Consider the following 1153433-nt stretch of genomic DNA (forward strand, 5'->3'; position numbering starts at 1 on the left):
AAATTATATCACTGTAACTGCACAAGTAAATCAGAGGAGGGATGGACAGCGGTGCCATCACTGACTGTGTTGAGAAGGCTTCTGAATCCCAGTCTGGCCAAGAGAAGACAGAACCATGAAGCAGTCTGTCATTCCTGGCCTGAAACATTAAAGATAGTCAGAAAGAGGCTATTCTACCAGTCTAAGCAAAAACAATGTGAGCGCTGGCATGGGGTTGATGTGGCAGAAATGGGACACTTTGGGGCAAACACACAAGATAATGCAGACACAAGAAGCACTGAGAGAAAAGAGTAAGATGAAACCTGACTATTACATTCTGAATCTCAATGAGTGAGAGAACAACAGTGCCATGAACAGAAACCCAGGGGAGAAAATGAGTTTATGATCTCAGGGGGACGCCCAAGAAAAGTCCTCCAAGACATCAGAAAGAAAGGAATGGACTTTTGGGAAAGAACAGGACCAAGGTTTAGTTCACAAAGAAAGTTTCAGGTTTAGGGTTTTCTGTAGAATGTTGGCTCTTCAAGCTTCAACCTCAAATAAGATCCCTAAGAGGGGGTGACAAAGAAGAATCTGAAAGAGTGCCTAGGTTTACAATGCAAAAGTAAGAGAAGAGTATGGTCAAGAAGCCAAGAAAGAATTTCTATCTCTAGGTGGAAGAGGTAGGGAAGCCAACAGTAGGCAGATGTTCAGTCGCGCCAGAAAGATCAAGTACAACAAACCGAACATAAGCCTGTGGCGCCTCAGGCTGGGTTTGGTTTCAGTGAGGCAGCAGCCAAGCAAAGGAGGTGACACACTGCTCTCTGGAGTCAGACAGACCTTAGACTTGATGCATATTCAGGCTTGGCCCTTGTCCATCATGTTCTGCGGCAAGTTACTAAACAGCTCCATGCTCCTTTCCCCCAGTAAAACAAAGATGATCCCATTCTCTACATGTAAGTGGTGGGAGGTTAAGCATGGAAAGGGCTTTCCTGGTGGCTCAGATGGTAAAGACTCTGCCTGCACCTGGGTTAGATCCCTGGGTTGGGAAGATTCCCTGGAGGAGGGCATGGCAACCCACTTCAGTATTCTTGCCTGGAGAAGCTGATGGACAGAGAAGTCAGGCAGGATACAGCCTATGAGGTCGTAAAGAGTTAGACACGACTGAGCAGTTAAGCACAGCACAGGCATGGAAAGCACTGAGCCTAATGCCTGGTTCCGCAGCAGCAGCAGCAGGTGTTCAACACCTCCTCCAGACCCCCTGCCATGGGCATCAAGAAGGCCAGTGACTTAGTCGCCCCCTGCAAGGACAGCCAGGTGAAGGGCAGGTCTGCTCTCTACCAGCCATTCCTGTCTGCTGAATAACTGAATACATGTCATGACCTGACGGGATTCCCTAGTGACTCCCTGGTAAAGAATCCACTTGCCAATGCAGGAGAGGCAGGTTCGATCCCTGAGTCGCGAGGATCCCCTGGAGAAGGAAATGGCAATGCCTGGGAAATCCCATGGATAGAGGAGCCTGGCAGGCTACAGTCCATGGGGTCACAAAAGAGTCGGACATGACTTAGCAACAAACCAACCAACCAACATGGTCTGAATGCTGGAAAAGAATCAACCAAGAAGAAAACATGATCACGGGGTGGAGGTGGGGAGAGGGTGTGGAAGACAATTTAACACAAATCAGCACAAGGATCAGAAAACTTCTTCTGAAAAGAGCCAGAGAGTAACTGTTTTAGGGTGTGAGGCCCATATAGTCCTCATCACAACTACTCAACTCTTTGCATCAGGAAAGCAGCCACAGACAATCCATAAATGAATGGGTGTGGCTGTATCCCAATAAAGCTTTCTCAGAAACAGCTAGTGACTGAGCGATCAGCCATAGTTCAATGACCCTGCAAGAGAAAGATAGAAGAAAGCCAAACCAGGCACACGTTCTTAAACTTCTAAATCTAGCTGCTAAGTTTAGAGAAGATAGCAGAGATATGAGAAATATATTGAGACAAAGATCAAATGTTCAGGTATCTCACCTAGCTGAATTTCCAGGTTTGATAACTGACTTCACAAGTTCAGTGCTTCTTTGTTCTTGAGAAGAAAGAAAAGGGAAGACAAAAGGATTGACTAAAAAACATGAAAAAGTCTCATGGAAAATAATAAACTAGAAGGACTTCTCTGGAGATACAGTGGCCAAGATTCCAAGCTCCCAATGCAGGGGGTCAGAGTTCAATCCTTGGTCAGGGAACTAGATCCCACAACTAAGAGTTCTCACACAGCAATGAACGATCCTGCATGCTGCAACAAAGACCCACTGCAGTCAGAGAAGTTAATTAAATATTTAAAAATAAAATACCTTTGAAAAAGTAATTAGAGAAACACATAAGTAAAAACATTTATGAAAGTCCATTTACACTGCACATTGAGAAAATTACAATCAGATTCCTTGCTAAGCTTCTTGGACTGATCTGGAAAATACAAATACTACTACCCTACTTCCTGGTGACAGGGACTTGCACTCACTGCCAGTGGAGGAGGGCTCTTCCAGCCCTTGGTTCAGTGAATCCTTAAGCTCCCCCCACTCCCCCCACACACCCCAGAAAGGGTTTTGCTAATTTCCTTTGCTAAAGCAGCAGAAATACAACTCATCCTTCTCCCTTTCTCTTCATCCATCATTCAGGGGCCAAATCTTCCAAACAAAAAGTCAAGACTGTCGACTTAAAAAAACAGTCACAACCTAAAAATTGAGAGTTAAGAACTTATAGGACTTCAAGCCCAGGAGACAGCATCTCAATGACCCTGAGAGAACTGTTCCAAGGAGCTGAGGGGAGGAGTCAGGTTATACAGAAGTTTCCAACAAGGGGCACGTAGTCTGAATATCAAAAGATCATTGTAAATAAGGAAAACCAAGTATCTCAAGTTAAGGAATTTAGCACTTTTCTATGTATGGGAAGATATAAGAGTCTGGGCTTAAATGAAATCACTCCTTTCATATGCATCTCAGCTATCTGGGGCCAGCATCCTATGACTTGATTTTTTACATCCTAGTTCCTGGCTCACCCTTCTCCTTCCTGGTTGCCCTCGGGTTCCAAAATTCACATTTGGAGGGTCAGAATGGCTATTATGACATCCTTGTTTATTGATATGGCAGGAAATATACCATTTCACAAGACCACTGGACTAAGGATTACCACTCTGTTTAGAGGGGACCAGACCAAACATTCAACACCGCAGGAATCCTGGGAAATCTCATGTGGCAAAGAGAATACAGTGATGAATTACTCTGGTCTTATCAGCATGTCATCAGCAGGGGAGGTAAGACAAGGAAAAATGTGGAAAAGAAAAAGATAAATGTAAAAAGCCAGATACACAAAAGGCTTAGAGCTTCAGAGAGCAGACCCTGATAACCTACAGGGTAACCAAAGTGCCAACATCTGTTGGATCACAGAAAAAGCAAGAGAATCCTAGAAGAACATCTACTTCTGCTTTGACTACACCAAAGCCTTTGACTGGGTGGATCACAGCAAGCTACGGAAAATTCTTCAAAAGATGGGAATACCAGACCACTTTACCTGCCTCCTGACAAAACTGTTTGCAAGTCAAGAAGCAATAGTTAGAAACAGACATGGAACAATGGACAGGTTCAAAACTGGAAAATGGTAGGTCAAGGCTGTATACTGTCACCCTGCTTATTTAACTTATATGCAGAGGACATCATGAAAAATGCTGGGCTGGATGAAACACAAATTGGAATCAAGATGGCCAGGAGAAATATCAATAACCCCAGATATGCAGATGACACCACCCTTATGGCAGAAAGTGAACAGGAACTAAAGAGCCTCTTGAGGAAGGTGAAAGAGGAAAGTGAAAAAGCTGGCATAAAACTCAACATTCAAAAAACAAAGATCATGGCATCGGGACCCTTCATGTCATGGCAAATAGATGGGGAAACAATGGAAACAATGACAAACTTTATTGGGGGGGCTCCAAAATCACTGCAGATGGTGATTGCAGCCATGAAATTAAAAGATGCTTACTCCTTGGAAGAAAAGCTATGACCAATCTGCTGCTGCTGCTACTAAGTTGTATCAGTCGTGTCCGACTCTGTGCAACCCCACAGACGGTAGCCCACCAGGCTCCCTGGGATTTTCCAGGCAAGAACACTGGAGTGGGTTGCCATTTCCTTCTCCAATGACCAACCTAGACAGCATATTAAAAAGTAGAAACATTACTTTGCTGACAAAGGTTCACAGAGTCAAAGCTATGGTTTTTTTCCCCAGTAGTCATGTATGGATGTGAGAGTTGGACCATAAAGAAAGCAGGGTGCAAATGCTGATGCTCTTGAACTGTAGTATTGGAGAAGACTCTTGAGAGTCCCTTGAACTGAAAGGAGATCAAATCAATCAATCATAAAGAAAATTAGTCCTAAATATTCACTGGAAGGACTGATGCTAAAGCTCTAATACTTTGGCCACCTGATGCAAAGAACTGACTCACTGGAAAAGACCCTGATGCTGGGAAAGAGTGAAGGCAGGTGGAGAAGGATGAGACAGAGGATGAGATGGTTGGATGGCATCCCTGACTCAATGGCCATGAGTTTGAGCAAGATCCAGGAGTTGGTGATGGACAGGGAAACCTGGGGTGCTATAGTCCATGGGGTTGCAAAGAGTCAGACACAACTGAGCAACTGAACTGACTAACTGGAGGGAATGAAGATGAAGATCTTAGTTAGCATGCCTTGAAGGATGGGTGCATTTGCAAAGGCAGAGATTAGGAAGGGTGTTGCAAGAGGAAAAGACCAAAGGATAAGGGGACATACTTCGCTAGCAAGCAGAAGCCATAGAAAGGATGCCTTGGGGTGATATTCAGAGGTGAGAGAACAGAAAGGTTGGCCAATTGTTAAAATCCCCCAAAGGTCCATATCACAAGGTATGATAAGACACCCTCTCCTATCTTACCCAACTCTGGTACCATAACGATGCTACCCTCCCCCACTTCTCACTTGTCCACACAATCTACTTACTAAAGTGAGAGCATGACACCTAGTGTCGAGCGCCCCTCAGTTGGGGCTGTGCCCACATCACACCCACCAAACCAATGGTGAGAGGTCTGTGCCTTTCTTCAGTAGGCTCAGGTTGGGATAAAGACCATATAAAAGAAAGGAATACAGACGAGGCTGGCAACACCCACAGTGCCGTATCTACAGGCATTTTCATTGAAAGCTGGTGCAGACATTTAGACTTGCTTCTATAGCCCCAAGAAGTGCCTGAAGGGTTTTGTTTATTTATTTACTATTGAAAAATGCAATACATACGCACAGTTCAAAAATAAACTGTGCAAAACTGTCCAGTAAACTTCCACAAATATTTTATGAATATTCAAGTGTGTATATAAACTCATCCCGCCTTTTTAAAAACACAAATAGAAATATATTAAAATACACACTTTTTTTGTCTTTTCATACTGCTCATGGGGTTCTCATGGCAAGAACACTGGAGTGGTTTGCCATTCCCTCCTCCAGTGGAGCACAGTTTATCAGATATCAAACCAAGGAGATCAAATCAGTCAATCCTAAAGGAAATCAACTCTGAATATTCATTAAAAGGACTGACGCTGAAGCTCCAATACTTTGGCCACCTCATGTGACGAGTTGACTCACTGGAAAAGACTCTGATGCTGGGAGGGATTGGGGGCGGGAGGAGAAGGGGACGACAAAGAATGAGATGGCTGGATGGCATCACCAACTCGATGGACATGAGTTTGAGTGAACTCCGGGAGTTGGTGATGGATAGGGAGGCCTGGTGTGCTGTGATTCATGGGGTCGCAAAGAGTCGGACACGACTGAGCGACTGAACTGAACTGAGATGATGGATGTTCACTAAATTTATTGTGACAATCACTGCATGATATATAGAAGTCAAACCATTAGGCTGGACACCTTCAATTTATGTAGCACTGTATCTCAATTACATCTCAATAAAATTGGAATTTAAAAAAGAATATGTAACCAAAAATAATAAAGATAAAAAGTATTTTGGGCAGTTAACAAAGATGTCATGTTATATTTGGGGAGTCTGTGATGTTGTCCATTTCTAAAAATTCCTAAAATGCTGTTATTTCTTTTCTCATTCTAAATATATACTCACATTTATGGAAAAGGAAATGGCAACCCACTCTAGTATTCTCGCCTAGAGAATCCCGTAGACAGAGGAGCTTGGTGGGCTACTGCCCATAGGGTCACACAGAGTCAGACACAACTGAAGTGACTTAGCATGCAAGCATGCATTGGAGAAGGAAATGGCAACGCACTTTAGTGTTCTTGCCTGGAGAATCCCAGGAACAGAGGAGCCTGGTGGGTGGCGTCTATGCGGTCGCACAGAGTTGGACACAACTGATGCAACTTAGCAGCAACAGCAGCATACCTTGAAAAAAATTTTTTTTTAATTTTAAGGAAAAGAGGTAAAGGGATTTCAAGACCAATACAGGAGGACATGGGTACCAAAGAAAACCCTTAGTGTGGATTGTACTCTCCTACTTGAAGGAGAGTTCCATGCTGCCCGTGGTGATGTGGATAGGCTATGGCACAACCAGGTGGACTTTATTAACTTTATTGACTGGAAATGTCTCACCAAGCTCAAGAGAGGAGACAGGAATGGAAATAGAGATTTAGGGCACCCGGAAAGATGACTGGAATCAGACAGAACCACCCAAGGATAGAAGGATGCAGACGGCCACCTCTCTTGTGTCACCAACAGTTAGAAGCCAAGACAAGGCAATCGAACAGAGAGGACAGGGACAAAAAGCACAACAGTGTGTCATGAATGCCAACAGAGGGGCCAGTCAAGTAGAAAATAGCCTAGAGGGAGAGAAGCCCACAGCAGAAGAGTAAAGGGACGATGCGGCATCTTGGCCCAATCTTCAACACAACAGGAAAAGACAGCACAGAAATGCAAGGAAGCTGGGTGGAAGCTGCATTCAACCAAGCAGAATGGACACAGGGTTCAAGAACAGCAGGAAAATGAGATTTTTCTAAGGAAAACTGGAAGACAGTCAGAGTTCACATGTCAAAGAAAAGGCTTCAGTGAAAAAAAAGCAGAGAACTGAAGACAAAGCAGACAACTGACATGCAGAATCTCAGGACTATTGGCCCCAAACACCTCAGTTTCATGACCAATATGAGAGTCCCACCATCTGAAAATCAGCTTACTGTCACACTGCTTAGACACTGCCATGGTTACTTTTATTTCTGGTTTCTGGTTCCAAGTCCAATTTCTCATTTTCTGGTAGCCTTTTGCTTCCACTGGAGATGCTGTGAGCTGCTAAGCTTCTAAGAGGCTCACAGCAAAATGTCACTAACACAAGCTGCCATCTAAACGTGCTGTATTTGTGTATAATCTTGTCCGTGGAGGACTCTTTTGTCTAGTTACAGCAATTCGTCTGCTAAATCAGAAACAAAGACCTAGAAAATGTCACAAAAACAAGCAGCAATGCAAAAGATGACACATAACTCTTCCCAAAGCTTAGGGTATTAGATACTACTGTTGGAAATGAAATGAAAATTATTTTTTCTGAATATGCCCCATTCTTCCAGGGGAAAATGCTAAAGTCTCTTTGGTTCATTCCCTTACTATCAAGTCAGTAACATCATTAAATTCAACAAATTAAATTTAATTACAAATTTAATTATAAAATAATAGCAAATTAAATTTCGGACATTAAATCATCTCCTTACTTCTCTCCCAAACACAAACAATGCCTAAAATTTAAGTTCCCTTAAAAGAATCAGTGTTCCCAGGTTGTAGTTTATCTAAGAATTTGATTCCCTTTACTGTCACTTCTATTTACCATAATACAGCTCCAATTTTTAAAGTACCAGCTCTGCAACCAGTACTAAGGTAAAGGTTAAAACTCAGGTCAATAAAATGGGCATAAAATGCAAAATCCAGAAAGGTAAAATCCATAAAAGTAAAATTATAAATAATCCAGAAAAAGGAAGAATGAACGATTCTTTCAGACAACTGGGTAAAGATGGCAAAGCTTAAGGACCAGCTCTCCTTCCCTTCATTAATATCTAACAAAATAGTGAAAAATAGAAGCCCAAAAAGAGAAAAGAGAAAACGGGTAGATTTTCAAAAAGGAAGCAGTATGTTTTTGCAACACATTGAAAATTTCTGCCAACACCCATCAATTTAAAGAGAAGCAAGATGAGGAAATGGATAATAGCTAAGAAGTATCAAGCACAGTGGCATGAGCAGGAAGGAGTTCTAACCATCACAGTTCTAACCATCTCGAGATCTTAGAAGTCAGGAAAACTGGCAGAGCTTGTTATTTGGGAAATGTCAAGGGAACTGGGAAAATGCTTCCAAGCCTGAACATACTCTCACCTCATGGGAACAGGCATATCTGTAACTCTGAGAAGGTAAATCCAGGTTTAAAACCTTTAACCAACTCTCAGAAGAGAAAGCACAGCTCAGGTCATTCAAAATGGCTGTACCCAGCTTTAACCAAGCTCCATTCCCAACCCCTTTCACTTACGATGCGCCTTCAGGGAATAAAATTTTTTTAATACTCAGAGTCTTCAAACTCCAGTTCAGTGAGGAAGGCAAGCAAGTATCGTTTCAGATGGAAAGGTTGTCATGGAGAAAGCAGCTTCACCTTATTAAAATAAAAAATAGGTCTGAATAGAGCTATACATGCTGAGCTGAGCCGTATGACAAACAGCAAACAAATGTGCAAACATACTGCTGCTGCTGCTGCTAAGTCACTTTAGTCGTATCCGACTCTGTGTGACCCCATAGACGGAAGCCCACCAGGCTCCCCCATCCCTGGGATTCTCCAGGCAAGAACACTGGAGTGGGTTGCCATTTCCTTCTCCAATGTGTGAAAGTGAAAAGTGAAAGTGAAGTCACTCAGTCGTGTCCGACCCTTAGCGACCCCACGGACTGCAGCCTACCAGGCTGCTCCATCCATGGGATTTTCTAGGCAAGAGTACTGGAGTAGCTTGCCATTGCCTTCTCCGGCAAACAAAATACAAACATGAAAAAGAAAAGGTGCATAGCATTGTTGAGAAAGTTCATAAAGGGCACAGTGAGAAAGGAAACATAACTAGAAAACCAGTGGAAACTGCCTATGGGTTTAAATGCTCAATAGTAATCAAAATTGTTATAAGGACAGTTAAATAAACAATGTATAGAACATAAAGAACAGAAACAGACCCACATATATATGATCAACTGATTCTCAACAAAGATGCAATGCCAGGATATTTCAAAGGCAAAAGGCGTATCATTTTAACAAATGTTGCTGGAATAAATGAATATCCAATTGAAAGAAAAAAAATGGACTCTGACTCCTACCTCACACCATAAAAATTAACTTGAAATACTGTAGGCATAAACATGAAAACTACTATATAACTCCTAGATGAAAACATGAGAAAACATCTTTGCAAATTGAGGATGGGCAAAGATTTCTTAAGTATAACACAGAAAGCAATATCATTTTAAAAAGTGAGAAATTATATTTTAAGTCTTCATCTTAGAAAAATATATGATTAGAAAATAAAAAGTCAAGCAGCAGGCAGAGGGAGAAAATATGATATATAAATGAATGAAACTACTAGAAATATATACGTGTTCATATATATAGAGATCATCAAAAATTCAATAGTCAAAATAGAATACTAAAAATTAGTCAAATAACTCAAAAAGGGCAGAAGAGAAGAAACAGAGGAACAAAAAGCAGAGGGAACAAACAGAAAGCAAATAATAAAATGATATGCTTAAAGGAAAGTATGGCAATAATTACATTAAATGTGAATGGTCTAAATATAAATTTTAAAAGATAGAATTAAATTTTTAAAATAATCTGATTATCAGGACTTCCTTGGCAGTCCAGTGGTTCAGTTCAGTTCAGTCGCTCAGTCGTGTCCGACTCTTTGCGACCCCATGAATCACAGCACGCCAGGCCTCCCTGTCCATCACCAACTCCTGGAGTCCAGTGGTTAGGACTCTGCATTTCCACTGCAAGGAGCACAGATTCCATCCCTGATCAGGGAACTAAGATCCCAAATGCCATGCAGAATGCCCAATTAATTAATTAACCTGATTTTCTGATACCTGGAAAAAAATTATTTCAAATACATTTAGATCAATAAGTTAAAAGTGAAAAGTCAAAGAGATATGCTAGTTAACACGAATCAAAAGTAAACTGAAGAAGATCTATTAATATCAGATAAAGTAGATTTTAGGGCTTCCCTGGTGGCTCATTGGTAAAGAATCCGTCTGTGATGCAGGAGACCCAGGTTTGATCCCTGGGTTGGGAAGATTCCCCTGGAGAAGGGCGTGGCTACCCACTCCAGTATTCTTGACTGGAAAATCTCCATGGAAAGAGGAGACTGGTGGGCTACAGCCCATGGGGTTGCAAAGGGTGAGATACAGCCCATGGGGTTGCTCAGACATGACTGAGCAACTTTCACTTCACTTCAAAGTAGATTTCAGAACAAAGAACCACCAAGCATAAAGATGGACATTATGAAAGGATGAATTGGTCAAGTCATCAAGAAAAAGTAACATCCCAAATGCATACACACCTAACAACAGAAATTCAAAACACATGAAAGAGGAACTGAAAGGAGAAATAGACAAATTCATAATTACAGTTGAATACCTCAATACTACTCTCTCATTAACAGAACTAGTAAGAAAATGAGCAAGGAAGTAGAAACTGGATAACACTAGCATCTAATTGGAACTAACTGACATATATAGACTAACCCATTACAGTAGAATAAATATTTAAATGCACACAGAATATTCACTAAGAGAGACCATATTCTGAGTCAATAAAACAAATCTTAATAATAAAAAATTGAAACCATACAAAATATATTCTCTGAACATAACAGGATAAAATAGAAATCAATAATGGAAAAATGACCCAAAAACTTTAAAAATTTAGAACTTAAATAATATAATTCTAAATAATTCATGAGTTAAACAAGATATCTCAAAAGAAATTACAAAATATTTTAATTAAAAAAATGAAAATGCAATATATCAAAATTTATGGGATGCAGACAAAGCAGTGCTTCAAGAACATTTGGATTATTCAATGCCTATATAGAAAACTCTTTAATCAATAATCTTAGCTCTACCTTTTAAAACTAAAAATAGAAGAGCAAAATAAGCAAGGTAAACAGAAGAAAGGAAATAATAAAGATCAAAAATCAATGAAACTGAAAGTAAAGAAATGAAAGAGAAAAAAAAATCAATAAAACTAAAGCCAGTTCTTTGAAAAATAAAATTTATAAACCTCTAGCAAGATTGAATGGCAAGCCACTCCAGTACTCTTGCCTAGAAAATCCCATGGATGGAGGAGCCTGATAGGCTGCAGTCCGTGGGGTCGCTAAGGGTCAGACACGACTGAGCGACTTCACTTTCACTTTTCACTTTCACACATTGGAGAAGGAAATGGCAACCCACTCCAGTGTTCTTGCCTGGAGAATCCCAGGGAAGGGGGAGCCTGGTGGGCTTCCGTCTATGGGGTCACACAGAGTCGGACACGACTGAAGTGACTCAGCAGCAGCAGCAGCAAGATTGAAGAAAAAAGAGAGAAGACACAAATTATCAACACCAGGAATGAAAGAGGAGACATCATTATAGATTCCACTAAAAATAAAAGAATAAAGGCATATAAGAATAACAGAAAACTATACACGATTCTTTCAATTTATATTGCATTTTTTAAAATTTTTATTTAATAAATAGTACAAAGCACAGTGCCAAAAACATTAACAGTTAAAATTTCACCAAATGAAAAAATACTATAGAATACAGTTGTAGAAAGCTACATTAAGTTATTTCACAACTGACTCAAGCTGCAAAAAGAAAAAAAACCCAATGCCATATCTAAGTTATCCCTCTCTCAAAATAATGCCATTTATGTTATAAACCATGAGCACCGCATCAAAAGAGGGGAACTCCTTTTGTTAATTCATATATATATATATATATCGTCGGCTCTGCCGGCGCAGACGCGCGAGACGCCGGCTCCAGCGGCGCGGACTGGCACAACCGATGCTAAAGCTGAAACTCCAATACTTTGGCCACCTCATGCGAAGAGTTGACTCACTGGAAGAGACTGATGCTGGGAGGGATTGGGGGCGGGAAGAGAAGGGGCGACAGAGAATGAGATGGCTGGATGGCATCACCAGATCGATGGACATGAGTTTGAGTGAACTCCAGGAGTTGGTGATGGACAGGGAGGCCTGGCGTGCTGTGATTCATGGGGTCGCAGAGTCAGACAGGACTGAGTGACTGAACTGAACTGATATATATATATATATATATATATCATACATATACATATACATATATATGATTGTATCACTTTGCTATACACCTGAAACAAACACAACACTGTAAATAAAATATAGTACAATATAAAATAAAAATAAGTAACAGACCTTTGGGGCTTTACACTGAGTTAGAGTTCCTATCAGAGGGACAACAGCACCACAGCTGTACTGAATCGTCATGAAGGAGGCACACGAATGACTGGATTACAAGAGTTACAGGAATGAGAGCCACTCACCTCCCAGAAACTACAGCTCACAGAAAACCAACAAAGGCACGAGATACAGACCATTTACTTATGAATGTGTAAAACTCAAGAAAGTCCACATTATTCCCACAACATGTTGAAAGTGCTTCAGAATTCACACAATACTAATTTTCTTATGGTTCTGGTTAAATTATATATACCAGTTTATAACAAATGGTAAAATCTGTAACTCTGTTCAAAGTTTTAAAAGATTACTTAAGAATAGTTTCTTGTATTTCTATGCCACCTTTAGAGTTCTGGTTTCTCATTTCTTAATTAGTAAATTCAGCGTGCAGGTTCTATCCCAGGCTAATTTATACATTTCTGGAAGGAACGGCCTCTTAAATCCACAGAGTGTTGAGGTGGGGAACCCCCAACCATGTCAGATTCGTTTCACATATGATAATATACATGTTTCAATCCATTCTCCCAAATTATCCCACCCTTGCCCTCTCCCACAGAGTCCAAAAGACTGCTCCACACATCTGAGTCTCTGATGTTGTCTCGTATACAGGGTTATCGTTATCCTCTTGCTATATTCCATATATATGTGTTAATATACTGTATTGGTGTTTTTCTTTCTGGCTTACTTCACTCTGTATAATAGGCTCCAGTTTCATCCACCTCATTAGAAATAATTCAAATGGAATTCTTTTTAATACCTGAGTAGTACTCCATTGTGTAAATGTACCACAGCTTTCTTATCCATTCGTCTGCTGATGGACATCTAGGTTGCTTCCATGTCCTGGCTATTATAAACAGTGCTGCGATGAACATTGGAGTACATGTGTCTCTTTCAATTCTGGTTTCCTCGGTGTGTATGCCCAGGAGTGCGATTGCTGGGTCGTATGGCAGTTCTATTTCCAGTTTTTTAAGGAATCTCCACACTGTTCTCCATAGTGGCTGTACTAGTTTGCATTCCCACCAACAGTGTAAGAGGGTTCCCTCTTCTCCACACCCTCTCCAGCATTTATTGCTTGTAGACTTTTGGATAGTAGCCATTCTGACTGGCGTGAAATGGTACCTCATTGTGGTTTTAATTTGCATTTCTCTGATGATGAGTGATGTTGAGCATCTTTTCATGTGTTTGTTAGCCATCTGTATGTCTTCTTTGGAGAAATGTCTGTTTAGTTCTTTGGCCCATTTTTTGATTGGGTCGTTTATTTTTCTGGAATTGAGCTGCAGGAGTTGCTTGTATATTTTTGAGATTAATCCTTTATCAGTTGCTTCATTTGCTATTATCTTCTCCCATTCTGAAGGCTGTCTTTTCACCTTGCTTTAGTTTCCTTTGCTGTGCAGAAGCTTTTAATTTTAATTAGGTCCCATTTGTTTATTTTTGCTTTTATTTCCAATATTCTGTGAGGTGGGTCATGGAGGATCCTGCTGTGATTTACGTTATCAATTTCAAATAAACAACAAACTACCAAAACTCACTCAAAATGAAAAAGATAAATTGAATAGCCCTATCACTGTTAAAGGAACTGAATCTGTAATTAAAACCTTTCTGCAGACTAAATCTCTAGGTCCACATAATTTCATTAGCAAATTCTACCAAAATTGAAAGAAATAACTCCAATTCCAAATAAAGTCTTCTAGAAAATAAAAGCGGAGAAGGCAATGGCAAGCCACTCCAGTACTCTTGCCTAGAAAATCCCATGGATGGAGGAGCCTGGTAGGCTGCAGTCCATGGGGTCGCTAAGGGTCGGACACGACTGAGCGACTTCACTTTCACTTTTCACTTTCACACATTGGAGAAGGAAATGGCAACCCACTCCAGTGTTCTTGCCTGGAGAATCCCAGGGATGGGGGAGCCTGGTGGGCTTCTGTCTATGGGGTCACACAGAGTCGGACACGACTGAAGTGACTTAGCAGCAGCAGCAGCAGCAGAAAATAAAAGAAGAGAGAATACTTCATAAGGCCAGTATTACCCTGATGCCAATCAAAGAAAGTATAAAAACAAAACACTGCAGACCAATATCCCTCATGAACATAGATGGAAAAATTCGTAAGAAATGTCTAATTATATAAAACAGAACAATACATAATGGGCAAATGAGGTTTATCCCTGTAATATAAGACCAGTTAAAAAGTCAAAAATCAACAAATGTAATCTGTCTAGTCAAGGCTATGGTTTTTCCAATGGTCACATATGGATGTGAGAGTTGGACTGTGAAGAAAGTTGATCACCGAAGAATTGACGCTTTTGAACTGTGGTGTTGGAGAAGACTCTTGAGAGTCCCTTGGACTGCAAGGAGATCCAACCAGTCCATTCTAAAGGAGATCAATCCTGGGTATTCACTGGAAGGACTGATGCTAAAGCTGAAGCTCCAATACTTTGGCCACCTCATGTGAAGAGTTGACTCACTGGAAAAGACTCTGATGCTGGGAGGGACTGGGGGCAGGAGGAGAAGGGGACGACAGAGAATAAGATGGCTGGATGGCATCACTGACTCCATGGAGGTGAGTTTGAGTGAACTCCAGGAGTTGGTGATGGACAGGGAGGCCTGGCGTGCTGTGATTCATGGGGTCGCAAAGAGCTGGACACGACTGAGCAACTGAACTGAACTGAATCCAACATACTTACAGTATAAAGAAGAAAAACATCATGATCATCTCAACTGAAAATTTTGAAACTTCAATATTCATCCACTCATGTCAAAAGCTCCACAAACTACAAACAGAAGGGAATGTTTATTCTCAATATTCCTACACATTATACTAGAAGCCTTAGCTAGTGTAATAAAGCAAGAAAAAGAAATAAAAGACAAATAGATCGGAAAGAAAGAAAAGTGTATTTGCAGATGACATTGTCTACATACAAAAATCTCAAAAACAGCAAAAAAAAAAAAAAGAATCCTTATGTAACTAATAAGTAAGGTTAGCAAGAATATGGGATATAAGATCAACATACAAAAATCAACCAAATGTTTATGTACTAACAGTGCATAACTGAAAACAACTTCTTGAGTACTTTTAATTGCACTAAAAAAGTAAATACAGGTGAGTATAATAAAACATGTCCAGTAGCAGTATGTTCAAACTACAAAACACTGATGAAAGACGTCAAAGAAGAACTAAATAAATGGAGAGGCACTGTATATTTATGGATTGAAAGACTAAACATAGTAAAGATGCAAATTCTTCCCATGCTGACCTGTACATATAACACAGTTCCCGTCAAATTTCAGCAAGATTTTTGTTCTACATATAGACAAACTGATTCTAAAATTCATTTAGAAAGGCAAAGGAATTAGTTAAAACAATTTTGAAAGAAATATACAATATTAAAGGAATTGCACTATTAACTTTGAAAAATTGCTATAAAACTATAGTCATTAAGCCAGTGTGGTATCAGCAAAAAGACAAATAGATTGATGAAACAAGAGTCCAGAAATAGACTCTTGATGGCCACTTGCTCTTCTACAAAGCTATATGAACAATTCAATAAAGAAAAGATAGTCTTTTCAACAAATGATGTAGGAATAACTGGACATTCATATGTAAAGGAAAAAAAAATAAGCCACAACCTATACCTCACACATTGTACAAAAATTTATTCAAAATGGATCATAAATGCAAAACATGAAACTATAAAAATTTTAAGAGAAATCTTTGGAGCCCTGTGTTAGCCAGAGAGTTCTTAAACACGCCACCAAAAGCAAGATCCATAAAAGAAAAAACTGATAAAATGCCTTTGCAAAATTAAAAGCATTTTTCTGCAAAAGACACAATAAAGAGAATGAAAAGACAAGCTACAGACTAAAAGAGCATATTTTCAAATCATATATCAAACAAAAGACTTCTATTCAGAATTTATTTTAAAAAACTTTTAAAACTCAACTGAATGAGAAAATTCATTTTTTAATGAATAAAAAAGACACTTCAATAAAGAGGAAAATGCAGTTTAAAACCTTGGTAAGATACAACTCCATTAGAATGGCATTTAAAAAAAAATATTGCTAATACCAAGTGGATATGGAGCATATGGAACTCTTATCAGTGTAGGAATGCAAAATAATAGAACCACTCTGGGAAAGAATTTGACAGGTTCTTAGAAATTAAACATAAACTTGCCAACAATCCTGTTCCTAAGAATTTATCATCATGTAGATTACAGCCCTCAGGCCAAATTCAGCAGTGATCCAAATTCGACCAGACACATTCATTTTTGTATTGTTTCTGGCTGCTTCCGACAACAGTGGAGTTGAACACTTGCAACAAAGACTGTACAGCCTACGAAGCCAAAAATATTTATTAATACTATACTGATCCCTTCACAGAAAAAGTTTGCCAACATCTGTCCTAGAGAAAAGAACTTCAATCGACACAAAATGCAGATGTTCAGAGCAGCTATTTATAATCATCAAAAACTGGAACCAACCCAAATGTCTGTCCTTCAACAGGTTAATGGATAAATCAGCCGTGTTATATCCATACAATGGTATACTAACCAATAATAAATAGGAGCAAACTGTTGACACACAATTTTAATGAATCTCAAAGACGTTGAGTGAGTGAAAGAAGCAGCACAAAAGATTACATACTGTAAAATTCTACCATATGACATCCTCAAAAAGACAAAGCTATGGTGAAAAAGAACAGATTAGTGGTTGCCAAGGCATAGTTGGGCTTCCCTCGTGGCTCAGTGGTAAAGAATCTGCCTGCAATGCAGGAGACCCAGGTTCGATCCCTGGGTCAGGAAGATCCCCTGGAAGGTGAACAGCAACCCACTCTAGTACTCCTACCTAGAGAATCCCATGGACAGAGGAGCCCGGCAGGCTACGGTCCACAGGGTCGCACAGAGTTGGACACAACTGAAGCAATTCAGCAGTAGCAGCAGCAAGGCTTAGTTGTGAGAAGCAGGTACAATCAGACTTTTGGGGAGTAATAAAACTGTTCTATATCCTGTTTATGGTGATGATTACACAAATCTGTACATGTGTTAAAAGTCATAGTAGTATATATATACCAAAACAAAGTCAATTTTACTCTAGGTTAACCTAGTAAAGTTTTAGAGGCAAAACAGCTTCACCTGTATGTTCATTTACTTCCAGTATCTGAAGATTAATACATGTAATATAGTCTCAATATGTACATGCACAGAATAGCTTTTTTGATGATCATGTGTTTGTTTTCAGCATCAACACCTACTCTGCTTCTTCTAGTTAAATGAAAAGACTGGGTCATTAGAAAGAGCCTGAGGACTTAAACACATTGTGGTTGGATTCATGATAAATTAACACAAGAAACTGTTCAGGATAACTCATACTTACAAACAATTCATCTTCATAATGTGCATTCACCCGGAGTTACATAATTGCTAAAGGCAAATCAGCTAAAGTTTATTCCCAATTTGGGTCCTTACTTCTGAACCCAAATTACTCAGAAAGTTCTGTCAACACTGACAAAAAGCATAGTGCAAATTTTCAACTTGAGAAGGAAAAGAAAGACACTACATATGTCTCAGAAAAACCAGACCTGTCTTCAAACAGTTGTGTGTTCTTGGCCAAGCTACTTAACCATTCCATGCTTCAATTTCCTCACTCACAAAAGGAAGACCCCTCCAATATTCCCTTCCAACATAAATTGAGTGTATATTATTATCTATTAACTCATTAATCAAAATGTCTAGGAAGCATATTTATTAAGCACTAAAAAGAAAACTGATAAAGAGGAAGCATTTATACACAAAACACAGTCATAAATGAAAGAATCTCAGTCATTTATGAAATTTAAACTATAAAAATTAGTTCCCCCATCTCTCATCTCTCAAACAAAACTAGAATCTAACAGTCTCTGAATGTTCTATCAACCCTTAAAATTACCTATGAAAGATTCTCTTCAATAATTTCTGAGCACTCGTGTACAGTGGGAATAATATTTAAATTCTCATTGGATAAAGCAGCCAAGTTCAATGTAAATTGTGGAGGTGGTAGACAAAGTCACCTGATAGAAGGATTTATGTTCTCTGTACCCCATAGCTATTGAAAAGTAGCCAACACATCAAAAACACATTGCCTGGGACTTCCCTGGGGGTCCAGTGGCTAAGACTCCATGCTCTGAATGCAGTGGGGGCCAGGTTTGATCCCTGATCAGGGAACTAGATCCCACATGCCACAACTCAGACTTTGCATACTGCAACTAAAGATCCCTCGAGCTACAACTAAGACTGTCGCAGCCAAATAAATAAATAATAAATAAATCTATTAAAAAAAAACATAAACACACATTGCCCACCGCCAGCTTTGAGTATTTGGAAAACCAACTGATACATAGAGGAGAAACATATTAAGGATGTGAAGAAGAGCCAATATCCAACTGGCAATAACAACAAAGTATTGTATTTACATTTCTATTTCAATTATACACTCAGACATAAAAGGAAAGGACAACAATCTCATACAAACTTTTAACTAAGCAATCTGTGTAAGCATCACTGCTTCTAATTATAATAACCGTTCTGAAATTAGTCTCATGATTCATGGTGCTAAGAACTTACTTCCTGCCAACAGTATTAAATTGTGATATTTCTTATATTCATTCAACCCTCGCTAATATGGGACATAAATGATTCACTTCAACCAGAAGTAAACACTTCCTCAGGATATTACTACAGTGGATGGCTCATGGCTAAAAAACAAAATATGATATTTACAATACATAAAATTCTCAAACTCATTAAAAAAAATCAAAGCTTCAATAAATAAATGAATTCATAGAAAAGGAAATAAACACTTGAAATGTTCAGTTTCAACCAGTACTCAAAACTTCAAGGAGTCTCATGCTTAGAACACAAACACTCACTCCCCTCTATACCCCTCTCATGCCCAGTACTCAGAACTAACACCAGTGACCAATACATCCTCCAAGTCTTACTGCACTGGAAATGTTTACAGTCCCTTCTGCAAACAACAGTGCAGCATAATCCACTGAAGTACTCTGTACAGTAATGAAAAGGAGGAATTCAGAAGCATTACAAAACACTGGGTAATGTTTTGGCTGAAAGATGTCAATTTTAGACAGTAACTATACAACAAAAACATGGATAAACGTGTATAATGATTAAAAACTTGAAAGTACCCTGAAATTCCATTAAAATATGAGTGCATATTTTAATAACTAAAACTTTGAAACCATTGAAATGTCAGTCAACATTGGAATGGGTGAAATAACAAACTATTGCTATGGAACACTGTGTATGCCATTTGCAGAAACACGGGTGGACCTAGAGATTGTCGCCCTGAGTGAAGTCAGTCAGACAAAAACAAATACCATATGATATCTCTTATATGCGAAAACTAAAAAAAAACAAGATACAGATGAACTTATTTACAAAACAGAAATAGACTCACAGATACAGAAACGGGGAATAGGGAATGGGAAATGGGGAAATGGGAGGTAATTTGGGAGATTGGGATTGACATATACACACTGCTGCTGCTGCTGCTGCTGCTAAGTCACTTCAGTCGTGTCCGACTCTGTGTGACCCCACAGACAGCAGCCCACCAGGCTCCCCCGTCCCTGGGATTCTCCAGGCAAGAACACTGGAGTGGGTTGCCATTTCCTTCTCCCATATACACACTACTATGTACAAAACATAATACAGAACTACTGCATAGCACAGCGAACTTTACTCAACACTCTGTAATGACCTATATTGAAAAAGAACCTAAAAAAGAGTAGTATATGTATAGCTAATTCACTTTGCTGTACACCTAAAACTAACACAACATTGTAAATCAACTATTTGCTGTCGTTCAGTCACTAAGTCTTGTCCAGTTCTTTGAGACCTCATGGACACCAGGCTCCCTTGTCTTTCACTGTCTCCCAGAGTTTGCTCAGATTCATGTCGATTGAGTCAATGATGCTATCTAACCATTCCATCCTCTGCTGCCCTCTTTCCCTTCAGCCTTCAATCTTTCTAAGCATCAGGGTTTTTTTCAATGAGTCGGCTCTTCGCATCAGATGACCAAAGTACTGGAGCTTCAGTTTCAGCATCAGTCCTTCCAATGAATATCCAGGACTGATTTTCTTTAGGGCTGACTATACTCCAATGAAATTAAAAAAAAAAAAAAATTACATAAGCACTACTGAGGAAGCACCAAAATAACAAAAAAGAGAACACTGTGTAGCCACGCCAAGGAATGCAGGTCTTTATGTGGTAGCGTGCAAAGATGTCCATATGTATTACTGAGAGCAAAACAAGGAAGGTGTACAGCACTATGAGACAGGCTTCCTAGGTGGCTCAGTGGTAAAGAATCCACCTGTAATCCAGGGGCGGTGGCTCAACCCCTAGGTCATGACTATCCCCTGGAGAAGGGAATGGCAACTGACTTCAGTATTCTTGCCTCGAAAATTCCAATAACAGAGGAACCAGGCAGGCTAGAGTTCATGGGGTCACAAAAGAGTTGGATGACTTAGCAACTAAACAATAAAGCAATACGCACAGTATGACCACATTTTTATGTAAAAAAAAAAATAAAGATTTACTATGCATATGTATTAAAAAAATCTAGAATTACATATTTCAAACATTAACACCTAAAAAGTATGCTTGGAAACTGTCATTTTTAACTTATTCTTTTCTCTATAATATACATTTTTTATCAACCTGTGTTACTTTTAAATTAAAAGAACCTGTCTGTATATTCAAAATCAAATAAGTGAAATAAGTGAAAAATTAAAATAGTGTTGAAGCAGTGAAATTATAGGTGTTGACAAGGTTTCAAATCAAGATTGAAAGGTTTATTTCTAAGTAAAAGCCTGTTTTAGAAACAAGTAGCAACAGGTAGGAATGAGAATCAAACATTGTATTGTTACTTTTATTACTCAGTAGGCTGGTCATAGCCATCCACCTGCAGATTCCTATAGACTTCAGAAAGCGTCTATGATGTGTGGGTGAAAGCCTATGAGGACACAAAGCAACACCCCAAAACATGAGCAGCCCTTGCAGAAAGAAAACTGCTAAGAAAAAATTCAGCCATGAATGTTCACTGTTCCAACCCAACAGCTCTCAGGTCACACAAAGCCAGTTTTCAATTCAGAATTCTATTTAAGTCAAAGAACAAAAGTAATATGAAAGGTCTTTGTGAGTTTTGTTCAAATTACAAGTTCTTCCCCTGCCTCCACCCCCACATGTTACAGAGACACAATGCATAAATCTGAAAAATTATGTATTTTTTAATGTTTTCAGAACAGATACACTGGCCTTGCTGACATGAGCAAAACAACTGTATTATCAGATGAAAAGCAGAATACATATTCCAAAGAGAACATAAAAATCCCTTATGTTTTTATGAAACTGATCTGCAAAGAAACTTAAAATGCTTCTAAAAGAATTAAGACAACAGACTTTAAAGTCTGAGAGATGAAAAGAAGATCAAGAGCCCTGCCCCACCCTGACCCCGTTCCCTGTGCCATACTGAGCACAGACCCTGTAACGCAGTGGTCCCCAACCTTCTTGGCATCAGGGACCAGTTTCCTGGAAGATAAATTTTCCTCAGATGGGAGGGTAGGGATATTTTTCAGGATGATTCTCACAACCTAAATCCCTTGAATGCACAGTTCACAGTAGGGTTCACGCTCCTATGAGAATGTAATGCTGCAGGTGATCTGACAGGAGGAGGAGCTCAGGCAATAATGCGAGCAATGAGGAGCAGCAATAAATGCAGATGAAGCTTTGCTTGCTTGCCTGCTGCTCACCTCCTTCTGTGCAGCCTGGTTCCTAACAGGCCATGGACCTGTACTAGTCCCTGGTTTGGGGGCTGAGGATCCCTGATGTGAAGGACCTCTCAGAACACGGCATAAAGTGACTGAAGCATCTCAGGGCTTGCGGCCATCCATACCATGCGAGGAACAGTAGGGACAGCAGGAAACCAGCTCTTTGGCTGGTACCATCTCCTGTGGGCATGTTAGCTAATTCATTCCACAAACATTTGCCAAGTACCTTCTATTCTAAGCCTTGAGGGTGTCCTGGTGAGACAGAAAGACAAGTCCCCACCACTGAGCTTACACTGAAGCAAGGGAAAGAGTCAACAAAGACAAGAGAAAACCTTTGGTAATGTCTAACTTATAAAGAATACAAAAGAAGGTGATTTGATCAAGTGATATGGGCCACAGGGCGCTATTTTAGACGGGGATCAGGAAGGGCTCCACAGAGGGGATTTTTGAGGCAAGATCTGGATGAGGAATCTGGGTGCACCGGAAAACCAAGGAAAGTGGCTATAGTCTATGGGGAATGAGTCATAGGAAGTGTACCTATGAGGTCTGAAGGGCCGGTAGGGTCAGACCACTGAAGACCTCTAGGCCAGGGGAAAGAGTTTAGATTTTCATATAAGAGCAATGGAGAAGCAATGGAAGATTTTAAAGTAAGAGAGTGGGAAGGTTTAATTTATAGCTCAAAAAAAAAAAAATTACCTTTTTGCTATGGAAAGGGAGAGGTAAGGCAGCTAGGAGGGGACTGGAAGCAGGGTTGGTCGGAGGCCACTGGAATGGTACCGACAAGAGAGGATGGTGGCCTGGAACAGCAGAGATGGTTGAGGACTGGGCAAACAGGGGACATTTTGGACAACTGCTAATGGAATTCAGAGGGACTGGATGGATGGATGGATAAGAAGAAAGTAAATCAAGAATGTCACAGGTAGGGACTTCCCTTGTGGTCTAGTGGTTAAGAATCTGCCCGCCAATGCAGGGGACATGAGTTCAATCCACGGTTCGGGAAGATTCCACATGCCTTGGAGCAACTAAGCCCATGAGCTACAATTACTGAGACCATTTGCTGCAACTACTGAAGCCCACGTGTCTATAGCCTGTACTCTCCAACGAGAGAAGTCATCACGAGAGGCTCACACATGACAACTAGAGAACGCCTCTGCACAGCAACGAAGACCCAGCGTGCCAAAAATAAATCAATAAGTAAATTTGTTTAACTTATTAAAAAAAAAAGAATGTCCCTGGTAGAAACTCAGACTGATTTGAAAGGAATTGTTTTTGTTTGAATACAACAAATTGTTTTAAATAAAAACAACTCCTTTCCTGATCCCCAAATCAGCAGTGCATCCTTAGAGACATCTCTCTGTAGCGGTACTGATTTACCTGAGCTTCCAAACAAGGTCCGCCAGGCAACCCATGGCCAGCGTTTGAAGTCAGCCAGCTGAGGTTTACCATGGGGCCACTCAATGGCAGACAGGAACAAGAGAAACTAGGCCGTTAGACAAACCTAAATCAGATCTCCATCAGCTCTGCACTTTAAATAGCTGAGCCAGGTAGTCACATCCAAGCATGCTGGTTTTGTTGGAGATCTCCAAAACAACTGCCCCGTGGCTGTGTGTGTGTGTGAGACAGAGAGTGAAAAGAAAGAGAAAGGGAGAAATAGTGTTTTCCTGATAGCTCAGAAATGGAAGGAGACCTTAGGAAAAAAGTACTTTCACATACCAAGGCATCATTTTCACCTGGTATTTATTCAAAGGAGAACTTCCTTCATTTAACTGACAAGTGAAATCTGTAGCCATCTTCATGTTCCAAAACAATGGCTTCACCCAGCAGCACAGCATCATCCCTAAGTAATCCTCTATAGCCTCTCTAGACAAAACTCATGCAACCAGATCTGAAGACTTTGCAAGTCCTTAATTTTTCAGGTAGGACACAGCAACATCTGTTAAGTTTCAAGAGGCTAATGATGACCTCAGCAAGTCATTCACAATACAGAACTCATGTAAATTCTATAGAATAAAGACTAATTTAACTTTTCTTCATTCAGACATTAAGCAAATGTGGCACAGCTCACACAGTCTTGAAAGAACATTTTGACAATCCAAGATTAGGCACTTGAAGGCTCTGTGTATTTCCTAGAGAATCATGTGATTTTTAAAACGGTGTTTTGTTTTTTAATGGAGTCAGAATTCAAAATGAATACCAAAATTTTAGCCTTTCAAGGAAATATTTGTGGGTTACTCCTTTCATTCATTCACTTTCCACCCTAGGAACCAATGTGCAAACACATGATGTAGTTTTCCCTTCTTTAAGATGGATATTTGAAATGGGTAGAGTTCATACATAAAGATGTAATGAAAGATATAATGAAAGGACCAAAATGATATATGATAAACTCACAAAAGTGGCTATCTTTAGATATACTGGAAGCAAGGCTAGAAAGGGAATATTGATCAAAAACAACTTAATGTGTGATGTTCTCTTCATAAGATAACTTTTCATATAATTTCAATTTCTGGACGGATACAGAAAAAGACTAGCTGCAAATGTAATTAAAATGTTAATAGTGACTCATTCTGGGATTTGAGAAGTGAGTGATAATTATTCTCCTCCTTTGTATTTATCTCCTAAGAAAAAAAAAATGAAGGGAGAAAGGGCGTAATTTATTTGTTTTAATCTTTTGACACCACTGACCCGAAATCCACCAGAACCCCAGACACTTTTCAGATCATGTGCTTCTAAAGAATGAGGAAGAACCGGGGCTTTCCAAGACCTCTCATTATACTTTATACCTAATAATCAAGTTTCAGTTTCTCTATACCATGCCTGGTAGACTTGGGAGACTGGTGGCCACAGTATCCTCCAGACCACCACTGATGGCGTGATTTGTATCAAGCACCCACCGCATGCCAATTAGCCCATCTGGCCAGAAAACCCTGAATTAGATCTGCTGGACTCTTTCAGCCCTTTGTGTGACCAACCCTTTCTCATAAGCAGCAACCCTTACCTCACCCAGTGGCCTGGGCAGTGAAGAAAGCCCAGCTGCAGCAAAAGAAGAAATTAAACAGACCCAGAAAGAGACACTAAGGTGGGAGATGAGGGCTGTAGTCCCAGCAGCTTTCTAGGCCCTGGTGACAGTCCAGGCTCTGAGCTCCAGGCCCCTCTCCTATAGGAATAAGCCTTAGGATTCAGCCCTGATTTTGGCTGAAGACACTTCAGTATGGTTTCGGCTTCTTAGAAATTCGTTAGTCCTAACATTTTGAAGCCTGTGGGGTGGCCCCCGAAGTTCTCAGTCTGGTTCATGAAGCAAACATGCAGGACAGAATTCAGCAGAGGCCTCAGAAGCTCATCAAATCAAAATTCCTTTTAACTCCTTGCCACTTCCTAAAAAAAAAAAAATCAAAGTAATAAGCCCTGTAGGAGGCCCTGGCTTGGCTGTATGGACCAGTGCTGCATTGCATTCTGGGATGAATCTGAAGGGTGACAGTTTAGAAGATGTGGTCAAGTGCTCTAAATACTTGCATCACAGGGCGCTTTCTGCCTGAGCATCCCTGCTGTGGTCTGAAGCATCATCAAGAGGACTGCACTGATCTTCTTTACCTTGGGCAAGGATGAGGATGTTCTGTGCACACAGCCTCCTGCATCTTCCCACACCTTCCTCCAACCCTGTGAGGCAGGAATTGCTTCCATCGTACAGCTGAGAGGAGATGTGGTGACAGGAGGTAACATGCCCAGGCTACCCACCTGGAAGGTAGCAAAACCAAGACACTCAACATTTGAATCCTGCCCTTTCTACCACACCTGTTCCTTCTCAGATGCTCTGAAGTCCCTGAGACCACGATGACAGGTAAAGATCCAACCTGGCCAACCTTCTGACCCTCAGTAACCCTATAGATGTGGTCTGAAGGACCCAACCAATGTCATCTCTCCCACTTTTGTTCTGTGGCTTCTCCTCTTCTCCCACCCGCATCATGGCATCTTTATGTATACCATGTACCCCTCTACTGTTTCATAAATTCCAGGTCTAGAATTCTCAGAGCAGGTTCCCTAGTAAGCAGCAAAGTCAGTCTTTCATCATGGCTAGTGCATATTGGTTCTTGTTAACACTCACACCCTTGTGGAAATCAATAAGGAGTAACACAAGATCCCTGTAGCTCTGACTACCCTTTCCCTGACCCCTGATTCAGCAGTTTCCAATTACAGGCTAAGCTGTGTGAGCTCAATGTCAACTTCAGCATCCAACAAAATCATCTGGAGGACTTGTGAAGACATGAATCAATGGCCTCAACCCTAGAGTTTCTGTGTCTACAGCAGGGGTCCCCAGCCTCTGGGATCTAATGCCTGACAATCTGAGATGAAGCTGATGTGATAATAAAGGAAATAAAGTGCACAATGAATGTAATGCACTTGAACCATTCAGAAACCATCCCCCACATCCACCCCATGGGTGAAAATAAATCGTCTTCCATGATACCAGTCCCTGGTGCCAAAAACATTACGGACCACTATTCTACAGGACTGGGGTGGGGGGAGTCAAAAAATTCCATTTCTAAAAGTTTCCAGTATGATAGGCTAAATAATTTCACCCCCTCCCTCTCACACAAAGATATGTAGGTTTTATGGCAACAAAGACTTTGCAGATACGATTCAGTTAAAGATGTTGAGATAGGAAAATTATTCTGGATTGTCTGGTAGGTCACAAATGTAATGTCAAGGGTACTTACAAGAAGGAAGCTCGGGAAGAGTCAATGACAGAAGAGGAGAAGGCAATGTGACAATGAGGAGCAGAGACTGGGGTGATGTGGCCACAAGCCAAAGAATGCTGGCAGCCTCCACCAACTGGAAGCAAGAACAGATTCTCCACGGGCTCTTAATTTTAGCATCATAAGACTCAGCCTAGACTCCTGGCCTCCAGACTGTAAGAGAATACATTTCTGGTTTTTTTTAAGCCACTAGATTTTGGTAGTTTGTAACAACAGACATGGGAAACTAATACGGCAGTGATGCTGATATAGCTGGTCAGGATCCACACATTGAGAACTCTGCACTCCATCTATCCCTGGCCACACCACACCTAATGCCACTTCGAGGAATGGTCAGTCCCCTGGAAGATCAGATGATGACTCAGAACACTATGAGTACTGCAAGTTGAGTACACACTGTACCCATCCCCTCCCTTCTCTTTAACTCACAGAGAGGGAGAGAACACAGCAGAGTGGTTACAGAGCCCGATTAAATACAGGGCCCCACCATTCACTGGCCCTGTGGTCCAGCCAGTCACTTAACCTCTCTGTGCCTTGGTTTCTGCATCTGTAACTTGGGGACACCACCAGCAGCCTCTGTAAAGTATTAAGGCACTATTGAGAGCATTATGAGATGATGTGTGTTAAGTTCTGCCTGGTTGACAGAAAGCGCTCAAACATTTACTTCTGTTATTTTTGTGACTTGAAACTGCTTTTAAAGTAGTTGAATGGACATGCCCTACTCTGATCAACAGAAGCCTCCTTCTTGATAATATGTTTACTGACACATTTATAAGCAGCTCCCTCTAAGATCTGATCCTGTTCTTAAGTTATTAGAAATAGCAACAAAAAGAGAGTAAGAAGATTTTTAATAACTATATCCTCTGGCTTCCCTGGTGGCTCAGTGGTAAAGAATCTGCCTGCAATTGCAGGAGATATGGGTTCAATCCCTGATCAGGGAAGATCCCACATGCCGTGCAGAGCAACTAAACCCGTGGGCCACAACTATTGATCCCAGGAGCCAAAACTTCTGGGCCCACCTGCCACAACCACTAGAAACCTACATACCCTAGAGCCTGTGCTCAGGAATAAGAGAAGCCACTGCAATGAGAAGCCTGAGCATTGCAACTAGAGTAGCCCCCACTCACCACAACTAGAGAAAAGCCCTAGCAGCAATAAGACCCAGCATAGCCACAGATAAACAATAAAAATTTTTTTAAAAAGAACCATACTCTGCCCATCCAGCTCCTCCATCAGGGGCCCATCTCTCCAGTCTAACTACTCATCATTCATTCTCATCCACACAGACCATCTACTCCAAACATACTGAACTACTTCCTCAAAATCATTCTTGTTTCTGCCTCCACCTATGCTGTATCCTCTGCCTTGAAAGCCCTTCCTTGGTGCCCACCTTCTTCACCTCTAGCAAAGCCAGGATAGGCTGAACTTTTGAGGTAGGAACCCTCCATGCTCCTGCCTGGGGGTGTATGGTATAACCCTGGCTCTCTGGAGTAAGTAGAAGACTGCAGTTCAGCAGCTTCACCATCAAGAGGGTAGACTTTCACTTCAGGATGTAAATTGAGACTCTGGAGCCAGACTGCTGCTGCTGCTGCTAAGTCGCATCAGTCGTGTCTGACTCTGTGTGACCCCACAGACGGCAGCCCACCAGGCTCCTCCGTCCTTGGGATTCTCTAGGCAAGAATACTGGAGTGGATTGCCCTTTCCTTCTCCAATGCATGAAAGTGAAAAGTGAAAGTTAAGTTGCTCAGTCATGTCCGACTCTTAGCAACCCCATGGACTGTAGCCTACCAGGCTCCTCCATCCATGGGATTCTCCAGGCAAGAGTACTGGAGTGGGTTGCCATTGCTTTCTCCACTGGAGCCAGATTACCTGGCTTCAAAACCCTATTTCACCACCTTCTCATTTTATGACCTTGGAGAATTTACTCCAGCTCTTCATCTATGAAAAGGAGATTATAATAGTATCAGGCTAAATGGATAAAGATGTGGTAGATATATGCAATGGAAAACTACTTAGCCATAAAAAAGAATGAAATAATGCCATCTGCAGCAACATGGATACAACTAGAGCTTATCATACTAAGCAAATAAAGTGAAAGTAAAATTCACTCAGTCATGTCTGACTCTTTGCAACCCCATGAACTGTACAGTCCATGGAATTCTCCAGGCCAGAATACTAGAGTGGGTAGCCTTTTCCTTCTCCAGGGGATCTTCCCAAACCAGGGATTGAACCCAGGTCTCCTGCATTACAGGCAGATTCTTTACCAGCTGAGCCACAAGGGAAGCAAAGTTAGCCAAAGACAAATACCATATGATATCGCTATATGTGGAATCTAAAATATGATACAAATGAACTGATTTACAGAACAGAATCAGACTCACAGACATAGAAAAGCTGTGGTTACCAAAGGCAAAGGGGGGTAGGGGGTGGGGAGGGAGAAATTATGAGTTTGGGATTAACAGATACAAACTACTATATATAAAAGAAAAACAAAATAGATATAAGTTCCTTATATAGGACGGAAAACTACTCTCAGTATTCTGTAATAAACCATAATGGAAAAGAATATGAAAAAGTTTACGCACACACACACTTTGTTGTACACCAGAAGCTAACACAACACTGTATATCAACTATACTTCAAAAGAAATATAGATAGTATCATCTACATAAAGATTTTATGTGGATTAAATGAGATAACCCATATAACAAACAATGTCCAGCATACAGTAAGTGTTCAATAAATGTAACCCGTTACCAGAATTTACGTACTCTGACGGTTTCCCTTCAGAGATGTCACTTTGGGAGTCCACAGTCTTTTCCATCAAAGGTTCCATCCTCAGAACGTCACTGAAAGCCCTTGATGACATTGTACCTTTCTGACCCAGAGTATAAGTCTTACTAGGGAACTCCATTCAGCACTCACGATGACGCCTTGTTTATCCCAGCAAGAATATGACCTAGTGCTTGAACATTCTTATTCGCCTATTTAGCTCAAAGGGCCTAATATTACCTCAAATCAAACCCATACCAAAGTGCTCCATGTGAGAAGAATTAAAAGTAGATTGTGGCAGAGGCTGCTGGTCACCCTTCAATATTTATTCTCTCTTTGTTCTTCTTCTGTAGTAGCAGAAGCCCAGTTTACAGTTGGGCACACGACATGACCTTTGCTGACAAAGTCAAAGCTATGGTTTTTCCAGTAGTCAGGTATGGATGTAAAAGACTGTAAAGAAGGCTGAGCTCTGAGGAACTGATGCTTTCAACTGTGGTGCCACAGAAGATTCTTAAGAGTCCCTTGGAGTACAATGAGATCAAATCAGTCATTCCTAAAGGAAATCAACCCCGAATATTCACTGAAAAGACTATTGCTACCCTGGCCACCTGATGTGAAGAGCCGACTCGCTGGGAAAGACCTTGATGCTGGGAAAGACTGAGGAAAATGAGAAGAGGGTGGCAGAGGATGCGGGTTAGACAGCATCACCGACTCAATGGACATGAATTTGGGCAAAGTCCAGGAGACAGAGTAGAGGACAGTATCCACTCCAGCAGAGGACAAAGGAGCCTGGCATGCTGTTGTCCATGGGGTCACAAAGAGTCAGATACGACTTAGCAACTGAACAACACAGTACCCAGATGAAGACTATTTCCGGCATTCCTTACCACTAGAGATGGTCCCATGAGGAAGTTACGGCCAATGAGATGAGTGTGGCCTTGATCTTGTGGGGTTTCCCCTGCAGAAAAAGGATAAACCTTCCTCCACCTCATTCCCCTTCCCACTGATTGGCACGTGAACATGAAATCTAGAACATGGAAAGCACGTCTCGCTCAATCAACATGCTAGAGAAAGCAGAGCACAAAGAAAGGAAACAGCATCTCTGATGCGATGGAGCCATCATAGGAGCCCTGGACTGCTCATGGCTCAGCAGTGGGTTTAAGCCACGACCAACTGGAGTCTCTCGGAGCAAACAAACCTATGGTCCACCTAATTCAGTCATGTAATAGTTTCTAAATGTAATTGCCAAAGAAAAGTTTAAAATACATTTTAAGCAAGGAAAACATTCTGTGAAATAGCCCAAAGTGACTCCTTAGAAGGGAACACTCAGTCAGCTAGAGCATTAGAGTGTTATTTGTTTAATGAGTCACACACTGTACAGTTAATCATTACATCTCCTGAGATGGGAAGAAAAATCAATCCAATAGTCTAAATCTGACAATTTCAGCCAAACCCATTCAGTGACATTTACAATGTTTTGCCAAGTTTCTGGAACCACACAGTTGGAACTCTAACGGACACAGCTCCAGACCTGCTGCTATGGGGTCTGGGCTGTGGGTCCAGCCCTGCCCAGGAGGGCAAGACCCAGGGGGCCTCACCCTCACTTCCCATATTAGTAGAATACTAAGGCTGAGACACTCAGGGGGCCAGAGACCAAAACCCTACAACCAAAGGAAGCAGCAGCCTGACAGTACACACTGGAAAGAGAAACAAAACTAGTAAAGGCACAAAATGAAAACCCCAAACCCAAAAGAATAATCCATCAAACCTATAAGCCATTGGCACATTATCATTCAACCCATCAGCACACAACCGTCTTCTGGGATAAGCTGAGAGTTTCCGTGTGCGTGTGTCTGTACGTGTGCTCACTACTAGCCACATCTTCCCCTCACCCAGGTAACTGGGGGAGAGGGGGTGGGGCAGGGAAGGATTCAGATTGTGGTATACAAAGTCTCTTGATCATTGGCTGATTCATATCAATGTATGGCAAAACCCACTACAATATTGTAAAGTAATTAGCTTCCAATTAAAATAAATTAATTTTAAAAAATTAAAAGTTAAATTAAAAAAAAAAAAAATATTGGAGTGGGTTGCCAAGCCCTCCTCCAGGGAATTTTCCTGGCCCAGGTTATTCCCTTTGTCAGAAATCCATTGTTTAATTCTTTGTTAAGATGTTTTTGTTAGTCTTCTAATCCCTTTTCTCTTCCAAGTGTTACCTTTTGGAGAGTTTTCCCTCTCTCCCCTATGTATAAGCCCCAGCAGTAAAAGTAAGACACGTCTCCTCTACCCTGTTCATCCCCTTGGAACCACAATACGACGAGTTGTTGCTATTGTTTCATTTATCCACATATTGTCTGTCCCTATATACTGTGTAAATATGTACCCTGTCCTTTTTATTGGCAACTATATAATATAGATTCATTTTAATTGAAAAAAATTTAAAAATTAAGTTCCTGATAAAATGCAAAAGAAAATAAAAAAAAAAATTCTTCCAAATAATCAGACCCCAAATTCAATTCCCAGGTAGCAGATCCTCACCTTTTTTTCTGGTTATTTCTGCCATTTCTAGTTCCTCTTTCACTATTAATATAGAGGTTGTGCAAAAAAAAAAAAAGAAAAGAGGCAAAGAGGTTTCTAGTGGCCTTTCTCCTCTTCATATCCTGTAATGGATTTACATATGATAAACACAGAGTTCATTTACTTTAAACAAATAACTGATCCCCTAAGAACCCAACCACAAAATAATTTACAAAGAGGTTGGATGTTTACATCATTTTCCTTTGAGACAGGATGAGCCCATGTTTGTTTCACACTTGGGAAGTGAAAATCCACCGCGTGAGGTCACTCACTTGTCCACCTCACTGACCAAATGACAACGTTTCCTAAGGGAACTCTCATACCAAGGGGTGCGGCACTTCAGGCCTCGCGCTCCATGAAAGAGACCACCACAGAGGAGGGAATCAAAGAAGTGGCAAGGGTATACCCACGGCCACTTCCCAACCACAGCAGCATCCTGCTCAAGCAGAGCCTTGGGCTCCCTGCCCTCACTTGTGAAAAACAAGACAAGGGAGTGAATGGAAAGTCTTTTGATCACTTCCAGGATCTGCTGACTCTATATGGACCAAAGTCCCTCCCCAAAAGCTAACACGAACCCCTTCTGATGCCTGATCATATGTTTCTGAGCTGTTTCTTCCCTTTGCAAAGTCCCTCCTATCTTGGCAATGGCCTAGGGAGTCTTTTCAGATCTAGTCTTACCCTCCAATCACATGAGAAAAGAAAAAACAAGAATAAAGAGCCCTAGTCACCTCCATGCCCCCCACCCCTGCTTTTTAAACTTTTATTTTTATTGAAGAATAATTGCTTTACAATGCTGCACTAGCTTCTGCTGTACAGCAAACTGAATCAGCTATATGTATACACATATCCCCTTCCTTTTGTACCTTCCTCCCAAACATCCATCCATCCCACCCTTCTAGGTCGCCATAGAGCACCAAGCTGAGCTCCCTGTGCTGTACAGCAGCTTCCCACTCGCTCTCTCACACGTGATAGTGTGTATGTGTCAATCCGAATCTCCCGGTTCATCCCGCCCTCCCCTTCTCCCACTGTGTCCGCAAGTCTGCTCTCCACGTCTGTGTTTCTATTCCTGCCTCGAAAACAGATTCATCGGAACCACTTTTCTAGATCCCACACACACGCGTTAATATACAGTATTCGTTTTTCTCTTTGACTTTCTCTGTATGACAGACTCGAGGTCCATCCACATCTCTACAAACGACCCAAGTTCATTCCTTTTTACAGCTGAGTAACATTCCACTGTAGATATGAACCACATCTTCTTTATCCAGTCATCCGTCAACGGACATTCAGGTTGCTTCTAAGTCCTGGCTACTGTAAACAGTGCTTCAGATGGAAGAAAGAAGCTGGATCCCTAGTGAAGATTCTCTAACACTCCAATTCCAAAGCTCATCCGCTCTGACAAGCCAGCTTCCAAAGACAGCGACACCAGTAGCTCTCTCATCCCGCTTGTGCATCTCACGGTGTAACACCGACAAATGTTAACACCAACACTTACCGCCAAGAGGGGGGTCTACATTCCCTGCACTTGAACCCGGGTAGAGCTCTGCAACGTCTTCAACAAAGAGAACACAGCACAGCTCCTACAGCTACACTACACAAAGTACACCAGCTTCCAATTCTTTCTCTCTTGTGACACACACCTTCAGAGCCCTGAGCCAACAAAGAAGTCTGGTGACCCTGATGCCACCGTGCTCGAGAGGTAACGTGGAAAGACTACATGGGAGTGGAGAGAGATGTCCAAGAAGTGACCTCTGTGCCAGCCCCCAGCTGTACAAGGGTTCCCTCACAACCCCAGACACGTGAGCAAACAAGCCTTTGATGTGACCTAAACCACAGCCATCACTTCATGGGAAATAGATGGGGAAACAGTGGAAATAGTGTCAGACTTTACTTTTTGGGGCTCCAAGATCACTGCAGATGGTGATTGCAGCCATGAAATTAAAAGACGCTTACTCCTTGGAAGGAAAGTTATGACCAACCTAAATAGCACATTAAAAAGCAGAGACATTACTTTGCCAACCAAGGTCCGTCTAGTCAAGGCTATGGTTTTTCCCGTGGTCATGTATGGATGTGAGATTTGGACTGTGAAGAAAGCTGAGCACCAAAGAATTGATGCTTTTGAACTGTGGTGTTGGCGAAGACTCTTGAGAGTCCCTTGGACTGCAAGGAGATCCAACCAGTCCATTCTAAAGGAGATCAGTCCTGGGTGTTCATTGGAGGGACTGATGTTGAAGCTGAAACTCCAACACTTTGGCCACCTCATGCGACGAGTTGACTCACTGGAAAAGACCCTGATGCTGGGAGGGATTGGGGACAGGAGGAGAAGGGGACGACAGAGGATGAGATGGCTGAATGGCATCACCAACTCGATGGACATGGGTTTGAGTGAACTCCAGGAGTTGGTGATGGACAGGGAGGCCTGGCGTGCTGCTATTCATGGGGTCGCAAAGAGTCAGACACGACTGAGCGACTGAACTGAACTGAACTGAAACCACAGTCATTCTCTGATGGCAACCTCACCAGGGGCCCCAGGCCCAAACCACATGGCTGAACTGCACCCAAATGTCTGACCCACAGAAACCACGAAATGCAGGTCATTGTTGGTTTGCAGCCACTACATTTCTATGCAACATAGTGACTGGAACCCAGGATCTTTATCCCCCAAGATAGCAATTTACCAGCTCTGGGGTAGGTTTAGAACATCGTATCAGCATGCAGTTTCACAACTCAACTTCTGGTAGGCTAAATGGCACTTTTAAAATAATGAGCTTAAATTTTTACTTTAAGATGTTGACAATACCTCTTTTAGGATTCCTTGAGAGACCTCAAGGCATCTCAAATTGGGGTTAGGTAATTCTCAGAGCTAGAAGGGAAGGGCCCTCCTGCGCTCCCCAAGAGCAGACCCAGTGCGGAGGACCTGCAGAGGTGGGCGAGATGGGGGCCTCTCCACACCATCTTAAGCATTCTTGCCCTTACACCATCCTTCCTCCACTACAACAGCTGTAGTGAGCAAGCCTCTGACCACTAGGAATCAGGCTCACTTGTCAATCAAAAACAAAACAAAAAAATGGACTGGTGACACTGAATTGGCAAGAGTTGCTAGAATTCAACGGTTGTGGGCAGCGGCAGGAAGTGACGCGTAAGGGGAAGAAAGGCTTACTGGGAACAGCTGGGAGGAAGGGAGGGGGACCTGCCCTGGGATCAGGGAGGTTCCATTTCAGAAAACCAGAGGCCTTTAAACTGAGTTTGGCTGGAACGTGAGATCGATCATCTATAACTAGATACTTTCCCACAAAGAGCCAAATACTTGACATTAAAGTCCTCGATTTTAGAGGCCTTTGAAACCAACACTGCGTTAGGTGCCTGCATTAACAAAACCTGTCTGGGATGTTCTGGCTCTTATCTTCTTTTCAGCTGCTGATCCCTTTGTCCTTACAGATGGCACATCTTTTTGGAGTAACTAAGTCCCCATTCTGGGAAAGGCCTGCCCTCTGCACACCACACTGTTTGCAAAGGCTTCCCTCTGGAGAGGTTTTCCATCGACCCACGAAGCCTTGTCTGCAGCCTGGTGAGTGGGATCACATGCCCTGACTGTTCTCACCAGTTCTTCACTGGCCCTCAATAAAGGCTAATAATGCTGAGACTGGCACCAGACCCAAGACGCTCAGGTCCCCAAAGGTTGAGGGTACTGTCTGGGTTGCAGAATCCTCACTATTAGCAAAGCCAATTCAGAGGCCCAAACACACTCAGGTGATTCTCTGCTGAAATCACCCAAGTTGCTCCACCAGCGAGGAGGCCCACCCCTCCCCAACTCCTGGTCCCTGAAAGCCTCTAGGATCAGCCACTACTAACTCTTCCCAAACTGTTTTGGCTCCACCAGACACCAGTACACATGCCCCTCCTGTGTCTGGAATCACTCTCTATAGCCTGGCTCTCCAGGAACCCTCAACTCCTAGGGTTAAAGGCCCAAACCAAGTCCTCTGTCCAGAGCTGGGGACTGAGACCCCTGCTTCATCCTGCTGACCCCTGGAATGCTGCTCTTCTCCATTCTGACACTGCCCCATTCACCCTCTCCTGGGGCCCTTTCCTTCCCAACACTGGCTATAAAACTGAAAAGCAACTGTCATCTCTCCCCTCCTTGGAGAGACAGGATGGTGAAGTGCAAGGAGCACAGGAGGTGGAGATGATCAGCAGGAGTGCAGGCTGAGCCCCACTACTGAGAGACCTAACACAGAATTGAAGAGTCACACCCTGGGCTTCCCTGGTGGCTGAGCGGTAAAGAATTCGCCTGCAATGCAGGAGACACAGAAGACCTGGGTTCGATCCTTGGGGCAGGAAGATCCCCTGGAGAAAGGAATGGCTACCCACTCCAGTACTCTTGCCTGGAGAATTCCGTGGACAGAGGATCCTGGTGGGCTACAGTCCATGAGGTCACAAACAGTCGGACACAACTGAGCGACTAACACTTTCACCCTGAATTCAAAGCCAAGCTCCATCCATCACTAGCTTGTGACTCAGGGCAAGTGACCCAATTTCTCTGGACCCTGGCTGCCTCCTCTGTGCAATGGGATAGTGAAAGAAGCCATCTTAAAAGGCTACTGTGAAGCTGAATTAAGCTAATACGTGTAAAATACTCAAATAGCTTGACATGGTAAATGCTGGCTAGATGTTATCAACATTATTCATTATCATTATCCTAACATCACTTACAGTTCATCTGCTGCCACCCTTCATAAGATGGATATAAAGACAGAAGGGGATTCTGTTTGTGAAAAATACTCTGTAAATTATAAAAGTATGAAAGATTTATAGCCATTGCTATTTGTCTCCCCCACAAAATCCCTAACCTTAGGATCCTGCTCATTTTAAGGGTTTAACTCTACCATTAAGGAACAGAGTAGATGGTATTCAGTTCAGTTCAGTTCAGTCGCTCAGTCATGTCTGACTCTTTGCGACCCCATGAATAGCAGCACGCCAGGCCTCCCTGTCCATCACCAACTCCCGGAGTTCACTCAAACTCATGTCCATCGAGGCGGTGATGCCATCCAGCCATCTCATTCTCTGTCATCCCCTTCTCCTCCTGCCCCCAATCCTTCCCAGCATCAGAGTCTTTTCCAGTGAGTCAACTCATCGCATGAGGTGGCCAAAGTATTGCAGTTTCAGCTTCAGCATCAGTCCTTCCAATGAACACCCAGGATTGATCTCCTTTAGGATGGACTGGTTGGATCTCCTCGCAGTCCAAGGGACTCTCAAGAGTCTTCTCCAGCACCACAGTTCAAAAGCATCAATTCTTCGACGATCAGCTTTCTTCACAGTCCAACTCTCACATTCATACATGACCACGGGAAAAACCATAGCCTTGACTAGACCATATTAGATAGGAAGAAATTAAAATACAGAAAAACAGTTAGTGAGTATCTATAACCCTGTACAGAAAGGAGATCAAACCAGTCAATCCTAAAGGAAATCAACCTCGAAAAATTCATTGGAAGGACTGATGCTGAAGCTGAAGCTCTACTACTTTGGCTACCTGACACAAATGGCCAATTCACTAGAAAAAGACCCTGATGCTTGGAAAGACTGAGGGCAGGAGGAGAAGGGAGCAGCAGAGGATGAGATGGTTAGATAGCATCACCAACTCAATGGACATGAGCTTGAGCAAACTCCCAGAGATAGTGGAAGACAGGGAAGCCTGGCGTGCTGTAGTTCATGGGTCAAACACGACTTAACAACAACAATACCACTGTAATCCAGAAATCTCTCCGCTTATATGCTGTATACTACTGACGTCCACTTGGATAGACCACATAGGCCACATGACATGAACATACACAAAACTGAATTTATCACCTCCCTCCCACCCCACAATGAATGACCCCCAATCCTGATCATCATCCTATATTCCTTAAATCCACTAAATTCACCCATCCTGCATACTGGCAAATTATCCTCCACCCTCCTCATCCTGTTCCTGTCAGTTTTTCCTTTCTCACCTACCACAGACCAGTACTTCTGCTCTGTTCCATCATCTGCCCAACCTCACAATCACTAGCTGCCATCCCTGGGGGCCTTACTAAGGATGTCTCTGCCTCTATCTGCCCCCAAAACCCCACAGTGGCCAGTTTTCCAAGGTGTAAATTAAATCACACCATCATCTCCCTGCATGGAGTCCTCCAGGGTCCTACCACAGCTGCGGTGCTGAGCTTTTGGTTTACAAACCCCATGAAAAATCTAATAAACATCATCAACCCCCACCACAGGAAAAATGCACAACACCTCAACTTTCACACACAGGTCAGGTGGTACAAGAGACTTCTGGTGTCCTTCCATTAACCCAGGATAAGAAGCCCTGATCGAAAGGTCAAGGTCCACATCATAGGTTCACACCAGCACTTGCTGGTCTGCCTCTGAAGAACCTTCATTTCCAACTCTCTCTCACCTTGTACTTGAATGACCCCCACAGACCCTCCAACAGCCCACATTCTTTCATGAGCTGCCTTCTCCTTTCAGTGCTATACTCCCTGAAAAGCCTCCCACCCCCAACAAAAACTATGCCATTCATTTCTGTTTTCCTAGGACCAAGTGCTCAGACATGAAAATGAGTTGAACAACATAAGCAAGTTTAAGCTAGTAGTTTGTTTGAAATCATATGACAGACAGAATAATGCCCCCCAAAGATGTCCATGTCCTGATCCCCAGAACCTGTCAAGACTTTACCTTAATGGCAAAAGGGATTATGTGAGTATGATTAAATTAAGGATTTTGAGATACAGAGATTATCCTGGATACTTCAGGTGGACCTGGTATCATCACAAGAGTCTTTATAAGGGAAACAGGGAGAATGGAAAGTGACAATGGAAGCAGAGATTGAAGTGATGTGATTGCTGGATGAATGGAGGCCCCACAGCAAGAAGTAGGAAAGCCTCTAGAAACTGGAAAAGGCAAGAAAACAGCTCCGGGGAGACCCAGAGAAACCAGAAAGAACAAAGCTCTGCCAAGAACTTGATTTTAGCCCACTGAAGCCGACTTCAGACTTCTGATCTCAAGAACTGTAAGATAATAACTTTGTGTAGGTTGTAAGCCACTAGGTTTGTGATTGTTTGTTACAGAAGTAATAGGAAATTAACACAAATTACTATACACAATCATTTGTTGTTTAGTCGCTAAGTTATGTCTGATTCTTTTGCAACCCCAGGGACTGTAGCCCACCAGGCTCCTCTGCCCATAGGATTTTCCAGGCAAGAATACTGGAGTGGGTTGCCAGTTTATCCTCCAGGGGATCCTCCCAACCCAGGGATCGAACCCACGTCTCCTGCGTTGCAGGTGGATTCTTTACCACTGAGCCACCAGGAAAGCCCATATACACAGCTATATTGTATATTCTCATTACGTCACTATTCAGAATTCTAAAACTGTGTTGCTAGGCATCTATCAACAGGGGACTAGTTTAAGAATCTCACATTCATTAGGAAACAAAAGGTTGTTATTTTTTGATCATTTATAGATACATACAAACATACACTTTTATCCAGGATATAAATTCTTCCATATAGATATATTAGGGGTATACTTTCCTGTACATAAATCAGATCATACTATACACAACAGTCTTTAATCTGCCTTTTTTCACCTAATATATGGTATCACAGGCATTTTCTCAATTAATACAAAAATATCTCTTCCTCATCTGAGGGAAGGACACCTCTGTGGACAAGATTAAACATTAGCTTTTACTTTCTATGTACTAATCATATTTTATAAATATGTATTAAAACAAAAAGACATATGAAGAAATTTCTATTTCAGGGAAAAACTCATTTCCTGAAATTTCTTGTCAAAATTTCATTCTGATCATCACACAAAGAAAAAAGACCAAGTATTAATATAATTTAATTAAATACTACATTCCACTACTTTTCTTATTAATAAAAAATGATGAACAAATGAAAGAAACGTGAACCATGTAGGCATGAAGATAATTGTATCTTGGTTTCAACTTCAGCCACTTGTATCACCTGAGGTTTTCCAAAACCCTTTATTATTTCCACAATTTCCAGCGTGGCTGGCTGTCTAATTACTAATCTCACTGAGAGATGCTGACAAACTACCACAGGGGAACAGCAGTAAGATATGTAGCTCTGATTTCTCAGGGGACCAATATGCACAGTTCATAATGGGGACTATATGAATAATTCAGATATTTCCTGCCTGGAAAAAATTACTTTTAGATATGTAAGCCTAAATCAGATTGAATTAATTAAAGAAGATGAATATGAAGGAAAGTAGATTCTGTCCCTTAGCTTCATAAGTCACAGCTGGAAATTTTATCTACAGCCACAACAGGGCAGCCTCCATGGGAGCATGGCACTCATTAACTGATCAGGTCTTGGAATCTGGGAATCAAATTATCTTCTTTCTCAAAAGCCAAGAAGCCAGGCAAAAGCAATCACTGATGATTTCCTAACATTCCACAGAGCACAGCTCCCCAAAAAGAGAAGACCCCTCAGGTTAGCCCCAAGTGCTAAAGAAACATGTCAATGCTTTCAGACAGAAAGAATGTGAGAGCTTAGCAAGGACCCAGGACAATTATTCTCCCAACCACACCTTTCTCACCCTCATCAATATAATTCTCCTAAACTTAGCTCTTAATTCAATGGCCAGGAGGAAAGCTGAATTGTGTGTGATGCAAGGTACAATGAAGGTGCAGGCTTGTGGTGGAGGGAGAAAAAGCCCTGACTTGCAGCATTTGCCAATTTCCATGGTGTAAATATACACATTGTTGCCAATTTCAAGCTACCAGCTCAATGTCACGAATTCACAAAAATCCTGAAAATTTAGCAATTGGCTCTCACAAGCCAGAAGACTTCATTGAGTACCTCCTCACCTATTCTCAAAAGAACAAAAAAACTGTGATATCTCACAGACATGCCTCAACCTCCATGAATTCTTACATAAAGAATTGGGTTTTTGTGTGTTCTCTCTTCAAACACGTCTTTCTGATAGGTTATATTAATATATTGTTTAGTAATACAGTGGACATATATGTATTCATTTTTTTTCAAACAGTGTTACTGAGACATAGTTTACACACCATATAATTCACTGATTTAATTGCACCTAAGTCAATCATTCTGCAGAGTTGCACTGCCACTACTGTGGCTTAGTTTAGAACATAATAATAGTTAGAATATTGTCACCCCCCCGAAACAAACTCCTTACACTCTAGAAGTCACCTCTCACTTTCCCCCAACACCTCCAGCCTTAGGCAAACATTTATATACTTTCAGCCTCTATACTTTTGCCTATTCTGGTATCTCACATACATGACATCATGTAATTTTATACATATATTTTTAAACATAAAAATATTTGGGAATGGGACTTCCCTGGTGGTCCAGTAGAATCTGGCTTCCAATACAGGGGACGAGAGTTCAATCCCTAGTTGGGGAACTAAGATCCCACATGCCTCAAAGCAACCAAGTCTGTGCACCTCAACAAACTAGCCCACATGCCCACAGAGCCCACACGCTTGCAGGCTGGGAATCCTCTTGCCACACACAATGCAACCGAAAATGAAATAATTTAAAAAACAGAGAGAGAGAAAGAAAAAATATTTGGGATGAACAGACTATAATGAGTTAGTGTTACATGAGGCAATGTGAAGTGAAAAACTTAACCACCCTCACTGTTCTCTCCTAGAACCAACTGATAAGACATTGTAAATAGGGCAGGAAAAACTTGAGGGAAGTATCCATGTTTTCTGTTGTCAATTTTTTTTCCACAGACACAGCCCCTATGCAGAAAGATGTAAAATACCACGAATGTGTCCACATCCCCTTAGGGTAACTTGTGAGGGCTGCACAATCAAAGCTGGTGACCCTGCTCTCCTGCCTTCCTCCCACAGACACCGTAGCATTGACCATGCAGAGGAAGGTTGCCTTTGAAGATGTGTCAGGATTCTCACACATCAGGAAGGAGTCTGCAAGAAGTCTGAGGCCCGCTGGACTGCCGTGATGGGGCTATTTTTTTTTCAAAAAAAAAGAAACAATAGATGCTTTTTTCAAAAGCATCTCCCAAGTTTCAGCAGCTTATCTGGCTGCCCTTCCCTCAATGAAATTCCACTCCTCGTAAGAGAAACACTACAGACAAAAAACTTACTGCAAAATCCATGTAGGAAAAGCATGGGGAAGACAGAAAATGAAGGTGCTGGTAGTCTTTTAAAACAAAGAAACCACCATCTTTCAGTACCTTTTTTAAAAAAATACCATGGTTTAAACTCTTACAAGCGAAAGAAAGACTTCACTTCAGGGCAGGGGCAGCATAGAAAGGAGACAGTTTCAATCTCGGAAGGTCTGTTCATAACAAAGTCGACCCAAATCATAGAATACAAAACTGTGTTTATAATACAACCACAGATACATGATTCTTGAAATAGATTAAGAAAGTTCAGGGGTGAACAAAAAATATTGAAATGGCTGTCCCTGGGATATGGGAGAACAGAGAACTACTTTATTTTTTTCCAAATGATGTTACTGTCATATTACTTGGTGATAAATACCCAAGTAGCCTTTTATCTTTTTAATTGAAATGCAACCCATGTTACATCAATGCATAATGCAATGGACAGCAGCTCTTCCCACGTTGCTGGACACCTCGGCAAGAACGAGCAAGGTCATTATTCTCCTCGTAGGGTTTAAAAGCAAGGAGAAGCTCTGGCCGTGAAAGGCTCTTCCACCTTCCAGAAAACTCACCTGCAGCCAAACCAGGAAGACAGTGGGGCCAGCCCTGCCCCAGCAGGACTTGCCGTGCGCCCTTGGTCAGAGTTACTTTTTCTTTCTGGTCTCAGGACTGATTCTGCTGTTGCAGCTCCAGAAGGCATATTTTCTAGAACTACACTGAGCCCTTGAAAATCATCTTTAACATCTGCCCTTTCCCTGAGCCACTAGCAAACACCCGAGAGTGAGGAGAGCTAGACAGAGACCCGGAGGAGCTCTGAGGTTTAAGGTCCATAGGCTACACCAGGGCAGGGAGGAATCCCACTATTCTGGAAGCTAGACGTGAGTTGAGGCTCACTGCGAAAACAATACAAAAGGTGCATCCTGCCTCGTCCCCCCGCCCTCGATGTGAGCATAGGGATGTGTTCCTCTCTTTGGCTGCCTTTCCAGGCTTTATGAATTACACAGGAAAAAAGGGGGACAAGGTTTCTTTTTGTAAGTAACATGGTGCTGCGGGGACTGTTTATGTTTCAGTTTAGTTCAGTTCAGTCGCTCAGTCGTGTCCGACTCTTTGCGACCCCATGAATCACAGCAGGCCTCCCGGTCCATCACCAACTCCCGGAGTTCACTCAAACTATATCCATCGAGTTGGTGATGCCATCCAGCCGTCTCATTCTCTGTCGTCCCCGTCTCCTCCCGCCCCCAATCCCTCCCAGCATCAGACTCTGTTTATGTTTACGTCTAGATCTTTCTCACTAGAATGAGCTCCTGCAGGAAAATCCAGAATCATCTATCTTACTCAGCCTTCCGGTCACCCCAGTGGGAGCAAGGCTGCTGGGCATCGAGGTGAGAGCAGTGGTTCCAGAATCTTCAGACCTGGGTTCACACCCAATCTCTGCTACTCACATGACCCCCAGAAGCTCCTTTGTTTTCCACACCTGTAAAACCAAACCATGGCAGGTACCCGGGGTAGCAAGGACCCAGAGCCATCACAAGCTGTAACACATTCACCGAGCCAATTCAATGGTCACTGCTTGGGATATGTTATTATTTTTCCAGGCGATCAATAAATGCGTGCTGAATACACTAATCTTTCAAGTTATTGGTTTTTAATTGCTTTAAAATGAATTTTTATTGAGCTGTTTTGTTCACCTCTAACTCCAAGTAGATAAGCCACATTTTAATGAGGCTGCTGTGTTTGAGAACAACCGTTACCTCAAGAGATGACCATGCCAATCTTTCACCGAGTGAAAAACACTGTCAAGATCTATGTATGTACAGAAAAACAATAGCCTTGTACACAGAGTTGATGATCATCATATTTGACAACAGAGCTCTGGCCTCCATCAGCCATAAAGAACAGCATCTGTTCCTGGGCTGGGGTCAGGCCTGGAGGCCCACACCCTTTCAGCAGCTGGTTAGTGGGTATGTCCACAGGATCTCGGCAGGGGGTAGGGGTGGGTGCAAGGGTGGAGACAGGGAGACTGGGCTGCTCACCAAGTGGTATTTTAACAACCAGCAAAGCCATCCTGGTAGGGACCACTGACCCCCAGCCCCTCAGCTAAAGAATATGTACTTATGACCAAACATGTTCCATACATGTATATAACTATACCTGTAGCTTTACTTGTTTGGTCTATCAACTTTAGAACAAACTAACTCATTTTCAGTCGAACATAATATTAGAAGTGGTCTCCTCAGGACTTCCCTGGTGGTTCAGTGGCGGAGAGTCTATGCTCCCAATGCAGGGGGCCCAAGTTTGATCCCCAGTCAGGCAACCAGATCCCACATGCCACAGCTAAAAATTCACATGCTGAAACTAAAGATCCCACATGCCATAACTAAGACCTGGTGTTGACAAATAAATAAATAATTTGAAAAAAAAAAAAAAGAAGAGGTCTTCTCCTCCACTTAGGGCACAGTGGCATTTCAAGTAGGTGACAGGTGTGTGCCATGGACCCCACCCACCCCGCGCACTTCACTCATTTTCATGCCTGCCTGGCTCCTGTAAGAATTTACATTTAGAAAGAACAATTTCATCCAAGTGACTGAGTGGAGAAGAGCTCTGCGTTGGAAAGAAGAGCAGTGTAAGGAGCTGTAAAATGACTCCAGAGCATACCAGGGCTTTCTAAGGCATTTAATTTGATTCATACACCTACCTTGGAAAGGGCCAATGGTGAGCATCACTGTCCCTATTGTACAGACAGGTGGGGAGGCTCTGAGAGACTCAAGGTCTTGCTCAAGGTCACAGAGCTAGTAAGTGGTGCCCTATCTAGAAACAAGCTTCTTAACCCCAGAAGCTCATCCCCAGCCCCCACCACCACCCCACAACTGAGTGATGCCACTGGGAGGGGCTCACCCACAAGGTCCTCTTCCACTCTGCCCAGAGACTTGCCCAGCCTCCCGTTCCCCTAATGACTCCACCCTGCACCTGCATAAACCTAACTTGCTCCTTAAATGGGCTTCCCTGGTGGCTCAATGGTAAAGAATGCACCTGCCAATACAGGAGACCTAAGAGATGTGGGTTCGATCCCTGTGTCAGGAAGATCCCCTGGAGGAGAGCACAGCAACCTACTCCAGTATTCTTCCCTGGAGAATCCCATGGACAGAGGAGGCTGGCGGGCTACAGTTCATATGGTCGCAAAGGGTCAGACATGACTGAAGCAACTTGGCACGCACACTTCTTAAACACCAATTCCTCTGAAAATACAAAGGAACCAACGAAGCCACAAAATAGGAACAGAAATACCTTGGATTCCGTGGCTCTGTGCCACCTAGCATGAGTGCTGGCGAAGGAGGTTGCTGGTTTAGAAGTCTTAATCACATAAATGGCTGCATGGGAAAATAAGGTTTTCAACATAAGGTTTTGGAGCAAAAAATGTTAATGAGATCTTAACATTTTTAATTATTTTCTAAATAATTCATTACTGTTTTCATGGAATTTTCATTTAAATGGATGTTTACCCTCAGTGGAGAGATAAAAGGGTTAAATTAAAAGACTAAATTAAAGGCAGGATTTAAGGCACAAAAAGAAACCTATAAAAAGTAGCCTTTAAAGTCACTACTCACATTTAGCCAAATGTCCACTTACCACATATTTTTTACTTTTTCATTAACTAAATTACCAAAACTTGTATTTCTCCACTGGTGATGTATTCCCAAAGGCTTGTTACAAACTGAGTGACAGCACAGGCTTCCCATCAGTCCTTCAGACAGCCGATCTGTATGACAGACAGTTCCCTACCTGCTACCCATTGTCCATTTCACAAGAGTGGGAACAGCCTCCCATCCCTGTTCAGAAAATCAGAGGTTTCAGGCCAGCAGGGCTTCTTCTCCTCAGGGCCCATGCAGAAAGAATGACCCTGGAGCCGGGGGGTGCCCAGGGTTGGAAGCCAACTCCATCACATGTGGGCGGTAGGACCTTGAGCACACGGTTAACCTCCGCACACTTCCATTTCTACATAGAGTTGTTATGAGGATCACACAAAAACATAAGAAAGGCTTAGAAGACGGTCTGACATACTGGAAGAGCTCAACAAAGATTAGTTTTATAATGGTTACTGCTACAACCACCAGGGATTAGTTAATTTAAAAAAAAAAACAAAAAAATTGGTTAAACAGGGTACATTTGATAATGTAGAATAGAGACTGGATAATAAAGGGATGTCTTCACCCAACTTTAAAACCACTTAGATTAACCGCCTGAGATCCCTGGGTGGTGTAAGGGCACCTCAACAGCAACCCTAACTTCCTAAGTCATCCTCTCCTGTCCATCCAGAACATCGTACATGCACAATGAAGCCACTCCTTTCTCACCCAAGTGTCTGCCACAGCCAGCTAGCAGGGCACCCTCCTCCACCCCACACAGGCCACGTGGTCATCTCTGACACACACACCAGGTTGCGCCACACTCTTGTGTGACCTCCTTCAGTGACCCTGCTCAGTACTACTAGACAGAGCCTCAGCTCCCTGCCAGAAAAGCCAGCCCTGCATTCCCTGCCCCCTGCTTCCTCAGCTTGACTTCGTGTCGCTCCTCCCACACAAACCCCATCTCTGTGCTCCTGCCAAACTGATCTAACAACCTGCAATTTCCAAAAGGCACAAGGCTTTTGAAGAACTCTTTCTCCCTACTCCCCACCACCAACACATGCACACACTCTCCTAACCAAAGAGGAACATAAGAGCTACCTGGAAACCCCACTATCCAGCCTCCATGACTGGACCCAGGCACCATGCCTTCCCTGAGCAGAGCATCCCCACCACACACAGTATACAAGTCCTTCTGCCTGCCCTCCATGTGATGACCCTGGTGTCCAGCACAGAGAAATCAATCAGGGTCTGTGGAATGGATAGCTCATCAACAAGCACCTTTTTCCTACAGGAATAAAACAACCTGATGTCCATATGGATCATCGAAAATGCAAGAGAGTTCCAGAATGCTTTTGACTGTGTGGATCACAATAAACTGTGGAAAATTCTGAAAGATGGGCATACCAGACCACCTGACCTGCCTCATGAGAAACCTGTATGCAGGTCAGGAAGCAACAGTTAGAACTGGGCATGGAACAACAGACTGGTTCCAAATAGGAAAAGGAATACGTCAAGGCTGTATACTGTCAACCTGCTTATTTAACTTATATGCAGAGGACATCATGAGAAACGCTGGACTGGAGGAAACACAAACTGGAATCAAGATTGCCGGGAGAAATATCAATAACCCCAGATATGCAGATGACACCACCCTTATGGCAGAAAGTGAAGAAGAACTAAAGAGCCTCTTGATGCAAGTGAAAGAGGAGAGTGAAAAAGTTGGCTTAAAGCTCAACAGTCAGAAAACTATGATAATAGCCTCCGGTCCCATCACTTCATGGGAAATAGATGGGGAAACAGTGGCTGACTTTTTTTGGGGGGACTCCAAAATCACTGCAGATGGTGATTGCAGCCATGAAATTAAAAGATGCTTACTCCTTGCAAGGAAAGTTATGACCAACCTAGACAGCATATTAAAAAGCAGAGACATTACTTTGCCAACAAAGGTCCGTCTACTTAAGGCTAAAGTTTTTCCAGTAGTCATGAATGGATGTGAGAGTTGGACTATAAAGAAAGCGGAGCTCCGAAGAATTGATGCTTTTGAACTGTGGTGCTGGAGAAGACTCTTGAGAGTCCCTTGGACTGCAAGGAGATCCAACCAGTCCATCCTAAAGGAGATCAGTCCTGGGTATTCATTGGTGGGACTGATGTTGAAGCTGAAACTCCAATACTTTGTCCACCTGATGTGAAGAGCTGACTCATTGGAAAAGATCCTGATGCTGGGAGGGATTGGGGGCAGGAGGAGAAGGGGACGACAGAGGATGAGACGGTTGGATGGCATCACTGACTCGATGGACATGGGTTTGGGTGGACTCCGGGAGTTGGTGATGGACAGGGAGGCCTGGCATGCTGCGGTTCATGGGGTTGCAAAGACACAACTGAGCGACTGAACTGAACTGATGTCCATATGTGGCCAGTATAGTTTTCATATGCCCCAAAGCACCCTCATGGTAGGTTTATTTTCTTAAGTGTAAATTAGGAAGCCAGAAAAAAGGAGAACTTTGAAAAGTAATAATTAAAAAGCTAGTGCTTTAGGAGACAGGGACACACCTTACAAAGGAAAAACAACCTCAAGTTGATCCAATACTTAAGAGATGTCTGAAAAAATGAATACAGAAGACTCTGCATGTGATTAATCCAGAGATTGCCGCTTGGCCTTACAATCCGTTGCAACCAGGATTCCTCATCTCAACCACAGGCTCCAGAAAATGGTGGGCTTGAGTTTCCTCACTCATGGTGCATGGCTTCCACTCTTCTAGATGCACAAGACAGACATTAATTCATTGTACTCAGCACTCCTCCTCAGGCAGTAGGGCTTCATCCTCTTGCAAACCTGAGGCTGAGAAAGGCTGGAGATTAGGGAACTTCCTTTCAAATTTGTGTTTTCCTCTGTTGCTTCACAAAGCTGAAAATTTCTCTTCCTGTCTGTGGAAGCCAAGATCATACTCAGCTCATTTTAGGGGGTCAAAGCCATGTCTCAGTCAGCTGATCATGTCATGCCTCATCATCACACAAAGTAAACCACGGGGAATGGTCGTCCATCCCTTTAGGAAAGGCATCAGTTCAGTCGCTCAGTCGTGTCCGACTCTTTGCGACCCCATGAATCACAGCACGCCAGGCCTCCCTGTCCATCACCAACTCCCGGAGTTCACTCAAACTCATGTCCATCAAGTCGGTGATGCCATCCAGCCATCTCATTCTCTGTCGTCCCCTTCTCCTCCCGCCCCAAATTCCTCCCAGCATCAGAGTCTTTTCCAGTGAGTCAACTTTTCGCATGAGGTGACCAAAGTATTGGAGCTTCAGCTTTAGCATCAGTCCTTCCAATGAACACCCAGGACTGATCTCATTCAGAATGGACTGGTTGGACCTTCTCGCAGTCCAAGGGACTCTCAAGAGACTTCTCCAACACCACAGTTCAAAAGCATCAATTCTTCAGCGATCAGCTTTCTTCACAGTCCAGCTCTCACATCCATACATCCACTGGAAAAACCATAGCCTTGACTAGATGGACCTTGGTTGGCAAAGTAATATCTCTGCGTTTTAAAATGCTATCTAGCTTGGTCATAACTTTCCTTCCAAGGAGCAAGCATCTTTTAATTTCATGGCTGCAATCACCATCTGCAGTGATTTTGGAGCCCAAAAAAATAAAGTCTGACACTGTTTCCACTGTTTCCCCATCTATTTCCCATGAAGTGATGGGACCAGATGCCATGATCTTAGTTTTCTGAATGTTGAGCTTCAAGCCAACTTCTTCACTCTCCTCTTTCACTTTCATCAAGAGGCTTTTTAGTTTCTCTTCACTTTCTGCCATAAGGATGGTGTCATCTGCATATCTGAGGTTATTGATATTTCTTCCAGCAATCTTGATTCCAGTTTGTGCTTCTTCCAGCCCAGCATTCCTCATGATGTACTCTGCATATAAGTTAAATAAGCAGGGTGACAATATACAACCTTGACGTACTCCTTTTCCTATTTGGAACCAGTATATTGGGTTAAAATTAATGGGAAAGGGGTCCTAAGTCCTCAGAACCAACAGGCTGTTAGAGCTGGAAGAGCCCCCAGAGAGCTCTTCACTCTCAGATCTTGCCAGAGTGTGGAAGACAAGGTTCTAGGAACAGCAGTGACTGCAGAGTCCCAAGCTGGGAGCCCAAGCCTCCTGACTTCCCATTCCATACTCTGTCCACTGCACTCACCTCTAATTTCAAACCAAGCTCATTTGTTAAGCTCCAAACAACAGGAATATCTTTTCTCTTTTTTTTGAGAACATTTTTTTTTTTTACTGATAGAACAAACATCAGGGGGAATTCCAAAGTCTGAATCACTTGACACCAGAACCTAAATGTCTGCTTATAACGATTTTGCAAACCTCCTGATCGAATCTGTAATAAGTCCTGCTCATTTCCGGACACACTGAACGGCAGACGGCAGGTCTTCCTTACTCTATCCTGGGTTCCCAGCACAGTTCTTGGCTTCACGCACATGTTTGAGCGACATGGGGGTGTGGAGGGGAGTTGTTCAGATTGTGCTATGAAAACAAATGTAGCCAGTAACAGGTAAAAGGACAATGAGGGAACTAGAGTGACTTGATCAGCAACTCCCTAAATCTGATGTGTCAATGCTAAGATCCTCACCACTGGGAACACAGAAGGAACCCTTTTTTACACTATGCCCTTGATTTCTCAAGTGGTCTCTGACGAGTACAGTTTAACTCGCGGAAAATTCATAGCCGTAAAATGGGTAATTCATTAGCAATGACTGGTGACAATCATTGCCACTGTTGTGTGCTCTCACATCCTAGGCAGTGGCGTGCGTGAGCGCCAGTAACCTGATCAAGTATTATCTCAGGTGGGGAAAGCAAGACACAGAAAAGTTCAGCTCACTGTCCCAGGCCATGGAGAAAACACACAGCCTTTGGTCTCTGCCTTATTACACACACCCACTATCCATTCATTCTCTTAACAAATGTTGAACTCAACATCTTCTATCAACCAGCAACTGAAAGAATGTATCAACTACAAAGCTTACTCTTGGGGCTCCTCTAGTGAAGTTTATAGATACACTCAACTACAAGGCAAGATGAAATGAGCACCAAGTAAAACCATAAGCAGCAGTAATGTGGGAAGAAGCATGGCCATTAATTCTGACCATGAGCAGGAGTGAAGGCTTAGGCAGGGCCTTGAAGGAGTGGAAAATTCTCTCCAGGCTAGGGACAATGGGAAGCGCATTTTCTTCCAAGGGAGGCCCCTGGGAGTCGGGCCATCAGATGGTGAGGATGGACTCCAAAGGTACCAAAAAAGGGCGTGAGAGCAAAATGGTGTCCCACAACTCCAGTGTTCTGGCAACACCAGAAAGAAGCCATATGAGCAGAATGAATTAGCTCCCAAGATCAAGGTCCACAAAAAACCTGGCACTGCAGTACACATGAAATTGACACAACATTGTAAATCAACTATACTTCAACTAAAAAAACAGGTAAACAGAAAAAGATGGCACTTCAACAACAATGTCCACTCTCTCCAATAAATCTCAGTCTTCACGTTCTTATGTCACTGGTTTCATAACTAAAATAAAATAGGAGTGCTTCTCCAGACTTTCCCTTGGATTCCAAGTTGACAAGTAATTGGCTGAATGTGTGCCCACCCCAAAGTCAAGCACAGTGTTTAAAGATCATGGCTGAGGAGGTTCCTGAAGCCACTCATTACATCTGAGAGATGTCTGATCTTTAAAAATAACTGCTTCCAAAATTCTCAATTAATTGCTCTAGACTTCCACTATAAATCTACCACTCAGGACTCTCTTCCTCTACACATATCATTGAAACATCCTGAATAACACATAAATTTTTAATCCAAGAAGACCTCTGGGTAGTGTTGACTGAAAAAAAAAATACACAACCTAAAAAATGAGTTGTGTTTTATTTGGTGGACAAAACTGACATCTCAGAGAACTCTGAGACACTGTTCAGAAGGGGCAAGGGGAGACCCAGGATACATCAGAGATTTTGTAATTAAGACCAGATAGTTGGAACATCAAAAGATTACTGTGAAAGAAAATCAGACATCTCAAGAAATTTACTGCTTTTTTATGTATGGGAAAACTCAAGAGTCACTTGCATTCAAGTGATTGAACGATTCACTGAAATCATTCCTTTGAAATGCCACTCAGTTCTCTGGGACCAGTATCTTGTGTTTTCTCCTCTTGAATCTCTGGGTGCACCTTGGCAGTGGGGGAGCTTCAGCTGTTGACTGCCAGATGGGGGGACATCCTACCTCCATCCTGAGTTCCCTCATCAGGGCGGCTATAAAGTGATGGCTGCAACATCCTTTGTTTACTGACAGGGCGGGCAATATTTTTTCAATCACAGTAGGTAGAAAACAACAAATCAACAACCCAATCAGTAACTAGAAGTTTTTATCATGAGCTATTTGGCGGGGAATTTTGCCCTTTGCTAAAAATAGCAGTTGAGAATGCTGCTGCTGCTGCTGCTGCCACTAAGTCGCTTCAGTCGTGTCTGACTCTGTGCGACCCCATAGACGGAAGCCCACCAGGCTCCCCCATCCCTGGGATTCTCCAGGCAAGAACACTGGAGTGGGTTGCCATTTCCTTCTCCAATGCATGAAAGTGAAAAGTGAAAATGAAGGCGCTCAGTCGTGTCTGACTCTTCATGACCATGGGCTCCAGCCCACCAGGCTCCTCTGTCCATGGGATTTTCCAGGCAAGAGTACTGGAGTGGGGTGCCATTGCCTTCTCCTTGCTAGGAATATCAAATTAAGGAAATGAATTATTTATGAGTAATAAAGCATAATTTGGCATCATGTTACATCTATATGTTATAAAATTAGGGATTTTCCAGAAAAGTCACTGAAAGGTCCACCAGTAGCTTAACTGGATCCGGAACCCCCACCACAGGCCCCACTTCCCACCTCTTTCCATCAGCATTTCATGAAATCATTATAAAACTTTTATAAAAGGAACATGGCAGAAGGTAATACAGTCAAAACTAGGACAGGATTCTCTGTCTACAAATCAATCACATATCATTAAACCCATTTTCTGCACCTTAGAGATTCCCGAACACAATCATACTCTCCATTACCGAGTCAGGAATAATGAAAAGCTTTTACAATCATTTGGAATTTTTCATTATAAGAGTTGGAAAATCCAAACCATATTGGCCTAAGCAAAAAAAAGAAGTATTGACTCATGTTACAAAAAGAAAATCCTGAGCAAAATTAATGTTAGGTGTGGCTTAAATCAAGGACCCTACTATCCTATATACCCATGTGTCCTTTTCAGAGAAATGACTGTCACAGGTCCTGGTATCATGCCTACCATCAAGCCATGAGGAAAGGAATACCATCTGAGTCCTTCTTGTCCTTTTTATCAGGAAAGTAAAAATTTTCCCTGATAAACCTCTGCTCATATATCACTTGCCAAAAGTTTCACATAGACACCCCAGACTGCAGTAGCTAGGGAAGAGAAAATGTAACTTACCCAGCCTCTAAGCAGATGGAAGAATGGAGAAGTAGTTATGAATGGGGATTTGAAGGCCTGCCACCAGGCTCAGCAAAAACAACTGTAGAGCCCCTAAAAGTAATAGGTACACATGAGAACAGGATGGTGGTTGCTCCAAGAGGTGGGTCTACAGTTGAAAAGAAGAACTGGTAGATTATCTGACAGTCTATCTCTGAGCTGCTGCCTTTTTTTTTTTTTTCAAACATATTATAGAGTTGTTAGAAATCATGGGAAGATGTGATGAGAGATTAAAGAAAACTCACCAGGGACTTCCCTGCTGCAACTAAGACCTGGTGTAGCCAAATAAATACACACTTAATAAAAAAAAAAAAAGAAAACTCATCAACTGAATATCTTTAAAAGGCAATTAGTAACTTTAGGAGCAACAAAAATTATAGAGAAAAGGAGTAAAATCATAGATGCTACTCGGCTCATCAGTGTAAAATGTTTATATAGTCAAAATTATACCTAATACAGATTTAACCAAAAACCTTAGTTCTGGGAAAACTGGAGAGGTGAAAATGAAAAGTTGTGAAGGGTCACAGATTTTACCTGACTTTAAAACTAACAAGTTATCCTGTCAGGTTCATGGATGCTGGAAGAAGACATGAGACTTCTGGGTCAGAGACAAAAGGTAATTTATTACTCACGGCAATAGCAGTAGCCAGGGTGACATCTTTCCCTTTTTTAATATTCATATTTATTTATTTATTTGGCTGCACCTGGTCCCAGCCGCAGCACTCAGGATCCTCAGTCCTTACTGCAGGACATGGGAGTCTCAGCTGCAGCACGGAGGATCTTTTTTAGCTGTGGCATGTGGGATCCAGTTCCCTGACCACTCATTTTTCAGGGAAGACCCTCATTTTTCCTTAATTTTAAAAGCCTGTATTACCCGGCCATGCATGTTCATGATACCTGTATACATCATGAGTTATGTTGCAAGAGAAGAACCCCAAGCTTTGTGAAGCTGAACATTTCTTCACAGGCAGTAGGCAGGCCTGCTTTTCTCTCTGGAGGGAGATGCTCTCTCCCTCTAAGACTGTAAGCAAACTGCTCTCTGCTCTGGAGTAGATATTACTGCTAGCTTGAAGGCTGTATCTTTGAAAAGATGATCTGAAACACAGGAGTTAGCGCCTCTGTTTGCAAGACATGCAGAAACACCCAAGACCCAGAGAGAATTATCTCCCAATGGGGAAGAAAGTTAAAATCCCCATAATGTGTTCATAGAAATGCCAATAAGTAATGACTTTAGAAACACAGGGTTTACAGAAAAACACAGAAGAACCATTGGGAAGTGGCTGTCTCTGGGGTAAGCATAGCTATGTGAGGAGGGAGGGGACTCAGAGGGAACAGTTTTTTGTTATCGAATTTAGCACTCTCTGACTTCAATCATCAGCATGCATCATTCTGAGAAATAAAATTCATCTTAAATACATAAAAATTTAACAAGACACAACCACTGTTTATTCATTCTCTGGATACATCTCAGCAATTATGGAAACACTGCAGACCAGAGACCTCTCTAGAAGTGACACATGTGGCTGTGACCGTGCGTACAGCAGAGGTGGCAATATCAGGTCTTACGTGACTATGAAACGCATGATCCAGCTGACAATTAAGGAGAGCTATTCTGAATGGAGGTCAATTCTTTATAGACTACACACACCATAATCAACATGTATGTACCCAGGGTTATTTCACCGATGAATCACTGGTGAAAAGCAGAACCCAGTTTATCTGGACTACCAGATGATGAGCCAAGTTCCACAGGATAGTACAAAGAAGTGTGGAAACAGTTCCCAAACTCACAGAGCTTAATTCTTGGTTGCTAGCACCATTCAGCACCTCTGATTAACAGAGAGAGATGGGGGACATTCCTGGTGGTCTAGTGGCTGAAGGCTTCTCACCCCTCAATGCAGGGGGCTGGGTTCGATCCCTGGTCAGGGAACTAGATCCCACGTGCCACAACTACAGATCCTGTGTGCCACCACTAAGACCTGACACAGCAAAGAGATAATTATTTTTACCAAAGAAAGAGAAGGGAGTTGCCCTGGAAGGAACTCCGAGTTCGGAAAACAGACTAGAGGGATGACAAAACAAGCACTAGTGGAAACTGAGCAAGACAAGGTGCTTAGAACAGAGCCAATAACACGACCAGGTGACTCTGGTTACAATGCCACTAGTGGTCACTCCTGGCCAGGAAGGAATCTGAAAGGACAGCCTCCCTGGACTCACATCCCCTGCAGGAACTTCTAATTGGTTTAGCTTTTGTTTTGTGCCTCAGCCCTGGGAAATCAACTTTCTACTAGAGCCCTACTGGCCCCACCAAGGACCAAATGGTGAGAGTCTCCAAACACAGGAGAGGCTGGCAGACAGAAAATAAAAGGAATGTCACCGCAGTAGGTACACAGGACACACTATGAAAATATAGCAATCAACCAATGACAAAGGAGAAACTTAAATCTGTGCTGTGCTCAGTCGTGTCCAACTCTTTACGACCCCATGGACTGTGGCCCGCCAGGTTCCTCTGTTCATGGGGATTCCCCAAACAAAATCAGTTGCCATGCCCTCCTCCATGGGATCGTCCCAACCCAGGGATAGAACCCAGGTCTCCCGCATTGCAGGTGGATTCTTTACTGTCTGAGCCACCAGGGAAGCCCAAGTATATTGGAGTGGGTAGCCTATCCCTTCTCCAGGGGAACTTCCCAATCCAGGAATCGAACCAGGTCTCCTGCATTACAGGTAGATTCTTTATCAGCTGAGCTAACAAGGAAGCCCCTGACAATTTCTTCTTTATTCAAACTCCTATGTTCTCCCAGTCTTTCTATATAGGAATGCTTAATCCTCCAAATATTCTCAAATAGGTAAAAATAAGTTTGTAATTTGGGGAAGAAATAATTAGTTCTCCCATCACCAAATCTCTCAGCTAAAACAGTTTCTCCACTAGAAGCATTCATAGGCATTTTCTACTTATTTCCAGGGAAACAACAGGTGTTTGGCAGTAATAGAAAAATTGACCTTCAGTTTCCATCAAAGTATTAATCCTACTCAAATATCTCATAATGCTGAACAATGGAACATCTTTGCTCCCAAGACACAAACACACCCACTCCTGAGAAGGATGCTGTCCAATATGGTACCCAGGAAACACATGAAACTACTGGGTATATGAGATATAGTGTGAATAAAATAAAATGTGCTGTAAGTACAAAATACACATTGGATTTCAAAGATTTAGCATGAAAAAGGGTAAAACACTTCATTAATGATTCTTACATTTTATTACAAAATGCTGGATATTTTGGATATATTAGGGTAATTAAAACTATCAATGAAGTTAATTTTACCTGTCTCTTTTTACTTTGCTTAATGTAGCTCCTGGAAATGCTTTAATGGCTTATGTGGCTCTCATCTGTGGCTCAAATTCTATATTGTTTCTATTAGATAGTTCTGCTGTAGACACACAGGCCATCCAGCTCACATTCCCAAACGATCAGCGCTATAACATCCCCTCCAAGACGATGCCTCCTAAGAAGCCTGCCGCCACTTAGGAGGAAATGGGGGCCCAGGGGCTTTCAGAGAGATCTGCTCCCAGGCTAGAATAAAGAGAGGAAAACATTTGCAGTTCACCTTTGCCCAGTACTTATGAATGAGTTGAGCAAGGCAGATGCAGTTAGAAAAGCTAATAGTTTGAGCTATTATAACCAAATATGGCTGATGATGCTGCACGTGTGCTTAGTCGTGTCCAATTCTTTGTGACCCCATGGACTATAGCCCACCAGGCTCCTCTGTCCATGGGATTTTCCTGGCAAGAATACTGGAGCAGGTTGCCATTTCCTCTTCCGGACCCAGGGATCAAACCCGTCTCCTATGTCGGCAGGTGGATTCTTTACCACTGAGCCACCTGGAAAACCCAACCAAATATTATGGCTTCCTAATTTGAACAGTTTGATGTAACATAAATCACTGCAGATGGACTTTATTTCAAATGAATGCCTAAGCAAGTATTATAGCCGCCCCCCCACCTTTAAAATTGGTTTTTTCCCCAAAGAACTGCACATACAGCCCAGAAGTAACATTCAACCTGCCCATCTGGTTTTACATTAACTGAAAATCCATCCATTTATCAAACAAGCTACATCAGCAATTCATAAAAGTCACTAATCCAGGTGAAGGATAGATTTATATAGATTTATTAAATTTTATTTAATAGATTTATATAGATTAAATAGATTTATATTTCATCAGAGGAAAAGCCACTGAATTCTTCAGAGCCTTGAACAAACTAGTAAAAAAGCCAAGCCTTCCCCTGACCCAAGCTTAGACAATTAAAAACTTTCTGACCTCAGCTTTCTTTACGCTGCGGTTCTCCAGGTTAACTAATTAGACCCTGTACAATCAAAATTGGAGCTGTTCCACCAATGCAAAGGCTAATACTAGCAAAATACAAATGCCAAAGTAACCCAAATAAACTATAAAAATAAAGGTTGAACCCTGAATGATGACTCTGAGAAACAACTTACTCTTATTCAGCTTACTCATTGAATCAATGAGTTCAACAAACCCTGACCACCCAGCTACTGGCTCCAGGCAGGCAGTGTCATGGTGCTGGCGAGACCCAACAGAAGAAAACAGGTGCCTGCTGCTGAGAAATTTCAGTGTGATGGGATAGGGGAGATACCCTGACAACCAAGAGGGTCACACTAGGGTGCTGGTCTGCGCAAAGGATAGTGAAGACCCGACCCACAATAGTAATTTAGATATGATGGTGCCTGATCTATGGTGTGACTACTGGAGAACTGAAGGACTAGTGTCCTTGGCATGGTGATTTCATCACTTAAAGGTAATGAAATCTACTTACAACTAAGAACTTATTCTTATTTCACCAGAAATAAATTGCATCTGTCCCTGCTTAGAACAAAAAGATAGCCATCTTTTGTATAAAAATCATTCCCTAAGAATGCTCTATTTATGGGACATGTAAAGTTTAAACCTCTGCTTTCAGGAGGCTGGTACATCAATTATTCAATAATAAATATCTCTTCAGTTCTGATACCAGATTTCCTCATTCTCAGTAAAGAATAACCTGGGATTAGATCCAAATGCTCACAAAATGAGCTCACAAAATATATATACACATTATTCTTTAAAAAAAAAAGTCAAGAAGTCTGCATTTTGAAAATGTACTTCATCAAATAAACAAAGTTCACTTGTCATAGAAAAATGCTATAATGTTTCTAAATGTAAGTAACAGAAAGCCAGAAATGTCCTTGGATTAAAAAAAGCACCATGCAAAACAGACCCAAGTAAGAAATATAAACTCCAAGGGTTTTTTGTTTTTTTTTTTGGAAAAATGGAAATGGCAGTAAGTAGTGTTTAACGGAGAAGGCAATGGCAACCCACTCCAGTACCCTTGCCTGGAAAATCCCATGGGCGGAGGAGCCTGGTGGGCTGCCGTCCATGGGGTCGCACAGAGTCGGACATGACTGTAGCGACTTAGCAGCAGCAGCAGTGTTTATTAATCTCTCTGAAGTCCCCTAATAAAAACATCAGAGAAAGTAGGATAAAAATAAAACAAAAACTCAAACACTGACAACAAAACTAGCTGAAAGGCATTGCCAGAAAACATAAAACATAAACACTGACCTGAATACTGTGATCAGTATTTATCTGAACACTGATCAGAAATTATCAAGAAAACAGAGGGACTTCCCTGGTGATCTGTCTAGTGGTTAAGACTCCATGCTCCCACTCTAGGGGGCCCAGGTTCAATGCCTGGTTAGGAAACTAAGATTCCACATGCTGCAACTAAGATCAGGCACAGCCAAATAGATTTTTTTAAAAAAAGAAAAAAAAGAAACAGGGAGAAACCACCAAATTAAAACAGACAACCACTGGAATTAGTAGTAAGTCAATCTGAGAAGGCAGTCCAAAGTGCGAGAAAGTCTTACAAGCTCCAACTCATGGACATGGGACAGCAATTAATTCTGCTAAAGCTATGTGTGCTGAACTAAAGGCAAAGCTCTCTCTTAGGATCGAACTCCACACTTAGGAGAAATTACTAGAAGCAGAATAGGCCACAAGCAACGGGAACAAAGAAAAGCTCTATCATAATGACAGATGAGGAACAGGAGCAAAACCAAAGAGGCAAATCCAGAGAAAGAGGCCATATTTTTTTAATTGCTTTATAGAAAAAAAAAGATATAGAAGCTCTCGTGCTCGAGAAGTTCTCCAGACTTATCCTTCCTCATAGAAGTATAGGAAGTCTTGTTTTACTTAAACATGAGTCACAGAAAAAGACTGCACTCAAATATTATTCAAGTAAATAAAAGAATAAGAAGCAGGAAAATATCCTTATATGTGGTGAGCACACACTAGAAAAAAGTGATGCAAAGCACACACTCACCAAAGTGATGCAAACTCTAACACAGGATCTCAAAAAGGAGTACGCCGAAATAAAGAAAGTGGCACATGTACGGAAAAATGTGTATGCTATGCTAAGTCACTTTAGTCGTGTCCAACTCTTTGTGACCCTATGAACTGTCACCCACCAGGCTCCTCTGACCACAGGATTCTCCAGGCAAGAATACTGGAATGGGTTGCCATACCCTCCATGGGATCTTCCTGACCCAGGGATCGAACCTGTCTCTCTTATGTCTCCCTCATTGGCAGATAGGTTCTTTACCACTAGTGCCACCTGGGAAGCCCATATGGAAATATATACATACCAGAATTTAAAATTTCAGAAACATGTGACTGGGGAAACAAAATATCTGAAAAAAGATGAGAGAACTCAGTAAAGGCTTAAAACCAAAAGAAAATTTTCATTTCCGCAATGATGAGAACACTAGAATGACAAGAATCAATAAACAGTAATGCTATTTTCTAGAAAATGGAAAGGAAGAAAATCTTTAAACTCAGAAAGAATTGAAAGATAAAATGATTTGAGGAAAATTAAGATATAGAGGGCTTCCCAGGTAGTTCAGTGATAAGGAATCTGCCTGCAAATTCAGGAGAGGCAGGTTCAATCCCTGGGTCAGAAAATCCCCTGAAGAAGGAAATGGCAACCCACACCAGTATTCTTGCTGGAAAAATCCCATGGACACAGGAGCCTAGAAGGCTACAGCCCACGGAGTCATCAAGAGTAGGATATGACTGAGCAAGCAACTGAGCGACAGATGTAGATGACAGGTAAAGAAGATCCAACAGACCTACCCCTGAAGTTTCTAAGATATAAAACCAAAGCAATAGAATAGAATACTAAAAATGATACTTTAAGAAACGTTTCTGAAATAGAAAGACATTTCACCGTCTATCTGGGAAAGGTTGATCCAGAAAGCAATCACTGAGATATAGTTTGGGAAGACTCTTGGTCATTTTTTTGAAAGTTATTATTTACGCATCTGAGAAAATGATCAAATCACTCTTAAGAAAGAGTGTTAAATGTCGTTAAACATTGACAGGAATGCCTTATGTCATCAGACAATGATGTAACATATTTAAGATATTTGGCAGGGGTGGGGGGAAAGTGAACCAAGGATTTTATATTTAGCCAAAATGAGCTTCAGGTATAAAGGTAAAAAAATATTATATATGTGCAAGAGTTCCAGAAATGTTCCCATGAATTCTCCCTGAGGAATCTAGCAGAGAAAGAACTGAAATGAAACATCAGTAAAAGGACTGGTAGTGACTCCCAACAATATACAACAATATAGTATCTACCTGTAAAACTAAGACTAAATGATGGCTATAAGAAACACAATATAGTGGTTGGTAATTTAATCACCAAGTCATATCCGACTCTTGTGACACCATGAACTGTAGCCCGTCAGGCTCCTCTGTCCATGGTTTCTCCAGGCAAGAATACTGGAGTGGGTTGCCATTTCCTTCTCCAGGGGATCCTCCCAACTCAGGGATCGAACCCAGGTCTCCTGCACTGCAGTCAAATTCTTTACCGACTGAGCTACCAGGGAATTCCCTACACATTGATCTGACAATGTGAATACTACATAATATTTTAAAGAGAGAAGAAGCAGGGAGAGAGCATATGAAAAGAATATGTTCACTGACTGCTTATGGGTATATGCTGTGAGGAAAAGGGCATTGCATTTCAAATTAGATGCTATGGAAAACAGTGGAGGAGAAAGAAAAGGTTACTAATTCATAGTAAGGAATCAGTAGACAACGGCAAAAAAGTGGGGAGGGATGGAAGCAAAAATTAAGTACAGATACAACCTTAATCATTTATCTGACCTTTATCTTAAGTCATCCTCTTTTTTGTCTCGCTTAACATTATATTGCAAGGATCCAACAATAAAAGAATGAACATCTATACACATACCATCAGTTTTGAGAAATCTTAACACTTCACTACATTTACACCAAAAGGGTATTTTTTGAGGTTGGTTTTCGTTTGTTACTTTTGTTTTGGTGGGGGGATTGTGAACATTACTGTTACGGATAAAGCCTTCTATACATCCTTCATTGATCCCTTGTGTCCACCCACTCCAAGCAAGACACCATCCTGAGTTTACCTTACCGTTCCCATGTTGTATGGATACTGTTTGTATCCACAAACAGTGCAACAGTTAACAATACATTAGGATTAGTTAAGACTGATGCTAAAGCTGAAACTGCAATACTTTGGCCACCTCATGCGATGAGTTGACTCACTGGAAAAGAGTCTGATGCTGGGAAAGGTTGGGGGCGGGAAGAGAAGGGGACAACGGAGAATGAGATGGCTGGATGGCATCACCGACTCTGTGGACATGAGTTTGAGTGAACTCCGGGAGTCGGTGATGGACAGGGAGGCCTGGCGTGCTGTGATTCATGGGGTAGCGGAGAGTCGGACACGACTGAGCGACTGAACTGAACTGAAGATTATATCATTGGTAGAGTCTTCCATTCTTAAGCACTGTTTTCCAATGAATCCACATTAGAATTTCTAGCTGAGCAGTTTTCAATAGAACAGTAGGGGTAATGTTGGAAATGTGTTGGGTTGTCACTGGTTGTTAAATGTGGGCCTGGGGAGATGGTAGTATTTCGTGAATGAGAGGGAGAGAGGGATCTTAATATTCTAAAATGTTGAAGAGACTCCTGTGCAATGAAAAATTTTCTCTTTTCCCATAGGATTTCAGAAAACCCACAAGATACTCATTTAGGTGAAAAAGTATCTGAGCCTAGAACTCCATTCTATTTTACCTCTAGGAAACTTTGTTTTCTTTTGCATAGCTTTATATATACACTGATTTTTTACAGGAAATACCATGTAAATGAAAAGGAGAGTATGATTGGTTTTAGTGAGACTTTAACAGACTTATAAACCAGTTTAAAATATTAGGTCACTAATAGCAACTTCATTCCAGGTTTTCAAGACACAATACAAAACACTTGCATCAATCTGTCCTCATAGGTGCCACATTTGTCATGACTCTACATGTGCACATCATCATCATCAACCTCTTCAGTCCTTCTTTCAAAATGCCCTACATTTTGTAGACATGTACAAAATGTAAACAATGAAATCTTCTCTCTCAGATCCCAATTTCCTCCTTATACACAAGTGTAAACAACTGCTTAACTGCATCTAAAAATATCATCATACCAAGCATTTATACAGTCACATATACACTATTTTCTTCAAAATTATCTTGCTTTTATTTTTCCATTACTTTGCATTTAGGATATAATGTTATTTCTATAAATTGTATGTATAGATGGGAGTTTATTTTAAGATAGTAGAATGGGTATGATAAAATATAAGTTATAGGACTTCCTTGGTAGTCCAGTGGTTAAGAATCCGCCTGCCAATGCAGGGAACATGGATTCAACCTGGTCTGGGAAGATCCCACATGCCTTGGGGCAACTAAGCTCACGAGCCACAACTACTGAAGCCCCCATGCCCTACAGCCTATGCTCTGCAACAAGAGAAACCACTGCAACGAGAAGCCCATGTACCGCAACTAGAAAGTAGCCCCTGCTCTCCTCAACTAGAGAACGTTCCTGCACAGCACTGAAGACCCAGCACAGCCAAAAATAAATAAACAAATAATTTTAAAATATGTATATATAAAAGTTATCAAAAGGGCACCCAGGATCTCACAAAGCTGAAAAGTGATGCTATTTAGACAGAGTCACAGAATTAAGACACGGAGTTATCAGTTCTCCTGTTAATGGCCATCTGTTTCCCTCTGAGTTTTTTGCCATTATAAACAAAAGTGCTGTGAACAGTCTGTGTATCTCCTTGAACACATATAAAAGTTGCATGCTTTGTAAATATCTTCTCCCAGTTGTAGGCTCATCTTTCGTTTTATATAGTTCTTTCTTATGCACAAAGATTTCAGTCTGCTTGTAGACAAATTTATGAATGTTTATTTTACTAATGTTAAATTTATTCATTTTTTATTGTTGTAGTTAACTGATGTTTGTGCTCTGTGTCTTAAATTTTAAAACTTTCTTTACTGCCAGGTCAGATGCATATTGTCATACTTTCATTTAAAAGTTTTAGATTCCTGCTTTTCAGGTTTAATGTCTTATCTCACTTGGAATTTATATTTGTCTGTGGTGGGAGGTAGAAATTCATGTTCATTTTTTCTGCACAGACAGCCAATTGTTTCAGTACTGTTACTTCCCTCCCCAATCTGTGACGCTACCTCTCTCACATATCAAATTTCCATATGTGTGGTACTAATTCTGAACTGCCCTCTTTACTTCCTTGGTCTATTTGTTCCTAAAAATATCATAATCTCAACTGCTCCAGTTTTTTTGTCATTGTTATTTTTTGGCCATACCATGCAGCGTGGATCAGCATGCAGGATCAGTATGCAGTGTCTTTAGTTCCCTGACCAAGGATTGAACCTGCATCTCCTGAAGTAGAAGCACTGAGTCTTAACCAGTAGACCACCACAGAAGTCCTCAACTGCTCTACTGTTTAAAGGTTTAACAAGTCCATGTACTTTGTTCTTCAAAATCACTTTAACTATACTTAGCCCTTTATTCCCCCACATAAATTTTACAGCTTTACTAGAAAAAAATTATTGGAATTCTTAGCAAAATTGCATGTATTCAGGTTAATATAAGGAAAATTGATATCTTTATCATCTTCCCAATCAAGAAAACAGGATTTGTATCTTTATTCAGATTTTATTTAATGCACTTTAATATTTTATAACTTAACGAACTGTATGTATATTTGATTTATTTCTTTCGGCTTGTTAGTATAAGACATGATATTGTGATGAAAATTAAAAATTCTACTCCTGGGCAGAAAGCAAAGAGGAATTAAAGAGCTTCTTGATGAAGGTGAAAGAAGAGAGTGAAAAAGCTGGCTTAAAACACAACATTCAAAAAATGAAGACCATGGCATCCAGTCCCATCACTTCATGGCAAATAGATGGGGAAACAATGGAAACAGTGACAGATTTTAGTTTCCTGGGCTCCAAAATCACTATGGATGGTGACTGCAGCCATGAAATTAAAAGATTCTTGCTCCTTGGAAGAAAAGCAATGAAAAACCTACACAGCATATTGACTGGCTGGATCTCCTTGTAGTCCAAGGACTCTCAAGAGTCTTCTCCAATACCACAATTCAAAAGCATCAATTCTTTGGTGGTCAGCTTTCTTTATAGTCTAACCCTCACAACCCTACATGACTACTAGATAAAAACATAGCTTTGAAAAGACGGGCCTTTGTTGGCAAAGTAATGTCTCTGCTTTCTAATATTCTGTTTAAGTTGGTCACAGCTTTTTTTCCAAGGAGCAAGCATTTTTTAATTTCATGGCTGCAGTCACCATCCACAGTGACTTTGGAGCCCAAAAAAATAAAGTCTGTCACTGTTTCCATTGTTTCCCCATCTATTTGCCATGAAGTGCCAGGAGATCCAACCAGTCCATCCTAAAGGAAATCAGTCCTGGGTGTTCATTGAAAGGACTGATATTGAAGATGAAACTCCAATATTTTGGCCAACTGATGTGAAGAGCTGACTCATTTGAAAAGACCCTGATGCTGGGAAAGATTGAAGGTAGGAGGAGAAGGGGACGACAGAGAATGAGATGGTTAGATGGCATCACCGACTCTATGGACATGAGTTTGGGTACACTCTGGGAGTTGGTGATGGACAGGGAGGCCTGGTGTGCTGTGGTTCATGGGGTCGCAAAGAGTCGGACACGACTGAGCGATGGGACTGAACTGATGGGACTGGATGCCATGAACTTAGTTTTTTGAATGTTGAGCTTTAAACCAACCTTTTCACTCTCCTCTTTCACTTTCATCAAGAGGCTCTTTAGTTCTTCTTCACTTTCTGCCATAAGGGTGATGTCATCTGCGCCTGGCATGCTGCAGTCCATGGGGTTGCATAAAGTCAGACACAACTGAGCAACAGAACTGAACACAGCATATTAAAAAGCAGAGACATTACTTTGCCTCAAAGGTCCACACAGTCAAAGCTATGGTTTTTCCAGTAGTCATGTAGGGATGTGAGAGCTGGATAATAAAAAAGACTGAGCACCGAAGAATTGATGCCTTTGAACTGTGGTGCTAGAGAAGACTCTTGAGAGTCCCTTGGACTGCATGGAGATCAAACCAGTCAATCCCAAAGGAAATCAACCCTGACTATTCATTGGAAGGACTGATGCTGAAGTTCCATATTTTGGCCACCTGATGCAAAGAGCCAATTCATTGGAAAAGACCCTGATGCTGGGAAAGACTGAAGGCAGGAGAAGAGGATGACAGAGGATGAGATGGTTCGATGGCATCACTGACTCGATGGACATGAGTTTGAGCAAGCTCTGGGAGTTGGTGATGGACAGGGAAGCCTGGTGTGTTGCAGTCCATGGGTTCACAAAGAGTTGGACGTGACTGAGCAACTAAACAACAACTTCTGTGTTGCTATTGTACAGGAACACACTTGATTTCTGTATGTTAAACTTCTATTCATCTACACCAACCTTGCTGACATTTCTCATTTCTTTTAATAGTGTCTGCCAACTCTCTTTTCTTTTCTATGTGGAGTAGACTGTACTATCCATGAGCAAAGCTGGTTTCTTATTTTCCCCATCTCCAGTCTCTGTATGTACTTCTATTTCTTTTCTTTGCCTTACTGCACTGGCTGGAACATCAAAAATAATGTTGGAGAAGAGTGATAACAGCAACATCCTTATCTTCATTCTAGATTTTACAGGATTGCTTCTAATGTTTACCACTTACAATTGTTAACATTTTAAGTTAGATAGTCTTTATCAGGGTAATTCCCTTCTTGGCTGAAAGTTTTATCTTGCCTTGAATTCTATCAAATGCTTTTTGTATATCTACTGAAAGACATTATGACTTTTCCTCCTAATTTACAAACATGGTAAATTACATAACTATTTTGACTACACCATCCTTGCATTCCAAAATTAACACAATGTGGTAAAGATGGTTATTTACTGTTTTGTTATATAAACACAGATTCAGCTTGCTTATCTGTAAATTCTTCTCTAAGGTCTTTGGTTTTTGGTATCAAGGTAGTACTACTCTCAAAATAGCATTGAGGACTTCACTGGCAGTCCATTGGTTAAAACTCCAGTGCAGAGGGCTCAGGTACCATCCCTGGTTAGACAGACCCCACATGTCACATGGCCTGGCCAAAATTAATTGATTAATAATAAATTTTTTTAATTATATGGGAAGTTTTCCTTCTTTTTCAGTGAAACAGAATACATGATAATGGGATTATCTAATCTTTATATACTCATAAAACCACCTATAAAACCATGTTGACCTAGATCAGAGTTTCCCAACCTTGCACTATTGACATTTTGAGCCAGGTAATTCTTTGTTTTGTGGGGGACTGCCCCATGCATTGTGGGATGTTTAGCAGCATCCCTGGCCTCTGCCAACCAGATGACAGCAGCATTCCCAGCCCCAGTTGTGACAACCAAACATGTCTCCTGACATTGCCAAATGTCCTCTGGGAAAGGAGGGGAAATGGAGTTAGGTGTAAAATCATACCTGGATGAGAACCAATGGCTTAGATTAACTTCTTTAACTTAAATCAAGCATGAAAATGAAGTCGCTCAGTCGTGTCCAACTCTTTGCAACCCCATGGACCATAGTCTGTAGACTGTAACCATGCTCCTCCATCCATGGGATTTTCCAGGCAAGAACACTGGAGTGGGTTGCCATTTTGGTCACTTTTTTCCTTGAGTCAGTCATAACAGATTATGATTCTAGAAAACTATGCATTTCACCTAAGCTTTCAAATTTATGGGCATAAAACTATAAATAGTCTCATTGACTACGTTTTTCTTTATTCCTAAATATTACTCCTCATTTAACTTGCAATCACTTTTCATTCATTCCGTTTCTTTTATGATCAGTTTGAATAGAGCTGAACCTAATTTTTTAGTCTTAAACAGCTTTTGGTATTATTGATTCTATTTTATCTTTACCTCTTTCATTAATTTGTACTCTTAAATGTACTGTTTTCTTCCTTTCACCTCTTTTGGATTTACTGCTTTTCTGTTTCTTAGTCTCTTGTTTTAGATAGTTTTGCTCATCAATTCTTATCTCATTTTAAGTTCTAAATATTTTTAAATATTTAGCACCTCTCCCCCTTGTGATACTCAGAAAGGTGTTAATTTCCCACATATGTTGTGACATATAGAAGCATTTTAGCTGCACACTATTTCAAATGTTCATTGCACTGTGAATAGAGAACACTGTAAAATACAAATTCTTGGTAACTGAATGAGACTTCTTTTGTAACCATGGAAGTGGCCACGTTTATAAATGTCCCAACGTTAAACAGACTTGTTGGACGCATGGTTCTATATTGACCCACTGGGTCAGTGTTCTTTAAACTGAAAGTTACAACCCACTGGTGGCGCATAAAATCAATTTGATAGGTTGTGACCAGCACTTTTTTAAATGAAAGAGACATGTTCTTAGTGTACCTTTCTTTCTTATTTTAAAATCTCTGACATCAAGTCACTCACACAATGGTCAGCATGATATAGTTCAAAGACATCAATTTTTCAATTTCTACCAATTCCAAAACAGTCTCAGACACCTCTAAATGACCATTCTCCATTTCCTCTTTTTTCTACTTTTAGAATTCTTATTCATTTATATTAGAAATTTTCCTAACTTCATATCTCTTAGAAAACATGAAAGAGAAGCATCACTTTGGGCTATGTTCTGGGTAAGTTTCTTAGACTATATTTTGGTTCACTATTTCTCATTGGTTACTAATTCACTTAGTATATTTTCACCTTAACTGCTGTGTTTGACACTTCCAGGGAAATATGGCAGGATGGTTCCTCACGGTTACTTTTGTTTCCCCTGAAGTCACTCAGTCATGTCCAACTCTTTGCAACCCCATTGACTTAGCCTACCAGGCTCCTCCGTCCATGGGATTTTCCAGGCAAGAGTACTGGGATGGGCTGCCATTTCCTTCTCCAGCGGATCTTCTGACCCAGGGATTGAACCTGGGTCTCCTGCACTAAAGGCAGATTCTTTACCATCTGAGCCACTAGCGAAGCCCCTTTGCTTCCCCTAAAAACATTCTAAACTAAGAATAGAAAGATTTAAAAAAAAAAAAAAGACAAACCCATCAGAAAAAGAAAATGGAAGAAGCAACAAAAAAAATTTTAGATGCTAGAAAACATATGGGCAACTAGTAATTGATTTAACAGACTCCAGAAAGCAAACTCCTAAGACAGCAGTGTGAAAGCAAAAAGGCAACTCAATTTACATTCAGGGCACCGAAGGAAAAAAAGAATTGGTAGCACAGTAAACAAACAAAGAGAAGACTGAAAACAGAATGGTTCAAAGTCTATTTTAAAAGCCCTTTCCAGGTTCCCTCCCCAACTCCTGTCAGACATTAGAGAGCTATTCTCTGAAGAAGGTACAACAGTTTCTTATTTGAGGAACACCAGACTCAGCTAAAGGTGGGAAAGCCAAACTGAACTCATACCCAGCAGACCAAGTGAAGAATTTCAAATAGAATGATGAGATCTCAATCTTCCACCTCAACTCAGCACACACAATTCAAGCAGTGTCTACCCTCCAGGCAGATCAGAGAGACCTTCTCTGGGCAACCTGGGAAGCCCAGGAGGAAGGACCAGGAAGCATTAAACTGGGATCCACCCAACAAAACAGTCCACCACAAAGTCCACCCACATATTCACAGCTCCAGTCAGCTTTTCAGTTCAGTTCAGTCACTCAGCTTTCAAACACCCACTATTTTTAATCTTTTTATTTTTTCATTATGGTTTATCGCAGGATACTGAAAGGTGCCTTACAGTAGGACCTTGTTGTTTAACTGTTCTCTGAATAATAGTTTCAACCTGCTAGTCCCCAATTCCCAATCCATCCCTCCCCTACGCCTCTCCCATTGGCCACCACAAGTCTGTTCCCTATGTTTGTGAGTCTGGCTCATATGTACGTTCATTTGTGTCATATTTTAGATTCCACATATAAGTGATAGCACATGATATTTGCCTGACTTCACTTAGAATGATAATCTCTAGGTCCACCCATGTGCTGCCAATGGCATTATTTCATTCTTTTTCATGGCTGAGTAGTATTCCACTGTATCATATACACATACCTTCTTTATACATTCATTATTGATAGACATTTAGGTTGTTTCCATGTCTTGACTATTGTATTTTTTGGTTTTTTGGGGAGGGATGGCTATCATAAATAGTGCTGCTATGAACATAGGGTACACATCTACTTTTAACACCCACTCTTAATATGAGCAGACTATCAAGTATCACCGCTCACAAGATTCCTCACAAAAACAATAAACCCAAGGAAATTGGGGAAAATAGCACCTCAGAGAAAGACAATACAAGAACCAGAAAAAGATTTTTTAAATGTCATTAATATTTTCCAAAAATGATAAGAAAAGGTCTATGAAAAAGATCAGTAACACAAGAGTTGGATGATTTTTTAAAAGGCACACTGAGGCAATTAAAAATAAACTTGACAGTAAGAATGAAAAGCTCAATAGAAACATAGGAGTACAAAGTGGAGGAAATTTCTCAGAATGTAGAGCAAAGAGACAGAAAAAGATAAATGGGGGAAAAAAATAGAAAGGAGGGGCATACATTCATGAAAAAGACCCTACCACAGCAAGTCTCATACAAAGGATTATGATTTAGAAAGGTTTAGGACTTATATAGTAACCCTAGAAATAAGAGCTTCAAAACTCTTAAGGAACATTATTTGTACTGAGAATTTTCTATTAAGCCATCAGTCAAGTGTCAGGATATATTAATGACATTTTAGGCTTGAAAAAGCTTCCCTTCCCATGTGCTCCTTCCTAGGGGAACTAAGAGAAGATAAGTGCGTCAACCAAAGGGAAAAACATGGCATCCAGGAAACAGGGGACTCAACAGAGGAGAAATACAGGGGATGCCCAAATCCGTGGTGAAGGGCAATGCTAGGATGCAGGATGCCCATCAAATAGAAAGGGCAACCAAACAGATTAACAAATGTCAAACAGCTCTGAAAGAGATTTCTTAAAATGTTGACAGAATTAATGATGCATCTGGAAATATTACAAAGAAGCTGAGGTTGAAATAAAAATGCTGAATTAGAATTTAATAACAAAGAGATGCAGAGGGACTTCCCTGGTGGTCCAGTGGTTGAAAATCTGCCTGCCAGTCCAGGGGACACAGGTTCAATCCCTGGTTGGGGAAGATTCCACATGCCATGGGGCAATAAAGCCCGTGTGCTGCAACTACGAAAACCCTCACGTCCTAGAGCCCATATTCTGCAACAAAAGAAGCCACTGCAGTGAGAAGCCCGTGCACCACAACTAGAGTAGCCCCTCTTGCCACAACCAGAGAAAGCCCAAGAGCAGCAACAAATATAAATAAATAATTTTTAAAAAATAAAGAGATGCAGAGAAAAGTAAACATAGGAATAAACAAAGCAGAACTTACATATTAAATACTAAAACCAAAGAAAATAAAAAATGGTGCAGGAAAGAGGTAATCATTCTTTGCCATATAGCTCAGTGAGCAAGATTTATGTAGTCATAATAATGAAAACCATAACTATTATGCAAGGATGGAAATTCAGGAAGTCAGCATATCCGTGTCGGGCCAGGAGGAGAGTAGAGAGTAAATTATTTTCTTCCCTGCTGGGAAGTCAACAAGTAACACCTTAACAACAAAAATTCAAGAACTGGCATTAGAAGCCTGTTATTTTTAAAGGTGTAAGAAAATGCAAGAACCAACTAGAAAGGCAAAGTGATTGCCAGCATGGAGATGAGGAGGAAACAGGAGAGAGAGTTGGGGGGGCGGGGGCGTTGCTGCTACAGTTCTTAACTTTAAAGACCACATCCACATGGGACTTCCTTGGTGGTCCAGTGGTTAGGACTCTGTGCTCTCAGTGCAAGGGGCACAGGTTCAATCCCTGGTCAGGGAACTAAGATCCTTCATGCTGCGCAGTGCAGCAAAAAACAAAACTGCCTTCATGTTATGGCTTCCATAAAGACAACAAAAATATATATTTATTTATTTGTTTCTTTCCCAGTTGCTCTTTTCAGTGTCCTTCACATGTTTGATTCCCTTTTTAATTGTCTATTCATTAAATATATGCATTTTACAGATTCTATCAGAGTCTCTTCTCATCGAGTTCTAATCATGCTACTGTATGACTTAGTCATCTAGTTAAGATCCTTTCTCAGGAGCTTCCTAATGTTGGATTATGAGCTCAGCATTGGAGGCATGTCATCCATATGAGGCTACTGGGACTTAGTGGAGGTTCTACACTTGCTTCTTTCAGGCATTCCAGGGGTATTTGCAACATAGAACCATATCCATGTCAGTATCTCAGCTTGAGGGTTCCTAGGATACCCGGGCAGGAGGAGCACCTATATAGCACACCATGGTGTACCCTCTAGATTCTCCCCAGGGACTCCCCATTCATTCCTTCAGCTGCCAGAAATGAGGGCTGCCAATGGCTCACAGCTCATCCCTCTCCTGAATCCACCCTCTACTGAAGGAAGCTGCCTCTCCCAACGTCACACATCTCCATGGGGCAGCCCATACCAATGACGGGTCTAGCAACCTTGCTTCAATAAGACAATTCTGAATGGCCATCCCAGCTTCAAGTCCCTATGGGACAAGTCTCTGAGATAACAGCACTGTCATTCAACTTCTCCCCCCGCCCAATCCTGCTTCCCTTGCTTCCTTTCAGAAATTACTCCTGAGAGCCTCTCCCAGCCCCCATTCCTAATAAAACTCCTGCAGTGACTCTCAGAGTCAGAGTCTATTTCTTAGGAAAGCAACCAATGAAAATTCCAAAAACAAATGAAGACAAGGTCATTCCCATGGTTATAAATTCTAGTAGAAGTCTCCCCCCACACAGAGTTGAGTGGTCTTCCTGGGTTGATGGGTGGGTTTATTCTGGTCCATCTCATCACTGAAGGTAAAATCCTCTAGTGCATTTACTTTATTCCAAAATCTTAGTTTCCAAAGCCCCTCCTAAGTCTTCCTGCACTCCGGCCTCGGGACAGCCTTAGCTTCTGCATTAATAGCTCTGATTTTCCTTTAATTATTAGGGAGGCTGCAGACTGTCCTTTCTCTAATAGATCAGTGATATCTTTTCTTGAGCATCTTATGTGTCTGACAGGTTATCTGTCTTACCCCACTAACCTATCATTTGCTCCGACATCCACAAACTCCCCTTCCCATTAGACCCAAGCTTTTCAAGGGAATGAGAGGCTGTCCCAGGTCCTAGTGTCCTCTGTGGTACCCAGAACACCAGACAGGCAACAGGCACTCGCTAAGGACTGGATGGACACAGCCACACCCTGGAAGGACGTGCAGGACGAAACAGCAGAAAGTGAGAAACAGCTTCCTTTACTGGGAAAAGGAGGGTCCTCTCCATCCCTTCAACCTCATCTTCAACCCTCAGGACGGGGCACCAGGAAATAACCTCTTGTCAAGGAGGACTCTACTGGAAACTTCACCTTCAAGGGGAAATCCCCAGAGGACCAGATCACAATCCCTAAGCACAAGCAGACCAGAAAACCCCTTCTTGTCCCACCAGCTAACAACCATGCCTGGAAAGAGCCTGAGAGGCAACAGGAAAAGCCCTCAGGAGTTTCCCACAGGACTCTGGAAAGCTTGTTAGCAGAGCCCAGACACAAGCAAGGAGGGGGCAAGGACCCACCCGGCCTAATAAGATGAGTCCAGGGGCCTCACTGACCAGCTTCCCTGAGTCAGTGCCGGGGCTGTATGACAAGGACACCTCTGTGCTAATACACCCTGGCCACATTTTAATTAAAGGCTGTGTGCAGAATGCAGGGAGAAGGGAAGCAGAATAAGCAGGCAGCTGCTAAGACCCCTCCTCCACTGTGGGCTGGAAACAACAGCTCATTGTAAGCCTGGAGACTGGGAAGATGCACTCTCCTAACAGCAATGAGTGAGTCTGGGTCAATAGAACCCTGGATCTGTCGGCCCAAGAGGAGGGAGAGGGGAGGGGAGGGGTGTGGGGAGAGGGAGAGACAAGGGTTCTGCATCTCCCATCCCCACTGGCTTTCCCACTTGTTTCCGTTCACTTGAAAAATCTGCCATTCCTTTTTCTGAGATTTTTACCTGCAAACATACATTCTCAACCTGCCGCAGCCACAGTGGCCTCAGCAGGGAGATGTTAAAAACTACTCCAGTCCAACCAGTATCTGAAACATCAGTATCAGAAGCAACAGGTAGAACCGGACATGGAACAACAGACTGGTTCCAAATTGGGAAAGGAGCACATCAAGGCTGTATGCCGTCACCCTGCTTATTTAACTTATATGCAAAGTACATCATACGAAACACCAGGCTGGATGAAGCACAAGCTGGAATTAAGATTGCTGGGAGAAATATCAATAAACTCAGATATGCAGATAACACCACCCTTATGATAGCAGAAAGCGAAGAGGAACTCAAGAGCCTCTTGATAAAAGTGAAAGAGGAGAGTGAAAAAGCTGGCTTAAAACTCAACATTCAAAAAACAAAGATCATGGCATCCAGTCCCATCACTTCATGGCAAATAGATGGGGAAACAATGGAAACAGTAAGACTTTATTTTCTTGGGGACTGCATCCATGAAACTAAAAGACACTTGCTCCTTGGAAGAAAAGCTATGACCAACCTAGACAGCATATTAAAAAACAGAGACATTACTTTGCCAGCAAAGGTCTGTATTGTCAAAAGCATGGTTTTACCAATAGTCGTGTATGGATGTGAGTGTTGGACTACAAAGAAAGCTGAGCACCGAAGAATTGAAGCTTTTGAACTGTGGTGTTGGAGAAGACTCTTGAGAGTCCCTTGGACTGCAAGGAGATCAAAATCCTAAAGCAAATTAATCCTGAATATCCACTGGAAGGACTGATGGTGAAGCTGAAACTCCAATATTTGGCCACCTGATGCAAAGAACTGACTTACTGGAAAAGACCCTGATCCTGGGAAAGATTGAAGGCAGGTGAAGAAGGGGATGACAGAAGACGAGACGGCTGGATGGCATAGACATGAGTTTGAGCAAGCTCTGGGAGTTGGTGATGGACAGGGAGGCCTGGCAAGCAGCAGTCCATGGGGTCGCAAAGAGTCAGACATGACTGAGAGACTGAACTGAACTAACTGAACCAGTATCTGAGCGCCAACTGTGTTAGGGGCTGAGAAGGCAGACCGGAGAAGACGGGGCCCTGCCTTTGAGGATGGTTCACTGAGTGACAACACAATGATTTAAGTATCGTGTATCACATTCCTGATACACTGCCCGGTGCCCACGAGGCTCTGGAAACCAAGGGCTTTTATTTTTCTTTCCATTTTTCAAATAATTTCTTATTGAGATCCTCCAGGCAAGAACACTGGAGTGGGTTGCCATTTCCTTCTCCAATAGTTTACTTACTTATGTACATTTCAGGTATACAACATAGTGACTCACAATTTTTAAGAATTATACTTCCTCCATTTATAGTTATTATAAAATATTGACTATATTCCCAAAACACATTTCATCAGGAAATGGAGGGTCAGAAGGAGGCTTCCTGGACTAGGGGTTCTTTCATCTCAATTTTGAGGGATAAGTAAAATTTGGCTAGAAAACAAAGCATGGGAGGGAGGAACACAGGGCCTCTGACGCCAAGGGCAGAGCAGGTGCATGTATGTGGGGCAAGCTTGGCCGGGGGGGGCGGGGGTGGGGGGGTGGGGGGGGTGGGGGTGTTGGGGGGGACCGGATGGGAGGAGCCAAGTTCAGCCAGGGAGGAGGGGCAAGATCAGAAAGAGCCTCTAGGTGAGCAAAGGGGCGGGACTAAAATACTACGCATCCTTGAGCCAGCATCATATGTCAGCCGGCATTCTTCGGGGTGGAGAGATGAGGCATAAACCTTTGAGTACACGACCCACAAGGACACGAGAGCAGGAAGGAAGAACCCAAAGGCAGGGCGTGTTGTCAACATGAGGTGCTCAAACCGCATTTCAGCTGTCCCTCCGTCCTGGTTTCCACCTCTCAGAATCAGCATCTCTGGTTATCATTTGCCCCGCACACTCCCGGGGGGCAAGTTATCCCCCTAAACACGCCCAGGATGTGGCTCACAAACTTCCTGCCCACATCCTCCCCGCTCAGCTCAGCAGCCCAGACCGGCAGTGGCTGGGAAGTTGTTCCGGAAAACTCCCCACCACACTACCCTGGGGAAACAGCAGCTTGGGAAGAGGCCGGGCTCCTTGAAAGATCAGCAAGAATAAGACCCCATATCTAAGCTAAGTAGCAATCGGGGACTGTACACACGGGGACCACACCTGCACTTCCCATGCCCAGAGAAAGTCTAGAAGGAAATGCAAGACCCTGGCCACAAGGCTTGTCATTGGTGAGTGGTAACTGAGAGAAAGTTGAGGATGGGAAAGAGATTGGCACTGTGTACTTCTGGCCTCATGAACTTTTCATAATGTGCACGTGCTTCTTTTATCAAGAAAAATAAGCAAGAACAGCCAAGACAGGAAGGATCATTCTAGGAGCAGAATGGAAGCCACCTATCTAAGTCTTTGGTTTAGGGAAACAGTGCAGGGGCTGGGTCTTAGGTTCATCTGCAGGAGCAGTGAGGGTCTCACAGGCATCATGACCTACCTAATGGAGGTGGGACACAAGGGGAAAACTGGGATGAAGAAAATACACTGAATAATGAATAAAACTACTCTGGGAAATGAGTCCTTATGGCTGGTGAGGCCCTCTTAAGGATTCAGCCACATGAAGGTCTACCAGAAGATGAGTTTTGCTGAAAGATGCCAGCTCCAGTCCTGGGAAGTTGGTATGTCTGAGCTTGGCGGGGGCGGGGGGGGGGGGGGGCGGACAAAGTCCAGGTCAGGCCACACATTTTAGGCCACTATAACTCTTTAGATGTCTCTCTCAGGGTACCAGAGGGCCACTGGAGAGTCTTTTGCCTTTCCCACCTCACACATGTGTCAGTTGAGACATACCATAATAAATACCCAGACATATTTTGCTGAGTTTATAAAAGAACCTATAATTTCATTTTATCTATCTCTCAACTCTTGGCTGCTGCTGCATCGCTTCAGTCATGTCCGACTCTGTGAGACCCCATAGACAGCAGCCCACCAGGCTCCCCCATCCCTGGGATTCTCCAGGCAAGAACACTGGAGTGGGTTGCCATTTCCTTCTCCAGTGCATGAAAGTGAAAAGTGAAAGTGAAGTCGCTCAGTCGTGTCCGACTCTTAGTGACCCCATGGACTGCAGCCTACTAGGCTCCTCTACCCATGGGATTTTCCAGGCAAGAGTACTAGAGTGGGGTGCCATTGCCTTCTCCGCTCAACTCCTGGACTCACAAACTAAAAATAAAAAGAATAAGTACACTTATTCTACCATTTTTAAGGGTCAAGAGTTTATACAACAATCAGATACATTATTAATTTCTTTTTATTTTTCTTTATTTTAATTGGAGGCTAATTACTTTACATTATTGTATTGGTTTTGCCATACATTGACATGAATCTGCCCTGGGTGTACCCCCAAGTATAAAAATCACTCCTTTCAGAAAATTTTCCAATTCTTAAATCTACTGATTCACAAAATTTTTGAGAGAACTTTTTCTGAGATCTTGGTTTAGATTTTTTTTCAAAGTGGAACTGTGTATCTTAGGAAAGGTTTTCCCCTAAGAATGTTTCAAATATATCTTCACTTCCCACAGAACATGTATTGAGTGCCTAAAAATTAACTCACACTCATTCAAACCTCAGAGTCAGAATGCACTTTCCTAAATCATTCTAACAAAGACATCAATGATGTCAAAACCCTAAATTGTGAAACAGAACTTCTGTTCTCTTTCTAACCTCATTATTAAAACAGATTTTTTAAGGTTTGTTCATAACAGGATTGCCATTTTCCATGCTGCCTACCGATTATAAACAGAAGTAATTTTAAAGCCAAACTAAAACTCTCTGAAATATTCAAGATGTATTACCATCTGGTTTTATATCAGCATTTGAGCAGGTCCAAAAATCACTACATTACCAAGGATTCCCAAAAATAGTTCATTTCCCTTTCAAAGCACATATTCCTCTCAAAATACTTTCAAGTCACAAACTTTGAAAACTCACCCAATTCTTCAGACTATACCAGACATTCATGTACATCATCCATTGTATGTCAGACATCCTGTATGTTATCCATACTTACATGTGTAAGTGATTTATCACTGATCACTCAGTAATACTAAACAAAGCTATTTTTATCATTAGGTCTTTTAGAAACTACTAATTTTTGAAAATAAAGCATACCTGATTACTTGGAAGCTGGTAGGAAGTGAAGGATAACAGTCTTTATTTGCAAATGTACACACTATGCAAAAATATGAATCTTTCCAGTCCTGAAAATAGAGGTATCCCAAAACTTACATATATCCATCAGCCTCATTTCCAAACACAAAAGAGACAATAGCATTTCTCCAGAGGATGCTCAGCTAAAAATCAGCATGTACAATTAAAGAGGAAATGGCAGGTGAGGAGCTAAAGATGGGCTTCTAACTGAACCAGCCATAGAGCTCCAAGACAGGCCCTTAGTAAGAGAATGGCCATAGGATTATCCAATAGTCTTCAATAGATTTCAATTGTTTATAAAATAAATAAGACCTAAATCTGGTATCTAAACAAATCTTTAGATGAAATTTATTTCTAAGAAATCTTTTGCTTCCCCAAACTTAAAAAAAAAATTGCTTTTTAGAAAATGTTTCTCAGTTCATTCATTCAACAATCTTGAGTACTGATTTCCAAGTAAAAATGGATGTTCATCCTGCCCCAAAGAGTTTACCATCCAGTAGTAGCAAGATGACATGACAATAAATACCATCTTCTACTCTTCACCATGACTATCACCTCCTGGCAATACACACACCACACTCACACACACATGCACACACGGGCACACACTCCAAACACTTCTCTGCCATCTCACAGCACTGCATTCCATAGCAATTCTCTTTAAAATGTTAACTGGTTCAACCTGACCATTTCATTGGATACAACAGCCATTCACCAAGCCAGCCTATTCCATTTTATCCCATCTCTCTGTCAGCCACCTCCTTGGAGAACACTGAGGGCTCCTTCTGAGGCTTTTTCAAAAATACATTTACTGTGCTTTCTGAAACATACCATTTTCCTTTAAATACTAATTTAAACAACTTCAAAAGTCAGCTTATATTGCTTAATCTCTATTGACTTTCTTCCCCTTCAAAACTGTGAAAACGATTGAGCAAAAGTCTATCAACATGCTAGTGATGTTTTAAAAGTTTTTAATATTTCATATTACAAATAGATTTAGGAAACTAAAGAATAAAACCAACAACCCTAACAAGGCAGCCACAGACCACCTCGAGGGTCTAAAATATGAAACACACACACGTGCACACGCATTAAAGTTACTCTAGTTAAAGTGAGAAAATATGTAGTTTAACTTTTACATTTTTTAGTTTAACTGTACCAGAACAAGTTGAAAGCAACTCGGGAACAAATTAAATGTACCACAGAAAGCAACAAAAATCATGATGCCATGTATACCCCAATGCCAACATTTTATAGGCAAGAAGTTACAAGAGTTAAATTACTTGCTATAAAAAGGGGGTAAAATCATTTTTAAAGAGAAACAGAATCCTTTTCACAAAGCAATATTATAATTCCATATGCATTATGCAACAGTCTTTTCCTATTATAAGAAATGAAATAAAATTTTTAAGATAACCCAACTGAACAGGCATAATATGCAAAACCAAAATTTCTTAATTTTTTTCTTTTTCTGATTAAGCACATCAAATGTAGGATTCTTCTCCCAAAGGAAAGACTTGCTCAATATTTCTCCACATTCAGGTCCTCATTCAAACACTCACATTATAAAGTCATAACAGCTCTATCAGTCAGAGTGACTATTATTCTGTTTGTAAATCACCTCCCTTCCTGCCATTCCCCTTTCTTTACATATGTAAATTACGGGGTCAGATTTGGAGCCCACCACCAGCCACCACAACCAAATTATCCTCCAGGGATGTCAATAGGGCTGTTACTCTCGTTTCAGCATTTTTTTAAAAAAAGGAAGGAGTAGCTATTTTCAGGAATCAGAATTCCTCTTGATCAGATTTCTGGCTCACTGGTAAATGCTTCTACCCTGAAATTATCCTTGGCTGCTAAATATGTGGCAAAAAAAAAAAAAAGCCAAGATGTGGTACAGTGTTTCCAATAGATATTGCTTCAAGGAATATACACTGAGTTTTGCAGGGAACACATGGTCAAATTCTAATATTCCCCCATGGGAGCCAACACCATTTTCCAGCAGCAGCTCTAACTGTGCAGAATGGAATTTTAAAAACACACAGGGTAGTGTATTCCAGCAGACACAGCCCTTCCTTCTCCTACTCTGAGGTTGTCACATGAGACGCCTTGTATGATACTCATCACTTAAAATATAAATCTGTTAAGGCCATAAATTAATCACAAAATGCAAAAAATACATTATTTTTCCTAGCATTAAAAAGAAAAAACCACTATGGATTCCGGCAAGGTTGAGCTGAAGCTGAATGTCACTGCTTAAGCTTTTGAATCACTGCACATTAATAAGAATAAACAGCACATGCACATTTCTATAGGCTGCAAATGTTAGCAGAGAAAATGCATGTCATGGGGCTTCCTAACAGGGAAACTGGATTATCCATGGGCAGAAAGCATTCAGTTTTCTTAGTTCTTCTCAATTATGATAAATATTTTTGTTTCCAAGGCCACTGAAAACTTGCAAGGGGATCCTCCCATTTTTGTTTCATTAAAATGTTCAGATGATTTTATTCTAAACCTCAGGCAAATATAAGTCAGGGGTGGGGGTGGGGAGGAGAGGTCGTACTACAACATTATGCTCATCTGGTAGCATTAGGTTCAAAATACCAGTCTCAGGGATATATATTTGTCACATGTCAGCCCAGGCTGAAGGCATCCACCAAGAGAATATTTTCACTATTACAGCTGGCAGCCAGAATTGACTGCCACAAACCCGCATACTGATGAGAGCCTAGACCCCCAGTCTTCTTCTTAACTACCTCTTGCCTCTACAGAGGAGAGAAGCCATTTTACTAATTTATAAGCATCTGACTATGTAACCATCGAAAAAAAATGTACTCATCAATAATAGTCAACTAAAAGCAAAAGTGCATCCCATAGGACTCAGAGAATAAAACCAACAACACCCATAAAATACACCGATCAGCAAGACTGAATACTCACTAAAGGCAGCCACCGCCAGGGCCAGTGTGACGATAATGGAGAACCAGGAGACCCACAATGCCTTCTTTCTGTAGTTCTGGGCTTCATGAGGTTTTAGCCGAGTGCTGCTTTCTAGTAAGCCTGACAAATACAAGGAGAAAAGGAAGTTAGGCATTTCCTTATTAAGAAACCCACAACTAGAGCTATACATGCTTATCCAAGGATTATAAACCGACAGCCTGCAGGCCAAGATGGGGGGGTTGTTAATTGAAATATAATTGATTTGTAATATTGTGCTAGGTTCAGTGTGCAGCAAAGTGATTTGGTTATCCAAGAGGTGTTTTTAGGAGAGTGGCATGGAAATCAAGCTTTGGGGCATCTCTTGAAAGATCACTGGCTCAGGCGTATCTGGTTCATGTTCCCACAGGGAAATGCCAGCTGTCTTCTTTATAAAGGAGCCTGCCAGCCTACCAACCTCTGACCTGAGGACATAGGACCCCAGCCATGCCCCTGCCCCTGTGTTAACTCCCTTGGCTCACTGACTCAGGCAGGTGCAGCTCCTTCTAACGAAGCCTTTCGTTAAGAAAACAGCATGAATAGCCCACATCTGGTTGGGCTTTTGGGCTCCTCAACTGCAGCACCAATTTGCGGTGATCCACCATCCTGGCCCATACTGGTGGACTGGGTTTTGCCCAAAGCAATGAGTCATGGAATACAAATGCCCTTGTGGCTCCCCTCATCAATTAACAGAAGGACCATTTCTCTTTAACCACAACCAACAGCCACCAGACATAAATTACATGCTATGTTTTCTTCTCTCCTCCTTCTGCTCTATAGTATCTATTCCTTTGTATCAAGCTTATGTCAAAAAATTCTCAGATTATTACGTGGAGTAAACCTGCTAAAACTAGGGGTCACTTCCCAGCCGCGCCACATACAATAAAGGTTTGATTTCATCTCCTCTGCTTTCGACACTGAGTCCTCAACAACAGAAATTCAGGATGCCTCTGAGACAATGCAACATCAACATCAACATCAGTATGATCTTGATGGACATTTTTTTCTTCTCCTTTCAAAAGAGACCATATACGGCATCTCTTAGTTGCATGGAAAACCAAATTCTCAGCCCAGCATCCCTCTGGTGGCTCAGATGGTAAAGAATCCACCTGCAATGTGGGAGACCTGGGCTCCATCCCTGGGTTGGGAAGATCCCCTGGAGGAGGGCATGGCAACCCACTCCAGTATTCTTGCCTGGAGAATCCCCACGGACAGAGGAGCCTGGCGGGCTACACTCCATGGGGTCGCAAAGAGTCGGACACAACTAAGTGACTAAGCACACATTCCACATAAACAGGACACCGTCTCTAGCCAAACAACCCGTTATATACTTCGTAGAGGTGGAACACACTTATCACAACTGCTCCAAATGATGAAGAAACTGGTAGCTGGGGTTTAAGCACCCAAGTGTAAAATACTACACAGCATGCAACAAATCACACCTACACATCATGTAAAAAGCCATCTTCCCACTAGACTGACTGGGTACCACATTAAACACTGGGTTACTGAAAACTGCATCATGTTCGAAATATAACAAGGACCCTGTTAAAATTTCCTAGTTCCATTAACTACTCAGACCACAAGTCCTGAACAATGAAGAAAAGTCATGAAGCCTGCTTAGTGAGTCCAGTGTACAGCCAGATGTTTTAATCACTGAAACCTGTAGACTCATTTACAACCAAAAGGGAGATGATTTTACAAAAGGTAGGTATAAACTCCATCACCTCACTGTAAAAATCACACCAAACCTTCCTTTAAAAAATGCACTTGGACAGAAAAAGAAAAACCACCTCTTATCACATTATGCCCCGGGTACAAATGATTTCAAACTGTCCCTTGGTCTACTTCTTTTTGTCCCTTTGTCTATTTCCCTAGCTGCTAAAAACACCCATTTTAATTTTCGACTGCAATCACCCTTGATTCCAGTTTAAGCTATTACGTAAAATATTATGCAGGTCCCACTGACTCCCAATAATTTATTTCCCTTTTCCCAAATGACACAGAAATCTTTCTTTCATCCTGGCCAACTGATTTTCAAGAGAAGTGAACCTGTAACATTTAAGTACTGACTCAAGTAAGCAGTTCATTTGCTGGGTACTTTGACAGAAACAATCTCAAGAGGTTATCCACTGGGGGTAAAAAAACAAGGTTCCTTCTAGAAAATTTAATTTTCTAAGAGAAACAACCATGATCTGGGTTTCTGATTCCAACACATGACATTACTTTTTCCCTCCAAAGCCAGCTGTTTCCAACAATGTGACTGGAGCTGACTGCACAGCCAGTCCACACACCTCACCCCTGAGGGGGCCAGCACTCCCCTTGGAGGAGTGTGGGCTGCCAGCTCACCTGGGCTGCACTGTCCTGCTAAGGTGGTGCAGGATTGCACCTAGTCAGCAGGATTGATAGTTCTTCCCCAGATCTGATCCTGTATGTGCTTCCCCATGGATGTTTCAAACTTTAAACACTGGAGTAAATGTAATGGAGACTGTCCAGGAAGGGAGAAACTTCCCCATTCCTATCCAACCTTCACTTGCTTCGTACTAGTTTTCCTTCCTAAAAAATAGAGCTAAAACCTAGAATGGATAACTCTCCACTCCTCAAAGGGAAGTGGGATATAATGATCTATGAAGACCCAGCTCATAAATGAATTGTCTGCACACAGGTTCCTCTACCTCCCCCCTCCACCCTGTGTTAGCTGCATGCACATGTGCAAGCCAGAGATGGGATGAGAATTTCTAAAATTTTCAGGAAGCTGAGTTTCAAAGGTAGAAGAAAGGTAGCACAGCCTACAGACGCCAAGGCAGGTCTCACATTTGCACGTATGGCTGGCTCCTACAAGAGGCCTTTAGTTGGCCTCCACATTCAAATTGTTGAACCCTGGCATAAGGTAAGCATAAGTAAGCATAAGGGTTGTATTAATGAAGGACTGATACTGGGGTTGGGGTGATGCAAATACACACAGGGAGGTTGAAGCCATCAGTCATTTCCATGCTAGCATGAATTAGTTTCCATTGCTTTTTCCTAAGAACTGGTCATGCTTGGATTCTCAGAAAGAAGGGGAATATTCGTTAGCTAGGAAGGCAGTAGAAAATGCTGAAGCAGGTAACACTCTTAGGGCCCTAAGCCTTGGGGCAGAATGATAGGAAACACTTGCGGGGAAAAGAGTGGGCATTGAAAGGGAGGGTGTGGAAATGCCTAAGACAAACTTGGCCTATGTTTTGTTTGCTTTAGTCAGTCTTGGACCACAAAGCTCTTGCTCCCTGAACTACAAGGCTCAACCAAATGGCACTGCAGTTACTGACAATATGAGCTAGATAGGTTTCTGGGAACCAGCCCACATCACTTCTGTGGGGAAAAAAAAAAAAAAAACCTCTAAAGTTCCCAAACACTAGATTTTTATAAGCAAGCCTTTGATCAAAGTTAGATTGAGACTGTTAACAGGGTCCTGACAGCTCAGAAGGAATTTATGGCAAGAGAGAAGGCCAAATATGGGTACAGATCCAGGTGTCCGCCCTCCCACATACCCATAGGTAGGTATTTAGGTTTAGAAGACAAGCAAGCCAGGAATGATGTAGAGACACACAGCATGCAGCTGCCGAGGCCTCCTCCTCCCCAAAGCCTCTTACTATTAGGAAAAATGTAGCAGTAGTAGCAATCGAACCATTCCCAAGGGATATCAAAAAAATCAATATTGAAAAGATGCAGCCCATAAGAAAAATAACACAAACACAAAATATTTTAAGAAACCTCCCTAGATAAGCTTCTGATTTATTTACTAGAAATGACTCATTCAGCATTAACTCTTTGCTGCCAGGAACGGGTCAAACAGAAGAATGTCACACTGACTTTAAGCTTTCAAGGCCACACCGGGCCGGGTTCTTTGGGGGACAGGACTCTTCTTAACAGACTGGCAGTGTGTGACATGCAGCGCTTTTACACAGTGACAGTTTATGAACAGTGAATGCTTTCATGCAATAACATAATGGAAAATGAAATTCAGTTGACCAGTGAAAAATAACCTTAAGAATGAATTCAGAAGGGCTTTTTACGCTTGAGCCCAAGCTACAAAATGACACTTGATATGCACTCGCCCTAGCACGTTTTTCCCCTCCTATCCTTTTGTGAGATAGGGAGAAATAGGCCAGCTTGATACAGATGACCTGCAATGCTACAAAAATAAGCCCATCCCAGAGTTTGGTCTTTCTTCAATACAAAAATTTTAAATCCTACAACATCAGTTGCAGAGAAAAAGGTAATTAACACGATCTACAATAAAAATGATAGGTTTTCTTGGGTGCCTGTGATGTCACCCGTCATCAGCTCGAAAATGATAATCGAGTTAGGTGAGAATAGGAGGAGAAACTGCAACATAGGTGCGGAACTCGTTGCAACCGGAGTGGCTCCAGTTCTCGCCAGAGCTTCCCTGCCGATTCTCTGGGAACTGCCGTTTCCATGTCATTCTTTTTATCACATGCTACAGTTTAAAATTTCTAAGAGGAACGAGATCGTGCCTCCGAACACTAAACCGGAATAAAAATGTACAGGAGATACCAAGAATAGACAGAAACCTGTTAAGACTGAAATATACAAATCCGCCACAGCCAACAAAATAAGGCTTCCAAGAACAGGGGGTGGAGGTGGCGACGAGCCGCTCCCCCCGGAACGGCCGGCTGTCAGAATCCCGTTTAGGCCACTAACCGGTTTTAGCAGAGCCATTGAGTCTTTCTGAGGGGGCCGATTTGGATTCGATTCTGCAAGAAACAAAAAAGGTACAGACGTGGCCAAGAAGAGGGCTGAAAGGAAACTAGGGAGGGAAAAAAAGAGAGATGGAGGAGGAGGAGATAGACATAGGAATGAATAGGGCAGTCTCTCGCGTTTTATGTGGGCAATTCAAAGGGGTAACCGGCTATCTGTCGGAGGGTCGGGCTTGGCCTCCTGGGATAGGGACGTTTGCCAGCTTCCAGGGATTTTGAAGGGGCTGGGATGCGCGCTCCGAGAACCACCAGGTTCCAGCGGCATCCATCCTGGATCGGTGGTCCAAATCCAAGTGCCCCAGTCCTCTGTACCATCGGCAGACAGCGGGGCAGCGACCCACGCTAAACTGGATCCCTAGTAAATGAGGGTCGGAGGTCACCCGACTCCCCTTCGCCGGGGCAGTCGCCCCTCGAAGCTGAATCCGCAGAGGGAAGTTCTCCCTGCTTAACCCACGGAGCCGAACGGGGTTTGAGAAGGAGCATGCTCTGGGCTCAGGACCCTCCCAACTGAGCGCGACCCGCAGTCAGCCGGGAGCGCTCGGCTCGGAAAGCGGAGGGGGAAAAAATCACACACACACACGCCTTCAGGAAACTTTTCCAGTGGGCGCTGGAGGAACCAAAGCTGGCCGAGAGGAGGGTGCGGGCCCCCGCGGGGTCTCCCAGGAGGCAGTCGGGTTCTCGGGTTCCGGCGGAGGCGCCGCGGCTCGGGCGGTGCCGGCCGCGGAAGGTGGGGCTGCCGCCCTCGGCTCTGCACGCTTTCGCGGGAAGTCGGAGCTCCGCGCCCCAGCGCGCTCCGAGGCGCGGAGCCCGGCCCCACCCGCCAGCGGAAAGGCGGGCCCGGAGCAGCGGCTGCTCAGCGCGCCCGCCCGGCCGGGGAGAGGGGCCGGGCCGCGGGAAGGGGCCCGGGGCGGCGCGCGCTCACCTCGGTCCTCCAGCCCGTCGCTGAACTGGCCGCTCTCGCTGATACGCAGCTGCCGCTCCTCCTCGGGTTGCGGCGGCTCGCGCGCCGGGGAGCCCAGCTGGCCGGAGGCGGTGGCCAAGGGCGCGTGGCCCCTGGGCGGCGGCGGGACTGCGGGACCCGGGGGGCTGCGGCGCTCGCTGCCCGCGGCCGTCTCCATGGCGCGGGGCGGCGGGTCCGGGCGGCGACGACGAGCGCGGCGGGGACTCGAGTCAGAAGTGCGAGGCGCCGCGGCTGGGAGTGAAAAGGCACGGACCGGCCGCGCGGGCGCCGCGGAGTGGAGGTGCGGCGGCGGCAGGGGGCGGGGGGTGTGCGGGAGCCGCGCGGTGAGCGTGGCCGGTGGCAGAGACTCGGGCCCAGCAGCAGCTGCCGCGCTCCGCCCCCGGGGGCAGGTGCGTGGGGCGGGGACCCGCCCCGAGGCCCCGGCGCCGGAGCCCGCGCCCCGAGGCCGGTGGGGAGGGCGGGACCCGGCCAGGCCTGAAGCCCGGAGGCTCGGGGGTGTGGGCTGGACTACCGGGAAAGCCGGGACCGGCAGAAACCCGGGCAGGGCCTGCTGAGGGTGTGATGGGAGCCCCTCCCCACTCGTGCCGCTGGATGGTGACCAGAGGAGATCGCCTCGGACCCGCTTCCTTTGCTGTCCGAGAAGGCTGCGCCCGTGCTTGGTTAGGAAAGCGCTCAGCGCCCTAATGTGGCACCCTTCTCTGGAGCTGCATGGGCTTCACAGACTATGCAGGGTCTCCTGCCTGGGCTGCCATCCTCATCGCCCATCTCCGGAGAACGAGTTTCACCTGCCTGCACCCCACCGGTGTTGGGTCTTCTAAGAGCGTCGATTACCCTCCAGCACCAACTTAAAGAGACCGGGTATCTTAGGACCACAGGGCGTTCTATAGAAGTTTGGACCCTAACCGCCCCACCACCACCACTACCATTGAGACTGCCCTTGGACCATGGATCCAGCCAGTCCGCCATCAGCTATTTCCTCTCCGAGTTGCCAAGTCTTGCTGATAGTTTAGGCTTCAGATCGAAGCCTCCCTCCTACTGGAAGCCCTCCGCTGGCTTCCTTGGCCCGGCCAGCTGTTCCCTCCTCTGACCGCGCGGAGCTCGACCCCTGGCGCGCGGTCCGGCTCGACTCCGCAGCAAACCAACGAGGTGGGTGCACACGGGGACCCACGCCCCGTGGTGTAACCCGGAGAGGTGCCAAGGGGGACCGGCCATTTATCAGATTCGGCTTGAATATAACATCCGTCTCCAGATTCACAAAGCTAGATTTCCTTTTCCTATGTATATCGGTCTTAAGATTTTTTAAAGAGTCTTCTAAAATGCCAATTCCTCATTTAAAGTCTGCCTACTGTGGGGGAGGGCACCCTGGTTTTTGAAGAGTAACCAGTTTCTCATTCTCGTTTTGCCTGCGATGGAAATCCGAGTGGGATTAAAATACCTTTGTCGTGCAGTGGAAATATCACTAGCACTGGGAAGAGGGTCTCATTTTGTTGCTGCTGTTGGGTTGGATTGAGAATATCTGAGTTGACCTTGGCCAATTTACTTTACGTTTTTTAAACAATAACTACAAATTTTAAGAGGCGGACAAGGGCATTTCAAAGGCCCCTTCTTGCTAGGAAAGGAGGAAAGGAAGGGGGAAAAAGAAAAATGCTATGGTTATTTGAACACACACACAAAAATAAATTTTACCCACTGGTCTTGCTCTGTCTTCTGAGGGGCTTTCCTGATGGCTCAGTTGGTAAAGAATCTATCTGCAATGCCAGAGACCTGGGTTTGATCCCTGGTTGGGAAGATCCCCTGGAGAAGGGAAAGGCTTCCCACTCCAGTATTCTGGCCCAGAGAATTCTGAGAACTAAAGAGTCGGCAAGACTGAGCGATTTCCATTTTGGGGCTTCCCTGATAGCTCAGTTGGTAAATAATCTGCCTGTAATGCAGGAGACCCCGGTTCAATTCTTGGGTTGGGAAGATCCGCTTGCGAAAGGAAACGCTACCCACTCCAGTATTCTAGCCTAGAGAATTCCATGAACTGTATATAGTCCATAGGGTCCCAAAGAGTTGCATAGGCTGAGCGACTTTCACTCTGAGGTAGGCAGCCTTCAGGTATTTGCAGACACCTCTTGCTCCCTCCCACCCAGACTTTTTCTCCAGGTTTTCCCACTTAATTCTTGTCAACAGCTCGCAAACATTAGAATCACCTGGGGAGTTTACCAACAAAAATACTTTACTGCAGGAAATTCTAATACCACAGGTGAAAACGTGGCTATTTTTTTAAAAGCTCCCTCCCCATTTTTAACTCATCTGAAGAAGTTTTTTCTTTTTTAAATTTATTTAAAAGGCTGACTCCTTGTTATTTGAGATTCTGATTCAGTAGATCTGGGATCTGGCTGAGAATCTTCATTTGAATAACCCAAATTCTGATGTAGACGGCTTGCTCTGCGGCCATCTTTGAGGGTCTCACTAACTGCCCTCCACAGTCTGGACTAACCTGCCCCCACTCACTCATCATCTCTCTCCCCCTCCTCCCTCTCCCTCCCTCCCTCTGTCACAAACACACCCAAGATCTGTGTTCTCTCAAAGGATAAAGTATCATTGTTCTTTCCTCTGGTCCCTCAGTTGGTTCTCTAGTCCATCACATCACAACTGTAATGTGCAGTTGAACACCCGAGATTCTTGTTAAAATGCAGATTCTAAATCTGTCTGGGGTACAGGCTAAGATTTCTAACAAACCCGCAGACCCTGCTGAAGCCGCTGGTCTGAAGACCACACTCTCAAAGCAAGGATCCAGGAGTTATTTATTATTCATGGGATAAATATATTTCCTTCAAGTTGCAGCTGCCCTGGCTCAATAAGCCATTCTTGTCTCCTCCAGAAAGATTTCTCTGACTCCAGCTCTCCCCGGGCTCTCCTTTTTGCGGACTGTAAGTGTTTAATAATTCACTGCTGATGGAAGCAGGGGATGTGGTGCTTGCCTGATTCCTATCTTCACTCACCCACATCTACCTGGGGGAACAATCTCTGCTGACCGACTGGGAGATAATATTAGCTTACACTCCGGAGCATATACTGTGTGCCAGGCACCTCACTAAGTGTTTTACATGAATTGTTTCCATCCCTTAACTGCTACTCTCCTCATTTTACAAAGGAAGAAATCAAGGCAAATCTCCTGTTTAAAAAAACTGTACTCCAATTAAAGTTAATTCAAAAAAAAAAAAAAAAAGATGGCAAGTCTCCTGTTCAATTCTAACACTACAGCCCACAACAGTACCGCCCCCTAGCGGGTATTTTGGAAATTTACAGATGCTTTAATTGGGTCCAACAACAAGGGGCAGGGGGAAGTGGCATTTAAGTGGAGGGCAGAGGAGGTTGCAGGAAGTCCTACCAGGCCAGGATTTTGCAGCACAGTGATTGTGTCCTGCATGGGCTTCAAATGTCAGATTGGACATTTGGGGCAGTTAAAATATGCTTCTATTACGTTAGAACTTCAACTCTGTTTTCCATATAAACAAAATATTTTTTCACCACTTGAATACACAGTGCATTTTCTGTAAATGCAACTACTGTATAAATCTAGGGAAGACTACTTTGTTCACTGTTTTGAAAAATCAGGACAATGACTCCAGTCCCATTCATGGTTTGTGAGTCAGCAATCAATACATAGGCACCTGTCAAATGTGTAACTGTCACAGGCCCAGTAATTCCAAATGTGTTCTTTGGAAGGACTGATGCTAAAGCTGAAACTGCAATACTTTGGCCACCTCATGCGACGAGTTGACTCACTGGAAAAGACTCTGATGCTGGGAAAGGTTGGGGGCGGGAGGAGAAGGGGACGACCGAGAATGAGATGACTGGATGGCATCACCGACTCTGTGGACATGAGTTTGGGTGAACTCCGGGAGTTGGTGATGGACAGGGAGGCCTGGCGTGCTGTGATTCATGGGGTCACAGAGAGTCGGACACGACTGAGCAACTGAACTGAACTGATAGATATTTTTATTTAACTCTAACCTCAAAATGTCAAAAATAAAGAAAAAGTGTTAATAATATCCCAGAGTCTTGTCTTACTGCTCTTAAATTTAAATGGGTATAAATACCTAACTACAGAGTTTTAGTATTCACTGAATGCACTGGCCATAGCAAATACCTCTTCCAACAGCACAAGAGACAACTCTACACATGAACATCACCAGATGGTCAATACAGAAATCAGATTGATTATATTCTTTGTAGCCAAAGATGGAGAAGCTCTATATGGTCAGCAAAAACAAGACCAGAACCAGCCTGTGGCTCAGATCATGAACTCTTCATTGCCAAATTCAGACTTAAATTGAAGAAAATAGGGGAAACCACTAGACCATTCAGTTCAGTTCAGTTCCGTTCAGTCACTCAGTTGTGTCCAACTCTCCGTGACCCCATGAATCACAGCACGCCCGGCCTCCCTGTCCATCACCAACTCCCAGAGTTCACCCAAACTCATGTCCACAGAGTCAGTGATGCCATCCAGCCATCTCATTCTCTGTCGTCCCCGTCTCCTCCTGCCCCCAACCTTTCCTAGCATCAGAGTCTTGGAAGGACTGATGCTAAAGCTGAAACTGCAATACTTTGGCCACCTCATGCGACGAGTTGACTCACTGGAAAAGACCATTCAGGTGTGACCTAAATCAAATCCCTTACGATTATACAGTGGAAGTGAAAAATAGATTCAAAGCATTAGATCTGATAGACAGAGTGCCTGAAGAACTTTGGATGGAGGTTCATGACATTGTACAGGAGGCAGTGATCAAAACCATCCCCAAGAAAAACAAATGCAAAAAGGCAAAATGGTTGTCTGAAGAGGCCTTATAAATAGCTGAGAAAGGAAGAGAAGTGAAAGGCATAGGAGAAAAGGAAAGACATATCCATCTGAATGCAGAATTCCAAATAGCAAGGAGAGAAAAGAAAGCCTTCCTCAGTGATCAATGCAAAGAAATAGAGGAAAATATTAGAATGAGAAGCAGAAGATATTAAGAAGAGGTGGCAAGAATACACAGAAGAACTATAAAAAAAAGATCTTCATGACCCAGATAAACATGATGGTGTGATCACTCACCTAGAGCCAGACACCTTGGAGTGCAAAGTCAAGTGGGCCTTAGGAAGCATCACTATGAACAAAGCTAGTGGAGGTGATGAAATTTCAGCTGAGCTATTTCAAATCCTAAAAGATGATGCTGTGAAAGTGCTGCACTCAATATGCCAGCCAATTTGGAAAACTCAGCAGTGGCCGTAGGACTGGAAGGGCAATGCCAAAGAATGTTTAAACTACCGCACAACTGCACTCATTTCACATGCTAGCAAAGTAATGCTCAAAATTCTCCAAGCCAGGCTTCAACAGTACGTGAACCGTGAACTTCCAGATGTTCAAGCTGGATTTAGAAAAGGCAGAGGAACCAGAGATCAAATTGCCAACATAGAAAAAGCAACAGAATTCCGGAAAAACAGCTATTTTTGCTTCATTGACTAAAGCCTTTGACTATGTGGATCACAACAAATGGTAGAAAATTCTTAAAGAGATGGGAATACCAGACCACCTTATCTGCCTTCTGAGAATCCTGTATGCAGGTCAAGAAGCAACTGGACATGGAACAACAAACTGGTTCCAAATTGGGAAAGGAGTACATCAGGGCTGTACACTGTTGAAGGAGGAAAGGAACAAGCCAAGCTGACACCATCTTGAAAAAGAAGGAAACTCCATCTTACATTCCCAGTGAACTTTGGACTATGTGCCTGGTAGCAATGGAGATCACATACCTACGGCTGAACAGGCCTCCTGGACTGATAGACACCAGATTCCATACCAAGATTTCCCTTTACCATAAAGAATGTAATAATCCTCTACATAGTCAATCACCTTTGTCATCTTTATGGCACCCATTGGTGTAGGTTACAATGTATAACCAGCTGACCCTTCTGATTATGAATCATGGCTATAACCTGATTGTATCCCTCTTTAACATTTTCCAGTCTAGGTTAAAGGAATTTGGGGATGTGAACTTGAGCAAGTACACCTAAGGTATATAAGGTTTTCACAAAAGTCGGTCAGGGTCCCTGGCTAAAGAAGAAACTCTGCCTCAGACCCACCAGTATACTAAACTGCACTCCACTATCCACGCTGTCCTGAGTGAGTCTATTTTCCGGAGAGTTTGGCTGTAACACTGTCACCCTGCTTATTTAACTTAAATGCAGAGTACATCATGCGAAATGTCGGGCTAGATGAAGCATAAGCCAGAATCAAGATTGCTGGGAGAAATATCAATAACGTCAGATATGCAGATAACACCACCCTTATGGCAGAAAGCAAAAGGAACTAAAGAGCCTCTTGATGAAGGTGAGAGAAGAGAGTGAAAAAGCTGGCTTAAAACTCAACATTCAGAAAACTAAGATCATGGCAACCAGTCCCATAGCTTCATGACAAACATGAGGAAACAGTGACAGACTTTATCTTCTTGGATTCCAAAATCACTGCAGATGGCGATTGCATCCAAGAAATTAAAAGACGCTTGCTCCTTGGAAGAAAAGCTGTGACAAACGTAGACAGTATATTAAACAACAGAGACATAACTTGGCTGACAAAGGTCTGTCTGGTCAAAGCTACAGTTTTTCTAGAAGTTTTGTATGGATGTGAGAGTTGGACCATAAAGAGGCTGAGCACTGAAGAATTGATGCTTCTGAGTTGTGGTGTTGGAGAAGACTCTTGAGAGTCCGTTGGACTGCAAGGAGATCAACCAGTCAATCCTAAAGAAAATCAACCTTGAATATTCATTGGAGAGATTGATGCTGAAGCTGATGCTCCAATATTTTGGCCCCCTGATATGAAGAGCCGACTCATTAGAAAAGACCTTAATGTTGGAAAAGATTGAAGGCAGGAGAAGAGGATCACAGAAGACAAGATGGTTGGATGGTATCACTGACTCAATGGACATGATTTTGAGCAAGCTCCAGGAGATGGTGATGGACAGGGAAACCTGGTGTGCTGCAGTCCATGGGGTTGCAAAGAGTCATACACGACTGAGCAACTGAACTGAACTGATCTAACTACTATGTTATGACTTCTGATGCAGATATGAGCATTTACAAAAGCAAATACATGTTAAATATTGTTTTACTTCTTTGTTATAATATGTCATTATATTGATGTTTAACTATATGTGGATGTACTATGCATTCTATTTCATGATCAAAATGGTGACTAATACAAAGTAACTTACCATAATATAATAATTTAACTTATATGTAGAATACATCATAAGAAATTCTGGGCTGGAGGAAGCACAAGCTGGAATCAAGATTGCATAATCTCAGATATGCAGATGACACCACCTTTATGTCAGAAAGTGAAGAAGAACTAAAAAGCCTCTTGATGAAAATGAAAGAGGTGAGGGAAAAAGTTGGCTTAAAGCTCAACATTCAGAAAACTAAGATCATGGCATCCAGTCCCATCACTTCATGGCAAATAGTTGGAGAAACAGTGGAAACAGTGTCAGACTTTATTTTTTGGGACTCCAAAATCACTGCAGATGCTGATTGCAGCCATGAAATTAAAAGACGCTTACTCCTTGGAAGGAAAGTTATGACCAACCTAGATAGCATATTAAAAAGCAGAGACATTACTTTGCCAACAAAGGTCCATCTAGTCAAGGCTATGATTTTTCCAGTGGTCATGTATGGATGTGAGAGTTGTACTATAAAGAAAGCTGAGCTCCAAAGAATTGATGCTTTTGAACTGTGGTGTTGGAGAAGACTCTTGAGAGTCCCTTGGACTTCAAGGAGATCCAACCAGTCCATCCTAAAGAAGATCAGTCCTGGGTGTTCATTGGAAGGACTGATGTTGAAGCTGAAACTCCAATATTTTGGCCACCTGATGTGAAGAGCTGACTCATTTGAAAAGACCCTGACATTCGGAAAGATTGAAGGTAGGAGGAGAAGGGGACGACAGAGGATGAGATGGTTAGATGGCATCATGGACTCAATGGACATGAGTTTGGGTGGACTCTGGGAGTTGGTGATGGACAGGAAGGCCTGGCGTGCTGCAGTTCATGGGGTTGCAAAGAATCAGACATGACTGAGTGACTGAACTGAACTGAACTGTTATAAAACGGAAGGCTTAACTGTCACAGCCAAGAGGAACCTAAGGAGACATGACAGTTAAATGTATTATTTCCTAGATGGGATCCTGGGACAGAAAAAGAATATTAGGTTAAATTTTAAAACATCTGAACAACTGGGGCTTTAGTTAATAATAATGTATCATTTTGGGGCCTTAGTTAATAATAATGTATCAATTTATTGTTGCTCAGTCACTAAGTTGTGTTCAATTATTTGTGACCCTATGGACTGTAACATGCTAGCCTCCTCTATCCTCCACTATCTCCTGGAGTCTGCTCAAATTCATATCCAAATGTATCAGTTATACTTCACTAATTAAAGCAATGTACCGTGCTAACATAAGATGTCAATAATAGGGGAAACGGAGTGCAGGGTTTATGGCAACTTTCTATCTATCTTCTCATTTTTCCTGCAATCTAACAAAAAAAAATCTATCCTAAAAAGTAAAGTCTACTTTAAAAAAATAAAATTAAGTGTGGGAAGATGAGAAGGCTTCAGTCTGGGAGGTAGACATCCTAACCTTAATTTTTGCCCATTGCTGAAGAGAAACCATGGAAAGACAAAGTACATGAGGTAATTTAATAATACTTTAAAGTTTCTTGGAAATTTTAATATTGTCATCAGGAGTACAATGTTCATGAATAATGGTGAGAAAGGATTTTGTTGTTCAATCCTTTGCAACACCATGGACTGCACCATGCAGGCTTCCCTGTCCTTCACCATGTCCCATAGTTTGCTCAAACTCATGTCCATTGAGTCAGTGATGCCATCCAACCAACTCATCCTCTGTAGTTCCCTTCTCCTCCTGTCTTCAATCTTTCCCAGCATCAGGGTCTTTTCAAATGAGTAAGTTTTTCACATCCTGTGGCCAAAGTATTAGAGCTTCAGCTTCAGCATCAGTCCTTCCAATGAATATTCAGGACTGATTTGGTTTAGGATTGACTGGTTTGATCTCCTTGCAGCCCAAGGGATTCTCAATAGTCTTCTCCAACACCACATTTTGAAAGGATCAATTCTTTGGCACTCAGCCAAGAATTAAACTAATAGTCACATTTTAATCCAGTTCCACTAGCTTTTCCTGGGACTTGTTAGTATATTTAAGGATTTTGGAAGTTTTGTGAATTTTATGAAATCTCAAATCCTTAAAACAGGGCTTCCACCAGGACACTCTGGAAAGTCACATTTGGGTAAAAGCACATGAACATGTAACCTGACTACTGAAATACACAGATTGAGTGGTATCGTTTTTTGCTATTTATTCCCTTTCACATGTTCAATATAGGCATGCCTCATTTGGGGACTTTTCTGGTGGCTCAGATGGTAAAGAATCTGCCTGCAATGCAGGAGACCTGGGTTTGATCCCTGGGTCAGGAAGATCCCCTGGAGAAGAGAATAGCAACCCACTCCAGTATTCTTGCCCGAGAATTCTACAAACAGAGGAGCCTGGCAGGCTACACTCCATGGGATTGAAAAGAGTCTGACACCACTAAGTGACTTTCACATCACATGCCTCATTTTATTTTAGATAGCATTTTTTTAAAAACTGAAGGTTTGTGGCAACCCGGCATTTAGCCAGTCTGCAGACATGTGCATGCTAAGTCACTTCAGTGTTCAACTCTTCAAAGCTGTGGACCGTAGCAACCAGGCTCCTCTGTCCATAGGACTCTCCAGACAAGAATACTGGAGTGGGTTGCCATGCCCTCCTCCAGGGGATCTTCCCGACACGGGGATCAAACCCATGTCTCTTATGTCTCCTGCATTGGCAGGCAGGCTCTTCACCACTAGCACCATCTGGGAAGCCCATTCACCAAGTCTACTGACATCATTTTTCAAAAGCATTTGCTCATATGTGTTTCACATTTTTCTAATTCTCAAGATATTTCAAACTTTAAAAATAATTTTTATGTTTGTTATGATCTGTGATCAGTAATCTTTGATGTTACCATTGTAATTGTTTTGAGTGAGTGAAGTCGCTCAGTCATGTCTGACTCTTTTTGCAACCCCATGGACTGTAGCCTGCCAGACTCCTCCATCCATGGGATTTTCTCCATCCATGCCAGACTCTCCATCCAAGGCAAGAGTAATGGAGTGGGTTGCCGTTTCCTTCTCCAGGGAATCTTCCCAACCCAGGGTTCAAACCCTGGTCTCCCGCACTGCAGGCAGTCTCTTTACCATCTGGGGCTCCACAAACCAAGACCACATAAGATGGTGACCTTAACTGATAAATGTGGTGTGTGTTCTGACTGCTCTGTCACCAGCCATCAGGCCAATTAATAACCCTACACTGGCATCTAAGTGTTCAAATAAAAGGAAGATTCACACCTCTCTCACTGTAAGTCAAAGGCTAGAAATGACTAAGTTTGTGAGGAAAGCATTACAAAAGCTGAGATAAGCCAAAAAGCTAGACCTCTCACCCTAAACAGTTAGCCTCCTTGCAAATACAAAGGAAAAGTTCTTGAAGGAACTGTTACTCCAGGGAACACATGAATGGTTAGAAAGCAAAACAGCCTTCCTGCTGATACAAAAAAATGTTTCAGTGGTCTGGATAGAGAATCAGAGCAAACACAATATTCCCTTAAGCCAAAGCCCCACTCAGAACAAAGCCCTAATTCTCTTCAAGGCAATGAAGGTTAAGAGAGGTAAGGAAGGTAAGAAAAGCTTGAAGCCAGATCCCTAATCCTAGGTATTTACTCAAGAAAGAGAAGAAAGGACCAGAAGCCCAGAAAACAGAGCAGGTAGTAAGAGCCTCAGCTGCAGTCACTCTGGCACAGCCACTTGCTAAGGCCATGACTTCTAAGGATGTGGCAGGAAAGAGTCCACTCAGCCCTCACTAAGGTACTAAGGTAAAGCAGGTATAACAGTATTTCCATCTCAGGGATAAGGTTAAGTACCATCGCTAATGAACCCAGGAGTGGAGCTCCCTGAGCCCTGCTCTTAACCAACACACTGTTTGGCTGCTATTGTTGTTGTTTCTAATTCACGTCCAACTCTGGACTGTAACCCACCAGGCTCCTCTGACCATGGGATTCTCCAGGCAAGAATACTGGAGCAGGTTGCCATTTCCTTCCCCAGGGGATCTTCCTGACCCAGAGATCAAACCCACATCTCTGGTGTTGGCAGGCACATTTTTTTACCACTGAGTCACAAGGGAAGTCTGTTTTTAAGGGACTTAAAAGAATGGTCTAGTCCTGCATCCCGACTTTGACATATGCTCTTAAGCAATGCATCTTAACTCTATCTGCATGTTATAATCTTCAGGGCTACAGTGACCGACCTGCCCTCATTTGCTAAGGATATTTCTGGTCTTAACAAGAAAAAAAAATCAGTTCTAGGAAAAACGGGACAGTAAAGATACACTTTAGAATCCTAAGGTCCAAATCAACTCCCTGATCAATTGGAATGGAAGCACTAAGGGTGGGACCTAGGCATGAGTGTTTTTGGAAGACCCCCAGGTTACTCCAACATGTAGCCAAGTTGAGAAGGCACTTCTCCAGGAAAGTGCTTCTTAACTGGGAATGTACACAAGAACCACCTGGCGATCTTGGTAAGTTGCAGTTTTCCATTCAATAGGCCTGGGGTGGGGCCCAGTTTTCTGCTTTTCTAACCAACTCCTAAGTGATGCCAATGGTAGCATATGACCCGCCCTCTGAATGGAAAAGGTCAAGGGTCTGGAATGCATGAGCAGTAGGTTTGGTTTCTACTTCAAAAGACTCACAATATAGTCAGGAATGGGGGACCTATAGGGGAAAAAGCTGACAAAAGGGGAAAAAAAAATCAACAAAGCATGAGTAACTAGTAATACAGTACAGAGAGGGAGCAGGACCTAGGGCTTTACCCTCTGGGATTCATCAATGCTCAACACACACACAGTGGTCATTCAACACAGAGAAAACGGCAATCTGGACAAGTTTCAGGAGGATGAATACTAACAGTGATACATAGAGGGGCATCCCAGGAAAGGGCTTCCCCAGTAGCTCAGCACTCAGGAATCTGCCTGCCATGCAGGAGACATGCGTTCCATCCCTGGGTTGGGACGATCCCTTGGAGGAGGTCATGGCTACCCACTCTAGTGCCTAGAGAATCCCATGGACAGAGGAGCCTGGTGGGCTACAGTCCATACAGTCACAAAAGTTCGATACAACTGAAACGACTTAGCACACACACACTGTCTGATTCCACTATCTCATGCTAATTCCTTTCAGTTCAGTTCAGTTCAGTCACTCAGTCATGTCCAACTTTCTTTGACCCCGTGGACTGCAGCCCGCCAGGCTTCCCTTGTTCATCACAACTCCTGGAGCTTGCTCAAACTCATGTCCATCAAGTCGCTGACGCCATCCAACCATCTCATGCTCTATTGTCCCCTTCTCCTCCTGCCTTCAATCTTTCCCAGCATCAGGGTCTTTTCCAATGAGTCAGTTTTTCACATCAGGTGGCCAAAGTATTGGAGCTTCAGCTTCAGCATCATTCCTTCCAATGAATATTCAGGACTGATTTGCTTTAGGATTGACTGGTTTGATCTCCTTGAGAGTCCAAAGGACTCTCAAGAGTCTTCTCCAACACCACAATTCAAAAGCATCAATTCTTCAGTGCTCAGCCTTCTTTATAGTCCAACTCTCACATCCATACATAGCTAATTCCCTAGCCAGGTATTTATACCTTGCCTGTTTGTGGGAATATTCTGAGGCTGGCTTCCCTGGTGGCTCTGACAGTAAAGAATCTGCCTGCAATGTGGGAGACCTGAGTTTTATACCTGGGTCTGGAAGATCCCCTGGAGAAGAGAACGGCTACCCACTCCAGTATTCTTGCCTGGAGAATTCCATGGACAGAAGAGCCTGGTGAGCTATAGTCCATGGGGTCGCAAAGAGTGGGACATGACTGAGCTTTCACTTCACCGCAGGAAAGGGCAAATATAGGCATGAAGATTCTGTGATAAAAGTAGCTCAAACTTCATGTAAATGTATACAGACCCACAGTTCTCTCCATATAGTGCTTACCTAGGGGAGGAAGGGGGTTGGAGTGAGGATGAGGATAGGCCCTGTTGAACAGGCTTCTGGCGTGGCTGGGGAAGTTCTTATTTTTGACCTGGGAGCACTTGCTTTATAGTAATTTGCTTCACCACACTTGTGTGTGTGTGTGTGTGTGTGTGTGGTTTGCAATGTGTATGTTTTATTTTGCAATCAAAATATTTATAAAAATTCTCTCCAGAACAACCATCTAGATTGTGAGGGTAGGTCTTCCTTGGCAGAAGCAGATTGTACTGTACTGAACCCGATCAGAAGTTGCCAGGGGACACTGAGCAGGACTAATGAGACATCACAGCTCAGTGGGCTGTCAAAGATAAGGAGGAGGAGGGAATTAAAAAGAATGAAGTACAAAGGGGAAAAAGGAGTCATATAAACTCAAAAAAAAAAAAGAAAAAAAAACACTGTTGCATTTTCTTTTGCTAACGTAAAAAGTAAAAGTTATGGTTGCTACTTTCCCCCAATTCTCCTCTCATCTCCCCAGAGCCCTGAGATGCAACCCCCCAAGTCAATAAAGGTAGGTTGAAGAGTCTCAGGTTTTGTGCGGGGGAAGATAACATGTTCTGCCTTGGACGTGTTGAGTTTGGAGAATTACAGCTCCATCCACTGTCAGCTTGAGCCAGCCTCCTGAAAACACCGCCTCTTGACTTCACTCTTCCTCACTCCTTACAAGCAGCAGGTGATTGTTGAGTGGCCTCTGTGGATTCCAGCTTCTTGACATCCATTAGATCAAACCCACCTTTTCTATCAGGCTCCTGTTGTTTTGTTGCAGGCCCCCACCATCTCTTGCCTGTATCGTCGCAGTGTCTCCCTGCCAACGTGTCTTCCTCTGGTCCAACTTCCTCCACCTTCTGTTATACAGCGCTTTTTCCAGAAAGTTACTCTGGCCATGCTGCTCCTCTGCTACTGTTTATAGAATAAAGGTTTTAAAAATCTGTTCGGTTGGTAGGGAAAGCCCTCTTCATCTGTGTCCTGCTGCCTTTCTCTCATGACTCTCCCCATTCCTCTAGTCCCTGTCTCTTCAACTCGGCAAAATCTCCTTGGTTTCCCAAACTTGCCCGGATAATTCATTCACACCCCTGTGCTTTTGCCTTTGTGATTCTCTCTTCCTGGAAGAGCTTTCTAGACATTCTCTCAATCCCAGCGAAATACAAGCACACTCGGTTACCTTCTGTTCTTTCTACAGTTCCATTCTCTGCACGCCTTTCCTGATACACCCACCTTCGGATCTTTTCTCCTGTTTCTCTCCCACTATTCATACGCTATCCATACTTCTGTTATAGCCTGAATAACACTTTATTTCTCTAATTTTGTTTATACACCTACTTCTCTCTGCTTGATGGGAAATTTCTCAAGGCAAGAACACAGTTTTTTCATCCTAGTGTTTTAACCTTTTATCACAATGCATGCAGAGAATTTTTTTTTTAAGTGTTGAAGGAATAAATGAATAAACTCAGCTACTCCCATATCAAGTGCTTGTGAAAGCTGCTCAGTCATGTCCGACTCTTTGCAACCCCGTGGACTGTGGAGTGGGTAGCCTTTCTCTTCTCCAGGGAATCTTCCCAACCCAGGGATCGAACCCAGGGATCCAGCATTGCAGGTGGATTCTTTACCAACTAAGCTATCAAGGAAGCCCTATATCAAGCATTAGTTAACTGCTAAAATAGGGGGGAAAACATATCATTTGTGCCATCCCCTTAAAAGACACCCCCTCATACCTAGGTCTCAATGGCAGATACTTTTGAATTTACATGGTTTTAAACTTGGCAGACCCTCTTCCTGAAAGCCTGCATTGTTTTTATGTAAATCTTTTACTGAAGTTTAACATGTTGCTTTGGCCAAAAAGGTCATTCTGGTTTTTCTGTAAAATATTATGGGAAAACCTGAACGACTTTTTGGCTCAACCCATCACATGTAGGAGAGTACACAAATCCTAAGGTGAAAGCTCAGTTTTCACAAAGCAAACTCCCACATGGAGCTAATTCAATAAACAGAATATTATCAGTCCCCTCAAAGTTTCACCACTGTCCGCCATCAGCCACATAGTTCATGATTCAGTGGTTAGGACTCTGCACTGGATGAATCACAAGCTGGAAACAAGATTGCCAAGAAAAATATCAACAACCTCAGATATGCAGATGATACCACTCTAATTGCAGAAAGTGAAGAGGAACTAAAAAGCCTCTTGATGAGGGTGAAAGAGGGAAAACTAAGAAAACTAAGGTCATGGCATCTGGTCCCATCACTTCATGGCAAATAGATGGGGAAAAAGTGAAAACAGTGACAGTGATTATTTTCTTGGGCTCAAAATCAATGTGGACAGTGACTGCAGCCATTAAATGAGAACAACACTTGCTCCTTGGAAGAAAAGCTGTGACAAACCTAGACACCCTATTAAAAAGCAGAGATATCACTTTTCCAACAAAGGTCTGTCTAGTCAAAGCTATGGTTTTTCCAGTAGTCATGTCTAGATGTGAGAGCTGGGCCATAAAGAAAGCTGAGCGTTTAAGAACTGATGCTTTCAAATTGTGCTGGAGAAGAATCTTGAGAGTTCCTTGGACTTCATGGAGATCAAATCAGTCAATCGTAAAGGAAATCAGTCCTGAATATTCATTGGAAGGACTGATGCTGAAGCTAAAGCTACAGTGCTTTGCAAAGAGCCAACTCTTTGGAAAAGAACCTGACACTGGGAAAGATTGAGGGCAGAAGAAGGGGACAACAGAGGATGAGATGGTTGGATGGCATCACTGCCTCCAAGGACATGAGTCTGAGCAAACTCCGGGAGAGAGTGAAGGACAGGGCAGCCTGGCGTGCTTCTGTCCATGGGGTTGCAAAGAGTCAGACATAACTTAGAGAATGAACAACAACATAGTTGATTTACAGTGTGTTAATTTCAGGTGTACAGTGAAGTGATTCAGTTGCACATAGAAGCTATGCTTGTTTGTTTTCAACTGTGTCAAGTGGCATGGGGGATCTTTATTCCTTAACCAGAGATTGAACCCAAGGCCCCTGCAGTGGAAGTGCAGAGTCTTAACCACTGGAAGGCCAGGGAAGTCCCCATGGCATGTGGATTCTTTTGAGGTTAAAATAATGGAGACTCTGTGGGGTCAAGAGAAACTTTTGCCCTCCCTTAACTACCTAGAAGAATTTGTTTGTTTATTTTTGACTGCACCGTGTGACTTGTGGGATCTTGGAGAAAGCAATGGCAAGCCACTCCAGTACTCTTGCCTAGAAAATCGCATGGACGGAGGAGCCTGGTAGGCTGCAGTCCACGGGGTCGCTACGAGTCAGACATGACCGAGTGACTTCACTTTCACTTTTCACTTTCACTCATTGGAGAAGGAGATGGCAACCCACTCCAGTGTTCTTGCCTGGAGAATCCCAGGGACGGGGGAGCCTGGTAGGCTGCCATCTATGGGGTCACACAGAGTTGGACACGACTGAAGTGACTTAGCAGCAGCAGCAGCAGCAGCTCCCCAGTCAGGGACTGAAAAGCCATTTGGCAGTGAAAGCACTGAGTCCTAACCACTGGTCAGCCAGGGAATTCCCTGGAAGAATTTAAATTGGAGATCTTTCCCAAAATGAGTATCATACAGAGTGACCCATCTGTATGAGAGGGCAAACAGGTAAGCACCCACCATCTGCTCCCCTTCTTATCATCCTGTGAATGACACTCCTGTCCTTGGAAACCCCAGAACCTACCCCATTCCTCAGCTCAGGATGGCCATATTCCTCATTTTACCTTTCTATCTCTGAATCTCCCATGTAGGTGGGGTTTCTGGGTGTGCAAAATTTATTTTTTCTCATATTAATCTGTCTCACATCCATTTGATTATTAGACCAGTCAAAAGAACCATTGAAGGGTAGAGGAAAATGCTTTCTCCCCAACACTGCCAAAAGGGCCACAAGCTTCTTTAGAAAGGGGAGAAGGGAGGAAAAGAAAGCAAAACAGAGAAACTCAACAACCATGGAGTGAATGTCACAGGCTTCATTCTGATCGGACCAAATCTGGCCACGTGCTTATCTATGAATACACCATTGAGGCCTGAGGAATGCCAAGTATTGACTGGGTCAAGTCCCATTCCTAAATTCAACCTTTGTGGCAGAAAGTATGAAATTGTCCTAGCTGGCTCCATGAGTAGGGCCAATTTCTAGAGGTGGACATGGGGTCCTTTCCATTCAAACTCAAGTCACGATAGAATGGGGCATGCAACCATGGATGGATGCTAGGGAGGACACCATGTTATTCACTACAGTGAACATCCTTTGAAAAAAAAATCCTTTGAGTCTTTTTTATTTTTTTGATCTAAACATACACTCATCTATACATAAACTTATCTAACTTTAAAATAAAATAGGAAAATAAATTAAAAAGAAAAAAATGGGATCACAGTATTCTGTAACACATTATTCTGCAACTTTATATACATATAAATCTACCTCAGGTTTAAAATTACAGGATATTCTATCTTATAGGTAAGCAATTATTTATTTATTTCTTTAATTGGTGAACATTTAAACTGTTTTAAACATTTCTTTTACAAAAATTCTATGTTGACCATTTCATTCTGAACAATATCATAAACTGAAGATGTAATTTTTAAAAATTTATTTGATTTTAATTGGAGGATAATTACAATTTGTGTTGGTTTCCTCAATACATCAACATGAATCAGCCATAATTTTTTAAAGCTATTTTTTAAATGATTTTTATAAACACAAGAGGACCCGATATTCTTTAAAGGTCAGCAGATACATCTCTACCAGTCTCTATCCAAAGAACAATTTCCTTTTCTTTTATCATTTTGTTTAATATAGATATGAGCTATACTGCCTCTGTCAAGGGCATAGTAAATATTTCATTGTTGATTTAGATTGGAAGGAAATAAAAGTCAGATGCAGAAACAGAGTTCAGACTGGGAAATGTAAAAATGTTATTGGACCAAAGAGGAACCTGAAATTGATGAAACTGGAGGATTGAAATGAAGCCCAGGAGCTACCCAGTCATCCCCCTGCGTTCACACCAGCTATTCAAACACACCCAGACACTTTGCTAGACGGTTACCTGGAAGGGATTGGAAGTCTTAATACAAAATATTTGATACAAATACAAATAACTTCCTTTCCCATCGCCATCAACCATAAGCACAATTTTTTTCTCCTCTCCTCCATAACATTTTTCCAGTTTTTTTTTAAACCATAACCTGTCCCTTTTATTCATGACCCTGAGGAGTTGACTCAGTCTCTGAATGAGGTCTCCCAGTGATCTGCTCCTTTCTGTCAGAGGCTTTCTGAGGTGTAATCTAAAACCCTCTGCTCAGGCCTGCATTCTCTCAGCCTGCCTTTGAGAAAAAGGATCTATTTCTGTGCTCTCATTTCTTATGGGTGTCAGAGCCTATCTGTCTTCCTCTCCCTTTCCAGCTCTGAGATTGTTACAGGTTGCCTGTGTTGCCCCAAAATTGATTTGTTGAAGACCTAAGTCCCAGTACTTCAGAATGTGACTGGAGGTGGAGGCCTTTAAAGAGGTAATTAAGTTAGGGTGGACCCAAGACACAGGAGACATGAGTTCCATCCCTGGGTCTGGAAGATCCCCTGGAGGAGGAAATGGCTACCCACTGCAGTATTCTTCCCTGAAAAATCCCATGGACAGAGGAGTCTGGCAAGCTACAGTCCAAGGAGTTGCAAAAAGTCAGACATGACTGAGCAACTAAACACTCACGCATGGACCTGAATTTAATATGACCAGGTACTTATGAGAACAGGAGGTTAGGACACACACACGCACACACAGAGGGAAGACCATGTTAAGATACAGGGAAAAGGCAGTCATCTACAAGCCAAAGAGAAGGGCCTCAGAAGAAACCAACCCCACTGACACTTTGATCTTAGACTTCCAGCCTCTAGTACTGAGAGAAGACAAATGTCTGTTGTTTAACCCAACCAGTCTGTGGTACTTTGTTATGGAAGCCCTAACTAACGAATACAATGCCCAAGCCCAAGCATGGGATGGAAACTCCTGACTGGACCGGATGGAGCTCCCTTGACCTTCCATCCCTGTCTGGGTGATCCCTGGGTCCCTTCTCCCTTGTGTCCTCTTGGACTTCTGATGGCAGTGCTCCCAGGAGCAGGAAGACCTCTGCTCCTCCCAGGTTCTGTTGGCTACCACCTTTACTATCCCATAGAGTGCTTTTCCAATCTTGTAGCACTAAGAATCACTGCTTTGCAAATGCGGAGTCCCAGATCAGGACTCCAGAGATTCAGATTCACTCTTGAATGATGGGGCTGGGAGCCTGTACTTCTAATAAATGCTCCCAGGTAATTCTAAGAAACCCCATCAAAGATATTTCCTCTTCCCTATCTCTCTAACCCAGTGGTCTTCCCCCCTTGACTTCCCATTACAGTCTAAAGTCACTGGGGGAACTTTAGAAACCTATCGCCAAGCCCACCCAAGATAATCTAAGTTAATAAATTTGGGGTAGAGCCTTGACATAAGCATCTTTTTAAAATTTGTTTAGGTGATTTCTATGCAGTCAAAGGCAGAATGACTGGTCCAGCCCCATGGCCGTTTTCCTAAGGTCTGGCCACTCTCATAGTCACCAGAATTGAGCAAGAGCCTCCTAATGTCTCCCACCCAACTCACTTTCCGCAATGCAGTCTGAGAAACAGCTTGAAAACATGAGTTAAGGGAATTCCCTGGTGGTCTAAGAGTTGGGACCTGGAGCTCTCATTGTCATGGCCCTGGGTTTGATCCTTGGTTGGGGAACTAAAATCTTACAAGCCACGTGGCTCTACACACACACACCCCGCCAAAGAAAAGAAAACATGAGTCTAGTCATGTCTTTCCCCAGTGAAAAGTCCATCAACAGCCCCTCGTTATGTCGGGTTAGTATTTCCTAGCTCTTTAGCCTGACAACCAAAGCGCTCCATGTTCCGACCCCTGAAGGGCCTCTCACCCCTCAATGCCTAAACTCCAGCCACACTCACATCTTGGGTTCCCCCGAATCACCATGTTCCCTCACCACTCTGCCTTTACCCTTGCTTTCCCACTGCCTGGAATGTGTTTCCATCTGGCTAATGCCCTCAGTCTGTGGTGACGTGGCCTGGGAAACTTTCTCTAACACCCTTCCCATGGCTGGATTGGGAGATGAGCCTCCTTTTCGGAAGCCCACTAGTGCCTGCTTCTATCCGAACACATATGACACTATATTGGAATTGCTACTTGTCTCTTTCACATGACTGTGAACATCTTTCCTTTCAACCTCTCTGGGTCTCAACAAAGTGTACAGGTACACAGGAGGGCTTGGTGAACATTTTTTGAATAAACAAATGAATGAATGCCTTGCCCTCTTCCAGCTAATCCCAGTGCCCCCGTCCGCTCTCTCAAACCCATCCACTAACAGGCTTGTCTTCCTCAGTTCAGTTCAGTTCAGTTCAGTTCAGTCACTCAGTCGTGTCCGACTCTCCGCGACCCCATGAAACACAGCACACCAGGCCTACCTGTCCATCACAAACTCCCGGAGTTCACTCAAACTCATGTCCACAGAGTCGGTGATGCCATCCAGCCATCTCATTCTCTGTCATCCCCCTCTTCTTCCTCCCCCAACCTTTCCCAGCATCAGAGTCTTTTCCAGTGAGTCAACTCATCGCATGAGGTGGCCAAAGTATTGCAGTTTCAGCTTTAGCATCAGTCCTTCCAATGAACACCCAGGATTGATCTCCTTTAGAATGGACTGGTTGGATCTCCTTGCAGTCCAAGGGACTCTCAAGAGTCTTCTCCAACACCACAGTTCAAAAGCATCAATTCTTCGGCAATCAGCTTTCTTCACAGTCCAACTCTCACATCCATACATGACCACGGGAAAAACCATAGCCTTGACTAGACGGACCTTGGTTGGCAAAGTAATGTCTCTGCTTTTTAATATGTTATCTAGGTTGCTCATAACTTTCCTTCCAAGGAGTAAGCGTCTTTTAATTTCATGGCTGCAATCAGCATCTGCAGTGATTTTGGAGCCCAAAAAAATAAAGTCTGACACTGTTTCCACTGTTTCCCCATCTATTTCCCATGAAGTGATGGGACCAGATGCCATGATCTTCATTTTCTGAATGTTGAGCTTCAAGCCAACCTTTTCACTCTCCTCTTTCACTTTCATCAAGAGGCTTTTGAGTTCCTCTTCACTTTCTGCCATAAGGGTAGTGTCATCTGCATATCTGAGGTTATTGATATTTCTCCCGGCAATCTTGATTCCAGCTTGTGCTTCTTCCAGCCCAGCGTTCCTCATGATGTATTCTGCATATAAGTTAAATAAGCAAGGTGACAAAATACAGCCTTGACGTACTCCTTTTCCTATTTGGAACCAGTCTGTTGTTCCATGTACAGTTCTGACTGTTGCTTCCTGACCTGCATACAGGTTTCTCAAGAGGCAGGTCAGGTGGTCTGGGATTCCCATCTCTTTCAGAATTTTCCACAGTTGATTGTGATCCACACAGTCAAAGGCTTTGGCATAGTCAATGAAGCAGAAATAGATGTTTTTCTGGAACTCTCTTGCTTTCTCCATGATCCAGCGGATTTTGGCAATTTGATCTCTGGTGCCTCTGCCTTTTCTAAAACCTGCTTGAACATCTGGGAGTTCACGGTTCACATATTGCTGAAGCCTGGCTTGGAGAATTTTGAGCATGACTTTACTAGCATGTGAGATGAGTGCAATTGTGCGGTAGTTTGAGCATTCTTTGGCATTGCCTTTCTTTGGGATTGGAATGAAGACTGATCTTTTCCAATCCTGTGGCCACTGCTGAGTTTTCCAAATTTGTCTTCCTCAATTCTGCTCAAATCTCAGGCTAACTATTTGCCCCAGGGCTCATCCCAGCCCAGCCCTAGAAGTGAGAACAGGTAACAGAATCAGGGATACTCTGGGGCAAGAATTTTCCAGTCTTTAATACTCATATGTTGTTGCTGTTGTTGCTTAGTTGCTAAGTCGTGTCCAACTCTTTTTTGACCCCAGGACTGTCCACAGAAGAATTTCTCAGGGAAGAATACTGGAGTGGGTTGCCATTTCCTTCTCCAAGGGATCTTCCCAACTCAAAGACCAAACCCACGTCTCCTGCATTGGCAGATGTGTTCTTTACCACTGAGCCACCAGGGAAGCCCTTTAATACTCATGACCACTATACAAAGTCATCATCACATGACTCCATTTTACAGCGGAGGAAACGGAGGCTCAGAGAAGTTGAAAGTGACTTTCCCACAATCACATAGATGAGGGTGGGGGCTGGGAGCAGCTAGCCAGGACTGAAACCACAGAATATGATCTGGCACTACAAGTGCCCACCCTTCCACCTGGACCATGTGTACAACCACCGAAGGACAGGCAGCTGTGTAGGTGGGAAGGAGAAACAGCTGCCCAGGATGCAGCCTCAGTGATTCAGTTCCCATGAATGGTCCTTGAGCAGTCCCCCTGTTCCATAGGCCTCAGTGTTTCTGCCATTGGTCATGGCGTACCCAGATGACCTGTCTGTAATTTGGGTCACCAAATTACAGGGTGACCTATAATTTGAGGGTGGTATAATTGGAGCCACCCTCCATCAAATATATTTAGAATATGTGATCCATAGGGACAACGGCTTTTGCCCATTTTATTTACTGATGTATCCCAAGGGTCTAGGATAGCAGTTGGCATAAGGTAGTTGTTTAATAAAAATATTCCTTAGGGGGCTTCCCTGGTGGTCCAATGAGTAAGAATCCACCCTGCAATGCAGGGCACACAGGTCCCATCCCTGGTCTGGGAAGATTCCACATGCCACAGGGCAGCTAAGCCCATGGGAGGCAACTACTGAGCCCATGTGCCACAGTGAGAAGTCTGCCCGCTGCAATGAAGAGTAGCCCCTGCTCACCACAACTAGAGAAAGCCGGCACACAGCCATGAAAACCCAGCACAGCCGACAATAAAATAAATAACATAAATTAAAATATATATGTATGTATATATCCCTTGTTTAATGAAAGAAAGAGTGAATAAACAACCACCCTATTAAAAGTACTCAGTGTAGTTTTTCTCTGAACTGTGCAGGATTTTAGAAGCCAGCTCTCCAAGCAACCCTTCTATAATGGCTGAAGTGTTTGCTCTTCTCTCTCCTTCTGATATATTCTTCCATTTTTCTCATGAAGAGACTGAAAATTGTTAAGTACTGATAGGGTAGAAATCAGAAAGATTTTCTGATAAAAATCCCCTTAATAGGTTAAAAACAAAAAAAATGTCCTGATACGACTTTCATTCCAAAATAGTAATCCCGGCAGCACTAACTCGTGGGACCATGAGATTTTGTAGCTGTTTATAAACTTGAAAATTGACTCTAATTCATCACCCTGAGCTGTTGCTCATCACCTTGACTCTGACTTTCAAGTCCTGGTCCAACCTTGAGCTCTCATCTCGAGATTCCAACACTGTTAAAACAGGCTCAGACTGTTCTATATCCAAACACAATTCATGTAAGAAAGACCTCTTCTATGACTCTTTGATCTAATGGAAATGAAGAGACAAGTGACTGGGTTCTAGTTCACCCTTAGCCAGAGCAGTGTGTCCTCATATATCACTAGACCTTGATTTGTTAATATCTGTAAAAGACATTGGGGCTTCCCTGATAGCTCAGTTGATAAAAAATCTCCCTGCAATGCAGGAGACCCCAGTTTGATTCCTGGGTCTGGAAGATCCCCTGGAGAAGGAATAGGCTACCCACTCCAGTATTCTTGGGCTTCCCTGGTGGCTCAGACAGTAAAACATCCACCTGCAGTGCGGAAGACCTGGGTTCAATCCCTGGGTTGGGAAGATCCCCTGGAGAAGGGAACAGCTACCCACTCCAGTATTCTGGCCTGAAGAATTCCATGGACAGGAGAGCCTGGCAGGCTATAGTCCATGCGGTCACAAAGAGTCGGACACGACTGAGTGACTTTGACTTCTGTGTAAATGATATAGGTACTTGTGCCTAGCCAAAAAGAAAGCCAGGATAATAATTGTGCAAAACTGAGAGAGTTAGATGAGGCCACAGAAGTAATCTAAGTTTGGCTGAGGTTTCATGATACAGATGAGGAATTTTTTTTTTTTTTTTTGGTTGCACCACATGGCATGTGAGATCTTAGTTCCCCTACCAGGAATCAAACCCGAATCCCTTGCCTCACATGTGAGGCTTCCCTAATGGATCAGTGGTGAAGAATCCACCTGCAATGCAGGAGACACTGGAGATTCAGGCTCAGTCCCTGGTCAGGAAGATCCCCTAGAGAGGGACATGGCAACCCTCTCCAGTATTCTTGCCTGGAGAATCCTATGGACAGGGGAGCCTGGCGGACTACAGTCCATAGGGTCACAAAAAGGCAGACACGACTGAACACCAGTACCACCGTCCTCACATATGAAAACAGAAGGTTTTGGAGAGACACTTTTTTCTCCATTCCCACCAAAAAAAAAAAAAATGCCTCATATACCCATCACTCCCTGAAGTCTTTTAATGGGAAACTATATTTTTTATTACCCAAATACGTATCTAGCTTCCAAAATCTCCTAGAGAAGATGCAATATGTCACATTCACATGGAGGAACATGCGTTAGTTGCTCAGCTGTGTCCTACTCTTTGTGACTCCATGGACTGTAGTTTCCTCCGTCCATGGAATTCTCCAGGCAAAAAATACTGGAGTGAGTTGCCATCCCTTCTCCAGGGGATCTTCCTGACCCAGGAATCGAACCCAGGTCTCCCACACTACAGGCAGTTTCTTTACCATCTGAGCCACCAGGAAAACCCACTTGAAAGCATAGTTGCAGGATATTCGATCCCCTCCTGAGAAGAGACTTTACTGCAGGGAGGGGCGTGGCCAGAGGAGATGCAGTCAGGAGATGTGGAGGAGGACAAAGAGGGAAGTCGGTGTGTACTTCCCTGTGTCCCCCAGAACCAGCCAGACCTGGGGTGGCTCACACCTGCAAGAACTCTAATCGGAACTCCCAAACCCACAGTGAGTAGATTCCTAAAATTTCCCTGGTGGAATAAACATAGTAGCAAAAACCACAGTAAGACAGAAAGTCCCATGAAGACACCCTGCCTTGCTGGGGTTCTGCAAAGGCCAAAAATATCCCTGAGATATCCCTTTTAGCAAGCTCCTTTCCCGACTTCAGATCCTTGCCTGCTGGAAAGACCTCGGGGAAGACAGCTCTGCTGGGGGATTTCTGGCTGAATCAGATACTCTAGACCAGGGGTCCCCAACTTCTGGGATCTAATGCCTGGTGATCTGAGGTGAAGCTCATGTAATAATAATAGAAATAAAGTGCACAATAAATCTAATGCACTTGAATCATCCCAAAACAATTCCCCGCCCCATCTATGAAAAAGCTCTCTTCCATGAAACCAGTTCCTGGTGTCAAAAAAGGTTGAGAACCATTGCACCTAGACATAGTTACATCTTCAGAGCTTCTTTCTAGCTGATTTGCATCCTGGTCGTTCATTACCCAGGTGCAGGGGCTGGTAATTCTCTCCCTGGAACAGATGGAAGGTTGGAATAAAAGGAATAGGACCCAGAATCAGGAGAAACTCATTTCTGATGTGCTAATTCTCACCTTCTGATGATGGAACTGGTGATATGCCCTTGGGAAATCTAGCCCGTCTCCTGGAATGCTTCCTCCTGCAAGTGACATCTAGCTGTGCTCAGTGCAGCTGAGAAGTTTTTCAAGTGCAATAGACAGAAATCGATGACAGGCCTGCCCCGGCTTGTGTAACTGGGAAGGAAAGGATGTATCATGCATGACAGACCCAGGACTGCACCATGTTGTCAGGACCACTGCTTTCTCTCCAGCCACCTCTTGTGGCTGCTGCTCCCTGGATGCTGGCTTAGTCTCCTTGACCCCAGAAGGGCTCTTTCCACAGAGCAGGGAAGATGGCCCCTCACAGACCCAGGTTCAAATCCTTCCAGCATCTCAGAAGCAGATTTTTCTCTTGAAAAAAGCATCAGGGTCTTTTCAAATGAGTCAGCTCTTCACATAAGGTGGCCAAAGTATTGGAGTTTCAGCTTTAGCATCAGTCCTGGGTAGGACTGATCTCCTTTAGGATGGACTGGTTGGATCTCCTTGAAGTCCAAGGGACTCTCAAGAGTCTTCTCCAACACCACAGTTCAAAAGCATCAATTCTTCGGTGCTCAGCTTTCCTCATAGTCCAACTCTCACATCCATACATGACCACTGGAAAAACCATAGCCTTGACTAGACGGACCTTTGGTAACAAAATAATGTCTCTGCTTTTTAATACGCTGTCTAGGTTGGTCATATCTTTCCTTCCAAGGAGTAAGCATCTTTTAATTTCATGACTATAATCACCATCTGCAGTGATTTTGGAGCCCCCCAAAATAAAGTCAGCCACTGTTTCCATTGTTTCCCCATCTATTTCCCTTGAAGTGATGGGACCAGATGCCATGATCTTAGTTTTCTGAATGTTGAGCTTTAGGCCAACTTTTTCACTCTCCTTTCACTTTCATCAAAGGCCCTTTAATTCTTCTTCACTTTCTGCCATAAGGGTGGTGTCATCTGCATATCTGAGGTTATTGATATTTCTCCCGGCAATCTTGATTCCAGCTTATGCTTCATCCAGCCCAGTGTTTCTCATGATGTACTCTGCATATAAGTTAAATAAGCAGGGTGAAAATATACAGCCTTGATGTACTCCTTTTCCTATTTGGAACCAGTCTGTTGTTCCATGTCCAGTTCTAACTGTTGCTTCCTGACCTGCATACAGGTTTCTCAAGAGGCAGGTCAGGTGGTCTGGTATTCCCATCTCTTTCAGAATTTTCTGCAGTTTATTGTGATCCACACAGTCAAAGGCTTTGGCATAGTCAATGAAGCAGAAATAGATGCATTTCTGGAACTCTCTTGCTTTTTCCATGATCCAGCGGATGTTGGCAATTTGATCTCTGGTTCCTCTGCCTTTTCTGGAAAATTTGGAAGCTCACAGTTCTCGTATTGCTGAAACGTGGCTTGGAGAATTTTAAGCATCACTTTACTAGCGTGTGAGATGAGTGCAATTGTGCGGTAGTTTGAATATTCTTTGGCATTACCTTTCTTTGGGATTGGAATGAAAACTGACCTTTTCCAGTCCTGTGGCCACTGCTGAGGTTTCCAAATTTGCTGGCATATTGAGTGCAGCACTTTCACAGCATCATCTTTCAGGAAAATCATGCCAGCAGATAAAATCCATGACTGCCTCAGCCCCCAGCTTGCCTGCATGTGTCTGATAGCCGTGGTCCACGGCAGATGAGGCAGGACAGCGCTGAGACAGAAGCCGGGGAAAGGATGAAGTAAGAGAGTGAACCCATAGCAGGAGAGCCTGTGAAGGTGAAATGTCTCCTCTTATACTTGAGAAGCAGCAGTTTCAAAGAGGAGAACCCTCCCCTCCATGGACAGGGAGCCCAGAGTCATGTCACACCTCCAGAAGCTTTGTGAAGTGACTTTACTGGGGAAAGCACCTCCACAATTTCACTCTGCAAAAATACAAAGAGTGGCTGTGGACTCACAGGGCTTGTCCGAGGTTCTATAGAAGCAAGACCTGAGATGGAGATTCTCGGTAGGAACGCTCTGGGGAGAAGAGGAATGAGGGAAGTGGGAGAGGATAGAGGAAGAAGCCGAGAAAGAAGTGGCGCATCTGAGTTCTGACCTCAGTCTGACCCCACAGGGAGCTCTATAGCACTGATGGCACCAGACTTATCCAGCCTTGAGACAAGAGACTAGGTTTCTGCAGCCCATTCCTGTCAGTCCTTGGCTGACAGAGGGAAGCAGTCATTTCTAGGCAGCCCAGGGCTCAGAAGGAGGAAACCACTGAGAGCTGTGAGCAGCCAACACTACCAACTGTGGGGAGAAGGATAGCCAATTAAAAGTGATGAGGGTGGACCCGACAGCACCCCCTAGAGGGCTCTAGTGAGATAATGTAGCCATCAAAATGCCGCAAATTGTCATCACCATTATTTTCTCTCTGTTGTATAAAAGTAAGAGTAAACATCACATAATGGGTGGTTCTCTGCCAGATACTGCACTCAGTGATGTAAGCATGTGTAGGCAGTAGCAGTCTAGACAGACGTAGGTTCATATCCTGTGCCAGCCCTGCCCTGGACTAGTTATGTGATTTGGGTACTTAATTTAACCTCCTTGAGCCTGAAAAGGTTCCTGCATTCCAATTCCAATGTGTGTGTGTGTGTGCGCGCGCATGCATGCGTGTGTGTGTGTGTAGGCTTCCCACACCAACAAACTCAATATCTACCCAGAGACTCAATCAGATTCCACAGGTAAACAGTTCAGTCCCACAAGACTGCCCTTCACCTCAAATGCCAGGTGCAAGCTGAGGTTGTTACCTGTGCTTCTTACTGACTAGCTATAAATCAGAAGTTCCCATGACCTGCTCTTTGGGTTTGAAGAATTTTCTAGAATAGTTCACAGAACCATTTACTCACTAGATTGTCAATTTCTTACAAAGGATATCGAAGGATATGAATCAACAACCAGATGAAGAGATACACTGGGTGAGGTTCCCAACAAAGGAGCTTCTGTCCTTGGGAAGCTTGGACCCTGGCCCAGCAGCACATGTAAGTATTCTGGTTCACCAAGGTAGCTCTCCAAAAGCCCTCCTTTTTTGTTTTTTTTTATTCAGGCTTCATTACACAGACATGATTGATTAACTCATTGGCCACTGGGGACTGAATCAACTTCCAGCCCCTCTTCCCTCCCTGGAAATCACTGGTGAGACTGAAAGTTCCAACCCTCTCTTCCTATTTGGTTGCTATGGCAACACCCTCCCCCCTTAGATGCTTTACAGAAGTCGCCTCATTAACATAAACCTAGTTGTGGTAGAAAGGGCTTGTTACAACTAACAAGGCACTGATTTAACCTTCCTGGCTCTGAAGAAGTTCTTTTTTTCAGGAATTAAGGACAAGAGACCAAATATTATAACAAAAGATGTTCCCATTCCTCTTATTGCTCAGGAAATGTCAAGGGTTTGGAGAGCTGTGGATGAAGACCAAATATATCTGAGAAATATATTCGGATCATCTAGTGGACCTAATTTATATATTTCTTATAAATCATAATATTGTATAGCCTCAGAGTTCTAATCCATAGAATGGGATAATAGTCAGAATTACCTCTTGGGGCTGTTGCAAGGATGATGTGAGGTCATCTTAGTTATTATTAGTTTCTGGGACCAGCCTGTCTAAAAGACCATTTCATTAGCTCACAGACATGTAGAGGTCACTGACTGATTTCACAAAAGACAGGAGTAAGAATTTGCATTATACACAAGATGAAGCCAGCTGTGATTAAGGAAGCTAATCTGTTTTCAAAAAGAAGATGTGAAAGCACAGCCTGAGCCTGTCTGGGGAGGGGAAGGGGGCCCTGGTAGCAGTTCCTCTGGTCCACACAGATCACTGCTCGGAACCAAGGGGCCTCACCCTGGACTTCTGCAAAGACTTGTCAGTCTGAGGTCACTACCTGTCATTTGGTAGATCAGCTATTCCTGTCTGTAACCAAAGAGGAGGTATGTCTAGGTACAGATTAGCTCAGGCTCTGCCATCAGACAAACTGGGGTGTGCCCCCACCCTGCACCCTAACAGGTGGGTGGCCATGACCATGTTACTCAGCGCCTCTAAGTTTCATTTCCTTCTCAGTTAATGGAGGAAAATCATATCTGCGTCTAGGGTTATGATAATGAAATAACATTTGTAAACACTTCATTTGTAAACACTTTGCCTGCTCCCAAAGAGCAGCTGCTGCTGTTGTATGGATGTTTATTTGTTCAACCAATGTTTACTGACCCCCTACTATGTGTCAGCACTGTTCTAGGTAGTGGGAAGTCTTTGCCAGGAAAAAATATGAAGTTTCTGCTCTTAGGGAACTTACATTCCAATAAAAATGGTTAATAATATAACCAAGAAATGGTTAATAAATAACCAAGAAAAACTCCAAGGTAGTTGTTATGTAGGAATTAAAACAGGATATGGGATAGAGAGTGATGAACTAGATCCTTTAGTCTTGAGAAAGGCCTCTCTAAGGAGGTAAGGTTCAGGCTGAGATCTAAAAACAGGATGGCACCAATGATGACATCACGTAGGGAAAAGGAGGTTTCAGGACCAGAAGGCAATGGATGCAAAGGTCCAGAGGTGGAAGTTGTGTGTGGTTAGAGCAAGCTCAGTATGTTTGAGGGACACACAAAACTCAGGTGGCTGAAGTACAATAAGAGAAGGTGGCAGACAGGTAAATGGTGAGTTTGGAACAGTAGACAGAAGGGACCATTTAGGATTTTTATAAGTCAGGTGACGAGGCTGGGTCTTGATCTAAATGGAATAGAAAGCAACAGGATTTAGGGAATTTGCTGGTGGTCCAGTGGTTAGGACTCTACACTTGCACTGCTGAGGGCCCAGGTTCAATCCCTGGTTGCGAAACTAAGACTCTGCAAGCCACACAACCAGAAAAAAAGAAAAAGAAAGAAAGAAAAGCAACAGGATTTTAAGCCAAAATGAGACATAATTTGAAATATGCTTGTAAAAGTTCACCTGGATAATTTCATCCAGTATTTAAAGTAATAATACCTCCTACATACCTGTCAGAAAATTGAGGATACCGGAACACTTCCCACTTCATTAGATGAGGCTGGCATTATCCTAACAACAAAGCCATATAGACATCCCAAGAAAACTAAAGGCTGATCCACATGAACATCAATGCAAAAATTCTTAATAAAACATTAGCAGTCTGAATCCAGTAATATGCCTTGAATGACTTTTCCTCTGATCCTCCAGCTGCAGCCTTGAGACCTTGCTCTTCCAGCTCCACCCACAGTCTATCTCCAGTATCGGGTCTATCAAACCTCAAACACTTGTAAAAAATGCATTTGACAAATGCAACACCATTCATGATAAAAGCTCTCAATAAAACAGGAAATGAAGGGAAATTCCTCAGTCTGTAAAGGGGTATCTGTGCAAACCTACAGCTAACTTCTTACTTAGTATGAAACACTGATTGGTTTACCCTGAGATCAGGAACAAGGCATAGATGTCTCCTCTCATTGGGCCTATTTCACTGCAGTAAGTTAACAAAAAGAGATAAAACAACTCTATAAAGAAAACTGAACGCTGAAGAATTGATGCTTTTGAACTATGGTGTTGGAGAAGACTCTTAAGAGTCCCTTGGTCTGCAAGGAGATCAAACCAGTCAATCCTAAAGGAAATCAGTCCTGAATATTCATTAGAAGGACTGATGCTGGAACTGAAGCTCTGACCCTTTAGCCATCTGATACAAAGAACTGACTCACTGGAAAAGACATTGATGCTGGGAAAGATTGAAGGTAGGAGGAGAAGGGGATGACAGAGGATGAAATGGTTGGATGGCATCATGGACTCAATGGACATGAGTTTGAGCACGCCCCGGGAGTTGGTGATGGATAGGGAAGCCTGACATGCTGCAGTTCATGAGGTCACAAAGAGTCAGACACAACTGAGCAACTGAACTGAACTGAAATTGCAAAGAATGAAGTAAAAAACTGTATTTACAGATGACCTGATTCTGTATGTAGAAAATACTAAGGGATCTATCAAAAAATAAACATGCAAGCAAACAAACTCAAACTGCTACGACTAATACAGTCATGACTAATACTCTAATTTTTAAATGAGCGAGGGATTTGAATAGACATTTCACCAGAAAAGACTTCCAAAAGCCTATTAAGTACACAAAAAAAATGCTAGTTGTTTCAGGAGCTACTAAATAGCACAGGGCACTCTTCTCAACACACTGTAATAACTTATATGGGAAAAGAATCTAGAAAAGAATGGATACATGTATATGAATAACTGATTCACTTTGCTGTACAGTTGCAACTAGTGCAACACTGTAAATCAACTATACTCCAAAATTGTTTAAATAAGTGAAAATGAAAAAAATAAAGTTTTAGAATACTTAACTTTGGTTTTTGATTCCTATTAACTTTCCCAATGATCCTCTTTAATGTCATGAGCAAAGGTGTCCTGTTCCCATTCACATTCTTCAGCCCTGGGAATACCAAGACCAAAACCAGCATTCTCCATGAACTTTATTCTTTCTCACTTGAATTCTGTTACCAGAGGGGTGAGCACCAAGCCCAAGGGAGGGTATGGCTTTGGAGGAGAAAGGCTAACCAGGGCTGTTATCTGTGGTTGCCCATGCCATGCCCTCTCACTGGGGAACATATTGAAGTGATCTAATCACAACTCTTAGATGAACCACAAAAACTATCTACTTTCAGTGAATTCACAAGCATTCCCACCAACCTTCTAAACAAGTCTTCCTCCCTTTTCTCTGTGGCTATCCCTTCTTCTTCTTAAGACCATTGACAGAAGATGTGCAAAGTCTGAGTTTGAAACCTCATATACTACCTCACAAACCATGTGGCCTAGAAATTCTGGGGCTCAATGAGCTTATCGGTAAAGGAAGAATGGAACAAAGTCAGTCGTTCTTAACCCTAGCTGCATATGAAAAACACTGGAGGAGTGTTTAAAAATTACTGATGTCCTGGCTACACTCCCAAATACTTGTGTCAAAATCTGAGAGGTAGGAGGCAGGCATTAGTGTTGTTAGAAGATCCCCAAGGTGATTCCCATTGCAGCCAAGGCTCAGAATCATTGATCTGTGTGATCATTAAGGGTTCTTGAAGCTCTTTCTCTGATCTATATTTTCCCTGGCTTCCCCATCTCCCCCCATGACCAGGCCCTTACAAGGCCAAGGTAAGTAGCAGTCTGTGACTGGCGAGTACCCAGGGAGTGAATCCACTCCATTTGACAAGGACCACATCTGGCCTGACTGCTGAAGAACCAGTATTTAAAAGTGTAGTTTTGAGCAAGTAAGGAAAACCAACTTCCATGGATGCATTCAAGACCTTGCCTTTAGTATCTCCTTAATCAGCTGTCCCCAGCCTTTTTGGCACCAGGGACCTGATTTGTGGAAAACAAATTTTCCATGGATGTGTGGGCAGTGCATGGTTTCAGAATGATTCAAGTGTATTACATTTATAGGGCACTTTATCTCTTATTATTATTACATCAGCTCCACATCAGATCATCAGCATTAGACCCTGGACATTGGGGACCTCGGCCCTAAATGAAGAAAAACTACCACTTTATGGGAATCAGGAGTTATATCTCTTAAAGACATTGTCCAGAAGTCTCTAAACACTACAGAAAGGCAACAATGGGCTGTTTTCTCATCTTTTGCTTCTGCCCAATGAAGTGAATCAAAGGGAGAGTACATTGACTTTGCAAAGTGAAGACTATTTTTAAATATTAATTTGACTTTCTGGATTGATCAGATGTCAACATTAGGCAACAGAATCCTGTGAAATTTGAGGAAGCTAAATTATATGGAAATCTTTAGCTGTCTTCTTTTCTATGGATTTAGAAATTACCCATTATTTTTTATGTTATGAATAATCCCCAAATCTGTAAAACAAAGAATGTAAAGACAAAGTTTGAAAGCTTCAAGTTGCCTTCTTCCTGGAATTCCCTGGAGGTTCAGGGAAGACTCTGTGCTTTCACTGCTGAGGGCTTGTTGGGGAACCAAGATCCCACAGGCTGTGCAACCCAGCCAAATAAATAAAAATAAATACAATAAAACAAACTGCCTTCTTCCCATTTTAGGCAAAGTAATTCTAACCTTCCTGTGATGTTCTCCACCTCAGCACAGGACACCATCTAAAAACCCTGAAGTATCCTCAACTCTGCTCTTTCACGCTTATATGCCTAAGCCATCAACAAATCCTGTTGGCAAGACTCCATAGTATAGCCCCAGTCTGACCTTTTCTCACCATTCATTTTTAAGCTCATCTCTTTCTTGGATCTGGTTCAACACCCATTTGCTTTGTTGTTGTTCAGTCGCGAAATTGTGTCTGCAAGGAGATCCAACCAGTCCATCCTAAAGGAAATCAGTCCTGAATATTGGACTTAGCACACCAGTCTCCTCTGTCTTCCACTATTTCCCAGAGTTTGCTCAAACTCATGTCAATTGAGTTGGTGATTCCATCCAACCATCTCATCCACTGTCGTCCCCTTCTCCTCCTGCCTTCTGTCTTACCCAGCATCAGGGTCTTTTCCAATGAGGCAGTTCTTTACGTCAGGTGGTCAAAGCATTGGAGCTTCAGCATCAGTCCTTCCAATGAATATTCAGGCTCAATTTCCTTTAGAATTGACCCATTTGCTTTGTGACCCACAAAAGGAGGGGGCTGGCCTAGCTAACCTCTGAGGTCCCTGCTAGACCCGAGTCTAGACAGGCTAACCACAGAAAGGAGTGGACACAGCGCGTGTGCACCAGGCACCAGGTGTCTGCCTTTGTCATTCTTTTTTTTTTTTTGGACATGTAACATCTCCTTTATTTTTTATTTTTTTTTATATCTAAAAAGAATTTTATTAAAAAAGCACAAATGCAAAGAAATGAACAGAGGAAAATTTATGCGACGAACCTGGAATGGTCACTTATGATAATATACATGCTACAATTCCATTCTCTCCAATCATTCCACCTTCACCCTCTCCCACAGAGTCCCAAAGACTGTTCTAAATGCCTATGTCTCTTTTGCTGTCTCTTATACAGGGTTCAGGTTGCCATTTTTCTAAATTCCATATATATGCGTTAATATACGGTATTGATGTTCTTCTTTCTGGCTTACTTCACTCTGTATAATTGGCTCCAATTTCATCCACCTCATTAAAACTGATTCAAATGCATTCTTTTTGATGGCTGAGAAATACTCCATTGTGTATATGTACCAAAGCTTTCTTATCCATTCATCTGCAGATGGACATCTAGGTTGCTTCCATGTCCTGGCTATTATAAACAGTGCTGCAATGAACATTGGAGTACATGTGTCTCTTTCAATTCTGGTTTTCTCGGTGTGTATGCCCAGGAGTGCGATCGCTGGATCATATGGCAGTTCTATTTCCAGTTTTCTGAGGAATCTCCACACTGTTCTCCATAGTGGCTGTACTAGTTTGCATTCCCACCAACAGTGTAAGAGGGTTCCCTTCTCTCCACACCCTCTCCAGCACTTATTGCATGTAGACTTTTGGATAGCAGCCATTCTGACTGGTGTGAAATGGTATCTCATTGTGGTTTTGATTTGCATTTCTCTGATGATGAGGGATGTTGAGCATTTTTTCATGTGTTTATTAGCCATCTTTATGTCTTCTTTGGAGAAATGTCTGTTTAGTTCTTTGGCCCATTTTTTGATTGGGTCACTTAGTTTTCTGGAATTAAGCTGCAGGAGCTGCTTGTATAATTTGGAGATTAATCCTTTATCAGTTGCTTCATTTGCTATTATTTTCTCCCATTCTGAAGGTTGTCTTCTCACCTTGCTTAGAGTTTCCTTTGCTGTGCAGAAGCTTTTGATTTTAATTAGGTCCCATTTGTTTATTTTTGCTTTTATTTCCAATATTCTGGGAGGTGGGTCTTGGAGGATCCTGCTGTGATTTATGTCGGAGAGTGTTTTGCCTATGTTCTCCTCTAGGAGTTTTATAGTTTCTGGTCTTACATTTAGATCTTTAATCCATTTTGAGTTTATTTTGGTGTATGGTGTTAGGAAGTGTTCTAGTTTCATTCTTTTACAAGTGGCTGACCAGTTTTCCCAGCACCACTTGTTAAAGAGACTGTCTTTTCTCCATTTTATATTCTTGCCTCCTTTGTCGAAGATAAGGTGTCCATAGGAGCGTGAGTTTATCTCTGGGCTTTCTATTTTGTTCCATTGATCTATATTTCTGTCTTTATGCCAGTACCATACTGTCTTGATGACTGTGGCTTTGTAATAGAGCCTGAAGTCCGGCAGGTTAATTCCCTCAGTTCCATTCTTCTTCCTCAAGATTGCTTTGGCTATTCGAGGTTTTTTGTATTTCCATACAAATTGTGAGATTATTTGTTCTAGTTCTGTGAAAAATATTGTTGGTAGCTTGATAGGGATTGCATTGAATGTATAAATTACTTTGGGTAGTATACTCATTTTTACAATATTTATTCTTCCAATCCACGAACACAGTATATTTCTCCATCTATTCATGTCCTCTTTGATTACTTGCACTAGTGTTTTATAGTTTTCTATGTACAAGTCTTTTGTTTCCTTAGGTAGATATATTCCTAAGTATTTAATTGTTTTCATTGCAACAGTGAATGGAATATTTTCCTTAATTTCTCTTTCTATTTTCTCATTATTAGTGTATAGGAATGCAAGGGATTTCTGTGTGTTGATTTTATATCCTGCAACTTTGCTGTAATCATTGATTAGCTCTAGTAGTTTTCTGGTAGAGTCTTTAGGGTTTTCTGTGTAGAGGATCATGTCATCAGCGAACAGTGAAAGCTTTACTTCTTCTTTTCCAATTTGTATTCCTTTTATGTCTTTTTCTGCTCTGATTGCTGTGGCCAAAACTTCCAGAACTATGTTGAATAGTAGTGGTGAGAGTGGGCACCCTTGTCTTGTTCCTGACTTTAGGGGAAATGCTTTCAGTTTTTCACCGTTGAGGATAATGTTTGCTGTGGGTTTGTCATATATAGCTTTTATTATGTTGAGGTATGTCCCTTCAATTCCCACTTTCTGGAGAGTTTTTATCAAAAATGGATGTTGAATTTTGTCGAAGGCTTTCTCTGCATCTATTGAGATAATCATATGATTTTTATTTTTCAGTTTGTTAATGTGGTGTATTACGTTGATTGATTTGCGTATATTGAAGAATCCTTGCATTCCTGGGATAAAGCCCACTTGGTCATGATGTATGATCTTCTTAATGTGTTGTTGGATTCTGATTGCTAGAATTTTGTTAAGGATTTTTGCATCTATGTTCATCAGTGATATTGGCCTATAGTTTTCTTTTTTTGTGGGGTCTTTACCAGGTTTTGGGATTAGGGTGATGGTGGCCTCATGGAATGAGTTTGGAAGTTTCCCTTCCTCAGCTATTTTCTGGAAGAGTTTGAGTAGAATAGGTGTTAGCTCTTCTCTAAATTTTTGGTAGAATTCAGCTGTGAAGCCGTCTGGACCTGGGCTTTTGTTTGCTGGGAGATTTTTGATTACAGTTTCAATTTCCGTGCTTGTGATGGGTCTGTTCAGATTTTCTATTTCTTCCTGGTTCAGTTTTGGAAAGTTGTACTTTTCTAGGAATTTGTCCATTTCTTCCAGGTTATTCATTTTATTGCCATATAATTGCTGATAGTATTCTCTAATAATCCTTTGTATTTCTGTGTTGTCAGTTGTGATCTCTCCATTTTCATTTCTAATTTTATTGATTTGGTTCTTCTCCCTTTGTTTCTTGATGAGTCTGGCTAGTGGTTTGTCAATTTTATTCACCTTCTCAAAGAACCAGCTTTTGGCTTTGTTGATTTTTGCTATGGTCTCTTTTGTTTCTTTTGCATTTATCTCTGCCCTAATTTTTATGATTTCTTTCCTTCTACTGACCCTGGGGTTCTTCATTTCTTCCTTTTCTAGTTGCTTTAGATGTAGAGTTAGGTTATTTAGTTGACTTTTTTCTTGTTTCTTGAGGTATGCCTGTATTGTTATGATCTTCCCCCTTAGCACTGCTTTTACAGTGTCCCAGAGGTTTTGGGTTGTTGTGTTTTCATTTTCATTCATTTCTATGCATATTTTGATGTCTCTTTTGATTTCTTCTATGATTAGTTCATTATTCAGCAGCGTGTTGTTCAGTCTCCATATGTTGGCACTTTTAACAGTTATTCTCCTGTAATTGAGATCTAATCTTACTGCATTGTGGTCAGAAAATATGCTTGGAATGATTTCAATTTTTTTGAATTTACCAAGGCTAGATTTATGTCCCAGGATGTGATCTATCCTGGAAAAGGTTCCGTGTGCGCTTGAGAAAAAGGTGAAATTCATTGTTTTGGGGTGAAATGTCCTATAGATATCTATTAGGTCTAACTCTTCTATTATATCATTTAAAGATTGTGTTTCCTTGTTAATTTTCTGTTTAGTTGATCTATCCATAGATGTAAGTGGGGTGTTAAAATCTCCCACTATTATTGTGTTATTGTTAATTTCCCCTTTCATACTTGTTAGTAATTGTCTTACATATTGTGGTGCTCCTATGTTAGGTGCATAAATATTTATAATTGTTATATCTTCTTCTTGGATTGATCCTTTGATCATTATGTAGTTTCCTTCTTTGTCTCGTTTCACAGCCTTTGTTTTAAAGTCTATTTTATCTGATATGAGTATTGCTACTCCTGCTTTCTTTTGGTCTCTATTTGCATGGACTATCTTTTTCCAGCCCTTCACTTTCAGTCTGTATGCGTCCCTCGTTTTGAGGTGGGTCTCTTGTAGACAACATATATGGGGGTTTTGTTTTTGTATCCATTCAGCCAGCCTTTGTCTTTTGGTTGAGGCATTCAACCCATTTACATTTAAGGTAATTATTGAAAAGTAGGATCCCGTAGCCATTTTCTTTATTGCTTTGGGTTCAAGTTTATACACTCTTTCTGTGATTCCTGTCTATAGAAGATCCTTTAGCATTTGTTGGAGAGCTGGTTTGGTGATGCTGAATTCCCTCAGCTTTTGCTTGTCTGTAAAGCTTTTGATTTCTCCTTCATATTTGAATGAGATCCTTGCTGGGTATAGTAATCTGGGCTGTAGGTTATTTTCTTTCATCACTTTAAGTATATCTTGCCACTCCCTTCTGGCCTGAAGAGTCTCTGTTGAAAGATCAGCTGTTATCCTTATGGGAATCCCCTTGTGTGTTATTTGCTGCTTTTCCCTTGCTGTTTTTAATATTTGTTCTTTGTGTTTGATCTTTGTTAATTTGATTAATATGTGTCTTGGAGTATTTCGCCTTGGGTTTATCCTGTTGGGGACTCTCTGGATTTCTTGGACTTGGGTGATTATTTCTTTCCCTATTTTAGGGAAGTTTTCAACTATTATCTCCTCAAGTATTCTCTCATGGTCTTTCTTTTTGTCTTCTTCTTCTGGGACTCCTATGATTCGAATGTTGGAGCGTTTAACATTGTCCCAGAGGTCTCTAATATTGTCCTCATTTCTTTTAATTCGTTTTTCTTTTTTCCTCTCTGTTTCATTTATTTCTACAATTCTATCTTCTAGTTCGCTTATCCTGTCTTCTGCCTCTGTTATTCTACTGTTTGTTCCCTCCAGAGTGTTTCTGATCTCATCTATTGCATTATTCATTGTATATTGACTCTTTTTTATTTCCTCTAAGTCCTTATTAAATCTTTCTTCCATCTTCTCAATCCTTTTCTCCAGGTTATTTATCTGTAACTCCATTTTACTTTCAAGATTTTGAATCATTTTCACCATCAAAATTCGAAATTCTTTATCAGGTAGATTCCCTATATCTTCTTCTTTTGTTTGTGTTGGTGGGCAATTATCTTGTTCCTTTACTTGCTGGGTATTTCTCTGCCTCTTCATCTTGCTTATATTGCTTTGCTTGGGGTGTCCTTTCCCTCTTCTTGCAGTTTGTGGAGTTCTCTTTATTATGTAGTTTCTTCGCTGTGTGTGGGGTTGGACAGGTGACTTGTCCGGGTTCCCTGGTTAGGGAAGCATGTGTCAGTGTTCTGGTGGGTGGAGCTGGATTTCTTCTCTTTCCTTTAGAAGACAATGGGCTACTTTTCTGGGAGCCTGATGTCCTCTGCCAGTATTCAGAAGTTGTTTTGTGGGCTTTACTCCGCGTTCAAATGTTCTTCTGATGAATTTGTGGGGAAGAAAGTGGTCTCGCCGTCTTGTTCCTTCCTCCCCAGAACACTGGATTCTTATATTCCACTTGGTCGTGGAGTATCTCTTCCCAGCTGCTCCAGCAAGGCGCAGCCGCTGCAGCTTACCTTGGACGAGGGGTATCTCCTCAAGGCCGCCCCTCCTGCTTTGAATGTGGATCAGCTCCTCCCGGCCCTCCGGTGCCCAAGCAGCCACCGCCTCCTGGACGTGGTACAGCTCCTCTCGGCCACCGCCCTAACTCTGGGCGCGGGGCAGCTCCTCTCAGCCACGATTCTGCACGTGGTCGGTTGCGCCGGGAGCCGGGCGTCTCTCGCGTCTGCGCCGCCGGGAGCCGGGCATCTCTCGCATCTGCTGCCTTTGTCATTCATTCATCCTTCTGCCAACGCAGTGAGGCGGGTAGCATTATCCCCCCTTGGAAGAGATGCAATTTAGACTGATGCTTCTGGTTGCCAAACCAGGGCCTCCACCACTTGGCTCCTCATTAACCAGGCCTGATTTTGTCGGGGATGACAATGAGCCCAGGTCCTAGTGAATCAGCAAGTCAAGATTAGTCACAGCCAGTTTTGGTGACCCGGTGCTGTTTTACTCATGGTTGGTACTGATGCAGGCATGAGAGATACAAAGACAAGACTGTTGAGGGTTCCTGGGACAGTGTTTTCTCCTTCACGAGAGAAAAAGGAGTAGAAGAAAAAGCCCTTTATGCCTCACTCCTGCTGCTTCAGGCCTTGGATATTATCAGGAAAAGAAGTGAAGCTGGAGGCGTTGTCAGTCTATGGCAATCAAGAGGCAGGGATGGGATGCATCTAAGGATGCAGGAGGAAAGGATAAGTTTGGCCGCTGATGGTCTCATTGAGACGGTAATGCCTATCTCTGTGCTTTTTCTCCAGCAAATCACAAATATCCTTATGAATGAAGCCAGGCAAGTCAAGAATCCTGTCGCATGGAACTCAATACATCCTGACACAGAAGTAACTTGCCAAGGACATGCAGCTAGGAAGTGGCAGCACCAGGCTGCAAAGCTGAATCTGTCTCTGAAACTACATGTTTTTAAAACATGATTTATTGTTATCTGTTTCTCTTTTTCAACATTCTGTAAGCTCTATGAGTGTGAGGAAGCTTATATTTCTTTTTACTTGCTATTGTGGTCTGAGTAGCTAGCGTGGTGCCTGGCATTTAATAGGTAGTTAATAAATATACATGAAAAGAATAAATTACTTAAAGTATAACAGAGAGGGAAAGGAAGGTAAAGAAGTGAAGACTAGTGTAACAACTCTTTTAAAAAGACTGGCTTAGAGGAAGAGAATAAGTGATGGTTACAAAGGACAAAGAGTACAGTGAGACTGTTAATATGACAGATGGAGAAAAGGATGGGAGAGAAATAGGATTTTCAAATCAAGACTGTCTATGGCCAACCCCAGGTGGCATCATTTACATGGCATTACATGTGGATGACGCCTCCTATGGCTGTGTGATGCAGCAGCCCAGCTGCATATAAGAAAGAATCGATCACTGATGGAAAAGAAGATAGAGCCAAGGCATAGAGCACAGGTTAGCCCTAATCGGGGTACTCATCCTTTGAGATTGGACGGACAAATATATTAGTGATCAAGTGAAAGGCAGGAAATAAGAACAGTTTTTGCCAAACAGCCTACTTTTTTTCACATAAGAGATGAAGCCACCTGACTATGAGGGAGCTGGGTTGTGTGAAAAGCTTAAGGAAAGTGATGAGGGTTTGGAAGGGAAGAGGAAATTGACTATAGACAAGTAAAAGGATGTAACTAAACCCCGAGCTATTCTTCAAGGATCATGGACCTGGTCTGGCACCAACAGAGGGCCCTGGCAGCCCTGGGATCATCACAGAGAAAGGAAAGGAGACACCAGGAGTAAGTGGTGAAGGCTAGAAGGGTGTCTTCCATCACAACCTCTGATCTACAAATGGTTTCAAAACTAATTTTAAAGTAAGTTGTCAGGACTCAGAAAGCATTGTCCTATTGGAATTATTGTTTATACTGGTTCAGTTCTCCAGCCAGCAACCTGCCAAAGCCCATTTATCCTTTAAGGTCCCTGAAGTCATGAGCTAATGCTATACTAATACTTGAATGTCACCTCTCATGATTGCGAATTAACAATCTTTTAAGGGAAGGGAAAAGGTATTATTCCAAGTTACAGAACAGTAAGCCAGGAACACTTCTGCCCACTATCCATCTCTTGAGTCTCTCCCACAGTATTCCTGCCCAACATGTAGTGAGAGTCAGGGCCAGCCCCTTTGGTTGAACGAAGCCACTATGCACACAGAACTTGTTAGTTGCATTCACTGACCAGGCACTGGACAGTATGTATAAAGGGACCAAGAGCTCCCCCAGGAGTTCTGAATTGCACACTACAGACAATGCCCTCACTCAAGCTTGGGGGAATGCACTGTTGGAGAAGGGCACACTCTCAGACAAATCTCTCTGGTGGAGAGGTCATTTCTATGTCATAACACTTGACCAATGAAAGGGTCTTTAGAGTTTGACCTAGCAGTTCTGTTGCTAAAAATCTACCTGATTAAGATACCTGCACAATTTTAAATTTTAAACTAGTTTTTAAAGGATATTATGTACTGTAAATATGTTGGTGCACCATAAATTAACTATAAATAGATTGCTCTCCCAGTGAAAATACCAAAGGACCTTTTTTTTTTGGAATATAACAATCTGATTCTAAAGTTCACGTGGAAAAATAAACATACTAGAATAACCAAAAGTTTTCTGAAAATGAGAAGAAATGAGAGGAGACAAACCCTAGCAGATATTAAAATGCACTGTCAAAACTACAATAATTAAGCCAACTATACTCCAACAGAAATTTATTTTAAAAACTATAATAATTAACAGAATTACCTGGAGAGTAACCTGTGAATAGACAGGCAGTTCAATTCAATAGGGAAGAGCCCAGAAATAAACACAAATACTTGTGAAAAATTTCTAATGGATAAAGGATGTCCCTTCAAACCAGTGGGGAACAGCATTGGAACAACTGGGCTGTCAGTCAGGGAGAAAAAAAGAACTGAATCTCTCATCTGATCCCTATACCTAATAAATTCCAGATGACTCTAGATATAAACAATAAAGAGAAAAACTCTAAGAGTATTAGGATAAAGTATGAGAGAATATCTTATAATAAAAGAATGCAGGCAAGTCAGAAATAGAGGCAAAGATGCAGAGAACAAACATCTGGACACTAAGGGGTGAGGGGGGTTGGGATAAATTAGGAGACTGGAATTGACATCTATACACTAATATGTACAAATAGATAATTAATGAGAATGTGCTCAGTGCTCTGTGGTGACCTAAATGGGAAGGAAATCCAAAAAAGAGGGGATATATGTATACACATGGCTGATTCATTTCACTGTACAGTAGAAACTAATACAACATTGTTAAACAATTATACCTCAATTAAAAAAAAAAAGGAATCAGGGGTTTTCTGGTGGTCCAGTGGTTGAGACTCCGAGCTCCCAAGGAAGGGGACCTGGGGTTCAGTTCCTCATCAGAGAACTAGATCCTGCATATTGCAACTGAATATCACACATGCCACAAAGAAGACCTGGCACAGCCAAATACATTAAAAAAAAATATGTCCATTACAAAGTTCTTCCTTTCTTAAAAAATTGAAAGGAATGTAGAGTAGGACTCGGTCATCTTTGGGGGTCATTTCTCTACCCACCACTAAGCTGATGCCTCTTCTGTCCCAGCCACCAAGGATACAGCAGGACCACAGACCCACAACCCTTGCCTCATAGAGTTCACATTCCCGCCGGGGGTCGGGGGGAGGGAGACAATAAACACAAATAAAATAAATCCTGTGCAATGGTGATTAGTTCTATGGAAAGGCGCAGAGCAAGAAAGGATTCAAAGGCAAGTTAAAGCTTGGTGGAGGGATTTAGAGCCAGGAAGCTTCCCAGGTGGTTCAGTGGTAAAGAACCCCCCTTGCAATGTAGGAGGCTTGGGCTTGATCCCTGGATCAGGAAGATCCGCTGGAGAAGGAAATGGCAACCTACTCCAGAATTCCTGCTGGGAAATCCCATGGACAGAGGAGCCTGGTGGGCTCCAGCCTGTGGGGTCGCAAAGAGTCAGACACAAATGAGCAACTAAGCATGCACACACAGCCCTTACTGGAAAGGGGACACTGGTGTGAGGATCTGGAGAAGGTGAGGGAGCAGCTGTGCACACACCTGGGGAAGAGCAGTTCAGGTGGAGGGGCAGCAAGTGCAAAGGCCTGGAGGCTGCTGTGCATCTAATACGTTCATAGGGCAGAAGGTGACCAATATAACTGGAGAGGGTCAGAGAGATGTGAAGAAAAAAATGCCAGAGACAGTGGGAAGTTTTTTCCCTCCAAGTAAGATAGAGCCTCTGGACGAATCTGAGCAGAGATGTAACAAGATCTGCCTCTTAAAATTCTATTCAAATGCAAGGGAGGAAGCCAAGACGCTATCATGGTAATCGTGGTAGAGAGTGATAACATGGCTCATGGTATATCAGTGGAGGTGAAGAGAAGCAATTTGATTTTATGATATGACAGGATATGACACATATGCTAGCCAGGTCTACAGACAGTTTGTAGGATGTGAGAGAAATAGATAAGGATGACCCTAAAGCTTTAGGTCTGAGCATTGGAAAGATGGAGCTGCCATCACTAGAGAAATGGGTTCATGAGAGAAGCAGATTGGAGGGTGATAATTAGTTCAGTCTTGGAATATTAATCTCGAGAGTCTATGTTAATGTTAATAAAAATGTTAATTTTGAGACTTCCAAGTACAGCTGCTGAATGGGCAGTTGTAAATCCAAATCTTGAGTTCAGAAAAGAAGCTTAATTAGAGATACGAATTGGGAGTCAGAGAAATGGCATTTTAAAAACATGCAATAGGGACTTCTCTGGTGGTTCAGTGGCTGACTCTGAGTTCCCAATACAGGAGGCTCAGGTTCAATCCCTTGTCAGGGAAATAGATCCCACACGCTGCAACTAAGAGTTTGCATGCTGCAACTAAAGACCTGCCACAGCCAAATAAATATCTTTTAAATAAAACAAATTAAATAAATAAAAACACAAGCTTGAACATGGGCCACCCACTGGCAAAGCCAATGTCTGAACCCAGATCTTGCTCCTGCCTTTCTACATTGGAGATTTGAGGTGGAGAACTGTCTATTTTCCTTACCCTTTGTCTTGCTTAGAACAATTCAGTGCAGGGCCCCTTGGGAGAGTGACCTGGCAAATATCCATCCATGAAAATATCTGAATGCAGGCTCTCTGCCAAAGATGCTTCATTTTGCAGAAGTACCTCGTCCTGGGTTGTGTGACCACTCAGCTCTGCCCTCTGCAGAGCATACAAGGAGCCCAGTTCTCTGGTATGCACCTGGGGCACCTGGTGGATAAACACATAAATGGGCGCTTGGTTGGTGTGACTGTCCTATGGATAACGTGCCTCACCGCCACAGGACTTCTGCCCACAGTTGGGTGAGAGGCTGGTTCTAGGGCAGCAGGAAATTTACTTCCTTATACAAACTGTGAGGTTCAGGAAAGGTTATTCAGCAATGGTTTCATAGTGGAAAGACAAAACCCACAGGAATTCATTTTGTCTTTTTAGCTCCCAGAACATCTCATTCAGACAGGAACTGTCATTTTTCTATTCCTGACCTAGTACAAGGCTCAGAGCTAATGACCTGCCTGCATTTTGCCTGAAATCTTGGAAAATGTGAGACCCAAAGAGAAAGCAACTGCTCCAAACACTGATTTGCAAAGGGAGTAGAGAGTGTGGGCAGAGTCTGCTGGCCCCCCTCCTAGCCCTCCCCTCCCCTCTCCCACCCTATCCTCCAGCTGCTGCTGCCAGGACAAGCTGAAGCTGTGACATGACCACAGGGGCCCCAGCGTCTAGGTTTTTATCACCATGGAGGTCAGTGATCTCTTGCCACAATGCCCGCAGGACACTTAGCCTCACTCAGTCCTGCTAGAGGCCGGCAGAATGCACTGGTAAAAGCGCAGGTTTTAAAAGCTATACACCCGGGCTTAAATACCACCTTGATCGAGTTACTTACTTACTTAAGTTTTCACACCTGCAAAATTGTGATGATAATATCTGCAAGTCTGTGCGGCAAGACTAAATAAAATGCCTGCAGATCCCCTGGCCCATAGGCGTCACAGCAAACGTATTTCCTGTCTCTGTTCATGAACACCTGTCTTGCTGACATGGACCCTCTTTCTCTCTGCATGCTCCTTCTGGGGACCTCAGGAGGTCATCTGACAACCCACTTCCTCTTTAGCATCTTCAGTAGGGTTCTAGAAAGGGAATCACGCGTCACAACCTTGATATTTTTGTCGATACTAAAATAGACGTAAGGTGAAGTGCCAAGACTCACAGTCACAGTTCAGGGCCTAAAGAGGGCTCAAAATGAAAATGACCTGGGGGAAGAAATTAATTTTGGAAAATGTGAGTAACTCTCTTTGGGGGAAGTGTAGGTTCCCACCCAGATTGTCCCAACCGTGACAGTTGGTGAAGAGGGTGGCGTGCCAGCAGTCTAGGTATAGAAAAGTCGTTCCTATCCTGGGGTCTGAGGGGTCTCGTAGGGCGAAAACTGATGCTTGGGTCCAGGTTAGGCCTCTAGAAGAATCGTGTGTGGGGGTCCTGAGAGGAATGCCTGAGCCCTGCTATTATGAATAGCTTCCATCAGATATCTCACTGACACTTCACAGAGTCCTCCCAGAGGAAATGGGGAAGCAAGAGATAAGCCACCTCATCTTTTTCCACTTAGGCATCATTAGAGAATACACAGCAGAGAGTAGTGCAGAATATAAAAGCAATTTCAACTTAAAGCTTCTAGTTTCAAGAAAATTTCTGCAAATACGTATTAAATGTCTCAATGTGACAGGTGGGATAAAGGCTGACTCAACACAGAACTGTATTCACATCCTAGAATACGTGTCTCTTTCACACTTGTGCACCTCCACAAAAGCCCTTCATTCTTCCTGATCTCAGCTCCCAGTGTGAACAGTGGTTGTATCCAAGGTCAGTCCTGGTGTCCCAATTCCATGATGGCCATTGATGTAGGTGTGAGCATGTAACACAGTTCTCACAAAAAGATGAAAGCAAAGGGTGCTAGAGGAAGAATACGTTCTGGGAAAAGTTTTTCCCACTAATTAAATTTCATTTATTTATCTACCTTTTTTTTGGCTGTGTTGCAGGCTTGTGACCTTAGTTTCCCACCAGGGATTGAATTCAGTGCTCTCCTCAGCAGTGAGAGCACAGAGCCCTAACCACTGGACAGACAGGGAATTCCTTTTTCCCACTAATTAAAGAAAAAAGAATGTTAAACAAAAAGTTCCTTTTATTCTGCCAGACACTGTCATGTCTGTGTGTGAAACTTGGAACCATGGCAGCCACTTTGTGTGAGGGAGCTAAGCTGATATGAAAAGGACTTTGCAAGTGGACAGAATCTTTTTTTTTTCTTAATTAATTTACTTATTTTTGGCTGCACTGGGTCTTTGTTGCTGTGTGAAAGCTTTCTCTAGTTGCAGCAAGCAAGGGCTATGCTTCGTTGTGGTGCACGGGCTTCTTATTGCAGTCACTTCTCTTGTTGCAGAGCGTAGGCTCTAGGTGTGAAGGTTTCAGTAGTTGCAACTCTCGGGCTCCAGAGCACAGGCTCAGTAGTTGTGGCACACTGGCTTAGTTGCTCTGAGGCAGGTGGAATCTTCCCAGACCAGGGTTGGAACTCAAGTCCCCTGCATTGCCAGGTAGACTAGGGAAGTTCTTTCTTTTTTTTCTTTTTTAACTACATGTTTCAACCTGGGAGGATTTGATGAGGAGTTGTTGTTTTTAACAATTTATTTACTTATCTGGCTCAACTGGATCTTCTTGCTATGTGTGGCCTTTCTCTAGTTGCTGCAAGAGGGGGCTAGTCTCTACCTGTGGTGCTCAGGCTTCTTACCGTGGTGGATTCTCTTGTTGCAGAGCATTGGCTCTAGGTGCATGGGCTTCAATAGTTGCAGCACAAAGCATAGTAGTTTTAGCTTGTGGGCCCTAGATCAGGGGCTCAGTAGTTGTGGCTTGTGGTCTCTAGAGCATGGGCTCAGTAGTTGTGGCTCACGGGCTTAGCTGCTTCACAGCATGTGGGATCTTCCCAGACTAGGCATCAAACCTCAGTGGCAGGCAGATTTTTAACCACTGGACCACCAGGGAAGTCCTAAATCTGGGGTTTTGACAACACTCTTGAAGGCAATGAAATACTCAGCCCTGGCAGCTTTTCTATCTCAAGATTTCTTGCTAAGTGAGATGATACATTTTCCTTATAGTTGTAGCTTCTTCTGTGCATTGCCACTAAAAGCATACTGATACATGACTCGAAGTCAATTTTTGGTGCTCTAATTTAACCATATAAATAGTCACAAGGCTAAATTGTCTTTCTCTGAATCTTCTAGTTTGCTTTGTGAAGGGTTGGGGGAAACTGGGGGCACTGTGAGGGAAGAAAAGCATGGTCTCTCTTGATTGTCCATAATCTGAGACTAGCGTTTGCCTGAATGATTGTTTGTTTCTCTGGAGATGGGTGGTGACTTTTCTACGTTTTACTAGGATGCGTGTATGTGTGTGTTTTGAAGATAAGGATACACTTGGACAACTTTTTATAAAAGATGAGGACACGAGGGAAGAGCTAAAGGAGTACTTTTGTTGTTGTTTGGTTTGGGATTTTAGTTTTTTGTGAGAGGTTTTTTGGAAGACTGTATTTGGAGAGTCAAGGCCTTTTTTTTGCCCTGCCCAAGAGCACCTGGCCAAGGGGGTGAGTGGTCACAATAATCCAATCCATTTCTGGTACCGCCTGCACCCACCTGAGAGAAGGGATGCATTTTTCCTAATCCATACAAAGGCATCATAATGGCTAATGATAGTTTTATGGGCGATACTGTTTAAGGCCAGTAACAAAGTGTGGCCTAGAGGTCATGAAGCAGGTAAGAGGATCCATGGCCATATTTTTCTCACAGCTGCTCTGGAAGTCCAGGAGGCAGACTTTAGCAACAGCAAGAGACAGCTCTTTGAAACAGATGTTCTTGATAATTCCAGGCATAGACCGCTGTATCTGAAAATTCCTTTAAATATTTCATCACTGACCAGGTGTGATTACCTGTGTGCTAGTAAGTTTAGGCATCATCTCTAAGCATATCGGCTGTCCAAAGAAAGAATACATGCTCCAGTGGTGATCAGTTGGCCTTACATCCGAAAGACCAAAACAGAGTGTTTCTGATGTCAGTCTTTGCTTCAATACTTTGCTAATCACAACAGTGAACACCAGAAATTGCTTTTCAAGGATGAAATTAGCAACTTGTTGATGAACATGATTCATGCTTAGAAATGCATTCTCATTTGGTAAAAGAAATTATATTTAAGATATGTAGGTTGGGAAGATCCCCTGGAGAAGGAAATGGCAACCCACTCCAGTATCCTTGCCTGGGAAAACCCAAGGACAGAGGAGACTGGTGGGCTACAGTCCATGGGGTTACAAAGCATTGGACATAACTGAGTGACTGAGCAGGAGCACGAGGCTGGACATAGTATTTTAGAGACCTTTCCCACTCTTAATAGTCAGGAAGGAAGAATCTTGCACACTGAGGAATGATTGTTCTAAAATGATCTCATATCCAGTCACTGTTTCTAAGCACCGCTGGTTGGCAAAGCCCACTCTAACCCAAACTGAATTCAGCCTCTGGGATGTTGGACTCATCAGAGCAACTTTAATAGCAGAGAGCTGGAACCTCCACTGAAATTACAGAAGTGGTTTTGGGGGCCATTTTGGTCCCTGCTATTTGCTAATAAATGTTCATGTAATAAGTTTCTACAGGGGTGCAGAGTTGATCTGAGGCTTGTTTTTATTATAATAAGATTGTGAGTGTCCACTGAAATCTCCCCAAACCATCCCTGAGCTTAGTTTACAATAGGTACCATCCTCAGTGTCAATATAGAGTGAGGTTCCTTTAGGAAGTTTTGAGAGCAATGGATTTCATCCTGGGGAATCCAACCAGAACGTGACAGACAGAACATGGTGAACACTGCATGGTCACCTACTGGACAAACAGGTCTCTCAGCACTTGTGAGGCACCCCTTTAAAAACCTCCAGAAATAAGGAGAAGGGTTCATTGAAATGATGCTAAAGCTGAAACTCCAATACTTTGGCCACCTCATGCGATGAGTTGACTCACTGGAAAAGACTCTGATGTTGGGAAGGATTGGGGGCGGGAGGAGAAGGGGACGACAGAGAATGAGATGGCTGGATGGCATCACCGACTCGATGGACATGAATTTGAGTGAACTCCGAGAGTTGGTGATGGACAGGGAGGCCTGGCGTGCTGTGATTCATGGGGTCGCAAAGAGTTGGACACAACTGAGCGACTGAACTGAACTGAAGAGCTTCTGATATCTCACAGTACAGCTGGCTAAGGCTCAAACTATCTTAGTCTGGGCATCACAAGCAAATGTAACTTTATTTCCTACCTGCACACTGGAAAAGCTTGAAATACTAGTTATATCCAGTGAAACTAAGTACAATTGTATACAACACATCATGTGAAGTGGGTAATGGTTACCTCCTGCAGGGGAAAAACAACTGTAACAATCTAAAAGCAGAGGTCTTATCCAAGATATGGCTTCTGTGAGGTTTATGGGGACATGGTTCCTTTTCCTGTACTGGGCTTGTGAAGAAGTTTTATCTACTACTTCCAGTTTTAGGTGCTATTTTCCTGGGAAAGGTGGAGGAGGGAGGAGGGATGGTAAAGCCTGCTGTGTCAAAGTCTTGTCTTGGGGACCCTCTAGATGGTGACATCACATAACAATTGTTTAGAACAGAGAGATTTGGGGATTCTTCGATTTCTGTTTTACCTGACAAGGCCATTTTAATGGGGTGACTTCAGGAGCATGGATACCACATGGAATGAGAACATTTCCACAGGCCTTTGAGGGGGTCACAACCACAGAGGGACAGAAGGGCCCTGGTTGCCTGTGTCCTAGACGGCAAAATGAAAAGTGGGACAAGTCAGCTCACCAATAAGGTGTTGAGGGCTTGTTGGGTGCTCAGCAGCACTGTGCTAGTCACTGCGACCCAGTGTTGCTAGGAATAGTCTCGTTAACAGTAAAGCAAAACAAAACAAAACATGTTAGCAGCCGCAAATAAAGAGGTGGGACAAAAGCCAATGGCTTCGGGTTTGTCATGCTAGCCAATTTGTTAGTACTAATGACTAGAACAACTTCAAGTTAATGCTTACTTCTCCTGAGCCTTGATGCACTCTAAATTCCCCCTTCCTCCCTTTCTTCTTCCCAGTAATGAAATTTTGAGCATATAATGCATTTCAGGCACTCGTGCTAGATTCTGAGAATACAGAGATAAAAACACAAGTTATGGCCTTTTGGAACTCATGATCTTGTGTGTGTGTGTCTATGGGAGGGTGGTGGCAGAAAGAAAAAGATTAACAGACAATTAAGATACAACTTGATAGGGAATTCCCTGGTACTCCAGTGGTTAGGACTCTGCACTTTCACTGCTGAGCAGGCAGGTTCAATCCCTGGTCAAGGAACTAAGATCCCACAAACTGCCATGCACCAAAAAAAAAAACCCACCCAACTTGATAAATACTAGGCTAGTGAGGCCTCAGGTAGCTCAAAGGAGACATATCAAACTCAGAAAATACGTTGAAGCCATAAGTAGGCTCCCTGGAGATGATGCCACTTGAGCTAGGTCTGAAAGGACAAGCCAAGTGGCCAGGGTGGAGAAGCCAGTTGAAAGCCATCAAGTCAGTTGGCAGCACATGCAGCATTTGCTGCTGGGACTGCAGGAGGCTCAAGAGGGGTCCAGGGAATTTGGCTTTCAGCAGGCAGGACATGGGATGATTAGGAAAAAGGATGGCATCAAAGCAAGTTGAAGCACTGGGCTGAGCCTGGGTCACAGAAGAAATTGAACTTAATCCTGAAGGTGACAGAAAGTCTAAGGATTTAAAACAGAGAAGAAACACAATATATTTTTGTTAGAGGAGGTAAAGGACAGCCTGAAGTAGAGAAGAAAGGGACAGGGCCATGGTGGTGGCTTGCAGTGTACACTTTAAACCTTGTATAAAATAGATAATTGATGAGAACCTACTGTATAGCACAGGGAGCTCTACTCAGTGTTCTGTGGTGACCTAAATGTGAAGGAAATCCAAAAAAGAGGGAATATGTGTATCTGCATAGCTGATTCATTTTGCTATACAACAGACATTAAACACAACATTGCAAAGCAACTACACTCCAATAAATTTTTAAAAAGCAAAGAGACCATTCAGGCGTAATTATTCATAATATCAGTTTACTCTTATAAGTAGTCTATAGATTAAGATTTTAAGTTGGAGCCTCATTATTCTCTAACACCCATACCTGAGTCCAGGAATGTTATTTTTCATTCCTGGGAAATCATGTTGCTGGGCATCTCTCCATCTGTTGCTTCAAAGATTCTTCAATGTTTCTTTGCTTCCGAGAGAAAGTGACACCACTGGGATCAAAGAAATCAGCTTTGATCTCAGCTTTAAGATTCAAACTGATTTGAAGTCCACAGCAAAGATAATAATCTTGAAAGCTGGGTTTTCTTGAGTGACAAAAAGTGATTTTCTGAATTTGGAAACTTTCCCTTAAATAAGAAGTAAAGTTTGGATGATAGAGAATGGAAGAGCTTGGATAAGGGCAAAATATTTGAAAGGGGAAAGGGGAGAAGGAGCAAAAAGTTCAGATGCAAATGTCCTAGTTTGTCTTGTGGGGTGGAAACTTCCAGAAGGGATATAAGGAACCCACTCTTACATTTTGAAAAACCTGAGAACGCTGGAGTTTTAGGTCAGAGGAGACTGCAGGGCACTCAAAGAAGTCCCATATTGGGCAATGGCACTGCACTGAGGCTTCTCAGAAAGGGTGGAGAGTTAGTGTTCCCAGTGGACCCTCATCTACATGCCACATGTAAGGCTTGAGAAAAACCCGTAAGTATCAGTAGGGGGTGAGAGAGTGCTAAGAAAACTGATGTACCAGAGGAAGCCTGGCATCATGAAGAGGAGACCACAGAGTATAGAGCCTTGTGACTAAAGACTGTATCAGGAACTTTTAACTTTAGCAATGACACCTAAAATCCCAGCCAAGACCCATTACTTCTCAGCATCGTGGGTAGAGAGGGCCCAGAGACCCTGCAGGCTTAGGGTTATCTTGTGGAAGGCAGGAGAAACCCAAAGGACCCTCCTTTCTGCACCTAAGTGCCTCAGGAGAAGGGAGACACAGCCCTGAGATAGGACGTGAATTTCAATCCACTATTTACCCTCCAGCTGACAGTTTTAAACTGGAAGAGATTGAGTTAAATTTAATAAAGAAATTGTAGGTGTCTTCATCAGCATGAGCAAGAAGGGAGTTAGTCTGAAGCAGGATGGACTAAGTTCATGTATATAAGGTTATTTGGTTTTCTATTTTGCATCTGAGTTGTAGTGTGTAAACATCTATTCTGATTCATCTCTGTATATCTCATACACACATACACACACAAATGGGTTTTTGAATTCCTTCTCTGAAAAAAAAAATCATCATGTCAAAAACTATGCTCCAAAGTAGTAGACAACAGGAGATCCTAGGGAAGGTTGGCTTTCAAAGGGAAAGGTTGAGGATTCATTTACTTTATAGTACGGGAGGTAACCAAGTGCAATGGCGAAGACCATGCAACCCAACGTGCAGTCTTCAAACCCAGGTTTCACTTGGGCAAGTCCTTTGTATCTCAGTGACTCTGTTTCCTCCTCAGAAAAATGGAAATAATAATCATGCCCACTTTATATGGATTGATATAAGTACTAACTGAGTTTTATCTGGAAAGTACTTAGAACAGTTATTGACATATGTGTAATGCTCTTTTAGTGTTTAACAAACAAACTCTGAGGACTTTCTTGGTGGTCCAGTGGTTAAGACTCTACCCTCTCAATGCAGGAGACACAGGTTTGAACCCTGGTTGGGTAGCTAAGATCCCTCATGCAACTCTGGTCTCAGAATGTCAAACTTTTGAGGGACTTACAGTGTCACATGTGAGATGGTGACTTAGAATAATAAATGTCAGCTTTTCATCCAGAATTCTAAATCTGGACAGGTCCTTTGGCCATAGCCCTTCTTTCTCTCTAAATCTGTCTATTCAGTGGATAGAAGATTGTTTTGTCCAGGGACTTCCCTAGTGGTCCAGTGTTGAAGATTCCACGCTTCCAATGCAGGGACTGTAGGTTCAATCCCTAGTCAGGGAACTAAGACCCCACATGCCACACGAAGTGGCCAAATTTAAATTTTAAAAAAAAGAATTGTTTTGTCTGTTTGTGACACTAAAGGACTGTGAAAATTAATGAGTACAAAAGTCTGTGAAGTGCTTTGAATTTTTTAAAGGAAAAGTGAATAAAAAATAATGTAATTTTTGAGCATTTTTCACCATCATTGACATTCAACTGTTTCATCATTGTTGCATTTCTTCTAGGGCTCTCCACTGACTTGCTGCCTGGAAAAAAAAAAGAGAAAGAATAGTAATCACAAATACAGTATGTTTCATGAAATGTTTGGCATTTAAATCACTCATAAAATCTAGAGCTGAATGGCCTACAGTATATTTCAGATATATTTGCTGGTAAACTTTTAAAAATTTTCATCACAGTGGTAGCATTCAACACATGTGAAGGAATTTCTCTAGACCTGAATCCAGAAAATTAATGTAACACCTATGTAAAAATAGAGATGGTTACTTTCTTCTATGTCCTTTTCTCTATTTTTAAATGCCCATTACTTGCTCATTCGCCTTCCCCAGATGTTAGCTGGGAAAAGGAAATCTTTTTTTAAAGCCTATCTAGAAGAATTCACAGACACACAAGTGTTGATAGCACCAAAGGTGCAACTTACATCAAAATCTCACAGAATTCAAAATTTTAAGGATCTGTTGTTGCCACTTCATCTTCCATTATTAAATGCATAGAAATCACAAGGTATATATATACCTGTGAGAATTCTGTGAATTAACCAACATCTATAATGGATGTTATAATGGAGATGACATTTAGGGTTTGAGGTAGAGCTAAATTCAGGTTTTCCAAAGTTTGATCAGCTATTTAATACAAATATTGTTTTTAATCTACTGCTATGATCATCATATAAGCATGTTTTTTGAAATGGCAGGAAACTTGAGATTTGAGATACGGTTAGAAGGCATAGTTTCTGTGAACCTTCTAGATGCAAATATGAATTACACTCAGCTAGCTTTACCACCATGAACTAAAGCAGTTTTTTCAAACTCGGTCATGGCTCATTCACAGGCATTGAAATCACCTTATGAATCAAAACTAGCATTTAAAAAAACGGAAGATAATAGAAAGCATAACATCATAGTGGTAGAACATCTTACTTTGAAAGAGAAATCTTTGTTTCTGTGTGTGTGTGTGTGTGTATTGGGTTATGATACATAGTGTGGTTTTTTTAGAGTGAACAAATAAGATATATTTGAAAGCCACTGATCCAAGATTACAATATGAATATTTCTCAGCCAATATAAACTACTAATAAGCGGAAATTAGTACACACCTAATGGAAAAATAATTTTTCAGTAAATTTCATAGACCTTGATATCCACAGCCTCTAAAGCAGGTATTCTATCTTTGGATATTTATCTTAAGGATAGAATCCAATATTCAGATGGTGATTATTATATAGACATATTCACTGCACTGTTATTCATTGTACTGGGAAACCCAAACACCTTAAATGTTTAGAATATGAATGGTAGTTGAGTAGGTCACTTTAGAATATGAACAGTAGTTGAGCATGGCATCATCATTAAAAGCAACATTTTCAGAGAATTTATAGTAATGTGGGGAATGCTTACGATATATTAAATAAAAGGATTCAAACTTACTTATACTCTGTAATCTTAAGAATTGCAAAACTTGTTAAAAATGCTAAAATAGTGGTTTTCTGAGTTGTTACAGATGATTTTCATTCTCTGTTTTTCTACATTTTGTGTTGTCTACAGTGCACCTGTAGCCTATCCATTGTCTAATGAAAAGGGGTATTTCTTTCCAAAAAAGTTCCCCCAATAAATGAAACATTAAAACAGGGTCAATCCATTCGAAAAAAAAGTAGAACAAAATAATCACCACTGTTTCCTCTTTGTTTAATATTTGAATACTTATTATATCAACATGGAAGTAGAAGGTAAGGAGCTATGTAGGAAAATATTAGCATCTGTTCTACTTACAGTATTGTTTAAGTGTTTATACAGTTTTGTTCAGTTACAAATATTTGGACTTTTACTATGTTATTTTTATTTTACATGGATACATTATTCTTCTTATTTATTTTTGTTACCTTTATTACTTATGTTATTTTGTTATGTATTTACAACTCCATTTTTAATTAGTGTTCCTGCAACTCAAAAAAAAAAAAATCCCCCTTTCTAGCACAATATATATTCTTATCTGCCAAGTAACAATACTCATCATCATGGGCTTTTGTAAGGTTGCCACCTTGGTGGACCACCAGTTGGGCCCAAAAGAGTAACATCTTCCTTCTTTCACATGCAGTTCATAGTGTAATGACTTTGAAGATTCCGGTTCACACTATCCCTGGGTGATTAGTGCCTGTCCATTAGTAACTTTCCTTTTCTCAAGACCAGCACTTCAGTGACCCAACCCTGCTATAACAGATTACCACTAACTTGGCAGCTTAAAACAACCCTAACTTCCTATCTTACAGTTCTGGAGATCAGGAATACAAGATTGTTGCCACTGGGGAAAATCAAGGTGTCACCAAGCCTGAGATCCTTCTGGAGATTCTAGGCAAGAATTTGCTTCCTTGCCTTTTCCAGCTTTTAGAAACTGCCTGCTTTCATGGCCTCTTCCTCCACCTTCAAAGCCTGCAGCATAACATCTTAAACTCTCTTTCTCTGCTTCCATCTTCACATTGCCCCCTCTGCCAACAATGAAACTCCAGCCTCTCTTTTAACAAACACTTTTGAGATTACACTGGGTCCGCCTTGATAATCCAGGGTAACTCACTACCCTTAATTTAATGATATCTGCAAAGTCCCTTTTGTGATTACAGGTTCTGGGGATTAGGACATGGACATCTTTCAGTTCAGTTCAGTTTAGTCGCTCAGTCGTGTCCGACTCTTTGCGACCCCATGAATCACAGCACGCCAGGCCTCCCTGTCCATCACCAACTCCTGGAGTTCACTCAAACTCATGTCCACAGAGTCGGTGATGCCACCCAGCCATCTCATTCTCCGTCGTCCCCTTCTCCTCCCGCCCCCAACCTTTCCCAGCATCAGAGTCTTTTCCAGTGAGTCAACTCGTCGCATGAGGTGGCCAAAGAATTGCAGTTTCAGCTTTAGCATCAGTCCTTCCAATGACACCCAGGATTGATCTCCTTTAGAATGGACTGGTTGGATCTCCTTGCAGTCCAAGGGACTCTCAAGAGTCTTCTCCAGCACCGCAGTTCAAAAGCATCAATTCTTTGGCAATCAGCTTTCTTCACAGTCCAACTCTTACATCCATACATGACCACGGGAAAAACCATAGCCTTGACTAGACGGACCTTGGTTGGCAAAGTAATGTCTCTGCTTTTTAATATACTATCAAGGTTGCTCGTAACTTTCCTTCCAAGGAGTAAGCGTCTTTTAATTTCATGGCTGCAATCAGCATCTGCAGTGATTTTGGAGCCCCCAAAAAATAAAGTCTGACACTGTTTCCACTGTTTTTCCATCCATTTCCCATGAAGTGATGGGACCAGATGCCATGATCTTTGTTTTCTGAATGTTGAGCTTCAGGCCAACCTTTTCACTCTCCTCTTTCACTTTCATCAAGAGGCTTTTGAGTTCCTCTTCACTTTCTGCCATAAGGGTGGTGTCATCTGCATATCTGAGGTTATTGATATTTCTCCCGGCAATCTTGATTCCAGCCTGTGCTTCTTCCAGCCCAGCGTTCCTCATGATGTACTCTGCATATAAGTTAAATAAGCAAGGTGACAATATACAGCCTTGATGTACTCCTTTTCCTATTTGGAACCAGTCTGTTGTTCCGTGTACAGTTCTGACTGTTGCTTCCTGACCTGCATACAGGTTTCTCAAGAGGCAGGTCAGGTGGTCTGGGATTCCCATCTCTTTCAGAATGTTCCACAGTTTATTGTGATCCACACAGTCAAAGGCTTTGGCATAGTCAATGAAGCAGAAATAGATGTTTTTCTGGAATTCTCTTGCTTTCTCCATGATCCAGCGGATGTTGGCAATTTGATCTCTGGTGCCTCTGCCTTTTCTAAAACCTGCTTGAACATCTGGGAGTTCACGGTTCTCATATTGCTGAAGCCTGGCTTGGAGAATTTTGAGCATGACTTTACTAGTGTGTGAGATGAGTGCAATTGTGTGGTAGTTTGAGCATTCTTTGGCATTGCCTTTCTTTGGGATTGGAATGAAGACTGACCTTTTCCAGTCCTGTGGCCACTGCTGAGTTTTCCAAATTTGCTGGCATATTGGGTGCAGCACTTTCACAGCATCATCTTTCAAGATTTGAAAGAGCTCAACTGGAATTCCATCACCTCCACTAGCTTTGTCCGTAGTGATGCTTTCTAAGGCCCACTTGACTTCACATTCCAAGATGTCTGGCTCTAGGTCAGTGATCACGTTATCGTGACTATCTTTAGGGAAACCATTATTCTTTCTACCATCACCCCATTGCCAAGTTGGACAAAACAGCTTAAAACAGGGGAGGCTGGGGGGAGGATCATCTCTCTTGCATTACATGTAGAGTGATTTGAAAACTGCACTGTGCCTGTAGCTGCCCCCAATGGTGTGTGGACCAGTGATTTTTCACTTAGAGGACAACATGCATTAGCAACAGGATCTGTCACTCAGTCACTGGCAATAGCCAAAGGTTAACCAAAGAAGAGATGGTTTCCAGCTATCCTGTTGCTATTCAAGTCTAAGCATCACAAAAATGTACACAAGGTGCAAAGTACACATAAATAGACACCAAAGAACCTGGATGTTTCCTTTCTATCACTGACTCTTGGGCTGCTGCTCTGTAAATGGCAAATGAGCCAGAGATGGGGGATTATGAGCTCAAAAAAATTCAGAGGTTGTTCTAACTTGTGTCTGTTTTTATTTCAGAACTTTTAAAGTTCCTCAAGTAATACTACATTGGAAAAAAAATTTAGAAAATACAGTTAAGCAATAATAAAAAGAGTGTTATTTGTATGTCCCATCTGGCTCTTCAAAGCTAAATACAAAACAACTAGGTGCCAGGGTTTTTTTTTAAGACCTTTTTACTGAGTTGTGGATTTAGAAGATTAAAATTCATTAAAACAACTAAATTAAACTTCAAAGCAATAAAAACATTTGGTTATGAGCTTAACTATCTCCATACCTACTGCTTTTGTTTTGTTTTAAATGCAAGAGTGTGTTATTTTTTAAAACGTAATTTCACTGAAATTATAGTCAGTTTTCTCCAGTTTTGAGCAGACCCCTCTGTCCCCCAGCTTTTCTTTCATAGTCCAGGTCATGTTTTTCCTGCTTTCCTTCAAAACTGATAGATGAAGTAAAATGCCAGCATTCACAAGCCAATGAGTCTTTTAATTCCTCTTTGTGGACAATAAAGATATGTGATTCTTTCCTGTCTGTCTCTTCATTTCCTTTAAACTATTTCTTCTCAAGCTGTTACCCTGCCTGAAATATTCCAGCCTCCTCCCCACGAGCCTAATTTCTGCCCTTCCCCTCAGAGTGAAGGTGCTCAGTCATGTCCGACCCTTTGCAACGCTATGGACTATACCTCACCAGGCTCTCCATCCATGGAATTCTCCAGGCCAGAAAAGTGGAGTTGGAAGCCATTCCCTTCTCCAGGGGATCCTCCCAACCTGGGGATCAGAACCCAGGTCTCTGGTATTGCAGGCAGACTCTTTACCATCTGAGCCACAAGGGCCTGCCTGGAGCCTGGCATTTCTGTCATCTTCTCCAGCTTATAGGACCTCCTTTCACAGAAGTTAGGTACCTGTTGCTGAGTCTCCTATGATGTTCAGCAACCAACCTGGACAGTCCACCCATGTCTCCTGACCCTTTCCCAGGGCTGGAGCTCTCCTCCACCCTCACTGCCCCTTGTGCCATCATATTCCAAAAATAGACCTTTACATTTGTTGATGGGATTGACCTTTCAGATATTTGTATTCTTTTTCACCCTAGAGGCATTATAAACTGCATGAAGGTAGAAATCATACTTATTTATTAAAAAATACAGCAAATGTATACTGAGCTCCTACTCTTTGCTGGGTACTAGGCCAAGGACTAGAAACGCAAGGGTAAATTAAGACAATTTTGTTGTAAATTTCTAAGAGTCTGGCGCAGAACACAGAAGTAAACCAACAACGACATGGTCGTGTGAAAAGTGTCCTAAAATAGAAACATGTGTGATTGATCCAGACAGCCTGGGTATCGGGAAAGCCTTCGGAGAGGAGAAGCCCTCCGACGGAGGCATGAAATGCAAGGAAAGCAGGAGGGAGGAAAATTGGTGCACGCTTAGCAGGCACTGAGCGCTCAGCACGGGCCAGGCCTCACTCGTACGTCACTTCATTGGGTGCTCACAGCAGTCCTAGGAAGTATGTGGGGAGGGCAGAAGACATCAGACAGCTGTGACTCACTTACTGTCTCATCATCCATCACTAATATCAGCAAAGTCCTAGGCAGCACTTCTCATGGTCTTTTTTTTTTCCTTTCTTTATTTCTTGGTTGTGCGAGGTCTTAGCTGCAGCATGCGAGATCTTCATTTCTGCACACAGAATCTTTAGTTGCAACATGTGGGATCTAGTTCCCCAACAGGCCCCCTGTATTGGGAACTTGGAGTACCAACCATTATACCACAAGGAAATTCCCCTATGCAGCACTTCTAATGTGCCAGCACTATTCCAAACACTTAATGGATGTCACTCATTTAATGATTACAATAAATAACTCTTCAAGCTAAGTACTATAGTTACTCTTATTTTACAAATTAGCAGAGTAAGCACAGAAAAGTTAAGTAACTCACCCACAGCCACACAGCGAATAAGTGGGCAAGTTGGACTTAAACCAGACACTATTCCTAACTCATTCTATGAGGCCACCATCACCATAATACCAAAACCTGACAAAGATGCCACAAAAAAAGAGAACTTCAGGCCAATATCACTGATGAACATAGATGCAAAAATCCTTAACAAAATTCTAGCAATCAGAATCCAACAACACATTAAAAAGATCATACATCATGAGCAAGTGGGCTTTATCCCAGGGATGCAAGGATTCTTCAATATCCGCAAATCAATCAATGTAATACACCACATTAACAAACTGAAATATAAAAACCATATGATTATCTCAATAGATGCAGAGAAAGCCTTCGACAAAATTCAACATCCATTTATGATCAAAACCCTCCAGAAGGTGGGAATAGAAGGAACATTCCTCAACATAATAAAAGCTATATATGACAAACCTACAGCAAACATTATCCTCAATGGTGAAAAATTGAAAGCTTTTACCCTAAAGTCAGGAACAAGACAAGGGTGCCCACTCTCACCACTACTATCCAACATAGTTTTGGAAGCTTTGGCCACAACAATCAGAGCAGAAAAAGACATAAAAGGAATTCAAATTGGAAAAGAAGAAGTAAAACTCTCACTGTTTGTAGATGACATGATCCTCTACACAGAAAACCCTAAAGACTCTACCAGAAAACTACTAGAGCTAATCAATGAATACAGTAAAGTTGCAGGATATAAAATCAACACACAGAAATCCCTTGCATTCCTATACACTAATAATGAGAAAATAGAAAGAGAAACTAAGGAAACAATTCCATTCACCGTTGCAACGAAAAGAATAAAATACTTAGGAATATATTTACCTAAAGAAACAAAAGACCTATATATATAAAACATTGGTGAAAGAAATCAGAGAGGACACTAATAGATGGAGAAATATACCATGTTCATGGATTGGAAGAATAAATATTGTGAAAATGAATATATTACCCAAAGTAATTTATAAATTCAATGCAATCCCTATCAAGTTACCAACAGTGTTTTTCACAGAGCTAGAACAAATAATTTCACAATTTGTATGGAAATACAAAAAACCTCGCATAGCCAAAGCAATCTTGAGAAAGAAGAACGGAACTGGGGGAATCAACCTGCCTGACTTCAGGCTCTACTACAAAGCCACAGTTATCAAGACAGTATGGTACTGGCATAAAAACAGAAATATAGATCAATGGAACAAAATAGAAAGCCCAGCGATAAATCCATGCACCTATGGACACCTTATCTTTGACAAGGGAGGCAAGAATATTCAATGGAGAAAAGACAATCTCTTTAACAAGTGGTGCTAGGAAAACTGGTCAACCACTCGTAAAAGAATAAAACTAGAACACTCCCTAACACCATACACAAAAATGAACTCAAAATGGATTAAAGATCTAAATGTAAGACCAGAAACTATAAAACTCCTAGAGGAGAACATAGGCAAAACTCTCCGACATAAATCACAGCAGGATCCTCCATGACCCATCTCCCAGAATATTGGAAATAAAAGCAAAAATAAAGAAATGGGACCTAATTAAAATCAAAAGCTTCTGCACAGCAAAGGAAACTATAAGCAAGGTGAAAAGACAGCCTTCAGAATGGGAGAAAATAATAGCAAATGAAGCAACTGATAAAGGATTAATCTCAAAAATATATAAGCAACTCCTGCAGCTCAATTCCAGAAAAATAAACGACCCAATCAAAAAATAGGCCAAAGAACTAAACAGACATTTCTCCAAAGAAGATATTCAGATGGCTAACAAACACATGAAAAGATGCTCAACATCACTCATCATCAGAGAAATGCAAATTAAAACCACAATGAGGGACCATTTCACGCTAGTCAGAATGGCTACTATCCTAAAGTCTACAAGCAATAAATGCTGGAGAAGGTGTGGAAAAAAGGGAACCCTCTTACACTGTTGGTGGGAATGCAAACTAGTACAGCCACTATGGAGAACAGTAGATTCTGTGGAGATTCCTTAAAAAACTGGAAATAGAACTGCCATACGACCCAGTAATCCCACTGCTAAGCATACACACCGAGGAAACCAGAATTGAAAGAGACACATGTACTCCAATGTTCATTGCAGCACTGTTTATAATAGGCAGGACATGGAAGCAACCTAGATGTCCATCAGCAGACGAATGGATAAGAAAGCTGTGGTACATTTACACAATGGAGTACTACTCAGCCATTAAAAAGAATACATTTGAATTAGTTCTAATGAGGTGGATGAAACTGGAGCCTATTATACAGAGTGAAGTAAGCCAGAAAGAAAAACACCAATACAGTATATTAACACATATATATGGAATATAGCAAGAGGATAACGATAACCCTGTATACGAGACAACAGCAGAGACTCAGATGTGTGGAGCAGTCTTTTGGACTCTGTGGGAGAGGGCGAGGGTGGGATAATTTGGGAGAATGGATTGAAACATGTATATTATCATATGTGAAACAAATCTGACGTGGTTGGGGTTCCCCACCTCAACACTCGGTGGATTTAAGGGCCGTTCCTTCCGGAAGTGTATAAATTAGCCTGGGATAGAACCTGCACGCTGAATTTACTAATTAAGAAATGAGAAACCAGAACTATAAAGGTGGTATAGAAATACAAGAAACTATTCTTAAGTAACTGTTTAAAACTTTGAACAGAGTTACAGATTTTACCATTTGTTACAAACTGGTATATATAATTTAACCAGAACCATAAGAAAATTAGTATTGTGTGAATTCTGAAGCACTTTCAACATGTTGTTGGAATAATGTGGACTTTCTTGAGTTTTACACATTCATAAGTAAATGATCTGTATCTCGTGCCTTTGTTGGTTTTCTGTGAGCTCTAGTTTCTGGGAGGTGAGTGGCTCTCATTCCTGTAACTCTTGTAATCCAGTCATTCGTGTGCCTCCTTCATGAGGATTCAGTAGAGCAGTAGTGCTGTTATCCCTCTGATAGGAACTCTAACTCGGTGTAAAGCCCCAAAGGTCTGATACTTATTTTTATTTTATATTATACTATATTTTATTTACAGTGTTGTGTTTGTTTCAGGTGTATAGCAAAGTGATACAGTCATATATCAGTTCAGTTCAGTCACTCAGTCGTGTCCGACTCTTTGCGACCCCATGAATCACAGCACGCCAGGCCTCCCTGTCCATCACCAACTCCCGGAGTTCACTCAAACTCATGTCCACAGAGTCGGTCATGCCATCCAGCCATCTCATTCTCTGTCGTCCCCATCTCCTCCCACCCCCAATCCCTCCTAGCATCAGACTCTTTTCCAGTGAGTTAACTAGTTGCATGAGGTGGCCAAAGTATTGCAGTTTCAGCTTTAGCATCAGTCCTTCCAATGAACACCCAGGATTGATCTCCTTTAAAATGGACTGGTTGGATCTCCTTGCAGTCCAAGGGACTCTCAAGAGTCTTCTCCAGCACCACAGTTCAAAAGCATCAATTCTTCGGCGATCAGCTTTCTTCACAGTCCAACTCTCACATCCATACATGACCACGGGAAAAACCATAGCCTTGACTAGACGGACCTTGGTTGGCAAAGTAATGTCTCTGCTTTTTAATATGTTATCTAGGTTGCTCATAACTTTCCTTCCAAGGAGTAAGCGTCTTTTAATTTCGTGGCTGCAATCAGCATCTGCAGTGATTTTGGAGCTCAAAAAAATAAAGTCTGACACTGTTTCCACTGTTTCCCCATCTATTTCCCATGAAGTGATGGGACCAGATGCCATGATCTTCGTTTTCTGAATGTTGAGCTTCAAGCCTAACTTTTCACTCTCCTCTTTCACTTTCATCAAGAGGCTTTTGAGTTCCTCTTCACTTTCTGCCATAAGGGTGGTGTCATCTGCATATCTGAGGTTATTGATATTTCTCCCGGCAATCTTGATTCCAGCCTGTGCTTCTTCCAGTCCAGCATTCCTCATGATGTACTCTGCATATAAGTTAAATAAGCAAGGTGACAATATACAGCCTTGACATACTCCTTTTCCTATTTGGAACCAGTTTGTTGTTCCATGTACAGTTCTAACTGTTGCTTCCTGACCTGCATACAGGTTTCTCAAGAGGCAGGTCAGATGGTCTGGTATTCCCATCTCTTTCAGAATGTTCCACAGTTTATTATGTCCACACAGTCAAAGGCTTTGGCATAGTCAATGAAGCAGAAATAGATGTTTTTCTGGAACTCTCTTGCTTTCTCCATGATCCAGCGGATGTTGGCAATTTGATCTCTGGTGCCTCTGCCTTTTCTAAAATCTGCTTGATTTATATATGAATTAACAAAAGCAGTTCCCGTCTTTTGATGGGGTGCTCATGGTTTATATCATAAATGGCATTATTTTGAGAGAGGGATAACTTAGGTATGGCATTGGGTTTTTTTTTCTTTTTGCAGCTTGAGGCAGTTGTAAAATAACTTAATGTAGCTTTTTTACAACTGTGTATTCTATAGTACTTTTTCATTTGGTGAAATTTTAACTGTTAATGTTTTTGGCATTGTGCTTTGTACCATTTATTAAGTAAAAATTATTAAAAATAAATAAATAAACCAGACACTACAGAAATTCTACCAGATTATTTTTCATCCCCTGAATACTTTTACTGGTGAAAGTAATGCATATCCCCCATGGTTCAGCAGGTAAAGAATCTGCCTGCAATGCAGGAGACACAGGAGACGCAGGTTTGATCCCTGGGTTGGGAAGATCCCCTGAAGAAGGAAATGGCAACCCACTCCAGTATTCTTGCCTGGGAAATCCCATGGACAGAGGAGCCTGGTGGACTACAGTCCAAAGGTTCACAAAGAGCTGGACATGACTACACATGCATGCATTCTTAATAGAGAAGCCAACAATCTAAAGTTGTGTAAAATGTAAGTCACTTCACACATCCCCTGATTCCAATGCCAGTTCAAATTGATGAGTTTTGATGCTAGATGTATTAATAATTATCCCCATTTGACAGATGAAAAAAGTGAGTCTCGTAAATGTTAAATAACTTGTCTGGGGTTACTGAGTTATCAGGTGGACATCTGGGATTCAGCACATTTCTGGGTCCATCTTCTAGGTGGAACTACCAGGCAAATTGGGGAGTCTGGTGAAAAGCTTCTGAGCTGACAACAAACACATGCTTTGTCTGCAAAGTAGAGAAAGGCTCCTCCTGCAATGCTGATGAAACTGTCAGTGATGTGCAAAGGAGCATATGAGTTGGACCACAAAGCTGAGTACCCAAGAACTAATACTTTCAAATTGTGGTGCTGGAAAAGACTCTTGAGAGTCCCTTGGACTGCAAGGAGATCAAATCAGTTAATTCTAAAGGAAATCAACCCTGAATAATCACTGGAAGGACTGATGCTGAACCTGAAGCTCCAGTATTTCGGCCACCTGATGTGAAGAGCTGTCTCACTGGAAAAGACCCTGATGCTGGGAAAGATTGAGGGCAGGAGGAGAAGGGGACAGTAGAGGATGAGATGTTGGATGGCATCATTGATTCAATGGACATGAATTTGAGCAACTTCTGGAAGACAGTGGAGGACAGAGGAGCCTGGCATGCTGAAGTCCATGAGGTCACAAAGAGTTGGACACAACTTAGTGACTGAACAACAACAAAGGGGGCACAAAACACTACTGACCTTTTGAGAAGTTCTCTCAGGTGATGGTGTGGCAGGTGGAACATCAGAAACCAGAACCCGGAATGAAGCAGTGGTGAGGACTGACACATACTCATGACACTGGAGGGAAGGAGCGTCATGATGGAAATTCATGACAGATTTGTTGTGGGGCAGGAGGGAAAAGGACATTCTGTCATGCATCCCTGGCTTCTGGTCTGGGTGGTGGGGTCAGGGAGGGGGTGATGGGGTGAGGGGGGGTGATGGGGTGGGGAAGGGGTGATGGGGTGGGGGAGGGGGTGATGGGGTGGGGGAGGGGTGATGGGATGGGGGAGGGGTGATGGGGTAGGGGTGATGGGGTGGGGTAGGGGTGATGGGGTGGGGGAGGGGTGGTGGGGTAGGGAAGGGGGTGATGGGATGGGGGAGGGGTGATGGGGTGGGGGAGGGGTGATGGGGTGGGGGAGGAGGTGTTGGGCACCTATGCCATCCCCAGAGGTAGGGAGGAAACTTTTTTCCCATTTGGAGTTTGCTTGTGACAGGAAGCTGATACTTGGTAAAATCTCAACATTTGCTCAGTCCAGACAAAACGAAACAAAACAAAAAAACTTCTGTCTTTGTTATACTGACTGTGGGATGGCTAGAAATTTTACTTTTCTAGAAGTAGCCTCTCATTAGGAGTTCTAGAAACTTCTTCAGATAGTTCAGGCATTCTGAAGTTACTCTTCTGCTACTTTCTCTCTCGAGCCCCTCAGGGGAAAACTTTGCCATGCCTGAAATCTTCCACCCACTGAGATTTCCTATCAACCTGTCTCTGAGCAAACAACCTAATTCTGGGATACAGCTGATCAGCTGCATATGGTAATGTCCCATCTCTGGCCAGCAGCACCAACCTCAACAGCTGGACCAGAAAGCAAGGAAGCAGTAAAGAAAAGAGGGGCCATGGGGACTTCCCTTGTTGTCCAGTAGTTAAGAATCCACCTTCCAATGCAGGGGACATGGATTTGATCCCTGGTCAGGAAACTAAGATTCTAAATGCCTTGGGGCAACTAAGCCTGTGTGTCACTAGAGAGAAGCCTGCACACTAAGACCCAAAGCAGCCATAAATAAATCAATATATAAATATTGTTTTAAAATTCAATACTATGTAACCACTTAAATTAAAAATAAAAAGTGGTCACAGAGTGGGTGTGGAGGTTGATGATCAGTTTACAAGACCACAGCATGGCAAAAGCAGGCGAGTTTGCCACTAGGAGGCCAGGGAAAAACTGCAGAAGTAATAGGTCTTTGTTTCAGAGTTGAAAATCTTGACCAAGACACAGGACCAGGACAAGGGAACCCACTACAGCGATAATTCTGTAGAATTCTCTGGAACTCAGAGTCAGCAAGCAGACTTGCTGCAGCATCTACTCCGGGGTTTCCAGATGATTTTTTCTGGCTTAACAGCTCAGATCTACCCTGCTAAGTCAGAACCTGACAGTTTTCTGGACTTGATGAGAACGCTGGTAGGAGCAGAGTAATTACTGACCTGCTAAATGGTCAAAATCCAACAAATGATAAATAAAAGGAAGACAGCTGTTGGTGCTCAGTATAGAAGTCTTTGAGCCCTAAGGAAGTCACTTCAGTGAAAAACTGTAGTGTAGTAAGGGTGATGCCATGAACTATTTTATGTTTAATATTATCATTTGACCTGGCAGTGAAACAAAATGTTTGTCCAAAAAATTTCCACCCAGATGCCTAGAAATCCTAACTTGTGTGCTTAATGGATAGATTTCAGGTCCTTGGAAAACTCACTCCTTACATTCTGGGAACAGATGCTGGGAACTTGTCTATTTACCACTTTCTCCCAGTTCTTTTTCTTTTGGCTGCACCCCACTGTATGTAGGATATTATTAGTTCCCTGATCAGGGATTCAACCTGCGTCCCTGCATTGGAAGCATGAAGTCTTAACCACTGGACCACTAGGGAAATTCTTTGTTTCCCTTTTTATTTCTATCTCAGTTCTGGCCCAAGGAGAGACCACCCATCTGAAACTGCAGAGAAATGTCCTTAGAGCAGAACAAGAGGGTGGACTGGCCCAGGCCCCACCCAATGGCCTGCAGAGGAGAGGCTGGGCTGGAGGAAGTGGGCAGTACCTCCCATGGTGCCCTGTGCGTTCCTTGAGAAACCCAAGGCACTGGAAACTGGGGGTCCACAATCCTGACCCCCACCTGGATGGACACTAGAATATCTCTGCCCTCCCCTCCATCAGATAAGCCTCTGTTTCCTATGATTTCCTTCCCATCCAAGCCTGCCCCTGGTACTCATTCACCCCATTTCACTGTGATAAATATCACACAAAGGATGATTTCTCAGACCTGCCCTTGATGGAAGAGGTAAACCACACCAGGAGTTCCACTCTCATGCCTCTACAGGCTGGTAGGGAAAAATAAGTGTTGAAGCAGTCAGCTTCCAGTCAACATTTGGAAGTGGGGACACCCTGTAATCCCAGTCATTTCAGCTCAATGTTCGTTTCCTGGTGTCACCATCCTAGTCAAACAAAATACAGTTGATCCTCACTATTGGAGGATTCTGAACTTGCAAATTTGCCTATTCACTAAAATGTATATGTATTTGTAACCCCTAAGCAATAAAGGGTTCCTTCAGTAGTCACAGGTGAAAAAGTGAAAGTGTTTGTCATTCAGCCGTATATGACTCTTTGCAACCCCATGGACTGTAGCCCACCAGGATCCTCTGTCCACAGGATTCTCCAGGCAAGAATAGTGGAGTGGGCTGCTATTCCCTTTTCCAGGGGATCTTCCCAACCCAGGGATCAAACCTGGGTCTCCTGCATTACAGGCAGATTCTTTACCGTTTGAACCACCAGGGAAGATAGTAGTCACAGGGGATTAGTTCAAAGACACCCCACCAGACACCAAATTCTATGGATGCTCAAATCCCTTTTATAAAATGGTGTAGTGTTTAAATGGAACCTACACACATCTTTCAGTATACTTTAAACCATCTCTGCTGCTGCTAAGTCACTTCAGTCAAGTCCGACTCTATGCAACCCCACAGACAGCAGCCCACCAGGCTCCCCCGTCCCTGGGATTCTCCAGGCAAGAACACTGGAGTGGGTTGCCATTTCCTTCACCAATGCATGAAAGTGAAAAGTGAAAGTGAAGGCGCTCAGTCGTGTCCGACTCTTAGCAACCCCATGGACTGCAGCCTACCAGGCTCCTCCATCCATGCGACTTTCCAGGCAAGAGCACTGGAGTGGGTTGCCATTGCCTTCTCCAAACCATCTCTAGATTACCAATGAAAATGCTATGTAAATAGTTGTCATTGCAAGCAAATTCAACTTTTGCTTTTTGGAACTTTCTGGAATTTTTTTTTTTTTTTTTTGGTATTTTTCAATGACTGTTGGTTGAATCTGCAGATACAGAGGACTGACTGTACTTGCAGCACTTTTGTAGTCATTTGTGCATAAATGCAGAGTAGTGAGAAATTTGAGTCTCTGGGCACTTAGCTGAGATTAAATAATCTGATACTCTGCCTTCTTGTTTCAGCTCTCACACTGTAAACAGCATTATTTGCACAGGCTATTTAGTGCCACACTTTTTAAAATTTTGAGCTTTTTTTTGATGATTTTGCTATTTAAGGGGGCTTCCCCTGATGGTTCAGATGGTAAAGAATCTGCCTGCAATGCAGGAGACCTGGGTTCGATTCCTGGGTTGGAAGACACAGTGAAGGAGGGCGTGGCAACCCACTCCACTATTCTTGCCTGGAGAATTCCCATGGACAGAGGAACCTGGTGGGCTATAATCCGTGGGGTTGCGAAAAGTTGGAAATGACTGAGTGACTAACACTTTATACACTTGCTGTTTAAAATGACTCCCAAGCATAATGTTGAAGTGCTGTCTTTTCCCAAACTCAAAATGGCTGTGATGTGTCTTATGGAGAAAATGTCTGTTAGATTAGCTTCATTCAGGCATAAGTTTAGTGCTGCTGGCCATGAGTTCAATGTTAATGAGTCAAAAACAGACATTAAGTAAGGTGTCATTAGGGCTTTCCTGGTGGCTCAGGCATTAAAGAATCTGCCTGCTATGCGGGAGACCTGAGTTCGATCCCTGGGTTGGGAAGATTCCCTGGAGGAGGGCATGGCAACCCACTCATTCTTGCCTAGAGAATCCCTATGAACAGAGGATCCTGGCGGACTACAGTTCATGGAGTCACAAAGAGTTGGACATGACTGAGTGATGAAGCACAAGGTGTCTTTAAATAGAAACACACATAAAATAAAGTCCTATCTTCATCACTGATGGAAATTTTGTGATCAGAAGCTTGCAGGAAACTAACCCTGCATTTCCCCTAGGAGCAATGACCCAGTATCTGCTGCAACTCCATAGACTATAACTACCAATAATAGTGAATCATCTGGATCTGAAACCCCTCATTTGGCCATCCGTTTGGGAGCCCTTATTTGATGACCTTATTTTAGTACTCAGAGTTCTCAGCATTCTCTCTCATGGGCCTTCTAGGATATGGTGGGTTATCACTTGGGACTCATAATCATATACTGGAATTTGTGCATGATTTTTTTAATTAGGTGAAATCTGAGTATATTCCTATACTCAAAGCATTGGAGAATGCTTTCTAGAATGAGAGTATGTACTGTTCACAGTATCCATAGCTGGCATTGGCCAAACCCAGCTGGAAACCAGGACAAAGGAGCCTAGGGTTAACCTATGGAGTTGGAGAAGGTCAGAGAATGGATCTAAGGGAGGGACAAATGGAAAATTAAATCTGTAAATAGAGCGTAGATTTAACTAGGCAATCCAATCATTAATATTCATTTAAGAAGGTCTTATCTCTTGAGGGATAACCACAACAATGTGGTCACTCACCTAGAGCTGGACATCCTGGAGTGTGAAGTCAAGTGGGCCTTAGGAAGCATTACTACAAACAAAGCTAGTGGAAGTGACACGATTCCAGCTGAGTTATTTCAAATCCTAAAAGATGATGCTGTTAAAGTGCTGCACTCAACATGTCAGCAAATTTGTAAAACTCAGCAGTGGCCACAGGACTGGAAAAGATCAGTTATCATTCTAATCCCAAAGAAGGGCAATGCCAAAGAATGCTCAAACTACCACACAATTGCGCTCATTTCACATGCTAGTGAGGTTATACTCAAAATCCTTCAAGCTAGGCTTCAGCAATATGTGAACCGAGAACTTCCAGGTGTACAAGCTGGGTTTCAAGGAGGCAGAAATCATATTGCCAACAACAATTATTAATGTACACATACTAAATGCTCTGAAGGAAAAGAGTTTGATGTTCTGACTGCTTAGGACACAAGACCATGACCTGGACGGGAGTGAGGAATGGCTCCCCAAAAGGAAAGCTTAAGATAAGCCCCGAAAGATGAGTAAGAGACAAGCATCCCAATTAGAGGGAAGAACATGTACAAAGGCGCTGGGAAGGAAGTGGGCAGGATGCTCACAGGGAGCTGTTAACAAAAATGTAAAATCTACAGTGTTTTGAGGGAAAATTTGGAAGTTACTATAATATATATATATACTTTAGCCATGCCACTTGGCTTACAGGATCTTAATTACCTGACCAGAGACCAGGCAATAAACCTGTGCCCCCTGCAGTAGAAGTGTGAAATCCTAACCACTGTACTGCCAGGGTATTCCTAGGAAGTTGCTATAATATTTTAAATGTGCACACTCCTCAACCCAGCAAACCTATTTGCACAAGTAGCATTAACCTGACGGTGAGGAGAGCCGTGCTTGTTATAACAAAACTCTGGAAACAGCCTAAGTGTCCATGAATTAGACAATGGTAAACTAAACTGCATCCTGGAGTGCTGCAGTCCATGGGGTCACAAAGAGTCTAGCACGACTTAGCGACCGAACAACAACAAACTAAACTATAGAACATCCATTTTACAAAATTCCAGACAGCAATTAAAAAGAATAAAGTAGCGGAATTCTCTGATAGTCCAGTGGTTAGGACTCTGAGTTCTCAATGTCAAGGGCCTGGGTTCTACCTGGTAAGGGAACTACGATCCCACAAGCCACATGGCACACCCAAAAGATAAAGTCTAACCTTTTAAAAAATGAATAGATCAAATTTTTTTTAAAGGAATGAAGTAGACAAAGATATGGTAGCTTGGGAATACCTAAATGATTTAGTGGTTAGAGAGAAGAAGAAGGTTATTGGCAGCTCTGTTCCAGTAGGTGCTCACCTCCACAAGTACTTGGCCCCTGAGCGAAGGCAGTTGCAAACAAGGGCTAATCCTTCCTTGGCATGTTTTTCAAAAACTAAAGCAGAAGGCTCTTTCATGAGCTAAACTTTCATTGCTTTCATGACACATCAGGAAGATCCACGGAGTTATACATTAGGGGGGCCTGACATATTTATTTTCTATTAATAAATCTGAGCTTCTCTTGAGGCACCAAGGTAAGCTTGATTAAAGTTCTCTTTCAGATGATTCCCGAGTGGGAGCTTTCTCTCCTGTATTTCAACGCCTAGTGCAGCTCATTGTCACACGGTTGCCAGGAGGTAGCAGAAGAGCCAACTCCCTATCTCCTCTGCTATGGTAACACGCCATTATTTCCTGATCCATCTTCTTTCTGAGGGAGTCTGTATTTCTGAGAGTAGTATGCTACCCTTGATTATTGAGTTAATCTTGCAGAGAGAAAAGAATCCTTCTAACCCTCCTTCTGCACAAAAAGACCTCCTCATGTGGAAGCAGACTGCCACTGACTTTTCCTTTGGGATCTTGCATTTTAGCTGCCATCATTCTGTCTTATCCTTCCAAGGTTTCCGTGAGACGCTTCTGGAAACAGAAATAAACTTTGGGCCCTTACAAGTACAATAACTCACTTAATTGGTGACTTCTCAAATAGAAGGCAAGGTCTTCATAGGTTTTTCCTAACCTACGAACATAAAGGGTGTTGAACACGGAGTTGATGGAAATGTGGTTCACCAAGTGTCTCAATTTCTTCATCTGCAAAATGGAGATGTAGCCCCTTGCAGGTTCCTGTGAGGATTTAACGAGTGAGTGTACGTGATGCCCTTAGAACAGTGACTGGCACACAGAAGAGGCTCAAGAAACATCAGCTATTATCATTATAAGCAAAATGGACTCCCATTTGTTCTGACCAGGAATTTTAATCAAATTTATAGAAAAAAGAACTAAAATATAAATTATTAGGACTGTTTCATTTGTAAGTGACCAAGGCTTCTCTCATTATTGCACTTCACTTCATTGCACTTGGCAGACACTGTGCTTTTAACAGATGGAAGATTTTGTCAACCCGGCATTGTCAGATGATGGTTAGCATTTTTTTAATAAAGTATTATTAAGTTTTACTTATTTGTTTTCTTTATTTTTGTCTGCCTTGGGTCTTCACTGCTGTGCACCAGCTTTCTTTAGTTGTGGCGAGCGGGGCTGCTCTCTAGTTGTTTTCTCATTGTGGTGGCTTCTCTTGGTGCAGAGCACAGGCTCCAGGCTCACGGGTTGAGTAGTTGTGGCACACGGGTTTAGTTGCACCAAAGTGTATGGAATCATCCCAGACCAGGGATCGAATCTGTGTCCACTCCATTGGTGGGCAGATTCTCAACCACTGGCATCGAGTGAACCGGCAAGAAGCGTTCCTGACTGGAGGCGGGAGAGGAGGAGGGAGGTGGGAGAGCTGAAGGACCATCAGCAATGGGAGATGGAGGGCGGGCTGCAATTTCACTTATGCCTGACGCTGACAGCACAGGTTCTGGTTCTTTGTTGGATTCAGTTCTACCTACCCTCTTGAGAAAAACAACCCAGTGATGTCCAGGCTGTAGCTCCTTTTTTCTCATCATAGATGACATGGTAGCGCTGGGTTGCATTCTAAATGGCTGCTGCAACCTTTGTGTACTGTTCTGTGTTTGGGTCCTGTGCCTCCTCAAATAAAGAAAATGCCCTTGCCATTTCCTTGCATGGTGAATCTCTTTGGTTTTCCAGTTACTTCTTCCTATTGTCTCTCACCGTCCTTTCTCTGAGCCAGTGCTTTTTTCTCATCACTGCTGCTTTTTGCTTGCTTCCAGGCATTCTGGGCTTGATATAAAGATACTGTACTACTGTACTTCATACAGTACTGAGGCTCGTTAGTTCCTCTTCACTTCCTGATATTAGAGGGGTATTATCTGCAATGACTAGATTTGTCAGCCAATATTTGATATTAATTTCTCAACAAAAATGATCAAATGAAGACTGTTTGCAAACAGGAGTGTCTAAACCTTGACATGATGCTGACTTTGGTTTCACTGGGCCTGCCATTGTTGCGAAAGGAGTACAACAAGGTTGTATATTGTCACCCTGCTTATTTAATGTCTATACAGAGTATATTATGCAAATTGCCAGGCTGAATGAATCACCATCTGGAATCAAGGTTGCCAGGAGAAATATCAACAACCTCAGATATGCAAATGATATCACTCTAATGGCAAAAAGTGAAAAGGAACTAAAGAGCCTTTTGATGAAGGTGAAAGAGCAGAGTGAAAAAGCTGGCTTATAACTCAACTTTCAAAAAACTAAGATCATGGCATCTGGTCCCATCACTTCATGGCAAACAGATGGGGAAAAAGTGGAAGCAGTGGCAGATTTTATTTTCTTGGGCTCCAAAATCGCTGCGGACAGTGACTGCAGCCATATAGTCAAAGCTATGCTTTTTCCAGTAGTCATGTACAGATGTGAGAATTGGGCCATATAGTAGTCTGAGCACCAAAGAATTGATGCTTTCAAACTGTGGTGCTGGAGAAGACTCTTGAGAGTCCCTTGGACTGCAAGGAGATCAAACCAGTCAATCCTAAAGGAAATCAACCCTGAATATTCTTTGGAAGGACTGGCTGAAGCTGAAGCTCCAATACTTTGGCCACTTGATGTGAAGAGCTGACTCACTGGAAAAGACTCTGATGCTGGAAAAGATTGAAAGCAAAAGGAGAAGAGGGCAGCATAGGATGAAATGGTTAGATAGCATCATTGACTCAATGGACATGAATCTGAGCAAATTCTGGAAGATACTGAAGGACAGGGGAGCCTGGCATGCTGTAGTTCATGGGGTTGCAAAGAGTTGAACACAACTTAGGGACTGAACAACAACAGCCATCCTTGTATGACTGTCTTTGGTTTTGAAGGGCTGGACTTACACATTGACCAGATGACCACTAACAGTGCCAAATCAAAGCTGAGAAGGAATAAATTCTGTGTAGGCAGCTGCACACCAATATCAGTGGACAAGATTTGGAGTTTCAGTCTGTCAAAAATATGTAAAGACCTTGATACCCAGTTAGACCCATCAGGTCCCAGCTGAATCCCATTTGTTACTGTAGCTAAATATCCATTGATCCCACTGATTTTTTTTTCTAGAGAAGTCAACAACTATTCTTTAATTGGAATACATCCCACTCATATCCTGAGGCCTGGTATGAAATTCTTACTGGCAGACCTGGCATGGGAGGCTGGGTGTGGACAGTAGGAGTTTTGGCCTTACTATATTTCCAATTTGATTTTTCCCAAGACGGTGATAAAAATAAAGGGATGGTCAGAACAAGAATATATTTAGACAATTACTTGCCTGCTAGTTTCTGGGTAAATTGATTATCTGCTCTGTTACCAATGTAGTCAACTACATATTATTTAAATGTATTTATCCCAAAGGTTGCCCACTGATAATGAGATAGAATTTTATTACAGCCTCTTCACTGACCCAAGTATGCCCTGACTTTCTGGGTTAGGGTTATGTTACCTATCTTGCATTATATTGTAATTCCCAAACTTTTGGGCCTCAGGATCTCTTTACACGCTTAAAAATTGTTGAGGACCTCAAAGAGTTTTTAGTTATGTGGGTTAGATCTATGAATATTTACCAATTCACATAGAAATAACAACAATTCCATTTCATGTTAATATAACATTTTCTGAAAAATAACCATCTTTTCCAAAACCACAAGAGAGAAGGAGAGAGAGAGTTAATTTTTCAAATCTCTTTAGTACATGGCATAGTACAACACTGCAGATTTTACATCTGCTTGTGTGCTAAATACGTTGTGATGGCTTTGTGAAGGATATGAAGATTATCTGGGCCCATAAAGATACAGAGTTGGAAAAGAGAGGGCTGTTATAATAGCCTTTTCAGATGATTTTGGATATTCTTCTTTGATACTACACTAAAATTTGACAATCGGTACTTTCTTAAAAGGTTAGCTGCGGTATAGAATCTGAAATCACATCAATGACTTTTTTGTACTCTGTCACATTAAAATTCATTGGTTTATCTTGTATTTGGAAAGATTTTATATCATCGTGCATTCTAATACCTGGAAAACACTGGTTTTCTGAATTAGGCAGGTCTCCCAAGTGTTGACCCAATTCATTACACAATATTTAAAAAGTAACATTCACCACCAACTTCATCAGAAAAGCTGCTGATGGAAAGCGACTGAATTCATGGACATGGATGCAAGTTTTTCAAAGTTCTATTTCTGAAAAGTTTGAAAGCTAGAATTTTATCATTAGTAATAAATACTGCTGGTTGTTTATGTTAAAGTAGCAAATCCATTTTGCTAATTTTCAAGAAACTGTCTGTCAGATATCCAGGTCTCACTAGCTACAGTTTGTCTGACAGTTATTCTTTCAGATAAAAATGGCATTTCATAAGAAAGGTGGCTAGTTTAGCTAATAACTCAGATAGTCACCTAAGATATGCATCCTTCAGGATATGTAGCCCCAGATCTTTATGAAGATATTTCATTTTGCCACACTGAATATTAAAAAGATACATAATCAAGAGTTGAGGTTTAATAAAATTAATAATTTCTACTGTCTCACTGAGGACATTCCTCAAGTTAAACTGACATTTTTTTTTTAATACAAGGGTGTAATAATGAAAATACAATCACTGCTAACATAATTCTGTGCCCTTGCCTTGATTCCTACTGACATCTCAGCAGTTCTTCTTGCGATTACTTTGGCACTATCAGTGGATATTAACTGAATTCCTCAGTGTTTGTGTGTTTTAACTTTAATCCAGTCTGTTCTTTGATCTGTGGACTCAGTGACACAAGCCTAGAAAAAGTGAGACAGACTTTTTGCATGGACAGACTATCTGCATGTTAAGTTTAAACTGAAAAACTGAAAATCATTTTTTTTTAGATATGGGCAGATATATTTTCTTCATTGAAAGATAAAACACATTTTGAATAAGTATAGATTGTTTTACTGATTCACAAAATTTGACAAAATAATGGCTCAATAATTCATGGTGGTCTTTACCACCATTCTCTGTCTAGCAAGCTTTCTTTTCAAAGAATGGGAGATAGATACTCTTTTTTAAAAATAATAATAGCTTTTTAACATATGCTTTATATTTCTTTTAAGAATTTCATTCACTCTTTCATACATTATAACTTAAATATAATTATAAAATATAAAACAATTATATTGAAGCTCTGCTCAGTGACCAAACAGTATCAAGCATAAACAGAGACTAAACAGTTGAACCAAAAGCACCTCCATTCTTACATTCCAGTTGGGGAGATTAACAAGGAAACAGCAAATTTATAACTTTCTACAGGTAATTACTCTGTCTTGACTCTCCTGACATCCCATGCAGTAGGTAATTGTAATAGGCAGAATAATGCCTCCCCAAAGAAGTCTATCCTAATCCCCCAGATCTATGAATATGTTACCTTGCATGGCAAACAGTGATTAAGTTAAGGATCCTGAGATGTGAAATCATCCTAGATTATCTGAGTGGACTGAATGGAAGGACTGATGCTAAAGCTGAAACTCCAATACTTTGGCCACCTCATGCAATGAGTTGACTCACTGGAAAAGTGTCTGATGCAAGGAGGGATTGAGGGTGGGAGGAGACGGGGACGACAGAGAATGAGATGGATGGATGGCATCACCAACTTGATGGACATGAGTTTGAGTGAACTCCAGGAGTTGGTGATGGACAGGGAGGCCTGGCGTGCTGTGCTTCATGGGGTCGCAAAAAGTCGGACACGACTGAGCTACTGAACTGAACTGAACTGAAAGAGGGAGACAGGAAAGTTAGAAAGGGAAGATGTGACAATGGAAGCAGAATTTGGAGTAATGCAGAGCCATGGGCCAAGGAATGTAGGAGCAAATTCTCTCCCATAACCTCCACAAGGAATGCAATCCAGTCAATAGCTCACTGAGACCCATCTTGGACTTTTGATCTCTAGCAACCATAAGATAAGATTTGTGCTGCTCAAAGCAACTAAGTTTGTAAAAAACTAAATACGGAACTATCATATGATCCAACAATCTCACTCCTGGACATATATCCAGAGAAAACCATACTTAGGAAAAATACAGGCACCCCAAAGTCCATTGCAACACTATTTATAATAGCCAAGACACGGAAAAAACCTAAATGTCCATAAAGAAGATGTGATACATATATACAATGGATTATTACTCAGCCATATAAACGAATGAAATGATGCTATTTGCAACAACATGTATGGACCTGAAGATTGTCATACTGAGTGAAGTAAGTCAGACAGAGAAAGATAATATCATGATACCATTTATATGTGGAAACTAAAAAGAAAATGGACTTATTTATAAAACAGAGTCACAGATGTAGAAAACAAACATGGTTTCCAGGAGGAAAGGGGGGAAGGGATAAATTGGGAGATTTGGGTTGATATATATGCACACTACTATATATAAAATAACTAATAAGGACATACTGTATAGCACAAAGAACTCAATACTCTGTAATGATCTATATAGGGAAAGAATCTAAAAAAGAGTGCATATATGCATATACATAACTGATTCACTTTGCTGGACACCTGAAACTAACAAAACATTGTAAATCAACTATACTCAAACAAAAATTATAGAAAAAATCAGCAACTAAGTTTGTGGTAAGTTTATTACAGCAGCAGGAAACTAATACAGTTGGGCATCATTATTGGTCCTGTTTGACAGGTGAAAAAAATGAATGAGATGTTCACATGACTTAAACCACATACACTATGGAGAAAGTACAAAATGATATAATTCCCATGGAAGACATTTCAATATTATCTATCAAAATTACCAATACATTTACTCCAATTACCTACCTAAGGCAGATATACCTACTACCATGAAATGGCACGTGTTCAAGTCCATTCACAGCAGCATCATTCATTAGAGCAAAATATCAGATACAATTCAATTAACAGAATAGAGAGCCCAGAAATAAACCCACACATCTACGGACAATTAATCTTTGACAAAGGAGGCAAAAATATAGAATGGAAAAAAGACAGTCTCTTCAGCAAGTAATGTTGGGAAAGCTGGACAGACCTAACATCACACACAAAAATAAATTCAAAATGCCTTCTCAGTCTAAATTCAGTCACTTAGTAGTGTCCAGCTATTTGCGACCCCATGAACCGCAGCACACCACGCCTCCCTGTCCATCACCAATTCCTGGAGTTTACTCAAATTCATGTCCATTGAGTCGGTGATATCATCCAACCATCTCATCCTCTCATGTCCCCTTCTCCTCCTGCCCTCAATCCTTCCCAGCATCAGGGTCTTTTCAAATGAGTCAGCTCTTCACATCAGGTGGCCAAAGGACTGGAGATTCAGCTTCAAAATCAGTCCTTACAAAGAACACCCAGGACTGATCTCCTTTAGGATGGACTGGTTGGATCTCCTTGCAGTCCAAGGGACTCTCAAGAGTCTTCTCCAACACCACAGTTCAAAAGCATCAATTCTTCGGTGATCAGCTTTCTTTATTTATAGTGCAACTCTCACATCCATACATGACTACCGGAAAAACCATAGCCTTGACTAGATGGACCTTTGCTGGCAAAGTAATGTCTCTGCTTTTTAACATGCTGTCTAGGTTGATAATAACTTTCCTTCCAAGGAATAAACGTCTTTTAATTTCATGGCTGCAGTCACCATCTACAGTGATTTTGGAGCCCAGAAAAATTAAGTCAGCCACTGTTTCCCCATCTATTTGTCATGAAGTGATGGGAGCAGATGCCATGATCTTAGTTTTCTGAATGCTGAGCTTTAAGCCAATTTTTTTATTCTCCTCTTTCACTTTCATCAAGAGACTCTTTAGTTCTTCTTCACTTTCTGCCATAAGGGTGGTATCATCTGCATATCTGAGGTTATTGATATTTCTCCCAGCAATCTTGATTCCAGCTTGTGCTTCATCCAGCCAAGCGTTCCTCATGATGTACTCTGCATATAAGTTAAATAAGTAGGGTGACAATATACAGCCTTGACGTACTCCTTTTCCTATTTGGAACCAGTCTGTTGTTCCATGTCCGGTTCTAACTGTTGCTTCCTGACTTGCATACAGGTTTCTCAAGAGGCAGGTCAGGTGGCCTGGTATTCCCATCTCTTTCAGAATTTTCCACAGTTTCTTGTGATCCACATATTCAAAGGCTTTGGCATAGTCAATGAAGCAGAAATAGATGTTTTTCTGGAACTCTCTTGCTTTCTCCATGATCCAGTGGATGTTGGCAATTTGATCTCTGGTGCCTCTGCCTTTTCTAAAACCAGCTTGAACATCTGGAAGTTCATGGTTCACGTATTGCTAAAGCCTAGCTTGGAAAATTTTGAGCATTACTTTACTAGCATGTGAGATGAGTGCAGTTGTGCAGTAGTTTGAACATTCTTTGACATTGCCTTTCTTTGGATTGGAATGAAAACTGACATTTTCCAGTCCTGTGGCCACTGCTGAGTTTTCCAAATTTGCTGGCATATTGAGTGCAGCACTTTCACAGCATCATCTTTTAGGATTTGAAATAGCTCAACTGGAATTTCATCACTTCCACTAGCTTTGTTCGTGTGATGCTTCCTAAGGCCCACTTGACTTCACATTCCAGGATGTCTGGCTCTAGGTGAGTGATCACTCTATTGTGATTATCTGGGTCATGAAGATCTTTTTTGTACAGTTATTCTGTATATTCTTGCCACCTCTTCTTAATATCTTCTGCTTCTGTTAGGTCCTTACCATTTCTGTCCTTTATTGAGCCCATCTTCGCATGAAATGTTCCCTTGGTATCTCTAATTTTCTTGAAGAGCTGTCTAGTCATTCCCATTCTATTGTTTTCCTCTATTTCTTTGCATTGATCACTGAGGAAGGCTTTTTTATCTCTCCTTGCTATTCTTTGGAACTCTGCATTCAAATGTGTATATCTTTCCTTTTCTCCTTTGCTTTTCACTTCTCTTCTTTTCACAGCTATTTGTAAGGCCTCCTCAGACAGCCATTTTGCTTTTTTCCATTTCTTTTTCTTGGGGATTGTCTTGATCCCTGTCTCCTGTACAATGTCATAAACCTCCATCCATAGTTCATCAGGCACTCTGTCTATCAGATCTAGTCCCTTAAATCTATTCCTCACTTCTACTGTATGATCATAAGGGATTTGATTTAGGTCATACCTGAATGGTCTAGTGATTTTCCCCACTTTCTTCAATTTAAGTCTGAATTGGCAATAAGGAGTTCATGATCTGAGCCACAGTCAGCTCCTGGTCACGTTCTTACTGACTATATAGCGCTTCTCCATCTTTGGCTTAACGACTTTAATATAACACAGGACACCATAAAACTGCTGGAAGAGAACATAGACAAAACATTCTCTGACATAAATCATGGCAATGTTTTCTTAGTTCAGTCTCCCAAGGCAATAGCAATAAAAGCAAAAGTAACCAAATGGGACCTAATCAAATTTATAAGCTTTGGCACAGCAAAGGAAAACAAAAACAACTTATGAACTGGGGGAAAATATTTGCAAACCGTATGACTGACAAAGGCTTAATTTCCAAAATATACAAATAACTCATACAACTCAATAACAAAAAACAAACAAACCAACGTAAAATAATGGGCAGAAGACCTAAATAGACATTTCTCCAAAGAAGACTTACAGATGGTCAATAGGCACATGAAAAGATGCTCATTATCCCTAATTATCAGAAAAATGCAAATAAAACTATGTTGTGGTACCACTTTACATTGGTCAGAATGGCCATCATTAAAAAGTGTATAAATAATAAATGTTGGAGAGACTGTAGCAAAATGCGAACCCTCCTACACTGTTGGTGGGAATATAAATTGGTGCAGTCACAATGGAAAACCTTATGGAGGTTCCTTAAAAAACTAACAATAAAGATACCATATGATCTAGCAATCCCACTCTTGGGCATATATTTGGAGAAAACTCTTATTCAAAAAGATACAAGTATCCCAATATTCATAGCAGCACTATTTAAAATAGCCAAGACATAGAAACAACTTAAACATCCATTGACAGATAAGTGGATAAAGATGTGGAATATATATACAATGGAATATTACTCAGCCATAAAAAGAATGAAATAACACCATTTGCAACAACATGGATGGACCTAGAGATTGTATATGAGTGAAGTGAGTCAGAGAAAGAGAAATATCGTATTTCTCTTATATCATATTCCACTTACATGTGGAATCTATGATGCAAATGAATTTATTTACAAAACAGAAATAGACTCAAGACATAGAAAACAAATTCATGGTTACCAAAGAGGAAAAGAGAATGCGAGATAAATCAGGAGTTTCGAATTAACAAACTACTATATATGAAATAGATAAACAACAAGGTCCTACTCGATAGCACAGGGAACTATATTCAATATCTTGCAGTAATCTATAATGGAAAAGAATATGAAAAAGCATATATACATAGCTGAATCACTTTTCTATACACCATAAACTAACACACTATAAATCAACTACACTTCAACAAGATTGTTTTTAAAAAGAAACAATCCAGTTGTTTATCTCTAGGGGAGTAAAAATGCAGAGGAACCAGAGATCAAATTGCCAACATCCATCCATTGGATCATCAAGAAAGCAAGAGATTTCCAGAAAAACAACTATTTCTGCTTTATTAACCATGCAAAAGCCTTTGACTTTGTGGATCACAACAAACTGTGGGAAATTCTTAAAGAGATGGGAATACCAGACCACCTTATCTGCCTCCCAAGAAATCTGCATGCAAGTCAAGAAGCAACAGTTAGAACCGGACATGGAACAACAGACTGGTTCCAAATCGGGAAAGGAGTACATCAAGGCTGTATATTGTCATCGTGCCTATTTAACCTATAGGCGGAGTACATCATGAGAAATGCTAGACTGGATGAAACATAAGCTGGAATCAAGATTGCTGGGAGAAATATCAATAACCTCAAATATGCAGTAGACACCACCCTTATGGTAGAAAGTGAAGAAGAACTAAAGAGCCTCTTGATGAAAGTGAAAGAGGAGAATAAAAAGTTGGCTTAAAAGTCAACATTCAGAAAACTTAAGATCATGGCATCTGGTCTCATCACTTCATGGCAAATAGATGGGGAAGCAATGGACACAGTGACAGACTTTATTTTGGGGGGCTCCAAAATCACTGCAGATGGTAACTGCAACCATGAAATTAAAAGATGCTTACTCGTTGGAAGAAAAGTTATGACCGTATGACCGACCTTGACAGCATATTAAAAAGCAGAGACATTACTTTGCCAACAAAGGTCCGTCTTATCAAAGCTATGATTTTTCCAGTAGTCATGCATGGCTATGAGAGTTGGACTATAAAGAAAGCTGAGCACTGAAGAATTGATGCTTTTGAACTGTGGTGTTGGAGAAGACTCTTGAGAGTCCCTTGGACTGCAAGGAGATCCAACCAGTCCATCCTAAAGAAGATCAGTCCTGGGTGTTCATTGGAAGGACTGATGCTGAAGCTGAAACTCCAATACTTTAACCACCTGATGCAAAGAGCTGACTCATTGGAAAAGACCCTGATGCTGGGAAAGATTGAAGAAGGGAGGAGAATGGGACAACAGAGAATGAGATGGTTGCATGGAACCACCGACTCAATGGACCTGAGTTTGAGTAAACTCCAGGAGTTGGTGATGGACAGGGAGGCCTGGCCTGCTGCAGTCCATGGGGTTATAAAGAGTTGGATATGACCGAGTGACTGAACTGAACTGAGAGGAGTAGGAAATAAACTTCACAGTGGAATAGTATGCAGCTGTAGAAAAGAATGAGGAAGCTCTCTACATACTGATATGGAAAGATCTCAAATATACACTGCTAAGTGAAAAAAACATATAGTGTGCTACCTTTTGTGTATGAAAAGGGAGAAAATAAGAATATATTATTTTTATTTGCTTATTTTTTAATAAAATACTGGAAGGACATACCCACAACTAACATAGAAGATAAGGCTGTGTGAAATTAGGAATGGATGGGGAGAGGGGTGGGGGGAAATTTTTTTCAATATATATATAGTTTTTCATATCTGATTTTAACTATGTGAATGTGCTACCCTATTTTTTTCAAATTAATTTTGAAGTGAGCTTAAATAAGTAGCTGGTCGAAGGTTGCACAATCAACTACAACAATAAAAGCAACAAAAACACAGTGGCACCAGTTACCCCTTAGGCACCAGGCGCTTTCAGGTGTGTCTTATTAAATCCTAAAAATATCCATGTCAGGCAGGGATCCTTATTCTATTTACAGATGGAGAAACTGAAGCTTAGAGAGGTTGGTACTTGCTTGAGATCACTCAGCTTGTAAGCAGAAGAGTTGACCTCCCAGCGTGTGTCTCTTAGATTCCAAAGCCCACACTCTTGGCCACCAGGCTGCAGTGTCTAGAAACCATGTTTTTTAATTCTAGCACTAGTGCTCTTAATATGACAACACAGCTTGTTGTACACAAATTGTTGACAGATTAAAGTGAGAGCCAAATTGGCTAAGTGAAATATAAGCGTTTACCCTTTTTCTGCCAAGCTCTTTTGTGAGGCTTTGGAGAACCTGATTTGGGGACAACTCATTGTTTCTTTAATCTGTAAAATTTGATAGTCAAAGCAGACTCACCAGTATTTGCACCACAGAATTATATTGACAGGTGCTTCCTTACTGCCCCAGGCCACGATCTGAGTCCTGGCCTCTTGAGTTCTCCACCTGCCCTCCAGATCAGTCTCTAACATTTACAGGGTCTGGGGCAAGGGAATTCCCAGGTGGCGCTAGTAGTAAAGAACCCACCTGCCAATGGAGGAGACAAAGAGACTCAGGTTTGATCTCCTGGAGCAGGGCACAGCAATCCACTCCAGTATTCTTGCTTGCAGAATCCCATGGACAGAGGAGCCTGGTGGGCTACAGTCCATGGGGTCGCAAAGAGTCAGACATGACTGAAGTGACTTAGCACACACAGCACGTGGCAAGGATATAAATGGAGACCTGTGTGGATTTCCCTGCTGGTCCAGTGCTAAGACTCCACACTCCCAGTGGTTCCCACGGGGCCCAACTTCCATCCCTGGTCAGGGAACTAGATCCTACATGCTGAAACTAAGAGTTCACATGCTGCAATTAAAAAAAAAAAGATTCTGAAAAAAAAAAAAGATCCCATGTGCTGCAACTAAGACCCAGTGCAGCCTAAATAAATACATACATAGATAATTTTAAAATTAAAAAATAAATGGAGATCTATGTGCCATAATTATGAATATTTATAAGGACAAACCAACCTAAGAAACTGTGGAATATATTCTATCCAAACTACTTTTACAAATATACCTTCAGAACCATGTGGAAAGCCAACTTTGAAGTTAAAATTCTTGGGTTCTTAAAGGTTCTGTGCCCAATCATGATACTGCAGAGAGCCCTGGTCCTCAGACCATGAAATATGCCCCTTTCTCTTCTTACCTCTAAGTCCCCTCCTGGTCTCAGACTCCCAGCCCACATGCCCAGGCTCCATTTACACACCTCCAAATAGCCACTCCTTGGTCACACTTTGGGCCTAGAGGTATGCACGCAGTGGGACAATCTGTGCTACCCAAGACCCAGGATGAGACCCACACAGACCCTAGAAGCAAGCTCAGAACCCTTGGGAAATTCAGGATTGTGTCTAAATGGTGAGAAGGAGGCCTACGGGTGGGCATGGTCCCTTGATCTCTGGGAGTCCTCATTCTGTATGGGTGCTGAGACCAGAGGAAAGACAGGAGCCAAAGTCCATTAAAGCATGGAGCCCAGGGAAGGAAGCCCTCTTTCTTGAGCCCCAGAGAAATACCACCTGCCCTAGAAGTGTCCACAGAAGCGATCCTAGGACTTGGACCAAATTCAGAACTCAAGCCCAATCAGTCATTTACTGAACAGGAGACAGCAGTAAGGAAAAAGACTCACAGGGTTCACGATAAACTCATGTGTTAGACAAGTGTGGGAAAACAACTCGGTAGACCCCAAATTTCACTGCAGTGGGGCTGTCATGGACATGACTGAGCTCGATTTCAAAAGATGAGCAGGTGAGCAATGATGAAAACTTACCACTTTCCTTCTTGTTTTCACAACAGTTAAGCCCCGCACACACATTGCTCACACTGGAAATCATTTACTCCTAGTATGAAAGTTCAATTTGTTTGGACTCTGTAAGTAAAAGGAACTAGATGTCTCTCAGTTTCCTAAAATAATGGGGGTTTGTTGTAAGGTTTTGTTGGGTCAGATTATTAACCTAAGCGTATCTCTAAACCTTCCTCTCTTCCAACACCACACACGAGTCCAGCTGGGTCTGCTTACACAGGTCCCCACCCCTGTATTGCTAAATCAGATTTCGGGGATTTTGAAATGCAGAATTGGGAGAAAAGGAAAAGAAGGGGAAAAAACTAGAAATCCAAAGACTGGATCTGGGGTAGAATTAGGGCTTTATGCAGGAAAAACATATTTTAAAAAATTAATTGGGAGTTTGGGATTGACATGTACACACTTCTATATTTAAATTAGATAACCAACAAGGACCTACTATATAGCACAGGGAATTCTGCTCGATATTCAGCAATAACCTAAATGGGAAAAGAATTTGAAAGAATAGATACACATATACAAATAACTGAATCATTGCTATGCATCTGAAACTAACACAACATTGTTAATCAACTATATTGCAATATAAAATGAAAAAAAAATTTTTAAATGGGATGTCTATGGGTTTCGGCAGCAGTTCAGTGGTAAAGAATCCGCCTGCAAATGCAGGAGACATAGGTTTGATATCTGGCCTGCGAAGATCCCACGTGCCTCGGAGCAATTAAGCCTGTGTGCCAGAACTATGGACTGTGCTCTAGAGCCTGGGAGCCGCAACTACTGAAGCTCACGTGCCCTAGAGCCTACGCTCGAAACAGGAGAGGCCACCTCAGTAAGAAGCCCAAGCATCACAACTGGAGAGTAGCTCCCGCTCGCCCCAACTAGAGAAAAGCCCATGCAGCAACAAAGACCCAGCACGGCCATAAATGAACAAATAAAATTATTTTTAAAAAATTTAAGATGTTTTATTTTAGTCTATGTGTCCACTTCATGGTGTTTGAGATCTACAATTTGCAGACTCAAGTCATTTTGAAATTAAGTTAATTGCTGGGACACGTTCTATTGGTGGTGACTTGGTTATATGATGAGACCCTATGGGAGAAGGCTTTATGAGCTTACAGGCGTCTGTAGGAAAAAGCCTTTGGGACTCTCACATTGATGTGGGAACATCTATATTAATACATCCATGGTTATCAGAACATAATGCAACAATTTTAGAGGTGGTTTAGGATCAAAAGCAGCTTCAATAATCATCATCAACCACTATATGACTCTATACACCCACATCTTGTCTATAATCACCCCTGCCACTACCAACTAACCAGCCAGGGTTTTCCTCAGTCCCTGGCTCCGATGATTTCATGCCGTCTGCATGCTATTCTCTTTCTGTGTCTATTTTTTTTTTTTTTGGTTCCAGCCATTTGGTTGATAATTAAAGCAGTTTGCAAATCTTCTAGTTCTCTTCCTTCTAAGAAAATAAGATTGTGTTTACCAGCTCCACTAGAAGTTATGTGGGGCCATATGATTTTCTTTGGCCAGCGCAATAGAGTAGGAGGGACACATGTCACCTCCAGGGGTAACTTTAAGAGTCACCACACACCCACTATGTGCTCTGGATGCCCCAGACAGTGGCTGCTCCATCAGGCTGAGTCTCAGAGCAATGAAGCCGACACTGACATTGGAAACTGAGCATCTAGACAACCTACAACACACATGTGACCCAAACAAGAAATAAACCTCTGTTGCCTTCAACCATGGAGATCTGGGGCTTGTTCGTTACTGCAGCAGAAGCTAGCCCAATTAGCCCTATAAACTATTCTAATGCTCACTGAAGTCTGAGCACCACTGACCCAACCTATTCCATTTGATTCTGCTTCCTTCCATTATCTGGCGCTCTGTATACAGAAATAAAACACAGAGAGAATCTGTCTGGTCCAATTGAATCACCATCAATCTACTGGGCAGAACTCTTATACCACAACACTTTATAGGCCACTGTCCAGACCATAAACTGATTGTCTTCGGCCATGTGTCTCCTCCAGGTTCAGCCAGCCCTCTTCCCAGAGGACACAGTTTGGAGGGGGCAGAAACGATCAGTGACACAGAGCAAGGCTACACATGCCTACATAAACACCTAGAATTCCCTACTCAGCACCAGTCGAGGGTAGAGTAATCCAGAAGGGACTGTAGGTGTAGCATGAATGTTTTCCTCAGTAAATTATAACAAATATAGAACATAGGACAACAAAATAGAAGACTTCAAAGGAGTCGTGATGGATTCTACTCAACTGTCTTAACAATCATTTCTCATCTTCCTCTTTCCTACTTTAGTTTGCCTTCTGCCAATGGTCAGCTTCCAGAGTTTTACAGCTTAAACCTTTTAAGGTTTATTAGCCCAGTGTTTCTGAATCTTGGTGCACATTAGAATCACCTGAGGAACTTTTTAAACTACTAGACCTTTCACTTCTGAATCTTGTTTGGGGATTTGGGAGGAAGGGTGTTTGTATGAAAGATTTAGCAAGTAAGAAGACAGGGTGTACAACTAAATTCGAATTTCAGATAAATAATGAATTTTTTAGTATAAGCTTGCCCCACGCAATATTTGAGAAATACTTATACTATAAATACTATAAATTCAAATTTAAGCAGGCCTCCCCGGACAGGGAAACCAGGGACAAGGGCAGGGGTTGGAGAGAGGTAGATCAACATTTTTAAAGTTCCCCTAGTGATTATCATTTGGGAATTAAGATTGAGAATCTCTGGTCTTTCTCAATCCATCCTCAACCTCGTGGGATAGAAGTTATTATTTTCTATCATTAGAGCTCTGAGTAAGTCTAGCATGGAATTATTCTTTTTTAAATATACTTTAGATGATGGATTTCACATTCATTCACTTCTGCTTCTCCCCTCCATAGCACTGTGAAAGCTTGCAATGACTGACAGCCGTAGCATTGTCTTTACGGAAGTGCCTACCGCCTCATTTCTGAATTAGGCATCAGTTATGGCAATTGTGAATGAAGAGAGAGAGGAGAGCTGATCTCTGAGTCAAAGTCACAGTGGGGGTAAAAAAAAAGAATAAAATCCAAGTGTACCACTAGATTTTAGGTTGACACTCAATAAATCTAATTTAGAGTGAGCCAATTATTTTTCCTGACTTCCGTGAGACATAGAATGTAGAATCTTCCGTGAATGTAGAATCTTACTAGGTTACACTGATCTGGCAAAAGCTAATGTAATCAGAGGAGATCCTGGGTTGAATCTTCATTTTTGGTTTCTGCAGTTGATTCAAAAAATAATTCAGGAGGCAACTGGAGTAGAACATACAGCACTGTGGGATTACTGATTCAATCATTTAAGGAAACAGGTAAGCTACATCATGCCAAGGTTATCAAAGTGAGATGAAAACATTAGATAACCTATGACAAAACTCCCTAGACAAGACAAATCATTGTGATTCACAGAAAAAGATGACATTAGTTATAGTGACTTTTGAGACCATATTATAAATTCCTTTAAAATATATTTTTATAAACATTCCCAATGATTAGAGTATTATAACTTCATTATTAAACATTTTAAAAATACAGAAATTAAAAAAGACAATTCAGAATTTCACTACTCTAATAGAACCACTTGGTGCATTTATATTTTTTCACCTTGAGGAGTATCTTTATTTGATCTAATGCCTTTTTTTTTTTTTTGGCCAAGCCACATGGCTTGTGGAATCTTAGTTCTCAGGCTAGGAATTGAATCTGAGCCCCTGGCAGTAGAAGCTCAGAGTCCTGACCACTGGACCACCAGCGAATTCCCTCTAATGCTTTTTAAAAATCTTTTTTATTATTTTAAAAGATTTTTATTAGAGTATAGTTGATCTATGGGCTTCCTAGGTGGTGCTAGCAGTAAAGAACTGTCTGCTAATGCAGGAGCCACAGGAAATATGGGTTCAATCCCCGAGTCAGGGCGATCCCCTGGAGGAGGGCACAGCAACCTCCTCCATATTCTTGCCTGGATAACCCCGTGGATAGAGGAGTCTGGCTGGTTACAGTCCATAGCGTCCCAAAGAGTTGGGAACAACTGAGGCGGCTTAGCAAGCACGCATGCATAGTTGATTTTGAATGTTGTGTTAGTTTCTGCTATACAGCAAAGAGAATCAGTTATACCTATACCCACTCTTTTTTAGATCCTTTCCCATATAGTTCATTACAGAATATTGAGAAGAGTTCGCTGTGCTATACAGTCGGTTCTTATTAGTTATCCATTTTGTATATAGCAGTGTGTATTGTCAATCCCAGTCCCCAATCTATCCACCCCCTCACTGTGTGCCTTTATAGCTGTATTTTCTTCCAGACTGAAAATTCCTTTGTGTGTTTTCAAGTGGTTTTCCATTAAATATTCTGAAGATCCAATTTCACTATTGTCTCTATGCTGCTGTTCATCCCCTAGCAACAACTCAAATGCCATTTTAAAGCTGTTCCTTTCTTTTCTTTTCAAACTTCTAACCCTGACTCAGTAGATGATCTCAATTCTTGCTTCAGAAAGACCATGTATATTAGCAGCCCTGATGGCTGAGGCTTTGGACATCACAGCCCCATTGTATCCCTTCCTATCTCCCTTCACCCTAAGAAGAAGGGATACCCCCTCATCAAAGCTAACCCTCTACCTGTACTCTGGTCTTTATTTCTTCCTGTCCTCCTGAGCTAAACTACCTCCTAATCTTTGATCTCCTTTGCTCCAGGCCTCCTCAGGTGGCTGATGTGCTCAGTCACTAAGTTTTGTCTGACTTTTTGTGACCCCATGGACTGTGGCCCACCAGACTCCTCTGTCCATGGGATTTCCCAGGCAAGAATACTGGAGTGGGTTGACATTTCCTTCACCAGGGGATCTTCCTGACCCAGGGATTAAACTCCTGTCTCCTGCTGCATCTCCTGCATTTCAGGCAGGTTCTTTACTGCTGAACCACCAGGGAAGCTTGCATCCATTGATAATATGGTCTGTAAATCGAGGGATTATCAACCCCATCTTGCACCCAAAAACCTCCCTTCACACATAACACCTGGAATTCCGAGGAGAACGTGCAAAAATTTCATGTGTCATCATATAAATGTATGCAAAATATAAGTTTCTCTGCTTTTCTATAATCTCTCTCAGTTGTTAATACAAATCCTAATGCCATCAGATGGCAGAAACTTAATCACATTTATTTCAGGTTTTCTCTTATCCACACATTTTCCTTGAGGTTTTGTCTAAATTCTGAAGGGCTGATGTAATGACAATAATATGACAAATGACAACTAACAATTATATACCACTTATCTATGCTAGGCATTATTTTATTTTTTAAAAGAGACTTGCATTTTAATTTTTTTTAAATTTTGGCCATGCCAGGCAGCAAGTTGGATCTTTTATATATATATATATATTTATATTATATAATTTATTTGGCTGTGCTCAGTCTTTATTGCTGAGTGGGGTTTTCTCTAGTTGTGGCGAGGGGGGGCTACTCTTCACTGTGGTGCTTGGGCTTCTCATTGCAGTGGCTTCTCTTGTTAAGAGCACAGGCTCTAGGGTGCATGGGCTCAGTAGTCATGGCTCCTGGGCTCTAGAGTGCCGACTCAATAATTGTGGTGCACAGGCTTAGTTGCTCCAAGGCATGTAGGATCTTCCTGGTCAGGGATCAAACCTGTGTCTCCTGCATTGAAAGTGTGTTGTCTCAACAACTGGACCACCAGGAAAGTCTGTAGGCATTGTTTTATATGCTTTCCATGTCTTAACTCAGTTTAACCTAACAACGACCCAAGGTAGGTTTTATTATTCTCCTATTTAAATATGGGGAGATGAGAACATAGAAAATTAAGTGATCTGCTCAAGGAAATAAAGTTTGTGTCTTCTATGCTATAGTCCATGCTCTAAACCATTACCCCAGACTCTCCTTACTCTTTTTTGTAGCCCAAGGCATTAGCAGGCAGAAGAGGTATTACCAAACCAAACTTGGATCTGTTAACCTGCCAGGCAGAAGAGCCAATGTACTGACACTGGGTTGAAGCAAAGGAAAGTACAGAGTTTATTGCAGGGCACCAAGCAAAGAAAATGGGCAGCTAATACTGAAAAGACCTGAACTCCCTGAAGGCTTTCAGGGAAGAATCTGTTGCCAGCCACACTGCGTGGCATGCAGGATCTTAGTTCCCAACCAGGGACCAAACCTGTGCCCCTGCAGTGGAAACATGGGAGTCCTAACCACGGGACCACCAGGAAAGTCCCAGGGAAGAGTTTTTAAGAGCAAAATTAAGGATCAGGGTTGACTTTCTTCTGATTGATTGGTGGTGAGGTGACAGGGTGATGTTTAATCATTAAAGTGTTTCAGTCACTTTCTGGTTCCAACCAATCTGGGTTCTACGTGTTTGTGATCAGCAGGCACCTGTGTGCACCGATGCTGGAAGGAACATGTATGAATGGCATTGAAACATGTATGTTGTCATATGTGAAATGAATCACCAGTTCAGGGTCGACGCATGTTACAGGATGCTCGGGGCTGGTGTGCGGGGATGACCCAGAGGGAGGATAAAGGGAGGAGGGAGGTGGGAGGGGGGTTCAGGGGGAACTCATGTACACCCGGGGCGGATTCATGTCAATGTATGGCAAAACCAACCAATATAATATTGTAAAATAATTAGTCCCGAATAAAAAAAATTATATATATATGTATACACTAGCATGAGGAGTGATCCAAACGACTCTTTGGAACTCAGGGGAGGCCTAGGAAGCTGAAGTCTTTTTCTACAAAAAACAGGGGACACAAAGGGGCTTTTGTAACTGGGAGTGCCCCACAGGGTCCTACTAGGTTTCAGTCTCCCCTTTTCTTTGATACTCTCCAATCCTGAAGGGAACAGGAACAGGATAAGCAGGAGAGTAAAGTTTTGGATAGAGAGGTTAATTATAAACTCAGCAGGGGAACTCAGTTTCAGTGGTATTTCATTTGGGTCACCATTCATGCTGATGTATATTGAAACATGTTCCTTCCATCGTCAGCACACACAGGCGCCTGCTGACTCAACACCTCCCTCCCCCAAGGCCCCTTCAAGACTGGCTTGCTTTCCGCTACTTCCACCCTCCTCTTTGGTTCATTCTGCAGCTCTCTTGCCTTACTGAGCCTCGGGCACTATGCTTACCTATATACCGCCTTCTCTGCTCAGCTACAACATTCTACCACATTTTCTTGCTGCCTTCCCAAGCAGTGCCTGGGAATCCCCTCTCCTACCAGATCAAGATCTCACAACCAATCTGAGATTCATCCTCCCATCCCACTCCCAGGCTTGGCCATAGGAGGCAGAGCAAAGGGATGATCTCCTCAGGGACCCACAGTATCAACACATTCCCTTCTCCTTCCCTGATTCCCCTCTGCCTGCTCTGGGAGGTCTTTATTTCTCTGGGAGGAGGTCTTTATTAAATCAGAGGTGGGTGAAAATTTCATCTCAACCCCAGATCCTCCTAAGTCTATGGTTCAAAGTCAACCATTGAGGCCGGAGCCTTTAAAACTCAAAACCACATAAAGAACAGACTGGCGGTTGCCAAGGAAGAGAGGGTTGGGGGAAGGACAGTGTGGGAGGTTGGGGTTAACAGCTGTAAGCTTCTACACAGGATGGATAAACAACAAAGTCCTACTGTATAGCACAGAGAACCATAATCAATATCCTAATGATAAACCATAATGGAAAAGAATGTTTATAAAAAGAATATATATATATGCATATCTGAATCACTTTGCTGTACAGCAGAAATTAACACAACATTTTAAATCAATTATACTTTAATTTAAAGAAAAAGCTCAAAATCCAAGAGTTGGCTTCTGTTTTTACCCTTGAATACCTTAATTTTCCAAAAATAAAAAGTGCCAGAGAATTCACAGAAATACTGGGAATGATACCTGTTGCTGCATGGTATTGAATAAAGGCTGAAACCTTTCACATAACAGTTCATAGTCATAACGTGAGGCTCAGACAGTAATGTTTCAGAAAAATACATCTTCTCTACCTATTCATGTTATTTAATTAATGATGAATTAGTTAATCAAATATCTAATGAAACACCTATAAAACACTGTATTTTTTGAGGTTTCTCCAAAGAAACAGAACCAACAAGATGTGTGTGTATGTATATATAGAGAGATATTTATTTTAAGGAATTACTTCACATAATTGTGGAGGCTAGCAATGGCAAGCCACTCCAGTACTCTTGCCTAGAAAATCCCATGGATGGAGGAGCCTGGTAGGCTACAGTCTGTGGGGTCGCTATGGGTCGGACGTGACTGAGCGACTTCACTTTCTCTTTTCACTTTCACACATTGGAGAAGGAAATGGCAACCCACTCCAGTGTTCTTGCCTGGAGAATCCCAGGGACGGGGGAGCCTGGTGGGCTTCCGTCTGTGGGGTCACACAGAGTCGGACACGACTGAAGTGACTTAGCAGCAGCAGCAGTAGCAGCAGCAGCAAATCCAAAATCTGCAGAGTAGGCCAATAGGTTAGAGAGCCAATAAAGAGTAGGTGCTGCAGTTCAAGTATGAAAACCATCTACTTTTGGAATTTCCTCCTCATCCAGGGTTGTCAGTCTTTTTATATTAAGGCCTTCAAATGATTGGAAGGGCCCACTCCCATTATAGAGGGTACTCTGCTTTACTCAAGACTATTGATTCAAATGTTAATCCTATCCGAAAAAAAAAAAAAAACGAAACAAAACCCACAAAACCTTCAAAGAAACTTCTAAAAAAGTGTTCAATCAAATATCTCAGCACTGTGGCCAATCTGACACATAAAATTAATCATCACATCACCTACTCAGCTGCTTTTCACTGAGGTTGTAACAGAAAAGACAAACATGGTCTCTGACCCTATGGTATTTTCTCAAATATTCATTAATTCAACAGTTTCCCTATGTAGACAAATTCAAACTTAAGTGCAAAAGACTAAAGCCAGATCCTCTTCAAATAGCAAATATTGATAAGGAAGAAAAAGAGGTAAAGACATCTCTGGGTGCCAGAAGCAAGAGGCTGGGTAAAAGATAGCAGAAAGGGATTCTGTTATTCTTGAAGATGAACTTTAAATCATCCACAGCTTTATTGGGTTCATTTCTACTCACTCACTCTGTCAGTTAACTAAGTCTCCCAGGAGTGGGAGTCCTCCTTTACCATTTGCAGATACAAGTAGTCTGGAGAGGCTTCATAGAGAAGTGATGTTTAAGCTAAATGTTCAGTGACAGAGAAGCCATAAGTAAAGACAAAAATGGAAATGCATTCCATCTGGGGAGGCATAAAGTGCTCCCTAAGCCTGGGGCACAGAGAACAGTGGCACAGTACAGGCACAAAAGAGGTAAAAAGTAGATATGGGACCTTGCTTCCCATGCACACTTGAACGTAGAGTGAGAAACCAGGGAAAACATTCAGCTGGAAGGAAATGAGATCACATAGAACTTTAGAGAGATCACACTGGGTAAGAGTCCTGGGGATGGATTACAGTGGGCCAAGACTGGCATCAGAGACCATGAGTGGATGATTAAACAGTCCTGGAGAGAGATGATGGGGGCCTGAAAGTGACACTGGAGAGGAAGGAACAAACTTGGGAGATCCATGGGGTTAGAATAAAAAGAGTTGAGGCCTTATTGATTGTGGGGAAGAGAAAGAGAGAGGCAAAGAGGGAGAAATTCGGTTTGGACAGGGTCATCCACTGAGGAAACACCAAGAAGAAGAGCAGGTACAGGAAGAAAGAAGAATTCTAATTTGGAGTGGGAGCCTCCAGGAGAAGTCCTTTTCTACCAGTGGAGCTGCCTAACTTCAAGTGGATCACAGGCCTGGTCAAGGAGAAATACAATCAGGACCACTGCAGAGAGGGTGTTTCCACCCCACAGTCCTGCATCACATAAACCCAGGGTTCTTATATAATCTACCATCAGATTTCCTGTCATTCTGCATATGGTGGATTAGAAGTAATTGGATTACATGTCATCATCTAATTCATAGCTGACAGTTTTATATTATTCGAGTTAATGGCTAACACAGCTTTATTAATCAGTTCTTCTATTATTGTCCCTATTTTTGTCGTTGTTCAGTCAGTAAGTCTTGTCCAACTCTTTGTAACCCCATGGACTGCAGCACAACAGGCTTCCCGGTCCTTCATTATCTCCCAGAGCTTGCTCAAACTCACGTCCATTGAGTCAGTGATGCCATCCAACCATCTCATGTTCTGTCACCCTCTTCTCCTCCTGCCCTCAATCTTTCCCAGCATCAGGGTCTTTTCCAGTGAGTCAGCTCTTTGAATCAGGTGGCCAAAGTATTGGAGCTTCAGCTTCAGCATTAGTCTTTCTCATGTATATTCAGGGTTGATTTCCTTTAGGATTGACTGATTTGATCTCCTTGTGGTCCAACAGCTCTCACGGGTCTTCTCCAGCACCACATTTCAAAAGCATCTACAGAGAGACCAAGTAACTTACCCCACTGATATCTGGCTAAAAATCAGTAGAGTCAGGAACTGAACTTTGGTAAATATTTGAGCTGATTCATAGCCGTAAGATTAGGGCCAGGAGAAAGCAACTACTCAGACTTGGTCTAAGCCATATTTTATTTTTATACAATGAAACTACTGAATAATTTAAGGATCTCTTGCCTTCTTTCACAAAGTAATGCCAGTATAAAGCTCATCTGATTCATAATTCATTTTCTAGATGTGAGCTGAGATCTTAAACAATTTTCCTTTTGCTGTCACTTTCCTTAGTGCTATAGTAGAAACTGAAAGAGTACTTTCTTTAGTTCTTGAAGACAATGTGACCTCCTGCCCTTATAAGCCAAAATGTTTGCCTGTCTTTATGAGCAGAAGTAAAAGCACTGTTCTTTTCTGGACCTCTGGGGGCCCAGTGGTTAAGAATCTACCTTGCAATGCAGGGGATATAGGTTCGATCCCTGGTCTGGGAAGATCCCACATGCCTTGAGCAACTAAGCCCATGTGCCACAACTACTAAGCCCAAGTGCCCAAAGCCCATGCTCCGCAACAAGAGAAGCCTGCTCACTGCAACATAGAATAGCCCTCATTGCAATGAAGAGTAGCCCCTGCCACAACCAGAGAAAGCCTGGGTACAGCAACAAAGACCCAGTGCAGCCAAAAATTAATTAATTTTTTAAAAATGCATTGTTCTTTCCTCCTGTTACATGTTCGCTGACAGGACTCACTGGATGTATTGCACATGAAACATTTTAAATCTCTTACTTTCCCTTCTGCTTGAGAAAGAGTACTGTTTGGTAAAGGTAGTCTTTCTTCTCCCTCTGGATGAAAACCTAGGCAGTCTCCTTGGCATTTCCACTCATTTTTAGCTAATAAAAATTCCTAAAGCCACTTTAAATTGCAAATCCATCCTTAGGTGAAGAAGTGAAAATGTCCAGTATAATATATTAATAATCTCTTCAATCCTTATTGAAACATTTGCCTTCTCTTCCTGAAAGTGAACACATGGTCTTTTCTACTCCTTCCTAAACTGGCATTTCTGCTTCTCCTTGAGCTTGATCTCTTTGATTGGCAGAGTCAAATCAAGGAAAGAGAAGTGGAAGTCCTCCCCAAACTGCTCTGACAACCCTCTATTTCTCCCAACACTTACACTCTACAAGTACCTATAACAATGTATGTATCATTCTAATTCTCATACAGCCTTATATCCTCAACACACAGTAGTTCTCAATAAAAATTTGTTAAATGAATGAATGAATAAATAAAAGAGGACTTTTCTGGTGGTCCAGTGGTTAAGGCTCTGTCTTCCAATGCAAAGGATGTGGGTTCAATCCCTGGTTGGGGAAGTAATATCTGACATGCTACAAGGTGTGACCAAAAAAAAAAAAAACAAATTAAAAAAAAGCAATGGAGGAAATTACATATACAAAGTATGAAGTTCTTTCTATGATTTAAAAGTAAATTATATTGGCTATTCCAATAAAATGTAAAAAGCTAAACAAAAACCCACATAATACACAACTCAAGAACTGGACCCTAATGTAAACTATGGATTTTAGTTAATAAAAATATATCAATATTGACTAATCAAGTATTAAAAAAAAAGTACAGATGAAACTTCCTTCACAGCTTTTCAACATCCTAGATTATCATGAACAAGCCAACTGCTAAGTATGGTTTAAAGACCTGGAGGTAACTATGGTACAAAAAGCAAAAGCATTACTTGGTTTCTTCTAAGGAATGAAACCAAGAATAAGAACAGATGAGTCAGGGATCTATTAGTTTTCTTTAAAAGCTTTCTGATACTTGATTTCTAAATATGTATATCTTTATAAAAATTACAATATTTAAAAACAAAGATTAGTCAGTTTTAGACCTCCTGTACTCAAAAGCAGCCTGCAAGTATGTTTGACCTCACAGGCTTTAGTAGTTGTTTTGGTTTTTTTTTTTCAGTTTTGTGCCCTGGGTCCTGATTACCAAAGAGTTGTTGACCCAAAGCCAAGCAGACAAACAAACAGAGCTGTGGACTTTAAGAAGGCAGTTCCAGTGGATCTAGACCAGTTAAGCAGGCATACTGAGTGGTGTGGCAGCCGTAAAGAGACTAAGTAAATCAATCAACTCCATGGTTTTCATGAAGACCTCTTCATATCAAAAATTCTTTCTTTATATGCATCTCCTCTGATCCTGTGGCAATGAAGATTGATATCCACACTCATATTCTACCAAGAGAATGGCCAGACCTAAACAAGGTAACGGTGATTAATTTCCTGAATTATTTCTAAAGCTTCTCCTAGAATTACTTCTAGGGTTTCTCAATGCCTCTATTACAGAATGATGTCTTCTTTTGGGAATTAGATGTTAAATTTCTCTGCTTTAGGAAGTTTTTAGGAAGTTTTTAAGTTATTTGGTAGCTCTTATTTCCTAGTTTTTAAAACTGATTTAATATTTACTTTGAAAGAAACTTGATTTTAAAGGTAAATTTTCTTTAAAAATCCCTTTTCCCCTCAAATGAAGCATTCTTTAAAACTTCTGGACAATATAAGTCAAGCAGTTTTGCTTCCATTTAAGTCACATATTCAGCTGCTAGGAAGATAGGTGCCACTTACAGAATTTAAAGTTACAGTTTCAAGTAAGAAAGAGACTATTAAAAACTAAATGTGATAGGTTCCCAGGACTTCTAAAACATATTTCCTTTCTAAGATGTTGAAAATAAGTTTTGGAAGCACCAAATGATAGCTTTGTATAATTTTTTTAAATCTATTTTAAGACACTGTCTAAAACCTTTCCTTTTTGATCTTGAAGCTGTAAATTCTTGTTATGAACTAGAGTAGGAACATAAAAAAAAAAAAAAAACTAGCGGAAATGACATGAAACCTTTGCACAGTGAATGTCTCTCAAGACTTTTCTCTGTGTTTCTCAAAAGATGGCAATTTCCTTTTGCCATCAAAAACTTCTAAATGAATACTAAAAAAGAAAGTGGAGAGCATGAAAGAAATTTAAAATTGGTTTGAGTTTTACTCAGGCTAAGTATCAGATTTTACCCATTCAGCCTTCTCTAGGACTTTTAGATGACTCATAATGTTTCATCTATTTTTATCCCAAGTGAGGAAAAGTGAATGAACCCAAACTCTAATAAAAATGTGGTTTCACTGTTTCATTGTGCAGACAGAAGAAACTATTTTCTTCTCATAATTGTCTCCTGGGAGAATGGTCATCTTAAGTGTTTCTTTGTCCATTGGTATTTCAGGTAAGGTGGATAGTGGACATTGTAGATCAAAAAACACAAGTGATGCTAAATCATCTTTGAAAGGTTTTCCTATTACAGTTAATGGTAAGAACTAACCCTATTGGCTCAGCGGTAAAGAACTTGCCTGCCAATGCAGGAGATACAGGTTCAATGCCTGGGTCAGGAAGATCCTCTGGAGAAGGAAATGGCAACCCACTCTAGTATTCTCACCTGGGAACTCCCATGGACAGAGGAGACTGGAGGGCTACAGTCCAGGGGGTTGCAAACCAGTTGGACATGACTTAGTGACTAACAACAACCCTATTGAACTAACCCCTCCAAAAGGAGCCTAAGTACCTACAAGGGAACCTGCTGTTCTGAATGCTGTTGTCCTCGTTATATTTTATTATTAAAGTGTAGACATTGCTTCACAATGTTAGTGATGAACAATCATAGTAGCCTAAAAGGGTACCTCCTTTTTGCTGAGGGGAGAAAACTTTCTACCTAGTATCCCATGTCATAACCCCACCTCCCATGACCTACCTCCCACCAGAAGACTGCCTCCAGTTTCAGCAGAGAACTGGTCACCAAGAGCTGCAAATATCTAGGTGTTCCGCCTAATGCCAGGTCCTGAAGACACTGCCAAAACTGCTCCAGAAGCTCCAGGATGCAGAGCATGGAGAGGCCATAACCACAAATGCATGCGCTGTAGGCTCCCCGCACACAGGTTCCACTGGCTCTTGATGTTATGTGTTCCTATCTTCTAATTATGCCTCAGAAGAGGGGAGAGGCATTCTATACCCATTCAGTTCGGTTCAGTTCAGTCACTCAGCCGTGTCCGACTCTTTGCGACCCCATGAATCACAGCACTCCAGGCCTCCCTGTCCATCACCAACTCCCAGAGTTCACTCAAACTGATGTCCATTGAGTCGGTGATGCCATCCAGCCATCTCATTCTCCGTCGTCCCCAGCTCCTCCCACCCCCAATCCCTCCCAGCATCAGACTCTTCTCCAGTGAGTCAACTTGTCGCATGAGGTGGCCAAAGTATTGGAGTTTCAGCTTTAGCATCAGTCCAGGATTTTATCTAGCAGTCTCACAGCCTGCAAGCAGATAACGATACACTTTTTTAAAAAGTTACTGAAGTATAGTTGATTTACAATGTTATATTAATCTCTTCTATACAGTAAAGTGACTCAGTTATACATATATAGGCTTTTTCATATTCTTTTCCATTATAGTCTATCACAGGATACTGAAAATAGTTCCCCGTGCTATACAGTAGGACCTTGTTGTTTATTTATCCTGTACATGACAGTTTATATCTGCTAATCCCAAACTCCTAATTCTTCCCTTCCCTACCTCCCCCCACCCCCCTGCCTTGGCAACTACAAGCCTGTCCTCTGTGAATCTCTTCTTGTTTTGATAATTGATATATGTGATGATGATAGTGGTGGTAATAACCCTTCCAGAGAGCAACAGAGACATGTAATTTGATTCACATAACATCTTGTGAATTGCAGATAGGATTTCTATCATTAACCTGGCTGGACAGATGAGGTCACTGAGACTCAGAAATGAGCATAGAATCCCAGAGTTTCATGGGGCTGTGGCGGCCACTCCATAGCTCTTTGTCCACACCCACCCACCCTCAGAGAGCTGGTCCCGGACTGCATTACTGCTGGGTGGGATGTCCCTGCTTCCCTCTGAGCCAATCCCCGCCCCCCCCGCCAAGGCCACCCTTGACACCAGTCCCCTTCCCAATTCCCCACACACGTAAACCACTGAGGGCTTCCTCGAAGCAGGTGATCTGTTATGTGGTAGGCGTTTCCATTGGAATGTAGGCAAGTTAGTCATGAAACAATTTGAAGAAAACAGTTTCTGTATTTTCAAACTGGGAAGAGTGTGATCAATACATCTAAATCGTCCTGGGATCCTTCTCTCTCCCTATTTCCAGTCTATATGAATATTAAAGTGACATGAGTGAATAGCAGATATGCCTTGGTGTTCATAGAGTTCAGCAGTTCTAGCAGATTTTCCTTTGTCTTCAAATAGTTTCTTGTAGGTAAAATGTTATTTCAGAGCATCAATCTCTGATCTTTTCTTAGCATTTTTTCAAGCTTTCCAATAAATAGTGAAAAAATAAGCCAGTCCTAGTTTCATTTTAGAAGATGAAGCCCCTCTGGAAGAACTAATATCTCTTTTCAAATCTGCCTTTTCTTGTTAAATATTAATAGACACGCTTCAAATACCTTGACCTCCTTAGTCAGTGAAGAAATAGAAAAGCAGAATCAAACGCTTGGCTTGACGATTAACCAATGATTACAAAGGACTGGGATTTGAGAATTTTTTTCATTTTCACTTGCTAATAATGAGTGTAGTCAGAGTTAGACTTAAGATCCTTGGGGGTGGGGGGGGGAAACCGAGGTGGAGAGAAAGCAGATTCAGGAGGGCGCACTTGATTAAATTGTTCCTGATGAATCAGGCACCACACTCTGGCCCAAGAAACCTGTGTAAAAGTTATTTGGGGTTGATTCACAATGATATTATTCATAACAACAAGAAGGATAATAAGATTTCAGTTTTTTCCTTCAGCAAGGCTTTATTGCCCACCTACTCTGTGCCTGACAGTAGGGCTTGCAAAGATTCTTTTAATTTTAAGGGGGCCTTTATTTTAAAATTACATCTGCTTTCATTAGTAATGATTCAATTGCATTCAATCACTGTAATGTTTTTAGGAGAGAAAATCCCAGACAAAACTTCACTTTTAAACGTTTCCTCTGAGAAAATAGAGATCTGGTTTCATCACCTGGGAATTCATTATTCACCTCATGAGTATGAGGTCCCCAAGACATTAAAAGTGTCATTCAGTTCACCAGCCTCTGATTCATATCTAGCCACTTCAGAAACACAGCTCTCATATATAGAACTTAATTTCCTTGAATTTTAAATATTTTTTTTATTTGTCATGGCCATAAATGCCTATGGGACACTGTTCAAAATCAAACATTTTCAGATGGTAAATGCCTCCTTGTCATTTACTCTGCAAAAACTACTCCCAAGGTCATAAATTTCAACTTTAGCCTCTTTCAACCTAGGACGAAACTTGGGGGATTGTGTGCAGCCCAAATTTGGAACAGATAAAGTTGCCCCAAGTAGATTAGGCCTTTGTAAATTTCAAGGGAAGTATCAAGTGTTCCAAGTGCTTTCCAAGACAGGGAAGGGAGGAACACAGAGTGACAAAGGGCTCCTTCTTTCTCTCCTTAGTGGAGGGTATGGCTTGTTTCAAAACCTCAGAATGGAACAGGCTGTCACCACCATGCCACCCCCACTGCCATTACTGCCTGTCACCACCACCACCACCATCATCATGGGTGCCACAACTGCTACCAGACTCACTACCACAGCCATCACCACTGCCACGTCGTAGCCTCCAGTACCGCCACGACTGCCATGACCACCACCACCACCACCTCTGCCTCCCCCTGCCATCACCACTGTCACCATCGTTATCACTGTTAGCATCAATGAGGCCCTTTCTATAAGCCAGGTCTGGTGTCGATAGCTTTCTCTGAATTGTTTCAGTTACTTCCCATAAAACCTTATGTCACTAAGACTACCATTAGCCTCATTTTACACCTAAGAAAACAGTGACTTCAAGATGGTAAGTTGCTCCAAGAAAGTAAAGGCTCTTGTAAAAGGAGTGTTATATGTGTGACAAGATCCCTCCATTCTGCCTCTGCCTGCCTCTCTGCCCTTCCCCGATGCAATGTTTCTCTCACCTGTGAACTAATGGGTCAACATTCCACAGGGAATGAAGAAAAAGTAAGAGAGCAAGGAAGGAGGGAAAAAAGGAAGGAAAGAAAGAAGGCAATGAAATCCTTTCTTTCACATTAAAGTAAGCTTTCAATGGCAAATTTCCAGTTCAAGAGTGTATTTAAGTTTACTCTAAAGCATAACTGATTGAGGCCATTCCGGCCCTTCCTCCAACACATTCTGGGCAGCTTTATCCAGGGGAAGAGAGAAGTAAAACACAAGGGGACCGAATGCATGAAGAGGGTGGGAATGCACCACAAAGGAGAAACTGGGTGCAGGAAGGAGACATGCAAGGGGTTTGGGGTAGACAGGTTCCCTTGCATGCCCAGCCTACTAAGCCAGGTCCTCCTGCGTCACTTGGGAAGCAGCAGGTAGATTTCCAGAGCTAATGTGATTATTTGGAGCTAAAATTCAAGAACAGACCTTCTACCCAGGTAGAATAAAGTTGGTAGAGAATTGACCAAATCTGAAGTCTGTTCTGTTCCGTCGCTCAGTCGTGTCCGACTCTTTGCGACCCCGTGGACTATAGCCTACCAGGCTTCTCCGTCCATGGGATTCTCCAGGCAAGAATACTGGAGTGGGTTACCGTTTCCTTCTCCAGGGGATCTTCCTGACCCAGGGATCGAACCCGGGTCTCCCGCATTGGAGGCAGATGCTTTAACCTCTGAGCCACCAGGGAAGTCTACTGAGGAAGAATACAGGGACAGGCTCAGAAACACACGAATGCCTCTGTGCTTCAAGCCCAGACCTCCCCTCTCAGTCTGGAGGTGAGAGGGAAGCCAGGAAGGAAGAGATCTGTCAAAACCTGGCTCCCTCTGCATAACCTCCCTGTGCCGTGACATAAGAACCTAACTACCGTCACCTGTTCTCACCCAACCACAGCAAGCTAGGAGTTGTTGTGGAGTTCATTAACTCTACTCATTTTTGCCGACAGGAGCTGTTGAATAAGCCCTTTACATCATGGTCTCTGGCCTCCATACCCTCCCTCTGACCTCACTCTTTGAGAACCATTGCTTTAGAGCATGGAAATACTAAACACTGGACGTTATACTCCAATCCAATCCCAGATTACCTTTCCAGGCTCCCTCCCATGACACTGCCTGACCCAGGCTGTGTGTTAGCATTCTCCTCCAGGCTCCCAGGGAACTTGTGTGTCACTATGGCATTGCAGGTCTCACATATGAGAAGGCTCTTCAGTCATCTGCCCAGCCCAGCCCAGCACTGGCCTCTCAAGACTGTGTTCCCTTCATTTTTATTTTATCTGCCCTAGAAAGGCTGGTCATGGTGGGGCTCCATGAGGGTTTGACAAATGAATGAATGAACAAACAGAATGACATTTTAAAACCTATCATTAACATGAGTCATATACAATGACGTTCTTAGGCAAAGTCTTTCAGGTTTTTTTATTCATGACCCCCAAGAAAAAATATATTTCATATTGTGACTCAGTACAAACATTCATATACATAATGGAAATAAGAGTTTCCAAAACTAATAGACATAGAAGGGATTCTATCCTTTCCTATCCTATTCTATCCTATCGTATCCTACTTTATTCTATTCTATTTCACTATATTACATTGTTTTACTATCTTAGCTTGAGTTTTCCAAGAAGCAGACCTTGAGATAAGGGTTCAAATGCAATTAGTTTACCCTGGAGGTGATCCCAGCAAACACCAGTAGAGTGGGGAGATGAGATAGAGAAAGCAACATAGCCCATGAAAGTGTAGAATGTGTACCTCACCTCAGAGCCACCCTGCCCAAGGGGCTGAGAAAACAGTGTATGCTGTTTACATACAAATGCCCCCAGTCATGATTGAGGAATCTGGGGGACAGGTAAGAAAGGGGTCACTAATTTCCTAGTGTTCCTGATCCTCTAGTAGTTGGTTAATCAAAGTTGGCTCCAATGGCAAAAGGGAAAATCTTGTCCAAAATATATGAGTGCTTTTGCTTGAAAGAGGACTGGTGTTCACAGAAGCAATACAGGGAAGGAATATGAGTAGGACACCAGTGGCATCTGTTACACATACTATTTCATTTTTTCAGAACATCTGGGTTATTAACCACTAAACTGATTTCATGATCTACTCACAGGTTGCATCCCACAGTTTGAAGAGCAGGGTTACTGTTCTAAGATGGTATTTCCTAAAGAGTAGTCTTTCCAGCCTGTACTGCTAGTGGTCTGAAAAGGATTTTAGTGCACTAAAATTTTAAATGAATTAAAATTTTGAAAAATAAAACAAATTTTTAACATGCTGTAACATGCATTAGGAAAAAACAATAAAACTAGCACTTCAGTGATATAGAATTTTCTTCCTGAAAATTTCAGGAAAAAATAACCTGATTTGAAAATAAACATGGAATAAGTGGTCATGGGCATGGGGAAGGAAATGGGAAGTTGTGTGAAAGGATGGCACATGGATGCTCTGGCCCAGGAACTCCGCTTTCTTGCAGTCCTCTCTGCTGTGGTCTTCTCGTCTGATTGTTCTCCCCCTTCCCCACAGAGATTCGGTTATGGAGGCTGGGTGCAGCTCCAACACCATGGCAAGGTGAGTGTCTCCCTAAGAACCACTGTGCCTCAGATCCCTGGACAAACTGAGTCTGAGACCTTCCTGCACTCAGTCCTCCAGGGACCCCCAACTCTTTTGCCCTCCAACTGAGCTTTATAGTAGGCAGCGCTGTGGTTTCTCAAAAGTATTTCGAAAAATGGGTGTAACTTCAAAGAGCAGCATTTAGAAAGATAAAATTGAAATTGGAGAAGCCATGAAGAAATCTTTCTCTCTCCTTTTTTTTTTATTTTTTGCCCTGGAACCTATTTTAGCATTGCTCTGCCTCAAGGAAGCGACCTGGCTCTCTCCACAGTTATGACAGTATATTAAGGCCAACCAAATAAATGGATTTATTTATTTAGATTAGAGCACAGGTGGAGAAATTAAACATGGAGACAAAAGCAAGAAGAAGCCACTGTTATTAAGGGTTAAGTTTAGTCTGAGGAAAGATCAAGAGGAGGAAGGCTTGGGGCAAAGCATTTAGCACATAATGAGGCCTGAGAGTGAACTGCCAACTAGGGGTCTGGGCCAACTTCACTTTCAGAGGCATCACAGGCCCTCGTGGAGAGCAGGGGGAACCCTCCTGAGCTTACAGCAAAGCACAAACATGACTAAGTCAGCCCTGCAGGACTGGGGGTATGGGAAGACCACATGCAGGGGTAATTCAAGGCACTGTGACAAGGTGAGGACCAGGTATTGGAGGATATAGATTTGGGCACCAAGGATTTGGAGAAGGCCTCCTGGAAGAAGTGATGCTCTTCCTGAGTCCGGAAGCAGAGGTGAAGGCTTGCCCACGGAATAAAGGAAAAAAGCAAACAAAGACGGGGAGTGAAGGCATGGGTCTATTAAAACCTGTGAGCCCAGAACTCAAGCACTTGGCTAGGGCTGGTATCAGCGTTTCTCTAAGTATGGTCTGCAGACGAGCAAGTTCAGTGTCACCTGGAGACTTGGGAGAAAGGCCAATTCTTGGGCCTCACCTCAGACCTACAAAATCAGGAATGCTGAGGATTGGGCCAGCAATCTGTATTTCAACAAAGTCTCCAGGTGATTCTGACGTTCACTCAAGCTTGAAAACCACTGGCTCTATCAACTCACTCATTCACTGATTTTTATTGACACCTATTTGATGCCAGAACCACCAGGCTAGACACGTGGAATATGCCGGTGAACAAGACAGACACACTCCCTGTTCAAATTCTAGGGGCAGCAAACAAACATATTCGCTTCAGAGGATGGAATAAAAAGCAGTGCTGGAACAAGGGGTGACTGGGAGCTTCATCTGGGCTGGCTGGTTGGGGAGCTAGCAAAGACTTAAGATGATGAGAAGGAAAACCCTGGAAGAGCATCCCTGGATGAGGGAATAGCAGTTGCAAAGGCTGCCATGTGAGGAACGGCTGTGTTCAAAGAACAAGAAGGAGGGCAGTTTGGCTAAGATGTGGTGCAAGGGGGAGACGGCAGGAAAAGAGGCGGACAGGGGACAGATCGTGGACAGACTTGAAGCACGTGCTAAGGAGGCCAGGTGTTAGTCTCAATGCAGTGCAAATTCCTTGAAAGGTCTTAATGGCTTAAACAGGTCCCCTGGGGACTTCCCTGGCAGTCCAGAGGTTAAGACTCTGCATTTCCAATATGGGGAGTGCAGGTTCGATCCCTGGTCAGGGAACTAAGATCCCTCATGCCATGCAGCACGGCCAAAAAAAGAAAAGCATTAAAAGGCCACCTACTGTACTCTGTAGGGGTCAGATAGAGGCATTTAAGAATTTGAGGGGCAAGGTGGTACGAAGAAACTGGAGAGGTAGGCAGAAGCCTCATCAGACAGGGCCTTGGGGAATGAGCTTAGGCCTTTGTACTTGATCCTGAAGGCAGTGAGGAATCATTAAAGAGTTTTTTTTAAACATCAGAATCTCTGGGGCGGCTCATTCTCACCTTCATCAAAGACTGCCCACTAAGTGCCAGTTTAGACACCAGGCTGCACTTCTCCCATGAAAAGTGCCAGTTCCTAGCCTGGGAGTTGGTGATCGAAGCTGGCCTCCTGCTCGTGCTCAGTCATCAAGTCACGTACAGCTCTTTGCGACCCAATAGACTGTAGCCCACTAGTCTCCTCTGTCCATGGGATTTTCCAGGCAAGAATACTGGAGTGGGTTTTCATTTCTTCCTCAAGGGGATCTTCTCAACTTAGGGATGGAATCTGTGTCTCCAGCATCTCCTACATTGGCAGGCGGATTCTTTACCACTGAGCCACCCGGGAAGCCCTAAGCTGGCTCTCAAGTCTGCCCAAAAGATAAAATAAGCTGAGTAGAGATAATGACAAGGCCACTAGGAAGCCCCAAATGAAGGATGAGCAGCCTGTAACTTTTTTTTTACTCCATGTCCCAGGCTGCAGTTTCTGCCCTTCATAACTAGATCTGAATGGCCTTCATTTCGTTTTTGTGTCAAGAGAAGTCTGGTAAACATAACAGCAAATCTCAAAACAAAAACAAAACAAACAAGAAACCTCAAACAAACAACAAGAAACCCAAGAATGAAAATATTTCAAATCAAATCTACTACTTGCATAGTTCCAGCAAAATTGGATATAACAGTAGTCTAATCAAAGTGATATTCTCCTTTCTTTCATTTCAAAAACAAAACAAAGCAAACCAAAGCAGAACTAAATTGGTATTTTTTAATATATAATTACAGTGGTCAGGGATCACAGTCATTGGAAAACAACATATAAATACATACAAATTGCAAATTCAGCTTAGAGCAGTTCCTTTTTATTTGCCTCCATTCCTTTTGTGAATAATATTTTCTGTCCCCCATCCATGACTGATCTACCTCAGAGATTCCTATTTCCTGAAAGGTATTTCCCAAAGACATCTTTGGTCTGCCCTATTTGTTTCTCTTCTTAACCTTTGATTTTCCAATGCTTTTAGAATGAATTAAGGGGTATAGTTTGCCATGGTAAAGCCTTGTTCAGAACTGAAAAACATCATGTGTCCTTGGGTTGACTATGTATAATTTGGTTGAAAATTTCTAAAACTATGTACGCCTTCTCTCAGGATCAGCATGGGGTAGGGTAGAATTAAGTGCTGATGGCAGGAACACCCCGCAGTGTTTAAGGGAGGCCAGATCCATGGCCCAGTTCAAATACATGGGCCATCAACATCTGAGCGTTTTTTAGGCCCTTGAAATACAAACACACACACCATTGCGATCACACTTAGTATTTTCAACCCACACTATTCCTGTGTGATCTTCAATCATCAGGTTCCTGCTCTCAAAATGATTTCCCTCTCTCTGGGGAGCCAAGAAGACACTCAAATGAATAAAGAACATATAGACAGTGACAATATGATGCTGAGCAAAAGACTGAGGGTATTCAGGGGGTGGGAAGGGCAAGACAGAGGGCAACTTTCATGAAGATAAAAAACCATAGGACTATAGGCCTAGGGATCATTTAGTCCAGTGTTTAATGGGTTGCAGCCCAACAATGAGTAATAATATCAATTCAGTGGGTTAGGACAGCTTTAAAAAAAATTACATTACAAAAGAAAATAGCAGAATGTATTGTTCACGGAGAGGGTAAGTGCTGTTTCATGAAACTTTTGTCTCAAGTTTGTATCTTTATAAATAGATATATGCAGATGTACTGGGTCACAATGGAAAATATATTCCTTATAATCTGGGATTCTCAGCCAAAATCGACTGAAAGCCATTCATTTTGCCCAATGTCATTTCATGTTTTTATTTTTAAGGTTAATTTTCCATTACATAAGTAGAATCTCAGTAAATTCTCCTTTTTGAATTTAAGCTGTCGAAGATAAAGCTACAGTTTCATTGGATAAGCATTCCCCATCCTCAAAAATAATTCCTATTAACAGTTTTGTGGGTATCTTTCCAGACATTTTCCTATGATTTTACTTATATATACATGCACCTATATAAACGGATGTAGGATTATTTAATATGTTTATATACATATTTTTTAGCTAAGTCAATCAGGTTCCAAATAGAAAACAAACAAAATACTTAGGATATTTTGAACAGAGTTAACAAAGAGCCCATTTATAAAAGTGTAGACACATGCTTAAGTTGTGGGGACAAGCAGGGGTTAGATGATGAAGCCCCTTAGGTCAGGTTAAGGGGTTTGCATTTTATCTTCAGGACAATAGAAATCCATTCAAGAGTTTCCTTTGGGAACTAGCAAGATCTGATTTAGGGTTTTAAGAGTTTACTCTGCTGCTTTGTGGAGACTGGGTTAGAGAGGAACAAGAGTGAAAGCAGAAAGAGATCAGGCTTGAGGCTGCAGCATCATTCAGATGAGAGAAGATAGGGCTTGGACCAAGGCTGGAGCAGTGGAGATGGAGGAATGTGGATCACTGCAGGGTCTATTTTGGAGACATATTGGGAAATGGATGGGATGGTGACATGTCAAGCAGAGGGAAGTGAAAACATGATGTAGTCTCAGAGGGGTGAGAAAGATAATGCTGACATCAAGGAGAAAAGCAATAGAGCCCGGAGGACAAGCAGATCTGAGCAAGAGATGAGCAGTAGTGGTTCCACCACAGCTGGAAGTGGTTGTAACAGAGCTTCCCATGGAGCTGTCCTTCAGAAACTTTAAAGTGACAGCTGCAGTGATTACAGAGGCTGCTTCCTGGTGACAGTGTCTGGGTCATTTCTGCCAGCTCTGCACCTCAAGCCCAACCAGTCTAGCAGCTTGCATGGTCTAAAGGTAGAGCTTGAGTGGGGACCTGGGGAAGGGGGAAGAGAATGGAAATCTGTTGATAAAATACTGAATTTTAAAATACATAGTTTTTCTTTTATCCCTGTGCTATTATTTTCCTTCTTGTCCACTGATTCTATATGTAATAGCTTGCATCTACTAAACCCAAACTCCCAGGCCATCCCTCCTCCATTGTCCTTCCCCTTGGTAACCACAAGTCTGATCTCTATGTCTTTTAGTCTGTTTCTGTTTCATAGGTAGGTTCGTTTGTGCCAAATTTTAGATTCCACATATAAATGATATTATATGGTATTTCTCTCTCTCTTTCTTACTTTACCTAGTATGATAATCTCTAGTCGAATGCATGCTGCTGCAAATGGCATTATCTCATTCTTTTTATGACAGAGTAGTACTTCATTGTACTACATCTTCTTTATCCATTCATCTGTCAATGAACATTTAGGCTGTTTCCATGTCTTGGTTATTGTGGATAGTGCTGCTATGAACATAGGGGTGCTTGTATTTTTTGAATTGAAGTTTTGTCTGGATATGTGCCCAGGAGTGGGAGTGCTAGATAACATGGTCATTCTATAAAATGCACCTTTTAGTGATACACAATACCAGACATTTGAAATATCAGCTATTTTGGACTCATTTGTAGACAGTATTAAAACTAGAACTTAAGAATCAGAAGCGTCACAGGTGAGGTTCCAAGGTTCCTTGGGACTCAGACTCTGGGATGGAGATGAGCATGCAGAAGGTTTAATAGGAAGTGCTCTCAGAATGGACATCAGTGGAAGGGGAAAGGAGGAAGTAGGATAAAACAGGGCAATGTTGAGCGGTGATGTTCTCAACAGAGGTCTAATATAAAGCTCTAGAGCTAACCTCCTGGAGAAGGCAATGGCAAGCCACTCCAGTACTCTTGCCTAGAAAATCCCATGGATGGAGGAGCCTGGTAGGCTGCAGTCCATGGGGTCGCTAAGGGTCAGACACGACTGAGCGATTTCACTTTCACTTTTCACTTTCACACATTGGAGAAGGAAATGGCAACCCACTCCAGTGTTCTTGCCTGGAGAATCCCAGGGAAGGGGGAGCCTGGTGGGCTTCCGCCTATGGGGTCACACAGAGTTGGACACAACTGAAGTGACTTAGCAGCAGCAGCAGAGCTAACCTCCACAGGGGTGCCAAGTTGGGGGCGGGGGGCAAAGAAGAGGGACCTTTTGCTTCCCAGTAATCAGTCATTGGAAATGGGCTTCCCTGGAAATGAGGCAGGACTTTGAGGGAAGTGGTTCTCTTCACCCAAGTCAATCTTCCTGTTTTCGCCATAGGGACTGACAACTGAGAACTGTCTGCCAGCAATACTCCCTGGCAATTCTCAGAAGCTAGGAGAAGAAATGCTGTTGTTTTTTTTTGGGCCATGTTGCACAACATGAGGGATCTTAGTTCCCTAACCAGGGATTGAACCCAGACCCCCGCAGTGAAAACACAGAGTCCTAGCCACTGGACCACCAGGGAACTCCCAACTCCTCTTTGAGGGAGATCTTGGCGGCACATTATACCATCTTGGGAAGGATAACTGAATAGCTTTGCTGTATAGTAGAAATTAATAAACACTGTAAATCAACTATATTCCAATAAAACACATTTTAAAATAATAAACTACTAATATCTACAAAAATAGTAGGCTTATGGAACCTCTGCCCAATCAACTCAAGTACTCTGTTCTTCGTTTCCATGGATGGGAATCTGTGCCTTAATTTCTTCCTTCTCTCAATCTTTCTAATCTCCATGCTTATGACCTAAATTTTAGTGGTAGATTATTAACTTGTCTTTTTCCCTCAACTGTATATCCTTTCTTTTTCCAACTGTATATCCTTAAAGTTTTTACATCAGTCAGAGAAAGTAAAGTAGGTGCTAAATTAACATGTTTTATAATGAAAAAAAGAGCAAACAAACAAAACAAAACAAAAAAGACCAAACTGAGGTTCAGAGATGTTTAACTTGCTTATGGCTACACAATAAGTTGCAGAATAATGATTTGAACCTGAGCAGTCTGATTTTAGCGACCTGATCAGAACTTTTCCCTTTCTTTAGGGATTAGCAACCTGAAGCTCAATTTAGAGCCTACTGCCACTCAAGTACTCTTGCCTAGAAAATGCCATGGACAGAGGAGCCTGGTGGACTACAGTCCATGGGGTCGCTACTAGTCGGACAAGACTGAGCGACTTCACTTTCACTTTTCACTTTCACACATTGGAGAAGGAAATGGCAACCCACTCCAGTGTTCTTGCCTGGAGAATCCCAGGGAAGGGGGAGCCTGGTGGGCTTCCGCCTATGGGGTCACACAGAGTTGGACACGACTGAAGTGACTTAGCAGCAGCAGCCATGCTTTGAGAAGCCATTAGTTTGGCCCCCCTTTCCTGAGTATTAAAAGGTAGTGTACAAGGCAGGCACGATGCCTGGGAGAAGCAGCAGCTCAGCACCAAACTTCACATGCACTTCTAGACTGAGTCACTGCATGGCCTGCCTCCCCCTGCAGGTGCTGACAGCAGCGGACCCTGCTCTGCCAGACAAATTATTTCCTTTCACTATCCATCTGTTGTTTCTTTATAAAACAAGAAGTTGGGGCTTCCCTGGTGGTCCAGTGGTTAAGAATCTACCTGCCAATGCAGCGGACATGGGTTCAATCCCTGGTCTGGAAAATCCTACAAGCCATGGAGCGACTAAGCCCATGTGCCACAACTACTGAGCCTGCACACCTAGAGCCCATGCTCTGCAACAAGAGAGGCCACTGCAATAAGAAGAGTAACTCCCACTCACCGCAACTAGAGAAAACCTGAGTGCAGCAACAAAGACCCAACATGGCCAAAAATAAATAAGTGAATAAATAATTTAAAGAAACAAACAGGGCTGGACAACATGGCCAGAGGTCCTTACCAGTTCTAAAATGTTAAAAATCTAGAGTTTTCCAGATCCTGGGCCATCCTTTCAGCTTTTGGAGCCAGAAGTTCAGAATGGCAAGGTAACCTACACAATCCTCAGTTGTATAGTCCCGAAAGGTCATGACCATGACCTGGTTCTCTCTGTACCCAGCCTCTGACACCCACAGAGCACACCCCTTCAAATCCAAGTCAATATTAAGGCAGGGGGGAAACAAGTTGAGTTCTGTTAAACAAACAGATTTGTACTTCTTCAAGGATTAAGGAAAAATGCCTAGAAAGATTAGAGGAGAACCACATTCCAAAGCATACAAGGAAGAATTAATCTAAGTAAGCTTGTGTGTGTGTGTGTGTTAGTCACTAAGTTATGTCTGACTCTGCAACCCCATGGACTGCAGCCCACCACGCTTCTCTGTCCATGGGATTCTCCAGGTAAGAACACTGGAGTGGACTACCGTTCCCTTCTCCAGCTAAGTAAGCTTAGGTCACCTTTTGCTGATGTGAGTTTTCTGTCCTAGGGAGAAGCAAAGATGCTAAAAGATGGGAAGATCTTCAGAGTGGTCCAAGAGAACTGCTGGAATCCAGAAGCTCGTCTTAGAGAAATGGACCAAACAGGTATTTACAATGAGAAAAGGTATCAATGTTTTCATCTGATGTTAGAGGGCAAGTCTGCCCTTTGATTATATTACATGATTTATGTGATGGCAACCTCTGATCCCATTTTCTCCACTGTTCCAGCTTTACTGGGGGAGGGATGGCACCCTCCACTATATGTTTTTAGAGTGTGGATTTAAAATTTAGGTATGTGTGTGTTCAGTTGTGTTTGACTCTTTGAGACCCCATGGACTGTAGCCCGCCAAGCTCCCCTGTCCATGGGATTTCCCAGGCAAGAATATTGGAGGAGGTAGCCATTTCCTTCTCCAGAGGAATCTTCCCAACCCAGGCACTGAACCCAGGTCTCCTGCATTGCAGGCAGATTCTTTACCCTCTGAGCCACCAGGGAAACCCCCAAATTAGGTACACTTGTTTTAAGGTAGAATGCTGTGTTATTGGGGCTTTCTAGGTGGCACTAGTGGTAAAGAACCCTCTTGCACAATACAGGAGATGTAAGAGACTCAGGTTCAATCCCTGGGTCAGGAAGGCCCCCTGGAGGCAGGCATGGCAACCCATTACAGTATTCTTGCCTGGAAAATCCCACGGACAGAGGAGCCTGGAGGGCTACCATCCACACGGTCACAGAGTCAGGCATGACTGGAGCAATGTAGCACACACGCACACATGCTGTATTATCAAAAAGATAAAATCAGTACTTTATTCTTTTAAAAATTTTAAATTCAAATGCATAGTATTTACTTATAGAGCCAATTAAAACAGTAAGAATTAGGGATTTCCCTGGTGAGCCAGTGGTCAGGACTCTGGGTTTCCAGTGCAGGGGTCCTGGGTTCCATTCCTGGTCAGGGAATTAAGATCCCACATGATACGGCATGGCCAAACAAACAAAGTAAATATTAGAATTCACAGATTAAAGATGCCAACTGCTTTCTTAGTTAGAGTCAGGATCCAACTGTTTCTGAAAGTTTGCTTCAGCACAGTACACAGAACATCCCCACGGACACACATGGGGTGGAAGAAGGAGCAGTTACAAAAAAGTAATCATATACTCCGATTATACTCTCCAATAAAACCAATCCAGACATTTGAAAGTGGAGAGTTAAGAAATTTTTGTTTCCTAGCTAAATCAATAACAATTTCTAATAACTGCTTGTATTCCTCTTCCTATATTTAAAAATCAAACAAGTCCCCCCAATTTTAAAGAATTGTGAAAGCCTATCTAAAATATGATATGATGGGTGGGGATGAAAAATAAATAAAATTTAATTTTTAAAATATGGTTTGACAGCCACATTGTGCTTTCACTTGTTATTACCTGGCTGGCTGAGGTAAAGAATTGCCTGGGGTGCTTACTAGGAATTTTTTTCAGGCCCATCCACTGAGTCAGAGTTTCTAACTCAGCCAGCTGGCTCTCCACCAAGGAGAACATTCTCCAACAAGGGCACCCAGCCTTCTGGACACCCATGGGCCATGCCCAAGGGCTGTGATGAGAAACCCCCACAATAACACTGTCAGGTCTAAATGTTAACATCAGTGGTCTATATTTAATCCAGAAAACAAACAGTTCATACACACAAACAAAAGAGTTTGTATCTACCACCTTTATAACCAAAGACAAATGCGTGAGAAGTTCAAATACATACACAGAGATAGTAGGAGACATTTTATTCTAAGGTCGGCACAAATTGAGTTGAACTATCAGCCCCAAAATGAGCAGGCAGTCTCTGGCAACTCTAAGCTAGATGGGCTTCCCCGGTGGCGCTAGTGGTAAAGGACCCATCTGCCATTGAAGGAGACATAAGAGATCCCTGGGTTGGGAAGATCCCCTGGAGGAAGGCATGGCAACCCACTCCAGTATCCTTGTCTGGAGAATCTCATGGACAGGGTAGCTTGGCAGGCTACAGTTCATTGGGTTGCAAAGAGTGGGACACAACTAAAGCAACTTAGCATGCACACACCCATGCACGCACTCTAGGCCAGATATTGCTTTATAGATTTTTTAAAATAATTAAAAGTATGTCTAAATTGCATTGACATTGAACTTTGTGGGAAGCCTGAAGCACCTCTATAGGCCATTCAGATAAAATGGTACATATGTCCCTGTTCTTGAACAGGGATGGGAGGGGCATTGGAGAGAGAACTGGCTTCCCAGACTGATCACAGAGCCCAAGCTGAACCAGAGCCCCCAGCTCTCAAGGGGAAAACTAGTGGAAATGACTAGTGTCAGAACCACTGTTCAAGACTGCAGTTTAGATAAAGAATGTCCCCTTTGGTTTTGGTTGTGTGTTTCATTCCATGGCTATCCTTAAGAGAACAGTCATGGCTAACCCTTGCTGAGCATTTATTTTGTTTCCAGACATTGTTCTCAACACCCAACATGTATTAAGTCAATTTCTATAACAACTATAGGAGGTAGCAACTATTATTATACCCATTTTACAGATGAAGAAACTTATGGACAGAGGTTAAGCAATCTGTCCAAGATTACATAACTTATAGGGGGCAAAACAGGGATTTGAACCCAGGCAGTCTGGCCACAAGGGCTCAACAGTGTATCCTTCTGCCTCTGCCAAGGTAAGAAAATAAAATGATAAAGGCACAACACAGAAGATCTCAGCATACCATGCCATTTTCACAGGGAGACAAATGTAATTGGTAGCTCCTGGGTTGCTTCATCACAATATGTGGCAGGCATTATTGTACCTATTCCTACCTGAGGGATGCAAAGAGTTTAAACGATTTGCTTGGGAACACACAGCAGTAAATGGTAGAGCTGGGACTGTACTTGGGACTGTCTCTCTCATTCCATCACTCTTCCAAGAGAGCTTTTCCCAAGCCTCCCTCAGGATAAGAATTGCTTGAGGTGCTTACTAGTAATTTTTTTCAGGCCCCGTCCATTAAGTCAGAGTTTCTAAAGGAAGGCCTCTGAATTCGTTTTTATGATGTCACTTCTCTCCACCCCTGGCCTCTGTCCACTTTACTCAAGGTAAAGTGGTAAATCTGGGGAATGCTGTGCTATGCCAAACTTTTAAACACCTGATTGTTTGTTTTTTAAATATCAGTTCTAATTGGATTAGACTTGTTTTTTCCCCTCTCAATTCCCAGAGACTAAAGAATAGTTATCCAAATAAACCAGCACACAAATAATGCAATTTACTATGTTAATATGAAATACAGTGACAAGTGATGGCTACTGGGGTGTAGGGAAGGACCAAGCTGGACAGGAGCCTCATCCCACCACTGGCAGGCCATGTGACCTTAGATCCAATCTATAAAGTGGAGAAATTAAACGGAATAATGTAAGCAAAAGCATTTGTGTAAAATGTGAAGATTTTACAGTTGAAAGGGACTTGTCTGTTGCAAACTAATCAATGGACACAAATCCTATCTGTGGCAATGTTTAACGATGCTCTGTTATCAAAAGCTGTAGGGTCGAGTCCTCAGTAAACAATGATTTATTTTTTCATATACGGGTATGTTCAACACGCCAGGCACTATTCTGGACACTAGGGATGGGACGTAGACAAGCAGGCTCATGTAGTGTTTATGATCAAGTAAGGAATGCACAGAATAAACAACTAACTACAGTCATGACAGACTGTAACAAGTAGCAGAACATTAAAAGAACAGAACAGTGGGATAGAGAATGCATGGAGTTAGGGAAAGCCTCTCCAAGGATCTGATGTTTGAACAAAGATCTGGGGGTGAAAAGGAGCACATCCTGTGATGAACCAAAAGAAGAGCATTCCAGGCAGATGGAATAGCCATGCAAAGGCCCTGGGGCAGGAAAGAGCTCCAAAGAACAGGCAGGAGGCAAATGAAGGTCAATGTGATCAGGAGAGACTGTGTGGAGCCTTATACCATGTTCAAGTCTGGATTTTACTCTAAGTGTGATTTTACTCTAAAAGTACTTGGAAGTTTTGAATAATAGAGTGACTTGATCTAAGTTTTAACACTTACTCTGGCTTCCAAGTGGAGAACAAACTGTAAGAGGACAAGAGTGATGGTAGGAGACCAGCTTGGAGGCTTCTGCAGCAGTCCCCATAGGAAATGCTGGTGGCTTGGACCAGGCAGTGGCAAGAGATGGGGAGAGGTGAGTGCATAAAAGGAACTGGAGTAGAGCAAACAGGACTTGCCATTGGGTTGGATGTGGGTATGAGGGAAAGAGGTCCCATCCTTGGTTTGGCAACATCTCTTCCAATACCCCAGCTCCCGGAGTGTGACTATCAGAGAGTTTAGGCATCCTGGATGCTGGAATCTGGAACCACACTGAGGGCCTCATTCTGGGCATTCCAGACAGTGGGACTCTACCCAGACTCACTTAGGAGATGAATTACAGGGCCAGGAAGGTGACTGAGAAATATACTCTGTCATGCATGACCTAATATGAAACACCTTAAAAAAAACTGATGGGGAAACACCTCACTTAAATACAACTTCACAGTTGTTGAAATAACCTTTGAAAAACAGGCATTTTAGTTTTTCTTCAATGATCTCATTTTTGCTTAGCCTTTCCTCCTCCTCTTAGGACTGAGGCTGAGGGATGAGGGAAGCCTAGGTCAGAGGCCCTGAGAGAAGGAGACAGGGAAGACACAGTGAGGGAGGGGAGAGCAGAAGGAAGGTGGGATGGAGACTTGCTAGGCTCCAAGGCCCTGGGAAATGCAGGGGTGCCCGGGTCATTCTTCTTACTGACTTTGCCTTTGTGTCTGTGTCTAGGAGTGACTGTGCAAGCCCTTTCCACGGTTCCCGTCATGTTTAGCTACTGGGTGAGTGTGAAATCTCAATCCAACTCCTTGGTGAGCAAAGGCTCACATCCAGTTCCCTAGCAAGCAGACAGATGCCTCGAGTCTTGACATTGCCCACCCAACTCTCCTTTAGAGATCAGCAGGGCCCCTCACACTTGCACTGTTCTCTCCCAGGCCTATCTTCCTAGTCATGTCTTTGCTCTAGAACTCCATAGTCCAGTATGGTAGCCAATAGCTGCATGTTACTATGTAACTTGAATTGTATTTCCACTAGATAGCACAATTTTAGACTCAATCTTAATCTCCATCAGAACGACCTATTGACTCATTCCTGCCAAGCAAGGGTCAGTAACTGACAAGCCAGTTTATTCTAAAGTGGTAAAGATTTTGAGGTGATAGGAGTGATGATGATGGCCTAATATGTTGCCTCTCCCATGAAAATACATACAATTCGAAACAGGATTCCTTGAGTTAAATGTCTTTCCCCAAGTGATTAAATCTTGAGTGCTAAAAGTTTCAGGCATGATGGCAAGCCTGCAAAACGACACTTTTGTAAGTAGTTGGAGGTACACTAAGTACCCACTCAACCAAATAAATATTCAAGCATGTGGTGATTTAAGGAGCATTGGAAATAGCACCTGTTCTCACCTCCTCCACCTATGCTCATAATTCCAGTATTAGTGATTCAATACTTATCTGTTCCTATGATGAAATTCACCACTTAAAATAAAAATACCCTAAGACCTCAAGATACTGAATTTACCTGATTGGGTGCTATTCTAACTGGACAACTGGCATTTCTGGAGAGTACCAAATTCTTAGCAGTGGGGTGGGATGATGTTGAAAAGAAAGAAAGGAAGGAGGGAGAGTTAGGAGAACAGAAAGCAAACTTTGCCTGCATCAGCATCTTGCTAACTCTTTTGAGTGTCACCGCCAACAGGAAGGACAAGGAGAAAGGGATAGGAGAGGTTCATGAGAAGCCTGACATCCCCAAGGAGGTGTGATAAGGAGGTGCCCTGATATCCGGCTCAGTTCTTGGTATGGGTAGGGGGGAGCCCTGCAGGCTCCTATCTGGGTGGGTGGATGGTCTGCCCTCATTCTATGTCTAGAGTAGGATTCCAGGCCTTGATTACATCAGTTTTCTAATTAATCAGCAATATGCTAGCAGTTTTCTTTACCTTGGTAATGACTGGCTTCTGGGTCTTCTGTGGCCAAGTGCCTATCTCAAACTGTGCTTCAGGTTTATGAGGTGTAAAGCCACTGGGAGGGACAAATGACTGAGCCCAGAGGAGTTGCTGAGCAGAGTAAATATCTAAAGTAGGTTTTGAACCATGTGCTTTCCCTTGCCTGTCTCCACCAGGCTAAACCTCAGGACACTTTAGACCTGTGCCAGCTTCTGAACAACGACCTAGCTGCCACCATTGCGAGCCACCCCAGGAGGTTTGTTGGTCTGGGGACGTTGCCCATGCAGGCCCCTGAGCTGGCGGTTAAGGAGATGGAGCGCTGTGTGAAGAAGCTGGGCTTTCCCGGGGTTCAGATCGGCTCCCACATCAACGAGTGGGACCTGAACGCCCAGGAACTCTTCCCAGTGTACGCTGTGAGTATGAGGTGCCCACTCAGCCAACGTGGAGCAGGCACTGTGCTGGGTGTTCATGGGATGGAGAAATGCCTGATACATGCTGGATGCAGGGGGAATGTGGAAAGAGCTCCCCACAGGAAGGGCCATCCTACTAGAAAAGGAACAAGTGAAAATGCTTCCCAGGTCAGCCTTAAGTTAACTCAGTGAAACCTCTCTTCTTTTGAGCCCTCTTGCTCTCCTTTTAAAGTTTAATTTGGAATAAATTAGATAACCAACAAGGACCTACTATAAAGCACAGGGAACTCTGCTCAATATTCTGTAATAACCTAAATGGGGAAAGAATTTGAAAAAGAATAGATACATGTATATGTGTAAACAAATCACTTTGCTATACACTTGAAACACAACATAGTTAATCAACTATGCTCCAATATAAAATAATTTTTTTTTAATTTAAATAAAGAGGTTTCATTTGGAAGCCAAATTATTACCCACATCACAGTCACTGTGCAAAAGGATCAGGTTAAAGACAGGCCCCAAAGTATTTACTTTTGCTTTGGAAAAAATTCTTATCATTTTTCAAAATTATGAAGTAATCCAATTGTGGAAAATATAGAAAAGTATAAGGAGAAAAATAACTATACATAAAATTTTAAAAAAGCAACAAGGATTTACTGTACAGCACAGGGAATTAAACCCAATACCTTGTAATAACCCATAATGGAAAATAATCTGCAAAAAAAATAAATAACTATGCTGTACATCTGGAACTAACACACTATTGTGAATCAACTATATTTTAAATAAATAAGAAAACAAAAATAACCCATAATTCTGCAACCCAAAGATGATTAACCATGGTTAATAGTACATTTATCTTTTTATATGCATACATTTGCGTATTTTATCTTTTACTGGAATTGGAATTCTATTATACACGTGATTTTATAGTCTAATTGAGAATTTCTAACCTCAGTGAAAATTCTCTCAATGTGTTACTTAAAATAATGGCATAGTATTGCAATATGTCTTGTTTTATTTAACCGACTCTCAATTAAGATACTTTTTAAACCATATATTTTTTAAATGGAGTATAATGAAAATATGCAACAAAAATATACCATCACAATGTTAATACTTGATGATACTAGATAGTAAACGTATAGCTGTTCATTGTACTACTGTTTATAACTTTTTATATTTGAAACACTGCATAATAAAATATATCTTCAAAAACACAGTGCCAGCCATTTCTGAAATATCCAGCAAAAGAATCCACAATCTCATGGTCCTCTCTACTTTGGGAGGTTCTTTCTGTACCTAAATCTGCTTTCTTTAATTTCAGAATTCAAGATGCATAATTCTTACTTCCCTCCTAGAATTACAATATTATCATTTTCAGTTATTTTCATTGTAAATGCAAAATCTTCAGCAATGAATTAAGTAGATGTTGGTGGACCCATCAGGTACTATAATCACTGATCGTTTATTTCATTTATTATTTATTGAGGTCTGACTATATGCAGGATGTTTTCCATGTCTGTGCCTATGGACACTGCCCACCAGTTGGGGGACTGCCTGTTAAATTGCCTCCTAATAACCTGAAAGAGTTAATGCTCCTCTAAATATTGAACTCCCAGAAGATTATTGGCTGCAGTGGCTGAACTGATCCAGCGAATGTTTTCTAGAAACTTTAATGAGCTCTGAAAAGAGGATTTATATACTTGTGTATAAAATTGTTTCAGCACAGTGTGAGCAAGCCTTCAGCTATAAGTCATTTTATTATTCATTGGACTTAGCTTTATGAATTACTAAGGTGCTCAGAAAGCAACAGCAGCCAGTTGGGGTCCAAATAGATATTTTCATTTATGTGATTAGTTCAATTAATCATTCTAACTAGGCTGTTTTGGGGTCTGCCAGTCTCTGTGGGGATTCAAGAAAGCATCCTGGCCCCATTTGACTTGTGATGTTCTGGGGTTGACAGCACATTTGTTTGATTAGCAAGACTTGCCAGCCTCACACTAACTTGCTGAAACAAACGATAGGAGTTTCTGTGAGCCAAACTGGCTTTGTCATTGTGAGGTCAGCCATAGCTCCAGAGCACCTGATTGTCCCCCTAATCTCCTAGACCACTCTTCTCAGTGAAGGAACCCAACAACATGCTCACATCAGTTTTCAGGTATAAAAATGACTTTGTTGTATGAGGTGGAGTGGTAGTGGAAAACTGCCTACCATTTATTAGCCAGAAGACCTCAGTAACTTACTTAGCCTCTATCTGCCTTAGTTTCCCTCTCTGTAAAATGGGAATAATAAAAAGTACTCATCTCCTAAAGGATTAAGCTAGTTAACAATTGTGAAATTGCTATATATAATACATATATAAATGTGTGTGTGCTAAGTCTAGTCAGTCATGTCCAACTCTATGCAACCCTATCAACTATAGCCCACCAGGCTCCTCTGTCCACGGGATTCTCCAGGCAAGAATACTGGAGTGGGCAGCCATTCCCTTCTCCAGGGGATACTCCCAACCCAGAGATCAAACCAGCATCTCTTATGACTCCTGCCTTGTCAGGCAGGTTCTTTACCACTAGCGCCACCTGGAAGCCCATATATAATATATATTATATATAAAATATACTATATATATATAACAGTTCAAAAGCATCAATTCTTCGGCACTCAGCTTTCTTTACAGTCCAACTCTCACATCCATACATGACCACTGGAAAAACCATAGCCTTAACTAGACAGACCTTTGTTGACAAAGTAATGTCTCTGCTTTTTAATATGCTATCTAGGTTGGTCATAACTTTCCCTCCAAGGAGTAAGTGTCTTTTAATTTCATGGCTACAATCACCATCTGCAGTGATCTTGGAGCCCAGAGAAATAAAGTCAGCCACTGTTTCCCCATCTATTTGCCATGAAGTGATGGGACCAGATGCCATGATCTTCGTTTTCTGAATGTTGAGCTTTAAGCCAACTTTTTCACTCTCCTCTTTCACTTTCATCAAGAGGCTCTTTAGTTCTTCTTCACTTTCTGCCATAAGGGTAGTGTCATCTGCATATCTCAGGTTATTGATATTTCTCCCGGCAATCTTGGTTCCAGCTTGTGCTTCCTCCAGCCTAGCATTCCTCATGACGTACTTTGCATATAAGTTAAATAAGCAGGGTGACAATATACAGCCTTGACGTACTCCTTTTCCTATTTGAAACCAGTCTGTTGTTCCATGTCTAGTTCTAACTGTTGCTTCCTGACCTGCATATAGGTTTCTCAAGAGGCAGGTCAGGTGGTCTGGTATTCCCATCTCTTTCAGAATTTTCCACAGTTTATTGTGATCCTTTTGGCACACAGTAAGTGCTCAATAAATTTGGAGTTATCATGATTTTGAAGGTGTAATATTTTTATATTCTCTACAATGTCTCATATGCCAAAGGTGATCAAAAATATGTGTTAATTTTAACCGAATAGAAATGAACCATCACAGTTACACAGAATGAAGTTTTATCCTCATGAAGAGTGAAATCCCACCAAGATACCATGATCATGTGCCTTTATCAAGCACAAACCATCCCAAGAAGTTGATACACTCCAGCCTGCATCCACTAGTAGAAACCAACTAGCTCCTCTCCCTTCAAAAGATTTATATCTCTTCCACTCCCCAGAACTTGTTGAATTAGAAGTCCTTTCTTCAATCTACACTTTGCCTGCCACTTTCAGAATCACCTGTTGTCCCAGGACTATTTCTCCATCTTGAAAATGCTTATGCACACGAGTCACATTGCATCAGCCTGGTTGGCCCAAATGTTTATATGGAGACGTAGGATGAATCATCCCAGCACCTTAATATATTTGGAAAAGAAATACTCCAAGGAAATTTGTTTTGAACCATGGCAAGCCACTAATATTAAAAACCTGTTGAGAGAACTTTTTCTAATCAAACGTTGTGTTAAATAAGAGTCATGCCCTCCAGATGGTATTTCCAGTTCCCAAAAGGTCCTGGAGCAGTTTTGCTCATGACATTCTTTTCAGTACCTGCTTCGCTGCAGCACTAAGAGTTCTTCCCTTTCTCAAGTCATCTCGCTCACAGCAGCTCAGCTATGGTCCTGAGGCTTTGTGAGTGCCTGTGGATCCCAGAAATTCCCACCTAATGTCAGACTCGGAGAGGCCAGATGATATAGGTCAGGCCAACTTGCTCCAGGACAGTCATGAGCCCCTGGCTCCCAGCCCATCAATTCCTCACTTTCCACATCATTGGGTTTCCAGGAGGGGCAGAGGAGGGAACACTCCAACTATGACTCCAATGATACAATCTGAGCAATCCTTCTGAAAGAGTGGACCAAACAGGAACCAGCAGGTGAAATTTCCTTGGCATTTGAGGTGTGAGATCAATCCTTGAACGTTTTGCCAATGCTATTTTTAATTCTAACCAACACCTTTGTTAATTCTAAGTGTTCTTTTTAGTTAGTTTTTCAATGATTCTGTTTTATAAATCAGAAATAAAACTTCAAAAATAGTTTATTTATTCAGATCAATATAGACCCAGAGAAAAGCAATACCCTAAAATAGTGCCCTATATTTGCTGGCTCATCCCAATAACCCCCTTACCCTCTGATTGCTTCTTTGAAGGAGGCTGAAAGGCTGAACTGTTCCCTATTTGTGCACCCTTGGGACATGCAGATGGACGGACGGATGGCCAAATACTGGTTCCCTTGGCTCATAGGTTCGTGTCAGCTTGTGATGTGGAAAAGAGAGTCAAGCCCTTGGTGTTTTCCAATTATCTATGGATGCTATTATGTCAAAGAGAGAAAATACGAATAATTGACAGGATTGTGAGTTATTGAGTTCTTATTGCTGTATGTATTATCTCATTTAATTTTTTTTAATTGAAGTACAGTTGATTTATAATGTTCCAAGTGCACAGCAGAGTGATTTAGTTAGGTTACTTCATTTAATTTTAATCTTATTCACATAAAACTTTATGAGGTTGACATTATAATAGCCTTTTTTTTTTTTGCCATGCCACATAGCTTGAGGGATCTTAGTTCCCCAACCAGGGATCAAACTCATGCTCCTTTTATGAAGAAACTCAGGATCCTAACCACCTAACCGCCAGAGAATTCCCTAAAATATCTATTTTAAAGATGAAGAAACTGAGTCTCAAAGTGGTTAGGTAAGCTGTGCAAGTCACATAGTTAAAAAGCGAAAAAGCAAATCTGTCTGACTCCAAAGCTACCTCACTACACAGACTCCCAAAAAGTCTCTGAAAAAAAGCAGCCATGCCTATCTAATAGATTTTTTAGAAGCCAGTGATAGCATCAGCCTTTACAAATGAGAACCCTGGAACTGTGAGTAGAAGGTCAACTTCCCCCATCGAAGGACCAGGCTTTCAAGCTCCCTGTTACACGCTCTTCCCCACCTGTACTGTTCACCCATGGTTCCACCTGAGGATAAGAGGAAAGACCTCTACTAAGAAAAAGAGACGAGATCTCTACTAGGCCTACCAGTCTCAGAATAAGAGTTGGTCTGGATTCTCTTTCTGCCCTGACATTTTATGCCCCTGTTATTGCTTTCAGAGACCAACAAATTTAGTAAGGCAGTTTCCTCCCCATCACCCACCAAATTCTTGAGCAGCAGTTAGAAGAGATAACATAAGAAGCCCCAGTGCTCTGCAGCTTCAAAGAAAATCTCTTCCCAATTCACACAACACACTTTGACAAGTCCCACAAACATATCTGTATTGCAACTTCCCACAGGAAAAACAAAGGAGAGCATTTACACAGAGGATCATCTCATAACTTATTTTGCAACACAAATATATATTGATCCTTTCCAGCATGTCAGGCCCTGTAGCTGGCACTAAGGATATACCAGGCACAGACAAAACATCTGCCCTTCTGAAGTCAGAGGTGACAAACAAGTCCACAGGTCATAAACAAGCAGACTGCTTTCAGTATTTTATTCTGGATGTAAATGCAGTCTTTAACAGATTGGAGAATTCCCAGCAGGGAAGGGTCGTGACCCAATTCACATTATAAATATTCCACTTTGGCTCCTATATGGACAATGTATGTGGGGTTACTGTCCACGTGTGATGCTACTCATCCTCCCACTGGAGGGAAACTCTGACCACAAACTACTCCCAGATAGAGATGAATACATCATGCTTCCAGAATTCTTAAGTGGTTAAGGATTGAGGGAGCCAGAGGCCTCTCTGTCCATGGAACAGTGACAGGCCTAAGGCAGGATGAGCAACCAGTAAAGCCTCATTCAGCAGCCAGAGAGTCAGCTTCTCCAGAAGGCCCAGGGCTCAGTCACAGAGCCCCCAGAGAGTTCTTCTTCTTTTTTTTTTTTTTAACATGAAACATGCTCTTTACTAATGACCCCATAGACTGTAGCCAACCAGGCTCCTCTGTCCATGGGATTTTCCAAGCAAGAACACTGGAGTGGGTTGTCATTTACTTCTTCACCCCAAAGAGTTCTTAATCACAGACTGAAAAACAGTCATCTGGAAATATTGCCCAGATTGACTCCATGGACGTGAAACAATCAGGTGTGGACCAGCTGCCTCTTTAGAAGCACAAAGCACTTGAAATCATTCATTTTAATCCAGTTACTTTCAACCTCAGCTCTAAGGGGGCAGCAAAGATTTGGCAGAAATATTAATATTAGTTGATACTTTCTGAGCACTCACTAACTGGCAAGAACTAACCATTATGATCCCCATTTTACAGATGAGGAAAACGGAAACACAGGGAGGCAATTCACATTTGCTGAGTACCTATAATGTGAAGTTCTGGCCAAGAACTTTCCCAATATCATCTTTGCAAGGCCTTTCATAGCCTTGCAAGATGGGCAGTACTGTCGCCATTTCACAGGTGAAGAACTCCAGACTCAAGGGCATTATATCAGTTTCAAAGGCCAAGAAGCAAAAAAAAAGTGAAAGAAGAAGGGGTCAGCCTAGACTCACTGTACTCTGCTTGACCCCCTGAATCCAAAATGGAAGCTGGAAGAATCAAGGCAAAAGCCAGGTCCTCTCGCTCCTTGACTATTCTAGCCATTAGATGACTTCACTTGCAAGTGGCAAATAGGGAGTGTCCCATTGTTTCTGCTTGCCAAAGTCATAGCCTGCATAAAACCAAGCCATGCTGGGGCACAGGGAAACTGTGTTTCTCAGCACTGACAATTACAGTAAGGTGCTATTCCCCTGCCATTAGCATCACTGAACTTCTTGCTTGTGGTGACAATCCCTATACATCATGACTGTTTCCTCTTCCAGGAATGCCAGCTGAGACCACTGCAGCCATCTGTTCCATGATCATGGGTGGAGTGTTTGAGAAGTTTCCTAAACTGAAAGTGTGCTTTGCACATGGAGGTAAGACCCTATCTGTATTGGTCAGCTTGGGCTGCCAGAACAAAATATGACCACAGTCTGGGCAGCTTAAACCACAGAAATGTGTCTTCTCAGAGTTGTGGATTTCCAGGATCAAGGTGCCAGCAGGGTTGGGTTTTGGTGAGACTCTTTTCCTGGATTCCAGAAGGCTGCCTTACTATGTCCTCACCTGTCCTTTTCTGTGTGTGTTCACAGGAAGAGAGAGAGAGAGAGTTTAAGTGTGTCTTCCTCTTCTTACGAGGACCAGTCCAAGCTTATGACCTCATTTAACCTTAATTATCTCAGTAAAGGCCTTATCTACAGATACAGTCACATTGGGGATCAGGGACACAATTTTGGAGGGATACAATTTGGTCCTTCTAGTCACTGTTCTAGTTATAAAATATATGCTGTTTCAAGGACCGAATTCCACTTTTGCAGACAAATTTAGTTTGGCTGGCACAGTTTACTCGATTTTGCTTTGGTTTTTATTTAAATGTCTCTTGTTAGACCATAAGCTCTCCAGTTTGCAATAGTCTTTACCATTCACTATTGTTTAGAAATAGGCCTGTTTCATTCCTTTACATTTCCTGCTTGGTCCCTATAGGTAAATGAGTTTGGAACTCTTGGTTACATACACACAATATCCAACTGTACATACTGTTCTCTAACCTGCTTTTCCTTCTCATCAGCATATAGAGACATCTTTCAATGTCAGTGAGTACAGATCATCATCATTTTTGATGGTTGTATGTATAGCAATATGTTTTATGGATATGCCATCATTATTTAAATATTTCCCAACTGATAGGTTGCCTCTGTATTTTTCTATCATAAGACATTTCATTTTAAAAATCTTGACCACATATCTTTACACACTTGGATGTAAAATGCATCTCCCTGGGATGCATTCCTTAAATCTGAATTTCTATATGAGTTAACTTCATTCTATATTCCTGCTCCTTTATTCTGGGTCATCTCTCAGCATTTGGAACCCCGTAGGTCCTCTATAAATGTAGTTAACTAGCTGGGCTATAGGAACTTCTCCTTGCATACAACATGAGGATTGAAAAGAATCCTTTTCAAGTAACACTAGCCTCTCAGGAATGCGTTTTACTTGCAGGTGGTTCCTTCCCCTTCACAGTTGGAAGGATCTCCCATGGATTCAGCATGCGTCCCGATCTGTGTGCACAGGACAATCCAACCAACCCAAAGAAATACCTTGGTTCCTTTTATACAGACTCCTTGGTTCATGATCCTCTGGCCCTCAAGCTGTTAACAGATGTCATAGGAAAGGTAAGCCAGAACTGCTATTCAGATAACTTACGGGGAGTAGATTGCAGGATCAGCAACCAGTTGCCTGGTCTCTCTCCATAAAAAGGGTATGGGGGAAGAGGCATTAGAAGAAAAAAGAGGGACATTAAATTATGGAATTAGGTTTGCTCACACGGGGTATCCTATCCAGAATCTCCTTCAACACAGACCATGTGTCACCAGGAAACCATCATGGATGTATGCCAGGGAAATCCCAGATAACCCACATGACTGGTAGCTCCCCAGATAAGTTCCTCTTCCTATGGTCACCTGTGTAGTGATCTTAAGGAAGTGACATATCATGATGAGGTAAGCAGGAAAAAGCCACCAGTTTTGAAGTCAAATACACCTGAATTAAAATCCTGGCTCCACGTCTTACGAATTAGGTAAAGTGTGACTCTGTCAGGTGGTGCTGGTGGTAAAGAATCCTCATGCTAATTCAGGAAACATAAGAGATGTAGGTTCAGTGTCTGGGTTGGCAAGATCCCCTGAAGGAGGGCATGGCAACCCACTCCAATGTTCTTTCCTGGAGAATCCCATGGACAGAAGGATCTGGCAGGCTACAAGTCCATGGGGTCACAAAGAGTCAGACATGACTGAAGAGACTTAGCATTCATGCACAGAACTCTAACTGTCCTCATCCGCTAAATGAAGGAAACTGGAACATTAAAGTGAGGGGATGGCACTGGTCAGGGAGGCAAGGGAAGATGATGAAGCGTCTTAGGCACTATTTGAAATGTTTCTCTGGCCTTTGTTTTGAAAACAATTCTCTCGTTTGGCCAAAAAGATCACCAAGGTAGTGCTTTTACATCTCACAAGAGAAAGTCCTTCCTCTATTGTGGTCTGCTAGCAGCTCTCCTGTTGATGGTATCTACATATTTGAAGACTGGCAATGTGGTACTTGGATTGAGAGTAGATTCCGAGTCATCTACAATCTTGTTTAGCAGAGAAAGAGATCCACTATTTGAAAGCTGCAAGTAGTGTTCTATCTCCAGAATGGAGACTGCATCTCACTTTAAAGCTAACTGTTTCTCTGGCTTGAGAAACTCACTAGAATAAAAATGTTGAACATTCTGGTTTGGGAATAAATTATGTGACTGAGCTCTGTTTCTGAGCCTTCTGGCTTTTCCATTGCCCCTGCTGAAATGGAAACTTAGCTAGTTGTGACTTCTGATTATTACTGGTTTTGACAAAGGGGCTATGGGCAGGTGTATAAGTAGGAAACTACAAAAAGAAGAAACTGAAAGATACTGTGAGCTCTGAACTTCAGGCAACAGAGGACAGGGACTAGGAAAGTGACGTGGAATTGGGGAAAGGCTCATTCTCACTACCTCCCATCAAGCAGAGTATCCCTGGTACCTGACAATGGCAACTTCAGGAAAATACACCCTCAGCAAATATTAACACAACATTATTTGATGTGTTTGACATAAAATGTGACCATCTTATGAGGAATATCATTAGCACCTTTAAACAGAATTCAGGGCAATATACATTGGCCAGGAGGTCACAGCAGAAGAGGAAGAATATGGAAAATGCCTTGTGGTAACCAGTGGATAGATTAGTTAGTAAGTACATCCCTATTATGGACTCTTAGAAAAACTCAGAGGGGACTTTGCAAAATTGCAAAGGTGCATTCAAACTGTGAAGACTTGAGCCACAGAAATGTGGGCATCAAAAGCAAATGTGACCTCATTTTACGTGACTTCACATGCTGGTGAATCTAGGACACAGAGGAAGTATGTATTAATAATTTAGGATTCTATTTAAAATATTAATGTTTCTTTATTTTAGTTATATTCACATTAGCAAAATCTTTCAAAAACAATCCCCAAACCAGAACAGCTAAGGAAAGTCCTAGCATGACAGCCAGTCTAGACAGAAACTGTCCAAATTAGAGCTAGAGGAGGGAGGTTAGAGCTGCTGAGCTGTGGAGGGAGGTCCAGGACAGATACAATGAAATGGACAGATTATTTGATGTGTTTGACTTTGAAACAATGATCACCTGGCATTCAACAGATATAGTTATGCATTAGGAACAAACAAGCTGTATGTATATAGAAAATATAGCAGATGAAACAAAAGGAAAGAATGGATGGATTACTTGATGTGTTTGAATTTGAAACAATGATCACCAGCCAGGCATTCAACAGATCTCTTAATGCATTAGGAACAAACAAGCTGTACATATATAAAAAATACAACAAATGAAACAAAGGAAATAACTGCAAGAAAACAAACATCCATACAAAGACAGATAGTCACTGCATACTACTTGACTCAACAGTGAATAATATTTATATTTCTAGTGTAAGTATTAAGCATTAACTTAACTGAAAATTATAATTCTACTAGGAAAATGGAGGAGGGAAGTTGGGGTAAGAAATTCTCCATGATCATAATGGGAAGTCAGTAAATACTCTCTAAAGCTAAAAAATCAAGAAACAATATTATAATCTTTTTATTGGATCTTTTAGGGTGATTATCAGAAGATTCATGTTAAAAGGTAGAAGAGTCTGCTTTCAGCAACAAGAGCTGGGAAAGTGGACCCAAGACTGTATTTTATAAGAAAGACATTAATATTTGATTGTTTAACGATGTATTAAACATAGTTAAAAAACCTTCTCTGGTGGCTCAGACAATAAAGAATCTGCCTGTAATCCAGGAGACCCAGGTTCAATTCCTGGGTCAGGAAGATCCCCTGGAGAAGGAAATGGCAACCCACTCTAGTATTCTTGCCTGGAAAATCCCATGGACAGAGAAGCCTGGCGGGCTACAGTCCAGGGAGTTGAAAAGAATCAGATATGACTGAGCAACTAACACTTTCACTTTCAGTTAACTATGTATAGGTGTTATTTTGATAAGTCAAAATTCTAAATAATACCTTAAGGATAAATAGACACATGTCATATATACACCAAAACCATTTATTGCACCCCTACTACTTCTAAAGTACCCTCCAAACAGAAGACTTAAATGACATAATCTCTTAGCTTCCTCCTATCTCTAAAACTCTTTGCTTTCACTCTGTCTACTTATTTTTAAAGACAGATGCAAAGAATACTAGTTATATTTTATTAGTCTATCACTGTGAAAAATATGAAAAAATTTATTGCTTCCCAGTTTTAACATGATCAGGGCTTCCCTTGTAGCTCAGCTGGTAAAGAATCTGCCTGCAATGTGGAAGACCTCGGTTCAATCCCTGGGTTGGGAAGATCCCCTGGAGAAGGGAACAGCTACCCACTCCAGTATTCTGGCCCTATGAACTCCATGGTCTGTATAGTCTATGCGGTAGCAAAGAGTCAGACATGACTGACTTTCACTTTCACTTTTAACATGATAATAGAAAATTCACTTTAAATATTTAGGTAGATGGATTTTGATAGGTCTGTTATCCTCTTCTTATGATTGCATCATAATTTTGGCTAGATCCAGTGCTAAGCTGTTTGCTGCAAAAGAAATTGCCCTAACTCAGTGGGTCAAAACAACAATAAACATTTATTATCTCATATGGTCTGTCTGTCTGGCATTTGGGAACAGCTGAGCAGTCTCAGAGTTTCTCACAAGGTTGCAGGCAAGTTGTCAGTCAGAGACGCAGTCACCTGAAGGCTCAACTGGGGATGAAGGATTTATTTTCCAGATGACTTTTATACATTACTGGCACATGGGTGCTGGACTTTGGCAAGAGGCCTCACTTCCTCCTCATCTGGGTCCCTCTAACTCTCCCTCTGGGTCCCTCTAACTCTCCTTAAGTATCCTCACAACATGGCACCTAGCTTTTCTAAAGAATGAATGATCTGAGAGAGAAATGGGTGTGGGACAGGAAAAGAGAGCAAGAGAGAGATGCAGTGTGTACCAGGCAGAAGCTGCCCTTTTATGACCTACCCTCAGAAGCAAGTCAGTAAATCTGGCCCACATTCAAGAGGAGTGGAATTCAGCTCCACCTTTTGAAGGGAGGAGTATCAAAGAATCTGAAGACATATTTTTAAACTACCACACTATACACTCTGGTGACAAATTATTTACGAACTAAGTAATTCCTCCTAAATGTAAAATATCTTTAGTCCTCCCACAACCACCTCAAAGTCTCATCCATTTATAGCATAAGCTTAAAGTGTAGGATCTCAGCATTTAAAGTAACTTGTGGATGGCGCTCCTCATGTGGAGTTTCTCTCAGTCTGAGACTACAGAGGTAACTTCTTTGCCAGCACATACTCAAACTATAAAATGGTGAGACAGGCAAAGGGTAGTTGCTTCAGACTCTCCATTCCAAAAGGGAAAAGTCAGGAGATTTACAAGAGTTACTGCTGCTGCTGCTAAGTCACTTCAGTCATATCCGACTCTGTGTGACCCCATAGACAGAAGCCCACCAGGTTCCCCCATCCCTGGGATTCTCCAGGCAAGAACACTGGAGAAGAGTTACTGCTGCTGCTGCTAAGTCACTTCAGTCCTGTCCGACTCTGTGTGACCCCATAGACGGAAGCCCACCAGGCTCCCCCATCCCTGGGATTCTCCAGGCAAGAACACTGGAGTGGGTTGCCATTTCCTTCTCCAATGTGTGAAAGTGAAGTTGCTCAGTCATGTCTGACTTGTAGCGACCCCATGGACTGCAGCCCACCAGGCTCCTCCGTCCATGGGATTTTCTAGGCAAGAGTACTGGAGTGGCTTGCCATTGCCTTCTCCAAGAAGAGTAACTGTTCTGTTCTGTTCAGTCGCTCAGTCGTGTCCGACTCTTTGCGACCCTGTGGACTGTAGCCTACCAGGTTTCTCCATCCATGGGATTCTCCAGGCAAGAATACTGGAGTGGGTTACCATTTCCTTCTCCAGGGGATCTTCCCGACCCAGGGATCGAACCCGGGTCTCCCGCATTGGAGGCAGACGCGTTAACCTCTGAGCCACCAGGGAAGAGTTACTAATCACCAGCAAATCTGAAATCTATCAGACACATGTTGACAATTCCTTGATTAGAAGTCAGAGCGTAGAAAGATTCTCCAGTCTTGGTTCTACTCTCTGAGTCACCCCTCCTTTTCCATGAGAGGCAGCCCATGTTTGTGACTGAGTAGTTTCTACAGAATGTTTCATGCTCTCCACAACTTTTGAGGCCCAAAGGCTTCATTTAGTTCTAGCTGTTCCTTTAAATCCAAGTTGGTGGTATTTCTGCAAATACAATTCTCTTTGCAGGTCTTTTATGAATCTTCCTAGGCTTCAGGTGTGTGTGTGTTAGTCACTCAGTCGTGTCTGATTCTTTGCAACCGCATGGACTATAGCCCACCAGGCTCCTCTGTCCATGGGAATATCCCAGCAGGAATACTGGAGTGGGTTGCCATTTCCTTTTCCAACATTAAACTTCATACCATTGCGCAAAAGCCTTACCCACAAATTTCTGAGAAAAGCCTTTCTCTACATTTTCTGCAAAGGCTGCTAAGGGATAACACTCTTAAGCTACCTAGAAGCCCTTATTGTCTGACGGTTGTTCTTTGAGGCACTTAAATTTTTTGAAGTCATAACAAACATATTGTAGTTACATCTTAGCTTCATTTTTAGACTATATCTTTCTGATTGCACCCTGCTCTTTTGCTGGAAAGCCATCTCTAATTTTAGCATCATTTGCTATCAGAGGGGCTGAGAAATTTCAAACCCAACAATTCCTTTATTTATAATGGTGTTGGTTTAGTTGCTAAGTCATGTGTGACTCTTGCGACCCCATGGACTGTAGCCCTCCAGACTACTGTCCATAGGATTTTCCAGGCAAGAATACTGGAGTGAGTTGCCATTTCCTTCTCCAGGGGATCTTCCCAACCAGGGATCTCCTGCACTGCAGGCAGATTCTTTACTGACTGAGCTACCATTCCTTCCTTTAAGGCACTCCGCTTTGCATTTTACTATAGGCAGCAAGAAGCAGGCATGCAACATTTCCAACACTGTCTGGAAATTTCCTTTGCAATGTCACCCAGTTGATTAAATATAATTTCTACTTTGCATATTACTGCTGGTAACAACATTGCTTTTTTTTCTTTTTTTTGGCCACAACATAGCAAGGATCTCCTTTCCTCTAGTTTCCAATAACATTTTCCTTATTCTCCCAAAGTCCTTGCTGGTAAATTTCTAACAATTTATCACGCTTCTAATAACAGTCTTAACAAGAGTCTTCAGTCTTTCACTATCTCAAGATCCTTCCTCCGACCAATCAGTTCCAAAGCCACTCCCGTGTTTTTAAGTTTTCATTATGGCAACAGCCTACTTCTAGGTACCAAAATCTGTATTAGTTATCTATTGCTACACACAACATTAACCTAAAACTTAAATTAGGTTTGGGGTTTCCCTGTTGGACCAGTGATAAAGAATCCACCTGCCAATGCAGGAGATGCGGGAAATGTCAATTTGATTCCTGGGTAGGGAAGATACCCTGGAGAAGGAAATGGCAACCCACTCCAGTATTCTTGCCTGGAAAATTCCATGGACAGAGGAGTCTGGTGGGCTACAGTTCATGTGGTCTCAAAGAGTCAGACACAACTGAGTACGCACAACCAACCAACTAGGTCAGGTTTAAAACCACAATGAACATTTATTATCTCATTCATTTCCTCTGAGTCAGGAATCCAGGAATTCCAAGGCTGGGCAATTCAGGCTTTCTTATGAGGTTCAATGAGACAAGTGCAGCCCAAGAATATCTGTCTTTCATTCTTTCACCTTTTAAATTTTTTTGTCCACTACTTTTTACAGTAAATTAACCCTAAACTCTCCACCAATTTTGTAACTCTCTTCTCAGAACATTTAAACACATTAGATACAATAGTCTATTAATTCTTTCTTCTTGGAAAAATATCTCAGGAGTCTCTGACTTGCTCAGATATGGCCTGGGTTGCCATTTAGACCTGCTGCACAGCTGTCATCATGAGATCTCCCCTTGGTATGTCTCATACTCTCTCTCTCTCTCACTGGGTTCCCAGCTTCCTGAGACCCACAATTTTCCAATTTCTTGCTTTAGTCCTTCATCTTAGTAGAGAACACCTTCTAATAACTTTCTAAGAAAGAGAGTATGAGAGATAAAATTTTTGAAGCCTTGGTTATCTCAATATTTCTTTATTCTTCCCCTGCTGTTCGGTCACCAAGTCATATCCGACTCTGCAACCCCATGGACTGTAGCACGCCAGGCCTCCCTGTCCCTTACTATCTCCTGGAGTTTGCCCAAGTTCGTGTCCAGTGAATTGGTGATACCATCCAACCATCTCATCCTCTGTCATCCTCTTCTCCTTCTGCCTTCAATCTTTCCCAGCATCAGGGTTTTTTCTCCAATGAATCAGCTCTTTGCACCAGATGGCCAAAGTGTTGAAGCTTCAGCTTCAGCGTCAGTCTTTCCAATGAGTATTTAGGATTGATTGGTTTAATCTCCTTGCTGTCCAAAAGACTCTCAAGAGTTTTCTCCAGCACCACAGCTTGAAAAAATCAATTCTTTGGCACTCTGCTTTCCTTATGGTCCAACTCTCATATCTGTACATGACTACTAGAAAGACCATAGCCTTCACTATACAGACTTTAGTCAGCAAAGTGATGTCTTTGCTTTTTAATAAACTGTCTAGGTTTGTCATAGCTTTCCTTCCAAGAAGCAATTGTGTTCTAATTTCATGGTTGTAGTCAACATCCAAAGTGATTTCTGAGCCCAGGAAGAGAAAATCTGTCACTGCTTCTATCTTTTCTTCTTTCACTTGCCAAGAAGTGATGGTGCTGGATGCCCCAACTTAGTTTTTTAAATATTGAGTTCTAAGCTGGCTTTTTCACTCTCCTCTTTCACGTTCATCAACAGGCTTTTATAGTTACTCTTCGCTTTTTGCCACTAGAATGGTATCACCTGCATATCTCAGGTTATTTCTCCCAGCAATCTTGATTCCAGCTTGTGATGTGCTCTGCATATAAGTTAAATAAACAGGTAACAATATGCAGCCTTGTACTCATTTCTCAATTTTGAACCAGTTGTTCCATATAAGGTTCTAACTGTCACTTCTCGATCTACATACAGGTTTCTCAGGAAACACGTAAGATGGTCTAGTATTCCCACCTCTTTAAGAGTTTTCCACAGTTTGCTGATTCACACAGTCAAAGGCTTTAGCATAGTCAATGAAATGGTAGATATTTTTATGGAATTCCCTTGCTTTCTCTATGATCCAGCGAATGTCGGCAATTAGATCTCTGCCTTTTCTAAACCAGCTTGTACATCTGGAAGTTCAAGATTCAAGTACTTGCTGAAGCCTAGCCTGAAGGATTTTGAGCATATTCTTCCCTTACAAAGAGTAAATTGTTTAGCTAAATATATAATTCTAGCTTGGAACCTGTTTTCCTGATGAATTTTAAAGACATTTTCACATTATATTTTGACTTCTACAGTTGTTATTGAATAATAAAATGCAAGTCTAATCTCTGAAACTTCACATAAAACATACTTCTCTCTCCTTCACTCTCAATTTCAAAGACTATAAGATTTTCTTTTTGCCCTGAAATTTCTTAGTAATGGACTGTTTCCGCCCATTATGCTAGCCATTGGGTGAGTCCTTTTATTCTGTAAATTTTCTTAATTTTCTTCTTTAATGACTTCCTTCCCTCCGTTTTCTTTTTCTGGAGTTCCTATTCTAAAGTTGAATATTTTTTTTTCTGTCTTACATCTCCCCTTTTTGAGCTTTTGTTTTACTTTACGGGCGATTTCCTCAACTTTATTAATAAATCCTTCTATGTAATTGGCTTTTAATATTTAATTTGCAAGATCTTGATGTTACTGTTCTTGTTCTGTAAACTTTTTTAAAACATCCTGTTATTGTTATGTGAGTGTCATACCTTTTATCTCTCTAAAAATATTAATAATTTTGGGAAATATATTTCTCCCCACAAGCCTTCCTACAATTAGTTTTTTGTCTTTTAAGTCTCAGTTAAGTTCAGTTCAGTTCAGTCGCTCAGTCGTGTCCGACTCTTTGCAACCCCATGAATCACAGTACACCAGGCCTCCCTCTATATCACCAACTCCCGGAGTTCTCTCAAACTCATGTCCATTGAGTCGGTGATGCCATGCAGCCATCTCATTCTCTGTCGTCCCCTTCTCCTCCTGCCCCCAATCCCTCCCAGCATCAGTATTTCATATTAAATCCTTTCCTTAAATGTCCATAATCCCTGGCTATCTACTTATACTTAAGAGTGGTCACTAAAAAGATGATTGGAAGTTTCTACATATAGATGGGACCTGTCAAGTGGGGTTTTCTCTACAGAGTAATCCAACTAGGCCATATCCTTTGGAAATTCTAGGTATTTGGTCTTTCCTTTTTGATTTATCACTTTCCCAGAGAAGTTCTTTCAATTTCTTACCTGAATGGTAGAGTCCTCAGTCACTCAGTCGTATCCGACTCTTTGCGACCCCATGGACTGTAGCCCACGAGGCTCCTCTGTCCATGGAATTTTCCAGGCAAGAATACTGGAGTGGGTTGCCATTTCCTACTCCAGGCAATCCTGATCTAAGGATTGAACCCACGTCTTCTGCTTCTCCTGCATTGAAAGGCAGATTCTTTACCACTAGCGCCACATGGGTTAAAACCAGTAAAGGCCTGGCTGCCAGTATTCTAGGAACTGAGTGGAGAATAAAGGCTGGGATGCTCAATTTTTAATAAACAAACTTTTGCTTTCAGAACATTCCATGCTCTCAACTGTGCCTTGTATCTTCCAGTTTAGAGACTCTTTCACCCCCTTTTGAGGCTAACTGACCAATCTTTAGTCAGAATGAGGGAAAAGCAGACACTGGACTAAGCAGTGAGGGAGGTGGTCTAGGGTCTAACTGCTTCTGCAACAGGCTTGCAATGAATCCTCCTGTGGTTAGTTCAGTCTTTGTCTTGACTTCCAGAGGTACCTGGTGCTGTCTATTACAGATATTTGGGGGCTTGGTGATATAAGCCAGATTGGTTTTTGGCTTATCTCATACTAGCTAGGAATTTCTCTTTCTTGGTCTGCTAAAGTTAGTTATTGTCCAATGGCTTTCCAGTTTCTCAAATTTTCTTATTTCTTCTGTCCTGTTCTCCTGTTCTCTTTGTCCTTGTGGGTGTACGCTTTTTAAAATCCACTTTACCATCTATTTCATGGGGTTTCAAATTGTGATTCTTACATCAGTTCCAGCCCACAAAGATTTTGTTACCAGTCTATGATAAGAGAAGGAATTTGTGCCAGAATGTAAACTGATTTATTAATGACACAGTTTAGTTTAACTGACTTTTGGGTTTTTTTTAATATTTTATATATTTTTTATTAATTATTATTTAAGTGCACGGGGGCTTTGTTGTTGCACATGGGCTTTCTCTAGTTGTGGTGAGCAGGGGCGACTATCTAGTTGTAATGCACGATCTTCTCATTGCAGTGGCTTCTCATTGCAGAGCACGGGCTCTAGGGCAAGTGGGCTTCTGTGGTTGCAGCACTCAGGCTCAGTAGGTGTGGCTCTGTGTTCTAGAGCACAGGCTCAGCAGTTGTGGTACATGGGATTAGCTGCCCTGCAGCATGTGGGATCTTTCTGGACCAGGGATACAACCAGTTACCCCTGCTTTACAAGGCAGATTCTTAACCACTGGACCAGTAAGGAAGTCCTGATTTTGTTTTTAACAGCAAGACTTTTTCAGTAAAGGAAGTGGTGCATTGATTTACATTCTAGGGTAAGCTCCTTGTGTCATCATGCACAAGTGGAAGACCAGTTTGGATACATGTAATAATTCTAGTCTTGAGCTTTCCTCCCTTTCTCTAACGAAATTTATCTTACCTATATCTCATCCTCCTATGGCCCAGCTTCCAGTTCTCTGAAGTCATGTTCATGGTTACATGCAGTAATAGGTTAGCAGAAACTACAGCAATAGAAAGGGTCCGGCCAGATTTTCAGAATTTAAAGAATATTCTAGTACTCTCTCTGGCTTAGACTGAAGGTAGAAGGAAGAAGATGCTCCGCCTCTTTCTGAAGTAATGATGTAAAATAAGGCTTGGATCTTCTATGGCAACTTCATCAAAAGTGAAGAGGGAACAAGATAAAAATAAGGAAAAACCTAGAAAGTCAAGCATATGCCCAGAGCAGGATGCATTCTCAGAAAGACATGATAGGGTCCTATGTTTTAATCTCTGCCTGATCTTTAGGTTCAGCATCAGCAGGAAGTGAATGCCAAAGCGAGGTTGTAAATGGCCTGGCCAAGTTTTCAAGGAAGGCCCATCACAGAGTCAATCTGCAAAGCCCGGGAGAGGTTTTTTCCTTGTCTTTTTTTCATTCTCTTTTTGTTTGGGAATTTAAATACCTCTTTATCCAAACATGAGCTGACACAAGCTTAAGTAACAGATACTTCAGAGAGCATATATAACAAAGAATGTCTTTCAAAATAGTTTGAAAAGTCACTAAATAAACAATACAAAGCACACAAAGAAACAAAAATGAACCCTGAGAAGAAGGAAGTATATGCTTACCAAAGTTACCATATCACAATTTTCAGAATGTCTAGTTTTCAGCAAAAAAATTAAGAGGCATGCAAAGAAAAAAGAAATTGTGGCCCATTCCTATGGGGAAAAAAAGAAACTAACAAACTCATTGGAGAAGCATTGGACTTACTAGACAATGATTTTAAATCAACAGCCTTAAATATGATCAAGAAATAAAGAAAAATCATAGACCAAGAACTAAAGGAAACCAGGAGACTAATGTCTGAACAAAAAGAGACTAAAAATATATATATAAAAACTATGAAAAGAAAACAAACAGAAATTCTGAACCTGAAAAGTACAATAATTTTAATGAAAAACTCACATGAAGGTCATACACCCAACAAGAGACTTATATTCAAATATATAATAATCTCATATATCTCATAATTCAATAATAAAAAGGCACATAACCCAATTAAATTGAGCAAAGGATCTGAATAAATATTTCTCAAAAAAAGATATTAGTATATAAATGGCTAACAAGCAGTGGTAAAGATGTTCAACTTTACTGGTTATTAAAACCATAATGAGATATCCAATTCATCCTCACCAAGATGACTATAATTTTTTTGAAATGGAAAATGTTGACAAGAATGTGAAGACATTGCACACTGATGGTTGGAAGATAAAATGGTGCAGATGCTGTGGAAAACAGTTTGGCAGATCTACAAAAAGTTACCCATAGAATTAGCATGGCCCAACAAAGTCATTCCTGGGTAGATATTGAAAAGACTTGAGACCAAGGATTCAAACAAATACTTGTATACAAATGTTGGTAGTAGCATTATTTGCAAGAGCCAAAAGGTAGAAACAACAAATGTCCATCAACAACTGAATGAATAAACAAATTATTGTATATCCATACAATAGGATATTATATTCAGCCATAAAAAGAAATGAAATACCAACATAAGCTACAACATGGATCTTGAAAACATGCTAAGTGAAAGAAGTCAGACACAGAGGTCATGTAGGATAGATAAACCCACAGAGACAGAAAGCAGAATAGTGGTTGCCAAGGGATGGGTAGGAATGGAGAGTGACTTCTTAATATGAACAAGGTCTCCTTTGAGGGTGTAAAAATGTCTTAGCACAAGATACGAGATGATGGTTGTACATCACAAGAAAACATCAGAGTGGAAATGTACTAGATGTGAATGTACTTAGATGTCACCACAGTGTACACTTTAAAATGGTTAATTTTATGTTTGCAAATTTCCCCTCAATTTTTTTTTAAATGAAGAGGACTCTGTCTGCAAGAGAGACTTTCAACCACCCAAACCAAAGCATCTATTTATATGTTATTTTGTATATTTTCAAAAGGGAAACCAGAAACACCTGTTCTGCAAAATATAAAGTGTTTTATCTGACAGTAAAATAAATGGCTCATTTATAGAAGCAACAATGTTATTTGGGGGCATTTTACGGACCAGTTTTTACAGTGGGCATACATGTGATCTTGTCTTGGGCATTTGAATCTGTGGGTTAGAAAATGGACCTAAAACTAGAGACCAGTCAGGCCCAAAAGCCAAAGCTTTTTCTTCATTCATTTTTTAGGTCTTCTGACTCTTTAACATTCGGGACTGCTCTATTTTGGGATTCCAAAGCAATGAAAAGGTCCTTTATCACCAAAGATGTGATTATATCCATTGTAGATGGTGGAGTATACCACATGTATTAGAAATGTTTCCACTCTGACTTGAAAATTAAATGTATTTTAATACTTCTGTCTGTAAGTATTCTGGATAAGTGATGTTTTCTTGTGCACTGCAGTCCTCAGTAGAGTGGAACCCTTTTTGATGCCTGTAAGCTTCCCGAGAACAAGAGTATAACTTACTACCTTCTCAAGAAGTTATGGTAAGTGAGAGACAGTTCAAGTCCTGGCTCTACTGCATGTTAGCTGAGTGAACTTCAGTATCAGGTCACTGATTCCCCTTAACGTCAGTTTCCTCAACTGTAAAACACAGATGATAACCAGACAGAGTTGATGTGAGGAGCTAATATAACACAATGTCAAAGGACTCTCCACATGTCAGTGCTTTTTGCACAGTGCGTGTAAAGTTAATATTTGTTTAACTGAGTTGTGTAATGATCTTGTGGATATAAGGCTAATCTTGCTTTGCACTGATTGAATTAAATCGGGCTATTTCTCTAGGAAATTATGTCTCAGGGAACAAAGTGAATCTTTGATATACTAGAATTTTTGTAATAAGCTACGTTTTAATAGAGGTGTGTTGTATTTACCACAAATGCTACTAATGAAATATGCTAATGAGAAGAGAGCTAATTGTTCCTTTTCCAGAAGACAAATGAATTCTCTTCCACTATTTGAGTTTCTTTAGTAAGTCACATCTTTCCATGTTCACAGCATTCCCTGAGAATGTGAAAAGTTAATACATCCCAGCAGGTGAGCAGTTTATTTCTTTTCCCTGGCAAGAATATTAATCACTATTATTATCGCTCAGTAAGTCTTTGACTTCATAGGAAACGTGTGCCACTAACTTTGGGGAAGGAAATTATGTTGGGGCAGTGTTGGTGTGGAGAAATCAATCAGGATTAGCCACTGCTTTCCTGCCTAATAAAGAAAGCCAGTACGTGTTGAGAAGGTATAATTTTAGAATCCTAGAAGAGTTAGCTACACTACCTAAAATGTCAACCATTATAACTATTCCTTTGCGTTTAGTAGAGTCTTTAAAAAGGGCCCACTAAAATGTAGATGTTAATAAATATTACTGTAGCAAATATCACAGATATCCGTAAAAATTGGTTCATAATTATGGTCAGTCCCAAAGGGCTAGAACTCTAGATCACAGACAAGAAGGAAAAAGAAAGAACAAAATTCTAGCTTTTGGAAGACTAGGACCAGGTATGTTACTTGGAAGCCTGAGATATCACGAGAACCTTGGATATCCCACAGAGCTTGTATCAGTGGGAAATGAGGCAACAGTCATCCAAGGCCATATCCTATGCTTCCTTAACCAGACTCTGCATCCATTTAGAACACAATCAATTTGCAGTTATAGTAGGTGACAGAAATAGCAATAGGGGCTGTCCTGGTGGCTCAGTGGTAATGAAAGTGCCTGCCAATGCAAGAGACATGAGTTCAATACCTGGGTCAGGAAAATCCCCTGAAGAAGGAAATGGCAACCCACTCCATTATTCCTGCCAGGGGAATCCCATGGACAAAAGAGCCTGGAGGACTACAGCCCACAGGGTCGCAAAAGAGTCAGACATGACTTAGTGAACTAAACAAGAAATAGCAATACAAAAACTATTTTTAACTCAATAAGTATTTATTAAGCATCTATCAAGCAGAGACTGGTATCAAGCAATGGAGCAAGTGACCTTCATCCTACAGGACAATTTGACTCTGAAGGAATCTCTTCTCCCCATCTCTTCCCTGAACTATCCCTTCTCTGAATAAGAAATCCAATTAACAATAACTCTACCTCCAGTTCTTTTACGCCTATTTCCCTCTCTCTTAAGAAATCACTAACAAGTTAGAAATGGTCAAAAGTTTATCAGAAGGTATCAATAAAAGGTGTTTAAATGGATAATAGGTATGAAAAATTTACAAACTAGATTATCACAAATGGATAATTAATCTATAGAGAGGAATTGTGAGCAATAGTTATTAAATAATAATTAAATACTGCCAAACCATAAGTTGTACCTTCCCTGGTGACTCACACAGTAAAGAATCTGCCTGCAATGTGGGAGACTCAGGTTCAATCCCTGGGTCAGGAAGATTTCCTGGAGAAGGGAAAGGCTACCCACTCCAGTATTCTTGCCTGGACAATTCCACAGCCAGGGGAGCCTGGCAGGTTTCAGTCCATGAGTCGCAGAGTCAAGACATGATTGAGCGACTAACACAACAAACCGTAACTCTGGTGTTCTGCAACAGGCTTCCAAAATCAAGTTAGGTAGGAGAACAAAGAAGTGCCTTAACCAGGAAGAATGAATTGCAGAGGAGTGGTTCATTTCTGCTTTAAAATCATTTGCTTCCTTTGCCATAGAACAGAACAGACTCCTCCGTGCTTAAACCATATTTATATCTGAGAAGGCCATAATACTTGGAATGGAAGAATTCCTGACTAGAATGAAAAATCATTTTCTAGGTTTCAATTTCATGTTAATGTGGTTGACAAATGAAATATAAGCATGGGACTTTAAAAAATTATGTTATGTTTTGCAATTGTAAACAACTTTAGCAAGAAGAGTAGAGATAAGGACAAATGAACCTCCAGTGAATACCAAGCTGGCAGTTCAGAACAAGATCAGCTGTTGGCACAGATGTGAGGAGACATAACTTTGGGTCTTTAGGGTTTCTACCAGCAGGTGTATTTATTTGCTTGGTTTTATACAGTACATGAATACAGGAATCTAGAGATAGAACTGTGAGTCTATCAAGGCCTTCCTCTAAACTTTATTATATACTTCCCCACATTATTTTATGTAAATGTAATCATAAAACTTAGGAAAATCTTTTTTCTTGTAGACATCAAAGTGTCATTTATCCTCACAATAACTCAACTTGAGAGTACTTAAAATACATTTAATATATTCTGTATGAATGATGGACAGATGTCACAACATGTTGGTCAAAACCACAGAATGTACAATACAAAGAGTGAGCCTTACTGTAGAGTACAGACTTTAGTTAATATTAATAATAATATTTAACTATGGACTCATGGAAAAAACACATTTACTATTTAGGCCTAGTAACAATCTGACTTCCCTCTTTCACATATTCAAGCTTTCATCCCTCAACACACAAAACCACTCTCAAGACTGATTCTAAGCATAGGTCAGAGTTTTATTTCAAATGAAGAGGCTTTCTGAAAAGCCCAATTCAAAGATTCTATCTTGGCAGAGACATTTTATAGGAGAAAAATGGTTAGACAGTTATTATTAGACTATATTTTAAAAACGGAGATGACTATCTAGTTAAGGAAAATTAGCCTCTTTGCATTGTTAAAGTTCTTAGATTAGTTTCAAGACTAATAGTCAACTGAATGGATTTCCTAGGAGAGGCTTTTGGCTTCCTTGGTGGCTCAGTGGTAAAGAATCTGCCTGCCAGTGCAGAAGACCTGGGTTCAATTTCTGGGTCAGGAAGATCCCCTGGAGAAGAAATAGCAAACCACTCTTGTATTCTTGCCTGGAAAATCCCATTGACAGAGGAGCCTGGAGGGCTATAGTCTATGGAATCACAAAAGAGTCAGACACAAATTCACAATTAAACAGCAGCAAACAGCAGCAGGAGGGGCTTTTAAGCTCAATAAAGTCTATCAGAAAATTGCTCAAGTAGTTTATCAAGAACTGAACTATATATTCAGAAAAAGTACTCAACAAACTCCAACAGTCTTTCATGATGAAAACACTCAAAAACTGGTAGAAAGGAAGTTCCACAATCTGATAAAGGACATCCATGAAAAATCCACAACTAACATCATATTTAATGGCAAAAGACTGAAAGGTTCTGTTCTCACCACTTCTATTCAACATTGTACTAGAGATTGTAGCCAGGGAAATTAGGCAAGAAAAATAAATAAAAGGCATAAAAATTGGACAGAAAGAAGCAAAATTATTTGCAGATGACATGACTTTGTATATACAAAATCTAGAGAACCCACAAATAAAGCATCAGGGTTAATAAAGAGATTCAGCAAGGTGGTAGAATAAATATACAAAATATATACAAATATATAAGATAAATATACAAAAATTACCCACATTTCTATATACTAGCATTGAATAATCCATAAATGAAATTGAGGAGACAATTCCATTTACAATAGCATCAAGAAGAATAAAAAACTTAGCAGGGAATTCAACTAAAGAAGTGAAGACTTGGACACTAAATTACAAAATACTGTTGAAGAAAATTAAAGAAGACCTAAATAAATGAAAAGACATACCATGTTCATCTGTTGGAAAACTTAATGTTGTTAAATGGCCATACTCCTCACATTGATCTACAGATCGAATGCAATCCCTATCAAAAATCCAGGGTTTGTTTTGTTTGTCTTTGCAGGAATTGACAAGTTGATGCTAAAATTCATATGTAAATACAAGGGACCCAGAATGGACAAAATGATTTTGAACAAGAACAGAATTGGAGGACTCACACTCTCAATTTCAAAACTTTCTACACAGATCAAAAATGACAGAATGATCTCTGTTCGTTTCCAAGGCAAACCATTCAATATCACAGTAATCCAAGCCTATGCCCCAAGCAGTAACGCTGAAGAAGCTGAAGTTGAATGGTTCTATGAAGACCTACAAGACCTTTTAGAACTAACATCCAAAAAAGATGTCCTTTTCATTATAGGGGACTGGAATGCAAAAGTAGGAAGTCAAGAAACACCTGGAGTAACGGGCAAATTTGGCCTTGGAATACGAAATGAAGCAGGGCAAAGGCTAATCGAGTTTTGCCAAGAGGATGCACTGGTCATAGCAAACACCCTCTTCCAACAACACAAGAGAAGACTCTACACATGGACATCACCAGATGGTCAACACCGAAATCAGATTGATTATATTCTTTTCAGCCAAAGATGGAGAAGCTCTATATAGTCAGCAAAATGTAGCTCAGATCATGAACTCCTTATTGCCAAATTCAGACATAAATTGAAGAAAGTAGGGAAAACCACTAGACCATTCAGATATGACCTAAATCAAATCCCTTATGATTATACAGTGGACTAGATCTGATAGATAGAGTGCCTGATGAACTATGGATGGATGTTCATGACATTGTACAGGAGACAGGGATCAGGACCATCCCCATGGAAAAGAAATGCAAAAAAGCAAAATGGCTGTCTGAGGAGGCCTTACAAATAGCTGCGAAAAGAGGAGAAGCAAAAAGCAAAGGAGAAAAGGAAAGATATAAGCATCTGAATGCAGATTTCCAAAGAATTTCAAGGAGAGATAAGAAAGCCTTCCTCAGCAATCAATGCAAAGAAATAGAGGAAAACAGATATATAGGATAATCAAAACTGGGTGATGGTGGCTTAAAGACAGACATAAAAATCACTTATTCTGAACAAAAGTACCAATACAACTCAATAAAGAAAGAATAATCTTTTCAATATATTATAGTGGGATAACTGAATATCCACATGCATAAAAAGAATAATAATTAAGTTGGATCTCTTCTTCACACTCAAAATACACAAAAGTTAACTCAAAATGGACCAAAGACCTAGAGGGAAGAGCTAAAACTACAAACACTTAAAAGAAAGTAAGTAAGTCGCTCAGTTGTGTCCAACTCTTTGCGACCCCGTGGACGGTAGCCTACCAGGCTTCTCCGTCTATGGGATTCTCCAGGCAAGAATACTGAAGTGGGAAAACTTAGCTGTAAATCTTCGTGACATTTAGGCAATAATTTCTTGACTATGACACCAAAAACACAAGCAACCAAAGAAAATAATTAAATTCATCAAAATTTTAAAATTTGGGCTTCAAAAGATACAACCAATGAAGTGAAAACACAACCCACAGAATGAAGAAAATATCTGTAAATCATACATCTGGTAAATCTCTAGTATTTAGAAAATATAAAGAACCCTGGCAACTCAACAATAAAAAGGAAACACACAGGCATGGACTTGAATAGACACAAAGGACACATAGATATTCCTTCAAAGACATACAAATGGCCAATGAGCACATGGAAAGATGTTCAACATAATTAGTCATTACAGAAATGCAAATCGAAACCACAGTGAGATACCATTTTACATAATACCATGATAGATATAGTTAAAAAGATGGACGATAACAAGTGTTGGTAAGGATTCGGAGAAATTGGGACCTTCACACATTGCTGTTAAATATGTCGAATGCTGCAGCCACTGTGAAAAAGTTTCTCTGAATGTTAAATATGGACTTATCATATGATCTAGCAACTCCACTCCTAGGTGTATACCCAGGAGAAGGGAAAAGATTTTCATTAAAAAAATTTATGAAAACACTTGTTCAGAGAACCATTACCATAATACCCAAAAAGTTGAAACAACCCACATATCCATCATCTGATGAATGGATAAACACAATGTGGTATATCTATTCAATGGAATATTATTTGGCCAAAAACAGAATGAAGTACTGATTCAGGCTATAGCATGGATGAAACTTGAAAATGATATCCTAAATGAAAGAAGGCGACATACTACATAATTCCATTCACATGAAATGTCAGAAGAGGCAATGCCATAGACACAGCAGATAAATTAGTGTTTTCAGGGGCTAGACGGAGGAGGTAACAAGGAGTGCCTGCTAATGAGTATGCAGATTACTTTAAGGTGATAAAAATGTTCTGAAATTAGTGGGAATGATAACACAAATTCATGAATATACTAAAACACATTGAATTGTATACTTTTAAAGAGTGAATTTTATGGCATGTGAATTATATCTCCAAAAGAGAAAAAGGGGGATCTCCTGCACCCCTGAATCCTAGTCTTCATTTGTGGAGACACCTAATGTTACTTGTTTCTGGGCTGCTGTTGCTGTTGTTCAGTTGCCCACTCATGCCCAACTCTTTGTGACCCCATGAACTGTAGCAGAGGGGGCATCCTTGTTCCTCACCATCTTGTTTCTCAAGAAACAAGAAACTATCTTGTTTCTTGGCTACCATTTGTGAAATAGACTTTACCATACAAATATATTTGTGTTTCTATAGGTTCCTTATTAGAAAGAGAAATATGAGTATAGCAAATATATTGTCCGAGACTTTGTTTTCCCCTCTTTATGATATAACTTTCTCTTTTTTCTTATTAATTATTTTTATAGGAGTATAGTTGATTTACAATGTTGTGTTAGTTTCTGCTGTATATTAAGTGAATCATATTTTATTATATACATATACATTATGTGTCATACATATGGATGTCAGACATACATATGTATGTATCCATACATACATATGGATATATACCTATATCCATTCTTTTCTAGATTCTGTTCCCATATAGGTCATTACAATACATAGTAATGAAAGTAGTTTTCATTCCAATCCCAAAGAAAGGCAATGCCAAAGAATGCTCAAACTATTGCATAAATGCACTCATCTCACACACTAGCAAAGTAATGCTCAAAATTCTCCAAGCTAGGCTTCAACAGTACGTGAACCAAGAGCTTCCAGATGTTCAAGCTGGATTTGGAAAAGGCAGAGGAACCAGAGATCAAATTGCCAACATCTGCTGAATCACTGACAAAGCAAGAGAGTTCCAGAAAAATATCTACTTCTGCTTTACTGACTATGCCAAAGCCTTTGACTGTATGGATCACAACAAACTGTGGAAAATTCTTCAAGAGATGGGAATACCAGACCACCAGACCTGTCTCCTAAGAAATCTGTATGCAGATCAGGAAGCAACAGTTAGAACTGGACATGGAACAACAGACTGGTTCCAAATCGGGAAAGGAGTACGTCAAGGCTATATATTGTTACCCTGCTTGTTTAAGTTTTATGCAGAGTACATTATGTGATATGCTGGGCTGCATAAAGCACAAGCTGCAATCAAGATTGCTGGGAGAAATACCAATAACCGCAGATAGGCAGATGACACCACCCTTATGGCAGAAAGCAAAGAACTAAAGACCCTCTTGATGAAAGTGAAAGAGGAGAGCGAAAAGTTAGCTTAAAACTCAACATTCTAAAAACGAAGATCATGGCATCTGGTCCCATCACTTCATGGCAAATAGATGGGGAAACAATGGAAACAGGGAGAGATTTTGTTTTTTTGAGCTCCAAAAATCACTGCAGATGGTGACTGCAGACATGAAATTAAAAGACGCTTACTCCTTTGAAGAAAAGCTATGACCAACCTAGACAGCATATTAAAAAGCAGACATTATTTTGCCAACAAAGGTCTGTCTAGTCAAAGCTATGGTTTTTCCAGTAGTCATGTACAGATGTGAGAGTTGGACTATGAAGAAAGCTGAGCACCAAAGAATTGATGCTTTTGAACTGTGGTGTTGGAGAAAACTCTTGAGAGTCTCTTGGACTTCAAGAAGATCCAACCAGTCAGTCCTAAAGTAAATCCGTCCTGAATATTCACTGGAAGGACTGATGCTGAAGCTGAAACTCCAATACTCTGGCCACCTGACGCAAAGAACTGACTCATTTGAAAAGACCCTGATGCTGGGAAAGATTGAAGGCAGGAGGAGAAGGGGACAACAGAGGATGGGATGGTTGGATGGCATCACCAACCTGATGGACATGAGTTTGAGTAAGCTCCCGGAGTTGGTGATAGACAGGGAAGCCTGGCGTGCTTCAGTCCATGGGGTCTCAAAGAGTTGAACAAGACTGAGCCACTGAACTGAACGGAATGTGTGTATGTCAATCCCAATCTCCCAATTTATCCCTCCCCACTTCCCTCTTGATAACCATGTTTGTCTTCTAATCAGTGACTCAATTTCTGTTTTGTAAAAAAGTTCATTTGTACCATTTAGATTACACATATAAGCTGTATCATATGATATTTGAATTAACTTTAGTAAATTCCATTTGACAGCTATTACATTGTATTTTCTCAATTACAAGATCATGTCTTTCTTTCTTTTTATTATAGTTCATTCACAATATAGTGTTAGCTTCTGCTGTGAAGATCATTCCTCTCTACAATATAACTTGGTGATTATTTCATTTCAGCATATGCAATTATCCTTCATTCCTTTTTATTTTGGGATATGCTGTAATTTAATTTGATAGTGTTTTGCTACTACAATAATGTTGCAATTAATTTCCTTGAAATATTTCTATTACATGCATATGAGTGGGATACTTACCAGAAGTAAAATTTCTGGTTGAAAATATGTTCCTCTTATTTTATTTCAAGATGGATTTGTTATTGATTATTGATTTAGTGTCTCTCTTACTAGATCATGAGGTTTCTGAGGAGAGGGGCCATTTCTGTTTTTTTCTCCAAAATTTGTTCATTGAACACTGTATACTACGCCATTACACAAATATATCATATTCTTATCCATTGTATTTTTAAAAATTAAAGTACAGTTGACTTACAATGCTATATTCATCTCAGGAATACCTTTCATCATTTTAATTACATCATGCCATTCTTTTCTGGCCTGCAGATTTTCTGCTGAAAAATCAGCTGATAGCCTTATGGGATCCCCGTGTATGTGACTAATTGTTTTTCTTTTGTTGCCCTCAAAATTCTCTCTTAACTTTTGCCATTTTAATTATGTCTTGGTATGGATTTCTTTGGGTTCATCTTGTTTTGGACTCTCTCTGTTACCTGGACCTGGATGCATGTTTCCTTCTTAGAGAAGTTTTCAGCCATTATTTCTTCAAATACTACTTCTACTCTTTTTTTCTTCTCCTTCTGGGACACTTATAATGCAAATGCTACTACCCTTCATGGTCCCAAAGGTCCCTTAAACTATCCTCATTTTTAAAAATTATTTTTATGTTTCTGTTTGGCTTAGGTGATTATTCCTACTCTGTCTTCCATATCACTTACCCATTCTTCAGTATCATCTACTGATACTGAAGTATTTTTTAAAAATAATTTTTATTTAATAAATGGTACAAAGCACAATGCCAAAAACATTAACAGTTAGAATTTCACCAAATGAAAAAAATACTATAGAATACACAGTTGCAAAAAGGTACATTAAGTTATTTTACAACTGCCTCAAGCTGTAAAAAGAAAGAAAACCTAATACCATACTTAAGTTATCCCTCTCTCAAAATAATACCATTTATATTATAAACCATGAGCTCCCCATCAAAAGACGGGAACTGCTTTTGTTAATTCATATATATATATATATATATATATATATGTATATATATATGCCTGTATCACTTTGCTATACACCTGAAACAAACACAACACTGTAAATAAAATATAGTACAATATAAAATAAAAATAAGTAACAGATCTTTGGGGCTTTACACTGAGTTAGAGTTCCTATCAGAGGGATAACAGCACCACAGCCACACAGAATCCTCATGAAGGAGGCACACGAATGACTGGGCTACAAGAGTTACAGGAATGAGAGGTGCTCATTTCCCAGAAACTACAGCTCACAGTAACCCCCTCCAATGTATACTTCATTGGTTATTGTATTCTTCAACTTACTGATTCCTTTTTATATTTTCTCTTTGTTCAAGTTCTCACTTGTTCATCCATTCTTATCCTGAGTTTGGTAAGCATCTTTACAATCATTATCTTAAACTCCTTCTCAGGTAGATTGATTATTTTCATTTCATTTAGGTCTTTTTCTTCCATTTTGTCATGTTCTTTTGTTTGAAACATACTCCTCTGTCTCCTGAATTTGCCCAATTCTCTAAGTTTACTCCTATGTATTATGTAGTTGGTTACAACTCCCAATCTTGGAGAAGTGACTTGTCCTAGGGAAGCCCAGCAGCATGTTCCCCTTTGATCACCAGAGTCAGATACTCCAGGGGTGTCCCCTACATGGGCTGCATGAGCCCTTCTATTGTAGCAAGGCTGGCTGTTACAGATATGCCGGTAGTTGGGGCTGCCCCAGGCACTAACAGGCTGAAGGGAGAATTCCAAAAGAGCAACCACCAGGGCGAGTGTCAGCATGGTAGAGACAGATAATGAAAACAGCTGCCACAAGCATGTCAGTTCCCAAGAGGAGTCCCAGCTGCCCCCCGTTTCTCCACAAGACTCTCTAAGATCAGCAAGTATGTCTGACCCAGACTCCTTTCAAACTGCAGCTTCTGCACAGGGACTTGGAACAAGTAAGTTTTTGCACATGCCCTTTAAAAGGATGGCCCTCCAGCCTCCAGTTCTAAACACAGGCCCCGCTGGTTTTCAAAGTCAGACATTCTGGGTGCTCATCTTCCCAGTGCAGGACTACCAGGCTGGTGAGCTCAGTGTGGGACTTGGACACCTGGCTCCTCAGGTAGGACCTCCACAGTTGATTTTCCTCCTGCTTGTGAGTCACCATGCCAAGAAAGTGAATCCTGACAGCCAGTGTCTCCACTCTCCTACCTGTCAAGTTGTGGTTCTTTTATATCTTTTCTACTAGCCTTCAGGTCATTCTCAGAGATAGTTGCCGTGTTCAGTAGTGTAATTTAGGTGTGACAGGGGCTGAACTCGGGATCTTCCTATTCTGCCATCTTGATCCCTCTCTGTCCCCATTTCTGTTTTGTTGACCAAGGCAATCTAGATTTTAGCACACTACTTGACATACTGCTTTATGTATTTGTAGACAGACAAGCCCGTGTGCTTTATCATACAAAGTGTCAAACAGAACTTCAAAGCTATATCATTAAAAAACAGAATCTAGTTTACAGAGATAGCAATTGTTTGTGGGGGGGAACTGGTTAGTTTTTGTTTGTTTTCTTTTCATTCATTTCATCCAATTGTTGTTTTTTATGTTTTCCTTTCTAACTCTAGTATATTTTCAAAAATTGTGGAGTCAATTGCAATGCATCATTTTAAGAAATATAGAATCCTTATTTTCATCTGAAGACATTAGCATGTTTTATTAAATAAATGCCTGCTTCTTAGATTTGAGTATTCTGCAATTCAGTTCCTTAGAAAAAACAAGGGAGGATAGAGGTTCATTTGCAGTTTTAAGAGACCTAATATCGCCACCTGCTGGACAAAATGTCAGAATACATTTTGAAGCCGTTAAATCCTAAAACTTCAAATCAGTTTGCTTCCATTAATCAGAGAAAAATGTGTTATTTTACCATAGGAGTGTTTGTAAATATAATTAAGTTTATAAGATGTTCTTTGGTGCTTTAAAAAAGTAGGGATAAAATTTTTCTTTTTTTAGGATAAAGTCATTTTGGGAACTGATTACCCCTTCCCACTAGGTGAGCTGGAACCTGGGAAACTGATAGAATCCATGGGAGAATTTGATGCAGAAACCAAGGTATGTGTCTTTTACTTCATGATTTTATTCCTGAATTTTCCTGATCTGTGTTTGGTTTCAGAGCACTTTGATATGGGATAGCAAAGGACAGAGAAATTGTTGCACTTAGTATTCCTAGAACTGTTTCTTGATCTTTAGAAATGGCAGATCTATTAAAGAACAAAGGAAAGTTAAAAAGCTGAAAGTTAACCTAGTACAACTAAATTCATAAAGACAAGAAAGAAAACTGTAAAGAAGCACATTATAATAATATATTTAGATTTGCAGGTTAGATGAATAAGAAAACATGTTTCCATTACAAATCTACCAGTCTCCAAAGTTGTAATGATTCTAGTAATTTGGATATTTAGACTCAAGTCTTGATTAACAGGACTCAAGGATGCAGAATCCTCAAGCAACTGGATTTTGTTTTTCTTTCAGCATTTGACTTTTAGGGTGGCTAAATGTGTCTTAATGCTGACACTTCCTATTCTGCCCCTCAGGCTCCTGAAACATGAGCTTAAAATGAGACACTGTGTCCCCAGATTTCCTCTCCTTAGCCATCCCCTTCACATCCCATGGGCTTCTCTGGTGGCTCAGACGGTCAAGAGCCCACCTTCAATGCAGGTTTGATCCCTGGGTCGGGAAGAACCTCTGAAGAAGGAAATGTCTATCCACTCCAATATTCTTGTCTGGAGAATTCCATGGATGGAGGAGCCTAGCAGGCCACAATCCATGGAGTTGCAAAGAGTCAGACATGACTGAGCAACTAACACTTTCAGTTTCCCATCCTACAGTGGTAAAGAATCCACCTGCCAATGCAGGAGACAAAGGAGACAAGAATCAGACCGGTTGTGTGACTGAGCATGCAAATCCCATTCCACACCCGCTCCCAACGAAACAAGTTCTTCCTAAGACTTCACCACTAGGGGACAGGGATGCCAAAAATGAAAACACAGGGAGATGTAAATTCTTAAAAAAAATTTATAGAAGTCTCAGTCATAACCTTTTTGTATGAGACTTGACTTTCTTCTAAACTAGGATCCAAAAGTTCTCTTCAACTCTAATTCTCTACTTTAATTGTTAGGGATACAGCTCATCACATCTTCTTAGCTTGAAGCACATTAACAGATGCCAAGAAGAGTACATTTTGATATATACTAGTTGCAAGTTATTAACTGGGAAACCTCAGACTGCTTTAAACAGGAAGTGTCTCCTTTGGCACTTACCCACCTTAAGGAACTAAAAATCCTGAGTTGTTAAATGGTAGTGGTGGTTTAGTCACTAAGTTGTGTCCTACTCTTGTGACCCCATGGACTGTAGCCCGCCAGGCTCCTCTGTCCATGGGTTTCTCCAGGCAAGAATACTGGGTTGCCATTTCCTTCTCCAGGGGATCTTCCCAACCCAGGAAATTAATCCAGGTCTCCTGAATTGCAGGCAGATTCTTTACCAACTGAGCTACAAGGTAAGCCCTCACATAACTGTTAAATATATACTTATTAAAGTAGAAAGCAATACTAAGATTTTCTTTACTTTTTATATCAAAAGTTGAAAATGAAAAACTTCCTATAACATTAATGAAAATTAAACTAAAACCAGACTACCCCAAGTATCCTGTTGTTGTTGTTCAGTTGTAAAGTCGTGTCCGACTCTGTGACCCATGAACTGCCAGGCTTCCCTGTCCTTCACAATCTCCCAGAGTTTGCTCAAACTCCATGTCAAATATCCTGATTAAGACTTTAATGGAATAATAATAATTACTATTATATGCCTTCTGTTATTTAATTTTATATGTCTATCACTTTCAAGTTTTCAAAAAATCTTGAATAAAAATTTTATGCAGTCATAAATACATGATATTCTGTAATGTTACATGTTACTCATCATAACCTTGTAATAAAGACTAAAAACAATCTACAGGGGAATAGTTAAATAAATAATAGTATGTCTATACAATGGAGTCTATATAGCCATTAAAAAGTATTAAAAATCAATTTCTAAGATATATTAAGAAAGGTACAAAAAATGCATATGGTATACTTTCATTTGTGAATAGCACACTATCCATTTGTGAAAAAAATTATAAACCTACATATAAGAATTTGCTTACATATGAATAAAATACCTCTGGAAGAACAGATAAGAAACTGATAAGTCTGGGAAGAAAAAGTAGTGGTTGGGCAGTACTAGTAAAAGGAAACGTACATTTCATATCTTTTGAATTTTGAGCCACATGAATAAATCCATTTGATGAGCACAACAACACTGGGAGATAGGCAAATGCATTCCACCAGGTAGATGCAGAGGAGGAAAACGAGACTTGAGTGTTAAGTGACTTGCCAAAGGGATATAATTGCTGGATTACAGCACATGAACTCAACTCCAAATCTCCTAATTCTAGGATCAGGTCTCTATCCAATACACCAAAATGTATCACCTTCAAAGGATACTTGGTACCAACATATTTTAAAAGTAAAGCAAATAGTTTTTCAGAGCAGCAGCCATTATTTCTGAAGTCTTCCTTTAGAGAAGGATGACCCAGGGTGAATCATGAAAAACCCAAGTAAGAGGTCCTTGCCTCAAATTACCCACTCTGCAAGCCTATGTGAGAACCCTGACGTGGCCATGATACACAGATACACACTAATGGTATGGATGTTACACAACCCCATACATGTTTCCTTCCACCCTCAGCTGCATGCCTGTCCTTTGCAAGCTACACATGTATCATCAGTTAGGATATCACAAAGTTAACTCTCAAATCACAGGAGCTTTTTCTGTGGAGCAGATCTAATCTATAGCTGGGGAGAAGGTGAAAAAAACTTGGCAGTCTTTTTCTCATGTGAAATTTATCAATGTACATATTTGTACAATATTCTGAGACTCTTATTCAGGGTCATGTGAAAGGACAACACATATACGGAGAAGGCAGTGGTACCTAAGCTGTACCTTTTCTCTGTATTTGACTCCAAGTAACTCTTAAAACTCATTGGAGGGTCCTGTAGAGGTTTCCAAAGAAGTCATTTTCCTAGGAGGGTTTTCCCCAGTTAAAAGTCTCCTTCCCTCCTCCTACAACCAAATTTCAAATTAAGATTTCAAATAGAGGGACAAAGGGGGAATTAGTGAAGGCAGTCAAAAGGTACAGCTTTCTAGTTACAAGAAATATAAGTACTAGGATTGTAATCTTATGCTCAGTCATTCAGTCATGTCTGACTCTTCTGTGACCTCATGTACTGCAGCCCACCAGGTTTCTCTGCCCATGGGATTTCCCAGGCAAGAATACAAGAGTGGGTTGCCATTTCCTTCTTCAGTGGCTCTTCCAAATCCAGGGATCAAATCCATATCTTCTGCGTTGACAGGCAAATTCTCTACCACTGAGCCATCAGGACTGTAATGTACAACAGGATAAATATAATTAACACTGCTATATATTACATGTGAAAGTTATTAGGAGACTAAATATTAAGACTTCTTATCCCAAGAGAAAAAAAATATTTTTTCTATTTCTTTAATGTTGTGTCCATATGAGATGATGGATATCCACTAGACTTATTATGGTATTCATTTCATGATGTATATAAGTCAGATCATTATGTTGTACTTTTTTTTTCACTTTTATGTTATTTTATTTTTAAAACTTATTGTCATAATTTTTTTTAATTGAAGGATAACTTGTACATCTTAAACTTATACAGTGTTGTATATTAATCATATCTCAATAAAACTGAAAGAAAAAAGAACATTCTTTTTGGGGGCTGAATATTCCATTTATGTCTAAAAGCCTATTCATCTGTTGATGTATATTGTGCCGTTTCTTTCAGCTGCTATTCATAGTACTATTATGAACATTCCCTTTCAAGTATCTGTTTGATACTTTTAAAAATTCTTTTGGATATATTTAGGAGTGGAATTGTTGGGTCATACTGGTCCCATCACTTCATGGGAAATAGATGGGGAAACAATGGAAACAGTGGCAGACTTTATTTTGGGGGGCTCCAAAATCACTGCAGATGCTGATTGCAGCCAGGAAATTAAAAGACGCTTACTCCTTGGAAGGAAAGTTATGACCAACCTAGATAGCATATTAAAAAGCAGAGACATTACTTTGCCAACAAAGGTCCGTCTAGTCAAGGCTATGGTTTTTCCCGTGGTCATGAATGGATGTGAGAGTTGAACTGTGAAGAAAGCTGATCGCCGAAGAATTGATGCTTTTGAACTGTGGTGTTGGAGAAGACTCTTGAGAGTCCCTTGGACTGCAAGGAGATCCAACCAGTCCATTCTAAAGGAGATCAATCCTGGGTGTTCATTGGAAGGACTGATGCTAAAGCTAAAACTCCAATACTTTGGCCACCTCATGCGACGAGTTGACTCACTGGAAAAGACTCTGATGCTGGGAGGGATTGGGGGTGGGAGGAGACGGGGACGACAGAGAATGAGATGGCTGGATGGCATCACCGACTTGATGGACATGAGTTTGAGTGAACTCTGGGAGTTGGTGATGGACAGGGAGGCCTGGCGTGCTGTGATTCATGGGGTCGCAAAGAGTCGGACATGACTGAGCGACTGAACTGAACTGACCATAATTCTGTTTATAATATGCTTAAACTTATCACTGTACTTACTATTTAATATAAAATGCATTTGCAGAAATATTTCATTAGAAACTACTATAAAAAACCATAAAATTATACATTTTCTATATTAGCTATAATGTAAATAATACATTATTTACATGTTCAAAAATTTAAAACATCTACCATGTTTTGTCTATGATTGTCAACATATTTGAGAAATAGAGAAAATAATTAAAGCATAAATATATCACCCACCCACCATTCATATTTTTGCTTTTAAAATATTGTTCACTACAAATACACGAATATAATTTAAAAAATAGTGCAGCAAAACATGGGTCAAGAGATCATTTTTTAAACACCTAATATTCTTCTCTCACATTGGGGAACTGAGATTTTAAAAACCTGAAGACAGTAAGTACTTTAAAACAGCCATTAAATAATGCTTTAAATTAAAACCTTTTCTTTTCTTTTTCAGGATAAACTCAAAGCTGGCAATGCCCTAGAATTTTTGGGTCTTGAAAGGAAACAATTTGAATGACTGAATTTACTACAGAGGCAAATTTCAAGAAGACATTTTACTTTTGCTTTTAAATACGTATCACATATGCATTACTGAAATCCTATTTTGAACTCTTTTATCCAGAAATAGAATATATCCAAATACTCTATTCATAACAAAAATGATTCTCATGTTTTTATTCTGAAAAGCAGTACATTATTTCATGTGCAAATCAAAAATTATTTTCCTACAGCCTTTAAAATTAATGGCAGAAATAAAAAGTAAAATGCCACTGATTTATATGAAAAAAGTAACAGATTCATCCTAGAGGGTTCATGTAGGTTCTCTACTTTGAGCAAATATTTGTTAATAGGTCCCAAATGATCTGTTTTTATTCACTTTAAATACCTTCCATTAGCTCAGAAGTGGGCTGGGAATGCTTTAGAGTCCAAAAATAAAAAATATACATTTTCCATAATCGCTAGGAACTTACAGCCCAATTAAGGAGGCAAAATACATGTTTGTGTAATAATTACTAAGCAATAAAACATGCATGTCACAGATTTTCAGTTAAGAAAAATTCATTTGATTCCAACTTTGGGTACATCTTCACAGAAGCTGGAACTCAAGCTGAGTCTATAGATGAATAAGGCATGTTAAGAGTTGGACGATGGTAAATAGGAAGGCAAAACAATGGGAACATAGTTTCCATACGAATAAGAACTTATCTATTCTGGAGAAAAGTTTCAGTATGTAATTTACTTTTACCAGAAACTCTTTCCAGTTGAAATACTGAGCAGACTGGGTAAAGCAAGCTGTGGAGGTTGAGCAGGGCAATACCAGAGTAGCCTGTTATACTCACTGCACTTCTACTTGTTCCACCTGGTCTGCTGAAGATGAACTTGGTTCTGGGAGGGGTAATGAACATCTGTGGTTCATGTACCTCTGGCTGAATTCTAAAACGTAATTTTTCAAAATTACCTGCTTGCTCTAATTGTGATTTTCTGGCTTGTTTTTTGTGTGTGGGGTTTTTTGGCCTCGCCGTGGCATGGGGGATCTTAGTTCCCTGACAAGGGGCTGAATCCATGCCCCTGCAGTGGAAACAGTCTTAACCACTGGACCGCCAGGGAAGTCCCATCCTCTTGATTCATTCATACTTCTTTTCCCTCCTATTAGTCAAGAGTTGAGTATGACATGTAATTTGTACTGATTTAATCTTTGCTAAACTACACCCATCCTATTATTTCCTTTATTTTAGCCTATAACTCCATCTCTTTCTTGCTCCTCCTGTTGCTTTCTATGACTTTACCCACCCAACACTTCGCTTGTTACTCCAGTCTGCTTTAAAAGAAAAAGATGAGTCAAACAGCAACATGAAGCATATGTAATTATTTTTTACTTCCCCATTCTTTGGGGGAAAATGTCTTATTTCTTTTTAAATATTCTGTATTTGAGCACTTTTAACATAGTGTTTGATGACTGCTTTATTATGATAAGTAACCTGATCATCTCGTTCAATGTAATTTTAACAGATATATAGATAAATACATAGTTTAAATAGATTTGGGGTATATTCATATTCACAGAGTATTTATGTGATATGCCAGGGTTGTAAGGCAGTTCCACATACTGGGGACACAGAAGTTAACAAAAAGGATAAAATCTGTTCTCTGATGAAACCTACAACCTGTAGGTTGCTGCTGCTACTGCTAAGTCACTTCAGTCGTGTCCGACTCTGTGCAACCCCATAGACAGCAGCCCACCAGGCTCCACCATCCCTGGGATTCTCCAGGCAAGAACACTGGAATGGGTTGCCATTTCCTTCTCCAATGCATGAAAGTGAAAAGCGAAAGTGAAGTCGCTCAGTCATGTCCAACTCTTCTCGACCCCTCGGACCACAGCCTACCAGGCTCCTTCATCCATGGGATTTTCCAGGCAAGAGTACTGGAGTGGGTTGCCATTGCCTTCTCCGACAACCTGTAGGTTGCTGCTGCTGCTGCTGCTGCTAAGTCACTTCAGTCATGTCCGACTCTTCTTGACCCCTTGGACTGCAGCCTACCAGGCTCCTTCATCCATGGGATTTTCCAGGCAAGAGGACTGGAGTGGGTTGCCATTGCCTTCTCCGACAACCTGTAGGTTAAGAAACTATAAATAAATAAAGGAGGGAGGACAAAGAAAGGACAAATGGAGAGCAAGAGGGAAAGAGGAGGGAGGAAAGGAAAGGAGGGAGGGAGGAAACTTTTCTTATACTGATAAATATTATGCAGAAATTAAAACAAGAAGATGTATAGAATGACTCAGGAAAGGATGGGAGATAAAACATTAAGTTGGAGGGTTAGAGAACACCTGTTTAAAGAGGACTTTGACCCGCCCCGCCCAGCGCCGAGCGGCGGCCGGCTTCCCTGGCCGGCTCAGTAGCCTCCCTCATGTGGGGGACGCGGCGGCCGGCTCTCGCGGAAGTGGGGCAGAGGCGCGGGGAAGCATGGATCCTGCTGGCTCTGAACAAGATCCTGAAACGAAGGAGCAATATGCTTCTGTCTATGTGGGTAGAGAAGAAGACATTAAAAGATCTGAAAGAATAACAGCTGTTGTCCATGACAGAGAAGTGGTCATTTTCTACCACAAAGGAGAATTTCATGCTATGGATATTCGCTGTTACCACTCAGGAGGACCTTTACATTTGGGAGAAATAGAGGAATTTGATGGACGAGCATGTATAGTTTGCCCCTGGCATAAGTACAAAATTACTTTGGAAACAGGAGAAGGACTGTATCAGTCTATAAATCCTAAAGACCCATCAGCAGAACCCATGTGGTGCTCCAAAGGAATAAAGCAAAGGATTCACACAGTGACAGTGGACAATGGGAATATTTATGTGACTCTTTCTAAGGAGCCTTTTAAGTGTGACTCTGACTTTTATGCTACTGGACTCTTCAAAGTAATTCCGAGTTCCTTCTGATAAAACTTCATGGCAATGAAAAATGTTGTGTATGTTTCGAAAGCATTTTTAGAATAACCTTGCTGGGTACCAAAAATGACTAACTTTTTCCAACACAAGCACATTTATAATCTTTAACAGTCATATTTATGAAAGGTTCCAAAGCACATGTACTTAGTATATGTAAGGATCATCATCAGGATCTATGAATACGTTTCAGCCAGTCCTCTGGGTTGATTGGAACCTCAAGGTTACAGGTTTGAAATGTGCATTTGAAGAAGGATAAAAATAATTTGGAGTAAGGAGAGTGAAGAAAAGGTTAAAACAAATTAGATCTACTAAGAAAAATTTAGGGGGAAAATCCCTACTTGATACAGTAGACTTCATCATGGGAAAATTTTAATGTATACAAAGTGAAGAGAATAATAAACTCCCAGCATCCACCTTCAAAAAAAATAAAAAATAAAAATAAAGAGGACTTTGAACTAAGACATGAGTAACAGAAAGAACTGGCCATGGAGAAGAGTCTTCTGGGGAAGGGCTAGAGCAGCAAAGGCTCTGAGGCAGAAAAGAGCTGGGGCAGAGCTTGTGAGCAAGGGAGAAACAGGGATGAAGCTGAAAAGCTGACCAGATAAGCAAGCTGTGGTCGAGAGTTTAGATTTTCATATTAAGTTTTTTAGTAAGCCAGTGGAGTTTTTAAAACAGTTTTGTGACATGCTCTGTCTTATGTTTTACAAAGCACATTAACAGCTCTGTAGAGAATTATTTTAAGGCGTCAAGAAATGATGGGGACTTGGGCAAGAGTAGCAGAACAGGGACAGTGACATGGGGTTGTAGGGAGAAGCAGCAGCACTTGATAAATTTGAGTACAAGGGCAAATGGGAAGGAAAAAAATCAAGGCTGATTCCCAGGGGTCTGTGTGTGTGTGCACCATAGTTTGCTTAGTCTCTTACATTTGGACATTATATGTAACTTCCAATATTTTGCAATTACAAATAAATTTTGCAATTACAAATAATGCTGCAATAAAATTAGGTTCATTTGTCGTATCACACATAAGGATAACTCCAACATAGATTTGATCAAATATTTAACTCCAAGATAAGGTGAAACTATGCAGACACTAGAAGAGAAACTTCCCCTTTAATCCGAATATAAAGGGCTTTCTAATGATGTCCTTTCTGTGCAATAATTCTGGGGACATTTAGCCTCTGAAATGTAGCTAAGGCTATTAAACTCATCCATACTTTAGACAGATGCCTTGACTCCCAGTTTTTTTCACTTGAGCATCTGGGTTGATTTATTTTACCATCATGAGGAAGACAGACAAAAACAGGTTTGGGAAGAAAGGGAATCAATAGCTCTGCTGTTGGACTTACTATATTTCAGATGTGTCTTAGACATTTAAGTAGGAATGTCCATAAGCAGTTAGGTACACTACTTTGGGGAGTTATAAAGAGGGAAGTTGGGAAGAGGGCATCAGTGTATAGAAAGTATTTAAAGAAACATGACTGAATGAAATCACCAGGAGAAAAAGTAAAACAGAGAACCAAAAGAACCCAAGACTAATTACTAGGATTCACCAGCACTTGAAACTAAGTAGTGCTCAGTGAGGTAGGAAGAAAACCATAAAAAATGTATTCAGAAGTAAGGGGGAGACAATGTTTCAAGAAAGCCTAATAGCTTTAGGCATTAAAAAAGAAAAAAGAAAAAATACTATGGTACTGGGCTTCTTTGGTGGTCCAGGGGCTAAGAATCTGCCTTGCAATGCAGGGGACACAGGTTGGATCTCCAGTCTGGAAAGATCTCAATGCTTCGGAGTAACTAAGCCCACGAATCACAACTACTGAAGCCTTTGCACCTTAGAGCCCGTGCTCCACAAGAGAAGTCACCGCAATGAGAAGCCCATGCACCGCAGCAAAGAGTAGCCCCCGCTCGCCACAACTAGAGAAAGCCCACGCACAACAACGAAAACCCAGTGCAGCCAAAACTAAAGTTTTTAAAAAATCTTTTCAATACGTTGGTACTTAGTACTTGGGGGCAGAATCATATGCTCTCAGTATAACTCAATCTCTTTATCTCAAAATAGTTCCACTTCCTATAGTCCCAATTCTGATCAATGGCATCAACCAGTCACTTAAATTTTCTCCTTCACCCATATCAGATCCTGACATTAAATCTGACAGATTCTGCCATTTTTATATCTTTCACTTCTCTATTCTGTCTTCCCTAATGCTTCCAACTAGATTCGGGTCCTCAACTCTCATCAAGATTATTAATATTACCTCTTATGTATACTCCTGCTTCTTGGCTTAGTCTGGCATAATCCATCTTCCACCTGATGGCCAGAGAAAATTTTCCAAGTATGTATCTGATAGCATTTCTCTTTCTCTAGCTTTTTTTAAAATTCCTCGGGACCTAGAATGATGGTTTCTAGGCTTTGAGATGTCATTAATCAGTATCTTCCCCTTTTAAAAGCTGTACTGATATTGCTAATAGCAGAGACTTCTCAATTTGAATTGCAATTGCTATCTTCCCACTAGACTGGAACTTCCTTGAGAGCAGAAACTATGACTTGCTTCACTTATGCAATAATTCATATGCATTCAACAGTATTTACTGAGGGTCCACGATGTACACCAGGTGCTGGGATAATGTAAGTAAAAACAAACATGCTTCCTGCCCTCAACCGCGCTTACAATCTAGTTAGGGAGACAGGTATCAAACAAGCAACAAATTAATGTAAAATTGCTACTGTGACAAGAGCTAGGAAGGAGACACACATGGTGTATCAGATCAGATCAGATCAGTCACTCAGTCGTGTCCGACTCTCCGCGATCCCATGAATCACAGCACGCCAGGCCTCCCTGTCCATCACCAACTCCCGGAGCTCACTCAAACTCATGTCCACAGAGTCAGTGATGCCATCCAGCCATCTCATTCTCCGTCGTCCCCTTCTCCTCCCACCCCCAACCTTTCCCAGCATCAGAGTCTTTTCCAGTGAGTCAACTCGTCACATGAGGTGGCCAAAGTATTGCAGCTTCAGCTTTAGCATCAGTCCCTCCAATGAACATCCAGGATTGATCTCTTCTAAAATGGACTGGTTGGATCTCCTTGCAGTATAAGGGACTCTCAAGAGTCTTCTCCAACACCACAGTTCAAAAGCATCGATTCTTCGGCAATCAGCCTTCTTCACAGTCCAACTCTCACATCCATACATGACCACGGGAAAAACCATTGCCTTGACTAGACGGACCTTGGTTGGCAAAGTAATGTCTCTGCTTTTTAATATACTATCAAGGTTGGTCATAACTTTCCTTCCAAGGAGCAAGCGTCTTTTAATTTCATGGCTGCAATCAGCATCTGCAGTGATTTTGTATAGAGAGCTTAAAATGCGGGACATGAGCCCATTAGAGTTGGGGAGAGAATTTTCAGAACTGTTGCTTCAGCTGGGTTCTGAAGAGCAGAAAACAGCTAAAAGGTAAAGAGGCAAAGAGGAAAGGGAAGAGCATATGGAAAGCCTTGTGGCAGCAGAGAACACAGCAGGAAAGGATACTACTGGGGCTGGAGGTGAGAAAGCAAGACATTCTTGGTACAAAGAGACAAGATCACATGGGGCCATATGTTGGCTTGAGGAGTTTTATCTACCAAAAGGCTGTGAGGTTTTTAATTAGGATATGTCAGGGAATATTTAACAGTAGGATTCCTGTGTGCTATTTCCTGTCTCTCTTGAGCCCTCTGTTCCTTATCAGTTCCTGTCAGGAATGAGCCGAGCGGCAAGCCACTCCCAGGACTGATATCAAAGAGATGGGATGCTTGCATAGAATTTCCTTCATTAGCTTTTCTATATGGCGAAAGGGATGATTTACGACCCTCTTTTGATATGGATTGTCTTTTGGCTTTATGGCCTTTATTACTCCTTGTTTCCTTGGTAACTTGTAAAGTCTGGTCTTTTGATCTTTATCTGAAGAAGCTACCTTGTAATAAGGTATATATACTCACTCAGAGTTCAATAAAGGACCCTTGTTCCACTAGAGACTTCGGTCCCCATGTCCTTCTTTATCTCTTTCTCTTTCTCTCTTTCTGGCTGATTCTCTGGAGCATGGAAGCCTGCCAAGCTCATTTTCCTGCCCAGGCTTTCAAGGCCTCTCAAGACCTCTTGAGAGGGTGCCCTATGCCTATATGAGTGGTACAAGCCCTGTCCTAGGGTTTTATTGGTTTTCTGTGTTCCGTTCCATCGCTCAGTCGTGTCCGACTCTATGCGACCCCATGGACTGTAGCCTACCAGGCTTCTCCGTCCATGGGATTCTCCAGGTAAGAGTACTGGAGTGGGTTACCTTTTCTGTGTAACCCAGGGAATATTAGCCTCTTTCCTTCTTTCACTTTCTTATCGTCAACTCTGGACCACCAGGTTCCGTTCCATTAAAGGACAGCAACAAGGATATAACTAGTTGAAATTTGAAAAGACCCTTCTGGCCCTAAAATGGCACTTATCACACCCAAAATCTCAAAAATCTCTCAAGAAAATCCCCCTTTTAGGCTTTTCTCTCCCATCTTATCTAGTATATGTACTTCTCCAAAACATACCCATGGGGGGAAAAAAATCCCACTACCATCAGATTCCAAAGGACAACTCTTCATAGTCACCCAAGTATTTCTCTTCCTTGGACTGGACCCCTCTCCAAATTTTTTATCTTCCCTAAAAAGGAAGCCAGTTCTAATTCAACCCAATATTTATTATCCAACCAGAAAACTTACACCTATATTCATTGAAAAGAATGACACAAATGAATTTACAAAACAGAAAATCACAGACACAGAAAACAAACTTATGGTTACCAAAGGGGAGAGGGATAGATTCGGAGCTAGGATTGACATATACACACTACTATATACTAAACAGATAACCGACAAGGACCTCCTGTATAGCACAGGAAACTATATTCAATATTCTGTAATACCCTATAAGGGAAAATAATATGAAAATGAATATGTAAATATAAATAAAATGTTGTTGTTGTTTAGTTGCAACATCATGTTTTACTTAGGACTCTTCTGCAGCCCCGTGGACTGTACCCTGCCAGTCTCCTCTGTCCTTGTGATTTCCCAGGCAAGAATACTGGAGTAGGTTGCCATGCCCTTCTCAGCGGATCTTCCTGACTCAGGGATCAAACCCATGTCTCCTGCATTGGCAAGCAGAGTCTTTACATGGGAAGCCGAAAATAAATACATACAAACATAAATAAATATTTATTTATTTAAATGTAATTGGGTAGACCAAAGTTTGTTCAGGTTTTGCCATAACATCTTATGGGAAAACCTGAACAAATATTTTGGCCAACCCAATATATAGATGAATCACTGCGATGGACACTTGAAACTAATCAACTAATCAACTATAGTTGATATCATAAATCAACTATACTTCCATTTAAAACATATATATATTCAATTACTTAAGATGAATTTAATTAAAATAAATACTAACTTCATATTTGCTTAACTTACAACATGGTTCTGGGGTTTTTCTGAATCAAAATTGAACAAAAGTGAATAGAAGCTTCCATTTCTGAATATAAAATATTGCTCACTTTATCAGATACCTAACAAAAAATTTTAAGTTCATTTTTGAGAAGTCAATTCACAAACATGGTAGAAGAGTTCAAAAAGCATTGAATTCAATGTATGTCACCCAGAGGGAGCCAATTTTATCTGTTGTTTGTATATGTGTATTCTTGTAAAGGTAATCTATAATTATACAAGTATTGACTATGCCAAAGCCTTTGACTGTGTGGATCACAATAAACTGTAGAAAATTCTGAAAGACATGGGAATACCAGACCACCTGACCTGCCTCTTGAGAAACCTATATGCAGGTCAGGAAGCAACAGTTGAAACTGGACATGGAACAGACTGGTTCCAAATAGGAAAAGGAGTATGTCAAGGCTATATATTGTCACTCTGCTTATTTAACTTATATGCAGAGTACATCATGAGAAACACTGGGTTGGAAGAAGCACAAGCTGGAATCAAGATTGCCAAGAGAGATATCAATAACCTCAGATATGCAGATGACACCACCCTTATGGCAGAAAGTGAAGAGGAACTCAAAAGTCTCTTGATGAAAGTGAAGAGGAGAGTGAAAAAGTTAGCTTAAAGCTCAATGTTCAGAAAACTAAGATCATGGCATCTGGTCCCATCACTTCATGGGAAATAGATGGAAAAACAGTGGAAACAGTGTCAGACTTTATTTTTTTGGGCTCCAAAATCACTCCAGATGGTGACTGCAGCCATGAAATTAAAAGATGCTTACTCCCTGGAAGGAAAGTTATGACCAACCCAGATAGCATGTTAAAAAGGAGAGACATTACTTTGCCAACAAAGGTCCGTCTAGTCAAGGCTATGGTTTTTCCCGTGGTCATGTATGGATGTGAGAGTTGGACTGTGAAGAAAGCTAAGTGCCAAAGAATTGATGCTTTTGAACCACGCTGTTGGAGAAGACTCTCAAGAGTCCCTTTGCAAGGAGATCCAACCAGTCCATTCTAAAGGAGATCAGTCCTGGGTATTCATTGGAAGGACTGATGCTAAAGCTGAAACTCCAATACTTTGGCCACCTCATGCGAAGAGTTGATTCATTGGAAAAGACCCTGGTGCTGGGAGGGATTGGGGGCAGGAGGGGAAGGGGACAACAGAGGACAAGATGGCTGGATGGCATCACCAACTCGATGGACATGAGTTTGGGTAAACTCCGGGAGTTGGTGATGGACAGGGAGGCCTGGCGTGCTGCGATTCATGGGGTCGCAAAGAGTCGGACACGACTGAGTGACTAAACTGAACATGTACATATTCCTTTGTTCATTTTACCCAAACAGTAGCATCTTTTTTTTTCTTTTCCTACTTAATACATTGATGATATTCCACATAAAAGCTGCTTTCTTTTTACAACAATCTATAAGCTAGCTTCAGTTCAGTTCAGTTCAGTTGCTCAGTCATGTCTGACTCTTTGCGACCCCATGGCACTAGCAGTAAAGAACCCACCTGCCAATGCAAGAGACTTAAAAGATGTGGGTTCAGTCCCTAGGTTGGGAAGATCCTCTGGAGGAGGGCGTGTTAGCAACCCACTCTAGTATTCTTGCATGGAGAATCCCATGAACACAGGAGCCTGGAAGGCTTCGGTCTGGTCCACAGGGTCACAAAGAGTTGGATATGACTGAAGTGACTTAGCAAGCAAGCTAACTTCAGTTTGGATGCATTATAAAACTCTTTATTTATATTCCCTCCCCGCTGATGTTGTATGTTTTTGATGTCACAATTTGTATCTTTTTATTCTGCGTGTATCTTAACAAGTTTTTGTAGTTATATTTTTACTACTTTTGTCTTTTAATTTTCAAACTTTGAAAGTAATTAATCTATCACCTTTACAACTTTATTTTTCCTACATATATCTTACCAGTGATATTTATCCTGTTTTCCTGCAGCCAATTAACGCTCTTTTGTTTCAGCTTAAAGAAGTTCTTTTAACATTTCCTGTAAGGCCAGTGTAGTGGGGATGAACTCCATTACCTTTTGCTTGTCTGGAAAACTCTCTCCTTCAACTCCTAAGGACAGCTTTTCTGGTAGAGTATTCTTGATTGGCCGCTTTTCTCCTTTCAGCACTTTGATGTCTTCTTTTTAATTGGGGACTAGTATTTCATTGCATAGATAAATCAAACTATTCAATCCTCAAATCATGAATGGTCATGCTTCCTGTCTTTTAAAATTGCAAACTACTACTAAGAATGCCTTTAAATGATGTTGAACATCTTTTCAAATGTTTATTTGCCATCTGTATCACTTCTTTTGAAGTTTCTGTTCAGATCCTTTGCCTTTTTTTTTTTCTTGGCCACTTAGCATGTGGGATCCTAGTTCCCTGAAGAGAAATGGCACTCATGCCTTCAGTCTTCACCACTGGACCACCAGTGAAGACCCCCCTTTGCCAATTTTAAAATTGGGTTCTTTGTTTTCTTATTGAACTTTAAGGGTTATTTGCATATTTGGAACACAAGTCCTTTATTAGAGTTTTGCAGAGTTTTTCCTTGTATTTTCACTCTTAACTGTCTTTCACAGAGCAGAAGTCTTTAATTTTAATAAAGTCCAACTTAATTTTTTCTTTCATGGATCATCTTTTGGTGATGTATCTAAAAACTCACTGCCAAACAAAGGCACCTAGGTTTTCTCCTGTTATATTCCAGAATTTTTAAAGCTTTGCATCTGACATTTAGGGTTATGATTTACTTAAAATTAATTTTTGTTAAAAGTGAGATTTTTGAGATTTTGTGAGATTTGTGGAGTTTTTTTGCCAGATGGATGTCCAGTTGTTTCAGCGCTATTTGTTGAAAAGATGATCTTTTCTCAATTTAAGTGCCTTTGCTCCTTTGTCAAAGATCAGTTGACCATATTTCTACAGGTCTATTTCTGGGCTCCCTATTCTGCTCCACTGATGTATGTCTATTATTTTGCCAATACACACTTTCATACTGTAGCTTTGAGGTTGGGTAGAGCCTGTTCCACTTCTTTGGTATTGTGTAGGCTATTTTGGGTCTTTTGTTTTTCCATATAAACTTTAGAATCAATTAGTACTTATCTATAAAATAACTTGATAAATTTTTTATTGGGATTGCATTAAATTTATAAATGAAGTTGGGAAGAACTGACGTTAATTCTTGGAATCCATGAACTCAGAATATCCTTCCACTCATATCTACTTTCTTTAATCACAGCTTTATAGTTTTCTATAAACAGATCCTGTACCTTTTTTAGATTCACACCTAAGTTTTACTTTTTATAACTGATATTGTGTTTTTAGCTTCAAATATCAATTATACATGGCTGGTACACAGGAAAGCAACTGACTCTTGTATATTATAATCCTGCTATAGTCACTTACTAGTTCCAGTTTTTCTTTTTTAACATTCCTTAAGATTTTCTACATGAACAATTATGTTACTAGGAACAAAGTCAGTTTTCTTTCTTTCTTCCTGATCTGCTTAGCTTTGATTTCCTTTTCTTACAGGACATCTAGGACAACTTTGAAAGGAGTGATGAGACGGGAATCATGCTTTAGTATGAAAGTTTCTCACCATTAAGCATGATGCTAGCTCTAAGGTTGTAGTAACTTGACTAGCAAAAGTTCTCGTACATTCCTAGCTTGTTAGAGCTTTTATCATGAATGAGCGTTCAAGGTAGACATTTTTAAAGTGTTGCTTTCAGTCAGTCTGCCCTGGAACTTCTAAGCAGCATAAGATGTGAGGCAAGTTATTGGACAACGGTTCACGACAGGTGACTACCAAAATACCTCAATACTGTGTGTGACCGTGGGGGGGGGGGCAGGCAAAGCCAAGATACATCAGTACACTGAGCATCGGAGCCCCAAAACGATGACAAAAGCCTGGAGATTTAATCAAGAACTCAATGAAAGTACCAGTTGCCTTTATGTCTTCCTGTGCTCTAATCTTTGGCAAATAGCCTGGTGGGCTTACCGTTCAAGAGGTCGCCAAAGTCGGACAGGGCTTAGAACTTAACAACAAAAATTTAAAACTTAGAAAATTATTCACACAGTAGGCGTTGGCTCAAAGCCAGAGACGCACCCACTCCCAGGGTGGAGCTCTGCGGAATTTTCTTGCAGGGACAGGAGAAAGGGTTAATGAATAGTGTTACCATATTCAACACTGATAATTTTTTTTCCTGTTTTTATAGTATCTGCTTCTCTTCAAACTTCTCTTTAAAACCACAGATTTTTTAAAAAAACCACTACCGATACGGACTCGAAACCTAGTTTGGAAATCCACCTACTCTGATTGCTAATTGGATAACCTTCGGCAGGGAAATAAAATAAACCCTCGGCCTGCGTAGTCGTGGAATTCAAACAAGATAATGTAGAGGAAAAGCACTGAAGAGTAGCACAAACGTGGAGTGTCACTTCTTCTGCACCCCTTCCCAGGTAGGTCCCTGCCAGAGCCACCCGTTGGGCGAAGGCTGTCCGCCTACCAGTTGAGAGGAGGGAGCCTACGATACTGCGCAGACCGACGCTGAGAAAAATAGAGGATGTGCCGCGCGACTGCGACACAGGAAGGTTCTTTTTTTTTTTTTTTTTAAGCGCCGCCAGACTCCAGATTCCAGCATCGCCGGGATTTGAGAGTTCACGCCCAGGACACATGGCGCAGCCGCGTGCCCGCCTCTCCAGTCAGCCGACCCGAAACCAGTCTCTCCCTTCCTCTCCACCACGCCCTTAGCCCAGCCACTCCTAGACCCGGCATGCACCGCGCCGACCTTTTCCTTCCAGCCGACCCCCGCCTCTGGGCGCCTCCAAATGACAAGCGGCGCGGAGCATTGTGGTCCTCTGCGCGAGAGCGAGGTGGGAGGCAGGAAAGAGAAAGCAAAAGGCTTGGGCGAGTCGAGAGGGCGGTCCCCGCGCACGCGCACGCGCGGCGACGGAGGTGAAAAGGGGCGGTGTCTGGTCTACGGCGAGCGGAGTGGGGCGGGGTCTCGAGGCCTTGGCGGGGAGTCCGCGAGCCCGGAGGGGCGGGGGGTGGGTGAGGGAGCGGGCGGAGGAGGAAGTGTCATGGCGTCGGGCCGTGGAGCTTCTTCTCGCTGGTTCTTTACTCGGGAACAGCTGGAGAACACGCCGAGCCGTCGCTGCGGAGTGGAGGCGGATAAAGAGCTCTCGTACCGCCAGCAGGCGGCCAACCTCATCCAGGAAATGGGACAGCGCCTCAATGTGTATCCTTTCTTATTCTTGGCCTTCCGCCGCTCACGCCCTGTCTCTCGCACTACTCGCCCGGTCGCCGGGCCTGGTGCCCCGCGAACATGGCGCCGTCGCCTCGGCCTTTGCTGGGCCTCGGCCGCGCAGTGAGGGAAGGCAGGTTCGGGTTCGGAAGGCCGCGAGCGACCGGCGGAGGAGTGGAGGAGGAGGGGAGACCGGGAATGCGGGCCGGGAGGCTGCGTTGTGTAATCTGTTTGGGGCCGCGCGTGGTGGCGGCGGGGGATGGGAGTGCCGCCCAGACGAGAGGGGACTTTTAGGGATAATCGCCGAAAAGAGGCGGTTGCCTCGACTTCTCGTCCAAGACGGGCTTGAGAGCTAGCTCTGCTCGCGAACTTGATGGCGGTTCTCTCGTACCTGGAGAGCGCACGGGAGGTCTTTATATTCTTGACAAGGTTTTGTATGGGTGTGCGCGCGCGTGTTTCAACTCTGATTTGGGGTTTAGTCAGCCGGAGCCATTGATCAATCCTTCCTGGGCTCGCTTAATTTCAATGTTAGAGCGAAATGGTCGGCATTTGTTGTTACTGTTAGTATTACCATTTCGGTGTGGAGCCTTTTATAACCTCCGCCCCCCCCCCGACCATCCTGTGGGTATTTATTTACTTATTATAGTTTGGGGATTGGTTTTGAGTGAACGGGTGGCGTTGGAAAAGGACCGTAGATCGGATATTTTCTTTCAAAATTGTTTTGGAAAGAGATCTTTTCTCCAATATTTCCTAAATGTTACGTTCCAGCTCTCAGCTTACAATAAACACTGCGATTGTTTATATGCACAGGTTTTACATGCACCATTCTTTCACCAAATTCAGTAGATATGTAAGTACTATTTTATGGTACTATTTTATTGTTTGTTTTTACTGCAACCAAATTTTAAGGTACAATCGATACGTAGGAATGAGTTGGTCGTGGATTTTACTACTGTATTTAGTGTTCCAAGTTAACGGTGAAGATGAATGGCTTGATGAACATTTTGTTTCAAATGCACGATTTCTGGTTCGTTGGTTTGTTAGTGTTTTAATTTGGGATGACAAGCTGCCAGGCGCTGTGTCAGGCTCTGCCGGCTTTTTTGAGCTGAGAGATAAATCAGAAGCATTTCTTTTCTCAAAGAGTGTTTATTACATTTGTATGCATTTAAGTTTTATATTCGACATTTAAACAATTTCAGATAGTAATGTATAATGTGATGGGGAAACTCCGTCATCTGGACGCATATTGTTTCAAGTATTGTGAATTGGGCTTAGTTTAATAGCAACGTTGTTTTGTAATAATCCTTTGAAAGAACTATTTTGCTATTTTAGCAAAAATATTTCACTTGTTAACTACAAGTTGTCAAACGTTATTTATCACAATTTAGCATTAGTTGTCTACTTAAATATTTGGTGATTTGAATTGTATCTTGCTTCAGACAAAACGGTCGTGTGTGTGTGTGTATAATTAGTTTGAAGTACATCTTACCTTCCAATACTAAGGTACTGATTTGGAACATATGCTGTAAATTTTGTGTGTCACAAATAGAGTAGTGGCTTTTAGTTGCAATTTTAAATTATGAAACAGGGCAGTTGGATGTGTGCTCTTTTCAGAGAAATATGCGTACTGTGTTGTACCTGTTAACAAAGAAAACTGCATATCATTTAGAAATACCTAACTCTAAGGTAAATATTTTACCTTATTTCTCACCATGTTTTTTGCTCACAGCTGTTATTGTAGAATGTTACTCTGAAAGGTGTGTGGAAAAATTGACCATGGAAGATTTCACGTATGGATTGTTATTAGAACTTTTAAGAAAACAGTTTTTGAAAAGGTTCTTTTTTTGAGTTGGAAGAAAGGAAAAGCTTCATAGTTTAGATTGATTCCTATATTAATCTCTTCTGATCGTAAATCTGACTTGGTTTATCAGATTGGCATATAAGTTTATCTTAAAGACAATATGCATTTCTTATATACATTTTGGTCTCTTGCAGTCTCCATTTCTTCTACTCTTCATCTTTTAAATCTGTGTGATTCTTGTTCTGTTTTTATTTCCCTAGTTTTTTCTTGTGCATAAAACTTAGATCAGTGATAGTGCTGGGAAGAGAGAGGAAACCTTTTCGGTAGGAATATTTAGATTGAGAGAAATAGCATTTTAATTTAAATTGTCTTCTAAGGTAGTAGTGAACTGATAAATACTAATATAAATACGACTTAAGTAGCCCTGGAAAATACTGGTAGGAATCACAAAATAGTTCTGGAAATTCTTTGTGTGGCTGCAGATGCCCATTTACTTGCATTTCTACTTCAGTAATGATTTCACTACAAGACCACACTTCTAATTTTGAACCGTCCCTCTTTCATAATTTGTCTCTATGGCCTGTTTGGTATGCTTTAAAGCAAATGCTTACAGCCAAAATTCTCCGCTGTAACTTTAAATTGACTGGTGAAGCCCAGGTCACTGGCATTCTAACTCTTGTTATTTTATTTAAATGCTGTCATTTAATAAGAAAGCCAAAGTACTCATTTATTACCCTACTTTCTGTCTTTGTGTGTATAAAGCAAACCTCAATGTTGTACAGAGTTGTTATTAGCAGAATAATTGAAATCTGATGTTTCTGTTTGAGAAGTAAATTGCACTCTTCATTTCTAACCATTATCTTTTTTACCTTTGCTTTTATATCAAAAGTGGTTTTAATATTTGTGTTGGTGCACTTGCAACAATTGCAGAACCTCACTCTTTTATCTTTTTTCCTATTCTTTTAGGGTGAAGGGGGTGGTCTCAAATTGAATGTGAGTCACTTTTAAATTCATATTCTGCCACATTATTGGGAAAAGTTTTCTTATAAGGTTATAATGGAATGTCATAGTAAACTTTAAAAAAGTGTGAGTCATTATAAAGTAAATTAAACACCATTTGGTAAATTAAACCATAACAAGCTTAAATTTAAAGATGTTAGTGACAAAATAGATACAATTTTATAATAAATATGCCTTCATTATATTAAAATATTATATTTAAAATAAATTATGTGGCTTTATTTTTTCTCACATTGACAAATTTAAAAGTAAAAAATCCCCTAAAGGTCAGGTTGCTCTTGTGTCCAAAATCAGTGTCAACAGAGCTGACTTTCCTCATTGTCGGTTTCTCTTTTTAGAAGGTTGGCTTGCTATCAGCAGGAAATGAGTTTTATGTGTAACCTAATTACATAAATCTATCTTTTGCTCACTGGATGCAGTAAGATTTATGTAATTAAGATTAGTAATTGAAGAATGGCCTTGCTGGATCAAGCTCAAGATGAATCTAGTAAAGTGTATTAAAAAAAAAGCTCTGGAACCAACATTGCCTCCAAGGTATATCCTGTGGGAGAGCATTCTCCCCTGTGTCAGTCATAGAGCACATATTGACTCAGCTTCTCCTAGAAACTCTGTTCATTAGTTTGGTTAGTCACGCTTACAGTGCACTTGTTTCTTGTATTAATTAAGTCTTATGAGTTCTTTTAAGATGAGGTTGTAAAGAGCACATTCTTAGTATTTTTATTCGTCATTGTCTAGTTTCCTAGCATTTCTCCAGTTCATGGAGTCATTTTAATCTTCTCTTTACTTTCCTTAGATCTGTTGCCTCTTTCTTGAACTGCAGCAATTGAAACATTAAATGTGTTTTAGTTTAAGGTATCAAATACATGGTTAGTCAAGGGCGATATTCAGAACTAATAATTTTTGACTTCTAAGAGTGTGTCATCAATGTCATATCTGAGTTTCACTAAATACATCTAAAATTAGTCAGCTGATAAGCAGAAAGGAACTTGTATTTGCTTGTGCCGAAAAATGATTACCACTTTTTGCTTTCAGTCTTAATGGTTCTCAGTTGACTTGGCTCTTGACAGTAGATAGCATTTGAAAATTTAAAGATGTTCTTTTTGCATTCTTTTCCTTCTCTGTAAAGACTTAAATGATTTAAAGGAAAGCCATTTTTATATCTATCTAGAAAGTTGCTCATAGTCCCGATTGTTTGTCCTATAATAAAGCATTCTCCCATTCTGATTTTTAATAATCATCTTTGCATCAAAATTTATTCAAGGTGGTGGGGCAGGGCTGTTGCATACAGAATCTTAGTTCCCAGACCAGAGATCAAACCTGGGCCCTCTATATTGGCTGCCAGAGTCAACCACTGGACCACCAGGCAAGTCTGGTGCAAGATTTTTTAACAGTAGATTTCATCCAATTTACACTAACTGTTGCTTATTTATACTCAAATTGCTCATAAAATCACCATAAAAAATTGACATTTGTGAAAGAAAACCACCATTTTGGTAGAATTGGTTAGCTAAGGATTTTGTTTAAAAATTTATTGTGAAAGCTGTAAATTTCTCTCAAGCATAGGAATATAAATAAAGTTAAATGTAAAAATTCACCACCACCACCACCCCTCAGCATTCAGGCTAGAAGGTAAGCACCATAAGGACAAGGGGAGTTTGTTTATTTCTTTTCTTTTTTGGCTATATTCACCATTACCTCACATGAAATAGATATTCAGCAAAAGGTTTGTCAACAGAATGGATCAAATCTTGTTGCTTCACAGGTGTGTTGAATGAATTCTTCTACATTTTCCTCTATATACATTCTCCCCATGTAGATACATTTAAAGTGTTTTATTATTTGAAAATTAAGAGACACGTGCTAAATGAAAATGGTAGAAAAGGGGATGTGATGAATCTCCCTCCCATCTAAGTGTCTAAGCCCCGTGCCCTACACCATTTGCTGTTCATTGTTTTTGTGTGCCCTTTCAGAAATACTTTTTGCTTGTGCAAACATTTGTGTGTATCTTTGTCAGCAGAGGAAAGGGTTTTCATTTGTTTTTTTCACGGGCATTGGATCCAGCACATAGCAGCAAATATAAAAACATACAGAATTGGACTGATCCTAGTTGGGGACAGATGTGGCTGTTTCTGGAGAAGTAATTTTTAAGGTGGCACTAGAAAAGGATGGTCTAGATTTACCTAGTGGTTCTCAGCCAGAGGCAGTTTTGCCCACCACCCATTTAACAATGTTTGGAAACATTTTGGTTGTCAAAACTAGGTGAAGGGGTACTACTGATACGTAGTTAAATAATCGAAGCCAGAGATGGTGCTAAATGTCTTCCAGTGCGCAGGGATACCTGCTAAAGCCAAGAGGTACCTAGTACAAAACATCAGTAGTGCTAAGGTTGAGAAAACCATGGGTTAACCTAAAGAGTTAAGGAGACTAAAGCTATGTTATCCTTACTAGATTAATTTTGAGTGTTTGGTGAATTTTATATGTTCTAATAAGAAATTGCCTATTCATCTGTAATTCCTCAAGGACCTTAAGAACAAAGATCAATTTGTGATCTTTTTCTAATTTAGGGTTTTAGGGAAACATTTTTGATATTCCTAAAATTTAAAGTTTAAATTTAGTTTGCCTTTCTGTGAAGTACTAATGTGTTCCTTAGCCTCTTATTTGAGCTTTTTGTGACTTTCTTATCCTGTTAGCAAATATTTTAGTAGTTTGTGTTCTAATTTTGTTTATGGTGGTTTTTGACATAATTTTGTTGTTCAAACATACCAACCTTTAATTTTGCTTTATTTCTTTACTTTTATTTTTATCTGGAGATAAGTGTTTACTGTATTCATTTACTGGTTTCATGGGAAGAGTTTCTTGGGCTTCTGTGTTTGTTTTTCCACCTTAGGTTAATTTTGGTGTGTCATTCTTAAATATTTATCTGAAGTTGGTTTCCCTGTTATTGCAAATAAGGAAGAAAAGAATCATAAAGGTTAAACAGTTTGTCTGAACTCACGCAGCAACAGAGTGACAGAAGCAAAAATCTCCCCCAGATCTAGACTCCATTGTTCATGCAATTATCGCTATTTCTGACTCCATTGTTCATGCCATTATCACTGTTTCTGCCTCTAGGATCTGTTGTTAGGAATCTTTTTTCATAGCCTTGAAATTTATCACTGAAAACAGTACAGATAAAGCTTTTGCATTGTGCCAGTTGTGATTCACCAGCTTCCTGCATGAGAATTAAAAGATGCTGTAGTGAACTGTATCTTAGACCTGTGTAATCAGGATACTTGTGGTGAGACCTGGGATCCTCACTGTTATTATTAAGGTAAAACTGATGTCTGCTAAAGTTGAAGATTGTTCGTTTTAATTTTGATTTCTCCTCTGTGTCTCATAATCCATTATACAGTCAGCCCTCTGCATCTGTGGGTTCAACCAACTGTGGATTGAAACTATTTGGGAAAAATTCAACATTTCCAAAAAGCAAAACTTGTGTTTACCCCACACTAGCAGCTCTTAATATTTACATAGGAGTTGTGTTGTATTAGGTATTATAAGTAATCTGGAAGTAATTAAAAATATAGAGAAGAATGTGGATAGGATATATGCCAATACTCCAATACTATGCCATTTTATATAAGACTTGAGCATCCATGGGTTTTGGAATCTGTGGAAGGGTCCTGGAACCAATCACTCCTGTGGCTACTGAGCATTAACTGTACAGTGGCCATATATTCTGGGAGCTAAATCAGCGTGTATTTCAATTCCTTTAGCTGCTAGAATAAAATGTCTTTGAAATCTGAGTGGTTTATATTATAGCTCACTTCTCCTTCTGCCTTTTAATTTTGTTTTTTAAGATTTTCCTTGGGTGCACTGGGTCTTAGTTGCAGTACTTGGGATCTTTTTGTTGTTGTGTGTGGGAGCTTTAGTTGCAGCATGTGAACCCTTAGTTGCAGCATGTGAGATCTAGTTCCCTGACCAGGGATTGAACACTGGGGCCCCTGCATTGGGAGCGAAGAGTCTTCGCCACTGGACCACCAGGGAAGTCCCTGCCTTTTATTTTAATAAGCAATTAGTCCATGAATAATCTAACATTCAAAATCCACTAATACTACCTGGAAATACCATAGTGCTGTCTAGTAGAACGTCTGCAGTAATGGATATATTCTGTTTCTCTCTATGTTCAGAATGATATATACTGACCAAACATGTTCCCTGGATTGAGACTATTAGACTAGATGGTTTCTAAATTCTTTTTCAACTGTAAATCTTGTGGATGAAAATTTATTAAGATCTCACTGTGTAATATGCACTTCACTTAGGGCAGCTGAAGTATTACCCTTCTGAAGAAACAGATGCAATTACTAAGTTACTTGTCCAGAAAGAAAGCAGCCATTATGTGATTGGTACTTGAACTCAGATCTTTTGCCTGATTCCATGCTGTTCTCACTTTTGTGTAATACGTATAAGAAATGTCCCTAATGTGTTTAAGAAATAGGGTGCACTAACTATTGATGCTGGTGATTTCTAAGAAGGAGATGAGTATACAAGTGAATAATGAAAATACTCTCAGATTTTTATTTACTTATCATGTACAAAATCCAGTGAAATCCTCTTTTGAATTAGGCGGCACATTCTTCTTTCAGCCATACATCAGTCTTAGCACTTATGCATTGCACATCCCTGTTTTCCCATGTGGTGCGTTCCCTTCACTTTTCATGTGATCCTGACCTGTCAGGTTGTGCGACTAAGCTAAAGTTCCAACTCTGTAAAAACATTCCCCAGATAACGCTGCTCTTTTTTCATTCTCTGACCTTATCCTTTGGGTCTTATTCACGTCCTGTTGTGTTTTATCTATTTGGTGTCATTTAGTTCTGTAGCATAACTGCATATATGAAATTAAGTGGGTTTCTGTTTTGTTCTGGGGAGCGGTTTTGGCCACATGGCACGTGGAATCTTAGTTCGGCCAGGGATCAAACAACTTGTGTCTCCCCCACGCCCCAGTGGAAGCAGGAAGTGGGTTTTGAAACAATTAAAAATTGTTATAAAATGAAACACAAACATATAAAAGCACTAAATGTATAGCTTAGTGAATTATTATAAGGCAGACAACTTTGTAACTATTACTCAAGCAAGGGAACTTTGATAGCCCACAATTGCCTTCATGAGCCCTAGCCCAGTGTCAGCCCTTTCCCTCCCTACACAAAGGGACAGAAACCCTGCAATCCTTGACTATTATTAAAGATTTGATAGGTTTCCTGTCTCAAAGTACAGGTTTCCCCTCCATCCCTTTCTTTTACTTGAATCTTGTCTGTTGAAGGACCTAGGACATTAGACCTATAGAGTCTCCAGCTGTCTGAATTATTGTATGCTCATAGTGCAGTTTATCGTTTCCCTTTGTTGTTGTTGTTCAGTCACGCAGTCGTGTCCAGCTCTGTGCGACCCCATGGACCGCAGCATGCCAGACTTGCCTGTCCTTCACAGTCTCCCAGAGCTGGCTCAAATGGAGTCGGTGATGCCAGCCAACCATCTCATCCTCTGTCATCCCCTTCTCCTTCTGCTTTCAATCTTTCCCAGCATTAGGGTCTCCTCTAGTGGGTCGGCTCTTCACATCGGGTGACCAAAGTATTGGAGCTTCAGCTTCCACATTAGTCTTCCCAATGAATATTCAAGGTTAAATTCCTCTAGGATTGACTGGTTTGATATCCTTGCAGTCCAAGGGACTCTCAAGAGTCTTCTCCAACACCACAGTTCGAAAGCATCGATTCTTTGGCGCTCAGCCTTCTTTATAGTCCAACTCTCACATCTGTACGTGACTACTTTAAAAGCCATAGCTTTGACAGTACAGACCTTTGTTGGCAAAGTATTGTCTCTGCTTTTTAATATGCTGTCTAGGTTTGTCAAGATCTTCCCTGTAGCTCAGATGGTAAAGAATCTGCCTGCAATGCAGGAGACCTGGGTTTGATCCCTGGGTCAGGAAGATGCTCTGGAGAGAGGAATGGAATCCACTCCAGTATTCTTGCCTGGAGGATCCCACGGATAGAGGAGCCTGACAGGCTACAGTACATGGGGTTGCAAAGAGTCGGACACGGCTGAGCGACAAACACACACAAGGTTTGTCATCGCTTTTCTTCCATGGAGCAAGCATCTTTTAATTTCATGGCTGCAGTCACCATCTGCAGTGAGTTTGGAGCCCAAGAAAATAGTTAGCATTATTTCACCATTTGCCGTGAAGTGACGGGACCAGATGCCATAATCTTAAATTTTTGAATGTTTAGTTTTAAGCCAGCTTTCTCACTCTCCTCTTTCACCTTCATCAAGAGGCTCTTTAGTTCCCCTTTGCCTTTTGCCATAAGGGTGGTGTCGTGTGCATATCTAAGGTTATTGATATTTCCCCTGGCAATCTTGATTCCAGCTTGTGCTTCATCCTGCCCGGCATTTCACTTGATGTACTTTGTTCTTGTATTCCCTGAAAATTGCCAGTTGGGTCCAGAAATTTTATCAGACTCATGATAGATCCCTTTGGCAAGACTACCAGTGCTATTACATTCTTCAGTCAGCACACTGCTAATGTCTGGTTTCTTTTTGTGGTGTTGGCAGCTGTTGATATTCAGTGCCTCGAACCTTTAATTCATTGATACTCTTAACTCATCGTTTCTTCATTTTTAAGTTGTAATATTTTTTATAGTGAAATGCTGTGATTCATCTACTATTTGGACACTTGCTGGTACAAGTTTATATGGGAAAGGTAGAATAAATACTTGATTCTTGCCCTGTGTTTACCACCTTTGTTGAGATAAAATCCCCACACTGTGTTTCACCTTTTGAAAGTGTACAATTCAGTGGTTTTTGTGTGCGTTCACGAAGTTGTGTGCATCAGTGTAAGAAATTGTTATTACCCCAAAAAGAAACCCCACATCCTTTAGCCATCCCTTCCCATCCTCCCCCAGCCTATTGGACAGTCTATAAAGGGAATTATTCAATCTGTGATACCTTGTGACTGACCTCTTTCACTTAGTACATGATGTTTTCAGGGTTCATCTGTGTTGTATTGTGTATCAATACTTGATTTATTTTTCATGCTGAACTACCATTATGCTACATTTTTGTATGCACATTCATCAGCTAATTGACATTTGTGCTGTTTCTGCTTTTTGGCTGTTATATTACTGCTATGAATGTTTATGTGTGTTTTGTGTTTCCACATAAGTGTTTTGAAACCAGAACCATGTTTTGCTTGCCCTTGTATTTTCCCAGGAGTAGAATTGCCAGAGCATGTATAATTCCATACCCATATAATCTGGGATAGTTTCCTCAAATGTTTTTTTATAGCAAGATGTTCCAGGTTCATCTTGTACTCTTCCTTTTAATCTGCATTCATGCTTAGTTCTGCAGGTAACTTTATTTGTATTGTTCACTTGAAAGTGAAGGTATTGGTCGCTCAGTCCAACCCTCTGCAACCCCAGTAGTCCATCCAGGCTCCTCTGTGCATGGAATTCTCCAGACAAGAATACTGGAGTGGGTAGCCATTCCCTTCTCGAGGGGGTCTTCCCAGCCTAGAGATTGAACCCATGTCTCCCGTATTGCAGGCAGATTCTTTACCGTCTGAGCCACCAGGGAAGTATTGTTTTCTGAAAGTTGAAAGTGTTAGTCACTCTGTTGGGTCCTACTCTTTGCGACCCCATGGACTGTAACCTGCCAGGCTTGTTTGTCCATGGGATTTTACAGGCAGGAATACTGGAGTGGGTTGCCATTTCCTTCTCCAGGGGATTTCCTGACCCGGGGATCGGACCCAGGTCTCCTGCATTGCATGCGGGTTCTTTACTGTCTGAGCCTCTGGTGCTTATGTTGAAATCTCTTGAGTCATTTTTTTTGAAGTTCTCTTGAAGATCATGGAAACAGTATTGTCTGAGTTCTTGCATGATAATAGTTTGTGCCCTTTATACCCACGGTCAGTTTGGGGGTATAAAATCCTTGGCTGTTGCTTTCTTTTCTTAAGTGTCTTAAATTTATGTAAACTTTTTTCTTTCGTGGTATAAAGCATTGCTGGCAGATTGGGTGGTGCTCTAATTTTCTTTTTTTTTTTTTTTGCCTAAGTAGCCCAGGAGTTATTTTTCCCTTTAAAATCAGTAATCTCAGTACAGTGTGTTTTTGTGTTGGTTGTTCTAGGTTGATATGATCAGATGTGTGATGTGCTCTTTGAATATGTGATTTCATATCCTTTTTTACTTAGGTTTTATGTTATGAATTGGTTTTTTAATGTCTGTTTGGAGGTGAATTAGCTTTTTGGTGTTTTTTAATTGCGGTAAAATATAGCATAAATGTGACATTTAAGCCATTTTTAAAGTGTATTAGTTCAGTGGCATTAAGTACATTCACATTGTTGTGTAGCCATCACCACCATCCATCCATCTCTAGAACTTTTTTATCTTCACAACCTGAAACCATTCATTAATCAAACTTCACATTTCTCCTTTCCCTCAGCAACCACCATTCTACTTTGTCTATGATTTTCACTCTTTCTGTTACCTCTTATAAGTGGACTCTTAAAATATTTGAACTTTTGTGTCTGGCTTACTTCACTTTACATAATGTTTTCAAGATTCATCTTTGTTGTAGCATGTGTCAGAATTCCCTTCCTTTGCTAAAGCTGAGTATGTATCACAATTTGTTGATCCATTTTAATCTGTTAATGGGCAGATGTATAGCTATTATAAACATGAGTGTACAAATTGCTCAGTTCCTTACTATCAGGTACTTTGGGGTATATACCCAGATACGGAATTACTGGATCACATTGTAATTCTGTTTTAATGTTTTGAGAAACTGCCATCCTGTTTTCCCCAGCACCAGCACCATCCTATATTCTAGCTAGTAATGCACACAGATGCTAGCTTCACATCCTCTAAGGCTTACTCTTTTCTGGTTTTCTGATAATAACCATCCTCATGGGTGTGAAGTGATTGAAGTTTTGATTTGCAGTTTTCTGGTGACTACTGACATTGGACACCTTTTCATGTGTTTATTAGCCATTTATATGTATTCTTTGGGGAAACATATATTCAAGTCCTTTGTCCATATTTTAGTTGGGTGTTGTTACTTTATATGAGTTCTTCATATACTCTGAATATTAATCCATTATCAGATACATGATTTTCAAGTATTTTCTCCTATTCTATAGGCCAACTTCTCTTTTTTTCCTAATGCACAGAAGTTTTTAATTTTGATGACATGTAGATTACCTATTTTTCTTTTGTTGCTTGCGCTTTTGGTATCATATCCAAGTAATCATTGCCAAATCCAGAATTATGAAGTTATTCCCATCATCTTTTAAGTTTTATGGTTTTAGTTCTTACATTTAGGTCTTTGGTCCACTGTGAGTTAATTTTTATATATAGTGTAAGGTAAAGGTCTCATTTTTTCATGCAAACATTCCATTTTCTCAGTACCTTTTGTTGTTGCTGTTTTGGCCGCTCTGGGTCTTCATTGCTTTTGTGGAAGTTTCTCTTGTTGCAGAGCACAGGCTCTAGATGCATGGGTTTCAATAGACACTGCTGCTGCTGCTAAGTAGCTTCAGTTGTGTCTGACTCTTAGCGACCCCATGGACTGCAGCCTACCAGGCTCCTCCGTCCATTGGATTTTCCAGGCAAGAGTACTGGAGTGGGGTGCCATTACCTTCTCCGTTGCAGCACAAGGCCTTGGTAGTTGTAGTGCGTAGTTGCTGCAGTGCATGTGAAATCTTTCCGGACCAGGGATCAAACCCATGTCCCATGTGTTGGCAAGTGGATTCTTACCCACTGTGCCACCAGGGAAGTCCCTGAAGCACTTATTTCTAGTGTGATTTTTGATACTTAGGGACAAGTCAAAATTTTTTTCTTACAGTGTCTTTGTATGACCTAGATGCTTTTTATCGAACTCTTGTGAGAGCTTTAATAAGTAGATGTGCTTCAGGGGAGCTTTTCTAACTTCACTGTTCCTTTGTGTAGTATTCAGAAATGTAGCAGGTTTCTTTTTCTGTTATGGAATCCTCTTTCTTTGAGTCTTTGCTGAAGCTGCACCATTACCATTTTTCCTTAACTATAGTCATAGTCCCAAATTCTAAGCTGCAATACCTAGAACTAGTTGGATATTTATTAATGAAGCATCTTCACGGCACAGAAAATAGTTATTTCCAGTCTCAGGGGACAGGGAATATTAGGACAGTTAAGGGATATGGGAGAAATAGCCTCAGCAGCCTGTGGGACCTAAAGATGAAACCTAAAAACATATTAGAACAAGCTTGTTGATAATGTGTTAGCAAATAGAAAACAGACTTGGAGTTCTTTGCTTCTGTTAGGGCTATTTTAGGATTAGGAGATTGAAGAGTAACAAAATGACTATGGCTCTTTCTTAAATACAAATGTATGCACAGAGTTTATGCAGTAAATTAATTACTTAAAGAATAAAGACAAAAATGATTTATTTGAAACTGATGGTGATATAACCATTTTTGGTGACTTAACAATCACCTAAGCTTTTTGTGAATGCAAACTGACCTTGCCTTCAACCATCAAGGTTGAAGCCAGCAATGAAAGTGAAGAATGTCAGCAGCGAGAGCATCATGGGCAGGCGGGGAAGACAGTAGCCAGGAATGGGCTGGAGGAGGATAGAGAAGGGAGGGAGTCAGACTGAGAGGGAGAAATCAAAACGGAATAGAAAAAGAGAAGTGTGGAAAAACAATTGGAGTGAGAAGAGAAAAGAGGAGTTACAAGTGTAATCATTAAAGTAAAACCAGGTATCATCATTTCAGTATTTGAATCTGTTTATTGTAAGTTAAATAGTTAGGACTGAAGTGAACCCTTTAAAGAACTGAGTTTGTACAAGGAAGAAGATGAGCAAGAAAGGAGGGAATTTTAAAGAGCATGTTCAGTTCAGTCGCTCAGTCGTGTCCGACTCTCCGCGACCCCATGAAACACAGCACGCCAGGCCTCCCTGTCCATCACCAACTCCCGGAGTTCACTCAAACTCATGTCCATCGAGTCGGTGATGCCATCCAGCCATCTCATTCTCCGTCGTCCCCGTTTCCTCCCACCCCCAATCCCTCCTAGCATCAGAGTCTTTTCCAGTGAGTCAACTCATCGCATGAGGTGGCCAAAGTATTGGAGTTTCAGCTTTAGTATCAGTCCTTCCAATGAACACCCAGGATTGATCTCCTTTAGAATGGACTGGTTGGATCTCCTTGCAGTCCAGGGAACTCTCAAGGGTCTTCTCCGGCACCACAATTCAAAAGCATCAATTCTTCGGCGTTCAGCTTTCTTCACAGTCCAACTCTCACATCCATTCATGACCACGGGAAAAACCGTAGCCTTGACTAACGGACCTTGGTTGACAAAGTAATGTCTCTTTTTAATATACTATCTAGGTTGGTCATAACTTTCCTTCCAAGGAGTAAGCGTCTTTTAATTTCCTGGCTGCAGTCAGCATCCGCAGTGATTTTGGAGCCCAAAAAAATAAAGTCTGACACTGTTTCCACTGTTTTTCCATCTATTTCCCATGAAGTGAAGTTAAATCACTTTTTAAATTTAAAATCAACAGTAAAAATACACAACTGTTATTTTGCAACATAGTACACTTAATCTTAGCCAAAAGGCCTAGAAACAATATAGTAATAATATTTGAGTCTTAATACACAGCTGTGGTTTTATTTTGCAACATAGTACACTCAATCTTAGCCAAAAGGCTGAGAAGCGATGTAGTAATAATATTTGAGTCATATTAACTATGAGGCACATATTAACTTTGAGTCATATTAACTAAATGCTTTACATATATTGATTCCTTTCATCCTCAGCGCAACTTTATAAGCAGATACTATTTCTCCCATTTTACAGATGCGGAAACTGAACCACAAAGAAAATAAGTAATTTGCCTAGGCTAGTCAGATAACAGAGCCAGGATTCCACTGAGACAGTCTGACTACTATGGTACAGCTGGCTTCATCACCTCTACCTCCCCCTCTCCGTCATTTGTATGGTATATTTCTGTAGAAATTTGTCTTGTTTTGAGAACGTAATATCCCCGTGAAATAGTTGTACATCCGCTAGAGTGACAAACTCTGAACACTAAAGATCAACTTTTATTACCTTTAGTTAGAGTACCTTGAGAAAATTTATTAAACTAGGTACCACAGCACAAAAGATGGATAGTACATGGTCCCTTTTCCAGTAAACTGAATCTCAGTTTGTAATTGGTCATGTGAACCAGCCAAGTGTCTACTCCAATATTGGTATAAATGCTTTGACTTTGAACCAAGTTTGGTAATGAATGTTGCCTTCAGAAGTGTGTTCACCTTTAAAAACCATAGACCAACTAGAAATGTTGTCATTACTTAAACTTTTTAGGTTATTTTCATTTTAGTAAGCCATACAACAAAATCAGCTTTTCATACGAAAAGCAGTAGTACCTAGTTTAATTACCTTCCTTAGTCATCCTTAAAATTAAAGCCTCACATGGATATTCACTAAGTATTTATCTAAAAAGGTGTTTTGTTTTGTTTTGTTTTTACAGCCCTGATGGAGTAAGATGTTTGCAGGCAGTAGAGGAGGAAATGTGACTGGAGTTAGTGAATTTCGCCAGGAACTTTGGAAGAGTGTTGGGTATTAGTGTTGCTCTGAAGGAGAATGAGACTTGAACGCTATTTACAGGGAGAACAGAAAGGCTTCTGTTAGGCATGTGGGTAAATAAACAAGGAACCTACGCTGAAGATCAGTGTTAAGCTCCTCGAATGCTTTTTTTTTTGGTAGAATTTTAGAATCATTCACTAGTATGCGTATTGTGAGTCCATTGAGACTGTCTTCTAAGGTGAAGAGCTGTGTGACTTGAAAGTTCTTCTTGATATCAAGGTTTACAAAAAGTCTGAAGAGGATGGAGCTGTTACTAGGAGTCCTAAGAGATTTTTACCAAGAAAAACTCATTGGAGATTTTCAGAAGTGCCTTTTAGAAAAGTTAGGAGAAATTATCTGGCAGTTGGGCAAACAGTTTATTAAGTTCAGCCTAATTTGACTTTTCACTTGAGCCTGTATGCTTCACTCTGACAGATAGTTCTAACATTTGAATTTTGGCTTAGCCATTCCCCTTTTAGACATGAATGAGATAATAAATGAGAGATTGTGGGAAACTGAAAGTATATTCATTTTATTGTTTCTTGCATTTCATACCTTGGCTTTGGCTCTTAGATTTTTATTACAACGTTTGGAATACTGTGAACTTAATATTGGTGCCTTTATATGGATTATCCACGTGTCATTCAGTAAGTATTGTGAACAGCAGCTGCACAGTGCTAGATAATGGGAACACAAATGAATAATTTAGTCTGTGTTCAAGCTGCTCTAGACTGGTAGGGCAGGCAAATACAATAAACCAGAAGTTAGAGTACAGTGTATGTACAATGGCAGAGGAATATACTGTTTCCTATTGAATAAAGGAGCATTTCGCTCTGATTCCAGAAGTTGGGAGGATGTGATCTTTTGAGGTAAGCTGTTAAATACCAAAGGAATTAATCAAACTAGGTAACAGTGGTAAGAAATTTTCAGTATTTGGAAAAAATGACAGAAACAGATAGAAGATAATTGTCTATTCTCAGTTATCTTACACTTTTTAAAACTTTGGAACCCCCCTGCCCTGGATCATTGCTATATAACTGGTATTTCAAGAATACTGACTAATTTTGGTACTGCGTGATTAAAGAAGTTTAGTCTACATCCATGAAGTGAAGTGAAGTCGCTCAGTTGTGTCCAACTCTGTGACCCCATGAACTGTAGCCTACCAGGCTTCTCCATCCATGGGATTTTCCAGGCAACGGTACTGGAGTGGGTTGCTGTTTCCTTCTCCAGGGGATCTTCCCGACCCAGGAAATGAACCCAGGTCTCCTGCATTGCAGGCAGACGCTTTACCCTCTGAAAGTTGCTTTTTTGAGCATTCTCAATTTTTTAAGCCTTCCTTATCATTTTAATTTTAAAATACTGAAATAAATTGAAAGTCCAAGGTGGAATTATTCAGTCTGTTTAAGGTAACATTATTTTTGGTTGTTTAGAGCCAAACTCACTTAATTTTAGGTCTGTTTTAAAGATTTTTATGTAGTAAGACAACTTCATGAAGTCATTTTTACTCCATTTACTTATCTGCAAATGCAGTTGGATTAGAGAAGGCCCCTTTCAAAGCCAAAATCCAAGGATTAAGTTTTATGTCCCAGGAGTGATGTTTGTAAGTTGTTTGAAGAACTGTCAGAAGAAAGGGTCCATTTTCCCTATATCAAGTTTTCTCTTTATTTTGACTACCCAAATCATGTAATGGGATTTATTCCCTCCTTTCTCTTCCCATCCTTCTGGTGGCATTGTTTCTGTGTAGGGATTGATTACTCGCCTCCACGCAATTAGATATTCATCTCTTAAAAAATAATGTACCTGAATCTTGACATTTAGAAATGATCCTTTCATGACCGATTTCTTGTATGGAATCTTAGAATGTTACTAGAATTTAACATGTGCCTGTTTTCTGACTCAACATTTATTTGGTTTAGTACTAACTTTTTGGATAAATAATTGCTCAAAATGGTTTTCTCTTAGTCAATATCTCTATAGTGCTGTGTTCTTACATTTCTGTTTCCAGTAGATAACTTACTAAAGCTAAAACAAACTGATGATTTCATCATCTCCAGTTGGCGAGGTTTCTACACTATTGGTTTGTCTTACATGTTTATTCCCTGAATTTTTTAGGTATTCACTATTGTTTTACTGAAGTAATAGAGAAATTAGGTAGCAGTTTCACTTTCCAAATCCTCTTATTTTGTCTTGGAGATTTCTTTTTGTCTCTTACGTAAGATGGTATAGTTCTTAACCAAACAATGAAGCATTGATTAAAAGAATACCAGTGGTGACTGCCTCAAAAGAGGGGAAATCTGACTCTACTTTACCTACTTTCTAGTTTTTCTTTACTCTCTTTCTTCCTTTCTTTTTAAAGAGCTTTGGCTTTATTATTTTGCTTTATTTTTTTCCTCTGCCTCCCCAGTGTGCATTATTATTGTTATTAAAATTTTTTTAAAGTGTAAGTCTTTTCCTTTTAGATTTCTACTTGCAAAGCAAGTAAAACAGATTTTATGGACTGAAGTAATAAGTTATATCTAATGAATAACTTTCTAAAAATTTACATCAATCTTGTCACAGCCCAGCTTCAGTTCATACTGTGAATATTACATTCCTTTTTTGCATCCCCCCCTTAGAAAGTAGAAGGTGTTCCCAAAATGTGTGTGTTTTTAAATCACCAAATTTTGTCTTTTCTGCAGATGATATCACCTACTGCATTATTCTTGGCTGCAAAAGTAGAAGAACAGGCTCGAAAACTTGAACATGTTATCAAAGTAGCACATGCTTGTCTTCATCCCCTAGAGCCACTGCTGGATACTAAATGTGATGTATGTAAAAATTTGATGTTTCGGGTTTTCTTTGTAAATTTGAAACCTTTTCATCATTTAGACCTAATAAAAATGTAATTTCAATTAGTGTTGCCCTCCCATGCTGCTTATTTCTGTTATCACATAGGAAGGTAAATACACACTGACAGAAATACATTTCATGTTATGTTTGTGAGGTTTTTGTCTTTCTGAATCATTTAAGTCCTTGATTCAAAGGTACTTTTTAAGTGTTTCACGTTTAATTCATTCTCACAGTAAATCAGTGATACATGTAGAGGGTACATCATATCACCTTTGAATGTATTTTCTTAAATTGTCAGCAAATGAAGGAATAGAACAGTCTCTGGATTTATCTCTAGACCAGTAATTAGTCTTTTTACAAAAGTGTTCTATTATCAGTACATATATACTACTGCTTTTCTCTGATACATAAAGATGCATTTTACTATGCTTACATGAGTGGCATTTCAAAATATTTTTATTTTCCTAAAATAGTCTGGAGGGGGGAAAAGAAAGAGTAATACTAGTTTCCAAACAGCTTGTTCCTCATCAACATTTCAATAGGTCTAGTTTCAAAACCCCATTTTTAAGTCTTCTGACGTCTTAAAACAGAAGCTATAGCATTCTGGGCTTTTGAAATCCTTTTTCTAGCACTCCTATGTAATTGAATTGCTTTATCAAGAACTTTTAACTATTGAATGACTACCAGTATTAATTCAGTTTGATTTGGATCAAGTTTAAGGTCCAGATTAAATATATCTGATTCTATTAATGACAAGTTTTTATCCTACATGTTGGATTTAAGAGACTAAAATATTAATGTGGCCATTCAGTATAGTGAATATGAGATTATTTAAGATTATTTCTTGTAGTTTCTATTAACTTTACAAACTCAGAATTATTTCTTGCGATTACTTAGGGTATTGTTTAAATAATAGAAAAGCCTATGTTTTAAAATGAAGCTCAGTGATCTTCTCAAAGTGGGCATTAATAAAATTAAAGGTGCTTTCACTGAGTTTAGCAGTATGTCCTTACATAAATGAATATTTATATATAATATGGTTTCCTTACCACCCTAGTCATCTGTCATGATGTAAGAATGAGATGGCAGAAAATTTTTCATACCTTTTCTTCCCTGAGTGATTACATTTGAATGATTTAGTGAAGTTGAGGAAAAAGATTCTCTGTTTTTGTCCCTGCAGGTGTTTGATACATTGTTTCGGTGTTTCATAGCTAAAAAAAAATTTTTTTTAATCTAAGGGTTTGAGGGTTTGTTTTGATTTTGTCTTTTCTGAAGAGAGAAAGTTATTCTAAAAAATAACTCATTGACCAACTGTGGAAGCCAAGGAATTAATACATGAAATATCCTGTAGTGAGCTGATGAACCTTTTGTTTAAAGGCCAGTTTGAATTTAATCTTTCTTGAGTTGGTGCTTCCTGTCAATGCCTAGGTAAAGTTTAACCTTACAGACCTTGGAGATCCCTTTTTTTCAGTTAATCTACCCCCTTTTGTATTATTATCCTTAGATTGGTTTTGTTTTGTTTTAACATTTCTTGTGTTAGAAATAACTGAATTTATTTATCACAGAAAATAGGTTTTTATCTGTCACCCTCAGTTCATTTTCATATTTCCAAAAGATTTTGTTGGAGTTTGTAATGAATCTGTGATTTAATCTTAAGAGATTTAATATTCCCATGGTCTAGTAGTATTATGTTTATTAAACTTTTTTATATTATTATTTTTACCTGGCAGACTTATCTTCAACAGACTCAAGAACTGGTTTTACTTGAAACCATAATGCTTCAAACCCTAGGTATGTACTTACATCAAATATTATTTGTGTGTGTGTTGTTGAATGCAATATTCTAAATAAAGGAAAAGATTCTGAAATAGTTTTATCATTGAAGAAAGTTTCATTTGAAAATACAGCTTGGAGCCAGAGTAGTAGTGCTTGGTTCTGAGGAAACCATTTTTTAAATTTTAATTTCATTTAGCATTTAATTGAATGGTCAACATAGCTTTCAGTGTGATTTCTCATATTTTCAGATAGTTAAGACTCTAGTTCATTCTGGATTTGCATTGGGGAATAAAATGGTCCTTTAGGGCTGTTGTATATGATTTTAATGTTAATAAACGTCCAAGGCAGTCCACCTATGCTAGAGCTAATGAATTTATCACATCATTTAAAATGTGACATAGTAATTTAAGTGTCTTTCATCCTTGTCTAAAACTAAAAGTTAAATTGTCTATAAGGTTTGTGCAACTTAAGTCATCTTTGAAGATCATTTATTCTAATCTTTTACTTTACTCATTAGGAGATTGAGCTTTAAGCAGGTGTGAACTGTGTAAAGTCATGTATTACTTCTGGAAGGACCTAGCAAGGTGTCATGGGAAGAATATAGGCTTTATTGAGATCTGCACCTAAATATGTAGTCCTGTTTATTTACTTTGTAAACTTGGTCAGAGTTCCTTTACTTTTATCCTGTGTGTGCAAGGTGGAATAATAATTCTGCTTTAACACTGAATTTGAAGATGAAAGATATATTTTTTAATTGCCACATAGTATTTAATAAATAATCACTGTTTATTATTAGTTGTTTTTATCTTATTTATACTCAATTTCCAGATGTTGAATAGAAGTCTAATAATCGTAGCTTTCCATTATGACAGATTTTTTTTTATTACACAAGTAGGTTGTTTGAAACACATATAACTTGTTGAAGGTTTTTATAGTATAAAAAGATATAGAAATGAAAGTGAGAATGTGGACATAACTATAAACAAAAATAAAAGTGAAAATCTTTTTATTCTCTCCAAATCCAGTGATTTAGCAAGTTACTGTTATTATATAAGTCTGAGATTTGACAAATATTCATATAATGAAAGTTGAAGGGAAAAACATTATTTTTAAAAGTTACTTTATCATATAAAATCCATCATATTCATATTACTGATGACAGATTCTTAAACACAGAATGAACAGCTTTATTTTAAGGGAAACATTAGAATTTACACGATACAACTCATGGCTAAAGTTAATTTTTGCAAGTTAATAGCAGAAATATGAATAGACCACACAATAACTTAAAAAATCGAGGTTACCTGCTTACTGAAATATTATTTCTTTACTACTTCTCATGGCACTATACAACGACCTCCACTTCTAAGAAAGGAAAAGGAGAAACTATGGCCTACCTACAGGGTTTACTTGCCTTAACAGTTTTATTTTTATTAGTAATAAGATCTAATAACAAGCTAACTGATTGAAACCCTTTCATCTAAGGTACACTGAGGAAATAAGAGGACTGTATCATTTAAAAGATCGCTTCTGCCACTGTGGCCCAAAGGTTATATTTATGAAAAATGTTCTTGTCACATCTTCTGAAAGAAGGAGTTGGAATATATTTAAGAAATATGTTACATAGTTGAATTCCCTGCTTAAATTGTGGGGCTGCTCTAATAATTGTCATGATTGTGGTTTGTTTGTAACTTAAGGATAATCTCAAACTAATTGTAATTCAGAATTTTGAATAAATAGTATTTATCTCTAAGTAACTTTTTCAGTTTTCATAATTGGAATGCTTTTCAAGATATTACTTCTTACGATTGAAGATACAATAAGCATGTCAGTGATGAGAAACTAACTTTGGATTTTTTTTAATAATGAAAAATTCACACTTACAGTTGTGTGATGAGTGGGATTTCTCAGGCAAGTATTGTAGTGGTATAAGTGGTTGGGAAAAAAAGTGCTTTTCATTTCAGGTTTTGAGATCACCATTGAACACCCACACACAGATGTGGTGAAATGTACCCAGTTAGTAAGAGGTAAGGGATCTTTGAAACTTTTAAATTACTAATGCTTTTTATTGTCTATATTTGATATGACTGCTCTTTAGTTCTCCTAGCTTTTTTGGGGTTTTATTATTATAAAATGACAAGAAATGTCATTTTGAAGCGTTACGTTTCAGTGTTCTACACCTGCCTATTCATCTACTTCTATATTTGGTCCTTCCTGGTGAATTAACTTCCTTTAAATTTAGGTGAGAGTCTCTTTTCACTAAAAAAAATAATAATAATTAGAGGGCTTTCAAATACTCGAACTCTTTACTTTAGGCTATACTTATCCCATTTCAGTTAATATTTAAGATGTGGACCATTTAACATATTGGTGGAGGAGATAGTATTAATTTCCAGTTTATATCAAACTTCATTGACTTCTTGAAAACTGATGTTTTCACATTTGGAGGTCACCTTCACATCTTTCAGATAAAAATTGCCTTTAGATTTGTCATTTTAGGGAATGTTATGCCTGTGTTCATTTGACCAAAATTGATTTAAGTTCTTTAGCCTTACTAAAAGTGGCTTCCTTTTTGTGTATAATGAGGAAATTATTACATAGTGTGATACATAACAGCATGTGATATACCTATTAAACTGTTTATAAACAAGAGTACAAAGTTTTGTACTGTTTCTTTACTCCTTATAAAGCATGTGATGTATGTTTTTCTACTCTTGTTAATGAATCCTATATATCATTGTATCTCTAGAAATAATTTTTCACACAGACGCATGCTGTACTACTTTTCCTTTTCTGTTTACCGTTTGAAGTGGTATGCACTAATAGTAATCACTTGGAACTTTTAGTGTGCCTTTTTCTGTTACTTTTTGAAAATGAAATTTTGCGGTTTTATTCCTTTACCAGTAGACTTCTTTAGGTTTGTTCTAAACAAAATGGGTAAGATTTTTGAAGCCTTATTTCTAGTGTTTACCTGAATGTTCTCTTATTTTATTCATTCTAAATTGAATTCATTTTATACCTAGGTAGGATTTTATTGTGTTAATGACTACATTAAAAAAACCCTATTGTCTGATAACTGAGTTGTCATTGTTAAGAAATGGACTTAGTTTTTTTTTAATCTAAGAGCAAATGTTACTTATATTTAATTATGGTTCCTATTCATGGTTATATGTTTTGTAGCACTTTCTCATCCTTAGTATTACAGCATAGTATAGAATTGTATGGATAACTAGTGTAGACATGGAATTAAGAAATAAAGCTTTAGAGAAGTTTTGTTTCCCTGGAAACTTGAAAGGGTGAGCTGTTTTGTTTGAATAATGGAGAGCCACTTAATTTGCCCTAAGTTGAGCTTAGTAAAGAAAGATGTTGAAGAAAGATATTAAGAAATACACACACACTTAGTAGAAAATGAAACTGAATTTTCAGCTTGGTATTGTGGAATTTGAATCAGCGTCTCTTAAATCCTGTCTAAAGAAGCTAGAGATTAAAGTCCATTTAGTAAAATATAAACATTTACAAAATCTGTAAATTGGATATATCATCCAAAGCAAAATATTTAAATCTGAATTTTTGTTACTGTTATTAATGTTTAAAATGTGACAAATTCTTAAATTTTTGTAAAAATTTGTTTAATGTCATTTTTGTCTGACTAACATCTTTAAGTAACTATAATCTGCATCTTAGTCCATTTTTAAAATGTTCTTTCATGTTTGGTATATATATTTTTTCCTTTGCCCTAAAACCACTTTAAGCTAACAAAAGAACATTTTCCTTACATTTTTCTCTGTTGCAATGACTTTTAATAGGTTACTGAATTTACATATATTCTGAGGTGAAGACTACAATGGCAATTTAAAATTATTTTTACTTATCTATATATTTTGATTCTTTTGTGGGGTGGGGGTGGGGGTAAATGGTTTGATTTCTTTGAAGTTCTCCCCTGCCCCCCATATCTAGAGATGAGAAAGTTATTATGCTCTTTGCTGCAAAATTGGCTAATGTCATTTTACAGGGACCTTTCATTTCTGTGATTTCTCCTTCCCTCTCCACCAGGAAAGAATGCCTTACTTAAGTCACAATGCCTCCAAGACATCCGATGCTTTGACACTCTTCCTTAGCACAGCTCTGCTAAGCCCAAATCCCTTTTGTAAATAACCTTTTATGTTGATGATCCATGGGGCAGCGGGGAATTACACGTGCCACGAATAAAACTAGGAGAGGGCAAGGAACTTGAGTCCTGTTAGAGTGGCGTGAGTGGAGGTGAATTAATCCTAGGTGAGCAGAGGGGAAAGGTGTCAGTGATTATGAATGTAACTGGGGGAGAAAGGGAAACTGTAGCTAAGGCATCCCTGTTGGGAAGACTAAGAAGTAGAAGAAGGGAGATGGGGGTTTTTTTCAATGTCAGTGTCTTAAGAAACTAGTTGTTAAAAATTGCTTTTCTGTTGAGGACCAGTATTGAAGTATCCTAATTCCCTCTAAAGTACTTATATCTTTTCTAAAGTTATCATTAATTGGATTATATAATTTAAACATAATTACATTGGTGTTTTCTATACATCCTTGTGATGATTTTAGGTTGTTTATTCTGTTGATGCTTAGTAACATGATGAAAAACTGAGCAGGTTGTCCTCTCTGAGTTTGGGGGTTGGGGGTTTATTTTTTATTTTTGTTTCTTGTTTTGTTTTTTTTGGTGGAAGTACTTAAACCAACTTAAATGTGATGACTGAGGATTAAGTCTGGCAGGCAACTCTTTGTATTTTGTATTAGACTTCAAAATCTTTTCTTCTTCTTCTTCTTCTTTTTTTTTTTTAAATCCAGGAGAATGCTTTATTGCAACTTTTAGATGACTAGATGCTTAACTTAGTAACAAGTTTAGCCCTTGTAACTGGCTAGCTAAAAGCAAATCGGCTTGTTTCTCAGATCTTTGGGGGATAGCAAGAAACATTTGAGTGAATGTTGTTGAAGATTTTCAGTAGTATAGAAAATGATGGCGCTCTTGTGATATTTGTAAGTAGTAAGTAAAATTTACTTTTTGTGTACAAATCTTTGAAGTTTTTGTTGTGTTGAGAACTTTTTGATGGTAGCATATTAAAGCTGATAGTATTGTCTTCGTTTTTTTTTTCTTTTCTTACAGCAAGCAAGGATTTGGCACAGACATCCTATTTCATGGCTACCAACAGGTTGTTATCCTGACCCTCTTTGTTGCACTGTTGTAGCACACTATAGCTTCCTTTAATGCAGGGCCCCCTCAATGTGTCTCTCACCCTTGTTGCAGCAGGAGACTGGACCATCTACTGTGGTGGTACCTTCCTGTCTGCTTTGCGGTGTATTGTACAAGGGACTTTTGGCACAGAGGGGTTAAATGCACAATGTGAAGTGTAGTGGTGCTTTCTGGTGACATATTCTCGATTTGTGAGTGCATAAGTCTAAAATTGGTAGCCTGAATAGCAGCTAAAGATTACAAAGAGCTAAACTTAACGTAGAAATTCGAGCAACTTGGTAAGTATAAAGCTATTTCTAGTTTACAATTATAGTTAAATGACAATTTTTAAAATTTCACTTTGATCCTATCTTAACTTTAATCATTAACGTTTTTTAATAAATAAAATTTATATAACTTGGATTTTTTTTTTCCAGATAATACCCACCAGTAGTAGATTAGTAGTAGTCACATCCTATCAGTGCCTTGATTTGCATAAGTGTAATTTTTACTTAAAAAAACTTACAGTACTTTCTCTTTAGTTCATTTAAAGAACAGTATGGGTTTGTGCTTGACCAATGGACATTCTCATCAGTTCTGAAATTGAACTGGAAGAGTAGTTTTTAAAAGTCTTTCATATCTAATATATAATTCTGTTCTGGATTGATTATAATAATGATTTATATTTGTTTTTTTTAAATGAGTCATTGGGGAAGAGTGGACTAAACCAGCTTTATGTGGTCCTTAATTTCTTGTGGTACTGTTATGTTTTGTTTAAAACTTTGAATTGCCAAAAAAGCCAGTATATTAGGTATATTTTGTTGGGATTTAACCTCTGTCCCTAGAAATACTGAACAAGGAGGCAAAAACCACTTAAATTTAAAATTTGGCTTAGAAAAGGCTAGCTGTGACATGTTGCAAGTGCAGTTTTTGGCATGTCATGGAAGGAGAGAGGTAGTATTTTTGTAGATTTAGCAGCATTGGGCCTTGAAGCTATTCAGCAAAAGGTAAGTTTTCTCTGTGGCTTTGCTGAGAAGATAGTTTTACCTAAATAAGTGTTAAATATATGAGTTACTTCAGAATGAATGAATGTTAAGCCACATGGAATGGTAGAATCCTGATTATAATGTGGTATTAAAATTACCTTGTCAATTGTACAGTTTTCTGCCTTTTTCTTTATTCTACCATGACATTACAAAAGAAAAATACCACCCAAAAAAGTTTTAAGTTATTTTACTTATATATAATAATCACTGGAAATGTACTGTCTTCCTCTGCTTTTATAGAGAAATAAAAATAGTTGTAATTTAGATGTAAAAATAAAATTTAGAAATACTGATAGTATTAGTAGTATTAATAATATACTCTGGGGAGTAAGAGTATGAAAACATTGATAATCTATATGGGTTTTTAGTGTTTGAGTTTTTGTTACCATAGTCATAAAAAGTGTCATAATGTTAGCTTTAATTTTATAAATAAGGTTTTGTACTCTAGACTTAAAAAAACTTACATGATTTTGTTTTTCCTCTAATCTTATTGGTAAATGTTTTTCTTTGTTTTACATATTTGAATTTCTATGACTCTTCGTTCCAAATCTGCTCTACAACAGTCTGCATCTTACAACCTTCTGTCTTCAGTATAAACCAACAGTGATAGCATGTGTATGCATTCATTTGGCTTGCAAATGGTCCAATTGGGAGATTCCTGTGTCAACTGATGGAAAACATTGGTGGGAATATGTGGATCCTACAGTTACTCTGGAATTACTAGATGGTAAGTAGAGAAAATCTTTTTGTTACAACAGAATATTTTATTACTTTTTATCATGGATTAAATATTCTGTCTACTTCAGTATAGGTTTTAAAAAATATTGAGCTCCCATATATTCATGGTCAGTTGAAAAGTTTTGGCCAGACCAGGATCCTCCTTCACCCTATAGTTACTCGATGCCAATCTCAGGTATCATTTCATCTACTGGTATTTCCTCTTTTGAAAAGATAAAAAACATCTTTAAAAACATAGTTCCATTTTAACAGTTTGGCAGTAGGATTTAAAAGTAGTTACATGATCACGTGAATAGGATGAGAATACATTCATTAGCCTAAAGGGGCGGAAAATGAACATATTATTAACCACTACTCAATGTCTAAAGCCCTTTCGTGACTTTTCAAAGAAATATAATATAATATAATGCTGCAGGTTGATAATACAAGCATACATAATTTTAAAGTATACTACTTTTGTTGGGTTTAAAATGCATAAACACAAAGTCACGTATTACTGTACTTACTGTACAAAGTCATGTACTTACTGTAGACAGTGTGAAGCAGTAAGCTAATGGTATTTTCATGGTAATATTCCTTGTTCTCTTGTTCTACTGGTGATAAAGTGTGTCGTTGTTGCTGTGTATGAATTGACAAGGAAAAATTGGGAGTATCAGTTCTATAAATTATGAATCTGGCATTTGGGGGTCTCCTGATAGGAAATTTTTCTGGCAGGCCAAAAGTGGAATATCCTTGCAGATTAAGACATTTTAACCAGGAACTATAGATTTCAGAAAGGAAATAGATAACACTTCTTAAATCTAAACTGGTATGTTAGGTTTTCAGCTTCTTTTTGTGTGCTTTCCCCAGCTTCCTTTACAAAATTGAAACTGATGAGAAAACTGGATTTACAGGATATCTGTTACGTAAAAGTGAGAGACCCCTAAGGCTTTGGAATGTGGTTTTCTATTAATATCTCAGATGCTTATTTAAGGAAGAAATTTCTTTAAGGGTCTGCACCCTTTTCTGTGAAGGGCCAAATAGTAACTATTTTAGGGTTTGTGGGCTATACTGTCTGTGCAACAAGACAACTCTGCCACCAGAGCTAGAAAGCGACCACAGGCAACTGTAAGTGTATAGCTGTGTTCTAATAAATCTATTTACAAAAACAGGATACAGGTCATATTTGGCTCACTGGTGATAGTTGAAAGGTTATTCAGAGTAGTAGGAAATCTTCAGCGAGTTGAAAGATAACATCTTCTAAAAACTAATGGGGACTTTTTATTTTCCCATTTGTGACTTGAAATTATCTGTGCCACCGTCTTATTTTAGCAGTCAACAGATAAGATAAAATAGTTGTCTTATCTGTTGATATTATATAATAGGTATGATAAGATATAAGATAATAAAAATAGTTTTTATACACATCTCTAAAATAAAGTTTACAGAAAGCAAGTAATCTGCCTTTTATCCTGCTCTTAAATTGTAGATAAAGTCTTTTTTGACACAACACGAGCCATCTAAATATCTCTTTGCTTCTATTCTGAAAAAGCTCAAGTTCATATTCATTTGAACACTGAATAGGAATCTTGGACACTTAACATATTGAAAATTTCAACATATTATATAGCAGCCTTTTCTCTATTTTGATTACATTAAAAAGTAACAAAATTTCAGATGTTAAGAGTATCTGAGTTTTACATTTAATGACTGTCACCAGAACAACAATAATTGTATTTGGCCTACCTATAAGAGGGTTGGGGGGGAGGGTGGTGGTTATTGATTAATAAGAAACCTTCGTGTGTTTTTATAATTTGAATTTTTCTGAAACTAAATCAAAACGATTTATTGTTAATTTTGGACCCAGGGGCATTATGTTTCTGCTAGATTTACTACTGTGTCCCAGTAGAAAAGTGGTCTTTTTTTTTTTCAAGTGAAGAAATAGTATAGGCATTAGATCTTTTTTTCGTCTAAACTGAATCAAAAAGCTCCTGAGACTTTAGCAGGATCTAGTTGTCACAGATTGTGAGCACATAATGATGCCAAATTTTTATCAGTCTTTTGTACTAAATTGGCATAATATTACATGACATTCTAATTTGATATTATTAATACTTGTGTTGAGAGTGGCCAGTAACTTTATTAATAACACTATTTTTCTATGGTGTTGAAAACTATAATTCATCTTAACCATACCACAAAGTGAATCATCTCTTATTTCATTGTAATCCTAAATTTAAGAAGAAAAATTGTAGAAATGTGACCAGCGTGGTTTACTGAAATGTTAATAATGTGTTGATTGCTAGGAAGTTAAAAGTATAGGTAAAGAAATTTTTTCATTTTAACTTTGAAATGATTTTAAATGTAAAGAAACTGTGAAATGGTACAGATTCTGTGCTGTTATACCCTGTATCCAGCTTCTCTAATATTAGCATCCTACATAATAATAACATCTAAGATCCCATGTTCCATTTAGTTGCCATGCTCCCCTTTAATCTCTTCCAATCTGTGATAATTTTTCAATCTTTTCTTTCATGTCCTTAACACTTTGAAGAATAATGGCCAGTTATTTTATAAAATTTTCCTCAATTAGAGTTTGTCTGATGTTTTCCCATTGTTAAATTGAGGTTTTGCATTTTGGGCAAGAATACCACAGAAATGAGTTGTCCCTCTCACTGCATTTCATCAAGGTGTATCATGTTGATATGTTTTATTGCTGGTAATGATAGTCATGATCACTTGGTTAGGGTCATAAAGTTACTAATTTTCTCTTTGTAATTAATATCTTGAGGAAGGCATTTTGGGATTATACAAATATTCCCTTTTTTTCTTAAACTTTTGGGCACTGATTGTAAAGAATCTACTGATGGACTTTGCCCACCACAGTTACTCCTGATGTTTGCCTGATAGCCGTTTTCTGTTTGGGAGCAATTTTTTTAATGCGACTAAATTTTTCAGAGATTGTAAGTAAGCATTTAAAATCAGGGAGATGTGGGAGGAGGGGGTTTTGTTTGATTGTTTTTGTTTTTTGTTTTGGTTTTTTCTTGTTTTTTCTTTTTTTTTTTTAAGATTCATCTTTGAAAATACCAGTTCAGAGCTGTGTGTATTTCTGTATGTGCTGATGGTTGAATTAGGAAGGTGGTCGTGAAGTAGATGAACTCTTGTGCTTTCTTTTTAATATTGCCCACTTGAGAGAATTCTAAATCTAAAGGCACCTTCTAAGTTTTAAATTTAAATTTTATTTTTAGAGCTAACACATGAGTTTCTACAAATATTGGAGAAAACGCCTAGTAGGTTGAAGAAGATTCGATACTGGAGGGTAAGAGAATTGACAGGGTTTATTAGAACATCAATTTGCTAATAATTTGAATTTTTATGGTTAAATATTCTTATTTCTAATATTTGAAGTAATTACAGTGTATCATAAGCTACATGCGCTCATAATTTATCCAACTACTGTGTCCAGTAGACTTTGCTATAAATACTTTATGGATTTCTTTTTCTCATAGTGATTACTGTGGAAATAGTATCCTCACTTTACAAAAGGGGGAATTAAAGCTAGACAAGTTAAATTCCTCTCTCAGATGCTGGGCTGGAATTTATTCAGTATCTAATTTAAAGCCAATGCTTTCACTATATATAGTCTTATTTTATGCCTCTAAATAAGTTGTTTGTTTACTGGCAACAAAGTCCAGGTGATTTTATTTTCATATATTTAATGTAGAATTTTTATAAGCAAAGAAATTTCTATTAAATTCCTTTGCTGTCATTGTTTCTTCTGTGTTTTATTTAAATAGGCTAACCAGGCAGCTGGGAAACCAAAAGTAGATGGACAAGTATCAGAAACACCTCTTCTGGGTTCATCTTTGGTCCAGAATTCCATGTTAGTAGATAGTGTTACTGGTGTGCCTACCAAACCAACTTTTCAGAAACCATCTACATCAGCTTTCCCTGCACCAGTACCTCTAAATTCAGGAAATATTTCTGTTCAAGACAGCCATGCGTCTGATAATTTGTCAATGCTAGCAACAGGAATGCCAAGTACCTCATATGGTTTGTCATCACACCAAGAATGGCCTCAGCATCAAGAGTCGGCAAGGACAGAACAGATATATTCACAGAAACAGGAAACATCTTTGTCTGGTAGCCAGTACAACATCAACTTCAAGCAGGGACCTTCTGTATCATTGCATTCAGGATTACATCACAGACCTGACAAAATTTCTGATCATTCTTCTGTTAAGCAAGATTATACTCATAAAGCAGGGAGCAGTAAACACCATGGGCCAATTTCTGCTACTCCTGGAGTAATTCCTCAGAAAATGTCTTTAGATAAATATAGAGAAAAACGTAAGCTAGAAAGCCTTGATCTGGATGCAAGGGATCATTATATAGCTGCCCAGGTAGAACAACAACACAAACATGTACAGTCTCAGGCAGCCAGCAGCAGTTCTGTGACTTCTCCCATTAAAATGAAAATTCCCATTACAAATGCTGAAAAACCTGAAAAATACATGGCAGAGAAGAAGGAAAAGAGTGGATCACTGAAATTACGGATTCCAATACCACCCACTGATAAAAGTGTCAGTAAAGAAGAACTGAAAATGAAAATAAAAGTTTCTTCCTCAGAAAGACACAGCTCTTCTGATGAAGGCAGTGGGAAGAGCAAGCATTCAAGCCCACATATTAGCAGGGACCATAAGGAGAAGCACAAGGAGCATCCTTCCAACCGCCACCACCCCAGCAGCCACAAGCATTCCCACTCATATAGTGGCAGCAGCAGTGGTGGCAGTAAACACAGTGCTGACGGAATACCACCCACTGTTCTGAGGAGTCCTGTTGGCCTGAGCAGTGATGGCATTTCCTCTAGTTCCAGCTCTTCAAGAAAGAAGCTGCATATCAATGATGCATCTCACAACCATCACTCCAAAATGAGCAAAAGTTCCAAAAGTTCAGGTAGTTCATCTAGTTCTTCCTCCTCTGTTAAGCAGTATATATCCTCTCACAACTCTGTTTTTAACCATCCCTTACCCCCTCCTCCCCCTGTCACATACCAGGTGGGCTACGGACATCTCAGCACCCTCGTGAAACTGGACAAGAAGCCAGTGGAGACCAACGGTCCTGATGTCAATCACGAGTACAGTACAAACAGCCAGCATATGGACTACAAAGACACATTCGACATGCTGGACTCGCTGTTAAGTGCCCAAGGGATGAACATGTAATCATTTCTTTAGGTCAATTTTTCCTTTACTTTTTTAATTTAAAAATTGTTAGAATGGAAAACTTCTCCTGATCTAGCAGTGGTAACACGTGCTGTTACTACCACTGCTTCAATATTTGTAAGTGCTGCTTTATTCTTCATTCTGAAAAGAAGAGATTATAGTAAACAAGTCTTTATCTCCACATATGATAGTGTTATAAATACTGTAAAAGCATGGAAGGTGCAAAACTCAGTATTTCTACAATTGCAGCTAAGAACATTAGGGTGAATGGCTGGCTGCTTCTAGGAATATAAGATGCCTCAAGCATTCGTTTATTTATAATTTGAATACTGTAGCTATTTTTTGTTGTTGCTTGGCTTTTGAATGAGTGTAAATTGTTTTCTTTTGTGTATTTATACTTGTATGTATGATTTGCATGTTTTACTGATAAAGGGATAAAACAGTATACTGACAACTGTTTACAAGAAAGTGGAGAAAAATGTACATACATTTTTGTATGTTTAGATATTACCATAAATACTCAGGATTGGAGCTGCTTGTAAGTATAACAATATACAGAATAACTTTATTTTATCTTGTCAGAGTCCATCACTAATCTAAAACACAGGTGGCACTTTTTCATGTTAACCTTAAACTCTAGGCCTTACTGGAAGCCACTGAAGGGGGACACTTCACTACCGGATGGGTATGCGGTGCCACAGATGGTTTTTTATTCCATGAGGCACTGATTCTGCCTTCAGAGGTTCTAACCAGACTGGCTGCTGAAAGAGCCCCTGAATTTCTGAAGGCTTGAAGAGGAAAAAATAAAGTTTACATACTCTTGATGTGAAGTGCATTTAAGTGTTTGTTGGCTTGTTGCAGTACTATAAACACAGAGGTGTTAATAATGGTTATGTAGATTACTGTGATTTGAAAACTAAATTCACAAAAACTTACATTAGTGCAGAATTAGTAAGTTTTTTTGTTAAATAAAGGACTTTAACACTACATATTTTAACCGTAAACAGAATCGCTTTTCCTTTGGCATTCAGAATGACACCATGTTCTTAAACATACCCCTCCCTTGAAGTGTGTTTGTGTGTGATGCCATATTTCTTTTTCAGGTAAATGCAGTCTTCCTTATCAAAATGAAATTAAGCCTATTGCTCTCTCAGTTGTTTTATATTCTAACAATAAATAAAAAAGGTCACTGACTGTGCATTGTACCTGTATTTATATCTTACGGTTGTTAACAGGAAGCTCTCTGAGGGGAAGAAAAAAAGGTAAGCCTCCAGATAAAACAGCTAGTGGAGGTTTTCCATTTGTTTGCACATCTCATTATATTCCTGTTGAGGTCAAGTTTGCACAGTCTTCTGACTTCTGAGCAAATGATAGACTAACTTGTTTAAAATTTGTCTTAAATGCCAGTAACGTGGCTCTGGTTTATCAGCTAATCTTCAATTCTGTGGTAAATCTTTGAGCTGTTGAGTATCTTTGAGATGGGTTGAATTCAGCTTCTGTTGAACTGAAAACTGTCTTAATTGTTTCCTCTATGTGTATGAATTATTTTTGTTACAAAGCCACTGATATGTGCACAATTGTAATTTTACTCAAGTATGTTGCAGTTGTAAATATTAGAGTTTAATCTCGTGCTCTACTTTTATTTAGCAATTACCTGATTTGCCGGTAGCTTTATAATTTTTTTTAAGATAATTATTCATTATTTTGTCAATGTTATTTGAATTTAGGATACTAGGAGTCTCTTTCTAGGGACTTTGCCTAGCTAGCATGTCCTAACTTTGTTCTTGTCTTGCATAACTTTAGTAATCTTTGTCATTACATGTAACTTTGTTGCTCTGTATGGCATATAATTATATCCATAAACATGGTAATTTTGATACAGTTATACTTTTACAGTGGTACATAATCCAAGGACTAGTATAGAAAAGAGGAGTGCAAGATGAGGGAGGGAAGGGTTTTTTTGTTCTTGGTAATTTAGATGTGAAACCTCTACGGAACTATCATGTGAAATGATACTGGGTGGTTGTGCTACTGTATAATGGGGATGATAATACCAGGAATTTTAATAAGATTTTGTAAAGAATATCCAGAAAAGTAGTGAACTTATTTTCAGTATGACATAGAAAACAATGTGAATATTTAAGGTCTGTGATTATACTTAAACTTCACTAAGAATTTGCAGAATTGTTTTGAGATGTGAGAATAAAGGTAATTTTGTTGAATCTTTTGGTGCTAATGATGGACAGTTAAAAAGGTAGCTAGTGTATATTGTTATGGGGAAGTACTTATTAGTTACTTCCAAAATTGAATTTGAAATGCTATGTATTCACTTTTCACTCTGTAAATGTAATTCTTTACAATGACTTTATTTATTAAAGGGCAGCCAGTTGTAATTTTTACAGGGTTGTGTGAGCTATTCAAACTCTCTAACTTCTGAACAGGATATTAGCTTCTAAAACCACAGTGGGGATAAAATATGGAAATTCTTTTAAGTTTCATTTCCATTAATGAGAACCCTTATAATTCATATTGCCATGAATTTGACCATCTCGTTTGCATAAAATAGTTCATCAGCCTGGTCCCAGTAGGCTCAACCAAAGAAAAAGACTCCAATGAATGGACATTATTACTGAGTCTTCTTGTAAGTAGCCATAAATAAACCAAAATAGTATCAAATTTAGGTATGAAATTCCACATGTGCAAAGTACTGTTAAGGTGATACATTTTTGATGAGATTTTTAAAAATATTTGAACTATTAAAAACCGTTATCTTTAAACATCCTATAAAAGAGTGATTCATTTTGCAGTTGTGTTTTCCTTAGATCAGAGATCATTGATTTGTTACCTTTATGCAGAAGCACATTACACAGAAACGCTTTACTTCTACCTCTTTGAACTAATTTTTCGATATTGAGCTGTGCCCCTAAATATTTGCCTTAGCTGTTTTAAAATACACTGTTTTCAGAACCAAAGCAAAGGAGTGGTTTTTTTCACAGAAACATTCTCAGAGGCAAACATTATCTCAGAAAACTGGTGGTAGCATCTTTTAGTGGTAAGACCTTGCAAAATGTCCTAGTTCCTTTTTTTTTTTTAATTAATGCTGAGGTTCATTTTTTGTTGGAGGTATTTAAATACTGAAAAGTCATGTAGTCACCCCAAGGTTTATCTTTGAAAACAGTACAAATGCATCTTGATCTCTGTGTATGCAGATTCATTCTTATTAGAGTTCTTAAGAATCAAAGAAAATTTCTACCATGATAAATGGTTTCATGAAAAATGTCATAGGGGTGCTTACATTACTTGGTGCAAACAGATTATAATTACGTAGAATATGATACTTTCTTGGCCTGTCTATCCTCTTTGAACTAAAGAAATGACTAGTTAAGGTCAATTTCAGGTAATCAAATTTGAAATGTTTTTGTTAGTTACCAGATCTCCTGCCTTAAAAGCATTTTAAGCATATATTTTTGGTTATATTTGGGAACTTAAATTACTTATTTTTATTCCTTAACTAATCTTAAGATTAATCCTAACAATAAACCACTGCTTATTTGTGCATGACTATTACATACTCTTTAAGTAGTACCCGTAGTTGGTTAGATTTTTTTTTTAGGGTTTTACATTAATATGGAAATAGAGTTTTAAAAAACATGGTAATATCTCTAAGGGAAGATAGTTCTACTGTCAAGATATTTCACCATTCCCAAGTTTTATCTAAACAGAAAAGCAATTTTTTGTGACCTACTACTGTGCTTAAATAGCTAGGTGATTTTTAAGATCTTTGCTGAGAAAAATCAGAGCTTTTGTTACAAAGAATTCTTTATTCAGCAGTCTCTGCTTTCTTGGAAGGCAATAGGATTTCCTAACCACATTTATCCAGATAAAAAATGAGTAAATCCACAAGTGAGAAAAACTTGGTGACAAACACTAATTTCACGGACCAGTTTGTTTATGATAGACTGACTTAGGAGTTTCTGGATTGGAGAAGCAGTGCATTCTGCCCCCATCCTTCTCAGGTGTCAAATTACAGTACCAGTGCATTAATTTGAGGATTCACAACTATATTAACAACCTGAAATTTTTTTCCTGTAAGCTGACAAATGTAAGCCAAATAGAAGTTTGTCTTGGTGAGAGAAGTTTGCCTCTGAAACATCTGTGTTCCAAGCATTTTAGGTCTGATACTATGCATCCATTTTTTTATTCTGCAGTGTTAATTTGGGCACAGCCACCTTTTGCTTCTATGACTCCTCTTCTGTTCATTTACCAGTATGTGTTCTGCCTGAAGTTTCTTAAGGTAGCTTGCTAAATCTTGCTTATTTAGCAAGCTACAAGGAAGGTTGTGTGGCTAGGAGTAATTCTGGTCTCATAAGTGACTTACCCTGTTCTCTGTGATCCATTAATCGCAAAAGTAAATTCTGAGGGCTGATTTCCTTTATTTCCAAGTTTAGGGGAGAAACCTCACTTAAAACCTGTTTAGTGGTTGATTTAACTTTATTTGCCTATTGTTAATTAATGAGTACATTCTTTTTTTTTTTTTTTAAGTTGTGTTTTTCAAGCAGTTTCACCCACCTAGTTTGAAAAACTTACGTACTCATTTGTTGGCAGCAATAATTGGGATTTCATTTTGTGAATGTACTCAGAACCCCCAAGGACTATTGAACAGGATGTTTGCCAATAGAAAATCTGAAACAAGAGTTTGTGTATATGGCATGAATTCAATTAGACATTGAATTTCATCTCAATATCTATTACAAGGAATTATTAATAAAGTTTGTTTATTGACAACATAAATCCAAGGCTCCAACATGTCTTGTTAATATGAATCAGAAATAACTTCCTGGGAGATGTGGGAAATGAGATCTCTAATATAAAAGTTACTCTTTAGTTGACTGACTTTATGTATCATCAAGGAGTGTGGCCACTAGGATCAGATTGTTCATATTCCAGTCTCAGCTCCATCACCTCGTTGCTGATGTCTGGGTAAATGACTTGACTTTGTGCCTTGATTTCCTAATCTACAAAATGTCAGTAATAGTACCTATTCATTGCGTTGTGAGGCTTAAGATTTGGTTGATCAGTGAAAGCTAAATAGAATGGATGGTGTTGAAGAGCATCCTAATAGAAGCAGGTTTTAGATAATTCAGAAAACTGGTAAAGGCTGGGCCAGGTGCAGTAAACTTGTGTGTTAGACACTGCAGGCCTACTGTTTACAGAATTTGAGTTGTTCATTCAGACTCATACTTTGGTATTTTCTTGTGTACCTTCTTGCATCACCTCCACAATTAGTCATGTGAAATTTAACCATAAACTGCTTTAACATTGCTGTTCTTTCCAACCCCTTTCCTTCCCACACTGGTTTTCCTGCACTTAATACTTGAAAGAAGTTGGAAGCCTGCAGTGGCTTTCATAAAAGAGAACTAGGATAGAAAAGTTACTTCCGTTACAGGCATTTTAAGCCTAAATATAAATGTCTTGAAATCACATTAGATTTGTCTTTATTTCATGTTGATAACACCAGTAAGGAGTGAAAGTCACTTAGTGGTGTCCAACTCTGCTACCCCGTGGACTATACAGTCCATGGAATTCTCCAGGCCAGAATACTGGAGTGGGTAGCCTTTCCCTTCTCCAGCGGATCTTCCCAACCCAGAAATCGAACCCAGGTCTCCTGCATTGCAGGCAGATTCTTTACCAGTTGAGTCACAAGGAATAAGGAGCCAGTAAGGAGTAAGGGTTTTTGTTTTTTTTTTTTAAGAATATAATAAATTACATGAGTTTTATTTAGGAACATAAAGTCAGTAATTCCCCTTAACCAAAGTTAGTAATCTCATTTAGCAATTTACCCTACTCAATTGTTTCTTCACTCGCTGCCCCGCTGCTCTTAGTATAATGGAGAAAATTGTTCATTTTTGCTTTAGGTCTCGTATATGACCTACCTGTTCCCTCCCCCCAACACCACCTCCCAAAGCAACATAGAGCTTCACTCTGAGGGTTTTTAATCGTACTGCCGTGAAATTAACAGGCTTATTGAGACCTTAACCAGTGTCCAGGCATATCCCCAAGATCAGTTTTCTTTAGTCTTTCAAGTCATAATCTATAGAAACAATTGCTTTAGAGACAAAGCTATGATTAGCCATGGATTTTTCACAAGTTTAAAGAGTCATAACAATATGAGTGCTACAGCTCTTCCTCAGGGCTGTGTAGTTCACTTTTTCACAGTACACAAAACTCTTCTTGTTAATGATCAGTGAAGATACAGACTGCCTACACCCAGTATTTTCAAGTTGAATCACCTGGAAAGCTTTTTTTAAAACATAAGTTGATTTAGTTACATAGCTGCCCTAAGCAGAATACTTGGAAGTGCAGCAGGTATGAGGAATAAAGATGGCCTGGTACGAGATGGAGGCTTTTCATGGTCTTTGAGTAGATTAAGTGGCTTTTTATATTGGAAATAGTACACTGAAGGCCCAGGACTGTTACCATGGTCAAGCAGGAGAGTGTGGATAAAGGAGGTAGAATCCTGCACGTCCCCCATCCCCGTTCTCCAGCACTCTGGCTTTTCCACAGTGGCAACTCCTAATTCAGCCATTGAAAAATGTCCACAGAATAAGGGCTAAAATAGGGTAAAGTTAAGGAGGTTCTAGAGTTGAAGCTACGTTTAGGATTTTACTTCGGGATTTAATTTCCTTTGAGCTTAAGACCTGTTTAGTATGTCATGAAATTCACTTCTGAATGTGCTTGAAAACAGGTGGTGTGCCTGGTCAGAAGGGGATATAGGCATGGAAGGAAATGCAGTGTTGCTAAATGAAAAATGAGAAGCCTTTGAGACCAATTAAGTCATCAGAATCATTGTACTGGTGAATTTATCAGCATCTCGAGTTTTTTCCGAGTAAAAATAATGTAACTGATTTCATTTATAAACTACAAATCTGGGAGGCAGCAGGGAAAAGACTAAAGTCAGATCTGGGTAGCAGCCCCAAGTCACCAGCTGGATGACCTTGAGAAAGTTAACGTGGTTCTGAGCTCTACTGTCTTAAAATCAGACTACCGCCAACCCAGATAGCCAGAATTAAATGATGTGCCTTTCACTATTACAAGCTCAACGAATGCTTGCCCTCCCAGCCTTTACCTTTCTGAAATCCGAGTCTTCTTTCAGGACCTCTACCTCCTAAAGGAATATATAAAGGGAGCAAACACCTGGGCAGTGATACAAACTTAATTGCAACGTTAAACAATAAATGACAAAACAGAAAGCTCTTAGGATCAAGACTTGCCTATTAAAAATGTTCAAGTTTTGAAGGTGCTGTTAAATTAGTGTTCAATGTTTCTCTGTATCAGAAGAGGGATAGGTTTATTAACACCAACTTTGTGTTTCCTTTACTGTGATATGTATACATAGTATAACATTCCTTAGTCCCTGCCCTTTCTTCATAGAGCTTTTATAGTTAATTGCTCCAGAGTCAGATATAATCATTCTGACTTTAAAGAATGCTGAAACACATACTAAGATTAAAAAATCCTACTTAAGATGGTGTTGATGATACACAAGTAAAATAAGCAAAGTATCCCTTCAATTTTTATCAAATGTGAGGGAAGAACCCTACAAACCAGAGAGAGAGAGGGAAGGTATACCCTCAAAGAACCTTCTAAACATGTTGTCTCACTTTTGCAAGGTTTTTCAGTGTCCTGGAAATGAAAGAAGAGTGACCTTAGCAGGGATGTCCTTCCTTCAGGTGACATGAGCAAAATGTCCTGCTACTGCTGCTCAGTCGCTTCAGTCGTGTCCGACTCTGTGCGACCCCATAGATGGCAGCCCACCAGGCTCCCCCGTCCCTGGGATTCTCCAGGCAAGAACACGAGTGGGTTGCCATTTCCTTCTCCGATGCAAGAAAGTGAAAGTGAAATAGCTCAGGCTCCTCCGTCCATGGGATTTTCCAGGCAAGAGTGCTGGAGTGGGGTGCCATTGCCTTCTCTGCAAAATGTCCTAGAAAAGTCTATATGCTGACCCACTCTCCCCTTATCAGATCAATGAGCTTTTATCCCACCAGCTGGCTTATGTTTAGCTAGTTCTCAATGCAGTAATGATTATATTCACTCTGTAAACAAGTGAAGACCTCAAATCATAAAACAAAGCACAGGGAAGGCAGAGGGTTATGGAGCCCACCTTGTAGAGCCCAGCTTCTTGTAAATGGGAACTTATGAGGAGTTAGGGGACCCTCTGGTGATGAAAGGCCAAGACCCTTATCTCTTCCTGTTAATGTTGAGGCCCCTGTAATCTCGTGTTAAGATTGCTGCCTACATAATCTGAATCTAGTGCCTTTCTCCTCCTTTACCTTCTCACCTTCCTCCACTCTCCTTTGTAAGAATAAGTGCCTTTGCCCACCAAGCAAGAAAATACTTTTTCATACAATTTATTTTGAGCTAATGACATTAAAATTAACAGGCAAAAAAATAGAAGGAAATAGCATATAAAGCAAGAGAAATTGTAGTTCTGGATAAAACTGTAAACACTGAATTTTTGTCTTTTTACTGTTTAAGACAGTTTGCTCATATACATGGGCAATTGTGCCTGAAGCTAGAGAAGGCTAACTTGTAACTAAAACTGTTAGTGTCATTGCAGGATCTGGATAAATTGGGTTAGATTGAGTTTCCAGTAGGAAAACAAGGGTCCCTAAACCATCATTTCCACAATGAAACAGTAACAAAGTATCTAGTGGAGCTGGAAAGTCCTGATGTTTGTTCAGTGACTTCTCTTCAAGAAGGAGTGCTTCAGGAGCTGAACAGCAGAGGGTCGCTCATGCTGATCCCTAAGAAGGCAAAAACACATTAGAATAAGCACCCAGCAACATGCCTGCCAACTGCATCTGCTTGACTCAAAATACCTACTGTAACAGTGGAAGTACAAACTCTGCCTGTCAGACAGACTTGGGTTGAGTCCAGACTCCAGATTTTAGCTGTGTGATCTTAAACCAGGGACTCCAGCTCTTCTCTCATGTAACATGGGGATAACAACACCTAAACTTGTTGGGACAATTTTTTTTAATGTATATACAGCTTTTAAAGTATAACGTAATAATGTAAAAATTACTACCTGATTCAAAACCAGTCCCTACATTTCCATAGTACTTTTGTTCAATTTGTTTGGAGTATAATTTATACACAGTAAAATATACTTTTAGATGTACAGTTTAATGCACTTTTAGTTAGAATGCAATTTATTTTTAAATTTAGAGGAATCCAGGATTGAAAAGCCCTTTAGAAGTAGACATTTAAATATGCTTTGGTGATTAATTTAAATAACCCCATTTGGGGTACTCTTGGATGAGCATAAAGGGAGACAGTTTCTTGATTACCAGGTGGCACGAGTGGTTAAGAACCCGCCTGCCAATGCAGGAGACATAAGAGATTCAGGTTTGAACACTGGGCTGGAAAGATCACTGTAGAAGGAAATGACAACCCACTCCAATATTCTTGCCTGGAGAATCCCATGGACAGAGGAGCCTGGTGGACTACAGTTCATAAGGTCTCAAAGAGTCAGACACAACTGAAGGAACTTGGTATACATGTGGCTTGGGTTTTTTTCCCTTGCCTCAAGAAATCAAAATGGGGAGGTATGTTCAAGTGAGAGGGGACATAGTTAAACCTATGGCTGATTCATGTTGATGTTTGGTAGAAAACAATGCAATACTGTAAAGCAATTATCCTTAAATTAATAAATGCTTTTGACAATGAACTGGTCAATGAATTAATGAACCAGTCAATAGTTTTCTGCAGTAAATTATTCCTTGGGCATTCTTTTGATTAAATTGGCTATCTTGATCATTTTGGAAGCAAATGACCATGAAGAACAGCCCAGGAGAAAATAAAAATAAAATACTTTTAAAAGAAAGTGATCATAAATGATTCTAAAATAAAAAACCTCTTCCCTACCAGAGGCTTTTTCTCCAGCCTTCAAAATATGCAGAAATCTCCTCTCCAAAAAGTCCTTAAATGACCATCATTTCTAGCTACCATCCTATTTCTTCTATTGCTGCCAAATTTCTCTAAGTTGGGCAAGTCCAATAACTTGTTTTCAACATTCACTATCCTAAATCTTCACTATTTGGCCTACTTGGTGCTGCTAAGTCACTTCAGTCGTGTCCAACTCTGTGCGACCCCATAGACGGCAGCCCACCAGGCTCCCCCGTCCTTGGGATTCTCCAGGCAAGAACACTGGAGTGGGTTGCCATTTCCTTCTCCAATGTGTGGAAGTGAAAAGTGAAAGTGAAGTCGCTCAGTCATGTCTGACTCGTAGCGACCCCATGGACTGCAGCCTACCAGGCTCCTCCGTCCATGGGATTTTCTAGGCAAGAGTACTGGAGTGGGGTGCCATTGCCTTCTCCGTTTGGCCTACTTACCTCTCTGCAAATTGTCCTTTTAAAATTAATCCTGACCAGGAAGGACTTTCCTGGCAGTCCAGTGGTTAAGACTGTGCATCCAGTGCAGGGGGTACTGGTTTGATCCCTGGTCAGGGAACTAAGATCCCACATGCTGCACAGTGCAGCCAAAAAGTTGGAGCGGGGGGGAAAGTCCCTGTGAAACTAAGCATAACCTCCTTACCAGATTTAGTGAGCTCAGCCTCCTTGTCATCTCTGTAGCATTTGAATATTCACTACCCTGCTGCTTTCTGAAACAACATCTGCTTGGTCTTAAGAGAAACTGTACTCTTTATTCTCCCCCCATGGCACAACTCCCCTCCCTCCCTTTCTTCCAGTTGAGTACTAGATTCAATTCGATGCATACTATGTTATCTTCTCCCATGAGAATTTTCAAAAACATTTTCCTCAGCCCTCTAATTTTTTCATGATTATAGCTACCAACCTTTTGATTTTCAAATACACATCTCCAATGTTCACTTTCCTTGAGCAACAATTCCATAGCTTAAAATGTTTCCTTCAACTTCCTCCACTGTTCCTCATTCACAGCTTTCTATTATTTCTCCCATTATCCAGGTTCAAAACCATGAGATCCTATCATCATCCATCACCAAGTTCTGATTCACCTTCCTCTAAAATGTCTTGGAATCCCCTTTACACTCCCACTGCTTCCATTACCATCAAAGTCCAAGCTCTGAATTCCAGAATGGCCTCCAAATTCCAGAATGGCCTCCATTCGAGGTCCCTCTACAGAATGTGCTACCTGACCTTCCTCCCCAAAGACCTTTCTTTTCATGGCATCCTTTCCCCAAATTCTTTGCAGTTCCCTGCTCTCCACTGCCTATTGTAACAAAGTTAAACTCCCTGGGTGACTCCCCAGAATTTGTGAAACCTGCCCATAGTAGTACCCCATCATTCTTCTGACTGCTTCCCCAAATTCATTTGTTATGTTCAGTCCTTGTTCCTAGTTTTTAACCTGATCATCTCTACTTTTAAATCTTTGAGTGCCTTTCCCTTTAATTTATGAATATCTACACCTCCAAGGAGTTATTTTCATAGACAACAGTCAAGATTCTAGAGTCCTTAGGGTCTTTGGCATAGAATTTCAGGAGATAATTATATGCTTGCATGACACTCATTAGGTAAGGTGTATTAACATTCCCCCATGGGTTATTAATGGTGGAGCCCTAATTATGTACTCCATGCTATGCTAAGCAATTACACACACCGTTTCACTTAACCTTCACAACAGCCCTGTTAATTGATTGTGAGTTGTGTATTGCTTAGTTTATGAAGCAATGGTTCAAAAGGAAAGTCAAAAAAATTCCACCCTTTCTCTTTAAAGCTGTTTGTGTGTATAATGAGAACTTGAAAAAAATAAGAGTAGCAAGCAGTTTTTGTGGATCAATAATAGATCATTGTTCAAATCAGAAGAAAGTGACCACAGTAGTTTTAAGAGGTAAGACCAATCTCCCAAACTAGTACTGGTCCATATGATATTCCTAACACATTTGTGTCGCTTTTGTGAGGTGTTTTGGCAGACAAGAGGGGGCAGCTCTGTGCCCACAGCTCTGCCTGCAAATCCATCCTGGGATACCTAGGGCATCTCTGCATCCGGGGATGCCCAGAACTGCACCCCACCCCAACCCTGAAGTATGTGGTGCTGTCCTGGCCTCTACGATTCCCTGAAATCAACCAGGTCAGGCTGATTGATACATAGGTGCTGGAAGAGGAAGACAGAGGGGCTAAGAGAGACACATTCATCAGCAGACAGATCTTTGGGTTCTGAATATTCGTTAAGAATGACAAAATGAACTCGTTCCGGGAGGGAGCTGGAGGTAGCCATATATATTTGCTGAAATCTGAGGCACTAGAATTTTTCATCTAGGAATAAGAAAGCATATCTCTTTGAAAGGCAAAAGACTGTGTTTGTTTATCAGGCCTTCCTTATCCTGCATGTGCAGCTCAGTGCTGGGCCTCCTCGATGCTGTTCTGCATCAAGAGTAGGTAGATGGGCTTGAGCACCCCTGCCCTCCTCTTCAACTCTCCTCCACCATACCCATACACGCATAGAGACACACACTAACCAAAGTCATCTCTCTGCCTTTCTGCTTTGTTCTTTGAAGTAAGATTTCATGAAAGCAGAGAGTACCTGGCTAAGAAAAGTTTGAAAAATACACAAGTGGGTACTCTCTCAGCTCCCTTGCAATCCTAACATTATAACCAGAATTTTATTCCATAAATACTAGGAAACCTCAGGACAGGAGAAAACAGGTGACCTTCTGGGACTTTTCTGCTTTCCCAAACACTACCCACTTGATGCTTGAAATACTTCAATTAGAGATTTGTTCCTTTGACTCAAATATTTCCTCTCACTTTAAATTCTAGTGTTTCTGGGGGAACAATACATTAAATCTGTCAATCATCGATTAATCCATGTCATTTCCTTGATATGAATGAATTTGTCACATACTTTCCTGAGAGCCAGTTATAGGAAGGAATGAGAACACTGGTTCCCCAAAAGGGGAGGGAAGCTAAGCACAGATGATGCCATTTCACCATGGCTAGTCCCTGGGAAGATGTCTCTTTGGTAAATAAACAGATCTTGCAAATAAATAGCAATTCTTGCACATCCATTGACTTGAGCAAGTACTTCTGGACCTGATAAGGCATTTAATTGAGATACTTCCCACTTGAAGCATTACCCCCACACCTGGTGCAACACAGAACACATCACCCAGTGTGGCTACTCATGATTCTTTTCAGAGCAGAATCACTCCCCACTTGACTGTAACCTGAGCAGAGCTAAAAATGGGCCATAAATCTCACGGGAAATGTCAACTGCTTGGAATCTCTGAGGATTTATCCTCCTTTCTTGCTTTCAGTTTCTTACCTGGTGAGGCATACGCGCACAAAGTCTGCTGCATTTTCTGAGAAGCAATCTGGTAAAGGAGGCATCAGCCCTCGGTGTGCGCCAATGTAAAACATGGCTGCCATCCTGTCCATGGAAGCCAGTGGAGGCTTTCCGGTGGCCATCTCAAACACAGTGCAGCCAATGCTCCAGATGTCTGACTTCCGTCCATAGCCAGACTCGTTGATGACTTCTGGGGCCATCCAATATGGAGTCCCATGCATGGACTTGAGCATGTCACTGTGGGTGCCATTTAGGCCAGCCCAGGCCAAACGCTTGGCACAGCCAAAGTCAATCAGCTTTATGATTCCAGTTGGCATAAGCATAACATTATTTCCTTTGATATCTCTATGCACCACACAGTTCTCATGCAGATAAGCAACACCTTGCAGAATTTGTTCTGTATATTTACAGAACACCATCTCAGGCAATGGCCCAAAACGGTTTATAATACTAGAGATGGAGCCACCAGGAACAAACTCCATGAAAATGCTTACGATGTTTTCCTCCAAGCATGTCCCCAAATAGGCCACAATGTTGACATGTTTCAAGGCTTTGAGCAAATCGACTTCTTCCTGCAGTTTCCGATATTCTTTTTCAGTAGCTAATTTATCAGAGGTATCTAAAGCCACCTGTTTTACAGCTATTAGCTGTCCTTGGCTAGTAAGACCACAATATACCTAGAAGCAAGCCAATATATTATTATTAAATATAAATGGTGACTCATTCACAAAATGCCTCCCAAACCCTGGTTTTTCTCTAAGATGATACATCTCTATGTAAATGTGAAGTATTATACTTAAACAAATTGAAAGTTACAGGGAAGCAAAGATTGGGATAAGTAGCATGGTGAACACATATCATAATAGCTTAGGTTCAGTCATCTCTAGCAATCTGTGCAAATATTGGGTTGGCCAAAAAGTTTGTTCAGGTTTTTCCATACCATCTTACTGAAAAACCCAAACAAATTTTTGGTCAACCCAATCCATGTACAGTGCTTGGGCTTTTAAAAAAAATTTTTGGAGTAATAATTTTTATTGGACTGTAGTTGATTTACAATATTGTGTTAGTTTCAAGTGTACAGCGAAGTGAATCGGCTATGCATATATGTATATCCCACTCTATTTTAGTAAAGTGCTGGGACTTTAGATGGTATTTTATGCAATTCACAAAATATAAGAAATATCTTTTGTTTTTGCTTCTTGGCAATGGCTCTCCCAACTTCGGATAACTTGAATTGTTGAACAGAAAGACCTCTTTCCCACAGGACTTGACCCTCAGAGAAGGAGAGGCTAGAAATACAATGAGCGCGGAAGAATTGATGCTTTTGAACTGTGGTGTTGGAGAAGACTCTTGAGAGTCCCTTGGACTGCAAGGAGATTCAACCAGTCCATCCTAAAGGAGATCAGTCGAATGGGAAGGACTGATGTTGAAGCTGAAACTCCAATGTTTTGGCCACCTGATGAGAAGAGCTGACTCATCTGAAAAGACCCTGATGCCAGGAAAGATTGAGGGCAGGAGAAGGGGACGACAGAGGATGAGATGGTTGGATGGCATCACTGACTCAATGGACATGAGTTTGAGTGAACTCTGGGAGTTGGTGATGGACAGGGAGGCCGGGCGTGCTGCGGTTCATGGGGTCGCAAAGAGTCAGACATGACTGAGCAACTGAACTGAACTGAACCACCCCATGAAGCCTGAGAACGAGAGCCAAGAGGAGAGACAGAGAGGCCAGACTCTGATGACACTATTTGACCTCTGAAACCAGCTGTGCCCCGAGTCAAACCTACTCCAGACCCTTCAGTTGCATGAAACAGTGGACATCCTTTTCTCCAAGCTGGTTTGGGTTGGGTTTCCTATTACTTCCAAATGAAAGATCTCTAAGTAAAAGAGTATGTGGAGTGGGGAGGGCAAACAGGAGGATTAGGAAGAGGATCCTTTATTTCAGCAAGCTTCCTGTTTCACTTACTGTGCCGTATGCTCCCTTCCCGAGGATCTCACCCTTGGTCCACAGGATAGATTCTTCATACTTTAAACTATTTTCAGGAAATGTCTTCTTTTCCTGTGAGTTGAAAAATCTCTCCTCTTTATCATATCTCCTGAAGCCATTACTATATCTCTGGGAGAATGAGACAAAAAAAAATGTCATCATTACATTGAATCCTTGGGACAGAGAGAAAGGACAGATAGGAGAATCTTCCTTTTCTAACTTCAGACCAATCAGAGGAGGCCAAATATGCACCCTTAACCAATCACATGGGAGGCCCCTTCTAGTTAACCGTCCCCCTACCAACAACCTCCCCAGAACAACAGCCTCCAATCAGGGCACACTTGAAGCCTTTTTCCACTAAAAATCTTTGTCACTCTAATGCAAATGATGGTGGTTGACTCCTTTGCTATAATGAGCTCTGAATAAATAGCCTTTGCCTGTTCTATTTCCACAACACACACATACATGCAAACACAAACACACATAACAGCATTTATACCTACATTTCCATGCACATACACACATTTATACACAAATATACATACATATAGATACTCTTTTTTTTTTTTGACTGTGCCACACATCTTGTGGCATCTTAGGTCCCCAATCAAGGGTTGAACCAGAGACTTCGGCAGTCTTAACCACTGGATTCCCAGGGAATTCCCCAAACCTTCTTTCTTACATACAAGCGCATGCATGCATGCATGCACAAGCATAACAAGCAAGTCTGAAGGTCAAGACCAGCTGCCATAGACTGAAGATTCATGGTCCTCTAGACCCTTGCTACTCAAAGGAGAATCTGCGAACCAGCTCTATAAATATCCCATGGGAGCTCATTAAACTCAGACCTCAGACATATGGAATAAGGTCTACATTTCAGCGTGATTCTCAAGAGCTATGTATCCACAATAAACCTTTAGAGGCCCTGCCCTTGGGAAATAAGTGTCTTTGTAGAGCTTACACCACGTTTTCCAACTGTTTGATCAGAATCAAAAATACTTTGTCTTGATCTCCTCTATGAGTTCTTAAAAATAGATGATGATGGTGATTGTAGAGGCACAGAGAAGGCCCATAAGAATAAGATGGCACAGGATCACCTTCCTTAGATATGACCCCAGGTGCCTTCAAAGAGCCACATTGTTTCCTCCTCCTCCCCAGCATCTCATGTTTCTATTCAAACTGAAGTTTAAGGACTGCTTGGAAATGAAAGATCACAGAGGGTCAGTTTTTTATTCCAATTGCAGGGTAGGGTTATGGGCTGATTATGTTTACCAGCTTGTTAGCTTTTCTTGAATGTGAACTGGCAGACTGGTAGACCCATCTCAGACACACAAGTGTGTACACTTGTACCCCTGTCTCCTACCCAAGCCTGGCAGTCTTTCTGCATCATTATCCACCTCCCAGCAGAGACCACACTCACCAGGAGGGTGGAGCTGGCCTTTTATGACAAGGAATATTCCCACTGTATAGTGATGAAAAGCGTTGGGCTGGAATCAGGATGCCCCTCCCCACCGCTCACTTCCTGAGAGACTTTCTAAACCTCCATTTCCTCATCTGCAAAATGGAGACTTGTTATTACCTTCAGGACTGACCTCATGGAGCTGTTATGAAGACAGAAAGGAGACAGTATAATGTGTTTCACTTATATGTGTTAAGTTCTCACCTTGTGTATTCTTCTGTTCGATTATTTTAAATAATTATTTCTGATCCTGAAAGAGCATGATATAACCCTAGTTAGCGTTTAGTGAATAACGTTTCAGCTAAACCGAATGCTTCTATCTTCAAAATTTAGGAGAAGACAGGACTTCCCTGGTGGTCCAGTGGTTAAGATTTCACACTTTTCCAAAGCAGGGGGTGCGAGTTCTAATCCTGATCAGAGAGCTAAGATCCTGCATGCTGCAAGGTGCAGCCAATAAACAAACTCCAAGTCTGTTGGGGTAGGTAAGAACAAGCAAACAAACAAAAACTTTTATCTTAAAAAAATTTAGTAGAACAGGAGGGTGATATACTTCAGTGAAAACTAAAACAGGCATAACCCTACCACCTGTTAATATTCTTCTCCCCATCCCAATTCCAATACCAAACAAATTTTTTTAGTGTATTCAGGATTATTGCTTATGTTTTCTTTAGAGCAATGGCTGTGTCCTGTACCCTATCATGTCTCCAGTTCTTATCCCAATACCAGGAACATAAGAGGCATCAATAATATTTTTGTATTAAAGAAAACCATTTGGCAACAAATGTTCAAGTGCAGGGAATCTGTGAGAAAAGATCTTTTCGTGTCTTCATGTTTTTTGGAACTAGATGGTGAGCTACTTCAGGGGCTGTGTATCTCCCATACCCCCTAGAGTAACGCTTTACCCACAATTATCTCCCAGCTGTTAGTTGATTGAAAGTATCATCACCAAATATAATATCTACCTATTTTAGGAAGTAGTTTTGCTACAGTAATGTGCCCAAAGTGATTCCAATGCAGTGTCAGGCTAGCTAAATTCTAGAAGTGAGGCAGCATAATGAAAATAGCATGAGAGTCAGGGGACCTGGATTCCAAACTCACAACCAAACAATGAAACCTTGATGAAACTATTTAACTCCTTAGGGTTTCTGATTCCCCATTTGAAAATAAGGGGTTTGAAGCAGAGTGTCTCTGAGGTCCCTTCCCGCCCTCAATGAATCTCTGATCATTAGTTATGTGATGTGCGGTGCTTAGTCGCTTAGTTGCAACCCCATGGACTATAGCCCACCAGGCTCCTCTGTCTATAGAATTTTCCAGTCAAGAATACTGGAGTGGGTTGATATGCCCTCCTCCAGGGGATTTTCCCAACCCAGGGATCAAACCCAGGTCTTCTGAATTGCACGCAGTTTCTTTACTGTCTGAGCCACCAGGAAAGCCCGATTCTAGTTATACCAACCTGTATTTTGACATTTGTTGTCTCTCTACCTAATTCTTGCATGGTATTTCCTCTCTTGCTGAGGACAAAATCTTGGGTTTCAGGATCTGTTTCATCTGCCATTATTTGGCAAGAGTTGTTATCTTTCTCATCAAGAGCTAATAGTTCTGCAGCTAGACAACCTAAGAGTTCATCTGTCAATTCTTCATTCTTTACAGAGTCTAGAATTTCTTGGGAAATTGAATCTGCATCATTTAAAGTTTTTCCAAGTGTTTGATATGGAATTGACTCATTAGCTAAACTATCATGATCCAAAAACAATGCCCAGTGTTGATATGCTTGAGAAGTTACACTTCCTTGTTTCTCTTGGGAAGAGAAACTTGTAAGAGTTTTTGACTTATCTGAAAAGCTATCAAAGTCTACATCGTTAGTTAAAATTTGGCTGGCATTTGTTTCACTGGGAGATGCTACCTTCAGCTCTTCTTGCAGTACATGCGTGTTGGAACTTTTCTCGCTGAGTACTGCCCAGCTGTTTTCTGAAAGGACAAATGGGGTCTGGTGGCGTATCTCTTCAAGTTGATGCAGATCTCTGAGGCTCGTGGCAAGTATCTGATTGTTAGAAATGTCTTCTTCATCAGCAGACTCTTCCATAGAGACTTCTTCAACAATGGACAAATCTGAGATAGGAAAGAAACCATTTTGTTCAGTGAACTGCTCATGAGCCTGAACCAAGTTCATGGGCTGAACTTCATCTCTGGAAGATAGAAAGTCATTTCCTGAAGACTTAATCTGCCACCCTGGTTCTGAAATGCCATCACCATTTTCAGCAGCTTGCAGGGTGCTACCTACAGCCTGGCAATCCTTTTCTTTAGAAATTAAACTTCTGTGCTTTTGTTTAATGCCAAGAGAAGATTTGGGGGGTTTACTATGTGGTCTTTTCTGAGAAAGTCTGTTTTGGCTATTGGTGCTCCTCTCCCTGTGTAAAGATCGACATTTATTGGTGATACATCTGCCTGATGGAGCTGAGCATATCTCTCGGTGATATTTGTTTTCATGCCGTTCAGCCTCTCGCATGTGACAATAAACAGGAGTTCCAAACATTTCATAGATTCCAGGCCCGTTTGCAGTTGAATTGATCTCTTTGAACATGTCACTATATTTCAGATCTAAGTAATTCAGTCTTGGTTCTGCTGGTTGAGCAGAGAGAGGAACAGAAGACTTTTTTATTCCTGGATTTTTATAGAGGCAAGGGAATGATGGCTTTTTAGGTTTCAAAGCCTGGTAAGCAGATTGCTTCCTTTCTATCTGTGGCAGTCTCCTTTGAAACTTCGGTGGTTGCCAAGGTCTCGGATCCACAAGCCCCAAAGCAGGAAAAACTTGAGTTTTTATACTGGTTTTGTGCATGGTAGGTTTCACGGAACCTTCAGTGGAAATCATGAAATTTTGAGGTGTCCTGTTACTCGTCTTGGTCTTTGAATCTAACTTATTTCTCTGGGTTTTCACCTTATGCCTGCCATTATCTTGGTGTGCAAGTATGTTGAAGCTACTATTGCTCCGAAGGATGCCCTTTCGTTTTTGGAGGCTTGGTTTGGTTATTGCTGGTTCCTTGAGAGTTTCATCTCCAGGGAAAGTGATGTGGATAAGAGGCACCACCCCATTCATTTCTGGTTTGGTTGTTTCTGCTACTGATATTTTTGTGCTTGTCTCCATGCTGCTATGATCTTCTGAGAGCTTTTCAATGGGGCCATCAGTGACCTCATCGGACAAACTTTTAAGAACAGTGTAGTCTTCTGAAATATGATCTAGTTCAATTGCTTCACCTTTAAGTGCTGAAGCACTTTTTGAATCAGCTTTATCATTTTTAGTCCCTTCATCCTGGCTTAGAGCTATATCTGATGGCAGGGCTTCTTGGACCTTGATTGGCTTGGTATATCCAACTTCTGAATCTTGTTCATAGTTTCTGGCTACTGAATCCTCTTTCTTTCCTGATGAAAGAGATGGAGCAATCTCTTCTGCTCTTCTCAGTTCTTTTTCATGGTGGTCAATATCCTCTTTCCTTGTAGGAAAATTGCCTTCCTTGAAATTCTCCAAGGACACTAAAGATTGTCCTTTTCCAAAGTGAGAGACTTCAGTATTGACATCTCTTTCTCTTTCCTTGGATTTCCTACTCCCTTCCTTTTCCAGGTGTTGTCTGTGCTGGTGAGCCTTCCAAAAAGAGCACATGTTTCTGGACCAAATAGAACCATCAAAGGATCTGAGAGTCTGATCCGCTAACACCTTGAATGGTGCTTCCTTCTGCTTATTTGATGGTCTAAATTCATCAGATTGAGTAATAGGCTCCGAGAGCTTAGATATGAAAGATACGAGGCGTGGAATATTTCTTTCTCTTGCTTTTTGATCCTTGTGACTTAGGGGTATAGTAAGGAGACCAGATCTCATGGGCAGAGGTGATAGTGGTGGCAGAGGGAACTAAAAGGAAAGAAAGAAAAATTAATGAATGTAGAAACACATATGCATTTCATGTTAACTAGTTTCAAGTAATGTGAAGAGATTTTAAGATTCTCTTTAGGAAGGGCTTTAAAGTACAAAGTTATCCTGGAGATCACAATTTTAAAAACTAAAATCTCATTCCTGGTGTTTTCTTAGGACCAAGGTAAGGCAATACTTTTAAAAACTAATATTAATATTAACATTTCAAGATTCATGCTTATCTATTAAAAATAAAGTCCCTATCATATAAATTATAAAACATTTACATTTTTAAAGATTTCTGTTTCAGTTCAGTTCAGTCGCTCAGTCGTGTCCGACTCTTTGTGACCCCATGAATCACAGCACACCAGGCCTCCCTGTCCATTACCAACTCCCGGAGTTCACTCAAACTCATGTCCATCGAGTTGGTGATGCCATCCAGCCATCTCATTCTCTGTCGTCCCCATCTCTTTCCGCCCCCAATCACTCCCAGCATCAGAGTCTTTTCCAGTGAGTCAACTTGTTGCATGAGGTGGCCAAAGTATTGGAGTTTCAGCTTTAGCATCAGTCATTCCAATGAACACCCAGGATTGATCTCCTTTAGAATGGACTGGTTTACATTCTATTTTATTTCTACTTTGTATCTATTCTCTTTCCTGTTTACTTTCCAGGGAATTTATCCAAAACTTAAAATTCCCACTTGCTGCTGCTGCTGCTGCTAAGTCACATCAGTGATGTCCGATTCTGTGCGACCCCATAGACGGCAGCCCACCAGGCTCCTCCGTCCCTGGGATTCTCCAGGCAAGAACACTGGAGTGGGTTGCCGTTTCCTTCTCCAATGCATGAAAAGTGAAAATGAAGTCACTCAGTCGTGTCCGACTCTTAGTGATCCCATGGACTGCAGCCTACCAGGCTCCTCCATCCCTGGGATTTTCCAGGCAAGAGTACTGGAGTGGGACACCAGTGCCTTCTCTGAAAATTCCCACTTAGAACAGCTTAAAATTGCTGTTACATTTATTTACTCTGTGATCATTCAGACCAACTCAGAATTTTCATATGGAACACAACTACTCCTCATTGCTTGGCTGAAATGTTTTGCGGAAGGTGGCTTATAAATCTGCCATGCTATACACTTGAAAGTTAGCTCCTGGAACTTCCTGGATGGTCCAGTGGCTGAGACTCCATACTTTCATCGACAGGGATGTGGGTTCAATCCCTGGTTGGGGAATTAAGTTCCCATTTTTTGTGTCCAAAATATCTAAAAAGAGAAAGCTAGCTCACTAAATTTTTAAATTTTCCTTGGCCTTCCAACTATTTTCAAATTCAGTTCAGTTCAGTCTCTCAGTCGTGCTGACTCTTTGTGACCCCATGGACTGCAGCACCCAGGCCTTCCCTGTCCATCACCAACTCCCAGAGTTTACTCAAACTCATGTCAAAATAATTTTCAAATTAAGCTAGTTTATATTATTATCAGCCTCTAGAGGTCAGTGTAACCCAATACATAATATTCAGCTTTTTGCTCAGTTAAGCTATAAACTCTTTACACGTTTCACTGTGGCCTTGTGTATATAGATTTGATACCTAATGATATAGCATAGAAAAGCATAGATCATGAGTGGTAATTAAAAGCTACATGTTTAATTTTCATTCTGTTGCCACCTGCGTGTAAGAAGAAAGGAAAAGAAATCTGACTAGAAATAGGCATTAAAAACAGGAGAGACACAGTATAATTCCCCAGGTTTATTGCCTATATGACTTCTCAAAATTAGAAGCAGATTCTTCCAGTGCTTTAAACATCTCCCTAGTAGCAGCCTTTTTTTTTTTTTAGGCCAATGAACTTTTTTTTCAACACTAAACAATATATATGTGTTTTCTCAAAGACTTACAGGATACAGAAGAGTCAGACAGTTGGAGAGTTGCAAGGCTCTTTCAAAATGCTTTACTTACAAATGAGACAACCAGGAAAATCTTTCTACCATGGAAAAATAATTACCTAACTTTTCAATGCATTAAAAAAAGAAAAATTAGGTATGTCCAAAAGAGCTACTCACTTCATTATGTGGAGAACTATACCCAGAAAATATATATACATGTCAAGATATAATTTTCTCAGAAATTATTTGCTCCTCTATAAACTAAATGTGAGTTGTTGTTTTTCCAAGATTATATGCTGAGGATTTGGGCTCTGAGTTTTTTGATAGAATTTGTCTCTGACAAAATTCTTTGGTTTTAATTCGTAAGTCAAAAATGCTCAAAACTACTCTTACCTCAATTCTTCGGCTACTATACTTCATGTCAGAGATAGAAAACTCTGTAACAAGAAAAATAATAGTAATTATTATTATGTATTCTTAGTAGTAGAGTGAACACAGTCAGCCCTAAGCCAGGGGATGTGGATGGAGTGATCCTGGCTCTGAGGTTTAAGGAAAAGTTGGTAAACTTAAGTTTTTCCCAATGTGATCCACATGGAGGTGGGTGCAGAATCAGCACACAAAACTACTGCCACTGTAGGGGGGTGTTATTTTAACATAATGGTTTTTATATAAATACATGTTATACATATGCTTTATATTTATAACATTTGTACACACATAGTATGATATTTATTTATTTTTATTTATATTCCTTCTGGAAACACATGCCCTCTGGAACAAAAAATAGAGCATTTATCACCCATGAGTCATCCTAGTGCCAGTCCTTTGCACCCCACTTCCCTGCAAGTTGGCGCAATGAGAACCAGATTATTTCCCTGCACAGGTAGTGAGGTTGTACCCTAGGAGGAGACCCTGAAATTATGAGACTCAGAGCTTACATAGAGTGTTGGCAGTTCGAATCATCTTTCCCTTCCAAGAAAGAGAGACCTTTACTATGAAATGTATGCTAATGTCCCTAGGAGAAAGGGGAAGTGTGTCTCTGAATCTTGTTTGTTTCTTACCCTAGAAAGTTAAGCAAACAGCATTTGGCAAAATCAGCCTTGATCTTTCTGGAGCAATATCTTATCTCTAATTTTCAAGCCATATTTGTCACTCAGTCCTTTTTTAAATTGGTCTCCCAATGCTTTTTACTCAGAAAACCCAGACTTCACAGAAATGTGAAAATATTTATGTATTTTGTCTCGCAACTGTTGTTTGAACTCAAATATGGGATAGAGCATAAATTCTGAAGGGGTGCAGGGAAGGGTGAGATGGAATTTACCAGGAAGGGTAAAATCTAGTTGTTTTCTTCTTACAAAAACATCAGAATGGTCCCTAAAACCCCACTCACCATCGCAGCTTAAAGCTGAAGCCAAAGGCTCCAAATGTATTCAGGGTTGAAGTGAAAGTAGCTTAGTCATGTCTGACTCTTGGTGACCCCATGGACTGTACCGTCTGTGGAGTTCTCCAGGCCAGAATACTGGAGTGGGCAGCCTTTCCCTTCTCCAGGGGGATCTTCCCAACCCAGGGATAGAACTCAAGTCTCCCACGTTGCAGGTGGATTCTTTACCAGCTGAGCCACAAGGGAAGCCCAAGAATACTGGAGTGGGTAGAAGAAGGCACATAAGTGGATGAAGTGGGGCACGTACGGACAGTGATGAACTAAAATCATGAGCCCCACTGGGGCATCCAGTTCCCAGTTTCAGTTGGCATTGTCCATTCCAGCTGGGATATCCAGTGCTGCTAGATCTTCCAATTGCCACGGAAGCCAGAGGGCTGGAGACGTTATGTGAAATCTCCCTCCCTTTCTTTTTAAAAATACTCTGAAGGCCAAAAAGAAAAAAAATATGTCTGTAGGTCCTTTTTTAGACACAGGTTGCCATTTTGAAATTTCACTTCAAGAAATCTCTCTGAGATGTATCACAGGGAGAGAAGCCATTCTCAAGCAAAAAATGGTCACCTGAAAAGAGGATCCCAATAAGAAGGGACGCAGGCATTCCGCTTAGCCACAGCTGGCCAAAGAACCACCCCGATTCTTTATCCATTTATTCAGCCAATATTTATTGAATTCCTATTGAGTAGCCAACACTGTCCCAGATGATGACAATATAATTGAAAGACTAAATTCTTGCCCTCATAGAGGTTGTATTCTAGAGGTTGAGACTTTCTGTTTAAAATATATTACAAAATAATACTAGAAATATAACTGAATATGATTTATAGTTGCCTGCATAGGTACAATCCTCTGAGCTAAAAAATCTTTCAGTTATTATAAATATTTAGAGGGATACTCTCCAGTATTGATGAGGAATGACATGAGATGGAAAGGCACTCTGTATTTCTGATGAGAAAGTAGAGGTAAGATCTTTCCAGTAGGTAATGGGATAGTATTTATTGAAAGCCTTTTAAAATGTGTATTGAAACTTGCCTCCTTAGGGCAATAGGTAGCATGTCAGTCTCATAAAAAGAGTATTGAATTAAAAGTATGAGTTAAAAGATTGAATGTACACACTTTCCTCCTCTCTCTCCACAAACGCCACTAAAATGATGGTAAACTAATTTTTTTTAAAGGTAAAGAAAGGAACTCCCTGGTGTTCAGTGGTTAGGGCTCAGCGTTTTCACTACTGGGGCCCTGGTTGGGGAACTAAGATCCTGCAAGTCACCCAGCCAAACAAAAAATAAATCAATAATTAAAAGGTAAAGAAGAACAACCTCAGGAACCCAGAGGGTAAAGTAGCACATGCATGGCATCAGTGAAATTTCGGACAGTGAAAACTATATGGATAAATAATGACATATTGAGTTGTCAGCTTTCTCTGCAGCAGGGAGAACTCACCAAGAAATGAGAACCCCAGAAAGGAGCAGGAATTGAAGATATTAATACCAGATACCTCTGAAGGTGGGGATGCAAGTGAGACTGAAACAAGGGGTTGCTTCAGTCTGTACAAGGAGTAGATTCCAGATTCCCTGTCCTGCCCCAATAGTTGAGGCTTGCTCTTCTCCATTCCTGGCTGGAAGTGTATTCTCTGAAGAGCCTGAAAGATGCTAAGGCGCTAGGTAAAGCTGAGAGCAGAAACGGGGTGCTGGAGTGAAAATGTGAGGATAAATGAAAACCTCATCATTGACATGTGACACTCCAGTCTTATAACCTACAGGCAGGAGGCTGGATTCTTCTTTGAACTGGAAAACTAGTTGAAAGAAATCCCTCACCCAACCATTCATGTCTCTGCCCATTCCACAAGTCCCCGTGAGCCCCTGGCACTTTTTAGACTCTCCCTCTTAAAAACCAATAATCACCAAGGATCAACTGACATATGGGAATAGCCTCTAACATGAAAATATAGAGAACAAAACAGAAAGAAAGAAAAGAGCTCAGAGGAAATAGAGACAGTGAAAACCTACCATTAATATAATCCATGCATCTTCTTCAGGAAGCTACTGAAATTATATACCCCCCCCAAAAAAAATTAGGTATAAACCAAGGGAGAGGAAGCTGTGTACCCCAGCACACAGGGGTCAAACACAGAGAGCCAAGGCACTTCCAGGACCACAGTGAGGAACTCCCAGAGAGACAGCTGGTCAGGAGGTCCAAGGACCAAGGAACATAGAGTGAAACAGGAGGGCAGAGTGTTCCAGGAGTAATGTCTCCAAAAACAAAACAAACCAATGAATTGCCTGGTGTGCAGTTGCCTGTACTAAGTTGCTTTTCTCAGGTCCATTAGACAGGATGGGGATGAATTAGTGACAGATATATAGAAAGTAAAAAAATAGTGAAATGAAGCAGTTATTAAAGCCAGGATAAATAGAACGTCTCAAAAGAAAAGCAATGTCATCAAAGCACTGTCTGGGGCTCAGCTGTGAATGATATTTTACCTAGTCATAATAAGGGAGACATTGAATATTAATTTTTTAAAGCACAAAGATTTCAAAGATTGCCTTGTGTGCAGATAGTAATGTGAAATTGCTAAATCCTAATATCTATGCTAAATCCTAATGTCTACATTGAGCAATCAAGCACTGTGGTTATGTTATTTTAAAATGTGCAATTACATTCTAGAAGAAACTGGAAACAGTCTTTGTGCTTCTTATTTCTTATTTTTTATTTCTGCTCATCTGTCTTTTCTGAATTTTTCTTAAACAACATTTATCGATTATCTTAAGATTGCATTTAAACAAAAAAAAATTTTTTTAAGAGAACAAACACCAGCCTGGTAAACCCAGCTGATTTTTTCAGACAAGATCACAACACCTATGGAGCAGATCCCATTACAGAATACTGACCTAAATAAGTTTGTTTTTGTTTGAATGTGCTGCTTTTATAACATCTTCAAGATTCTCTGTGGTTTGGCCAAGAGAAGTGCTATTTCCACAATGTCCAACTCAGTCTCTCCATCCATCCTTTCTCCACGTGGTACCTGTACCAGCTGCCCCTCCTTTTCCCTAAACTCACCTCCTCTACAAAACTATGTTTCTCCTTTTTTCCCCTCATAATTAAAGTGGGGCTCAGATGGGAGTTGTGAGCTCTGAATACATGTGACATGTTGCTTAAATATGTTGGCTTTGGAGATGGGGGTCCAGGTTTGAACCCAGCCTCTGTAACCCACTAGCTATGTGACCTGAGCATATACTCAACCTCCTGAGGGCTAATTTCTAAAACAAGCATGTTTATATTAGCTATATCAGTGAACATTTGTGTCTTGAAGTAATAGGCACTCAATAAATGGTTACTGCTGTTGTTGCTACTAATTCAATATATGTTTTAAAATAATTACGTGTCAGATCTGGAGCTTTGTGTGGGGAGGTGTGATGGTTTTTGCCTTTGTCATCTGGTGAAGACCAGCACATAAAAAGATAGTGACAATTTAGCATGATGTGTGTTGGTTGAAGACAAGGTTAGGATCCTATGGGAGTCCAAAGGCATGGTGACTCACCCAGTCTTAGAGACATTCAGGAAGACTTCCCAGAGAAAGGCATATCTAAGAGGATACCTGAAGGATGGCTTAATGTTCCAGCAGAAAAAACAGTATGTGAAAATATTCACACATTTGTTCTGGGAAAGGAAGGCATTTGGTGGTACTGATGTTTATCACCTGGTGAGGAAGAGTGAAAAGAGAGGTGGCCGAAAAGAGGCTGTGGAGAGCTGGAAGTGAACGTTGTAGATTTCAAGGAATAAGACTCTTGGGTCTACATCACAGTCCAGCTTGATGTTGACTTTTACACAAAGCCTCTCTAAACACAGCTTCAACATCAGGTCAACTGAAATCATCCAGACAGGGAAAGACAACTATTCAATGATTTCACTTATATGAGGGACCTAGAATAGTCAATTTCATAGAGATAGGAAGTAGAACAGTGGCTAACAGGAGTAACAGGAGAAAGGAGAGTTTAAGTTGAATGGATGTTGAACTCCCCTAGTGGACCAGTGTTAAGAATCCGCCTACCAATGTAGGAAACATGGGTTTGATCCCTGGTCTGGGAAGATTCCACATGCCACGGAGCAACTAAACCTGTGAGCTGCAACAAGAAAAGTCCTGCAGTGAGAAGCCTGAGTACCACAACTAGAGAAATCCCCACTCTGCAACTAGAGAAAGCCCTGACACAGCAATGAAGAGCCCATATGCCACAGTGATGACCCAGCACAGCCAAAAATAATCAATATATAAATAGTGAAAGCATAAATTAAAAAAAAGTCCTGTGGCTGTAGAGCTTCAGTTTTACAAGATGAAAAGTTCTGGAGATGCAGTGGTGATGTTTGTGCCACAATGTAAATGTATTTAATGCCACTAAACTGTATGCTTAAAAATGGTTTAAAGTAGTACATTTAATGTTATGCACATTTTACCACAATAAACTTAAAATTAAAAAAAATTTTAAATGCTGTTTCATTTAAATTTTTCATTTAAGCTCTACTCTCGCACCCTAATACTTCCCTGGTGGCTCAGATGGTAAGGAGTCTGCCTGCAGTGCGGGAGACCCAGGTGTGATCTCTGGGTCAGGAGAAAGAAATGGCAACCCACTCCAGTAACCTTGCCTGGAAAATTCCATGAACAGAGGAGCCTGGCAGGCTACAGTCCATGGAATTGCAAAGAGTCAGACACAACTGAGCGACTTCACTTTTCTTGCACCCAAATCCTATCATAATCATGCTTTTTTTCTCCTTTCTTTGACATTTCCTCTGTTGTGCAATGTCCCACATTGCAATAAGCCAATAAATGCAAAATTTGGGGCTGCAAGTTTGTCCCTGGTGGTTTAGGCCAGTTGGTTTAGGACAGGGTTAAGCAGATATCAAAGATAGCAGTGCCCTAAAGGAGATCAATCCTGGGTGGTCATTGGAAGGACTTATGCTAAAGCTGAAACTCCAATACTTTGGCCACCTCATGTGATGAGTTGACTCACTGGAAAAGAGTCTGACGTTAGGAGGGATTGGCGGTAGGAGGAGACGGGGACGACAGAGAATGAGATGGCTGTATAGCATCACCGACTTGATGGACATGAGTTTGAGTGAACTCCGGGAGTTGGTGATGGACAGGGAGGCCTGGCATGCTGTGATTCATGGGGTCGCAAAGAGTCGGACACGACTGAGAGACTGAACTGAACTGAAGGGGAAACGTTGGCATCAATAAATGAGTTTTGGGCTAGATAGTACAGCTTACTCAAATCTTGAATGAAAGTATCCTCACTGTATGCCCCCCAAAACTCCCACAGATAAAGATCAACCAAATATGAATTCCCTGGAGAGATTTTCAAATTCTCAAGAAAAAGATGAGTAAAGAAATATTTAGTGACCAAAGAATAAAGGAATCACTGTGTAATTTAATGAACTCACCTTCAGATTTTCTTGGCTGCCTCTTCAGAAAGTGAGGAACATCTTCTCTGGCTACAGACTTGGAGATTATCGTTTCTAAGTAAGGTCTTGGCAACAAAATGCCCAAGTTTGAACTGCAGAGTTGCTGGGAACATTCCTCTTTCTTCGCAAGTAAAGGCTCCGTGGTCAACGTCTTTGTTCTGAAGCCCACCATCTCAATGTTTTTTGGAAGTGAAACAGAATGTGCTGATGTCCATCCCTGATGCCCTGAGGTTATCTGACTAAAAGGGGGAGGAAATAGTTTAATTTAAAAGTCATTCCCCAAGTCTTCTGGATCTCCAGTTATTAGCCCACCTGACATCACTGGAAAGTTTGGAGGACTGTTTCCAAATGGTGCTGCTGAGGAATAGCTGTATGGCTGAAAGTATAAGATCTCCCCATTCTCTGACTTGCAACCCACGTCAGCAGCCCTCTGCCACTCACACTTTGGTTTTCCCAGTCTCTGTTTCCTCAAGCAGAGAAATCAGAGGGGGAAAGGGCAGAGATAAGGGGGTGCACCCTTGTACTTCTCCGAAGGCATTGACCAGAGGCCTTTGCTGCTGCTGCTGCTGCTAAGTCATTTCAGTCGTGTCCGACTCTGTGTGACCCCATAGACGGAAGCCCACCAGGCTCCCCCGTCCCTGGGATTCTCCAGGCAAGAACACTGGAGTGGGTTGCCATTTCCTTCTCCAATGTGTGAAAGTGAAAAGTGAAAGTGAAGTCTCTCAGTCGTGTCTGACCCTTAGCGACCCCACGGACTGCAGCCTACCAGGCTCCTCCATCCATGGGATTTTCTAGGCAACAGTACTGGAGTGGCTTTCCATTGCCTTCTCCGAGAGGCCTTTGACCATTCTCCAAAGATCCAGTACTTCTCAAACCATCTTTGGTGAAAAATCCATTTAAAATTTTACATTGCATCGTGGATTGAAACTTTTTAAAAATGTAATCAAAGTGAATGACTCTAAAACAAAAATTGAAAACATGAAAATAAGCCTCGAATTTCCCACTATCAGATCAATAAATATAAAATTACTTGACTAAATGGCTACACACCTTTTTAAAGGTTTAAATGTCCAAGCTCTATACTGACTTCATTATTGACTGGTAACAGAAGGACCTCAGAACTCTGTTTTGAGTAGCACTGCTGCAAGGTCAGCAAATAATGGTCCTTGGCCCAAATCCAGCCTCCAGGCTCGCTTTGGTAGTTTGATTGGATCATACCCACACCCATTTGTTTATATACCATCCATGGAGGCATTCAAGTTACGACTGCAGAGTTGAATCATTGGAACAGAGACCATATGGAACACAAAGCATAAAACATTTATTATTCAGCTCTTGCCACAAAATTATTTATTATGACCCCTGCTTGGGGATGTTTTACTGAATTACTAAAAATGTGGGTTGCCACACAAGTATATACTTTAATTCCAATCTAACCTTTAGAAGAATACTTCTTACTTGTTTTCTTGTAAATCTTCTTGGCCCATTTCTTGGGGATGGCTGACATCTCTCGGAAAAGTAACAATAATCTCAACACCTATGGAAGTGCAGGTCAGTAATAATAATAAGAAGAAAGTAATGAATTCCAGGGGTAATCGGGAATCAAATGTTTTATTTTTGGTTATTTGACTCATGTATTCTTAGTAATTACAGGATGAACATTAACTAGGAACTGAGGTTTATCCATCTTTGTATCTTTCCTGTCCTCAATAAATGCTTGCTTAAAGGGCAAAGAATCTGTATAACAAAACATTCCAGAAGTAAAATAAAGCTTTATGATGAGCAGTGTTTTCTCCCTGAATGGAGAAAACAAGGCCTCCTTCTGTAAAGTGTGACTGATATCACCTACTTCACAGGACTGTTGTGAGAATTAAATGAGATAATTTATGTTGCCCCAATTGGAACTTGCTTATATTTGTCATTTGGTCGTCTCTTATCTGATTCCAGGGAGTGACTTCTGGTATAACTCTTAAGACAGAAAGTTCCAACTTATAGAATAGATGCATGCCTACAAAAAAGAACCTTAAACAAATTGACATTAAAAACTAGTGTGGGGACTTTCCTGGTGGTACAGTGGATAGGAGTCCGTCTGCCAAGGCAGAGGTTCAATCCCTGATCCAGGAAGATTTCACATGCCACAGCACAACCAAGCCCATGCACCACAACTACTGAAGCCCGCATGCCTAGAGCCTGGGCTCTGTGACAAGAGAACCCACTGCAATGAGAAACCTATGCACTGCAACTAGAGAGTAGTCCCCACTCACCACAACTAGAGAATGCCCTTGGGCAGCAATGCAGACATAGCACAATCAATAAATATATAAACAAAAAATAAATAAAATTCAAAAAACCTAGTGTGAACCATACCAGAATTGTCTATCCTTTAAGATTTTCACCTGTTCACTTTTTCCTATTCAACAAACTTTTATCAAGTATATGCCAAGTGTAAGTCATTGTGCTAAATATAACGAAACAAAGAAGGTACAGCTGTGGCCTTTAGCAGAGACTATAAATAAGAAAGCAAAGAGCATAGCCAGATAAGCACTGTGAAAGAAGTGTGCAATGTGTGTGTAGAACATAGAGGCATATCCTTCCAGGAAGATGCAGGGCTTGTCCCAGTATTCAGCTTATCCATTTATCTGTCAGAGCCATTCATTCAATCTGTGGATGCTGGAGGAGCCATGGTTTTAATCAGCTCCATTGATCAAAGTATAGTAAAGATTTGAGCAGGTTGTGAATCAGAGAGATCTGGGTCTCCATCCCTCCTCTGCCACTTCTGGGGTGACCTTGGGAAAATTACTTAATAGCTATCATCATCAGCGTGTGCATGCTATGTTGCTTCAGTCATGTCTGACTCTCTGTGATCTTATGGGCTATAACCCATCAGGCTCCTCTGTCCGTGGGATTCTCTAGGCAAGAAGACTGGAGTGGGTTGCCATGCCCTCCTCCAGGGAATCTTTCTGACCCAGGGATAGAACCTGCGTCTCTTAGGTCTCCTGCATTGGCAGGCAGGTTCTTTACACTAGCACTACCTGGGAAGCCTAATCAACATCAGCTTATCAATTAAAGTTTTTATTATCTTTAAAGGACATTGGGTATTCTGTCAAATATATAGGAACCACCATGAGGAAAGCATTTTTAATGTGAAATGTTTATGCTTGTGTTATTTATAAGAGTGGTGCATTTAAAAAAAGTAAATGTTTCCAAAAGGAGTTTTGTGAGGATTTTTTTTTGCAATCTCTAAAAATGAAGTTCCCTTGGAATAGTGGATTTTCTTTTTAACTTTTCAGATATCCTATCACCACACTACATAGCACAAAATGACAGGCTTGGGATTATAGAGCTGGGCGGAACTTAAGAGGTCATCGGACTCAAACCCTTCGTTTTAGAGATGAAAAAACTGACAGTCATGAGGTTGTGAGATGGCTCATGGCCACTTTTGTAATGAAAGACAGATGGATGTCTTTCATATCATTTTTGTAGTCATCCTTGAGGGCAAACACCTAACTGACATGTTAGAGTAAGAAAAACATAGAGCGTACATTCCTAATAACCCAACTGTCAGTGAAAAGGATGCTCTGTAAGACTAGGCACAGTTAGACTCTGCTGTTGAAGTTAGAAAACTGGGCAGTATATTCACGTGAACACATTCTTAACAATGACTATACTTTTAGAATCATTGAGGACAAATAAACGTAGATAATTTTTTTACCAAGAATGTTTTAAAGTAGATTTAATAAGCTAAAAATTTGTTAATTGGTTGATTTCTCTTTTTTTTAAACCAAAGAAGTAAGATGCAATAGCAAGTATAAGAAATTCCTGACTTTTTAGACATTATGAAAGTTAATGGTTCCTAAAAGGGGAGAAAAAATTTGGTCCTAAGTGGCGGGGTGGGGGGAGGGATAGTATTAAAAACTTCTGACCCTGAAATCATCTTGGAACATATATATTCTCTGTTTTGTCTTTTGAATACTGTGAGTGATCATAGGCGCCTCTGAACCTAAGAGTGGTCCAGGAAAGAGGATGCACTGTCACATGTGAAAATAAAACACTTGCTCCGATCTGAATGCATCTTTCCAGTAAGAAGATGCAAATTAACCCCACCAGAAAATGTTATATAGAGAGAAACTAAAAGGCATCATTTAAACACAACCAGAAACATAAACTTTCTTGCAGAAGGGGCAAATGATATTCATAAAGTCAGAAAATGATAATTAATTATTAATATAAGTGCTAAATTTTTAAAACAAAAACTTAATTGGCCTAGCCCAATTCATTCAATGAAGAAAAATTATTTTCTCCAGAAAAGTCTTACTTTTCTGTGTTTTCCACTTGCTTTGTTTAAATGGATGGGAATCAAGGTTCAAAGTATTTTGATAACCTCTCTACCTTTTGACAGTTTCCTAAATCATGATTTTCAACATAAATTTTTACAGCTACATTTACCAGTCTTTTTGCCACTAGGTTTCAGAAAGCTAACTTGAGAGATGGATACACAGGAGTTACACAAGAGAAGATAAGATGGAGGTATCCTTTTGCTCATATGGGTGTCAACAGCGGAGGGAGGGTCTACGGTCAATGCAGAAGCATTGTGTATGCTGGTTGTGGCTGAGGCAGTGTGATCTGGGGTCAGTGACCAGTTTTGAGATGTAGTTACAAGAATTCTTTATGACAATCCAACCTGGGATCTGTTCTTCTTTGTTTTTCAATGGTCTATGAACTTTTCTAGTAACTTTTAAAACTTCCTTTCTTTTCACTCAAGTAGAGCAGATTTTGTTATTTGCACTTAAGAATCCTGATAGATATACACTGTATTTTTTTAAAATTAAGCCTAGTAATTTTAGAAAATAGGTCCTCATTCACTCACGAAAAGGATAATTTTACATGCTCAATTTCTAGTCTACAAGGTTTGCATCTGATATGTTCTGGGAAAATAGCTGATTAAGGACTGCAAGAAGATTTTTATAATAAGGAAAAGGATGAGGGATTGGGGTGAGGGGCAAATTGTATTTTATAAATTACCATCTGTAAAAGTCCATAAGAAAGCAAATGTGTGTTGCAGGAATGTTTAGCTGTTAAAGACCAGGGCAGTGATCCAAACATTAGAGTTTATATATATTTTAGTTAATGACACTTCCTTTTTAAAAGAATAATACAATGAACAAATAGATATAAATTAAATTATTAAATGTGCATATCTACAAGCAAATAGTCACATGGATGTACATAAAGTCTTTATAAAGTGTACAAACACTTAAACATTAACAACCTGGGGTATGTTAGAAGCATGTAAATGGAATTTAAAGAAATTTATTAAGATGAATTATTTAAGGTGAATACAATGCACAATAATTCCCCAAACATTTTTATTTCAGATCATGGAGAAGGCAAGAGAGTTCCAGAAAACCATCTATTTCTGCTTCATTGACTATGCCAAAGCCTTTGACTGTGTGGATCACAATCAACTGTGGAACATTCTGAAAGAGATGGGAATACCAGACCACCTGACCTGCCTCTTGAGAAACCTGTATGCAGGTCAGGAAGCAACAGTCAGAACTGTACATGGAACAACAGACTGGTTCCAAATAGGAAAAGGAGTACGTCAAGGCTGTATATTGTCACCTTGCTTATTTAACTTATATGCAGAGTACATCATGAGGAACGCTGGGCTGGAAGAAGCACAAGCTGGAATCAAGATTGCCGGGAGAAATATCAATAACCTCAGATATGCAGATGACACTACCCTTATGGCAGAAAGTGAAGAGGAACTTAAAAGCCTCTTGATGAAAGTGAGAGGAGAGTGAAAAGGTTGGCTTGAAGCTCAACATTCAGAAAACTAAGATCATGGCATCTGGTCCCATCACTTCATGGGAAATAGATGGAAAAACAGTGGAAACAGTGTCAGACTTTATTTTTTTGGGCTCCAAAATCACTGCAGATGCTGATTGCAGCCATGAAATTAAAAGACGGTTACTCCTTGGAAGGAAAGTTATGACCAACCTAGATAACATTTTAAAAAGCAGAGACATTACTTTGCCAACCAAGGTCCGTCTAGTCAAGGCTGTGGTTTTTCCCGTGGTCATGTATGGATGTGAGAGTTGGACTGTGAAGAAAGCTGATTGCCGAAGAATTGATGCTTTTGAACTGTGGTGTTGGAGAAGACTCTTGAGAGTCCCTTGGACTGCAAGGAGATCCAACCAGTCCTTTCTAAAGGAGATCAATCCTGGGTGTTCATTGGAAGGACTGATGCTAAAGCTGAAACTCCAATACTTTGGCCACCTCATGCGACGAGTTGACTCACTGGAAAAGACTCTGATGCTAGGAAAGGTTGGGGGCGGGAGGAGAAGGGGACGACCGAGAATGAGATGGCTGGATGGCATCACCGACTCTGTGGACATGAGTTTGAGTGAACTCCGGGAGTTGGTGATGGACAGGGAGGCCTGGTGTGCTGTGATTCATGGGGTTGCAGAGAGTCGGACACGACTGAGTGACTGAACTGACTGACTGAGTGACTGACTGAAGACTCTTATCAACTATGAGAAGAAAACTTAGAAACATAATTTCTTCTTTAGAACGTATAACTCAAGTTATGAAAGCTTAAAACTGCAAGAACTTAGTTGAGATGCTGCCTGAGTGTTATGGTTCCTACATTAAAATCTAAAATATTACATACAAATTGACTTTAAAAGTATTATTAATATGAAGGAGTTTTCCTGGAGGCTCAGATGGTAAAGAATTTGCCTACAATTCAGGAGAACCAGGTTCAATTCCTATGCTGCTGCTAAGTCACTTCAGTCGTGTCCGACTCTGTGCGACCCCATGGACGGCAGCCCACCAGGCTCCGCCATCCCTGGGATTCTCCAGGCAAGAACACTGGAGTGGGTTGCCATTTCCTTCTCCAATGTGTGAAAGTGAAAAGTGAAAGTGAAGTTGCTCAGTTTTGTCCGACTAGTAGCGACCCCATGGACTGTAGCCCACCAGGCTCCTCTGTCCATGGATTTTCTAGGCAAGAGTACTGGAGTGGCTTGCCATTGCCTTCTCCGTCAATTCCTATAAGCACCTCAAATGGCAAGTCATCTCTAAATTGAGCTGAATAAACACAGTATTTAACCTCACAGTTGGGCTTCTGAGAACTCAGATTTGAAGTCTTTGAAAGTCAAAGGCAGATCACAAGGACTACTTGGAGGGGATCAGGACTTGTTTATTTGAATTAGGGGTTTCAGGGTTCATGACGTTTATAATTTCTTCCCTGCCCTCAGCCAGGAGAAAGGAGGTACCGAGTGAGTTTGGGAAAGAGGGGAGTCTCCCCAGAAGAGGGCAGCATTGCATAAGGGGTCAAATGAGACAGTGGCTAAGCTAGCACTGCAGCCTTCAGGGTGGTTAATGGGGATGAGAAAACAGACATCCAGGAGGGCAGTTTCCCCGGTGTGTTATAAATGCAAGTAGGAAAATTATCAGAAAAGAGATCGGAGCAGTTCAAATAAACATTTCATTTAAGAAGTTTATAGGCAAGTAGATGACAGACAAATGTGATCGCCGTGATGACTATGTTCTGCAGTGAGAATCTATAAATATCTTGTGATCTGTTCAATGCAAGGGCATTTAAGGATAGGACAGGATGACACATTTGGAATGGGTGTTGTTTGGAAAATTCCAGACTTATGGCCTCCTAGAATACAAGAGTGCAACTTGGGCCTTTAGTTCTTTGTTCAGTCCCCCAACTCCCCCTCAAGGGAAGAGCTCTGGGATGACAGCTAATGGAGAAATGCTTGGTCCTGGAAGAGAATAAGGCTTCCCAGGTAGCGCTGGTGGTAAAGAACCCGTCTGCCAAGGCAGGAGACATAAGTGGGTTCAATCCCTGGGTTGGGAAGATTCCCCTGGAGGAGGGCATAGCATACTCACTCCAGTATTCTTGCCTGGAGAATCCATAGGATAGACGTGGTGGGCTACAGTCCATAGGGTCGCAAAGAGTTGGACACAACTAAAGTGACTTAGCACGCACACATGCATGGAAGAGAACAGATCCCTGTAGCTGCTGAAAGATTCTGAGAGAAAAGAAGTGAGGGAAAAGATGCTACCAGACAAAAAAGAAAGGAGATTGAGAACAGCAGGTTGAGCTGGAGTAGGGCAGAACAAAGGAGAGACTGGATAGGTTGCCAAGACTCACTGATTCAAATATGGGCCAAAGGATAGGATTTCTTTTCCTCTATGCTTGTCTGAGATTTCAAAGCTCTGCACTGAGTACAACTGAAATTAAGGGGAAAATCCAAATAATCAATATTGTCTTTGTAAACACATCAAGGACAGAAGATGGATACCTTCTGTCCTGGGTTGCCAGTCTTGTCCATCACCACTTGGATCTCCTTCTTCACTAATCAATATGGAATGAGAGCAGTCATCATCTTGGTCAGACTCCTGAAATATCATAAAATAGAAACTCGGTTTTTCAGTGTAATACCTGGTTGGCAGGGTGAATGTTGATTTTTTTTTCTAGGCTAAAGTTTCACACTGCTGATTCCTCTTAAATCGGATAAAGTATTCAGGACTAAAATAATGGGAAAGTATTTGTCTCCAGAGCACCAGGCTTAGACAGACGTGGATGTGATTAATTGTATAATCAAAGATGAAGAACAAAGCTGAAATTGCATAGACACAGAGAAATTCAATATTTTATACTTTATCATATCTGTGTTCAGGCTGTTAAGCTGCCACCAATTCCATCCGAGTGGGTAACTGGAAAGAATCCTTTGGCCACAGCCAGTAAACAACCCCAAAGGAACATGGTCTTTTCCATAATGCCTCCCTGGGGCATCATTTACAGATGGTGAGGGTGGAAATCCTTGCCCCACATGGAAGCTGCAGATATAACCTTAGACTGAAAGGAGGCAGCAAAGCTGATTAAAGTTTTCACTATGACAGCCTTCTGATCTAATTGTGTTATGCAACTTCTCAAACTTCCCTTTTACGATCTAGAAAATGATCAAACTGCTGAAAAACATGGTTGAAAAACAGCTTAACTTAAAAAAAAACAACCAGCTTGGCTTACAAAAAGTATTCCTGACTCACTGAAGAAAAAATGTTTTCTCTGAGAATGCATTGGTGTTGATAGGTTCCTCTATTAGAAGTTCTTGCTGGTGATTTCGCCCCTTTTAGTGGCTAGAACAGTGATAGATGCAAGTAGTAGTTAAAATATCCCATACTACCTGGATGTAATAATTAGCATTCTGGCTTCTGTGATCCAGATGAACGGTCTATTTAAGGAGACTATTGGATAAAAAGTCTTTGTCCTAAATGCAGATGTTTGTCGGACAAGCGAGCAGACTATCAATAAAGCCTCTGATATTTCATTCACTAATTCCCAGGAGAGTGTGGGAATCTTTTCACTTTGTTCATTTGACTTATCACTACCATTAAAATATTTTAGGTGTTCAATTTTTTAAAAACTTTTTATTTTGTATTGGAGTGAAACCGATTAACAATGTTATGGTAGTTTCAGGTGAACAGGGAAGGGATTCAGCCATACATATACATGTATCCATTCTCCCTCAAACCACCCTCCCATCCAGGCTGGCACATGACATTGAGCGGAGTTCCATGTACTATACAATAGGTCCTTGTTGGTTATTCATTTTAAATATAGTAGTGTGTACATGAGCATCCCAAACTCCCTAACTGTCCCTTCCCCTTAGGGGAAGGTGTTCAATTATAATAGTTTCATCATATTTTACTTTATACATCAGTACATGCTTTGTAAAGCATGCTCTACCTCCCAGCACAGGTTAGGGGTCCTATCTCAGACCATCCTGGTTGTCAATGGTAGATGTGACACCTGGACAGGTTCGCCCTGATCCTAGACTGTTGTCAATTTCACTGCTTATTCTTTGCATTTCAAAAATTCTACCACTCTCTTGCAAATTTCTTCTCCCTCCCATCCAATTACAAAGGGTGAGTGGTAGGGGATTACTATTTTATAAAATGCACCGAAATACCAAAACAGCAGTTCTTTAAAGAGCAGGAGAAGAAATCACCTACAATCCTACAAATAAAAAGCAAACTCTGTTCACACAGGATATTTCCTGTTCAGACAGGATATTTTCTTTTTCTTTTTCCTAAGTGTTTAATAATAGAGTTGTATCATGTCATTTCATATCTGGCTTTTTTGCTTATGACAAGTATAAATTACATAGCACTTTACTAAGTAAATATCATTTTAATGGAATTTTATCAGAGGGTCATAACGATGATTAGTAAGTCCCATAAGTGTTATGATATAAACCCCATCATGCATAGTAGGCAGTTTTTAATTTTTCATTATCACACATAGTGCTGTGAACATCTTTACAAGTAATACCCCAATTTTGTTTTATCTCTTGAGAGTAGATTCTTAGATATGGAATTATAAGGAATTATTGATCTGAATATTAGAATTTTTTTTACATACGTTGTATTAAAAGTAAATTTACACTTACTATTTATTCTCCACTAGCAGTGCATAAGTCTGTTTCTCCCTTATCAATTATCAATTTCATTTTTAGCAATGTGATATATGATCTGATTGTTTGAATGTGCGTGCTTTTGTTAGTAGAAATGTTGGAGATAGTTTCAGATGTTTAGTGACCACTGAAGTTTCTTTCTTAGTATATATAATTTTTATTCATATCATGTCTATAACACTCTATGAGACTTCAGAATATATTTCTTCCATTTCATATAATTAGAGTGTTTCAGTGAAATTTTTATGCTGAATAAAACTAACACTAATTTTTAGTGTTAAATATATAACTGGTTCTCACTTCAAGTTTCTATGTTGATTGATGATCTGCGGTTGGTCTCAGCTGCTCAGTTCATTCATTAGTTGGTCATTGAAGAAAAGTTGGAAGATGCGGGGTATGGGCAAACTACCTGCAGAACCCATTACAATGACTAGCACTTATCCATACAGTGCCAGACACTGTTGGACCTTTCACATATTAGCTAACTTAATCCTCACAAAAACTCTAAAGGTAGAAACTATTATTCCATTTATACATGAGGTTCAGAGGAGTTAAGTAACTTAACCAAGGTCACCTAGCAAGCCAGATTCACACCCAGACTCTAAAGTCTGGTTACAGAATTCATAATCACTCTGCTTTCTTGCTACTGTGAAAAATTTGAAACAGAGTCTCGACAAGAACCAGAAGGAAAATTAATAATAGTGAGAAAGTTAAGAGAAAGAATACTCAAACATAATTTATTATTTTTGCACAGGAAAAAATAAAAGATGTGTGATCCCTACAAACTCCTGACAAAAAACTTCTTCCTTAAAAAAAAACTGAAAAACCATAAGCATCACAAACAAAAAGGATGTGGGGAATAATACCTACTTTGAAGATTAACATGAAAATGAAGACAAAAACAGCAATAGCTCAGAATTTTCTGTTTCTTTTAGAATCTTAAATATGAATGACTTTAATAAACTTCCCTTGTGGCTCAGCTGAAGAATCCACCTGCAATGTGGGAGACTTGGGTTCGATCCCTGGGTTGGGAAGATCCCCTGGGGAAGGGAAAGGCTACCCACTCCTGTATCCTGCCTGGATAATTCCATGGACTGTATAGTCTGTGGGGTCGCAAAGAGTTGGACACGACTGAGCGACTTTCACTTTCACTGGATGAAGGAGGAAAATTGAAATAATGCAGTTGTAAGTGAAGGAGAGAAAATGTTAGAATAGCACATCCCAAACAAATGGAGTCCATCAACCATTCACAGTAATGCAAGAGGTGACAACAGACTACACAACACAGCATTCTAATCTGCAAACAACAGAATGCCAACCACACAGTAAAGAGGCATAGAAATCATACGTAATTAAATTTGGAAAGAAGATTCTTCTTAGATGAAAAAAAGATTGGCAGAGGCTGTGAAGAGCCTCTCAGGAGCAATCCTACAAGCAAAGCAGCTGCTTATATTTGTAAACTACAAAAACCTATTGCAGATAACCCAAAAATAAAGCAAGCTTTCATTCAAAAAAAAGAAGCGAAGAAAGACCTTGGTTTTTTTTTTTATTATTTAAACCCTAGAGAAAGCACTAGAAAGAAGCAAATTCAATAGTGAGAGTCTATCTCTCCCTCAAAAATGAGTTCAAAGTTATTTCAACTGTAATAAGAAAAATATAGAGTGAAAGTTCCAAAAAAATCTTAGAACTGCATAAAAAATGAACTAAATATGAAGGGATTTTTAGTCTAAAAAATAAAAAAAAGCAAGTTTCCTAACTACACCACAAAAAAATGAAAAGTAAGTGTGTTTTCTTTTATCAGTTTCTTTCTTTTTAAATTTATTTTATTTTTACTTATTTGACTGCGGTGAGCATATGGGATCCACCTCCCTGACCAGGGATCAAACTCAGGCCCACTGCACTGGAAGGTAGATTCTTAACCACTGGACCACCAGGGAAGTCCCCTCCTGCTGTCTCTTGAGTTACTAAAGTGATATCTTACCTATTCCTTAGCTCATTCATCTGGCAAATCACTGAAGCAGCAAGTTTGGGGACAGACTCAGGAGGATGAAGTCAGAGAATGGGTACCGTGGTCTGGGTGGGGTTAGTTTATGAGCCAAGGTTTGGGTGGGGTTAGAAAGAGGAAAAAGTAAGGGACATTGGACTTGGAGCTGTGAGGGTTTAAGGTCAAGACTGACATTTTCATCCTGATCCCATGATCCGCTCTATGTGCTGTGCTGTGCTGTGCTAAGTCATTTCAGTCATGTCCGACTCTTTGTGATCCTATGGACTGAAGCCCACCAGGCTCCTCTGTCCATGGTATTCTCCAGGCAGGAATAGTGGAGTGGGTTGACCTGCCCTCCTCCAGGGGATCAAACCCATGTCTGACCCAGGAATCAAACCCTCGTCTCCTGTGTCGCCTGCATTGCAAGACAGATTCTTAACCATTGGAGCTTCAGGGAAGTCCCAAAGCTTTGATTTTTAGATCAGCTAGGTTCTGTCACTGGGGTAGTTACTGTTTCTCCTCCCTGCAAGTTGAGAAGAATAAAGGCTGCTTTGCAAAGCAGTTAACCGTAGTCACTTCTCTTGGTGGCGATTCCTGGGTGAGAGTTTTGTGTGCCACTGGGCCTTCCCTGTGGAGCCTGATGGGAGCTGTGTGTCCTGAGAACAGGGGAGAGAGTGGGACAGGTGGACTTTGCAATTAGTGAATGGGCCAGAAGTAGGTAAGTACTCTTAAATGGTGTGATAATGACCACCTATGCATGCTAAGTCCTTCAGTTGTTTCTAACTCTTTGTGACCCCATGGACTATAGCCCACCAGGCTCCTCCATCCATGGGTTTCTCCAGGCAAGAGTACTGGAGAGTGTTGCCATGCCCTCCTCCAGGGGATCTTGCTGACCCAGGAATCAAACCCACGTCTCTTATGTCTTCTGCATCAGCAGACTGATTATTTACCACTAGTGCCACCTGGGAAGCCCCATCTGCTCTATTCATCTGCTATTAATAACTTGGCCAGAGGAAGGAGATGAAATGTTAGGCTGGGCAAGAAAATGGGAAAGGAGAGTCACCTCTCTACTCGTTGACCTATTGACTCACTCGTGACTTCAAAAAAAAGCAAGCCTCTTAAGGGAGTAGGTTGGGATCTTTTTACTGGTGATAACAGCAAAAACGGTAAACAACCTCCACCTCCTGTTCCCAAAAGATGAAGTGATACATTACCTTCTGCCTTATTATTGCAGTTGACAATTGAATATTCTTATATCCTGTCCCCATCCTTCCAATAAATGCACCCTCTTTTTCTTATAAAGTCAATAGGTCAAGTTTAACTAGTGATTATTTGAGTATTATACTGTACTGTATGTATTACACTATAGTCATGCAATAGAAATGTAGTATGATTATACTTTCTTTCTTGCATAACTTTTTTCATTCATAAACCCCAAATCCCTGTTTTTATTTCATTCACAATTTTATTTAATACTTAATATTTTTAAATTCATTTTCTTATATTTTTAAAAATCTTAAATCTTCCCAACCTCCAGTGGTCTTTCCACATGGTTAAATATATCAGATTGAAGAAGGAAATGGCAACCCACTCCAGTATTCTTGCCTGGAAAATCCCATGGACCGAGGAGCCTGGTAGGCTACAGTCCATGGGGTCGCAAAGAGTCGGACACGACTAAGCGACTTCACTTTCTTTCTTTCTTTTCTAAATATATCAGATAATATACCAGTTCCACCTTCTTCTTGGAAATCCCCATTATCCTGTTCTTCCTCACCCCTCCCTTTCCCCAGTGATTGGAGCTCTTTGTTCTCTAGACTTCATGCATGGGTTGAAGCCCTGGGACTTGCTTTCTGCTTTATACCAAGGATATCCTCCCTCTCTTGTGCTGGGTTCCAGATCCCCTGAATCATGGATCCAATTTTCCCTTCTATTTTTATCTTATCCCCTTAATTTAATACAGTACATAGTAGCTTCCTTAAAAGGCATGTGAAATGTAAAACGTTTGCTCATTTACATGTCTGAAAAATGTCTTTATTCAACTCTAATATTTGATTTATAGCTTTCTGAATATAAAATCCTAGATTGAAAACCATATTCTTTGCTAAGATATTTGAAGGCATTTACTACTTCCCTTTAATTTACTTTTTTTTAATTTTATTTTTTAATTGAAGGATAATTGCTTTACAGAATTTTGTTGTTTTCTGTCAAACCTCAACATGAATCAGCGGTAGGTATACATATATCCCCTCCTTCCTGAACCTCCCTCCCATCTCCCTCCCCGTCCCACCCCTCTAGGTTGATCCCGAGCCCCTGTTTGAGTTTCCTGAGCCCACAGCAAATTCTCATTGGCTATCTACTTTACACATGGTAAGTGTAAGTTTCCACATTACTCTCTCCATATGTCTCACCCCCTCCTCCCCTCTCCCCATGTCCATAAATCTGTTCTCTATGTCCGTTTCTCCATTGCTGTCCTGCAAATAAATTCTTTGGTACCATCTTTCTAGATTCCGTATATATGCGTTAGCACATGATATTTATCTTTCTCTTTCTGACTTACTTCACTCTGTATAATAGGTTCTAGTTTCATCCACTCATTAAAACTGATTCAAATGCCTTCCTTTTTATGGCTGAGTAATATCCCATTGTGTATATTTACTTTTAAGAATAGCATATATTCAGGAATGTACACATATCAAAACTGTATAGATTCATGAATTTTTATAAACCAAACACACTCCTGTAACCAGGACCTAAGTCAAGTAAAAGTCTTCTTAGACATAATATAAAAATTAAGACCCATACAGGAAAAAATGGATAAATTGATTTTCATCAAAAATAAAACTTTTGTTTGGTAAAAGAGCTGTTAAAAAGGTTAAAAAAGCAAACCAAATTTTTCTCATTGACTAGCAGAAAATATTTGTGAGTTACACATCCAGAATATATAAAGAATTCTCTAAACCCAACAATAAGGCAAAGAATTCAATCAGAAAATGGACAAAATATTTGAATAATTATAGCTGATGGCATATGCATTTTTAAAAAAGGTTTAACATTGTTCATTAAGGAAATGCAAATTAAAACCACAATGAGCTACCATCATATACCTATTTTGGTTAAAAAGTTTTTAAATGGTTAAAATAAAAAATACTGATAGTACCAAATGCTGCCAAGAGTATAGAGACATTGGATCTCTCATTTACTGCTGGTGGGAATATAAAATGGTTAGAACCACTCTGGAAAATTATTAGGCAGCTTTAAAAAAAATTAAACATACATTTACCAAATGACCCGCTAATTGGATTCCTGGGCATGTATCCTAGAGAAATAAAAACATAAAGTCACACAAAAATTTGTACATAGATGTTCATGGTAGCTTTATATGTAATAGCCCCAAACTGGAAACAACCCAAATATCTTTCAACAGATGAACAGCTAAATAAACTGTGGGACAAAATAAAATTGTAATAGAATGCTACTCAGCAACATAAAGAAACTACTGATACATAGAGCAACTTGGATCTATCTCAGGAGTGTTATCTCAGTAGAAAAAGCCAATCTCAAAAGTTTACAAGTGTGATAATGCCATTTATATGACATTCTTGAAGTGATAAAATAATAGAGATGGAGAACAGATCAGTGGTTGCCTGGAGTTAGCAGAGAGACCATGGCAATTACAAGTGTAGTAAGGGGGTTCCTTAGTGGTAACAGAACAGTTTTGTACCTCCACTGAAGATTCAGGAGACGAAGTGTCACAGAACTATGCACACAGGCACACACAAACAGAAGAAAAAGGAACGCACGTAAAAACCAGTGAAATCCAAGGAAGGTCTGTAGTCTAGTTCATTGTGTTGTTGGGTTAATGTCAATTTTCTAGTTTAGACAATCAGCTACAGTTATAATAATTCCCATTGAGGAAAGCTGGTGAAGGTTATACAGGAACTCTCTGTACTATTTTTACAAGTTCTTATGAATCTATAGTTATTTCAGACTACTTTTTTACTTAAATTTTTGGTTTTTGTTTTCTTTATTGTTTTAGAATAATTTTTGGAAAAAGAAAGGTACAAAAAGATCTTACTACATTATCTCTAAAACTCTTCATATTGTTTCTGCCTATTATAGTCCATACCTCATTAACATGTAAAAATAAACACATTTGTGGTCATATTCTTTTTACCAATAAAATATAGAGTAATAATTTTTTAAAAATTGTCACCATTGTGCAGCATGTGGGATCTTAGTTTCCCAACCAGGGATTGAACCCAGGGCCCCCAGATTTGCTCCCACTCCCACCGCTGCAGTGAAAGCATTGAGTCCTAACCACTGAACTGTCAGGGAATTCCTATAGAGTTGTAATATTTTTAACTGTTTGGACTATGTTAAATTTTATAAAAATTCAAAAAATACAAATGAGCGTACAGTACAAAGTTCTTCTCCATTTCGGTCCTTTTAGGCAACCACTGTTAACTGTTCATTATACATTTAGGAAATCGTTCCATCGTTTTCTATAGGTCATAATGTTTGTTACTAGTACTATCACTATACTTTGTGAAGTTATTCATCATGGGCAGGGGGTAATGACCAGGACAAAGAGGAGGCACCTCCTTTGTGGTATCCTAGGATGAATTTGCGGAGAAGGCAATGGCAAGCCACTCCAGTACTCTTGCCTAGAAAATCCCATGGATGGAGGAGCCTGGTAGGCTGCAGTCTGTGGGGTCATTACGAGTCAGACACGACTGAGCGACTTCACTTTCACTTTTCACTTTCACACATTGGAGAAGGAAATGGCAACCCACTCCAGTGTTCTTACCTGGAGAATCCCAGGGACGGGGGAGCCTGGTGGGCTGCCATCTATGGGGTCGCACAGAGTCGGACACGACTAAAGTGACTTAGCAGCAGCAGCAGCAGGATGGATTTGACATGAACAGAATAATGATTTTCTCTTCTTTCACATTAACATGCATAAGGACAAGCTACATTTTATTATTTAGCATGGATTCAGCTGCAACAATATTCCATGGTATACACATACACAAATAATGTATGAGACTCAGAATTGACTAGCTAAATACTGCCTTGAGATTAAACTCATGAAGCACTATGATTAAACGTGCTTTAAGTTTCCTTATAATCACATTTAAGTATATAATTGTAATATGTTTGCTATAAATATTCAAGAAACTTAGATGAAGTAGATATAAATGAAGTAAATGTAGATGCAGTAGGTTATCCCTTTTTCTGTTAGTTTTTCTATTTAAAGATTAGAGCATCTTACCTCACTGCTGCTGATGCTCTGCAAGATTATATTTTGGTTTTTAGTAACTGCCATCATATCAGTTGGAGAGGAGTTTGTATCATGACAAATGTCAAGCAATGATTCAGCATGTCTTCCTGCCAAAAGAAACATAATAATGTGTTTTGATAAGCTGTATCTCCAGCAATTTCACAGCAACATCTTTTGTTTAAGATTTTCTTGAAATAGTGATCTGGGATCCTGAGGAAGCTTTGGGCCATAATTTTCACTGGAAAAGATGTGAGGACAAAAGGAGTCCACAGAATGAATGCGTTTTTGTTTGTTTTTTTTTAAAAAAGGGGGCAATGTTGCTAAGTGTAACCCCTAATAGTGGGCTGGGAATTATATTTGTGCTATAGTTGCCGAAGACAAAAGTGCTCAGCTGCTTGGAGCACCTTTCCTCTCTAGCACTTGAAGCCACATTAAATTGACAGAGTTCTGAACACCAAACGAATTCCCAGTTAGTTCCTGGGGGACACTGTTCTCTTACATATTCTTCTCCTGCTATCTTGACTTTTTCAGATAAGCATGCGCTCTACCGTGAAAACTTCTTCCTCTTGTATCTCTTCCTATTTCATTGATCTTATGAGTGATACAAAATTGAATGAGTGATCTCTACTCATACCCTGCATTTCTTCACCATATTTTTTCTTCACTCTTTGCAACCTTTCTACTGCCTCCATCTTGCCATTGAAACCCTCACTTTCTTATCACATCTGCTTTGTAAACTCTTTCCCAATTTGATGCTGCTTCCCACCCCTTCTTTCTTGCAATTCTCTCCTAATTCTCCTCCTTCCTTTCTTAGCCTCTGTCCATGTGTACCTTCTCTGCCCAGCCCCTGCAGTTTTCTCACCATCATCAATCATTTAGTGATCTCACCTAGTCTCAGGTCCTCACAGTCTCCTTGTAGAGAACTTGCAAAGAAACCTATCAATCCATCTTATCCAACGCTTTCCCACAAGCCCTGGCCTACAGAAAATTGCTACTTTGAAGGTCACAAGTTCTCATCAAATGAGTGTTTTAGAACACTTTACCTTCAACATCCACATCAAGCCATAGTGTTCTCCTATTTTGTTAATTGTATTTCTACCTCCCCACTTCCTAGGGTGAAACTTTGGAATCATGTTTAACTCAAGCCTCTCAACCCTTGTCTGCATGTCTCGTCTATCAACTTTACATCACTATATTCTGTGAATTCTTTCACATTCTCTTAAACTCACATACCTAGCACCTCTCAGGCCCACTACACGCCATGTCCAAAGTCTCTATTCCTGATCCTTGCAACCACACACGGGTACTTCTATAGTTTATTAATAGAGCTTGCTTGGCACGAGTCTCTTCCTCTCCTAAAACATGGCTTTCATCGTTCCCTGTCTTAAAATTCTTCAGTGATTCTATTTCATTGAAAAAAAAAGTTATGTCCTTCAGTCTGACATTTAATGAGTCTTTAATGGACTCAGTCTCTTTGTGTATCTAATCTTCTCTATTCCTTTCCCCTGACATGAACTGTTGGTTCTAATCTTCGGTTCGCCCCTGGGATGAGCCATGCTCACATACAACATGATGCCTCTGTCCACAAAATCAAATCTCAAGATTTTTTTTAGAACCAGATTGAGTCTTACCTCTTCCATGAAAACTTCCTGGGACTAGCCTTGTTCCCTGCCCAGAAGCTCCCAACAAAAATCCAGTCAGACAATAAAGTCAAGCAGTTTTCACAAAGTCACACATGGCTCAGTGGCACTTTTTCCATTACACTTTTTTCTGTGGCTGTTTTTTGTCTTGCTCAGACGCTTTCTCCATGCCTATATCACATCTTTTTGCTTCCTTCCTATTTTATCCAGCATTAGAAAACCACAGCAAGTCCTTCTTCCCCTTTCAACTTTATAACAACCTCTTTCTCCTCTGACTGATGTGGTGTGTCCCTGACTGTACTGAACACTTTCAAAAGTTTGGACCACATCTTAGCCTTCTTTGCCTATCTCAGAGTACCTAACTTTGGGTCTTGTACAAAGTCCCTGGTCTATAAATAGCCATTCACTTGATTTCTTTTTTAAAAAATTTATTTAATTGAAATATGTATTTACAATGTTGTGTTAACATCTACTGTACACAAGAGTGATTCAGTTACACATATATATACATTCAGCTTGACTTCTTTAAGAGGATTCATCAAATACATGTAAAAAATGAAAGTTTTCTAATAGGGCTTTTGTAGTTAGAGAATTTCAAAAGTGAAATAAAAATATTTACCTGGTTTTGGCATAGAATTCATTAAAATGTCCAATAACTGCTGTTTTCTGAAACTCTCTATTTGTGACACATAATGTATTGCTGATTTTCCACTAAAATCACAGAGTTTAGGATCTCTAGGAAAAATAGAATCAACATCAAAGATTACTGAGTTAAATCTATTGAAAAAGAACACCAATATGAGAGGAAAAACATTGACATCAAATAAATAAAAATAATTTTATATAGTTTGGGGATAGCAATAATGATTTCAAAATGCATGAGAGACAGAGACAGATTTTCAAGATTTTTAACTGAAAGGAATATGTTGCATGTTTTATGCCACTTCTCATCTAAAAACAGTCTAATAATTTGCTGAAATTTTCCAAGAAGTTTCATAATTCTTTAATAATGCATAAAGCAAGTAAAGATAAAAACATCTTGATAAACTGTTGTCTTATCATCCCAAACAGTTGGCTTCATTGATTTTTTTTCTTCTCAGCGCTTTAGCTAACTGCTTATTCTCTATATTTCTTTTTCCTAATGCTAACAGTGAGCTCTTTTATTATTCAAAATACAATAATGCTGGTAGAATGGCCTAGCATTTCACCTTGAAATTAAACTGACATACTTATTTCACAGGCTCTTGGTTGAGTGGAGTGATCTTATCATAGAGCCTCTCTGTGTGATTTTTTCATTCCTCTTGTCCTGTGATTGTTAAGCCCCATGGCTGATCTTAGAGTTCCTTGCATCAGTGCAAATCTCCTGTCTATGCTGCCATGGATCCTAGAATTAGACATCAGCTCAAAGAGGTCCAGAAGGTAAATCATGGGAACTCTGTTTACAGATTATGGTGAGGGAAACAATGGCTAGACTTGCTTCACTAGTCACATTCTGTTTTCATTGGCTGTGTGGCATGTGAGATCTTTGTTCCCCGACCAGGGCTTGAACCACATCCCCTGCAGTGGAAGCACAGAGTCTTAACCACTGGACCACCAGAGAAATCCCAGGTTAATGTTTTATGATCTATAATAATATTCTTAGGGCTTTTTCTCTCTCCATGTTCATGGTTCAAAAGAATTAGCATAGGTCCAAGAATCAAGGGACTGCCACTAACCTTAATACATGGCCTTAGGCAAGTCACTTAGCTCTCTGGGACCTTAGTTTGCTCAGTTCAGTTCAATTCAGTTGCTCAGTCATGTTTGATTCTTGGCAACCCCATGGACTGCAGGATGCCAGGCCTCCCTGTCCATCACCAACTCCTGGAGTTCACTCAAACTCATGTCCATTGAGTCGGTGATGCCATCCAACCATCTCATCCTCTGTTGTCCCCTTTTCCTCCCTCTTTCAATCTTTCCCAGCATGAGGGTCTTTTCAAATGAGTCAGTTCTTTGTATCAGGTGGCCAAAGTACTGGAGTTTCAGCTTCAGCATCAGTCCTTCCAATGAATATTCAGGACTGATTTCCTTTAAGATGTTCTGGTCAGATCTCCTTGCAGTCCAAGGAACTCTCAAGAGCCGTCTCCAATACCACAGTTCAAAGGTATCAGTTCTTTGGCACTCAGCTTTCTTTATAGTCCAACTCTCACATCCATACGTGACTGCTGGAAAAACTATAGCTTTGACTAGATGGGCCTTTGTTGGCAAAGTAATGTCTCTGCTTTTTAATATGCTGTCTAAGTTGGTCATAACTTTTCTTCCAACTTTTCTTCTTTTAATTTCATGGCTGCAGTCACCATCCTCAGTGATTCTGGAGCCCAAGAAAATAAAGTCTATCACTTTTTCCGTTGCTTCCCCATCTATTTGCCATGAAGTGATGGGACCAGATGCCATGATCTTAGTTTTCTGAATGTTGAGTTTTAAGCCAACTTTTTCACTCTCCTCTTTCACTTTCATCAAGAGGCTTTTTAGTTCCTCTTCACCTTCTGCCATAAGGGTGGTGTCATCTGCATATCTGAGGTTATTGATATTTCTCCCAAAAGCTTGACTCCAGCTTGTGCTTCATCCAGCCTGACATTTCGCATGATGTACTCTGCATATAAGTTAAATAAGCAGGGTTACAATATGCAGCCTTGATGGACTCCTTTCCCAATTGTTGTTCCATGTCCAGTTCTAACTGTTGCTTCCTGACCTGAATACAGATTTCTCAAGAGGCAGGTCAGGTGATCTGGTATTCCCATCTCTTTCAGAATGTTCCACAGTTTGTTGTGATCCACAAAGTCAAAGGCTTTGGCATAGTCGATAAAGCAGAAGTAGATGTTTTTATGGAACTCTCTTGCTTTTTCAGTGATCCAACGGATGTTGGCAATTTGATCTCTGGTTCCTCTGCTTTTTCTAAATCCAGCTTGAACTCTGGGAGTTCACAGTTCATGTACTGTGGAAGCCTGGCTTGGAGAATTTTGAGCATTACTTTGCTAGCATGTGAGATGAGTGCAATTGTGAGGTAGTTGGAGCATTCTTTGGCATTGCCTTTCTTTTGGGATTGGAATGAAAACTGACCTTTTCCAGTCCTGTGGCCACTGCTGAGTTTTCCAAATTTGCTGGCATATTGAGTGCAGCACTTTCACAGCATCATCTTTCAAGATTTGAAAGAGCTCAACCAGAATTCCATCACCTCCACTAACTTTGTTCGTAGTGATGCTTCCTAAGGCCCACTTGACTTTGCATTCCAGGATGTCTGGCTCTAGGTGAGTGATCACACCATCACGGTTATCTGGGTCATGAAGATCTTTTCTGTATAGTTCTTCTGTGTGTTCTTGCCACCTCTTCTTAATATCTTCTATTTCTGTTAGGTCCATACCATTTCTGTCCTTTAATGTGCCCATCTTTGCATGAAATGTTCCCTTGATATCTCTAGTTTGCTCATCTACCTTGATTAGTGTTTCTCCAAGTGGTGTTCTTTGATTTCATGCTTTCTGGCCCCCACTTCAGGCTTATTGAACACCATCTCTGGGTTGATGTTCAGTAACCTCCATTTTTAACAATCTCCTCAGCTATTAACACTGAGTCTCAGGTCACTTCCTTGATGGCTCAGCAGTAAAGAAACCACCTGCAATGCAGCAGACTCAGGTTCGATCCCTGGGTCAGGAAGATCTCCTGGAAGCGGAAATGGCAACCTGCTCCAGTATTCTTGCCTGAAAAATGGGCAACACTCCATGGGCTACAGCCCATGGAATCGCAGAGAGTCTGTCAAGACTGAGCGTCTGAGCATGCACAGAAGTCTGAGGTAGCTTCAGCCTTCCATCTTCATCCTATTACAGTAACTGATTCTTTTAAAACAGATCATGTTCTTGATTATACTTTTGTTTTGGAAGTTCCTTCTTCCTTTTTATTCCCCCTAGAAAATGCATATGAAATACTGAGGAAGAGCTTTGGCCATCTCTTCTTTTTTGATGACAAGATAAACAGGTAACAAGCAGCACTGTGTGCATGCACGCTCAGTGGCTCAGTCGTGTCTGACTCTGCAGCCCCATGGACTGTACCCCACCAGGCTCCTTGGCCCATGGGATTTCCCAGGCAAGAATACTGGAGTGTTGCCATTTCTTCTCCAGGGGATCTTTCAGACCCAGGGATCAAACCCATGTCTCTTACGTCTCCTGCATTGGCAGGCGGATTCTTTACCACTGTGCCACTTGGGAAGCCCCAACAACAGCATTAGGAAACAGCATTTCTGACATGAAAGACTGCTTATTAGCCCTCTAATTTAAAAAAAATGATTTATCTCCCTCCTCCTAAAAGAGCGTGTTGACATGTAAATTTTTTGGCCGCAGCATGAGGTATGCAGGATCTTAGTTCCCTGACCAGGGATTGAACCCTGGCCCCTGGCACTGGAAGCTTGGAGTTTGAACCACTGGCCCACCAGGGAATTCCCAACATGTAATTTTTAGATAACTGGAAATCACTACTATAATTTATTTTTGATAATTGACAATGCTTTGTGGAATAATTAATAACATTTTGGGGATAAGGAGCTACATACTCAAGAATTATTTGACAGACTCAGGAGCAACCAAAGAGGAAGTATTTAAACAAATAAAATAAAAGGCCAATATCATAAAAATAATAGATAGCAACCTTTAACATCTGTACATCACTTTGCAACTTCGAAGTCCCATTGATGAATATGCATGGGCATTTCATATATATATGTATATACATTATATTTATCTTTGTATACATACAGTATTTTATAATATACATTATATATATACATGTATACATATATAGGGGGCTTCCTAGGTGGTTCAGTGGTAAAGAATCCACATATAAGAGACATGGGTTTGATCCCTAGGTCAGGAAGATCCCTTGGAGCAGGAAATGGCAATCCACTCTGGTATTTTTTCCTGGAACCCCATGGACAGAGGAACCTTGTGGGCTATAGTCCATGGGGTCACAGTCAGATGAAAGTGAGCACCACAGTATACGTATATAAATAAACAATCTATATATCTAGATTTGCAAATGACTTTGTAAGTAACGATGGCAGAGACGCCCTTCATGGGTACTGGCTAACCACCTGATACTCACGCATGATGCCTGAGGAGCTCAGAGAGAACCTCCGCAGGTCTATAGAGCGTTAACATATCAAGTCTTTCAAAGAGGTCCACATCTCTCACAGCCAGCATCAGAGGAGTCAAGCCATGTTGGTTTGGGAAATTTATATCCAGGAACTCTTCAGATGCCTTTAAAAACATGAAGCTTTATTTCTATTATGTCTTTACCATATGTCCATTAATACAAATCTTTACATTTTCATCACCTGGCCAAATTCTCATTTTAATTTCAAGATATTCTTCCTCATTATCTTGAGGGAGCTGATGAACTGAAAGAACACAAACCTGAGACAGACAGATGGGTGTTTGAATTTGAGCTCCTTAAATTGGTTATTTAACCTCCCTGACAGGATTATATCAAGGACATTATGTTAAAAGTTGATAAAATCACCCTGATGAAATAAGGGACAGCTAGTTAAACATCAAATAATTGGTATTTACTTGAAATTCAAATTTTTTAATGAGTGTCCTGTATTTTTATTTGCAAAATCTGGCAACCTTATTCCCTGAACTTCAAGGTCTTCAGCAGTAAAGTGGGAATCACAGTTTCTTCTTTACAGGATTGCTTTGATGATTGGAGACAGAAAATGAAAAGCATTGAGCAGAGTGTTTGACACATGCTCAGAAAACATCTGTGGAGTGAATGAATGGCTTACAATTATAAGGTAACTTAATTAACAGTATTTATACAATCAAATGGAGGTGGGTATATAGATGCTATTTGTTATTTTAGTAAAATTTAATTTGGAAAATTCAGAGCTGAGAAGCTACTGGAAGGCCAATTTATCTGAATTGTTTATTTTACAGGTCAGAGTAACTCACGAATTTCCATCTGTATTTCACTTTATGCCACGTCAATATAGTTAGCATCTACCTCAGTTTCTCCAGGGACAGGCTAGAGATAATGATATTACCTCAGAGGGTGCTGTGGGAATTAATTAGTTAGTATTATTTTTTTCAGTCTCTGAAAAGACACTACCTCTTATATCAATGTTTATTATTAGTTAGAACCAACATAAAAGTTTTAAGCTGAGAATAGTTTTGCAATAGCACATTAATTGAACATTTGTTGATTAAGCTCTGGATTCAGTTACAGGTATTTTTTTAAAACTTGGAGGCTTATCTTTAGAAGTGAAAAATATGGTTATGAAAAAAAGACATTGAATTACAACAACAATTGTCAAAAATGCCATTAAAATGAAATTCAAAGTCTTCCAAAAACATTTCTAAGCCTCACTTTATGATGGATGGCACTTTTAGACTATCATTTAGCACAATAGAAGAATTTAGAGTCCTTTGGATTTTGTTGTCCAATTCCTTGAACTCTAGGTGACCAGAATATCGTTCACTTTTTCTTTATCTGTTTGTGTCTCTACCATAAGGGAATAGAAGAAACTGTTTCCTAGCAGCAATTGATTTTCTTTCAGACGGAAGGTCAGGTGATCTGACAGTACCTCGGAAGGTAAATGCCAAGAGCCTGTTCGCTGATAATGAATGTCCTTGCTTATGCATGTGGTTTCGCAAGTTACTTTGGAAAAGAGTCTCTATGGGCAGAAAATCTAAATAAGAAGATCAATACCCTAAAAAGACAGCATTTTGAAAAATGTATTCTCTTCACTTTCATCCCAGCTAAATATTATGCAAAGCATAGTCTCTCTGATTCCCTTTTCAGGATAAAGATAATAACTGCAGATGGTCCGAAGGGATCTAAACAGCAATTGTACAAATGGCAGTGATGTCAAGGGAACACCTCTGAGCAAGTTGACAGTGGTTCTCCAGGGGCATCTTTGGGAGGACATCATTTCTCAGGGGTGCTACATGACTTCTTCTCCCATCCAGCTAGAAAGAAGGTGTAAAAAGGCTGCTGCTGTGTTCTTTTATTATCTTGTTTTCCACCCCAAGTGTCCCATTTAATCCTGTTTCTTTCTCATATTTCCTGCCTGAAACTTTCTGGGACTGCATTTGAAAAGAACTTATTTTTCTTTAAAAGGAGTCATATGTAGTCTGTTCCCTTTTCAAGTCTCACCCACTCACCAAAAGACAGAAGCAAACACTGAATTAACTGACCAGCAAGCGTTGAAGTTGTTCAAGATCACCTTGCCATGAGCTTTGCAGAAGTTGCATTTGGGGAGCTTGGATTTCACTGATGGCCAAGAGTCGTCTTTGGACATCACAATTAGCCACATGGACTGCAGTTTGATTGCTGTAATTGCACAGGGTGATATCTGCTCCCTTTTCCAGAAGAAATCCAACAACCTGAAGAATCACAGCATTCTTACAATCATGTCTTCTGAGTTGCGTAGAAAACTTATTTAGCTGGACAAGATTAGCTCTGATTCAAGATATTAGAAATGATAGTAAGATAGGCATAAAAATGGTGGCTCTAGTGGTAAAGAACCTGCCTGCCAATATAGGAGGTACAAGAGACACCAGGTTCAATCCGAGGTCAGGAAGATCCCCTGGAGGAGGGCATGACAACCCACTCCAGTATTTTTGCCTGCAGAATCCCATGGACAGGGGAGCCTAGCAGGTTACAGCCCATAGGGTTGCAAAGAGTTGGACATGACTGAAGTGACTCAGAAAGCACACACAACCGCCATTTGCCTTTTTTAAAATTTGAGAGACAAAAATCTCCAAGATATGGGTAGTTTGGGGATACTGGTTTTTTTAACTAAAAGTCTGTGAATATTTTATGTTAAACCCACATAAAATGTTGAAGTCTTCCTGTTACTGTTATCTATAATTTAGAATATAGAACCCCCAAATTCAGGCTTATAGATTCTTGACTGTTTCAGGTATTTCCACAAGTATTTTCAGGGAGAGAATAAACTCTATTCAAAATGATAATGGGTTAATTTATTCAACAATTATGGATTGAGGGACTCATGTGTGTCAAGACCTGACTTTGGTTCTGAGACTCCAGCCATGAACAAGACAGGTAAACAGTCTCAGAATTTTTTCCAGTGGGTTTTAGCTACTTAGAGGGAGCTCTAGCCCTTTTAGGGGGATTTGAGACAGACAAATGTTTGTGGTAAACCACAAATGAGGAATTAACACTGGTTCGGGTTCTTCCTGGCCTGAAATGGGTTACAATGCTAATAGTCACCCACTAAAGAAAGAGAAACAGATACAAAGAAATCTAGACAATTCTTGTGATTAGTCCTGCTGCCCCATAAAACTCCTCTGGCCTTTATGTTAAAACTGGGTGAAAATTTACAAAATGCTATTGCACAATGGGTCAGCAAATTATTCAGATCAAGGTAGAATCTTTTTTTAAAAAAAAGGTCCTGCTGTGAAAGTTAAGCCTGAGTCAACCAAAGGCTACAAACCCCAGATCCAGTCAGAAAGCAATATGGCTGTGGCCTTGAAGACGAGGGATCTCTGAAGGGGAAATAGATGGTGTCAATAATAATGACCTTGCCACCTGATCTAAGGCTTTGTATGAACCAAAAACACTGGGAGTTCATTTGGCTGAGCAGCATGTTTCTGGAAACTAAAAGTATATGCTTCTTTTTTATTGGCCTAGAGCCATTCTCTCTTACCGTGTTCCTAATCCTTCCCTCCACCTATACTTCATCCTCAGTTGCCCTATGTCAAGGGGATTGAAGTTTGCAGCCACCCACATGAAAATGTTGGTGAACTCTGGGGAGTGGAGAGACTCAAACTTTCATGGCTCACTTGGATTCAGATTCCCAAGTCAGCATCCTGCCCAGTCCCTTGGGGGAACCAAGTCATCTGAATTCAGCTAATGAGGTTTGAGCAAGATTCACAGTGAAGAGGGAAATATAACATGATTGGCCCTTTGAGCCATTCAGTGTACAGTGATTTTTAAGGCTCCCTAAACATTCAGAAAACAAAGATCATGGCATCTGGTCCCATCACTTCATGGGAAATAGATGGAAAAACAGTGGAAACAGTGTCAGACTTTATTTTTTTGGGCTCCAAAATCACTGCAGATGCTGATTACAGCCATGAAATTAAAAGACGCTTGCTCCTTGGAAGGAAAGTTATGACCAACCTTGATAGTATATTAAAAAGCAGAGACATTACTTTGCCAACCAAGGTCCGTCTAGTCAAGGCTATGGTTTTTCCCGTGGTCATGTATGGATGTGAGAGTTGGACTGTGAAGAAGGCTGATCACTGAAGAATTGATGCTTTTGAACTGTGGTGTTGGAGAAGACTCTTGAGAGTCCCTTATACTGCAAGGAGATCCAACCAGTCCATTCTAAAGGAGATCAATCCTGGATGTTCATTGGAGGGACTGATGCTAAAGCTGAAACTCCAATACTTTGGCCACGTCATGCGACGAGTTGACTCACTGGAAAAGACTCTGATGCTGGGAAAGGTTGGGGGTGGGAGGAGAAGGGGACGACCGAGAATGAGATGGCTGGATGGCATCACCGACTCTGTGGACATGAGTTTGAGTGAACTCCGGGAGTTGGTGATGGACAAGGAGGCCTGGCGTGCTGTGATTCATGGGGTCGCGGAGAGTCGGACACGACTGAGCGACTGAACTGATCTCTAGATGTATGCATGCGTGCCTGCTAAGTTGCTTCAGTCACGTCCTACTCTTTGTGACCCTGTGGACTGTAGCCCACCAAGCTCCTCTGTCCATAGGGATTCTTCAGGCAAGAATACCACAGTGGGTTGCGATGCCCTCCTCCAGGGGATCTTCCCTTCCCAGGGATGGAACTCTTGTCACTTATGTCTCCTGAACTGGCAGATGGGTTCTTTACCACTAGTGCCACCTGGGAAGCACCCCTCTAAATATATAAGAGGAATTAGTATAATATCTGTGCAAGCCCAAAATTCAAAATTATGAAGTGTGGGGGCACAATTCATGATGAGCATTTAGAGGGCTTTTGAGGCACTGCAACGATTTAATTTTTTGTTTTGGATGGTAGATACAATGATGCTACTGTCATGGTTTTCCCTTTTTTTAAAAAAGCATATATGCTGAGTCCTCATATTCCAACTACTGAAACTTGCACACCCTAGAGTCCGTGCTCCAGAACAAGAAAAACCACTGCAGTGAGAAACCCCTGCACTGCAACTAGAGAAAAGCCAGCAACGAAGACCCAGCACAGCCAAAAATAAATAAATAAATATTATTATTTTTGAAAAAGCATATATGCTATAATTTATAATTTGTTTTAAAAGTGTTAATAGAAAGGAGTCAAGATAGAAACAGAGCTAAAAATAAAGTCAAGAAAGAGGATAATTGAGCAAAGATGGCCAAGCAGAGCTAACAGTCCACTTGCATTTAGCCCCCCAAGAACTTGTAGAACCACTGAGGTATGCAGTTGGGTGAAATTTGTCTTGAATTTTCATTCATTTCTTCTCTTCCCCTGAAGCCTCCTCCTGGCTGCCCTTCCCCAATTCCATGTGCCCATATTGCTATCACTTTTACCTGCATTCTTTTTTTTTTCTAGGCCTCGCTGTATGGCATGCAGGATCTTAGTTCCCCAACCAGGGACTGAATCTATGCCCCTCGCATTGAGAATGCAGAGGTCTAAACCACTGGACTGCCAGGGAAATCCTTGCATTCTTTAAAAGAATCTTTTAAGTTCCCATACACAATTTTGTAAATGATCAATAAGACACAAATGGATTATTTATTCATTAATTTATCCATTACTTAGATGTGTCAGGCCCGCTAAGCTGGATGTATAACAACAACAAAGAGGTCAATTTCCTGCCCCTTTAAGTCTCATTATTTATTTACTCCTCTTCCCCCGCTTTCAGGGTTTTGTGCACCAGTTGGACCAGGGGACAAATTTTCAAGTACTGATGGGACTGGGTGTGGGTTGTGGGGAAGGAGGGAAAAATTCAGACTTGATTATGTGGTCCCACTAGACCATAAGCTGCTCTTCAAGGGTGACGTCTGTATTTGATTCGCCCACCATGGTATGAATCTTGAAGTTTGGTGTATTGCCTTGGGTATTTTGGGAGTATCTGTTGACTGAGTGAAGAAATGAATAAAGATGGTGATGTCTGGATTATTTAGGGTCTCTCAGTATTCCCTCCAGTTGCTACTCCCCACCCCTGCTTTGTGCTCTCAAATATTCCTTTTTGGAGATAGGTGATTATGCTATTCCTGCTGCTGCTGCTGCTAAGTCGCTTCAGTTGTGTCCAGCTCTGTGCGACTCCATAGACGGAAGCCCACTAGGCTCTTCCGTCCCTGGGATTTTTCCAGGCAAGAGTACTGGAGTGAGTTGCCATTGCCTTCTCTGATGCTATTCCTAACCATTTCATTCTTGGAATCCTTTGCTTAGAAGACTATCCAAAGGCCCCTGGACACCACATATTACCTCTGTTAGATTTTCTTCTGCTGCAGTAATGAGAGGTGTATTCCCAGTCTTTGGATGCTGAAAGTCAAGGTTTCCAAGGATGGAATGGACTTTAGCAATATGGTCACAGATGAGTTCCACATCACCTCTTGAAACTACTTCCAGAAATTCATGAATCAGTTTATTTTTATTCATCTTGCTAGTTCCATGCAATTGCCTGCAAGAGGAAAGAAACTAATTAAATGAGATCCAACAAAGTAGTGGGTGGTTTAAATGTAACATATTCTGTCTTTAGTGTCACCTGTTCCTTTTTCTATGTGTGAAATATTATAAAAGATTTAAAAACAATTGAAAAAGAGGAAAACTGTCAGTCTTGGTTCTTTGCATATATTAAAAAAAATTTTGCATACATATTTTAAATTAGGAACAATAATAATTTCACTGTCACTTTGCAGATCTGCTGTGGTACAGAAGAAGAAGGATGGGTCAACACCAGAATGGAAAGAGTACAGGCTTTGGAGTCTGACAGAACCTGGGGTCAAATCCCACCTCCACATTGTGAGTTTGGGCATGTCGTTCAACTTTTCTGAACTTCCTTTTCTCATCTTCCAATATGGAAATGATAATCCCCCTTCAAATGGTTGATGAGGATCTGAAACACTATATACAAAGCATGGGCACATTCTATTGGTGAAAAGTATTATAGAATTTTATTTTCTTCAGTGTTGTTTATTAAAACTCCTGTAATTATTTTCTTTATTAGAGCCCCTGTCTTCCCAATAATACTGTCAACTCTTCAATAGCAGGGAAATTACATGTCTTAGGTTTTTGTGTCCTCCATGATTCTAGCACAGTGTGAGTCATAAAAGAACATGGTTAATACCATTCTAGATTTTCCAGGAAAGTCCTAATTTTAAATATCCCATCTTGGTTTTCCAAATCATTGAAATATCTCTTAAACTGCAATTTTTAAAGTCACCAACGACCTCCCGGTAGAGCCTCTTACTGTTGGAAATAGCACAAAATCTTTTTTTCAGATTCTATTTTCCAGCTTCAAATTCTGACACCATTGTCACTGTCTGTAAGCACAGGCTATTTCATTGAGTGGGCAATTTACTTACAATGCACTGATATTTGGTACAAAGAAAAAGAAGAACAGGCATTTCATAACACAACTTTATAGTGAAAAGTTAAGAAAAATAAATAAGGAAATGTTTAGAATTGGTCTTCAATGTCCTAAATATTTAACTGCCTTCAGCATTCATGGGCCAGACTACTTAAGCCTTCTTTCTTTCTCAAAGAGTTCGTGTACTTCACCCCAGAAATAGTTCAATTTGAGAAATTTATCCATTCATTTAAGAGGATACTATATGTCCTTCAAGAACTTTTACTGACCTGCACAATAAAACATAGCATAAAATAGTTAAGATAAAAAATTTAAAAGTGTCAAACAACAAATAATGGAGAAATGGAATGGCTATGTGGGCTGGAATATGATGTGGAAAGAAAGGTGTTAATAATACCGGGAAAACCAGAATAAAGGAGAAAGAGTAGTTTTGACCTGGAAAAGAGTATGAACGAAAGTCTGTACCTAGGAACAATGAGGAGAAAGTGGTCTAGTGGGGATTTACTCTTTTACTTCTCAACAGGTTGGGAAGCCCATGGAATATTTGGGATAATGCCTTTTAGGAACATGATCCTTTAAAAAATATTGGAGTATAACTGCTTTACAATGTTGTGTTTGTCTCTGCTATACAACAAAGTGAATCAGCTAAGTGTGTATATACATATATCCTTTACCTCTTAAGCCTCCCTCCCAGCCCCCATCCCACCCTCTAGGTCATTACAAAGCACTAAGCTGAGCTCCCTGTGAGCAGCTTCCTACTGCTGCTGCTGTGCTCAGTCATGCCTGACTCTTTGCCACCCTATGGACTATAACCCATCAGGCTCCTCTGTGCATGGAATTTTCCAGGCAAGAATAGTGGAATGGGTTGCCACTTCCTCCTTCTGGGGATCTTCAGGACCCAGGGTTCGAACCCAGGTCTCCTGCATCTCCTGCATTAGCAAGGAGATTCTTTACTACTATGCTACCCAAACAACTTCCTGTTAGCTAGCAATTTTACACACAGTAGTGGTGTAGGAACATGGTAACTTTAGTAAGATTCCTATGACAAAGAATGGAAAGGAAGAAACAAAATTTTGAAAGTAAAACTTAATAGGAATGTGACTTATTGGCCCTAGAAAATGAAACATGAGTCCAAGAGGATATTATTGGGCAATCAGGGAAGACCTGATGTTGGGAGAGGCAGGCATTTGCTTTTAAAGAATGGTAAGAGACGAGGCCAGCAACAGAGACAGCAGAGCACATAAGAAGAGTGTCTTGTCTTCGATTTCAAAAAAAAATGTGACCTTAGCTTAGTGCAGTTTCCTAAACTAGCTTGAATATAAGAATTATGTTGTCCACTTGTTATAAATAGGTTCCTAGGTTCCTTTTGACTGGGTAGATCTGGAATGAAGCGGGGGACTCTCTTCATTTTTTTTAATTAAAAAAATTTAATATTTTATTTTATTTTTTTTAATAGTTTATTTGAAAATAGACTTTATATTTTAGAGTAGTTCAAGCTCACAACAAAATTAAGGGAAACCACAGTGAGTTTCCCATACGCCTTCTTGACCCTCCACCACTTACCACACACACACACCTCCCCACCATGAACATTCAGCACCAGAGTAGCACCTTTGTTACACTTGATGAACCTGCACTGATGTATCATTATTATCCAGAGTCCAGAATTTACATTAGTGTTCAGTCTTGGGTGTGGTACATTCTAGGAGTTTGGACAAATATACAATGACATGTATCTAACATTATAGTATACAGTAGTTTCACTATTTTTTGTCTCACCTATTCAAGATCCCCTCCTTCCTAATCCCTGGCAACCACTTATCTTTTTACTGTCTCTAGTACATACCTTTTATGCTCAAGCTTTCAGGTGATTCCTAATATTAGGCAACTTTTGGAAACACTGACCTAGTAATTTGAATCCAATCCACAATTTTCTTTGGAATTCACTTTACTTTCTAGTTGACATTTATCATTACCACTTATTCCTTTGGATTTAAAGTTCTTAGGATAAATACTAGCTTTTCCTCCAAGTTTCTAATAAATAATAAACGGAAATAGAGAAGCAGTTTCTCAAGTTTTCCTCTACTTTTTCTCAAAGTGATGTTACATACTAATGATAATATAATATCAGCAATAATCTCCAGCATTTATTGAATGCTTACCACATGCTATAGTAGTAGTAGTGTTAGTCGCTCAATTGTGTCCAACTCTTTGGGACCCCAAGAACTACAGCCCACCAGGCTCCTCTGTCCGTGGGATTATCCAGGCAAAAATACTGGCGTGGATTGCCAGTCCCTTCTCCAGAGGATCTTACCAACCCAGGGATCGAACTCAGGTCTCCTGCACTGCAGGCAGGTTCTTTACCATATAAGCTACAGGGAAGATTCACATGCCATATTCTCTTCTAAATGCTTTGCATATATTTTATTTTTACATTTCAAACACCACCATCAGAACAGTAGTACTGTTACCTGTATTTTACAGATGAGGAAAACTAGACATAGGCATTGATAAAATGGGATCTCATGCTGGAGAGATGAGAGCAGGAGTGCCCAAAACATTTAACACAACTAGTATAAAAAGGAATATTTGTAAAATAGGCCTAATTTCATTTCCTTGTTGGACCTTCAGGGGATGTGGGTTAATCATATTCCTAATTAGCAGTGTTGGGCCATGTCTGACTTCTCTCGTTTCACGTTTTTCCACCTTCATCTCTGCTCCGTTCTGCCCCTCCTCTCTGCCTCACAGGAGCCCAGTCTAATGTGCCCAAGTGGTATCCTCGGATATGTATGTATCTTTGTAAGGCGAATGGTGCTGTTATGTGTGTGGGCATATTTTAAATTTCACAAAGGATAATGTACTAAAGATCTTGTTACTTGTTTTTTGACATGTTCTTAAGCTTTAGCCTTATACTTATGTGTACCTCTGGTTGTTTGTTTCTAACGGCTGAATAGTAACGATCATATTCAGTGTCTCTTCCCTTGGTAATGGACATCTAAGTTGCCTCCAACTTCCCACTCCACAGGCAACACTGTGATAAATAGCCCTGTTCAGTACTCTTGCCTGGAAAATCCCATGGATGGAGGAGCCTGGTGGGCTGCAGTCCATAGGGTCACTAAGAGTCGGACACGACTGGGTGACTTCACTTTCACTTTTCACTTTCATGCATTGGAGAAGGAAATGGCAACCCACTCCACTGTTCTTGCCTGGAGAATCCTAGGGACTGAGGAGCCTGGTGGGCTGCTGTCTATGGGATCGCACAGAGTCAGTCACGACTGAAGCGACTTAGAAGCAGCAGCAGCAGCAGGCCTTATTTTGCACTGTGCCTGTGTTCCTCTGAGGTGAATGGTTTGAGTATATTTAATTTCATTAATACTACTGGGTTATTCTCCACAGTCGCTATACCAATTTACACTTCCACCAGCAGTGCCTGTCAGTTTCCTTTCAGCTCTTCTAAATAAAGCAGGTATTTGGTTGATTGCTGTCACTTAAGCATCATTATCCTAATCATTAACATTGAATAAGCAGGGTACTTGGAACTGAAAAAAAAAGCTGATGAGCAAATGATACTCTCAAAATCAGGCCACAGAAAAATCTGAAATCCATATATATGTCTGTCCCAGCAAACTGCTTTGCAAGTTGCACTTATTACTGAAACAATATTTGCAGTATCATTTCAGTTAAAAGAAATGCGTTCAGAAACAAAAGTTAATTAAAACCTGTCCTTCAATAAAGCTGAAAATTGGATATTCAAATAACAACTAGATAAGAAATACATATTTATATCACCAGCTAACTCATAAAGTGGAAATAAAACCTCAAAGGTATTTTTTCCCCAGGTTATCACATCTAGCAGTGAAATGACAATGTATGTTATGGGATTGTAGTTAAGATCTTTAATATACTCTTTAAGGGAGAGTATTTCAAAAGTAGTATCTATCTCATAAATAAAAAATAAAATTAAGATTTAAGCCAACTGCAATCTGAGAGTTATCAAGTCAAATCACTATAAAACTGGGCAGTGTGGTCTTAATTTGATCATCTACCATCTTACTCTCAGTTGTGACCAAAGGAAGATGATGATTGAATCAACATACAGCAGTGCTCTTTCAATTATCGTGGACAGACCCACTTTGCTTTTTATCAGTGAGTTCCATTTCCTCTTCTGATCTTCACTCTGTACATTCACAGCTTAAATTTTTTCATAAAAAAAGCTTTTCTCAATTTTTCTTTGAGGATTGTCAGGACTGACGATATTTTTAAGCAATAACATTTCATTCCACAGGGATTTCTGGCTTAGCATCTGTTGAAGCCCAGTTTTTTTATTTTTAATTATATGCATGGTTAATCTACTTGTAAAACAAAATCTTTTTATTATAATATACATTTGACTTGGAATCTTGTGTAATTAAGACTTAAAATAATGGGAATCCCCTTTCATGTTGAGAAAATATGACAGAGGACACATATAATATCGAGTAGTTCAAGAAGGTTTATACCAAATAAAATTAACAGTTATATAGGTGATTAAACTAAAATAAAAGGTTGTTCCTGGGTATAATTCAATGAACACAAGTATTTTTGTATACTTTTTTGTTCATATGCAGTTAGCCTATGGTCTACAGTCATCTTTATATAGTATTAGAAGGGACTATCTCAATACTTGAAAAGTCAAAAACAGCTTATTCCAAGAACTCGGAGAATATAATTATTTGAGATTAGGACATCGTTTACTCTATCAGTTTACCTAATGTTCCTCCACTGGAACATCCCTGGGGAGAAAAAAAAAGTTGCAACATAAAATGTGATGAAAAGTGGAGATTCAGCTCACCTGTTCTATGTTTTGCTGAGGAAGTTGGTACACAGTTGAGACACCAAGACAAACAGCAGTCAACATCATCCTAATTCATCAAGGCACTGATTCCTGGAACAGCTGTCAACCCACACTTCAACAAGGTATCCATTTAGAAGCAGCATATAGATTTTTTTCTTTGATTATTTTCCAATGTTTCACAGCTCCAAGTACTTGTAAAATAAAAAGATAATTACAGCTGGTTCTGTGTGTACAAACTCCGGTTAGCTGCAGAGACTGCTTAGTTTACGGGCTGTCACCTGGGCAACCATCCACTGTGCATTTAGCTTGGAGACTTGAAAGTGGGACAGTCTTATTCAAGAAGGGAAATACGTGTACATTCTTTAGAGTTGCTGTTTAAATGCTTGAAAGAGTTAGACTCCTATGCATTTGCATGTTTGGCACGAATGTCGTTGTTACCTTACCCACTGAGATTTTTTCCAGGAAAGCTGTACCTTTATAATCACCGTAATGTGCCAAACAGGTCTCTTTCCAAATCTGAATATAGGTTACGGGAAGGATCCCATAGATTAGCCCCAAACTGGTTGTATCCTTAGAATCATGCTCGAGAAAACACCAGTAAATGGAAATTCTTATATGAGAACATATTTCTTGTCTGGATTTGTGCTATTACCAAGCAAAAGTTTCAATAAATAGACTGCATTTTTGTCTGAGTCATAAGTGGTAATAAACCCATGTGAAAGAGACTTTAAAATTATGGTCTACAAAAGCATACTCATGAGGAAGGAGACTCAGGTCAATCCAAAACGTAAGGTCATCTGGCAACTGTGTGCTGCCAAATTCTTTCTACCACTTACTATAGCATGCGGGGGTTTCTCTTCTAATCATGTACTTCACACTATATATACTCAACTGAATAGAGTTCAGATATTTTATCATAGCAACAACTAACATTTATTAAATGTTTACTAGGTTCATCCTTCACACGAGATGCAGCCCTTTTATTTTGCTGCACTGCATGGCATGTGGAATTTCCCCAAAGCAGGGATCGAAACCATACCCCTAGAGTGGAAGCACAGAATCTTAACTACTGGACCACCAGCAAAGTCCCTGTCCTTTACATTAAAGATGTCATTTAACCTTCACAACGACTCTATGTAATAGATACTATAATCACCATCATTCCCATGTTACAGATGAGGACACTGAGGCTAAGACATTTTAAGCCAATAAAAGGTAAGAGCTGGGGATTAAATCTGAATAGCCTGACTACAGTGTTGAAATATTCACCACTTTTACTAAGCTAACATGCAATACACACACACACACACACACGCTCACATACTCACATACTCGCTCACACACACACTTCAGGGTAAAACCACCGGGAGACTGCCAGGTTTATGCATACTGTTTCATCACCCAATTCAGCCTGACCCAGTTTGACACGAATCCAAGTACACATAGTTTGTTACTCTGTTTTTACTTCCTCTATCCTCCTTTGTTTCTACTCACAGGAAGAATAGTAGTCTATTAAGCTTTTATGTCAAGAAAAATTTCAAGTACTGTAGTTTCTGATGTTTACCATTCCTGTAGGTTACCCTTGGTTCAAACTTGTCTGCAATCCATGAACCTTTCACTTGATTCCCCAAAGAGTAATCCTCCTCTTCAATCTCATTTTCAGAAATAGTCATTCAGATCACATTTTGTTTTGTTTAATAGAAACTCAGTTTTTCAGAAACAGTAATGGGATGCGCATGCAAAAGCAGGCCCATGTTAGGTGATAAGGCCACCATGGAGCTGTGTAAAAGGCTCTAAGGAAACAGGAGACAGGAGTGTCTAATTTGGGGGGGATATGTTAGTTTGCTAAGGCTTCCATAACAAAATGCCACACTCTGGGTGTCTTAACAGTAATTTAATTTGTCAGTTTTGGAGGCTGGAGGTTCAAGATCAAGGTGTCAGTGGGTTTCTTATCTCCTGAGGCCTCTCTCCTTGGTTAGCAGATGGGTCATTCTCACTGTGTTCTCACATGGTCTTTTCTCCCTGGTGTCTCTGCCTGTGTCTTACTTAATCTCTTTTCATAAGTGTGCTTGGATTAGGGCCATTTTTGTTGTTGTTCAGTTACTCAGTCATGTCCAACTCTTTGCAACCCCATGGGCTGCAGCATGCCAGGCTCCCTGTCCTTCACTATCTCCCGGAGCTTGTTCAAACTCATGTCCATTGAGTCAGTGATGTCATCCAACCATCTCTTCCTTTGTCATCCCCCTTTCCTCCTGCCTTCAATCTTTCCTAGCATCAGGATCTTTTCCAATGAGTCAGCTCATTGCATCAGATGGCCAAAGTATTGGAGCTTCAACTTCAGAATCAGTCCTTCCAATGAATATTCAGGACTGATTTCCTTTAGGATTGACTGGCTTGATCTCTTTGCAGTCCAAGGGACTCCCAGAGAGTCTTCTCCAACACCACAGTTCAAAGGCAGCAATTCTTCGGCACTCAGCCTTCTTTATGGTCCAACTCACACATCTGTACATGACTACTGGGAAAGCTATAGCTTTGACTATACGGATCTTTGTCAGCAAAGTGATGTCTCTGCTTTTTAATATGCTGCCTAGGTTTGTCATAGCTCTTCTTTCAAAGAACAAGCATCTTTTAACTTCATGATCGCAGTCACCATCTGCGGTGATTTTGGAGCCCAAGAAAATAAAATGTGTCACTGTTTCCCCATCTATTTGCCATGAAGTGATGGGACCAGATACCATGATCTTAGTTTTTGGAATGTTGAGTTTTAAGCCAGCTTTTTAAATCTCATTTTAACTTAATCACCTCTTCAAAGGACTTATCTACGGACCTAGTCACATTCTGAGATACTAAGGATTAACAGAAGAGCATAGGGAATTTCAAAGAAAGATATTTACCTGAGCTGAAACTTGAAGGACAAATAGTTGATCAGTTATAAACCATAGACAGAGGGACATTGCACACAGACTAAACAACAGCACATCCAAAGGAAAGATAAAGGCATGAAATGTTGGGAAAATTGTGTTTCATGTACGTGTGTGCAGTTAGAATGCAGAATAAATGAGGAGAAGGGGAAGTGAGGCTATTTCCAGCTGAATTGAGAGAGATATTAAAAGATTTTATTCAGGAACTTCCCTGGTGTTCCAGCAGTTAAGACTTTGCCTTCCAATGGAAAGGGTGCAGGTTTGATCCCTGGCTGGGGAGCTAAGATCCCACATGTCTTAAGGCCAAAAAACCAAAACATAAAGCAGAAGTAATATTGTAACAAGTTCAATAAAGACTTAAAAAAAAAGATTTTACTCATGGAGAGGCACATTCAGGCCTATAGTTTGGAAAAATTCTGGCAGCAGGATTGAAAATTGATTCAAGGAGAGCAACAGTGAGAAGATTTTTATAAAGAATCAGGAAAATGATGGTGACCTAACCTAAAACAATAACAATAAAGACAAATTGGAGGAGCTGAGTCTCGATATTAGAGCAAAGAATGTTTTAGATTTTCCAGGAATATAGTAGGCTATGCTATTTAGACCAGTTCTTCTATGGACAACAAATAAGAGGTGTAAGGTTAAATTATCTGAAGGTAAGCCTGAAGGAAAAGGAGGAGGAGGACCCACTCATTCATTTATTCAACATCATATCTTGAATGTCTCTTTCTATGCAAAGCTTTATTCTCATCACTGTAGAAATACCAGATAAATAAGATTGTAGACTAAATGAATAAATAATCAAGGTACTATTAAGTGGTTCCAAATGCCATGAAGAAAATTAACGTGATAGAGACTGACAGTTGTGGGCAGAAAGAGTTTTATTAGATTGTATGCAAATGGAAAGTCTCCCTTATAGGTAAATACTTGATCTACTTGAATGAAAAGAAGCAGCCAGTCCTTTGAATAGTTGATGGCAGAGCATTCTATGCAGGGAACAGCTGGGGCAAAGGTCATAATGTATATAAACATATGTTTATGTATATAAACATAACTTGTCAAAGTTACAGGAAGATGGTGAAGGTATTAGAATTGAGATTGGAGAGGTATGCAGGGGCCATATTTTGAAGGGCCTCATAGGCATCATAAGGAGTTTGACTTATTTCAAGTGCAATATAAAACCATCAGAGCACTTTCCTCAAGGGAGTGACAATGTCTGATTCTTTTTTAATCGTATTGATAGTTCTACAGAGAAAAGATTGAAAGGTGCAGCAGTGGAAGTCAGAGGTGAATGTAAAAGCAATTGGTGCTTGGTTTACTGTAAGTACCTATTTGTGAGTGGAAGTTTTGAAGGCAAAATATAAAACTCTAACAGTATTCTTGGTTGAAGGATATTCTTATGAGTACATTTTTGTAAAAATCAAGGCAGAATAAAATAAAAGGCCTTGGGAAATGACTGCTTACCTGAGGTCTCTATTTCTTCTTCAGCCCCAAGAAACCAATGTGAAATAACATTTTTACAGGCTATGATTAAAGACGCTCAGAAACAAACTTGTAACACTTCCATTTCCTACCTCCACCCACCCCATCCCAGCCACCTGATCATAGTTAAATATGGAAAAACTACAAGTTTTTTTTTTTTTCCTTTTCTTTTTCTCACTATGGGGAATCTGGTAGTGTTATGGAAGATGTACACATATGGGACCTATTTACTTTTTATTGAATATTTAAATATTGGGCAGGACGGAGTTAATATAGCTGGCCCTCATCCATTTCTCTCCCATTACTGGGGAGGAAGAGGTCAAGATACTCTCAGATAAAGAAAGAAAGTATTGATGAATAACTCAGTATTGTAAACACGACAGTAACTGAAACTCCTGGAAGATAATGGTTATTTGCTAGGAGGAGCATCCTTGTTTATAGAATGTGCTTGTTGCAGGATATCCCTACTTTAGGATTGTCTATGGTAAATCTATGAAGGAGCATGGCTTCCTGGAAAATGTTACAAAAATCATGCAGCTATATGTCTGTAAAATGGAAACGTTTCATTACAGAGAGCTTATGTCTTACATGGGAAGAAAGGACCTGGGATCTTCCCTCTGTATCTCACACTTCTCCTGGCTTTGCCTGTTCCTGTTGATTGATTATACCCCTGAAATTATTCATAAAGCTTGATATCAGATGGAGTTTTAGATCTGCATGCATCTGATTTGACAATATGATACACACACACACATTTAGCTACTGGATGCAATTATTTTTGAAATATGCCTTTGAGTTCCCCCCATAGGAGATATCAGTATTTCAAGAGACAGAAAAGCAGAAAAATTAAAATAATAAAGAAAGGTTTTGGAGGGGAGAGAGGAGCCCTAGAAGAGGAGTATCTAGACTGAATTCTCATCTTCAGTGTAATCTAGCTATGTGACTTGGGCTTGGGCTTAGTCACTCAGTTGTGTCTGACTCCTTGTGGCCCCATGGGCTGTAGCCAGTCAGGCTCCTCTGTCTGTGGAATTCTCCAGACAAGAATACTGGAATGGGTTACCATACCCTTCTCCAGGAAAACTTCCCAACCCAGGGATCGATACCAAGTCTCCCACATGGCAGACAGGTTCTTTACCATCTGAGCCACCACCAGGGAAGACCATTTTCCTATTTATAAATTGAAAGGTTTGAGTAAAATGAATTCAGAAAACCCCTCTGATTCTAAAAGTTTGCGAATCTAAAATAGAAAATAAGCAAAGTAAATTTCAGCTAAAGTTTGTGAATCTAAAATAGAAAATAAGCAAAGTAAATTTCAGCTAAAGCTGAAACTCCAATACTTTGGCCACCTTATGCGATGAGTTGACTCACTGGAAAAGACTCTGATGCTGGGAAGGATTGGGGGCGGGAGGAGAAGGGGACGACAGAGAATGAGATGGCTGGATGGCATCACCGACTCGATGGACATTAGTTTGAGTGAACTCCAGGAGTTGGTGATGGACAGGGAGGCCTGGCGTGCTGTGATTCATGGGGTCGCAAAGAGTCGGACACGACTGAGCGACTGAACTGAACTGAACTGAAAGTAATTTCATTACAGGAGAAAAATCAAGAAATGAGAAATGACGCAGTGATAAAGTCCTCCCTCTAGTGATCCCCTGGAGAAGGGAAAGGCTACCCACTCCAGTATTCTGTCCTAGAGAATTCTATGGACATCGATAGCGTCGCAAAGAGTCGGACACGACTAAGCAACTTCCACTTCACTTGACTTCACTGGTGGTCACCATGTTCCAAAGCTGGCTCTCATTCAGCTATACTCCTCAGGGCCTTTGTATTAATAGTTCCCAGGCTCTGTTAGTCTCTCTGATCCAATAAGCACCCCTTCAATCCACTCTATTCTCCTGTCATTTCGTACTTCTATTATGACAGAGTCTGACTTGTTTTAGACTTATTTTTATCTTTCCATTAGATTCTATTTTCTAGAAGGCAAGTAACGAGTTTTAATTATCTTTGTTCTGCTATTGTGTCTTTATATTTTACGCAGAGAAGGTTCTCTGTGACTATTTCTAGAAATAATGTACACAACGGTAGAGTGAAAAGACAATGAAGAATTTCATGGAGTGGCATTTTGCTTACTGTGGGACAAGCTCAAGTTCTCAGAAGAGCTATGTTTTTTATTGTTTTTCTGGCTAGGTAGAGAGGAGGAGAAAGGATTTCAGTGAACAGCAGTAGCAAATGAGATGCTGTAAGTGGAGGGAATTGAAAAGGACAAAAATTGAAGTTTTGAATCCAATCTTAGCTATAAGAATACACTAATGAATACTTTTGAATATCTGGGCAACCCCGCTGTATTGAGTGGGAAAGGATTAAAGGATTTTAAAATTCTGCAAAGGGCTTTTCTGCTGAGGCAGCAGTGGATTGGTTGTGAGCCACGTCTTCTGCATATTAAGCAGGACCCGTTTGTCCCCTGCAGTGCAGTTGTAGAAAAAGGTGGCAGTGTTTTCAGGAAGACCATGAAGGGACCTGCTGCTTTTAAGGAACACACACACTTTTCTGAGAAACACTTTCTTGCAAATCTCTTCTTTTCCACCTAGAAGGTGGTAGAATGAATGGAGGGTTGTAGGGTGATGGTAAAGGAAAGGAAGGAAGATAAATTGGGCATCTCGGTGGACAGAGAAAAGAGATGGAGGAAAACGTTGAGATCCAAGGGGCATACTGGTCTAGAGAAATTTGATAGCAAGACCAGGGTTTTTTGTGATGCTGAGTAGGGTATATGGGGTGGAGTTGTTGGTTTCATTGACTTAGGTGTTCTGTTTTGCTGCTCAGAAAGAGAATGTGAGCAGGGACAGCTCCAATTCTATGAGATGGAGCCAAAAATGATGTTCTATAAAGCCTTGGCAGCCAAATATAATTGAATGTCAGCTTCTTCAGGACAGATTTTATAAAAAACACAGATTCTTGCAATCCCACAGGAAAACAAGTGAAAGATTTGAAATCACTCTTCATAGGAGAGGAATATAAATGGTCAACAAACACAGGGAAAATTGTTTAATCTAACCAGGGCTCAGGGAGATGCAAATCAAAACATTTTTTGTTCAGCATACTGGCAAAATCTTAAAAGATTCATAGTATAAAATGTGTGGGGAAATGCTACTCTTTTACACTATTAGTGGGTATATAAATTAGTAATGGTCATTTTGGACATTGTGATCTGGTACTACCTGTTATACTTTAAAATGCACATACTCTTCAACCCAGCATTTCCATTCTTCCATATCTGCCCTAGAATCATATTCACACATGTTCACAAAGATGTAAGCATAATTAATTTTTACTCTAGTAGTTTTGAGGGGAACACATTTATCATGGAAAATTTCAAACATGCAAAGTAAACAGTATAGTATCATGAACCCATGCACTTGTCACCCATCTAAGAATGTTAGCTTTAAATAGTAAATAGTCTACATATTAGTCTACATATCAAGTCATGGTAGAAAATTAAAGAGTGGTACATTCATACTTTAAATTTTGGAATGCTGTGTAGCAGTATAAAAAAGGTGGAAGGAGCTTTAATAATGCTCTAAATGGGCTCCAAATCATATGCTGCTGCTGCTAAGTCATGTCAGTCGTGTCCGACTCTGTGTGACCCCATAGACGGGCAGCCCACCAGGCTCCCCCGTCCCTGGGATTCTCCAGGCAAGAACACTGGAGTGGGTTGCCATTTCCTTCTCCAATGCAGGAAAGTGAAAGTGAAGTTGCTCAGTCGTGTCCGACTCTGTGCGACCCCATAGACGGGCAGCCCACTAGGCTTCCCCGTCCCTGGGATTCTCCAGGCAAGAATACTGGAGTGGGTTGCCATTTCCTTCTCCAGTGCAGGAAAGTGAAAGTGATAGGCAAGTTAAAAAAGTGAGTTGCCAAATTATGCATGTAGTATGATATGGGAGGTTGAAGAGGTCCAGAGCACATGTCTAGAAGCCAGCCCTGCCATTTAGTAGGCATGTGATTTAGGCACATTACCTATGCTGCTTCTGCCTCAGTTTCCTCATCTGTAAAGGAAGGATGTATAATAATAATAGTATCTACCTCATAGGGTTATTGTACGAATGCTTGGCATGCATCAAGTACTAGACATTATTTTTTATTGGAATATAATTGCTTTACAACGTTATGTTAGTTTCTGCTGTATAACATGGTGAGTCAGCTATGCATATACATATATCCTCTTCCTCTTGAGCCTCCCTTGCACCCCCCATCCCACCCCTCTGGATCATCACAGAGCACTGAGCAGAACTCCCTCTGCTTTATAGCAGGTTCCCACTGCTGCTAAGTCGCTTCAGTTGTGTCCAACTCTGTGCGGCCCCATAGACGGCAGCCCACCAGGCTCCGCTGTCCCCGGAATTCTCCAGGCAAGAACACTGGAGTGGGTTGCCATTTCCTTCTCCAATGAGTGAAAGTGAAAAGTGAAAGTGAAGTAGCTCAGTCATGTCCGACTCGTAGTGACCCCATGGACTGCAGCCTACCAGGCTCCTCCATCCACGGGATTTTCCAGGCGAGAGTACTGGAGTAGGTTGCCATTGCCTTCTCTATTTTACACATGGTAGTGTATATACGTTGGAGAAGGCAATGGCAAGCCACTCCAGTACTATTGCCTAGAAAATCCCATGGATGGAGCAGCCTGGTAGGCTGCAGTCCGTGGGGTCGCTAAGGGTTGGACACGACTGAGCGACTTTACTTTCACTTTTCACTTTCACACATTGGAGAAGGAAATGGCAACCCTCTCCAGTGTTCTTGCCTGGAGAATCCTGGGGACGGGGGAGCCTGGTGGGCTGCCGTCTATGGGGTCACACAGAGTCGGACACGACTGAAGTGACTTAGCAGCAGCAGCAGTGTATATACGTCAATGCTATTCAAGGCTACTCTTTCAATTCATCCCACTTTTCCTCCCCCTCCTACCATCCATAATTCTGTTCTCTACATCTGCACTTCTATTCCTGCACTGCAAATAGGATCATCAGTACCATTTTTCTACATTCCATAGATATGGGTTAATATATGTTTGTTTTATATTTCTGACTTACTTCTCTCTGTATGACAGGCTCCAGGTTCATCTACATCTCTTCAATTAACTCTTTTCCTTTTAATGGACGGGTAGTATTCCATTGCATATGTGTACCACATTTTCTTTATCCACTCATCTGTTGATGGACATCTAGCCTGCCTCCATGTCTTGGCTATTGTAAATAGTGCTGCAATGAACATTGGGGTATGTGTGAATAGACATACTTATTTGTGTAAAAATTAATTAAAAGAATTAAAACTCTATATTGTGTCTCTATAAATGTTTATGTAAAAAGATAGGAAAGAGTCTGAAATTATTTACACTCAACTGGTATTGGTGATTTTATCTTAGGAGTATAGAAATAGAGAAGTCAGTAAAGGAGGCCATTTATTTTATGTATATTATTTGAAACTTTTACAATGAGAAGACATTTCTATTATAGTGCATGGACAAATTAAACAACTCCCAGGCTCTGGCTTTGGTTATAAATAGTGATTTAAGTGTTTCATATTTGGAAGTATATTGCAGTACGTGCTCAGTTACTTTAGTCGTGTCTGACTCTTTGTGACCCTATGGACTGTAGCCTTCCAGGCTCTTCTGTCCATGGGATTTGGGATTCCCTGGACATGAATACTGAAGTGGGTTTCTGTGCCCTCCTCCAGGGGATCTTCTCAACCCAGGGATTGAATCTAGGTCTCCCACATTGCAAACGCATTCTTTACAGCTGAGTCAACAGGGAAGCCCATATTGCAGTACATAGATGGGCAAAAGCAAAGAGCAGAGATAAAAGGAAGATATAAGATACACTACAGCAAAATAGCAGAAGCAGTTGAGACTGAAATTAGTTCATCTAGTCTAGTTAGAAATTAGACTGAAGTGGATGGTAAAGGTGCTCTGAGGAGCAGATAGTTACATATCTGGAGATATTAATGTAAATGTAGTTAGCAGGTCTTACAATATGATACAAAAGGTCAGGACTATACTAAATTTTTGCATTTATTCACCACCTGTAGCTAGAATTGTTCATATCCAATTCATATCTTTCCTCATAACAAGGAAAATCAGAGATTAAATAAGAATGCTGCTGCTGCTGCTAAGTCGCTTCAGTCGTGTCCAACTCTGTGCGACCCCATAGACGGCAGCCCACCATGCTCCCGTCCCTGGGATTCTCCAGGCAAGAATACTGGAGTGGGTTGCCACTTCCTTCTCCAATGCATGAAAGTGAAAAGTGAAAGTGAAGTCGCTCAGTCGTGTCCAACTCTTAGCGACCTCATGGACTGTAGCCTACCAGGCTTCTCCGTCCATGGGATTTTCCAGGCAAGAGTACTGGAGTGGGGTGCCATTGCCTTCTCCATTGTTGCTAAGTCACTTCAGTCGTGTCCGACTCTGTGTGACCCCATAGACGGAAGCCCACCAGGCTCCCCCGTCCCTGGGATTCTCCAGGCAAGAACACTGGAGTGGGTTGCCATTTCCTTCTCCATAGGCCTATGTAAAATATGGTAATTAATTGTCCACATACACCACCCCACACAGCTAGAAATCTATAAACTTGTACATAATTCTTATGACTCTTTTTAATTATTTTGTTTTCATATTCTGAGTTCAAAAATACATTAACAATAGAATAGTTTAAATAGAAACATGTAAACATGGGCAAACTAAGTCAACCTGTCAGTAAGAACTGTCTTTTCTGGATCTAATACCAGACAAGAAGTTAAGTCACAAACTTGTGAATTAGAACTAGCTGTTCCTGACTTAGCATTATCACCTAGAGGGACTTCAGTTATACTTGAAACTTCCTGAGGGCAGGCATCTTGTTTTTAAGTTTTTGTTTCTCAGTTTCTAGAACAGGGTCAGGCACATAGAAGCTGCTTTTAACAGGTGTTTATTGAATGAACAAAGGAGTGAATGAATGATGAGTTAAGGAAGTTTGCATTACTTCTCTTGAAATTCTCTAGAGATTCCTGCCTTGGTGGCTATAACTCTTTCTAGTCCAAGAAACAGTGGACTGCTTATTTAGGACACATGATATTTCCCGTGTGTTCAGAAAGGTTACTTGATTATTTTCCCACCACTGATTTTACAAAGAGCCTTAAGAAGTTGAATAACCATTGTGCTTCCCTTTATGAATCATATTATAGTTCTTTCTGTCTTATCAAGCTGTGGACACCTTGAGGGCAGGGATTATTCTTCGCACCCCTCCCTATGATTGACTATGACATACCATGCTTCCCTGGTGGTTTCAGCAGTAAAGAGTCCGCCTGCAATGCAGGAGACAAGGGTTTGATCCCTGGATTGGGAGGATCCCCTGGAGAAGGGAATGGCAACCCACTCCAGTATTCTTGCCTGGAAAATCCCACAGACAGAGGAGCCTTGTGGGCCACAGTCCATGGGGTTGCAAAGTGTCAGACACAACTGAGCGACTAACACTTTCACTCTTTTCCACTTCACTACCATGACAGTAGATACTTGATAAATTTTGCTGAATGAATGAGTGAATACTGATAATTTTGATAATTCTGATAGTTTTGATTTAGAGAATTTCTCAGAGTTTCCTGTTCTCATAGTGTGTCTTCCTCTTCCCACTGTACCTTCTACTGCAATTGGTCTCAGAGCTATATCACAGAAAATTCCTGATTCTCTCTGCACAGAGGCCATCAAGGCAGATGAGAATGGTGCAGTCCCACTGCTGTTGCTCCTCTCACAATGTTGGCTCTCTTGCTAAGACCTAATTAAACTGTGATGCCCCTGCATTCCTCTGAGGACTAAGCCAAGGGTGATTTTTCCAGGCCTCTAATCTCTTAAATTGCCTATGTGTCAAAATTCTCCCTGTGGCCATTATTGGTAACACCTTGAAATAACCGCAAGGTATGCCAGAGAGGGAATACACTTGCATGGAAAAACCCTTGCCTTTGGACGTGCAGCAAAATAGCTCTTAATACTGAAGAAACAAAATCTTTTCTGCTTCGCGAACCAGTGAAAATCTCATAAAAGTGTGTCTCCCCTGGGTACTTTACATCATTAGCATCCTGGCTTCACACTTCACTTTAACAAATAACTTACTTAAAAAGCTTCTCCAGGGAGAAGGAGCCAAAAATAACTTGGAAGGAAACTTTACCTAGCAACCTGATAAGGCTTGTTTCCTACAGTTTCTGAAATTTAACTTCACACAGAAAAGTCTTTGTGGTTTTTCAGTTTCAGATTTTGGCATGCACTGAAACTTCTTAATGGTTAACCAAAAAGGAACAAAAGTAATACTCACATTTGAGTAACACCTTACAGTTTTCATTATATAAAGCATCCATTATAATTGCTACTATCATAATGGATCACCTACTACATGCCAGGACATTCTGTTAACCACTCTGCAAATGTGCATAGAACTTAATCTTTGCCACAGTCCTATGTGGTAAGAGGTATTACAAATCAAATTTTAATAATGAAGAAACTGATGTTTAGAGGGCTTACATTATTTGCCTGGTCTTATAGGTAGTAAGCGGAGAAGGCAATGGCAACCCTCTCCAGTACTCTTGCCTGGAAAATCCCATAGGCGAAGGAGCCTGGTAGGCTACAGTCCATGGGGTCATGAAGAGTCGGACACTTACTGAGTGACTTCACTTTCACTTTTCACTTTCATGCATTGGAGAAGGAAATGGCAACCCACTCCAGTGTTCTTGCCTGGAGAATCCCAGGGACAGCGGAGTCTGGTGGGCTGCCATCTATGGGGTTGCACAGAGTTGGACACAACTGAAGTGACTTAGAAGCAGCAGCAGCAGCAGCATAGGTAGTAAGTGGCTGAACCTGGGTTTGCTTGACCTTAAAACACACAAATGTATTTCAGCTGGAGAGAATCTTAAAAAGTTAAGTGAACGGCTCTTTGATTCCCACCTTTCCCTGATTTGTTGTTGTTCAGTTGCTCATTCGTGCCCCACTTTCTGCAATCCCCTGAACTGCTGCATGCCAGGCTCCCCTGTCCTCCACTATCTCCTGGAGTTTGCTCAAATTCATGTCCACTGAGTCAGTGTTGCTCTCTAACCATCTCATCCTCTGATGCCCCTAATCCTCTGCTGCCTTCAGACTTTCCCAGCATCAGGGTCTCTTCCGATGAGTTGGCTCTTAGCACCAGGTAGCCAAAGTATTGGAGCTTCAGCTTCAGTACCAGTCCTTTCAATGAATACTCAGGGTTGGTTTCCTTTAGGATTGACTGGTTGGATCTCCTTGCAGTCCAAGGGACTTTCAAGAGTCTTCTCCAGCACTACAATTCAAAAGCATCACTTCTTTGGCATTCAGCCTTCTTTACGGTCCAACTCTCACATCCATACATGACTACTGGAAAAATCAGCTTTGATTACACAGACCTTTGTCAGTAAAGTGATGTCTCTGCTTTTTAATACACTGTCTGGGCTTGTTATAGCTTTCCTTTCAAGGAGCAAGTCACCATCTGCTCCTGAAGATAGCTGAAGTCACCATCTGCAGTGATTTTGGAGCCCAAGAAAATAAAATCTGCCACTGTTTCCATTTTTCTCCCTTCTGTTTGCTATGAAGTGATGGGGCAAGATGCCATGATCTTAGTTTTTTGAATGTTGAGTTTTAAGCCAGCTTTTTCACTCTCCTTTTTGACCTTCATCAAGAGGCTCTTTTGTTCTCTTCATTTTCTGCCATTAGAGTGCCATTTCCTTCTTGAGGGAATCTTCCCAACCAGAGATTAAACCAACATCCCTTGTGTCTCCTGCATTGGCAGGCAGATTCTTTACCACTGGGAAACACCTTTCCCTTATCCCTGCATTTAATGTCATCAAGCTCTGACTATTTTAACTCCAATATACATATCAAATCAGTCGACCTTGTCTGCTGACCCCTGGCAGTCAAAGCCTGCACACAATCTCCCATTGGATGCTGTAATAGTCACTAGCTGTTCCTACTTCTTCTTTTGCAACCCCCTCCCCCAATCCATTCCTATAGCAACCAGACCATTGCAAAATGTAAAGGATTTTATATTTTGGACCACAATACTCTCTTGCTCTAAACATTTTAGCAATGCCCACTTTGCTTCACATAAGGGCCATATAGAAGGCTCTTTAAGGTCTGGCCCATGTATACCTCTTCAACCTCATTGCAACCACTGTACTCTAGGTGTCTTCTTGTAGTTTGTTAGACAGATCAGACTTTCCTACCTTTAAGCTTCTGGATATGCTATTCTCTGCCCTTAGAAGCCTTCCCTGCCCCTAACCTGGCTGCCTCCATTTTACCCTTCAGCTGGCCCTGAAGATTCTTCTTGTCAGGGTCACCATTGGCCTGCACATTGCTAACAGTGATGCTGATACATATGGTATGTCTTCTTTTTGTTCGTGCAGTAAATTTTCAGTTTCCCTACTCCATCTTGAGTTCCTTGAAATCAGGGATTGTATCTTCAGTATGACTTCATTTCTTAGCAGTCTAGCATAATGACTGATTTATAATTAAAAGATGCTTACTCCTTGGAAGGAAAGTTATTACCAACATAGATAGCATATTAAAAAGTAGAGACATTTACTTTGCCAACAAAGGTCCATCTAGTCAAGGCTATGGTTTTTCCTGTGGGCATGTATGGATGTGAGAGTTGGACTGTAAAGAAAGCTGATCACCAAAGAATTGATGCTTTTGAACTGTGGTGTTGGAGAAGACTCTTGAGAGTCCCTGGACTGCAAGGAGATCCAACCAGTCCATTCTAAAGGAGATCAGTGCTGGGTGTTTGTTGGAAGGACTGATGCTAAAGCTGAAACTCCAGTACTTTGGCCACCTCATGCGACGAGTTGACTTACTGGAAAAGACTCTGATGCTGGGAAAGGTTGGGAGCAGGAGAAGAAGGGGATGACAGAGAATGAGATGGCTGGATGGCATCACCGACTTGATGGACATGAATTTGAGTGAACTCTGGGAGTTGGTGATGGACAGGGAGGCCTGGCGTGCTGTGATTCATGGGGTCGCAGAAAGTCGGACACGACTGAGTGACTGAACTGAACTGAGCAAATGCAAATCCTGGATAGGTATCTAATAAATGCCTATAAATGAATGAAGGTGCAAGTTCAGACCTCTTGGGAAAGATATTTACAGTAATCACTCCAACTCCCACTAGTGTAGTGAACTGAAAGTAGAAGAAATATCAAGAGACGCGGGTTCAAGTCTTGGCACTGGCAATAATTATCAAATTCTTCTGACCTTACTTTCCTCATCTGCACTATGTATATCACTGTATTTTTTAAATCTCTCCTAAGATTAAAATATTTAATTGCTAAAGCTGTATTTCTGAGTCCTCTAGCCACAAATTCCTTCTTGTGAGTTGCAAAAAATCATTAAATGAGATTTAATTTAAAAAAAACTTTAAGAAAAGCTTTTAGGGACTTCCGTGGCTTTCCAGTGGTTAAGATTCTGTGCTTCCACTGCAGGGGGCATGGTTCCATCCCTGGTTGGGAACTAAGATCCCTCATGCCCCATGGTTTGACCAAAAAGAAAAATAAATAAATAACAGGATAATTTAAGGAAAAAAAGCTTTTAATTATGAAAAATTTTGGATCTAAAGGAAGTTGAGAGAAAAATATACATACCCATGTACCCATTAATAGCTTAAACAATAGCTTATGTGCCCATGGCTAATCTTGTTTTATTTCTAGCCATATCCACTTCCCTAGGGCTTCCCTAGTGGCTCAGCAGTAAGGAATCTGCCTACCAGTGCAGGAGATGCAGGTTCGATCCCATTGTGAAGATCCCCTGGAGAAGGAAATGATAACACACTCCACTATTCTTGCCTGGGAAATCCCATGGACAGAGGAGCCTGAAGGTCTACAGTCCATGGAGTCCCAAAGAGTAGCAACTAAAAAACAACAACCCACCTCCTCCTCCAATTATTTGAAACAAATCCTGGACATGGTATGATTTCCCCTGTAAATGTTTCAGAACGTATGAGATAAAATGACTAACAGGTAGCTGGCACTCCTATTCCTCAGTGGCTTTAAAAGTGTTCATTAAACAGCATGTTGCTCTTCTCAGAAACCAGATAACTGGTATAATGGTGTTATTTGATGACTTACCCAAACTGCCTGAATTCATTGAGGTGAGGGATGGTGGATATTACAGCATCTAGCTCAGTGCCTTGCAATCGATTGAGAGGATGAATGAAAAAACAAGAACAAAACCAATATGTTTTAGGTTTTTAGAATCATACCCACATGAGTCTAAGGCCTTGCTCTTGCTTCTGTTGCTTTCCTGAATTCATTACTCTACAGGAGAATTTTAAATTTTGTTAAGTCAGATAGAGAATGGGGACTTGAGGGTAGTGTAAGTTCTTTTTTCTCAGGAACAAAAAATATTACAGAAGAAAAATGACTTCAGCTCATGAGACTTTGCCAAACTAACCGGAAGAGGTGCCTCCGAGGGCGGGTCTGCGTGGAGGCTCCGCCCCCGCCCGCTCTCGGCTCCCCTATTTCCCCCCTCCCCTCGCCTTCCTGCTTTTCTTCCCGGCAGTACTAGCGCCCACATCGACGCTCTCCAAGATGGCGGCTGACAGTGAGGTGAGGTGTCTGCCCCCTACCTATCCCTGCCTCTGTTTAAGTTAGCTCCTCCGTGTCAGCGCCCGGGAGCTCAATCTCTTTCTTTCTTTCCACTTACGCAGCCCGAGTCCGAGGTATTTGAGATCACGGACTTCACCACTGCCTCGGAATGGGAAAGGTGAGTGAGTCGTATCAGTGGTTACCAGCAATTTGGGCCCCGGGTCCGCCCGGCTACTTCCCCAACCTTGACCACAAGTGACGCCACTTCTGCGGGAAAAGTAAGCCCCTTGGCTCCCCGGTCTTCGCCTCCTCCCTTCTGTGGTCCACCGCAAGCCTCCTCAACGTCTCGGGTCTGACAAGCCCCCGCCCGCCCCCATCTGTAAAACCCCGGAGACTCTGGCTCTCCGAAGTTTTGTTTTTTTTCCTTTAAGACCGCTTTCATTAGACTTTTGGTCCTCTAGTTGATCACCCGCCAAAACAATTCCGGAGGCTACCTTCCGTTCCTGTGTTAATTTCCGTGTAACTAGTTCGTTTGTTATAGTAAGCAACAAACTTCGCAGCTGCTTTTTTTCCCCTTTTCCTGGTACATCCGTTTCGAGAGGAGGCCTTTCTTCTGAATCCTGGTGGTTGTCCATCTGCCACACTCCCACCATCTCCATCCTGTCTTTTAGGGTAACCTTTCGAAACAGTTTGTGTATGGTTTTGGAACGCTTAATTGTTCCATTTCAGTGGGTAATGTGACCCAGGCTTCCTTTGCCATGGAAACTCCAAATTCCTGTACCATCAAACTCCAGTTGAACAGCTGAGTGAAATTGTTGGCTCACTAAAATTAGTTGAATGCCAAGTTTGTGGAGGAGTGATAGTTTAGGTCGAGATGTTATCAGTTTGTTGTCCAAGAGGCCCTTCAGGTTTTTTGAGTACTGAGGTCAGTAGTTAGCTTGTTGGAGTATTTTATGATATTTCTGATTGGGAGAGGAAATCCGTCTGGTTGTGAATGTCAAGTCATTAAATGGCATAGAAAAGATCCCTGCTGGGATGCTAGTTTGACCCGTGGTCCCTACCCCACCCCCACCATCCCCAAAAGGTAAGACATAACCACCCAGGCAAGGCTTTATTGAGTAGGTACTATGTGTTCATAACTGTACTAACAGAAAAGAACAAAATCAAAACAAATCCTTTGATCTCTGTGTTAAAAAAACAAAACAGCAAAAAGTTATATTAGTATAAGGATGGTAATTGTGGATTGTAATTGTTGGAGGTATTTTCATAGAAAAGACAGGAAATGTGTCAGGCCTGGAAAGTGGAAAATAACTGGTTAAATGGAGAAAAAACTGGTTAAATATGAGAGGGTCCTGACAGGAGCAGAGACCTTTGGGATTTAATGAAATGTCTTTACTGGAGTGAAGGCAACCCACTCCAGTGTTTTTGCCTGGAGAATCCCAGGGACGGGGGAGCCTGGTGGGTTGCCGTCTATGAGGTTGCACAGAGTCGGACACAACTGAAGCGATTTAGCAGCAGCAGCAGACTGTTGAAGGAAAATAAATAAGATTATTAGATAGAACCAGGTTATAGACAGCCTCCAAAGCTAACTAAAGGAATCTAAATTTGATGCTTTAAGACCAGTGATTCTCAACCTTTAGTGTGCATTAGAATCATAGTTTATAATTCTGTATGTCTGAGGTGGATTCAAAATTTTTCATTTCTAAGAAGATCCCAGGTGCTGCTGCTGAGTCAAGAGACCTTGCTTTAGAGCCATTACAGAGCAGTAGCGAGAGACCCTTGCTTTTGTGTTATGAGAGTTATTTGCCAAGATGAGGTGAAATGAAGGCAAGTGAGTTACTATTTTGGTTAGGTTGGTGATTAGGAAACTGGAGAGAAAAGGTAGGAGGGAAGATTGTAAGACATTTCAAAGAAGTAGAAGATAAACTTGGTGAAATGTAGGAGTAGAAAGGAGAAGGCAATGGCAAACCACTCCAATACTCTTGCCTGGAAAATCCCATGGATGGAGGAGCCTGCTGGGCTGCAGTCCATGGAGTCGCTAAGAGTCGGACACAACTGAGCGACTTCACTTTCACTTTTCACTTTCACACATTGGAGAAGGAAATGGCAACCCACTCCAGTGTTCTTGCCTGGAGAATCCCAGGGACTGGGGAGCCTGGTGGGCTTCCGTCTATGGGGTCACACAGAGTCGGACACGACTGAAGTGACTTAGCAGCAGCTGTAGCAGCAGGAGTAGAAAAAAAATCAAACATGAAACTGCAGTTTCTCGCCTAGAAGAGTGAAAATAAGAAAATGGCAAAGAGAGACGAGTATAGTTTTAGACCTGTTGAATTTGAAATAATAACTTAATGTCTTAAAGGTAGTTAGAAAATGTAGTAGTTTGAATCTTGAGAGTGAATTGAGGAAACATTATTTAATGGATAAATGATCACTTTCCACTAGCTAAATATTTAAAATATTCTCAAGTGAAATATTAAATCCTTCTAACCCCTTATTTGGAGGTATTATTAACAGAGTTATGAAAACTACCTCAAAGTAGGAAATTTGATTTTTGGCTTTATGCTCTTGTTTATAGAATGAAACTAGTGTTTTACAGTTTGTAGGATAATGGTAAGACTTTGGAGTCTTTTAAACCTTGAGTTTAATGTTTGAATGAAATTTCTTGTCAGTATGTTATGAGCTGTATGGACAATTTATAGAAACAAATAACTCCTTTTATTATTTGTCCATTGAAAAAAAATATTGAGTGAACATATATGAGGCACAATGCAGGGCATAAGGATGTGGTGGTCAGTGAAAAGAGATGATTCCTGCTGTTGCTGAACATATAAACTAATGGAAAAGAAGGATGTGAATAAATAATGATACAAGTGAGTCTGTAGTTACAGTTGAAATGAAGCTGAGAAGAGGGACAGAAACATTTTTTAAAAGCATATAATAAAAGAACCTAATATTGAGGAGTAAGAGGAAGTGATCCTTCAGGTGAGGTCTCTAGAGCTTTCAGGGGTAGTTACTACATTTTTCTAATCAAATCTCAATACTTACAGACTAGGCTCCAATTTTGGTCTGTTTTAGTACTGATAGTATTGCCAAATCAGTGAATATTTTAAGATGTTCCTTCTTTTACTGTGAAATTAAAATGTGAAGTCCCTTTAGTCAAGTCTGACTCTTTGTGATATGAACTGTAGCCTTCCAGGCTCCTCTGTCCGTGGGATTCGCCCAGCAAGAATACTGGAGTGGGTTACCATTTGCTCCTCTAGCAGATCTTCCCGACCAAGAGATGGAACCCGAGTCTCTTAAGTCTCCTGCATTGGCAAGTGGGTTCTTTACTACTAGTGCCACCTGGGAAGCCCTTTTATTAAAATGAAGTGAAGAGAATGTCGCACAGTCGTGTCCAACTCTTTGCAACCCCATGGGCTATACAGTCCATGGAATTCTCCAGACCAGAATACTGGAGTAGGTAGTCTTTCCCTTCTTCAGGGGATCTTCCCAAGCCAGGGATTGAACCCAGGTGTCCCGCATTGCGGGCAGATTCTTTACCAGCTGAGCCACAAGGGAAACCCAAGAATACTGGAGTGGGTAGCCTAACCCTTCTCCAGTGGATGTTCCTGACCCAGGAATCGAACTTTACCAACTGAGCTATCAGGGAAGCCCTGATATTTGTTAAAATACTTCATTATAAAAGAAAAGAAGGATCACCTGTAATTCTACCACCAGGAGATAGCTACTATTAATATTTTGAGAAAATTCCATGTAATCTGTGTGTGTTATAAACTTGTGTTAAACTATATTTATACTTATATCTATAGCTTCATTTTTTTCATTTAACATATGGACTTTTTCTTATTTCCTCAGTTCAGTTCAGTCGCTCAGTCGTGTCCGACTCTTTGCGACCCCATGCTGCTAAGTCACTTCAGTCGTGTCCGACTCTGTGTGACCCCGCAAATGGAAGCCCACCAGGCTCCCCCGTCCCTGGGAGTCTCCAGGCAAGAACACTGGAGTGGGTTGCCATTTCCTTCTCCAATGTGTGAAAGTGAAAAGTGAAAGTGAAGTCGCTCAGTCGTGTCCAACCCTTAGCGACCCCACGGACTGCAGCATACCAGGCTCCTCCATCCATGGGATTTTCTAGGCAAGAGTACTGGAGTGGCTTGCCATTGCCTTCTCCGCGACCCCATGAATCATGATTTTTAATGGGTGCATATTAGTCCATTGAGTGGATATGTCATTAATTTACAACTTTTGGTACAGTTGGACCTAAAATAGTTTCCAGTTTTTTACCTTTATAAATGTAATGTATATTTCATGTACAGATGTTTCACTCACATATGCATACATTAAAATTTTTATTTTGTATTATAAACATATTATTTCTCGAGCACTCTTTATAAGAGCTGATAATTGCCATTTGAACCCCTTCAAAATGCTATATTAATTAATACCTTCATTTTAAAGAGGAATAATTAGAAGGTTCAGTTGAATCATAAAAACTTACATCAAGAATATAAATAATAATTTATAATGTCCCTGATGGCAAAACCTGATACTAGTGAATATATTTTGACTAGAATTAATTTCAGTACTCTGGCAATAATGTATAGGTGTTTTAGGAGAGCAGTGTTGCTGTTAGATTGCATCATACATATATAGTGTAAGTAGTCAGCTTCTTGGTGCCTTGGGCTTCCACGGTGGCTCAGACTATGAAGATTCTGCCTGCAGTGCAGGAGACCTGGGTTGGATCCCTGGGTTGGGAAGATCCCCTGGAGGAGGGCATCTCCTCCGTATTCTTGCCTGAAGAATCCCCATGGACAGAGGAGCCTGGCGGGCTACAGTCCATGGGGTCACAAAGAATTGGACACAACTGAGTGACTAAACTGAACGTGTCCTTTTATATATATTGAACACTACTACTGAGCTTTGACAGTGTTCATTTGCTGATACAGAGCGTGTTGCTAGTCAGAATTCATTCTCTTTGATAGGTCTGCTTCATCATTAAAGATCAGACAGTGAATAGTTTAGTATAAAATCCCTTAAAGTTGACAAATCTACTTTGTTTCTTGCCAGGTGTCCATTTAAACTTGTTTTATTTTAGTGGGCAAAGTTCCCAAATAATGTTTTTTTTGAGGATTGGAAAGCAAATCAGAGAATTCATAAGTGTCTTCAAAGAAAATTTAAAGAGATAAGTTATTTGGAGCATAGTGAAGAGATTTTTGGTTTCAGAATTATCATTATGTGTGTATGTGTGTGTGCTCAATCGTGTCTGACTCTTTGTGACCCCATGGACTGTAGCCCACCAGGCTCCTCTGTCCATGGACTTTTCCAGGTAAAAATACTGGAGTGAATTGCCATTTCCTACTCCAAGGAATCTTCCTTACTCAGGGATTGAACCCTTATCTCTTAGGTCTCCTGCATTGGAAGGAGGATTCTTTACCACAGGTGCCACCTAGCAAGCCTGTGTGTGCGTGCTAAGTCACTTCAGTGGTGTCCGATTCTATGACCCTGTGGACTGTAGGCTACCAGGCTCCTCTGTCCATGGCAGGCAAGAATACTGGAGTCGGTTGCCATGCCCTCCTCCAGGGGATCTTCCTGACCTAGCTGTTGAATCTGTGTCTCTCTTATGTCTCCTGCATTGGCAGGCGGGTTCTTTACCAGTAGCACCACTTGGGAAGCCCAGTTATCCTTAATAGTATCATTTCATTCTGTCAATTTTTATTTGTGTTCCAGGTTTACTATTTTCATTTCAATATGGAGAAATTTATTTTTATTTTATAGAAACCAGAATGGCATTGGGTAGGCAGTAGATTTTTTAAAAATGTAAAAAAAACTAAAAAGAATTAAAATCTAAGATTTCTTGGACTAAAGATTACTTTTTTGTTTTTTGTTCCACATTGATAAATTTACAATAACAATACTAAACTTTATAAGCCTTCTGTTAAAAGTGTTAAAATATTAAAAAAAAACTTAAATTGTATAACAATAGGAAAAAAATGTGATTACATAGTTTGAAAGTTTTTTCCTCCTTCCTAGGTTTATTTCCAAAGTTGAAGAAGTCTTGAATGATTGGAAATTGATTGGAAACTCTTTGGGAAAGCCACTTGAAAAGGTCAGATCTATTTGCTGGTATCTCTAAATGAGTATTTGCTTTGAAACTTCTGTTTTTAAGTCTTTTGCTGCATTTGGTACATTTAAAGTAAATGTTCTAAAAGTTATGTATAATTTATTAGTATAAAATGGCATCTGGAAGAACTTGGATTTGAATCTGTGGCAATTAATATTTGTAAGATATTTGTGAACTGTTTTTTAATAATAAAATTTTATATGTATAATGTCGTTCTTTGTGAGTAATTTTATTTCTGCTTCTCCTGATGGTAACTTTTCTCGTGCTTTCTCCCTTAGAATGTTTGAAAATCCTAATCCAAGATAATGATGGTTTTGCTTATAAACCATGCTCCAAATGTTTACTGAAGCGCATACTCTTGAGAACAAACCTTGATTTTCTGTATTTCACGGGAGGGAACTAACAACTTGGTCTTGGGCTTATATAGGTGCTTTGCTAGACAAATTCTTTTCAAGTAATCTTTGTTTTTGTTAAAAATCTATTCTTAACTGCACTTTAGCTGTTTCTAAGGAACTCTGAATTTTCATATGTGCTAGATATTTTTAGCTTTATGGTGGTTTAACAGAATTTGAGATTTTCAAAGCATTGTGACTTTTTTCTTTATCCATATGAATAAGAGCAGAAAAATAATACTATATATAGAAATCACATCACTTCATACAGTGAAATATATAGATTAAATTGACTTACTGTTTTAAAATATTGTATGATTGCAGTTTTTAATAAAGAGGAGATGTGAACTTTTTAAACACAGATCTATTCCACTTGAAGACATACATACCAATAAGGTTAAAGGCAAAACACAATGGATATAAGTGAGGTGGGAAATAATTTGTACTATCAAAAAGAGAGCTAAACTGTGTATTTGTGAGCTCTGATACTATATTTCTTAAATATTTGATTTACGCGTATTCACTGGGTATCCTTTATGTGCCATATCTGAAGAAATAGTCAATAGGATGAGATCCTTATTTGCCATTGCAAATGAATTCTCATGAGAGAGTTAATAAATAAAATTAAAATTCTAGATGCTAAGTTTAATATTGGGATTTAAGTTAGGAAATACATTCAGTGTAGGTAGCATATTGCTATCCTATGGGCGAAAGGAGGGTTAGCTCTTTCCAATCCTTTTCTCCCTACAGGTAGTAATAAATAAGTCAATCATGGAAAATCTGAACAGATTTCAAGGTGAGCTGTGGTGTGATGAATAAGATTAAAGAAAGGGTAAGGGATGGATTATTCACCATAAAGAAAATTCAGAGAAATAACAAGATTGTAATTTATGTCAAGAACAGTTGATTATTAGTTTTCTTCCTCCACTGACGGAATTAAGAGAAGTTATTTTTTAAATACCTTTGATTATGGAAAGTTTCAGGCATATATAAGGTAAACAAAAATAGTATAATGAACCCCTGTGTGCCTGTCACTCAGTTTCAGCAGTTCTTCAATTTCTTATTTCAATATTATCTGTCTACTCCCTTCCCTACTGCTGCTGCTGCTGCTAAGTCGCTTCAGTCGTGTCCAACTCTGTGCGACCCCATAGATGGCAGCCCACCAGGCTCCCCCGTCCCTGGGATTCTCCAGGCAAGAACACTGGAGTAGGTTGCCATTTCCTTCTCCAATGCACGAAATTGAAAAGTGAAAGTGAAGTCTCTCAGTCGCGTCTGACTCCCAGCGACCCCATGGACTGAAGCCTACCAGGCTCCATTGTCCATGGGATTTTCCAGGCAAGAGTACTGGAGTCGGGTGCCATTGACTTCTCCACTCTCCTCTCTACTAGATTTTTAAATATACATAATGCACAAAACTGCTTATTTTGATAAATGTTTACATTATGTAAGCGTCTTCACTCAAGATACTGGACATTTTTGTCATCCCAGAAATGTCTATAGTGAACCTTTCCACTTGATGCCCATGTTCCTCATTCATGCTGCTCCCATACCCCCTGCCCTGCCAAGGCATCTGCTGTTCTTTTCCTTTTTTCTTTTAAACCATAGATTACTTTTGCCTATTCTACAGCTGGATATACATGTTATCATACAGTACCATACTCTCTGCTGGCTTGTTTTACATAGTATTTGAGATTATTGTAGGTTGTTGGATGTATCGTTATTTTTATTGCTAAATAGTGGTCTGCTGTATGAATATACCACAGTGTGTCACTTGTTGACAGATGTATTCACTGTTATGAATAAAGGAGACCATTCTTATGTGAGGCCTTTTGTAGACATAAGTTTTTATTTCTCTTGGGTAAATATCTTGGAGTAGAATTACTGGGTCCTAGGGTAAGTGTATACTTTATGAGAAACTGCTAGAACTGTTGTAACATTTTACTTATCCACCAGCAATATGTGAGAGTTGGGGTAATTTCATATTTTCACCAAAAATTGCTTGTTTTCAGTCTTGTAAATTTTAGTCTTCCTAAAACAGTGTCAGACTTTATTTTTTTGGGCTCCAAAATCACTGCAGATGCTGATTGCAGCCATGAAATTAAAAGACGCTTACTCCTTGGAAGGAAAGTTATGACCAACCTTGATAGTGTATTAAAAAGCAGAGACATTACTTTGCCAACCAAGGTCCGTCTAGTCAAGGCTATGGTTTTTCCCGTGGTCATGTATGGATGTGAGAGTTGGACTGTGAAGAAAGCTGATCGCCGAAGAATTGATGCTTTTGAACTGTGGTGTTGGAGAAGACTCTTGAGAGTCCCTTGGACTGCAAGAAGATCCAACCAATCCATTCTAAAGGAGATGAATCCTGGGTGTTCATTGGAAGGACTGATGCTAAAGCTGAAACTCCAATTCTTTGGCCACCTCATGCGACGAGTTGACTCACTGGAAAAGACTCTGATGCTTGGAAAGGTTGAGGGTGGGAGGAGAAGGGGACGACCGAGAATGAGATGGCTGGATGGCATCACCGACTCGATGGACATGAGTTTGAGTGAACTCCGGGAGTTGGTGATGGACAGGGAGTCCTGGCGTGCTGTGATTCATGGGGTCGCGGAGTCGGACACGACTGAGCGACTGAACTGAACTTTGGCACTGTTGAAATTTTGGGCCAGGTTGTTGTGGGGCTGTATTGTGTACTATAGAATTTTATTAGTATCTCTGGCCTCTACCTAGTAGAATTTCAGTAGTACCCTCTCAGTGGTGAAAACCAAATATGTATCTGGTGGTAGTTTAGTCACCAAGTTGTGCCTGACTCTTGTGACCCCTCAGACTATAGCCCACCAGGCTCCTTTGTCTATGGGATTTCCCAGGCAAGAATACTGGAATGGGTTGCCATTTCCTTCTCCAGGGGATCTTCCTGACCCAGTGACTAAACCTGAGTCTCCTGTATCACAAGTGGATTCTTTACCACTGAGCCATCAAATGTCCCCTGAGGTGCAAAATTGCCTCCAACTGAGAACCATGGAATAGTGTTAGAATAAGTCCTAAATTTAGTGCATGCAGATTTTCTAGCTTTTGTTGTTTTCCCAGATTACTTTGTCTATTCTAGGACCTTATGTTTGCATTATGAATTTTAGAATAAACTTGTCAGTTTATATAAAAAGGATTATGATTGTGCTGGGCCTGTGATTGGGATTGTGTTGAGTTTATAGATTTTTTTGAGAATAACTTTTTGGCAGTCTTGAAGCTTGACATCTCTTCACTTATTAAGTCATCTTCATCTCAGCAGTATTTTGTAGTTTTTGGTGAGGGCTTGCATATTTTTTGTTCATTTATTACTAAATATTGTAAAGGATGCAGTTGTAAGTGGAATTATGTTTTGATTTTATTTTTCATTTGTTTACTAGAACATTTGTTGTTGTTGCCTTTAGTCACTGAATCCTGTCTGACTCTTTGGGACCCCATGGACTGTAGCCCACTGGGCTCCTCTGTCAATGGGATTTCCATGGCAAGAATACTGGAGTGAGTTTTGATTTTCTTCTCCAGAAGATCTTCCCCACCCAGGGGTCCAACCTGTGTCTCCTCCTTGGCAGGTGGATTCTTTACTACTGAGCCACCTGGGAAGCCCTTGCTACTTCATAGACATACAGTAATTTTTTATATTAATTTTGTGTTTTGGTGTGGTTAAATTTAAAGATTCATAATCTTTTTGTTAATTCTTTCTCATTTTCTACATTCAGAGTCATGTTGTTTCCAAATAGGGACAGTTTACTTCTTTTTCAATTTTTGTACCTTTCATTTCTTATTTTTATTGCAGTAACCATGAGCCTTAATAAAATTTTGAATAGAATTGTTGAGTGTAAGCATCATTGCTTTATTCCCAATTTTAGTGGTGAAACATCCAGTGTTTCAGTACTAAAAGTTTGAGGTTTTTCATCAGTTCAGTTCAGTTGCTCAGTCATGTTGACTCTTTGCAACCCATGGACTGTAGCACGCCAGGCCTCCCTGTCCATCACCAACTCCTGAAGCTTGCTCAAACTCATGTCCATCGGGTCAGTAATGCCATCCAACCATCTCATCCTCTGCCGTCCTCTTCTTCTGCCTTCACTCTTTCCCACGATCAGGGTCTTTTCCAATGAGTCATTTCTTTACAAACTCCAAAGTATTGGAGTTACAGCTTCAGCATCAGTCCTTTCAGTGAATATTCTGGATGATTTCCTTTAGGACTGACTGGTTTCATCTCCTTGCAGTCCAAGGGACTCTCAAGAGTCCAACACCACATTTCAAAAACATCAGTTCTTTGGTGCTCAGCTTTCTTTATAGTCTGACTCTCTCATCCATACATGACTGCTAGAAAAACTATAGCTTTGACTAGACGGACCTTTGTTGGCAAAGTAATGTCTGCTTTTTAATATGCTATCTAGGTTGGTCGTAGCTTTTCTTCCAAGGAGCAAGAGTCTTAATTTTATGGTTGCAGTTACCATCTGAAGTAATTTTGGAGCCCAAAAAAATAAAGGCTGTCACATTTCCATTGTTTCCTCATCTATTTGCCATGAAGTGATGGGCCCAGATGCCATGATCTTAGTTTTTTGAGTGTTGAGTTTTAAATCAGCTTTTTCACTCTCCCCTTTCACTTTCATCAAGAGGGTCTTTAGTTCTTCTTCACCTTCTGCCATGAAGGTGGTGTCATTGTATATCTGAGGCTATTGATATTTCTCCCAGCAGTCTTGATTCCAGCTTGTGCTTCATCCAGGCTGACATTTTGCATGATGTACCCTGCATATAAGTTAAATAAGCAGGGTGACAATAGGCAGCCTTGACGTACTTCTTTCCCAGTTTGGAACCAGTCTGTTTTTCCATGTTCAGTTCTAACTGTTGCTTCCTGAACTGCATACAGCTTTCTCAAGAGGCAGGTAAGGGGATCTGGTGTTCTTGTCTCTTTAAGAATTTTCCACAGTTTGTTGTGATCTACACAGTCAAAGGCTTTGTTCAGTTCAGTTGCTCAGTTGTGTCCGACTCTTTGCGACCCCGTGAAGTGCAGCATGCCAGGCCTCCCTGTCCATCACCACCTCCTGGAGTTCACCCAAACCATGTCCATCCAGTCAGCAATGCCATCCAACCATCTCATCCTCTGTCATCCCCTTCTCCTCCTGCCCTCAATCTTTCCCAGCATCAGGGTGTTTTCAAATGAGTCAGCTGTTCGCATCAGGTGGCCAAAGTATTGGAGTTTCAGCTTCAACATCAGTTCCTCCAGTGAACACCCAGGACTGATTTCCTTTAGGATGGACTGGTTGGATCTTCTTGCAGTCAAGGGACTCTTAAGAGTCTTCTCTGACACCACGGTTCAAAAGCATTGATTCTTCGGCGCTCAACTTTCTTTATAGTCCAACTCTCACATTCATACATAACCACTGGAAAAACCATAGCCTTGACTTCTAGACGGACCTTTGTTGAAAAAGTGATGTCTCTGCTTTTTAATATGCTGTCTAGGTTAGTCATAACTTTCCTTCCAAGGAGTAAGCGTCTTTTAATTTCATGGCTGCAATCACCATCTGCAGTGATTTTGGAGCCCCCAAAAATAAAGTCAGCCACTGTTTCCACTGTTTCCCCATCTATTTGCCATGAAGTGATGGGACCGGATGTCATGATCTTAGTTTTCTGAATGTTGAGCTTTAAGCCAACTTTATCACTCCCCTCTTTCACTTTCATCAAGAGGCTCTTTAGTTATTCTTCACTTTCTGCCATAAGGGTGGTGTCCTCTGCATATCTGAGGTTATTGATATTTCTTCCGGCAATCTTGATTCCAGCCTGTGCTTCCTCCAGCCCAGTGTTTCTCATGATGTACTCTGCATATAAGTTAAATAAGCAAGGTGACAATATACAGCCTTGACGTACTCCTTTTCCTATTTGGAACCAGTCTGTTGTTCCATGTCCAGTTCTAACTGTTGCTTCCTGACCTGCATACAGGTTTCTCAAGAGGCAGGTCAGGTGGTCTGGTATTCCCATCTCTTTCAGAATTTTCCACAGTTTATTGTGATCCACACAGTCAGAGGCCTTGACATAGTAAAGCAGAAATAGATGTTTTTCTGGAAAACTCTTGATTTTTCAATGATCCATCGGATGTTGGTGATTTGATCTCTGGTGCCTCTGCCTTTTCTAAAACCTGCTTGAACATCTGGAAGTTCACGGTTCATGTATTGCTGAAGCCTGGCTTGGAGAATTTTGAGCATTTTACTAGCATGTGAGATGAGTGCAGTTGTGCGGTAGTTGGAGCATTCTTTGGCATTGCCTTTCTTAGGTATTGGAATGAAAACTGACCTTTTCCCGTCCTGAGTTTTCCAAATTTGCTGGCATATTGAGTGCAGCACTTTCACAGCATCATCTTTCAAGATTTGAAATAGCTCAACTGGAATTCCATTACCTCCACTAGCTTTGTTCGTTGTGATGCTTCCTAAGGCCCACTTGTCTTCACATTCCAGGATGTCTGGCTCTAGGTGAGTGATCACACCATCGTGATTATCTGGGTCATGAAGATCTTTTTTGTACAGTTCTTCTGTGTATTCTTGCCACCTCTTCTTAATATCTTCTGCTTCTTTTAGGTCCCTGTCCTTTATTGAGCCCATCTTTGCATGAAATGTCCCCTTGATATCTCTTATTTTCTTGAAGAGATCTCTAGTCTTTCCCATTCTATTGTTTTCCTCTATTTCTTTGCATTGATTGCTGAGTAAGACTTTCTTATCTCTGCTTGGTAGTCTTTGGAACTCTGAATTCAGATGGGTATATCTTTCCTTTTCTCCTTTGCCTTTCGCTTCTCTTTGCTATTATTAAGGCCTTCTTAGACAACTATGTTGCCTTTTTGCATTTTTTTTTCTTGGGGATGATTTTGATCACTGCCTCCTCTACAGTGTCAGGAACCTCCATTCATTGTTAGAGTCTATAGTTCCACTGGGGAAACTCTGTTTTAATTAGCTAGAAATTTTTTTTTTAATCATAATTTATTCAGATCTTATTCTTTTTCTATTGAGATAATCATATGATTTTTCTTTTTTATTCTCTGAATGTGGTTAATTTTGTTGATTAATTTTTTATCATGGTAAAATATTCAGATTGTTTCCAACTTTTGGTGATTTAAGTTTTTCAATGGGTATGATACAAAAACTGGACGCATTCAGTGGAAATTGTCCTTTGAATTTTGATCTTTTCCCAGCCTAGTACATGTGGTACAGTACACTCTCATGATGCTGGGCAGCAAGCTGTAGCTCACAGTCAACCATTTGATCATGAGGGTAAGCAACTGATACACTTAAAATCATTCTGTACCCATATACCATTTTTTTCACTTTAGTTATTCAGTAAATTATGTGAGATGTTCAGTATTACATCATAAAATAGGCTTTGTGTTAGATGATTTTGTCTAAGTAGGCTAATGTAAGTGTTCTGAGCATGTTTAAGGTAGGCTTGCTGCTGCTGCTGCTGCTGTTAAGTCACTTCAGTCGTGTCCGACTCTGTGTGACCCCATAGACGGAAGCCCACCAGGCTCCCCCGTCCCTGGGATTCTCCAGGCAAGAACACTGGAGTGGGTAGGCTGAGCTATATAATATTTGATAAATAAGGTGTATTATTATTAACTTAATGGTATTTCCAATTTATAAAGGATTTATTGGGTGATAATAACCCCAGTGTAAGTCAAGGACAATTTGTACATAAGGTTTACCATTTTAAACATTTTCAAGTGTGAGATTCAGTGGCTTTAAGTATTTTTACATATTTCAATTTTCATCAACCCAAACTGAACTCTTTCAGTGCCCCTAGTCTGAAGCCTTTGGTAACCACTATTCATTTTCAGCAAATTCACTTATTTAGCTCCCTCATATAAATCGATGGAAAAACAGTGGAAACAATGTCAGACTTTATTTTTTTGGGCTCCAAAATCACTGCAGATGCTGATTGCAGCCATGAAATTAAAAGACGTTTACTCCTTGGAAGGAAAGTTATGACCAACCTTGATAGTGTATTAAAAAGCAGAGACATTACTTTGCCAACCAAGGTCTGTCTAGTCAAGGCTATGGTTTTTCCCGTGGTCATGTATGGATGTGAGAGTTGGACTGTGAAGAAAGCTGATAGCCGAAGAATTGATGCTTTTGAACTGTGGTGTTGGAGAAGACTCTTGAGAGTCCCTTGGACTGCAAGGAGATCCAACCAGTCCATTCTAAAGGAGATGAATCCTGGGTGTTCATTGGAAGGACTGATGCTAAAGCTGAAGCTGCAATACTTTGGCCACCTCATGCGACGAGTTGACTCACTGAGAAAGACTCTGATGCTGGGAAAGGTTGAGGGTGGGAGGAGAAGGGGACAACCGAGAATGAGATGGCTGGATGGCATCACCGACTCTGTGGACATGAGTTTGAGTGAACTCCGGGAGTTGGTGGGACAGGGAGGCCTGGCGTGCTGTGATTCATGGGGTCCCGGAGAGTCGGACTTGACTGAGCGACTGAACTGAACTGAACTGATAAATAGAATCCTGCGGTATTTGTCTTTTATGTCCAGCTTGTTTTTCATCTGTCGTACTTAATGTCTTCAGGATTCATTCACATGGTAGAATTTGTCAGAATGTCATTCCTTTTTAAGATAGAATAATACTCCATTGTGTGTGTGTGTGTACACACACACACACACAACACATTTTGCTTATCTGTGTATGTATCAGTGGACACTTGGGTTACAGTAAGTCCCTTACATACAGACCTTCAAGTTGCGAACTTTCAAAGATGTGAATGTGGATTCGCATGTCTAATCATGTAAGTCATGAATGAAATTGCAGCCTGCCCTCTGTCTCCTATTGCTGACAGTCCTTCAGCTCTGTCATCTCCCACCTTCTCTCTCTTCCAGTCAGTAACTCTTCTTGTCTGTTCACTCAATGCCAGCCCTTGTATGCCAGCTGTCTACTGTACTAGTGTACCTTTCATGGTACTATACTGTAAGATTAAAAATGTTTTATTTTTAAAAAATTTTATTACTTTGGTTGCACTGGGTCTTTGTTGCTGTGTGGGCTTTTCTCTGGTTGTGGTGAGCGGGCTTCTCATTGTAGTGGCTTCCCTTGTTGCAGAGCACAGGCTTTAGGATGCATAGGCTTCAAAAGTTGTGGCATGTGGGCTCAGTTATTGTGCTTCCCGGGCTCTAGTTCAGTAGTTGTGGCACATGAGCACAGCATGTGGGATCCTTCTGAATCAGGGATCGATCTCATGACCCCTGCATTGCCAAGTGAATTCATTACCACTGAACCACCAGAGAAGACACTGTTTTATTTTTTGTGTTTGTTTTTTATGTATTATTTGTGTGAAAAGTATTATAAACCTATTACAGTACAATTTTACATAGCTGATTATGTTTGTTAGGTACTTAGGCTAACTTCCTTGGACGTATGAACAAATTGGACTTTCAAACTCATTCTTGGAACAGAATTTGTTTGTATGTAGGGTACTTACTGTATTTCCACTTTCTGGCTTTTGTGAATAATGCTGTTGTGAACATGCACATGCAGATATCTGAGTTCCTTTCAACTCTTAAATATATACCCAGAAGTGCAATATCTTCATCATATGCTAATTGTTTTTTAATTTTTTGAATTGCCATACTGGCTGGCTAAAAGTACTATTTTTCTTTAAATGTATCTTTATTAAAAAAAAAATTTATTGGCTGTGCTGTCTTTTATCTAGTTGTGGCAAGCAGGGGCTACTCTGGTTGTGGTGTGAGGGCTTCTCATTGCTCTGGCTTCTCTTGTTGTGGAGCATGGGCTCAAGGGGGCTCAGGCTTCAGTAGTTGCAGCTCCCAGGCTCTGGAGCAGCACAGGCTCAATAGTTGTGGCTTACAGGCTCTGCTGCTCCACAGCAACGTGTGATCCTCCTGAATCAAGGATTGAACTCATGTCTCCTGCATTGACAGGCAGATTCTTTACCACTGAGCCACCAGGGAAGCCCTTTTACTTGGTTTTTGAAGAATAGTTTTGCTGAAGAATTTTAGCTTGAAAATTTTCCCCTCCAGTTCTTTAAAGATGTGGTTTCATTGTTTTCTCTTCTCTATCATTTTTGATGAGAAATTAGGTGGCACTCATTTTTGTACTAGCTTGGTGTTCTTTTCTCTGGCTACTTTCAAGATTTTTTTATCTTTTTAAGCTGTCTGACTATGAATGTTCATAGGTGTATTTTGTTTGTGTTTTTCCTCTTTAGTTTTATTAATATTGAATATATCAAATTTTGTTTTTCACCAAATTGGGGAAGTTTTGGGTATTATTATTATTTTCTTTTGTACTCTTTGGCCATACTGTACAGCCTTTGGGACCTTAGTTCCCTAATCAGGGATCATACTTGTGACGCTTGCAGTGGGAGTGCTGAGTCTTAACTGCTGGACCACCAGGGAAGTCCCATTTGCCTTTATTTTTTCAATATATTTCTGTCCTATTCTCTTTTTCTGTAATTTAAATAATATTTGACTTCTTCATACTGCCCCACAGGTCTCTGAAGCACTACTGTACTCAGTCTTTTTTTTTTTTCCTTTCATATAATTTCTTAGAATTTATCTTCTGCTGTCTCCAGTTTGCTGTTAAACCCACTTAAGGCATTTTCCAATTCAGTTATTGTAGTTTTTAGGTCTAGAATTTTTTGGTTCCTTTTATGATTTCTAATTCTCTGTGATTGCTTATCTCTAAAGTCATTTTGAAAATACTGCCCTTTAGGCCTCCAATTGCGATATCTAGGTCATGAGGTTGAATTTGTTCAGTATATTCTCTTTGAGTATATGTCACATTTTCTTGGTATTTTAAAATTTGTTTTATGCACTCAGTTGCTCAGTCTTTGTGACCGCATGGATTGTAGCCCTCCAGGCCCCTCTCCCCATGAAATTTTCCAGACAAGAATACTGGAGTGGGGTGCTATTTCCTACTCCAGGGATCTTCCCGACCCAGGGATCGACCCACGTCTCTTGCGTCTCCTGCATTGGCAATGGATTTTTTACCACTGGTGCCACCTGGAAAGCCTTTTTTTGGGGGTGATTTGTAACCAGTAATTTCTTAACTTTATACTTGTATTTTGAGTGAATGTACGGACTAGATTCTGTTGTGTGTTCTGAAGAACATTTTTTTGTTTTAGGACGCAGTTTGCTTAATTGGAGTAAAATTCCATTTTCTCTCCATTGGTGACAGCAGCTGAAATCTTTTCTTTGAAGGTTCTTCTTTGTCAGTGTACCCTGGAGTTTCTACTGCACATGCACGGTTTAACAGCCAAGATTTGGGACAGAGTTTATTTGCAAAGTTTGGGGTTTACCCCTGGTTGTGCACAAATTAGTCTGCCCTTTAGGTCAGAAATTCTCATGATGTGGTCTGAGGACTTCTGTTGGACCCTGAGAACCTTCTCTGTATTTTAGTATGTTTTAGCTATTCTAAAGAAAGATTTTTTTAAACATTTAGATAACTACTTAAAATTAATTTTTGTGAATGAAATAAGGCAGTGATCTTTTTTATTCTACTGGATAGCCAACATTTTCTGAATTATTGATTATGCTCTGTTTAACCATATATTGAGTTCTGTACATACTTGGGTTTATTTCTGGAATATGAATTCTTTGTATTCTTATAAATATGCTATTTTATTTTAATTATTATATATTTGTTGTATATTCTGGTGGGACAAAAATATGCTCCCATTATTTTTCTCTTCCAAAATTTTCTTTAAAAAAAAATTATTATTTGACTGCACCAGGCCTTGCGGCATGTGGGATCTAGTTCCCTGACCAGGGATTGAACGCAGGCCACTGCATTGGGAGCACAAGATCTTAGCCACTGGACCACCAGGGAAGTCCCTCCAAAATTTTCTTAATTGTTTTTATATTTTTATTTCTTCATATTAATTTTTTTTGTTATGAAGACAACTTTATTAACTATACTAAAAATAAATACTTATCTATATCCATTCAACAAGATAGTTTGAAGTACTTTTTGAGATGTCAAATTAATAACTTTTCGTTCTAGTAAATACACTTTTAATATTGAATTCTCTGTATAACATGGCTTTAAATCAAATGTTGACCATGATTAGCCCTTCCTTTTTTTTTAAATGGAAGTATAATTGACATACAACATTTTATTAGTTTTCGCTGTACAATAGAGTGACTTGATTTTTGTATGTATTGAAAAATGATCACAAATCTAGTTAGCGTCCATCACCGTACATAGTAACATTTTTTCTTATTTTGAGAACTTAAGATTTAGCAACTTTAAAATATGCAGTACAGTATTATTAACTATAATCACTAGCTGTACATTCTATCCCTATGACTGGCTTATTTTATAACTGAAAGTTTATACCTTTTAATGCGCTTCACTCATTTCACCTCCCCTCCCCCACCTCTGACCACCACCTGTCCTTTCTCTGCGTCTTTGAGCTTAGTTTTTTTTGTTGTTTTTTGAAAAGTTTCCTTATATATTATTTTCTTTTTCTGTCTGACCTGTTTCACTTAGCATGGTGCCCTCAGAGTTTATCCATGTTGTTGCATGTGGCACGATTTCATTCCTTTTTGTGACAAAATAATATTCCATTGTGTGTATACAACATTTTCTTTATCCATTCATCCATATTAAGTTGTTTCTATATCTTGGCCTCTGTAAATAATGCTGCAGTGGTGGGGTGCGTGTATCTTTCCAAGTTATTGTTTTCTTTGGATAAATAAAAGTGGAATTGCTGGGTCATGTGGTAGTTCTATTTTTTAAAATTTTGGGTTCCTCCATACTGTTTGCATAGTGTTTGCACCAGTTTACATTCCCACCAGTAGTGCACAAGAGGTCCCTTTTTCCACACCCTTCAGTTCAGTTCAGTCCCTCAGTCGTGTCCGACTCTTTGCAACCCCGTGAACCGCAGCACACCAGGCCTCGCTGTCCATCACCAAATCTCAGAGTCCACCCAAACCCATGTCCATTGTGTTGGTGATGCCATCCAACCATCTCATCCTCTGTCGTCCCCTTCTCCTCCTGCCCTCAATCTTTCCCAGCATCAGGGTGTTTACAAATGAGTCAGCTCTCCGCATCAGGTGGCCAAAGTTTTGGAGTTTCAGCTTCAACATCATTTCTTCCAATGAACACCCAGGACTGATCTCCTTTAGGATGGACTAGTTGGATCTCCTTGCAGTCCAAGGGACTCTCAAGAGTCTTCTCCAGCAACACAGTTCAAAAGCATCAATTCTTTGGTGCTCATCTTTCTTTATAGTCCAACTCTCACATCCATACATGACTACTGGAAGAACCATAGCCTTGACTATACGGACCTTTGTTTGCAAAGTAATGTCTCTGCTTTTTAATATGCTGTCTAGGTTGGTCATAACTTTCCTTCCAAGGAGCAAGTGTCTTTTAATTTCATGGGTGCAGTCACCATCCACAGTGATTTTGGAGCCCAGAAAAATAAAGTCAGCCACACAATTGCACTCATCTCACATGCTAGTAAAGTAATGCTCAAAATTGTCCAAGCTAGGCTTCAGCAATACATGAACCATGAACTTCCAGATGTTCAAGCTGGATAGAAAAGGCAGAGGAACCAGAGGTCAGATTGCCAACATCCGCTGGATCATCGAAAAAGCAAGAGAGTTCCAGAAAAAACATTTACTTCTGCTTTATTGACTATGTCAAAGTCTTTGACTGTGTAGATCACAACAAACTGGAAAATTCTTAAAGAGATGGGAATACCAGATCATCTTACACCTGCCTCTTGAGAACTCTATATGCAGGTCAGGAAGCAACAGTTAGAACTGGACATGGAACAACAGACTGGTTCCAAATTGGGAAAGAAGTACATCACCCTTCTTATTTAACGTATATACAGAGTACATCATGCAAAATGTCAGGCTGGATGAAGCACAAGCTGGAATCAAGATTGCTGGGAGAAATATCAATAACCTCAGATATGCAGATGACACCACCCTTATGGCAGAAAGTGAAGAACGACTAAAGAGCCTCTTGATGAAAGTGAAAGGGGAGAGTGAAAAAGTTGGCTTAAAACTCAACATTCAGAAAACTAAGATGGCATCTGGTCCTATCACTTCATATGAAATAGGTGGGGAAATAGTGAAAACAGTGACAAACTTTATTTTCTTGGACTCCAAAATCACTACAGATGGTGACTGCAGCTGTGAAATTAAAAGACGCCACTCCTTGGAAGAAAAGTTATGACCGACCTAAACAGTATTTTAAAAAGCAGAGACATTACTTTGCCAACAAAGGTCTGTATAGTCAAATCTATGGTTTTTCTATCAGTCATGTATGGATGTGAGAGTTGGACTATAAAGAAAGCTGAGTGCCAGAGAATTGATGCTTTTGAACTCTGGTGCTGGAGAAGACTTTTGAGAGTCCCTTGGACAACTCAGAGATCCAACCAGTACATCCTAAAGGAAATCAGTCCTGAATATTCATTGGAAGGACTGATGCTGAGGCTGAAACTCCAATACTTTGGCCACCTGATTCGAAGAACTGCCTCATTTGAAAAGACCCTGATGCTGGGAAAGATTGAGGGCAGGAGGAGAAGGGGACGACAGAGGATGAAATGGTTGGATGGCATCACAGACTCAATGGACATGAGTGAGTAAATTCCGGGAGTTGGTGATGGACTGGGAGGCCTGGCGTGCTGCCGTCCATGGGGTTGCAAAGTTGGACACGACTGAGCAACTGAACTGAACTGATGATTTCCTTTGTTGTGCAGAAGCTTTTTAGTTTGATGTTGTTCCACTTGTTTACTTTTGCTTTTGTTTTTTTACCTTTCCTTTGGAAATCAGATCCAAAAGAAGCATCATCAAGACTGATGTCAAGCAACTTACTGCTTACGTTTTCTAGGAACTTTATGCTTTCAGGTCTTATGTTCAAGTCTTTAATCCATTTTGGTATAAATTTTGTATATAGTTTATAGGTCCAAGCACCACCAGCTACTGTTTTTATGCAGGAATCACAGTGCCAAATGCCCAGAGCTCGTCTCTTCATCTTGGTTTTGCCACAGAAGGAGCAAGTGTATTTGGCATGCTGGGTGATTTCAGTTTTCATCACCATTTTCCTTAGGGAGGCACCATAACCTGTCACATATGTGCCCATGCTTCTGACCTTCTTGGGGCTCCACCAGTGGCTCAGGTGGTAAAGAATCAGCCTGCAGTGCAGGAGACCCTGGTTCAGTCACTGGGTGGGGAAGATTTTCTGGAGAAGGAAATGGCTACCTGCTTCCATATTCTTGCCGGGAGAGTTCCATGGGTGGAGGAGTCTGGCAGGCTACAGTCCATGGAGTCACAGAGTCGGACACAACTGAGCGATTAACACTGACCTTCTTGGTGCATTTTGCTGTGTTGCCACAACCTGGGTCCCAGCCCAGAGAGCTGTTCATTTAGTTTTAAGTTGTGAATGCTTTTTCCTAGGAGTTAATCATATGGCAGGAAAAGAATGCACCTAAGGAAAGTTATGACCAACCTAGATAGCATATTAAAAAGCAGAAACATTACTTTGCCAACCAAGGTCCGCCTAGTCAAGGCTGTGGTTTTTCCCGTGGCCATGTATGGATATGAGACTTGGACTGTGAAGAAAGCTGATCACCGAAGAATTGATGCTTTTGAACTGTGGTGCTGGAGAAGACTCTCGAGAGTCCCTTGGACTGCAAGGAGATCCAACCAGTCCATTCTAAAGGAGATCAATCCTGGGTGTTCATTGGAAGGACTGATGCTAAAGCTGAAACTCCAATACTTTGGCCACCTCATGTGACGAGTTGACTCACTGGAGAAGAGTCTGATGCTGGGAGGGATTGGGGGCAGGAGGAGACGGGGACGGCAGAGAATGAGATGGCTGGATGGCATCACCGACTCGATGGACATGAATTTGAGTGAACTCCGGGAGTTGGTGATGGACAGGGAGGCCTGGCATGCTGTGATTCATGGGGTTGCAAAGAGTCAGACACGACTGAGCGACTGAACTGAACTGAATGAAAAAGATACATCTCATGGTGACTTCTTTCCAGGTTTCTGGGTTTTTGCTTGTAGCAACTATTCAAGGTTTCACACTCCCCACTCTTTTCTTTCCTTTTAGTATTTTGAAGGTCTGTAGGTATTTTCGGAATTAGCTTTGGGTGCTACTTTGGGTTGGTCCTTTGACAATGGATGGTCCTAATTGTCTGTCAATCTCTAGTTATTGCTGCAAATTGAAACCAGAGCCTGTTATTATCTGTCTTTATATTTTTGGCCATAGTTTCTTTAGACCTCTAGAGAAATGTCACAGTTAATTATGCACCGGTAACACTGAGTACCATCTTGAATGATATTTATTAACTTAGATTCTAAGTTCTTATCTCTGGGGTTGGCGTCTACTATAGCTTAGAACTTTTACATCATTTCTGAATTTTTGATATCATAATAGCTAACATTTATTGAATACTTACATGCTTAACTATCTTCCATGCACTTTTTTTTTTATGTTCAGTTCAGTTCAGTTGCTCAGTCGTGTCCGACTCTCCGCGACCCCATGAATCACAGCACGCCAGGCCTCCCTGTCCCTCACCAACTCCCGGAGTACACTCAAACTCATGTCCACAGAGTCGGTGATGCCATCCAGCCATCTCATTCTCTGTCGTCCCCTTCTCCTCCCGCCCCCAACCTTTCCCAGCATCAGAGTCTTTTCCAGTGAGTCAACTCGCCGCATGAGGTGGCCAAAGTATTGGAGTTTCAGCTTTAGCATCAGTCCCTCCAATGAACATCCAGGACTGATCTCCTTTAGAATGGACTGGTTGGATCTCCTTGCAGTCCAAGGGACTCTCAAGAGTCTTCTCCAACACCACAGTTCAAAAGCATCGATCCTTCGGCGATCAGCTTTCTTCACAGTCCAACTCTCACATCCATACATGACCATGGGAAAAACCATTGCCTTGACTAGACGGACCTTGGTCAGGGACTTTCTAAGTTCTTTATATATATCATCTCATTTAATCCTCAGATAAAATTAGGAGATAGGTACAGTTTTTATTATCCTCATTTTATAGATCAAAATTGAGGCACAGAGAGAAAAGTAACTTGGCCCAAGATTATTAGCTAGTAAGTTTCTGTGAACCCAAGAGATCTGCCCTAAGCTACGGCCTTCCCAGAAGAGTCACTGGGGTAAAGTACTTCCTGACTGCCCTTCTTTGTGCACCTCTTCTACTTTCATCTTCCCTACCTTAGCTCTTTACCATTTTGTTTTTCTGTCCAGAGTGTTCAAGAGGGATTCTCCTAAGTTAATACTGTTATCATGTTATAAGCCTACATAGAAGCCTTCAGAGGCTCTCCATTGCGTATAGGGTCAAGTTGAAACTCTTAGAACTGATATTTGTAGGCATCCAGTATCAGGTCTCTCACCTTTTTTTCCCCACTCTATTTTCTGTAAGAAATTTCAGCTGAATTGGACTATTTGTTCCCTAAGTTGGACGTCCAATTTCCTGCCCCAGATCATTATCTATTCTTTCTTGTTAGCTTTACCTTACCTAAAGACTAACAGGGATACAGTTTTCTGAATGAATCTGTTTCTGACTCACTCAGCTGGCATTTATTAAACTATCTCCTTACGTTCTGACCCCTCTTAAATTCTTCTTTATCTTGTTTGCATTAAATTATTCTTCTTTATCTTGTTTGTGTGTGTACTATTGAATTTATATATGTCTATGTGTGCATTTATATCTACCTGCTTTAGCATCTAGTGGAAAGAGCCGGGCTGTGGTGAATCAAATTCCAGCCTTACCACTTAATTGTATGTTAACCTTGGACAGATTTTTAAATCCCTGAACCTTTTCTTATATATAAAAGAGGGTTGAAATTTAAATGGCCGTGTTAAAAAATTTTATGTATGTACACACACAAACATGCACATCACACAAAGTTGCTGCTGCTAAGTCACGTCAGTCATGTCCAACTCTGTGCGATCCCATAGATGGTAGCCCACCAGTCTCCTCTGTCCCTGGGATTCTCCAGGCAAGAGTCCTGGAGTGGGTTGCCTTTTCCGTCTCCAATGTATGAAAGTGAAAAGTGAAAGTGAAGTTGCTCAGTCGTCTCCGACTCTGCACGACCCCATGGACTGTAGCCTACCAGGCTCCTCCGTCCTTGTCCATGGGATTTTCCAGGGAGTAGTACTGGAGTGGATTGCCATTGCCTTCTCTGTCACACAAAGTTACATATGAATTATTTGGCTTAGTAGACACTCAGTGGGTGTTAGTTCTTATAAAGGGTACAGAAGTAATCTGTGCAAACATTTGAAAAATGTTTGTAATGATCTCATCCACTATATTGGGTTAATTGGATTACTTAAAATTCCTGGTGATTGTACATAAATGTGATTCATATATAAGTAAGAAGATCATCTATAAAGATTAGAATGTCTTGTCAAGAGATAAAACACTCTGGGCTTAAATTGCAAGTCAGGCTGACTTAAAAAGGAATATAATTGTGGTTGCTGATGAGGTAGGCCCAGGCTCCTATTAGAGCTGAGTAATCGAGGTGGTGCGAATGAGTACTTGTCGCCTTTAAAGTAGTCTTATTTGTGTTAACTGTTGTGTATTGTACCTACTTGAATCTCCTTGGCTCATTCTCTTCCTTGAGGACTAGCTTACTACATTTGGTATAGTTTACTTGTAGTTGACTGTGCTTCCTTTCCCCAGGATCTCTTACTGTTAAGAGTTCTTAGGTAGTTGAATGTTTTCTGGATGAATTATGTTTCTTTACTGATTCAAGAGGGAATAATCTCAAATTCCCTTTTTGTTTCCAAGTTCCCATGTTCAGTTCAGTTCAGTCGCTCAGTCGTGTCCAACTCTGCGACCTCATGAATCACAGCACGCCAGGCCTCCCTGTCCATCACCAACTCCCGGAGTTCACTCAAACTCATGTCCTTTGAGTCAGTGATGCCATCCAGCCATCTCATTCTCTGTTGTCCCCGTCTCCTCCCACCCCCAATCCCTCCCAGCATCAGACTCTTTTCCAGTGAGTCAACTCGTCACATGAGGTGGCCAAAGTATTGGAGTTTCAGCTTTAGCATCAGTCCTTCCAATGAACACCCAGGATTGATCTCCTTTAGAATGGACTGGTTGGATCTCCTTGCAGTCCAAGGGACTCTCAAGAGTCTTCTCCAGCACCACAGTTCAAAAGCATCAATTCTTCGGCGATCAGCTTTCTTCACAGTCCAACTCTCCCATCCATACATGACCACGGGAAAAACCATAGTCTTGACTAGATGGACCTTGGTTGGCAAAGTAATGTCTCTGCTTTTTAATATGCTATCTAGGTTGGTCATAACTTTCCTTCCAAGGAGTAAGCGTCTTTTAATTTCCTGGCTGCAATCAGCATCTGCAGTGATTTTGGAGCCCCCCAAAATAAAGTCTGACACTGTTTCCACTGTTTCCCCATCTATTTCCCATGAAGTGATGGGACCAGATGCCATGATCTTAGTTTTCTGAATGTTGAGCTTCAAGCCAAACTTTTCACTCTCCTCTTTCACTTTCATCAAGAGGCTTTTTAGTTTTTTCCCATGTTAGGGTGTTTTAATAACTCTGTGTAACTGAAGTGAAAGTTACATGCTGAGGAGCTTCTGGACTGAGCCTTAGTAGCATTGCCCTTTCTACTGTGCTTTTAGAGGAATAATCCTAATCGAAACTGAGGGCCAGCCAGACTACCTGTGAGGATTAGAACAAGTATAGATGGCTGGTTGTTTTTTTTTTTAGTGATTAGATTTATTTTTAATTCATCTCCATTTGTTCTGACCATAAAGGTATTGAATTGGAAACTTTGCCATGAAACATTCATTAGTGTTACAAACTATGTTATATATTATAGTCATTTTACTGCAAACAAAAGTGCTCAAATGTAACAAGTCTACTTCATAACCAAATGGGTGGAGAGAGTAAAGTCTGCCTTCTATATTAAATATGTTCTTTCATATTTTTGCTATGTTTTGGAGTTAACATTTGTGGTCATCAGGAGAACAGATATCTGCTGAGAATTGAATTCTTTGTTTTTATTTGCATTCTACTTGGCCAGTATACTTGCATATTTGTTTTGTTATAGGAAAACTACAATCAAAACAGTTCTAGAGTCACATGTGACTACAGAAACACTTGTTTGTATTATTCCAGAAATAGATGAAATGTCCAGTCAGAGGTATTTTGGCTTTTTTTCCTTTAATTTTTTTGGTCTTTAAAGATTACTATGTGTTCAGATTTGAAACTACCAGTGGCCTTTTCAGACAGGATAGAAGCAGAACATTGTGATTAAGAGAATCTTCTCAGTCTTAATTTTTTATTGAGATAAAATTTATATATTATACAAGTCACCAATTTGGTGTTCAGTTCAGTGGTTTTTAGTATATTGTCAGTTTTAAAACAATTTCCACAATCAGTTTTGGAACATTTGCATCACTTCCCCTAATAGCCCCATCCCTGTTAACAGTCATTTCTCCCAGCCGTAGGCAACAGTTAACCTATTAATAATTTCTGCTTCTATAGATTTGCCTATTCTGAACGTTGTGTATAAGTGGAATTGTGCAATATGTAGCCTTTTGTAACTTGCTTTTTTCACTTAGCATAGTTTTCAAGGTTGGTCCATGTTTAACATATATTAGTATTTCACTTATTTTCATTGCCATATAATATTCCATTGTATGGATATACCACATTTTATTTATCCATTAATTAGTAGATTGATATTTGCATTGTTGTACCTTTTGGCTACTATGAATGATACTTCTATGAAAGTTCAGGTACAGGTTTTTGTATGGACACATATTTTCAAATTTTTTTTATATGTACCTAAGAATGTAATTTCTGGATCATATGGTAACTTTATTTTTAAATTTTTGAGGACCTTATCTGTTTCCTCAAAGTGGCTATACCATCTTACATTTCCATAAGCAGTGTATAAGGGTCCTACTCTTAACATATCCTCACCAATATTTGTTATCTTTTTTAAATTTAAGTGTATAATTGGCTTATATTGTATTAGTGATCAGTGTTTTTATAGATGATACTCCATTTATAGTTGTTATAAAATATTGGCTGTATTCCCTCTGCTGTACAGTATACGCTTCTAGCTTATTTTATACATAATAGTTTGTACCTCTTGATTTCCTACCCACATCATACCCCTCCCCTCCTCCCTCTCCCCACTGGTAACCACCAGTTTATTCTTTACATTAATATTTGTGATCCTGTTTTGTTTTGTTAAATCCATTAGTTTGTTTTACTTTTTTAAGTCCATGTATAAGTGATATCATAGAGTATTCACCTTTCTTTATATGACGTACTTCACTAAGCATAACACCCTCCAGGCCCACCTATGTTGTTGTAAATGGCAGAATTTCATTCTTTTTTGTGGCTGGGTAATACGTGTGTGTGTGTATCACAGCTTCTTTATTCACTCATGTGTTGAGGAACACTTAGGTTGCTTCTCTATCTTGGCTATTGTAAATAAGGCTAGTATGAACATTGGGTGCATGTATCTTTTTGAATTAATATTTTCACTTTATTTGGATATAAACCTAGGAGTGGAATTGCTGGATCATATGGTAGCTCTATCTTTAGTTTCTTGAGAAACGTTCATACTCTTTTCCACTATGACTGTATCAGGTTTCATTCCCACCTACAATATATGAGAGTTTCCATTTCTTCACATATTCACCAACATTTGTTTTTTGTTGCCTTTTGATGATAGCAATTCTGACAGGTGTGAGTTGGTATCTCATTGTGGTTTTAATTTGCATTTTTCCCATTAGCGATGTTTTAATGGGCCCATTGGCCATCTGTATGTCTTCTCTGAAAAACTTCTACTCAGGTCTTCTGCCTGTTTTTTTTTTTTAAGTTGAGTTGTATGAGCTGTTGATATATTTTGGAAATTAAGCCCTTGTCAGTCACATTGTTTGGGTCTGTCACATGGGTAGTGTTTTTGTTTGTTGAGAGTTTCCTTTGCTGTGCAAAAGCTTTTAATTTTGAATTGGTCCTGTTTATTTTTGCTTTTTATTTATTTTGCCAATTAGGAGACTGATCTTTGAAAATATTGCTATGATTTCTGTTAAAGAGTGTTTTGTCTATGTTCTCTTCTAAGAGTTTTATGGTATCATGTCCTACATTTAGACCTTTAAGTCATTTTGAATTTATTTTTGTATATTTGTGTGAGGGAATGGCTTAATTTCATTGTTTTACATGTATATTCTTGCCTCTTTTGTTGTGGATTAATTGACCATTGATGTATTGGTTGATTTCTGGGCTCTTTTCTGTTCCATTCATCTTTGTGTTTCTTTGTGGCAGTACTGTGTTGTTTTGATTACTGTAGCTTCAGGTATTATCTGAAGTTTGGAATAGCTATACCTCCAGATTTGTTCTTTTTTCTCAGAATTACTTTGGTAATTCAGGGTCTTTTGTGGTTCCATATAAATTTTAGGATAAGTTCTAGTTCTGTGAAAAATGTCATCAGACTCTTGATAGGGATTGCATTTTATCTGTAGATTGTTTTGGGGTGAATATTATGTTAGCTGTGGGTTTGTTGTAAATGGCCTTTGTTATGTTGAGATAAGTTTCCTCTGTACACACTTTGAAAGTTTTTATCATGAATGGAAGTTCAGTTTTGTCACTTGCTTTTTCTGTGTCTATGAAGATGATAAAGTGGCTTTTGTCTTTCTTTTTGTCCATACAGTATGTCTTATTAATTTTGTGTATGAAAAACCATTCTGGTTACCCTAGGATGATTCCAACTTGATCATGGTGTATGATCTTTTTTATTTACTGTTGGATTTGATTTGCTAATATATTGTTGATGATTTTTCCATCTATATTCATCAAAGATAATTGGTCTGTAATTTTCTTTTTTCATAGTGTCTTTTTTGGGTTTTGGTATCAGGGTAATGGTGGCTTCATAGAATGAATTAGATAGTGTTCTATTCAGTTTTGGGGAATAGTGTGAGAAGGATAGTTATTAGCTCTCCTTTGCCTGATAAAATTCCTCTGTTAAGCCATTTGGTTTTAGACTTTGGAACATTTTTGATTACCGATTCAGTTTCACTACTACTGATCAATCTGTTCAGGTTTTCTTTCTTTCTGATTTAGTCTTGGAAAATTGTATGTTTACAGAAATTGATCCATTTCTTCTAGATCGTCCAGTTTGTTGATATATATATAATATGTTCATAATATTCTCTAGTGGGTTTTTTTTTTGTATATCTGTGATATCATTTGAAATTTCTCCTCTTAAGCTCATTTTCTTTGAGTTCTCTTTTTTACTTAATCAGCCTGGCTAAAGGCTTATCAATTTTGCTTATCTTTGAAAAACATAGCTTTATTTTCATTGATTTTTTTTTCTCTCATTACTTTTTTGATCTGTTTATATTTTTCCTCTCTTTGTTATTTCCTTCCTTTTGCTGACCTTGGGCTTTGATTTTTCTTCTTTTTCTAAATCCTTTAGATGGTAAGTTAGGTTGTTTAAGATTTTTCTTATTTCTTGAGGAAGGCTTGTATTCTTACCAACTTCCCTCGTAGAACTGCTTTTGCTGCATCCCATAGATTTTGGAAATTTGTATTTTGATTTTCACTTATCTTGAGGTATTTTCTGATCTCTTCTTTGGTAATTTTCATGGCCTGTTTTTTTATGAACTTAAAATTATCTATACATGTGGCTGCACCAGATGTTTAGAATCTGCCTGCAGTGCAGGAGACCTGGGTTCCGTCCCTGGGTTGGAAAGATCCCCTGGATGAGAAAATGGCACCCCCTCTAGTATTCTTTCCTGGAGAATTCCATGGACAGAAGAGCCTGGCGGGCTACAGTCTATCGGGGTCACAAAGAGTTGGGCATGACTGAGCGATTAACACTTTCACTTTCACGAGATTTAGCTGTGGCTTGCTAACTCTTTTAGTTGCAGCATGCAAACACTTTTAGTTGCAGGTGTGGGATCTAGTTCCCCAACCAGGAATTGAACTGGACTCCCTGCATTGGGAGCATGTAGTCTTAGCCACTGGACCACTAGGGAAATCTTGACCCATTGACTTTTATTTTAATAACATTTTGTTCAGTCTCTGTGTGTTTGTGTTTTTCCCATTTTCCTTCCTGTAATTGATATCTGATATCATTCTGATGTGGCTGGAAAAAATACTTATTATTTCTAGCCTTTTAAATTTGTTGAGACTTGTTTTGTGGCCTAGCTTGTGATCTATCCTGGAGACCATTTCATGTTCACTTGAAAAGAATGTTTATTATGCCAATTTTGAATGGGATGTTCTACACATCTCCATTAAGCCTAACTGGCATAACATGTTATTTAAGATTACTCTTTCCTCATTGGGTTATCTGTCAAGTTATATGTGGTGTTAAATTCCCCTACTAGTACTGTATTATTGTCATTTTTTCCTTTTATGTCTGTTAGTATTTGCTCTATATATTTAGGTGCAACTGTATTAGGTGTGTATACAATAATGAATGTTATGTTCTCCCTTGTATCAATTCCTTTATTATTATATAATGCCCTTTTTTCGTTTGTTGTAGACTTTTAAAGTCAACTGTGTCTGATATGAATATTATTCCCTACCTTTCTTGTCATTACCATTTGCATGAGATAACTGTTCCATCTCCTCTTGGTCTGGTTTAGCTTTGAGGTGAGTTCCTTGAATTTAGTGTTTAGATGGGTCTTTTTTTTTTTTTTTAATCCTATAAGCTGTGTTATGTCTTTTGATTAGAATAGTTAGTACATTGGTGTTTAAAGTGCTTATTGAAAAGTATGTACTTATTTTGTTACTTTCATTTTGTGTGTGTGTGGGGGGGGAGGTAATTTTCCATTCTTTTCTTTCATTTTCTTCCCTTGTGATTTGATGATTTTCTTTAGTGGTATGCTTGGGTTCCTTTCTCTAGTTTGTCTGTTCTAGGGTTTTGATTTGTGGTTACCGAGTGGTTCATGTATTTTGACCTTTAACTATACCTACTTGTCTTAAACTGATAGTCATTTTAGTTCAAACTCATCTTAAAAGATCTACATTTTATTTTATTCCCCTTTATGATGTTTAGTGTTTTTGAAATTACATTTTACATTTTCATACTTATCGCTTCCCTGGTGGCTCAGTTGGTAAAGAATCTGCTTGCAATACAGGAGACCCGGGTTAAATCCTTGGGTCAGTAAGATCCCCTGGAGGAGGGCATGGCAACCTACTCCAGTATTCTTGCCTGGAGAATCCCATGGACAGAGGAGCCTGGAAGACTACTGTCCATGGGGTTGCAAAGAGTTTGACACAACTCAGCAACGGACACTTTGATTTATCCCTTAATTGTTTCATGTAGTTATAGTTGATTTTACATTTTTTATCTTTTAATTTTCATACTAGTTTAAGTGGTTCAGTTCAGTTCAGTCGCTCAGCCTTGTCCGACTCTCCGCGACCCCATGAATCACAGCACGCCAGGCCTCCCTGTCCATCACCAACTCCCGGAGTTCACTCAAACTCATGTCCACAGAGTCGGTGATGCCATCCAGCCATCACATTCTTTGTCGTCCCCTTCTCCTCCCACCCCCAACCTTTCCCAGCATCAGGGTCAGTCTTTTCCAGTGAGTCAACTCATCGCATGAGATGGCCAAAGTATTGCAGTTTCAGCTTCAGCATCAGTCCTTCCAATGAACACCCAGGATTGATCTCCTTTAGAATGGACTGGTTGGATCTCCTTGCAGTCCAACGGACTCTCATGAGTCTTCTCCAACACCACAGTTCAAAAGCATCATTTCTTCGGCAATCAGCTTTCTTCACAGTCCAACTCTCACATCCATATATGACCACGAGAAAAACCATAGCCTTGACTAGACGGACCTTGGTTGGCAAAGTAACGTATTTGCTTTTTAATATACTATCAAGGTTGGTCATAACTTTCCTTCCAAGGAGTAAGCGTCTATTAATTTCATGGCTGCAATCAGCATCCGCAGTGATTTTGGAGCCCAAAAAAATTAGTCTGACACTTTTCCACTGTTTTTCCATCTATTTGCCATGAAGTGATGGGACCAGATGCCATGATCTTTGTTTTCTGAATGTTGAGCTTCAAGCCAAACTTTTCACTCTCCTCTTTCACTTTCATCAAGAGGCTTTTGAGTTCCTCTTCACTTTCTGCCATAAGGGTGGTGTCATCTGCATATCTGAGGTTATTGATATTTCTCCCGGCAATCTTGATTCCAGCTTGTGCTGCTTCTAGCCCAGCGTTCCTCATGATGTACTCTGCATTTAAGTTAAATAAGCAAGGTGACAATATACAGCCTTGACGTACTCCTTTTCCTATTTGGAACCAGTCTGTTCCGTGTACAGTTCTTACTGTTGCTTCCTGACCTGCATACAGGTTTCTCAAGAGGCAGGTCAGGTGGTCTGGGATTCCCATCTCTTTCAGAATGTTCCACAGTTGATTGTGATCCACACAGTCAAAGGCTTTGGCATAGTCAATGAAGCAGAAATAGATGTTTTTCTGGAACTCTTTTGCTTTCTCCATGATCCAGCAGATGTTGGCGATTTGATCTCTGGTGCCTCTGCCTCTTTTAAAACCTGCTTGAACATCTGGGAGTTCATGGTTCACATATTCCTGAAGCCTGGCTTGGAGAATTTTGAGCATGACTTTACTAGCATGTGAGATGAGTGCAATTGTGCGGTAGTTTGAGCATTCTTTGGCATTGCCTTTGGGATTGGAATGAAGACTGACCTTTTCCAGTCCTGTGGCCACTGCTGAGTTTTCCAAATTTGCTGGCATATTGAGTGCAGCACTTTCACAGCATCGTCTTTCAAGATTTGAAATAGCTCCACTGGAATTCCAACACCTCCACCAGCTTTGTTCATAGTGATGCTTTCTAAGGCCCACTTGACTTCACATTCCAGGATATCTGGCTCTGGGTCAGTGATCACGTTATCGTGACTATCTCGGTCGTGAAGATCTTTTTTGTACAGTTCTTCTGTGTATTCTTGCCACCTCTTCTTAATATCTTCTGCTTCTCTCAGGTCCATACCATTCCTGTCCTTTATCGAGCCCATCTTTGCATGAAATGTTCCCTTGGTATCTCTAATTTTCTTGAAGAGATCTCTTGTTTTTCCTATTCTGTTGTTTTCCTCTATTTCTTTGCATTGATCGCTGAGGAAGGCTTTCTTATCTCTCCTTGCCATTCTTTGGAACTCTGCATTCAGATGCTTATATCTTTCCTTTTCTCCTTTGCTTTTCGCTTCTCTTCTTTCACAGCTATTTGTAAGGCCTCCTCAGACAGCCATTTTGCTTTTTTGCTTTTCTTTTCCATGGGGATGGTCTTGGTCCCTGTCTCCTGTACAATGTCACGAACCTCCGTCCAGAGTTCATCAGGCACTCTATCAGATCTAGTCCCTTAAATCTATTATTTCTCACTCCCACTGTATAATCATAAGGGATTTGATTTAGGTCATATCTGAATGGTCTAGTGGTTTTCCCTACTTTCTTTAATTTAAGTCTGAAACACTTAAACTATGAGCCTTTATGAGTGGGGTTTTTCCTTTCCTTTAAATTCTTTCTTCATTTTGTAGCCTTTTCTTTTCCACTTACAGACGACCCTTTAACACTTCTTGTTGGATTGGTTTAGTATTGATGAACTCTTTTAGTTTTTGCTTGTCAGAGAAGTTTTTTTATTCCTTCTTCAATTCTGAATGATAACCTTGCTGAGTAGACTATCAGAGATTGCAGGTTTCACACTGCTCCCTTTTGGCCTGAAAAGTTTCTGTAGAAAAATCAGCTGATAGCCTTTGGGAGTTCCTTTATATGTGACGGGTTTTCTCTTGCTGCCTTTAGAATCTCTTTTACTTTTGCCATTTTAATTGTAATATGTCTTCTTATGGGTCTCTTTGGGTTCATTTTGTTTGGAACTTTCTGTGCTTCCTGTACTTGAATGTATATTTCCTTCTAGTTTGGCAAGTTTTCAGCCAAAATCATAATTTGATAAAATATAATACATTTTTACTTCTTTCTCTTCCATCTGGAACTGCTGTAATGTGAATGTTAATACGCTTGATGTACCAAAGGTCCCTTAAATTTTTCTCAATTTTAAAATGTTTTTCTTTTTGCTGTACTGATTGTGTATTTTCCATTATTCTGTCTTCCACATCACTTATGTATTATTCTGTATTACCTCAGTTTAGTTCAGTTCAGTTGCTCAGTCATGTCAGACTCTTTGTGACCCCATGAATGGCAGCATGAACATAAGTCCTTCCAATGAACACCCAGGACTGATCTCCTTTAAGATAGACTGGTTGGATCTCCCTGCAGTCCAAGGGACTCTCAAGAGTCTTCTCCAACACTACAGTTCAAAAGCATCAATTCTTCGGCGCTCAGCTTTCTTTATCGTCCAACTCTCTCATCCATACATGACTACTGGAAGAAGCATAGCCTTGACTATACGGACCTTTGTTGACAAAGTAATGTCTCTACTTTTTAATATGCTATCTAGGTTGGTCATAACCTTTCTCAAAGGAGCAAGCATATTTTACTTTTGTGGCTGCAGTCACCATCTGCAGTGATTTTGGAGCCCCCCAAAATAAAGTCTGTCACTGTTTCCATTGTTTCCCCATCTATTTTCCAATGGTCATGTATGGATGTGAGAGCTGGACTATAAAGAAAGCTGAGTGCTGAAGAATTGATGCTTTTGAACTGTGGTGTTGGAGAAGATTCTTGAGAGGACATCCAACCAGTCCATCCTAAAGGAGATCAGTCCTGGGTGTTCATTGGAAGGACTGATGTTGAAGCTGAAACTTCAAAACTTTGGCCACCTGATGGGGAGAGCTGACACATTTGGAAAGACCCTGATGCTGGGAAAAATTGAGGGCAGGAGGAGAAGGGGACGACAGAACATGAGATGGTTGGATGGCCTCAGTGACTCAATGGACATGGGTTTGGATGGACTCTGGGAGTTGGTGATGGACAAGGAGGCCTGGTGTGCTGTGATTCATGGGGTCGCAAAGAGTTGGACACAACTGAGCAACTGAACTGAACTGAATCACCTTCTGCAGTGATTTTGGAGCCCAAAAAATAGACAGCCACTGTTTCCACTGTTTCCCCATCTATTTCTTATGAAGTGATGGGACCAGATGCCATGATCTTAGTTTTCTGAATGTTGAGTTTTAAGCCAACTTTTTCACTCTCCTCTTTCACTTTCATCAAGAGGCTTTTGAGTTCCTCTTCACTTTCTGCCATAAGGGTGGTGTCATCTGCATATCTGAGGTTACTGATATTTCTCCCGGCAATCTTGATTCCAGCTTGTGCTTCTTCCAGCCCAGCGTTCTTCATAATGTACTCTGCATATAAGTTAAATAAGCAGGGTGACAATATACAGCCTTGATGTACTCCTTTTCCTATTTGGAACCAGTCTGTTGTTCCATGTCCAGTTCTAACTGTTGCTTCCTGACCTGCATACAGGTTTCTCAAGAGGCAGGTCAGGTGATCTGGTATTCCCATCTCTTTCAGAATGTTCCACAGTTTATTGTGATCCACACAGTCAAAGGCTTTGGTATAGTCAATAAAGCAGAAATAGATGTTTTCTGGAACTCTCTTGCTTTTTCGATGATCCAGCAGATGTTGGCAATTTGATCTCTGGTGCCTCTGCCTTTTCTAAAACCAACTTGAACATCTGGAAGTTCACGGTTCACATATTGCTAAAGCCTGACTTGGAGAATTTTGGGCATGACTTTACTAGCGTATGAGATGAGTGCAATTGTGCGGTAGTTTGAGCATTCTTTGCCATTGCCTTTCTTAGGTATTGGAATGAAGACTGACCTTTTCCAGTCCTGTGGTCACTGCTGAGTTTTCCAAATTTTCTGTCATATTGTGTGCAGCACTTTCACAGCCTCATCTTTTAGGATTTGAAATAGCTCAACTGGAATTATGTCACCTCCACTAGCTTTGTTTGTAGTGATGCTTTCTAAGGCCCACTTGACTTCACATTCCAGGATGTCTGGCTCTAGGTGAGTGTGAGTGATCACACCATCATGATTATCTTGGTCGTGAAGATCTTTTTTGTACAATTCTTCTGTGTATTCTTGCCACCTCTTCTTAATATCGTCTGCTTCTGTTAGGTCCCTACCATTTCTGTCCTTTATTGAGCCCATCTTTCCATGAAATGTTCCCTTGGTATCTCTGATTTTCTTGAAGAGAGCTCTAGTCTTTCCCATTGTTTTCCTCTATTTCTTTGCGTTGATTGCTGAGGAAGGCTTTCTTATCTCTCCTTGCTATTTGAAACTCTGCATTCAAATGGGTTGGTCTGTCTTTCCTTTTCTCTTTTGCTTTTCGCTTCTCTTCTTTTCACAGCTATTTTTAAGGCCTCCTCAGACAACCATTTTTCTTTTTTGCATTTCTTTTTCTTGGCGATTGTCTTGATTCCTGTCTTCCTGTACAGTGTCATGATACTCTGTGCATAGTTCATCCGGCAGTGTGCTGTTAATTTTTTCTAGTGTGTTTTTCATTTTAGTTATTGCAGTCTTCAGGTCTGACTGATTCTTACTTGTTTTCTAGTTCATTGTTAAAATTCTCACTGTGTTCATCTATTTTCTTTTCAAGTTCAATTAACATTCTTAATTACTAATGATTTGAACTCTTTATCTGATAAATTATGTTTTAGTAGTTGTTTTTTCAGGTTTTTTCCCCTTGTTCTTTTGTTTGAAACAAATGTCTTCTCATTTTGATTAACTTTCTCTGTCTCTATGAAATTAGGTTAAAGTTACCTATCATGGTCTTGAAGGAGAGTCCTTATGTGGGAGAATTGTTAGTAGTTTGTGTGTGCCTGGTGGTTTTAGTGGGAAGGCTGGATGTGAAATGACCCTGGGTCATGATAGCTGTCAGCCATCACCTGGTGGAAGTGGGGCTGGAGATAGAGGGGCTAGAAGCTGGAGCTTCTATGATTGGTGGCTGTTTTAGCCCTGTGGGAGTGGGTCCCAGGGTGCTGTAGCAGAAGCCTTGAGGGTCAGTTCAAGCAGGTTTTGTTTCCTCTTAAGTGTGTGCACTCCCCACTCTTGGCAACGGCACCTTTGCCCTGGAGGGAACTGTACTGGAGCAGTTGGGGACAGAGCAAGCTCTTATTGTGTGCTGGGATTGTCCTGGATTGGTCCCAGCACACACCGGTTAAGAGCTCTGGACAAGTCTGTATCTGATGCCTCTCTGAGTGTTAGCATGGCCACCCTTTGGCTACATTCCTCCTAAATGCACACTTTCCTTGGTTGCAACAGCCTTTCTCTCATGTGTAGCAGCACTATTGGTAGAGGTACTAGAGCAGGCGCTTGGTGTAGGCCATGGTGCCCACACTTTAGTGTGATGAGAAACCAACCAGAAACTAAGGAAGTTTCACTCTTCTTCCTAGGCCTTGTTCTCAGGAGTAAGCAAGCATGTGTGTGTGTTCTTCAGTAACAAATTTTTGCTCTTCTAGCTCTCCTATAATTTCTGCTAGTTTTCATACCAGCTAAGGAGATGGATTCCTGTTGTTGTACAATATGTATGTGACTTGGACCACTCATTTCCCTGAGATGATCTCTGAGCCTGAGATATCCCCCTCCTAGCGCTGCAGGTCCTGATAGCTTTTGCTTACTTTCTACCTGACTTCTTGTGGATCTTTTCTCATAGTTGTTGTTGTAGAAGAGTCTTTCTGTCATTCTTCAATTTGTTTACAGTATGAATTGCTCCACATGTTGCTGTGTTCCTGTGTGAAGGTGAGCTCATAGTATCCTTCTACTCCACCATTGATCTCCTCCCTTGTTTCTATGTTTTAAATTATAGCCATCCTGGTGTTTATGAAGTGATGTCTCATTGTGACTTTGATTTGCATTTTCTGTGGGCAGGAATCCCTTAGAAGAAATGGAGTAGCCATCGTGGTCAACAAAAGAGTCCGAAATGCAGTACTTGGATGCAATCTTAAAAACGACAGAATGATTTCTGGTCGTTTCCAAGGCAAACCATTCAGTATTACAGTAATCCATGCCTATGCCCCAACCAGTAACGCTGAAGAAGCCAAAGTTGAACGGTTCTATGAAGACCTACAAGACCTTTTAGAACTAACACCCAAAAAAGATGTCCTTTTCATTATAGGGGACTGGAATGCAAAAGTAGGACGTCAAGAAACACCTGGAGTAACGGGCAAATTTGACCTTGGAGCACGGAATGAAGCAGGGCAAAGGCTAATGGAGTTTTTCCAAGAGAACACACTGGTCATAGCAAACACCCTCTTCCAACAACACAAGAGAAGACTCTACAAATGGACAGCACCAGATGGTCAACACCGAAATCAGATTGATTATATTCTTTACAGCCAAAGATGGAGAAGCTGTATACAGTTAGCAAAAACAAGACCAGGAGCTGACTGTGGCTTAGATCATGAACTCCTTATTGCCAAATTCAGACTTAAATTGAAGAAAGTAGGGAAAACCACTAGACCATTCAGATATGACCTCAATCAAATCCCTTATGATTATACAGTGGAAGTGAGAAATAGATTTAAGGGACTAGATCTGATAGAGTGCCTGATGAACTCTGGACGGAGGTTCGTGACATTGTACAGGAGACAGGGACCAAGACCATCCCCATGGAAAAGAAATGCAAAAAAGCAAATTGGCTGTCTGAGGATGCTTTACAAATAGCTGTGAAAAGAAGAGAAGTGAAAAGCAAAGGAGAAAAGGAAAGATATAAGCATCTGAATGCAGAGTTCCAAAGAATAGCAAGGAGAGATAAGAAAGGCTTCCTCAGTGATCAGTGCAAAGAAATAGAAGAAAACAACAGAATAGGAAAAACAAGAGATCTCTTCAAAAAAATTAGAGATACCAAGGGAACATTTCATGAAAAGATGGGCTCGATAAAGAACAGAAATGGTATGGACCTAACTGAAGCAGAAGATATTAAGAAGAGGTGGCAAGAATACACAGAAGAACTGTACAAAAAAGATCTCCACGACCAAGATAATCATATGGTGTGATCACTGACCTACAGTCAGACATCTTGGAATGTGAAGTCAAGTGGAGGTGACGGAATTCCAATTGAGCTATTTCAAATCCTAAAAGATGAGGCTGTGAAAGTGCTGCACACAATACGACAGAAAATTTGGAAAACTCAGCAGTGGCCACAGGACTGGAAAAGGTCAGTTTTCATTCCAATACCTAAGAAAGGCAATGGCAAAGAATGCTCAAACTACCGCACAATTGCACTCATCTCATACGCTAGTAAAGTCATGCTCAAAATTCTCCAAGCCAGGCTTCAGCAATATGTGAACCGTGAACTTCCAGATGTTCAAGCAGGTTTTAGAAAAGGCAGAGGCACCAGAGATCAAATTGCCAACATCCACTGGATCATGGAGAAAGCAAGAGAGTTCTAGAAAACATCTTATTTCTGCTTCATTGACTATGGCAAAGCCTTTGACTGTGTGGATCACAATCAACTGTGGAACATTCTGAAAGAGATGGGAATACCAGACCACCTCACCTGCCTCTTAATAAACCTGTATGCAGGTCAGGAAGCTACAGTCAGAACTACATGGAACAGCAGACTGGTTCCAAATAGGAAAAGGAGTACGTCAAGGTTGTATCTTGTCACCCTGCTTATTTAACTTAGATGCAGAGTACATCATGAGGAACGCTGGACTGGAAGCAGCACAAGCTGGAATCAAGATTGCCGGGAGAAATATCAGTAACCTCAGATATGCAGATGATGCCAGCTGTATGGCAGAAAGTGAAGAGGAACTCAAAAGCCTCTTGATGAAAGTGAAAGAGGTGAGTGAAAAGGTTGGCTTGAAGCTCAACATTCAGAAAACAAAGATCATGGCATCTGGTCCCATCACTTCATGGGAAATAGATGGGGAACCAGTGAAAACAGTGTCAGACTTTATTTTTTTGGGCTCCAAAATCACTGCGGATGCTGATTGCACCCATGAAATTAAAAGACGCTTACTCCTTGGAAGGAAAGTTATGACCAACCTAGATAGCATATTAAAAAGCAGAGACATTACTTTGTCAACCACGGTCCATCTAGTCAAGGCTGTGGTTTTTCCAGTGGTGATGTATGGATGTGAGAGTTGGACTGTGAAGAAAGCTGATCACCGAAGAATTGATGCTTTTGAACTGTGGTGGTGGAGAAGCCTCTTGAGAGTCTCTTGGACTGCAAGGAGATCCAACCAGTCCATTCTAAAGGAGATCAATCCTGGGTGTTCATTGGAAAGACTAATGCTAAAGCTGAAACTCCAATACTTTGGCCACCTCATGCAAAGAATTGACTCACTGGAAAAGACTCTGAGGCTGGGAAGGATTGGGGGCGGGAGGAGAAGGGGGCGACAGAGAATGAGATGGCTGGATGGCATCACCAACCTGATGGACATGAGTTTGAGTGAACTCCGGGAGTTGGTGATGGACAGGGAGGCCTGGCGTGCTGTGATTCATGAGGTCGCAAAGAGTCGGTCACTACTGAGTGACTGAACTAACTGAACTGAACTAATGGCCATTCATACTGAACATTTTCACATGTCCTTATTGGCCATTTGTATATCTTCTTTAGCGAAATATCTATTCCAATTCTTTGTCTATTTTTAAATTAAATTATTTTTCTTTTTATTATTCATTTGTAAGTGTTCCTTATATATTCTGGATATAAGTCTGTTACGAGATATCTAATTCACACATTTTGTCCCATTTTCCATGTTGCAGCATGTATCATGGGTTGTCTTTATTTTCTTGATGGTATCTGTAGTTCTTGCTCCTACATTTACATGTAAGATCCATTTTGAGTTAATTTTCATGCCTATCATAAGGAAAGGTTCCACCTTTTTTTTTTTTTTTTAATTTTGTGTGTGGTTCTTCAGTTGTCCCAAAATAGATGGTCTTTTAATATTTGTATTTCAGTACTGCAAACATTCAAAAGGATTTCTCCCATCAGTGCCAGAAAACATTCATTTTTGCTCTATACCGAGTTTTTGTTTTCTTGGGTTGAACCTTGGAATCACTTGAAGTTTTTGAAAAAGTTTAGTGTTCGGAGAGACACAACCTCAGAGATTCTTATTTAATTGCTGTTTTGTGGAGTCCAGTTATTAGTACATTTTTTAAAAGCCTTGTAGGTGATTACAGAGTCTGTTAGGTTCAGATCCATAGCTATGTGCTCCTCAAAAAGTGAAATGGAAAACCACCCTCTATATTTTATGCTTTACTGTATTTTCCTCCTTTTCAATAATGTGTCATTTTTGTCAGTAGAAGGAAAAAAATTTTCAGTAATTGGTTAAACAATAATTTACATAGAATTTTAGTTTTAAAATGAAAGACTATATATTTAATGTTGGGTTGTTTATGATATGAAATTTGATTCTGGTAACCAGTAAATCTTAAAAATGACTTAGGTGTTACAGAAAAATCTCTTAATTCAGGAAGGAAGTGAGTTTACCCATCTGTGTTAATTTGTACAGTGAGGAAATTAATTTCACTAAGAATTCAACATGACTGTCATGCACGTCAATTCAAGTCAGAGATAATACCTTTAGGATTGGGTTGTGTGCTATTTCAGGTTGTTAGACTAGATCTCAGTCTATATATTCTGTATAGTTACTGAAATATTTACAATATATTTGGAAAATATGGTTTTCTGAATACTGAAAGATAATTTCTAAGATACTTATTAAGCATGTATTCACTTTCAGGTTCTGAGCTGCAAAGAATAGGCTGTGGTCTTTGTTCTTCACAGACTAATGGAGAAGTACATATATAAGTGACTTGAATAAGATGCCATTCTAGTGATTTGAACAAGACACTGAGAATCTTTACCTTTTGTGGAGATAAAGCAGATTTACTATACGAAATAACATTTAGAATGAGTTTTGAAAAATGAATATATGAAAAGTATGCCAAGAGAAAGTAGAGAAGAGCAGGATAAATAAACAATGCATAGATATCAAAGATAAAGCATATTTCTGGGGCAATACAAGTTATTAGGCATTGTAACACAGGTAAATGGAAGGGAACTGTGAAAGATAAAACTATAAAAGGGTGGGGTCAGATGTGTGGGCTCTGTATTTCTACCAGTGTAAGTATATGCCACACTTAGAGGTGCTTGTGATCAGCCATTTGTGCCTTATAACTTTGATTTATATTGCATGTTTATATCTCTTTTTAATGTTAGTTTTTTATGTATATGCATAATCTATTGATACAGTAAAGCTTAATTTGTTAATAAATATATACATATATGGAGATGGATACTCAACATCTTTTACTGATAGAATGCATGATTAAACATCTCTAGAAACCACTAAATAGGTTATGGAAATTCAGTGAAGTATTTTAAATGGAGGAGCAGTATCAAATTTGTGTTTTAGGAAGGTGGGCTTCCCTGGTGGCTCAGAGGTTAAAGCGTCTGCCTCCAATACGGGAGACCTGGGTTCGATCCCTGGGTCGGGAAGATCCCCTGGAGAAGGAAACGGTAACCCACTCCAGTATTCTTGCCTGGAGAATCCCATGGACGGAGAAGCCTGGTAGGCTACAGTCCACGGGGTCGCATAGAGTCGGACACGACTGAGCGACGGAACGGAACGGAACCATGTGGAAGAAGGATTATAGAGTAGAGATACGGAGGCCAGTGGAAAGCTATTACACAGTCTGGGCCTGACATTGTGAAGGGCTCAACTGCCTGCAATGCGGGAGACCTGTATTCGATCCCTGGGTCAGGAAGATCCCCTGGAGAAGGGAATGGCAACCCACTCCACTGTTCTTGTCTGAAGAATTCCATGGACAGAGGAGCCAGGTGGGCTGCGGTTGATGGGATCGCGAAGAGTCGGGCACAACTAAATGACTAACAGGGCTTCCATGGTAATTCAGCTGGTAAATAATCTGCCTGCAATGCAGGAGACCCTGGTTCAATTCCTGGGAAGATCCCCTGGAGAAGGAAACAGCTACCCACTCCAGTATTCTGGCCTGGAGAATTCCATGAACTGTTCAGTCCATGAGGTTGTAAAGAGTCGGACATGACTGAGCGACTTTAACTTCAAACGACTAACACTTTCACTTTCAACTAAAGAGAGGGCCCTCCAAAGTTCTGGCAGAGAGTATTTCTTACCTAAAATTTATTGAGTAAGTTGAAAGATTAGTGGAAAGGATTGTTGGGCCCACATTATGCTGATGTTTAGTACATGTTGTTCTTATGTAATTGCTATTTTCTTTTGGGATAAGAACATCTTCCTCTCTCTCTCTCTGCCACATTTTCCTCAGAACTTTTAATATTCCCCCATATCTCATCTCTTTTTAAAGGATTATCCTCGTGATATTTTTTCTTTGTTGAGTAATAGTTTACTCACAGTAAAATGTACAAAACTCAGGTTTACAGTTTTATCTTCACAAATGTATCTTCCCATGTTATTACCATCTAAACTGAAAATATAGGACATTTTCATCATTCCAGAAATATTCCTTGTTTTTCTCTTTGGTTAATCCCGTAAGCAGCCATAGTTCTTTTTTTTTTTTTTTTAATGTAATTTATTTATTTTTGGCTGTGCTGGGTCTTTGTTGCTGCACGGACTTTCTCTAGTTGTGGCGAGTAGGGCTACGCTCTAGTTGCAGTACTTGGATTTGTCATTTCAGTGGCTTCTCTTGTTAAAGAGCACAAGCTCTAGGTACTCGGGTTTCAGTAGTTATGGCAGATGGGCTCGCTCAGTAGTTGTGGCTCCTGGGCTCTAGAGCACAAACTCAGTAGTTGTGGCAAATGGACTTAGTTGCTCCAAGGCATGTGGGATCTTACTGGACCAGGGATTGAACCTGTGTCTCCTGCATTGGCAGGCAGATTCTTTACTACTGAGCCACCAGGGAAGCCCTCAGAAGTTCTTATTTTTTTCTCTATATATTGGTTATATCCGTTCTTGAGTTTCATATTAAGTGAAATCATACACTATGCATTTCTTGTGTCTGATGTTTTGCTCAACATGTTTTTATTGCACATGCCATTCTTTGTATGACTGTACCACAGTATGTGTATTCTTTCTCTTAATAGACATTTAAATTGTCTCCTTTTTTTATACTAATAAAGCTGCTGGGGACGATTTGGTAAACTTATACTTTGATTTTTTTCTTGATTATATTCTCAGGACCAGAATTGCTGGGTCTTGTGTTTAGAAATTGTCAAACTATTCTAAAGTACAAGGTTGTACCATATTCTTAGCAGTGTGTGAAATTTCAAGTTTCTTTACATTCTGACAATTTGCATTGTCGGATTTTCATTTTTAGTCATCCTATTGGGTATGAAGTGGTAACTCATTGTGGTCTTACTTGCAGTTCACTGATGACTGCTGATATTCAGTATAATCTCATAATTCATCACAATTAACTGTCATTCATAGCTTCTTTTGGGAAGTGCCTGGCAAGTATTTTGCTCATTTAAAAAAATTGGATTGTTTAGTTTTAAAAATTATCCTCATATATCCTGGTTGTGACTCTTGTCAGATAAAGTATTTTCAGTATTTCCACTAGCTCCTGGCTTCCCTAATCATTTCCTTAATTGTGTCTTTTGATAAGCATGTTGATTTTAATGAAGTTTATTTCTTCAGTTTTGATCTTATTGTTTAGTAACCTCTGTGACCTGTCAAATGAATCTTTGCCTATTTCAAGGTTGTGAAGATATTCCTTCACAACACAAAGGTTGTGTTCTCTTTATATAAATATCTAATTATTTCAGACTCATTTGTTGAAAACCTAAATGAATTATAGTGGTTCCCTTGTTATAAAATGATGTATGAGTGTGAATATATTTCTGGATTATCTGTTATGTTTCATTGATCTATTTATTTTTATGCCAGTACTATACTGTCTTAAGTGCTGTAGCAAGGTAAATCTTAAAATCAGATAGTATACTCTTTCATCAAAATTATTTTAGCTACTCTAGGTTCTTTGGATTTTCATATTAGTTTTAGAATCAGCTTGTCAATCTTTACAAAATGCCTGCTGGGAAAGTGATTAGGATTTGATTGGGTTTGATTAGTATTGACATCTTAATGGTGTTGTGTTTTCCAGTCTGTGTACATGATATCTCTGTTTAGGTCTTTAATATCTTTTTAGCAATACTTTGAGGTATTTTTAGGTAGAGTTCTTGTTCATCTTTCATTGAGTCTCTGCCATAGATATTTGATTTTTTTGATGTCTTAAGAGTGATATTTAAAAAAAACCTCATTTCCCAAGTGTTTGCTTGGGGTGTGTGTGTGTGTATGCAGATGATTTTTGTATCCTGACCTTGAATTCCACAACTTCATAAATTCATTAGTTTTAGTACTTTGTAGATTTGTTTGGACATATTATGTACATAATCAGGCCATTGGTGAAAGAAGATGGTTTTATTTCTTTCTAGTCTGTGTACTTATTTCTTTTTATTGTCTGAGTAGGGCCATCAGAAGTTATATTTGAATTATTAGATTAATTCTGAACTAAAAGTTGACCTTTCTGGTTCTAATAGTAAATATACTCTTTACAAGTGACTGTATCATAATGGAACTGAAGGAGGGAGGTTGGAGTGTTATTTTTCAATAGAGCTAAATTATCTTAAGTTTGTTTTGCATATAGAATCTGGATGTCCTCTATGTTGAATACAACCAAATCCACCTTGAGATGGCTGTTTGGTAAGGTTGACAGTTGTGGTACCTAGAATGCAGGAGTAGGATCAAATGATGTTTCTTTGTATCATTTTTAAAAACTTAGTTTTTTTAATAAATATATTTTCTTTTAAATTTTTTATTTTACTTATTTAATACAAAAAATTGTTTTGGCTGTGCTATGAGGCATGCAAGGTCTTAGTTCCCTGATCAGGGATTGAAATATGCCCCCTGCAGTGGAAATTGCCAAGTCTTTACTACTGGACTACCAGGCAAGTCCACTTTTGTCTCATTTTAAAAGAATATTTCATAATGTCATTTGTAGCAACATGGGTGGATCTAGAGATTATCATACTAGGTGAAACAAATAAGAAAGAGAAAGGCAAATACCATATGATATCACTTATCTGTGAAATCTAAAATATGACACAAATAAACTTACATATGAAACAGTCTCTAAGGCATAGAAAACAGACTTGTGGTTGCCAAGGGGGAGGGGAGGTAGGGGAGGGTTGGATTGGGAGTTTGGGACTAGCAGATACAAACTATTATATATAGAATGGATAAACAGCAAGGTCCTATTGTATAGCACAGGTAACTGTATTCAGGTAACTGTATCCTGTAATAAACCATAATGGAATAGAGTATGAAAAAGAATGTATAACTGAATCACTTTGCTATGCATCAGAAGCTAACACATTGTAAACCAAGTACATTACAATTAAAAAAAAAATTTTTTTTTTCAGCTTTTTTGCAAGCTTGAAATGGAATTTATCTCTCATTTTCTGGACTTCTCCCCCTACCTTAGTTTTAGATTTCACTGCTTTATAGTGTGCTGTCTTCCTCGCAAACCAAGTTCTTATGTGTATCATTACTGCTTATTGCAGTTTGAGACTTTTGGGTCAGGTTATAGGTATCTTAATTTAACACAGGTTAACCTCAGTTTCGGAGGAGGCAATGGCAAGCCACTCCAGTACTCTTGCCTAGAAAATCCCATGGACGGAGGAGCCTGGTAAGCTGCAGTCCGTGGGGTCGCTATGAGTCAGACATGACTGAGCGACTTTACTTTCACTTTTCACTTTCACACATTGGAGAAGGAAGTAGCAACCCACTCCGGTATTCTTGCCTGGAGAATCCCAGGGACGGGGAGCCTGGTGGGCTGCCGTCTATGGGGTCACACGGAGTCGGACACTACTGAAGTGACTTAGCAGTAGCAGCAACCTCAGTTTAAGAAACCTAACATATAAAAAAAAATCATAGATTTTTATATGTAGCATGTTTATTGTTCAGTCACTCAGCTGTGTCTGATTCTTTGCGATCCCATGGACTGCAGCATGCCAGGCTTCTGTCTTTCATCAGTTCCTAGAGCTTGCTCAAACTCATGTCCATTGAGTCGGTGATGCTATTCAATGATCTCACTCTCTGTCATCCCCTTTTCCTGCCTTCAGACTTCCCGGCATGAGAGCCTTTTCTAATGAGTTGGCTCTTCCCATCAGGTGGCCAAAGTATTGGAGTTTCAGCTTCAGCTTCAGTCCTTCCAATGAATATTCAGGATTGATTTCCTTTAGGTTGGACTAGTTTGATCTCCTTGCAGTTCAAGGGACTCTCAAGAGTCTTCTTCAACACCATAGTTCAAAAGCATCAATTCTTCGGCGCTCTGCTTTCTTTATAGTCCAACTCTCACATCTGTACGTGACTACTGGAAAAACCATACCTTTGACTCTATGGACCTCTGTTGGCAAAGTATTCTTTGCTTTTTAATATGCTGCTAGGTTGGTCATAGCTTTTCTTTCAAGGAGCGTGCGTCTTTTAATTTCATGGCTGCAATCACCATCTGCAGTGATTTTGGAGCCCAAGAAAATAAAGTCTGTCACTGTTTCCATTGTTTCCCATCTATTTGCCATGAAGTGATGGGACCGGATGCCATGATCTTAGTTTTTTGAATGTTGAGTTTTAAGCCAACTTTTTCACTCTCTTCTTCATCAAGAGGCTTTTTATTTCCTCTTCATTTTCTGCCATACTGTTCATGGGGTTCTCAGGGCAAGAATACTGAAATGGTTTGCCTTTCCCTTCTCCAGTGGACCACGTTTTGTCAGAACTCTTCACCATCACCCATCCGTCTTGGGTGGCCCTACATGGCATGGCTCATAGTTTCATTGAATTAGACAAGGCTGTGATCCATGTGATCGGTTTGGTTAGTTTTCTGTGATATGTAGGATATGTGGTGGTTATTCTCCTTACAAAAAGATTCAGAATTTTAAATACCTTTCCAAGAATACATAAAACTGCTGGATGTTATATGATAGGTATAGTCCAAACAACACTTTTAGAAACTCAGTGACTCACAGAATCATTCCTCACATTTTCTTATCTAGTTTGGGGCTCTCTGTACTTGGAAGTTGCTGAGTTGGTATTTGTGCCTCTTGGTGGTGCTATGCTGTAATGACTATAGACTTCTCCAGTGGAAAGAACAGCAATGGGATACTAGAAGCTTTGTGGGAAAAATCCTTTTTTATGATTATATTATGTAAGTAAGGGGCTGTTTGAAACTTTTAATTAATATGTTTTCCAATCAAGTTGATATTTAAATGAAAATATTTGAATGCCAGAGCTCGATAAAGAAACTCACAGTACCTGTTAAACAAATAAATGCTACAGATGTCATGTCATTTAAATTGATTTTACGAATGTACCTGTTTCTGAAGCAGTTTCTGATATCCAGCAATGCTATGTACTACGTAGTGATGTTATTAGATTTGAGATTTTTATAATAAATATTTTATTGTCATGTATTTTTTCTAATTTTTAAAATTTATGAAATTTAACCATTTTCTGTTAAAAGGTACTCAGATTCTGCTGTTGGTAGAGAGAGTTGGGTTTTTTTTTTTTGGTGTGTGAAGAGGCATGGGATTTACTTTATATTCATTATTTTATGTAGAGACTCATCTTACCAAAATTACTTGATTACTTGAAAATTACAATTTTGTTAGTCACTTGACAGTTAATTTTTCTAGGGAAATTTTCTTTTTAAAGGACCACTGTGATAAATCACTTATAAATAATTTCCTCTTGGTTTATTCACTTGTATGTTTTTCCTTTTCCCTTTTGGGGAGGATAAATATAGGATCAAGCTTTTAGATTAAGAGGCGGAAAAAGGGAAAAAAGATCTGTGGTTTAAAAACTAATGATAACTATTGAATATGTTATGGTGGATGTTTTTTCTTTTTTTGTTTTTCTGTGAAATACAGGGTATATTTACTTCTGGGACATGGGAAGAGAAATCAGATGAGATTTCCTTTGCGGACTTCAAGTTCTCAGTCACTCATCATTATCTTGTACAAGAATCCAGTGATAAAGAAGGAAAGGATGAAGTACCAGAAGGTAAGTTTTCACAATATATTTTTAAACTCTTGTAAGAGTGATTTTAATTTTGAATTATGAATTTAGTTCACTTAATTAAATAGTGTTCTCTGGAGATGGTTTACATATGCACAGTTGTTTCACCACACCTGAAATAGAGTATGATCTTTGCAGAGTAATTATCACAGCATCATTCATTTTTAAATTAGTTTAATCATTTATTTGTAGAGTACCTAACATGTGCTAGGGCTTCCCTCATAGCTCAGTCGGTAAATCAACTACCTGCAATGCAGGACACCCAGGTTCGATTCCTGGTTTGGGAAGATCCCCTGGAGAAGGAAATGGCGACCCACTCCAGTATTCTTGCCTGGAGAATCCCATGGACAGAGAGGAGCCTGGCGGGCTATAGTCCATGGGGTCACAAGAGTTGGACACGACCAACCAAACATGTGCTAGGTTCTGTGTAAGTCCAATTGAAAAAATGTGCATTTTACTAGGGAAGATAAAGTCTATAGGTAAGTAACAATAATAAGAGGTAAAAAATGATAAATGCTATCCCAAAGCACAGAGTTTTACCGGAGTTCAGAGGAGAAAAGATCAATTTTAATCCAGGGAGATCAGAGAAGATGTTATGGAGAATTAAGTAACTAAACTGGGCTTTGAAGAATTTTTGAAAGTTGTTTATTGATTAGTTAGTGTTGGCTTTGTGTATGCCTCAGGCTTTGGAGACAGATCAAGTGGATTAAAATTCTGGTTTTTCTACTTATTGGTTACTTGACCTTTCTAAGCTTGACTGATCTCATTTGTAAAATGAAGTAATACTACCTGGAGGGTAAGTGGGAAGATTTAATAAGATACTGTACATAAATGTGTATCTCATCATTACTAATGTTATCAACCTCTTGTACAAGCATTGCAATTAGTATTCAAGCTAGCAAACGTCCTTTGCAGCTTAATAAAGGATTCTGAGTTTTATTTCTTCCCCCTACAAAGTTGCAAAGGTAATTTTAATTTACATTATCCATCATTTTATTTATATTTTTATGATGTATAATTCCTTTACAATGTTGTGTTAGTTTATGCCGTACAACAAAGTGAATCAGCTACATGTATACATATATCCCTTCCCTCTTGAACTTCCTCCTCCCTGCTGCCATCCCACCCCCTATACCATCACAGCATGGAGCTGAGCTCCCTTTGCTGTAGCAGCTTCCCACTAGCTATTTTACACATGGTAGTGAATATATGTCAGTCATACTCTCCCAATTTGTCATACATATATTACCAGTTATTTTAAGAGAAGAATCCATGTTAAAATAGTCTTTTTTAATATAATAATCTCATAATTTATTACTAACTTGAAATAGAATAATTTCTAATTCTGAGTTAATATTTTAATTTTATTAAATTTTGCATTTCCTATTGAAATAAAGTACCTGTTACAGTACCTGGCCCCATGTTAGATGGTGCTTACAGTTGTTAATAGGTCACATTATCCAAAATCTTTGTTCTGAGATGTGCTAGTATAAAACAGTGAGTGAGCAAGGTATTAAAAAGTGTGAATTTTGAATCTGGTCAAATACTCTTTCATTCACTCAGAAAATAATTATGCACAATGAGTGTTCAAGTTTTGATGGTCAAAACAGAATATCATTTCTAAGTGTAAGCCTGAAATATTTTGTACCTTTTCTTACATAGGAATAAAATTATATTACCTTTTCTGTTGTATATATTATTTTCACAAAACAATTAGATAGCATCTGTGTTTAGATTCATAAACTAGGATAGATAATTTGACCATGTATACATGTGGATAAGACAATTATACAACAAAATAAAATAAACCAGAATATGAGTATGTATACTTTAGGAATAAGGGGAAGAGGGAAATATATGCAGCTGCTGCTGCTGCTAAGTCACTTCAGTCGTGTCCGACTCTGTGTGACCCCATAGACGGCAGCCCACCAGGCTCCCCCGTCCCTGGGATTCTCCAGGCAAGAACACTGGAGTGGGTTGCCATTTCCTTCTCCAGTGTGTGAAAGTGAAAAGTGAAAGTGAAGTCACTCGGTCATGTCTGACTTGTAGCGACCCCATGGACTGCAGCCTACCAGGCTCCTCCATCCATGGGATTTTCTAGGCAAGAGTACTGGAGTGGCTTGCCATTGCCTTCTCCAATATACGCAGCTAGTGGAAGCCTAATAATAGCCTAGCGATTTCTGGGTCCAGCATTCTGATTAATGATGGAAACTGTTCAAGGTATAGAAATCTTGGGTGTCGTTAATGTGTAGAGAAAACATACATCAAGGAAAAGCTATTGTAAGCTATTTTCCTTATTGTAATAAGGAAAAGCTATTGTCTATCTCAGAGTTTCTGAGATAGACAAAGGAGACTGGAATGATGAGAGATAATTAATGAATTTAAGATAGTTAAGGCATTATTGCTGCATATGTGTATGTGTTTGGCAGTTTTAATTTGGTTGTGATCGAAGCTGTAACTAAGGGTAGAAGTTAGAAGCAAATCATCAGCTCAGTTAATTTGGAGATACACATTTAAAACTATATTATCAGAGGTCAGAAGTTTTGAGTACTGATCATTTGAGTTGCTTATTGCTTTAGTTAAGTAGAGCATCAAGTTATTAGTATTCTCCTATTCTTTTTACAGATTAAAAAAATACAAATTTGCTAAGCAAGTATAGCTGTATAGCAAAAGGAAGTATTTTTATAAACTTCTTTTATGCTTTGAACTTATTGTGTATTTTCAAGTATAAATAATGCTCATTGATGTTAGTATCTTATTACAGATTGTAATGCAAGTACTTCCAGATATATGGGTTATAAAGGAGAAGCTGCTTAGTGGTTTTACAAGAATATTTAAGATGGCTAGAGATGAACAAAGGCTAGCTATGGGAGGTGATATTCAGACGCTTTAACCTCTGAGCCACCAGGGAAGCCCATAGAATTGATAGACTCTACATATAAATTTTGAAGAAAAATAAAGACAAGGGCATGCCAAGAAGAACAAAAAAGCCAAGACTTTCTAGTAAGGAATGAAGAATTGTTTGAGTCATGATTTAGAAGAATGGAAAATACTATAAACATAGGAATGATATATATATATATATTTTATAGACTGACTTCTTTTTTTTTTTTTTTTTTTTAAGAAAAGAGAGAGCGAGAGAGAGACATCGGTCTCCTTTCAAAGTTTAACTTTAGCCCTAGATATAAATCCTTAAGCAATGGCAAAACTACATGGAATAGCAAGATGTGTTATAGAATGATGTCTTTAAATTATATGTTGAAATTCTGTCTTAGAATGAATGTACTCACTTGTTCATTATCAAATGTTTCTGTAGATGTTATTCCACAATCTATGCAAGATTTGCTGTGTATGAATAATGACTTTCCTCCCAGAGCACATTGCCTGGTAAGATGGTAAGTATACATTTTACACAGATAACTTTTAGAATGTATGTCAGGGAGGCCCCCAGACTGCCCGCAAGATAGATGATTTGCTGGGAATTCACTCAGTACTCAGCATGTATTGATAGTTGCTCTTACTGCCAGGATTTCTTACAGTGACAGAATGCAAAGCAAAATCAGCAAAGGGGAAAAGTGCCTGAGGAAAAGTTTGGAGGAAGTGCAAGTGTTTAAGAGTCCTTTTTTAATGGAGTCACACAGGGCATACTGAATTCCCTTAGCAACAAGTTGTGACAATACATAGGAAATGTTGTCTACCAGAGAAACTTGTTAGAAGCTCAGCTCTCTCAGGTTTTTAACTAGTGACATGTCATGTAGGTTCCTTCTGATTGTGACATAAGAAAATTTCAGACTCCTAGAAGGAAAGCAGGTAAACCTGCTGTTTAAACCATGTTGTTTGTACAGTTTAGGCACAATAACTCTTTATCAGTTAGGGTAAATGATGTGACCCCTCCTCAAATCCAAGTACCCAACCCAAATACCAGTCAAAGGTCAGGCTTGCAAGTAGGCCTGTGACTGCTACTGAGGGTAGCTCTTTTTTGCACAGTAGTCATAGTCTAGGTTGTACCTAACTATGATTCTGATGATTAGCATAGAACAATTAAATATAGAAAGCTTCATATATATTGTTGAAAATTGAATTGACATAAAATGTTGATCTCAGTTATAACATCAAAACTCAGTTGTGTCTTAATTATAAATGTGGTGTGTTAATTTAAGAGTATCACATTTAAAAAGTCTTGTAATCTCTCTGAAGTTCTTTTAATTTTTTCATTTATTCACAGCATTTCTTTATTTTGGAGATGTTAGTGTTAAAACATACTACCACCAAAATGTCCCAAGCATAAGTATATGGTCAAGAAAGAAGACCTAGTTAAAGGAAATTTGTATATTGGTTTTACTTTACTCTGTTGGCCTGAGTCAGTCTTTTGATTTTTTTTTTCTAATTAAAGAATTTCTAAGGAAGGGGAAGAATGATAATCTGTGTTTCATTCCCTTGTGATTATTATATCAAGTAGATTATGTGACACATAAAATTATTTGCCTATGCAGTAAACTGGATAATGTTTCATAAATAGTCCCATTATTTATTATTATTATTGTTACTTATTTTTGCTGTGCAGGGTCTTTGTTACTGTGCAGGTTTTTCTCTAGTTGCCGTGAGGAGAAGCTACTCTGTAGTTGCAATGTGTGGACTTCTTACTGCCATGGCTTCTCTTATTGTGGAGCACAGACTCTAGGTCACGTGGGCTTCAGTAGCTGTGGCTAACTGGCTCTAGAGCACAGTCTCAGTAGTGGTGGTGCATGGGCTTAGTTGCTGCTTGGCATGTGGGCTCTTCCTGGACCAGGGATTGAACACCTATCTCCTGCATTGGCAGGCAAATTCTTTACCACTGAGCCACCAGGGAAGTCCCCATCCAGATTCTCTTATCTTTCAGAATATAAATACATACATTTAATATGACAAAATATATCAGAAGGCATCATGGTGTCATAGAGTTTGCATTTACATTCCTTTATTCAGCATTAATTGATCTACTATTTGGCCAGGCAGTGAATTAGACAAACTAATGTTTAATTTCTAGCTCAGGTACCTATTACCTCAGCAACTTTGGGCAAAACTTAATTTTGCTGATTTGGTTTCTAAGTTGGTGAAGTCAAAATAATAAATAATAAGTGCCTTTGATAGTATTTGTGAGGATTTAATAAGATAATAAGACATTATATATATATATAAAAATTGCAATGCTGTTATATAATTTCTGTTCAGCTTTTTAATATTTCAAAAAAGTGTACTGACATAGTCCATGGTTAAATATTCATTGAGTGAATTCATGAAATCTTTCTTTGTATTAGATTAATGAATCACTTCTTAGTGATTTATGTATTAATGAAAATCACTTGTTAATAGTTTTTTAATGTTCCCATTTTTATAAAATTTTATTTTAGAAATTAACATACAGTAAGTTGGACTGTTTTTTGATGTTCACTGAACTTTAACACATATGTTGTTTAGTTGCTAAGTTGTGTCCAACTCTTTGCCGGACTGAAGCAAACCAGACATCCCTGTCCTTCACTATCTCCCAGAGTTTGGTCAAGTTCATGTCCATTGAGTCTGTGATGCAATCTAACCATCTCATCCTCTGCTGCCCCTTTCTCTTGCCTTCAGTCTTACCCAGAATCAGGGTCTTTAACAGTGAGTAGGCTCTTCGCATTAGGTAGCCAAAGTATTGGAACTTCAGTATCAGTCACTCCAGTGAATCTTTAGGGTTGATTTTTTTAGGATTGACTGGTTTGATCTCCTTGCAATCGAAAGGGCTCTTGAGAGTCTTCTCCAGCACCACAATTTGAAGGCATCAATTCTTCAGCTCTCAGCCTTCTTTATGGTCCAGTTCTCATATCCATACATGACTACTGGAAAAACCATAGCTTTGACTATACAGACCTTTGTTGGCAAATGATGTCTCTGCTTTTTAATACGTTGTCTAGGTTTTATCATAGCGTTTCTTCCAAGGAGCAAGTATCTTTTAATTTTGTGGCTACACTCACTCTGCAGTGATTTTGGAGCCCAAGGAAACAAAATCTGTCACCGTTTGCACTTTTTTCCCATCTGTTTGCCATGAGGTGATGGGACCAGATGCCTTGATGTTCGTTTTTTGAATATTGAGTTTTAAGGCAGCTTTTTCACTCTCCTCTTTTACCCTCAACAAGAGGCTCATTATCTCCTCTTCGCTTTCTGCCATTAGAGTGAAAATAATGGTACCATGTACATTCTCTGGTGGCTCAGATGGTAAAGAATCTGCCTACAATACAGGAAACCCAGGTTCAATCCCTGGCTCAGGAAGAACCCTGGAGAAGGGAATAGCTATTCACTCCAATATTCTTGCCTGGAAAATCCCATGGACAGGGGAGCCTAAAGGGCTACAGTACATAGGGTTGCAAAAAGTCAGACGTAACTGAGTGACTAACACTTTCAGGTTTTTCTTTTTTTCATGTGCATTTGTATACAAGTTTTTAAAAATATTTATTTGGCTGTGTTGAGTCTTAGTTGCAGCACTTGGAATCTTTTTTGCAGTATGGACCTGGGGGCATGTGAGATCTTAGTTCCCCAACCAGGAATTGAACCAATGTCCCTTGCATTGCAGGGTGGATTCTTAATTACTGGGCTACCAGGGAAGTCCCCTTTAGTTTTTAAAGTTGCTACTACAGAGTATAAGATAGTTCTGTAACCTCCCCCAAACTCTTCTTCTCCATTCTAATATTTGGCAGTCACTAACATGTTCTTAGTCATTGTAAGTTTTGACCTTTCAGGAGTTTCATAGAGATGGAATAAAATAGTAACCGTATGAGACTGTCTTCTTTCACTCAGCATAATACTTTTGAGATCATTTGAAGTAATTTTGTATCAATGGTTTGTTCCTTTCTATTAGTAGTATTTTACTGTAGAGATATACCATAGTTTGTTTACTCATTCCCCTGTTGAGGGATAATAGATTTATTTCTCAGATTGAACATTTATGAATAGAGCTGCTGTAAATATTTTTGTGTAGATCTTTTATATGAAAATATGTTTTTAGATTACTTGGGTAAGTACCTAGGGTGTGATTAAGTCACGTGGAAGCCCAGTCACATGCTAAGTGTATATTTAACTTTATATGAAACAGCCAAACTGATTTCCAAAGTGATGTACCATTTTGCATTCCCAATAACAGCATATGAGAGTTTCAGTTGCTCTGTATCCACAATAGCACTTGGTGTCAGTTTTTTTAGTTTTAGCTATTCTGACAGATGTGTTGTTAGAATGCGAATATCTCATCCTAATTTTAATTTTAAATATCTTTCATGTGTTTATTTGCCGTGAATATACTCTATGGTGAAATGTCTGTAAGTCTTTTGCCCACTTTTTAATTGAGTTGTTTTCTTATTGTTGTGTTTTGAGAGTTTTTTAATATATTCTAAATACAAATATTTTCTCTAGATAGTAGTTATCTTTTCATTCTCTTACTAGTGTCTTTTCCAGAATAAAGTTTTTAAAATTTGATGCAGTTCGGTTTATCAGTTTTTTACATTATGAATCATGCTTTTGGTGCCATGTCTGAGAACACGTGCATGAGATCAGAAAGCTTTCTCCTAATTTAAAAAAAAAAATATATATATATATAAACTTTAAAAAATTTGTGGTTTATTTTAGGTTTATAGAAAAGTTATAGAGATAGTTACAAACTCTTCCAAGATATCCTTCTCTCAATTTTCCCTGTTGTTAGTTTATATTACCGTGATATGTGTGTCAAAACTGAAAAGCCAACATTGGTGCATTAGTTAAAACATTGGTACATTGTTGTTGTTCAGTCTCTATTCTAAGTCACGTCTGACTCTTTGCGATTCCATGGACTACAGCATGTCAGGTACATTAGTCAAATTTTATTTAACTAGTTTTTCCACTAACATCCATTTTCTATTCAAAGATCTAGTCTGGGATACTGCATTACATTTAGTTATCATGTCACCTTAGATTGTTCAGTCTACATTCCTGTGAAAATTTCTCAGTCTTTCCTCATTTTTGATCACTTGGAACTTTGAGGGGTACTAGTCAGGAATTTTGTAGAATCTCATTCAGTTCGAGAGATTTAAAAATTAAAAAAAAAAATTTTTTTTTTCTAAACTGTTTATTTTGTATTGGAGTATAGCCAGTTAACAATGTTGTGGTAGTTTCAGGAAAACAGCAAAGGAGCTCAATTTTAACATGTATCCGTTAAAATATTTTTTGAAGTAAAAAAAAAAATTTATGGTTACATTTGGGTTATGACTTTGGAAAGAAAAGATCATAAATGTGACGTGCCTCTTTATTGTATATCAGAAGGTCATATTGTCATGATTTAGTCACTAGTGACATTAACTTTGATTATGTGGCCATTCTTTGTTTTATTCTTAAAGTTTTACATTTTATATTTAGAGCTTTTATCCATTTCAAGTTGTATAATTTTTGTATAATATTCTTTTTTTGCTTGTGGATATTTAGTTGTCCCAACAGCATTTGTTGAAGTTTCCTTTCTTCATAGACTTACTTATACAACTTTATCAAAGGTTGTATAAAGAGAGATGAAAATGAAAGCCTCTTTCTTCAGAAGACAGGGACACAGGCACTTGCTTACAGTTTCATGATCAAGTTTTATAGTCTAGGCAAGGTGGTGGTTTAGTCGTGTCCGACTTTTGTGACCCCATAAGACTATAGCCTGCCAAGTTCCTCTGTCCATGGGATTCTCCAGGCAGGAATATTGGAGTGGGTTGCCATTTCCTTCTCCAGGGAATCTTTCCCACCCAGGAATTGAACCTGTGTCTCCTGCATTGCAGGCAGATTCTTTACCAACTGAGCTATAAGGGAATCTTAATGATGTGACTTGTTGACTGCTTCTCTCTGCCTCCTTTTATACCTATCCTTTAAATACCTTCTAATGGCTAATCCTGAAACCCTCATTAGAAATTTAGTCCCTTGATTAATTGCTATTTTTTAAAAATAGTCATAGAAATGATACATTAATCTTAGCAGACACTTATGTCCAAATATAAATTTATAACTCTTTTGTGAGCAGAGGGTGTGGTATGTAGGATATAAGTCCTGTTAATATTCGTCCACATAGTTACAGAATTTTCTTTTGTGATGAGAAATTTTAAGATTTTTAAGATTTATTCTCTTAGCAACTTTCAGATGCACAGTACAGTTATTATTAACTGTAGTCACCATGTTGTACATTCAGTTCAGTTCAGTCGCTCAGTCGTGTCCGACTCTCCGCGACCCCATGAATCACAGCACGCCAGGCCTCCCTGTCCATCACCAACTCCCGGAGTTCACTCAGACTCAAGTCCACAGAGTCGGTGATGCCATCCAGCCATCTCATCCTCGGTCGTTCCCTTCTCCTCCCGCCCTCAACCCTTCCCAGCATCAGAGTCTTTTCCAGTGAGTCAACTCGTCGCATGAGGTGGCCAAAGTATTGCAGTTGCAGCTTTAGCATCAGTCCTTCCAATGAACACCCAGGATCGATCTCCCTTAGAATGGACTGGTTGGATCTCCGTGCGGTACACGGGACTCTCAAGAGTCTTCTCCAACACCACAGTTCAAAAGCAACAATTCTTCGACGATCAGCTTTCTTCACAGTCCAACTCTCACATCCATACATGACCACGGGAAAAACCATAGCCTTGACTAGACGGACCTTGGTTGGCAAAGTAATGTCTCTGTTTTTTAATACACTATCAAGGTTGGTCATAACTTTCCTTCCAAGGAGTAAGCGTCTTTTAATTTCATGGCTGCAATCAGCAAATACCCAGAAATAGAATTGCTGGGTCATAAGGTAGTTCCATTTAAAAATTTTTGGAGACATTTTCATACTGTTTTCTCTACTGGCTGCACCAGTTTATATCCCCCCCAACAGTGTTTGAGGGTTCCCTTTTTTTTTCTGCATTCTTGCCAATAGTTTTTCTTTCTTTTTGATGATAATCACTCTAAAAGATATAAGGTTTTATGTCTTTATTGTTTTGATTTGTATTTCCCTGATGATTAATGATGTTTAGCATCTTTTCATGTAGCTGTTGAGTACCTGTATGCATTGATATTTCAAAGATAATAGTGATAGGGGAAATACATTTGAAATAAAAGAAGAGAGCATATTTAACAGAGGTAATGGGGTGGTATTTGAGATAAATCTTCAAAAAAAAAAGAATCTATTGATGTTCCATGATGACTGTTGAGTAGGAATAACATTCCAGGTAGTGGAAACAAAGACATTGAGGATTGAATTTTATTGCAGATAAATAGGAAGCAGTTCACTTTGGCTTATTTCTTGTGAACAGGAGTATACACTGGCACAATTTTATGTGTATGGGGAGGGAGAAGGTAGTTTGGCAACAGCTATCAATGTTAAAGATGTTCAAGATGTTCTTTTATCCAGGAACTTCTAAGAATTTATCCCACAGTTATACCCTGTAGAAATTGTTGCAGTATTGTTGCAGTAGCATAAAACTGGAAACAAAGGACTGACCAGTAGGGGAGATGAGCCTGTGAAAAGAAGGTACAGATAGTATATTAATCTAATCTTTTTTGAGGATAGATGGGTCAATGGACAGATGGAACAGTTCTGGAAGAAGGACCAAGAACTATTGACAGCGGTTTCACTATAGTTCCTGGGGATACCGAGGCAAATAAGTGCTTTTGTTTTCTTTCTTCCAAGGATATTAATAAAAGAAAGAAAAAAACTATGTAAATAGATTTAGAGCCTAAAAATCACAGCTCCTGATTCTTTGCAGTATTTGATGCTACTTCTACATAACTAATTTTGATTTCAGGGATAGGAGGGTGGAGGAGAGGTGAGAAGATGAAATAAACTTTTGTCATCTAAACAGTAAACTGATTATGGTTGGATTTAAAAAAATTTTTTTAAATCTTTTTTTCCTGCTGTTTTGGGGAATTTCTTGAGACTGTTCATAGAAGTATTCATAACTGTTTGTGTAGAGTTAAAATAGGCAAATGAGTAATGCCTTTTATAAATTTATATTAAAAATACTGTTAAATAAAAACATAACGGGGAGTGAATAGGACAGGAATTTTCAGGAGGCAAGATTACCAGTATGACCTTAATGTTTTTGTAAATTTTGGCTGCTGATTTATGGTTTTTAATGGACTTGTCAACTAAATGAGAAGTTTCCTTTATAGTAAGATACCATAGCAAGAGTAAGCCATTTTCTGATAATTTTGTGATTCCTATCTAATTATGTGTTAGTGAAAGAATATAATAATTCTTTAATTATGATACTAGAGTAAATCTGGAGAAGTAAATGGTAACCCACAGCAATATTCTTACCTGGGATATCCCATGGACAGAGGAGCCGGTGGGCTACAGTCCATGGGGTCGCCAAAAAAAGAAAAAGTCAGACACAACTTAGCGACTGAAAAACAAGAGTAAATCACGTTCTTAACTTAGTCAGCACAAAGTATGACTGATAGTTATTTTCCTGACATTTAGGGAATCTATTAAACTTTATCTCTCCACATTAGTGGACTTAATGTTATCAGCTAATTAATGCAAGAAGTCAGTGCTGGCTTTCACGTTTTATTTTTGAAACCTAACTTTTAAGATAAAACTGGTTATTTAATTTTTTTTCTTTGTAATTTCAGCAAATCACTGCTAATTTGTAAAGAATGGAGAGAAAATAGTAGATGAATGATGTGAATTTTGTTCCAAATGAAGGAAATTCAGGTTGTTACAGGTTCAGTTGCCATTTAAGAAGGAAAGAAAGAAAGATCTGGGGTTCAAACCTAACTTTCTTTAAGGGAAATATTTTTCATGTTTCCCAAATAATAGATTTTTGTGTTCTGACATTTTTGCCTGTTTAATGGCAGTGATTTTTTTTTTTTTTTTAAGGTATGGACTCCGGGAGTTTGTGGTGATAGCACCTGCTGCAAACAATGATGCTGTCCTCAGTGAATCTAAGTGCAATCTTCTTCTGAGCTCTGTGTCTATTGCTTTGGGAAACACTGGCTGGTAGGTGGACATTTCAAAACATCTAGACATGAGTTTTAAGAACTATTTTAAATTAAAATTTATGAAGGAAACTGCTTATTAAATGTTAGGTTTTTTATTAATATAGGATTAGTATTTGTACATTATTATGTTGGAATATGATATATAAGGACTAGCACAACAAAATCTTAAGGGAAAGCATATCTAAAGGGAAACTTCCTGAAATATTACATGAATATTTAAAATGAATAAATTGTACTGTTTTTGTATTTTGCTTCCAAATGTTTAATCTATTTAAATTTTGACACAAAATCAGAACGTGGAAGCAACTTAGGTATCCATCAAGAGATGAATGAATAAAGAAGTTGTGGTCCCTATACACAGTGGAATATTACTCAGCCATGAGAAGGAATGAATTTGAGTCAGTTCTAAGGAATGAATTTGAGTCAGTTCTAGTGAGGTGGATGAACCTAGAGCCTGTTCTACAGAGTGAAGTAAGTCAGAAAGAGAAGAACAAATAAGTATCATACATTAACATACATATGGAATCTAGAAAGATGGTACTGGTGAACCTATTTGTAGGGCAGCAATGGAGAGGCAGACATAGAGAACAGACACAATGAGAGAGAAGGTGGGACCATTGAGAGAGTAGCACCGAAGCATATACCATATGTAAAATAGACAGCCAGTGGGAATTTGTTGTGTGACTTAGGGAGCTCAACCCAGGGCACTGTAACAACCTAGAGAGGTGGGATGAGGTGGGAGGAAAGGGACATATGTATACCTATGGCTGATTCATGTTGATGTATAGCAGAAACCAACATAACACTGTGAAGCAGTTATCCTCCAATTAAAAATAATTTTAAAGATACAAAAAAAATCTAATTTTAAAACTTGATAACAGAACATCACCTTGTTCAGCCTCAACTAGGACTATGCATTCAGGTAACTTGAATTTTTTGTTTATCTGCACATGTTTTCAAATGACTGAAAGTGCTACAAGTATTGATTTTTGAAGTTAAGATTGATTTTAGTGAGTAGGCTAATTTGGAGATATGGAAATCTTTGAATAAGGAGGAACAACTATATCTTCAAATGATTAAGTAAAATATAATTCACCACTGATGTAGGTTTAATTTGTATTGTTTAATACCTGTGAATCAAGTTTAATATGACCTTGAAAATCTAGTATGGTAGGATCACTTTTATTCAAGAAAATTTTCATTCAGCTTTTTTTATGATTTTTCCGCCATTTAAAAATAATTTTCTGACTGTACAGTGCTACTTGATGATAATTTCTTCAGTTTATTAGTGTAAGGAGAAAAGAAACTAATAATGCCTTTGCTATAAATATGTCTGTGGAATGTTCCTTGTTTATTTCTTTAAATATTTGAGATTAAAATAATGTTACACTGTAAAGCGAGATTTAGAAGCTATTCACTGTTTAATGAACTTACAGTCTGTTCTTGTTAATTATATCCTACAGCCAGGTGCCACTCTTCGTGCAGATTCATCACAAATGGCGAAGAATGTATGTGGGTGAATGTCAGGGTCCTGGTGTCCGAACTGATTTTGAAATGGTTCATCTTCGAAAAGTGCCAAATCAGTATACTCATTTATCAGGTCTGCTGGATATCTTCAAATCAAAGATTGTGAGTTGGCATTGATACTTTGTCTTATCTGGAATCCAGATAAAAGTAGTAATTTAGTAATTTTATTGATTTCATAGAAATATTTCTCTCTAATATTGATAATATAATTACTTAGAAGAAAGATGTAATCGATTATGAAAATTACTGTGTGTATCTAAAGAAACAAATATCCAGTTAGTTTTTAGTGTGCAAACACTAAAACTGGTTTTGGTTGTTTGGTTGGTTAACATTTAGATACTGTGTTAACTCTTTATATTCCTTTTTCTCTAACAGTAATATTGCCAACCCTCCCTCATGTGAGTGGGAGTCTATGTAGCTGCTTATTTGGGACTCTATGAGCAACTAAGATGTGAACTCTTTGGGTTCTGAATTGCTCTTTTCCCCCCAAGGGTCTATTTGATGTTTAAAATTAATCAGGCTTATAATGCTATGACTGAGGGCAGCAGGGCTAACTTGGATGTGCTCAATACATCTTTATTTTTCTCTAAAAACACTATAACAGAGATATGGAGGACTTGCCTGTGCTACTCTTTTACAAAGTAGCTGTCCTAAACTCTTTAAAAATAGCACTTTCATGATAGGCAATACAAAGGCTGGCAGTTGTTTAGCTTAAAAGAGACTAAAGTGATGTAACAACTAAAGGCAGTGTGTGATCCTTGATCGCAGCAAAATAGCCCTGAAGGACACAATTGGGACGGTGGGACAGTTTTAATAAGGACTATATATTAGAAAATAATATCAGTGTTAAAATTCTTGAGTGTGATAATTGTGTTATGGTTGCATAGGATAATATCCTTGTTCATAGGAATTACATGCTGAAGCATTTAGAGGTGAATCGCCATGATGCTTTCAATTTACTTTCAAAAGTTTCAGTCAAAAAAATCATGTGGTTCTTCATTATGCTAGCTTTGCAGACTTTCTGAAGGTTTACAAATTTTGAAAATTAAAAAAATAAGAAAATGCTGCAATTTTTTTTTAAACATATATTGCTTATAGAAAGATATTTAGGATTCAGTTCAGTTCAGTACAGTCACTCAGTCTTGTCCAACTCTTTGCGACCCCATGTATCACAGCATGCCAGGCCTCCCTGTCCATCACCAATTCCTGGAGTTCACTCAAATTCATGTCCATCGAGTCGGTGATGCCATCCAGCCATCTCATTCTCTGTCGTCCTCTTCTCCTCCTGCCCCCAACCCCTCCCAGCATCTGAGTCTTTTCCAGTGAGTCAACTTGTTGTGTGAGGTGGCCAAAGTATTGGAGTTTCAGCTTTAGCATCAGTCCTTCCAGTGAACACCCAGGATTGATCTCCTCTAGAATGGACTGGTTGGATCTGCTTGCAGTCCAAGGGACTCTCAAGAGTCTTCTCCAACACCACAGTTCAAAAGCATCAATTCTTCGGTGATCAGCTTTCTTCACAGTCCAACTCTCACATCCATACCTGACCACTGGAAAAACCATAGCCTTGACTAGACGGACCTTGGCTGGCAAAGTAATGTCTCTACTTTTTAATATGCTATCCAGGTTGGTCATAACTTTCCTTCCAAGGAGCAAGCGTCTTTTAATTTCATGGCTGCAGTTAGCATCTGCAGTGATTTTTGGAGCCCAAAAATATAAAGTCTGACACTGTTTCCACTGTTCCCATCTTTTTCCCATGAAGTGATGGGACCAGATGCCATGATCTTTGTTTTCTGAATGTTGAGCTTCAAGCCAACCTTTTCACTCTCCTCTTTCACTTTCATCAAGAGGCTTTTGAGTTCCTCTTCACTTTCTGCCATAAGGGTGGCGTCATCTGCATATCTGAGGTTATTGATATTTCTCCTGGCAATCTTGATTCCAGCTTGTGCTTCTTCCAGCCCAGCATTCCTCATGATGTACTCTGCATATAAGTTAAATAAGCAGGGTGACAAGATACAACCTTGACGTACTTCTTTTCCTATTTGGAACCAGTCTGTTGTTCCATGTCCAGTTCTAACTGTTGCTTCCTGACCTGCATACAGGTTTGTCAAGAGGCAGGTCAGGTGGTCTGGGATTCCCATCTCTTTCAGAATGTTCCACAGTTGATTGTGATCCACACAGTCAAAGGCTTTGGCATAGTCAATGAAGCAGAAATAGATGTTTTTCTGGAACTCTCTTGCTTTCTCCATGATCCAGCGGATGTTGGCAATTTGATCTCTGGTGCCTCTGCTTTTTCTAAAACCTGCTTGAACATCTGGAAATTCACGGTTCACATATTGCTGAAGCCTGGCTTGGAGAATTTTGAGCATGACTTTACTAGCGTGTGAGATGAGTGCAATTGTGCAGTAGTTTGAGCATTCTTTGGCATTGCCTTTCTTTGGGATTGGAATGAAGACTGACCTTTTCCAGTCCTGTGGTCACTGCTGAGTTTTCCAAATTTGCTGGCATATTGAGTGCAGCACTTTCACAGCGTCATCTTTCAGGATTTGAAATAGCTCAACTGGAATTCCATCACCTCCACTAGCTTTGTTCGTAGTGATGCTTCCTAAGGCCCACTTGACTTCACATTCCAAGATGTCTGGCTCTAGGTGAGTGACCATGCTGGTCTAGAATTACTGGTGAATGCTCATTTGGTACCTAAACCTAAGTAAAAAGTAATTATTTCTGACCAGCTAGAATCTTACTTTGCTTCTATAGGACACAGAAGCCCAAAACTGAATTAGCTCTTTTTTTGGCAGCTATCTTGAGATTGAGTTTATATTCAGTTAAAGTTAATGATGACATTTTTAGCTGCTGTTGCTGAGCTAAAGGGTCTGTGTTATTTCTTCTGACCACAGTATCAGAAACACCTGGATACTGGGTAGATATACAGGATATTGTTGAATCTGGGTTTTCACAAGCTCACTAGGTCATGCCTATGCATATTTAATTCCTATTCCACATTAATATAGCTTAACCATTATTAAGGGAAGCTGAGATCATGAGATGTTTGGATATTATTAATTTTTATTATTATTAATGAGTATAAAGATAGATCTTAATTTTCTGATTCATTAATATAAACTATTTTGCATGAGTGACCATTTGTCACAGTCTAACATTCTAGTTAAATATTCAAGACTAGCTTTGAGTTTATTTTCATTTCAAATGGAAAAAAGACATCTTAAACCTAGTTTTACATTTTATAGCAGTTTTAGTTTATTTAAAAAATGATTCACATTTTTTTTTACATTGAGCATGGCTGAACAGACTAGTAAGAAATTATATTTGTGTAATTAAAATTGTGTAAGATATTTTGAAATAGTATTTTACTTAATAGAATATAATATCTACTCCTGATATTAGTTTAAACAGCTTTTTTTGAAAGTTTATTTCTTTTTAAAAAAATTTTATTTTTAATTGGAGGATAATTACTTTACTATATAGTGATGGTTTCTGCCATACATCCACATGAGTCAGCCACAGGTATACACATGTCCCCTCCCTCTTAAACCTTCCTCTCACCTCCCTCCCCGTCCTACCTCTCTAGATTGTCACAGAGCACTGGCTTTGGGTTTCCTGCATCATACAGCAAATTCCCACTGGCTATCTATTGTAAATTTGATCATGTATATGTTTCAGTACTACTCCCTCAAGTCTTCCCACCATCTCCCTCTCCCACTGTAACCAAAATTCTGTTCTTTATGTCTATCTCCTTTGCTGCCCTGTAAATACGATCATCAGTACCATCTTTCTAGATTTCATATATAAGTGTTAATATACAACATTTGTCTTTCTCTGACTTCACTCTGTATAATAGGGTCTAGATTAATCCACCTCATTAGAACTGACTCATGCATTCCTTTTTATAGCAATGCAAAGAAATAGAGGAAAACAACAGAATAGGAAAAACAAGAGATCTCTTCAAGAAAATTAGAGATTCCAAGGGAATATTTCATGCAAAGATGGGCTTGAGAAAGGACAGGATTGGTATGGACCTAACAGAAGCAGAAGATATTAAGAAGAGGTGGCAGGAATACACAGAAGAACTGTACAAAAAAGATCTTCACGACAGAGATAGTCACGATAACGTCATCACTGACCTAGAGCCAGACATCTTGGAATGTGCAGTCATGTGGGCCTTAGAAAGCATCACTAGGAACAAAGCTAGTGGTGGTGATGGAATTCCAGTGGAGCTATTTCAAATCTTGAAAGATGATGCTGTGAAAGTGCTGCATTCAATATGCCAGCTGGAAAACTCAGCAGTGGCCACAGGACTGGAAAAGGTCAGTCTTCATTCCAATCCCAAAGAAAGGCAATGCCAAAGAATGCTCAAACTACCGCACAGTTGCACTCATCTCACATGCTAGTAAAGTCATGCTCAAAATTCTCCAAGCCAGGCTTCAGCAATATGTGAACCGTGAACTCCCAGATGTTCAAGCAGGTTTTAGAAAAGGCAGAGGCACCAGAGATCAAATTGCCAACATCCGCTGGATCATGGAGAAAGCAAGAGAGTTCCAGAAAAGCATCTATTTCTGCTTCATTGACTATGCCAAAGCCTTTGACTGTGTGGATCACAATCAACTGTGGAACTTTCTGAAAGAGATGGGAATCCCAGACCACCTGACCTGCCTCTTGACAAACCTGTATGCAGGTCAGGAAGCAACAGTTAGAACTGGACATGGAACAACAGACTGGTTCCAAATTGGAAAGGGAGTGCGTCAAGGTTGTATATTGTCACCTTGCTTATTTAACTTATATGCAGAGTACATCATGAGGAATGCTGGGCTGGAAGAAGCACAAGCTGGAATCAAGATTGCCAGGAGAAATATCAATAACCTCAGATATGCAGATGACACTACCCTTATGGCAGAAAGTGAAGAGGAACTCAAAAGCCTCTTGATGAAAGTGAAAGAGGAGAGTGAAAAGGTTGGCTTGAAGCTCAACATTCAGAAAACAAAGATCATGGCATCTGGTCCCATCACTTCATGGGAAGTAGATGGAAAAACAGTGGAAACAGTGTCAGACTTTATTTTTTTGGGCTCCAAAATCACTGCAGATGCTAATTGCAGCCATGAAATTAAAAGACGCTTACTCCTTGGAAGGAAAGTTATGACCAACCTTGATAATATATTATAAAGCAGAGACGTTACTTTGCCAACAAAGGTCCGTTTAGTCAAGGCTACGGTTTTTCCCGTGGTCATGTATGGATGTGAGAGTTGGACTGTGAAGAAAGCTGATCACCGAAGAATTGATGCTTTTGAACTGTGGTGTTGGAGAAGACTCTTGAGAGTCCCTTGTACTGCAAGGAGATCCAACCAGTCCATTCTAAGGGAGATCAATCCTGGGTGTTCATTGGAAGGACTGGTGCTAAAGCTGAAACTGCAATACTTTGGCCACCTCATGCGACAAGTTGACTCACTGGAAAAGACTCTGATGCTGGGAAGGGTTGGGGGCGGGAGGAGAAGGGGACGACCAAGAATGAGATGGCTGGATGGCATCACCGACTCTGTGGACATGGGTTTGAGTGAACTCCGGGAGTTGGTGATGGACAGGGAGGCCTGGCGTGCTGTGATTCATGGGGTCGCAAAGAGTTGGACACGACTGTGCGACTGAACTGAACTGAACTGAGTATTCCATTGTGTATATGTACCACAACTTTTGTATCCATTCATCTGTTGATAGACATCTAGGTTGCCTCCATATCCTAGCTATTGTACATAGGACTGCAGTGAACATTGGGGTAGATGTGTCTTTTTCAGTTATGGTTTCCTGAGGGTGTATGCCTAGTAGTGGGATTGGTGGGTCATATAGTAGTTTTATTCCTAGTTTTTTTTAAGTATCTCCATACTGTTTTCTGTAGTGGCGATTACCAATTTGCATTCCTACCAACGGTGCATGAGGGTTCCCTTTTCTCCACACCCTCTCCAGCATTTATTGTTTGTAGACTTTTTGATGATGGCCATTCTGACTGGTGTGAGATGATACCTCATTGTAGTTTTGATTTGCATTTCTCTAATAATGTGTGATGTTGAGCATCTTTTCATGTGTTTGTTGGCCCTGTCTTCTTTGGAGACATGTCTGTTTAGGTCCTCTGCCCAATTTTTGATTGGATTGTTTCTTTTTCTGGTATTGAGCTGCATGAGCTGCTTGTATAATTTGGAGATGATTCCTCTGTCAGTTGTTTCCTTTGCTGTTATTTTCTCCCATGCTGAGGGTTGTCTTTTCACCTTGCTTGTACTTTCCTTCATTGTACAAAAGCTTTTAAGTTTAATTTGGTCCCTTTTATTTTTGTTTTTATTTCCATTACTCTAGGAGATGGGTCATGGAGGATCTTGCTATGATTTATGTCAAGGAGTTAAGCAGCTTTATTTTAATGTAGTTTGTTCTCTGGCATTAATTTATCTCTTGAGGTTTTAGGCTGTGAGAATTTCCCCTATGAAAATGATTTCCTAAATTCCACACCTTTGGCTCTAATAACTTCAGTGACTTAGTTTTACTTTTTAATGGCTAGAATGTTATACATACATTTTTTATGGCTGGTTTCTGTGTGTCAATATCTAACACTATAATCTGAAAATCCCCATGTCATAAAGGTAGTAATTCATCTATTTAATAGTTTGAAATTTGGGTCTGGTATTACAAGGGTACTAACATTTCATGATATTGTCTTTGCTTTTACTTCTTAGGGATGTCCTTTAACTCCATTGCCTCCAGTTAATATTGCTATACGGTTTACCTATGTACTTCAGGATTGGCAGCAGTATTTTTGGCCTCAGCAACCTCCGGGTGAGATAATTTAGAACTATATTCAGAAATTAAAAGTATTCAACAGTGTGTTTCAATTGTTTGAAATACTTGTAACTCATTTTTTAATGTATATAGTGTTGCCCTTATCACTTTTTTTCTCTTGAAAATTGTAGGTTGTTCTAGAGACAACTCTAGAATTACTCTAGACGATTACTCTAATTGTCAGTTACTCTCTACTTGACAATCTGTCTTTGAAAAAAATATTATTTATAAAGCATTCCCTTGCTATGGAACATTGTATACTGAAAATTAGTACGTAATGAATGATTAAAATGTCTGCTTTCAGAATATAAGACGAGAAACCTCTCTCCTATGCTGAGAACAGACGTGCACAGAACCTTGTAGAGAGTAGAATTTGAAGAAGAGAGCTAAATAAGGAAAGCAGAAAAGAAAAAAAAGAAATGTATATATACACATATGCTGGGAAGAGCTGTAGAGTATTTTACTTTAACTTGCGTTTTTATAGAAATTAATTAAAATCATTTTACCTCGTTAGCCATTGATGTACCGATTCATTTAGTAGTCATTAATTTTTAGCCTATAAATTTGTTCCTGCCAGGGACACAGATATAAACAGACATTACCTAAGTTTTAGAAAAGCTCAGGCTGGTGGACATTTAGCCTAAGTAAGTGAGGTTTCTCTCACATATAAGTGTAATTATATTCAAGTATATCTAGTAAGAAATTTAGTATCAACTTATAAATCATAGAAGGATTTTATTAGCCTAAAAACATTTTTCATTTTACCTCCCTCAGAGAGAATTACATTATAATAAAATAATATTCTTTACTGTTTATTTTTGTTCCAAGTGGTTGGTTTGTTTTTTATAAGATTGAAAATAGTAAATTGATAGTTTTAGGATGATGCTAATATTAACATAGTACATTTAGCTTTTGGTGGTTATATGTACTACTACTATTTCATATACTACTGAATAATTTGAAATTCTTAATGTGCAATAAAAGAACTGCATCTAAACTATAGCAGAGGGAAATTAAAGCTAAACTGAGATTTATATTAGAAGACTCAAATGTTTGTTTTGGTAATTTTAGTTCTCAAACAAAACCCACCAGGCAATTTATAGTTGGCTTCTAGTTTTGAAGTTTCAGTTCCAACGTTCCTTTCCCTTTTTTCAAAAGCCATTCTATTAATAGTCAGATTTTAAAGATTTCCCCAGATAGTATGGTCTGTTGATGATCTAAGAAGTCCAGGAATCAGAATCTTAACATTATAGTTCTGATTGCCAATAAGGCCTTTGTTAATGTTCTATTGCAAGTTTTTAAAAATGAGTATCAAAATATTAACTTCTTCCTCAGTGGATTGAAAGTCACATAAATTTTTAATATTTTCCCTTTTAAGGGTAAGAGACTGAGCATGTAATATGGGTTGGACACTGTGCATTTTATGTACTGTTTCATGTAATTCTCATTTACTTATGAGACAAGTGAGGCTTCCCTCATAGCTCAGTTGGTAAAGAATCCGCCTGCAATGCAGCAGACCCTGGTTCGATTCCTGGGTTGGGAAGATCACTGGAGAAGGGATAGGCTACCCACTCCAGTATTCTTGGGCTTCCCTTGTGACTCAGCTGGTAAAGAATCCACCTGCAATGTGGGAGACCTGGGTTCGATCCCTGGGTTGGGAAGATCCCCTAGAGAAGAGAAAGGCTGCCCACTTCAGTATTCTGGCCTGGAGAATTCCATTGAACTATACAGTCCATGAGGTCACAAAGAGTAGGACACGACTGAATGACTTTCACTTCACTTCACTTCACTTTTTGAGACAAGTATTATTTTTCTTAGAAAACAAAAGGAACTGACCCAAGGTGACATGGTCACCAAGTGCTAAAGTTCACATTTAAATCTTGGTCAAACTCCAAGTTGCGTCATCCTACAATGTTGATTTTCATCTTTTAATTTAATTAAAGTTTTGTACGGTTATAGTCCAGTAATATTTTTTAGCTTGCTAAGAGTTTTAAAAATTATTTTTGACTGTGCTGAGTCTTGGTTGCTGCTCAGATTTTTCTCTAGTTGTGACAAGGCGGGGCTACTTTCTCCTTGCCATGCCTTCTCTTGTTGTGGTGCATGGGCTTAGATGCTCTGTGGCACATGGGATCTTCCCAGGTCAGGGATCAAACCAGTGCCTCCTGCATGTTGGCAGTTGGATTCTTTACCACTGAGCCACCATGGAAGCCCTAGCTCACTGATTTTAAACATGTGCTTATTATAAATTTTGAAGTTAATTCACATTTTACAATAAAACTAGTGATTTTGATCTCTGTTGTAAGCATTCTTTAGTAGGAAAAGTGGAATGAATTGATTTGAGAAAATTTACTGACTCAAGTAAATATGAACCATATTTAATGCCAATTTTAATAATTTAGTTAGGGTGTAGGTATTTGTCAAACATGATTTTAGTGCATCTGTAAGTGTTCATAACTCAACAGTAGACTTTAGTAATTCACAGTGTTGTGTGAATAATTAAAAACAACCATTTGTATTACTTTGAAGACAAATCTTTTTGACATCTTTTACAAGTGTTTATTACTTCTTCAAAAGGGGTGAAACTAAGGGGTGATTTACCTTCTAAATTTTCCTCTAATCTCAGTTATCATTCATAATGGAATGGAAATTCTTTTCTGTGCTTCAGATATTTCCATGTACTATCAGCTTAAATAAAGTTTTATTAATGATGACTAATTTGGGCTATTCTGAAATTATTAACAGCAAAATGATGAATGTAGGTTGATGATTAAATTTTTTAATACTCATTTAATTGTTCTTTTAGATGACATTAATCACATACTTAGAAAATTTTTAAAATTTATAAGAATAATATTCTCTTGAATAGTATTTAAGGACTGTTTCAGAAGGGTAAAATTTAGAATGCAGACTTGAATACAGCACTTTACAAACAGGGATTAAACGTATCCTTTTACTGTAACTTTCCTTTTTTTTTTTAACTTTAACATTCTTGGAGGAAGTCTAATATCTGACAGCTTGCTCTCTAACTTGCTGTGTCTTAATGTAGACAGTTTTAAATCTGTGATCTCTCAAAAGGTTGACATAACTAAATTTAAATTCTTATTTCTCCACTTTTGGCTAACTTGTGGAAATTTTTTTTTTTTTTCTTGTTTAGATATAGATGCCCTTGTAGGAGGGGAAGTGGGAGGCCTGGAATTCGGCAAGTTACCATTTGGTGCCTGTGAGGATCCCATTAGGTGTGACTTTCATTATATCATTTGAATTATGGGACTTTTAAAATTCTATTTGATGTTGATTTTACTGTGTTTTATAATACTACAGCCTCCTGGAAAGAATGTAGTACTGGAAATAGAGACCTACATGTAATAATCTGTCCATCTTTTTTTTTTCCTCTTACTTAGGAGGTAAAAGAGGGCTTAAAGTAATATGTAAAACATATATAATACACTTAATGTATTAAGTGTATATTAATCTAATACATTAATGTAATGTGTTATACAATAATTATATTAATACATTAATGTAATTAAGTGTATATTAATACACTTAATGTATAAAGAATCATTATAGAAGTGATTCTTGGCCTACTTTGGGGAAACATTTTAAATATTGAAAAGCACACATTGTCATATAACACAAATTTTCATGTGTCCATCACCCAGAGTTAACAATTTTTTGCATTTTTCCTGGCCACTTTTTCAAAATTAAGACTTAAATAAGAGACACAGGGTGACCTTATAGATTAAACAGTTGCTTTTCTAGAAGAACTCCTGAACTTAAAAAGAATGAAAACAATTGTTTCACGAGAAAATGTAGGGGTTGGAAAACTTCATCACTGATAGCAAAATATTTGGAAAACATAAATGGTGCTGATATAAAAACTATCTCATTTGTTAAACTGTTTGGTTATTTTAAAATATATATTCACATTTTGTTGTTCAGTTGCTAAATTGTGTCCGACTCTGCGACCTCATGGACTGCAGCACGCCAGGCTTCCCTGTCCTTCACTATGTCCTGGAGTTTGCTCAAATTCATCATGTCCATTAAGTCAGTGATGCCGTCTAACCGTCTCATCCTCGGCTACCCTCTTCTCCTTTTGCCTTCTTTAATACTGTCACTTAAATGTAGAAATAATAATACTTTTAACTTCACTTAAGGGAGACAGTAAAGTGGACATCTTTTAAAATTGATATTTATTATATGTGCCAGACACTATGCTAAGATACTGAAGTAAGTAAAAAACTGACAGATTCTGCCTTCTCCGCATTTGTAGTCTAATTAAATAAAATAGATGAACTAATCACCTAAGTAAACTTAGAATTATAAATTATGGGATAATTTGAAGGAAAAGTATAGGAAGTATTGACAGTAAAATGAGTGACTAGTTTAGCTTTGTATGCCATCAGTAAAGTCTTCTCAAAGGAAGGGGTATTTATTCTGAGTCTCAATTAGGGAAGAATTTAGCCAGGCAGAGAATGAGAGAATGACCATTCCAGGTGCAAGGAAGAGCCTGAGCATAGCACCTTGATGCAGGAAAGAGCTTGGAAAGTCTACTGAAGGAAACAAAAGGTAGCTGTCATGGCTAGAATGTAGTGAGCAAGTAAGAAACGGTGTGGGGGTGGATACAGATATAATTGTGGCCTCCAGTGGGGTCATTTATTTGAATTTTACTTAGAGAAAATTTTAGGGGGAGAACAATAAACTGATTTGATAGAAATGTGAAGGTTTTAATTATTAAATATTCCTTCCAAATCTATATTGTGATGAGGAGTCAGTCAGCAAAGGAACAAGTGATTGAAAGACATAGAAATAAGTTGAGGGTAAAATGGTGCATGTGGCACACCATTTAAATCAAACAGTGATTAGCAAATATTGTGGGCACAATGCTTTTGAAAAGACATCTTTAATAGTGAAAGAGGAAATGAAGAGCCTTTTTCAGTATCTTGTCTCATTGTCAAAGAAATTTTTCTATAGTTAGAGGGAGAGGAGAGGACTTAATCATAAAAGCTTAGGAATTGAATTTGAGGTTCATACTTTTAAAAATTCAGTAGTGGATAATCATTTAAACAATATATCACATATTATTTGTGGTCATTTTTTACCTTAATTAGTTTTATTATGAATAATAAATTCATGTTCAGTGCAGAAAAAAATGTAAAAATGGGCAAAAACCCAGCAAACTGTAATAGTCAACTCTAATTCAAGCAAAAAATCAGTTTATTGGATAGATACTTAGTAACTAAAATGTTTAACTGGGACCATTGTATAACCAGGCTCAGAAAATAGCCTTGAGCCAAGCCTGCCTAGTTGTCTGGTCATAACCCAGGTTACAACACTGCATTGTTGTGGAGTGCTGGCCCACTGTGAATTCCTAACTGTGCTTACAGATTCAGATTGTTAGACTGGAGTTGCCAGTTAGTCAGGCATCACCAAAGAGCAGAGAAGTGAAGTAATTGACCCTTTTGACTTCTATATTCTCCAAACATAACAAGTGAGGTCAGAATCTAGACAGAAGGAAAAAAAAATCACTAAATTTATAATCACCTACTCATAGGTGATCACTGACAGCAGCTTGCTATATGTGCTTCCGGCCATTTTTCATATGTATGAATTAGGTGTGTATATATGCAGCAGATCCCCCCCAACACCACCCTCAAGTTGATTTGCTAGGAAAACTTGTAGGACTCAATCTATAGCTGTGCTCATGCTTATTTACTAAGCAAAAGGATATGGTGCAAAAATCAGCAACGGGAAAAGCCATATGGGGTGAGGTCCAGAGCAAATGAAGGACAAACTTCATCTTCCCATGTAGTCACACAAGACACATTTAATTCCCCCAGTATTGAATTGTGACAGCATGTGTGAAAGGCTGTCTGCCAGGGAAGCTCACTAGAGGCTCAGCACTTAGAAGTTTTAATCAGAGACTGGTCATATAGGCACCCTCTGGCTAGCATCTACCAGAAGGAAACCAGATGTTTCCATTAACCATGTTGTTGACACAGGTAATTTAGGCACAGGGAATAATAGGAACCCTCCTGAAATTCAAGTTCCCAGATGCCAAACCAGGGACTATCCTTGCAAGTAATCCTTTCTCAGTGTTAGGCCTGCTATGTTAACTCTTTTCTGCACAGTATTTTTATTTATTTTATAAATATATGTAATCATACATCTTTTGTGGTTTGTTATTTTATAATTTTACATGAGAACTTTCTGAAATTTAATTTTCATCTATAAAAAGAGGTCAGCAAACTATGACTTGTGGATCAAATCTGACCAGTGGCCTGTTTTTATATAGATAATGAGCTAAATTACCATAGTTTAACGGGCTGAACTCTGGATGGTGAAACTGCAGCCCAAAAGATGTCCCTACAGTTAGCCCATGAATGTGCCCAGAATCTGCACGCACCGTGGATGGTCTTCATGGGTCTAGGTCTTGTTCACCCCACGCCCTTCCCAAGACGCACCCCTTCTGATTTAGTGGAGCTTAGGGATCCGCTCAGCCTCCAGCAGAGCCTGCACCAGGCTTCCAGCAGATCTGCTCAGAACTTGATGCCTCTTAGCCAGTCCACCCTTCATGGGTCTCCACCAGGGAAAGCCACCCAAGCACACCAAAGGCTCAGGGGGTAAAGTCTCAACCCAAGAAAATTGTAGCGGAAATCATGCTCCCCAACATCGTGAAATAGTGAGACTTCCCCTCCCAGATCTCCTTCATCAGGAAGACTGGTGACAATCAACCTCAAGGTCGAGCTGCACCAATGCCTCCAGATGATGGACCCCGAGAGCCTTAGAGAGCAGCTGTCCCCAACCTTTCTGGCACCAGAAATGGATTTCATGGACGACCAGAGTAAGGGATGGCTTCAGGATCATTCAAGCACATGACATTTATTATGTACTTTATTTCTATTATTATTGTTACCTCAGATCCCTGGGTTGGGAAGATCCCTTGGAGAAGGGAATGGCAACCTACCCTAGTTTTCTTGCCTGGGAAATCCCATGGACAGGAGCCTAGTGGGCTACAGTCCATGGGGTCGCAAAAAGACACGACTTAATGACTAAACAACAAGGGACTAAAAGTGGTTTTACATTGTTGAGGGTTTTAAAAGAAAAAAACAAGAATATAGCAAGCTATTAATACATGGCCCATAAAAAGCACAAAATACTTCCCAGAGGGTCCTTTGTAGAAAAAGTATACCAATCCCTGAACTATAAAAATGATATTTTCAAAATTGAGATATAACTTATATACCATAAAAGTCACAATTTTAAAGTATACAATTTAGTGTTTTTAGTGTTCACAGTTGTGCAGCCATCATTAGTATCTAATTCCAGAACATTTTCATTACCCCAAAAAGAAACCCCTCACCTCTTAACTATCACCACCCCTACCCCCCCACCCCCCCGCCATTCCAGTCTCCCTAGGGCCTCTGGCTCTAGACTGATATTAATGTACTTTTTGCCTATATGGATATGCCTTTTCTGGACATTTCATATAGGTCAGATTATACTATATGGGACCTTTTGTATCTGGCTGTTTTCACTTACCATCTTTTAGAGGTTCATCCACATTGTAGCATGAATCAGTACATCATTGCTTTTTGTGGCCATATAGTATGCTGTCCTGTGGAATAGTGCTACATTTTACTTAACTCATCAACTGACAAACATTTGGTTTACTTACACTTTTTGGTTATTATGTATAGCATGTTTTTTTTTTTGCAGACATTCAGCTCAGTTCAGTCGCTCAGTCGTGTCCAACTCTTTGCGACCCCATGAATCACAGCACGCCAGGCCTCCCTGTCCATCACCAACTCCCAGAGTTCACTCAAACTCACCTCCATCGAGTTGGTGATGCCATCTAGCCATCTCATTCTCTGTCGTCCCCTTCTCCTCCTGCCCCCAACCCCTCCCAGCATCAGAGTCTTTTCCAGTGAGTCAACTCTTCGCATGAGGTAGCCAAAGTATTGGAGCTTCAGCTTTAGCATCAGTCCTTCCAATGAACACCCAGGACTGATCTCCTTTAGGATGGACTGGTTGGATCTCCTTGCAGTCCAAGGGACTCTCAAGAGTCTTCTCCAACACCACAGTTCAAAAGCATCAATTCTTCAGCGATCAGCTTTTATTAACTTAATATAAATATGCCACCATTTGCTAAACCAGGTGCTTACACTTTTATTATATTACAAATTGTGACCTTTTTAGCATACTTTTTGGGGCATATTTCTGGTTATTTACTGAGGATACAATTCTAGAAGTAGAATTGTTGAATCAGAGTATATATACATTATTAAAGCTTACAGATATATTGTATGTTTTGTTTCAGTGAACTCCATTTAGCAACTACATGGCCTCACCTGACTGAAGGTATCATTGTGGATAATGATGTTTATTCGTAAGTATGTTAAAAATAGTACATTGAGAGTCACATTTCAAAAGACTAAAACTAACTGCCCAGTGGGTTAGCAATTTTTCTTTGAATCAATTTCTGATATGGTTGTTTGCTTTTGTTTTTAAAGATCAGTTTTTAGACTGACTGATGTATATTAGAAATGTGTTTTAAGCTGTGGTCTTTGGAGACAGGATCCTTAGTTCCGGGGTAATGAGCAGTCTGAATCTTACTTGGACTTAGCAAAGATGTCTCTAGTTAGTTTGGGAGTCAGTGCATAATTCTGTTGGACTTTTTGTAGCTGTTAAGAACATTTGATAAAGGACTTTTAAGAGATGATGGTCATTAAAATATGTGGGAAGAACATTTGATCATTAAATGCCATAAACAACAAAACATCCGTATCATATACTCCTGTGCAATGGAAAAATTGCACAGGAAAAAATTGAAAATTGCAATGAACACTGTCCGAGAAGAATGTGGGGAAAGAGGAATGTAATTTTGGTATCTTCTCATGCTTTATGCAGAACAGTGAGAAATAAGACACTTTTTAAAAAATAGTTAAATGTGTCCTATTCTCTGATGGTAAAAGTAACACAAGCTTTTAAAATCAGATAATTTAGATGGGTATAAAGAAGAAAGATTACCTACAATTCTATTACTTAAAAAATAACCAGTTAGCATTTAAGGATATTTCTTTTTAAAGTATAAATTATATATTAATTTGCTTTATTCATATAATACAGTTATTCACTGAATAGATCTGTGTTGTCAGTTTGTAAAGTACTGCATAATATCCCATTAAGCGAATGCAGCATAATCTGTTTAACTAAGAAAATGGGGCACTTGATCTTGTGCAAATTTTTATAGTTTTCTTTTTTATTAATAAATAGTGTAATAAAACAAAATTAGGATCAGTGTACATTTTTGCTTGTTTCTCGTTTCTCATTTTAATTTATTCCTAAAATATTCTTGTTAGGTTATCATTGTATGTTACCTGATCAGAATCGTTTTTATGCTTTTTGATTAGTTTGTTCTGATTTTGGATTTTCCTTTTGTACTTTTTTGTCTAAGAATTTTGTCTTAAGGTTTTATTTTTAAAAACTCATCTAAATGGTCTTCTGCATGTGAGTAGCAGTAAGTTTAAGGGAGGCGAAATGGATTGCTTGTCCTTCTATATAATGTTTTCATTAGACTGCATTTTGGTAAATTTATGAACCTTGCAGATTGCTATAAATAGGATCTTGTGTTTATCATTTTGCATTTTAGTGATTTGGATCCTATGCAGGCTCCCCATTGGTCTGTTAGAGTTCGAAAAGCTGATAATCCTCAGTGTTTACTAGGTAAGATATTTATGTTCCTTTCCTGAAATAACACATATTTTTCTATTCTCCAGATCAGGAACATTGGATATATTCTTTATACTTTATTTCACCTATCTGAAATTTTTTTTTAAGTTTTTTACATTGTGACCTCCTCAGTTAACATCATTAAAGATTAATCTTTGTCAACAGCAGTGACTCCTTCTGGTTATTCTTAAATAATACTAGCAGACTTTCTTGTCATTTAGTTTTAACCAGTCTACACCTCAAAATTCTCTTATGTTTTCCCAGGATCTGAGTTTTATTTTCCTAATGCTTTAATGTCACTTCTTTTTTTCCTTCTGTGGCATACTCTGCTTCTTCCATTCTGGTTAGTGGAATCCTTTTTCTGTTTTGTCATCCCTCTACACTTGTAGTATATGATAGGATAAACACTAAATTTGATGGTCTTATTAGAGCCTTTCTGTAGGGCTCCGTACTGTATCTGCAGATATATTTTCTGATAGAGGAAAAGAGGTGTAAATAATCTTGTACATCTCATAGGGATATTTGAAGTGAAATAACAGTATGTGAAAGTGAAAGTCACTCAGTCGTGTCCGACTCTTTGCAACCCCATGGACTATACAATCCATGGAATTCACCAGGCCAATACTGGAGTGGGTAGCCTTTCCCTTCTCCAGGGAATCTTCCCAACCCAGGGATTGAACCCAGGTCTCCTGCATTGCAGGCAGATTCTTTACCAGCTGAGCCACAAGGGAAGCGCAAGAATACTGGAATGGGTGGCCTGTCCCTTCTCCAGCAGATCTTCCTGACACAGGAATCGAACCGGGTTTTCCTGCATTGCAGGCAGATTGTTTACCAACTGAGCTATCAGGGAAACCCTGATAAAACATTATAGAAATGTATTTCTATAACATTTAGAACATATAGAACATTTCTATAACATTATAGAAATGTTATAACATTATAGAAATACTTTAAAAACTATCATTCACTCTTCAGGTCATAATTATTATATCCCATATCTAGAATTATCTTTCTCTTCCTGCTTTTGTAGATAATGTCTCTTTCATGAAGTCTTCTGAACCCATCTCCTCTTTCCAGTCTTTTTCTCTCTTATATTTAGTGGATGTGAAAATTATTTTCTCCATTTCTGTGTTCATCCATGCCACATTTGTTTCATACAACCTGATACATTGCCATTCAGCTGATGAAGTTATTACTAAATATTTATTGAAGACAGTATTGGGGCATTTCCATAGTGCATTTTTTCCTGAGCTCTGTATCATTCATCATGTTATTCTTTAAATGCTAATTAGCTTTTACGTATATGCCATTGGTGTCTTTGTCTTGAGGTATAGGGAAGAGGTGAGGCTTCCCTGTTGGCTCAGTGGTAAAGAATCTGCCAGCCAATGCAGGAGATGCTGAAGACATGTTTGATCTCTGGGTTGGGAACATGCCCTGGAGAATAAATGGCTACCCACCAGTATTCTTGCCTAAGAGATTCCATGAGCAGAGGAGCCTTGCAGGCTTTCCAGGAGGTTGCAGAGAGTCAGACACAACTTGGTGACTAAAAAACAATAAGAACTTTGGGAGGTAGGTAGAGGGTTGATATGAGAGGTTTTAGAGTTGGATAGACCTTGTTTTATATCCTAGATCCACCAACTTCATGAAAAAAGACACTGTTTATCCTATTCAGGCCAATAGTAAGTGCTTAATACTCAGTTCAGTTCAGTTCAGTCGCTTAGTCGTGTCCGACTCTCCGCGACCCCATGAATCACAGCACGCCAGGCCTCCCTGTCCATCACCAACTCCCAGAGTTCACTCAAACTCATGTCCACAGAGTCGGTGATGCCATCCAGCCATCTCATTCTCGGTCGTCCCCTTCTCCTCCCGCCCCCAACCTTTCCTAGCATCAGAGTCTTTTCCAGTGAGTCAACTCACCGCATGAGGTGGCCAAAGTATTGGAGTTTCAGCTTTAGCATCAGTCCTTCCAATGAACACCCAGGATTGATCTCCTCCAGAATGGACTGGTTGGATCTCCTTGCAGTCCAAGGGACTCTCAAGAGTCTTCGCCAACACCACAGTTCAAAAGCATCAATTCTTCGGCGATCAGCTTTCTTCACAGTCCAACTCTTACATCCATACATGACCACGGGAAAACCATAGCCTTGACTAGACGGACCTTGGTTGGCAAAGTAATGTCTCTGCTTTTGAATATGCTATCAAGGTTGGTCATAACTTTCCTTCCAAGGATTAAGTGTCTTTTAATTTCATGGCTGCAGTCAGCATCTGCTGTGATTTTGGAGCCCAAAAAAATAAAGTCTGACACTGTTTCCACTGTTTCCCCATCTATTTCCCATGAAGTGATGGGACCAGATGCCATGATCTTTGTTTTCTGAATGTTGAGCTTCAAGCCAACCTTTTCACTCTCCTCTTTCACTTTCATCAAGAGGCTTTTGAGTTCCTCTTCACTTTCTGCCATAAGGGTAGTGTCATCTGCATATCTGAGGTTATTGATATTTCTCCCGGCAATCTTGATTCCAGCTTGTGCTTCTTCTAGCCCAGCATTCCTCATGATGTACTCTACATATAAGTTAAATAAGCAAGGTGACAATATACAACCTTGACGTACTCCTTTTCCTATTTGGAACCAGTCTGTTGTTCCATGTACAGTTCTGACTGTTGCTTCCTGACCTGCATACAGGTTTCTTAAGAGGCAGGTCAGGTGGTCTGGTATTCCCATCTCTTTCAGAATGTTCCACAGTTGATTGTGATCCACACAGTCAAAGGCTTTGGCATAGTCAATGAAGCAGAAATAGATATTTTTCTGGAACTCTGGCTTTCTCTACGATCCAGCGGATGTTGGCTATTTGATCTCTGGTGCCTCTGCCTTTTCTAAAACCTGCTTGAACATCTGGGAGTTCACGGTTCAATTATTTTTCCTTTTAATCTAGAGGGAATTATAAGAAAAAACTTTTAATATTATGGGACATAGAGGGAAAGTAAAAGCAAGGCTACCTTTGAAATGGGATTAATTTTTTGCATTGGGTGGAGAAACTGAATGGTTCTTTTTCTTTCTTTTTTTTTTTAATGTCAAACTTAATGCATTTTTGTGACCAGAATTGCAACAAGAGTGGCAAATGTCTCTTATTTTTTTCTTTATACTGGGTCAAGACTAATCTCATGGCCCTGCTCGGATATCAGCCTCTTGCCTGGAAGGGCAGGTAGATCATGCAAGAGTTCAATTTTTTTTTTTTGATTTTTATTAGAATATAGTTGCTTTATGATGTGTTTCTGTTGTACAGCATAGTGAATCAGTTACATGTATACATATATCTCTTCTTTTTAAATTTCTTTCCTATTTAGATCAGTGCAGAGCACTGAGTAGAGTTCCCTTGAATGTTTTTTTTTCTGCCATATGTTGAAAATGAAAGTGAAGTCACTCAGTCATGTCTGACTCTTTGCGACCCTATGGACTATATCCTGCCAGGCTCCTCCATCCGTGGGATTTTCCAGGCAAGAATACTGGAGTAGGTTGCCATTTCCTTCTCCAGGAGATCTTCCCGACCCAGGGGTTGAACCCAGGTCTCCCATACCACAGACTCTACCATCCGAGCCACCAGGGAAGCAATATGTTAGTTAATAGCTTTTGTGAAAAGACATGTATCTTTATTTATAGGACTGACTTCTTTCAATTACATTTCAAAAATGAGTAACATTTTTTCTGTGTAGGTGATTTTATCACTGAATTTTTTAAAATTTGCCGTCGAAAGGAGTCAACTGATGAGATTCTTGGACGATCCACATTTGAGGAAGAAGGGAGAGGTGACTTAACTTTTTCTCTTTTTTAAAGTTATTTTCAAATGTCTAACTCACACATTTTCCAGCAACTTTTCATCTATTTTTCTCATTCAGGTTATATTAGGGAATCAAGTTTTGATGAACTAAACAGCTACCATTTTCTCTTGGCTATACCCTGAGCTTAAAACATTGTGTGATTAATAGGAAAGTGTAAGATATTTTTAAAAATAGAGTTCTGGAGGTTTATTTCTGAAGTTCCTGGGCAGAAATTGTTACACCTTTGTTAATCATGAATCCATATAAAGCTGAACGTGTGTATTAATGAAAAGTCACTGATGGAAAGTGTGACTAAAGTATTCTGTACAGTCATCAGTTTATTCATCACTTTAACCTGCTAAGGTTGGTGATGTAATATGTATTCATTTCTATTCTTTTTATAGAAATTGCTGATATAACTCATGCTTTGTCAAAGTTGACAGAGCCTGCACCAGTTCCAATTCATAAATTATCAGTCTCTAACATGGTGCACACTGCAAAGAAGAAAATACGAAAACACAGAGGTGTAGAAGAATCACCACTGAATAATGATGTCCTCAATACTATTCTCTTGGTAACTAAATGTAATGTTTTTATGTGTCTGTATGCGCACTCATTTATTATCTGTTGAGTCACATCTGTGTGGCAGGTACTGGATGGGGATATAAAATGAGTAAAACACAGTCTCCACATTCAGAGTTGCCGCTGGTGTAGAGCGAATAAGAAAAATGAACAGTGATTACAATACCTTGTTACATGTAAGAATTCTGGCAGAGGGCCTGTGAGAACACAGCAGAGGGTGCATCTGTTTGTCTGAGCAGTGGCAATCAGGGAAAGCTTCATAAAGACTGGACAATTGAGCTAATCATACATGGATGAAGGTTTAGAAGTAGACGAATTGCAGTGGCCTGAGAGAGCATATCGGACAATCTGGTAGATGGCAGGGTACTTCCCAGAGAGGGATCAGGGATGAGACTGGAGAGTAGCTGGTGAAGTGCTTGCTGAATCATGGGACTTCATCTTACAGTTTAATGTGCATTTTAAGCAGGAGGTTGACATGATCAAAATGGTATTCTTGAAAACTTTATAGCAAGTACTAGAAGGGGCTGGGGTGTCTCCTAGGTATAGGTTGATGGAACAGGTCCAGCTCAGGAACCATACACACCAGGGTTAATCCTGATTTATTGTTTGACTTTGAACAAGCCATTTAACTTCAGTTTCTTCATCTGAAATGAATCTAATAAAAGCCTGTGAGGTGGTTGGATGGATTAAAGGACCTTCTGTTACACTGGTATTTAATAGACCTTTGCTGCTGCTGCTGCTGCTGCTGCTTAGTCGCTTCAGTCATGTCCGACTCTGTGCGACCCCATAGACGGAAGCCCACCAGGCTCCCCCGTCCCTGGGATTCTCCAGGCAAGAACACTGGAGTGGGTTGCCATTTCCTTCTCCAATGCATGAAGGTGAAAAGTGAAAGTGAAGGTGCTCAGTTGTGTCTGACTCTTTGCGACCCCATGGATTGCAGCCTGCCAGGCTCCTCCATCCATGGGATTTTCCAGGCAAGAGTACTGGAGTGGGGTGCCATTGCCTTCTCCAAGACCTTTGCTAAATGATAGCTATTCTTACTATAATTGTAGTTAAAATCTTACTTCTGACAACCTGTGCATTAATACATTCTTGGGAAAAACCTTTAAGAGTAGTGCGATGAAAAGAATATAGGACTTGAAAACTTGAAGTTAATTTTAGCCCTGCTGTTTATCTGAGCCAGACTGTTAGCCAGATTTTTAGTTTGTTTATTTGTAAGAGATGTGGGTACTGATACATAGCTCACATAGTGGTATGAAAATAGGATACTGTGTATAAATGTTCTTAGTAGTGGAGGTTGACACTTGGTTGTTCCTCTCCTTAAGAAGAAAAATCTCTTCTATATGTTCTATAGTACATGGCAAAGTATGCAAAAGAATTACAAGTCAGCAGTACCACAGAGCACTTGAGGAAATTAGTGATTAAAGGATTGAAAATAGATTTCTGTAGAGAAGGCCCCTTCTTAAGGATATATCCTTAAGAGATTTTATTCCAATTATGTAGCTCAGTTGTATGCACTGCAGTTTTTTTTTTTTAACCGCTCTGCACACCCTCACATATGCACCCTTACCCTCACATAAATCCTCACATGTGTTAACAGAAATCATGTAGAAAAGATACATCAATCATTACAGGTTTAGTCTGCTTCCCACTTTCTATAAGTATCTTGTAAGATAAAATTATGGATCTTTAATGTCATACTTGTAGCATTTCATATATGAAAACCTGTGGGCAGTATTTCTCTATGGAGCCTCACAAATGTTTGGGTGTTTAAATTTTTTTTTATGTAATTTTATTTGTTTAATAATAATACTTTTTAAAAAATTTAATGACCTTGGATGAGCCTGAAATCATAGTGCACAGATTCTGGTTTTTCATTCCGTGAACTAAACAAAGAACGTGGTGGTTACATTTAAGAAAAATCTGATTTTAAAATTGACTAGTCACTCTGTTTTTTGGAGAAAAATAGAAAATATTTGAGATAATGTAGAACCAACTGGCCAGTACAGTAAGAGCATTCTCATTGTTTTAAAAACACAAGCGTTAAAATGTCAGATGGTGTTTATAAGAGTTACAAAAGTCTACAAAGTAAGAAATTTCATTGAAAATGTGATTATTTTCTTTCTTTCCCATAAGTTCTTATTCCCTGATGCTGCTTCTGAGAAACCGTTAGATGGGACTTCTTCAACAGACAGCAATAATCCTCCCCTAGACAGTGAAGAATATGTAAGTTAATTAATGTTAAATATTTAAAGTGCATTGAATTTCTAGGGATTTTGCAATATTTCTAGCAACAGTCATGAAATCTACTTCACAACAGTGACTACTGTAAACAGTTTTATATCTCTATACCTATCATTTAAGCTCTTCCTCAGTTTAACAAAGACTTGGATGAGGAAAACATGATAATTTTCTAGCATTCACTATAAAACTTTCTCTGTTGTGAAATAAGGATCTTTTTATTGTAAAAATCAACCTTAGGAAAACTTGAGTGAAGATCATGGCCTCCATTCAGTGACCTACTATAGAACATTAACATAGATACATATTTTGGGTAAAAGAAGTTTTCTGGAAATAATGAAAAAATATACTCTGTATGGTGATAGGATATCCTTCAGTTTAAACTTTTCATAAGTCATCAAATTTATGTTTTGCAATGGATTCTTCTTTGTATTTCAAAACTAGATAGAGAGTAGAAAATTCTTTAATGAAGTAATGTGTAAAATGAAGTAAAATTTTCATGTTTTCCTTTTTGAAGTCTTTGATAAATTGAGAAATAAGTTTAAATGACTGGTGTAGAGATATATCAAATTGTTAACAATACTGTTAAGAAGTGATTTCATGAAGTGAGAAGGAAAAGTAGGACTTTACATTTTTAGTTTATACAGTTCTGATTTTATGTTTTTGATTTTGGCAAGTGTGTATTCATTTATAATTACAAGATTTTTGTAACACATGAAATTTAGAGTATATCTTAAAGATTTCACAGAAGAAACTGAAAGCTGTACCTTTAGCCTCACTAAAATATAGTGTCACTTTTTGATCCTTGTAGAGATCTTGAAAACATGGAGCTGCCTAAGAACAATTTAGGCAATAATGTTTTAGACATTTGATAAAAGCCTGGCTGTTAGGATAGATTAATTTCAGGTATTAAAATCTCTGCCTACACAGTTTCTGATTATACATGTAAATATATTGTTAACAAGTTTTGTTTGTTTCTATTTTGTTAAATTTAGAGTCTCTACAATCAGTTCAAATCTGCACCGTCTGATAGTTTAACATACAAGTTGGCTTTGTGTCTTTGTATGATCAATTTCTACCATGGAGGACTGAAAGGAGTGGCACATCTCTGGCAGGAATTTGTTCTTGAAATGCGTTTCAGATGGGAAAACAACTTTCTGATTCCAGGGTAATAATTTCGATTCCCGATTGTAGAGATAGGATTTTTATTTGTTCACAAAATTTGACTTCTAACTCATTAATTCTCCTCTTGTAGGAAATCTGCCCCAAGAAAATGGTCAGAAACTTAGGATATGATTTCTGCTTTGGTGTTCACTATAATAGGAAGAAAAAGTTAATCTAAGTATCAGAAATTAAGTTAGTTCAGTTGCTCAGTCATCTCTAACTCTTTGTGACTCCGTGAACTGCAGCATGCCAGGTTTCCCTGTCCTGGAGCCTACTCAAACTCATGTCCATCGGGTCGGTGATGCCATCTGACCATCTCATCCTCTGTCGTCCCCTTCTCCTCCCACCTTAGATCTTTCTCAGTATCAGGGTCTTTTCCAATAAAAAGTGGTTAAATAAATCATCATGTATTTCTATAATGGAGAGTTTTTTTCCAAGAATCCCTATTAACATAGAAGATGATCACAATATTTGTAGTGAAGTAGACTGTAGTGTTATGTATACAGTGCTTTCAGTTATGCTGATAGAGAATATTAGAAAATATAGAGAATATATATAGAAATATGTATAGGAAAATACTTGGAAAGAAATATAACAAAATGTTAACTGTAGTTTAGTTGGAGAGAAAATATCTTTACAGTTCAGAAGTTTGGGTGTTAAATATTACCTATAACTTTTTAATATAGCTTATGTTGACATTTCACTTAAAGAGTTTAGCATATATGTTGATACTGTATAGGTTACTGTTCATTTGCCCATCCTACTCAAACTAAGGGAGGAGAATCATGATATTGGTAATACAAAATGGTAGCTGATCCAAAAATGTTTAGTCCTAAGTCATTTGCCAGCCTCTACTTAGCTGGATTCTCTCTTGGCTAATTACTCGGAACCACCTCATTTAGATCAGAGGAAATCCAGGCTCCCTACAACAAAAGAGAGGTGGAGATCAATGGATTTTATATTGATAGTCTACCATAATGATTGAAAACTGAATAAATAGTGTAACTTCTTTTGTAGTGTTTGAAAGACTGCATGCTAGCATCCTAGGGTGGATGCCACCATCCTAGGGTGGATTTCAAGGCTTTAAATTTTTTAAGTTTCTGTTAGCTTGAGAGCTATCACTACTTTGCTGTTGCATTTTGTCTGTTGTACTTGCTGTTGGTAAATTATGGACTAGGAGAATAAAATAAATTTTGATCTTTTAATTTTATTTGCTCCATCTAAGTTGCCTAATTTGTAGAAGTCTAGTTTTGCTTTCTTAGCTATGTGGTTTAAATATATGGTGGTATAAAAATATGCATATCGGAAGCAATTCTACTGATAAGCTTTTTTCTACTACTTTGACAGATTAGCAAGTGGACCCCCAGATCTGAGATGCTGTTTGCTGCATCAGAAGCTACAGGTAAAAATGTCCTAGTGGCAGTATATAATTTGTGACAGTGGTTAGGTCAAGTTATTCTGACATTAAATATAATAATAGATTGTAGGCTGTTTTCATTGTGCTGCTGTAGGTTACTTAAGTCACTGTCATTCACACCAAGGTCCAGGGAAAGGGTAGAAACTGAAAATAAAATATTCAGGCAGTGGATAAATTTTTACTGTAACTGTCACTGGCGGAACAGCAATTTCCTCAGTCCTTGTCCTTGCAAAGGAAAAAATTCATTCGAGAGATATAGAGCAGTTTTAAGCAGCAGAAGTTTTATTAAGCAAAGAGAAAATAAGCTCCCATGAAAGGATGAGAATGGGCTGTCTAGAAACCAGAAACCGCCCTGAAGTGGGGGTAGGGTTGGTTTTTCAGAGTGGTGGAAATTCTCTTCCTGTGTCTTGTGTTATTTGACAAGTTGACAGCTTTAGCTTATATAACTTGTATCCTTGTGCACAGGTGCTTATCCATAAGCACCCAAGCAAAACCCACAGAGGGCAGGCAAAAACTGCAATGCTGGTTTATTACAAACACAGTGTAATGAGCCCTGGGTTACTTTGAGTCACCTTTTAGGTCTTGGTGCACCTGTGCCAACCTGTGCTGGCAGTTTTTGTCTAGCTTGCTCCAAATAAGGCTGGAAACTTAGGGATCCTTGACCATAAAAGCAAGGGTCTCTGGGTATATTCTGATCACCAGTGTCCAGGAAGGGGAAGGAAGGATAACTGTCCAGGATATGGCTGGGACCCATGCATGTCTGACTAACAATTCATATATAATAATAAATATAATAATAAGATAATAAATAATTTTGTTTCTCTTAAGATGTTAAATTGTTGTATTGAAAGAAAGAAGACACGTGATGAGGGGAGAAAGACAAGTCCTTCAGATAATGTGACTAATACGTATTCAGGGGATGCTGGAAAATCTGGAGATCAGCTGGGGCCAGATAATTTGAGAGAGACAGATAAGGACAAAGGAGAAGTGGGAAAATCATGGGATTCTTGGAGTGACAGCGAGGAAGAGTTTTTTGAATGCCTCAGTGATACTGAAGAACTTAAGGGAAATGGACAAGAGAGTGGCAAGAAAGGAGGACCTAAGGAGATGGCAAGTTTAAAGCCAGAAGGACGACTCCATCAGCATGGGAAACTCACACTGCTACATAATGGAGAACCTCTCTACATTCCAGTGACCCAGGTGGGACAAGGACTGGTTCTTTAAGTAGTATTGTTGTTGTTTATATAACTTTATCCTAGTAGGAGATGATTGCTTTGGATAAAGGCACTTCTTTAAACAGTCTGTGTCTAAAGATCTATAGATTTGAAATCTAAATAAACTATTGGGGTTTTTAGGTCTATTGTTTGTGCAACTGAGAAATGTTTTGAAGTTTCAGTAGATAATACTTCATAATGTATACAGTGACCTGTTAGTTCTTTGGGTGTTTAAAAAAACAAAATCCAAAAATATTGGTGGGAAGAACAAAAGTAAAAATGCTTGATTTATGTAATTAGTTCTTATCTGTTCAGTATGTAGTTTGAACACATTTTATACCATTAGGAAGTGGAATAGCAACAGCTCAAGACCTAAGGAAGAGCAATAGTTTTTGGGTTTTTTGGTTTTTCTTTGCATAGGTGATAAGTGAGTGTATATTATTGTGAAAATCTCAATCTAGAAAAAGTGAAAGTCACCACCCATTAATTCCAGTTCTTATCTGTAGAAATAACCATTATTATTCGTTTGAGTTATAGTTTTGTATACCTATTTCTATGCATTGATGTATGTACACATATGCATATGGTACATAGTTTTGTGGATTTTAAAAAATCTGTGTATTGATATGTAACTTTTTAACCTAAAAGCTTGAGGATCTCTTCATGTCATTACATATAGATATCCTTCATCTCTTTAATTGCTGTATAATATTCCACAGCATGGAAGAGCCATAGTTTAACTCTTCCTCTCTTAATGCATAATATGTTATTTGAAACTTCTTGCTATTATCATGCTACAGTATAAATTCTTGTTTTTCAGTATTATCTGTTTCACATATGAGTGTTTTATTTTAACTCTTCCTTTCTTAATGCATAATATGTTATTTGAAACTTATTGCTATTATCATGCTGCAGTGTAAATTCTTGTTTTTCAGTATTATCTATTTCACATATGAGTGTTTCTCCAAGGGAGAAATGGAATTTCTATATAAACAAATATATAAGATATAAAATTCCTCTTGAAAAGGGCTGTACCTACTTTATACCCCATCATTGATGAGTATAGGAATAAGGGAATACCACTGTCTCCCCAACTTTCTTTTCATACTTCCTTCCTTCCATAAATATGTGTTGAGTACCTAGTATATGCCAGCCACTGTCTTGGGACTATAGGATTTTAGTAGCAAAATTATATAGTACATTTCTTGAGCTCATGTTACTTGATTCATATTTAATTTTTTATAAAAAACTGACATTACCAGTCATAAAAGCTTTTGCCAGTATGATGGGCAGAAGTGGTATCTCAATGTTCTAGACTGTATTGCCCTGATATTTTTATGAACCTTAGTGTCTTTTTCATATGTTTACAGCTATCCTTTCCTGTAAGTTACATTCCATTTTCCTTCTAGGTTGATGTTGTATCCTTATTGATTTATATGAGTCCTTTATATTTTAAATATAAACCATCTGTTATATACATTGTATATGTTTTCTCCTAGTTATTTTAAAAACATGTCTATTTACTTACCTATTGAGTTATAAATTATAACTAAAGTGCACAAACTTCAAGTGAATAGTTTGAGTTTTTTCATATTTAGAGACCCATTTAACTACTACTTATATCAATATACAGAAAATTCTCATCACCCTAGAACAGCAATGATCAATAGAACTTTCTTTGAAGATGAACATGAGTATTTTGTGCTTTCCAGTACTATAGCCATTATCTATATGTAGCTGTTGAGTACTTGAAATGTGGCTAGTGCAACTGAGAAACTGAATTTTTTATTTAATACAATTTCCTAAAATTTAAATAGCCAGATGTTTGGAATGCCATAGCCTAGTATTCCCCTCCAGGTTAACTGTTTTTCTAACTTTTATCAGCATAGGTTAGTTTTATCAGTTTTTGAATGTCATCAATGAATCATACTTTGCTTGCTCTTTGTATACAAATGGAATTGTGTACACTTGTGCATTTTTAACAACCATCTGTGAGTTTCATCCACGTTATTACATGAATCAGTATTTGTGCATGTTTTATTACTTTATAGTATTCTATGAATATGCCACTCAATTCTTAGAATATATTGCTTATTCATTCACCTGTTGGCTTCCCTGGTGGCTCAGTCGATGAAGAGTCTGCCTGCAATGTGGGTGACCTGGGTTTGATCCCTGGGTTGGGAAGAACCCCTGGAGAAGAAATGGCAACCTACTCCAGAATTCTTGCCTGGAGAATTTCATGGACAGAGTAGCCTGGTGGGCTACAGTCCATGGGGTCACAAAGAGTCAGACATAACTGAGTAACTAACTTTCACTTTTTTCATTCACCTGTTGATGGAATGTGAGTTGTTTATAGCTAGAGTCATTATAAATAAATGAACATTCTTATAAGTTGAATATTTCTTTTGGATATATTCTTAAGAGTAGAATTGTTGGGCCATGTGGTAGCAGTATGTTTGAACTTTAGTAGATATTGCTAAACAGTCTCCCAAAGTGGTTGAATTAATTTATATTCCCTCCAGCAATACAAAATAATTGTGGTTTATGCCGCATAATCACTTATAATTGGTTTGTCAGGGGTCCCAGCACCACTCCCAGGTTTGACAATTTGCTGGGAGGACTTATAGTACTCAGCAGATAGTCACGCTCACAGCTGTAACTTAATACAGTAAAGGGATGCAAAGCAAAATCGGAAGAAAGGAAGTGGCACATGGGACAAATTTCAGAGGATATCAAGCACAAGCTTCCAAGAGTCTCCATGCAGTATAGTCAAACAAGATGCACTTAACTCCAGCAATTGGTTGTGACCACACGTAAATGTTGTCTACCAGGGAAACTTGTCAGGGACTCAGTGGTCAGGGATTTTATTGGGGCTAGTCACATGACACCTTCTGCCTCAGTTCAGTTCAGTTCAGTCACTCAGTCGTGTCCGACTCTTTGCGACCCCATGAGTCACAGCACGCCAGGCCTCCCTGTCCATCACCAGCTCCTGGAGTTCACTCAAACTCATGTCCATCGAGTCAGTGATGCTGTCCATCCAGTCAGTGATGCTATCCAGCCATCTCATTCTCTGTCATTCCCTTCTCCTCCTGTCCCCAATCCCTCCCAGCCTTCTGCCTAGCATGTGCCAAAATTCCAGATTCCCAGAAGGAAAGTAGATGTTTAGCATAAGCTATATTGTGCACAAAATTTAGGCGTGTTGTTGTTGTTTAGTCTCTAAATCATGTCTGACTGTTTAGTGACCCCATGGATTGGAGCCCACCAGGCTCCTCTGTCCATGTGATATCCCAGGCAAGAATACTGGAATGAGTTGCCATTTCTTTCTCCAGGGGATCTTCCCAACCCAGGGATCAAACCCAGGTCTCCTGCGTCTCCTGCATTGCAGGAGGATTCTTTACCACTGAGCCACCAAGCATAATGAACCTTTATTATCAGTTCTGAATATGGTGGGACTCTGCCAAAATCCATGTTCCCAGAAGCCAGCTAAGCCAGCCAACTTTGCAAACAGGCCTTTCTGAGGCCTGCTATGTTAACTCTTCTCTGCACACATTTTTTTTTTTTAAGGTGATGCTTTAATGAAAGGAAATATATGCAATACATTTTTTCATTATTAAACAACTATATGGAATTCATTAGAGAAATACCTCAACCACAAACATACAGCATGGATAAAATAAAAGGAAATAAGTTATGGCACATAATTAATAAAAGAAGATCTATTATTAATATTAGACATAGTATTTTAAGGCAAAGCAATATTTTAGATTAAGTTTAATGCATAATATGAACAGAATAATACACAAATCACAATTTAATAGATATGCAAGAAGAAATAATAAAACAAAAATCATAGTATGTGATTATAGCATCCTTTTTTTTTTTAAACTTTTAATTGGAGGATAATTTTTTTTACTATGTTGTTATTTTTATTTTTTTCATGGTTTTTACAAATATTTTGTTTATTTTAGTGAAACTGGTACAGACACTGTCCATTTAAAACCCATATCCCAGGCCAAAAAGTACAAATAAAGTCAGAAAGAGCAGTGTTCTGTTGTATACACTTCTGCATGAATAACTTGAACTGCTAATGAAAACTCGGAGAAGGCAGTGGCAAGCCACTCCAGTACTCTTGCCTAGAAAATCCCATGGATGGTTGAGCCTGGTAGGCTGCAATCCGTGGGGTCGCTAAGAGTTGGACATGACTGAGCGACTTCACTTTCACTTTTCACTTTCACACATTGGAGAAGGAAATGGCAACCCACTCCAGTGTTCTTGCCTGGAGAATCCCAGGGACGGGGGAGCCTGGTGGGCTTCCGTCTATGGGGTCACAAAGAGTCGGACATGACTGAAGTGACTTAGCAGCAGCAGCAGCTAATGAAAACTACATCTTTTCTGGGATCTTCTGACAAGATTTTTCTTTCATCTTAAAATGCTTTCTCTTCAGTGAAGCCATCTTTGGAGTTAGTCATTATTCTCTGTCATTTGACTCCAACTGGATATTCCTCCTCTTTTGGTCCAGACCCTCAGATTTTAAAGGTAGCTTCCAGTGAAAGTGAAGTCACTCAGTCGTGTCCGACACTTTGCAACCCCATGGACTGTAGCCCACCAGACTCCTCCATCCATGGAATTTTCTAGGCAAGAGTACTGGAGTGGGTTGCCATTTCCTTCTCCAAAGGATCGTCCCAACCCAGGGATTGAACCCGGGTCTCCTACATTGCAGGTAGATGCTTTACTGTCTGAGCCACCAGGGAATCCCAGCTTCAAGTTAAGGAAAGTTCATTTTCCACAGTTCTGTTTTCCAAAAAACTTCCATCTCCCACTGAAATTCATAGTCCAGAAGTGAAGCATTCACATAGTAGAACTTCAGGGCCAATTGGAAATTCATTAGGATCACTTGCATTAGTCGATCTTATTGATCATAAGCCTGCAAATGCACAGTCCTGGAAAAGGCGGGATCTCTATGCCCACCTGTAATTTTTAAAAAGCAGAGGGAGCTGAGGTTTGATCACCAAAAATCAGCACAATGAAAAGAAACAATAGTGAATAATGGGCACTAGAATTCAAATTACTAGATGTTTTAAAGAGATTGGGTGCCAGTTTTCAATTCTGTTTTGAACACCACATTACAAAAGAACTATTTTTTAAAAAAGGATTAAGGGGAAAGAAAAAAAATAAAAAAGAATATCTAAACCGTTGAATGACCCCCTGTTTGTTCTTGATAAACTTCAATCACATCTTCTTCCTCCATTCCCAGTTCTTTTGGAGTGTGATTATCAGCACTTCTCTGACCTTCAAAGAGAAACCTGAGTGAATTGATGGGAACTCCCTGTTTTTGACAGTATGATTCTTTGAGTTTCTTGAGATGTGTTGTCATTTTCACTTTGAAGTGAATCTCACTGCTATCCTGTCCGATGCCTCTGAGTTTAATATATTCTCCTTTCTTCTTATCCCCCAAGTCATTGAAGGTTTTGCTTCCTGGTCAGACATGGTGACGGTGGCTTCCCCCGGGGTCTCCGCACACCAGCGGCCTCGGGTAGGTAGAACCTTGCTCCAGGGTTTACAAATCCATCTCTCTACCCGATAGTACAACACCGCAGCTGGAGGGACTTACTTCCTCTACGCCTTCCCTATGTTATTTTTTTAATGTACACAGTTTATAATTCAAGGGCCAGAGCTTTCTCCCAGACTCAAGTTTATAAATTCGCAATTGACTTGTGAGGCCAGTAGGAGTACTTCTTGTCTAATTTGGTTTCTGGAGAGACTTCATTCAAGTCCTTAGTGGTCAGCCGATCAAATGGAATTATGTTCCTCATTTTCTCCAACTCTTTCTCATATTTCTGAATCCTGGTCTTTGGAAGAGACAAAGACTCAGCACAGCTTTCACATCTTTTTTTCAGCGTCCACCTGGGCAGTATATTTATCCTCTGGTATAGGAACCTTTGGACTTCCTTGGTATCTCAGCTGATAAAGAATCTGCCTGCAATGCAAGAGACCCTGTTTCGATTCCTGAGTCAGGAAGATCCTCTGGAGAAGGGATCAGCTGCCCACTCCAGTTTTCTTGAGCTTCCCTGGTGGCTCAGTGGGTAAAGAGTCCATGTGCAGTACTGGAGACCTGAGTTCGATCCCTGGGTTGGGAAGCTCCCCTGGAGGAGGGCATGGCAACTCTAGTATTCTTGCCTGGAGAATCCCCATGGACAGAGGAGTCTGGCAGGCTGCAATCTGTGGGGTTGCAAAGAGCTGGACTGAACAACTAAGCACAGCAGAGGAACCTTTAGGGCATTAAACTTCTTCTCAAAGTCATCCACCAAGCTAGCTTTTGCCACTTTTGCCTTGTAGTAAGCTCAGTCGATGGCAGGTGGCTTCTCAGGCAGAGTAGCCAACCTGGAATTGAGGGTCTTATTCCAGGACTTCAAGGAGTTAGCCACGGCCTTCTGGTTTCGGTGGGTGATCTCCCCAAAAGCTATCTAGTCAGTGGCTTTTAGAGCAAGTTTCCATCCAGCCATCTGAAGAACCTTCACAAGCCCCAGGTGGCCCACTAATTGGAGGATAATTGCTTCACAATATTGTGTTAGTTTCTGCCATATATCAGCATGAATCAGCCATAGGTATACATATGTCCACTCCCTTCTCTGTACTCTTCATAATTTCAATCATTTTAATTTTTGCCTTTCTGGTGGTTGTTTGATACTATCTCATGTTTTCATTTCTCTGATGAATAATAATACTGAATACATTTTCATATATTTATTGCCCATTTGGATATTTTCCTGGTGAAGTGCCTGTTCAAGACCTTTACCTATTTTTCAAAAGTTAGTTGTCTTTTTTCTTATTGCTTTATAGGAATTCTTCACATATTTTCAATCTGAGTTCTTAGTTATATGTGTATATGTGTGTGTGTGTGTGTATGTATCAATTTCTCCTAGTCTGTGCATTGCTTATTCACTTTCTTAATGATGTTTTTTGTTGAATAGACATTCTTAATTTTAGTAAAGTCTGATCTACCAATATGTTTCTAATGTAGATACTGCTTTTGTGTCCCATTAAAAAATGAACTACCCTGAGGTCCTGGAGATACTCTTGTGTTTTCTTCTGGAAGGTTTATAGTTTTGCCCATCTTATTTATGTTTGTGATCCATCTTAGATTGACTATGCTTGGTGTGAGGAAGAGGTTAAGATTCTCTTTTTCTGTAAGGATGTACAGCTGTTTTCCAACACCATTATTCAAAAGGTCTACCTTTTTCCATGAAGTGGCAGTGATGGCTTTGTTGTAAATCATGTGACTGTATGTGTGTTGGTTTATTTCTGGACTGTTCTGTTAGTCCCTTTGTTTATCCTTGTGTCAGTAATGTACTGTTCTTATTGCTGTAGCTTTATAAAAATCTTTCTGTCTTGTAGTGTAACTTTTCTGACTTTGTTCTTCAAGATTATCTTGGCTGTTCTTTTAATTTTTATGTAAATTTGGGAAACTATCAGTTTCTACATACAAAATTATCCTGCTGAGATTTTAATTTATTTATCAAATTAGATTAGCATTGCATTGAATTGGAGAGAATTGATATCTTAACAATATTGAGTCTCATAACCGTGAAATGTCTTTCATTTTATTTAATGTTTCTTCTACTTTTCCTTATCAATGTTTTTTAGTTGTTATTTTAAAAAAGATTTATTTGACTGTGTCATCTTTGTTGCAATATGCAGATCTTCCTGGCTTCATGCAGGATCTTTCATTGTGGCACATGGACTCTCTAGTTGCAGCTTGTGGGCTCTTTGGTTGTAGCATGCAGACTCCAGTGTGTGGGCTTAGTAGTTATCAGACAGACTTAGTTGTCCTGCGGCATGTGGGATCTTAGTTCCCTGACCAGGGATCGAACCTGTGTCCCCTGCGTTGCCAGGCAGATTCTTAACAACTGGACCCACCAGGGAAGTCCCTGTTTTTTAGTTTTTAATATAGAGGTTTTTGTATATCTTTTATTAGGTTTATGTCACAGTGTTTGTGATTTCTCAAATAAGGTAAATGGTGTTTTTAAATTTAATTTTTTCCCTGATATATAGCAGTAGTTGATTGATGTATATTGTAATCTAGCAATCTTATTACATTCACTTATTTCTAGTAGTTTGTAGATTATTTAGACTTTTCTATATACATAGTCATGTTATCTATATACATAGTCATGTTATCTATATGTTATTAACATATAGACAATGTGAATTATGGTTTTCTGAACTGTACACTTTTGGATTCTCTTTCATGTCTTATTGCACTGGCTAGGACTTCAGGTACAGTGTTGAATAAAGGATATCCTCCTCTTAATTTCAGAATGAAATCATGTGATAATCTTTGAGTGTATGTGATGTGTGTGTCATTTATTTTATGAAAGAGATTCCTATTCCTAGTTTCTGAGAGTTTATATCATAAACAGGTGTTGTATTTTATCAAATGTTTGTCCTGGATATTGAGATAATCATAAAGTCATTGAGTTTTAAATGAAATAGTGTATGATAAGTGAATGATACCATGTTTAACTCAAAATAACCACTCAATTTTTAGCTATTATTTTCTGAGAACTTTTTCTTATATAAGACATAAGAGGGTAGTAGTGCTTCCCAGGATGCAAGGATTTACTTAAAAGTTTTTGTGACTAGTTTTCATATTCTGAAGTGGGTTGATCACTTGTAATAATTGTGCAGTGGGATATTGGGATGTTTGTTTGATAATTTGAAACATTGATTCTGTTAACTTTATTTCTTTGCTCATATTGTTTCTCTGAGAGGTGGTTGTTAGTTACAACATTAATTTTGTTTGTTTGACAGGCCTAATCTTTTTGCTTCTTTATATGTTTTAAAAGTAAATTAGGTTTTAGATATTTCATCACTAACATTTAGTATTAGGACAGAAATATTCTAATACTGGAAACCAAGTACTTACTTTTTCTGATTTTGTTAGGGTGCATGCAGTTGGCATTGAGGTCTTGTGGCACAGACTGAGGTTTTGGAATCTAGCAGAACTAGATTTATAGCCTGGCACCACCAATTATTATTACTAGAATTGCTAGTACAAGCTATATTCTTTTCTGAGCCTTATCTCTCAAAAATTACATTAGTTTTCATTTTCTGGAATTCTATATAAATTTTATATAATTACAGTAACTTTTTTGTGTGTGGGAAATCTTTCAGCATAATTATTTTGAGGTTCATGTATGTTGTGGAGAATCTTTTGAAACAGGAGTTCTTAGCTAGTGGATTCCGTTCCGTTCCGTCGCTCAGTTGTGTCCGACTCTATGCGACCCCGTGGACTGTAGCCTACCAGGCTTCTCCATCCATGGGATTCTCCAGGCAAGAATACTGGAGTGGGTTACCGTTTCCTTCTCCAAGGGATCTTCCCGACCCAGCGATTGAACCCAGGTCTCCCGCATTGGAGGCAGACGCTTTAACCTCTGAGCCACCAGGTAGTGGATTAGAACCAAACTAATAGCTCTCAAAGTCAGCATCAGATAGATATCCTAGATTCTCTTTAGTTTGCCACTTTGATGACATTCGGCAAGACACTGTCTCCACATGTTAAATGCCCAGTTCACTTCTCAGTGATGACATCATGTACATGAGAAAGCTTTGTGTATATTCAGATGTGGTACATGTAAGAATTATAGTCCTGGGCTTCCCTGGTGGTTAAGAATCCACCTTGCAAAGCAAGGGACACCAGATTGGTGCCTGGCCCGGTTAGGATCCCACATGCCGTGTGGCAACAAAGCCCATGTGACCACAAGTATTGAGCCTTGGCTCTAGAGCTGCAAGCTGCAACTACTGAAACCCATGTGCCCTGGGCCTGTGCTCTGCAACAAGAGTGGCCACTGCAGTGAGAAGCCAGGGCACAGCAACTGAGTAACTACCGCTCACTGCAGCTCGAGAAAGCCCACGTGCAGCAGCTGAGACCCAGCACAGCCAGGAAAAAAAAAAGGAAGGAGTGTAGTCTTCATGCTGCTTGCCACTTGTATGCCTCTTGATCATGTTTTTCACTTACATTTTGTCTGAGTTCCCAGGTGGGAGGGTTAGTCAGTACCTCTTTCAGTCTCTTCCTTTCCTTCGGGAGGAGGCAAAAGGACAGTGAAAAGTAGTTTCTTTTCATGGAAATAATGAGGGAGTCTGCTCTTGAGTATATTGCTTCATTGGAGATTCATGCAACTTTTGAATTTGACTGAGGAATTTTGATATCATAGGGAAAGTAGAGTAAAAAGCTTATAATACAACCTAAGTATTTTGTCTAAAATTGCAAACGTTTATTGAGTTTGTGCCCAAATCTGTTCTTCACAGCAGTGGATCGCATAAAACGGGGGTAATTGCTCAAGGTAACAGATCTGGGATTCAAATACAAGCATGTTGCTTCTAGAGCTCAAGCTCTTAACCACTTTGTCATGCTGCCTTACCAATTATTACTCACCCCCAAGTATCAGTGACCTTAAAAGTGATGTATGTTCATTGTAGAGACAACAAAACAAAAACTCACAATTCCATAATCCAGAGGTAATCCCTGTTAAAGTACTTCCCTGCCCTTTTTCCTTGTATCCAACCATTTCCCTGTTATTGTACATTCAGATTCTTTGAATTTTCATGCTGTTATAAATGATGCTACAGTGATATTTCTAGAAGTGGAATTATTGGGTCAGAGGGCATGATCATAAATGCTTGCCATGTATTGGTGGCCAGATTGTTGTCCGGGAAGATTTATTTTTTATCTTCCTTTTTTTTCACTTAATTTATTTTATTTATTTTACTTTACAATATTGTATTGGTTTTGCCATACATTGACATGAATCCTCCCCGGGTATACATGTGTTCCCCATCTTGAACCCCCCTCCCACCTCCCTCCCCATCCCATCCCTCTGGGTCATCCCAGTGCACCAGCCCTGAGCATCCTGTATCATGCATCGACCTGGACTGGCGATTCATTTCACATATGATAATATACATGTTTCAGTACCATTCTCCCAAATCATCCCACCCTCGCCCTCTCCCACAGAGTCCAAAAGACTGTTCTGTATGGAATTTAGAAAGATGGTAACGATAACCCTGTATAGGAGACAGCAAAAGAACACAGATGTATAGAACAGTCTTTTGTCCGGGAAGATTTATATTCTCTCCAACAGTGTTTGAAAGTGCCCCTGTAGGGTTGTTTCAGAAATGAAAATGATACAAGGAAAAAAGTTACTTTCACAAGAAGAAAAGTTACTTTCTTCTGTTTGCTGCTGTGTTTTGAATGCTATACCTTTATATTTCTTCTACTTTATTTCTGTAAGATATCTGTGAAAATTATTTATCTCTGTGGCAGAGGTTCTCAACTGGGAACTGTTTGACCTCCCAAGGGTGTTTGGCAAGGTCTGGAAACACTTTTGATTGTCATGGGTGGAGTGGTAACAGAGGCAGCAGAGGCACTACTACAATAGGCAGGGGCAGAGATATGCTGCTAAACATCCTACAGTGCGAAGAAGAGGCTCCACAGCAGAGAGTTACCCAGTCTAAAATGTCAGCAGTGTGAGACTGAGAAAAAACTTGCTTTATAGTAAGCTCCTGAAATCTAGAAGGAATCTGTTTATTGACAAGACACTTACTTCTGCTGGGTCTTATCCTGTTATCTAAGAATAAAAGAGTTCATGGTTTTCTGGTTTTAACAACAAAGCAGGCAAGATTTGTTTGGTTAGTCTCTGACTTGTTCTTCATATTTCAAATAGAAAATCGAATGGAACCAGTTCTTAGAGAACTTTGCTCAACCCCTTTGGGCAGTTTTGAAATGTTTCTGTCACTTTCTTAATGATCCTACAGTTGTTTCTTCCTTTAGAGTTGCCTTAGCTGCTGTTTTATTTGGGGTTGCCATTAAAATATACAATCTCTCTGATTCCCAAAGTGAAAAACAACCAGCTCCTTGTGGGAACTGATAATTTCAGGGTGTTTGGTACCTAAACTCAATGCAACTCCTCCAACATAAAACATAGTTATTTAGGGGCTTTTACTTGGCGTTCAGTTCATTTACCTTTATTTTCATACATATATCAATTTTCTTCTTTCACTGCTGCTGCTGCTGCTAAGTCGCTTCAGTCGTGTCTGACTCTGTGCGACCCCACAGACAGTAGCCCACCAGGCTCCGCCATCCCTGGGATTCTCCAGGCAAGAACACTGGAGTGGGTTGCCATTTCCTTTTATAATAAAAACCTTGTTGTGAGTAATAATGACATTCATAAAAATATTTAGGACTTCATTTCTTTACATTGTTGTTATTCAGTCACTTAGTCACGTCTGACTGTTTGCAATCCCATAAACTGCAGACGCCAGGCTTCCCTGTCCTTCACTATCTCCTGGAGTTTGCTCAAACTCATGTCCATTGAGTCAATGATGCCATCCAACCATCTCATCCTCTATCACCCCCTTCTTCTCCTGTCCTCAGTCTTTCCCAGCATCAGGATCTTTTCCAGTGAATCAGCTCTTCACATCAGGTGACCAAATTATTGGAGCTTCAGCATCAGTCCTTCCAAAGAATATTCAGGGTTGATTTCCTTTAAGATATCATTAGTAGGGAGGAAAATGTTCAGTGCATCCAATTCCTCTCAAGAGGAAACATGATGATCTTATCTGTTGGGGAGGAAAGCACTGAAAGTCATGTTTATTCTTATTGTTACTTTTTTGTGTAGGTTCCAAAAAACTTGAGAATTTCTTTGAATTCTTTTAAATACATATCTTGTGACTGCTAGAGCTGAAACAGTTGTTGTCTTTGTTCTATTTTTATAGTTCTGCTTTCTCTAAAAAAAAGCTATTCATGAGCTTTGTCCTTTTGTGCTCTGCAGGAACCAGCACCTATGACAGAAGATCTGCTCGAAGAGCAGTCGGAGGTTCTAGCTAAATTGGGTACATCGGCAGAAGGGGCTCACCTCCGAGCGCGCATGCAAAGTGCATGTCTGCTCTCAGATATGGAGTCTTTTAAGGTGGGTCACACTGTCAGAGCTTGGGAGTCTGTTTTGAGCTATTCTGGGATGAAGCTGTGGAAGTCACTCTATGAAGTGTTGTGAAGGCCTGAATGTCTTTTTTTCGTTAAATGTTTTTATTTCATTAGTAGTTACAACACCCTGCCTCCATCCCCTAAAGGTCACAGTCAAGCTTGCTTCTTGAATTTAAAAAAGAAAAGAACAATCTTTGAATAATAGTTGAAAGTTGAGAACTGAATTATTTATGTGTATTGGGCTGTCTTCTTCCTTTGTGTCAGTTAATTTAATATAAGGCTTTTAGGAACCCCTTCGGATTTAACATAGGCTGGTTCGTTCAACAAACCTTTGATTGCCTACTTGTGACTGGCACTGTGATTAGGTAATTAATGTTTATCCTCAATTATAGTCTGTTGAAGTTGTGGGAGGGGATATGTAAATAATTATTAAGTGATGAGTTCTCTTAGGAAATCAAGGTCAAAAAGGTGACTGACTCTACTGAGTGGGAATCATAGAAAGTTTCTTGGAAGAGTCACCTTTTAGGGTGCATAGGCATTTGCTACATGGAGAAGAATAGTTTAGGCTTAGATATAGGCCTGTATCTAGGACACCGAGGATTCAGAGAGTGGTGACACTTAAACCCGGGGATAAAAAGAGTCTTGTTGAATTATTTACTCTTCAAAGCAGAGGTACATCCACGTACATTAAAAAGAAAACAGTGGGTAGTTCAGTAGGCCATAGGGCTTCCCTTTCCTGCTACTGATTTTCTGAACTGTCTCTCATGCCCAGACTTTTCTCCTTAACCTACTGGTACCTGTGATGGCCTCCATCTCTTCATTCCATAGCCTCTCTTAGTGCTGCTTTTGTGCTGTGTAGGCCAGCCTAAGTGTGGTATTTGAATGTAAACACTCCATGAAAACCTATGCCACTTGCATCTTGCCTGCTAACAAAGTTAAGTGACAGTAAAATGGAGCTTTTTTATTCCCTGCTTGTTTACCCCATCATTCCTAAGAGAAGAAATCTTTAATAAACCTCTTGAGAGTTGCAAGTTTTCCTTAGGGATTATAAAGAAACAGAAAATCTTTGAGTTTTGCTATGAGACAAGAAAGAGATGTGTTGTTTTAAAACAGATAGTTGGTACAGTGGATAAAGAGAAGTCAGTTGACTGTCAGGGCCTGTGTTAAGTCAAAAAGGTAGAGAAGGGAATTGGCTTAGGGTTGGGAACAGTAGGAAGTTCTGGCTACATCGTAGCTGTTTTTTAACCCAACTGTTACCTGGCTTCATAATCATCTGCCCCTATCCTACTATAGTGTCTTATAGAAGCATGTGCAGGAGGACATTCCCAATTGGAACTATAAATGCTTGTTCCCACAGAAACATATTTGCCTCTCATGGTAAGGTGCTGTATAATTCCTTTAACACTGTGCTTCAACAAAACTGTGGTTCATTAAACTCTTTTGGACTAACCTGGGTAATGTACAAGTCCCTTACAGTGTTTTAACCAGAAAATAGATTGTATGTCAAATAACCAACTTACACAGCTGTCTGCCCCTATGTGGGAGTCAGATAACATATTTAAGGAGATATGTAGTCACTCTAAAATAGGTATGGTTCCCTTTCCCTTTTTGTGTAGAGATGTACTGGGGCCATGGGAGGTTCCCAGAGCTTTGGATAAATGCTGATATGTACCTGAGGTGCTTACACAGCATAATTCTGGAAGGACAGGACCTATTCTAGAGCATGCCCTTGTAGTAGATACCTGTAAGCATAGAAAGACGATAAGCCGCAGCTGAAGTGAATGTTGAGCCTCTCTTGGTGGCGCTATGTACTGTCTGCTATAATGACAGCCAGACAGAAGAATTCTAATGTGAAATGTCTTCCTTTTAATGCATTCTGTAGTACAAGAGTTCAGTATTGATTTCTTTTTCAGGTTCACTCTCTTCACTGAAGGCCTGTCTCTCTATTTTCCTGAGATGTATTCATGTGGGTGTGGTGTTGCCTGGTTAATATCCAGTCTTATACATGAATTCTGAATCATGCAATAATCTTGACCCATTGCATTTCACAGACATTTTTTGTTGCCATGATGCCATACCTCTTAGAAGCTGATGTTGTTGCCTGTCAGTTAAGAACCCTTCTCTGATTCCTCATCCCTTTGAGGGCTTCCTAAATTGGTGGGCATGAGTATACTGATAGCCAGTAAGCTCAATAAGGAGAAATTGGCATTTTTGTTCTTCAAATTTAAGACTAGCCATTCCTATCATGTTGGTTTTCATTTTGATCTGAGGTTAATTTAAAAAGAAAGAAAATGACTTTCTGCTTAGCACTTTTTAGTAATGCCTACATAGCTGTTTCAGACAATTAAATATAGTATTCATAGCAGGATGAATATGTTGTGGTAGAGAATTATAACCAGAAAGGAATGTATTTAATGTGTGTACCTTTTGAGTACTAAAGGAATGACATGTATGTCCGTCCTTAGGACTCTACTAATACGTTACTGGGCTTCCCTTGAGGCTCAGTGGTAAAGAATCTGCCTGCAATGCAGGAGACATGGGTTCAATCCCTGGATGGGGAAGATCCCCTGGAGAAGGAAATGGTAACCCATTCTAGTATTCTTGCCTGGGAAATCCCATGGATAGAGGAGCCTAATAGGCTACACAGTCCATGGGGTCACAAAGAGTCGAACATGACTAAACAACAACAACAACAGTACATTACTGGCACTTGTAAAAAGACCTCCATGTCTTACTACTCACACAATGAAACCTCTCCCTTTTTTTCAGACTTGAATGTAGAATTACTTAAAAAATTTTTGGCATGCATCATTGTTAATTCTATAGAGTTATCCACTAAATAAAGCTTTAATTAGTTTGGTTTCAGAAGCTTGAAAAACAGTGACTTGAATTCCAATTCCTTAATAGCACAAAAACAGTTTATGTGATGGTAATTTGTTATATAAGGCACAAAAATTTGATGGCTGAATAGAATATTTTCGAGGTTAGCTGATGTTTATTGCAGTACCAGTATTGACTTATTGAGGGAAAAAAGCAAAACTTTTCCATCATTGAGTTATTATTCTGATCATGTTGTGTATTATTTAATTTACTTGACTTGAGCTTATTGATGCTTTTCTAAGTATTGAGTAGTTATTACACTATAATTTTAAACTAACTTATATAACTTACAGTCTGAGATTTATTTTCACTTTACATCAGATTTTTATTTCCAAATTCATCAAATGAAAATGTTTTCCTTTTCTATAAAATGGAGGCAGGAAAAACAAAGTACTTTGGTGCTTTAACATCTGATGTGATTTAATGGTGACATCCAAACTCAAGTCACATACTAGACTTTGTGAAGATTAGTCTTTTTATGAAAATGAAAGTACGATTTTGAAAACAAGTTTTTCAGTAACTGTTGATTTTTTATTCTGCTGAATTTTTTGTCTACTTTAGGCAGCGAATCCAGGTTGTTTTCTGGAAGATTTTGTGAGGTGGTACTCACCTCGGGATTATATTGAAGAGGAAGTGGTTGATGAAAAGGGGAACATGGTTCTGAAAGGAGAACTGAGTGCCCGAATGAAGATTCCAAGCAATATGTGGGTGGAGGCCTGGGAAACGGCTAAGCCAATTCCTGCTAGAAGGCAGAGGAGACTCTTTGATGACACACGGGAAGCAGAAAAGGTAACTGAGGTTTGGGTATCTAATGTGACTGCTAATTATTATTCTAGTATTTTTTAAACTATGACAAGATATGAGAGCTTTGAACATACTTGAGAAACAAAGCTTTGAAATGTTATGAGCCTTTTATATATCTAATATTCACATTTAAGGTTTTAGAACTGGTAACAAATAGGCCAAAGAAGAAGACCTGCATATTTTACATAAAATGCTCATTCTTGGACCATCAGCATATGTCAAAAGTCTTAAAAATGATCATGTCCTCTGACCTAGCAATTCTACTACCAAAAAAATATATAAAGGAAATAATGAGAGAAATATATAAAGATCAATATGCAACAGTGATGTTCAAGAAGTTTTTCAGTGAAAAAATAGATACAGCCAAAGTGTTGTTTAATAAATTATGGTATAATCATTGAGTAGACTACTTTGGGTCTAGAGAGTATGTATAGAGAGTCTTAAGAGGTGAGAAGGGATACAGAAGACTTAGATGTAGCACAGTCACCCCAGAAAGACTGTTCCTAACACTAAGTGCCAAAATACTCAACATAGGTAGGGCTGGACAGTTAACAGTGTAGTCTCTAGGGAAGTAAGCAGAACTAGAAGTGGGCACTCAGGTAGGGCTGGACAGTTAACAGCACTGGCTATAGAGAAGTAAGGAGGGCTGGAAGTGGGCAATCAGAGACTCTCCTCTGCCTTAGGAAGGACCAGGTAAGTAGGTAGAAATGACATACCCCTTAGAGATAAAGCAATGATGGGAAAGAAGGAAATAAGGGGAAAATTAAAGATTCTGTAGAAAAAGAAGTAATATATGTCAGCCTCCTTCATCTCCCATCACCCATTGAAGAAACTGTACAGAAGAGGGCATTTTGAAACTATGACATGACCAGAAGTAGTAAAGAGCAAACCACATCTATATAAAACTACTGTAAAAAAGTATGAATTGGATCATTTTAGCTAATGAAAATATTTCCCAGAAAACTGACCACAAAGCAGAAGAAAATTGTAACATAATAGTCTAACCTGAATCAGATATTCTCATATAAGCATGGGAAGGTGTAAAAAATCATGTTTCATCAGAAATACTAAAAACAAGAGCCACATGAATCCAAAAACCCCATAAAGAAATGAAACTACTGCTAATTTAACTCAGGATAGAAGTGGAGGAAAAAAAAACAACTATGTCAAAAATAAAGACTAAATTACATAGTACCCACAGAAGAATAGGTTTATATTTATACTTAATAAAAGGCATTGAGGAAGAACATTAAAATAACCAAGAGAAAGAAAATGAGATAAAGGAGTAAAAGGGATTAGAGAGAAAGTAGTAAAACTGAAAGATAGGAAAAGTAGAAATAACATTCATTTTATCAGTCCTTGAAGCAGAAAAATCAAAATACTGGAACAGAACTGAATACCTAAAATTGTAATCTAAGAAAACTTTCTGAAAATGAAAGAAAATCTGAATTTACATATTAAAAATGCTCATTGGGTGCAGGGGAAAATTGATTAGGTGTAGGAGAAGGCAATGGCAAGCCACTCCAGTACTCTTGCCTAGAAAATCCCATGGACGGAGGAGCCTGGTAGGCTGCAGTCCATGGGGTCGCTACTAGTCAGACATGACTGAGCGACTTCACTTTCCCTTTTCACTTTCACATTGGAGAAGGAAATGGCAACCCACTCCAGTGGTCTTGCCTGGAGAGTCCCGGGGACGGGGGAGCCTGGTGGGCTGCCATCTGTGGGGTCACACAGAGTCGGACACGACTGAAATGACTTAGCAGCAGCAGTGAACTCCAAATTTTATCACTGTAGTACTGCTAGACCTTAAATATTAAAAAAAAATTCTCAGACCTTGCAGGCAAAACATGAAAATAATTTACAAGGGCAAGAGAATTAGTTGTCAGATTTTCAATAGCACAGCAGTGTGGGGCAGAGTTTTCAAGAAATATAAGCAAAAAATACAAATTAAATATTTTACATTCCACCAAGATTACATTCCAAGTAATCAAGGCTATAGAAAATTTTCTCCACGTTTTTGCACATATACTGTATACATAGGCCCTTCCTGAGAAATCCACTACAGCTGCCCTGTCCAGTAGAACTTTCTGCAGTGTTCAGAATGGTCATAGCTTCGCTGTGCAAATTGTAGCCCCTGGCTATACGTGGCTTTAATGAGCTCTTGAAATGTGGCTAGTAGCAGCAGCAGCAGCATAGGAACTGAATTTTTAAATGGCTCTCTGTGGCAGGTGGCTGCCTTTATTGAACAGCATAGTAGAGAAGAATGAATTTAACCAAGAGGATGACTAGGGAAACTGGCAAAGGGCTAACGGTGAGCATTTCATTTACTTAATTTTAGAGCTAAAACTAAAACTAGATAGGGTCATGGGCAGAAGAAGAATATGTAAAAATTGTATATTAGGACAAAATAGAATGCATCTAAAAAAGTTGGGATGGAAAAAGAGGAAGAGGAAAGTAGAATGCAATCATTGACTGTTACATAGATAATAGGTAGTAATCAAAGGATACTATTTAAAATTATCAGACCATAATTTTATAAAGGAAAGATATAAAGTTCATAAAATAAAGATATAAAGGAATTAAGGGCAGCAGAAAAGGTAATATCGCAAGGATGAAAATTTGAGCCTTCCTAAGTACAATGGAAAAATCATTCACAAGCAAAGAACACACACCAAATAGAGTAACACCCATTATAAAGATCATACTGCATACAGAGTAGTTGCAATGTAAGATAGTCTTATAAAACCCATGTCTGTGCTGTAAACAAGGTATTCTGTGACTCAAAAAGACTACAAAATAAACAATGGACAGAGATTTGCCAGGTCTGAAAACATTAAGAACGCAGGGGTTATCATCTGAATGCCAAATAAAACAGAATCAAAGCAGAAAAGCATTACATGAGAGACATAAGGATGCTTTACAGTCTAAAAGTGATATTTCACAATGAGAATATACAGTTGTCAGTGTTTATGCACTGGATAATGTAATCATTTGTATAAAACAGAAATCATGGGAGATGCAAGGAGAAATAGATCAAAACACACTAATAGCAGAGTATGTTTAACACACTTCCAGTGTACAAGACAGTCAAGTAGACAAAACTAAACAAGATAATCAGTAAGGTTGATCTTTTAGATACATTGCAAATACTATACCTTGATAATAAAAACTGTACTTCCTTTTCAAATGCGCATGGAACATTCACCAAAACAGTATATTAGGGGGCAAAGAAAACATCAGTGGGTTTCAAAATGGAAATAACACCAATACTCTGATTGCTGCAATAAAATTAAGGATGCTGCTGCTGTTAAGTCACTTCAGTCGTGTCTGACTCTGTGTGACCCCATAGACGGAAGCCCACCAGGCTCCCCCATCCCTAGGATTCTCCAGGCAAGAACACTGGAGTGGGTTGCCATTTCCTTCTCCAATGCATGAAAGTGAAAAGTGAAAGTGAAGGCGCTCAGTTGAGTCTGACTCTTTGCGACTCCATGGATTGCAGCCTGCCAGGCTCCTCCATCCATGGGATTTTCCAGGCAAGAGTACTGGAGTGGGGTGCCATTGCCTTCTCCGAGACCTTTGCTAAATGATAGCTTGCCATAAAGTATTTGATCAGTGTTAATTACATTCTTAATTTTAGGAAATACAGATATTTGGAGATAGAGGTATATCCTGTATGGAACTTGATCTCAAATTATTTAGAAAAAAAATGTTTATATGTATATTTTGTATGGACCTACAGAGGAGGAGAGATGCATCTGATAAAGAGATGAGGTAAAAGGAAATGAGTGCAGACAAAGGATGTACAAATATTTTGTATTCTTGGAAATTTATTTTTCTGTAAGTTAAGAAAAACAACATTTATAATATTGTTAACAAGAATGTTCAATAGTGGGAACTCTTATTACTCTATATAAGAATGAAAACCTGTTCAAATACTTAGTAAAATAATTTGGAATATGATTTCAGTATTTGAAAAATAATAATTTGGCATTGTTTATTTTTAGATAGCTACCCTGAAGAAATTCCTCTACATGTATGCCACAAACTTATGAAATAATGTGAGAGAAACATTATTTTAATAGCAAAAAATGGAGGGGTGCATTTTAATACAGCAAGATATATATAGCATGTATTAGTATCTGTGTATCTCAGAAACAATGCTGAATGAAAAACAGGTCACTGAGGGGCATAACTAGAAACAATCCATTTATACAAAGATTAAAACCAGACAAAACTAAACAACACATTGTTTAGGGCTATGTACATATGTGAGACAGCTATGAGAAAAAGGAATGATTAGTAGTTACTTGAGGGGTGGAGTGCATGAGTGAGGGAGTCTGGATCAAGGCAAGCACAAGGAGGACTTGGGAAGTCCAGGTATCTTCTGTTTCTTAAGCTGACTGTGTGTAAACAAGTGTTTGTGTTTTCTGTGTATAAAATACTCTGCTATATGTATTTAAAAAATATTATTTATTTACTTATGTCTGTGCTCAGTCTTCCTTGCTTCAGTGGGCTTTCTCTAGTTGCAGAGTGCAAGGGCTACTCTCCAGTTGTGTGAGGGTTTCTCATTGCGATTCCTTCTCTTGTTGCGAAGCACAGGCTCTAGGCATGCAGGCTTTAGTAGTTGTGGAGCATGGGCTTAGTTGCTCTGCGTCATGTGGGATCTTCCTGTACCAGAGATAGAACCTGTGTGCTCTGCAATGGCAGATGGATTCCTAACCACTGAACCACCAGGGAAGTCCCAAAACAAATAATTCTAAATCATGAATCATTAAATGACCAAAGCAAGTTTTGAAATTGTGTATACTATGAGCTTTTAAATTGCATAAATTGCATACACATGTGTATCTTTATGTTTAAATAGGCATAGAAATAAGCCTGAGAAGATAAACATAAAACTGTGTTGTTCCTTCAGTTCAGTTCACTCAGTCGCGTCCGACTCTTTGCGACCCCATGAATCACAGCACGCCAGGCCTCCCTGTCCATCACCAACTCCCAGAACTTACTCAAACTCATGTCCATCGAGTCGGTGATGCCATCCAGCCATCTCATTCTCTGTCGTCCCCTTCTCCTCCTGCCCCCAATCCTTCCTAGCATTAGAGTGTTTTCCAGTGAGTCAACTCTTCTACGTTCACTCTTGCCATCTCCTGTTTGACCACTTCCAATTTGCCTTAATTCATGGACCTAACATTCCAGGTTCCTATGCAATATTGCTCTTTACAGCATCGGACCTTGCTTCTATCACTGGTCACATCCACAACTAGGATTTCTAGAGAGCTTCTGCATTATATTTCTTTGATTGTTTACTTTGAGATCTGTGAGCATTTTTCAGTCACAATGATACTACGTTTCTTTTGTCTTTACTGCTGTTGAATTAAGAGCTTAAATGTAGGGACCATGTGCTACACATGCCTTCTTGTGTGTCTTTTTAATCAGAAAAATAGTAAATCTTCATTTTGGAGAAAACAATAAAACAGAACAATTGAAGCAAACCAAAAAATTTAGAGGAACATTGCTAGCAATGTTTAGAAATCCTAAGTGAGGAAAGCAGGTTACAAAACAGTATTTTACATACCTAATATTAGTTTACTTAGGTGGCACTAGTGGTAAAAAAAAAAAAACAACAAAAACCCTGTTGATGCAGAAGACATAAGAGACATGGGTTCGATCCCTGGGTTGGGAAGATCCCCTGGAGGAGGGCATGGAAACTCTCTCCAGTATTCTTGCCTGGAGAATACCATGGACAGAGGAGCCTGCTGGGCTACAGTTCATAGGGTCACATAGAGTCAGACATGACTGAAGCGACTTAGTACGTATGCAAATATATTATGTATATTCAAAATCTTGAAAAATGCTGCAGTGAAAATGCTCCACCATTAACAGTTATTATCTCAGCTCAGTTCAGTTCAGTTGCTCAGTTGTGTCTGACTCTTTGCGACCCCATGAATCACAGCACGCCAGGCCTCCCTGTCTATCACCAACTCCCGGAGTTCACTCAAACTCATATCCATCGAGTAAAGGTGGTATAATTTGCGGATGGTTTTAGTGTTGTCTGTATCAAGAAAAAAACATTATGAGAGTATTCACCATTATTAAGAACTGAAGTTCTTAGCTCTTTCCAGTAACATTATTCTTACCTTTGAGAGTAGCAGCTACTTACCTAAAGGAGTAGGATAGGTACTAAGAGAAAAGAGCTCTTCTCTACTCTTGTTAGAGGTGTGACTTCAGGGGAGAGAGATCTTACTTCTGTAAATGGCTGCTTTCTTCTTTGCCAGCTGTCTTGATCATTTATCTAACTTTGTGTCTCCTTCAGGTACTGCACTATCTGGCAGTCCAGAAGCCGGCAGACCTTGCTCGGCACCTGTTACCCTGTGTAATCCATGCAGCTGTACTCAAGGTAAAGGAAGAAGGTAAATGTCTTATTTGATTAGTCATTAGTTCATTTCCAAAATGAAAGTAGACTTTGCCTAAATTCTTTAATGATGGCTTTGATCTTTTTAAAAACAGAAAGTCTAGAAAACATTTCTTCAGTGAAGAAGATTATAAAGCAGATAATATCCCATTCCAGTAAAGTTTTGCACTTTCCCAATCCAGAAGACAAGAAATTGGAAGTAAGTCTGATCTTGTCAAATGTTCTTCCCAGTTGGCAGTAATTATTTTAAAAATACATTTTTAAAATGCTTTGCTTTCTTTTGCCTTTTTCCAATGTATGCTTCTCCCCTTTTGCACTGTTAGGAAATCATCCATCAAATTACTAATGTAGAAGCTATAATTGCCAGAGCCCGCTCACTGAAAGCCAAGTTTGGAACTGAAAAATGTGAACAAGAAGAGGAAAAGGAAGATCTTGAAAGGTAATTGCTATCTGACTAACTCATCTTTGTCTCCCATAGGAAAAGCCACCACTTTCTTTAGAAAATATTCATAGAATGTTGAGATTCCTTTGTCGTACTCCTGTATTATTTGTAACAAGCGTTGGTTAGAGACAGAGAAATATTTGTTTATTGTAGGATTGACCTCTCTTGTATTTCTGAGTTCTTGCCACTTGTTTCCATTCCTCCCACTTTAAGAATGAAGTCTTCCAAGTCTTCTAGTAATGTCCTTGTTTGCTCTTGGAGCAGTTGCCTCTGGAGGAACTGGCTGTTCATACTCACTCTTGTTACTGGAAACTTTGCTTCCCACTCTCACTGTTCTTAACTACAGGCAGATGTGTTCTGAAACTATTTCTGCTCAACATTCTTACTTACCAGTTCTAAACAAGAGTTGTGATAGCAAATGTGCATATCCTCTGTCCCTTGTGAATATGTTTTGAAAGGGTGACTAGATGGCCTCTCCAGGATGAGGCAAACAACTGGGTCAGTCTTTTCCTCCTTCTGAGATTTGGACCATTTCGAAGGGATGCTGTCAGCTAACACTCTTGTCCATCTTTGCCTGGGATACTTGAAAGGATGATGTTGTTTTAGTAGATGAGAAAGTATTTCCAGATTAGCTACTTCAGTGGCTTGAATTTGTTATAACTAAAATTTTCATCAGCCTTTCCAAGAGAAATAACATTATTGATGTTAAATAATTAATATTATATGACAAGGCATTTGCTACAGCTTTTAACAAGTTCTTTTTTGAATATTATGTCTTTTGTTGAGTGAAATTTTCTCCTAGCCTTCTTTGCTCTTGAATATTCCTCCCTTTTAAATGAGGAGAATACACTCTAATCAAAGGAAGTTTCTAAAATAGTAGTTCGAGTTAGTGAGCAGGTGGTGCGAGCTTGGTGGCTCTGTCTTTGACTCTCTTAGTTCCACCATACGTTGTCTGTGGTATACTTGGAAGACAAATGCTTCCAGCACATAATGGCACAGTTTACGATTGAGACTGTGCCCAGCAAAACATATAAGTGCGTGTGTATGTGTGCGGCCGTGCATGCACACACACACACACCTCTTAAAAGAACAAAAGTGAAAAACAAGGATCATTGCTTTGCTGTCTAAATTAAATGTGGTTTTTGTTGTTAAAAACATTTTTAAAAGTCTTCCTTAGTATAACGTTGTCTAAGTTTCTAGTCTGAAAGAAATAGACTATTTTGTCTTACACTTTTGCAGAGATGGGCTTTTTGAAAAAATTTATAAAAAGAGTTGAAAGGCATGCAGGTTGTCATTTGAGTTGATTTTAATTTCAAATGTTGATCTATCCTGTTAAATTTTCACTCTAGCCTTGATGTAGGGTTCACCAATATGATTTTGAGGGTTTGTCCCCAAAATTAATTAGGGAGGACTGACCCGATGTGACCTGAGCAGCTCCTTTTCCATCCTTTCATTCCCTCTTTCTCCCAGGTTTGTGAGTTGCCTTCTGGACCAACCCGAGGTGTTAGTCGTCGGTGCAGGCAGAGGACACGCTGGCAGGATCATTCACAAGCTGTTTGTGAATGCTCAGAGGGTATGTGAGATTCCTTCTTGACTGTGTCATGATCTCTCCAGGCCTCTGCTCAGTAAGGTACTGTTTTGATTCTCACACATGAAGCTGCTAAAAGCACTAGATTCGAACATTGAAGAAATAATGACTCTCAACAGTGACTTCTTAGTCTTTGAAATCCATCTGCTCTTTTACACATTTAAATAAAATGATAAGTTTATTTCTGAAATTTGTACCTAAATTTCAGAAGTTAGAATGGTCTGAAATTTCTCGTTCAAGAATCTGATAGGGACTTGGTTAGCAGTGACCAGTGCAGTGGTGTGGAAAAAATGTTTACTGCTGTCAAATTAGAATAGAGTTTAGTTTTACCAATTTTAAACTCCATGTCCTGCAAGTGGATTCACAACTTAGCTTGTGAAATTGCAGATCTTAACTATTTTTATAATGATGAAAAGATCTAACTTCAAAGTTTTCCTTGGAAAGAAGAGCAAGATTCAGATTTTTAGGACAGTAGAAACAGTCTTCAGCATAGAAAAAAAGCCCAATTTGAAAATTTTGTGTCGTTACCTTTATTGATTAGAGGAAATGTTTAAAAATTATATAGTACCTTCTGACATTCTAAACTATTAAGATATGAATTTTTTATGAGGTTGGTATTAGTTATACTCTTTGTTGACTCTCTTGTACAAATGTTTACTGATTGTTTACTGGTTAAGAGGTACTGGCTTTTTGCACATGAGTCACATTAGGACTTCTTAAAGATTCTGATAAAAGTATTTTGAAGCATAGTAGATACAGGGTGCCCCTTATGCAGTACTGTGATGACACTTAGAATGGCCCAGTTTTGGAAGTGTAATTTTCACAGTCAAATAAGGAAAAGGATTTTCATGGGTTTATTCATGAAAAAGAAACTTTATAACCTCCTTTGAGTCAGTCTGGAGTGTATCTAGTTACTATATTCAAAATCGTAACCAGATATATTCATCTGAATTTTTAGCAAGAAGTGAAACCTGAGATTACTTATGGGAAGGCAAACTAAATTTAAGGATTTCAAGTTAAAAACCAAGTATTTTATTTCTTCTAAAGTTCTAAAAAACAATAGATACTTACTTTGATTTATTATTTTTCTGGCTCTGGCATGAAACAAGAATCAGGTTTGTTTTCACATCCTGTAATATCTTTGCCAGTTTACTATCCAGAACCTTACAAATACATTTCCTTGTTAACACCAATATGAATTTTCCTCATACTTAAAATATTCTTTTCTTAATTTTTAAAACTTGTTTGTTAAGATTTAAAAATCTAAAGTATTTAGATTTTTATTGCTAAGAGTAGAATATTCTCATTGTTCTAAATAGTTAAACAAAATTATTTTCCCCAATATGGTAATAATCTTTTCCCCCAAGATTGTAAGTAAACTCTTACTGTTGTAAAAATTTGGATAATACAGAGAATTATAAAGAAAAATTAATGACCCTAAAAAAATCAATTAATCTCACTACCCACTGATGATCACTGTCAACATTTAACATCTAGTATATTCAAATATATGTACATTTTACAATATAGGATTATATTATTTGTTCTTATTTTCCACCTAATGTGATTATCTTTCTCATGGGTAAATATAGGACTATTTCATCTTTTCACTGGAGTCATTGTATAGCTAATCTCCTTTAATGGATACTGAAATTGTACATTTATCCCATGTTATGTAATTTTCAAATATTTCAAGCTTTCAGACTTTGTAGTGAATGTTTTTTACAGATTCAGCAGACTGTAATCCACGTAACAAATACCTGGTTGATCTGTTTTTAAACTCAGCTCTTAAATATCTGGGTAATTAATAGAAACCACTCAAGTTTACTCATGTAATTTTTCATAATTAACTGATACTTTATATCAATTCTACTATTAAATCAAGATTTTAACATTTTTAAAGTTATAAAATTTTACTAAAAAATTTTTATACCATAATTTTACATATTTAAAACTTTTCCTTAATATTAAATTTTAATAAACTTTCATCATGATTACAGTTATCATTGTTATATCCATATTTAAATAGAATTCTGCAGACAAATCACTGATTGAATTTTGCTTTGGTTGTGCTAAATTAAGTCAGACATCTACTCTTAAATTCATTGGGTTATCTATTTTTCAAGCCATGAGTACTTTTTTTTAGTATTTTACTCTTTAGAGAAAGAGCTAGGTTTTTGCTGAACATTTCCTCATTAAGTGACATTCTGTGCATTGCCTGTTGAGCCATCAGATGCATGAGTAGTGGAATCTGTCTGCTCAACTGGATGGCTAGATGTGTTGTATGTGGTGTGTTTCTGTCTTGATATTCTTTTTGATAGGATCATGTTCCTTAATGTAGTGCATGCTGTCTCTGAAATAATCTTGAAAAATCTTGTCTAGCTCTTTTTAAACCATCTTGCTTGTTTCCCTTTCATCACTGTTTCTTTTCTCACCCTTCCTCAAGCTGACTGAGTCTTCTGATGAGGTAACAAAATAGCCTTTGTCCCTTGTAGTTTCTTGTTCCTTCCCATTTCTCTAACTTCATAAGGTCATTAAGACTAACCAACCTCCTCTTTAACAGTCTGGGTTTGGCGTACCTTTCTTGCTGGTGTTTAACATTACATTTCTTATTTCCATTGCCAAAACAACTTTATTCCTGAAATTAATGGTATCGTGAAAGAAATATAATGATCAGAGTTAAAAGCTCTAGTTGAATATGTATTTTATGCAATTTTAATGAAAAAATAGATGCCTTTAATGTGGAGAACTTCTCTTTTGTGGCCACTGCTACATTTCATGGATCTCTGTCACTTCTGCATCACATTAATCATCCAGCAAACAAACCAGTGTTCCCAGTTTTAATTTGACAAGTGAAAAGAATTTAAAGAATCGATAAATACCATCTTTCCAGACTCTGGAGAGCAGCAACTCCTTATTGGACTGGGGACAGCAAACTTGGACTTTGGTCGTTGCTAGAAGAAATGTATAGAAACCAGAACAGCTCCATTTTCCCTCTTGATCAGATGTCTGAATATGGCCCTCACTTTCCACAGCAGATTGCTTGGCTGTCATTATCCTCTATCTCTGTCACCAATTTATTTGTAATTTCTGGCTGCTCACGTAGTGTTTCAAGCTTCTTATATTTTCTGTGTTGTGATTTTTGAGCAATCATAACATAATCAATTGCATTACTGAGTAATGTAGAACATTTTTTCATATTTATCATGCTTATTCATCTGTCCTTCAAAATGATCTAAGTTTAGCATTCAACTCGCTCTTGAATTTAGCATGTGATTCTCTTCAAGGCTGCAACCATGACTCCAGCGGAGGAGGAACTGAAGAGGATGGGTCCCCCAGAAGAGAAGAGGCAGAACTTGGCGGCAGACTTCCCTCCCCCCGCGGGCCGGGAGCTCATTTTGCGCACAGCCGTGCCCCGCCCTGCTCCTTACTCCCGGGCTCTGCCTCAGCGCATGTACAGTGTTCTCACCAAAGAGGATTTCAGACTTGCAGGTGCCTTTTCATCAGATACCTCCTTCTTCTAGCTCTTCTTGAGTCCCTTCACTTGTGGCTTCGGAGACAGTGCTGACCCCTTCTGTGGGAAGGAAGCTGTGTCAATCAGAACCTGAGAGGCGGTGAAGAGGACCTGTCCAGTTCAGTGATCAAGTCATACCAGCATCTGAGAGACTTTCTAATGGGCTCCATAGGGTCTTGGTGGGGGCAGAGGAATGGGCTTCAGCTCTTGAAAGATTTCTGCTCCAAAGAGATTGCCCTTGTTGGGGAGAGGGGACAGGGAGGAGACTAAAACAGCAGCAGTTCTCTGTACTCAATCCCTCAGGATTGCATTCATTCCTTCTCCGTGACTATCCCATAGGCTGTTGCCCTGCATTCATAGTCTCTATAACCACTTATGTTTATTAGTATTAAGTATTCAAAGTAGAGTATCTGTTAACTCAGATTTCCAGATATTTTGGTAGTAGCTTCTACTCCCAGAATCTGTGTTTTTAGAATCCTAAATGACATTCTGTTTATTCAGTCACCTGGTGGCAATCTTTATTGCACTAATTAACTTTTGATGAGCATTTTGAATATTCTAGGAGAAAGCCTGAAATTTCACCTAGTCTTTGTTTTTCCATGTAACTGTGACTTAAATGTATTCCTTCTGATAAAAAAAAAGTATATATTAAATGTCACTGCAAATTAGTTTCATATATGTCTTGTAAGGTTTGTTTCTCTGACTTGTTTTGTCTTCAGTGGGCTTCCGTGGTGGCTCAGTGGTTAAGAATCCGCTTGCCAAGGCAGGACACGCGGGTTCAGTCCCTGGGTCAGGAAGGTCCTCTGGAGAAGGAAATGGCAACCTACTCAGATATTCTTGCTTGGTGGACTGCAGTCCTTGGGGTCGCAAAAGAGTTGGACACAACTTAGTGACTAAACAATGACAACAAGCCCTGTGAGATACCACCATGCAGGTTGTTGTTCTCTTTCTTGCTGTGCAGCATGCATTCCTTTTTTTGTAGTTACTGGATGGATACTGCATTTAATGAAGTAGAGATGAGCACATGCTAAAAATATAGCCTCTGTATATAGAGATTATCATGCAGTAAGTATAATTCGCCATATGTGCTAATGTAATGAATGGAAGATAACTTCAGTGGATTATTTTGCTTTTGTATTTTACTTAAAATGAAGATAATTGATGGGGGATGTGTGGCACCCAGCGTAAGGATAATAGCAACATGTTTCTAGTTACGTGATGATCAAGATTTATCAAGTCTGTGTTGCTAAAATGACCTCTGTTCAGTAATCTTAAATCTATTTTTAGGCCTAAAATTCCCACCTTATTCCAGAGTTAAAAATGATTATACTGAAGCATAGATCTTGGCTATGTAACTGAAAAGAATACAACCCTGTAATCCCTACATTATTTTTGTAAAAACAAATGTAAATGTGTGTACATGTATGTATATATAAGCATATATATATATATATGTATGTATGTATGAAGTGTGGGAGGCCCTGATTGATTACCTCTGGCCTTCATAGCACTTTACTCTGAGATGCTGGACTTTGCTGCTGGGTAAATCACATACTACAGGCCCGAGGACTGAGCACAGTACCAAGTATTAATAGAACGCTTGTCTTTCAAGGACAGAGTTTGTCTGCTTTATAATGAGAAAGTTAACAACAACGAAACATTTTTCAAAGTGGTTGGACTTCAAAAAGGCTTCATGAATCTAATAAAAGGGAAGGTGTTGTTCTCTGGCTAATTTTCTCTTCTTTTCACCCCTCCATTGGGCATTTTGTTCTTAGTTAGTTTTATGCTGGTCTCAGATTTTCCTAAATAATTGCAGCCTGCTGAGTCTTGACAAAGATCTCAAGAACACATTGTGCCTTTTTTTAATGGCAGTTATTCCATTTTACTTTTATTGTATTTATATGTTTGTTTATTTTAAAATATTTTTAAGTACCTACTTCATATCAGATACTGTACTAGGCAATGAAGATAAAACAGAAACCAAACATAGTCCCTTCGTCAGGTAGGGAAGGCTGTGGTTACATTGCCAAAAATGGAGAGTGTGGTCAACTCAGTGGTGTGAAATGAGGTCAGGGTTTGTCATAGTAATTCATTCATTTGTTGTTAATGGAGGTAATACATGCAGTAATAGTGAATATAGGGGGTTATGGGACAGAGTTTTCAGGCAGACTGTAGGGATCAGGAAAATCTTCTTAGAGATGATTTCTAGATTGAGAGCAGAGATGAATAGGAGCTGGGGAATTCCCTGGTGGTCTGATGGTTAGGACCCCACACTTCACTCTGGGGGCCTGGGTTTGATCCCTAATCAGGAACTAAGTTCCCACAAGTGGCAAAAAATAAAAAAGATGGTGAGTAGGAGCTAAGATGGCAAAGTATGATAAATTGCAAAGAAGAACTACAATATTTTCACCATCCTGGTATGTTTGCCCCTAATGATTGTGTAGCAGCTCCCAGGATGTGGAGTTTATTTTTCCAGCTCTTTGTTCTGGACTTAGCCATGTCTTTCTTTGGTCATCGGAGTGTTAGCAAGCATACAGGGTTTGTTATGCAGCAAAAATTAGCTGATACAGGAGGAGGGCATAGGAAGAGTGTTACAGGTAGAGAAAACAGAATGGGCAGAAAACTCAGAAGCAGAAGAAAATGTATCTTTGGAGAATACCCAGCATTTCAATTTGGTTGGGTGTGATACCCGGAGTAGAAAGAGGCAAGATATGAAGATGGTAAGGTCACTGAGGCTAGATGGAATTCTGGGTAAAACACAGTAAGAAGTTCAGGCCATTGACTTCAGGGCATTGGTGAGTTGCTGAAGAGTTTGAGGGAGGAAATGAGTGAGTTTTAGACCACACTAAATGGATTGGAGAGGCCAAGAAGTATTTACATGTCCTAGGTCTGCTACTAAATTGGAAAGTAGTGATTACATCATCAGTGTTTCTTTTCTCCCCTCCTTTGTGCTTTGTGTTTCCATGTAACTGCTCATGGAATCAACAGGAAGTATCCTCTCATGGGTCTTGCCACCTATATGTTGCTTTGTTATTATTGTTTAGTTGCCAAGTTGTGTCTGACTCTTTGGGACCCCATGGACGGCAGCTCACCAGGCATGTGATATGATCCACTGGAAGAGGGAAATAGTAAGCCACTCCAGTATACTTGGTGTGAGAACCCCATGAACTGTATAAAAAGGCAGTATGTTCCTATACCACCATAATAATCCAGATTTTTCCTCAGGATGGGATTTTTAAAACCCTGTTAGCATTTATTTTTATATTCCATTCACTAGCACATGTCTTATTTTGTTTTTGTTCAGTCATAAAGTTGTATCTGACTGTGGCCTCATGGACTGCAGCATGCCAGTCTCCTCTGTCAGTCACTCTCTCCCAGAGTTTTCTCAGTTTCATGTCCATTGAGTCAGTGATGCCATCTAACCATGTCATCCTCTGCTACCATTTTCTCCTGCCTTGAGTCTTTCCCAGCATCAGGGTCTTTGCTAATGAAGTCAGCTCTTTGCATCAGGTGGCCAAATTATTGGCGCTTCAGCATCAGTCCTTCCAATGAGTATTCAGGGTTGATTTCCTTTAGGATTGACTGGTTTGATCTTGCAGTCCAAGTGACAGCACATGTTTACTGAATGCCAACTATGTGCCAGGTACCGTTCTGGGCAAGGGATATAGCAGTGAACAGGACAGGTACAAGGCCTTCATATTTACAGTGAGGGATAAGTATAATCAGATTATCTAAGTGAGGGGAGAATACTTTCTAGACGGGTGGTAAGGGAAGGCCTGTGAGGCAGTGACAGCAGAGACCTGAATGAAGTGAGGGAACTGGCCTTGTGGATGTCTGGGAGATGATCTCGGACAGGTGATAGAAAAGAAGGGGGTGAGTGAACGTGGTATGTCAGAGGCACTGAAAAAAGGCCGCAGTGCTTGTAGAGATTATAGTAAGTGAAGGAAGGGAGAGTCACGGAAAGACAGTTGGAGAAACGTGCAAGGACCAGATAGATACCCACTAAATGTCAGGAGGTTGGAACTGTTTTCTTGACGGAGAGGGAAAGTCAGTGGAGAGTTTTGAATGGGGGAGGGAGGCATGGTATCATGTTACAGCATTTGGAAACCTCACTCTGGCTGCTCTGTGGAGAATACAGTGCAGAGGCGGAGGTAGAAGCAGTGAAGCTGGTTGGGAGTGTTGATGGTTTGGAGCAGAGTGGTGGCAGTGGAGGGTGTAAAAAGTGATCAGATCTGATGCGTGTTTTGAAGGTGGAATGCGCAGGATTTGCTTATGGAGTTGCTGAGGGTATGAGAAAGGATCCCAGATGACTTGGAAGTTTGGGACCTGAGTAGCTGAGTGAATGAGGCTGTCGTTTACTGAGATGGGTATGACTGTGGGATGGGCAAGTTTTGGGGGCTGGTGTGAGTAAAGATTTTGAATTAGGGGAATCCCCTGACGATGCAGTGGTTAGGACTCTGTGCTTCCACTGCTGGGGGCACAGGTTCAATCTTTGGTTGAGGAACTAAGATCCTGGCAAGCTGAATGGACTGGCCAAAGGAGTTAAAAAAAAAAAAAAACCTATAAAAAAAGATTTTGAGTTAGGATATGTTAATTTTGAGATACCAATTCGTTACCTGTGGTAGCCAGCATCTAAGATGGTCCCAGTTGTTCTCCACTTCTTCTCTCCAGATTCAAACCCTTCTGGAGTTCCCACCCCCCAAAAATTGTACCACGACTGGTCTTTGTGACCAGCAGAACATGGAGAAAGTGTTGGTATGTGACTTCCAAGATGGGTCTTCCCTGGTAGCCCAGTGATTAAGACACATTTCTACTGCATAGGGTGTGGATTCAATCCCTGGGTGAGGAATTGAGATCCTGAGTGCCAAAAAAAAAAAAAAAAGATTTCCAAGATTAGGTTATGAAAGATATTAATCTCAGAGTGCTTTTCTCTCTTGGATTACTCTGGTGGAAGTCTACTTCCATGTCACAAACAACCCTAGGGGGAGGCCCATTTCTGAAGAATGAGGGCTTCTGCAAGGGGCCATATATGCTTGGAAGCAGGTTCTCCCCAGCTTCAGAAGACTGTAGCCTCTTGAGGGACCTTGAACCAGAAGTACCCAGCTAAGCAGCTCCTGGATTGCCAACCCTCAGACACTGTGAGAGGATGTTTGTTGTTTTAAGCTTCTCAATTTGGGGGCCATAGGTTACATAGCAACAGATAACTAATACAATCGGTCCCATCACTTCATGGCAAATAGATGGGGAAACAATGGAAACAGTGGCAGGTTTTATTTACTTGGGCTCCAAAATCAAGGATAGTGACTGCAACCACGAAATTAAAAGACACTTGCTCCTTGTAAGAAAAGCTATGACAAACCTAGATAGCATATGGAAAAGCAGAGATATCACTTTGCTGACAAAGGTTCATATAGTCAGAGCTATGGTTTTTTCACTTGTCATGTACGGGTGTGAAAGTTGGACCATAAAGAAGGCTGAGTGCTGAAGAATTTATGCTTTCGAACTGTGGTGCTGGAGAAGACTCTTGAGAGTCCTTGGACAGCAAGGAGATCAAACCAGTCAATCCTAAAGAAAATCAACTCTGAATATTCATTGGAAGGACTGATGCTGAAACTGAAACTTCAATACTTTGGCCACCTGGTGGGAAGAGCCGACTCATTGGAAAAGACCCTGATGCTGAGAGAGATTGAGGACAGGAGGAGGAGTGACAGGATGAGATGGTTGGATGGCACCGCTGACTCAATGGACATGAGTTTGAGCAAACTTCAGAGGATAGTGAAGGACAGAAAAGCCTGGCATGCTGCAGTCCATGGGGTCACAAAGAGTCAGACATGACTTAGCGACTGAACACAGAACAGCAGTCAAAGTGATTGGAGTTTAAGGAAAAGGATAGGGCTTGTGCTGTAAATTGGGAAATATGGGCATAAATAGTACTTAAGCTGTAGAACAGTATTGAGACCCTTCAGAAGGAGATGCTCTAGGGACTGAGCCAGAGATCAGAAAGAGGAGGAGGACAGCCAGATACCGAGAAGGAAGATCAACTGAGGTAGAAGGAAAACTGGAAGTGTGATTTCCTAGAAGCCAAGAAAAAAAATGTTTGAAGGGAGTAGTTGATGAACTGTGTCAGATGCCATTGAGACATTGAGTAAGACGCAGACAAAGCACTGGCGGGTACCTGTGGTTGCAAAGTGACAGAGGCATCAGAGGGGGAATGCGGTTCTTCCTGGGAAAGAACAGAGGTGACTGCTGGAAGCCATGCTTGTGTCCCCTCCAACTGTGGGCATACTTAGCACTTCTGCCCTAAGCTCGGTGGGGTTTTGGTTGCTGTGCCCTATTCCTTGCCGGGAGCTGGAGAGCAGGGGGCAGGCAGGAGGATAGGATGAGGACCGGGGCAAGAGTCTGAAGCCAGCTGAGTCTGTTACAAGCCAACTGTGACCCACTCTTGTTGCCTGCATGCAGAGTAATGGATGAAGTCGCTCAGTCATGTCCGACTCTTTGTGACCCCATGGACTGTAGCCTACCAGTATCCTCCATCCATGGGATTTTCCAGGCAAGAGTACTGGAGTGGGTTGCCATTTCCTTCTCCAGGGGATCTTCCCAACCCAGGGATAGAACCCAGGCCTCCTGCATTACAGGCAGACACTTTAGCATCTGAGCCACGAGGGAAACCCAGAGTAATGGATAGGACTGGGCATTTGGCAAGCAATGTATGAATGAATACATGCCTCTTGGTGGCAAAACTGTTGTGTTTGAATCTTCTCAACTCAGTTTCTTTGTCACTGGGCACCATGAAGCCAGAACATTGAAGAATATTAGCTCCTGAATGCCAGAGGCCTGCTGCTGACATTGCTCCAGCTCTGAGAAGTGGAGCTTGGCATCAGCCTGCGAAAGTGGGCTCGCCTAACTCAAGAAATGCAAAATAAAGCTAGTTCGTATTCACGTAACTTCTTTGCCAGCAGTGTTTCCCCTGGGAGCTTGTGATGTCTGACCGGTGGTCATTGATAAATTCCCTAAGTGAAGGCTCACCTACAGCAGGGACCATTCCCAGGCTGAGCTTATCCGCCCAGGTAAGCAGTTGGACAGAAGACCCCTCATTGGTCCCCACCCAGAGAGGACAGGACTTGGCACAGTCTCTGACTCGTTCTCTGGGGTCATGCTCCTCTTGGCCCCTCCCCAAGGCCAACCTCGCCAGTTCCTGGCGGAGATCCTGATTCTGACTCAGAGGTGCATGCCCTTTCCCCCACTTTCCAGCTGAGTGAGCCTCTCTAAGAAAAGTACATGTCTTCCCTAACAGGCTGAAAAAAACAGCTGAAATTTTTATTCCATGCAGAACCATGATAGAATGTTTATTTTCTTTTTAAGTTTTGCAGATTTGTCTTCATCTTTGTTCCAGAACAGGTAAAGGGGGTGACTTGTGAGGGAGATGTTTGCAGGCTGGGCTGGTTCGTGCTGGAGATGCTGTTAGTTGGGTTCAAAGCTGCTGAGTTTAGTATCTGCAGTACATAGCAGGCTTGTGATAAAAACTATTTCCCAGGAGAGAAAAAGAATTCACCACTGTATTCATTTCCTAAGACTGCAGTAACAGAGTATCGCAGACTGGATGATATTAAACGGCAGCAATTTATTGTCTCACGGTTCTGGAGGCTCCCAAGGTGGAAATTAGAGTGTTGGCAGGACCACGCTCTCCGAAGTCTGTTGGGGAGGAGGCTCCTTGCCTTTTTCTGGCTTCTGGTGGTTGCTGGCATCCTTGGTGATCCTTAGCTCCCAGCTGCAGCACTTTAGTCTCTGCCTCTGTGGTCACAGGGCAGAATATGCCTCCTGTCCCCGTGTGTCTGTGTCTTTTTTTATGACACCACCCGCCCCACTCCAGTACACCTCATCTGAACTAGTTACCTCTGCAGTGACCTGATTTCTGCAGCAGGTTACAGTCAGAGGTCCTGGAGTTAGGACCTCAGCATATCTTTTTTCACAGGGGGCTGAGGTCACAGTTCCACCCATGAAAGCATTGCCCAAAAGCCGTCCAGATGGATGGGGGCTGCTTAGTTGCTGGTGAGCCCTGGGACCTGATGACAAAGGGGCCTGGCTCCGGAGAGTTGGGTTCCAAACCTCTGCCTTCTTGTCGGCCACAGACCCCGAGCTGCTGCTGAACTTCCTCCTCCACTTAAGTGTGGACAAAAGTACCCAACAGATTGTTACAAATATTCAACAAGATGATGTCTGGAAAGCATCCAGCATGGCTGGGTGCTTAGGTACTAAGTGGCCTACCTGTGGATGAGAGACTGCTTAGCTGTTGGCTACAAGTGGAGACACATCCAGTGTTCATAGAGATGACAAAACAAGAAGAGGGACCCTGAGATCTCTACCTGTTCATCAAGTGAGTGGTTTTCTTTTGATTCCCTTCCCCTTCCTTGGCTCACAGGCTCCATGGAAAAAGTTACTTAAGTTTAAAGGCCAAATAGAAGTTGTCGAGGCAGATCGCTGGGGTGGGCTAGTCGGGAAGAGTCATGCCACGTTCCAGGCCTTGGGCTCATCTGCAGATCCCCCAGTCCTGGTGCCTGCGCGGCTAGAGTGGAGAGGGAAGTGGCGGCTGGTTCATGATCCTCACAGGCCCCACTGGGGAGTTTGGAGCTGATTGAGAGAGAGCAGAGAAGCTCTGGGAAGTTTTCAGTGGAGTGACAGAGGTGCAAGCCTAGACTCAGACCCATCAGAAACGTGATCACCACAGTGACCCCTGTGTGACGTGGCGGTGGCCTTGACCATGTTGGTGAGGGAGTGAGAGATTCAGCAAGCAACACCGGCAGAAGCCCAGGACGGGGGCAGTGAGAGCCAGGGTGGGTCTGGATGTCTCGCTCTGACCCAGGGGGCCAGCTGCTCGCTTGGGAGAGGTGTTTGTGCCTTGTATCCAGCCTGGCACAACCACCTGCCCGCACAGCAGCCCCCAGCAAGGGCACTGCTCTGTGCGCCCCAGTGCGATCAGCACCCTGTCAGGTGACACAGGATGGGCTGCCGTCTCCTAAGGGATGCCCTGTGCTCACAGCATCCAGGAGCACCCCGTCCCGTCGCTGGCTGGTGATGGGTGGGAGAGCATGCTCCTCTGCGACTTTTCCTTTACCTGAGCGAGTGGCCTCCACTGCACATGGACTCTCTTGTGTCAAACACTTGTCAGGAAGGTGACCTGGGCCGCTTCTAGGGGCCAGTCAGACCTGTCTAATCAGTGATGGAGACATGGATCAGAACTTTTCTTAACTTCAGCCTTTTGACAGTTTGAGTAAATAATGACTTGTCAGTGCTATTTATTCCCATTCCTCTTTTTCAGCCCTATTTTTGGCCCAGAACACTCTTTATTTTTGTCCGTGTTACATAATGAGGGAACAGCATTCTTAGTAACCCACTGTCACTCCTGTGTTATCTTGCCTACATGAAAAAAGGAAATATTTTTAGAGTGTGAATTTCCCAAACGTTCTCAACTATTCTGGGACTGGAGGGATAACGTCATGGTGGGAGGGAAGCATGGAGAGAGGCCTGGTCATCTTCTCTTTGGCCGGGGCTGACCCCTGCACCTCAGAAGCTGGCTGGACCTCCTGCCTGCCTGATCCTACCCCAGCCAAGAGGCAGGGGCTCCTCTCTGCACCGGTTTAACGTGTTCAGCTGGTTCTGGAGCCTAGGAATACTCTTTAATTGATATTCTTCATTATCAAGGTTGGAGAGTGTACAAAACGACTACAAGCAGTGAGCCCCTCTTCCTCAGCATTCAGGTGACAGGCTGGATCCCCTTAGTGGGAGGGCAAATCAGGGAAGCCAAAGCGGTTTGAATGTTTAAAAGGCTCCTTCCTGGCAGCCCTGGGAAGGCATATGTAGCTTAACTGGCTGTGGTGCCAGAAAGCAGCTTCCATGAAATGGGTGTGAGCTGGGCGAGCACAGTCCCAACAGGATGGGCTCGGCTGAACTGCAGTCTAAAAATAAACCTGTCCAAAGAGCCTGAGAGTTTCAGGTCTTGCCATCTGATTGGAGAGCTGGACATGTTTCCTTCCTGTTTATGAGGTTCCACAACAGTGTCCTGGTTGAAAACCACCCTCAAAGCTGGTGCACAGCCTCCTATGGGGAAAGCCCACTGACCTCTAGGCACAGGGGTGCGGCTGGGAGGAGTCTGAGACGGACCTCCCTGGGTTGTCACGGGAACCGTTCACCCAGTGAGTCCTGTGGGAGAATCAGGGTACCCAGGTATTCCTACCCTGAGGAAATCCACCTGGGCCCATGGGTGCAGGTGTTCTCCTAGCCCTCCCCATACCTCTGTGCAAGAGGATGATTCTAGGTCTATCTGTGACCATCACATGTGCCGCTCAGGTTTAGTGATGGGAGGATGGGCAGGGTGCAAGCATGGCTAGGCTGTGAGAGCTGAAGGGCCTGGCCAGATGCACAGGAAGGCCAGAGGTTCAGTCCACGTGCATGTCTCAGGTACAGCATGTGGTGGCCATGGCATGTGGTCACTTGGCTGATGCATGGGTTTGAGTCATGCCTAGAAGCAAGGTTAGTGGGTGACTAGTTGACCACCCAGCATCAGCCTATCCCTCAGTGTTCACATAGGTTCCATGTGAAAAAACTGGCCATAGAAAGAAAGAAAGCTAGAGAAGAGATTTTAAGATTTTTATTTATTTTTGGCTGTGCTAGGTCTTCATTGCTGCGTGTAGGCTTTCTCTAGTTACAGCTAGTGGGGGCTACTCAAGGTGTGTGGGCTTCTCATTGCAGCAGCTTCTCTTGTTGCTAAGCATGGGCTCTAGAGCTCATAGTTGGGGCTCGCAGGCTCCACAGTGTGAGACTCAGTAGTTGTGGCACACGGGACTAGCCACTTCTTGGCATTCTGGATCGTCCCAAACCAGGGATTGAACCCTTGCATTGCAGGGCAGTTTCTTAACACTGGACCACCAGAGAAGCCTGAGAGATTTAAATAAAAGAGTGATTGGATGTTTGTGTTACCCTAGAATTCCTGTGTTGAAATCCTAATCCACAGTGTGATGGCATTAGGAGGTGGGGCCTTTGGAAGGTGATTAGGTCATGATGTGGAACCTTAATGAATGGGGTTAGTGTTCTTACGAAAACACCCCAGAGAGCTCTCTCAATGTTCCTGCCACATGAGGGCACAGTGGGAAGTCAGCAGGTGGCATCCAAAAGAAGTTCTTCATAAGAGGCTGGACATGCTGGCACCATGATCTCAGATTTCCAGCCTCCAGAACCATGAAAAATCGATTTATTTTGCTGAATGGCCATTCAGTTTACGGTATTTTGTTAAAGCAGCCCAAGCTGACTAAGACCAGCTGGCTTTAAAGAGTGGTTTTCAAATTTTTAGTTGGTTAGTGATATGGTTAAAACACAATATAATACAGCATTAATGGCCGAACTGTATAAGTGACTTCAGGCTTCTATATTTACAGAATCATTAAGGATCATATATTTTTCAATTTCATGGGAAAAAGCATTGGTTAGTGGGATGCAGTTGGGTTCTTTTGGTGGTAAGAAACAAAGGATTCCCAGAGAGCAGTGAGGACATGGAATGAAATTGAGCCATCACAGGCCTGACCATGGAGTCTAGAACCTGGGTTTTGGGATTTGGGTCAGCTCTAGAGAAACTTAGCAGCAGGAATTCAGTTTCCCCTCCTAGTGTTTGACTATGAAGACAACTTGGCTCTGAAAACTGTCTTTCTGTCCCAGTCCCAGCTAGCCTCCTCTTCTTGCCCAGCCTGATCCCTCTGGGAATCAATGCACGGCAACTTCTTTGCCCTCTACATCACCACCTCTCAGTACCAGTTTCTGTTGATAACTAGCTCGATCTTTCACTTTTCCAGTTCTATAGAGAAACACCTAATCAGTCCATTTTACCTTTTCATCCCAGCCCCATTTGGGCATAATTTGTGGGTCACTATCCAGCCTTGAGTTGTCCCTTCAGCTGTGGTGAGAAGTGTTCATGGATGTGACATGGTCACTGATCCCTTAGGAGGGACGTGAAAAGGAAAAAGCCCTTTAGAAGACGGTGTGGCCGTAATTCCAGTGTGGTCGTGTTTATGACTTTAGTTATTCCTGAAGGTTTTTATTTAACTTTTTGTTTGGAAACTTAGAGAGTTGGAACGATAGTACAAAGAAATCTGGAACATCCTTTATCCAAATTCACCCACTGGCAATATTTTGCCATTTTAGTTTTCTAGGCCAAGTTTTTAATACATCTGTGTTAGATAAAAACTATGAATCCTCCATCCCCCTTCTGTCCACCTTAACTTTTTTCCTCCCCACCATTTTCTAATGGAGAGAAATGACAAAAAGTATGTTGGGTCGACTCTAAGGAAAGAACTTGTCAGAACAGTCATGGAGCTGATTTAGCAAACAGGTTTTCAAATTTGAATCCTCTTTATTAGATGTTATGGTTATCTAGTGATATTTTTATTGCACATGACAAAATCAGTACAATTAAAGTTTAAGGAAGATAAAAATGGCATCCTAGATACTCTGAAAGAAACCATAAGCAACTGAAATCCTGGATAAATATTCAATGTCTTTTTAAATTTATACTATGAAAATGTGAATTTTTTAAAAATTCAAATTTGGAAATCTTGCATTATGAGATAATAAGACATTATAATGTTACAATAATTAACACTATTGACTCAGAGTAGTTCAACAGAACAGATAAGAGACCCAGACATAAAAGGAAACTTAAGTTTTATATGTACCAAAGCTTTCTTATCCATTCGTCTGCAGATGGACATCTAGGTTGCTTCCATGTCCTGGCTATTATAAACAGTGCTGCGATGAACATTGGAGTACACGTGTCTCTCAATTCTGGTTTCCTCGGTGTGTATGCCCAGGAGTGCGATTGCTGGATCATATGGAAGTTCTATTTCCAGTTTTTTAAGGAATCTCCACACTGTTCTCCATAGTGGCTGTACTAGTTTGCATTCCCACCAACAGTGTAAGAGGGTTCCCTTCTCTCCACACCCTCTCCAGCATTTATTGCATATAGACTTTTGGATAGCAGCCATTCTGACTGGTGTGAAATGGTATCTCATTGTGGCTTTGATTTGCATTTCTCTGATTATGAGGGATGTTGAGCATTTTGGAGTATTACTCAGCCATTAAAAAGAATGCACTTGAATCAGTTCTAATGAGGTGGATGAAACTGGAGCCTATTATACAGAGTGAAGTAAGCCAGAAAGAAAAACACCAATACAGTATACTAACGCATATATATGGAATTTAGAAAGATGGAAATGATAACCCTGTATACGAGACAGCAAAAGAGACACAGATGTATAGAACAGTCTTTGGGACTCTGTGGGAGAGGGTGAGGGTGGGATGATTTGGGAGAATGGCATTGAAACATGTATATTATCATATGTGAAACGAATCGCCAGTTTAGGGTCGATGCATGTTACAGGATGCTCGGGGTTGGTGTGCGGGGAGGGAGGATAAGGGGAGGAGGGAGGTGGGAGGGGGGTTCAGGAGGGGGAACTCATGTACACCCGGGGCGGATTTATGTCAATGTATGGCAAAACCAACCAATATAATATTGTAAAATAATTAACCTCCAATTAAAAAAAATTAAAAAATGACACCAAAATTAAAAAAAAGGAAACTTAAGTTCTGATAGAGATAGTAAGGCAGGTCAGTGGGGAAATGATGAGATATTCAATAAATAGTGCTCAGACAAGAGGTTAGCCTTGTATCTTAAGAGGGAAAAGAAGTGAAATTTGACCCATACATCACTCCACACTGAAAAATAAATTTCTGGTAGATTAAAGACTTATATAAAAGGAAAACACGTAATGTTTAGACTACTGTGTGGGAAAGCAGCTTTAAATTTTTCAGGTAGTGAGGTCTTAAAGGAAAAGGAAAAGATTCTTCCATAAAGGGAAAGATTGATAAATTTGGCTACAGTAATATTATGGACTTCTGTTCAACAAACACCATAAAGAATGAGAGACTAACTACAGACTGGAGAAAGGTTTGTCACACTGAGAAACCCTTTCACACTTCCCAGATAGGCACAGATTTTAAAATCAGATGATATTCAGGAGTTGACAAGGATTTCCAGCAATAGGCACTTTTATCCGTTGCTGGCATGAGTGCAGGTTGGTATAGCTTTGGAAAACAGCTTTACATTTCCTGATAAAATCTGAACAAGTACATACCTACAACCCAATAACCTGCTCCTGAGCATGTGCTGTAGGGAGTGGTTCTCAAAGTATAGTCCCCAGGCCAGCAGCCTCAGCATCTCCTAGGAACTTGTTGGAGATGGACATTCTCCATCCCCTAGACCTGCTGAGCTAGATGCCTGGGGCTGAGGACTGTGGTTCTGTTTGTGGGAAATGGAAGAAAGTGTAACTGGGGGACAGCACAGGTGTTAAAGGTACAGAGGATGTTGGGTTTATTGCTGTTTATATATTAAAAAATAGTATGCTCACTGGGAACTGAATGTTTCAGTCATGTAAGATGTATGACTGCATGCTGTGCTGTGTTCAGTTGTATCTGACTCTTTGCAACCCTGGGGCCTGTAGCCCACCAGACTCCTCTGTCCATGGAGATTCTCCAGACCAGAATACTGGAGTGGGCTGCCATGCCCTCCTCCAGGGGAACTTCCCAACACTGCTGCCAAGTCACTTCAGTCGTGTCCGACTCTGTGTGACCCCATAGGTGGAAGCCCACCAGGCTCCCCCGTCCCTGGGATTCTCCAGACAAGAACACTGGAGTGGGTTGCCATTTCCTTTTCCCAACACAGGGATTGAATTGAATCCAGGTTTTCCACATTGCAGGTGGATTCTTTACCATCTGAGCCACCAGGGAAGCCCAAAAATACTGGGTTGGGTAGCCTATCCCTTCTCCAGGGGATCTTCCCAACCCAGGAATCGAACTGGGGTCACCTGCATTGCAGGTGGATTGTTTACCAGCTGAGCTTCCAGGGAAGCCCTACCACAACAGTGTGATTGAGAGGTAAATGAAATGACGAGCAAGCTGGCTCAGCTTGCCGGCCAGTTCTGGGGGTCTGGCTGCGAGATCCAAACTGGTCCGTGAGGCAGTTTGATGCCAACTTGTGGAGGCTTACATATCTACCTTGGCTTAAGTGTGGATGGGGACAGTTGTGGATCTTATCACTGGGTGGGACTTCAAATGGATTTCTAGAGAGGGTTAAGAAATGTGGACACCTGCTCTTAGAGCTGCCTACCATTTTGCCACCTGCCTGCACCCTCCCCTCTGTGTCTCCTCTCACACAGGATGAGACCTGTGGCTAAAGGCCATACGGTGATGTCTTACATGCACCTTTTTATAGGTATGGAACAACAAAAAAAGGTTTTGGCTCTGTCCATAATTTTTAAATTCTCTTTTTACATGAGATATTTAGAAAGGTCATCTATCTTTACCCCCAAAACCCTTGTAACAAATATTTCCCTGCAATAATGAGAGATGGTAAGTAGGTCATTCAGCCACATGACAGGGGAGATTTAACCTCTTAGCAATAACACCCACCTATAGGAATGTCTTCCAGACAGAACTTGAAAATGTAACACTGCCACCTCATTGGTGAATTCAGTCTCTCTCAGTAATTATCTTGGACTAGATCATTGAGCAGAGAGAAAACTTGCTGTTTGTAACCACATACTTATTTATGAGTTTGGATTCCTAAAACAGTTCTTGACTCCAGACAGAAGGGAAATAGCCCGGATGTGGCACCTGCTGGGTCCTGTTGCCCGCCCATGACTCAGCCCCATGTGCCGAATCCCATACCCAGTGGAAAAGTCCTCTCTTTGGTCAGGGGGTCAGGTGGTATTTTCTGAACAGTAAGAAGAGAACAGTCAGAGTTCCATCAAACATGGATGGAACAAGGAACAGAGTGCAAGTCTGAATGATGTTTTTAACACTTTAAAGAAAGTGCCCACTAGTTGGGGGCCCTCTTGGGCTTTCCCCTCAGACTCTCTGGGAGTGAACTGTCCACTTTGCCCCATGAGGGGTATTTTACCATGAGGGGTACTCTGCTTGTGTAGAAAAGTTTACAACACATTTCATAAGCAGGGTAGGGAGTGAGAACTCACTGACACTTGCCCTGCAATTAGGCTCTTAGGCCAACGGCTTGTGAGTGAGAATGAGGAGGCGGCAGGTGAGGGCCCAGGCCGCCTCCTTCCTTTCCGCACAGGATGGCCCGGAAGATCAATTGCAGTGGTGACGGAAGGAGTGGAGAAGGGTTGCCTGACTCACCCTGGGCTTTTGGCAGACAAGAATAGCCTTCTTTTGTTAAGCTACTGTGTGTGCATGTGTGCTCAGTTGCTAAGTCGTGTCTGACTCTGCAACCCTGTGGACTGCAGCCCAGCAGGCTCTCTGTCCCTGGGATTTTCCCAGGCAAGAATACTGGAATGGGTTGTTATGACCTCCTCCAGGAGATCTTCCCAACACAGGGATCAAACCCACCTCTCCTGTGTCTCCTGCAATGCAGGCAGGTTCTTCACCACTGAGCCACCTGTGAAGTGAAAGTTGTTCAGTCGTGACTGACTCTTTGCGATCCCATGGACCATAGAGTCCATGGAATTCTCCAGGCCAGAATACTGGAGTGGGTAGCCCTTCCCTTCTTCAAGGGATCTTCCCAACCCAGGGATCAAACCCAGGTCTCCCACATTTCAGGCGGATTCTTTACCAGCTGAGCCACAAGGGAAGCCCAAGAATACTGGAGTGGGTAGTCTTTCCCTTCTCCAGCAGCTCTTCTTGACCCAGGAATTGAACCAGGGTCTCCTGCATGGCAGGCGGATTCTCTACCAGCTGAGACACCTGGGAAGCCCACTTAGGATTGTTTTTTTGAAGGGGCATCTGGTATGAGTATACTAAAGTGATAGTATACTATCACCTTAAACACAAGGGAACTGATCCCACTGGTGTTTTATAATGACTGTCCTCAGTGGTCACGTGGAGAGGATCAGAGGAGGCAAGCCTGGAGATACAGTCCTGGGAAGATATGCCCACTGTCCCTCTCCAGGTATGTGGATGTTACCAGTCCCTGAGTGTCAAAGGTAAGTGCCGCCAAAAAATTAGTGTTTTGGTTTGTTCCTCAAGGAGACTTCTATTGTTTGTAGCTTAGGTTAAAACAGTGATGTATATAAAAGAGCTGAAGTCTCCCGGAGCTCAGGAGGGATGGCCTTCCTCTCAGGATACGTTCATCCTTCAGGGACAACATCCAAGGCAAGTATTTTATGTGAGGACTGGGGTTGACCACCCTGGGAAGGACTTCATGAGCCCTTTCAGCAAATACCTTCCCTAAGAGCCTTTTCCAGAGATCCTGTCATGGGGCTGCTGGCAGAATTCAGGGTCTGAGTTATACAACAAATATAAAAGCTCTTTGATTCTGCTAGGTTGCAGAATCCTGAAGGGCAGGGACCGTGTTTTACTTGTGCCTTCCTTTAATCCATTGAATCTTTGCACTATACAGGACTATTCCACTTAAAAAAAAAAAGAAAGGAAGAGTCAACAAAAAGTACATTTACTGTTATTTCTTTTATCTAAGCCAGGTACCATTTTTACTATGAACTAGTTCAGATTCCAAATATGTATATGTTAAAAGGCACAAGAATGCAACTATCACCTGTAACCTGAAACCGGGCTTTAGAAGGAGAGCATTTTCAAACATTGAAAGGCTCCTGTGTCCCCCTTCTTGATCCCATGCCCTTTGTTCCACCCCCCCAAATGTAACCACTCTGAGTTTCCTGTTAGCTACGCCTTGCTGTTCTTTATACTTGACCACATAGGAATGTGTTCTCCACAGTCTCAGTGTACTCATCATGTTTTGTGTGTATAGCAAAAACTGTGTGTAGTCTTCCTGACTTGCTTGGATTGTAGTTTCTGTTTATGAACCACTCTTATGTTGATGTGCATAACCGAAGTTCACTAATTTTCACAGCTGTGTACTGTTTTGCTGTGGAATATTTCCAGTTCATCAAGTCTTCTGATAAGAATATTTGGGTGCTCAGAGAGGTTTCGCTGCTATAAACGGTGCTCTGTGAACATTCTGGGGACCACTCCTCGTCCACACCTAGTCTCTCCAGTGTATGTACCCGGTGAGGGATGTGCATCATCAGCTTTATTAGATGATGTCATATTGTTTCCCGAAGTGGCTGAACTAATCCATACTCCCACTCGTTCCGAATGAGATTTCTTTTTACTCCAGATTCTTGCTAGCTCTCAGTACTGACAAAGATAATTTTTTTAAATCAATTCAGTGAATGGTTTTAAGGGAGATCAATCCTGGGTGTTCACTGGAAGGACTGATGCTAAAGCTGAAACTGCAATACTTTGGCCACCTCATGTGACGAGTTGACGCACTGGAAAAGACTCTGATGCTGGGAGTGATTGGGGGCGGGAGGAGAAGGGACGACAGAGAATGAGATGGCTGGATGGCGTCACCGACTCTGTGGACATGAGTTTGAGTGAACTCCGGGAGTTGGTGATGGACAGGGAGGCCTGGCGTGCTGTGATTCACGGGGTCGCGGAGAGTCAGACACGACTGAGCGACTGAACTGAACTGAACTGAACCTGCATTTACTGAGGTTTACCATCTTGGGTTCAGTTATCTTTAAAAAAAAAAAAAGCGTACGTTTTGTCTTGCTCATTCAGCAACATTATAAACAACTTTCCTTGAAGCAGCTGGGGTTCACAGGTCGATCCCCACAAATGGAGAAAGATCTTCAGGGATTCAAAGGGAAGCTGAGCTGCTACTAGCATTGTTATTCAGAACTGGTGGACTCCTTGCTAGACCGAGTGTGAAAGTCTTGCTGCTTCTGAAATGGAAGACAAGTCCCAGTGACGTGTATAGACTCCAGCCCCTTCTAGAACCATTCATCTTGAAGATATAACTCATTCATGTCTCATTTTATTTTAGTCTTCCCTATTTTTCCCTTAGTTAGCTTAGCTAAAGGATGGTCAGTTTTATCTTTTTTAAAAAAACAGTTACTTTTATTGATCCTTTCTGATCTATATTTCATTAATATCTTTTCTGATTTTTATTAATTTCTTCCTTCTGTTAATTTTTGGACTTAATATTTTCTTTTTCTAGTTTTTGAGGTGTAAGGTTAGGTTTATTTATTTTAATCTCTTATTATACAAATTGTTGCTGTAAGCTTTCCTCTGAGAACTGCTTTCGCTGCATCCTACGATATTCGGTATGTTGCATTTTCATTTGCACTGAAATAATTTTTCATTTCCAGTTTGGTTTCTTCTTTGACCCAGGGGTTGTTTAGAAGTGTGTTTTTAGTTTCCACATATGTGTAGATATTCTCGCTTTTCTCTTATTTTCTTGTTTCATTTTATTGTGTTCAGAAAAAATAGCTGGAAGATCTGTCCTAAATCTGCTAACATATCTATCTTGTGATCTATCCTAGATGATGTTCCATGTGCACTTGAGAAGAATGTGTATTCTGTTGCTGTTGGATAGAATGTTCTGTATATCTGTTAAGTCAGTTTGTTCTAACGTGGTTCAATTCCAACATTTCCTTTTAATTTTCTGTGTGGATCTATCCATTGGTGATAGAGAGGTATTGAAGTCCCCTCCAGTTACTGTATTGTTGTCTGTTTCTCCCTTAATGTCTCTTATTATTTGCTAATATATTTTGGTGTTTGGGAGTTGGGAGCCTATCTATTTACAGTATTGTATTTTCTTTTTAGATTATTTTATTGAAGTATAGTTAATTTTCAATGTTGGATTAGTGATTCAGCAAAATGTTTCATTTATACATACACATTCTTAACATGCGCTGTGCTTAGTTGCTCAGTCGTGTCCAACTCTGTGACCCCAAGGACTGCAGCCCACCAGGCTCCTCTGTCCATGGGGATTCTCTAGCAAGAATACTGGAGTGGATTACCATGCCCTCCTCTGGGGGATCTTCCCACCCAGGAATTGAACCGTGGTCTCGTGCATCACAGATGGATTCTTCACCAGCTGAGCTGCCAAGGAAGCCCATATATTCTTAATATATGTTATATATATACACAATATATATACTTTTTCAGATTCTTTTCCATTACACGTTATGATGAGACATTAAACGTAGTTCCCTGTGCTATACAGCAGGCTCTTGGTGTTTACCTATTTTATACATAGCAGTGTGCATATGCTAATCCCAAACTCCTAATTTATCTCCTCCCACTCCCCACTGTCCCCTGTGGTAACCATAAGTTTGTTTTCTGTGTCTGTGAGTCTATTTCTGTTTTGTAAATAAGTTCATTTGTATTTTTTTTTAATATTCCACAAATAAGTGATATCATGATATTTGTCTTTGTCTAACTTACTTCAGTTAACATGATAATCTGTCAATCCATGTTGCTGCAGATACAATTATTTTATTCCTTTCTATGGCTGAGTAACAGTCTTTGTATATATATTTGCCACATTTTCTTTACCCATTCATCTGTCAGTGGACATTTGGGTTGCCTACATGTCTTGGATCCTGTAAACAGTGTTGCTATGAACACTGAGGTATATGCATATTTTTCAAATTAGAGTTTGTCTTTTCCAGATATATGTCCAGGAGTGGGTCTGGATATTATAGTAACTATTTTTAGTTTAAGGAGACTTCATACTGTTTTTCGTAGGGGTTGTACCAATTCCATTACTGCTAACAGTGCAGGAGGGTCCTTTTTCTCCTACTCTCGTCAGCATTTATTATTCACTATTTGTAGACTTTTTGGTGATGGTCATTCTGACTGGTCTGAGGTGATACCTCTTTGTAGGTTTGATTTCCATTTCCATGAGCAACCTTGAGCATCTACCTTTTCGTGTGCCTGTTGGCCATCTGTATGTTTTCTTTGGAGAAATGTCTACTTAGGTCTTATGCCCATTTTTTCAATGGGTTTTTATTTTTTTTTCATATTAAGCTATATTAGCTGTTTGTTTTGGAAATTAATCCCTTGCTGGTCGCATCATTTGCAGATATTTTCTGCCAGCCTGTAGGTTGTCTGTTTGTTTTGTTAATGGCTTCCTTTGCTATGCAAAAATCTAAAAATTTTTTTATTTTTAAAAATTTTATTGGAGTATAAATGCTTTAAAATGTTAGTTTCTGCTGTACAGCAAAGTGAACCAGCTATATGTATACACATATCACCTCATTTTTAAATTTTCTTCCCATTTAGGTCACCACAGAGCACTGAGTAGAGTTTCCTGTGCTATATGTTAGTTACGTGTTTTATACATAGTAGTGTATGTATGTCAATCCCAATTTCCCAGTTCATTCCACCATTTCCCCTCCCCACCGGCTACACCCCTCATGTCCATACATGCATAAATAAGAAAAAAATAATGCCACTGGCAACAACATGGATGGACTTTTAGCTTATCATACTAAGTGAAATAAGATAAAAACATATCATATGATATCACTCTATGTGGAATCTAATTTTAAAAAATAATACAACTGAACTTATTTACAAAATAGAAACAGACTTATAGGCATAAAAAAACAAATTTATGGTTACCAAAAGGAAAATGTGGGAGCAGGGATAAATCAGGAGCTTGGGATTAACATACACTATATATAAGATTAACATACTTATATATAAGATAGATAACCAAACAAGGACCTAGTGTATATAGCACAGGGAACTCAGTATTATGTGATAACCTATATAAGAATCTGAAAAAGAATGAAAATATATATGTATATATATAACTGAATCACTTTGTTGTACAACTGAGACTAACAACATTGTAAATCAACTACAATCCAATAAAATTTAAAAAAAAATAGACCCACCTACCTATGGTCAATTAATCTGTGACAAGTAGGGGAAAAATTTACATTCGAGAAAGCCTTTTCATTAAGTGGTGCTAGAAAAACTACATGTTAAGAGTGAAATTTGAGCCCACTGTAACACAGTACACACAAAAAAAACTCAGAATGGACCAAAGACCTAAATATAAGGCTAGATACTATAAAATTCTTAGAGAAAACATAGAACAATTTTTGATATAAATTGCAGCAGTCTCTTTTTTGATCTACCTCCTAGGGTAATAACAATTAAAAATACGACCTAATTAAACCTAAAATCTTTTGCATAGCATAGGAAACCATAAAAAAAGGAAAAGACAACCCTCAGAATGGGACAGAAATATCTGCAAATGAAGCAGCTGACAAGGGATTAATCTCCAGGATATACACACAGCTCATGTAGCTTGATATCGAAAAAACAACCCAATCAAAAAATGGGCAGAAAAATGGTATGTTTGTTCTACTTTCTCAAGATTGTTCTGCCTATTGGTTCCATACACATTTTGGGATTTTTTTTCTATTTCTTAATGCCACTGGAATTTTGATAGGGATTGCACTGAATCTATAGATTGCTTCAGGCAGTATGGCTATTTTAACAATATTAACTTCTCTGATCCAGGAACATGGAATTTCTTCCATTTGTTTGTGTCTTCTTCAGTTTCTTTCACCAAAGACTTGTAGTTTTAGTGTACAAAGCTTTCATCTCCTTGGTTAAATATATCCTGAGTGAGTAAGTGAAAGTTACTCTGTTGTGTCTGACTCTTTGCAACCCTGTGGACTGTAGCCCACCAGGCTCCTTTGTCCATGGAGTTCTTCAGGCAAGAATATGGGAGTGAGTTGCCATTTCCTTCTCTAGGAGATCTTCCTAATCCAAGGATTGAACCCAGGTCTCCTGCATTGTTGGCAGATTTTTTTACCTTCTGAGCCACTAGGGAAGCCCTATTTGTAATTTTCTGATGCTCTTATAGCATTTTTAACTGGCATTTTGAAATCTGGCAAAGAGAGAAACGATCTTCATGGGTCATTTCACCTCCAACTCGCATATAGTTCCCACATTGAGAATTTTCTCCCTAGAATTACCACTTTAGTTTGATCTAAAGAGCAAGCTCCACTCAAATCTGACCTACTTAGACCAGTCTCACTTGTAAATATCTCATGCTGGAGGAAAAGTAGCATGCTGGCTTCTCAGCTCTCAACTGTGAGGGATCCTTGGTTACCCTGGCAATGAGGCAGAAAACTGCAGAGTCTGACCAGCAAAGCAGAAAGAAGGCCAAAGAAAGTCCAACTAATTTTAAAAATGAACTGTAAATTTGATCTCATACAAGGGGCTTCCCAGGTGGTGCAGGTAAAAATATCTGCCTCCCAATGCAGGAGGTGCAAGAGACATGGGTCAGGAGACGTTTGATCCCTGGGTCAGGAAGCCCTGGAGAAAGGGAATGGCAACTCAATCCAGTATTCTTGCCTGGAAAATTCCATGGACAGAGGAGCCTGGCAGGCTACAGTCCACAGGATCACCAAGAGTCTAACATGACTGAAAACACACATTACATCATGTCAATGAAATATTGTAAACTTAAAAAAACTCTGGAAGATTAATGATTGTATATTTATAAAAATATAAGTCTTCCATGTTGTGAAATACCAGCTACTAATTAAAACTAAAGAGCTCAAACTAATGTTACATCCAAACAGTATTTGCAAACAGGCCTTTTGTGAATGTAGCTCTTCCTTGCCTGTGTACTTTGTGAGTTCCGATGTATTGATTCTGATTCTCTCATGATACTGACGTATTGCCAGATTATGTCCTGGTTTTCTTTCATCATCACTCTTTTATGTCTGAGTATCAATTACATTTTAATGTTACCCTTGCACTTTTAAAATATTTATCGCCATCTGATCATACTTTAGAAAAAGTGTTTTATCATCATCATCCCTTCTAAAAGAGATTTCAGGAATACCCTTCTAATAAAATAGGACTTTAAAACCAGAAAATGATAACCTTGAGACAAAGAATGCTTTGACAGTAAGCCTAGTTTTATGCATTAAGACAAAAAATGAAGTTTAAATGGCATTTCGGTTTTTTTAAAACATGTTTTAACAATTATTTCAGCCAGAATCCATGAATTGTCCACAAACACCATGGATCCAATTAGGTTATTTTCAAAAGCATCTTTTCAATAAAGACCACTGGCTGAGAAATAAAAGGAAGACAACACTTAAAATATGCACCCTAGGTTCATTTTGGAGGCATTCAGTGAACAAGAATCTCTCTTGCATACTAAGCAAGGAGGTCATGATTGGTCTAGAATTTCTGAAAAATGATTTTGCCTCCAAAATTTCCCTTATGGCTTTACAATGTTGCATTCTGGCATATAGCAGTCTATGATCAATACTAACCCAGCAGCATTTTTCAAGTAATTGAGAGTATATTTTTCAAAAACAATCTATGCATAATACAGTGATTAAGGTATAGTCAGGGGAAATTGAAAGCTTAACAAAACCTTACTGAAATATGATGGATATCAAGAAGATCACAGAAATATTTAGTATTGTATTTCAGTTTGTTAAGTACTTGCAAAAAGTATTAGCACTAAAAGCATTTAACATGAGAAGGGAAGATGAATTCTTGATTTGTGTTTTGAAATTTTTCACTTTTAAAATATTAGACAAGCACAAAAAAAATTTGGTGAATTCTCCACATATAAATCACATGTCATCCATTTAAAAATGTTTATGCTTCATTTCTTTACCAAAAATCGTGTGATGTCTGATCCATGCTTTGATGCTAGAGATTGTCTTCTCACCTGGCTTCTTTCCTTGGCTTGTCGGGCAGTTCTCTAAAAGTTAAAAAAAGTAACGCATGTGTACACATGTTAGAATTAAAGTACTGGCTACAGCAACTCAAAAACTCTGTTAATTCTGAAAAAAAAAAAACAAAAAACCAACATTATCACCACACTCGTGTACCAGTGCTTTGCCCTTAGTAGGGTTACTAAGCCAATAACTCTGAGGTCTAGGTGTGTGCAGGGCCCGCCCACCTCCTGTTTTCTGGACTTGAAAGCCTTTCCCAACCTAACAGCCAAGCCAATGCAAAAAAACAAAATGAGATAGAACAGAATTGGATTCTTTTGCTAATATAAATAACATTTTTCATGAGACTCTGAAAAGGTGATTACAGAAGGAGGCACAGCATTCTCTTTTGCTGTATCTTAATTTTCTTACAGATCTTGACCGTGCTAACAGTTTGCACAGTTGAGAAATGAGATGACCTTTTGCCCAACTGAATTCCATGTATGTGTGAAGTTATCCAGGTAGAAGGGGTAAGGAGAGGAAAAAAAGGTTAAAACTAAAACCAAAACAAAGCCCTTTTTATGACATGATCCTATTTATGTAAAAGTTATTTACATAATTTTTACACAATAAAATTTGTGAATAGAGGAATCTGAAATACTAAAAAGAGGCTAAGAAAGTGCTCATATGATACGAACACTGGCAAAGGATCTGAAAAATTCTCAAAATGTAAATACAGTTGATTAGCATTTTTACAAGTATCAGGGTCTTTAGAGTAAAGCCTCTAGGTTAGCAATTTGAAAGCAATAAAAAATGTTACTGAAAAAGATTTTTTTTTCCCCTTACTTAGCCCATTTTGAAAAAATTACAAGTAAACAAAAAAATTCTTTTTTCACCACAGCAGCAATACCAGTGCAGTTAACAGGCACTTTTCACCGCCAGGATCGAAGGAGCATATCTGAGTACAATCCTTTTGGAAAACAGCATGGAAAGAATTCATCTCCTGCAGTCTCAAAACGACTCAAAATCTTAAAACTTGACTCAATGATTTTACAACTGAGTATCTTAAGGAACAACCTCGAAATGTAAAAAATAGTTTGTATACAAAAAAATGTGGTTGGCAGCATTGTGTATATGAACCAAACAATGTAAACAACTTCAGCGTTCGTCAGTATGGGAATGGCGTAATTAACCACAGCAGAGATGTCCTCAATGGCAAGCCACTCCAGTACTCTTGCCTAGAAAATCCCGTGGATGGAGGAGCCTGGTAGGCTGCAGTCCGTGGGGTCGCTAAGGGTCGGACACGACTGAGCAACTTCACTTTCACTTTTCACTTTCACACATTGGAGAAGGAAATGGCAACCCACTCCAGTGTTCTTGCCTGGAGAATCCCAGGGACGGGGGAGCCTGGTGGGCTTCCGTCTATGGGGTCACACAGAGTCGGACATGACTGAAGTGACTTAGCAGCAGCAGAGATGTACTCAATAGACTAATATGCAGCCATTTTAGATGATAAACACTGAATGCTTATCATGGGAACATGGGAAAATGCTTAAAGTTTGCCATAAGTGGAGAAAAAGTTGGGTACAAAGTTGCATATTAAATGTATGCTGCTTTCTACGATTATATCTTAACACGTAGATCCTGCGACCTTTTGCTGAACTACCTGTTAAAAATTCATCCTAGTTGACAGACCATATTATGTTATTCTTTTCCTTTCATTTTTAAGCACTAGGTAGTTGCTCCAAGATGCACCAAGATTAATAGATTTCATATTTAGGTCAATAGTCGTGTAACGCCTGTACGTGGAACTGAGTTGGTCCTAGAGATAATTTATTCATGTTCTCAGATATTTCAGGACATAGTTAGCTGCAGATGCAAACATATGCCACTATCCCAATTCACTGAACTTCTAGTTTGAGGGTCTGAGTGTTTTCAAAACTATGCAATATGTAAGTTGTACTCATTTTCTTCTAGGTAGTGGTGAAAATTTCCTGGTCTTAGAATAAATCGAAAGGGAAACAGTTTCTTTTTCATCTGTGACTGAGAACTTGCATAGACCTCAAGAAAAAACTCAAGTGGTAGGTAATAAAAAGAATAAAACACATCTCAGATCCCAGACCAGGATATAGATTCACCTGTGCAATCCTCTACACCTGTACGTACGATTTCCAATTAGCTGTCTTAGGATGGAGTCAGATGTGTCTGCAAGCGTCACTGACCTCTCTGTGGCAGACCGTGCAGAGGGTCTGCAGGTTGTCCAAGGAGCACTGCCCTCCTCCACCAGACACAGGCTTGATGTGGTCCACCTGCCAGAAATGCCCTTCCCCTGGGTTTCTTATCATTTCATTAAGCTGTAATAAGAACACAGCATCAGCAGTTTTCAACATACACTGTGGGAACTGTTGGTTCCGAATTGTGCTGTCATGTTTACACAGCGAAATCACAGGGAAAAATACATTAGGGTGGTTTTTTAGAGCTTTTATTGTGAGTAGGAAAAACCCTCTAGGTTAGCAATTTGAAAGCAATAAAAAAATATGTCTCTGAAAAAGGTTTTTTTTCCCCCCTTACCTAAATCCATTTTGAAAAAATTACAAGCAAGTGTAAAATACCAAGCCTCCTGACAGACTGGGAAAAATCAGTTGCTTATGCACCTTTGAACTAGTTTATGCAGTTATTAAAACAAAACTGATAAAAAAAAAAGATTAGAAATGGAAAACTTCTGAGTATTACTGAACTCAGTCTTTAATTGTTGGCCTAAATGCATGTGTACCTGTACCAATGACAGTTTAATGGTGATCATCTAGAACTTTTGTGATTACCTGAGAACCTCCTAAGTTACATGGACTGGAATCAAATTTCTAGAACAAACCTCTGTAACTTGAATATTTAGAATAAACAGAGATATTCATTTAAAGTAGACACTACCTAGGCCAGGCCTTGTAGACACACTTTATATTTAACCAGTGATGACTGACATTTAATTGGTATTATTTTAGCATTTGATCTGAGGTCACAGCTCACAGCATAGCAGTGTAGATAGAGTTGTTTAAATGGGACAAAGATTAGTGTGAAAGTGTTTTTTATTTCCTTGGTCTTGAACAAGGAAGACTATAATCAGCTTCATGGCTGCTGGCCATGGGAACCTGTGACACATCTCTGAAGTGCTTTAGGGAAGTTGTCAGGCCCACAGACGACGGGGACCTTAACAGTGTCTGGCCCAAGAGTGCAGCCCTAGGAGGCAGCAAACTGGAGCAGTAAACGGTCCACCTGCACTCCACTGTAGATGGACTGACTTTCTCTCTTCTATACTGAACTTCCCAACTTCGGTTAGAAGATATATATTGATTTTTATTTTTAAGGTTGGCATTGTTAGAGGCAATGTCATATGGCAGCCTTGTGCATAAAGCAAGTGGCATACTCTCAGGAAAAAAACATCCATTTTGGTCGTCTTGTTTGTAACCAAATCTTTTGCGCTGAGCAGTCTCCACTGTGACATTTTGTGATCCAGAAGGTGCTTCTTTATTCATCCCAAGAATTCTAAATCACTTGGGGCTAGGTTTCTACGTCCTAAACTCACCTCTGGAAAGATTCACCCCTTCTCCCCCTAGTCATCCCCATCTGTGCCCTGGGCACTGCTTATTCTCTAAGCGCTCCTCTTCTAGATGTATACTACGTTACTTCTGCATTCTTGGATAGACTGCCTTCCAGATGTCCATGAGTCATTTGTGTCTTTTGGAAGTCTCCACATGGAGGCAGCAGACAGTAGCTGGAGTCTGGCTGACGTCTCTGGGATGGGTGTCATATGCTGCTCACCAACTAGACTAGAAGATCTTCCAGGAGCTCTGGATGATGTTAGGGGAATAGTGTATTTCCCTAGCTCTGAAAGTCATGCTACTTCATCTTTGCAGAAATGTTTATTAGTTAATTCAGCAATACTAAGTAAATAAAACTGTAAGATTTTTGCTGGAATTTATCCAATATTTTTATAGAGTCATTTTAAAAAATGAAACGTACTACAAATTTACACATTTTGCTCTAGTTTGAAGTTTAGAGGTGCTTGGATAACAACACTGGAAACCCAACTGAGTTTTGGGAGTCAAAGTAGCCACTGAGAATACTGTGCTGAAAAGAGTATTTTATAATAAATTACATTTTACAATGGGATAAACAAATATAAGTTTCCTTTACATTGTAATGAACTACATTTTAGGGATTATCTGTTTACCCCTTGTCACTCAATATTAACATCATGAAAAGTGGAATGACCAGACCCTAAGTGCCTCCTAATGCAATGTACCATCTGTTAAGATCTCTTCCCCAAATAATCTAATGAGAATCTAGTTAGGGACTTCCCTAGTGGTTCAGTGGTTAAGAGTTCGCCTTCCAGTGCAGCGGATACCGGTTCGATTCCTGGTGGGGAAGCTAAGAACCCACATGCCTTGAGGCCAAAGAACCAAAACATAAAACATAAACAATACTGTAACAAATTCAGTAAAGACTTTAAAAAATAGTCGCATTAAAAAATGTTGGAAAAAAGGATCTAATTAAACTTCTAGATCTTATAACCGTTATTCAGTAAGTCAGGGAGATAGAGAAACATGTCTAACGACATCATGAGGATACAGGTCCAGAATGTGGACAATACACAAGTGCAGAATGTGGGAAATCCTGCAGGCAAATGACCCAGTTTCTTCAACAATTAGTGGAGTAAAAAAAGGAAAGGGGTTATATTACAGATTAAATGAAACATAAGAGGTATAATGACGAAATGCAATGTGCAGGTTATATTTTGATCCTAATTTGAGCAAAGCAATTGTAAAAAGGCATTTCTGAGACCATCTGGGAAACCAAACATGGATGTATTGTAACTGGAATTATAATTATGTTGGGTGTGATCATGGATATTGGGCTATGGGTTTGTATTTAAAAGAGAAAGACAAAGGGGAAGGAGAAAGAAAGTCTTCATCTGTGAAAGGTACATAATGAAAGTATCTAAGGGTGAAATGAAATGCTGTATGAGATCTACTTTAAAATAATTCCAGGAGAGAAAAAGAATCGAAGTGAGGGAGACATGAAAATGAATAGCAAAATGTTGGTAAAGTCGGGTGACAGGTGTGTGGGTTCATTATTCTGCTTTTGTAAATGTATCTGAAAATTCCCATATTAAAAAAGGTTTTAAGAGGAAAATGAGTCAAGATTCATCACTCAGTGCAATGCTGTCTTTATCAGTCAGTGATTAAAATTTACCTGTTCTAATGGGAGCTTTGAGGTCCAGGTAGCATCCAGAAGACTCTTCCTCTGACTTTTAGGGGCATCTCTCAGACGTAAAAAGAGTTCTTGTGCATTCAGATTACACAGCTGACACACACCATGTTCAATTTCAAATACTTTGGCTCGCAGGTAACTATTATTAGATCGAATCCAAAACTCCTCCTGACATTTCAGAGAACAGAACCGTGAATCCCAAGCATCTGCTTTATGCTTTTGCTTAGTTTGGCAAGTGGGTTGCTGACAGCGAAGGCAAAGTGGATTTCCTTCGTTATCCACAGCCTGCAAATAGCCTTTGGATGTAGAAGCCTTCAGAGTGAGATCACCTTGGGCTGTGCTGGGATTTAGAGATGGGACACATTCTCCATCTTCAAGAAATTCTCTAGAAGGGGCAAAACATTGAATAGGTAATTAATGAAGGCTTACTCTATTTTAAATCATTGTTATTTCATTTAAAGGTTTTCAAAGTTTCTGTGCTGACAAACAGTAAACACAGGGCACGCAGATTCTGTGATTCACTGTGGAAATGAAATATTAATAGCTATAGTCAGCACTCTGTTACACACCAAGGAAAAGAAAGAATGGTGTGTTCAGAAAAATTAATTTGAATACAAAAATACGCTGCCTCTCTTTGGAACTTAGATTCAAATTACACAGACTCTGAGGCGTCTGGAGAAGATGGAAAATGAAAAGTTAGAAAATGCTTCTCCAGTCTGGGAAAAGACAGGCTACCCTGCTCACTCAATGTGTTGGGTCACACACTTCATTAGGACCAGGAGGCCATTACCAAGATTTCCATGAACATCTGAATATTGCTGGCCTTCAGGAGACAGACTGTTCACATCCATTCAGTGGCAGAACCAGGGAACCAACAGTGCTGATAGGAATTAGAACGGGAGACTTGCTACATACGTGCCTCCTACAGGTAAACTCGGAGTTTTAAAAATTAGAGATTAAAAATTAGATTTAAAATTATATTTAAAAATTAGAGATTAAAAGTTAGAGATGAAACATGGCAGGACATAAGCTCGCTTTGTTAAACTAAACATTACTCAAGAATGTTGAAAAGTCCTGTGTGGGAATTACAATAGCTACTTTACTGTTAGAAGTGTTAAAAGAAAAACTTTTTATGATAGAAAGAACTCAAGACTAGGGGGCAGAGCCCAGATTGGACCTCAGTACCAGTATCTGGTAGCCTGGGGCAGGCCATATAACCCACTTGGCCTCAGGTACCTTCTTGATCTCTAATTTCTAAGATAAGGGCATCAGGAGCCTCACAGTGTTGCTAGGACAGAAGAGCTATTGCATTGTGAACGCTTTTTGTAATGTGTAAAGTGGTCACACAGAGGTAAACTATTGTTATAGAAATGAATACATTCATTTAAAGAAAGAGTCTTGGTACCGCTCTGCCTGACAAGTAAAAAACCTCTTACTTTGTAGAAGAGTCCCCTGGCCTGGGCCCCTTTGTGATCAGTCGGACATGGCCCCCGTCATTCTTCACCTTGTCCATTGAGGCTGCAGCAACATCTTCTTTCGTTATATATCTGAAACAAATACATGTGAAGTGGATATCCTTTAAGAGTTTGTCTATTTCATGTTCACATTGCTCCTTGCAAAAGCAGTAGGAGAAAAAGGAATATATAAGTCTATTCATTGTGCTAATACTTAAATTAGGGAACGGGATTTTCTTCCTCTACATCGGTCTCCCTGTGTGGTAAACACATCCCTTTGTGCCAAATAAGTTTTCTGAAGATTTATTTTTCTAAGAAATTCAAGAGTCAGTCAATATCCTTTGGACCAATTTTCACTCATGGGAAAAAAGGAGTGGGTGTGGGAATAAGAAATGATCAAATTCATGTTCCACTGACAGCTGTAGGTAAACTGCTTGCCAAGCCAAGCAGAACTTCTCTAAATGCATTTTACCTCCCTCTTGGCCTTCTCGTCAAGGCTCCTCATATCACCTTAATCAGTTATAATAGTGTATCATCGTATTTGGATAAAGTTATTCTCTTTAATCAGGTTCAATCACATTGTGTATAATCTCAAGGTTGTTTCCATTATTATCAGCTCATACAGGGTTTATGGAATCCTCCACTGAAATAAAGCCACTTTTGATGAGGGACTCAGAGCCTTATTACACAACACTATCAATACCACATAATAGTTTAGGGACTGGAAGGAGAGAGGAAAGTTACTTCAATTACAGGTGATGGGGATTTTAAGTAGGTGAAATGCAATTACCCAATTAATTCCTTCTAATTAGCATGGCCTAGTTTCTCGAGTGGTTTACAGTTTTCTTTAAAAATTGCAGTTTTCTTTAAAAATTACTCTAAACATGCATTTCTTCATATTCTCAAATACTTCATTTGGTAACTTGACAATAAAACCAAAGTTAAATCACAATGGAATTGTGTAGTTTATAGGTAAAATTTCTTAAATTGCTTTTATATTGTTAAAGTATATTTAATAATTAACAGATTCCCTTCCTATAAAGTATGGTATTTTTGATTAGGTGATACAAATGCATATTTCAGAATTTTAAAGGCACACACTACTGTATGTGGTGAATAATAAGCCTCCCTTCCATTCCCATCATTTTCTCCCCACTGCCCCAGACTACATCTTTTGCCAGTTTTCAATACATCCTTTTAGAAACAGTTCATTTTTTCTTTGTAAAGGTGTATAACTTTAATTTGGGGGCTTCCCTGATGGCTTAGTGGTAAAGAATCCACCTGTAATGCAGGAGACACAGGAGACATGGGTTCGATACCGGGGTCGGGAAGATCCCCTGGAAGAGGAAATAGCAACCCATGCCAGTATTTTTGGAAAATTCAATGGACAGAGGAGTCTGGTGGGCTACAAGTCCATGGGGTTGCAAAGAGTTGAACATGACTGAGCACAGGAGCATGCATACCTTTAATTTATTTCTTTGTATTTTTATGGTCATATAATTCACATATCATAAAATTTACCATTTTAAAGTTTACAATTCAGTGCATTTTAGTGTATTCACAAGGCTGTAACATCATGGCTATCTAATTCCAAAACATTTTTATAACCCCAGAAAGAAACCCGTAGTCATTGCAGTCACTCTCCATTATATTTTTTTATTTTTAAAAACAAAAATAAATAAATGGGACCTAATTAAACTTGAAAGCTTTTGCATGACAAAGGAAACCATAAACAAGATGAAAAGAAAACCCTCAGAATGGGAGAAAATATTTGCAAACTAAGCAACCAACAAGGGGATTAATTTCCAAAATATACAAACAGCTTGTGTAGCTCAGTATCAAAAAAACCAAAGCAACCCAATCAAAAATGGGCATTAGATCTAAATAGGCATTTCTCCAAAGAAGACATACAGAGGGCCAAGAGGCACATGAAAAGATGGTCAATATCACTAATAATTAGAGAAATGCAAATCAAAACTACAATGAGATACCATCTCACACTGATCAGAATGGTGTTTATCAAAAAATAATCTACAACAATAAATGCTGGAGAGGGTATGGAGAAAAGGGAACCCTCCTACACTGTTGGTGGGAATGTGGAGAACAGTGTGGAGGCTCCTTAAAAAAAAAATAAAAATAGAACTACCATATGACCCCAGCAATCCCATTCTTGGACAAAGACTGGGAGAAAACCGTAACTCCAAAAGACACGTACATGCCAATGTTTACTGCAGCACTATTGACAACAGCCAGGACATGAGAGCAACCTAAGTGTCTATCAACGGAGGAATGGGTAAGAGGATGGAGTATTACTTAATCATATAAAGGAAAAAACCTGCCATCTGCAGACATAGATGGAACAAGAGACTGTCATACAAAGTGAAATAAGTCAGAAAAAGAAATACCGTATATAAATGCATATATGTGGAATCTAGGAAAATGGACAGATGAACCTACTTGCAAAGCAGAAATAGAGACACAGATATAGAGAACACACATGGACACCAAGGGAGGGGGAAAGGAGGTGGGATAAATTGGGAGATTGGGATAGACATATATATACTATTGATATTATGTATAATACAGGTAACTAATGAGAACCTTCTGTATAGCACAGAGAACTCTACTCAGTGCTCGGTGGTGACCTAAGTGGGAAGGAAATCCAAAAAAGAGAGGCTATATGTATATGTATTAATATAACTGATTGACTTTGCTGTGCAGCAGAAACACAAAATTGTAAAGTGGCTATATTCTAATAAAAATTAAAAGCAAAAGGTAGGATAATATACACTAATCTTCCCCTTGCTCTTTTTACCTAAAGATACAATCTTGGAGATCTTTCCATATTAGCACACATAAGATCGCGCTATACTTTTAATGGTTTCATATTATTTCACTATCTAACTAGTCTCTGATTAGTGCCCATTTAGGTTGTTCTAGACTCTGCTATCCCAAATAATACCGTAATAAACAGTCCTATCCCAAATATCCCTATTTTCTATACAAGAACTATCTGTAGAATAAATTCCCTGAAGCAGACTTGCTAAGTCAAAGATCTTGGGTGCTCTAAGTGTGGATAGATTTTGACATTGTTCTCTTCTGGGTTGGTACCAATTTATATAGTGCTCAGTTGTGCCTGACTCTTTGTGACCTCCTGAGCTGTAGTCTGCCAGGCTCCTCTGACCTCTTGCCTCTAAAAATTCCTCTAAGGAGTTTTCCAGGCAAGAATACTGGAGTGGGTTGCCATGCCTTCCTCCAGGGGATCTTCTCGACCCAGGGATTGAACCTGCATCTCCTGCACTGGCAGGTGGATCTTTTACCACTGAGCCACCTGGGAGGCCCTACCAATTTATAGACCCTACCAGCAGTGGATGACAGTCCCTCACACTTTCACTAGCACAAGGTATAGCAGTTAAAAACGTCTCTGCTAACGGTGACTGGTCTGTTATAGCTATAAATTTGAATTTCTCCTATTAAGAGAAATGATGACTATCTTTTCACATGTTTGCATTTCTACTTGTGTGTCTTTCTTAAAGCAAAAAGGAATCAGAGTGAATTCTTTTAGTATTTTTTAACTTAGCCTTTTAGCTCCTAAATTCCCCCTACACACACACACACACACACACACACACACACAATTTCTTCAATCATTTCATTCCCTCCACAAAAGCATTTTGCTAAAGTATTCCAGCAGATTCTAAATGAACTAAAAAGCTTCCTAGCTTTGAGGGGCAATGAGATATTAAGCCTTGCCTTTGGTATTATTTAATGTTTAAAAGCTTAGAAACTTAATTCAGTAACTTTAAAAGATGCTGAGAAATTTATTCAGAGATTTAAGAACTAAAAATAACCTCTGGCTTCCCTATGAGACGTTTAAGTACAAATGTTTGGAAACTACAAGAAACAGATCAACCAGCCTCATAGTGGGTTGTTGACAACTTTTCAAATGTAGTTGTGTTACCAGTATTTAATTTTCCATTGAGATCTGCTAAGTTCATAAGGATACCAACTCTCAGACGGATTACAGTGAATCCCAATTTTGACAAACAGTGAAGGAAGAATGTGGTCTCCTGAAGTAATTCTGGGATGAGGATGGTCATGGAAGATGGACCATAGAAGTTTTGCAATAAGAGAGGAGTGAGTTGGAAAGTGGCCTGCACCAATGAGAACAGTGCTGGGCTCAAGGCTGCCGACCTGACCAGCTGTGGCTATATGATAAAAAGTTGGTATTCTAAACCCACAGGTTTCCAACTGAATCAGGCCTGCCCTCCAACAAGTGGGAACCCACTTAGGAACCTAAACAATGGCTGGTGATACTGGCTTTTAGAGTGAGCTGCTCAAAAGCTGACTGCAACCTCTGAGCTTGGGTGTAGCCTGCAAACAAGTGGACAAATAATCACACTGGGAGCTCTAGTTATTGCTTTTGGGAGAATTCCCCCAAAGTAATATATGTTTGTCTTCATTCTGAGGCTGGTCCATCTTTTCAGAGATGACTCCTCTAATCTCCTGCCTACTCTAAATTAAAATATGGCTGTTGGTGTGGCAGCTGAGCCAACAGGGATCTAGGGAGTGTAGTTTCTAGCATAACACTTCTCTGTCTCCACTAATCCTGATGTTTCCAAGACGGCCGCCTCTCTGGTATAGTTTCTCTGGAAAGAAAACTATATTTTCCTGGGCTCCAAAATCACTGTGGATGGGGATTGCAGCCACAAAATTAAAAGATGCTTGCTCTTTGGAAGAAAAGCTATGTCAAACCTAGACAGCATATTAAAAAGCAGAGACATCATCTATCAACAAAGGTTTGTATAGTCAAAGTTATGGTTTTTCTAGTAGTTATGAAGGGATGTGAGAGTTGGATTATAAAGAAGGCTGAGTGCCAAATAATTGATGTTTTTGAATTGTGGTGTTAGACAAGACTCTTGAGAATCCTTTGGTTTGCAGGGAGATCAAACCAGTCAATCGTGAAGGAAATCAACCCTGAATATTCATTGGAAGGACTGGTGCTGAAGCCGAAGCTCCAATACTTTAGCCACCTGATGTGAAGAACCGCCTCACTGGAAAAAACTCAGATGCTGGGAAAGATTGAGGGCAAGAGGAAAAGCGGGCAACAGAGGATGAGATGGTTGGATGGCATCACTGACTCAATGGACAAAATCTGAACAAACTCTGGGAGAGAGTGAAGGACAGGGAAGCCTGGCGTGCTGCAGTCCCTGGAGTTGCAGAGTCGGACACAACTCAGCAACTGAACAACAAGAGAAGGTAAACTGGCAGGATGGAGAGGGCCAGGCACCCAGTATCTACGTGTTGCCCGTACAGACTTCCAGTTCAGTGCTGTTGTGCTGCCTGTTTCACACCTGCTTTCAGAGAGACACACTTCAGTTCACTGTGACTAGGGTCCTACAGCCAGAATCCGCATGCTTCCTCTGCCATCACCCTCTGCAGAAGCACATTTCACTTTCCTGTCTCTGCTAAGCCATGTCCCTGGAGCCCTCTCTCTCCACCTCTCTCATTATTGAGCAAGGTCTTTGGGTCTTCCTCCTTATACTTCTCCTCATACTCTCCCCTCCATTCCCATTTCTAATGTCTCAGTATAAGCCCCTATCTTTTTTTTTCCAGGTCAACTGTAATTTAAAGATATCTCTGTCTAGGAGACCCATCTCCTGGTATTCAACTGAACACTCACGCAGGTAATGTTGCGAAGGGATTTTGCAGATGTAATTAAGGTTACTAATCAGTTGACCTTAAGAAAGGGAGCAATTAAAAGCAAAACAAAACAACAAAACAGAAAGGGATTAATTCCAAGCATGAGAAGTATTTGACACATCATTGCTGATTCTGAGACATAGGGGCCTATGTACTAGAACTAAAAAAAAAAGCCTCTAGAAACAGACGGTGGCTCCCCTGTCAATGGTCAGCAAGGAAAACAAAGTCCTACAGCCAGAAGAAACTGAATTCAGTCAACAACCTGAATAAATGTGGAAATGTATCCTTCCCAGACTATCATTAAGAACCTAGCCAGCCAGTATCTTTTTTTCAGTTTATAAAATCCAGAGCAGAGAAACAAGTAGGGTCAACTCAGACTCCTGACTTAAAAATTTGAAAGATAATAAATTCCTGTTATTTTAAGCTGCTAACTTTGGGGTGATTTGTTAGGGCAGCAACAGGAAGCTAGTGCCACTTGTCTCCCACTTCAAGTCTTGCCCTTTCAATATAATCTTCCAACCGGGGCCAGGGGGAGCTCTTAAAAAATACAGATCTGACTACTTATTCCACTGCTTCTTAACACAGCTTTAATATATCACCTATATATAATATTTATAAATAATACTGTGTATCTGACTTAGGCTTGCACTGATTTTATGACTTTTGCTTTTACACCCTGACCAGCTGTCTGTCTTAGGTGGTGCTTCCTTGTCTGCTGGAGAAGAAATAATAGGATGTGTTAGAAGTGGCTGGAATGAGCTGTAAATTCAGTTAAGAAGGGAATTATGATTGTGTAAAGAGAAGACCAATACTTCAACTAAGACTATGGTTACAAAAATGAAAAGAAGGAGAAGACTGGAAGAAGTATTGAGAAAAGCAAAAATAGGTGTGTTTTTCGTTATATGTATGTAGGTATGTATGTGTATGTATATTTTTATATAAAGTATAAAGTAATACATAGTCATGGGAAAAGCCAACCAGGACAAAATAGTTGAGGCAAGAGTCTAAAACTGGCAGCTCATGGATAAATCCAACCAGTCAAAGGGCTTTATGTGACTCATAGTGTTTATTTTTTAAATCTAACTTTGCGTGGTGTCAGATAGGTTATTACTTTCTAATTTGCTATAGTTTTCCCCTTACCCCATCCTTTTCGAGTTTTACACCTGACCTCATTGATTCATGTATGGTTCCTTGCTTTATTTTTAGTCACATGAGTCTGTAATCCCAGCGGGAAGTATAAAGTCCCTACAGTCTCCACAAATCCCCTAATCATATGGTCTAGAGTCAGATTTCTCAGCAGTGTCACTGACATTGTGAAAAGGTAACTGTTCGGAAGGGTGGCCCTGTTCACTGCAGGATTTTTGGCAGCACCCTAGGCCTCAACCCAATAGATGGTCTCAGCTGTATCCCCTAATCGTGACAATCTAAAAAATGACCCCCAAGATTGCAACCACAGAAGAAACTGCCTCCAGCTGAGAACCATCTGTTAGAAAAACCTCTGATACCAGTTCCTAAGCTATCTTCCCCGACACTATGTCACTAATAGCAATTATATATATTTGTGTCTCCATCCTTTTTTTTTAACAGGCTTCCCAAGTGGCACCAGTGGTAAAGAATCTGCCTGCCAATGCAGGAGATGTGGGAGACGTGAGTTCAACCCCTGGGTCGGGAAGATCCTCTGGAGGAGGGCATGGTGGCCTACTCCAGTATTCTTGCCTGGGAAATCCCATGGGCAGAGGAGCACAGTGAGCTTTGCAGTCCATGTGGCTGCAAAGAGTTAGACAAGAGTGAGTAACTGAACACAACAACCTTTTTATACACTTATTTTTATCCTTACGATTTTCCATGTTCTCACATGATATTTTGAGACAGCAGAAGAGGTCTTCACAGTATGAGGATTTAATGTACTTAACCAACTGTATTGGATACAGTTAATGGATTTTTGTCACCCATGTGCATGGAAAAAGCCAGAGATGATGAAAATGCTGGCTGTGAGGAGGAAGAGAGGTTACAGGTATATGGAGAAAGCAAGAGCTAAAGGGCCTTTTCCTGCCAGTAGGGCTGCTTGGTTTGGTGCTCTGTGATCTCTTCCAAAATGAGAGCTGGGCTATAGAACAGCTGCCCGCTTTTCCTGAGCATCTTTGCTTCATGCTGACAAAGAGTCTACAGAGACTGGGGATTTCAGATCACACAAGGGGATGTCTGTGAGGCAAAGATGCTGCTGCTGCTGCTGAGAAAGGAAAGGGAGCATGTAGAGATTTGAAAGGCACCTGTCATGATGAAGGTGAAACAGTTACAAACCTGAGATATTCAACCTTTCCTATTACTTTGTTTCCAACCATAAGCATGATAATTGCCACCTTCCCCTAGTAGGGGCTTCCCAGGTGGCGCAGTGGTAAAGAACCTGCTTGCCAGTGCAGGAGACACGAGACACGGGTTCGATTCCTGGGTTGGCAAGATCCTCTGGAGGAGGAAATGGCAACCCGCTCCAGTATTCTTGCCTGGAAAATCCCATGGACAGAGGAGCCTGGTGGGCTACAGTCCATGGGGTCACAGAGTCGGACGCAACTGAGTACACATGCACAGCCTACTTGGGTGGTGGTACATCAAACAGAAGCAGCTACCATGCTGTATCGCACCCAAGATTCACGTCTCAAGAGCATGATCAACCTGTGAATCTGGCCTCTCTCTTGATGAACAGGACTCACAGAGCAGATCCAGACACTTTGATTTTCCCCAGCAGATGTGATCAAATTCACAAAATATCTAATTATGTTGCTATAAGATATGCTGTCTTTTTATGTACCATATTCTCTTAATCCATCAGAATTTTGTTCAGTTCAGTTCAGTTGCTCAGTCGTGTCTGACTCTCCACGACCCCATGAATCACAGCACGCCAGGCCTCCCTGTCCATCACCAACTCCCGGAGTTCACTCAAACTCATGTCCATCGAGTCGGTGATGCCATCCAGCCATCTCATTCTCTGTCGTCCCCTTCTCCTCCCGCCCCCAACCTTTCCCAGCATCAGTCTTTTCCAGTGAGTCTACTCGTCGCATGAGGTGTCCAAAGTATTGGAGTTTCAGCTTTAGCATCAGTCCTTCCAATGAACACCCAGGATTGATCTCCTTTAGAATGGACTGGTTAGATCTCCTTGCAGTACAAGGGACTCTCAAGAGTCTTCTCCAACACCACAGTTCAAAAGCATCAATTCTTCGACGATCAGCTTTCTTCACAGTCCAACTCTCACATCCATACATGACCACAGGAAAAACCATAGCCTTGACTAGTGGTTACATAAAATGTCTGATACTCCTACAGAAATAACTATGACAAACAATAAAATACAAATGAAGAAAGACAACTCATACCTTTTGGTACTGTTTTGTTTGGTTTGCTGCTTTGCGATCTCTTCCAGAGCCAGAACTGGGCTGCGGAACAGCTGCCCACTTTTCCTGATTATCCTCTGCTTCATGGCAGTTAGACTACCCCATTCTCGAACAAACCTCAAGATCTGGCAGAAAATGAGATGATGAAAAGAGTGTACAGCTTGCCAGGCATCTTCCTTTGAAAGTGAGCCTACGTATAGCATCTGAAAATGGATGTTTTATTATAACCCCAAACAGGGTTTGAGTCTCACGGTTTAAGGTTTTCTTTAGTTTGATGCAGTTTTCCTACCTTTGTTGTGAACCATCTACGGCCAGTTCTGCAGAGGTCTCTTCCAAGCCATCAGCTCTCTATAGACACCATTTAGGACACTCAGCACATGTCCTTCATCCACAGAGACCAGCAGCAATAACGTGCTCACTGACACCAAAAGCGCACATACCCCAACAGTGGCCGAGGCAAAACTGGATTTTGGGGACAGTGGATCTTGTGGTGGTGACAGTGACAGTGCGATATCTGGGCATCGTTTGTACCTGACTGCCTGAACTCTCACGGGAAAAAGGCCGTCAATAATAAATCTGGGACATTTCATTAGGGCTACTGTTACTCTTACTTATTAGTCAGTTATACATAATTGGCTATTTTCTGGTAATCTGAGCATCAGCATTAGATGACACCAAAGAAAACAGCTCACAGCTACCTTTTCTTTTAAGATGGGTGCAGCTGACCATGGCCAACGTTTTCATTTCTGCTCAAATGCAAAAACATAATCACTGTATTCTTGTAAACAGCACTTTGCTGCATGCTGGCTCAGCCCCTACACACGCTGACCCTCCTTAGCAGTGAAGATCAATCAACACAGATCAGAACTAAGGCCTCCCCAGCAGGTACATGGCCTGTGGCTGCACCCTGGTGCTTCCCATAAGGAATGGAGTCCTCCCACATGGTGTTATCCCTGCTCTCAGAGCTCGTCAGGGTTAGAACTTAACCTCCAAAGATAAAGTGTGATTCTGTCAGATACCAACCTCACAGCTGCTAATCCTGTGAATGAGAAAATAAATGATGTGAGGATGAGTCTATCCACAGAAACAGCAACCCAAGGTGTGATCGTTCACCAGGCTAACAGATTTCACGTTTATCCGGGTAATTCACAGGTACTGCCTGGACTGATTAAAGTGCACCCAGTGATCTGACTCTGCAGCAGGCCACAAGCTGCTCTTCTTTTATCAAACTCAAAAATTGTCTTTAAAACTACTCAACAAATTTTCATTCAGAACAAATGTGCAGGACGGTTCTTACCAGGGAGCGATTTTGTTTCAGCTGAAAGCTTGCTGGTAAATCTTCCCACAGGTCTAATTTTATATCCAAAGGAATGAAATTACAGTTCATCTGGTTTCCATCCTGATTATAGATGAGGAAGGCAGTATTAATCCATTTTGTCTGTAGGCACCAATAATTATTTTAAAAGTAAAGAATGCTATTACTGCATTTCATGCCCAGTCTTCTAAACTGATAAACTGAGGCAGCTCATTCCAGACAAGATTCCACCTGTACTGCCCCCACTGAGAGGATACGGAGCCCAGGAGGGGGCCAGGCCCTCTGAGAGCCCCCACTACATTTGGTCTAAGGGTAAGCCATACCATGTAGAGAGGTGTCATCAGTCAAACATGAAGTATTTTTTTTATAAAGCGAAAGAAGAAAAAAAAAAAAAGAAGAATCTCTGTATACAGAAATCTACTGTATAAACAAAAGTTTAAATTCTGTCTAATTCTCTCAGCCAGAAAGAAATGTTACAGTTACCACAATCACTCTGGGGAAAGAAAAATACACAAAAAGTACTTACATAGTGATTAAAAGTTCAGATGTGTAATTGTTATTCTGGCTGGGGTTCTGGCTGAAGTGAACTCCCATTAGACATGGGGTTCTGGCTGAAGTGAACAGTTTAGAGGTATACTATTAACATGACATAAGATGCTAAACATCTGTTACTGCTCTTCCTTTTAAAGGGTGTTCTTTTAGGCACTGAGTGGGGGTTTTTGTACAAATTTCTGTTTCTAGATTTTATTTCAGGTCTCCTAAGGTGAATAGAAAAGCTTTCTTCTGAACTCTCCTATAGCTGTGAAAATCCCTGTTGACATTTGACCTGCTTAGTGTCTCAGGTTTAGAAAACTGATTGAATAATGTTTCATGGCAAGGGGACACGTAAGTATTTAGAAGAGTGGTAAAAATGCACTCGAGACTGTTGAAAGAGGTCAGGAAGGTGGCTGCGGTATTTGCTTGGTGGCAGGCACACTGCTTTTCATACTGCTCAGGGGGTTCTCATACGGATGTGAGTTGGACCATAAAGAAGGCTGAGCGCTGAAGAATTGATGCTTTCAAACTATGGGGCTGGAGAAGACTCTTGAGAGTCCCTGGGACAGTAAGGAGATCAAACCAGTCAGTCGTGAAGGAAATCAACCCCGAATATTCATTAGAAGGACTGGTGCTGAAGCTGAAGTTCCAATACTTTGGCCACCTGATTCGAAGAGCCAACTCATCGGAAGACTCTGATGTTGGGAAAGATTGAGGGCAGAGGAGAAGGGGGCGCCAAAGGATGAGATGGTTGGATGGCATCACTGATGCAGTGGACCTGAGTTTGAGCAGAGTTCTGGGAGATGGTGAAGGACATGGAAGCCTGACATACTGCAGTCCATGGGGTCACAAAGAGTAGGACACGACTTAGCAACTGAACTACAATGAAGGCACACTCTACCCTCTACCATTTGCAGTTCCTCTCCAGTCTCCACCAGAGGAGAAAATACCCTGACAGGATGATCCAGGATGCAGAGCCTTCACTGTACACAGTAAGAAGTTTAAGGGCTTCTGAATCCGTGTGTGTGCTCTGCCTGGGGTCTGCCTTCTGGATTCTTGACCTTCTAGCCCCTGGGAGAGCCATTCTCTGTTATTCTCAGCTGATGATCTCACGAGGGGCAGGAGGTGGCCAGACACTTAGACCTGTCTCTAGAGGAGCAGAGGGCTTCTTTGTACTCCCCGAGTCTAGAAGTTCCACATGGCAGACCAAGGCTGAAGCCTTTAAGGGAAACGTGTCCTGCCTATCTTCATTCTTGATGTCGCTCTTGTCATTGGTCCCCCAGTGGAGGCTGCTTGGGGTTTCCGGTATTCATGATCCTAGCCGTCTCCTAATCTTCTAGCAGTATCTTCTAATATTCAGTTAGAACTGAAGATTATTACAGGGTACACCATCTATCTGTATCTATGTGGTTTAGCAAAAAACCCATAATTGAGTTTGGGCAGGCCCAACCTCACTTATCTTTAAAATGACATTATTTCAATAGAATGGCCCATGTGCTTAAAAACTCACAAATCCTATTTTATGATACTTGTAAAGATTAGAAGTTTGAAACTGTAGATCAAGCAAAAGTGTTCATAAATCTCAGTAATTTATTTTTTCTCAAACACTCATACTAGTGAACCTTGGCCAAATATTCTCACATGGTTTCCAAGACCCTTTCAGAGGATCCTAGTGCAACGCCATTTGCCTTTTCCACTGTTATTCTCTTAGGAATGTTCAGGGAAGTCTTCCATACAGAGGCAGATCTGAGAATCCCACTGTCTTCTATTATGACTTCAGGAGAAACTGCTAAAGATGTAAAACAATGGCCCTGTTCTCAGTAAACATTATTTTTGTTTTGGAAATTATAATTATTTTTCACAGAGATATGCTTTTTATGTCAGTATGCAATGGACTTATTATTGCTAGTTTGTTAATTATTATTTATTTATTCATTTATTTTTGGTTGGGCTGGGTCTTCGCTGCTGCGCTGGGCTTTTCTCTACTTGTGTTGAGTGGGAGCTGCTCTTACAGTGCACAGCCTTCTCCTAGGGGTGGCTTCTCTCGTGGTGCAGCACAGGCTCCAGGCACATGGGATTCGGTAGCTTCAGCACATGGGCTTGGAGGCTGAAGCTTGCAGCCTCTAGAGCACGGGTTCATTAGTTGTGCAGCACAGGCTTAGTTGCTCCACGGCATGAGGAATCTTCCTGACTCACGGATTGAACCCGTGTCCCCTGCATTGGCAGGCGATTCTCATCCACTGTACCACGAGGTAAGCCCTATTATTGCTAGTTTCATGTGGATAAATGAATATTTTAAAGTGTTTCTATTTTAATTTCAAATACAGTAAATATCAAGAAATATAACCCACATAGGGTTTCCCTGGTGGCTTAGTGGTAAAGAATCTACCTACCAATTCAGGAGACATGGGTTCCATCCCTAGGTCAGGAGGATTCCCTGGAGAAGGAAATGGTAACCCACTCCAGTATTCTTGCCTATAAAATCCCATGGACCAGAAGCCTGGTGGGCTACAGTCTATGGGGTTGCAAAAGAGTTGGACACGACTTAGTGACGAAACAACAACAACATAACCTACATAAACAAAAGGTCTTTGGGTCCCCAACAAATTTTAGGAGTGCTAAGAGGTCCTGCAACTGAAAAGTTTGAGTGCTGCTAACCCAGGCTATGAGCAGTCATATTATTAAAGCCTCCGAGACTTTACTCAGCACGTATGGGCAGACTTAGGCTTCCATGAGGATGCTACCATTGCTGCAGGATCAGTGCAGGATCAGTGCAGGAGGCAACTCGGAGTGAGACTGCACCAGGGCCAGGCACTGTGCTAAGGGCCTCCCAGGAATTAGCCATTCTGTCCTGGCAACGACTGTTCCTTATTTTACAGTTGAGGAAACAGGCACAAGATTCCACAGTCAGTAACAGATCTGAACCTAGGCACCCTGGCCCTAGAGTCTGCACTCTTTAACTACCAAGCTGTTTGCCACTCATTGTCTTTAGATTTAACAGAGGAATCTGAGAATTAGCTTTAAGTAGGAAAAGAACTCACTACCCATCTCACTGCTAATAAAATTATCTCCATTGGAACATGAAAAAAGGAAGCCTTGTGTATGTTTCCAGAATCCACATGATGCCTACCTTAGTATAGACGTGAATCCGGTCAGTATTCTTACTTGCACAAAACATCAGGGTGTCATACACTGGCCAGTTCTTCAACTGTCCTAATGAAGAAAATAAAAAAGAACCTGAAGGCATATCTACCCTCTGTCCAGAACAGCTAACTTAAATCCTATGTGGGTTAGGACGATGTAAGAGTTGTATCAAATATATCAGCACATTTGACAAAGAACATGTACCTAGGTGTGAAATAAAATATGGCAGGTGATCTAAGAGCATATTGGCTTATATGGTAACCAGTTGCTTTGGAACTTTTGCTAACAAGAAAAAAAAAAAAAAAAGAAATTCAGCATTTGCTTAAAAAAAGATAAGAATTAGGCATAAGGGAGAATTTCCTACCCTGAAAGAGTCCTTATCAGTGCTGAAGGAATCTAGAATCGATTCCTATTGCTACAGAGAGTTTAAGCTGAGACCGAATGAGCACCATTTTGGCTATCCGAGGCAAGACTGCTGTCGAGGGCCACTTAGATGACCGCGCCGCCCGGAGCCTCATATTCACAAAAGGCGACGAGTGAACAGGATGCCTTTCTCATCATCTCTCTTTATTTTTCTCTCAGTCCTACTGACCAATCTATTCTGCAGAAAGGATAGGGTTATCCGAGCAGATCTACATAATAATTAGTTAGCACTTATCAAGCACTTACAGTGTGCCTGGTACTGGTCTAAGTACTTATATTAACACCTCTCAGAAACAAGCTGTGCATCTTACAGAGGAGGGAAGCAAGGCACATTAATCTGCCCAAGGCCACTGGTAACAGCCCAGTAATCTGGCTCCAGAGCCTATGCTCTTAACTTCTGCCATGGTTCCTCAGTGACCCTTTAAAGTATTTTTCCAGATCCACAAGTCTGTGACTTATTTGCAGTATCATCTATTTGAATATTTCTAATCGAGATATCAGTCACTTTACAAACTTAGATTGTGGATTATCCCCATATTTCATAAATTCAAAAATGTATGCTTTCCCCACACTTTAATCTCTCTGAGATTGGCATGTCTTCCAGTCCACAGCCTCGGCATTTTACAACTATGGTTGGCCAGGTGACAGTTGTAAGGTAGTTTTCACTGCCTGAGATGAGCTCAGTCATAACTACAACACTGTTGTCACTTCGACACTACACTTGAGATATATGCACTGTCATTTCTGAGTGTTGATTTTGATTACTTTCAAAATGTCTTCAAAATGTTTTACTATGGTTTTGGATTGAAATGAAAAGTTATCATGTACACCAAAAACTTGCATACAGGATGAGAAAGCATAAATTTGTTATTAAAGAAGCAAACATGCCATGTGGAGGAATACCAGTTACTGTGTCATAGCTAAACTGGCAGTTTCGTTCGTTCTTTATTTTGGCTGTGGGTCTTCACTGCTGAGCAAGCTTTTCTCTAGTTATGGCAACTGGGGGCTACTCTCTAGTTGCAGTGCACAGGCTTCGTATTGGGTTGGCTTCTCTTGTGTGGAGCACAGGCTCTAGTCTATGGGCTCAATAGTTGTGGCACACGGGCTTAGTTGCCCCAAGGCACGTGGAATATTCCCAGAGTAGAGATTTAACTTGTGTCCCCTGCATTGGCAGGTGGATTACTATCCAGTACACCACCAGGGAAGTCCCATCTTTTTCTTTCTTAATGTACATAAAATAAGTGCCTATCATAATCACTGTCTCCAGATTTGAAGAACTATGGTTAATGCTAAAAGATCAGAAGTCACTCTTTGATAAAAAGCCATATGAGAACAACTCCAAATCAGCTGATGCTTTTTGGTAGCTACTAGTTACATCAGGGAATGTATTTTTCTTTTCATTTTTTTCATGAAGTATAATTTAATGGTTCCAAACACCAGACAGCATCTTTTGAAGATACGGCCTTCCTTCCAGACCCTTAGAATTCCAGTTAAAATGAAGCTACAATTCCAGAGTGGTATACACCACTCTGGTTCTAAAAAAGCGTATGTGGGTAGAAGCATTTTACTATAATGTCCCTTCTCCTTCTTCTGTTTTTCAAGGAAATCCGTGTTAGTGGGCAGATGTGAAGAATATCACTTTTGCAGCCCAGTGATCTGAGAAGTAAAGAGAGAAAAAAAGAAGAGGGAATAGGTGTAGAGGAAAATACCAGCACTGTCTACTGGATAAGGCAATGCAAATTTCACCAGCAGAATAGAATTTCTAAAAGTCTAGTGATTTTTGAAAAGAATGTGTAAGTAAAGCTAACATACATGTTCATCAAGGGACCAATTTGTAACTAACAAGCAAGTATTTCCTTGCTGTAGATGGAGAGTCTCATGGCCCAGCTGACGACAATGCCAGTCGCTGATTCTGGGTCTGATGTTTTGTTCACTGACCTGGACACTGTCCGAGAGCAGTGGTTTCATCCACACTGGGGGCACTGTCATAGCACAAACAAGGGAACTAGAGGCAAAATCCCAAGTCCAGATGGTCAGAATCTTAAAGGCCATTAAAATTAACAGACCTGAACAGAATCTATTGTGAGATAGTTCTGGGAAGACCTTGAGGAATTAGAGGAAAGCTGAGTACAGAAGAAAGGAAGATGCCGAGAGTTTAGAAATACTTAATAAACATTTCATTTTAGAGCTATGAATCCAACGCTGAATTATATCTATGTGGTGGCTCAAACGGTAAAGAATCTGCCTGCCAACGGGAAGAGCCCTGGGGGAAGGGAATGGCACCCCACTCCAGTATTCTTGCCTGGAGAATTCCATGGACAGAGGAGCCTGGTGGGCTACAGTTCATGGGGTTGCAAAGAGCTGGATATGGTTGAGTGACTAACACTTTTATTTTTTTAGAGCTATGAATCCAACTCTAAACTATATCTATATTTAACAGCAACTAACTTAAAAGAAAAACTTCGACAATCCATCCCGAACACTTTGGGGTTGTTACAATGAGACATCAACCTGTGGGTTCCTATGGTCACAAACTGAGCAATGAAGAAAATGACCCCATGGTACTCACAGTCTTTGGCCAGCGGGCCCATAAAGACTGTGATGGACGACACACAGGCTGGTATTTGCCAACCACTGCAGCCATAAGTAATGAATGGAATCAGTGAAAGAAGTAAATAAACCTGAGACACTACATGGCTGGTTGGTCCTCAACACAGTCATGATTCACACAGTCTTGAAATTATGTTCCTTAAAAACATTTTACTTAAAAAAACAACAACCCTCAAAACTCTAAATATAAAATATGCTGATTAATTATAGCCACTTAAAAGAAATTCACGTGTATGGGTTTCATAGTGGTACAGTGGATAAGAATTCACCTGCCAGTGCAGGGGACACAGGTTCGATCCTTGGTCTGGGAAGATTCCAGATGCTGCAAAGCAATGAAGCCCGTGGACCACAACTACTGAGGCTGTACTCTTGAGCCTGCATGCTGCGACTACTGTGCCCATGTGCCTACAGCCTGTTCTCCACCACAACGAGAAGCCACAATGGAGAGAAGCCCCAACTTGTTGCAACTAGAGAAAGCCCACATGCACCAACAAAGACCCAGTGCAACCAAAAATAATAAAAAATAAAAGAAATTCACTTGTAAAGGATTAATGATCTCCCAAGTGGCTGTCAATTATCTGTCAATCTTATAGCAATCCATGGTGTCCAAAAGAACCCCCAAATATCAAAACCACGCTCTCATTGCAAGAATGGGCCGAGCTTGGTGGAAGCTGGGCAACAGGCCGGAGACAACACATGTAGCCCATATGAGTTTAGCTCTCTCAGTAACATCTGAACACCAACAGCTCTGCTTTTCTAGCCATCTGGTGTTTATGTGTGTAGTTACAAATGGTTGGTATTTTTAATATAAAAGGAAATACAAGAAACCTGGAACAAGGTAATAATCACGAACCTATTAACAGTGTTCCACGTCTAAGCATATGGTTTTTACTTGGATCCTGGAAATGGAAAGAAGACTTACCATCACCTGGCTGGGGGGTGAGTCTGTCATCACTCTCAGTTTTTGAAATTTCTTCCTTGCTCTCAGCTAACGGTTCAGGTGCTGAATGTGCCAGGACTTGTTTCTCCCCGTCAGAACTAGTCTGAATTTTTTCAGAGGTGTCCTGAGAATCATCTTTCTCGTTTTTGTTTTTATTCTGGGTGTGGCTGAGGCTATCTATTTGTGGAACAAATTTGTACAACAAACAAAATAATTTATGGAAAACAAATAATTTACACTTATATTTAGCTAAAGTCATAGTATACCCTAAAGCCAGTACAGAAAGTAGAGTTTAAAAATGTCACAGCGAAGTTGTACAAAAAGAAACAAAGTCAGCAACATCTGTTCATTCTTTCTAAACATTTATTGGGGATCACCAAGTGAAAGAGATGGGAATACCAGACCACCTGACCTGCCTCTTGAGAAACCTGTATGCAGGTCAGGAAGCAACAGTTAGAACTGGTCATGGAACAACAGACTGGTTCCAAATAGGAAAAGGAGTGCGTCAAGGTTGTATATTGTCACCCTGCTTATTTAACTTATATGCAGAGTACATCATGAGGAACGCTGGGCTGGAAGAAGCACCAGCTGGAATCAAGATTGCCAGGAGAAATATCAATAACCTCAGATATGCAGATGACACCACCCTTATGGCAGAAAGTGAAGAGGAACTCAAAAGCCTCTTGATGAAAGAGAAAGAGGAGAGTGAAAAGTTTGGCTTGAAGCTCAACATTCAGAAAACGAAGATCATGGCATCTGGTCCCATCACTTCATGGGAAATAGATGGGGAAACAGTGGAAACAGTGTCAGACTTTGCTGATTGCAGCCATGAAATTAAAAGACGCTTACTCCTTGGAAGGAAAGTTAGGACCAACCCAAATAGCATATTAAAAAGCAGAGACAATACTTTGCCAACCAAGGTCCGTCTAGTCAAGGCTATGGTTTTTCCAGTGGTCATGTATGGATGTGAGAGTTGGACTGTGAAGAAAGCTGATCACCGAAGAATTGATGCTTTTGAACTGTGGTGCTGGAGAAGACTCTTGAGAGTCCCTTGGACTGCAAGGAGATCCAACCAGTCCATCCTAAAGGAGATCAATTCTGGGTGTTCACTGGAAGGACTGATGCTAAAGCTGAAACTCCAATACTTTGGCCACCTCATGCGACGAGTTGACTCATTGGAAAAGAGTCTGATGCTAGGAGGGATTGGGGGTGGGAGGAGACGGGGACGACAGAGAATGAGATGGCTGGATGGCATCACCGACTCGATGGACATGAGTTTGAGTGAACTCCGGGAGTTGGTGATGGACAGGGAGGCCTGGCGTGCTGTGATTCATGGGGTCGCAAAGAGTCTGACACGACTGAGCGACTGAACTGAACTGAACTGAAGTACCACTGTAGGTGCTGGAAAGGCAGAGGGAACAAGTCAGAAAGGTCCCTGCTTCCTAGAGATTCCATTCCAAAGGGCAGAGATAAGCAGGCCAAAAAAAAAATAAACAGGATCTTTTCTGCTAAAGAGAATAAGTGAGTAAGAGGATGGGATGGGAGGCTCCCTGGAGCTGAGCTGCTCAGGGATCTGGAAAGCCTGGCCCCAGGGGGCCTGTATTCTTGGCTTAGAGCCTTAGTGTCACTGGAAGCCATTAAAGGGTTGTAAGCACAGGAATGTAATGATCTAAGTTTTTAAAGGATCCCTCCATCTGCTGTGGAGAGAAGGACCAGCCTCAGGGAGGCGTCAGAGAGAGAGATGCTGGTGGCTTCCAGTGTGATGGTAGCAATGAAGATGTAGTGACTGGAATCAAGGTACTTTGTAAAGCTTACACTAGCAGAACTTCATGAAGATGGGAGGACAGGGAAAAATCAAAGATGCTGCCTCTAGGTTTTTAGCACAATGTAGGGAAGACAGGGGGAAGAGAAGCTTTGGTGTTAGATGTAGTGACTATGAATCAAGAGTTCCATTTTGGACATGTTAAACTTGAGGTACTCCTTAGACATCCAGGTGGAGGTATTATGTTGGTCACTGCATACATCCAATCTGGAATTGAAATGAGAGATACAAATCTGGGAGTATGAAGTGTAAGATGCAGAGGATCAGCAATAGATGTTAAGAACAAAGGACAAGACAAATGTTACATACTGACACAAGAGTGATCAATGCTTTTGAATTGTGGTGCTGGAGAAGACTCTTGAGAGTCCCTTGGCCAGCAAGGAGATGAAACCAGTAAATCCTAAAGGAAATCAACCATGAATATTCATTGGAAGGATTGATGCTGAAGCTGAAGCTCCGATACTTTGGCCACCTGATGAGAAGAACCAACTCACTCGAAAAGACCCTCATGCTGGGGAAGATCGGAGGCAAAAGGAGAAGGGGACGACAGAGGGTGAGATGGTTGGATGCCATCACTGACTCAATGGAAATGAATCTGATCAAACTCTGGGAGACCGTGAAGGACAGGGAAGCCTGGCATGCTGCAGTCCGTGGGGTCACAAAGAATCAGGCAAGACTTGGTGACTGAACAACAGAAAGTATGTACGTTAGAGCAAATTAATGTACTAGAGACCACTAGTCAGCAACTTTACAAGACTTTCCAGTCCTGTATCCTAATATCGCTCATTTAATGTTTTGAATTCACTGTTTTCTCAAAGTGTTACATGACAGGTATTGATTTTAAAATTTAGATGAATTGGAATTCTGCTTTTTAATACTTTTGGGATGCATCCAAATCAAGGTTGGAAATGATTATGTCAAACTGTAGTAGTATTAATCTAATAATTATAACTATTATATATGGTAATATCGCTGTTACTTGGAATATGTATTGTTCTAAAATCAGATTGTTTCATATTTACAAAAGATGTTTTGTTTTTTTAGACTGCTTGACAGTTTGCTTATTAAATCATGGTTCTAGAAATCCTCATGTTGCTCTTGGTATCATAAAGAAAAATCAGAACTTATAAAACCCTATTAAACCATGACTTTTATTGCTCAGTCATTCAATTTATAGACTTTGTGTGAAATAATATTATTCTGTAGTCATGAGATACTTTATTTTTATTGCCTGCAGCAGTTGGAAATTGAATGAGATAATGCAAATTGTGGGAGATATTATATGGGATAAGCTTGTGGCTCCAATTTAGTTCATAGACAACAGGTGTCCACGTTACAAATATAATCACCCAGATGGCAGACTTGTCAGTTTTGGGAGGAACACCCAGAATCAAAGGAGGAAAGACTCAGCTACTGATTACATTTTCTTTCAGATCAAAATTAAGGCAGAGGAGAGCAAAGCAAGCAGGAAGGAACTAGAGCAGTAGAGTTTCTATCTTTGCTGAGTCTCTGTTAATGTCAAGACTGAAGAATTCACATATGATGGGAAAGTGTGTATAATCATTACACACTTTGATAAGATTTTATTTATAATTTCTTCTAGTTTCCAAACTCATCCACTTGGCATTTTTAGTTACCATAAAAATGGTCTCTAAAACTGGAAACAAAGGAATACTGATGATGTTTTCTTAAGACAACCACAGTTGTTAATAATCACTTCAAAAATAAAACACCAGAAAACGGCATATCATGCAAGCAAAACAAACTGAGGTATGTTTATGATTTCTAGTTTTAAATAGCATGTTTTAGAAAAGAATAAACTCATAAAACAGACGTGAGATTTGGTTTTTAAAAGAAGATCAATAGAGGAATTTTTATGATTTGTCACGGGAGAAAGATGGCACAATAAAGATTTCAGTAGGCAAAGAAGCTACACTGGATTCATTCTGCTATTTAAACAAAATAATCTACAATTTCTTTAAAAACAAGTATTATCTACAGAGGAAAGAAAACAGCAGGTCTATGGCTATAAGGCATATTTGCTGCCATAGCAACAGAGCTTCTATTCCTGCCCACTGAATTCACATCCTGCTGGCATTAATCAGAAATGTCCATTTGTGCCAAATTAATGCCATGTCACAGACGCTGGGGGATATACATTCTTGACAGAACTGGGAGCTTTTCACATTCCACAAGGGGATAAATTCAGTCTTCACTATGTGAAGCTCTTCCTCCAGCTTAAACGCTGAAGTCGGAACCCAGTCATGGATCTCTGATGACAGCAGTTGTCTCTAAACACACAGGTTATCTGAAGACACCACTGCTACCCGCCTCATGGTCGCCCTCCATGTACTCACCAGCGCCGCCGCGCGGACTCGCACACATTTCACAGTAAGGTAACATGGAGTTATTGACGTAGGTGCAGAAAGCACACTGCCAGCCCTCACCACGAAGGGTTGGGGTAGTGGCCTGGGCCTTGGCTTCACCAGCCCCGACCACGAGCCGAGCTTCAGCCTGCCCAGGCCGGCATGGTTTCTCCTCAGGGGGCCTGCAAGGGTCATCGATGGTGACCGATTTCAGTTTTTTAGCTTCAGGTTCAAGATCACTTTCATCATCTCTTGTAGCTGATTTTCCAGCGTCTGCTGGCACTATAGTATTTTTCTCCTGGGATACCCTTGATTCATCATAGGAGGACTCCAACTGTCTTTTCTTAGTGTTTGGTAAAAAGAATGATCGAATATCACGCTGTTTTTCTTTTTCGAACTAGGAAAAAACAAAGTTATTAAATTAAGAGGCTATTGAGTGTGTTCTTCCTAAATGAAACAGCTTAACAAACTTGTCATTAACCATATTCCTCTATCTTTTGAATACCCTACTGGAAATGAATTCAATCCTGCGATGACTCTTCATATATACATATATGCAGAATACCACTATTGTCTCCATATCCTTTGCATCTAACTTTTTTTTAGCACTTACAACATGTGAAGCATTTTATGTATATATCAACTCATTTAATCCTCATGCTAGCTCTGTGAGGCAGGTACTATTACTCTTCCCAAATTTCAAATGACAACACTAAAGCATTAGAGAAGTCAGGTTACTTGGCTACAGAAGTCATATAATAAAAATATACTTTGGCCTCTAGACGTATGTCAGGGAAAGGAAGCAATTGTGCGTTTAAATATTTCAAGTCAATCAAGACTTGAAAAATGTTTCCATGCCCAAACTATAAACACAAACAATGTTCATAAACAATATATTTTTCATATTAAAATAGTTTCCTGGCCAAGGAATATTTTCAAATAGCAGGAAAGATATGAATTAGAACAGCTTCTTTAATAGAGATAATTTAATAATTATCTTGTTTCTAAGAAACAGATTTCTCTTTTCTAAAAGCAGCAACTTCATGATCTCATGTTTTTCATCTTCTTTTCAATGTGTAAATTTCAACCTCCTAATTAAGAGAAAGGATAACAGCCATTTCCACAGCTGATTAGCCAGCAGTTAAGGTAACTTAAAGGAGTTTAATTTTAGAGAAGTCCTGCTAAGGCCTGATTTGGGTACATGGTGGGCACACACTGTGGCAGACTGCACTTCCAAAATTGGCCAATTCTTATCCCATTTCACACACTTGTCTCACACTGTCACACTGATACACCGACATTTAGAGGTGGGGTCTGTGTTCTTTTCCCTACAACCTGGGTGGACTTTTGTAACGGTGTCAGTCAACAGAATGCCGTGCAAGCGTTGCTGTGTGACTTCTGAGGCTCGGTCATTGAGGCTAACAGGGCATCTGGCACTCTCCCCTTCTCCTTATCTTTCGGGAGGGACACTAGCCTTTGGAACACTGCCACCGTGTTGTGGGGAAGTCCAGGCCACACCGGAGAAACCACGTATGGGTATTCAACTATTCAGCTGCATGTGGGCCCCCCAGTGACAGTCAGCATCAACTGTCAGACATGTGAGTGAAGAAGCTTTCAGATTCCAGCTCCAAGTCTTGGGATCGTCCAGCACAGGCCCCACTTCTCAGGGAGCAGACGTGTCATCTCCACTGTACCCAGGCTGGATTCCTTATCCACAGAAACCATGAGAAAAAATACACAACTGTTGTTGTTTTAAGGCACTAAGTTTTGGGGTAAATTATGCCACAACAGATTACAGATATTATAATGACATCCAAATATTGCAAAGAGAAAGTTTACATAATCTTATCTGATTGGGTCATTTATTTTTCTGGAATTGAGCTGCAGGAGTTGCTTGTATATTTTGGAGATTAATCCTTTGTCAGTTGCTTCATTTGCTATTATTTTCTCCCATTCTGAAGGCTGTCTTTTCACCTTACTTATAGTTTCCTTTGCTGTGCAGAAGCTTTTAATTTTAATTAGGTCCCATTTGTTTATTTTTGCTTTTATTTCCAATATTCTGGGAGGCGGGTCATGAAGGATCCTGTTGTGATTTATGTCGGAGAGTGTTTTGCCCATGTTTCCTCTAGGAGTTTTATAGTTTCTGGTCTTACATTTAGATCTTTAATCCATTTTGAGTTTATTTTTGTGTATGGTGTTAGGGAGTGTCCTAGTTTCATTCTTTTACAAGTGGCTTGACCAGGTTTCCCAGCACCACTTGTTAAAGAGATTATCTTTTCTCCATTGAATATTCTTGCCTCTCTTGTCAAAGATAAGGTGTCCATAGGTGCATGGATTTATCTCTGGGCTTTCTATTTTGTTCCATTGATCTATATTTCTGTCTTTATGCCAGTACCATACTATCTTGATGACTGTGGCTTTGTAGTAGAGCCTGAAGTCCGGCAGGTTGATTCCCCCAGTTCCATTCTTTCTCAAGATTGCTTTGGCTATTCGAGGTTTTCTGTATTTCCATACAAATTGTGAAATTATTTGTTCTAGCTCTGTGAAAAATACCATTAGTTTGATAGGGATTGCACTGAACTTATAAATTACTTTGGGTAATATATTCATTTTCACAATATTTATTCTTGGGCCAAAGAACTAAACAGAAATTTCTCCAAGAAGACATACAGATGGCTAACAAACACATGAAAAGATGCTCAACATCACTCATAATCAGAGAAATGCAAATCAAAACCACAGTGAGGTACCATTTCACGCCAGTCAGAATGGCTGCTATCCAAAAGTCTACAAGCAATAAATGCTGGAGAGGGTGTGGAGAGAAGGGAACCCTCTTACACTGTTGGTGGGAATGCAAACTAGTACAGCCACTATGGAGAACAGTGTGGAGATTCCTTAAAACACTGGAAACAGAACTGCCATACGACCCAGCAATCCCACTCCTGGGCATACACACCGAGGAAACCAGAATTGAAAGAGACACGTGTACCCTAATGTTCATCGCAGCACTGTTTATAATAGCCAGGACATGGAAGCAACCTAGATGTCCATCAGCAGACGAATGGATAAGAAAGCTTTGGTACATATACACAATGGAGTATTACTCAGCCATTAAAACTAATACATTTGAATCAGTTCTAATGAGGTGGATGAAACTGGAGCCTATTATACAGAGTGAAGTAAGCCAGAAAGAAAAACACCATACAGTATATTAAAGTTATGACCAACCTAGATAGTATATTGAAGAGCAGAGACATTACTTTGTCAACAAAGGTCCGTCTAGTCAAGGCTATGGTTTTTCCAGTGGTCATGGAAGGATGTGAGAGTTGGACTGTGAAGAAAGCTGATCACAGAAGAATTGATGCTTTTGAATTGTGGTGCTGGAGAAGACTCGAGAGTCCCTTGGACTGCAAGGAGATCCAACCAGTCCATTCTAAAGGAGATCAGTCCTGGGTGTTCATTGGAAGGACTGATGCTAAAGCTGAAACTGCAATACTTTGGCCACCTCATGCGACGAGTTGACTCACTGGAAAAGACTCTGATGTTGGGAGGGATTGGGGGCGGGAGGAGAAGGGGACGTCAGAGAATGAGATGGCTGGATGGTGTCACCAGCTCGATGGACATGATTTTGAGTGAACTCCGGGAGTTGGTGATGGATAGGGAGGCCTGGCGTGCTGTGATCCATGGGGTTGCAAAGAGTTGGACACGACTGAGTGACTGAACTGAACTGAACTGAATGCATATATATGGAATTTAGAAAGATGATAACGATTACCCTGTATACGAGACAGCAGAAGAGACACAGATGTGTAGAACAGTCTTTTGGACTCTGTGGGAGAGGGCGAGGGTGGGATGCTTTGGGAGAATGGCATTGAAACATGTATATTATCATATGTGAAATGAATTGCCAGTCCAGGTTCGATGCATGATACAGGATGCTCGGGGCTGGTGTACTGGGATGAACCAGAGGGATAGGATGGGGAGGGAGGTGGGAGGGAGGTTCAAGATGGGGAACCCAGGGCAGATTCATGTCAATGTATGGCAAGACCAATAAAATAATGTTAAAAAAAAAAAGAAAAGGGAAAAATAAATAAAAGAAAAAAAATCTGTATTCTTTAGTAGTGCTGAATAAGAAAGATTTAGCAAATTAATCAAGACAGAAGGAATAGTGGTTACTGGGAGCTGTGAGAAAGGGAAGAATGGAGTTATTGCTAAATGGTTATGGAGTCACTGTATGGGGTTTGAAAATAGCGGTGTCAGTTGCACAACACCTTGAATGTAATTAATGTCACTGAATTATACACTTAAAATAGTTAAGATGGCAAACTTTATAATAATGTACATAATCACAAATATTTTAATTTCTAAAAAAGGAAAAAAGGTAGGAAGAGAAGAAGGAATACTTATGTTGTTCCTATATTGGTATAATTAAATCATATATTTTAGGAAAAAAGTCCTCCCTCAATAATGTACAACTTTGATTTTGTATGACTACTATTTATATACTCATATACTATTACAAAGTTATCTAATAAGTTGTGGAAGTTACAGAATTTAGACAAAAATATGAAGAATGAAATCAACCATGAGAAAAGATTTTTAAAACCATGCACAAGAGAAATTCTAAGAAAAGGGTGGAGGAAAGCAGGGAAATTATCAGACTCATGGAGTTTGGTGTTAAAAAAAGTAACAAAGAAACAAATATACATTTAAAGAGAAAGTTCTATTTCATACAACAGCCCTGCAAAGAGAACTCCTTGAACTTTGAAAATATTGGCAAATGTTCAGCAAATGTGAACAAATTCTACCAGCTATTTCTAGTTAAACGACAATGATTTTACAAGAGAGGTTTCTGAGTCCTTGTACATGTCTCAAAATGACCTGATTTTGCCCTAACCCTTGGTAGATTTGCTGGGCAAACAATTCTCCAAAATCTTTAAAGAAATTGTTCAATTTCTTCCAACATCTGATGATACTGACAATGTTCCTTTGTAGCTGCAAACTCTTTCTTCATTTTATAGAGGCTTTTGGAACCTTCTTTGCATCCCTGCTATTCTAAAATTTCACAGTGATCTATGCCTATATGTTTCTCTCTGTGTCATCTGTATGATTTCTGCTCAGCACCTAGGATACCCTATTAATTTTGTATAGTATTGAGCATCTCTAGTTCTTGGACATTTCTGTTCTTTTTTGGTAGTTTCTCCCTCTTCTTTTTCTCTCTTCTGCTTTTCTGGAATTCCTGTTAGCAGAATGTTGGACCTGGACATTTACGTCATCTTTTACTTTCATATTTTCCTTCTTTGTGTCTTTTTACCTGTTGGTAATGGACAGGGAGGCCTGGCGTGCTGTGATTCATGGGGTCGCGGAGAGTCGGACACGACTGAGCGACTGAACTGAACTGAACTGAACCCTCTAAACGTGTTTAGCTCTATTTTATCTTTCAGTGCTTCCATAAAATTATATTAGTTTGGCAGTCATATTTTCTTTAAACAGTAGGACTTTCATTTATTATTTGTCAAGTCAATCTCTGCAGTAACAGCCTCAATTTTTTCTACATAATTTTTCTTATAATTACTACTTCAGGAGTTTCACAAATCTTTATAAGTATTCTTTATTTTTTTACAGAGTTGTGTTTTTCTAAGACTGGCATATATATTCACCCTTATCATCATCGCTTTTATTCTGTTTACCTTGTCTGGTATTTATAATCCTATCTCTCTTCAGGCCATTTTGTCCTCTGTCCAGTGTTTAGATTTTGATGTTCTCTTTTTAAGCAGAGCAGTTTCTTCAGTATATTCCTCTTGATCCAAATATATATTCTTCTTCTTTGGAAATTCAGAACTTATTATGAAATAACTATTCTCCACCAACTTAATATCACATTCATCATGTTCAAGGTTTGCTGCAATCTCCTCCTCTGCTGCTGACTCTTCAATAGGAGAGAGAGAACCATCATCATCCAAGTATCTGTATCTTCAACTATCAAGTTCTTCTTTTTCTAAATCTTCAGCAACATTCATCTGTTTCAAGGATTCCTTGAGGTAGTATTCATACTTCAGTTTTTCAAGGTAGTTAAAATATGCTTTTGCCACTGCTTGCTCAAAGGTTAAAATTTTTCTCCAAGGTAATGGTCTTCTTCCATTTTCTGATTCTAAAAATGGGAAACCAGGTCTCTTGTCTTTAAATTGTTTCTCAGTAATTTGTGAGTATCTAGTGGTTCTCCTTCCTTTTGGTCTTCCTGCTGATCTTCCCGTTGGCTTGTATTTCTTCTTTTTACGTTTACGTTTCTTATTTTTGAATCTTTCAAAAATAGCCTTTAAAGTCAGTGGTCTTGGCTCTATAGATGAGTCACTAGATGACTCTGTTGCTTGAGTACTTTTGGGTATGTTAACGAATTTTCTAATAGTGTTTCTTTGCCTCCGTTTAGGTGGGTCAGGAACACACTGAGTTTTAAATAAGCTGCTACCAGACGAAGAGTTGTCACTTTGATTCTCAGTTTCCACAGCTGAAGCAGATGCTGTTGTGTAGTTAAGAGAATCCATTCTTGATCCAAGTCCCTCTCAAATTATCTTTTGCTTTCAATAGATTTGACCATATAAAATCTGGTAAATGGCCTGCTCGGCACGGGCCTCTGCTGCGGACAGCAATCTACCGACCATAGCACTCCGAAAGGCAGACAGCAGGCTCCGCCACGGCGCAGGAGGAAAGGCCGGGGATGCCGCGTGCCCAAGCTAATAGTGGGGCGGAAGTCTCCGGCAGTCATATTTTTAACATGTAAAATTTCCTTCTTGTTTCTTTTTCATAGAATTTTGATTTTATTTGTATGTGCAGTATCATCTCAAATCTGAAGATACAAATTGGTTTTTGAAGTTATCTGTAGGATCAATTTTTGTACTAGTTTATTTTGTTCACCTTTTCTACACCACAGATTTCCTTCTCAAATGTCCAATGACCTCACACAGAAGAATAATGGAATAGGAGGGCTGCCTGGGAATTTAGGACACATGGGCTTATCACCAAGAAGACCTGGTAGGACATACTGATTGAACGGGAGGGGTGACGAAGATGGAAGAGACTACAGTGCTCCTCAGACTCCTAAATTTCTGACTTATGACACTGTATGGATGACATTTTCAATTATCATAACAGGGAATATAGGAAGATAAATGGGCTTATTATTGTCTAATTATCTTAGAATAGAAGGCAAAAAGAGAAGAGATAAGGAAATAAAAGTTTACTTTTAGATATGTATGAGGACTGGTGGGTGCCAGGGTGGTGAATTACAGGAAGCAGGTCCACAGTTGAAGGGAAAGAAACATCTGGATGCATGTGTGGGAACCAGTGAACAGAGGGAGGAGGGGGTACAAAGTCATGGATGGAAAGCAGAGGGATGTTAGGAGTGGACTGAGGAGGAAGAGATACCAGGGAAGGAAACAACAGCAAGAGTAAGAAGGGTGGGAAAGCCAGGAGACCAGTGGTGTTAGTGTGCTCCTGTGCTTTGGTTTCGCCTCATGATCCCAAGCACTCAGAAAAACCCATGTCCTTCAGATTGTTTTAATCAGACCTGAGAGAGTTTCTTATACTTTTTCCCCTCTGTTTTCTCTTTTATTTCTGGAATTTCTATTAGGGAAAATCTTCTGATCATTTGATTTTCTTTGCTTTTTCTCACATTTTTTCCCCACCTCTGTTGTTCTACTTTCTGTGTGATTTCTTCATTATCTTCCTTTTTGTCCTAGTCAGATGATTATTTTCTGATGTTACAGGTTCGCTTTCTAAGAGCTTTTCCTTGTTCTTTGATTATTCCCTTTCCTTATTCCTGTTTTGTGGGTGCAGTACTTTTACTTCTTGTGAATATGAATGGAAGGTTTTTTGTTTTCTACAGTTCAGTTCAGTCTCTCAGTCTCAGCCCCTGGAGGATGAATTGTTAATCTGAACTTTTTTTCAGCCTGAGAACTTGGGACACAGTTCAGGGCTCATGCTTCCCAGAGGTGTGCTTCCCTTGTACTGTGTCTCCACCGGAAGTGAGCCCTGTAATACTCTCTGCTGCTCACTTTGGGGTGAGAAGTAGGAAGTCCCATTATGGCCTTGGGTTTTGGCTGGTTTCTTTAATACACCTTTTTACCAAATTTTACTGGGGTGCTTTCAGGCACTTACAGGTCTATTAATAAAGCCAGTTCCTTTTTATTCACAAGGCTATTACCAGGTGGAAGTCCCCTTTGTCAGGGACTCCCAGCTGGAGTGTGGGGTACTGAACTCCACCCTGAACTCCTAACAGTGATCGTGGTAACAGAGAAAGAAAAACTGCAGACATTTCACAGGTAGTATCATCACAGTGAGGCCTGGGAGGAACTCAGCAGCAGGTGCAGGAGAAGTAGAAGGAATTGAAGCAGGCATTTAAAGGAGATTCCATAACTAGAGGCATGCAAGTAGGTAAGGGCAGGACAAATAGAAGCCATAGGAAGTGATCCAGTTTAGTCTAAAACTGAAGAATCCATAGCAGAGGTGTCTGTGTGCATGCTCAGTCACATCTGACTTTTTACGACTCCACAGACTATAGCCCACGAGGCTCCTCTGTTGAAGCCTGGCTTGGAGAATCTTGAGCATCACTTTGCTAGTATGCGAGATGAGTGCAACTGTGTGGTAGTTGGAACATTCTCTGGCATTGCCTTTCTTTGGGATTGGAATGAAACTGACCTTTTCCAGTCCTGTGGCCACTGCTGAGTTTTCCAAATTTGCTGGCATATTGAGTTTTCTTCAGCTCATTACAATGTTTCTGCTTCTTTTCTATCCTTTTTTTTGTTTTACATACTAGTCCTCGCATATTTTGGTTTCTGCTTTGCCCATGAGAGGATTGCCTCCAAATCTGGTAACCTTCACTGTCTATTCACATTTTTTTTTAAACTTTTTACTTCATCTTGGAGTATAGCTGATTAATAATGTTGTGATAGTTTCAGGCTGACAGCAAAGGGATTCAGCCGTACATATACATGTATCCATTCTCCCTCAAATCCCCTCTCATGAAAGCTGCCACTTAACACTGAACAGAGTTCCCTGTGCTATACTGTAGGTCCTTGTTGCTTTCCCATTGTAAATATAGCAGTGTGTCAGTTTGGGATTGACATGTTCCCACCAGAGGTTTTCTTTTTAATAAATTAATTTATTTTAGTTCAGTTCAGCTCAGCCACTCAGTCGTGTCCGACTGTTTGCGACCCATGAATTGCAGCATGCCAGGCCTCCCTGTCCATAACCAACTCCCGGAGTCCACCCAAACCCATGCCCATTGAGTCGGTGATGCCATCCAACCATCTCATCCTCTGTCATCTCCTTCTCCTCCTGCCTTCAATCTTTTCCAACATCAGAGTCTTTTCCAATAAATCAGCTCTTCGCATCAGATGCCCAAAGTATTGGAGTTTCAGCTTTAACATCAGTCCTTCCAATGAACAGCCAGGACTGATTTCCTTTAGGATGGACTGGTTGGATCTGCTTGCTGTCCGAGGGACTCTCAAGAGTCTTCTTCAACACAGTTCAAAAGCATCAATTCTTCGGCGCTCAGCTTTCTTTATAGTCCAACTTTCACATCCATACATGACTACTGGAAAAACCATAGCCTTAACTAGATAGACATTTGTTGACAAAGAAATATGCTGTCTAGGTTGGTCATAACTTTCCTTCCAAGGAGTAAGTGTTTTTTATTTTCATGGCTGCAATCACCATCTGCAGTGATTTTTGGAACCCAAAAATACAAAGTCAGCCACTGTTTCCCCATCTATTTGCCATGAAGTGATGGGAGGCTTATTACTTTACATTATTGTAGTGTTTTTTGCCGTGCATTGACATGACTCAGCCATGGGTGTACATGTGTTCCCTATCATTAACCTCCCTCCCATCTCCCTCCCCATCCCATTCCTCAGGGTCATCCCAGTGCACCAGCCCTGAGCATCCTGTCTCATGCATCAAACCTGGACTGGCGATCTGTTTCACATAAGATAATATACATATTTCAATGCTATTCTCTCAATACCACCCTCGCCTTCTCCCACAGAGTCCAAAAGACTGTTCTATACATCTGTGTCTCTTTTGCTGTCTTGCATATAGGGTCATCGTTACCATCTTTCTAAATTCCATATATTTGTGTTAGTATACTGTATTGATGTTTTTCTTTCTGACTTACTTCACTCTGTATAATAGGCTCCAGTTTCATCCACCTCATTAGAATTGACTCAAATGCATTCTTTTTAATGGCTGAGTAATATTTCCAATCCTGAAAGATGATGCTGTGAAAGCGCTGCAGTCAATATGCCAGCAAATTTGGAAAACTCAGCAGTGGCCACAGGACTGGAAAAGGTCAGTCTTCATTCTAATCCCAAAGAAAGGCAATGCCAAAGAATGCTCAAACTACCGCACAATCGCACTCATCTCACAAGCTAGTAAAGTCATGCTCAAAATTCTCCAAGCTAGGCTTCAGCAATATGTGAACCGTGAAATTCCAGACGTTTAAGCTGGTTTTAGAAAAGGCAGAGGCACCAGAGATCAAATTGCCAACATCCGCTGGATCATGGAGAAAGCAAGAGAGTTCCAGAAAAACATCTATTTCTGCTTTATTGACTATGCCAAAGCCTTTGACTGTGTCGATCACAATAAACTGTGGAAAATTCTGAAAGAGATGGGAATACCAAACCACCTGACCTGCCTCTTGAGAAACCTATATGCAGATCAGGAAGCAACAGTTAGAACTAGACATGGAACAACAGACTGGTTCCAAATAGAAAAAGGAGTACATCAAGGCTGTATATTGTCACCCTGCTTAGTTAACTTATATGCAGAGTACATCATGAGGAATGCTGGGCTGGAAGAAGCACAAGCTGGAATCAAGATTGCCGGGAGAAATATCAATAACCTCAGATATGCAGATGACACTATCCTTATGGCAGAAAGTGAAGAAGAACTAAAAAGCCCCTTGATGAAAGTGAAAGAGGAGAGTGAAAAAGTTGGCTTAAAGCTCAACATTCAGAAAATGAAGATCATGGCATCTGGTCCCATCACTTCAAGGGAAATAGATGGGGAAACAGTTGAAATAGTGTCAGACTTTATTTTTCTGGACTCCAAAATCACTGCAGATGCTGATTGCACCCATGAAATTAAAAGACGCTTACTCCTTGGAAGGAAAGTTATAACCAACCTAGATAGCATATTACAAAGCAGAGACATTACTTTGCCAACAAAGGTCTGTCTAGTCAAAGCTATGGTTTTTTCCAGTGGTCATGTATGGATGTGAGAGTTGGACTGTGAAGAAAGCTGAGTGCCAAAGAATTGATGCTTTTGAACTGTGGTGCTGGAGAAGACTCTTGAGAGTCCCTTGGACTGCAAGGAGATACAACCAGTCCATTCTAAAGGAGATCAGTCCTGGGTGTTCATTGGAAGGACTGATGCTGAAGCTGAAACTCCAATACTTTGGCCACCTCATGCAAAGAGTTGACTCATTGGAAAAGACTCTGATGCTGGGAGGGATGGGGGGCAGGAGGAGAAGGGGATGACAGAGGATGAGATGGTTGGATGGCATCACCGACTCGAGGGATATGAGTCTGAGTAAGCTCCAGAAATTGGTGATGGACAGGGAGGCCTGGCATGCTGCGATTCATGGGGTAGCAAAGAGTCGGACACGACTGAGCAACTGAACTGAACTGAATATTTCATTGTGTATATGTACCAAAGCTTTCTTATCCATTTGTCTGCCGATGGACATCTAGGTTGCTTCCATGTCCTGGCTTGTCTATTCACATTTAATAATAAGATACTAAAATGCCAATGGAAGCTCCAAGTGGGGGACTTCACTAAAGGTCATCGGTGACTGCTTGTCTAGGGATCCCTTTCAGGCTCCATAGCCTTTTCTTGGTCCAGTCAGTTTCTCCAGAAAGGAGTCCTCCAATCTCCTGCCTGGAGGACACAGCAGCAGCTGCCAGTGGCCTGGGGGCTGATCAGGAGAAGGGTGATAAGGATTTCACCACTGATTAAGGAGTCTTACAGTTAATGTGTTTGTTTTCAATTTACTCTCTTACCCCACTCCCTCAACTGGCTCTTCTCTTACATCTTAAAAGAGGAACATTAAAACAGCTAAATAAATGATTAAAATGTCAAAAACAAAGAATACAAAAGATAAAATATACAAAGCAGGACACTGTCACCTCCACTGAATAATTTTTAAATAACATCAGCATCTTTTGTGTCCTTCTACATTTCAAAGAATTTGATTCCAGTTGTCTAAAACATTTTAAGCTCCCCACCAAAAGATAAAACAAAAGATTATTTCAGATTTGTTTATAAAAGAACAATGCTCTAAACAATACAAAACAAAAACGTAAGAAATCTTTCATTAAAAAGTATTCTCAGAGCCTTGAAATATCAGCTTTTATAGTTGATATCTTTGTTTTTAGTTGCTATATCCTGTCTGACTCTGCAACCCCATGGACTGCAGCACACTAGGCTTCCTTGATCTGATCTCTTTAAGCTGTTTTAAAAGAACTGCTTTTACTATGTAAGCAATCACTAGTTTTGGAAACTAGCATTTGAGAAAGTCTCATGAATCAGAAGCCGGTTGAGAATAAAGGTTAGCAGTAACTGATAGCAAAAGGAAAGTGTATATCTCTGCCAGGAGGGTTAACTTACAGTGCCTGGGAGTAGTCAGCAGAGGGGCTATTTTGAAACCACTGCTGCGTGGGTAATAATAAAAGAGACTGGAGAATACGAAATCCAGAAAAGGAGTAGTGGGTGGAAAGAGAATCATTTTATATAATTTTGGGAACCAAAGGATACATTTGGGGTATAATTTTAGAAGGAGAGGACAAGACTTTAATGCTGTGATGGCTAAATTGGACAATGATGATTGTGGTTTCAGCTAGTGGACTGAAGGTCCAAGGTAGTGCCCTGGCCACAGGGCTGGCAGAAGCACAAGTTTTAACAGGAATAATCAAGACTTCGTCTGAGATAATTAGAAACCTGGTGCACATTATCAGTTATGTTTTCAGATTGAAGCCTCTGAACAATCAGGCAAGAAGTTGGCTGGTGTGGTTTCTCTGAAAATAAGTGGCTATAACTGACAGAGAAACAGGTGAGAAAATCTCCTGGACACCTCCTGATGATAATTACATGCATCAGAAGGTGAAGGGTTAAAAGTTTACTGAACATGAGTTAAGACTTGAGATCCACAAAACCTCTCACAAGACCTTGTGGGCCTCTCACAAGACCTTGGATGGCCTTTAATGAGCCTGAGAAACCCCTGAAAGTGTCCATAAAATGTTGTCTGTACTGCATGTGGATTTTTGGAGAGCAGTTCTTTACTTTCTCTATGGTGTCAAAGAGATTCAAGACAAAAGTTAAGAGCCACTGGATTAGAAAATGCACGTGCGGTTTGATTAGCTCCATCTATTTCTTAATTTTCTGCTGTGAAGAGACATTGAGGGTTCATTTGTGAATGTACATTTGAGTGATGAACAAACTCTTTTAAGTGGAAACAAATACATAAATTCTCTTAAATTCTTAATGAGAATCTGTCTAACATCTCTCAATACTTAAAAAAAAAAAACAAAACTGTGATAATACCAGGGCTTCCCTGGTGGCTGGCTCAGTGGTAAAGAATCCACCTGTCAATGCAGGAGACACAGGTTCGATCCCTGATCCAGGAAGATCCCACCTGCTGCAAAGCAATTGAGCTTGTGCAGCACAATTGCTGAGCCTGTGCTCCAGAGCCCAGGAGCTGCAACTATTGAGCCCATGTACCCTAGGGCCCATGCTCCGCAACATGAGAAGCCAGTGCAATGAGAAGCCTGCGCGCCTCAGCTAGAGAGTAGCCCCCGCTCGGTAACTAGAGAAAAGCTGGTGCAGCAACGAAGACACAGGCTAGCCAAGCATAAAAAAATAAAATTATGTATTAAAGAAAAGCTGATATATATACTTAAAAAAAAAAACCTGGACAATACCAAATGGAGTGACTTCTGTGCAGGCATGACACCTCACTGAGCTCATTTATCTGTCCCTCTAACTGGACTCTGAATAGCGTTAAGAGGCAAATGACACGAGAGGCTCACGCAGTCAAAAAAAAAAAAGGGAAATCACTGATGAGGTGAGAAAAAAGCACGTGAATCATAATGACTGGGGAGTGACGGGAGACACTGCTGTGCTGGCAGGACTCAAAGGCGTAATGTCACGCAGGTCAGCTTAAAACAAAACACACCCTCCATGATGTTCTGAGACAAGGGTCTATCATCATCAGCTTTCTCATGGAGATCCCAGCAAGCATTTGGGACATGTATGGTTAACAAGAAGGGAATGACCTTCAGCAAGATTTGTAGACTCAGATACTAAACACGAATGCAAAAGTCTTGCATTTTAGTAAGATGATATAATTACCTTTCTTTTGTACTTTTTCTATTAATTTTAATAAAGTGAATGGTGGATCTACTGATTAAAGCATCTGAATAAAAGGGGATAAGAAATGACTGTAAACAAAATGTTCCCCACATAAGCATGTTTTCTAAAAAAAAAATTAAATTTATCAACAAATGACATGACTCCTTAGAGGGACAAACTTTATCAGATTCACCAAAACAAACTAGAATCCCCAAGTTATAACAGCCATACTGACAGTTATACACTCAGCACCCATACTCTTCTGGCAGATTTATGATTGAAAAATTACCAACTTTTTTAATGTTATCAGCATTTCTCAGTGGTAAAGATATCAGGAACACAGAAAGATAATACTTTTATGACTTAGGAAAACTCTGTTACTTAATAGCAAGATTGCATTCAGAAGAGACAGTATATGAACAAATTACTGACAAATGCCTTAACTCATCATGACTGTCCTTATAAAGAAATAACTATATTAAGTGACCCTTTTAATGGATGATAAAAAAAAGAACTTAAAAGTACATGTTTCTAAATAGGAAGAGTAATCTAAGCTTATAGTAATTTTTATCACAAGGCTTTGGGGAAAATATAGTTAAGTCAACATGCCCCTGTAATAAGAAGTGTAGGAAACAGAAGAACATATTCCTCTCCTCAGTTATAAAGCTGACACTGAGTTATTATGTTCTTGCTTTTTGTTCAATATTGTTTTTGAAAAGCAAAAGAAAAAATATTGCTTTTGGTGAGAAGCGCTGGGAACAAAACCTGCAAAATGCTTAAGGTGGCGAAATGCGTGTGTTTATTTGAAAGGTTCAGGGACCTAAGATATTTGCTCCGTTTTGCACCATGGTAAACAACTGCTCTTTAGAGACAAATCCCCTGCTATGATGACAGGATTAAAAGTTAGTTATTAGAACTGAAGGAAAGGAAAAGCAAATCTCGTAAAACTCATAAAAAAAAAAAAAGAACAATAAAGCACTTCAAAGCCTGGTGTCATTCCAGTGCAGCACACGCCACCAACAAAACCCCTGGTGTCGGGTTTAATAGACTTTGATCAAAGGGCAGCTCTGGGAGAAAGCAGCACCGCCTCATGTCTGTCCTCTCCTGCTCCCCAAAGAATTAACAAAACCATCGTTTACAAATGGGTGACCATGATATCTTGCTGGTCTCCAGAACAGTGGATGATTGTTGATTGGAACTAGAACTAAACAGCCAGTTCACTAACACTTATAAACAAGCCAGGCGATACTGAGTGAGAAAAGTAGAGTTTCAATCATCTGACTGAAAAAATGAATTTAAATTCTCCTAAAAAGGAAATGACTTTTTCAAATTTTGCACAACGTCCATTCCCATGTACTAATTAAAATTTTGGCAGTGAGCAGCACCTAGGCACAGCGAGTTTTCTCTGTGGGCATAGAAGAAACGAAGCAAACAACATCCTCACAGACATCAGCTGAGCTGTTCACAGGTGCCTGATACTCCAGAGGGGCTGGGTGGGTCTTCACTCTGTCCGCAGATCTGCTCACTTCCCACCATCAGTCTCTCGGCTCTTCCCTGTTTACCAAATTAACATGAAATCCTCTGTTATGGGGCTTCCCAGGTGGCACAGTGGTAAAGAATCTGCCTGCCAATTGCAGGAGACCCAGGAAGACATGGGTTTGAGATCCCCTGGAGGAGGAAATGGTAACCCATTCCAGTATTCCTGCCTGGAGAATACCATGGACAGAAGAGCCTGGTGGACTACAGTCCTGTGGAGTCATAAAAAGTCAGATGCGACTAAGCATGCACACAGACACCTCTGCTATGGATTCTTCAGTTTTAGACTAAACTGGATCACTTACTATGGCTTCCATTTGTCCTGCCCTTACCTATTAGCATGCCTCTAGTTATGGAATCTCCTTTAAATGCCTGCTTCAATTCCTTCTACTTCTGCACTTGCTGCTGAGTTCCTCCCAGGCCTCACTGTGATGATACTACCTGTAAAATGTCTGCAGTTTTTTTTTCTCTGTTACCACAATCACTGTTAGGAGTTCAGGGTGGAGTTCAGTACCCCACACTCCAGCTGGGAGTCCCTGACAAAGGGGACTTCCACTTGGTAATAGCCTTGTGAATAAAAAGGAACTGGGTTTATTAATAGACCTGTGTCTGAAAGCACCCCAGTAAAATTTGGTAAAAAGGTGTATTAAAGAAACCAGCCAAAACCCAAGGCCATAATGGGACTTCCTACTTCTCACCCCAAAGTGAGCAGCAGAGAATATTACAGGGCTCACTTCCGGTGGAGACACGGTACAAGAGAAGCACACCTCTGGGAAGCACGAGCCCCGAACTGTGTCCCAAGTTCTCAGGCTGAAAAAAAATTCAGATTAACAACTCATCCTCCAGGGATTGGGGGACAAAGCCCTCAGGAGTGGAGACAGAAAATCCCTTTACCACAGACTCAAACTGGATGGGAGGGAGGCAGAAACAATCCATTCCCCAATTACCATTGCCTCCAAGAACCTCTGTCTCTTCTCCCTCCTGTCCATTTCCCACACTGCCATGAAGAGTATCTTTAGAAAACAAATCTGATCATGCTATTCATCTGCTTAAAAGGCTCTGATGACACTATACTACTTCTAGGATGAAGCCCAGCTTCCTGGCAGGGTGTGGGCTCCTCTCCATCGGATCAGTGCCAAAGTTTCAGGCTTCCTCTACTTTGACTCACTTCTCATCACAGGCTCACATTTGCATGGAATTCCCATTGTCAGGATGTCTGCTCCTATCACTAGGCTTTGGCAAATGCTTTCAGTGTTTCTCTGCCTGCCTAAACCAGGACCCATTTCTTTATTATTTTTTAAGTGAAGGAAACACACTCTGTAAACAAGGTGTGGGCCATCTTGGAAGGCAAGAGAGGCACCAGGGTATGGGACTGTCGGTTTTTATAGGGTTGGATAATTTTATAAGCTAATGAGAGGGAGGAGTCTTCCAGCTATTTTGGGGAAGGTCTGGGGATTTCCAGGGATTGGGGCATCACCCACCTTTTGACAATTACGGTCGGCCTTGGAACTATCATGGTGCCTGTGGGTGTGTGGGACCCATTTCTTTTGATCTCATCCTTCATAATCCACCTCAGATGTTTCCCACAGGTAGTTATTTATTCTATCCTATGTTCCCAGAGCCTGTTTTCACATTTATTACACGGCATTAAAATGATTCACTTACAATCATCTCTCCCAGTTAAAGAGTAAGCTCCAAAAGAAAGTTAGTTGTTTTCCTTATCTTTGCACCTAGGATATAGTCTTTTTATAACAACAGATGTAGTGAGATGTAATATATGTATATACTATTACTAATTAACTCTTATAAAGTATCCAATTCAGTGTCTTTGAGTATAATTATGTAACCATCACCACTCTTTACTTGTAAAATACTTCCATCACCCTCAAAAAGAAACCTCAAACCAAGTAAGAAGTATCTTTCTGTCCCTGTCTCTCTGAAGACTCTGGCAACCACTAATCTATTTTGTATCTCTATCTTGATGAGGTTTTTCCCGTGGTCATGTATGGATGTGAGAGAAATGTGGATGACTGTGAAGAAAGCTGATCACCGAAGAATTGATGCTTTTGAACTGTGGTGCTGGAGAAGACTCTTGAGAGTTCCTTGGACTGCAAGGAGATCCAACCAGTCCATTCTAAAGGAGATCAATCCTGGGTGTTCACTGGAAGGACTGATGCTAAAGCTGAAACTCCAATACTTTGGTCACCTCATGCGACGAGTTGACTCACTGGAAAAGACTGATTCTGGGAGGGATTGGGGGCAGGAAGAGAAGGGGACGACAGAGAATGAGGTGGTTGGATGGCATCACTGACTCGATGGACATGAGTTTGAGTGAACTCCGGGAGTTGGTGATGGACAGGGAGGCCTGGCGTGCTGTGATTCATGGGGTCGCAAAGAGTCAGACATGACTGAGTGACTGAACTGAACTGAATCTTGATGAAAGTGAAAGAGGAGAGTGAAATACTTGGCTTGAAGCTCAACATTCAGAAAACTAAGATCATGGCATCTGGTCCCATCACTTCATGGGAAATAGATGGGGAAACAGTGGAAACAGTGTCAGACTTTACTTTTGGGGGCTCCAAAATCACTGCAGATGCTGACTGCAGCCATGAAATTAAAAGACGCTTACTCCTTGGAAGGAAAGTTATGACCAACCTAGACAGCATATTAAAAAGAAGAGACATTACTTTGCCAACAAAGGTCCGTCTAGTCAAGGCTATGGTTTTTTCCAGTGGTCATGTATGGATGTGAGAGTTGGATTGTGAAGAAAGCTGAGCACAGAAGAATTGACGCTTTTGAACTGTGGTGTTGGTGAAGACTCTTGAGAGTCCCTTGGACTGCAAGGAGATCCAACCAGTCCATTCTAAAGGAGATCAGTCCGGGGTGTTCACTGGAAGGTCTGATGTTAAAGCTGAAACTCCAATACTTTGGCCACCTCATGGGAAGAGTTGACTCACTGGAAAAGACTCTGATTCTGGGAGGGATTGGGGGCAGGAGAAGGGGACGACAGAGGATGAGATGGTTGGATGGCATCACCGACTTGATGGATGTGAGTTTGAGTGAACTCCGGGAGTTGGTGATGGACAGGGAGGCCTGGCATGCTGTGATTCATGGGGTCGCAAAGAGTCGGACACGACTGAGCGACTGAACTGAACTGATGGACTTGCCTATTCTGGCCACAAAATATAAATGGAACCAAATACTATATGGCCTTCTGTGTTTGTCTTCTTTCACTTAGTGTAACATTTTCAGGGTTAAGCTATGTTATAGCATGCATCAGAACTTCACTCCTTTTTATGGCTGAATAAGATTCCATTGTATGAATGGATATATATACACATATGTATAGGGCTTCCTTAGTGGCTAAGACAATAAAGAATCTTCCTGCTATGCAAGAGACCTGGGTTCACTCCCTGGGTTGGGAAGATCCCCTGGAGAAGTGAATAGCTACCAACTCCAGTATTCTTGCCTGAAGAATTCCATGAACAGAGGTGCCTGGAGAACTACAGTTCATGGGATCACAAAGAATTGGACAGGACTGAGCAACTAACACACACACACACCCCATATTTTGTTTATCTGTTAATCAACTGATAGTTGGACTGTTTCAACTTCTGGCTATAATGAGTCATGCTGCTATGACATTTACATATAAGTTTTTATATGGATATATGTTTTCAGTTCCCTTAGAAGTAGAATTGCTGGGTCATACGTTAAATTTGTGTTTTCACACTTTAAGAAACTGTCAGGCTGTTTTTCAAGATGGCTACACCATTTTCCATTCCTAGCAGCAGTGTATTCGTGTTCTAATTTTTCTACATCTGTGACAATTCACGTTGTCTCTCTTAATTTTAGTCATTCTAGTGGGTGTGAAGTAGTATTTGTGGTTTTTGATTTGCATTTCATATAATCTTTTTTAAAATTAATTTTTATTGGGTATGGTTGATTTTTATATATTTATAGTATTAGGTTCTGCTGTACAGCAAAGTGAAAGAGTTATACATAACAATCTTAATAAATGTTTATATAATGAATAATCTTTGAATGCCCTGTGGTAGGAGAGACAGGGTGGGACCTGGGACCCTTTGCTGCAGCGCTTGCAACTGGACAAATGGCTCCTTGAGCAACAAAATACAAAGAAACTTGTAGTTTCTAACATAAAGTTAGTAGGGACTAAACATAACTGTGTGCACTGTGCAGTTGGGGCAAATAATGGACCAAAGGATACAAAAAGATCCAACAACCCAACTGCTACTTCTGAAGAGCCCAGAACAAAAACTGGGTGTTGGGAGCAAAAGCAGGGTATTGCCCATGCCCCCTGTACTCAATACTACCAAAGGGGCGGGCAAACTACCTAAGCCACCCCTCCAGCCAAACCTCTGGACACACCCCTATTCTCACTCCACATAAAGAACCAGCTTGCTCCTCTTGAATGGGAGAACTAGCAAGGGAACCTGTTGCATATTCTTGCTCCCTTCTACTGCAGCAGAGGCCCCAATAAAGCTTTGCCTGACTTTCTTGTCTGGTCTCTGATCAATTTCTGTTGATAAAGGAGGCAAAAAACCCTGGCCCATAACAGTAGTACACAGCCTATAAACACTGGTTAACAGAACAATTTCAGTTTTCTTTTCATTCCACAAATAATTGGGGATCCACAATGGGCTAATGCATTAGTATAATATGGCAAGGTTATAAAGGTACTAAAATACGCTTACTCCTTGGAAGGAGAGTTATGACACAGCATATTGAAAAGCAGAGACATTACTTTGTCAACAAAGGTCCATCTAGTCAAGGCTATGGTTTTTCTAGTGGTCATGTATGGATGTGCGAGTTGGACTATAAAGAAAGCTGAGCGCCAAAGAATTGATGCTTTTGAACTGTGGTGCTGGAGAAGACTCTTGAGAGTCCCGTGGACTGCAAGGGGATCCAACCAATCCATCCTAAAGAAAATCAGTCCTGAATATTCATTGGAAGGGCTGATGCTGAAACTCCAATACTTTGGCCACCTGATGCGGAGAGCTGACTCATTGGAAAAGACTCTGATGCTGGGAAAGATTGAGGGCAGGAGGAGAAGGGGATGACAGAGGATGAGATGGTTGGATGGCATCACCAACTCAATGGGCATGGGTTTGGGTGGACTCTGGGAGTTGGTGATGGGCAGGGAGGCCTGGCGTGCTGCGGTTCATGGGGTCGCAAAGAGTCGGACACGACTGAGTGACTGAACTGAACTGATGAAGGCAGACTTTGCAGCTGAAAGCCCTGAGTTCAAATCCAAACTCTGCTACTTACTGGCTACATGAACTTAGGCAGGTTATCTTTAATCTTTCTGAGCTTTATTGGGGCAGGGTAATATTATTGGCCTCTGGTACAGCCCTGAATGTTAAATAAAATTATGAGTTTTTAAGAGCTTGGAATACTAAGTACATGTTAATTATTATCACTGAGTGAACTGAAGTTACAAAGGCAAACAAGAAAAATGCCTAATAATAGCACTATGTGATGTAAGCGATGACAGAGATATTTATATGTTTCTACAGTAATGAGGCTTCCCTCTTGTCCTTATTATCAGGCTATTATGCAAACTAATTACATCATGTTTACATAGTGGCTTGAATTCTAAAATACATATTAAATAAATATTCTAATTCAAAATGTGTTACCTTCAAGAAAGCAGTGCTTTAGCATACTGAGAAACAAGAGATTTTTGGATAAGAATGATTTATACTTCATGAATATAGAGCTCCTGTGATCAATTTTCTTTTTTGCTGTCACCATTTTTTTTCCAACTAGACAGTATGTGGGAACAAAGTAATTTTTTATATGTATGACATGATTTCTTATTTGAAGTTCTTAGGTCAACAAAACAAATATTTTTTACAATGTTGGCATTTAATAAAAAATATAAAGTTTGTTTTGAATTTGGAGTACATATTTTCAAATTTTAGTGTGCTTAAAGAGCTCTCCTTTTCAGTTCCACAGAATTTTTTCTCAGCAGACTGGTAAGCATTCTATAGATTTTTAATGCAAATATGGGTGTTTTCAGTTCAGTTCAGTTCAGTCGCTCAGTCGTGTCCGACTCTCCACGACCCCATGAATCACAGCACACCAGGCCTCCCTATCCATCACCAACTCCCTCAGTTCACGCAAACTCATGTCCACAGAGTCGGTGATACCATCCAGCCATCTCATTCTCGGTCGTCCCCTTCTCCTCCCGCCCCCAACCTTTCCCAGCATCAGAGTCTTTTCCAGTGAGTCAACTCGTCTCATGAGGTGGCCAAAGTATTGCAGTTTCAGCTTTAGCATCAGTCCTTCCAATGAACACCCAGGATCGATCTCCCTTAGAATGGACTGGTTGGATCTCCTTGCGGTACAAGGGACTCTGAAGAGTCTTCTCCAACACCACAGTTCAAAAGGGGTGTTTTAATGCAAATGTAAATTTGCCTTGGGTGAAGGACATTCTAGATGACCTTGAGGACAGTAGACCAAGGGACTTGATGACTATGACAGAGAAAAGGCAGGGCGTGAGCCAGGTCAAAGATGCAAGTTCTATGTCTAGGAAAGAAAGACTAGACAATCAGGGAGAGGCTGGTGAGGAGAAAGAATTAGGAGATGTTGAGCTAAAAGCCTACAAAATGAAAACAATGGCTGAGGGAAAGCAGAGACTGAAGTGTGACTGAACTTGGAAACTGTCTGGAGATCTATTCCACAATGGAAAGAGAACTGCTGTCTGAAGTATTGAAATGGAAGCAGCTCTGGCTCAGTGGGGCTTCCCCAGTGGCTCAGATGGTAAAGAATTCACCTGCAATGCAGGAGACCTGGGTTTGATCCCTGGGTCAGGAAGATCCCCTGGAGGAGGAAATGGCAACCCACTCTAGTATTCTTGCCTGGAGAAACCATAAACAAAGGAGACGAGGGGCTATAGTCCACAGGGTCACAAAAGAGTCAGACATGACTGAGCCTGCACACTCTGGCTTAGTGAGATTTGGGGAAGAGAAACCAAGCCCAGTGAAGATTTATCCTAAGCAGGACCTGGATTTGTTACCCATATGAAGTTAGACTCCTTTCTTTTGCTTATCTGTGAATCTCTTATGCACCAAGTTTCTCTTCGGCTATTTTACTTTGTTTATACATATAAAATGAATGAAAGGGATCTCAGGAACCATCTAGTGATCTAGGGATTTAAGTAGCTGGATAAATGATGCTGCTGGCTCTTATCCATTAAGAGCCAAAAGAGGATGAGAAAAGAAGAGGTGAAGGGAAGGGCCCAATTTCCCACAGCTATTGCTAAAGCAAGGGATACCCATGAGACAATGGCAAGAGAAAATGAAAATTATACAGGCAGGCTTCCTATATGATTACTCTACTCATTCTATTTTATCCAGAAACAGTCTTTAATTACTTGGAAATGACAATATAGACTACTATAGCCCATACCTTTCTCTCCTTCCATCTGGAGATGCCCTACTTTATCACTCCTTGGAAGCCAATGTAGGAAAATAGAAACACTGCAAAACCAAGAGAACTGAGAAGGCATGCATGTAGAAGAAGGTGTAGAAGAAAGGAAGAATCTTGAGAAAGTGGATCTTATCTGAGACAGTGACCTTGGTGATGGCCTCTAGAAGGAATTGGTTACTGAAGGGACAGCCAACTGGGCTGTGCAAAGTCACCCTTCTTCATGGTGGTAGAAGTACTTCTTTTCATTTGAGCTGGACTTCAATTTGAGCTTCATTTGGGTTAATAAATAATCTTTTAAAAATGTAAATATATCTAGGATGGGTAAATAACTGTGACTCATACATTTATATGGATTAATTTTATGCAGGGTGTTATTTAAATACTTAATAACAGCTACAGCAGAGGTATTAACCAGAGTCCTTGAGGCCAAGGCTGCGAAGGATCACGGGGAGGTCCAGGTGGTAGGTGAGGGAGTACAATGAAGCGATTGAAGACGTGGTCGTTTACTGTTACCAAATACTTAACATTTGACAGCCAGTACGCTTATACCCATATACACTTGTATAGTGCTAGCCCTGGTCCCATACATTTTTAATAAGCAGAGTTCTGTGACAAAGTATTCTGATTATGAGAGGACGGACACAAAGATAATGCCAATGTCATTCTGAATGAACACCAGGGGAGAAAGAAGACAAGAAAGAACAAAACTAATATAAAAATTCTGTCCAGGAAAATATTCTTTCATTTTCCTCCTCTCCCCAGTCACAGGTCTCCCTATACCCAGGACCCATAGTTCAGTTCAGTTCAGGTCAGTCGCTCAGTCGTGTCCGACTCTCCGCGACCCCATGAATCACAGCACGCCAGGCCTCCCTGTCCATCACCAACTCCTGGAGTTCACTCAAACTCATGTCCACAGAGTCGGTGATGCCATCCAGCCACCTCATTCTCCGTCGTCCCCTTCTCCTCCCGCCCCCAACCTTTCCCAGCATCAGAGTCTTTTCCAGTGAGTCAACTCGTCGCATGAGGTGGCCAAAGTATTGCAGTTTCAGCTTTAGCATCAGTCCCTCCAATGAACATCCAGGATTGATCTCCTTTAGAATGGACTGGTTGGATCTCCTTGCAGTATAAGGGACTCTCAAGAGTCTTCTCCAACACCACAGTTCAAAAGCATCGATTCTTCGGCGATCAGCTTTCTTCACAGTCCAACTCTCACATCCATACATGACCACGGGAAAACTATTGCCTTGACTAGACGGACCTTGGTTGGCAAAGTAATGTCTCTGCTTTTTAATATACTATCAAGGTTGGTCATAACTTTCCTTCCAAGGAGCAAGCGTCTTTTAATTTCATGGCTGTAATCAGCATCTGCAGTGATTTTGGAGCCCAAAAAAATAAAGTCTGACACTGTTTCCACTGTTTTTCCATCTATTTCCCATGAAGTGATGGGACCAGATGCCATGATCTTTGTTTTCTGAATGTTGAGCTTCAAGCCAAACTTTTCACTCTCCTCTTTCACTTTCATCAAGAGGCTTTTGAGTTCCTCTTCACTTTCTGCCATAAGGGTAGTGTCATCTGCATATCTGAGGTTATTGATATTTCTCCTGGCAATCTTGATTCCAGCTTGTGATTCTTCCAGTCCAGCGTTCCTCATGATGTACTCTGCATATAAGTTAAATAAGCAAGGTGACAATATACAACCTTGACGTACACCTTTTCCTATTTGGAACCAGTCTGTTGTTCCATGTCCAGTTCTAACTGTTGCTTCCTGACCTGCATACAGGTTTCTCAAGAGGCAGGTCAGGTGGTCTGGGATTCCCATCTCTTTCAGAATGTTCCACAGTTTATTGTGATCGACACAGTCAAAGGCTTTGGCATAGTCAATGAAGCAGAAATAGATGTTTTTCTGGAACTCTCTTGCTTTCTCCATGATCCAGCGGATGTTGGCAATTTGATCTCTGGTGCCTCTGCCTTTTCTAAAACCTGCTTGAACATCTGGGAGTTCACGGTTTACATACTGCTGAAGCCTGGCTTGGAGAATTTTGAGGATGACTTTACTAGCGTGTGAGATGAGTGCAATTGTGTGGTAGTTTGAGCATTCTTTGGCATTGCCTTTCTTTGGGATTGGAATGAAGATTGACCTCTTCCAGTCCTGTGGCCACTGCTGAGTTTTCCAAATCTGCTGGCATATTGAGTGCAGCACTTTCACAGCATCATCTTTCAAGACTTGAAATAGCTCAACTGGAATTCCATCACCTCCACTAGCTTTGTTAGTAGTGATGCTTTCTAAGTCCCACTTGACTTCATATTCCAAGATGTCTGGCTCTAGGTCAGTGATCACGTTATCGTGACTATCTTGGTTGTGAAGATCTTTTTTGTACAGTTCTTCTGTGTATTCCTGCCACCTCTTCTTAATATCTTCTGCTTCTGTTAGGACCATACCATTTCTGTCCTTTATCGAGCCCATCTTTGCATGAAATGTTCCCTTGGAATCTCTAATTTTCTTGAAGAGATCTCTTGTTTTTCCTATTCTGTTGTTTCCTCTATTTCTTTGCATTGATCACTGAGGAAGTCTTTCTTATCTCACCTTGCTATTCTTTGGAACTCTGCATTCAGATGCTTATATCTTTCCTTTTCTCCTTTGCTTTTCGCCTCTCTTCTTTTCACAGCTATTTGTAAGGCCTCCTCAGACAGCCATATTGCTTTTTGCATTTCCTTTCCATGGGGATGGTCTTGGTCCCTGTCTCCTGTACAATGTCAGGAACCTCCGTCCAGAGTTCATCAGGCACTCTATCAATCAGATCTAGTCCCTTAAATCTATTTCTCACTTCCACTGTATAATCATAAGGGATTCGATTGAGGTCATATCTGAATGGTCTAGTGGTTTTCCCTACTTTCTTCAATTTAAGTCTGAATTTCGCAATAAGGAGTTCATGATCTGAGCCACAGTCAGCTCCTGGTCTTGTTTTCGCTAACTGTATACAGCTTCTCCCATAATCATACTAATATTAGCTCTACATCAATCCACAGAGAACCAATTTGCCAAAAGCCCTTATGCTAAAGACTAAGCCAAGGTGGCTTAGACAGTAAAGAATCTGACTGCAGTTCAGAAGTCCCGGTTCAATTCTTCGGTCAGGAAAATCCCCTGGAGAAGGGAATGTCTACCCACTCCAGTATTCTTACCTGGAGAATTCCATGGACAGAGAAGCCTGGCAGATTACAGTCCATGGGGTTGCAAAGAGTCGGACACGAATGAGCAACTAACACTTTCACATACTAAATGTCAGTCCACCTGAAACCCAATTCACTGGAGACCAATTGGTCAAATGCACCACATTCATTGGCTTTCTAAAAATCATTTTTAGAGTCTGTAACATTTTGAACGTGATGAACTGGAAGAGTTAAGAAGACTGTGGCGAACCAGGGACCCAGGGAGCTGGGGCTCCTCACTCTTCCTGCCTCGGTTAATCCTCTCTCTGCCCTGGAGGTTCCCTCTCTGTTCCTCGGAGCCTCCCAGTCTCTCTTACTCTAAAGCTGACAGCCTGGGCAAGTTTCACACTAATTCACACAATCTATTCCTCTGGCCTTGGGAGGTCCTTCATCTTTGCCCCAACTCTAACCTCCAGATGCAGCAGCCACACGCTGGGACAGAGATAAAATGAACATTCCTTAAAATGCTGACACTACAGAAATATTCATAAGCTATTAAAAACCATCCAATTAGAACTGTTATCAACATTTCAGTTAAACAAGTTTTTGATGACAGTGGGCAAAGTTAATTTGGCAAAGTTTAATCGGTAAAATTGGAAGTATCCTAAAAATGCTAAATGTAGGCAACTTTTTTTAAAAAGGCTTTAAAAAAGGATCTGAAAGACATCAGTATAAATAGAAAAATTCCCATAGGAAATGCTGAAATTTTGGCAGCACTCAGAAGAACATGTTGGTTAAATTTCCTTAGGATCTCTCAACAAATTGAACATTTCTTAAGATGCATGAAACTGGAGGGTATAAAGACAAATGGATAAGCAACTACCTCATCTAAGGTCCTTTAAAACACACTTCACACCCTGGCCAACAAACAAGGAAACAAATACAAAGCAAATCGAATAAAATGGTCTCTTCACATTACAAGATTCCCATCTATACAAAACCATCTGTGTAAAAGGCATGCATTGAGAAATCTGTGTGAGTTAACACTAACTTTTTGAAAGATAAACACCTAATTCAAGAAAAGCAAGATTTGCTAAGGGAGATAGGTGATTTTTTTTTTTTAACTTTGTACACAGATACATAATTTTCATTTATTGCTTTCTAAAAACAATAAATATATATATATATGTATGTGGGAACATGTGTTTCAAGTTCTTAATATTTCTCTTAAGAAGGAACTTAGACATAGTTCAACAGGAACTTTTAGAGGAAAAACAGCTACAAATCATGGTTTTAGTTATATATTTTTAAAATACCTAGCATATCTATTGATTTTTATAGACCAAAATACAACATAATAAACACTACTAAAATAAAAGTACTTTTTAAAATAAGAGAAAAATATCTTGGAGATAGTTCTTTTTTTCTTAAAACAAATGTGACAGAATGGCATTCTGGTATCCTAGAAAAGAAAAATGTACTAGCCCTCCAAATAGCATACAAAAAAATGTAATAAGGTTCCACATAAAAAACATTACGTATTTTATGGAACTAAACTTGAGATTAAAATTTTAAATTTGCATTATGAGAAAATGTGTACAGACTTCAATTTCATTCCTGTAATAGCAGATCAATTCTTTCAAAAATTACAATTAAACTCCCCATTAACTCTCACACCATTTTGAACCAGAAGAGTTAGGAAAAAGACAGTTCGAATGACTATATGCTCCTCTTATATATTATCTCTTATTCAGTTTCTATATAGCCTCCAAATAGCATTTGTTATTATATAGACAATATAACAAATATCCATATACCCATCATTCAAAATTTACAGATACTAACATTGTAATTTTACTTCTGATACTTTTTTAAAATAAAATACTTCTGATAAAGCTGCTGCCACACTTTTAGTCTTACTTAGACTCATTCTTCTCTTCTTTCAGAGGCAATAAATTGAATATGTATTCTTCCAATCTATGTTTACATATCTTATTTTATATATGTGTGTGTGAAGTGTAAAGTCGCTCAGTCATATCTGACTCTTTCCGACCCCGTGGACTGTAGCCTACCAGGCTCCTCCGTCCGTGGGATTCTCCAGGCAAGAATACTGGAGTGGGTTGCCATTTCCTTCTCCATATTTTATATACATGTATTCACAAATCCATAATATTATTTGTGTGCTTGTGTGTGCTGTGCATTAAAAAAATAACATCATGTTTTCAAAATATGGTCATGTTCATACATATAAACCTAAATCATTCATGTTAACTTCTAAGTAGTACCTTGTGACAACTGATGTAGCCATTGTCCTACTGATGGACATTGTGGTTGTTTCCAATTTTTTGCATTCCACAAAGGATCACTGAGTACACATCTTTGTACATGTATCCTTATATATATGCAGAAGAATGCATTCCTTGCAATGAAACTATTTTGGTTGTAGGAATGAGGTATTACCTCATACCAGTCAGAACCACCATCATTAAAAAAGTCTACAAATAATAAACCTGACAATCCCATTCCTAGGCATGTATCCAGGAAAGAAGAAAACTCTAACTGGAAAAGATACATGTACTCCAGTGTATCGGCATCACTATCTACAATAGCCAAGACATGCAAGCAAGACAAATGTCCATCAACAGATGACTGGTTTAAGACGTGTCATACACAAACACACACACACAATGGAATACTTGTGTACTCAAGAATCTTCACAGCTTCTATTGGACATATTCTCTTTTTAAGAATGAATGAAAATTCTCCCATTTTTGAGCCATTCTTTTATGTCAATTCTAGAAAATTGCATGCAACTTTACAAATTTTTTAAAGATATAGTTTTGTAAATATTTAATATCCTGCTAATTTGATTTTGAATTGTAAATGTCAAGTGTTCTGTTTTGGGGGTTTTTATGTTTTATTATGCTTTGTTAAAATGAAAAAATCATATATTTTTAGAATGTTTTTATGAGTAAATTTAATATACTGTAAAAACATTTTTTTAATGAAAAAAGAATGAAATAATGTAATTAGCAGCAACATGAATGAACCTAGAGATGATCATACTAAGTGAAGTAAGTCAGACAGAGAAAGACAAATATCAAATGATATCACTTATAGGTGGTGTATATACATATATAAATAATAAATGGAAACTAAGGCACACAGAAGTTAAGTGACTTCCCAAGATCCCCAATTAGTGGTAGAGAAAGGATTTGAACCAGGCAGACCAGCACCAGAGTCCTTGCTGTTAGTATTCTGCTCTGCGAATTCTTTATGTTGCCTCTTGAGAGGGTCTGTGTGATACATGTTGGGAACACTTGACAAAATATAGTTGATTTGGAAAAAGAAAGTTGTTGGGTTTTTTTTGTCTCTTTGTTTGTTTTTGTTTTGCCCATTAGCTGAGTATTTACCAAGTATCAGAACTAGGCTAAGCTCTCTCTCATACAATATCTGTCACTAAATGCCGACAACCTATGAAGTAAGTAATATTCTAATCTGTGGATGTGAATCTAAGGTCCATAGCAGTTCCATAGCATGCTTAAGGTCTAACAAAGGAGTCTGCATGTCCAGCACAAATGTTTGGACAAATGCACCAGGAAATGGATCCTGGTAAAAAATAAAAATTGTTGGGTCCCATAAAAATGCTTGAGCTGCAGTGCAATGTCACTAATTATTATAGAATACAAGTCAAAACCACAATGAAGTGTCATCTCACAACCAGTCAGAATGGCCACGATCAAAAAGTTTACAAATAAATGCTGAAAAGGGTGTGGAGAAAATGGAACCCTTGTGCACTATTAGTGGGAATGTAAATTGGTGCAGTCATAAGGAAAAATCAGTATGGTGATTCCTCAAAAAACTAAAAATGGAGTTACCATATGATCCCAAATCCCACTTCAGTACATGTATCTGGAGGAAACTCTAATTCTACAAGTACATGCACCCCAATGTTCATAGCAGCACTATTTACAATAGCCAAGACATGGAAGCAACCTGAATGTTCATCAACAGAGGAATGGATAAAGAAGCTGTGGTATAGATAGATATATGGCTAGATAAACATAGCAATACACCTCAGCCATAAAAAGGAATGAAATTATGCCATTTGCAGCAATGTGGATGAACCTAGAGATTGTTGAAGGAAGTCAGACAAATATCATATGCAATCATATAAGGACTCTAAAATATGATACAACTGAACTTACTTACAAAGCAGAAACAGACACATAGACAGAAAACAACTTTATGGTTACCAAAGGGGAAAGGGGGTGGAGAGGAATAAACTAGGAGTATGGATAATTTTCACAGATATAAACGACTATACATAAAACAGATAAACAAAAGGTCCTACTGTATAGCACGGGGAACTATATTCAATATCTTATAATAACCTATAATGGAAAATAATCTGAAAAAAACACATAACTGAATCACTTTGCAGTACATCTGAGATGAACTCAAATATTGTAAACCAACTATTCTTCAATAAAAACCCCAAACAACAACAAAAACCCAAAAAAATAAAGGTGCTTCCTCCAGCCAGATCTTAAAAAAAAAGGCCAAGATTATAACACACTAAATAATAACAGAATCCCAAGTTCATAGTGATATTTTTTAAAAAGGAGGAAATGATAAGCTTTTCTCTACAGAAAAATGCCAGCTAATGAAGAAGCAATGATGGAATTCAAAAAATCACAATTTCAAAACTGCTTCAGGCAAAGATCAATGAATGCTAAAACCGCCGCGTGAAAGGTTTTGGGAATAGTAATAGTCATGTGATCTCAAAGTATCACACCATGGATTACATACTAATTGTAAAGAGAAAAGGGTTCCTTTAAAAATCTGTCTTATTTTGGAGAAGCTAGTTTCTCCTCATGTTTTGTCTATTCAGGCCAGTCTCCTCTGACGCTCATATTGTCTATTTTTTCTACTAGTTTGTTTTACTAACTGAATTGTATAAAGTTATATACTTTGAACACTGTAATGCAAAATATCTTTACTGAGTATGAGACTTGTGTATGTCACTTTTTGTGGCAAATTTAATATATCTTTCCCTACCCTCAGGGTCTCAGAGATAGTCTTCCATATTTTCTCCTGAAGGCAGGAATTCTACTTGGCTTGTTTCTCTAAGGAGCTGAACAGTGAGCACTGATCTATTACTGTTGAAAAATATAAACCACTCTTGCAGCCTCCTTATATCAAAGTCATCCTTTAGTTCTCAGAGCTTTTTCACCTTTACATGGTGACCCCTTTCAATAGCATGAACAATTGAAAATTGCTATTTAAAACAATATATGATAAAGTCATAGTTTCATGGTATTAAAAAACTAGAAAAGAATATAATCTTACATGAGTGAACAACATTTCATCCCTGAGCTCTTCAGACCTTTCATTTGGAGTCCAAGCTTCAGCAAACTGCAGGAAATCCCATTTTTCTTTATCACCCTCCTCGGCCTGAAGTTTTTCCTTCCTCCCATTCAGTGTGCTTCCTGTAACCTGAGCCTGTACGATGGAAAAGCATATAGATTTTACGACAGGTCGCCTCACAGCTGACATTTACTAAGCAGTAACCTGGTTTTGCATTTAAGTCACAAGCAATCCAATAAATAAAATCTTATTTTTTCAATATATCATGGGCTTTAGTGATCAAGAATCACTTAAGGTTCAAGAATCCTTTTGAGAAAGTGTATGTTCTCAGCTCACAAAAAGGACTTGGGGTTTGAAAATGTTTTGTTTCCTTACTAGCTCATCTTCCCCTGGCCTCTAAAATGATAGAGAAGAACTTGGAAGACAATAGGAACACATGTAAATTCACGTCTCTCTCTTATTACCGAGGACAGCAGGTAAAGTATTACCAACTGAAGCCTTTTCTGGACTTGGTCTCTATCAACATCAATATCTTAGTGTGTATATATGTTTTGCCGGAAAACACCAAAACTCAGCCTCTTAACTCATACAAGCTACGGATAATAAGCTATGAGTAAGTTGGTAACCTGGTTTAAATTCAAGCTTTACCTTACGATTCAACATTCCCCACATAAGGGTGTCTAGAGTCCCATTTGCAATAAGGTAGTGAATATTCACAGAACTGCACTGTCCAATCCGGTGAGCACGGTCCTCTGCTTGTTTTATATGTCCAGGGTCCCAGTACAACTCAGCAAACACAACATGAGTTGCAGCAGTAAATGTCAAACCCTAAGCAAAATAAAATGAAGAAAAAAAGTGAAAAGTGAAAGTATTAGACGCTCAGTTGTGTCTGACTCTTTGAGACCCCCTGGACTGTAACCCACCAGGCTCCTCAGTCCATAGAATTCTCCAGGCAAGAATACTGGAGTGGGTAGCCATTCCCGTCTCCAGAGGATCTTCCTGACCCAGGGATCAAACCTGGTCTCCTGCAGTGCAGTCAGATTCTTTATTGTCTGAGTCACCAGGGAAGCCAAAAGTGAAGAAACTGAGATGCAAATAAACTGAGAATTTAACATAGAGCCAAGTATAATAAAGTCTTTCAGAGTATGTTCACTGGACAAGAGAACACTGAAGGACTTAAAAACAAATCAGTCTTTCATTTTAAGACAAATTAAGAAAATTTAATTCAGATAAATGAAGACTGCTTACTGCAAATTAGGTGAACTACAAAGAACATGCTTAAAAGGTATTTCAGTATTTCAAAAGTCAGTTTGACGGATGTATACATAAATAAAATCACTTTATCCTCTGATGTATACTGGGTTCACATTACCACTGGAAAATCTAATAAAATACATTATAAATGAGAATATAATTCTAACGCATGGTATCCATAGCAACTAGGCAGAGAGCAATGACATCCTCTATTCATTTAATTCATTCTCTTTTATAAAGCAAGAAAATCATGTCTACAGTCAAAGCCTTTTCTATCTATGGAATTTCTCATGTTGCATCCCAAAGACTCTGATGTTTACTGATTTGTATCTTGATGTATACAATACAGTTGCATTTTGGTGCAACTGTATTTTATATCAGTTTGAAACAGTATGACATTAAAAGTATTAACTAGGTCTTGTTTTATAACTAATACATGAAATAATGCAAGTCTCTTCAAACTGTGTTAAAAAATGCATGACTTTAAAGTGGGTAGGTGGAGCGAAATGCAGGCCATGCTTATGTTATTGCCACACAGTAGTGGGTGGTATTACGTGGCCAATAGAAACACCTACCGTATTGTGGTGGCGCCATCTAAACCATGGCTGTTGTTCACACGCACTGGAACTTCTGTGAGTGATTTCACGACTGCTGTGCTGCTTTGATGTTATTTTAACTTAAAATATTTTAATATCACATAACAACATCATCGGAGAAGGCAATGGCATCCCACTCCAGTACTCTTGCCTGGAAAATCCCATGGACGGAGGAGCCTGGTGGGCTACAGTCCATGGGGTTGTGAGTGGGACACGACTGAGCGACTTCACTTTCACTTTTCACTTCCATGCATTGGAGAAGGAAATGGCAACCCACTCCAGTGTTCCTGCCTGGAGAATCCCAGGGACGGGGGAGCCTGGTGGGCTGACGTCTATGGGGTCGCACAGAGTCGGACACGACTGAAGTGACTTAGCAGCAGCAGCAGCAACAACAACATCATATGAGCATTTATTAAACAGTGGCACTCATTCTCAAGCTGAAGATCAACCACTTTGGAACAGAACTTAGAAGTAATAAAAACATGGACAGAGTCAAGTAAACACCATGTTAAACTGTGCTGCTATTTAGGATTTGAAATGCTGCAAAATATCAGAGATAATGCAAAAAAAATTAAGTAGCATTTAAAGTAAAAAGCATCATAAAAGTGTAAAAAGTATCATATGACCATACAAGAAAAAAGGGAAAATATGTTGGGAAGATCAAATCACTTAAAGATGCTATTAATACCTAACTACAATGGAAGATTCAGAAACTTCCAGGACAAAGTCCTTTCTACTTTCCTTCATTCTAATGAAGATTTTATTAATACTATTCAAGGGTATGAAGTTTTGAATTATACAAGGCCTTCAGAAATACAGCCTTGAATAGAATGTGAGTGCCTTGTACAATCTTAATTTCAGAAAGCCTTTTATCAGGTCACTCCCAGACTCTCCTGCCCAGATTCTTCCTACTTATCTTCTCCCAAGCTATTGGTACTCCATTTCTACTTTTAAGCTCTTTTTGATAATATTTTCTATGGCTAAAATATTCTAACAGATACAAAACTCAGACTACTAGAAATTCAATCCAACATGAAAGTGTTGAGACAACCATCTTTTTGATTAGAACTCCTAGTGAGTTCTAGAACTTCTTCATCTTCATGGATTCTCTCTATATAGACAATTTTATATACATCAATTAGCTCATTAAAAGGAGAACTTTGGGCCTGGTGCAGATTCCAGAATCCACAGAAGTTGCCAGATTTGCCATATACCAGGTTGGATATTTAACAACAATACGCTCAATTGTTTTTCCCTCTGTTAAATATCCTGGCTTAGATATTTGCATCAAAATATTTTAGAATGCTAGTAGGAAAAATGTTCAGAAGAGTCCCCTTTTACAGTGGGTTGCTGCTACTGCTACTGCTAAGTCACTTCAGTCGTGTCCGACTCTGTGTGACCCGATAGACGGAAGCCCACCAGGCTCTCCCATCCCTGGGATTCTCCAGGCAAGAACACTGGAGTGGGTTGTCATTTCCTTCTCCAATGTGTGAAAGTGAAAAGTGAAAGTGAAGTCACTCAGTCGTGTCCGACCCTTAGCGACCCCACGGACTGCAGCCTACCAGGCTCCTCCATCCATGGGATTTTCTAGGCAATAGTACTGGAGTGGCTTGCCATTGCCTTCTCCATTACAGTGGGTAGTACAGACCAATATCTATTCTTTTCTTACTCCTTTGTAACATAACATCTGATGACCAATAAAGGCTACTGTTTCCAGTTTCATTTGAAGACAGCTGTGGCTCTGAGAATAACTGCAGGCCAATGGAGCATGCCTTTCTCCATTCAGCTGCCTGGATCACAGATACGAACTCTAACAGAACTCTTAGATGAGATACCTGCTAGGAGTGGTAACCAGCCTTGGACTGTCTGTATCCAAGAGTAAAATTTTGTGTATTTAAGTCATTGTTAATTTGGATTTTCATTTATTTATAGCCAAACCTAATTCTAAGGAACAAACCAAGGGCATTCCACAAAAAATTCAGAAAGACAGGAAAGTTCTTTTTTCCTCAGGCTACCTTGCCTCACAGACTCTGATGAAAACAACCAAGTTAGACAAGTGCTGTAAGAAAGGGATGAGAAAATGCTATACAAAAGATCATGGAAAAGCATTATAATGAAATTAACTTTACTCTTTCAGGAAATTCTTTACTTGAAAATTTAGGAAGCTTATAATCAGAGGTGCTGAGGTCTCCTTCTGTTACACTTTCTAGCACTCTCCAAGGTGGAATGAGTATTTGTCACACCAAATAGGAAGTTATAGTTAAGGTTAATGGCCTTTTTATTATCTCAACATTTCATTAGCAAATTCAGATGTGAAACTTCTTACCTGACCAGCAGCCTGAATGCTGAGGATAGCCACACGAGTCTCAGGATCCTTTTGAAACTGATTAACCAGATGTATTCTTTCTGAAGATGGAACACTTCCATCTATCCTGATGTAACGAGTCTAACATCAACAATAAGGGAAATGGCAAAATCAGGACAAGCTCCATCTTATTATATACATGTTACAGCTTATTTTTATGCTCACACAATAAAACAGAAACTGGTGAAAATGATAGGTTAGTAAATGTTGTATAAGAAGACTCTTAACCAGATTTCTTAACACCTACTTATAAAAATTTCCTATTTTTAAATATTTTAAGCTACTTGAGAGTGGTATCTATGTCTAACTCATCTTCATACCATCAATGCCAAGTGTGGTGTCACAGATATAACAGGAGTTCCATAATCGTACTGGATTATTGTCTTCAGTAACGTTCTAGGTAAAATGATATGCAAACTTTAAAAGATGGATCAGACTAATTTTAAAGTTACAGGACCACTAATTCCAAAATGAAAATAAAGTCAGACATGTGAGAAAAAGTGGCTTCAGCCCATGTATTTGGGATTCAGGAAGAGTAGCCCTGAAATGTTACAACATTAACTGGGAAAACATCTCTTTTAAAGTAGCATTTGAGTCATCTTTTTCCTATTATTAAATTTAAAAGAAATATATGATTCGGTCGTCTCCACTGAGGTAGGAACCAAGACACACAAACAAATTTTTAAAAAAGAAGGAAATATTAAGTATTAAATTGAACCGTGCCGTCGTTTAGGAACAATATGAGTTTAGAAAATATGAGCAGTCAGTGTATGTCAGAATAGTTTTTAAAAACTTATTACTCAAATTTGTAAAAACAGGCATAAGCCCTGAATTTCAAACTGTCTCATTTTTATATGCACTTTTATGGAAAATATTGCCTTAAATACTTGAGGCACAGTTTTATAAGTGAACCAGCAAATTAATGATTTAATAGAATGTCCCTTATCAACTATGTCCTCATAAACAGATACAAATTGACCAGTGATGCATCAACGGGGACTATAAAATCTTCTGAGGGTCTTTCTAAAGAAAACATACTGTCAGGCAAAGGAGAGTTTGGGAGAAATTAACCTCCAACACCATGACTACCTACATTTGTAACTCTTAGTGGCATTAAACGGAATTCTAAACACACCAGTAAAGTGGGAGTGGGAAGAAGAGACACACTTGGAATAGATTCTAATAGTTTTAAGGTACAACTGAATCAGAATTAAACATCTAATATTGTTCAATCATTTAAAAATTATTTCTAAGGCTAATTAATTCTTCCACAGAGGATCTATCATAGATACTATATGATAATGAGAAAGCATCCCTTTAATATATAGCACTTTACTATGTTATATTATTATAAAGCATTCTATGAAGGAAAGACTACAATTATTTCTTTGGTAATGTTAATGACTAGTTAGCAAATATTTGAAAAAAGTACACAAAGTTTTAAAAAACATGGCTTTATTCCTCCCTTTAAAAAAGCTAAATGCACCAGCAAGTGGTTCTGATGTTACATGGATATTAAGCTCTTATAATTTGTCAAAAACTTCCTCTGGTTGATTCAGAGCCTCTCAAGAAGGCCTCAGCACGCACAGAGGGGCGACAGGTTTAAACTTGAAAAGAAAAAACAGCAGATACTGTTCTGATAGTGCTGTTGGGGAACAAGGTGGACCTAAAGGCAGTGAAGCCAGCAGGTTTTGGGGGGTGTACCTGGGTGTATGTTTCAGACTCACCCACACTAAATCTTAATAATAATATTCTATAAAGTTGGCTGCCTAGATGTTTAAAAAGTATGACTGCAGCTGGGTAACAAAACTGTCTAAATTTATTCTTCCTTTCCTCTCAAAATCACCCACATTCTAGGCCACTATGTGGGTAAACAACAATTTTAACTGCCTATACCAATCTCACATGGTTTGTCCAATAACAAAAACAGAATTCACACGATAGCCTATCAAGGCAGCATAGCTTAATCCATCCATCCAATTTGAGTACTCCATCCAGTGGAGTATTATGACTGGTATAAAAGGGAAATATTAGTAGTATATTATCAACACAATGGAAATACAAATATTAGCATATGTGTGTGTGCTCAGTTGTGACCAACTCTGAGACCCCATGGATGGAGCCCGCCAGGCTTCTATGTCCATGGAACTTTCTAGGCAAGAATACTGGAGTAGGTTGCCATTTCCTACTGGGATCTTTCCAACACAGGGATCAAACCAGTGTCTCTTGTGTCTCCCACATTGGCAGGAAGATTCTTTACCACTGCGCCCCCTGTTGATCTCAATATTAGTACAATTTAAAAAATATATGCATTTGTATAATTTGCAATAAAATATGTAATAATAATTTATAGATATAAATCCCATAATCTGAAGAAGGTAAAAAGAAACCCACCTCAATTATAAAAACTACAATTGATGTTTAGGATATAAAAACTGCATCCTAAGTAGTGTTTTATAAATAAATGGTAACCTACCTTGTTTTCTATAACAGCTTCTGTGCAAGCTTGGAGCATGCTTAAATGGTGAGCAAAAACCAGAAATTTAAGTGAATCATTCTGAAGCATCATCTTAATATAATCCTTTACAGCACCTGCCTAAATATAAAAAGTTAAACCACATTAATGCCATAAAAATGTTTATAAGAAACCATGCCACTTAATAAAGCAAGAAAAGCCTGAAAACCAGTAAGTTTCTATGAACTTTAACTGCTTTGTCCTCAAGGCAGCCTATAGCAGAAACCCACACCTAAAGTAACACGTGAAAGTAGAGGAACATGAGAGGGAAAAAAGCTGAGAAGTAAAATAAGAACAAGATAAGAATTTAGATGGAAAAAAACAACAAGATAGGGAAGGAGTCTCAAAGCAAAGTGGGGAGTCAAGTAAGCCATGGTGAGTTGGTGGTTTTGTTCAGAAAGTAATTTTCAAAAAAAAAAAAGCTCATATAGAGGAGTAAGTGGAATAGAGTGAAGGAGAAAATGGAAGATAAAAAGTCAAACAAATGGCATTTTGTGGGTGGGAGAGAAACTGAAAAAGAATAAGAAAACTGAGCTGAAGTTTAAGGGTTAAGGAAAGTTGTTTTTTCATTTCTTTTTAACTAAGAAACTAAGGTAGATTTACAAAAAGGCTGTTAAAGGTGTAGAAAGACTGAGAAAAATGAGAAATGAGGGGACTGTGCTTGTCTCCAGGATGGTGCAGGTTGCAGAAGAGGCTGGAGTGATGGGATTAAGAGCTCAGCAGGGAGGTGAGAGAGAACAGGGAGGGAGACAAAGAAATCGTGAGGCAGAAGGGAGAAAAATCATGAAAGCTCATACTGAATAGGCTTTTCTTAGCTAGAAGCCAGGTTACCAGTTAAGCATAATAAATCAATATGAGATGAATTAAACAGGAGTTAAATTTAAAATGGATAGCAAGAATTAAATTTAAAACATGAATACAGTATCTCTTAACTGTTAAAAAAAATTAGTCAGACGTTTTGGGAAAAGATAGCAGGCTGAATATATTTAACCTCCACTCCTCAGTGCTATATTTAAATGATAGAAAAATGTATAGAGAAAAAGAGGTTGGAGAGGGATCAATAGCAACAAAACTTTGCAAGTGAAAAAGCAGACAGACGCCTGGTAACTGATTAGCCAACCTGACAGTTCTTAAGCTGCCAGTATGGAGTGTTGAGAAGTACCTGGTTTAAAATGGCGTGATCAGAAAAGGATCAGGAAATGTCACCTCTGGAAGTGAGGATAGGGATGTGGCTAAAATAGGAAGACTGTTTGAAAAAGTGTTTAAGTATCTGAATATGTGCCGTGCTGATCCCATTCCACATAAGAGGTGACCTCCCAATCCATCCTGGAAGAAAACTATAAATTTATTTTCTAGAGAGGGCAAAACAGAGGTTATCCAGATGGAGGAATCCTACACTGATGGTAAGTCATGCTGCAAAAATCAAGGGGGTTAGATGTAAGTTACATAACACATAGGGAGAGCTGACCCTTTCTCCCCACTTTTTTTTATTCCCTAGGGTCCCCAAACAGAGACTTAGGCAAGGGAGAAGAATCGTGTAAAATGATTCTTTTCAGGAAAAGCAGACCAGTAAAAAAAAGACTAAAGACATTGATATTGGGGTTCCTCAACAAGACATCCCAATCAGATCACTCAATTATTATCCTTCAATAAACATGGAAACTTTACACACCCATGAAGAGTTCCTAGTTAGCGTTTAAAGTCTTGTAAATAAAAGCAAGCAAACAAACAAAAAAACCCACCAGACATTTGTAGAAAGCAACCTACATGAATAGATCAACAATGCAGAAAGAGAAAAAAAACAAACTAGAACAACAGGATACTACAAAAAGGAAAATAAAAAAGAGTGGGGGGAGTGGGACAGAATTGTCTTGGAAATTAAAACTATAATAGCAGAAATGAAAAATCTACTGGTTACTAAGCTGAAGAAATCTTCCAGGAAGTAGATGGAAATATAAAATAATAATAAGAGAAAACATAAAATATAATTAGAGAACCAGACCATGAAAACAATATGTGAATAATAAAAGTTCTAGAAAACAACACAGAAAAAAATGGAAATTAAAAAAAAAAGAATATTTTACAGAACTTAAAACTGGAAGTTTCCAAAATGGAAACTGGAAAATGCCCAATGAAGATCCTTCAAAACAGATGAAAATGGACCCAGAGCAAGGTCCATAATCATGAAATCTTAGGACACTGGGAACAAAGAAAGAACTCTACAAGTTTCTAGAGAGGGGAGGAACAGATTTCACAGAAACAAAACAGAATAAAAAGTCTGAATGGCATTGGCTATCTCAACATTGATACTGAATGAGAGAAAACGATTTCTAACTAACAATTCATATCCAGCCAAATTAAAAATCAGATATAAAAGTTGAACAAAGGCATTTTCAGATATGCAGAGTTTCAAACAATTTACTGCCAATGTACCCTTTCTTGAGAGGCTACTGGAAAATGTACAGCAAAACAAGAGAATAAAAAATAAAGAAAAAAAAATATATATATTTGAAAAAGAAGTAATTCGGCATAAGGGAGAAATAGATAAAAATCCCTGATGAGAGTTCCACAGCAAACCTAAAGAAAAATCGTCCAGACTGCAGCTGATCAAATGCTACAGGAGAAATTAAGTGGATAAAATTGACGCAATGCTGTCCATTTCTCCATCCTGAAAGGACATTGCGGTTGAGCCGTCGAAAAGAAAAACTACCATGTCCACTGCTTTGGCAAAACCTCAGATGCATGGCCTCTTGGCCAAACGTCTGCGATTTCATATTGTTGGAGCATTCATGGTCTCCCTGGGGTTTGCAACTTTCTATAAGTTTGCTGTGGCTGAACAAAGAAAGAAGGCATATACAGATTTCTACAGAAATTTGATTCCATGAAAGATTTTGAGGAGATGAGGAAGGCTGGTATCTTTCAGAGTGCAAAGTGATTTGGAATACAAAGAATTTCTTTGGGTTGAGTTCCATGGAAGTTTATTATTTTCCTGTGTTCCTGAACTATGAAACTATGACTATCTGGGGTGAGAAATGGTCTCTCAATAAATAAACAATTAACAAATACTGTGGACATTAAAAAAAAAATTGACGCAATGCTAACATTTAAAGATATTGTGAGGAGACTGGACAACTAAGGTAAAGTTTGAGGCTGAATTAGTGAAAAATGAGTCATAAGAGAAAAAAACAAATCCATAGTATATTGTATTGTTCATCTATAAATATTATAAACATGGTTCTAATAATGTACTGACCAAACCAAAATTAGTATAAATTTGTATAAAATTAGTAAAACTGTAACTTTCTCCCTCTCTTCATCCATTTCGATCTATTGATCCATCAATCTGTCAATCTGTCTATCTCCCTATCTATCACTGTTTGAAGAATGGGAACAGGAGAAAGGTCTGGGTGTGAGGGTGGCGCTGAAGACTGAAAGGGCTAAAATTTATCTTACATATAGAGAAACCAGTTGATGACACCTAAAATGACACTTGCTGCAAAACAAGCAGTAATACCAACCAAGAAGCAAGATAAACCCATTGCTGAGGGATCTGAAGTAAATCCCTCAAAATCAGCTACAAACGAACGTGGTTGCCTCCAGGGAATAAATTTAGGGAACTGTTATTTTTTCTGAAATTTCTATTTCTCCTCATTAAATTATGATCACATGTAGCTTTCATAATAATTAAAAATTTAAAAAATAGGAAAAAGTTTAAAACATTTTAAAATTGAAAAATACCAATTTAAAATTCATGCATATGACTATCAAGTCACAAGATTGATTCTCTCCAAGCTACATTTTGTATGTCTACATTTTCTAAAGACTAAAAATTCATACAATAAGATTGGAGGCTGTTAAGAACTTTTAGCCTTGGATTTCAGTGCCTCAGAGGTGGAAATGAAGCCCTCTCAAAATAAGGAGCTATAAATTCCAGATATGTTGCCATGGTAACCGAACCACTTTAATAAACTGCATGTTTGCCTAAAGAGCTATATTTACTGTGATAAGCCTTTCAAAAAGTACATGTCAAGTTGGAGTATTTTTAAGGTACATTCATTTACCAACCACTGCAGACTTACAGACTAAATAATCACTGCACCCCTAGTCTCAGATGCATTCCCCACTTCTACACAAGCAAGCTATTTCTACCAGAGTCTCCTCCACTACCAACACCCCCTCCTCATACAACCAGAAACTGCTGGTGCCAAAGCTTAAGCCCCTTTCCATCTATTCCTCCCAATCACAGGTTCAGAAAGGCTTATTGTTACTATTAATATTATAAATTCAATTATATAAAGTTCAATGGGCTAAACTGTCTTTTGGGACTAACCTGTTAGCTATTGTTGTGATGTTGCTTCTGAGGAGAAAATGTGTTTGCAGAATCAAAAAATCTACACAGCAAAGGGACTCTGGGATTCTCTTAGGTTCTTAGGTTGGGGACTGCACAGGTTTGCATTTTAAAATGAACTATACATGCATTTTCCCTGTTCTGATTCTAGTCTGATTAAAAGTCACTGCATTGTCATATTTTAAGTTATCTGAATAGAAGTTTGCTTTTGAAATAGCTAAGTGCATATTATCGGAGAAGGCAATGGCAAGCCACTCCAGTACTATTGCCTAGAAAATCCCATGGATGGAGGGGCCTGGTAGGCTGCAGTCGGTGGGGTCGCTAAGGGTCGGACACGACTGAGCGACTTCACTTTCACTTTTCACTTTCACACATTGGAGAAGGAAATGGCAACCCACTCCAGTGTTCCCGCCTGGAGAATCCCAGGGACGGGGGAGCCTGGTGGGCTTCCGTCTATGGGGTCACACAGAGTCGGACACGACTGAAGTGACTTAGCAGCAGTAGCAGCAGCAAGCGCATATTATATAGGAATGGCAGGTCCTGTTAACGATCAGTGTTTTGGTCACACCGGTTCAGGTTTTATAGAAGCCGGAGTGCTCATAATTTCATTTCATTTTACTAAAATTGGTCTGTTAGTAATGTGTCTGTGAGCCAAAGTTCTAATTTAAATAATTAATGAAGACTACACACTATATCTCATTTAAGGAAATGCAGGAATAATGAGAATATGTTATACGATGTATTTCTTAAACTTTTTTTTCCAGTGAACAGGTATACATCATACTTTTTGAAGTAAAAGTAAAGAAAAACCTACATTGCATTAAAGACCTGAGGAAAGTTACTTTAAGTTGTCAGTCTTTAATCAAATAATAAAATGGGAAAAGAGCAAAAAAACACCAAACTTGAGCTATGACAAAGACTTTCTCCTTGACCAAACTTCAGTCACGTTCCTCTTAGCCCTCTTCTTAAGTAGGCCTCAATTTTGGCCTCCCAAGTCTCTCTTGCCCTTTCCAGGTCCAATTTTAGCAAGAATCCTGCTAAGGCAGTTTATCAAGAATGCCCCCACTCTTGATACCTGATTAACTCTTGATATCTGATCAAGTTCCTAATCCTCACTATTTACAGCTAATTTCTTGGCCTTCTTTTTGCAAGAATTCTGTTTTGACCTTGGTTTTGATCTGATAAATGCACACATCCCTGCTGCAAGAATGTCTAGAATTACCAGTTATCCAAGTAGAAGAGTGAGTGACCAAAGGAACCATAACTGATTTAATGAGCAATCCATAGTTTCACTGTACCAGCCTATGCACTTAGACATGCATAGTTTAATCTTTGAGACAAGCATGTGCTGCTGGCAGGGGCAACCAGTTTAGCAAAATCTCCCTATGCTTGATGTCTCCTCTTAGTAATTTTCTGATCACCGACCTCTTTATCCTGCTTGTTGGCTATAAATCCCCAGCTCTCTCTGCTGTGTTCAGAGCTGAGTGATCTCTCGCCTCAGTTGCAATAGAGTTGACTCCGATTGCACTCTACTGAGATAGAGTCAATTCCTTGAATAAAGTCTTCCTTACTGTTTTAACAAGTATCAGAATAACTTTTTCTTTAGCACCTATAACTTGTAGCTAAGGGAGCATGAGTTAAAAGAAGCTTCTCCTTAAGTTTTGAAGTCCTCAATCCCAGACTAAATGGCAGATCTGTTTAGATACCTGGTGTGTGTGTGTGTGTGCTTAGTCATGTCCAACTCTTTGTGACTCAATGGACTGTAGCCTGCCAGGTTTCTCTGTCCATGGAATTTTCCAGGCAAGAATACTGAAGTGGGTTGCCATTTCCTGCTCCAGCGGGGTCTTCTTGAACCAGGGATCAAACCCATGTCTCTTGTGTCTCCTGCACTGGCAGGCAGATTCTTTACCACTGCACCACCAGGCACATGATTTAAGGACAACTCTTCAAGCCCATATTAGTCAAGAAGAGGTGAACTGTGATTGGTCTAAGCGAGTCTAGTACTTTCATTCCCCAGTGACTCTGACTTATAGGGAAAATGGGAAGTCTGCTGGAGGCTTCAAAAACAAAAACAAAAATAATGCTCACTGACAAACGGACGTTATGGAAAACTTCCTTGCTTTGGATGTTATGACCTGCACTTGACACCAGGGCTTCCCTGGTAGCTCAGCTAGTAAAGAATCCACCTGCAGTGAGGGAGACTCCAGTTAGATTCTTGGGTTGGAAGTTCCCCTGGAGAAGAGATAGGCTACCCACTCCAGGATTCTTAAGTTTCCCTGGTGGCTCAGATGGTTAAAGAATCTGAATGCAATGCAGGAGACCTGGGTTCAATCTCTGGGCTAGGAAGTTCTCTTGGAGGAGGGCAAGGCAACCCACTCTGATTCTTGCCTGGAGAATCCCCATGGACAGAGGAGCCTGGCAGGCTATAGTCCGTGGGGTTGCAGAGTCAGATATGACTGAGCGACTAAACACAGCACAGCACACTGCAGCAATTACCCTGGGGCTACTATGGAAACTGTTGAGCAAAGTGGTGAACTAGGGCAGCCACAGTAGAAAGAAGAATCCAGATTCTTTAAAAAAAACAAAAACAACCCTTTATTGAGATATAATTCACACACCATAAGACTCACCCATTTAAAGATTACAGTACAACAGTTTTTAGAACATTTAGAGTTGTATATCTTTCACAATTTCAGAATATTTTCATTTCCCTAAAATCTTTCATCTCTTAGTAATCACTCTACCTCCACTGCAGGTGCCTGTATCAACCTAGCTGTAGGCAAGCACTAATCTACTTTCCATCTCTATGGACTGGACTATTTTGACATTGCATACAAATGGAATCACACAATATGTGGTCTTTTGTGACTGGCTTATTAGCATAATGCTTTCAATCCATTAACATTGAAATTGTTGTAGCATTTTTCAGTGTTTAACTTCTTTTTTTATTGCCAAGTAACAGTCTACTGTGAGGACATACCACATTTTACTTGTCCTATCATCAGTTGATAGCCTCTCTGACTATTGTTTTTATTCATTTATCTATTTCACCCTATAGTTTTTTACTGATTTGTAAATTTATGATAGTTAATTTGTCTTTTATCCTTTAAAATGATTTTAAATGAGGAAAGGAAAGTAATAAGTAAAAGGAAACATTGCTTATTTACCCCTCTAACGTCCCTAGTGGCTCAAGATGGTAAAGAATCTGCCTGCAATGTGGGGGACCTGGGTTCGACCCCTGGGTTGGGAAGATCCCCTGGTGAAGGGAATGGCTATCTACTCCAGTATTCTGGCCTTGAGAATTCCTTGAGTCCATGGGGTCACAAAGAGTTAGACATGACTTCACCTACCCTGCAGACCACCACAAAGAAAGGCTAGGAATTTGTCTTCTGCTCTCCCTTTCCCCCTGCCAATGGTTGTTAATTTAGAAACCATTTCATCAACCTGACAAAAACATTTTCAAATCTGGTAGAAGACAACTTTTTAGGGAAGAATGGTCATTCCACACTCTTGTCAGTGTTCTGAACATTTTTACAGAACCCCATGCCAAAATTTTCCCACAGGAAACTTCCAAAGATAACTTGGGTAAATTATAAGAAGTGTGATTTTCTTCTTGCCAGGCATGCTTAAAAACACATCTGTAAATAGAAATCTAACATGCCTAATACATCTAGTCTTTTGACACTGACCAAGTTCTGCAAGCAGCCTATTTCATACCAAGAAGCAGAAGGGCTACAATACTGTATATAAGAAGAGAGTAACCTAAATTTAATACCTTAACCAACACAATTTTACAAAAGAACCTGGGATCCTAAACCTTTCCATAAAACTTTTTGGAATAAGATATTATTATAAAGCAATTGTTCAATCTAATCTATCTTTTTATCTATCAGGCAAAGACAGATGAGAGAGAATAGTCCCATGAATAATCTACTCCACTATGTTAACCAAATTTAGGCAAAGTTAGAAAGTAAAGGCAACATTACTATGGACTTTAAAAATATTTTTCATAAAAATTTTATTTCATGTGAGTTTGATCATAAAAGTCTTTGATCAAAAGAGCTAATCTAATTCTTTAAAAACTGAATCAATTTTGAAAAACATTCTCAATTTCTTTCTAAACTCCATCCATTGATCACATCAATAAGGTAATCAACTTTATATGACTAAGCATGAATAAATCTTATTTGGGCATTTAAAATGACAACACATAGAATGTACAGATTTTTAAATTCTATATCTTCTCTTTCCATACCTGAACAGAGATGCTAAAAAATCAGTAACAGGGAAACAGAAGCCACCTTAAACCCATGGTCACCAACAAATATTATAATTATTCTGCTACCTTAGTGGAATGATAGGTAAGTGTATGTACTTTGTAGTCAAACTGTCCATGTTCAAATCCTGCCTCCCTCATTTACAATCTGAGAGTCTCTGAGCAAGTCACTTAAATGCTGTACCTTGGTTTCCCCATAAAAGGGGATAGAAAGTACTTATTACACAAAGAGTAGTAGTAAAAATTAAATGAGTTAGTGAATAAACATTGCTTGAAACAGTTGGTACATGGTAAACACCATAAGAGTATCAGCTCATATTTTTACTATATTTCTCTGCTACTGCTGCTAAGTCACTTCAGTCGTGTCCGACTCTGTGTGACCCCATAGACGGAAGCCCACCAGGCTCCCCCATCCCTGGGATTCTCCAGGCAAGAACACCGGAGTGGGTTGCCACCTCCTTCTCCAATGTGTGAAAGTGAAAAGTGAAAGTAAAGTCGCTCAGTCGTATCCGACCCTTAGTGACCCCATGGACCGCAGCCCACCAGGCTCCTCCATCCATGGGATTTTCCAGGCAAGAGTACTGGAGTGGCTTGCCATTGCCTTCTCCGCTATATTTCTCTAGTAAACAGCAAAAACAATTTTAACCTTGCTACTTTCTTCAAAATCAGAACCTATGTCTCTTAACTCTCAAACTTCCCACTGCCCAGAGAAAATAGAATTCATCATTTGAGAATTCTGTTACTTTTCCTTACTTTTTTTTTTTACTCATTGTTCACTTCCTTTCCTTTCATACAAGAGACATATTTCTTCTCTTCTTCTTCCACTTGTGACTCCAAACTTAACCATTCCTGCCACCTCAAAATGGACTCCCTGATAGCTCAGTTGGTAACAAATCCGCCTGCAATGCAGGAGGTCCCAGTTCAATTCTTGGGTAGGGAAGATCCACTGGAGAAGGGATAGGCTACCCATTCCAGTAATCTTGGGCTTCCCTTGTGGCTCAGCTGGTAAAGAATCTGCCTGTAATGCGAGAGACCTGGGCTAAACCACTCTTAGTTCTTGAGTGGATATCTTCCCATCTTTCCTAAAGCCACGTAGCTAATATACCACCTTCCTCCTCTAAAAAGAAAATATCATTGTTTTATGTGTACTTTATTATTACTGACCATCTCCTTACTAATACAGGAAACCTACAGCTCCTGACTCAGGAAGGTTCTTTACCACTGAGCCACCAGTGAAGCCCTCAGAGCCAGAGACCCTTTCCTAAAAAAAAAAGAACTGGCTCAGGAAGAGGCACCCTAGTCTCACAACATCTCAGTCCCTGTGCAGCAAAGAACACTGCAGTGACCTCACTAAACCTCACTGCGTGGTATAAGTAGGATTCCCTCTGTTTAAGCTGTGGAGGCAACATAGCAGACAGAAAATCTGCTTTGTGTTGAAAGTAATTTGCCTTTGCAAAGTTTTTAAAGCACTAAGAAATGCTGCCATCCCCACAGTGACAGGAAAAGTTATGGGTTGTTTTCATCATTTTCTTAGAAAAATAACTGGCCTTTCTCTTAAAATGGTTTTCTAAAGAGATATGGTTGCAAGGTACCAGAAAATAACTGAGAGTTGGCTAAACCATGCATACAACTTATATCTGTTTTTTTTCTCTAGGACAGAATTAGGCTGATCTTAAATCTAAAGAATCTGTTCAAGACTTGTTGCTGAGAAGGAGGCAGAGGGTGTGGGAGTGATGGATTGGGAGTCTGGGATTAGCAGGTGCAAACTATTATACAGAGAATGAATAAACAAGGTACTACTGAATAGCATAGGGAACTATATTCAATATCCTGTGGTAAACCATAATGGAAAACATAAAAAGGAATGTATAAATATGTATAGCTGCATCCCTGTGCTGTACAGCAGAAACTAATACAACATTCTCAATCAACTACAATTAAAAAAAAGAATCTGTTCATTTTCACCTATTATATTCTCAACAAGTATCACAGAGGAATAAAAATAATGGTATAGAGAAAGAAAAGTAATTGTAATTACCTCAGGTTCTTCAACAATTGGCTTTGTACTAGCAACATTAATTATTCTATGGTCATTTCCTTGGTTAGCACTTATCATTATCACTTATGCTTATCATTATTAAATTTCCTGTTAAGAAGTATCTGAAAAAGGGATCTCAATAATGTAAAAGCAAACATGTTTAAAACTTCTACAGAGACCTCCCTGGTCAGGGAACTGGATCCCACATGCTGCAATTAAGTATTTGCATGCCACAACTAAAGATCCTGTACAGCCAAAAAAAAAAAAAAAAAACTTACATAGCCTCTATCCTCGCTAAGAAGTATTTAAACTCAAATGGCAGAACAGCATAAATGTTTGTACAGCACATGGATGTTATATGTCAACACCATTATATAGTACTGCATTGTATATATTAAAAATTATCATATTAATATGGTCTAATTTGCTGACCTAATTGGAAGCACTGGAATTGTTATTCCCATCTGCTTAAGACACTGTGAAAGTGAAAACGAAAGTTGCTTAGTCGTATCCAACTCTTTGCAACCCCATGGACAGTAGCCTGCCGGGCTCCTTTGTCCATGGAATTCTCCAGGCAAGAATACTGGAGTGGGTAGCCATTCCCTTCTCCAGGGGATTTTCCCAACCCAGGGATCAAACTGGGGTCTCCTGCATTGCGTTAATTTTTTAGCATCTGAGCTACCCAGAAAGCCCTCTAAGATGTTGTAGGATACGAGTAAAAGAGAAAACATGAGGAAGAAATCTATCCTGGAGGTTTATAAAAATAGGATAGATGGAGATCCATTTGTCTGGAAGATTTTACATGGTAACTCTGCCTGGAATAAAGTAAGAGGCCAGATGGCCCTAAGAAGTCCTTTTGAGTCCATTGTTCTGTAACCACAGTGAATAGAGAGTGTAAAAAGAGTGATATAAATGGATGTAGGAAGTATTTATTTCCTCAGAAGAGCTGACAAGGACAAGAATTTACACTTTACACGTTAATTTATTTATTATCAAGTTACACTTTTTAAAAATTAAATATCACAAATCATGAAGAGGTCATTTAATTTTAGGCAGTAATTAAACATATGCCTCTAAAAATAGCATATCCTAGAGAATTCCCTGATAGTCTACTGGCTAGGACTCCATGCTTTCACTGTCAGGGGCCTGGGCTCACACCCTGGTCTGGGAACTAAGATCCCATAAGACCCATGTCATGGCCAAAAAAAGAGAAAAAAAGTAAATAAAATAAAATTGCATATCCTATAAATATACTCTTATACTCATATCCTATAATACTCATACCCTATAAGACAGGGAAGCCTGGCATGTTGCAGTCCATGGGGTCACAAAGAGTTAGACACGACTGAGCGACTGAACTGATAAGTATACTCACACAAATGCATTTACTTGAAAACTCATTATTTTCTTCAAATTCCTTCTTTTTCTCATCAAGATTTTCAAATTTATATAAACTATCATTCAGTTCAGTTCAGTTGCTCAGTCGTGTCTGACTCTTTGCGACCCCATGAATCACAGCACGCCAGGCCTCCCTGTCCATCACCAACTCCCGGAGTTCACTCAAACTCACCTCCATCGAGTCGGTGATGCCATCCAGCCATCTCATTCTCTGTCATCCCCTTCTCCTCCTGCCCCCAATCCCTCCCAGCATCAGAGTCTTTTCCAGTGAGTCTTTTGCATGAGGTGGCCAAAGTATTGGAGTTTCAGTTTTAGCATTCAGTTCAGTTCAGTTGCTCAGTCGTGTCCGACTCTTTGTGACCCCATGAATTACAGCACGCCAGGCCTTCCTGTCCATCACCAACTTCCGGAGTTCACTCAAACTCATGTCCATTGAGTCGGTGATGCCATCCAGCCATCTCATTCTCTGTCGTCCCCGTCTCCTCCTGCCCCCAATCCCTCCCAGCATCAGACTCTTTTCCAATGAGTCAACTCGTCTCATGAGGTGGCCAAATACTGGAGTTTCAGCTTTAGCATTAGTCCCATTGCTGCTGCTGCTGCTAAGTCACTTCAGTCATGTCCGACTCTGTGTGACCCCATAGACGGAAGCCCACCAGGCTCCCCCATCCCTGGGATTCTCCAGGCAAGAACACTGGAGCGGGTTGCCATTTCCTTCTCCAATGTGTGAAAGTGAAAAGTGAAAGTGAAGTCTCTCAGTCATGTCCGACCCTCAACGACCCCACGGACTGCAGCCTACCAGGCTCCTCCATCCATGGGATTTTCTAGGCAATAGTACTGGAGTGGCTTGCCATTGCCTTCTCCGTCAGTCCCATTAGATAGTTATAATTATCTTTAAATTTCTCGACATAATACTTCAAGTGATTCAATAAAAAGTAAAGCACTTCCAATAAGATGCTGCAGAGTATAAAACAAACCTTCTGTTACCTCATGGCTTGAGTCTTGCTGAATTTGGCACAGATCATACTTAATGGGGAACTGTGTTCACAAACATCAATTCAGTTGGCCAAGCAAAAAATCTGGATCCTACTTTTACCAAACTCTCCTCCACATTCAATCAGTCACTAATGTCTTCATATATTTTGAATTATTCCTTTCTTTCAATTTAAGATGTGGTACAGCCACCACCCTTAGTTCAGACCATCTAGATTACCAGTGCAACATCCCTGCCTACAGGATTACTCCTTCCAGTGCATTCTCTATACACAGGCATACCTTGGAGATTCAATTGCAGATTCAACTCCAGATCACAGAAACAAAGCAAATATTACAAGAAAGGGAGTCACAGGAATTTTTGCTTCCCAGTGCATTTAAAACTTACATTTACACTATGCTGTAGTCTGTGAAGTTTGCAATAGCATTATGTCTAAAAGAACTATATACATACTTCAATTGAGAAATACTTTGTTGCTGAAAAATGCTGAAAATCTGAGCCTTCAGCATGGCATAATCTTTTTGCTGATGAAGGGTCTTGCCTCAGTGTTGTTGGCTGCTGACTGGTCAGGGTGATGGTTGCTGAAGGTTGGGGTAGCTGCAGCAACATCTTAAATTAAGACAACACTGAAGTTGGCTGCATTAATTGACTCTTCTTTACGTGAAAAATTTTCTTGTGCATGCAATGCTGTTTGATAGCATTTGACCCACAGCAGAACTTCTTTCAAACCTGGAATCAATCCTCTCGAGCTCTGTTGTGGCTTTTTCAACGAAATTTATCATATTCTAAATCCTCTGTCAGTTCAACAACCTTCACAGCATCTTCACTAGGAATTCATTCCATCTCAATAAACCACTTTCTTTACTCATCCACTGAAGTGACTGCTTCTACTAAAGAATTATCATGACTGTCTACAAATCTCCGCTGATGGCAATCTGTTCTGAGACTTAAGGGGATGGCCCTGTGCTCTTAAAAGAAGTTCAGGCTTTATAAGGGCTCAAACGGAATGGATTCCAAAGGAAATTGTGCCTATCCTGGCGAGACACTAGTCCTAGTGTATCATCCCTCAGCAACTTGAAAACAAGTGGTATGGCTGCCCTGCCACAGTTTAGGCTCCTTGATTAATGGCTCTGAGGGCACAGGTCATAAGAGGTGGAAGAAACGCATAAGTGACCCGGATTTGGTTTATGCTTTTATTGTGGAATGAAAGAGTGCTTGTCACATAATAAATAAAGTTTTATCATGAGATGGCAGCATTCAGTTGCATCTTGAGGCTCCACTTCTAGTTCTCTTGCTATTTCTGCCACATCTGTAATTACTTCCTTCTTTGAAGTCTTGAACCCCTCAAAGTCATCCAGGAGGGTTGGACTCAAGCTTCTTTCAAACTCTTGTTAATTTTGCTATTTAGACCTCTTCCCATGAATCACAAATGTTCTTAATGTCATCTAGAATGGTGAATCCTTTCCAGAAAATTTTCAACTGAATTTTCCCAGATCCAAATTAGGAATCACTCTCTGTGGGAGCTACAGAATTATGATATGTATTTCTTAAAGAATAAATGTTGAAAGGTGAAATTACTCCATGATTCATGGGGCTGCAAAACTGATATTAGCAGGTATGAAAACAACATGAAGCTCAATGTACATCTCCATCACACCTGGTACTCTCAATGAGCAGTAGTATTGTGAACGGAATCTTTTCTGAGCACTGTTCTCAACAGTGGGCTTAAAACACTCAGTCAATCATGATGTAAATAGATGTGACGTCAACCAGGCTTTCTTGTTCCACCTGTAGAGCACAGGCAGAGAAGATTCAGCATAATTCTTAAGGGCCGTAGGATATACGGATGGTAAATGAGCACTCAATAGCTGAGAAAAGAAGAGAAGCAAAAGGCAAAGGAGAAAAGGAAAGAAATACCCATTTGAATGCTGAGTTAAAAAGAATAGCAAGAAGAGATAAGAAAGCCTTCCTCAGTGATTAATGCAAAGAGATAGAGGAAAACAACAAAATGGCAGACTAGATATCTCTTGAAGAAAATGAGAGATATCAAGGGAATATTTCACGCAAAGATGAGCACAATAAAGGACAGAAATGGTATGGACCTAACAGAAGCAGAAGATATTAAGAGGTGGCAAGAATACCCAGAAGACCTACACAAAAAACATCTTCACGACCCAGATAACCATGATGGTATGATCACCACCTAGATTCAGACATCCTGGAATGCAGTCAAGTGGGCATCAGAAAGCATCACTAGGAACAAAGCTAGTGGAGGTGATGGAATTCCAGTTGAGCTATTTCAAATCCTAAAAGATGATGCTGTAAAAGTGCTGCACTCAATATGCCAGCAAATTTGGAAAACTCAGCAGTGGCCACAGGACTGGAAAAGGTCAGTTTTCATTCCAATCCCAAAGAAAGGCAATGCCAAAGAATGTTCAAACTACCACACAATTGAACTCACCTCACACACTAGCAAAGTAATGCTCAAAATTCTCCAAGTCAGGCTTCAAGAGTATGTGAACCATGAACTTCCAGATGTTCAAGATAGATTTAGAAAAGGCAGAGGAACCAGAGATCAAATTGCCAACATTTACTGGATCATTGAAAAAGCAAGAGAATTCCAGAAAAGCATCTACTTCTGCCTTATTGACTACATTAAAGCCTTTGACTGTGTGAATCACAACAAACTGTGGAAAATTCTTCAAGAGATGGGAATATCAGACCACCTGACCTGCCTCCTGAGAAATCTGTATGCAGGTCAAGAAGCAACAACAAACTGGTTCCAAATTGGGAAAGGAGTACATTAAGGCTGTATACTGTCACCCTGCTATTTAATTTATATGCAGAGTACATCATGAGATGTAGCATATCAATAACCTCAGATATGCAGATGACACCACCCGTATGGCAGAAAGCGAAGAAGAACTAAAGAGCCTCTTATGCAAGTGAAAGAGGAGAGGGGAAAAGTTGGCTTAAAACTCATCAACATTCAAAAAACGAAGATCATGGCATCCATTCCCATCACTTCATGGCAAACAGATGGGGAAACAATGGAAACAGCGACAGAACTTATTTTCTTGGACTCCAAAATCACTGCAGGTGGTGACTGCAGCCATGAAATTAAAAGACACTTGCTCCTTGGAAGAAAAGCTATGACCAACCTAGACAGCATGGTCCATCTAGTCAAAGGTGTGGTTTTTCCAGTAGTCATGTATGGATCTGAGAGTTGGACCATGAAGAAAGCTGAGCACTGAAGAATTGATGCTTTTGAACTGTGGTGTTGGCGAAGATGCTTGAGAGTCCCTTGGACTGCCAGGAGATCCAACCAGTCCATCCTAAAGGAAATCAGTCCTGAATATTCATTGCAAGGACTGATGCTGAAGCTGAAACTCCAATACTTTGGCCACCTGATGCAAAGAACTGACCCACTGGAAAAGACCCTGATGGTGGGCAAGATTGAAAGCAGGAGGAGAAGGGGATGACAGAGGATGAGATGGCTGGATGGCATCACCAACTTGATGGACATGAGTTTGAGCAAGCTCTGGGAGTTGGTGATGGGCAGGGAAGCCTGGCATGCTGCCATCCATGGGGTCACAAAGAGTCAGACACAATTGAGCGACTGAACTGAACTGACCTGAGCACTGGCTTCAACTTAAGTCACCATCCACATTAGCTCCTAATTAGGAGGGTAAACCTGTCCCTTTAAGCTTTGAACACAGGCACTGACTTCTCCTATCTAACTGCATAAGTCCTGCTGCTGCTAAGTCACTTCAGTTGTGTCCGACTCTGTGTGACCCCATAGACGGAAGCCCACCAGGCTCCCCCTTCCCTGGGATTCTCCAGGCAAGAACACTGGAGTGGGTTGCCATTTCCTTCTCCAATGTGTGAAAGCGAAAAGTGAAAGTGAAGTCGCTCAGTCGTGTCCGACCCTTAGCAACCCCATGGACTGCAGCCCACCAGGCTCCTCCATCCATGGGATTTTCTAGGCAAGAGTACTGGAGTGGCTTGCCATTGCCTTCTCCAGCCTAAGTCCTAGACGGCATCTTTTTCCAATTGAAGGCTGTTTCTCTATTGTTTAATGTAGCCATCTTCATTAATTATCTTAGCCAGATCTTCTGAATAACTTGCTACAGATTCTACATCAGCACTTGCTGATTCATCTTGTATTTTTATGTTATAGAGATGACTTCTTTCCTGAAACTTCATGAACCAACCTCTGCTACCTTCAAACTATTCTGTAGCTTCCTCATCTCTCTCAGTCTTCAAAGAATTGAAGAGAGATAGGGCCTTGCTTTAGATTAGGCTCAGGCTTAAGAGAATGTTGTGACTGGTTTGATTGTCTTTCCAGACCACTAAAACTTTTCCCATACCATCAGTAAGACAGTTTTGTTCATTGGAACAACACTTTTAATTTCCTACAAGAACTCTTCCTTTGTGGTCACAACCTGGTTAACTATTTGGTGCAAGGGGCCTAACTCTCAGCCTGCCTTAGTTTTCAACATGACTTCTTCACTAAGCTTGATCGCTCCAAGTTTTTTTATGTTAAGAGACACATGAGCAGCTATTTCTTTCACTTGAACACTGCTGAGGCCATTACAGGGTTATTGACTGGCCTATTTCAGTATTGCTGTGTCTCAGGAAATAGAGAGGCCTGAGGAGAGAGAGAGAGACAGAGGAATAGCTGGCTGGTGGAGCAGTCAGAACACAAGTATCTTAGTTAAGTTCACTGGCATATACGGACACTGTTCGAGGCTGCTGCTGCTGCTGCTGCTAAGTCACTTCAGTCGTGTCCGACTCTGTGTGACCCCATAGACGGAAGCCCACCAGGCTCCACCGTCCCTGGGATTCTCCAGGCAAGAACACTGGAGTGGGTTGCCATTTCCTTCTCCAATGTGTGAAAGTGAAAAGTGAAAGTGAAGTCGCTCAGTCATGTCCGACTCGTAGCGACCCCATGGACTGCAGCCTACCAGGCTCCTCCTTTCACGGGATTTTCCAAGCAAGAGTACTGGAGTGGCTTGCCATTGCCTTCTCCGAACTGTTCGAGGCACCCCCAAAGAATTACAAAAGATAACTGATCCCATCAGAGACCACCGTAACAAACATAACAATAACGACGAAGTCTGAAACATGAGAATTGCCTAAATGTGACACAGGGACACGAATGAGTGAATGCCATTGGAAAAATAATGCCAAGAAGACTTGCTTGATGCACAGTTGCCACAAACTCTCAATCTGTCACAACAACAACAACAAAATGTAATCTGCAAGGTGCAATAAAGCGAAGTTCAACAAAATGTGGCATGCCTGTAGCTACTGTTCTTTTCGGAAAGTGCAGATCATATCATTTTACTCTATTCCACAATATCTGATTGCTCAGAACCCTTAGGATAAATTACACAAGTTACACATCTTACTTGTTCATTCCTTGGAATCCTGAATCCCCAAGACTTGACCAAGTGTTTTCTCCCATGTCCCTCTTCAATATCCTGTTTTTTCAGGCACTCAATATACTCTGCTGTAGTTGAACATTTATTTTTACTGTCTTCCCCAACAGACTCCAAATTCTTTGAGAGGTAGACACCATGTCTTGTTCACCATGCCTCTCTCACACCAAGCATAATCGTTGCCACATAGTAGGCACTCAATAAATATCTGCTGAATTAGTTAGGAAAACACTTAGCCAAAGAAAGGAAGCTACAACATTAGTAAGCACACAACACAATTACCAACTTATAATGTGTGGTATTTTAGAAGTTTGTTAACAGATAGATTTGGGAGAATTCTGAAACATATTTTCCCACAGAAACAATATTAAATGTAAGATACCTCCCCTCAATGTTACCTACAACTACAACGTAGGTAAACTGTATTAGCTATAATTACTTTGGACTCTACTGGATACCAATAATATTCTGGGGACAATATATTAAGAATTTCAATCTGGTAATGCTATGAACTAATTATTACAGCGCACGAAGAGACATAACAGTTACAACTTACATAGGTGGTTGAGGACAGAGGTTCTACTAGGCAGGGAAAGCAAAAGGACTGTAAACTAGGAAGTTGGGCTAGCCTTCTGCGACCAATAATCTTTTGGAATATGTTCCAAGCTGGAACAACTAACTTTTCATCTCTTTACTTTTCTTCAAGGATTCTAGGAATTAGGTGCAACTGCCTACTTACTATCATTTCTGACTTCCAACTAGGGTTTTGTACCATATGCAGGAAATTATCGAAACTATTCTCATATATAAAGGCTTCTCCCAACATGAGACGAGGGAAGATCCCCTGAAGGAGGGCACGGCAACCCACTCCAGTATTCTTGCCTGGAGAATCCCAAGGATAGAGGAGACTAGAAGGCTACAGTCCATAAGGCTTCAAAGAGTCGACACAACCGAAGTGACGTAGCATCCATACATATCAACACTTCTGACTTCCAACTGGGTTTCTTATCATATGCAGGAAATTATCTAAAAGGTTCTCATGTATATTCTTTTCTTTTAAGCTGTATTCTATAGTCAGTACTAAGAACAAAGAAACCTAAGTTAGCAAGCAAACAAATGAAAAACAAGATAGTTATTAACTTTAAGAAAAACAACAGTTGTCAAAGAAAAGAAATGTAATTATAGCTCAATTGTGAAGTGTTTAACAGAGTCATTATACTGTAAACAATGAACACCAATCAAACCAAAAATTATGATATGGGAAAATGGAACTGGGGGGATGTATTGCAAATATTTTCTTCCCATCTATATTTTGTATTTGCATTTTCAGTGCCACAGTGTCTTTCATATGTAACACATTTAAACACTGTAAATTTTAAGGGTTTGAGGAACACTTTTAAACAACATAAATTTTAAGGGTTTGAGTCCCATTCACTTTTCCTTTAAAGAATGTGCTTTTTGTATCCTATCAAAAAAATGTTCCTATCCAAAGGATGGGATATTTTAAAATATGTATGCTACTAAAATTTTACGAATTAACTTTTATATATGTATGATTTGCTTCAAGTTAATTTTTATGTATGGTGTGAAATAATGATCAAGGCTCATTTTTTTCCTTTTGCTTATCTAACTGCCCTAGTACCAGCTGTTGAAAAGACTATCATTTCCCTATTATCTTGTCCCCTTTCTTAAGATCAGTTGACAATCAATATGAACATCTCCAGGCTTTGACTGTGTAGATCACAACTAACTGTGGAAAACTCTTAAAGAGATGGAAATATCAGACCCCCTGACCTGCCCCCTGAGAAATCTGTATGCAGGTCAAGAAGCAACAGTTAGAACTGGACATGCAACAACAGACTGGTTCCAAATTGAGAAAGGAGTACGTCAAGGCTGTATATTGTCACTCTACTTATTTAACTTATATGCAGAGTACATCATGAGAAATGCTGGACTGGATGAAGCACAAGCTGGAATCAAGATTGCTGGGAGAAATATCAATAACCTCAGATAGGCAGATGACAGCACCCTTATGGCAGAAAATGAAGAATAACTGAAGAGCCTCTCGATGAAAGTGAAAGAGGAGAGTGAAAAAGTTGGCTTAAAACTCAACATTCAGAAAACTAAGATCATGGCATCCGGTCCCATCACTTCACAGCAAATAGACGGGGAAACAATGGAAACAGCAACAGACTATTTTTTTTGAGCTCCAAAAACACTGCAAATGGTGACTGCAGCCATGAAATTAAAACGCTTGCTCCTTGGAAGAAAAGTTAAGACCAACCCAGACAACATATTAAAAAGCAGAGATATTACTTTGCCAACAAAAGTCCGTCTAGTCAAAGGTGTGTTTTTTCCAGTAGTTATGTGTGGATATGAGAGTTGAACTGCGAAGAAAGCTCAGCGCTGAAGAATTGATGCTTTTGAACTGTGGTTATGGAGAAGACTCTTGAAAGTCCCTTGGACAGCAAGCAGATCCAACCAGTCCATCCTAAAGGAAACCAGTCCTGAATATTCACTGGAAGGACTGATGCTGAAGCTGAAACTCCAATACTTTGGTCACCTGATGCAAAGAACTGACTCTTTGGAAAAGACCCTGATGCTGGGCAAGATTGAAGGCAGAAGGAGAAGGGGAAAACAGAGGATGAGATGGCTGGATGGCATCACTGACCCAATGGACATGAGTTTGAGTAAGCTCTGGGAGTTGGTGATGGACAGGGAAGTCTGGCGTGGTGCAGTCCATGGGGTCGCAAAGAGTCAGACACGACTGAGCGACTGAATTGAACTGAACTGATCTGATGAATATCTACTGCTAAGCTCTCTTTTCTGGTTCATTAGTTTAAATGTCTATCCTTAAGCCAACATCACAAAGTCTTACCACTGCAATGTTATAGTAACTATTTATATTACATGGTGTGAGTCTTCCAACTTCATTCAGAATTATTTTGGCTACAGGAAGTGCTTTGTATTGGTTGCCATATAAATTTTACATTCAGTTTATCTATCTGTATAAAAAATATACAGGGATTTTGATTAGTATCATATTGATTGTATACATTAATTTATATATAAGAATGGGTATCTTCCAAATCATCTGATTCATGAAAATGATCTATCTTGTCATTTAAATTTGCTTTGTATTCTCTAAACAATGTTTTATAGTTTTCAGTGAATTTTTTTTTCTTGAATTTATTTCAAAATTAGCTCATGCTTATTGATACTATCATAAACTGTATTTTACAAATTTGAATTTCCAATTTTGTTAGTAATATAGAACTACAAATCCTTTTTGTATCTTGAACATGAATCCTATGACCTTGATAAATTCACTGAGTTCTAGTAGGTTGAAGTGTTGTTTTTCGATGCAAAGAATCATGTCCTTTTCAATCTGCATACATTTTCTTTCTTTTTCTAGCCTATTACACAGCTATAGAAACAATGTTGAAATAAACAGTGATGAAATGAATTGATAAGAGCAGATTCTTATTTTGTTTCTGATCTTAGGGAAAAGTATTCAGTCTGAACATTAACTATGATGTTGATAGTAAGTTTTCCAAAAATGCTTTTTATTGGGATGAGGAAATCCCTTTCTACTTCTAGTTTGCGGAGATGCTTTATCATGAATGGATGTGGAATTCTATCAAATGTCTTCAATGGATAGTTATATGATTTTCCATTTTTATGTTATTAATGTGGTGAAATACAGTGATTACTTAATCCAGTGTTATACAAACCTTGTACTGCTGGTATAAATACATTTTTACATACTGATGGATTTAATTTGCTATTATTTTGTTAAGGATTTTTATATTCTTGAAGGATACTGGTCTGTAGTTCTCTGATGTGTCTGTCTAGTTTTGGTATCAGATTGATCTAAGCTTCATAAAATTATTTCAGAGATATTTATTTCACTTCTGTTTTCTAAAAAAGTTTGTTATTAGTTTTAGTTAATAGATACACACATAATTATGACTCTAATGAGTAACTGATGAATTGACTCCTTCATGTAAGTCTCCTCTCCAATCCTGGTTAATATTCTTGTTCTGAAGCCTACCTCATTTCATATTAATATCTCCTTCAGCTTTCTTTTGATTATTGTTTTCATCCATTTATTTTTAACCTTCAACCTTTTACTTAAAGAGAACTTCTTATAGATATCACATAATTAATGTAATATGACAGTTACTGTCTTTTAATTGCTGGGTTTAGAGCATTCACATTTAATACAATTATTAAGAAAACTGGACTTAAACCTACCATTCTGTACATTGTTTTCTGTTTGGTCTAGTTGTTCTTTGTTCCTTTTCTGCCTTCTTTTGGATTAATGTGAACTTTTTCTGTTTTTAGATTACTTTATTGTGTCCACTGTGTGTGTGTGTCAGTCATTCAGTCATGTCTGACTTTTTGTGATCCCATGAACTGTATGTAGCCTCCTGGCTCCTTGTCCACTACCTCTATACATTTTTAAAACTTTTTATTTTGAATGTTTAAACATATGAGAGGTTGCAAAGGTACTATAAAGCTCCCATGTGCCCTTAACCTAGCTTCTCCTAATGAGAAGATACATATATCATTTCTTATATAATTATAGTGAAATTAAACACTAGAAAATTACATTGGAATAATGATACTTTCTATCACTGTAATTCTATCATATCATATAATTCTATCATTTTGAAAATGTAAAAATGGTGCCATGATGTATGTAAACTTTTGATACTGGCTTCTGTCACTTAGTACAATGTTCTTGAGAGTCATCCAATTTGTTGCATTTGTCAACAGTTCATTCCTTTTAATTGAATATTCCATTATATTAAAGTACTACAATTTGTTTGAAGGGCATTTGGGTCGTTGCCAAGTTTTTGGTTTTATAAATAAAGGTGCTTGTGTAAAACCTAAGTTTTCATTTCATTCTAAAGGAGATCAGTGCTGGGTGTTCATTGGAAGGACTGATGCCAAAGCTGAAACTGCAATACTTGGGCCACCTCATGCGACGAGATGACTCACTGGAATTGGGGGCAGGAGGAGACGGGGACGACAGAGAATGAGATGGCTGGATGGTATCACCGACTCGATGGACATGAGTTTGAGTGAACTTCGGGAGTTGGTGATGGACAGGGAGGCCTGGCGTGCTGTGATTCTTGGGGTCGCAAAGAGTCGGACACGACTGAGTGACTGAACTGACTGAGAATAAATATCCAGGACACTTACCTTGCATAATTTTGTTACATTTTAGCGGTCTTCTTCTTACCCACTTTTATGGTAGCTACCTTCTTCATGGGGTCGCGGAGAGTCGGACACGACTGAGCGACTGAACTGAACTGAACTGAACCTTCTTACTAACACTGCTCTGACAAAGTTAAACACTTTCTATGTCTCATCTCTTCTCTCAACAAACTAGGAAAAGAAGGAAATTTTCTCAGCTTAAAAAAGAGCATCAATAAACATCTTAAAGAAAACATTGGAATTAATGGCAAAAGGCTGAATGATTTCATTCTAAGATTAGCAGCAAGGGAAAGTTATTTAACACTACCATTTCTGTTCAAAATTATCCTCTGTTCCTTCAATGTGATAGGCAATAAAAGCAAAAGGCATACAGATTACAGGGAAGAAATAAAAGTATCTTTATATGCAGACAAAATGATATCTATGCACAAAATCCCAAAGAACTTACCAAAACGTCATAAGAACTCATAAGTGAGTGTAGCAAGATTACAAAATAAAAGGTTAATGTATAATAATCAATAATCTATATTTAGAAATGAAAAAGTAGAAATTTAAATTTAAAAATACTATCTACAACAGCATAAAAGACATGAAATACCAAGAAAGAAATCTAACAAAATGTATTCAAGAAAATTAGAAAACATTGCTGGGAGAAATTTAAGACCTAAACCAAAGGAGAAAGAAACTCTTTTTATGGATCAGGAAATTCAGTAATAATAAGAAAACAATATTCAATACCATCTCACATCTGTTAGATTGGTTATTACAAAAAAAGGGAAGAAAAAAAATAGTGCTGGCAAGAATGCACAGAAAGGGATCCCTTGTGCACTACTGCTGGAAATGAAAATTGGTACAGCTACTATGGAAAATATAAATACCTTGGGATCTCACTTATATGTGGAATCTGAAAAAACAAACCACCTACCGTCCACTCCACCAAGCTCTCACTACAGGGAACAGATTGGTTGTTGACAGAGGCAAAACAAAGAGGGAGAGGTGAGTGAAATAGGTAAAAGAGGTCAAAAGGTACAAACGTCCAGCTATAAAGTAAATGGGTCACGGGATGTAGTTACAGCATGGGGATAATAGTTAATAACACTATATTGCATGTTTGAAGGTTGCTAAAAGGATGAATCTTAAGGGTCTTCACCACAAGAAAAAAATTTTTTAAGTATATATGATGATGGATGTTAACTGAACTTCTTGTGATAATCAATTTGAACAGACCAGTCAATTCTTACAAATTGTAGATTCAAAATAATTCCAATGAAAATGGTACATATTAAACTAGCTAATTCTATAAATCATAAGGAAAAGCAGAGGACATATAAGAGACAACAATTTTGAAAAAGAATCAAGTAGAGGTGAACATTATGTGATTTCAAGCCGTATTATAAACAAAGAGTAAATCAAGCCAGTGTAGTATTCCTCTAAGGTCTGATGCATAGAACAATGAAACAGAACAGAGTTCAGAAACAGATTTATACGTACATAACCAAGTGATTTTTTATGAAAGTACCAAGATAATTCAATAAGGGAGAAACTGTCTTTCCAACAAAGAAGGCTGGAACAATGTGAAAATCCATATGTAAGAAAAATAAAAAACAAACTGAACCTCCACCTTTACTTTACATCACACACACACACACACAATTATCTCAGGCCTTCCCTGGTGGTCCAGTAGCTAAGACTCCATGCGCCCAGTGAAGGTGGTCTGGGTTCAATCCCTAATCAGGAAGCTGGATCCTACTTGCTGCAACTAAGGCCAGGTGCAGCCAAATAAATAAACAAATATTTTTTAAAAATTATCTCAAACTAGCTCACAGACTTACATATGTAATGTAAGGTTATAGTATTTCTAGAAGAAAACATTGGAGAAAACCTTATTGAATCTGGATTAAGCAAAAATCAATTAGGACTCAAAAAGCATAAAATATAAAAGAAAAAATTGAGGACTTCCATGGTGGTACAGTGGATATGAATCCACCTGACAATGCAAGGGACATGAGTTTGATTCCTGGTCCGGAAAGATTCCACATGTCACAGAGCAACTAACCTTGTGAGTCACACCTACTGAGCCTGCTCCCTAGAATCTATGTGCTCAACTACTGAAGCCCATGCAGTCTAGGGTCCACGAGCCACAATTACTGAGTCCACATGCTGCAACTATTGAAGCCCATGCCCCTACAGACTGGGATCCACAACAAGAGAAGCAACCACAATGAGAAGCCAGTGCACCATAAAGAAGAGTAGCTCTGGCCAGCCACAACTGGAGAGTGCCCGTGCACAGCAATGAAGACCTAGTGCAATAAAAAAAAAAGTAAATAAATAATTCAGAGGTCTCTAGTCTCCTCAAGAGACTAGAGATCCCTTCAAGAAAATCAGGGATGCCAAGGGAACATTTCATGCAAAGATGGGCTCAATAAAGGACAGAAATGGTATGGACCTAATAGAAGCAGAAGATATTAAAAAGAGGTGACAAGAATACACAGAACTGTACAAAAACCATCTTCACCACCCAGAACACCACGATGGTGTCATCACTCACCTAGAGCCAGACATCCTGGAGTGCGAAGTCAAGTGGGCCTTAGGAAGCATCACTATGAACAAATCTAGCAGAGGTGATGGAATTCCAGCTGAGCTATTTTAAACCCTAAAAGATGATGCTGTGAAAGTGCTGCACTCAACATGCCAGCAAATTTGAAAAACTCAGCAGTGGCGACAGGACTGGAAAAGGTCAGTTTTCATTCCAATCCTAAGAAAGGCAATGCCAAAGAATGCTCAAACTACCACACAACTGCACTTATCTCACATGCTAGCAAAGTAATCCTCAAAATTCTCCAAGCCAGGAGTCAACAGAATGTGAACCATAAACTTCCAGATGTTCAAGCTGGATTTAGAAAAGGCAGAGGATCCAGAGATCAAATTGCCAACATTCGATGGATCATTGAAAAAGCAAGAGAATTCCAGAAAAGCATCTACTTCTGCTTTATTGACTACGCTAAAGCCTTTGACTGTGTGGATCACAATCAACTGTGGAAAATTCTTCAAGATATGGGAATACCAGACCACCTTACCTGGCCCCTGAGAAATCTGTATGCTGGTCAACAAGTAACAGTTAGAACTTGAGACGGAACAACAGACTGGTTCCAAAGTGGGAAAGGAGTATGTCAAGGCTATATATTGTCACCCTGCTTTTTTAACTTATATGCAGAGTACATCATGAGAAATGCTGGGCTGGATGAAGCACAAGGTGGAATCAAGACTGCCGGGAGAAATATCAATAACCTCAGATATGCAGATGACACCACACTTATGGCAGAAAGAGAAGAAGAACTAAAGAGCTTCTTGATGAAAGTGAAAGAGGAGAGGGGAAAAACTGGCTTAGAACTCAACATTCAGAAAACTAAGATCATGGCATCCATTCCCATCAATTCATGGCAAATAGATGGGGAAACAATGGAAACAGTGACAAACTTTATATTCTTGGGCTCCAAAATCACTGCAGATGATGACTGCAGCCATGAAATTAAGACGCTTGCTCCTTGGAAGAAAAGTTATGACCAACCTAGACAGCATATTAAAAAGCAGAGACATTACTCTGCCAACAAAGTAAAAGTACTTTGCCACATCTAGTCAAAGGTGTGGTTTTTCCAGTAGTCATGTATGGATGTGAGAGTTGGACCATGAAGAAAGCTGAGTGCTGAAGAATTGATGCTTTTGAACTGTGGTGTTGGAGAAGACTCTTGAGAGTCCCTTGAACAGCAAGCAGATCCAACCAGTCCATCCTAAGGGAAATCAGTCCTGGGTGTTCATTGGAGGGACTGATGTTGAAGCTGAAACTCCAATACTTTGGCCACCTGATGCAGAGAGTTGACACATTTTAAAAGACCCTGATGCTGGGAAAGATTGAGGGCAGGAGAAGAAGGGGACAACAGAGGATGAGATGGTTGGATGGCATCACCGACTTGAGGGACATGAGTCTGAGTAAGCTCCGGAAATTGGTGATGGACAGGGAAGCCTGGTGTGCTGCAGTCCATGGGGTCACAAAGAGTCGGACACGACTGAGAGACTGAACTGAACTGAAAATAAATAATTGATAAACATGATTGTTTCAAAACTTAAAATTTCTGTTCTTGAAACAATGTTAAGAAAACAGAAATGGATCTACAGACTTGGAATAATTATTTGGAAATGACAGATATGTTAGAGAACTTGTTTCTAAGATATATCAAAGGCTCATATAACCCAGTATAAATATGGGCTTGATGTGAGCAGACACTTTACAAAAGAAAATGAATGGCTAAAAAGCACATGAAAATATGTTCCATATTATTAGACATTACGGAGAAGGCAATGGCAAGCCACTCCAGTACTCTTGCCTAGAAAATCCCATGGACGGAGGAGCCTGGCAGGCTGCAGTCCATGGGATCACTACGAGTCAGACATGACCGAGTGACTTCACTTTAACTTTTCACTTTCACACATTGGAGAAGGAAATGGCAACCCACTCCAGTGTTCTTGCCTGGAGAATCCCAGGGACGGGGGAGCCTGGTGGGCTGCCGTCTATGAGGTCACACAGAGTCGGACATGACTGAAGTGACTCAGCAGCATTAGACATTAAGAAAAGGTAAGTTAAAACAACCACGAGACACCACACATACCAAAGAGAATAACTAAAATTTTAAAAAAGACTGACAATACCAAGTGCTGACAAAGATGGAGGACACTGGAACTCTCCTATGTTGATACTTGGAATGCAAAATGCTATAACACTTTGAAAAACTATTTGGCAGCTTTTTATGAAGTTAAGTCTATGCTTTCCATATGACCCAGCAGTCTTAGTTCCAGTTATTTACTCATGGCAAATGAAAATGTGTTCATACAAAGACTTGCACGTAAATGATTATAATAGGCTTGTTCATAAAAGCACAAATTGAGACCACCCGAAATAACCACTGACTGGTAAAGGAAGTTCTAAATATTGTTACATTAATATAGATATATAAATATTAATGTATCCATATATTGAAATACTATTCAGCTATAAAAATGCAAAAACTAATTTCACATGCAAAAACATGGATGAATATTCAAAAACTTTCTGCTAAGTGAAATAAACCAGACACAAAGCTATATACTATGGGATTCCATTTTTGTGACATTCTGAAAAACACAAAACTATAGTGATAGAATACTTTGGCCACCTGATGCAATGCCAATTCTTTGGCCACCTGATGCAAAGAATTGACTCATTGGAAAAGACCCTAATGCTGGGAAAGATTGAAGGCAGGAGGAGAAGGGGACGACAGAGGTAAGGTGGTCCATCACTGACTCGATGGACATGAGTCTGAGTGCTCCAGGAGTTGGTAATGGACAGGGAAGCCTGGCGTGCTGCAGTCCATGGGGTTGCAAAGAGTCAGACACGACTGAGCTGAACTGAATAGTGATAGAAACCAGATCTGTGAACACCAAAGTCTAGAGGGAGGTGTGAAGGAAATCTCCACAAAGGTGCATGAGGAAACTTGGGGGTAATAGAAATGTTCTCTATCTTGATTGTAGTGGTGATTAACTTAATGTTAAGTTTCATCAAACAGTATGTTTTAAAAAGAATTTCATTATATGTGAATTATACTTTAACAAACCTCTCTTTAAAAAATTATGTTATAAAGGAAATCTCAAATTTGGAGAAAGATGACATATTAGCATGTATAAGTTCAATGACGCTAGTAAAAACAGCAACAAACAGTGTATGATGAATCTGTTTGATAGTCATATTGAGATTTAAAAGCTAACACTCTAACTTGCACTTTAGGACAAACAGAATGTAAACACAACTATATCTGGAGGAATGTAAAAACATAATACCAATTAAAAATGATTCACATATAAAAAAGATGACTAGTAGCCATTTTGTAGTAAGACCATGGCAAAAGCTGGCAAAAAAAGATGAATATATGGAAGTCCTTTCAATGAGAAAGCATAAAATATACTCCCTCATCAAAGTATACCCATCTAAAGAAAAGGATCAATATATGAACAGGTATAGGGGATTTCCCTGGTGGTCCAGTGGTTAAGAATCTGCCTTGCAATGCAGGGTACACTGGTTTGATCCCTTTTTCGGAACTAAGATCCCACATGTTGCAGAGCAACTAAGCTCACACCACAACTTACTGAGCCTGCATGCCACAACTAGACAGTCTGTGAGCCATAACAAGAGAGCCTGCACCCCACTATGAAAGACCCCCCATAACACAACAAAGATCCCACATGCTGCAACCAAGACCTAATGCAGCCAAATAAATTAATAAGCACCACAATCCTACTCCACATTTATATATATGAACATGAATATATATATATATGAACAGGTATAACAGTGCTCATTATACGGTTTACTTTGACTATGTCTGAATTTTTCCATGATAAATACTTAAAAAAATTAAATGGCAAAGACATGATGCAGTATGCAACTAGGTTGATTAATCTAAAAAATTAAATTCATTAAATAATTTGTATCAACACAAACACAGGATGGTCAGGTAATGAGTACCTTGGCAATAGCAGTTTGTTTAAACATGCGTGTAATCAACCCCATGACAGTCTCGGTGGCACCTGAATATGGAGCTCTCGTTAATTTTTCCCACTCTTCAAAGCTGGAATTCAATTCCTATGTAGGAGAAAATAACAATGTTTAGAAATACGGTATAAACATGACAGCAATTAATGTAATAATTAATCACATCCTACTTATTTTCTTTTTTTATATATAAAAAATACATATATACATAAATTCTCAAAGATACCAGTGTGTTCATTTAAAAACATCAGTGTGAAGGCAGGTGAGACACATGTTTGTGCTAATGACAGAAAGCAATGACTAGGTGTGGGAGAAAACTAAGCCCTTTGCTAACACCATAAATCAAACAGTTGCAGCCTTCTCTTAACAAAGGAACATTTAGTAAAGTAAAAAATAAAAATTTAAGAAAAAATGTAAATAAATAAAAATTTTAGGTAAAAATAGAAACAATACACAGTAGCAAAAATATATATGGTAGCAGAGCATTTAATTTAATGGTACGATTTTATTTAAATAAGCGTAAAGACTTGGGGAATATTGTCAAATAAAAAATGTGATAGGACATTGACACTTTTATTTTTCTTTTCTTAAAAAAATGGATACAGAAAATAAGACCATTTTTATTTTACTTCTATTGCTCAGTGTTTTCTTTAATATATAAAATCCTTATTTTAAGCTTTCAAGATAAAACAAGGCAATAAGTAGTATTTGCTGATAGTTATCTCCAGATTTGAAGAAATTTCAGAGATTACACAAGGATCATACTCCCCAAAAGTAAATGTAGATAAGGGTTGGGAAAAATACAATTTTGGTTTTCTAGTAAGTTGAACTTCACATCTTACAACATGGTCACGGAGTTTTAAGATTTCCAGAACCAGGGGATGCAACCAAATTATTCTAGAAGACAGCTATGTGTACTTAAGAGCAAGAAGCTGAACTTTTCTTGCTAATTACTGGGCTTCACACCCTACAAATACTTAGAATTCTTAATACTAACTCTATGCAGCAATTGAAGTGTTTTTTTCACCATTCAGCAGAAATTTATTTTTTAAAGACTAAAGATACTAATGGCAAACCACTCCAGTACTCTTGCCTAGAAAATCCCATGGACGGAGGAGCCTGGTAGGCTGCAGTCCATGGGGTCGCTACAAGTCAGATGACTGAGCGACTTCACTTTCACTTTTCACTTTCACACTGGAGAAGGAAATGGCAACCCACTCCAGTGTTCTTGCCTAGAGAATCCCAGGGATGGGGGAGCCTGGTGGGCTACCGTCTATGGGGTTGCATAGTCGGACACGACTGAAGCTACTTAGCAAAGATACTAAATCTTTTCACATTATTTGATGACTAAATTTAAATTCTTCCTGCTTTTTTGAAATGATATAAGACAATTCATATGGCTTTACTAATTGAACCTATTTTAAGACTGAATTTTTCCTTCTGTGAAATATAAAATATGTGCAATCTTTCATAGTATAATTCAAAATGATTTCAGATAAGACTTTCAATCAAACATGGGTTCTCACCTTGGCTGCTGCTGATGGAAGATCAAATGGAATACGCTGTCTGATTTTAGGGGGCAGCTGGGTTAAAACTTCAGTCTTTAATCTTCTAATCATTATGTCACTTAATAGCTGATGAAGTTCATTAAGATTTGATGCTCCTCTGCAATCCCACCGTGGTCTTTTACCAAAATATCTGTTAGTATGAAGAAAAAAAAAATGTAGCAAAGCTAGATGCTAGAGTAAGAAAACAATTTATCCAATGTGTTCTTCCTTTTAAGATAAGGAGCCATGATACTGTTTTTAGTTTCATTACTGAATGCAAATTAGTTTCAAAAAACTCTTCTTTAGAAATAGTAATGAATAAGATTATACATTACTCTCAGCTATAGGAAATGTTAATGTTTAAACATAGTGTTTATGTTGAGTTAATACATGGCTGACTCATTGGAAAAGACCCTGATGCTGGGAAAGTTAGAAGGCAGGAAGAGAAGGGGACGACAGAGTATGAGACGGTTGGATGGCATCACTGACTCAATGGACATGAGTTTGAGCAAGCTCTGGGAGTTAGTGATGGACAGGGAAGTCTGGTGTGCTGCAGTCCATTGGTTTGCAAACAGTTGGACATGACTGAGTAACTGAACTGAATATAAGGCTGAGCAAAACTGATAACCCTGAATACCACTGGCATTTTGGGTGACCTCACATAAGGCACTGTGTTTAGCAGATCTAGTCCTAACTAAGCACTAACTGCCAGAACACCAGTCAGGCTACATAACAACAAAAACCACCTAAAACATTTTCTACTATTATAGGAGGCAATATTATCTCCCACTGAACTTTTATGCACAGCAGACAGATCACTTGGTGAGCTCTTCTTCCTTTGAACCACTGAATTGAGAGCAAAGGCAGGGAAAAAGGTACAAATGCCTTTTGAACAAGAGATTGGGAGAGAAAACATCAGAGGATATTCAACAAATGTTTAGAAGTCAGACAAGCAGTAGATGACTTGATAAAAGAAAGCAAGCAACACCTCAAAAATGTTTGCAAAAGGGAACTTATCCTCTAGATCTTTGAGATCAGGAGTTGGAAGCACCAAGCACCAGGGGTAGGTATTACATTTGGTGGATGTACTGAATGAACTTGGACATCAAGACAGCTGGCCTAATAGCATCCCTTTATCATTGTGACAACCCCCATACCAGTCCACAAAATTCACAATGGTCTTCTGGGCGCCAAAACTACTGAAAATAGCTACCAGAGAATAATTAACAAAGGAAAATTTCCTGTTAGGTTGCATTACAATTATTAATATTAACAATTAAATAACTTCATTTTAGTGGGATTTGGTGGTATTTTAATACAGAGTGTTATTTTGAGACACTTGTAAATTGCTGATACCGATTTTTTTTTAGGTTTATGTATTTTGATAGCAAACATATAGGAATAGTACCCAAAATATTAACAACATGTATTTGCATGTAGAACTGACTAGAAATGTATAGTGAATGCATGAAACTTCTGTGTGATAAAAAGACAGACACCATTTAGTTGTCATCAATAAGAAATTCTTGCTGTTTTTTAAAAAAAAAAAAACAAAACTAAGTGCTGGCATTGTAAATAAAATAAGTTTAGTTACAACTGCTATAAGTTGAATTACTGAAATCTGTTCATTGAAGTATTTTGACTTCCTTTAATGCTTTATGTCTGCACATAATTAAAACTTTACACACTCATAACCCCAGTGTTCAATGCAGCACAATTTTCAATAGCTAGAACATGGAAGCAACCTAGTTGTCCATCGGCAGATGCATGGATAAAGAAGTTGTGGTACACACACACAGTGGAATATCACTCAGCTATAAAAGCAAATGCATTTGAGTCAGTTCTAATGAGATGGATGAACACAGAGCCTATTATACAGAGTGAAATAAGTCAGAAGGAAGACAAATACCATATATTAATGCACATATATGGGATCTAAAAGATGATACTTATGATCCTATGTATAGGGCAGCAAAGGAGACACAGATGTAAAGAACAGATTTTTGGACTCAGTGGGAGACGATGGGATGATTTGAGACAACAGCATTGAAATATATGCAGTACCATATGTAAAACAGACAACCGGTGCCGAGTTTGCTGTATGAAGCAGGGCACCTAAAGCCAGTGCTCTGTGACAATCTGGAGAGATAGGGTGGAGAGGGAGTTGGGCAGGGGGCTTTATGATGGAGGCAATACATGTATATCTACGGCCATACTTCAGAGATACTCTGGATTTAGTTCCAGACCACAACAATGAAGCAACATCACAACAAAGCGAGTCACACAATTTTTATAGTTTCCTAGTGCATATAAAATTTATGCTTATACTATACTGTATTTGGAGAACCAATGGCACCCCACTCCAGTACTCTTGCCTGGAAAATCCCATGAATGGAGGAGCCCGGTAGGCTGCAGTCCATGGGGTTGCTAAGAGTCGGGCAAGACTGAGCGACTTCACTTTCACGTTTCATTTTCATGCATTGGAGAAGGAAATGGCAACCCACTCCCGTGTTCTTGCCTGGAGAATCCCAGGGATGGAGGAGCCTGGTGGGCTGCCGTCTATGGGGTTGCACAGAGTCGGACATGACTAAAGCGACTTAGCAGTAGCAGCAGCAGCATACTGTATTCTCTTAAGTGTGCATTAGCGTTACGTCTAAAAAAACAATGTATATAATAAAAGTACTTTATTGCTATAAGATACTAGCTATCATCTGAACCTTCAGTAAGTCATAGTATTTTTATAATAACATTAAAGATCACTTATCACAGATACCACCACAACTATAATAATAAAGAAAATGTTTGAATTATTATGAGAATTATCCAAATGTGAACACAGAGATATGAAGTGAGCAAATAATATTTGAAAAATGGTGCTGATACAGTTCTTTGATGCAGGGTTGCCAGAACCTTCAATTAATATTAAAAAAAATGTGTTATGTGAGAAGCGCAATAAAATGAAGTATGCCTGTATTCTGCCTTGACTGTTTATAATAAGCAAATGCTTTTGTAATTTAAAAAATTCAATTCAGAAAATATCACAACAAATTCTACAACTTAAAAAGCTTATAAATATCTACACATATTTTCAGGAAAAGAAATTTCCAAATTCAGGAAAAGAAAAGATTCTTATTAATTAACTGGACACAATTATAATCACAACTATAATGTTTTTCTTACAATTTCCACTGCTTACACTTTGATTACCTCTTCATAGAACAACTCTGTAATATTTTCTTTGAAGAAACAGGGTAATTCAGATTTACTCAAGCATGGATTATCAAATTTTATTTATTAATAACAAGTTTCAGGTTCATAATTTATCAGCATGTTGTATATTTTTAAATTGTCAAACTTGAAAACATTTCCATCAAGATTCTACCATATATGAGCTGTAAGAATTGGAATTATTTATGTATTAATCCTCTGGCTCTGTATATTTCAACCTTGTTTCCCTCCACTACTCATATTCTTCTAGTACAGGTGACAGAGGAGAAGTTCACATTGCAGTACAACTGCCATCCTTGCACTATGAGTATTCCTGGAAGCCATTCCTACATTGAGATGGCGAACTATTACCTAACAATGTCTAAACAAAGGAAATTACTCAGAATTACATAAACTCAAACAAAATGTACCCCAATACCATTTCCTCTTAGTCTGATACATAAAATGCTTATTGATATCCAACACCACCAGACAATTAAATAAATACACATGTATATGTATGTACATATATATGAAATTGATGAACTGAAAAGAGATCTTTCAATCTATTAAGATTAAAGTAGGCTACTTCTATAAATTTTACAAGACATAAAACTGTGAAAATTGACCAAGATCTTCCCAGAGCCTTGAAAGAGTCCTATATAAGCAAGGGATTCTCAAGTTTAAGGTTCATTAGTTTCATGGGAAGGAAAGAAAATTATAAAACAAATACAGTTCAGTTCAGTTGTTCAATCATATCCAACTCTTTGGAACCCATGGACTGCAGTACACCAGGCTTCCTTGTCCATCACCAACTCCCAGGGCTTACTCAAACTCATGTCCCTCGAGTTGGTGATGCCATCCAACCATCTCATACTCTGTCATCCCTTTCTCCTCTTGCCTTCAATCTTTCCCAGCATCAGGGTCTTTTCCAGTGAGTTAGTTCTTTAAAACTCCAAAGTACTGGAGTTTCAGCTTCAGCAAAAGTCCTTCCAATGAATATTCCGGACGGATTTCCTTTAGTATTGACTGGTTTGATCTCCTTGCAGTCCAAGCGACTCTCAAAAGTCTTCTCCAACACCACAGTTCAAAAGCATCAGTTCTTCGGTGCTCAGTTTTTTCATAGTCCAACTTACATCCATATGTGACTACTAGAAAAACCATAACTTTGACTAGATGGACCTTTGCTGGCAAAGTAATGTCTCTGCTTTTTAATATGCTGTCTAGGTTGGTCATAGTTTTTCTTCCAAGGAGTAAACGTCTTTTAATTTCATGGCTGCAGTCACCATCTGCAGTGATTTTGGAGCCCAAGAAAATAAAGTCTTTCACTGTTTCCATTGTTTCTCCATCTGTTTGCCATGAAGTGATGGGAATGGATGTCATGATCTTAGTTTTTTCAATGCTGAGTTTTATGGCAGCTTTTTCACTCTCCTCTTTCACCTTCATCAAGAGGCTCTTTAGTTCTTCTTCACTTTCTGTCATAAGGGTAGTGTCATTTGCATATCTGAGGTTACTGATATTTCTCCCTGCAGTGTTGATTCCAGCTTGTGCTTCTTCCAGTCCAGCATTTCTCATGATATACTCTGAATATAAATTAAATAAGCAGGGTGAAAATATGCAGCCTTGATGTACTACTTTCCCAATTTGGAACCAATCTGCTATTCCATATCCAGTTCTAATTGTTGCCTCTTGGCCTGAATACAGATTTCTCAGGAGGTAGGTCAGGGTGACTGGTATTCCCATCTCTTTAAGAATTTTCCACAGTTTGTTGTGATCTACACAGTCAAAGGTTTTGGTGTAGTCAATGAAGCAGATGTTTTTCTGAAATTCTCTTACTTTTTCTATGATCCAACGGATGTTGGCAATTTGATCTCTGGTTCTTCTGCCTTTTCTAAATCCAGCTTGAACATCTGGAATTTCTCAGTTCATGTACTGTTGAAGCCTAGCTTGGAGAATTTTGAGCATTACTTTGCTAGCATGTGAGATGAGTGCGCTCATCTCACAAAACAAGTACAATGGCAATGAAATAAGGTGTATCCATGAAAGAGGAAAGGTATAAATGAGTAAGAAAAAAATTTAAAGGACAAAGCTGCAGCAGTTTGGCTTAGGGTAGAAATAAACATTTAAACATAAAGGAAATTCAATCCCTAACAACCTAAAATTAATACCAACAACAAAATTTCAAAGGTCTCTAAAGAAGTAATGAAGCATGAATCTTTAAACTTCTTTTGGAATTAATACAGCCATTTCCTCACTCACATTTACAAGGTAAGTGAAAATCTGTTTCTCCTTTGTACGCTCTCTCTCTCTCTCTTAGCTGCTAAGTCGTGTCCAGCTCTTGCCACTCCATGGACTGTGGCCTCCCAGGCTCCTCTGTTCACAGGATTCTCCAGGCAAGAATACTGGAGTGGGTTGCCATTTCCTTCTCCAATTCTAAACAAGAATAAATAAACTTCTTTGTATCTTTCTTTTTCACCATGTATAATTTAAAAGAGGCATTTCTTAATAAGCACTTAATAGTAGCTTACAAGGGGCTTCCCAGGTGGCTCAGTGGTAAAAGAACCCACTGGCCAATGCACGAGACACAGGAGACACCAGTTCAATCCCTGGGTCAGGAAGATCCCCTGGAGGAGGAAATGGCAACTCACTCTAATATTCTTGTCTGTAAAATAAACAAGCCTGGCGGGCTGCAGTCCATAGGGTTGCAAAAGAGTCAAACATGACAGCACAATTCGTTTAAGATGATAAAATAGGAAGCATGGTAAAGAACATGAATACTTAGCTTTGTTCCTGAAACACATACACACAAGCATAGACAGTCAACTTTGGAAACCACCTTCTGATTTTTTTTTTTCAAAGTTAACTTCCCTTGTGTCCTTTTGTGGCAATCCCTTTCTTCTACTCCCAGTTTCTGGGAAACAGTGATCTGTTTTCTGCCCCTCAGTTTTGCACATTCCAGAATGGTATATAAACAGAATCAGACAGTATGCAGCCTTTAAATCAGATTTCTTTCACTTAGCGCACTGTATTTAAAATTCATGTGTACTGCTGGATATATTAGTAGTTCATTCCTTTTTATTGCTGAGTAAGATATCCCACTGCATGGATATTTTATGATTTGTTTGTACATTTACCAGCTGAAGGACATCTGGATTGTTTCAAGTTTTAAGTGACTATTAAATAAAACTGCTGTAAACATTTGCATACATATTTTTGAATGAACACATGTTTTCATTTATCTCAACTAAATATTCAAAATGGGATTGCTGGGTTGTATGTTAAAAGTATGTTTAACTTTATAAAAAATTGACATACTTGTTTCCAAAAGTTTATATGCCATTTTACATTCCCATCATTAATGTATGTGAATTCCAGTTCTTTGGCATCATGCATTAACATCATTTGGTATTTTCAGTTTGTAAAATTTTATCTATTCTAATGCATGTATTTCATTGCAGTTTTAACTGGCATTTCTCTTATGACTAATGATGTTGCATCTTTTCAAGTGCTTTTTTGATCTCACCTTATCTTTTTGATATCTCTTTGCTTTATAACTGAGTTTTGAGAGGTCTGATATCTTCTTTTATAAGTTTCTTTTGTATATTTTAAAATACATGTATTTATACACACATAGGAATTTATATATCCTTTATCAAATATGTACTTTACAAATATTTTCTTCTTGTCTGTGTATTATCCATTCATTGTCTTACCAGTGTCTTTGGAAGAGACTTTTACAATTTTTATGAAGTAAAATTCATCACTTTTATCTTTCACAGTACATGTGTTTTGCATCCTGTATAAAAATATTTGCCTAACCCTAAATACAATATATTCCTTTGTTTCCTTTTGAGTTTTATAATTTCAGGTTTTATAGTTTAGTTTATAATCTACTTTTAATTGATTTTTTCATTTTTTAAGCTGTGATCAATATACATAAAATTTACCATCTTGACCATTACTAGGTATGCAGTTCAATGGTATTAAATATATTCATAATGCTACATAACTATCGCCACTGATCATCTTCATAAATTTCATCTTGTAAAACCCAAACTATATACCATTAAACAATAACTCCTCATTCTCTCCTACTCGCAACCCATGGCAAGCACCATTCTACTTTCCATCTCTATGATTTTGATTAGGTAGATCACATAAGTGGATTCACACAATATTTGTCTGTTGGAGACTGGTTTATTGCACTTATCATAATGTCCTCAGGATTCATCCATGTTGTGGTTTATGTCAGAATTTCCTTCTTCTTTAAGACTGAATATTCCATTGGATGTATAAACCACATTTTGCCTACCCATTAATTCATGGATACTTGATTTGCTTAATGTTAATAAGCTGGTTTTTTTTTCTTTTTGGACATGAGTTTGAGTGAACTCCGGGAGTTGGTGATGGACAGGGAGGCCTGGCATGCTGTGATTCATGGGGTCGCGGAGAGTCGGACATGACTGAGCGACTGAACTGAACTGAACTGAACTGAATAAGCTGTTTAACTTAGTTTGAGTAATGCTGCTATGAATAAGGGCACAAATACCTCTTCACTACCCTGCATTCAATTATTTTGGGAATATAGCTGGAAGTGAAACTACTGAATCACATGGTATATCAGCTCACTGATTTTGGCCTCCAAAATTTCTGATTAAGACATCAGCTATTAATCATTCTAAGGATCCCGTCTACACATTGAGTTGCTTTGCTCTTGCTATCAAGATTCTCTTTGTCTTTAGAAAGCTGGATTATAATGTATATGGATATGGGCCACCTCTGGTTTATTTTATTCTGGAGTCTGTTGAACTTTCTGGATGTTTATAATGTCTTTCATCAAATTTGGGAAGTTTTTAGTCCTTATTTCTTCAAATAATCTCAGCCCCTTTCTTCTCATTTCTCTTGGGAGTCCACAGTGCACAGAGATCCTATGGGTTCTGTTCACTTTTCCTCATTCTTCTTTCTTTCTTTTCCTCAGACTTGAAAATTTCCATTGTTTTATCTTCAAGTTCTCTGGTTCTATTTTTTATCTTTTAATTTTTTTTAATATAAATATTTTATTGAAGTATAGTTGACTTACAATGTTTTAGGTGCACAGCAAGGTGACTCAGTTATACAAATATACATATATGATTTTTGAAATTATTTTCCATCACAGGTTATTACAAGATATTGACTATAGTTCCCTATGCTATTCAGTAAACCTCTGCTGCTTGTTGTGTATCTACTTTTTAATTAGGAATCTAGCATTCTATTCATACTAAGTCAAACAAGTGGAATCAAAATGTCATAATTTTTTTAGTTAGGCAAAAATTTGTAAGTTTTCTAAAATATAAATATTATACATATTTATATATATGTATACAAAAGTTTTTCTACTAAACTTGATAAAGGCTTGAGAAAGAACATAAAAAAAAAAAGAAGGGATGGAGAAATTGGAGACAAGTTCTGCCTGATCAAATCTGCTTTTGAATACCTGTAGGGAATTTTTCTTTTCAGTTATTTTACTTTTAAGCTCCAGGATTTCTTTTTAGAATTTTAAAAGTTTTCTCTTTATTAATATTTTCATATTGTTCATTCATCATTTTCTAGACTTTCTCCACATCTTACTTTAATTCTTTGAGAATACATATATTTTTTAAATTAAGTACTACTATTTTTTAAAACCAAACCACTAGGAAACATACCACAGCCTAGAAACAGCAAACAGACAGGCTTTATTATCATTTCAAGCAATAAGTTGGTAAAAAGACAATAAGGTCCTTATCAAAATGATAAGACAGGGGTGAGAACAATGCATGCTACAAAGGCCCTGACAAAAGTGTTATTTGGTAATAGAGGGCTGTCCCTTTTTTTGCTCTAAAGGAGTCATTATCTCACCCCTGAGTTGCTTACTTTACCTTCCCTGACCTGTGTATTGCCAGAAAATTACCTCACTAGACCTCTGTCATTTTAGGGAGCAAAGTAAGCAATACTGGGTTTAGACTTTCTTTCGATTCTGGTTTATGAAAACCAGATTTTCCAAAGCCAATACTTCATACTGCTCTTAATTAAGCAGTTCTTTCCCTGTTTCAGTTCCACTTTCATTGTTCATTCCTGAATCCTAGCATACAGCACAATCAAAGTGCCCTTCTCCTTCAAGGGTGAGTGTCACTGCAAGATTGTCTTGTCACCATGCTGACTCTGCTGCAGACAGCCTCAGGGCTCATCAGGCTGCCAGAGAGAGGGAAGGTTTGCTTCCCCCACCAGTGTGGTATTGCTTCTCATATTTTTGCAGGCTGAAAAGACATAATGTGTGAGAATTTTAAGAAATGTGCATCCACATCTTGATGGTCAGAAATAAGTATCCACAAGTTCAGTTCAGTTCAGTCGCTCAGTCGTGTCCGACTCTTTGCAACCCCATGAATCACAGCACGCCAGGCCTCCCTGTCTATCACCAACTCCCGTTCACTCAAACTCATGTCCATCGAGTCGGTGATGCCATCCAGCCATCTCATTCTCTGTCGTCCCCTTCTCCTCCTGCCCCCAATCCCTCCCAGCATCAGTCTTTTCCAGTGAGTCAACTCATCGCATGAGGTGGCCAAAGTATTGGAGTTTCAGCTTCAGCATCAGTCCTTCCAATGAACACCCAGGACTGATCTCCTTTAGAATGGACTGGTTGGATCTCCTTGCAGTCCAAGGGACTCTCAAGAGTCTTCTCCAACACCACAGTTCAAAAGCATCAATTCTTCTGTGCTCAGCTTTCTTCACAGTCCAACTCTCACATCCATACACGACCACGGGGAAAACCAGAGCCTTGACTAGACGGACCTTGGTTGGCAAAGTAATGTCTCTGCTTTTTAATATGCTATATAGATTGGTCATAACTTCCTTCCAAGGAGTAAGCATCTTTTAATTTCATGGCTGCAATCAGCATCTGCAGTGATTTTGGAGCCCAAAAAAATCAAGTCTGACACTGTTTCCACTGTTTCCCCATCTATTTCCCATGAAGTGATGGGACCAGATGCCATGATCTTCGTTTTCTGAATGCTGAGCTTCAAGTCAGCTTTTTCACTCTCCTCTTTCAATTTCATCAAGAGGATCTTTAGTTCTTCTTCACTTTCTGCCATAAGGGTGGTGTCATCTGCATATCTGAGGTTATTGATATTTCTCCCAGCAATCTTGATTCCAGCTTGTGCTTCTTCCAGCCCAGTGTTCCTCATGATGTACTCTGCATATAAGTTAAATTAGCAGGGTGACAATATACAGCCTTGACGTACTCCTTTTCCTATTTGGAACCAGTCTTGTTCCATGTCCAGTTCGAACTGTTGCTTCCTGACCTGCATACAGGTCTCTCAAGAGGCAGGTCAGGTGGTCTGGTATTCCCATCTCTTTCAGACCCTTTCAAATTTTTTATCCAAACCATTTCTTCCAATTCTATATCTTAAATTAACTTTGTATCATTGTATATAAAACAAAACCAAGCAAAATGAAACTGCAGAAGCCCCATTTCCTTCTAAATTAGCAACCTCATGGATTTTGTTTTAATACAGTTTGTGGAAAATGCTGTAGTGATCCTTCCATGAAACAGGAGATTGACAACAAATAGAAACACCTCTTCTCACATTTCACCAGATCATAAGCAAGTTAAATGAACCTGCCAGCCTCTTGGTGTCTGTGTATTCAGAGAATCTGGTACCTTGGAGACTATGACTTGGTACCAGGGAAACTGCCTATTGCCAGATAAGCACCTGCAGCATGAAGAGGAAGTACATTTTTTTTAAATTCTCTTGCTTTTTCTATAATCAAAAGCATGTTAGCAATTTGATCTCTGACTTTTCTAACTCCAGTTGGCATTGGGAAAGACTAGAGATCTCTTCAAGAAAATTACAGATACCAATGGAACATTTCATGCAAAGATGCGCACAATAAAGGACAGAAATGGCAAGGACCTAACAGAAGCAGAAGAGATTAAGAAGAGGTGGCAAGAATTCACAGAAGAACTGTACAAAAAAGGTCTTAATGACCCAGATAACCACGATAGCATGGTCACTCACTAGAGCCAAATATCCTGGAGTGTGAAGTCAAGTTGGCCTTAGGAAGCATTACTACAAACAAAGCTACTGGAGTGATGGAATTCCAGTTGAGCTATTTCAGATCCTAAAAGATGCTGCTGCTAAAGTGCTGCACTCAGTATGTCAGCAAATTTGGAAAACTCAGAAGTGGCCACAACTGGAAAAGTTCAGTTTTCATTCTAATCCCAAAGAATGTTCAAATTACCACACAATTGCACTCATCTCACATGCTAGCAAGGTAATGCTCAAAATCCTTCAAGCTTGGCTTCAATAGCATCTGAACTGAGAACTTCCAGATGTTCAAGCTGGATTTAGAAAAGGCAGAGGAACCAGAGATCAAATTCCCAACATCTACTGGATCATAAAAAAAGGAAGAGAATTCCACAAAAACATCTACTTCTGCTTCATTGACTAAGCTAAAGCCTTTGACTGTGTAGATTACAACAAAGTGTGGAAAATTCTTCAAGAGATGGGAATACTAGAGCACCTTACGTGCCTCCTGAGAAACATGTATGCAGGTTAAGAAGCAACAGTTAGTACTGGACATGGAACAACAAACTGGTTTCAAATTGGGAAAGGAGTACATAAAGGCTGTATTTTGTCACCCTGCTAATTTAACTTACATGCAGAGTACATCATGCAAAATGCTGGGCTGGATGATTCACAAGCTGGAATCAATATTGCCAGGAGAAATATCAATAACCTCAGATATGCAGATAACACCACCCTAAAGGCAGAAAGCAAAGAGGAACTAAAAAGCCTCTTGAAGCTGAAAAAGCTGACTTAAAACTCAACATTCAGAAAACTAAGATCATGGCATCCATCCCATCACTTCATGGGAAATAGATGGGGGGAAAGTGAAAACAGTGGCTGACTGAATTTTCTTGGTCTTTAAAATCACTGTGGACAGTGATTGCAGCAAAGAAAAGATGCTTCCTCTTTGGAAGAAAAGCTATGACAAACCTAGACAGTGTATTAAGTCAGAGACATTACTTCACCAACAAAGGTCCATAGAGTCAAAGCTATGATTTTTTCAGTAGTCAAGTACGGATATTAGAGTTGGACCATAATGAAGGCTGAGCATTGAAGAATTGATGCTTTCAAACTGTGGTGTTGGAGAAGAGTTGCTTGGACTATAAAGAGATCAAACAAGTCAATCCTAAAGGAAATCAACCCTGAATGTTCATTGGAAGGACTGATGTGGAAGCTCCAATAATCTGGCCACCGGATGCAAAGAGCCAATTCATTGGAAAAGACCCTGATGTTGGGAAAGATCAACGGCTGGAAGAGAATGGGTGACAGAGGATGAGATGATTGGATGGCGTCACCCACTCTATGAACATGAGTTTGAGCAAACTCCAGGAGAAGTGAAGGACAAGGCAGCCTGGTATCCTGCAGTCCCTGGGGTCGCAAACAGTAGGACATGACTTCTTGACTGAACAATAACAAAGTCTATAAAAGAGAGTGACAGAGACATAAAAGGAGAAAGCAAAGTAAGAGAGATAAAAGGAGATAAAGTAGGACAGCTGGGCTGACATTATAGTCCTAGCTGGAGGCAGAAAGTATGGTATACTAAAATTTCCAGTGAGCATTATTCAATTATTGCATTGAATCTATATAACGATTTGTGGAAAATGGTTATTTAAAAAATATTGAGTCTTCTAGTCCATGAACACAGTATTTCACTTATTTAAATATTTCAGTTTTTTTCTTAATGTCTTACAGTTTATATTTATCTAATCTATAAGAAAATGTTTAGAAATGGGAATAATTTAATGTAAATATACCAGAGGGAAAAAGTAAAGTAGGAAAGCTCTATTATAGGAAGATAGACTAAATAATGGGAATTATTCAGAGTGAAAAGACTAAGAGAGATTATAAGTAGAACTGATAAAGAGCAACAGTCTAGGTAAATAGAACATAAACTTGTTCCTCAAATCCTGAAATATTAGGATGCTCTGAAACTCAGGAAAAGTGTCACCATGAAAAGAACAAAATGCACATTACAATGTAATCAAGCTGCAGAAAACAGAAACTATCAAACTGTGTTATTTTTTTCATCCTAACCATATTCAGTTGATGGCATAAAGGTATGGAAAATGCTGTTAGAAAACATAAAAAATTTATCTCTTCACTGCAGTCACACAATTGGCTTTGGAAATGTTTAACATTTAGTGAACTGACTTTTAAGATGAAGGATTTTGGAAAGTCCAGTATTCTGAAACAAAATATGCAGTTCAGAGCACCTTATATGTTTACCAGTATAACTGGACACTCGAGTGCTCTAAACTTGAAACTGAAGGAAAAAAATTATAAAAGGCTGCTGTATCAGTTAAGGGAGTATAGGATTTCAGATGCAGCCGAGCCATGTGCATGGGACAGATGGCTTCTCAAGAGTGCACTCATTTCCTGTTAGTAAAGTTCCTTAAGCTCTGCAAAACAGGAGATTCTGAAGCGCTCGGAATCAATTTGGTGAACAGGAGCTCAAATGTGCAGAAGAAATTCACATAAATGGAAGTAATGTTTGGCTCTTAAGCAGAGCCAATCTCCAGATGTATGTGAATTATCAAAGTAACTGTAATCAAGACCAAAAGCAGCTGAATAATCTGAGGCAAACTACTTACCCAAAGTACTTCTGCAATTACAGAGATAAACAAATATATGAATTCAAGAACTATTTTACTATTTAGATAAATTTGGGAGCAAGTAAAAAAAATACCTGGATAAATGAAAATATGTTATTTCAAGAAATAACTCAAGGTTATAACGTAACTTAACAGCAGCATGCAAATCTGAGATTAGAATCATGAATACCCTGAGTGTACGTTTCTTAATGGCAAGGACCATGTCTTCTCTATCTTTGTATTCTTAGCACCTAGCACGGTGGCTAACATATAATAAGTAGCTTATGAATTAATGAACAAATGGATGAACTGACTAATGAATACACCACACAGTTATTGAGGAGAGCAATTCTTTAGCAAGCAAAAGCTAAAGCAACAACCAGAGTTTGGAAAGAGATGTGGTTAAACATAACAAACTAATCATATTTATCACTTGTTTCTATTATTCTAACGTGAAAGGAAAGGAATTTAAAAGCTATTACATAACAAGAACAAAGACAATGAGAGAAAAGAGAGAGAGAGGGAAAGAAATAGAAGTTGAGTCTTTCATCCAATTTTTGGAAAACGGAAAGTAAGTAGAGGAGATGTCTTGGTTAAAACATGGTGCACTGAACAAACAAACATTGATCCTCAATCAAAATGAGTGCAAAGGAATAAAAATACATGAGCCCACCGGGAAAAATAGAATGAAAATCAAACAACAGCAAACAATGTTAGCATACTTCTACAAGGAGGAAAAAAAAAAGTGAAGACACTAACAAACAGAGAAAGCTGAATACCAGGGACCTAAAGAGTGGTGTGCACAAAATTCTAGAATGTGTCAGCAATGGAAAAGGTCAGGTACCTTCAGTTCAGTTCAGTCGCTCAGTCGTGTCCGATTCTCTGCGACCCCATGAATCACAGCACACCAGGCCTCCCTGTCCATCACCAACTCCCAGAGTTCACTCAAACTCATGTCCATCGAGTCGGTGATGCCATCCAGCCATCTCATTCTCTGTCGTCCCCTTCTCCTCCCGCCCCCAACCTCTCTCAGCATGAGTCTTTTCCAGTGAGTCAACTCATCGCATGAGGTGGCCAAAGTATTGGAGTTTCAGCTTTAGCATCAGTCCTTCCAATGAACACCCAGGATTGATCTCCTTTAGAATGGACTAGTTGGATCTCCTTGCAGTCCAAGGGACTCTCAAGAGTCTTCTCCAACACCACAGTTCAAAAGCATCAATTCTTTAGCGATCAGCTTTCTTCACAGTCCAACTCTCACATCCATACATGACCACGGGGAAAAACCATAGCCTTGACTAGACGGACCTTGGTTGGCAAAGTAATGTCTCTGTTTTTTAATATACTACCTAGGTTGGTCATAACTTTCCTTCCAAGGAGTAAGCGTCTTTTAATTTCATGGCTGCAATCAGCATCTGCAGTGATCAGGTACGTTAGAAGGTGGGAATAAGTGTGACATGATAGCCAAAAATAGGAACATTGGCTCAATCTCTGGTCTGCTGAAAGCATCTAAACCCAAGTGCTACAACTACTGAGACTGCACTCTACAGCCTGTGAGGCGCAAGCGTTGACAGACTGAGCACCCATAGTCCATGCTGTGCAATAAGACACTGCAATGAGAAGCCCGCACACCACAACTGGAAAGCGGACCCTGCTCACTGCAACTAGTGAAAGCCTGAAGGCAACAAAGCCTCACCGCAGCCATAAGTAGATACAAATCTTTATAAAGCCTTCATCGAACACTATTAGAGAATGCTACCAAAACAACTTATTATTTTGAAAATTCACAAAGAGAAGAAACTAATCATTTTACCCTCCCTTTTACATTTTTTAATCCATTTAAAATTTTTTTTGTATTTATTTTTGGCTGTGTTAGGTCTTCGTTGATGCATAGCTTTTCTCTATTTACAGCAAATGAGGGCTACCCTCTAGTTGCGGTCCTTAGGCTTCTCATTACAGTGGCTTCTCTTGTTGCGGAGCACAGACTCTAGGGTGAAGGCTTCTAGCTGTTGCGGTATCCGGGCTCTAGAGCACAGGCTCAACAGTTGTGGGGCATGGGCTTAGATGCTCTGTGGCACATGGGATCTTCCTGGATCAGGAATTGAACCCATGTCTCCTGTACTGGCAGGCAGATTCTTTACCACTGAGCTGCCAGGGAAGCCCTATTCTCCCTGTTTTAAACAAACAGAACCACTGAATGTCTAAATAGTGGATGAGGTGAGGATCCTTTACAGAGGTACGTTAGCTAATAAATGAAGAATGAGTATCCCAATATTACCATTTGCAATGTCTAATGATTTAATAAACAGTGTACTGAACATTCACAGCTGCTAACATTACAAAAAGGAAGGCCTTAGATATCATAGGCCTTCTAATGGAAAAACACAACATCCTTAGAAAAGCAGAACTGCTAAAAAAAAAATTAAAGTCTCTGCATCAAATACAGAGGACAGAGGAACATGTTAAACAACACTGTGAAGATGCAAACAGAAAAACCCAGATTACAGCAACAATTTAGTTTTTTCAGTAAATTAAAAATAATCAAACTCAGAAATTGAGGAGAAATCTGAACACTAACAGAGACTTAGGACATCAAGAGTGGGATCTATGATTTGTAACATGTGAGCTTTATTTGAGTACTGACTCAAACAAACAATGGGGGAAAAGCTTATGAAACTGTAAAATTCTGACATTCACAAAATAACAGTATCAAAATACTGATGAGGTTTTTTAATGTTATTAAGGGATTATTATTAACTGTAATCTTTTCATGCCTGATAATAGTATAATAATTTTTTTCTTAAAAAGAGTCCTTATTCTCTAGATATATTTATTAAAATATTTTATGGATAAAATGTGATATCTAGGCTTTGCTTCAAAATAACATGTGGTGGTAGAGGTAAGAGGGTCAGGAAGATCCCCTGGAGAAGGGAATGGCTACCCACTGCAGTATTCTTGCCTGGAGAATTCCATGGACAGAGGAACCTGGTGGGCTACAGTCCATGGGGTTACAAAGTTGGAAATGACTCAGTGACTAACACACTTTCACAGAGGTAAGTGAGAGTATAGCTAAACCAAGGCTGGCCATAAGTTGACAGAGGCTAATGCTCATTGGGTACATGAAAAGTACATGGGGGACTCATTATGTTGTTCTATCTACTTCTGTGTATACTGAATATTTTCCATAATAAAACATTAAAAAGACCAGAAAATAAACTAAGAAAGAAAAGTCTTCAAATACAGAAATGCAACAGAAAACTCAAAAGACAGCTTTGCACCGTGCCTAAAAAAAAAAACCAATCCAGATTGGAGCAGAACAGAAGGCTATGGGAAGGAGGTCTCCAGGAAATAAGAAGGGAAAAGGAAAAGATTAATTGCTGTGCTTGTACGACCTTTTGGAAGTTGACAGATCTGATGGAGTCTTTGAGTAAAAAAAGAAAAAAAAAAAACAAAACCACTGATGCAATATAAAAACCAAAAGATAGAATAAAAGAGAATAATTAAAGATAAAAAGTTGACCAAAAAAGGAACACTCAACTATTGGATTTCCTAGAGAACAACATTAATTTAGTCTATTTATTCTATTTAGTCAACCATATAAACATGGATACTGAATTACCAAATGATTCAAATATAGGAAAGAGAATAGAAGAAAAGTGGTGACAAGAAGTGTTTCAACTTCTTCTCTTTCACTTTAGTTTTGTGATTTGGACAAGTTCCTTAACCTTTCTAATTCTCAGTTTACTCTTTTGTAAAAAGGACATATTATCAACAACCCTGTAGAATTGTTGAAAGAATTAAAGATAATACATCTAAAATACATGGCATAGTATATATTTTTTTAAATTATTTTACTTATTTATTTTTAGATGTATTAAATCTTCGTTGCTGTGCCCAGACTTTTCCTAGTTGTGGAGGCAGGAGCTTCCCTTTGTTGCAGTGCATAGGTTTTTTACTGCAGTGGCTTCTCTTGCTACACAGGCTCTAGGCATGTGAGCTCAGAAGCTATGGCATTTGGGTTGTAGGGCATGCAGGCGTTAGGGCAAGCAGGCTTCAATACTTGTGGCACACAGGCTCAGTAGTTGCGGCTCACGGGCCACAGAGCACTCAGGCTTCAGTAGTTGCAGAGCAGGCTCTGTAGTTGTGGCTTCCAGGCTAGAGCACACAGGCTCAGTAGTTGTGGTGCACCGGCTTAGCTGCTTCGCAGCATGTGAAATTTTCCTGGACGAGAGACTGAACCCATGTCTCCCATGATGGCAAGCAGATTATTATCCACTGTGCCACCAGAGAACTCTGGCATAGTATCTTACATATAAAATGTAATACCATTAAGCCAATAAAAATGATGTATTTTAGTTATTGATAAAGGATGATAATGTAAAATTGTGCTCAATGAAAAAGCATATTACAGAAAAGTATGCATAATATGACCCTATCTATATAAAATTGCCTATCTGTCTATCTGTCTCCCTACCCCCATGTATCTAATAGAAAGGCTACTTAGAGGGAAAGTTTAAAAATATTGATACATTAGGTACTGATTATCTCTGGACAGTGAGAGCTCAGTTGATTTGCTCTTATTTAAAAACATTTTTCTCTTTGAATTGTTAAAATAATTATAAACCATTTCCCCCAAAGTAATCAACTATCTTTATCTTTAAAGAATCTGCCTGCAATGCAGGAGACCCAGGTTCAATCCCTGGGTTAGGAAGATTACCTGAAGAAGGGAATGGCGACCCACTCCATATTCTTGCCTGGAGAATCCCATGGACAGAGGAGCCTGGCGGCCTACAGTCCATGAGGTTGCAAAGAGTCAACACAACTGAATGACTAACTCTTTCTTTCATCTTTACAGTAGTAAAAATAAAGAAAATAAAACAACTTATAAAGACAATGGGATAAAGTGATACACTAAGTGAAGAAGCAGATGATAGCATCACATGTAGGCTATGTTACAATTTAAAACTATATAAAAATTATTAGATATACAGATAGGGGCAGAACTACAAAAAAAAAAAAAGAAAACAATTTACCTGTTGGGCTCGATAAAGGACAGAAATGGTATGGACCTAACAGAAGCAGAAGATATTAAGAAGAGGTGGCAAGAATACACAGAAGAACTGTACAAAAAAGATCTCCATGACCAAGACAGTCACGATAATGTGATCACTGACCTAGAGCCAGACATCTTGGAATGTGAAGTCAAGTGGGCCTTAGAAAGCATCACTACGAACAAAGCTAGTGGAGGTGATGGAATTCCAGTGGAGCTATTTCAAATCCCGAAAGATGATGCTGTGAAAGTGCTGCACTCAATATGCCAGCAAATTTGGAAAACTCAGCAGTGGCCACAGGACTGGAAAAGGTCAGTCTTCATTCCAATCCCAAAGAAAGGCAATGCCAAAGAATGTTCAAACTACCGCACAATTGCACTCATCTCACACGCTAGTAAAGTCATGCTCAAAATTCTCCAAGCCAGGCTTCAACAATATGTGAACCGTGAACTCCCAGATGTTCAAGCAGGTTTTAGAAAAGGCAGAGGCACCAGAGATCAAATTGCCAACATCCGCTGGATCATGGAGAAAGCAAGAGAGTTCCAGAAAAACATCTATTTCTGCTTCATTGACTATGCCAAAACCTTTGACTGTGTGGATCACAATAAACTGTGGAACATTCTGAAAGAGATGGGAATACCAGACCACCTGACCTGCCTCTTGAGAAACCTGTATGCAGGTCAGGAAGCAACAGTCAGAACTGTACATGGAACAACAGACTGGTTCCAAATAGGAAAAGGAGTACGTCAAGGCTGTATATTGTCACCTTGCTTATTTAACTTATATGCAGAGTACATCATGAGGAACGCTGGGCTGGAAGAAGCACAAGCTGGAATCAAGATTGCTGGGAGAAATATCAATAACCTCAGATATGCAGATGACACTACCCTTATGGCAGAAAGTGAAGAGGAACTCAAAAGCCTCTTGATGAAAGTGAAAGAGGAGAGTGAAAAGGTTGGCTTGAAGCTCAACATTCAGAAAATGAAGATCATGGCATCTGGTCCCATCACTTCATGGGAAATAGATGGGGAAACAGTGGAAACAGTGTCAGACTTTATTTTTTTGGGCTCCAAAATCACTGCAGATGCTGACTGCAGCCATGAAATTAAAAGACGCTTACTGCTTGGAAGGAAAGTTATGACCAACCTTGACAGTATATTAAAAAGCAGAGACATTACTTTGCCAACAAAGGTCCGTCTAGTCAAGGCTCTGGTTTTTCCAATGGTCATGTATCGATGTGAGAGTTGGACTGTGAAGAAAGCTGATCGCCGAAGAACTGATGCTTTTGAACTGTGGTGTTAGAGAAGACTCTTGAGAGTCCCTTGGACTGCAAGGAGATCCAACCAGTCCATTCTAAAGGAGATCAATCCCGGGTGTTCATTGGAAGGACTGAAGCTAAAGCTGAAACTGCAATACTTTGGCCACCTCATGCGACGAGTTGACTCACTGGAAAAGACTCTGATGCTAGGAAAGGTTGGGGGCGGGAGGAGAAGGGGACGACCGAGAATGAGATGGCTGGATGGCATGACCGACTCTGTGGACATGAGTTTGGGTGAACTCCGGGAGTTGGTGATGCACAGGGAGGCCTGGCGTGCTGTGATTCATGGGGTCGCAGAGAGTTGGACACGACTGAGCGACTGAACTGAACTGAACTGACTGATAGTTGGGATTATGGTATTTTCCATTCCATTTTTATTGTATGCTGCTGCTGCTGCTAAGTCACTTCAGTCGTGTCCGACTCCGTGCGACCTCATAGATGGCAGCCCACTAGGCTCCGCCATCCCTGGCATTCTCCAAGCAAGAATACTGGAGTGGGTTGCCATTTCCTTCTCCAATGTGTGAAGGTGAAAAGTGAAAGTGAAGCTGCTCAGTCTTGTCCGACTAGTAGCGACCCCATGGACTGTAGCCCACCAGGCTCCTCTGTCCATGGGATTTTCTAGGCAAGAGTACTGGAGTCGCTTGTTTTATTGTATAGTGTTATATATTTTATTGTCATATATATACATATTGTTGTTACATAGTCTCTAGGGTTGGAAGTGTTAGTTGCTCTGTTGTTTCTGATTCTTTGTGACCCCATGGACTTTAGTCTGACAGGATTATCTCTGTCCATGGAATACTTAATGCAAGGATACTGTAATGGGTTGCCATTTCTTTCTCCAGGGGAGCTTCCTGACTCATGGATTGAACCCTGGTCTCCTGCATTGCAGGCAGATTCTTTACCATCTGAGCCACCAGGGAAGCCCTGTTCAGTCGCTAAGTCGTGTCCAACTTTTTGTGACCTCATGGATTACAGCAGACCAGGCTTCCCTGTCTTTCACTATCTCCTGGAGTGTGCTCAAACTCATATTCATTGAGTCAGAGCTGCCATCCAACCATCTCATCTTCTGTTGCCCCCTTCTCCTACTGCCCTCAATCTTTCCCAGCATCAGGGTCTTTTCCATGAGTTGGCTCTTTGCATCAGGTGGTCAAAGTATTGGAGCTTCAGCTTCAGAATCAGTCCTTCCAATGAATATTCAGGGTTGATTTCTTTTAGGATTAACTGTTTGATCTCCTTCCTGTCCAAAGAACTCTCAGGAGTCTTCTCCAACACCACAATTTGAAAGCATCAATTCTTTGGCACTCAGCCTTCTTTATGGTCCAATTCTTACATCCATACGTGACTACTGGGAAAACCATTTGTTGGTGTTATTCAGTAGCTTAGTTATGTCCGACTCTTTGGAAACCCATGAAGGGCAGCATGCCAGGCTGCCCTGCCCTTCATTATCTCCTGGAGTTTGCCCAAACTCATGTTCATAGAGTTGGTGATGCCATCCAACCATCTCATCCTCTGTTGCCCTCCTCTCCTCCTGCCCTCAATCTTTCCCAGAATCACGGTCTTTTCCAATGAGTTGGCTCTTTGCATTAGTTGGCCAAAGTATTGAAGGTTCAGCTTCACCACCAATCCTTCCAGTGAATATTCAGGGTTGATGTTCTTCAGGACTGACTGGTTGGATCTCTTTGCAGTCCAAGGGACTCTCAAGAGTCTTCTCCAACACCACAGTTCAAAAGCATCAATTCTTTGGTGTCAGCCTTCTTTATGGTCCAGCTCTTACATCTGTACATTACTACTGGAAAAAACCATAACTTTGACTATGAGGACCATCTTTGGCAGTGATGTCTCTGCTTTTTAATACACTGTCTAGCTTTGTCATAACTTTCCTTTGAAGGATCAAACTTCTTTTAATTTGGTAGCAGCAGTCAGTGTCCAGAGTGATTTTGGAGCCCAAGAAAATAAAATCTGCCACTGTGTCCACTTTTTCCCCATCTATTTGCTATGAAGTTATGGAATCAGATGCCATGATCTTAGTTTTCTGAATGTTGAATTTTAAGCCAGCTTTTTCACTCTCTTCTTTCACCCTCATCAAGAGGCTCGTTAGCTCCTCTTGGCTTTCTGTCAATAGAGTGGTATCATCTGCATCTCTGAGGTTGTTGATATTTCTCCTGGCAATCTTGATTCCAGCTTGTGATTCACCCAGCCTGGCATTTTGCATGATATACTCTGACTAGAAGTCAAATAAGTAGGGTGACAATATACAGCCTTGACATACTCCTTTCCCAATCTGGAACCAGTTCATTTTTCCATGTCCGGTTCTAACTGTTGCTTCTTGACCTACATACAGGTTTCTCAGGAGACAGGTAAGGTAGTCGAGTATTCCCATTTCTTTAAAAATTTTCCACAGCTTGTTGTGATCCACACAATGAAAGGCTTTAGCGTAGTCAACGAAGCAGAAGTAAATATACATATGCCTATTTTACAAGTTCTTGTATTAAGCCAACACCTACCTCCCCATTAAGTTTCATTCCTTGATAATAGTTTACTCTCTGAGGCCACAGAGCAAAAGTCTAATTCCTTTAAAACATGACAGATCTTTAAATATTTAAAGACTTGTCCCCTCTAGGTCTTTCTTTTTCAAATTCCTATAAGCTTCGTAAGTTCAAGCACTATGTCTTACTCATCTTTGTATTGCCAGCAGCTCTGAAATAACGTCTTAAATATACCAGGCAATCAACAATATTAGGCACTTGTAGAGATGAATATGAAATCCCCTCAGTATTCTGGTAACATTTTCCCAGATATGTTTTTATTTGTTAACATGCTTCTTAAAATATGACTTTCGGTTTTCTTTTACTTCCTTGTATTCCTTGTCTCTAGTGACCTTCTAAAATCCACTTCAATCATTCCACTCCTGTGGCTATAACCAATCCTGAAAAACAGCCCTACCTAGGAAATTCAGACCTTCCACTCTCCAGTACTCCTGTCCTTCTAGCCCACTTGTTCACTCACACCCAATGTAGCCTATCTCATCAGTACCTCTCAGTCAACTTTAACCACGTCCACAATATACTTCCTCACCTTGCTTTCGTTTCTGAGTCTATACATTACTTTTGTTTTTAACAATATAGCATAATTTCCTTTGGCCAACAGTCCATGCATTGCAAGCTAGTATAAAAAATACCTCGGATGGCTCCAAGACTTTTCCAAGTCTCTACCCACAATGCTGGGAAGCCATACCTTACAGAAGACTGCTTCCATTACAAATCTAGAATTGCTGAGCTCAAACGGTTCCTCAGTGCCTCACTGATTCTACCGCATTAATCTCATTATCTCATTCCCACATTCACCAAAATCTCACACCACGTCAATATTCACCAAATTTTTAATCACCAATTTTGCCATTTCTCTGAACATATAACTGTCACTCCACTTTCCTACAGAAAATAAACGTATACAAACTTCCTCAACTTCTTGCCAACCAGAAACCATGGATATTCTCAATAACAAAGCCACTGAAAAAAAAAAAGCTAAAGGGATCTACATATACAAAGAAAGGACAAATGAGTACAAAACAATGTGTATGTCTGTAACAACCAGTGAAAAATAAAAATTTGTTTGAAAAAGCATACAATTTCTGTGGAAAGATTAAAACCTATACACAGTTGCCTAAGGGGAGGGAAACTGCAGGGAAAGGGAGATTTGTTTTCTAAGAATACATGCTTCTGTAGGTTTAGAATTCTTAACCTTACGAAAACATTGTCTAAAAAAATAACAAATAAAACTTGTGAACATAATCATGCATGTCCTTTCATGCTTTAAAGTCCCTAATGCAGTGCCTGGGGTGCGGGGTAGGGATGGGAAATTATTCATTAATGAGCACAGAGTTTCAGTGCCCATTAAAGTTGTACAGATGGATGGTGGTGATAGCTGCACAACAACATTAGTAAGTGTGAATGTACTTATTATCACTGAACTATAAACTTAAACAGGGTGAAAGTGAGAAATTTCCTCAAGCATATTTTACAGTAATTAAAAAAAAACCCACCATAGTAATAACTAAAAAACAACATAAAACACCCTCCAATGCCTTCTTACTGCTATTATGATGAAGAACAAGACTGTATAATTATGGCCCCTGCCTAATTCCATCTTGTCTTGAGATCCTCTCAAGAGGATCAATTAGCTCAAGAATATTCAGCTGAACTGAACTTCTTTTAGTTCCTCAAAAGCACAGCAGTCTCTCTTTCTCTGAGCCTTACCATAGAAAATTCCTCTTCCTGGAATGCACATAAGTATCACTTACTCACAGGATGCCTCTTCAGTCCTTTCTGACTTGCTTAGTTCATTTCCTTTACTTCCCCTTTATGATACTCAATACAACTAAAATTATCTGGGAAGTGTTTGACTAGAAAATTCAATGAAGGCTGGGACCACTTGGGTTTTGTTCTCTAATGCACGGTTCACCAACCTCCAGGATCTAATGCCTGATGATCTGAGATGGAGCTAATATAATAATAATAGAAATAATGTGCACAATAAATGTAATGTACTTGAATCATCCTGAAACCATTCTGCTTTCCCTGCCCCCCAAGATCTGTGGAAAAACTCTCTTCCATGAAACCGATTCCTGAAGCCAAAAATGTTGGGGGCTGCTGCTCTAATGCATACTTGATACTTAGCATATAGCATGGCAATAACAGGTACCCTATAAATATTTTTTGAATGAATAGATTAATTCAAAACTTAACCATACTCCAGCTGTGGTCTAATCAATGAGCAGAGTAGAACCATCCTTTATACTGGATGTTATTCTGATTAGTGTGCCCTAACATTACTTTCGGAGAAGGCAATGGCACCCCACTACAGTACTCTTGCCTGGAAAATCTCATGGACGGAGGAGCCTGGTAGGCTGTGGTCCCTGGGGGTCGCAAAATGTCGGACACGACTGACCTCACTTTCACTTTTCACTTTTATGCATCGGAGGAGGAAATGGCAACCCACTCCAGTGTTCTTGCCTGGAGAATCCCAAGGATGGGGGAGCCTGGTGGGCTGCCATCTATGGGGTTGCACAGAGTCAGATACGACTAAAGCAACTTAGCAGCAGCAGCAACATTATTTTTATCAGTTATGATAGACACTTGACTTTCATTTAGCCTAGGGTTACTCAAAACCAGAAGTCTTTGTGAAATGAATTACTGATAATAGGTGAGGATTTCTCAAATCCTTTCATACAAAGCAGACATTCTAAGCACAAGTGCAGAATTTATCCTATTAGTTTTTAGCTACTTACTTTTCAAACTTATCTCTGCCATCCCATATATTAAGTATTTTTCTCAGATTTGAGCTATTTGCAAGTGGAACAGACCTGATCTCTATGTAGCCATGGCTGAGAATATTAAGTTCAACACTGCTGAGGACAAAGTACAGTGCATTTACACATAAGACATTTACTGATGCTGACATGACCTACTAATCAACACTTTTGTAGAGTGACCATCCGTTCCGTTCTGTCGCTCAGTCGTGTCCGACTCTTTGCGACCCCGTGGACTGTAGCCTACCAGGCTTCTCCGTCCATGGAATTCTCCAGGCAAGAATACTGGAGTGGGTTACCGTTTCCTTCTCCAGGGTATCTTCCCGACCCAGGGATCGAACCCGGGTCTCCCACATTGGAGGCAGATGCTTTAACCTCTGAGCCACCAGGGAAGCCCCAGAATGATCATACATACCTTTAATATGTAGTATCACCCAGCATTTTCCCTGTCATAAAAATTTAGACAACTATTTCTTCTGAGAAGTGGAATGGGCACAAAATACGAGCTAGAAAGAAAGTTCATAAAATTTGATAAATTACTATAAAGATATCTTAACCTTCGAGCATGACATCAGGGAGGTGGTTGCTGCTAACAGAATGCATGATTGGACTATTTTGTGTCCTTTTTTTCTTTGTAAAAGAACATTTATTAAAGTTACCCTTGCCTAAGAGATGGCTGGATGGCATCACCGACTCGATGGACATGAGTTTGAGTGAACTCCGGGAGTTGGTGATGGACAGGGAGGCCTGAAGTGCTGTGATTCATGGGGTCGCAAAGTTGGACACGACTGAGTGACTGAACTGAAGTGAACTGAAGTCTTTCTTACTGCCAGGAAAAGTGAAAAATAATGTAAGAGGAAGTCATACAGATGGCAAGACATTTAACCTCACCAGGTATCTATAAAATGACAGAGGGGGACCACATGATCATAAAGTCTTTCTAGCTCTAATGCACTACTGGTTGAAAATTGAATGTGCTGTCTTTTTCAAATCATATTTGAATTTACAGCTTCCTCTAAATATAGCCCAGTAGTGTGAATGATGTAATGAAACTTGAATATGAGATGCTGTGATTCAGTAATACTTTCTCTGTGCCTTTCAAATCAAGCCAGATAGGTAGTTACCTATACCTAGACTTCTCATCTCAAAATCACTTCTCTAAGTATTATAACTCTGTTTGCCATCATTTATGTATTTAATAAACTTTACAAAGGCAAAGTTCTGTTTTGCCTCAAGCTTCATTTAACTTTATTTTTAATATAGTCATGACATTTCAAATATAAAATAAGGGTTTAGAACTGAATAACTCACCATAATTTGGTTTCTGCAGAATTATAGTGTGAAAATGACAACTTCATAGATTCAGAACATTATGGGGAAAAAAAAATTAACATTCTACAAAATAACTTAAAATGCCAGGAAGTGCCTTGATCTGAATCAGAGTCTATGGAAACAGTGCTTCCAAGGTAAAGAAGTAAAGGAATAACTTTAAACTTATGAAATGGAATCTGAAAGAAAATGCCTTAAGAGGCATGATAACAGTCTTGAAATGACTCTCTAGTAAACATGAAGGGCTTCCCAGGTGGCACAGTGGTAAAGTATCTGCCTGCCAAATTCAGGAGACACAAAAGATTTGGGTTTGATCCCTGGGTTGGGAAGATCTCCTACAGAAGGAAATGGCAACCGACTCCAGTACTCTTGCCTAGAAAATTCCAGGGACAGAGGAGCCTGGCAAGGTACAGTTCATGGGATTGAAAGAGTCACAACACCACTGAGTGACTGAGCATACACACACAGTAAACAGGAAATAGAACACAATCTCCCCAATCAAGCGTTTCATAAAGATAAACTTTCCTTTCAAATAGTGTCTACATTCAAAAGCAAGAAAAGGACAGGTATACACTTCAAACACTTATATTTTCATGTGGTAAGTCCTAATCAGAAAAGAAGAAATGTATTCTGACCACTTAGGTATTCCTAGTCCCCAGAAGGCAAATGTATTAATGTGTTAATGTGCTTGTTTTATGTAGGCAAATTTTTGGCATTTATAATCTGCAAGAACCAAGATTAAGGATTCCCTAACAATATCCAGTATTGCATCTATTTTGTATTACATTTTAAAACTGTTTATTATTATCTGTGCACAACTTTTCTGGATGGCATCACCGACTCGATGGACATGAGTTTGAGTGAACTCCGGGAGTAGGTGATAGACAGGGAGGCCTGGCGTGCTGTGATTCATGGGGTCGCAAAGAGCTGAAAACAACTGAGCGACTGAACTGACTGAACTGTGCTAGGATACCTTAATGAAATCTCTTTGGTTTTGAACATTTTTCAGCTCATTATCTCAGGTCTTCTAAATAATGATATCAGCAGCAAATAATGATAATTTTCCCTTTTTCATTCTGAATTTTACTTCCTATTTTTCTTTTGAGTAGTTAAACTAATATCCCCAGAATAAAGGTAAAGTGCAAAGACAATTAACCCCTCGACTTGGTATTAGTGTTTCATGCGATGGTTGCTTTAGGCTTAAAACACACACATAAAATATATTTTATGTGTTTGCTGCTGCTGCTGCTGCTAAGTCACTTCAGTCATGTCCGACTCTGTGTGACCCCATAAATGGCAGTCCACCAGGCTCTGCCGTCCCTGGGATTCTCCAGGCAAGGACACTGGAGTGGGTTGCCATTTCCTTCTCCAATGCAGGAAAGTGAAAAGTGAAAGTGAAGTCACTCAGTCGTGTCCAACTCTTCGCAACCCCATGGACTGCTGCCTACCAGGCTCCTCCGTCCATGGGATTTTCTAGGCAAGAGTACTGGAGTGGGGTGCCATTGCTTTTATGTGTTTACATTTATATAAATATCATACATGAAAGGGATAACTTATATTCAAAACTTTAATTGAAGATGAATGCTGAACTTCATCAAATTACACCTCAACATAAATGGAGGAAATGAAATGAAGCTTTTCCTTTTATTAACATGGCTAATTATATTAACAAATTTTCTAATATTAAACAATGACTGCACTCCTGATATAAATTCCATTTCCATATGGTTAATGTATTAGGCTTTTTAATGAGTTTATGATTTATATTAATACTGAATATTTCTCCATTTATAGTCTTAATCTGAGTTTTCACTGTCAAGGGCTCAGATTCAATCCTTGGTCAGGATTAAGGAACTAATCCTGCTACTGTGTGGCACTAGAATGGAATGGAATGGATCAGAACATCTCAACCACATGGGGTTATTTCAGGGAATTGTAGAAAGGAAAAAATAAAATACACATACACATATATATATACTGAGAAAAAAGGTGGGATTCATATCAAATATAAAGAGCTGATTTCCACTATATATAAAGATTTCCAGTATATTATTAAGATAAAAGAGCCAATAAACTTAGTAAAATGAAGGGCAAAGAACACAGACAACCGACAGGAAAAAAGTATAAATGACTCTACAAGTACGAAAAAATGTTAAGCTGCATTTAATAACATAAGAAGACTGACGTGCATTAAAACTACTATCAGATCACATTGCTAAGAAAAATAATTTCTCTTTGAATATGTTGGTAAGGTGTGAGGAAAGAGATAATTATACTGCTGGTAGTAATATAAATTGGTATAAATTTTGAGAAGCATAATTTGCAAATGTCTAAAAAAATATAAAAATGCAAATGCCCTTTGTATGAGCAATTCCATTTATAATAAATTTACATTACAGACTTATTCCCATGTACTGAATATATAACACAGAACACTAAAATACCTAGTAATTATTGAGTGCTCACTATGTGCCAGTCACTATTCAAGACCTCATAATAGAAGCTCATTTAAGTCACGTAATAACTCAAAGGAAGGAATAATTATTCTATTTTTTTCTGAGCTGAAGAAATTGAGGGACAGAGAGGTAAAGTTACTTTCTTAAATGAAGTACATGGTAGGTATTGAATGTGAAAATAAAACACAGGTAGTCTAACTCTAATTGTACATGCTTTTCACCACTATAATACATAGTAGACTGCATAAATAAATTAACAGTGCATCCAAGCACTGAAATACACAGCAACATTTAAAAAGAATATCAAAACCTTTCTAGTAGCTGATACTCAAAGATCTCCAATATACAGTAGGCGAAGACAGCAAACTGCAGAACAATGTGTACAGTATAACACTATACATGTAGAAATAAAATGAAATAAAATTATACATACATAACCATATGTGTTTTTAATGCATAGAGTACCTACAGAAAAATACATAAGACACTGCCAACACTGGTTACCTGGGAAGAGAAATGGTTAACTGGAAGACAAGAGCAAAATGGCCACTTACTTATCATTTCTGTGCAATGTGCACATCCATCTGGTCGATACAAATAAATAATTTTAAAAATGAAAGGTAAAAAAGAAAGAAAGAAAACTTCCATTATCTACTTTTTTTCATTCTATATATGGGTCATTCACCCAAGATTTTACTTCAAATTATTCCATAGCTACCACAAGTTTATAAAACCCTTGGGAAAAAAAATTTAATAGAGCTTAATGTTCATGGTAAATAGGATTAAAACTTAATAGAAAATAGTTTTTCGTACCTGACATGTGCATTACAGTATCTTTTGGCATACTCAGTCCATGTTCCAAATTTTTGTGGAAAGAGAGCTTCAATCTGCATGAAAAGCTGTAACAATATAGGTATTCTCAGTATGCTGTAATATTTTCAAGTTAATTGCTGTTACTATAAGTCCAGTTAATGAAATAGTAAAAACAAAAAGGCACTTCCTTTTCCTCAAGGCTCTTCCTTCCCCTCTACCTATCCATCCCTGCCATCCTATTTTTCAGGACTAACTCCTATCCCTTTCTTCAATATATATTTATATATTTTATATGACTATATATGCATATTTATATATTCTCTTTTATTTACATGATCATATAACATACACGATTAGAATTTTTCCCCCAAGCCTATTTTAGACATCATTAAAGTACATATACATCTATCAATCATCTATCCATCCATCCATCCATCCCCCATCTGCATTTCTAATAGATGGGTTTATACAGTACATTTTCAGAAATTATGGCATGTTTTTAAAATTTTGATATATGTTACCATGCTGCATTGTAAAAGGATGGTACCAATTTATACTCCCATCAATAGAATCATAAAATCTTTTAAGTTTTATAACTTTAATAGGCTGTATACAGCATTTCACTGTTAATAAGCTTTTTAAAAAATGACAGTTTTATTGAGATATAAATTCATATACTACTTTTACTGTTCATTTTTAAAGTGTATATTTCAGTGGCTTTTAGTATATTCAAAATGTGCCTTGATCACCACTATCTAATTCTGGAACATTTTTATCACTCCAGAAATAAAATCTATACATTTTATTTATCTAGTCATTTTTTATTCCCACTCTCTCCCGAACTTGGCAACTACTAATATATTTCCATCTCCAAGAATTTGCCTATTTTGGACATTTCATATAAATAGAATCCGAAAGTATGTAGTCTTTGTGTCTGGCTTTTCCTTAGCATAATGTCTTCAAGGTTCACCCATTCCGTAGAGTATATTAGTACTTTATTTCTTTTTACAGCTGCATTTTGTTTATCCATTCAGCAGTTATAGACACTGGCTTTTTTCCACTTTTTGAATATCATTATGATCAGCTATATATTCAATTCTCTTGGGTATATACCTAGTAATGGCATTGCTAGGTACTATAGTAATTTGATTTTCAATTTATTAAGGAACTGCCGAAATGTTTTCCAAAGTGGCTTTGTTGCTTTGAAAAGCATGAAAGTGTGAGTCGCTCAGTTGTGTTCGACTCTTTGTGACCTCAGGGACTGTAGCCCACTAGGCTCGTCTGTCCATGGAATTCTCCAGGCAAGAATACTGGAGTGGGTAGCCATTCCCTTCTCCACGGGATCTTCCTGATACAGGTATTGGACCCAGGTCTCTTGCATTGCAGGCAGGCTAAGTCATCTTACCATCTAGGCCTAGAGAAAGTCTTTACATCCTTTTTATATGACAACATACTCCTAAATAACAAATTGTCCAAAGAAGAAGAAACAAGGGAAATTAGAAATTAGACAAGACTTTGGAATAAATGAAATTGAGACAATAACATACCAAAATTCAGATCCAGTGAAAGCAGTGCTTAGAGTAAAGTTATATCTGTATATGTTTATTATTAAAAAAGAAGAAAGTTCTCAAATTAATCATCTAACCTTTAACATTAAGACACTGGAAAAGAAGAGAAAACTATACCCAAAACAAACAGAAGGTATAATATAATTAAGACTGGAATGGAAATAAAATAGAGAATGGAAAATACAGAAATAAATCAATGAAACAAAAAGTTGATTCTTAAAGAGATCAACAAAATGGACAAAATTTTAGCTATGATTGAGAAAAGCAAGATGACTCAAGTTACCAAAATTAAGAATGAAAGAGGGGACACTACTCTTAGCCTCACAGAAATAACAAAATATTATAAAATAATTCTCTGCACAAATGTATGCCAATATATTAGATAATTTAGATGAAATGGACAAATTTCTAAAAAGATACAATACCAAAACTGATTCTAAACTAAATAATTAATCTGAATAGACGTTTATTCAGTGAAGAGAATGAGTTGTTAACCTAAGTCTATCCACAAGGAAAAGTTTAGACCCAAATAGCTTAACCATCAAACTCACCAAATATTTTAAAAATACCAATGTTTTCCAAAATCTTTCAAAATATAGTAGAGAACATTTTCCAAGTCATTCTTTGACACCAGTAATACTTTAATAACAAAATTGGACCAAGATACAATAAAAAAAGTCACTACAAATCAATATCCCTTATGAATACAGACACAATGATTATCAACAAAATATTAACAGACTGAATCCAGCAGTATACGAAAGGATTATATATTACGACCAAGTGAGTTTTATCTTAGAATGCAAGGTTGGCTTAATATGGGAAAGCCAATTATTATACTATAGCCTATCAATAAAGGACAAAAACATATGAGTACCTCAATAATGAAGAAAAAGCATTTGACAAACCTCAACATCCTTTCATGATTAAACACTCAATAAACAAGAGGTAGAAAGGAGGAGCCTGGTAGGCTGCAGTCCATGGGGTCGCTAAGGGTCGGACACGACTGATCGACTTCACTTTCACTTTTCACTTTCACACATTGGAGAAGGAAATGGCAACCCACTCCAGTGTTCTTGCCTGGAGAATCCCGGGGAAGGGGGAGCCTGGTGGGCTTCCGTCTACGGGGTCACACAGAGTCGGACATGACTGAAGTGACTTAGCAGCAGCAGCAGCAGCAGCAGCAGCAGAAAGGCTCTGGCATAGTCAATAAAGTCAATTCCAATCCCAAAGAAAGGCAATGCCAAAGAATGCTCAAATTATCTCACAATTGCACTTATCTCACACACTAGTAAAGTAATGCTCAAAATTCTCCCAGCCAATCTTCAACAGTATGTGAACCGGGAACTACCAGATGTTCAAGCTGGTTTTACAAAAGGCAGAGGAACCAGAGATCAAATTGCCAACGTTCGCTGGATCATCGAAAAAGCAAGAGAGTTCCAGAAAAACATCTCTTTCTGCTTTATTGACTATGCCAAAGCCTTTGACTGTGAGGATCACAATAAACTGTGGGAAATTCTGAAAGAGATGTTGGGAAAGATTGAAGGCAAAAGCAGAAGCGGGTGTCAGAGGATGGGATGGTTAAATAGCATCACTGACTCAATGGATATGAATCTGAGCAAACTCTGGGAGATAGTGAAAGACAGGGAAGCCTGGATTGCTTCAGTCCTTGGGTTCACCAAGAGTCAGACGGGACTTAGTGACTAAAGAACAAAACAAGGGTAATACTTTAAGGTGAAAGACTGAATGCTTTCTTGTAAGATTAGGAACAAAATAAAGATGCCCACACTTGCCATTTCCATTCCAAACTGTACTGGAAATTCTAGCCAGGACAATTAGGCAATTTAAATACAATCTTGCATACAGAAAATCCTAAGCAGTCCACTGAAAACTATTAGAAGTAATGAATCAGTTCACCAAGGTTACAGTATGCATGATCAATATGCAATCAACTGTATTTCTACAAATGAAATTAATAAAACAATTCTACTGACAACAGAATCAAAAAGGATAAAATATTTAACAAAAGAAGAAGAGGACTTATCCTATTACAACTACAAAGCACTGCTAGAAAATTAAAACCTAAATAAATAGAAAGATATCCCAAATTCATGGATTTGAAGACTTAATATTGTTAACATGGCAATACATTCCAAACTGATCTATAGGTCCTACACAATAACCATGAACATCTAAGCTAGATTCTCTACAAAAGTTGCCAAGTTATTAAAAATAATTCTTAGGAAAATTCAAGGGACCTAGAATATTCAAAATCATCTTGAAAAAGAAAAACAGAGCTGCAAGACTCACACTACTTTCAGAACTCCTAATTTAGAATTTATAATCTTATACTTTTTTGGTGAAGAGTCCCAAACATCCCCAATTTGTATAATCATCATAATCTACAAAACCAGGATTTACCCTTGCTTGGAATAGTACCTATCCTGGGTGAGGAATGAAGGTACAGGCATGTAATTACATGGGACATGAGGAGCACTACTGTATTGTCAGTTTTCTCTTTCTTATGGTAAGTAATCAATAAGTGATTATTCATTTTACTATCATCATGCAGAATACATATATCTTTTATATACTCCCATTCTGAAATGCTATAAGCATCTGAATGCAGAGTTCCAAAGAATAGCAAGGAGAGATAAGAAAGCCTTCCTCAGAGATCAATGCAAAGAAATAAACAAGAGAATAGGAAAAACAAGAGATCTCTTCAAGAAAATTAGAGATTCCAAGGGAACTTTTCATGCAAAGATGGGCTCGATAAAGGACAGAAATGGTATGGACCTAACTGAAGCAGAAGATATTAAGAAGAGGTGGCAAGAATACACAGAAGAACTGTACAAAAAAGATCTTCATGACCAAGATAGTCACGATAACGTGATCACTGACCTAGAGCCAGACATCTTGGAATGTGAAGTCAAGTGGGCCTTAGAAAGCATCACTATGAACAAAGCTAGTGGAGGTGATGGAATTGCAGTGGAGCTATTTCAAATCGTGAAAGATGATGCTGTGAAAGTGCTGCACTCAATATGCCAGCAAAATTGGAAAACTCAGCAGTGGCCACAGGACTGGAAAAGGTCAGTCTTCATTCCAATCCCAAAGAAAGGCAATGCCAAAGAATGCTCAAACTACCGCAAAATTGCACTCATCTCACATGCTAGTAAAGTCATGCTCAAAATTCTCCAAGCCAGGCTTCAGCAATACGTGAACCGTGAACTCCCAGATGTTCAAGCAGGTTTTAGAAAAGGCAGAGGCACCAGAGATCAAACTGCCAACATCCGCTGGATCATGGAGAAAGCAAGAGAGTTCCAGAAAAACATCTATTTCTGCTTCATTGACTATGCCAAGGCCTTTGACTGTGTGGATCACAATAAACTGTGGAACATTCTGAAAGAGATGGGAATCCCAGACCACCTGACCTGCCTCTTGAGAAACCTGTATGCAAGTCAGAAAGAAACAGTCAGAACTACATGAAACAACAGACTGGTTCCACATAGGAAAAGGAGTACGTCAAGGTTGTATATTGTCACCTTGCTTATTTAACTTATATGCAGAGTACATAATGAGGAACGCTGGGCTGGAAGAAGCACGAGCTGGAATCAAAATTGCTGGGAGAAATATCAATAACCTCAGATATGCAGATGACACCACCCTTATGGCAGAAAGTGAAGAGGAACTAAAACGCCTCTTGATGCAAGTGAAAGAGGAGAGTAGAAAGGTTGGCTTGAAGCTCAACATTCAGAAAACGAAGATCATGGCATCTGGTCCCATCACTTCTTGGGAAATAGATGGGGTAACAGTGGAAACAGTGTCAGACTTTATTTTTTGGGGCTCCAAAGTTACTGCGGATGCTCTCTGCAGCCATGAAATTAAAAGACGCTTACTCCTTGGAAGGAAAGTTATGACCAGCCTAGATAGCACATTAAAAAGCAGAGACAGTACTTTGCCAACCAAGGTCCGTCTAGTCAAGGCTATGGTTTTTCCTGTGGTCATGTATGGATGTGAGAGTTGGACTGTGAAGAAAGCTGAGCGCTGAAGAATTGATGCTTTTGAACTGTGGTGCTGGAGAAGACTCTTGAGAGTCACTTGGACTGCAAGGAGATCCAACCAGTCCATCCTAAAGGAGATCAATCCTGGGTGTTCATTGGAAGGACTGATGCTAAAGCTGAAACTGCAATACTTTGGCCACCTCATGCGACGAGTAGACTCACTGGAAAAGACTCTGATGCTAGGAGGGATTGGGGGTGGGAGAAGGGGACGACAGAGAATGAGATGGCTGGATGGCATCACCGACTCGATGGACATGAGTTTGAGTGAACTCCGGGAGTTGGTGATGGACAGGGAGGCCTGGCGTGCTGTGATTCATGGGGTCGCAAAGAGTCGGACACGACTGAGCGACTGAACTGAACTGAACTGAAAGGATACATTTTATGTATTTTTATAAAGATATAATGAACCCCACAATTCAGGGACATAATTATGGAACATAAGGAAATTACCTTGGGTCCACTCTTCCACTTCTAGTATTTACAGCAAAAATATAAAAGATAAAATGGAGAATTTTGCCATCATTCTCTATGTACTTTTATGTGTCTTTTAGAAGACTTCCAGAGCAGAGAACAAATGCAGAGGCATGGTAATACTAGGAGAGATGTGACACCATTGCTCCCTCTCCAAGTTGGCTTATTACAAATGTATACTAAATATAAAAATCTTATAATGAAGGTAAAAGCCATATATAAATATACCTATAAGCATGGCTAAGGTTCACACATACACAGATAAAAACAGTCATGATAACAGATATATTTAGCCATAAATAGATGCCTAGAATTTTCCAATGTGCTCTTATGGCATTTGAAGCATCGAATTGAAAAATTATAAAAACAGTGATTGATTCCATTTTTTTTAAGCCCAAAATATAAGGAATTTAATACCTCTTCAGGTCTTCCCAGTGCTGGAGTTCCTGTAAGCAGAATGGCTCGTTTGGCTTTCTGTACTATTGGCAATAAAATCCGGCTGCGAGTTGCAGTTCTGGACTTCATGTAGTGTGATTCATCTACAATAACTACTTTGAAGTTCTGATTATTCAGTGCATCTATCAGAGTCTCCGCATCTGTGGTTAAAAGGCCATAACCCAGAATTGTCACTTTGCTGGTTGATATTCTCCTAGAAAACATAATCCATGCACTTAAAAAATATTTTGGTAACCAATGTATCATAGACAATACATTTCTTAGGGAAGAAATACAGAGGAGAAAGAAGAGGAAAAATAAGAAGAGATGATACAACGCTGAAACCCAATGTCTCTTAATTTACCATCTTCAAATATGATAAATCAGAATCCAAATTTAAAATTTGGTTAAGAAAACTAAATTTTTAACTAAATGGTCTTTGGAATATTTTGACATCCAGTTCATCACATTTTACTAGGATAATAAGAAAATTACTTTCTGGGAATATTTGCTTCAGTGCATCTAGAAATCTTGCATATAAAGTAGGTAACTCAAAGATTAGTTGACTATTCAGTGAAGACTTTCCACCAACTCAATAGCAGTGTTTTTCACCTCAGGTGCTACTGTGATTTTTGGCAAGATGATACTTAATGTTATAGGTCTGTCCAGAGCACTGCAGGGCATTTCACATTCTGAACACTCTCATTAAAGGCCAGTAGAGTCTCCTATCACTGTGACAACAAAAGTGAGGCCCTGGCCCTGGGGTGAATTAATTCATATATTTATAATATTCTTTACCATACTGTAATGAAATTATGACACCACCCTTATGGCAGAAAGTGAAGAGGAACTCAAAGGCCTCTTGATGAAAATGAAAGAGGAGAGTGAAAAGTTTGGCTTGAAGCTCAACATTCAGAAAATGAAGATCATGGCATCTGGTCCCATCACTTCATGGGAAATAGATGGGGAAACAGTGGAAACAGTGTTTATTTTGGGGGGCTCCAAAATCACTGCAGATGCTGATTGCAGCCAGGAAATTAAAAGACGCTTACTCCTTGGAAGGAAAGTTATGATCAACCTAGATAGTATATTAAAAAGCAGAGACATTACTTTGCCAACCAAGGTCCGTCTAGTCAAGGCTATGGTTTTTCCCGTGGTCATGTATGGATGTGAGAGTTGGACTGTGAAGAAAGCTGATCGCCGAAGAATTGATGCTTTTGAACTGTAGTGCTGGAGAAGACTCTTGAGAGTCCCTTGGACTGCAAGGAAATCCAACCAGTCCATTCTAAAGGAGATCAATCCTGGGTGTTCATTGGAAGGACTGATGCTAAAGCTGAAACTCCAATACTGTGGCCACCTCATGCGACGAGTTGACTCACTGGAAAAGAGTCTGATGCTGGGAGGGATTGGGGGTGGGAGGAGATGGGGACAACAGAGAATGAGATGGCTGGATGGCATCACCAACTTGATGGACATGAGTTTGAGTGAACTCCGGGAGTTGGTGATGGACAGGGAGGCCTGGCGTGCTGTGATTCATGGGGTCGCAAAGAGTTGGACACGACTGAGCGACTGAACTGAACTGAACTGAATGAAATTATTCATTTATATATTTATTTCCCTTATTCTATCATAAGATGGGTGAGGACAGGGAATGTGTCTTATTCTCATTTGTGTGTACAGTGCTGTGCTCCCCATGAGTCTGTAGAATGAGATAAATAGAAAAATAAATTCATTAACAATAAAATGTATCACTTTTGCATTTTCTACATGACCAGTGAAAAACACAGGACAGTGTCAAGCCTTTTGTAATTCTCTACTCTCTAACAGAAAATTCAGATCTCCTAAAGAGCCTAATATGAGTACCAATATTAGTACTAGAGTACTAATATGACAATTTTTGTGGTTTTTTTTTTTCTGAATGACAACTGCATTTATACCTTGGATAAATCCACTCAATATAGAGACTTATGAATTTGCTCCTATAGTCAAATACAGGAAAAAGCTGCATGAGAAAATTTTAGGGTTAATATTACTAACTAACTTAGATACACTAAGAGTAATACATAAAAGACAAGGGCTTCAAACATCACTGTAGCTGCTGTCCTGCCATGTCTATACTAGTAGACAGTCCAGGCATAACTGGTATATAACAAAAGAAAGTATATGTATTTGCAGTAAATCCATATTGGCACTTGCTGCTATATACCTAAAGCTATTTAAGTACCTGGAAGACATTGGGTACGTTTTTCTTCCCTTAGCTATCATCTTGCAGAAAAGTTACATGTTGGAGTTGAAGCACTATCTAACATACCTCAAATGTTATTCATTTAAAAATATTAGCCACTGTTTTAATTGCAAGAGAATAGTTCCAAAATAGTAATAAAAATTAGAAGACTTAAATGCTAGAAATATGATAGAGGAATATTTTAAGAATAATGTAAAATTTTAAATAAAGTATAGCTTACAGAAAATGATTATAGAGGCTATAATAAATTCTACATTCTCTAAACTATTGTCTTAAATTTCAAGCAGCTTTATTAAAAAAGAGGAACTTTTTCATAATTATTATCTACATTTTATTTTGACTATGCAAATATAGTGTCTAAATTTTCTGGGGCCCAAGAAGACATATTTTACTGAATTAGAATTCCAAGACTGAAAGAGAAAAAGGCAGCTATCTATTTTGTCTGGTTCCTCTTTCCACATTCACAAAGGCCAACTTTATTTCTACAAATACATTTTATGTTAATAATCTTTCAGAATAAAACATAGAAGAATAATACCACACACAAAATAATCTAACAAAGTAGTACATATTTATTTCTAGTAGAAACATAACTTTTTATTTGTGACTCAGAAATGGTCATTTTTAACTTCGAGGAGCATGAAAATTTGCATAATTCACGTAGAAACTCAATGTAATAAATTATTAATATTCAAATTGATTGGTTTATTCCAATGGCTGGAAAACAAAATGAGAAAAAGATAACAACTATATTATGATTTTAGAATAAGGACTTCAAACAATCACAAAACAAATATTTTCAATACAGAAAATATTAAAACTATAAATTGAAATAATAAAAAAGTAAAACTGCCTAACATTAATTTTGAGTTATACATAAAACTTGAATATAAACTAACAACTTAGAAGGCAAAACCTGCCATAGTTGCTGATAATAAAAGCTCACAAACTTCAAGTTAATCACTGAAAAGTTGGAAAATCTATTTTTCAACTTAAAATAGTCAATTTAAAGTATACTTAAGGTATGTACAAAGTAGGTATATTCATTTGTTTTTAAAGCATGTATATTTTACATTTTAAAACCATACAATAAAGGAACATATAACATTAAATATATGGTTGGTTTTTAGATAGGTAATTCATATTTTAAAATGGAAAATAAAATTCTCTACATTACTTTCTTATGGGGAAACAATGGAAAAAATGACAGACTTTATTTTATTGGGCTCCAAAATCACTGCAGATGGTGATTGCAGCCATTAAATTAAAAGATGCTTGCCCCTTGGAAGAAAAGCTATGACCAACCTAGACAGCATATTAAAAAGTAGAGACATTACTTTGCCAACAAAGGTGTGTTTAGTCAAAACTATGGTTTTTCCAGTAGTCATGTATGGATGTGAGAGTTGGACCACAAAGAAGGCTGAGCACTGAAGCATTGATCCTTTTGAACTGTAGTGTCAGAGAAGACTCTTGAGAGTCCTTTGGACTGCAAGGAGATCCAACCAGTCAGTCCTAAAGGAAATTAGTACTGAATATCATTGGAAGGACTGATGCTGAAGTTGAAGCTCCAGTATTTTTGCTACCTTGACCCAAAGAGCCAACTCATTAGAAAAGACCCTGATGCTGGGAAAGATTGAACGCAGGAGGAGAAGGGGATGACAGAGGATGAGATGGTTGGATGGCATCACTGACTCAATGGCCATGAGTTTGAGCAAGCTCTGGGAGATGGTGAAGGACAGGGAAGCCTGGTGTGCTGCAGTCCATGGGGTCACAAAGAGTTGGATATGACTGAGCAACTGAACAACAATTACTTTCTTAAATTCTGTGATATTTCATTCCAAACACTGTTATACATTAATTATACACAGGAGGGCTTTTTTTCTTAAAGATTAAAAAAGTTGTTCTTACCCAACATCAGTTTTATTGTGGATAACATTGATTTCTTCAGGACTCAGCTCTGGGATCCACTTCTCTATTTCTTCAGTCCAAGGATACCTCAGAGATGAAGGGACCACTACTAAAAGAGGCCATTCCTCCTTATAGAAGTAAGCAATGCCAATTGCCTGAACTGTCTTTCCTAGACCCATCTAAATTAGAAACAAATAATATTCAAATATTAAACATTATTAAAAAAATTTATTAAACAAATTACTAAAAGTTTTTAGTCCAAGAGCAGTTATATTATTAGTTACCATTTCAAAGTTTTAAGGCATAACATTCAAGTATAGAGTCAAAAGTTTTCAAAGTTGAAACAAGATCCAGATGAAGATAAATTTTTTCTATCTTGTATTTTAACAACAAATTGAGGATAAATTAGGGAGGACATGGGAACAGGTTAAGGTAACTTAGGAATGGACACACATGCATACACACATAAACAAAGCACAACCTACACATTTTATTATAGAATTAAATAATTTAACATCTTACACACAACCCAACCTTTAGCTCTACAAAAGTCAAATTTAAGATTTACCTAATGGTAAATCCTAGTTCTAAGAGAAAAGAACAAGCTTTTACAAAACTTGAATCTGAACCAAAGAGTGATTATGTACCATTAGATATGCTTCCTAGTCCTTGAAGCCTTCCAATCCTCAGAGCTGAAACCCACTTAAATTAGGTTCTGGGACCAACTTAGTTCCAAGGCAGTAGAGATTTAAGATTTGAGAGATTCTTTAAATCTCTTAACAATTTAAGAGATTTAGGAATCATCACCTGGCTTGGGATCATTAGTGTTGCTTCTTTCCTGCATCAACTGTGATCACTGGCACAGTTCCAGGAACTGAGTCATGGCCTTACTTTGTGTGCATGGACCATACCACAAATCTGTGCCATAGTTGTGAGTTCCTGGTTTTGCTTCCTTTCAAGGTTTCACAACTCATTTTCTTAATCTCAGTTTCTCTAGAAATAGGGCTCTTTTCTTCTGCAATATCTTAGGGAGTAGGATTCTTTCTTTGGGACTCAGATTCTACCACCAGGTCCTTAGATTTCGCTTGCTGCTAAATTTACATAATATCAATGAGCTGCCTACCTGGACTTTGGTGCATTTCACTTAGTGTGACTAACAGTGTTCTGTGTTGGCCTGCCAGGCACCAACTGATGAACCAGCATTTAAAATTTCCTAATACTGTCTGCTCCTGAGATCAAGGATGTAGGTCTTCCCGGATACTATAAAATGCAGAGGAAAACAGGCAGGACATTCTGAGATAAACAGGAGCAATATTTTTTTTTCAATATCTCCCAGAGTAATGGAAACAAAAGCAAAAATAAACAAACAAGACCTAACTAAACGTAAAAGTTTTTGCACAGCAAAGGAAACCATCAACAAGATGAAAAGACAATCTACAGAGTGGGAGAAAAGTTGCAAATGATATGACTGACAAGGGACTTGTTTCCAACATACGCAGAAACAACTCATGTTTCAATATCAAAAAGGCAAACAATCCAGTCAAAAAATGAATAGAAGATCTAAATAGACATGTCTCCAAGGAAGATATACAGATGACCAACAGACATGAAAAGATGCTCAACATCACTAATATTCAGTTCAGTTCAGTTCAGTTGCTCAGTCGTATCCGACTCTTTGTGACCCCATGAATCACAGCACGCCAGGCCTCCCTGTCCATCACCAACTCCTGGAGTTCACTCAAACTCACGTCCACAGAGTCACTAATATTAGAAAAATGCAAATCAAAACTGCACTGAGGTATCACCTCACACTACTCAGAATGGTCATCATGAAAAAGTCTACAACTAATAAATGCTGGAGAGGGTGTGGAGGAAAAAGGAACCTTTCTACACTGTTGGTAGGAAAATAAATTGATGTAACCACTATAGAAAAGAGTATGGTAGTTTCTTACCAAGCTAGAGTAACCATATAACCCAGTAATATCACTCCTGGGTATATATCTGGAGAAAACTGATTTGAAAATATACACACACCCCAGTGTTTACAGCAGCACCAAACCCAATTAAGAACCAAATCAGTCTCCTTTTCTTGGACAGCAAAGGAAAGTCATATCTTAATATATATCAATAAGTAGGCATTGTGATTTAAACGAAAAGTTTTCCTCGAGTTTTGTAGCTTGAGCAAGAAATTTCAGAATCTGACTAACTTGGAATCACTGAAAAGAACAAATTTCTGAATCTGCGTAACTGATCAGGTATCTGAATTATCTGAAGATAATACCCTATCCTGGTTGAACAATTCATCTAAAAAATGAGATTCCAGTCTGTTTCTATCTAGTTATCTTTCATGGAAACAACCCTAAATTTATCATCTCTTTGTTAAAGATCATGTAGTTAAATGAATAATGGTGACTTCTAGAAACTAGAAAGATTTACCTATACAAACTAAAGCAAGCAAAGCAATCAGTTGTTAACGTTCTTAAGTATTTATTTTTTCGGTATTTGCTGTTGGTTGTTCCTTTTTTGGGCACCATCAGTACAAGATAGATTGAGAGGAGAAATTCAAACAAAACATGATTCCAAATTAAAAAGTATATTAATGTAGTCTCATGTTCCCATTAAGGAAAGAAATGATCCATAGCATAGAATAGCCGTGTTTTAGATAAAATTTATCAAAAGGTAAATAACTGTATGAAACTATTTTTATCAGAGAAATAAACTTTCAAATTATGTACTTAGGTTTCAATATTTTGCAAATAAGTTTAAAAAGCCTAACATTCAGTTATAAAAGCTATAACACACTTCAAGTAATTTAAGCATAAAAAAGTAACCCCATTCAAAGGGTGGTTCAAAGCTCTTGGCTTTAACTACCATAGAATTTGTTAAAGTAGAATAATATAGTGTTTCAGAACAATTAAGCCTAAATCACCTATTTGGAACAAAATCCTTGACTCAAAAATAATACAGTTGTTTAGGTAGAATATAGGAACATAGGAAGAATTATAAAGGATATACTAACTTCAAGAGAACATTTTATCAATTATTTTCAGAATAATGAATCACTGTTATACTGGGGAGAACAATTTTACATTTTCCAAATGTCTTTTTCCATAAAATTATCAAGATCAACTAAATAACTATGGTCCTGACATCTTAATGTCTGTTCCTTTCTTTTTTTTTCATTATGATAGCTTTTAGACAGCAATTGTATATAGAAGATGCCTGGTGATTGAAAAATTTTTGAAACACAAAATTTTGCTGATTTTCAAGTTATAAGCAGCTTGTAGCTTTTAGGGTTGAGATCTGGACTGTCTTTAGAATAGGTAGAAGATACCCCTTGGAGAACCCTTTTAGGTGTGTAGATTTAAAATTTTAATGAAGAACTAAATTAAAGAAATCCACATAGAAAAATGTGAGACTGAAATCCTGTGTTGTATTATTTATTATTGCTAAGGAAGTGTATGTTTTAGAAGAACTATTTAAATATTCTTAATTTTCTTTCCTACATAGAGGTTTAGATGATATATCTGAAAATTATTGTTTATTCTTAGACAAGTGAGAGTGACTGTTGTGTGTGTATTTATTCATGTGCTGTCTCACAGGGGACTAGGAGCAGGAAACAGACCATAGGAATATGGACAGGCAGGCCTGATCTTTACTCAAGATGAAGAGGCTACACTTTGGGAACTGTGCTTTCACACTATCCTCATGGTCAGGCTCTTCCTCATGAATGGAAGCAAGATGTTCCCTGAAGGAATACACTAGGATCACATGAGGCTGGAAAGGAAGTGGGCCTTAGAGGGCAGCTTGTTGTTGTTTAGTCACTAAGTTGTATCCGACTCTTTGTGACCCCATGGACTGTAGCACACCAGGCACCTCTGTCATCCACTGTCTCCTGGAGTTTGCTCAAATTCATGTCCATACAGTCAGTGATGCTATCTAACCATCTGCCACCCCCTTCTCCTTTTGCCTTCAGTCTTTCCCAGCATCAAGGTCTTTTCCAATGAGTCAGCTTTACCCATCACGTTAGCAGGATAGGGCGAAAAACTTCTCTCATAAAGACAAGACAGTGAGTTGAGGATGAACCATGTGAGTTGAACTCAAGTTGGTTTTACTCGAAAGCACAGCTCACTGAGGCCCACAAGGGGGATAGCAAAAAGTGATGCCGTGAAAAGGCTCTGCAGTGGACAGAGTGGCTGGATCTGAGCAAATGTAATTTACAGGTTCACAAGTGAAAGTTGCTCTGTCGTGTCCGACTTTTTGCAGCCCCATAGACTATACAGTCCACGGAATTCTACAGGCCAGAATACTGGAGTGGGTAGCCTTTCCCTTTTCCAGGGAATCTTCCCAACCCAGGTATTGAACCCAGGTCTCCCACATTGCAGGCAGATTCTTTACCAGCTGAGCCACAAGGGAAGTCCAAGAATACTGGAGTGGTGGCCTAGCCTTTCTCCAGGGGATCTTCCCTACCCAGGAATTGAACCAGGGTCTCTTGCATTGCAAGCAGATTGTTTACCAACTGAGCTATCAGGGAATACCCTTAAATGTACTTTAAGGACACAATTTCTGGTGTTAGTAGTTAATTGCTACAGCCTTAAAACTGAAGTTTCATTCTAATCAAGTCTCTAGGAAAGTTTTATTAAAAGTCACAACTTTAGAAATGGGATAAAGTATCTATCAACAGATAAATCTGAGTGAAGGGTATAAGGATGTTCTTCGTACTATTCACATCCCTGTAAGGTTGAAATAATTTTCAAATTAAAAGCTAGAAATAAAGTTAATGCTCTACAACCTGTTATCAGTTGTGCTGGTTGGAAGAACAAGAGTACTCTCCTTTTTTTTTTTTAATTTTTTTACTTGAAATATAATTGCTTTACAATTTTGTGTTAGATTCTGCTGTACAATGAAGTGAAGCAACTATATACACACATATATTCTCTCCCTCTTGAATTCCCTGCCCATCCCACCTCCATCCCACCCCATCTAGGTCACCATAGAGCATCAAGCTGAGTTCCCTGTGCTATACAGCAGTCTCCCACTAGCTAGCTCTTTTCCACAGGGCAGTGTATATGTGTCAATGACACTCTCTGAATTTGTCCCACTCCCTCCCTCCCCCACCTCCCATGTCCACATTTCCATTCTCTATGTCTGTGTCACTATTTCTGCAGGGCTGGCCTGTACTGTAAAAGAAGTGGTCAAGAAGAAATGATACTAACCTATTCTAGGCAGTACTAAAAGAAGAAAAACTTCTCAATTCTCTTTAGATTATTTTAAAAATTCAGCATAACCTGGGTATTAAAACGTTAAAGGCAACACAAAAGATAATCAAAGATCAATTTCATATGCGTCCATTAGTGCAAACATTTGAAGTAGACTAAGAATACAGAATTCAGTAGACCAGGAATATAATAACATGACCAAGAGGACTTTTAAGTCCAGGAATAAAAAATCTTTTTGGTGTAAGAAATTCAGTTATGGTAATTCACATTAATAGATCAAAGGGAAAATGTCATTGGTAATCTTTAGATGCTGAAGAGGCAACTAAAAATGTGACTTTTAATTCTTGATACAGCTCTTTTTTTATTAACTATTAATAAAAGGAAAATCTCTTCACATTTAAAAAAAGTACGTATCTCAACCAAAAAGGCTGTATCATGTTTAAAGGAGAAAAAACATTCCCATTAATATCAGAAACAGGAAAAGAAGATGAGAGCTATAAATATTAGAACAGATGGGCAAAAAGTGTATTAGTTACAAATGATGTGACTATGTACACAGAAATCAAAAGAATCAACAGAAAAATGATTACTACTATTGGTAGTAATACCTAAGTACTATCTAAAAAATTTTGGTAATTAGCTTCTTCCAAAATACAACAAAATAGTCTGGTCCTTTGGAAAGAATATTCAAAACAATGCAATGAAATAGAGGAGAATGTAGGAACAGGACAAATACATGTAGGAACTGAGGATACAATAAAGGCAGCATTTTGAAAAAAGTGGTTTATTCAATTAATGATGTTAGGAAAATTGGTAAATTAAAGAAATCTGAATATGCCTCAAATTATGCCTAACATAAACTTTATGTTCAGCAGAAGGCAATTAAGAAGTAGTAAGGGACTGAGTGACTGAACTGAACTGAACTGAAGGGCTACCCTGGTGGCTCTGAGGTTAAAGCGTCTGCCTCCAATGCAGGAGACCCGGGTTCGATCCCTGGGTTGGGAAGATCCCCTGGAGAAGGAAACGGTAACCCACTCCAGTATTCTTGCCTGGAGAATCCCATGGACGGAGGAGGTTGGTAGGCTACAGTCCACGGGGTCAAAAAGAGTCAAACACGACTGAGCGACAGAACGAACGGAAATGCAGAAAAGGCTTCCTCCTTTCCACCTAAAGGCAGGAAATAAATTCTCCTGGCCACAGACTCTTATCACTCCAGGAAGGAACCAGACGAATCTACAAACAAACCTCATTAAACTAACCCTTATCTTCCTAGTTATATTTTCACCATATACCACCCCTAGCCCAAACCCTATTGCCTTGTCAATTTTTCACAAATTTACTGTTTCATTGTCTAAAAGGTATATCTATTTCCTGTTCTGGTCACTTCAAGTCCTCATTTTCTTGTGATGGCTCTCAAGTACATGAAAAAATTCAACATAATTTGCATACCTTCCTGTTATCCAATCTATCTTGGTCAGTTTAATTTTCAGACCCAGCCAGGGACCCTAAGAGAGTAAGGGAAAACTCTTTATTTCTCGGCACTAACCACTTGGAAATGTAATAAAAATAGGTCTTTGCCTCACCCCTCACTAGAAGACAATTTCCAGAAAGATCAAATATTTATGTACTAAGAAGGAACAAAGAAAGGTAACAGAAAAATATGTGTAGAAATAAAAACAGAGTAGACATTTTAATTCACTATACCAAATCCAAAAAACATAAAGGAAAATACAAAGAGAACTACATAGAAACAAAACAACAACGACAAAATGTAATACAAATGACAAAAGGCCAAGTTCCTCAATTTATGAAAAGCTTCCATCAAAAAGGAAAGAAAAAAAAAAAAGACAACCCAATGGAGAAAAGAACTGAACAACCAACTTATAGATGTTCAGTACGCTTAATAACCATCAAAAAATGACCAAGGTTGCTCATACTTAGGGATGAAGAAACCAGAACTTTGAGAACCCATTTTTTTCACCTATAGAATAAGATGAGCAAAAACTAAAGATATGATAACAGTGTTGGAGAGAGTACGAAGAAATCTGCACTTACACACTGTTGTGGATCTAAAACAGTGATGTGACCATCCAGCAAGTCCAATAATTTCAGTTTATCCAGGGATATGCTTGCATAGTACACAAAGTCATTAAAGAAGAGATTGGTTAGAGAAATTATGGTACCTCCATATAATGAGACATTAGGTAATATTCTTATATGGAAAGACTGGAAAGCCATAGGATGCGAATACCGTACTGAAAGAAAAATAGTATGGTGAATATAATCCAGTTAGTACTGAGAAAGGAGAGAGAGAAAGAGAGAAGGGAAGAGAGAGGGGGGAAGAAAGGGAAAGAGGAAAGAAAAGAAGGATAGGACTATTGATAGCCTAACCTTTGGAGGGAGGGCCTGCAGGGGTAGGACTGGAAGGAAAATACTGACTTTGAACTTGTATCAAGTCTTCCGTGCAGTGTACTTGTCCCCCTGAATAAATATTACTTGGAGGGGGCAGTAAAGAAGAGAGAAAAGTTCTTTTAAAAATACGCAAGAGTGGGAAGGAGTCAAGATGGCAGAATAGGAGGACATGGAATTCGTCTTTCCTCTTAAATACATCAAGAATACATCTACAAATGGAACCACTGCAGAGGGAGAAACACTCCACAACTCATCCCAAGAGGTCACCATTACCTGGATACCAAAACCAAACAATGACATCACAAAAAAAGAAAATTACAGACCAATATTACATTTGAACACAGACGCAGAAATCCTCAGCAAAACACTAGCAAACAGAATCCAACAGCACATTAAAAGGATCGTATACCAGGATCAAGTAGGATTTATCTCAGGAATGCAAGGATTCTTCAATATATACAAATGAATCAATGTGATATAATATATTAACAAATTAAAGAATAAAAACCAAATGATCTCAATATATACGGAAAAAGCTTTTGGCAAAATTCAATACCCATTTATGATAAAAACTGCAGAAAGTAGGCACAGCGGTAACCTACTTCAACATAATAAAGGCCTTATATGACAAGTCTAGAGCAGACATCAGTCTCAGTAGTGAAAAAGTGAAAGCATTTACTCAAAGATCAGGAAAAAGACAAGCATTCCTACTCTTTGCCACTCTTACTCAACATAATTTTGGAAGTCCTATCCACAGCAATCAGAGAAGAAGAAATAAAAGGAAACAAACTCAAAACGAAGTAAAACTGTCACTGTTTGCAGATGACATAATAGTATAAAAAGAAAATCCTAAAGATGCCACCAAAAAATTACTAGAGCTAATCAATGAATCTGATAAAGTTGCAGGATACAAAATTAATGTACTTCTATACACTAACAACAAAAGATCAGAAAGATAAATTAAGGAAACAATTTACCATTGCAACAAAAAGAATAAAACTACTTAAGGAGGCAAAAGACTTGTACTTAAAACAACTATGAAACACTGATGAAAGTAATCAAAGATGACACTGACAGACAGAGAAATATATCATATTCTTAGATGGAAAGAATCAATATTGTGAAAAATGACTATACTATCCAAAGCACTCTACAGGCTCAATGAAATCCCTATCAAATTACCAATGACACTTTTCAGAGAACTGGAACAAAAATTGTACAATGTGTATGGAAACACAAAAGAACTTGAATAGCCAAAGCAATCTTGAGAAAGAAAAATGCAGCTGGAGGAATAAAGTTTCCTGACTCCAGACTGTACTACAAAGCTATGGTAATTAAGACATTATGGTACTAGCACAAAAACATAAATATAGATTAATGGAAGAAAATGGGAAGCCCAGACATAAACCCACATGCCTATGGTGACTTCATCTATGACAAAGGAGGCAAGAATATACAGTGGATACAAGACAGTCTCTTCAATAAGTGGTGCTGGGAAAACTGAACAGCTACATGTAAAAGAATGAAACTAAAATACTCCCTAATACCATGCATAAAAATAAACTCAAAATGGATTAAAAACCTAAATGTAAGGTGAGACAATATAAAACTCTTAGAGGAAAACTTAGAACACTCTTTGACATACATCATAGCAAGATCTTTTTTGACCCACCTCCAAGAGTAATAAAAGTAAAAATAAACAAATGGGACCCAATTAAAGTTAAAAGCTTTCGCCAAGCAAAGGAAACTATAAACAAAGCAAAAAGACAACCCTCAGAATGGGAGAAAATGTTTGCAAACAAAGCAACAGACAAAGGATTAATTTCCAAAATATACAAATAGCTCATGAGGCTCAGTATCAAAAAAAAAAAAAAAAGGGCAGAAGATCTAAATAGGCATCTCTCCAAAAACATACAGTTGGCCAAGGGGCACATGAAAAGATGATCAACATCATTAATCATTAGAAATGCAAAACAAAACTCCAATGGGGACTCATCTCACAGTGATCAGAATGGCCATCATGAAAAATTTGCAAACAATAAATGCTGGAGAGGGTGTGGATAAAAGGAAATCTTCTTACACTGTTGGTGGGAATGTAAATTAATACCACCATTATGGAAAACAGTATGGATGTTCCTTTAAAAACCAAAAATAGAACTACCATAGGACCCCAGCAATCCCACCTCTGGGCTTATATCCAGAGAAAGCTCTAATTCAGAAAGATACATCCACCACAATATTCACTGCAGCACTACTTACAATAGCCAGGACATGGAAGCAATCTAAATATCTAACAACAGATCAATGGATAAAGAAGATGTGTACACATACACAATGGAATATTACCCAGCCATAAAGAGGAAGAAAATTCTGTCATTTGCAGAGACATGCATGGCCCTAGACACTGACATACACAGTGAAGTAAATCAGAAAAACAAATATCATACATTAACACAGAAATGGGGAATCTAGAAAAGTGGTATAGATGATCTTCACAAAGCAGAAATAGAGACACAATGTACATTAAAAAATGTATGTATACTAAGGGAGAAGGGTAGAGTGGAATGAATTGGGAGATTGGGATTATATATACTACAATGTATAAAACAGGTAACTAATAAGAACTTTATATACCACAGGGAACTTCACTCAGAACTCTGTGGTGACTCAAATGGGCAGGAAATCCAAAAAAGAGGGGATATCTATATCTATAAATATATATACATATATACTGACACAGCAGTGTAAAGCAACCATATTCCAATTTTTTTAAAAGTAAATTTAAAAAATATGCAAGAGACCATTTGAGAAGTAGCAAATTTCTGAGTATTGGTAATGTTTATGCCAACGTCTGGGCATCTACTATGACTTTCTAAAAGAGTCACAGTATACTGAAGTACTGTAACTTTTAGGTGGAGTGGTAGGGTGGTGAAGGAGGGAAAGGGAAAGGGAAAGGGTAGAAGGGGAGAGGAAGGAGGAAGGGAAAGATGTGAACTAAACGCATGGATTTAAGTGTAGAATGAAAAAAAGTCCTTTTCCAAAAGAAATATTGGTTAAACCCACACGGGGAAAAACGAAGATGCAAAGTCCAGGGTGGCGTGTTTCATCCTATTTCTGCTGATGATTATTAGGTCTAGACTCAAAGTAAGTCACTTTTCCTTAATATGCTTGGATTTTCAATATGTAACAGTGTGGCAGCTATGTATTACAATACTCATTTCAAGGGAATAAGTGGGAAAATGTATAAGGAATGATTGATGTTTCCTGGGAAAAAACCAATTTAGGTCAATTAAAAAAAACAATCACGATGTTTTGAACTGCAAAACAGAATGAAAAACAATTAACATAGACTATAACATTTTAGAAGAATTTCAAGTTATAGTTGTATTCTGGGAAGCAATCTGTTCATACCATATTCAAAACCTTCACCACCCCAAAATAAGCCTCTTTGGAATAGGATTATTTTGAGCTGTATTTTTGAGAAATAGCACACACAGGAGAAGCTTTGAAGTTGAAGTAAAAGCTACCCTTTTGAAAGGAAAATTTACATTTATGAAAGAGATCTCTATTTTTAAGGTATCTCCCCCTTAATATCTGGAATAGAGGGATCACTCTAAAATTACGACACTCTTAGCAATGGAGAAGGCACTGACTGAAATCCGCGTAACAAATCTTACCCTTGTTAACCATGCTTTTCTTGGAAACTTCCTATAACCCCTCTTCCCCGTCCCTGGCCCCTGTCATATTTCCTTTGTATTTAGCTGAATGTGATATTTAAGGTGGTGGCTTGAGTCATTTAAAGAATTTTACTCATTTTCTAAGTATATTTCTTGTATATGTTAATAGACTGATCTGTGTTTTTCTCTTGTTAATCTGTCTTTTATTACAGGGAGTCTCAACCAAGAATTGAAAAAGGTAGAAGAAAAGTTATATTTCCTCTCCTACATTCATATTTAATCTTGAAATGATCACAAGATAGTAAAAATGAATAACTTTAATGTAAAATGCTCACAAATATATGTATTATCATTCAAGCAGTAGTACTCCTAAGGTAAAATATGTATTACTGAAAGATCATGATAGAATAATACAGGTTGGTAACACTAAGTAGTTCAGAAGTAGATTTTTCATATATTTTTCCTATCTTTAAAAAACCTGCTTTATAAAATCAAAATTAGGTGAGCAAACTCTAATAAGATTCTTTTCATTTTCCCCATATGTATTATAGGATTAGTGCCTTGGCAATTTCTTGAAAATGAGAGCTCAACACAACACAAAGAACACAATTACAGATGCTTAGAATAAAAAGAAAAGGAGAAAGAAAAAGTGAACCAATCTTTTGTTAATGTTCTAGGTTCTTAAAATCTATTAAACTTATGAATGGTTTGTATACTAATTAAAAATTTAGACTTCAACACACCAAATTCCCAACCCTGACTTGAAAGAACTGGACTTTTAAAATAAGGAACCCTAAAAAAAATAAGGAGCCCTAAAGTGATTCTCATATGGATGGCTCTCAGGCTGCATTTTGAGATTAATTACTCTAAAGATTAAACGTTGGAGAAAAATATCAGAGTGCTTTTGCCTAATTTTTTTTTGCCATGTTCTTCTCAGAAAAAAAAAAAGAGAGAAAGAAACCAAAATTAACACTTTCAGGACTTCCCTGGTGGGTCTAGTGGTTACAAATCCACCTGCCAATGCAGGTGACATGGTTTCAGGTCTTGATCTGGGAAGATTCCACATGCCATGGAGCAACTAATCCCATGGGCCACAACTATTGAGCCCATGAGCCATAGAGACTGTGCTCCACAACAACAAGAACCCACTACAAGGAGAAGCCTGCTCACCGCAACTGCAGAGTAGGCCCCGCTAGCCACAATTAGATAAGGCCCTCATGCAGCAACAAAGACAAAATTAATAGTTGCTTTTTTTTAATAAACACTTGCAGGATTTTATTCTTGAACTTCTTGTTAGTTTCTGGGGACTCTTGTTCCTTAACTGATTTTCAACTACATTTCTGAGGCAGTATAAACACAGTACTTTCTATTTCACTATAATATACTATACAGAGTAACTTTAAGAAACACAGAATTTGGCTACTAACTTCACAATCTATTTAATCTATTAAATCTATGATAAACTAACAATAGAAGAAGATTAATTTGAGAAGTTTAATACAGGCTCTGAGAAGGAATCTAATTTGTGTATTAATTTAATTATTTCAGGTAAACAAAGCACTATATTTAAGTCAATATAAACAAAACTTACTGTCTTTAACAACTGGAGGAATAAATTAACTTACATCACTAAAATTTACATTTGTAATGAAGAGAGAAATAAAAGAAAGTATTAAAGAAAAAAAAGTATGAAACATACAAAATTATCCATGTTCTATAATAATGCTGTGAATATGCTGATCACAAGTATAAACAATAGGGTCTTTCAAAAGTATATGAAAACAGACTAAGAAACAAAAGAAAGACAGTGACTATCTACACTCAGCAAACTGATTATTGCAAATAACGATCACAAATCAACTCAGCTAGATATTTGATAAAAGAAAAATTAGTAAGTCCTTTGCCTGGGTAGTGTATATAATTACAGCATGGTGTTTTGTATCCTTTTTTTATGTGGCAAGACTATAATTAATTTGAAGACAACATCAGAGTAAAGAACAAAGAACCTCATGTTGAAGTTCAGATAGTACATTAAAATAATATTTTCTTCAATTATATAATGGCATAGAAATCATACTGGAAGTGAAGTAAATAAATAAGGTCACCATTTATTTCTGACAAGAAGAAAATTACTTTTGTTTTCAAATAAGAAATTAATGTAAATCAGTCAAAAGTTTCAGACAAAATTTTTACAAGGTTATTAGAATGCCTTCAGTTGAACGAGTACATGTATTTTTTCTGTCAATTCTTGTGTTGACACATAACAATCACTTTACAACCATTAGAATGAACCTGAAATTTCAACCCAGGAATTTTTGAAGTAATTTAAGCAATATCAGATTCACTACTCAGATTCAGAACTGAGACTCATTTAAAAATGGGTCTTTACATGTATTACAGAGGAAGTACACAGGAAGTCTTCATAAGATAAGATTTCACTCATTGGAAAAGACTGATGCTGGGAAAGATTGAGGTCAGGAGGAGAAGCAGGTGACAGTGGATGAGATAGTTGGATGGAATCACCAACTCAATGGACATGAGTTTGAGCAAACTCTGGGAGATAGTGAAGGACAGGGAAGCCTGGTGTGCTGCATTTCATGGGGTCACAAAGAGTCGGACATGACTTAGCAACTGAGCAACAACAACAAACGGGAAGTCTTTCTAAGATTCTTTTTTTTATTTTTTTAAAGAAAAGTAAGAATAATAAGTGGTTACATAAAATGAAAAGAGAACAAGCAAAAAGAAAACAAAATGCTAACCACATCTTCTACCAGTTGCCAAAGTGCCACTAATGACTGAAGACAGAGCCCTAAGGAGTGAGGTAAACAGCTTTCAAAGGTTAAATAATAAAGGATGATCACAAAAGTCTGAGGCTAGGCATTATTTGCTGGAAAGGAAACAAGAATGTGAATCATATAAGGCTGCAAAATCAATCTGTCATTCTAAGGAAAAGACATGGGATGTTACCAAAAATAAAAATTGCAGTTTAAACTGACTTAGGCAGTAAAGAAAAACTCAGGACTCTTAAGGAATAAGACAGAGAAAATGATGAACGTTTTGAAAACATTAAATACTGAAAAATTAATTTTTGTATGTTTAGAGAATCTTTAAAGAGATGATTTGGGGGCTAGAAATCAACCATTAAGGCAAAATTTCCTGGGTTCAAACCAGTTTTCTCCACTAGGGTAGAATCTGTATAGGTTGTTTAAGAGTTAGAGTTACAGATAGTTTCTCCTACAATTCAATGTCACATGAACCCCAGGGAAGTATTACAGCAAGGCGAAATATTTTTGATTTCTGACATTTTTATTAGATAGGGATGCACCTTGTTTTCCCAATATAATTAAATATATTATTGGATAACTTCACTCTCCTTTCTCTTCTGTCTTCTATTAGAACTAATAACGGCTCCAAATTTCTTAAATGAATCTATGTACAGAATATGCTCAAGAGTGCACAGCCTGTCAATTATTACTTAAGGAATTCAATTTTAATCCATAAAAAGAAATGAGATACGTCAAAATTATGACAATGGCATCATATCCTAGTCACAGTCCTCATTTATTAAATATTATTCATGTCAAAATAAAAAATTGACTCTAGTTTTATAGAACCAGTTGACTAGAGAACTTCAGAAATTTTAAGGAAATGTTATCTAAGAAAATCTTCCTAAGACACAAAGTCAAATTGGCTTTAGAATAAAAATAAATCTTACTTGCAAAGTACTAATAACTGTAACAATAAAAAATAAATAATAAAAGTTAATTTTAAAAATTTATTTTTAATTGAAGGAAAATTGCTTTACAGTATTGTATTTGTTTCTACCAAACATCAATATGATCAGCGAAAAGTTAATTCACATGGTGAAGTTACATATGTTAAGGAAAATTAAAATACAAGAAAATGTTGGAATAAAAAAAATAATACAGGAGTTCCCTGGTGGTTCAGTGGTGAAGAATGCACGTGCCAATGCAGGAGACGTAAGTTTGATCCCTGGTCCAGGAAGATCCCATAAACCATAGAGCAATTAAGCCCATGTGCCAGAGCTACAGGCACTACAGCCTGTGCTCTAGAGCCCAGGAGTCCCAACTACTGAGGCCATGTTCAGCAACTACTGAAGCCCATGCACCCTAGAGCCTGTGCTCCGCAATAAGAGAAGCCACCACAATGAGTAGCCAGAGCATCACAACTAGAGAGCAGCCCCCACTTGCCACCACTAGAGAAAGCCCATGCACAGTAACAAAAGCCAAGCGCAGTAAAAAACAAAGAAAAAAAAATTTTAAGTACTACATGTTAGGAATTAATGGTAGAATTTTTAAAGTAAGATAAATTCAATTGATAAATTAATATATTATGAAATAACCTAAAATATAAGGATCCCTGGTAGCTCAGATGGTAAAAAATCTGCCTGCAATTCAGGAGACACGAGTTCAATCCCTGGGTCAGAAAGATACCCTGGAGAAGGAAATGGCAACCCACTCCAATATTCTTGCCTGGAGAATTCCATGGACAGAGGAGCCTGGTGAGCTAAAGTCCATGGGATTGCAAAGAGTCAGACACGACTGAATGACTAACCTAACCTAAAATATGGACTTTAAATAAAAGTATACTGAAAGTGATGGAATAACTGATAACAATACTTCATCTATCTATTCTAATGTTATTTGTTATTAATACCCTCAGTACTAATATTAACAGAATATATAAAGAATCATTCTATTTTACATGTAAATTCACACAGGACAGGAAAGAAAAAGGTCTTGGAGCAGCAAAGAGTAAGGAGACACAGAACTGTGTAAGAGATTTAAGTAAAGGGCCTAACTTGTCTCAGTAGTTGATAATCTTGAGTAACTAAAACCAGGTTAAAACTATGCTTAGTGGCTCAGACAGTAGATTCTGCCCACAACGTGGGAGACCCACGTTCGTCCCCCAGGTCGGGAAGATCCTCTGGAGAAGGGAATGGCTACCCACTCCAGTATTCCTGCCTGGAGAATTCCACGGATAGAGGAGACTGGCAAGTTACACTCCACGGGGGCCCAAAGAGTTGGACACAACTGAGAGAGTTAACAGTCTCATGCTTAGTGTACAAAGTTTAAAGAAGCAGGAATATATAGAAAAAATTTGAAAAAATCTTCTTTCTTTCAAATGTTATGACAAAAATAAAACTGAATGCCTCACAGTCCTAAAAACTTTTACTCTGGAAATATGTCATTTAAGCTTAAATACATAAAATTTTAAAAAGCAGGAAAATAATATCATTATTAAAAATATATTGTAGCAAATTCCCTGGTGGTCCGGTGGTTTTAGACTCAGTGCTTTCACTGCTGTGGCCCAACTTCAATCTCTGGTTGGAGAACTAAGATCCCACAAGCCACGTGCCATGGCCAAAAATATGCATATATGATATAATAATTTATACTAATATGTTATTAATATATGGTATATACTTATAACATCATATATTAATAATATAATTAGTGATGTATTTATAATACAAATATTTATATATTTTATATTATACAGTATATATCAATATAATATTAAATATTATATATTAAAATAAATTTATATATTTTATATATTTAATATGCTTTATTATATATATTAAATTAATATATATGTTTTTCTTTTTTTGTTAATGCCCGAAGTTTATTTAATTTTCCCTGGTGGTTCAGACAGTAAAGAATCTGCCTGCAATGCAGGAGACCTCAGTTCAATCCCTGGATGGGAAAGATCCCCTGAAGAAGAGAATGGTTATCCACTCCAGTATTCTTTTCTGGAGAGTTCATGGACAGAGGAGCCTGGTGAGTTACATACAGTCCATGGGGTTGCAAAGAGTCAGACATGACTGAGTGACTAACACTTTCTTTCACTTTATTTACAAACATATCTAGCATGCTGAGTTTAAGACAGATCTTTTTTCAAAATGACTGAACCTCTTCATATGTGTTTCATTGATTATTTTTTAAGCAGTTGGTGTCTCACTACAAAGAAAGGTGCAGCAAATCTAGATTCAAAGTACAAAGAAATCATAACTAGTAACTACCACTTGTTTTCCACTAAAAATAGTAAACGCTTATCTTGACCCTCCTCAGAGTAGTTTCTACAGATCACAAGCATTGTGAACCTCCCAACACAGCACTGTCAGCTCTGTGAAAGGCACAGACGCTGAAGGTGGAAGAAATGGCGGCAGCACACCAAGCCTTCCTTTCCTCGCAACCTTGTTCCCTGGTGTCTAGTTTAACTTTCTGAATTAACTTCATAGCTTGAGAGGAGAATGTGATTAAAACTTGCCGAAAATGCCAGAGTGAATCATTCTATTGAAAACTTGTGGATCACTTATGAGTAAACTTAGATAAAGCTTAAGAAAGATACACATTTCATATGACCAACAAAGAACAAGAAGATGCTAAGAATAGAGAAAAGCAGTTTTTAAACTTTTAAAAAAGCAATGTAAGTCATTTTTAAATAAAACATTACATAGAATCTCAACATTGATCAAGTAGAAAAAGTGAAGTAATTGTAGCTGAAGTAAGGTAGAAACTTTGTAGCATCATACCCCTAAGTCTCAACCTCAGTTCTGTGAAATACAACTCACAATCCATGGAAGGTCAATAAGCTTGTCGATTTTCTTTTTCCCATTTTAATGCTGGTTTTATACTTAATTCTTCTATAAGATCCACCTAAAATCTACCTCCTTCACAAAGTATTCTGACTTCCTCAAACTGGAATTAATGTTTCCTTCCACAAAAGTACCCGGAAGTTACACTGTAAACTTAATTTCTAACATTCCCAGTATCCTACATTTTATATGTATCACATAGAGACACATACCAAACACTAAAGCTTCTCTGAGAGTGTACGTGTTTTAATTTACATTCATAATAACTTGTCAGACAGAAGCCCCTCAATAGGATAGGAGTAAAAGGTAGGTTAGTCAATGGCTAGAGGAACAAATGGTTTAAAATGTTCTAATGTAAAGAAATAAAGACTTGGATTGATAATAGTCCCTAACTGCTATCTAGGACAAGGCTGTAGCATTTATGTATATTCAGAATTGTCTAATTCTCCATGCAGATGTGGCCCCTTTCAGCTGTTCAAGAGCTGTGGACACTTAAGTCCATTACTTTGAAAAAAAAAAAGGGAGATTATGGGATGATAATTAACTATAACCTCCTCTCCAGATATTAAATAATTTCTATCCCATTAAGAACATTTCATTTAATAAAAATTGGAAAGGTAGGAATGTTTGTAGCATCCTGCTAACAATGGACTTGGGAGTACTGATGTGTAATAACAGTGCCTAGGGGTGAGATAATGGTATTAGTGCTTTGTGCCTTTCAATGCTTGATATTCCAGGAAGAAGCCTTGTGTCTAACTCTATCTGGGTTCGGTTTAACTCACCACTGCTGTCATCTCTACATTTCATTTTGAATCCTATCCAAGACTACCAAGAGAATACTGTAATAAGCCAGCTGTGCAAAACAGCAGGAGCCCTGAACAAAATTACATTCCCTCTCAAAGAAGTCAGGGTAAACTTCTTAAAAATTGAAAATGCAGTCAGTTGCATTCATACATTTCAAGTGTTCAAGAAAAAAACAATTTCAGATGAACTGTAGAAAAACAAGACAACCCCTTGCTGGCCACTTTTTTAGTTGATTTTTTTTTGGCCACACCACATGGCATGTGGGATCATAGTTCCCCAATAGGGATCAAACATGTGATCCCTACATTGGAAGCGCAGAGTCTTAACTACTAAACTCCAGGGAAGTTCCTGTGCTAGTCGTTTTAATACAATCTGAAAACACTTAAAGGAATATTTTCTCCATTAACTCCATGCCAAGAATAACTGGAGGTGGGTAGTAGTAAATTGTGGACCTAATTTAAAGTACTGGTGACTGTAGACAAGATGCCCCTCTTGTTCAGATAAAGAGATATTTATCTGAGATGAGCCCAGAAGGTCTCAAGTCAATAACAACAATTAATGATACAAAAGTTCTGTTTTCTCTCTTCTTCACTCATTCAGAAGGCATTAACTGGAAATCTACTATTCGCTAGACACTGCTAGGTACACATGGTTTGAATCCTAGGAGTTTCAATACTTCGGAGAGAACCAGATAATACGGTGTAACATGATTCAAACTAAAGTAGAAGTAAGGGGACTTTCTTGATGGTCTAGGGACTAAGACTCTGAGCTCCCAATGCAGGAGGCTGGGGTTTGATCTCTGGTTGGGGAACTACATTCCACATGCCACAAATAAGAATTTGCATACCCCCAACTAAAAGACCCCACATGCCACAACTAAGACCCAGCACAGTCAAATAAATAAATAATAAAAATAAAATAAATTTAAAAAATAAATAGAGTAGAAGTGAGAGCCATAGGAACCAAGGGGCTCAAAGACTGGTGATACAGATGCTGAAACAGAGGAAGTGATATCTGAAGAGATTTTGAATTAGGTTCTTGTTAGGTGAACTTAGGGAAAGAAGAGGACACAAAAGGAAAGGCATTAATCAGAAAAAGAACAGCATATATAAAGATAACAAAGTGTAAAAAGTAATGGTGTTTGGGCATTGAAAAGGGGAAAGGACTATCTGAGATATATTCCATCTGTTCCTTCCGTAACTAATTTCATGAGACAAGTATTATCTCCAACTGTACCCAAAGAAACTAAGGCTCAGAGAGGTTAACTGTCTAATACAACCCTGGTAACAAGTGGTAGATTTTATAATAGGTAGGGAGTTGGAAGTATCACCACAATTTATGCCAGGGAAGGGCAGAAGAGAATGGAAGACACGGGTAGCTATTACATTGTGAAGTGCTTTATTCCATAGGCAACAGGAGGAAATGGAGAATTTGAGGAATATAACTCTAGCAGCAAAGAGTAGCTATTTTCATTTGACTCCAGCTTTGACCTTTGTAAAACAGCGGGAGCACTTCCTAACTTATTCTACAAGGTCAACTTTATCTGAAATCAAAAACAATGACATTAAATTAAACACACACACACACAACAGATCAATACACTATAGGTACACAGATGTAAAAATCCTCAACAAAATATTAGCAAATCAGATCAATTCATTTTGATGTTATTAGTGGTTCCCCCACTTATTTCTCTATAGGTACACAGATGTAAAACAGATCAATACTCTATAGGTACACAGATGTAAAAATCTTCAACGAAATATTAGCAAATCAACTCTAAGAATGTATAAAAAAGAATTATATACCATGACCAAGTAGAATTTACCCTACATATGCAAGACTGGTTCAACACTTAAATATGAATAAATGTAATCCACTAAAGAAATAGACTAAAGAAGATAAAAACATTTAACTTTATCAGCTGATGCAAAACATGCAGTTGATAAAAATCAAATCCCAATCATGACAAAAGCTCTCAGAAAACTAGGAAGCCAAGGGAATATCCTCCACTTAATTCTTTAGAGTTATAAAGAGTTATGTACAAAATACCTATAGCAAAATTCATACTTAATGGTAAGAAAACCAGATATTTTCCTCCTTAGGCTGAGAACAAGAAAAGGAAGTCCTGCCTTACCTCCTGTTCAACACTGTGCTAGAAGAAATAGGTAGTACAAAGATAAGAAAAGGATATAAAAGGTATACAGATTGTAGATATGATATTATATATATAGAAAATCCGAAAGACTCCACGAAAAACTATGAGTGTTAATAAACACACCCAGTTCAGTTACAGAATACAAAATCAATACACAAAAATTTGTTGCATTTCTATTACACTAACAACAAATTACCAGAGAGAGAAATAAGGGGGGGAACCACTAATGACATCAAAATGAATAAAATACATTGGAATAGCTTTAACCATGGAGATGAAAGACCTTTACTCTGAAAATTACTAAGACACTGATGGAAAAACAGAAGACACCAAAAAGAGGAAAGATATTTCATGCTCAAGGAGTGGAAAATATAAAATTGTTAAAATGTCCATATTATCCAAAGCAATTTAAGATTCAGTGCAATCCTTATCAAAATTACAATGGCATTTTTCACAAAATAGAAAAATATAGAAAAATTCACAAAAATCATAAAATTTGTATAAAACCATAAAAGACCCTGAAAATCAATGCAAATCATGAGAAAGAACAAAGCTGTTGGCACCATGCTCCCTGATTTTGATGGCATCTGGTCCTATTACTTCCTGGCAAATAGATGGGGCAAAAGTGGAATCAGTGACAGATTTTACTTTTGTAGGCTCCAAAATCACCATGGATGGTGACCAGAGCCACAAAACTAAAAGATGCTTATTCCTTGGAAGGAAAGCTATGACAAAGCTAGACAGAATATTAAAAAGCAGAGACATCACTTTGCTGACAAAGGTCCCTAAAATCAAAGCTATAGATTTTCCAGTAGTCATGTGTGGATATGAGAGTTGGTCCATAAAGAAGGCTGAGCTCCAAAGAATTGATCCTTTAGCATTGTGGTACTGGAGAAGACTCTTCAGAGTCACTTGGACTACAAGGAGATCAAACCAGTCAATCCTAAAGGAAATCAACCCTGAATATTCATCGCAAGGACTGATGCTGAAGCTAAAGCTCCAAATACTTTGGTCACATGATGAGACAAGCCAGCTCACTGGAAAATACTCTGATGCTGGGAAAGATTGACAGCAAAAGGAGAAGGGGACTACAGTGGATGAGATGGTTGGATGGCATCACCAACTCAATGGACATGAGTTTGAGCAGTGCCCAGAGACAGTGAAGGAAAGGGAAGCTTGGCATGTTGCAGTTCATGGGGTCGCAAAGAGTGGGACAAGATTTAGTGACAAACAACAAAAAGTGATAGCAATCAAAGCACTATTGTATTTGCATTAAAACAGACATATTGATCAATGGGACAGAATAGAGCCAAAAATAAACTTATGCCTATATGATCAACCAATTTATAATAAATAAACCAAGAATACACGGAGGGGAAGGACAGTCCTTTCAATCAACAGTGCTGGAAAAAATGGACAGTTACTCACACCACACAAAAAATTAGTTTTGACCACTATCTTACACTACACACCAAAGTTAAGTTTAAATGAATTAAAGACTTAAATGTAAGATTGGAAACCTTAAAACTCCTTGAAGAAAATGCAGGAGGATCAGTCTTGCCTATGATTTGGAATTTGACATCAAAAGCATAGGCAAAAAAAGCAAAAATAAACAAGTGGGATTACCTCAAACTAAAAAGCTCCTCACAGCAAACAAAACCATCAACAAAATAAGAAAACAACCTATAGAATGGAAGAAAGGGCTTACAAATCACATATTTAATGAGATTAATATCCAAAATAGGCGAACGACTCCTACAGCTCCACAGTTTGTGGGTGGAGGGACCCACAAAAAAAAACAAAAAGCCAATTAAAAAAGGGACAAAAGACCAAATAGATATTTATCCAAAGAAGACATACAGATGACCCACAGGTATGTGAAAAGATGCTCAATGTAACTAATCATCAGAGAAATGAAAATCAAAACCACAATGAGATAACACCTCTTAAATATTAGAGTGTGAGTGTCTGTTCAGCCACTCAGTCGTATCTGACTTTTTGCAACCCCATGGACTGTATTCTGCCAGTATTCTCTGTCCATGGAATTTTCCAGGCAAGAATACCAGAGTAGCTTGCCATTTCCTACTCCAACATATTAGAATAGATATTATCACAGTAAGAAATAACAAGTGTTGCTGAAGATGTGGAGAAAAAGGAACACTCCTACACTGCTGGTGGGAATAAAAATTGGTACAGCCACTGTAGCGGAATGTTTCTCAAAAAATTAGAGGTAGAACTATCACATGATCCAGCAACACTACTTCTGGGTATTCATCCAAAGAAAATGAAAACACTAATTCAAAAAGATACATGTATTCCCATTTTCATTGCAGCATTATTTACAATAGCAAAGACATGCAAATAACTTGTGTCCAACACACACACAAATAGAATACTATTCAGTCATTTGTCACAACATGGATGGACCTTACAGGCATTATGCTAAATGAAATAAGTCAAAGAAAGAAAGACAAGTACTGTATAATTTCATTTATGTGTGGAATCAGACAAACAGAGTTCACAGATAGAGAGGACAGACTGGTGGTTGCCAGAGGCACGGGGGCTGGGGTGGACAAAATGGGTAAAGAGAGTCCAAAGGTACAAACTTCAAGTTATAAAACAAATAAGTCATGGGGATACAATGTATACCTTTATGTGACTGTAATTAATAATACTGTATTGTATATTTGAAAGCTGCTAAAAGAGCAGATCTTAAAAGTTCTCATCACAAAGAGAAAAATTAACAACTATATAGTAACTGATGCTAATTAGACTTATTGTGGTGAGCATTTTGCAATATATGCAAATATCGAAACATTATGTTGCATACCTGAGACTAATTATAACAGTATATGTCAACTGCTGCTGCTGCTGTGTCATTTCAGTCGTGTCCGACTCTGTGTGACCCCACAGACAGCAGTCCACCAGGCTCCCCTGTCCCTGGGATTCTCCAGGCAAGAACACTGGAGTGGGTTGCCATTTCCTTCTCCAATGCATGAAAGTGAAAAGTGAAAGTGAAGTCGCTCAGTCGTGTCCGACTCTTAGCGATCCCATGGACTGCAGCCCACCAGGCTCCTCCATCCATGGGATTTTCTAGGCAAGAGTACTGGAGTGGGGTGCCATTGCCTTCTCACAGACCTCACTAAAAAACAAAAACCTTACTAATGAGCAAAAAAATCAAAGCATTCCTAAATAAATGGAGAAAGAGTCTGTGTTCCTCTGTAAGAGGAAGGAAAGGGGCAGGACACAACTTTGAAAGAATAACATAGCCCAAGGACACAACATAAACCAATTAGAATCAAATGGGTCCAAGATGGCAGACAAGTCGACTTTGATCAGCAAGCTAAATGACACACCCAGAGGTGCCATGACAGTTTGCTCAAGGGATTTGTTAACAAAATAAGCCACTCGTTATATACAAATAAACAATACAGATATTTATTAGAGAATTATCTAGCTTACTTTTAATACACTAACATTAAAAGAAAAGAGAAATAGGAAGAGCAGAGGACACATCACTAAATTGGGTTCTGACTATCATCCAGAGGAAGTTCCAAGTCATAGCCCATCTGGAGTCCCAACTGGGAAAGGGTCCCAGGCAGCGCATCTACTCTGTGGGTGAGACTTCAAAAATTGCAGTTCGGGGTTCCCACTTATAATTCCAGGACAGACACAAACCGATATCATCATCAATCTGTGACCAAACTGCAAGCCTGGTTTTATGTTAACTGCTTGTTTTCTCTTGTAAAACTTGGCATGTTGCTAGGGTCTGGTTGGTCAGGCCCCTCAGGGGGCTCAAAAATCCCAAGATTCCTTCCTGATCTTATCTATGGTGCTGCAAGTCTTGCACTAACAGCAGGCAGTCACTCATAGTCATTCCCAGGAAGAGCAGTGTCCAGGCAGGTTAGAAGCAAGGTCAGAGGCTGTTCTGCTTTGTCTTTGAAGCCTAAACAAGACTATTTATTAATTTCCCTAACACAGTTCCAGTCAGTGTCCCACTCTTTGCAACAGGAGCTTGCTCAAACTCATGGCCATCGAGTTGGTTATGCCATCCTTTATTGCCTCTTCGCCTGCCTTCAGTCTTTCCCAGCATCAGGGTCTTTTCTAAAGAGTCAGTTCTTCACATCAGGTTCCGTTCCGATCCGTTCAGTCACTCAGTTGTGTCCGACTCTTTGCGACCCCATGGACTGTAGCCTACCAGGCTTCTCCGTCCATGGGATTGTCCAGGCAAGAATACTGGAGTGGGTTACCATCTCCTTCTCCAGGGGATCTTCCCGACCCAGGGATCGAACCTGGGTCTCCCGCATTGGAGGCAGACGCTTTAACCTCTGAGCCACCAGGGAAGCCCCAAGCCAAAGTATTGGAGTTTCAGCTTCAGCATCAATCCTTTCAATGAATATTCAGGACTGAATTGCTTTATGATTGAGCAGTTTGATCTTGCAGTCCAAGGGACTCTTGAGTCTGCTCCAACAAACAGTTTAAAAGCATCAATTCTTTGGCACTCAGCTTTCTCTATGGTCCAACTTTCTCATCCCATGACTACTGGAAAAACCATAGCTTTGCCTAGATGGACCTTTGTTAGCAAAGTAATGTCTCTGCTTTTTAATATGCAGTCTAGGTTTCTCATAGCTTTGTCATACCTTTTCTTCCAAGGAGCAAGCTTCTTTTAATTTCATGGCTGCAGTCACCATCTGCAGTGATTCTGGAGCTCAAGAAAATAAAGTCTGTCACTGTTTCCATTGTTTCCCCATCTATTTGCCATGAAGTGATGGGACCAGATGCCGTCATCGTCACTTTTTGAAAGCTGACTTTTGAGTCAGCTTTTTCACTCTCCTCTTTCACTTTCATCAAGAAGCTCTTTAGTTCCTCCATAAGGGTGGTGTCATCTGCATATCTGAGGTTGTTGACATTTCTCCTGGCAATCTTGAATCCAGTTGTGCTTCATCCATTCCAGCATTTCACAAGGGTTTCCCTTGTGGCTCAACTAGTAGAGTCCGCCTGCAATGCAGGAGACCTGGGTTCAATCCCTGGGAAGGGAAGATCCCCTGGAGAAGGGAAAGGCTACCCACTAGAGTATTCTGGCCTAGAGAATTCCATGGACTATATAGTCTATGGGGTAGCAAAGAGTCAGACACGACTGATACACAGCCTTGATGTATTCCTTACTCAATGTGGAACTAGTCTGTTGTTACATGTCCGATTTGAACTGTTGCTACTTGACCTGCAAATAGATTTCTCAGGAGGCAGGTAAGGTGGTCTAGTATTTCCATCTCTTTCAGAATTTTCCACTGTTGATTGTGATCCACACAGTCAAAGGCTTTAGTGTAGTCAATAAAGCAGAAGTAGATGCTTTTCCAGAATTCTGTTGCTTTTTTGAATATCCAACGGATGTTGGCAATTTGATCTCTGGTTCCTCGGCCTTTTCTAAATCCAGCTTGCACATCTGGAAGTTCTCAGTTCACGTACTGTTGAAGGCTGGCTTGGAGAATTTTGAGCATTACTTTATTAGCATGTGAGATGAGAGCAATTGTGCCACAGTTTGAACATTCTTTGGCATTGCCTTTCTTTGGGATTGGAATGAAGACTGACCCTTTCCAGTCCTGTGGCGACTGCTGAGTTTTCCAAATTTGCTGGCATATTGAGTGTAGCACTTTCACAGCATCATCTCTTAGGATTTAAAATAGCTCAGTTGGAATTCCATCACCTCCACTAGCTTTGTTCATAGTGATGCTTCCTAAGACTCACTTGATGTCGCATTCCAGGATGTCTGGCTCTAGGTGAGTGATCACACTATCATGCTTATCTGGGTCATGAAGATCTTTTTTGTATAGTTCTTCTGTGTATTCTTGCCACCTCTTCTTAATATCTTCTGCTTGTGTTAGGTCCATACCGTTTCTGCCTTATTTGTGCCTATCTTGAACTGAATTGAACTTGCATGAAATGGTTCCTTGGTATCTAATTTTTTGAAGAAATCTCGAGTCTTTCCCATTTTATTGTTTCCTCTATTTCTTTACATTAATCACTTAAGGAAGGCTTTCTTATCTTTCCTTGCTTTTTTTTTTGGAACTCTGCATTCAGATGGGTATATCTTTCCTTTTCTCCTTTGTCTTCTGCTTCTCTTTTTTTCTCAGCGATTTGTAAGGCCTCCTCAGACAACCTTTTTGCATTTTCCCTTTTTGCACTTCTTTTTCTTTGAGATGGTTTTGATATGTGCCTCCTGTTCAACATTACAAACCTCTGTCCATAGTTCTTCAGACATTCTGTATATAAGATCTAGTCCCTTAAATCTATCTGTCACTTCCACTGTATAATTGTAAGGGATTTTATTTAGGTCATACCTGAATGATCTAGTGGTTTTCCCTAATTTCTTCAACTAAAGGCTGAATTTGGCAATAAGGAGTTCATGATCTGAGCCAGTCAGCTGCTGGTCTTATTTTTGCCAACTGTATAGAGCTTTTCCATCTTTGGCTGCGAAGAATATAATCAGGTTGATTTTGGTATTGACCATCTGGTGATGTCCATGTGTAGTCATCTTTTGTGTTGTTGGAAGAGGGTGCTTGCTGTGAGCAGTGCATTCTCTTGGCAAAATTCTGCTAGCCTTTGCCCTGCTTCATTTTATACTCCAAGGTCAAACTTTTCTGTTACTCCAGATATCTCTTGACTTCCCACTTTGGCATTCCAGTCCCCTATAATGAAAAGGACATCTTTTGGGGTGTTAGTTCTAGGAGGTCTTGTCCAGACCTGTTCAACTTCAGCTTCTTTGGCATTAGTGGTTGGGACCTAGACTTGGATTGCTGTGATACTGAATGGTTTGCCTTGGAAACGAAACAGGGATTACTGTTGTTTTTGAGATTGCACCCATGTACTGAATTTTGGACTCTTTTTTTTTTTTTTACCTATGAGAGCTACTCCATTTCTTCTAAAGTATTCTTGCCCATAGTAGTAGATATAATGGTCATCTGAATTAAATTTGCCCATTCTAGTCCATTTTAGTTCACTGATTCTTAAAACATCGATGTTCACTCTTGCCATCTCCTGTTTGACCGCTTGCAATTTACCTTGATACATGGACCTAACATTCCAGGTTCCTATGCAATACTGTTCTTTACAGCCTCAAACTTTACTTCCATCACCAGTCACATCACAAATGGGTGTTGTTTTTGCTTTGGCTCAGCCTCTTCATTCTTTTTAGGAGGTATTACCCCATTTTTTTTCTCTATTTCTCCATTCTTCTCCAGTGGCATATTGGGAATCTACCAACCTGGGGAGTTTATCTTTCAGTGTCATATATTTTGGTCTTCTCATACTGTTCATGGGGTTCTCAAGGCAAGAGTACTGGAGTGGTTTGCCATTCCCTTCTCCAGTGGACCACGTTTTGTCAGAACTGTCATCCCTCCATCTTGGGTGACCCTACACAGCATGGCTCATAGTTGCATTGAGTTAGACAGGCTGTGATTCATGTGATCAGTTTGGTTAGTTTCTGTAATTGTGGTTTTCATTCTGTCTGCCCTCTGATGGATAAGGATAAGAGGCTTGTGGAAGCTTCCTGATGGGAGGGACTAACTGTGGGGGAATCTGGGTCTTGCTCTGATGGGCAGGGCTATGCTCAGTAAATCTTTGATCCAAGTTTCTATTCATGGTTGGGGCTGTGTTCTCTCCCTGTAGTTTGGCCTGAGTCTAAACTATTTTAGGGGTAATGGCGGTAATGGTGACCTCCTTCAAAAGGACTTATGCTAGCATGCCAGGGGCTCACAGGCACTGTCAGTTCCAAGACACTGTCAAAAGACCAAGGAGTTGGCAGTGGCCCAATTCCTGGAAATCTCCACCCCTTCCCAAAATTAGTTGGAATAATCCTCCCACTCATTAGCATATGAAATTATCCAGCCTATAAAAACTAACCATGCCATTTCCCAGCCACATTTGCCCTCTGTGATGGTCCACACTCTGTCTGTGGAATGTGCTTCTCTCTGAATTTGAATAAATCCATTTCTTAAATGTCACTTAGTTTCTCAGTGAATTCTTTCTGGGAAGAGACATCAAGAACCTGAGCTTCATTAGGCCCTAAAACCAGGTACTGTGGGTTTTGGCAGGGTTCAAGTCCCAGCCACATGGGTTCAAGTCCCAAGTAGGGTTTTGGCTGGGTTCGAGTCCCAGCCATGTGGGTTCAAGTTCCAAGCAGGGTTTTGGCTGGGTTTCTGTCCCATCCATGCAGGGTTTTGGCCTGGGTTTGAGTCCCAGCACAGGGGTTCAAATCCCAATCTGAGGTAAACAGCTTCACATGGACTAAAGACTCATCTTGTTAAGGTTTCTTTCCAACTTGGTCTATAAATCTATAGATTTCACCCATCTTTATCTATAAATTCAATGCAATGCCAATCAAAATCCCAGTAAGCTGTCTATAGAGACTGAGATACTGATTCTAAAATTTCAAGGATTATTATAAAGCTACAGTAATCAAGATAGTGTGGTATTGGCAAAAGAATAGACACAGGTCTTGGAAACAAAAGAGAGAGCCCAGAAATAGACCCATACAAATAAAGTCAATTGATCTTTGATAAAGAAGCAAAAGTAATTTTTTCAACAACTGGTGCTGGAACAACTGGACATTCACATGCAAAAAAAAAATATTCAAGGCACTAACTTTATACTCAAAATCAATCAAAGACCAAAGTGTATTGTAACACTATAAAACTTCTAGAAGGTAACATAGGAGAAAATCTAGGTGGCTTGGGTTTGGCAATGAGAAATAAGACCAAAAGGTCAATCAATGAAAGAAAAAGTTGATAGGTTGGATTTTATTAAAGGTAAAAACTTCTGCTCTGTGAAATAAACTTTTAAAAGAATGAAAAGTCAAAGCATCAGAAAAAAATACTTGCAAATCACATATCTGATAAAAGACTTGTACCTAAAATATACAAAGAACTCTTAGAACTCAATAGCAACAAAAAATAATCTAATTAAAACATGGGCAAAAGAACTGAGCAAAGACCATGCCAAAGAAGATTCATAGATGGCAAATAAACAAATGAAAGAATGCTCAAAATCATTTGTTATTCAGTTCAGTTCAGTTGCTCAGTCGTGTCCGACTCTCCGCGACCCCATGAATCACAGCACGCCAGGCCTCCCTGTCCATCACCAACTCCCGGAGTTCACTCAAACTCATGTCCACAGAGTCGGTGATGCCATCCAGCCATCTCATTCTCCGTCGTCCCCTTCTCCTCCCGCCCCCAACCTTTCCCAGCATCAGAGTCTTTTCCAGTGAGTCAACTCGTCACATGAGGTGGCCAAAGTATTGCAGTTTCAGCTTTAGCATCCGTCCTTCCAATGAACACCCAGGACTGATCTCCTTTAGAATGGACTGGTTGGATCTCCCTGCAGTATAAGGGACTCTCAAGAGTCTTCTCCAACACCACAGTTCAAAAGCATCGATTCTTCGGCGATCAGCCTTCTTCACAGTCCAACTCTCACATCCATACATGACCACGGGAAAAACCATAGCCTTGACTAGATGGACCTTGGTTGGCAAAGTAATGTCTCTGAATGCTCAAAATCATTTGTTATTAGAGTACTGGAAATTAAAAGAACAATGAAATTCCACTATACCTAGTACCATGGCTAAAATTTTTTTAATCTTTTTTTAACTGACATTACCAACTGCTGGTGAAAATGCAGGACAAGGGGAATTCTCACTCACAACTAGTGGGAATGCCAAATGGTACAGCCACGTCTAAAGACAGTTTGAGAGTTTTTGACAAAAGTGATCATATTCTCTGCACATATTATGGTTGAACTGTGTCTACTCACCAAAAAATAGATTGAAGTCCTACCCAATCAGTATTTCAGGACACGACCTTTTTTGGATATAGGGTTCAGTTCAGTTCAGTCACTCAGTCGTGTCCGACTCTTTGCGACCCCGTGAATCACAGCATGCCAGGCCTCCCTGTCCATTACCAACTCCCAGAGTTCACTCAAACTCATGTCCATCGAGTCGGTGATGCCATCCAGCCATCTCATTCTCTGTCGTCCCGTTCTCCTCGTGCCCCCAATCTTTCCCAGCATCAGAGTCTTTTCCAGTGAGTCAACTCGTCGCATGAGGTGGCCAAAGAACAGATGTAATTAGTGAAGAGGATGACATATCACACACAGTAAGGTAAGCCATTAATCCAATCTGACTAATATTCTTACAAGAGGATTAGAGACAGACAGACAGAAGGGGAGAATGCCTCATGAAAAGGGAGGCAGGGATTGAAGTGACACATCTACAACCCCAGAAATGCCAAAGACTGCTGACCAACACTTGAAACCAGGAGAAAGCCTTTGAAGAGATTCTCCCTCAGAGCCCTCAGGAAAAAAGGGCTTGACACCTTGATTTCAGACTTCCAGCCTCTAGAACTGAGAGAGGATAAATTTCTGTTGTTTTAAGCCACCAAGTTTGTGGTACTTTCTCATGGCACCCCTAGGAAACTAACACACCATATAATCTAGCAATTGCATTCCTAGATAGTTACTCAACTGATTATACCCACACAAATACCTATATAACTGTCAAAACTGGATGCAACAAATACATCCCTTCATCTTGGTGAATGGAAAAACAAACCGTGGCACATCCATATCATGGAATTTTATTCAGTGATGAAAAGAAAAGCTATCAAGTCACAAAAAGACATGGTTGAAACTTAAATGCATAAGGATAAGTGAAAAAAGTCAGTCTGAAAAATCTACAAACTGTATACTGCCAATCATATGACATTCTGGAAAAGGCAAAATGATAGCATCATTAAACACATCTTTGGTTGTTGGGGGTTTTGGCCTGAAGGGAATTAAGTAAGTGAAGCACAGGGGATTATTTAGAGCAGTAAAATTATTCTGTATTATACTGTAATGGTGCCTAAAAGACATTAAGTATTTGTGAAAATCCATAGAACATTATAATACATTACAAAAGTCAACTTTGATATATATAAATAATTTGAAAATAATTTAGGAGGTGAGAAGATCTCATGATGCAATGTAATGTGTGATACAATAATTGGAATGTATTATAACTGTATAAAACAACTTCACTGGATCACAAAGAGAATGGTATCTGTAAAAATAAAGGTAAAAGGAACTGTACGTAAGCACTGAACTCTAGTTAATAATTTTCTTTCCTATGAGGGTACAGGTTAATAATACTGAAACCACCATGCCTATATACTAGAAATGCATAGTTAATTAAAGAGATATCAGATGGTGGGAGCTAGGATTCTCACTGACCGAGTGGGAAGTTACAGCTAAGCAAGGGGAAAAGATAGAATGATCCATGTGGCAAAGTATTAGAGCTGGAGAAATCAAGAAGAATTCATGTTTAGCTTAAATACAGATATAGCTGGTTGCATAGATAAATATATATAAATATGTACATACACACATATGTAAGTACACACACATTTATCTCTTTGTTCTGTCAGCTGAGAAGATCTAGAAGAAATGACACCTCAGTAAAAATGATTACCCCTACCACCTAGATCTGATTCCAGGATCTTTCTCCAATAAGAAGAACCAGGATTTCCTGGAGAAACAGCTGATTCAAGGACTGGGGTAGGAAATATACAAGAGAAGCCTGGAGCATCTTGTAGTGCTGGAAAGTAAGAAAACGCTGAAAAAAAAACCAAAGAAAACACAAAACCCCAAACAGAACAACCTATAAAGAGGCAGGCACGTCATGGAACACAGGAGTGAATTAAAAGACCTCCCAAAGGCCAAAGCCGTTTTTGCGTAACAAAATAAAAAAGTACTGATAACCCCAAATGTAAAAATGAATGTCCAGAGTCCTACAGATATAAATACACAGTAAAGTAAGTGAGTGAACGAATGAATTCCAAATAATTTATGTATTTGTTGTTGTTTAGTAGCTCAGTTATGTCCTACTCTTTTGCGACCTAGCTTGTCAGGTTACTCTGTCCATGGGATATTCCAGGCAAGAATATTGGAGTTACTAGAGTGGTTTGCCATTTCCTTCTCCAGGGGATCTTCCTGGATTTTCTCCAGGGATTGAACCTGCATCTCCTGTATTGGCAGACAGATTCCTTACCACTGAGCCACCAGAGTAGCCCAATTTATATATCTACTCTGCCTTTAAGGAAGTAGACCATAAATCCCCATTCCTTAAGTATGGGCTACATACAGTTATTTTCTTTCAAAAAACACAGTATGGGAAGGAACAACAACAACAAAACCAGTAATTTTACAGGGTAAAAGCCTGACAAACATTACATCAAGCCAGGTAATCGAGGTTAACATCAATAGTGATAAGTTAAATCGATATTATGTACCCTTGCTATTACATGGTGACAATGGCACATTACTTCTGTGGTCTTTTTGTCAAAACACATGACCCCAGTCTGATCATGAGAAAAACATCAGACAACATATCCCAATTAAGAGACATTTTACCAAATACTAAACAATTAATTCTCAAGACTGTAAAGGTCTTCAAAAACAAGGGAAGTCTGAGAAACTCACAACTAGGAGAAGCTATTGGTTAGTCATGTGGATGTCAGAGTTGGACCATAAAGAAGGCTATGCACCGAAGAATTGATGTTTAGAACTGTGGTACTGGGAAAGACTCTTGAGGTTCCTTGGACTGCAAAGAGATCAAACCAGTCAATTCTAAAGGAAATCAACCCTGAATATTCATTGGAAGGACTGAAGCTGAAGCTGAAGCTCCAATACTTTGGTCACCTATGCGAAGAGCCAACTTATTAGAAAAGACCCTGATGCTGGGGAAGATTGACGGCAAGAGTTAAAGGGGACAACAGAGGACAAGATGGTTGGATGGCATCACCAACTCAATCGACATGAGCTTGAGCAAGCTCTGGGAGATGGTGAAGGACAGGGAAGCCTGGCGTGCTGCAATCCATGGGGTCACAGACTTGAACGTGACTGAGCAACTGAACAACAATCTATTTAAAACATATAATGGAGTTACATGTTATGAAACATGGATGGACTCCGGCAAAAGAAAAAGGACATCAGTAAAAACCAGAGGATGTCTAAATAAAGTATGGTTTTTAGTTAACAGTACTAATACATGAATATTGGTTCATTAATTGGGACACATTACTATTAGTAAAGTAACTAATAATGGGGGACTGGCTTTGGGGCGTAAGAGAATTCTCTGTACTATCTTCACAATAACTCTATAAAACTAAAAGTGTTACTGAACTTCCCTGGTGGGACAGTGGATAACAATCTATCTGCCATTGGAGTGGTCATGGGTTCAATCCTGGTTCGGGAAGATTCCACATGCCACAGAGCAACTAAAGCCTCTTCACCACAACTACTGAGCCCATGCTCTAGAATCCATGAGCCACAACTACTAAAGCCCCTGTGCCCTGAAGCCTGCACCCCACAAATACAGAGTCAACCTGCTGCAATTACTGAAGCCCAATGCCCAGCACCTATGCTCCACAACAAGAGAAGCCCCCACAATGAGAAGCCCATGCACTTCAACTAAGAGTAGCTCCTGCTCTCCACAACTAGAGAAAGGCTGCAAGCAGCAACAAAGACCCAGTGCAACCAAAAAAATAAAAAAACACTATTCTAAAATCTAAAAATTATTTTTAAGAAAGGACATTCTAAAAATAGTAAAGCTGGCCTTAGAAATGAGGAACAAGCAGGCAAATGATACCATTTTAGAGAACAGTCTCAATAGCACAAATGCTATCACTTATCATTCAGCTTCATCCATTTGAACACTGTGTCTTACAGAGTCTTCTGTATTTAAGAATCCTTTCAAAACATGGAAGTCTGGTGCCTGCAGACTTTGTATAGAACAGCAATAATGGACTTGGGAGCTGTCAGATTAGGTACCAGCTCCTAGCATGTCCCAGTTCCATTTACTAACATACCCGTGTTCAGCTTTCTCATCTAAAAAATGATGGTGGTAGTAATAATCATAACATTCTATTGGGTTGTCCAGAGATGAAATAAATGAATACATGTAAATCAGTAGAACAGAACCTGGCACATATGTGTTAATTAAGTATTAAGTTTTTAATCAGTCTATTCACTCAACAAAAATGGACCAGCACACCAAGTTCAGTTCAGTTCAGTTCAGTCGCTCAGTCGTGTCCGACTCTTAGCGACCCCATGAACCACAGCAGGCCAGGCCTCCCTGTCCATCACCAACTCCCGGAGTTCACTCAAACTCATGTCCATCGAGTCGGTGATGCCATCCAGCCATCTCATTCTCTGTCGTCCCCATCTCCTCCTACCCTCAATCGCTCCCAGCATCAGAGTCTTTTCCAGTGAGTCAACTCGTCGCATGAGGTGGCCAAAGTATTGCAGTTTCAGCTTTAGCATAAGTCCTTCCAATGAACACCCAGGATTAATCTCCTTTAGAATGGACTGGTTGGATCTCCTTGCAGTCCAAGGGACTCTCAAGAGTCTTCTCCAGCACCACAGTTCAAAAGCATCAATTCTTCAGCGATCAGCTTTCTTCACAGTCCAACTCTCACATCCATACATGACCACAGGAAAAACCATAGCCTTGACTAGACGGACCTTGGTTGGCAAAGTAATGTCTCTCTTTTTAAGACGCTATCTAGGCTGGTCATAACTTTCCTTCCAAGCAGTAAGCGTCTTTTAATTTCATGGCTGCAATCAGCATCTGCAGTGATTTTGGAGCCCCAAAAAATAAAGTCTGACATGGTTTCCACTGTTTCCCCATCTATTTCCCAAGAAGTGATGGGACCAGATGCCATGATCTTCGTTTTCTGAATGTTGAGCTTCAAGCCAAACTTTCTACTCTCCTCTTTCACTTTCATCAAGAGGCTTTTGAGTTCCTCTTCACTTTCTGCCATAAGGGTGGTGTCATCTGTATATCTGAGGTTATTGATATTTCTCCCAGCAATCTTGATTCCAGCTTGTGCTTCTTCAAGCCCAGTGTTCCTCATGATGTACTCTGCATATGAGTTAAATAAGCAGGGTGACAATATACAACCTTGACGTACTCCTTTTCCTATTTGGAACCAGTCGGTTGTTCCATGTCCAGTTCTAACTGTTTCTTCCTGACCTGCATACAGGTTTCTCAAGAGGCAGGTCAGGTGGTCTGGGATTCCCATCTCTTTCAGAATGTTCCACAGTTTATTGTGATCCACACAGTCAAAGGCCTTGGCATAGTCAATGAAGCAGAAATAGATGTTTTTCTGGAACTCTCTTGCTTTCTCCATAATCCAGCGGATGTTGGCAATTTGATCTCTGGTTCCTCTGCGTTTTCTAAAACCTGCTTGAACATCTGGAAGTTCACGATTCACATACTGCTGAAGCCTAGCTTGGAGAACTTTGAGCATGACTTTACTAGCGTGTGAGATGAGTACAATTGTACGGTAGTTTGAGCATTCTTTGGCATTCCCTTTCTTTGGGATTGGAATGAAGACTGACCTTTTCCAGTCCTGTGGCCCTTGCTGAGTTTTCCAAATTTGCTGGCATATTGAGTGCAGCACTTTCACAGCATCATCTTTCAGGATTTGAAATAGCTCAATTGGAATTCCATCACCTCCACTAGCTTTGTTCATCGTGATGCTCTCTAAGGCCCACTTGACTTCACATTCCAAGATGTCTGGTTCCAGGTGAGTGATCACGCCATTGTGATTATCTTTGTCGTGAAGATCTTTTTTGTACAGTTCTTCTGTGTATTCTTGCCACCTCTTCTTAATATCTTCTGCTTCTGTTAGGTCCATACCATTTCTGTCCGTTATTGAGCCCATCTTTGCATGAAATGTTCCCTTGATATCTCTAATTTTCTTGAAAAGATCTCTTGTTAAATATAACCAAAGGGGTTATATTTCTGCTTATCAGAAACAGTAAAAGCTCAGAGGGGATTCAATTCCACCCGGATCTGGTAAAGGGAAAGAAGGATTTGTAGAAGCAAATGGAATAAAAATTATCATCTCAGCTCACTTTGTCAAACCAAGGCCAGCTTATATAAAAGGAAAACTAAAATTCTTCACATCTGGTTTAATGTCTTAGTTCTCAAACCTAAAATGTTGGCAGAGTCTATATCACAGTATCAATTTTAAGGTATTCTGCTCAGAAATAATCTTCTAAAGGGGGTTCTTTAGTGTTTTGAGACACCTACAGATTTCTGCCTGCAGAGAAAATCACAAGGCTTTTCAAACTTCAGCCTCCAGAAAAACTTCTGCAAGCATTCAACAGTTTCCACAGCCTTTACCCTCCAAACTTCTCTTCCAGAGAAGCACCTTGACAAAATAAAGAAAAGAGCATCCATAATGATAACTCTCTGGTCTCTGTTCCAAATATTTATCTATTAATCCCAAAATAGTCACAAAGTAAGCCAAGCCAAGTGGCTTAGCCCTTTCCTTTTCTTCTGATAAAGGAAGGAAAGCAATACTTTATTTGGTATACCATCCCTCTGCCTCCAACTGTTTTCTCAAGTAACAGGAAGGAAACTTAGGGGAAAGTGTAGGGGGAGAGGACTAAAGTAGAGTACTAACAAAAATATTACAAACGAGGAAAGTAGGAATTTTCTGACTCTTATAACAGACTCAATACACAGAGAAGACAGATCCATGTACTGACAACATTTTGTCTATAGCTGAGTAATTTTTAAGCTAATCATCTAAACCCAGGATGTTAATTTCATTTTCTTAAGTAAAAACGAACATCACAAAAATTTTGTAAACACTAAGCTTCTACAAAGAATAATTACCTTTAAATCCCTGAAAATAAGGTATTAAGTGTGTAGGTTTAATATTTTCCTCATGTGTATCCACTTGAATTACCTGGTACATGTTAATGTGAAATTATTTTTCACATTTAAAATCTTTCTGTGAATAAAAATTTTCAACAGAACAAAAATACAGTGGTTAAAAAAATATTAAGAAACAGCAAAGGTAATAGTGTAAGAGCCTGACTACAGACTGTGGCTCGAAATTCCATTATTAAAGGAATACTATTTCAAAAGAGTTTCTGTATGTTTACTGTATAGCTCTTGAGACACACTTAACTACATGAAACCAAGAAGGGGAAACAGGAATTAAAAGAGCTTAAGCTAAGTCTGCAAAGTTAATTTTATTAAAAGTTGCAGCTTTGTTGTTTATCTGAAACATAGTTTTATAATAAATTCTCAAAGATGACACAATTAGACAAACAGAAGTAAGTCCCCATTCCAATTTTATACGCAATAGAGAGATTATATAATTCCACAAAGATTTGATACATTAGAAAAGACATTAGTGAAGATACTAGAAGAGGACGCAGTTATACCAGTGAAGGAAGTCACTTGCTTCTAAAGCTAGGGAGGAAAGATCACAGCAGACAGTTAAATTATACAATACTCCAAGTAGGTATTCAAGCATTTTAAAAAAAATAAAAGAGGTTAATAATAGAGATGTAAAATTATTCTCCTAAAGCTCTATCTATTGATAAGTCAAATATTCATCATATCAAAATTTATTTTTTAATTTTAAAATCAAAATGTGGTTGACCTCCAAATTATAAACTGCATTTCCTTCTCTGACTTCACTACTGTTTTGTGATAAGAGCAAGAGAAGGAGAACAGTATTAGAAAATAAAATGAAGGTCAAACCAGAGTTCATATAATTTACATATATACAAGTTCTTTCTATTTCAAGACTTTTAATTTACTCAGTTTCATACATATCAGCTCAATAAGATTCCACAGAAATGGCATTTCAACTCAATAAAAAAACAGAGGATGTTACTGTATTTTGAGCTGTGATCTTAGAATTTACAACACTATGCTATTTCTGTGACTATTTTTTGTACTTACACGTTAAATTGAGGATTTTTCCTTAATTAACCTTATTGATAGGGGATTCAACATAATGAACTTTGGAAAGTCATGTAAGTGTAAAAAATAAGAGTCCTTAAAATGCTGGTGAAAAGGGAGGAGATATGAGGGACACAAAAGGGGAATCTTCTTTTAAGTACTGAGAAAATATTAAATGGTTCTTTTAAATTTATTAAAAAATAATAGTTTTGAAAGATTACCACAAATCCTTTGACATGTGGCAAGTGTAATTGTAAATAATAGGAGATGAAAAGTGAAGAGTATAATGAAAATCTCTTGTTGGCTAAAGCATTCATTATTAACTCATCATGCACCATCCTTAGTCTAATGTTAACTGAGAAAACAGGGAAATATAAATGCTAAGCAGAGTTAAGGTGCTAATCAAATGTTTATTTCAATCCATGAATGATTCTGCATATTTAAGGCATATTCAAACCGCTATAACACCAAACTGAGGAACAAGGTAGCAAGGTCATAGCCAGTAAAATGTTCCCCATGAATCACTTGAGGAGATTATCAAATAATACTACATGTTATATTGACTGTGAATATAAAACTGGTCTGTTTAAAAAATAACTTATACATACATCAATATATGCAGCACACATTTATATGAAATGGTTATGCCTAGTTTTGAGGTTTTGAAGTATGAATTTATACTCCTATTGGTGAAAACATATTCAGGGACTAAAAACATAAGCCTCTTAGTAATTTTGGACTCTCAAATCTATGAATTTAAGTAGATTCCATTGGAATTCATCTTGTTCCAAAATAGAAATTTCTACTTTTTTTTCCAAATGTCCATGTCCTGTCTCTTTAATTACACTGTTGAACTTTTTCACAGTAAATGACTATGTTTCTAACTATAACATTTAGTCTAAACAAATGCCTATAAAGAGTTCAAACTAAAAACTTCAGTATTATAAATCAGCTTGAACCAAGAAGCCATATATCAATCTTCTGCTTGGCATTCATTTTCATGTTATACTCTTATTTACCTTTTCACTAGAGATAAGTCATTGGTGAGTCTACATGTAAATTAAATTGAAAAATAGCTAATTGGGAGAATTTTTTATGGTTTCACATATCTTTTTAAAAATTCAATATCCATTTTCTTCATCTCTGATATATTTTTAAATGTATATGTTTTGCTATTATCATTAAAGATATGATGAAAACATTTTTCAAAATGATATTAAAAATCAGAACTTTATTGACTTAAGTTTACTAATAATGTATGCAGAGTACTGCAGCTTATGTAGCAAGAGCTTCCCTTTCAGTGGAAAAATCTGAATATGAGTATATACAAGTACATGCCACTCAAAGGTATCAAATTGATTAGTGACAATAATACACCATTTGAATAGTACATTTCACACTCATACAAAACAATTAAAAATAACCTTTAGAGCAAAATCTTAAAAGTCCAGGTTCTAAGCAAGCAGCATTTTGACAAGTAAAGAAGAGTTCAGCTTCATTTGGGGTTGCTTTCAGTCTTCTGAGGCCACAAACATAGAATTTCTGGATCACTAGTGTTAATACTAACATGTTCCAAATGCATGCCCTGCATGCATGCACACACAAACACACACACACATTCTCTTTCTCATTCTTATTCTCTCTGCTGCTGCCCTGCCACCCTCCTCCTCGCCTTCCCCCTCTTCTCTCCATATTCAGATGTACAGTCATATGAGAGAGAGTACAGGGTAAAGAGCAGACAATAAAAACTGGCTGGGGAAATTTATAAACGACATAAAAATCATGAAAACACTTACTTCATCAGCCACCATACACCTGGAAAAAATAAAAATAAAACCAAATTAATGTCTTAATTACTAAAGTCAACCATTTAAAAAGTTTTGATTAAGTTGTTGTGTTAAGCAGCTTGCCACAAAACAGTTTACACATTATAGCACTAAGCCAGAGAGAGGTGTTTATAAGTGTGCATAAGAACAAGGGCCTTTCCTGACTTACAAGACTTTCCAGCTGCCAACGGCATATGGTTATGTGGGACTGTTAGTTTCAGATATGCTGTTTCCCAATGCCCACCCATGGCGATAGCTACAATGACCCTTCGAAAATGTGAGCAAAACGGCAAGTGATTGTACCAATGACTTCCCTCCTTACCAGTAAACCTTACATACCAGTAAGTAAGGTTTACTGATTTCCCCTAGAGATTAGAACGCTGTATTAAAGTGCATTAGCATGTTATACATAAAATTATATTAATATATGCTATATTATACATGCTAGGCCACTTTCAAGCTGAATTTTGTATTCTACTATTACTTCACTAAATTTTCTCCTCCCTATTCTTCCTTATCAACCTATAGAAGTAAATTCTATCCACTGGAAATTGAGGATGGGGGCATAAACTAAGGTCGTAATTAAAAGAAGAAAGCAAAGAACAAAACAAAGGATAGCAGATATGGTCAAGATCACGAGGGGTCCTTTAGAGATAGTGAGTACATCGTAAAGAGGAAAACCAATCTCTTAACCAAGGTGATATCCAGGAAATTAAAAAAAAAAGAAAAACTGGGATATTATAAAAATCAGAAAGGAAAAAGTCACTATTTACATTTTTCTCCTTCCTTTAATCCCAATGGCCTTGACATTATACTATATTACATCCTTTCTTTTAACATAAAACACAAGTTAAGAATTTGGTAATAAATATATTATTAAGAAATAGCCTACAGGTAAAATGGAATTTTGTTCTTAAAATGAAAAAAAGATGTTTGGTTACATATTAAGTTTTTCTGGGAAAATAAAATACTCTAACTGAAATTTAAGACATATGCAAGAGTAACAAGTTTATTACATTTTTTGCAAACAGGCTGGAAAAGCAGAAAACTAAAAAGCAATACTTTGAAAAATATGACTTATTTTCAGGAAGATTTACATGTATACCTACTTTTTCATTTTAAAATCCAATTCAAATTTGGTAAAGATGTCATTTGAAGTACATATTATTTATTGAGTGCCTGTTAAGTAACTCAAAAGGGAAGAGAAGGGAGTGACAGAGGATGAGATGGTTGGATGGTATCACTGACTCAATGGACATGAGTTTGAGCAAACTCTGGGAGATAGGGGAGGACAGGGAAGCCTGCCTGCTGCAGTTCATGGGGTTGCAAAGAGTCATACACAACTTAGTGACTGAACAACATTATGTAACTAGCACTGTCATAAGTTTGTGTGCTCAGTCATGTTAGACTCTTTGCGACCCCATGGACTGTAGCCTGCCAGACTCCTCTGTCCATGGGATTTCCCAAGCAATAATACTGGAGTGGTTTCCTCCTCCAAGGGATCTTCAAGACTCAGGATCAAACCTGCTGTTCTTGCATTGGCAGGCAGATTCTTTACCACTGAGCCACCTGGGAAGCCCAAGTCCTAGGGATATAGCATTTAAAGGTTTTTCCTCATAAAGGGTGACTGGAAGAACTTCTGACAATGAACAAATAAATGATCCAAGAGGTGATATGTGCCATCAAAAAAACTGAAACAAGATAAGTGGAATAGGGAATTAAGGGAGTATCTATTTTACAGAGTGTTCAGGAATAATCTTTATGATAAAGCAATTCAAACAGATCTGAATAAGTTGTCACAAATTTAATGAGGAAGAGAATCATGAGAAAATCTGGAGGAAGAGTACTCTAAACAAAGCAATGAGCAAATGCAAGAACTCAGAGATAAGATGGTTATGATGTAGTTAAGCAAGCAGAGGGAGTCTAATGTGATTAAAATGCACTGAGTCATGGCAAATGGTAGAAAATAAGGTTGGAAGCACCTTAGGTCCTGACCATGGACAGTCATAAGCAATGGCATGAACTCTAGATTTCCTTAGAATCCTTCGGAAGTAAGCAACATTTAACTTTTTAAAAAAATTACTCTGGCTTCTAGAGAATAAACTATAGAGGACAAGAGCAGAAACAGAGAGAGCAGATAGGAGGCACCTGAAGTAGAACAGGAAAGGAACAACAATATATGGATTCATGACACAGACAGAGTTGGTGAAAAGTGGTCAGTTTAGACACATTTTGAAAGCACAGTCAATAGGATATGCTGAACAACTAGGATAGGGATATTATGGATACAAAACAGGGGAAAGAAGTAAAAAATGAATCTTAAGATAATGGCTTAAGCAATTAACTGTGAAAAAATGGTAGTAATACATTCACTGAGAAAGGAAGGGTGAGGAGAACAGCAGGTTTGGAGATCATAATCAAAAGTTCTGTTTGGGGGACTTCCCTGGTGGTCCAGTGGTTAGGACTCCATGCTTCCACTGCAGGGGGCACAGTTCAATCCCTGGTCGGGGAGCTAAGATCCTGCAAGTTGCAGCAAGGTTAAAAAAAAAAAAAAGTTAGGTTTGGATCTGTAACCTTTCTGGTATCCATTAGATACCCCAGTTGTACTGTTGGGTGGGGCATGGGATATGTGAGTCAGGGGAATAGTAGGGACTGATATAACAAATCTGAGAGTCATTAGAATGTAAAGGCATTGGAATGAGAAAGGATCAAGGATAGGCTGTAATAGAACACCTTGACTGTAGCTTGTTTTCTATGCCCAACTCCAAGTTCCTTAACTTTCTAAAGTTAAGCAGCTACTGTGACCTGCAGGCTGCTGGATGAGGTTTATGACTCTAGTGAAGTAACATCAGAGCAAACTGTTAGGTAGCTAAATAACCCCATGTTAACCGACTGAAAAACAGCATCAGAGCCCTGGGCAACAACTGACACAACTCATGGCTGTGGGTCACTGCCTTGGCTTGGCTTTTAAGTATCTGAAGACCCCAGTTGTAAGATTGTCTTCCAGCCCTCTGGTTATGCTGGATTCTCCTAACATGAGACAGGTGGGTCTTCCCAACTTTGGAAAGCAGGACCGTTCAAGTATATCAAAGAGCACTGAGCTTCCTTCAGGTATTTCTAGTGGGGCTGACTGTCCTTCAAATTTAAGTACTATATCTGTCCCAATCTCTGGCAGTCTTGCCTTTACAATAGTTCAGCAACCAGACTTGATTTCCAATGAGCTATCATAGAAACAGCCATCATAGAAGCTGAAGCTCCAAAACTTTGGCCACCAGGTGAAGACTGAAGACAGAAAGAGAAGAGGGCGACAGAGGATGTGAGACAGTTGGATGGCATCACCAATTCAATGGACATGAACTTGGGCAAACTCCAGGAGATGAGGAGGGACAGGGAAGCCAGGTGGGCTGCAGTCCATGGGGCCTCAAAGAGTCAGACACAACTTGACGACTGAACAACAATAACAATCACAGAAAAATAACTGATCATGGGAGAGGCCCCATCATCTGAAACAGCAGAATACAAGTAAATAATCAGAATATATATCTAGTGAAATAGCAGTGCTAAAAAGACTAAACCAAGGTCCATCTAGTCAAGGCTATGGTTTTTCCAGTGGTCATGTCTGGATGTGAGAGTTGGACTGTGAAGAAAGCTGATCGCTGAAGAATTGATGCTTTTGAACTGTGGTGCTAGAGAAGACTCTTGAGAGACCCTTGGACCGCAAGGAGATCCAACCAGTCCATTCTGAAGGAGATCAGTCCTGGGTGTTCATTGGAAGGACTGATGCTAAAGCTGAAACTCCAATACTCTGGCCACCTCATGTGACAAGTAGTCTAGATTAGTTTCCATTGTTTTTTACTGGAAAAGACTCTGATGCTGGGAAGGGTTGAGGGCAGGTGGAGAAGGGGACGAAAGAGAATGAGATGGCTGGATGGCATCACCGACTCAATGGACATGAGTTTGAGTGAACTCCGGGAGTTGGTGATGGACAGGGAGGCCTAGCGTGCTGTGATTCATGGGGTCGCAAAGAGTCGGCCACGACTGAGCGACTGAACTGAACTGAACTGAAAAAGACTAAACACCTGTACAAAAATTGTTATAGCACCTAAATAAATTCTAATGCAACATACACACACTCCCTTCCATGATTTCCAAACTAAAATGAGTAGATAAATTTTTTAAAAGATGATTATTACTGACAGCTAAATCAGTAGACTATGAGAAGAAGTGCAAAGAACTCCGGGAGTTGGTGATGGACAGGGAGGCCTGGCATGCTGTGATTCATGGGGTCGCAAAGAGTCGGACACGACTGAGCGACTGAACTGAACTGAAATCAGTAGACTATAAGAAGAAGTGCAAAGAAAAAACACTTGAAGAACAGAACCTGAAAAATAATGTGAAAAATTGGTGTTCAAAAGGAGAAAGGACACAATATATGAAAGAGAAGCAAAAATTAAGTAAATAAAATAAAATTTCTTTGGGCTAAAGAAAACACCTCTGATGGATAACTGAAATGGGGAACCACATTTCAGGGTGAGTTGAAAAGAAAAGACAAATATCTACTCACATCCTTCTAAAATTCATTAATCTCATGAATAAAAAGAAAACCTTGTAAGTATTCAGACTGAAAGAAAAATTATCAATAAAAGGAAAAAAAAACAACAACCGCGTTGCACTTTTATCATCAACATCAGAAACTAAAAAACAATGGAAACTAATCTAGACTACTTGAAAAGAAAGCAGAACTCATGAATCTTATATCCAGTTGAAATACCCATTAATTAAAAGGGATGGCAAAAAGACATGCAGCTAATCAAAATCTCTAAGATTATATCACTTAAGCAAACCACTGAAGAAAAATACTTGAGAAAAATAACCAAACAATAAAAACACTTTAATATAGATTCAAGATAGAAGATGAAAAGGAAATGCAATTGTCAATGAAACTATATATACACGAATTTAGTGGATGATGTATATTCTAAATGAAGACTCTACAAGTGGAAGGACTTCACTCTGCAAACTGAAAGTGCAAAACTGAAGGGAGGTAACAAGCAGAGGGAGTACTAAAATTATTCTAAAGCAGAATACTAAATTTGTTCTTGTTGTTTAGTCACTAAGTCGTGTACAACTCTTCTGCAATCCCATGGCCTATGTAGCCCACCAGGCTCCTCTGTCTATGGGATTTTCCAGGGGAGAATACTGAAGTGAGTTGCCATTTCCTTCTTCAGTGGATCTTCCCAACCCAGGGATCAAACCCACATCTCCTGCACTGGTAGGCAGATTCTTTACTACTGAGCCACCAGGGAAGCTCCAGAAAACCAAACTGGTGATATTTAAAGTCAGGATTGCAGCCATGAAATTAAAAGACGCTTACTCCTTGGAAGTAAAGTTATGATCAACCTAGATAGCATATTAAAAAGCAGAGACATTACATTGCCAACAAAGGTCTGTCTAGTCAAGGCTATGGTTTTTCCCGTGGTCATGTATGGATGTGAGAGTCGAACTGTGAAGAAAGCTGATCGCCAAAGAATTGATGCTTTGAACTGTGGTGCTGGAGAAGACTCTTGAGAGACCCTTGGACTGCAAGGAGATCCAACCAGTGCATTCTAAAGGAGATCAGTCCTGGGTGTTCATTGGAAGGACTGATGCTAAAGCTGAAACTCCAATACTCTGGCCACCTCATGTGAAGAGTTGACTCACTGGAAAAGACTCTGATGCTGGGAGGGATTGGGGGCAGGAGGAGAAGGGGACGACAGAGAATGAGATGGTTGGATGGAATCACCGACTCGATGGACATGAGTTTGAGTGAACTCCGGGAGTTGGTGATAGACAGGGAGGCCTGGTGTGCTGTGATTCATGGGGTCGCAACGAGTTGGACACGACTGAACAACTGAACTGAACTGAGGAAGAAGAGAGCTTCTGACAGAGAGCCCTGAAGCACTCCAACAGCAAGAGGTCACAAAAATGAGAAAGATCCAGCAAAGGAAACTGAGGAGGATCCAGTAATATAAAAAGATACAAGAAGAATGTAGTGACCTTAAAGCCAAGTTAAGACACTATTTTGGGAAGGAGCTAATGAACAACTATGACAAATGCCGCTGACAAGTCTAATGAAATGCAGTCTAAGAATTGATCATTTGATTTGGCAAGAGATCAGTCACAGCCCTGACAAGAGTAACTTTGATAGAACAGTAGGGAACAAAAGCCTCACCTGAAAGGGTTCAGGAGACAATGGAAGGAGAAGAAGGGCAGAGACTGAGTAGAGATTACTGTCTAAAGGAATTATTCTGTACGGGGAACAAATAAATATGGTAGTAGCTCAAAAGAAAAGCAGGGAACAGTGAAGATATTTTAAAAAGACAAAATACTATACATAACCCAATCACCAACTCTATGAGTGTTAACATCTGTGGATCAGACACTTGGCAATCAAGTTAAGACAACAAATAAAAATGGTCAAGTAGCTATGCATGAAGATAGTAAGAGAAGAAGTAGAAATGAATGGGGTGCTCCTGCAAAAACTGTAAAAAAAAAAAAAAAAAAAGGAAGGAATTTTTTTCATGGCTACAACCTTGGGAAGCACTCTTATTCTGAAAGCAAAGGGAAGGAACTAAAAATAATTATGGAGGTAGAGAACAAGGTTTAGGGACTAAGAAGTCCAGGAGATACACATTTCAAAACAGGGTAAATGGGTTAACAGTGTCATATGCTGCGAAGAATGACTAAAACGCCACCATACTAAGTTATAAGGAGTTCACGTGTAAGCTCACTTGCAGTTCTCATTTGTTAAGAGGATTGTGGATAGTAAAAAAAAAAAAAAAGCGGGGGGGAGGCAACAGATACAGAGTAATCAGAAAGGAATTTTGGTAGCAAAAAGCAAAAAAACAACAGAAAAACTAAAAATAGGGAAGTAGCCATGTAACATGTTGGAAACCCGAACACTGGGCATGGAGTCAACACTGAGAAGGAAAACAATAAAAATGACTGATGGAGACCATAATATAAAAAGTGAAAATATAGCTAATCCAATTTGTCACTTCATAGAAATTTTATATATGAATGAAACTAAAGTCTAAACTTCATTTGTAAACGAAGGACTGCCCATAATCACATTATTACACATAATTACATTATATCCATGGAAATATAAACAGTTTTTTCCTCCCACTGGGAAATAGCCAATACAATCCATATTATAGGGACTTTAGCTACTGCTGCTGCTAACTCGAGTCAGTCGTGTCCGACTTCATGCGACCCCATAGATGGCAACCCACAAGGCTCCCCTGTCCCTGGGATTCTCCAGGCAAGAACACTGGAGTGGGTTGCCATTTCCTTCTCCAATGCATGGAAGTGGAAAGTGAAAGTGAAGTCGCTCGGTCATGTCCGACTCCTCGTGACTCCTGGACTGCAGCCCACCAGGCTCCTCTGTCCGAGGGATTCTCCAGGCAAGAGTACCGGAGTGGGTTGCCATTGCCTTCTCCATAGGGCCTTTCATTTCAGTTCAGTTCAGTTGCTCAGTCGTGGCCGACTCTTTGCGACCCCATGGATCACAGCACGCCAGGCCTCCCTGTCCATCACCAACTCCCAGAGTTTACTCAAACTCATGTCCATCGAGTCGGTGATGCCATCCAGCCATCTCATCCTCTGTTTTCCCCTTCTCCTCCTGCCCCCAATCCCTCCCAGCATCAGGGTCTTTTCCAATGAGTCAACTCTTCCCATGAGGTGGCCAAAGTACTGGAGTTTCAGCTTTAGTATCAGGCAATGGCAAGCCACTCCAGTACTCTTGCCTAGAAAATCCCATGGATGGAGGAGCCTGGTGGGCTGCAGTCCATGGGGTCGCTAAGGGTCGGACACTACTGAGCGACTTCACTTTCACTTTCACACATTGGAGAAGGAAATGGCAACCCACTCCAGTGTTCTTGCCTGGAGAGTCCCAGGGATGGAGGAGCCTGGTGGGCTTCCGTCTATGGGGTCACACAGAGTCGGACACAACTGAAGTGACTTAGCAGTAGCAGTAGCAGTAGCAGTCCTTCCAATGAACACCCAGGACTGATCTCCTTCAGGACGGACTGGTTGGATCTCCTTGCAGTCCAAAGGACTCTCAAGAGTCTTCTCCAACACCACAGTTCAAAAGCATCAGTTCTTTGGCGATCAGCTTTCTTCATAGTCCAACTCTCACATCCATACATCACCACTGGAAAAACCATAGCCTTGACTAGACGGACCTTGGTTGGCAAAGTAATGTCTCTGCTTTTTAATATGCTATCTAGGTTGGTCATAACTTTCCTTCCAAGGAGTAAGCGTCTTTTAATTTCATGGCTGCAGTCGTCATCTGCGATTCTGGAGCCCCCAAAAAATAAAGTCTGTCACTGTTTCCACTGATTCCCCATCTATTTCCCATGAAGTGATTGGACCAGATGCCTACATCTAAAAACAAAACCTTCATTAAAGAATATGCATTTTATTTGTCAAACCTGGCTTAGTATGCCAATAGCTATACAATTTTATATGAATTTAACAAGCAGTTCAGTTTTTCATTTTCATAAAAAATAAATAATATTCTTTGTTCCAAATTCATTCTTAATTGCTTGAATCATAGCTTAATCAGCATGGCTGCAGACATCAGAAAAGCAACTTTCCATTTCACTGAGTTGTTTCCAAAACCTTGAGGCTCCTTACATTAATCAGCACTTACATATCAAGATATATATATTCTGGTATTTGCAGCAGCTGTATCTATGGATGCACATGTTCAGTGTTAGCTATTTTAAACCCCAATTCAAATACAGGTAGAAAAGAGAAAATTGAACAGCATTATACTTTCCTAACAATCACTTTACACACCAGCTAAATTTCTCTTCTAAGACTCACAGAACTAAATAATGTGTGTTTAACTGGAAGCTTTTCTCCAATTTCTTTATATTTAAAAAAGAACACCGTTTCAATAATTAACACCCATATCTCTTTTGAATAAATCATGTAAAAAAGTAAACAGAAAAACTCTCCAAGAGAATATTTTTATGACATTGAGAATTTAATGCTCTAATTCTGTTTGAAAACCCTAGGTAGTGTATTGAAAAGCAGAGACATTACTTTGCTGACAAAGGTCCATATAGTCAAAGCACGGTTTTTCCAGTAGTAATGGATGGATATGAATTCAACCATAAAGAAGGCTGAGCACCAAAGAACTGATGCTTTAGAACTGTAGTGCTGGAGAAGACTCTTGAGAGTCACTTGGACACCAAGGAGATCAAACCAGGCAATCCTGAGGGAAATGAATCCTGAATATTCCTTGGAAGGACTGATGCTGAAGCTGAAGTTCCAATACTTTGGCCACCTGACTGATGCTGGGAAAGATTGAAGGCAGGAAGAGAAGGGGACAACAGAGGTTGATATGGTTGGATGGTATCACTGACTCAATGGACATGAATTTAAGCCAACTCAAGGAGACAGTGAAGAACAGGGAAGTCTGGTAAGCTGCAGTGCATAGAGTTGCAAAGAGTCCGACACAACTCAGTGACTGAACAACAAATTCTGTTTTGAATCAGAAGTACAGAATTCGGGACTCAGGACATGAAAACAGAATCTGCTTAATCAATTGCCATGCATGCTGTGACTTCAGATGTGGGCTATTATCCCAGGAAGAATACTGACTTTTTAGATATTCATATGAAGCTGTCCAGTAGCAGGAATCAACAATTTAATATGGTTAATATACTACCATACCACCCTTTAGTATGGTATATTTGACCAATGCTAACTTAATGTTAGTCAACAAAGGTCTGTACAGTCAAAGCTATGGTTTTTCCAGTAGTCATGTACAGGTGTGAGAGTTGTACCATAAAGATGGCTGAGACCAAAGAATTGATGCTTTCGAATTGTGGTGCTGGAGAAGACTCTTGAGAGTCCCTTGGATAGCAAGCAGTTCAAATCAATCAATCCTAAAGGAAGTTAACCCTGAATATTCATTGGAAGGACTGATGCTCAAGCTCCAGTACTCTGGTCTCCTAATGGGAAGAGCCAACTCATTAGAAAAGACTCTGATGTTGGGAAAGATTGAAGGCAGGAGAAGAAAGGGGCAAAAGAGGATGAGATGGTTGGATGGCATCACTGAGTCAATGGACATAAGTTTGAGCAAACTCTGGGAGATAGTGAAGGACAGGAAAGCCTGGTGTGCTGCAGTACATGGGGTGGCAAAGAGTTGCAGATGACTTAGCAATTGAACAACAAGTTAATGTTACTTTAATAAACCCATGCACTATTCCCTATAGACTAAGCCACAGGGCCAGGAGTTCACAGAACCAAGTCACAACATTTTTTCTAGCTAGAGCCATATCTTAAAATCCCTTTCCCCATAACTATCAAAGTTCAACATGATAAAATGGCCTGTGTTTTATTTGTTTAGTTTTAATATTATTTACTTTTGGAATTGGGGATACATTATATCCAAATGATTTAAGAGGTACAAAAGTAGAAAATCTTTCTCCAACTCCTATTCCTCAAGGGTGTTCCAGACATTGGCTGTAACCAATTTCTTGTGTAGCTTTCTGGAAACAGGCTCTGTGAATACAAGTTAATATATGTGTGTGCATGTGAATACAGTATGTACGTGTGTGTGTATATATATATATAGATATGTATGTGTGTCATAGATAATAACTTAAGATTTACACCTTTCCTAATGCTATGTAAAATCCCTAAAGTCCACAATATAATACTGTAACATGACACCAACATGCAACATAAAAGAGAAAACGGGGTGGGGCGGTGGGGAAGGAAAAAAATTGAGCTTGAAAAGTAGAAAAAAAAATTTCTTGCTTTGACAAATGGTAAATATATGTGGTCAGGAAACCCTCTGCTTCAACTCTCAACTAGCTTGATTTTTCATACTTTCTGTGGTAGAACAACACTTTCTGGAAAAGATCTACTGGGCCTCCCAGCCACTCCTGATTCTCCTTCCAGCTTTCATCTCTGCCCCACTTCCTGGTGCCTCCTCTGCTACTCAACCTCTTTCGTGTTCAATCTTCGGTCATATTCTCCTTATCCTCCTCCTAAATTCCTAAAGCTATCGTTCATCCTCATAGTTTTAAGTACCACACATACACAAGTCCTAAATCTGCACCTAAGGCTTTTACAATATACTCCAAATAGATGCACATTTAAAACCTCTTTTTGGAACTTTTCCCTGAATGTCCTGAAGTTATTATGGCATAGGATGCATGTTTATATTTGAAACTGAAGCTAATCAAGCACTTGATTAAAACAAAAACAATCAAACCTCTAGAGGGATTATTTAAACCATGGATTTGAGTCTGTGACTCTTACACTTGGGTTAGAAATTTCTGTTAAAAATAAAAACTACAAAACAGCAGTATTTATTTTGTTTGTGAATCAAATCAGTCTGCTGCATATCTGTAAAAGCTTAAAGCACTGCTCTTATTTGCAAGCATATAGTTAAACATATCTTAAACCTCTATCACCAGTTTCTTAAGCCTCATCTGTTTTATGAAATGACTAAGCCAAGTTTGAGATCAAAGCAGTTAATCCTAAAGGAAATCAACTCTGAAAATTCACTGGAAGGACTGATTCTGAAGTTGAAGCTCTAATACTTTGGCCACCTGATGTGAAGAGCTGACTCACTGGAAAAGACCCTGAAGCAGGTGAGAGAGGATGAGAGGATTGGATGGCATCACCGACTCATTGGACATGAGTTTGAGAAAACTCTGGGAGATAGTTATGGACAGGGAAGTCATGCGTGCTGCAGTCCATGGGGTCGCAAAGAGTCCAACATAACTCAGCGACTGAACAAGTCAAGTAAGCTATGCTGGGATAAAATGAGATAATACATTGTAAATAAAAAGATACCATAAAAACTTAAGTGCTGTTATGATGGTGATAATAAGTTCTGTTCAGTAAACTCCAAATAACTATGTTCACTGTCAAAAAGTACAAAAAGTAAGTACTGGCAATGAACAAAGGGAAGATATAAAGGACAATGGGCTTCCCTGGTGGCTCAGTGGCAAAGAATAAGCCTGCCAATTCAGGAGACGTGGGTCCCATTCCTGGTCAGGAAGATCCCCTGGAGAAGGAAATGGCAAACCACACTAGTATTCTTGCCTTGAAAATTCCATGGACAATGGAGCCTGGTAGGCTAAGTCTAAGGGGTCTCAAAAGAGTAGGACACAACTTAGTGACTAAACAACAGAGGGTAGTGTCTTCCAATTTAGCCATTATAAATAGAAGGAAATGTGACGACTTTAAAAACTGGTTTTATAAACACTGTTTCCATGAGGATGCAGTGCAAGGAAAGAAACTCAAAATGGCTTAACCACTAAAGAGAATTAATATATCACATAATATATAATGATAAGTCCAGGGTGGGATGATTCCAGGTGATTCATTCAGTAGCCTACTCATGTCATCTTTCTGCTAGTTCATCCTAAATAGCTCCAGAGAACATATCCTTACCCACCATGTTCAGAGACACATGGAAGCTACATCCAAAGAATTCTAGACTCTGTTAACAGGGAAGGAAAAGGAGAAAGATTTTACATGAAGCAACCCACATCTGCTGTACATGTTACGACTTTGAAAAACAGACTAAGATAACATTTAATGTTTTCTTTTTACCCATTATGAAACACCAATCACACACAGGAAGGACATAAAAGTCTGGTAATAATTTCAAGGTACATAAGAGATGTGGGGGAGTATAAACAAATCTGTGTGTATACCAACAACCCAATGAAGTTTCAAAAAGAATTGCTTTTCCTGTTCATGAGTTTAAAAATTAAACTAACCCCTAATGTGTGATAATATCTTGAAAATATTATGCTTCATTAGTCTGACTTCATTAGCACAAAATTACCCTGTAACTTTTACAGATAAAGAGCAAAACAGGAAATAGTGTCTGCATCCTCTTAGTTGGTTTAAAAAAAATGGTGTATCTTAGCTGTTTTGAGAGAATTATTATTGTTTTCGGGGTGTATAATAATTTACCCTGGGCCATTATATCACATGTTAGTTTTCACACAATTATTTATTATTATTTCTAAAACTGCAGGTCAAAAAAAGGTGAATATTCCTGCAATAATTAGTGGGAGAATTTTAAGGGATTAGACAATAATATTCATTAGAATATTTTTGAGTTAAGAACAATATAGTTCATTTAAAAAGCAAATAAGAAGTAATTCAGGTCTGCCTGATCTAGTCTAAAGTAACTTTGTGTGCTTAGTCACTCAGCTGCGTCCAATTGTTTGTGACTCCATGGACTGTAGCCCGCCAGGCTCCTCTGTCCATGCGATTCTCCAGGCAAGGATACTTACTTGAGGAGGTAGCCATTCCCTTCTCCAGGGGATCTTCCCAACCCAGGTCTCCCTCACTACAGGCAGATTCTTTACCAGCTAAGCCACCAGAGAAGCCCCATTTGTAAGTAGCAAAAATGATTTGCGGTAATAAAATTACTTAATAAAGACACGTGCACCATTGATGGGGAAGCCCCTTTGTGGCTCAGACAGTAAAGATGATTAAATATTGCTAGGTAGACGGAGAAATAAGTTAAATAGTTTTATTACAAACTGAAAATTCTCTCAAAATATGGAAATAAAATAATCTTTTGCTTACAAATTCCTTTTAACCTATATTTTGGATTTATTGAATTATATATTAATAAAGTCTGAGCACTTTTATTACTGTCTCAAGCTTGTGGAGCTGTGAGGTTGAATTAGTGGAAACACATATTAAAAATTATTTTAAATTTCCATAAGCACCAAGCACATGATATTCATTAATATTCATTTGGTCATTCACCATATATACCTTTGAGCACCAGGCATAGTGCTAGGCCTTTTATCTGAACAAGATGCAAACATATAAGCAATAAGTGTACTAAGTGTTACTAATGTTATAGGAGAAGTCCTCTCAAGGTCACGACTAAGGCCAAAGACAGGAGTAGTCACTTCTATCTAGGTGTGCAATGAAGTTACATTCAATAGGATATAATGAAACATTAAAATATTGACTAGGCTCAGAATGAATGCCTCAAGCAGGGCCTCATATTTGAGTAATCATCAAGCTTATTTCAAAGGAAAATATCCTCCCAAAACTTTATTATTAATTAAAAAAAATTATGTCAAATAAGTACAAACCCAAAACTAGGAACAAACTCCTTATACTTACAGATTTTAGAATGTATTTTAAAAATGAGAACACATTTACGAAATGAGGAATAAACCACAAAATAAAAACAATTAAACTTAACAATATTAATTTGATAGATGGTATCATTTTGCAGAAATAAAATTGATGCCTTGGGATTTTATGGTAAAAAGAAATAGACTTCCGTCTACTAAATATTTAAGCTGTATCCATATCCTGTATTTGCTTCTGTAATGAGAGGAAATTGAGAACAGCCACACAAATAAAATGCCACATAGTAATGACCAAAATAGATAGGACTATTTTCCCCATTACTTTGCCTCTCCTGCTACTTATCAGAAGCTTGGAGTTAGTAGCGCCTGCTACAGCAGCAGCCAAGATGTCAAAGCCACACCTCTACAATCTTCTCATTCTTTCTTCCTAGTCAGCCAGAAGATGGCTGCTACAGTTCCACGTTTGGCATCCTTGTTTGATGCAGGAAGAAAAGGACAAAAGGGTACAGCCCAACTGAGCTGATCCTATTTTAACAAGTTTTCCCAGAATTACTATCCAGAAACTTCTACTAATGTTTCATTGGCCACACTGTGTCACAAAACTACTCCTAGTTGAAATGGAGCTTAGAAAAGAGGGGTTTTGGCTGGGCATTTAAACTCCAACCCCCAGGGTTGAGTCAGTGAGGATAAAGGGAAGAGGAATTTGGGGAAAGTAGCATCGTTGTTGTTGTTCAGTCACTCAGTCATGTCCCACTCTTTTCGACCCCATGGACTGCAACACACCAGGCTTCCCTGTCCTTCACTATTTCTTGGAGTTTGCAAAAACTCATGTCCATTGAATCGGTGATGCCATCCAACAGTCTCGTCCTCTGCCATCCCCTTCTCCTGCCTTCAATCTTTCCCAACATCAGGCAGCGTCTTTCCTAATGAGTTGGGTCGTCGCATCACGTGGCCAAAGAATTGGAGCTTCAGCTCCAGAATCGGTGCTTCCAAAGAATAGTCAAAACTGATTTTGTTTAGGATTGACTGTTTTGATCACCTTACAGTCCAACAGACTCTCCAACACCACAGTTCAAAAACATCAATTCTTTGGCACTCAGCCTTCTTTATGGTCCAACTCTCATATCCATACATGACTACTAGAAAAACTATAGCTTTGATTAGATGGACCTTTGTCGGCAAAGTGATGTCTCTATTTTTTAATCTGCTATCTAGGTTTGTCATGGTATTTCTTCTAAGGAGCAAACATCTTTTAATTTCATGGCTGCAGTCACCATCTGCAGTGATTTTGGAGATTAAGAAAATGAAGTATGTCACTGTTTCTATTCTTTCCCCCTCTATTTGCCATGAAGTTATGGGACTGGATGTCATGATCTTTGTTTTTTTAATGTTGAGTTTTAAGCCAGCTTTTTAACTCTCCTCTTACACTTTCATCAAAAGGTTCTTCAGTTATTCTTCACTTTCTGCCATACGGAGGGTGCCATAGCATTCCAGGCTTGCCTGTCCATCACCATCTCCTGGAGTTTACTCAAACTCATGTCCACTGAGTTGGTGATGCCATCCAACCATCTCATCCTCTGTTGTCCCTTCTCCTCCCGCCTTCAATCTTTCCCAGCATCAGGGTCTTTTCAAATAAATCAGTTCTTTGCATCAGGTGGCCAAAGTGTTGCAGTTTCAGCTTCAACATCAGTCCTTCCAAAGAATATTTAGGACTGATTTTCTTTAGGATGGACTGGTTGGATCTCCTGGCAGTCCAAGGGACTGCCAAGACATCACAGTTCTCCAATACCACATTCTCCAACATCACACTTCAAAAGCATCAATTCTTTTGCACTCATCTTTCTTTACAGTCCAACTCACATCCATACATGATTATCTGAAAAACCATAGTTTTGACTAGATATATCACTTCATGACAAATAGATGGGGAAACAGTGCAAACAGCGGCTGACTTTATTTTTCTGGGCTCCAAAATCACTGCAGATGGTGAATTCAGCCATGAAATTAAAAGACGTTTACTCCTTAGAAGGAAAGTTATGACCAACCTAGATAGCATATTAAAAAGCAAGACATTACTTTGTCAACAAAGGTTCATCTAGTCAAGGTTATGGTTTTCACAGTGGTCATGTATGGATGTGAGAGTTGGACTATAAAGAAAGGTGAGCGCCAAAGAATTTATGCTTTGGAACTGTGGTGTTGAAGAAGACTCTTGAGAGTCCCTTGGACTGCAAGGAGATCCAACCAGTCCATTCTAAAGGAGATTAGTCCTGAGTGCTCATTAGTAGGACTGATGTTGAAGCTGAAACTCCAGTACTTTGGCCACCTGATGCAAAGAGCTGACTCATTTTAAAAGACCCTGATGCTGGAAAAGATTGAGGGCAGGAGGAGAAGGGGATGACAGAGGATGAGATGGTTGGATGGCATCACCAAGTCAATGGACATGGGTTTGGGTGGACTCCAGGAGTTCGTGATGGACAGGGAGGCCTGGCATGCTGCAGTTCATGGAGTCACAAAGAGTCGGACACAACTGAGCAACTGAACTGAATTGAACCTTTGTTCGCCAGGTAATGTCTCTGCTTTTTACTATGCTGTCTAGGTTGGTCATAGCTTTTCCTCCAAGGAGTAAGTGTTTTTTAATTTCATGGCTGTAGTAACCATCTGCAGTGATTTTGCAGGACAAAACAATAAAGTCTGTCACTGTTTCCCCATCTATTTGCCATGAAGTGATGGGACCAGATGTCACAATCTTCTTTTTTGAACATTGAGTTTTAAGCCAACGTTTTCACTCTCCTCTTTCACTTTCATCAAGAGGCTTTTTAGTTCTTCTTCACTTTCTGCCATAAGGGTGGTATCATCTGCATATCTGAGATTATTGATATTTTTCCCGGCAATCTTGAGTCCAGCTGGTGCTTCTTCCAGCCCAGCGTTGCTCATGATGGATACTGCATATAAGTTAAATAAGCAGGGTGACAATATACAGCCTTGATATACTCCTTTTCCTATTTGGAACCAGTCTCTTGTTCCATGTCCAGTTCTAACTGCTGCTTCCTGACCTACATACAGGTTTCTCTGGAGGCAGGTCAGGTGGTCTGGTATTCCCATCTCTTTCAGAATTTTCCACAGTTTGTTGTGATCCACACAGTCAAAGGCTTTGTCATAGCCAATAAAGCAGAAATAGATGTTTCTCTGGCATTCTCTTGCTTTCTTGATGAGCCAGCAGATGTTAGCAATTTGATCTCTGGTTCCTCTACCTTTTCTAAAACCAGCTTGAACATCTGTAAGTTCTTGGTTCACATACTGTTGAAGCCTGGCTTGGAGAATTTTGAGTATTACTTTACTAGCGTGTGAGATGACAGCACTTGTATGGTATTTGAACATTCTTTGCCATTGCCTTTCTTCGGGATTGGAATGAAAACTAACCTTTTCCAGTCCTGTGGCCACTGCTGAGTTTTCCAAATTGCTGGCATATTGAGTGCAGCACTTTCACAGCATCATCTGTTAGAATTTGAAATAGCTCAACTGGAATTTCATCACCTCCACTACCTTTGTTTGTAGTGATGCTTCTTAAGGCCCACTTGACTTCATATTCCAGGATGTCTGGCTCTAGGTGAGTGATCACACCATCGTGGTTATCTGGCTCGTGAAGATCTTTTTTGTATAGTTCTTCTGTGTATTCTTGCCACCTCTTAATATCTTCTGCTTCTGTTAGTTCCATACCATTTCTCTCCTTTATTGCACCTATCTTTGAATGAAATGTTATGCTGGTATCCCTTTTTCTTGAAGAGATCTCTAGTCTTTCCCATTCTAATGTTTCCTCTATTTCTTTGCAATGATCACTGAGGAAGGCTTTCTTATCATACCTGAGTTTCTCATGATTTATTCTGCATATAAGTTAAGTAAGCAGGGTGACAATATACAGCCTTGATGTACTCCCTTCCCAATTTGGAACCAGTTCATTGTTCCACGTCAGGTTCTAACTGTTGCTTCTTGACCAGAATACAGATTTCTCAAGAGGCAGGTCGGGTGATCTGGTATTCCCATCTCTTTAAGAATTTCCCACAGTTTGTTGTGACCCACACAGTCAAAGGCTTAAGCGCAATCAACGAAGCAGATGTTTTCCTGGAATTCTCTTGCTTTTTCTAGGATCCAATGGATGTTGGCAATTTGATCTCTGGTTCCTCTGCCTTTTGTAAATTCAGCTTGAACATCTGGAATTTCTCGGTTCACATGGCATCGAAGCTGAGCTTGGAGAATATCATGATCTACTACAAATTCCAAGGCTAAGTTTAAGAAGTGATTTGGAAACAATGTAGACACCTCTATTACATAAAGATCAAGTTTTCTCCAAGGTGTTACAGAAATCTATATCAAACAGATACACAACTATGCCTGTAATTCAGAGAAGAAAGAGTCTTCATCATAAGGACTATTATAATTACCAATATGTTAAAGTTTGCAAGCTAAAAAAAAAGGAATCAGTTCCATCACAAGTATAATGTTCTACATGTATGTACCCCTATGTGCCAGGTGATAGCTCAATTAGTCCCTTTTTCTCTATTCTTTCTTAAAAACAGTAAAATCCTTTCTTCATTCAGCATTGCACAATAAGATGCATTTGGTGTAGGTGTATGGGGGAGGAGGAGAGATGCCTCATACAATCCTAAATACAACTGGGAGTACCAAATAAACACATGTCTGATTTTAAAGCAGATATTCAGATAATCCAGAATATTCTTATAGTACTGTTCTTTGGATTATAGTCTACTGGAAAACAGCACCTGAAGAGAATCCTCACTCCCTTAAAAGAAGAGTTTGTATATTAGTGTTCAGCAGTCACACCCAGCCTATCAATTTTTTAAAATAATGTTTTATTGGAACACAGTCCTGTTCATTCATTTAAACAATATTAAACGGCTGCTCTTGTAACAAAAACAGAAATGAGTACTAGAGACTGTATGACACACAAACTCTAAAATATTTATTATCTGGCCCTTTAAAGAAAAAGTTTGCAAATCTCTATCTTAGAATGCAGCCATGGTGACCTGAAGGTAATTTCTGGTACATAGGCAATGTATTATGATTTTGGCTTGATATGCAAATCTTTCTATTAAGACTGGGGGAAGAAAAAAAAATGTGGATTTATCAGAAGAGTGAACACAGAGTGCATGCCAATAGATGTAATTTTATTAGTTAATTACAGAGCACTATGCTTGAGTATATAAACAGAATTGTTATAAATTCACAATTGAATACAAAATAATTGTTGAAAAATAAATCAGATCCCATAGATAGAAAGACCTACAATGTTATGGAGATAGTTGATTAGAGAAAGGCTATCTCAAACTGATAGAATCTTACAGTTTACTCCCTCTGATTAAATACTGAGATCTTTCTCTTTTAAAGCATATTATCAGCATTCTTTACAAATAACACTCAATTCAATTATAAGTGAACACAAAATATTAAGCAATGATTTATAATATCTTGACATAATCTTATGACTTAAAATATCTAAAAAAAATCTTGTAATTTTGTATGCTTTTAAGAGCATAGATTTAAAAGGCAATCTATAAATTGAGGTGAGATACTCAAAAAACTAAAATTCATGTGTCTTCATTTTAATTCCTTCCTGCTCCGTAAACTTTGAATCTGTGGTCTTATTTCTCACAAAAGGGTACACGTTTTTAAAATCTGTGAATTTCAGTTGATGGCATACTTAATATGTCATCTGTTGAATGAACCCTTAAAGATCTAATGCTATCTGAGGTTGCTGTTTAAAAATACCAAATTACTTTTCTTTTTTCCAGGTTTTTGAGGTATGACGTGCAAGTAAAAAAATGCGTATGTTTAAGATTTACAATATGATATTTTAATATATGTATGAAGTGTGAAAATGAAAGTCGCTCAGTCGAGTCCAACTCTTTGTGACCTCATGGACTATATAATTCACGGATTTCTCCAGGCCAGAATATTGGAGTGGGTACCCTTTCCCTTCTCCAGGGGATCTTCCCAACCCAGGAATCGAACCCATGTCTCCTGTATCGCGGGTGGGTTCTTTATCAGCTGAGCCACAAGGGAAGCCCAAGAACACTGGCATGGGTAGCCTATCCCTTCTCCAAGGGGTCTTCCCGACCCAGGAATTGAACTGGGGTTTCCTGCATCACAGGCAGATTCTTTACCAATTGAGCTATGAGGGAAGCCTTAATATATGTAAAACATCACAATCAAGTTAATTAACCTAATCATCACCTCCCACAGTTACCATTTTTTGTGTGTATGTGGTGAGAACACTTGAGATCTACTCTCATAGCAAAGTGCATGCATATGTCAACTACAGTCACCATGCTGTAAATTAGGTATCCAGAACCTTTTCATCTTATAACTACAGTTTGTACCCTTTGACCAATATCTCCCCTTCCTTCCACTCCCTAGCTCTTGGTAACCACCATTTTATTCTCTTTTATTATGAATCGGATTTTTGCTTTTTAGATTCCACATATAAGTTAACCATGCAGTATTTGTCCTTTTGTGTCTAGCTTATCTTATTTAGGAAAATGCCCTTTGTTGTCATAAATTAAAAGACTACCTTCATTTTTAAAGCTTACTAATACTCCATTTATATATAGAAATAATATTTTCTTTATTTACTCATCCATCAATAGGTATCTTATTTTAGTTACTGTGAATACTGCTACAATAAAGATACAAGTGCAAATCTCTCTCCCAGATGGTGATTTCATTTTCTTTGGATATATATACCCAGAAGTGAGACAGCTGGATCATATGGAAATTTTATGTTTTCTTTTTTTTTTTTGGTAGTTCTAGTTTTAAATTTTTGAGAAAGCTCCATAAAATTTCCCATAATGGGTATATCAATTTACATTGCCACTAATGGCCCACAAAGATTCACTTTTTCTTCATATACTTACCAGTACTTGTTATCTTTTGACAGTTTGATAATAACAGGTCTAACAGGTATGAAAGTTATGACCAACCTAGATGGCATATTAAAAAGCAGAGACATTATTTTGCCAACAAAGGTCCGTCTAGTCAAGGCTATGGTTTTTCCAGTGGTCATGTATGGTTGTGAGAGTTGGACTGTGAAGAAAGCTGATCGCTGAAGAATTGATGCTTTTGAACTGTGATGCTGGAGAAGACTCTTGAGAGTCCCTTGGACTGCAAGGAGATCCAACCAGTCCATTCTAAAGGAGATCAATCCTGGGTGTTCATTGGAAGGACTGATGCTAAAGCTGAAACTCCAGTACTTTGGCCACCTCATGCGAAGAGTTGACTCATTGGTAAAGACTCTGATGCTGGGAGGGATTGGGGGCAGGAGGAGAAGGGGATGACAGAGAATGAGATGGCTGGATGGTATCACCGACTCGATGGACATGAGTTTGAGTGAACTCCAGGAGTTGGTGATGGACAGGGAGGCCTGGCGTGCTGTGATTCATGGGGTCGCAGAATCGGACATGACTGAGCGACTGAACTGCACAGGTACGAGGTGATATCTCATTGTGATTTTTATTTGTATTTCCTTGCAGATTAGGGATGTTAAGTACCTTTTCATACACCTGTTGGCTACTTGTATGTCTTCTTTGGAAAAATGTCTATTCAAGAGTTTTGCCATTTTTAGATATTATTTTTTTTGTTTGGTTTTTGTTTTTGCTATTGAGTTTTATGTGTTCCTTATATATTTTGGATATTAACCCTTTAATGGATATATGGTTTGCAAATATTTTCTTCCATTTCATAGGTTGCCTTTTCATTTTGTTGATGATTTCCTTTGCTGTGCCGAACTTTTTCAGTTCAGTTCAGTTCAGTTCAGTCGCTCAGTCGTGTCCGACTCTTTGCAACCCCATGAATCACAGCATGCCAGGCCTCCCTGTCCATCACCAACTCCCGGAGTTCACTCAAACTCATGTCCATCGAGTCAGTGATGTCATCCAGCCACCTCATTCTCTGTCGTCCCCTTCTCCTCCTGCCCCCAGTCCTTCCCAGCATCAGAGTCTTTTCCAATGAGTCAACTCTTCGCATGAGGTGGCCAAAGTACTGGAGTTTCAGCTTTAGCATCAGTCCTTCCAATGAACACCCAGGATCGATCTCCTTTAGAATGGACTGGTTGGATCTCCTTGCAGTCCAAGGGACTCTCAAGAGTCTTCTCCAGCACCATAGTTCAAAAGCATCAATTCTTCTGAGATCAGCTTTCTTCACAGTCTGATGTAATTCCACCTACTTACTTTTTGCTTTTGTTGTTCAATTGAAACAACTCATTACCTTGACCAATATCCAGGAGCTTACCCACTATGTTTTCTTTCAAGAGTGTTACAGTTTCAGATCTTATGCTTAAGTCTTTAATACATTTCCAGTTGATTTTTGTACATGGTATAAGATAAGGATACAATTTTGTTCTTTTGCATGTGGAAATCCAGTTTTCCAAACATCATTTATTGAAGAGACTATTTTTTCCCCACTGTGTATTATGGGCATCTCCACTGAAGATTACTTGAATGTACATATAACACTTTATTTCTGGGCTCTCTATTCTGTTCTACTGGTCTATATTTATGTTTTTATGCCAGTACCATAATTTCTGCATTATTATACCTTTGTAATACTATTTGACCCTTGAATAACATGGGCTCAAACTGTGTAGGTCCATTTATACATGGTTTTTGTTTTTTGTTTGTTTTTTCAGTAGTAAATACTGTAGTAGGAGACAATTCCAGGTTGGTTGAATCTGCGGATGTGGAGGAACAGTGGACGTGGAAGGCAAATGATAAGTTATACACTTTCAACTGTGTCCCCCAACCTCTGCATCATTCAAGGGTCAACTGTAATTTGAAATTAGTAAGTGTGACTCCTCCAGCTTTGTTCTTTACAAGTTTGGCTATTCAAGTTGATTTGTGGTTTCACATGAATTTTAGGATTTGTTTTCTTGTGAAAAATGCCATTGTAGTATTGATAGAGACGTCACTTAATCAGTAGATTGCCTTGGGTAGTACAAACGTTTTAATAATTTTTCCAACCTATGAACATAGAATATATTTACATTTATTTATATCTTTAATTTCTTTCATCAACATTTTATAGTTTTCAGTGTATAGATCTTTCACCTCCTTATATAAAATAATTATATGTTTTTGATGCTATTGTACATGGAGTTTTCTTAATTCTATGTTTTTGAAAGTTTGTTAGAATAGAGAAACACAGCTTAATTTTGTACACTGATTTTGTATCTTACAGCATTACTAACTTTCTTAGTTTTAACACTTTTATGACATAGTCCCTATGGTTTTTCATACCTAAGATCATATCATCTACATTTTATGTCACATACTCGTCAGAGGATTTTATTTCCTTTTGGATTTGAGTGCCTTCTATTTCTCTTTTAAAAAATTTGACTTCATGTCGGAATATAGTTGACTAAACAAATACTGTGTTAGTTTCAGGTATACAGCAAAATGATTCAGTTATACCATGTGTATTTATCTATTCTTTTTCAAATTCTTTTCCTATTTTGGTTGTTATATAATATTGAGCAGAATTTCCTGTGCTATATAGTATGTCCTTGTTGGTTACACATTTTTAAAAAATTATTTATTTGTTTGGCTGAACCAGGTCTTTTTGCTGCTTCACAGCATGTGAGATCTTCCTGGATCAGGGATTGAACCAGTGTCTCCTTCCCTGGCAGGTGGATTCTTTACCACTGAGCCACCAGGGAAGCTCCAGTTATCTGTATTAAATCTAACACTGTGTACATGTCTATCCCAAACTCCCTCACTATCCCTCCCCTCCACCCTTCCCCTCTGGTAACCATAAGTTTCTTTTCTAAGTCTGTGAGCCTGTTTCTGTTTTGTAAATAAGTTCGCTTGTATCTTTTTTCTTTTTTAGATTCTACTTATAAGGGATATCACACAGTATTTCTCCTTCTCTGACTTCACTCAGCGTGACAGTCTCTAGGTCCATCCATGTTGCTGCAAATGGCATTATTTCATTGTTTTTAATGGCTGAGTAATATCCCATTGTATATACGTAACACATCTTCTTCATCCATTCCTTTGATGATGAATATTTAGTTTGCTTCCACATCTTGGCAATTGCAAATAGTGCTGCAATGAACACTGGGGTACATGTATCCTTTCAAACCATGCTTTTCTCTGGATATATGCCCAGAATGGGATTGCAGGATCATGTGCTCAGTCGTTCAGTTTTGTCTGACTCTTTGTGGCCCCAGAAATATAGCCCACCAGGTTTCCCTCTTCTGTCCATGGAATTTTCCAGACAAGAATACTGGAGAGGGTTGCTGCTTCCTACTCCAGGGAATCTTCCTGACACAGGGATCGAGCCTAGATGTCTTGTGTCACCTGCACTGCCAGGTGATTTTTTTCCACTAGCACCACCAGGGAAGCCCCCTGCAGGATCATATGGTAGTTTTATTTTTAGTTTTTTAAAGAACCTCCAAACTGTTCACAGTGGTTATACCAATTTACATTCCTACAAGAGTGGAGGAGAATTCCCTTCTCACCACACCCTCTCAAGCATTGACTGTTTGTGGATTTTTTGATGACAGCCATTCTGACTGATGTGAGGTGATGCCTTATAGTTGTTTTGATTTGTATTTCTCTAATAATTAGAGATGCTGAACATCTTTTCATGTGCCTCTTGGCCATCTGTATGTCTTCTCTGGAGAAATGTCTAATTGCTTTGGCTAGGACTTCCAGTACTATGTTGAACAGAAGTGGCAGAAGAAAAAAAATATTCTGATCTATGCATATGCACAACAATTTACAGCTCTCTAGAGGATGCAGGGGGAAAATGGTTCCAGTGACTACTTTTGAGAAGAAGAAATGGGAGCCTGGGGGCTCAGAGAGCAGGTGAAGGGGAGAGGGAGACTTCACTGTATATTCTTTTGTGCCTTTTTAGTGTTTTTCCATGTACATGTATTACCATTAAAGTAAGTAACTATTTTTTAAACCCTTATCTTTTATAGAATCATTTTCAAACCTAGGCATAGGCCCTTCTCAAATAGAAGAGATTTCCTCTGGAAATGAATCAATCAATGTAATTTTAACAAGCCATTGGGTAATCAATATACCCAATGCCTTTGTTTTCACCACTTTAGAGCAAATACTTTTCATTGGTTAGTTAGGTCCATGAAAGTTAGCCATTTTACATAAAAGAAAAAAATCCAAGAAGAAATTATCAGTAAAAGATCATTTTGTTACATCATTTCGTTTGTTATTTTGTTATAAAAATAACAAACTTAAGAGACTACTTTCTTTTTAAAAAGAAGAATATAGGTAAAAGGATGCAATAAAATACATAGCACAGAACTTGATACCCTTAACAGCATAAAATAAGAATCAGAAATCAAGAAATTAAATTAAGAATAAGCATGTAAAATATGCAGGGTAAATGGCCATGTTGTTTAATGGTGCAGCTCTCAAAAAATACCTGAAGTATTTATGTGAAAGACATGAAGAAATAGCCACTTCTGCTACATGTGAAAACAATGACTAAGTAGAAATGTGTTTGTTATTGTTTGTTTTTGTGGGAGGGCAGGCAGGAAAAATGATTAAATGATAACTTCAGTATATTTTTGATCGAGGGCTGTAAAGCAACAGCGTATCACACTGAGCAACCAGCACAATGCAAGAGTACAACAGGGTACAGTCTAGGCAAGTCCACCATAGCCCACCTGTAATCACTGTTACTAAAGAAAACAAAGATTTTAAGCATTAAAAAAAAAAGAAAAGGTCAGATTAGCATTGGGTACTTGGCTGAAGAAATTACAATTTCTGATTAAAGAGACGTTTTAAGAAAGAACAGAACTACATAAGCATTTTCAAACATTATCTTTCAACTAGAAATCTTCTTTATTTATCAAGAGTAAACTCATTTTAAAATGACAAGAAACAGATTTTCTTTTGGAGACATAAATACACAGGACAGAAGAAGAGAGAGCAAGCAAACTGCAGAAGGTGGAAAGCAGATGAACACAGAAGTGTCTCAGTAGATCTGACAAGAGGAACCCTCCTTCAGCAGACTATCAACCTGAAAACAAACTTTAATTGGCACTGCTGCTGCTGCTGCGTCACTTCAGTCGTATCCGACTCTGTGTGACCCCATAGACGGAAGCCCAAGAGGCTCCCCCATACCTGGGATTCTCCAGGCAAGAACACTGGAGTGGGTTGCCATTTCCTTCTCCAATGTGTGAAAGTGAAAAGTGAAAGTGAAGTCGCTTAGTCGTGTCCGACCCTTTGCGAAGAACCCCTAAAGAACTCAGTGGCAGAACTAGATAATTCTGGAATTAGGGTTAAGACAGGGCAGAAAACAGGATGATTGGTTAAAAGTTTATGAAACAATTAGACTCCCAGATCCCCTACTTGATACAATGTCCTCAAACACTATAAAAACTCTGAGTTTTATCTTCTGGAGAGGGTGAAACAGAGTATATCACTAAACAGAGACAGTCACCAGATATTTAACAGCTAATAATATGAAAGAATTCAAAACACAAAACAGAAGCAAATTTAAGGAAACAGTGACTATTTAAAAAGAAAAGAACTCAAGAAAAGTCATCATTAACATCCTCAGAGAAGACATGTAAGCCATGAATCAAAAACAGAACACTAGTGTGGGGCAGGGAGAGAATGCTAGTAAGAGGAAATTCTCAAAGAACAAAAAAAGGGATGTTGGTAATTAAAAACATAACAGATTAAAAGCTCAATGAAGAAACTAGAAGACAGAGTTGAGGAAAATTCTCACAAAGGAGGAAAAAAAGACAGTGGATTGAAAAATAGGAAAAAATAGATTTAAAAAAATTAGAATACTGCCTCAGGCTATCCAATATCTGAATAATCTAGGGGGGAATAAAAGGAAAAAAGAAAAAATAACGTGGAGAAAACTGGAAGGATATAAATAATGCTAAACATTAATAATTCTTTTAAAATTCCTCAACTAAAAGCAAATGGGCTTCCACATTCAATTGACCAGCCAGTGCCTGGCAAAAAGTATGAAAATAACCCAATGTCCAAAACTGGAAAATAAAAGTTGCAACATAAGCATATATTTTGAGATATATAAATAACTAAAGACTAAAAGAACTGATAGCGCTGGGGAATTGCAAACTGTGGAGAGGAAGGTTGACGGATACCAGCAGATGGCTGTTTCTTACAGAGCTGATGATTTTTTAAATAACGGACACAGAAGGAAACTTAAAATTAAATCAAGATCTTTCCAGTGGGTAAAAACAAACAAGTGACAATACAATTGTCCAGAAGATTCATTTCTTGATCAAGAGAATCATGGTTCCTTAATGACAGGAATATCACCAGAACTATGCTTTTTCACTATGTTGAATTCAGCTAATCTGCTTTAAGGACACTAGTAAACAATTATCCAGAGTTCAACTCAATTCAGTTCAACAAATATTTATTGAACTCCAATTTGTGATTAGCTCTGAATATAAAACAATGTAGCTGTCTCAAAATGAAAAGGTCTAGAGTTTAAAGTTCAAGTTAAAAAGTGTGAATATTTATTCAAATAAATGTGTGCAAGAGGGCTTAGTCATGTCTGACTTTTTGCAACCCCAAGGCCTGTAGCCTACCACCCTCCTCTGTCCATGGGATTTTCCAGGCAATAACGCTGGAGTGAGTTGTCATTTCCCCCACCAAGGGGCCTTCCCAACCCAGGGATAGAACTCTCCTCTCCTGCACTGACAGTCAGATTCTATACCACTGAGCCACCTGGGAAGTCCATCCAAAAAAATGAGGGAGTGTCATATAAAATAAGAAGTGGTGTTATTTTGAAGGGCATATACAGAATCAGTGGGAAGAAGCTAGAGATAGAAAATTCTCAGCTCAATACCATTTTTCCTGTAATATGAATTTACCAATTTCATGACTTTACTATAGAGTTACAATGATCAAAACAATGTGGTATGTGCATAAGAATATGTATGAATATACATATGAATCAACAGGGGCTTCCCTAGTAGCTCAGTTGGTAAAGAATCTGCCTGCAATGAGGGAGATCCGGGGTTCAATCACTGCGTCGGGAAGACTCTCCGGAGAAAGAAATGGCAACCCAATCCAGTATCCTTGTCTGGAAAATCCCATGGATAGAGAAGTCTGGCAGGCCACAGTCCATGGGGTCACAGGAGTCGAACATGACTTTGCAACTAAACCACCATCATAAATCAACAGAACACAACGAAGTTAAGAAATAAACCCATGCATACACAGTCAACTGACTCTTGACAAAGGTGTCAAGGGAAAAAAACAGTCTTTTCAATGCTAGAATAGTTTCACATGCATATGCAAAAGCAAAACAAAACTCTCAGCCTAAATATACCTCACACTGTATATAAAAATTAAGTTGAAATGTATTACAGAACTATACATAAGGGCTAAAACTATTAAATTTGTAGAAGAAAACATAGAAAAAAATATCTTTGTGATCTTGGATGGATGTTTTCTTAGATAAGACCAAAAAAAGCACAAAACTATTGAAAAATTGATAAACTGGACTTAATCAAAATTAACATCTGTTCTTCAAAAAGGCAAACCTAAGACCCACAAGCTAGGAGAATATGTAATAGCTAACAAAAGACTTGTATCCAGGTTATATAAATGTCTCCTACAATTCAATAAGAAGATAATCCAGTTTTTTTAATGGGCAAACGATTTGAATAGACACTTCAACAAAAATATACAGATGGCCACTAGCAAACAAAAATGTGCTCAAACATCATTAGTCATCTGAAAACTGCAAACTAAAACCACAATAAGAAATCGTTACACACCTACTAAAATGGTTAACATGGAAAAGATATATAATTCCAAATATTGGCAAGGATGCAGAGTGACTGGAACGCTCATATATTTGCTGGTGGGAATGGAATATACACCCACTTTAAAAACAGCACATTAGTCTCTTATAAAGTCAAACATATAGTTACCATATGTCCAGCAATCCTACTCCTAAGTATTTACACAAGAAACAAAAACATATCCCATGCAGGGGACTTCCCTGGTGGTCCAGTGGCTAAGGCTCTAAGCTCTCAATGCAGAGGGCTTGGGTTTGATCCCTAGTCGGGGAACTAGAGGCAACTAAAGATCCCATGTGCCAAAACTAAGACATGGCATAGCCAAATAAATATTTTAAAAAGCTATATCTAATACAAATAACTGCATATGAATGTTTACAATAGCTTTATTCATAAACATGAAAAACTATAAACAATCCAAAATGCCCATCACCAGGTAAATGGCTAAACAAATTTTGGTATACTCATTCAATGGAATATTTCTAACTAAAAAGAAAAAAAAAATGACACATTCAACAAAGAGGAATGAATCCCTTAAAATAGAAATCAGAATTAAATGAGCAGTTGATCAAAAGATGGGACACACCAGCTCCCTTTCAGAAAGCATACCATGTGGTGGAAGTTTAAAATTCTCAGACTCCAGTTAAAAATTCTAGACAGGAAATTCCCTAGCGGTTCAGTGGTTAGGACTTCAAGCTTCCACTGCAGGGGGCATGGTTTTGATCCCTGGCCAGGGAACTAAGTAAGACCCTGTAAGCTTCTCATCTACCCATCCCCCAAAAGAAGCCACCACCACAACAAAAAGAACTCTAGATGAGTCTGGCAAGTAACAACAGTTTTTGGGTGGAAAATTGAGGCAAGGCAACCTCAGTAACAGTTGACCATAAGGAAAGGTTATAAAACCTCCAAATATTGACAAATGGATGTGACTCCCTGTTTATTAATCTATGGAGATGCTCTGGCAAGAGGAACGAAGTCCAATAGCTGCTCCCCCGCCGCCCCCACCCCCCCGCAAATAAAATAGATTATTAGTAAACAAAGACTGAGGGCTTCCCTGGTGGCTCAGATGGTGGAAGATCTGCATTTGATCTCTGGGTCAGGAAGATCCCCTGGAAAAGGGAATGGCAACTCATTTCAATATTCTTGCCTGAATAATTCTTTGGACAGAGGAGCCTGGAAGGCTACAGTCCATGGGGTCACAAAGAGTCAGATACAACTGAGCGACTAACACTTCAGATTTTCATACAAAGAGTGGATGGTGCAAAGGCTTTACAGGTAAATTAGAATAGATGTAGGATTACATCTAAACAAAGCCAGAATAAGAGGGCATGTCCTAAAATACAGACTTGTGGGCAAGTGGAGAGGTTAGCATGCACACACAGGAACATATCCATCAGCTAATGTTGCAACTGTACATTTAAAAAAATTTATTTATTTTGGCCACACAATATGGCTTACAGGATCTCAGTTTCCCAAGCAGGGATCAAACCTACAATCTCGGCAGTGAATGAAAGCAAGGAGTCAACCACTGGACCACCAGGGAATTACTGTACATCTTACTAAACAAAGGGCCAGAAGTGAATATTTCAAGGGATGGAATTTGTTTTACAGCTCAGGTATCAGGTTCAAAGTCTGTTATTCTTTACCCTTTGATTATTACCCCACAGGTTACTGGAAACCTGAAGAGACATTAATTTATACATATCCAGAGCTTTACTATCATCAATCTTGTTTTGCCATTTAACAACAAGTATACTACATAAACTATGTATTTGTTCAAAAGGTAGAACAGAAATTGGTACAAGCCTCAATATCCATCGCGAAGCTGTACAATAGAGGGGTATACCACATATATATTCTTAAGACCACACACAAGACTTTTGTAAATGAAAAGCTAATTTCATGCTTATTATAATCATTTAATGTCTGACTGTAAGTGCCTTGGCAATAACTCCTTAAATTTCAGCCAAACTTACAAGAAGAGCTATGTGCAAAATGTTCATTACAGTATTCTTCACAATAGACTAAAACCAAAAACAATATAAATACCTATCAACCAGGGAATGGATAAATAAATTGTAGCATATCCTTAAAATCGAACAATACATGTCAATGAGGATGAGCAAACTACAACCACACAACATGACAGGATAAACGTCACAAACATAATGTTCAGTGAAGGTTCAGTTCAGTTCAGTCGCTCAGTCATGTCTGACTCTCCGCGACCCCATGAATCACAGCACACCAGGCCTCCCTGTCTATCACCAACTCCCAGAGTTCACTCAAACTCATGTCAACAGAGTCGGTGATGCCATCCAGCCATCTCATTCTCTGTCGTCCCCTTCTCCTCCTGCCCCCAACCATTCCCAGGATCAGAGTCTTTTCCAGTGAGTCAACTCGTCGCATGAGGTGGCCAGAGTATTGGAGTTTCAGCTTTAGCATCAGTCCTTCCAATGAACACCCAGGACTGATCTCCTTTAGAATGGACTGGTTGGTCTCCTTCAGGGACACTGAAGAGTCTTCTCCAACACCACAGTTCAAAAGCATCAATTCTTCGGCGATCAGCTTTCTTCACAGTCCAACTCTCACATCCATACATGACCACGGGAAAAACCATAGCCTTGAGTAGACGGATCTTGGTTGGCAAAGTAACGTCTCTGCTTTTTAATATACTATCAAGGTTGGTCATAATTTTCCTTCCAAGGAGTAAGCGTCTTTTAATTTCATGGCTGCAGTCAGCATCTGCAGTGATTTTGGAGCCCAAAAAAATAAAGTCTGACACTGTTTCCACTGTTTTTCCATCTATTTCCCATGAAGTGATGGGACCAGATGCCATGATCTTTGTTTTCTGAATGTTGAGCTTCAAGCCAACCTTTTCACTCTCCTGTTTCACTTTCATCAAGAGGCTTTTGAGTTCCTCTTCACTTTCTGCCATAAGGGTAGTGTCATCTGCATATCTGAGGTTATTGATATTTCTCCCAGCAATCTTGATTCCAGCTTGTGCTTCTTCCAGCCCAGCGTTCCTCATGATATACTCTGCATATAAGTTAAATAAGCAAGGTGACAATATACAACCTTGACGTACACCTTTTCCTATTTGGAACCAGTCTGTTGTTCCACGTACAGTTCTGACTCTTGCTTCCTGACCTGCATACAGGTTTCTCAAGAGGCAGGTCAGTGAAGGTAGCCAAAGGTAAATGAGCATATAATGTACCATTTTATTCATATAATGTTCAGAAACAAAATGAAACAAAAATCTATAAAATGGAGTTCCAGGGCAAGACTGTGGTTGGAGAAGGAGGGGACGGTGACTGGAGACAGCATACCTGGGCTTTCTAGTATCAGGCAAGACAGAATTCTTGACCTGAATGCTGGCTACATAGGAGTGTTCCCTTTCTGAAAAGTTAAGATGAGGGCATATGTATGTATGTATGTATGATATACTTTAGTAAAACATTCACTTTAAAAAATTAGTAAGAAACTTCTTAAAAGGATTGTCTTTAAAACTTTAGAATTATTTTTAATATGAAGACATCCTAATATGTCAATTTTATGAATGTGATTCTTATAAAGAACATGTATTATTTCAAAATAAGAGATAATACTTTCGTAACTATTAAATTTTTTAACCAAAATGTTCATTACTATAGTTTTTACTTTTAAAAAGTGCATTGTACCAACTGTCTCCACTTTTACCCCTCCTTGCCCCCTTGTCCCACTCCTACTCTCAAAAGGCAACCTTGATAATCTTAAAGTAATATACTTATTGTGCAATCTCAGTATTCATAAACTCCAGATATTTTCTACTAAAGTAATATACTTATCATGAAATCCAATTATTCATAAACTCCAGATACTATCTATTAACTTCTGTGGAAACAAAATCATAAACTCACTCTTCAGTTCGACTGGAAAAGAAAGTCTGAGGTCTGAGTAACCAGGCTACAGAAAATAATTATTAATGAAGAACTTTAAAAAACACGATACTGACTTTTGAAATTTCCCCAAGGAATTCCAATGCATTGCCAAGGTTGATAAAACCTGAAGCAATTAGAGAAGAAAAGGTTGGAATGTATTTACATTCCTACTACTATTAAATTTAAAAAAGAAACATAATTATTTTGTACATCAAATTCAGAAAGCTGAATTTCTGCTCAATTTGTTTACTACGAAAGACGAATTGACTTCATTGACATAATCAAAGTTTTGTTTATAAAGACTGTTAACACTATCAATATATAAGTTGTGTCTAAAATGTTTGTCAGAAGAAATGGTATTTGTTAAAATGTCTTTTATAGAAAACTACCTATTTTTAAAAAATATAGTTTGCCATCAGTTCAGTTCAGTCGCTCAGTCGTGTCTGACTCTTTGCGACCCCATGAATCACAGCACGCCATGCCTCCCTGTCCATCACCAACTCCCAGAGTTCACTCAAACTCATGTCCATCGAGTCGGTGATGCCATCCAGCCATCTCATTCTCTGTCGTCCCCTTCTCCTTCTGCCCCCAATCACTCCCAGAATAAGAGTCTTTTCCAGTGAGTCAACTCTTTGCATGAGGTAGCCAAAGTACTGGAGTTTCAGCTTTAGCATCAGTCCTTCCAATGAACACCCAGGATTGATCTCCTTTAGAATGGACTGGTTGGATCTCCTTGCAGTCCAAGGGACTCTCAAGAGTCTTCTCCAGCACCACAGTTCAAAAGCATCAATTCTTCGGCGATCAGATTTCTTCACAGTCCAACTCTCACATCCATACATAACCACGGGAAAAACCATAGCCTTGACTAGACGGACCTTGGTTGGCAAAGTAATGTCTCTGCTTTGTAATATGCTATCCAGGTTGGTCATAACTTTCCTTCCAAGGAGTAAGCGTCTTTTAATTTCCTGGCTGCAATCAGCATCTGCAGTGATTTTGGAGCCCAAAAAAATAGTCTGACACTGTTTCCCCAGCTATTTCCCATGAAGTGATGGGACCAGGTGCCATGATCTTCGTTTTACTGAATGTTGAGCTTCAAGCCAAACTTTTCACTCTCCTCTTTCACTTTCATCAAGAGGCTTTTGAGTTCCTCTTCACTTTCTGCCATAAGGGTGGTGTCATCTGTATATCTGAGGTTATTGATATTTCTCCCGGCAACCTTGATTCCAGCTTGTGCTTCTTCCAGCCCAGCGTTCCTCATGATGTACTCTGCATATAAGTGAAATAAGCAGGGTGACAATATACAACCTTGACGTACTCCTTTTCCTATTTGGAACCAGTCTGTTGTTCCATGTACAGTTCTAACTGTTGCTTCTTGACCTGCATACAGGTTTCTCAAGAGGCAGGTCAGGTGGTCTGGTATTCCCATCTCTTTCAGAATGTTCCACAGTTTATTGTGATCCACACAGTCAAAGGCCTTGGCATAGTCAATGAAGCAGAAATAGATGTTTTTCTGGAACTCTCTTGCTTTCTCCATGATCCAGAGGATGTTGGCAATTTGATCTCTGGTTCCTCTGCCTTTTCTAAAATCTACTTGAACATCTGGAAGTTCATGGTTCACATATTGCTGAAGCCTGGCTTGGAGAATTTTGAGCATGACTTTACTAGCGTGTGAGATGAGTGCAATTGTGTGATAGTTTTAGCATTTTTTGGCATTGCCTTTCTTTGGGATTGGAATGAAGACTGACCTTTTCCAGTCCTGTGGCCACTGCTGAGTTTTCCAAATTTGCTGGCATATTGAGTGCAGCACTTTCACAGCATCAACTTTCAGGATTTGAAATAGCTCAATTGGAATTCCATCACCTCCACTAGCTTTGTTCGTCGTGATGCTCTCTATGGCCCACTTGACTTCACATTCCAAGATGTCTGGCTCCAGGTGAGTGATTACGCCATCGTGATTATCTTCGTCGTGAAGATCTTTTTTGTACAGTTCTTGCAGATGCGAGATAGTTTGCCATAGGAAGTTGATTTTAACATCCAGGTAAATAACATAATTATTCATAATGATCTCACTGATCTAGCTCTAATTAATTCAAACTATTTATAATAAGACAGTACAGATTCTAATAAAATTAGGAACATGACTAATGGGACATTTCCTCTTTGCAAGTAAAATAAAATGACTACCAGACTAACTTGGAAACAAAATGAAGAATCTTTTTTTTTTTCTTTTTTTCTGACCACAGTGCAAAGCATATAGGATCTTAGTTCCTCCACGAGGGACTGAACCTGGACCGCCTACATTGGAAGCACAGAGTCTTATCCACTGGACAGTCAGGGAAGTCCTAAAAAATGCAGAATTTTGATTCATCACCAAGAATACTTGGCTTCCCACTAAGGAATATCAGGCTCACTTCCAGCAGCCTCCTACCTCACCATTTCCTTCTCTGTCCAACGGTAATAGTTTTAAGAAGGATTCTATTGTTCATCACATTTGTAACTTTAGAAAAATAAACTTCCAGCTTCTAGCTATAGTTCCATGAACTGTAGACCACTGGTTCTCAAATTTGATTACACTCTGGAATCATCTGGCAAACTTAAGACAACAAACAAGCTGATGGCTAGTGATGTGGGTTTAATTGGTATGACACACTTTGATGTAGTGTGGGTATCAGTATTTTTAAAGCTTCCATGGTGATTTTAATATGCAATCAAGTTTGAGAACTGTTATACAGAAGGAAGATTCTAGTAGTAACTATCATTCCTGTCCTACCCACCTTCTGTAACATCTAATTTTTTTTTAAACATTTCTTAAGGTAATACAATAAAACTTCAGTTGCATTCTATAATTATGACTTTCACACTTTGGATATAAAGTCAATTCTTTCTTTAAAAGATGAAAAACATTATAATATATAGTAGAACTATATGTAACTTTGTTCTCTATTTTCCAGTTCAGTTCAGTTCATTTCAGTCACTAAGTCATGTCCAACTCTCTGCATGTCCATGGACTGCAGGACACCAGGCTTCCCTGTCCATCACCAACTCCCGGAGTTTACTCAAATTCATGTCCATTGAGTTGGTGATGCCATCCAACAATCTCATCCTCTGTCATCTCCTTTTCCTCCCGCCTTCAATCTTTCCCAGCATCAGGGTCTTTTCTAATGAGTCAGTTCTTTGCATCAGGTGGCCAACATACTGGAGTTTCAGGTTCAGTATCAGTCCTTCCAATGAATATTCAGGACTGATTTCCTTTAGGATGGACTGGTTGGATTTCCTTATTGTCCAAGGGGCTCTCAAGAGTCTTCTTCAGCACCACAGTTCAAAAGCATCAATTCTTCGGCGATCAGCTTTCTTCACAGTCCAACTCGCACATCCATACATGACCACGGGAAAAACCATAGCCTTGAGTAGATGGACCTTGGTTGGCAAAGTAATGTCTCTGCTTTGTAATATGCTATCCAGGTTGGTCATAACTTTCCTTCCAAGGAGTAAGCGTCTTTTAATTTCCTGGCTGCAATCAGCATCTGCAGTGATTTTGGAGCCCCCCAAAAATAAAGTCTGACACTGTTTCCACTGTTTCCCCAGCTATTTCCCACGAAGTTATGGGACCAGATGCCATGATCTTCGTTTTCTGAATGTTGAGCTTCAAGCCAAACTTTTCACTCTCCTCTTTCACTTTCATCAAGAGGCCTTTGAGTTCCTCTTCACTTTCTGCCATAAGGGTGGTGTCATCTGCATATCTGAGGTTATTGATATGTCTCCCGGCAATCTTGATTCCAGCTTGTGATTCTTCCAGCCCAGCGTTCCTCATGATGTACTCTGCATATAAGTGAAATAAGCAGGGTGACAATATACAACCTTGACATACTCCTTTTCCTATTTGGAACCAGTCTGTTGTTCCATGTCCAGTTCTAACTGTTGCTTCCTGACCTGCATACAGGTTTCTCAAGAGGCAGGTCAGGTGGTCTGGTATTCCCATCTCTTTCAGAATGTTCCACAGTTTATTGTGATCCACTTGGACACAACTAAATTCCTCAGTTCAGTTCATTTCAGTCGCTCAGTCGTGTCCGACTCTCCGCGACCCCATGAATCACAGCACGCCAGGCCTCCCTGTCCATCACCAACTCCCAGAGTACACTCAAACTCATGTCCACAGAGTCGGTGATGCCATCCAGCCATCTCATTCTCCGTCGTCCCCTTCTCCTCCCGCCCCCAACCTTTCCCAGCATCAGAGTCTTTTCCAGTGAGTCAACTCGTCGCATGAGGTAGCCAAAGTATTGGAGTTTCAGCTTTAGCATCAGTCCCTCCAATGAACATCCAGGATTGATCTCCTTTAGAATGGACTGGTTGGATCTCCTTGCAGTATAAGGGACTCTCAAGAGTCTTCTCCAACAGCACAGTTCAAAAGCATCGATTCTTCGGCGATTAGCCTTCTTCACAGTCCAACTCTCACATCCATACATGACCACGGGAAAAACCATAGCCTTGACTAGACGGACCTTGGTTGGCAAAGTAATGTCTCTGCTTTTTAATATACTATCAAGGTTGGTCATAACTTTCCTTCCAAGGAGCAAGCGTCTTTTAATTTCATGGCTGCAATCAGCATCTGCAGTGATTTTGGAGCCCAAAAAAATAAAGTCTGACACTGTTTCCACTGTTTTTCCATCTATTTCCCATGAAGTGATGGGACCAGATGCCATGATCTTTGTTTTCTGAATGTTGAGCTTCAAACCAACCTTTTCACTCTCCTCTTTCACTTTCATCAAGAGGCTTTTTAGTTCCTCTTCACTTTCTGCCATAAGGGTAGTGTCATCTGCATATCTGAGGTTATTGATATTTCTCCCGGCAATCTTGATTCCAGCTTGTGCTTCTTCCAGCCCAGCGTTCCTCATGATGTACTCTGCATATAAGTTAAATAAGCAAGGTGACAATATACAACCTTGACGTACACCTTTTCCTATTTGGAACCAGTCTGTTATTCCATGTCCAGTTCTAACTGTTGCTTCCTGACCTGCATACAAGTTTCTCAAGAGGCAGGTCAGGTGGTCTGGGATTCCCATCTCTTTCAGAATGTTCCACAGTTTATTGTGATCCACACAGTCAAAGGCTTTGGCATAGTCAATGAAGCAGAAATAGATGTTTTTCTGGAACTCTCTTCCTACTGTAAGGTAATTGTTTTTCTTTCCTGCTGAATGAACGTCACCTGGAGCTTGGAATCACTGGATATGGGGGTTTCACTGATTATTGTATCCTCTCTTGGTTATCATCCTTGTCTTGATAAACAAAATCCTCAACTATTTTAAAGAGAAACATCATTTATCTCTTCATTTTATCTTCAACATTTGTATGTGTGAAAACGACTATATTTTGACATCATATTTAAGATAGTCTGGGTATAGAATTCTAGGTTAAAATTCCTTTTTCCTCAAAACATTGGTAAAACAGTCCCGTTGTCTTGTATCCATGCTCCATGGCCTTCTAGCACTGTATGTGCTAATTTGCAAACTTTCATTTCTTTTCTCTAGAAGCTTTTGGGATCTTCTTTACAACTGGTATTTTGAAATTTCCCAAGAAAGCGTTTCCTTCATTTTACTTATTACTCAGGGAGACCTTTTACTCTGAAAATTCATTCTTTTCTTCATCTTCACGTTTCACTCTAAACTTTCTATACAATGCAAACTTAAGTGCGGGTCAGTGTTTTATGTTCTACGAGTAGTTCAGTTCAGTTGCTCAGTCGTGTCCGACTCTCCGCAATCCCATGAATCACAGCACGCCAGGCCTCCCTGTTCATCACCAACTCCCTATATACTAATAAAAAAAAAAGTCTGCCCTCATGCAACTAAAAAGGGAAACAGTAAACAAAATTAATTAAATATATAGTACATAAAATAGTAATAAGTGCTCAGGTTGAAATATAAAGCAAGACAATAGAATAAGAAATAATGGGGCAGAGGCTTCCCTGGTGGCTCAGTGGTAAGGAATCCGCCTATAGGCGACAAAGGTTCAATCCCTGGTCTAGGAAGATCCCACATGCTGCAGAGCAACTAAGCCCATGTGCTACAACTATTGTACCTGTGCTCTTCAGGAGTCCCAACTACTAAGCCCATGTGCCACAACTACCAAAGCCCAGGCAACCTAGAGCCTGTGCTCCACAACAAGGGAAGCCACCACAGCAGGAAGCCTATGCATCACAGTAGCCCCTGTTCACTGCAACTAGAGAAAAGTCTGCGAAGCGACCATGACTCAGTAAAGCCAAAAATTAATAATAAAATTACTCCAAAAAAGATAAAGGAAGAACGGGGCAGAACTTCTCTGGTGGTCCAGTGGCCATGAAAGGGACTGGTGTTTGATCCCTGGTAAGGGAACTAGATCCCACATGCTGACACTAAGAGTTCACATGCCGCAATTAAAATATCCTGCATGCCACAATGAAGATCAAAGATCCTGTATGCCATAGCTAAGACCTGGCACAGCCAAATAAATAAATTTTTTTAAAAAAAGAAATAATGGGAAAGAAGTGATAGAAATTTGGACAAGGTGGCCAAGGATGGCCTAATGCAGAAAGTCAATTTTGGATAAAGACCTAAAGCAAGGAAGGAAGCCAGGGCATGAGGAGAAGTGTGGTTAGGGGAGGCCACTCCAGGAAAAGGGAAAATAAGTAAAATGGATCTGAGACAGATTCATATGTGAAGGTCTGCAGGAGCAAAGTTAGCTGAGGGACGGACAGGAGGAGATTATGATGTTAGAAAGGTAAGGAGGAGCAGTATTCTTGAGGATGTAGTGAATTTTGGTAGGACTTTGGTCTTACTCTGAGTGCAATGAGAAACCCTTCATTAGGAGAATCTGAGCAGAGAAGTGAGAAGATCTCACTGATGTTAAACAGGATCATTCTGATGCTCTACTGAGAACATATTACAGGTGCAAAAGACCATTAGAAGAAAACAGTTGGAAACTTACTTCATAATCTCAGGTAGAGATGCTTGTGGTTCAGACGGTAAAGGATCTGCCTGCAAAGCAGGAGACCCAGGTTCAATCCTGGGTCAGGAAGATCCCCTGGAGAAGGGCATATCTACCTACTCCAGTATTCTTGCCTAGAGAATTCCATGAACAGAGGAGCCTGGTGGGTTAGAGTCCATAGGATGGCAAAGAGTCAGACGAGACTGAGCAACTAACAGAGATGATGGTGGCTTGAAAGTGATGGTAGCAGTGAGGGTGGTGGAAGAGGATCACATTCTGCGCCTGTTTTGAAGGCAATATTGGCAGGGTATTTTGATGCGGTGGCCTTACAGCATGAAAGGAGTCAAGAATCAACCAAGGGACTTCCCCGGTGACCCAGTGGTTAAGACTCTGGCTCCCAATGCAGGCAGCTCAGGTTCGATCCCTCGTCAGGGAACTGGGTTCCATATGCTGCAATCAAAGACTCTGCAAGCCACAAGTAAAAGATCCCACATGCCACAACTAAGACCTGGCACAGTCCCCCCCCAAAAAAAAGAACAGACGCAAAGTTATTGGCCTGACAAGATAGAGTAATAGAGACATGAATAACTGAGATAGGGTAGACTGAGAAAGAAGCCAGTTTCTGGCAGCACATATCAGGAGTTTGGTTAAGTTTGAGAAGTCCAAGAAAGCCGTAAAGTGAAAGTGAAGTCACTCAGTCGTGTCCGACTCTTTGTGACCTCGTGGACTGTAGCCCACAAGGCTACTCTGTCCATGGGATTCTCCAGGCAAGAATGCTGGAGTGGGTTGCCATTTCCTTCTCCAGGGGGTCTTCCCGACCCAGGGATCGAACCCAGGTCTCCTGCATTGCAGGCAGACACTTTAACCTCTGAGCCACCAGAGAGACAGATATACAAGTCTGGAGGGTAGGGAAGAAGTTTGGTCAGGAGTTACAAACTTGGGAGCCATCAACATACATATTAATATTTAAGATGTTGAGACTTGATAAAATATCCTAGGGAAGCCATTAAAAAGAGAGAGAGAGAAAAGGCCCAAGAACTATGCGGTAGGACCCTATCATTTAGGAGGAGGAAACCATGAGTGACAACCCACAGGAGACACTAAGAAGGAGCAGTCAAGGAAGTAATATCCAGTTATGGTGGTGTGAAAAGGTCAGTGATTCATCTCCACAAAAAAACAATAATTAAACTACACAGAATTTTAAAAACAACCATTTCAGGGCTGTAGACTGAGGCAGAAAACAAATTGAGAACATTTATTCTTAAAATCAAACTGAAGCTTCAAGTAAGAATAGCAAAAGACTGAAGGAAATGGCAACTCACTCCAGTGTTCTTGCCTGGAGAATCCCAGGGACGGGGGAGCCTGGTGGGCTTCCGTCTATGGAGTCACACAGAGTAGGACACAACTGAAGTGACTTAGCAGCAGCAGTGGCCTTTTGCCTGAGGCTGGTCACATGTGCACTACGCTCCACTCTCCCAAATGGTTGGCAAGAACAGTAATTTCTCTGTTTTTAATTTTTAACTGAGTAAACATATAGCATAAAATTCCCCAACCTAAGTGTGACAGTTTAAGTGTACAGTGTTAATTATATTATTACTGTTGGGCATCCAATCGCTAGCACTCTTCATCTTGCAAAACAAGACACTCCATATATACCCATTAAACAAAAACTTTTCATTTCTCCTGTCCCTCCCATTTTACCTTCTATCTCTGTGAAGCTGACTACTCTCAAGACAGTAGTTTTACCATAGACAGGCTGGCAGTGAAACCAGGAAGGGTTGAACTCCATTACAAGTGGAGGACAAAACACCCCATGGCTTTGACCTTTCAAAGTGGTAGACTTACATTGTGATTAAAGTTTGAAAAGCAACAGAAGGGGATATAAAATAACACACTACAATAACATTTTAAAAGTGTTCACTACGTACCACATATACTGGAATTAGGATTAGATGCCAGCCTTGTTAATACGTCAGTAAGAACATGCTGGCATTCTGCCTTGAAAATATATTATCCTATTAATTAAAAAACACAAGTGGTAAAACCAGTAGAAGACTTAGATGAAAATGAACAGAGAAAATCTGCAGCTCTACTCATCCAAGGCTGTAGTCCCAACCGGGAAAAGTAACAGACAAACCAAAAATTTCATTAGGAATTCTAGAAATGAGAGAGTTAAGAAAGGACCGAGATAAGTTTCTGCCCACAGTTGCTGGCTGATGAGGAAACTACAGACACACGCACAGGAGAGACGTGAGAGCCTAGTGAAAAGTGAGAACCAAGGAAGGCTTGAGCACTGACTGCAATTTTGAATGAGTGCCTCAACCCACACACAAATGGATAGACAGAAGGTAGGAGCCATAAGGTTCAAAGCATTTAAACATAATCTCTACCCAAATCACTGGCTGATGACTACACTATACACACAAAGAAACAAGACCTACGGATCTAGGCCAAAAAAATAAAAATAAAATCATTGAGCAGAAATATCATTGTCTGCACATTGTGGGGGACAAAGAATATAAAAGAGAATCTGGATCTGCTACAGTACATTATCTAACATCTACAGTTTTAGGGAGTTCCCTGGGGGCCTACTGGTTAGGATTTTGGGCTTTCACTGCTGTGCTATGGGTTCAATTCCTGGTCAGGGAACTGAGATCCCACAAGCAGCAAAGTGCAGAAAAATAAAAATAAAAAAGTGCACTTTTCAACCAAAAATGACTAGGCAACCAAATTAATGCAACAACAACAACAAAAAAAATCACTTAATAAAAACTGAGTGGACCCAAATTCAGCAAAGTCAATGAACTTATTATTAAATATCTTCAAAGAATTAAAGGAAAATATGACTATTATTCAATTAGGATATATTAAAATATAAAATATTTTAAAAATAACCAAACTGAAATTCTGAAATGGAAAAGTACAAAATTAAAGTAAAAATTTCTTCAAGGGGCTAATGGCAGGCAGAATTCTAATATGGTCCCCGAAGACCTCCCTCTCACTCTCATACGCCTATCCTGTATAAACACAGAGGAGTGATCAAAGGGTTCCTAAGTGACAGAATCATGGTCTTAGCCTAAAATAATATGGAGTTGGCATGCTGATGAAGAACTAGTGATTTACAAGTCTTAGCTGGCAGCTAGAAGAATGCCATACAACTTGCCAGAAATAAGGTACTTTGGGTATGGACAAAACAGCTTACAGAAAAAGAGCTTAGATGGAAAACTTCATAAATTGTGGGTATTGGGGGTGGGAGGGCACCAACACTTTATGTAAAATGTTCACACACATGCACAGGGATAATAGCTTGCAGTGGTGAACTATCATCTAAAAATGTCTGCATCAGTACCTCCCATTTCACACCTGTTCTTCTTGCAAGCTGATGTTGACTCTCCTCTTGAAATTAGGCTGGTTATGACTGCAGACAAAGGAACACTAGGAGACTTCTGAAGTTGTCACAAAAACAGATACAGCTTCCACAGCCAGTCCTCTTGGGATGCTAGTTCTTGGAATTCAGATACCACGCTGGGAGGAAGTAGAGAGATCCCAGCCAAGAGCCTGAATCAACAGCTTGAAAGCCTTTGAAAGACTGCAGCCCTGCCACTGTCTGATTGCAAGTGCCTGAAAGACCCTGAGTGAAAACTACCTATTTGGGTCCAGCCCAAGCTTTAAATCATTACAGACAATAAAACAGTAACTGTTGGACTTCCCTAGTGGCACAATGGATAGGAATCCACCTGCCAATGCAGGAGACACGGGTTCAATCTGTGGTCCAGGAAGATTCCATGTGCCACAAAGCAACTAAACCCGGATACCACAATTACTAAGCCCGAACTTGAGAGCCTACAAGCTGCAACTACTGAGCCTGAGAGCTGCAACTATTGAAGTTTCATGTGCCTAGAGCTGTGCTTTGCAACAAGAGAAGCCAACAAAATGAGAGGCCGTTGAACCATATATAGAGTAGCCCTCACTCTCTGCAACTAAAGAAAAATCCTCGCGGCAGCAAAGACACAGCACAACCAAAAATAATTAGAAGCTCTTTAAAAACAAACAAACAAACCACTAACTGCTGTTCTAAGCCACTAAACTTTGTGACAATTTATTACGTAGCAATAGATAATCAGAATATAACAATCAGAACATCTACTCTGTGCCAGGGACTGTGCCAAGTGCTTTACAATTATTTTATTTCATTCACACAAATATTTAATGAGTAGATGTTATTATTACCCATTTTTGGTAATGAGCAGAATGAGATTAAAAGAGATTAAATAAGGTCACCATAAGTGGTAGAGCTGATACTGAAACAAAGATCCCTCTCACTCCAAAGTCAGGGTTTTTGGCATTAGAAATTTTCTATGATAGTAACACTGATAAGTCATGTATTCAGAACTTATATGCAAGTCACTTTTTGAAGCATTTCACATATACTAACTCTTTTAATCTTCATAAGCGCAATGCTGGGGAACAAATTTGCCACACCAAAAATGTATCTCTTAATTTAGGCTAATAACTTTTAAGAAACAAAAGACTCAAGAAGACATTCACTTTACCCCCACCCATCACCCCTAAGCTAACTAAAAACTTTGGATAAAAGGCTCATTTCTGGAACAGAATGATCAGCAGAGATATCTGCAAAGAGCAAGTGCTAGATGTGAAGGGAGAAACTCCAACAGGGCCTGGAGTTCAGAGTCCACTCTATGTCCCATTGTCTCTGAGCAGCCCAGCAAACATTTGTTTATCAAACATTTGCTTTTTCATCTCCACGTGAATTGCCTTCCTGCCCTTTGAAGTCCTAACCCACTACCCCCAATCCTCTTTTGTCTTTAGCTGAAGGTGGTAGTTAAGGTGAGGATATCAACCATTTTGGCAAATTACTCAGTCTTCCAGGGTCTTTCCTATGTATATATATAATTAAACTTTTGTTTGATTTTCTATTAATCTGTCTCATGTCAATTTAATTCTTAGACCAGTCAGAAGAACCTAGAGGGGTAGAGAAAATTTTCTTATTCACCAATAGACTTATGATGTTAAAAAAAAAATCATTTTCCTTTTATTGACTAGAAAGTTAAGGCACAAAGAGCTTTGCCAACAAAGGTTCATCTAGTCAAGACTATGGTTTTTCCAATAGTCACGTATGGATGTGAGAGTTGGACCGTAAACAAAGCTGAGCACTGAAGAACTGATGCTTTTGAACTGTGGTGTTGGCGAAGACTCTTGAGAGTCCCTTGGACTGCAAGGAGATCCAACCAGTCCATCCAAAGGAGATCAGTCCTGAATATTCATTGGAAGGACCGATGCTGAAGCTGAAACTCCAATACTTTGGCCACCTGATGCAAAGAATCAACTCCTCGGAAAAGACCCTGATGCTGGGAAAGACTGAAGGCAGGAGGAGTAGGGGACAACAGAGGATGAGATGGTTGGATGACATCACCAACTTGATGGACATAAGTTTGAGCAAGCTCTGGGAGTTGGTAATGGACAGGGAAGCCTGGCGTGCTGCAGTCCATGGGGTCGCAAAGAGTCGGACATGATGGAGTGACTGAACTGAACTCAATCAAAGTCAAATAGGTAGTAAGAGTCACAATACAAACTGAAACAGTGAGAATTCAGAGGCTTCTCATATTGCTTTTATGTTATTCTTAAAAGACTAGGGACTTCCCTGGTGGTCCAGGGTTAAGAATCCACTTGCCAATGCAGGTGACATGGATTCAATGCTTGGTGCAGTAAGATTTCACATGCTACCAGTCCATGTGCCATGACTACTGAGCCCATGAGTTACAAGTACGGAAGCCAGCAAGCCCTAGAGCCCAGGCTCTCAACAAGAGAAGCCACTACAATGAGAAGCCCGCGCACCACAACTAGAGAACAGCTTTAACTCACAGCAACTAGAGAAAGCCCGAGCAAAGAAATGAGATCCAGGGTAGTCAAACATAAATTGATCAATAAATTAATTTTTTAAATGATTTCTTAAAAAACCACTGATCAAGAGAGGCTAAGCCACCTGCTCAAGGTTAGAGCAACCCAATCAACATTAGAACTAAAACTAGAACCCACATCTCTTAACAGCTTGTCTAACAGACATTCTGGTTGAGGATTTCTTATCTAGATTTATTGAATCCTCTTTTCACCAACGATGTCACACTTTATTATTTCCCTTTGAGTAACATCAACATAACCAAATGAAAGTTATTATGACTATATCTTACATGACAAACTGATTCTCAGATTCTCACATTTCAGAGGATCATAGTACTGTAATGATGGAACTGGTAGTCATAAAAGAAATAATCATTCTACGTTGTTAACTCCTTCTGCCTCATTCTTCTTTCAGCTAAAACCTAGGACTATTCTCATATACATGAGATATTTTGGGCTGCAATGCCATCAATATGCTAATAAAACTTATCTCTTCATCTCATTTTAATACATTTTCAGCTTATTCTAACTGTGTTAGTGCCTCAATCTGTCCAGAGCAAAATTTAAAGCTCAAATCAAAAGAAAAAGAAAGAAGCATGCCCAGAGAAGAATGAATATTACCAGAAATTCCTATTTAAAACGTTCTATTATTATTCTGTTGAAGAGAGACCTTGAGAGAAGAAACCAGGATCCTTTGCTTCACCAAGAAATTATGTTTATGTTTGATTAATTTTTAGAAAAACACATTACTTTACATTTCTACTTTCAAAATCTGAAAAAAAAATAAAGATCTTAAAAATAAACTGAATGAAGAAAAAATAGTTTTCATCCAATTTCAGAAGCATAGCACATCTGGAAATTCTAATGAATAAAACTTTTTTGCAACATAGTTATCATAAGTTGGGTCTATTATTTGCAATGATAACATAATATTCTAGAGTACCAACTCTGGAAAACAACTAAGAAAAACAAATCAGCTGGCTAATTTATCTATACTAATCTGACAGTGGCTGTAAAAAAAATTTAAGTTAAAAATAGAATTTTAAATAACATATATTTAGGTGATTTATTCCAAATATTAAAGTTTAAAACTATTTGAGATTTTAAAAATTCTCTTCCTGAGAATCCTCTGAAGATCAAGGGGTTAGGACTCCAAATTTGCACTGCAGGGGCACAGGTTCAGTCCTTGGTTGGGGAACTAAGATCCCATGTGCCTCACAGTGAGCCAAAAAAATAAAAAGTCTTCCTGATCTAAGATTTGCTGTTTCAAAACGATTTTATAATATAGCCACAAGAAGTCCCTACTGCAATGATAATTTTTATTTTCTTGTCTACTGCTTCAACAGCAAATAGACCAAAAGGCTAACAACTTGTGAACTTATATTTTTCTACCCATCCAGAAGCATTATCATCAGTTAAATAATATTTCTAACTTCCTGGTTAGTAAGTTTTTACATAAAATAAATGGAAGTAAGTTTAATTCCAAAGGTCTCTGGTATTTGAATAAGGGCAATTTCTCATTGGCTTCCAAGATATTAGGTGTTGAATTGAATAAATTATGCTCCTTGTTCCAATAATGTTTCTCAAGATGGAATTCATTTAAGTACTCTACTTTTGCCTTAAAACACCTAAGAATTTTATAACACATAAGAATCATATCTAATACAAACTATAATCCCTTAGAGTTATGCTGTCCATTATGGCAGCCACTAGCCAAATTAAATTAAAATTAAATAAAACCTTACAATTCATCCCTTCTGTCACACTAGCCACATTTTAAGTTCTTAAGCCACAAGAGCCAGCAGATACTATGTTCTATAGTGCACATATACAGCATTTTCTTCATCACAGAAAGTTCTATTAGGTAGTGATATATTGTACAGGCTTGAAAATGATTGCTGAAGTTGATATGCCCATTAAGGATGAGTGTGTAAAATCTGTAATGATTACCATCATCACTCCAGATAGTTGATGGATAAGAGACTCAAATTATACTACCAATAAGAATAGCAGGTTTGACCTTTCCAACCAAATAAGTGGTAAAGAAAATGCCTATAACATAGCTTTGATGACAAGTTCATAAAGCAGGTTTTTTTGTTACAGATAAATATAATCAGTATTAATATAACAGTAAATTATGTTGGAGAAGGGAATGGCAACCCACTCCATTATTCTTGCCTAGAGAATTCCATGGACAGAGCAGCCTGGAGGGCTATAGTTATGGGGTCCTAAAGAGCTGGACTGGTGAAGGTAATGCCAACCCACTCCAGTATTTGTGCCTGGAGAATCCCATGGACAGAGGAGCCTGGTGGGCAACAGTCCATATCTCAAGAGTCGGACATGACTGAGCGACTAAGCACACACAGCACAGTACAAATTATGTTAGCATAATACAGTACTAGAAGTATGGGTCTAAAGATGTGAGCTTATAAACTGCAAATACTGCACTTACGCTGATAGTACAAGTCTCAGTAGGCCCTTTGGTCCTGGGATATGATGAAAAGACATTATCTGATGCCAAACTATTCAAATAGGGGTTCTGCCATTTTCTGGCTGAAAAACATCAAATACACTGAGCTCAATTTACGTATTAATAAAACTTAGACAATAGTATATGTCGCAAAAAGAATGTTAGGATTAAATAAACTTTAAACCGTAAATAATTTAGCAGAGTCTCTAGGCAAAGTAAGAACCCAAAAAACATTCCGAGCCTGGGAAAGACTGAATTCAATGTGAATTAAAATTAGAAAGCAAATGTAATTTAAGGTAGGAAAAAAAAACATTATTTATTCAGTCTTCAGATAGATGCACTTGTATGTACATATAAATCAACTGCCACTAATAAACACAACTACAAGGCAAAAACATAAAAGCACCAATAGACAGTCTCCCCAGTAATTGATCAGAAATACTACAAAGCCCCTACTTCCCTGTAAATGAGACCCCCAAGGTCACATTAAAGACATGTTCTCAAAGGGTGCATCCAGTTATAGAAATAACCTCTGATTATAATTCTGTATAACTAAGATAAGCACACACATATAACTATGCATAGCATTTAAAAGCCTGTGATTTGCTTAAAAAAAAAAATCCTGTGGGAGTATTGGGCATGGGGGATATACCTGGGTTATCACACATATACATACTTGAAAAGATTTACCTTAAATGTTTTAAATAACTTTATAGAAAAAAAAATTTTTTAAAAAATAAATAATTTTATGGGATGATGACATAAGAAACTAGAAATTTTTACTGGGTCATTTGTAATAGTCTTATCTTTCCAGAAACTGCATTAGGTCTTGCTTACAAATGCCAATTAACCCCATTTTCCTTCTATTTTCCCACAAAACTGTATCAGAACATTTCTCTTTGACTGACATTAGAAATTGGCCACTGATACTGACTTTAGAGTTATAAGTTTGGGAACTAAGTTTAATTCAGGGAATATCACTTTTACCTTGGAAGGAAAAGTTTCAAATCCATTCATAAAATCCATTTATAAAATCATGAGTTTCTACATGTTAAAGTTTGCTGCATCTGTGGAAGATGCCAATATCAACAACTCTCATAATTTTAGGAAGCAAAAGAGACAAGAAAAGGGCTGAACTATTTTTATCTTAAAGATAATCTCAAAGATGTGCTGCAGTCAATTTCAACAAAGATATAAGGTCAATTCTTGAAAACAAATTAATCTGTTATTATTTTGACCTCAACTTATCCCAGAAAAATGTTTCTCAGAGGAAAATGGGATTTTCTTTGCTTAACACTTTTCCTCTTCAAAAAGTGTAAGATCTGATGTAATACAACTTAAGTAAGTTCTCACCTCCTTTTGTTCTTCTTCCTCCTACACAGCCCCAGACCTTCAAGTGTCTTCAGAGCAAGGATAAAAATGGCAGTGGTAGCACTGTGGGCAATGTGAAGGTCTAAGATCCATGTCACATTCCTTAAAACAGAAGTGGCAACCTGGTGGGCAGGCCTGCAGGAGGATTTGCTTCCACCCCTGGGTGCGTTTTGGAAATTCACATTAGTTGCTAACATACAAGAACCAGAGTGTCACACACAAAATCTTTGAAAAACTGGGAAATCTAGCAATGTTAGATGAGTCCTCTGACATGACAACTGGCTGCACCCAGGTAGCTGCTGTCCCCCTGACATATGACTTAGCAATCAACTGACCACGTTGGGATGTGTTACTTTCCTGGCCCCTGCAAACTGGTTTTATGAAAACTTAAGAGGCAGTTCTGAAGGATCCAAAGAAGAAAGTTAAGCAGTACATATGCTGATTTTACAGGTTGAATATGCCACTCATCTACCTTCTGTGGTTAGAAGGATCTTTCTACCATTAAATATTTTAAAAGCTGATGACAGTTGCTAAAAAGGGTTTCCCAGATGGCTCAGTGGTAAAGAACCCGCCTGCAGTGCAGAAGATGTGGATTCAATCCCTGGGTAGGGAAGATCCCCTGGAGAAGGAAATGGCAACCCATTTCAGTATTCTTGCCTAGGAAATCCCATGGACAGAGGAGCCTGGAGGGCTACAGTCCATGGGGTCGCAAAGAGTCGGACAATATTGAGCAGGCATGTATGACAGCTGCTAAATGGGAGACTGTTCAGATGTGTTTGGACACTGGCTCTGCTTGAAAAGGAAGCTGTATCAATGACTTCAATACCGTTTAATTAGAGACTTTTGTAGTCTGGGCAGGCAGGATGAGCTCAGACAGCCCCAGCCTGAGTGCAAACTAGCACTAAAAAGAACTAAAGATGGCGGGGATGTGGGGGTGGGGTGGGGGACTGAAATGAAGTTACTTCAGCCTACAGAAGAGCAGAAGGAGAATAGAATAAAAGAAGGTTAGGAGTGGATGGTGTCTTCCAGTTTGAGGTGCCCAGTAGTTATGATGTAATGATTCCTGCATACATGGATCAGGTTCTTATATAGATGAGGAAAAGAACCCTAAGCTGATTTATCACAGGACACCCATGCAAATTTTTACATTCACAAATCTTTAGTTCTAGTTGCTTTTTAAAGTTCATGAATATATTTCCCCTTTAACAGGCAGTTACCTAATTCTGTCATCATTCTACCCATCTGTCCCTATGAGAACTTAATGAAATCTATATCCAGGAGAACAAGTCTGAGTCATTAAACATTTATTTTCAACTTCACATACATAATCAGTTTCATGTTCTGCAAATTGATTCAATCCACCAAAAGAAATAACTAGAATTTGGAAAAAACATTAAATGTCATTGCTGTATTTGTTGACCAAATTCCCTCTGGAATAACTAGTCTGATTCCATCTGAGAATAATGATAAACTGTCACTTGACCTAAACTTTTTAGATTTTAAAAGGTTTTAATGAAAAGATTCCTAAATGAGAAAAATTAAAGTTAGGATTAAAAATTTTAAAAGATGCCCTGATATAATTTTTCAATAAGGTAATTAGAATGTAAGTTAATAAGGAAATAGCATATTCACTCAGAAAGTATTTATCCTACATCATAAATATTAATTGGGGGGCAAAATAAAGTTGATGGCTTCATCTAACAGATATTCTGCAGACCAAGTACCTCACAATCTAAATAAGACACTAGAAGAGAAATATCAATTAAATGCTGACAACTCAGAGGAGAGTGACTAGGATAGTAAAGAATTTGAAAACACAAAACATGAAGAATGGATGAATAAATTATTATAAAAGGAAAAAATGTTTGGAGAGGTGAGGATCAGGTATGATAGCAATATTCACATACATATAAGGGCCTTGCAAAAATAGTTTTAATAATGTGTTGAAATGGGAGGCAGCATCGTGTGGAGAAAAGAACAGTAATTTGTGAGTTAGAAACCTGCAGTTCAAGTTTGGATCTTACTACTAGAAGCTGTGCTTCAGATCTTAGCTAACTGCTGTGGATGGGTCTCAGCTCTCGCTTCTATTAAACAGACAATAATAGAATATTGTTGTAAAGATCCTTCGGCTTTAGAATTCTATATCTGAAAAGTTAACATATATAAACGGTAAAAGCTCTTCGAAAAAGTTAGTGATAGCACTATCGTTGTAGATAGATGTTCACTTCCTTTAAAGTAGATGAATTGTAGGTGGCATGTCTCTCTTTGTCCAATTCCTCTTCCTATGGTTTAGTTTGTATTTCTTGTTACATTTTCTTCTGGACTCAGCTTGAGACTGTGCTAAGAGGTTTAATTCTCCATATAAACAAATGAGCAGCGCATTACCTCATTTTCTCCCTTGTACTATGCAGTCACAGCCTTCCCCCTTAAAACTCCCAAACACAAACCCATTCTCTTCTGGGAGTAGTGAGACCCCCAGATGAGCACATTTAAACATATGTGGTTGTTCTTTCAGGTGTATCACAGAGACCAATTAAAGATGAAGTGCACAAGTAAGGCATCACTAAAGGCTGATACATCTGATATATTAACCACCTCTGAAACTAACTTCAGTTCATCTGTATCTGTACCATGATGCTCTATCCTTCCCTCTTAAGAGGGATGATGCCCTGTCTTACTTTCTCAGAAGTACTGACGATTATTTCTGTCATCCGTGCCTTCCGATTCTGTCTTGGCTGGATCATTTTTATTAGTTGTCATTAACACATGATACACACTACCCACCTTAAAAATACACAAGAACGCCTCTGTGGTCCTTACTTTCTCACTCTAAATTCAAAGCCAAGCTTCCAGCCTCATTTTTTGCCTCTCTCACCTCCTCAGTACTCCAGACCGGACTTACCTTCTGACAATTAAAAAAAAAACACACACATTTATTTACTTTTGGCTGTGCTGAGTCCTTGCTGCTTCGTGAGGGCTTTCTCCAGTTGTGGCGGGGCGGGGGGGGCTGCTCTTCATTATCGTGCTCTGACTACTCATTGCAGTGGCTTCTCTTGCCATGGAACACAGGCTCTAGGGCTCATGGGCTCTAGAGCACAGGCTCAGTAGCTGTAGTGCACAGGTTTAGCTGCCCTGCAGCACGTGGGCTCTTCCCTGAGCAGGGATTGAACCCGTGTACCCTGCACTGGCAGGTGAACTCTTAACCACTAGACTACAGGGAAGCCCTTTTTACAATTTCTTTAAGCACTGGCTCTGGAAACAAAATGTAGGCTGGCTCCTCCTTTTACACTGCTGCTGCTGCTGCGTCGCTTCAATCGTGTCCGACTCTGGGCAACCCCACAGACAGCAGCCCACCAGGCTCCCCTGTCCCTGGGATTCTCCAGGCAAGAATTCTGGAGTGGGTTGCCATTCCCTTCTCCAGAGGATCTTCCCACCCAGGAATCAAACCTGGGTCTTCTGCATTGCAGGCAGATGCTTTACCATCTGAGACACCAGGGAAGCCTCAAAATATAACATAGTGATATATAAAAAGTCAGCAAATAATCCAAGCATCTTATCCTTCTGTCTCCCTCTTATTACCTGATGTCTCCTGGCTGTATCTTTCTTTAGTGCCACCATTAATACTTAGCAACGATCGCAGATGGTTGGAAACTTAGACAAGTACAAGGACTATTTGACAAATACTCTAGTTACTGCAATGTTTCACTTGATAAGCAAGAAAAAAACATGTTTAAAATAATGTTCTGGAATAACAGTGGATTCTTCTTCCTTATGATACTTCCCTAAGCACTTCGTTTTGCTGAAACAATCCCATGAAAACTCTCTACATATACTCCACTTAGTAAATGTATATTTGTCCTTCAAAACCCAGCTTAGTCCCCTGAGAAACATTCTCAGACAACCTCTGCTTTATGCTTCCAATTTCATTCCATATCCCCTATATACCTTGAACATCCTCCTACTGTGACATCTATCACAATGTAATAAAAATTCTTTATGTATCATCTGCTATTTAATACTAGACAGTGTATTTCTTGGAGATAAGACACTATTTTACTTATTTCTGCATTTCAAGGGCCTCTCTCGGTGCCCAGTGCAGATCCATTCAATGAATATTTATCTGAAATGACTTCAGAAAAACAGGATATTTGGACCCTGTTTGAGAAATAAAGTTCAGTTCTATGAAATGTCATTCCAACTGGGAATTCATACTGGAAAGTAGTGACTTCTTTGCCTTTATGTGATTTATATTTGTTTTTAAAATCTTTTGCTACTCTGGTAAAGTAAATAAACACTATTTAAGATTATGGTACATGTAGATAAAGCTCATGCTGCTTCTAAAAAAATTAGTCCTCATGGTTAGACTTCTGCTATCCTGATGTCCTTAAAACATAGCATCAGTCTACTCCTAAATCAGGGAATTTAAAATGGGTGAACAAAAGCTGTAAATCAAAGAGTCAGAGCAAATCAAAGACGGCCACTTGGATTTTCCTGGCTCCCTGACAAACCTTCCCTTGTGACTCAGCTGGTAAAGAATCTACCTGCAATGCAGGAGACCTGGGTCCGATCCCTGGGTTGGGAAGATCTCCTGGAGAAGGGAAAGGGGGCCCACTTCAGTATTATGGCCTGGAGAATTCCATGAACTGTACGGTCCATGAGGTTGCAAAGAGTTGGATATGACTGAGCAACTTTCACTTCAATGCAAATTAGATTTTTACCTCTGGAACTTACTTTTTTAAATTTTAAATTTATTATTTAATTGAAAGATAATCTGGAACTTACTTTTAATCATTAAGATAAAAAGACAAAATAAAAATTTCTTGTGGAAATAACAAACATATTTGCAAACAATGATTTTGTGGTGAGACTATCAGCTATCATAAACAGCCTGAATCTGGTAACAATCAACATTGAGAAAATCATCAAGAATTATCTATCTCAACATATCTACCAGCATACAGTAACATCTAAGTATTAGGAGTAACATCTAAAATGAGATAATAGAAATTAAAGTATAAATGATGAAACATACATAAATCCAAGTAATGATCACCACAGATACAAGTATAATTGATCATGTTTAAAGTTAAACCTCTATGGTTCCTGCTGATCAAATTAACTTTTCATTGACTAATTTTATCTCATGCACACAAAGATAAATGTATATACACACCTAATATATCTATATCATGTCACAGAAATTGAAACTGCAAGGAGATCCAACCAGTCCATTCTAAAGGAGATCAATCCTGGGTGTTCATTGGAAGGACTGATGCTAAAGCTGAAACTCCAATACTTTGGCCACCTCATGCGACGAGCTGACTCACTGGAAAAGACTCTGATGCTGGGAGGGATTGGGGGTGGGAGGAGACGGGGACAGCAGAGAATGAGATGGCTGGATGGCATCACCGACTCGATGGACATAAGTTTGAGTGAACTCCGGGAGTTGGTGATGGACAGGGAGGCCTGGCATGCTGTGATTCATAGGGTCACCAAGAGTCGGACACGACTGAGCAACTGAACTGAAAATAGTTTCGTTCTTCCTAAAGCAAACAGCTCACAAAATAATATTGGTTATTTAATCACTATTTTGGCTACATGATTCGGTATGAAGATTCTAGGATAAAACTATCTGATCATAAGGAGAGCTATTTTAATCATTATCAGATCAAGAAGATGCTTAATAATTTTAAATTCATCTTAAACATAAAACCATAATAATCAAAATAGAAATCAGTTTGCATAGAATCTCAATTTGAGAAGATGAAAGTGACAAACTGCTTGTTTGGATTTCTTTAAAAATAAAGTCTGAGACAGGCATGCAATGCAATAGAAATCACATATATGCTACATCTGTAAGCAGCAGCAACACAACTCTCAAAAACAGATTTATGTACAAACGTAGATATATTATGGTTAAACACAATAGAAGTGGAGAACAGAGGTTTTATATAAGTTCAAACCCTAACTCTGTCATTAAGTCGGCAAGTTACTTAATATCTCAAAGCCACAGCTTTCTCTTAAAAAAAAAAAAAAACAACTGGATAACACCACCACCATTGTAGAGATCCTATAATACTTAAGGAACAGAAACAAGTGTTTTTTTAGAGGCTTGTTTCACAGTAACAGCTGCCCTTTCTCTATTTTCAAATGAAGTTAACCTTCTTGTCAACAAAATAGAAACTTTTTTAAAGTATTGGTTGAGATTCTGAGTTTAGACAAAGAATTTTTGGTAAAAGAGGAAAGAGAATTCCAATAAAACAATAAGGCTAATTTAGCATGTGGTGAAAGAACCTGGAAAGTGAAAGTCTCTCAGGCATGTCCAACCCTTTGCGACTGTATACTCCATGGAATTCTCCAGACCAGAATACAGGAGTGGGTAGCCTTTCCCTTCTCTAGGAGATCTTCCCAACCCAGGGCACAAACCCAGGTCTCCTGCATTGCAGGAGATTCTTTACCAGCTGAGCCACAAGGGCAGCCCAAGAATACCGGAGTGGGTAGCCTATCCCTTCTCCAGTGGATCTTCCCAACCCAGGAATTGAACCGGGGTCTCCTGCATTGCAGGTGGATTCTTTACCAACTGAGCTATGACAGAAGTCCCCATTCTTTAAAAATCAAACAACAACAAAATCTCCATACAAACAAGATATAATTCGTGGACTCCTATCCTCATGCGAAAAGCCAGGCTGGATGAAGTCCAAGCTTCAATCAAGATTGCCAGGAGAAATATACGTAGATGACACCAACCTTTAAGCAGAAAGCGAAGAGAAGCTAAAGAGCTTCTTGATGAAAGTGAAAGAAGATAGTGAAAAAGGCTGGCTTAAAACTCAAAATTCAAAAACCGAAGATCACCGAATCCGGTCCCATCACTTCATGGGAAATAGATGGGGAAACAATGGAAACAGTGACAGATTTTATTTTCTTTGGCTCCAAAATCACTGCAGATGGTGACTAAAGCCATGAAATTGGAAGACACTTGCTCCTTGGAAGAAAAGCTATGACCAACCTAGACAGCATATTAAAAAGCAGAGACATTACCTTACGGACAAAAGTCCATATAATCAAAGTTATGGTTCTTCCAGCAGGCATGTATAGATGTGAGAGTTGAACCATTAAGAAAGCTGAGCACCGAAGAATTGATGCTTTTGAACTGTGGTGTTGGAGAAGACTCTTGAGAGTCCCTTGAAATGCAAGATCAAACCAGTCAATCCTAAAGGAAATCAGTACTGAATATTCACTGGAAGGACTGATGCTGAAGCTGAAGCTCTAATACTTTTTGCCTCGTGATGCAAAGAACTGACTCACTGGAAAAGACCCTGACGCTGGGAAAGATTGAAGGCAGGAGGAGAAGGGGATAACAGAGAATGAGATGGTTGGATGGCATCACCGACTTGATGGACATGAGTTTGAGCAAGCTCTGGGAGTTGATGATGGACAGGGAAGTCTGGCATGCTACAGACCAAGCGGCTGCAAAGAGTCAGACAGGACTGAGTGACTGAACTGAACTGATGCTGGTGGCTCAGATGGTAAAGAATCTGCTTGCAAGGCAGGAGACCTGAGTTCGATCCCTGGGTTAGAAAGAGTCCCTGGAGAAATGAATGGCTACCGAGTCTAGTATTCTTGCCTGGAGAATTCCATGGACAAAGGAGCCTGGTAGGCTACAGTCCATGGGGTTGCAAAGCGCTGGACACAACTAAGTGACTAACATTTTTCATTAAAACAACATTTTGAATAATATAACATATATAAGAATATTTAATGCTAAAAATAAATAAAAATGAAATAATATTATGACTAAAAAAATATTTAATATTATTACAAATCTACCATTCACTCTCCCAGTGTGCAGTTTTAACTGCTGCCAGTAACAGTTAACTACTGATCAATACAACATTCTTATCTTTTTGTCACTATCAATCAAACAGCATAAGCTAGCTATTTATCAAGAACCAGAATACTACTTGTTAAAAGATATTTAATTGTGTTTCTTTAGGATTTAGTAAATATTCTAAAACATTTCCAAAGTAGGTGTGTTTTATTGTCTTGATTTTAACTAACAAAAAAAATACACCCCAAATGAAACAAGCCCAGAGAAGTGAATTACTTCAAATACTGAATCAAACTTTTTGTCCAATGAACAATAATTTTGCAAATGATAAAAACAAAATGTTATTTCACTTTTTTTTTAAACAGGAAGTTTGCACCAAGCCATGAAAGAAAGTATAGCAATTTCTTAATGAATACAGTTCCATTAAGCAGCCCACTGGAACATGGTGTAAAGAGAAATGGCACATATTGGCTTTTGCAAGTGTGGGTGTCCTGGTATTCTTGGGATTTTTCACCCACTCATATGAGTCAGCTTTATATAACACTGTAACATATAATTTCCCTCCTACTAACAAGCCAACACTTCAGAGATAACATCTCACCATGAGTTATTTAAGGAATATTGTAACTAACAACATTTTTAATATTTTATAAAATGTGCAAACAAGAAATTTATTACTATGTCAGCAAAAAGCTCCTTGGCTTCCGAAGAAGCATTCCATAATATTTCAGTGCTGTAAGTGTTTGGGGGAACTCGTTAAGAAAAAATGTAAATTGTTTCTGCATAATCAGAAATATCATGTCATTTTAAAATTTAGGTATTTTACCAAATATCAGGCATTTTTGTACATAAAGGAAATCAACTAATTAGGTAGTGATTTAGCAATTACTAAATGCTAGTAATTTAGTAATTGCTAAATTACTGGGAAATTATTTCTGGGAAATTATTTCCATGGCTACTAAGGATAGTTAAGTACCAGGGTTCAAGAGATGTAGGATTGAGTTTATGGTGTATCAAATGTTCCATTTCTGAAGGGTAATTGGAAGGGAACGTTTGTGAAATCAGATTACCACAAATAGAAATCCTTTTTTGTTGATAGAATAGAACTCCATAACTCCAAATAGAAATCCAGATCCTTTTTTGTTGTTTATTCTAAAATGATTGTGTTTATACTATTTTGGAAAACACTGATTCTATGACTAGAGTTTGAAAAATCTTAATTATATTGAGATATTTTTTATTAAATTATTTATCACGATGAGATAAATTTCACTTTATTTCATGAAAGGAATGAGTCTCCCCAAGAAAAGCAGACAGGAATAAAAAATGCAATTTAAAATAGCACAGATTGCACAACAAAGGAAACTATAAGCAAGGTGAAAAGACAGGCTTCAGAATGGGAGTAAATAACAGCAAACGAAGCAACTGACAAAGAATCTCAAAATATACAAGCAGCTCCTGCAGCTCAATTCCAGAAAAATAAATGACCCAATCAAAAAATGGGCCGAAGAACTAAACAGACATTTCTCCAAAGAAAACATACAGATGGCTAACACACACATGAAAAGATGCTCAACATCACTCGTTATCAGAGAAATGCAAATCAAAACCACAATGAGGTACCATCTCAGGTCAGAATGGCTGCGATCCAAAAGTCTACAAACAATGCTGAAGAGGGTGCGGAGAAAAGGGAACCATCTTACACTGCTGGTGGGAATGCAAACTAGTACAGCCACTATGGAGAACAGTGTGGAGATTCCTTAAAAAACTGAAAATAGAACTGCCATACGACCCAGTAATCGCACTCCTGGGCATACACACTGAGGAAACCAGAACTGAAAGAGACATGTGTACCCCAATGTTCATCGCAGCACTGTTTACAATAGCTAGGACATGGAAGCAACCTAGATGTCCATCAGCAGACGAATGGGTAAGAAAGCTGGAGTACATGTACACAATGGAATAGTACTCAGACATTAAAAAGAATGCATTTGAATCAGTTCTAATGAGGTGGATGAAATTGGATCCTATTATACAGAATGAAATAAGTCAGAAAGAAAAACACCAATACAGTATATTAACACATATATAGAGAATTTAGAAAGATGATAATAATGATCCTATGTGCAAGACAACAAAAGAGACAGAGATATAAAGAACAGACTTTTGGACTCTATGGGAGAACGCGAGGGTGGGATGATTTCAGAGAATAGCATTGAAACATGTATATTCAGTTCAGTAGCTCAGTCGTGTCCGACTCTTTGTGACCCCGTGAACCACAGCATACCAGCCATCCCTGTCCATCACCAACTCCCAGAGTTTACCCAAACTCATGTACATTGAGTCAGTGATGCCATCCAACCATCTCGTCCTCTGTCGTCCCCTTCTCCTCCTGCCTTCAATCTTTCCCAGCATCAGGGTCTTTTCCAATGAGTCAGATCTCTGCATCAGGTGGCCAAAGTACTGGAGTTTCAGCTTCAACATCAGTCCTTCCAATGAACACCCAGGACTGATCTCCTTTAGGATGGACTGGTTGGATCTCCTTGCAGTCCAAGGGACTCTCAAGAGTCTTCTCCAACACCACAGTTCAAAAGCATCAACTCTTCTGCACTCAGTTTTCTTGATGGTCCAACTCTCACAACCATACACGACTACTGGAAAAACCACAGCCTTGACTAGACAGACCTTGGTTGGCAAAGTAATGTCTCTGCTTTTTAATATGCTATCTAGGTTGGTCATAATTTTCCTTCCAAGGAGCAAGCGTCTTTTAATTTCATGGCTGCAATCAGCATCTGCAGTCATTTTGGAGCCTAAAAAAATAAAGTCAGCCACTGTATGTTACCACATGTGAAATACATCGCCAGTCCAGGTTCGATGCATGAGACAGGGTGCTCAGGGCTGGTGCACTGGGACGATCCTGAGGGATGGGATAGGGAGGGAGGTGGGAGGGAGGTTCAGAATGGGGGATGCATGTACATCTATGGCTGATTCATGTCAAGATATGGCAAAAACCACTACAATATGATTAATTAGTTTCCAATTAAAAATAATTAATTTTTATAAAATTAAAAAATAATAAAATAGCAAACAGAAAAAAATAAAATAGATACAAGAATATTTTCCCTTAGAGATTCATGGTATACTAAGGAGAAGCACCAACTTTATATCTGATGGGAAACTAATTTAAAATAAAAACTACTGTAGTTGATGACCTCATGGTACATGAGTCATTTCCACCATACACTACTCAAATTAGACATGAACTACTTCAAGCCCACAGACATTACACACAGTTTGGGGCTATCTCAGGGTTCTTGCACTTCTGCTCTATGAGTTTTTTGAACCATAACATGTGAGAATCTACAGTATAACAGAATGCCACATCAGCTTTTTAACATGAAGCTGCAATATTCTCATAGAAGGCAAGGATATAGAATAGGAAGAGTACCTGCCCTAGAGACAAGCAGAAATAGGTCCAAGCCTCCGCTTCATCTTTTACTGACCATGGGGGAGAAGGAGAGAGAGAGAGAGTGTCTGTGTGTGTGTGTGTGTGTATGCGCGCCAGTCATGTGTGACGAGTGTGTGTGTGTGTATATGCGTGCACGCCAGTCATGTGTGACTCTTTGTGACCCATTGGACTGTAGCCCACCAAACTCCTCTGTCCATGGGACTCTCCAGGCAGGAATACTGGAGTGGGTCACCATGCCCACCTCCAGGGGATCCTCCTGACCCAGGGATTGAAACTGTGTCTCTTCTATCTTCTGCATTGGCAGGTGGATTATTTACCACTGTGTCACCTGGGAAGCCCTGTAAGTATTGTACTTCAGATAAATCATCCTGAGAGCTAAACAGTGCACTATTCATAAATTTGTTACAAACAAACCTGTCAAACTTTTAGTTTCTTAAAAGGTAGAAGAAAATTAGTAAAACGTATATACCTCATAGGATTCTAGACTTATACATGTAAAGTTTCTATCACTTAACATGTGCTTTTCAAAATTAAGCTCAAGTACCTACTCATTCCTATGCCCTAAGAAAGGGAAGCATTCTACTACACAGTAATTCATTTGTGATTGTGGTAAAACATAAAACATTAAATTTACCATGTTAACCATTTTTAAATGTATAATTCAGTGGCATTAAGCACAGTCACATTGTTGTGTAATCATTACCAACCACTATCCATTACCTGAACTTTTTCATCATCCCAAACTGAAACTCTGTGCCCATTAAACACTAACTCCTTATTCTCTCCCTCCTTTCACCAACTCCTGGCAATTATTCTTGTACTTTCTTTCTCTATGAATTTGACTATCCTAGGTACTCCATGTAAGTGCAATCATACTATTTTCATTCTTCAGCAATACATTTTAAAGTATCAAATAATCCAATGGCACTATATTTAAATTAAAAAATCATCTTTCAGAAAAACATCTAAAATAAATACCTGCATTCATATCAACATTATAAAAATGTTTATATATGCTCAAAATATTTGGGCTCAGAAAAGGACATTCATTGACTAATCCATTTTGTAGTATAAATTGGAAACTATGACCAGTATGCATAAAATACTGTTAATAAGTACCAAGCAACAGAATACATATAAAAGGATCCAGGAAAAGTACATTAACTTTGTCTCAAGATAGTAATATCCCCAAACACAGGGAGAAAGTCTAAGATAGCAAAAAAGGTAATATGGAAGTACACATTACATTATGTTTTTACTACATAACATTGTATCATACCACATCACTAGGTAAGCCAACAGCATAATTTTCGTGCCTACATACAGATAACAGTGTTTTGGTATTTGTCTTAAAAGAACCAAGGTCAGTATCAAAGATTTCTGGCACTGAATATAACCCATGGCAGACTTTTATTAGCCCCCAGGTGGCAGTGTGGCCCAGAGCAGTAGACCACACTTTCTCAGCTCCAGATCTCCCTACAGAAAACCACACCCTTTCAAAAAGGAATCTTACTTTCAGTTCAGTTCAGTTCAGTCGCTCAGTCATGTCCGACTCTTTGCGACCCCAAGAATCACAGCACGCCAGGCCTCCCTGTCCATCACCAACTCCCAGAGTTCACTCAAACTCATGTCCATCGAGTCGGTGATGCCACCCAGCCATCTCATTCTCTGTCATCCCCGTCTCCTCCCTCCCTCAATCCCGCCCAGAATCAGACTCTTTTTCAGTGATCGCTGAAGAATTGATGCTTTTGAACTGTGGTGCTGGAGAAGACTCTTGAGAGTCCCTTGGACTGCAAGGAGATCAATCCTGGGTGTTCATTGGAAGGACTGATGCTAAAGCTGAAACTCCAATCTTACTTTACCCGTAGACAAATGTACATACAGGAACAAACCAAGAACAATTTCATTCCAGTTTGAGTAAAAATAAATCCTTTGGATTCTGCCACATACTTCAGTTCAGTTGCTCAGTTGTGTCCGACTTTGTGACCCCATGGATTGCAGCACACCAAGCTTCCCTGCCCACTACCAACTCCCAGAGCCTACTCAAACTCATGTCCATCATGTCAGTGATGTCATCCAACCATCTCATCCTCTGTCGTCCCCTTATTCTCCCTCCTTCAATCTTTCCCAGCATCAGGGTCTTCACCATTGAGTCAATTCTTTGCATCAGGTGGCCAAAGTATTGGAGTTTCAGCTTCAGCATCAGTCCTTCCATTGAGTATTCAGGACTGATTTCCTTTAGGATTGACTAGTTGGATCTCCTTGCAGTGCAAAGGACTCTCAAGAGTCTTCTCCAACACCGCAGTTCAAAAGCATCAATTCATCGGTACTCAGCTTTCTTTATAGTCCAACTCTCACATCCATACGTGACTACTGGAAAAACCATAGCTTTGACTAGATAGACCTTTTTTGGCAAAGTAATGTCTCTGCTTTTTAATATGCTGTTTAGGTTGGTCATAACTTTTCTTCCAAGGAGCAAGAGTCTTTTAATTTCATGGCTGCAGTCACCATTGGCAGTGATTTTGGTGCCCCCCAAAATAAAGTCTGCCACTGTTTCCCCATCTATTTGCCACGAAGTGATGGGACCAGATGCCATGATCTTAGTTTTCTGAATGTTGAGTTTTAAGCCAACTTTTTCACTCTCCTCTTTCACTTTCATCAAGAGGCTTTTTAGTTCTTCGCTTTCTACCATAAGGGTGGGGTTATTTGTATATCTGAGGTTATTGATATTTTTCCTGGCAATCTTGATTCCAAGTTTGTGCTTCATCCAGCCCAGCATTTTGCTTGATGTACTCTGCATCGAAGTTAAATAAGTAGGGTTACAATATACAGCCTTGACACATATTTAACTCAACTTAACTTTAGCCCTGAATTTCCTCTTACAAGCGAATGGATACTGAATTATTTTCAACAATTACCTGTGGTTTGGTTTCTATATAGTTCAGTTACCATGATAAACAGAAAGTTAACCAACTAAATCTCAGACATACTTGTTTTAAGATAGAAGTCTTAAAAAGGGGGGGGAGGGGAAGGTGGGAAAGGGGATGAAAATATATATATATATGCAAGGTATCACAGATCCAGAACTGAGAAGCAACTCAAGAGGTCCAAATATACACCACCCGCACCCTCTGTTCACACACCAGGTTACAGAAGAAAACTGGCCATCTGCCTCTGCCTTCATGAGCAAATAGAAACGGTGGCATTTTTCTTCTGCAAACCAAAGAGCTGCTTTACTTTGCACCCATTTGGTGGTTTCTCCCCTTGGAGAAGACCGGAATCAATCAATTACTCTCTCAGTGACCAGTTTTAACTGAAGTCCAAAACAGTAACACTGATCAAAGTAACATTCTTCTCATTTTGTCACTATTCTCACAAGTCTAGTTTTTCAGTAAAAAAAAAGATTTGTTACTGATAAAAATTCCCTATTCCTCTCTGTACAGCAGACTTATCAGGCCTAACCTTTGAGTCTATACTTACACATGGAGTGTTCACTTAATTTTGGGGTCTCACTCACTGTGTCTCCACTGGTAGAGTGTGCTCTTCTGGCCCTCCATCTACTTTTCTGTTCACAGTCCTTCTGAAAGCCTGAGGCTTCCAGAGATAACTCATTTACTCACGGATATTTAAATAAGTAATTCATGATATTTAAATAAGTAATTCATGATCATTAAATCAAGTATTTTTGAGTACCTCTTTTGAACTGGGCCTCATATTATCATCCCCAACTTCAAAGAATTTTAAGAATACGCCCATTATCATAATGGTAGAATGGGTGTAATAGACTGACCATGAGCCCAGTTATGACCAAATAATATGCCACGCTTGCTCCACTCCAGTGTTATTAAATGCACAGGATCATAGTAGGCACTACAGAAATAATTTCTGGAAAAGCAGCCATTAAAGTATTACTTTATTCCATTAGGTTATTTTGAGGATTCATAAAAAAATACAAAGTGCTGGTGAATATTTAAATTCATCATAGAATTCTTATATTAAAAATAAACTGAAGGTCAACCAAGGAAAAATTTAAAAGGTTAATAATTCAAGTATACAAATGAAAACACTATAATATTCCTATGATTCGTTGATCTAAAAGTGAAAGAACTGTGTAGCAGCCTGGATGGGCAGGGAGTTTGGGGGAGAAAACAGATACATGCACATGCATGGCTGAGTCCCTTTGCTGTGCACCTAGAACCACCACAGCATTGTTAATCAGCTATACCCCAACATAAAATAAAATATTTTAAAAAATAAAAGAATCAACCAAATGCAGATGTGGCCCTTGTCTAAAAACAGTTCAAAACAAGCCAACAGTACAAAGAAATTTTATGTTAAGTGGGGAAATTATTATATATATACAGATCTTCCTCAACTTATATTGCTGGAATTGAATCTCAATAAACTCATCATAAGTTGAAAATGCATTTGAAACACCTAATCTACAAAATTAAATATGTTCAAAACACACGTTAGCCTTTATTGCAGCAAAATCAGTTAACACGAAGCCTAATTCATGATAAAGTACTCGATGTCTAACACAATTTATTGAATACCCTACTGAAAACAGGAGGGTGTATAGGTACAGTTGGTTGCAAGTGCATCAGTTGAGTACCCCTGTGATTATGTGGCTGATGAGGAGCTGCATAGCTCAATTGGTAAAGAATCCGCTGACAATGCGGGAGACCTGGATTCGGAAGATCCCCTGGAGAAGGGAAAGACAACCCACTCCAGTATTCTGGCCTCAAGAATTCCATGGACTGTATGTACAGTCATTGGGGTCGCAATGAGTTGGACAGACTTAGCGACTTTCACTTTCAGGAGCTGCAGCAGCAATAGTCAGAGCCCAGCACTGCAGGAGAGTATGGTACAGCATTATCATTAGCCTCAGACAAGATAAAAAATCAGATAAAATCTTCACACCATCATAAAGTTGAAAAATCATAAACTTAACCATCTAAAGTCAGGGAATATCTGTAATGAGGAATTAATTACCTTTAACTTATTAGATGTGATAAAGACAATGTCTTTTTTAAGTCCTTATTTGTTAGAAATTAAACTGAAGTTTTTATGGGTATAACACAACATCTTATATTATAAAACATTATAATACAGTATCTTTTATATATATTATATAAATAGCTTCTTTAAAATACTCCAGAGAAAGAAAAGTAAGTTTGTAGGTATGGAAGGCAGAACAGAATGATCAATACCTGGCAAAATGTTCCTAGTTATTAAAACTGGGTGATAACTACATGTAAGTTCCTTAAAATACTCTCTCCATTTTTTAATACATTTTAAAATTCCCATAATATAATCTTTGGATAAAATAAAGTGCAGTACTGCACCCTGTAAACTTTCTAATATTGGTTTCCCATAACAGAAAACCCTGAATGAACTTTACAGCTAACCCAGTACAAAACTTACGGTAAATGTGTTGCAAAACTCAACTGAGAGAGAACCTGAAAATCCAACAAATACTTAGCCTTCATAGTCCCAATAACTTAAATTTCTTTTATTGTTTTAAACTCTTACCATCATGTGCCTATGTGCATGCTCAGTCACTTGTAGAGTCTGACTCTTAGGGATCCTAAGGACTGCCGCCCACCAGGCTCCTCTGTCCAGGGAATTCTCCAGGCAAGGATACAGGAGTGGGTTGCCATTTTCTCCTCCAGGAGATTTTTCCAATCCAGGGATCAAAAACCTGTGTCTCCTACATCTCCTGCAAAGATTCTTTACTGCTGAGAATAAATCACTGTTCTTAATTAGTGGTTTGAAATTTACTGTTAATTTTCATTCTACTTGCTGTGAAGTGTGTGCGCACATACACAGAATGAGAGAGAGTGACGGATGAATGGATACGCTCATGTAACATGAAAGTTACCAAAAATGGAACTTCAGAGGATAGAGATCAAATATCATATTCCATACAAATTTTCCAGTTCTCCAAAGTTGCACTGATTATGGGTGGGTTCACATCGAGTTTTTCCTAGGGGTGTACAAGTTGGAGATGATGGCAATAGTTAAGTCTAGAAAGTCTAGAACAGAAATGCCTGGGTCCCTCCAGAACATCAGGTTCTACCTGTGCCCCATCCTCCTTAGCTTCAGTGCTCACTGAGCTCCCGTAATACTATCTTCTCCCATTGTGTTCTCAGACATGGGAGTGAGCATGACTGGCTGCTTACAATTTATTGCTGGTTTCTTAGGGGCTCAAACTAATTGGCTGCTCTTTAACCTTACCCACGACTCCTATGAGTCCCCTCATTAAAACCTCTTAAATTGAACCATTTGAGTAAAATTCTGTTTCATGCTAAAATTTACCAATGAAGTAGTACAGCCTTATTGCACTTCGCAGGTATGTGTAGATGTACATACACACACATACACATATGCATGATGTGATGATGTCAGATGTGATCTGATATACACATAAATTTTGAAATGATTACCATAAGGTTAGTTAACATATCTATCATCATATACAGTTACCATTTTTGTATCTGCGCTGAGAACACTGGGACTTCCCCGGTGGCTCAGATGGTAAAGAATCTTAAGATTCACTCTCTTAGCAACTTTCAAACATACAGTGTCGTACTGCTAACTGTAGACGCCATGCTATACATTAGATTCCAGAATTTATTTATCTTACAACTGAAACCTTGTACTCTTTCACCAGCAACTCCCATTATTACAACTTTACCCATTCATCTATTAATAGACACCTAGGTTGTTTATACCTCTTGGCTACTGTGAATAATGTTGAAATGAACATGGAGTCACAAATATCTGTTCCAGGTAGTGATTTCATTTCCTTCAGATATATTCCAAGAAGTAGGACTGCTGGATCACATGGCAGTTCTATTTTTAATTTTCTTAGGAAATTCCATACTGTTTTCCACAATGGCTATAGCTATTTATGTTCCCACGAACAGTGGACTAGGATTTCCTTTTCTCCATATTGTCACCAACACTTTTTATTGTCTTTTTAATAAAAGTCTTCCTAAAGGTAGAAAGTGATGGCTTATTGAGATTTTACATTTGCATTTCCCTAATGACTGGTGATGCTGAGCATCTTTCCATGTACTTGTTCTCTATCTGTATGTCTTCTTCACAAAAAATGTCTATTCAGGTCCTTTGACTATTTTTTTTTAATGGGATTATTTATATTTTGAGTTGTATGAATGTACATCATGGGAAATTCAGGGCTGGATGAAGCACAAGCTGGAATCAAGACTGCAGGGAGAAATACCAATAACCTCAGATATGCAGATAACACCACTCTTATAGCAGAAAGCAAAGAGGAACTAAACAGCCTCTTGATGAAGGTGAAAGAGGAGTGTGAAAAGGCTGGCTTAAAATAGCATTCAAAAAACAAAGATCATGGCATCTGGTCCCATCAATTCACGGCAAATAGACGGGGAAACAAAGGAAATGGTGACAGACTTTATTTTCTTGGGCTCCAAAATCACTGCAGATGGTGACTGCAGCCATGAAATTAAAAGACGCTTGCTCCTTGGAAGGAAAGTTATGACCAACCTAGATAGCATATTAAAAAGCAGAGACATAACTTTGACAACAAAGGTCCATATACTCAAAGCAATGGTTTTTCTAGTGGTCATGTATGGATGTGAGAGTTGGATGATAAAGAAAGTTGAGCGCTGAAGAACTGATGCTTTTGAATTGTGGTGTTGGAGAAGACTCTTGAGAGTCCCTTGGGCTGCAAGGAGATCCAACTAGTCAATCCTAAAGGAAATCAATCCTGAATATTCATTGGAAGGACTGATGCTGAAGCTGAAGCTCCAAAACTTTGGCCACCTCATGCAAAGGGCTGACTCATTAGAAAAGACCCTATTGCTGGGAAAGATTGAAGGCAGGAGAAGGGGATGACAGAGGACGAAATGGCTGGATGGCATCACCGACTCAAATGGATCTGAGTTTGATCAAGCACCAGGAGATGGTGAAGGATAGGGAAGCCTGGCGTGCTGCAGTCCATGGGTTGCAGAGTCGGACATGACTGAGTGACTGAATAACAACAATGATTTCCTAATATTCTGGGGTTACTACCCCATATCTGATATATGATTTGTAAAAATTTATTCCCACTTGGTAGGTTGCTTTTTCATTTTGTTGATTGTTTCCTTTGCTGTATAAAAAGCTTTTTTACTTTAATGTAGTCTCATTTGTTTATTTATACTTATGCAAAATGTATACCTTTTGATGTATGCAACAATAATGCTTTTTTAAAATGTATTTATTTTTCATTGAAGGATAATTGGGCTTCCCTGATGGCTCAGTGGTAAAGAATCAGCCTGCAGTGTAGGAGACAAAGGAGAGGCTGGTTCAGACCCTGTGTTGGGAAGATCCCTTTGAGAAGGAAAAAAGGATAAATGCTTTACACTATTGTGTTGGTTAATAATGCTTTTTAACATAGTCAAGTTTCCCTATAGATATTGTTATAGAGCCCTCATTGCTTGGGGAGGGAGCAAAACAATGAAGTTATTCTACAACTGAAATCAATACTATTTAGAAGGTCAAAATTTCAATTCTCATGAATTAGATGACTCTGGTTGTATGAAAATAATACGTAAATTTTTGTTAGTTTTTTCTTCAGCATTTTATATCCATTCTTCAAAGTTCATTCAAACTTTGATCTACTTATCATATTAAGTTGAGATGACAGGCATGGTGATACACCCTAATATTAAAATAATTTAACAAAGAAACTTCTTATAGTAAACCCACCAGGTGTTTCAATATTTTTGTTCACTGATGCAAAAATTCAATCTATATTCAGCCAAAGAAGAAGGGATTGTAACACTACAAAAGCAGTATCTAAATGGGTAATATAACAAAAAGCTCTTCAACTTTAGCAAAGAAAACAATGAAAGAAATTACACTGTCAAGTGATACTTTTAAAGACTACAAATGACTACAAAATCATTTCTGATACTTTTGGTAAAAACCTTAAATACCACAAAGTCTTCTCTTCTGCCATGCAGACAAATATTTATAACTTGCTCTCCAGAATTTCCAGAAGAAATGAAATGCAGTTTATTTCAGAACACCATCTATACAAAGAAAATTAACTAATTATGAAGGTACCAATGATGGTGTACAATGCTAAGCCTAATAATTCATTCAGTGACAGATGTCTTACATCTCATCAGATGTGAATAAGTAAATGACATTTATAGCAAATCTTCCTATTCAAGTATATACTAGAAATTTCTTTATTTTTGGCCACGTGACCAAAATACAGATTCCCAACCTAGCATTGAACTCATGTCCTCTGCAGTGGAATTGTGGAATCTTAACCACTGACCACCAGGGAAGTCCAAATTTTCATATGTTAATAATTTTGTGGGGCTTCCCTGGTGGTCCAGTGGTTAAACATCCACTTGCCAATGCAGGGCACAAAGGTTTGATTCCTGGTCAGGAAAGATCTCACATGCTCTGAAACAACTAAGCCCATGTACCACAATAACCGAGACCAACTGACACAACTACTGAAGCCCACGCGCCCTAGACTGTACTCTGTAACGAGAGAAGCCCCTACAATAAGAAGCCCCGAGCACCGCAGCTAGAGAGGAGCCCCAGTCTCCACAGCTACAGGAAGCCCACACATGGCAACAAAGACTTAGTACAGCCAAAACTAAAATAAATTTTAAAATGTTTGTCAATTATTTTTAACCATGTATATACATTATTAACCAGACAGAAATACATACATATATATATGTAAATCACCTAATAATTACTTAAGCAATGTATATAACACTGAGTTCAGTGGAGCACAGATTCAAAAATTTAACACATGGTTATTAATCAATTTGAACACTAGGCAAAACAAAGATAACTGTGCTACGTTCTTTAGTCATGTCTGACTCTTTGCAACCCCAAGGACTGTAGCCTTCCAGGCTCCTCTGTTTATGGTATTTCCAGGCAAGAGTACTGGAGTGGGCTGCCATTGCCTTCTCCGATACTCTATAGCACATGGAATTATACTCATTATCTTATAATAAATTATAATGGAATACAATCTGCAAATACACTAGATCATTATGCTATGCACCTAAAACACAATATTGTAAATCAACCATACTTCAATAAAAATAAAATAATATTTTTTGAAGAAATAGTGTCATAAAGAGAATGGTGTTAGTTTAGAACAATAAGCCTCTCTGAGGTGATCTTTTGCAAATAGCAGGCTTAAGAAAAATTTTCCTCATTGAATGACGAATAGCTTTTTTTTTAAATCAGTTACAAATATAAAGAAGAAAAATAGAAATCAAAAGGAAAAGCACACATGAAAAAAACTACCCATGAAGCAGATAAAAATCATAGTTAAACAGTTAGCTATAAATTTAAATTTTAATTACCTCTATAACACAAGACAAATAAAGCAGAGATACAGAAATTTGATGAAGCTATAACAAAAAAAAAAGAAATTAAAGATGAATTGACAGGTCAGAGAAGTAAAAGAAAAATAAACACCACTGAAATGAAGAAGAAATGGAAGCAGAAGAAACAAAAGGCACTGCTAAAAAAATAGAGTACACACAGGACACAACTGAAAGAAAATTTTCAAAGGGATTGAACAGACCAAAAAAGTTTTTAAAGAAAAAAGTAAATTATGAAAGAAAATGACAGAAAATACAAATGATAGAGATGATAAGCCAAGATGAATCAACAAACATAAGCATACCTGGTGGTTTAAAATAGTTATAAAAAGTGAAAGAATTGAAAAACTGTTCTCCATATAATTCAAGTAAATTTTCCAGAAATGAAAGAAAAATGTAAACTAGAGATTAAAATAATATAGCACATCCAGGAAAGAGATATAAAAGCATTAACACTAAGACATATTCCAGTACTAGATGGCCAAAAGGATAGTGAGACCAAAAAAAAAAAATCAATCATCTCTAAGGAGAAAAAAAACCCAGGCTGCCCTCAGAATATGCACAGCAAACAGTGAAGGAATGCCTAGAACATCAGCCAGAAAAGAAAGTGAGACTGAGGAATTTCTTACCTAGCCAATTTGTCATTTAGGATAAACTCTGTGTAAAGACACGTTCAAAATGTAAGAATCTGGGAAACTGGTTTCCCATTAGCTCTTCTAAAAATTTTTAAAAAGCTAACTTCAACCAAAGAATACTATACAGAAACAAGGGAAGGGAAGTAGTGAAATTACTTAGTGTTTTAATAATCTGCATATAGAAGAGAAAGTAACAGCTATAGACAACAACACAGAAATTACATACCTATCAAGAGGTAAGAGAGGAAAAAGGCAAACCTCATTTAAAGTTAAAAAGGAAAATAATCTAAGTACACAGTAGGAATAAATTATAAGTATTTTTAAAAATACAAAGGTGACATAAAGAAAAATAACCAATTACTATGATATGATGAGAAAGAAGGGAGAAAGGGAGAAAAGTGAACTACACCAACTATCACGACACTGGGAATTAGAAAATGTTGTCTAATAAAATAGAGATCCAAATAATATAAGCTATAGTTATATATAACCAGTGAATTCAAACTCTATACCTTTTGAATTACTAAAAACTCATTCTAAACAGGAAGAAAATATTAATCACATGTTTATTAGCTCACATAAAGATTGTATAGTAACATATTTTTAGGAACAGAAACGATAACAAATACTATGATGACAGAATTTTTATAGCTCTAAAGTCAATGAATGAAAGTGAGCTTAATAATTCTTAAGAGAAAAGACAACTGATTCACAAAGTGAAATCTAAGACTTAAAAATACATCTAAAGAAGTGTCTCAAAAAATGGTGAAAACAGATAGTTAAAAGTATGCTAAAAAAAAAAAAAAGTATGGTCCGAAAGAAATAGAGCTTCTCCAGTGGCTCAGAGGTAAGGAAGGAATTCGTCTGCAATGCAGGAGACACGGGTGTCATCCCTGGGTTGGGAAGATCCCCTGGAGAGGGAATGGTAACCCACTCCAGTATACTTGCCTGGAGAATTCCTTGGACAGAGGAGCCTGGCCAGTTACAATCCGTGGGGTTGCAAAGAGTTGGACATGACTATAGTGACAGCATACACGCACACACAGCAGAAATTAATACAACACTGTAAATGAACTATACTTCAATAAAATAAAGTTTTTAAAAAATTTTAATTAAAATTAAAAAATAGTTGTTGGGATATTACACAGGATTAAATTTAGAGTATAAAATGAAAGAATTAACCAATTTTATAATACAGGTATTTTATAATGATAAAGAGTATAATCCCAAATGAAGATTTAACAGTAAGATTAAGATTTATGCTCCCAGTACTGTGGTAGTTTAGATATTCTAAAAACCCTTTCCTTTTCAAACACCTAAAAATAGTAATGCAGAGTACATCATGAGAAATGCCAGGCTGGAAGAAGCACAAGCTGGAATCAAGATTGCCGGGATAAATATCAATAACCTCAGATATACAGATGACCACCCTTATGGCAGAAAATGAAGAAGAACTAAAGAGCCTCTTGATGAATGTGAAAGCGGCGAGTGAAAAAGCTGGCTTAAAACTCAACATTCAGAAAACTAAGATCATGGCATCCAGTCCTATCACTTCATGGAAAATAGATGGGGAAACAATGGAAACAGTGATACTATTTTTTTGGGCTCCAAAATCACTGCAGATGGTAACTGCAGTCATGAAATTAAAAGGTGCTTGTTCCTTGGAAGAAAAACCATAACCAACCTAGACAGCATATTAAAAAGCAGAGACATAACTTTGTCGACAAAGGTCCATCTAGTCAAAGCTATGGTTTTTCCAGTAGTCATGTATGTGAGAGTTGGACTATAAAGAAAGTTGAGTGCAGAAGAATTGATGCTTTTGATCTGTGGTGTTGGAGAAGACTTTTGCAAGTCCCTTGGACTGCAAGGAGATCAAACCAGTTCATCCTAAAGGGAATCAGTCCTGAATATTCATTTGAAGGACTGATGCTGAAGCTGAAACTCCAATACTTTGGCCACCTGATGTGAAGAACTGACCCATTGGAAAAGACCCTGATGCTGGAAAAGACTGAAGGCAGGAGGAGAAGCAGACGACAAAGGATGAAATGGTTGGATGGCATTACTAACTCGATGGACATGAGTTTGAGCAATCTCGGAGAGTTGGTGATGGACAGGGAAGCCTGGCATGCTGCAGTCCATGGGATGGCAAAGAGTTGGACATGACTAAGCGACTGAACTGAAAAATAATAATTAGATAAAATACTATATTTTATTATAAAATGTAGAGCTGGCCTGAAGAAAGGTAAAAAATCTTTATAATGACCAGAAACAAGAGAGAAAGTCAAACCTAGAGTAACAAGTTAGTGATAAGGCTATAGACCACATTGAAGAAGCCTGCAGACACCACCAACAGGGAACCTGAAGACTTAATAGTCAAGCAGAGCAACAGACATATACAAAGTGAACAGTGGAAGTGAGGATCCTAAACAAAATGTGAGCCTAAGAAAGGTACAATATAAGTGAAAATGGGAAAGGGGTGACAACAGAAAGAGAGTTACAAGCAAAAGGAAACCAATTGGGAAGTAGATTTATACATGTTTGGTCAATTGCTTTGCCACAAGGGCACAAAGGTAATTTATGGAAAAGAATACACAGAGACTTTTCTACAAATGGTGCTGAATAACTGGATATCAGAGTGAAAGAAATCTGAACCTAGAACTCTCATCTCACCCCATATAAAAAAATTAATTTGAGGTGAAGTGAAGTGAAGTCGCTCAGTCATGTCCAACTCTTTGCAACCCCATGGACTGTAGCCTACCAGGCTCCTCCATCCATGGAATTTTCCAGGCAAGAGTACTGGAGTGGGCTGCCATTTCCTTCTCCAGAGGATCTTCCCGACCCAGGGGTTGAACCCAGGTCTCCCGCATTGCAAGCATACGCTTTACTAAACACAAAAGCTAAAACTATAAAGCTTTCAATACAAAACACAGGAGACCATATCTGTGATCTTGGGGGTAAGAAAAGACTTATTGCTGACAATATAAAAAGCACTATAATAAACCTATTGTATAGCACAGGGAACTCTACTTCTTTAATATGTAATATATATATCCACTCTTTTTAGATTCTTTTCCCATATAGGTCATTACAGTGTATTGAGTAGAGTACCCTGTGCTATAGGTAGATTTATCGTAGTGCTTTTTATGTTTTCAGCATTAAGTCTTTTCTTACCCCACAGATATGGTCTCCTATGGTGGCTCAGATGGTAAAGAATCTGCCTGCAATGAAGGAAACTGGGTTTGATCCATGGGTTGTGAACCCCCTTCTCCAGTGCTCTTGCCTGGTAAATCCCATGGATGGAGGAGTCTGGTGGGCTGCAGTCCATGGGGTCACTAAGAATCGGGCACGACTGAGCAACTTCACTTTCACTTTTCACTTTCATGCACTGGAGAAGGAAATGGCAACCCAGTCTAGTGTTCTTGCCTGGAGAATCCCAGGGACAGAGGAGCCTGGTGGGCTGCCATTTGTGGGGTCGCACAGAGTCGGACACGACTGAAGCGACTTAGCAGCAGCAGCAAAGGGAATGGCTACCCACTCCAGTCATCTTGCCTGAAAAATTCCATGGACAGAGGAACCTGGTGGGCTACAATCTATGAGGTTGCAAAGAGACACAACCCAGCAACTCACACACACCCACACACACATAACTGAATCACTTTGCTGTACAGCAGAAACACAGCACTGTAAATCAACTATATTTCAATAAAAATTAATTTAAAAAACCACTACAGTATAAGAACTGGATAAATTGGATTTTATCAAAATTTAAAATTTCTATTTATAAAGGGATATTCTGAAGAAAATTAAACGGCATGGGTAGAGGACTTCCCTGGAGGTCCAGTGGTTAAGACTCCACGCTTCCACTGCAGGGGGCGTGGCACTGATTCCTGGTCGGGGAACTAAGATTCCACATGTTGGGCAGCACAGCCAGAAAGTAAAATAAAAGGCAAGGTACAGACTAGGAGAAAATATTCATAACTCACATATCTGACAAAGGTCATTTATTCAGAATATGAAAAGAACTCCTTCAAATCAGTGATATAAAGAAAACACAGGCGCTGAGCTTTAGCACAGGCACGGCCGGAGGTCCACGCGCGGCGTTATGTCTGTGCTGCACGTCTCGCGTGTCCGGGCCTCATATCGGCGCATTTTGCTGCTGCACCGGGTTCTGCCCCCAGACCTCAAAGACCTTGGCGACCAGTACGTGAAGGACGAATTTAGGAGTCACAAGACCACCGGTTCTAAAGAGGCCGAGCGATTCCTGCAGGAATGGGAGGCATATGCAGCAGTGCTGCGGCAACAAGCTCATGAGAACAGACAAAATCCCACTGAAAAAGCATGTTTTGGAATCTCCCTACCAGAAGAAAAACATAATGACTTTCGTGATGAACAGACTGGACAATTGCAGGAACTGATGCAGGAAGCCACTAAACCCAACAGGCAATTTAATATTACTGAGTCTAGGAAACCAAAGTTTTAGTCTACACAATAAAGTTTAAAAAAGCAAAAAAAAAAAAAAGAAAACACAGGTAAAGCATTAGTATAACATATATCTATCTCATGTAGAGAGATAGACAGCAAATAAGCACAGGGAAAGATGTCAACATCATTAGCCATTAGGAAGACACAAATTAAAATACAAAGAGCTTCTTCTTAAAGATCTATTCATTGTGAGTAGTTAAAATGATATAAGCTGACAACATCAAATGTTAGCAAAGACTTCAAGCACAGAGAACTCTCATATATTGCTGATGGGTTAGGGAAAAAGTTGGGCAGTTTAACTTTGTAAGAAGACTGCCAAACAGACACCTACCCTAAAACCAAGCAAGAGAATTGAAAGCATGTCCAAAAAAGGACTTGTAGGAATGTTAATACCATCTTTATTATAAAACTCCTAAATTAGCAGCAACACAAATGTCCATCATTAAGTTATTAAATACCTAACACTCATAGATCAAAAGAATGTATTTGAATCTCAAAAACAAGTTGAACAAGAGAAGTCAGATGCATATAAACTGTATTCTACTCAAAACAAGTTCCAAAAGAGACACATGTAAGCTATGGTACCGAAAGGGATTAGAACCCATTCAATGTATATAGTATTCCATGGTCCCATTTTGAGGAGGGATGAATAGAGCAGAGACAGAGAGAAAGAAATTGTTAGGCAGAGGGAGGGCTCTTCCTTAGTGCCGAATGCCAGTCAATAAATCAACATTTTAACAACTACATGGCAAAAATTATTTTGAGCAATAATTATCTATGGATGCTAAATCCAAGAGGAAAAAATGAGTAAGATGAAATATATTTGTATGTCTTAACATTTCTTGTTAGCTGTTTGCTAAATAGGTAACAATTGAGAGAAGGGAAAATAATAACTATATACAGAGAAACTACAACACTTTGACTAGCAATCAAAATTAATACTACTAGTGAGGAGTTGACAGATACCGTGTGTCTACAAAAGCAATACCCTGACAAGGACAGGACCTTGATATCACATACTAATCCAGAAAGGGCTAATCTAAATCCTGTCATGAGAAAGCATTAAAAGAAATTGAGACATTCTATAAAATAAACAGCCCTATATTCTTAAAAGGGGCTTCCCGGGTAGCACTAGTGGTAAAGAATACACCTGTCAATGCAGGAGATGTAACAGACACCGGTTCAATCCCTGGGTCAGGAAGGTCCCCTGGAGGAGGGGATGGCAACCCACTCCAGTATTCTTGCCTGAAGAATCCCATGGACAGAGGAGCCTGGCAGGCCACAGTCCACACTGTCACACAGAGTCGGACATGACTGACTTAGCACGCATATTCTTAAAAAAAAAAAAACAACACTAGTGTCATGAAAAGCTGTGGAAATGTCCTACATTAAAGGAAAGAGATATCACTAAATGTAAAAACTGATCTGGGACTGGATCTTGTGCTAAAAGGAAAAAAATTCTACAAGGTATTACTAGAACCAGTGACAACTGATGTGTAGATTAAGGGCTTCCCCAAATGGTCAGCAGGTAGAGAATCTGGCTGCAATGCAGTGGACACAGGAAATGCAGGTTCAATCACTGGGTCAGGAAGATGCCCTGGAGGAGGGTATGGCAACTCACTCTAGTATTCTTGCCTGAAAAATCCAATGGACAGAGGAGCCTGGTGGGCTACAGTCCAAAGGGTTGCAAAGAGTTAGAGATGACTGAATGACTAAGCACGCACAAAAGCATGTATACTTCCCCATGTAGATTAAAGAATTATATAGAAGTTAAATTTCCTGAATTTGATAAATGTACTGTGGCTATGTTAGAGAATATCTGTGCTCTTAAAAAATACATACTACACTGAAATATTCCAGGTTAAAAGATCATGATATATGTAACCTACTTTCAAGTGACTCAGAAAAAAAAAATAAACCCACGTATGTAGAGAGAGAGAGGGAAAGGGAGAACTGAAAAAGTAAAACTTAAGTGCAAAATGTTTATAATTAAACTAGGTAAAAGGTATATGAAAGTTATTTCTATACTTTTCAAAATAACTTTTCTATAAATTAAAATTACTTCAAAATAAAAAGTTAAAAAAATTAAGAGAGCATCAAGTAACTATAAAAAAGTACATTCTGGTGACAGAAATCAGATCACTGTTGCCTAACTCAGGGGGAAGGTGTTGACTAAAAAGCAGCCTATTCTGGCAAATGGAAGTATTTTATATGCTGACTGACATGTCTGAAAACACAGAGGTATACATACATACAAATATATACATACAGCAGAATCCACTGAACTGTATATTTAAAACCTGTGCATTTTATTAAATTTAATTATACCTAAATAATTTTAAAAGCCACTAAGAGTTGGACTGTGAAGAAAGCTGATCGCCGAAGAATTGATGCTTTTGAACTGTGGTGTTGGAGAAGACTCTTGAGAGTCCCTTGGACTGCAAGGAGATCCAACCAGTCCATTCTAAAGGAGATCAATCCTGGGTGTTCATTGGAAGGACTGATGCTAAAGCTGAAACTCCAATACTTTGGCCACCTCATGCGACGAGTTGACTCACTGGAAAAGACTCTGATGCTAGGAAAGATTGGGGGCGGGAGGAGAAGGGGACGACAGAGAATGAGATGGCTGGATGGCATCACCGACTCGATGGACATGAGTTTGAGTGAACTCCGGGAGTTGGTGATGGACAGGGAGGCCTGGCATGCTGTGATTCATGGGGTTGGACACGACTCAGCGACTGAACTGAACTGAAGGAGACGTAAGGCTTGGCATGAGGAGAAAAATCAATGATCAAAACTTATAATCATCAGCCTACCTAAAAATGAATTAGATACTGCCCATGTGACCTGGAAAACGCTAAACCAAATATTTAATTTTGTCAATTCTCCCTAAAAGAATTTACCCACGATTTAGGTTTCTTAAAATTCCAATTAAGATTACTTGATTATTAAAAAAAGATTTTCCATTAGCAAATATAGTTGGGAAATAAGCTATCACGAACAACAATAACAACAAAAGGCAAAATGAGCCTCCAAAGGACTTCAGATAGTGTAAGTCTGTGCTAGATATTTACAGAAATAAGAGATGGAATTAAAACATGGCAAGAAAAGGGATACCAACAACATTTCAGGCAGACAGAAATTGGATATACTATCATCTGACATTAGGAACAGAAAACAAAATGCTCCTATTCTTCAATTTCAAGAAAGGAAAGGACTGACTGTTCTTTGACATTAGTCAGCTAATCTCTATAAACTATACTCTGAAATTCAGCAAGTTCTTAAATAATCCTGCTTTTTAAAAGTCTACAGACTTCCCCCAAGCCAGATACAATACCAACTTTGCGCTTTTTTTAGAGAGCCAGTCTAAGAAGCACAAGAAGTCTAAGAGGTGTAAGTCTTCCTTGCTTGGCAAGTAATAAATTCAGCTTCCTTGTTTTAGACATACTGCATGGGTTCTGGTTGCCGGTACTTTGAGTGATGTCTCTTCCTTAAGAGAAATCAATAGATTAACTTAACGGTGAAACATAACAAAAGTTAACAAAACTATGGCTAAACAAAAATATCCAACTGAAGCAGAGAAATTTAAAGTAAGAAAATACAAAAAATGCAATAAGAGATACGTGAGACACTAAGAAAAGGTCCAAGGGATGTAACTGGAGGCATGAAGAAGGAAAGGGCACCCCACTCCAGTATTCTTGCCTGGAAAATCCCAGGGACAGAGGACCCTGGTAGGCTACAATCCATGGGGTCGCAAAGAGTCGGACACGACTGAGCGACTTCACTTCCACTTTTCACTTTCAAGCAGTATTAAGAAGGAGCAAAAATAGTAGTTGAAGAGATAACAACTGAGAATTATGCAGAGCTAATGAATGACATCAGTCCACAGACTAAGAAGCATAAATGTAAAGAAAACCAAACTTAGGCACAACATAGTCAAATTTTGGAGAGCTGAGCAAAGAAAAAACAAAAACAGCAAGGGGAGGAGAAAGACAACTTATAACAGCACCAAAAATATTAAGCACTTAGGGTGAAAAGATAATTTATTGCAGCACCAAAAATATTAAATACATAAGAATAAATTTAATGATATATGTGAAAAATTATATACTGAAAATTATAAAATTTTATCAAGGGAATTCCCTGACAGTGCAGTGATTAGGACTCCATGCTCTCACTGTCATGAATTTTGACCCCTCACCTGGAAACAAAAATTCCAGAAGCCGTGCATGGTGTAGCCAAAAAACAATAACACAACAAACAAAATAACTCAAAATACTTTACTGAAACAGAAATTAAACAAGGGGAAGATGATATAATAATTGAGGTGACAGTAAAAGTAGAACTACTAAAGAAATGGAAGAATAATTCACATTCATGGATTAAAATATTCTCTATTGTAAAGATATCAATTCTCCCCAAACTGACCTATATATGCAAAACAATCCTATTCATAATCCTAGCAACTTTCTTGTGAAAACTAAATAATGAGTTGTAGAATTTAAGGGCAATGCAGAGAGTCAACAATAGAAAAAGCGATTTTGAAAAAAGAACAGGGTTGAAAAACTTACACTAAAATATCTATTATAAAGTTATAGTAATTAAGAAGTATGGTACTGTCACGAAGATTGGCAATCGTTCAAACAAAAAGAATCTACACCTACACGGTCCCATATGGTAGCCACTAAACATATGTAGCTATTTAAATAAATTAAAATTAGTTAAAATAAAAAATTCAGTCCTTTTGAGCACTTGCCACATTTCAACATCTCAACAGCCAGCTATTAAATTGAACAGTACATATACTAACATTTCCATCATGGCAGAAAGTTCTATTCAACAGCACTTATAATAGAGAGATACACATAGAACTACTTGATTTATAACAAATGTGACACTCTAGTACAGTGGGGGAAAGCTGGTCATTTTAATAAATTGTGATGGTGCAATTTTATGTTCATATATAAAAATTAAATAAATAAATAACCTATTAATCCACCATCACCTCTACCTTACACCTAGGGTCCCCAACCTCTGGGATTTAATGCCTATATGATCTGATGTGGAGTTGATATAATAATAATAGATATAAAGTGCACAACAAATGCAGGGCTCTTGAATCATCCCAAAACCATTCCCTCCCCCTGCCACCATGTTCTATGGAAAAATTGTCCTCCATGACACTGGTCCCTGGTGCCAAAAAAGGTTGGGGCCACTGCCTTACACCATATATAAAAATCAATTCCAAGTAGACTGCAGGGAATTCCCTGGCAGTCCAGTGATTGGGACTCCAAGCTTTAATTTCCAAGGGCCTGGCTTCAATCCCTGGTCCAGGAACTAAGCTCCTGCAAGTCAAGCAGCCAATCAAACCAACAAAAAAACCAAGTAGATTGTCATTCTAAATGCAAAAACATAAGACAAAGAAGTTTTTAGACAAAAACACAGGAAACTATCTTCACAACCTCGTAGTAGACAAAGATTTCTTAAATAGGACACAAAAAGTGTCAGCCATAAAACACAATACCAGTAAAGAATATTCAACAGGAAATCAAATTTGAGAATGTCTGCTTATCAAGGCATCATTAAGAGAGAGTAAAGGCAAGCCATAGCCTAAGAAAAATCATTTGCAACACAGATACCTGACAAAAGACTCATCCAGAATATAAATCTGGTAAGTCTCTACAAAATGGTAAGAAAAAGGCAGGCAGATAACCCAGTAGAAAAATGGATCTTGTTCGTGTCTTATCCATTTTTCTACTGGGTTATCTGCCTGCCTTTTTCTTACCATTTTGCAGAGACTTCAGTTCAGTTCAGTGAATGGATAAGACACGAACAAGCACTTAACAGAAGAGGATATCCAAACGGCTAATAAGCATATGAAAAGCTGTCAAGCTTCGTTTACCATCAGAAAAATGTACATGAAACTTCAGTGGATATCACTATATTCCTACAAGAATACCTAAAATGAAATTACAGATAAGCAAAATCAGGTATTGGTGGTACAAATGGAACTCTTACACACTGGGGACACAAGTATAAATCAGTAAAACCACTTTGAAAAATGTATGGTCAAGTTATGGGTTGAACTTTGTAAGCCCAAAATCCATATGTTGAAGTCTTAGCACCCAGTCCCCCAAAATGTGAACTGATTTCGAAACAGAGTCACTGCCTATGTAATCTGGTCATTAAGGTGGGCCTAAATCCAATTATGACTGATGTCTTTATAAGATGGGAAATTTTTGACACAAATAGAAGGAAGATGACGTGAAAAGACATTGGAAGAAGATATCCAACAAAAAGCCAAGAAGAGAGACCTGGAACAGATCCTCCTCTCACAGTTCTGAGAAGCAAACAACTCTGCCAATATCTTCATTTTGGAATTCTAGACTCAAGAACTGTGAAAATAGTAAGTTTCAGTTGTTTAACCATCCCCCACCCTTCAATCAATACTTCATGTTGATAGTACTGACAGATTAACACAGCTGGCATCTACTTAGTACAATATATGCATATTTATAACCCAATGATTCCTCTTCCTGATATATGCACAATAAAAATGTGTATATATTTTTACCAAAAGAATAAGAATGTTCACAGCACTGTTATCTTTAAAAGCCTCAAACTAGAAACAACCCAAGTGCTCATCAATAGTACAATGAATAAATAAATTATGGTACATTTACCCAATGGAATTTTATATAGCAATGGGAATGAACCAATTACAACTACATGCAACAGTGCTGAAGGATCTTGCAGTGACGGTGAGTGAGAAAAGTCAGACACAAAAGAGTACAAATGGATGATTCAGTCCAGTTCAGTTCAGTTGCTCAGTCAGGTCCGACTTTTTGCAACCCCACTGACTGCAGCACTCCAGGCCTCCCTGTCCATAGCCAACTCCCGGAGTTTACCCAAACTTATGTCCATTGGATGATTACAATAACACAGTTGAACATGTAAAAGTAATGGGTGGCATAATAAGTCAGGATGGTGATTACATTTGGAAAGGAGGGAGCCAATAGGGATTGGGAGAAGGCAAAAAGAAGGTTTCTGGGATGCGGGTAATGTTCTACTTTGTGATTTTTGTGAATGGCTATCTTCAAGTTGTATGTTTATGATATGCACATGCTTTTCCATATACTTTATTCATCACTTAAAAAGTTCTTTAAAAACTGAATATGTGAGCAAATAGATTAGAACAGTTCAATCACATATATGAGAGATTTTTAAAAACAACCATAATGTAACACAGATAATGAGACATTAATGGAAGCATAGGATAAAGAGACGGAGAAGGCAATGGCAAGCCACTCCAGTACTATTGCCTAGAAAATCCCATGGATGGAGGAGCCTGGTAGGCTGTAGTCCATGGGGTCGCTAAGGGTTGGACACGACTGAGCGACTTCACTTTCACACATTGGAGAAGGAAATGGCAACCCACTCCAGTGTTCTTGCCTGGAGAATCCCAGGGACGGGGGAGCCTGGTGGGCTTACATCTATGGGGTCACACAGAGTCGGACACGACTGAAGTGACTTAGCAGCAGCAGCAGCAGGATAAAGAGAAAAGGTCAAGGATAAGTCTAACTGGAGTAGCACAAGAAGATACTGAAGAGAATGAGTGAGAATCGATATTTGAAGACTGAAAATTTCCCAGAATCAACATGACACAAATCCCACATTAAAAATGTATAATACCAACTAGGATAAATAAAAAGCAAATCATATAGAATAAATTATAGTGCACCGGCAATACCCCAAAGACAAAGAGAAAACTTAAAATCAGATACAGAGAAAAGATAGATGATTTATAAAGGCATGAAAAATAGATCAATTTCTGTTTTTTTGAAAATTCTCATGTGAAAGCCAAAAAGAGTAATATGATGAACACACTATCAGTTCAGTTCAGTTCAGTCACTCTGTTGTGTCCGACTCTTTGCGACCCCATGAATCACAGCACGCCAGGCCTCCGTGTCCATCACCAACTCCCGGAGTTCACTCAAATTCATGTCCATCGAGTCAGTGATACCATCCAGCCATCTCATTCTCTGTCGTCCCCGTCTCCTCCCGCCCCCAATCCCTCCCAGCATCAGAGTCTTTTCCAGTCAGTCAACTCATCGCATGAGGTGGACAAAGTACTGGAGTTTCAGCTTTAGCATCAGTCCTTCCAATGAACACCCAGGATAATACCACTTAAATGTTTACAGTGTTAATATTTTGGCTGACCCCTCAAAGTTTTTCTAAACAAATATACGCCTTTCCCTTTTGGGAAAATGTACAAAATAGGCTTTAGATAGCAGGATTCTTTATCCCCAAATTCTTTATCATGCATTTCCCAGGAACAAAAACATTATTCTGTTCAACTATAACACCATCACTGTATCTATAATTTAATAACATCACTCTAATAGAATCCAGTTGAAGTTTTCCCAGTTAACCCAAAAATGTCCTCTAAAGCTCTTGTTTCTACTTATTCAGGATCTATTATTTCATGATCCAGTAAAAAAATAAAATAAAATCAATGGGAAGACTAAGTATACACAAAAAATTTTTTTCATTGTTGTTCAGTTGCTCAGTCACATCTGACTCTTTGCTACTGAACAACAAAGAAAAAATTATACACACACACACACACACATACACACTTGACAGATTTATCATTTTACCATGTCTTGAAAAAAGTACTTACCTGCCATCTCTTCTCAGGGCAAAAGTGATGCCATCTTTCTGGAAAGGAAGCAGCTTTGCTCTTAGTTTGTCAGGCAAAAAATCCAGCTGTTTATAAGATTCACTTGTCGCACAAGAAATTTGAGGTGTAAGAGACTTTTTTATGTTATGACCTCTGGACATGATGATCCTAAAAACAAAACAAAAATCACAAGAGGTAGGGGTGAAGGAAATAGATATTACGAAGTGTATTAGAAAATTAAAGATAAATAATAACATTAAAGTACGTATTAGTAGTCTTGATGTATCAGATATAAACTGGTTAAATCATGTTCTCAGAATAAGTAATTAAGAAAATTCAAAGCACTGAATCCAAAAGCAATCACTTGTTGCACTGTCTAGGGACCAGCATTTTCTATTTCATTTGTACTTCTATTAATAGTTGAGCCATAATGTAGCAATAACCCCTCTTTTAAGCAATAAATGTATTACTGAAAAGTTATAAATCAACTAGATTTATAAATGAAATATATTATTTTTAAAATAAGGAATGAATTTGTTACAGAAAGATGAAATTCCTTTTATAGTTGATCCTTTTATAGATACTCATCTTCACATTATATCAGATTTTCTAAGAATGAAGTCAAATTAAATTTTATCATTTATTTATTTATTTGGGCCTACCATGTGGCTTGTGGCATCTTAGTTCCCTGATGGGATGGAACTTGGGCTCTCAGCAGTCAAAGTAGAGAGCCCTAACCACTGGAACCCCCAGGGAATTTCCTAAATTGCATGTTAAAAATGGTAAGATACAAAGACACTAACTCCAAATTTATAATTATTAAATTAGTTCAATATTTATTAAATGAGATTGATTTTTAAATATTAAAATGAATTCTTCAGCAAAAGAGACACAGATGTATAGAACAGTCTTTGGGACTCTGTGGGAGAGGGTGAGGGTGGGATGATTTGGGAGAATGGCACTGAAACATGTATGTTGTCATATGTGAAATGAATCACCAGTTCAGGGTCGATGCATGTTACAGGATGCTCGGGGCTGGCATGCGGGGATGACCCAGAGGAGGATAAAGGGAGGAGGGAGGTGGGAGGGAGGTTCAGGAGGGAGAACTCATGTACACCCGGGGCGAATTCATGTCAATGTATGGCAAAACCAACCAATGTAATATTGTAAAATAATTTGCCTCCAATAAAAAATAAATAAATTTAAAAAATTTAAAAAAAAAATGAATTCTTTAACCACTTGAATCCACAGTATAAACACAGCCTGATTAGCACCTTTCTCACCAGTGGGTTTCCACAGATATAGTTTTAATTTTTATTTGAAGGTAATATATCTTCAAATTCTTAGAACTCTGTAAGAAAAAATCCTATTAAATCACTGAAAGAAAGCTTCTTTAATATGACACTTTGTATTTAGATTGCAACTTTCATCTATTTATAACCTCATTACATTTTAAAAACAAATTTGCTTTAATTATCAATTACTTGCAGACTTATAAACTTTAGCCTCTCACTCCCCTAAAAAAGTAATTAATGTCTGTGTATAATGTTTAAGAATATCAAGAATCTGACAAATATATATTATTAACAAATAGGTACAACATGCCACAATCTAGAGAAGCAAGGATCACACCCCCACAAAATAAATAAACAAGGAGATTAATTACAGTATATAGTACAAGTATTATGAAGGACCTTAAGAGGGTAATAGCTACTTTAGGCAAGCTGACCGGGAAAGTACACTCTTAGGTGATGCTTGCTCTACAGTCTGAAGGATGTGAAAGAACCAGTCAGGTTCCAAGTTGATAGAAGAGCACTCCAGACGAACAGAATAAGTGAAATGATCCTAATCTGAGAAAGGGTTTAGTGATTTCTAGGAACAGAAAGCAGGCCAATGAGGTTAAACCAAGGGACAGAACGACATGAGATGAAGCTGTTGAGATAAGCAAATGGCAAATACACAGAAGGCTGTCATAAAGACTTTGGATTCCACTTTAAGAATGAAGGTAAGTAAATGGAAATGTGTTGTCAAATACACTATTAGGCAGATATAGCTATTTAAATGTAATTAAAATAAAAAATTCCTCAGCTCCATCCACCATGTTTCAATTCTCAAAGCCACATATGGTTAGTGGCTATCATACTGAATGGTTCACATACACAGAACACTTATTCTTCACTGAAAGTTGTACTGGATAGCAATCACTGGAAAGTTTTAAGCAGGGCAGGAACACAATCTGACTTATAGTTCAAAAACTTATAGTTTCAAGGATAAGGATAAAGCTGTCAATAGAAAGGCAGGGAGAAATGTTCTTATAGGACTTGGCCAATCCACAAAGCCCAGACTGCCTCAATGGTGACTGAATTTAGAGGTGATTTATAACTCAGACCTGTTCTCAGAAGCAACACTGAGTCAGTATCCCCAGTACCTTTTCAGCAATAATAACAAAACTCTGAATAAAGAAAAGAAAAAATGGCTCAAAACGGGGGAAAGCATGAAACTCTTTACCATGCTGCAAAGCACATGGCAAAAATCATCTATAGTAACAATGGAACTATAGAGATTTACAAAATCTCTCAGAGGTAAAGCTAATAGGACTTGCTGATAGAGTACATGGGGAGAATGAGGGAAATGTGAAATCAAGATGTACGTTTAGTGTGATGGAGTTGTACAATTTACTGAGAGGCTGCACAAGTTACTTAAAGGCTAACGAACAAATGGATTGGGAAGAAAAAAAAATCAACAGATCTTTTAGGAATATATAGTTAGAGATGATCACAAGATATGAAGTGGATATGTCAAACAAACTTGAAAATACATCAATCTGGAACTCTAGGGAGAGAACAAGGGTGGATGTGTACTGGGAGTCAACTTGGGATAGTAAACCTATATCATTTTTTGCAGCCACCCAATATCTGGAACCCCTGCTATATTTAGATATTTCCTTACATTACATATATGAGTGAGAGTCAGGTATCACCTTCCAAAAATAAAGCTGGAAATAACAGATTCTTGCTCTCCCAGCTTTCCTTACACCTATAGATTTTGCTAATCAGATATATCCATTTCAGTCTTTAACCTAGAAAGTAAAAATTGAAAAATATTGGGATTAAGTGAAATTTACTCTGGTAAGGGTAGTAGCAGAAAGAGTCATGTCCACTTTCCAGAAGGAATAGGGGCTTAGAAACCTTTCAGGGTAAGTGGCATAAGGGATACCATGTTTTAGTGATGGACAATGGCAAGAAGCTAAGAAAAATATACAAAAATCATCTTACTACCTATTATCTTTGCTTTTTAATATTGTAAAAAAATTTAACAAATACTCCAAGAAAAAAATATCCACTATGTTGAGGTCACATTGCAACTTTTATGAGGACTGAATCAGGCACCGGAATTAGTAAAAATAAACAATGAAACTAAAATAATCTTAACAAAAAACTGTTCTAATAGAGTAAGAGAAAAAATAATTACTTAATACGAAGATGGAAAAACTCTGAAACAGTATAGAAAAGTTTAGAAAAAATTAAACTAAAATTGTGAGCTGGCTCACTGCACTGATAATTCAAATAGGTACCTGAATGCATAAAGAACTTAGAAATACAGTGGTACAATCTAATTAATAGAAAAGGAATGTTTTACTTAATACTCAAAAGAAAAACACTTTTAGAAAGCCCTTTCCCATTTATACTATCTTTCTAAAAGAATTACTTACACTTCTTGGTTGTAAAACTTACTATGAAGCCACATAACGAAGTCAGTATAGTACTAGCATAATGATAGACAGATCAATGGATTAGAATTCAGAGTTCATAATTAAACACTTAGAGTCAGCTGATTTTTGACAAGGGTATCAAAATAATTCAAGAAAAAATGAATAATCTTTTCAAGAAATAGTGCTGGGACAACTAGATGTTCATATTCACATGTAAGAGTGAAACCAAACCCCTAACTCACACCATACACAAAATAAGTAAAAACGATCAAGGGCTAAAACTAAAAAACTGTTAAAAGAAAGCATAAGAATAAATCTTGGTAACCGTGAGTTATGCAATGGTTTCTTAGATACAATGCCCAAAGTAAAAGCAAAAAAGAATAGATAAAATGGATTTCACCAAAATTTAAAATTTTGTTGTTTCAAATAATACCATCCAGAAAGTGAGGACAATCCACAAAAAGGGAGAAACGATCTGCAAACTATATCTAACAAGGGACTTAAATCTAGAATATTCAAAGAATAATTATAACTCAGTGAAAAAAAAAGACAACCCAATTTTTAAATGGGCAAAAGATCTGAATAGACATTTCCCTAAAGAAGATATATAAATGGCCAATAAGCACAAAGAACAACGTTCAACATCATGAATATTAAGAAAATGGCAAATGAGAACCACAGCAAAACATCACTATATACTTATTAGGATGGCTAATGTAAAAAAGATGACAAGAAGTTTGGGAAAGCGTGGAGAAAATTAGAACCCTCAAACACTGATTGTGGAAATGTATACAAGTGTAATCATTGTGAAAATCAATATAGCAGTTCATCAAATGTTAAACATAATTACTATAAAACCTGCAAATTCTACCTCTAGGTATACACCCAAGATAAATGAAAATATACATTCTGCACAAAAACTCACATACAAGCTTTCATAGCAGCATTATTCATGATAGTTAAAAAATAAAAACAACCTAAATGTTTATCAACTGATGAACTGATAAAGAAAATATAGTATATCCATGTGATGGAATATTATTTGGCAGTAAAAAATGAATAAAATATTAATACGTGCTACAACATGGGATGAATCTTAAAAACATGCCAAGTGACAAAAGCCAGTCACAAATAACCACATATTGTGTGATTCCATTTTTAGGAAAAATCTAGAAGAAGCAAATCCATAGAAACAGAAAGTAAATGAGTGTGCCTAGGGCAGGAGTCAGGGGAGTCGGGGAGGGTAGGAATACAGGGCCGGAGAATAAAGAGCAACATCAAATGATTACTGGGTTTCTTTTTAGAGTGAAGAAAATGTTCAAAAATTAGATCATGACAATGATTCTAAAACTCTGAATATATCAAAACCCACAGAATTTGTAAAATTCTAGTCCCATCACTTCATGGCAAATAGACGGGGAAACACTGGAAACAGTGACAGACTTTATTTGCTTGGGCTCCAAAATCACAGCAGATGGTGACTGCAGCCACGAAATTAAAAGATGCTTGCTCCTTGGAAGAAAAGCCATGACAAACCAGGACATCATATTAAAAAGCAGAAACATTACCTTGCCAGTATTCTTGGGCTTCCCTTGCGGCTCAGCTGGTAAAGAATCCACCTGCAATGTGGGAGACCTGGGCTTGATCCCTGGGTTGGGAAGATCCCCTGGAGAAGAGAAAGGCTACCCACTCCAGTATTCTGGCCTGGAGAATTCCATGGACTGTATAGTCCATGGGGTCACAAAGAGTCAGATTCGACTGAGTGACTTTCACACTCATATTCACTAATGAGTAAACTAAAACATGGTGGATAAGAAAGCCAGGATTCAAATATAAGTTTCAGTTCAGTTCAATCGCTCAGTTGTGTCCAACTCTTTGCAACCCCATGGACAGAAGCACACCAGGCTTCCCTGTCTATCATTAACTCCTGGAGCTTGTATGTATCCTTTTATTTTTTCTATTGGAGGCTAATTACTTTACAATATTAGAGGCTTTGTAGCTTGTTCAAACTCATGTCCATCAAGTCGGTGATGCCATCCAGCTATCTCATCCTCTGTTGTTCGCTTCTCCTACCTTCAATCTTTCCCAGCATCAGGGTCTTTTCCAATGGGTCGGTTCTTCACACCAGGTAGCCAAAGTATTGGAGTTTCAGCTTCAACATCAGTCCTTCCAATGAATATTCAGGATTGGTTTCCTTTAGGATGGACTGGTTGGAACTCCTTGCAGTCCAAGGGACTCTCAAGAGTCTTCGCCAACACCACAGTTCAAAAGCATCAATTCTTTGGCACTCAGCTTCTTTATGGTCCAACTCTCACTTCCATACAGAACTACTGGAAAAACCATAGCTTTTACTAGACAGACCTTTGTCGGCAAAGTAGTATCTCTGCTTTTCAATATGATGTCCTGGTTTGTCATGGCTTTTCTTCCAAGGAGCAAGCATCTTTTAATTTCGTGGCTGTCACTGTTTCCAAAGTTTCCCCATCTATTTGCTATGAAGTGATGGGACTAGATGTTTGTATGGCTACAAAGCCTATAATATTGTAAAGTAATTAGCCTCCAATAAAAAAAATTAAATAAAAAAAAGAAACAAAGCCTCATCCAAAGATTTAAAACACAAAGAAAATCAATCAAATAAGCAATTCCTGTCTTGATGTATGCCTCTATGGAGTATACATACAGTCACTTAGAAAAATACTGATAATCTGATAACTTCTTCAATAATTACACATGCAACTATCATATGATTCAGCAACTGTACTCCTGGGCATTTACCCTAGAGGAAAAATGTCAAAACCTACATCTATACAAAACTTACGACTACACCTAAATGTGAATGTTTACAGTAGCTTTATTCGTTATAGTCAAAACCTCAAACCAACCTAACTGGAATGGACCATTCTATGAACTAAATGGTTAAACAAACTGGTACACACATATCAGGGAATACTAGTCAGCAAAAAAAAAAAAAGGCACAACTGACACACACAACAATATGGATGAATCTCCAGAGAATTGTGCTGCTGAAAAAGTCTGTCTCAAAAGGTGACATTTGTTTGACTCTATTTATGTAACATTCTTCAAATGACAAAACTGTATAAATGGAGAAGAGATTAGTAGTTGCCAAGGGTTAACCTGGAGAATCCCAAGGACGGGGGAGCCTGGGGCTCCCGTCTATGGGATGGCACAGAGTCAGACATGACTGAAGTGACTTAGCAGCAGCAGCAGCAGCAAGATGGGGAAAAGAAAGAAAAGACTATGACTCTAGAAAGGCAACATGAGGGACCCCTATGAGATGGAAATGTTCTCCATCGTGATGGCATCAATATCCTGGTGGTGATACTGAGTTACAGTTTTTACAAGACATTACCATCGCAGGAAACTGGGTAAAGGGTACATAGGATTGTACCTGCATTACTGCTTTGCATTATTTCTCACAACAGCTATGAACTTACAGACTTCAAAATTAAAACTTTAGTTTTAAAAGTTGGAAAAGCAAACACACTGGCTTAACATGTAACAATGAATCTGAAAGTTTGGGATAATGAGGACCAAAAAGATAAAAACAGGATCATGTAGCTAGTGGTTGAGGTAATACATCTGGTTCTTTACTCTCTTTCCAACACAAGAATGCTCCATCTCTGCCTCAGGGCTAAATCCCAGGGAAAATATCTATTTTAAATAGAATATTTGCTCTGTAAAGAATTACAGTTAAAAAATATTCACTTAATGAATTTCATTTCTTTCATATATTCAGCAACAACAAAAAATACTTGCATGTTTATGTGGAGCAGACATTGCAGAAGGCTCTGGATATATAATAACGTAGAACACACGCAATTTTCAAGAAACACTACAGGGAATGTACCAGGCAGATGTTAGCGGAACATATAAGAGGGACAGTGTTCAGATCTGGGGTTTTAGAAGGCTTCTTAACAGATATACACATCAATGCTGAGATCTGAAGAATAAATAGACAATAACCAGATAAGTTTATACAAAGGACCTTCCTGGTTCAGTGGCTAAGACTCCATGCTTCCAATTCAGGGCACCCAGGTTTGATCCCTGGTCAGAGAATTAGATCTCGCATGCCACAACTAAGACCTGGCGCAGTCAAATAAGTAAATAAATAAAAATAAATATATATATATTTAAAAGTATAAAGGAAATGAATTGGAAGCAAAAGGAAGAGAGCATGAAGGAATTCTCAGTCTGCATCTCACTATCAGTAAATTATTCCCTCTTCATTAAATCACTTTTTTTTTTTCATTTAAATTCTGAAACACTATACCCTCATGGATTTTATCATGTGTCATTCCTTCTTGGTCTAAACTTTTCCCTTTTCGTCATCTCCCTGTCCTCTTAGAGAGTACCAGACCTCGGGTTTTAGCATCCTCTGCTCTATCCTTTAGAGATCTCATTAGTTTCATGGCTTTAAATACTACCTCTATGCCAATGACTCCCATATGCATATGTGAATATCAGACCTCTTCTTAACTTCAGATTTGTTTGCATATTTAACCAGACATATCTACCTAGCAGTCTAACAGACATCTCAAACTTACTGTGACCAAAATGAACTCTAGATCTTTCTCTCAAACCATATTCCATCAAGGGTCTTCCCCATATCTTGCCAGTTACTTACACCAATTCCTTGACTTCACGCTTTGCCTCACAGTGCACATCCAATCCACCACCATCTCCTGTTGGCTCTAGATTCAAAACATATCCAGAATCCCACCATTTCCTACCACCTCCACATATACTTGCCTGATCTGAGCCACCATCACGTTACCTCTAAGCCTGAATTCTTGCAACAGCCTGATTCTCCAGATGCCATTGTGCTCCTCTCAATTCAGCAGTCAGTGAAATACTTTTACAAAGTAAATCTGATCACATCACTTCTCAGAACTCTTTGGTGGCTCCTGATTTTACCTGGATAAAATCTCTGTTGATGGTTTATGAGCCCTTCTACTACACTCTGCACCCTTTCTCCTATTACCTCCCCACCTCACTTCTTCCTATCAAACTTATGTTCTTACACGTTCCTGCTTTGGACTCCGTACCAGCTGGTCCGTCTGCCTATACCACTCTCCTCATCCCCATTCCCCACTGCTTCCTCTTTGCATGGCTACTTCCCTTGTCTCCTTCTAGACTTTCCTAAAACGCCAATCTCTCAGTGAACACTTAACTTGATCACCTTATTTAAAACTACAATGTTTGTGCTTGCTTAGGCAGCACATACACTAAAATTAGAATAAAGAGAACATTAACACGGCTCCTGCACAAGGATGACACACAAATTCATAAAGTGTTACATTTTTTTGAGAGAGAACTTTAAAATAAATATGACAAAACATTAACAATATGTGATTCTGGGTCAAGAGCATATTTGTACCATTCTTGTGACTATATATCTTAAATTTTTCAGAATAAATTTTTTTAAAACAAAAAAATTGAACTCCCTTTTATCTCTTACTTGCTCTACTTTTTCTTTCTTGTAAAACACTATATAATTTACATACTTACTATGGGTTTTGTTTTTTTCTGTCTCTTTCCACTAGGCTATAAACTCTCCAAAAGGGCATTGATTTTTGTCTGTTTTGTTTCTGGTGTATTCCATGCACCTAGACCAGTGCCCGGTACTATGCACTCGATATTATTTGTTGTATTAAAACTTCAGGAGCTTCCCTGATGGCTCAGTGGTAAAGAATCCACCAGCCAATGCAGAGGACATGGGTTTGATCCCTGATCTGGGAAGATCCCACATATCTTACAGCCACTAAGCCTGTGTGCCACAACTACTGAGCCTGTGCTCTAGAGCTCAGAAGCCACAACCACTGAAGCCTGCTCTCCTTACAGCCCATGCTCTGCAACAAGAGAAGTCGCTGCAATGAGAAGCCGGCACGCCGCAACTAGAGAGTAGTCCCTCACTGTTTACCACAACTAGAAAAGGCTGAGCAGCAACAAAAACACTGCAGCACAGCCAAAAATGAATTAAAAAAAAAACTTCAAAGGACAGGGACCATGATTAAACAGTCTAGAGGTAGAACAATTCCTAGAGATGAGACAGGATAAGATGGGACCACTGGAGTGCATAGCTGAAGTAGTGTGAAAATAAAGTTCACAGGCAATATGGCAGTTGAGGAACTAAAAACCTAACATACCAGATTAGCTAAGGTGTGCATTCAAATGTAGAAGTCAGAATGTAGGTAGACAGAAAGTAAATCAAGTTCAAGTTATAGCAGGGAAAATGACACAGTTTGCAAAGTGATTAAGATTAGAGAGGGGGTGGTTTATTAAATATGGATTAAATATGGCTTCATGTTAGAATATCAAGGTATTAGAATACTGTAGAAAATTCTATGCTACATAGTATCAAGCAAATCGTCTGTTCAATTTAAAAACAAGGTCTTCCATGGTGGTCCAATGGCTAAGACTCTGAGCACCCAATGCAGGGGGCCCTGGTTCAATCCCTGGTTAGGGATTTAGATCCCATATGCCACAGCTAACAGTTTGCATGCCAAAACTAAAGATCCCACATGCTGCAATTAAGATCCAGCACTGCCAAATAAGTAAAATTAAGTTTAAACACAAATTCAGTTAATCTAGGTAACTATTTTTTATAAATTCATCCCAACAAAAATTGTTAGTGGAAATGGTCCTAATTACTACGGCAATTTGGTTACATGGACACAAGTAAATGTAAAAATATTTTAAATAAATCTTGGGTGACCTATGACAAGCAATTTGATTACTCATTCCTCCTCTCCTGCCATCCACAGATAATAGGAAGCAGGTAGTCAAAGACGAGGGAGGACTACAAGCTAATAACACCAGTGCTTTCCCAAGTACAGAAATAAGCATGTATTAACAGAAATAATTCCAGGTTCCTTATTGGAAATACAAATTGAGCTAAAATAAATTGCTACTTCCCACAAATGGTGAATATGAAGGTCTACTGGACAACTCTGCTCTAAAGTACATGGATCCAGAAAACACAAGTTACCAAAACAAACTTGGGTCCACACGCTGACATGGAATAAAGCCAATCTACTGACACCAGGTTGTGATGGAGGAAAGTGTACAGAGCATTAATTACAGGACACCAAGCAAGAACTCCAGGGCTCTTAGTGCTCAAAAAGCCTGAAATCCACAAAGGTTTCAGCAAACCATATTTAAAGGCAAGGAAAGGGAGGGGCATCCCAGGGCATGTGATCAGCTGTGCACAATTCTGATTGGCTGAGGGTGGTGTCACAGGGATTAACATTATCAATCCTTAGGTACCTGTAGGCTGTAGGGGCTGTGTACTCAAGGTCAACAATTAAGTAGTTAATTTCTTACAGTTGGTGGGGGTTTTAGCAGCTGTAAAGAATTGAACAGAAAAGAATCTGCCTGAAATGCAGATGTGGATTCGACCCCTGGGTCTGGAAGATCCCCTGGAGAAAGGAAATCCTAAGCAGTTTAGCATAGCTAAAAATTTAGATGCTTTGTGACAGGTGGTAAAGAAGTAAAAATAGGTCAGGTCAGGGAAGTTTCCTTATGCCGTATTAAAAAGAGTTTAGGCTTTATTCCGTAAGAAATTGAAAGCCTTTCCTTGAGTTTAACCAAGTCACTACTTTACAAAGATTACCTTGTCAAATTTGGAAGAATGGATGTGGGGACAAGGACAATCTTTTAGAGGGGTACTACAGATAGTCTGGGTAATACATTATATAATCTCTTACCTTCAGACTCCTACATCTAATTACCTACCTGACACCTTGGATATCTCAAAGTGCTGGGCTGCACCCCACAGGCCTATAAGGCCTGCACTTACCCAGTTTTAAGATCGAAGAAAGAGCCTGGAGTTAGCAACAGAGAAAGCAGTTTAATGGATGAGGGCACTTACACATCTGAAAGCAGGGTCCTGGAGAGGTACCCCACCATGTGCTGTTAACAGCAGGCAGGACAAGGCAGCAGCCTTTGCTCCCCGGGATTGGGGGGGAATTGATGTCTGTTGGGTGCATTAGTTACCTGGGAAACCAGTAGAGAAGCCCACCCTCAAGATCTCCTTGATAAAAGCAATCACTAGTTAGCCTGGAGGAAATATAAGCAGGAAGGTCAGTCAGGTGAGTAGGGTATAGGTGAAGTACTGACTGGTGGAGCAGGCAGGGGAGAGAGCACAACGGAACAGCCATCTTGACTGGCCTGACCATACACACAGATATTTCTAGCCTAAATGTCCAAAACCAAAGTCTTCTATTCTCTACCAAACTGTGTGCTCCCCGACCAACTCTCTCAGTAGCAGCGCAATCATAAAGTTACTCAAACCAGGAAACTGAGTTCATTCTTGATTTTTACTTCTTCTTTAACCACATTAAATAGATTAATTATTAACTATTCCCCAAACATACCGCAAATCCATTCATTTCTTTCCACTCCGACAGGCATCACCCAAGCCATCAGTGTTCCACAGGAATACGCAGTACTTCCCAATAGGGCTCTCCTACATTTACCTTAGTATCAGTTCACTTCCTTTATGCACTTCAGTTCAGTTCAGTTCAGTCGCTCAGTCGTGTCCTACTCTCCGTGACCCCATGAATCAAAGCACGCCAGGCCTCCCTGTCCATCACCAACTCCCGGAGTTCACTCAAACTCATGTCCACAGAGTCGGTGATGCCATCCAGCCATCTCATTCTCGGTCGTCCCCTTCTCCTCCCGCCCCCAACCTTTCCCAGCATCAGAGTCTTTTCCAGTGAGTCAACTCGTCGCATGAGGGGGCCAAAGTATTGCAGTTTCAGCTTTAGCATCAGTCCTTCCAATGAACACCCAGGATCGATCGCCCTCAGAATGGACTAGTTGGATCTCCTTGCGGTACAAGGGACTCTCAAGAGTCTTCTCCAACACCACAGTTCAAAAGCATCAATTCTTCGGTGATCAGCTTTCTTCACAGTCCAACTCTCACATCCATACATGACCACGGGAAAAACCATAGCCTTGACTAGACGGACCTTGGTTGGCAAAGTAATGTCTCTGCTTTTTAATATACTATCTAGGTTGGTCATAACTTTCCTTCCAAGGAGCAAGCGTCTTTTAATTTCATGGCTGCAATCAGCATCCGCAGTGATTTTGGAGCCCAAAAAAATAAAGTCTGACACTGTTTCCACTGTTTCCCCATCTATTTCCCATGAAGTGATGGGACCAGATGCCATGATCTTTGTTTTCTGAATGTTGAGCTTCAAGCCAACCTTTTCACTCTCCTCTTTCACTTTCATCAAGAGGCTTTAGAGTTCCTCTTCACTTTCTGCCATGAGGGTAATGTCATCAGCATATCTGAGATTACTGATATTTCTCCCAGCAATCTTGATTTCAGCTTGTGCTTCTTCCAGCCCAGCGTTCCTCATGGTGTACTCTGCATATAAGTTAAATAAGCAAGGTGACAATATACAGCCTTGACGTACTCCTTTTCCTATTTGGAACCAGTCGGTTGTCCCATGTCCAGTTCTGACTGTTGCTTCCTGACCTGCATACAGGTTTCTCAAGAGGCAGGTCAGGTGGTCTGGTATTCCCATCTCTTTCAGAATGTTCCACAGTTTATTGTGATCCGCACAGTCAAAGGCTTTGGCATAGTCAATGAAGCAGAAATAGATGTTCTTCTGGAACTCTCTTGCTTTCTCCATGATCCAGCGGATGTTGGCAATTTGATCTCTGGTGCCTCTGCCTTTTCTAAAACCTGCTTGAACATCAGAAGAACTGTACAAAAAAGATCTTCATGACCAAGATAGTCACGATAACGTGATCACTGACCTAGAGCCAGACATCTTGGAATGTGAAGTCAAGTGGGCCTTAGAAAGCATCACTACAAACAAAGCTAGTGGTGGTGATGGAATTTCAGTTGAGCTATTTCAAATCTTGAAAGATGATGCTGTGAAAGTGCTGCACTCAATATGCCAGCAAATTTGGAAAACTCAGCAGTGGCCACAGGACTGGAAAAGGTCAGTCTTCATTCCAATCCCAAAGAAAGGGAATGCCAACGAATGCTCAAACTACCGTACAATTGCACTCATCTCACACGCTAGTAAAGTGATGCTCAAAATTCTCCAAGCCAGGCTTCAGCAATATGTGAACCGTGAACTCCCAGATGTTCAAGCAGGTTTATGCACTTACTGTGACTGAAAATTATTTTCATCTGTTTCCTCTCATTAGAATGTCTTTATAAAGTCAAGGACCGCAGACTTTTCATCCTGTTTTACTTCAGTATGCTAGTATTGGGTTTCCCAGGTGGTGCTAGTAGTAAAGAACACACCTGCCAATGCAGAAGACATATGAGAAATGGGTTCAATCCCTGGGCCAGGAAGATCCCCTGGAGGAGGGCAAGGCAAACTATTATTTATCCTTGTATTGCCAATATTATTGCCAGGAGAATCCTATGGACAAATAAGCCTGGCAGGCTACAGTCCACAGCGTCGCCAAGAGTTGGACAAGACGGAAGGGACGTAGTAGGCACACACCCACTCTAGCATTGTGGTTCAGTCGCTAAGTTGTGTCTGACTATTTGCGACCCCATGGACAGCAACATGCCAGGCTTTGCTGTCCTTCATCATATCCTGGAGCTTGTTCAAATTCATGTCCATTTTAAAACTGCCATATCTAATATCTGCTATATCGATATGAGTCAGTGATGCCATATCAATATGTGTCAGTGATACCATCCCACCATCTTGTACTCTGTCGTCCCATTCTCCTCCTGCCTTCAATGTTTTCCCGCATCAGTGTTTTTTCTAATGAGTTGGCTCTTCAAATCCGGTGGCCAAAGTATTGGAGCTTCAGCATCAGTCCTTCCAATGAATATTCAGGATTGATTTCCTTTAGGAGTAACTGGTTTGATCTCCTTGCAGTTCAAGGGACTCTCAAGAGACTTCTCCAACACCACAGTTAAAAGGCATTGGTTCTTTGGCACTCAGACTTCTTTACGGTCCAACTCTCATATCCATACATGACTACTGGAAAAACCATAGCTTTGACTAGATGGACATTTGTTGGCAAGGTAATGTCTCTGTTTTTCAATATGTTGTCTTGGTTTGTTATAGCTTTTCTTCCAAGGAGCAAGTGTCTTTCAATTTCATGGCTGCAGTCACCATCTGCAGTGATTTTGGAGTCCAAGAAAATAAAGTGTCATTGTTTCCATTGTGTCCCATCTACTTTCCATGAAGTAATGGGACCGGATGCCATGATCTTGGTTTCCTGCATGTTGAATTTTAAGCCAGCTTTTTCACTCTCCCCTTTCACTTTCATCAAGAAGCTCTTTAGTTCCTCTTTGATTTCAGCTGTAAGGGTGATATCATCTGCATATCTGAGGTTACTGATAATTCTCCCTGCAATCTTGATTCCAGCTTGTGCTTCATCCCACATGATGTAATCAAATATATGTTAAATAAGCTGGTGACAATATACAGCATTGACGTACTCCTTTCCGAATTTGGAAGCAGTCCATTGTTCCATGTGTGGTTTCATGTCCGGTCCTGTTGCTTCTTCACCCACATAGAAGTTTCTCAGGAGGCAGCTAAGGTGGTCTGGTATTCCCATCTCTTTACAAATTTTACAGTTTGTTGTGATCCACACAGTCAGAGGCTTTAACGTAGTCAATAAAGCAGATGCTTTTCTGGAATTGTCTTGCTTGTTCTATGATCCAGTGGATGTTGGCAATTTGATCTCTGATTGCTTTGCCTTTTCTAAATCCAGCTAGAACACCTGGAAGTTCTTGGTTCATGTACTACTGAAGCTGGAGCCTAGCTTGGAGAATTTTGAGCATTACTTTGCTAGCATATGAAATGAGAGCAATTGTGCGGTAGTTTGAGCATCCTTTGGCATTGTCCTTCTTTGGGATTGGAATGAAAACTGAACTTTCCCAATCCTGTGCCCACTGCTGAGTTTTCCAAATTTGCCAGCATACTGAATGCAGCATATTAACATCATCATCTTCTAGGATTTGAAATAGCTCAGCTGAATTCCATTACCTCCACTAGCTTTGTTCACAGTGATACTTCCAAGGCCCTCATATTCAACAAGCGAGTCCAAAAAGCAGTAGTTGGGTGCCATCTCAAGAATGACAGAACGATCTCTGTTCGTTTCCAAGGAAAACCATTCAATATGACAGTAATCCAAGTCTATGCCCCAACCACTAATGCCAAAAAAGCTGAAGTTGAATGGTTCTATGAAGACCTAACAAGACCTTCTATCAGTTCAATTCAGTTCAGTTGCTCAGTTGTGTTCGACTCTTTGCGACCCCATGAATCACAGCACACCAGGCCTCCCTGTCCATCACCAGCTCCTAGAGTTTACCTAAACTCATGTCCATCGAGTCAGTGATGCCATCCAGCCATCTCATTCTCTGTCGTCCCCTTCTCCTCCCGCCCCCAATCCCTCCCAGGATCAGGGTCTTTTCCAATGAGTCAGCTCTTCGTATGAGGTGGCCAAAGTATTGGAGTTTCAGCTTCAACATCAGTCCTTCCAAAGAACACCCAGGACTGATCTCCTTTAGGATGGACTAGTTGGATCTCCTTGCAGTCCAAGGGACTCTCGAGAGTCTTCTCCAACACCACAGTTCAAAAGGTGCTCAGCTTCCTTCACAGTCCAACTCTCACATCCATACATGACCACTGGAAAAACCATAGCCTTGACTAGACGGACCTCTGTTGGCAAAGTAATGTCTCTGCTTTTTAATATGCTATCTAGGTTGGTTATAACTTTCCTTCCAAGGAGTAAGCGTCTTTTAATTTCATGGCTTCAATCACCATCTACAGTGATTTTGGAGCCCAAAAAAATAAAGTCTGACACTGTTTCCCCATCTGTTTCCCATAAAGTGATGGGACCAGATGCCATGATTTTAGTTTTCTGAATGTTGAGCTTTAAGCCAACTTTTTCACTCTCCTCTTTCACTTTCATCAAGAGGTTTTTTAGTTCCTCTTACTTTCTGCCATAAGGATGGTGTCATCTGCATATCTGAGGTTATTGATATTTCTCCCAGCAATCTTGATTCCAGCTTGTGCTTCTTCCAGTCCAGCGTTTCTCATGATGTACTCTGCTTATAAGATAAATAAGCAGGGTGACAATATACAGCCTTGACATACTCTTTTTCCTATTTGGAACCAGTCTGTTGTTCCATGTCCAGTTCTAACTGTTGCTTCCTGACCTGCATAGAGGCAGGTCAGGTGGTCTGGTATTCCTATCTCTTTCAGAATTTTCCACAGTTTATTGTGATCTTCTATAACTAACACCAAAAAAGATGTCCTTTTCATCAAAGCAGACGGGAATTCAAAAATAGGAAGTCAAGAGATACCTGGAGTAACAGGCAAGTTTGGCTTTGAGTACAAAATGAAGCAGGACAAAGGCTAACAGAGTTTTGCTAAGAGAATAAAATTTGGCAAACTTGTTTGGCCATAGCAAACACTCTCTTCTAACAACACAAGAGATGATTCTACACATGGATATCACTAGACGGCCAATAGAAAACCAGATTGATTATATTCTTTGAAGCCAAAGGTGGAGAAGCTCTACACAGTCAGCAAAAGCAAGACCAGGAGTTGACTGTGGCTCAGAACATGAACTCCTTATTGCAAAATTCAGACTTAAACTGGAAAAAACTAGGGAAAATCATTAACCAATCAGGCATGACCTAAATCAAATCCCTTAAGATTATACAGGGGAAGTGACAAATAGATTCAAGGCAACAGATCTGATAGAGTGCCTGAAGAACTATGAATGGAAGATCGTTAACAATGTATAGGAGGTGATGATCAAAACCATCTCCAAGAAAAAGAAAGGCAAAATGGTTGTCTGAGGAGGCCTACAAATAGCTGAGAAAAAAGAGAAGCTAAAGTCAAAGGTGAAAAGGAAAGCTATATCCATCTGAATGCAGAATTCCAAAGAAAAGCAAGGAGAGATAAGAAAACCTTCCGAAGTAAACAACGCAAAGAAATAAAAGAAAACAACAGAATGGGAAAGACTAGAGATTGTTTCAAGAAAATTGGAGATACCAAGGGACTATTTCATGCCAAGATGGGCACAATAAAGGACAAAAACAGTATAGACCTAACAGAAGCCGAAGATATTAAGAAGAGGTGGCAAGAACACACAGAAGAACTGTACAAAAAAAATCTTAAGGACCCAGATAACCACAATGATGTAATCATTCACCTATAGTCTGACATCCTGGAGTGCAAAGTCAAGGGGGCCTTAGGAAGCATCATTCTAGTATTAGCCCAGGTCAATAAAAATAATATAAACAAAATCCTGCACCCACTAAGCACCAGGCATATATTAAATGTTTTACATATATTAAGTCATTTTAGTTTAACAATGGTCTGCAATTTCCTTTGTCTTAGTTTTACAGATAAGAAAACAAAAGCACTTGATAGCTAAGTATTCTGCCAAAGGTCACTCAAGGAGTACAGGAAGGACTCATAATCAAGCCTTCTCAGCCTGGAGCCCATCTTCTTGACCATTACCTGATACCGTTCATAAGAGATCTCAATATTTCTTGACGTACAATTGATATAGAGAGTAAAAAAGAAGAGGAACATATTAAGGAGATAGGCTGAATCTGAAGTACTCTGAAAAGACACAGAAGAATAAGTAGTTACAAATAGAAATAAAAGCATTCAGAATTCATCAGATCCTACAGAAAGCCCCTACAAAATATTAGCCTCTGTATAAAAAATAAGTATATAATTTTAAAAATTATATGTGCTCTTAAAGTGTCACCATTTAGATCTAACTCTAATAAAAACATATTTTAATAAAGCATAGAATGCCCCAATTAACCTTGACTGTACAATGAAAAATTCTTTATTGTTAATATGAAATGAAATATGCCTTTAGGTAGTATTACACATCTATAAAAATGTCAAACTTGTATTTTGTTAAAATATAAAAGTACAGATATTGGGACTTCCTTAGCAGTCCAGTGGTTAAGACTGCAGTTTATCTACAGGAGGAAAGGGTTTGGTTCCTGAACTGGGAGCTATGATCCTGCATGCTACATGGTGGAGCCAAAAAATAAAAAGTGCAGGTATTTGCTTTTAACTTGACAAAATAACACCAAAATCCACCTAATAAAAAAGCAAGAAAATGTGACAACGGCAAGAAAATATCTAAAGAAGTGAAAGCACACCATACCAGATACAAAAACATAAAGTTACAGAAATTAAGGAAATGGGTATGGTACAAGTCAAAGAAAAGACAGAACAATCAAAGAGAAGAGAATCCAAACAAACCCAAGTATATATAAATTGTGAAACTGAAACACGAGGGAGGTGGGCAGGGCACAGCCTTTAAAAGAAGAACATAGTCTGACAACATGACATAAACTTATTATAGCACATATTTGCGGAGAAGGCAATGGCAAGCCACTCCAGTACTCTTGCCTGGAGAGTCCCATGGATGGAGGAGCCTGGTAGGCTGCAGTCCATGGGGTCGCTAAGGGTCGGACACGACTGAGCGACTTCACTTTCACTTTTCGCTTTCCACTTTCACACATTGGAGAAGGAAATGGCAACCCACTCCAGTGTTCTTGCCTGGAGAATCCCAGGGACGGGGGAGCCTGGTGGGCTTCCGTCTATGGGGTCACACAGAGTCGGACACGACTGAAGTGACTTAGCAGCAGCAGCAGCAGCAGCACATATTTGACTTCCACCAGACCTTGAGCCTCAGTGTACAGTCATTGTAACATATCAACAAGCTAAATGATACATACACAGGCACCATGACAGTTCTAAGGCTAACCATAAAGGACAAAAAAATGGGCAGTGGACCAATTTCTAGAAATCCCTACTCCTTCCCCCAAATATTTGGAATACTCCTCCCACTCATTAGCCTATGAAATTACCTAATTTAGAAAAGGAAGGGGGACCAGAGATCAAATTGCTAACATCTGTTGGGTCACAGACAAAGCAAGACAATTCCAGAAAAACATCTACTTCTGCTTCATTGAAAAATATCCCTGGTGGCTCAGATGGTAAAGGCGTCTGCTTGCAATACGGGAGACCCGGGTTCGATCTGTGGGTAGAGAAGATCCCCTGGAGAAGGAAATGGCAACCCACTCCGGTATTCTTGCCTGGAGAATCTTATGGACGGAGGAGCCTTGTAGGCTACAGTCCACGGGGTCACAAAGAGTCGGCCACAACTGAGCGACAACTATGCTAAAGCCTTTGTGTGGCTCACAACAAACTGTAAAATTCTTAAAGAGATGGGAATACCACATCACCTTACCTGACTCCTAGGAAACCTGTATGCAGGACAAGAAGCAACAGTTAGAAATGGACATGGAAAAACGGACTGGTTCAAAATCAGAAAAGGAGTATGTCAAGGCTATATACTGTCACTGTACTTAATTAATTTACATGCAGAGTGCATCATGGGAAATGGAGGGCTAGATGAAGCACAAGCTGGGATCAAGACTCCTTGGGTAAATATCAACAACCTTAGATATGCAGATGATACCATAAGTAGAAAGTGAAGAGCAATTAAAGAGCCTCTTGATGAAAGTGAAAGAGGAAAGTAAAAAAGCTGGCTTAAAACTCAACATTCAAAAAACTAAGATCATGGTATCCCGTCCCATCACTTTGTGACAAACAGATGCAGGAAAAGTGGAAACAATGGCAGATTCTATTTTCTTGGGCTCCAAAATCAATGCAGTCACAAAATTAAGACACTTATTCTCTGGAAGAAAAGCTATGACAAACCTACACAGTGTATTAAAAAGCAGAGACATCACTTTGCTGACAAAGGTCCATATACTCCAAGCTATGGTTTCCAGTAGTCATGTATGGATGTGAGAGTTGGACCATAAAGAATGCTGGGTGCCAAAGAAATGATGTTTTCAAATTGTGGTGTTGGAGCAGACTCTTGAGTCCCTTGTACAGCAAGAAGATCAAAGCAATCAATACTGAAGGTTCATTGGAATGACTGATGCTTAAGCTGAAGCCCCAATACTTGGGCCACCTGATGCAAAGAGCTGACTCATTAGAAAAGACCCTGATGCTGGCAAAGATTAAGGGCAGGAGGAGAACGGGTGACAGGATGAGATTGTTGGATGGCATCACTGATTCAATGGACATGAGTTTGAGCAAACTATGGAAAATAGTGAAGGACAGGGAAGTGTGATGTGCTGCAGTTCATGAGGTCCTGAAGTGTCAGCTATGACTTAGCAACTAAACAACATAAAAACTGTCAACCCCACAGTATGCGGCCACTGTCACCTTTTGAGATGGCCCACACTGCCTGTGGAGTGTGTTTCTCTCTAAATAAATCCATTTCTTACCTATGAGTTTCTTTCTCATTCAATGCTTGCTGTGATAAGACATCAAGAACGTGAGCTTTGTTAATTCCTAAGATTATATGTGCTCTCAGCTAAAAGTCTGTGGGTTCAAGTCCCAGTCTGGGTTTTGGCTAGGTCCAAGTCCCAACCCATGAGTTCAACTCCCAATCTGGTTACATGGTTTCAAAATCAAATGTAAAAACAAATAAAAATAGCATATACATATTATGTTTTATTATCTACTTTCTATTCATCATAAAGCTTTTTTAAGTATCACAAATAATCTAGAAACCATAAGGGAAAAGACATAAATTTCAACACTAAAATAATTTATACTGTCACAGAAGAACAGAATTAAAAAGTTAAAAACATCAAATTCAAAATAAGAGTAAAAGCAAAATGCATGAGTTAAAAACCTATGAAGCAATTTCTTTAAAATTACTAAGCGTCTGTGAAAGATAACAGTCTACTCAAAAGAGATTAAACAACAATGGACAAGGTACACATAAAAGATGCTCAACATCAACCAAATTCAACTAGATAGAATTAAATAAACGATGGATCACTTTTTACAATCAGACTGAATAGAATAAAAGATGGAAAACTGGTGCTTTGAAACACTGTTAGTAGGAAAGAAAACAGGCATAATCTTTCTGAAAAGCAATTTAGGAATTACAGAGTTTTGTATTAGTAAATAAATAATACAAAATCACACTATTCCTAAAAAGTCAGATTTAAGGGATAATCGGAGAAGTCAATTGCAAACCACTCCAGTACTCTTGCCTAGAAAATCCCATGGACGGAAGAGCCTGGTAGGCTGCAGTCCATGGGGTCGCTACGAGTCAGACATGACTGAGCGACTTCATTTTCCCTTTTTACTTTCACACATTGGAGAAGGAAATGGCAACCCACTCCAGTGTTCTTGCCTGGAGAATCCCAGAGACGGGGGAGCCTGATGGGCTGCCGTCTATGGGGTCACACAGAGTCGGACACGACTGAAGTGACTAAGCAGCAGCAGCAGCAGCAGCAAGGGATAATCAGGAAAGCATAAAAAAATGATGCTCATGATAGCATTGCTTTTAAAAATTAATAGTTGATCTAGCAATCACACTTCTCGGTGTAGCTATATACCCAGAAGTATACATATGTATATACATATATCCAAAAGAACACATATGTCCAAAAGAACTAAAAAGAGGATCTTGAAGAGACATTAACATTTACTGCAGCATTATTCACAACAGCCCATAAGTGGAAGCAACATAAATGTTCACAGCAGATGAATGGATAAATAAAATACTGAATATACAAGCAATGAAATATTAATTCAGCCTTAAAAGAAAAAAAGGAAATCCATCCATATGCCACGACATGAATGAACCATGACAGCATGATGCTAAGTGAAATAAGCCAATCACAGAAGGACAAATACTTCATGATTTCACTTATATGAGGCATATAAAGTCAAACCCTTGGAAACAGAAAGTAGAATGGTGGTTGCCAAGGGTTGTGGGAGGCAGGAAAAGAGGAGTCAAGTTGTTCAGTAAGTAAAGAGTTTCAGTTTTGTAAGATGAAAAATTTCCACAGATCTGTTGCATGACAAGGAGGACATACTTAACACTACTGTACTGCACACTTACAAGAGGTTAAAATTGTTTGTACAGTTTATATATTTTTCACCACAATTAAAAATAGGAAATGGTTATGTTAGAAATATACAATGTAATTCTATACAGCCATCAAAGATGATAATATTGATCTTCAGTCATAGTCACAGCCTACTTTTTGAGTCAAGAAAGCTTACGAAAGAGCAAAGTAGTCTCATACTATTCATACACGTCTGTACCTATTAAGAGAGAGATCTGAAAAGATATTCATCAAAATTTAATAGAAGTATCTCTGAGCAATAGGTATACTAATGAGCTTTACTTCCTTTTTTATATTTTCCTGTGTTTTTAAATACAATGAGTATGTATTATGTGATGCCAAAGGAGAACTCAAAAGAGGAAGTGACTGACACTATTGTTTCTAGAATCCTAGGATGAAATTTCACATTTCTCACTATATGCCTGGCACATATTGGGGAATTAATAAATAAGACGCAGGATGAACAGAGAAGGCAATGGCAAGCCACTCCAGTACTCTTGCCTAGAAAATCCCATGGACAGAGGAGCCTGGTGGGCTGCAGCCCATGGGGTCGCTACAAGTCAGACATGACTGAGCGACTCCACTTTCCCTTTTCACTTTCCTACATTGGAGAAGGAAATGGCAACCCACTCCAGTGTTCTTGCCTGGAGAATCCCAGGGACGGGGAAGCCTGGTGGGCTGCCATCTATGGGGTCGCACAGAGTCGGACACACTTAAGTGACTTAGCAGCAGCAGTAGCAGGATGAGCAGTGGTCAAGAATTCAGGAATGAGACAGAGCTGAATGTGAATCTCAGCTCCAAAGTTTGCTGACGGAGGCCTTAAAGTCTTATTGAGGGTGAGGACAGATAAAGTGGGAGACTGGCATTAACATATGTGCTGTATTGTGCTTAGTCGCTCAGTCATGTCCGACTCTTTGCAACCCCGTGGACTGTAAGCCCACCAGGCTCCTCTGTCCATGGAATTTTCCAGGCAAGAATACTGGAGTGGGATGCCATGCCCTCTTCCAGGGGATCTTCCCAACCCATGAAATCGAACCCAGGTCTCCCACACTGCAGATGGCTTCTTTACCAGCTGAGTGACCTGGGAAGCCCACTGACATATACACATACTATACATAACAGGTAACTAATAAGGGCCTACTGTATAGCACAGAGAACGTAACTCAATACTCTGTAATGACCTAAAGGGGAAAAAATTTAAGAGTGGATATATGTACGTGCGTAACTGACTCACCTTGCTGTACAGGAGAAACTAACGCAACATTTGAAATCAACTAATACTCCAATAAAAAAATTTTTTAGTCTTCACTGAGCTTCAATTTCTTCACCTATAAAATGTCACAGAACAATCCTTGCAGATTGCTGAAGGGGACACTCTTGAAAGCACTTAACACCATTCCTGGCTCAGAGGAAATAGTCAATAAGATGAAAGCCATCATTACCATTTATTGACTTTATTTACACTGGAAGCACGCATGACAAAAAAAAAAAACTAAGCATCTATAGAAGAACTTTCTGCTAAATTATAAGAAATTCCCAATTAGCATTAAAAAGAAAGAGGCAACACTTTGTCTGGAGGACACTGGCTGAAGTGTGATGACATTCCTGTATCTACCAGTATTACACTATAAAATTTACCATCTAGTTGATGTATGAACACCACTCAAGAGTCTAGGACACAAACCTATCAGTGTTTGAAGTAAAAAAAAAAAAAACTGAAAATATGCTTGGTTTAGTCCACAGGTAGAATGAAAAAACTAGCAAAACATGACTGATGAAGATTTGACTTAAGAGATAGAACAAGTAACCCTACTATTAATTTTGTTTGGCTTCTGTCTTCCTCACTACTTTTGGATAAGGAGCCTGTCTTTTTGGCACTGCTATCCCTAAAGCTGGCATAGTGCCTGGTTGGCCTGGTTTAATTGCTGTCTTGTCCGACTCTTTGTGACCCCATGCACTGTAGTCCGCCAGGCTCCTCTGTCCACTGGATTCTCCAGGCAAGAATAGAAGAGTGGGTAGCCTCTCCCTTCTTCCTCCAGCGTATCTTCCCAGCCCAGGCATAGAACCCAGGTCTTCTGCACTGCAGACAGATTCTTTACAGTCTGCGCCACCAGGAAGGCGGCATAGTGCCTAACACAGTATTAAATTCTCAATAAATATTTACAATATAATTTCTAACACAAAGTCTCAGTGAAAGAAGAGAGAAAATTGAGTAAGAACTTATAGGAGATAGTCGTCAAAATGATGGTGAAAGCCATCAGGCTTGGGGAGGGAGTCCTGTTTTTGGAGGGGGAGGGGAGACCTTGTCTGATAGACCTTCTGCATTTCCTTTGATCAGTGAGTTATCCAAGGAACCTCAAAGGGAACGTTCAACGATAAAAACACACACACAACTTAGCACCCAGACAGGGGCACAAACAGGGCCTAATGTGTTCAACTTGTTAGGCTTCTGGCTCCAACGGCTTTCTAATGATCTGTATTCGTCGGGGTACTATAGTTGGCATCCTGTCGACTCTTGTTTAATGTTTGCTTTACTAAAAAAAAAAAAAAGTAATTCGACTATTCTCAGGTATCAATCATAAGCCCTTCTCTGCAGTTTTTCTTGGAACCAGTCTTTAAAAGTTGGTTTGTAAAAATGGGAAGACTTCGCTCAGAACTTCTGACTCGGTTCCTTTTAGTCAAACTGAAGATGTAAAGATTTTAGAGGCACACTCTCCAAATTTATGCGTGCAATCTAATACTTGGCAAGTCAAAAGACAAGTGAGATTCCGGGATTGACAAGGAGGCTTGGAGAATGGCATCTTGGACTTTAGAACTACCCCCATCCCATTTTACCCACTCTTTCTTAAAATGCAATTAAATTCTGTTCAACTTCCTACCACTCACGCAAGAAACTACCAACTACCCGGCCACGCCACTCCCGGACGACCACACCTGGTTGTATCCGCTGCAGAATCTCCAACTCCCGCCACGGGTTTGGCCTGTGTCGGTCCCAAAGCGGAAGTGACTTCAAAGGGACAAACTGAAAGTAAGAGTGCAAATAGCCCCGACCGCGTTCCGAGAAAATACTCTTCCCCGACTCCCTTTTCTAACCCTTCTCGCTCTTCTATTAGGATGGCGAAAAGGCTTCACCTCAGTCCTGGGGTTATTTCCCGGCCCCAAACTCCAAATCATTCAGAAGTATATTCTTTTTCATTTGCCGATGAGGCGGCGTGGGTACCTCCCATGAACTACAATTCCCGTCAGGCCCCGCGGGAAGCAAACTGAGGAAAGGACATGGGCGGGGACAAAGCACTTTGGGAGCTGTAGTCGGCTGCAAGCCGAAAAGGGCAATTACCCCGCCTCTCCCCATTGAGGAGAAACCAGGTGTTGGTCTTAAAGCCCGTTACCGCTGAGAGAAAGAGCCAAATCCTTCAGCAGCATTCCCCACCTCCAACCACATGGAGGACGAAAATTTCCCTTTCCTTCTATAAAACAATATAAATACTCTTGAGAAAATATAGTTGTCTTTCCAATACATCCAGGTCAGTAAAAATTCCCAGAACTCCCCAACCTCAGGTTCCAACTCGTGGGAAAAGGTGGCTCTTTCTCAAGTGGGCAAAATGGCTGTCCTCCTAGGTTTATTATTGGTTGTCCTTTGCGTCCTTCAAGGGCGGATACTTACAGCCGATTGGCTCTTTTTCCCCTGAGGGTGGAGAAAGATTTGGCACGGCTCTCCCGCGGCCCGGGAGGAGATGAAGGGGTGGAGAGAAGGCCGTTTGTTGAGGTGTGATTGGATAATCCTCTTGCCACTCCTAGGGTGTACATCCTATGATTTGTCGACTGCTCTCAAAGAGAACGAGGAGGCGGGGCTAGTGCGTGGTGGGAAGGGGCGGGATTCTGCCAGCCGCGGCTGCCGCTGGAGCCGGTGTCCGGGCTGGTGATGGGGTTAATTCCCTTTCGTAAGACTCCTTCTTGCACCCACCCAGCCCCGCCGTCGCCCCGCCGCGCCGCGCTCCAGCCGCCTCCTCCTCCTCAGTAACGCGGGTAAGAGATGCCCTCCCCTCCCCCTCTTCAGCTCCCCGGGAATAACGCGCCTCGCTCCCCTCCCCCGCCCGCCAGCCGGTAGCGCTAACGGAGAAGGAGGCAGTCAGCGGAGAGATGTGGTGTGTGAGAAGGTGGCCTTCCCCGCCGAGCGGTCGACGCTCCAGCCAGGGGCCCACCGAGGTGCTGCTGCTGCCAGCCCCGCTGGGAGGTCGGGTTCTGAGGGAGCCCCGGCTCGTCTGGCCCGCCGCTGCGGCTGCAGCTGCATCTAGTACCTTGCGCCCACCGCCCCCACCCGGGGGCCATGTGAAAAGCAAACCCCTCGAGGCCTAGCGGAGGAGACGGGGGAAAGGTTCCCGAGTCCCTGCCATGGCTGCTGCTGCTGCCTCTCTTGGAGCCCCGGGGACTGGGGAACCAGCCACAGCAGGCCTGCCCGGAGCGGGTGCCGTGCGGGGCTCTGCTCTCCTGGGTGGCTGGCGCCCGTGCTCCGGGTTCCCCGGCCCACCCCATGGCCGCTGCCCCCTGGCCTTGCACCACGAAAATTTTTAGAAAGCAAATAAGACACTCCGAGTGGTTGATGAAATGTTAGGTGGTACAATTTGCGTGTGGTACCAGAAAAAGCACAGTGGGAATATTGGAAAGAAAGTTGAATGACTGTCAATGCCACAGACCTCGGGGATCAGATTTACACCCATCAGGGTTGAGCCTTCGGCTCTGCCCCCCAGATCCCTGTGTGTTTGAAGTTTTTTGTCGTTCTCTTTTTTTTTTAGTTGCTAGGTGCAGAGGAGAGTGCCTCTGTTCATTGAGCTTGCTTTTTTGCAGAAACAAACTGTTGAGGCTCTCAAGGTCCCATGTATAATTGGGATAGCAGGTCAACTAAGTAAAAGGCGAAGAGGTGCTTGCTCAAATAGGAAGGCTTAGTAAGTAGCAGATGGTTGTTATAATATGACTTTCCAGAGTAGAAGAAAAAAGGGTGTGTATATGTATATATGGTTATATGAATATATATGCATGTATGTGTATGTATATATATCTCTTGAGATTATGGTTTGCATAACTGTAATCTGAAGAAACTGCTTTTAGCCTAAATGTCATTGATTACAAGAACTTTTGAATAACAAAAAGATGGTTCAAGTCGAACTTGGCAGCCCACCTACTTGTAATATTTGAAACAGTAAACTCTGTGTCATATTTTACATAGTAGGATACCAGTGTGACTAGGTTAATTGGACACACGACTTGACAAAATTTGGTACATTTGGCCGTACTTGAGAGGGATTTCTTTTTCCTCACGTGTTGATTGAGTGCTCATCTTTTCAGTCCTTGCTTTTTTGTCTGGGTGAATATGTCCTTAAATACTGGATTTTGTAGTTTTTTGTGGACATGTTTGTAATCATAGGTAAAACCCTAGGCCCACTTCTGAGGCTTACTTGTAACCAGCATAAACTAGGGTTCTGAAGAAATACTTGAGTTTTGACTGTGTTGGACCATTTTCTTCAGGGTCTGAGAAGACTATACTGGCTTAATGATCTTCCATAATCCATAACTAATATACCTAGATATAGAATTGACTTGGATTCATAGATTCAGTATCTGAAAGAAATTTGGTTGTGTGTTAGAATTAAAAAATGAACCATGTAACCCTGAAAGGTAAGTTCTCTCAGCTCCCCACAAAAAGTACCCAGAGCATACATTACTCAGCCCAGCATTTTCTAAAACTTGTTGGTTAATTGATAAATATATAATGCTTTCAGATCTCATGCCTTATATACAGAAAGGGCTGATGAAAATATAGACAGCTTCTGTATTCTCTTACTAGCTGCAGGACCCCTCTATGACCCTTAGTTTTGTTTCCTCATCTATAAAATGGGAATAGTTATGCTCAGTTCAAGGAGTTGTGAAGATTTTAGAGATAAAGTATTTAAAACCCCTAGCATCACCTAACACTTAGTATGTATGTTAAACAGTAACTATTGTTACCTTCAAGCATATTGAGAGAATGAGTTGGTTTCTCAAATGCCTGTGGTGTTGTTGGAGCCTCAGGACATGTTCTATTAGTGAGGTTCTGTGGAGGTTTTCATTTCTATTGTAACTTAAAGTGCAATTTGTAATTAGCCATTTTCAAAGTGGAAGACCTGAGAAATTGGTCATCAGGCACGGAAGAGTTATTATGTTATAGAAGATTTTTTGATTTTGCATTAAAGTGTAAGTGTTGAGTTTCAAATGGATTATCTGGAGTAAAAGTATGTGTCAGGTTATTTTAGTGATAAATAATTGTACTACCTCTAAAGTGTTATTGAGATGTTATGTTTTCAAGATCAAGTTTATGTACTTGCTATCCATATTCACCTGGGGCAGACAGCTATTGAACTTTTTATAGTGTTAGTAAGATTAAGTGAGTTATTTGAATTCCTTATGGCCATAGATTGACTATTGTTTTGTTGCTGCTTTGAATTATCATTATTTATCAGTTCTTAAGTGTTTCTTTTCTGTGTAACAACATTCCAGACACACTGTTCCTTTCTCCTCCCAGGAACTTTTGAAAATGTACTCGGTCTTTACACATAATGGTGTCCTTGGAGTGCGTACAGTGAGAAAATTTAAGGTTATTTTGAAAACAGTTTTTGTATGGAGTCTTCTGACAGTAGTGTCTGGCCAGAGTCCAAATCATCGCCACCTGATGCTGAATACGAGCTGAAGTATATAATGTTGTGGCACGCCTCCCAGGTTATTGAACCCACACTCCTTTGAAGGACCTTACAAGGCAGCAGCAATAGAAAATTTTGTAAAATTGAAATAAGCTTTTAAAAATACTATGCATAAGACAAGAATCGTTGAGAAATGAAAGATTTTCTAGTACTAGCACTTTAAAATACCTATGATACCCATTTCGCTTAATGTTAAGTTCTAATTCCTCAGAAATAAAGAAAGAAGTACTGAGAGTTGATAGCAGGTTTTGTGGGTTTTTTTCCATTCTTGAAAATGTTACAATAATAAACAGTTTAAAACTGATGGGTTTATATTATATTGTTGCTGCTTGGATTCGAAAATCTCACAATTACCACTTTCATGGTGTATTATAAATATGTTCAGTAGTCCGTATGTCAAAAGAGGTGTGATTACAAATGGTAGCGAACAGTCGCGGCTCCAAACCACAGAATCAGTACACTGTTTAGTCATATGTACATACAATGATGATACCTTACTGCTTATCACTTAAGATGAATAAACTAAGATGGTTATCATAAAGAGAAGGGAGCATGTCTATTCTTCTCATAATAATAGTCTTTTTCTAAAAAAGTAAAATCTTCCACTTGATCCATGTGAATTCTGATAATGTTTACTAATATTGCAGACATGGGCAACGAATATCAAGCAATTTTATTAAGTTAACTTTGTTTTCCAAATAAGTATATGTTATTTAATTAAACAGATTTACTTATACCCGGTAAGCATGTGTATTTTTTCAGGATTTATTTCAATTATTTATTGACTGATTGTTGAACTAAGAGATGAGTTATTTAATCCTGGCTCAAAACTAGTTTTCTACCTTATTTTCCAAAAATTTGTTCTTTTATTCCCAGATTTTATTCTTTTTATTTTGCCTCTTCTTTCCTCCATAGTTAACACATACTTATTAAGTTAAATTTTTTTTGTATGAGTCTTGCAAGCCTACACTTGATAATCTTTGTTATTCTCTCATTGCCCTCTGAATTGTAGATTAGTGACTTTTTTCTTAATTTCTACCCGTAAACTCCTTTCTCCAAGCAAATTGTGAGGTTTTTGTTCCTCCTCTTTTCATAAATGCTAGATCACATAACACGTTTAAATGATTGTTCTTGTAAGCCTGCTTGACTAATGTTTTCATCCACAACTACCTAAAACTACTTTCTCTCCAAAAGAAATTAAATGTGGAGCATAAACTCCATTTGTTTTTAATTATTGACATTTTTTCTTAAAAGTCAATAATTTAATATTATTTGATATTGTCTTAAGAGTTTAAAGACTATAATTTGACTTCTCTCAACTTTAGTTTAATCTGTGACAGATATAAATTACTTTTGTGGACTAGTTGTGCAGTTAACGTCACTAACCTGCCTTCTACATGAAAGAAGTTCCATGCTGGTATAAAATAACACGTTATAGTCTGAGTTAGAGGTTTAACTATCTGCAGATATACTTTGTTGTCTTGGCCCTCACTGAGGAGGGAAGCTGTGGGATTTAATTTTTTTTTTTAAGGTTTAATGTTGAGGGGGGAATCTCTGGGTATATATATATGCAAAGCAGTGGTTTAAATAAGCATAAGGCCTTCATGTTAAAAGTCCTCTAGTGTAAAAAAAATACGGAGAAGGCAATGGCAAGCCACTCCAGTACACTTGCCTAGAAAATCCCATGGATGGAGGAGCCTGGTAGGCTGCAGTCTGTGGGGTCACTATGGGTTGGACATGACTGAGCGACTTCACTTTCACTTTTCACTTTCACACATTGGAGAAGGAAATGGCAACCCACTCCCGTGTTCTTGCCTGGAGAATCCCAGGGACGGGGGAGCCTGGTGGGCTTCCGTCTATGGGGTTGCACAGAGTTGGACACGACTGAAGTGACTTAGCAGCAGCAGGGTTAAAATAAGTATCTTTTTTACTGGCAACAACCCAGACATCCTTAAGTGAGTAAACGGTTAAACAACCAGTACTGTCTCTACACTATGGAATACTATGCAGCAATTAAAAGGAACAAACTCTTGTACACAGCAACTTGGATATATCTTAAAGGAATTATGCCAAATGAAAAGCCAATCTTGAAATGGAACTACCATGTGGTTTCATATATATATACACACACATAGCATTTTCAAAGTGACAAATTAGAAGGCAGATGGGTTGGCAATTGCCAAGCATTGCTGGGTGGGAGGAGCAGGGTGATTGTGATTGTAAAGGGTTAACATGAGAGATCTTTGGTAATTGAAGAGCTCTGTACCTTGATTGTGGTGATGGTTATGTAAATCTATATACATGTGATAAAATTACATAAAAACACGCAGTGTGTATAAAATTGTTAAAATCTGAATCAAATTGTGGATTATATCAGTGTCAATCCCTGGTTTTGATATTGAACTACACTTATACAGTCATTCCTTGGTATCCACTGGGGATTGGTTCTAGGACTGCCCTTGAATACCAGAATTCACAGATGCTCAAGTCCCTTGTATTAAATGGAGTAGTATTTGCATATAAACCTACATATATACTCCCATATACTTTAATCGACCTCTAAATTACTTATAATATCAAATACTTTGTAAGTTGTTGTAAATACAATACAAATGCTATATAAATAGTTGCCAGTGCATGGCAAGTTCAGGTTTTGCCTTTGAAACTTTCTGAAATTTTTTTCCTGAATGTTTTCTGTCTGAGGTTGGTTGGATCCAGAGATATGAAACATGTGGATAAGGAGGGCCAATTGTATAATGTTATCATTGGGGAAAACTGGATGAAGAAGAGTACATGGGTGGTTGCTGTACTGTTTTTTACAACTGAAGTTATCATCATTTTAAAATTATTTAAGTCAATTACAAAAACTATCCATTATTTATATGTGTCCCTGTATAGTATTGGGGGGCAGAAGCATCCGTTTTTAAAAAATTATTCTCTGCAAAATACCAATTCATATATTTCTTATTGTTCATTTGTGTTATTTATACTTTCTTGTTCACGTTCATCTGCACGCAGTAGAAATACTTCTACATTAGACGTATCCAGCATGCAGTTTCTGTTTTCATTTTATATGCTTTGTTTTCCCTAAATGCCAGTTCATTCTTTTTAAATTTTTTGTTTTTTTAGGCTGTGCTTTGTGGCATGAAGGATCTTAGTACCCACACTAAGATGGGTGGGATTGACTATGGGATTGACCCTTGCCGCCTGCATTGAGAGCATGGAGTCTTCTTCAGTTTTCTTTCTTTCTTTATGGCTGTGCTGGGTCTTGCTGTGCGCTGGCTTTCTCTAGTTGCAGTGAGCCGGGGCTGCTGTTTGTTGGAGTGCACGGGCTTCTCTATGCCAGGGCTTCTCTTGTTGTGGAGCACAGGCTCTAGGTGCATGGGTTCAGTAGTTGCGGTGCAAAGACTTAGTTGCTTCACCGCCTGTGAGATCTTTCTGGAACAGGATTCAAACCCATGTTCCCTGTATTGGTAGGCAGATTCTTAACCACTGGACCACCAGGGAAGTAAGTCCCCATTCTTCTTTTTTTCAGGCTTGCTGCACTTTCTCTTTCCAACCTTGCTTCATATAAACTGGAAGGAATCTGATATTGGTCATCTATATTATTTTGTTCATTTTCCAATTGCTATAAAAGAATTTTGGTTTTGTCAAGAGAGGCTATACATTCATTATTCAACTAGATAGTTCTATTTTAAGTTGTTGATTATCTGTAAAACAAGAGATTTTGTTCCCTTGTAAAGACAACAAATGAGATATAATTTGAGGGAATAAAGTTATATTTAGTTGCACTGTGTTTATTGTGTGACCATGAACCTTTTAGTACAAAAGTATTAAATGTTTTAAAACAATGCAGGAGGAATGTGAGGAGGTCAAAAATAAAAGTCATAGGTCACCGACTTGGAGAGGATACACTTTGTGTGATATGCATGATCTTGATCCATTTTGAGTTAATTGTTGTGTATGGTGTGAGAAAGAGATCCAAATGTATTCTTCTACATGTGGATATCATTTTTTTTTTGTCTCAGCATTATTTGTTGTTCTTTCCCCTTTGAATTAACACATTTGTTGACCATAAATGTAGGAGATTTGTTCTCATTTCTCCTCCATTTCTTGATTTGTCTATCATTATGCTAGTAGTCCCACACTGTAGCTTTGGAAAAAGTTTTGAAATTAGAACATGTGAGTCCTCTAACTTTGTTATTCTTTTCCAGGATTGCTTTGGCTATTCTGAATGCTGACCACTTTCTTTGAAGAAACCAGCTTGATTTTGATAAGATTGTATCAAATAGGTCAATTTGGGGAGTATTGTCATTTTAACAATATTGAGAGGATTTCTTTAATATTTAGTGATTCATTTTAAAAGGATAATAAGTTTATTGCTTGTAACATAAATACAGTTGAACCTCCATATCTGCTGATCTGCATACATAGGTCAGCCAATAGTGGATTGAAAAATAGTGTTAAAAAAAAAATCCAGAAAGTTCCAAAAACAAAATAGTTTGCCATGTTTGGGTGACTGTATGGCATTTATATTATATTTATGATGGTTTACGTAGTATTTGCTTTGCATTAGGTATTGTAAGTAATCTAGAGATGATTTCAAGTTTACGGAAGGATGTGCAAAGGTTATATGCAAATATTGTGCCATTATATATGAGGGACTTGAGCATTTGTGGATTTTGGTAACCAGGAGAGTGACCCTGGAACAAATACCCCATGGATATTGAGAGACAGCTGTAATGTATTTTGTTAAAAATATATTTTCAAAATAAAAATGAGAAGAAAGGCATTGTGCTACTTTTTTGCAAAACTCCATAACGTATGGCTTATAAGAAAATATCTATTCTCTTATCTATTTTTCCATTCACTCTGATATTATATATGATTTGTTAAAAGTATAAGACAGTTTGGCTCATACAGATACATATAGGACAGGGGAAGGATATCTTGAATGCTTTGAAAGCATCTTGATCTGCAGTGGTCATTGAACCACACTTTAAGAATAGCTTGTCCAATGAAAAGAAGTATGTTTGGAGACTCAGAAACTTGGTTGAAAATCACCAGTCTGCCACTTAACAGCTCATGTGGTATTTGAGCAAGTTACTTAGCCTCTCAGTCTTCCTTCACCTTTTAAATGAGGGTTTTTATAAGGAGGAAACATGATCATGCCTGTAAATTTGTGTGTATGTTAGTTGCTCTGCAACTCCATGGACTGCAGCTCATCAATCTCCTTTGTCCATGGGGATTCTCCAGGCAAAAATTCTGGAGTGTGTTGCTGTGCCCCCAGGGGATCTTCCCAACCCAGGGATCGAACCCAGGTCTCCCACATTGCAGGCGGATTCTTTACCGACTGAGCCACCAGGGAAGCCTAACTTTTGGGTGTATAAAAACCACCAAAGGCTTGAGGCTTGTCTTTTTTCATTTATATTTGTCAACCTCTGTTATATAACTCAGAGGGTAAAGCATCTGCCTGCAATGCGGGAGACCTGGGTTCGATCCCTGGGTTGGGAAGATCCCTCGGAGAGGGAAATGGCAACCCACTCCAGTATTCTTGCCTGGAGAATCCCATGGACAGAGGAGCCTGGTAGGCTACAGTCCAGGGGGTCACACAGAGTCACAACTGAGTGACTTCACTTTCTTTCTCTTTCTTTTTTCCCAGGTGGCTCTGGTAAACAATCCACCTGTCAGTGCAGGATACGCAGGAAACACTGGGTGGGGAAGAACCCCTGGAGTAGGAAATGGTAACCCGCTGCAGTATTCTTGCCTGAAAAATTCCACAGGCAGAGGAGTCTGGAGGGTTATAGTCCATGGGGTTGCAGAGTCGAACATGACTGAATGACTGAGCACACTCATACACACACATTATATAGGATTGGCTAATTTTTTTTCCCACTGAAAGTATACATACATACATGCTATATACATGTATACATGGCGACACACTTCAAAATGTATGTATGTACACATGCTGTATACATACAGCATGGTAACTTTCATGTAAATTTGGTTCATTGTAATAATAATATTTATCTTAAAAGCTGAACTTTGTTCATATTATTTTCTATTTAATTACAGATTGTAATAGCAAACAAGTAAGGATGAGAAAGGGCCAACAAAAAAAGTAAAGAAATTATTCAGAAATCGGGGTAAACTGATGTCTCCTTTAAGGCAGTTTGTTACCTCACTGCAGTCCTGCTATTAACTTTTGGAAGACGGAAGGAAATTGCAAAAATTCTGCCTTAGAGAATGGTTCTTTAGTGTGTATTTTCCCAGTAAAAAATTAATTAGGTTAAAATATAAATGATTTCAAATCCTCAGTGATTGTATAAATACTGAACCAAATATTCAATCGACATTGCTGCAGTTTTTTTTTTTTTTTTTCCAACAAAGCAGGTTGAAAAACGGAATGAGGTATGGGGTCCAATTTGGACATGGTGGTCTGAAGGCCTCTTGACAGAACTGATGATGTGAGGGAAGAACAACATTCTGAGTAGGAGGAACAGAAAGTACAAGGGCCATGGCATGGGGGCATACTTGGGTGGAGATGGAAATTACACTTGTTTACTGAAGTTCAGCGGTGTTCTCTCAAATTCAGGATTTAAAGAAACAAGAACACTGGAACACTTTGAAGTGTGGCTCTGGGGCTGTCATCTATGTGTATTTATTAGCTAAGTGAATCATTTCCTCTGTAGATCCTCTTAATTCCAAATGTACTGAATTTTAAGGGACATTTTTAAAGCCTAAACCCAAGTCTTTAATCTGTACTTGTTTAAGATTTCTTGTCTTTTCAGTGCTAAACCAAGAGATCTGGTAGTTTTTCTTAGAATTACCTGCATTTACATAGTGTGTGAGCCAGCTCAGTTGCTTCATTGTGTCCAGCTTTTGAGACCCGATGGACTGTAGCCTACCAGGCTCTTCTGTGCATGGAATTTTCCAGGCAAGAATACTGGAGCGGGTTGCCATTTCCAACTCCAGGAGATTTTTCCAATCCAGGGATTGAACCCGTGTCTCCAGTTTGGCCAGCAGATTCTTTACCACTGAGCCACCTGGCAAGCCCCCCAAGATAAATTGTTCTCTTGGAATGTTGAGAAGTCATCTGGTCCAGTCTTAGTAGTTCTCAAGGACTGGTCCAGTTACCTAGATAGCTTTTCATAGTTAGCTGCTTTTCCTTACTTTTTTCTTTCAAAGGATATTAGAATGGGGGAGATAGCCGACTCATGCCTTTTTGACCAGGCTTTTGTGGGGAACTTAAATGAGAGGGAAATCAGGCAGATAGTGATTTAGCTTTTGCTTGAACTATTCTAATGACAGGAGTGCATTCTCAAGGGACTTTTCTCTTCTTCATATGGTGTATGTGTATAGGGGGTAGTGTAGGGAAGGAAGGCATAGTCAGAGGAGAGGAGATTCAACTGGTCCCAAACACAATTGAAAAGTTATCATAAAGGTGTCTCAGTATCAGTGTCTCCAGTTGCCTCTCCCCATCCCTCACATCCTCAGAGAGTAAAAATGTTGGCATTCATGAGAGGCTTATTTGCTCAGGCGTAAGACCCTCTTGTTTGGCCCTGTTGTCTAAAATGAGGGAAATGGTGGAGGACTAATCCTACAAATGTCCTCAGTAGGTACTTTGCTCCTTTGTATTCCCCCTGGCTGTTTAGCACCATCCTTAGACTTGCTGGGTTATAGTCCTTATTACTGGTGGAGGAGCTCCAGCTAGTCCTCAGAGCTCATTAGATCTTGTCAAAGAACCAGGCAACTAGACCATGATGGTATCTTTATGATGTTAGGTTTTCTTTTATTCAAGGTGGTATGATCACAGGAAATAAAAGTATTAGAGACAGTTTTTAAATCTAATTTTAGAACATTCTGGTAACAGTCAAGTCGATTTGAGAAAAATGCTCAGATTTAAATGTTTTTACACAGGTAATATTGCCAACATCTGTTCAAATCAAAAACATTTCATGTCTGTTTAGTACACTCAACAGATTGTAAACTTGTTAGACTTTAAAAGAATCAAAACAATGTAAACATGAAAAAATCAAACAGTGAAGTGAATCTATAATTGATTATCATGCCTTTGTGTACTGTTTTCAGAATTGATGAGTCCCTTGAAGACAGTTCAGTTCAGTCACTCAGTCATGTCCGACTCGTTGTGACCCCATGAACCGCGGCATGCCAGGCCTCCCTGTCTATCACCAACTCCGAGAATTTACCCAAACTCATGTCCATTGAGTCGCTGATGCCATCCAACCATCTCATCCTCTGTCGTCCCCTTCTCCTCCCGCCCTCAGTCTTTTCCAGCATCAGGGTCTTTTCAAATGAGTCAGCTCTTCACATCAGGTAACCAAAGCATTGGAGTTTTAGTTTCAACATCAGTCCTTCCAATGAACACCCAGGACTGATCTCCTTTGGGATGGACTGGTTGGATATCCTTGCAGTCCAGTTCAGTTCAGTCACTCAGTCGTGTCCGACTCTTTGTGACCCCATGAATCACAGCACGCCCGGGCTCCCTGTCCATCACCAACTCCCGGAGTTCATGCAAACTCATGTCCATTGAGTCGGTGATGCCATCCAGCCATCTCATTCTCTGTCGTCCCCTTCTCCTCCCGCCCCCAATCCTTCCCAGCATCAGAGTCTTTTCCAGTGAGTCAGCTCGTCGCATGAGGTGGCCAAAGTATTGGAGTTTCAGCTTTAGCATCAGTCCTTCCAATGAACACCCAGGATTGATCTTCTTTAGAAAGGACTGGTTGGATCTCCTTGCATTCCAGGGGACTCTCAAGAGTCTTCTCCAGCACCACAGTTCAAAAGCATCAATTCTTCAGCTATCAGCTTTCTTCACAGTCCAACTCTCACATCCATACATGACCACTGGAAAAACCATAGCCTGGACTAGACGGACCTTTGTTGGCAAAGTAATGTCTCTGCTTTTTAATATACTATCTAGGTTGGTCATAACTTTCCTTCCAAGGAGTAAGCATCTTTTTAATTTCATGACTGCAGTCAGCATCCACAGTGATTTTGGAGCCCAAAAAAATAAAGTCTGACATCGTTTCCACTGTTTCCCCATCTATTTCCCATGAAGTGATGGGACCAGATGCCATGATCTTTGTTTTCTGAATGTTGAGCTTCAAGCCAACCTTTTCACTCTCCTCTTTCACTTTCATCAAGAGGCTTTTGAGTTTCTCTTCGCTTTCTGCCATAAGGGTGGTGTCATCTGCATATCTGAGGTTATTGATATTTCTCCCAGCAATCTTGATTCCAGCTTGTGCTTCTTCCAGCCCAGCGTTCCTCATGATGTACTCTGCATATAAGTTAAATAAGCAAGGTGACAATATACAGCCTTGACGTACTGTATATTGTTTCCTATTTGGAACGTCTGTTGTTCCATGTACAGTTCTGACTGTTGCTTCCTGACCTGCATACAGGTTCCTCAAGAGGCAGGTCAGGTGGTCTGGTATTCCCATCTCTTTCAGAATTTTCCACAGTTTATTGTGATCCACACAGTCAAAGGCTTTGGCATAGTCAATGAAGCAGAAATAGATGTTTTTCTGGAACTCTCTTGCTTTCTCCATGATCCAACAGATGTTGGCAATTTGATCTCTGGTGCCTCTGCCTTTTCTAAAACCTGCTTGAACATCTGGGAGTTCACAGTTCACATATTGCTGAAGCCTGGATTGGAGAATTTTGAGCATGACTTTACTAGCGTGTGAGATGAGTGCAATTGTGTGGTAGTTTGAGCATTCTTTGGCATTGCCTTTCTTTGGGATTGGAATGAAGACTGACCTTTTCCTGTCCTGTGGCCACTGCTGAGATTTCCAAATTTGCTGGCATATTGAGTGCAGCACTTTCACAGCATCATCTTTCACGATTTGAAATAGCTCAACTGGAATTCCATCACCTCCACTAGCTTTGTTCGTAGTGATGCTTTCTAAGGCCCACTTGACTTCACATTCCAAGATGTCTGGCTCTAGGTCAGTGATCACGTTATCGTGATTATCTTGGTCGTGAAGATATTTTTTGTACAGTTCTTCTGTGTATTCCTGCCACCTCTTCTTCATATCTTCTGCTTCTGTTAGGTCCATACCATTTCTGTCCTTTATCGAGCCCATCTTTGCATGAAATGTTCCCTTGGAGTCTCTAATTTTCTTGAAGAGATCTCTTGTTTTTCCTATTCTGTTGTTTTCCTCTATTTCTTTGCATTGACCGCTGAGGAAGGCTTTCTTATCTCTCCTTGCTATTCTTTGGAACTCTGCATTCAGATGCTTATATCTTTCCTTTCCTTCTTTGCTTTTCGCTTCTCTTCTTTTCACAGCTATTTGTAAAGGGACTCTCAAGAGTCGTCTCCAACAGCACAGTTCAAAAGCATCAATTCTTCTGCACTCAGCTTTCTTTATAGTACAACATCACATCCATACATGACTACTGGAAAAACAATATCTTGACTAGACGGATCTTTGTTGGCAAAGTAATGTCTCTGCTTTTTAATATGCTGTCTAGGTTTGTCATAACTTTCCTTCCAAGAAGTAAGCATCTTTTTAATTTCATGGCTGCAGTCACCATCGGCAGTGATTTTTGGAGCCCCCCAAAAATAAAGTCAGCCACTGTTTCCACAAGTAGAATGTTATTAGCATCAAAAGTCAAATAGATTTTTTTTTTAAAACTTCCATCAATTTGTCAGTATCATGCAAGTTTGTTTTGTTACACATTAAAAGCATGATTTCCTTAAAAATATTTTTTTCCAGTTTTCCTGGGGTTTCTAATTTTCCTTTTTTTCTGATGAACAAATAATAATGTACCATCAATATATCCTCAGTGTTACTCAATGTCTGTTTCATGAAGGCCTCTCTCAGATTTTTTCTTGAATTCTGTGTTCTGCTCTCAACCTGGGATTTGCCTTCACTGCCTTCCTAGCTTGAATCAACTTTTTGCTGGATCCTGTGGGTCCTTCCTCTTTCTTGATTTTCGCATTCATTTTACTAGACAGTAGCCTGAAGTGTTTTCTCAAGGAAGGTTGCTTAGGAAGTAAAGCTGTCTACCCCTTATATGCCTGAAGTCTCTATCCTACCATCATACCTGATTGGTAGTATAGAATGCGAAGTTCAAAGTCATTTCTCTCTTGTACTTAGTGTCTTCTATACTGATGAAATTTTCTAAGTATACAAAAATTTGATGGATGACTCAGTTAATAACTACAGTTATTAACATTTTGTTCCTTTAACCTTATCCTGTATCAATCTGTCTTATTTTTTGATGGATTTCAAAGTCCATTGCAAGGATCAGTATACTTCAGTCCTGAACACTTTGGCATGCATATGAGTAACTAGAGTTCAGTGTTCAGTTACTCTTTTTTTTTTTTGACCGCCATGCTTTATATGAGTGTTAATTTTCTTGTTAGTGAATGCTGATTTTGAAATTCAAGTTATAAAAGCGTAAAGTGGTTTTTTAGTTTAGTATTCAAGCTCGGTTTTACATGTGAAAATTATTTTGTGGTTTTTCTGAAAGCACAACTTTCCAGTTGTGTTTACCTTACTACTAAAATGGAAAACCCATTGATAAAACAGGTGAGTTTAAGAGGATTGACGTAAATGTTAAATGAAGCTTATATCTACTTTACTTGCATCTAATACTGATAATTTTAGAAAGGGCTTATTTATCTTTTCTAATGTTTTTTTTTTGTTTTGATTTATGTGGAATTTGTCAATAACCTTGCAGAAATGCTTGTAAGGGATAATTGATGTTCTTATTACACTAAGATCACAGAAAGGGCTAGTAATTGAATCGCTTTTGTCCTTAAAGACATACCTTTGTGAAGCTCATGATTTATCGGGAATCCACCTGAATCAAAATTTCCATATTGTAAATGGCTGCTGTTTCCATTCCTTTTTCTCCTTATCCTACTTGTCCTTCTCTTCTCCCCCCTAGTCTTTGGACAGGTTAAAGAGAGATAGGATTGATGGAACTATGATAAAGTAGGAACAGTGGTGTCCAGTGGTCTTTTCCAAGGATTATGTTAGATTTACGCCTTCTAAATGCAAATAGAGAACCAAGTGAAAGTTGGTGGTCAGATAACCATTAATTGAATTGCTTTTACATATTCTGTTGTAAAATTGGAATACATGCATTTTTGTCTTGCCCTCATTTCTTTTACAACTTTTCATCTGGCATCCTATATTTCAGACGTACAAAATTGTTTACCCAAAATTAACATAATCAATTCATGGCCCAGCCAGGACTTTATACTGCAAGTTCAGCTTTATACTATATCAAGTATAAAGGAATTAATAGGTCAAATAATGTGCCTATTTTTTAGCCCCAGAATATTATATGGGCATTTATTGGGGAAGATTTCAAAATAGATAGCTAACTTGTCAGAATTATTACTATCAGACTCCATACTTTGTTCTTCTAGACTTTGTTACTCTAGAATTGCCAGTTGCTTAAAACTACTTAGTTACATACTTAGAAGACTTTCTGTCTTGACTCAAATGCTAGTATTATAACTAGCACTTGAAAATATTTTTTTCCAGTTTTCCTGGGGTTTCTAATTTTCCTTTTTTTCTGATGAACAAATAATAATGTACTATCAATATATCCTCAGTGTTATTCAGTGTCTGTTTCATAGAGGCCTCTCAGATTTTTTCTTCAATTCTGTGTCCTGCTCTCAGCCTCGGACTTGCCTTCACTGCCTTCCTAGCTTGAATCAACTGTTTACTGGATCCTGTAGATCCTTCCTCTTTCTTGATTTTCGCATTCATTTTACTAGACAGTAGCCTGAAATGTTTTCTCAAGGAAGGTTGCTTAGGAAGTAAAGCTTTCTAGCCCTTATATGTCTGAAGTCTCTATCCTACCATCGTACCTGATTGGTAGTATAGAATGAGAAGTTACTGTGTTATATTGTAAGTGACCCTGAGCTACTCAGAGTGTGCTAATTACAAATTGAAATGTTAGCATAAGTTGTCCATGTAATAACAAAAATAATTTTATTTAGTAAAGAAGTTTTTTTTGTTTCTACCCTGCAAGAGTTTTTCCTTTCAGCATTAAATGAGATTTAATGGTAAGGAATTAGACCCTATAATAAATATGAAAGTGTACCTGCATCTCTTTTTAACTTGATAACTTGTTCTAACCCAAAATTTTCATTCTTCACACAGTAGACAAAGTCAGTGAGTCATAGTTAAGTAATGTCCTACTTATTTTATAAACCAGGATGTATTTCTTAAATAAAGTTTTGTGAAGTAGAATATTTTCATAGCTACTTTGTTGTTAACATTGCTTGGTATTCATTCCATGAGTAATTTTCTTTGTTATCTAGGTTATTTTTGTTTATACCTGAAATAGTCTTTCTGGACTGAAATTTAGCCCAACTGGAGGAAATTCAGTATATGTCATATTGAAGTGAAGTGTTAAGGTTTGTCATATTTAGGATCACAGCAAATGTGTTCTGACAGTAGCCAGACATCAGTGATTTGCGTGAATTTGCCACTAATCTAGGTTAGCAATAATATTTACAAATCATCACCATGATAGGAGGAGTAGGTAAGAATTGAGATGAACAGCATTTGCAGAAATTGAGGCTTGAGGAACATCAGAATATGGCTCTTCAGGTGTATTATGATCCTAAAGGTAATGAGTTTGACTTGGCTTTCATGAGCTGGACTTTGAATTCAGGTCAGTCAGATGCTTTTGATGAAGCAGTGTTAACAAATTTATACAAAAAGATTTGAAAATGTGGTGTCGGCTTTTTAAAGAGTTAATATAAAACCTGGCATATAAATCACATTGAAATTTATTGGCCAATGTTGACTTTTTTATGCTGATATTTTAAAGTAGCTTTATTGAAATACAGTTCACAAACCATAAAATCCACTGACTTAAAATTTATAGTTCATTGAGTTTTAGTGTATTCAAAAAGTTATGCAACTGTCAACCATAATCTAGTTTTAGAACATTATCTTCACTTCATAAAGAAACCCCATATCCATTAGCAATCATTCTCCATGTTCTTTTTCTCTTCCCCTAGCCCTACTGCTGCTGCTGTTGCTAAGTCGCTTCGGTTGTGTCCAACTCTGTGCGACCCCATAGACGGCAGTCCACCAGGCTCCCCTGTCCCTGGGATTCTCCAGGCAAGAACACTGGAGTGGATTGCCATTTCCTTCTCCAAACAACCATTAATCTATTTTCCGTCTCTATAGATTTGCCTCTTCTGGAAATTTCATATATATTAAATCATACAGTATGTCATTTTTTGTGACTGTCTTTCACTTAAGCATAAAGTTTTTAAGGTCCATCCATGTTGCAGCAAGAATCAGTATTTTATTCCTTTTTGTGGCTGAATAATATGCCACAGTATGAGTAATACCACATTGTTTTTATCAGTTCATCAGTTAAGGGCCATTTGAGTTGTTTCTACTTCTGGTCAATTATAAATAACACTGCTGTAAACATTCTTGTACAAGTGTTTGTATAGAAGACATATGTTTTCATTTCCCTTGGGTGTGTGCCTACCAGTGGAATTGCTGGGTCAGATAGTAACTCTTGAACCATTTGAGGAACTGATCAACTGTTTTCCAAAGTAGCTGTAGCATTTTGCGTTCCCAGCAGCAGTGGCACCCCACTCCATTACTCTTGCCTGGAAAATCCCATGGATGGAGGAGCCTGGTGGGCTGCAGTCCATGGGGTTGCTAAGAGTCGGACATGACTGAGCGACTTCACTTTACTTTTCCCTTTCATGCATTGGAGAAGGAAAAGGCAACCCACTCCAGTGTTCTTGCCTGGAGAGTCCCAGGGACTGGGGAGCCTTGTGGGCTTCTGTCTGTGGGGTTGCACAGAGTCAGACACGACAGCAGCAGCAATATAAAAGGATTTCTGTCTTTTCCACATGCTCACCAGTTCTTACTATTGTCTGTCTTTTTGAGCACAGCCATCCTAGTAGATGTGAAGTAGATTTTTCATTGCGGTTTAGATCTGCATTTCTCTAAGGATTAAAGGTGTTGAGAATCTTCTCATGTGTTTATTATGTGCTTTAATTTTATGTAAACTTTGATATCTAAATGTTTGTTTAGCTCTTATGTGCTCTACTGTTGATGAGTATTTAGGCTCCATATTCCATATGAAATACCAGTATGTGTACAAACACATTAAAGGCTTAGCTCTAAGACATATTTGAGGATTGGAATGATACTGATTCTTGAGTGTTTTCCAAACTTAACTGATAAATAGGTAGTTACCAGTTTGCCTGGGACAGTCCCAGTTTTTGCCTGTTGTCTGGCTTAATTGTAAAAGTGCCATCTTTCACTCTGAAGTATGCCCTGTTTTGGACAATAAATCATATGGCCAGCCTCCTGACAGTTACCTTAGAGTGTTTCGGAGTGGGTAGCCACTCCCTTCTCCAGAGGATCTTCTGACCCAAGGATCGAACCTGGGTCTCCTGCATTGCAGACGTATTCTTTACTGTCTGAGCCTCCAGGGAAGCCCAAATATACACTTGCTATCTACTAAGTTAGAATCTCCATTAAAGGGGGCCTAGAAATATGATTTTAGCAATTTCAAGGTCAGGCAAATTTGTAATGTATTATTCTAGCACAGAGCTTGTGTGGCTGTATGACCCGTAGCCCATTATCTTTATTTTAGTGAGACAGTGAGTCCCAAGTTAAAATTTGAGAGAAATAATCTAATCTGATTATTTCTGCTACCACCCATCTATTTAAAGTGGTGATGGGGAGGAGTATTAACATACACTTTGTACTGTCTTGTAGGGGCAAGAGAGTATAGGACAGTAAGTAAAGTGAAATAATTTACTGGAAATAGGGTGATCTCAGGACTGAGCTCCAGCAAGAGGCAATAAGCAAGGCTCAGCTTCTCAATAGTATTTTCCTTTGAGTTCAGTTCAGTTCAGTCGCTCAGTTGTGTCCGACTCTTTGAGACCCCATGAACCGCAGCACGCCAGGCCTCCCTGTCCATCACCAACTCCCAGAGTCCACCCAAACCCATGTCCATTGAGTCAGTGATGCCATCCAGCCATCTCATCCTCTGTTATCCCCTTCTCCTCCTGCCCTCAATCTTTCCCAGAATCAAGGTCTTTTCAGATGAGTCAGCTCTTCGCATGAGGTGGCCAAAGGATCAGAGTTTCAGCTTCAACATCAGTCCTTCCAGTGAACACCCAGGACTGATCTCCTTTAGGATGAACTGGTTGGATCTTCTTACGGTCCAAGGGACTCTCAAGAGTCTTCTCCAACACCACAGTTCAAAAGCATCAATTCTGCGCTCAACTTTCTTTATAGTCCAACTCTCACATCCATATCTGACTACTGGAAAAGTAATGTCTGCTTTTTAATATGCTGTGTAGGTTTGTCATAACTTTCCTTCCAAGGAGTAAGCATCTTTTAATTTCATGGCTGCAGTCACCATTTGCAGTGATTTTGGAGCCCAAAAAAAGTCTGACACTGTTTCCACTGTTTGCTCATCTATTTCCCATGAAGTGATGGGACCAGATGCCATGATCTTATTTTCTGAATGTTGAGCTTTAAGCCAACTTTTTCACTCTCCCCTTTCACTTTCATCAAGAGACTCTTTAGTTCTTCACTTTATGCCATAAAGGTGGAGTCATCTGCCTATCTGAGGTTATTGATATTTCTCCCGGCAATCTTGATTCCAGCCTGTGCTTCTTCCAGCCCAGCATTTCTCATGATGTACTCTGCATATAAGTTAAATAATCTGGGTGACAATATACAGCCTTGACATACTGCTTTTCCTATTTGGAACCGGTCTGTTGTTGCATGTCCAGTTCCAACTGTTGCTTCCTGACCTGCATACAGGTTTCTCAAGAGGCAGGTCAGGTGGTCTGGTATTCCTATGTCTTTCAGAATTTTCCACAGTTTACTGTAATCCACACAGTCAAAGGCTTTGGCATAGTCAATAGTTAGGTGAGAGTAAGGTAATTCACGAAGTTGTTCTTCAGACCTGAGAACTAACAGCAGGAATTAAGGGGGATAGAGGGAGGCAGAAGTACTTTCAAACTTTGAGGCCATGTTAGAGGGAAGATCGAATGTGATACTGTTGGTTTTATTTATTTATTTGAGTGTCAGTGGGATTTGATAATATTTGCACATGAGGTTGTTTGTAAGCCAGGCACTTCTAAGATATCTAAATAACAGGTGGCAGAGATGGCCCTCTGGGTTTTAAGATATATATTTTTTGTTAACTGTATAATATTTGTCTTCAAGATAAGAGTGAACACATTTGACTCAAATTAAAGCACATTCACCTTAAGAATGGGCTTCCCTGGTAGCTCAGCAGGTGAAGAATCCATCTGCAATGCAGGAGACCCCAGTTCGATTCCTGGGTCGGGAACATCTGCTGTAGAAGGGATAGGCTACCCATTCCAGTATTCTTGGGGCTTCTCTGGTGTCTCTGCTGGTAAAGAATCCTCCTGCAATGCAGGAGACCTGGGTTCAATCCCTGGTTTGGGAAGATCCTTTGCAGAAGGGAAAGGCTACCCACTCCAATATTCTGGCCAGGAGAAATCCATATACTGTATAGTCTTTGGGTCACAAAGAGTCAGACATGACTGAGCAACTTTCACTTTCAGCTTAAGAATATCTCCCTCACCCCCCCTTTTTTTTTTGGAATGTCAAAGGAGCTTTAGAGATTATAAATGTTGAGTGAGGGTAAAATGAGAAGAGTACTTTCCTATTTTCATCTCATTGTTTGCTTTCTTAATTCAGATATACAAATGAAAAAACTGCTTAAAATACAAAGAAATACACATAAACAGTTCACGTCAAATTCATAATTCTAAGAGATGGTATGAGAATCTAATAATACACTTTTTTTCAACCTAATAAATCATTGCAAATCCACTTGATAAGTTTGTTTAAAAAAAAAAAAAACACACCCCAGCAGGGTAGTCTCCCATGTGTTCTCCCATGAACTGTACGTATATATATGTGTGTGGGTGTTATTTTCATATCAGTTGTTGCTTGTACCTTGTATTATGTGTAATTCACCACGCGCCCAACCCTCACCTCCACTACCACCTGCTGTCCCCCTCCACCGAGTCAGAGACACTGCTCCAGTTTAAAATTACCTGAGTCGAAAACTTTTATCAGCTTGATTATAATACCTTTGTATCAATAGATTTAAACATAATTAGGTATCTTAGATTGATTTGAGATAAACTTACAGCTTAATAAAAATTAGAAAAAGATTTAGAAAAATAGACTTTCTTTTCAAAAAATTCAGATATATTCTACTTCAAGTTAAAATTCTATCAAAACTTGGACTTGAATAAAATTTCTTTCGTTTATGTCTCGGATGAGAAGGGATAACAGTCTGATAGCTGAGAGATAGCTTTATGAAATGAATTGATGACTCACTCCTGATGTCTGTGTCCCAGTGGATACCAGATCCCAGTCTCAGCACTGGCATCAGCTGATTGGATCATTAGCACTGAACTGTCCTCATCCTTCTTGATACCCTCTCATAGTTTTCCTCTAGGCGGAGGCATGTCTTAAGAGCTATTTAAGGAACTTGTGTTTCTACTAGAACTTGTGTTTAACTAGAACTTGTGTTTCTAGTTAAGAGAATTGATTTTCAAAGCTATGCTAATTAACATTTTCCTGTTTTGAATTCTACCGTAGAAGGAACTGGTAGTGTAATTGCTAAGGATAAAGACCGGTGGTTTAGTCGCTAAGCTGTGTCCGAGCCCACAGGCTCCTTTGTCCGTGGAATTTTCCAGGCAAGAGTACTGGAGGGGGTTGTCATTTCCTTCTCCAGGGGATCTTCTAGACCCAGGAATTGAACCCAGGTCTCCTGCATTGCAGGTGGATTCCTTAGGGAAGACCTAAGGATAAAGAATATTAACCCCCCAAAAAATGTTTTGTAGTATACTCTTGTTTTATCAAGCCTAATTAAAATTACCTCACTGAAGAACTTTTTCACAGAGCTGGCCATCTGCTCACCCATTTTGTTTCACAGTAAATGCATAACGCTCTCTTACTTCACAGAGGCCAGTGTCCTGACCTTAGTTTCTAGATCACCCAAACGGTCTCATTTTTATGCTTTTTCTGATATATGGGGGTGGTTAAAAGAAGATGTAGAACTAAGCATGTTTAACCTTTTTAAATGCTTAAAAGTTTTTTAAAACCTTAAAAACATTTTAAAATCTTTTTAATCAATTCCTGTTTTGACTTGGTGATTGTAATCCTTTTATAACTGTCTTTTGTATGTCTAGACTTGAATTTACAGTTGGCTTTTCTCCTTTCTCTTTAAGCCCCTTGCTATCTCCTGCCCTTATTTTCATAAATGAATTTTTCTCCTATCCTTGTGAAGATATTGAGGCTATTTATAACAGTTGGAGGGTCACTCATTTATCCATTTAAAACCTCTCCCAGTACTCATACTCTTTTTGTCTTCTACCAGCCTCAAGTGAAGGAATGTCCCTTTTCTTCAAACCTCGGCCATTTCTCTTTAGAATGTGTTGATCCCTAACTGTATACCAGGGACTGTGATAGGATTTCTACGAGACACAGTAATGGCTAAGAATTCTTACTTGCCCTAAAGCTTACTGACCTGTGCTTGTGATCCCAATTCCTGTGCCTTCCATTATTCTCATCCTTGTCATTTGTGCATTTTTCTTTTTATTTCTAGAATTATAGAAATTTTAAGTGGAAAGGGAGATGATTGCTTTCCTTCAAGGAGATAAGAAGAGGGAGAGTCATTCAAATTATACCTTTTCTTTCTTCCCATTTGGGAAGATTTCAGAAAGGAGTATGTTACCTCTCTCAGGCTGTCAGGTATGTGGTGGCAGGAAAAGAGGCTGAAGCTCTCTGTGGTAAGGATTCTTGTATCTGATTTATTAATCCCTACCTCTCAACAAGTTTAAATCCAGTGATTCCGTATTTCATTTGTATGAGCTATATATGTGTGTGAAGTTTACATGTATTTCTACTCCATTTATATACCAATACATTCCTCTTGAAATCTGGTATTAATATATAGTTTAAAGTGCTCTGTTTCAGAGAAGGCAATGGCAAGCCACTCCAGTACTCTTGCCTAGAAAATCCCATGGATGGAGGAGCCTGGTAGGCTGCAGTCCATGTGGTCACTAAGAGTCAGGCACGACTGAGTGACTTCACTTTTCACTTTCACACATTGGAGAAGGAAATGGCAACCCACTCCAGTGTTCTTGCCTGGAGAATCCCATGGATGGGTGAGCCTAGTGGGCTGCCATCTATGGGGTTGCACAGAGTCAGACATGACTGAAGCGACTTAGCAAAGTGCTCTGTTTACTTTTATGAGTTTGTGTGTGTTCAGTCCTAAACTTAGGGCCAAAACGAGCTTGATCCTGTTGGTGGGTGAAAAGTTTTTTTTTTATTGTAGTAAAAAAACACATAACACAAACTTTACCATCTTAACCAATTTTGTGTACAGTTCAGTGATGTTAAGTATGTTCGCATTGTGAAACCAGTGTCCAGAACTCTGGCAAAACCAAAGCTCTGTAATTAAATACTCCCCATTCCCCTCTTCCCCAGACTTTGGCAGTGAGCGTTCTATTTTGTCTCTATGAATTTGACTATTCTAGGCATCTCCTATAGTGTTTTTCTCTTTGTGACTGGCTTATTTCACTTAGCATGATGTCCTCAAGGTTTATCCTATTTTGTGTCAGAATTTGCTTTTCTAAGGCTAACTAATAATCTGTTTTCTGTATATTCCACATTTTGTTTACTTGTTCACCTCTTGATGGGCATTTGGGTTGTTTCCCTCTTTGGCTATTGTGAATAATACTGCTGTGAACATGGGTGTGCAAATGTCTATTTTCAGACCTCGATTTCAGTTCTTTGGGGTGTGTAACCTAGAAGTGGAATTACTGTATTACATAGTACAGGCATACCTTGCTTTATTGCACTTCACAGATACAGTGTTTTGGTTTTGTTTTTTACAAATTGAAGGTTTGCAACAACCCTTCATCAGGTGAGTCTGCCAGCACCATTTTCCCAACATTTGCTCATTTTGTGTCATATTTTGGTAATTTTCCAAATATTTCATGCTTTTTCATTATTATGTTACAGTGATCTTTGAAGTTACTACTACAACTGGGTAAAAGGTCAGATGAGAGTTGGCATGTTTTAGCAACAAATTATTTTTTAATTAAGATATATACATGGTTTTTTAGGCCTAATGCTATTGCACACTTAATTGACTATTTGTTACTGTTATTGTTTCAGTTGCTAAGTTATGTTTGACTCTTATGGGACTCTGAATTGTAGCCTGCCAGGCTCCTCTGTCCATGGGTTTTTCTGGCAAGAATACTGGAGTGGGTTGCCATTTCCTTCCACAAGGGATCGTCCCTTCCCAGGTATCCACCCTGCATCTCCTGCATTGCAGGCAGAAACTTTACTACTGAGTAAAGTCCTACTGGACTGTGGAACAGTATAAATATGACTTGTGCTCTGGGCAACCGAACGGTCTTTTTGACTCGCTTTGTTGTTGTTGTATGGGTCTGAAACTGCAGTATCACTGAGGTATGCCTGTAATTAAATCTTTAAGTTTTTCTGGAATAACCGTACTGTAAATGGTGCCTGTACTATTTTATATTTCCACCAACAGTGCACAGGGGTTCTAGTTTCTCCACATTCTCACCAACTCTGTTATTTTCTGCTCTCTTAATAGTAAGAATCATGATAAGTGTTAGATGTTATCTCTTTCTTGTTTGTATTTGTATTTTCCTAGTGATCATCGAGGCTGAGCATCTTTGCGTGTACCTCTTTAGCCATTTGTATTTTTAATTTGGAGAAATTTCTGATCCTTTTCCCATTTTTTAGCACAGTTGTTTGGTTTTTTGATGTGTTAAAGGTGTGTTTTTTTATCATAACTTTCTTGGGTTTCAGTTTTAAATAATTCTTTTTGAAAATGAGACTTTATTATTATTTAATGACACAAAATGTATTAAAATGTGCTGTACATGTTACTAGAAGCCTAAATATTGGGCCCTTCGTAAAGTAATAATATAATGAGGCATATTAGTATTTTTTTTCTTAGCAACAATTGAAGCTGTTTATCATAGTAAAATTAAATACTGTGTAGCCCAAGCTGTTTCCAGAGGTTTACATTGGACATGAAAAAATACACATTATATGTGGTTTTCATATTAGCTAGTATTCAGTCAGTTCTTAGTAATCAATCTAAGAGTGTAATTCTAAAGGAGATCAGTCCTGGGTGTTCATTGGAAGGACTGATGCTAAAGCTGAAACTTCAATACTTTGGCCACCTCATGCGACGAGTTGACTCACTGGAAAAGACTGATGCTGGGAAGGATTGGGGGCAGGAGGAGACGGGGACGACAGAGAATGAGATGGCTAGATGGCATCACCGACTTGATGGACATGAGTTTGAGTGAACTCCGGGAGTTGGTGATGGACAGGGAGGCCTGGCGTGCTGTGATTCAGGGATCGCAAAGAGTCGTACATGACTGAGTGACTGAACTGAACTGAAGAGTGTAATTACAAGGTTTTTTTATTCTCAATTTAAATTCTGCCTTAATACATACTTAAGAAGCATTATAAACTTATAATTTGAGCTTTTCAAGTTTACCACTCAGTCATATTAAGGTTAAAATGTAAAGCATCTAAGAAATGCTGATACTGAAATTTAGATACGTGTGTCAGTTGGCTATTTTGTAATTACCTGAGTCTGTACATCTGGGATAAATTCAGTATTTTTTAAAAACCTTTTCAGTTTTGTTTCTGGCCTTCAAAACTTTGTCTTTAACATGCCGTATGTAAAGCTTTTGTAGTTGAGAAAAATTAATGTTCACCAACATACAATGGGCTTCCCTGGTGGCTCAGATGGTAAAGAGTCTGCTTGCAGTGCAGGAGACCTGGGTTCGATGGGGAGGATCTCCTGGAAAAGGGAATGGCAACCCACTCCAGTATACTTTCCTAAAGAATTCTTTGGACAGAGGAGCGTGGCTGGCTGTCATCCATAGGGTCGCAGAGAGTCAGACATGACTGAGCAACTAACACTTTCAACATACAATGAGAAGTAAGGCAGATGAAAAAGTTGAAAGCTGATGAACTGCCAATAACTTTTGAAATATAGAGATAACTTTTTTTTTAGAGTAACTTTTTTTTTTTTTTTTAAGAAAACCTCTACTTATTGTATTAGCTTCCTTTGATTGCATGGACAGGAACAGTTTATGAACCAAGCCTGCTGCTGCTGCTGCTAAGTCACTTCAGTCGTGTCCGACTCTGTGTGACCCCGTAGACGGAAGCCCACCAGGCTCCCCCGTCCCTGGGATTCTCCAGGCAAGAACACTGGAGTGGGTTGCCATTTCCTTCTCCAATGTGTGAAAGTGAAAAGTGAAAGTGAAGTCACTCCTGTGTCCAACCCTTAGCGACCCCACAGACTGCAGCCTACCAGGCTCCTCCATCCATGGGATTTTCTAGGCAAGAGTACTGGAGTGGCTTGCCATTGCCTTCTCCAGAACCAAGCCTAGTGATCACAATAAAGATCCCAGGCTTCTATTACTACTGGAAAATGTTCATAGCAGTACCAGCAGAAATCATAGACCATGGAAAAGACATTTTGACAGAGCAAGATTTATTTTTAAAGAATCTAGAATGTTAGATTCTTTAAGACCTTTCTTCCAACATAGTCTTATTTATTTTTAATAATTTTAAAAATTTATTTATTTTTGGCATGCTGGGTCTTCATTGCTGCACAGACATTTCTCTAGTTGTAGCAAGCGGGGTCTACTCTTCATTGCATTGCACAGGCTTCTTATTGCAGTGGCCTCTTATTGTGGACCACAGGCTCAAGGGCACTGAGCTTCAGTAGTTGCGGCACATGGGCTCGACGGTTGCAGTTCCCTGGCTCTAGAGCACAGGCTCAGTAGTTGTGGCCAATGGACTGAGTTGCTCTGTGGCATGTGGGATCTTCCTGGATCAGGGATCGAACTTGAGTCTCCTGCATTGTTGGGCAGATTCTTTACCACTGAGCCACCAGGGAAGCCCCTAACATCACCTTTTTTAAGTCATAAATTCTTACAATATTATTATGGGATGAATTGTGCCCTCCCCCCCCAAAAAAACGCTTAAGTTGAAGTCTTACCCACCTCAGAATATAACCTTACTTGTAAATAGGGTCATTGCAGATATAATTAGTTAAGGTGAGGTCATTCTAGATTAGAGTGAGCCCTTAATTCAGTATAACTAATATCCCTATAAATTTGGAGACCCATCTGTAAGCCAAGGAAAGAGGTCTGGACCAGACCCTCCTGGGGAACCAAACCTTCCCTGTTTAAGTCAGTCCCAGCCTCCCAGTTTATCCCTCCCTTTCCTATAACCACAAGTTTGCTTTCTACATCTGTGATTCTATTTCTGTTTTGTAAATAAGTTCATATGTACCATTTTTTTTTTAGATTTCACATATAAGCAATATTCTGTGATAAGTAAGACAATTATCTGTCTTATTTCATTCAGCCTTTTTTCTTTCTTAATCAGTGACTTAAGCCCTGACTTGAGTCTAGTTTAGAGACCCAGGGCTAGGAGTCTAGGACAAGTGCCCTTTGGTCCCCCTGTTCTACTGTGGTAATTATCAATACAGTTATCTTAAGATAATATTTTGTTGTTGAGTTTGCTTCTTTCTTTGTTTTTGGGTTTTTTTGCATTTACTTTTCTAATGGGGAAATTATGCACTTTTATTTTATTTCTTACAGTAATTACCATTTTTAACGATGCATCTTTAACCTAAGTATGTCATTATTGTCTTATTCTCCTTCCCAGACAGTTCCAAGGGTCTTTACACTCTGATCTTTCATTAGTCTTCCCTTGTTCCTTTAATTATAAGCAGTAGAAATCCAGAACATAGTAACTCAACAGAAGTAGAACTTCCTAACTCATATGCTAGGTCCAGACCTCAAATGGTATAATCTGACTCTTAAGTTCCTCTCTGCAGGCGTTCTGTGGACAGCTTCATCCATGTTGCCAGGAAAAATTGCTTGCCTGTAAATCCTGGCTTACTTAATCTTTAGATTTCTTGATCTCTATAGGAAGGAGCTGGTGATTGGTGACAAGGAAGATCTTATGGCACATTTCTGAATGACTCACCTTAAGTCACAAGTTCAACCCTGAAAATGTCCAGTGTGGGTTGTGATGTGTATAGTATGTACCTACGTCATATACTCGCCCCTGGGGCTGTAAGTGGAGGTTGAGTCAAGTACAGGGCAAGGCCACTGGTGTGTGATACCAACACCAGAAGAAATGTAGGAACTGGGCCTTCAATAGACAGAAATAACAGAAGCCAGGATGTATACAGTCATCATTCACTGAATAGAATAATGGACCCGTAAATGAAGGAATGTGCTTCCCTCATAGCTCAGCAGTAAAGAATCTGCCTATAGTGCAGGAAATGCTGTTTGGATCCCTGAGCTGGAAAGATCCCCTGGAGAAAGGAATGGATACCCACTCCAGTATTCTTGCCTGGAGTATTCCTTGGACAGAGGAGTCTGGCAGACTACAGTTCAACAGTCTATGGGGTTGCAGAAAAGTTAGACACGACTTAGTGAATAAAAACAACAAAACAGTCTTAAATTTTGATATAAGCTTTTAAAATACATTAGCACTATATTTCTTCAAATTGAAGCCTGGAGTCTAAAATGCTGGAGAGGTACACATTTTAAGAGATTCAGTGTGGTAGATGTCAATAACGATAATAAGTTGGGGTAGAGAGGAATAACACAACACTGGAAATATTGAATTGTAGATTAATTGGTTCACATATAATGCCAATTCTCTAAGCACACATCACTTTTCACATACAAGAAAGGAATACTGTATAGTGACTAAGATTGCAGACAGATCAGTAGTATCCAATAGAACTTTGTACAACAGTGGAAATGTTCCCTATCCGCGCTGTCCAACATGGTAGCCCCTAGACACATGTAGCTGCTGAGCTCTTGCGATGTGGCCATTTAACTGAAGAACAGAATTTTATTTGATATTAATTAAATGTAAATAGCTCCATGGGCTAGCAGCTATCTTATTAGGCAGCACAGCTCACTAGTCTTGGAATACCTTGGATAGTATCCTGTCCCCTCTTATTGGATAGCTTATAAGGCATTAGGCATTTTTCAAAACCCTCCTTGCCTTTATTTCCCCCATCTATATAACGGGGGAAATAAATACCTAGCTCAATGGGCTCTTTTGAGATTAAATGACTTCATTTATGTGTGTTTGGCACTCACTATCTTAGTTTGAGCTGCTACAACAAAATAACAGGCTATGAAAAGTGAAAGTCACTCAGTTTTCTCCAACTCCTTGCGACTCCATGGACTGTAAACCACCAGGCTCCTCTGTCCATAGAATTCTCCAGGCAAAAATACTGAAGTGGGTAGCCTATCCCTTCTCCAGAGAATCTTTCCAACCCAGGGATCAAACTCAGGTCTCCCACATTGCAGGTGGATTCTTTACCAGCTGAGCCACAGGGAAGCCCAACAATACTGGAGTGGGTAGCCTATCCCTTCTCCAGGGAATCTTCCCAACCCAGGGATCGAACCCACGTCTCCTACATTACAGGTGGATTCTTTACCATCCGAGCTACAAGGGAAGTCCATAGACAGGTGACTTGTAAATAGCAGAAATATATTGCTCACAGATTTGGAGATTAGAGTACAAGATCTGAGAACCAGCATGATTGGGTTCTGGTGAAGGCTGTCTTCTGGGTTGCAGATTGTGGACTTCTTGCAGGGAAGAAGGACTGAGGGAATTCTGAGGGGTTTCTTATTTATAAAAGCTCCATTTCTATTCATGAGGGCTCCGTGAATTAATGACCTTATGGCCTAAGAACCTTCCAAAGGCCCTACCTCCTAACACTGTCACATCAGATTTAGGATTTCAACATAAGGATTGAGGGGGACCAAATATTTAGACCATAGCACCTGGCATGCCATGCTCAAGTGTTAAGTCTTTACGGTCCCCATCCTTTCACCACCCTTCGAATGGAAGCCAAAGAAATTAAGGGCCAGCAGTCCCAGCAATTAAAATTTCTCATTGAAGATCTTTTAGCTGTAACACTTGGGCTATTTATTCATAATGTATACATTATTGTTCACTGAGTATAGACAATGGAGTTACAGTGTAGCTTGGGAACATTTCAGGAAGAACATTTTGATACTAAGTATTGTGAATTGGAATTGGTTCTTTGAATTGGTTGCCAAAAGAGAGAGGGAAATTTTAATTTTTATCAAATGAGGGTCCCTGAACATGCTTTATGGTGTTTCGGTTGGTATTTTTCATTTTTAAGGTAAATAAATGTATTTTAAAATCTTTAAAATTATAATCATGTTTTTAAATATTTTCAAGTTATTTGCCAGTAATACCTATGGCCTTCCTACTAGACGTGTTTAGCAGAATTTTTCTTTAAGGATATCCTTCCTCTCAGTGTCAAAATAGAATTACTCAAAACTTAGAGGTTACTACTTTTTAATCTGCTTCCATTTTAAAATCATTTGTTCAATGAAACTTGAAAACTAAAGTGTCTATCACTGGTGTTGATGATTTTACAGAGTATGTTAGTTGTCATCTTTCTTTTCATCCCTTAGTATCAGTTTATATTTTGTCCCCTACAGAGTTTTGAGATACTGAAAAAAATCACTGGGTTCATTTTTCATTTCTTCAGATTTCTTTGGTTTTTGTAATTTTTTTCCCCATCAACTCTGCAATTTAATATTTTAAACAACCCTTTTGTAGTTCATTCTTGAGAGTCCCTTGGACTGCAAGGAGATCCAACCAGTCCATTCTAAAGGAGATCGATCCTGGGTGTTCATTGGAAGGACTGATGCTAAAGCTGAAACTCCAATTCTTTGGCCACCTCATGTGACGAGTTGACTCACTGGAAAAGAGTCTGATACTGGGAGGGATTGGGGGTGGGAGGAGACGGGGACGACAGAGAATGAGATGGCTGGATGGCATCACCGACTCGATGGACATGAGTTTGAGTGAACTCCGGGAGTTGGTGATGGTCAGGGAGGCCTGGTGTGCTGTGATTCATGGGGTCGCAAAGAGTCGGACACGACTGAGCGACTGAACTGAACTGAACTGATGTCTTATTAATAATAATTTGAAAGATTTATTCCAATTAATACTTGTAGTATGCCTTGACAGAACCCTTTAATCCTTTTTAAAATGTGCAGCTGAAATCATTTTCAAGTTTTTAGCTTTCTCATGGTAATATTGGTCAACTTTCTCTAGTTTAAATATTTCAGTGCATCCTCTTATTTAATTTCTCATACTTTCTCCCCCATTTTTACATATTGACAGTTGATTATTAATATTTTATGAATTGCAGTCCTATTTTTTGTGATTTGCTTGTGAGGTGTAGACTCTTAAAATTGTGTTTCTGTCTTCCTAGTGTAACAGCATATTCTGGTACAATTAAACTGGTTTTGAACTGGGAACTAATTTTATAAAGCTTGGTGAGTTTGTATAAATGAAGTGTTACCATGTAATACAACATTCACTTGCTAGATTAAAGGGAAAAGAGCTACTCTAATTTATGTCTTTTAGTATGCCCAGTAGATATGGCTAAACAATCTATAAAATATTTCACTATCATCATGTATAATTTAGCTTGCAGCTGTTTCATACTGACTAAATCAATTCAATGAGAAGTGTTGAGATTTTGAAATGACCAAATTACCAAGCTTTCCCTCAGTGATGGCATAGAACTTACTTTATTTTCATTTACAAAGTCAGTACACGTATATATTTTTCTGCAAGACCTATCAATTCTTCTGTTCCTATCATGTAATGTTTAAAATTTCAGGTTGTTATGATTCATTAGTACCATTGAAGCATGCTAAAATGTGAAATCTATGCAAACTGAAGAAATTTAATCTACACATGCTACATATGATATTTAGTTTCCTTTGTTTTAGTTCTAACTCAAATATAAAGCATTTTTGCTCTACCACCAGCTGTGATATTTTGAAACATTTCTTTCTAAATCAATTTTAAAAGCATTTCATTATGATATATACTAAAAATGAAAATTACAGTTGAAATATTTAGAATCATAGAATCTCGGAATTAGAATAAACTAATACGAGCGGTGGTGGAGACTTACAATGCTTTTCCCATGTTGGTATTCTTCTGCTTCCTTGGACATCTGGCTCAGCACACTTCCCAGCCCTGCTGCAGTTAGGTGGTGCTGCATGACTCATTCTGGAGCGTGACCAGAAGAGACCATGGTGGAGACTACTTGTTGAGACGGCAGAGCTATTGAGAAGGAAGGAGCCACGAGGTAGAAGTAGCCAAATCTCTGAATCACTGCATGGAAGGCAGATGATAATGCTTTACGTGGCTTTGCAGATCACGTGCCATTTCTGTCACATGTTCTTTTGTTGTGTTTTATATTGTTTTCACAAATCTTTAAAATGAAAAGCCATTTATAGCTCAAAGGACATATGAAAACAAGCTGTGGTTTACTGTCTCTAGAGAGTCACCTGACTGGTATCAAATATGTGGTGCCAGACAAAAATTTTTGTATTAACCCAGTAAGTTGTAGGTGCTAATTATCACAGCAGTGTATCACTGACTAATACACCTGTAATCTCATCCAGCTCCCTAACCACACCAGATTCCTGAAGAATGCTTCTGATGTCAGAAATTGTATACTGCACACTCTGTGAAATGGCCTATTCCACTCTTGAACAATTCCATGTGTAAGAAACTATTCTCTTTTTAGTGAGCCAGAGTCCTGATTCCATTTTATCTGTTGATTCCCCTTCTAACTATGGATGAATTTACACTTTATGACAGCTTTTTATTATCCGAAGATAGCCTTAGGTCTCCCCTGGTCTGTTAACTTAGAAGAAAACAGAATAGTATATTAAGCAATAAAAAAAGAAATAGACTCAAAATAATAAAAGTAATGTAAACTATTGCATTGGCCCAAAGGATCACTTTTTAATACATGCATTTTAAGTACTTACTCCAAAAAGTGAATGTTTGCTTTGCATTTGATCTTTCTAGCCAGCATTTTCCTGTGTGTGTTTGAGCATGAACCTCAAAGCTTCCATAGAATATTTGTTGGCCAGTAATTTATTTGAAATCGTAACTCATAGATTCTGTAGTATATTTACTAAATAGTAACTCTGTCAAAAAAGATTGGTATTACGCAGTTTGGTATTACATGATTTACTGTGCTAGCTCATAGTAGTTAGTTATCTTTTTTTAAATTAACTTCTGTTGCAGTGAAGTTTACAGTGTTGTGTTAGTTTCTACTGTATAGCGAAGTAGAGCAGCTATACATACACATTGTTGTTGTTAGTCACTTAGTCTTGCCAGATTCTTTGTGTCCCCGTGGACTGTAGCCCGCCAGGCTTCTCTGTCCATGAAATTTCCCAGGCAAGAATACTGGTGTGGGTTGCCATTTCCTACCTCTCCTCTTTTCTGGATTTCTTCCCAAAGGGAGTAGAGCTCCCTCTGCTATACAGTAGGTTCTTATTTGTTGTCAAGTTTTATAAAATTGTAATAAGTGATCATGTATTTTTTAATTGCTTTTTTTGTAATAATTTTCCTGGGGAATGATACCACTTTTACCAGTCCTTAACATCATTTGTTGAAAATTGGGAGGTCTCTTATCAATACCTAAACTTCTGAAAATTTTTATCTTCTCAGTTTTATAAAACTTTTCATTTCGGATTTATTTACAGTTTCAGGTTCATGAAAACCTGAACGGTTGAACTGATTTTAAGTTGGCTAGGTGCTGTTGTTTAGTTGCTCAGTCAGTCTGACTCTTCGCGGCCCCATGGACTGTAGCCTGCCAGGCTCCTCTCTGTCCACGGGATTTCCCAGGAAAGAATACTGGAGTGGGTAGCCATTTCTTGGTTGTGTGCATTCACCTTCTTATCCCTGCCTTATTCCTGTACTTTCAACAGGTAATCTTTTTAAGGCCAACTGTTGTGAATAAACTAACCTTGTTTGCTCAGGACAGACTCAACTATAGGAAAGGTAGATGTCCTGTTTCAACTTCAGTAGGTGTTCATGTTCATTTCACTTAATTTCTGGTGGAAATAAATGAACCATTCCTTCTTTTACTTCCTACCTTTACTGTTTGCTGTTAGGTTGATAACCACGGTGACCACATATACCCATTTACACCTGTTGCGTAACCAAATAACATACCCCCTTTTACTCTGCCCAGTTTGGAGAAAAAAAATTATATGATTATCTTATTGATCATTGACTTTTGACAGTGTCAGAAATTTCTTGTATTAAAGTGTTCCATTTTGTTTGGCTGATAGCAACGTGAGTCCTTCATTTATCTCTTACAATAGCAAGTAGTCTATGAGATGATATTTGGACATTCTGAAATCCTTAGGATGGGGAATAATTCATGAATGTGTGTGTCATCCTTGTGCAAGGGCCATATAATCCAATTTTTGCTTATGAGCTGCAAAAGCAAATACAAGAATTACCTTTTAATTTAAAGAAACATTCTCTCTGTTCTGAAAGATTTGGTACATTTTCTCATTTTCTGAGAATGAGAACTGCATGCCTCTGTTTCCCTTTTGCCTTTGCTGCTATAACACACACACCCAAATGTGTTCATCACTCAAGTATCTCTGGTAGCTATTTTGATGGTTAGTGTCTGCCTGCCTTTTAGTGAGAGTGCTTTTATAATGTGTGTACTCTTTGGTTCTTCATTAACAATCATAAGTTTTTGGCAAGGTATTTGATAATAAAATCATAACAGGTACCTTTTCAGCACTCAGTAAATGTCAGTCATTACTGCTTTTGCACCTGAGTGGGGAAAGTACCCAAAGCCCAGTGGAATACTTTTGAAACCCTGATACAGAGAAGAAAATACCAATCATTAAAAATAAGCTAGCCACACAATATTAGCCTTAAAGTAATTTGTAGTACTTGGTACAAATTTAGCTGTTTATTCTGTATTATCCTGTGTATTTTGTATTTCTACATAGGCAGTTAGTTGTGAGCTGTTGCTTACTTACCATGGTGCAGTCTTACAAATAAGATAGCTGTAAGATAGATCTGAGAGTCACATTTCCCTAAGTATAAACCTGAGCACATAGATTTTTGTTGATATTTTTATAAATAAATATGTAATATATATCTGCAGAAGGTAAATAAGAAAATATAAACAAAACTATGAAAAGCATCCACGAGTAAGTTACTATCACCAGAGAAAGTAAGTCATTCCTTAGTTTTACAAATAAACCAGATTATATTGTACATACCGTCTCAGGAACTAGTTTTTTTTTTATTTTACCTGAAATATCATCATCTTGGCTGCCAACAAATGAGTTTCTGCAGCTTATTGAATGTATTTTCCTTTAGTTAGCCATCCTATAGTGTTCCCAGTTTTTCACTTTTCCACAGCACCATCATCTACATTGTAACTCTTTCTTTGGATTAAACTCCACTCAGTGATCTCACTGGATCCAGGGTGGGGCTTTTGTTGATGCTGCTGCTGCTGCTGCTGCTAAGTCACTTCAGTCGTGTCCGACTCTGTGTGACCCCATAGATGGAAGCCCACCAGGCTCCCCCGTCTCTGGGATTCTCCAGGCAAGAACACTGGAGTGGGTTGCCATTTCCTTCTCCAATGTGTCAAAGTGAAAAGTGAAAGTGAAGTCACTCAGTCACGTCAGACTCGTAGCGACCCCATGGACTGCAGCCCACCAGGCTCCTCCGTCCATGGGATTTTCTAGGCAAGAGTACTGGAGTGGCTTGCCATTGCCTTCTCATGCTGCTAAATTGGCCTCCAAAGAGTTTGGGCCATTTTTCACTCCCACAGTGTATAAGAATGTCTATTTTTCTGGGCCCTCCATTCACTCGGCAGAGGCAGAGTTCTCTTTTATCATTGCTAGTGGAAAGTGCTGTTCTTTAAAAGTTGCTTTTCTTTAATAAAAAAATCTTTAATTTCTTTTCTGTGAAGTACCTGTTTATTTCTTGGGCTGTTTTTCACAGGTATGTTCATCTTTTTCTTTATTTGCAAAATAGATAACCTCTAATAATAATCATTACTACACAGAGCTAGCTGAAGAGTCTTTACAACCTCAGTAATAATAATTGGCTAAATTACTGCCCTGTGCAGTAAAAAATACTTTTGAGACTTAAATGCAGGTATATATTTAATAAAATTTAAACTTTCCTTTTTTATTGAGGTATAATTTGCATACTACATTATATTGTACATAATGATTACATACAATCATTATATATAACATAATGATTCAGTATTTGTAAAATGATCATCACAGTGAGTCTAATTAACATCCATCACCATGCGTGCTTAGTCACTCAGTCTTGTCCAAGTCTTTGCGACCCCATGAACCGGAGCCTGCTGGGTTCCTTTGTTCATGGATTTCCCAGGCAAGAATACTGGAATGGGTTGCTATTTCTTCCTCCAGGGGATCTTTCCAACCCAGGGATCAAACTCGCAGTTCCTGTACTGGCAGTTGGATTCTCCTACACTAAGCCACCAAGGAAACCCCTATCACCATGCATATTTACAAAAAAAAAATGTTTTATATTTTGAAGAGAACTTTTAAGATTTTACTCTCAGCAATTTTCAAATATAGAGTATTAGTAACTGTAGTCACCCAGCTGTACATTATGTCCCCACAACATACTTATTTTATAACTGGAGTTTTGTCACTCTTAATTCCCTTCACTCATCCCCACCACCACCACCACCACTCTGGCAGCTACCAAATCTGTTACATATCTATGGTCTTAGCTTTTGTTCTGGGTTTGGTTATAGATTTTTGCATATTATTTAAGTGAGATTATACAGTGCAGTAGTTCCCTCTTACCTTTTGAGTTCTCTCTTTCCCTGGTTATAATTACCTGCAGTCAACCAACATCTGAAAGCATTAAATGGAAAGTTCCAGAAGTAAACAGTTCATAAGTTTTAAATTGCGTGCCATTCTTAGTAGAGAGATGAAATATTGTCTTGTCCTCCTCCATCCCACTCTGGATGTGAATCACCCCTTTGTCCAGTGTATCCCACCTATTAGTCACTTAGTTTCTGTCTTGGTTATCAAATCAACTTGCCCAGTATCACAGTGCTTATGTTCAAGTAACCCTTATTTTACTTAATCATGACCTTAGAGCACAAGAGTAGTGTTGCTGGCAATTTGGATTTGCCAAAAAGTACTTCCTATAAGTGAAAACGGTAAAAGTTCTTGACTTGAAAGGAAAAAAAAAAACCAAACTATAGGTTTACTAAGGTTTGCTAAACTATAGGTTTGTCTGAGGTTGCTAAGGTCTACAGTAAGGATGAACCTTCTACCTGTGAAGTCGCAATGTAGGGAAAAGAAATTTGTGCTAGTTTTGCTGTCACACCTCAGACTTAAAAATTATGGCCACATGATAAGTGCTTAGTTAAGATGGAAAAGACATTGAATTTTGGGGTGAGAGGCGATTGACAGCAGTGTGTTGTGCCAGAAAGCATTGAACTTATAGGAACACTTCAGCAAGGGAAATGAGTGAAGCACATCATTTACTGCAAGTTAGGGAGGTTACACAGATTCTGGAATGAGTTTGGACTGAAAAATGAAGAAGTTACTGGAGAGGCTGTCTGCTGCAAAGAAGCTACTGCTGCTTTTCAGCAGAGGTGAAGTTAATTAAGGAGAAAAACCACAGTCACATAAATTTTATTACAATGTATTGTTTTAATTGTTCTATTATTAGTTATGGTTGTTAATCTCTTACTGTCTCTACAAATTAAACTTTATCAAAAGTATGTATGTATGTATAGGAAAAAAGATAGTGTATATAAAGTTTGCTTCTGTCTACTGCTTCAGACATCCCCTAGAGGTCTTGGAATGTATCTCCCATGAGTAAGAGGGGACTACTGTATTTGTCTTGCTCTCTCTGACTTATTTAACTTAGCTTAATACCGTCAAGGTTCATCCATGTGGTTGCAAGATTGCATTTTTTTTATGGCTAAATAATACTCTATTGTATATTACCACAGCTTTTTTATCTGTTTATCCATTGATGGACATTTGGGCTGTTTCCATATCTTGGCTATTGTACATAGTGCTGCAATGAGCTCAAACCTTTCTTAACTAATTTGAGATTCACATATCACTCTTGCATCTTACTTTATCCAAAATGCTCTCCTGTACAACTTCTGCTCGCCCTGAGCTAGACACTTGTTATTTAAGTAAATAGAACACTAGATTTTCTTTCTTTGTAAACTCAGCCGTTTCTTTGAAATACTGATCTAGGATATGTGTGTAACTCTTTGTTATTTTACATGTTCCCATTATTAGAAAAAGGATGAGTTAGATGTAAGAGTGGTACTGTCACGAGACCTCATAGCACATTTTTGTCAATGGCTTTGCACAGCTCTAGTGTTTAGGAGACCTCAGTTTTGAAAGCCCAAGAGTTTGTTTTTGTAGGCTCACATAAAGCAAATACTCAGGGCATATATGTTAATGAAGTTTATGGAGACTGAATATGTGAATGTCAGTTACTGTGAGAGTTGAGTTCTGCTCCTGTCACCATGAATAGTGTATTCTCTTCAGGTTAATCTGCACGGACTAGTCCAGTTGTAATTAGAAGGCTGTTGGTTAAGCAGGGCTTCAGATTAAGGTGAGTTTGGTTGGATAGATGGTCTGCTAGGAAGATACCTGTCATAGGCAAGGAAATGGTCAAATCTGTAGTCCTGGGCAGAATGTTTCCTCTGTTACTGAGACTGGCACGATGGGCACTACTGCTTGCCTCCAAGGTTAGGTTCTCAACTTTCCCAATTGTTAAAAAACTTTCTCATTAAGTTCAAAAAAGATCAGTAATAGTGCTTTGGATGTAGGTGCACATAAGAGTCCCTTGCTATAACTCAGCAGTACCGTAGCAGTTTGCAGCCCATAGTCTGGTAATCCATGCTGCAGCCTAACAATCCTGCTTCTCTTTGTAGACTTGGTCCAGTTAGGGCTCAGATTATGTACCCAGGTTCTTTGGATACTATTGAACTCTGGAATCATGTTTACAGATTTATTCCCAAGCGTGGATAATTGCATCATATGTGTGCACAAGGACATACACATAAGCTTTACTTCTCACTCCCAAAGTGTAGTCTTTTTACCACTGCTGAGGAGAGGGTCAGGGGCTCCCTGTTTGCTTGAAATGCCGCCACATTTGATGTATACCAATAGGGCAAATATCCCAGAGTATGTCAAGGTGCAGCTATTATATCTTTCTTTTGAAAAAAAGGAAAGTTAGCTCTTCTTACTTTTAATTAAGTGTCTAAATTGGCGTGGTATTCATAACAGCTTCTTTTTGTTGAAAAGCTAAACCATGACCAAGAATCATCAGCTGGTCTCATTTCTGGTTTATTTCTGGATGGAGTTTTCCTGTGTTTTTCTTTTTCTTTCTTTTTTCTTTGAAATGTAGTTCGGTGTTGACGTAAGTTTAACAGTTAAAAAAAAAAATTTTTTTTTTTTTTTAATTTTTTGTTTTGGTTACATCAGGTCTTAGTTGTGGTGCATGGGTTTAGCTGCCCCATGGCATATGGGAAGTTAGTTTCCTGACCAGGGATCAAACCAGCATCCCCTGCATTGGAAGGCAGATTCCTTACCACTGAACCACCAGGGAAGTCCCAACAGTAATTTTTAAATTTACTTTTTTCAGTAAAAGGAACCCTGTTCAAAGGGATTATTGGTGACCTGTTAGAGAGGAAGGAGATTAAGGAGTTATCACTTGGGTGCTCAGGGAACAGTTTGCATGTAGGGAAGCAGCTCAAGGAGATTAAAGGTCTAACCACTGAGTCCTGGGGTGTCTTTGCCCTCAAAGCCAAAGAATGTACAAGGAAACAGCAAAGGGAAGACTTCCCATTCTTCTATCTCCTCCCCAGGAGTCCTGATCTTAACAAAGTTCACCTCTGTACACTCAGTTGCACAAGCCAGAAACTTGAGCATTGTATTTTCTCTGTCCCCTAATCTGACCATTCACAAGTCCTGTAGATTTTACTATGGATGCTAGTTTTTAAATTTCTGTTGGCTTAATATTCTTGAGTTTATGGACCAGGCTTGCTTTACTCTGTACCACAGGAAGGAGCAAGTAAGAATAGGTGGTAATGTCTGCTAGCTAAACTAATTCAGAATGTGGAAGACGTTTTAAATATTATACAGTCAGAAATAGGTGATATGTCAAAGTGAACTCTAGAGCCAGACTGCTTACTTCAGATTCTTCTCTGAAGCTCACTAGTTGCATACCCTTGGGCAAGTTACTTAATCTACCTGTGTCTCCATTTTCTCAACTCTGAAATAGGGATACTTAATACTACTTGCCTCATAGGAAATGCTTAGAACCTAACTATCACATAGTAAAGTGTTAGCTTTTGGTCCTTTTGTTGTTTTTGTTCAAGAATGAAAAGAATCTGTTCCTCAGCTGATGAATTTGATTCTGTTAATTGTTAACAGCTCTTTTACTCAATAGGGTATTTGAGATGAGTCATTTTAAGATATAGCAATTAAATTATCTTTATTATCCTTACTCTCTTCCACTCAAACTTGTGTTCCACCATTTGATTCTGGATTAATTCTGTCTTTGTTAATGAGTTAAGTGAGCTGAATGTTACGTAGGATCATAAAGCATTTGCTGAAGTGTTACTTTGCATACGTGATGATGTCTGTGATGCTGCCTTGGCAAAGAATTATCTTTTGTCGTTAGTGATTAGATGACTGCATCATCATTGGTTACCTTCTGCCCTTCAGAAGTCTATTTGGTGTAGTTTGGGTCTCCCGCACTGCAGCCATATTCTTTACCTCCTGAACCACCAGGGAAGCCCCAATTATCAGCTAAGAAGGGAGTGATCAGCCCTGGGAAAATTGGTTCATATAACCAAATGGATAGAAAACTTCAGGGCAGCAGGGAGGGGTGTAGTTACTAATTACATTATGCATCCCACACCTACTCCAGGAATAAGAATCAGTATCCCTTTACAGCTCTGTGGTTCTTCCAGAGTTGTAGAAATGAGCGTGAGAAGAAAGAAATTAAGTAATTCTCAGACGCTGTTGTATAATAAAGCTTCTTGCCAGCATTGCCAGAGGCCTTGTTGTTCTTACATGGTATCAGATGTGTGTTTTCATTATTCTAAGTCCCCTGGCTTTTGATTCCACTTTGTTGTCTCATTTTCAGAACTTTTTTTTTATAAATTTATTTGAACACCTGTGCTGTGCTTAGTCGCGCAGTTCTGTCCGACTCTTCGGGACCCCATGGACTGTACCCTGCCAGGCCCCTCTGTCCATGGGATTCTCCAGGCAAGAATACTGGAGTGGATAGCCTTTCCCTCCTCCAGGGAATCTTCCGAACCCAGGTCTCCTGAATTGCAGGCGGATTCTTTACTGTCACAACTATTTTTGACATATATGTCCTTTGAGAAGACTCGTTTAGGCAATGACTTTATCAAAAACTACCTCACTACCCCTCAAAAAAAGTCAGTGTATACTTTATTAGCATTCTTTGACTCATTTCTTTTGAGCCCAACGATGACTATACATTGTTCTTTAAAACAGATTCATACTACCAGAATTTCTAGAATCAGTATGTATTTCTAAGTTAATCAGTAGTATAAAATGGTTTTTGGAAATTGTTTCTCAAATATAGATAAATTACACTTCATCAAATTAGAAGTTTTGTATTTCAAAGGACACCACTAAGAAATGGAAAAGAAAAAACCTAGAAAGGGAGAAAATATTTGGGATATTTATCTGGCAAGGGATTTATATACAGAAAATACATAAAAAATTCTCTTAACAACTCAGTAGTTAAAGACACGTAACTTAATTTTAAAATGGATAAATGAGCTGAATGAATAGAGATTTTTCCAAAGAAGGTATGCATACAGACAATAAGTACATTGAAAAATACTCAACATCATTAGCCATCAATGGAAATATAAATCAAAGGCACAGAGAGGTACCACTTCATACTCACCAGGATGATTGTAATTGAAAAGACAGTAATAAATACTATCAGGGATATATAAAATTGGAACCCTCACACACTCCTGATGGGCATTTAAATTGTACATCCACTTGGAAAAATACAGTTACTATTTGACCCAACAATTTGACTCTTAGGTATATAACCAATAAAAGTGAAAACATGTCCACACAAAAATTCATGATGAATGTTCATAACATATTCATAGTAGCTAAAAGAAATAACCCAGGTGTCCATCAACTGACAGAAAGCAATTTATTTGAAATTTGCTGAATAGGGAAATCTATAGAAACAGTAGATTAGGGATTGTCTAGGGGTAGGTGGTAGATGGAGGGATTAGGAGATGAAAACTGAATAGTACAGGTTTTCCTTATGGGACGATTTTTACATTCTGAAATTGATTGTGGTGATAGTTACACAGCTCTGTGAATATACTAAAAGTTACTGAATTGTATATTTAAATAGGCAAATTATATGATACGTGAATTATATCTCAGTAAAGCTGTCACCAAATATAAATGTCAAAGACTTCCAGGTAGCTGAAGACAATGATGGTCTTCTCGCTGCTGCTTCCCAATTTTCCTTCAAAAAACAGAACAGTAAAAAGAAAAATTTAAAGACATAGCATAACTTGAGAGAATTTAAAACTTCAAAATAACTTGAAACAAACCAACAAAAAATCACCAAATTCTGCATGTGATCTCTCACACTCTTACTCCATTCCTGCCTGCCATAAAACTTTGTGGCAAGCAAAGGCCAAAAAATAAAAGTCGAGGGGAGGTCAGCCAGGTGGCTCAGCTGGTAAAGAACCTGCCTGCCAGTGCAGGAGACACAAGAGACTCAGATTCAACCCCTGGGTCAGGAAGATCCCCTGGAGAAGGGAATGGCAACCTGCTCCAGTATTCTTGCCTGGAAAATTGCCATGAACAGAGAAGCCAGGCGGGCTATAGATCTTGGAGTTGCAAAGAGTCAGACACGACTGAGCACACATGCACACCGTCATAAAAAAGACTGAAATTCTATCATTTGCAGCAGCATAGATGGACCTAGAGGGTGTTATGCTTAGTGACATACGTCTGACAGGGAAAGATAAATAGTCTCTTATCAGTTATTTGGAATCTAAAAGATAAAGCAAACCAGATGTATATAACAAACTGGAAGCAGACTCACAGATGTAGAAACAAATGGTAGTAACCAGTGGGGGGAGGAGAGGGGGGTGATGATGGGACAGGAGATTGAGAGATGTAAACTACTATATATAAAATAAATAATCAACAAAGATACAGCATACAGCACGGGAGAACTTAGCCATCACTAACTTTAAGTGGAGTATAATCTATTAAAATGTTGAATCAATAGTTGTACACCTGAAAATAATATAATATTGTAAATCAGCTATACTTCAATTGAAAAAAAAGGAGGCGGCAAAACAGAGGGATGCTAAACTTGATTTGAACACTCAGCCAGAAGTTTACCTTGAAAAATCTAGAAGAAGAAAAAAATCTAGATTGGAACAAGAACTCTAAGGAAGGGACTTAAAAATACATGCAGTTCGAAGTGGCAGCCTTCAAAATTCATAGCTTCTAGAGGAGACAAAAAGGCACATAAAAAAGAGAGAAATACCCTTCAGCAGGTAAAGGGAGAATAAAGCAAAGGGAGAAAATTCGTAATGCAGCAAGACAGAGAACCACAAAATTGTGAATTCATAACCAACTTCTCCCCTCAGAATAAAACAACTGGCTGAAATATTTGGACTTTGCAATATCAACAGAAGAGGGCACCATTAAAATAGGAATCTGTAAAACATCCCAATAAAGTAGTGTGCAAATGAGAAATTCATAGCAATAAGCAGATTTATCTGTAAAGGTGAAAATAAGTGAGGTAAATTTCTAGCTCAAAATCTAGGAAAACAGCAACAAAGTAAACCTAAAGAGAGTACAAGGAAGGAAATAATAAAGATAGAAAGTAGGAAGTAATGTAGAGAATAGAAAACCAGTAGACCTAATTAATCTATACTATGTTTTTTTTAATTATCAAATTAGGCAAATTACTCGCTATCTTGATCATGTAAAGGAAGAAAGCAAAAATATGCAAAGTAAGATAACAAGGTTGAAAATGGTTATTGAAAACAATTTTTTATTTTAAAAAGTCACAAGATAAGGAATTCCCTGACGGTCCAGTGGTTAGGACTTCGTGCTTTGACTGCCGAGGGCCTTGGTTCAGTCTCTAGTCGGACAACTAAGATCCTGCAGGCCAAAAAAAGAGACCATACATACAGCTGCTAAAAAAAAACATGGGTTTTTCTTTAACCTTGGTTTAGGAAAAGACTTTCTCACTGTGACTCTTAAAGACACCCTTGCATATGCACAAGTTTATTCATTGGGGAGTGTTTGTAATTGCAAAATATTGAAAATAACCTAAATGTTCATACAGGAGAATGACTGCATAAATTATGGTACAGCCACACAATGAAGGATTATGCAGTTGTAAGGAAATGAGGAAAGTCTCTGAACTGTTAAGGTGCAAGTAAGAGAAAAGAGTAAAGTACAAATAGTATCTGTAGTAGGCTACACTTCATGTAAGAAGGGAGATATATCAATATATACATGTATCTGCTTATTCCTGCAAAATAATGCAGGAATGATAAACTAGAAGCTAATAAAATTGCTTTCCTATAGGTAAGGGGGTCACAGTGGGGTAGAAAGATCAGCAATAGTAGAAACAAGACACTGGGGAGGAAGGGGAGCAACATTTTTTGTATAGTTCTGACTCTTAGAACTCTTAATTTTTCACAAAGCCTCCAGAAATAAGTAAAAGTCAATCTGGATGTGTGTTTGGTAGGTGGTGATTCTAAAATGGAATATAAACAAACACTAACAGATGAACCTTACTGTATTACAAATGAATAACAAAATCACTGACCTGAGTGGGGAAGAAAGGAACTAAGTAAGTTTGGATACCAGGGTTTTGATTATGTGCTGGAGGGCTGCAGAGTGGAAGAACAGATGTTGCACGCTGTGTGGCCAAAGTGTTTCTCACAGAAGTGTTGTTTCCATTCCATTCCATTCAGTCGCTCAGTCGTGTCCGACTCTTTGCGACCCCGTGGACTGTAGCCTACCAGGCTTCTCCGTCCATGGGATTCTCCAGGCAAGAATACTGGAGTGGGTTACCATTTCCTTCTCCAGGGGATCTTCCCGACCCAGGGATCGAACCCGGGTCTCCCGCATTGGAGGCAGACGCTTTAACCGATTTCTGAAACTGTCCCTGAGTCTGAACAAATAAGTGAATATATTGTGTCAACAGATAATGAATGTACAGTTTTTCTATGCTGGATAAAGAAGCTACAGATAAGGAAATAAGCAATTATGAACCCTGTTTTCTTTGCAGTTGGAGATACCCATAGGAACCCATGGTTTTTCATATATATGCAGATGCAGAATTCAGAAATAAATATAGACATGTGAATATATATGTTAATACACATATGTACATGTCTTGGTTCTGTCCTGAGAGGGGCAAAAAGCAGTGAGATCCTAGTAACAGTAAACATGTTAGTGCCTAGATCTTCTCTAAATAGCTTTCTCCAGAAAAAGGAACTGTGGTTCCTGGGAGAAACGGTTGAGTCTGAGGCTGGGGTAGGGAAAATAACAAGATAAAGCTGGAACATCATATGGTACCAGAAAGTCACTTTAAAAATGGGACTGTTGGATTTTAACCCACAACAAAATACATTTCTCATACATAAAAATAAATAGATGAATTGAGAGAAGGGACAGCACTTTCTTACAGTGGAATTCCAGGGAAATTAAAGTCACCAGTAGGCAAATAGCACTGTGGTAATTATTGCATGCAAGAACTTTCAATGAATGCTAAAATTCGAGAAATTATAATGAGAAACAAGATATTTTCAGAGTCATAAAATACTTCCCCACAAGATGCTTATTAATTCCAAAGGAGAAAATAGTAACTTTAGGAAAAACATGGCAGACACCACTTTAACCAAGCAATCAAAGTAAAAATCACCAGTTGTAAGATTTATCAACATCATGTATATCCTGATGATGATGCACTGAGGGTAGTTTTACTTCTGTGGTGTTCTTGCCAAAAACGTGTGAGCTCAGTCTAGTCTAATCATGAGAAAATACAAGGTAAGCCTAAATTGACAGTCATTCTACAGAATAACTGACCAGTGCTCTTCAAAAGAATAAAAGTCATAAAAGACAAAGACTGAGGTGAGGAACCGTCAGAGGCTGGAGAAGAGTAAGCAGACATGACAGTGCAGTGTGAGATCCCAAATTGCATCCTCCATCAGGAAGGAGACATTGTGGGCAACTGAAGAATTCTTTTGCTTAAGGAATTTAAGTAAGATGTGTACATTAGTTAACAGTTCTTGCCCTGCTGAGCTTCTTCAGTTCAGTTCAGTTCAGTTCAGTCGCTCAGTCGTGTCCGACTCTCCGCGACCCCATGAATCACAGAACGCCAGGCCTCCCTGTCCATCACCAACTCCCGGAGTACACTCAAACTCATGTCCACAGAGTCGGTGATGCCATCCAGCCATCTCATTCTCCGTCGTCCCCTTCTCCTCCCGCCCCCAACCTTTCCCAGCATCAGAGTCTTTTCCAGTGAGTCAACTCGTCGCATGAGGTGGCCAAAGTATTGCAGTTTCAGCTTTAGCATCAGTCCCTCCAATGAACATCCAGGATTGATCTCCTTTAGAATGGACTGGTTGGAGCTTCTTACCATGCACCAAATTCACTCCTCCTCTGCCTTTGGCTCTCGCTTATATTGTTGCTTCTCGGCCAAATACTTTTCTCTTGCTTCTTTATCTGGCAGATTCCTTCAAAAGATAGCTTAAATGTCACTTCCTCCACAAAACATTCTCTGACTCTCCAGAACTAGTCTTCAAGGCCCACTGCAATGCTTCTTCCCCTGTCCTAGCATTTACCACACTGACACAATAATGTTTGTATCTTTCTCTAGACCATCTGTGGTATAAAGAATAAATTAGAAAGGGGCAAGACCATTTTAATAGGGGTTACAGGTGGTACAAGTGATGAAGAATCTGCCTGCCAGTGCAGGAGAAGCAAAAGATGCAGGTTCGATCTCCAGGTCAAGAAGATCCCCTAGAGGAGGAAATGGCAACCTACTCCAATACTCCTGCCTGAAAAATTCCATGGACAAAAGAGCCTGGTGGATTGTTCTCCCATGGGGTCACAAAGAGGTGGATGCAACTGAGCAACTGAACATGTTAAGACCATTTTAAAGGTTAGAGACCAGTAAGAAGCCTCATGGGGAAATCCAAGCAGGAAATAATGTTTGCCTATATTAGGATATTGCCAGTGGAGGTAGAATTCAAGGATACTTAGAAAGCTTGGAAGATCCTTGAGGGCAGTTTGTCCTGTATGCCACTAGATTCATAGCAGGGAAGTTCTCACAAATCCTGCCTTACAAGCATGACTCCAATTCCTGCCCATGGAATATTTCACTTTATTCTTAACTGTCTTGATGCCTTATTTCTATAATTATCTGTGGCGGTCTATGGGGCTGGTACTTTGGATATTCCACCGGTTATGAAATGTTGATTCAGTTCTTCTAATTGGGGAATATCTCAATTCTTCCTTACCACTCTCAGATCTTTGACATGTTAAGTAAAGAGGATGACTGAGTTTATTTATTTGTTTACTTGCTTGTTTGCTTTTGGTGAGTGGCAGCCAAGAATAGAGATGTGGGATCGACCCCTAAGTTGGGAAGATCCCTGGAGCAGGGCATGGCAACCCACTGCAGTTTTCTTGCCTGGAGAATCCCATGGATGGAGGAGCCTGGCAGCCTTCGGGCCATAGGGTTGCAAAGAGCTGAACACGACTGAAGCAATTGAGCAACCAGCCAGGAGTAGAAGAGAAACTAGTGGTTTTTTTCTGCCTCTAGACCAGTTTCCCATGGTAGATATCTTTATGGTTCTTCCATAACATTCTTTCAGTTACCCAGTTTTTAAGTGTTTGGATTATCCTTGATTTAGCCCTCTCTTTCATGAGTCATTCATGACTAGCCAAATCTTGCCTTGAGGTGTCTCTCCACTATCTTCATTTTACCCCAACCATAGTCATCTTATATCTAGATTATTCTAAGAATCTCCTAGTTTACATTCTTAACTTCTCTGCCTTATTATCTTTAACTTAGATTTGCAAGGATTATGTTGATGCTAAGCTGTGATATTGAATTGTCTCAGTGGATTGAATTTACCCCCAGAATTGAAAGTATTAAATGGGATAATAGTTGAGTGCTTTATAAGTATATATCCCCTAGCTCTTGGTGTATTTCTTCCTTTTAAAAATCTTTTCATTTAAACTATGATGTTTGATTTTAAAGGTCTTTCATAATTGAGCTAATATTTGTTTATCCTTAATTTCTACAGAGAGGAAATAGTGTACCAAGTATACCAGTTAAGAATAAAGGCTGTAGAGTGTAAAGCCAGCCTCACAACTTGGGCCTAACATTACACAGGAGAAACCACTTAATCCATTTATACCTCTGTCTTTTCAACTTTAAAATTGGGGGTACGGAGCAATGTTTCTTTCAAGGTTTTTGTCATGAGGAATACCTAATATTTGCAAACAACTACTTGGCATACTACAGGATATCACATTTTATGTTACTGGTAGAAAATAAAAGTATATTAATATTCATCTTAGGTGATCAGTTCTGAAGCACTTAATATATGTTATATATTTTTAATGTTAACTGCACATGTATTAACAGACAGGAAACATTTAAATCATGAAATACTTTCACTTGGGGAAAATCTCAGGTGCAGTGAGTGTTAAAAATGCTTGCATGACTTCTAAATATAAGTAATAAGATAATGAGACTCGTTACTACTGTGGAAAAAGCAGTCCAGGAGTGAACTTCATGCTTTACAAAATGAAAAGAGTCCATTCCATGAGGGACACAATCCCTTTATATTTATATTATCCACCTTTACAATTAATCAGATCCAGTAAGAGCTCACAAGGCAACAGGCTAGATAAGGTTAATGTTTGGTTACTTCCAAGTAATGTGTGATAGAAACTTGCTGTAGTATCTGATTAGCTGTTTTACATTAAGACTACTATCGTAATGAATAAAAAATACTAGAGAAAAGGACTGCTGGAAAAGGCTGTACAGAGAAGTTTAAAGATGGTATTGTGAATGTCCAAATAGCCTTCTGGCTTTACCAGTTCTAAACATTTCACCTCATTCGCTTATATTTTTAATCACACTCCCATAATTTAACATTGATAATATTATTATCTAATTACCAACCACATTCATGCTACCCCAGTTATTAGTTAATATCCTTTATAGCTTTTTGAAAAATCTTGAAACCACTCAAAAATCCTCAAACCACTTTATATTTGTTACATCTCTCTAGTCTGTTATAATTTTGCCTATTTTTCCTTTTATAATATTGGTATCTGAAGACTTCAAGCTAGCTGTCTTGTAAAATGGTCCACAGTCTATGTTTATTTGTTTTATTATGACAGATTCCATTTAAATATTTTCAGATGAGTACTACATGAGTGTTTGTCTCCAGTTATATTCGCCTGTCCTATTATTGATGATGTTTAAGTTGCTCACTTGGGTAAGGTAGAATCTGCTGGTTTAACTTTTACTCTCTGAAATTAAAAGTTAACGGTATCTTATGATAAACATGACTTTCCTTCCAAGGAGTAAGCGTCTTTTAATTTCATGGCTGCAGTCAGCATCTGCAGTGATTTTGGAGCCCAAAAAAATAAAGTCTGACACTGTTTCCACTGTTTCCCCATCTATTTCCCATGAAGTGATGGGACCAGATGCCATGATCTTTGTTTTCTGAATGTTGAGCTTCGGACTGAGCGACTGAATTGAACTGAACTGATGATAAACATATTCATGTAAGACTAAAAAAAAGTTAACAGTAATCGAAGACTATCTTGGTTCAATAACGATCTTTCATCTGGTAGATTTTTGTCATTTATTTCTAGTCTTTGCTGGAATCAGCTATTACATTGGAGATTGCAAAATACTGATTTGTCACTTCTAAGAAAATGTTAAATTTCTAAAAAAGTTGGCTCCCATAAGGTGTCTCCTGTTATGGTAGTCATTTATTCTTTTTATTTAAATTGTCTTAGGCAATATGTGAGAGAATTAGGTTCAAATGTTGTTTTCACCTTTAAAGGTCTAGCACTTAAAAGTCACCTCTTAAGAGCTCAAGCACCAAAAAATTAAGAAAGTTTATCAGCAGTGTCAGTAATTAGATTTAGAAAATTAAATTTCTGTTATTAGTCCCATAGTTGCCCCAGTTCCTTTAATTCAGTTGGGAATTAAGTTTTTACGTTATAACTATAGTTAAACACTGTTAATAGAGTCAGTGTGCTTATGCTTTTGCAGAGGAAGTTGTTGAGCATTCAGAAATGTACAGAATGAAATTTGCTGCTGCTGCTGCTAAATCACTTCAGTCGTGTCCGACTCTGTGTGACCCCATAGACGGAAGCCCACCAGGCTCCCCTGTCCCTGGGATTCTCCAGGCAAGAACACTGGAGTGGGTTGCCATTTCCTTCAAAGTGAAAAGTGAAAGTGAAGTCGCTCAGTTGTGTCCGACCCTTAGCGACCCCACCGACTGCAGCCTACCAGGCTCCTCCATCCATGGGATTTTCTAGACAATAGTACTGGAGTGGCTTGCCATTGCCTTCTCCGGAATGAAACTTGAGATGTCAGCAAAAAATTAAATCTTACTAATTCGTATTCCTTTTTTTTTTTTAAGATGTATTTATTTATTGGCTGTGGTTGTTCTTCATTGCTGCATCCAGGCTTTTTCTAGTTGAGGCGAGGAGGGGCTACTCTGTTGTGACGCGTGGACTTATTGCGGCGGCTTCTCATTCTGGGGAACAGGCCACAGTAGTGTGGCACATGAACTTAGTTGCCCTAGGACATATGGGATCTTCCTGGACCAGCATGACTGAACCGGCGTCCCTTGTGTTGCAAAGCAGATTCTTAACCGCTGGACCCCCAGGAAAGTCCCTAATTCATATTGTTTTTATTGAGGATTTATTCTTTGAAAGTTTCCTTTGTTACCTGATCTTGGTACCATGTTTTAAGCACAGTTCCAAGGTATTATAAGAAACCTTTTTTAAACCTGTTTCACTGTTATTTGTATTGAACATTTACAGGGTACAACAAAGCAAATTTATATAATGTTATAGTATCCAAAGAAAATATTGAAGATTTTGTGTCTTATTAGCACGTTACAGGTTGTTCCTAAATTAGGCGTTCACTATTGATAGAAATCACTGTTGACAGCTAAGTTCTTTCAGAGTTAGAGGGAGACCTCTACCTGACAGTAATGAAACTACATTTTAAAATATTCTTTATTATGATTTTTCATTAATTCAGAGTTACTTGAATTTATAAGACCTAACAGTTTCCAAGGGCTTCTCTGGTGACTCAGTGGTAAAGAACTCAGCCAGCGCAGGAGATGCAGGTTTGATCCCTGCATCTACAAGATATCCTCAAGAAGAAAATGGCAGCCCACTCCAGATTCTTGCCTGGGGAATTCCATGGACAGAAGAACCTGGTGGGCTGCAGTCCATGGGGTTCCAAAAAAAAGTCAGATACAGCCTAGCAACTAACAACAAAACAATAGAATCATTTGAAATAGCATCCATATATATAAGTGATTTTATCCTGACCTTTCTGACTAGTGGAAATATTCAGTTTAATTTTGCTACAGTGAAGTCGGGTTCCTTCATTATTCTGCATTTCAGTTTGTTTTCCTGTTTCATAACAAGATCTTTTGTTAGGATTTTTAAGAAATGTTGCCTTGAATTTATATCTCTCAGAAGTAACAAAGTTTTATCTGAGAAAATATCACTTGTAGGTTTTAATGAAAGCAGTAGCCATTTTGGGAAAAGCTAGCGACTTGGATATTTGTGTGTTGGTACCCAGGCTGGTGCTTGGTTTTTACCTCTTCCATGCAGATGAGTAGCAGAAAGTATATGACATGGTAAAGGATTGTACACTGAGGAGATAGGTATTTTGGGAAACTTTAAGTAAATTAATGCAAAATATCACAGACAAGAATCACTGTCTTAACACCTTTGAATAGTCAGGAAAGGTTTTGTGGATTTATATATATTACAAACTTAAATCTATATATATAAGTCTGAAATGTAGCCTATTGGAAGCAATAACATAGTTAAAGTGTCTTTCATTTTGCCATTTCCTAAGCTGGTATATGACTTCCCAGATGGCTCACTAGTAAAGAATTCACCTGCCAATCTGGAGACTCAGATTCGATCCCTGGGTTGAGAAGATCCCCTGGAGAAGGAAATGACAACCCACTCCAGTATTCTTGCCTGAGAAATCCCATGGACAGAGGAGCCAGACAGGCTACAATCCATGGGGTTGCAGAAAAGTTGGACATAATTGAACATGTAAGCAGCAGCAAGCTTGCATACAGAGCACTGCTGATATGTTAAACTCTATAAGACTTAACCATTTTAGTGGCAGAGAAAAGTATTTTTGGTTAGTGGTATACATTTTTTTCTTCAAATAGTACAGGTAATAAATGTCCGGTAGGATCCTTGCAGTGCCCACGTATGTTTATGGAAAGTATTTTGTTTTTCTTAGTTCTTGAACGATGTTTTCAGTTCATTCTTTAGAGTCTGCCACTTGAGCTAATATAGACAACAGACATCTGACACAAGGCAGAATTGTCTTCTGATCGCAGTTCTATTGCTGTCTCCATCTGTTGGTGTGAAGAAGTAATGCTCTTGCCAGAAGAAGCCAGCTCATTTAAATTTTAGCAGAAACAAATTAAAAAATAAGGAATTATGCTCTTAATGCATTTTGTTTCTTTGTGACAGTTAAATCACTTTGAAGATGAGAAACCATCATGGGATGTCAGCTTTTGTAGGCAGATTGTCTTTGAGTTTTTTAAAAAGGCTTTTTGTTAGTGACATTAGAAGTGTTAAAGAGCGTTATGAAAAACCTGGTGTATTAACTGCCTAGATTCCATACATTTTGTTCTTAAGGGAATTTTGGAAAATATAATAATCTCAACTTTTCTCATCAATAAGCAACAAAAATTTAATAGTGAGAAATCTCAAAAAATGCTGATAGTCTTAGCGCATTCACAGTTTCATAGACTTTTGCATCATTGCTTCTGAATTGCTAATGAAGAGCTCAATATAGCTTCCGATGCATTTCAGATATTCTGGGTGGTGACTGGCTAGAGTGTTACTGACATCACAACATACAGCTGTTGACTTTCTATTGTCTGAGTCCTCTGCAAGTGCTGTAGACCGCTCCCGCAGCACTCTCCCAATGCCTGACTAATCAGCCGGCTGTGTGTGCACTGAGCTCTGTAGAGGAGCAATGCAGAGCATCAGTTTACAGATACTATGGCAAGTACATCTTCATTCACTCTGTATGATGAAGCAAATACCAATACAATGAAGGTATGTGACTCTTAATTCATTTAATAATGTGTACAAAAGGTAAATCAGATGTATGAAGAGTTTTTCGTGTCGCTTAGTACCCTAATTTTGCTAGGGACTTGTGATAAAATCCAACACAAGAGCTTGTTTTTTAAATGGTTTTTGTTTCTTTTTGTAAAGAAACGTTTGTTAAGGTTGGTAGAATGAGGAGTAGGATTCACTTGCTTCTCAGTAATAATAGTACAAGTTTTTTCTCCCCTAACCCCCAAATTTGTGATACTCTTTGTACCTTGTTGATAGAATGGTTTACCTGAGTGCTTATTGATATTTGTGTGTAACAAAACAGTTTGTCAGTCGGGAAGATGTCTTCTCTTTCAGGTTCATCTCAAAATAGACATGCTGTGTGGCTTTTTCATTTTAAATTTTTCATTGTATAACCAGTACAGTGTGGATGAGACTTTGGAAATTATAAAACAAAGAACCTTAACTTTCAAGCCCTATGTAAATTTTTGTACTTCTTTTTGGGAGAAGAGGAAGAATAGTTTTTAAAGTGCTTGTAATAGGAAAATGTAGATTTGTCATTTCTGATTAGCGTAATCAATTATCACATTGCAAAAGAGAACAAATGCTAACCAAGCTGTAATTTTTGAGAACTATCTAATTTCTAATCATACTACCTAAAAACTTTGACATTTATCTTGATATGTTATGATTCTGCAAAACTGAAATCCCACCATATGGGCAATACTGAATAACTGAAATATATCTATTAGTATATAATTGACTTCTTTGGAAGATTTTTGAGTTTTGCTTCCTTTTTTCCTGGATTTAGCCAAAATGTTACAGTTTTTGGAATTGCTGTATTGTTTTCAAACCCCCCCCCCATAAGAATCAATTATTTTGATCTTGAGAAATAACTCATCTTTTTTTAGAGGAGACAGGAGAAAACTCACTAAATGGCCTTTTTTCATTGCTGAATATCATTAATCCTTTTTCTTTTGTTTCTTTCTGATTCCCAATTGTGTAAGTAATTAGAATTGTGAAAGTATTAATAACTATTATTAGAAGTAGGGAGTTTTATTAGGTACATTATTTCAATCTAATGCCAGGAGAATTTCAATCATCATTTCTTTTTTATGCTTCAGGTTTTAAATTTTATGTTGAGCAACGAAAGAAAAAAAATGAAAATTAACAGCTCATACTCAGTTCTTACCTACAACTGCTTTTATCCATCCTTTATTGCATTCTGCTTTTCTCTTCTTAATTCTTTCCCCCTTTTCATTTATTCTGTTCTTTAGGTTTCCTTTTGTCTGTCTGCTCCCTGCCCCCCTGCATGTGTGTGTGTGTGTGTGTGTCTCGCATGTGTGAGTGACTTTCTGAGTGTTTGTCTCTTCTCTGTCTCTCTCCTTTCCCTCTGTCTCCCTCCACTGGCCTGTGAGTCTTTCTCACTTTGTCTCAGTCCGTCTCCCTCTCTGTGCGTTTCTATCTGGTGTCTCATCCCTCTCCCTCTCTGACCAAGTCAGTCTCTCTCTGTGTGTCTGTCAGTCTTTCCTTTCCTCTTCTGCTCACCTGATTCTCCCTCTTTCTGCTACCTCCATCTCTCTGGGGGGGTCTCTCTCCCTGCCCCCACCGTCTCTCCCTTTTCCTCTGTTTGCCTCTGTCTCTCCCTTTCTGTTAATTTTGTCTGCTTTTCGTCCTCTGTCCCTGGGGTGCCCTGCTCTGTGCCCCTTACTCCAGCTTTCTGTCTGTCCCTCCACGCCTTCCTTCTTCCTCTGTCACACTTCTTTTACTCTTCCCTGCCTGACTTTCTTCCTTCCTGTCTGTCCCTGTTTGTGTCTCCAATGTCCTTGACGCTGTCCTGTTAGTCTTTCTGCCTCCATTTCTCTCTTCCTCTTCGCGTTTTGCTTCCTTCTCTACTCTATCCCTCGGTCTTTCTCTTTCCCGTCCAGCCTTCACTCATACACATACACTCTCCAAATTTTCATTGTCGGGGCTTTCAGTTTTCATTGGAACCAAATCTGCATTTGACTTTAAATGTTCTTTGGTTATTTAATAGCAGTGATTGGCAACACTTTATGTTAAACTCTGCACTTACTAAAAAAGAAACTATTGAGTAGTAGTTAAATATATTTTAAATAAACAAATCTTACCCTTCAATTTCTTTAATTTTTAAAAATTTATGTTTCAGGCCTTATAAGTAGATTGAAATGATCACATATTGAAATTGTCATTTAAAATATTTTGTCTTCCAAAGATACACATTTTAGACTATTAAAGGGAATTCTTTTTCTCTTAAATGATTTTTCTATTAATTTTCCTATTTTTCTTAGAAAGCACCTTTAAAATTTTCACTTTTCAAGATAACGTAAGACAATACCCAATACCTACTTCATAATTGTGTTCCAGGCCGTATCTTTTAATATACCATTCTGTATTTTTCCAAATGTGTTACAGTGGATATACAATGGGATTTTTCGCTTTTTATTTTGAAATAATTGTAGAGTCACAGAAAATAGAATACTAGAGAAGTCTCTGGAGAAGGAAATGGCAACCCACTCCAGTGTTCTTGCCTGGAGAATCCCAGGGACGGGGGAGCCTGGTGGGCTACTGTCTGTGGGGTCACACAGAGTCAGACACGACTGAAGTGACTTAGCAGCAGCAGCAGCAGAGAAGTCTCATGTGTTTAAAGATTTTTAACATTTAAAAAAAAAATTTTTTTTTCAAGATTTTGTGCCTTGTATCTTTGTATTTAAAATGGTCTGAGGAACAGAAATTCACTTAACATTTACATATGTACATAGTAACAAACCTAGCAACTGTCATCATACTGTTTTTATTTTGCTTTGTAAAACTGATTAAGAGAGCAAGTTGATTAAGGCATAGTTGTCTTAATGACACTGTGGTTTTGTGATAACTCATATACAGCTATCAGGGAAGATACTTAAATTTTCAGCTAACAAGTTATATATGTTTAAGACACACAGTAAGATGTATAAGATGAAAATGTTTTCAGAGCTGCGTTAAATGTCATCTTCATGTGTAACTCTCCCTTCTGTGAAATCATGTAACATTTCTCTTGGTGCCTATGCTGATTGTCATAGTTCTCTTCTCTGCTGTATAATCAGATTCTTGGTCATGTGGGACATGGGGTGGGAGTGAAATAGAACCCCCCAAAAAGTCATCGTCTCTGAAAATCTTCTTGTCACAACTCCCTAGCTGAGGAACCCACATTCTGATTGATATAAGATGTCTTTAAGAGAGTTAATACAGTTATTTTTTTTAATCAAGTTCCTCTAAGCCCTGGAATTCCTCAACTGTGCTTTAGTAACTAGATAAATGCTTGAAGCCCAGTTACTGTCTCTCAACCCAGCCCCACCTTCTCACTAGAAATTTACGGGTTTGTGTAAAATATGAGTGTATGTATGTATACATGTGCATGTGTGGATATATGTGTGTGTTTCTCCTGAGCCTATACTTGAATGTTAATTAACAATCCTTGTTTTATATTTCCTATAAAACACACATGTAAAATATTGTATATAACATGCATATATAAAATGTAAAACAAGAGATGCCAACTAGGATTTATGTATGTGCTTTTAAATAACCTAAAACCACATGGAAAAATGTCCATGAACCTACTTATGTCTGAGTGCTGCATCCCTGCAGAGAGGATCTTTGGGTTTAATAAGCTTCTCAAGCCGGATCCTTTTATGCTCTAAAAATAATTAAGAATTACAGCTTTATGGTGTCTGTAAATCATTATTCAATCTACTATGCTGGTTTGACATCTTCTCTCTTTTCTGTTATTTTCAAATACTTTGAAGGGTATGTGGTTTCTATCTTCAGCAGAAGGCTCTTCCACAGAAATCACATTCCTTTTTTTTTCCAAGTAGTTTGAACATATGCAATGCTGATCACCAAGCATATCTGATGTCACGCCATAATACAGGATCACCAGAGAGAGACAGTAGAACATTTTATTATCTCAGTATTTTCAAAGTGCTAGCTAAACCACAGCTTCTTTTAACAGGTAGGAAATTAATGACATCAGAAATTGTAGACTGAATGCCAATGAATGACAACAAAAATTGTAGACTGAATGCCCCATCGAATTTCAGTGACAATTGTAAAGAAAGCAGCATAAACTTATAAACTATTAATAACTACTAAAACAATTTGATGTAGTGGTTATAGTCAAGGAATAATGAAAGAAAGCCATTAATAAATCTAATCTGAAACGTATTAGACTGGATTTATTCATTTTGTGCACAGCCATAGGAAATTGAACTAATTAAATTGGACAGAACCTTAGATACTTTAAATAGAAGCTGTATCTGCTCATTCTACAAATGTAGGGGACAGTGTGAATTTCTGGAGACCAGGAGAGTCCCAGTGGTGCTCACACATGCCCAGCAGCAGCACCTTCAAGCTGTGATAGTATTTGCACTTTATTGTGCACATCCTTTTGTAGAGTGTGACGGTAGATGGTGGCCATTGAAAGACAGCACCTGTGCTACCTCAAGCTGTTTTTAAGCTATTTTTACTGACCATGAAATGCTCTTTGACTGAAAAGAAATAAAACATTTTTTAGCCTTTTTTCCCCTGAACATAATCCCTAGGTGCTTTCTTGAAAGAGGGTTGTGATCCTTTGTTAGAAAGAATGTAGTTGGCAGTTCAAGAAGTGAAGGGTGGCACATTAGTCATTATAAAACAGAATGTCTGCCGATTGTAACCTAAATTAAAATCTTGTAAAGGAAACATTTTTTGTCATAAGGAGGAAATGGGTCATGTTAGACCTACTGATTCAAATGCTAGAGAAAATGAAGTTTCACATGTTGATGAAATACATTAAGCCATCAAAGAACCTTTGGATGGATTAGATAAATGTGCCAGGAGCTCAGCGTGAATTTTGCTAAGACTCTTTGATGACAGAGCTTAATACCTTTAAGGCCTTCAAAGAACTTCCATTGTGATCCAATGATAAGAATGAAATGCTCGCCATAGATAAAAAGTACATTAGTGATAAATTCATTTAGTTATATTAGTAGTACAGGGTGGGGGGAAATCAAGTGAAAGAGTTCTGAAGGAGTAAAGGGATACCACATTAGAGTGTAGCTTAAATACCATAAAGACTGAAGGCTTCTGATGGAATGGCCTAGCATGCCATGAAAAGATACGCCTTCTCATTGATGGCATTAGGAATGGCTGAATAAACTGGGATTATGTTCACAATATTCAATTTTATTCATGAACTGTAAACTACAGGTATTATCATGCTGTGAACCTAGCACAAACTATGTTAGTAAGAATGTAATGAATGAGACTAGACTCTGCAAAAGGTTAATAACTGCAGTGGCTCATGACACTAAGAAACCCAGCATTAGACTAAGCTTCACAGGTTAAGGGCATAGCCCTCTGTGAGTCTACCCTCATTTCTGATCAGCCAGCTACAGATTTGAAGGTTCCCATTACCCCCTCAAGTTTTAAAAATTCACTGGAATGACTTCTAGAACTCAGGAAAGTGCTGCACTTCCGTTACAGCTTTATTGCAATAGATACAAAAGATTTGGGAGGGTTCCAAATGCAAAGCTTCCCTCATCATCTCTGTGGAATGAGTTAGGATGTGTTACCCTCCAGTACAGATACGTGACAGAATATTGCAGTTTGGGGAAGCTCACCCAAGCTTCAGTTTTCAGAGTTTTTATTAGTGTTTCATTACATCAGCATGATTGACTGAATCATTGACCCATCGGTTGAACTCAGTCTCTCACCACCCCTTTCCCTTCCCAGAGGTCATGCTGATATTACATTGACTCAGAGCCCCAACTTTCTAAACCCGTTAATTGTTCAGGTGTGGCCAGTCCCCATCTTGAGTCATCTTCTTCACGTCAGTTCTCTAGGGCCTTTACCATAAGTTACTTCAGTAACATAAACTATCAGTACCCAGTATTCCTATCACTCCCAAGAATTTAAATTTATTTTTTGATCTTGCCATGTGGCTTTTGGGATCTTAGTTCCTTGACCGGGGATTGAACTCAGGCCATGGCAGTGAAAGCACCAAGTCCTAACCACCGAACTGCTGGGGAATTCCCTCAAATTCCAAGAATTTAAATGCTTCCTCCCAGGAACTGGAGACAAAGGCCAGCCTAATTCTTTACTACACAATCTTTTATTCTTTTAAATATTGATAGTGTCTTTGGTGTTCTGTATTAGGGAAATAATTTACTTTTCTGGCTGTCATTATTCCAAGAGATAACTGAAGTCAAGGTTGAATAAACAGATGTTTTTCCCTTTAAATAGTTCCCTTTAGCAGGTTCCATAGCTTAAAAGCCTCTCTCAGTAGATAATATACTATGAAAAGAATGAATTAAAATCAGTTCAAACTCAGTATAGAACAAAAAACCTATCCTCTGTCTTCTTACACACCCATTATCTTAATTTCTCCTCTCACGTCCTTCTTATCTTTGCTCAGTTTCCAAGAATCTAAACCTTCAAATGTTCTTTATTTCCCAAAGCGTGATCAAATGATAAGACCAGTCTTTTTTCTTCCATGTGGTCTTTAAAGGGGATCTTACTATGTGCCAAGAGATCTTATTATAACCTGATATGTTTATGTCAGTCCTGCATTTAACACATACGTAGGGAGCATCTCTTATGAGCTCGTGAACAGTGCTTTCATGCTCTTTCAGTTTTTGTCCTTCTGTGGCCCACTGCCACTTTTGCTAGTGCTTGCTATAAATTTGCTAATATTCCTGCCTAAAGTTCTGTCTCCTAGAGCTCCTGATACAGTTAGTCTTCAGGACACCATATGGCCTTGATCCCTTATATACCTTGAACTGTTTGTCTCCCCCTTTTTCTCTCTTGCTTTGGTTCTTTAATGGGAAACTCTTTAGCCTCTGCATCAGCTCAAACTAGGAACCCCACTACATAAAAATATAGAAAGACTTCTTTTAGTACTCTGGCATTCCTGGCCTCTAGCTTTTCACCTTTTGATTGGCATTCATAATGTTATAATGGTAGATCTGGAAATGGCTGTTCAATAGAGCCTGAGCTGTCTCATTTCATTTACTCCCATTAAATTCAGTTAAAGAATCTCAGAAACCTGTAGTCTTGATATCTGTAGACTTCCCTTCAGAAGGACTTGCCTAGAGAGTTCTGGATGTTGGGGTCAGCTATAATGAGCCTCCCGCTACAGACTGACTCCAGTATTTATCCTCACCCATCATTCTTGAAAAGTCCACCACTATCCCAGCTTCCTCACTTTTAGCACATAATGTCCTAGGTTCGAAATAGAGAAAGTGTTTATTAGATATGAATTCCCTCAGTTTCTTGTCACATTCTCTTCATTTTTCTGAGAACTATAAGTACTTGTAAGGCTTATCCTTTTATTTGTTCTTCTGATTCCGATTCTTCATTTCTTTCTACTTCAGATTTTCCTTCTCATTCTCATCCTTTTTTCGTTTTTGAGACTTCAGCTTCCTTCCCTCCTTTCTCTACTGGCTTCTCTTCCGCCCACATGCTTTCTATCCTGACAGCCTTCCCCTAGCTTTCCATCTCCTGCTAACCTTGTTACCAGATCCAGCAGACTTTTTTTGTTTCTCCACCTTCCTGCCCATCTCCTAAAGATTTGGTATTCCCCGGGAATTCTGACCTAAGTCCACTTCTTTTCTTACTCAGTAGCTTCTCAGCAACTGCATCTAGGTTGATAATTCAGAACTTCTATCTGTTCAGCACTTCTACCCAGTCAACGGGATCAGCCTTTCCTCCTCTGCTTAATACCTGATGGTACAACTCCTAGTTAGATTTCTCCTCCTGAATGTCCTGAAGGCACTTTGAACATCCTGTATACAAAACTGAACTGAGATTGTTCTACACCAAATCCTTTTTCCCCCTTATGTTTCCTCTGTTAGTGGGTAGCAGGCATTACCTGCACAGTCATTTGTATCCTGTCATAACTATCACATCCCTAACCTGTATCTAGTTGGTCTCCCCCAGTTAATTACTTTCTGTTCTATTAACATCCTTGTTTTTAGAGGCAGTATATATAGGCAGTGGCTAATAGCAAGGGCTCTGGAGCCAGAATACCTGAATTCAAATTCTAACTGCCACTTAGTAGTCATGCAACCTTGAGTAAGCTGCCTGATCTGTCTCTGCCTCTGCTTCCTCACTTGTAAAATGTAGACTTTAAGAACTCCTATCTTAGGGTTGTTAGGTGGATTAAATGAATTAATAAAATGTCAAGACCAAAAAAAAAAGGCATTATAACAAAATGTTCAGTACTTACTACTCAAAATTAGCAAATTGTTAACCTTTTGTTGTTTGCTACAAATCTTTTTTTTTTCTTTAAGAAATAAAATGATAAAGACATGCTTAAAATTCCTGTACTGTCTCACCAAAAACTTCTTCTCCAGAGAGAATTACTAACACGAAATAGATGTGTATCCTTCCAATTCATGATTGTGTGGTTTTAAATTTTTTCCATAAGTTGCATTGTATTAAAATAAAACAATTCAATGAGTATTTTTGTAGTCTCCTCATGTACATGTATGAGTCTCTTCAGTGTGTAGATCAAGAAGTGGAAATGTTGGGCATAGGATAGGATGAATTTAAACTTCATTTGCTGTCACAGATTACTAACATAAACTCATGGTATTTGAGAATTCCCATTCCCTGTGCCCTTGCCAACTCTAGCTATCGTCACATTTCTTGTCTTCAGCCTCAGTTGATATACTCTGTTCTCGTTAAATGAGCTTCTTTTTCCTTTGGCATCTTTGTATGCAGAATGCAGCACATTCATGTAACACCTTACCTCCCCATTAAGTTTTTTAATAAAAGTAATTTGTCTCAGAATTTGGTTGTTGTTTAGTCGCAAAGTTGTGTCCTGTTCTTTTGCGACCTCATGGACTATAGGACTCCACTAATCTGTTATTCCCTCTCATTCTTTAACTTACCAAGCCTTTTTACTTTTCTTTTTTTTAAATTATTTTCTCTCCTTTTTAAAGTGTTTTTCTTTTTATCTTTTTCCTCTTTTTAATGTCATCTTAAAATTATTTTATGTGTTTGTTGATAAATGTCAGTATTAACCTCCTCATTTGGGTTTAGCAAACTCTTTGCGTCAAGGTAGTTCTTTCTCTTCTGCTCATTTTTAATAGTATAGCTAAAACTTGCTGCAGCTTCCTGAAGTCACTCCATACCTTTTGTTGGATGACAGCCACTGTTTATAAATCACATAAGCATTTAGCATTTTGAAATGTTGCTGCTTGTATTCTTTATCAAGTAAATGACAAGTGATTGACTCTGAGAATGTGAATTTCTACTATTTCTAAATATAGCATAAACCACAGGTGGTTGTGGGGTTTGTTTGTTTGTTTTTTGGCCTTTGTAGTTAGAGGCCTTTGGCCAATGGTTTGTGTCAGTGCTGTATGTTGATCGTGTGCATTTGGCTTATTTAATAAATGTGCCTGCCTGATTATATTTCTTCTCTAAGGGAAAAAATACAGCATTGTGTCTATCTAATAAAGTGACATTGCATTGCCAAATTCTATTCGGATAACTTTAATAATGCAGCTCCCCTCCCCGCAATATTTATGTGGAAAAAAAATTTTTTTTAACCTGTGTGGCCACATTTCTTTCCCACAACAAAATTATAATTATTATTTGGGGGATGGGGGTGAGCCATGGGCTTGTGGGATATTAGTTCCCTGACCAGGGATTTACCCAGGCCCCCAGCAGGGGAAGTGCAGAATCCTGAACACTGAATCATCAGGGGATTCCCTTAAATAATTTTTTGATGTTTTATCTAGAATAAACTGGTTTTCAATGTGTGAAATTAGAATATTTATTTTTCTAATTACCTAACTTTTCAATTCCATTGTGCTATATAAACACATAGGCTTCTCTGGTAGCTCAGACAATAAAGAATCTGCTTGCAGTGCAAAAGACCTGGTTTCATCCCTGAGTCGGGACGATCCCCTGGAGAAAGGAATGGCTATCCACTCCAGAATACTTGCCTGCAGAGTTCTATGGACAAAGGGTCTGGCGGACCACAGTCCATGTGTTAGCAAAGAGTCGGACATGACTGAGCAACTAACACACTCATAGAACCACATATATTAGGCTATAGGCAGAATAAGGTGATCCTTTCAATTACTAGTGGTTAATTTTTATTGCTGAAAATTCTGTCTGAAATTTTCACTGGAGAAATTGTTCATTCGTGGACTGCATATGCTTTCAAAATGTTGATCCTAATTCTGCTCTGCTTTGTTACCCTGAGAAAGGTACCTAACTATGCATATTTATCATTTGTAAGCTCCTTGGCTTCATGTTGTTCCTTCACCACAAACTGAATCCTTATTGCCAGCCAGGTTTACATAGTTTAATACTTAAGATTACAAGAGATAGGGAAATTAAGAGAAACTGGGTGATTACCTGACAGTTGTGCTAATTTAGTAACGATTAGCCTGACTGGCCATAAATAAAAACGGGATCTCTGTACCACCATGTACTAACTACATGAAAAGGGTAAGTTTACTACTTTCTTTCTTGAACACAGTGTTATCAAGTTACTACATGTTTTAAGTATTTTTTGAAATAAATATGCTCTATAAACCAAAATTAGATGGAAAAACAGTGGAAACAGTGTCAGACTTTGTTTTTTTGGGCTCCAAAATCACTGCAGATGCTGATTGCAGCCATGAAATTAAAAGACGCTTGCTCCTTGGAAGGAAAGTTATGACCAACCTTGATAGTATATTAAAAAGCAGAGACATTACTTTGCCAACCAAGGTCCGCCTAATCAAGGCAATGGTTTTTCCCGTCGTCATGTATGAATGTGAGAGTTGGACTGTGAAGAAGGCTGATCGCCGAAGAATCGATGCTTTTGAACTGTGGTGTTGGAGAAGACTCTTGAGAGTCCCTTATACTGCAAGGAGATCCAACCAGTCCATTCTAAAGGAGATCAATCCTGGATGTTCATTGGAGGGACTGATGGTAAAGCTGAAACTGCAATACTTTGGCCCCCTCATGCGACGAGTTGACTCACTGGAAAAGACTCTGATGCTGGGAAAGGTTGGGGGCTGGAGGAGAAGGGGACGACCAAGAATGAGATGGCTGGATGGCATCACCAACTCTGTGGACATGAGTTTGAGTGTACTCTGGGAGTTGGTGATGGACAGGGAGGCCTGGCGTGCTGTGATTCATGGGGTCGCGGAGAGTCGGACACGACTGAGTGACTGAACTGAACTGAACTGAACTGAATAAACCAAAATTGTCTCTCTTCTTGGTACATATTAATGATGATACAGCATTATGGGTAAGAGCTTAGAGTGGAGCATCTGTCTGTCCTGGTTCATATACTGCTTCATATCCTACTCTTACCATCTATGTGACCATGGACAGAGCAATTTATCTGTGCCTTAGTTTCCTAATCTGTAAAATGGAGATATTGATACAGCCTACTTCCTAGAATTGTTGTGAGCTTTTTTTTTTTTTTAAGTTCTACCAGTTATTGCTACTAACCCATCTCCCTCCACCCTCATGCATGCATGCTCAGTCGTGTAACCCCATGGATTGCAGCCTGCCAGGCTCCTCTGTCCATGCACTTTCAGTTCAGTTCAGTTCAGTAGCTCAGTCGTGTCAGACTCTTTGCGACCCCATGAATCACAGCACACCAGGCCTCCCTGTCCATCACCAGTTCCCGGAGTTCACTCAAACTCATGTCCATCGAGTCAGTGATGCCATCCAGCCATCCTCTTCTCTGTCGTCCCCTTCTCCTCCCGCCCCCAATCCCTCCCAGCATCAGAGTCTTTTCCAGTGAGTCAGCTTGTCGCATGAGGTGGCCAAAGTATTGGAGTTTCAGTTTTAGCATCAGTCCTTCCAGTGAAGACCCAAGACTGATCTACTTTAGAATGGACTGGTTGGATCTCCTTGCAGTCCAAGGGACTCTCAAGAGTTCTCCAGCACCACAGTTCAAAAGCATCAATTCTTCAGCAATCAGCTTTCTTCACAGTCCAACTCTCACATCCATACATGACGACCGGAAAAACTATAGCCTTGACTAGACGGACCTTTGTTGGCAAAGTAATGTCTCTGCTTTTTAATGTACTATCTAGGTTGGTCATAACTTTCCTTCCAAGGAGTAAGCGTCTTTTAATTTCATGGCTGCAGTCAGCATCCGCAGTGATTTTGGAGCCCAAAAAAATAAAGTCTGACACTGTTTCCACCGTTTCCCCATCTATTTCCCATGAAGTGATGGGACCAGATGCCATGATCTTTGTTTTTTGAATGTTGAGCTTCAAGCCAACCTTTTACAGGCAAGAATATTGTATTGGTTTGCCATTTCCTTCTCCATGTTATGAGCTTTAAATGAGTTAATTATGAAAGGTATTAGAATAGTACCTGCACTGGTAGGCTGTTTATGAGTAGTTTTTGGTGCTAGTTACTTGTATTTCTTTTATAAATTTCTGATTCCCATTTCTCTCTCCTTTTCTGTTTGGTTTTTAAGACCTTTTTTATTTCAGAGATTTTGGCCCTTTTGTATTGGAAGTATTTTTTTACATGATTTGCCTTTTAATCTCTTACATTTTGTCATACAAAAATATATTGAAACTTTATTGTAAGTTTTATTAATATTTTTCTTTGATAGCTTCTAAATTTTTACATTATTCTTGGGAAGGACTCTCACACAATAATTATAAACTATTTCCTATATTCATATACTTTTATAGTTTTACTTTTTTAGCTTATAAAAATTTAATTTTCCCTTTAATGCCCATTTGCTTATGGTGTTGGGTGGATGCCAGCCTTTCTGTGCATACGGTTCTGAAGATTTTATTATGTATAATACATACATGTGGCATTTCTCTTTTGTTGGCTACCTGGTAGCTTAGAAATTGTATATAATCAAATCTCTGTTGTTTAGTTTCTCAGTCATGTACAACTCTTTTGTGACCCTGTGGACTATAACCTACCGGGCTATGGAACTTTCCTCTGTCCATGGGTTTCCCAGGCAAGAATTCTGGATTGGGTTGCCATTTCTTTCTGCAGGGGATCTTCCCAACCCAGGAATCGAACCCCCATCTGCATAGGCAGGCAGATTCTTTACAGCTGACGACTAGGGAAGCAATCAAATCTCTGATATGTCCCTAATATATAACATTACTGGCTGGAAGAATGTATTTTCAAAGACGAGTTTGAATGTTGAGTGCATATATCCATCTCTTTTATGTTGAAACAAATTCTCAGAAACTCAGTTTTTAAATATCAGTAATAGTAGGTACTCAGATGTATGCATTTAATAGATGCCAATTTTTTTCCTCTTGTCTTTCTTTTGTAAAAACCTACCAAATTCATTCAAGTTCCTTAATCATGTTGACTTACTGTGTAGCTATTACATAAGGAAGGTGCATTTAATTGACTCCTGAGTGTTGTAGCAGAGATATAATCTGCCATTTCTGTCTGTGGCTTCCTATTCTTGACACCTACATTTCCACATAGCCTTAGGTAACCCTAGAAGTATAGGCTTTGTGCCACAATAAAAGTAATTTTGTTTTAGTAAGTACCAAGAAGCTGGAATCTCTCTTTTACTTGAAGATTTAGAGAGGAAAACATTTGTATTTAAAATAAATACATTATTATTTTTGAGAAGTAAAGTTGATGTGAATTTTTAATGTTTAATGGCAAAGCTCTAATGAGAGCCCCTTGAGGCTGTGCACTGAGACAAGCACCCTCCTCCCCAACATAGGTACATCCATACCAGTCATTCTCTTCTGTTGAGCTTTGTAGGATTTATGCATAAGAAAACAGTATACAAGGCCACTGTGCACCCTTGGTGGGCCTCAGTTAGTCTGCTATCATGCAGGGTGCAACCAGGATACAACAGATAAAGCTTCAGCCAACTGCTGGCCTAAGGTGATTCTGACTATTAAAGAAAGCTATTATAACATTTTTGGAGTGCCCACTCTGTGAGAGATACTGCGGCAAATGCTTTACCTTTAAGTCATTCAAATCTTCTAACCATTTATCAGTTAAATATTTTTTCATTGCAGTCTGCTGCTCCTTAGTCGCTTCAGTTGTGTCCAACTCTGTGTGACCCCACAGACGGCAGCCCACCAGGCTCCTCTGTCTCTGGGATTCTCCAGGCAAGAATACTGGAGTGGGTTGCCATTTCCTTCTCCAATGCATGCATGCATGTTAAGTCACTTCAGTCGTTTCCGACTCCCCTACAGTCTATGGGATTGCAAGAGTCAGACATGACTGAGCACACACACACTAATGCTAGTGCATTTGAGTTTTCTGTTATACCACTACTTCCTTTCCAGGCAATAACTGGCCAGTTGGTTCAGCAGCACTCATTAATTTGTTGTCAAGTAGTGTGGCTTATTAGCAAGTATTGGTCATATAAATTGGTTGTATGACTTTGGACAAGTCATTTTACTTCTGGGCACTAATAACTTGCATGTCTGTTATACAGTTGGATTTGGTAGTCCCTAAGATTCCTTGGGTCCTAAGAAGAACTTCTGATCCTTGTTCACCTCTTCACGTTGTGCCTCCACCTCATTATCCCTTGCAGCTTTTCCTTTCGTGGTACCTTATTCACTTCTTAAGTGAACTGCCACCATGCTGTCTTAGAGTTTTGAATGTAAAAGAGTCATAATTAAATCACAGAATTTCTGCAAGAACGCAAAGAATTTTGCTTAGTGAGTGCTGCCATCTTGTGTCTACCATTTTATGAGAGAAAAAATTTTAAATGAGAAAAGTAATATATTTAAGTATTTTTTGGTTTGTTTTGGGTGGATTTTTTTTCTCAAGCCTAGTCATTATATTTAGTGGCCCAGCAACCTTGGTCATATTGAAATGACAGTGTCAGTTAGAAAACAGTTTGACACTTGTAATGCCTCCTTTTCTGTTACCCTGTAGTCAAACACAGTGTAATTGAGATACGAAAACTAATATGAATCTGTGTTGGCGTTCAAAATAATTCCATTTCAAAGTCATTTTTAAAGAATTAGTATAAGATGTGAATTCTTCTGTGATGTATGCTCAGCAGTATTAGTATTGCATCTTTTGGTGGTTAGACCCCATTATGTGCAGTTGTTCACCTTAAAACTGTGCTGTCCTATTTATTGACAACAGAATTGTCAAAAAGGAAGATGGAAGAGCGATACAGGAAGTGTTTTTTGCTGTGACGTAGTTACTTGTACCAAAAAAAAAAAAACTTTAAATGAAACTGACTATAAAAACAGATGACACTGAGAATTTTGGCATTAATCTTTAAAAATAGTCTGTCACCCTTTATAGATATTTGCTTTTAACAATGAGTGTTTCTTTGAATGTGTTAAATGGCTTATTACAGCTTTTGTTCTTTTGTACTTTTAAAACCTAGAATGTGATTATTTTAAAAAATTACTGTTTTACATCCATGGAGTTGTAGCTTGGAAGAAAACTCTAAAAATCATAGTTCTTGGAGACAAGAATTCCCTGGTTCTGATACTGGGCAAACTTTTAAAACGAAAATCATCATCTCCCTTACAACACTGGCCGTATACTTGGCTCTTATTATATATCTATTCCCTTGCTTTCTTTTCTGCTTTTACAGCAGAAGAGTCTAGGCTCACAAGACCAGTGTATGTCAGAATTGTCTAGAACTAAGTGTTCTGGCCCTTGTTTAGGACAAGAAAACAGTAAAGTCACCAACAGTAGTATTTTTAAATTCCAAATTACTGTGTAGTATTTCATTTCCCTTGGTATTTTGTTAAAATATTTTGTTTTAATTTTAGGCCGCTGAGAGGTATGATATATTTGATCCAAGACAGTCCATTTCAGTCCAGGAATCTACAGTGGTGACAAGGACATGGGACTCCTCCTGCCAGATTCCAAATGGGTCAAGACAATTGACATCCTGGCTGACAACTGTGAAAAAGAACCTTGGATTATTTTATTTTATTTTTGTGGAACACCACAATCCCAAATCCATAGGACACATCAGGTAACCTAACCTCTCTTATCATTTGAGAAAAGTTAGAGATTTTTCTTTAAATAACCCTTTCCCCCTTAGTAACTTTACAGTTTTGAGAATAAATCACTTAACTCTGGTATGAATATAATTAAGGAGGACTTTTTTTTCTTTTTTTTAAGCTTTTCAGATGTATTTATGGATTCCCTAAGATAGGTTTAGGTGTTTCATTGCAAAACATTCTTTTAGGAAAAGAACTCTTGAATTTTCCCTATAGAAAAAACAAGGTCTACTGGATTTTTCCCTTCTCAAGATTTAATTATGAAATTTTCAGAAACACAGAGAAGTTGAAAGAATTTTACAGTGAAACTGTTTAACCACCCCTGCATTCTACCATCAACATTTTATTATACTTGCGTTAACCTGCGTCTGTCCATCTGTACCCATCCCTCTACCTGTCCATCAGTTCATCTTCATTTTCTGATGCATTTTGAAATAGGTTGTTCTTACCACACACGCATACAAATTTAATTATGTGAGGTGATGGATTGCATTACTCGTTTCACAATATATATGTGTATCAAATCATCATATTGTATACCTTAGGCTTATATGTTATTATATATCAGTTATATCTCAATAAGTCTGGGAAAAAATAGCAAGTGGTTTATAAGTTCTGCTCTTCAGGTTCACATATCTCACATGTCCTAAAATGAGAGTTTTATCTGATAAGTTCCTATTTGATATTCAGTGTAAAGTTCCCATTGTTGTCTTAAACTCACTGAAGATATGAAATACATTGGCTTCTTTTGTATTTGATCTCCTTTGAAGTACTAAAGCATCTGGTAATGTATGTTGTTTGGCCCTGAGTCATGTAAATCAGGAGAGTTTTCAGTGCTTGATTCATAATGCTGGACAGTTATTAGTACAAATTCCCAACTGTGTTTTGTATAGGATGTTGCTGTTTTTTAAGTTATTTCCTTTTGGAATTGCAGGTTAATTTAAGAAATTAGAAATTTTAGGAATGCTAAATGAAAGCTCTGAAGCTATGACAGGAAGATTTTTTTCCACGGGACAATAATCATAATACCCCTTCAGATAAAAAGGTTTCTGATGTCAACCAAGTATATATCTCTAACTGTCCATCCGTTACCTTTCATCTGGATAGGACTTATTCCTTAATGTTTCTTATGAATTTTCACAGTGGTGTGCACATCAAAATCACCTCATACCCTTATTATATCCCTTATCTCCTTGTCTTATGATTTTTTTTTTTAGTTTGGATATATTTGCCACTAAACTGTATGCTCTTTGGAAGCAGGGATTTTGCATTTATCTGTGTATATTTGACATTCCTGGAACATAGAAGATACTTAGTGAACCTTGTGCACTAACTGAATGTAAGGGATGTTTCAAACTGAATTAAAATTTTTTTCTTGCTTGCTAAGGCTTCAAGTTCCCTGTAGAATTCTAAAATAACCTTTGCTAATGAGGATGTCTGATACTGTTACTATAAAAAATGAAACTGAAACAATGAAGGATTTGGAGGCAGAAGTGAAAGATACAACCGGAGTTGAAAATCTTACCAAATCAGAAAACTATGGAAAGATTCTGACAGAGAAGAATGAACGTTGTATTGACAACAATATTGATTTGCAGGTAAACAAGATTTTTTCCTCTGGCTACAAGTATTAAATATTCAATACATAATTATACTTTTCATACAAAACTCACTTGCAGAATTGTATAAGGGTAAGGTGACCCTTTGTGACATGCCTACCAGCTGCTTTGGGTGGTCACCTGGATTAGCTTGTTGAATCTAGCTCTTTGATTTGCTTGTATCACCTATTTCTTTTTATTTGTATACGGCCAATATTGTTTTTCTAGTGGCTTTATACTTTTTCATTCCATTTTGCAACTATCAGTGTTGTGAGAGTTCAAAATAACCTAAGATTAGAGGAGATTAGAATATAGAGAGATTGAAACTGCAGGAGTTCTGTTGGCAGAAACAGTCCTGGGGAAGCAATCGATCAACTGTGACTGAGGGGAAAAAAAGAGATTGGTGAAGAAAAAAGGTCACTTGAGGCTTTTGATGCTACACATGTATGATGACCTAGCACTAACCACTGAGAAGGCTTTTAATTCCAGGCATAGATGAAAATTGATGATGGTCCACAGATTCAAAGTAGGTAAAAATTGTGTCAAGTAGTACTTAACAATGCTTACTTTTAAGTGTTCTTGTTATTTGTTGCTGTACAATGGATAATCGCAAAATAAGGGCTTGCAATTTTAAAATAACATTTTCTTTTTTAATATCTTGTGATTTGTGTGTCAGGAAATTGAGCAATGGCTTGACTGAGTGAATCTTGTCCATACAAGGCATCAAAAGACATCCCTCACTGATATTTAAATGTCAGGTGACCTGGCCCGGAAGGTCCGTAACTGTTTTGCTCACTTATCTTACTTGGTGGCAATAGCTGGAATGTAGGCTGAGCTGGAACTAGAATCACATACCTGGACTGCCTCCAACACAATCGGCCCAGGTAATGAGACTGGAAGCTCAGGGGTTCCAGAAAGAATGTTCCAAGAGCCAAACAAAGCTGCAAGCATCCTTGTGACCTAGGCTTGGAAGTCCCAGAATGTCACTTCCACTGTTGTCTTTTGATAACACTTGTTAGTAAAGCCAGCCCAGATTCAAGGGGAGGGGGCGTTTGACCCTGTCTCTCAGTATGAAAGACCTTTAATCTACCATAAGCTGTTAACTTAAAATACTGTCTGATACTTCTGTTTTAGTTAGCCCTATGGACAGGGACTGTTTGGATCTCCTTGCAGTCCAAGGGACTCTCAAGAGTCTTCTCCAACACCACAGTTCAAAAGCATCAATTCTTCGGCGATCAGCCTTCTTCATAGTCCAACTCTCACATCCATACATGACCACGGGAAAAACCATAGCCTTGACTTGACGGACCTTTGTTGGCAAAGTAATGTCTCTGCTTTCTAATATACTGTCAAGGTTGGTCATAACTTTCCTTCCAAGGAGCAAGCGTCTTTTAATTTCATGGCTGCAATCAGCATCTGCAGTGATTTTGGAGCCCCAAAAAATAAAGTCTGACACTGTTTCCACTGTTTTTCCATCTATTTCCCATGAAGTGATGGGACCAGATGCCATGATCTTTGTTTTCTGAACTGAACTGAACTGATGGACCCCAGGGAGGCCTGGCGTGCTGTGATTCATGGGGTCGCAAAGAGTCGGACACGACTGAACTGAACTGATACTGCTAAGTCACTTCAGTTGTGTCAGACTCTTTGTGACCCCATGGACTATAGCCCACCAGGCTCCTCTGTCCGTGGGATCCTCCAGGCAAGAATGTTGGAGTGGGTTGCCATTTCCTTCTCCAGGGGATCGTCCTGACCCAGAGATGGAACCTGTGTCTCTTATGTTTCCTGCATTGGCAGGTGGGTTCTTTACCACTAGTGCCACCAGGGAAGCCCATAAACTGTTAAATTAAAATACTATGTCTTATACTTCTGTTTTAGTTAGCCCTAGAAATAAAGAATTCTATTTGGGGAGAAAAATACTCTTATCATTCTTTCTGCATCCTAAAGACCTGAATGCTATGTGCCAAAACTTATACTTTATTCTTTTAGAATAAATTAAGAAGGTTCTTTTAAAGGTTGTTTTATTCTTTCATTCACTTAAAAACTTTATTCTTCATTATGTGCCAGAAATGTATTAGAAAATGATATCAACTCATACAGCAGTAAAAAAGCATTTAGATCCCACTGCTATTGTCTAAGAAATTTGGAGGAATAACAGTTTTTCTAGTCGTTTTTAGAAATAGCACTTTTTAAAACAAAAAATTGTCATGCCTGCCATCAGTACACCCAGTAGTGGCAGAAAGTCAGTATCCTGATTGGATCAGAGAAAATGCTTAAATTCTGTTGCATTTGTATTGAAATAGTAAAAGATATCTTTCTAGTCTCTCTTCTGCACCAAAGGTTCACTCTTCAGGTCATGTTTCTCAACAGGTGATTAACTTGGATTATGGCATACCCTGAATTTATTGCAGGTTTGTTTCCAGACCACTGCAATAAAGCAAATACCATATTAAAGAGAGTCACACAGATTTTTTGGTTTCCCAGCACATGTAAATATACTATACTGTAATCTGTTAAGGATGCAGTAGTATTATGTATAAAAAAAGGTCAGGCCTTAATTAAAAATACCTTATTGCTAAAAATGCTAACCATCTTCTGAACCTTTGACAAATCATAATCTTTTTGCTGTTGGAGTGTTTTGCTTTGATGTTGGTGGCTGTTGACTGATCAGACTGGTGATTACTAAAGGTCACTGGCAATTTCTTAAAATAAGGCATTGAAATTTGCTGCATCAATTTACACTTCCTTTTGTGTCCAGTTTCTCTGTAGCATGCAATGATGTATTTTACCTTCAGGAGAACTTTCAAAATGGGAGTCAGTCCTCTCAGACTCCGTCGATGCTTTGTCAGTGAAGTTTATGTAATATTCTAAATCCATTGTTGTCATTTCAGTAATGTTCACAGCATCTTTACTAGGAGTAGATGCCATCTCAAGAAACCACTTTGCCCAGGAAGCAACTCCTCATCTGTTAAAGGTTTATGGTGAGATTGCAACAATTCAGCTACATCTTCAGGCCCCACTTTTTTTTTTTTTTTTAAGGATAGTGTTTTTTCATTGTCTCGCTCTCATTTTTTTTTTTTTAATATTTATCTATTTATTTTTGGCTATGTCAGGTCTTAGTGGCGGCATGCAGGATCTTTGTTGAGCTGCACAGGTTTCTCTCTAGTTGTGGTGTGTGGACTCAATAGTTGCGGCACATGGGCTGGGATATCCCTGTGACTGGGATATTAGTTCCCCAACCAGGGATCAAACCCATGTCCTCTGCATTGCAAGGCAGATTCTTAACCACTGGACCACCAGGAAAGTCCTCAGGCCCCACTTCTAATTCTAGCTGTCTTTCTGTTTCCACTCCATATGCAGTTACTTCCTCCACTGAAGCCTTGAACCCCTTAAAGTCATCCATGAGGGTTGGAATAAAATTCTTCCAAACTCCTATTAATGTTACTATTCTGACCTCTTCCCATGAATCACCAGTAGCATCTAGAATGGTGAATCTTTCCAGAGACTTTCTGGGCTTTGCCCAGATCCATCAGAAGAATCACTGTCTGTGGCAGCTATAGCCTTACAGAATGTATTAAGTAATAAGACTGAAGAAATTGAAAGAACTTGAAAGTTGGAATTACTTATTGATGCATGGGCTGCAAAATGATGTTGTGTTGTTAGCAGGCATAAAAACAATATGAATCTTGTTGTACGTCTCCATCAGAGCTCTTGGTGACCAGGTGTATTGTCAATGAGCAGTAGTATGTATTGTCAATGAGCAGTAGTATTCTGAGAGGAATCCTTTTTCTGAGCAGTAGGTCTCAACAATGCACTTAAAATATTCAGTTATCCATGTTGTAAATAAATGTGCTCTCATCTAGGTTTTGTTGTTCCATTGTTAGAGCATAGGCAAAATAGGTTTAATATAATTCTTAAGGGCCCTAGGATTTTCAGAGTGGTAAATGAGCACTGACTTCAACTTAAAGTCACCAGCTGCGTTAATCCCTAATAAGAAAATCAGCCTGTCAGTCATTGACTTCTCCTCTCTAGCTGTGGAAGTCCTAGATGGCCCCTTTTTGCAATAGAAGGCTGTTAGATCTGGCTAACTTGCTGCAGCTTCTACGTCAGCACTTGATGTTTCACCTTGCGTTTTTATGCTATGGAGATGGCTTCTTTCCTTAAATTCTGTGAACCAACTTCTGCTGGCTTTAAACTTCTACATCTTCCTCACCTCACTCCACCTTCATAGAACTGAAGAGAGTTGGGGCTTTGCTCTAAATTAGGCTTTGGCTTAAGGGCATGTTTTTGCTGGTTTGATTTTCTATCCAGACCACTAAAACTTTCTCCATATCAGCAGTAAGGAAGTTTCACTTTCTTATCATTCATGTTTTCCCCTGGAGTAACACTTTTCATTTCCTTCAAGAACTTTTCCTTTGTAGTCACAACTTGACTAATTGTTTGGCAAACAGGCCTAGCTTTCAGCCTGTCTCAGCTTTCAGCATACCTTCCTCACTATGCTTAATTTCTAGCTTTCAATTTAAACTGAGAAAGATGTGACTCTTACCTTCTCTTTGAACACTTAGACGCGAGTATAGGATTATTAACTGGCCTGATTTCAACATCGTTGTGTTTCAGGGAATAGGGGTCCCTGGAGAGAGGGAGAGGCTGGAAATGGGTGTCTGGTTGGCAGAGCAGTCAGAACACACACCACATTTATTGGTTAAGCTTGCCATCTTACGTGGGTGTGGTTTGAGGCACCCCAAAATAATTGCAGTGCTAAGTAACATCAAAGGTCACTGCTGACAGATCACTGTGACAAATAAAATAATAATGACAAAGTTTGAAATATTGTGATAATTGCCAAAATATGACAGACACAAAGAGAGCAAATGCTGTAGGACAAATGGTGCTGCTTGAAGCAGGGTTGTGACAAACCTTCAATTTGTAAAAACACGGTATCTGCCAAGCACAGTGAAATGAGGTGTGCTTGTATTACATTTTCTGCCATGTCTCTTGTGTTGCTCTTGGCAGTAAACACAAAAACGTTCTGATGACCACTATTGAATCATGGCTCAGTGGTTCATACTGCAGGAGAATTTCATGCAGTCTGCAAATATTTACTGAAAACATATTCCATGGCAAGGAAATAGTGTAAAAGGAAAAATGGGCCTGGTCTCTCATATCACGTTCCATATAGCATGGTAAGTATAAAGACTGGGAAGAGGAACAAAGAGAATATGAGAGTTCGTTTTATGTTAATCCACTGAAATGCTGTATTCCTTGTTTATTCAAATGTTTACTAAGATTTTACTTTTACATGGATATATTTACTCTGCTTGGAGATTTTGAGGTTCAAGATGCCTCTCTACAAGGTATCTGGCAAGGGGTTTACAGTCGAAATAATGTACACAGAGATTTAAGTAATGGAAATTAGGAATGGAAGTAGATAAAATTAGAAAAAAAATTTTATGTTTTCATATAAAGTAAACTCTTTTAAGAATGAAAAGCGTGTCTTGTTAAAAAAAATCTGTTTTATATAGTTACCTCTTAATATGGAGTTACCTATTATGAAATGCCTTTTTTCCTAAGATACTTGTAGACATTTCATCTTCTTTTTCTACCTCTAAGATACTTCCTGAAGGTTTCATTTTAAACAGCAACTATTATTTTTGCTCAAATTTAGATGTATGTGCTGATTAAAAGTGACGTAGGAAAATGGAAATGTTTTCTTAAGGAAGCAAACATTTCATCTGTTTCCAAGTCTTAATTTCCTGACCATCCCTTTAGTATTTTATTGAAGAAAACTAATTTTTTAATGAAGGGATGTCATAGTATAAAATTGTAAAGAACTCTTATGATTTTCTACTATTTGTTAAAGATATTATTTGTATAAACTGTTCTTTTATCCATTTGTTCACTGATATGTGATCCAAACCTAGATGATTCCCTGGTGCCAGAGATTGCACAGATCTATAAAACAGAGATAATCGCTACTGAGTATCTCAGGAATGGACTCAGAACTGTGCCATGTGATGCTACCTTAAAGTTAGAATAACCTTCATTTTAGCTGGAGTAAACTTTAAATTATTATTCCTTTTTTTATTTTCTTATCTGGGTGCTCTCCTGTCAGGCCTCATGTTTTTTCATTTTAGTTTTTGTTTACCTCCATCCATTCATTCATTCATGTGCTCTTTTGAGAAGACTTAAGTTATATCTTCAGACAGTAAATGGTTCTAGAAACTGTAAAGTAGTTATAAGAGGACAGTTGCCCAAGGTGCTTTTTTTTTTTTTTTTAATGGAGCATGTGTATTTCATGGCCAGTTTCTTCACTCTAACTTGGTTATGAGACTGAAGCCATTCCTCACTCTGATTTATCATGCTGAAGAGTCATCTGAGAGGGAGGGAGATGGATGCTGAGTTGTCGCATCAAAGGAAGCAGCATTATTCTAGCAGCATCCATCCTTGTTTAAACCTTCCACTGTTAGAGGTTTGAGGTTACATGATCTGCTTCATGTTCATTACTGATGTGCTGGAGAATTGGTGTTGAATTTATAGCATCAGCAGTACAGAAAATGGTGTATTTTATGCATGTCAGTAAAGGAATGACCTGTTTTTGTTCAACAGAGAGTGGAAATTGGAAGTCAAACACCCTTTGTATTCTAAAACAGGGTCTCAAACATTTTGTAATTTTTATGTATATATTGTTAGGAATCTTGGAGCTGTTAGTTAATCTGTCTTCGAATACAGTGTTTAATATAGCACTGAATAAATGGTGCCAGTTGTCAGTGGATGAGTAATCAACTAATAGCTCTGCTAGTAACTGATTTTTTTCTTCAATAAAGCTGCATAAGCCATGATAATAATAACAATAATATCATCAAGCTGGAGAGAGGCCAGCAGACATTAGACATCTCCTTGAACGTTTCCAAGCAGATATTATCTTAATAGAAAGTTCTTTGACCACTTCTTGTGTAAATAATTTCGCTTATATGACAGTGTTGATTGTGTTTTTTATTCAGTTTTATTAGGGATTATAATCTTTTAAGAATTTTTATGACTACTTTGTTAAGAATTATTTAGAGTTAATTCAGGCAATCTGTCACATTAATCTCAAGAAGTTCACTTTCTCACATAATTGCTGTGGAGTTCTGAATTGTTGGTATAGTCCCAAATAATTATACAAAGAGTTTTTGATTAGTAATATTTCTGTTGCCATACACACACTATTCCTATAAATGAATTCAAGTAAAGTAGCAGAACACAAAGTCAGCACACAAAAATCAGTTGCATTTTTGTATACTAACCGTGAACAATCTGAAAAGGAAATTGCAAAAGCAATTCGATTTGCAGAAGGATTAAACAGAATAAAATACTTAGGAATTAACTTAATCAAGGGGGTGAAAGACTTGTTCAGTGAAAACTACAAAACATTGCTGAAAGAAATTACAGATGGCATAATTAAATGGAAGTACATCCATTGTCTTAAACTGGAAACATCAGTATTGTTAAAATGTTAATACTGCCCAAAGTGATCTACAGATGTAGTGCAATTCCCGTCAAAATCAAATGTCATTTTTGCAAAAATAGAAAATCCCATTCTAAAATTCATGTGGGACTTCAAAGGACCTGGAATAGTCAAAACATTCTTGAAAAAGAACAAAACTGGGGGGGTCAGTTCATGACTTCAAACTTACTACACAGCTACAGTAATCAAAGCAGTCTGGTGCTGGCATAAAGACAGACACATAGGCCGGTGGAATAGACTAGAGAGCCTAGAAATAAATTCTTGTATATATGATCGGATGATTCTTGATAGTGCCAAAGCAGTAGAGAAAGGATAATCTTTTTAAAAATGGTGCTGGGAAAACTAGATATCCACAGGCAAAAGAATGAGGTTGGACTCTTACCTAAGACCATATACAGAAATTAACACAAAATGAATCAAAGACCTCTAAGAGCTATAAAACTCTAAAATTCTAAGAAGAAAACACTGGAAAAAAGCTTCATGACTTGATTTTGGTGATGACTTCTTAGACATAACACCAAAGGGCCCAGCCAAGAGAGCTTTCTCAGTCCCCAGGCCTGCCTCTAAGACATCCCACTGCCCACGGATGCCTGTTATAAACTGCACACCCAAGAGGGAAGGGACCATAGTGCCAGAGCTGCTGGACCCATTTATAAAGTCAGCAACTTTAAGAAGGGCAAAGGCTGAAGACTGCAAAACCACAAAAGAGACTGAAGAAGGTGTGGGTTGAGACTGCCAAGATTCTGCATCTCAGCAAGCTCCCAGGTGATGCCAGTATTACCCGTTGACAGGTCTGTGGGCAGTATATTGAACAGCACTGATATAAGAGAACAACTGTTAAGCTGTGGAAGCTACTCTTATCGAATGATTAGTGAAGCCATTCTCCCTGCCCCTTGGCATCTTCCAGGATCACAGGCCCTGTGTGATGCCCACAGCGAAAACCTACATTGCAGAGAAGACATGATGATCTTGTCCCCACAGAGTGGGAGGAAAGTTGCTGAAACAGCTCATTTTTACCAGAGAGAGAATGGTATTTCTAAGAAAAGAGTCAGTGCTCGGGTCTAGGGCAAGAGTGTTTATTGGTGGCCTCAGAGTGGCTGGGTTTCCGTTTGAAAACTGCAGACCTTTGTGAAAGTTACCTTTACCACCGCCATCCTTCATGAACCTGAGGGAGAAATTCCCAGAGGAAAGATGCCCTCTGATGACATTTCTTCCAAAAAGGATCCCGAATTGGCTAGAGGAGCTCAACATTATGACCAACCATTTTGGCGTTAGAATCATAGAACTTGAGTCGCAACTCAAAATTGAGCCCCACAAACCCATTTTTCAGAGACTTACTTCAATGACTTGCCAGTGTCACCTGGAGATCCAGTGGCACAGGCAGGACTCAACCCTAGCCTTCTACCTTTGTGTACTTCTGGAGCACCATGCTGCCCCATTCATGATCTTTCCCAACCTGGTTTAGGCCCAGCTCCCCTAAAAGTAGCGTCTGTGTTTCAGTGCATTTTACAGTGAACTCAGACTTTTTGAGTCTTGTATACGTTTCAACATTTGCTGAAATGAGAAACTCCAAGGGGTCACCCTTGGAATGGGACTTGCTTTTTATTTTGTGAGAGTTGACTGATGAGAGCCAGATAAGACACCAGGTTGATCTGAAGTTGGTTGGATTTGAAAGGGTTAAGTAAAGTGCCACACAGACACACACACACACACAAATAAACCACCAGTTGGCTCAGGAAGATGTTCAGTGTCTTTATCAAGCTGGTAAGGGGAGAAGACTCGGGACATGTGAATCTTACTTTATCTTGATTCATGCCACAAGAAGCTTTCTTTAGCTGAAAGCTATTGTGGAGACTTATTCCAGGATGACTAATGGAGATTTATTAAGCAGTATATTAGCCATGAGTTTTCCAGAAATGTCGAAAGTGTTCTGAAGACCATCTTGCAGTTTGCCCCGAGTCACCCAACTTTCTTTGCTGAGAGGTTGTACTGTTCTGTGAAAGATGCTGGCACAGACAACTTCATGCTGGTCAGGATTGTGGCCCCTTGAAGTGATATTGATCATGTAACATGTATTGGGTTGGCCAAAAAGTTGGTTTAGGTTTATGTGTATGTTATAGAAATGCCCTAAGGAACTTTTTGCCCGACCCAGTAGAACAGATATTCAAATGTATCAGAAGACTCTGGACCCAGTAGTTTCAAATGACATGAGAGGAGATCATCAAAGGCTACTTCTGACCATCGTGGGCCAGTAAGAGGGATCTTTAATGCAACCATTCAAAACTAATCCTTCAAGATGAAGACTGACCCACATACAACAATATTAACCATCACCTAAGGAAAAAGCTTTTTACTGAAGACTATGTCAGGGTAATGTATTTGGTTTGCACATGTGGTTATTGCCTTAACTCCAGTGTTATTTTTTTCTCTGTGTACAATCAATGTAAAGCTGCATCACAGTGTTTTAGTAATAATTCGGTGTTTATTCTCACTGATCTCATGTTCTTACTCTAATCAGAGTATCAAAATTTGGTACTCCGATTAGCATAATAAAGCATGATTCACATTGTTCTTTTTCTAATCTGAGTACCAAATTGGAAAAAAAAATAATCACAATCTCTTAAGAAGAGGTGGGGGGAAATATAGGACAAAAACTTTACAACATTGAATTTGGCAGTGATTTCCTGGCTGTCAAACCACAAGCAGGCAGTTTGGACTTAATGAGAATTTAAAAAAATTTTACAGCAAAAGATTATAAATAGAGTAAAAAGACAATCCATAGACTAAGAGAAAATATTTGCAAATCATTTGTCTGAGAAGATATTATAACCATAATATATAGAGAACTACTAAAACACAACAACAAAACCCCAAACAACCCAATTCAAAGATGGAGAAAGGATTTAAATATACACATTTTCAAAGAAGATATACAAATGGCCAGTAAGTACATGAAAAGATACTTAACATCACTAATCACTCTGGAAATGAAGATCAGAAGTCCAAGATACTATGTTACACCTTTAGGATGGCTACTATCAAAAAGAAAAACAAGTGTTGGCAAGGATGTGGGGAAATTAGAACTCTTGTATTTTGGGGGGCTCCAAAATCACTGCAGATGCTGATTGCAGCCATGAAATTAAAAGACGCTTACTTCTTGGAAGGAAAGTTATGACCAACCTTGATAGTATATTAAAAAGCAGAGACATTACTTTGCCAACAAAGGTCCGTCTAGTCAAGGCTATGGTTTTTCCCCGTGGTCATGTATGGATGTGAGAGTTGGACTGTGAAGAAAGCTGATCACCGAAGAAGTGATGCTTTTGAACTGTGGTGTTGGAGAAGACTCTTGAGAGTCCCTTGGACTGCAGGGAGATCCAACCAGTCCATTCTAAAGGAGATCAATCCTGGGTGTTCATTGGAAGGACTGATGCTAAAGCTGAAACTGCAATACTTTGGCCCCCTCATGCGACGAGTTGACTCACTGGAAAAGACTCTGATGCTGGGAAAGGTTGGGGGCGGGAGGAGAAGTGGACGACAGAGAATGAGATGGCTGAATGGCATCACCGACTCTGTGGACATGAGTTTGAGTGAACTCCGGGAGCTGGTGATGGACAGGGAGGCCTGGCGTGCTGTGATTCATGGGGTCGCGGAGAGTCGGACACGACTGAGCGACTGAACTGAACTGAACACTGTTGTTGGGAATTTAAAATGATACAAACATTATGGGAAACAGAATGGCAGTTCTTAAATTAAAAATAGAATTAGTGTGTGATCTACCAATTATACTTTCAGATATATACCAAAAGAATTGAAAGAAGAATGGTGAAGAGATATTTGTACACCCGTGTTCTTAGCAGCATTAATCACAATAGTTAAACATGGAGTCAAGCCAAATGTAAAATATGAAATATCCTTACAATGGAGTAACATGCAGCCTTAAAAAAGAAAAAAATTATGTGATATGCTGCAACATGGATGAACTTGGAGGTTATTACACTAACTGAAATGTCAGTCATTAAAAGATAAGCACTTTGTGATTCCACTAACATGAGGTATTTTGATTCAAAATCAGAGAGAGAAGGTAGAATGGTAGTCACCAGGGGTTAGAATGAGAGAAGATGGGAGTAATGTTTAATGGCTACAAGATGAAAAGAGTTACAGATACGGAGTGTGTGGATGGTGACACAACATTTTCAGTATATTTAGTATTACTGAACTGCACACTTTAAAATGATTAAAATGGTTAATTTTATATGTACTTCTCCACAGTAAAAAAAAATTGAGAAGGGTGCTTGACTTGGGCTGAGCTAAAATCCAAATATATGTAGGCTACATGAGGGTTGGCAGGGTGGAGCGGAATAGGGGTGGAAAAGTGAAAGGCATGCTTTAAATAATAAAATCCACTTTGGAAATAATTCACTCTTATTTAAAGCCAAACTTCTTTGTTGTGTGTGCATATGTGTATATGGCAGATTTTCTGGTATTTATTATGTAATTAGGATCTTTGTCATTTGATATGAAATAATAAGTGATTTTTATTGAATAATGCCACTTTGGCAGTTTATGCTTTACTTACGTTGTAGCTTTCTATTGCTGCATAACATATCAGCACAAACTTAGAGTTTTAAAACAATGTCCAATTTTCAACTCACAGTTATGTAAGTTGGGAGTTTGGTTGAGCTCAACTGAGTTCTCTGCTTAGGGTTTCTCAAGGCTGAAAGCAGAGGTGTTCGCAAGGCTGGGCCCTTAATCTGAAGACTGGAGAAGAGTTTGTTTTCACACTCACACCAACAACAGCAGCGCCTTAGTATTTGGCAGCTGGAGGTCTGAGGTCCGTGTTTCCTGGCTGACTTTTGGCCACAGGCCACTCTGTGCCCCTGGAGGCTGCCTTTAGCCCTCTTCTGTCCCCTCTTATCTTCAAAGCCAGTAGTGCAGTGTCAGGTCCTTCTCACCCTTTGAATCTGACCTGCCGCCCCCCTCCCAACCAAAGAAATTTTAAAGGGCTCACTTGTTTGGGTCAGACCTAGCTGAATTATCTCTATCTTAAAAACAACTGACTTGGTACTTTAATTACATGTGCAAAATTCTTTCACAACCTTATTTAGATTATAATTTCATTAATTTACCAGAGGAGGGAAATGTTAGAAGGCTATCTTTAGAATTCTGTCAATCACAAATAGTATCTAACTCACAAGAAGGTTTTGTTTATAGGTGTGATATAAAGTGCACGGGAGTAAGATTCTGAAGATCTTGGGTTCTGTTTGACTATTTAGTAACTCTGATCCTGGACTGTAAGGCTCTTGAGACCAACATCTGTGTCTTATTTATCTTTATAAGCCTACTACCTGGCACAGAGTCTGGCATGTAGCAAGAACTTAGAATATGTTAAGTCACATTGGGATAATTTTATCTCTCTGTGGTTTAATCTTCCTTCATCAAAGAGCTCTCATGAGTTAAAATGCTGACGGTTAAAGCATATGTAAATCTATGAAAATTTTGAACCATTACTATAGGGACAGTGTACAGCCTCCCCAAAGCCCTTTTCTTTTTTCTTTTTTAAAAATTTTTTTAATATTTATTTGGTTGCACCAGGTCTTACTTGCAGCATGTTCAATTTAGTTCCCTGACCAGGGATCAAACCAGGTCCCATGCATTGGGAGTGGAGTCCTAACCACTCAACCACCAGAGAAGTCCCTCATTTTTTAAATCTACCATTTTACTGAACTTTTTCAGGAACTTTGAGAATTAATACAAGTGGTATGAACTTTTCCTGGAGAAGGCAATGGCAACCCACTCCAGTACTCTTGCCTGGAAAATCCCATGGACGGAGGAGCCTGGTAGGCTGCAGTCCATGGGGTCGCTCAGAGTCAGACACGACTGAGCGACTTCACTTTCACTTTTCACTTTCCTACATTGGAGAAGGAAATGGCAACCCACTCCAGTGTTCTTGCCTGGAGAATCCCAGGGACGGCAGAGCCTGGTGGGCTGCCATTTATGGGATTGCACAGAGTCGAACAGAACTGAAGCAACTTAGCAGCAGCAGCAGTATGAACTTTTATACAAGGAAAGTAAACTGACATGACTAGGGTCACCTACTCAAAAGAAGCAAAGCTAGAAATTTGAATCCGGCCCAGCATATGAATGCAGTTTTTACTTGCCAGTTAATGATTTTTTTTTTCATTAAAAAATAAAATTTTAAGAGAAAGTATTGTGCCATTAATACTTAGAATTGTAAGGGATTAAATCAGAAGACTGAAATAAATCATAAATTGTTTTCCTTAGAACTTATTTAGTCATGTGCATTTTGCTCATATTCATCTATTGATTTTTCTCCAATTTTTTTCTGTAAACCCTTACTCTGTGTAACATAGCCTCTTAATTCTATATGTAGTGGTAACAGAAATCCTCTTGAATAAATTAAAGAAGTGAGTAAATGGAAGACAGAACCAACATGAAGTTCTCTTAGCCAGTGCTGTCGTGTGCATTTGTGCGTGCATCCATATCATTTCTCCTCTTGAAGAAACAAAGTCATTTCTTTTTTTTTTTTTCCTGTTTTTCTTTTGTTGTTGGTACTGCTGATTTTTACTGTTGAATAAATCCAGGGTCAAAATCCCAAGAGTACAGTGCTTCTTATTTCAAGAACTTTCACCTCAAAATGGGAGACGGACCACACTGGTGCTATAGATTCTTGTTTCTGTTGGTTCTACAAGGAAGGCCTTTTTGGATTCTGGAATGAAATGGTGGCTTTTTTTCATATGTGAAGCATACTAATTAGGTATTAAAGACTTTGTTTTATGACTGGTATCAAACTGGCTCCTTGGTTTTAATGAGTTTAAGTGATAGATACCTAGGCCTGTACTGTTTGGATTTGGAGTTAGAGAGGTAAATTAGAAGGAGATGGAAGCAAAGAAAATCTTCCAGAGTCCATTCCACAAGCCCTTCAGCTGTTTTCCCAAACCAAAGCCTCGTATCACAGACCAGAGCCAGTCACCTGAGTGGGTTCCCCAATTGTGTGATCTGGTGGTTAAGCTGAACATGCATATTGGAACTTTGCTCACTTTTCTTCATTTCTACTTCATTGTCTTACCCTTGACCAGACAAATAGGATTCCGACTGATTAACTGGGGTTGTACTGTGAAGTACAACCAAGACTACCAATAAGTCTAAGGCGTGGTGCAGTGATTTCTCTCTGGAAAAACTTAGAGATCATATAGTTAACTGAGAATATGACTTCAGGGGAATTTTTTAAGTTATTATGATGTTATATTTAAGTAGTACTTCCAGTTAATGTAATTGTGATGAAATTTGCCCCTTCAATTTTGGCTTTTAGCACGGTGAAGTACAGTGCTAAAAAGGCTCAGTAGAGAAGTGGTGGTACTCTGATTCAGTGGGCATTTGAAACATTGTCTTTAGTATCATAAGTTTGGAAGTTTGCTAGGCACAGCTACTTAAAATTCCTCAGGGTTTCTTGTGGGTCCCCCCCGCAAACTTTGACTAAAGTGTGATATGTTACAGAATACAAAAAAATGTGTATTTTATTTTGCTACTAAGACATTACCTTATAATTCAGTTTAGCTCAGTCAACACAGAAATTATGGCTGTTTGCTCATTTAAAGAACATTGGCCAACTCACAGAAGGATTTTAGAAAATCTACAAGTGTGCTTTTGGGAGGAATCAATATTTCTTTACTTGAAACCAACTCTGATCTCCTTGTTTTTCATTCTTTGTGCAGTTAGTTTCTCTTTGGTTTAGGATTATGAACTAAGAAACAATTTTTCTGTTTCAGTATGAAATTTAATGCAAATCTTTCTTGTGTATTCAGCGGCCATTGCAGTCATTTGGACAGACAGGAAAAAGGTCTAAGGTATAGTAAATATTTTGTGCTGGCATGCCAAGGGCCTTCCCTCATGCTTGATGGATCTTTATTTTCATACAGCGCTGCATTCAGTTTAGTTTTGTCACATTTTGTTTGGGGCAGAAAGCTTATTTTGTTTTATTTGGGGTTTTTGTCTTGCCTAGTCGCTTTTGTGCATTGCTTTTATATCTTTAATGGTTCTTTATCTTTAGAGAAAATGGCTCTCATCATTCTTTGGGTTTTGAGATTGAAGTTACTCCCATTCTTGCTATTGCTATTATTTTTAAAGCTGCAGTTATTGTTTTCCCTCATAACAGAGTTTTAATGGTATTTAATGATATATTTAACTTGCACATTTCACCTACATCTGTACACAGAAGAAACTATTATAAAGAAACTTAAACTCTAGCCCTAGATTTATGAAATGTAGCGTTAATTTTAAATACTTTTCTTCAGTCAAGCTCAAAGTTAAAGCTAGTTCGGAGCCTTGCAGTGTGTGAAGAATCTCCACCACCCCCTACAGCAGAGATATCACAGGAGAACCAGGTAAAAAAAAACAACACCAAAACAATAAACAAAACAAAACAATTATTATTCAAAGATACAGTGGAAAAGGCTGCTTCCTGGAGAATATTTTTTTCATAATGTTAAATAAAAGTTGTATGTGCATGTACATGTGTTGTATATGTTTTTACTGAGTAAAACCACCAGTAAGTCTAAGGCTTGGTGCAGTGATTTCTCTCTGGAAAAACTTAAGAGATCATATAGTTAACTGAGAATATGGCTTCAGGGGAATTTTACGTTATTATGGAAAAGTTATATTTAAGTAGTACTTCCAGTTAATGTAACTGCGATGAAATATTCCCTTTTGATTTTGGCTTTTAAAAATTTGTCAAACACCTCTTGAGTGTGAAAGGGAAACTACCCAAGACTTCTGCTTGATATGTATCATTTTGCTTAACCTGAATGCATGGTGAAGCCAGTCTTCATAATAGCTTGGCACTAATAGTTGTCTAATATTTCTTATTCCGTTGTTTATAAAGTGTAGAACTACTGAGGCTCAACGAATAGTTTGGTTTTTTGCTTTTTGTATTTTTTTTAATGCTATGACTTTACTTTTCTGTTAATCTTAGCTACAGATTGATCTTTGTCTTACGTTACACTTATACATTTACATATAATTATTTTTGGACCCCCTTAACAATGTTTATTAGTGTGATAACTTTGGCTGTTTGTGGCTTGTTCTACTTTAAGAGTTTAAATAACCTGAAATCCCCCTGTATCCTAACAATTAGTTTCCAAAGAATTGAGGCAATATTTTGGTTAAGAGAGATGACTGAATAAAGGAGAAAGAGAAAAAAGAGCTATGACAGATTACATTCCCCCTTTTTTTTAATGCCAGTTGTATGTTTGTTGATTCAAGCAGAGACTGTTGATAATTTGCCTTGATTTAGAAGACAGTGCCGTCAAAAGTATACTATAAATACTGAAGGTAGTTGTTGCATGTTTAGAATGTGTTCTGTTTTTAAAAAGCACTATGTGTTTTTATTTTATATCAGAAGATTTTTTTAATAGATTATTGAGAAAGTGTCAAGGAACATAGGGATCAAAATTTACTTTTGATTTATATTTAAAATTTTACATAAATAGAAGATAGTTGTATGTATTAATTCTTTTTTTTTAAAGTAATTTATTTTTTATTGGAGGCAAATTATTTTACAATATTATATTGGTTGGTTTTGCCATATATTGACATGGTATGTATTCTATAAAGAGATATTTTTAAGCAATAAAGAATAAACTTCCAAAAAAAATAGAAATATGCTCAAAATATTTTACTAAGAACTATTGCCTGGAGACCATTTTCAGATGTTAACTTGGCTTTTGCATGCTTGTTCATGAGGCTGAAGAGTTATTTATACACTCTGAAAAAAATTCAATAAAATTGTGTTTTAAAAAGCAGTTTTACAAGTTCTTTTGTGCATGTCAGAGTAATGAATATACATGTTCAGGGTTGAGCAGTAGGCAGTGTAATAGGGTTTTTTTTTTTTTTTAATTAATTTCTTCATTTTGTTGACCAAAATTTTACACCATCAGCCCTATAGAATAACTTGTCCAAGGAGATTGAGGAAATGAGAAGAGTTGGACATTCATAAGACTGTTAATCCAGAAAAAGTGTCTTCTTTTTGAAAAAAACTGTAACAAACATGATCTTTGGTTTGATGTGGTACATTTCACCTATCTGAAAATTATTATAGGAGGGGAAGCGAGGTAGGGGTTCTTACAGTACTACATAAATTTGTCTAGTGAAAATTTATGTAAGAAATAAATTAATATGAGGAGGATGTGTTGTATATTGGTGTATATATTATTCAAAAAAGCTGAGTTTCAGCATATGGATAATGAATAAGCTGGTTATACCAAAGTTCAGTTGTTCCACATAATATATTATTTCTCAATTTTTCTTGGATACAGTTAAATTTTTCTTTGGGGATAACAACCTATTATTACTTTCTGTGAACAAAAGATACTCTTTTTAATAGAAAGTCTTTTTTCAAGCGTTGAGTTAACTAAATTGCACCTAAATGGGAATTGGAAAATAAATTATTTCTCATAAAATGTACTAGCATCTCATCCTTGACAGCAGACACTTTCCGGCTAATAACACTTGCTTTAGAATGTGATTTTTGAGGAATTAATCTGGAATAAAACTCATTATTTGAAAGGTTGAGAGGCAATTAAGAAAGAGATGTCACTTGTGTCTGATGAGAGCTTATGAGAAGGAAATGACCTCAATAACTAATGTCAGTGACAGAGTGAAGAGTAAAGGAATTATGGCTGCCCATGGAGATAGTGCTATCATTTCAGTTATTTGTAGTCAAGAGAGTTTATGTATAAGGACTTAGGCTTTTAAAATTAAAATATGTCTTGTTTATTTGCTACTGAAAACAAGGCCTCAGTACCAACTGAAGACAAGCCTAGATACATTATGTCTGCTAGCTTTTTAAATACAGTTCACCTTGATAAAATATTTTAATATCTGTCTAAATGTGGAATCTTTTATTCCAACCTTGATTTCATAGATTAGCCTTGAGTAACAGGATAGAAGTTATAAGTCAGGGAAACGTCTAAATATTCTGCTTTGGAAACAGTTCTGGGATTCATTTTTAAATATCTATTTTATAGTTAAAAATATAAGGCAAGTGGGTTAGAAAGTGAGTCATAATGAGAAAAATGACTGTTTGACGAATACATGATGTTGATTAACGCATGAGGTTTGGTAAATAAGACAAAGGAGGGCATAAAGCAGATGTTTGTCATTTTAGTGGAATTTGCCAGTGCCTCACTTTTGTCCTATATTCTGAGTACAACTTTGAACTAAGATGAAATAGGAATCAGAACTGAGAGAAGATAAAAATAGCAGTCAGAACCCCATGGCGGGGGCTATATATACATATATAGGTATATTCATTAGATCTGAAACTCTTCTGCCAAACACTGTTTTGAAAAAATATATATATATATATGGGGAGAAAATGTTTAATAGAAATCCTGGTGGCTGCAAGTTTTACAATCTTGAAATTTATATCCCTTCAATATTGACTTATTGTGCCTACTGCCACCACTAACCGTCACCCAGAAAAGCAAAGTCATTTATTAATATTTTCCATCACTAAAGAACAGCTGTATACAGCAATTTAGCCTACATCTAGATAGGCTACACCTTTATCTTTAGTAGAAATGTTCTGGAGTTAGTCTGTCTTTATAACTTTGCCTGAATAATCAAAGCCATGTGATTTTTAACCTATTTCAACTGTATTTCTAGTAATTCCTTTCTGTTCTGAAATTGCATGTAATGACATTGTTTTTAAAATGTAAAATTAGTTCTCCTTTTCAGTCTTAGACAATGGTTACTTTACAAGTAAATGTTACATATCACTAAGGGAAACAATCTTGTCTGAAATCTTTCTAAAACAACTTTGTGGTACTTAGAGGAGGAACAGTGATAGTAGACTCAAATAGGAAATAATCAAAGTTGGGATTTGGTTTTGAAGTTTTTACTTACAGTTTTATATGATAAGAAAATGAAGGAATATGAATTTAAAGTGGATACTTAAGAAAATTAGTTTTTGGTAAGTGTTAACCTGACATTCATATGTTCCTATTGTCATGATGATAATAATTATACTTTTGTTTGACGATGGTATATCTCCATTGCAAAAATAGGTTAAAAAGACCTTTGTTCTGATCCTCCAAGGGTTTTAAGTTGATTCATTGAAACTATTATAAAAAACATATATTTTCTCTAAGATAATTTTCCATTGATATTTTCAAGGGATATGTTTCAGTTGATATATTCAGCTCAAAAAATTAACTTTTTTTATCAAGAATTGATTAACATGGTAAAGCTATTGTAAGTTGTATTTTCTTGCTTGAAGAATCTGGATGGATAAAATAAAAACCTTTTTTTTCCTCCATGCAGTTTTGTTAATCAGCAATACAAATGTGGGGTATTAACTGAATCACTTTTGTATTTTCACATAATAACTGATTTTACCTTCCAACAGGAGAAAATTCAGATCCAGTTAACACAATCATTTGAAAAAGAGGAGAAGCCCTCAAAAGATGAAGCAGAAAAAGAAAAAGCCAGTGATAAGTTGCCCAGAAAAATGTTATCAAGAGGTTTGCAATTTATTTCTGTATTTTTTAAGCAAAGGTTTTATTTCACCATTGATCCACCCTCTACCCCTTGAATAATTTTATACAGTATATTTCTCATAAAAGTAATCTAGAACAGACTAAAGGGATGATATAGTTCTGGGCAAAATGGCATGACACAGTTCTGAACATCAGATGATTTAGCCAAAAAAACTGCACCTCATGTCAAAATCACCAAGGAAGATAACTCATGATCATTTATTGGTCTGTCTCTTGTATCGAAATAATGGAATCACTATAATTTAAATACTGATTCAATTAAAAAGATGTAGTTTTAATTCCTTACAATGCAAAGAACTAATGCCAAAATGTTTAGTATGCAGTAAGAATATTCTTGGAAACCCAAGATGTTTATCTTTCAGAGTGAATTTTAAAGGACTTCATCATATATCATTGCCTACGAAATGCTTTTTAAATTTATAGACACAGTTAGGTTGACCAGTTTTATAAATAGCATAAGGATATTACATTTAAGGAGAAGAAATAAACGTATTTGTAAAAAAAGAAAAAAAATTTTTTTTTGAAAGCAAATTTTTTATGATAAATACTTTTTCAGAGCTAAAGTTCCTGCGTATCTCCAGATTATTACCTCCTTATATTTGCTGTCTGAATCATTCTGAGGTTTTTTTGTTTGTTTGTTTAATGAGGCATTTTTGAATATGAGAATTGTGGTGAGTATATAAAAGGATCTTTTAAGAATTCAGAGTAAATTAAAGTGGCACATACGAGAGAAATTTTCTTTTTAAGAAGGTATATAAACATGCAATTACATAAATCCATGCCATAGTCATTATATAGGAGTAGCAAAATTGTGGTCATCTGAATTCATCATAAGTTCCATTTTCCTACTTCGTCAATTTTCTTTCATTGTGGGGCATCTCATTTTATTTGCTATGCATCATGTGTGAAGGGAAAGGAATTTGTTTCAAACAACTTTATACTGGGTTTTTGTGTTGTTGTTTTTTAGATTCCAGTCAAGAATACACTGATTCAACTGGCATAGATCTACATGAATTTTTAGTAAATACATTAAAAAACAATCCCAGGTAAAAATTAAATTTATAAGGTTTACATTGCTTCTAGAGTACCATAATTTTGTATGGTATATGTATAATATATGTTTTCATTACTGAGTTAGAATAAGATTAGAATATTTGAAGTACACCAGAAACATTTCAGTTTCTTAGGGCTAAGATGTTGCTGGCCTCTATATACACATGTGTAAATACCTTTTTTGCATTATATATATCATGATGATATAAAGATAATTCATACTCTTTGTAGGAATTTTGGGAAATAAAGAATCACTAAGATATTTTGGGTCTTAATTGAGATTAAAGAGTTATCATTAATCATGAAATATGAGAGAAATATACCTCATGATAAAGCACTGAGCCAAATTACTCAGTATATTCACTTATAACAAGTTTCTGGACTTAACTGAATACAGAATTTTTGTTTCTTCTTGCTTAGTTTATGAACCTCCAACCCAAAGATTTTTACGGTGCTTATTTGAGTCACTAACTAATTGTGAAATCCTTTGTTTTGCCAGGATACTAGATAAATAGATTTTAACTTTTTGGCAGGCCATCGATCCCATTGAGGCATTCTTCCCAGAAAAAGGTTTATTCACAAAATATCTGACCAACCCATTCTTGCAGTAGGAGACTCAAAGGTTAAGAACCCCTCCTCTAGATGTTAGCTCCCCAGAACGGTAGTTAAAATTTGTGAAATTTTTAGCTCATTGGGTTGACACACGTGATAAAAAAACATGGACAAGTCTCTTCAGTATTGCTGAGGCTTATCTCATGTCTTGCTTCAAGATAAACCTTTAATTTCGTTCAGGATTTATTGTTTCAGTACCATCTTGATTTTCTATTTCACATTTAACTTTAAATCCCAAATGGAGAACCATTAAAATGAAAAGTAGTCTACTTATAGTAGGAAGTATAAGTGTGAAGTCAGTCAACTCTGCATGACTTCTTTTTTTCAGTTCAAGTTGATTCCTCAGTGGTCCCAGCTGAAATTAGTCCATTGAACAGGCGTTTGTTGGGTATCTATCATGTGCTAAGCATTGTGCTAAACATTGTAGATATAAAGGTGAGCAAAATACAATCTCCGACCCTAAAATATTCACTTTCTATGTGCTAGGGGAAAAAAGGAAAACCCCATGATATATAATTAAAATAGAATAAATGTTGTAAAAGAAGTTTTTCAGGGTGCTATAAAAGCACAGTGATGGGATCCCACCTCTGAGAGGATCTGGAAAGGCTGCACTGAAAAGATAATGCCTGAGCTGAATTTTTAATTCACGGTGCTTTAAATGGGAGCATGAGAACATGAGCGAGACAAGAGCATTGCTGGGGCACAGCAGTATGAGAGGGAGGTGGTATATACCCAGACAGACAAGATTGTACACTGGCTCTGGCAGGAAGGCGTGTAGAAAGTAATTCCAGAAAGTGATGGGGAGGTTGTTGGTAAGGTATGAAGACAGACTGTTCAGTTGTCCTCAAACTAGATCGGTACCAACACGCTGGGGTGGTTACTGAGTAAGAAGTGCTGATAGGAAGCCAGGGATGTGATGAACAATTAAAAAGCATCTTCGCTGAGATGCACCATTTGAGAAATACTGAATATGGCATGCTCTGTGGAGAAGTCATGACAGAATTTTGAACAGGGTAACATCAGAATGACATTTGCGTTTTAGGAAGATTACTTCATCAGTGAGGGGCTGAGAATCATGATCAGGGAGTGTGGGTAGGAGAACATAGAGAAGAACAGAGAGGAAACGGCTTATTCGGAAGATATTTAAGAATTAATCCCATGGCAGGACTTGGTGATTATTTGGATATGGAAGAGTAGTGGTTTGTTAGAACAGAACAGCTGCTTGGTTTCCAGCTGGACTGATGGTTAATCCTATTAATGGCGGAAGTAATAAGGACAAGCCTGAATGAAGTAAGGCATGTTTTGTTATAAATAAGTATAGTTTGAGGTGTCTGATGAAACGCTGTGGCAAGATTAAGTGTATAGCTCTGATATTCAAGTAAATGCGCCTGGATGCTCTTACAGATTAGGAATCATCACTAGAGGTGATTCTTGCTTTGTGAGTTTGGCCAGCGAGATGCAATAAATGACAAGGATAAAATTCTATGGAAAAACAGTATCTTAAAGGTAGAGACACTGAGTCCTAAAGATTGCAGAAGAATCATGAGAACATTTGTCTTAGAAGTCACCCAAACAACAACAGTTTCATTAAAGGTAAAATGAAGCAACCCATTAGATTAAGGAACTAGGAAGTTGTTGGCTACTTTAACAAGGCATTTCATTTGCTGTAGACTGGTAAAAATGAGAACTCAGTAGGTTAAGGGGAAGGTAGAAAATACATAGCTAGTTTGTGTAAAGCAAGACGGGATCCTAAACAGGTAGAATTTTTCTTTCTTCTGAACGCATAGCAGGCTCAGAAGAAATTCCAAAATATTCTTCTTTTGTGCAGTTTTCTGTTTTCCTCTACAAATGCCAAAGTTTTTACATTATCTGCATATGTGTTTTTGAAGTGTACGACTTAATGATTTTTGGTATATTCACAGATTCGTGCTACCATCATTACAATTTATGAGCTTTTTCATTAACCTCCAAAAGAAATCCTTAACCATTTTGCTATCATCTCCTTATGCCCTGAACTTTATTCTAGCTTGTCTCTACAGATTTCCCTTTTTTGGGTATCATCATATGAATGAAATCATATGTATGTGGTCTCTTGTGATTGGCTTCATTCACTTAGCATAATATTTTCAAGGGTCATCCATGTCATGCAGCATGTATCAGAACATTAATCCTTATGTGTTTGCATTTTTATTCAAAAAAATATGTAAGTGAACCATTCATATAATGGCTCATGAGTAAGTTAATAGTAATGTCAGTGTGGTTTGCATAGTAGTAGCTAATGTTAAATTTTGTAAGAAGTATGATTTGCCTGATGACTCTGTCTTCTCTCAGTGAAACACACCATTAATTGCCAGCCATAGATGGCACAAAATTAGTAATAAGTCTGGCAAATTTCAACTCGAATTTCAGAGCATTCTAGATGTTAAGCAGATTTATTTTGAATCATACTAAAATCTAGTTTACATTTTATTTCGGAATTTTCCTTCAGATCCTTAAATCTTGTTCTCATCCCAATGAATAAACTTAACTTCAGGTGTTAAATAACTGTTTATCTGTAATTCCTGTTTTAAGAAATACTTTCAAAAATTGTAGTAACTAGTCATTACTAGATTAGAACCCAGGAACCTGCAGTTGCCCAAGACAGAGATTACACTCACTGACATGGTTTATACGTACTTTTGTATTGGTTTTATAACCATTTTCTGTAAATTCTACAATATACTGAAGAAATATGGACAGTGTAGGCAACTGTGTCACTAATGGAGGGGAGCAGCCAAACATCATATTTCTTGCCTGTTGCAGATATTTGACCCAGTTCATGTAGAACACTGGGAAGGGAATGGTCAAAGGGAAGCATTTTGTTTTCTTCTTTTTTTTTTGCCACTTGTGTACCAGCCACACATACTTTCTCAAAGTCAATTCTGGTATAATGACTAGAACACTAATAACTGAAAGATAATGCCCCTTCATTTTAACTTCAGGTAGTTTATTGTTCAATTTGACTGAGATCTTTGTTTTTCTTATATATTTCTTTAATAACAGATAGCATGTATTGGTTTCTTTTAAAGATTATACGATGACAAGTTCTATGTGTGCCTGTAAGTTCATGTGCTAATAAACCTATGCCATATGAAAATTAATTTATGGATCTGTTTGAGTACTGTATGTAATGGTTCTGTAAAGGATTATTAATTTTTGACTTATGGCCATTACCAAGATGTCTAACCTTGATGACAGATTTGAAAATTTGGAAACTTGGACTAAGCTGTAACAGATACAAGGCAGGATGTATAAATCTTGAGAACTTAGGAAAGCTAATTTTCTAACAAGTTCTACTTTTTGCTAACTAAAAATTTAGTAAACTAAGTAGGGGAATTTAACAGTAAGTGGCCCAGGTAATAATAGAAAATCCTCTGCAACCCATAAATCTACATATAAAAGGGGAAAAAGCCTGAATTTGTATCAGTTACTAATAAAATTGTTAAGTTTTTGTTTTCTTTCATGGAAACAACAGAAACTTCTTTTGAATAGCAGTTCATTCACTGAGGAATATTTCACATATTCCTTGCTGTTTAGCTCAAACAGAGGAACCAATTTAAATGCACTGTTTCATGAATGCTAAATAAGTTGCCTGCCTCCGAATCCTTTTTTCCCCTACAATAAGTGTATAAAATACATTAGAAAATTTTACCATGTCAAGACAAATTGACCCCAAAAAAATTAGAAGAAAAGAGTCTTAACATTAAGTAAATCTTTTTCAATGAAAGCCTTATGAAGTAAGGAAAAATTTCCCATCCTCCCCTAAAATTTTAAGGAAAAACATTAAAAGACATTGGTAAATAATCTGATTAATTTATTCCACTCAGATAGATTTGTTGAGCTCCTCACTATAGCACAAATAACTATATAAAGGTAATTGTGATAAATACTCTTAAAAGGTATGAAAGAAACAGGTTCTAAGAAAGAATGTAACAAGATGTAGTAGGGACTTCCCTGATGGTCCAGTGACTGAGACGTTGCACTCCCAATGCAGGCAGCTTGGGTTCCATCCCTGGTCAGGGAACTAGATCCCACATGCCGCAACTAGGACCTGGTGCAGCCAAATAAATAAATGATTTAAAAAAAAAAAATGTGCTGGGCAAAGGAAACAGCATGTTTGAGGAACCTGTGAAAGGAAGGAGCTTGGGAAGTACAGCAATAAGCCAAAATGATGAAGGTTTTGTGAGAAAGGGGCAGGAAATGAGGCTAAAGAGATAGGTGAAGGTCATACCTGCCTTGTAGTGCATGTGGGTGCTCCGTTGTTTCTGACTCTTTGTGACCCCATGGACTGTAGCCTGTACAGCTCCTCTGTCCATGGGATTCTCCAGGCAAGAATACTGGAGTGGCTTGCCATGCCCTCCTTCAGGGGATCTTCGTGACCCAGGGATTGAACTTGCATCTCCTGCATTGGCAGGCAGATTCTTTACCACCAAGCCACCAGGGAAGCCCCATGGGCCGTGTTACAGATGTTCATTTCTAACCTAAGAGCAATGGGAAACCTGTGATAAATATTTATCCCAGACCATGACATGTCTTCACATTTGTGTTTTTAAAAGATTGTTATGGATGTTCCAGGTAAAACAAATTTGGAGGGAACAAGGGAAGATACAGAGAGATAATACAGTAGTATCATAGAGGTCAAGTCACAATCCTGAATACTTGGATCCTGGGCAATGGCAGTGGAAAGAGAAGAAAAATAGATCAAAGATAGATAAAATTTGCAGTTGTAATTAACTGCACGGGAGGGTTTGGAAAAGCATAGTAATGGGCAAAAAAAGGTACTTCTAGTACAGTGTGCTGAGTGAAAGGTGGTGCCACTTGCTGAGATGGAGTATACTAAAAGAGAAAAATTGAATGTTGCTGAAATTTGTATTAAAATGTAATCCTGTTCCACTTTGGGTTTAAAATCACCACTTATGCATGTTATTCTCTTGATTTTTTTCAACTGATACAAAGACGTGTATGGTTAATATTGGAGAAGGAAATGGCAACCCACTCCAGTGTTCTTGCCTAGAGAATCCCAGGGACGGGGGAGCCTGGTGGGCTTCCATCTATGGGGTCGCACAGAGTCGGACACGACTGTAGTGACTTAGCAGCAGCATGGTTAATATTAGTCAGTTTTATAAGACTACTTTTGCAATATAGAGAGATCAAACTCAGGGCTGATGTCTAGACTTTAAGGTAGCTTAAGCAGGGGAAATAGAGGACATCATTTCCCCTTAGAATTTGAGAGGGATCCACTATGTAGTATTTATTTGAGAGGGACACATTAACCTCTTGGCCTAGTTTTCTTGATTTGTAAAATTTCAGAAACAGAAAGCTGCTTCTGTAAAGCTGCTTCTAGCTTTAAGTTTCTTGAGGTTTGCTTTTGTTTTGTTTTTCCCACATGCACATGAAATTTACAGTGACCACAGGAATACTCTCTTGAGCTATGTTCTTGGTGTGTGAGCAAGGAGGTCCTTTGGGGAGTGGTACCAGTAACTTGTTTTGTAAGTGCACTAAATAGGACCCTAGTGATCTGAAGGAGCACATTCAGGTGTTCCCTAGTGTCCTTATTTATTTTAATATTGGAGATATTTGGTTCACCTTGATATCAGAAAAATTCCCAAAATCTTAAAAATGTATTGTAGCAATTTTCAGAATAATTTGAAGTCTTCTTCCTCTGAGTTAGGATTAGTAATATAGTTCATACTTCTCTGCTGTAGTTCCATTTATATACTAGCATTGGATTCCCACTGGAGTATTCCTGTTGTTACTGCCATTGCACGTTCTTTAGAGTATTGTTTCTATGGAGTTGAGCACGGTAACAAAGTCATGAGCCTACCTAAAGATGTCTGTTTTCCTGCTGCTTCTTACTTTATTGAGTAAGGGATAAAGACTAATATTCTGCAATAATCCATGTATTTGCAAAACAGAATCTAATATAATACAGTAGTACTTAACAGATCAAGATAATGATATAATGATAGTTTTGAAATTGGATGGTATTTTCTCTACATTTGTGTATGTGTGAAATTTTCCATAAATTTTTTAAAAAGTCATCTTTATTCTTTTAAAATATTACTTTTTTAGAAAGCATATATCAAACTTGTAATGTTCTTCACTGTACAGGTTTTATAAAAAAAATATATAGCCCTATAAAATCAACATTTATGATTATTTCAGTGTTAAGTTTTACGAGTTTTCATATTTTGTTTCAGGGACAGAATGATGCTGTTGAAATTGGAACAAGAAATTTTAGATTTCATTGGTAATAATGAGTAAGTCCTGACCTTTAACAAGAAAAGAAATTGTCATCACAGTTATTCAACATCTGCTAAATTAGTCTTTCTTCTAATTCTAGGTCTCCCCGTAAAAAATTCCCCCCAATGACATCTTACCATAGGATGCTCTTGCACAGAGTCGCCGCTTACTTTGGATTAGACCACAATGTTGATCAGAGTGGGAAGTCTGTCATAGTAAACAAAACTAGCAATACAAGAATGTAAGTATCAAGAAAGGCTGTTATATGTGTGTGTGATAATTATCTTTTTGTAACATCTTTCATCTGAGGTTTTCCACACGTTTTAGCAGCCTGCTTCAGCTTTGTGATGATAACCTTATGTGACAGGTCTAAAAAATATACTCTGCTCATGGGATGTAAAATGCACCAGTCTGGACTGAAATGAGACAGGTGACTGAAATGAGACAGGTGAATGAGGATTGCTTTTTTTAAAGTAGGAAAACCCTCAAAAGTCATGATGTCAGTGATGTTTAATAACCATTTTCTTATGGATTTTAAATTAGTACAATTTAAATAGCTACGGCCAACTTCAGGCAAATTTAAAAGGAAAAAGCAAACTTTGAAACCCTTATATTTTCACTGGTTTTCTATCATTTCACTGTCTTTTCCACCTCTATTTTTGGTTCTTTTCTTCCACAGATCTCAGGACAGTGGAACTGTTGGTTAATCCAATATTATCCATAATATTGTGTACCCTTCTGGGCTATGTATTACTTACTGAGCAAAAAATTTTACGAAGTTAAGAGGAATCATTTGCTTTAAAAAGTGTTAGCTTTGTAGTATGGTGAAATAGATAATCAGTGCTGATATTTGGGAGCAAAAGGCACAATGCAGAGTCACCTAAACTTATATGTTCACAATACCTCTTTTGCCTATTAATAAAACTAATCCTAAAGCTACCTGTTGAGTTCAGCTATAATTCTTCTTTTTGATCTATCAAAAGAATTTTCCATATTAATTTCATATGTGACAACAGTGGATCTGTGAGCAGCAGTCAGCTTCAGATGCGATAAATAATGCTTTTAAATTCATAATTTTTCTTCCTTCTTTGAAGCTAGATTTCTCAAGGTTCTGTCTGTTATGAACCATTTGGTTTGCACAATTATATTTAATTCATTTATTTCTCTTTTGTTATAATGGTCTTTACCCTTGTAGCTATCATATCGTTTGCTTGAACTAAGTTGGTTTTCTTCCATTTCAAATAGTATTTTGTCAAAAAGGTATATTTATTGGTGGAAGCTTGTATTTTTAAAATGATTGTTACTACAACTAAAATTAAATTAATGAAGACAGCTGTCTTTGAAAAGGATCCCGTGTTTCCTTAGGGATTAAGTTTTACCTGCAAATGTGAATCTGATTTGTCTACTGCCTATCTTTTAGTCTTTTTTAAATATCTTTTAGCATTTTCCTAGTTAGTTATATCTTGACTGAAGTGGGACAGTAACCGTAAGCTATGAGCTGGACTGAAGGTGAATATAAATCTACTTCATTTAACCAATACCTTTCAACATTACTCAGAGCTGCTGGATACCCAAGCACGTGTTCATTAGCAGGCATTTTGACTAACATTTCGACTGGTGACTCTCTAAGGTTTTCAATGCAGTGTAACCTCAGTTATTTGAATGCTACAATGATATCAGGGTTCTCTTTATCCAGGTAGTCAAGAGTTTAGTTAAACACACATGTTTATAATGTATTGATACCTAAAGAAGAATGGATCAATAGCACAATTATAACTAGACATTTCAGATCATTGAAGTTACACTGTATTTTTATTTTTTTCTTCTGGAATATGAAGAAGGATGTAAATCAGAAAACCTTAGAGAACTGCTCCACATTGAATAAAAACAAACTTGCCTTTTCCTCATAGGCAGATTACCCGCTCCAGCCTTGAACCAGTGGTGTTGTGGATGTCAACAACCCGGTGTCCACTGGGGTGTCTCATTGGAGCGGGAAGTTGGCGATTGCAGGGCAGTAAATTCAGGCATCTATAAAAGACAGAGGTAAGACAGTCTTAAGGTTAGCTGAAATGCCTGCTAATGCTATTTGGTGTGGGAATCCAGCTGCTCTTAGAAAAGTTGCCAGGCTCTTGGTTAAATCTTACAGTCATATCGGAATAATAGTCTCTCACCCAGGTACAAACTCCTTGAAAAAGAAAACGGATTTTGAACAGCTGCAAAAATAGTTGATATAAACCAATGAGGCAATCATGTGACAAATAGCAGTATACTGCCATTGTCAGGAATTAAATAGATAATCTTTAAAATTTCTAAAGAAAGCAGTCTTTTTCTCATCAGTTTGGCCATGGAATTTTTCTTTTTTTTTTTCACTCTATTTTTCTCTTTATTTCTGTGTATAGCTCTATGTGGAGATACGTTCTGTTTCACATATCTAAATATATTTAAAAATAAAGATTTCTTCAGCTTAGATAATTCTCATTTAAAATCTTTGCATCATTTGATAGGATATAGATACAGTACTCTTAAAAATTCATTAAGTTAAAACAAATATTCAGAAGTGTTACTTGATTACTATGTATAATGAAATATATTACGAAGTTTGCTGAAGATGTCCTTACTCAGGTTTATTTAGTTTAGAAATTTATTTAAGGTACCCATAATAAATTATGAGACTACGTAATATATATTTTAAGTATATGTAAAAAATTGCTTAGGAGTTCAGTTAGCCTTTCTTTATCACCTGTAAATATATTTTTTATAGATCACATATTTCAGTTTCATAATAGGATGATGTTAAGTCTCAGGAGTGTTGAATGACTTAATTTGTTGTAGCTGAGAATATATTTCAGAAAGTGAAATTTTATATGATTATAATTTTCCAAGGGCAACAGCGTTCCATCTGTTTTCTGGATCCCAGTAGAACTTGCAGCATTTCCATAGAGGAAAAACCAGTCAGCCATGAAATATGCTGTTAAGGGTTCATAATCATTACTTTAGGTCATAACATTAACCTTCAAAAACTTATCTTTTTAACCTGTTTCAGTTAATACAAAACAAAGATGTACCCTACTATAATTAAGAATACTTGGTAACTTGGTAGCATTTTGAAGTAGTCTCTTAAATTTTATTAAATTCAACCACAAAATATTTGGTTATGTAACATCAGAGCAGGTACTGTAGGAGTGTAACATAAGATACTGTGCTATACTTTTCCTTTGTTCCAGAATTGTTTCTTTGAATTGGAGGAGGCAATGCAAAGAGGTTAGACAGGCTTATATACCAGGGCTCCAACTATGGCTCAGTCATTTCCTTCCCCCCTGATCTTGGACAGTTGCTTTATTCATTTAATCCTCAGTTTTGTCAGTAGTATTTATAATAATAACAAACTTCTACTGTTTACTGTTTTTAGTGCTGGTCATCTGTTAATTCATTTCATCTTCAGAACAGCCTTATGAAGTAGGTAGACTGTAGTGAGGAAAGCAGGGAAAAGAAAGGTTGCTGCTGCTGCTGCTGAGTCACTTCAGTCGTGTCCGACTCTGTGTGACCCCATAGACGGAAGCCCACCTGGCTCCCCCATCCCTGGGATTCTCCAGGCAAGAACACTGGAGTGGGTTGCCATTTCCTTCTCCAATGTGTGAAAGTGAAAGTGAAGTCGCTCAGTCGTGTCCGACCCTTAGCGACCCCACGGACTGCAGCCTACCAGGCTCCTCCATCCATGGGATTTTCTAGGCAATAGTACGGGAGTGGCTTGCCATTGCCTTCTCCGAAAGAAAGGTTAATAAGTAACTAAAGCAACTGATTGTTAAAGCTGAGTATTTGAACCTGAGCAGTCGGATTCCAGATCCCACAGTGTATTTCATATATCCTTTCAGTCATGACATGGGATAGTTAATGTTTTCTCATAAGATTATTTTTGAGGAATAACTGAGATAACATAAGTATCTTTAAATAGCACCAGTGAGTGGGAACATATTATTTTTACCACTTTTCATAAAATGTAATATTTAACTTTATTATCTGTTTTGTTCCCTTGGTTTTTGGTTTATTTTTTAGACCTGATCAGAAATTTACTGAACATATTAAGGATGATAAAGGTGAAGACTTTCAGAAACGATATATCCTCAAGAGAGATAACTCTAGCTTTGACAAGGATGATAATCAGGTAACCTAGCACGTTTGGAGCATTTTTATAGATGCTGGATTTATCGTGGCAGATCATTTCCCCAAGATTAATTGTTCTCTTTTCTTTAGATGAGAATACGTTTGAAAGATGACAGACGAAGCAAATCTATAGAAGAAAGAGAAGAAGAGTACCAGAGAGCTAGAGACCGAATATTTTCCCAAGATGTACGTACTGACTTATATTTAGGTCTTCGTGTTTAAATATATGCTAATTGCATATTCACTCCTCCCTTAATCTATTGATCATATTTACTTTCAGCTACATTTGTTACATATGAAGTCATCTTTTTAGAAATACTATAGTCTGTCCTATTCATGTTAATGATTTAATAGTCTGTAAAATACTACATTTCTGCAGTTATGTGTACTTTTCAAAAATTGGAAGCAGATCAACTAAGAAGTAGCACTTTGGACTGAGAATATAGTTTATATAGTATTTTTTCCTCTCAGACTTCTCACAGAATGGAGATTTTTGGAATATTGGTCACTATCTACAAAATCATGTGCCCTAAATCCTGCTTGCTAGTGGACTTTTCTTGATAAATAACTTGTTTCTTTTAAAATAAAGCTAACTGATCTTTTTAATTAATATTTATTTTCCACTTTATATGTGATTATATGGAACAGATCTTTTAAGTGGCTGCTTATTTTACACATATATTCAAGAAGAGAATCAGTTTGGTTTTACCAGTATCTTCTCTGTGCTGTACTAGGATATATATAGTCAAGGATATAAGAATATATGTAATTTGTGTTAATACTTACAGAGAGAAATTTTCTCTGTACTAATAAAAAGGAAATGACACTAAAATCTAGACTATTAGTTTAAAGTTTATAATATTCAACAAATCTGTTGATCACCTATGGTAGGTGCTTTGCTGGGCACTAGATAAAAGTATCCATGCACATTTATGATAAATCATCTCCCAAACAGCCCTATATGCGGTATCACTGTTTATATTCACAGATGAGGAGACTGAGGCTCCAGGAGACTAAGTAAAATAGACAAAGATCATCTAGCTAGAAAACGACAGGATTCAGCCTAGGTCTTCTGAACTCAGGGCCTAACCTAGATCTATTTTCCTCTGTAATTGTAAGATGGATGAGGTCTCTACCCATGATGAGTATTGAGATAATGACATTACGGTGTGTGATTGGTACAGAAACATGAAGGTGAAATAGGGAACACAGTTAAGAGATGCACCAAAAACCAGAACTCTGGAGTGAGAGGAAGAGTTAGCTTCCAAGAGGAGACCTGAAGGATTGAAGTGTTTCATGTCCAAGGTCAGCATCTGCAGGGGCCAGAGATAAAGGAGAGTTAGACTCATGAGGAACTGAAGAATTCATAATCCATCTGGATTATGGCCTAGGGGGCAGGAAGTGAGGGACGTTTCAATTGGAGAATTAAGCAGGAATCTTAATTCAGCTTGCTCCTGAAATCTAGTGCAGGGAGTTGAGTTTTTAGCTAGAGCAGGGTTCAGCAGACTTTTTCTTATGGCGCAAATAATGAGTATTTTAGGCTTTCCAACTATACAGTCTTCATTGCAACAACTCAAAACTCCCATTATTAATACAAAAGCACCCATGACAATATGTGAATGAATGGACATGGCTGTGTTCCAGTGACTCTTTATTTAGAATGACTGTAGTTTGCTGACCCCTGTGCTAGAAGATTGGTCTTCCCTGGTGGCTCAGAAGGTAAAGAATCTGCCTGCAATGAAAGAGACCTGGGTTCAGTCCCTGGGTTGGGAAGATTCCATGGAGAAGGAAATGGCAACCCACTCTGGGGAATTCTTGCCTGGAGAATTCCATGGACAGAGGAGCCTGGCAGGATACAGTCCATGGGATTGCAAAGAGTCATACACAACTGAGCAACTATTACTAAGTACTAGAAGATTGGTGAGCTATTAAGGAGTGGAAAGTCATGATCAGAGAGGTTTCTATGGCTTCTGCTGTTTAAATTGGATGAAAGGAGCAAAACTGATAGCTGGTAAACTAGAAGACTTGTAATTAATACACGATGCAAAAACGATGGCTATCTGAGTCAGGTTGTTAGCACTGGGAGGCTTTTGGCTATAAGCTACATTGAGGTGTAGCTGCTTGTTCACTGCCACAGCTGCTGCCAAAGCAGAGCTTATCAAGGCATTTGTTGAGTGAATAAGGTGGAATCTATAGACGTGTATATATCTTGAATATTTAACAGTGAAAATTGGTTTACTTGTTGGAAACAATATTTGAATTTCAAGTTACTTTGTACAACAGAAATGAATTGCTCCAAAAATATGTGTCTGTTAAAAGTAAGCATAGTATCTCCAAGCCAAAAGATTTTTCATTATCATTTATTTGTGTACCTTATCACCATGTTTGATTTGAGGACCAGGAGTAACTTTTTTTTTTTAATTATTACACATGATTTTTGTTGTCATCATTGGTTTACAGATGGCATTATTTGACAAATGCTCAATTTTTTATATCTGTTCTTTCTTTCTAGTCCCTGTGTTCCCAAGAGAATTATATTATTGACAAAAGGTGAGGAATTTAACATTTGTTTTGGTAAGTGTCTGACTGACGCTAATAAAAGTAAAAATGTTTTATTAAAATGCCAACAGAATCCAAGACGAGGATGCTAATAGCACTCAGCAGAGGCGCCAGATATTTAGGTATTGGAAGCATGTTTTCATGCAGTACAGTATTGAAAATTTAGAGCTTTTTTTTCTTCATAATTTTCCTTTTTGTCTCTATTGGCTTTTCAAAGTTTTATTTCTAAATTACAGAGTTAATAAAGATGCTTCAGGAAGATCAACAAATAGCCATCAAAGCAGCACTGAGAATGATTTGAAGTACTCTGAACCACGACCCTGGAGTAGCACAGATTCAGACAGCTCTCTCCGAAACTTCAAGCCTGCTGTAACCAAAGCCAGCAGCTTCAGTGGAATTTCAGTTCTGACAAGAGGTGATAGTTCTGGAAGCAGCAAAAGCATAGGCAGGCTTTCAAAAACAGGTACAAATATCTGTCTAGAACTGTACAGTCAAACATTAGTTTCCATAATGTTGGCTTGGCATTTATCATATGGCTTCTGTAATTATCCTTAAATAAAAGATTCTTATCAGCAGTACATTGAGCATCTCCAAAGTACTTATGAGGTAGTATGTGTATTGACACTAGGATTTATTCTCTGTGAGACAGATTCACAGACATCAGTTAAAATGAGAATCCTCCACTGTGATGTAAACTTAAATCAGGTTGGTTAATGAAATGTCATCTCTTGTTTAAGTGCCTTAGGTGATTGGAAATCCTTTAGCGCTTAGTTATAGTTAGAAGCCGTGATTAGTTATAGCTAATACCTCTATAAGCTGAAATTCAACTACTACTATCATATTATTGTTTGCATTTCATGATAAAGTTCACTTGCTGTTCAAAAATGTATAAAATTGCTGAGACTTTGAGAAATTTTCAAACTAAAGAAATGTAATACAGTATAATTATTATAGAAGAGTAGAAATTTCAGTAACATTTTCATTCTAAAGCTTCTTTATTTTAGATTACATAACTTTTAGGCTCATAGCATTTACTCTTTTCACTTTCACTAACTGGCTTCAATACTAAAGAAGTTTATGTCTCTTTTAGGATCCTCGTGGATCTTTATTTTTATCCCAAAATAATCAGGAGAATCAGAAATGGCACTCTCCTTATCCTTTTGGGTAAAGCCTAGACATACAGTTTTACAGATAACAGTTGAAGGGAGAGGTGTAAATTTGAAGGTGACAGTATTTTTTAATCTCTGACTATAACTCAGTGCTTTAATTTCTTAAGGTTTTTGAATTGCACTTGTCATCTTTTTAACATATAATGTGGATATTTAAAATATCTTAGTGTATATGATATATCACCAAAGAAAGGTAAGTTTTATTAATGTAAGAAATGTGCATATGTACCAAATATGCATTTATTTGATAAATGATCAGTTAGTCATCAAGTCATCATAACAAAACTACTCATGTGTCCTGAAAAACTCATTTAGACATACAGCCAAATCAAAACATTTTAAGAACATGTATTATTTATAATCTGTATTATCTTCAGAGATGAAAATAAATATATTTATTTTTCATAGAGTTATTGGAAACAGTTATTTTGGCACAATGTAAAATAGAAGTTATCCTTCAGAGAAATCTATATATTATATTTGTTTACTTCTTTCATGAAAAATTAATTCTCCTCATAGACTCAGTTCTCTTTTTTAAAACCTAATTAACCTAATTCATCAAAATCTTTCCCTTCATTGTTTCATTGTCTCCCTTTAGCCATTATACATCAAATTAGTTTATTAAGTATAGTAAAAAATTTTAAGCTAGTGCTAATATAATTGCTTGGAATATTTTTATTCTTTGTCCCTTGCTGTGATAGAAATTGAAAGTTGACTGTACATTGTAGGAAGATACTATGATTATGAGCTGAAAATGAAAGTATGCAATGAAACTTGACAGTTGTTTCTCTTGGTAGAGAATTTATTGTTTTAGTTATTTCCTACACTACTCTTAAATCTTTCTGTGTTCTTATAGATAAGGGGTTTCTGATAGAAGAGGTTTGGGCATTTGGCTGTGCTAAGTTGTTTGTCCTGGGGGAAAATTATAATCTATATATTCCTAGGTGTTAATCTAAAGGTAAAAATATACATAACTTTGTCCTTTTGGGAATGTGGGTAATGTGTTTTTTGTGGCTATCTGTGGTTAATGTTATTATAGACTTGCTTAATTTGCATGCTTTGGCTTTGACTTACCTGACAATGTGATCAGTCTTGGTGTATTAAACTTGTTTTTGGTGGGGAGGGGAGGCAAAATTGTACAGTAAATCAAAAATAATTCATGCTTTTATGTGTTAACTGCATGTTATGCAATGTGAATTTTATTGTTATGTATTTAAAGCCTGCATCTTTATATAAAGTTTTAAAAACTCCCTTTTTTTATTACTCCTCCCCTAGGTTCCGAGTCTTCTGGTAGTGTAGGGTCATCTACAGGCTCTCTCTCACACATCCAGCAGCCTCTCCCAGGTACAGCTCTTAGCCAGTCTTCTCATGGTGCACCTGTCATCTATCCAGCCGTCAGCACTCATAGTTCTCTTTCCTTTGATGGTGGCCTAAATGGGCAAGTTGCATCTCCTAGCACAAGCTTCTTTTTGCTTCCCTTGGAAGCATCAGGCATACCACCTGGCAGTATTCTGATCAACCCTCAAACAGGTTGGTATCCAGAAAAAGGTTTATTTCAGTTGAGATGTCAGGAGTTATCCGAAAATTAAAGAATGTATATTAAATGTATTATCTGTATATGTGTTGTCAGCTTTTTATTTTTCATGAGTGATTAGCATATTCCCTAGAACTTTATTAAAAACAGTTTATGCTAGAAAATGTTAAAAGACATTTATATCAGCAAATATTTTTCTCCCTGACATTGGTGACATCGTCTTTTAGGTCAAATAATGAAACAGTTCATTTCCTAGAAGTGCAACCGCCACTTTTGAAAGAGCTTTATTCAAAAGAAGAATTTTATCCTGGGGAAAATAGTACACATTTCGTGATAAAGGAGAACATTAACAGCTCTTACTTCTTTTAGAATGTAGTGGAAAGAACCTATAAGTAATTGTCCTTATGAATATGGTAATAGCTTTCTACTGAGGAAAAGCTATTATAAGCTACATCTTATTATTAATGAAAAAGTAGTCATTGTTAATTAATATTGACAACACATTGTTTGCAGTTAGGAGTGTACTTTGTGTTTATTGAATGTTTACTATGTGGCATATACTGTGTTGTGCTTTAAATACATTACGTATAATAACCCTGTTAGGTGAAATCTACTTTTACAGATAAAGAAACTGAACCTCAGAGAGATTAAGAAACTGCAATCATTATATATGTTAATTTTTTTAAGTCAAAAGAAGTCTTGGTTTCTAATCAAAACAGCATAGCCCAGTCATATAGTTAGATAATGAAAACAACCTTAAATCATCCGTCAACCTTCCTTAAATATTCACGCATTTAGCTGATATGGTCAGACTAGCATGGTAGTTGTTGGGCAAGGTAGATCCAGGTAGAGAGGGTCAGGGTCTCTGAGCGTTCCTGAAACTTTCTTTTTGTTTGTTGTAGAAAAAACCATGGCTTAGAACGTGTTACCTTCAGATCTCATTTGTATCTTTTGTTTCTAAGAAACAAATTAAATTAGCATAGGACACTGACTCTTAAGAAATTCAGTTTTGGTTTATAACGGTTATCTTTTGATATTTTAGGTCTGTTATATAACTAAACAGCCTATTTTCCTGGAGCAAGATATAATTCAATATTTTCTATTGTTTTTCATTCCAAACATTAGTTAATATGTTTTTGGGAACATGGAAGTGTCACTTGAGTAGGAAATTATAAAGTGAGAAACTAATCAACCTGAAATTGAATTGTTTACTTAATTTTAAATTAGTCCAAAAGTGACCTTTTTTTTGAGAAAAGCATTACAACATATCCAGCTTTTTTCAAGCAGTCCTTAAGTTACGCTGAAACATACTTTCACTCAAGTCTAATCTACCATTGTTTTAAAAATTAATAAACAATCCACAAATATCCAGCATGATTTCGTTTTAGTTCTCTATATCCATCACATAAATTGTCAGGAAATTAACTGATGAAAATAATTTGACTTTTGAGAACTTTTCCCACTTGATTGCAATGGAACAGTGTATTCGTCTCTCCCATATATTATCTTATTATATATCATATACTTACTTTTTAAAAAAAGAGAGAATGTTTTGGGGGCTATTTTAGACACTTTTATTCAGTCATATTTCTCTTATTTTATATTTTTCCCATCCTAAAAGTGTATCATAATCAATGATCTTTTTATTTCATAATTTACTTAACAGTCCAGTATTTTTTTTTTTTTTCATTTTTAGTCATTCAGTGTAAAATAGGGAAAAATACTAATCTTTGAATCTGTATGTGCATTGAGAAAAAAGTCTGGAAGAAGGTATCCAAGTTAACTGTAAGGTTATGGGGAATTTATTTTCCTTTTGATCTGTATTCGTTGGTTATTTTCCCACAATAAAAATATTACTTTGTGTAATAAAAAGTTGTTTAGAATCTATGTGTAGAGAGTTACTTAAAATATTCCTCCAGTAATTGATAACCAATAAGCCTCAAAATCAATACTGATGTATCCTCTCATTTTATTTTTTGCCTATGAATAAAGCTCACTGAAATTAAAAGGAAGTTATTTTAGATAATTATTTAGAATTTTTAGATTATTTTCTACTTTTAACAAGTTAGAATCTATGAAATTAGGACAATGCCATCAAAGCCACAGTTTGAAATTTGAAGTTATCAGCCATTTAATTTTCATCAGGTTTTAATCTTACTAGTTAAATATATGCAATGTGACCTATATGTTCAATATTTCCCATCTAACAGGCTAATTAATGAATTTCCAGTATCCCAAAGTCAAGATTTGTTTTGTTTTTTCCTGAGATGTTACACAATCCTGTAACTCAATTCCTTGAGCAAGGTGTGTTTCAGAATTAAGTTTTTTGGAAAACACTGTGTATTATAATATAATCTGAGTGGATTCTGTAGTGACAGCACCACAGTGAAACACTCCAACAAAATTTTTGAATATTTACTCTTAAGTGGGAAATACAAAGACTAGAAATAGCCTTGTGTAAAATCAGACTTTGCTTTCTAGGCTAAGAAAAAAAAGCTTTTGGTTTTCAGAAACTTTAGGCCTTTGGAATTGTGAATAAGGATTGAAGACATGTTATAAGTTGTAGAATGACCTATATTCAGTTTCCATTGTAAGTGATTTTTTTTCCTTCGTTCTTAAAATTTTCAGGTCAGCCCTTCATAAACCCAGATGGGAGTCCAGTTGTGTATAATCCTCCAATGACGCAACAACCAGTTAGAACCCAAGTGCCTGGACCTCCACAGCCACCTCTGCCACCCCCACCACCTCAACAACAAGCAGCTAATCACATTTTCTCACAGGTGCACATATCCACAATTACATAATGCTAAATAAGTTCATCTGCCTTTGCATATCTGGGGCTAAATTCACTAATTATAACTGACATAGCCCAAGTAAACATCTCTTAGAAATTTAATGCTCTCCACCAATGATGTCCCACTCACTGCTCCTAGGGAGAGAGGTTAACTTCAAGGGCTTTTCTGCGAAGGGGAATTTTTATCTCATGATCCTGTGTGGTGAGTATTTTATCCCTGTTTCACAGTAGCAGGAAATGGACAAGAGGAATCAAAACTAAGATTATACATTATTCCAGTGAACAAAGTGAGTTGTTTTAAAATTCAACAGATCAATCACTTATAAGAAACTGAGTTGTTGTTTCAAGGTACTCTCCATCCCACCTACCCTATGAAAAATAAAGACAAAAATACTTGAGTTAGAATTACCAAAAGCACTTTTAATAATATTTTGAGTTTGTATAAATGTTTAGAGTTTCCACATATATTTTCACATTCAGGCTTTTCTTCTAGAGATGTGTTACTCATTCTTACTGGACTTGATTATTCCAGGGTAAACTCATACTTTCATTCTGTCTTTTAAAAGGTTGTATAGCATGTCAAAGACAGTTTGTACAGTTATTTGCACCTCTTTTTCCCTGGAAGACAATCTTAAGTATTCTACTGGTGAGAACATGGAGAATATTTTATGACAAAAGTATAGTGGTAAAGTTGAACTGGAGAAGTTTTATTAGTTTTGTTCACAGGTTAAATTGTTTGAATTACAGGAGTGAAAAATGTATGAGCAGTTTGATGAAGTTATCATGTATTTTTAAACTAATTAAAATAATTATTTCTCTGGCAATTAAGTTTCTCAGTTGGACTTGTAGGTTTTTTAACTTCCCAACCTCATTTGATTACGTGCACTCAGGTAGATAGTAGACAGAATAAAACTCCCTCTCTGTCCTTTTCTGTCTTGGTTTCATTCAACTTGGTCTTGAAGTGTTTCTCTTTTAATTTGCTATCACGTGGTCATCTTTGCAATGCTGTATATTTCATCAGGAGTTTTACAGGACAGATTTTCATTTGATTTAATTCAGTGGAAATAGTCTGGCAGCTTCAGAAAAAAATCCTAAGTTATATATTTCAGATTATTATCTCTTAGAAATAGCTTTGTCTGATTTAGTTTCAAGAGACAGTCCTAAAAGATATAGGCAGCTTACTTTAGAAATGATGTCTTAATAGACTGTAATTTGAAATCTTGGGGTATGTATCAAACTCCATGGCTGTTTTTCCTGGCATTGCTTCAGCTGCTTCTGGTAATTTTTCATTGAATACAAGAATAGAGAATTGATGAACAAATGATACTCACTAATGATCTTTTGCGCTGAGATCATCCATCCATGAAATTTCAGCTAACCAAACAAAATAATGCCGTGATTTCCAGAGCCTTCAGATGGGCCACATTCTTGAAACCAGTCACTTTCAGTGAATGCTGTTTTGCAGCCAGTTGCAACTGAAGTAGAAAAAAAGGACATGCTAAGGCTTTTTCTTTTCTAAGAGTTGTCAGAGTTTCACTTTGATCAGCCAGTCTCCCAGCCCACATTTTTTCTCATTACCACTTGACACTCTGGCAGACATAAAATCATACCCTTGGTGCTCATATTACTCCTCTTTCTCTTATTCCCCAGCAGACTAAAGCTTTTGTTTCATCTGACACTTACATAGTAGGTTAAGTTGTCTGGAAGAAAGTTGTGTCTTTATGGTTGTCTGACTTAATAACACATTGAAGAGCTTGTACTTTGTAGTTTTAAAGCTACTGCACCTCATTTAGTGTGATACAGGCTGTTGTCCATTAAGAAGCTTGCTAATTTCTTCTCACTAACCTTCAAGAGGTTAGTGAGAAATCAGTGGCTACTCTTTAGATTTCAACTTTTGCTTTTTTTAGTACTTTAACTGTAGTTTTTTTGTGTTCTGTGTGTGTATGTGTGGAATTCTAAACTACTCCAAGCCATTCATTTTTTAGAAACTTGATTTTGTGTTGGAAGGGCAGCTCAGCATTATATGTCATAGGAATTTCTCCTTGTCTAGATTATTCCTTGAGTAACCCTATTTGGTTAATTTTCCTTTTCTAAAGTATACTCCATTCACTGTAGCCTACCAGCCTCTTTTGTCCATGGGATTCTCCAGGCAAGAATACTGGAGTGGGTTGCCATTTCCTTCTCCAGGAGATCTTCCCAACCCAGAGACTGAACTCAGGTCTCTCGCATTGTAGGCAGACGCTTTACCTTCTGAGCCACCAGGGAAGTTGTTAAACTATACTCTTCAAAAGTATTGTCCAGAGAGAGATTCAAAAGTTAAATGACTGTATGCGGGTAACTTAAACAGATTGCCACCTGTATGCTGGATTATGATAGTTATTAAACTAATATGTATATTAGTCCTTTGTAACAAACTACATAAAGGTAAGATTGGGAAACTAATTTGCCTATCAATAGCCAGGTGTATTCCCTAAAATTTAAATATGATTGAAACTTCTTTCATTCTTTAAAAATACCTGTGAGTACCCTTGGGAAACATAAAACTTGATTTTTTTTTTTCTTCTGATATGCGGGAGTATTTTGTTAGTATAATTTCAAAAAACTTCAGTGAATCTTTGTACAAGTTTGAACTGCAAGGATCTGCTTATACACAGATTTTCTTGTTTTTCCTAGCACATACATACTACAGTATACAGGATCTGTGATTATTTGAATCCATGGACTGGAATCTGCAGATGTAGGGCCAGCCATGTTATACCCAGATTTTTGACCCTGCAGAGAGTCAGCGTCCCTAAGCCCAGAGTTGTTCAAGGGCCCAGTGTAGTTTCTCAACTTGTAATATTCTCTCAATAAAAATTTTAGTTAGAAGAAAACTGCATGTATCTTCCTTATATAGAAGAGATCCATTTGTGTGTGTGTTTTCTTTAGGCTATTTGTAATGGTACCCACAGTATATTTTCCTTGAAAAATGGCTAAAGTTTAGGCACTTTGGTCCCAAAAGAGTAATCATGCCTTGTCAAATAGAATAATTGACATAGATAATATGTTTGTTATACTGTTTGATAATAAGAATAAAAGAAAACTTCTATTAGTGTTTATATTGCTAAGTAGAGCAGCCCCTTCATCAAACCAGGAAGAAAGAATAAAGGGGTTTGCTTTTACTGACCTAACCCAAGGGTCTTGTAGGATAACAACATTTGAAATCTCTAAATTACCTGTTGTAGTGAATCAAATATTTTTATGAAAAAATTATTTTCTAATTATGTTTTAAATTTAAATGTATGTTCTCAGAAATTTTCTATGTAGTTTCTTTGCTTACTATTGTTTTCGTTGTTTCCTATATTGTTTTTAAGATGACTTTGTAGTTTTAAGCTATTGCCAAAAAACTGTAACTTTCCATTTTATGTAATTCTCTAACATTTTATTCTGACATTAACATTGTTTGCCAACCTGTTATTCCTTAGCCTATTCGTCCTCTGCAGCCCTCTTCACAGCCTGTTCCGTACTCTACAGTCCCTTACCCATCCCCGCTCCTGCCAGTCTCACCCACTCAGCAATACTCCGTGGTACTATATCTCTATTCACCTCCTGCGTTGTTTCTATGGGTGTATGTGTGATGAATCCTTGTGAATGTGATTAATGTGATATGTTCTTTAGTGATTTTTTAAAGTCAGAGATACATATATTTTGAAAAACCATTTTTTTAAACTGTATTAGAAATAATTTATTCTGTTCCATAAAACATCTGTTATATTGGCTTATTTTGGCAATTATGTAAAACCTAATATTTTCCTTGTTTTTCATACTGAAATAATCTTCAGGTCCTAAGATGTTTTAACTACTTTTCTCATTGAGGCTGGTGCAGATCTGTGCAGTCCTGGGGTGGCAGCTTTCATCTGGGTTTAGACTTTCTTTCCCTACCAGGTCCGATAAACTTAGTATGTCATTGGGGTGAATTGGAACTTCAGTTGCATAAGACATCAAGATCTCTAGATATTTAATCTATGACTATAAAGTAGTCCTTTACTTCCTTTAAAGGTACTTCCTTTAATCCAAAGCATGCCCCAAGTTACACCTCTCAGTAATGACCATCTCTAGTTAGTGAACATATGGGACCACAGTATAAAGTACCTCCTGCATAGTGCCTAAAATGAAATAGATATTCCGTAAACGTTAATTACCTTCCATTAAGTTGAATCTACTTGACCACCTGTATACTTTTTCCCAGTGATGCTGTTACTTTTCAAGCTATACGGTCATCACATTTTGAAATTGCATCCAAGTTAAATTATAAGATGTCTCTTAAAATCACTCAATACTTTTTTTTAAATGTTTGGTTTTGTTGAGGGTGTTTTTGTTTTGAGCTGTAGGGCAACCTTATTTACCAGCCTTGGCTCTGAATGATTTTCAAAGATCACTTTCAGTCTGAGAAAATGAAATTTTGCCAGCATTGAGAAGGTTGAGAACATTTTTAAAAATAACATAAAAGCCTCAAAAATGTTTTGAAAAATGGCTGATCGTTGGAGTAAGAAAATGACTTTTTTACCAAGATGACTGTAATGGTGGTATATATCAATCATTATGGTATTTCTTTTTAAAATATTTGGACATATTACATTTTCATTACAGCTGGTAAGCATTTTTAGGTATATTTTCATCTTCTGAAGTTATTCATTGAATTAGGTGAGCAGTGCTGGACTAAGTCAGAACAACCATTTGAGAAGGGTAAAGCCGTGCCATGTATTTTCAGTCACTAAGTCAGGTTTCCTTTTTTTCAATCCTTTATCATCTCCATAGCCTTAATTTACTTTGCAAAAACAAGCAGATTATAGAAATTGCAGACATGTCAACTTTGATCTGACAACTCAGTTGCCACAATTTTTTAAGTAATTTTCCTATTTTCAAATTTTTCCTCTCAGCAAAATGTGATACACATTGTTGCCAGTGTGGCTCCTTGGAAACACGGGAATGCTATTATAACGCCATTGTAGTCATTTCAGTTGATACTATGTAGACAAGTCAGAATTGGTCCTTACTTTGTTGAGTCAGATAAACATTTGTCAGATAGCATATTGATTGTAGCCTTTTCTTGACACCACTGCCTGCTCTCCAAGTAGCAAAAGCAATAGGAAACTGTCACCTGGTTTACATTTGCCTAGTATCTGATTTAATGGAGAAGGCAATGGCAAGCCACTCCAGTACTCTTGCCTAGGAAATCCCATGGATGGAGGAGCCTGGTAGGCTGCAGTCTGTGGGGTCGCTAAGGGTCGGACATGACTGAGTGACTTCACTTTCACTTTTCACTTTCACACATTGGAGAAGGAAGTGGCAACCCACTCGTGTTCTTGCCTGGAGAATCCCAGGGACGGGGGACCCTGGTGGGCTTCTGTCTATGGGGTCACACAGAGTCGGACACGACTGAAGTGACGCAGCAGCAGTATCTGATTTAAGGAGTAGAGCAAAAAACACCAGAGAAGAATAGAATTTATAACCAAATTATTTTTGAGATTAGAGAGATCAGAGAGGGTAGATTTTATATATTTCATTTCTGCTACTATATTTGATCGATAGGTATGGGAGGAAATACAGAAATGCATAGAACCTGACTCTTCTTCCCTTGAAGAGCATTAAAGAATAATTAGTACCATGCCTGGCTAGACTCCTGGTCTTTGAAGTCTTTTCAGAAAACGTTAGTTGCCTAATATAAAAGTGTGCCTTTGATCTTCATTTTAAATAAGTGTCTTCATTTTTTTATTGTGAAATGTTGTTATACCCTACTCTTTTCTGCATGCTATACATTTCCTTGAGATATATTTTATAAGTAATTTGTGATGACAGCATTGTAATATTGCTACCTTCCTGCGTCAGAGTTACAATTTTCTTGAAGCTGTTCTTCTATTAAATCATGCTTGTTGTAGATATATAATTTCCATGATATTAATATATACTACTGCAACTCTTAAAATACATGAAGTATTTTTCTTTGAAAAGATTGGTCTGTGTATGGAAAGCTTACTGATTTCTGACCTCTCCCTTTTTTAGCAGGACAACCTTGGGTCTCAGTTTAGCCACATGAGTCTTGCCCGCCAGCCATCAGCAGATGGTTCTGACCCTCATGCCACCATGTTCCAGTCCACTGTTGTTCTTCAGTCCCCACAGCAGGCTGGTTATATCGTGACAGCAGCCCCTCCACCACCGCCACCTCCACCACCACCACCACCTCCTCCTCCCCTACCACCTGGGCAGCCAGTCCCTACTCCTGGCTATTCTGCCTCTGGTCATCCTGTCAGCCAGCCAGTGCTCCAGCAGCAGGGATATATTCAGCAGCCCTCTCCACAGGTACATTGCTTTTTCATCTTCTAACTTTAGAGAACTTAATTTTAATTTTGCACGGAGAGACTGAGAACATGAGAACAAAACTTGTCAACCATCTTCCCTTTTGGAGACTCTAAAATGCATTCTAGACAACCACTTGACCGGTAGATTCTTCAGTTGGAGGGTTAAATTATATGATCTTTGAGTTCCCTTCTGACTCTGAGAGGTTTGTTTTGTTTTAACTAGCTTAAGAGAAACACAGTAAAATAAATGCACCATGAAAATAAAATGGTACATTTTAAGAAGAAATGTATCAGTTTGGGGAGAATTAGCATCTTAACACTGTTGAATGGCCTATGCAAAAATATGTTACCTCTCTCCATTTGTTTAGATCTTCCATAATTTTTTTGTCAATAGTATTTTGTGGTTTTCATTGCACAAGTGTTACATATCGTTTTTAAAATATATCCTAAATATTGTATGTTTAAAGTGATATTCTAAAGGAGATTATTTTTAAATTTTATTTTCTATTTGGTAACTGCTAATATGTAGAAATAAAATTGTTTTTTGTATATTGATCTTTTTATCCTGTGGACTTTCTAAATTTGATTGTTCTACATATATTATTCTTTCCAGTCTCTTTGCCTTTTGTTTCCCTTTTGCCTTCTTGCTTTAGCTAAGTGTGCCACTGTTGAATATACTCACAGGAGAGGGAAGTAAAATCTCTAGAATCCATGTATTAACTTAAATATGTTTTGAAGTACCTGTGCTTACATTGTTCCCAGTCTTAGGGATAAGCTTTCAATCTTCCATCATTAACTGTGAAACTACCTGGATTTTTTTTTGTACATTTCTCTTATATTCCTAGTTTGTTGAGAGTCTGTACCTTGAATGGATATAAATCTTATAAAAAGTTTCTTTTTCTGCCTCTATTGAAGTGATCATGTGGGGTTTTATTCCCCTTTACTCTATTAATACAGTGAATTACTCTGACGTTTGAATGTTAAAGCAGCCTTTCATTTCTGGAACATATCTTATGATATATATGTATCATGATATAGTTATCTTTTTTGTATATCACTGGGTTTGATTTGTCAGTATTTTCTTACAGTGTTTTGCATGTATTTTCAAGAAGGATACTGGTCTGTAGTTTCCTTATAAGCTCTTTTTCAGGTTGTAGTGCCCAGGGTGGTACTGATCTCAAAATGAGTTGGATAAAGTTCCCTCCTTTATTTCCTAAAGGAGTTTATGGGTTTAGCTCCTATATTTACGTCATCTATTTTGAGTTCGATTTTCTATATGGTGTGAGATAAGATTCTAGCTTCATTCTTTTGCATGTGTATATCTCTTTATTCCAGCGTTACTTGTTGAAGATACTATTTTTTTTTTTGCACTGGGTCTTTGTTGCTGTGTGCAGACTTTCTCTAGTTGCAGCGAGTGGAGGGTCCCTTTCTAGTTGCAGTGCGCGGGCTTCTCATTGCAGTGGCCTCTCCTGTTGTGGAGCACATGCTGTGCACACCCAGCCTTCGGTAGTTGTGTCACACAGGCTCAGTAGTTGTGGCGCACGGGGTTAGTTGCTCTGCTACATATGGCATCTTCCTGAACCTGGAATCAAATCTATGTCCCCTGCATTGGCAGGGGGACTCTTACCCACTGTACCTCCAGGGAAGTCCGAAGATATTATTCTTTGCCCACTGAATAATCTTGGTACACTTGTTGAATATCAGTTGGATCATAAATGTAAAAGTTTATTTCTGAACTCTCACTTTTATACTGTTTATACGATATCTATCTTTATGTCAGTACTACACTGTTTTGTTACTGTACCTTTCTAGTAAGTTTAAAAATCAGGACGTGTGCGTCCTTCAAGTTTGTTCTTTTTCAATATTGTTTTGGCTATTTAGCTTACTTGCGGTTCTATATGAACTTGAGGATGGCTTCTCCATTTCTGAAAAAGAGGCCTTGGTATTTTGTTAGGGATTGCATTGAATCTGTAGATGGTTCTGGGTTGTATTGTCATTTTAACTGTTACATGTTCCACTCTTAATGAGCATGAGATGTCTTTCCATGTCCTTAGGTCATCTTTAATTTCTCTCATATTGTTTTTGCATTTAGTATACTCTCAGTGAAGGCAACGGTGCCCCACTTCAGTACTCTTGCCTGGAAAATCCCATGGACGGAGGAGCCTGGTAGGCTGCAGTCCATGGGGTTGCTAAGAGTCGGGCACGACTGAGCGACTTCACTTTCACTTTTCACTTTCCTGCATTGGAGAACGAAATGGCAACCCACTCCAGTCTTCTTTCCTGGAGAATCCCAGGGACAGAAGAGGCTAGTGGGCTGCCGTCTGTGGGGTCGCAAAGAGTCGGACACAACTGAAGCGAGTTAGCAGCAGCAGTATCAACTGAGTATATGTGTTTGATACTTTTGGATCTTCTACATCCTTATTTAATTTTTGTCTAATTCTGTCAATAGATGGTAGTGGTTTTGTCTGTTTCTCTCTAAATTCTATCATATCGTTTTATAGTATTTGAATGTATAATCTTCCCAATGTATTGACTCATAGTATTATGAAATGTTTTTCTCTGTCTCTAGTACTGTTGCTTGTCTTGAAACTTACTTTAATCTGACTTTAATATAGTGGCTTAAGCATCCTTTTTAAAAATAAAAACAAAAAACTTTCATATTGGAGTCTAGCTGATTAACAATGGTATGATAGTTTCAGGTAGAGAGCAAAGGGACATATGCATGTATCCATTCTCCCCCAAACTCCCCTCCCATCTGGGCTGCCACATAACACTGAGCAGAATTCCCTGTGCTATACAGTAGGACCTTGTTGGTTATCCATTTTAAATATAGCAGTCAATACCAAATTTGATTATAAAAGTGTAAGTGCATTCTTTTGATTAGCACTTAAATAATAGGTCTTATTCCATTCTCTTATATGCACCATTTATACTTAAAGTGTGTCATTCAAAGTCTGTATATAATTGATATTTGCTGATTTATTCAGTCTGATTGAAGTGTTTAGTCCTCTTATCTTTAAATATCAATTGACATTGTTAGATGCAGATATATCTGTTGCTTCCTGATACCTCCGGAAAAAATTAAGGAATCACATGTGTATTATATCTATAATGTTTCAAAAACAAAGAAATATTACAGAAAATTTAGAAGATTCTTGGCTTATAACTGACTCAGGAATTCTGTGCTTGTCTGGTTTCCAGACAAAATGGGCTCTCTTTAAGATCTCCACAGATCTCTATTCTTTTAGAAGTAGCCCAATCAGAAGAGCAGAACTTGAGAGCCCATGAACCTAATGAAGTTAACTTTTCACATACTTCCATATCAGTGGATTAATTGTTTATTCTTCACCCCAAACCAGATCAGATTACGTTTAGAGAAATTCACAACTGATACAAATAGCTTTGGATAGAAAACTAAATCAGGCTAGTCTTATTGGCACTTTTTCCAGCTTTATTAAAGTATAATTGACAAATAAAATGTGTATTGGCATTTTAATTTGCATTTGAAAAATGAGAAAAATAAAGAATGAAACCAGTGCTACTGTGAATGTATAGGAAAGGATAAACTGACTTATATATGTTCTGATAGCTGCTCAGCAGGTAAATTGAATGAGCTCCCTATACATGCTTTAACCAAAATGAGTCTCAAAAACAATGTTAATTGCAAAATAAGCTGCATGAAGTTATGTGAATGAGTGCATGAAAGTTGCTCAGTCATGTCCAACTCTTTGCAACCCCATGGACTATACAGTTCATGGAATTCTCCAGGCCAGAATACTGGAGTGGATAGCCTTTCCCTTCTCCAGGGGATCTTCCCACCCCAGGAATCTAACCTAGGTGCAGGCAGATTCTTTACCAGCTGAGCCACCAGGAAAGCCCATGAAGTTATGTAGAGTAACCATAAATGTGCATTTTTAAAATTCTCAACAAGTCTGTAGTAGATTACATAGATGATTGATAATAGGTTACACACACACAGACTCTAGAAGTTTAAAAACATTTATGTGAATGATATACACCAACTATAAGAATATGATGCTTTTTCTATGGCATGTAGAGCACATGAATGTAGGAGTGAGCCTTTAAGTATTTCAATAGTATTTGGTTTTGTAACAGAAAAATCTGAAACAAATATGACCAAAAAATTTAAATCTACTAAATCTAATTTAATGGGAAAATTGGTATATATCTTTTGTTCTGTATACTATATGTTTGAAATTTTTGAATTTTTTTTCAGGTAAATTTAAAGCAGAGAAAAATCAGTTTCCAGATGATGAGTGATGGGGAGAATTATTACTCATTACACTCTGATATTTCTGACAGGGAAAAAAAGATTTCTACTCCAAGTAAAATTAATTATTTTTCCCTCAATCCTTACTCTAGATGCCAGCCTGTTACTGTGCTCCAGGCCACTACCACTCTAATCAACCTCAGTATCGCCCAGTCCCTTCGGTCCATTACAATTCACATCTAAACCAACCACTGCCACAGCCTGCACAGCAGACAGGTGAGTAGAACTCATGAGGTTAGGAATTCTTAGCTTTGAGTATTGATGTTTTTTCATCCTGGTTTATTTCCGTCTTACTGTTAAGGTACTGCCAAGGTACTGCCACACTCAGTCAGTCAAGGATTTCAGATAGGTGAATACAAGTGAATATACAAACCAGTGAGAGGAAAAGAGTAGGCAGATCTTAGATGAAAAGAGTGGGCACCATCCAGAGAATACCACTCTTTCAGGTTTCCATGCTAAAGACTTGGGAGCCGTAATGAGAAGACTGTACCAGGTGAGCAGCTTCGCAGTGCTGACTGCCACTCTAGCTGCAGCCTTCGCTGCATCCTGTAGTAGACAGCAAGACTTACAGACAAGGCAAGTTAAGATGTCTGCTGAACAGGTAACCCAAAACAAGGCCCAAAATGACCTAACTTTGGTTGAGAGCTCTAGCCAAGTGAAGATATTTTGGTGTCTTCGTCTCTGTAGGAATGCCTTGAAAGGAATGGTGTGCTTACACATCTTTTTTGTGTTTTGTTTTTCAATTTTCTGGTTGTGTAATGAAAAGTATATTTAAACCAAATGCAGTCTAATCCTAAACATATCAAATGTATTAAAACTGAAAAGATTGTTTTTCTCTTGCCCCTTTCAAATTTTCTCTAAGCCTTCCATGAAAACAACTATGATCTCAGTGTAAAAGCTATCTTACTAATTTTGCTGAATTCATTTCTCTCTGTGCTTCCCACCTAGATGTGTACTTCTGCCCCAGATGTTTAATAAGGTATTCTTTTCAGCCTTTTATATAACTCTAGGTATTGAAAGAGAATTTTTATTGGTTTCTTTGAAGCCTTTTTAGCTGCTTGTCACCATTTGAAGGTGCTCAGACTATGTCAGCATGATTGCTGAGGCCACATAACCCTACATCTGTACTGGACAGTTTCTTGCTCTTGATAATGTATGTAGCCTTTGATGGGTTCCACAGTTTCAGGAGAAAGATATCTGCCCTGCGTGGTCTGATGAGAGAAGTGTTCTTGCCTCTCCTCACTTGTGCAGTCCTCACTCATCATCAGCTTTACCAGATAAGACTCTTACTTATTACCTCAGCAGGGAAACTTCCAGGGCCTCAATCTGTCGCTCTCAGGAGCTGTCTTGTACTTAACGTGTAGGTTTTTCCCGTTTTTGTTTTACTGGCCTTGTAATGTATGTGTGACAAACGTTCTTCCAAAGGATGTTGAGTACATACAGTGGTCATTTTGGCCAACTTAGAATTTGTCCTCTGTCTCAAAATTGACTCCCTTTAATTTCAGAGTTTCCTGAGGTTTAGTAATACATTCCACTTCAGCTGGTATATGCTGTAATTTTGAAAGGCATCAGAAGCTTTCCCTTATTCCTGGAGACATTGGTCTTGACACTGCTCACTAACTTTAAATACATTGTTGTTTTATTCTATTAGAAATTGTTTCCTAAGTTCCCTGGACCTCCTTGACTGACTTTTCATATCATAATTATAATAGTTTTTTATTTTTATATCCATAATTATAATAGTTTAAAAATATATTTATTATTTTTATTATTTATTTTTTATTTTATTTGTTTTTATTATATTATTTATAATATAGATTATTTTATTACTTATTATTTATTTTTATTTTTAAAACCATATTATTTTATTATTTAACTTATTACATTTCAATGTTTAACTATTTTATTATTATTTTATAAAACAAATTATAATACAGATTACAGCTAATGTTATGATAATAAAAAAAGAAATTGGCCTTTTCTTTCCCCATTCAAATACCTTGCATGTGACTAATTAACTTACTAGTTCATTAGTATGCCCAGTTAATGAAGCGGGCAAAGGAACTTTGTTTTGTATTTGTGTGAGCTTCTCAGTTTTGTTCTTTTTCATGGCTAAATTTTATTCCTCTCCATTGTCAAAGTGTCTGCAAAATTAAAACTTTCAATCACAGGTTGGACCACTGGGTTCATGCAAATGCTTCTCTACCAAAAATATTCCCACTTACTGGAAAACAACTGTAAATACCACACCTCCCAATTCAGGGCCAGAATATCTACGTAACAGATGACATGTGTTCATTATCAGTGATATTTTAGTTGTTGGGTTTTTCTTAATATTTGTGGTTGTGATGAGAAGGAAAGAAACAATAAGTCAGACTGCATCTGGACAGTACAGGCACAGAAAAGTGTATGTGTCTGAATGACTTTGCCATTGTGTTTGACTCTTAAAAGAGTCAGTCATAATATTAATATAACATTTTAGAGTTGGTTCCTCCAGTTACTTTATGTAATAATATCTTCTCAACTCAAACTTAGGTTTATGTCATTCAGTTTGAAGAATAGAAGAGAAATAAATCCTCAAAGCACCCTTATCTGAAAGGGAAAAAAATATTGTTATGCTAATAGGTAGGAAAGAAAATTTCCCTTTAAAGAAAATTTCAGTCGTGCCATTGCCACTTACTTTGTTGGTCATTATATTGAACTTTTGTATGGAATTTGTAGGAGTTGGATAATTAATATATATAATCTAAAGACTTTTGTGATTAGCCAGTGATTATTTTTTATGTCTAAGCATACAGAAAAAAAAATGTGCATTTGGGACTTCCCTGGTGGTCCAGTGGTTAAGAATCCGCCTTGCAATGCATGGAACATGGGTTCAAATCTTGGTCGGAAAACAAGATCCTATATGCTACAGAGCAGCTAAGCCCAAGCACTGCAACTAGATTCTCTGCACCACAGCCAAGAGCCCATGTGCCACAACTAAGCCCCAATGTATTCGAATAAAGACATTTTTTTAAAAAAATGTGCATTTATGTTTTTATGTCTCCTAACAGAAAAGCAAAATGCACTGGGAAATGGACACAGTAGCTTTTTGTTTCTGATTTTCTTTTTACAGATTTAAAGCAATTTAGTTCTCAGTAATTGACATTTTTGTATGTAAACATTATACTTTCAGGTTTTCTTTTTTTCTTCTATTTTTCTACATTCCACCATCCCCATCTGATTAAAATTAGAAGTAATTTGTTACATACCTTAGATAGACTTGGAACAATTTACTTCCACTGAGGCACAAATAAATAATTTTTAAATATTTATATATGAATCTGAAGAAAATTTTGCTCTAAATTAACAAACCCAGTTGAATCAGATATTCTCAGATCAGTAGGGTATGAGCAATATAAACATAGGATATTCTATTATTTTCCCTTTTGAGGGCAGGAAAGAAGTTGGGGAAATATCTTAAGGATTGGTCTTCCATCCACATGCCAGAGGACTGCTATAGTTACTGATCTCCTTGACAATAAACCCATCTATTATGGGAACTGAATTGAAATCAGTACTAACATTACTGCTGGGGAATGAATGTACAAATCTTCTGTTACGAATGTGAAACTACTATGGTCATTAAAACAAGGTTGAAAGGTTGAGTCAACAAAAGCAGAAGAAATTCTGGCTACATAAGGCCTTTTGGACAATGTATTGTATAACATGAAAGAAAACAAAATAGGAGTCAAATCCTAACAGCCCTTATTTGTATTTAACTGGTATTAGGTTAAATCATTTAAAGCCTCTAGGTTTCAATTTACTCACTTGCAAAGTAAGGGAGTTTTGCTAATATGTCTGTTGAAGCCTCTGTGTTCCGTACAATTCCATGATTCTGTGTGTCTGTCTTAGATAAGTCATTTCTAGTTCAGAAGGGTAGAATATTGGAAGATTGGTTTGCGATAGCTTAGTGCCTACTGCCGTAACAGGAGCCATACAAGCAAAGATTTTAAAAGATCTGGTTACTTGCCAGCTGCAGTAGTAAAAATTTGTTATCCTTACCCTTTACCATAAAATGTACAGCTTGAATACTATGAAGTATATGATAAAGAAACTTCCTGCAGGTAGTAATTACAGCAAAGATTTTAGGTTTATGAGGCCTGGCTGTTCTCTGTTTAGCTGCTTTCATTCTTAGGACACTTTTGAAAAGTTTGCAGCTTCACCATATATGTTTAATATTTTGCAATAATTGGCCTTGTTCCTGAGCTGTTGGATTCGGGGCCGTAGCACTGTCTGAGAGGTTTACATTTCTCACAGTGAACCGGTCTCTTTTTCAGCTGCTTCCTGGCTTCTTTTTACTCAGGTTTCCACTGCTTTCTTTTCTTTTCTTTTTTCCCTTCTTCTTTCTTTTAATGCTATATTAAACTGTTAACATTTGCTTATATTTTCCATTAATTGTAATGCCTTTTAATCGTGCTTCATACTCAGAAATAGGGATTTGAATTTAAATGACAACCTTGGCTTAATATAATTTACCTTTTAAAAATTCATGAAAGCTGTTGCTTTAATTTCTTTTCCAAAGAAGAATTGAATGGCAGATTGGTTTTGATTGGAGCTTTTCTTAAAAGTTTAATGTCCTAAGCATGCCAGATTCATTAGCAAAAGTCAAATACATCTTTTTCTCTATTACTAAATAGCTTTTTAGGAGTATTATTATGCATTGCCATTAAATGGACTTAAGACACATAAAAGCATTTGAAGGTATTTGAAGGGATATAATTTCTAATTTTTTTCCAAAACTGTGATATTGTATGCATGTGGGAAGCAAAAATGACTCCATAAATCTAAATATCATTTTAGTTTTGCAACCTCTGATAAATTCAAAGATTATCAGTGCATTATACCTGTAATCTTAGCTTTCCAATCAGCAGACTACAGTAGGGTCCTGTTGACCACAACCACAGGAGAAACATTTTGGGTTAAACAGTCTGTAAGATGCCCAAGAATAATGGCAGCTTTGCAGGGCACAAACTTAAAAGTAACCAGGATATGAAAGACAAGCAAGGAAGAAAGGATCCTATTGGATAAGCAGAGGAGGGGTGATACTTATAAGAGATTAGTTATGTCAAATAGGGACTCTCGCTACAAAGTCATTTACTGACAACTATTGACTTGAGTAATAGGAATTTTGTATTTATATTACTAGGTGGTAGTCCTGACTACCCTTGTTTTATCATTGATTCTGTAAGCATTTCTTAGTATTGCGTGACCAGCACAGACTCAAACATTGTATATTACCTACAAATCCACATATTTCCCTTTTCCCTTCTTCATTAACCTGCCGCCACTGGAACCAAACGTATCTGGTAAGTACCCATAGATTTCCTTGAGTTGTATACCCTCTTCCACAGGACTGTCATTTAAATAACTTTGACCTGTAACCTGAATGAACCTGTTTTTATTAGCTTAATATTTTGTGTTTGTAATTTTGTTAATTTAAGGCACAGGAGTAGGAGAGCGGAGGGTGATAGAGGATAAAGAACAGCAATTGTGTGCTGGTGTTAGGTGAATGTGTATTCTTCCACATTCACCTAACAGACTTATCCTTAGTTGAGTTTGCCTGCTCACTAAAACAATGCCACAGACACAATACAAATCAGATTACAAACGAGATTTTGATGATTTGGAAATGGTTTTCATAAACTGTCTTGTCGATACCTGGTTACAATTAAATTTAGAGTTGGCAAAATGGCTCACCCAAGAAAGAAAAAAATCTACCCTGACAGCAGAGCTTCTGCTGTCCAGATTCAGTCTTGAAAAAATTTAATAATACCATTAAATGAAATAACCTTATATTTATGACTATTCTGACTAAGCACTTCAGTTTCTTTTCTTATCTTTCTGATTATGTCTAATTCATATTATTAAGATTGCTTTCCTTTAGCACAAATGATAGTTCAGGTCACCTATATAAAATAAAACTAGCCTGTTAAAGCCTGTGCAGTACTTTTCTGCTGAGCACTGTTTCCTTCTTGCTCTTTTCCCTGCTGAAGTGAAAGAGAGTTAAAAATAGAATATTCTTTGGAGCCCTCCGGGGAAGTGCCTGAGCCATCAATTTGTATTGTCCTAGTTCTCTCAGCTTGCAGAATTGATTGTGGTTTCCTCTGAAAGTGCTGGAAGAAATGGGATAATATTGTAAAACTGCAGTCTTTTAACAAAGGAGAATGTCAGTGTTAAATAACACTTACACTGAAATCTGGGTGTTTATTCTGTTGTTTGATATCACATATAGTGGCATTGCTTGCTTTACAAAATAGATGCTTTCCTACAATATTCAGAAATTTCTACAAGAGATATTCTGTTTTCCTCATACACCCAGTTTAAATCCAGATTTGTCACAGGAAGGATTTTTTTTTAATTAGATATACTGAAACACCTTATTGACAAAAGAATAATTTAGGTAGTAGCCAAATTGGGGATGTATTGAGCCTTAGAATACTGGAAATACTCTTGTCGTATTTTTAAAACATAGCAATAGTTTCCATTCTCAAGAGTCTACTTTACCCTTCCTAATCTTCACCCTTCTCCCTCTTTTCCAGATCACTGGATTTTTTTTTTCTCATGTTTGACAGTCTTCAAACTATACTTCTGAACATATCAGAGCTGTGTCCCTTCCCTCCTGTGGCCTGAATTAGATAATGAATTTGAACCACAGTGCCACTTCGCTAATAAATGCTACTCTGTATCAGTGATGCTGTGAAACCTGAACGTTTAAACACAGGTTTAAAACAACACTTCTTTAAGATATGAATTTTATTAAGCAGGTGTGAATAAAGTGAGGCATGTCTGTTATTACATGGTTCTTTATGTTGCTAACACACTATTATGATTTTGTCTTGCATAAATAATAGTAAGGTTCTTATCTTTAATAGTAGAATGATGGGCATTTCTTTCTTTCTTTTTTTGGTGCTTTCTGACTGAATATTTCTAATTTTACTTGTGATTATAGTAACTTTAGCCAACATATATCCCATGGTCTTACGTCATTCAAAAAAGTCCAATAATCTTTTTGCAGCATTTAATATCATGTTCTTTAGAGAGTATACTCTAAAATTATATACTTTTTAACTAGTTACTGGACTGTTTACGTATTGGAATGAACGGTCAAACACCTTATCATGACTTCTGGAAAGTCATTCAGGCACCTTTCTTAATGTTGTAGAATTTCCTTCCTAGGATACCAGCCATGCCACGTGCCGAATGTTAAATGATGCTTTTTTCTTCTTTTTAAGCTAGAAAGATTTCTAAGGTCCTGGTAGCTTTTTGTTCGGTATGGTTCACACCTGGTGGGTTTTCCCTCTTCTAATATAAAAATAATGTAAAACTTACTCAGTAGAAAACAGCCATTCCTTCACAGGAACATCAAGGCTTCACCCCTGTTACAGGACATGGCCCCATATATACATGGTGTCCAGGTTAAAGTTGGCATTGCCCCACTGAGTAAAGGCTCACTTCTTGGCGCAGGAATTCAACATTGTGGAGAGGGGAGCCAAATTTATGAAAATTCTGCTAATCTGTGTACTCATCTGGAATGTGGCAGTAGAGTATACATCTTGAGCAAAGGCAGCCTTTGAAGCAAAATAGCAAGGCTAAAATCCAGAGGAACATTGGAGATTGACACAAAATGCTGAGAGGCACAGACCAGGGAACATGGAAGCTGAAATATGACACCATTTGAGCCTCTTGTTCCCCTTTCCAGTTGCTTTATGTCCATGTGAAGTCATATTATAGTGAGGCAAAGAAGTGTAACCTTGCAGTCAGAGGGCACAAGTGGAGGAGAGAGAGAGGATATTATGGACTGATTGAATAAACTCTGTGACACTTGGCCTTGTTTTCAGCCGTAAGTTCTTTTACCTACAATCCGAACTAACTGCTTAATAGCCTTTCATTGTGATTCCTGTTTTGGATAACACTTAATACAAATATTGACCATTTACAATAAGTCTTTATTTTCCTGTAGTTAAATTGCTGTTGAGACTCAGGTATGTGAAATTAGTAAAAATCTTCATTAGCCAAAATGCTCAGACAGTGGAACGTCAGGCATTTCATGTTCCTGCTTATTGGAGCAGTGTTACTGTAATACTCTGTGTCAACATCTATCCCTGAGAAAAGTAAAGTTTAGCCTCAGGCTACTATGTGCAAATCCAGCTACAACACTTAACAGCTGTTAACCTTATGCAAAGTGTGAGCTCCTCTTATGCTTTTGTTTTTCCATCTGAAAAATGGGGATAGTAAGAAATAGATTGAAGGCAGAAGGAGAAGGGGACGACAGAGGATGAGATGGTTGGATGGCATCACGAGTTCTATGGACATGAGTTTGAATAAGCTCTGGGAGTTGGTGATGGACAAGGAAGTGTGGCATGCTGCAGTCCATGGGTTGCAAAGAGTCAGACACGACTGAGCAATGAACTGAACTGAACTGACGATTTCATAAGATTGAAGATTGGGAGCATGGAAAAGTTCTCACATGAAAGTGCTTAGAGTAGTACCTGCTGCTGCTGCTGCTGCTAAGTCACTTCAGTCGTGTCCGACTCTGTGTGACCCCATAGACGGCAGCCCACCAGGCTCCCCTGTCCCTGGGATTCTCCAGGCAAGAACACTGGAGTGGGTTGCCATTTCCTTCTCCAATGTGTAAAAGTGAAGTCACTCAGTCATGTCTGACTCGTAGCGACCCCATGGACTGCAGCCAACCAGGATCCTCCGTCCATGGGATTTTCTAGGCAAGAGTACTGGAGTGGCTTGCCATTGCCTTCTCCGAGAGTAGTACCTAAAACCTAATAAATGTCATGTAAATATTAGCTACTAGTAGTTACTTGTGCTATCAAATAAATGATAATTATTTAGTATTCTAAATGAAAACACATGGAGATTTGGGCTTCGTTTGTGTTTGGGCTGGATTCCACAATGGAAACCAAAAGCTGATTTATTGTTCTGAAATACTTAGTCTTTTTGTCTTGTTCGTTTCTTGACACATGCCTTCTTCCTAAAAGGCAATGGAGAGTTCTGAGTCTTTTTCTCATCCTTTGATTATTAACTTGAGGTAGGTCTAAAACAGTGTTCTTGCCTGGAGAATCCCAGGGATAGGGGAGCCTGGTGGGCTTCCGTCTATGGGGTCACACAGAGTCGGACACTACTGAAGTAACTTAGCAGCAGCAGCAGCAAATATGTTCTAAGAAAATTTCCTTAAATACTTCCTTCCCCATAGCTTTGTAAAATCCCTGTTGTTTAGCTTTGGAAACATTGCTTGGGAAAAGGTTTTGAAACAATGTGTCGTATGGCCCATTTCTATAAATAATGGCAGTGGGAATGTATGTTGCTGTCTGTGCAGAAAAAACAAGGCTAGCCATAAATACAACATGTAAATAATGATTATCTGCAAGTTATTGTTTTACAAAAATGGTTTTTTCCACCCTGGCTTTTTCCCTTTGTTGTATTTTCCAAATTTTCTTTGATGAAAACCTATTTTTTAGTCAAATGAAGCTTTTTCAAGGTTATTTTTAATGTCCCTTCATTCCCCCCAGCAATGTTTAAATTAAAGCTTTTTCATTTCAAGCTTTACATATTAGATACGAGATAAAACAGTTCTGTTTTTCCTTATCAAGTACACACTGAGGTGGCTATGCATTTTTTAAGGGAAGATTTAATGAGTAATTCATGAATTCTGGACTGAGGTTAATTTCTGTTCATAGGATCAAGTTTTATTTTAATGAGAATGCAAATATGTTTAACCTTACTATAGACATGTTACTGTAAAACTTAAGTACGACTTTTGCTGTCAAAAGCCATTCACTAAACGTGAACAGTGAGCCTGTCAGCACATAGGAAGCTCCTGGTTTTGTATAGAAACATCAGTTCAGTTTAGTCGCTCAGTTGTGTCTGACTCTGTGACCCCATGGACTGCAGCACACCAGGCCTCCCTGTCCATCACCAGCTTCTGGAGTTTACTCAAACTCATGTCAATTGAGTTGGTGATGCCATCCAACCATCTCATCCTCTGTCGTCCCCTTCTCCTCCCGCCTTCAATCTTTCCCAGCATCAGGGTCTTTCAAATGAGTCAGTTCTTCGCATCAGGTGGCCAAAGTATTGGAATATAGAAACATATATTATTTTGATTCTATTCTGTTAAGAATGTATTTTTCCTGTTTATTTGGTAACTATAAATGAGTGCCCATTTCCTTGGCTTATTTGCTTAGTAGCTGGTTTGGATATTTAGGGGTTCTTTTCCCTTTAACTGGATGGATAACTCTGCCCTTAGAAAGCACACCATTTCAGTTTTGTTGTTTTTAAGGTGTACACAAGCCATGAGAAAACAGTTAACAGGAACAATTTTATATTACCTGTCGAGTTTTAAGAAATATGGAAAAGGAAATAAACAACATTATGGGAAGATTAATAGGAGAGCTTCTTGGGAAAATATTTTCTTTTAAAGTATTTGACATTCTCATTTTTAATAGTTCCACTGTTAGTTAAGAACATGTTCCCTGTTTATTTGTGCTACTTCTGAATGAAGTAGTAATATTAGTTATTTTTCTACTTTCACAGTCTTTAAAATCTAACTGCTTAATGGTTCTCACTGCTCTTCTACTTGTAAAATCTTTGATTCTTTACCAATATTCTAACTTCATCTTCCACTTTTCACTCCATATGCAATGTTTAAATTAAACCACTCCCTACTATTCTCTGTTCCTCAAACATGTTGGTCATGTTTTTACTTTTTCCAGACCTTTTCTTTAAGTCCAGGCTCAAATGTTAGTACCTCTGTGGATATCAGCCAGGATTAATTTCTCCCTCTTAGTTTCGTAATACCCTACATATTCTGCTATTCTGATACGGTGTCAGAGCTAAGAATGCCTAATTTCAAATATAGGGACTGTGTTTTACTTACCTTTTATCACCCTCCAGGCACATCTTGAGCTCACAGAATCCTTATACTACCCTCTGTAACAAATGAGGTGCTGCAATCAGATGTTTTGGATTTTCTGTTGTCACATTTTCAAAATGTTTGTGTGCAGATAAATGTATCCATTAGGAGGCGTGAACATTAGTGGAGATAAGGTTGCATTAAAGAATAAAAACACCACTTAAAATTTATTAGTGCAAATTCCAAGCGGCCCTACATTAGACTACTGTGTCATGGTATCTGTAGCTACTGATTGAAGCTTTCTGTGTAGATTTTTTTTCATAAGAGGGAATTGCAGGCAGGAAGCAAATAGTGAATCTCCAAATACTGAACATATTTCGATAAAAGAAATCAGAACCACATTTGCACATAAATTGGCCTTTTTCCCCAAAGTTTTCTTTCGAGGCAACCTATAGCTCTGAACATATTTTGAATAAAATACAAAAATGTTATGAAAAACATTTGAGTTTCTTAGGGGACGTGACAATTTAAGTCAAATTATGTTACAGTAAATTCTCCTAGGTGTTCAGATTTTTCTTTTTAATTTAGTAGATTGTGATTCTGACAGGTCCATTGTAAGAAGTTACTTTCCAGTGTATAAAGAGCTATACCTAAATTATGACACTGCAATCGATGCTGTGTGGGTGTTCAGAGGTGACATTTCCAACACAAGAAGGGGTCTTCACATCCCTTTTCCATTCCTGTCCTTTATTTTCCTAGGAGTGGAAATGTGTCTGTGTATGTTTTGATGGTATTTGGACTTTACAGTATGAATTTGAAATGCTTGTCTTTTGATAAACTGAAAGTAGAATTGGATGTCAAGTATTAGGAGCAAGAAGGAAATTTATTTGTCTGCAAATTTGAGTATTAATAGGAGTTTCACAGGGAGAGATGTTTAGGAAATAGCATGTTTATAGTCACTTTATTACCTATAAAGACCATATTATACATTTTTTGGGAAAGGTTGACTGGTGAGAAGTCATTTGAAACATGGCAATAAAGCACTGTTGCCATAGAAATAGCATCATTTTATAAAACCTTTCATTATTAAAGGATTGATTGTATTTGTATTTTTACTTTGTTGTTAACATGTTGCTGAGTTACCAAATATATTTTGTATTCATGTCTTTAGAAAAGGGTGATGCTAAATTTATTCAATTATTTTAGTCATTGAGAAGAATCATTGAGACTTCAGGCAAGTACACTGATACCGTTGTCAAAATTAACACCTGAGATGGGATCTTTGCCATTCCTGTTGTTTTAGGAATTAATGAGGATAGAAATAAAAACTGGTATTTGTAAGATAGCAAAATAGATCTATGGTATTAAAGAAATCATTTAGCTTACCTTTAGTTGTAGAAGTTTGTTAAGGCAGTGCCGTCATTTGGTTTATCTCTGTAAAAGCTTTATAGGTTCCCTGTCTGGATGGTTGTTTATTTTAATCTGGTTTCTTTTTTTACAAAGAAAAAAGAATTTGTGGTAGTTTCTAGTAATTTACATATGTCTTGAGCTAATTAATTTACTTAAGGAAATCCTTTTGGGGTCAAGAGACACATAAAATTCATATTCATTACTCAAACCTTATTGTAGAATCATTTAAATAACTAATCAATTCACTTAATAAAAGTATATTTATACTCAGTAAAATTACCAGCAGTATCTCAAGTTTAGGAAGAACTATCCCTTTGGTGTTTGATTTATGAACTTCAGGCAGATTGCTTAACCTCTCTAATGATCAGTTTCTTTATTAAGTAACCTTAATAATGAGATAATCTTAAAAGTTGCTAGATAACTCCATTTTTCCTTGTGCCCTGGAGATGTTCCTAATATACAGATTCATATCTTAGTCTGAATTTTCAAACATACAGCTCTTCTATAAAAGTCATCCCACCTTCCATTATTTCCAGTCTCCAAAAGGATTAGTTCTGCCAATACCACCTCAAAACTCTCCATTTTTTAACCAGAAGCCTTTCATTTTGCTTTTGCACTGGGCCCCACAAACTATGTAGGCAGACCTGGTCCACAGAAAGTTAATTTTAATATCAAATTGTAATATATGCTGAATAGTAACTGTCTGTATAAACCAAGTCTTTGGCCCTAAAATTTCCTCAAGTGCAAAGGAAATCTTTGAATACAAATTTAATTTGTATGTTTTGGGGTAGGAAAGTGTTGATTGACTTGGGTTACCTACATAGTAAACCTTTTAAATGTTGGCTGTCATAATAGAGGGCTTTTGAGATTTGCTGTTTAAACAAATTCTGTCATTTTAGAACTTGCTTAAAATACAAAAACATACTGCTAGTGAAATAAATTCAAAGCAGGATTTAACTCACTGTGCCATTACAGGTTATCAAGTTATGCCCAACCAGCAGCAAAACTACCAAGGGATAGTTGGAGTTCAGCAACCCCAGAGCCAGAGCCTCGTTGGTGGCCAGCCCAACAGCATTGGAAATCAGATTCAAGGAGTGGTCATCCCCTATCCTTCAGTGCCATCGTATCAGGTATGTGGTCACTCTCTTACGTGCACTGGCTAGAAGTGATTTTCAGTAAATAAAATGTGGACTACTTTCTTCATTTAATGTGGGGTAAGGCTTCTGTAATACGTAACTTTATAGTCTTAAAAGAGTTTTATTAGTTGTTACAGTTTTGTTCTCTCCTCATTTTATTGCATTATTCATTCACTTCATTAATTTTTTGAAAAATATCTGAACCATATTAATATTGTGAAGTAAATTTTTCTGGCACTGTTTGTGTTTCCAACTACCTACATATGTGAGCAAATATCTTATTCTATTCTTCAGCTCCTTACAAAGTCTCTTGAGGAGAAAGTGGAACAGGAGGGAAAAGGAAAGGTGTAAGTAGGTGTATGAAATAGAGTAGATTATAAATTAGTGTTTATAGAATAAAGAATGTGGAATTACCCATGCTGGAATTGATATCCCCCTCCCCCCAAAGAAGAAAAGAAATAGTATGTCTTGTATTGAAAATGTCATGCATTTTAATTCATATTTCTCAAGTAGAAATACCTGCTGTTTCATTAATATGTCAGATTTTTTTAGCCCAAACTGTGTCACATTTTCAGACATTTATCTTCCTTTACCTTTCTGGAATAACCTGTGAATGAGTTTGTTTTCTTAGCCTCATGGTTTCCCATAGTTGAGTCTAATGTTAAGAAATCCAGAGGCTATTTTCATTCAATCCCACAACATAAAAATAACCAAGTTGGGAAGGTAAATGTACATGTATTTCATCTAAGGACAAGTCAACAAATTGGTTATAATCTACAGACCAGTAAATGAAGAAATTATAAAATACAGCCATGAATAATTTGGGGACTTAATACAGAAGAGAAAGCTATAAACCTTTAATTAGCTCTTAAAAGAAAATTATGGGCATAAATTAATTAAGACATTCTGAGAATAGGGCAGGATGTGAGCAAAGGAGGTAGCATATTCTGTGAAATTCCAGAAAGTGAAAGTCGTAATTAAAATGTGAAATCATCGAGGACTTTTTGAGCACTAAGAATATGTCTAGTTTTGAAGCCCTTTGATAATAGAAAGCAACTAAGGAATAAAGAAGGTACATTATGGGAACAGATTTTGCATCTTCTCTCACATCCTCCTTGCTTTTTACTCCTATCCCCCCTGCTTAAGGGCTTCCCTCATAGCTCAGTTGGTAAAGAATCTGCCTGCAGTGCAGGAGACCTGCGTTCGACTCCTGTGTCGGGAAGATCCCTGGAGAAGGAAATGGCAATCCACTCCAGTATTCTTGCCTGGAAAATCCCATGGACAGAGGAGGCTGGTGGGCTACAGTCCATGGGGTCGCAAGAGTCGCACACAACTTGAGACTAAACCACCACCATCCCTGCTTAAGTAGAGGCCCATGAGACTGCCCATCCCCCACTTCCTCTGTAGCTAGACATTAGACAGGATCACTACCAAGCCAAGAACTCTCCCTTCTCAAGACCCTGTTCATGCTATCTACCGAATCTAGTCTGTCTAGCATCTATCAGATACCCAGGCACTATGTAAATAAGATCTGCCTTGAAATACAAGTTTAAAATAAATTATCTCCTTGTTATTGTAGTTTTTTAAAATGGAGCTATGTACTGAAAGTGTTTCAGAGCTGAGACAGTTGTTATAACTTCTTACAAGGTACATTTTCTCATGGTATATCACATAATCCTTACATTGGCTGAATGATTGTGAGAAATATTGCTCTGACAAGTGATGAATGATAGCCTGCTTCATTTTTCCTTCCCATTTGGTTAGAAAAGCTAGGTGGTGATAAACTTAGGTAAATAATAAGCCAGAGGGAATTCCATGGCAGTCCAGTAGTTAGGACTCCTTACTTTCACTGCAAAGAGCCTGGGTTTAACCCCTGATCCTGCAAGCCTCATGGCTCAGCTGAAAAAATTAAAATAAATTTTTTAAATAAAAAATAAGCCTGAAAAGTCATCTATTTAGTAGAGCATTTTCTACAGCTGTACCTTCTCAAGTACAATTTCCTCTCTTTTGGTACTTCAGGTGTTTTCTTTACCACTAGTTACAAATTTAATCTGTAGCTTAAATCATCTAGATTGAGCTGTGTCATTTTTCTTAGATCTACCTAGCATATACACTAACTTAAATACAATGGAAAATAATAATAGAACGTTACACTGCCTCAGTAGACAAAAAGACTGAAATATATTTTGTCATGCAAAATTGAGTAAATCAAACCAGCAATGGAATCTTTGCCTTTGAACCAAATTGAAAGTAATTCAGAGGTTACTGTGTATTTTGAAGGGACTATAGGAAAAACCTAAAAGTTAATCATTAACTTATAAATCGCAGAACCCCGATACAGAGAATCATGAAGTGATTGAAGAACTACGGCTCTGGAGCCAGTGGGCATGGGTTCAAACCCTGACTTCTCTTCTCGATAACTGTACAACACTGGGCAAGGTTTTAACCCCTTCGATAAAACAAGGGTGATAAAAATACCTTCTTAGGGTTGTTAAGAAGACTTGATGTAATAATATACATAAAGTTCTTGGAATGGAACTTGAACATGGTATCAGTCAGTTCAGTTCAGTTGCTCAGTCGTGTCCAACTCTCCGCAACCCCATGAATCACAGCACGCCAGGCCTCCCTGTCCATCACCAACTCCCGGAGTACACTCAAACTCATGTCCACAGAGTCGGTGATGCCATCCAGCCATCTCATTCTCCGTCTTCCCCTTCTCCTCCCGCCCCCAACCTTTAAGTACTCAATAATGTCAACCTTGACTGTCATCACCGTTAACTACTGTTACTGTCTTTGACGCTACTGTTGTTGACATCAGCTGCAACAGAAGCTTTTACTGACCAAAACCACTGTAATGTGGCTGCTAAGTCACTTCAGTCGTGTCCGCCTCTGTGTGACCCCATAGACGGAAGCCCACCAGGCTCCCCCGTCCCTGGGATTCTCCAGGCAAGAACACTGGAGTGGGTTGCCATTTCCTTCTCCAATACTGTAATGTGGCACACTTGTAAATTACAAAACCCTCATGCCTTTGTCGGAGAAGGCAATGGCACGCCACTCCAGTACTCTTGCCTAGAAAATCCCATGGACGGAGGACCCTGGTAGGCTGCAGTCCATGGGGTCGCTACGAGTCAGACATGACTGAGCAACTTCACTTTCACTTCACTTTCACACATTGGAGAAGGAAATGGCAACCCACTCCAGTGTTCTTGCCTGGAGAATCCCAGGGGCGGGGGAGCCTGGTGGGCTTCCGTCTATGGGGTCACACAAAGTCGGACACGACTGAAGTGACTTAGCAGCAGCAGCAGCATGCCTTTGTGGGTTTTATTTTCGATAACTATGGAAACTGAAGAATCCATTATGTGCATATGGTTTCTATGTAGATAGTGTAGAAAACAGAACTGAAAGATCTGCTGTTCCTCAGATACCTTCTGTACTAGATCCTGAAAATAGAAATTATAATAGCCCTCCTGAGGTGAAGGAGACATCCCATTTTTGCAGATAATGAACTCTGGGGCCTCAGAAGAGTTAAGTTATTTGCCCAGTGCACATGTACAGTAAAGCTGATGGGTCGTTATCACATCTAGATATCTTAAGCTCTGAAGCTCATACTTCCTGATCCAGTGTATCTCACCAGTACTCTTAGCTGAGTTTTACTTAGCTCTACCTGAGGTAAATGTTATTCTTTCCATGTCAAATGGTTATCCTTATTTGGAAACAATTTCTTTTTTTAAATAACTTCTACTTTGGAACACCACTCCTAGCCTACTGTACTATTGATAAATGTTAGCCAAAAACAATAAATGGCTTAAAAAACATAAAAATATGCTGTAACTAAATTATCAAGACAGCCTATGGGCAGTTTTAGCTTATTCCTAACTGCTCATATTTGAAAAGCTTAGGGAGGCTGGAAACATTGACCTTTGCAAGGTTTTAAAAAACCTTTTTCCCTTTAAATTGTCTTTCAAATTTTAGGTTTCACTGCCTCAAGGTTCTCAAGGAATTGCCCATCACACTTATCAACAGCCTGTTATGTTCCCTAGTCAGTCTAATCAAGGATCTATGCCTACAGCAGGAATGCCAGTTTACTATAGCGTCATTCCACCTGGCCAACAAAATAATTTAAGGTGAGTGAATAAAAAGCCTAATCTTATAGCTCCTCATTGTTTATCAGGATTATGGTCTGTTGCTAATTTTTTTTGATGTGGAATACTTCATGCATTTGCGTGTCATCCTTAACACAAGTTGCCATAACCTAGTAATATTTTACACATTTTTAAGAAAGTCACAGTGTCTCTCATTGCTCATTAGTAAACTCTAAGCTGTAGTCCTGAGCCAAACGCTCACCATGTTACTAAAATATAACCAGATTATAAGGTTTCTATAAGAACACTAAGTGAGCCTTTGTTCTGAAAAATGTCTTCCTTAGCTTGAGTTGCTTAGCAATCCATTTTCTTGTGGAAGCTGTAGAATTTGAATTATCTTTACTTTAACCTCAACCAATCAGTTATCACTGAGGCAATTTTGTATTTGATTGTGTTGTTACATGTACTATGAGGATTTAACATAACCTGATTCAGATCGTGTGTGTTGTCCCTTTCAGCAAGCCATGTACCAGTCACAAAAACTAGATTTACAACTAATTGTGGTACTTCTTTCAGTCAATGATGTAGACAAAAAAATTATTGCAAAAAGTTAATAATTTCATTCCTATAGTCTGCAAAAGTGGCAAGCTAGTTGAATAATATCTTCAAACTGCTTCTATTTGAGTGTTGGGGTTTTTTCTTCCTATTTTACCACTTATTTTCCCATTTTTATCTTGAAACTCAAAAGGAGAATATGCTTTTGTCTTTGATTTGCAGTCTCAAAGGCTAGCATACAGAGAGGGGAACTTGAAAAGACCGTAACCTTTATTTTTCAGAACTTTGTTAAAAAGATGCTTCACAGAATCTTTATGAAACATGAGAAAAGAAAACCTACTTTTAAGTTCTGTTCTTTTTATCATCTGCCATTTCTCATCTCTGTAAACTACTACTTTGTAAACTAGCATTCCTCTAGTGTCCCCTTTGTTCTATTTCTGGAACTGTCTTAGATTCATTTTATTTCTCCTAAATGTCTCCTTTTGCATTTTTGGGTTTTTTGCCTCAGTCATCCTTTGAAATAATTGTCAGTAACAAAGTCTCAATATGAACATCTTTTAGTGAAATTCTACTTCTGTTATTAAAAGAAGTTGTTAACACAGCCTAGAGAAGTAAAATGTAACAAGAAAGTTACTTTTGGTGCTAAAACATTTCCTTTTCAGAGTATTTATTTTCTCTGCATTGGATATAGTGGCTGTTTTTGTAAGCATGTATATATCAGAAAAATTAATTAGTAAATTATATTGACAAAAACAATGTTAAATGGAAAGAGAATGCTTATAGCTATTCCATTTCTTGTGAACTCACCAAAAATTAGTGATAATAATAATAATCAATATTTTAGATTAATAATTTTAAAATAGATACCTTTAAAGAATAGGGAAGAAAGGTAATATTTCATGCAAAAATCTTTTCATTTTTCAGTCTCTCTCTGAGTTTCTATTGAGAAAAACATTTCTCATACATCTTGTATTTTGTCCATTAAAAGAGCATTTTCTGTTTTTAACTTGTTTGGGTCTTTCTCATTATACATATAATGCATAGTCATTGTGGAAAATTTGAAAATATAAAAAATTTCAAGCTATAAAAAAGATGAAAAAGCAAATCAGCCACAACCTCACCATTCAAGAGATAACAGCCTTTAAATTTTGATGTCTTCATTCAGGTCATTTTTCAGTGTACACATAATATGTGAACTCTGTTAGGAATCACGTTCTAAACATTATATTTTCTATATAATTACATTATTCATAATCTTTAATTTAAAAATTAAACCACTTACAATCACATGGAGTAAGGGAATTCCCTAGTGGTCCAGTGGTTAGGACTTGGCGCTTCCACTGATGTGACCCGGGTTTAATCCCTGTTGGGGGAACTAAGATCCTACAAGCTGCTCAGAGCAGCCAAACAACCGCACACTCATGAAATTGCCCTTCATGCAAAGCAGTTACTATTCACTGACCAAAGTAATCACTGTTTAGAGTTTGCCATTTATCTTTCTAACACTTTTTCTACTTTTAAGTAGATACATGAAAAACTTTATGGTTTGAGGAGGGAGGTTTGGTGTTTCTATTTTGAAGTAGATTAGGGATATTTTCATTTGTGTTTCAAAATTCATTTGTCACTGAATTTTTCTGCATGTGTGGAATTATTTTTATGAATATTTTGTTTGTCATCTTGCTTTTTTCATTGAATTTGTTAGCCTTGAACATCTTTTCCACAGAGTACCTGAATTTATCTGTATTTTAGACTCCTGATATTATCAAGTGTTTGTGATTTCTGAAATGTGAAATTGATATGGTAAAGCTTATCTTTTTGAAAAAAAATTAGCTCAGTAGCAGTCATTAAGAAGGATTTGAGTTGGGTGGAGACCACAAGGAGAAGTGTTGTAATTTAAGCACATTACGTGACAGGTTGCTCAACTGTGGTGGTAGCAATAGGAAGGGAAGAACTTTGAAAGAACAAATGAATATTTGGTGATAATATAAATGAGAATTAAAGGAAAATTTGAGATACCTTGGTGGAAAATGTCCCACTTGCAACCATAGAGAATAAGAGTTGGAAATTAGTGTCATTGTAATTTGGATTTGTTAACTTACAAGTACTTACTAGATCTAGGGTTAGCACGCTATTTTGTAACAGACCAGACAGGAAATATTTCAGACTTCATAGGCTAAAGTATCAAATTATGGGTACTATTTTAGGTATGTATGTATGTAACAAGAGAGAACATAAATTTCCAAAAAATTTTTATTGACAGGATTGAGAATGAGGTAATTGAGCACAAATTTTTTTCATACAGTCCTATTAACTAGAAGAATGGAATTACTTTATGTGAGGGACCATTCTTACCGTGCAGGCCATTAGAGAGCCCCCTGGTCCTGGACTTTTGAATTATTTGTTAAATTTTTACGACTTTCTTCCTCAAGTAAATTTTAAGCTTTTTCAAATTGTTTCTCAAAAATCCATCCTTTCTTCACAGCCCAGGAATTTGACTGGCTTGCCATTTTATTTGATATTTCTCGAGGCCATAGGTAACCTAGATAACAAACAATACCCTGAAATAGGCCAAGTTTAGGAAAGTTTTGTGTTAGAATTACCCCCTCTGACGTATTCTATATATTTTATTTTGTGAATAATTTCTGTACCTTGAGAGTGTGCTGATGTCTGTGTTTTACTAATCAATGTTGGGGCAGTATCAGGCATGTTGATGAAAGGATGGTAAAAACCGACATCCTCTTGATTTCCATTTTCAGCCATGATAGAGTAGTAGGGACCAAATTTTAAAACTAGACCAAATTTAAAATCTGCCTTAAAAACTAGAGAAGCATATGAAACAAGAGTTTTCATTAGGCAGTTCAGTTCAGTTCAGTCGCTCAGTCGTGTCCAACTCTTTGTGACCCCATGAATCACAGCACAAAAGACGGGAACATTCTAAGAACCATATTTTTTAAATCAGAACGTTTTAAGCCCATTGCCAAATTGATCTCTGAAAGCATTGTACAAGCCTATCTTGCTATCGACAAGTTATGAAGGAACGGTTTTCACTTAATTCTTCTGAGCATTGAATAATAGTGTATATTTTTAAATTTATTCTAGTATGAGATGTATGTGTCATAATCAGTATTTGTTTCAACCTACACTAGTTTCATTTCCAGTAACATTTTTCTCCTTATGTTTACTTCAGTTCAGTTCAGTCGCTCAGTCGTGTCCGACTCTTTGCGACCCCATGCATCACAGCACGCCAGGCCTCCCTGTCCATCACCAACTCCCGGAGTTCACCCATACTCATGTCCATCAAGTTGGTGATGCCATCCAGCCATCTCATTCTCTGTCGTCCCCTTCTCTTCCCGCCCCCAATCCCTCCCAGCATCAGAGTCTTTTCCAGTGAGTCAACTCTTCGCATGAGGTGGCCAAAGTATTGGAGTTTCAGCTTTAGCATCAGTCCTTCCAATGAACACCCAGGACTGATCTCCTTTAGAATGGACTGGTTGGATCTCCTTGCAGTCCAAGGGACTCTCAAGAGTCTTCTCCAACACCGCAGTTCAAAAGCATCAATTCTTCAGCGATCAGCTTTCTTCACAGTCCAACTCTCACATCCATACATGACCACGGAAAAAACCATAGCCTTGACTAGATGGACCTTGGTTGCAAAGTAATGTCTCTGCTTTTTAATATGCTATCTAGGTTGGTCATAACTTTCCTTCCAAGGAGTAAGCGTCTTTTAATTTCCTGGCTGCAATCAGCATCTGCAGTGATTTTGGAGCCCCAAAAAATGAAGTCTGACACTGTTTCCACTGTTTCCCCATCTATTTCCCATGAAGTGATAGGACCAGATGCCATGATCTTTGTTTTCTGAGTGTTGAGCTTCAAGCCAACTTTCTCACTCTCCTCTTTCACTTTCATCAAGAGGCTTTTTAGTTCCTCTTCACTTCTGCCATGTTACGGACAGTAAAACTTGAGAGAGGGAAAATAAACAGTCTTTTAACAATTACCCCAGCTTCCTGCCTGCAGAGTTTCAAGCCACACCTCAGTGCAGGGGGAACCCAAGCAAGACCCTTAAGTTAACAAGATGGAATTCAAAGTCCAAGGAAGCCAAGGTGGCTTAGAGTTTACAGGGCAGGATACTGAAGAGAAGAGAGTTGCAAAGAGGTTGCTCTGGCCATCTAAGTGGGGCCCTTTTGAGTCTGAGTTGATTGCTGACCAGTACATGTATGTACAAAACCTACCCAATTCCAGGGAAAGAACACGTCAAAAGAAATAAGCAGAACAATCCCTGAACCTCACACAAGGACAGGAATAGTTTATATTCCTCCCAGCCCACATGTCAAAACCTTGTAATACAAGAGGCAGTGAGTAGAGGACTTAAAAGAATACTGTGTCAGTAGTGGAGGACAGTTAGCCTCAGATGAAAAGCTGCTCTGGTCCGGCCTTAAACAAGCAGGACCCAAAAAGATTAAATTGTCTCCATTTAACTGTGGTTCAGAACAGAGCTCAAAAATATTATTAAAAATTCAAGGATGTCCAGCACTCAACAAGGTTAGATTCATAGGCTGGGATCCAGTCCAAAATTGACAAGTATGCAAAGAAGTAAGAAACAAAGGCTAATAGTGGGGGAAAAAATCAGTCAATTGGACCTGACTGAAACAATGCCAGTATAAAATTCAGACAGAGGAAACAGACTAGGAAAAAAATGAACAGAGCATCAGTACTTTTCAGCCTAATGCATGTGCAGTTGGCATCCTCAGGAGAGGGAAAGGGAGGACAAAAAATATATTTGAATAATGCTGAAATGTTTCAAAAGTTATGAAGATTATAAACCTGCAGATCAGAAATTTCAACAAACTTCAAGCAAAAGAAGAAATATGAAGGAAATTTCTTAAAACTTTATAAACAGAAAATTATAAAAGTAGCCAAAGAAAAAAGAACATTACCTGTAGAAGAACAAAGATAAGAATTTGGTAGACTTCTTGTTAGAAACAGTACTATTTCAGACATGCAAAAACTGAAAGAATTAATCACCAGCTCACCTGCACTGCAAGAAATTCTAAAGGAAGTCTTTGAGACAGGAAGAAAATTATACTAGGTGGAAGCTGGCTCCACAAGAGAATAAAAATGAAAAGTCAAGCACTGTGCTGACTTGGAAAGCATATATTTGAAAAAGTTCTTAGTATATCAAGAATCCTTAAACCTCAATAATAATAATAATTTTTAAAAAGCCCTTCAGAAACAATTTGTTTAAAATGTTATGCCTATCATATGGCGCACTACTACACAAGAGTTAGAATTAATGGTGAGGGAAGGTGTCGACACTTGGTATTCTTAATCCAATTGGAGGTTACATAGTTTTATATCATACCATTCTTTAAGATTCAGTTCTTTAAAAATCTTCATATTTCTGGGTATTCTTGTTGTATATATGTTTCAAACCCTTTAAATAGGTAATAAAACCACTTAATTATGGGGGGAAGACTTTAAGAGCTAAAGCCAAGAGAATGGGAGGACAGGAATCAGAGACTGTAGATAGAGACAACTTTTGAGAATTGCATCCCTAGGCAGGAGCATTGAATTTCAGCAGTATATGGGAGGGGGAAATAAGGTTAAGAGAGTAGTCTGTTCTTAATTGAAAAAATAAGTCTTTATATGCTGAAATTGAAAGACAACAGAAAGAGGTATGTTGCTAGAGCAGAGAGGGAAGAGCAGTAAGGTCCCCAAGAAGGATGAGAGTAAACACTCAAATGGAAGTCAGTTAGCCGTATAGAAGATGTAGAGGATTCATATGTGGTAAATGGAAAAAAAAAGCAGAGTGCATGGGTACAGATATTATTACATAGATAGGTGTGGTGAAGAGCTTGTGAAAATACTTAATTGCTTTTCTCACTGATATAAGAGTCAAGATAGGCATTATCAAAGAGTAGATGAATGTTTTAAAGGTTGTTTTAGTATGAAGATTCAGCATAGTTACATCAAGACAGATTTTTTTAAAAGAAAGCATCATGATATGGGTAAATGTGACAGATGTCTGATAAAAGCCTACAAGCATTTTTATCACCTCTGTATGTTCTAGAATGATTATATTGCAACTCTACAAATAATTCATGGAAATAAGTAGTTTACCCACTTGGCAAGAACTAGTGATAAATTATCACATAAGAAAATATTCACTCTCACCAGCCATCTTAAGAAATGAGAATTAACGCACCCTTAATCCCAAAAGGACAAAACACTTATCTATACTAAGATACTAAAGAGGCAAACATTGCTGGCTTCTGGGCATATGAAGCCCATTTTATCCATAAATCAGCCTGATGACATTTAACAAAACACAGAACGCCTGTCCTTTTTTATTCTGTAATTCTGCCTCAGAATTTTGCCACAATTATTATCCCACCCCCTAAAAAATTGCTCCAAAAAAATTGTAAAAAAGTGTTGTTACTTATAGGAAAATCCAACAAAAATAATCCAAAAGAAATACAGAGTAACCTTCTAATGGTTTAAACTTTCCTTTATCTCTCTCTCTCTTTTTTCCTGCTAGACTGATTAAATTTGGTTGGAATTTACTCAGGTTATTGAACTGCCCTGGTGGCTCAGACGGTAAAGCGTCTGCCTACAATGCATGAGACCCAAGTTCAATCCCAGGGTTGGGAAGATCTCCTCAAGAAGGAAATGGCAACCCACTCCAGTACTCTTACCTGGAAAATCCCATGGACGGGGAAACCTGGTAGGCTGTAGTCCAGGGGGTCTCAAAGAGCTGGACACGACTGAGCGACTTCACTTTCTTTCTTTTACTCAGGTTGTCACAGGTGGTGAATCAGTTATTAGGACCAGTGAGATTCAAAGTGCTTGTTCTTTGTTAACTGCTTCGTTCTTTTTATTATTAATGAATTAAATGTTGTGATACTCAGACTGCTATAGTCCCCAAATGGATTATATGGATTACTTACAGCATCTTCAGGGAACACAGCACATGTCTGCTAAGTAATGTTCAGGAAGCTTGTTTGCCTATCATTGGCAGTAAGATGTCAAATGGTTTAAAAAGGCAAAAAACCAAATGACTTCTTTCTTTTTGTTGTTGTTGTTGTTAGGGTTTGGGGGGTTTTTTGCATTATTTTTTATTTTTCTTTCCTTCAAATGACTTCTTAGAACACATTTTCTTGCCATCTGTTCTTGGATTTTCAAAGATATCATCTTTCATAGCTGGTAAAAGCTGTAGATATGTGGGGCTTGGTTTTCAGTGAACTAATTACTTAAGAATACATTGGGTCCTTTTCTCCCATCAAAAAAATAATAATTTGAAATAGCAATCATAATATTTGCAAAACCATAAAGAGAAGAGAGGAATGATGACAGTAACATTTTTCAATTTTGGTACCTTTTATTTCATTTTCTTGCTTCATTGCCCTGGCTAGAACCATAGTGTTACGTTCAGTACACGTTGAGAGAACTGACATCCTTGTCTTCATGACTGGAGAGCATTCAGTCTTCCACCTGAAGTATAATGTTAGTTGTGGGTTTTCTTTTTTTGGGGGGGTATATTAGTTTTTTAATTCATATATATAAAGATACAAAGTTAAGGCTCTTCATTGCAACAAAAAGTTAGGAAATGGTATATTTATACCATACATTCTCAACAGGGGCAATGTTGATAGCTTACGGTGAACGGTGTTGGATTCTTGATCTCTGAAGAAGATGATTTAGCTTCGGGACCAGGGACCAGACTTGATCACTCAAGAACTTTTGTATAGCAGAGTTTTATTTAAGTATGAAAAGGGGCAGAAAAAGCTTCTGACATATACATCAGAAGGGGAATGGAGAGTGCCCCAGTTGTGGATTTTCTGTAGGTGCTCTATATCATGTTGAGAGAAAATAGATATTACATTAATTTATTTTCAGATAGTAAATGACCCAGGCATTCCTGGGATAAATCACATTCAGTTGGATTTTCGCATTTATAGTCATAAGAGATATTGGTCTGTTGTCTTGTGGTGCCTTTGTCTGGTTTTAGTTTTAGAGTAATATAGAGTGAGTTGGGAAGTGTTATTTTCTGTTTTGAAAAAAAAATGTTTATGAAGAACTATTGTTAACTTTTCTCTAAGAATGATAAAGTGATGAAGCCTTGTATGCCAGGGTGTGTGTGTATGTGTGTGTAAATTGTCTTATGATTACTACTTCAGTCTCTTCATTTGTTAGTGGTCCACTCTGATTATCTGTTTATATCTGATTATCAGTTTCTACTTGAGTTTGTTTTGGCAGTTTGTATGTTTCTAGGAACTTGATCTATCTTCTTGGTATACAGTTTTTTATACTATTTCATTATCCTTTTTATTTCTGTAGTCTGTAGTAATCTCCCTTCTTTGTTTCTGATTCTAGTAATTTGAGTTTTCCCTCCTTTTTTCTTGGTCAGTTTAGCAAAAAGTTGTCATTATTGATCTCTTCAATGATCCAGCTCTTGGTTTCTATTGATTTTCTCTTTTCTGTTCTCTATTTTGTTTATTCCCATTATAATCTTTCTTATTTACTTCCTTTGGCTTGCTTTAAGCTTGGCGATCTCTCCCCCAAGCCACCCCCAGTGTCTTAACGTGAAAATGAAGGTTATTGATCTGAGATTTTTTTTTTTTTAATTTTGCTTACTTATTTTTGGTTTTACTGGGTCTTCATTGCTGCATGCAGGCTTTCTCTAGTTGTGGCAAGCAGAAAGTAGCCCCCACTCTCCATTTGTGGCGCATGAAGTTCTCATTTCCTGTGCCTTCTCTTATTACAGAGCATGGAGCTGTGGTATACAGGCTTCAATAGTTGTGGCACACAAGCTTGTTGGTTGCAGCACATGGATTCTAGAGCTCATGGGCTTATGTAGTTGTGGCTCACAGCCTTAGTTGTCCCATGGCATGTGGAATCTCCCCAGACCAGGGATTGAACCCATGTCCCCTGCATTGGTAGGTGGATTCTTTAGTACTGCACCACTAATGAAGTCCTTTCTTCTTTTTCAGTATTGGCATTTACAGATATAATTTTTCCTCTAAACTCTTGCTGTATCAGCATTCCATAAGGTTTGGTGTGTTATGTTTTCATTCATCCCACAGTATTTTCTGGTTTCTCTTTTGATTTCTTTTTTGACCTATTGATAGCTTAGTATTGTAATGTTTAATGTCTACTTACATGTGTGTGTCCTAACTTTATCCTACTGTTGATTTCTAATTTCATTTCTTTGTTGTTGAAGAATTTACTTTGTATTATTTCTATCCTTTTAAAATTATTGAAGTTCACTTTATCACCCAGCATATGGTCTATCCTAGAGAATATTCCACATATACTTGAAAATATTGTAAATTCTGTTATTGTTGGATAGAGTGTTCTGTAGATGTCTTTTTGGTCTAATTACTTTGTAGTGTTGTCCAGGGTTTCTATTCCGTGTTGATCTTCTGTATTGTTGATATGTTCCTTATTGAAAGTATAGTGTTGGGAATTCCCTGGCAGTCCCATGGTTAGGACTCCACACTTTGACTGCCTTGCACCTGGGTTCAATCCCTGGTTGGGGAACTAAGATCCAGCAAGCTGTTGAGTTAAGAAAGTATTATATTGAAGTCTCCAACTATTATCATTGATTTGTATGTTTCTCCTTTCATTTTTCAGTGTATGTTTCATGTATTGCTCCTTTAGTAGGAGCCGATAAGTTTATAACTGTTGCATATTCCTGATCTTTTTTTCATTATGAAATGCTTTGTCTCGTACAGTTTTTGTCTCAAAGTCTGATTTGTGTGATATTAATATAGACATACCAGCTTTCTTGGTTACTGTTTGTTTGATGTATTTTTTACTGTCCTTTTATTTTCAGCCTTTGTGTCTTCTATAGACAGCATATATTAATAGTTGGATCATTTTTTACCCTTGTGACATCTGTCTTTTGATTGAATTGTTTAATGCATTCACATTTAATGTTATTACTGATGTACTTGCCTTATGTCTGCCATTTTGCTTTTGTTAGTTATCTCTTCTGTCTAGAGGGGGTTTTTTAGTGTTTTTTCTAGGATTTATCATATGTGTCTTAACTTATCCAATCAGCTTCTGATTTATGCTAGCTTAATTCTAGTGAAATAGAGAAAAGTTACTCCTACATAACTGCTCTTTCCCCCCCCCCGCTTCTCCTGATATTCTTGTTATGCATATTATATTAATGTTACAAACGCAATACATTGTTATAATGATACTTACCTTACCATCAGTAGGCATTTTCTTAGCCCAAACAGCTTTATTCCTATCCACATCCTTTGTGCTATTATTGGCACATATGTTGGTGATGGACAGGGAGGCCTGGCATGCTGTTATGGGGTCACAAAGAGTCGGACACGACTGAGTGACTGAACTGAACTGAACTGATGTTACATTTCTTTATGTTATAGGTCTGACATTACATTATATACATATTACTTTATACATTTGTTTCTTAAATCAGAAGAAAGGGAAAATGTTCATTTCTACTGTCTTTCCAATTACATAAATACCTATACTTGGTTGTGTCAGTCTGTTCAAGCTGCCACAACGAAATGTCATAGACTGGGTAGCATAAACAACAGAAATTTATTTTCTCATTCTTCTGGATACTGGAAGTCCAAGATCAAGGTACCAGAAGGGTTGATACATGCTGAAGGCTCTTCCCTTGGTTTGCAGATGGCCGCTTCCTCATTGTGAGCTCATTTTGCCTTTCTTCATTGTGTTCAAGCAGAAAGAGAGCAAGTTCCCTGATGTCTTTTCTTGTAAGAGCACTAATCCCATTGGACCAGGGCCCCACCCACATGACCTCATCTAACATTTCCAAATACCATTATCTTAGGTTAGGGCTTCAACATATGAATCTGGGAGGGATGCAAACATTAAGACCATAATACTGTACTCTCTGTGTTTATTCTAGTTAAGGTGTGCCAGCAACAAATTCTCAGTTTTTACTTACAGAGGAAAGTCTTTGTTTTGCCTTCGTTTTGGAAAATAGCTTTACTGAATATAAGAATCTTTGCTGACAGGTATTTTTCCTTGACCATTTTGAGTATGTTATCCCACTGCCTTCTGACTTTTTTTAACTCCATAATTTCCATTTGGCACTTTTTAATATAATTTCTCTATCTTTTATTAATGTTCTCTATTTGTTAATGCAACCTTGTCACCATTCCACCTTTACTTCCTTAATCATGATTTCCTTTGTTTCTATGAACATGTCTATGATGGCTACACTATGGTCTTTCTGATAAATGTGAAAAATCTTTCTCTTAGGCAGTTTCTGTTCCCTGCTTGTGTCCAAAGTAGGGGTTACACTTTCCAGTTTATTTGCATACCTTGTAATTTTTTTAATTGGTTATCTTAAATAATGTAGCCAGTCTGGTTATTGTTGTTCACTTGTTAATTTGTTCACTGACTGACTGGATTACTTTAGTGAAGTCTGTTTAAGCTTCCCACCACACCAAATGTTCAGCCTCTGATGTTGTTCCTCAAGCAGGGAAAACTACTTTGGGTATTCTCACAGTCGTCCTAGAATCACAGTGGTTTTGGTAGGACTCTGTTTCTCTTTTTCCTTGACAATATCCACTAACTGCCAGCTGATTACTCTGTTGCTTCCAATAATGCTCTGACTCACAGCTTGCTCTACCAAGTAATTCAATCAAAATCTGTCTCCTTTGAAGGAGTTTTTATAGTTAGTATTTGGTTTTTATTCTGCCCTAAGAAAGGATTATTCCTGCTGTATTTTTGCCTATTTCCCTCCTGCAAACTAGCAGGCCTACAATCTAGCCTGAATCTTATATCTCCTCCCAGTTGTCTTTATCACACCCACTCCTGTTCTTGAAGGGAACAACTACCCACTCCAGTATTCTTGTCTGGAGAATTCCATGGACAGAGGAGCCTGGCAGGCAATGGTCCACGGGATTGCAAAGAGTTGGACAAGACTGAGCGACTTTCATTTTTCACTGTTCTTGAAAGCACCTGTAGGTGTGAACGTCTTCCTTCTCTGTTACAACTGAAGACCATTCTTTTGAGAAAACATTAGATGCTATCTGTTTTATGACCTGTTTTCTCCCCAGAAATCTCTGAGCCAGGGCTTAGAAGCTGGGGGTGTGGACAGTGATTAGCTTTTCTTGAAATAACACCCTACCCTATAAGCTGATCACTTGATAGAGGGTGAAGAGACCACAGCCTAGGATCACTGGCATGAAATCACCACTTCATGAGATGGGGCAAGGATGAGCTGACCAGAGCCCCAGTATTCTCAGCACACCACACCCATAGTAGACCCTCTGTCCTATACATGGAGGTTGAAGGAAAAGGAGTTCCCATCTCTCACCTTCATTCACTCAGGATTTAGCTTCAGCAGCAGGTACCTGGGAGCAAGATGAGAAAGCTGACATACCACTCCTAGGAAGAAACCCTCCCTCTGGGTGTTGTGGGGAGAGGGAGCTCTGTGTTCTTTGCTGCAGTGGTCTTGAGTAGGCTGTATTTCACTGAGAGAGGCAGGAGGGAGCGATATTGTTTCAGATACCAGACTCATCTTTCTTACCAGCTTTTCATAGATGTTCTTGAATAGATGTTTCTATTTTGCTTTTCATCCTTGGGATCATTTCTATCACCTTTAATAGCTCTCAAGGGAGATCAATCCTGGATGTTCATTGGAGGGACTGATGCTAAAGCTGAAACTCCAATACTTTGGCCACCTTATGCGACGAGTTGACTCACTGGAAAAGACTCTGATGCTGGGAAAGGTTGGGAGCGGGAGGAGAAGGGGACGACGGAGAATGAGATGGCTGGATGGCATCACCAACTCTGCGGACATGAGTTTGAGTGTACTCCGGGAGTTGGTGATGGACAGGGAGGCCTGGCGTGCTGTGATTCATGGGGTCGCGGAGAGTCGGACACGACTGAGCGACTGAACCGAACTGAACTGAACTGAGACTCAGTGGGGAGATAAGATGAGTAAACTCAAGCTGTTGTGCTAGAAATCATTCTCTAATAGCTGAAATTTGGTTCAAAAAATAAGAAATTATATTATTTGGCCTCCTATCTTTTGAAATTATTTTAAAAGATTTTATGCAGCTGCTTGAGAAATGGGATGCCTCTTCTCCAGCTATATCACACAGCAGGTGTACAAGCGTCATCCTGAATGCCAGTGGCAATGTTACGGTCTCACTGTAGGAGCAGACTTAATAAGTAGCTGCTGCTACTGCTAAGTCACTTCAGTCATGTCCGACTCTGTGTGACCCCATAGACGGAAGCCCACCAGGCTCCCCCGTCCCTGGGATTCTCCAGGCAAGAACACTGGAGTGGGTTGCCATTTCCTTCTCCAATGTGTGAAAGTGAAAAATGAAAGTGAAGTCGCTCAGTCGTGTCTGACCCTTAGCGACCCCACGGACTGCAGCCTACCAGGCTCCTTCATCCATGGGATTTTCTAGGCAAGAGTACTGGAGTGGCTTGCCATTGCCTTCTCCGAATAAGTAGCTGAGGTATTGTCAAAAAGAGCACCTTAGGACCAGCTGTACTAAAACTAAAATTACTGTTCGGTGAATGTTTTCTACCACTTCAGTGAGCTAGTAAAGTGATATATCCATATGTCCACTAACACAGGTGCTTGATGAGAACCTGTTTATACTAGTGGGTTGGTTAGAATATGGCCCATTTCAAACTCAGTCATTCACCCAGAAGCACCATAGATATCTTTATGTTTGATTATGCTTGATAATAGCTGCCCATAAATTTCTCAAACCAAAGGCATCTTTTATGTAAAGTGTGCAGTGCAGACCCTCTGGTGTCATTCAAGTACCTGAAAAATACAAGTTTGTTTTTAAGGAAAACATTAGCCCTTACTGCAGATACTTCTGCATCCCGTCTATTTTTTAAAGGGAAGTAATCCTCTCTTTCATCACTTCATGGGAAACAGATGGGGAAACAGTGTCATACTTTATTTTTGGGGGCTCCAAAATCACTGCAGATGCTGATTGCAGCTATGAAATTAAAAGATGCTTACTCCTTGGAAGGACAGTTATGACCAACCTAGATAGCATATTAAAAAGCAGAGACATTACTTTGCCAACAAAGGTCCATCAAGGCTATGGTTTTTCCAGTGGTCATGTATGGATGTTAGAGTTGGACTGTGAAGAAAGCTGTTAGAGTTGGACTGTGAAGAAAGCTGATCGCCGAAGAATTGATGCTTTGAACTGTGGTGCTGGAGAAGACTCTTGAGAGTCCCTTGGACTGCAAGGAGATCCAACCAGTCCATTCTAAAGGAGATCAATCCTAGGTGTTCATTGGAAGGACTGATGCTGAAGCTGAAACTGCAATACTTCGGCCACCTCATGCGAAGAGTTGACTCACTGGAAAAGAGTCTGATGCTGGGAGGGATTGGGAGCAGGAGGAGAAGGGGACGACAGAGAGTGAGATGGCTGGATGGCATCACCGACTCGATGGACATGAGTTTGAGTGAACTCCGGGAGTTGGTGATGGACAGGGAGGCCTGGCGTGCTGTGATTCATAAGGTCGCAAAGAGTTGGACACGGCTGAGCAACTGAACTGAACTGAATCCTCTCTTTGGGCAAGATTTCTCCTTTTTCCTTTCAGTTGCCCAGTAAATTACGAACTGTGTTTCATATCTTCTGTCAGAGGACTATATTCTTCTGTAATTAACTACTTGCTTTAAATTCATCATAGAATATAATTATGATATGTCTGTAATCCAGCACCTGCCAGAGGCTTACATACTTGCTTCCTTTATCATCCTGGCAGAATCTTATAATTCTCTGGGTTCAACAATTTGTCTTAGCTACCAGGATACAAAGTAGATTCAGTTCTCAGTGAAAGCAACAATCTTATCCTAGATGTTCCTACACCTTTTTTTGTCTCTGAAATACTAATATTTTCTCTGTTTTTTAGTCTACATAGTTTTGTTTTTATTTTTTTTCCCACTGTTTCAGATTGAAAATAGGTGAGCTATAAATCAAATACATCTAAGAATAGAAGCATTTAACCAGAAAACCTAAAAAAATTGGCCATTTGCATTTAAAGGAAAACTCCAGATATTGGACAACAGAAGTTTTACTTGACATTCATTTTCATTAATTGAGCATATTAGTTTGGTCAAATTCAAATTGGTTGAGGGCTTATTTATATTGTCCTAAATAGATACCTTCATCATAAAAAAATTAAGTGAAAATCACTTTGAATTGCAAAAGGCTTTTATGGCAGAAAGCTAATATTCTCTTCCAGAAAGAGCAAACCTGACTGAGGTCTGTCCTTCAGATGAATTGAAGGTGGTTTATATTTCAGAAGATCACAGGCTATACTCTAATTTCTAAAGAAGATTCAGATTATTAATTGATACTAAATCCCTGATACAACATTTGAAAGTATAACCTTTCAAGAGTTTTCATAGAGTATTTTTTGTAATTATAAAATGCATGCATGAGATTTTGGAAAATGCAAAAGCAAGTATAAACTATCAGGAATCAGCAAATATATCTCAACCCTAAGGTGACTTCTGTTGTCATATTCATATCACATTCTCTCAATCTTTCTCCTCATTGTATGTAGTTTTAGGGCTTCCCTGATAGCTCAGTTGGTAAAGAATCTGCCTGCAATGCGGGAGGCCCTGGTTCAATTCCCGGGTAGGGAACATCCACTGGAGAAGGGTTAGGCTGCCCACTCCAGTAATGTTGGGCTTCCCTTGTGGCTTAGCTGGTAAAGAATCTGCCTGCAGTGCGGGAGACCTGGGTACGATCCCTGGGTAGGGAAGATCCCCTGGAGAAGGGAAAGGCTACCCACTCCAGTATTCTGGCCTAGAGAATTCCCTGGACTGTATAGTCCATAGGGTCACAGAGTCGGACATGACTGAGCGACTTCACTTTCATGTAGTTTTAACATAGTTAAGATCCTATTGGATTTTTATTCCAATGAAGGAAGAAGAAGAACCTAAAAATCCTTCTATCTTATGGTGTAGCTTTCTATTCTACTCAGTTGCAGTACATTTTACAAACTATGCCTGAGCTGTATTATTTCTACAGGTGGCTAATATTCATAACACATTATGATCATAATTAACATCAGTTTTAGAAAGTACTACTTTTCCATTTTGTCATATGGCCGAAAATCACTTTTTATGAATTCATTCCTTTACATTCCTTTCTTGTTGTTATTGAACTACACTGAGTTACTGCCACAGAAAACAGTAAAACTTTACAAATTATTATTAGAGAATTGTCAGCCTGAGTTAGAGAATCATTTATAAACTTTTCATTACGGACATTTTTAAATACACATTAGTGTAAACAGAAGTGCACTGAAGCCCCGTGTACCATCACTTAGTTTCTACATTTATCAATTAATAACTAATCTGTTTTCATTTAAACTTCTGCTTCATCCTCCTCTCACGTTATTTTAAAATAGACCAAAGTGTTGTATTATTTCATTTATGAGTATTTCATTATAGGTATCTCTAAAAGGTTTTTTTTAAACCTACCTAGCTTAAGAGTTGGAGAAGTAAATGGCAACCCACTCCAATGTTCTTGCCTGGAGAATCCCAGGGACGGGGCAGCCTAGTGGGCTGCCATCTATGGGGTCGCACAGAGTCAGACACAACTGAAGTGACTTAGCAGCTTAAGAGTATTATTTCACATTCTAAAAAATTTAACAATTAATTTCTTAATTATATCAAATACCCAGTTGGTCTTTGTATTATCAACTATCCCACAAATACTGCTTATGTTTTCACACATTTGTCTTGTAGAGTGTCCCAGAGCCTGAATTTGACTGATTGTGCCATCATGGTGTTAACATGTCTCCTTGTATTCTTTGTAATTCAATCATTGGCTCAAATGTGTATTTTTGATACAGTTATGTGAGATGTAAATGCAGAAAATGGTTAAAGCTATATTAAGAAATAAAATACTGTGTAAAGAAAGTTGACTTAAATGAAAAAAGGATGGTAACAGGGTTTTATAGTAAATGAAAATTTCTAATTACTTAAGAATTCTCAGAATTCACAGTATTGGTCTATGATTTTCACTCTTTTCCTGAAAAATTGCAGAACAGGGAAAACCTTAAAGACATTTTACAATAACAGCCTTTAATTTTTGTCAGTATTTATATTAGAATGTCAGAATCATGTTCTAGTGTTTATTTTATTCCTTATATATTACATTTTTTAAGGAATAAAACCTTTTTTCTGTCTCGTTGTCCAACTGCATATTTTCTTTTCTAAAATATAGCTTAGTGAGATTCAAATAAAGTACTTTATTTTGTAAAATTAATGAGTTTTTTCTTCTTAAAATAATTATTTGAACAGTACAAAAACCCTATTTAGAATAAGTTTAAAAGAATAAGAGCAATGAAATCAGCAAGGTTTTTTTTATATCTGTGTTATTGTCAAAAAAAAGTGATTTTTATTCAAGAAGTAATTACATATAACTCACAATTTAGAAAAGAGTTAATGTGACTTGTACCTAGCTTACTACTTGAAATTAATTTTGATAAATTTACATGACTGTTCATTCAAAGAATCTTTACAGTCATCTCCATCTCATTGTGCTGTGTTTTTGTATTTGTTTTATTTTTTTCCCCATAGCTCATCAGTAGGTTACTTGCAGCATCCAGGATCAGAACAAGTACAGTTTCCTCGAACTACTTCACCATGCAATTCCCAGCAGCTCCAAGGCCACCAGTGTGCAGGTATGAGTAGATCATTGGGGCCGGGGCGGGTAGGTGGCAGGGATGGTTTGTTCATTTGAGAAATAAGTTCCTTGGACATTTCTAGGGAAAAGATTTTCAACTTGTTAGGTGCTAAGATATGCCCAGGGTATTCATGGCGCATGAGAAGTCAGATTTAACAGGTTCAGTCCACTTCTTCCTTTTCCCCTGCTACCAGTATCCCTGCTCTGTTTCTCCTCAGGCTCTCCTTCCTGCCTGCCTCATTATTACTGATATTCTCAGGATACTTCATTACTCTTTGGGTTCTTCCTCAGAAATTCAACCACTTCCCAAGCTTCAGCCTTGGCTTTTTACCACTGTCTCCCAAATTTGTTTCTGCCATGACAAGACCACATAGCCAACTGCCCATTGGACATTTCCTAACCAGGAATATGTCAAAGGCAGTTTAAATTTAGCATTTCTCCCTTTTCATCCCTTTCTTCACCTTCCATATTGTGACCAATACAGATTTCAAAATCCTAACTCTCTTCTGTTCTCCTCTTTTACACTTAGGCTGTCACCATTTCCTCAAATCTGGTACCTTCTTTCCTTCTTCACTGCTTCTGCTTTTGCTTCTTTTATGTTGTCTGCATACCTAACCTTCCTCCTCCCCAACACATACACACATACATACACAGTTCAAGAGTTATTGTCCTGAAACAGATGTCTCTTCATGTCATTCCTCTGAATTAAAAATTTGCATAGATTCTCCATCTCCACTCCCTGGCAATTAAACCTCCTACTTACATGTGTATCAGAACTCTATTTCTAGAATGTACCATGCTTTTTCATGCCAAAGATACTTTTGTACCTGTTCATCCCTCCTCCTGGTGTGCCAGTCCAGCATCCAATTGCCAAAATCCTGCGTATCTTTAACATTTAACTCAGAAATCATGTCTTCTGCAAAGTCTTGTTCAGTCCTTAAAACTGAGTTTGTTGCTTTATTTTCCCTGCTTCCTTAGTTTCTTGAACAATCCTTTATCATAAGACCATATTTTATTGTAACGATCTGTTGACATATGTAATCTCTCAAAGAAACAGAGAAACAATAGATGATTATCAAATACATGACTAATAATGGCTGCATCAATATGGGCTGCTGTGGCCAAGGAGAACCTTGAGACACTCCTAAAGCAGTCAGCCCTTCTGTGGTGTGCCTAGCCAGGTCAGGTTGGTGCTATTTCTGGGGAGCTGAAAATTACCAGCACCATTACTGCAGTGCAAACAGTGGTCCTGGAGGCGGGCCCCAGAGTTCCTTGCCTTACACTCTAATGGTGAGCAGCAGTTACGCTCCTGTACTAGCAGTGCTGCAGTGCTGATGCCACAGCAGGAGTAAGTCAGCTGTCAGTGGCTGTTCTGTGATTATTTTAGCTCTTTTAAAGTCAGCCAAAGTGGTCTTCCTGCTGCTGCTAAGTCGCTTCAGTCGTGGCCGACTCTGTGCGACCCCATAGACGGCAGCCGACCAGGCTCCGCCATCCCTGGGATTCTCCAGGCAAGAACACTGGAGTGGGTTGCCATTTCCTTCTCCAGTGTGTGAAAGTGAAGTCGCTCAGTCGTCTCCGACTAGTAGCGACCCCATGGACTGCAGCCCACCAGGCTCCTCTGTCCATGCGATTTTCTAGGCAAGAGTACTGGAGTGGCTTGCCATTGCCTTCTCCGAGTGGTCTTCCTAGCCATTTTCAAATAAGAAAATACAATAAAAGAGGGTAAATAATTTTCTCTGAGTCATAGGACATTTTGGAGCACTGAAATTATGCTTTCTGAATCCCATGTGCCAAACTTTTCCCTACCACATGAAATAGATTCACTCAAAAGATGACTTTTTACCATATATCCAAATTTCTGTAGGGTACTTCTTTTTCCCAGTTTTCCTTTATGTATTTAGAGTAATGCTTATTTGAAAATAAATTTATTTTAAAAATTAAGCACTTTTATAGGTCATATCACAATTATGCTACTTTCTACTAGATCTTTTAGATAATTGGACGTTTCTGACCTATTATGTTTAGGATAAGTGAGGTGTTTAGGTCTAGAGTCAATTTCAATGTTTTTTTAAACACACAACACTTGTATGAAACATTAGAGCTTAAATCTGGCTTACATAAATAACAGTAAAATTTTGGTCAGAGATATAAAAGTATTGTCATTATCTTGGTGTTTAAAGAAACTAGCTATTTGCTAAAGTATGCTAATTGCTGGGTCTTAATTCTGATTTTCAGCTGTGCCACCTCCACCACCTGGTGGCGGAATGGTGATGATGCAGCTCAGCGTACCAAACAATCCACAGTCTCGTGCCCATTCACCCCCACAGTGGAAGCAAAACAAATATTACTGTGATCACCAGAGAGGACAGAAGTGTGTGGAATTTAGTAGTGTAGACAGTATTGTTCAGGTAAGATGCTTCTTTTGTCTATTATAATTTTAAAACTTTCAACACTTAGTCACATAAGATTGACCAACCTATAAGATTTGATGCTGAATTTAAAATCTTCTCAAACAGATTAGTAAAGAAGTTTGGACATTCTCTATAGCCAGATAATTTAAATACTGTTTCCCAATGTTTGCATAATTAAACATTTTTTAATTTAGAAATTAAGAAGATAAACTAGATTTGAATTTTATTAAAGAAAATGAATTAAGTTGCTATCTTGCCTTTCCCATATAAACTGTATTTTACTATAAGCAGAAGGTTGATGAGGGAAGGCTCTTCATCATAGAAGAAATGCAATCACTAAATTTAAAAACAATGATAGAATTTTAAAAACAATATTTTGGAATCCTATTAAAGTAATGAACAAGGAAACATCAAAACATCAGGAAAAGATTTATGGGACGCTTTCAAATAGGTAGATTAGGCAGACAACACTTGAAGCAACTGATCAATTGTAGCATCAATTAAAGTGGGCCCAGGTTCCATCTCTGGTCAAGAAACTAAGGAATCCACAAGCCGTGCCTGGGCAGCCAAAGAAAATAGTACCTGAATTTAATCAAGGCTCTCTGAGTCTAGCTATTAATTTACAGAAAATACAGGAAGAAAATAAAAAACAGTTTATAGGTACCACAGATATTTTATTGGACAAATTGCCTATTTCTTTAACAAACTAATGGCATTTTTGAATTGAAAGATGAGTCTATTATAAATTTAAAAAGACTCAAGAGTTCTAACAATCAGATGCAATGTGTGGGGATCTTCCTTGACTACCAGTCAGAAGACATTTTGGGGCAAATGAATAAATATATTCAAAGTGCTAAACTTAACAAAAACAACTGTCAGCCTAGAATTTTATATCTAGTAAAACTATTCTTTAGAAGTGAGGGAGGAAGATTTCTAGATAAACAGAATTTGAGACCAGAAATTCTCAAAGGAGCCACTGCAGAGGGAAATGAAAGTATAGTACTAAACAGTAATATGAACCCACACTAAGGGAAAAAACTCTCAGTTAAGTACATGGGCAATTTTAAAAGCTAGTAAAATTCTACCAGTATGGTGTATAGTGTATATTTTCTAATGGAAAAGTATCTACGATACTATTTTAAAAGGACAAAAGTAAAATTCAAAAATAGGATGTATAGTCTGTTTCCATTTTAAAGCAGATATATGGATACATATGTACAGAAACAGTGTTATTAGTGTTTATCCTTGGAAATTGGAAATTATAAATTTCTGTACTGTTTTAATTCCTTAAATAACAAGTACTTATTATAATGATGTAATATGTACATATTTGTAGTCAGAATAAAAATTTCTGTCCAAAAGGAACTCTTCAAAAACCCTGACTAAAATGTTGACCTGTTTTCTTGATATAATTGCAGCACAGTCCTCAACTCAGTAGTCCCATTATTTCACCAGCTCAGTCACCAGCACCAGCTCAGCTGTCTACCCTGAAAACTGTCCGTCCCTCTGGACCACCACTTTCCATCATACCCCAGTTTTCTAGACCTTTTGTCTCTGGGCAAGGTAAGTGCAGAAAGCTAGTCACAGCCTCAGAGAATTTTAAGACATCCGTTCACTCCCCGTCAATCTGTAATTTACCTGGTACTGCTACCTTTTCCTTTTCCAAAGGACTGCACTTTCACCTTCCTTGGGCATTTTCGTTTGTTACCATTTTCTCTCCTAACCTTAATGTTCATCACAATTAATAATTAATTAGTGGTACTTCCCTGGCAATACACTGGTTAAGACTCTACACTTCCACTGCAGGCATCACACATTTGATCCCTGGTTAGGGAACTAAGATCCCAAATGCCACAACTAAGCCCTTGCACAGCCAAGTAAGTATATAAGTAAATATTTTAAAAATAATTATAATGTCTTAAAGAATCATTAAAAAAGAAAGTAGTATCTGTATTTTTCAGAAGAATTTATATGGTAATTTCAAAAGGGAAGACAGACAGATGTCCATTAAGCCCTTGAAAAGATGCTCAACATCATTCATTAAGGAAAGGAATATTAAAATCTCAATGAAATACCACTTTACTCCATCATCGTGCTTAAAATTGTGTCTCTGGTCTCAGTGCTAAACCTTCATGTTGTATCTGCCCTTCAGCTAGTGTTTAGGAAGGAGCAAGTATGTCGTGGGTGTGTTCTACCAGGGAGCTGCCCAAGCACCCTGACAGTGTTCATCAGAAAAGAGCTCCACACAGTGGCAAGAGGCTCACACCTTGCTTGTCTCTGTTAGGAAACTATCAGGAGAAGCACTGTATGATTTCCTGAAGATGCTCTCTTAGCACCCACCCATAACCCTCCTCCAGACACTGAATGTGCTACATTTAGGGACTTACAGTTAAAATGAGAATACAACAAATGAAAACATTACTCTGCAGACAAAACTTTTGCAGTCTGCATGTGTGAAGCGCTTTCCATGGGATGACTCTAGGCACTAAGGTGTGAAAGAAAATACATTTATAGTAATTAATAATGATTTGGGGGAGATGGAGAGCTTCATGTTTTTCCAAGGTTTCTTTTGTCCCCTGAATGTATGTTCTGTTCACTTTTAACCATCAGAGAAAATGTGGATTTTAGTATCTCAGACAGGCTGAATGAGTTCTCATAGTTCCTTTGGAGGAGTTCACATAGAATGTTAAGGTTTACAGAGAAGTTTCTCTCCATGCTAACTTGTCTACCAGCTCCTCCCACTTAACCTTCTTCATAACTGTTGTTATTAGTCCCTAGTGCTTGCCAAAGTTTACACCAGCTCTTTGAAGGATATGTGGAGGCTTTTAATTTTTTTAAAAAATATGTCAGTACCTCCTCTTTTACCAAATTCTATTTGGTAGAATATGTTCCCTCTCTCATCCTGAGACAGTTGAGAAAACTCTGTGAAGTACTTTGTACCCAAATAAAGGAAAATGTGAAAATGGTTTTTTATTAACTTTCAGGAGATGCCAGATACCCGTTACTTGGCCAGACCCTGCAGTACAACACTCCTGCTGTTCTGCACGGACACATTCCAGCCCAACAGGTATGAGAGCTGCTGTCTGACTTTCTGGGCTTTGTTGGCAGAGCATTGAACTTCTGCTGCTGAGAGTGGGGTGCCCTGGCCCTACAGAGAGCAGAGTGAGGGAAAGGTGGTAGAAGGCATCAGTTCCCAGCACAGTCCAGATATGAGGGGTGGGGGGCGGGCGGCAGGAGGCATTGGATGCCATTACTTACAAAAGACTGTCAGCAAGTGATGGGCCAAAGTTCTACTGCCACTGAGGCAGAATTCAGAAGGCCTGGAGGTGGGTTTTCTTTTCTTCTAAGGTACAAACCCCAGACTGAGTGCGGTTAGTTGTTAAGTGGTCAGACACTGCAATTACATTTTGCAGCAGCATCAACCTTATTTCTCCTGTTTGTGGATTTTCAGGGTCAGTCTGGCAACAGGCATGGCAACCGAGGAAGGAAACAAGCCAAAAAAGCTGCATCCACCGACCTGGGTGCAGGAGAAGCAGGTGTGTCCCCCAGAGGCATCCGGATGTGCTTCTGTAAACTCTTGGCCTGAGAGTCTAAAACTGCCACACCACAGAAGTGGGTTTTCCTTGTCTAGAATCCTACACAAAGTCTTAGATAATTATGTTCTCTATAATGCCGGCTTCTTGAATGTTCTTTTAATTCTGTCTCATTTCGGATTTGGGAGTACTGAAACAAAGGTAAGTTTAGGAGGAGGGCAGGGACCAAAGGGATTCGAAAGAGATGTGAGAGAGGAACAGGTAGAATGAAATGCTTTGCGTCTGTATTCTTTGAGAAAGGAGGTATTCTTTACACCCTTCAGGCAGTATAGTTTGAAGAACAAATACATTGCCTTTCTTTGGCAGAGGGCTTTCAACTTTTTGTTCAATAGCCTTGGATTTGTTAGGGCAAGTGCTATTTTAAGAATAATGTAGAGAATACTTCCTTTGTGGTCCAATGGTTAAGGCTGCACTTCCAATGCAGGGGGCATGGGTTCCATCCCCCATCAGGGAACTAAGATCCCACGTGCCTCATGACACAGCCAAAAAATAAAAATTGAAAATAACGAATAATTTGACAATGGGAATTTGAAGTTCAGGAAACTGTACCCAGGATCACACACCTAGTTTGAAGAAGCCACTGCACAGGCTGCATTTTGTATGTGAGGCTGTGAGTGTGGCCGGTGGCATGGGTCTCTCTGCACCCCTTGCTTGGGGGTAAGTAAGAAATATTTAGAAGATGGCCATACCAAGTATAACTTTGTGGATTTGAATGGTTTCAGAAAATTGTGTTCGTTTCCTGTGTCATTTGAGTCTGCAGTACATTCTGCTCACCTCTTGGTAACAGGGATTAATTCTCTACCTTTTCCATTCTAGTTGTTGGGAAGGTCTTAGAAATTACTGAACTACCAGATGGAATAACTCGCATGGAAGCCGAGAAGCTCTTTGGGGAACTCTTTAAAATTGGCGCCAAGATCCGGTGGCTCCGGGACCCTCAGTCCCAGCCCCAAATGCGTCGTCACCCGCTCTGCTGTGGCAGTGGTGACAGCACTGTCAACCCCGAACGCTCGAAACCCAGTGACTTGGCCTCCACGTACACCGTCCTAGCCACATTCCCCTCCATCTCTGCTGCGCAGAATGCATTGAAGAAACAAATTAACTCGGTTAACAAGTTTAAGCTGAGAACAAGCAAGAAGCACTATGACTTTCACATTTTGGAAAGGGCAAGTTCTCAGTAACAGCCACCTCAGACCCTTGGCCTTTGTGATTCCCCCCATCGTCACCCATCTTTAACTGGCTTGGTATCGGGAGCTTCTGTTAACATGATAGAAACTCCTAGGATGTGTGGTCATGGCGTTACAACTTCTGAAGACAGGCCGGTGATCCAGCAAAGAGGGGGAAAATACACATTTCACCCCAAATGACTGTAGGAATCCACATCAGAATGATACAGAGTTAGCAGCTTTTTCTGAGGAAATGCTGTTCAAATGCCTCCTAACTTTTATAGTTATTTTGTTTTATATTTCTGAATTCTTGTATCAGATCCAAAGCTCTATTGTACAGCAAATTATTCTTCAAAATGAGTACCACCAGTTGCAACCTGTATTTCTTTTTTGCAGCCAGCACAGTGTGACCCGACATAGAATTTGGGGGAATAAGAATGCAGGAGTGGAGTAGCCAAGTTAAAACTACATACTGTCTTTTGGGGGGCCCAGTAGGTGACTAAGGAGAGCTCACAAACAAAAGATTACTCTTCCCCTGTATCTCTAAACACAAACAATTTCCAGAAAATAAAGAATTCCCTCATAGGGTCCTTTCCTTATTCACTTAGGTCATATGAACACTGTCAAGTAAATTATGTTCTTAACACCTCTTAATCAAACCACTTAGATTCAAAGAGGAATAGGAATCATTCTAGGCAGGAAAATATTTCCACTTTTTTTTTTTTTTAAGTGTCCCTCTGATAACTAAATGCCACTTATTTGCATTCCCTTCCTTGTGGAATTTTTTTTTTTTTTTTGGTCACCGGAGGAAATGCATTTGATGAGTGCTGGAAACTTCTTAAGTGGTTTAAAATGTGTTTTCATTGTTTGCAGCGGATCACTGGACATCAAAGATTCATTGCACTTAATGAACAAGGAACATTTTTTTCAATTTGCAAGGCTGTACAATGTGTGCTGATGCAAGCCTTTTTCAGTTCAAAAGAATAAATGTTTACAAATACATACCCACTTTGTCTTTTGTAAATTAAAATCACCTTTTTAAATGAGAGTCGGTACTGAAGACTTAACTTATCTTGAAGATTTCAATTTCAGACTTAGGGAAGATGAAAGACATTAAATCCCCTCACTTTACAAATATTGTACAAAGCATCAGTTTCTCTATGGGAGTGTTTCTCATGGGTATAACTCATGTCATTTTGTCCTCTCATAAGTTAATACCAGTCAGTTCTAGATAATTGTGAGTATGAATGAATATATAGTGAGACAGCTGAAAATAGAACATTATGATCATTTAGGTAAAGAATTTGTGGTTTTAGCTGTTATTTTGAGCATCCGGTTGTCTAGTTTAGCTCAAGTTCTTTATGGAAGAAAGCTTTCCCCACTTGTCAGCCCAGCAGAATCAAACTGCTAGGAAACCCAAAATGGGGGCGAGGGGAAGGGGATTCTGCCATCTGCAGCTTGCCTGGAGCCTGGCTGGCTTCCAGCCCAGACTAGGGGTTTACTTTTTGCGGCTCAAGAGCTATAGGTGTTACCAGGCTCTGACGCAGATGTTCTCTCCCTCGAGAGCATCTGCAAAGCCCTACTTTGTCCCAGGGGATCCCAAACCCACCGCCCCCCTGCATACACACAAGCTGGTGTGTCGCAATTATGGATATTGTGCTCCTGAAAGCAGAAGTGGGAGCTGCCTCTCAACCAAGTCAGATTAAGGAGCCAGACACAGAGAAACAAGTAGGAAGGATCACTGTGAAAATCACTCACTTCCAAGGACTGTTGAATTTTTAAATTTTTGACTGTAGAGTGTCATAGATGGAGAGGATACATAATTCGGGCCAACACTGCAGCAGGAATTATTTAATCATGAGGGTGGAGACAAAACTACAATCCTATGATTTATTTCAGGTCTCTGAATATTCTCTTTAAGTTTTTCTGTAGAAATCCTGGTAAAGTGAGGGGTTATTTTAATTGAGATTATAATTGACATGTATTCATTTCAAACATACGACATAACAATCTGATATTTATATATATTGCAAGATGTTGATTGCAATAAGTCTAGCCAACATTCATCATATAGTTATAATTTTTTTTCTTGTGATGAGAACTTCTGTTTAGCAACTTTTAAATATACAAAACATTATTAATGACTGAGGTCACCATGCTGTACATTAAGCCTAAAGTTTTGCTCTATAGACACTTGATTTACCTTGTAGGAGTTGAAGACTGCCCAGAGGAAGGAAGAGCTGAAGCTGTTGTAAAGTCAGCTCTGAACCTTCACCACCACCATCTCCCCACCCCTGTCCCCAGACAATCACAGTCCCTGAAACGAGGGAACCTGCCGTTAAAAAATAACTGTAATGATTAGCTTTAACACTGGCCTTGAAACTTTAATGTGAACATATTTTAAGTGACCTGTTGATGAGAGTCAACTAAATGAACACCATTTCTAATAGAAGGGCGAATAGCACATAATTTTCATAATCATTCTCAGTTATGTCCAAAGATACTGAATTCTTTTCACAAGCTTAATACTTGCTTCTTTAGAATTTTTTAAATATACTTAGATATATTAAATCCTGCATGTGCTTTTAGAAATATATATATCCAAATTGCCCCCCCCCCACATACACATTACAAAAATACACTTGCTTTCCCTAAGCTCTATTCTCCCATTCTTTTTGATCTAGAATCTAATTTCATCTGTAGAAAACTGCTGGGAGGAGGACACATCAAAGGAGGCATTTAAAGATGTGATTTGGTTCAGACTTTAAACCTTCCTAAGGACAGCTTCCGTTCACCAGTCCTGGCTGTGGGTTTTCCCAGAGTACTGACCATATTTAGGGGCAGACAGTACTTTTACCAATAAGATGAGTTATTCTTACCTGTATCAATATTAGCAGCTCCAGCAGCCCCTTTGGGAATGATAGAGATCATCTGATAACATTGTGGGCACTTCTGCTACCTTATGTGTTAGGAAGCTGAGAGTAAAGGCTTACCGGTTTTTAAACCCTTGGTCCACAAAGAATGTGAATAGATGTGCTTGTGAATCTGGAGTACAAAGTGTGTTTGCCAACAGTAATTTAAAAGAACTAGCTTGTCACCTGAGCTAACAAAGTAGGTATCTTAACCCTCCCCCACACTAAGAAATTGGTTTTTTTGATCCCACCAGGGAGGGACCTATGGCCTGTGAATATAGTGCAGAAACCTACAGGTCTCAGTGGAGCCCACAGTGCTAGTATTCTAGCTTGGAAAGAGGCAATCCTCAGCTACCATGGGAAGCAGAGTTGCGTGCTCCGTGTGTCAACAACTGAAAAAATGTTAGTGTTAAGTCCAGCAGAGGGCAGCCAAGGGCCTGTGTGAAGGTGGCCAGGTCCCCACTGACCCAGTCTCCTGCCTGCACAGCGTATGATGAGACCTGGTACGTATTGTCAGACACAGCTGAGTGAGAGTGATTAAACAACAGTGTATTGTGTGTTGTCTTCAGAGCTGGAGAGCACTAATTCCAGCCTGTTATAGTGACCAGTGTGTACGCATGATGGTGGCAGGATTCAAAACTGGCCCCATGTTGCTTGGAAATTTTGAAGCCTTTATGCTGCTGCTGCTGCTGCTAAGTCGCTTCAGTCGTGTCCGACTCTGTGCGACCCCATAGACAGAAGCCCACCAGGCTCCCCCATCCCTGGGATTGTCCAGGCAAGAACACTGGAGTGGGTTGCCATTTCCTTCTCCAATGCGTGAAAGTGAAGTCGCTCAGTCATGTCTGACTCAGCGACCCCATGGACTGCAGCCTACCAGGCTCCTCCATCCATGGGATTTTCCAGGCAAGAGTACTAGAGCGGGGTGCCATTGCCTTCTCCGGAAGCCTTTATGAGCTGATGCTAAAAAAGAACCAGCGACTCAAATCCATTCAGCTGGTAGCCCTCACCAGCCCAAGAAACAGATAGATACAGGTGCTATTTATTTCCCCATGGCCACAAGTGCTCAGGTTGTGTTTTGCATATTTGTTTGTCACTTTTCCCCTTTCGTGTCTCCACTCTGGATTTTATTTCACCAACATAAGAATATTGGAGGAGTATAAGGAAGAGATTGTAGGAACTTCTAATCAGAAAACTGAAGATGTTGGTTCTTTGCAGGGGGGGAGAGAGAATCATTGAAATAGACAAATCATTAGCTACATTACCCCCCCACCCCCCATAAAAGCACATTTTCAATTCTTTCTTGCTATTTAACAGACCACCCACATTTACTGGTTTACAGCACTAATCCTGTGGGTCAGGAATTTGGGCAAGGCTTAAAGAGGACAGCTTGGCTCTTTTCCACCTGATATCAGATGCACTCAGCTGAACTGGGCTGGAAGTTCCAAAGTGAACTCTTGACTGTCGTTCAGTTGCTAAGTTGTGTCCAATTCTTGGTGACCCCATGGACTGCAGCACACCAGACTTTTCCTGGAGTTTGCTCAAACTCATGTCCATTGAGTCAGTAATGCCATCCAACCATCCTGTCCTCTGTCATCCCCTTCTCCTCCTACTTTGAATCCCAGCATCAGGGTCTTTTTCAATGCGTCTCTTCGCATCTGGTGGCCAAGGTACTGGAGCATCAGCATCAGACCTTCCAATGAATATTCAGGATTGATTTCCTTTAGGATTGTCTGGTTTGATCTCCTTGCAGTCCAAGGGACTCTCAAGAGTCTTCTCCAGCAACACAATTCGAAAGTATTAGATGCATTTTTTATACTAGAGAAGCTATTTTTGATCTACGCCTGGTCACAGTGCTTGCTATTGAACAGGCCTCCGTAATAATGACCTTAAGGGAACAGTAGAACAAGCTTGTTTATCAGGCAAGGAAAGTAACAATAGCAAAGTTAATAAATCAGTTGTAAAGACTCACAGTTCTGTTTCAATGGTAAAGATTAACTCGAAGCACGTTGTTGAACTGTTTTAGAGAATTTCAAACCCCCTCCAGCATTCAGCCACCAGAACAACTGGAACCTAAAGGATAACGATGTTGACCTTTTCTAACCCTCATGACTTCGGTCAACTAAAGCTTGGACTCAGTAAACCTCTGCTCAAGGTCTAAGCTGAAATCTCTGTTCAAGCCCTTCCATGAATATACATGTAGCCTTAGCTTAAATCTTCCCCAGTGTGCTGTTTGGGGTGACACTGCTTTGGGAAAGATCCCTGGTGTTTTCCTTACTTGCTACAAATAACAAATAAATCCTTCTCGCTCCTGCTGATCTTTGGCTTGGTTGTGTCTTTTGGCTGGACACCCGCCAAGTGGGAAACCTAGTTTGGGGGTAACAATATTGAAGTCCCAGATGTCATTTCTGTCGCATTCTGTTGGCTAAAAAGAAAAAATTATAGGGTCCACTCACATCAGCGGCAATAACCCTACCTCTTGATGAGAAAAGCAGCAAAAAGCCATGTAGGATGGAAGAGAATGGTTACAGTCATCTTTGGAGATAATTTACCACAAGCACAAATACCCAATAAAAGTCCCCACTGACTCTGCCTTCAAACCACATCCTGAAGTTTCTCTGAGGATTCTAGGATTCATCTTCATCACTACCACCCTGGTCCAAGCTGTTGTCTTCCTATATTGAATAGAAATGGCCTTCCTAAGACTCTTGAGAGTCCCTTAGACAGCAAGGAAATCAAATCAGTCAATCCTAAAGGAAATCAACCCTGAATACTCATTGAAAGGACTGATGCTGAAGTTGAAGTTCCAGTACTTTGGCCACCTGATACGAAGAGCTGACTCACTGGAAAAGACCCTGATGCTGGGAAAGACTGAGGGCAGGAGGAGAAGGGGACCACAGAGGATGAGATGGATAGTCGGGATGGATGGCATCACTGACTCCATAGACACGAGTTTGAGCAAACTCCAGGAGACAGTGAAGGACAGGGAAGCCTGGTGTGCTGCAGTCCATGGGGGTCACAAAGAGTTAGACATGATTTAGTGACTGAACAACAAACTGGTCTCCCAGCCTCCACTCTTGCTCCCACATCTTCATAGAGCCAGAATGATGTAAAAGGCAATCAGCTTATGTCATTTTCTCCTGCCCCAAGTCCCTCAATGACTTCCTCAATCCTGGTTTACAAAACTCAGTCTAGCATACATCTCTGATCTGTTCTTCCTGTCTACCTGGAATGTTTTGCTCCTGACCAACTCCTTTATCTTTCATAGAAATGTCATTCAGCAGATAAGTCTATGAGCCACCCAGTTTCATGTCGCCACCCAAACACAATCACTTTATCTCAATTTTCTGCATATCATCCCTATCAGATCTTTTATTTTGTGTCTACAACTAGAATATGAATTCCATGAGACCAAAGACCTTACCTTGCTTATACCTTTTTTTCCAAGAACCCATTAATTGTCAACAAATATTTTTCAACTGTTTAAAAGGCTCAGGAGAACCCTGGCTATTTCTCTGGTCTGTAGATCTCCCACTAAGTGATGTCAGGGGATGGGAAGGAGCTGGAGGAGAAGCATAATTCACGTCTCTGGCTGTCTTGGCACTGAATTCCTTAATGGCTGAGGTAAGGTAGGGGCTGGTCTACAAAAGCCAACAAAACACTCATGTTTTAGCTCCTGCAATGTCACATCAATACAAATGTCCTTGAGTTACTCCTCCTTGGTTGCTGTCTCCGTTATCCAACATTTCACTTTTGTGGTCCTCTGTCAAATTTAAACCTTTTAAATACCCTTCCTGTATTTGGGGAAATCTCACATATACAAATCTTTCTACCCCAAAATAGCAGCTAGGATGACTCTTCTCAGCTTCACTTTTGCTCAGAAAAGCTGCACCCCAACATAGATGTGTTCTGGACATGGGATCTTGGGCTCCACCAGCCACATTCACATCCAGAAAAATCTGATCAGGAAGAGAACAGGCGAGGAGGCAGGCTGTACATAGAATTCCTCGTTGCAGTTGGATTGTTTCTGTGTGCAATCCCAGGAGATTTCAAAGCTGCTCAGTCTTATCCTCCTGAGGGTTTGTAAGCAAATAACCTTGAATTACTTTTCTGTTTAAACTGGCTATTGTGGATTCTTCTGTCTGCACCACTGTTATCTTCTACCTACCAGGACATAACATTTGGGATTTCTGTTTCCTTGAATCCTATGCATGCTTCACCCATAAAGGTTTATGTGGTTATTCAAGTCCACTGAGATAAAAATAACATCTGATGCTTATTGAACACTTGTATGTAGACACCATTCTGTTTATAGCACTTAAATTTATAAAAAAAAAAAAAAAAACAACCCAACTCAAGGCAGTTGAAGTAACCAAGGGAATTTATTGGCTCAGGTATGGCTGGATCCAGGGACTCTGCAATATCATCAGGATAAACTGTCTTCATCCATGGGCTCTTCTATCCTGCAATATAACATAGTGTGACTTATTTGGTTTTGATTATATACTATCAAGTACTGTTGGTTATCTTCTCATGTAAACATTTGATCCCAATTCCTGGAGCTGTGCTATCCAGACTTATAACTACATGCCACATGTAGATAGTAAATTTAATTAAATTATTGAATAAATTAATTAAAATAGAAATTCAGTTCTTCAGTTGCACTAGCCACATTCCAAATGTTCAGTAGCCACATGACTTCACTCTCCAAAATATTTTATGACCTCCCAGGTCTTGGATGCTTTGACCCTTGCCTGTCTACATCTCTGGACTTACCTGGCACTGGCCCTCTCCGTTTCTAGGTTCTATTCACACTGGACTTCCCTAAGCCTAAGTTCCTCAAACATGCTATACTCTCTTGTCTCTGGATTCTGTAAAGTGGTGATCTTCTGCTAGATACTGGGATACTCCCCATTTGTGGTCAGTTTTTCAGCAAACTGTGGCAGGAGGTGGATGTCTCTTTTTTGCTGGCATGTGCCAGACTAGGTTTTCCAGGCCTCTGCACCTAGATGCACCGTGATTCCGAGTTTTGGCCAATGAAATTTAAGTAGAAATGATGCATACCCTTCTGTGCTGGACCTCTTCAGTTCAGTTCAGTCATTCAGTCATGTCTGACTCTTTGCGACCCCATGGACTGCAGCATGCCAGGCTTCCGAGTCCATCACCAACTCCCGGAGCTTGCTCAAACTCATGTCCATCGTGTCAGTGATGCCATCCAGCCATCTCATCCTCTGTCATCCCCTTTTCCCCCCGCCTTCAATCTTTCCCAGCATCAGGGTCTTTTCCAAGAAGTCAGTTCCTCGCATCAGGTGACCAAAGTATTGGAGTTTCACCTTCAGCATCAGTCCTTCCAATGAATATTCAGGACTGATTTCCTTTAGGATGGACTGGTTATATCTCCTTGCAGTCCAAGGGACTCTCAAGAGTCATCCAACACCACAGTTCAAAAGTATCAATTCTTTGGTGCTCAACTTTCTTTATGGTCCAACTCGCACATCCATACGTGACTACTGGAAAAACTATAGCTTTCACTAGATGGACCTTTGTTAGCAAAGTAATGTCTTTGCTTTTTAATATGCTGTGGAGAAGGCAATGGCAACCCACTCGAGTACTCTTGCCTGGAGAATCCCATGGGCATAGGAGCCTGGTAGGCTACAGTCCATGGGGTCGCTAAGAGTCGGACATGACTGAATGACTTCACTTTCCCTTTTCACTTTCATGCACTGGAGAAGGAATTGGCAACCCACTCCACTCCAGTGTTCTTGCCTGGAGAATCCAAGGGACAGGGGAGTCTGGTGGGCTGCCGTCTATAGAGTCGCACAGAGTCGGACACGACTGAAGCGACTTAGCAGCAGCAGCTATGTTGTCTATATATATATAGAAGGTATTAGATATATATATATATATATTAGAATATATATTCTAATATATATGTTGTCTAATACCATCTAAACCATCTAAGAGATTCTTCCTGCTCTGGCTAATCAGAGTGGGGGCTAGAAAACATCAATTATCAGTATCACCAGAGAGCTTGATACAAATGCAGAACCTCAGGACTTCCCCAGAGTTCCAGTGTCTAGGACTCCACGCTCCCAATGCAGGGGGCCTGGATTCAATCCCTGGTCTGGGAAGTAGATCCTGCATATGGCAACCAAGGATCCTGTGTGCCCCAGTTGAGATGGGACATGGCCTAAATAAATACACAGTATTTTTAAAAACAAAGCTTAAAAAAAATGCAGAATCTCATATCCAATCCCAGACCAACTTGAATCAGAATCTACATTGGTTTGTTTTTAATAAAATTTCATTTACTTATTTATGTTTGACTGTGCTGGGTCTTCTGGAGAAGGAAATGGCAACCCACTCCAGTGTTCTTGCCTGGAGAATCCCAGGGACGGGGGAGCCTGGTGGGCTTCCGTCTATGGGGTCACACAGAGTCGCACACGACTGAAGTGACTTAGCAGCAGCAGCAGTGCTGGGTCTTCATTGCTTCATGGGGCTTTTCTCTAGTCATGGTGAGTGAGGGCTACTCTCCAGTTGTAATACAGAGGTTTCTCATTACAGTGGCTTCACTTGTTGCACAGCCTGGGCTATAGGGCATGTGATCTTCTTGCAGCATGTTGGCTCAGTAGTTGCAGTTCCCAGGATCATAGCACAGGCTCAGTAGTTACGGCATGCAGACTTAGTTTCTCTGTGGCATGTAGAATCTTCCCTAACCAGGGATTGAAACTGTGACTCCTCCTACATTGGCAGGCAGATTCTTTACCACTGAGTCACCTGGGAAGCCCCAGAATCTACACTTTTAACCTGATTTCCAGGTGATCTGTAAACTTTAAAATTTGCATGTTGGCTGCATATAGAGGGTGTCATAAAGATCTCTGAGATGCCAGGGAAAGGTAGAGCCACTGATGGGAGAATTCAGGAGTTCTTCAAAGAGTAGATGGAGCAAAGCCCCTTACACAACCACCCCCTTCTACCTCTAACATTCATCATGAAGTCAATGAGAAATAACCCTGAAATAACTGAAAATTGTAAGTTATACAAGTTATCCATAAATAACTTGTGGACTGTTTTTGTCCCACATGTAATTTTCCTTCTGCCTGGAACATTTATTCTTCCCACCCTACCCTCCACCTTCTGTTCACTTTGTCTCACAGTTCACATCCCACCTCAAATATTTCTTCCTTCAGATAGCCTGCTCTTCCTCCAGAGCTCCTTAATTCTGTCCTCCAGACTAAGCCACTTCTGCCAGTAATAGCTTTAATAATATCCTGTGCTTACTCTTCAAAGCATTAATCACAGTAGTAATTGTGTAATTGGCCAATTAGTTTCTTAATGTTTTCTATCCATCAATATGTAATCTTCAGGGCAGGAAAAACATCTATGGCTTTGTTACTAATATATCCCCAGCCCCCAACAGTGCCTTTCTCAGTAAATATTTGTCTTATGATTAAATGAAGAAATGAGCCGACGAGTCAAAAGCCTTGAATCCTGAAAGGCATGTATATATATTTTCCTCAAGCATGGTTTTGGCAGGCAGGCAGAAATAATAGCTAACATTTGTTAAAGCAGTTAATTACTATGTGCCAACTACTTGCTAAGCACTTACAAGGGTTCTTATTTAATCATCACAATAGCCCTAAATGGGAAGTTCTATTATTACCTCAGTTTACAGTAAAGTAACTGAAATGTCAGAGAGGTGAGGAAATTTGCCCAAGGTCACAGAGCTAGTGAGTATTGGCTGTATACCTCAATCAGACAGCTGACTCCCAAGTTCATGGGATTAACCACTTAAGTTACTGCCTTAAGACTTGTCAATGTAATGACTGCCATTAAAAAAAATTTTTTTTAACTGAACTATAGATGATTTAAAATGTTGTGTTAATTTCTGCTGTACAGCAAAATGATTCAGTTATACATATATATATATATTCTTTTCCATTATGGTTTATCACAAGATACCAAATATATTTCTCTGTGCTATACAGTAGGACTTTGTTTATCCATTCTATATATAATATTTTGCATCTGCTAATCAGAAACTCACAATCCATCCCTCACCCCACAAACTCTCCCCCTTAGCAACCACAAGTCTGTTGTCTTTGTGTGGACTGCCACTTTTGTCTTATTCACCTGGACCTATAGGAAGAGTCAGAGAGGAGTGCCACCCTATCTTTACTTCTGAAAATTGAATTGTCATGAGTGAAGCTTACAACATATTAAAATATTTCTTCTTTCCTTTTTATATTTTATGTGCTTCCATAATCCTAATACAGTAAATAATCCTCTTCCTGGTCTGTTGTTCAGTTGCTCAGTCATGTCCAACTCTTTGCGACCCCATGGACAGCAGGCTTCCCTGCCCTTCACCGTCTCCTGGAGCCTGTTCAAACTCATGTCCTTTGAGTCCATGATGCCATACAACCCTCCCCTTCTCCTGCCTTCAATCTTTCCCATCACCAGGGTCTTTTCTAATGAATCAACTCTAGCCATTAGGTGCCCAAAATACTGGAGCTTCAGAATCAGTCCTTCCAATGAATGTTCAGGATTCATTTCCTTTAGGAATGACTGGTTTGAGCTCCTTGCAGTCCAAGGGACTCTCAAGAGTCTTCTCCAACACCACGATTCAAAGGCATCAATTCTTTGATGCTCAGCCTTCTCTACAGTCCAACTCTCACATCCATACATGACTACTGGAAAAACCATAGCTTTGACAAGATGGACCTTTGTCAGCAAAGTAATGTCTCTGCTTTTTAATATGCTGTCTAGGTTTGTCATAGCTTTTCTTCCAAGGAGCAAGCATCTTTTAATTTCGTGACTGCAGTCACCATTTGCAGTGATTTGGAAGCCCAAGAAAATAAAGTCTGTCACTGTTTCCATATCTATTTGCCATGAAGTGATGGGACCAAATGCCATGATCTTCATTTTTTGAGTGTTGAGTTTTAAGCCAACTTTTTCACTCTTCTCTTTAACCTTCATCAAGAGTCTCTTTAGCTCCTCTTGGCTTTCTGCCATAAGGGTGGTGTCATCTGCATATCTGAGGTTATTGATATCTCTCCTGGCAATCTTGATTCCAGCTTAGGCTTCATCCAGGCAAGCATTTCGCATGATATACTCTGCATTTCAGTTCAGTTCAGTCGCTCAGTCATGTCCGACTCTTTGCGACCCCATGAATCACAACACGCCAGGCCTCCCTGTCCATCACCAACTCCCGGAGTTCACTCAAACTCATGTCCACAGAGTCGGTGATGCCATCCAGCCATCTCATTCTCTGTTGTCCCCTTCTCCTCCCGTCCCCAATCTTTCCCAGCATCAGAGTCTTTTCCAGTGAGTCAACTCGTCGCATGAGGTGGCCAAAGTATTGGAGTTTCAGCTTTAGCATCAGTCCTTCCAATGAACACCCAGGATTGATCTCCTTTAGAATGGACTGGTTGGATCTCCTTGCAGTCCAAGGGACTCTCAAGAGTCTTCTCCAGCACCACAGTTCAAAAGCATCAATTCTTCGATGATCAGCTTTCTTCACAGTCCAACTCTCACATCCATACATGACCATGGGAAAAACCATAGCCTTGACTAGACGGACCTTTGTTGGCAATGTCTCTGCTTTTTAATATACTGTCTAGGTTGGTCATAACTTTCCTTCCAAGGAGTAAGCGTCTTTTAATTTCATGGCTGTAATCAGTATCCGCAGTGATTTTGGAGCCCAAAAAAATAGTCTGACACTGTTTCCACTGTTTACCCATCTATTTCCCATGAAGTGATAGGGCCAGATGCCACGATCTTTGTTTTCTGAATGTTGAGCAAGTTATTAAATAAACAGGGTGATAATATACAGCCTTGACATACTCCTTTCCCAATTTTGAACAGTCCGTTGTTCCATGTCCGGTTCTAACTGCTGCTTCTTGACCTGCATACAAGTTTTTCAGGAGGTACGTAAGGTGGTCTGGTGTTCCCATCTCTTTAAGAATTTTCCACAGTTTGCTGTGATCCATACAAAAGTTTTAACGTAGTCAGTGAAGCCAAAGTGCGTGTTTTTCTGGAATTCTTTTGCTTTTTCTAGGATCCAATGGATGTTGCAAATTTGATTTCTGTAGATGAATGATTATGCTTTCCATAAGCATTTTACTTTTTTACACTTCCCCTTTTCACTCATGAAAAAGCAAGGGCAGACTGTTTTTTACCTTTACATGTTTTTTTTTAGATTTGTGTTAATATAAAGAGCTTTGCAACATGAAGTCATACAGCCTCCCCTAGTGGAAAACAAGTGAAAATTTCTATGGAACAAATATCCTTTTTTTAAAGCATGATGTGGGATTTTATAGTTCAAGCTTCAGTAAGAAATACACTTTGGGTTTTTTTTCCAAGCAATCATAAAGGACTGGCACCTTTCTACTTTCTTATGAATATCTGAATATACTTGAGTGACCAGAGTTAACAATTCAGTTTGTGATGGGTTTTTATCTGTGCAATTTGAAATAAAAACCGTTGTAGTGGGGAACTTTTGGCCTCACAACACTAATACTCATTCAATCTGCAAAGAACAGAAGGCATTGTGGGGGACAGAAAATTAAGTCGAGTTGCTCCTTCTCATCTTTTGGAGAAAAAAAAAAACATAAACCCAGGAATTTAAATATATATGAAATAAAATGTTCACAAGATAAAATGGCCATGAGAAACTACACTCTTCTTCCAGCTGTGCCACCTTCCCTGACCAATTGTCTTTCAGTTTCTTAACTGGAAGCTGGTCTGAACAGGTTGGTGAAACAGCAGCCAAGGTGGTTTGTTCATGCATGCCTGCACACATTCTGATGCCAACTCAATGTGTTTAGCCAGCAAACTCAGATATCTGTACGCCAGCAAGGAAGTAAATGAGTGGGAGGGGCTGTGGCAAACTAAAATGCACATGACTTTTATAAAATCTTGTGCAAGCACAATAATATTCGGACACCAGTATAGTCCATGAGCTCTAGCACAAGTGCAGGACCGAAGCATTCCAGGATCCCACGTTATCAAGACATGAAGAAAGTCAGTGGTCCCGTGCTGGGTAAAGGGCCGTGGGAACTGTTGGCAAATCTGAAGCAGCAGGTAGTGATACATCACAGAGGAGAGTTGACAGATTCAAGAGGTGGAAGGTGAGCAGATTTATGGTCAGCCAAAGCTGATCGCCGAAGAATTGATGCTTTTGAACTGTGGTGTTGGAGAAGACTCTTGAGAGTCCCTTGGAATGCAAGGAGATCCAACCAGTCCATTCTAAGGGAGATCGATCCTGGGTGTTCATTGGAAGGACTGATGCTGAAGCTGAAACTGCAATACTTTGGCCACCTCATGTGACGAGCTGACTCACTGGAAAAAACTCTGATGCTGAGAAGGGTTGGGGGCGGGAGGAGAAAGGGACGACAGAGAATGAGATGGCTGGATGGCATCACCGACTCGATGGACATGAGTTTGAGTGAACTCCGGGAGTTGGTGATGGACAGGGAGGCCTGGCATGCTGTGATTCATGGGGTCGCAAAGAGTCAGACACGACTGAGCGACTGAACTGAACTGAACTGGGAAGGGTCCCCATCTCAGCCCAGAATCACTGTGAACCACCTATCTTTTGATGGCTTGAAGATGGACTTTGAGAATTCACACTGGAGTCAAGTCTTTGGTCAAGCTGTCATAGGGGGAGGTTCTTCCAATGGTCGTAGACACACCAGCTGAAACTTTGCCTTCCTCCTCACTGTCTCTGGACCTGGGAACAGGCCTGGTATCTACAATCCCTCAGAGAGGAGCTCATTGCAATAAAGCCCACTCTTTTTGCACCAAAGAAGCCCATAAATCCCTGGCGTCCAAGATGAGGTGGGGTGTTGGGAAGGAAAACAAGATATAACTCATTTCATAGTTTGCCTGCTGTACACCAGTAAACTTCTGTTTTATGGGTCTGATTGTAAAACTGAGCTGTAGGTTTTCATTAGCAGTTCAGGTTCATTTGAAAAATAGGGCTGTTGCCATTTCCTCCAAAAGACCATCCCTATTCTTCCTTTCCTCTCAATAATACCCTAGACATTGTTCTTTCATTTTACCCAAATCAACACATTATATGTTTATTTATGTTTCTTCCAGTGGCTAGACTTTAAATTTTTTGAGAACAAAAATAGTATCTGTCATCAGTCAACAAATAGTTCTATTCCAAGCACCGGACCTCCAGTCTGTCCCATGTGGGCACTCAAATATGTGTTGGCTGAGAGAAAGAGAATTCCATGCAAGAGGAACCAATAAATAAAAACAGAGATTGGGAGGAACATGGCCTGGACAGTGGATACAATGTTCTGGTTGGCCCAGGGAGCCCAGGTGGGGAAATGCAAGAATGAAGGTTGAAAAAGAAGGTTGGGTGACCTTGAATTAGGCAGTCATTGACACAAAAAGCATCAAGATAACAGATAAACTGAACTCAATCAAAATTAAAACCTGTGTGTTAAAACACATTATTTAAAAAGTGAACAGACAACCCAGTGAATGGGGGAAAATATTTGCAAATTATGTATCTGACAAGGGTCTAACATCCAGAGTATAAAAATTCTCACAACTCAACAGTTAAAAGACAAATAAACCAATCAATTTATGGCAAAACCAAAAAAAAAAAGAAAAAGAAGGTTGGAGTCAAATTGTAGAGGATTTTGAACATTGAGCTACAGAAGTTGTACTTTATTTTTAGAGGTATTACAGAGCCAGTAAAGTTGTTTTCCACTTTTGTTTTGTCGTGCTGTACAGCTTGTGGGATCCTAGTTCCCTGACCTAGGGATCAAACTGGTGCCCCCTGCCTGACGTCCTAACTAACTACTGGACCTCCAGGGAATTCCTGAGCCTGTAAAGAATTTTAAGCTGAACAAAAATGCTAAAGATAATTTTGGGGAAAGTTGGCTATGACATCACTGTATAGGATGGACTGGAGAGAAGTCAGAAAGAGCAGTGAAGAAAGTTGTATGAATCTCTCAAGCAACTGGGGTTCTGTCTTGTGGGGGTTCACAGACTGAGAGAAGACCTGCTTCCAGGAAGTTTATTAGGGAGTAAATTACATCTGTAACAACGTTGGTAGAATGCAGAGGTAACTGAGGCTTAGGATGATCCCAGGGGATGTTACAAGCACCAATATCCAACTTACAGAATAGCCTAACAAGGAGATCCAACCAGTCCATTCTAAAGGAGATCAATCCTGGGTGTTCATTGGAAGGACTGATGCTAAAGCTGAAACTCCAATACTTTGGCCACTTCATGCATCGAGTTGACTCACTGGAAAAGAGTCTGATGCTAGGAAGAATTAGGGGTGGGAGGAGAAGGGGATGACAGAGAATGAGATGGCTGGATGGCATCACCGACTCGATAGACATGAGTTTGAGTGAACTCCGGGAGTTGGTGATGGACAGGGCGGCCTGGTGTGCTGTGATTCATGGGGTCGGACACGACTGAGCGACTGAACTGAACTGATGAGGACAGTTATTCTCTCACAAGATAAGACTTGAGTCATCAGAGATGTGAGTGCTTTCCATATTCCACTCTACCACTCTCAGAGTGTCGGCAACATCATTCCTCTGGTCACAGCAGACCGGGCATTGTTCACACACAACCATATCTAGCAAAGAAGGGTTGCACTTTCTTTCATGTGTCTCTTTTTTTAAGGAAAATTTCTCCTAGAACTACCCCCCGCCCATGTCCCTGATACTTCCCATGAGGTCCTAACTAGCTCCAAAGGGAGGCTGAAAAAAACAATTATCTAGCAGGTCCCCTCAGTGGGGAAACTCTGCCAGCAAAGAACAATGGGGAGCATGGTAGAAGCATGATTGTTGGGTGGGCTATCAGTAGAATTTGCTATATATTTCATACTCCCTCCCATCCTTCTGGGCTTCCCTGGTGGTTCAGACAATAAAGAGCCTGCCTGCAATGCAGGAGACCTGGCTTCATTCTCTGGATCAGGAAGATCCCCTGGAGAAGGGAATGGCAACCTACCCCAGTATTCTTCCCTGGAGAATTCCGAGGACAAGAGGAGCCTGGTAGGGCAACAGTCTGTGGAGTCACAAAGAGTCGGATACAACTAAGCGACTAACACTTTCACTTTCATTTTCCCATCTTCCTAGGGTCCTCTCTCTCTACTAGTCTTTCCAAGACGAGCTCCTTTCCATTAATAATTGTATACAGGCCTCTCCAATCTTTAACAACAAAAAAACCCTCTCAGTCCACATCTCTGTCCAGCTAATGTCCTTTCTTCCTCCTCTTCACATTTACTGACACCCCCTTCTCTAGCTCCTTTCACTCTTCAACCCATTGCCATCTCGCTTCCACACAGAAGAACCCACTGAAACACTTCTTGCTAAGCTGATATTCACTTCCACATTGCTAAAAGCAGTGGATATTCGAAAATCTTATTTAACTGGACACAACAGCAGGCTTCTCACTCCCTTCTCAAAACTCACTCTATCCTGGGCTTCTCTGGTATCACAAGCTCTCATATTCCCCTACCCCACCCCCCACCACACACGCCCTTGCCTCTCTGAGTCTCGGTTACTGGTTTATACTTTTCTACACAATCCTCAATCTGTATTTTGTTTGTTTGAGGTTTTTTTTCCTTGCTGCAATGAGTGGCTTGTGGGATTTTACTTCCCTGACCAGGGATTGAACCCGGGCCTTTGGTAATGAATGTATGGAGTGCTAACCACTGGACTGCCAGGCAATTCCCAAGACCTCAGTCATAACTCTTGTTTTACCTCATTTTATGCACTCTGTGAGAATCTCCTGCAGAGCCTCAGTTATCCCCTCCTGTGCCTGCTTAACACCCCGACTTGCTATCTCTCCAGCACTCCCAATGCATGTCTAATATTGAACTCACATCTTCATGCCCACCTCCCCACCTACCTGCTCTTCCTTCAATGGTCCCTATCAATCACAACCTTCTATATGATTTCTCAAGACAGAAACCAAAGATCTCTTTCTCAAATTCCATAGCCAAAACCTATTGAGTCTACCTCCGAAAACCTCAAAGGTATCCACTTATCCATCTTCCTTATACATGGACAGTGGGTTCTTAACCAGTTTCTTCACATTCAACCATTCCACTTCCACTGCAATCCACCTGAACTGCAGCATACCTGCATATTGAAAACACAAATCTTTTATCTAACTCCTCTGTTTAAAATTCTTCAACAGTTTTCTACAATTCTTAGGAAAATGTCTGCAATCCTTAACATGATGCCCAAGGCCCTGGATGAGTTATCCTGTCAGCCTCATTCACACCATACAGCTCTTTGTATGTTGTAGTCATGCTGAACATTTTTCAGTGCTTCAGAGCTTTCACACTGCTGTTTCCTCTCTGGAATAGTCTTCTCCTTCACAAAGCTAGACTTCTCCTCACATGTCATCTCCTTAGGAAGGCCTTTTCTAACTCTGCTATCCATGTTTGGTCTTCCCTTGTGGCTCAGCTGGTGAAGAATCTGCCTGCAATGCGGGAGACCTGGGTTCAATTTCTGGGTTGAGAAGATCCCCTGAAGAAGGGAAAGGCTACCCATTCCTGTATTCTGGCCTGGAGAATTCCATGGACTATGCAGTCCCGGGGGCTGCAAAGAGTCGGACACAACTGAGCGACTTTCACATCCATGTTTGGTCACATCATTACATTTCTGAAGCACTCAGAATTTCCCTCTTGTGGTATTCATCATCACAGTCACTTACTCAATGCCTGTCTTCCTTTTCAGGCTGTGCAGTCACAAAGGCAGGGGCTTTGTCTGACTGTCTCACCTCCTTATCACTGCCAGGTATAATGCCTAGAGTTCATAGCAGATGTGCAATAAATATTTGATGAATGAGTGAGAGGCTGTGAATGATTCTTCTAATATTTAATTCTAACATTAAAAATAATTAAAGATATTATTCTACTGAAAGGGTCTATATGTTGATCAAATTTTAAGGAAACTAAAGTTGATGTTGCAATCAACTTTAATTCTTCCTGAGGAATGATATCCTCTGTAAATAGCAACAGTCTGTAATCAGCATTATGTTTCAGTTTATAAGAACACTACATAAGAGGCCTGATTGGAAGAAAGCAAATAAAAATCAGAATGCAATCTGCTAGCTATTTTTAGGTTAAATACTTGTAGGAAAGGGGTATTTTCAGATGTAGCCCTTCCTTAATCCTGCAAAGATTGTCAAATGGCTGTGCTGCTGGAGGAGAAATTAAGTGATGTAGGATGTACAATATAATAGACTATGCAACTTTAAATGAACCATAGAAACCTTTAGCCAATAGCTATTAGAGACCGAGTAATTTCATGAAGGTATTAAATTTGGGTCAGTTTTCATTTTAATGGCAACCAACCACAAAGTGCTATATCTTGATAATAGTACTGTGTCATATATCATGGTAAACAAAATTATTCACTTTTGAATTACCATGAACAGTTGCTGGAAAAGAAATCATTATCTGTTCTCTGTTTCTGACTTAACTATTTTTTTTTTACAAAAGTTTATTCTTAAATGTACAATAGGTTCCAAGACAACACTTCATTCTAGCTATAGGTGGCAACAGATATGGCAGGGAATCCAGGTGTTTAAACAGGAATGGAACGAAGGGTCATTATTGCCTCAGGCACACGGAACAGCTTACTTTTTGCCAGATTTCTTAATTCCACCGGTGGCCAGGGGGCCTTTCCCCACGGCCTTTGCTTTTAGCTCCTCTAGTTTCTTCTGCTCCTCCTTCTGCTTTTGCTCGAATGCCTTATTTTCCTCGTCCATCTCCTTGGCTTGCTTCTTGGGCTGCTTCAGGGGCTTCTTGGGCTGCTTCAGTGGCTTCTTGCCACCCTCGGGGCCGGAAGTGGCGCCTGCCGCCCCTTCCCCAGACGCTTCCACCAGAAGGCCTGACTTAACTCTTGAAAGCAGCTGTGGCAACAGCATAGCTAAGTGTTTTGAGGTTTCTAATGATCTCTAACCAACGACCTTACTCAAAGTCTGCGTTCGACCAAAAACTCCCCTCAGGTACATGAGCTGTATGGTATTACAGAAGGACTGTTGTATTTCTTTTCTTCAAGGTCGAGCTGATATATTAAGTTCATTAGAAATCAAAGCCTTGTAGTAAATGCCTACAAAGCCCATTAAGTTTCATACCGAGAGACACCCATCCACAATAACCACTAATCATAATAGAGAATTACATCGTCGCACTAGGCAGAGTTCCATCCGGGGCGAGGATGATTTCCTCTTATTTAAGGTCTCGAAAAGAAGGGCTTCTTCCGATGAGTAGCACCATTTCTCCTTATAGACTGTGAAGTGGCTTTCACGGTCGCCCCCTTAGCCGTACCCGGCAAACCACAATTAACATTTCCTACAATAGTAAAGGGATCAAACCGAGACTACAATTCCCGTCACGCATCGGGAAGGCGCCACCGACGCGATTTAGCGATTAGTCATTCTTCCCTCCGCCTCCTCCCAATTCCGTGACTGCAGCGCTTTGCGGCCTCGCGGGCGCGCGCATGCTCCGACTTGCCAACGAGACAAGGCACGGGGGCGCGCACTTACGCCGACGTGTGGCGTCACGTGTCTCGGGGTGCGCCACTCCTGCGCGCTTGCGCGCGTCCAGTGGGCCGCTGACGGGCTTACGCGCCTGTGCGGAGCCGGAGGCGGGGTGCGGAGCCGCTGGGGCTGCGGGGGCCACGGAGCCAGGCGACGGAGAGGGCGGGGCCGACTCTGGGACCGCGGCGACAACACACCGAGCAAGCGCCTCGGCCCGAGGGCAGCGATGCTGTGGTTTCAGGGCGCCATTCCGGCCGCCATCGCGTCGGCCAAGAGGAGCGGCGCGGTCTTCGTGGTGTTCGTGGCAGGTGAAGGAAGCGAGGGCCCGAGATGTGGCAGGGACACCCCCTCCGGCCTACCTCCAACCCAGGGGCCCCCAGCCTTTCCTCCGGGCGCCGAGAGGCCCGGCTGCCAGTCCCTGGCGCCTCAGCGCCTGCCCCGTCCGTTTGGAGTACACCTGGCCTGGCCCCCACCGCTCGCTTTTCCCGGCCCCACTGCGGGAGGCACGGTCCCGGCCTCGCCCCCCGAACGCGCGGAGCCCCGCCGTCTCCGCTGTGCGGGGCGAGGGGACGGGTCGAGCAGGCCCTAGCCGCCCTGCTTGCTGTCGAGCCTGACTCCGCGCCGCCTGCGGAGTTGGCACCCGCAGACCCCACCGTCGCCTCCTGGCGCCCCCGACGGAGTGCTCCACTTGGGAGAGACCCACTTGGAGAGACTTTAACTCCCGTATAGTTAGTGTGTAGGTGAGGAGAGAGACGGGCCCTAAGACAGACAGTTTTGCTTGTAATTAGTTGTGGACTTTCAGGAAGAAAGCTGTGTCATCGGTAATCCACAAAGAGAAACCACCTGATATTCACTGTTACTGGCTTTCGTGTGTTCCTGAAACGTAAACTTTTGAGGTCTATATATTTTTTTAAATGCCATAGGAGTGGAGAATCTAATATGAAATAATTTGCAAGTGGATTGTTTTTTAACCGTTTGTTTAGAAGTAGACCCACAAGCATTGATTCTTTTGTCTTCCTAGTATCATAGATACAGTTTTAGAATGTGTGCTAACTCATCTATTCTGTGTTGCTCTGGGTTATTTTGCTCCGTATTTTATTAGTGCAGTCCTCTAGATTTACAGTACACTTGTGCCTCTGTGAAGTTTTGCTGATCCTCATTACCTGAACCGAATTAGTATTTGCGACTACCGTTAATTTGAGGTGCATTATTTCAACTATTTGTGTTTAATAACGGTTTGTTCATTATTAGCTAAGGCTTGGAAGGCTCGGTAATAACTCTATAGCTTTATGCACTGTAGTGAAGAGCAAGTTGCTGAAATATGAGTTTCACAACATTAAATTTGAAATTTTGAATTGTTTTACATTATGGTAAAATGTTAACTCATTGCTGTTAATTAGAAGAGCTAGAGTAGTTCAGATTCTTTTATGCTGTTTTTTTAGAGTTATATTTCACATATAACTGCTGTAAACCTGTAAGAAAATAAGTGGATTAAAAAGGAAAGGAAGGGCTTCCCAGGTGGCTCAGTGGTAGAGAATCTGCCTGCCAGTGCTGGAGACACAAGTTCAGTCCTTGATAGTGAAAGATCCCACATGTCACGGAGCAATTAAGCCCACGGGCCACAACTACTGAGCACACTCCCCGCAGCTACTTAAGCTGCCCCCCCCCCGTCCCCCCCCCCCCCCGCCCCGGCCTAGGAGCCCGTGCTGGTCAATAAGAGAAGTCACCCAAGGAGAAGCTTATGCATTGCAACTAGAGAGCCGCCTCCACTCTCCAGGAAAAGAAAAGAAGCCTGAGCCCAGAGCAGCAAGGAAAACTCAGCACTGCCGTAGATAAATAAAATCATAAGAAAAGGGAAAGGAAAACTAATGATCCTGAATATGCTCATTAAGAGTGCAGTAATCGTTGTAACACCATTTTAAGTTGTGTTTTTCACATATACTCTTAATTGATCCTGGACGTTTGTAGAACAGGGTTTATCATGCCCATTTTATCGATTAGGAAACTTAGGTCCACAGCGGCTAAGTGACATACACCAGTATGACAAAAGGAATCTATATCTTTTCTTGACAGATTTTTTTTTTATCAGCTTCCAAAAAATTGTCTTTTTTGTTTCTCCAGAGAAAAAAACAACTGTTGTACAGACAGACCTTAGGTCGTTTTAGAGTTTGTTCCAACCTTTCTGTTCTGTGATCAGGGGTCCAGCCCTCACCTCTGCATTGGAAAAGGACAGGAGGAACTTTTCACCACTGGCCTGCCAGGGAAGTCCCCAGTAGTCATATTTTTAAACAGAAAGCACATTTGATCAGTGTCCAAAGTTCCTTGAAGGCACTCTTGGACTAACCTGTTAATTTGAAAGAAATGCAAGGTTTAATTAACAAACATTTAGAAACCCATTTGGAAACAGTAGCACTAATTATTACAATAGAAAAATAAAGTTATAGGTCTTTGGGGCTTTGTGTCTATGTATAATATGTACCTTCTTCAATTTAAGTTTTTCTGCTGAGCATGTATAATGTACCATATGTTTTTAGAATATCGGTGACTGTTGAATGTTTGCAGGAGGACTCTTAGCAGTCTGTGGAAGGAGTCACTTCCACATCCCTTGACCCATTCAAATACTGTTAGTTTTTCTAGAATTTTAGGAATTTAGTCTCCATGATTGGGTAGAGTGTGTAGACAGTGCAGTCATGAAATTTTAACACTTATAGGTTGTTTAGACCTTTATTCTTTTTTTATTAAATGTATTTATTTAGTTGTGGCATGCAGATTCTTTAGTTGCGGTATGTGGGCTCTAGTTCCCTGACCAGGGATCGAACCTGGGCCCCCTGGATTGGGAGTGTGGAGTCTTAGTCACTGGACCACCAGGGAAGTCCCTAGATCTTTATTCTTGACTTTGAAGAATACAGAACTCATGATTATTTACTGATATAACTCAAACACCTACAACAGAATCTATCATATAGTAATACTTGGAGTACAGCAGGCTCTCAATAAGTATTTTGTAGAATGAATAAGTAAATTTCTGGTATAGAATCTTGGCATGCTTACAAAAATCAGAACTCATGATTTTCTTAGATCTGAGACCCTGACAGTAATGTGCCAACCCACTGGAAAATTTAAAAGGATAGCTTTATAGTTGGAAGGAGTGGTCATAAATGTATACTTTGGTTCATATAGCCACTCAAGTGGGAAACATTTTAGGCAGATTGTTTATATTTTAGTGAAATTTTCATGGATGAATTAAAGAATATGTGGGATTAATGTTAGACTGGAGAGGTTACTACTAGTTAAGTCAAACAACTATTTTCAAAGTATTATAGGTGTGTAAATTGAAAGCAATAAAACTGAAACAGGTTTTGATTCTTTTCTTGGGAATGTGCAATAATTTGAGAAGCATTCTGAAGCAGAGGTTTCTTGTCACTGACTAGACAACTAAACACTGGTCTAGTTGGCTAAAATCTTGACCAATGCTATTTAATGCCTTTTTTGTTTGTTTGTTAAAACAGACTAAAAAGCCATTTGGGTTTAGAACAGTTGAGTTTTTCTCTGTTGAAATTCCTCGTTGTAGGGTCTACAACTGCTTCTGAGTTTGTGCTGCTCTTTTTAAGTGGCTTTACTTTTGGATACTGCTGATACCAAGAATGTAATGTTTTCTCCTGAAATCTTTGGCCCATCTAACTCCACAGCATAGTTCATAATTTGATTAAAAATAAGAAAGATACCAAAGTTGGCAATTAAAAATCTCACCCAGTAGAGCTAAGGTAACTCTTGTTGTGTAATTCCATTCAGTCTTACATCTCTGTTGGTCAGGCAGCTGTTGCTGCCCTCCGCTGAATCATGAGCAGACATCGCTAGTGGAGATGGAGCCCTTGAGAAGCTATCTGCATCGTACAGCTTGGGTGAGGGAGTGAAGAACATCAGCTTCAGAAGTGGCAGGTCTATCCTCCCAGCTGCCTACTTGCCATCCCCATTTGGATGCCTCACAGGACTCTCAAGCCTGAAAGTATTACTGCTTGAATCTGTTCCTCACTTCCTGGTATTCTGCTGCTAAGTAAATGGCACCACCTTATATCCAGTTGGATAAACCCAAGCATGGCAGTCATCTTTGGACTCAACTCTTCAGTCTCATCTTGTTCCCTGGTACCTAGTGTTCACAACACTCCTCACCGTACAGCCCTTTCCCTCCACAGAAACTCCTTCTGCTTAGTGAACTTTTCTGGCTTGTGGCATGGTTTACCTCTTTCTTCCTTTAGGTCTTACCTTAATTATCACCTCAGAGAGGGCTTCCCTGACCAATCTAAAGGGGTCTGTTTTTTCACAGCGTTTCTTACCATAATTATAGTTTACCAAAAAAGTACTTTTTTTAAATTATAAGCTCCTCTGAGGGCATATGCTATCTCATTTGTTTTATATTTAGTTAGCACAGTGCCTAGCACAATATAAATGTGAAGTAAAATAGTGAATGTATGAAAGAAAGAATGAATAAAAATAATCCCTTACACCTCACAGCCTTCTCTAAGTGTATTAAGGATTTTCCTTTGTAGCTATTTTCTAGGTTGATAATCTTGTCATTTACTTGGAATTTTGCATCTCTTGTCACCCCATAGTGTTTGAAGATATGCTCAGAATGATCTCATGGGAAATGATAGTTTTCCTGTCTGCTACTTCAACATCTAGGTGTCTGCTAATGCACATTCTTTTGGTCTTGGTCTGTGCATGCATTCTATCCCTGTCTACTTTTCCATGGCCATAGTTCTCAAGCCCCTTATTACTGAATATTCCTGAATCTCATTTCACAAAAGATGTTTTCAACCGTGTAGCATTAGTCAAGTTTTGTAGACATGCCAAGATTCTATACCAGAAATTTAGTTATTCTTTCTACAAAATACTTATTGAGAGCCTGCTGTACTCCCAAGTATTTACTATATGCTAGATTCTGTTGTAGGTGTTTGAGTTATATCGGTAAATAAGAAGGAAAACAATTCTTGCACTCATGGGGCATGAGTTCTAGTGGAAGGAGACAGACAGCAAACAGTAAACGTGATAATAAGTAAAATAGTCTATTAGAAGGTTATAAGTATTACAGAAAAGAAAGTGGGAAATGAGGAAGCTTTGGAAACATCTGAAGTATGTAATTTTATTTTTGCTGTGCTTTGTGGCTTGTGGGATCTTAGTTCCCAACCAGGGCTCAAACCTGTGCCCCTGCAGTGAAAGTGCCGAGTCCTGACTACTGGACCGCCAGGGAATTCCCTGATGTGACTTTTTAAAGGAAAGATGCTACGTTAAGAGTAGACTGAGCAGGGAGACCAGTTAGGAGGCTATTGTAATCATTATGTGAGAATATGATAGCTTAAGTCAGGGTGGTAGCAGTGACAGTGTTATGACACAGTTATAGTCCAGATATATTTTGGAGATAGCATCAACTGAAGGCAAAAATAACTAAACTTTTGGGTCTGAGAACTGAAAGGATGGTGTTATCAATATCAGATAACTGAGAGGGAGAAGACTAAGGGTAGATTAAATTGAGGAAGGGGAACACACATGGGAAGAAAGCAACTTACAAAAGAGTAGGTATAGAAAGATCTCATTTTTGTAAAGCAAAAAGTGTGATCTGAAAACATAGCTCTGCTAACCTTAGAAATATTTTTCAGTGACTTTAACTCTGGTAAGTTTCCCTTTGCCCATCAATAAATGGTTATGCCAAAATCTAGATGTTACAGGTCTAAAATGGAAATAATCTCTTGATGGGTGTAATTTTTAAAATATTTTGACACTGAGGTATTGCATACGGTATATTAAGTAAAATATATTCAGTGAACAGCTAGATGAATTTTTCCAGATGAATACACTTGCGTACGAGATAAACGTTTCCTATCATATGACATCACTTACGTGGAATCTAAAAAAAATGATACAAATGAATTTAATTACAAAATAGAAATAAACAGAAAATGAATTTATGGTAACCAGGGGGGCGAGGAGGGAAGGGTGGGTAGGGATAGATTGGGATTGACATGTATATGCACTACTGTATTTAAAATAGACAACCAATAAGAACCTACTGTATAGCACAGGGAACTCTGCTCAGTTTTCAATAATAACCTAAATGGGAAAAAGAATAGGTACAGGTATATGTATAATTGAAAAACTTTGCTGTACACCTGAAACTGACACAACATTGTTAATCAAATATATATATATATATATATATACACACACACACACATATATAAACATTTCCAAGACCCTGGAGGCTCCCTTCATCCTCTTTCTCAATCAGTAGTACCTCCACCAAGGTAGCATGCATGCATGCTCAATTCTATCACCATAGATTAGTTTTGGATCAGCAGACCTTTTATAATTGGCATACCTCTAACAAAAGGCAGGTGCAAAACTGCAAACATAATCACACCTGGCTTCTGTCTACCTTGGAGGGATTCTGGAGAATAAGTGGTGTGTGTGTGGAGGACATTAAACTCAATAGAAAGATATTACATAAAGGAAAAGTATTGTACCTTTGTTTTCTAAAATCATATGTACAAAAGCCAAAATAACACATTTCTGCCCATGACTTCTAATTATTGTGATAATATTTGCATCATAATTTGGATGTCTTCATTTAGAAACACTTTGTATAACCTAAAATACCAATATTTTCTTTTTCACTACTTTTTTTTTTAATGTTATCAGTCACTTCATTTATGGAAAAATTCAGTTTTCAAATTTGGTAGAAAATAGTATTTGTGGGTTTACAAGTTCCAGATTTACAGGGAAAGAATCAGCAGATACTGGCCTTATGCTATAAGAATGCTTGACATGTTTTACAGGTGATGATGAGCAGTCTACACAAATGGCTGCAAGTTGGGAAGATGAGAAAGTGACAGAAGCATCTTCAAACAGTTTTGTTGCTATTAAAATCGATACCAAAAGGTTTGTTTATGCTTTACTCTTGCAATTAAAAAAAAAATTTAACCATGGTCTCTGATTGTAATTTATGATTTATACTCTTGGACTGTAAGAATGTTGATTTTTGTCTAAGGCATGTTAAGGGCTTATATTCTGATTGCCATTTTTCAAATTTCTCCTTATATCTTATAGAAAAACTGATAAATTCTTGGTCTACCAAGCAGCTTTGTGATATACACCAATAATGCAAAGGAACTGTGATCCTCAGATTCTAAAAACTTGTGGAAGTATTTGTAAATAATATATTAAATATCGCTGAAAGGTTATAATCACTCTTTTGGATCCTGTTTTTGAAAATGGAGTCATTCAGTAAAAATGAGAGCATTTATAGGCACATCATAGTACCTGATAACCACAAGTCTGTTTCATTTGTGAATGTATCCCTCTTCTCCCATTAAAATTTGTGTGTGTGTGGTGGAAAATTTCAAGCATACACAAAAGTGTTTGAGTAGTGTAATGAACCCTGCCCCCCACCTTGTCAACTACTTTGACAGCTAACCTCTTGGTTAGCCTTGTTTCATCTTTTCCCCCACCCATTTCAACCCCATCCATTTCAACTCATCCCATATAATTTTGAAATAAATCTCAGTCATCATATCATTTCATCTGTCAATATTTTGGTATGTCTCTGAAAGATAAGAATTCTCAATTTTTTAACATAATACTTCAAAAATTCATCTTAATAATATAAAATATCTACCAAGTGTTTACATTTTCAGTTGTTTCGTCGGGTTTTATTATTTAATTTATTACCGTTTGGTTCAGGATCCATAAAGATCTACACATTGTGATGCGTTGATCTCTGTGAGGTCCCTTTTTCTCTGGAGGCTTCTCTTCTGGATCTCCCTCTTTGTCTTTCTCTTTGCAGTCTGTTTTTTTGAGAATCCAGGTGATTTGTTACATAGTTTCCTACAGTATAGGTTTTGTTCCTTGTAGTCCTGTCAGTGTCATTTAGTATATTATTCTGTCCTCCATTTTCTGTAAATTGACAGTTGGATTCAGGTTTTTTTTTCCCACTTAAGACTACTTCTTCGATGGTGGTATGCCTTCCATTCTTCTACGACAGGGTACATAATGCTCTGTTGTTTGTCTTTATGATGTTAGCCACAGCCATCAATGATGAATGCCTGGAAATACTGGCAATTTTAAAGTGGTATTTCTGTTCTTTTGGTATTGATAATATCAAAATGAAAATTACTGTCAACATTAAAATAGAAATTTACCTGTAAGTTTGTAAACTTTTATTAAAAATTTTTTCTTCATTTATAAAACATGCAGCAAATCATAGTACAGTCTGCTTCATAATAGTTACTGAACTATACATTTATTGAGCTATAATTTTTTTTTTTTAAAAGAGTCTGTCATTTCATTGATATTGCCCATTCTCTTCCAGAAGCACCTTTTAGAGTCAGTAATAGCAGGAGGCATGTAGGGGTTTGTTGAGAATGTGGAAGAAATGAGAATCTCAGAATTGTTGCAATTGACTGATGTATCTAGCATTCCTAAAAACAAATTTCTATTAGCAGATTCAGGAGTGCTTGTGTATAGTGTTGGTTGATGGTTGTTTCATTATGGACAGCCGGATGGGATCTAGTATGTCTTTTAAATTATAAAAAGTAAATTTAATTTATTATATAATAATAAAGCTAACATTCTAGGCACACGTTAGTGTATTTTTATTTATGGAGGTATCTTGCATTGAAAATAGATTGTTAGGAAATGTATCAGAAGTTTCCAGTGGTTATAGCTGAGAAAGTAGGATTCTTGATAATATTTTTCTTTTACATTTTCAGATGTTTTATTATAATCGTGTCTCAGATTCGGAAAAAGACAAAGCAAATTTCTGGTTCTTTGAAGCATTAATTTGGTTCTTGGAATTACTCCTTTACATTTATCAATGTCTTTTATTCATGTTATAAATTCTCTCTCTCCCATCCCTGTCCCTAACCCACTCTTTGGAGGAAACCAAATCAAGAGAATACCATTGTTTTCCTCTTCCCTTTTTTTTTTTTTTTTTTACAAAAATGATAGTAGTTTGACATACTTCTTTTTCTTTTTCCTCTTTATAATTGTGTGATTCATCAGTTTTTGTTCAGTTCAGTTAGTTCATTTCAGTTCAGTCGCTCAGTCGTGTCTGACTCTCCGCGACGCCATGAACCACAGCACGCCAGGCCACCCTGTCCATCACCAACTCCCGGAGTTCACTCACACTCAAGTCCATCGAGTCGGTGATGCCATCCAGCCATCTCATTCTCTGTCGTCCCCGTCTCCTCCTACCCCCAATCCCTCCCAGCATCAGAGTCTTTTCCAGTGAGTCAACTCGTCGCATGAGGTGGCCAAAGTATTGCAGTTTCAGCTTTAGCATAAGTCCTTCCAATGAACACCCAGGATTGATCTCCTTTAGAATGGACTGGTTGGATCTCCTTGCAGTCCAAGGGACTCTCAAGAGTCTTCTTCAGCACCACAGTTCAAAAGCATCAATTCTTTGGCGATCAGCTTTCTTTACAGTCCAACTCTCACATCCATACATGACCACGGGAAAAACCATAGCCTTGACTAGTCGGACCTTGGTTGACAAAGTGTCTCTGCTTTTTAATATGCTATCTAGGCTGGTCATAACTTTCCTTCCAAGGAGTAAGTGTCTTTTAATTTCATGGCTGCAGTCAGCATCTGCAGTGATTTTGGAGCCCAAAAAAATAAAGTCTGACACCGTTTCTACTGTTTCCCCATCTATTTCCCATGAAGTGATGGGACCAGATGCCATGATCTTCGTTTTCTGAATGTTCAGCCTCAAGCCAACCTTTTCACTCTCCTCTTTCACTTTCATCAAGAGACTTTTGAGTTCCTCTTCACTTTCTGCCATAAGGGTGGTGTCATATGCATATCTGAGGTTATTGATATTTCTCCCGGCAATCTTGATTCTAGCTTGTGCTTCTTCCAGCCCAGCGTTCCTCATGATGTACTCTGCATATAAGTTAAATAAGCAGGGTGACAATATACAACCTTGACATACTCCTTTTCCTATTTGGAACCAGTCTGTTGTTCCATGTTCTAACTGTTGCTTCCTGACCTGCATACAGGTTTCTCAAGAGGCAGGTCAGGTGGTCTGGTATTCCCATCTCTTTCAGAATTTTCCACAGTTTATTGTGATCCACACAGTTAAACTTTCTCCAGGATCCAGCGGATGTTGGCAATTTGATCTCTGGTTCCTCTGCCTTTTCTAAAACCTGCTTGAACATCTGGAAGTTCATGATTTACATATTGCTGAAGCCTAGCTTGGAGAATTTTTAGCATGACTTTACTAGCACTCATCAGTTTTTAACTGGTGGATATTTAGGTTGTTTTGAGTCCTTTTGTATTACAAAGTATTGCATTATCACTTGCACAAGTAATTCATAGGTATTAATATCTTTTTATTACAAGCTACAGTATTGTATTCAGAAACACATGCTGCTGAGGAAGCAGCATGGCAGATACTAAGGTGATTTTTAGGTACCACATCTGACCAGTAGTTTGTGGTTTGCAAGAGCAAGTGTCTCTAATTTGAAAATTATAAAACAAACCCAAAATGGTCTATGAGATAAGGAATACATTTTTCCCCTTTCATTTGATAGCTATGATAGAAACTTGTAGTTTCAGAAAAATACTTGTAATTGGTACAGTACATTTTTATAAAAGCAATTCAGTATTTGGGATGTACTTACATTCATCTAGTGATTTTTTGTTTGATTTTGTTTTACAGTGAAGCCTGCCTACAATTTTCACAGATCTGTATCCTTTCCATGAAGAATCAGTTGTATATATATATATATATGAATATTGCTTGAGGATTTACCTTTCTTTTGGTTGATGCATGACAATTAGAAATTATTTGTTTTTATTTAGGAACTGATGCATTCTTGTTTATGGAAACTTTATATTACTAACAGTGCACTGTATCAAATGGGGTCATGGGGAGTTTGTTGTGGTGTTTTTTTTTTTGTCAGGTGCAGCATGTGGGATCCTGCAACCAGGGATCCCAGGGATGGGATCCATGCCCTCTGGAGTGGGAGTACAGAGTCTTAACCACTGGATTGCCAGGGAAGTCCCCTTGGGGAGCTTTTTAAAATTGCTATTACTATAGCTGGAAAGCAATATGATGCAGTGGGAATGTTATTTAATAGAAGTAGCTGGCAAGTGATAAGATAGATATAAAAGTCATGATGAGGGGAATGTAATGAGTGTTTTTCACTTATATATATGCAATAGAAATAAACCATAATTCATGTATCACATGTACTGCAGGAATAGTGATAAACTAGTTGAAATTATTTTGTGAACAGGTTAACTTACTGTGAAATTCACAAAGGTTATTTTGCTTTTTTTTATCAGTAGTGTTTAATAAAATTATTCCCTTGTTTCTCATAAGTTGTTAGACTTGATAACACTGTGCAGATCCTGTAGTGTGTGTTCCATCCAGTTTTTTTATTGGAGACAGTGGAATTCCTTTGGAAGTAATAGCAGGAAGTATTTCTGCAGATGAACTTGTTACCAGAATCCACAAAGTCCGGCAGGTGAGAAGGAACAGAACTAGTTCTTTGTATAAACATTGGAAAATGATCTGTCAAGAACTTGACATTGGAATATTTTTGGAGTCACTCTGAATATTCAGGAACTAGCCATGCTGTTAAAAGGTAGTAAATACTGTCTTTCTGGGCTGATTTTCAAAACCACTTTATGAAGTTAGAGGTGCCTATACATGAGTGAGTTCTTATTCTCCCTTCCCTTTTCCTCTGTCACCCAACCACACAATGTAGTCACTATTACTTTGTTACAAGAGAGTATTGCTCTCATATTAAGGTCCTTAACATTATATTGCTTGCCTTGTTTTATGGATCTTACTCAATTTCTCACTTCATCCACTTTGGACATATGGCTAATTGAATTCTCATTTTAAGAAAAATCATCAGTGTGCTTTAAAAATCTTTTAATGCTCTTGTCACCTTGCTGTGGAATTCCATAATGTGATTATGTCATGTTTAGGACTATACATTTTAGATTGATTTACTTGGAAGGTTCAGTACTTCTCACTTCTGTGGAGTACAGATTGACTTCCTCATTTTTGGTCTCATATACCATGGTAAATTTAGATTCTTATCTGTAATTAAAATCAGTGTTTTTTTCTCCATAGATGCATTCATTAAAAGGTGAAGCATCATTGGCAAATGGAAGCCAATCAGAAGGTTCAGTCTCTACTCCATCTGCCTCATTTGAACATAACAACACTTCTGAAAACTGTCAGTCCGGAAATGTAGAGCTCTGTGAGACGCCATCCACTTCTGATACAAAATCAGATTCTGCAACAGGTAATTTTTAGTGTACCCTTTTGGGTACACTAAACACTCTACTTCACTTTGAAGACTGTGGATTAATGTTTTTAAAAATAAAAATACTGTATTTTTCTCCTTCATATTCACTTAATTTAAAATTTATGGACAGTTTTATATGCATGTGTTTGTCATTTAGTGGCCAAAGGAGATAAAGTCAGTGACTATGTCCTTGTTCAAACCCAAATAGGTAACAGTCCAGAACAGCTGATAGTAGTAATTTCTGCTACTGTGCTATGTCATTATGATACTGTCATTATGATACTCATCAGTTTTGTAAATCTCTTCTCAGCCAGAGGATTTTGAAAGGTCCAAATGAACTGATGTATTTGGAATTATTTTTGTTAGCCTATAGAGTACTGTACACATTTAAGAGAATTGTATTTGCACTTTTAAAATTAGAATTAAAAGTTAATTGTAAAATAGAGCTTGTAGCAATGAGTTGTGACTGCAGAGGGGTTGAAAGAAAAGGCAGAGAGAAATTCAATACAGTATTTGAAGAATCATGTACAATCAGAGTTGTTTTGTATAATATAGCTTTGTATCAGGTAATGTAGGGTTAGATACAAAGCCAGAATATTATTTTTTTCTTGTATTTATTTTTGGCTGCATTGGGTCTTCATTGCTGCTCACAGGCTTTCTCTAGTTGTGAGCCGGGGCTACCCTTTAGTTGTAGTGCACAGGCTTCTTATTGCAGTGGCTGCTCTTATTGCAGAGCACGGGCTCTAGGGCATGTGGACTTCAGCAGTTGCAGCTCATGGGCTCTAGAGGGCAGGTGCACAGTTCCTAGTTGTTTCCAGGGCATGTGGACTCTTCCCGGAGCAGGGATCGAACCTGTGTCTCCTGCCTTGGCATGTGGGTTCCTAACTACTGGACCACCAGGCAAGTCCAAGAAACTAGTATCTTAGAAGATGATCCTGCTCCAGCTCCTGGGTAGATAATCATCAAGCTTGTATTTGAATATATTTAATGAGAGGAAGCTCATTACCTTGCTAGGAATCTTGTTCTGCTGTTGAACCCCTTAGGTTTTAGCAAAATTCTTCCCCATATTCGATGCTCTATAATTTCCCATTAACTTTAGTCCTATTTAAAGAGTTACACATAACACTCTGGATTCTGTTATATTCCCACAAAGAGCATTCATGTCTTTGTTTTAGTAGGTAAATAACTTGGTTAGGCTCAGACTATTATACTCTCTTACCTGAGGTGAGTGGCAACTCTAATCTTAGTTCTTTGTTGTTGTTTTTTTTTTTTTTAGCTTCATTATGGAAAATTTTAAACATACAGAAGTAGAGAAAATAGTATAAGAATCTCATGAACCCATTGCCTATCCTCCAACTATTTTTAACTCATGGCCAATATTGTTTCATCTGTGCTTCCTTTCCATGTCTACTTGCCACTTATTATTAGGATACACTTAGGCATTATATCATTTCATCTTTAAAAATGTTGATATTGGGACTTCCCTAATGGTCCAGTGGTTAGGAGCTCCCCCATGTTCTCACTGCTAAGGGCCCAGGGAAGTGAAATCCTATAAGCTGAGCAGCATGGCAAAAAAAAAAAAATTAAGCATTTTAGAAAATGTAAATAGAATGTGATTATCTCTTATGAATCCTGGAAAGTTTAACAATGATTCTTTTTTATCATTAATTATCTAGGCAATAAATTTTCAGTTTGAGTTGGAGTCCAATATATCATTATTAGTGATTTTCATAGATTCCCACTGTCATCAGTGGTTTTTTTCTATAGTTTCCCACAGTCTGGATTTGGTACATCCCTATAATAATTTGTAAAAATTATTCTAAATTGGAAGTTTTACAGGCTTGTTTTAGTTGTTGAAGTCAGGTTTATTCTTTATTCTTTTTTGTCAAGACTACTTTATAGGTGTTGCTGTGCATTTTTATCAGGAGATAAGTTATGCATGATAATCCAGTTGTCTTTAAACCTAAAGACAGAACCTCCTCTAGTAATTTTACTGTGTTTGGATTTTTATCAGTTGTTTTAGCTGATTGCCATCCATTTTTTCTTTGTTTATGAGTCATAGATCCACGTCACTAATTGTTACACACAACTTTTTTTTTAAGTGTTGTGAGATTGAATAATTTACTGAAGTGACAGAACAAGATTTAACCCAGACTTTGTTGCTCTGCAGTCCATACTGTTTCAAAGATCAAATATATAAGGAGTAATTAAGTTGATAGTGAGTGGTAAGGAAGGAAATAGCAGAGGTTTTGAAAGGGAGTACCAGACCATAGCTATCCTCTACTGCAGGCCAGGACAAAATTCTGTCCTTCAGAAAATCCTTAAAAGAATATTAGTATGAAATACTAGGTATGAAAAGCTTCTCTAAGGAATCATTGTGGTCTGCAGAAGCAGATCCCATGGGTCATCATAAGTTTAGTAATACCCAGTATCATACTTGGCCTCTAGAGCTTCGCACTTTTTTTTTTTTTTTCCTGCTGTGAGGCTTGTGGGACCAGGAATCTAACCTCTTCCCCCTGCAGTGGGACTGCAGAGTCCTAATCACTGGACCACCAGGAAATTCCCTAGAACTCTTGAATACCATAACCACAGCCACATGTGGCATTTTTAATTAAAATTAAATACAGTTGAAAAAGTCTTTCACCTGCACTAGTTTATTACAAGTGCTCAGTAGCCACACATGACTGACTAGTGGCTGCCCTAATGGATACCAAAGATACTGGACCCTGCTGCTTTTGAGCAGAGCCTACCCCTGGCTGCTGCTGCTGCTGCTAAGTCGCATCAGTCGTGTTCAACTCTGGGCAACCCCATAGACAGCAGCCCACCAGGCTCCCCCATCCCTGGGATTCTCCAGGCAAGAACACTGGAGTGGGTTGCCATTTCCTTCTCCAATGCATGAAAGTGAAAAAGTGAAAGTGAAGTCGCTCAGTAGTGTCCAACACCCAGCGACCCCATGAACTGCAGCTTACCAGGCTCCTCCGTCCATGGGATTTTCCAGGCAAGAGGACTGGAGTGGGTTGCCATTGCCTTCTCCATATCCCTGGCTGTTGCTGCTGCTAAGTCACTTCAGTCGTGTCCAACTCTGTGTGACCCCATAGACGGCAGCCACCAGGCTCCCCCGTCCCTGGGATTCTCCAGGCAAGAACACTGGAGTGGGTTGCCATTTCCTTCTCCAGTGTGTGAAAGTGAAAAGTGAAAGTGAAGTCGCTCAGTCGTGTCTGACTCGTAGCGACCCCATGGACTGCAGCCTACCAGGCTCCTCCATCCATGGGATTTTCTAGGCAAGAGTACTGGAGTGGCGTGCCATTGCCTTCTCCGGTATCCCTGGCTAGGGCATGCTTATTATTCCTTCCTGCCAGATTAGTATTTCTGCATGTTTTATTTTGGTGGCTTTCAGCTGAGTAACTGCTTTATTTCCCACTTACATACTGTTATTTCAGGTTCAGACTTGCAGAGTTAGTAATATAGTTCATTTCTTATCTCCTACTCCATCCCTAGGGAAAATATGTTTAAGAAACAAGATTGTTAACAGATGTTGTAACCCAAAAGATATGTCTTTTTTAAAATTGGCATTCTTCTTTTGTTTTTCTTTTCTTATTTAAGGAGGAGAAAGTTCAGGCCAGACCACTGTGTCTCAAGAGCCTAGTGGATGTTCAAATCAGAGACCTACTGAAGACCTCAACGTCAGAGTGGAAAGGTTTGCTCTTATTTTTAGACAGTGTTTTGTTATTAATAGACTGTGGTTTTCAGTTACTTCATGAATTTGAATTTGGGCTGAAATTACAAAAAATTTTAAAATCCTAGGTTGAAATTTTTTTACTTCCTGACCAACTTATTTGTATCCATAGAAATTGTATTCTGGAAGTAAGAACTTTTGTATATCCCTAAAGTCATTGGTCAGCTTTAGGTCTTATAATTTTAACAGTCCTTCTTTCACTAGTATTTTGGTATATGTGTTTCCATCTGTCACTTCTGCTTTTATCTCTGTGTGTCACAGGATAAGTTCCAGATGGGCAGCCAGTTTTATGACTATGTACTGAGTTTGGATTTTGCATATGTGTCTGTCTATTAAGTATCACGTGCTGTTAGTCTGATAATCAAATTTCTGACTTTTTGTGGCTTCTAGTTTAGTACTTTCTAATGTTACAGTAGTTATCAGATCATAATCTTATACTATGATTCTTAAAATGGACTTGAATTAATGGTGAATGGATAAGCAGGAATATTTTAAAATCTTGACTTAAAAATCACTCAGTGTTATATGGAAGTTAAGAAAAACTACTTAGACTTGATATTTTCTTGTTCACATAGATATTATGGGGAACCAAGATTCATAATGATTGCTGTCATTGGGTTTTTGGGTTAGTTCATGCATGGTTCAGTATAAATGAGCTTCATTTTAGCAAAACCTCCCTTGATTCTGATTGTTCTTTATGAGTGTGGCAGGGCCAGGATCTAGTGGTGCACAGCAGGATAAACCTGTCACGGTGGAGAGAAATGGTGTGTGTCTGGAAGGAGAGCAGTAGGGAATGAGAGTTTCAGAGGCTCTTCCTCTTCTGTTTCATTCTACTTTACTAACACCGCATCCCTCACCATGCACCCTTACTTGCATCACCCTGGGATCCTAGAGTGAAGTGAGAATGAAAACTCAGGAAAGGATTTCGAGAATTGGAGGGAATGTGAAGAAACGTGGCAGGTAGCCCTTTATTGTGAGGTGGGATCAAGTGCTATTTAATTGCTGTGGGGAAGGGGAGCTTCTGTTATTTAATAGTTTCCATTCTGGTTTTGTTTTTTGTTTTTTTTTTTGGATACACCAAATGAGTTGTGGGATCTTAGTTTTCCCCTACTAGGGATTGAACTCAGGCCCTTGGCAGTGAGAGCTAAGAGTACTAACCAGTGGACTCCCAGGAAATTCCCCCAGATAGTTTCCATTCTTACATAAAGGGATGTCTACTAGTGTCTGCCTGTATGGTTCTGCAAATAGAATATAGTAAGCCATTTTTAATTAAAAAATAATGATATGTACACATTCTGGTATGTATTTGTTACATAGGATAATGAGTCCCAGAAGATATTTGAAGACATGCACAAAATGCTTATACTAGTACCTGTGAAACTGGAATTAGAGGTTTCTTTGTTTTGTTCTCGGGTTTCCAAATTTTCTTCATTGAACATTATTACTTTTATAGTTACTTGTCAGGAGAGAGTGGTTCTAGAGTTGTTTGAGATTCCTTAACTTGAAAAAAAAACTTCAGAGTGCTCTTAGAAGATACATACACCCAATTTTTAAAAAACTTTTAGAAAGGAATTCTAATGTTGAAATTAGATAAAATGTTGAAAAGATCTTAATAATGAAACAGTTTTCGTTGGGAAGTAACTATTAGCTGCTTGACGTTTCAAAAATTTGAGCCATGATCATATAATTAAATCATATAAGCACTTCAAATTGTTGCTCGTTACTGTATAGCTGTAGTCACTGTATATTGATTATACCATGATTTATTTATCTATTCTACTGATGATGGATATTTGATTTTCAGTTTGAGTTGGTTAAGAATAGGATTGCTGTGAGCATTCTTTTATTACATGTCTTGGTGAACGTATCTTTCGGGTATGTTTTCAGGAGTGGGAATTTTCTGGGTTGTAGACGCTGGCTGAACAGTTTCCCAAAGTGGTTATACAAGTTTATAATTTCCCTGAGTAGTTAAGATGTTTCATGGGTCCTTTTTTTTCCCTCTAATGTGTTTCAGTTAATTTTTCCTGTAACTTTTTTTTAGTGCACAGAATACTCCAAATTTATAGCAGAACCTGTTCATGTTGGGTCTTACTTCTGACATCCTTTTTATGAAGAAGAAACCTGTGGACATTTGCTGAATTTTTCCTCTGGTGTTGCTGCGTTCTAGTGCTCATTTTTCTTACTATGTGCACCTAAACCTCATCATCTCTTTGGGGTTCTAAACCATCATTTTTGAACATCCCTTAGATTTCTGGCTGAGTTCTTCAGCTGAATTTTAACAAATGCATATGCCTGTGCAACCCAAACCCCTCTGAGAAAAAGTGCCATTAGTTTTAAAAAACTGAGATAAAATTCACATACCATAAAATGCCAAATGTATGCAGATTGGGTGGGTTTTTATATATTCACAAGGTTGTGGAACCATTACCACTGTCTGCTTTCAGAATCATTAGTTTTTAACTGATGAATTTCTCACAGTTCAAAATCAATTTTGGTATTACTGGTCTTTATAAATGTTAGCCTTCAGCTTTTTGCTTTTATCAATTCTGTGCTATATTCCTCTTCTATGTAAGAAGTAAAGCATTTTTAAGTCATTGATTTATATATATATATATATATTTTTTTTTTTTAAGACATTTTAAAATCAATATCTGATGAATTCCCTGGTGGGCCAGTGGGTTGGACTATGTGCTTTTTCTGCCAAGGCCTCAGGTTTGATCCCTAATTGGGGAACTAAGACCCCAAAAGCCACATGGTGTAGCCAAAAAAAAATCAGTATCCGATAAATCAGGTGAGGAAAGGGAACTAGAGGTAAGTAGGAGGTAAGGCCCTTAGAGCTGGAGGAAGGGGCTCCCCCTGACTCTTGTGGATTTTTTTCAGGGCCAGGGGCTAGGTAGAGAAGTTGTTGCTTAGCCTTTAGGAGATTTTTTTTGTCTGTCTCCACATTTCCCCAGTTCTTAGCTAAAGAAATCTTCTAAATGTAATTTATTTCAATATAATGTATCTCAGTTAATGCATTTTTTTAAAACTTTCTGAGTTAATGTATTTTTTAAACTTTTAAAATTCAGACTAACCAAAAAACTTGAAGAGAGGAGAGAAGAGAAAAGGAAAGAGGAAGAACAGGTAAGTTGATGTGCCTAGTATTTTTTCCTCTTCCTTTCCATGAGGGAACGTTTGATTTCTTGTTTAGCTTGGCACATGGGATGACTTCGTGGTCCTGTAGTTCAGCATTGCAGCACAGTAAGGGGTATTACCAGTCTTCTGTCGTAAAGTCACAGTGTACACTTCTTTGTGATTTTTGGAAATTGCTCAGAATAAATTAGACCATCTTTTCTCCCTCTACAGTGAATCTTTTACACTAAGAATAAAGGGACTTGAATTAAAATTGGTTTGATGCAGATCAAAGTTTTAGTACCTTTTTGTGGAAAATGGGTAGACATTTTGCTGAATATTTCCTCTGGTGGTGTTGTATTGTAGTTCACCATTCATTTTTCTTACTCTGTGCACATAAACTTCATCATCTCTTTGGGGTTCTAATGTACGAAGGTTATGTCTTCAGGCCAAATAAAGGACTACTTTGTTGTCCTTGGAGGGAAAACTTGTAATTCTGTTGGGTTTTTTTTTTTTCTTCACAAATTACACTGACCACATAGTAATCTTTACAAAACCACTGGCAAAGACTTATAAATTGATACGATTTGACCATTGACCCATGCTATTAATACATTCTACTAGACCCTTACATTTTGTGAAGTTGTTCTGTTTCTTTAGCTGTACCCTACAACCAATTTGCCCTGTGTACAAAATGGTATTGATGAAAGATTATTAACTTTTGTTTCTGGTTCATAAAACTTACTTTTTCTTTAATTCAGAGAGAGATTAAGAAGGAAATTGAGAGGAGGAAAACTGGAAAAGAAATGTTGGATTATAAAAGAAAGCAAGAAGAAGAATTAACAAAAAGAATGTTAGAGGAAAGAAACAGAGAAAAGGCAGAAGATAGGGCAGCTCGAGAGCGTATAAAACAGCAGATTGCTCTGGTGAGTATTGTTTATTTTTAATGCTTGACTCTAGAGCATTGGTGAAATTGTTTTTCTAGGCACAGTGGTTTTGGTTTACTACCAGACAGGGTGCTCAGAAATAGTAGATTTTAGTGACTCAGAGAGTACTAATTGTCAGTTTTCTTTTTCTAGAAATTGTCTCTTTAATTAAAATACAGTTAAGATTAAAACTGAGATAATCTTTTGAAGTAATTTTTCTCCATGTTATGTTATGAATTTTGTCAGTAGTCAAAGATAGTTTTCAAGATTCCCCAGGAAAGAAACCAAGAATTTGCTCCCTCACAGTCTCCTCTAGTCATAAGCATTCTTTTTTAGGACTTTCAAAGGATTTAGGCACATGAAGCTTAGGATGGTTTTGCATCAATTGGTTTTAGAATTAAGCAGTTATAATACATATGAAAACCTCTTTCTTAATATTGTTTGTTCATGTATTCATTCAGTAAATATTTATTATCTACTGACCTTGTTCCAGGCTTGAGAGATAGTGACCAAAATCAAGTCCTTGTTTGTTTAACAATAACTGTGATCCCTGACAGTTGATAAAACTAACAAATGCCAGATCCAGAGTGATGAAGTTCATGTATGGTCTTAAGGAATTCATATCTGTGTTCCATATGTTGGAAATGTGTACTTAGATCTTTCTGGCAGTGAAAGATAATTAATATTTAACAACTGTTTTCAAGGACCGTGCAGAGAGAGCTGCTCGGTTTGCAAAGACAAAGGAAGAAGTAGAAGCTGCTAAAGCTGCCGCCCTGCTGGCCAAACAGGCAGAGATGGAAGTCAAGAGAGACACTTCCACAAAAGAAAGAAGGTACTTTATTTCTTGCTAAAGTGTATGTATGTATATGGCAGTTAAGGAGAAAAGCAGTTATGGGCTTCTCTTTAACACTGATTTATTCTGTGGCTTAATAAATAGTTGCAGAAGAATATACTGATCAGTTGGCAGCTGCCAGTGGTATTTGTCATTGAATGTGAATGTACAACTGTACTGTACTAAATACATGATGTTTTAAAGAAAGCTGAAATCGCTTTCAAAAAACAGCATATTCATCAAAATGATTATAGTGATGATCTCACAGAGAATATAAAATGGTTGGATAGCATCACCAACTCAATGGACATGAGTCTAAGCAAACTCTGGGAGACAATGAAGGACAGGGAAGCCTGGTGTGCTGCAGTTGATGGGGTTGCAAAGAGTCGGACATGACTTAGAGATTGAACAACAGTGACGTGTACTGGAATTCTTCAGTTGTCAGAATATCAAGTCAAATAGGATTAAGCAGAGGAGGGAATCCCCTGGCACTGCACCTGGGAGTTACAGTGATAGATTTGGTTAGGCATCGCTAGATCCAGGAACCTAAAGGGTATCATTAGACCTTTTCTGTCTCTTTAATCTCCTGGTTTCTGTTTTAGCTTTACTCTCAGAGAAACTCTTTAGATATTGTCAGGAGAGCCTAGGGCCTCCTGGCACCTTCTTGATCTTGAGCTGATCCTAGAGAAGAAAGAAGTGAATTCTCATTCACTGAGAATTCTGATTGGTCCTGCTTGGGTCACATGGCCATCTCAGTACCAATCACTTTGTCACTTGTATGGGCTAGCTGATTGGGGTAGTAGACATGCCCACTCTTGTGGTGAAGGAGATACGAGAAATATTACTTGATAATCATACCAGCATGAGTGACATATTGGAGGGATAAGGCAGTTCCCCAAACAGAAGTGTGTTGCAAAGACAGAAATTCAGATTTCTAGTACATACTGCTAGTAGGATTACTATTAATACTTATTTTCTTCTCTGTACTTTTCTGTATTTTCCATATTAGAAAATTGACAAGCATTACTTTTGTAATCAGAAAAATTACTTTAAAAATGTTTGTTGATTCATTTATTTTTGGCTGTGATGGATCTTAATTGCTGCACATGGGCTTTCTTTAGGTGTAGTGAGCAGAGGCTACTCTCTGGTGGTGGTGAGCAGGCTTCTCATTGCAGTGGCTTCTTGTGGCAGAGCAGGGGCTCCAGAGCACAGGCTTCAGTAGTTGTAGCACATGGGCTTAGGTGCCGCACCCAAGGCACGTGGGGGCTTCGTGGACCAGGAATCAAACCCATGTCCCCTGCATTGGCAGGCAGATTCTTAACCACTAGACTACCAGGAAAGCCCAGAAAAATTACTTTTTAAGAACTATTTTCCAAGACAAATCAAATACCTAAGAATATATTTAACAGAAGTGTAAAACTTATACACTAAGAACTAGAAAACATTACTGAAATAGTTAAAGAAGACCTAACTAAATACATGGAAAGATACTTTGTTTTCATAGGTCCAAGACTTCATATTGTTAAGGTGGCAATTACCCCCAAGCTGATTTACAGATTCAACACAATCCCTATCAAAATCCAAGTTGGTTTTTTTGCCAAAATTTTTGCAGGAATCGGTTTCTAAAATTTATATGGAAATGCAAGGCACCCAGAGCAGTCTGGAAAAAGAACAGAGTTCTCAGACTTTCTGATTTTAAATCTTAACTACGAAGGTACATCAACCAAGATGTTGTGGTGTTGGCATAAGAATGGACATACAGGTTGATGTACAGGCATACCTGGATTATTGTGCTAATGCTTTATTGTAGTTTTTTACAAATTGAAAGTTGTGTGGCAAACCTGTGTTGTCAGTTGATCATATTTTTTGCAATAAAGTATTTTTATTCAAGTATGTATGTGGTTTTTCTAGACAAATGCTATTGCACACTTATTAGACTACTGTATAGTATAAATATAGCTTTTGTGTGCACTGGGAAACCAAAAATTCCATGTGACTTCCTTTATTATGATAATTTAATTGTAGTGGTGTGGAATCAATATCTCTGAGGTATGCCTATAAGAGGAATTTGAGTCTCTAGAAATAAACCTGTATCAGTTGATTTTTGAAAAGGATACCAAGACCATTCAACGGGGGAGAGAATGGTCTCTTCAACGAACGCTTCTTGGGCAAGTGGATATCCATGTGTAAAATAATAAACTTGAACCATTATCTCGCACACCATATGGATCATCTACCTAAGTGTGAAAGTTAAAAAGTATAAACTTGTTGGGGGCGGGAAATAAGGACTTCTTGTGATCTTGGACTAGGCAGTCCTCTTAGACATGACAGCAAAAGCACAAGTGACAAACCAACAGGTAAGTTGGACTTTACCAAAATTAAAAACTTTTGTGCCTCAAAAGATATCAAGAAAGGGAAAAGAAACCCACAAAATTGGAGGGACTTCCCTAGTGCTCCAGTGGTTACAACTCCATGCTTCCACTGCAGGGGGCATGGGTTCAATCCCTGATCAGGGAACTGAGATCCCACATGCCACGTGGTACAATTAAAAAAAAAAAAAGAATTGGAGAAAATATTTAAGCCAAATATTTATATTTAAGTCATATATTTGATAAAGGACTGGTAACTGGAATATAAAAAGAACTTGAAGTCAACAACAAAAAGAAAACAACCCAATTTGAATATGGAGAAAGGATTTAAATAGACATTTTTCCAGGGAAGATATACAAATAGTCAATAAGCACATGAAAAGATGCTCCACATTATTAGTCATTAGGAAAATCAAAACCACACCTTCTAGGATGCCTCAATTTAAAGTGACCTCCAAATATTGGCAAGAATATGGAGATTTTGGAAGCTTCCTGCATTGCTAATCTGATTATAAAATGGTACAACCACTTTGGAAAAAACAACCTGGCAGTTTCTCAAAATGCTAAGCCGTTCTACTCTTAAGTATACATCTGAGGGAGTTGAAAACAGCATCCACACAAAAACCTGTACGTGAGTATTCATAGCAGCATTCTTCAAAATAGCCAAAATGTGCTAATTACCAAAATGTCCGTCAACCAAAGAATGGATAAACATGCATATCCCATACAATGGAATATTATTCACCAAAAAAAAGAATGAAGTACTGACACATGGTGCAGCGTGTACAAACCTGAAAACAAAATGCTGTATGACAAAAGCCAGAAGCCACCCAGCTTATGATTCCATTATATGAAACGCAGAAACAGACAGATCTACAAGGACAGAGCAGATGAGTGGGGTGCCAGGGGCAGGGAGAGGGAGGAATGGCACTAACTGCTGATGGGCTTTCGTTCTTTCTAGAGTGATAAGGATATTCTGGAATTAGTGATGGTTGCACAGCTCTGACTATATTAAGAACTACTGAATTGTATATTTTAAAAGGATGAATTTTATGTAAATTACATTTCAAAATAGCTGTTGCTAAAAATAATAAACGATATTTTACTGTGAAAAAAATTTTTTTTCTCCTGTGAGAAATATCTGACATAATTTCTGAATAAGTTTAAGGAATACAGCATGGTGGTTTGATTTACTTATATTTTGAAGTGATTGACACATGTTTAGCTAACATACATCTTCTCATATACACTTGGCCTTTGAATGATGCAAGAGTTGGAGTTGCATCCAAGGTTGCGCCACCCTTGCCTAGTCAGAAATCCACATATGACTTTACAGTTGGCCCTCCATATCTGTGGTTCTGCATCTGTGGATTGAATCAGCCATGGATAGTGCAGTACTGTAGTATGTATTTATTAAAAAAAATTTCACCTATACGTGGACCCGTGCATTTCAGACCCCTGTTCAAGGGCCACAGGGAGATAATAATAAAAAGAAAAAAAAGCCTTTCCTTGTGGCGAGAGCTCTTAGGACTTAATCTCAGCAGCTTTGCCTATACCACACAGCAGTGCTAGCTGTAGTCACCCTGTTGTACATTGCATCCCCAGTGCTTACTTGCCTTAAACTGGAAGTGTGTACCTTTTGACCACCTTCCTCCAATTCCCCCTCCCTCACTCTCCATAAATTCCTGTTTTTATTACACAGTTTCACTTCCATTTTCTCCTAGTTTTAATGATACAGTTTGAGAATTTGTAGAGGTAAAGATGCTGACTTTTGATTTTCATTTTCTTACAGCACTGTTGCGAGAATTCAGTTCCGTCTTCCAGATGGTTCTTCCTTTACAAATCAGTTCCCTTCTGATGCTCCTTTAGAAGAAGCAAGGCAGTTTGCTGCACAGGTAAATTTATGTCTTGAGTTGTAATGAAGGTCGATGAACGGGTTATTAAGTGTAAGAGGGAAAAAATTCCTGCAGAATTGGAAGAGTTTGAGTAAGTCATGACTTATCCCCAGGAGGGAGGCACAAGATGCCTCTGGGATGTTGTGGAGCTTCCGTCATATATGAGTGCCATATGGGAACAGCATATCTGCTTGTTCTATGAAAAGAGGGATTTCCTGACACAGTATAATAGACTCTGGAAACTTTTCTCACTGCTCAGTACATTCAGCTGCAGGAATGAAAAGCAAGTGATTTTCCAGAAGTCTAATCTAAAGGAGTTGTCCTCAATAAAAGATGCAGTTTTTTTTTGATCCTCTGCAAATTTTCTGCAAGTTGCTTAGAATGCTGTGGGGCTGGCACTTTTCCCACCATCTGCTGATTGGTCAAACCTAAAGATCAATAATCAGTTTGTATTTGACAACAAGTATCTTTCTTAGGAATTTACTTCCAGAACTTGGCCTTGTTCAAAATCTGAATGGGTGTGAAATAAACATCTTAGAAAATAAGATATGAGTACTTCCCAATTACTTTTTATTCTGATAGATATGTATTGAAAATGAGGCATGTACCAGTATTTCATGTATCACTTCAAGATTGAAATTAGGGTTCAGACTTTTCTGCTAGATCTCTTCTGCATTTAGTCGGCTATCTCACTTAATAGGTCCCAAGAAAAGGATACCTAAAAAACTTCTTCCACTTGTGAGCTTGGCTGGACAATAAACTTATTAACTGTTTTTCCCAAGCTTTATAGTAGGATCCACTCCAAATAGCCTTTTTCATTCCTCTTTTGCCTTGGGGCCCCACTTGAGGCCTCCTCAAGTGGCCTGCCCTGGCCTGAGTCTTTTGCTTCTGCCACAGGTAAGTGAGGCGATCACATGAGTAAAGAGAGATCTCTGATTGCGTCAGTCCTGTTAGAATTTCACCTCAGTACAGTGATCTAATTTAGTGACCTGATGTTGAGTGAGAACAGTGAGGGGTGTATATATATATATGACCTAGAGTAAAATACTACAAAACACAAAAGTTTCATTCTCCCTTTAAAAGATTTTACAAGTATAGGTGACTTAACAGTGTGAAGGTGATTGTGTTGCTTGCCCAATGTAAATTCTTAGGACTGGATTATGTGTGTAATATGGGTTGGTTATGGACCATTTATTCTTTGAGTCAAGGAGGAGGCAAAAACTCATGCCATATATATATATATATATACATATATATATATATAATACGAGGGAAATTCTGGTCTGTTCCAGAATTTTAAATTTTAGTTTTTCATATTAGAATTTTTTCATGTTTTTAATATGAAATACCTATAACCTAAATGGGTATTTGCGACATAATAACATAAGTTTGACAAATGACAGTGAAAATTCTTAATTGCAAACTGGGTCACATGGGGTCACACAGAGTCGGACACGACTGAAGTGACTTAGCAGCAGCAGCAGCAGCAGCAGTCATGGTTAAGATATATAATTGTTCATTTTTATTCATCTTAGTTAGTCTTGCTATTAGAAAACGTATTCTTGATATTTTGTGGTCATTTTTGAGTTATGAAAGCTTTTAAGTACTATTTGTATTTGATAGCCTTCAGCTGTTTTTTAAAGCACAGAGTTTTTATGAATGTTTTGATTTTATATTTAAGTGAACTTTTAAATCAGTCATTTTGAATGTGTATGAGTTTGTAATCTTAAAAAGGCTCCACTGTAAGGTTTTAAAACTTATTTTTATATTACAGACTGTTGGCAACACTTACGGTAACTTTTCATTAGCAACAATGTTTCCCAGGAGGGAATTTACCAAAGAAGATTATAAAAAGAAATTATTGGATTTGGAACTTGCCCCAAGTGCTTCAGTGGTACTGTTGCCAGTATGTATATGCATGTATATTTTTTCTATTCTTATAGGTCTGTCTGCTCTGGTCTTGATTTTTTCTTATAATTAGAGGAAGGGAAAGTGAAAAAATATATTGTGGATAATTAGAATCCAAATTATCCAAAAATGTTAGATTAATTTATTGTTCCATTATCCTGGGCTTTATATTTGTAATGCTAGTAAAACACTAATCAGCTTTTCTCATGTACAGAAAATGACCAGTAGAACAGGAAAAACAATGTAGAATATCTGTCTAATCTAATGATTTGGTGTCATGTATTTATGTATGATTGCTGTTTATCAATTTTTTTAAAAAAGTTTTAACATAAAAATCACATTAAGTTTTAAACATACTAATCCTAACAATATTTTAATCTCTGATATTAAAAAAACGAGGCTCAGAAAATTTAAATGTGCCACCTTAAGTGCCAGAGCTGGGATGAGAGCCTGGGTCTTCCATAGCTTGGTTAGTATATGGTAGTGCTCCCAGATCTGCGGCTTCTCTTTCCCTGTTTTCAGTTACTTACGGGCAACTGCACTTTGAAAGTATTACATGGAAAATTCTAGAAATAATTCATAAGTTTTAAGTTGCGGGCCATTGTGATAGTGTGAGGAAATTACGTGTCATCCCATTTGGGACATGAATCATTCCTTTGTCCAGCGTATCCACACTCCATATGCTACCTGCTCATTAGTCACCTTGCAGCCCTCTTGGTTATCCAATAAGACTGTTGAAATACTGCAGTGCTTGTGTTCAGGTAACCCTGATTTTACATAGTAATGGCCCCAAAGCTCAATACTGGTGATGCAATTTTGATAGTCCCTTGTTGTGCCTAATTTATAAATTAAATTTTATCACAGGTATGTATGTATAGGAAAAAAAATAGTGTATGTGGGGGGTTTTGTATGATCCATGGTTTCAGGCATCCACTGGGGTTCCTGGCAAGTATCCCCTGAGATAAGGGTGGATGACTATAGTTTACCCCGACTGAAAGCAGGGCCTCAAACCTAAAACAGTCCTCCAGTACTCAGGAATTTTTGGAGTCATTGATCTTTGAAATCTTTCTCTTTTTTAAAATCATTAAGACTTTTAAAATCAAAATTGTTAACTTCATTACAAAAGTTTAGTTGTCTTCAAAGTAATTGGTTCATTTCATTGAGAACTACTTTCTGGTTTCTATGTTGTGATTATTCCTTAAAAGGAAAAGAGTTCCAGGAGTTCCTTGAAGTTTATATGCACTTGAAAAATAGCAAAAGATGGCAATTTTACTTTATTGCAGTGAACTAAAATACATAGGACTTTCTCAGATAAATTTATCTAGAACCTTCAGTGTGATGTGGTTGGGCTGACGTATTCTTTATTTTGGTTTCTTTCTTCATTTTTAGGCAGGAAGACCAACTACATCCATGGTACATTCTTCCAGTGGAGACTTTTGGACATTGTTGGGGACAGTGCTTTACCCATTCCTTGCCATCTGGAGACTGATAAGCAACTTCTTATTTAGCAATCCTCCTCCTGCACAGACCTCGGTGAGAGCAGCATCATTGGAAACCTCAAACCTTGCATCATCTAGCAACTCAGAAAAAAGGTATTTGTGTTTTCCCCATTTGCAAAATATATTAGTAATGCCCAATGCCTTATTCAAAATGAAAAAAAAATTTATAGATACTTTGCCTTTTTTCTGTGTAAGGGGGAAAACCCAGCATGTTCTGAAGCTTTACTGTATCACCTGGGAAACTCCTTACCTAAGTTTTCTCAGCCATCTTTCTAAAACCTATTCCATGCAAAGCAGCTTCACTGCTCCTGATTTTATTATTTCATTTAGTGGATCCTCTTATTCCATAACAAAAGACATACTTTTTTCAGGTCTAAATAGCAGTATCTTTCTTGTTAGCCATATCTTGTCTGACAAGATATTTCATTCCAATAATTTCTTACAGTCATCGCACATGATTACTTTAGAGGGATCATTGTGCTCTAGATAATTTAACTGCCTTCTCTGGGTCATTTAGAGAAGACCACAGTGAGGAAACTGTATATTCACTTGAAAATGGTGTCTCCTTCAAAGAGTTACTTTGGACTAGTTCCTTAACCAAGAGACCTTACTTTTATTGCACGTGGCCATGGTTAGAATGGTAATACTGGTAGACAGCACTAATGATCTTAGCTCACACCTCTGTTAAAATTCTAAATATTTGAAAGAGGTTAACAGGAAGTATTTTCTTAAAATTTAACATTATACCCCCTTATAATAATTACTAGCATAATTTATTACCCTATATACCTACTGCTGTTCAATACTTTATTGGGCCAGTAATAGCAAATCCTCACACCAATCTTTGATAATTAATGAAAACCCTTGCCTCTGTCTGTTGTGAGTGCCAAGTTGCTTCAGTCATGTCTGACTCTTTGCGACCCCGTGGACCATAGCCTGCCAGGCTCCTCTCTCCATGGGCTTCTCCAGGCAGGAATATTGGAGTGGGTTGCCATTTCCTTCTCCAGGGGATTTTCCTAACCCAGGGATTGAACTCATGTCTCTTATGTCTCTTGCATCGGCAGGTGGGTTCTTTACCCCCAGCATCACCTGGGAAGCCCCTGTCTGCTGTAAGGAGATCCCTGATCTTCTGTCCTGTTGACTGTCTAAATGAAGATTTGAGTGAATATTATTACTTGCTGATACTGTCTTTATCTTGATGTCCTTCTTAACTATTATGCAAGAAGACCAGTTAGATCCTTAGTACATTACTCAAGTGAGGAGGACACAGAAAAATTCTTCTCTTCTTATAGAGCAGCATTCTGACTAGGTCTTGTTAGGTCTGAAATTTAGAACTCCTACTGAGCAGTGAGTGGAAGCATTTCATCCTGAAAGAGCTTGCTGAATGGGTCTTAAAAATTTATTTCAAATAAGGGAAAAAGGTCTTGCAGTGGGGCAGAGAATGGGACAAATGTTTATTTGAGTGGGTGAAGCTTTGTGTTCCATTGTTGCTTTTTTTTGTCTCTAGTATTGGAGAATGTATTAAATTCACCTGTTTCCTTCCCATTTTCAGATGAAGAAGGTTTGTTCTTAATTGTCCATGTGGAAATAAATCACTCTTAAAGATTTTGAAAGAGTTAAGAATTGCTAACTGACCATTTCCATATATTAAGCTATGAATAGAGTTTGGGATAACCACTAGGGTGCTGTGTAAATTATAAATATTTTAGTAGATCTATCAACTTGCATAAATAATAAAGAAGCAATTTAGTTGGCAGATAGTCACTGTTCTAAAACTTAAGTCATCAAAAAATACATGGACATGGGAAACATTTGACTGGTTTGGCTTAGAGAACAGATGGAGTTAAAACCACCAAATATAAGTCAGCATTCATAGATAAAATGATCTCTCGTGAACTTTCCTTTAACTATAGTTGTCTTCGTACTAATGGCAGTTTAAAGGAAAAGACTTTGTGTTACTGCTGTTTTCATTTTATATCATTTTCCTTTTTCTCCCTTTTTTGTTTTATCAGGGAACCAGTCAGAAAAAGAGTGCTGGAGAAACGGGGGGAAGACTTTAAAAAGGAAGGCAAGATATATAGATTGAGGACTCAAGACGATGGTGAAGATGAAAACAACACTTGGAATGGGAATTCTACTCAACAGATGTAGTGTGACAAGTACAATATGTGCAAAAATCATTGTTTCTCTTATGATTTAATTCAACTAAAATTGTGCTGGAGAAGTGGGACTGCTTTATGTTTTCCAGCTCATCTACAAAGTGTCTCTCTATTCCTGCTTAGTGGGTTAAAGTTGTTTAACTCAGACAAGTTAAGAGATCAGATAACTGGCTGCTAGGTCCTTGTATATGGTAACCAACTGCTCGAAGCCTAAAAAAAATGAAAAAGTCTGTAACAGCCTCCCTTTATCAGCTTTCTTATTCAGTATTTCATACGCCCATTTTAGCCCTATGCTCTCAGATGATACATTTATTTAGGGCTGTTTTGCTCCGAATCCCTAAGCCAACACAAGGTAACTGTTATGTCTCTGAGTAATCTGACTCTGAGTCAGAGCATTTTAACTAGCCAGCCAGATGATAATTTGGGTTTAACTTTCTTGCTCATCAGCTGCAAGCAAAATCTTGTAGTTTTTAATCTTACTTAAACACTGAATAAAAAACTTTTCCAGAAATCATAATGATCTGATCTTTGCTCCAAGTTTTGTTCTTCTAGCATCTTTTTGTTGCACAGGGCTCTGTGGAGGTCATGTGTCTCTGAATCCCCCCCACCCACTTGTACTGCCTGGAGCTATCCCAGGAAAGGAGGGACCACTTTACCATAAACATCTCTGCAGGAAGAAATTTTCTGACACACTGACGCTATGTTAGTGTCTCTCCTAAGTCAGGGAGGCATCATTTTGTTTGCATAATGCAGTGGCCTTTGTTCTCATTAGATGCAAAACAACTGCTGGTCTACAGCTGGTTCTCACTTTTATACTGGTGTTTTGCTCTCAATAATGATAGTCACTCTTGAAAGAAATAAAGAACCTATACTATTGGGCATGAAGTAGGGAATTAAGATTTGCCTCTTGCTCATTTGGTTATTCTTAAGAATTTTAGATTCTTAATCTGATTTACATGCTGTAATATGTTTATGTTGGTGAAGACACTAAGAATGTCTGGAAAAGGGGGTGATTTTGACTGTTACTCTCTAACCTTTTGTGTTTAGATTGGAAGATACTTAACATTGTAGAAGGACTCTGACTTTATTTTGTAATGGGAGGAGGAAATTTTCTCAGAGCAAATTTTGTGTTTCACCTGTGAAGTAACAATGGTAATAATGTTGGCAAGGAAACAGACCAGGTATATTGTTGATAGGAGTGAAAACTAGGATAATCTTTCTGAAAAATCATTAGCAGAATCCTTGAAAATTTCATGCTGTTTGATCTAAAAAGGTTTTCTAAGGAATGATCATAAATACAGGCAAAATTTAGGTATAAACCTGTTAAGTTTTATTTATTTTACCTCAGAATTAGAAACCAACCTTCTGCAGAATTAACTTTTACTAAGGAAAAATGGGACAATCCTAATTCAGCAATTTGATTTAACATATTTATTGACTATTTGTTATGTGTTCAGGGGAAAAAGCAGGATACAGAGCTGTAGGTACAGTATGATCTCAACTTTATAAACACATCATATATAGAATGTGTTAACATAATGTAAAGAAAGAAAAACCAACAGCAGTAAGAGTGGTTTATATTATGATTTTAGTTCTTTTTGCATCCTTATATGTCTTCTCAGTTTTCAGTAATGAAATTACTTTCATAATTTAAGGAATGACTTTGAAATAGATACATCTTCAGCAAGCATTTAAGTACAGGTTTGTCATCTTAATACAGCAATATGTGAATAAAAGAACAATTTTCCCTTGGAAAAAAATCAAATGTAGATCTTAGAGAAACATACATAAAAGAATGATTCACAATCTTTGAGTACAAGGATCCTGCCTCAATTTTATATTTTAAAAAGTATAATGGTAAATTCAAAACAGTATGGAAGACTATAAATGATGTCTTCCTCTTGGCATCACACACCCAGTTCTAGTCTCCAGGAGTAATCTCTCTCAAGTTTCTCTTGTAGTCTACAGAAAAATTTTACGTGTACATAGGCAAATATGTAATCTTTATTTTTTAAATAAATGGGATCATATTATATGTATACTACTCTGCATCTTGCTTTTTAACATACATGGTCTTGAAGATCTTTCCCCATTAACCCATAGCTACCTCATTCTTATTAATGGCTGCAAAGTATTTTACTTGGTAAACCACCTATTCTCTTATTGCTTTCATTGCTTATTGCAGTTTTTTCATTGCTTATTGCTTTTTGTTTTTCTATTACAAACATTGCTACAGTGAACATCATCTTTGGGGAGGTATCTTCTTAGCTGTGGAAATATACCTGTAAGTCACTGAGTCAAAGGGTATTTGCAGTTTGGATTATAAAAAATGCTGCCAAATTGCCTCCTCTAAAGGCACTGTGATTTTACAGCCCTACTAACAGGTAGGAGAATGTGGATACACCCATATCCTTGCCAACACTGTATTACACTTTTTCATCTTTATCCACATGATAGATGAAAAATTGTATGCATTTTATATGCATCGTGTTGATTGTGAATGAAGGTGAACATCTTTTAATATTGGTTATTTTATTTTCTGAGAACTGCCTGTGTTTTCTTTGCCAGTTTTCATTTTGTGTTTATCTTTTTCTTACTGGTTTACAACAAATTTCATGTATATTTAGAAAGTTAGCTGTTTGTCTAGCATATGCTATAAATATTTTCTCCCTGTTCATCTTTTGATGAGTATGTTGATGGTAATTTCTTGCCATAATTTTAATATGGTCGTTTATCAGTGTTTTTATTTATGACCTCCGGGTCTTAAGTCTTGAATATAAAATACTTTTTCCACTTCAAAAAGTAATTTAAAAAAAACCTCACCTGTCTGTTCTAGCACTCTCATGGGTTTCTAACATTCTCATGGGTTTCATTTTTTTTTACATTTAAATCTTATATCCTAGTAAAGAATGTGGCTCCCTTCCCCTGCCTGTGACTAACATGCTCAGAACTGACCTGTGGACCACCTCCATGGATGACTGGTCCATCATCACCCCTTCTCCGGGCCCCCATTTGGCAGGTCCCCTCTGTCACACGCCCTCTCCCTGGTATGCAGCTGGTCTGCGTCTCGGCTCTGTCTTTGTTGATCTTTCTGTTCACTCTATTTCAAAACTATAACTAGCTTTATATTTTTTGCCCGCCCCCCAGATTTATCCTGACTTTTTACAAGTGAGTTTTATGTGTAACTTTATATTATTTTTTTTCCATTTCCTGCCCAACCCCTGCAGAAAAATTATACTGACTTTTGAAGATTTATGTAAAATTGACAGCTTATAAAAATCTCGTATAGCAGTTTTAGAACCATCTTCACCCCATCTGATCAACTTTTCCTGTCTATTGGTGGGAGAAAATGCTTGTGCCCCACAATCTTGACTGCCAGGTTGGGGCCCACAGCCGTGGGACACTCTGGTAGGAATTTTCTATAGATACAATTCAGGTAAGAACGCTTACCAGAAGCAACTTCTTGAGCATGATCAATCTTTTAAAACCAATTGAAAACTATTTTTAAAAAAGAAAATCTCCTTGATATCTAGAAAGAATATATAGGTTAAATAAGTTTGAGTATTCCATACTGTGATTGTCTCATGAGCACATCTGAGTGGAAGTGATAGGCTCACCCACTTCTCTGAATGTTTTGTGAATAAACATACGAATGTAGTGGGTGTGCTTCCCTCTGTCCTGTCTCCAAAAATGTGCTTGCCAGAGACACTGAGACATGGTCCTTTGGCCTCCAGAAACCAACAGCAGAGGATTAATGTGGTGAGGCTGTAAAAGGGGATGTTCATAACTTCTGTGGAACCCGTCTTCTGAGGAGAAGCACCCGTAGGAGACAGGACACCGTTAATAGCACCTTTTTCAGTTTCTGAGAAACAGAAGGTAAGAGAGGTTGGGAGGGAACTTAAAGCAGGAGATGACCTAGTGGTTGATCTTTTCATGAAAAGGATTGCTATGGTTTTTACTACTGTTTCCACCTTTAAAAATCTCTGAAAATTAAAACAGCTGTTAAATGACTCAGAACCTAGTAGTTGAGTTCAGTAACTACGTATTTCCACAGGAGCCACTTGCAGCGTCTTCTAATGCCCAGATGAATTCCTGATACTGGGGCAAGGTGGGGATACTTCCGTTTTAATCAGGGACTTGAAATCCTTCAAGATTAGTGTCTTTAGAGTGCAGAGATTTTTACAAAGTCTGTTATAGACAGAGTATTAGATCCTCAGTGGTCCTGGGGTGGCAAAGACTTGCAGAGAAACTAGGCATATTTTACAGAACTGGAGGAGGTGGTGACTTCTGGGTCAGAATGAAGACCTGTGACTCAATTCCTGTTCACCTGGTTGTGTGTGCTTTTGCTTGGCGCGCTTACAGTACTTGTAGGACAGAAATGCAACACCACAGACTCCAAGAAGCATGAGAGCAAAGAGTACATTCAGCGCTGTCTGGGCCTCCGTCGTACTCAGCCTGAGGCCCAGGAACTGAATGTTCTGTCTCACGGGGCTGGCAGTGGGCTCCGCATCTAGGAGAGGACAACAGGAGACATGTGTACCAGGACAGGTGGAGCTACTGGATCATGTTGACCTAGATTGTTAAGCCCAAACCAGATCCTTGCAGGAGAGAAGCTGCCCTGTATCCAAGGTCAGCACATTGCTGAGCTGACTGTGCACATCCTTTTCATGAGTTATGAGAGAAATCACGTAGTTTTAAGCATCTCTCTCAGCAATTAGAGTATAACCTGTACTGGATAATTGTCTCTTAATTTGTATAGTAATTTATACTTTGTCAATCATTCAGCAAGTCTTGGGCGTCTTACAATGTGCCAGGCACAATATTTTTAATCACTCTGATCCTGGCCTCAGCGTAGCATTTGCCTCATTTCTTGCCTAAGGTTACACAGCAAGTTAGTGGTATAGGGCTGGGGCAAGAATCTCAACTTGCTGTTTCCAGGCCAGGGCCTAATTTCTAGATGTAACTTTAGCCCTTAATTCCTTTGCTCCATCCTGAGAACGTCTGGAGCATTCAAAGAAAGAAAATACTGGTTGAATAAATGAAGGGGATGGAGAGGCAGAGAGGGCTGGTAGTAAACTAGAAGCAAATGGACTGAGAAAGACCTGTTTGCCCCTCCCCCTCTGACTTTGTCCATCCCAGAACCACGGCTCACCTTGCTGAAGACAAGGGTGTGGCCCTGCAGCAGGGTCGGGGAAGCCACTGCAGCGGATTATGGAGGCATAGACCTTGGCTGACTCTCTGGGGATCCTTGGCAGAGCAGGGTCAGTATAGTTCACAAAATGCAAACCAAACTTATCTGAGAAGCCGGTGGCCCACTCGAAGTTGTCCATCAGAGTCCAAACCGTGTATCCTCGAAGGTCCACCTTATCCTGTATAGCTGCTCAAAGACAGAGGCCCCAGCATGAGCTTCTCTGATGGTCTAAGCCCCTCTCCACTGGGCCTGCTGGGGCCGTGCCTGCCCGCACTGCTCCCGCAGTCCCCAGTTGCAGGTCAAAGCGAACTTTTTTCAGCTCTTGGAGAGAGCAACCCACCCTGCACAGAGGAATCATTAGCTGGTCCCCTGTTGGTGTTACCACAGAACCATCTGCATTTTTCTAGACAGGCTGAGCCCTGATTGGGAGCCAGGAACATGCGTAACCCTGCTGGGTCAGCTATCATCGTCTTCACATCTTGGGATACTGGTCTTGAGCAGAGTCTCAAGGGACCCTTGGGAAAGATGTTATCTGGAATAAGATTTTCTAGTTGTTTCTCTTTGCTGCTGCATTGCTCACTTTCTTTTACTCAGCATTACTTACATTCCCCTGTCATAGTCCCATCCCTGGTTGTTCTGCTGAGCTGTAAGGGTCTCAGACTTCTCCTTGGGGAACAAAAGATCATACAGATGATCTCTCCAGCCCATTCCTCCTGGGCCCTGCCCAGGATGTCCACAAGAGGGCGCTGCTTTTCAGGGACATGGACACCGGAGGCTCAGACAGAAAAGGGCAGGCCAGGAACTTGGGTCCAGCTGCATCAGGCAACTGGATTTTGCTTGCTGAGATTTAGGAAGGAAAAATCTTAGTGTGCAGCCCCCAAAAAAGGCTTAAACCCCAAAGGAGGTAGAAGCCTCATCTTTCTCATCTGAGACTTGTGGGTGCAGTATCGGCTGCAGACCTTAGACATTTCCAACAATAAAAGGTGCACATAGAGGAAGGGGTAGGCCCGTCATACCTTTGAGCGCCTCGTTGATGTAACTGCGGAGGTAGTAGATCCTTGCAGTGTCATTGAGGTTTGCTTCTCCCCGATGGGACACTCCATTCTCTGTGACGTAGATCGGGGGGTTGTTGTACTCCTCCTTCAACCAGTTCAGGATCCTCCTGAAGCCAAAAGGGGTCATCTTCAGCCAGAAGGAGCCGGAGTCTGGCCAGGAGCGGTCTGTGATGGAGGCCACTCCCCTGCAAGTTCAAACACTAGGGGTTAGGTGTCAGTTTATAAATCCCAAGAGAACCTCTGCACAAAGCATGAACAAGATTTACACTAAAAAAAAAACAAAAACCCTTTGACTTTTCAGTTCAGTCGCTCAGTCGTGTCTAACTCTGCGACCCTATGGATTGCAGCACACCAGGCTTCCGTGTCCATCACCAACTCCCAGAGCTTACTCAAACTCATGTCCATAGAATTGATGTTGCCATTTAACTATCTCATCCTCTGTCGTCCCCTTTTCCTCCCAACTTTAATCTTTCCCAGAATCAGGATCTTTTCCAACGAATCAGTTCTTCGTATCAGGTGGCCAAAGTATTGGAGTTTCAGCTTCAGCATCAGTCCTTCCAGTGAATATTCAGGACTGATTTCCTTGCAGTCCAAGGGAATCTCAAGAGTTTTCTCCAACACCACAGTTCAAAAGCATCAATTCTTTGGTGCTCAGCTTTCTTTATGGTCCAACTCTCACACCCATACGTGACTACTGGAAAAAGCATAGCTCTGACTAGACAGACCTTTGTTGACAAAGTAATGTCTCTACTTTTTAATACACTGTCTAGGTTGGTCATAGGTTTTCTTCCAAGGAGCAAGCCTCTTAATTTTCATGGCTGCAGTCACCATCAGTGATTTTGGAGCCCCCCAAAATAGTCTCTCACTGTTTCCATTGTTTCCCCATCTATTAGCTTTGAAGTGATGGGACTGGATACAATGATCGTTTTCTGAATGTTGAGTTTTAAGCCAACTTTCTCCCTCTCCTCTTTCACTTTCATCAAGAGGCTCTTTTCTTCTTCACTTTCTGCCATAGGGTGGTGTCATTTGCATATATGAGGTTATTGATATTTCTTCCGGCAATCTTGATTCCAGCTTGTGCTTCATCTAGCCCAGCGTTCCTCATGATGTACTCTATATACTCCTTGCCTGATTCGGAACCAGCCTGTTGTTCCATGTCCAGTTCTAACTGTTGCTTCTTGACCTGCATACAGATTTCTCAAGAGGCAGGTCAGGGGGTCTGGTATTCCCATCTCTTGAAGAATTTTCTGCAGTTTGTTGTGATCCCACACAGTCAAAGGCTTTGGCATAGTCAATAAAGCAGATGTTTTTCTGAAATTCTCTTGCTTTTTTGAGAATCCAACAGATGTTGGCAATTTGATCTCTGGTTCCTCTGCCTTTTCTAAATCCAGCTTGAAGTCTGGAAGTTCACAGTCCGCGTCCTGGTGAAGCCTGGCCTGGAGGATTCTGAGCCTGACTTTGCTTTTCTGTTTTCACTGGTTGTAGTGACATCAATCAGTGCTGCTGTAACTTTGGATAGGCCACCTAAACTCTCTGGCCTAGCTTTCTACCAGTACACAGGAATGGACTTACTCATGGACCTAACTCTCCAAGCCACTCGGTAGCAGGCCACACCTCACACTGGACGTGGAAGGGTGCTGGCACTCCCATGGAGTGCAAGCGCTAGGTCTTCAGAGAAGGGGCTCCCTTGAGTCAACTATGTCTGGTCAATGCCTCATGCAGGTCACAGGCGGGACACCCACAGGGACGAATATTTGGGCCCCCATTAGTGTGCTGATGGGGTAGATACGCTAGGACCTGCCTTAAGCGCCCAAGACCCTATTTCTCCAGTGATGGGCAAAGAGAGGGTATCACATTGTGCCAAAGGTGTGCCGCCAGGGGAGGCACAAGTTCATGCATTTCATTATAAGGACCAGCCATTTAGATAGTTAACATCCACAGTCCTTCAATAAAGAAAAACTTTTACCAGCAGCTGGATTTATCTTGTTCAGCTGAACTGAATGTGGGACATTTCATAAGCTGAGCACAGGTGCCTGGGAAGACAGTCCCAGGACTGGTGAGGTAGCAGAGTCGAGTGGGTGCTGAAAAGGGAACCAGCAGGGGCACCACCTCAGCCCCTCTCAGCAAGCCTGACTCTGCTGGTTGGAGGATGAATGGGGATGTCGGCACTTGTTTCCAAAGATTCCGGAGAGATTCACAGCTACTGATGTGGAAAAGTGCTTGTCAGAAAAGGAACACAAGGGACTTCCCTGGCAGTCCAGTCGCTAGGACTCCGCACTTCCACTGCAGGAGGAGCTAAGATCCTGCATGCCGCACGGCACAGCCAAACAAAGCAAAAACAAAACCCAACTAAAACAAGCTTTCTTAATCTAATAAAGAATGTCCACAAGAAAAAAAAAACCTACAGAAGACAAAGGACGTTAGAATATTAAACCTTTCCTCTTGAGATGGGGAATAAAATAACAATGTCTTTGTAAGTATTAGATGTTATTAAAATAACAATGTCTTTGTAAATGTCTCAATAAATATTATCTATTTAGCAATTTTTAAAAAAGGAACAGATACTGTGCATAAGTGTAATCCTGTTTTTCTGTAATATATTCCTGTATGACATTTCTGACATACTATATAAACTGTGTATAATATAAAGAGAGGTAGTATACCTATACATATATGTACACTTCTGAAATGATAAGAATTTTCTCTTGCTTTCTAATGTTTCTACCGTGAACATATATTATTGTAATAGAGAAATACTTTAACTTTTACCCTCAAAGGGAAAAAAGAAAATTATTTTAACTGAAATACATCTGATAAGTGAGAAAAATCTGATGAAAAAACATATATATATATATATATATATACATATATATATGTAAAGTCTTAATTACTTTTAAAAACTAAGCCTGTCTGCTTAAATGAAAAACATCTTGGAAATCCTAGCCTGTATAACTGCCTGACTGATAGAGGTGTATATCAGGAGTTGGGGCTTGTCTTGCAAACCCCAGGATACACAGCATCAGGAGGCGGTTTCAGAGGTTGTACAGGCCTCTAAGTAAGAGAGAGCACTTTGCTGTCTTTCCCAAAGATTGTTCCCGCCGCCCTTCCTTACCTGTCTGCATCGAAGGAGGAGATCCAAGAGGCATAGTTGAGATTGTAGGCCAGGACAGTGGTGTAGTGATTGAACCCAAAAAAGTCGTAGGTGCCGTTGATCCTCCTCTTCTCACTCTCCGTGAACTCAGGGAGCCTGGGCGGGAGGAGCCATTAAGGGCGTGGGGCTTTGGGAAGAGACTGTAGGGCAGGGCTGGTGGAGGGCTTTAAACTCAGGTACCTGAGGTGCCCACGGGCAGCTGACCAGGAGCAAGGAGAGGCCTTCCCAGGTGCTGCTGAAAGCGCCTGAGCCTCCTTCCACCAGAACACAGACCTCACCCTCACAGACCCTCTCTTCCGGTTTTAAGTTTTTACTATGATTTGTTTAGACATGTTTTTTTTCTCCAAAGTCTGTCCTTACTAGTAGGGGAAATGCTTTTACAAATTGAATTGACCTTTTGAGATCTGGACTTTTCTGCTCACATGATTTTACTGCACTTTCTTTTTAAACATCTCATGGAATATTTTCCATATATATATTTTTTTTAATTGAAGTGTAGGTGATTTACAGTGTTGTGCCAGCCTCTGCTGTGACTCCATATTTACATTTTTCCCATGTATTCTTAGACTTCTCTGTGTGACGTGATTAACATGCCCTTGTGTGCAGCACTCAGATCCTGACCACATGCTGCTGGTTTAGGGTTGCTGAGAGAAGGCCCTGCTTAGTGTCATCTTGACCTTCCTGCTACCATTAACCTAGGAAAGAACCTTACTTCCTGGAGTTTCTGAAATACTGGGGCAAAACTAAGGCCCAAGTTCCCCACACCACCCCTGCCATACCTTTTACTTCCCTGCTCAGAAGCCAACAAGGGCTTCTCAGATCCTGTGGCTTCAGGGCTGAGCCCCTGTGCCCAGCCTCCAGCCCCTCTCCCTGTGGCCTTGGCCCTCCCCGCTCCTGGGCCAGTGCCCCCAGCTGCAGCGGGAGGTGCTCCACTCACTTCCACCTCTAGGCGGGTGCTCACACGCTTCCCCTTGGATCGAACGCCCTCTGCTCTCCCCAGTGCTGTTCATTGTCAAGGCCCAGGTCAGCTGATGTCCTGTCTTGTCCAGGGAGTCTCCTGGGTCGACCCAGCCTGCCCTGATCTCATCTGAGTCTTCAATGCATGAAGAAATTGGGGAAAAGAATTCCTTGGCGTGATGAAGGTCACTGTCTTCCCAGCTGGTGTGTCAGTACCTGAGGAAGCCATACTTAGAATCCCCTCTATGTGGACCCTGCTGGGCCTGGCTTTGGTCTTGGCACACAGTGGGTGCTTCAGCACGGTTGTATTAATGGACTGGTGCACTCACTTTCTTGTTGGAGACCAGGGTTGATAGATCAGACCTTTTGGCTCAGGAGGACTTGCCCTAACCAGGCCAGCATATGCATGATGTAAAGGCTGGGGTGGATTACTTAATCCTCACTGCTGGGCTATAGGAGGCTCAAAGAGGGAGCTGCTGCTGCTGCTAAGTCGCTTCAGTCGTGTCTGACTCTGTGCGACCCCGTAGACGGCAGCCCACCAGGCTTCTCTGTCTCTGGCATTTTCCAGGCAAGAACACTGGAGTGGGTTGCCATTTCCTTCCCCAATGCATGAAAGTGAAAGTGAAGTCGCTCAGTCGTGTCCTACTCTTAGCGACCCCATGGACTGCAGCCTACCAGGCTCCTCCATCCACGGGATTTTCCAGGCAAGAGTACTGCAGTGTGGTGCCATTGCCTTCTCCGAAAGAGGGAGCTAGTGGGTCACTAAGAAGTGGGTGCCCCAGACGTCCTGCCTATTCTGAAAAATAACAAGAGCAACTGCCTTTGTCAGAGCCGTGCCTGTCCAGGGCTGAGAGCTCGACATACACACTCGTGTCGTCTTTCCGGCACGCATGGAAGCTCAGACAGTAACTTGCCTGAGACACTCCTCTCCAACCCCAACAGCACCTGTGCCAGCCACCCAGGAGCCGCAGTGGCTGAGGGCATGGCACCAGGACCTACCGAGACTTGTTGAGGCCTTCCGCTAAGCTCCTGTCACGGATCCGCGTCTTCATCACCTCAGGGTAATCCCCATTCTTGAATATTGGATGTGCGAACCAGCCTCCCATGAACTGCAATGGGGGTTGGGGGGACAGTCAGTGTTGGCATTAACAGGCAGGCCCACAGGACACAGCAGGCTCCCTGCCCAGGAGTCACTGACCTCAGGCCTCCTTCTCCCCACCCAGTCTTAAACTCGCCCCTCTTCCAAGGCTGTTCCCATGTTGCAGTTTAAATGCCCATGGGTCTTGTCACCGTGCTGGGAATTCACTATGGGCAGGGCCGTGTTCTCACCCCCTGCAGCTGGAACGATGTGAACTGAACTGAGCCCTGGGCCTGCTAGATGCTTCCTGGCTGCCCTTAGGAGGGCCGGGCCCAAGACGGGGAGAGACTCCAAGCCTCCAGGCCCTGATTTCCTCACTGACCACAGAGGAGGTCTAATGCCTAAGGACCCATCAGAACCTTCTAGGGCGGGCAGAGACTCAAGGCTCTCCTGGTTACCCAGGCAAAGGGTGATTCTTCATGGGCTTTGGACTTGCAGCCCTAAAGTAGGGAACTTTCCTGTCTGTTTTCTTGAGTAGGGTTCAGGCCACCCTTAACCCTTAGAGGGTACACACGGCACTTGAGTGCTGTGACGCTGTGGGTCCCGAGAGGCTTGTCTCTTCACATCCTCCCTGCAACTGCAGGCTGCTGCCTGGAATGTGGGGTGACAGCAGCCTTCCATTCTCAGCCAGAGATGAGGTTTAGAACATACTCGCTCCAGTAAAAGAAGCTTCAGTTTACTGGGAGGTGAGGAATTGTGTTTCGGGGGAAGCTGAATTCATGAGGGGGTGTGCGGATCGCTGTCCTGGGCTGCAGGATCACCGCTCACTGACAAACTGATGATGGGACCACAGCGTGGCATTTCCTCAGGTTTGTGTTTGATTTCCGAAAATGAATTATTGCTCTAATTCATCAGTTCTGTGAATCTGCAATGAGGGAATGCCTTAATTTTGGTCCTAGACTTCCCTCCGCCACCACAAGCTGGCTACCAAATGGGGACGTTAAATTCTTGTTTGCACTTAATTCATTTGACCACTTTTGTCCAGTTCCTTTGTGAAGGATCTGGCAAACCAAGGCCACTGGTGTCCTTTCAGAAATGCCACTCTGCATGCTCTCCTCAGGACCAAATGTGAGGAGCAGTCTAGAGAGAGATGCTTGCCTTTCTTTCCTGATCCTGAAACACGGAGAGGGCGCCTTCCAACCTCTCAGAGACAGTAGCAGGAGCCGGGGACAAGTTATGCTGTTCTCTCTTTCTCCTTTCAGGGACCAAGGCTGAAATAAGGTGGGCCATGTTGGCACCTGCTTACTTGTGTCTCTACTTCCTAAGACCAACATTCCATGAACAAAGGATGCAAGTCCTTATATTAAACTCATGGAATTAGAAAATTAGGGGCACTGATGAGTTTCACAGAATTCCAATTTAAGGAAGTCTTAGGCAGAGTAAGTAAAATCAGACACCTAGAGGTGAAGTGTGACATTGCAGCCCAGTCCTATAGTCAAACCACAGATTGGAGAGGCTGAATTTCCTTTTTTAAGCCTCAAGCCAATATTGCATCCAGTAAGTTCAGTTCAGTTCAGTCGCTCAGTTGTGTCCGACTCTTTGCGACCCCATGAATCACAGCACGCCAGGCCTCCCTGTCCATCACCAACTCCCGGAGTTCACTCAGACTCATGTCCACAGAGTCGGTGATGCCATCCAGCCATCTCATTCTCTGTCGTCCCCTTCTCCTCCCGCCCCCAACCTTTCCCAGCATCAGAGTCTTTTCCAGTGAGTCAACTCATCGCATGAGGTGGCCAAAGTACTGAAGTTTCAGCTTTGGCATCAGTCCTTCCAATGAACACCCAAGACTGATCTCGTTTAGAACGGACTGGTTGGATCTCCTTGCAGTCCAAGGGACTCTCAAGAGTCTTCTCCAGCACCACAGTTCAAAAGCATCAATTCTTCGGTGCTCAGCTTTCTTCACAGTCCAACTCTCACATCCATACATGACCACGGGAAAAACCATAGCCTTGACTAGACGGACCTTGGTTGGCAAAGTAATGTCTCTGCTTTTTAATATGCTATCTAGGTTGGTCATAACTTTCCTTCCAAGGAGTAAGTGTCTTAATTTCATGGCTGCAATCAGCATCTGCAGTGATTTTGGAGCCCAAAAAAATAAAGTCTGACACTGTTTCCACTGTTTCCCCATCTATTTCCCATGAAGTGATGGGACCAGATGCCATGATCTTAGTTTTCTGAATGTTGAGCTTCAAGTCAACTTTTTCACTCTTATCTTTCACTTTCATTAAGAGGCTTTTGAGTTCCTCTTCACTTTCTGCCATAAGGGTGGTGTCATCTGCATGTCTGAGGTTATTGATATTTCTCCCGGCAATCTTGATTCCAGCTTGTATATCCAGTTGTATGTATAACTGATTTTTTTAAGACTTGAAAGAAAACCCAACCCCAAAGAACTTTCATTCCAGCAAAGCTGTGGGGTAGTTAAGTCACCTCTGTTTTAAAGACAAGAAAACTAAGATATTAAAAGGTTAGATGATTTTCCCAAGTGCACAAAATAAGGTAACAGCAAAACAAAGCCTAGATCCTTAATCTTTGTTTCACAGTCTAATTTTGTTTTCATTAGATCATGACAGGAGGGGAAAAGAGAAGGAGTAAAAACAACACCCAGAGGAAAATCTGACCTGAACATATCTCTTGGCTGCCTCCACATCCTCCTGGTTGGAGGGGTCTCTAGGCTCAGCCCAGTCACTGCTGATGGTGATGGAAATGATGCCACCTTGACGGGCACGGTACACATCATTGTACAGATGCCAGACCTCAGCATGAGCCTTTATTAGGTTGTGGCCAACAATGTAGGGGGCAGTGCCAGGCCTAAAGGAGATTCCTGGAAATATAGACATAGATGTCAGTGAAGAATAAATGTGGCCAGGACTTCCCTGGTGGTCCAGTGGTTGGGAGTCCACTTGCCAATGCAGGGGACATGGGTTCAATCCCCAGCCCAGGAACATCCCACATGCCTCAGAGCAAAAGCCCGTGCGCCATAACTACTGAGCCCATGCACCCAGAGCTGTGAGCTACAACAAGGAAAGCCACTGCAATGAGAGTCCCGTACCACAACTAGAGAGTAGCCCTCAATCTGCAACTAGAGAAAACCTGTGCACAGCAATGAAGACCCAGAATAAATGTGGCCAAGAATATCACTTTCTGCCTATAGATGGCCTCTTGGTGTCTGGGAGAAAGACTGTAGATTTTTTCTTGAGGAAGAATGGAATTCAGATCCTGGCTCCACTGCTTCCTGGCTGACCATGTAACTTTGGGTGAGTAATTCAGCCTTTCTGTTTCTTCCTCTGCAAAATGAGCAATACAGAGTTCTTGTGAATAGTGTGTGTGTGAAGCAGCAGAAGCACTGTGTCTGGCAAAGAGAAGGCACTTGATGTTGGTTTCTGTACCCCTCACCCAAACAGTGGCTCACGTGTCTCGGGCAGAGTACCTGGAAGAGTGTGTGCCTCAAGGGCTGGCATCCTGACTCTCCTCGGGGACCCACCGTGAAAGTAAGAGCTGGAGCATATAGCTGATGGAAGCAGCTGACACGGATTCCTCAAGAGCAAATGTTATGAGAGAGGTAGCCTCTCGTGGGTTGGAGGAATAAAAAACCAAAACGTCAACCAAGGACCAATGGCTGATGCATCTGATAATGAGTCGAAGCAGATCTCTCCATGGCTCTTCCCAGCTGGGACACATAGTCCCAAGAAATCACAGAAATGAAGAGAAATTTACTCTCTAAGGCTCAGAATGAGAGAGAAGGAAGATCAAGTGTTCTCGAGGGACAGGTCCACAATTCCTTATTCAAAACTCTTAGGAATACAATGTTGTTAAGTCAAATATACTTCTGTTAAAAAAAAAACTCAGAGTTTGATGTGTTTAGAGATTAAAAGGTCTCTGAGTCTTAGAAAAGTAGTAAGTTGCATATAACATATTTACATATGACCGCAGCAGGGCTCAGGACAGGTCTCCACAATTAAAGACACTGATATATCTGCAGCAGAATTTTTCAAATTTCACACTAAGTGGGATGCCAACCTTATACCGGTTCACATCAGGTTAAGCCCAGGTCAGCCAAATCAAATACTGGGAACTTTGGCATTTGGGAGTTGCCAAAAAAAAACACAACAACAACAACCCACTGTGGATCTGTACAGTCTGATGTACTGTCTTTTCCTGTATCAATTAGTTCGCACCCTTGATCTCAGGGAGCTTTCCATCAGAGGCAGAACAGACGCACAGAGCAAAGAAGTCATTTGGTGGTTTGAGATGTGAGGTTCATGTTCAGCAGCAGTGGTGTCAGAAAGGGGCGGTGGGGGAGGCAGGAATTCTGAGGCATTGCCTTGGGGCTTTCCTGGCCACCTCCTCCAGGGCCACCTGGTTTTCATGTCTGTGGTGCTGAGAAAACAACCGTCCGATTGCTGACCAGTGGGGTCTGAGACCTTTACCTGGAGCTGCTGTCCCATAGCCGTAGCCCTGGTTAGCAACGACGTAGGGCTCGTTCAGTGTGATCCAAAACTTCACCTTGTCCCCCAGCCTCTGGAACAGCACGTCTGCGTACTCCTTAAACCGCTGTACAATCGTCTCATTCTCCCAGCCCCCAACATCCTGGAGTGCCTGGGGCAGGTCCCAGTGGTAAATGGTCACCTGGAAAATGCAAGACCAGCATTTTCATCAACCTGCTTTTCACGGGAACCCACCGATGCTATATGCGCCAACATAAATGTCTGTTGCTAAAGATGAGGATCAATGATGAGACAGAAAAGCTTCAAAGGTTCTTTAGCAGGAAGGGTAGGACAGCAGAGCTGAAGTGTGAGAAAAGTTCATACATCTGGATCAGAGAAGCCTGGGTTTGAGTCTCAGCTGTATCACCTACCAGCTGTGTGACCTCAGCTCAGACACTAAGACCTCCATGTCTCGGAATCACTGCGAGGCCTAAATCACACAGCAGAGGACAGGAAAAGTGACTGACACCCTGCCAGCTCTTTGGCAAGTGTTAGCTATGACTGTAATCAAGGATCAGAAATGCTAGAGCTTCAGAACCTCCTGGATAGAATGCTCTGAGGGTTTCAGAAGGAGGGAGGCATTTTGCTTGTCAAGGGGCATCCCCAAGGACATCTAGTGTGTCTGGAGGCGCTTCCTGTGGAGTGGGAGCCCTTTGCTGGAGACAGGCCGCTCTGGCCACACTCACGGTGGCCTTTCCTCTCCTGGGTCTCCCCTTGATGCTCCTGACACACCCCCAGGCCGGGGTCTCCACTGGGCTGCCAACCGTCTTCAGCTCAGACCCAGTCTTTCCCTTTCCCTGCCCAACCACCCACACAAATTCTCTTCTTTTAAGACCCACACCTCCTTGAAGGTTTTTATGGCCACATCACATTTCTGCCTTGTCTCAATGTCCTCAAGAACTACAGGGAATTCCTTGATGGTTCAGTGGTTAGGACTCTGAGCTTTCACTGCCCAGGGTCCAGATTCATTCCCTGGTCAGGGAACTAAGATCCCACAAGCAGAAATGAACAGATTTTTGTGATGCAGCCAAAAATAAAGAAAAGTTTAAAATCTATAAATAAATAAAAGCTTAAACCCTATTTTAAAAAATAAGAACCACAAAATAATTTAGCCCTGAGTTGTGTTCTCTCTGAATTGTGTGTAATGGATGTGAATTCCCCCTGATCTTGGGGTCCTACAGGACAGCCACCGGCCCTCCCATCTCCATCACAGCTGGCACTCACACACACTCTAATAAATGCTGCATGACTAATTTATTCGTGCAGTGTTAGCAGTGTGAGGAGTCCAGGTAGCACTTTTTATTTTTTTTATTTTTTAAATTTCTAAAATTAAATTTATATCTAAAAAAGAATTTTATTAAAAAAGCACAAATGCAAAGAAATGAACAGAGGAAAATTTATGCGTTGAACCTGGACTGGTCACTTATGATAATATACATGCTACAATTCCATTCTCTCCAATCATTCCACCTTCACCCTCTCCCACAGAGTCCCAAAGACTGTTCTAAATGCCTATGTCTCTTTTGCAGTCTCTTATACAGGGTTCAGGTTACCATTTTTCTAAATTCCATATATATGCGTTAATATACGGTATTGATGTTCTTCTTTCTGGCTTACTTCACTCTGTATAATTGGCTCCAATTTCATCCACCTCATTAAAACTGATTCAAATGCATTCTTTTTGATGGCTGAGAAATACTCCATTGTGTATATGTACCAAAGCTTTCTTATCCATTCATCTGCAGATGGACATCTAGGTTGCTTCCATGTCCTGGCTATTATAAACAGTGCTGCAATGAACATTGGAGTACATGTGTCTCTTTCAATTCTGGTTTCCTCGGTGTGTATGCCCAGGAGTGCGATCGCTGGATCATATGGCAGTTCTATTTCCAGTTTTCTGAGGAATCTCCACACTGTTCTCCATAGTGGCTGTACTAGTTTGCATTCCCACCAACAGTGTAAGAGGGTTCCCTTCTCTCCACACCCTCTCCAGCACTTATTGCATGTAGACTTTTGGATAGCAGCCATTCTGACTGGTGTGAAATGGTATCTCATTGTGGTTTTGATTTGCATTTCTCTGATGATGAGGGATGTTGAGCATTTTTTCATGTGTTTATTAGCCATCTTTATGTCTTCTTTGGAGAAATGTCTGTTTAGTTCTTTGGCCCATTTTTTGATTGGGTCACTTAGTTTTCTGGAATTAAGCTGCAGGAGCTGCTTGTATAATTTGGAGATTAATCCTTTATCAGTTGCTTCATTTGCTATTATTGTCTCCCATTCTGAAGGTTGTCTTCTCACCTTGCTTAGAGTTTCCTTTGCTGTGCAGAAGCTTTTGATTTTAATTAGGTCCCATTTGTTTATTTTTGCTTTTATTTCCAATATTCTGGGAGGTGGGTCTTGGAGGATCCTGCTGTGATTTATGTCGGAGAGTGTTTTGCCTACGTTCTCCTCTAGGAGTTTTATAGTTTCTGGTCTTACATTTAGATCTTTAATCCATTTTGAGTTTATTTTGGTGTATGGTGTTAGGAAGTGTTCTAGTTTCATTCTTTTACAAGTGGCTGACCAGTTTTCCCAGCACCACTTGTTAAAGAGACTGTCTTTTCTCCATTTTATATTCTTGACTCCTTTGTCGAAGATAAGGTGTCCATAGGAGCGTGGGTTTATCTCTGGGCTTTCTATTTTGTTCCATTGATCTATATTTCTGTCTTTATGCCAGTACCATACTGTCTTGATGACTGTGGCTTTGTAATAGAGCCTGAAGTCCGGCAGGTTAATTCCCCCAGTTCCATTCTTCTTCCTCAAGATTGCTTTGGCTATTCGAGGTTTTTTGTATTTCCATACAAATTGTGAGATTATTTGTTCTAGTTCTGTGAAAAATATTGTTGGTAGCTTGATAGGGATTGCATTGAATGTATAAATTACTTTGGGTAGTATACTCATTTTTACAATATTTATTCTTCCAATCCACGAACACGGTATATTTCTCCATCTATTCATGTCCTCTTTGATTACTTTCACTAGTGTTTTATAGTTTTCTATGTACAAGTCTTTTGTTTCCTTAGGTAGATATATTCCTAAGTATTTAATTGTTTTCATTGCAACAGTGAATGGAATAGTTTCCTTAATTTCTCTTTCTATTTTCTCATTATTAGTGTATAGGAATGCAAGGGATTTCTGTGTGTTGATTTTATATCCTGCAACTTTGCTGTAATCATTGATTAGCTCTAGTAGTTTTCTGGTAGAGTCTTTAGGGTTTTCTCTAGAGGATCATGTCATCAGCGAACAGTGAAAGCTTTACTTCTTCTTTTCCAATTTGTATTCCTTTTATGTCTTTTTCTGCTCTGATTGCTGTGGCCAAAACTTCCAGAACTATGTTGAATAGTAGTGGTGAGAGTGGGCACCCTTGTCTTGTTCCTGACTTTAGGGGAAATGCTTTCAGTTTTTCACCATTGAGGATAATGTTTGCTGTGGGTTTGTCATATATAGCTTTTATTATGTTGAGGTATGTCCCTTCAATTCCCACTTTCTGGAGAGTTTTTATCAAAAATGGATGTTGAATTTTGTCGAAGGCTTTCTCTGCATCTATTGAGATAATCATATGATTTTTATTTTTCAGTTTGTTAATGTGGTGTATTACGTTGATTGATTTGCGTATATTGAAGAATCCTTGCATTCCTGGGATAAAGCCCACTTGGTCATGATGTATGATCTTCTTAATGTGTTGTTGGATTCTGATTGCTAGAATTTTGTTAAGGATTTTTGCATCTATGTTCATCAGTGATATTGGCCTATAGTTTTCTTTTTTTGTGGGGTCTTTACCAGGTTTTGGGATTAGGGTGATGGTGGCCTCATAGAATGAGTTTGGAAGTTTCCCTTCCTCAGCTATTTTCTGGAAGAGTTTGAGTAGAATAGGTGTTAGCTCTTCTCTAAATTTTTGGTAGAATTCAGCTGTGAAGCCGTCTGGACCTGGGCTTTTGTTTGCTGGGAGATTTTTGATTACAGTTTCAATTTCCGTGCTTGTGATGGGTTTGTTCAGATTTTCTATTTCTTCCTGGTTCAGTTTTGGAAAGTTGTACTTTTCTAGGAATTTGTCCATTTCTTCCAGGTTATTCATTTTATTGCCATATAATTGCTGATAGTATTCTCTAATAATCCTTTGTATTTCTGTGTTGTCAGTTGTGATCTCTCCATTTTCATTTCTAATTTTATTGATTTGGTTCTTCTCCCTTTGTTTCTTGATGAGTCTGGCTAGTGGTTTGTCAATTTTATTCACCTTCTCAAAGAACCAGCTTTTGGCTTTGTTGATTTTTGCTATGGTCTCTTTTGTTTCTTTTGCATTTATCTCTGCCCTAATTTTTATGATTTCTTTCCTTCTACTGACCCTGGGGTTCTTCATTTCTTCCTTTTCTAGTTGCTTTAGATGTAGAGTTAGGTTATTTAGTTGACTTTTTTCTTGTTTCTTGAGGTATGCCTGTATTGTTATGAACTTCCCCCTTAGCACTGCTTTTACAGTGTCCCAGAGGTTTTGGGTTGTTGTGTTTTCATTTTCATTCATTTCTATGCATATTTTGATTTCTCTTTTGATTTCTTCTATGATTAGTTCATTATTCAGCAGCGTGTTGTTCAGTCTCCATATGTTGGCACTTTTAACAGTTATTCTCCTGTAATTGAGATCTAATCTTACTGCATTGTGGTCAGAAAATATGCTTGGAATGATTTCAATTTTTTTGAATTTACCAAGGCTAGATTTATGTCCCAGGATGTGATCTATCCTGGAAAAGGTTCCGTGTGTGCTTGAGAAAAAGGTGAAATTCATTGTTTTGGGGTGAAATGTCCTATAGATATCTATTAGGTCTAACTCTTCTATTATATCATTTAAAGATTGTGTTTCCTTGTTAATTTTCTGTTTAGTTGATCTATCCATAGATGTAAGTGGGGTGTTAAAATCTCCCACTATTATTGTGTTATTGTTAATTTCCCCTTTCATACTTGTTAGTAATTGTCTTACATATTGCGGTGCTCCTATGTTAGGTGCATAAATATTTATAATTGTTATATCTTCTTCTTGGATTGATCCTTTGATCATTATGTAGTTTCCTTCTTTGTCTCGTTTCACAGCCTTTGTTTTAAAGTCTATTTTATCTGATATGAGTATTGCTACTCCTGCTTTCTTTTGGTCTCTATTTGCATGGACTATCTTTTTCCAGCCCTTCACTTTCAGTCTGTATGCGTCCCTCGTTTTGAGGTGGGTCTCTTGTAGACAACATATATGGGGGGTTTGTTTTTGTATCCATTCAGCCAGCCTTTGTCTTTTGGTTGGGGCATTCAACCCATTTACATTTAAGGTAATTATTGAAAAGTAGGATCCCGTAGCCATTTTCTTTATTGCTTTGGGTTCAAGTTTATACACTGTTTCTGTGATTCCTGTCTATAGAAGATCTTTTAGCATTTGTTGGAGAGCTGGTTTGGTGATGCTGAATTCCCTCAGCTTTTGCTTGTCTGTAAAGCTTTTGATTTCTCCTTCATATTTGAATGAGATCCTTGCTGGGTATAAAAATCTGGGCTGTAGGTTATTTTCTTTCATCGCTTTAAGTATATCTTGCCACTCCCTTCTGGCCTGAAGAGTCTCTGTTGAAAGATCAGCTGTTATCCTTATGGGAATCCCCTTGAGTGTTATTTGCTGCTTTTCCCTTGCTGCTTTTAATATTTGTTCTTTGTGTTTGATCTTTGTTAATTTGATTAATATGTGTCTTGGAGTATTTCGCCTTGGGTTTATCCTGTTGGGGACTCTCTGGATTTCTTGGACTTGGGTGATTATTTCTTTCCCCATTTTAGGGAAGTTTTCAACTATTATCTCCTCAAGTATTCTCTCATGGTCTTTCTTTTTGTCTTCTTCTTCTGGGACTCCTATGATTCGAATGTTGGAGCGTTTAACATTGTCCCAGAGGTCTCTAATATTGTCCTCATTTCTTTTAATTCGTTTTTCTTTTTTCCTCTCTGTTTCATTTATTTCTACAATTCTATCTTCTAATTCGCTTATCCTGTCTTCTGCCTCTGTTATTCTACTGTTTGTTCCCTCCAGAGTGTTTCTGATCTCATCTATTGCATTATTCATTGTATATTGACTCTTTTTTATTTCCTCTAAGTCCTTATTAAATCTTTCTTCCATCTTCTCAATCCTTTTCTCCAGGTTATTTATCTGTAACTCCATTTTACTTTCAAGATTTTGAATCATTTTCACCATCAAAATTCGAAATTATTTATCAGGTAGATTCCCTATATCTTCTTCTTTTGTTTGTGTTGGTGGGCAATTATCTTGTTCCTTTACTTGCTGGGTATTTCTCTGCCTCTTCATCTTGCTTATATTGCTTTGCTTGGGGTGTCCTTTCCCTCTTCTTGCAGTTTGTGGAGTTCTCTTTCGCTGTGTAGTTTCTTCGCTGTGTGTGGGGTTGGACAGGTGACTTGTCCGGGTTCCCTGGTTAGGGAAGCATGTGTCAGTGTTCTGGTGGGTGGAGCTGGATTTCTTCTCTTTCCTTTAGAAGACAATGGGCTACTTTTCTGGGGGCCTGATGTCCTCTGCCAGTATTCAGAAGTTGTTTTGTGGACTTTACTCCACGTTCAAATGTTCTTCTGATGAATTTGTGGGGAAGAAAGTGGTCTCGCCGTCTTGTTCCTTCCTCCCCAGAACACTGGATTCTTATATTCCACTTGGTCGTGGAGTATCTCTTCCCAGCTGCTCCAGCAAGGCGCAGCCGCTGCAGCTTACCTTGGACGAGGGGTATCTCCTCAAGGCCGCCCCTCCTGCTTTGAATGTGGATCAGCTCCTCCCGGCCCTCCGGTGCCCAAGCAGCCACCGCCTCCTGGACGTGGTACAGCTCCTCTCGGCCACCGCCCTAACTCTGGGCACGGGGCAGCTCCTCTCAGCCACGATTCTGCACGTGGTCGGTTGCGCCGGGAGCCGGGCGTCTCTCGCGTCTGCGCCGCCGGGAGCCGGGCGTCTCTCGCGTCTGCGCCGCCGGGAGCCGGGCGTCTCTCGCGTCTGCGCCGCCGGGAGCCGGGCGTCTCTCGCGTCTGCGCCGCCGGGAGCCGGGCGTCTCTCGCGTCTGCGCCGCCGGGAGCCGGGCGTCTCTCGCGTCTGCGCCGCCGGGAGCCGGGCGTCTCTCGCGTCTGCGCCGCCGGGAGCCGGGCGTCTCTCGCGTCTGCGCCGCCGGGAGCCGGGCGTCTCTCGCGTCTGCCTCTGCTACTTTTAAAAACTATACTGGAGGTTGTAGTACTCCTCCTCCAATAGATCCATCCTGGCATCCTTTTCCAGTTCCTGCTGTGGCTTTCCCATGAGTTGCACAGCCAGGCCCATCACCACTCATCTCAAGTTCTCAGGCTCTCTCTGGCTTCCCAGATAATCCTCTCAGGTCTGGGGAAGATCTGGAAAGTCCCAGCCCAGGTAGCACTTTTTAAAGTTAAATGTTTATTTTTATTTATTTATTTGGCTAACTGGGTCTTAGTTGCAGCATGCGAACTCTTAGTTGTGCAATGTGGGATCTAGTTCTGTGACCAGGGATCGAACCCAGGCCCCCTGCATTGGGAGCTCGGGTCTTAGCCACTGGACCACCAGGGAGGTCACCCAGGTAGCAGTTTGATTTGTAAAAGTCTCTGCTTCATGGGATGGGAAGAAGGGGGTTGTAATGTGGAGATTATGCTCTGGCTGCAGTGCGTAATCTCCAGTCACTACGGCAGAGGACACACCAGTACCATAGAACTAGTGCCCTCTGGCCCTTTATCACAAATGGCCCCGGAGAAAAGGAAAAGAGTTCTTAGGCTCCCAAGTAAAATGTAAAAGATCTGGTGACAGCAAAGGAAGCCCCCATGTGAGCTTTATTATTCATAAAAACTCATGGCTTAAAAGCACATGAACTTTTGCCTCTGCAGTTCTGCTCCTAGGACCATATCCTATAAACTTCTACCCTAGTATAATTACGTAACTACAGTTCCACAGAGGAGCCTGGTGGGCTAAAGTCCATAGGGTTGCAAACAGTTGGACATGACTGAAGCAGTTTAGCATGCATCCACATTCACTGTAGTGTTGGTTACAATGGAAGAAGAATTAAAACTGGGAAGAATGTCCATTAATAGGGAAGTGATTAGAGAAGTGAGGTACAATTCCCACGTGACTAAAAAGACAGAAAGAACAAATGAGGCAAATGCATATGGAAATACCTGTAAGAACTATTGTTAAATAAAAAGTATCAAACTATATGTATCAATCCTACCATTAGGAAAAAGGAGGGTAAAAAGCACACACACACATACACACACACACAGCCTAATGGTCAGATACACACACACACACACACACACACACACACACACACACAGCCTAATGGTCAGATACCCAAAAGGACATGAAAATTCAGCAACCATGGTCACCTGTAAAGAGGGTCACCTGTAAAGCTGGAAGGAGGTGGTCAGGGACAGCAGGAAAATCTTTACAGACAACTCAACAATTAAACTTGACAACAGCACCTTTTTTTCACGGTCGATGTGCACCCAGCCCAGCGGGCTCCCTCTCATGGACTTGGCCAAGGCCTGCTCAGGGCCCCACCTCACCTGGGGTTGGATGTTTGCGGCCAGCAGCGTGTCGATGAGCTGCACGTAGTAGTTCAGGCCCGCTTCATTGATGTACGTGTTGGTCCCGTCAGGGAGGATGCGAGTCCAAGAGATGGAAAAGCGATAGTGGGTCACGCCCAGGGTCTGCAGGGCCACCAGGTCCTCGGCAATCTTGTGGTAACTGTCACAGGCCACGTCTCCCGTGTCGTTGTTCTCAACCCTCAGGGGTGTGTGAGAAAACGTGTCCCAAATACTGAGTCCTTTGCCATCTGCTCTCCATGCACCTTCGATCTAAAGATGACAAGGCATGGTCAAGTCAGTCATGTCGTCAAGCCCTTCCTGTCAGTGGGGGAGTCCCGAGTCAGAACGCAAGTCAGCATCACCTTCTCTGCTCCCCCGATTTCTGAACTCCTGCAGCTTCCTGTACACACTTTCTGAGCGTCATGGCACTATCACACTGCACTGAGTAGTTATGTGCCTGCTGACTGGCTTCCCTCCAGCAAGACTAGGCAAGACTAGACGTGGCATTTTTCATCTTGGTGGCCCGGCTGTCAGTGCAGCAATGTCTGGTGTGTGGTGGGTGCTCATTAAACGTTTCAATGAACAACCTGATGTGCCTTAACCCCAAGCACAGTCAGACAAATCCCAGTGATGCCAGACGTGGAGGCAGAGTTTCATTGCTGTTTCTGTTCTTCCTTTTCCTCCTTTCACCTAATCTACAGGGAAACTGACCACAAGCCACTGGGCAAATGCTTACCCATGGGCTTAGGTAGTCCAAGACATGTAATTTCTATAAATTACCTTAAAACACTTTGATAGGTATGGTGTGATACTCTGTGACTGGCTTCAGCTAAGGCAGTGTGGCATTTTAACCAAAAATGCACATCCAGGCTTGGCCTGCACAGCCCCTGTGAGAGTGGCAGAGTGTTGGAGCAGCGGGAAGGCACCAGGTGTTGTCCGTCTGAGTGGAGGAGATGGCTTGGTGGTTGGGAAACTAGTTAATGCCGGCGGATTAAGACAATAAGTGACTATGTTGAGGATATTAGGAGTTAGATTTCTCATCATTGGAGAAGAGAGAAATGAATATGAAAAGTGGGAAGGCCAGCATTAACCGTGTGGAGTAGGATTGGACTTGGAGGTATCAAGGTGTTTTTAACATACATAAAGATGTGGGTGGATGTAGAATAGATATATGCACACACACTGTGTGTGTACACGTGTGTTTCCTCGCTCTGTCCACTTCTAGAGGGCCTAGAAATAATGACCCGTGAGCATACTAAGCACCTAGATCTTGGTTTCTAGATGCCCTTATCCAATAAAAGAAACCAGGGCTCAAGAGAAATCGCTGATTACAGGGCTGGGGCAGAAAAGACAGAAGATGCTTGGAACGTCTTGTTGTACCAAAAATAATTAGGAAAGTGCTCAAAGAACAATGGGCCATGTTAAAAGGACACAGGCTCTAGCTAAAGGACCATCCACCTGGCAAAATGTGGGACGATTTAAGTATCTCCATACTAATGATGACAAAAGTATAACTGAACAAAATACAACTTCATGAGGCCATACTTTTCATACATATCAATATGTATTTATATATAAATAAAATGTAAAAAAGCAGAAGAAAAGACAAAACTCGACCTTTCTGTTGAATGCCACCTAATAAATATAAAATCAATGATGGACTGAGAAAAATCACCATTCATCAACTGGCACAGTAACACCTGATTCAGGCCTGCAGCCCTAGAATAAGACCCTTTCCCTGGCCCTAGAATAAGTCCAGCTGGAAACCCATGGGGCCACGGTTCTCACCCAGGGACTATTTGTCCCTGAGGAGACACTTAGCAAAGTCTGGAGACATTGCTGTTTGTTACAGCTGGGGGAGGGGTCTACTGGCATCTAGTGGGCAGAGGCCAAGTTTGCTGCTAAACATCCCGCAGTGCACAGCATGGGCCACAGTACACAGGACGGACCCACAGTGTGCAGGACGGACCCACAGCGCGCGGGACGGACCCACAGCGTGCAGGACGGGCCTACAGTGCACAGGACGGACCACAGTGCACAGGAGGGGCCCACAGCAAAGAGTTCTCCAACCCCAAATGTCAGTTGGCTCAGCTGGAGAAACCCTTCTGCAGAGGATTCTGTCTGCCTCAAATAAGAGTAACAGGATCCTGCCTCTGAAATCTTGGCATTTCCTCCAATGAACCTTTCATGTTCAGTGTTGACCAGAGCTCCAAAGAGGACTAAGAACTGTGGTTTCTTACGCCGTGGAACAAGACACATGAACAGTTTCTATGTTTGTGTGCTTAGCTAATGTACGTCTGGATGCTGCAAAATTTGATCTGAGATGTCATTATATCATGGTTGTCAAGTCATCTGGCGGGGCTACCCTCACCTTTCTTGGAAGCAGTTTCAGCAGCTATGGTCACCTAGAACAAACTCAAGGGCTGAGCAACCCAGAGTCAGGTCAGCTCAGACCACTGACCCCGCCCAGGTTCCACACTGAGAATACAAAGCCCCCACTCCTGGATCGAAGAAAATAATAGGAGGCAGGAGATATAAAGCAGGGTCCCACCCTTAACTGCCTGGGCAATTCACACTTCACTTTGTAGCTTTCATTTATCTGAGGAAAAGTGAACCCTTGTATTTTCTGTATTAGTGAGCTTCATTTAGCATGAATAACGGAGATCCAACCAGTCCATTCTAAAGGAGATCAATCCTGGGTGTTCATTGGAAGGACTGATGCTAAAGTTGAAACTCCAATACTTTGGCCACCTCATGTGAACAGTTGACTCATTGGAAAAGACTCTGATGCTGGGAAGGATTGGGGGTGGGAGGAGAAGGAGATGACAGAGAATGAGATCACTGGATGGCATCACTGACTCGATGGACATGAGTTTGAGTGAACTCCAGGAGTTGGTGATGGACAGGGAGGCCTGGCGTGCTGTGATTCATGGGGTCGCCAAGAGTCGGACATGACTGAGTGACTGAACTGAACTGAACTGAACTGAAGGTAAAGGTTTGATGTTATTAGGATGTCAGAAAAAGCCCAGTCCGCATGATAGTCATTTTGATCAAACTGTCTGCTTGGAAGATACTAGGTAAGAAATAAAGGCATCCAGCTGAGAATCTTCATATTTGCACATCTTTGCCTAAGGGTTTCTGCCTGGTTCCACTTGCTCCATCCGGCCCGCTAACACCTATCTCAGACTGGCCCTTCTAACTGTACTTGTCCACCTGAATTTGGGGAGTGAAGAAGCCAGACTGTCTGGGAAGAGGGCCTCCCAGATGCCCCTCCCTGCGGTACCTGTACTTCCCCGCCCACAGGTCTGTGAAAATCCACTGCTCCTGCCTGCCCTCTGCAGCCCTGACAGAGTCTGGCACATAGTAGGTTTACTGTCAGTGGTTAACTCCTCACCTGATATGAGGCGGTAGCTGCACTCCAGATGAAGTCCTTGGGGAACTGTCCGTATAGGAACTCATCCTCCCTGGACAGCGGCATGCCATTGTTGGTGATGACCTCTGTGTAGTACCTGGCTGAGGCTCTTGCTGTGCGAGGCCTGTTCACGTTATCGAAATCAACATGGTACAATCCAAACTTGACCGTGTAGCCATTCAGCCACTCAAAGTTGTCCATCAGGGACCAGGCAGCATATCCTCGAAGGTTGACACCATCAAGTCTGTAGGCTGGGGACATTGCACAGAGGGCAGAGGACAGCTTTACACCAGGAGGGTCAGGGCCCAAGAAGCGCAGCCACATACTGGCTCCTTACTTCAGGCGGTCTTCAACTGCCAACTTGTACACACAAGTAATGTGTGCCATGATTATCTTTTTGTTAACACTGATAAACCCATAACAAGTATTAATGGCTGATCTTTGCAAAGTCAAATTCTTTTGCTGGAGTAAAGGGATATGTCTGAAATTCAAGAGTCTTAGCCCACTTTAGAGGTTATTCCTCTAGGGTACGTGGAACCTGAAAGTCAGTGCTAGTCACTCAGTCGTGTCTGACTCTTGGTGACCCCATGAACTGTAGCCCACCAGGCTCCTCTGTCCATGGAATTCTCCAGGCAATACTGGATTGGATTGCCATTCCCTTCTCCAGGGGATCTTCATGACTCAGGGATAGAACCTGGGGCTCCTGAATTGCAGGCAGATTCTTCCTATCTGAGCCACCAGAGAAGCCTGACAAATGGAATCTACCAAAATATAATAAGCTCCTTGTCAGCATAAAGTTGTTTGTTTTGTTCACTTGAAAAGGTTGGCTTGAAGCTCAACATTCAGAAAACAAAGATCATGGCATCTGGTCCCATCACTTCTTGGGAAATAGATGGAAAAACAGTGGAAACAGTGTCAGACTTTATGTTTTTGGGCTCCAAAATCACTGCAGATGCTCATTGCAGCCATGAAATTAAAAGACGCTTACTCCTTGGAAGGAAAGTTATGACCAACCTTGATAATATATTAAAAAGCAGAGACATTACTTTGCCAACAAAGGTCCGTCTAGTTAAGGCTATGGTTTTTCCCGTGGTCATGTATGGATGTGAGAGTTGGACTGTGAAGAAAACTGATCGCCAAAGAATTGATGCTTTTGAACTGTGGTGTTGGAGAAGACTCTTGAGAGTCCCTTGTACTGCAAGGAGATCCAACCAGTCCATTCTAAGGGAGATTGACCCTGGGTGTTCATTGGAAGGACTGATGCTAAAGCTGAAACTGCAATACTTTGGCCACCTCATGCGACAAGTTGATTCACTGGAAAAGACTCTGATGCTGGGAAAGGTTGGGGGCAGGAGGAGAAGGGGACGACCGAGAATGAGATGGCTGGATGGCATCACCGACTCTGTAGACATGAGTTTGAGTGAACTCCGGGAGTTGGTGATGGACAGGGAGGCCTGGCGTGCTGTGATTCATGGGGTCGTGGAGAGTTGGACACGACTGAGCGACTGAACTGAACTGTGTCCCCAGCACTTAGAATAGTACTTGTCACATAGTTATTGGTCAATAATGAAAATACTCTTGTGGGACTCTGTGTGCACATTTGGGGAGATGATCATTGCTTTTATTCAGATTCCAGAGGGATATGTAACCTCAGACAGGGAAAGAGTTACAGGATCTGGGTATAAATGAGAAACCTATTGATGGTTTGTACTCCATTCTACCAAGGCTCCTGATATACGAATGTTGGGAGACTCTGTAAGGGGAACAAGAACCCTCACGTACCTTTCAAAGCTTCATTGATATAGGTTTTATGGTAAAATATCCTATCGGTATCTTCCAGTTTGGGGTCTGTCAGCCCTACTCCGTTCTCGGTGATGTAAATGGGGATGTCCCCATACTCTTCCTTGATCCAGTTGAGCAGTCTCCGCGTCCCCCAGGCGGCAGCCCTGTTCATGGCCGTGGCAGGCCAGGAAGTGTCCTCCCTCTCCAGCAGCTCCTGGTCGCTTGTGTAGGAGGGTGGGTTTAAACTGGGTGTCGTGTGCTGCACAATCCTGGAGGAGTAAGTGTTGAGGCAGAACACGTCGGCGGTAGCTGTGATGTACTGCTTCTCTTCCTCCGTGAAGCTGGGCAGGCGGGAGGTGGCCAAGTGCTGCAGTTCACTCCTGTTCCCTACCTTCCACTTCATGGCATCAGGGTAGTCTCCATTTCGGAAGATGGGGTGGGCAAACCAACCCAAGGAGAACTGCAGCATTCGGTCAGCTGCCTCTACATCCCTGGGGACCAGCGACTGGGGCTCTGCCCAGTGGGAACTGAGGCTCAAGGAGATGACCCCCTTCTGCTCTTGCCTGTACTTCTCGTCGTACGTGTGATAGACTCTGGCATGAGCTTTGATGATTGTATGGCCAATCCTGTAAGGTCCCCAGCCTGGGTCATTCACATTTGGGGGAAATTCCCCTGAGCCATACCCCAGCCAGGCCTGGTATGTGGGCTCATTAAAAGTCATCCAGAACTTGACTCTGTCACCAAAGGTCTGGAAGCAGAAGTCTGCATAGCTGTTGAACAAGTCAATCAGGGAAGGATTCTCCCAGCCTCCAATATCCTGCAGGGCCTGGGGCAGGTCCCAGTGGAACAGGGTCACCATGGGAGAGATGTTGTTTTCCACCAAGCCATTGATCAGCTTGTTGTAATAATCAACACCATGTGTGTTGACAGAAGTGTTTCTCCCAGTTGGAAAAATCCGAGACCAGGAGATGGAGAAGCGATAAGCCTTCACCTTCAGTGCCTGGAGTATGTTCAGATCGGCATCCAGGTGGTTATAGCTGTCACAAGCCACGTCTCCAGTGGCGTTGTCTTTCACGTTGCTCTCTGGTGTGTGGGTAAAGTTGTCCCAGATGCTGGGGCCTTTGCCGTCAGCATCCCAAGCTCCTTCAATCTGATAGGCTGATGAGGACACGCCCCACAGAAAGTCATCCCGGAACGTGCCATGGTAGAACAGATCTCTCTCAAACTTGGATTGGTTGGAGAACTTCTCCCAGACCACTTTTGCCTTAGAGGGCACCTCGGATGGAAAAGTGAAGGCTCTGATTTTCCGGGGGACGTTTGCTATACTGGGTGGTGACAGTCTTTTTACAACCTTGTTGAGGAAACCGTTTTTTTCGATCATGCTGGTGAAAAAATAGGCAGATTTCCTGGCAGTCCTTGGCTTGCTGCTGTCATTGAAGTTGACGTGGTACAGCCCAAACCTCTGGCTATACCCAGAAGGGCCTTCAAAGCCATCAATGAAGGAACGAGCAATGTAAGACCGAACAACCACTGAGTCTTCTTTGATAGCTGTGGGGAAAAACAAGATTGGGACTGCTTTAAAGTCTCTGTTACTGATTGTTCTAAAGTCTCTGCTATTATTTTTTAAATAGAGGTGTTTATTTGGGGTTTCTTAGCACTGCAGCCATGCTCCTTGGAAGAAAAGCTATGACCAAACTAGACAATATTAAAAAGCAGAGACATTACTTTGCCACCAAGGATCCATCTAGTCAAAGTCATGGTTTTCCAGTAGTCATGTATGGATGTGAGAGTTGGACTATAAAGAAAGTCAAGCACCGAATTGATGCTTTTGAACTGTGGTGTTGGAGAAAACTCTTGAGAGTCCCTTGGACTGCAAGGAGATCAAACCAGTCAATCCTAAAGGAAATCAGTCCTGAATATTCATTGGAAGGACTGATGCTGAAGCTGAAACTCCAATACTTTGGTCACCTGATGCGAAGAACTGACTTATTGGAAAAGACCCTGATCCTGGGAAAGATTGAAGGCAGGAGGAGAAGGGGACGACAGGGGATGAGATAGTAGGATGGCATCACCGGCTCGATGGACATGAGTTTGAGCAAGCTCCAGGAGTTGGTGATGGACAGGGAAGCCTGGCGTGCTGCAGTCCATGGGGTCGCAAAGTCAGACACAACTGAGCGACTGGATTGAACTGAGCACTGCAGCCTGGAAGACAGATTTAAAAAGCACTTGAATTGTGTTCTGCTATAAAATAGGGGAGGCTTGTAAAGGCAAAGCCTGTAAGGTTACATAAATTGTTTAGAATTAGGATTGGAGGGAACTTCCCTGGTGGTCCAGTGGTTAAGACTCCATGCTCCCAATTCAAGGGGCATGAGTTCAATCCCTGGTCAGAGATCTAAGATCCTGCAAGCCACATGCTGTGAACAAAAACAACAAAAAGATGATGAGGCTTGATGAATGGTTAGGACTCAGATGGGCAGAGCATAGAAGGAGCATTGTAGGGACTAGGAATATAAAAGCAAAGACTTAAGGCCTTCAGGGAGAGAGTTAGGAGGCTGATACGAAGAACTGACTATTACTACAAACACTACTTTCTGGCTTCATTTCCATAGAAGACTGCTTTTGTCCCATAAAACAAAACTCTGAAGACTGAAGACTTGAGGAAGTACCACCCATGCTCAGTGACCAGTATATCCATGTTCTTACCCTTGAGCACCTCATTGATATACTGGTTGAAGTAGTCGACTCTCAGGGAATCATTGATGAGGTCTTCACTCTCCCCTATGGGCATGCCGTTCCCAGCTAAGTAGATTGGAACTTTGCCTTTTGTGTATGCCAAGGATACAAACTTCAACAGCCTCCTTATGCCCCAGGGCACCACGCGAATCCAAGAGGATGCGGTCTGGGGCCACGTGGGGTCCACATGCTGGGAGAAGCCTCCGATGGTATCATAGCTGGGGATGCAGGTATCTCCTTGGGCCTTGCTGATGAGGCGGGAAGTGTAGTGGGACAGACCCAGAAAATCAGCAGAGCCTTTCAAGAGCTGTTTCTCTGCCTCGGTGAACTCAGGGAGCTGGGCCACAGGACTGGGGCACTGCTTGTTCATCTGTTGGATCTGGGCCCTCAGGGCAGCTGGGTAGTCCCCATCCACAAAGATGGGGTGTGCAAACCAGCCCAGCATGAAGTGCAGGAAGCGTTCGGCAGCTCTCAGGTCCTCGGGCCTCTCTGGGGACAGAGGTTCTGCCCAGTCCGAGTTTAGCACGATGCCCACACGCCCCTGCTGCTGTGGGCGGTGGTGGCTGTTGTAGTGGTGCCAAGCCCTTGCATGCGCCTTGAGGACCATGTGAGCCACCTTGTGAGGAAGAAAGAAGGAAATACAGGACTTAGTGACAGCTGCACCACCCACAAGTCAGCAACAAGTCAATGATAACGATGTTAGCAAGTTAACAGCAGGGTGAATGATGGTCAGGTCAGGTCAGGTCAGTCGCTCAGTCGTGTCCGACTCTCCGTGACCCCATGAATCACAGCAGGCCAGGCCTCCCTGTCCATCACCAATAAAAGCGGTAAGACTGATGATGTCAACATCAATATATCAACACTGATGTCAGCAATGTCATGTCATCAAGTCATCAACAAGTTAACACCTACATCACATTGGCAACAAATCAGCAAAACATCAAGTCAACAGCACCAAAAAGAAGTTACGACTGATGCTGACAATGTAAAGGAGGCTAGAACACGGACAGTGTTGACACCACCACCAGGGCCAGCAACATCAGTAACATGGACAATAGCCTCACAAGTCAACAGCAACAATGTCCACAAGTGTTGACAACCAGTCACCACCACCATCAGATCGTTAGCAACAGCACCACAACCACATTAACAGTAACAAGGGTTAATGGCTTCTCTCATGTGATCCTCACTTATCTGACAAGTACAAATACGATTTCTACAATACAGGTGAGGAAGACAGATCCGGAGAAGGGGTAAACGCAGGCCGTCCAACCCCAGGCCTGTACTGTCACTCACGGTGCTGTACTGCCTCAGTGCTCAGTAAGTGCTTACTGACTAACTGCTGCTGCTGCTGCTAAGTCACTTCAGTCGTGTCCGACTCTGTGTGACCCCATTGACGGCAGGCCACCAGGCTCCCCCGTCCCTGGGATTCTCCAGGCAAGAACACTGGAGTGGGTTGCCAACTAGCCAACAACTAATCGGAAGCGGGGATCATTTCAGTTAACACAAAGGAGGGGAAAATTCTTTCCAGCCTGCCTGATCTCCTTTCCACTTAATGAAATCTAGGAAGAGAAACCACCACCAGGGTCTGTTTGTAGACTCAACTCATGGTCTTACAAAAGTCAGCATCGCTCCTTGGTGGAGCACCGTGAGAAACTGGGCAAAGGTGTGGTGTGTGGAGCATAACGAGTCTAGATTTAAATCGACTCTGTCACATGCTCAGTAGACTCAAACCATCTTCTCTCTGGGCTTCAACTTTGTCTGCAGGAAGTGGGTCATTCTGAATCCTCCCTGAAGGACTCAGCTGTGTGATGAGCAGAGCATAGAGCAGAGACTGGGGGTGTGGGAAGCGGTTTGTTACCACTGAGCTCCTTTTCCTTTTCATCACGTGAGGAGGATGACACCTGTGTTTGAAGAATGTTATACCAAAACATCGCTCTATGAAGAGGAGCTCCTGACTGCTTCTAGCGTACCAAACATCAGTTCTTATCTGGGCCCTGACCTCCAGCAGCAAACTGTGCTCCTTTCTTAAAAGCAGGAATACTTCCCTTCTAAGCTTGCTGGTGTCAGGGCAAAACATGGAAATAACCTAATGATCATTGACAGAGGAATGAACAAACAAGATGTAGTACATATATATACACTGGAATACTACTCAGCCATTAAAAAGAGTGAAATATATATATATATATATTTTTACAATTAAAAGTCAAAATAGAGTAGCTATGGTTCAGACATCCTGGGAAATAACTATTTCCCAGATATCCTGAAAAATGATATTATGGGTGTGATTTCAGATTAGACGCTGTGACCTAATGTAAAACTTAATGCTCCTGTAATGCATTTTTGCTTCTGTACTTTGCTTGCTGTTCGTAAAACCAAAATTACTCCATTTTAAGATAGGCTGTTTTTAAGAAAAGATTCCTAAAATTGTTTTTGAAAAAAAAAAAATAAAACCTAAAAAAAAAAAAAAATCACAATAAAGGTAGAACTAAAGCAAAAAAAAAAAAAAAAGAATGAAATAATGCCATCTGCGGCAACATGGATGCAACCAAAAATTATCATACCAAGTGAAATATGTCAGAAAGAGAAAGACAAGTACCAGATGATATTATATGTGGAATCTAAATACGGCAGAAATGAACCTATCTACAAAACAGAAACGGACTCACAGATAGAGAATAGATTTGTGGTTGCCAAGGGGGAAACGGGGAGGGAGAGGGATGGAGTTTGGGGTTGGTAGATGCAAACTATTATATATGGGATACATAAACACCCACATATAATAGTACATATAGTATATACTATACTACTATATAGTACAGGGAATTATATCCAATCTCCTGGGGTAAATCATAAAGAAAAAGAATATTTTAAAAGGTATATATGTGTATAACTGAGCTGCTTTGATATACAGCAGAGGTTGGCAGAGCACTGTAAATTAACTATACTTCAATAAAAACAACAACAAAAAACAAAGGTACGAAGCCGAGGGTGCGCTGTGACCACACTGTGAATGCAAGCGAACTGTGACTGGAATGAAATACTGGTAGGATTATGAGAGAGAGGTTTTCTTTGAAATTTTCCTTACTGGTGTCATAATGTTTTATAAATAAAAGGAAGAATTGAGAGAGAAACGTGAGGTGGACTTTCTCATCCAAGTCTCTACAGGAAAATCTCAGGAGACATAGCTGTAGGGATAAGAAGGCTAAGGAGAAAAGACTGGGATGAGCTTCACAACAAAAACACAGCAGGGTCCAAACCTTCCCCTTGCAGCAGTGTTCTCTTTCTCCGTGGGTGTGGTGAACAAGTGTGCTGAACGGGAAGAAGCAAGTGTGCCGAACAAGAGCAGAGTGGAAGCCTTGACTCAAGCGCTATGTCCTGGCATGCTACTGAGTCGCTTCCTCACGGAGCTCACTCTGTGCGTATTTTGAATTGCTCTCTAATTTTCTAACGTGTGTTAGAATCATTTCCCCCCCCAAGGTTTTAATGTCTTGATGACACTTATCTAGCATGGGGCACAGTGAATACTCCCGTCTCGGAACAGTTTGTGTGTGTTGGTCACTCAGTCGTGTCCTACTCTTTGTGACCCCACGGACTGTAGACCGCCAGGCTCCTCTATCCATGGAATTCTCCAGGCAAGAATACTGGAGTGGGTTGCCATTCCCTATTCCAGGTGATCTTCCTGACCCAGGGACCGAACTCCTGTCTCCCTTATTGCAGGCAGATTCTTTACCATATGAGCCACCAGGGAAGCCCATTTCAGAACAGAACCCCAAGTGTGGCAGGGGAAAGCCAGACTAAAGTGGTTATCCTGAAGAATGTTGCCAGTGAAGCTGGTAGATTTTCTCGGAGATTTTAAAGAAAAAGGAAGATGATGCTTGGGACCCATATGAAGATATTTAAAATTTTGTCTCCAGGGACTTCCCTGGTTAAGACTCTGCACCTCTACTGCAGGGGGCATCGGTTCAATCCCTGATTGGGGAACTAAGATCCCACGTGCCAAATGTGGCCAAAAAAGAAAAAATATTTTGTTTTCAGGATATACATCCCCTTCTTGTTGAAGTGATACTCTGGTTGCCCCCTGGAAAGATCACCTTTCTCTGTCCCCACCTCCCCATCTCTCAGCCAGTATTGAGGGGTAGGGCTGGGATCTGCACTGCGCTTCACAGCCCCCTAGCCTAGACCCAGTGACTGGTTCAGGGATGAGCATGCGACCCACACGGAGACCATGAGCACAGGAGACCTTTGCCAGAACAGTGATAAGCAGTCTTTCCTGTTTTCTACTGATGTTGAAATATGGGAGAAGGATTGCAGCCATCTGGCTACCAGAAAGCCCAAGAATAAAGCCAATGAGAGGAACAAGAGAAAAGGAAAAACTGAGTCCTGGTAACATCATCGGTGGTCCAAACAACTCTACTCTGATCAGCTAAAACTAGGACTTTCCAGTTTCCTGAACTCAGAAATTCCCTCCTTGCTTTAAAGTCAGCTTAGGTTGGGTTTTCTGTCACTTGCAGTTAAGTCCTGGCTGACACGGAAAACTTGCTTTGGAGTCAAGTAGATTTGGGCTCAAAATATTGGCTTCACACTGCTAACCCACTAGCAATGTTATCACAACCAAATTGCTTCTCCTCCTGAACCTCAATTCCCTCATCCATCAGAGCCTTTCTGAGGATGCAGTAACAATTTTTAAAGTGCCAGAACAGCGTTTGGCACTTTTAACAATTTTAACAGTTCCTTTCCTCCCTCCAATTTCCTCTAAAGAAGAAAAAGGAAAGGGATGGGAAGGTAAAGAGTGTTTTTCCAACCAAATGCCCTTCCTCTTCCAACAAGTAGGCACTGCAAGGACAGGAAGTACCTTAAAAGAGGCCACCCCTGGGTCAGAGATGCCTGGTGCATGTTGGCCGGTGCCGTAGCCCGCATAGCTCATCACCCACGGCTCGTGGAAGGTCACCCATAGCTTCACACGGTCCCCAAATGTGGAGAAGCAGAAGGCCGCGTAGTCCAGGAAGGCATCCACCACGTCCTCATTCTGCCACCCGCCGCGATCCTGCAGGGCCTGAGGCAGGTCCCAGTGGAACAGTGTGGCCATGGGCTCGATGTGTGAGTCCAGCAGGCTGTCGATCAGCTTGTTGTAGTAGGCAACGCCCCGGGGGTTGGGGTTATGCCCCTGCCCAGTGGGGAAGATGCGGGACCAGGAGATGGAGAACTTGTAGACCTGGACCTGGAGGCCACGGAGCAGGGCGACATCAGTGTCTGCCTTGTGGTAACTGTCGCTGGCCACCTCTGGTGTCGCTTGGCCCTTGGCGGTGTTCTGGTGCCCAACTCTGTCCCAGATGCTCGGCCCTCTTCCATCCTCGGCCCAGCCTCCTTCCACTTTAAAAGCTCCCGTGGAGACACCCCAGAGGAAGCCTTCAGGAAAAACATCCTGCAGGAAAACATCCCTTTCCGCCTTGGACTGGTTGGCAAATGCTTCCCAGACTCTCCAATAGGCTGAGTGGGGCGGCCAGGCGTATACTGCTTTGTCTGGGTCCAGCTGCAGGGCAGTCTGGAGGGTCAGGCTGTCACTCAGAGAGCAAGACCAGCTGAGGGAGTGAAGTGACATAAAGGGACATAATAAGTAATGACCCTAATTTATAGATGATCTGAGACTGATGAATGGTGACAATGTGTTTAGTTAGTAAAGATTCCAATAACACTGACTCTACGTGAAGGGCAGGAAGTGACTGGGAGATGGGAAATTATTATTATTACCCCTTCTTAGGCAAGTTAGGATGAGATGGTTGGATGGCATCACCAACTCAATGGACATGAGTCTGAGTAAACTCCGGGAGTTGGTGATGGACAGGGAGGCCTGGCATGCTTCAGTCCACGGGGTCACAAAGAGTTGGACATGACTGAGCAATTGAACTTAGGCAAGTTATCACTGTTCCTGCACGACTGAAAATACTGTGCTAATACTACTATTCTCTGCACTAGAACACCCTTGAATACCGTCTTCAGTTCTGATGAAATTTTTCTTCTTATAATGTATATTTATAAAACACAACTAAAGATAATGACTTCAATTATTGAGTCTTTTGATTCTATATTGGCCACTGTGATAAAAATGTATGTACATTAAACACCTCATTTAAATTTCAAAATAAGTGTATGAGACTTATGTTTATCTTCCTCCTACAGAGAAGAAAACTGAGACTTAAAGAAGTGAGTAATTTCTGGGCATAGGGACCAGCAGCTATTTACCTGCTGGTACAGAAATATTTCAGTAACTGAACTACCAGTACAGCTCAACTGCTGTGTAGAGTTGTAAATATCAACCCCAGCTACAACCTCCTTTCTTCTTCATGTTGCCTGGATTATGGTCATAATGGCAGGAGCTCAAGCATCCATCCAGCACCATGAGGTAGAAGTTTTGTTAAGGGTGACAAAGCAACAAGAGAGGAGCCTGGATTTCTGATGATTTTACCCACTCTAGACTGTCCATCTCTGGTCTTCATTTATGTCAATAAACTTTTATTTTTTTTTTTAAATGAGAACTCCTTGATTATACAGCTTGCAAATGATAGAGCTCAGAGTCTGTGCTTTTAACCACATATCACTATGTATATGCATAGATGCATGGACATTATATGCATATTTGTGATATGTTTTATGAACATAAATATTTATTCAGAAATAAATATACCTGAAATAAAACATAACATACAAATGCTATTATGGGGGCTTCCCTGGTGCTCAGTGGTAAAGAATCCACATGCTAATGCAGAAGACATGAGTTTGATCCCTGGTTCAGGGAGATCCCACATGCCTCAGAGCAACTAGGCCTGTGCACCTCAGCTACTGAAGTCTAGAGCCTGGGAGCCGCAACTATTGAGCACTTGTGCAGCAGCTACTGAAGCCTGAGCACCCTAGAGCCCATGTTCTGCAACAAGAGAAGCCACTGCAATGAGAAGCCTGCACACTGCAATGAAAAGTAGCACCCCATCGCTCCTGCTCTCTTCAACTAGAGAAAAGCCCGTGCAGCAATGAAAACCCAGCTGAGTCAAAACTAAATAAAATTATTTTTAAAGAGCTATTTTCACACACAACAAAGTCTGATGTATTCTATTTAATTCTAGCGTGTTTTCCTTCTCTCTCCCTCCCTCCCTCCTTGAGTCCGGTCTCAAGGCTGGAGAGCAGTGCCTGAGAACGTGCTGTAGTTTCACCAGCAGAGGGCAGCCTTGAGGAAGTGTCGGTAGAGGTGGGTGTGTTTAGCCTGGAAAAGAGAACACACATGGGGAGAGGCAATGCAGTACAAGAGCAGCTCCCTGTCCTAGGGCTCTCGTGTGGAGAGGGGTTGACATTTTACGAGGTTGGCCCAGAGCGCAGAACTGGTACAGGGACCCTGCAGAAAGATCTCTCTCCCGTGGAGTGGGGCCTGAGCCTTACAGATCTGTGTGTGTTAAATCCCTTCAGTCATGTCCAACTCTGTACGACCCTATGGACTGTAGCCCACTAGGCTCCTCTGTCCATGGGGTCCTTCAGGACAAGAACACTGGAGTGGGTTGCCATGCCCTTCTCCAGGGTCCAAACTTAAGCTCCTTCTGTTTTATGAAGCATCTGAACTGAACTCCGCATTTGGTACAAAAGTGGAGACGGGAAATGATGGCCTATAGATGTGGATTATCCAAAACAGATGCATGCATCTGGAGCACACCAGGGACACGGAGGGGTGCCCACTCAGCTGTTCTGACCCAACCCTCCTGATCATGATTGTCCTTCTGGCTTGGGTGAAAAGGGGTTTTCAAGAAATAAACTCCACCTGGATAAAACAGAACTTGCCATACAGGCCTTGGAGCCTGGGTTTGCCTCACTTGGGTAGAGATTTATCTCAAGAAGTTCGTATGCCCAGCCTTCCAGGTGTCCCTCCTTCAGCTGTCCCTCACCTTCTACTCTAACCCCTCAGAGCATCCCAGGCAAGGCTCTCATCCTCTCCTCTAGGGAGCAGTGCTGTATCTCCTGCCACACTCTCCACTCGAGTCACTGGGCCTCTCTGTCTCATTTCTGAGTCTAAAACACTCCAATAAGAAAATGATGTCTGTCCTCCCAGAACCCCCTTCCACCTGCCCCACACTGCAGGCTCTCCATCAACATTCACCCTCTCTCAGGTTAGCCAACGTTGGACCTTCCCTTCAGGAGAAGTAGCGGGAGATCAAGGTGTTAGAAAGAGAACCCTGGAACTGATGTCTCATGTCATCTTGTGGTTTTATAATCACTGCTTTCTCAGACTGCCCCTTTTATTATGACCTCTTCAGTTCTATTTTCAAAAAAAAAACAAACAAACAGCCCAGCACTCCTTAGCTGATTCCAAGTATAAACAGAGAGCAGTTCTGACCTGCTTGCTCATGCAGTATACCTGCAATATACTTCTCATACTCTCAGCACAAAGCCTGACATGTTGCTGCTGCTTAGGGTCTGGTGATGGGAACTGCTGATTTGAAGTGAGTTGAGAGGATTGAACAGTAGAGACATGTCTGAGGACAGCCAAGTGCTGGGAGAATAAAAGGTACAAGGAGGTGGTGCACTGAAGCTTATGCTCTTGGACAGAGCTATGCTAGAAATATCTGCAGTGAGCTCTAGCTGAAGGTCTGGGAAGCTAACGATTGCCCCTAGTCCTTCCTTGACACAGGGTACGAGACATTCCACTGTGCAACATACTCTGTGGAGTGCTGAGGGTTCTGGGAAACTCTCTGCACTGGCTTCCACACCAAGCTTTTCTCACGCGAGAAAGTGCATGCACGCGTGGGTGCTAAGTCCCTTCAGTCGTGTCCAACTCTTTGCAACCCTATGGACTGTAACCCACCAGGTTCCTCTGTCTATGGGATTCTCCAGACAATAATACTGGAGTGGGTTGCCATGCCCTTCTCCAGGTAAGTGCAAGAGACTGACATAATTATGGAGATAATTGCAGACCTGCTCTAATTTTTTTTTTTTTTAGTATGTGTCTTACAAATTTTGTACTTTAGTCATGTGCTAAGAAATTATTTGCAATCCCACAATAATTTAAAACCTTTGTCCTGAGAAACCACTGAATTAGGCTTTTGCCCAGTGCATGGCTGACTTTCCCATTTATTCTGTCTCCTTGCAGGTAATATGCTTCAAATTTCATGAGAGAAAATGGTTCAGAGAACTCACTTTACTCAGACCACGTAACTTCAGGGATGGGCAGGTCTATGATTAACCCAGCCTGCTCTTCATCATCTAACAATGCCTCCAACAAGACCTTAACTAGAAAACAGGGGTTCAAACATCAGCTCTGTTAGTTGCATGCACTTGGTGAACTAGAGGAGGCTGAATGATTGGTGAGAATGTCAGAACCACATGGGGCCCAGAGACACTGTTCCCAGCTTTCCCCTCTGAGTCTCCATCTTCCATGTCCAGAATGGCCACAGAGGACTCACTAATACAAAAGGCACATGATAACAGTCCCGTGAGTTTACACAGGTGAAGAACAGCAGAGCATTCTGCAAACATCAGTTATTGATAGTTCAACAGGAACTCTAACATTACCTTTTCTTGGAACTTGATGAACAGCTCAGGAACGTACTAATATCAAACCCAATGACGAGCACTTGGTCTTCATTTATGGCTGTAAGAGAAGAAGTTTAATTCACTCCACCTGAAGCCCACCCAACTACGCATGACTGCTATCAACAGTTCTCCTCACTCATATACCACAGCCAAACTCCAAGCAATGGTTCCAAGCCCCTCTGGAAAATTCCAAGGCCATGATTTAAGGAGGTCACATGTGATTTTTTTTCCTACTAAGAACAGCAGTTCTCAAACTTCCATGTGCATCGGCATCACCTGTGGAGCTTCTTCAGTGCAGATCGCTGGGCCCACTCCCAGGTTTCTGATCAGAGCTTTCTGATCTGAGGTGGGCTCTGCAATGTGAATATCTAACAAGTTCCCAGTGATGCTGATGCTGCTTTTCTAGAGACCAAATGCAGAGAACAACTGACTCAGAAGACCTCAAACATTAGGAGAGGGTGGAATCTTTTTTGTAAAAAGCAACCCACTCCAGGACTCTTGCCTGGAAACTCCCATGGACGGAGGAGCCTGGTAGGCTGCAGTCCATACAGTCGCTAAGAGTTGGACATGACTGAATGACTTCACTTTCACTTTTCACTTTCATGCATTGGAGAAGGAAATGGCAACCCACTCCAGTGTTCTTGCCTGGAGAATCCCAGGGACGGGGGAGCCTGGTGGACTGCTGTCTCTGGGGTCGCACAGAGTTGAACACGACTGAAGAGACTTAGCAGCAGTAGCAGCATAAACATAAGACTGACTATCTCAACCATTTAGAAAGGGATGGGATTTAAGAACAGAAATCGTTACTCCAAAGACGAGTTAGGGAGAGAGTTACTGTGGCATCCATAGATGTGGTTCATGAGGTCTGTGAAGCCAGCTCAGCACTGGTTACAGGTAGTAGAAAGGGCACGACCGACATCTCCCATATTCTGACCTTACAGGGAGACTGAACTGGATATCAGGCATCCAGAGGCCTGCCCGTGGCGTCTTCTTGCAGAGTGTCTAGTGGTCCTCAGCCCCTGAGACCTTAATGGACACCGCTTTCCCTTGGCCAGATTGGACCAGGACAATCTTCTTCTGAATAATAATTTTTAAAATTTTTATCAAATGTAATGTTAACCTTTTTTATATGCTGTAGAGCATGCGGGATCCTAGTTCCCTGACCAGGGATCGAACCTGCAGCCCCAGCAACTGGAAGCATGGAGTCTTAACCACTGGACCACCAAGGGAAGTCCCAGGAGAAGTCTTCTGATGCATGGCCCATCCATCAGATTCACTCTCAAGAATTTGAAATAAGAGACATTGTGGAGCTGGTCCATGAGTTGTGGGGTCCTATAACTGAAGATGCTGATCAGGCAATGGGGAAATGAACAAAAGTGTCTGGGGTGGGCAGAGAGCAGTCCTGCAAAGGGGGGGCACAGATGAGAGACCCTAGAGTAAGGAGTAGTGGAAGCAGACAGATGGGCACAGGGCTGTTGCCATGCTTACACCTGACATCTCTGGCCTGATGGTCTTCATTTCCATGAGACCCTGGCATCCTTCACATGCTGTACAGAACTTCTCTTCTTTCTTGTGTCAGTGGGAACTAAGTGACCAACAATAAGAAGGCAAGGAACACTACACACATCTAGGGCAGGCTCTCAGACCAGACCTTCTTTGGTCGCTCCTCCTGTTGGAACCCCAGACTCTCAAGACTGCTACCCTACAAGCCAACGCACCAAACATCACTGCAAACCTCTCCAGTGATGGTCCGCTTACCTTTGAGAAGGCTGAAGAACAGATGGGCTATGTTGTTCCTGGTGGAGAGGCAGTTCTGGAGTTTCAGACTGAAGAGGAAAACTTTCACTTTTGGTTCAATGGTCTGAAAATGATATAGGCCAGCAAGTGAACCGGAGCCACTGAGAAATACTAACAGCAACTACTCAAACAGGAGCCTGGCAGGTTCTTTATTTTCTCAGAGCCACCAGTAACAATGAGGTGACTTAAGCTCTGAGAAACAGATTAACTTGCTCAGAACAGTTAGTGGGGCTATGACTCACATAGCTTTGTTCCTCCCCTGTGCCCAGGTCAATGTGGTAAAGTCAAATTGCTAAGGGAATACAGGGTTTTCTCCTCCCTGAAGATCCATGCACAGCGGGGCGGCCTGTGATGTCACAGGGCTGGAGAGCTGGAGGAGCTGGCTGCTGAGTGGGGAGTTCCCTGGTGAGCAGGGTTTCTTCTGAGAAGGGAATGCAGGACCCCCACATGCAGCTCCTGCAGAATTCAGAACCTGTGGACATGTGGTGGGTCCCCAGGCCCTAAGACACCTGTGTGCTGATGGGGAGCAGCAGCTAAGGCTCAGAGAGGGGCACACAGGTTCTCTGGGGGGAGTCGAGAGAGAGTGAGGGTTGGCTTGTTAAGGTAAATATTTCCATGACCACATCTACGAAATGTCTTTTTCAATCTCAGAATGAACACTGGAATTCTGATTCTCAATAGCTTTCTACATGAGAGTGCAGAGGATCCATGTAAATATTTACCTTAACAAGCCAACCCTCTTTATCCTTTCCAGGGAAGACTATCTAACCTCCAGAGGTTCTCTATGGAAATTTCCTCAGACAAAACTGCATGTATGAAAGAAAGTCAAAGTGAAGTCGCTTAGTCGTGTCTGACACTTTGCGACCCTGTGGACTGAAGCCTACCACACTCCTCCATCCATGGGATTTTCCAGGCAACAGTACTGGAGTGGGTTGCCATTTCCTTCTCCAGAGGATCTTCCCAACCCAGGGATTGAACCTGGGTCTCCCGTGTTGTAGGTAGATGCTTTACCATCTGAGCCACTAGGGAAGTCTGCACATATATGGACTCTGATTTTTGGCTGTGCTGCAAGACTTGTGGGAACTTTGTTCCTTAACTAGGGATTGAACTTAGGCCCTTGGCAGTGATGAAAGCATGGAGTCCTAACAACTGGACCACCAGTTTATGCATCAGCTGAAGCATTAAATGAGTAGTATGCTCTCAGGAACCTTTGCCATTCATCATCAATGTGGAAAGTAGCTTAAGTTACCTGCAGTTCACTCAACTTCTGTGGTAAATCTGCCCCATTGTGGCATTCATAAGATAAATCAAGAGAGACGAAGTCAACTGCATCCTGGAAATAAGCAAATAGAATCTTTAGAACATAAGCAATTTCAGGATGAAGAACTGGCTCAGAACTATTCTTTTTTTTTGTTTCTCTCCTAGTTACTAAATGGAATACTCCAAAGCGGGATTTTCCAAGGAAAAAGCGGGATGAGAAAAAGCTGGGCACAAGGTGAGAATGTGTACGGGGTTTGCCTCTGTGCTGTGAGGAATGCATCATGTATGCACTCAGCAAAGTGCTTGGCACACAGGAAGGGCTCAATAGATGCGTACGATGGAATGAGTGAGTAAAAGAAGTACTGTGGGCCAGAAAGGGTGGGTTTCCACCAAGTGAGTGAACTCTAAGGAAAGGGGTCAGAGGCCAGAGCTGCCCTGGGTGGCACCCTTCTCATGGCCCTTCCACTCTGCAGATCAGAGGCAGTGGAGCTTCAGCCACCCACAGTCCACTTAGTAATCTCTGCAGACGCTACTGGAGTTTGGAGTTTTAATTGTAAGCTCTAGTCACTGGCTACTTTCAAACCACAGCTTAAAGTCCACTCCTGTTGGCCCTAGCCTGGCCCATACTGTAATCCAAGAACAGAGCTCTCATGGACTGTGGACACTCTTATCTGTGCTCCAATTAGGGACAGACCTCTCCATCCTGTCTCTGTCTGCATATACTTTAAGAACTACAGATTCAGAGTCTCCACCCTTTTCAGCGAGCCATTTCTCTCCTGGCCACAACCAGATTGTTGCCCGTGTTCTCCCCTTCTCTTCCCTTGGGACAAAGACCATCTGGGAACAACCCACTGCACTGTGGCCTTAGATGACTGACTCTCCACTGCTCCCGAATGCTTTTCCAATCCAGTTATTGTCATGTTTGCTCAACATTCCACAGGCTTGCTGCCCACCGGCAAACCCCACTGGAACATTCCCCTTGGCCCTCTCAGCCCTTGCTTTGTTTGTCAGTTCCAGGCAGCACGTGATCATCAACTTCATACTCTTGAAAGTCACTGTGCTGGGTTTAAAGATGAGTAGGATCCACAGAAACTTACAGCTTGAGAGAGTTAGTAAATGTACTGACCACATGAAGAACAGGTAGAAAGTTCTAAGTGATATAAGAAAAGTCCACACCTCAAATCTTGGTGGGGATTAGACTCACCTGGGAATGTGGGAAGGCTATGAAAGCCCAGGGCATCCCTCCACATTAAGTTTTGTACTTTATTAGCTCTCCAGGTCGGAGACGGCAAAGGCACCCAACTCCAGTACTCTTTCCTGGAAACTCCCATGGACGGAGGAGCCTGGTGGGCTGCCGTCTATGGGGTCACACAGAGTCGGACACGACTGAAGCGACTTAGCAGCAGCAGCAGCAGCTCTCCAGGTGATTCTGATACCAAAATTTGAGAATTGCTGATCTAAACAAATGGCTAAAATGTTCCAAGCAGGGAGAGACCACATCAGGTTTAGTGGGGAAGTATTATGAACAGAAGCCTCTGGCACATTCACACTGATGTTAAAAATGGGTAGAATTTTATTGGCAGAGATTTGAGGAAGGCGAGGAGGATAGGACTTCAGGGAGCGAATGCCGGAGAGCTGGTGGAGAGCACGGCATACACACTGGGGAAAAGGTGAGGCCAGAGAGACAGCAAGAGGGTCTTGGTGAGTCGCATTCTGGAAGGCTCTGAGGAATTTCACCATTTCAGGGGAATGTAGCTTCTCAGCAGGGAATTCAGCAAAAGATGTATTGCATGGGGGGAACTGGGGGCAGAGAGACCAGTTCAAAGACTACTGCTGACAAGCATTTTCTGCTCAGCACTTTGGTCTCCTGAGCTCATAACTGATAGTAGGCATCGCCCCTTGTAAAAGAAGTAGATATTCTGGTATTCTGGTCATACTATCAGTCTTGGACCTGGTCATTTCAGAACCTTATCATGTCTGTTTTCCAGATCCCTGAGCTTGTAGATCTGAAGTTGGACCTTGACATACGGGGCCTCCATCACAGCACAGACACAGTGCTGCACAACTACAGGAGCCAGTCGTTTTCTCCGAGGCTTTTCCACGCCGCCCAGCAGTCAGCGTTACAAGGGCCAAAGCTGTCAGATTCTCAAATGTTTTAACGGTTCTTATTAAATTTATCGTTAAACGTTGTTTTTAGAGGAGGTAGAAAGCAGGATAGGCACTCTAGGGACCACATTATTACTGTTATTAAAAAAAACCACAACTCTTACCCTAGTATCTGTTTTGCTAAAAAACAAAAAATACAAAACTGACCTCTCTTCTGATAAGCTCTTTTTAAGAAGGAGCAAGACCAGAGGCCTTTGACGTCTTTGTGTAGGCAAAAGCTGACACTTGACCAAGTGAGAGCTGGGGCTACAACAAATAAGATTTTGTTTTAAAGTAATTATAAATCTAGAGAATGCATAATCAGAAGAGGCATTTGTAAGAATGTCAAGCAAACCATTATATGTAGGGTGGATAAACAACAAGGTCCTTCTGTAGGGCACAGGGAACTATATTCAATATCTTGTGATAAACCACAATGGAAAAGAATGTGACAAAGAATGTATATATATATAATATATATAGCTGAATCATTTTGCTGTACGGTAGAAATTAACACAGCATTGTAGGTCAAGTACACTTCAATAAAATAAATTTAAAAAGAAACAATGTCAAGTCGACAAAAATTTTTGTTTTTTTAAAATTAAACTTGCAACTTTTTTCACAAGTTACAGATTCTATTTCTTTGGGCTGTCATTACCTTGACAAGCGCAGACATAGATGGTTCTAGCAGGAGCTTGGAGACCGTCTCAGCTTGCAGGACCACAGAGAGTTTTCCACCTGAAACCAACCAGACAAGGGGATGTAGGTGAGAGAGGAAGGAGGCTGTGACCCCGGAAGCCACTGGTGAACTCGTTTCCTGTTGGCTTTTCTAGTCCACGTTCACCAACTTTAAAAATATTTCTGCAGAAATCACTCATGTGATTTTACTCTAGCTGAACGAGTTTAGAAAACAAGCTAGCTTTTTAAGAAATGTCCTTTTAGAGACTGTTTCATATAAATCAGAACAGTGAAGTGCAGGACACCTGTAAAGTCTTTTGCAAGAATAAAGAGTTCCTTTCCCTAACCCCACACAATGTAAAAGGAAGAATGGAGAGAACTGCATCTCAGTTCCCAATAAACCTTGGCCTCTGCGTGCTTTTCAAGTGCTCCAGGTGATTCTGATACACACTAAAGCTTGGGAACTGTTGGTCTAAACAACAGTTTAGAGTTCCAAGTGGCGAGACTTTGGAAAGGTAGGGTGTTCTCAGGGGACTGCTGTTACCTGTCCTTATTCACTGTGCAAATGTCCATTCAACCCTTACTGTGCATGGAGGAGAATATGAAGGAAATAGAGACCTGTGCAGCTTGTACCCTATCGCTTTGACATTTGATCACCTAACAGTGGTGTTGAAGCTTATGTACATCAGAATCACCTGTCCTTCTTGTCAGCCGACTGGGGTGGACCCAGGAATGAGAGCTTTTTAACAAGCTTCCTGGGTGCTTCAGATACAGTGGTGCTCAGACCAGTTTGAAACACGCTGTTGTGGGTATCTCAGGTGGTTTAGTGGCAAAGAATCCACCTGCCAATGCAGGAGATGCAGGAGACGCAGATTTCATCCCTGGGTGGGGAAGATCCCCTGGAAGAGGAAATGGCAACCCACTCCAGTATTGTTTCCTGGAAAATCCCATAGACAGAGGAGCCTGGCAGGCTACAATCCAAGGTGTTGCAAAGAGTCGGACATGACAGAGAATGCACCCATTCACGTGGTGGACTTGGGATGCCTCAGTTGTTAGTAGCACCATCTAACTCCTTGATGTACAAAAGTCTTTATCTCCTGCTGAGATTGTGTGCTCGAGTCTCTCCAAATAGCAAGCTTAGGATGGGTGCATAGGCAGGTGCTCAGACCTGTGCTTTGCAAACAGTGAACAAAATGGTCTAAAGCCAGAGTTTGAGACTTAAACAAGATTGTATGTCTGACCTCTCTCCTACATTCAAGCTCTATATAGGAGAAAGATCTCCCCAGTCAATGAAACCACTATTGATAACCAACCGCTGCCAACTACCAAAGTGCTTATTTTGATAAGCATAATGGAACTTTGAAATCCTCTGAGCAGGGAATATCACTCAGAGACATTTGGTCCTCCTTCTGATAAGATAATGCTATTTTCCAGTTGTTCAGTGATTGTGCCCCATGGAGCCATTTCACCCTCCACAGATTTTCCACACTTCAGTCTATCATCACATCAGCACACGCAGAACATATGTCCTCAGCCTGTGTGGAACATTTTTAAATGTCCAATTTAGTACTATCTCTGGATCAATGACATGACACAGAAGGACAGTTAATCCCTAAATGCAACTGACTCACACATCACTCCTATTTGACTTTACAAGCTGTTTTTAGACTCAGAGTGAACAAACGTACCTGAGGTTCCAGAAATTCTCATATCATACAAAATAAACTTTCTGATTTTATTCCTAACTGGTTCCTAGTGCAAGCACAAACTATACTTCTTAAAATAACATAAAATGCAGGTTACTCAAAACTGGAACCTCATTCTAAGCTGGCAGTTCATGTTTCTTTGGGACTGAAGTGGGGGGTAATTGCACTGGTCTAAGATAATTTATCTTGTAATTTTTGCTGGATATGGTTAAAGGTCAGTGTTCTTGTCTACAGAACTCAAAATCAGTATTTGCTGGGGGTTGAGTATTAACTGTTTCAAGCCCATGTAGAAAATTACTGCATGGCAATGTGTGAGTTTGTGTCCCTCACACGTATTGATTTTGTTTAAGGATAAGCTCAGTTCTGTTTCCATCACAAAAGTATGTCATTCCCTTAAAAGCCATTGCTATTGTTCATACAAAACAGCCCCTTTTTGATTGCTCCTCTCCCTTTTGCCCCCAAATGTATAAATAAAAGTAATCAATCAGGTCACTATTGAACTACCAGTATCGATGCTTCAAGAGGAGGGTGGGAGTTCCTAGTGTTGCCCTAGATTGTGCTCCAGTGTGGGCAGGTGGGAGCTGCTGTGTGCAACTCTACTCTTCCTGTGAGGGAGATGTTCACGCTCCTGCTAGCCTTCTCACTCTCTGCCAAGAATCTTCTTTTTATCCTTCCACAGTAGGACGTTGAAAACATGAGCAGGAGGTTTATAACAACACACAGTCATTAGAAAAGTCTCAAAATTGTGGTAAAAATACATGACATAAATTCACCATTAAATTTTTTTAAAGTGGCCTTGTTGCACAACGGTCACCACCATCCACCTCCCCAAATTTCCCTCGTTTCAAACTGAAGCTCCGGGTCCACGAATCCTTCCCCATTCCCTCCTCCCCCTAGTCTCTGGCAATCATTGTTCTGCTTTCTGTCTCTGTGAATTTGATCATTCCAGGTCCTTCATATAGGTGGAGTCATACAACATTTATCCTTTTGTGTCTGGCTTGTTTCCCTTAGTGTAGTGTACTCAAGGTTCATCCATGCTGTAGCATGTGTCAGAATTTCATTTCTTTTTACGACTGAATAACATTCAATTGTATGTATCTAGCATGTTTTATTTATCCATTCATCCTTGTATGGGCATATGGGTTATTTTCATCTTTTGGTTGTTTTGAGTAATGCCATGAAAATGGGTGTGCAAATATCTGTTCAAGTTCCTGCTTTCAATTATTTTGGGTGTATACCCACAGGTGTTAGATCATATGGTAAGTGTATGCTCAGTTTCTTGAGGAACTGCCACACAGTTTTCCATAGTGGCTACACCATTTACATCCTGGCCACCAATGCACAGGGTTGTAACTCCTCTCAGAGTTGTAACAGCTCAGAGGAGCCTACAGAGATATGACAACTAAATATAAGGTGGTATCTTGGATGAGATCCTAGAATAGAAAAAGGACATGCAGGAGAAATTAAGGAAATCTGAATAAAACATGGACTTTAGTTAGTAATAGGGTATCAACACTGGTTCTTCAATTGCAACAAATGTCCCATAATAATGTAAGATGTTTATGTTAGGGGAAACTGGTTTCAGGGACAGGGACATATGGAAACTCTGTACTATCTGCTCAAATTTTCTATAAATCTAAAACTGTTCTAAAAAGTAATATTATTATAGGATGTATGTAATCTTGAAACAAACAAGTCACTACCTCAGTGATTTCAGTGAGTTATTGGGATACTTCAAATTTTGGATTCAAGTGAATTTAGGTAAAGCAAAGTACTTTTTAAAATAGCCAAATACATTAAAATCACCAACTCAATCTGTTTCCAAAGTAGTTGTTTGGTTTTAAGATTTTCTCATGTACCTCTAACTCAATAGACATGTAAATAAAGACTAAAATAATAAAAAGTGAAAATGCTTTAAAGGTTTGCCTGTATTGATAGACCGTCTTCCTATGGATATATTACCAACATGCTGAACAAATTATTTCCTTGGCCCTGGATATGCAAAACAAGTAAAAATCAAAACAAACAAAAAAGTAATATTAATCTTTCAGAAGTCTTGATTAGAAAGGAAAATACTCTTAACCACCAATAGCTTTTGATTTTTCAGGTTATCTCTGACTTTTAAATGATTACCTCTTAATCAATAAGAAATATCAACAATAACACAATGACAGAAAATGACTAAACAATGTTCTTGGAAAGATGTACAATTACCTAATATCTTTCAGATTCACAGTAGAGGGGAAAGGGATTGGGGGCTTCCCTGGTGGCTCAGTGGTAAAGAATTAGCCTGCCAGTGCAGAAGATACAGTTTTGATACCTGATCCAGGAAGATCTTGCATGCCTCGGAGCAACTAAGCCTGTGTGCCACAGCTATTGAGCCTGTGCTCTAGAGCCCAGTGTACGCAACTACTGAGCCAATAAGCCACAGTTACTGAAGTCTGAGCGCCCTAGAGCTCATGCTTGCAACAAGAGAAGCCACCACAATGAGAAGCCTGCACACTGCAGCTAGAGAGTAGCCCCCACTCACTGCAACTAGAGAAAAAGCCCACGCAGTAATGAGGACCCAGCACAGCCAAAAATAAATAAACAAAATTATTTTAAGAAATGATACAAATGAACTTACAAAAAAACTACCAAAAGAAAAGATTGATAATTTTTTATAAAGTAAGAAATTCTGTTCCTCAAAGTCTCCATGAAGAAATTGAAAAGATAAGAAGTGGAAAAATACCGTCATCCCATATACCCAATGCAGATTAAAGAATATATAAAGTATTCCAACAAGTCAAAACATAAATGGATAAAAGGCAAAACAGAAATTATACAAAATAAATAAATATGGCTAATGAACACATGAAGACCTGCTCAATCTGAATAGGAATTAGGTAAAGAAGATGATAAAGAAATATTTTTACATGTGTGAGATAGGCAAAAATTTATAATTCGGGTAATTACAGGAACTTATACACTGCTCAAAGGAATGTAAGTTGGTATAACCACAGTGGAAAACAACTTATCTCTCACAGCTAAATATTTACATCCCCCCAGTTAGCAATCACTTGAGTATAAACACAAGTGAAGCTCTCAGACATACGTAGAAAGAAGCATGTGCAAGAATGTTCATAACGGCTATGTCCATAACAGCAAAATTTGAAAACTAGAAAGTCCATAAGCAGGAAAGTGAATCAATAAAACTCGGCTTCGTCCCACAGTGGAATATCATTTAGTAGTGAAGAGAAGATGATATAGCTCTATTCAACAATATGAATAAGCCTTGGAGACAATTTTGTTTGAACAAAAAAGTCCTAGAGGACCACAGAAAGTATAACACTCTTTCATCATCTACTTTCCAAACCAGGCAAAAGTGGACACCAAATTGTTTAAATGCATACGCAGTTGGGATAGAAAGTTTTTTTAAAAAAGTAATGCAATCTAAATGAGATACCATCAGAATGGCTAAAATAGAAAAGGATGAAAATGCCAAATGTTAGTAAGGATTGTGAGGCTACTAAAATTCTCGCACATAGCTAGTGGGAGTATAAAATGGAACAACTGCTTTGGGAAATTGGCAGTTTCTTAGAAAGTCAAATACATCTCTCCCCTGTAATCCAGCATTTCCACTCCTAGGTATTAGCCAAGAGAAATTAAAACATACGTCCACGCAAAACCTTGTACAGGAATGTTCATAGCAACTTATTTATATAAGAGATAAAAACTGGAAACTGCCCAAGTGCCCCTCAATTGTGATACATCCATAACAGAACACCTCTTAGAAGAAATAAGCAGCAAATTACTAATAGCAACAAAATAAATGAATCTCACAAACATGCTGATGGAAAAAGACAGACACAAAATAGTACATACTGTATGATTCTATTCATATCTATACTGATAGGAGCCAGATCAACGTTTGTTTCTGGGGTAAGGATTAGGAAGGGATACAATTATCAGAAATGGGGTTTTTGGAGGTGTTGATTAATGTTTCATATCATGATGAGGGGGATGGTTTTAATTTTATATCTTGATAAGGGTATGGGTTCAATTTTACAGATCAGACTGTAAAATTAAGATCCATGCATTTCACTGTAGGTAACTCATACCCTGATAAAAAATTCCTTGGAAGAAAATCAGAACTTCATTTCAGATTGTTTATTTTCTAATCAGCAGTAAATGGGAATTTAATTTTTAAACATGGTGATTTTTTTTGGCTAAAATGTATTTAGTAAAATGCCACTTTTCCTGTAATTAATTATTTTATTTGAAATGCCTGATCTCGTACATCCACTGTGACACCAAACGTGGAAGGGGGAAAGCCATAGTCTAACACAAGAGGGATGGAATATTTAGCACAGTGCTAACCTGGGATGGAGTGGGGAGAATGGGAGGTGAGATAGGGAAAAATATACAAGTAGACAAAAGTTGTGATGTGGTTTGTCTTGTCTTATATACCCTCAACTTTCTAACTAATTTTTACATTAAAGTTGAGGTATAATTCACATACTATAAAATACATCTTTTTAAACTATAAAATTTTGTTATCTTTATTACATTTACAAAGCTGTGCAACTCTCGGCTAATTCTGGAACACTTTAGCCACCCAGAAAGATATTACATACCCATTAGCAGTCAGTTCCCATTCTCTCTTCTAGCCCCAGACATCACGACTCTAGTGTCTCTACTATAGATTTTTCTATGCTGGACATTTAATATCAATGAAATTATATAATATGTGGTCTTTGGGGGATGGCTGCTTTCACTTAGCATAATGTCTTCAAGAATTATCATATTGTAGCATGAATCAATACATCACTCCTTTCAAGTGCTGGGTAATATTCCATTTTACTAATATGCCACTTTTTGTTTATCCATCAACTGGTGGACATTAGGGTTGTTTCCACTTTTGGTTATTATGAATAATACTGCTATATTTGTGATGCAAATATTTTTGCTTTGACATTTGCTTTTATTTTTCTTGGGTATCTATTTAGGAGATATTATATTATACATACAATTTCATTTTTTGCTGTTTACTTGCTTTAAAAAAATTGAAGCATAATTGACCTACAACATTGTTATTCCATGTGTATAAATAGTAATTCAATATTTCTATATGTTACAAAGCCATCACAGTATTGTTATAGCTTAATCGCTGGACTGAGTGGTCATTTTGTGGTTGTTAACTATTATGTGGCTGAATCACACTGACTCCATTTTGTCAGCTCCTCCTTAGGCCTGCAGTCCTACCCACTTCTCTTCCTGCGTGACTGAGCTCTAGTGTACTCACAAGAAATGCACCCAAGCCAGATAAGTTTCCTATCAATTTTTACCCTTGTCTTCATCTGATGCAAGAACTGGAAGAATGCTCTTCAACTCACACAGATAGTTAATGGTCCACAGGGAAAAACGGTCATGAGACCCCAAGGGGGAGGAAAAAGCCCCGGCTCCCATTGGTGCAAATGTGCTACTCCCTTAGTAGTCAGATTGTATTTTTAGCTTTGGCCCCTTTAAATTCCCCGTACCCCTTTTGGCAGCGGGGAAGTGAAAGTCGCTCAGTCGAGTCTGACATTTTGTTGTGTCCATGGGCTATAAGGTTCATGGAATTCTCCAGGCCAGAATACTGAAGTGGGTAGCCTTTCCCTTCTCCAGGGGATCTTCCCAACCCAGGGATCGAATCCAGGTCTCCCGCATTGCAGGTGGATTCTTTACCAGCTAAGCCACAAGGGAAGCCCAACAATACTGGAGTGGGCAACCTATCTCTTCTCCAGAGGATCTGCCCGACCCAGGAATTGAACCAGGGTCTCCTGCATTGCAGACGGATTCTTTACCAACTGAGCTATCAGGGAAGCCCAAGAGTGGGGAATGCAGCTGCAAATGCTTCCAGATCGCCAATTCAACCCATATGTAAGTTACCCACAATAAACCCCATAATTACGCTTTATGGAATTGCCTACTTCACTTTTTGGTCTCAAAATTTCTTTTCAGTTCAGGGGATATTATTCAATATCCCTGCTTTTGAAAAGTTATATTTTGCTTTTAATCAGTATATGTAGCTTTTTTGGGTATATTAAAAATGTATTTTACAAAGAACAACAAAGCTATGGAATTGGATTAAAAAGTGGGGATGAATGAGAACGAGAAAGGAAGAGGAAAACTGCCTTTTGGACTAGTAAAGAGACTGTGAAGAGAATTTACTTCGTGTCCTGTATTATATCAGGGACAGAAAATCTAGTGATGTTGATAAAACATGAAATGAAGGCTGGGAAGAATGCACAGAAGAAGAAAAGAAGGCAAATATGAGTTTAAGAAAGAAATAGTCTTTAGTAACCTGATGAAGATCAAAAATGAAATATGTAAAACATTTTAACAAATGTGTATATAGCTTTATAATTTAAAATAATCCTATGAAATTAGTCCTCAAAATAAGACAGATTTTTTTCAGCTTCAGATGATCCATGTTTAGCTTTGCCTTCTTTCAAAGTTCATTTTACTCAAAGCTTCTTCAGTAGAATTACAGTCAATAAATATTTATTTCCTCACTCATCCCATGATAGGCTTTTAAAGAAACCGGTTTCAAATCCGGCATCTCCTCTTCTCCTTTGCTCTACAGCTTATGAGACCGACAGCTGGGCTTTTGTGGTTCCCTCGGCAGGGTTGTTCTCTCACCCAGTGGCGTGTAATCCTCCAGATCCTATGGTTGCTCTCTCCCTCCTTCCACTTGGCTAAAAAGGTGGTCCAAGGACAGCCTTTTTGACAATCATATTTAAAATAGCCCCATCCACACTCCTACTCTTTCTTCCCTTGCCCTGATTTTATTTTAAACACAGAAAAAATGTTTAACCTGTCTATAATTGAACACATGCAAATAAAGAATATAAGGAGGTAACAGTTTTCAGCCACCAAATTACCAATGATGGAAGAAAATATTCATGTACTGAGACATAGGGAAGTCATTCTGGCTTACGCATGATTTAGCATAAACTTTTTGCTAACTAGAACATCCTATTTTGTAGTCTATTAAACATACATTGTCCATGTGCTTTAACCATTAAAGAAGAAGATGCATTGTCCAGAAGTAAAGAATGTCTGTTGTGAAGATAGAGATGAATGCCTCTTTTCCTGGGACGTCAGTGGTAGTACACCTTTGATAACAAGGCTTCCTTCCCGGGTGGCACTCTCTGTGCACATGCTAATCTGTCTTTTTTCAAAACTTTGCAGGAATGTACCCCATCATGGCTGATGTTCTTTTTTCTGACGAAATATAAAACTGTGCTTAAAACCATGCTTTTCTTGAGGAGTTCCTCAGAGCTTTCTGAGAGGCTCTCTCCAAAGATATAGTCCTCATTTGGCTTGAATAAAACTCTTTTCTATTTTTATTATAGATTGGTTATCAATTGTTTCTGTCTACACCAATGATAAAACAATTACATTACTGAAAACAGGCTGAGTGGGGTCAGAAGAACAATTTTGTAATTGTTAGTATAAAGTTACAACTTTTCTGGAAAATAATTTAGCAACATCCTTTGAAGTCTTAAAGACAGCTCATCTTCTGATCCAGTAATTTCAGTTTCAAGAATGTCAGAGGGCTTCCCTGGTGGGTCAGTGCTAAAGAATCTGCCTGCCGAAACAGATTTGATCTCTTGTCCAGGAAGATCCCACATGCCATGGGGCAACTAAGCCCATGCACTGCAACTACTGAAGCCCTCAAGCATAGAGCCTGGAAGCAGCAACAAGAGAAGGTACCGCAACGAGAAGCCTGTGCTTCTCATTGTGCAACTAGAGAAACGCCTTGTGCAGCAGTGAAGACTCAGCACAGCCATAAATTACATAAATACATTTTTTTTTAAAAAAAGAATCTGTCAGAATTTATCTGAAGGCAAGCATTTATACATATGTTCATTGCAACATAATTTTTAACTGTGAAAATTAAACTAGTATGTAAAAATGAAGTATCTTAAATGAGCCATTAATATAATGTGAACATGTAAGAACACTGAAAATCACACTTTCAAAATTTTTATTAAAATGAGAATATATTAATTAAATATGTTAAGTTTCAAAAGTAGAATATGGTGTGGGAGGGAAGTTTAAGAGGGAGGGGGAACATGTATACTTATGGGATTCATGTTATTGTACGGCAAAAACCAGCACAAAATTGTAAAGTAATTACCTTCCCATTAAAAATATTTAAAAAGTAGAATATACAAGTAAGCAGATATATAGTATGTATGCAAACATACAGTATATAATAAAAACTAGAAAGATATCTAATCCAATTAATCTAATTGGTTCTCAAAATTGGTATACCTCAGATTCATCTAGGGACTATATTAAAATCAATGTCCTGAGTCTGTCCAGACCTACTGAATGGGAAGCTTAAATTAGCTATGAAGCAGGAATATGAACAACTGCAATCATGCTCTTCTCACTATCCATCAGCATATCGTTATTTTACTCTGTATTTGTCTCCCCTGCTGGAATATAGGCTTCAACTAGAATATGTAATTCGCTTTACATAAGAAAAACGGGGAGGCTCAAGGTTTCTCTGGTGGTCCAGTGGTTAGGACTCTGAGCTTCCATTACATGGGGCATGGTTTTGACCCCTTGTTGGGTCTCCCAACAAGGTCTCCCAAGGTCTCCCAAGCCACACAGCATGGTTAAAAAATATAAAAAATTAAAATGTAAAAAAGAAGGCAGGGAGGCTGAAAGAGAATGGGCAATCTTGAAATCCTAGGGAGAGTCAGGGAGTCAAGACTGAAGAAGGAAAGACATAAAGATAATTGATAATAGTGTAGACTCGAGACTGGGTAAGGAGGGTTTAAAGACATTTTTCAAAGTGGGTGTTGGGCATGGTACAATGCAAGCTGCCCCTACCTACCTCCACCAAGAAATCTTCAGGATGGTATTAATTTCTCACTTATAAATAGCCATGAGGGGACTGTTGAAAGTAAGTGGAAAGAAATGCTGAGTCCTGCTTTAAGAAGGGTGGATGAAGGTGGATGATGAAGGCTGCCAGTGGGTCAGCCATCAGGGTTGTGTGAACTCACCTTGAGAAGCATATTTTTCATGGTAAATCTCGTAGGCTTTTCTGTGGGCATCAGTGAGGATCTGCAGACGTGAAGATCTTGATTCCTGGTGGGGAAGCTTCGTGATCACTCTCTCCAAGTCACTAAAAGTGAACCAGAGCTCAACTAGGTCTCCAAAGGAGTGGAAGGCAAAGGAGGCATAGGCAGCAAAGAGATCAGCAAAGGCCTCAGTTCTCTGGAGAGTGCTGGCAGGGAGGGTCTGGTGGTGTAGAACCACCAGGGGCTGAAGCTGAGCAGTCTTGAGGGCCTCAAGCAGTTGCCGATAGCACAGCACTGTTTCCTTGTCTGGGTTCTCTGAGATTCCTTCTGGGAGAAGTTGTGCCCATGGGAGAAATACTTTGTAATGGGTGATCATAGTGGCATGGACACTCCTAAAGTACTCTGGCAGGAATGCAGGCAGTGGCTGGCGACAAACGTAAATTTCTTCATCTTCTGCTACAAAGGGAGAATCCTGGTTTCCCAGGGGATCCCTCAGGTTGTGTAGCAAGTTGTTGGTTAGAGGACCAGCAGCTGAGATGAAATTTTTATCAGAGTCCCAGTCTAAACCCCAGCAAGAAAAACTTAAAAGGACAATAAGGACTAAATGCCAGGCCAGCGCCATCTTCAAGGAACAGCCAGAAGGTTTGTGGAATACTTACTTTATAACTTCAGTTGAGGTTGTAAAATACCATGCAACTATTAACACTTAATATGTAACTGGATTATCTACAATAGTGAAATCAGTACATGATTCATCAGTTCAGTCGCTTAGTTGTGTCTGACTCTTTGCAACCCCATGGATGGCAGCACGCCAGGCCTCCCTGTCCATCACCAACTCCCAGAGTTCACCCAAACTCATGTGCATCTAGTCAGTGATGCCATCTAGCCATCTCATCCTCTCTTGTCCCCTTTTCCTCCTGCCCCCAATCCCGCCCAGCATCAGGGTCTTTTCTAATGAATCAGCTCTTCTCATCATGTGGCCAAAGTATTGGAGTTTCAGCTTCAACATCAGTCCTTCCAATGAACACCCAGGACTGATCTCCTTTAGGATGGACTGGTTGGATCTCCTTGCAGTCCAAGGGACTCTCAAGAGTCTTCTCCAACACCACAGTTCAAAAGCATCAATTCTTCGGTGCTCAGCCTTCTTTATCATCCAACTCTCATATCCATGCATGACTACTGGAAAAATCATAGCCTTGACTAGATGGACCTTTGTTGACAAAATAATGTCTCTGCTTTTTAATATGCTGTCTAGGTTGGTCATAACTTTTCTTCCAAGGAGTAAACGTCTTTTTATTTCATGGCTGCAGTCACCATCTGCAGTGATTTTGGAGCCCCCAAAACTAAAGTCTGCCACTGTTTCCACTGTTTCTCCATCTGTTTGCCATGGAGTGATGGGACTGGATGCCATGATTTTTGTTTTCTGAATGTTGAGCTTTAAGCCATCTTTTTCACTCTCCTCTTTCAGTTTCATCAAGAGGCTCTTTAGTTCTTCTTTGCTTTCTGCCATAAGGGTGGTGTCATCTGCATATCTGAGGTTATTGATATTTCTCCTGGCAATCTTGACTCCAGCTTGTGCTTCCTCCAGCCCAGCATTTCTCACGATGTACTCTGCATATAAATTAAATAAGCACAGTGACAATATATAGCCTTGACGTACTCTTTTCCTATTTGGAACCAGCCCCATTTACTGAAGAGGCTGTCTTTGCCCCATTGTATATTCTTGCCTCCTTTGTCAGTATAAGGAATCTGGCAGCCCCGCTGGAGCAGTGAGCAGCCAAAAGAAGATGCCCCACGTCCAAGATCAGGAGTGGAGCCTGCGCTTCGCTCGACCTGCCGTATGGAGATACCCCATTTCCAAGGGCAAAGGAGAAGCTCCAGCAAGATGGTAGGAGGGGCGAATTCACCTTTAGAATCAAACCCCATTTCCACCAGAGATGCTCAGAGGGCTCAAACAAACCTTGTGCGCACCAGGACCCAGGGACCCACATAAACTGAGACAGAACTGTGTTTGAGCGTCTCCTGTGGAGGTACTGGTGGGCAGTCATCTGCCGCAGGGACAGGGGCTCTGGGTTTGGGTATGACATAAGTCCTCTTGGAGGAGGTCGCCATTAACCCCACCAGAACTTGCACAGGACTGGGAAATAGACTCTTGGAGGGCACAACAGAACCTTGTTTTATGCACCAGGACCCAGGAGAAAGGAACAATGACCCCACAGGAGACTTGCCTGTGTGTATCTGGGAATCTCTGGCGAAGCTGTGGGTTGGTGGTGGCCTGCTGTGGGGCTGGGGGCATGGACTGTAGCAGTACATGCATGGGATCTTTTGAGGGAGGTCACCATTATCTTCATTACTTCCACCATAGTTTGGCCAGAGGTAGATAGCAGGGAGGGAGCACAGCTCCACCCATCAACAAAACATTGGATTAAAGATTTACTGAATGCCAAAGAATGCTCAAACTACCACACAATTTCACTCATTTCAAATGCTAGTAAAGTCATGCTCAAAATTCTCCAAGCCAGGCTTCAGCAATACGTGAACCGTGAACTCCCAGATGTTTAAGTAGGTTTTAGAAAAGGCAGAGGCACCAGAGATCAAATTGCCAACATCTGCTGGATCATGGAGAAAGCAAGAGAGTTCCAGAAAAACATCTATTTCTGCTTCATTGACTATGCCAAAGCCTTTGACTGTGTGGATCACAATAAACTGTGGAACATTCTGAAAGAGATGGGAATACCAGACCACCTGACCTGCCTCTTGAGAAACCTGTATGCAGGTCAGGAAGAAAGTCAGAACTGCACATGGAACAACAGACTGGTTCCAAATAGGAAAAGGAGTATGTCAAGGCTGTATATTGTCACCTTGCTTATTTAACTTATATGCAGAGTACATCAAAAGCAACGCTGGGCTGGAAGCACAAGCTGGAATCAAGATTGCTGGGAGAAATATCAATAACCTCAGATATGCATATGACACCACCCTTACGGCAGAAAGTGAAGAGGAACTCAAAAGCCTCTTGATGAAAGTGAAAGAGGAGAGTGAAAAGGTTGGCTTGAAGCTCAACAATCAGAAAACAAAGATCATGGCATCTGGTCCCATCACTTCATGGGAAATAGAAGGGGTGACAGTGGAAACAGACTGTCAGACTTTATGTTTTTGGGCTCCAAAATCACTGCAGATGCTGATTGCAGCCATGAAATTAAAAGACACTTACTCCTTGGAAGGAAAGTTAATATACCTAGATAGTATATTAAAAAGCAGAGACATTACTTTGCCAACCAAGGTCTGTCTAGTCAAGGCTATGGTTTTCCCCGTGGTCATGTATGGATGTGAGAGTTGGACTGTGAAGACAGCTGATCGCTGAAGAATTGATGCTTTTGAACTGTGGTGTTGGAGAAGACTCTTTGAGAGTCCCTTGGACTGCACGGAGATCCAACCAGTCCATTCTAAAGGAGATCAATCCTGGGTGTTCACTGGAAGGACTGATGCTAAAGCTGAAACTTCAATACTTTGGCCACCTCATGTGACGAGTTGACTCGCTGGAAAAGACTCTAATGTTGGGAAAGGTTGGGGGCGGGAGGAGAAGGGGATGACAGAGAATGAGATGGCTGGATGGCATCACCTACTCGATGGACATGAGTTTGAGTGAACTCCGGGAGTTGGTGATGGACAGGGAGGCCTGGCGTGCTGTGATTCATGGGGTCGCGGAGAGTTGGACACGACTGAGCGACTGAACTGAACTGAACTGAGTGGCTCTGCCCATCAGAACAAGACCCAGTATCTCCCTCAGTCAGTCTATCCCATCAGGAAGCTTTCATAAGCCTCTTGTCCTTCTCCATCAGAGGGCAGACAGACTGAAAACCACAATCACAGAAAACTAACCAATCTGATCACATGGATCACAGCCTTGTCTAACTCTATGAAACTATGAGCCATGCCATGTAGGGCCACCCAAGACAGATGAGTCATGGTGGTGAGTTCTGACAAAATGTGGTCCACTGGAGAAGGGAATGGCAAACCAATACAGTATTCCTGCCTTGAGAACCCCATGAACAGTATGATTCATCAATGTAATATCAAAAAATTTTAAAGCCATAAGAGATAGCACAATAACCTCAAACTTCTCATACAATTTAAGCCAAGGTACCTGGAAAGTGAAGAAAAAAGTCCTTCACATTTTTTCTTACTTCAGTTCACTCAGTCATGTCCGACTCTTTGCGACCCCATGGACTGCAGCACGCCAAGCCTCCCTGTCCATCACCAACTCCCAGAGTTTACTAATATATTTTTCTTACTTACAAATTATTTTAAAATTTATTTACATGGCAGAACAAAAGTGAGTTCCACACCAAACTTTTTTCTTCCTTTAAAAATACATAAGTATATAAATGATGAATACATTTTATAAAAGATTCAAACAGTATAGAAATATGTATAAAAATTTACTAATTCCCCTCTTTGTTTCCCTTCCTAGGATAATCATTTTCAATACTGTGGTTCCTTCCAATTTTCTTTCTCTGCATATATTAATGGTATTCAGGAGTCAGAGTGCCAGGAGTTTAAATCTCATCTGGTGGAAGTTACTTAATTTCTGTGTCTCTGTTTTCTCAGCTGTAGAATGGGGATATACATTGTTGTGAGAATTAAATGAAGTTATTTATTAGCATATTTAGAATCATGCAACTCAATGATAGCTATTATTACATATACAAATGCAAATATAACATGTGTATAGCATTTCAAATATATAAAAGATACATGGAACGATGTCTAATGCAGTGTTCCTTAGCTTTCTTTTTTCTGCACTTCAATTTAACCTGTTGCATATTGAATACTGGTTGATTCTTAATTTTAATATGTTGCAAATTAATATTTTTAGCTATACATCTTTGTCCACATTTAAGATAGAGTTTTAGAAATTAAATTGCTAATTCAATGGTGTGCCCATTTGGAATTTTGACTGCAATCCAAAGCAGGTTTCTTCAAAATTAAATCCTACTTGTAGTTAGAAGTGTGTCTAAATCTCTCTGGTTTGCTCACACCTGTTATAAATTCACATTCGGACACATTTTTGGTTTGGAGGGGTAGTTTTTCATGTTAAATGGCTACCTGTTTTTCATCTGAGATTTATGTTCATATCCTTTGTACGATTTTACTATTTAACTTATTATGACATAGGAATTCAATAGTTTGGATATCATGTATTAAAATGTGATAGGAAAAAAATAGTCCCCCAGTTTTAAAATTTGGCTTATTTGAAGTGTATCCTTCAAAATACACTACTTAGTACCATATTTTTGAAAGCTTGCGTCAAATGTATTATTTAATATTCTTGTTCCTAATCTTTAGATCTTTATCCCATCTTTATATTGCATGTTATAAACTTCTAATGGGTTGTTGAATAGGCCATTCCTTCCCCACTATTTGAAATGCCATTTATCAGAAGCAAAGTATTTGGGACTTCCCTGATGGCGCAGCAGATAAGAATCTGCCTGCCTATGCAGGGGACATGGGTTCAATCCCTGGTCCAGGAAGAGTCCACATGTCATGGAGCAACTAAGCCTATGTGCCACAACTACTGAGCCTGTGCTTTGGAGCCCACAAGCTTCCACAAGCCTGTGTGCTGCAGCTACTGAAGCCTATGTGCCCTAGAGGTTGTACATGAAAACTACTGAGCCTGCAAGCTGCAATTACTGAAGCCTGCGTGCCTAAGGCCTGTGCTCCACAACAGGACACTGCAGTGAGAAGCCCACTCACCTCAACTAGAGAAAGCCCACGCAAAGAAACAAAGACCCAGCGGAGTAAGAAAAATAAAAGGAAATATTTATCTAGACTTGTTTCTAGACTTTTTATTCCTTGTCTATCTATTCACTTAATGAAAGGACATGGCCTCTCCTATCATGTTTTCCTTGGAATTGTCTTAGAAATATGATATATATATATATATATTTTTTTAATAGAAAGTTTTATTTCATTTAGTGGAATTTTCAAGGTGACCCTGACAGCCCCATGTCAATATACCATTTTCAAATTCATGCTTATAATCAGTTATCTCTCTAAGTATATATAATTATAGAAATAGTAAATAAATGCATTCTCATAAATATCCCTGAAATTTAGATATTTCCATTTGTCTTATACCTAATCCCAGGAACTTCCTATGAAATATCCATCATTTATTACATATGTATGTACATAAATAGTTTTCCCTACAAGTTTACAAAATAAGAGGTACTATAATGTGACTATTGATGTCAACTAGCATTTGTACCATATAGCACACCTTGGAGATCTTTTCACATTGTGTGAATATTGATATATCTGATTCTTTTCAAGGGCTGCATTGAGTGATGCTGCACCATCCTTATTTTGTTGATTGTCACTGTCTATGCCTTTTTCTATACACAGATAGGTATGTCTTCACGAAAAATACTGGAGTACACTTGCTAGGTAATAGGGTAGTCAGTCATATTTTAACTTCTAATGGTACTAACAAATTTTTCCCTGAAAGCAGTGTCCCAATTTACAGTCTGATCAGTAGTGTATTACAACATCAAATTCCTAGCCAAACTACCAATGCTATTATAATACTCTCAAATCATTAGTTTTTATAATTTTGAATGATTTAAAAAAATTTATTTGTATCAGCTCTGTATCTATTTTGGAAAATAATCTTTATTGCCATTGTAAATTGAGAAAATATATAGCTATTGAAATTATATATAATTATATACAGTATATTCTTATCTGTAGCTTATTTATTCTGGACATTAATCTTTTCTCTAGTATTATAGGTTGACAAAACATTCTCCAAATCTGTAGCTTTGGTTTTTAATTTTTAATGTATTAAATTTTGGTGTAGTCAAATTCATTAATTTCTTTATTGCTCTCTAGTTTTAAAAAGCCTCTTCTACTGCAAAGTTATAAGAAAAGCTCCTATTTTCCCTTTTTAAAATTAATTAAAAAAAAGACACAACTGACATGGAACATTGTATTTGTTTCAGGTGTACAAAACCATCATATACATTGCACAAAATCACCACAGTAAGGCTAGTTAACATATCCATCACTAATATACAGTTTTTTCTTGTGTGTGGTGAGAATGTTTAAGATCTACTCTCAGCAACTTTCAGATAGATAGCAGTAACTATCCTCACCATGATGTACATTATATTCCCATGACATTTACTTTCTAACCGGAAGTTTGTACCTTTTGACCACCTTCACCTCTGGCAATCAGTCTGTTCTTTGTACCTGAGTTGAGTTTTTATGAAAACTTTTTTTTTTTTAGATTATACACTGCTTGTCCTTCTCTGACATTTCATATAGCATAATGCCCTTCAGGTTCACCCATGCCACAAATGACAAGATTTCTTCTCAGAACTGAGTAATATTTGATTATACAGTTTCTTTATCCATTTACCCATCAGTGAACACAGGTTGCTTCCATGTCTGGGCTATCGTAAATATTGTGGCAATGAACATGAGGGTGCATATATCTCTTTGAATTAGTGTTTTCATTTTCTTCAGATAAATACCTAGAAGTGGAATTGCTGGATTACATGGTAGTTCATTTTTTTTTTTTTGAAACTTGTTTTCCATACAGAGGTTCTCACCAATAGTACACAAGGATTCTATTTTCTTCACATCCTTGCTTTTTTTTTCTTTTTCATAATAACCTAATAACAGGTGTAATTGATATCTCATTGTGGCTTTAATTTTCATCTCCATGATGATTAGTAATCATGTGCCTGTTGGCAATGTGAATATCTTCTTTGGAAAAATGCCTATTCTGCTCATTGGCCTATTTTAGATTGCTGTTATTATGTTTTTATATATTTTGGATATTAACACCTATATTATTTGCAAAGGTTTTCTCACATTCTTTTCATTTGACCGATGGTGTTCCTTGCTGTGCAGTAATTTTTGGTTTGATATAGTCCTATTTATTCTTGCTTTTGTTGCCCTTGCTTTAGTGTCAAATCCAAAAAATCATTGCTAAGACTGATGTCAAGGAGCCTACCATCTGTTTTCTTCTAGAAGTTTATGATTTCAGGTTTTATGCTCAACTTTTAAATCCATTTTTAACTTCTGTGAATAGTGTAACGCAGTGATCTAGTTTTCCCAACACCATTTAAGAGACTGTCTTTCCCTACCATAGTTTTAATTACTATACCTATGTTCCGTTCTGTTCCATCTCTCAGTCGTGTCCGACTCTACGCGACCCCGTGGACTGTAGCCTACCAGGCTTCTCCGTCCATGGGATTCTCCAGGCAAGAATACTGGTGTGGGTTACCGTTTCCTTCTCCAGGGGATCTTCCCGACCCAGGGATCGAACCGGGGTCCTATGTAATATAGCTTGAAATAAGGACACATGATGCCTCTAGCTTTGTTCTTTCTCAATATTGCTTTGGCTATTCAGGATCTTTTGTGATTCCAATCGTAGGATTGTCTTTTCTGTTTCTATGAAACATGTCATTGGTATCTTGCGAGATTGCACTGAATGTGTAATGAAGGGGCATTTTAAAATGGGGCATGTTAACGATATTAACTCTTCCAATCTGTATGCATGGAATATCTATCATTATCTGCTTCAATCTCTCTCACCACTGTCTTATAGTTTTCAGTATACAGGTTTTTTACCTCCTTGGTTAAATTTATTCCTAGGTACTTTTTTTATTATACAACTGTAAATGGGATTATCTCCTTTTTCTGATACATTAAAAAAATAAATACTTGGCTGTTATCAGGTCTTGGTTGTAGTAAGTGGGATCTTCACTGTGTATGCAGAGCTCTTGTTCTGGTACACTGACTTTCTACTTGTGGCACGCAGGCTCCAGAGCGCATGGGCTTCAATAGTTGTGGCATGTGGGATTTTAGTTCTCTGATCAGGAATTGAACCTGTATCTCCTACATTGCCAGGCAGATTCTTAACCACTTGACCATCAGTAAGTACCCCCTTTTTTTTTTGGTGGTGTCTTTAGGGTTTTCTATGTAACATATCATCTGCAAATAGTGACAATTTTACTTCTTTGGATGCCTTTCTTTCCTTATTCTGGCTAGGATTCCATTTTTATTTATTGAATAAAAATGTTGAGAGTGGGCATCCTTCTCATCCCCAACAGTATTATTAGCTGTGGACTTGCCATTTAGTCTTTATTATGTTGAGATACTTTCCCTCTATACTCACTTTGATGTTTTTTAAAATCATAATTTGATGTTGAATTTTATCAAATGCCTTTTTTCCTTATCTATGAGGATGACAAGGATTTTTATCCATTTTGTTAAGCTGTATAATACATTGCTTGATTTGCAGATGTTAAATCATCCTTGCATACCTGCAATAATCCCACATGATCATCTTAACATATTATTGAGTTAACTTTGCTAATGTATTGTTGAGGATTTTTGCATCCATTTTGTACATTAAGGATATTGGCCTGTAATTTTCTCTTCTTTAGGTGTCCTTGTCTCATTTTGGTATCAGGGTAACACTGGCTTCATGAAATGTGTTTGGAAGTAGTACCTCCTCTTCCATTTTTGGAAAATGTTTGATAAGGACTGGTATTAATTCATCTTTAAATGTTTGGAGGACGTCATCAGTGAAGCCATATGGTCCTGGACTTTCTTGGGAAGTTTCTGATTTTTTATTCAATCTCATTACTAAGCAGACAAATTAGATTTTCCACTTTTGTCATGATTGTTTTTCTAGCAGTTTATCTACTAGATTGTCCATTTTGCTGGTGAATATCAACATCTTATGATTCTTTATATATTTCTGTGGGATAACTTATCTTTCATTCATTTTCTTTTGTGAGTCTAGTTAAAGTTTTGTCAATTTTACCTTAAAAAAGAAAAAAAAACAGTTTTATTGCTCTTTCCTACTAACTTGGAGCTCTATTTCCCACCCCACCCAAGATAATAAAGTTAGGCTGAGATCTTTGTTTCTCAATAAAGGCATTTATCCCTAAGAACTTCCCTCTTGGATTGCTTTTGCTTCCTCCCATCAAGTTTTGCTATGCCATTTTTCCATTTTTGTGTATCATTTTAAAATTTCTCTTTTGATTTCTTTGACCCATTGGTTAAGTAGGATATTGCTTAATTCCTACATTTTTGTGAAAACTTCAGGTTTCTGCCTGTAGTTTTGTTTTATATTAGTCAGAAAGGATGCCTACTTCAGTCTTCTTTAACTTGTTTTGTGGCCTAACATATGATCTATCCTGAAAAATATTCCATTTATGCTTAAGAATCTATCCTGTTGCTTTTGCACAGAATGTTCTGTGCCTGATAAGCCCATCTGGTCTAAACTAATTACTTAAAGTCTATGCTTCCTTACTGATAATGTCCTTTGATGAAAGTGGGATACTTAAGTCTACTATTATTGTTTTGCTGTCTTATTTTCCCTTAGCTCTGTTAACATTTGTCATATCTTCAGGTGTTTCATGGCTTTATTTGAACATCTTTTCCATATGTCCGAGAGATATTTCCATTTCAAACATCTTCATTTCCCTCATTTTAGTTTGTATAATGCAAAGAGCATGGCTGTTATCATAATTTATGTAGTCATTTCCTTTCTGATGGACATCTGTTGGGATTTGGTTGAAAATAGATTAAATGTATGGTTGAAATTTACAATATTCAAGATGTCCTTTTCAGAAACAATTTACATCTATCCACTTACTAAATACTTGTCTAATTTTTTTCATAAAGATCTTATATATAATCCATCATCCATTATCTGCTTCACTTCTCTGACAAGTAACATGTAGATTGAGGGGGTGTGTGAAAATGTAAGCACACTACTCAGATGTATAAAAACTTATTTTAGTTGTATTAACTGTCTCACTTTGCTTTAGAGTCCCCACTTGCTGTGTCTCTATTCAGAAACTCCTTATCCCATCTCCTTTATCAAGTTGGGAACTAGTGCAGGGAAGGAACTCTTTCTTGCTGTTTTCTGAGTTTACTAGTTGTTCTTCCTATCACCTATTACTGGAACCTTTTGTCTTAGCCCATGTCTAGCAGCTCCTGCTCAACAATAAGTCTGAGATCCTGTACACTGCAGTTTCCTTGTCTCAAAATGCTTGCCTACCCCCATTAATTAGTAACATAGTTTTCACACAAGTTTATACCCTATATCTGCTAACTGTGCAACTTCTCTGTTTCCAATCTCCCTTACCTTTAGTGGTGAGTGAAGTTTCTATTACTGAACTTGAGTAACATACATAAACATTCCCTGACTAGCCCCACAGACCCCAGAATACCATCTGTTGTCAAAAGTTGCAGCAACAGTTAACTTCTACACCATGAACCTATGATCAAAGCTAAGCCTCAGAGACTGTTAGTATCATAAACTGCAGTAATTCTTTTTCTAGAAAAATGCTGTAAAATTTAAGGGTGGTTGTATATATAGAAAAATGACATTTCCCATCTGTTGTCAAAAGCTGCAACAATAGGAACAGGTACATCATGAACATACTGATCAAAGCTAAAGCCTCAGAGACTGTTAGTATCGTAAACAGCAATAATTTTCCTTGAAAAAATTTAAGGATGGTTATAATAAAGAAAATAAAGTTCCCTTAAAAAAAGCAGTCAGAAAATAATTCTGAGACCTTACTCTTAGAACATAGAAATTTTAAAAGTTGTTAAAGAGTAGTGGAAAAGTATAATAAACTTTTTATTTGCATAAACTCTCTTAAAAAAACAAATAGAACTTGATTTAACTTTTAAAAGTCATCTCCAAGGCCTCTTAGCTTTCATACTATCAAATTCTAATAAGGATTCTCCTCACAGGAAGTGATGCTTAAATGTTTACCATAATGTCATATTTCCATCGCTTTGCTATATTCATGAATAAATGGAAGCAATAATTTGAGTAGACTAGAAATAAATCTAATAGACAACTGCTGAAAAAGTTTTTTCTGGTGAAAAAAAGCAGTAATTGATACTTGAAAAAAGTTATTTCTCCAATATGGTTATCACATAACATATAAGCAGCAGACCTTTTTCTACACATGAAAACACAAGGTCTTAGTTATAGAAACAACACATTATTGCAATCCCACTTTTTTTTAGACAAGAAGCACACTAAACAAAGGGATAAAACCTGTGTTGGTATAAAAGGAATGTGACAATATAGGATAGGACAATCAACTTGGTTCTCGTTCCTCAAAGTAAATCTTCCTGAATCATCGCTCCCAGAAGCATTTCTCTGGCTAGCAGAACTCCATCCAGACTCCAGGCCCGAGGTGGAGGGCCATATAAATAGCTCAATCTTCAAGTAAGTAGTTAGGGTTAACTACTAAGTAGGGATCTTCTTCATAGCTCTCACTTCCTTCTGTGGAGCCTTTCAATCCAGCTTGGGTGAGCTCAATTAGAACATGATCCTATGAAATACAAACGGTTGTCCTCAGTTCTTTAGCAATATTATAAGAATGATAAGATACACAGGACTTGACCCTCCTTCTAAATGTCTGATTTTAACCAGGTTCCCTAGCATATCACATCATGTACTTAAAAATAACTTCAAAAAACATATGAATTTTATGATCATGCAATTGTATAAATCCTATAAATATGTTTATCATTCTATTTATCATTAAAAGTTTAATATTTAATATTATGTTAATTTCTAATTACCAGCCACTGAACTCTTTCATATACCACCCATTCATAATTCAGTTAGAAGTAGAATCTAAAGATAATTAACGTAACAATTTTCACTTTGATCTACTAACTAGTAAAAAAAAAAAAAAAGTAGAACATGCCATGTGGCTTAATAAACTTGATGACAGATTTGAAGCCTTATTATAAGTCAGTCTGATATGTCCACAAACAAGGACTCCTACCTAAGGCCCATACAGAGGAACTCAGGAAATAGTGATTTGATTCTAAGATGGAAAACTCCAACAGCATGAGCACTCATACCACTAAGACGGGTTAGGCACTTTCAAGTACTCTATGTACTAACACATCTTCACAGAAAGCACACTTGACCAGCACAGCACAAGTTCCTTCGTCTTTTGTACCAAATTGGCTCAGGAAGTGAATCAAACTTAAAAACGTAAGCCCAATTTAGATCAGTTAGTTTTACAATGTGTCCCAATGTGGACTTTTTGCATGAATTATTTTATCTTAACACTGATTCCAGGGCCACTAGGAAGGGAAGGGCTGGCCTGATGCAAACACATTGTCCACCAGATAGACAACTCTGAGCACAACAGCACCACACTTCAGCTCTATTTTTATACATATTATTTATTAAATTTTGAATGGAATAGTTCTTCAAATCCCCCCACCTGTAATCACAGACTCATCTAGTTCTACAGGGAAATTGTTCATCAGATGATAAACTCTGATGTGTGACAACTATAATATTTATAAAGTGAGCACTGTGAAGTTAAATGCAATCTCTGCCAATTGAACAGAAAAATCCAATCATTTAACAAGTATTTGAACCTTCTCTGAGCTAGGCACCATTGCAGATACAGGGGATTGACAAAATAAAAGTCCCTGCCCTCATGGTGGCTGCACATTATTAAATACCTAAACAAAGACTATACTGTCAGGCAGTGATAAACACTGTGAAGAAACAAAGCAGGGTAAGGGGGTGATAGCAAGGAGGAAGGCTGCTATTTCAACAGACTAGGCAAGAACTACTTTGAGAAGGAACATCTGAGCAGACATTAGAATGGAGGGAATATGGGGAAAGAAACAAAGGGCAAGTGCAAAAGCCTTCATACTTGGTGTGTCTAAGGAACAGTGACAAGGCCAGTGTCACTGTGCAGAACGGGAAAGGAAAGAGGCTATGAAACGAAGACAATGAGGTGGGCAGGGGCCTGCTTGTGTAGAAGGTCCTGCAGGCCATGGTACAGAGACTGATCTTATTCTAAACACGAGGGAAGGAAGGCAGGGCACTAAAACATTTTCATTTGTTAAAAGAGCTGTCTGGCTGCTGGACAGAGAGTCACTGCAAGGGTGGACAGTTAGAAGGCACCTGTGGAACTCTAGGCATGGTGGCTTGGGTAGCTGTGATGGTGGTGAAAAGAGAACAGAGAATACTGAAGGCAGGGCTCATGAGATTTGCTGATAAAAGAAGTTGTGAGGGGAACGGAATTAAAATTAATTCTAAGATGTCTGGCCTACAGCAACTGAGTAAGTGAAACTACAGGGAAGTAACTGTTTGAACACATTGAGTGTGAAGTGCCTATTAATTTGCAAGTAAGCAGCTAGCTATATATATTAGGAATTTAGAGGACAGGTGAGAGCTGGAGATATAAATATGGCAGTCATCACAAATGGTTCTCAATTCATGGAACCAAATGAGTTCACTTAGGCAATGAATGTAAACAGAAAAAGAGGTTTGAGGACTGCGTATAGTACTTCATTTAAAAAGTGACAAGAGAAAGAGTCAGGAAAAGAAAAAAGAAGGAGGGACTTCCCTGGTGGTCCAGTGGTTTAGACTCAGTGCTTACAATGCAGGGGGCACAGGTTCCATCCCTGGCTAGGGAACTAAGATCCCACATGCCATGTTATGTGGCCAAAAAGTAAAATAAAACAGAATCACACAGCTCGAAATTAAAAAAAAAAAAATAAAAAAGAGAAGAGGAAGAAATAACAGTGAGAAGACCCAGGAGAATATGGTGACTCAGAAGCCAAGCAAACAAAATATTTCTAGGAGTGATCAACTGTGACAGATGCTGCCGACAGGTTGAATACTGAAAATAGCCAACTGACTGGAGCAGTGAGACGGTATGTATGTAATGGTCCTTTAGGAGAGTGGGAGAATGAACAGATGAGGGAAAAGTAATGGCAGTGGGAAGTGCTACTGTGAGGTCAGTGCTACTGTGAAGTAGATAAAGACAGAAGTTAAGAACTGTCCATTTGAGATTTGTGGTCATTAATGTAAAGTAAGAGTGAGTACATGATTGTATGCTCTTCTCTAGATATTTATAACTTCTTAGATATGTAAACAAACTAGTTTTAACCAAAGTTGGAGTTTCGCCAAGCAAGTATTATAAAAAGAGAATGAATGAACTGGAAAGTATAAGAAAAAATATGTGGGACAGACTGTAAAGTGGGTAACAGGGGGAGATAAGAACAGGAGGAAGGATAAAATGCAGAATTTAGATGATAGTGGTCAGACCGCTTGAAGGTTTATGGTAGAGAGAGTAAAAAACAAACGTTAAAAACACTCAAATAGTTAAGACCCTAAATTCACTTTCCCAGCTTTAATATAAATTCTGCTTATTTTGGCAGAAGAAATAAGTCTATTAATAAGTCTCTCTTATTTTACACAATTTTTAATTCTGATTAGACCCTCATGATTCAAAATAAATGAACATCTAAGGAACCTACAAAGATATGAAACATGAAAACCCTCCCTCAGTAATACCCCAGCAAACTTAATTATATACGTACATAGTGGGTGAGTCGATAAATGACTTTCTCAATGATTCTCTTTTTATTTATCAGTTCCTCTTCAGAATCTATTTCTGATTCAATTTCCTTCAAGTACCAGTTAACAAGTTCACTCCTCTTTAATGCCGACTCATCCTCTTCTGCAACAAAAACATACATTTAAAAAGATTACATTATCTTGGTAGCAAGCCGTTTTGCCAATTCTTGGAGTTTGCATACACAACAAAATAATGTATAGATTAGATAACCAATCTGTCAGAAAACATGTCTGCTAAAATAAGGTTTGCAGTGTTCCAGCTTAAGCCTGAAATAACCTGCCATATTACTTCAAGTATCCTTACTTTATCCTGAAAAGAAAAATTTAAAAAATAGAGAGGATAAGAAACAAGTTTCTTAAAGCTATTATGATTTCAAAGTATGAAGGTGTTTCCTTCACTTTCTTATGCTTCACCACCCAGACAATGTTTGTCAACAGCAACTGAAAGCATAAATTGGGAATGAAGGATTCCATCCCTTTTAAACAAGCCATTGTAAAGAAGGAAGACTTTACATCTGTAAAAAATGCGTTAAGTGTTTCTTTATATATTATCAGATCCCAAATTTGGCATAACAAATATTAGAATAGGCCAAGGACATTAATAAAAATGAGTCATAAACCTCTGACAATGAACTTGTAGGGAAAACATCTAGGTTGGTAGATATGCAGACATCCCCTCATAGATTTTGTTTGCCAAAGTGAGCTTGTATTAACAATTTATCATCTCTTCTGACAAAACAACACAATCTTTAGCAAACCACAAGCAGTTTATGTGAATACAGCTTATGTAAATGACTCAGCATAAGAGCAGCACTAGGTATGGCCTCACCTTCTTCCATCTTTCTGAGGTGAAGCACAATAAGGTTAGAGATTCGGCAGTATTCGGAGAAGCCCAGCCTCAAGGAGGCTTTTGGAACAGAATCTTGGTTCATGTCTTCACTGTGGCCGTTAATTCCACTCACAGGAGCAGGGCTATCAGCATGACCTAAGTGAAATATTAACCGTTTGAATCTTCCTCCTGTGCCAATACTCCCCTACCAGGTGCTTTTATAAATATACTATTCATATTTTAATACTGATTTTAAAACAACCATATAATTATACCCAGTATTCAGTAACTGTACAAATAAGTTGGAAGCAATTTTTAAAATGCTACTAGGGAAGACAAAAACCCATTTGGAAGAAATGGGAAGAATGGGAGATAAAAAAGATTTCGAGATCTAAAAGTGCATTTGCAATATTAAGTCCACTATCTCCATTGTGGTGTATTTTCTCTCAAGTCTTTCAAGTGTATATATTTTATATCAACTATTGATTATATTTTCACTTATAAACAGTTAATAAAATTCATTATCTATTTTTCCCCTTTTTGCTACACAGACTTCATAACCATAAGTAAGTGCACTTTTATCACGATATCTCAGAGAACATTCTGGCCCCTAACTCTAGAACAATCATGAACAGACACCTCACCATTGATGCCATCTGGGCCCTCATCAACCTCCATCTGGGCATCTTCTTCTTGATCAAGATTGACATCAGGTGTTTCCACACGGATGATTGATTTATTCAGTAATCTGAAAGCTTCCTTCACATGTTTAGGCTGAACCTAAACCAATCAAGATGATGAGGTAAACCAGTAAATCAGTCTTTTTGATATACCAAAAGATTTTCTCCATATGAAATTTCAGTGGAGTTTTTGTTTTCTCACACTCTCCCTCCAACACAACATAAAAATATGAGATATTTATGGCAAACCATAAATTTACCAGAATGGCTAAAAGGACCAGCAATATTGAGTGTTGAGGATGTACACTGCTTTCATTCACTGCTCTTGGGAATATAAACCATTACAACCACTGTGGGAAACCATTTTTCAGTCTTCACTAAATTGTGTATGCATACAATCTATGCCCCAATAATTCAATAACTCCACTCACAGGTATACACTGAACAGAAATGTACACATATATACATCAGATAAACTAAAAGACATATACATCTCATAAGAACCCAAACTGGAGACTATCCAAATGTCCATTTTAATAGAATGAGCCAATCACTATGACACATTTACTGACAGTTATGTGTTTTTAACCACAACTGGGAGGGGGAAAAGGACTGAAAACAACTTAACTATCAGGAAAAGTATGGCTAGAGTACTCTACAGCAATAAAGAAAAGAAAAAGGTTATCCTCAGAGAAGGGGGTAGCAGTGACTGTAAAGAAAAAGCTCAAAGGGTAGTTCTTGGAAATGTTAATAAGGAATGTTTGACTTCCTGATCTGGGTGTAGATTACACAGGTATTTCACTGAAAGCTAACTGACCTGTATGCTTGTGATTTGTGCACTCTCTGTACTTATGTTTTGCCTCAACAAAAAAGCTTACTTAGAAGGAAAATTACAGGTCTATTATGGGGGCAGGGGGCATTGCTTGAAGTCCTTATATAAATAACCAACAGTCTCTAAATATACTCCCTTCCTAACTAGCTGAGCCCCATAACAACAGATAAATCCAGCAGAGCACTTAAAAAAAGAAATACACTACTGCCTGCAAGGAAACTTTTAAGTCATTTTAGAGCAGTCAATATCAAGACATATCCTAGTAAACTTACTGGTCTATTTAAATAAAGAATAGTTTAGGAAAAGAAAAATATCCAGTTACTTATGGGGGAGAAATTAATAATCCAGGGCTGGCCTCAGATTTCCCCAAAGGAACAACTAATGTCAGGATACAGTAGAAAAAATTGTACGAAAAGAAAATATGAGCCATAGGTTGTAGATCAAGCCAATCTGTCATTCAGGTAAAGACTACAAATAACCCTGTTGCACATAACACTCAGGGAAAATTATTCCCATGAACTCATCACTTTCACCAAACCCTTGAAAAAGGAACAAATTTCAATCAGCCAAGAGATAAATTAGGAAATCATAACAAATTTATCTTCAATGAGCTACGCACATATTTATTTAAAAAACTATGACTTAAAAAACAAGCGTGGGAATTAAGAGTGACAGAATACAATGTATATGGCATGACCTGAAGACAGAGGGTTTACATAAAGGGAGATCCAAAGTGAATTTGCTGATTGCCTCCCACCCAAATGAAAGTCAAATGATGATAAATCAAGTGATGGATAACTACATTTGACTGTGCAAAGGAAAGCTGTAAAATATTATTTACTAAAATCATGCCGTTGAGAGGGAAGGGAAGAAAAAGGAAGATGAAACACGCTAGTTTTAACACTCTTCCTGGTAGGGAACCAATAGAGAATGGAGGGTATAATATAAAATTATAATAACAAAAGTAACCACTAAAATAAAATGTAAACTTTCTGCATCTCAGAACTGCACATACAAGAAAAAGCAATGTTACCACATAATGAAAAATCATTTTAACTATAAAAAGAAAACAAAAAACTCTCTCTCTCTCATACCAATAAATGTAAATGGGTTTAACATACATTAAAATATTTGTTTGGATCACAAAACAAAACCTAACTCTGTGCTATGTGTCTGTGTATACACACTTAACTTACTCAGAAATGCCTAAAAATAATAAAAAGTTATGCAAAGGAATATCAGAAAAAGAAAGCAAGGTAGAGTTCAGGCCAAAAAGCATAAATGAGACAAAGTTAGAGGGTACACATCAAAATGAAAAGATATGTATCAGTTAAGATAACAATATTAGTAAAGCAAAAGCTCTAGGAGGTAAAAGGATAAATACAAGCAGACAAAACTATATTACTGGTAGAGAAATAAAAAGTATTCATCAGTTCAGTTTAGTTGCTCAGTCGTGTCCAACTCTTTGTGACCCCATCAATCACAGCACGCCAGGCCTCCCTGTCCATCACCAACTCCCAGAGTTCACTCAAACTCATGTCCATCGAGTCGGTGATGCCATCCAGCCATCTCATTCTCTGTCATCCCCTTCTCCTCCCGCCCCCAACATTTCCCAGCATCAGTCTTTTCCAGTGAGTCAACTCATCGCATGAGGTGGCCAAAGTATTGCAGTTTCAGCTTTAGCATCAGTCCTTCCAATGAACACCCAGGATTGATCTCCTTTAGAATGGACTGGTTGGATCTCCTTGCAGTCCAAGGGACTCTCAAGAGTCTTCTCCAGCACCACAGTTCAAAAGCATCAATTCTTCGGCGATCAGCTTTCCTCACAGTCCAACTCTCACATCCATACATGATCACGGGAAAAATCATAGCCTTGACTAGACGGACCTTGGTTGGCAAAGTAATGTCTCTGCTTTTTAATATACTATCTAGGTTGGTCATAACTTTCCTTCCAAGGAGTAAGCGTCTTTTTATTTCATGGCTGCAATCAGCATCCGCAGTGATTTTGGAACCCCAAAAATTAAAGTCTGACAGTCTGTTTCCACTGTCACCCCATCTATTTCCCATGAAGTGATGGGACCAGGTGCCATGATCTTTGTTTTCTGAATGTTGAGCTTCAAGCCAACCTTTTCACTCTCCTCTTTCACTTTCATCAAGAGGCTTTTGAGTTCCTCTTCACTTTCTGCCATAAGGGTGGTGTCATCTGCATATCTGAGGTTATTGATATTTCTCCCAGCAATCTTGATTCCAGCTTGTGCTTCTTCCAGCCCAGCGTTCCTCATGATTTACTCTGCATATAAGTTAAATAAGCAGGGTGACAATATACAACCTTGACTTGACGTACTCCTTTTCCTATTTGGAACCAGTCTGTTGTTCCATGACTGTTGCTTCCTGACCTGCATACAGGTTCCTCAAGAGGCAGGTCAGGTGGTCTGGTGTTCCCATCTCTTTCAGAATGTTCCACAGTTTATTGTGATCCACACAGTCAAAGGCTTTGGCATAGTCAATGAAGCAGAAATAGATGTTTTTCTGGAACTCTCTTGCTTTCTCCATGATCCAGCGGATGTTGGCAATTTGATCTCTGGTGCCTCTGCCTTTTCTAAAACCTGCTTGAACATCTGGGAGTTCACAGTTCATGTATTGCTGAAGCCTGGCTTGGAGAATTTTGAGCATGACTTTACTAGCGTGTGAGATGAGTGCAATTGTGTGGTAGTTTGAGCATTCTTTGGCATTGCCTTTCTTTGGGATTGGAATGAAGACTGACCTTTTCCAGTCCTGTGGCCACTGCTGAGTTTTCCAAATTTGCTGGCATATTGAGTGCAGCACTTTAACAGCATCATCTTTCAAGATTTGAAACAGCTCAACTGGAATTCTATCACCTCCACTAGCTTTGTTCGTAGTGATACTTTTTAAGGCCCATTTGACTTCACATTCCAAGATGTCTGGCTCTAGGTCAGTGATTATGTTATTGTGATTATCTTGGTCGTGAAGATATTCATAAGACACTTTAAACTTGCAATCTAGAGAAGATATGGTAGACCACAAACCCCACAAAAAAAAAAAACAGAAGGCCTATGTAATATAGTAAGTTAACTTCCCCCTTCACAGATGTAAGATCCTCTGGAGTAGGAAATGGCAACCCACTTCGGTATTATTCCTGCCTGGAAAATTTCACGGACAGTGCAGTCTGTCATCCACAAGGTCACAGAGTTGAACATAACTGAGAACACATGTAAGCATGCAAACAGGGAACTAGGCCTTACATCAAAGTGCTCATGGAACATTTATAAAAACTGGCATTGGGGACTTCACTGGTGGTCCAGTGGTCAAGAATTTGCCTGCCAATGCAGGGGACATGGGTTCAATCACTGGTCTGGGAAGATTCCACATGCTGTAGGGAAACTAAACCCACATGCAACAACTACTGAAGACTGTGTGCTGCAACTACTGAAGCCCACGTGCAAGGAGCCTGTGTTCCGCAACAGGAGAAGCCACAGCAATGAGAAGCCTGTGCACCACAAGGCAGAGTAGCCCCCACTTGCTGCAACTAGAGAAAGCAAGACCCACCAGCCCAAAAGAAAACAAACAAAAAAGGACATTGGGCTACAAAGAAAGCATCCTAGAAACCAAATGAGAAATTGTCTAATCACAATGTAGTATTAAAACAAGCAACCAAAAAAATACATTCTAACTGGATATTACTAAACTCTGCAAACTCTTAGAAATGGATACTTTTCAGGAAAATATAGCTCACCCAAAACTGACCTAAGAAGAGAGAGAAAATCTAAACAAGAAGTTTTATATACTAGACTCAAGAGTTTTACTTGAGAATTCCTATCAGTAAAAGCAGATTTTTCTTTCACTTTATTTATGGTGGTACCGCACAGCATGCAGGACCTTAGCTGCCTGATCAGGGACTGAACCTGTGCTCCCTGCAGTGGAGGTGCAGCAGCATACTAACCACTGGACTGCCAGGGCATTCCCAGGCACAGCATTTTAATACAACAGAAAACCATTCTAGGATAGAGGGAAAATGGGGAAAATTTCCAAAACTTTAAATAAAATAACAACCGGTGTTTTTTTGAGTACTGTTTAAAAATTCTAAATAACAGCAAGCAAAAGCCAAATGCATTAAAAGAGTGGAATTTATTCCAGGAAGCCTTGATTAGTCAATTTATTTTCATTCTAAATAACAGATCCAGGAGAAAAAAATCATGATTAACTCATTACACTAAAGGGCTTTCCTGGTGGCTCAGACAGTAAAGAATCCACCTGCAATGTGGGGAACCTGGGTTCGATCCCTGGGTTGGGAAGATCTCCTGGAGGGGGGCATGGCAACCCACTCCAGTATTTTTGCCTGGAGAATCCCCATGGACAGAGGAGCCTGGTGGGTGACACTTCATGGGGTTGCAAAGAGTTGGACTGAATGACTAAGCACACACACAACACAAAAAGACACTAGGCAAAAAACAAAACAATCTTCCTGACAGCAATATTCAAGATATGAATAATAAATGTATAGTTCTTATTGATAAAAACATATCTCAGCCACAGAGCCAACTAAGAAAAAAATATCCAATTTCATAATTATTAGACATTATATTGCAATACCAAAAGTAAATTAGTATAGACAATAGGAAAAGATTAAGTTTACTTTTTCAGTAAGACTAGAACCATTTATCATTTGAAAAAAGAATTAAATCTGGAAAATCAATAGACCTGACTGAAAAAGAAACTGAATGTTTCATATAGTATAAAACTAGCATACAGAAACCAATAGTTGATATATACAAGCAACCACCAGTCAAAATATAAAATGGAAAAGTCTACCTTCAATACCAAGAAAAAAAAAAACAAATATCAAGAAATAAATTCAATAAAAACATGCAAAAATCATAGGAAGAAAACTTTAAAAGCCATTAAGTGAAACAACAAAAGACTTAAGTGGAAAGATAATGAATCAATCATCAGAACTGTTCACAAATGTTTGCTTTTCTCATTCTAGCCACTTGATAGGAAAGCACTTCTTTAACCACTTGAACTTAGGCATGGCCATGTTAATTCCTCTGACCAATGAAATTTGAGTGGCAGTGCCATGTCATTTCTAGATAGAAGTTTAAGAAGCGGTGTATAATCCACCTTTTCTTCTCTCTTCTATGATCACGGAAGTGTATGTCAACAAAGAGACTTATGTTAGCCTGAATTTCTGAGCAATGTAGAGAAGACAGCCTCTGGCTAACATAAATGAACATGAAGCATGAGCAAAAAAAAATAACTGTTTTAAATAGCCTCAATTTTTAGTGGCATAAACTAGATCCTAATTGCTATCCTGTTTTCTTAGATAGGAAAAATCATCAGAGATGTCAGTTCTTATTAATGAATTTAACATGCTCAATATCCATAATTTGGGGGGTATACTATTTTTATTTCAGTATAAAAATACTAAAAACTGAGTATCAAACACTGAGCTCAAGTATATATTGGCCCTATGTTCAGACTTTTTAAACAAAGATAAATGAACAGACAGCTTTAAGGGTATCCGTTCCGTTCCGTTTGGTCGCTCAGTCGTGTCCGACTCTTTGCGACCCCGTGGACTGTAGCCTACCAGGCTTCTCCGTCCATGGGATTCTCCAGGCAAGAATACTGGAGTGGATTACCGTTTCCTTCTCCAGGGGATCTTCCCGACCCAGGGATCGAACCCGGGTCTCCCGCATTGGAGGCAGACGCTTTAACCTCTGAGCCACCGTATAATGCATTTCATTACTACATAATATATTCAATAGTTAGAGAAAATCTAGGGGGTGGTATAATTACATAGCTTCATACATTTAGTAGCATAAGTATAGAAACAAGCCATGCAACTGGAGGAAAAACCCATTTCAGGACTGAACAGAGAGGTCTTTGATTGCTGACAGACTCTCCCCTTGCCTTCAGACAAACCAAGGAGTTTGTCAGTATACAAAAACCACTGAATTCAGGACAAACAGGCGCAACGGGATAGGTATTAAGGAATTGGTTCTTGCCAATTAGGATTGTAGGGGCCAGTCTGAAGTGAGCAGAGGTGGTTGGAGGCTAGAAATACTGCAGCTCAAGTCCAGAATCTGTAGGTGAGAATAGCAGTCTAGAGACAGAATGGTTAGTGCTTTCTTCAAAAGTTCCCAGTTTTAAAGAAGCTGTGTATTCCATACATACAATGGAACATTACTCAGACATAAAAAGGAAAGCATTTGAGTCAGTTCTAATGAGGTGGATGAACCTAGAGCCTATTACACAGAAAGAGAAAGATAAACCTCCTATACTAAAGCATATATGTGGAATCTAGAAAGATGGTACTGAGAAAGTTATTTGCAGTGCAGCAATGGAGACACAGGCATAGAGAACAGAGACTAATGGACATGGAGGGCAGGGGAGGAAGGAGAGGGTGGGATGCATGGAAAGAGTGACAAGGAAACTTATATTACCATATGTAAAACAGATAGCCAATGGCGGGGAGGGCAAAGGAGGGGCAGAGAAGGGGAAATTCCCGAGTTTTTCAAACAAGTTCCTAGGATGCTTTCCTCTTAGTGAATATCAGTAATTAAAAAAAAAAAAAAAATCTAAGCCAACTGGTCATTAAGTTCACAACAGCCAAAAAAGAACACCACCAATGCAGTGGAACTAGCTGTACATTTAAAATATAAAGCCCCACTGAGGAAAATATTGTGGCACTAATGCAAAAGAAGGTTGAAAGACCAAAGGAACAGAAAAAAAAATTCAGGAGACTTTAATAGGCACAAGAATTTTATATAAAATAAAAGCATACCAAACCTGTAGTGGTGTTGGAACTAGGAAACTAGCTGCAAAAGAATCAACTGATTCATAGCTTACATCCTACAGCAGAATAAATACCAAATGTTCGAATGATTTAAATACAAACAATGAAACCATCTAAGTGCTTGAAGAAATCCTGAGAGAATTCTTTAATAATCTTAGACTAGGGGAGGCCTTTATAATAAAGTAAGTAAAAGTGAACAAAGAATAATCATAAAATAAAAGGAAGTAGAAATGGCTTTTAAATATGTGCAAAAACACTCAATTTTATTCAGGAAATGTATTTCTGTGTATACATGCATATTTATTTTCGTATCATGTGAATTTGCTACCTACTAAAAAACCAAAAAAAAAGGGAAAGAAAAATCTAACAGAAATTCTCTAAGACTCATCAGTTCTATGACACTCATTTTAGGAGACACTACAATGGAAAAAAAAATGGTACAAATGTTAGCATAGTTTTTAAGAATTCCCCTCCACCATGACCTAGTCTTTCTCTGCAGATTCCACTACATTCTTGCTAGACTTTCCTCCTTTCACTCTAAAAATGCATATCAAAATTCCATATGCCCTTCAGTGATTCAGTTCAAATGTTAGCATCTCCCCAAACCCTCCACCTTCCTTAGGAAAGAATTCATTGATCTCTATACTCTCTGCTGATGACACTCTACCATAATAACCTCTTTCATATTTCACATATTTAATTAAACATATGTCTTTTCCCTGGTGGGAAAATTATCAGCAATGGAAGACAGGGGCTCTTTTATTCATCTCTTAACCTACAAAGATGTCCATTAAATGTCAGAACACTCAAACAACAACAAGTAAGACAGTGTCAAAGTATTTTGTAAACAGTAAAGCACTATAGCAGAGAATTTGAAAAATTAAACAAATGAACACGTGAGAAATGAAATCTGTGGGACAAAAATATGAATGAAGTCACTACAGTTCTTACTTCTGGGGAAGGGTGTAAGTGAACTTCCTAAGATGTTGTAAATCTATATTCTGAGCTGGGAGGCCACAAGAATGTGTATGTAAAGTCAGAGCTGTACCGTCTCTTCTGTGAATTATACCTCAATCATACTATTTTAAGAAAAATAACCAAACTCTTTCCTCAAACAAAATCTTACACTGTTTGGGCAACATTATCAGATTTGTATCCTATGCCCAGAAGCCTAGCATAACGTAAGGTTTAAATGTAAGGATTAAACACTATAAGGTTTAAATCTTTCTTGAACGAATGGCACTAATCTTGAACTCACCTCTATTTGTACTCTATAATCTATACGTCATGATTATCTCATTAATCTAACTACTACATTCAATAAATGCTTGACAACAACCTTCTTTAAGGGAAAGCCCCCAGGGTCAGGAGTCATGTATCCTATGAGAACTCAACAGTTATACAGAAATAAATCTGCAGTGAATGCTAGTATGTTCTATACCAAAGATAAAAACACACTTAAAGCCAAATATCAATTTCTCTTCCCCATTATGTTAAAGTGACTTTGATACCTCATCACAGCAGTGCATCCGAGCCATTGCTTCAGAGAGACGGATCATGCTCTCAAGCTGTCGCACTGTAATCCTCCATGAAGACTTGGTTACCCCAGAACCATCCCTCTGGCGGAGGCGTTTATACTGTTCCACAATGAAGTCCTCTGACTCTTTAGAAATCTGTTTCAGAACATTGATGAAGTCAGAGCATTTCTACTTAATGGAAGCTGCATTAAACATGAAGGTTAAAAGCTTCCCAGATGGAGATACTCTGGGGGAAATGAGAGGGTCAAGACTTTGAAACCAATGACAAGAAATTAGTACTGAAATACCTTTCAAAAGAAACTAATACGAAAGAGGACTATGAATTCTATGCACTAATTTTACGAATAGGAAGACAGTAGTTAGTATTTCAATATATATGTAATAGTCCTCCCCACTCTGTGGCTTCTCCACATTCTGTTGTTTCAGTTACCTATGGTCAACTGTAGTCTAAAAATACTAAATAGAAAACTTCAGACAGAAACAATTCATGAGTTTTAAATTGTGTGCTGTTCTGAGTAGTGTCATGAAATCTTAGTAGCTGTCCAATGTCTCACCCAAGATGTGAATCATCCCTTTATCCAGAGTATCCACAGTTATCCACAGTTTACATGGCACTTAATTATTAGTCAGTTAGTAGCAAACTCAGTTGTCAGATCAACTGTTATGGTAACATAGTGTTTATGTTCAAGTAACCCTTTTTTACCTACTAACACTTCCCAAGCACAGGAGTAGTGATGCTAGCAATTCAGATATTCTCTTATTGTGCTAACTTATAGGAAAAACCATAGTAGATATATGGTTTGGTACTATCTGTGATTTCAGGTATCCACTTGGGATATACATACCAGCTATTTCAGTAAACCTTATAATTTGTTCAATAATAACAACAAAGTAAGGCAAACTAAAGGATACTCAGTTTTTTAGAGCAAGGAACTAAGTGTGTTAAGGAAGCAAGCCAAAGTTATAGAGGGACCAGGTTAGTCACGGAGAACAAATGCTTCTGCAAACAAAAGTGATATTCTACCCTTTCCTTGGGACAGTGAGACTCAATTGTGAATTATGGATGATAATGTGAAGCTGATAATTAAAATCTAAGCATAACTCCCAAAAGTCAAGCCAGAAATAGTGCAGACATTTCAACAAGAATCAAATGAAAATTTTTTCTATATTCTATTTTAGGAAAATTCCAAACAATGTATGGATTATGGAGTTCTTTTTTTTAAATGCAGGTGGGAGGGGGGTTCAGGATGAGGGACACATGTACACCCATGGCTGATTCATGTCAATGTACGGCAAAAACCACTACAATATTGTAGTAATTAGCCTCCAATTGAAATAAATAAATTAAAAAATAATAATGACAACAAACAAAAATAAACGTCCAAGTGAGCACCCTGAATCCACTGCAGGTTTAATCCAAAGATCTACATTAATTACTGTAAGATAGTTATGTTCATTACAATGAACTAGAGGAATCCAAGTTTTTCCTCAGAGAAAGATTCAAGAGCATCTGTAGACTACTGATTTAAGCATACACAGTTTTAAGATTCTTAGGAATAATGATTGAAATAAAATCTAGTTAGTTTGGTTATTCAAAACTCTTCACTCATAAAAACCTTTTTATTAGCACCTAATAAGTAGAAGAAATGGAATTTTTCACTTTTAAAACACTTTCTCAAGTCTCACTGAAGAAATAAACTGTTATCCAAAAAAAAAAAAGCCAAAACAAACCCCCAGATCAAGCCAACCAACCAACCAACCATAAAAAATCCTCAAATCAGGTTCAGTTAATTTCCAAGTAACGCATCTGTTTAAATGCCACATACTCATCATGCCTGAATACAGTACAAAAGGGAAGGTTACCTTGGGTTTAAACTGTCTTGCAAAAAGAAGATACCTCCTGATATCATCAAGGGAATACACACGATCAATGGAATCCTCAATTCTTGAATGCAAGTCTACTATTCTCCTGGCAATAGCATAATCTGTAACCTAATTCCAAACAAGAAAATCACTTTGATCAGTTATAACACCCACTCCAGACTATCCCAGGCATTAAGAAATTATTTGTAGCATGATAACCTCAAGCTTTAATATGCCACCATAAGATGGACATGAGTTTGAGTGAACTCCGGGAGTTGGTGATGGATAGGGAGGCCTGGCGTGCTGTGATTCATGGGGTCGCAAAGAGTCGGACATGACTGAGCGACTGAACTGAACTGAAGATGTATTAATGGGTTCAAGTTTCTGAGGAAAGTTTAATACCAATTTTATCTAAAATCAAACGCTTAAATGTATAGCTGTGCCTTACTCTAACTAAGACTATTCCTGAAGAAATTAACTGACTTAATAAATCTGACAGAAATAAGAGTTCTAGTGCCCTCAGTAAACGACAGGCTCTATTGCCTTAAGTGTTATCGGGAAGCATTAATTCATACAATCTTCAAAAAAACCTTATTAGGTAGATAACATTACCCCATTTTACAGATAAGTAAAAATTAAGTAACTTGTCCAACATCACAGTTAGTAACTGAGCAAGGATTTGAAGAGTCTAGCTTCACAACATGTCCTCCTAGTCACTATATCATGCTGCCACTTATGAATATATGAAGATAATCATCATAAAACTGTTACTAACATTGAATAAAATCATACTAAAAATATGCAATTTATTCTCAAATGGTATAGAAAAAAATGTACAGATATACAGAGCAAATGGTAAAGCAAATAGAACAAAACCTTACGTGAACTGAAAAAAGGGGATATGAGTACTACATGCATTATTGTATTTCCCGCAACTTTTCTGTACGTTTGAAATTATTTCTAATTAAAAAGTTAATAATGAATAACTTATGTAGAGACATAAATATATGAAAATCAGTCAATGCCCAACAATGGGGGGTGGGAACTGGGTTAAACATTTTATATAGATTTATGAAGGAAAAGAACCAAACCCAAAGATAAAACATGAAAACCCTCTAACATTCACATTAATGGAAAGCAAATTTTATTTAGATAAATTTAAAACTTTACTGTAAGCAAGAGTTATGTATTCTGCCTAATGTAATGTAGGCTCTCTATGCTCAGTAATTAAAAGTACAGTACAATATTACCTTCTAAGATCATTTTGCAGTTCTGCAAACATCTGAGAAATGCAATGTTGTTAAATATTTAAGTCTAAGTAACTCTAATACTGGACTTCCCTTGTGGCTCAGCTGGTAAAGAATTTGCCTGCAATCCAGGAGACCTGAGTTCAATTCCTGGGTTGGGAAGATCCCCTAGAGAAGGGAAAGGCTACTCACTCCAGTATTCTGGCCTAGAGAATTCCATGGACTGTATAGTCCATAGGTTGCAAAGAGTTGGACATGACTGAGTGACTTTCACTTTCTTTCAACTCTTAATACTAACATGTCAGAATGTAAGTAAATCCACAATTTTACATTCAATTTTAAAACTGCTACATAATTAGAAAAAAATGTAACACAATGCAATAATTTGACACGAAGATATAGGGAGACAAATGACTCATAATTTGCAGAAAAAAAGGAAAGTTGTTTGGTATCCGAATTTTTTTCAACCTTAATGAAAAAACAGACAAAAATCTAATAAATATCTTAAAGGATATGGTTGAAAACTGTGGTTTTTTTTTTTTAGAATTAAAAAGCAATAACAAAAACAAACTTGATATTCCTTAACACAATTAAATAGAACCATCAATTAAAGTGATTCCGAGTTGCTTAATAAGCCTATCTAATCCTGTGCCACTCAGAGATGAAAGGTCAGTGCCAACGCATGCACCAATTCTTCACGAGTACATCTTCCAGGCTTGTCTTGATCAATTACTCAAACTGGAAATAATAAAGGAAGCTCAGAGGGCAGCTCATGTAGTTACCTCATTACATTCATCCACAAGTATAAAGAAGAGATCAAATCGGGACATGATAGGAGCTGACAAATTTATATTCTGTTTCAACGATTTTGATCTGTCATAGTGTCCACCGATGGGGTTTGCTGCTGCCAAAATGGATGTCCTGGCATTCAGAGTAGCCTGACCGCAAAAGGAAAAAATCATGACAGGTTTAAAGACAACTGGAATGGCATATGACAAACCTCAACATCATTCATAATTAACGAAAACCAAAATAATAAGATATCATCTTTCACCTACTGAATCACCGAAATCAAAGTCTGATATAGCAACAGATATCCCCATACGATGTTGCTGGTATGATGTATATGCCCTTTAAGTCAGCAATTTCTTACTAAGAATTCATCTTGCAGCTAGATATAGGAAGAGGCATACAATGCTTACAATGTTGTTTGTAATACAAAAGGCTGGAAATGACCTAAGCATCATTCTTTTTTATAACAGCCTAATGAGTCAAACTGTGGTATATACAAGGGAAAATTATGGAGTAATAAAAAACCAAAATGGATCGAATATATACTGGTATAGAAAGATTACCAAAATAAAATTATAAAGTTAAATGAGCAAGGAATAAAATTTTATGTGCATTATGCTTATTCATGATAAAATATTCCTAAAAGGGACATAAACTCAGCAGACACTTCCGAGTATCTACTGGTGCTGGGAGGAGATTTCTCTTTTTAATTTATATTTACCTCTTACATTTTTCTTAACTATTTGAATGTATTACTTTTATTTTTAAAGATTTATTTCTCTCTAATGCTAATTATAATATTGTACTTATTATTTCCATTTAAATGATTTGTCAACTTTATTCCTGTTACAATTGGAAGCACACTTTAGCAAAGACTATAGAGAAGCTTTGTGGAAATTTTGAAAGAGCTAAAAATTTCACCAGTACTTCCTTTACTTTGTGTCGTAACAATTAATTTTCACAGTACCTTTAACAGCTCCTGTAATTTGTAGTCAAGTGCTCTACCCCTGAGCTATGCCCCCAACACCTGTAATTTGGATTAATAATCCTCAGGGCTGTGTTTTCCATTTCAATAAACAGCATTTCATGTTGAAGTAATGCATTTTATCCAAGTGATCATCTCCAGAGCTACACTAGTCTACAAGGCTAAGGCATAATGCAGTGGAACAGAAGAGGACACACATACCTTCACTCCTGCTTTTGTGATAGAGATGGTTTGCTGTTCCATAGCTTCATGAATAGCAACTTGATCCCGCACATCCATCTTATCAAATTCATCAATACAACATACACCCTGTAATCAAATTAGCTTGGCATAAGAAACTTCCTTTCAGATGTCAAACAGCAAGGAAACTCAAAGTTTGCTACCATAGTGACTTTAAACAACTAAGGTAAGTAAGCAATCCCAATTCCCTCTACTAGAGTAAGACAGTACAAGATCCCCAAGGGAACCATACAACTTTCAACTCATTTTAAACTCTAGTTTGCCCTTTAAATTAAGGGCAGTTTAAAAACAGGCAGTTACTTATGGCACTTTTACTCAACATCAAAACGTTGTGTAAATCTGAGGGTCAAAACATTCTCGACCACCTCAGTGTTGATTTTAGGCTCAAAATGAAGGATGAAGTTGGAACATAATGTTTGTATCTACAGCTACAATTTACACGCATTCACAGATCTAACTGATCAATGACAAATACATGCAAAATGCAATAGATATACTCATAGATGTATCACTGTCTAGAAAGGAAAAAGTGCTGAGACATACTAGTCATAGCAAACAACAAGCTCAGGGCAGGCAATGTATTCTACAGAAGTTCAGAAAGTGTTGACTAATGATGATAATCCCAATTTCTAGATTAATAAAACCATAAATTATTAACTAAAAGTATTTTATTTTTTCTTGAAAAAGAACACCTTAATAGGAACTTATAGGTCTTTATTGATAGGGTAGGGGATATTCTGATTTCTTTCCATCTAATCAGGTAAAATGTTCTTACATTATCAGCCAGCATCAAGGCTCCAGCCTCAATGACAAATTCATGAGATTCTTCATCTCTCACAACAGCTGCTGTTAAGCCAGCAGCACTGGACGCTTTGCCACTGGTGTAGACAGCTCTGGGACTGAATTCTTCTATGTGCCTGTTCAAGGTTATCATATTCATTAATACATGATTATAAAGCATCCTTTTCAGGATTATCAGCTTGATAAGTTTTCATCAAGTAAGAATTTAAGAGAACATTTGGAAAAAGCATTAAGAAAATGCAATTAATAAAGATTTATGTCATAGATCAAATACAAAATCTTTTCTCCTTTGGTCTTCTGAATAGGCTAAATCCATTCCTGTCAAAGGAAGATGAAATTCATACACAACAAAAACATCAATTAACAGTTTGGCACCAGTAATCTATTAGAAGACCTTGCACTTAAAAAATGAAAACAAACAAACAAAAAACAAACAACAACAACAAAAATAAAATAGATGTGAAATTTATTCCAAAAAGGCAAGGTTGGCTTAACAACTAAGAAACAATAATATGCCATATTAAAAAAGATAAGAAGCATTATAATAGATGTAAAAAAATGTGAAAAAATCTAATACCCTTTCATGATAAAAACTCAACTAATCAGAAGAGGCTTTCCCTCAACCTGATAAAGGGCATCTATGAAAATCCACAGCTAACATCATACTTATTAGTAGAAGACTGAATGCTTTTCCCCTAAGAACAGGATTAAGACTTAGGGGTCTATTCCTGTCACTTCTATTCAACATTACACTGAAAGATTCAGCCAGGACAATTAGGCAAGAAAAAGAAAAAGGAACCCAGATTTGAAAGAAAAAAGAACTATCACTATTTGCATTTAACATGATCTTGCAGCCAAGTTAGATTCACTAAAACACAACTAGTAAGTCCACTAAAACTGTTAGAATAAATCAGTTTGTGTGTGTTGCAAGATAAAAGATCAATAGTTGTATTTCTACACACTTGCAACAACCCAAAAATGAATCTAAGAAAACAGTTCCATTTATATTAGCATCGTAAAGAATAAAATACTTAGGAATAAATTTAATAAAAGCACAAGCATATACACTGAAAACTACAAAGCATTACTGAAATTAAAGATGACCTAAATAAATGGAAAGATAACCCATGTTCATAGATCAAAAGACTTAATATTGTTAAAAAGCAAATATAATCAGGTACAATACAATACTGCTCAGAGGCAACATTGTAGTACATCTTTTGTAGTGGTGATGGGGAGATGGGAGGCAGGAGCAACAGAAATAAAGAAAAATAAAGAGAATTCATTTAACACAGGACTATTATCTTCAGACCTGGAACTCAGTCCATGATATACTTGAAGGAAATAATATTTAATTATAAAACTCCAGCTAAAAATTGTATGTTCTAGAACACTGCCATGTTAAAAATTTCCCAAACAAAGGAAAGGCAGCTTGATACAGTATGAAGAGCACATGCTTTGCAATTAAAGGCTGAATTCTAATATTCATGGCTTAGAGCCACCTGTCAGCTCTAAGGAATTAGACAATTTACTGAGCCTCAGGGTTTTGTTTGCCTCCCTGAAAAAAAAGAGAATATTATATGCCTGTCTGAATGTTGGTAGCATATGACATAATACACATACACACACGTACACAGACACACACAGCACCAAGAACACAAGAGGTGCTCAAAAACCGGCTGCCATTATCTTGACCTCTAAGTTTCTAAAAGTCTGAAAGTAAGCAAGTACTTATAGCTTTTAAAAATAAGCAGAAATTGCTAAATTCATATTGGTAAGTTCAGCATAAAATGCCTCATCTTTATCACACTGTTTTTGGAAATTGTGTCCTGTATAAGAATTGTGAAGACATTTGTATTCTTAATCTCAGCAATCCTATGCCAAGGAATTTACCCAAAGGAAAATAATAAAATAAAAACTTATACACATTATGATGTTCACTGTATTTGATCATTAAAGTAAATTACCCTGCTAAACTGTCTAATATCAGGGTAGGGGAATTATCTTTTAAGCTATAATATGCCAACAAAAAACAATTATGAAAACAGAGAAACACTGAAAAGTATTTAAGGTATTAATTAAAATTAAAAATATGCAAGCTGTGACTTATAAGCATGGATATATATATATATTCATACATTCAAAGAGTTTTATACAAAGATTGAAAGAATTCTATGTGGGATTGTAATTACAATTTTTACCTATTCCAAAATCTGTAAAATGTTGTTACATTCTCCTTAACAAATAAGTTCTACTTTAATCTAAGAGTTTTTGAAAGCCTACAACTCTTCGTATGGTTTTCTTTGTTGTACTCTCTCACGCAAACACTTACTTGAGAAACTGGCTCTTAGCTGTACTTGGGTCACCAACAATGCAAACATTTATATCCCCTCGAAGAGAGGTCCCTTCCCCTGTTGTCTTTGGGACACCACCAAAAAGCATCAGCAAGACACCCCGTTTTACTTCATCATTACCTGAAATAAAAACCCAAGGTATTTTTCAACATGAGTTTAAACAATTTCACAGGACACTACAAAGGCATGTTTACCAACCGAAAGAGCAGAGGCAGCTGAAGCAAAGCTAAGACCAGAGTAAAAAATATCTATCTGGTTTTTCATCTTGATCTTGGTTCTCATCCTATGAATGTAAAGTCACCTAATCACTGCACTAATACCTTCACCTGAAACAGATGCTGATGCTCACCATTCTAAGTCTTTCCTTGTCTATAAGTCCTGCTTCCTATACAAAGTCTTTCCCTATGTCACAGTCCTCAAATATCTCTCCCCATAAATAAACTATGTCCACTACAGCCTACCATATTTGCTAGTTCTTTCCAACTGCAGGTTATTCAATTATATCAAGAGTTTCAGGAAATGATCCATGACTTACCTCTTTTGTATCAGGATAGTGACCCATGCTGAATATAAATACAAGCTAATTGAACTGATATGGATTAGGCAAGATGCTGAATGTGATCTACAGCTGCTTCTAAGAACTATTTTTAAATACAAGAAGGAAATGAACAATTAAAAACACCAAATTTTAGAAATGTGATATTGGAAGAGACATTCTTCTGTCTTAATTATTATGACTTTCTGTGAATGCCATCAATGAAATGCTGGCACATGTACACAAAGCACTCCTTAGAAGCAGAAAATTTAAAATCCATTCCAAAAACAAAATTTCTCTGACTTATAACCTGTATGAAACAAACGCGTTGGAGGTGTGGTAGTTAAAGTAGCCCACAAATTATTTGATAATCCTCATTTCTAGATGGAGTTTAATTCTCCTCTCCTTAAGTGTGGCTGGGCTTGGTAACTTGGTTCCCACAAACAGCATATGGTGGAAGTGAAAGTGTATAACTTCTAGCACTAGGTCCTGAGAAGCATTTTGCTTCCTCCTTGCTCTGCTCTCCTGGACTGCATGCTCTGAAGGAAGCCAGCTGTTGTGCTATGAGGACACTGAAACAGTCCAGTGAAGAGATTCATGTGGTAAGGAATTGAGGCTTCCAGCTAAAAACAAGCACTGACAGATAAGCAGTGAGTGGATCCCTGTAAGTGGATCCTCCGGCTCAAGTCAAGCCCTCAGAAGACTACAGCCCTAGGTGATATCTTGGCTACAAAATCTACAAAGACTGACCAAGACCACACAGCTAAGTCTCCCTCAAATTCCTGACCTACAGACTGTATGAGATAATGCTTGTTGTTTTAAACCATTAAGTTTGGGATAATTTGTTACGTAGCAATAGATTAATTTACGGTGGGGGAATAGAACAGTATAAAAATTTGATACCTACTCATTGTAAGGAAGGATACTCTAAAACCCACAAAGGATTATTAACATTAAGGATTTCAGTTCAATTTCACTGACCAAATATTTAAGCAGAAAAAAAGGTTAATTTTCAATGATTAAAAATACATACCTAAGACAAATAACCATAATCTTATGAACTCTTGCCATTACTTCAACTGAATATGGAGCAATGGAAAAAAATAAAAATAAAAAGCATGAGACCTGAAAAGTTAGTCATATTCTTCAATGCACAAGGGATTTAATGACAGTGAGCAGCTAGTTACCAAGAGCTAAGAAAGTGTGAAAGTCGAAACCACAAGGTATAGGCATAGCTGTTCAGTCGCTAAGCCGTATCTAACTCTTTGTGACCCCATGAACTGCAGCACGCCAGGCTTAGGCACGGTACATATAACCAAAAAAACAATATGAAATCTCTTCCCATTGTGAAAACTAACAAGAAAAAAGAGATCAGGATGTTAATCTGGCATATTAGTATATACTTAAGTGCAGTTCTGTCCTGAAGCCAGAAAAACACTAAATGACTTTTTCTTTTTTCAAAAGAAAACTGGCAAATTCACACAACATAAAATTAACCGCTGCAACTATTTTTAAGGGGTTTAGTGAAATTAAGTACATTCACTATCTTTTACAACCATCACCCATTCCCTTCTAGAACTTGTCATAACCCCAAACACAAATTCTATCCATTAAACAATTCCCTATTTCTCTCCTCAGCAGGTAATCTTTTTCTGCTTTCTCTATGAATTTACCTATTTTTAAGTATCTCATTTTAACTGGAATCATGTAATATCTGTCCTTTTACAAATGACTTTTTAAAACCCCTTCTAAACCCACTAAAAACCTTTTAACATCTGATCTGGGTATTTTAAGAAGTCACATGTTGCTGTTTTACAAACATTACTTTGTGTTCAAGCTTATTTCACAGAGAGACTTCTTACCATGTATAGTAGGGAACAGGCTTGTACAAAGATTGTGGTACAGATTTTTATCTTGACTCATTTCAAACACTTTCTCCCACTCCTTCACAGTCATTTGGTTCTTAATGCTCTCAGCTGTCTGTTCCTCATCTCGGAGCTCTTTTCCTCCAAACTGAGGGGGAGAAGAAAGGAAAAAAATAGTAGTATAGAAATAGTCAAAAGAATGTGAAAGAGAAGAAACATCACCACAAACAAAATACATCCTGAGAGGTCAAAATCTGTTGACTGAAAAGGTTTTTTTTTAAAAAAAATCTTCTAACCAGAAAGGCCTCAGTTCAGTTCAGTTCAGTTCAGTCGCTCAGTCGTGTCCGACTCTCCGCGACCCCATGAATCACAGCACGCCAGGCCTCCCAGTCCATCACCAACTCCCGGAGTTCACTCAAACTCATGTCCACAGAGTTGGTGATGCCATCCAGCCATCTCATTCTCGGTCGTCTCCTTCTCCTCCCGCCCCCAACCCTTCCCAGCACCAGAAAGGCCTAAGTTAGCCAAAATACCAAAGAGCTTGTCATTTGTCCAGTGATTTATAAATAACAAAAAAAGCTACCACCATTGTCTTGCATTGATATCTAAATGAATCGATGCTAAAGAGATGAGCCATAATAAAATGGTAATCATTATTATGAAGATGAGAATGAACAGAATATTATGTTCACTCCTCAGTTCCCAACACCGGACTATTTTCCAAACTTTTTCTCACTGCTTTCCCATCCTGCAAACAAAATTAAGTTCTCAGCCACTATACTACCAGGGGTCAATCACTCTCAGAAAGAGTAATTTATAAGCTTTTTCCCAGATTACGAAATTTTTCTATTTGTACTTTCTCAAGGAGTGTAACAGAGGAACTGTAACAATTAAAAAACAAACAAGACCACCCCCACCTCCAGAAAAACCACCATTAATAATAATAGCACCAATATGCTTAAAGCACTGAACTTTAACACACAAAAATAAGCAAGACTTTTCCTTAAGGTCAGGAAGACAAGGCATGAAAAAATCTGGTTTTAGAATTAAACAGCAAATCTCAACAAAAACCCCTGTCTTTATCACTGAATTTGAGGCAGCCTCAGGTAATGTCTTTCTTAAGCTTTGCCATTCTACTAAGACACTCACCCTTGGGTTGGTTGGTGCAACACAGCAGGCAAGAAAGACCAGCCTGTAAGAAAGGTCTCTAACACCAAGGGCCCGGAGACCTCGAACACCTTCTGTCTCATATCCATCAACACCACTGACTCGGGAATCAGTTTCTGCACGTGCTCCTGAAACAATGAACGGTAGGTTGTTTCATAGCTCAAATACTGAAGGTACTGATAACCAAAACTGCTCAGATAAATGAAACCTAAAAATCTGAAAATTTCATTTAGGCTTTGAAATTCACAGAACAGTATCTTCTGCAGCAAAACCAGTTAGTCTTTGTTATCGTTATAGTTCCTTGCTCACTCTGATTGGTAGCCAAAAATAAGACAAGGAAGAGGCAAGAAGCTAGATGTTCTGCAATAACTGAGAATTTGTTAAAACTTGAGCCACAGATTACTGACCTGGTGTGCTAAGCTTAGACACATCAGGCACAACAATCAGCGTGCCTGTAAAGTCACATTTGTCACCAGCCTGAGCTGACTCCACAGCTTCAGCCCTCAAGATCACTTCTAAACTGCGGGGGATACTCCCTCGAGGAAGCTCAGCTTGAGTCTCTTGAATACGAACCTGTAACAGAGTCAAATAAATGGCCAAGGATGAGAAGAGATCTCTTTCAAGTGCAATGTGATCTAAATTAAATCCACAAACATTGATATATCCTAAATTATCAGTTGGCAGACTTTTGATATGTGCCAACATTCATCTTAAAAAACTCTTTTCAATTTGGTAAGAGATTATGTCTATTTAAAAACTGCAACTTCACTTTTGCTCTCATTAAATAATACATATTTTGTTCTCTCTGTTGAAATTTACTTTAAGTATGTGTTTTGGGTCCCATCCTCCTCTAAATTATTGGGGAAATTTCACATCTATTTTACCCTCCACCTCAATGCAACTGTTAACATTACTTAAGATACACATATTTTTACTAATTTGAAAGAAGTTGCAAAAATCAAGATATTTTACCCGTAAATATTAAAGCACTCATCTCCTAAGAATAAAGACAATCTCCTATGTAACCACAATGCCATCAATCACATCAAGGATTTAAGTATTTAATTCCATGTCTTCTATTATCTGGGAGAAGGAAATGGCAACCCTTCTATTATCCAGTCCACTTTCATATTTCCCCAACTGTCAAGAATCTCCTTTATTACAGCTGTTCCCCTCCCCCAACCTAAATTCATATTTTGGTATTTGGTTTTTATATCAAGTTCTTTATCAGATACAAAGCATCTCTTACCCAAAATTGTGGGTAGAGTACAGACTTCTTACTAACCAAGTATCAAAATAATACAAGAAAACTAAGTAAAGACTAAAAGTTGAATTTAATATTATTTATTTTAGTCTGGTACTCATTCTCCTAGGGCTTGAGCTGCTGCAACTTTTCTTTCCTCCTTGCATATTCCAGAGTTAGTCAGTCCTGAAGAGACTTAGCCCCTTCATTCTTAACTGCTACCATTTATCTCTTGCCCAGGTATCCACAACTGCCTGTTAGTCTCTTTGTTAAATACTACCACTGTTGTCCCAATTAATCTTCCTGAAACAAAGAAAAATACACATCCTCTGAAAACGTATTCCTCTTGCTTTTCAAAACAGGTCCAATCTTCTCAATTTGAGGATCCAAGCACTTCCATGCTGCATATCAAATCATATCTCAGACGATCTCCAATTTGGTTCCTCTACTTTAATCATGATAATCCCCATAGCTGTTGACAAGCATATCCATCTTCACCTGTCCTTTTACTTATGCCTTCCTCCTTCTTAACCACCATCTCCAAATCTTATACCAAGTCTCTACTTCTTCAAAGTTTAAATAACTGACTTATAGTGACAAATAAGTTACTGTTTATTCTTTGACAAATATGTTTTATTTATCTGAAGGAGCTTTCAATCCAAGTTATTAAAAGTTAGAACACATTTATATACTGATAATTGAAATCTGCATGACAAATTCTTAGCTTAAACTTGTGGTCAGTTTTTATGTAAGTCACAGATCTTTAGGCAATTACAACACAGCCTAAGTCAAGCTTATGATAATAATTACAAGTGCCTAGAAGTGAATTATTAGCATAGGCTGAATCTGATCTAAACAGAATACCTTTTTTTTTTTTAGAATACCTTTTGAAAATCAACAAATCTTGATTTATTCGTATCCAGCAGGAATCTCCGTCTGTTGGCACAAACTGGATTTCGACAGATGTTTGGCTGTGTGTATTTGAACTGCTGTTCCACATCCTTGATCACTGTCTGACAGTCCAAGCACAGGAAAGTTCCACTCACAAGCTCTGGGTGAACTGGGTGAGTCCGTACCACCTGCCCACTGATGCGAGTAAGCAAACCAATTCTGGATGAGGTGAGCTCTCGAATTCTGTTTAAAGAAAAATACTGCATTAGTAAATGTTGATTTCCAAACTAAAAATTTTCACTTTTAATGAGAGGATATTCAAAAATAATTTATGCTTAAAAGAATAAGAGACAAGGTATTCTTTAGACTCTCCTGAAAGAGTGATTTAGTCAACATGCCCATTCCTGAAGTATAATGTACATGCATCCACAACAAAATACATAAATGCAAAACAAAACACCTAAGTAAAGGACATGAAAGAAATGCAATTACAATTATAAAACAGGGGCTTCCCAGATGGTGCAGTGGTAAAGACTGTATGAAATCAATGCAGGAGATGTGTGTTTGATCCCTGGACTGGGAAGATCCTTTGGAGGAGGAAATGGCAACCTGCTCCAGTATTTTTGCTGGGAAAAAGCTCATGGACAGAGGAGCCTGGTGGGCCACAGTCCATGGCATCGCAGAGTTGGACACAACTGTGTGACTGAGCACACACACAAAAATATTTTCTGCTGACCTACATTTCTAAATAAGCATTTTCATAGTACAGTTGTCATGGGGAAAACTTGTTTGTTTGAACTTGAAGGTTTAGAAAACACTTTATTTCAGAAACTCATTTTATATTAAATAACTTGGTAACTTTATCGGTAATTTTAGTAGTTAAAGTTTACAAAATAGCACTTTAATTTCCTCCAATAAATTTATTCTTTAAATAATTGCTAAAGAGGAAAACAGTTTAAATGTTATGCTATTTAAGCTCTTGACAATTCATTAATTTTTGTGACTGCTCTCAATTTTCATATTTTCTCTCTAAACTAAGCTTTCATCTAAACATCCCTTAAAAGGTGTCCTAAAGTATTATAATCAATAGAAATAACTTCACCTAACTTACTTCCCTTTCAATTTCCCTGGAAATTAGATTTTTCTACAACTAAATGTTCTGGATAACTGGGTATAACTCTTTACAGATGTAAGACTACAACCTTGTGAGCTTTCTGACAAGTGATAGCTATACTATTCGATGAATTCTTTTTCCTTTCAAAGAGTTTCTTACTTGTGTCTGGTAGGTAGGTCTTGAAATGCAACATAAAAATCCTTGGCAAGAGGGATCTCTTTACGGTCTTTGACAAAGGTTTTCAAGGCTCGACATAGGTAAGGGTAAACTCTGAAAAACAAACAAAAAGAAAACCAATTTATAACTTTAAGGAGGCTTACCAAGCCCTCTTTTCCCTTTCATGCTTCCCAATAGCTGAAACTAAGGAATTTCACCTGATTACAACCAATCTTTAGAATTTAACTATGCAGGACCCTTCTATCATCTGGTCCAGGAACCTCGTCAGTCCTCTTTTATTATACCACAAATACATCTAAGACAACATAAACACCAAATATAAAGTGCTATTCCTTGATATCTATTATTTTAAAATAATCATTTAGCATGCACACCGCAGACCACTCCTCTCTCCAAGATTACTCTTCCTGAACCTGGGCAGCATACTACCTCTTAACAGCAAAGCAGCCTCCCATTTGGTGTCAAGCCCTAGTATATTCTTCCAGGTTTAATTCTTGATTGACAGGAAATGGATAAGGGTAGCGAAGGAATCTGTGTACTGATGTGAGAGCAAGTTGGCAGAAACGTTTCACCTGGCTGGTTAGGTGGGTGTGTGCATGTTCCCTTGATTTAAGTTTTAAACAGCTGCAGTAGCTTGGTTTAAGCAGTAAGACCTGGAAGTCCTCTGAAAGATCAGCTACTCTCAGGAGACAGAACTGTGCGGCACAGTCTGTGTATGCGGTATGGACATAGGTGTTTCTACCATCAGCCCAATTTTCTACCTCCCTCTCACTTGTCAGGACAACTTTTCCTACTACATACTTTCACAATAAACTCCGCTGCTTATCCTTCTAGCCATTCTTGATAGTCAGATATGACTAGAAACACCAAAACAAATCCTCTGATTCCTTATTCCTGGGTCTTCATTTCTCCTTCATAACTGTCCACAGTGTTTATTTTAGCCTGATTTTATTTATACAAATTGTCACATTTATTTAATCCAAATGCAGACAGAATTTTGTGTAGAAAGAGGTTTCTTGCTTTACATAGCAATCAAAAGCAAATTAAAAGCCTAATATCTGCCCCCAAAATATCGTTCAGCTTTTAAAATGTTTCAAGGGATTTTATTTAAAACGGGACGGGGAATAGATTAAATGAATGACAGAGCAATAGCACCGAATGCCTGACACAAAGTAAGCAATTCTATTAACACCTGGAAAAACTATCAATAGAAAGTAGAGATTTTCAATATCTGCATGTGAAAAACAGTCAACCCCACAAAGGCCTAAATTAGTTCAGAGCAGCATTAAAATGACCACTGGCTGTAAAAAAGGGCTTCTGTGACACCTGCCCTCCCTTTATCCTCACAAATTAACACTTCCATTCCAACAAGAGTGGCTTCCCAGGTTCCATGTCTACTTAAAAGATTAATATACCATACCTATAGAATTCCTCTTGAATGGTGGTAGAAAGTTGCTGGTTAAATTGCTCCAGGTCCACAAAACTCACAACCAACGTGTTTCTCTCAGGACGAATTAACTCCTCTGCTAACTGCAAGTACTTAATTTCTCCATCGCTGTTCTGGAACCTGCAGATACATACAAACCACATTAAACTGAAATTAGGCAGTAAAAAGAATCTGAATTCGGTGTACTGGTTAAAGATCACCAGCTTTAGGGCCAGGGAGGACCAATTTAGTAGTTGTATACCTTAAGGCTAGTTACCTGTCTTCTCTAAACCTATCCCTCTTCTTTTTGACTATAATAATGAAAAGGATTAGAACATCATCTTGTAAGGTTAACTGTGAAGATTAAATGAGAGAATGCCTACGAAATCTTTTGTACAAAGTTGGGAACATAGAAAAACTAGGTCTTAAGATTTAAATCTGAGTCCCCACCCCCAATATTTATTGATTTAGCTGCATCGGGTCTTAGTTGTGGCATGTGGGATCTTCACTGTGTTGTTTGGGACCTTTCATTGCAGCGCATACTCTCTAGTTGCAGTGTGCCAACTGGCTCAGTAGTTGAGGCTCGCAGGCTTAGTTTCATGGTATGTGGGATCTTAGTTCCCTGACTAGGGATCAAACCCACATCCCTTGCATTGCAAGGTGGATTCTTAACCACTGGACCATCAGGGAAGTCCCAAATCTGAATTTCTTGATCTAACATTTCCCAATCTTAATTGTACATAACGACAATAAAAGAACAGTTAGCATTTGTTTAGAAAAATATTAAATAAAACAACTCAGGTTATAATCTAAAGATTTAATTTCTAAAGGGAAAATTGACAGATTAATTGATGATTTAAGAACAAGAATATCAATAAATACACGGAAACAAGGTGCTTCGGGGCTCAAGACCTCAGGGAAATGAAAATGTGCAGACAAAGTAAAGCTGGGGTGTTTTTTCCTAACAAGTATCATACTAACATACTTACTTTTTATTCTTTTAACATAACCATGCAGATAGTTTTGAGGAAAACTAAATTCCTCCTTCAAATACAGTATGTTCTGTTTAATACATTATGAAAATCTCTCTGGAAAGCACTATGCCAGAGGTATCATAAGTTGGAAATAACAGCACTCCTTTTCTCCTAGGGCTGACACTCTCATAGGAGACATTTCTATTAAGGAGAGGGATAAGACATCTAAATGTCTAAGACAAATGAATAAACAAAATGTATATTCAATCTTTTTTTAAAATTTATTTTTTAATTGAAGGATAATTGCTTTACAGAATTTTGTTGGTTTCTGCCAAACATCTACTTGAAATCAGCCATAGGTATACATGTGTCTCCTCCCTCTTATCTCCCTCTTGGCTATTACAGAGCCCTTGTGTGAGTTTCCTGAGTCATACAGCAAATTCCCACTGGCGATCTACGTTACACATGGTAATGTAAGTTTCCATGTTACTCTCTCTGTATGTTTCAGTTCAGTTGCTCAGTCCTGTCGACTCTTTGTGACCCCATGAATCACAGCACGCCAGGCCTCTCTGTCCATCACCAACTCCCGGAGTTCGCTCAAACTCATGTCCATCGAGTTGGTGAGGCCATCCAGCCATCTCATTTTCTCTCGTCCCTGTCTCCTCCCACCCCCAATTCCTCCCAGCATCAGAGTCTTTTCCAGTGAGTCAACTCGTCGCATGAGGTGGCCAAAGTATTGCAGTTTCAGCTTTAGCATCAGTCCTTCCAATGAACACCCAGGATTGATCTCCTTTAGAACGGACTGGTTGGATCTCCTTGCAGTACAAGGGACTCTCAAGAGTCCTCTCCAACACCACAGTTCAAAAGCATCAATTCTTCAGCAATCAGCTTTCTTCACAGTCCAACTCTCACATCCATACATGACCACGGGAAAAACCATAGCCTTGACTAGATGGACCTTGGTTGGCAAAGTAATGTCTCTGCTTTTTAATATGCTATCTAGGTTGGTCATAACTTTCCTGCAAGGAATAAGCGTCTTTTAATTTCACGGCTGCAATCAGCATCTGCAGTGATTTTGGAGCCCCCCAAAATAAAGTCTGACACTGTTTCCCTCAGTCTTAAAACAGGATATCCTGCAATGTCTCAATGTGGATGAATCTTGAGGACACGGTGCTATGTGAAATAAACCAATTCAGTCCAGTCCAGTTACTCAGTCACGTCTGATTCTGCGACGCCAGGGACTGCAGCACACCAGGCTTTCCTGTCCATCATCAACTCCCGGAGTTTACTCAAACTGATGTCCATTGAGTTGTTGATGCCATCCAACCATCTCATCCTCTGTCATCCCCTTCTCCTCCTGCCTTCAATCTTTCCCAGCATCAGGGTCTTTTCAAATGAGACAGTTCTTCGCATCAGTTGGCCAAAGTACTGGAGTTTCAGCTTCAGCATCAGTCCTTCCAATGAATACCCAATTACACAAAGACAAATACTGCATGATTCTACTTAGAGGTGTCTAAAAGAGTCAAATTTCGGAATTTCCTGGCAGTTCAGAGGTTAGGACTCTGTGCTTTCACTGGGCCTGGGGTTCAATTCCTGGTCAGGAAATTAACCTCACACAAGTCATGAGGTGAAGTCCAAAAAAAAGGGTCAAATTCATAGAATCAAAGAGTGGAATGTTGGTTGGAGGAAAAGGAAAACGTGGAGGTATTATAGGCATAGTTTCAGTCAATAAAAAGAAATGCATCTGAGTCGATACTAATGAGATGGATGAACCTACAGCCTATTAAACAAAGTGAAAGCAGAAAGAGAAAAACAAATTGTTTATTAACACATATATACAGAATCTAGAAAGACGGTACTGATGAATCTGTTGGCAGGGCAGCAATGGAGACACAAAGACAACAACTTGTGGACACAGTGTGGGAAGGAGAGGGAGGGACAAACTGAAAGAGTTAACACTGAAACATATATATTACTATATGTACAACAGATAACAGTGGGAATTTACTGTATGATGCAGGGAGTTCAAACCTGGTGCTCCGTGACAACCTTGAGGGGTGGGATGGGGTGGGAGGTGAGAGGGAGGTTCAAGAGAGAGGGGACATATGTGTACTTATGGTTGATTCATGTTGATGTATAGCAGAAACTTAACACAATATTAAAAAAAAAACATAAATAAAAATTATGAAAGTTAAAAAAAGTTTCAGTGAAGCAAGGTGGATAAGTTCCAACAGACTCTACTGAACAATACACCGTACAGTTAAAATTTTGTTAAGAGGGTAGATCTCATGTTAAGAGTTCTTTCCACAATATAAGAAAAAAAAAAAGAAGGTGAAAGAAATGTGACAGGTGAATATAAACTAATTTTGCCTAACAGGAACACCTAGAAAGGCTTTATGCATATAACAGGTGGCACTGGAATTTGGCTTGGAAACACTTTTAAAATCTGAAAAGAAAAATGAGTGATAGACTGGCTACAGATGTTTCCAAGTATGTGATAGTCAGGAAAGGAAGGTATGGGAGGACTGTGGGTGATGACAGAATGGCTGTGGAAGATGAAACCAGAAAGGGCAGCTGTGAAGAATTTGGACTTTATTTCATAAGGAATGGCAAATCAAAGTTGGTATTTTGAGAGGGAGTTAACATTTTTTTCTCAACAAATACAAGGATTATTTGTCTTGTTCATCATTGTGCCCAGCAGTTAGCTGCAAGGCAAACTGCAAGGAAGTGAAGGTAACTATATTATTTGTTAATATCAAACATAGTTGAGGACCTTTGTAAAGTGGTATGGTGGCTAGGTGGGATTAAGCATGGGATTCACATTCAGATGAAACAGCTGGCAGTAGATACACTACCAGAGGTAATGGAAAATGGCAGCCTGGGAACATAGGGGAAGAAAGGATTGGGGCTGCCTGAAAGGGTTTTAACTGTACAGTGTATTGTTCAATAGATTCTGTTAGAACTTATCCACCTTGCTTCACTGAAACTTTTTTTAACTTTCATAATTTTATGTTTTGTTTTTAATATTGTGTTAAGTTTCTGCAATACATCCACATAAATCAATAGGGTTTAACAAACAGGTATGAATCTTTAGCTAGGCTTTGAGGCTGAATAGTTATCAGGCAGAGAATAACATTATGAAAAGTAGGGAAATATAAACTATGGTATTAAGCATGTCAGAATTTCATTAAGACAGCAGAACTATTAACAGTAAAAGTGTGGAAATATCCCGTATGTCGATGGATGGATGAATAAACAAATGAAACGTAGAATAGACATAATGAGTACCATTCACCCTTAAAAAGAAAATTCTGACACATGCTACAACATAGATAAACCTCAAAGACATTATGCTAAGTGAAGTAAGCTGGTCACAAAAGGACAAATATTGTATAAGGCCAAGTCTGAGGTACCTAAAGTAGTCCAATTCACAGACAGAAAATAGAATGGTGGTTGCCAGGCGCTGGAGGGTGGGGGAAATGGTGAATTATTGTTTAGTGAGTGCAGAGTTTCAGTTTGGAAAGAAGAAAACCTTCTGGAGATGGGTGTTAGTGATGGCTATATTACAAGGCAAATGTACTTAACATCAGTGAACTCTATGTTTAAAAAATGTTAAAATGGGTTTTTACCACAACAACAAAAAAAGAATTTCCTGCCATGTTATGCTTAAAAAAACTGAAGTCATTAATCATTAAGGTCCCTAAAGATAGCCACAAGAAACTTTAATGATGGAAGTATTTTCATAAGACACGTGCTAATTTTTTAAAGCTTCAGTATAACTAATGCTAACAACTCAGTAGTTTCTGTTCTGTTCTGTTCAGTTGCTCAATCGTGTCCTACATACTAGTAAAATCGTAAATAATTTTTTTAGGACTATTGCAGAGTCTCAGGCCAAGGCTGTCATCGAAGAGTACTTCAAATGCAAGAAACGATCAAATTAAAAAGCTAAGCTCTTATAAAAATTTTTTTCCTAACTCATTCCAAAGTGCTTCCACTTCTTCCTGGAAGCAGTAGAGTCCGTATCAGGGAGAGCAGCGATATTCTGCGCGATCTAAGAAAAGTAACTGGTGGCAGTGGCTGCACCAGCCAGAGAAAGGGGGTTTGAGATGCCTCGAGCCTAAAAAAAAGCAACAGAAAAAAAAAAAAAAACAGAAAGAAAGAAAAGAGGGATTTGGGGCGTTGGAAGGGAAGGAAGGAAGAGATGGAGAGAGTGCGTTCAGTGCCGTAAGCAACGCAGGCGGCCCCTAGCCCGAGCATCTGTCAAGCCCCGGGTTCATTCCCGCACATTCACCTCCACAGGCTCCAGGGCTGCCGGGCCCTCGGTGGACCCCATGAGGCCCCCGCCAGGATTCCCACGCCAGTTCGGCCTCCCCCCACGAGTCAGACGTGCGGCCTAACTGGACGAGTTACTCATTCCCACCCAGCTTCCGCGTCCGCACAGGGAACCGGGGGCTAGGCGACCACCAGCCTTTCGGGCTGTGAGGAATGAACAACGGGCCTAAGCGTTCGGCCCAGGACACAGCACACGGCAAAGCCCGAGGAAGGGCTCCAGATGAATTTCACCAACCCTGGAGCCCAGCCCAGCCCGGCCCAGGCTCCTCCCCGCAGCCCGCTCTCCGGGGCGCGCGACCCCTCAGTACCCAAACACGCGCGAGGCCCTAGGCGGCCCCAGACTCCGGAAGCCGGGAGGGGAAGTTCCGCGATTACGGGGCGACCGCCGACTTACTCCTCCAAGAAGTCCAGGAACAGTTTCTGGCACTTCTCGGCCACCTCGTCACGGACTTCCAGGTGCTGGCTGCCGGCGCCCGGCTCCGCCGCTGCAGCGAGGTCCATATCTGCCTAATGCTGAAGGGCAGCTGGCGCCACACTACAGTTGCTTCTCCTCCGACGCTGCTGCTCTGCGCGCGCCGCCTCCGTCCCGCCCCATCGCTGGAAGGCCGGAGCCAATCGTGGCTCAGGAACCCCGGGATTCGCGCCAAACCTGTCCAATGAGCGCGGGCTCTCTCTCAGCCCCGCCCACGGAGAGGAGATTTCGCGCCAAATGCAAAGACCTGAGACAGCTGGGTGGTCTATCTCTGCGCCTGCGCAGTTGGTAGTGTCCAGGGAAATTTGGCTCCTGGAAGTTAAAAGATAAGATCTTTGTTCGGGGTTGGGGTTGGGGGGTGGTTTTTCAAATTTTATTCAGATCGTTTCAGTGATATTAATTGAGCAGGAGGCATAAGGCTTTAGAGAGGAAAATGAGTAAGATTCAGACCTCCTTGAGCCATCCAATTCAGTTCAGTTCAGTCGTTCAATCGTGTCCGACTCTGCAACCCCATGAACTGCAGCACGCCAGGCCTCCCTGTCCATCATCAGGCCTCCCTGTCCATCATCAACTCCCGGAGCCATCCAACTGGAAGACATAAACTGTAAACCACCGGTTAAAATCCTGTAAAAAGAGTCTAAAGTGATGTATAAACAGTACCAGGGGGAAAGGAGAAAGGGGAGTTGGCACAATTATTCTGGTTGGTGCTGACCGGGGAAAAGCAGCTATTATTTGACGCTGTTGATTAATTCGTCCGTCAAACGCACTTTTGACTTGGGTCTTCCTGACTTTCCTTTCCACCCCTTGGTGGCCACATAGGCCTTGGTGGCTTATATCTTTGGCCATTTCTGATTAGACCCCTTTATAGGTGGCTGTTTAGGGAGTCCCTTAAATGTTCTGGTTCCAGAACCCTCTTTTCTCCTAAAGGAGCCCTCTTGGGCAAGCCCCTCCACTCTCTTGGTTTCAATTCACCAAGATCTGGGTGCTGTTGAATTCTGAAAGTGTATTACCGACCAGTTATCTTTCTTGGGCCTCCAACATTTATGAGAAACTTGGCTTAGTTCTATTTTTTGAGGCTTCTAAGTATATTAAAAGGAGAGTGTGTGTTTTTTTTTTTTAATGCCAAACAGGATGATAGAAGCTACAGTCATTGTTTTAACACACACGCTTAAGTTGAAGGCCCTGTTCACAAGACATTTACAAGATTTAACAAAGAAGTTCATTGCTTTTGTACTATAGTATACCAGATGGTGTGTATTACCTCATTTGAAGGGGATGGGAACCCTTGCAGATCTGTATCCCTCAGCTCTTCACCAGTTCCAGATCTGCCCGCCCACAGAACGTCATCACTTGTATATACTTTAGGAACCTTAAACTCACCTTAAACTCATTCCCAACCCTCCTGCACTGGCATAAGAATGGATCCAGGAGCATTTTGCTGACAGGATTCTGTCTCAGTCTCTCAAAAGGCCTCCTTCTTTTCTCTTCCATTTTTATTTTCCTTCTCTTTTTCCAGGTAGACTTTTCAGAACTAAAGTACCACCTACAGAAGGAAAAAAGCAAAGAACAAAAGTGAAGAGTTCCAGGCTTATTTATGGCTATGCCCACAGAGAAACTTGGAAGTTGTTCTTCTCAGCCCTCCACACCTCACCGGACCTCCCTCCTGCCTTCAGACATGCATCTGTGGACCAGAATATGAGATGGGGTCTCCAAGTGGGTATTGTGGAGGTACCTTCCATAGAAGAGGAGGATGTGAGTTATAAAACATCCTTGTGCTGTTTCAGAGAGTGGTATGCCTCTGTGTGTGCATGTGTATGCGTGTGTGTGTGTGTTTAGGCCTGAGACTATCCTTATAAAGGCTTGTTGGCAGGGTTGGCCTTTGGCTCGCATTTGGGAACTTGAGTGCTAAATATGTCCCTGCGTTGATATTACACTTTACCTAAATGGTATGGATGTCTCACTGTCCCTAAAATGTTTTATAATGTGGTTGATACTGAATATTTTCTGAGAGTCTGGAATCTTGACATGTGCTTGGCAGAGGGTGCTTATGTAACCAATCTTCAGTAACAGCACTGGGCTTCTCCAGTGGAGCTTCCCTGGTAGACACGTGTGATCATGGGACGGTATTAAGTGCATTCTGTATGACTTCAGAGGGAGAGGACCGTAGGAAGCTTGTGCTTGGTTTTGCCCCTGTGCTTTTTCCCTTTTTCCCTGATTTTATTTTCTGTCCTTTGTCAAGGATATTTATCTTTATTTAATAATGGGTTCACACTCTTAATATAAATATTTTGGCAATTATGAGCTTTATACCTAGCATCATATTTAAGGAAATTTTTTTGGAAGAAAATTTTCTGCTTATTGTTAAAATTCATAAATGATTAGCTTTATTCCTTACATACATATAATGTTCAAAAGGATAATATGATATAAAATATAAAAGGAACTCCTGTAAACTATTTTAGATTGCCATAATAACTTGCATCATTAAATTGCAAATAAAAGTATATTGTTTTCTATATTTAACTCAAAGCTTATAATGAACAAAAGAAATTCATAGCTGTGAGTATGATTATATGCTGAGTCCTCGATGGAATGGAATCATCGACTCAATGAACATGAGTTTGAGCAAATCTGGTAGATAGTGAAAAGAAAGGCTGGCATGCTGCAGTCCATGGGGTTGCAAAGAGTCGGTCATGACTGAGCCACTGAATAACAAGAGTCCTCCTAGCAAATCATAGAACCTGTGGATGGCTTTGAGGACCCCCCAACACAATATATGTATTTTTTAACCTTATAATAATTTCAATCATAAATAAATATAGACAGAAAAGTATAATGAATTTCCATTACAGAGCCCCAGTAACCATTAACACGTGGCCAATTCTGTCCCAACCATACACCCCATCTGCTTTTCCCTCTTCATAATAATTATCTTAAAATTTTTATTTTATTTATTTTTGGCCGCACAGCATGCGGGATCTTAGTTCCCTAGTCAAGGATCAAACCAGCGTCCCCCATGTTGGGAGCAGAGTCTTCACCACTGTATTGCCAGGGAAGTCCCTTAAAATTTTTATTTTAGAATTGTCTTTTATTTATTTATTTTTATTTTTGGCTGCATTGGGTCTTTGTTGCTGCTTGAGGGCTTTCTCTAGTTGCAGAGCTTGGGCTCAGCAGTTTTGGCTCATGTGGGATCTTCCCAGATCGGGGATTGAACCCATGTTCCCTGCATTGGCAGGCAGATTCTTAGCCACTGGATCACCGGAAAAGTCCCTGAAATTGTCTTTTTAAATAGTCTTGCAAAAGATAGTACAGAGTTCTCATATACTCTATGCCCATTTCCCCCTATTGTTAACATCTTATATTATCACAGTACATTTGTCACAACTAAAGCACCAATTTCAGTACCGTATTATTAACTAAGCTCCATACTTCATTTGGATTTCACTGCTGCTGCTGCTGCTGCTGCTAAGTCACGTCAGTCATGTCCAACTCTGTGCGACCCCATAGACGGCAGCCTACCCAGCTCCCCTGTCCCTGGGATTCTCCAGGCAAGGATACCAGAGTGGGTTGCCATTTCCTTCTCCAGGATTTCACTGGTTTGCACCTAATGTTCTCTTCCAGGATCCCACCCAGAATACCATATCACAGTCACTTGTGTCTCTTTAGTTTCCTCTGGTCTGACACTTTCTCAGAATTTTCTTGGTTTTGATGACATTGATAGTTTTCAAGATTACTGCTCAGGTATTTTGCAAAATATCCCACAATTGGGATTTGTCTGATATTTTTCTCATGTTTAGACTGTAGTTAGGGGGTTTGGGAGGAAGACCATAAAGGTAAAGTACAATTCTCACCACTCCCTTATGACTTTGAAGGAAATCCTTCAAAAGGATTTCATATTATTTCATTTGTAGATATTTCAGAAAGACTCTCTTTCTTCTTTCCTGAAACATATCTTATGCTGGGCTTAGCAATACAGGTTGATGATATTGAATCTTTTAATGTTAATTGTAATATTTTCCTGGCTTATTAACACTTCAATATATTTTGAATAAAATGAGCAGATTAAATTTTTACATGGTTTATTTTAGGTGGTATACAATAATCAATAATATATTTATCAAATCATAGTATGAAATATTTTCCTCCAAAGAAAGTCAATCCTCTTAACATATTTAATATATGTTACTTCTTATTGCAAAATAAGAGAATTATATGTTAGCTGTTGACCAATTCATTTTTAGCAGTACATGATTAAGTGCCTTTTTAGTCGTTTGCCTTCCTCTTTAGTTACTTATGTATGAGAAATTTAGTCATGATGTATGGCAAAAGAACTGGTGAGGGAAGAGGCAATGATGGACGTTTTTATCTGTTTTAAAAAATTTTATTTATTTATTTTTACAAATATTTTCTTGGCTGTGCCGCATGGCACACAGGATCCTCAGTTCCCCCACCAGGGACTAAACCTGTACCTGCTGCATTGGAAATGTGGAGTCTTAATCTCTGGACTGCCAGGCAATTCCCTTACCTGTTTTTATGTAATTCCTATGTTATTTTTTCCAAAGAATTATACACAAACACAATTACTGCAAAAATATTTAAAACTTTCATCAGACTTCTCAATTTATATAATAACATTATTTTTGACTGTACTTACTTTACGTTGTTGTAAATTAAGAAAAGAGAAACTGCATATAAATGTATTCCTGTTTTTTTAGCTGTTATAAAAATTGGTAATTTAATTATATTTTTGATGCTTCCTAAGGCCCACTTGATTTTGCATTCCAGAATGTCTGGCTCTAAGCGAGTGATCACACCATTGAGTTTGGGTCATTAAGATATTTTTTGTATGGTTCTTCTGTGTATTCTTGCCACCTCTTTGACTGTGTGAATCACAACAAACTGTGAAAAATTCTTCAAGAGATGGGAATACCAGATCACCTTACCTGCCTCCTGAGAAATCTGTATACAGGTCAAGAAACAGCAGTTAGAACCGGACATGGAACCACAGACTGGTTCCAAATTGGGAAAGGAGTACGTCAAGGCTGTATATTGTCCCCCTTGCTTATTTAACTTATATGCAGAGTACATCATGTGAAATGCCAAGCTGGATGAAGCACAAGCTGGAATCAAGATTGCTGGGAGAAATATCAATAACCTCAGATATACAGATAACACTACCCTTATGGCAGAAAACAAAGAAGAACTAAAGAGCCACTTGATGAAAATTAAAGAGAGTGAAAAAGTTGGCTTAAAACTTAACATTTAAAAAACTAAGTTCATAGCATCTGGTCCCATCACTTCATGGAAAATAGATGGGAAAACAATGGAAACAGTGACAGACTTTATTTTTTGGGGGCTCCAAAATCACTGCAGATGGTGACTGCAGCTACGAAATTAAAAGATGCTTGCTACTTGGAAGAAAAGCTATGACTAACCTCGACAGCATATTAAAAAGCAGAGACATTACTTTGCTGACAAAATTTCATCTAGTCACAGCTATGGTTTTTCCAGTAGTCATGTATGTATGTGAGACTTGGACTCTAAAGAAAGCTGAGAGCCAAAGAATTGATGCTTTTGAACTGTGGTGTTGGAGAAGACTCTTGAGAGTCCCTTGGACTGCAAGATCAAACCAGTCAATCCTAAAGGAAATCAGTCCTGAATATTCATTGGAATGACTGATGCTGAAGCTGAAACTCCAATACTTTGGCCACTTGATGCGAAGAACTGACTCATTGGAAAAGACCCTGATGCTGGGAAAGATTGAAGGTAGGAAGAGAAGGGGACGACAGAGGAAGAGATGGTTGGATGGCATCACCGACTCGATGAATGTGAGTTTGAGCAAGCTTCAGGAGTTGGTGATGGACAGGAAAGGCTGGCATGCTGCAGTCCATGGGATTGCAAAGAGAGTTGGACATGACTGTGCAACCGAACTGAACTGAATTATATTGGTATTATTTTAATATCAATTTGACTTTTTAATCATTAATTTTACCAAGTATGTTCCGTAATTTGTCTCTCAGTGGTTTTTAAGACTATTTCTTGAAACAATATTAACATTTTTGTTTGAACTTAAAAACAAAGTTGGATTTTTTCCCTAACAAAACATGTGATTTAGCTAACATTTTTACAACAAGGATAGTCTTTGCTAAGTGTTTTGCAGTAGATATTTCTGGATATTGAGTGACCTAAATCTTGAGCTCTAAGGTTTTGGCTAATGTGTATCTAAAGAGCATTGTAAAATGAAAGTACTCGGACTTCCCTGGTAACCCAGTGGTTAAAGACTTTGCAAAGAAAAAAAAAGAGTTAAAAAAATAAAAAAGAATAAAAACTTTTTTATTTAAAGAATTGTATAAGCAGAGGTTTGTTGAAATTCACTTTTTTTTTTCTTCTCAAGTTTAAGAAAGATTTAGGCAACAGAAACAGATTGAGGACTCCTCAGAAGAGACACTAGGGAAGCCTCAGTAATAGATGTGATCACCCAGAGAGCATCCGAAGAAAGAGAAGGTGGGTCCACGCATGAGGCCCTGGCGAATACCAACATTTAAAAGGAGGCTGAGGAGGAAAATGCCATGAGAGAGGCTGGGAAAGAACAGCCAAAAAAATAGGAAGAGAAACTGAAAAACCAAAAGAGAAGACTCTAGAACCAGTCATTGTCATTAGCAAAGGCTGCAGAGCGGTCAAGGAGGACAGAGGCTGAACGTGGCCGAAGGGGTTCCAAGGTTGTAGAGGGGTAGGAGTTAGATTGCAGGGGAGTGTGATGGGAGCCCAAGAAGCAGAGTGAGTGGTGGCTTACTAAGTTGGCCTAGAGACCTGCTCTGTTCTGTCTGGGTTGAGAGGCCCTTGACACAGGCTTTGGTGCTTTGGAAACCATTGGCTGTTGGAGCATAGGTGCAGGGAGAGAGAGCCCGTCAGCAGTTACTCCCTCTGGCAACTCAGGGATAGAGGAGAGACTATATGGCCCCCAACATCTGTGATGGAATGAGTGCTTCTCACTCCATGAAGGTTTCCTGTGACTCCCTCTTGCACTCCTATAGCTGGGATTACCATCTATGGTAGCCAAGGTCCAGGGCTGCTGAAATCTGTTCAGACTCTACCAGCCCAGCCAATCACCCTGGACTAAGAGAACTTTGTTCTGGACTGCACAGTTACTAGACAGGCTAGCAACTTCCCTGCATACAGCCCTTCTCCAAGAAAATTGGCATTAGCTAATCCTACTGTGGTGTTGGAGAAGACTCTTGAGAGTCCCTTGGACTGCATGGAGATCCAACTGGTCCATTCTAAGGGAGATCAGTCCTGGGTGTTCATTGGAAGGACTGATGTTGAAGCTGAAACTCCAATACTTTGGCCACCTCATGCGAAGAGTTGACTCACTGGAAAAGACTGATGCTGAGAGGCATTGGGGGCAGGAGGAGAAGGGGATGACAGAGGATAAGATGGCTGGATGGCATCACTGACTCGATGGACATGAGTTTGAGTGAACTCTGGGAGTTGGTGATGGACAGGGAGGCCTGGCGTGCTGTGATTCATGGGGTTGCAAAGAGTCGGAGACGACTGAGCGACTGAACTGAACTGAATCCTACTTGTCCTCCTCTAAAGGCAAATATGGGGAAGTCTTTTGCTCTACAAAAGTCTGTACAATAAAGGAGCACTCACTTGGAACCTTGCACCAGAATCCAGTTGTACCTGAAGTAACGTTTTTGAGTTGTTGGTATAGCCTCAGCAGTTAAGCAGTTGGGCTCTGGATTTGAGTCCTGGCTCCACTATGTAAGTTACTTAACCTCTCTGTGCAGTATACTTAAACTCTCTGTGCAGAGAACTTAACCTCTCTGTGGGACAATAATGGAAACTGTTAACCTGTTAATTGCACTATCATTATAAAGAGTAAATAAGATAATTTATATGAGTTTTTTATCTGAGGGATGATAGTAAAACCTGCCAATAGGGCTGTCATTGTTAAGGATTTAAAGAGATAATAGGACTTCCCTGGTGGTCCAATGGTTAAAAATCCCCCTGTCAATGCAGGGCACATGGGTCCAATCCCTGGTCCGGAAGAATTCTACATGCCGTGGGTGCAACTAAGCCTGTGTGCTTAGCACAACTACTGAGCCTGTGCTCTGGAGCCCGCAAGCCACAGCTACTGTGCCCACGCACCCTTGAGCCTGTGCTCCACAGCAAATGAAGCCACCACAATGAGAAGCCCTCAGACTGCAACTGGAGAGTAGCCCACACTTGCTGCAAATAGAGAAAACATGCACAGCAATGAAGACCCAGCAAAATAAAAAATAAGTAAAATTAAAAAAGAGATAATATGTAAAGTGCTTCATAATATGTGCAAATATGCCTGGCATATATTATTAATAGATATCATTCTCATATTCTATTTAACCCTCCTCAGTACTGATTCACTATAATGCTGTTTGTCTCTGAAGTATTTTCCATAAAAATATACTTGTATAACATAAACATGCTATGGTGTAACGTGTGTGTGTGTCTAACCTTGTTGGGAGTACTCTTATTAGTGCTTAGCCAAAGGGAACCACTGTAGCCCACTGTATTGCCTGCTCTGTACCAGTAAAGGTTGGTTAGCCCACCACACCGTAGAATTGCACACTACCATCTGCTGAAGTGAATGAGTTCTGCAATTTAGCTGTATTGAATGACTTCACTTTCACTTTTCACTTTCATGCATTGGAGAAGGAAATGGCAACCCACTCCAGTGTTCTTGCCTGGAGAATCCCAGGGATGGCGGAGCCTGGTGGGTTGCCGTCTATGGGGTCGCACAGAGTTGGACACGACTGAAGCGACTTAGCAGCAGCAGCAGCAGCAGCAGGACCACCCATTGGAAACTGGTGGAAGATGGATGTTATGAAGGGCTTCATAAACATCGCTGCCACTTGGGAGGAAAGACCAAGAATGGTATGATATGTGCCTGGGAGAAACTTTGGCCCAAGGCTTGTCTTAACTTCAGAATTTTTGAGGTGATCCGAGAGCAAACACCAGTGTTGCAGGAATCCACTTCCTGATGTGAGGATCCAGGTAGGGCTGAGGTGGCTGGCATACCCATTTCCAGAGACCCGTTGCCAACAGGGGATATGTGTCCATTATGATTAGACCAGTTTCCTTACTGTCCCACCTTCTCCATGAGGCTTTCTGGCCTCCCAGCCTATGGTTCTGTCTCCTTTCTCTGAATGCTGGAAACATTCCATCTCCCAGTTGGCATGTGTAGTTTTCTGCCTTGATTACGTTGGTTATCTTTTGGCTTGATATCAAATATTTTTATTGGCCGATTAAAACTGAGAGCTTGGGAAGTCTTAACATCTAAGAAACCAAAGAGCAGATTTTCTTAAGACAATTTTTTGTTATAGAAAATTTCAAATATATGAAATAGAAATATGTACTGCCATGTATCTATCACCTAGTTCAGTCTTGTTGGATCTATAACCCATCTTCTCCTGGCACCAAATTGTTTGGGAATAAATTTCTGACATTATATAATTTCTTTTGTAAATATTCCAGTATGTATCTCTAAAAGACAAGCATTCTTGTAAAAAAATACAGCTATGATATCAGATCCTCTTATGCACCCCTTCAGATCCTTACCTAGTCTCTTGAGGCACTGGCTCATGCCTCTTAGAAGCACCCTGGAGGAGAGAGGGAGTCAAGATCACAGAGAATCTTCGATTGGTGGAAGAGGAGAGTCAGTGGTTAAATTGCTTCCCCCTGATGCTAGGAGGGATTGGGGGTGAGAGGAGATGGGGACAACAGAGAATGAGATGGCTGGATGGCATCACCGACTCGATGGACATGAGTTTGAGTGAACTCTGGGAGTTGGTGATGGACAGAGAGGCCTGGCGTGCTGTGATTCATGGGGTCGCAAAGAGTCGGACACGACTGAGCGACTGAACTGAACGGAACTGAACTGAAGCAGTCCTCTACATGTGGGTATGTAGGTTAGGTTAGGGATTATTTTCCCCATCTTGCTTCCCCTTGCCCCCCATTAGAAACAATAATGCAATCAACCTCTTTGTATGTGTGTATTTCTGGAGGATAAATTTCTGAAAGGGTTGGTCCTAGGTGAAAGTGAATGAATGTTTTCCATTTTCATAAACTGCCAAGTTGCTTTTCAGTAAGGTTTTACCAATTTATTCTTTTACTGGGGACTTTTCTGGAGGTCCAGTGGTTAAGATTTTGCCTTGCTATGAGGGTTTGATCCCTGGTTGGGTATCCCTGGTTGTGGAGCTAATATCCCACATGCCTCATGACCCACAAAAACAAAACATAAAACAGAAGCAGTGTTGTAACAAATTCAATACAGACTTAAAATTTTTTATTCTCTTACCAACGCACGGCATTTTCATTTTAAGTGAAATAAAAACCTCAAGGCAAATGGGTTAAGTTCTGACCTTAGAATTACAGGGTACAGTCTGCCAGTGGGAAACAGTTATTTGTGTAACAGAAGCTACCTGGTACCCCTAAAAATCTCAGCAATCCCCAAACTTTGCTCCATCTATTCATTTACTCAAACCATGCAACAAGTATTTAATGAATACCTATTATGTGTCGGTACTAAGGTATTAGCGATACTGCAGTGGCTGTCTGTTGTGTAGCTTACGTTCTACAGGGCCAGACTGAAGTGGAGCATACTGAAGGCTTGGATAGAATTCATTCCTTCTTGCTATTGAGCCTCAATTAGGTAAACTTCTTCTGTTCCAGTTTAGCCCAATAATTACCTAGTGTTTCATAAAGAAATCAAACATATCTTCTTGGCTTTAAATTGAGAAAGGAAATTTCACAACACTTTCTTCAAGACAAAAAGGGATTTGTATTCTTCATGTGCAGCTGTGGCAGGCTATGCAGGCATCATGGGCTAGTCATCCATCTTTTATCAGCCTCTGTAGACTCATCCTGGGCCTGGCAGACTGGTGGGTTGACAGGCAGCTCAGAATAAGAGGCACTTACAAGCAGATCACATGGAACCAATAAACATTCCTCTGATCTGAATGCAAGTCCACAAAGTTATTATGAATAATTAAATGAAACAAAACAAAAAGGAAGCACAAAACCAAAAAGAGCCCATGCTTCCTTCAAGGGTTATGACTGATAGCAATGTTTCGGAAAGTATTGCATTGCACAGTATGTGGGAGGCAGTAAGGACAGCTAGTCTGACTCCTAGCATGACTTCCACTAGAGTTTCTGAGGGTGTGTGGCATGTGTGAGTTTTGTTGTTGTATCAGAAACAAAGGGCTATAGTGTTTTGTGCTGCTGCTGGTTCCTTCTGTGCTACAGCTCTGTGTAGGAATCCTGTCCTTCAGTCACCAGTGTGTTGGGATATCCTGCAGTGGGCAGACATTTTTGTAGATAGGGCTCTCAGAAACTTACAACCTAATGATTATGGCAGGTTATGAATATAAATATACATTGTAGAAAAATTCAAGTATGACAAAATATACAAAGTATAAAGTGATATAAAAGTAGAAAGGTGAAATGGAAAATTCTAGTTAGGATATTTTCTGTAAAATTAGATAACCTCATCATCGTTCATCGTTCAGTCACAAGTCATGTCTGACTCTTTGCACCCCCATGCTCTGCAGCATACCAGGCTCCCCTGTCCTTCACTATCATTTGCTCAAACTCATGTCCATTGAATCAGTGATGCCATCCAACCATCTCATCCTCTGCAGCCCCATTTTCCTCCTGCCCTCAATCTTTCCCAGCATCAGGGTCTTTTCCATTGAGTCGGCTCTTCACATCAGGTGGCCAAATTATAACCTATTGGGATAATCTATTGAGAAAACCTATTGAGAGGCAAAAAAATCATTCATTCTTTGCAGTAAATTATAATTTAACAATTCCAAGTAATACATATTCAGAGGGAAACAGACAAACGCAGAGGAATACAGCAAGTGAACAAATAAAAGCCACCCCAAATTGTATCACACAGAAATATTATTGGTTAGTATTTTGATGATGTGTATTCTTCCATGTGAAACACATTAATTGTACAGCTGTTTTTAACAACTCAACAATATGTCATGAACATTTTCAGTTGATAAATATATTTCAGTATTATTTTAATGGCTATCTAGATTACTATAAAGTTCATCCAGGTAGTATGTTTTTACAAATTTTATTTAAGTCTTTAGATAATTTTCTGAGGAATTAATGAGTCAAAGGGAAAAGCATTTTAATACTCTTGTCAGGTGCTGCCAAACTGTCCTCCAGAAAAATAATGTACTCTCTCTGGCATTATAGTAGTTCCATTGCAATTTTTTCCCTCCTCGCCAATTTAAAAAGAATAACTGAGACCACATTTAGTTTTTACATATATCCTATTTAGCTCAGTGGATTGTACTGAACCTGGATTTCTTTGGTTTCATTGTGGCTTATACAAGGGTATCCTCTTCTGGTCATTCTGCCTAGAGGGGGAAACTCTGAGACTACATCTTCCCCATTGTATTGGTCCTAAGAAATACACTCTGACACAGAGATTTCTGTGCAAGAGATTTAAGGGGGAGTGATTTTGGGGTCAATACCTAGTAGAATTAAAGAAAACACAATCAGGAAGAGGCAGAAGCTGAACTGTGATGAAGAGACCTCAGTCAACCCCACAGATAGCCCTGGAGGTCAGATGTGCCCTCAGAGTTGTCCCAGATCAAGGCAGGGGACTGGGCCTTTGCCCCAGTATCAAGCAGTCATTGAATACAGGCTGCCCTTAGGGAAGAAGTGTAACTTTAAATGAAGCACCTTCCTTCAGTCAAGGGCAATTCCTAGAAAGGGATGTGGCTGTGGTCTTCAGCAGCCACACTCCCTCAGCTGGGGTGAATGAGGTTCTGAAGAGGATGTCTGGGTGGCACATCACAGCATCCACTACAGCCCACGCTTACATCTCTTGGATCCACTTGCTTTCATATAGCAAGTAACTCTGCGCCTGGGAACAACATTTCCAGGATCCCGGTTGGCACTTTTCTTGGAGAAACTTACAAGAGGAAGGTTAGTGGAATGAAAGACAGCCCTTGCAGCTGAAGCTGTTCTTGAGGCTACAACTGATCCTCATCATGACTCCTCCTCTGCCACGTATTCTGGATTCCCCTCACAGCCAGTACCGTTGCTGTAGGTGGCTTAGTTGGTGGGGTGACACAGAACTTTGTACTTGAGGGCCTAAGCCTTTGGTCATGGTGCCTTTCTCAGGCCATGGGTAAAACTGCTTAGCAGATGTATGAGGAGAAGCCCCTGTTGGATCTGACGTCCAAACATTTTCTTCTCACTGTATGATAGTTGCCTTCCTTCCTCCCGCCAATCAGATGAACAAAACTTGCCAGTACTGACTCTTCCATGCCTCCTGCTTTCTGGCATGAGGAGCCTGAAATGGCAGAACAGCAGCTATAGTTTTAAGCTCTACTGTGTCTTTCAAGTTCTATTGTGTCTCTCTGGGGCTCTATTGTGTCTCCTGGTGGAAGTACTTGCTCTCAGGGAACCAGGACCTTTAGATTCACACAGTCTCATTCTGTGGGGAAGGCAACACTAATTTCCCAGGTGGACTGCTGGAAGAGATGGTGATCTGGGTCACTCCTTACACCTCCTGTATCCCAGGCCCTTGTATTCGACCTAATGGGCACTGTGTCTCTTGCCGTGGTTGTTGACCATGTTAGGCTCCACAGAGGAGCCTTGGTCAAGCATTCAAAAGGCCCCCTATCCTTCTATAAGGGTTGAAGCTTCTGGGGGTGCAGTGTGTAATAGATCAGTGTCATTAACACAGCTGAGTTGGGAAAGAACTAAGTTGTCAAATATCTAAATAGCTGATCAATAAAATAAACCCAAAATGAAAGAGCTAAACCATTAAGCACTTACTGCCATGGTGTAAACAAGAGGCTAAAACCAGAGAAGCAGACTCCTCCATTCTTTTTCTCCCATGCAATGATGAGTGGTGGAGAGTTAGGTGAATCCATGCAGATGTGGGGGTCATCTCATTGATGGAGCCTTGAAGAAAAGGCTCTGGCAGGACTTCTCTGGTGGTACAGTCAATAAGAATCCACTGTCAATGCAGGGGACACGGGTTCAATCCCTGTTCTGGGAAGATTCCACATACCCTGAAGCAGCTAAGCCCATGTGCCACAGCTACTGAGCCAGCTCTTTAGAGCCTGAGAATTGCAACTGCTGAGACCCCAGATGAGATCAACTGGCCTACTGTCCACTACTGCCTCTTCTGTGGTGGATGTTCTCTGGTAGGCATTAACATGTAAGACAGGATGAGATGGTTGGATGGCATCACTGACTCAATGGACAGAAGTCTGAGCAAACACTGGGAGATGGTGAAGGACAGAGAAGCCTGGCGTGCTGCAGTCCATGGGGTCCCAAAGAGTCAGACACGACTTAGTGACTCAACAACAGCAACATGTAATACTAAGATCTTTATATTCTGTTCCTACTCCCATACATCTGTCCATATGCCTTTTCTTTTTTAAAATTTTTTTATTCATTTAATTTTGTCTGTGCTGGGTCTTCATTGCGGTGCGCGGGCTCATTGCGGTGGCTTCACTTGTTGCAGAGTATGGCTCCAGGTGTGTGGGCTTCAGTAGTTGTGATGCATGGATTTAGTTGCTCTGCGGCATGTGGGATCTTCCCAGACCAGGGATTGAACCCATGTACCCTCAGTGGACCACAAGGGAAGTCCCTGCCTTCTCTATCAGTTCAATTCAGTTCAGTCGCTCAGTCGTGTCCGACTCCTTGTGACCCCATGAATCACAGCACGCCAGGCCTCCTTGTCCATCACCAACTCCCGGAGTTCACTCAAACTCAGGTCCATCGAGTCAGTGATGCCATCCAGCCATCTCGTTCTCTGTCGTCCCCTTCTTCTCCTGCCCCCAATCCTTCCCAGCATCAGTGTCTTTTCCAGTGAGTCAACTCTTCGCATGAGGTGGCCTAAGTATTGGAGTTTCAGCTTTAGCATCAGTCCTTCCAATGAACACCCAGGATTGATCTCCTTTAGAATGGACTGGTTGGATCTCCTTGCAGTCCAAGGGACTCTCAAGAGTCTTCTCCAGCACCACAGTTCAAAAGCATCAATTCTTTGGCGATCAGCTTTCTTCACAGTCCAACTCTCACATCCATACATGACCACTGGAAAAACCATAGCCTTGACTAGACGGACCTTTGTTGGCAAAGTAATGTCTCTGCTTTTTAATATACTATCTAGGTTGGTCATAACTTTCCTACCAAGAAGCAAGCGTCTTTTAATTTAATAAGCCTTCTCTATAAGCCTCCTTATTCTCAAATTTCCAATCTTTCTCTTTCTTGGCCTCTGACTAATCAGCCTAGCCATTCACATGTGCCCACAAGTGTTATATATGGTCTTACCTTGGGCCACTTCTCTTTCCATACAAAAGCCAAAGACAGCCAGAGGCACTGTCCATTGGGAGAATTTCAAGCCTTTCAAGGCCACTTTTGAGTGGTAATGAAACAGCAGCAGCCACTTGCCAGGTCAGCTCAACCAGGAACCAATCATGGCCTTTTCCTCCTCTGCCAGCTGGCCTTAAGGAAATCTCCTTGTTTCTGATTCCCCCATACATGGCCATAAGTTTGAGGGAAGCAAGGAAGTAACTGTGGTGATGATAAGGGACTCTGGGAGTTCTGCTTATCCAGCCTACTTGGGCTTTTTTCTATTCATGCCCGGTCCCAGATGTACCTACCACTATCTTATGATGGATTGCTTTATCCCTTGTAATTCGGTGGATCTGATAGAACCTTGCACATAATGGAAAGGTCTGGTTGCATGGTCACTTGATGTCCTATGGTCACATGTTCTATCTTCACCAGGGCCCTGTAGCAAACAGAGGTTGTTTACTGAATGGTATATATTTCTCTGCTGCAGATGGCATAGACTTGCTCCAGAAGCTAACAGGTCTATGTTGTGATTCTCCTGTTGGGGCTTCCTATAAACTCCACATGGTACCTTTTCTTACCACTGATACCATAATAACTACAGGTTCTGCTACTTGACCCACAGCCTGGACCTGCTTAAGATCCCTCTGCTATTCTAGACACTACTCAAACCTGATAGCATTCCACGTAGATGCGTTAGAGCAAAGTGGGAAGTATTTGTTCAACAGTTATTCGTCCCATGTCTACTAGATTTGGAAAGTAAAAATAAACTAGGATACTATTATTATTACAGTTTTTAAATGTCTTATAAAAAGTGGGGCAAACATAAAAATGTTATGGAAGAAATACTTCATTAATCTATAATCAGAAAAGCAGCACGGTGCATTCTGCAAGTAATGCTGTGTAAACTGTTAGGGCAAAGGGAAGGAATTCCAGTGACAGATCTTCTTTGAGGATGCTCTTCTATGATAGGTGTCCTAAAAAAATATTTCGAGTAATGTTTTACTTTCTTAGTACCTTAAAATAAAAATTAAAAAAAAAACAACCCAAACAATCTTCAGCATTTAGACTGATAAAGTCACACACAGGCATTTTCAAACTCCATTTTGTGTATATGTTGAACCCTACTATGCCTGCTTTGCTTTGTTAAATATTCTGGTGACCAGCAATAAGAAAACAAAAGAATTTTGGAATTAGCATGTTAATGCTTCTCACAGGTGGAAAATCCAATTAGGTCTGGTTCTGAAGGAAATATTAAGTTGGATCCGTGGAGGCTATGGCTAATAATCAGTCAGAGCAACAATAAAGCTATGTGTGCTTGTCGACAGTTTTCCTGCAAATTAGAAAACGTCAGCTATCCCAAATTAGATCCAGTGACAGCCCAGGTGCAGGAGCCTGTTAGGGAATAAAGCATGATCTGAGTTTCCTCATTTAAGAAAGCAGACAAGTGATCTCATTTAATTCCTAAAACTTGTCTCTGTTCAGCAATTTCTTAATGCATACTGCTGCATGATCAACTCTTGTTAGAACAGCTTTAAAGCACACTCAAAGACATGTCTGGCTGAGTATGTTAAAAAGTAGAGTGGTTAATCTGGAAACTTGTATAAAGATTCGACTAAATTAGAGAAATAAATAACTAATTTGAATATCATATAACCACTAATACTTGTAATCCAATTATTTCTAAAAGCAGACAGGAAAAAAGCAAAGGGGTAAAAACAAGATTACTGTTTATATCCTTTCAGACCTCTCTCTGAGCACATATATATATTGTTTTTGTTGTTTGTTGTTCAATCACTCAGTTGTGTCCAGCTCTTTGTGATCCCATGGACTACAGCTGGCTAGGCTCCTCTGTCCATGGGATTTCCAAGGCAAGAATACTGGAGTGGGTAGCCATTCCCTTCTCCAGGGGATCTTCCCGACCCAGGGATCAAACCTGGGTC

General features: G+C 39.5%; 12 protein-coding genes, 1 long non-coding RNA gene, 1 other non-coding gene and 5 pseudogenes across 32 annotated transcripts in view; 10 read left to right on the plus strand and 9 right to left on the minus strand.

Moving 5' to 3' along the window:
- Nucleotides 1-87972, minus strand: part of TMEM163 (transmembrane protein 163) — a 281351-nt gene extending 193379 nt beyond the window's left edge. The window contains exons 1-2 of the mRNA XM_055397815.2: nucleotides 87189-87972; nucleotides 81474-81593 (exon numbers count right to left, since the gene is read on the minus strand). Of these exons, the coding sequence (XP_055253790.2) occupies nucleotides 81474-81593; nucleotides 87189-87384 (316 nt within the window). The 5' untranslated portion in view covers nucleotides 87385-87972. The remainder of the gene's footprint in view (nucleotides 1-81473; nucleotides 81594-87188) is intronic.
- A 98868-nt stretch (nucleotides 87973-186840) lies between these two features.
- On the plus strand, nucleotides 186841-248536 carry ACMSD (aminocarboxymuconate semialdehyde decarboxylase). Its single transcript, XM_055398145.2, has 10 exons — nucleotides 186841-186994; nucleotides 194290-194334; nucleotides 202497-202593; nucleotides 207307-207356; nucleotides 208696-208932; nucleotides 213542-213635; nucleotides 216192-216287; nucleotides 217408-217580; nucleotides 242871-242969; nucleotides 248001-248536. The coding sequence occupies exons 1-10, from the start codon at nucleotides 186938-186940 to the stop codon at nucleotides 248061-248063; spliced, it is 1011 nt and encodes a 336-aa protein (XP_055254120.1). The 5' UTR covers nucleotides 186841-186937; the 3' UTR covers nucleotides 248064-248536.
- A 1860-nt stretch (nucleotides 248537-250396) lies between these two features.
- LOC129537906 (Rieske domain-containing protein pseudogene) lies at nucleotides 250397-251386 on the plus strand (annotated as a pseudogene).
- Nucleotides 251387-261530: 10144 nt separating this feature from the next.
- On the plus strand, nucleotides 261531-296740 carry CCNT2 (cyclin T2). 7 transcript variants are annotated; one of them, XM_088829026.1, is made up of 11 exons: nucleotides 261531-261720; nucleotides 262495-262576; nucleotides 264494-264520; nucleotides 279849-279977; nucleotides 281730-281790; nucleotides 283740-283802; nucleotides 286910-286955; nucleotides 288585-288748; nucleotides 291987-292057; nucleotides 292536-293694; nucleotides 293796-296740. In XM_088829026.1, exons 1-11 carry the CDS (start codon nucleotides 261563-261565, stop codon nucleotides 293861-293863), a joined length of 2028 nt encoding a protein of 675 aa, XP_088685152.1. In that variant the 5' UTR covers nucleotides 261531-261562; the 3' UTR covers nucleotides 293864-296740. The 7 variants fall into 7 exon arrangements, 6 of the variants coding, with proteins under 6 accessions (XP_088685152.1, XP_088685149.1, XP_055253201.1 ...); XM_088829023.1 differs by having other exon boundaries at nucleotides 292536-296740; XM_055397226.2 differs by lacking the exon at nucleotides 264494-264520.
- A 5891-nt stretch (nucleotides 296741-302631) lies between these two features.
- MAP3K19 (mitogen-activated protein kinase kinase kinase 19) lies at nucleotides 302632-360427 on the minus strand. The gene is made up of 14 exons (XM_055397223.2): nucleotides 360192-360427; nucleotides 354256-354451; nucleotides 350012-350200; nucleotides 347919-348073; nucleotides 343414-343529; nucleotides 341146-341261; nucleotides 331715-331811; nucleotides 324855-324933; nucleotides 323376-323635; nucleotides 316904-316947; nucleotides 312189-314636; nucleotides 309256-309405; nucleotides 307269-307966; nucleotides 302632-302767 (listed from the first exon to the last, which is right to left on the minus strand). Exons 2-14 carry the CDS (start codon nucleotides 354427-354429, stop codon nucleotides 302701-302703), a joined length of 4593 nt encoding a protein of 1530 aa, XP_055253198.2. The 5' UTR covers nucleotides 354430-354451; nucleotides 360192-360427; the 3' UTR covers nucleotides 302632-302700.
- Nucleotides 360428-377150: 16723 nt separating this feature from the next.
- On the plus strand, nucleotides 377151-496464 carry RAB3GAP1 (RAB3 GTPase activating protein catalytic subunit 1). Of its 4 annotated transcripts, none has more exons than XM_055397585.2 (24): nucleotides 377151-377197; nucleotides 377299-377354; nucleotides 383201-383276; nucleotides 426524-426656; nucleotides 429988-430066; nucleotides 438529-438648; nucleotides 440114-440279; nucleotides 446903-447002; nucleotides 450160-450241; nucleotides 455326-455394; nucleotides 456658-456731; nucleotides 460446-460538; nucleotides 460955-461124; nucleotides 463269-463358; nucleotides 464369-464541; nucleotides 465885-465939; nucleotides 466783-467154; nucleotides 479999-480136; nucleotides 483592-483819; nucleotides 490148-490244; nucleotides 490342-490445; nucleotides 490570-490685; nucleotides 492159-492261; nucleotides 495564-496464. In XM_055397585.2, exons 1-24 carry the CDS (start codon nucleotides 377180-377182, stop codon nucleotides 495798-495800), a joined length of 2949 nt encoding a protein of 982 aa, XP_055253560.2. In that variant the 5' UTR covers nucleotides 377151-377179; the 3' UTR covers nucleotides 495801-496464. The 4 variants fall into 4 exon arrangements, with proteins under 4 accessions (XP_055253560.2, XP_088685192.1, XP_088685187.1 ...); XM_088829066.1 differs by having other exon boundaries at nucleotides 492159-492260; nucleotides 495505-496464; XM_088829061.1 differs by lacking the exon at nucleotides 460446-460538.
- On the minus strand, nucleotides 472354-472743 carry LOC129537800 (small ubiquitin-related modifier 1 pseudogene; annotated as a pseudogene).
- LOC129537801 (ATP synthase peripheral stalk subunit d, mitochondrial-like) lies at nucleotides 472862-473671 on the minus strand (annotated as a pseudogene).
- A 13189-nt stretch (nucleotides 496465-509653) lies between the features above and the next one.
- Nucleotides 509654-812270, minus strand: ZRANB3 (zinc finger RANBP2-type containing 3). 4 transcript variants are annotated; one of them, XM_088829053.1, is made up of 22 exons: nucleotides 811883-812008; nucleotides 786294-786461; nucleotides 701150-701168; nucleotides 660662-660840; nucleotides 656491-656722; nucleotides 649974-650059; nucleotides 619796-619967; nucleotides 618243-618359; nucleotides 587930-588049; nucleotides 585415-585534; nucleotides 581887-582066; nucleotides 581221-581373; nucleotides 549319-549724; nucleotides 545122-545316; nucleotides 541153-541235; nucleotides 537471-537572; nucleotides 536156-536298; nucleotides 527067-527177; nucleotides 525613-526015; nucleotides 522585-522716; nucleotides 520323-520409; nucleotides 509654-515752 (listed from the first exon to the last, which is right to left on the minus strand). In XM_088829053.1, the coding sequence occupies exons 2-22, from the start codon at nucleotides 786452-786454 to the stop codon at nucleotides 515741-515743; spliced, it is 3213 nt and encodes a 1070-aa protein (XP_088685179.1). In that variant the 5' UTR covers nucleotides 786455-786461; nucleotides 811883-812008; the 3' UTR covers nucleotides 509654-515740. The 4 variants fall into 4 exon arrangements, with proteins under 4 accessions (XP_088685179.1, XP_055253554.1, XP_055253553.1 ...); XM_055397579.2 differs by lacking the exons at nucleotides 509654-515752; nucleotides 811883-812008 and adding an exon at nucleotides 812081-812270 and having other exon boundaries at nucleotides 517237-520409; XM_055397578.2 differs by lacking the exon at nucleotides 509654-515752 and having other exon boundaries at nucleotides 517237-520409; nucleotides 811883-812067.
- Nucleotides 522361-535518, plus strand: LOC129537802 (uncharacterized). Its single transcript, XR_008682105.2, has 5 exons — nucleotides 522361-522443; nucleotides 532026-532343; nucleotides 532701-532771; nucleotides 533472-533673; nucleotides 534375-535518. It is a non-coding gene; the product is annotated as an uncharacterized LOC129537802 (long non-coding RNA).
- On the minus strand, nucleotides 553914-557715 carry LOC148778548 (TATA box-binding protein-associated factor RNA polymerase I subunit D-like). The gene is given in 1 exon segment (XM_088842308.1): nucleotides 553914-557715. A coding segment is annotated over 1 exon segment (822 nt). The 5' UTR covers nucleotides 555870-557715; the 3' UTR covers nucleotides 553914-555047.
- On the plus strand, nucleotides 590680-591029 carry LOC148778549 (cytochrome c oxidase subunit 6C pseudogene; annotated as a pseudogene).
- Nucleotides 777231-777608, plus strand: LOC129537799 (succinate dehydrogenase assembly factor 3, mitochondrial pseudogene; annotated as a pseudogene).
- LOC129538701 (U6 spliceosomal RNA) lies at nucleotides 795225-795328 on the plus strand. Its single transcript, XR_008682258.2, has one exon. It is a non-coding gene; the product is annotated as a U6 spliceosomal RNA (small nuclear RNA).
- Nucleotides 812271-881958: 69688 nt separating the features above from the next.
- On the plus strand, nucleotides 881959-978547 carry R3HDM1 (R3H domain containing 1). Of its 7 annotated transcripts, XM_055397069.2 has the most exons (26): nucleotides 881959-882098; nucleotides 883514-883724; nucleotides 899055-899096; nucleotides 899544-899633; nucleotides 903656-903770; nucleotides 904774-904852; nucleotides 911711-911770; nucleotides 911854-911994; nucleotides 915807-915915; nucleotides 916005-916100; nucleotides 918427-918464; nucleotides 918545-918595; nucleotides 918710-918936; nucleotides 920918-921172; nucleotides 923805-923956; nucleotides 927435-927536; nucleotides 930013-930309; nucleotides 934692-934815; nucleotides 947888-948042; nucleotides 952021-952172; nucleotides 970273-970376; nucleotides 972614-972786; nucleotides 974208-974352; nucleotides 975774-975856; nucleotides 976241-976325; nucleotides 977199-978547. In XM_055397069.2, exons 2-26 carry the CDS (start codon nucleotides 883554-883556, stop codon nucleotides 977558-977560), a joined length of 3408 nt encoding a protein of 1135 aa, XP_055253044.2. In that variant the 5' UTR covers nucleotides 881959-882098; nucleotides 883514-883553; the 3' UTR covers nucleotides 977561-978547. The 7 variants fall into 7 exon arrangements, with proteins under 7 accessions (XP_055253044.2, XP_055253046.2, XP_055253047.2 ...); XM_055397071.2 differs by lacking the exon at nucleotides 927435-927536; XM_055397072.2 differs by lacking the exon at nucleotides 927435-927536 and having other exon boundaries at nucleotides 930016-930309.
- A 6296-nt stretch (nucleotides 978548-984843) lies between these two features.
- Nucleotides 984844-997806, minus strand: LOC129538084 (translation machinery-associated protein 7). Its single transcript, XM_055398053.2, has 2 exons — nucleotides 997085-997806; nucleotides 984844-984917 (listed from the first exon to the last, which is right to left on the minus strand). The coding sequence occupies exons 1-2, from the start codon at nucleotides 997369-997371 to the stop codon at nucleotides 984881-984883; spliced, it is 324 nt and encodes a 107-aa protein (XP_055254028.2). The 5' UTR covers nucleotides 997372-997806; the 3' UTR covers nucleotides 984844-984880.
- A 255-nt stretch (nucleotides 997807-998061) lies between these two features.
- On the plus strand, nucleotides 998062-1029255 carry UBXN4 (UBX domain protein 4). Its single transcript, XM_055397574.2, has 13 exons — nucleotides 998062-998294; nucleotides 1004817-1004919; nucleotides 1008698-1008726; nucleotides 1009390-1009508; nucleotides 1010126-1010300; nucleotides 1013907-1014000; nucleotides 1017108-1017162; nucleotides 1017912-1018076; nucleotides 1018781-1018908; nucleotides 1023070-1023172; nucleotides 1024947-1025078; nucleotides 1026470-1026672; nucleotides 1028592-1029255. The coding sequence occupies exons 1-13, from the start codon at nucleotides 998213-998215 to the stop codon at nucleotides 1028728-1028730; spliced, it is 1527 nt and encodes a 508-aa protein (XP_055253549.1). The 5' UTR covers nucleotides 998062-998212; the 3' UTR covers nucleotides 1028731-1029255.
- A 3775-nt stretch (nucleotides 1029256-1033030) lies between these two features.
- LCT (lactase) lies at nucleotides 1033031-1088109 on the minus strand. Its single transcript, XM_088829114.1, has 17 exons — nucleotides 1087470-1088109; nucleotides 1076700-1076779; nucleotides 1073886-1073969; nucleotides 1072598-1072700; nucleotides 1070819-1070897; nucleotides 1066125-1066851; nucleotides 1061237-1061882; nucleotides 1058534-1060081; nucleotides 1056734-1057002; nucleotides 1053319-1053609; nucleotides 1044658-1044856; nucleotides 1042849-1043051; nucleotides 1040092-1040201; nucleotides 1038097-1038231; nucleotides 1034946-1035169; nucleotides 1033891-1034115; nucleotides 1033031-1033248 (listed from the first exon to the last, which is right to left on the minus strand). The coding sequence occupies exons 1-17, from the start codon at nucleotides 1088107-1088109 to the stop codon at nucleotides 1033031-1033033; spliced, it is 5781 nt and encodes a 1926-aa protein (XP_088685240.1).
- Nucleotides 1088110-1099137: 11028 nt separating this feature from the next.
- On the minus strand, nucleotides 1099138-1136222 carry MCM6 (minichromosome maintenance complex component 6). Its single transcript, XM_055397945.2, has 17 exons — nucleotides 1136035-1136222; nucleotides 1130329-1130475; nucleotides 1128891-1129001; nucleotides 1127611-1127860; nucleotides 1125891-1126056; nucleotides 1125466-1125611; nucleotides 1124314-1124464; nucleotides 1121895-1122036; nucleotides 1119537-1119678; nucleotides 1118723-1118830; nucleotides 1117527-1117682; nucleotides 1115498-1115626; nucleotides 1113608-1113769; nucleotides 1104415-1104550; nucleotides 1103771-1103926; nucleotides 1102905-1103044; nucleotides 1099138-1099870 (listed from the first exon to the last, which is right to left on the minus strand). The coding sequence occupies exons 1-17, from the start codon at nucleotides 1136139-1136141 to the stop codon at nucleotides 1099754-1099756; spliced, it is 2466 nt and encodes an 821-aa protein (XP_055253920.1). The 5' UTR covers nucleotides 1136142-1136222; the 3' UTR covers nucleotides 1099138-1099753.
- Between the last annotated feature and the right edge of the window lie 17211 nt (nucleotides 1136223-1153433).

This window comes from Moschus berezovskii, chromosome 2, assembly GCF_049115385.1.
Source record: "Moschus berezovskii isolate FMDL1 chromosome 2, NW_MosBer_1.0, whole genome shotgun sequence".
NCBI lineage: Eukaryota > Metazoa > Chordata > Mammalia > Artiodactyla > Moschidae > Moschus > Moschus berezovskii.

Coding starts and splice junctions, on each gene's coding strand:
- ACMSD (XM_055398145.2), top strand. CDS start 186,938: ATGAAGATTGATATCCACACTCATATTCTACCAAGAGAATGGCCAGAC. Junction 213,636..216,191: donor CTGGTTCCCTTGGCTCATAG/GTTCGTGTCAGC, acceptor TTCCTCTTCCAG/GAATGCCAGCTGAGACCACT. Junction 216,288..217,407: donor AGTGTGCTTTGCACATGGAG/GTAAGACCCTAT, acceptor TTTTACTTGCAG/GTGGTTCCTTCCCCTTCACA.
- CCNT2 (XM_088829023.1), top strand. CDS start 261,563: ATGGCGTCGGGCCGTGGAGCTTCTTCTCGCTGGTTCTTTACTCGGGAA. Junction 262,577..264,493: donor TCACCAAATTCAGTAGATAT/GTAAGTACTATT, acceptor CTATTCTTTTAG/GGTGAAGGGGGTGGTCTCAA. Junction 292,058..292,535: donor AGAAGATTCGATACTGGAGG/GTAAGAGAATTG, acceptor TTATTTAAATAG/GCTAACCAGGCAGCTGGGAA.
- MAP3K19 (XM_055397223.2), bottom strand. CDS start 354,429: ATGAATAAAAATAAACTGATTCATGAATTTCTGGAAGTAGTTTCAAGA. Junction 341,262..343,413: donor GAATTCTATGCCAAAACCAG/GTAAATATTTTT, acceptor TTCTTTTGGCAG/GAAGACATGCTGAATCATTG. Junction 331,812..341,145: donor AGAGCATCAGCAGCAGTGAG/GTAAGATGCTCT, acceptor ATGATATTTCAG/GAGTCTGACCAAGATGATGA.
- RAB3GAP1 (XM_088829066.1), top strand. Junction 438,649..440,113: donor GCTTTGGGAAACACTGGCTG/GTAGGTGGACAT, acceptor TATATCCTACAG/CCAGGTGCCACTCTTCGTGC. Junction 450,242..455,325: donor GCCTGTGAGGATCCCATTAG/GTGTGACTTTCA, acceptor GTTTTGTTTCAG/TGAACTCCATTTAGCAACTA.
- ZRANB3 (XM_088829053.1), bottom strand. CDS start 786,454: ATGTCCAGAGGTCATAACATAAAAAAGTCTCTTACACCTCAAATTTCT. Junction 619,968..649,973: donor TACTGTAATGCACATGTCAG/GTACGAAAAACT, acceptor TCATACTAACAG/ATATTTTGGTAAAAGACCAC. Junction 522,717..525,612: donor CAAAGCTCCCATTAGAACAG/GTAAATTTTAAT, acceptor TTCTTATTACAG/CTTAATGAAATGATAAGAAA.
- R3HDM1 (XM_055397069.2), top strand. CDS start 883,554: ATGAGGATGTCTGATACTGTTACTATAAAAAATGAAACTGAAACAATG. Junction 970,377..972,613: donor CCAAGGCCACCAGTGTGCAG/GTATGAGTAGAT, acceptor TCTGATTTTCAG/CTGTGCCACCTCCACCACCT. Junction 976,326..977,198: donor CCTGGGTGCAGGAGAAGCAG/GTGTGTCCCCCA, acceptor TTTCCATTCTAG/TTGTTGGGAAGGTCTTAGAA.
- LOC129538084 (XM_055398053.2), bottom strand. CDS start 997,371: ATGCTGTTGCCACAGCTGCTTTCAAGAGTTAAGTCAGGCCTTCTGGTG. Junction 984,918..997,084: donor ATTAAGAAATCTGGCAAAAA/GTAAGCTGTTCC, acceptor GTTATATTGCAG/GATAGAAGAGCCCATGGATG.
- UBXN4 (XM_055397574.2), top strand. CDS start 998,213: ATGCTGTGGTTTCAGGGCGCCATTCCGGCCGCCATCGCGTCGGCCAAG. Junction 1,018,909..1,023,069: donor ACTTCCACAAAAGAAAGAAG/GTACTTTATTTC, acceptor ATTTTCTTACAG/CACTGTTGCGAGAATTCAGT. Junction 1,026,673..1,028,591: donor TCTAGCAACTCAGAAAAAAG/GTATTTGTGTTT, acceptor TTGTTTTATCAG/GGAACCAGTCAGAAAAAGAG.
- LCT (XM_088829114.1), bottom strand. CDS start 1,088,109: ATGGCGCTGGCCTGGCATTTAGTCCTTATTGTCCTTTTAAGTTTTTCT. Junction 1,060,082..1,061,236: donor TATCAATGAGGTGCTCAAGG/GTAAGAACATGG, acceptor TTTTCCCCACAG/CTATCAAAGAAGACTCAGTG. Junction 1,053,610..1,056,733: donor CAGCTACCGCCTCATATCAG/GTGAGGAGTTAA, acceptor TGTCATCTTTAG/ATCGAAGGTGCATGGAGAGC.
- MCM6 (XM_055397945.2), bottom strand. CDS start 1,136,141: ATGGACCTCGCTGCAGCGGCGGAGCCGGGCGCCGGCAGCCAGCACCTG. Junction 1,124,465..1,125,465: donor TTGCACCAACCAACCCAAGG/GTGAGTGTCTTA, acceptor TCTCCCCCTCAG/TTTGGAGGAAAAGAGCTCCG. Junction 1,103,927..1,104,414: donor GGGCCCAGATGGCATCAATG/GTGAGGTGTCTG, acceptor TATTTCACTTAG/GTCATGCTGATAGCCCTGCT.